This window comes from Lissotriton vulgaris, chromosome 5 (genome assembly GCF_964263255.1).
Source record: "Lissotriton vulgaris chromosome 5, aLisVul1.2, whole genome shotgun sequence".
Classification (NCBI taxonomy): Eukaryota; Metazoa; Chordata; class Amphibia; order Caudata; family Salamandridae; genus Lissotriton; species Lissotriton vulgaris.
The window spans coordinates 1,448,064,320-1,449,039,494 of NC_141693.1; the positions used below are offsets into that span (position 1 = coordinate 1,448,064,320).

The 975,175-nt window shown below is 46.7% G+C and overlaps 1 protein-coding gene and 1 long non-coding RNA gene across 2 annotated transcripts; both read left to right on the plus strand.

The window, feature by feature from the left end:
* The first annotated feature begins 275,456 nt into the window (after positions 1-275,456).
* Positions 275,457-965,120, plus strand: LOC147712723 (uncharacterized). The gene is made up of 4 exons (XR_015296017.1): positions 275,457-275,678; positions 493,157-493,225; positions 682,305-682,414; positions 964,662-965,120. It is a non-coding gene; the product is annotated as an uncharacterized LOC147712723 (long non-coding RNA).
* A 5,171-nt stretch (positions 965,121-970,291) lies between these two features.
* LOC147712724 (uncharacterized) lies at positions 970,292-974,752 on the plus strand. Its single transcript, XM_086919697.1, has 3 exons — positions 970,292-970,303; positions 971,715-971,802; positions 974,058-974,752. Exons 1-3 carry the CDS (start codon positions 970,292-970,294, stop codon positions 974,750-974,752), a joined length of 795 nt encoding a protein of 264 aa, XP_086775823.1.
* Positions 974,753-975,175: the final 423 nt, after the last annotated feature.

Consider the following 975,175-nt stretch of genomic DNA (forward strand, 5'->3'; position numbering starts at 1 on the left):
TCATTACTATAGATTTTTTAACAGCATCCGCTTTCCAGGTGTGCATTCAAATATGGGGCTGAGTCCAAACAGAGGCATCTGAAACTGCTGCAGGGGCACACAAATTGAAAGACAAATCATCAGAAAACAGACTTGTAACTCCATCCTGGACAAAATAGCTCATGCAACTGCCCTTTCACTCATAAACTGTGCCAATGACTGAAATTCCTTAAGGAGAGGCTGGACCACTTAAGTCAGAATAATTGGCACATGCATAAGCCCTTTTTGATTGACCCTTCAACTTCCTTATCCACCATGTCCAAAGGAAGGGCAACCTCAGAAACCACTGTACCTTGAAAGGACAGCTCAGCCATAAGGTTATCCATCTTAACAAAAAATGGGAACTCTTAAAAAAAATTCCAGAGGTTAACACTCGGACTGGCATCTGTCTTAATGGAAGAATGACCAGATCCAGGTGGTATCTTATATGTAGTTTATTAGGTAGAAGTAAGGTAGATACACGAACCCCAACAGGAGCTGCCTCCTTGCTGCTCAGCCCTGCACTCAACTGACATTCATCCACACATACAACACTCTATGACATCATCCAATATACTAACATTCCACACACACATCCACAGGCTGAGCAGCAAGCTGGAGCAGATACCAAACTTCTTCCCCCTTTAATAAAAACACAAAAATTGAAAATGCAAAGAATAAGCATAATCACGACAATGCAAGGAAGAAGTATTAGTCAGAAAATAAATAAGTAACTAAATGAGAAAATATTGCAATTATTATGATAGAGAATTGTGCAATAAAAACAATGGAATTGATATGCAAACTAACAATAAGAACATACACACTAAATAAATAAGAGGACAATGAGTAACTCGACCAGGAATAACAGGAATAACCAAATAACCCGCACCCACCTTTCCCCTTTAATAGAACGACAAAGAATCATGTGTAGGAAGAGCAAAGGAAGAAGAAAAGTAGGAAATGCTAACAAGAGATGCAAACAGGGTACAGAAGGACAACAATAGAGTAACAAAAGTGACGAAACTCACAAAGCAAAAAGAAATGACGCTCTAATTCACCACCAAAAATACCAGTTGGCCAGACTAGACTGAAGATGGCAAGAAGAAACAGCAAAGAAAAACGGACAGTGCAAGGCAAAGACAAGAAACACTCTCAAAATATAAGAGAGATGTATAGGAAAACTATTAGGGGCAGATTTATGAGTTCTGGCGCATATCTGCAAATCAGCAGGGATGCGCCAGAACTGATGCGTCACGCAATTGCCTCCTTGCGGCAACACAGATGTGCCGCATTTACAATGCGGCGCACCATGGTGCAAGGAAGGGCAGATGCGTGACGCATCTTGTGGTGTACGGGCGGCGCATTGCTGGAGTAGCGTCGCAAGTGCGACGCAACTCCTGCAATGTACAGAGGCCACCCATACATAACGTGGTGCGTCACTCCTTACGCCTGCTTCAAGCAGGCGTAAGGATTTGACCCAGCAGCATCGTAAAACTGACTCAGTGAAATCTTGTAGATTTCACTGCGACAGTTTTACGGGGCTTTCCTACGAGGGAACGCTCACCCTGCGACAGAACGCCCACATGAAACCTGACGCAGGTTTCATGTGGCGCAGGGCTTTACAACGTGACGCATCTGCCTAGATGCGTCACGTTGTAAGTAGGTCACAGGGATGCACCACGTTTCCGCGCCGTTGCGTGACGCAACAGCGGCGTAAACATGGCGAAAGTCCGACATAAATCTGCCCTTAGTATTTTGAAAATATGCAAGAGGATAAAATGTGACACAATGAAAAACAAAATACAGGTACCATATAAATGAAATACAAAGTGTCATAGATCCCAAGAACATGAATAAGTAATAAGATGCAAAGATTAAGAAAACATAGGCTACTACAATCAATGACATATATAACATATATATATATATATATATATATATATATATATATATATATATATATATATATATATATATATATATTTATAAATAAAACAAAGGTAGGCACAATAAGGTACAATCTAATGTATGAAAGAAACGTTGGAAAAGACAAATCCACATCCAGAAGGATAAGACACATGTATAGTAAGGTAATATAGATAACAGTGAAAGTGACCTGACAAATCACGGAACAAGGCAAAGTTACATACAAAATGGATAACATTTTAGGTGACCTGGCAAGTCACGTAACAGGAATGTAAGAAACCGTGAAGCATATGTGTGACCTGACAAGTCAAGTAACCATTAAAAGAACATATCGTAATGCAACATGGTGAGGTGACCCAGCAAGTCAATAAAAATGGCACAAAATGCACTAAGAATATGTACCAAATAAATGTCAGTGTAAATTCTGGAACACAAGGAAGTGCAAGATGGCAAAGTGGTTCATATGAGAAATGATAACATTTCAACTTTAAGAAAAGTTCCCAAGAATAATAAAGAAAAACAAATAAAGGATGAGGCGCTAGGGGGCGCACAGCGACATGGCTGCCTGAGAAGCAGCTCCGTCGGGCGATCGCCAACTATGGTGGTTTTCGCCGCTCCCGCCCGAACCACCGACCCCTCGATAGCCTAGCAGGATGTGCGAAACAGTGGAGCACATGTCGAGATAGGTAACAGCCCCCGGCGGACAGAAACAACCCTGAAATTCGCGGATGACCGTGGCGAGCGATCCGGGCGCCTGACAAGATGGCCGCCGTGTTGGGACATGCACACAACAGACGAGCGGAGAAAAATCGCCACTCTACTATCCAGGAGCAGGGACGCATGGCGGAGGTAGGACTCTGAGGACTGTCCTCCCCACTACCCCTGCATAAAAAATTGTGGCACTGCGAAGCCCCTGGGTCCCGCTTTCAGGCGCTGGAGGCGCTGCCTGACAAGATGGCGGCGGCAAAACGAAAAGCGCGGGCATAATCAAGTACTCCCCGACTCCTATGGCAGTGGCGAGACACTAGCGGTGGCCTGATGCAGCGGAGGGGAGACCAGATAGCAGAAGAGTACCCAGCGTTAAGAACGGTGCGGAGCGCTAGCGCAGAGGGAGATGTGTCCGCGCTCCTGCAGGGTGAGTGGTGCTGGCTACTGGCGGTGAGCGCTATGAGAAGCGAGCAGTCTGCGGTGAACGGTGCTGCCTAAAGATCTGCGTGGGCTCGCCCATAACTAGGAGACCTGTGGACGCCGCTGCCCGACCCCATCAGCCCATGAGAGCAGGTAGCTGCATGTTCTTGCGCCAGGGTTGGTGTCTGCTGTGAATAACGTGTCCTTCCTCGCGACCACGTGTGGGGCGGCCCCTCTTGGTGGGACGCTCGCAGACCCCGAACTTACAAGCCGGCGCGGGCTGCACGGAGAGACAACGACCTGGCATGCGTTGGACCTGCGGAAGCGTCACACCGGCGGGGATTGCTGCCTACCTTAGACACTGAGTGTGGGGGGAGTGTGCTGGCCATAGAGAAACGACACACCACCTGTGGGATCAGGAAGGCCTGAGATATCCTCTGCCCTGCGGGCTACCACACTGGGACAATCTCTCTGCACGGTTGAGAGGCCAGAAGTCCACCACGTGGAGGGGGTCTGCTAGGCGGCGATCGCCCCAGGGGTGGGGTTCAACACGGCGTCGGCGACCAGACAGACGAGGGCTTCGGGGTCCACGTACAGAAAGGCAACCTCCCCACCCGCAAGCATGGGCAAACCAGACAAACACCAACAGAAGCTGCCTTTTGAGACGAAGAAAACGCAGAAATCCACTGACGGGGTGCCGGAGGAGGAGGCAGGTCAGGCGCCCAATAACAACATCGAAAAGATCCTGCTAGCGATACAATCAAACCTACAGGATATTAATGGCAAGTTAGATAACTTAACTTGCAGAATGGACACCATGGCAGCGCGACAGGAAAAGCATGGGGAGAGACTGGATGAGGCCGAAACACGAATATCCGCGGTCGAAGATGAGGCGCGGGCCTCCACCTCAAAGTGCGCAGATATGGAAAGGCTACTGGAGGTTATCAAGGCGAAGGAGGAGGATTTAGAAGCGCGCTCGAGGCGTAACAACGTACGGATCACGGGCCTGCCGGAGTCCACCAACACAGGCCGCATGGAAACCTACGTGGAAACACTGTGCAAGGATCTGTTCGGAGCTGAGGCCCTGTCGCCCCTCTTTATCGTGGAGCGTGCTCATAGGTCACTGGCCCCGAAACCACCACCCGGTACCACGCCGAGACCGATTGTTGCGCGTATCCTCAATTATCGCGACAGGGACACGATCCTTCGGCTAGCAAGAGAGAAAGGGAAGATCCAGCATCAAGGGAACTCTTTAGAATTCTATCCGGACCACACAGTTGCGGTCCAGCAGGCCCGGAAAGAATATACGGCAGTGAAGACCAAATTGCGTGAGTTGAACATTGTTTACTCCATGATGTATCCAGCACGCCTAAGGGTGGTGTGGAAGGAGAAAGCGACAATACTACCGACTCCGAAAGCAGCACAAGAATTTGTCAAAAGGGTTCAACGAGAGATCAGAGACAATTCGCAAAATGAACAACGACGAGACTCGGACTAACAATGAGGGGTTGTTTCATGGTATGCCACTGGTGAGTGTACAATTCAGTTACTAATCATGCGTTTTAGCATGGCCTTTAATTTCCGCATTTGCTAGACTGCTTGAACCTGTTTGCCAGTTTGCCCGGTAGTGGGATTGACTCAACATACACAGAGTGCCTGGGTGGAGAGATCCTGTTGGGGCTAAGAGGCCTCTGTTCGGAGATGCGGCTCACTACTAACTTTGCACTGGGACTGCACTAAGACTCATGCACATCACATAGGGCAATGTTGGCGTACGCAATGGAGTGACACCATCATCCTGAGGCGGTTACTCAATGCAGGCCAATGCGCGAATGTCGAGAAACTGCCCCTTTGTCTGATGTGCTCTGCTCGATATGTTTGGACTGTGGGACACCTTCATCACTGACGGTGAGAGAGCCCCAATGCACTGTGTGCGGCGAGCAGTAAGGGTGAGAGTAGAGGAATACTGTGCCTTGATACTTAACTGTTGATAATGCAATGGGGACACACTGTGCCAGACATGTTGCTCAGCCGGTGGCTTGGTTGGTGGTTGTTCGGGGGGTGGGGGGGGGGGGGGCGGCGGGTATTCACCTGAACTGCGCTTCATACAGCTTCTTTAGCATCGCCCACACCTGTACACCAGGTGGTGAGTTGTGCCCCTGGCGGACCTCTACAAGGGTATTACCCAATAAGAGTTTGGTTCTGGCACTATGTTACTGTTTATGGGAGTTCTGGATTGGTGCACTGGACGGGAATGGCTTCGGCAGGTTGGGGTTGCTGGAGTGGGTGGGTTCTGGGGGGGCGGGATGTATGATTGTACTGTTAGGCCGACAGAATGTGTAATGTCTTATTGTACTGGTTCTGAGTTGGTCCCCGCTGCTACTGGATCGACTGGAGCACCTAAAAGGGAGATGCTAATAATCCATATGCAATTGATTTGTATGGAACGCTCATGCCTTATGTCATTGGAATTTGATGGGGACCAGGGAGGCGGGTAGACGCAGTTTAAACATGCTAACCTGGAACATTAGAGGGTTCTCACAGCCGCGTAAAATACGACAGATTTTTGCAAGCCTGACGAGGTGGAATGTGGATATAGCATTCCTACAGGAATCTCACCTGGCCCCACACTCGCAAGCACACCTGGGGGCAAGATGGGCGGAGGAGATTTTCAGGGCCTCGTACTCTTCTTACTCTAGAGGGGTGATCATTCTGGTGAAACGTGGGGTGGGCTTTGTGAGTCACACAGTCACACAGGACCCTGCGGGCAGGTTTCTAATGGTATCAGGTACATTGAGGGGACAGAAGGTGACATTGCTGAATGTATACGGTCCTAACACAGATGCCCCGGATTTCTTCAGGGAGGTATGGGGACACCTGCAGAAACACAATAGCGCACATATATTGTGTGGTGGGGATTGGAACGTGACACTCCGTGACGGTTTAGACCGTTCAGCTAATTCGGTGGAACAGCACAAGCACTCACGTACAATGGTGGGACACATGATGAAGGATCTGGGTATGGAGGATCTTTGGAGGTTGAGATACACTGACGCGCCTGGGGCCACGCACGTTAATGCTTCCCACAACAGCTGGTCCAGGCTGGATTACTGGCTAGGCTCCTCTGATCTGGCACTATGGGTGAGACACCTACAGGTGCTCCCTCGCACGCTGTCTGATCACAATCCTGTCCTACTGCAGCTGGACGTTCCACGATACACGCCCCCCCCCTTCCAATGGCGCTTTAACGCACGTGCTCTAACTGATGCAATTTATGCAGACACGATTCAGAGGGCGATTAGAGATTACTTTGACTTTAATGCCCCATCGACTGATGACCCTGGCATCCTCTGGGAAGCATTCAAGGCCACGATTAGAGGGGTCTGTATAAGCACCACAGTGGGGGTTCTGAAGGATATTAGAACTCAGATACGCAGATGCGAACAGCAAATGAGAGACCTGGAATCCCTATATGAGTCCACTCAGGATATCGCACACCTGGCCAAGCTTCGCGAAATACACACAGAACACGAGACCTTTCTAGACTCTGAAATGAAATATTTAAACCGCACGCATGTGGCTAGAGCTTTTGGGGAAGGAGGTCGGCCGGGGGCTGTATTAGCTAGGAAGATCTGCACAGGTCGAGGCCAGACTACGATACTTAGGGTAAAGAACGGGGAGGGCGACACACAAACCCATGCTAATGACATACTGAAATGCTTTGTTAGTTCATTTGGATCCCTGTACAAATCCCAACCCACTGCTCCGGCGGATGACACCTATGCATACCTGCACGATGTAGCGATAGGGTGGCTGTCAGATGCACACAGGGAGTACTTAGCAAGGCCTATCACAGCAGATGAGGTCAAAGAGATAATAGGCTCACTTCCGAATGGCAAGGCACCTGGCCCGGATGGATTCACCCCGGAATTTTACAAACAATATGCAGACATACTAGCGCCACACTTAGTAGATATGTATGGCACCTCCTTTGAGAAAGGCATACTTCCCCCCACGTTACGCGAAGCCATGATTATCGCTCTCCTGAAACCATCTAAAGATCCGGAGGAGTGTGACTCGTACCGACCGTTATCTTTAATAAACGGAGACTCGAAAATTCTTGCTAAGCTTATAGCCAAGCGGCTGTCACCACTGATGACTAGTCTGGTACTACCGGATCAGTCCGGCTTTGTGCCCACCAGATCGACAGCACATAACACCCGGACTCTATTTGCGCTATCGCACTATCTACAACCTTCAGTCAAAGCTGTAGCGGTCATGTTAGACGCGGCGAAGGCATTTGACTCTATTGAATGGAGGTATATGATCACTGTCCTCAATAGAATGGGGTTCCCTAAACGTTTTGTGCAATGGGTCACCCTGCTTTACACGCAACCAAATGCTAGGGTCAGAATTAATGGGTATATTTCGGACCAATTTGCGATTGAGCGAGGGACGCGGCAAGGCTGCCCACTCTCGCCGCTATTATTTGCGTTAGCACTAGAACCTTTGGCATGTCTAATACGACAGAACTACAAGGAATCGGCACTGCACTTCATAGCAAGGCCGCTTCACATCTCCTTATATGCAGATGACATGTTGCTATACGTCCGGGACCCGGAGACTCATTTGAACGCCATACTCAGGGAATACATAAGGTTCGGGGGGCATTCGGGTCTAGCCATAAATTGGTCCAAATCATCTATAATACCCCTCACGGACACCACTGCTACGTTTGTGGTGGACTTTCCGCTGGGTTGGCAACAGGACCCTATACGATACCTAGGGGTCATGTACCACAGGGATCCGGATGAGGTGCTCAGGGCAAACTACGGAGTGGTGCTGGCGAAACTGGAGGACAGTGTACAACGTTGGATACATCTGCCCCTTTCATTGGCGGACAGGATAGCGATTGTCAAAATGAACATACTGCCCAAGCTGCTATACCTGTTTAACAACATACCAATCACTCCACCACAGGCTATCTTCCGACATATAAACTCCTTGGTGCGGACCTTGATTTGGGCGGGTAAACAGGCACGTGTAGATCTACGGACTCTGCAACTTCCACTTGCAAGGGGCGGCTTCGGGGTACCTGACTTTCTCCTGTATTACTTGTGCGCACAAGCACAATATGCGGCGTATTGGTATCACGCAGTTCCTTACCTCACCCACACCGCTATAGAGGAAAGCGACGCACACCCTATTCCACTCACAGCAATAATCTCACACACCCGCCCCCCGCTCCATGCTAGAGATATCAACACGGTAGATGCTACGGTCAAAGCCTGGCATAAATTAGGGCAACTAGCACACAAGACCCCACTATATGCACCAGCCATGATGCTGCACCACCACCAGGAGCTCTCGGTAACTGGGGAGAGCGTCAGAATGTCTCTACTGGCCAAAGCCGGTATCGATAGGATGGGGGACGTGTTCCGAGATGGTGAGTTCGTGGGCTTAGACAACCTGGGTTATGTTAATAACCAAACATCCATGTTTCGCTTCACATATTTCAGACTCACTAGAGCCCTGAGGGAGCACTACCCCACGTTCCCTTCAGAGCCACAATGCCTTGCACCACTGCAACTGTTAATCACAACTAATGATTTATCACACCTGGTGTCTAGGCTGTATTCAGCCGCACAATTGGAACTGGACGGACAAGTGTTGAAAGCGAAAGGGCGGTGGGATGCACTACTAGACGCGCCGTTATCTGATGAAGAATGGGCTAACACATGCGCTCTGACACAAATACTCACACCAAATGGTAATCTGAGATTGATTCACTTTAAATTCCTCCATCAAGTATATTACACACCAGAGAAATTGTTTAAATTTGGGCTTCAAGAGGAGGACAGATGTAAAAGGTGTAACAAGGAGGGTGCGGGCTTTGCACATTTAGCGTGGGACTGCGCCAAGGTGGAAGGATACTGGGGGGAGGTGACTACTACTTTATCGGTCATGCTGGAGGAGGAGGTACACTGCACACCCAAAGTCTGCTTACTAGGGATAGTACCGCAGTTAAGGGCCTTGAAGAAGAAGTTCTGTGCGATAGCACTCTTATTGGCTAAGAGACAAGTGGCACAATGCTGGCATAGTCGCAAAGTGCCGAAGTTAAAAACGTGGTTGCATGACATGTCCACCTGTCGTGACAAGTTACAAACTTACGAAGAACTGCTGCCAGCTAAGTCGCGACCAAAAAATATGTGGGTTTTTCTAGAGGATTATCTGACCTCACTGCAGGATGATGAGGAACTTCCACACATGGACTGAATGGGTTGCATGACTGCATGAGTGCTGATGGGACAGGTATGAGATGACGGCGGGAGGAGAGGGACCCTAGGTGTGTCAACACGACTGCTGGGTAGTACATTAGGATTACACGATACGGCCGAATTGGGGTATGTTGTTTTATTGTTCTTGTTATTAAAAAAGAAAAAAGTGAGACTCAGTTCTTATGCCAGCTATTAACCATACATGCGATACCCTGCAATATTCTGAGACATGTGTAACATTCGATCACAATGATGGTTAATGGAATAAACGTAGCGAGCCGGCCTCCGGGTTGTAGGCTCATGCTGTGTCAAATGCTTGATTTTCAATAAAGGTCTTGCGCAAAAAAAAAAAAAAAAAAAAACAAATAAAGTGGTCACTGTTGTCATGGAAGAATGCAGTTGATGAATCAAAGGGAAACAGTACCTTGTGAAGTAACGGAAGACATTTGAAGAACAGTTGATGCAAGAAAGCACTGGAGGAATTGTATTTTACGTGTTGAAACTTATCTTCCTTGAAGAGGTGCAGAGGTGGCGAATGACGCCTAGGCCTTGAGAATAGATGTAGGTTCTTCAAATCGTTGCCAGTGTCGTAACGGAAAGTGACCGGATCCAGGTGGTATCTTATATGGAGTTTATTAGGTAGAAGTAAGGTAGATACACGAACCCCAACGGGAGCTGCCTCCTTGCTGCTCAGCCCTGCACTCAACTGACATTCATCCACGCATACAACACTCAATGGCATCATCCAATATACTAACATTCCACACACACATCCACAAGCTGAGCAGCAAGCTGGAGCAGATACCACAGCAGCTTTGAAAAAATGTATTGCTGAAGTCCTTCCACTCATAGGACAGTACCTTGGCACTGCACTATGTAGCAGGAGAGACACCGGGTCATGGCATTGATATGGGTGAACAAAATCCTCGCCATCCCCCTCAGCCACTGTACTAGGAAATCCCACATTATCCCTAACATGGCAAAAGAGTTCTGAGAGCTCTACTCCCAGGGCAAAACTACCCCTCCTGTCCCCCTCATCAGAGTCCTCATTCTGTACATCCACTGTTGCTGAGGCCAGGGGACCTTGAGTGGAGGAGGAATTACTTTCACTTTAACCTTATTAATCATCTGCTGGAGCAGTGGCGGCTCCTCGTCTAAGACGGAGGAGCATCGCCTCACTGCTTTTCAGCAATGTAAATACATGAAAAATAAAATGATAATAACTCAATTTTATTATCATTTTATTTTTTCCTGCTGTGGCAGCTTTACTTGGTTGGGCGAAGCTGCTCTGCTGACAGAGGAGCAGGGGGAGGAGTGGTGGGCACTCTCTAAGTGCCCATGAATGTTTGGCCAGCTGTCTTGGGCCGGGCAAACAGGCATGACCCTTTGCATGTTCTCCACCCAGGCTGCATTACAGCCTGGGTGGAGAACATGCCCAGGCTCCCGGTTCCTGCCTGAGCGCCGAGCCACGGCACTCAGACCAATCACAATGCTGCATTGCATCGTTGTGATTGGCTTAGGGGAGCCTGGGTGCTTTCTGTGCCGGGCGGGTGAGAGACGTAGAGAGACTACGGAAGAGAGACGCAGCAAGGTGATAGATTTCTTTTTTCTTTAACCCCCTCCTCCCCATCCCGCCACCCTCCACCCTCCCCCCTACCCCACACCACCCCTGATCCATCCCAGCAGCCACTGTGCTTGAGAACAGCAAGTCAAGTATACTCAGCCAAAGGACCTGGTACCTCAGCCATAGTAAAATAATCCTGAATCAGTATACCGCACTCCCTGGTTGCAACCTGTTTCTAAGGAAACAAAATAATGCAACTCCTGAGAGCTTACAGGAGCCGCCATATTGGAATCAGGCAGTGTCGCGAAACCAATGCACCTAAAGGCTCCGGTTTCTGTAAACCAAGAAAGAACAATGTTGTAGTCACATCAAAAGGGCATAGACATCACTTGGTTCAATTATAAGTTTATTGTGATAACAGACACAACAGCAACGCGCCCCCCGTCTTCAGCCCGCGAAAGGTTGTCAACGAGCGGCGCTCACCCTGGAACGTTCGGAATGTTGGAGCATACCACTGCGGCGCGGGGGGCGCGACCGCAGCTGAGACCAAGTCACAACATACCCTCCTTTCCTCTACACGCAGGTAGGGAATGAGTGGTGAACAATACAGGAAAGTAACCAACAGATCATCCAACAAAGAAGTCATGCAAGTTTTGAGGAAGCCTCCTGGCCCGTAAGGGTCTCTGATATGTCTGAGCGCCAGGAGGGTTCTGAGGCACATCATTTGGATCGGTTGCTCTTTGGCCTGTGCCCAAGTTATCCCCTCCGGGGCCTGGTGCCCTCGTCTCAGTACCTGCGCGGGCACTGTCAAGCAAATGGCGATCATGGGCTAGCATGTATCCTGAGCATGTACCTTTGTTGACTGCATTTCCATTAAAGGTTTCAGAAGAATGGTCTCTAGAACAATACTTTGCTACCCTACACAAGTTCCATTTGTCACCATTCTCTAATACAACATAGAAGGGGTATACTTCTTTAACCTGGAATGGTCCCAGGAACTTACGCAAACCTCTGACCACACGTCCAGAACGAACTTTGACCCAATCACCAACCAGTATGTTAGACATATTCTTTTCCCTACCTTGTGCCTTCTTTGAATCACGCCCGTGAATGCTTTCATCACGATCTCCTCTTTTCCACTCCTCAATCACGTTCCGGATCCAAGCAGGCACTAGTGTTGAGGCAGGTTTCCTGCCTCGCATGGCTACAAAGGGGTTCACACCAGTCGTAGAGTTCTCAGTTGTGCGATACGCCCATACCAAATCATTCAGAGTCCTTTCAACATCAAGATTGTTGCTAAGTGCCAGACCTATTGCACCCTTGATCATGCGATTGGCCCTCTCGGCAATCCCATTGGATTGTGGATTGTACAAAGACGTGAACTAATGTTTTATACCACACTCACTCAGGAATTCCCTCATCTCATTTGAAGACAATTGGGTCCCATTGTCCGTGATGAGAACCGAGGGACAGCCCTCCTCCTTGAAAATGTTGCGCAAAACTTTGATAGTAATGCGGGTGGTAATTTCAGGAAGGAGGTAAGCAATAAGCCACCGAGTATGGACATCCATAACTACTAGGCCAAACCTTTTGCTGGGGTGGACGCCGGGCATAGGTCCAATAAAATCAAGGCATACACTGTGCCACACCACGCCAGGGTCCCGGATGGAACTAGGGACGGATTGGGGTCCCACTCTGAGTCGCTTCTCTGACTCACAGCATTCACTGCACCTCTTCCCCACCTAACAACGTCACCATCCATTCCTGGCCACCAGAACTCATTCCTCAACCTTTTTTTTGTTATGGTTTGGCCCAGATTCCCTTCATGGGCTAAGTCGAAGAGTCTTTTGCGGACGTCAACAGGGGGAATCAACTTATCCTCGCGCCAGATGATCTGATCATTGACGGTGGATAACTCGTCGATGACTGCATTATAGGGTCGGACACTAATGGGTAAGGTACTCTCTCTACGTCTACCTTTAGAGATGAGGCCCCTGACATTTCTCAAAACCTCATCATGGGACATGGCTTCAGCCCACTCTTCCTTGCTGACTGCACCACAACTCCACTGAACTACTTCATCAACACACGAAATGGCTCCTTCACACTCTTTTTTAGACACACCTGTCTTGTCCACCACCTCCCACTTCAAAGACAAACGTGACATGCAATCAGCCTGATCGTTGCGCCAGCCCGAAATGAACTCAAGATCAAAGTTGTACTCTTGTAATCTTGAGGCTAACCTGGCTAGTCTGGCTGACCCCTTTCCTGTTCCTCCTGGTGAGAGTATTTTCAGCAAGGGCTTGTGGTCGGTGCGAAGCTTAAATCTACTCCCCGACACATACATTCTGAAATATTCCACGCCCCAAGCAGCTGCTAAGGTCTCTTTTTCTATAACTGAGTAACATCTCTCAGTTGTTGTCAAGGTACGGGATGAGAACGCTACTGTTCTTTCGCTGTTTCCGTCACTCTGTGATAACACAAGGGAGCGCGACCGCAGCGTAGACCAAGTCACAACAAACAACAGTTAGGGAATTGCAAGTGCTAAGCACCCCGCCGAGAGACTACTATAGCTAATCTCTGCAGGGAAAGAAAATGAGTTGAAATAAAGGCAAAACAATTTAAAACAAGCATTTGCAATGCAATAGGTCTCGCATTAGGAAAGTTTGAGCTATTGGTATTGTAAATGACACATTTTTTATTTATGTGTTGGTTTTGAAAATAGCAAAATTAATAGCTTTGTCATTTACAATGCCAATAGTTATATCTTTTGCAAATGTGACACCTATAGCATTTGTAATGCAACATGTTTTGTATTTACGTGACTTAGATGTATTGATATTACAAATAACAATGGCTTTTATTTATTTTTTATAATCAATACTTAAATAAAAGTTATTGTAATTTTTAATGGCAATACCTTAAACTTTTGTAAATAACTTTTGTGAAGATTATGTTCAGTGTATGGGTTTGCGGTTGTTGATCTCTGTAGCTGGACTGAGACAGGAACACCCACAAACCCTCTCCTAGTTCTGAATGCATCATTACAGAGAGTCCTCCACACTGGCAGAATGTCCACACGTGCACTTTGAGTGTAAGGATGTCCGTCAAGCCTGATGCAGGTCAGGGTTGGGATTTTCATGCACAAAGTTCTTATTTAGCTGCACCCACACCGTGCTTCTCTGCAGAATCTGCCCCTGACCCTCTACCTTCCCTTCAGGTCCCAATCTGCTCCTGGCTGCCTCACATCCTCCAACACCCCAGAATACAAGCTACGGACCAGTCTCATGTTCTCCAACATGTACCAGCCCTTCTTGCGACCATACACGTGTAATTCAGACATAGATGTGGTCTTGCAAGGACATGGAGTGGTTGGTTGTGGGACCAAAAGACCTGTGAACTCATCTGTGCTTTGATGCTTTGACACTTTGCCATGTGTGTGTTTCCATGCAAACGTGTGTTATCTTTCGTCCGAACTTTCTATATTTACCACAATTTGTAGCGCTTAGAACCAGATTAAATGTGGGGTGTAAATGCTATGTGTGCTGTTATTTTATAATCATTTGTACAGTTAATGGCTGAGGTATGCATGACTTCACTGCAGACGTCCGCACGCGTTTGGCATTTCTTTGCGGCTGGAGTCGTGGGGGGGCAGGTGGCATTGTGTCGGGTCAGTGTAAGGAGGGGCCTGGGGCATGTAGTGCTTAGCGTCAATCCCTGTTGCTTCAATGAGACCACCCTGCCCCCCACTGAGGTAGCTCACACTGTGCTCGCGTGTGCAGGTCTTTGTGTCTGGGTGAGCCAGACGTAAGGCTTAGCAGATGACCGCGTCAGAGAGGGATTGCTTAACTGTGTGCAGGCTCTTTGTGGCTACTTTTCTGCATCAAAAAAAAATGTGATGTGTTGTTGATCTTAGGAAATCGTCATCGGTTGGGTGGAGAGCAGAGATCAGTGCAAACATGGTTACTGTACTTTTGAGCTCAGCTGAACTCGATTGGGAGCACACCTGAGGACTGACGTGGGGGCTAAGCTGAGGACTGACGTGGGGCTGGGCTGGTCCTTACCCTGCAGCGGGGAGGTCAAGCACAGGAGCAGGCTCGTCTTTCGATAACTCCGAGCACCTTTGTGGAGCCGGGTTATAAAGTCAGGAGGAGATGAGAGCCAGTGGCAAAATTCGGGTCCCGGCTTCCGAGCTCGACTAAACATTGTGATCCTGCACAGTTCATTTCGGCTCCTTGTGTTGTAAAATCTCGGCTTTTGCCAAATGAACAGTGTGCTCCTGGCAACTCTAGAGCAAGTCCCGCGGCGACCCGGAAGCTATTGGCCGGCCGGCCAATCCGGTCGCGGCCGACCGGAAGTCCAGCCTCCCGAGCTGCCGGCGCATGGAGCGCCCTGCCTGTCCGAATCAGCCCGGGTCCCCAGGAGGGGGCCGGGGAGAAGGAGGAGTGTGGCGCCTGTTGCGGGGCTCCTCGGACCTGAGGGAGCCCCGATTGTGAAGAGGAGACGAGACGCGCCGTGAGGCAGGCCGGCGCGACAACAGGAAACAGGAAGTAGGAGGGCGGGAGCCTACCCAGCCTCCCACGGAAGAGCCGCGATTGGATTGAGCGTGTTTGGAGCACCGGAGCAGGCAGGATCCTACCCTGCGCCCGGTGCCGGAGGAGGGAAGAAGAGTCCTGCTGCCGGGCCCTGCAGCTGAGGAGAGCCGCCGCACGAAGGAAGCCGGTGAGTGGGTTGCTGAGCGGGGGGAAGCATGTGCGCGCGCGAGTGCGGGGGGGGGGAGCATGTGCGCGAGTGCGGGGGGGGGGCGGGCTTTGTATGTGTGTGTGCGTGCGTGTGTGTGACTGTGGGGGAGGGGGGGGGGTGTGAGAGCGAGTGTCTGTGTGCCTGTATGTGTGTGCCTGCGCTCGCCTGTGTGTGCGTGCGTGCATGCAGAGGGGTGGGGGCTGCCTGCCTGCGTCTGTGTGAGAAAGGGCTGTGAGTTACTCTGCGCATGCGCGGGTACTCTGCGCATGCGCAGGTCAGACGCGCGCTCCCGCGGTGAAAACTGCGAGGAAAAACGCTCGTAACAGATTGGTGTCCTCATTCCCAATAACGGGCGACAAAAGGTCTGAAGCAGACACTCTCAATGCTCACGCATTGAGAGTAAGGTCTGCTCGACCTAAAAACATATCTTCAGACATGCATGGTAACAGCTTTGTGTCGCAGAAAGAAAAGAAAAGAAAAGGAAGTGGTCAAAACTAGTTCAAATACAGTGGCCATCTTGGTGGAACTTTTAGACTTTGCTAGGTAATAACTTTCTGTGGAGCAGGGGAACTGCTTACTGTGTTAGAACTAGGACAGGAAGATGAATTAGGAGGCGATACTAAAATAACATAAATGTTTGTATCCAACATTTATTTTTCAGTTTTTTCATTTGTAAACTATTTAATTCATTTACCTACCTTTGTACAAATTATGGTGCATTTTTATATGCGCTTACTTTTAAATACTTCACTCATGCTGCATCTCCATTGCAAGATAACCACCACCCTACCATTGCCTGGCGTTCCTTTTTATTTCATGGTTGTCTAAATAAAGACCTCCTTAACACTTTTTACGTGACTGCCAGTCAAATTAGTCACTAGAACACATATTGCAATCATGAAAAATATTGAAAGAAAACTTTAACGTCATTTGTCATGCAATGAAAGAGAAGATGTTTATGTCCCATTTCCTAAAGTCAATTTAACTGGGAAATATTAGCCCGTGGTTCTCAACCTGTGGTCTGGTGGTCCACGACGCCTACTGCTTAGAAAATTAAGTAATATTAACAAAATAATAAAGTGCATATAAATAAAGAAACACAATTTAAAATTGGAAGTTTTAAAACGTTCTGTGAATGTGAAAGAATTTGAAATGTTGGGCTAAAAGGTAAATTGGCATCTTCAGATTGATTCGTGGGAGCAGTGCAAGCGCATAAAACCAAATATAACATGGGCCACGAGTGGCCTCAATTGAATTTAGCAAAGCTCCCACCTTCCCAATAAATGTTACATTTTGATTGCTAATAATTCTGTGGGGTCGTCGGGTACCAGTGATGATTAAGTGGGGGTCCACGGGCGTCAACATTTTACGAACCACTGCACTTGTGTAGTTAAAATTGCATACCGTTATTTTGAAATACTGCACCCCATCATAAACACAGCCCAGCAATACATCACATGGCAATCCTGCCATCTACTGGCCATGATGTTCCGCTGCATTTAGAAATCATTCTTTAAAAACGAGCTTTGGAAAAGCTAATCATGTTGGGTGTTCTATACTGAAATGTTTTTCTCAACCTTTACTACTACACACACAAAAGGTGAAGCAAGAGAAGAAACAGTGCATGCATCCACATCATACGAGAAAAAGTAAAGTTTAGGAAGCAGCAATGCAGGCTTTTATTTTTCAAGCAGCAATGCAGGCTTCTCTCACAAACAGATCGTATACAGGAAGACCACAGCAAAAACAATAGCGCCCTCCTCCACACACCCAGCAAGGCATGTCTAACTTGAGTGAAAGCGTAATTAACTCCCACGAGTTAACACGAATAGGTGCGCTTCACACAAACAGTACCGACGCTGCGCTGACCTCTCTGATAATAACAACAGGGTCTCCGAGGACACAATTAGGTGCTAGCCAAGCTGAGAGCACAGCAGTGTGTAGCTGGATACCCGAAGCCTGCCAATATCTAGAACTGGTTAGAGGAAGATCTAGGAAAATATCGCAGGAATATAATATTCCAATTAAATTTAAAGTAATTTTTGACTTAGAATTTTTGGAGTTTGGGCTTATCTTTTAGCAACACGCTTTGACCCTGAGCAAGAAAGAAAGAAATAGGTCAAAAAAGAGGAAGAGAAAGAGAGAACAGTGACAAAATGAAATAGCAGGGATGAAATGCATCCGCAAGAGTAAGATAATGAGATAGAAGGAAAATGACAAAAGGGAGGAAGAGAATTATTAAAAAGGTAACAAGGGGGATAGGAAGGGGTGAAATGAAACATCATGAGTATGATAAAGAGTACAGAGTGTGTGGCGCTGTCAGGAAGAGGCATGAGCTAGAATCCTTGATAATCGGCAGTACTTCAGGTGGTTTCCTAAGAAAAACTAGGATCGCTTATTTTTTATTAAATTGGGCCCTGTGCCTACCTACACTGAGAGTGCAATAAGCTGTACAGATAGTAAACAGCATTTTGTGACAAAGTATTCACTATAAAGATTGTTCTTTAATTAACCAAGATCTGTATATAGAATATGGGACTCACTTTTGAATCAACACAATATCCGCTTCGTTTTTCTTTGTGAAATGTGTTGCTTCTTCCATGGGTCACCGATACCTCTGGCATTAATTGAGATAATTCTAAACGGTACAATCTTTTTCAAAGAACCACAACATTCATGAAGAACAGTCCCTTCGCCTTCGAAACATTTGGTACACTTATTTCAACCACATTTACACTAGCCACAACTTTCCCACTGAAAATGATGTGATGGCGATAGTGGCTTGTAAATATCCTCCTCAGATCATGTGGCTGGTTCTTTTCTCTTGCTTCGGTTTATCCTCGTTTCCTACTTTAGCCTCGTTGTGTGGAGATCCACACACCTTTGGCCAACCCACTATTTGTATAGCAGCCTAATACCTAAATTATCCCCTCAGCAAATTTCATAGCATGAATGAGCTAATCAAAGATATATGGCTTACCATCCTTAATGGCCATAAGGAGGCCAGGAGATAATATGGAATGCTGAATATCTTTCTTTCTACGCATCTATGTGTTTACATTCCTAAAACAAAGCTGTGTTTTGTGTTCGTTGCTGGTAGCAACTGAGAATATTTATAGGCCAGACTCATGTAGTATGAACACTTTTATGTTCTTGCTCGCTGCAGGAGTGTTGCTCCAGGAGGTCTGGATTTCAATGAACACTGTGTGTAACATCTACTTCTGGTGTGCCTCAATCCACATCTGAGTCATCTAGCGCAGAAACTACCTTTTCAACAACTTTTTTTGGTGACTGTCTTCCCTATTGGAATCTCCATTAATATTAATTTATGACAATGTAATTGCTCATTCCTTACACACTCCTTGGTACATTTGCCAAACTGTTCTTCTAAATTAGAATATTGATTCTTCAAATTGTTTACATAAGCATCCAAAGCAATAACCTGAACCCATGGTTGTTTTTGTATAAATCAATCACTCAATTCGCATTTGTAAAGCACAACTCTTTCACCCCTAGGAGTAGCTTAGCGCTGTGTCTCAGTCAAAGAGCCAGGTCTTGAGTCTTTTTCTGAAGTCTGCCAGTGAGGGAGCCGTACAGAGCTGGAGGGGGAGGTTGATCCACATCTTCGCTGTGATGTAGGAGAAGAAGCCGCTGCTACTGCGGGTGCAGCGGATGCGGGGGAGTGTGCGAGGGCGAGTGAAGGGGAGCGTAGGTGTCTAGCGGGTTGGTGGAAGTTCAGCCGATGGTTGAGTAAAGCAGGTCTTAATTCGTGGAGGACACTGTAGATGTGCGTGAGGATGTTGAACTGGCATCTTTTCTGGATGGGGAGCCAGTTAAGGCCTCTCAGGTGGGGCAGTGTGGGTTCATTTGGGGAGGTCCAGGATGAGTTTAGCTGCGGTATTCTGTTTAGTCTGAAGTCTTCTGAGGTGCTGGATGGAGATGCTGGCATAGAGGGCATTGCTGTAGATGAGGGCCTGTGTGATGGACTTTCTGGTGTTGGTTGGGATCCATCTGAAGATTTGGCAGAGCATGTGACGTGTGTGGAAGCAGGAGGAGGCGACTGAGTTAAACTTGTCATTTCATGGTCAGTTGTCTGCCAAGGATGATGCCAAGGTTGCATCTGTGGTTTGTTAATGTGGGTGTGGGTCTGAGTCTTGAGTTCTGCAGGCCACCAGCTGTGGTCCTATGCAGAAGTGTTCTGCCCAAAGATAAGTACTACAGTTTTGCCGGAGTTGAGTTGGAGGCAGTTGTCTCTCATCCATTTGGGTATGTTGGTCATGGCGTTGCAGAAGTTGGTTTTGGCACTGGCTGGGACCTTGGTGAGCGAGAGGATCCGTTGAGTGTCATCTGAATAGGAGATTATGTTGAGTCCATGGTATCTTATGACGTCTTCAAGGGGGTCATGTAGATGTTGAACATGGTGGTGCGGAGAGATGATCCTTGCGGAACACCGCATATGACATCTTTGAGAGCAGAGATGAAAGGAGGCAGTCGGATGCTCTGTGTGTGTCCTGTGCGGAAGGAGGCAGTCCACTTGAGGGCGTCTTGGTGTATGCATATGTTGTGGAGCCTGATGATGAGGGTGTTGTGGGAGACTGTGTCGAACGTCGTGAGAGGGTGAGGAGGATAAGGGCCACAATTTCTCCATGATCGAGGAGTGTTCTGATGTCATCTGTGGTGGAAATTAGGGTGGTCTCAGTGCTGTGGTTGCCATGAAATCCTGATTGGGAGGCATCCAGTAGGTGGTTTTGTTCCAGGAATTTGGTCAGATGCTGGTTGATGGCTTTCTCGAGAACTTTGTCTGGGTTGGGAAGCAGGACGATTGGACGATCATTTTTTAGATCGTTGGGGTCAGTAGAGGCAGTCTTTAGGAGAGTCCTGACATCTGCTGGTTTCTATCTGTCTGGGAAGGTTGCTGTGGAGATGGAAGTGTTGAGGATACTAGTGAGGTGCGTGCTGATTGGGTTCATTGCGAGGTTGTAGAGTTGGTGGGGGTAGGGGTCGGTGGGGGCCCCTGAATGGATGGAAGACTGTTATATCCTCATGGTCCCTTCTTCTCATGTTATATTCACTGTTATGTGGCTTTGGTGCATGTTGCATCATCAGCCATTACTAGTTGCCTAGGATACTAGAATGTAGATTCCTGGAAACTCCAGTGGAAGTCAGTTGCAGCTGTGAGTTCATGATGGGAGCTGTGTTGTGAAGGTCCTTGGTGCTGTCTTCCTTTAATTAAGAATAAACGTATTCTTCTTCATCCATTCCTGCATGGACTACTTTCCTTAAGGACACAACATGAATTGCCGATGAGTGGGATGAAGTCAGTACCTGAGAATGAATCCATTTCTATGTGTGCATGATCTTCTATTATCTACTTGCTACCATATTGTCTTCCAGACCCTCAGAATCACCTGCAGTGTCCCTCATTGGACCTCATTCTAGGATTTACTCTATTGTTGGACCCGGCCCGTTGGGCAGGTTCACCCCTAGACTTTTTGCTTTTTCTTAGCCTGTTTATGGAACCTGGTGTTGGTGATTTTAGGCCTCTGCGCACTTTTTCACTGTGGTACAGTGTAAAGTGCTTGAGCTCTCTGTATGTGTGGTGAGTGACCTGCCCTCCCATAGGAATGAATGGGGAATATGTATGCCCATGGTAGTTCCTGATGTGTGGGGAGTGCAGGGGCGAGTTTGGTATGTATGAACTCGTGAGAGTGAATGCTGCAAAATGATGTACGCGGCACGACTGTGTCTAGTCTAGAAGTACTACTTTTGGAAGTTGGCATATTTGTGTAAGTTGTTGCTAGCGTGTGATTGGCTGGTGAGCCTGTCCCAGAGTGCCTGGGCCTGCTTGTGGATTGACTGTCTGGTTTGAGGATGACAGGGGCTGGAGAGCCCAGGAGGTTGTCTGAGTCAGCCCATGGATGAAAGGCAGCATCTGCTGCCAGGGAAGTGGGAGGAGATGCCACCTGATAGTGAAGGGCTGTGCCTACCTGACTACAAAGCTGGCTCCACCTCCCGCTGGGCGACTGGCACCTCTGTCCCTGATACTGAAGGGACTTCCCTGTAACCAGTTCTGGCTGGTTCTCACACTGCCTGCTTCAAAGGACTTCCAAGGACTTCAAAGGCTTTTCTGTGTATAAGAAGGGGCTGTGTCCCCTTCCAAAATGTTCTTGTTTTCAACTTGAATCTGCCAGGGGCATGCTGCTGCTGGGGCTCAGGGGAATCCCTGGGCCCTGCCCAGCTCCTGGACATTTGATGGACTGCTGGGGGACTCTTCCTGGCTGTCCCCCAGCCTGCTGCATTTCCTAGAGGTATGATGGATTGCGCTTTCTGTGGACCCTTCTTGCTGTAGGGGTCTGCTCTGGGGACCTTTGGCGCCTGGGAGCGCTGTGCTGTGATCCTAGCGCTTGAGAGCGCTCCTGGCTGCATTTCGAGCGTTTTCGTTGCACGCATTTTGCGTGAGGATTGGCGGGTGCCACCCCGCTTATTTGATTGTTTCCTGGCGAGTGCCCACCTCGCTTATTTTTTAATTTTATTTACCATCGGCTGCCCACGCCGATATTTTTAATGCCTGCCCGCCTGCCTGCCTGAATCGGGCCGCCGCGCTGCCCGCGGCGACCCGGAAGTGCTCGGCCAATTGCAGCGCGGCCGGCCGGAAGGTCCGCCCCCGCAGCCCGGGTGCAGAGGAATGGCAACCGCGAGCCCGGGGAAGAAATAAGGAGAGAAGCTGCCGGGTGAGGAGGACGCCGCAGGAAGAAGGCGCCCAGGAGATGGCGGCTGGTAGAGTCGGTGCAGGGCTCCCATTGCGGAGGGAGCCCTGGAGAAGCATGGCGGAGACTTGCGGCGGTGGCGCGAGGCACATTGTCGGTGCCTGCCCCCACCGCCAGCGGAGAAGAGCCGCCGCCCGGAGGAGCCGCCCCTGAGGCCCGGTGAGTCTGGGCTGGGGCCGGGCGGAGTGGGACAGAGCAGGGGAGGGGCGCCGGGACACATTGTCGGTGTCCGCCCCTCCCCCCCCCAGTAGCGCGAGCTCGCGCTCGATGTGGGAAGCCACGAGGGCTTCAAGGGCGGCCCCGGTTGGCAGTGGGCCACCCCAACGTGATTGAGAGCCTGTGGAGGCTCCCACAACCCGGGGGCAATATTTATGCAGAGTCCCCCGTGAGGGACTCCAACGGAGCGAGGACGCTTTGGGCGGCCCCGCTTGGCAGTGGGTCGCCCCAACGTGTATGAGTCCAGAGAGGCTCTAGGGGGCCATTTCTTTTGATTTACGAGCCCTGCGAGGCTCGAGGGCCCTTTTGTTGAAAAGGCACAGAGTCAGGGCAGCCCCGGTTGGCAGTGGGTCGCCCCAACGTTGTCCAAGGCCATGAGAAGGCTTGAGGGGGCATTGTCTGCAGAGCCTGGGGGCTCCAACGTTTGGCCACAGTGTTGGTGACAGAGCCTGTGTGGCTCAGCTGGCGCAGTTTTGTTGATTCTCCAGTTGCCCAGCACTTTGTGGGCAGCTGCCACGTTTAGGCTTTTTGTACTCTGTGACTGGCGCTGCATGGCAGCGCGCCCTGACATTGGACTCAGGGCATCTTTGCCCCACAAGGCCAGTTGGCCTAGGGACTGCCACAGGTGGTGGCTTATGTAAGTCATGCGCAATGTGATTTCTATGCTTTTAATAGTAATTGCCTACTGTGTGTTTTGTTTGCGCTATTGACTTCTGTTCTGGCACCTCTGAATGTATAGGTTTATGCATCATGTGCTCTATTCTTAACACCTCTGAATGTTTATGGCATCATGTGTTTCTCTTTATTACTCCTCTGAATGTGTTCATGCATCATGGGTAAGGTGTTCTGGTGTATACCCCTAAATGTGTTTATTCTTAGGTGGTTGTCTTTATTACTCCTCTGAATGTAGGTTATGGCATCATGGGTAAGGTGTTCTTTTCCTAGACCCCTAAATGCTGAGTGATACTTAGGTGGTTGTCTTTTCTACTCCTCTGAATGTAGGTTTATTACATCATGAGTAATGTATTCTTTCTTAGACCCCTAAATGCTGTGTGATAGTTAGGTGGTTGTCTTTTCTACTCCTCTGAATGTAGGTTTATTACATCATGAGTAATGTATTCTTTCTTAGACCCCTAAATGCTGTGTGATACTTAGGTGGTCCTTCTTTTTCTAGTACAGGTGGTCCTAGTAAGGTCCTGGTTCCTGTTACCAGTGGTTACTGGTTGTTATCTTTGATTATTATTTTATGTTACATTTATTCTTTATTCTAGAAGTGATTTTATATTCTACATTTTATCTAGAAGTACTATATCTGATTCTGACAGGCGCCCATGTGGCCCTGTCTGGTGTACATAATCCCTGTGAATATTGCCTGTGCCAGTTGGCACAATGTATATGTGTGATTTTATCTGATATGTTTTTACAATACAAAAGTTATTTTTATAATAACCTTGTGTGGAGTCTCTTTTGTGGTGTGCCTAGTATGTTGTTGCTGTTGTGCGCTGGCGCGAATGCTTTACACATTGCCTCCGAGTTTAGCCTTACTGCTTGAGCCAAGCTACCAAGGGGGTGAGCAGGGGTTATCTTGGCGTGTGACTTCCTTGCCCTGACTAGAATGGTGGTTTCTGCCTGGCTTTGGCGTCAGCCTTAGCCTACCAGAAATAGCCAGTTCTAACATTGTTGGTCAGCGGTGCGGATTTTGGACTTGTGTTTGCGCAGTGCCATAGCGAGAACTGGCTACATTACAAAACTCTGCAATTGTTTTTTTTCAGATAGTCACATGTTTGGGATTATTGTTTTTGATTTTTTTTCCTCAAGAGTGTCATTTTCAAATGTGTTTCTGCGCTTTATGTTTAGTGGCAGATGAGAGAAAGTGACAGGGCGGGACGCCAGTAGAGGGGGAGGTTCCCTTAGATTATTAATCCCTTGCTGGGTCCAGCGTCCAATCCCAAAATCCTGTCCCTGTGTGGGTAGATGGAAGAGAGGGAGTGTGAGGAGAAATGACTAGCTCAGGAGGGTGGTTGTTCCCTGAGTGTAGTGTGTGTGTCTGGATTCCCCAGTGTGGTAGGATCCAGTGGTGGCAGCTTTAATGTGTCCAGTGTGTTAATTCCCATTCCCCGCTCCCAGAGTTTGGTACCTGTGTCACATGTGGTCAGGTTGAGTGATCAGGGGTGGTAGAAACTGCCTTACCAGTCCGAGGGGGGGGAGTGTGCGAATGAGTGATGTGCTGAACTGGAGGAGTTGGTGTGAGTTTTCTTTTTGTTAAAAAGCTTGCATGAGAGGTGTACCTCTGGTGGTGTGCAGGAGGTCCTGCAGAGGCACTGGATAAGAAGGTGGATGTCTGGCGGTGTGCTAGATGTCTTGCAGAGGCATTAGGAGGTGATTCTAAAAGGAGTGGCTTGTGTATCTGATGATCCTGTGAAGGGGAAGAGGTTCATGTGTAACCCAGCTAGGTCCCAGTAGTATGGTAGGGGTGTAGGGGCTCACGCCCTGTCTCAGTGGAGGCGGAGCGAGTGTGGGACGGTGTGTCCCACGTTGGCCTGAAACCCTATCTCAGGGCCTGGAGGGTTCCCTAAGGGAGCGCCAGGTCAGGGGCCTAAGCTGTACATAGGTCATTTGAGGATGATCTTCCTGTGTCTAGAGGACGGGGAGTGTCTGTAACCAGAACTCCGGCGGTCCTAGTGTTGGGCAGCACCACTCCTAGTGGAGGGTGCAGAAGTCCTGGCTCGCTGAGCATTTGACCGTCTAGAGTGCTTGACCATTTGTGGGGCCTCTGGAGGTCGTTCCCCGAGGAGGGGGGAAAGCTGGGTTGGGGTTGTGGCCTGACCTGGGAGGAGAACTGGAGGAAAGTGTGTCACTGATACGCCGCTGGCATGTGCTCTGTCTAGCCTGGGACATACTGAGACTCACCCTGTGATAGGGAGTACTGGAGGAGAGTGTGTCGCTGATACGCCGCTGGCGTGTGCTCTGTCTAGCCTGAGACATACTGATACTGGAAGGGGGTGCAGAGGGACGGTGTCCTTACTTCTGACCCCGGTGTAACCTGAGGGTTTAGATCTTAGGTTGGGAGATTAGGAAACTTCTAGGTCAAGAGGAATCTCTGCCAAAGTCAATCAGCTGAAGAGACTGAGGGGGCTGCCCTTGCTGTGTGTTCTGGGGCTCACCTGCAGTTTGTTGTTTCCACCAAGGTAGAGGAAAGGGGGCTTTGCTGTGTGCTGTGTCCCCCCACCTGCTTGAAGAGGGACTGTGCTGTGTGCTTTGTACCTCAGAAGTGGAATAGTTTTCAGGTGGTAGACCAGTGATGGAGTGAGGTCCTGATCTGGTAGGAGAATTGTGTTCTGGTGAAGTGCTTTTCTGTGAGGGTGCGGAAACCCAGAAGTAGAGGTAGGGTGGGGCATTCTTGCCCGTGACCTCTGGTCAGCCTGAGGGTATGGTCCCTAGGTTGTTGGATCAGTGGTAGTTGTAGCTACACTGAGAGAGAGAGTGGAGACTGGCTATTGTGTGCCAGGGGTTACTACCCCCCACTCTGTGGATTAGTTAGGACCTGTGATTTGGATGGCCTATGGCCTGGTCTTGGCTGTGGATGACTAGTGAGTACCAGTGGGGTATCCTAGTTGTGTCAGAGAGTTATTGTTTGGAGGTAACCATGTAGGTTCCGAGTGGTGTAAAACCGGAAGGTGTCCCTGCTGTGCGGGTCCGTGTCCGTGTTTTTGTCGCCCAAAGCAAGGAAGCCCATCAGTGGAGTGATTGGTCTACCCTGCGTTTTGGCTGGAAGGGGGTTGTGTTGGACCCGGCCCGTTGGGCAGGTTCACCCCTAGACTTTTTGCTTTTTCCTAGCCTGTTTATGGAACCTGGTGTTGGTGATTTTAGGCCTCTGCGCACTTTTTCACTGTGGTACAGTGTAAAGTGCTTGAGCTCTCTGTATGTGTGGTGAGTGACCTGCCCTCCCATAGGAATGAATGGGGAATATGTATGCCCATGGTAGTTCCTGATGTGTGGGAAGTGCAGGGGCGAGTTTGGTATGTATGAACTCGTGAGAGTGAATGCTGCAAAATGATGTATGCGGCATGACTGTGTCTAGTCTAGAAGTACTACTTTTGGAAGTTGGCATATTTGTGTAAGTTGTTGCTAGCGTGTGATTGGCTGGTGAGCCTGGCCCAGAGTGCCTGGGCCTGCTTGTGGATTGACTGTCTGGTTTGAGGATGACAGGGGCTGGAGAGCCCAGGAGGTTGTCTGAGTCAGCCCATGGATGAAAGGCAGCATCTGCTGCCAGGGAAGTGGGAGGAGATGGCACCTGATAGTGAAGGGCTGTGCCTGCCTGACTACAAAGCTGGCTCCACCTCCCGCTGGGCGACTGGCACCTCTGTCCCTGATACTGAAGGGACTTCCCTGTAACCAGTTCTGGCTGGTTCTCACACTGCCTGCTTCAAAGGACTTCCAAGGACTTCAAAGGCTTTTCTGTGTATAAGAAGGGGCTGTGTCCCCTTCCAAAATGTTCTTGTTTTCAACTTGAATCTGCCAGGGGCATGCTGCTGCTGGGGCTCAGGGGAATCCCTGGGCCCTGCCCAGCTCCTGGACATTTGATGGACTGCTGGGGGACTCTTACTGGCTGTCCCCCAGCCTGCTGCATTTCCTAGAGGTATGATGGATTGCGCTTTCTGTGGTCCCTTCTTGCTGTAGGGGTCTGCTCTGGGGACCTTTGGCGCCTGGGAGCGCTGTGCTGTGATCCTAGCGCTTGAGAGCGCTCCTGGCTGCATTTCGAGCATTTTCGTTGCACGCATTTTGCGTGAGGATTGGCGGGTGCCACCCCGCTTATAATGATTGTTTCCTGGCGAGTGCCCACCTCGCTTATTTTCTAATTTTATTTACCATCGGCTGCCCACGCCGATATTTTTAATGCCTGCCCGCCTGCCTGCCTGAATCGGGCCGCCGCGCTGCCCGCGGCGACCCGGAAGTGCTCGGCCGGCCGGCCAATTGCAGCGCGGCCGGCCGGAAGTCCCGCCCCCGCAGCCCGGGTGCCGAGGAATGGCAACCGCGAGCCCGGGGAAGAAAGAAGGAGAGAAGCTGCCGGGTGAGGAGGACGCCGCAGGAAGAAGGCGCCCAGGAGATGGCGGCTGGTAGCATCGGTGCAGGGCTCCCATTGCGGAGGGAGCCCTGGAGAAGCATGGCGGAGACTTGCGGCGGGGACGCGAGGCACATTGTCAGTGCCTGCCCCCACCGCCAGCGGAGAAGAGCCGCCGCCCGGAGGAGCCGCCCCTGAGGCCCAGTGAGTCTGGGCTGGGGCCGGGCGGAGTGGGGCAGAGCAGGGGAGGGGCGCCGGGACACATTGTCGGTGTCCGCCCCCCCCCCCCGCAGTAGCGCGAGCTCGCGCTCGATGTGGGAAGCCACGAGGGCTTCAAGGGCGGCCCCGGTTGGCAGTGGGCCGCCCCAACGTGATTGAGAGCCTGTGGTGGCTCCCACAACCAGGGGGCAATATTTGTGCAGAGTCCCCCGTGAGGGACTCCAACGGAGCGAGGACGCTTTGGGCGGCCCCGCTTGGCAGTGGGTAGCCCCAATGTGTATGAGTCCAGAGAGGCTCTAGGGGGCCATTTCTTTTGATTTACGAGCCCCGCAAGGCTCGAGGGCCCTTTTGTCGAAAAGGCACAGAGTCAGGGCGGCCCCGGTTGGCAGTGGGTCGCCCCAACGTTGTCCAAGGCCATGAGAAGGCTCGAGGGGGCATTGTCTGCAGAGCCTGGGGGCTCCAACGTTTGGCCACAGTGTTGGTGACAGAGCCTGTGTGGCTCAGCTGGCGCAGTTTTGTTGATTCTCCAGTTGCCCAGCACTTTGTGGGCAGCTGCCACGTTTAGGCTTTTTGTACTCTGTGACTGGCGCTGCATGGCAGCGCGCCCTGACATTGGACTCAGGGCATCTTTGCCCCACAAGGCCAGTTGGCCTAGGGACTGCCACAGGGGGTGGCTTATGTAAGTCATGCGCAATGTGATTTCTATGCTTTTAATAGTAATTGCCTACTGTGTGTTTTGTTTGCGCTATTGACTTCTGTTCTGGCACCTCTGAATGTGTAGGTTTATGCATCATGTGCTCTATTCTTAACACCTCTGAATGTTTATGGCATCATGTGTTTCTCTTTATTACTCCTCTGAATGTGTTCATGCATCATGGGTAAGGTGTTCTGGTGTATACCCCTAAATGTGTTTATTCTTAGGTGGTTGTCTTTATTACTCCTCTGAATGTAGGTTATTGCATCATGGGTAAGGTGTTCTTTTCCTAGACCCCTAAATGCTGAGTGATACTTAGGTGGTTGTCTTTTCTACTCCTCTGAATGTAGGTTTATTACATCATGAGTAATGTATTCTTTCTTAGACCCCTAAATGCTGTGTGATACTTAGGTGGTTGTCTTTTTTACTCCTCTAAATGTAGGTTTATTACATCATGAGTAATGTATTCTTTCTTAGACCCCTAAATGCTGTGTGATACTTAGGTGGTTCTTCTTTTTCTAGTACAGGTGGTCCTAGTAAGGTCCTGGTTCCTGTTACCAGTGGTTACTGGTTGTTATCTTTGATTATTATTTTATGTTACATTTATTCTTTATTCTAGAAGTGATTTTATATTCTACATTTTATCTAGAAGTACTATATCTGATTCTGACAGGCGCCCATGTGGCCCTGTCTGGTGTACATAATCCCTGTGAATATTGCCTGTGCCAGTTGGCACAATGTATATTTGTGATTTTATCTGATATGTTTTTACAATACAAAAGTTATTTTTATAATAACCTTGTGTGGAGTCTCTTTTGTGGTGTGCCTAGTATGTTGTTGCTGTTGTGCGCTGGCGCAAATGCTTTACACATTGCCTCCGAGTTTAGCCTCACTGCTTGAGCCAAGCTACCAAGGGGATGAGCAGGGGTTATCTTGGTGTGTGACTTCCTTGCCCTGACTAGAATGGTGGTTTCTGCCTGGCTTTGGCGTCAGCCTTAGCCTACCAGAAATAGCCAGTTCTAACATCTATTTACTACTTTCTCCAGAAGTCCTACATTCCCTGCTTGGAACATTCATCCTACTTGAATCTTGTCATTTACCCCTTACAGCCTTATGCTTTACGCTGTTTGGTAAATTATATACTATCATTGGAATTTTTTATTTTATTTGTTGAATGTCATTTTCTATATTTAAGTGCTCGCAGTGAATTTGGTTTACCTTTGAAACCTCTGATGGAGCAAGGATACACACGTAACGCGACTTGCTTGTACTCAGTCCTCTCGACATAACGTTAATACATTAATCAACATGTTAGTCATATTAATATTGCCTTTCACAAAACATTGGGTATCTAGAAGAAGCTTGCATATGTGTTTCTACTAATAATAAACCGCTTGCAATTAAATGCCTGCTGCTATGCGAGATTTCCTACTGTGCATGCGTCTGTCATACTCACGTGACATGACGTATCTTTCGCTAGGGGGGAAAACTTTCGCGCACTAGAATTTAAAGTGGCTGCTCTGTGTAACCGCATGCATGAAGCTTGCTCAGCTGCTTTGCTAAGCTGTTCGTTCTGCTTAATATTAACTCAATAGTTAAAAATAAAGTAATGGGAATAGAGTTGAGATAAGTGGTATATAGTGCATTAATTTATTCTGTGTTCTCAAACTGTTTCTTGTCTATTCTTACATGTAAATCGTTTTGGGCCTGACGCCTATCGCTGAACTCCATATTGAAAGAAACTGCGACTGGGCAGAAGAAACACAAACCCTGAAGCATTCGCATTGAAACCCGGCCAAGTCATGACTTACCAGAAGATGTTCCTGGGAAAGTCAACTTCTGACCCCTGTGAAGGAAGCTAAACTAAAATATGGCCTACATTGTAATCATTATTGATACATTCACTGCTGGGTTGAATAAAGATGTCATGATAAAAATAAATTGATGGGCTGGAACGTTAATTTTTTTTTGTAAACAGATTTTATTGTTGTTCACATGCAAAAAAAAAAATCACAGGGCACAACTCGCCACCTTGCCCACGCAGGGGCCCATTAGTCAAGAAGCATCCTATTCCCAGCATACCTAAGGGGGGGGGTTGTTACATCTCCACGACGCTAGCCGCCTCTGGCCCATGCCCTGTAAGTCTATAGCAATCCATGCATAGGCCGCCAGAGTCGAGTCTCAGCAGAGTCCAGGAGGATGAAAGTCCGGGTGCCCAGGTGCAGAACCGTACCTCTGTGCATGGTAGGTATTCACGGCCTCCAAGCCCCCCCACCCTTCGATGGACTCCGCTAGGGTCGCGTTCCCAGTGTTCCAGGACAGCTAATGGTGAACATTTTATACATATGCGAACAGCAACACAAAAACACCAACACCCCCCCACTCCCCCTCCCCCCCCCGCCGAACACCTTGTCCCCGCCCCCGTGGTGAAAGTGCCATTAGAAGTATATCAGTCCTCGAGGCCTACCTGGAACTGGAATAAGTGCAGGGCTCTCACAGTAGAGGGGCATACCGCAGATGGCAGGCCCTTGGAGAGGAACGAGACCAGCGGTCCCCAGCGGACCTCAAAGTTCTTAAAGTCTTCACGGGAGATGTCGGACATGCGCTCGAGGCTAAGCAGCTGCCACAGGCGGGCGTGCCACAGTGACATCGCCGGTGGCGCCTTCTGTTTCCAAGCGTTAGCTATTGCCAGTTTAGCAGCCCCCAAGCATAACCACATGATCCTTTTATCGGCTCTGGTTTGGTGCTCCAACTGGGGGTCCCGGAGGCCTTAAAGGGCTTCCGCCATCGTAATCGGGACCGGGTATCCTAAGATGGATTTTATCTGAGCAAGAATCTCCTCCCAAAAGGGCCTAATGGAGGGGCAGTCCCACCAGATGTGTTGGAAGTCGCCCAGTAGACCACACCCTCTCCAGCACCTATCCGAGGCCCCTGGGAAGATCTTAGCCAGTCTAGCTGGGTACAGGTACCAGTCTGCCATTACCTTCAGGTGCGCCTCCCTCAATTTCGTGGAACGGTTGAAGCGAACGATGTCAGCCCACAAGTGTTTCCACTCCTCCTCCCCAATGTCCCGTTGGACCAACCCCTCCCACCAAGACATAAAGCGTGGCCGTGGTGCAGTGTCTGTGGAGAGCAGCAGTTTATACAGTGTCGAGATGGCCCCCTTCATGGATTTAGCCTTGAGCAGGAACAACTCAAAAGCGGTAAGGGCTCTAGTGGCCCCCACCCTGATCCGCGGGTTCAGCGCCCAGTGGAGGAGTTGTGCGTGATGGTAGCGCTCCCGGTCTCCCACCCCATATTCCCTCTTGCAATTGTCAAAAGTAAGTGGATCGTAATTGTGGAATAGGTGTGTGAGCGCGAGACATCCGCCCGCCCTCCAGGCGTCGAACGGGCCCTCTCGGAGCGCTGGAGGTAAGGAAGAGGTGAAGTGGATTGGGGTGAGAAGCGACGGGAAAGTCGTCCAGCCCTCTCTCTCAGCCACAGTGTCCCACACTTTAAGGGTGGTGCGTGTCGGAGTGCTGATGTATGCATTGAGGGGCCTGTCGTTCTTAGCGCGCCATATGAGGTCCCAAATAGTTCTACCTGCCACACTGCGGTCCATGTGGAGCCAGTGCTTTTCCGACTCCATCTGTGCCCACTCGACTAGGATGCGCAATTGGGCCGCTTTATAATAGAGGCGAAGGTCCGGGAGTCCCGCCCCCCCTCGCGCTGTGGACGCCTTAGCATGTGGAAGGAGAAACGAGCCCTTCCCTCCTGCCACACGAACTTCAGGATCATGGTCTTGAGACGCACAAAGAAGGCGTCTTCCAGTTCGATAGGGAGCGCTTGAAATAGATAGAGGAGTTTGGGTAGGAGGGTCATTTTGATGGCATGTACGCGTCCCAACCAGGAGAGGAAAAGCGGCTTCCAGCGGGAAAGGTCTCGTTGGAGGCGGGTGAGGAGATGGGGGAAATTGGCTGCATATAACTGATCGATCCTGGGAGTCAGGTGGATCCCCAGGTACAGCAAAGAGGAGGGAGCCCAGTCCAGCAGGGAGAGCGCCCGGAGCTGCAAGGCCTCAGCACTGGAGAGGGTTAGGTTAAGTATGGAGGATTTGGTCAGGTTAACTTTGAAGCCCGCTACATCCTCGAAGGCGGCGAGCACTTCTTGCAAATGTGGGAGGGAGCCTATCGGATTGGACAAGAAGAGGAGGACATCGTCCGCAAAAAGCGAGATTTTGTGGGACTCACCAGTGAAGGGGAGTCCCTCTATCCCTTGGTGTTCCCTGATCGCTATTGCTAGGGGTTCTAGGCTAAGGGCGAAGAGTAAGGGGGATAGGGGGCAGCCCTGTCTCGTCCCTCTGGTGTGCCCGAAGGGGGCCGATTGCACCCCATTGACCGAGACCCTAGAGCACGGGCGCCTATAGTTGGCCTGGAGCATTGTGATGAACTGGGTAGAAAACCCAAACCTCACCAGGCTAGGCCACAGGAAGCTCCAATCCTCCCGGTCGAACGCTTTTTCGGTGTCAAGACCGATTAGTACTGCAGGTATTTTAAATTTGTTGGCCTTTTCTATTAAATGGACGATGCGCCTAGTGTTATCGTGAGTCTGCCTCCCTTTGATAAAGCCCGGCTGGTCGGGATGTATGAGAAGTGGCATAAGGTCGCCCAGTCTCTTGGCCAGAATAGAGGAGTACAGTTTGGCGTCAATGTTAAGGAGGGCAATGGGTCTATATGAGGGGCAGAAGGAGGGATCCTTGCCCGGTTTGGGGATTACCGAGATCACCGCTTCGGTCATGGAGGCCGCTGCATCGCCCTCCGTGGCCATATGATTGAAGAGGCTGACCAGGCGGGGCGCAATCTCGGAGGCAAAGGTCTTATAGAAGACAGCGGTGTACCCGTCCATCCCCGGTGCCTTATGGGCCTTGAGTGACGAGATAGCCGCCAAGACTTCCTCAATGGTGATAGGGGCCACAAGAGTTTCGTTCCACTCCGCGGGCACCTGCCGGACGGGCAGGTCCCGCAGAAAGGTGCCCTGGCGTCCAGCGTCATAGGAATCAGCTGTATATAGGGATGCATAGAACCTCCCAAAGATGGCCGCTTTGTCCTCGTCCCTGTGCTGAAGAGTCCCCACCTCATCACGTATGCCCCCGATATATTCCTTCTCCCGTTTGTCCTTCAACTGCCTGGCCAAGTGCTTCCCCACCTTGTCTCCCTGCGTGTATGTAGATGGCGCGCAATTTACCTCGAAGGGCCGTGAGTGCACGCATCGTTTGTCTGGTGGGCTTCAACTTGTGGGCCTGTTCAATCGTCAAGAGTTCCTGTTCTAGGTCTTGTCGTTCCAACGCACGCTGCTTGTTGAGGGCCGAGTTAAGCGCTATGCATTTACCCCTAAGAACCGCCTTGAACGAATCCCAGGTGTTATACTCGGAGGTCTCCTCCGGGCTATATAGGGAGAAAAACTCCTCAATCGCCTCTCTCAGCTGTGTGCAGGATTCCTTGTCCCTTACTAATGCTTCCGGGAAGTACCATCGCGCCGGTTTCGGGGCACCCCCCAGCCAGGTTAATCAAATAGTGTACATCCCATGGTCAGATACAGAGATGGGGAGGATCTTTGCGTCTTGCAGGGCGCCCTGTAGGGACTGACTAAAAAAAATGTAATCGAGGCGGGAGTATGTGTGGTGCACATGGGAATAGAATGAGAAGTCCTGAGTGTCCGGGTGTGCCACTCGCCAGCTATCTAGAAGCCCCATGTTCCCGATCTGTGTCTGGATGGAGTCCGGGAAGAGGCCCATGTCAGATCTTCTAGTGTGAGTACTGTCTAGAGTCGAATGCCAAACTAGGTTAAAGTCCCCCAGAAGGAAAACAGGGCCCTCAGCAAAGTCCGTCACCTTGCCCAGGAGTGTAAGGAGAAAATTCTTTTGACCCGTATTGGGGGCATAAACGGACACCAGGGTGCACATTTTACCCTTTAAGCGGCCCTTGACCATTAACCACCTCCCGTCTCTGTCACTCTGTGTGCACATCGGTTCAAATTGCGCTGCCGGGCTGAACATTAACGCAACCCCTTTTTGCTTAGTGGACGCAGAGGCTTTATATATAAGGGGGTACTTCTTGCGCTTGAGCCGGTGATCTTCCGACTTCAAGAGGTGTGTTTCCTGTAAAGCAACTACATCCAAGTGTCGATCTATTATATACTTCCACACCTTATGTCGCTTCTGCGGGGAGTTTAGGCCCTTAACGTTCCAGGTCCCGATAGTTACAGGCATCTAGGAACAGAATTGGACCCTCGCTTCTTGCATGCCATTTCCCGTCCCACCCTCCCAAGCCGGGGCCTCACCATACCTCTCCCGCCCTCCCTGCACACCCCACCCGGTCTGGCAAAGGCTCTAAGAAAGTTCCCTCGGATCAACATAACTCCATCGCCTCGGCGAGGCCTCCCTCCCGCCCCCATGTCCTCACCCAGTGGAAGGCCCCGAGAGTCACATCGCAACAGCACCTCACCACCCACTCCCTCCCACCCCCCCTTCCCCCCAACAAAATAACAGAACAACATTCCCCAACTGGAGATCATGCGTTCGGACCATGACTGCTGTCCCCCTCCTGTCAGTCTACAACAGCAGTCAGAGAGTACTTGTAGTGGGTAATTGGCAGTGGCGGCTCGACGGTTCGAGGCTCCCCGCCCCATTTCCCACCCCTCGCTCTACTGGTCGCTGTGAAAAACCCCCTTACCGGACCTCAAGTAGCGGCACCTGTATCTTTGGAGACTTCCTGGATCGCCGCCGCTTTCTCTTGTTCCATCGTTCGCAGGTCGGGTTTGAGCGTCTTTCTCGACGACCTGCCGCGCCGAACCTTCTGCCAGCCATCACTTGTCGCTTGAGAGGATGAAGGCGGAGACCCCCCGTGCCTCCACTGCTTCCAAAGCTAGGTTGGGGCTCCTCATATGGAATCCCGAGCACTGAGCAGGTGTCTCTCAGGGAGTGCAGCTGGTGAAGAGTCCCATTCCAGCGGAAGATCAATCGTAAGGGGTGACCCCAGGAATAGTGGACCCCCTCGTTGCGCAGGAAAGAAGTTGTGGGTTTGAAGGATCTCCTCTTCTGCAGCGTGATCACTGATAGGTCCTGAAAGAGTTCCACCGCATGGCCTTGGTATTGCATGGGCTGTTTGGGTCGCGCCGCCTTCAGGATGCGTTCCTTTAGAGTGTAGTCGGGCAGAAAGGCAAGTATGTCTGGGGGAGGCCCTTGGGACCTGCGAGCCGGGCCCACTCGGTGCGCTCGATCGATGCGGATCTCAAAGTCATCTCCCACTTCGAGGACCGCCCGGAACAGGCCTTGTAAATAGCTAGTAACATCTCCCCCCTCAGCCGAGGAGGGCACGTTCCGGACCCTGATGTTGTTCCGTCTGGAACAATTTTCTAAGTCCTCTTTGTGGGATTGGAGGTCAGTTTGCTGGTCATTGAGGCGGACAATTTCCTGTCGGAGAAATTCCCCCTCTTCGCTCCTAGCTTGATCGGAAAGCTCGTTGGCCGCCACTCGCTCCCCTAGGTCATGAACATTGCGGCGGAGTTCTTTGTATTCCCCTGCCATATCTTGGCGAAGGGATTGTATGTCCTTCTTGAGAGAGTTGAAGAGTGACTCCATGAAGGCTTTGGTTGCCGGGCCCTCGCCCCCATCCTGGTCAGTCCCCTTCGCCGGGAGTCCCTGGGTTTGCTTGTCCGGGCTTTTTTCGGGCTTGGGGTTCCCTTTCGCCAGGAAGTCAGTGATGGTGCGGTTCCCCTTGCGATTGGTGGTCGTCATTTCTCTTCTCTCCAGCTACTCCACCGCTCTTGAGCTCCGTGTTAGACTCCAACCAGCCCAAGCACTGCAGGAACGTAGCATGTACCAATCCCCTTTACTTGCCCGTTGGACCCCCACAGGTCAAACTCTATGAGGGCACCAATGGACCCGAAAAGAGGGTGGTAATGTTGAGGAGACACCAAGTCTTCCACCCTTAGTGATGAATAGGACACAGCTACCTCCTTCTTTACGCTTCTGCACCTATGTACAAGGGGGAACAAAACAATCCCTTCATGTATCACTGCTGGTAATATCAACACCAACCCTCAATGACCATGCCTTGCAAAACATACAAAACCCCTCTTACCGATGTGATGTGCAGGTTCTGCTTCGTAAAGGTAAGGAGTTAAACCTAGAGAAAGTAACCCTCCGGCAACTGCACTTAATCTCTGTAGTATGGAAGTGGAGGGAGCCTTTGTAGCAATGTCCAAAAAAAGTAAAATATCTTATGAGGGGAAAAAGGTCTTACTATGGTTCTTGCCACCGCCTAAAAAAAACCCTTCGCTTTTAACCCGAGGGACAGGGACAGAGGGAAACCTTTAGGAAGTCCCAAAACAATCCAGCACAGCCTTCGCGGAGTGACCCAAAACATCACTTCCGCACAAAACGAGGCAAAGAGCAGTCCCAGCAAAGACGCGCTGAAACCGCCGAAGCTCCGCCTAACCTCCGCGTTGCTTCTTTCATCAACACGAGAGAAAAATATCTCTGTGCAACGCGAGTGTGAACGGGAGCCCCCGAACACACCAAAACAAGTAAAAAAGTGCTGGGGCAAAAAAGGACGGGGATAAGGGAAGGGAAACCTGGGAACCCAACACAGCCTAACTGACTAACAAGGAGAAAAGCGGGGAAAGGGAAAAAGGTCCATCCGATAAGGGAAAAGCAAACCCTTCTCACGAGCCCGTGAGTAAAAATAAGGCACAAAAGGGGCTTAAAAATAGCAGGAAAATTCTCTGTACAGCAACAAACAGCAGCCAACAACCAGGGTAGGAATCCAAACACTGGCAATATCAAGCATCGAACTAAAGGTAGAACCACCTTTTATCCTACTTCCTTTGTCATGTGATGTCAAGGCATGATCATAAAAAAGGGACTAACCCGATTCCTAACAGTTCCCCCCCCCACCCCCCCCAATGATCGTCCCCACAGGTCGGGGCTTGGAGGGGTGTTGTCTGTGGAATAATCTAACCAACCGCGGGGTGTGCACCCCCCTGCTGGTTCCCATGTCCTGTCCTCCTTTGTGTACCCTTTCCAATCTACCAAGTACAAAAGGCGACCTCTGACACGCTTCGAATCTAGGATAGCCTGAACTTCAAATTCCTCATGCCCATCAACCAGTACAGGAGGAGGAGGCCGTAACACCTGAACTGATGGTAAGTAGGGTTTAAGCAAAGATGTATGAAAAACGGGGTGCACCCTATATTCTTGTGGTAACCTGAGCTTCATTGCTACGGGGTTCACAACCTGTATTATGGTAAAGGGACCCACAAATCGGGGCTGCAATTTACGAGATCCTTGCAGTCTCAAGTTGCGTGAAGCCAGCCATACTAGATCCCCTATCTTGTATGCCGGAGCATCGACTCGATGTTTATCCGCCTGTGCTTTCATAGCCCCCTTTGCTTCTATAAGGCTGTCCCTGGCCAAATCCCATATGTCTCTCAATCGCTCACACACGTCATCGATGGCTGGCACGCGACCCGTGGGCTGTATAGCTACCGCTCTAGGATGGTACCCAAGTGAACAGTAGAAGGGTGTCATGCCCAATGCGGAATGCACACTGTTGTTATAAGCGAATTCCGCAATGGGCAGAGCGGTTACCCAATCACAGGACAAAGACGCTATCAGACACCTTAAGTATTGTTCCATCGTCTGATTAGTGCGCTCGGTCTGACCGTCAGATTGAGGATGGTAAGCCGAGGATAACCGTATCTCGGTTTTAAGCACCTGACACAGCTCAGTCCAAAAGTGTGAGACGAACTGCGACCCCCTGTCCGATATGATCACCACCGGCAACCCATGCAACCGCACAACCGAAGACATAAACACTACCGCCATCTCCTTTGCAGAAGGGATTTTAGGAAGCGGTATGAAGTGGCCCATTTTGGTGAATAAATCCACCACCACCAATATGGTGGTACAACCAGCAACTGAGGGTAGATCCGTTACAAAATCCATACTTAAAGTATGCCATGGACCAGGCGGTACCTCCAAAGGCTGTAAGAGTCCGAAGGGTTTACAATGCGAGGGCTTGCTGATCGCACACACAGGGCAAGCACTCACATATCCTAGAACATCCTTAGTCATGGACTCCCACCAAAACCACCTCATACACATTTCCTTGGTCTTCCTTATTCCCGGATGGGCTGCTAGGGCAGAGGAATGACACCACTCCAGTACCTCATCTCTCAGCACAGGGGGAACAAACATCCTGTTCTCATTATACAACAGTCCATCTTTCATTGATATCTGGGGTATGGACAACCAAGGCGCCAGATCTAATTGGCTCAACCGTTCTTTCACGAGAGCAGGAAAGTCTTCCACAACCAAAGCCCCTTTAATCCTTTCTTCTGCTATCATCGCCCTGCTCTCCTTCAAGGAGCCTTCTTCCTTTACATCAACGTGTATTCAGGAAAGAGCATCGAATTTCACCTGTTGGGCTGCAGGTCTGTATGTTATGATGAAGTCATATTCATTAAAGAATAGAACCCATCTCATCTGGCGAGGGGTAAAGGCCCTGGCAGAACGAAAGAATTCTAGATTCTTATGATCGGTGTAGATGGTAATGACATGTCTGGCACCCCATAAATAATGTCGCCATTCCTCAAACGCCAGTTTGACCGCCAGCAGCTCTCGTTCTGCCACGGTATAATTACGTTCAGCTGGCAACAAGGTTTTAGAAAAGAACGCAATTGGATGCATATTACCAGTGGCTTCATCCCGCTGTGACAATACCCCACCTACAGCACACAAAGAAGCATCGGTTTCTACAAAATATGGCAGGGCAGGGTCAGGATGCACCAATACTGGTGCAGACACAAACTGCCTTAGCAAACTTACGAAAAGCATCCTGAGTCTCACTTGTCCAATCAAAAGGGACGCCCTTCCTCAAAAGGCGAGTCATTGGAGCCACGATGTCAGAAAAATGCAGTATGAATCGCTGGTAAAAATTTGCGAAGCCTAGAAGAACCTGTATTTGTTTCACATTTGTTGGTACTGGCCAGGTCTCTATAGCCTGAATCTTTTTCGGGTCCATCCGGATGCCTGCTGCAGATATCACAAACCCCAAAAATTCTACTTCGGGAGTACTAAACTGGCACTTCTCCTGCTTAGCATATAAATGATGTTCCTGTAAAGTCTACAAGACCTGTGACACATGCTTGGTATGGTCGAGCCCTTTCTATGAATAAATAAGTATATCATCCAAGTATACTATGACTGTCTGATCCAGGTACTGGCCAAGGACTTCATTGATAAAAAACTGAAACGCCGCTGGCGCATTGCACAAGCCAAACGGCATTACCGTATACTCAAACAGTCCGTACTTTGTTTTAAATGCCGTCTTCCACTCATCTCCTGGCCGAACCCGTATAAGATGGTAGGCGCCCCGCAAGTCTAACTTGGTGAACGCCGTCGCCTTGCAGAGCTGGTCCAGCAACACGGAGATGAGTGGAAGAGGGTACCGGTTTTTAACGGTGGCCGAGTTCAATGTTCTGTAGTCAACACATGCCCTCAAGGACCCCTCCTTCTTTGGAATGAAAAATATAGCCGATGACACTGGCGAGGAAGAAGGACGAATATAACCCAAGAGCAACATCTCTTCAATATACGTTTTCAAATGGGCCTCCTCAGGCTCAGACAGTGCATAAACCCGACTGCACGGCAACGGAGCCCCTGGTATTAAATCGATCTTGCAGTCATACGACCTATGTGGCGGAAGGCCTTGGGCACATACCTTATCAAACACATCCTCATAAGCTGAATACTGAGGAGGAATAACACTCGTTTCAACCATGGCACAGGACAAGGGATTGATCTGCTCAGCTGCCACTATATAGCAATTCCTCAAACAATGTACTGAGTCCAACGTTACCAATCTCTGTACCCAGTCAATCCTTGGGTTATGTTTTTGCAACCATGGGACCCCCAACACCAACCCGAAAGAAGGTGCATCGATTAAATCAAAGATCACACTTTCCACGTGTCCATTCTCACACAACAAACCAAGGGGAGCAGTCTGTCTAGTGATACACCCCGATGTCAACTCTGTCCCATCAATAGCCCTTACTGGCTCAGGCTGTTCTTTCAGGTGACACGGAACCATCAATTTCTCAGCCATCGAGATATCTATAAAGTTTCCAGTGGCCCCAGAATCTAGTAACACTGACACAGGAACGCGCTTCTGCGCTGAAAGCAGCAATTGAGCGCTAATCACAAAATGTCTTGGAGCTTGGTCCAAGGCCCCTACAACCTCATACTGCTCTTTTCTTTCTTTACCTGAACCTTGATCCACTTGTATACATGCCACCTTCTTGCCAAACCCTACACCTGATGGTTTCACAGGGCAATCTCGCGCAAAATGGCCCCCTTGTCCACAATTAAGACGCAAATTCTTCTCTCTTCTTCTTTTCTTTTCCTCTGAAGTCAGGGGTCCCCTTACTCCACCTATTTCCATAGGCTCTGGAACTGATCTACTCTCCCCTGTCGACTTCACCTCTGGTTTCACATAACTACCTCGGGAAGACTGGAACCGGCTACGTTCTCCACGCCGTTCCGTCACCCGATGATTCCGTTTCACCACGAGATCGATAAAAGCTGCACAATCCTCAGGCGGATCCACCACCTGTGACACTATGTCCTTCAATTCCTCACAAAGTCCCTGATAAAACAGGGACGTCCTTTTCTCGGTTGGCCAATGCGTCTTGGCTACTAATCGGTTAAAGTTGGCTATATAAGACAATAAGTCCTGCCTGCCCTGCCGTAGTTTCAACAATTCAGCATCACTAGCCTGCATAAACGTGTGCTTTGCAAACAGGCCCCGCATCAATTCCTTAAATGCCTGATAGTTATACAGCACACGGTCGTTGCTTTCTACCAAAGGAATCGCCCATTGGGCCGCGTTGCCAGCCAGGTACGACAGTATAAAAGCAATCTTAGCAGAGTCGTCGGGAAAGTCATTCGTTCTACACATAAAGTGCAGCTGACACTGGTTCATAAATGTGCCGAACTTATCGCTCTCTCCTGTAAATCTCTCAGGGGGGGCCAAGGGTACTGCCACGGGGGTCGTCACTGTTACCGCTATGGGATTACTGCCACTCGTAGTACTTGCTCCCGCCCCTCCTGTATACTGAAATGTAGCAGGCTGTATAGCAGGGCCTGTTCCCCTGCTTGATTCTTGTTCTCTGGCTCTTACAGCCACCAACTCCTGTTTCAATCCTACATTCTCCTGTTGCAGCTCCTGCACCTGTGCCTGGAGGGTATGTACGGCTCCCATAATATCCTGCATTGTGGGACCACCCGTTCCCCCACCTAACGGATTCCCATCCTCATCCATGCTAGTCCGGGCAGTGCTGTTATAACGTGGGCTTGATATTCTGTTAGACTCCAACCAGCCCAAGCACTGCAGGAACGTAGCATGCACCAGTCCCCTTTACTTGCCCGTTGGACCCCCACAGGTCAAACTCTATGAGGGCACCAATGGACCCGAAAAGAGGGTGGTAATGTTGAGGAGACACCAAGTCTTCCACCCTTAGTGATGAATAGGACACAGCTCCCTCCTTCTTTACGCTTCTGCACCTATGTACAAGGGGGAACAAAACAATCCCTTCATGTATCACTGCTGGTAATATCAACACCAACCCTCAATGACCATGCCTTGCAAAACATACAAAACCCCTCTTACCGATGTGATGTGCAGGCTCTGCTTCGTAAAGGTAAGGAGTTAAACCTAGAGAAAGTAACCCTCCGGCAACTGCACTTAATCTCTGTAGTATGGAAGTGGAGGGAGCCTTTGTAGCAATGTCCAAAAAAAGTAAAATATCTTATGAGGGGAAAAAGGTCTTACTATGGTTCTTGCCACCGCCTAAAAAAACCCCTTCGCTTTTAACCCGAGGGACAGGGACAGAGAGAAACCTTTAGGAAGTCCCAAAACAATCCAGCACAGCCTTCGTGGAGTGACCCAAAACGTCATTTCCGCACAAAACGAGGCAAAGAGCAGTCCCAGCAAAGACGCGCTGAAACCGCCGAAGCTCCGTCTAACCTCCGCGTTGCTTCTTTCATCAACACGAGAGAAAAATATCTCCGTGCAACGCGAGTGTGAACGGGAGCCCCCGAACACACCAAAACAAGTAAAAAAGTGCTGGGGCAAAAAAGGACGGGGATAAGGGAAGGGAAACCCGGGAACCCAACACAGCCTAACTGACTAACAAGGAGAAAAGCGGGGAAAGGGAAAAAGGTCCAACCGATAAGGGAAAAGCAAACCCTTCTCACGAGCCCGTGAGTAAAAGTAAGGCACAAAAGGGGCTTAAAAATAGCAGGAAAATTCTCTGTACAGCAACAAACAGCAGCCAACAACCAGGGTAGGAATCCAAACACTGGCAATATCAAGCATCGAACTAAAGGTAGGACCACCTTTTATCCTACTTCCTTTGTCATGTGATGTCAAGGCATGATCATAAAAAAGGGACTAACCCGATTCCTAACACTCCGCGCCCGTCCGTCAAGGCAGCAACCAGGTCATCGTGGCCAGCACCCGGAGTCCAGTGTGGTCGGACAATACAGCGCCTCGTCAGCCGTCCAGCTCCCCCCGGCTTCTCACTGGTCTCCAGCGGCGTCCAACTGCTCTGGGCTCTTCAGGCCCTTTGGCCGCTAACTTTCCCCTGTGGTCGAGGGCCCCTCGCTCTCAGTCCGCCGCAGAGGGGCCGGCTGCCCCGAGCCGCGCGGCCACCGCAGGCCCACTCCTCAACTGGTAGGCCTCCACTCCTGTCCTGGGCGGCAGGCTCGCCTATCGGAGGACGGACCCACCCAGCGCTCTCTCGTTAACTTGCGGGGCCACCTCACCCCCACCTCAGTCTCCTGGTCGCAGATCGACCCAAGTGCTGTGCTCTCAGTGTAGGGCGATCAATGCCTCCGGTATGGACCCCACTAGAGCTCGGCGCTGACAGAGCCCCTCTCAGGATGGCGTTTCTTCTCTGGGGCGAGGGGCTCCCCGCGGCCGACAGTGGGCTCCTGCCCAGAACCCCTGGCTGGGCTGCCCCCTCGTGGCTCACCTCACGCCTTCAGTGGCGCCGTCCCGTTCAGCTCCCCAGTCTATGCCTCTATTGTAGTCTGGGAGGTGTCGACCCATTCACCCTCCCGGCCGGTGTGGCCTCGCTAGCAGTCCTCAGGCTCCACGTTGCTGCAATGCGGCTTCTGGGCCTGTGCACTTCCCGCCTCCAGGCCGCACCAGTCAGGTCTCCTAACTGGGCCCCCGGACCCCCGTGTAACAGCAGAGCCGTGTGGGGGGGGTCGGCCGGGCAGCACCAGCCCGTTCCAGTCGCGCACTCTCTGGGGCCGCAGACGTCCTAGGCCGGCCGGCGGGCCGGGTTCTTCACTCCCGTCCACTAGGCCGCAGCCGGTGCCTCGCGTAGTCCCTCGCGCCCGGGCGCCCCGGCGGCCTCTTCTCCGCGTCGCCCCTGCGGACCCCGGCCACCATGCAGGTCCAAACTGGCAGGGGGCCTCCACAAGAGCCCAAGGCCGCCTCGCCAGCCTCCTCAGGCGGCGTTACTCCTCCGCAGCACCCCCAGCCTCGTGTGCAGTGCGGGGGGTCGGGTCGCTCTCTGCCACGGACTGCCCGCCTCTGCTCATCGGCAGCGAGGAGTGCTTTGCTGCGCTCGTCGGAGGCCAAGGTGTCGCCCCAGCCCTTCCTCCTGCTCTCGGCGGCGAAGCCCTGGGTCCGGCTGTAGAGTGGTCAGCGGGATAAGTAGGGCTTGTCCGGGACGGGGAGCCTCTGAAAGACCCGTCCACTCAAGCCGCCATCTTGGCCACGCCCCCTTGAACGTTAGTTTTAATATCATCAAGAAAAGTTTCATTTTGGTATGGTGTGATGACCTCTACTCATAAAGTCCAATCAAAATTAGGGATCCGTACACTTGCAACATTGGGGGGTGGTACACTGACCTGGAAAATAGTATAACTTGGGTAGGCTTAGCTAGTTAGTTTGTCTGACTTGTCCGAATAGCTAACCTGTCACTGACCCAACACACTCAATGGGTGACCAAGAACAGAGGGCTGCGGAGCACTCTGTCAGAAGATTTGTTGACCCAATCGGGGTTCCGGGAAGCTGAAGTGCTGGCGAAGCACTTTATTGGTGAAATCGATACCCTAATCGGGGTTCTGACTGTTAGCTACAGAGAGGGAGTAGCGCAGGTGTTGCAACTGAACTGCGGGTGCCAGTCTTCACCTTTGGTGGAACTTTCCAGATCCAAATTGGCTTTATCTGTCCTGATTCATATCTGCACCTGCAAGCCTACTGGCAACTGCAACTTTTGGGGTTTTCTGTCCTTTGTCCATCCTGTGGCCAGGGTTGGTCTTCACACCATTCTAGGTAAATATAAATTTGTTTGGGTATGTCATCGTATTTGTTTTCCTTTCTATTTACCCTTCCTACTTTGAAAGTTTTGAATTACATATGTTTCTTTTTTTTACCCTAACAACAAAAGAACCGGGGGTCTATAACGGAACTTCAAGTACTCCGAGCTGCTGCAAAACTCCTACATAAGTGAGTTAGGCGCTAATAGAGCTATATAAGTCTCAATATATGAATGTGTGCCAGGACAAACCTGTCGAAGGACCTACTGAGATTGTTGGTAAGACCCGTACAGAGATGTGTTGGATTCCCATCAAATAGGTATGTAGATCAAGTGTTCTCATTTGGTCATCCAAAAATGGGGTGGTATGTCTCTTGATCAATGAGACCCATCCATCGCCCTTACTCAATTGGGTCGCACCATCAATCGCTAAGGTACCCATGAACAAATGATAAAGATGGGATCGAGTGCAGTGCAAAAATCAAAAGATGTGTGAGGTAAAAACAAGGGGTAAAAGGATCAATAGGCGAAAAACTCTAATGTAATTTGTCCTTTCCCTCAAACAAACAAGAACAATGCAGAGGAAGCAGTCTAAACATATAACTGCATTTACAAGGCCAACATGTTTCAGCCGGTAGGGACAAGATCCCATGGCTTTCTTCAGGGCCAGAGTTCTAAGCATTAGCTACTGCATACATAAAGTGAACGTAACAACAATCTGTAAAGGATATACATAAATAGTCCAAAATCGTGTTCCTCTGTAACAAACGGTGTCTCTTACATCTGAATAGTACAGGCAGTGTACCTCACTTCTCCTGGAACCCAGCTCAGGAAAAAGGAGGCCCCGCTCTGTCCGGCGTTGTCTCATTGCAGGACCCGAGCTTCGTGGGAATCCAACACATCTCTGTACGGGTCTTACCAACAATCTCAGTAGGTCCTTCGACAGGTTTGTCCTGGCACACATTCTGATATTGAGACTTATATAGCTCTATTAGCGCCTAACTCACTTATGTAGGAGTTTTGCAGCAGCTCGGAGTACTTGAAGCTCCGTTATAGACCCCCGGTTCTTTTGTTGTTAGGATCACAGTTAGGGGGATACGAACTGGGCAGGTCTTTAAATTTCCCTTAGACCCTTCTTCAATTGTTTGTGTTTTATTCTTTTTTTTACCCTTCCTTTGTTAAATGCTCAAAATCATTTTGATTGCATATTATGTTCTTTTTCTTATCCTCCCTATTGCTAAATGTTTGAAAACTGTTTAATACCTCTTTTACATAACTATATTCTGATTCTGATTTTCATTATTGAGAGTCTTTTGGTGTTTAATCTTTGGACCATGACCATTTAAGAAACTTAGATAAAGATTTTAAAACTTCCCTTGTCTGTGGTTATTATATGAGTGCACATGTTATTTTTTCTCTATCTATCTTCAATCTAATACCCTGATCCAAAAGGTTTACAGGTACCAGCGACAAGTATTGGTAAGTCAATAGTATAGAACCTAGTAAGTAAAATAACTGGTAGTAGAGCGAAGGTTACCTGATTAAGTTATGAGTTATTGATTATGGGCCCCGGTGAGTATGGTAAATTTATAATCTGGTGACCTGCGCGCTCTATCACCTCCGCGAGCACCAACGTCCTCTCATGGAATTCAGTTTCGCAGCCTGAACCTTCTTTGCCTCAGCTTTCATCTCTGGATCTCTTCGCTGTCTCCTGAACGTCATTGCCTGCTGCTCTTCTTTGTTTCAAGTTTTGGAGTTACAAGCTGACGTCACACGTTCATGCAGAGCAAGCTGACAACTTCCTCCTGAAACTCTTAAAGGTGAGGTGCATCACCTTTAAAATTCTGCTGCCTTCAGACTTTCAGGTTTTGCTGCATTCGTGTCTATTGCGCGATGATGGGCACATCTCTTTTAGTTACGAACAGAGGAGACATGATTTACATGTTAAAGAGTACTTCAAGCTCGTTGGCACGCACACCTTTAATTTCAATAAGTATATCCACAGTTGGTGATCCTATCTATAACCATGTGCTCACCTCTTTCTACACGTAATGACAATTTATTTTCATCAATATCTACACTGTGGTGAGTACTTCAAGCGTGGGGATGAGCACACCTTTACTATTATCTACTAGTATTTTTTCAAGCGCGGTGACGCGCACACCTTACCATTAACAATTTACGTTTTTTTTCTCCAACATTTTACTCTTTGACATTTTATTTCAGAGTGGTGACGCGCACACCTTCTTCTATTACAGAAATACTTTGCTGTTAACATTTTTTTTTTAACCTTACCCAAGCGCAGTGATGCACACACCATTTTAAAGTCATTTTTATTTCATTAACAAGTATTTTGTCATTTGCCTCATCACAAAATGGCTCTTCAAACAGTCATTCTGCCAGTTCCATTTCTTCCACAACCAGGCACACCTAAGATTAAATGGAGCCAATGGTACAAATCTTTCAATAGTTATATAATAGCGATAAATAGTGTAAAATGTTCTGCAGTCAGGAAGAATGCCATGCTTTACAATTGTTTAGGTTCTGAAGGTCAGAGTATATTTGAACACCAACCTCCCATAATTCGCCCTCCTTCTGATGATTGGCATAAGTTTGTAGAGTCTATAACCAGATTAGAAAAACATTTTAAGGATAATCCCAGTGTCATTGTAGAGAGACACAAATGTTATACTCGTAAACAGCAAGAACATGAAAACATTGATTCTTTTTTAGCTGAGTTAAGGGTTCTAGCTTCGTCTTGTGAGTTTGTAGGGCCATACTTAAGCAATACTTAAGAGACCAAATTTGTTTAAATTGTCATAATTCAAAAGTTCAAGAAAGAATTTTATGTTGCAGGAACCCTCCTTTGTAAGAAACACTGGAAATTGCTAGAGGAATTGAGCGTTTAGTTTCAGCTTCTAAAGAATTAGGAAAGGTTAAAGGTTTTAACACTGAAGCTTTGAACAAAATCATTCAAAAGTCTAACTCTAATTCTGCATCGCAAAATAATAAGTCTTTCAACACAAAACCTGAGTTTAATAAAACAGATAGAAATATTCTGTGTTTTAGACGCGGCTTAACTCCCATTTAGCCAATGCGCCCACATATCCAGCTGTAGGTAAAACATGCTCTAATTGTAAGAAAAAAGGGCACTTTGCTAAGACATGTCAATCAATCAATCAATCATGGCATTTATAAAGCGCACTACATACCCTTGAAGGTCTCGAGGCGCTGGGGGGGCTGCTACTGTTCGAAGAGACAGATCTTGAGAAGTCTCCTGAAGGTTAGGAGATCTTCGGTCTGCCGCAGGAGGATGGGAGGGTGTTCCATGTCTTGGCGGCGAGGTGGGAGAATGATCTGCTGCCGGCGGTCACTCTTCGGATACGGGGGATGGTGGCGAGGGCGTGGTCTGCGGAGAGGATGTTGGCGGGTGGGGGTGTTTAGGCTGAGTCGGCTGTTGAGGTACGCTGGTCCGGTGTTGTGGAGTGCCTTGTGTGCGTGGGTGAGGAGCTTGAAGGTTATCCTCTTGTTGATGGGGAGCCAGTGCAGATCTCTCAAGTGGGGTCTGATGTGGCTTCGGTGAGGGATGTTGAGGATCAGGCATGCTGAGGTGTTCCGGATGCGTTGGAACCATTTCAAGAGTTTGGCCGGGGCTCCTGCATAGAGTGCATTTCCGTAGTCCAGTCCACTGTTGACGAGGGCCTGGGTGACCGTCCTTCTAGTTTCGGTGGGGATCCACTTGAAGATCCTGCGAAGCAAGCGGAGGGTGTTGAAGCAGGAGGAGGAGACAGCGTTGACCTGCTTTGTCATGGAAAGGCTGGAGTCGAGGATGACCCCTAGGTTGCGTGCATGGTCGGTGGTTGTAGGGGGTGCTCCTAGTGCAGTCGGCCACGAGGAGTCATCCCAGGCCGAGGGGGTGGATCCAAGGATGAGGACCTCTGTCTTGTCCGAGTTCAGCTTCAGTCAACTGTTTCTCATCCAGTCGGCGACGGCATTTATTCCTTTGTGGAGGTTGGTTTTGGCGGTCTTTAGTGAGGGACAGGATCAACTGGGTATCGTCGGCGTAGGATATGATGTTGAGATCGTGCCATCATGCGACGTGGGGGAGCTGTGCCATGTGGACGTTGGGCTGAGGGATGAGCCTTGGGGTACGCCGCAGATGATCTCGGAGGCTTAGGAGCGGAAGGGGGGGAGGTGGACACTCTGTGTTCTGCCAGAGAGGAAGGAGGTGGTCCAGTCCAGTGCCTTCTCTTGGATTCCGGCGTCATGGAGGCGTGTTCTTATTGTGCGGTAGCAGACCTTGTTGAAGGCGGCTGACAGGTCCAGGAGGATGAGGGCAGCGGTTTCTCCGTTGTCAAGCAGGGTCCTGATGTCGTCGGTGGCGGTGATCAGGCAGTTTCGGTGCTGTGGTTGCTGCGGAACCTGGACTGGGACGGGTCCAGGATGCTGTTCTCCTCGATGAAGTTGGTCAGTTGCTTGTTGAAGGCCTTTTCGATGACCTTCACCGGGAACGGGAGCAGGGAACTGGGTCAGAAGTTCTTGAGGTCCTTGGGGTCCGCCTTGGGTATCTTGAGTAGCGCGTGTTTCCAGCTCTCTGGGAAGGTCGCTGTCTCAAAGGAGATGTTGATGGTTTTCCGGAGATGGGGTGCGATGGTGCGGCTGACTTTGTTGAAGATGTGGTGCAGGCAGGGATCTTCCGGGGATCCGGAGTGGATGGTGTTCATGATCTTGACGGTGTCGTTGTTGTTGGTCCAGGCGAGCAGGCTGTTGGTGCCGGGGGTGGTCCTGGGGGCAGGAATCTCAGCGGTTGCCGGGTTGATGTTGTGACGGTGGGATGTCGTTGGTATTGAAGCTGGGGTTGGAGAGTTCCTTCACGATGTTGAAGAGCTCTTAGCTGTTGTGTGCATTGTTATCTAGGCGGTCTTTACAGGAGGTCCTTTTGGCAGATCTGATGAGGTGGTGGCGTTTGGGGTTGGCTTTTTTGTGGGCTGTGTAGCTTTCCGGTGTTCGTTCACGGATCCAGTTTTTTTTTAGTTTTCGGCAGGATCCCTTGGAGGCCTGGAGGTCTTCGGTGAACCAGCTGGCTTTCTTGCTGGTGTGGGTGTTGGAGGGCTTCGTGAGCGGGGCAAGTGTGTTGGCGCAGTCGTTAATGCACTGTCTGAGGCTAGGTGCTACGGAGTCGGGTTGGTTGGGTCTGCAGGTGGGCTCTGGGCAAGAGTGGTGGTTAGCTGGTCCTTGGTGACTTTGCTCCAGCTGCGGCGAGGCATCTGCTGGGTGCGGTGGTGTGTGGTGGGTTTCTGGAAGGTGAAGTGGATACAGCGGTGGTCGGTCCAGCGGAGTTCGGTGGTGCGGTTGAAGAAGACGTGGGAGCTTGCTGAGAAGATGGGGTCAAGCGTGTGGCTGGCGGAGTGGGTAGGTGTTGTGACGAGTTGTTTGAGTCCAAGGTTGGCGAGGTTGTCAATCAGGGTGGAAGAGTTGGAATTGTTGTTGTTCTCAAGGTGGAAGTTCAGGTCCCCGAGGAGGATGTAGTCCATGGAGGCAAGGGCGTGTGTGCTGATGAAGTCGGCGATGGAGTCGCAGAACTGCAGTCGGGGTCCGGGGGGTCTGTAGATGAGGGTACCTTTGAGGGTGGTGTTGGGGTCGGTGTGGATCTGGAAGTGCAGGTGTTCGACGGTGCTGAGGGTGTTGTGGGTGTCTGTCGAGATTTTGAGAGTGTTTCTGGGGACGATGGCAATTCCTCTTCAAACTCTGTTGGTGCGGTCCTTGGGGGTGATCTTGTAGCAATCCAGGATGGCTATGGCAATGGAGGGTGCCGAGGAGGGGTTCAGCCAGGTCTTCGTCAGGAAGGCGACAACTGGGGAGTTGGTGTCGAGTAGGTTCCAGAGTTTGATGGCGTGTTTGCGGGCGGAGCAGGTGTTGAGCAGGATGCAACTGAGGAAGTTGGGTTCTTCTGTGGGTGGGTTGGCGGGCCAGATGCCAGTGAAGCTGCAGTTCCGGCAGGAGAAGGGTCCTTGGGTGCGCTTCGAGACGACAAGGCAGCAGGTGTGTGATAGTCCGCGTTGAGCGCGTGGAGGGTGCTGGAGCTGTAGCAGAGGCAGGCGTCGTGACGTTCATGGGGGCCAGGGGTCCTGGCACTGGGCGCGGTGCTGGCACGGAGGGGCACAGACAGGCTTGCCTTAGGTGCGCCTTCGACACCAGCGGCACGCCCGCTGAGCGGCTGCTGCACGGCCTCCATATAAGGGGTTTAGGGAGGGAGGAGCAGCTGGGAGGTGGGAGCAGGGCGGCGAATGGGCGCTAAGGGGGCAGCGCTGCAGGGGAAGACAGCGGCGGGAAAAAAAAGAAAACGGCGGGAGCGGGCACAGCAGGATAACAAAGAGAATGGAGGAAGAAAGCACGTTAACACAGAATAAAGTTCCAACAGTGTCAGCAGGAAGGAGGCAATTACAGCAGTGGCAAAACAACAGTGGTGGCACACATGAGCAGCAGAGAGTGGTGTGCAGAGCGTCCTACCCTGAACCACGCTCTCCCTACTGCTTTGTGGCCTCCATATAAGGGGTTTAGGGAAGGAGGAGCAGCTGGGAGGTGGGAACGGGGCGGCGAATGGGCGCTTAGGGTGCGGGGCTTCAGGGGAAGACAGCAGCAGGAAAAAAAAATAAAACTGCGGGAGCGGGCACAGCGGGATAACAAAGAGAATGGAGGAAGAAAGTGTAGGAGAGTGGAGTCTGCAATCCTATGGTCACCCCCGATTTTTGCTTTTTGCATCAACTGGTTTACGACTTTCCCTGGCTGTGGGCCTGCTAATCAGACCCACAGCCTAGCTGTCTCTCTCTAAATTGACATCCATGTACCTTTGGTGCATACCTAATTGGATACTGAGTCACCTTATCAGTCTCTGTACAGTGTACCTTAGGCACCCAGGGCATAGGTGCACTCAGGGCCTACCAGGGGCTGCAGCATGTATTATGCCACCCCTGGCTGGCCATCAAAATCTGACACAACTGGCTGATCAATCAGCTGGGGCAAGGTGGTGTAATAACCCTTTGCTTTAGATACAGTATCCATATATCTAACCCTAAAATGGACACATATCCTCCTATCAGTCACTCCTATGGCAGGCCTTATCAATCCTGAAGGCAGAGTGCTTGGAATTATGTGAGATGGTGCTCTAGCATGAGCTGAGCCTGTCTGCAGCTTTCGGAACCAAGTCCTTTAGCTGTTTCCATGATAACGCTATACCATATACTCTTAAGTGCATTATAATCCTCGCGGTTATTGCTAACTTTGGTATAGCATTATCAAAACATGTCGAGTAAGGTGTCATACGAATTGGAATACTATCCCCTCACCAATTCTGGCGACGGGGGTAGCATTCCACCCTTCTAGAGGGACACGACATGTATGTAACTGTGAACCCCGGTTAAAGTTAACTCGAGCCTCAGCATCACAAAAGGGATGCTGCCACCACAGACACAAGTCTGACCTCCTGCTGCTGGGAGTCCTTCCAGCGAGGGAGGCTTGGACAAAGGGTTTCCTGCCTTGGGAGGTGCTAGCACCACCCCAGACAGGATTTTGTGCATTGGGTAGGACAGGGCTGAAAGGAATGAGACATGCCTGGGGCACACAAGGTGTCCCTGTGCATACACCGGTCTAAACCAGTTCCTGGGACTCTCCAGCCCCAGCTCTGGCGCAAGACCGGACAAAGGATAGGGGGTGTAACCACCCCCCTTCCTGGTCCCACCCAGAGGTGGGACCTAGTCGTAGTACAGCCCCCTTTAGCCGGATAAAGGTAGGAGCTGGTCCCATTCCAAATTAGATTATCCTGAACAACTTTACAAGAAGAAACTTTGGACTTTGACGTTCTGCTCCACAGAAGACTGAAGAAATCTCCCTTGTGGGCAAGGAGTGTCCACCCTGCACAAGCAGGCACCATCAGCGTCCAGCGGCTTCCCTTTGTCGTCTTCCCTCGAGGATCCAGACTTCAGAGCCCAACAAGACCCGTATTCCCAGACCTCTCTGACCTCTACCTACATCTGCAGCACAGCTGAGATCCGTGGGTGCGACGAGACACGTGGGACCGGCCATCTTGAAAGAAGCAGCCATTCGCTCCAGCACGACTTCTGAGGTAACCTCGTCCAAGTGCTTGGGGGATTAAGAAGCCCAGACCCTGAGCAGCTCCTGCACCGAAGACTAGCCCTCCAGCATCCACGAGATCTGCGTGGGGCCCTTCTGCCTGTTTGCTGCTTGATGCGTTGTCTGGTCACTTGCCGGCTGGGTAGTGACCTCCTTAACGACGAACCTTGAAATCTTCACTGCTGGTCTGGTTGCTCCAGACTGGCCCTTGTTCCCTTCCGAAAGAGGAGCACCCCGGACCCTCCTGGTCCGCACCAGGCGCCGTTTCCATTCACCGCATGGGTTGCCTTTGCCAAGGTCTGTTGACTCTAAATCCGGGTCCGACACCGCCGACAGCGAGAGCCTATGTGGGACAGCACGTGCCTCCATCCTGGTTGTCGAAGACACCACCTGGTCTACGTGGCTGCAGAGACCAGCGTCCACTCTCACCTGATCGCGACGACGACATCTGGTTCCACTCCAGTCACTGGCTAGTGACTTTGAACATTGTCCCCTCTGCTTTCAGGTTCTCCTGTTCACTGATCCACCCTTGGATCACACCGGACATCTTCCTCCTGACCGCCTGCAGCATCTTTTCTTCCAGGCTCCATAGACTTCAACGCCGGAACCCGACACTACTTCGCACCAAAGCACCCGCAGCCTGTGGGTGAGGTAACACAAGCATTTTGGTGCTCAAGGGTAGATTGACTCTCCTAGTGTCCAGTTCCACAGTTGTTTTAGTCCTACATAGTCAGAATTGTCCGTACTCACCTTTTACTTGAACTGTACTGTCCATAGACACTGTTACGCATCTTGCGTGTGAGTTCACACCCTGCACATCCGTTCCGTGGGCCTCCTATTACTTACCTAAAGTTAGTGTAACGTGGTCCCAGCAATCCTACAGCCTCTGGACAGCTCCATTCCTTTTATCGACTTTCACATTCCACTTACTTAGTATATGGTTTGTCGTGCCCCTAGGGCACCATTGTAATTTGTGCAACTTAAACGTATTTTTCCTAAGAGATTGTCATGTGCTTAGCCCTCTGATCTCATAAAGAGTTCAGAGGTGTATGTTAGTTAATACATATATTGTTTATTTTCATAACAACCTGTGTGGTGTCCTTTCACTTGGTATTCAAGGGGTTATATGTGGTAAAACAGCTGGCTTCACATGCCAAAAGAGTTTAGCCTAAGACTGCTTTGTCCATGCTACCATTAGGATAGCTGGTCTATAAGGTTGACTTTACAACCAATCACCATAAGGGTTGTTTGGACTGATACAAGGTGATCACTAGAACTAGGGAGCATCATATATCAGGCCAACTTCTCACATTGGTGTGCAGCGGTTGGGATTGTACCTTGCTGTTGTTTTTACTAAATATAATCTTGAGATATCATTTGAAAGATCACTTAAGGTACCATAGGTACATATAACAAGCTTAGAAATACTCTGAGTTCTACTGAACCAGCTGTTGTAGTAGAAAGGGAGTAGCACACCCTGACTACAACTCTTAGCAAGGGATCAGTAGGAAAACCCATAGTGTAGGTAAGTGCACCACGTCCACCTCACTAGAAAAGCATGTCTATCACAGGAGAGAACACAGTGGCTCCCCTTAGTGATATTGACCCTCCACAGGTCATGTCAAGATATGCAGCCCTTAGCTTCCAGGCGATGAGACAATTGTGTACCTCCAGGAAGCTAAAACAGGGTTCAAACCCTACCCTTCCTTTTCTGATAGGTCTCTTAGAGACATTTGATGCCGGAAGGGCTTCTAATCCAGGCCCATCTGACCCTACAGAGGGAAACATACCCCCAGTAGAGGAGGACTCTAATCTCCCTGTGTGAGAAGTTGGCCTGATATGTGGTGTTTCCAATTCTGGAACCGCCTTGTATCAGTCCAAACAATCCCTTATGGTGTCTGGTTGTAAGTCAACCTTGTTAGACAAGCTATCCTAGGGGTAGCATGGACTAAGCAGCCTTAAAGGCTTAACTTAAGAGGTCGTGTTAAGCGAGCTGTTTTACCACATACAATCCTGTAATACCAAATGAAAGGACACCACACTAGTATATATTATAAAAATATATGTGTTTATTTCTAAATTAATCCCCAGTGCTCTCTATGAGCAAAGGGGCACAAGCGTTAAATCAAAAGCACAGTATAACATACAAAGTTGCACAATTTTGGATGAGGGCGGGTGGCCACTCAAACCATATACTAAAAAAATGGTATAAGAGATACCAATCGAACAGTGGTTAGGCCTAGGGCCTAGAGAATCGCTGGGAGCAGTCAGGACTAGCAATGCTGAAGTCGGGAGGAGCCCGCAGGACTCGGGTGCAGCACGTAAAGTGCGGCTTGCACCAATGCAAAGTCAATGGTGCGTAAAAGTTACACAAAGTTAGTTTAAGGATACTTCCGCTGAACCTAGAGGAACAAAACTTAAGACACAGACCCTAGAGGTGTGTACCAGTGTAGAAACACCGGCGTTGCAATGTTACCTCACCCACAGGAAGTGGGTGCACAGGGTCGAAGTGGCGTCGGGTTTTGACACGCAGGCTCTTGGTGCTTGGAGCTGAAGATGCTGCAGGCGATGGGAAGCAGAAGTGTCTGGTGTGATCCAAGGGTGGATCTGAAGTGGTGAAGACCTGAAAGCAGAGGGGACAATGTTCAAAGTCACTGACCAGTGACCACCGTGGAACCAGATTGGAACCAGGCAAAGTCGGGTGCAAACAGGTGATGAGGTGTTGCTTCTCTCTGCAGCCACGTGGACACAAAGAAGTCAAGGACATCCAGGAGTCGATCACGAGCTGTCCCTTGAAGGCTCTAGCTGATGGCGGTGTCAGCAACTCGATTGAAGCAAACAAGCCTTGGCTAATGCAAGCCACGGGGAAAGTGGAAAAGGCTTATTACTCGGACTAGCAAGGTTAGAGCGGGTACTCCTTTCTACAGGAGCGAAGGCAGGTCTTGAGCAACCAGACCCATAGTGTAAATTGTAGGTTTCGTCGCCAAGATGGCCGCTAACCACGTGGCAAATGGCCGGGATGGCGAGTCAAGTGGCACAAAACAAAAGGGCCCCATGCAGATCATCGAGATGCTGGAGGGCTGATCTTTGGTGCAAATGCTGCTCGATTGTGAGGCTTCTCAAACTCCAAAGCACAGAGTCGAGGGTGCCTCGGGTACTGCGCAATCAGCGTCTCAAGGGTCTTCCAAGATGTCCGCTCCCATGTCTCTCGGTGCCTCCACGGGTCCCTTCTTTGCAGGGACTGTGGATCAGGCTGTGAGAAGTCTGGGAAGCTGGGTCTTGTCAGGCTCTGCACTCGGGCTCCGGCGGGAGGCGGCAGCAAACAGACGTCGAGGTGCTGGGTGGTGCCTGTGTTCACAGGTGGCCCCTCCTAGGCCACAAGGGAGATGCTCTTCAGTCTTCTGTTCATCAGAATGTCGAAGTCCAGTTGTCTTCTTAGTTTGAGGTGATTTCAGGATGATCTGAGTTGCATTGGCACTGCTCCCACTCTTATTTGAATCTGGTGGATGGATCTCCTGCTAGGTCCCTCCCTATGGGTGGGACCAGGAAGGGGGGCGGTTACACCCCCTTTCCTTTGTCCAGGTCACACTGGAGCTGGGGCTGGTGTGCCCCAGAACCGGTTTGACCGGATTATGCAAGGGGAAGCCTTGTGCTCCCCAGGCACTGTCTGGTTTCTTTCAAACCTCCCTGCTACAATCCACTATCTCCTGTCTGGGGTGGTGTGACACCTCCCTGTGACAGGAAAGCCTTTGTCCAGGCCTCCTCTGCTGAGTTTCGGTCAGAAGCAGGAGGTCAGACATGTGTCTGTGGCAGAAGCATCCATTTTGTGGATCTGAGGCTCTTTTAAAAATCAACCGCGTTTTAGTAAAAGTAACATGTCGTCCCCTCTAGAGGGGTGGAATGCTACCCCCGTCGCCAGGACTGGTGAGGGGGTAGTATTCCAATTCGTATGACACCTTACACGACATGTTTTGATAAAGCCAAACCAGAGTTGACATATAACCGAGAGGATTATAATGCACTTAATAGTATATGGTTTGGCATTATCCCGGAACAGCTAAGGGGATTGGTCCTGACAGCTGCAGACAGGCTCAGCTCATGCTAGAGCACCATCTCACATTAAACCATGCACTCTGCCTTCAGGATTGTTAAGGCCTGCCATAGGAGTGGCTCACAGGTTTATATGTGTCCAGATAGGTTTAGATATAGGCATACTATATCTAAGCAAGGGGTGATTACACCACCTTGCCCCAGATGAGTGATCAGCCAGTTGTGTCTATTTTAGATAGCCAGCCAGGGGTGGCAAAAGATATGCTGCAGCCCCTGGTAGGCCTTGGATGCACCTATGCCCTGGGCACCTATAGTGCTCTGTACAGGGGCTGATAAGGTGACCCAAGCCAATCTAGTTATGCACCTAGGGTGCATGGAATCCATTTTACAGAGAGAGCAGATAGCCTAGGGCCCTGATTAGCAGGGAACCAGGCCAACTAAGTCGAAAACCAGCTAAACACAAGGCAAAAAATCTGGGGTAACCATAGTCAGGTAGCCACCTTCCTACACCCTGAAACTGAAGAAGTGGAGGAGAATAGAGACTCATCTGATGGAGAGGTAGACAATGGTCAAGAGGGAGTCAGCAGACTTACCAGGGCCAACTTAAGCAGGCATGAGAATGGTCCTGGGGGAGCCCCAGGACCACCTTCAGGCGGGCTTAACCTTGGGAATAGACGAGTTAGGTCTCACTCCAGAGGCTCTAACAGATCTATTCACACCCATGTCTCTCAGGCATCTTCTCAGAGAGGGATGACATCCCCTCAGAGAAGAGAGCATGAAGCTAAGATGAGGGAAGTCAATCTGAGGATTGAGAGGGAAGAACTTGCCCTTGCCAAAGAAAGACTTGCCTTTGCCAGAGAGCAGAAATTGAGTGGGGCAGACCCCACTGGTGGCAGCATTATCCCTAGAGATAAAGACAGGAGTTTTGATACTAGACATATGAGTAAAATAGTGCCCCCCTTTAAGGTAGGGGAGGACATCCACAAATGGATGACTGCTCTGGAGAGGGCCTGCACTGTCCAGTGCATCCCCCAGAGTCAGTGGGAAGCTATATTGTAGCTCTCCTTTGAAGGTAAAGGTAGAGATAAGCTCCTCACTACTAGAGCTGAGGATGCTAACAATTACCAAGTCCTGAAGAATACACTGATTGATGGGTTTGGCTTAACAACTGAGCAGTACAGGTTGCTGTTCAGAGACACCCAGAAAATTCAGTCTCAGGATTGGGCTGACTTTGTTGATTGTGCCACTAAGGCTTTTGAAGGCTGGTTACTGGGAAGAAAAGTTACTGATTACACAGGATTGTATAATCTAATTATGAGAGAGCAAATCTTAAATAATTGTCAGAATCAGTTGTTGCATCAGCACCTTATTGACTCAGACCTGACCTCGCCCCAAGAATTGGGAAAGAGGGCAGACAGATGGGTCAGGACAAGGGTCAAGCAGCAGAACCAGAACCAGGGTGGTGGCCAGAAGAAAGCAGACCAGAAGGGTAATGAGAATAAGCAAAATGACCAGAAGTCTTCAACAGGGCCCCAACAATCTAAGGAGGGTGGGTCCCAGAATTCCCAAAAGAAGAAGAATGATGGTCAGAGGAAACCATGGTGCCAATACTGTAAAAGTAAAACTCACTGGTTTAGTGAGTGCACCAGGAAAGGCCCAGCTCCTACCACTACTGCCCCTAAGGCACTTGCACCCCCTAGTACAGTTTGTAGTGGTAGTGCTCCTCCCGAGACTATAGTGGGGTTAACCCTGGGAACTGAGGTGGGTTCTGACTTAGTCAGGATACCTACTCAGGCTGTTCTTGTTTGTACCTGGGACATGGATATAACCCCTACAATAAGTCCCAGTACTCTGGGCAAGTACAGGCAAACGCCTTTGATCAATGGAAAAATGTCTCAGGCCTACAGGGACACCTGTGCCAGTGTCACTATGAACAGGTAATACTAGGTTCAGACTACCTAGTGACAATGCTAGCAATGTCACTACCAACCATAGTATGGCACTTGTTAATTTCTCCTGGGGAGGGGTAACTGGCCTCAAAAGGGTTGTAGTTGGAGGAGGAGCCTAGCTGGCAACCGCGATGGCCGCCTGAACCCTCGGCTCCGCCGACCCATCCGCTTCCCTACCGAGCCGCCTTTCCTCCTGCGAGCTATCCTGTCTTTGTGAGGCGGTATCGGACTTGGAAAGCGACGCCGATTCCAGCGATGTGCTCCCCGTCGGTCTTCCTGCGGTAGAAGTATCTGAACGTCCTTGCTATCTTGCTGGTGTTTGCCGACGGGGCCGGTCCTTTGTTCTCGGAGGCGGCCGGCTTGCTTCAGACACCATCGGCCATTGCGAGCAGGACGGAGACGGCCGGCGGGACGCGGCAGCTGTTCGGGATCCTCCGCAGCAGCGAGACACTTCTTCATCGGATACCCATGCTTCCAGGGCTCCATCGCCCCATTGCAACAATTGTATCCCTTTCCCCGGATAACTCTGTTAGTCTTTTATCCTCCAGCGAACTGAAGGGGGCCATTTTGGACGGAGTGCTCAGAGCTGGTAATTGATGTACCGGCCTTTGTTGCGGGCGCTTGCTGCCTTCGCCGCTGTCCTGCCACTGTGCACGGCGTTGGAATGAAGGGTGCTACCCTGGTCCCCTCGCCCTGGCTGTCCTCGTCGGAGTGCCGATCTGGTGACCGGCTGCTGGGAATGGATGCTGGCGGCTGGGCTCGGGGATTGCACCTCGCCTGTGAGCCCCATGTTCAGGGAGCTGCAACATCATTCTCTCCCGAGACGCCCTTACATATCGGAGATGTCTTGAGTGCCCTGGACGACTTGCGAGCTGCCTTGTGTTGCGGTGCCCGGGACCTGCGGGGCCGACTAGACGCCATTCTGCCCCCGCACTTCTCGACTGGCCGAGTTGGCGTTTGCGTGCAGAGCACTTCGCCACACCCTGGGTTCGACTGTTGCGAGCTGCCTCTCCAGAGATGCATGGAGGCGCCGAAGGTGAGAGAGCCGTACACCATCGCGACATTGCCTGCCACAACAGTTGAGAAAAGTATGCTTCCTGAACTTGTACCGACGCTAGGGAGTCGCCCCTGGACGCCATGTCTGGTGCCTCCTTTGAGAACTGGTGGCGTATCTGGCACTCTTATTCTGGGCATGTTGCTTACGCTTTGGTTGTTCACCTCTGGAGGATTACTGCTGTGCGCTGCTTCGTTTTGTACACTTGTGGATCATATGGCTCTGCAAGGGGTGGACATTGATGGACTGTGCCTTGTTTCGCTGTGGTCATCCCGGCTGCTTCTCCTATTCCACAAGGCTATTCCACTATTATACCTCACTGGAACACTGGACCGCAAGGGACAAGGTTGACGTTGCTTTTTCCATTCTTACTCACTGCGGTTTGCATTGCTAAGACTGTGAGGGATAGACGGGGGAGCTGGACGTTGGCTGTGTTTCGATTAGGGGTCGGGGGTGAGGCGGCCGATAATGTTCATGATGGTTGTTACGGATACATACGATCGGCACTCCTCCGGTAATACGTGTTTCCTTTTTCTTTCTTTCCTTTCTTCTTCATTTCGGGTACTCTTTTTGGGCGACAGGCACACTGCTAGGGGGGGTAGGCCGTAGCCTCTGCATGCGTGTAGGGTGGGGGGTAGGGGGGGGAGTTATTTCATCCGTTTGATTTCTATGGGCCTTGTTTTTTCTCTTTATTTCTACATTCTTTTCCTTTCTCCTTTCTTCTGTGGGTCAATGGCGTTAGTTGTAAGGGGGTGGGTCGCAACCGGCACACAACGTATTCTGCGATGGTCAATCCTTGTGTAATGTCTATGTGCCGCCATTTTGATTGGGTCTCAATGCTTGCTGGACTTATTTGATGCACATCGCCCACTTCAGTTTTGGATGGTATGTTTGGTCCTTGATCCTTTCTAGTCTTACAGTTTAATATCCTTCATAAAAAACTTTTAAAAATAAACCTTCACTTCTCCTGCTTCCCAGTAGTACGATTCTCTCCAGTATGCCCCAGGTCGATTGTAGTTTGTTTACAGTACTACTGAGTTGCCGTATTGTTTGATGCTGTGCTCCGTAAGTTGTCGAGGCCGGCCGGATGGTTGTAGGCCCGTATTTGTTTCTTGATACTGTGCAATAAAGGTTTTCAAAAATTTAAAAAAAAAAAAAAAGGGTTGTAGTTAGTTCAGACCGCCCAGTGGACTGTCTTTTGGGCAATGATTTGGAATCCTCCTTATGGTCAGATGTGGAGTATAGGACTCATGTGGAAATGTTAGGTTTGTCAGCACATGTACTTGCCGTGACTAGGTCACAGGCCAAAAAATGCCCAGCTGAACAAGTGCTGGATCCTGGAACAATGGACCAGACACTTCCCAAGAGAAAGAGCAGTAGGTTTAAGGCAGTGCCTCCCCCCCTGCCTCAAGTTGAGGATCATCCCTCTCAGGAGGCTGACCCAAAGACCACAGAAGGAATTGTCCTAGAAGAGCTTGAGCCTGAACAGGTTGAGTTTCTTGGGACAGGGGGACCTTCCAGGGCAGACTTGAGGCAGGCACGGTTAGACTGTTCCTCTCTTGATCCCTCAGACAGCAGGCTGCTGCTGAGGCTCAGGGAATGCTACAGGTACCTACAAGGTGTACTGGGATGATGGACTCCTATACTCTGAAGCAAGAGACCCCACGCCTGGTGCTACCAGGAGGCTGGTTATCCCCTTGTCTCTGAGAGGTTTCCTTCTTACCTTAGCCCATGAGATTCCCCTTGCAGGTCACTTAGGCCAGAACAAGACTTGGGACAGGCTTGTCCCTCACTTTCACTGGCCTCATATGTCTGAAGACACAAAAGAGTTTTGTCGCTCATGTGTCACCTGCCAAGCCAGTGGCAAATCAGGTGGCACCACAAAGGCCCCCCTTATACCACTACCTGTGGTGAAAGAGTGGGGATTGACATTGTTGGACCAATGGACCCCCCCAACAGCATCTGGGCACAGATTTATACTGGTGGTAGTGGATCATGCCACCAGGTACCCAGAAGCTATTCCCCTTAGGACCACTACAGCTCCTGTTGTGGCTAGGGCCCTAGTTGGAGTTTCCTCCAGAGTAGGGTTTCCTAAGGAGGTTGTCTCTGACAGAGGTGCAAACTTTATGTCAGGATACTTGACTGCAATGTGGAAGGAGTGTGGTGTCAATTACAAATTCACCACCCCCTATCACCCACAGTGCAGTGGGCTTGTGGAGAGATTCAACAAGACCCTAAAAGGGATGATAAAAGGGTTACCAGAAAAGCTTAGGCGAAGATGGGACATCCTTTTACCATGCCTTCTGTTTGCTTACAGAGAGGTCCAACAGAAGGGGGTTGGCTACAGCCCTTTTGAACTTCTATTTGGGCATCCTGTAAAAGGACCCCTGTGTCTTGTGAAGGAAGGATGGGAGTTACCTCTCAAAAAGCCTAAGCAAGACATAGTGGACTATGTACTTGGTCTCCGCTCCAGGATGGCAGAGTACATGGAGAAGGCATCTAAAAACCTTGAGGCCAGCCAAGAACTGCAAAAAGCTTGGCATGACCAAAAGGTTGTCCTTACTGTTTACCAGCCTTGACAGAAGGTGTGGGTGTTGGAGCCAGTGTCCCCAGCAGCTCTCCAAGACAAATGGTCTGGACCCCATACTGTCATTGAACAAAAGGGAGAGGTCACCTATCTGGTAGACCTTGGAACTCCCAGGAGCCCTCACAGAGCCAGGCTCAAGGCATTTGTCGACATAATAAATAAAGCATCCAAGGACAGGTTTCTGGCTATCAGCCATCTTCAGCCTGGATAGCTTGGCTCCAATACCAAGAGCAGATGAACTCATAGATAAATTGACTTCTGCCAAATTCTTGAGTACATTTGACCTGACAGCTGGTTATTGGCAAATCAGGTTAGCTGAGGATGCCAAGGTCAAAGCAGCATTTTCTACCCCAGGAGGTCATTACCAATCTGTGGTGATGCCCTTTGGGTTGAAAAATGCACCTGCCACTTTTCAAAGGTTGGTGAACCAAGTTCTCACTGGGCTGGATGAATTCTGTGCAGCATATCTAGATGATATTGCTGTCTTTAGCTCCGCCTGGGAGGATCACCTGATCCACCTGAGGAAAGTTTTGGAGGCCCTGCAAAAGGCAGGCCTCACTATCAAGGCTACTAAGTGCCAGATAGGGCAGAGTCAGGTTGTGTACCTGGGCCACCTTGTAGATTGAGGCCAGGTTCAACCATTGGAGAGCAAGATGCAGGCCATAAAGGACTGGGCTCCTCCAACCTCCCAGACACAGGTCAGAGCTTTCTTGGTCCTGTCTGGTTACTACAGGAAATTCGTCAGAAATTATGGGACAATTGTGACCCCTCTTAATGACCTGACAAGTAAGAAAATGCCAAAGAAAGTTCAGTGGACAGTTAGCTGTCAAAAGGCATTTGATGACCTAAAGCAGGCCATGTGCCCTGCACCTATTCTCAAGAGTCCAGACTACTCCAAACCTTTCATTGTCCAAACAGATGCTTCTGAGTTGGTTGTGGGAGCTGTTCTATCTCAACTGAATATTGATGGTCATGACCAGCCCATTGCTTTTATAAGTAGAAGGCTGACCCCTAGAGAGAAACGTTGGTCAGCTATTGAGAGGGAGGCCCTTGCTGTGGTTTGGGCCCTGAAGAAGTTGAGGCCATACTTGTTTGGAACTCATTTCAAGATTCAGACCGACCATAAGCCCCTCCTATGGCTAAATCAAATGAAGGGTGAAAACCCCAAACTTCATAGGTGGTCCATTTCCCTACAGGGATGGACTTTACAGTGGAGCACAGACCAGAGACTGACCATGACAATGCAGATGGTCTCTCCAGGTATTTCCACTTAGAACAGGAAGACTCACCTGGTTAAGGTTAGTTTAATGTCCCTAAGTTTGGGGGGGGGGGTTATGTAGGAGAGTGGGGTCTGCACTGCTATGGTCACCCCCGATTTTTGCTTTTTGCTTCAATTGGTTTACGACTTTCCCTGGCTGTGGGCCTGCTAATCAAACCCACAGCCTAGCTGTCTCTCTCTAAATTGACATCCATGTACCCTAGGTGCATATCTAATTGGATACTGAGTCACCTTATCAGTCTCTGTACAGTGTACCTTAGGTACCCAGGGCATAGGTCAGTGTACCTTAGGTACCCAGGGCATTTTCGCGCCAGGATACTCCGGCAGTAATTGAGCACGTAACAAAACAGCATAATAATAATAATAATAATAGGTGCACTCAGGGCCTACCAGGGGCTGCAGCATGTATTATGCCACCCCTGGCTGGCCATGCAAATCTGACACAACTGGCTGATCAATCAGCTGGGGCAAGGTGGTGTAATAACCCTTTGCTTTAGATATAGTATCCCTATATCTAACCCTAAAATGGACACATATCCTCCTATCAGTCACTCCTATGGCAGGCCTTATCAATCCTGAAGGCAGAGTGCTTGGAATTATGTGAGATGGTGCTCTAGCATGAGCTGAGCCTGTCTGCAGCTTTCGGAACCAAGTCCTTTAGCTGTTTCCATGATAACACTATACCATATACTCTTAAGCGCATTATAATCCTCGCGGTTATTGCTAACTTTGGTATAGCATTATCAAAACATGTTGAGTAAGGTGTCATACGAATTGGAATACTACCCCCTCGCCAATTATGGCGACGGGGGTAGCATTCCACCCTTCTAGAGGGACACGACATGTATGTAACTGTGAACCCCGGTTAAAGTTAACTCGAGCCTCAGCATCACAAAATGGATGTTGCCACCACAGACACAAGTCTGACCTCCTGCTGCTGGGAGTCCTTCCAGGGAGGGAGGCTTGGACAAAGGGTTTCCTACCTTGGGAGGTGCTAGCACCACCCAAGACAGGATTTTGTGCATTGGGTAGGTCAGGGCTGAAAGGAATGAGACATGCCTGGGGCACACAAGGTGTCCCTGTGCATACACCGGACTAAACCTGTTCCTGGGGCTCTCCAGCCCCAGCTCTGGCGCAAGACCGGGCAAAGAATAGGGGGTGTAACCACCCCCTTCCTGGTCCCACCCAGAGGAGGGACCTAGTCGTAGTACAGCCCCCTTTAGCCGGATAAAGGTAGGAGCTGATCCCATTCCAAATTAGATTATCCTGCACAACTTTACAAGAAGAAACTCTGGACTTCAACGTTCTGCTCCACAGAAGACTTAAGAAATCTCCCTTGTGGGCAAGGAGTGTCCGCCCTGCACAAGCAGGCACCATCAGCGTCCAGCGGCTTCCCTTTGTCGTCTTCCCTCGAGGATCCAGACTTCAGAGCCCGACGAGACCCGGATTCCCAGACCTCTCCGACCTCTACCTACATCTGCAGCACAGCTGGGATCCGTGGGTGCGACGAGACACGTGGGACCAGCCATCTTGAAAGAAGCAGCACTACGCTCCAGCACAACTTCTGAGGTAACCTTGTCTAAGTGCTTTGGGAATTGAGAAGCCCCGACCCCAAGCAGCTCCTGCACCGAAGACCAGCCCTCCAGCATCCAAGAGATCTGCGTGGGGCCCTTCTGCCTGTTTGCCGCTCGACGCGTTGTCTGGTCACTTGCCGGCAGGCTAGTGACCTCCTAGACGACGAACCTTGAAATCTTCACTGCTGGTCTGGTTGCTCCAGACTGGCCCTTGCTCCCTTCCAAAAGAGGAGCACCCCGGACCCTCCTGGTGCCGCACCAGACGCCGTTTCCACTCACCGCGTGGGTTGCCTTTGCCAAGGCCTGTTGACTCCAAATCCGGATCCGACACCGCCGACAGCGAGAGCCTACGTGGGACAGCTCGTGCCTCCATCCTGGTCGTCGAAGACATCACCTGGTCCACGTGGCTGCAGAGACAAGCGTCCACTCTCACCTGATCGCGACAACGACATCTGGTTCCACTCCTGGTTCCACTCCAGTCACTGGCTAATGACTTTGAACATTGTCCCCTCTGCTTTCTCCTCTTCACTGATCCACCCTTGGATCACACCGGACATCTTCCTCCTGACCGCCTGCAGCATCTTTTCTTCCAGGCCGGAACCTGACACAACTTCGCACCTATGCACCCGCAGCCTGTGGGTGAGGTAACACAAGCATTTCGGTGCTCAAGGGTAGATTGACTCTCCTAGTGTCCAGTTCCACAGTCGTTTTAGTCCTACATAGTCAGAATTGTCCGTACTCACCTTTTACTTGAACTGTACTCTCCATAGATCCTGTTATGCATCTCGCGTGTGAGTTCACACTCTGCACATCCGTTCCGTGGGCCTCCTATTACTTACCTAAAGTTAGTGTAGCGTGGTCCCAGCGATCCTACAGCCTCTGGACAGCTCCATTCCTTTTATCGACTTTCACATTCCACTTACTTAGTATATGGTTTGTCGTGCCCCTAGGGCACCATTGTAATTTGTGCAACTTAAACGTATTTTTCCTAAGAGATTGTCATGTGCTTAGCCCTCTGATCTCATAAAGAGTTCAGAGGTGTATGTTAGTTAATAAATATATTGTTTATTTCCATAACAACCTGTGTGGTGTCCTTTCACTTGATATTCAAGTGGTTATATGTGGTAAAACAGCTGTCTTCACATGCCAAAAGAGTTTAGCCTAAGACTGCTTTGTCCATGCTACCATTAGGATAGCTGGTCTATAAGGTTGACTTTACAACCAACCACCATAAGGGTTGTTTGGATTGATACAAGGTGATCACTAGAACTAGTGAGCATCATATATCAGGCCAACTTCTCACAGAAAGCACGTTAACACAAAATAAAGTTACAACAGTATCAGCAGGGGGAAGGCAATTACAGCAGTGTCAAATTTCAAATTTCAAAGCTTTATTCGACATTTGTCATAAAAGCAATTCCTCCCTAACACTATACAAATAAATACTATGTCTAAAAATACTCACAATAAAATACATATTAAACAATTGACAGTCGAATACAATGCACAATTAAAAACATTTACTTGATTCATAAATTGATAAAAAGAGTTTTATCCTAAAAAACATATTTTTAATCAGATACAATATCTAATAAAGTGCGAGTGCGGATCACCCAAGCCCAACCAAGAAATTTAGCTACGGCAATTGCAAAGAGCGGCGAACAATCTGTTTCTAATATTCTCAATGCAGTCGCCTGGCTACGAGTGCCCAGATTTAAACAAACTGGTCTTAGCCATTTGTGCCTTGGGCTAGCATATAGTGGGCAGCAAAACAACAAGTGGGAGATATGCTCTATTTGGTCTTTGCAATAATAACAGTTCTCATCCTGTGATGGAGACCAATGTTTTTTAAAAGCATTCACTGGGAGTGTTCCAACTCTGAATTGGAAGTATAACTTCCTATCACGCGGCCTTTCAATTATGTCCCAATAAGCTTCTCAGGATGGCGGCCAGTTAGATTAGCTCTTGACCCAGCACAATAGATTGAGGAATACACCATCTCCCAATATATTTCCTTCAGTTTTGCTTTAGTTGGAAACTTTGTCACATCCATATTACCCCAAAGATGGTCCAGCTTTAACTTGGTCAGTAGACCCCTCAGATCTTTCAACCAAACAATACAGTGAAATTGATCAAACTTGACAACATCTAACAATGCCGATACATAGTGGGCTAGTTCCGGCGTCACCATCAGGCGCCTCCAATACAACAATGGGCGCAATCGTGCTATGTCCTCAATGCTTCTCAGTCCAAGGTCCAGTTTCAATGGGATTGTTGGTGTACTTTGCGGGACCGTTACCAGCCGACGCAAGAACCTGTTTTCCGCTGAACATAGGTCTGCTAAATTTGAGAGACCCCAAAGTTCGGAGCCATACATACAAGCACTCAGAACTTTCATTTTGTAAATTTCGAGGGCACAGTTTATTGGCTTTGTCAGCGAGGCTCTATGTTTGAGTGCAACTGCTCCTGCAAGCTGGCTAAACTTTAATACTGCCATGTTGATGTGAGACTTCCATTTCATATTATCCTGTAATGTAATTCCTAAATAGGAAAAAGCCTCAACTTTCTCTAAAGGAGTGCCCTTATAGGTGATTACACCTTTAAATGTGGACTGACTGTTCAAACACATAAACTTTGTCTTAGTAGTGTTCAGCTCAAGGCCCCGGCTATCACAAAATTCGCCAAATGCATTTACAGCCTTTTGGAGACCGCTTGGGGTGCGTGACAGTATAAGCGTATCATCCGCAAACATGAGGACAGGGACATATGAGCCTGCAATTTTGGGGGCATCACTTGGAGATTTGTTCAGGTAATCCACAATACCGTTAATATAAATGGAGAATAATGTTGGGGCCAGGACGCACCCTTGCCGCACTCCCCGCTCTACTGGGAATGGCTCCGTCACTTCTCCCTGCGCCCCCACCTGATTTTAGCATAATTATTTTCATGCAGACGCACAAGGAGAGTGAGAAGTACTGGGCTTATTCCTGCTTCGGCCAAAGTTCTCCACAGCTTTTGTCTAGGCACTAGATCAAATGCGGTTCTTAGGTCCACAAAAACGGCATATAGGGTACCCTTATTTAATGTTACATTTCTCCAGTAAATGGCCATGAAATAGAAGACCTGATCTATAGAACTAGTCAAGGGACGAAAACCCGCTTGGTAGGGCGACAAGATGTTATTATCCTCTATCCAGGTTTGCAGCTTATTCTGCACTAGTCGGCCCATCAGTTTCTGAGCTGTATCTATGAGACTGATGGGTCGATAGTTGTTGGGGAGGGATTTGTCACCTTTTTTGTATACGGGGATAATTTCCGCACCCTTCCAGGATGGAGGCACTTCCCCTCCCATGGCCACTGCATTGGCTAACCATGAGAAATACGTACACCATGACCTCCGATCACTTAGGAAGACGTCTGCTGGTATACCGTCCATCCCCGGGGCTCTTCCCCCCTTTACACACTCCAAAGCGATACTAACATCCTTTTCATTGAACACTTCATGATTATAGTACACAGTTGGGAGTGTAATGTCAATGACTTGCGTTTGGTTAAGGGCATATTGAGGTTTAAAGAACTCGGTCCACTTGTTCTTGGGGACATGGTTTTGTGGTTGGGCGGCTACACCTTCCCTATCCCATTTTACAGTTGACCAGAATAACTTGGAATCTTTGGATGCGCAGGCATTCTTAAGTTCACACCAGCACTCCTCGTCATATCTTTTCTTGGCTTGTTTTTGTGTTAATCTATATGTATCCCTAGCCTTCCTAACTGCAACAGTGTTTCCCCTTCTTAGTTCAATACTCAAGCTTTGGCGCGCCAATCTGCAATTTTTGTCGTACCAACCCAATCTGGGGAGATGTTTTTTACCTTTGCTTAGGTTGCCCGTTTTTATAAAAAAGGCCTGTAATCTGTGGAAGAGTTTAGTGTGGGCCGTCATCATATGATCTTGGAAGTTTACCTTCCCAACATGGGGATGTATTTCATTTATTTCCTCTATCACTGCTCTCTTCATGTCATCTATTTTCTCCACATCTTCTACAAGCCTATTCCATTTCAGGTGGCGCTGATTGTTTGTGCAGACTATGTCCTGGGTGACCCTTTCCACATTGGTACTATGCCCCACAGCCCCTTGGTATGGATGGAAGGTCATGCACAAAGGATTGTGGTCACTTTCTAATCTTGTTACCACAACCATGTCTAACAGTTTGCTCTATTCCCTTACATCTACCAAGAAATAGTCAATTCTGCTGGTTGCCCGGCCGTTGTTAAACGTACTGGACCCGTTGCGGTCAGAGGGTGTGCGCCCATTAGCCGCTCTTAGGCCTCTTGCCAGGCAAAGACTTTTCATTTGGATGGCCACTGCACTCCATCTTTTAATGGCAGGCACCTCAAGCTGGGGTATTCCCCATTTATTATCCTCCTCCTCTGTCATAATCCTATCCTCCTCGCCCAGAGGTTCAAAGGTAGAATTTATGTCCCCCCCTACTATGATGTGTTGTTCCAGGGGTAGGAGCTCCAATTCCTGTTCTAGGACAGATACTACTTCTGAGGTATTTCAAGTCCCCACCCCCCTAGCATATATGTTAAAAAGTGACATTTCTTGGCCATTGCCCCATCGCACTCTAAGTGCTAAGATATCATTAGTTGGCAGTGATCTTTGTGTTATTGTGCAGTCCAATGACTGACGTATCCATATCAACAGCCCTCCCGAGGGACGGCCTTTTCGGTTTTTAGTTGCTGGAATATGAAAGTTCACATACCCCTGGCGAAAAACCGGGCTTAAAGTCCAGGTTTCTTGCAGTAAAATGATATCATAATTATCAATAAAATCACACCATTCAGGAGTGACCATTTTAGACGCAATACCTGCAATATTCCATGACATGAGGCTCAGGATAGGATTGCCCGTTTTACTCACTTCTTCACCCAACCTTGTACCACTGCATGCCGGCTCAGCGGTCAAAGTGGTTACAACCTCTGAGACCGCTGCGGGGGCATTCAGTTGGTCATATGAATCCTGCTCCGTCAACCTGCCGGTGCTCCTTACAATTTCAGGATTGATGCTTCTATTTTGCAGAGTGTTTTCCCTTCCCCTTGCATTATAATCTTTTGATTCGCTACAATTACCTGACTGCTGAATAGCTTGTGTGCACACCATACTGGCAGTTATTAGGTTTATGCTCCTCCCATGAGTATTCCCTTGTGCATGTTTAAACCCTTCCAGTCAATCACACTCATTTAAATTGGAGAGGGCAGAAAATCTGTTTTCCATACTCAAGCCTTGATCAAGATTTGGGACACCCCATCCTCTTCTACTTCCCACAACTGACCACTTGGTCCTAAGAATATTCGGATTTGCTACAAGACCTCTTCTGCTATAAAAGAAGTCCAGTGTGAGTGGGATTATTTCTGCTGCTCTACGTTGGGGAGGAAATAGGTTAAGTAAGACTTCAGGCAGTACTTCAGGTCCCTTAAAATTTAGTACCACACAGTCCCCCTTAAATCTTTTAATGTTACTCCCTATCCACTTCACTGTTCTTGCTGTTAACAAATCCTCTGCCAGTTTTTGTTTGCCCCATGAAGAAATATGTATGTTGTTGCTCAATCAGAGCAACACTTTATTTTGTAATGATTGGGGAGATTCTACCCGGCCTGCTTTCAAGAGTGGGACGTTAGCTAGGACCAGAATCATAGGAGAGGCTTCTACGATTAGTTCCACCGGTCCAGCAACTAAGCCGGGTTCCTCAATCGTCACCGGTCTTGTTATTTGACCATCATCTAATAAGGTGTGTGTACCTAGTCCTGGGTTTGGTAGGGAGGACTGAGTTGGGGCTACTTGTTCTTTCCCCTTTCCTAGTTGAGTCTCCGTATTTTCTTTTTTCTCTAACATGCTTACAACTTGATTTGGTATTGCCTCCACATTATCGTTGGTATTTTTCAAAAGACCCTCAAGTTTATTAACTTTATCAGTGAGGTGGTCAATTTTAGATAACAGGGGTTTGATGATCCTACTTAACTTCGAGTCCAACATACCCATAAGTTTCTTGATATTAGCATCATCCCACAACATGCTACCATCGTCTTCTCTCCCTGCCTCTTCTATGGTGTTTTTACTAGGGGGGTGGCAGGTCTTTTCCTACTAGAGCGGAGCCCGCCTCGCTTAGATTGGTATTTGGTGGCCCCTTTGGCTACTCTCGGTGCTGGAACAGGCGCTGGAGGAGGAGATTTATCCTTAACTAGCTCTATATCTTTTTGTAGGTCAACCAATTCGTCTTCCACTATTATGTCTAAGTTTGAGTTAGTGGAAGCATTCAACATATGGCTATCAGTACTAGGTTGGGAAAATGCTGCAGTTTCATTAATGTCATCCAACTCCAGAAGATCTCCATCTTGTTGTGTGTTCCCTGGCCCGCCCCTCCTCCCTGCCACCGCCTCCCAGCTGCTGCCCCTCCCACCCACGAACAGAGTGCTTCCTACCTCCTCTGACGCGCTGTGATCACCTGGACCTCAGCCAGCACGGTCGCTCCCCCCACGCTCCCTGATCCCGGCTCCTGTTGTTGATCTGGCCTGCTGGGGCACCGCATCGAGGCAGCAGAGTTGTAACTGCTTTTATTTATTTATTTCATTCCCCTCGCGCTGTGTTTTATTTATTTCATTCCCCTCGCGCTGTGATTTATTTATTTCATTCCCCTCGCGCTGTGATTTATTTATTTAATTTTCCTAGCGCTGTGAATCATTATTTAATTTACCTAGCGCTGTGTATTATGTATTAGATTTGCATCACGCTGGGAACTGGTCTGTGCCCCCGGTGCCGTGGTGCATCTGCTGCCCCTGCCTTACTCTCCCTCTGACCCTCCATCTTGTTGTGTGTTCCCTGGCCCGCCCCTCCTCCCTGCCACCGCCTCCCAGCTGCTGCCCCTCCCACCCACGAACAGAGTGCTTCCTACCTCCTCTGACGCGCTGTGATCACCTGGACCTCAGCCAGCACGGTCGCTCCCCCCACGCTCCCTGATCCCGGCTCCTGTTGTTGATCTGGCCTGCTGGGGCACCGCATCGAGGCAGCAGAGTTGTAACTGCTTTTATTTATTTATTTCATTCCCCTCGCGCTGTGATTTATTTATTTAATTTTCCTAGCGCTGTGAATCATTATTTAATTTACCTAGCGCTGTGTTTTATGTATTAGATTTGCATCACGCTGGGAACTGGTCTGTGCCCCCGGTGCCGTGGTGCATCTGCTGCCCCTGCCTTACTCTCCCTCTGACCCTCCATCTTGTTGTGTGTTCCCTGGCCCGCCCCTCCTCCCTGCCACCGCCTCCCAGCTGCTGCCCCTCCCACGCTCCGCCCCCTCCTCTGTCCATTTATGGCCAATGCCCCCACGCGCAGCGTCCACGCGCTACGGCCACGCCGAAGGTGCGCCAAAGGTAAGCCCGTCTACGCCCGTCCGCGCCTGGACCGCGCCCAGCGCCAAACCCCCTGGCCCTCGCATTTCCCAGCCCTCCCGCATTGCCTACGATGCCACCACCCTCCTAGCCCTTAACCCCGGCCGTTCCCCCAACTGCGTCCAAGCCGCTCCTGGACACACCCATGGACCTTTCTCATGCTACTCCTGCAAATACCTCTGCAACGTCAACCTCTCCGCTACGATCACACCACAGATTCCCGACACCAACCACCTACAATGCATCTTGCTCAACACCCGATCGGTCCATAGGCATTGACCTATGGAATCTTCTAGACACCATCTCTCCGGACGTCGCCTTCCTTACTGAAACATGGATGAACGCCTCCTCCGCCCCAGACATCACCATTGCCATCCCAGAAGATTATAAGATCATACGCAAGGACCGTACCGGCCACACAGGAGGAGGAATCGCTATTGTCCATAAGAAATCCATCCATATCTCAACCAGCTCTGACGTCAACCTCGCCAACTCTGAACACCTTCACTTCCAGATCCACATCGACCCCAAGACCACACTCAGAGGCACCCTCCTTTACAGGCCTCCAGGACCCCGCGCTCAATTTAGTGAGGACATCACGGACTTCATCACTCCACACGTGCTCCCCTCCAAAGATTACATCCTTCTAGGAGACCTCAACTTTCACCTTGAAAAGAACAACGACCGCAACTCCACCACCCTGCTGGACAACCTCGCCAACCTCGGACTTAAACAACTGGTCACTTCCCCCACCCACATCGCAGGTCACACCCTCGACCCTATCTTCACCTCCAGCAATCATGTCTCCTTCAGCCACACCACGAAGCCCCTTTGGACTGACCACAGCTGCGTTCACTTCACCTACAACAAGCCCAAACCCAACAACCACCCCCAACCAACTCTGCAAAGAAACTGGAACAAAATCACCATCGACCAGATCTCCTCATCGCTTCTTCTTAACCCCCCAGCCCATTCATCAAACCCCGACCAAGCCGCCACCAACCTCACCCTCTGGCTATCCAACAGCGCCGACATCCTAGCACCACTGAAAAAACGACAAAGCAAACTCGGCAGCAAGAAGGCCTCATGGTTCAACGATGATCTTAAGAAATCCAAGAAACTCTGCCGCTCCCTTGAGAAGGCCTGGAAAAAAGACCCAACCACCAGCACCAAGGACGCCTTCAAAAACGCCACCCGCATACACCATCAACTGATCCGAAAGGCCAAGAAAACCGCCTTCAAGGAACGACTAGATAACAACGCCCACAACAGCAAGGAACTTTTCAACATCGTCAAGGAATTTACCAATCCCTCGGCCAACTCTAACGACATCACCCCCTCTCAAGCCCTCTGCGACTCCCTAGCCTCATTCTTCCACAACAAAATTGCAGACATCCACAACAGCTTCAACAACCAACCCGGAGACCAACTCACCCAACCATCTGCTGGACCTTCACCCCCCTCAAACATCCTTAATGACTGGAACACAATCTCCACTGAGGATACCATCCGCCTGATGAACTCCATCCACTCAGGTTCCCCCACAGACCCATGCCCTCACCACATCTTCAACAAAGCAGACTCCATCATAGCACCGCACCTCCGAGACGTCATCAACTGCTCCCTCAAATCCGCCACCTTCCCGGAAAGCTGGAAACACCCTGAACTCTGCGCCCTCCTGAAGAAACCCACAGCTGACCCCACCGAACTCAAAAACTACCGCCCTATCTCGCTCCTCCCATTCTCGGCCAAAGTCATCGAGAAAGCTGTCAACAACCAGCTCGCCGCCTTCCTCGAAGCCAACAAATCCCTCGACTCCTCACAGTCCGGCTTCCGAGCAAAACACAGCACTGAGACCGCCCTCATCGCAGCAACAGACGACATTCGAACCCTACTGGACAATGGAGACACAGTCGCCCTCATCCTCCTCGACCTCTCCGCAGCCTTTGACACAGTCTGCCATAGCACTCTTCTACACCGACTCAGAAACATCGGAATCCAAGGAAAAGCACTGGAATGGATCACCTCGTTCCTCACCGGAAGAACCCAGAAAGTCCGCCTCCCACCATTCAAGTCAGAGGCCACTGAAGTCATCTGCGGCGTACCACAAGGATCTTCACTCAGCCCCACCCTTTTCAACGTATACATGAGCCCACTCACGGCCATCGCCCGCCAACACAACCTTAACATCATCTCCTACGCGGATGACACTCAACTGATCCTATCACTCACCAATGACCCTAGAACCGCCAAAACCAACCTACATGAAGGAATGAAAGAAGTAGCCGAATGGATGAAACACAGCCGTCTGAAACTGAACTCTGATAAAACAGAAGTCCTCATCTTAGGCTCATCCCCCTCCGCATGGGACGACTCTTGGTGGCCAGAAGCCCTTGGAAAAGCACCCATCCCGACAGACCACGCACGGAACCTGGGCGTCATCCTGGATTCCTCACTTTCAATGAACAGACAAGTCAACGCCGTCTCCTCATCCTGCTTCAACATTCTTCGCATGCTCAAAAAAACGTTTCGTTGGATCCCCACCGAAACTAGGAAAACGGTCACCCATGCACTGGTCACGAGCCGCCTGGACTATGGAAACACCCTATACGCCGGGACTACCGCTAAACTCCAGAAAAAACTCCAACGAATCCAAAACGCCTCTGCCAGGCTCATATTAGACATCCCGCGTAAAGAACATATCTCTGGTCACCTGAAAAACCTCCACTGGCTTCCCGTCAATAAGAGGATCACTTTCCGGCTCCTAACCCACGCACACAAAGCACTCTACGAAATCGGACCAGAATGCCTCAACACACGACTGTCCTTCTACACCCCCTCCCGCCAGCTTCGATCTTCCAACCAAGCCCTTGCCACTGTACCTCGCATCAACAAGACCACCATGGGAGGTAGATCCTTCTCCTACCTGGCAGCTAAAACCTGGAACTCTCTTCCCACTCACCTTCACCTTACCCAGAACCACCTAACATTCAGAAAGCAACTCAAAACTTGGATATTTGACAAGTAACTCCCCACCCCTTCTCAAGCGCCTTGAAACCCTCCGGGTATGTAGTGCGCTATATAAATCCTTTGACTTGACTTGACTTGACTTGGGCTAAGACCCAATGAAGACCTACGTTCGTTATTTATTTTGGCCACCACCTGAACTAGATAATTATCCATCATGTTGCAGGGAGTAACAGATTGTTTTTGTTTAGACATTGCTAGATGATGGATACAATAGGGGGATAATGGTGGTGATAATGTCTTGCTTCTGCAATTACACTTTTCTAATAGCAAGCAATAACAAGGACTAAATAAAGTCAGCAAAGTGTGTGTACCTCACGGTGCAAATTTGGCAGGGGTCCTGGTCCAGTCCGGTCTCCTCGGGCCCGCCCTTTGCCCGGCGCGTCCCGCACGCGTCCCGCGATGCGGAGGGCACAGTTCTTTTAACGCCCCTCCTGTCGCTGCAAGCGCGTCAGGGTAGGCGCCGCAGCAAGGGACGACGGGATCTGTAGTCCCGAGGCGGCTGGTGTAGGCGGCGTGCACGGTCGTTGGCGCTCCTGCGCTTCTCTGGTCCCGGCAAGTCAAGGCAAGGTAAGGTCTCTCCCAGGTCTCTCACAGGTCGGTGTCAAGTCTTTAGGGGGAACCGCTGCTGCGTTGAAAAGGGGGTTAGCCCCTCCAACTGGGCTTTAAGCGCCTCCTGGCGAGAAAACGTGGCGTCAGCAGCCGCAAAGGAGCCCTGGTGATGTAGTCTCCCCCAGCAATGAATGCGGCAATGGTGGCCCTCAGCGCTCAGCCCGTAATCCTTCTCCTGCGTGGTGGCAATAGCAGTGAAGTGAGCAGGTATGTGGCAAGTGGCTGGCGAATACAGACTCTATTCAATTTGAAAGGTGCAGTATATTGAGCCTATCAGTTTCTCGCCCCACTCTCCTTAAAAGAAGAAACCATCAACAATAGCTGGCAGCCACCCGTGGTGTACTCACATTAATATCCCCCGCCTCATGTTGCAGTTCCTTGTGAGAATCTCTGAAATACTCCTTATATTTCCTCATGCGTCCGACCAAAAGATTAAGAGGCAGATTTCAATCTTTAACTGCCTCCAGCTGCCCAGCAAACGAATGGTCGGCAGAGTTAGGGTGAAAAAGGCGGACTTCTAGCCTTACTGCCCTTAATCCATGAAGCTGTTACGATTCCCCCCAGCTCTCCGCTCCATTTGAATCCATTCGGCAAGAAAACAGCTCCTTATCGAGGCGAAAGGAAAAGCCGCCTGCAGCCTGCAGCGTCTTGGCTCAGCGTCTATGCACACCTGCTCTGCTCGGCATCTGAAAGTGAGGGGGAGGGGCTCAGCATTAGGTTACTCTGCTTGTGTCAGAAGCGATGCTGTAGAGCTCTCTTCCTGCCGCCCACCAGCAGTGGCAAAACAACAGCGGTGGCACACATAAGCAGCAGAGAGCGGTGTGGGGACGTCCTTCCCTGAACCAGGGTCAAGGGTCGCTTGTACCCTAACAAAGTTATGACTTTAACCACACCTCTACTAGAACCCCAGATTATATCAGGTCTACAAAATGATAAGTCAAAGTAAGAAAATTATTTTGTCTATTAAAATGATAAATTCTGTAACACAACCTGTCCCAGGTGGAGGTGAGCCTATTTGTAATGTAAAAATGGGAAATGTTGAAACTAGAGTCACTGTTGACTCTGGTTCTCCTATTACCATTATTTCAGATACACTTTTTATAGAAGAATAGGATGGTACAGATTCACTTCCACTTGACATTCGTACTGTTGCTTTTGGAGGACAAGAAATTGACATGATGGGCTATTTTCCTGTAAATTTACAGTTTAAAGATAGAATTATTCATACCAAAGTCTATGTAGAAAAAAAAGGTTATAACATTTTAGGTTGGAGAGACCAGGGCAAATTTGGAATGATTTTGAGGCCTGGAACAGAACATCCTATCTCACATGTAGATATTGTTCAGGACAACATTACTTCTTTAGATGATGTTCTTAAAAAACACCAACAGGTATTTCAAGACAATTTTGGAATGGTAAAGGTTTATGAACATAAAACTATTCTTAAACCTGATGCTATCCCTGTCGTTCACAAAGTAAGACATGTTACTTTGAGCAATAGAGATAGATTAAAGGAACATCTTCAAAATGTATACTCTGATGGCATCATTGAGCCTGTAGATTCTTCATTATGGGTTTCTCCTATGGTAGTTGCTTTAGAAAAAACAATTTTGATTAACTCAGATTATGCATTGATTTGAGGTCATTAAATAGAAATATACAAGTAGACTGTTTCGCTTTACCGAGGATTTATGACATGTTGGCTCAACTTTCAGGTACAAAAATATTTTCCACCGTTGATCTGATAGCTGCCCATCATCAGATAGAATTAAACAAAGAGTCTCGTGATTTAACGACTTTTAACACTCATTTTAGTGCTTTTAGATTTCTCAGGATGCCGTTTGGCCTTGCATCCGCGGCGTCTGTATTCCACAAACTTATGTACAGGTACTAGGAGATGAAAAAGGCGTTCTCACATATCAAGATGACATTTTAATTTCTTCAAACTCAGTCATAGAACACTTAAGTAAACTTTCACTGGTTCTTGGTATCTTGGAAGACCACGGTATGACAGTAAAGAAACAGAAATGTACATTTTTGATGAAAGAAATTGAATATTTGGGGCATATTGTTCTTCAACTGGCATCAGACCTAAGCAAGATCTGTTAAAAGCCATCAATGATTATACTCAACCTACAGACAAGGATCAGTTAAGATCTTTCCTTGGCTTAAGCGAATATTATTCTAGTTTTGTGCATAACTTCACTGTAGTTAGTGAACCGCTAAGGAAACTTGTTAGAAACAATGTCTAATCTAACTGGCAGGATGAACAAATAGACCCCTTTAAAAATGTAAAGAATTTGATCATGAATGCACCTGCACTTCAGCCGTACGAAGATAATGTCATGTCTTATGTCACTGTTGATGCCAGCAATTTGGGTCTTGGGGCCATTCTTAGTCAGATGGTGGATTGAATTAAAAATACTGTAGTGTTTGCTTCTCGTAAACTTTCAGCAGCTGAGAAAAACTACAGCACAATTGAAAAGGAAGCATTAGCTTGTGTGTCGAGTGTTCATCACTTTGCATCTTATTTGTGCGGGAGAGAGTTTGTGGTGATTACTGACCACAAACCTTTAGTTTTCAAATGGAATGACAAGGATTTAAGGAATGCTAGTCCTAAGTTGATTTGCTTGTTTTCTAAATTGTAGGAGTACAATTTTACTATGAAACATATTCCTGGTGGGAAAAATTTTAGAGCTGATTTCCTTCACAGGTGTCCTTCTAATTTGAGTACTGATGAGTAATTTATTGAAGATAAGGAGATTAAGAGAGAAGACCTGACCTGAACCTCCTAAAGGGGTTGTCTACCCGCTGAAGATTTGGGAGAACGTGGAGTTGAGACGGGAACCCGATTGGAAGTGGCATAGGAGTTGGAGGGCGCCCGCCCTGCGACATAGTCCCGGACACTGTGTGGGCCTACAGACGAGAAACATGGTCTGAAAGGGAGCGAAAGTTGGGGACGGCAAGGAGGGACCACCTGCGGGACATACTCTGGATACAGGCCCGGGTGGATCCACACCACTGACACTGAACTCTACCCTCTCTGATGACCAACAAATGGACAAATTGGATCTGTGTGGAAATTAGCAATATTAATGTACATAAGCGGCGTTCATTTGCCTTCTCCCATCCCCCTCCCTGTAGGCACCATGAATACCGTGAAACGTTGACCGCACCATCCCCGCTAGTAAAAGCCCGTGCCCATATATACATGACAGCCATTTTAGGCACCATGGCCTTTTTGCCCGCTCATTGGAATCCCCGGCTTCCCTCCTGCGCGTATTTGAACACCCCCCCCCCCACTCTCACATGCACAGACCATAAAACCCTCTCCCTCTGCGCGACCCTGCTCTGAAAAGTAACCCTTCTGCTTGACCCACGCACCCCCCCCATTTTCCTCTTGAAGAAGCATCCTTCGCCTCAGCTGACATAACCCCCCCTAGCTGTACCTGACTGCCCCCGCTCTCTCATATACGGGTCATAAGATCTCTCTCTCTGTGCGACTCTGTCCCTGGGAATCACACCCCGTGCCTGACCATCACCTCCCTTCTTCCTATGAATACCCCTCCCTTGATGACCCCTCCACTGAGCCCGATTGTCCGCACGGACCACTGGTCATCCCCTTCGCCTGAGGATACAGTTCATTGCCCACCACTGTATGCACTCGCCCCTCTTCAAAAGAGCTACTATTGATCATGACCTCCCCACCCCTCCGAGAATCGATCAGGCGCACACATTCCAAAGGAATCAGCGGAACACTCAGCTGGGTTATAGCCCCCTCCCGTTGTATGGGGTGAAGACCTCTACTGTAGCCACGTGTTGGATTGCGCCAGAGCGGGGAGGGGTCGGGGATGTCTTTTCCTTGCTCCACAATGTCATTATTGTAATAAGGAATGTTTGTGATGTATAAAAGGCGATGTGTCAGAGAACTTGTTAGAGCACCTCCCGATGACACCTTGTTTCGTGTCGGAAATGACAGGCTCTCCTCATGAGTAATAAACTCTGTTCTTGTGTCCCTGCCTCCAGCGCCCGTCTCTTTATTTGGTAACTATTCAGGATGGGAACTAAGAGGTGTCTTGCGCCAGCAGCCTGGGCATCGGTTGTCATATGGGCTGACTTTTCCACAATTGGCGTCCCAACGCGGGGCCCATCAGCGACATAAGGTCCGGTAAGAGAGGTCCAGACGATGGGGTGAACATCTAAACGATCGGAGTATACCTGCCTTGAGAGGACCCTCGTCCGGCTGCTGATTGAATGAACTTCACCGATTCCGAACGGACCTCTCTCGAGTGACCCACTGTCCTGACTGGGATCCCACAGGACTGCTGCGGTAAAATCATGGAGTAAGAGAACGATCGGGCGCTGGAAGGAGGAAGGCGAAGAACTGCCCACACGGTCCGGTCCGGGTAAGGTTGCGTAAATGTGACAAATTGTGAAATGATTGTTTGATTTGGATAATACTAGTATTACTCTTTTGTTGATTCCTCTGGAGATTCACCGTCTGCAAACGGAGAAACAACAGGCTCTCCCTTTGCAAGCAGTGAAGGATAGGTAACGCAGACTTTTGTCCCCGTTGTAATCCGTCGTGCCTATCTTCCTCCCCCACTGTTTCCCGAACTGTTGTTCGTGGATTATTGTCTGGAGATTCTCTGCCTACAAACAGGGAAGAACAAGGTCTCTCTTTGCAGGTAGCGAAAAGGTAGGTAACGCAAACCTTTAACACGTCGTACCTACTTATTCTCCCCACTGATTGTTTGATTGACCGAACATTGATTGTTCGATATTGGTTCTTTTGAGGTATTCACCGCCTGCAAACAACGGAGAATAGAAATATTCTGTCTAGTCTTTGCCCACCGTGATAAGATAGGTAGTGCAGACTTTTGTCCCCTTTGTAATCCGTCATGCCTATCTTCTCCCCACTGATTGGTAGCCTGTTTAGCCCGGACCACTTATTAGAGATGAACCATCCAGCTCCACTGGAGGGCATACCTAATAAGGACATGTTCATTAAGTGTGGACTAGTCGCTATAGCTTATAATAGGTTATGGCATAAAAATACAAGAAAAAGAGTCGAGCGAAATCAGTAGGCCACTGATGAGTTATCAACTTCGCTAAAAATAAAATAAGAAACGTTAGAAATAACCTGCAATAAGAAACATAAAAATGGCGAGGGAAGACAAGCTTGACACCAAGGCAGACACGAGGTAGATTAGGCTTCACCGCCCCTCACTGCTCCAAACATGTCTATCCCACCACCCGCCACGCCCAATAACGGTAACATGGAATAGATACAAATCAGCCTATACCTACCCCCATTCCGGAAGCTCCCGAAGTGCAACAGGTCCGCGGTTACGCCCATCCGGAAGGCGAGGCCTCAACACGTGCAGAGCAGGGCCTGGCTGACCGCCATCGGAAGGGGAGGCTGTAGGGCGGACGGCCCGAAAGTCGTAATGGTCTCCCCTTTCCCTTCTTCTGCTGCCCTGCAGGCCACGGGGGGGATGTCTTGCCTCAGCCTCCGACCCCCCCCCCTCTCTTGCCTGATCCGGCCATCATCAAATACCGGAGCCAAGGCGAAGGGGTCCCTTGTCGGCAGCACTTCTTTCGGCAATAATGGCTGCGACAACACTTCTTTCTTCAATTATGGCTTGGACAACACTGGAGGGTTGCAGGACATCGCCCTTCTGCGACAACACTGGAGGGTTGCAGGACAGCGCCCTTCTGCGACAACACTGGAGGGTTGTTGGTTACGGCAGCACCTCCGATGATGGCCGCGACGATGGGGGGGGGGGATGTCTTGCACATGCCACCGACCCCCCCCTCCCCCTCGCATCGCCTGGTCTGGCCGCTACGAAAAGTCCAGAGAAAACGGTGCCCTGCAGGCCGCACGGGGGGATGTCTTGCTGCCTCCGACCACCCCCCCTCTCTTCATTGCCTGGTACGGCCATCCCAAAGTGCTGGAGCCGAAAAGGCGTGGGGTCGCTGGAAGGGGGAGGCGGCGCGAACGAGCCCCCCCCACCTCCCCAGGTGGAGGCTTCCAGCGACACCCCAACGCTTCGATCAACAGGGTCCCAATCGAAAAGCGAAGCTTGGCCCAGGACCGGTGCACGTCCTGTGCTTTTTCTCTCCTCAACCTTGAAGATTCTATGAGAGCCGGGGGGCCCCCGACCCTTCCACACGGGCGCCCCCGCTGGGAACCGCGACATCGGCGCACTCCTACCGTCGCCGACCTCAGTTCTGAAATGACTAAGACCCTGCAAGACCGCCAACTTGAACAGTTCCGGTGGGATACCAGTATGACCCGGTAGGAAAATTGTTGCCTCCCTCCCCACTTTTTGACTGATGGTTCACATTGCCAGTCTCTTCTGTTGCCCTTTTCGAAAACAAACTTGAACTGCCGAAAGAGGTTCTGGTCCAACCACGAGATGGTGGAGACATTTTTACTATACTTGGGCCTGCCTGACCTCGCCCAAAATGGCGCCGGTACAAATGAAACTTTCAGCTCCTTGTTGTACCCTGATTGCTCAAGCCTTGACGTTCTGAGATGTGTATATAGTTTTTGGACAATGAAAGCAGATGAGATGGATATTGATAATGTGTTCAGAAAATAAAGTGATATAAGATGGATATTGATTATGTGTTGGGACAATGAACTGGTATAGGGTGGGTACCAATTATGTGTTAAAGCAATGAATTGATATGAGATAGGTACTAATTGAGCATTCGGACAATGAATTGATATTAAGTTTTAACGCGCCATGGTTATTGAAAGTTTGACTTTTCGACATTTATGATGCTTACTCCCAATGAATTCCGATACGATGTTATTGCACTTGCCGCACTTTATATTATGAAATGAATGGCCACTGACTCCGTTCCCCTCACGTCCGGCTCCAGTCTGCTCTATGGCCGGCCCACTGGGTTGTAGGCTCGTATTTGTGCGCCAAAATTTTTATTAAAGGTTTTTGAAAAAGCGAGTACAACTGTAGCGATTGCATTAATGAGTTTCGAATGGGTTTCTACTGTCTCCGATATAAGCGAAATGAAAGCAGCTTTATTAAGGTTGAAGGTTAAAAAGCCCAATACTAAAGCCGTTACATTATATGCCACAGGCAACAGGAAAAACGTTTTAGATGCCCTTAAGCGATACCGAAGAAATGCCACCTGACCACCACCCTTGCGCATGATTTAAAAGACCACGCTCGAGGGATTCATGCGGATACGCAGAACGCCAATTATTATGTTTCTAACACTACTGGTCCCTCTGGGCTTAAACGCCGAGATGGTAGAGAATGCACCCCGTGGGGATAGGTCGAGTATGTGGTAAGTAAAAACATTTTTGGATTTATGCGCGCTGATGTGGTTTGAATGTTGCCCCCACCCCCCCACCCCCCTTCTTTCTCCTCCCATCTGCAGGTCACGTCGGAACATCGGCTGAAGTTTGGAGGAGAAGTTTGGAGGAGTGATGACCGAACGACCGACGGACGGGGGAGTAGGGAATTTGAGCATAGTGCTTATACATGACGAGCTTTGTAAGATGTAGCCCCTTACTTAGACATGACTGTTCCTCCCTTAGAACCTAGTGATTGGGAGGATGGACTGACGTAGATACTCGACGGGTTAGTACGATATGACAGACTATGACTCGAACCAGCACGCCAGATAGTGCAACTATGACGTTTAACTAGATAGGGAAAGGACAAGGAAAAGTTCCGGGGTAAGGTTTGCCTAAGCACCGCCCGTCTGGGAAAAATTAGGAATGTTGTTAATGTTTTACCATCTCCTTCTCGCACCCGTATAGATATAGCTAAGCTGTCCGACTGTTCGCCCAATTAATGCCCTCCGTTGCCTCAGCCTGGAGAACCTTTTCGCCAAAGGGAGAAAAGGAAAAATGATTCAAAGATCCCACCGTGAGTAGTAGCCCGACCAGGTTAATTCCTGACCAACTGACCGAGGTGTAAGTATTAGTGACCGAGAACACTCGCAAAGATGGCAAACGAAAGGAAAAGGAGGAAAAAGGTAAAAAGAGCTCAGAACGTAGATAAATAGGATACTAAAGATGCGCAGCATGCAGAAAGAGATCTTTTTGGCCAATAACTGTTCTATGTTTTGTCGTGAATTTTTTGTAACACACGTACTGTCTTCCCTTGTCTGAGTTTGTGTGTATGTAATGTATGAGTTTATGTCTTCCCTCTGTTTGCGTTTCCGTGTTACCTGACCCCTGCCGTTCTATGTTGTGAGCGCACTAGATGACCTATTCTTGTACACGTCTCTCTCTCTCTCTCTCTTTGTCGTGCGTGTACCGAATGGTTCGTTTAGAATGCGGACGACTCTCACTCTCTATGAGAGTCCCCCTGCTCCCTCTTCCTTTTGTGTGGTAACATTGTGCCCCGCCGGCACCAGTCTAATTGGGTCCTTTTTGAACGCGAAGGTGTTCAGCAAAATTGACAGGAACTAAAACGATTTTAACTCGCCATATTACTACCTCTCCTTTCTGCAAAATGAAAGAACTTGAATTGGCTAAGAAGGAAAGGACAGGTAAGACAACTGATGTCCCCTAATCTGGCCCTTTTATAGGGGGACTATATGTCAATGGCATCCTATTTTTCAGTTCGTTAGAAATGCAATCCCCAATGCCCAGATTGATCCCCAATGCCCAGATTGATCCCCAATGACCAGATTGCCCCACCCCTCTGCACTCAAGCGCGAATGTCCAAAGCGTCCCCGCCTCTACCTGACCCCTGCTCCATATCAGCTGTCCTTGAAGAATAACTGATGACCTTGATTAACTGTCGCTCCTCGATGAAAGCCTGTTTTCCCTCCCCCTCTCTCGATGATAGCACCCCTGCCCTGTTTTTGAAAAGGTTAGCCGGAATGAACGATAAATAGACTTGGCGCAGACACAGTAGGAATGCCGACATGTATACTTCATGGTGGTAGGGTTCTGACTGTGACCAATGAACGTAAACCCCCAAGTGCGTAGGATTGAGGGCGGAATTCAAATGCATAAATGTCTTCTCCTGCCAGTTCTCTAAAACTTGTTTTGTACCCATTCAAAGATATACGATCACCGGAGGAGAAGGGTCGGACGTGACGTACAGCCTGGCTGCAGATCTTGAGACACATGTGACTTCGACCAAAGGTGGAGCTGCAGAGCAACAAGATGCGGGACGAGACAGCAATCTCGAACGTGGAAAATGAAAGGTTGAAGGGCTGCCCTGAAGCCCTCTGTCTGCTAACCCACGTGTGCCTGAAGTCTTCGCCCCCTTTTTGGGCCTGATTGATGGGCCTGCCTGCTCGTTTTCCTTTGCTCCCTTGGTCCCTTGATGTGTCCAAGAAAAGACCTGACCCCACTCCGCCCTCTCTTCCCTCAACTATCCAACACCCCCTCTTTCCCACATGACTTTTTGACTCAGACAAGAAGAACAGCACTTAGATGGAAATGGGGTTTGCCACAGAAGGAAAAAGGAAATACAGGTGCCGAGCATAAGGCACCCTTAAAGAATTGGTTAGGGAACAGGACTGTGGTCTAACAGCAGAGGACTGACCGCACCCTGCAACGCGTAAGGATAGATCCGAGCTGGACCTATAGCTCCATCGCCGGTGCTCAACAGCGCCAACGAAAGAAAACGGACTAGAGCCTACCAGTGATGGCTCACTGCTAAAAAGACACTGTGACGAAGACACCCATCAATTTGACTAAATTACTTGTGTCGAACTGAATTCCACCCTCAACCACTTTGTATTGCTTTCAAAATGTTTTTCGGTCACTTTTAAAAGCTGTACATTGATGCTACCGAAAAGAAAGTCAGAACATTTATACTATGTAGTATGTTGATCTCTAGGCTTGTATAAGTAACCCAGCAACTGTGAATTCATATGTGCTGCATTCCACCAACCGCATCGATTGTGCCATGGTCCATATTTTAGAGAAAACAAGACACAATTTATGAGACAGTCTTCGAAATTTTGCCACCCCAATAGGACCCCTCAATAGTAGCCCTCGGATTGTACTAAAAACTCTATAAAGAATCATCAAATTTAAGATAATTCAACGATAGGCGGGGTTTTTACTCCCAGGATCCACATCTGCCTCGAACTTTTAGCTAGTGTATGACATAATTACGCCTCTAGCAACAACCATACATATTACTTCGAATTTGAAATGATCCCAACCCAAGATGGCGACCGCCACAAACTATGTTTCTGCAATACAGCAGTATAGAACACTTATTCAGAAATAAATGGCCTAATTCACAATAATGTGAATACCAAATATATAATGTTTTATAAACAACCAAGGGCATTGACGTTCGCATGTACATATTCTCGAGCATCCCGGTTTTAACTTCCGGGTTATGCGCTCCTTTTTTTCATTGTTCTATACTTAATTTTTATTCCCTAATTGAAACGACAAGTCGTAGCTAAAATATTCCGCAAACATTAAGCCCCTAGATACTTTAGCGCTGTGTTTTAACATTAAAACAGATATAACTCGCTCCACAACTTCCGGGTCACCGGGAACAGCGTCAGCATTTAAACGCGAGCACCTTCAACAGCTTGCAGATCGCGTATCATCACTACGGCAGCGCTATACACGGAAGCACGGAGGAGCAGGGAGGCCGGATTCCCTAAAACAGGTATGCTAACACCTCGCAAATCGGCCCCCGGCAACCTCGTTTTTCTAAGTTTAACTTTGGCTTGACCATTTTAAAACGAACGAGCCTGATAAGCCCAATCTAGACTGGTGCAGCACAAACTGTAATCTAAGTGTACTGCATGACTTTAATTGACGTCCATACAACAGGCAATCCCTGCCTACCGGCCGTAACGAGCAACACGTTGGGAGATTATTTCCACGTGCTAGTAAGTCCTTGGCATCCAACTTTTGCCCTGTTATAACAATCAATACAGTTACAAGAGTGTATATTGCAGAGACAATATATATGACTCTATAATGGGACGAAAAATGTTTTTTAAGGCACAAAGCATGGTAGAAATGCCAAGGTAGCCAATATATGATTACAAAAATATTGTCCTTCATATATTTCGATTTTTAGAACCCCATCCTGCCTCTTCAATCAAAAAGAAGAGTATCCAGATTCGGTAATCTACAAGAACCGAGAAAAAATAGTGTGAATTACCTGAAATTATCACAGGTCAGTATAAGTATCCATCTATAAATCAGGAACAGTGAAAACTTGGACATAGGATATTAGCATAACTGTGGACCCATATTTTTGTAGGATTCTTCTATTCTTGAATCATCGGTGGCCCCTCCGTGCACATGGAACAGTGGTGTATTAACACTTAAGGTAACTCACGACACCATTTGCTTTTTTAGGCAATTATAAAATTATAAAGAAATAGACTTCTGAATTTTGCCTTTCTCATACACAGCTCCTGTGAGAGCAGAACCGTGTATTAATCTTCAGAAATCCGCTGAAAGAACTTGATATGTTCATCTGATAAACACTGAAGGTATAAAAAGTCGATTTCAGCATAAGCATAAATATTTTAGGACTATAACCTTGACACAGTTCAAGGACATCACGTATGTTTTTCAGAGTAGACTTATGAGATTCATCACTGCGCTCTTTGTCCAATCAATCGTATAATTTTAACATATGGTCCCAAGGTAATAGCAACGTTACAGTATGTAAAGACCCTGATTCAAATGCTCGAACTGTCAAGGCGTGATGTGTGTTCTGATTGTAAGTAAAAGAGGTCAGAAATGCAAAGTTCGGATTGGTTACATTCGTATAGGTAACTAACATAGTCCTTTTATATGTGTAGTACAATAGAATCAGAGAGTGTGAGTGATAATACTACCACACAGTGAACTAAGCAGGAGCAATAGTTATTATAAAGTGTAGACCAGTAGGGTAATCATTCTTTGTTTTGATTTCTTAGATATCAAGTCTAGTGAATGTCCTGAAGAAGGTGTGAAGAATAGCAAAGCACCGAAACGCCGCGTCGACTCTTTTCACTTCTGATTACATATGACTGTTTTATTTTAACTGTATTTTGATGTATGAATTGACCACCCAAGGTGGCTCGTATTAATTTGTTTTTAATAGTTTCTAGATTGTAACCCGAGCGGGAGGTAATAAATTTTAATTTTGTTTTTTAAAAAAACTTTTGTGTTTATCTAGTGTCATTAACCCTTAGTAATTGTATAGTCCTCTGTCTACTTTGCCCTGCCTTGTTTTCCGCATCTCTACATCATCCTGGTCCTCAGGTTAGACAAAACCCATACTGCATCTCCGTCAGGGATAGGTTTAAGGACATCCTACCTATCATCACAGAGACAGGGTGTTAACTCCTTTCCGTTGCCATGGTTATATGCAATTCACTGGTATATGACAAACGCTATCTCATCGTCCACACATGTATTATATGTACGCCCATTAGTTAGGAAATGAACTTACTTATGTTAAAAGCGGCGACTGTGGAAATTAGCAATATTAATGTACATAAGCGGCGTTCATTTGCCTTCTCCCATCCCCCTACCTGTAGGCACCATGAATACCGTGAAACGTTGACCGCACCATCCCCGCTATTAAAAGCCCATGCCCATATATACATGACAGCCATTTTAGGCACCATGGCCTTTTTGCCCGCTCATTGGAATCCCCGGCTTCCCTCCTGCGCGTATTTGAACACCCCCCCCCCACTCTCACATGCACAGACCATAAAACCCTCTCCCTCTGCGCGACCCTGCTCTGAAAAGTAACCCTTCTGCTTGACCCACGCACCCCCCCCATTTTCCTCTTGAAGAAGCATCCTTCGCCTCAGCTGACATAACCCCCCCCCTAGCTGTACCTGACTGCCCCCGCTCTCTCATATACGGGTCATAAGATCTCTCTCTCTGTGCGACTCTGTCCCTGGGAATCACACCCCGTGCCTGACCATCACCTCCCTTCTTCCTATGAGTACCCCTCCCTTGATGACCCCTCCACTGAGCCCGATTGTCCGCACGGACCACTGGTCATCCCCTTCGCCTGAGGATACAGTTCATTGCCCACCACTGTATGCACTCGCCCCTCTTCAAAAGAGCTACTATTGATCATGACCTCCCCACCCCTCCGAGAATCGATCAGGCGCACACATTCCAAAGGAATCAGCGGAACACTCAGCTGGGTTATAGCCCCCTCCCGTTGTATGGGGTGAAGACCTCTACTGTAGCCACATGTTGGATTGCGCCAGAGCGGGGAGGGGTCGGGGATGTCTTTTCCTTGCTCCACAATGTCATTATTGTAATAAGGAATGTTTGTGATGTATAAAAGGCGATGTCTCAGAGAACTTGTTAGAGCACCTTCCGATGACACCTTGTTTCGTGTCGGAAATGACAGGCTCTCCTCATGAGTAATAAACTCTGTTCTTGTGTCCCTGCCTCCAGCGCCCGTCTCTTTATTTGGTAACTATTCAGGATGGGAACTAAGAGGTGTCTTGCGCCAGCAGCCTGGGCATCGGTTGTCATATGGGCTGACTTTTCCACATCTGATACTCAAGGAAATCAGGGACTCCAGGACTGCGATGGAGACACAAGTGGGCACCCTTACCACTAATCTTTCACTGTTAAAAGCCGACCACGACAAACTGGTGGACAAAGTTAAAGATCAAGGGACAACGCTTACGGACTCCATCCAACAAATTCAACACCAAATAAAATCTCTCAATGAACGGGTGGAGGATGCCGAAGGCCGCAATCAACGCAATAACATCCGCGTCATTGGGCTTCCAGAACGCAGTGAGGGGGCCCACGCGACGGAATTCATGGAGCAGTGGTTCCGAGACAACATGGCCACGGAGGGCCTGTCACCGTTCTTCTGTGTGGAGAGAGCTCACAGGATTCCTACTGGCCGACCTAGACCGGGACAGGCACCACGGCCGCTGATTGTTAAAATTCTCAATTATCGAGACAGAGACGTGCTACTTCGACAGGCCCGAATAAAGTCCCTCATCGAGTATGAAAACAAACGTATCTCATTGTACCCAGACTATACCAACCTGGTGCAGAAACAAAGGTCCTCCTATTACGAGGTAAACAAGAGACTACAGAGAGCCAAACTCCGCTATGCCCTGTTATTTCCTGCCCGCCTCAAGGTGATTCATGACAATAAAACTCACTTCTTTGAGAGCCCCACGGACGTGGAGGAATGGTTGGAGGTGATGGACATCGAGGAGAACCCGGGACCGACCCAAGGATCATCGGTCAACGGATCCAAGGATGAATCAGCTCACACAGGGGATATGCCCAGTACACGGAGTACGGAATCACAACAGCGTAAACCTACTGCCTACCAACAGAAGAAAGGCCAGGAAGATGCTGTCGCAATGGTGGACTCCTTCAGAGAGGAACGAGAGACAATCAATACAGACACTGAGGACAGCACAGTGCACTCGGACTCGGAGCACAGTATGGTATTGTTCCCGACTGTAACACCTAGAGCTGCAGATGAAATTCTAGACAATGCCCAGGAGTAACTCCTGAAATGAATGAGACCTGAGACTTCAGAACATATTGATATCCTTTCTATTGTATACTAATTGCAAAGCCGAGGCACAGCGGGGAAGAGGAGACCTACCACAGGGGTAACTGTATCTGTTTAAATATTGGTATGTTGAAGCTCGATGCAACCAAGTTATGTTTGTTGTATGCTGACTGCGATTGAGGGACCTCACACCCCACATTCCTGCGACGCAAAGAGGTACAACAATATGCAGACGAGGAAATACCCCCCCAAAAGGCTACCAGTAACTGATGATTATATAATAGCTCTCCCGGCGGTGCCGTTGAGCCGGCAGCGCAGACAAGTATGGCGCTCTGGACACGGCCCATGCTTAGCCGACCCCTCAAAAGCGTATGCACCGTAGATTGTTTGGTTACGTTTTACATTTTTTGGTTCGGCACAGCAAAGTTCCGAGGCTGCGCCTCTAGAGTTCGTGTTTGGGAAGGGGTGAGAACCGTCTCCTGGCTAGCACTGATAATATACACATTGCAACATGAGAAGATACCCATTGTGACACCTGTATTTGGATATGGCTGACAAAAAAGGGAAATATAGGCTGGTTACCTGGAATGTACGTGGGCTAGGGGCAGTACAAAAACGACACAGAATACACGCCTTTTTGATTCGCCAGCAAGCGCACATAGTATTCCTACAGGAATCTCGCCTAGCACAGTCTGAGGCACACACACTGCGGAAAAAATGGAGAGGAACTGTATTCTCCACAACGTACTCCGCCTTCTCCAGAGGGGCCACCATATGGGTGCGATATGGTATCCCTTTCGTGGAACTAGAGAGGAAGGTGGATGACCAGGGACAATATATCCTGGTGAGGGGCACACTAGACGGTACAATGATAGTCTTGGGAAGCATCTACGCCCCGAACTTTGATCAGGACAGGTTCCTTGCAACTGTAGGGCGGGCTCTAACAGACTGGATAGACGTCCCCTGGATACTGGGGGGAGATTGGAACATGATACTGGATGTGGACCTAGATAGATCGCACCCTCCCCTCCAGGCGACAGGGGTACACAGAATGTCCGACTCGTTTGGGACGTGGCTTCAGAGATGGGGAATGACAGATGTATGGCGTGCAATATATCCAACACACAAAGAGTATTCATACTACTCCCCAATGCATAACCTACACACCCGTCTAGACAGATTCATTTGTACTAATTCCTTAACGGCCAAGTGTACGTCCTCAGACTATCTCGATAAAACATTTTCGGATCATAGACCACTAACACTTGACCTACATTGGGGAAGGATACCCTCAGCAGTGCCCACTTGGAGGCTCAACCCTTCACTGCTGGAAGATGCCCCATTCCGCACACACCTTTCTGACACACTAAATAATTATTTCAGGGAAAACTGGGACTCCACGTCTTCGAACCTGGTGGTGTGGGATGCTATGAAGGCTGTGATAAGGGGAGATGCAATTGGCCGATTGGTGGAGGCCCGACAAGAAATTCATGGAAAACTCTGCGAGGTGGAGATCCGCCTGAGGGAATTGGAGACGGCAGCGGGAATAGACCCCGGGCGCAAAGGAGACTTACAATTATGCAACATCGAACATGCAGAACTCCTGGAAACCTTGAGGGTTATGGATTATGGGGACTATCTGAGGTGCCAGCAGGCGGAAGCGGATAGATCCGGAGCCCTACTGGCTCGCCTGATCCGGGATACTCCAGACATCCCCGTAATTACGAACATCCGGGATGAAACAGGCAGGGAAGTAAACACACAATTGGAAATTAACACTGTGTTTAAGGTTCATCTGGAGCGGCTATATGCCCCCCGAGGGTGCTGGAGATGATATGATGGAATTCCTACGGGGACTGCCAATCCCAACCCTGATCCGGGAGGTACAGACTGCCCTAGCCAGACCCATAACGCAGCAGGAAATAAAAGTAGCTATCCACTCACTTAACCGGGGCAAGACTCCTGGCATGGACGGACTGCTTGTGGAATTTTATCAAACTTACTCTGAAACGCTAGCACCCGTCTTAGAGAAAATATACAAAACTGCTTATGAAGTCGGTCATCTACCAGCCACGACCATGCAGGCTTTGGTAATATCCATTCCGAAACCCGGCAGGGACACCCTTGATGTAAGTAACCATAGACCCCTCTCCATGCTCCCCACGGAGTATAAAATCCTTAGCAAAGCTATCGCCCTGCGTATACAAGCCCATCTTCCTGGCTTGATCCATACAGACCAATGTGGCTTCCTCCCAGAGAGGAGCACTTCCCAGAATACGAGACGACTCCACGCCCTCATGTCGGCCACGCCACAGGATCTGCCACACGCCGGCAGCATTGCCTTGGACCTCCGGCAGGCATTTGACTCCCTGACATGGGGCTTTATGTTTGAAGCCCTAAGACGCTTCGGTTTCCCTGATGCCCTGGTAAAGTGGATTCGTTTGCTGTATACGAACCCAACGGCTAGAGCACGCATGGGCAGATATACCTCGGATAGCTATGACGTCTATAGGGGCGCCCGGCAGGGTTGCCCGCTGTCGCCGCTACTGTTCGTGCTCACACTTGAGCCTCTGGCAATCGCACTCCGAACTAGAGCGGCTGAGGTGGGCATATCAGTTGGAGGAACCCATAATTTGATCTCCATATATGCTGACGATATATTAGTGTTCCTCCGAGATCTACATGGAAACCATTCACATTTAGCAACCATCTTTGAACGACTTGAGAATATCTCTGGCCTGGCCATAAACCCGTTGAAATCCCTAGGCTTCTACTTCCGGGAAGGACAACGACCTTCCCTATACGGTTTGGTACCTATGAGATCCAAATAGCACCGACCACATTTAAATACCTGGGCATTAATGTATATCGAAGTCAGGAAGACCAGATTGAGGGTAACGTACGGAGGGCGATCAATGGTCTTCGAGGTAGTGTGAACTTTTGGACATCCCTGCCCCTATCTGTCATGGGAAGGGTGGCGATTTTAAAGATGGTCCTACTTCCCCGGATACTGTACTACTTTGTAAACTTACCGGTTCTACTCCCACAACAAATTTTTGCCACCCTGAATATGTTATTAGTCACCCTCATATGGGGTTCGGGAAGACGTCGAATAAGCCTCAAGAAACTACAGTTGAATACCAGACAGGAAGCCTAGGCGTGCCGGACTTATGAGGTTATTATTACGCAAGCCAACTCCAATGGCTGACACGCTGGGTGGCGGGTAGGGACCTACATGAGATCGCTTTTACACAAGACAGGCTAGCGCGCTGAGAACTACACTCCCTTCTGCTGCCCGCTGCCAAGATTCCCAGAGAATGCCACCCCCTGTTACTCACTGCTTTACGGTGCTGGCGAAAGGCATTGGCGTACACAGCAGGGACCACTCCCTATGCAGACAACATTCCCCTCTTAGGGCTCCCAAAACCGCAGGGAAGTCTGACACAACACAGGTTGCAGCCCTGGACGGAAGCGGGGGTGGATAGAGTGGGTGACCTGTTTGGGGATGACACTCTGCAGGATCATGTCTCCTTTGCACAGTCCATGGGAGCCCGACTACGAATGTACCTTCTACACGCCTCGGTGACCCACTATGTACGACGTACATGGGTTCTGCAACGCACCAAGCCAGAACAACATGAACTGGTACATCTCCTCCACTATATGGGGACGGTGGGACACCTAGTAAGATGGCTCTATGTGGGCATTAGGGAACACGCTGCCTTGCCCCTCACCACACTCAGGGGTAAATGGGCTAGGGACACAGGGGAGGCCATAACAGACGGGGAATGGAAGATTATCCTAGAACACCACAGGAGAGTGTCCAGAAACGTCAAATTCAAATTCATACAGGCCATGATCTTACACAGGGCGTATCTCACCCCCCAAAAGGCTCCACAGAATGTTCCCTGCCTCCCCCCACAACTGCCCCAGATATCAGGCGGATGAAGCTGGCATCCTCCATATGATGTGGACATGCCCAAGAATACGCAACTACTGGGTGACGGTCAGAAACACATTACACACTGCCACAGCCATGCAAATCCCCGAGGGGGCGCTACCCTGCCTTATAGGACACAGGAAGAGACCCAAGACCCGCAAAGCACAGCTGAAACTCTTGGACTTGGCCCTCTTGTTGGCACTCAGGGTTATAACTATGAGGTGGAAATCGGCCAGACCCCCGAATGCAGAGCTATGGCGTTCTGACTTGTTAAAATGGGGCAGAGCGGAAACGGAGAAAGGACTCCGTAAATATCCTATAGCGCAAGAATGGGAACCAATGTTGATAGAGATGGAGGAGATAGACCTAGAGCTTTCACAAAGAAACAACACATGATTGAGCACACAGAATGCAGAATGATGGCGAATGCAGACGCAAATGCAGGGTACCCAGGTTAACCAAGCCAACTACTGAAACATTTTCTGAACAGGATAAAGTCAATATACTGAGAATACAGAGTGTACACAGGGGCACGGCTAGGAGATGGGGTGGGGGGAGCCAAGGGGATGGGAGAAAGTTCAATACACAGGCAATACTGTAATTTGAATGCAAACGTTAAATGCTATAATAGAATGATAATCTGAAAGATACAAGACAAGACAAAAAGGAAATGTATTGAAGGTAATTCGCCGACAGTTAATGTTTAGAAAAAGTGAAAAGACTGATAGAATGTAAATTGATTGAACGTACCATGTAATAACTGATATAGTCACGAATAAAGAGTTTAAAAAAAAAAGGAGATTGAGGTTGGATTGGTTGATGGTTTTTCTTTGACCAAAGAAGTCATCTCTAATCAAGATCGGGAACGTGTATCTGCATCTGATCAATGTCAAGTAACCCTTAAGAAGTTTATCAGTGTTGGTTGGCCTAGAGAAGCTCAATTTGGGGAAGAGTTTAAATCATTTTTCAAGATCAAGGATGAATTGAGTACAAAAGGAATTTTTGTCATGAAGGCTTCTTTGTTAGTTCTTCATGCTGGTAAATTGATTGCATTGTCTCATAAAGGGCACGTGGAGATTACTGGATCCAAGAAGAGATTACACTTATATTACTTGTGGTCAGGCATGGATAGTTTGATTGAGACCATGTTAAGTAATTGTAAGGAATGCAACCATACAGAGAAATCCCTTCACACCTTTAATTCTCAGTTGTGTTCAGTGGAATTTTCTCAGAGACCCTGGGAAAAGTTAGGTTTAGATTTTGTTGGTCCTATTGGTGGTTTGAATGGTGGTTTCAGGTACATATAGTTGACTACTTTTCTAAGTGGGCTTCACTCAAATTTATGAGGGAACCGAACACAGAAAATGTCATTCATTATTTGAAGCAGTTATTTCATTCAGAAGGTATTCCTGCATTTGTGATCTCCAACAATGAAGTTCAATTTGTTTTAAATAACATTAAATCTTTCTTGTTCAAGTTTGGGTTTAAACACCTTACCACTGCCCTCTATAGTCCTCAAGGCAACGGTTTAGTTGAGAGGGTTAGCCGTGTTTTGAAGGACACTATACAATTAGCTATCTCTTCAGGCCTACAGATGCAGGATGCTATTGGTGAGAGAGTTTGGTCTTACAACAATACCCCTCATTCTACCACTGGTGTTTTTCCATTTGTTTTATTGAGGGGTAGACATTTTTTTAATGAACTTTCTCTTGAGTGGGTGATTTCTAATTCGGGTGTTGATGGTAATATTCCAAACAGTGATCAAATTAGATCTTGTGTTGAGATATGATGATATCCCCAACGCCGGAAACAACGACATCACCCCTTCGCAGGACCTCTGCAACTCCCTCGCCTCCTACTTCCACAACAAGATCGCGGACATACACAACAGCTTCAGCACCCATCCGACGCACGCCACAACCACAGCAACGCCGCCCACCACCACCATCCGAGCCTGGACTCCGATCAGCACCGATGACACCGTCCGCATGATGAACTCCGTCCACTCTGGATCTCCGACTGACCCCTGCCCTCACCACATCTTCAACAAGGCTGACGCTGTCATCGCACCCCACCTGCGGGACATTATCAACACCTCCTTCGACACCGCCACCTTCCCCGAGAGCTGAAAGCACGCCGAACTCAGCGCTCTACTCAAGAAACCTACAGCAGACCCCACCGAACTCAAGAACTACCGCCCCATCTCGCTACTCCCGTTTCCAGCCAAAGTCATCGAGAAGACCATCAACAAACAGCTGGCCGCCTTCCTCGAGACGAACGGATCCCTCGACCCCTCGCAGTCCGGCTTCCGAGCCAAGCACAGCACCGAGACCGCCCTCATCGCCGCCACCGACGACATCCGAGCCCTGATGGACAACGGAGAAACAGCGGCCCTCATCCTCCTAGACCTCTCCGCGGCCTTCGACACCGTCTGCCACCGCACCCTAGTGCAGCGCCTCAGCAACGTCGGAGTCCAGGAGAAGGCACTGGAATGGATCGTCTCCTTCCTCGACGGAAGAACACAGAGAGTCCGCCTGCAACCGTACAAGTCAGAGGCCACCGAAGTCATCTGCGGCGTCCCTCAAGGATCCTCGCTGAGCCCTACCCTCTTCAACGTCTACATGAGCCCCCTCGCGGCCATCGCACGCCAACACAACCTCAACATAATCTCCTACGCCGACGACACCCAGCTGATCCTCTCCCTGACCAACGACCCCGCCGCCGCCAGAGCCAACCTGCACGAAGGGATGAAGGAGGTAGCCGAGTGGATGACGACCAGCCGCCTGAAACTGAACTCAGACAAGACGGAGGTCCTCATCCTGGGCTCCACACCCACCGCCTCGGACGACTCCTGGTGGCCCCCCGCCCTGGGCACCGCACCCAAACCGACAAACCACGCACGCAACCTGGGCTTCATCCTGGACTCCTCCCTCTCCATGACCAGGCAAGTCAACGCCGTCTCCTCAGCGTGCTTCAACATCCTGCGCATGCTACGGAAGATCTTCTGATGGATCCCCATGGACACCAGGAAGACCGTCACCCAGGCCCTCGTCACCAGCCGACTGGACTACGGCAACGCCCTCTACGCCGGAACCACCGCCAAACTCCAGAAGAGACTCCAGCGGATTCAGAACGCCTCAGCCAGACTCATCCTCGACATCCCACGAAACAGCCACATCTCCGGACACCTGAGAGACCTGCATTGGCTCCCCGTCAACAAAAGAATCACCTTCTGTCTCCTCACCCACGCACACAAAGCCCTACACGATCAAGGCCCGAGCTACCTCAACAAACGAATCAACTTCTACGCTCCCAAACGTCACCTCCGCTCAGCCAGCCGCGCTCTCGCCACCGTCCCACGCATCCGTAGAGCGACAATAGGAGGAAGGTCCTTCTCCTACCTGGCCGCCAAGACCTGGAACTCCCTCCCAGCCGACCTGCGCCTGACCCAAGACCACCTCTCCTTCAGGAAGAAGCTCAAGACCTGGCTGTTCGAGCAGTAACGGCACCCCCCCCCCCCCCTAAAGCGCCTTGAGACCCAACGGGTAAGTAGTGCGCTCTATAAATGTCTGATTGATTGATTGATTGATTGATATCAAGAAAGTTAAGGAAAAGGACTTTGTGGTGGGTGGATTTATCCACATCAGGAGACCATCTAAGAAGGGGGGTTCTAAATTTTACCCAGAGACTAAATAATTCAAGTTGATAAGCATGCTGTAAAAAATTATTGGTGGGAAATGGTGGAACAAAAGGAAGATTGCCAAACTTACACGATCTGATATAAAAATTCCTGATACCAAACTTAAAGGATCTGTCTTTAGAATTCCCGATGCCTGTCAGAATGATTGTTTTTCTGATAGTGTGTTAGTCAGTGCACGTCATTTCTTTCATTTTGATGTATCTGATGAGAAATGTATTTATTTATTTTAGTTTTTTTGTTTTTATAAACGTTTTTTATTCAGGTGCTTCACAACATAAGCAACTACATGCCTTGGTACAATAACACACTGAATCGGCCTCACGGCCTGCAGATCATCATTCGGAGAAAGTACACAGCCATCATGCCAGCAACCTGATTCGGGCAGGCGGTGGTCTTGTATAGGAGCCCCTGTTCAATCAACCATACACTTAGCTTGGCACCTCTGGTGGCCCTATATCAGTATGTAACTCACACTCTAGTTAGGCGCACTCTCTCCAAATGTCTCCTATGTCGTTCAGTTTCCCACTCCCACCCCGTTCTCCCATCTCCCGGATGCCACATAATGTCACAAATAGGAATAACACTCAGCAGAGTTTATACAGTCAGTATCCAGGGGATCCCCTTAATGACATCAGTAGTAACCCTAGACCCCCTCTGTCCCCCCTGCTTCCCCTGCTTCCTCCACCTCCCCCCTCCAGCAGTGTTGAGCTTATATGTAGTGTATAGTCCTCAAAAATTCTTTGGTCGGCTCCTAGGTGGGAGCACCTCGCTGTAATTTTCGGACTTCGTGCAGCAGTACATCATGTTGTGCGCCCATTGCGGGTTGGGGCCCTCATCCAGCACATCTCAACCCTACGCTTGGCTATCAGGTGCCCCATGTCTACCATTTTGCGGATTGCTTTGGGTAATTTCTTGGTATACCCCAGTAGTGCCATCATTGGGTCTGGCGCCAGGTCAGCCTACACCACCCTCCCCAGTTCCCCAGATATCTCCATCCAATAGGAATGAGTTCCCGGGCACTACCAGGCTAGATGCAGAAAATCGGCATTTAGTGCCCGACATCTCTCGCAAGTCGCCTCTTCCCGGAGGCCATATCTGCAAAGTCGCTCCAGGGTGTAATAGGCTCTTTTGATTAACTTAAAGTGAATGAGTCTATGTTTGCCATGTAGCGAGATCTTCCTAGTGTTCATAAAGCAATAGGTCCACGTAGGGTCATCTATTTCCATCTGTAAGTCCCTCTACCACGCTAGTCAGGCCACCGTATATTTGTTTTCCCTGTGCGCAATGGCTAGTTTGTACAAAACAGTGATCATCATGCGGGGGGACTTTGACTTAATCACATGGGACAGCTCAGGTACCTCTGGGGATTCCTCCAGGCCATCACCCAGTAGATCACGCAAGGCCCCGCGTACCCTGTGGAACTGAAATCTGCTCAGCAGCGTGGTTCCGCCTGCAGCTCTATCTACCTGTTCCCAAGTTTTCCCCACTCCATCGAGAAAGAGATCTCTGCCCACCTCCACCGATAGTCTGCGCAACGCCTGCACTACTCCCCTATCTTCATACGTCTCTAACCATTGCGCCCATTCGAGCGGCATTGCAGGAGAATACATACAGTAATGCTCCAGCCTGCTGCTGCAATATGCAATGCCCAGCATGCCGAGTGTTGTTGATGGAATCCAGGAAGCCCGTTCTGCGATCGGCAGTGTCGAATACAGTGGCGGGCAGTGGGGTTGGTTCCGCAAACAGGCTCTCTATACGCAAATACGGTATAGTGGCCTCCCCGTGTATCCAAGCTTGAAGGTGGGCACCCTGCGCCACCCTGTAGTATAATTCAAAGTCAGGGGCACCCAGACCACCCGTATGATACAGGAGTGTAAGAATGTTCCACTGCACCCTCGCTTGCTTACACGCCAAAGCTAACTTGATTATGGACTGCCGAAGTCTATGGCAGAAGGAGCGAGGGAAGACAATAAGAATGTTTGTAAATAGAAATAATAGCCTAGGTAGGACCATCATCTTCATTATTGATATGCGACAGGGGAAGTCAGGACCAGATCTCAACATCATCTTCAAGTTTATCTATTGCTGTGCCATAGTTTTCCCTAAAGACAAACTCTGAGTCAGTGTGCAACATAATATCGAAGTATCTAATAGCATCAGTGGACCATTGCAGCGGATATTCCGACTCAAATTCCACCGTGGTGGGTGTGAGGGGAAACACCAGAGACTTTGACCAGTTAACTTTTAATCCAGATAGTGCGCCAACGTGAACTACCTCTCTGATAACCAATGGTAAATTGGTCTCAGGATCCCTAACGTACAGTAGCGTATTGTCCGCATAGGTCGACACCACTATTCTGTAGGGTGGGAAGCTAATCCCCTCTCTACCATGGTACTCCCGCAATGCGCATGCCAATGGCTCTTCCACCAGGGCGTACAATAGTGCGACAGGGGGAAGCCCTGCCTAGTCCCCCTAGATATGGGAAAGGCGTCCGTGACCAGGTCACCCAAGCGAACACGCGCCGTGGGCCAATAATATAAGGTTCCTATCAGCTGCAGGAAGACCCGCCCCAGACCAATTCTCGTCAGCACTTGTCTCATGAATGCCCATTCTAGCGAATCTAAGGCTTTTTCTATATAGAGGAAAACTGCAATTGCCTTGTTTTCCTGTCTCACGTGTTGCATAGTCCCAAACACTGTGCGAATATTGTACGTGAGATTTCTGCTCGGAACGAATCCCGCCTGTTCCGGACCGACTAGAATGTGGGACAAAAGGGCCAGCCTGTTAGCTAGAATCTTGGCGTATAGTTTAGTATCCACATTGAGTAATGAGAGGGGCCGATAAGAACTACACTCTTCCGGCGGTTTCCCCGGTTTGGGGATGGCAACCAGAAGGGACTCCCTTATAGTTTGCGGCATAGTGCCCGTGACAACACATATCTTCAAACAGAGTATCTAGATACAGGAGTAGAAGGTCTATGAATGCTTTATAGAAGGCGAAGGCTTCCGTAATCTCGTACTTCTCAATCAGATGCATGAGGAGTTCCCTGTGAGTGTTAGAGAGGAACGGCAACTTAATGTACTCTAAGTAGTCCAGTATTTGCTCAACCATGCTCTCAGCGCGGGATTTATACAAGTCTGAGTAGTATTGTCTAAAATGCTCTGCGATCCCCTCCTCCTCTGTCAATAGTTCCCCTCTGCAGACCTTATCTCTGAGACCTGTGTCTTATTACGCCTCGCTTTCATCATCCGAGCCAGCACCGAGCCCGGTCTGTCTCCCTCACCATATGTCTTGACCGTCGCGTATTTGCCCATGTGCTTCACTTCCCTGTCAGCAGTTTCGTGATACTCCGCAAGGAGTCTCTTGATCTCATTCTCTAGTGCTACATCACCCCCAGCCACCTGCTGCTGTTCCAGGTCTTTCAACTTTTGTTCTAGGGCCGATAATCTCTTCCGTATGTCTTTTAGGATGCCCGAGTGCTTAGCCATCGCAATGCCTCTAATATATACCTTGAATGTCTCCCAAATCATCTGGAAGTCATCAACAGTGCCAATATTTGTAGCAAAGAAAGTCTCGGTGGCATCAGCTATTTCCTCCCTGAATAATGGGTCTAATAATGAATAAGGTGGGGACCGCCACGTGAACGGAGGCAAGGTCTTTTTTGGTGTGGCGAGCACCAACAATAACGGGAAATGATCTGAGAGCGGGCGTAACAGAACCATACATTGCCTGACCTGCTCAAACAGAGAGGTCGAGGCCAGCCAATAATCAATGCGCTTATGGACGTTATGGTATGCTGAGCAGTGTGTATAGCCATCCGTGTCGCAATTACGTGCCCTCCATACATCACATAAATCCATACTGATCATTACACTGTCCAGTTTCCTCGCGGCAGCTGCCGGTTTACTAGATGGGCCGCAGATCGATCCAAATCTGGGTTGCAGACCAAATTGAGGTCACCCTCCCACAAGACTAGAGCGTTCCAATAGGGCTTTGTAATTTTGGCCAGGGACCGAAGAACTCAGGGCTATCAAAGTTGGGGCCATATACATTAATAATAACCAAATCCATGCCTCGATCTTTACAGTGAGATATTATACAGCGGCCTCCTCCGTCTGCGTGCAACTGCGTGAGCGTAAGAGGCGTCCTAGGGTGGACTCTTGTCAGCACCCCCCTAGCATGCATAGTGAACCCTACAGAGTTAATATTACCTACTAGCCCCCAACTGCGTAACATTGTGCTTGACTGAGGTAGGTGCGTTTCCTGTAAGAGCGCAATATTAATATTCTGCTGGTGTAAGTAGCTAAGTACTTTCCTAAGTTTCCGATGGTCATTAAGCCCCCTGACATTCTAGAACAAAGCGCGCAAACAACCTGCTGTACCCCGTGTGCCGCTTGTATCAGGAGACATCATTGTGGCAATCAACACCCAACTTATATTCAAGTGCGCTGTGTGGTCATGTGAGGTGCACCATTGGCAAAAACAAAACACATTCCCCCAAATATCTCACGTTCAAAAACATTCCCTTTCCTCCCCCTTCCCACCACCCACAGCAGACCTCCCCCAACTTGCTTGCTTGAAAGTCCGAAAAATACCGCTTAGTCCCCTCACCCCCCCCCACACCCTCACCCCCCTTCAAATCACAACTGCGGTGCCAGGCACTCGCGGGCGGAGGTAGCTCCTCGTGCCTTGCCCCCTCTCTCAGCTCCATCAGTACAATCTGGCCCGGCCTCATGTGTGCTGACATCAATGAGTTGCAGCAATTGCTGGTTAACCCAGTTGTCCTATAAGTAATACAAAGTAAGCTTCTGCTCACATGTTCTTCTGCTCCTCGCCCTATTCCAATATTAGAATATTCAACCCCCACATGGACCTGTCACTCGTAGAGTTCCAGTTCAGTCCTGTATTTAACGTAGTCCCACAGCACTACCCCTCAGTCCCAGCAATTGCAGTGTCACAGCATCGCCCAACCACATGAGCTAACTTTTCTTATTGTGAGCCTGCAGGCCCTACCCCAGCTCCCATCCCTCATCCCTCTCACCCCCCACCCACCCCCAATGCCCCTTACGTTCCTGGTGACCGCCACCATGCTGCTTCAGTCCTGCTCCTTTAGCGGGCCTCCTCCTGCATCATCCACAAGCCACGTCTCAGGGCTCTGCCTCTTATCCTTCGATCAGCTCTTGAGGGCCTGCTGCAACGCCTGAGGACGACCTTGTCTATTAACGCAGAGCTTCGCTGGGTACAGTATGGCATAGTCGATTCCCTGTTCACGGAGCTGCTTCTTTAGTGGGACAAAGTGCCTGCGGGCCTCTTGCACACGTGCGGTGAAGTCTGGGAATAGCAACAGTTCGGAGACCTCGTACCTTAGTACTTTCTTCTTCCTGGCTACTCTCAATGCTGCGTCCCGGTCACGGTAATTGAGCAGTTTCGCAATAATCGGCCGCGGGGGGAGCCAACCAGTGGTCTAGGCTCCAGGGACCGGTGCGCCCTCTCCACCACGAACATCATGGAGAAGACGCCTTCCCTCAGCAGCGACAACAACAGCCGCTCCACAAACTGTTCCATGTTCCCCATGGGAGTAGTCTCCGGGAGGCCACTGCTTCGCAGGTTGCACCATCTGGAACGCGCTTCCAGGTCCTCCGTTTTGTCCTGCAAGACGCGGATCACTCTACCCAGTTGTTTGTGGTTTGCATCCAATGTAGTATGGGTCTCTTCCACCTCAGTAAATCGCCGCTCTGACATGACCAGGCGTTCTGCGTGTTTATCAAGCCTGTCAGCCATTCTATCCATCCAGTAAGTGAGGGCGTCCATCTTTGTGCCCAGGGAGTCCGAGTCATCGCTCGTCGGAGGCGGAGTCCTCGGACTTTCGCTTGTGGTGGCATCTTGGGATTTCGACCTCTTCTGGTCAAAGGAGAGTTTCAATTGAGTTTTATCCCCCCTACCCATGGTACTTGCTATAAAGCGTGTTCCACAACTGGAAGGGTTGGGTCTCGCCGTCTCGCTCACCTCAGGCCACTCGACCGATGTGCGTAAACCAGGGGGTAGCTTGCGTCACTCACTGCCCGACGTTATGCCGGAGTCGATCACCACAATGCGCCCGTCTGATGCCTTAGCGCTTTCAGGTCTTCAAGGGGGGCTTACCCGTCACTTTTCCCACACCTCGAGTGGGGGCCCCAGAGCTGACTTTCACGCGTCCGCTGAAAGAGTATGGAGGTAATGCTGCAGGAAACACCCAAAAGCCCTCTCAGATAGTGCCTCGCCTTTTCAGAACATGTAGACCTCTCGCCACGCGCCTCCAGGCACTCCAGAACTACCCATGTAGCTAAAAGGAGGGGGGGGGGAGGACTGCGCCACCAGGCATCCCCCAACTACCCTGGGTCAGCACTCAGGCAGGATCGTTTGTTGCTGTGTCTGACCCCAATTAGGCTGCTCAGCACTCTGCATCCCCTGCTCCCAAGTCAGCAGGATCAGTTGTCCGGTACAAGGCATCCTCCCTGGGCACCAGAGTTGTCACTCCCCTAGAGCTGGCCGCCACAGCACCACTCACTCACTTCCGGGCGCCGCCTCTACATCAGGTCCAGCTGGGGCGATCATTGGATACATCCAGCGCTTGTCACCGGCTCCCTGCAGGGCTAACCCGAACCACAGCACCACCTCGACGAGGTCCAGGGGAGTCTGAGGCGAAACTCTGTATGGGCGTCCGCGCGCACCTCCCCGCCACCAAAACACACAGCTCCACCAGGACCCGCCGCCTGCGAGAGTGCCCCCAGGCCCCAGCACCAGGGTCCAGGTGTTTCCTGTGTCACCAGGAAAGTTGTGGCTCTCTGAGGGTCGGTCGCGCTCCAGGCTCCTGCGGTCCCCGCCCCTTGATGGCGGCATCCGCCGCACGTGGAGCGACGTCGCTCAGCCACAGTCCACACTCGAGCGGGGGCATGTGCGGCCTACCAGCCGCCATGCGGTCGCACCCAATATCTCCTGGCGAGTCGCTCGGATTACAGCGCTGAGCACAGCAGCAGTGTCCACTCCTCTTCCACTGTCTTGATCGTCGTGTAGGTGAGCCTGAAGTTTGCAAATGCTGTTAGATTATTTCAGGATTGATTGCCAGCACTACGGAGCTCCGGTCTCACACGTCCATTTCGGTTGCGAGCTATCTCCACCCCCCCTGATGAGAAATTTATACCTGATATAGTCGAATTTCAGGAGTCATGTTTGGATTCTAGTTTACGTGAAGAAGCTCTGTCTGGATCAAGTGGAAGTCATGCAGATTCCAGTTTAATTAAGGGGTCTCTTTGTCTGCCTGAGATGCCCTCTGGTTCTCAGGAATTTTTGGGGGAATCCACTTTGAGTGAAGAAGCTCCTTGTTTGGCTGAGGATGTTCCTGGCACTGAAGGTTTCTCTCTGTGAGAAGATGGCCTGGTATATGCTGTCCAGTAATTAAAGTGGGCACCTTGTACCAGTCCACACGACCTTTATGATATATGAGGTCAAAGATAACCTTTAGAAAGATATCCTAGTGGTAGCTGCGGAGAGCAGCATTCGGGCTTAATCTTGAAGAAATGTAAATCAGCTTGTTTTACCAGAATATCACCTCCTAATTGACTAAATGAAAAGAGAACCACACAGTAGTTATGTAAAAATATGTATTTATTAATATAACACTCTCTACTAGTCTCTATACGAGACTAGGGCACAAAGTACACAATACTGAATCAATCGAACATTTGTAAATAGCAAATTATACAGTGGCTACCAGGGGGAGACCGAACCATATACTAAAAAAATGGTGTAACAATCACAAATTGACTAGAAAAAGTGCCTAGAGCACGTAGAATCGCTGGGACTCCAATGAACCACCCAGAGGAGTGATACAGGGAGCCCACGGAGGACGGGTGCAGTGAGGAAACACGACTGCGAGATCCGTACAGCTCTATGGGAAAGTCACGGTTGGAAAGTTACAGTTTAAGGACACTTCTATGAGGGCTTTGACCAAACCCTTTGGAACATAGGAGGTTCTAAGGCCAACCCACCAGTGAGTACCAAGGTACCCATATTACCTATCCCAGAGGAGCCGAGTGCATAGGTGGTCAAGTGGTGTCAGAAACCTTCGTTGTTTTCAATGGAGAGTTGCAAAGAAGTACTGCTGCCAGGAGGGCGAACAGTGTTCAGTGAAATCCAAACCTGGATTTGAGGTGAGAGGAACCTGAAAGCGGAGGGGACAGAGTCTGGGTCACTTTAGATGACCAGGGGCTCGGTAGTCGAATGCCCACCGATGTCGGGAGCTTCAGGTGGGAAGAAGGGCTGCTTGACTCTACAGTCATGGGATTAGGATGTCAAGTGTTGAGGGGTCGATAACCGGCTGGAGCACCAACAAACCTTGGCAAATGCAACCCACGTGGTCAGAGGAAAAAGGTTACCGAGTGGACCAGCAAGGTCCAGGGGACTCTCCAAGCAATGGAGAGTCAGGGCATGTCTGGAGCAACCAGGTAAGTCCAAGAACAAATAAGGTGATCCTAACCAGGTCCCACAGGCCAACTGACCAGGGATCGCGAGGATCCCTCAAACATGTTTGTAAAGTACTAGCCCACACAACACTCGGTGAGTAAAGGACAGAAATCTTCAGTGCAAATACTGCTTGGGGTCAGGACTACACGGAGTCTAATGCACAAGCTCGTTAATCATCAACAAGCATATGCAACTGCAAATGTATGCGGTGCACAGGGGTTTGGGTTGCATGGTCCCCACGAGGGATAATGGTCTCAGAATCACTGAGAGGACAGATCGACCTCATGGGATCTTCAGAAACCCACCTCCTGTTTTGCTGAAATCTTCAGAGTCCTCAGGAGCTCGGGAGAAGCAAACCAGTCAGATGCATTTAGGTGCCTGTTTTTGCAGGGGAGTAACTCCTTTACTCCAAGAGAGATTCTTTAGTCACCCAGCATCATGCAGACTTGGTTTCTTCTTAGCAGAATCTTGTCCAGGTAAAATCTAAAGTCATATAGTCAGGTAACCCACTTTATACCCATGGGAAGGGGTTGGACAGATTCTGTGGACCCACCTAGCGGAGGGGCAGGACAGAGGGGTGGCTACACACATGTCCTTTGTCCAGTTTCACGCCAGAGCAGGAGCCAACGGCTCCTAGAACAAGTTTGAGCTGGAATATGCACAGGGACACCAAATGTGCCCCTGTGCAGACTTCCTGGCACTCTCAGAGTGCACCCACCCAGCCCCAATACACTAAACCCTGTCTGGGAGGCGGTCACACCTCCCTGTGACTGGATGCCTATTGTCATGCATTCCTCTGCTCGAGCTTGGCTCAGCAGCAGGAGAGCAGAATCGTGTCTGTGGCTGGCAGCATCCATTTTGTGCTGCTCAGGTCTTGAAAGCTGGTACTGAGTAGACCGGTGATCCACAGTAGTTGTTCTAGAAGGGTGAAATCATACCTCCCACACCAGTTACTGGTGTGGAGGTATGATTCCAAGGTGTTTGACCGATAAGGGTACCCCAGTATCCAATCTGGAGTGTACCTAAAGTACATACATGCCATTTAAGGGAGAAAGCAGATAAACTGGGGTCCTGGATAGCAGGATCCCAGCCAGACTAGGCCAAAAAGAGTAATACATCAGCAAAAAGTGGGGGTAACCATAAAAAGCAGATCCTACTTTGCTAAACTCTCATGGTCCACATGTTGATGTTTTGGACTCTACACGAGGAAGATCAAGATGTATGCCTAAATATCTTGAAGATTATGTTATATATAAACCTTTTGTTCTCATTTTCTTCCATCTTTAGTTTTTTTGTCTAATTATTGTTTGAAGGGGAAGGTGTGTTATATTTGCATGGTCCCTTCTTCTCATGTTACATTTACTGTTAGGTGGCTTTGTTACATGTTGCATCATCAGCCATTACTTATTGCCTAGGATACTAGTATGTAGATTCCCGGAAACTCCATTGGAAGACAGTTGCTGCTGTGAGTTCATGATGGGAGCTGTGTTGTGAGGTTCCTTGGTGCTGTCTTCCTTTCATTAAGAATAAACGTATTCTTCTTCATCCATTCCTGCGTGGACTACTTTCCTTAAGGACACAACAAAGACATAATGGCTGAGGTGGTCAGGGCAGTGAGCGATGAACAGGTGGTGATGGTTTTGCTGGATGGTTGAGCTCATCAACGTTGATGGTGTTGTGCAGGGTATTGAAATTGTTGTAGTTGTGGGTCATCTTGCTGTGGAAGTAGTCTGAGAGGGTGTTGCAGAGTTCTTGGGAAGGGTGTATGGTGTCCTCTATGGATGCTGGGTTGGAGAATTGTTTGACTATTTTGAAGAGTTTGTTTGTGTGGTTGGCTGCGGTGTGAATGCAGGAGGTGATGGCAGCTTTCTTGGCTTCTTTGATGTGCCGGTGGGATTTGCTGAGGGTGGTTTTGTGAGCGGCTCTGTCAGCGGGGTTCTTTGTGGTGCCCCATAGTTTCTTCAGTTGGTGGCAGTTGCGCTTGGTGGTCCTGAGTTCTGGGGTGTACCAGCTTGCATGTTTGGGGCTCTTGTTAGTTTTTGTAGGTTTCAGCGGGGTGACTCTGTCGGCGCAGTCGGTGATCCAGGCAGCAAAGTTTGAGGTCTGATGAAGCCTCTGGTTGGGAGGTGGTGAGGATCTGTGACCACTAACTTTTGGTGACCTTGGTCCAGATGTGTTGGGTGGAGATCTGCTGCCTGGCGATGGGGTGCTGGGCGTCGGTTATGGTGATGTGTTCGATCGGTGGTCAGTGCAGATGAGTTCTGTGTTGTGGCTGAATTTGATTCTGTCGCTGGAGATGAAGATGGTGTTGAGTGTGTGTCCGGCTTTGAGCATGGGTTCGGTGACCAGTTGGGTGACGCCAATATTGTTTAGGTTCTCCAGGAGGGTGATGGCATTGGCGTTATAGGGGTCGTCGGTGTGGAAGTTGGGGTAGCAGAATAGGAGGTAGTGGTGTGGGTCGATTGCTAGGAGGCAATGACTTGGGGATGGCGTTGCAGAATGTGCTCACTTTAATGTACTTTGTATCTTATTACCTTCCTAGTTACTATGCAGAAAGGTTATTAGGAATCCAGAATCGGTCTCCTTTTCCCATTTGATTCTCTTTTCATGTTATTCTTTTTAGCTTAAGCGTAGAAGGAGCAGGATTAGGTAGCCTCCTGCTTGGCCAAAATCTGATTCTGAGAATTTGACGTTACCTCTAAGCAGTGACCTTCCTAGTAGACAACAATCAGTTCTTCACCTCAATTGGAATTTGCCTATAAATAGAAACTATTAGCAGTAGACAGTCCCAGGCAAACCACACTTGGGAGAACCACCACCTCATTCCACTTGATCAACAGACTTTAGTCAATATTCTCAATCATACTGATGACAGAACAGAAACACAACCCATAGTAGTAATAATGCTTCTAAATAATCTTAGAGAATCAGAACGAGGATTCATAAGCAAATATAAAAGAGGCATATGTGGTAAATGTCCTCTCCACTGTTCCTCATTAGATAGACTGTACTTTGTCATCTGTGACATCATAGATTGCCTGGGTGACTCTCTGGCTCACAGTGTCTCTATCTACCTGACTGTGGCAGTTGGTCATCTCAGGCTGAGCTGCTAACAGCTAGCTCCTGGTGGGGTTTTACTTGTCTTACTTCTGTACTTAATAACTTGGAAGGAACTTACAATAAAGGAACCTATCTCTACAGTGGCCTTTGTTACTTCCTTTACTACAATTTTGCGACGTTTTGAACTGGATTAACCTATGTGTGCACTTATCAAAAAGGAATTAAGCAACTACAAAGATAAGCCCTATTTGCTAGTAGTGTTGTGACCATACTTCACGCTTTGCCTGCATCCTCAATGAATTGCTGTTCTGCTTGTTTTGTAATTATATTCTGGCAGCGTGTGACAGTGTTTTTCAACAGCCTCTGATCGTCCACTTCAACAGCGGTGTCTGTGTCAGGATTGGCGTTTTCACGTGAAGTGTCAGTGAGGTTCTGGACGTTTTCCCCAGTTGTTCGACGAGTGTCTTAATGTGACCTTAATGTGACTGCGAGTGAAGTCAATACCATGGCAGACCGTTGCACTATGTTATGTTTTAAAATTCATCCACGCGCACCTTACCGGTCTCTTGGTGCCGCGCGGAGGCAGGAGGAATCCACAATGACGTTCTTCTTCTCCAGTTCACGGCTGTCTTGTGACGCATTCGTGCAACAGCGCACCGTGAGCCACACGGCGCTGCGTCCGAAAGCGTTCCTCCATTTTGTGCCTGGATCCTGTTCATGTTATCTCTCTTTTGACATCTGATTGGCAATTACGGCGATGAACTTTTCACTAGTGCGACGCAGTCTGTCACCTGGCCCGCGTCCATGGTTTGTGTCTCGGCCAGAGGAGTAATGGAATTCTGGACTCTCCTTATGGTCTGTGTCACGGAGAAAGGACCAATGAAATTCTGGACTCTCCTTCTGCTCGGTGTCATGGAGAGAGCTGCAATGGAATTCTGGACTCTCCTTATAGACTGGATGACATTTTAATTTTGTGGCGGAATTCAACAGCGACTGCATGGTGCTGTGTACAGTGACTCCGGGTGAGAGACCGCTCACCAGAGCTAATATCTTTTGTTTGTTTATTTATTCTACGAAATACTCAGCTTCAAGTGCATGTTGTGGGTGAGCTTGCACACAGAAAGGACTCCAGTGTTTTTATTGTGTGCTGGCAGCTGCGTGAAGTTTTGTCTGGATATTGAGAGTAAAGACTGATCATCAGTCATTGTAATGCCTATTTTGATTTTGTTTTTGTGTAAGGGATACAGCAACTGTTGTGTGGCTTAACACATGGTGTACACTTTGGTGAAGTTGTGGGTGTGTACTCTCTTTTAATCCATGTGGGTTGTGTGACAGTAAGTGTTCTGCACAGCTCGTGACTGCAGTGTACTGTCATTTGGTTTGTGTCCTTATTTAGTCTTCACATAGAGTGTGTACCCGTTAATTTGGGGAGGTTGTGGGGGGTAGTCAATGCCCATTTCTTTTAGTTTTCTGAGGTAGTGGTGTGTGCGGGTAGTCCATGTCCCATTTTGGTTCCCAGGTATTGTCCTGCGGTGTACCCTTTTCAGGGGAGGTTGTGTGTGTGGGTAGTCCATGCCCCATGTAGTGGTAGTTTGCGGGTAGTCCATGCCCCATGTAGTGGTAGTTTGCGGGTAGTCCTTGCCCCATCTAGTTGTGTCTGTGGGTAGTCCATGCCCCGGTAGTCCATGCCCCATTTTTGTTCCCAGGTTCATTTTCCTATGGTGTACCCTACTCAGGGGAGGTTGTGTATTTGTGGGTAGTCCATGCCCCATCTTGTGGTTTTTGCGGGTAGTCCTTGCCCCATTTTTGTTCCCAGGGTTATTGCCCTGCGGTGTACCCTTTACAGGGGAGGATGTCTGTTTGCGGGTAGTCCATGCCCCATTTTTCTTCCCAGGGTTCCTATCCTGCGGTGTACCCTTTTCAGGGGAGGTTGAGTGTTTGCGTGTGGTCCATTCCTCATACTCTGCGTTGTCCCCTGCTTTTGGTGGAGACTGTTTGTGCACTATATTCTGGTCTAAGTCTACCTTCTTGTAACTCGTGGCCAGGGTTTCATGTTGGTAAGACTTTGTGCTGTGAGTTTATCATATCTTTAGTGTCAGCACGTCTTTATCGGGGGGGCTCTAGTCCTTTGCAAAGTTCGTTTTTCTTTGCTGAATTAAGGGGTTTGCTCTCTTTTGTCTTGAGTGAATTTTTACCCCTATGTGTCCCTCTCTAGCATCTCCGTCTACACTCACTTTTGTTCCAGGGTGTTTACCCTGTGGTGTACCCATGTGTGGGGTGGTTATGAGTGTGACCACTTAGCTTAGCTGCTCTGGTTCGTTAAGGGAGTGGGAAGAGGCATATAGTATTACAATTTAGTTTTCTTTGTCCACATTTCTGCTAATGATACCTCATGCTAATGTTATCTCTGAACATCTCATTTGGCTCATTCTTGTACTTTCTTGCTGATGATGCATTTGAGGTATTTTGCCTATTGTGTTCTCTATTCTGTTCTTATTCCATAAGGGAAGAGGATGTGTGGTAAATGTCCTCTCCACTGTTCCTCATTAGATAGACTGTACTTTGTCATCTGTGACATCATAGAATGCCTGGGTGACTCTCTGGCTCACAGTGTCTCCCTCTACCTGACTGTGGCAGACTGAGCTGCTAACAGCTAGCTCCTGGTGGGGTTTTACTTGTCTTACTTCTGTACTTAATAACTTGGAAGGAACTTACAATAAAGGAACCTATCTCTACAGTGGACTTTGTTACTTCCTTTACTACAGCATACAAAGGGCATGGATCTAAGGGAAGAGGAAGTCTGCCATCTTAGGAAGGGATGGGTTCTGTGGAGGAGCTATTGCTCATAAGTAATTACTGTGGCGAGGAAGACTTTGCTTGGAGTAATGATGATTACCAGTAAGTAACCGGAACATTAACAGGCTACCCAAAATAAACTGCAAATGAGAGAGTCCTATCCTGTATTCCCTAGGTTCACAGCCAGTATAGCATAAACACTGTGTTGCCTGTCTCAATTAGTCAGGGCAGATCAAATTCATCATAGTTAAAGGTTACATAGTAGTCATTCCATGATGCAAATTAGTATATTAAAAGTTTTTTGTCAACAGTCTAGGTACCGATCACACCCACTATGCCCCCAACAGTGCATAGAGCTTTTTTAACATGGATTGCAACTCAAGTAGTAGAATCTCCCTAAAAATAAAAGAAATATGTAAGTCAGCAGGTCTCGCTGAGAAAGAAGGCTTATCCATTGCCTCATAAGAGTCAAATAGGCCATAATCTTTCAGTGAAGCACAAATGGATAGAGAGCTGGTTAATCAGAGCTTTACAGATGGCATGGGGGGTGGCAGAGTGTCTAAACAATTTAAGTGTAGCATAACTGACTACAGAACTAGTACATTAGGGTGACAGTCTACAGCCTTCAGTCTTAGTCATATGAGTCCATGAGGCGAACTTTTGTGATCTTTCTCTTCTATCATTGGCAATTTTCACAGGAACCACTAAGGTCTTCATTTTTTTTTTTACCAGTGGTTGTATAATATACTTGCATAGCACTGTGTATATTTACTATTAGTCTTGTTTAGGTAAACATATTTAAAGTTCATTTTTCTTTAAAATGTTTGGAAATCAAACCTGCTGATATTACTTTTTTTCAAAACTCCTATGATAACTGGAATATTATTGCTTAATAAAGTTGGTGTAAAAGAAAAATTAAAGCTGGCTCCTCCATAACGTATACTTACAAATGTTCTAGGCTCACCCAAACTACTGTGTACTAAAGCCAACAATGGAAAGATACACAAAATACCTGTTTCTTAAAGTGCAACATCTAATAAAGGTAAAGTTGGAAATGGGTTCATACAGAGTTGAAGAAAATCAATAAAATAAAACATTTAGAGGTAGCGCTGCTTCTCCAGCAAACAAATGGAACCAGATGCATTTAGCTGAAAAAAACAACCCACTTCATTTATGGTAGGTGGGTATGGTAGGTACTAACTCAGTAACCAGAAACTCAGAGTAAGCTGCAGAAGGAAGCTTCTGAATTCATTTTTTTAAAAAAAATCTTCCAGTCCCCATTTTTAGCCTCCTTCCCACAAAAAATCATGTATAATTTCCTAGGTCATATGGTCACTCATCCTTCTTCCCCTAATGCCAACCTTTGGAAACCTAGGAGCCCGATTCACAAAGGGCCTCCGCACTCGTGGCGGTACTTCCGAACTGCAATTTGACATTGCTGAGAACCTGCAACAAGTGAGGGCCCCATGCCGTAACTGTGGGGCCTCCTCTCAAGAGTGCGGAGGCACTTTGTGAATCAGGCCACTAATGAGGAGAGAGAAAGGGTCATAAGTACACAAGTTAAGAGGCGTGGCAAGCTGCCTAAATGGGCAACAGACAATACTAGAGCTCCAGAGGAGAGCCCAGGAGTTTCCCTCATCCACCACCACCCTGACTGAGAATAACACCCACATGTCACAGGGGTGCTTCCCAATGTTCAAGCTGCCAGAAATAAGGGTCCGGCGATGAGCGTAGATGCTGCCCAGAGGGGAGCCGCTATTGCTGTTGTGGTGAAACTGAATAAGCGGCACAGGCCACACTCTCTGCCATGTTGTTGTCTGCTCCCTTTCACTCTCTCAGCAGGGCTCCCAGCTGGTGAGCTGCCCCTGTGGGTCCTCCTTCCCTCTCTGCATCTCCTGACTGAGCCTCTGACTGGGCCCAGATATCATTATGCCAGTGAAGTGGAGAGGTGCTGTCTGACGTGGAGCTGCGAGAAGGCTGTGTATGGGCCGGGTGGGTTGATGCACAACAGCTCTGCGGGAGCAGCCCCCGACGTGTAGGTGAGTGGAGTGCCTCGCCTGCCTATGTGGTGACACATGCCTGGATCCTGCCCTACCCCCACACTCCTGCTCACACGGGCAAAGAGAAGATCCCTACCACGAGGTGATACACCAAATTAATGCGGGCTGTGTGATGGGATCTGCTGCACTGTTTGTGATAAACCCCGGCAGCAGTGTATAGCTACAACCTGGAATTCTATGGCTGGACCGGAGGCTCCGATTATGCTTCTCAATCTTTACTTCTCGTAAAAAACAGCATCCAATGAAAAACAGTAAACACAACATGGTACATTTCCAGTGAACAAACCCCCCAATCAACAGTGGTCGTCATATACAAAATAGAGTGGCGCCATCTTCCTGACTCTTTCTTTGCTGCTCCACAGTCAAGATAAGTGCCTCGCTATTTTGTCGATGTTAATTTAACATTAATGCTTGTATACAACAGTTTTTTGTGATTGTGTGTGGCTTTGCCGCTCATAATCCGCTTTCATGAACCCCTTCTTTTCAGGTCCCGCCTGCGCTTCGTGCCTGTTTGCCTCACATGACCATTTCTTTGGTGCGTGTTGTGCCTCGTAGGTAGCGATCCCTTCTTTCATGCTCATTTTATTTGATTTGAGTTTTCCCTTTCATTTTTAACCAGTGCGCTTCTTGCGCATCTGCACTACTTGCAGCAGCCCCGACTGGGAGCAAGGTTGCGGATGCAGCCCTATTGTGCTGCGCACGCGCACCTCTATGCGAGCCTGAGCTCTACACACGCTCTGCAGTTTCTGAACGCATCCCTGGAGCCAATTCTCCACAGGCTGTAATAACGATGCTTATCCAGCAGTGCTTTGGTTACTGGGGCAACCCTTTTCAAAACGATAGAGAATTCAGGCAACTAGGGGCCAGATGTAGGTAAAATCAAATTTGCGAGTCCTTAATAGCAAATTTGACTGATTCGCTATTAAGGACTATTTAGGAATCACTAAAATATTAGCAATTCCTTAATATTCCTTAATAACGAATCGCAAATTTGGTGAAAAGGAATACCTACCCATTCATTCCTACGGGCTAGGAGGCCCATAGGAATGAATGGGAAGATATTCACTATTTACGATTCGCTATGAAAGAATCGCAAATAGCGGGAGCTATTTCAAGGGTGCCAGGGTGTCAAAAGGACACCCTGATGCACCCCTGAAATGTGCATGTGTGCACATGTGGCACACACACATGCCCTAAGGGCATGAATGTGTGCCACATGGCACTTTAAAAAAAAGTGCTTTTTAAAGGAAATCACAAATTCCCACCAACTTGAAGTTGGTGGTAAATAGCGATTCCTTAAGGCTAAAGTGCACTTTCTTTTGTGATACTTACATTGCATTTAAGGAATCACAATGTGCAATTCCTTAAATCCAAGAGCAAAATAAGTAAACGCAATTTTGCGATTCCTTATTTTGCTAGTAGTTTTAAACTCACCTACATTGCTCTCAGCCTAATAGCGATCGCAAACGCTGAAATTCGCGCTTGCTATTTGGCCACCTACATCTGGCCCTAGAACGATTCTGGCTCCCCTCATAAGTCCTGCCGAAGTTTGGGTGGTAACTTTAGGAGTCTGCAGCCAACTGATTGCTCTCAGTAAGCCCTGACTCTGAGCTGAGCAGGACTCTAACAATTACGACCTTCGGTCTTCCTCTCTTATTGACCACATTTATAGATATATAGTTATTTCTTGTTGACCTTTGCTTGACTTTGGGGATTGTCAGTGGGGGTGTTGCTTTCCCTTTGCACAGATTTCAGAATATGAGACCTATGACCAAACCGGCCAAGATGGTGGACGCACTCCCATAGAGCTTCGCATGGCCGCCTCACTAACTGCCCATAAAAGTGACATAATGCCCGGGGTCTGCTGAGACCAGGGCGCCGGAACCGCAGGACATCATCAGCAGACCCGTGCGAGGCCGAAATACGGCTGCAGACGCCCTTGCTGGACGTTGCTGCAGTCCGGCGCCTCCGAGCCCTACATTCAAAATGGCGGCGCCCACTGCAAATTACAGACCCAGCGGGTATGAAGAGGCCTGGGCCCTGCGAACGCCCCACCCCCCTTCCCCCCCCGAGACCAGAGGCACACACAGTAAGGGGCTGCTGACCTCAGCGGCCCCAGGTGGGGCGACCCAAAGCGGGGAGGCGCCAGGTGGGTGCCCGACCCATGATCGGCGGACGTCCTCCCAGAGAGCAGCCTGCACCGGGCCTTCCGCGAGTGTGAGCCCCCGACCCCCTCCGCTGCCATCGGGAGAGGACGGCCCGCTCCGAGGACCCCTACGCGAGATGTGAGCGTGGCCTGGCGCCTCTGAGACCTCCAGCGCACATGATGACACCCGCCGCGCGCTGACGACCGAACCCAGCGAGAGAGAAGAGGCCTGCAGAACCACTGACCTGTGAGGCCCCAGCCGGGCGTCCTGTGCGGTGGGTGCCATCCCACTGCCGGCGGACTTCCCCCAATAGGTGGCGGCCTCCAGTGCGGCTCCTGCACCGGTGAACTCCCGGCCCCTCCGCTGCCATTGGGAGGGAGAGCCCAACACACCCTGGAGGGAGGTGAGCGCGACCAGACGCCTCTGCACAGCATCGAGGAAAATGGTGGCACCCGCTGAATACTAACGGCCAGGCCCGATGGGGGTGAGAAGACCTGCGATCTACTCACAGCACCCATGTACTGAGACACCGCCGTGGGGGGACCGCTAGTCTGTGTGGCCCCGGCGGTGCGACCTACACGCCGGGTGTCGGGGGATGCCCCTTCTTTTGACGAACGACGACCCAACGTGGCCCCCCGCACCTGCAGGTTCTCGGCCCCCTCCACTATCATCGGGAGAGGGGAGCTCGCCGATTGGAGGCAGCGCTTGCGGTGTGCAGGTGAGGTGACGGGGGCCCAGCCTCGCCATTACCATGGGCTCCTGGTCCCCACGGCGGCCCTGCCTTGAGGAGACTACTGTCGAGCCCCAGTGAGAAGAGGGGACAGCATCACCCCCCTGGTCGGCATCCATCATCGAGACGCGGGGGAGCCACCAAAAAGCGAGGGGATAGCCTGCCCAGAAGATCCCATCTACCCAGAGACTGAGGAGAGACTCCCCCCTGTGGGGGCCCGGATCGAGGAGGGGCCCGCTGCTACCCACCGCGCCATTAGCAGTTCATCAGACCCCCACCCCCGGGAGGACACACACTATCACCTCAGGAGGAGAGGAGGAGACCCCCCCTCCTCGGCCTTACCACGAAGCCCTGGGGGATTGAAGACCAAGGTGGGTGCTGCGTGGAGCGACAGGGCACATGCACTTGGCACGAAACGGGTGACTTACCACTAGAGGTCTCCCGGACTGCGGTCCTGCCAACAAGAGCGGCCTGAAACAAAATAGAGGGGCCCAAACGTCACCATACGGCAACGACAACTGGGGCGCCTGGTCGACGGAGGAGCAGATCCCCTAAAGGCGCTGACCTGACCTGAAGGTGCAGATATCCCGCACAGCTCTCACACCTGAACGAAACCGAGAGGGAAAGACGCCAATCTATCCCGAGCGCTGCACCAGATCAAAAGCCGCGCAAGGGGACGGCGAGCCGGCACCCCCTCAAAGATACAGGAACAGCCGAAGCACATATGTGCTCCTCGGGAGCTGTGGAAAGACATGGGACGACAGCGAGCGACTGTTGCGACGACTACCCCGATGGCGACCCGCAAACTATCTTCAAACCTGATGCCTGCATACTCAACAAAAGAACCTTCGGGCACAGAGGGCACATCAGCCAAATCAGATCAAGTCCTTGCAGCAATCGAACATTCACGCATAACCATGGAAAATAAGTTTGGTGAACTAGCAACGGACCTCAATTTACTGCGTGATGACCACAGAAAACTAACGGATAAAGTTAACCAAGGCGAGAAAACACTCCAAGCGATGGAACCCCAACTGAAGGCGCACCACGAATCCCTAAAAGAGCTACAACTGAGATTGAAAGCCTTGGAGAGCAAGACAGATGACTTAGAAGGGAGGTCACGCGGGAGCAATATTCGCGTCCTCAACCTGCCGGAAGGAGCCGAAGGAGAGCACCCTATTCGCTACACAGAAGCATGGATCAAAACCTTCACGAGGGAGCAAGACCTAACCCCATATTTCTCGGTGGAGAGAGTTCACAGGGTCCGAGCCAGAAAACTGCCACCGGGATCGCCGCTGCGGCCGTTCCTATTGAAGCTGCTCCATTTTCAGGACAGAGGCGCGGTGCTTCGAGCGGCTCGGCAGGCGGCTTCACTCCGAGTAGAGGACAAGCAAGTCATGCTGTTCCTGGATTACTCACAGGCCGTGCAGCGCCAGCGGGCCTCTTTCTTGGCGGTGAAACATGTCTTGCGCCAGCACAACATACAATATGCACTCCTATTTCCCACCCGTCTCAAGATCATCCATGATAACACCACGACGTTCTTTACGGACCCCGGGGCGGCGAACGACTGGGTGGAACAACATCTGAGGGACCTAGGTGAACACGGTAGTCCACAGGGTCGACAGCTATCAAACAGCGGACGGCGGCAACGAAAGCGAATCACCCTAACGCAACTGCCCAAACGAGCAGAAACTCACGATAAAAAAGCCCCGGACCTAGAACAAATAATTGCGGAAAGCAGGAGAGCTCTGCAAGAAGCGGCACTGGTGACGGGACTGACGGGCAACAGTTTCGACGGAGAAAGAGCCCCCTCCTGAGGCACTCCTAGGCTTCCCCAGACCGGGGGAAGCGGCAGGGAGAATCGCCGGTCCCGCCCTCGTCCGGGCATCTTGTTCAAGCAGCGCGGGGCTCTCCTTCTCACACCGGAGCCCGCCTGCTTCTTCAGCCTCTTCTGCCCCTCTCTTCTTCTGGGTGAGTGCACCGGGGCGCAGAGTAGGCTCCTGCCTGCCCCAGTGCCCAGTGCAGCCGCGACTCTTTCGTGGAAGGCGGGGTAGGCTCCCGCCCTCCTGCTTCCGTCTTCCGGTTGTCCCGTAGGCCCGTCCCTGGCCTGCCTGACTTCCGGTTCGGGCGCCGGGCATCGGCAGGGGCAATCTCGGCAGCAGAACTCGGGGTAGAAAGATGCCAGGTGGGCACCGCCCAAATCGCTCCCCAGCGCTATCCAAATAAAGCGCTTCTGAGCGCTATGGGCAGAGATCAAGCGCTCCTAAGCGCTAGGGACAGCACACAAGCGCTTCCAGGAGCTAATGGGAAATAAAGTGCTCCAAAGCGCTAAAAGGGCAATAAATCAGTGCTCCCAAGCGCTAATGGCAAGATACGGTGCTCCACAGCGCTAGTGCAAAGAACAAGCACTTCCAGGCGCCTAGAGAAGGAATCCAGGGCCCCTAGGCGCTAGAGGAGCCAACAGTCCAGCAAAGTCCTTCAGGGGTCCAGGGGCTGGGCAGGGCCCATGGAGGCAAGTATTTCCCCGGGCCCCAGCAGCTGCATGCCCCTGGCAAGATTCAAGTTGGGAACAAGAACATTTTTCAAGAGGTCACAGCCTCTTTTTATACAGACAAATCCTTTGTCTAAAGGTGCAGGGTGGGGGCAAAACCAGGCGCAGCTGGTTTGTGAGCACTGTGATGGGCTCAGCCCCTCACTCTATTCACTGGCAGAGCTAGGGTCGTTAGACGCACCACAGGGGGCGGAGCCAGCATTGTGTGGGGAAGCCCAGCCCTATTCAGGAACCAGGTGCACTCCTCCCCAGCCATCAGCATGCTAATCTCACACTCACCACCGGGCAGACCCATCCAGCCTTCCTGGAGCCAGGCACACCAGCCAGCTCCAGCCAATCACACGCCAGGCATATTTTACACTAATATGCCAACTCCTAGAAGTGGCACTTCTACACAAGACATAATCATGCCACATACATCATTTCGCAGCATTCAATCACACAAGTCCGCACATACCAAACTCGAGCCTGTACACCCCACGCATCAGGAACTACCAGGGACACATACATTCCCCATGCATTTCTATGGGAGGGCAGGCCTATCTCACCACACGCACTCGGAGTGCGCACGCACTTTCCACTGGGACACAGTGAAAGTGCGCAGAAACAAAGACATCACTATAATTATTAAATAACACCAGGCAAAATGTTCAGGGGTGAACCTGCCAGAAGGGCCAGGTCCAACACAGCCCCCTTCCAGCCAAAACGTAGGGTAGGCCAATCACCACTGTGATGGACTTCCCTGCTTTGGGCGATAGAACACGGACACGGGCCCGCACTGCAGGGACAACCTCCGGTTCTCCGCCGCGTTGATCCATAAGACAGCCACATACTTAAAAAAGGACACGCCCGCTAGGCTACCCCACTGGTACTCCTTAGTTGTCCACGGCTAAGACCAGGCCCTAGGCCACCCAGATACCACTGGTCCCTGCCAATCCACAGAGTGGGGGGTGGTAACCCCTGGCCTACATAGCCATTCTCCACTCCCTTTCTCAGTGTAGTTCCAAACTACCACTGATCCTTCAATCTAGGGTCCGCACCCTCAGGCTGACCAGAGGTCACAGGCAAGAGTGCCCCACCCTACCTCTACTTCTGAAGCACCCTCCAGAACACAACTCTCCCACCGGGAGTCCACATTCACCGGATGTACAGGGGTCAGACTCCCTCTGACCCCCTTCCAGACTGCTACACACTCCCAACTGGAGCGGTACTGCCAGACAACAGAACTACTGGAACCCTGTTCACTGATGTTCCACATTCTTCAAACACTCTGGGAGATCTTCCTCAAATGACCTATTGGTACAGCCTAGGCCCCCGACCTGACGTTCCCTTCCGAAACATTCCAGGCCCTGACACTGGGTTTTGGGCTCCTGGAGACACACAGTCTGACCCACTCCTTCTCCTCTTGAGACAGGACGTGAGCCCCTACACCGAGATCTAGCTGGGCTACACTGAACCTCTTCTACCACACTGGGCTGGAAGATACCTCAGCCACTCCTTTTGGAATCACTCCATCCCCTATGCCTCTCTACTCCCAGAACAATACCTACTCCAAACATCAGTCTCTAAACAGACCACAGAAATCAAAAGCAGGCTCCACTGTCTGCAGACGTTCTTGGGAAAAGTTTAACACACAGAACTTAGGTATCTGAGCAAAACAAGAGTACACAAGTATTCAGCAAGCTCCCCATTCAGAGGACTCACACCCGTCATTCACACACGCCCCCCCCCAGACTGGTAACCCCTGATTTCTCAACCTGACCACACGTGGCACAGGTACCATTACTCCAGGACAGGGACGGGGGACACGTGCACTGAACACATTTATGCTGCCACCACTGGATCCCACCCTCCTGGTGAATCCAGAAAACACACTGCACTTAGGGGGATGATCTACCCTCCCGAGCTAGAGACACCTAACTCACAGTGCACAAGAGACACATTTCCACAGAAATGACATTTTTATCAAACTTAAAAACAATAATCCCCAAAATGTGGTCATCTAAAATGCAGAGTTTTGTAGTGCGGCCAGTTGCCACTGCGGTACAACGCAAACACAAATCCGGATCCCAACGCTGCCATCCAATGTTAGAAATGGAATCCCTGGCTGGCCAGGGCTTGCGCCAAAGTCAGTCAGAGACCACCACTCCTAAGTCAGGGCAAGGGAGTTACACACCAAGATAACCCCTTCTCACCCTCTAGGTAACGTGGCGCGAACAGCAAGGCTAAACTTGGAGGCTATGTGAGTTAAGCATTTGCGCACGCACCCCAGCAACAACACCCAAGGCCCACCACATAGGAAACTCCACACAAGGTTATATATAACAATAGCCTTTGTATTATACCAAAACACATTAGATAAAAACACACATGTTACAATGTGCCAAAAGGCACGGGCAGAATTTACAAGGGATATGTACAAGACAGGGCCACATGGACTACTGTCAGGAATCAGCACTTTTAGAACTTAGCACTGGGTAGAATTAGCACTTAGAACATAGCATATAAATCACTGCAGCACAAAATAGCACACAACCAGTAACTTCTGGTAACCAGATAAGTACCACCTACGCAACCCTAACCACCTTAAGAACAGGTCAAGCAGGGAACCAGGACCTCACTAGCACCACCTGTACTAGCAAGAACAATCACCTAAGTATCACAATACCTGTAGGGGTATAAACACATTACACATGATGCATCACAACATTCAGAGGGTAGGGAAGGAAAACACATGATGCATAACCATACATTCAGCGGTGTTAAGGAAGGAAAACACATGATGCCTAAAAACATTCAGAGGTGTAAGGAACAAGGCACATGACGCGTAAAGACACATTCAGAGGTGCAGCACAGGAGAACACATGATGTATAACCAACACATTCAGAGGTGTAACAAAAGAATAATTGCGCCAAACTCACATAAGTCACCACCTGTTACTGTCCCTAGGCCCTCTGGCCTTGTTGGGCTAGGACGCACTGTGTCCCAATGGCAGGGGCCTAAACGTAGCAGCTGCCCACGAAGTGCTGGGCAGCTGTGTTGCAATGATGGTGGGGACAGCGTTGGAGCCTCCCAGGCTCTGAACAAACAGAATGGCCCCCTGAGCCCTCGTGGCTCAAAATTAAGAATGTGGGCTGTGAGCCTCTCTGGGCTCTTAACAAATGGCCTTCATCAGGGAACAGACACTGCTAAGAGTGTATGAATAAACCGATTAAGGTACTGTTTAAATATGTACATTATATACATGTAACACAAAATACATGGAGTTATGCATGCGCTTTACAAAGTCGTGTGAATGAAAATGTGATAACACCTGGTTGGCCCCTAGCTCCGTGAAGTTCCTATAAGCATTAATACTAACGTGTGAGAATAAATGTGGGGGGGAACGGCGTGTCACTTACAGGCCTTTTCTCGAAGATGCAAAACCAATCTGTGAAAAAACGATCGGCAAAAATTAGGGTTGGTTTTGCTGGTGGGTGAATAATCACCAGTCAGCACGCTGGGGTAGGAAACAGTTAGATGGTAAAACTAACCTTGAAGAATGTTTGTGGCGTTCTCCGGTCTGTTGACTTTCTTACAAACGTCAGCACAGAGTAAGTCTGGCCGCGTTTAAAATATTCAAACGAGTTTTCCGGTCATGTGACCATGAAACTAGACAACAGACTGATGGTGTGGTATGGTGTCAGAAAAGACTTTGGGGTTGCGTTAATAGTTCAGAGTGAACTCGAGCATGATTGCGTCGTGCTCATATGGGGTGGAGTTCTAAGAGGGAATTAAGAATAAAAAAAGGGGGGTAAATAAAAGTGTTATACGGAAAATAAAAAATTGTATTGAAAATGCGGTGAGGGCTAGGCTTGCCCTATAGCAGGCACGAACACAACCCTCAATTTTCTGTACCGTTTCTAGAATGATGAATTCCCCAAATTAAATTCATCATTCTAGAAATGGTACAGAAAATTGAGGGAAGAGACAATACAAAACACCTACTGAGAAAAGAAAACGTTTGGATACAAAAACTTTCCACACAAAAGCCAGCAGGCTTAAATGATAGGATTGAATTGTCATGTTATCTTTAAAAATTGCTCCATAGACTACATCTTGTAACCACTGTGACCGCTCGCACAGATACATTATAACAGCTAGAGGGTTGTTTTTTATAACCAACACATGTTGACACGCACTCCACTCACAGATACATCATAGCACCCTCAAGATTCCCGAGCAATCATATAGCTCAACAGCTTAGTGCTACAACAACTGGAACACGAACCATGTGTTCGTGCCTGCTATAGGGCAAGCCTAGCCGTCACCGCATTTTCAATACAATTTTTTATTTTCCGTATAACACTTTTATTTACCCCCCTTTTTTTACTCTTAATTCCCTCTTAGAACTCCACCCCATATGAGCACAACGCAATCATGCTCGAGTTCACCCTGAACTATTAACGCGACCCCAAAGTCTTTTCTGACACCATACCACACCATCAGTCTGTTGTCTAGTTTCATGGTCACATGACCGGAAAACTCGGTTTGAATATTTTAAACGCGGCCAGACTTACTCTGTGCTGACGTTCGTAAGAAAGTCAACAGACAGGAGAACGCCACAAACATTCTTCCAGGTTAGTTTTACCATCTAACTGTTTCCTACCCCAGCGTGCTGACTGGTGATTATTCACCCACCAGCAAAACCAACCCTAATTTTTGCCGATAGTTTTTTCACAGATTGGTTTTGCATCTTCGAGAAAAGGCCTGTAAGTGACACGCCGTTTCCCCCACATTTATTCTCACACGTTAGTATTAATGCTTATAGGAACTTCACGGGGCTAGGGGCCAACCAGGTGTTATCACATTTTCATTCACACGACTTTGTAAAGCGCATGTATAACTCCATGTATTTTGTGTTACATGTATATAATGTACATATTTAAACAGTACCTTAATCGGTTTATTCATGGAATGGAATGGAATGGAATTGGATTTATAGAGCGCATGGCTGCCCTTGAGCGTCCCAGCGCTAAAACAATTAATAACAGAGCGAAATGAGGAAGAAAAGTTTAGGGAGCTTTGGGGAAAAGGAAGGTTTTAAGTGACTTTCTGAACTTAAGGTATGAAGGTTCCTTCCGTAGGTCCCTGGGCAGGGCATTCCACTTTTTTGCTGCATTCAGCGAGAAGCGACGACCTCCCGTGCGGGCCTTCCTTACTCTAGGAGTAACGGCCGGGTTTTCTTCATCAGATCGGAGGGCACGAGTGGCTTTGTAAGGACGGATCAATCCCCTGAGGGCTGGGGGGCCGTTACCTTGGAGGGATTTATATGCAATACAAAGTGATTTGAAGGAAATTCGCTCCTGGATTGGAAGCCAATGCAAGGCTCTAAGCAGGGGCTTGGCTGAAACCCATCTCGGGACTCCCATAAGGAGCCTGGCTGCGGCATTCTGGACCCGCTGTAAGATGTTAATCGTGGCCAGGGGTGCCGCCAGGAGGAGGGCATTGCCATAATCCAGTCTGGCCAGGATTAGGCCCTGAATCAGAAGTTTTCTTGATTCGAAGGGGAGCAGGGGGAGGACCTTCCTTACGGCCCGCAATGATCCAAAGCATCCTCCAGCCACCTTCTGCGCATGGGTCATAAAGGTGAGTTGGGGTTCAAACCAGACTCCAAGACTCTTGACTTTCTCCTTTGGGGGTGGTGGGTCCCCCATACAGGGAGGCCAATGGTCGGAGGACAGAGATGGAAGTGGGTGACCCATGACCATGATCTCGGTCTTCGCTCCATTGAGTCTAAGTTTGGAGGCAGTCATCCAGGAGAAGATAGCTGACAAACAACCTGACAAATCAGATGGGTGTCCCCTTTGTTGTGACAGCGAGACGATGAGTTGCGTATCGTCCGCATAGCTAACAGATTTGATCCCGAAGGGGGCTACTGCCTCCTCTAACGGGGCCATATAGACATTGAACAGTGTGGGGCTCAGGGAGGAGCCCTGCGGCACCCCACACTGCAAGGGGACAGGTTTGGACATTGAGCCATTCTCCCAAATCCTGAACGATCTTTTATCAAGGAAGGACTCGAGCCATCTAAGAGCCGACCCTGTAATGCCAACTTTGGCAAGACGCTGAACCAAGGTTGGGTGGTCGACGGTATCAAATGCAGCGCTTAGATCCAGGAGGATCAGGGCTGCAGATCCCCCCGAATCTAAGATGCATCTTGCTTCTTCAGTAGCCACCAGAAGGGCAGTGTCTGTACTCTGACCCGGGCGAAAACCAGTTTGGGAGTCGCTCAGAAGACCATTCTTTTCCAAATAGTCTGAGAGCTGCCTATTCACCAGCTTCTCAGCCACTTTACCCATTCCTGGAAGCAAGGAAATTGGGCGGTAATTGGCCAAGTCCAAGGGATCTAATCCAGGTTTCTTAAGAAGTGTTTTAATTTTAGCTTGTTTCCAGCTAGGGGGGACAATGCCTGTGGCGAATGAGGTGTTTAGGAGCTCTGTGGCCTTAGGTGAGATCGTCCCCACAATTTGTTTGAGGATGTGCATAGGGGCTGGGTCAGAAGGAGAGCCACTTTTTATAATTGTTAACGTGTTACTGAAGTCATCCCTGGTGATAGTACTGAAGGCCTCGAGCTGAGGACTGGGAGAAACGGGGGTAGAGGCCTCTCTCGAGAGTAGGGTGGGCATTTGGGGCAGGCTATCTAGGATTTTTTGAATTTTGCTGTCGAAAAACTCCGCTAACTGGTCGCATCTTAGTTCGGGGTCCCTGTGTATGGTTATAGGGGCAGGGATTTTGAGCAATTGATTAACAATTTTAAAAGTTTCCCTAGAGGAGTTAGCTGATGTTTCAATTTTCTCCTTGAAGAATTCTACTTTAGATTTTTGCCGTGCAGCAAAAGTCATACACACTTTACAGTGTCTGTTCCCTGACGAAGGGCATTCATCAGTGCCCGAAATGCATTGGATGTCTCCACATGACATTGCCTGAAGTATAAGATGTTTAAAACTCATATGGTACCGATTCGAAAACAAAAAGGAATGTTATACTTTAAATGAATTAAACAAGAACTATGAACTAATTGAAAAACCAGTGTTGAAGTCTTTTTCTACCAGAAAGACAACAAAATTGTGTGCCTAAAAGGGATGAAACTAGTGGTTCGCTAGCTTCACAAATAACCAATGATCTTTTGACGCCGTCGGACCCTCGACGTCACCTTTGGAGCACCAAAAAATTCAGTCAAACGCATCTTCATGATAAACAAAAATAATTGCTGTGCATCTGCCCTAAACAATTACCAGTGTCTCTTAACAAATGGGCCACGTGGAGCCTCTCAGGGCTCAAACATCAAGCAATGCCCCAAGAGCCTCGGGCTCTACAACAATTATGCCCCTCGTTGGAGTCCCTCCCGGACTCTGCATAAACAAAAATGAGCCAAGAGCCTCCCGTGGCTCTAACGAACGAAATGTCCCCCACGAGCCTCTCAGGGCTCTGAACAAATGCGGCACTTAAGAGCCTCTCATGGCTCTAACACTAAAATGCCCCCTGAGCCTCGTGGGGCCCTAGATCAATTATGCCCCTTGGGGGAGTGAGCACAGAGGGGGGGGCGGGCATCGGCAATGTGCCCCGACGCCACCCTCTTCAACAAGCCACCCCGGGTCCCACTCACCGGCTCTGTGAGGCATAATTGTTGTGTCACTATAAGGTGTAGCCAGCCCTCGACTTCGTAGTGTCTAAATCACAAACGAATAAATCACAAGCTTGTGATTTAGACACTACGAAGTCGAGGGCTGGGTACACCTTAGAGTGTGTACACCACCCAGATTTCTGCACTCTGGTCCTGACGAAAACCTCATAATGACACATAGGTTGAAACATGTAGACCAATTTAAAACAATTTTCATCTTAGTACACAACTTTACTGACACCAATAGCCTACCTAACCAGGCAAGGGTGTACCATAATATATTTTAACCGTTACCCAATCACTCCAGAATAAAAACCTTGAGTGAGTAGCATTGGTCAGCTTTCAATCACACTTATTTTAAATCTAATTGCACATATAAAAATTACAAAACCAGCTTCACTGTAGTCAGGTGTCGCAGCACACCCAGATGGCACTCGGCTGTCTGGGTGGGACCCCGATAATGAAGCATGTCACCAACTAGGTTGGTGAGTGAGGGGTTTTCTAAGGACAAAGGTTGTCCCAAATTTGGGGTACAATATATGCACCTTATAGAACAGAGGTTGTAACGAACCTCAAGGGAACACTCCTCTATTTGTTGTGTTATACTAAGTTCAGGGGACCATGAGTTCTTTCCCCACCTACATGGTGAAATACCCTTCCTCTCTCCTTTGTTGATCTATATCACAGCACTGCACCAGTCCTCAGAGATGCTTTCTGATTCCAGAGCTGAAGTTACATTCCTGTAACATCTGTTACTGGGCAATAACCACATATGGAATCGTACATAGAGCTCACTGTCGAAGCTGAATTGCACCAATTTTAGCAGGCTATCAGGAAACCTCAATTGCAGGACACTGTCAAAGAAAGCACAAACCTACGGTTAAGGAAGAAAACATTATGCCATTGTGAACTATCTCGGAGGCATCCTTAAAACAGCGCACAAGTGAAACAAGGCGAGGAGGGAGAAGAGGGGGGCCACGCCCCCAACCACAACCGGAGCGGCAGGGTCTCACACGTCAGTCAGGGAGGGGTAAACAACAGATGGCACACTGCAAGCAATTAAGTGCCAGAAAGCGGAGGAAAACTGTAGTTAGGCGCCGCTGCCTCTGGACTACAAGGAAGTTACCATAGGAGCAACAGCCAACAGAAAGCAAGAAAACAACAGCAATGCCAGATTCAAACCAATCGCAAGGGGCAGGAGAAATTACAGGAACTTGAAGCCAACATACAGATTACTTTAAGTCTCGCTGAGACAGCGCATGCGCTGCCAAATAAAAGACCTAAAAAGGCCCCTGTTTCCATATCCCCACGTAAGTGACCTTAATGGGCCTGCTTCCACAAACTCCTTGCACGGTCTCCACCCTAAAACACAATCTACTAGCATGCAACTCGCACTCATATCCAATTCCAGGAACCTCATACACATCACTCTCATCATCAGCACAAATACTGAGATACCCACCTCATGCTGATTGATGCACATTACATAGTTAATCATGCTGCAAACACCAATTAGATACAATTCATGCAAAAGACATATGAGTCCTACCCACTTCTACCTGAATGCTAGACATGCCTATTTCCAAATGTGCATGGACTGCGCACTAAAGAAACGCACCTCAGTGTCACCTGACCCATGAAACACTCCAGGAGAGTTGCTCTCAGGAACCTGTACCTTTTTTAAATGACTTGAGCACTTGACCTCTTGAATGTGCAATACCATATCATACAAGATTCAGATCTTCCTCTTGCTGTGCTCCTAGGACTGGAATTCCCTCACCACCTAGATACAGCAAGCTTCTTCACTCCTGCCCAACAGAACAGAGCTGACGAGTATTGTCTTGAGGCGGCACCACATTTGCACATAACCATCTGAATCATACATCCCACCTAGTGAAAACCTCGTCTTTCCATCAATCTCCTCTTCTTTCCCCTTTACCATACCCACATCATTTTACGGTGCCGGATTGCTTTTTAGCTAGGTTTGTACAATATATATCCACATACATAAATAAGAACCCTTCTCCAAACTAGTCCATGCCAGTGACAAAATTTCCAACTTCATCTTTACTTCATTCATCCCAAAAACGCAATATCCCATGCTATTTTATAGCATGAACCACACCATCTTCCCAAGTCGCATCCACCATGACCTAGCAAGATCAACTAAAAGCTACAAAAAAACAGTGCCACACAGTTGAGGACTTCAGAATAAATTTGTGACCACAACTAGCATCAACTTTCTCCTTGACCCATTCAACCCCATCTTTGAAACCCGAATTGACACATTCCAATAAAAATGCTCTTCATGAAACCCATAGTACTCCTTATAACTTATCCGCAAGCGAGGTATCCACAAACATGTGATAAAATTACGCAAATTCTAGTCCAGGATGGCTTTAGAAAATGTAAGGCCCTCTTTTCTCTGTGCATAAACTTTATCAGCACAGCTTAATCTCTTAGAACAATTTGACCTTTACATAGCTGTCATCAAACTGTGAGGTATTGGACCGAACCTACAAGTACAACAATATTAATGCTTTGCTGAAAAAGCAGAAAAAGTAGGGCCAAGTAACAGGTCCAAGTAGGTAATGGCCTTCCCTCCTTTTCTCCTATGTATCATTGCAAGGAAGATATACTTCAGAATGCTCACTCTCCCGTACCTTACTAGCAGTGACCATGCCCTAAATCCACCACAACCAAAGACAGTGTCCTCCTACCATCTGTCATGAAATTCCCCCATGGAGAAGCACTCATGCCAGTGTTATATATTGGCAACCACTTTCTTCCAAAGGTGTTTCCCTTACATACAGATTGGAAAATGATTGAGACGTCAGTTGTATTCCGGCTATGAATGATCAAATCATGACTCTACAGCCTAATGAATGACCACTCTTCAGCATTCAGACTTAAAGCACTGGAACGAATAGTATCCATGCCATGGACGAGGCCCTTCTTATGGTAGGCAAAGGAGAATATTGTCCCTGTGTTTTGTTTTTTATTTGCCCTCATCACCAGTACGTCCAGATGGGCCTCTTTAGAACCTAGCAGCTGCATGTGTCCCACTGAGGACCCTCCCCTTGTCATTTCTTGAATCATCCTTGCCAATCACAGAAAGAGAGCCAGAAGCAGGTTATCTCTATCTTGAATTCTCCTCTCCCAAACACTGCCTTTATGTCATGCAAGTCTAAGAAGGCTATATTAATTTTCATCGCCAACAGCAAATGTGTATTTGTATGGGATTTAAAAAGCGCCGGAATCACCCCCGAAGGAGTATCTCTGCGCTGCAGAAAAGACAACAAAAGACAGGTCAGAATGTTCCATAACGGAATAGTTCAGTCTTCGGGAGTTTTCTGAAAAGAAGGAGATTGGAGCATTTACGCAATTCCACGGGAAAGAAATTCCAATATTTCGGAGCTAGATAGGCAAACGTGTTGCCTCCTGTTCATAGTTTCTTATAACGGGGGACCACAAGCAGCCCTTTGCCCTCTGAACGAAGCAACCCAGTCCTAGATCAAAATGTGCTTGTCTGTAGGCTCCCTGCTACAAATTCTCTTCAACAGCAATCCTCATTCAGAAAATACATCATAAGAAAAACATACTACCTTCGACTCTTTATCCCAGAGGCCCTTCCTTTGGTAACCCAGATTTATAATGCTGTCCTAACGTCGATCCAGTCCCAGGTCGAGGGGGCAGCACCTTATTCACTGGCATCCCAGACTCTCAACAGGCTCCTGTGGTCTGCATGCTTCCGCAGACTTAAAAGCAAAACTGCATTACTCCCACCCTAAAAGACTGATACTTGATTCCTCGAAAGCATTCTTAATGGGCCATTGCCTTCGGCCTCACACATAAGTCAGTCACAATGAATACAGCGCCCTACTTAGCAGCAAACCTCATCCTCTCAGTGTGAAAGCCATGATGATGGCAGTCTGCAGTTAATAACCTGAAAAAAGTAAAAGAACACAACAAGATTTGTCAGGCTTGCATACATAGGATCTTAAACACATTCTGCTACATATTCAGTTCGTTATGTCCCTCCTGTGCTTCAGAAAGACACTGAAAACTTAGCTCTAGAAGGAGCATATCATCTACCACTAATAAGGAAGCCCTTTCAACTTACATGACCAATGTGGAGTGATTTCCCTTCCAGTTTTTAAACATGATCCTGACTGTCTCATACCCAGTACTTGTACAGCAGTCTGTTTCTTCATAACTAAGCTTGCCCTCTATGAATTTGATGATCTACACACATACCTACAAGACACGACAAGCTATCACTCTGAGGTCTGTATTCACTGAACAATGGTTCAGTTTGCCAAAACTGTCGCTTGTTCTGGCAATAAGACGTGAAAAGGCTTTCTGTACAGTTTTTCTTCACACATGCCTGCTCCCATCCTGCATTGATTCTAAAATCTTTACTGTTGCTACTTGTACTAAAGACAGTTTCCAGTATTATAAAACACAACTCTAGCCCCATTTCCGTCCATGAAAATTATAAGAGGAGGAAGAAAAAAAAGAAAATTACAACATTGGAATGTTGGGAGCTCCATTAAAACAAGCATTGGCATAGCCAATAGGTCTCGCCTTTGGGACCTTATAAGTGTTTAGCCATGCAACAGTTGATATTGTTGCACCAAGGATATTGTGCTGGATAACTAAACACTTATACGGTCCCAAAGGCGACACCTATTGGCTATGCCTATGCATTATATACAGAAATGGTGGTATAATTGATAGGAAATAGGTGCCTGAAAGGGTAATTTCACTCGATACTTATAAGGTCTCAAAAGCGAGACCTATTGGCTTTGCCAATGCTTGTTTCTTTTCCCTTCTCCCTTTTATTGTCATTAGATTTTTTAAAGGACCTACATATCATAGGAACAGCTTCACCCAGCTTACAGCTAAAGTATGCCCTTTAAATACATCTTTATGTATCCTTGCGTTATATTAATTCATGCACTGACCAATGAGGAAGTGATGGAAAATGCAATGGCATCTCTTTCTGTGCAGATTGATAATAGGAAATCCAGGTCTATGACTTCCTGTGCAGAAGGACGATGGAAGTGCAGCAGAGACACGTCCAGTGCAGCTTGGTGATGAGAAAGGAAGTAGTCTTGCTTTGCTTCTACTTTTATAGATGTTTTTTGTGGGGAAGCAGTTATGTCACGTCTTGTGCAGATGAATGATCAGAAATGAAGTCCTCATGCTTGGCATTTTCTTTTAAACAAAGCTTTGGCAGTAAACCAGTGACATCACTTCCTTTGCAGATGGATGATGGGAAATGCACTAGTCTACTTCCTGTGCAGAGGGATGAGGCGAAATGAAGTCTTCATGCTTGGCTTCTTCTTTTAAAGGTGTTTTTAGGGGAAACCAGTGATATCACTGCCTGTGCAAATGAATGATGGCAGATCCAGGGATGTAACTGCCTGTGCAGATGGATATTTGGACATGCAGTGGGTCACTTCCTATACAGATGGATGACAGGAATATTTGCATGATTTTTTAAGGCTCAAGCCACCAGAGGTTTACACAGAGACAATGATTATTTTTAACTAACATCTGAGAGTTTGACTAAATATATTAAAAGGGCTGGTTATGTATAAATTTGCAAATGTAATAATAGTCTGCATCTCAAAACCCGTATGAAAAGGTGATGTTTAACCAGTGCAAACTATAAATTAGTTTTTTATCAAGATTAATAGGTTGTAAAGTTATGCAGTGGAGAAGTGGAGAAGTGTGGCTCACTGGTTAGAGCAGGCAGACCCTGAAGCAGAGGTCAGACCCGGGACCAGGGTTCAATTCCCGACGCGGCAGGGTCTTGAGCTCAAATGTCCATGGACTCGATAATTCTTGATTCGGTGCCTGACCTAATCATGGGTTCACACTCTGCAACTCTGGGCATTAAGCTTGCTTAATCTCCACAACGGCCCCCGCGGCGGGATGCCTGGCTTTCACCTTGGGGATGCCCTGTAGGGGCTATCTCACAGGGAAAAGCCAGGACGGGTTCCCAAGGCAAGCGCGGAGATACCCCTTCGGGGGTTGATTCAGGCGCTATATAAGAAACATAATAATAATAATAATAATGCAGTGTAGCGTTTAATGTTATATTTGTGTTTTCTAAAGGGAAATGCAATTTCAATCCTTGTAAATATTTATCATACTGATGGAAAATCCTAAATTATGCATATCGAAACAGGATATCAGACTTTTCAATGAAAACATTTACATAGAGGTAACATTACAACGCATCGATTGCAATGATTACAACGATAACATTTACATCACATTGCAATGTCCGTTTATGGAACATATATAGCGCTGACAATGCTCTCAACATTCTATGTGCACAGTCTGGTGGTGTGTTCATATTCAGTAAACAATGCATTTCATGGACGTTTTAAAAAACAACACTACCATCTACTTTTTAGGTACAGCCTAGTGCAGCGCGGAAATGACCTTTAAAAACTTGTCAGCTCTTTTAAAGCACTTGTGCTTCTGCTGGCATCCACCTTGCAGGAGCGAGCGGCGGCGCACAATGGACCTTCTGTTTCTAATTAGCGTGGCCACGCTTGGTTCTTTTATTTAAGGCTCACACTCTGCTTTCTTCCTCTGAAGGCCCTTCAAGTAGGCTGGATTCGGTAGATTTATAGCTTCCTTTGCCCCTGGAAGCATGCACTTGCCCACAGTGATGTGTGATTATTCATGTGTTATTCATACCACTTTGAATGCTTGCACATTCCATAGATTTATTGTGCGCTTTACACTTGCAAAGGGCTTCCAGGTCCATGTTATTGCAGCATTTATTAAGCTTTTTGAACATACACTGTGAACTGTACGGCTGACCTTTGTGGCATTATAGAATGAATGAAGCAATGTGCAGAGCTTCAGGAAGGCGCGGACGTTGTGGGAGCGAGGATTTTGCATTGCTTATAGGATGTCAAAGGTGCTCACTTTAAAGTACATTCGTGTCAGACAAAGGCCGGTGGTCGTGTTGAAATTGTATACCAGAACTGTTAAAATGCTGTAGCGGCTCGTTTGTGTGATGTAAAGTCCCCCTCCGAAGAGTTCCAAACCTGGTTTCATGCCCTGATGAATGAGACGCGTAAGAGTCGCGATACTGGACGATTCTGAGCCCTACATTGTTTAATTTGTATATGGCCCCCCTTGCCCTTCTCGCCGAGAAGCACAGCGCTAAAATAGTGTTGTACGCGGACGACACTCAACTGCTGTTCACGTGCAAGAAGGGTACTGAATTCAATGGGACTAGGATAAACAACTGCCTCTCTGAGGTTTTCTCTTGGCTCAGTTAAAAGCAATTGAAATATAACTCTGAAAAGTCAGCAATTTTTTTTTCGGCTCTCATCTGTATGAAGCATGGCATATTCGGTGGCCGCAGGACATGTCCCCCCCCTTGTCTGCTGTTACTATTGTGAAAAACCTGGGGGTAAAACTGGATGCCACCCTTTCCATGAATTAAATATAACAGGTTGCCTCTAGTACAATGGATTCATGATCTTTGTTGGACTTGGCAGGTTCACCCCTAAACTTTTTGCTTGTTAAGGTGACTTGGTGGTAGTGATTTTTGGTTATTGCGCACTTTACCCTGTGTCCCAGGGTAAAGTGCGTGCGTGTAGTGAGGTTGCCCTTCCCTCCCATAGGAATGCATGGGGAATGTATGTGTCCTTGTTAGTTCCTGATGCGTGAGGAGTGCAAGCTCTAGTTTGGTATGTGCAGACTCGGGTGATTAAATGCTGCACCATGATGTGTGCGACGTGAATGTGTCTAGTGTGGAAGTGCCAATTCTAGAATTTGATGTACCTGTGCAGTGAATGTGCTGGCTTGTGATTGGCTGGAGCTGGCTGGTGTGCCAGGCTCCAGGAGTCAGGATGGGTCTTCCCCATTGGTGAATGGGAGATCTGCATGTTGATGGCCGGGGAGGAGTGCACCTGGGACCGGAATAGGGCTGGGCTTTCCCCACACAATTCTGGCTCCACCCCCTGTGGTGCGACTGATGACCCTAGCCTGACTAGTGAATAGGAAGGGTGGCTGAGCACAACAAAGTGCTCCAAAACCAGTTGCATCTGGTTTTACCTTCACCCTGCACCTAAGGACAAAGAAATCCTGTGTATAAGAAGGGGCTGCGACCCCATGTAAAAGGTTCTTCTTCTGATTCCTGATCCTAACTCTAGGAGGGGGGGCTCTGCTGCTGTTGCTGGGCACCAGGAGGAACCGCCACTGGGTGCTGCCTCCCTGCCCGGAGGGTCCCGTGAGCTGGCCCCTGGGCCCAGTCCTTGCCCCCCTGCCTACAACTAGGGACCCTAGGACCTGGGACCTTACTTCTAAAGCGCCTGGGAGCGCTTTCGCTTTTATTTGTTTTACGTGCTTTTTGCCCTAGGGGAGCGCTGTGTTAAGGGCCTCTTGCCCATTCAAGAAGCAGGTACCCACCCTGCATCAGTGGTCCATGTGGCCCTGTCCTGTACATATATCCCTTGTAAATTCTGCCTTTGTCTGTTGGCACATTGTAAAGTGTGTGTTTATTATCTAATGTGTTTGGTATAATACAAAGGCTATTTTTATATATAACCTTGTGTGGAGTTTCCTTTGTGGTGGACCTTGGGTGTTGTTGCTGGGTGCGTGCGCAAACACTTAACCTACATTGCCTCCGAGATTAGCCTAGCTGCTCGCGTCACGTTACCTAGAGGGTGAGCAGGGGTTATCTTTGGCGTGTAACTCCCTTGCCCTGACTAGAGTGGTGGTTTCTGCCTGGCTTTGGCGCACGCCTTAGCCAACCGAAAATCGCCATTTCTAATAATCTTCTTTCAAAAGAAGGGAGAAACTCTTCCCTACTCTGTGGTTTAACTAATGAACTGAATCACTTATGACCTTTCTATTTAGTGGGTCAAGAAGCAAATAGAAAATTCCTCTATTTTCAAAAATAATCAATAGATACTCCAAGCATTCATTAGAAAATGATTTTTACTTCATGATTATTTCATTTTTCTTTTGTTTTTGGTATATGTTCTTCAAACACAATACACGCATTTGCCTTTTGCATACTATTACATCAATACAGAAAAGTGCAACAATTATATACAGTGCATAAATCAGAAGACATTAGTACAATGACTAAACATTTGAAAAATCTAAAAGTCCTACTACATTCTACTTGTGTACCGGGATGTTGCCTACTTATCCTCAATACTTTCTCTTCAATGTGGTCCAGGAAAAGGGGGGTAAAGGTAAAAGAATGCTATTAATTAACTTATTGGTATTTGCACCACTGTTAGTTGGGTGACCTGACCGTTTTCTTTGCTTAGAATAAAGCGATACTCTTGCTCTTGTGCTGTGGGTAGGTGAGTGAAGGCTGTGCCGAGGCGTTTCAACCTTTGTGCTTGGACCTGGGTGATTAAAAGAAGGTCTTCCTCAGGGCTGATGTGATTTCCTGTTGTAGGACAATGCAGGGGAGGAAGGTACAGTGAAGAGCCAATTAGATGTATGTATTTAATTTTTAGGTATTAAACTTCGACAACAGCCATAGGGTTTACTCATTACCTACTGCCGATTTCGGTTTATGAGGCTCTGAAGCGGCTCTCAATCTTGGTGGTGATTTCGCTCCTGGGGGCATATATAATAAACAAAATCATGTGTCTGGACTGTCTGTTATGTGGGGCAATAAATGTATGGGCTTGCCAATTGAACTTTATAGTCATACCTGTTCTCTTTATAAGTCCATTTTCAATGTAATTCTGTACAGGCTTCTATTCGGAGGTCTGGTACTCCTGCTAGGAGTATGTCTTTTACTATCTGTATGGGGGGAAGGATGGATCATATATCTGTGTTCTGCCCGCTTGCTGGATAGTATATTGTTCATGCCCTCTAAAATGTAGGTTTATACTGTACGTGCCCTCAGACATGCATATGCTAGAGTCCGAAAGGGTGATTTAACCCATTCGATACTCATGACGAGCTCATCTAGTCATGAGGCACGGTTGAGCTGTGCTCATGACGAGCTGAGCTCGTCATGAACAATGGTAAATCAGGGAATGCAGCACCAGGGAAGAATACCTTTAGCATTGAAGGTGTTAGGAGCCCTGAGCTTTTTTGACGTGTGTTGAAATACAAGCATGCCATTTAGATTTTTGCTGTTGAACACCGGTGATCTAAGTTCTCACATGCAGTTACTCAAGACCGATATTGTTTAGGAATTGCAGGTTGGGGAATAATATCAACCCTGAGGAAGACCTTCTTTTAATCGCCCAGGTCCAAACACGAATGTCGAAACGCGTCGGCACACCCTTCACTCACCTACCCACAGCACAAGGCCAAGAGTATTGCTTTATTCTAAACAAAGAAAACATTAAGAAATGATCAGGTCAATCAACTAACAGTGGTGAAAAATACCGATAAGATAATTAAAAGCGTTCTCTGACCTTTACCCCCCTTTTCCTGGACCACATAGAAGAGACAGTGTTGAGGATAAGTAGGCAACATCCCGGTACACGAGTAGAATGTTGTAGAACTTTTTGATTTTTCAAATGTTTATTCATTGTACTAGTGTCTTCTGATTTATGCACTGTATATAATTGTTTCACTTTTCTGTATTGATGTAATAGTATGCAAAAGGCAAATGTCAGTATTGTGTCTGAAGAACATATACCAAAAACATAAGAAAAATGAAATACTCTTGAAGTAAAAATCATTTTCTAATGAGTATATATTGATTATTTTTTAAAAACTGAGGAATTTTCTATTTGCTTGTTGACCCACTAAATAGAAAGGTCATAAGTAATTCAGTTCATTAGTTGAACCGCAGAGTAGGGAAGAGTTTCCCCCTTCTTTTGAAAGAAGATCATGAATCCATGGTACTAGAGGCAACCTTGTTACATTTAATGTGTATTAGATTCCAGCCTCCGGGTCCCTCAATTGAATCAATCCCCGTAATCTTGAAAGCCCTTTCCATGAAGGCGCAAGTCCTATCAGTGGCTGGGGCCTGTTTCGGGGTGCTGAAAATGCTGAGGAATTTGTTACCCCTACTTCCAGTCTGCTACAGGAAAACAGTTGTCCAGGCCCTCGTGGTGTAGAGACTGGACTACGCCAACTCCATGTATTTGGGACTACCGGAGTACTTACTCGGATGACTACAGATGATTAAGAACATGGCGGCCAGGCCCATCTTTTTGACTAGACCTAGGACTTGTACGTCTCATCTTTTATCCTCACTTCATTGGCTTCCGGTGTGGAAAAGAATTCATTCTAAATCTCTAGTCCTGGTTTTCAAAGCTTTTCATAAGATCGGAGCCCCCTACCTAAGGGAAAGATTTCAACCCTATACACCGCAGCGTCCCTTGAGGTCCTCTACTCAGCACTGGATCTTGACACCGAAGGTCCTTCTATGCCGGTTAGGGGGAATATCTTTTCAAGCAGGTGCATCTTGACTATGGAATAGCCTCCCTCTCACTCCGAGACAGATCCAGGACCTCCTTACTTTTAGGCGTAATCTGAAAATATGGCTTTCACAGCTCTAGGCCTATCCGATTCTATGGCGAGGGTGGGTTTTCTGTTTGCTGTTATGTGGTCTTTTTCTCTCAGCGCCGGACACTCTTGGGAGTAGGCGCACACTCTATATATACCAGATAACATAACATAACATAACAACTATGCTCCCTTATACCAGAGCCTTTGTTGGAGCACCATAGAAGGCTGAAGTACTGGCAGAGGAATGGAAGAGCACAGACCAGCAAGTACCAATCAGGCCACAACAAACCTGCCTCCGTAAAAAATCAGGTAGCTCCCCACACAAGGTTTTGGTATATGGCGAGTCTCATTTGGGCCCCCAGAGGGGGTCACAGCTCAGGTTCAGCACACGCCATAAAGCAAGTCAGCTTGCATAATTTGAATGGAGCCACTCTGGACACACAATGAAAGGCATAGTTGCACTGGGCACATAAGGGGTTAAGTCATGCTGGACATGTGATGAAGGGTACACAATGAGTAGTTCAGCAGCACTGGACATATGATGAACAGAACAGTCACCCTGAGCACACCTTTTGCTCCAATCCTAGTAGCTCCCACGGGCAGTCTTCTTCGGTGGGGCCACCTCCAGCACCCTTCCCCACAGCATCCAGGCAGGCAGCTGCTTCAGGCAGGCAGCTGAACCCCCTCTGTTCAGAGTCTTTTGCAGGGTTCCTTCCAGTACCCCTCTTTCAGCATCAGCAGTGTCCTTTCAAAAGCAGATCCTTAACAGCACGTTGCATATTTCTGGTGTAATATTTACTCACTTCCCAGGAAGGTGGCAGAGAAAGACTTTAGTCATGTATTACAAGAGATTTTCCCACAACTTGCAAGATAATTTCTCTACTGGTCAATAAGAAATACTGGACAAGACAATGACTTTACTTCTGACTATTTCCCCTTTTGCCTCTCTTTTCTCTGTCTGCTCCATTTGTCTTCCTTCCACCCTGTCTTTCACTCTCATTTTTTCAATCAGGCCTCCTAATTTTCTTCTTCAATACTTGACTCACTTTGTGCATTCCTTTCTTTATACTGTCCTACATTATCTTTTTCAATTTCTTCCCAATACGGACTCTTTCATCCCTCTGTCCTCCCTTTCTTCTCTCACTACTTCCTTCCTTTGCTTCCCACCTTTCTTCTGTCCATTCGTTCCTTTCTCCCTTTTTACATTTCTACCTTCCATTAACTATCACTATTCTATTTATATTGATCTAGATGACCATCCAGTTACACATTGTTGTTGAATGTTTTTCAAACATTTTAAAGATCACAATTGAAATAGTCTTGCTGTAGGAAATGAACATCTTTTGAGTTGTGTACCCCCTGATTTGTGCCATATCTGTTTTATCTGGCTGAAGAGATCTGTGCACTTCACCCCTTCTAACCATTAGTAAAGTGACTCAGCTCTGCCTTTAAACATGGTCAAATTGGCATAACTCTAATTGGCGTATTTAACTTACCTATAGGTCCCTAGTATATGGTACATAGCATACACAGCGCCACCTAGTGCTCCTTCCAATACTGTGTCAGTGCAAATAAGGCTTCAGGTCTACCATTGTTGCCTTACTGTGGTAATGCAAAAACTGCAATTCGATCTATCAAAATAAACCCTTTTGACAAGTCAAACCCTACTTTTAAATATTAATAAGGTACCCCTTTGTGGCCTTTCCAGCCATAAGGCAGGGTGTATGGTATTTAGGAGGATATTAAGAAATGCAATGTTAGCATGGCCTTACATTAACAAGAGGTCAAAAACTATTTTTACAGAAGGAAGGCTGACTGACCCATAGGTAAACACTGGGAAGCAATATTAAATACTAATTCTGCTATCTTACAGTAAGGACCAGCTAGAATTATGATTCAGCAACTCTTTTTAATATTTATCTAAAGTCCAATTTAATGGTGATTTCGGGTTTTTGAAAAATATTACAGGAAAAAATATTTAGAAAGTTAGCTTTCTGGGCCTAAACAGAAGCGGAAAACTAATGACTTTGCAGCCTAAACAAATTAGTCTTTTGTGCCCAAAGCCTTGATCTGGACCAGGGAGTATCATCAACGATACTCCCCTTGTAGATAGTTTAGTCACTTTGTACATAATACGCACCAGCTTTATCACTGAGCACAATATGTCACTTGATCACGTATCACATTACATTTCACCTTGTATTTGGCAGCTTTAATAATTGTTTGGGCATTTATAAATGATGCAATTTATATAACACAATACCAACCAATGTGTGTTGCTTTCGTGCTTTGTATGTGTTCCTTGAGCTAAACTCAAATTCGAGTATTTGATTAATAACTCTATGAATTGATCTGTTGCATAAGAAATAGTTTTTACACCCGACAGAACACTGTTTTTCTTTACACACCCCTCTGGGTGGGCACACAGACACTGCACAAGGGGAGAAGGAATTCACCTCCTTGGATTTAGACAGAGAGGGGTACTCAATGTTGGATTCTTTGAAGTGGGATAGACTGGAACTGCTGCAAAAGTGGGTAGGGTTGATCCTGGGAACTTTTACCCCACTGGTTGACTGGTTAGGGAGGGTCCAGGTTTCACCCCACCCACTAGCTAATGCCGAGCATAAATAGAGATTTCCCTTGCACACTCTTTGGAATGCTTTCTGCGCCTGCTGCCTCTGATCTGAGTGAAGCCCTGAAGGACTGGACCTGCCTTCTCTTGTACCCAGGAAAATGAAATAGACTCCAAGTAAGACTGAGTTTTCATCCAAGCATCAGGGTTACAGCAAGCTTTCCTGCAACTACATAGCTTACTATTTCCAACTGGACTCTGCTGTTGGCTTCTGCTGGAGTCAGCCTTGGCTCATATGTGCTTTAAGAGGTCCTGGAAGCCTTCGTTGTGTCTGGTTGGACTTCTCCTACCACCCGATAAAACCTGGGACTTAGACACTTCTTCAACTTCAAGCCCTCTGTAGGACAAGGACAAATCTTCCAAGCCAATCTGACCAAAGTGTATTGCAGCAGCAGATCCGATTCAGCGGGACATCATGAAGAAGGTATATGGCCCTGTGGACCACTCTTTGGTTACAGCCCGCAGCCTTGCCCCGCTTAAGGTTTTTGAGCTCCAAAAAAGTGTCTACTTGTGAACATGGAAACCATGACTGGGCGAAGGTGCCACAAGTATCTGCCTGGCAAGGGACCTTTCCATCCAACTACTATCCGACCTTCCCATCCAACTACTATCCGATCTCATGGAGCCCTTTTTGCTACAGACTGCTGGACTTTTTGACTTCCATTTTTTGACTAAGTCCCAAGGTAAAACTTTCGACCATTTAGAATCTAGTTTCTGTATCTGACCCATGCTCCATCACAGTCAGCCTAAATTTGCGCCTTGGTCTCAATCTTACATGACTAGTTGGCGGCAACTGGCGCTTAATGCTATTTTCATTTAAAACTTTAAAAATTAATTTCTCTAGGTTCCATTATTGGATTTTTTTCATTTTGGTGTGATTTCATTTATTAAAATGTACTAGTTTTTTCTAATTCAGTTGTGAATTTTATTGTGTTGTATTTTGACTTTTATTACTGTTTTGGCACTCCAGAAATGCTTTACACTTTGACCTAAGTTTAGTCTGTCTGCTCTGTGCTATAGGTATCAGGGGGTTGATTTCATGTTAATTTAATGACTTTGAGGGTGCACCCTGACGAGGATTGTGATTGTTACTTGAGGTGGTTTTTCACCTTCCTCCTCAAGTAGCAACCCAATTTCTTACACTTGCCATCCTAAAAATAATATTCACAATTTATGACGCTCTATCTAAAATTCCTTAGATAAAAATGTAATGAGTTAGAAGAGAAGTACTCAAAGTTTAATCCTCTAGCTAGGAAAAGTAGACAACATGAGTAAGCTACTCTTTAAAAAGTGAGATCTGGATCTCAGAGAAGTGTCCTTTTGTAAACATTTTAAGAGTGAGGTTCTTGGGGCTGGGAGAACTGAAAGCTACAGGAACAAGTCACACTGCAAAAAAAGCAACAGGAAACACTTCAGAGCTAAAACTGCTGATCGGCTTCATAGGACACCAGTAAGCAACCAATCAATCAATCAAACAGCACTTGTATAGTGCAGCACTGTCACCTCTATGAGTATCTGGGTGCTGTATTTCCAGCAAAGAGCCAGTTCTTGAGTCTCTTTCTGAAGTCTGCCAAAGAGGGGGCTGTACAAAGCAGGAGGGGAAGTTAGTTCCAGGTCTTTGCTGCGACGTAGGAGAAGGAGCAGCCATCACTGCAGCTCTGATGGTGTGGGGTATGTGTGAGGACAAATGAAGAGGAGCGCAGGTATATAGAAGGCTGGTAGAAGTTCAGTCGATGGCTGATGTAGGCTGGAACTAGGTCGTGGAGGTCTTTGTAGGTGTGAATTGGCATCTCTTCTGAATGGGGAGACTGTAGAGGTCTCTGAGGTGGGGTGATGTGGGTTTGTTTGGATGAGTCTGCCTTCAGTGTTTCTGTATGGTCCAGAGTCTCCTGAGGAGCTGGGTGAGATGCCGGCATAGAGGGTGCTGCCATAGTCGAGGCGGATGGTGATGAGGGCCTAAGTGACAGGCCTGAGTGACGAAGCAGCACAAGCAAATTTCTGTATTTATTTATATTTCTTATTCTAGTGAAACTCTATGAATTGGATCACGCCTAGGTTTGGAATGATGCACATTAGTGTTATAAAATAGATATGTTCCCAAGATACAACAGGTAAGAAGCAGGTACACATTCAATTAATACAATAATTCCACCAAAAAACAGCATCAATTGAATTGTAGCAAATATCTAGGGTGTGCTCCAGAGTGGATGCTTTTTATGGGCTTCATGGTGTTTGAGTGGGATCCATTGAACAGGGTCTGTTGGGTGGCATCCCATGAGGGGGTAGCTGGTTGTCGAAGTTGTCGTAGATTATCTTGATCTTGTGGTGGAAGAAGGTGCTGAGTCTTGTGCAGAGGTCTTTGGAGAGTGGGATGTCTGTTGTTTCACTGCAGGGTTTGGCAAATTCCTTGATGATGGAGAAGAGCTCTTTGTTGTTGTGTGTGCATTGGTGAGAATTCTGTCTTGGAGGGATTTCTTCCTTGTGGATTTGATGAGTTGATGGTGTACGGTGGTGGCTGCTTTGTAGGCGGTGTGTGTTTCCAGGTTTTTGTTGTTCCTCCATGTCTTTTCGAGCTGTCTGCAGGAGCGTATGGATTTTTGGAGTGCAGGGGTGAACCAGCTTGCTTTCTTGCTGTGTCTTGTGGTGGCTTTCTTGAGGGGGGCGATTGTGTCGGCGCAGTTTGTGATCGAGCGGTGGAGGTTGTGTGCTACGGTGGTTGCGTTTGACGAAGGTAGTGCAATGCACCTTAGCCAGTCCACTCACCAATTGGTTAGCTTTTTAGAGGTTTACAAAACCTTGTAACCTGGATCTGATCCCAGCTTCTTTACTTTGCAGCACTGTGTGATCTTGAGCAAATTGCATAATCCCACTGAAACAGTCTTTACTATATTTGCCAACAATAAGAGTTTTCTGAAGCGGTCAGAATTGAGAACCACACAATTAAGGGAGAAGTGATGTTTATTGGGGTTCAAGTACACTTGGGTGAAAGAACTTGAAAGGGTTATTTATTTGAAGGAAAGCAGGTGAGCACTTGTTTGCCTTTTGAAATGAAAAACAAATGGCACTACAAAAGCACATTTCACCCAGCAATGCTGACTCTATAAAGCTTTTTCACATGCACAAAACGCTCTTCTTTGTTTCACACACGCACACACTCACTATCATACTTACATAAGCAAAGACACACACAAACAAAACAAAGTTAATAACATTTTCTATTTACCTACCATGTCTTCTCGTCTGCTTGAGGTCGCAGAGACGCCTTCTCTACAGCGGGCTAAAGCCACGAATCCGACAGGCAAAGACTCCTTAGCGTTGACGTTAGAACTTTGACTGCATGTGGTACTCTTTTGTGTAAACTACTAAGGGCAGCAATTTTTGTTTTTAGGTCAAAGCGCATCAGGGTTCGACTTATCGTTTCTACAAAGTTTAATCGAGTTCACCATACACATTTTTAAGGTGAGTCTTGTTTCTGACTACAAGAATGAATGATGAGTTCAGGAATAGGAATACATATGTTCTTGTCTTGTTTGCAGGTGGACTCTGATAAATTTGCGTGACAGTGAATACACGCGCCACGCCCACCTTTGTTACAATTAGGTGGTGAGGCTATTAGGAAGTAAGTGTACTCAATAAATGATACAATTTGAGGTGGAGATTATTCACAATGTTTTATATTTTTTCTCAGGTATTTACTAGGGATGTACTACAACTTATCTATGTGAACTGTCTCTTCGTTTAGTTACAATCAGAATGTTTTTACTCGGTTGAAGCCGGAAATAGAACTATGCACGTTTTGGTCTCTCGTTTCTATAGAGAAGTCTCAATAGAACTATAGTTTGGAAGAATATCATTTTTGCACCTCCTGTTGTACAAAATAAAACTAGGTGGCGCTTCCTAATAACCAATAGGTGTACTTTGCAACTGAAGTTCTGTACTCAAGGTAATTTTAAGATGGCGCCATATTGCAGCAGTTGAAAAGTTTTTGGGATATATTACTTCCCTCTTATTTATTTATATTGTTATTATATATTAGAGTTGTGCTTGTGGTTTGAGATATACATATAGGCCCAGGTCGAAAAATATGACCGTAACAAGTTATATGGGTATTTTATACGTGATATACTCATGGCTATTATAATGATGACATTGCAAATGGCTTACATCATATTTGGTAGTGCCGTAGTAGTGTTGGTCTGATAAGTAAACAATATGTTAAACATCACTAGTCTGAAGGCACCTTCAATATTTCTTTTAATCATGTAGAAATACGGCCATTATTATGTCACTGCTGTGAGAACATTTTCAACTACCCAAGGGATACACTATTTGGTCAAGAATCATTTCGCCGGTGGGTGGACTATCTTTCTATCGCTAAAATCAATTGGGATTTAGTGGTATCAATATTTGTTGTTAGAAGTCTCAGGAAAACTGAGGCGTCTTTCACAAAGTTTCTTCTCAACATTTTCGGGTGCTCTCACAAGAAACCTTTTCAGTATTTTTTCTCTGGTGATCTTTTCCGGCTTTTGCTTATTGCACGTTGTTACAAAGAAGCTCACACTGGTTAAAATGTAGAAAGAAGGTTTAATGAGATAACACCACCAACCGATGCCTGCTGCCTCTTCAGTCTCCAACTTCAGTCTGAAGAGACATCACCCAGGAAACAGAATACAGTATACACAAGGTTCTAAAGCAGATAATTTCTGACAGTATTGACCATTGCAACAAGAAATGAGTACTATAACATTACAACACAAAAACACAAAACCGAACATAATAATAGTATACAATTAAACAAAATCTTTAAAACTTGCATGAACACGATGTGTTCTCAAAGGGAACCTTCTATGAACTAAACGTGTATTTGGTGTCAAGGTGGTGGATGAAGAAGGAGATAGTGGATTTGGTGTCAAGGTAGTGGATGAAGAAGAAGATAGTGATCTGGCATCACTGAATTTCACAAGCCTTGACATGTTCCACTTACAACCAGTTTGCAATATAACTACATTCTTGAAAATAGAAGTGATCATAAAAGGACACATAAATTCAGTAACACCTTTTTTTATGGAACCTGGGTTTTTTGACCAAAACCCACTCACCAATGCTCCACAACCTGTTCCTTAAACAATTCCTTGAATCATAACGCTCCTTATATCTATTTTCATAAAAATGAATCCTAGAATCCACCTCCCTTCTTTGCAAAGGAACAACATTTTGTGAGGTAACCAAGCTGGATTTAACTTAGAGTTGGCTTATCTCCCTTGCAATAAAAAGAAAGGAGAATTTTTCATAACATGATTAATTGGGGTGCGGTGAGCCCACCATGTGTCACGTAAGACGTCCTTAAGTGGAATTTTATTATCTATTGATCTCTGAACACAACCTTTAACAACACGGTTCATGCGTTCAGCAAGACCATTTGTTTGCGGGAAATAAAGTGCTGTCTTGAGATGTGAAATACCATGGAAATCCAGAAACTCTTTCGTTTCCACAGAAACAAATTGCACGCCATTATCAGTGAGAAGGCATTTAGGAATTCCCTCAGGAGCAAATTCATCCCTCAGAAATTCCAAAACGACTTTGGTGTTAACTGCATTCACACATTTTGTAGAAACCCATTTAGAGGTGTAGTCCACTAAAAGAATTACAAATCTTTCAGAAGGTGACAAGAGATCAAAAGGACCCATTATATTTAACCCTAACTTGGTCCAAGGCTGAGCAGGAACCTCAACAGGTGACAAAGGGGCTTTGCTAACAACTTTTGACTTATCATTGGCTGAACATTCATAACAATATTTCACAACATTCTCAACTTGGTGATCCATATTAGGCCACCAGTATCTTTCACGTAATCGTGACTTGGTGAGACTCCTACCAAGGTGTCCTTCGTGGGCAAGATTTATCAGTTTGGGTCCTCATTGCCAGTGTTACAAAGAAGCTCACACTGGTTAAAATGTAGGAAGAAGGTTTAATGAGATAATACCACCAGCCGATGCCTGCTGCCTCTTCAGTCTCCAACTTCAGTCTGAAGAGACATCATCCAGGAAACAGAATACAGTATACACAAGGTTCTAAAGCAGATAAATTCTAACAGTATTGACCATTGCAACAAGAAATGAGTACTATAACATTACAACACACGTACCATCATTAAAACAAATCTCTTGATTCCTTTTTTTCATCTGTACAATTATTTTTCTCAACACCTTTTTCCGTAGATTCAACATATTCTAAATGTATATGAAGTGCAAAAAATGTTTTTTTGTACTATCAATCCAAAACAAATAAATCTTTTTATCTTGTAATTTAAAAAATAGCAGAGTAAGATTGTATCACGTGCACTACAGCTATCAATGTTCAGGTATCTTATGACAGACTGTAGATTAGACATTTATCTTTTCTGAAGGTACTTCTCTTACTCAGTAACTACAATAACAGTATATATCTTGTATTACAGTCTTGACAAAGTCTAAGGGAAGACGAAACACGTGTTGGCAGTTTTTGTTTTTAGATGTATCATCGAAGGAAAATAAAAGAATCATGTCTTTGAAGAAATCCAGTGATGTGGACTCTGCTTTCTTTCTTTTTTAACTTTTTTTTTGATTTTGCAACATATGTAAATGTAATGTAATGTAATGTAATTTGACTTATATAGCACACAAATCACCCGAAGGTCTCAGGGCGCTTGCTTAGGGAACCCGTCCTGGTATTCCCTTGTGAGATACCCCGGCAGGGTATCCACAAGGTGAAAGCCAGGCATCCCGCCGCGAGGGGCCGTAGTGGAGATTAAGCAAGCTATTGCCCAGAGTCGCAGAGTGTGACCCCGTGAGTTGAGTAGGCACCGGCGCGAGAATTATCGAGTCCGTGGAATTTTTGAGCCCGAGACCCTGCCGCGTCGGGAATCGAACCCTGGTCCACGGCCGCTCTCAGCCTCCGGGTCTGCCGCCTCTAACCACTGAGCCACACTTCTCCACATAGAAAAACAATCCCCCTCATACATTGGCATCAATCATCAAGAATGTGTATACCGTACGATAACCTCATTATGGCACTATGTGGTACAGTGAGTACAGTTCAGGCTGTGTTCATGAGCGACGTAAGGATCACATCAATAACAGGAAATACTGTTGAGGAATAGGCAGTGCACCTATATTAGAGTGGCTCCAACCTCCCCACCCCCCTCACCCTCCCTCTCAGACCCCGATTCCCCTGAAGAGAAAAGTTCAGCACTCGTGCCATCTGAATCGCTGTGAAACAACTCTGTGGCACACATGACTCGCCAGGCAAGGAGATCATCCTGCAACCTCTCATCCCTGCAGGTACTCTGCATATGCGTCTCCTCAGCCAGTGACCACTTCCTTACATACGCCAAGATGACAACTCAGGAGCCCTCCCCCCCATCCAGGTGATCGCTACCCTACGCCTCGCCAGCACCAACATTAATTGCAAAAGTTTGTTGGGAAGGTTCCTCTTCCTAGGCTTAGGGACCAGGGCTAATAGGCAGTGAAGCGGGGTCAGGTCAATTCGGAGGCGGTTACGGCATGTATACGATCCACCACCCCCCTCCAGAAGCTACCGACCAAGGGGCAGTCCCAGGCCAGGTGTAGGAACCCCGCTTTCTCCATCCCACATCTGGGGCAGTTGTCCTCTCTGTCTCCCGAAATACGCTTCAAGGAAAGCGGGGTTAAGTAGGTACGATGCATAAAGTTGAAATATGTCAATTTGAATCTCGCATTGCAGGACGCTCTATGGGTAAGGATCCCTATGCGCTTACGCTGTCCCGGGTTCAGAGTGAGCCCCAGGTCTGTCTCCCAGACCCCCCAGGAAGGTGAAATTGGCGGGGTCGAGTCCTGCCTCATGGCCGAATACAGCAGAGATATCAGTCTACCCCCTCTACCACAAGAGAGGAGGATGTTCAGGGTGTGGGACAACGGGGGCGCCTCAGGGATCTGGGGCCACCTCGCCCTTGCTAGTGCAAATATTGCCCCTCCCCCAGGCCAAAGGCTCTAATGGCTTGCTCAAAGGACACAAATGACTCATTTGGATAAAGGTCCGCCAAAGTCTCACAGCCTCCCATTTTCCAATCCCTAAAGGACATGTGTTCCACCATGTCAACTACAGGGGCCAGGATCCACACCGGCAACTCCCTTTGAAAGGGGGCTCGCCGCAGTATTTTCTCCACAGACCACTGCCAGACCGCAGCAGTGTGGCGCACCACATAGGGCAAGGCCTCATCTGCTCCCCGTCCTCTCATCAACGCCACCTGCAGTACTCGCTCGTCAGCTCTGGCGGCCAGTAGACTCATCTCCCAGCTGTCTTCATCCGCGAACCACCGTGCAGCCAGTAACAGTTGTGCCGCATAGTAGTACAAGTCAAATCTAGGCACCTCCAACCCCCCCTCCTCCCATGTTCGGACAACGGTATGGAGGGCAACTCGGCTACGCCGGCCCGCCCCGAGTAACGACGTAAGCAACGTGTTAAGTGTGCGGAAAACACTAGAGGGGATTGGGCAGAGGGAATTCTGAAGGACATAGAGCGTTCTAGGGAGTATCACCATCTTTGCGACAGCCAGTCGCCCCATAAGGGATAGTGGCAAGGAGTTCCAGAAAATGACCGATTGTTGTAAGGTCTTGAGGACCCGGTCAATATTACGGGCCAACCCCTGCGCATCCGTTGGTGCTACCTGGATCCCGAGATACCGGAACGCCTCCTGCTCCCATCATAGCCCTAGATTCGGCAGGGCCGTCAGCGGTCCCACGCCGTAACCTGCCAGGGGGAAAATAGGGACTTCCCACAGTTAATTCTCAGACCCGAAGCCGCACCAAAACGGTCCAAGTGCTGTAGCAGTACGCGCACCGACTCCCGCGGGGCCAATAAATAGAAGAGGGCGTCATCCGCATATAAGGAGATCACATTGCACGGGTCGCCCACTGTGATGCCCCATTGCATCATGTCTGTTTGGACCTGCACCGCCAAAGGCTCGATCGCCAGGGCAAAAAGGAGCGGCGAGAGGGGACACCCCTGCCGTATGCCTCGACCCAAGAGCCATTCCTCCGATCGTGCTGCACCGAGCCGCACTCTGGCCCGGTGGGCTTTGTACAATATGCGGATCCAACGACAGAAGTCGGGGCCCATCCCCACCATCCGGAGGACCTCTAAGAGGTACCCACAGTCGACGGTGTCGAACGCTTTAGCGAGATCAATCGACACCAGGACCATCTGGTCCTCCCTGTCTCGCACTTCATCAATGATGTGGTTCAGTCATCTCAAATTCATGGCGGTGTTGCGGCCAGGGATAAACCCACATTTTTCGGGTTGTACCAGGTGTGCCATGTGTGGCGCCAGCCGGGTAGCCAAAAGTTTAGTTAAAACTTTCACATCTGTATTTATCATGGTGATGGGTCGGTACGCTGCGGGATCACCACTATCCCCACCCGCTTCAGGATCATACAGATTTCGCCCTGGTTCATACTGGGCGGAAAAGCCTCCAGTTCAAACGCTTCTTGGTACACTTGTAAGAGGGGGTGGGCAAGGGTGTCTGCAAATGCCTGATAGAATTCGGAGGGGTAGCCGTCTCCTCCTGGGGATTTAGCCTTCGGCAGGTCAGCTATCGCCACCTTCACTTCACGAAGCGTCAAAACTGTATCCAGTTCCTCCGCGGCTTCCTTCGGAAGGGCCTGTAGGGTAAGTCCCCGGAGATAAGGGAGGAAGGAGGACTCAGTAACCGTGGGATCCACGGCATACACCGTCTGCAGATGGGACCGGAGGACCCAAAGGATGCCCGCCTCCGAGTGTACCATTCCTCCTGCGGGGCCTCTCAGGGCCACAATCCTCTCTGGGGCAAACTCACGCCGGAGGATCCAAGCCGATAGCTGGCCCGACCTGTCCCCTTCCCGATAGAGGCGTTGCCGATACTGGCCCAGAGTGTATTTGTCTAGACGATTCAGTATGTCATGTACACAGGAGCAGGCTGTCCGTTCCGACTCCTGACCTAGGTCGTCGGGATCTGGCAAAGTTTGCAGGTGCAGAAGTTCATCCTCGGCGTCACGCAATTCCCGAAGTAGCTGTTTCCGGACTCCATAGGTTAGGGCCATACATTCACCTCGTATGACCGCCTTCAGGGCATCCCATTTGGTAGAATGAGTAAGGTACCCTCCCTCCCAGTTCAAGTCAAGATAATTCTTGAGGGCAGTCTCCACATGGTCCTTCCCCACCTGGTCCTGTAAGAGGTCTATCGGCATCCTCCAGGTGCGAGGGCGGGAGCGCTGGTTCTCAAACTGGGCAACGCATGTTACTGGAGAGTGATCGGATAAAAAACTGGCCTGATGTGTGACCGTTAGGGAGAGAGAAGCGTCCACATTTGCCGCCAGTACCCTGTCCAGTCTGCTGTGTGTGTTATGAGTGGGGGAAAAACACGTAAATAGTTTTTGAGTCAAGTTACCCAGGCGCCACACATCACTGAATCCTAAGTTCTGCATCACCTCTCGAAGTCGCGCTGTCATGCGTGGCTTCGTCCCTGTGCGGGGAGGGGACCTATCCAATACGGGGTCCAACACGCAATTAAAGTACCCGAACCATAGCAGTGGGCCCTCTAGATCCGATACAAGGACCTCCTGTAGGTGCAAAAAGAAGTCAGGGTCGTCTACATTGGGTGCGTATGAGTTTAAAACGGAGAGTTCCCTCCCGTCTAGCTTCCCCCGCAGGAGCAGGTACCTGTTATGTTATGTTAAAAAGTATTTGTTGAGCGCACTGCCACCAATTGGTTTCCTGGCACTAAGATAGACAAAGAACGGAACCTGAAAACGTGAATAGGATGGAGTTAGTGATACGCTTGTCTGAAAAGCCATGTTTTTAAAGCTTTCCTGAATGACATGAGGTCCGAGCAGGACCTGATCTCGAAGGGGAAGGTGTTCCATAAACGAGATGGAAGAACAGCAAATCTACAACCACCGGACCGTTTGCGTTTGAAAGCGGGTGTCTGGAGGAGGGCTAGGTGGGCAGAGCGCAGGTTACGGGAAGGGGTGTGCCTGATGATGAGGTTATTTATGAATTTGGGACTTTTGCAGTGGAGAGATTTGAAAATCATACAGCCAGTTTTGAAGGAACAGCGTTGGGCCAGAGGGAGACAGTGAAGGTCCCTGAGCAGAGGAGATGCTGAATGCCATCTGGGTTGGGCAGTGATAAGTCTGGCCGCATAATTCTGGACCATCTGGAGGCCCTTCAGTAGATATAAGGGTAGGCCAAGGTATATGAAGTTTGCATAGTCCAGGTGGGACAATACCGTAGTAATCACCACCTGGGTGATGGCCTCTGGAGTAAAGAATCGTCGCACCTTTCGGATTTTTCTAAGCTGGAAAAAACACTTGGAGACCACTTGGCCCACTTGAGTTTTTAGAGAGAGGTCGCTGTTCAGGGTCACTCCAAGTGTCTTTGCAGAGGAAGTAGGGGTAGGGGCTTGACCCATATCTGATGGCCAGTAGTGAGTGCCCCAATATTTAGCACTATCACCTGTGAGCACCAGCTCGGTTTTTCCAGGGTTTAGTTTTAGGTGGTTTTGGTTCATCCAGGTTTGGATGAACCTCATGGTAGACTGAAAATGAGAAATGGAAAGGGTGGAGTTGTCAACAGTGAAGAGCAATTGCAGGTCGTCCGCGTAATTAAACACTGACACCTGCTTGTCTCTTAAGGCCTGGATTAGAGGGAGAATATAGATGTTGAACAGATGAGGTGACAACGATGAGCCCTGAGGGACTCCACAGGTGATGGACCGTTTAGGGCCGACCAGGGTGCCAAGGCGGACCGACTGAGAACGATTCTCCAAAAAAGACCTCAGCCAACAGGCTGCTAGGCCCCTGATGCCGGCCTGGTTGATACGGTCGATCAATATGCCATGGTCGACCGTGTCAAAAGCGGCCGACAGATCCAACAGCACCAGGGCCTGAGGAGAATGTCCATCAGCACAGTCACGGAGTGAGTCTAAGACTGCAACTACCACTGCCTCTGTAGAATGGGTAGGGCGAAAGCCCGCCTGGTGGGGATCAAGACAGTTTGAGCCCTCCAGAAAGTTGGACAGATGTTTTGCGACATGGGCTTCCATAACTTTGGCCAAGAAAGGGAGCAGAGAGATTGGCCGGTAGTTTGCCATGCAAGTGGGGTCCACCCCAGGTTTCTTCAGGAGTGGGATGACTGTTGCTTCCTTAAATGCCAGGGGTACTAAGCCAGATGTAAGAGAGTCATTCAACAGAGTAGAGGCCGGAGTAGGGACGGAGGATGGACACTCTTTAAGGATGTAAGGGGGGCATTTGTCAGAGGGTGCTCCTGACTTGACTCTTGCCAGTAGTTCTAAGAATCGCTCTGAGGTAATAGTAGGAAACCTATTTAATGTGACCTTGTTGGTGGTGGTATGGATAGCAGAGGGGGCATTGCCAAAGGAAGTAGGAATGCTCTCCTTGATGTCCACGATTTTGTCAATGAAGTAAGTGTTGATGGCATCACAAAAGGTCTGGGTTGGAACCACCCTGGGGCAGACACTATCTAAGTCAGTCAGCTCATTTAGAATTGAGAAAATATCCTTGGGTCTGTCTACTGAATTAAGAATACGGGAGGAAAAATAAGCAGTCTTAGTGACAAGAATGGCCTTCATGTACTCCTTCCTGGCCGTGATAAACTCAGATTTTAAGTCGGGGGAATAGCAGCGGCGCCACTGTCGCTCGAGTTGGCGCAAGGACAGTTTCTTAGCTTTTAGGTCTTGGGAGAACCAGCGTTGAGCGTTAGCTCGCCGGGCCAATTTAATATCTTTATAAGGTGCGTGGATATCGCTTGCGTTTTGAAGCCAGCCGGCAAGGTTGGATTCAGCGGCATTAATATCAGAGTGAGGGAGTGGAGCCGTATCATTAAGTGTTTTAATAAATTCTGGTTTGTCAAGTGTTTTCCATTTCCTTACTCTACTGCTAGTCAGAGCAGTAGGTAACTTAGTAGAAAAACAGGTAAGTTTAAACTTAAGGAGAAGATGGTCTGACCAAAGGCAAGGTATAGTAACTGGGATTGTGGTTAGCGGGAAGTTGGACCAAATATGGTCCAGGATGTGACCTTTACAATGGGTAGGCGAGAGGACTTATTGGGAGAGATTCAGGTTTGTCAGGAGCTCAGTGAGCTCACAAGATTGGGGGTCTTCCGCAGGGTCATTAAACCAGTAATTGAAGTCACCTGCCAGGAGGATCTTAGTATGTTCCATGGCTAAATTGGTCTATACAGAAGAACACACAGCATGGTAGTGTTAAGGGTTTCAAGCTTTAGGACTAAATTGTCGGTATCTGGCAAGTTCATATAGGTGAGAGTGGTTGACATATTGCAAAGATTTTCACACTACAATTGTTATTTTGAAATGATCATTGAATGTGCGGTTCCATTCCTTTGAAAGGGAACACTACTACCTATCCTTTGTTAATACAACCTATGTGGGGACCAGCCCTCAGTTCTTGTGATAGTGTGATCTGAAACTTAATTGTCTCAGAGATTAATTTTGATCATCGCCAATTATAGAGTGGCGAATTTTGACAATGACAGAGATCAAAATTCAATGACATATTTTCAGGAGCAAGCATACACAACAAAAATCCCAGCTCAGTTGAGATAAAGCCTTAGGGCTTGAAACAACGTTTAACCAAAGTTGAAAGATTAAGAAAACAAGACCCCTCACGATGGTGGTATTTAACTACTCAAAAGAAGTACATAGAAATGAAGCAGGTACCACGAGGGCTGAGAGTCATAATTTTTCCATCTTTTGAAGATCTGGACCCAGATCTTCTAGGTGACTGGGAGAACCTAATATCCTCATCCTCTTTGGGGATAATGGATATATTAATAAGACATGCAGAAAGGAAGAGGTCTCAACTTTTGGAAGAGATTGATTTGATTGAAGGCGAAATTCGAGCTTTGAATCTTAAAGAGGTGACGGAAAAACACAATAAGATCTTGAAAGAGGTGCTCAGTACACATCAAAATTATATTAAAGATAAAAAAATATGAAAACTCAAGCGAGATGAAAATTATTATAAAAGTGGCAGCGTGATTTATACTTTTGCTAAAAGATTTGATGAGTAAAACCGAGAGCGAAATTGGAAAAGTCTAGTGAGGTAAAACAAGTGGCCTCTACCTCAGTAATTGAGTCTGATTTGTCAAGTATAGCCAGTGGAATAGGTGACAATAGAAGTGAAATTCTCTCAAACGATGCTGAGAGCTGTATTCCAGGAGTAGGCTCGACTTCTTTTTTAGACAAACTGAAACAATAGAGGAAAGGGAACAGAGTTGCTTTCCAAAAGAAGGATTCAGGTGGAAGAGAACCAAGAAGAGGGGGGAAAATAGAAAACAATCAAAACAAAAGAGTGCTCAGATCAGCATCACGTCCTCAGAAGAACTGAATCATAGAGTGAATGATATTTCTGTGATAATGGAAAATTGTGCAATGCGCCCTACAAATATGACTGAGAATGTCTCAATTGTTAATTTGTCTAAACATAAGTTATCAGATGCCCACATTTCTGTATTACAAAAAGGATTACGTGTTTGCCCAGTGTCCAAATCTCACTTTGCCCAAATAAATGTCGATCTCTTTAAGTATGCTCGAAAACTGAAATAAAAAATAAATCTTTGATGCCAATTACAAGCTGTGTCAGATGCCACTGTATACTGTAACTGCAAGTGATAAGACGATTAAGGACATACAAGACCTACACATGTTACTGTCAATTGATGAGAGCATGGGAGCTGCCCCAAGTATAGTAGAAATTCTGCAAGACTTAGAAATTGACATAGGTCTTAATTTGGACAGTGGACTAAAGACCAAATCAAAGTTTGTACCTATATTACCTATGGATAATATGATAGACTGCTTTTATAAAGCTGTCACACAAGATCTGTATAGACTTGAGGATAAAGGTCAGAAAAAACAGAGAGGTTGTTAGGACAATTTAAATAAAACAGAAAGAGCTGCACTTGGGAAACTCACAGTTTATTCTGATGTAGGAATAAAAGAAGCAGACAAAGGTTGCAACATTGTCATAATGGATCTGGAAATGTATACTAAAGAAATCGATACACAATTGACTGAGAATGGCACATACATAAGGGTATTGAATAATCCAATGAAAGAGATAACAACACTCATTTAAAAGACGTCAGGCTTTTATCTTCACTCTTTCCTATTATCAGATATGGAATATAAATACATGCTAAATTTGACACCGCGAGCAGCATGTATCTATATTTTGCCAAATATACATGAGAATCTGACCACACCGCCTGGGAGACCAATCATTTCAGAAATAGGGTCTCCGACTGAGAAAATCTCTGGATATGTAGACATCTATTTGAAACCAGTGGAACGAGGTTTGCCATCATTTATAGAGGATACCAAAGATCTGCTAAACAAACTTGAAGACTTATCATGGTGTGACGACTTTACTTTGGTCACACTAAATGTCTGTGCCTTGCACACTTGCATTCCACAGTCAAGGGGTATGGAGGCCCTCACATATTTTTTGTCTTAACGCAATGCAACACTTTATGAGCACACACAAATGATTCTAGAACTTACTCGTTTAGCCCTGGCTAATAACTATTTCCAACATAATAGGAGCTGGTTCAGACAAGCATCCGGTGTGGCAATGGGAGCGAAAATTTCACCATCTTTCACAAATATATACGTGGGTTTCTTTGAGGAACAACATCTGTGGAAGAAATGCCCTCATATTTTGACGGGCTCGATCATATAATGGGGGTGTTTCATAGATTATATTTTGATGATATGAGGGGGGTAATAAGGACTCCCTGTCTGATTTTATCAAATATTTGAACATAAATTACTACAACCTGACCTTCACACATAACAGTGATAGACATCAAATAGACTTCCTAGACATAACATTAGATGTCGAGGAAGACAGACTGGAAATTAAATTGTATCTGAAACCTACTGCATGCAATGCACTATTGCATGCCAAAAGTGCACATCCAGCCATACAACTGAGAGGTATTCCATACGATGAAATGACAAGACTGAGGAGAAACTGTAGTGATGACAGAATATTCCAAGAGGAACTGATAAAGATGAGAAATCGATTTCTCATTCGGGGATATGATAGTCCAACCCTAGACAAAGCACAGAATAAGATCAGAAACACCAAACGCTCTGATCTTTTGAAGACAAATAGCAAGAAAAGAGTGAAAAAAGAGAGAAGATTGCTATGTTAACATCATACAATGCACAAAGTCATGATATTTACAAAATATTACACAAGCATTGGCACCTGCTTAGATTGGATTCCAGTCTAGATAAATATATCACTCCGAAACCACAAGAGACTTACAGTGGAGGCAAGACACTTAAGAATATACTTAGTCCGTCTATACGAAAAAGTAGTACAATAGGGCAAGTACAGAATTGGTTACCTAAGAAGCCAGCTGGCTTCTTTAAATGTACTAGGTGCAGCATATGTCAATTTGCTATGGACAAAAGAAAAAACTTTAGGTACACTACAGGACAGATTCACCATATTTGTCAATTCATGAACTGCAACACTAAATGTACTGTTTATTGTATTGTCTGCCAATGTAGCCTGATCTACATTGGAAGTACAATTCGTCCTCTCAAAGAGCGTGTTCAGGAACACATTAGGGCAATTCGGAATAATAACAGCAATTATCCTCTAGCTGCCCATTACAATAATACTCATCAAACTTCAGAAATATTGAACATCAGGTTTCATGGAATAGCAGTAGCGGAGGCGAACCCGAGGGGAGGGGAGGGAACCGTACATTGGCCCTCAGAAAACTGGAATCAAGGTGGGTGATCAAACTCAGGGCTGTTGACCTGGGAGTAAATATAGACAGGGAATTACATGTATTCCTACAGGACTGAGGGGCATATTACCAAGCAATAGCGATAATTATCGCTATTGCTTGGTTAGAGACAAAATTTTACCGCTGAGCTGCGGCAATTTTTATCACAGATAAACCTTGGTATTACCAAGGTTTATCGCAAATGCGATAAAAATCGGCCGCAATGCATGAATATCGCTGGAAAGTCAGCGATATTCACGCATTAGTGAGCTAATGCTCTTAGCCATGTTATCAACCTCCCATTGGATAACATGGCTAAGAACTGCTCAGGGCAGGTGTTAGCTTTTGGAGATATTCGCGCTTAGCGATGTTAGCGAGTGTTCCCAGTCGCTAACATCTTGGCACGCCCACTTTGCATGTCATTAGTGATAAATATCACTGACATGCAAAGTGGGGCCCAAGATGGTCGCTATCTCCTACTAGCTGTCGCTAACTGGTGTTAACGACAGCTAGGTAATAGGGAGATAATTTTATCTCCGCTTTCTTGGCTTTTAAAGCCAAAAAAGCAGAGATAAACCCCCTTGATAATATGCCCCTGAGCTTCTATTGCTTTTAGTATATTGTCCTTTTGTATTCAAAACTGGTCCATAATAGAGGACGTAGCATTCTTAATGGACAATTTGTTTATTAGCCATCTGCTTATGCTTACACATTTATGCTGTAGATTGAGTTGATTTTCAACAAATATGATACGTGGTTTTATATGTAAAGTATGAGGAACTACCGGGGAATCATAACCTATAAAGTCCTCTAATAGGTATTTATTATGTGTGTAATAAGCGAATGTTACACCCTGATTATTACATTATGGTTTACAAAATGTAACTGTATCCTGTTATTCAAAAATCATCTGGATATTTTTTTCCTTTAAGATGTACTTTCTCTTATGTGCATACTCTTTATTTTCCCTTTGTTCTAAATGTTCAACCATTTAATACTATTTTCTTCTCAATCTGTCCCTCTCATCTTCGAATCTACTATGTAGGAGGTCACATGAATGAGAAAAAATGCATGTGCCGAATTATTTACGCTTTTCTGGTTAATGGAATGTGACGAGACCAGATATTTTGTATACATTTTGCTTTACGCATACATCGTTTTCAACACCTGGTGGGGAGTGGATGTAGAATTTTGAGAGTATAGGGCTCGTTAGTAGAATGGGGCCAGAGAAGATTTTCACTTTTCTTTTCAAAACAAATTGTTAAAAGCATGGACAATGACATTAGGAACGCGATAAATTTGGGAGTACTTCCAAAATAGTGCTGATATTCCCATTCTCTTGTCACACATGCCACTTCACTACGTGGTCACATGACATATCATGTGACCATGCATGTATACCATGCATGGCTTTTCTTTTAATACGGAAGGTTTTAAGTTTGTGTTGCGCACAGGACGGTCTAGGACGCAACAGTACATAGGAGTTAACGGTTTCTCTTTAGGTAAGTTGCTCAACGATTAAACACAAGCGTTAGCGTTGACGTTCGAACTTTGGCTGCATGTGGTAGGCTTTTGTGGAAACTACTAAGGGCAGCAATTTTTGTTTGTAGGTCGAAATTTATCAGGGTTCTGCTTATCGTTTCAACGAAGTTTAATCGAGTTCACCATACATATTTTTATGGTGAGTCTTGCTTGCTGAAAACAAGACAGAATGATGATGAGTTGAGGAATAGGAATACATATGTTCTTGTCTTGTTTGCAGGTGGACTCTGATAAATTTGAGTGCCAGTGAATAAACTGGCCACTCCCACCTTTGTTACAATTAGGTGGTGAGGCTATTAGGAGTAAGGGGTCCATTAGGATGTCGGGCGGTGGCACCACCGCGGTGCTGGCGGGGAGGAAAAACGCCTTTTTTCCGCCCGCGAGCAGTGGTACTCACGTCCGTCATAGTAGTATAGCAAACATAGGTAATTTCCCATCCGCCGCGGAGCGACCCGCACTGCCATCAAAGTGCACCCGCCACCGCAGCGGTGGCTGCTAATCGAGACTCACCGCAGTGCAGAATGACGTCCATCCCGCTCCACAAATTAGGATGGCCCAAAGAGGCAGATGCACCGCAGCGGAGACACCGCACAACCAGAGACGGTGGAAACTCGGCAGCGGAGCACGATAGCAGAGACACGGTCCTCTCCACCCGGCCATGAACGCATGGACCCAGCCCTACATATGCATCAGGTGATGTACCTGCTACAGCACTATCATCAAATGGGCCGCCGCTGACAATGCTGCAGGTACGCAAATACACACATACAACACACGGGCTGACTCAGGGTCAAAAACCATAACAGACACCCTGCTGGGGGTTACAACACATCCACAAGGGCACCCACACATGACCCACCTGCCACAAAGTCACCCCTCTGCATCCGGGACACACATTGACCGCAAACTAGCACCAACGTCCCGTTCCCTGTCACGTCACCGTCACGGTCAACTCATGCGCACAATGCAGAAGGCAGGGCAACTCTAAGGCATGGGCAGGGCACAAAGACCACAGGGACACACCACCCCCAACCACACATCCACACACCCCATCAATTCACAGGCCAGGTGCCCATCCTGTGCACCCCCATGCACAGCAACCAGCAACAAGCACAGCAACAAGCAAGCACAATACACACCCTGCACCACACAACGAACAACCAGGGAGACAGCCACTGCAGGAGTGGCTTACAAGGAACACACAACACCAGTGCCTCACACACTGTAGGCTGCCAATACTTCCCAGCACATATACACACAAACAAACACACACCCTCGGTGTAGCCACAAACAGAACACACACACAGGGAAGCCTGAACAGATGCCTGACCAAAAACAACACACAAACACCATAGGAACACACACAGAAACCCAACAGAAACAGACATACCCTGTCAGATAAACTGTGGAAAGGCAATGTGAGCACAAACACAACATGAGTGCACAACATCATCACTCGAGAACAAAACACACACCATACCACAAATCACACAAAAAACAGCACCAGCACAGAACCACACTGCCACATCAAACCACACATGCACATGAAAGTCAAAATAAACAAACACCACAGGACATCAGTGGATGCACATCAGTCAATGCCAAGCCCACATACACACAGCACCGTATGCACAACAAGCAATCTGTGCACACCAAGCACAACAGCTACACAAAGACATGACTGATGTAACCTCAACACACACACCACAAATCAGCACTGCAGAAAGACAACAGCACACACAGGAAGTGAAGCAATACCACATCCAACACACATACATCCAACACAACAACAACAACAGGATGCACCATTCTGGGATACAAGAGCGGAACCATCTTCACCAGATCACTGGGAAGCACACACAGCTGTAGTGCACATGAGCAATCCTCACTGATAAATAGCACACCAACATCACACATAAACCATTGGGGCAATGTCCAGAGTGGAACATCACTCTTGGCCCAAGAACTGCACCACAAGGCACAGTCTCACAAATGAAGTGATGGGGAGGCACATACATATGTAAATCAAGTGGACAGCTGACATCCAAGTCAACTGACTAGCATGTCAGTAGTAGACATGCAAGGGGTGTACCATACACAAATAGAGGGAGTGCAGAACTACAATGCGTAGGCACAAGTGGCACACATAGGTGATGGCATAACACCACACACACACCATGCCATACAGGAGGAGAAAAGGCACCATGTGCCTGCAATGCATGACAAACACAAACACAATGCCAGTGAGGAGCAGCAGGGCCACACAGTCTACACAAACACACACGTTACATTGATGATGAAACAAACACAAAACAGATGTGTAAGTCACACACATTGCACACTCATAAGTGATAAAATCAACAAGGAACAGTCACACAGAAGTGCATGGACACACCAACACACTGTACAGTGCACAACAGACAACTCACACAAGTGCATACCATCATTTACACAGGGCAGGACAATCCAAACAACAGGCACACGACTCCTGGCTGACATATGTGTGTCTATCACAATCCATGGGCCCACACACATCCATAACCACTACAAAGTCACACCCTTCACACTGCACACCTCTTCACCACCCAAGAGCACACATCTCATGTTGGCCATGGGACCAGGACTAAGGGCCAACACAAAATGACCATACAAATACACAGCTGGGCACATATCCAGGAATAACACACATACATCATGCCATTGCCCAGCCTGCATGCAAATCTGTGCACAGCATCACACCATGTGCTGGCAGTGTCCCCTAACCTGACATGGCAACAATGTAGCCAACAATAGCAAACCACTAAAAAGAGAACTGCATCACAGGTAAAATAGCCATCACCGATAACACTAGTATCAGTGTCTGAATGGACTGAAGACTCTGTCACCCCGTTTACAAATGTGATGTGGCCAAAGAGCTTGGCAATGTTGAAGTAACACATAGAGCATGGGGCACAAGCAAACAAATACACACAACAAAAGAACTTTAATCAGCAAGGACAATTGCAATACAGACAACATGAGTAGCTGTCTTTATTTACATATTGCACAGATGTGACAGTAGAACAACAGTACAGAAGAGCAAGGCACAACATGCAAGATAATCTGCACAGGCAAAGTACAAACAGGAAGGCCAGTGCCCATGGCAGGTGGCACAGCAACTACATGAGAGGCTGCACAGGTGAGAGTACAACACAGCAGAGCAACAGGGTCAGTGCCCATGGCACAGGGGAGAGTACAACACAGCAGAGCAACAGGGCCAGTGTCCATGGCACAGGGGAGAGTACAATACAGCAGAGCAACAGGGCCAGTGTCCATGGCACAGGGGAGAGTACCTAAGTCAAAGAACAAATTGATTCCCTTGGGTTGTGTACAAGAAAAGCTGGAAATTAGCTATAACAAAGTAAAATTATACTACGCAAGTTAAAAATGTATACAAAATTAAGAGTACATAACAGTTTATTGAAACATTAAAATAGCATACAGTACACTTATAAATAATGTGAAAGCACAATTAAAAACAAATTTATATTTTTGTGACCTGCACAAAAGTGTGAGACAGACAAAACTAAATTGTAAAACATGGGACTTGAAAATTACAAAGCGTACATTCACAGAAAAAGTTTCAAGCAGCCCTGGTGTTATAACCTCACAATCTTATATACATCGGGGAGGAAAAACATGAATTGTACTTGAACTTGCGTCGACGCGTTTCGGTGGTTGTGCGTGTAATTCGGTGCCACCTTTGTCAAGACTGTTATTTTCGTTGTCTGTCATACAGTTGGATCCTCATAAATCTCCTGTAGGTTTCCTGTACGTGAAACTTCCTATATATTGTAGTGGCTGTGGTTGTCGGGTTGTCAGATTTCGTACCATCTGCGGGTAATTAGTGTCATTCCTATCCAGTAGCAATTTGAGGAATTGGTTCAAGTCCGTCAATCTGTGGACACTTTTATATGGCTAGCCGACCGCTGTGGCTGACATGCGTTGGGCTACACTTCTGAATGAAAAACAGACACCCGTAGTGAAGCCACGCTACAGCCTGAACAGGGGATACGACTATCTTGAGGATCACAAATATCCCAGGAAGTAACCAAGACAAGGCAGCACACCGCGCCTCCATAAACAATCTTCTAATCGAGTTGTCCCCAAACATTGAATGGTTTACTTAGGCTAATGCTAGAAACCGGTTCAGAAGTGTAGCCCAACGCATGTCAGCCACAGCGGTCGGCTAGCCATATAAAAGTGTCCACAGATTGACGGACTTGAACCAATTCCTCAAATTGCTACTGGATAGGAATGACACTAATTACCCGCAGATGGTACGAAATCTGACAACCCGACAACCACAGCCACTACAATATATAGGAAGTTTCACGTACAGGAAACCTACAGGAGATTTATGAGGATCCAACTGTATGACAGACAACGAAAATAACAGTCTTGACAAAGGTGGCACCGAATTACACGCACAACCACCGAAACGCGTCGACGCAAGTTCAAGTACAATTCATGTTTTTCCTCCCCGATGTATATAAGATTGTGAGGTTATAACACCAGGGCTGCTTGAAACTTTTTCTGTGAATGTACGCTTTGTAATTTTCAAGTCCCATGTTTTACAATTTAGTTTTGTCTGTCTCACACTTTTGTGCAGGTCACAAAAATATAAATTTGTTTTTAATTGTGCTTTCACATTATTTATAAGTGTACTGTATGCTATTTTAATGTTTCAATAAACTGTTATGTACTCTTAATTTTGTATACATTTTTAACTTGCGTAGTATAATTTTACTTTGTTATAGCTAATTTCCAGCTTTTCTTGTACACAACCCAAGGGAATCAATTTGTTCTTTGACTTAGGTTTAATACCCCAATTCCCTTGTTCTCTTCAAGGGGTTCCTCTCTCTCTTTACATTACAGGGGAGAGTACAACACAGCAGAGCAACAGGGCCAGTGTCCATGGCAGGTGGTACAGCAACTACATGGGAGGCTGCACAGGTGAGAGTACAACACAGCAGAGCAACCGGGCCAGTGTCCATGGCACAGGTGAGAGTACAACACAGCAGAGCAACAGGGCCAGTGTCCATGGCAGGTGGCACAGCCATTTGCAGCTCCTCTGTCGACCCTTCCTCGAGCTCAGTTGAGTCCTGCAACCGCATTGCAACCTATTTCTCTGATAAAGTGGCTAATATCTACTCCGCTTTTACAGGGGGTAAGGAAAAGGCAACAGAGTTCAGGGAAAATCTTAAATTAGATGAAGGTACAAATAGGTTAGGCAATTTTATTACTCCATCTTCGAATGAGTTGCAGCGGATTTGCCGCTCTATTAAATCTGGGTCTCCCTGCGACCCGGCATCACCGAAACTTCTTGGAGGAAGTATTGAAACCTTAGAACCGTACATTAGAGATGTTCTTGATATCTCTTTTAGGACCTGCAATGTACCTAAAAAGTGGAAGCAAGCTATTGTGCTCCCGCTGCAAAAGAAAACGAACCTCAGCTGGGATAGGATGGACAACCTGAGACCTATATCCCTTCTCCTTTACATGGCCAAGGTAGCAGAAAAGGTGGTCAATCTTCAACTTATGACCTTTGTGGATGAATCCAATCTTCTCCACCCCACTCAGTTTGGATTCCGCCCACGCCACTCTACGGAGTCTGCGCTGCTCCTGGCCACCGAGACCATCAGGCAAGGGGTAGATGAGGGACAAACTATAGCACTCATCCTGCTCGACCTAAGTGCTGCCATCTTGCTACAGTGTCTTAATAAGGGCGGAATCAATGGGAGGGCACTCAGGTGGATACAGTCCTTTCTGACAGAGAGAGGCTTTCAGGTTAGACAGGGTGAACACTACTCCAGGAGGTGCAATCTCGATCAAGGGGTTCCCCAGGGCTCTGCCCTAAGCCCCACCCTGTTTAACCTTTACGCCTCCCCTGTAGCCACTATTGTGGAAAGATATGATATCCAACTTGTATCTTACGCGGACGACACGCAGCTGGCCATTTCCCTATCACGGGCGCCCGGAATTGCGGCTGCCGACTTCAGTGCTTGCATGCAGGAGTTGGCCTCCTGGATGTCTAACAACTGCCTGAAGTTGAACGGCTCCAAGACCGAGGTGCTCGTGGTGGGGGGGGGGGGGGTCCATCTGTGTGGTCCTCAGCATGGTGGCCGGACTGTCTGGGCCCTACCCCTGTGCCATGTCAACAGGCCAAAAATCTCGGGGTACTATTTGACTCAGAACTGTCATTTGCGCCCCAGATTAATCGGGTAATGGGACTGTGCTTTGGGATACTCAAGACCTTACGTAAGGTCCTTGACCTGCACCCTGTTGGTGACAGACAGACCCTTGTGCACGCCCTGGTAACATCGAGACTTGATTATGCCAATCTCCTCTACATGGGCAGTACGGCCAGCAGTCTCAACCGCCTCCAAGTATTACAGAATGCGACAGCCCGGCTGGTGCTAAGGCTTCCCAGGCGAACTTCATCTAAAGCTGCTCTAAAGTCCCTTCATTGGCTGCCGATCCGTGATAGGATCAATTTCAAAGCCCTTTGCATATGCCATCGCATTCTGGGAGGTAGAGCACCTGCCCCCCTTAACTCTCTTATCATCCCCTACAGATCAGAGCGAATGCTCAGATCTTCTGGCACTGGCCTGGTCACAGTCCCTAAAATCCGCAGAGCCCGCATGGGGGGCAGATCGTTCAGACTTCTTGCAGCCAAGAATTGGAATCTATTACCGACTGCATTACGCCTTGAACCTTCTGAGGCCAAATTTCGCAGAGCCCTCAAAACACACCTGTTTCGCCTAGCACTGCCTTAAATTTCCACCCCTCCCCCCCACATACTCAATCTCAGCGCAGGGACACGCCGGAGAGCGTAACTAAGCGCTTTATAAAATTCCAAAATAAATAAATTAATAAACAGCAACTACATGAGAGGCTGCACAGGGGAGAGTACAAATTAGCAGAGCAACAGGGCCAGTGCCCATGGCACAGGGGAGAGTACAACCAGCAGAGCAACAGGGCCAGTGTCCATGGCACAGGTGAGAGTACAACACAGCAGAGCAACAGGGCCAGTGACCATGGCACAGGGTAGAGTACAACAAAGCAGTGAAGGGCAAATTAGGTTGCCAGGGACAAATACAGAGTCAGGACATGAGAAGTTGCACAGTGAGTGTGTTTGACCATACCCTTCCATGAACAGCAACACACCCAGGTGGCAAACAATGGGCAGGACTAGCACACCTGTATGAGAGACAGGGGTATGAGGGGGACTGCCACTCACATTTGATTGTCAGGTGGACTTGGAGCTGGCTGTGTGTCGGGGACAGCAGGAAAACGTGACTGGGGAGACCGAGGCTCAGGGGATGTAGGGCTAGCAGTGGATTGGTATTCAGGAGGGCTGTTTGGACCAGGTGGTATAGTGGCACGTGGAGGTGGAATCATGCAGACCTGTGGGTGGGAGGGAGAGGTTGGAGGGGTGCCCTTCCACTTCTTGGGAATACGAAATGGCTTCCCTGTCCTGGGGTTAATGGGAACTGGGGATGAGACAACAGGCACACACACCAACTGTCCCGCATCAGGTGCAGACACTGGCACTCCCTCTGGTTACGTGCTGGATCCTGCGGAACGCTTTGACTGGCTACTCCTCTGGACCACCTTCCCCTGCTTGCCAGGTGTACCACTTACAGTGCCCTCCTTTGTCTCTTTGCCAGGTGTCCCACTTACAGTGCCCTCCTTTGCCACTTTGCCAGGGCTAGCCCCTACAGTGCCCTCCTCCACCTGCTTCACTGGGCTTGGAATTAGAGTTGATGTGGTGGAAGGATGTGGCCATATGCCCTTACTAGGTGTACCCTTGCCATACACCACCTCCTCAGTGGGCACAGACACTGCACGCCAAGCTCTGTGTGAAGTGTTTGGGACAGTAGAGTCCTTTGCTGGTGATGCCTCTGAGGCATGTGAGCCTGATGTCAGCCTCATTGCTTTTTCGTCCTTGCTCTTCCATGACGGGCTCTTGTCTTTGCATTCTGTGGTGGCTCTGCTCTTCTGTGGGGATGGTGTCTCTGGCCGGGACCGCTTGAGTTGTGTCTGCTGTGTGCTACTTGTGCTGTATCGTGTCTGTGACGCATGCGAACTGTGGTCAATGTCATCTGATGTGGCCACTGACTGGGGGGTGGACAAAGGCCCCTAAGCAGGAATGGGAGCATGTGCCTGTTGAAGGGCAGACGTCACTGAGGATGACAAAGCCTGGACTGTACGGTGTAGCCCACCCACATCAGAGTGTATGCCCTCCATGTAGGCAATCACCTGGCCTAATTTCTTGTCATGGTCACTGAAGGCATTGAGCAAGGCTGTCTGACCCACACAAAACTGGCGCAGGAGCCCTACACACTCTGCACTGAGGGCAGCAGGGGGGACAGGTGCAGGCTCAGCGGTGCCAAGTGTGAAGGTAACTCATCCCCTCTTACTGACACGGACAAGGGCAGCACCAGATGAAGTGGATGGGAGACTGGGCACTGGTCACTGTGTGGTAGATGATGTTGCAGACTCCCCATCCCCTATGCCTGCCAACATGGAAGCATCACCACTGGCATCAGATGATGTAGTACTCTGTGTCTCAGCCACGGATTCCTCCTGCATACTACGGTACCCCTCAGATGCACTGGTGAGCTCTGTGTCACTGGCCTCCGGTGCAGCTGTGGTGCTACTTTCGCCACCACTGGTTTCCAGCTTCCGGTCCCTTCGTGTCCATTGGCGATTCTGCATGAGAGACAGATGCAGGGTTGTGTTAGTGTCATCATCAGGACAAATCAATCCGAACAATGCAGTACAGGAGATGCCCAAATCAACATGGGGACCACCACACCTTGCAATCACATTGCAGCAACACACTAAATAGACCACAACAGTGCCTGTAACCCGGAATATCTGCCATAAGTGAGCCATGTTGAGGTCACACAGCACAACACCCTGCCGTGGATGAAGCGTAAAAGACACACAACTTGCCCTGCACACACCTAGGGACAAGATGTGGGGACAACACTCATTGCCACTGACAGACCTTCAGGGAACAGGACGGGACAACACACACACCTATCAGGACATGACAGTCCACAATGTCAAGTTGGCCATAACAAGCACTGCGTCTACTCTGGGGCACCTTGTTGTCAGATGTGTGGGCCTCACCGATCATGGTGCATGCAAAGTAGGCATACATGATGTCACACTCAGATAGTTGACCCTGCTTTTCACCCCTAATAGATTCCCCACACTATCACAATGCTGAATGACCATGTAGATCCCAACACATCTGGCTATGATAAAGCACAGCAGGGAGGATCAGCTTTGTAAGAGCAGTTTGGCCCAATGCCTGACACTGGCACACATTCCAGCAGCCACACACATGACACAGCACAGCACCACCACACGAACATCACATGGGCCACCACTGCCACAGGCTCTGTACACCTGCATCCGCTCCCAGCCAAAGTCACCCTCCCCAAATACTCACCCCTGCCTTGCTGGCGATGCTCCTTCAGACGTGTATCCAGGTAAAATGGCTGGTTTCATAAGAATCTTTCCCAATATGCACAATCACATTTATCCACAGACAGAGAATGGAAGAAACCCTTTCAAACATCAGCTCCTTTCTCTAGGGAGTCAGTATTGATAATAGGTGAATTGCGAAACACCCCAGGCTTTAAACATTCAATGCAAGGTGTAGTGACAGGTATATGTGAAAAGAGTGCTGTTACCAAGCATATTGGATAACGGTGAAAATATGTCACCAGCCCTTTGGAAAACATAGAATACAGTGTCACTTGGATTGGTGTTGCAAAACGTTCTTACCAAGTTCAACAAAGATTGGAGTGATATTGTTTGTATTTGCAGGGATTCAGCTACGCATATGAAAAAAGTGTGTGATGGCCTGTCTAAATCTATTCCCGAGCTGAACTTGTCAGGGACTGGTGGTTGGTCATTCTGTCAGGGACTGAGACTGGGACTGTCTGAGACTTGGGCAAGGCTGGCGACTAGGTAGACAACGTAAGCAGAATGAGGAGTACAGCACTGCCCAGGATTACACAAGAAGTCAGAGGAGAAAAGGGATCCAAAGGGGAACAAGATGGCTTAGATGGCTTAGACTCAGAAAGGACAAGCACTCACTCATGAGCATTCACAATAACTAAACTCAGAATGGACGTGCAAGACATACATAGATACATACATACATACATATATATATATATATATATATATATATATATATATATATACATATTACCTACTGGCGGTCGCCAGTAGGTATATATAGTTAGGATTTTTTTGAATAGGGATTTCTGAAAATTCTATGTTGAATAACTTTGGCGTTGAAGGACGGAATTGGCTGAAATTTTCAGGAAAATGGCACATTTTGTTTCTGAGCGTCCCGTGAAAGTTTGGGGGGTTTCTTGAAGTGGGGGGCGAGAAAAAAGGGGGTCCCAAAATGTGTTTTTAACATTGAGTTTTCCATAGGGCGGTTGGACTCACTTTTAGCTCGAACAGCAGAATGGATTTCTATGAAACTTGGCAAAATTGTCGGGACTGTTAGTCCGATGTGCCTTTGCTAGGTCTCAAGATATGTGCTTTAGTGGATTTTGAGTAATTTAGGTTCAAAAAAATATATATATCTCTAAGCGCGCCCCGGTACGCGCACCGGGGAGCGCACCGGGCGCGCCACGCGACTTGCGCACGGAAAGCTGATTGGCTCTCGGGTGTCTGTAAACATTCGAAACAGTCCGGAGCGGCCGCCATCTTGTGTCTCGGTAGGATCGAGATACAAGAGGTGGCCAAAACAAAGGGGGAAATGACCATAAGGGGGCAGAGTAGATCCTCCTTGACCCCCTAGGTTTGATGTGGGGGCTTTAAAAGGGCCCCGCGGGGCAACATTTTTTTTTTGATGTTTTTTTTGCTGGGGGAGCGCCCGGTACGCGCACCGGGAAGCGGTCCGGGGAGCGTACTATGGGGAAAAAAGAAAGATAGACTTTACAAATATTGTATGTTTATTGATTGTTCTTTTTGTTGTTTTTTTTTGTTTTTTTTAATTTAAGTAGCAACATGTAGGTACCAATGTAGAGTCTAAAAATTAATATACACCGTCTCCTTTGTAGATATCTTGCATGTTGTTTCAGAAGTTATTTTGGTATATGGAATTCATACCATAGTCTGTCAGGAAAGCAGAAACAATATGGAGGCAGGAGATGATAAAGAGATGTTAAATACACATTGGAGATAATATAGTTGGAGAAAGGAAGTAACTATGAGCAAACTTACTATGTAACACAAAAAAGTTGCACAGTATATTTTAAGTCACACTTTATATTATATCTTTTTGGGTACTATTTCATAATTTTCATATAAAAAAGAATAATGTCTCAAACAATTTTAACTTTTCATAATTTAAATTTATTGTTCTGATTTTTCAAAATCTAAAAGAATTTGCAACATTAATTCATCTGGTATGTCCTCCTTATCATTCCATGATTCACATTCTTCAACACATTGAATTAATTCTTGGTCTACAGAGTCATCCAAAAAGTCTATTTCGTCATTTTCTTCCTTAGGAATGTTTTCAATCTTAATTTCAAATGAAATATTATTTTCTTTTTGTTGAGCTTCCATTTTCTTGCTGTAAATTTCATTAAAAAAAATATATCAGTATAGATAGGGCACTGTTGGGTTTAAGTTCAGACAGGTACTTGTGAGTTTTTAACAGTGAAGTTATCTTTGGGCAGTGTATGGTTTCAGGCAGGAAGTAGAACTATTAAAAAGTGCCTGTGATGAAGCCTAAGTAAATTCATAATTATACCACAGAAGCCTAACTCAATCAATAATTTAAATATTTAAGCCTTTCTCAATGACTAACTCTTATAGAGGGACAGTATATAACTATCACAAAACGTTTTCCTACATTAATTTAAAGTGCATAACATAGTTCTCCTTTCAAATTTTTAAAATAACATCTTACCTTTCAAAAAGAAGTTTAAGTTGTCAGTGAAAATGCTCTTGAAATGTACTTCAGGAAGTAGTAGTCAAAATGGCTGTGTTTCTCTCTCTTTCTTTATATATATTCAGGTACATAACCAATCAAATGTCATGAAATAATAGTAGAAAATGAAAGTAACATTTTAATTGGTTGTCAATTCTAACACTTCATATGTGTTTTTGTCATGTAATTTACCTCAGGATATTTAGTCAGGCATACAGCATAAATGTCTCAATGGAATTCTATCAAATTTGGGTAAATGGTAGGGACTGCTATGTAGTAGGGCTTATTCTATATTTGGTGTAAGTGTCTCCAGTGGTTTTTCTGTAAATTACTTTCCCACCTTTTTTTATTGAGCGCTTACCGGTGCGCGCCCCGGTACGCGTACCGGCAGCATTACGGGAGTCCTCCATTTTGAGTTACGGTAGAATTGAGACACAAGATGGAGGGCAAACAATGTTCGGAATGGGTAGAAGGGGGCACGGTAGACACTTCCTGACCCTCTAGGTTTTCTGATGGGGGCTTAGGACGCTCATATAGGCAAAAAATAAAAAAAAGAAGAAAAAACAATTCACGGGGGAGCGCCCGGTACGCGGACCGGTAAGCGTACCGGGGAGCGTACTGTGGTGAAAAATAGTGAAAAAAGTTAGAAAAAGATAATCGTTTTGAATGATCAGAGGTAGGGCAGCTCTGAAAAGAGCTATTTGGTTCTGTGGCTCATTTAGGTACCTACAAGTAGGTTCAAATGCACAGTCTTAAATTCAGGAGGAATATTCTATTCCCCTCATCTGAGAAGTGCACACCTTCTCCTCTGTAGATGTCTTGCATGTTGTAACGTAAGTTATTGTTGTATATTGAACCCATTCTAAAGTCTCTCATGTAAGCAGAAACAGATTTATACACATGTTTCCGTGCTTTCTCAAATTGTGGACAAATTGGTTGGACTTTCACTTTACTTTTAACAATGGCTGTGGTGAACATAAATGAACGCCGCTTATGTATACCTAATTTTAGTCATTTTCCACAAAAAAGCTTTTGATATTTGCTATTAAAAAACCAAAGAAAATCACTGAAAAAACCATAGGTTATAGACCATATATAGTTAAATATCTGAAGTCCATCTCTGCACTCGATGGAGATACAGGTCGTCGATCAGAAGATGTGCTGGCCACCTCTAATGGTAATAGCGTGGCCAGGGCTCTTGTCGTTGCCTCTGCAAATTGCAGAGGGTGCACTTGTTTGACATGCCGCACCATGGTATGTATGGAAAAGGAATATTTTTTTGCTGGATTTCTTCTTGAGAGAACCAAGTCACATATCGTGCAGGTTACTTTTGGTGCATTCACTTTCTTTTGATCTTCAGGATAAGTGAAAAATTGCCAGATGAAAGATTTATTTTTTCTTATTAAAGGTAGTCGATCATTTTGGTCAGATTCGGAAGATGAATGAGATACGGTAGCCATTTCACCAAAGACTTCCGAAAGATGTAGGACGTTGTTCTCTCTTGAGAGTAGAAAAGATAGTGAGGGAAGTGGGTGGAGTGCTGCGTGTAAATTACAGAATTGAAACTATTAAGAACCAATTGAAAGTGTTGTTTTCATGTTGCAGTAGGCTGCCATGTAAATAGTTATTTAATAAAACGTTTTACCCTGTTACTTTGCTGGTGTGTTGTGTATCTTTATAATATTTGTCGTTATTTTGGGTGGGGTGGGCGGCGGAGCCGAGCTGTCTTGCAGCCATCATGGCGTCGAGCTCGGTTCCTCTCACTAGTTTCATATTTCTCATGAGGGGTTATTCCTAATTTTTCTATTTTAGCGAGGTCAAAAAAAGATCTCATCAGTGGCCTACTGATTTTGCTCGATTCCTTTTGTTTTTTCTAACGATTTATATGTTATAGTTTGCTAGCACGATACAGCGGCTAGTCCGCATTTTATATATATGTCCTTTTTATTAGGGGTGTCCTCCGGTGGAGTCGGACGATCTACCTCTAATAAACGGTCCGGGTTGAACCAACTACCATCCTGATTTTGTATATCTTCTGAGCTGGATTTAAGCACACAATTGTTAAAGTATGAAACGTTTTATATTTCTAAAAAAAATACCAAGGTGTGTACATCCTGTAACGCACGAAAGTTTAAAAAGACATTCGGCTCCATTTACTGAAAAGTTTCATAAGAATAAAAAAGAAGTCTAGGTACAGTCTCTTTGACGTACTATAAGTTCTTTGAGGGGTGTATGAAGAAATTCAATAAGTTCAAATCGCAAGGTTTTTACGAAATATATAGGCCGGTGCGCGCACTCGGTCGCGCACGAAAGCCTGGAAATGCGATATCCATTTTATTGACAACTGTTGCCGAGAGTGCGCACACCGGGTCGCGCACAAAAGTTTAGTAAGGCTATTTTTATTTACAGACAAATTTTAATGTGTTTAAAAAAAGGCAAGGTACAGACTTTCAAATTCTGTATTGCTTTACAAGGAGTCTCTATGCAACTTGAACAGTGAAGAAAACGGCTTGTTTTCGAAAAAAATATTGCCAGAACTTTATTGCCAAAAGTATAGGTTGCATACACGACATTTTTCTGAATTAGCATTTTAAAAACCAATGAAATTCACAGAAAAAACCATAGGTTTTACACACGTTATAGTTAGGAAGTAGCATTTAAAAAACCTATGAAATTCACTGACAAAACCATAGGTTTGACACATGTTATAGTTAGCTGGAAATTTTACTGACATAAAACCAATGAAATTCCACGTTATAGTTAGTTGGACTCACTATAACTTGCGCGTGCAATGCACTGCTGATGACGTCACATATTACATCACTCATGACATGGTCAGTGACATCATTCATGACATCACTGATGACACCATCCTTGTGACATAGTGACAGACCTCCTTTCACTGTAATGTATCCCTTGAAACACATATTCAAAAATAGAAACTGAAATTTAAAAAAAATGCAGATACCCATATCAGTTACAACAAGTAATTCAGTAATTCCACCATCTATATACACATCCACTCATACATATACTCACTCATCATATGAAGTGATACACCTATACATCCTGTTACACACCGACAATCATCGAAAAGTTACTCACACACATACTCACACGTGCAAATAAACTATTGAACATCCATTTATTTGAATATAGAGTTATACACACACTTCCACCTTACTTCTATTGAAAATTACACATATTTATTCTCTTAAACAATCACTTATAGAAACACATACTTATTTAAACAGGAACTCTTTCAATCTCTTACTCTCACATATACTCACTTATATACATCAATATTCACATATACTAGATTAAAACATATGTCGTTACTGATAAAGACACTAGTGAGACAGTCATTCACTCACTAACAACCACATATACACACTCATCCACCCATACACTCCTGCACATATGCTGTCTTCAAAACACATACAAACAGAGAGTCAGTCACTCATGCATCTATGTGCTAAGTAATACCTCCACCAAACTATATAGACACTCATACTGATACTAAGAGAAACATCCAATAACCATATACATACGCATGTAGCTACTTACCAACACATGTAGCCACTTATACACAAAGTGAAACACTAATATATATATTTAAATATTTAAACATTACTCACTAATATTTATTTTTCAGAAAGACACATATTCACTGGATGGTGTCATCAGTGATGTCATGAGTGATGTCACTGACCATGTCATGAGTGATGTAATATGTGACGTCATCAGCAGTGCATTGCACGCGCAAGTTATAGTGAGTCCAACTAACTATAACGTGGAATTTCATTGGTTTTATGTCAGTAAAATTTCCAGCTAACTATAACATGTGTCAAACCTATGGTTTTTTCAGTGAATATATATATATATATATATATATATATATATATATATATATAGCAATCTGCCTTGAAGTCTGAATTGATTTATAAGTGACTGAATGGAGAATTTAGTAGCAGAGTGAATGACTATCTAAATGATTAATATAAAGTGTCTCACTAAATATATAAAATACTGATTAAAATGTGTAAATATCTGTATCACTCTATCTCTTGATGTGTAAAGTACTACATAAGTTGGTTAATAGCTATGTGAAAGTGTATATTAGTTATTAATTAGTTAAGTGAGTATTTGTATGTAATAGTGAATGAATGTGTGTGTGGTTGGGTGGGAGGTGTGTGACTGTCCAACGATGTGTGAATAATTGATTTAGTAGGTATATGAGGTTAAGACTGTATGTGGAAACAGTTGTTTAGGTGAGTGAATCTCTTTATAGGTGTAATGATGAGTAAATATATTTCTCAATACTACATGTCCAACAAACTAGAAATAGAAAAGGCAGTGCATGTGACAGTTATTGTATATAAATAAGTATACATAAGACTCAGTGATTGTATGAGTGCCGTATGGATAACTGTATACTTGAAATAGTGATTTTATAACACACTAAGTATGAGTTACTATCTACATGAATAAATAAAGTGGTCTTTGTGTAAGTGTGTACCTTAGTAAATATAAGTATGATCAACTGTTTGCATAAGTGAGTAGCATAACTGAATAACTGGATATGATGTAAGCTGGTGCGTAATGTTGATGTAGGTGTATAAGTATATTTAATAGTGTTGTATTGATCTTTGTTACCAATTATGAGTGAATCTATAGGAAGTGTTTAAATGTATGTGTAGATCTAGGAATCACTAAGTGGCTTTCTATAAACTTTTATTAGTGTGTCAGTGCTTTAAAGTATGGTACTTCATATTTTATAATGAGTGTTAAAAAGTTATACTAGTGAATGATAAAATGTATCAGATTGTTATGTGGATGATCTCATCAGTGATGTCATTTGAGATGTCATCAGTGATGTCATCAGTGATGTCACTGACCATGTCATGAATGATGTAATATGTGACATCCTCAGCAGTGTATTGCGGGCGCGTGAGTTATAGTTAGTACAACTAACTATAACGGGGGAATTTCAATGGTTTTGTACGAGTAAAATGTCCAACTAACTATAACACCCCTGAAACCTGTGTTATTTTCAGTGAATTTATGAGGTTTTTTAAATGCTAATTCCTAACTATAACATGTCTGAAACCTATGTTTTTTTCGGTGAATTTCAAAGGTTTTTTAAATGATAATTCCTAACTATAACATGTCTGAAACCTATGTTTTTTCAGTGAATTTGAAAGGTTTTGTAAATGCCAATTTTTAAATATATTTATTCTTATATTTATTTTTTTTATACTGATTTACAATTTTTTTAAACTATTTATTTTTAGATATTTTATTTTTTAAATGATATTACATTATGTGGCCCCCCTTCCTTTTACTTTTTTTGGGCCCTGGACACCATCCCCTAGAAACTGATCTGCAAACCTAAATATATAATTTTTTTTATAGGAAGGGGATTCCTATGGAAGAAAATACAAGTTACTTGTAAGTATACTTAGAACTACTTTTCAGGGTTAGTGCTGGGCTAAAAGATGCAGCACTGGTTTCTCTCCTAATAACAGGTGAGTAAATGGGAATTCGTTGTTCGGATGATTTTAGGTGAATATTTTAAAGTTCCAAAACTGCACACTTAGAAGAATTTGCAAGTGAAACCAGTCAGTGTTAGCCTATGAAAGGAAATTCACTTAGCAGGTAAATAGTGTTATTGTTACCTTTTCTTACTCAATGGTGCATCCTGCATCCAGCACTGCTGCATCTCCTCTAAACAGTTGAAAGAATGCAAATTACCAAAGACGCGCGGAAGCCCACGTCTCTCTCCTTTTTTTTTTTATATCAATAGAATGCGCGGATCATACGCGCACCACGCGATTTTACCCAAAAAAATAAATAAATTAGGGGCCAAGGGGACCCCTTGAGCAGACCTAGAGGATCAGGGTGTGTCTACCCTCCCCATTTTCACGTTTGAAACACACATTTCACACGCTTCTTCATCCTCCCTTGTACTGAGGCATAAAATGGCTGCCAACAGTTCTACTTTTGAAGGTTGACAACCACTTTACAGCCAACTAGCCTTTAGCGCGTGATCAGAAGGGTGCGCTTATGATACGTTGACAATAAGCAGAGTATCCGTATTCAATTTTTTTATGGGAAGAGGGCCGCGTGGCCCCCCTGCTGTGGCCAGTTCCGGGCACCGGGGTCCCCAGGCCCCAGGATATGGCTAATTATATATTATTATTTTATGGAGGAGGGCTGCATAGCCCCCCTCCTGAAGCCTCTTCAAAGCCCCGGGGACCCCATTCCCCGGGGACGGCCTTTTTCTTTTATTTATTTTGTCAGTCACCGTTGGGGACCTTAGGAGGGTCTTCAATTCCCCCACAGTCCTGCTGGCTTTCCGTCTCCTGTGGGAGCCGGTGTTCTATCGACATCCGAACTCAGCTTCGGATTGGTAACGCGGGCACTTGTACAATGCCCGAGGGGCCGATGTCCAGTTCCAGCTGTGTGCTGCTTTTTTGAGCAGCCTTGGGACGATTTGGCAGTTTCTGCGTTATTCGGATGCCGCCAGCGGCCCAGTGGGTACCTGAGTGGCCTTTCTGGAGGCAGATGCGCCTCAATTACTACTTCTCTTTTATCAATGGGCAGAGGTGTCATTCCCTTTCTCTTGCTGGGGCCGGCCCATTAACATATGCTTATTGAGCGGGGGCAGGGAGCCTGACCAATAGCGGACTCACTTTTATACAGTGTTTTGCAAAGGCAATATCAAATATGGGCCACTTTTTTTACCGTGCTCGGGCCGATTTTTAATCCCAATCCAACCCTGTCCGAACTCCATCTGTGTATGTACCCCCTAGGAGTTGCCTTCACTTTGCGAGTGCATGTTTGTGGTAGCGCATGCGGGTTAATGTTACGCATGCTCACAAAACGTCCAATCATCTGGCTATGTATCCCTAACATATTTCATTTTATTTGCGCATGCTCAATTACAACATGCCCAATCACAGCTCTCACATCCAGTGACATCATGCTCAACCAATCATCTTTCTGCAAAGCATTTATAACCTGCCAATCTTCTTGAGCTTTTTCTATTCTGCAGTCACAGCCATTGATAGTTTTCATATCCACTTCTTCGTAGGTGAGCGTTTTTTTTAAGAGTAATTAAATTAATTCATTTGAATGATCTTTAAATACAGAGTAAATGCACATTTTTGTTCGATTTGACAATGTTGTTTTTAAGCACGCTTTGCTGCTTTTTTATATCGTTAAAGTTGACTTCGTAACTTTTGATTCTGGGCAAATCACGTAATCCTGCGGCATTTCTTTAATTTGGCAAGCGCCATGTGGTCGTTCCCGCACCAGTGTGCTACGTGCTGTTCAAGTTAATGCAATGTAGTTTTTCTCGTGTAAGTAGTGCATCACGTGCCCCAAGCATTGCAAAAGTAATTTTTCCGGCAATAGTGTGTTTTAGCACGATTTCCAGCTCTTATTCCTCCAATATGTTGCTTTACTAGGCGAAGTTTCTGGGAAAATCACTTAATCCTGCTGCCTTTAATTTTTGAAAGTAGTGCGCCACGTGCTGCTTCCTCCCCATGCACGGCACTTGTAATCAATTGGCCAATGTTGTATTTTAGCAAGCTCTCCATGTTTTTTAATAATGTTAAACTTGATTTGCTATCCGTTGTTTTGTGCAAATCACTTAATTCTGCCACGTTTCTTTAATTTGCCAAGCGCCACGTGACAGTTCCTGCAGCAGTGTGCTACGTGCTGCTAAACTGAATGCGATGTAGTTTTTCTCGTGTAAGTAGTACGTCACGTGCCCCATGCATTGCAAAAGTGATGTTTTCGGCAATGCTGTATTTTAGCACAGTTTCCAGCTCTTATACCTCTAATATCTTGCCTTGCTACCCGATGTTGCTGGACAAATATCTTAATCCTGCCGCTTTTAATTTTTTTAAGTAGTGCGCCACGTGCTACTTCCTCCCCATGCACTGCACATGTAATCGATTGGCCAATGTTGTATTTTAGCACGCTCTCCAAGTTTTTTAATAACCTTAAACTTGATTTGTCCCCTGTTCTATCTCATTATACAGATATCTCAACCATGGGACGTACTGTTTATTACTGCCCAAGCACTATAACAGATGGTGGTCAACCACTCGACATACCAGATCCACTAACTGTTCTCCATATGCTATCAGCCGAAAATTGCAATGTACCTAAAGGAGTTATCAGGTTTTACCTCAACATTTCATGTAAGAAAAGCATTCTGAGATAAGTATTTGTGAATTGCATGTGTTTGCAGACAGATAACTGTGCTGTTGTCATGTTTTGATGGAATTAGTTGTCATTCTGATATCGACAAAATGAAAAAATAAGCAAGTCCTGCCGATTTTAGTGGTCAAATATGTCATTTCAAATTTACAATGTATGAGTTATAATTTTTCTTGCTTCTTCAAATATTTTTATAAACATATAAATGTCCATTGTGATAGTCTTATAGACGAAAATGTTGTTTTGAATTTTTCTATTTGAAGACGTGTCTTTCAATTTTTCCTGATGTTTATTTCTCAATTTCTAGATCAAGTCCAAAAAGGGTTCTACCAGATCAAGGCCAGGAGTTTGTAAATGAAGTGAGTGACCAATCTCGCCCTAACATTTGTATAATGCAATGCTATTTCCTATTTTGCTTGCCAAATATAACCTCTGGTGATTGCTTTTCAACCCCAAAACTATTCAGAACAAATATTTTTATGTACATTAAAATTAATCACGGACATATGCACAACATATACATTTTGAACTCTTTTTTCAGTTTGCAGAATGTTAAATAAGTCAGCAGCAAATTTCTGAGGTTGAAGAAAGTATATCCTCCTGTTCCCGCTGATTACACCGATGTCTCAAATATGGCATGAACTAGTTGTCGGAAGCCATAGAGATTCACAAATTTTTAACGGATAACGTTAAGGTAAATACTCTCAATACGACTAGTCGACGAAGTAAAAAAGTAACAGATATAAGTACTTGAGAGGTTTTCGGTGGCAGATAATGTTCAAGTCACACTTGTAAGGATGGGTCTGATACAGGGTGGATCTCTGTATAACTAATGGATGATTAGGTATTAGAATGGCATACAAAGCTCCCAACTTTCTTACTTTTTCTCTTAAAGTGTTCCAAATTGGGGACGAATATTAGGCTGTGCAGTAGAGGTTGACGGTGTTGCTCCACTGGTACTTGGGCCTTCTCATGAAGCAGAAGGAGCCACTCTCAATATCCTTAACTCTTCCCTGCCAAAGTTGACCAGATTCTTAGTCTGCAAGTCCTTCCTCATACTTGCAGTTCCACACCAGTACTCTTTATTGCGGTCTACTCTTGAAAGCAGTCTTGTATATCCGGCAAGTAAGCAACCAAAGCGGAGTTGAAGTTGTGAACTCTGTTGGCCACAGTGTTTACACAAGGTAAGCAGAGCGGCCTAGATATACAATACCTCCAATGAAATGCATTAGAAATAAAATAGCTTATTTACAAACCACTTGCGCCACTTTTGCGTCACTTTCAACATGAGAAAAGTAACAAAAAAGTGACACAAGAGTTTTGTAAATAAGCCCTAAAAAATATTGTCCTGCATAATGACTTCATCTCTCACCTAATTCTGTCTCATCTCTGAATCATTTTAAAGACCTGTTCATCTGTAATATAAATATGACGCAGTAGGCACTTCTATACAAACACCGTTTGAATGCTAGCCTATAAGATAAGTGAAATCTATCAGGTACACTGCACACATTAAAAAAAATTAGTAAATATCGTCAAGTGTTACTTTGACTTGTAATGTTTGACCTCATTTAGTCACATCGATCTAATTTTAAACACTAATTTTCTTTTTTGTTATGCAGATTAACTACAGTACTTCTATTAGAGTCCATATTATATGTTGGTTGTTATATTGTTTTGCTAAAGTTATGGTTCTAGTTATTTATTGTATTGTTATCATTTAGTTATATTTCCAGTTATTTATTGGTTTAATAAAAGTTAATAAAAAAGTACATACGTCTTTTTTTGTGGGGGTAGGAGTCCACAATAGAAATGATATTTATAATTTGAAGTATAATTCTGAGGCTAACTCTTCACAAGACCTTTACCAAAGTGTATAGCTACAACTTACAGTTCCAATTCAAAAGTTTTAAAAGTACAACGTCATTAGCAACATAGTGTGGTGAACTTCTAACCTCTGTGCTCACGTAAGTGTTCCATGAACTGTTACTATGGTAACAGGCAGAAAGCCGTTTGGGGGTAGGGTTAAAAGTTACTGGCTGTACAGAAACTGTTATATTTACCCTGTATCCTCTACATGACAGAAAGGAAAGCAAAGTAAAACAAAACACTGTGTACCAGATTTACAACCCCCTTGCACCACTTTCGCATCCAATCCCCCCTACAAAATTACAAGTATGTGGGCCTCAACGACCCCCCTCAAGCTCCAGGAATCACCACCCCTGGGAATTTGTGTATTATGGGAAGCAGGCTGCGTGGCCCTCTGCCTGGTGCCCTCGAGGGCCCTGGAAACTACTATGACCGGCTCCTGCAGTGTCCTGGGGTGACTACCCCCGGTATACTGCTGTTTGCTTTGACAGAGCGGGACTCTCACGACTTCCGTCCTCCCATAGCAAACATAGTTTGCATTTTGAAAGACAGAGCAGTGAAATCTGTTCTCCTTTTCAAAATCCAAAGCAGATTGCATTTCCATATACAAATTAGCACTTACCCATGCAAAAAAGCAATACTGGCTCCCGAAGAACGCAAAAGTTCATCACACAATGTTGCTAAAAAAAACAGCAAGTGTGCTCGACTTCTCAATATACTACCTTTTCCTACGTAATGTTATTTTCAATCACGTTCTGTTAACCAATAAGAATCATGCTTTTAAAAAACAGAAACATACACCTTAGTTTTCTGTGTAGAATGTTGTCAAACAACCGATCATTTCTTTTCTGTTTTCATTTTACTTTTCCTCCAAACTCCCTTTGTCTATTCTAACATATGCCAAAGGCAGAAATGGAAATACTCCTATCTATTTTGTCCACAGATTGAGAAAGCTAGGAAAAATGTGTATAAATCTGTTGCTACTTTTCTTCGAGACTATAGAATGGTGTCCATATACCACAACAATCTGCGTTTCACGAATATTCGAAATTTCAAAACCCGGGCGCCCATTCCTTTTCCATGGACAGACCACTTATTGATCCCCATGGACTGGCATCTCAAAATGACTCCGAGTCAACCACCCAAAGTTAGGACCCTGATTAGACGCTGGCATAAGCTTGTACCGGAAGACTGGGAAGCTAAGCTAAGGGAATCCATCCCCCCCTCCCTGGACTCCAAAACTGCGGATATAGAATTCAATGATTGGCTTACCCAAACCCTAGACAGCCTCATTCCCCGTACCAGCACCCTCAAACATGCTAAGAGGATTAACCCTGCCCCATGGTACACCCCTGAACTGAACGCCTTACGGAAGGAATGTAAAAAGTCGGAACGCATTTGGAGGAAGGACAAGTCTGCAAATAAAAAAGACATATTCCGGACATCCATAAGAGCATACAAACTAGCACGCCGTAACGCCAAAAGTGCATTTTATGAGGAAAAAATAAAAAGTTCCTCCTGCTCTGCTAGGGAAACCTTCCTTATCCTGAAGGAACTTCTCCATGTCCCCGACCCCCCAGTAAAACACTTGGACTCCAATGCAGCGGAGGACAAATGTAACAAACTAGCAACCTTCTTTGATGAAAAAATAAAAAAAATTCTCGCCTCTCTACCCCCTTCCGAATCTGACTTCATTGAAGGAGATAAGGGTAACTCTCCTCTGCGGACAAATTCCCCCCCCGAAACCACCTGCTCCGCACCTGGATTCCTTCGGCCCAGATACCATGGAGGAAGTAGCCGCCACATTTGCCTCAATCAAGAGTGGCTCCCCCAATGACCCTGTTCCCATACAGTTTCTTAAAAAAGTCACCCACACCATAGTGCCCCCGCTTACCGATCTCATCAAAACCTCCTTGTCCCAAGGTGAAGTCCCTCCCAGCTGGAAAGCGGCAGTCGTGAAAGGACTTCTCAAAAAACCTTCCTTAGACCCCGAGGACTTAGCAAACTACAGACCCATCTCTCTCCTCCCATGGATTGGCAAGGTCACTGAGAAACTAGTGAACAAAAAGCTGTCACTGTTCCTAGAAACTAACCATCTGCTCAAGAACTCCCAAACAGGCTTCCGTCCGGGGCAGGGCACAGACACCGCCCCCCTGGCAGCAGTGGAGAAGGCCAGAGACATTCTTGACACAGGAGGATCAGTGGCAGTGATCCTCCTGGATCTCAGCGCGGCCTTCGACACTGTCATCAATGGATGAACGACTCAGCACTCAAGCTTAATGGGTCAAAAACCGAGACTCTGCTCCTGGGACAAAGAGGGCTCTCTCTACCTCCCAACATCTGGCCCGCCTGTCTGGGTGACCCCCCTATCCCCAAGACGGAGGTCAAGAGCCTGGGAATAGGGTTAGAAAAAGATCTTACCTTTAGAACGCAGGCAAAGAAAACGGCTCGCATATGTTTCGGCCTTCTCAGGTCATGCAGGAAAGTGCTCCCCCTGCTTCCTTTTAGCTCCCGGAAACTGCTGATCCAAGGCTTGATTATGTCCAGGTTGGACTACAGTAGCGCTATATACCTGGGAGCCCCTGAAGCCACCCTGCACACCCTACAGAAAATCCAGAATGCCGCTGCCCGGTTGCTCACGGACACCCCGGCCAGAACATCTGCAAAACCTGCCTTGAAGAAACTGCACTGGCTTCCGGTCAGAGAAAGGGTGGTATTCAAGGCCCTCTGCCTGGCACATAAACTCCTCCGTAACGAAGGCCCTCCAATCCTTAAAAATTGCATTACCCCCTATAGACCTACCAGAGCACTCCGATCAGACCACGAGAACCTCATCGTAGTACCCAGAGTGAAAAAAGCCCGCGCAGGAGGTCGTCGCTTTTCTGTGCACACAGCAAAGCACTGGAACGCGCTTCCTCTGAAACTGAGAACAGAACCTAACCTCCTTCACTTCAGAAAATCGCTAAAAACTCTTCTTTTCCCCAGATTTTTCTGTATTTCCCCGTTTTCTGTCTCCTCTTGACTTTTTTTTTTTTTTTAAACCTTTATTAGTTGCGGTCAACAAAGATACATGACAGGTACAGCAACATCGTTGCAATAAAGCATGACAGTTATGGTACATTCAGCAGAACAGCAGTAATTGTACACGGGCTAGTACATCACATTTAAGCTTGTCATTGATACTTTCCCCAGTGATCTGCATTGTGAGGAGATCCAGAGTAGAGCACACTCCTTACACAATCACGAACATAAGGAATAGGGAGCCGTCAGTATCCTAACATACATGTGTAGTGCCAATCAAGGATGGAGGGTGCCACTGATCCTCCCTGTCCCACAGCTATCTCATCCCATATCAGTCAGCCAGTGACGTCACCGTGTGGAGCATTGAGCCATGTGTATGTTCAGTAAAGGTAGCCTCACCTGTCCCCCCAGCTAGCGTCCAGTGTGTAGGCAACAGGAGTGCAATGTGTCATAACGGGGGTGCTAATGTCATCCCCACCGTCGCACAGCATCGGGATCCACTGCTGTCTCCTCTTGACTTACTAGGCACAGCGCTGGGATACTCACGGGTGACTACGCGCTCTACAAAAACATTAAATAAATATGCATGGCATCTATAGGAGAGATACTGTACATTTTACAGATGAAGTGGACAGAGTCTTCCTCATGAACTTTAGACTCTGCTTCGGTACTTACTTGTAAGTACTAAAATCTCTCAATAAACACAAGGGCTCTTTTTAGAGCCACCCAACATCTATACACATAAGCTTAATATATATCTCAAAAATACATGCTTCGTTTTTTTCAAAAGTGAAATACGCGGATCCTATGCGCATCCGCAACTTTTTTGTAAAAAAAAATTTCCTTACTTTTTTTACCCTAAGGGTCCTTATGAGACCCCCTGAGCAGGCCTAGTGGTTCAGGGTGTTTCTACCCTGCCCCTGTTCAAGTTTTGCACACATATTTCACTGACTTCCGCAGCCTCGCTTCTAACGAGGCACAAAATAGCTGCCAACAGTTCCTGGTTTCGAATGTTTACAACCGATTGACAGCCAATTAGAATTGAGCGCGTGATCGGGATGGTGCGCTTATGCTACAAGGTCAATCTTTGCACAATCTGCGGACCCAATGGGCCCATAGATATATAAATGACTTTAACCGTAATTTTCAAAGAAACTACTGAACAGATTGACACCAGATAAGTGAAAGGCACAAGTCGGAACTGAGGACTAACTCTCTGCCAAATTTGGTGTAATTCTGTTCAGCCGTTCGGGCTGTAACCGTGGCTAAAGGTCCTATGGGAAATTGCATGGGGAAAACACGATTTGGGACCCCCGCTTTTTTCTCGGCCCCCGCTTGACCAATCACCCCCAAACTTCCAGGGAAGGAGCAGAACTGAGCTGGCCAAAAGTTTGGAAAATTTCAAGAAGAGTCATCAATCGAAGCCAAAGTTATTCCAAATAGAATGTTGCAGTTTTCCTATGGATAATAGGTCCTAACTATACATACCTACTGGCGACTGGTATATATATATATATATATATATATATATATATATATATATATATGGTGACGTTTGACGAATCTTTCTGAAATTCTCCAAAACAAAAGTCTATCCAGGTCAGCTCCTATCCTGAAAGTTTAGGGGTGATTCGTCATGTGGGGGCTGAGAAAAAAGGGGGGTCCCAAAACACATTTTCTCCATGTTCATTTTCATAGGACATTTTGCAACAAGCTCCAGCCCGAACTGCTGTACGGAATTAACCCAAATTTAGCAGAAAGGTAGAGCTTGGTTCAGAAAGTGACCTTTTTTTAAATGGTGTAAATCTGTTCAGTAGTTTTTGAGAAATTCAAAAAATAAGAGTGAAAAAATAATTTTCCATAGGAAACTTTGTGCAAAGCTACAGCCGAAACTACTGAACAGAATTAGGCAGAAAGGTAGAGCTCGGGTCAGAAAGCAACTTTTTTAAAAATGGTGTAAATCCGTTCAGTAGTTGCTGAGAAATTAGAAAAATAAAAGTTTTGATATCTGGGCGGAACCCAAGTTGCGTGCCCGAGCTTCACTGTGATTGGCTGCTAGCACTCCAAACCAGGAAGTGTTGGCAGCCATCTTGTGGCTCGGTAGAAGCGAGACACCTGAATACGGAGAAACAAAGGTATAAAACAAGAGAAGGGGGCAGGGTAGAAAAACCCTGACCCGCTAGGTCTGCTCAGAGGGTCCGAGAAGGACCCACGGGGCCCAAAAAATCATTTTAAAGAAAAATAAAAAATCAGCAAAAATGTTGTGTTTGGGGTCGCAGGTTCTCATGCTTTATTTTAATTAGGTCCTTGGGTGAGCTAGGTTCCGGGGGTATTTCTTAAAAATTAACAGCAGGGGCTCCCAAGGGTTGCGGGAGTCTGCTAGGGTTCGCGTAGCCACAGGGTTTCACTCATGTTGGGAGGGGGGTTGCGCGGCTCCCCTCCTAGAGTATTTTATACGCTTGTAACTTTGGCGGCGTTTGACTAATCTGTATGAAATTATTCAAAAAGTTTCTCTTTTTTCGATTAGCTCCTATTTTAAAAGTTTGGGGGTGAATGGTGTTGGAGGGGCTGAGAAAAAAAGGGTACTAAAACGTGTTTTCTCCATGCAATTTCCATACGAAACTTTACAGACGACTACAGGTGAAACTGCTGAACAAAAGTACGCCACATTTGGCAGGGAGAAAGGTGATGGTCCAGAAAGCAAGCTTTTATTTAAATGTTGTATATCCGTTCAGTAGTTTTTGAGAAAGATCAAATTTTACAGATATCGATATTTGAGAATTCTGACATGTGATTGGCTTAGGGGTTACAAGTCCCAGCTTGCAGCTCATTGGCTGTGAACGGTTGAAACCAGGAAGTGTTGGCAGCCATTTTGTGATTTACTCCATCAGCTCGCATCTCTCCTTGTAGAAGCCATCGGGTCCGCAGTTTTACCTGTGCAAGGCCACAATGACTCTGCTCATATCACCAGGTCGAGGGTATGCCTTTAGAAGCCCGTCCATTGGCTCGGAGCTCTGTGAGTCAGTCTGTCGGTACGATCCCTAACACTACCCAAAGACTACCGAAACACCACTGCATTTTCTTAAACTCTAAAACACTACCCTCAGCAGGATCCCCTACACTACACAACAACTACAGCACTGCCCTAAACCCTAAAATACTACAGCCAGCACAACCCCCTACACTACCCAAACACCACTGCATTGTCGTAAACCCTAAAACACTACCCCTAGCAGGACCCCCTACACTACGCAAACACCACTGCAGTACCCTAAATCCTAAAACACTATCCCTAGCATGACCTGTACATTTCAGAAACACCACTGCACTACCCTAAACTTTAAAACACTTTCCCCAGCACCACCCCGTACACTACAAAAACACTACTCCACTAACCTAAACCCTGAAACCCTACTTTCAGGGTGACCCCCTACACTACCCAAACACCACTGTTCTACCCTAAACCCTAAAAGACTACCTCAGCACGACCCCCTACAGTACACAAACACCACTGCAGTACCGTAAACACTAAAACACTACTCTAAGGATGACCCTGTACACTACACAAACACCACTGCACTACCCTAAACCCTAAAACACTACTCCCAGCATGAACCCTTACACTACATAAACACCACTGCACTGCCTTAAACCCTAAAACACTACTCCCAGCATGACCCCCTACACTACCCAAACACCACTGTACTGCCGTAAATCCTTAAACACTACTCCAAGCATGACCCCCTACACTACAAAAGCACCACTGTACTACCCTAAACCCCAAAACAGTACTCCCAGCATGACTCCTTACACTACCCAAACATTAGTGCATTGTTGTAAATTCTAAAATACTACCTCCAGCATGATTCTTACACTACCCAAACACCACTGCACTACATTAAACCCTAAAACGCAACGTCCAGCATGAACCCCTACAGTACACAAACACTACTATACTACCCTAAAGCATAAAACAGTACCATTCCGTCGACTTGCAGCTGTGCGTCTGCTAGCCATTGAGTCCCTAGCTGCACATGTGCGAGTCAGTCCGTTAGGTGATAGGTGTGTCTCTGCTAGCAGGGCTGTTGGCTTGTTCGTGTCCCTTTGCAAGTTAGAACCAAGCTCTCCCTCTGCAAGCCAGGAGACTGGTGTACGTTTGCGAGCCAAAGTCCCGTAGCTCACACTGTGCGAGCCGAGCCGACGGCCCGCAGCTCTCCCTCTGCAAGCCTGCTCGACAGCACGCATGTCTACCTGTGCTAGCCGAATCGCAGCTGTCACTCTGCGAACCGTTATTGGGAATATAAGGCGGCTCTAAAAAGAGCCCTTGTGTTTATTAGTTGGAGCTACATATAAGTGCGGATGCACAGCTTCAGGTTATTCAGAAAAACGTGATTTGCCTGATCTGTGAATTGTACTCCATCACATCTGTCGATATCAGCCATATCAAAACGTATGTTGTTGTTGTAGATCGACTCCACCCTATGGTCTCTGAAGTATGCAGACACAGCTTTGTTGACATCCTTCCTCGATTTTTCAATCTGAGGACAAAATTGGTTTGACCATTTCCACTTCTGTCTTTGGCATATATTGGAATAGACAGTTTGAGGCAAAAGCAACATCAATTGTTTAAAGGTGTTCTTCATTAGCATTTCCAAACCTACCCCAGTCAATGTGCCAAGGTCGTTTCCACCACAGTGCACAATCATAAGGTCAGGGTGTTGGAGATGGAAACAGGTTTTAACCAAAGGCAACAATTGGTGCCACTTCAATCCTCTCTGTCCAAACCACTTTTACATTTTGTAAACTTAGGTCTACGCCAATACGACTCCGTTCAGCATACCCTTTGCATCAGAAAACAAAGCTATGTCCTACGATCCACACTAGCATTTTGAAGGTATGGCTGGGAGGTACGGAAAGATTTCTGTAGCTCATGCAGTCCGTTTGTAGAATAAGAGATATGTTTAAAGATGGGGAACTACTTTTGTTTCCAATACTAAACGATAACTGATTGGGAGATGAGAAGCATTGTTTTTTAAAAGTAGGGTGCACATTCGTTTTGTGGACCAGCATCTTTGTGAGTGGTTAAGAAAAAGCAGTTTAAAAGTGGAGTACATATCATAGGATAAAATTTGCTCAACTCAACCACACCTGCTACTTGCATTTAGAAGGCACTGTTCGAACTTAAAACAATTGTGAACTTTTAACCTGCAGATGCTGTTAAATGTTAGAGAAAATGTTGCAAACAAATATCGTTAGGTTTAAAAAAAGGATGAACTTTTAACCTAGATGGGTTGTAGAATGTTCTAGAAAGTGAGTTGATAGAATATGTTGCACTTCTGACTTCTATGTGTCCTTAAATATTTTTTAAAACTGTTCATATGGAAAAAATTTTTAAAAAAATACAGAGAAGTTTTGCAATCTAAAAGAATCAAGGAGCTATTCTAAATTGTTATTTACATGTAATTATGTGTGTAGCAACAGAATTACAGACACAACAGCACCAGGAAGAGGAACAAAGGAAGTGGGGGGATGGGGGAGATGGGCACAATGGCACACATGCACAATTAAGTACAGCATAACCACAGATAAACCATTGCCAAAATGAAACACACCAACAAGGAGAACAAGTGACCTCACCGGCCAACATCACACCACTGAACAAGCATATAAGTGAAAACCACACTGCCTGAAAGGGAGAAGGATGAACAACAGCTCACATGAAGGGACATCTCACACACACATAGGAAGCAGAGTACACCAACATCCAACACAATGTTGCCCAAACACAAACACTCGCACAATCGAACATAGGACACAAATGCGCCTGTAGTGGATAAACGTCCAAAAGCGTCAGTACGAAACAGGAACATGAGAACGCATAAATACAAACCCACAGTCCGGATGGGGTAGCAATTCACGTATGGCAGGCAGCCAGAGAGTCCGTGACACACACATTGGCATAGAAATGAAGACACAACACATTTAGAGACAAGTGAAAATGTGGAAACTTTATTTTAAAAAGTGCGTGTCAGTATGGCCAAGAGTAGTGCCACGATATGCAGACAAATGCAGCAGCATGCCTGAATAAGGAACGTAAGAAAACGTCCATGTTCACCTCGGGTAGTCCATCACCAACACACAAGTCAGTGTCAAGCAGCACTGGTTGTCTGCACCTCGGACATGAGTCGACGCCAATGCAGCCATGTCCACTTTCATCTTGGGACATGTGACCAGATGTAGAACGTGCAATGATGTGGCGGGACACGTGCAATGTGGCACATCGAGTCGTGGTTGCAGGTACCTTGTCACTCGTCCATAAACGGGAGTGCAGCTGCGTAAGCCACTATCTCTAATGAGTGATGGTTGGCCACAATATTTAACATGTCGTCGACGTAATCCATCAGCTGACTGGGACAGATGTGCTGACTCCAACCACTGTACCCAATGTGCACCAAAGCAGAATCGGGAAGTGGCTGAATTTGCTCACAGCATATTACGACACATGCAATCTCCCAGGCCCAGTTCCCAACATGCATGTCAAGAATCCATGCATGCCATAAACGGGCATCACCATGACACTCCTGGTCGTGGGCCAACAGGGGCGCACACACCTGTCGTAATCCATGTGAGCTACCCACACGTCCATGCACCACTCGGATAGGCACGCGCGACATTGCAATACAGGTTGAACGCAGGTAACGTCCGCAATGCCGAAGCTCAGCCGGTAAGTGATCCGCAGTACTGCCAAAGGCAGTGCACCCAGGACATGCAGCAGACGTGCAAGGAATAGGTGGACATGAATGAAGTCGACCATGTGTTCGGGATGCCCTTCCATTGTGTGAGTGGCTCTGCTTGTAGCTGCACTGGCTTGCCATGTGCTAGTCTAGTGGATGAAATGGCACAGCTTGGTGCAATGAGCCAGGTCTTTGTGCAATGGGTGCAGGGCAGGGGTGTGGTGGGAGTACGTGTAAAGGCCATTTCACGAACGCTAACTACGACCAAGGACTTTTGAGTGTGGGATGCGTACTTGTTGTTCTCAAATCGGGCAGTGCGTAGTGTGGGAGACGGATGCAAATGGGTGGACTCAAAGCTTAATTATGACTACCACACCAGACGGGTAGCTGGTACGTGCTTTTCGATTCTACGGAAACTCCGTAAGACTCTGGACCTGCTCCCAGAATCCTCAAGGAAGACCCTGGTCCACGCTCTTGTCACTTCGAGACTGGACTACGGCAATGCCTTGTATCTAGGCGCCAACGCCACTAGTCGGCGTCGACTGCAGACAATCCAGAATGCTGCCGCCCGCCTGGTCCTCCGGCTGCCCAGAAGAGCCGCCTCTAATAAATCTCTACAAACACTACATTGGCTTCCGATCAATGAAAGGATCGACTTCAAGGTCCTATGTATTGGTCACAGGATCGTACATGGCAAGGGCCCGGCCTTCCTTCGGAACCTTCTCTGCCCCTATACGCCTACCCGACAACTCCGCTCATTAGGAGCAGGCCTCCTCGCTGTCCCCAGACACAAGAGAGCCAGAATGGGGGGAAGATCCTTTCGTTCTTTGGCGGCACATAAATGGAACTCTCTCCCCCTGAGCTTAAGAGTGGAAACATCGGAGCTCATCTTCCGCAGGAAACTTAAAACATTCCTCTTTCCTAAAGAATAGCCCGTCTTGTCTGACTGACGGAGCAACTAGCTCTTCTGACAGCGCGGGGACACACTGATAGTGTAACCAGGCGCTATACAAACTCAGAAATAAATAAATAAATAAATAAATATTATTGTATCTGTCAGGGGGGTCTGGCCCCTTGCAAGTTCCTTCTCCGAGCAGCAGATGTGCTAGCTCAAGATAGCTCAGACAAGGAACCTTTTATCCCTACAGTAATTTCTCTAGCTGTATTCATACAGCATGTCCTGGCTGAAGACGGCTGATAGCCAGAAACCGGTCCTAGGATGCTTGATTCCAGTCCAGGGAAGACATGGCTTGGCAATTCGGGTTGGGCTGTTCCCATGAAGCACAGGGTCAAGACTGATTTGCATATGGCCATGTCTGAACTGGGATGGCTTGGTGAGCAAAATAACGATGGATTAAACCCAGATCTGTGACTGGGGGTGAATGTTTTGCCATTGTGCCACATTCTGTCCATCATCTTGTGTATTTTGCTGTTCACCCTATGTGGGAAGGGTATGCCCAGACGTGGGTCCCGTACTCACTAAGCCACTGGAGTCAAGCTATCCTGGCTGAAGACAGCTGATAGCCAGAAACCGGTCCTAGGATGCTTGATTCCGGTCCAGGGAAGACAAGGCTTGGCAATTCGGGTTGCACTGTTCCCATGAGGCACAGGGTCAAGACTGATATATGGCCATGTCTGAACTGGGGTACCTTGGTGAGCAAAATAACGATGGATTAAACCCAGATCCGTGACTCGGGGTGAATGTTTGCCATTGTGCCACATTACGTCCATCATCTTGTGTATTTTGCTATTTATTCATGCATGTCCTGCGGCATTCCAACCACACTGTGACACTGTTGTTTGGAGGTGGTGCATGCCACTTAACAACATCAACTGCTGCGGCCCTTGTGGTGGCCACACCAGAACACAGAGACACACTTACCGCACTTCCTGCACACCGACATGTCCGAGACACCCCATTTCGCTTCCCGGATAGGCACACCCCTGCGTTAACCTGTGTACACCGGACCAGCTCACGCTGCTTGTGCATGCTAGAGGATGCATGCATAGCTACATGTCGAGGCTAACTGCCAACGCTGAGGTGACATGGTAACGTCCGCTGAAGACAGCACACTGTGATGTTGCAGGGCCCGTGCCCATAATGCTAACACAATGACCACACGGACACACTTGCTCAGATGCGGGTTCGAGGGGCGTTGAACAAATCGCAAAGTTGCACCTCATGTCTTTTTGCACAGGAACGCCTACTCTGCATCTCATTATCAGCACTTTAATGCAACTAAAGTTGAGATAAATCTAACACACTATTCAGATGCTGGTGCAAACTGCAGACATCACCAGTATTCCCGCGATAACTGCCCCAAAATCTAACACCATGGTGGACACCACAAAATAACAGTAATGAGAATGAGAAAAAGTCACACAGCACTTAAGTAACTACCAGAAACTTTATTGAAATTATTTTTTTTTTTCAAAATTTATTTTTCCGTTAACGTCTATATAGAGGGTAAACTAAATTTAATTAGCTCAACACAAAACAACATGGCAGAAGACTCCTGAGAGAAAAAGAGAGGGAAGGAAAGGAAAGTAGTGGGAAAGGGAGAAAAGTGAAGAGAAGGAAGTGAGAGAGACAGAGAGAGAGAGAGAGAGAGAGAGAGAGAGAGAGAGGGAGAGAGAGAGAGAGAGAGAGAGAGAGAGAGAGACACTGCCACCCCTGCACATCCATTACCAAATAATTACCTTCTGCCACCGAAATGTCTACCAGTGGGCACTCCACATGCCCGTGAAAGCTCAAGGGCCCGGTCCCGCCACCATGGCTTGATGCACATTATGTGGACCCATTCCATGGCCCAGTAGATCTCAGCCATGTCACTGAGTCCTGAGTCATCAATGGCGGAGGCCACATCAGCTTCTGGTGCCGGCAACCCTGTGCAACGCAAGTCAACGCCACTTGGTGGTAGGCCGCTGACGGCCATACAACTTAGGGTGCCACTAACCCTGTGCCACTCTAGTCCGCACCACGTGGTGGTAGGCCCCCGATGGCCACATCAGCTTTGGGTGGCACTAACCCTGTGCAACTCAACTCCGCCCACGTGGTAGTAGGCCCCTGACAGCCACATCAGCTTCGGGTGGTCCTCATCCTGTGCAACTTAAGTCCGCGCCACGTGGTAGTAGGCCCCTGACGGCCACATCAGATTCGGGTGACACTAACCCTTTTGTTAAAAGTAAGAGAATCCAGTTGCACGTTAAAAGTGTTTATTGAAACAACGAGCGTGGGAGAAGAAACAACCCACAACCGCTCATTCTGATGCTTTGGTCGTAACTGCCCAAGTAAACAGTTTGAGCAGGGGAGATGAGAACGTCAGATTGTGGAGTGGCCATTAAATGAAAACAGCGCCCGAGGACAGGTGCACGGGGAAGACAAGTTGTTCTTAAAGAGACAAGAACAACTTGTTATTACAACATCACCCCCTTTGTTTTGAAAAAAAGAAAAACATGTTGTAACTATACAATATATAGTTAACATAATGTAAATCACTAAATATACAATATAAATAAATACATAAATCGGAACATCGTGTAGATCCAAAATATCACATCAAATAATAATCTTTATATCTCTGAAGAAGTAAAACATTGCAAGGCAATCTATGAGAAGTGACAGGAACCAAACAATCCTCAGGTAATGAGTGCAACTTGGAAGAGCTACTTTCTCTGGATTCAATAGTTGGAGAAGCAACATGAGGAACATCATTGTTGGAAACACCTTCATTGAAATGAACATCAGAAGCCGATGAAGAAGAAACAGGATTTTCAAAGCAGAAATCTATACCAGAGTTTTCACACAAAAACACAGACATACAAAGACCTCTTTTCTTCGCAAATGTAATTTTTAAAGCTAGATCAGCTGTGATTCTCACAAGGTTCCTCCTGTTCCACCACCCTCTACCCTTTAACAAAACTGCCCCTTTTAAAAAACTGACAACTCTGACAGGTAGGGTGAACTTGGATTCTCCTTTTTTGATCCTATTGCGTTTTTTAATTAAAACCCAATCGCCAACAGTAAATAAGACATTGTTGGTGTTCTTTAAATTTTTATGATACATTGAAATGGCTGCCTGTTTTTGCTTGACACTATCTTTTATTCTTTCTAATCTACCTGGGGAACTGGAAGAAGGAACAGTTAAATCTTTCACCCAAGCACGACATAAATGTGAACTGGCAAGTCTGTTACGCAATAATCTAAAAGGAGAAACACCGGTGGTGCTGTGAGGAGTTGTATGGTAAGCCCACAATTTGTGTTTTAAAAATTCTTCCACTTGAAAACCACCACACAGAGCAGTTTGAATCCCTCCTTCAAAAATCTGTTGATTCGCTCTACCAGGCCATTGGAAGAAGGGGAATATAACGCAACAGTAAGATGTTTAATTCCCAAATCTTGAACAAACTTCAAAATCTGGTGAGATTTAAATTGTATGCCATTGTCAGTCACCAGTTCTCTGGGTGGACCTTTAATTTCGAAAACAACTTTCAAAAATATAATAACAGCATTAGTATCAGGTGATGAAACAAAATCAAAGTACACCCACTAAGTCATGTAATCAATCAAAACTAAAAGCTGCCTTTTGTTGCTGGGAAGTAGATCAAAAGGCCCGCCAAGTCAAGGACCACTTTGTCCCAGGGAGAATCCGGTATGGGAGCCATGTGTAGATTGGGTTCAGATAATTTCCAAGGCTTATCGGAAATTAAACATGTGCTGCAATCAGAAATCCATGTCTTAACTTGAGAATCAAGACCAGGCCACCAGTAAAACTGTTTTAGATTACGAATGGTAGCGGAAACCCCCATGTGACCCATGACTCTTTTTGAAGAACAATTCCCTAAAATTAGTGGGAGGAATTAATGAGTCATTACGAAATAAAAAGTCATTGACAACTGATAAATCATTTGAAACTTGTGCAAAAGGTTTAACACCAGGAGAAAGATTCATCTTATGAGGCCAACCTTGCTTGATGTGGGTAATAACTTACTGAAGGAGAACATCCTTACCAAGTGCAGATAACCATGACTCTCTGGAAAAGGAAGAGTTCCCATCAAGAGAATCCTCAATGAGAGCCACAACACACTCTACTTCATCTGTTTCAGGCAGAGAAGAATCTTTGATGGGCAGTCTGGAAAGGCAATCAGCACGACTATTTCTGCTGGCAGGTAAGTATTGAATAGAAAAATTATATTCCTGCAATCTAGAAAGAATGTGCACAAGTCTGGGCGAGGCTTTCCCAGTGCCGTTTACACTAAGCATGTAAATAAGAGGCTTTTTTTTCAATGGTACTGTAATTTGCTTCTGAGGGCAATAGGGAAAGTGAGGCATAAGCAATGGTATGTTCATTACTCCCAATACATTGCGACAGGACAGCACAAGGCCCAATCAACTGTTAAGCAACTCAATTGACCAGCAGTGAATTGGACAAAATGGGAGCAGATGTGATTAAAGCTTTGATCTCTGAAAATTATATCTGTACCGCATCAGACCAAACAAAAGTTTGCCCTTACGTAATAGGTCCCTTAAAGGCTGAACAATTAAAGCGTACCCATGAATGAAGCGAGAATAATACTCGCACAAACCAAGAAAAGAACGAAGAGTGTCTTTGTTTGTGGGAGGAGTATTATCTTTGATTGCAGAGATAAGGGACATCTTAGGACTGATACCTTGATTTGAAATGCAATGACCAAGATAGTCTAATTGATCCACCATAAATTTACAGTTTTCTTTTCTGAGTGTAATTCCCACTTTCTCAAAAACAGATAACACTCTTTCCAGAATAGGATTGTGTTCTCTAGCACACTCTGCAAAGATAAGGACATCATTTGGAAAGCTTGCACCCCCGATATGTCTTTAAGAATGGTGTTCATAAATTTCTGGGACACACTTGCTGCAGAGGCAAGACCAAATGGCATTCTCAAAAACTTGAACACACCAAATGGTGTTATGAAAGTAGTGAGGTTTTAACTCTCTGCAGCAAGTGGTATCTGATGGCACGCAGATCTAAGATCCAACAAAGAAAGATCATGTACGAGGCTCCTGGGTGTCCTAGGAAATTCCATAGGGTTTGGGCGAATGGTTGGGGGAGTTGGAGTAGCCATGAAAGGAATGCCCAACTTTATACTCCTATGTGTTTTTTGCTATTGCCTGTAAATCTTGTGGTTCTGCTTTCCTTTTCTAAGTCCTGGAATTTTACGGTGTTGGCCTGTTAGACTGGTGTATGTTCTTCATTTTGTCAATCAATAAACACAAAAATGTGTTTATCAAAATCCAACAAAGAAAAGACGTTCCCCAAATTGGCTAAAGGGTCTAAAAGGTCTTGAACTTTGGGCAAAGGGTGACAGTCAATAATTATATTCTTATTAAGGGTGCATAAGTCTACACAGAGGTGAATCTCACCTGTCTATTTTTTTAACTATAACGACCGGACTGATCCATTCAGAGGAGTCTGTTGATTTAATGACACCTTCTTTGCAAAGTTTTTCCAGTAAAAGTTTGAGATCATGTCTGACATTAAGTGGAACCGACCTCACTTTGTGGACAACTGGACAGGCATTTTCTTTAAGCTTAATCAAATGTTCAAATTGACCAATGTTATCAATTTTTTCTGAAAAACTATTTTGAAATTTGTTAACCACATTAAGTACATTCATTGCCACATCACTTTCAATGAAATTAATCGAATGTTCGGCTAGAACAATAGGATTCTCTGCACCTGGAATTAGAATAATGCTCCTTCTTGCTAAATCTTTCCAGCCTATTATATTCAGATGTATGACGTTACTTTTACAACGCATACCATTACACGCATTTTTTACAACGCAACATCCATTACAACGCATTCCATTACAACGCATGCCAATACAACACATTTTTTAAAACTACCTTTACAACGCATTCCATTACAATGCATACTACCATTACAACACATACCATTACATTGCATGTATGGTAAGTATTGGATAGTGTAGGGGTAAAAATTACTATTCTAACTCCAGGGGAGTGCAACAGTAGGGTAAGTGTTGGATAGTGTAGGGGTAAAAATTACTATTCTAACTTCAGGGGGTGCAACAGTAGGGTAAGCGTTGTAATGACTGCGTTGTAATGACATGCGTTGTAGTGGTATGCGTTGTAGTGTCATGCGTTGTAATGGATGTTGCGTTGTAAAAGTTTTGTTGTAATGGTAGTGCGTTGTAAAAGTTGCGTTGTAAAGGTTGTTTCCCATTATATTCTTTCCCTTAATGTCCACATAGATCCTGGTTGTGATCTGTCTGCCCAAACAGGACAGAACATCAATGAAATACCCTAACATAATAATGTTCTGATAGCCAAAAGCTTTTGGGTGAATATCTGTTATAGACAATTGTCTCTCTTTCCACTTCCCTGCAAATAGCCAATCAGCGATAATGGTAATAGGTATACCTGAGTCCGCCATCATTTCTATGGGGACATGAGCCACCATAGCTTGACAGAATGGGCATTTGATACTGATCTGATCAGGGTTATCATCAGAAACTGTAATTACTACTTTAGCTAAATCACGTGCACACGTATCAGGAGTGGCGTCAATTGAGCTAATTCTGACAGTGTTTCTAGTGCTTTTACAAACTGCCAAGAAATGCCCCATCTTACCACATTTGGTGCATCGCTTGAAAGAAGCAGGACAATTAGGACTATTGCCCAAATGATTCCGAGAACCACACCTGTAACAGAATGTGTTACGTTTTTTAAATGGCACTCTACTTTGTTTACGCCTCGCATCAATTGTGGATATATGATGCACTTCGTCTGAGATGAGTGAAACTTAAGTGCTGCTAAAAATGAAATCATTAGACATAGCTTTAGAGGAAATCAACAATCTCTCTATGCTTTTGGCAATTTCTATTGTTTCACTTAATGTGGGATCCCTACATCCCAATAATCTTTCCTGTATTTTTTTTGATGAACAGCTGTAAACAAACTGATCTCTTAAACAAGTATCTAACACAGCACCAAAATTGCAAGTTGAAGCTAAATGTCTTAAAGCAGAAATGAAGTCCTCCACAAACTCATCTACACTTTGCTTTCTTTTCATAAAGTTAAAACATTCTAAAAGAACACTAGATTCTTCCGCAAATTTTCTGGTAAGTCTAGCTAATCCTTCTGAATAAACGTTCCATCCTTCTTGTGCACCTGGTGAAGGCGCAATCTGCAGTAAATTATTAAAGACTTTCTCTCCTTCAAACCCTAAATGGCCCTACAGTAACGCAAACTTTCTTTTGGCATCATTTTCAATTGCGTCATTAGCAACAAGATAATTCTGATTGAGACAATGTTTCCAAAGTATGGCTGGTTTCCCTGGAGCAGCAAGAAAATGAGGTACAATAAGTACATTATTGTTAAAAGCCATTGGGATGGAAATTAATAAGTGTAAAAACTGCCAAATAGAATTGTTCAAGAAAGTTCAATTGAAAGTATGTCTGGCACTGTCACTGGATGTGCAGACAGGTTTAAAAGAATTGAGGATATGCAGGCAGATTTAAAAGTATTTTGAACACAGGATTCGATGCAGAATAGTGAGCCTGTCACAGAATGAGCAGGCAATTCCAGAAAAGAAATATTAAAATAAAAGGTGTGCCTGTCACCGAAGTGCAGGCAATGCTTATTAGCCTGTAATAAACCTTCCGAATAGAAGAAAGTTGAAGAAACAGTGCATTTTATTGAAAAAACGGCAATGTAGACTCAGGTTGCTAGGCAACCAACTTTGCCAGTAAATGTAGAAGAGCGGGGCATGCAAATTGCCCAAAATCTTCAAGGAACCCCTCCTGAGCATGTATGATGCGTCTTGACGTCAAATGAGGCACAGCCTGAAACCAGGGGTCCGTTAAACGTCGACTGAGGCACAGCTTACAGTGGGAGATCCAGAGAAGAGCAGGAGACAGCTGTGTCAACTTAGAAAAATGGCTCCAAAAACGTCTGAGACAGTCAGTGGGTTGTTTGAAGACCAGAGACCATCGCCAAATGTTAAAAGTAAGAGAATCCAGAAAGCGTTGCACTTTAAAAGTGTTTATTGAAACAATGAGCGTGGGAGAAGAAACAACCCACACCCGCTCATTCTGAAGCTCTCATCGTAACTGCCCGAGTAAACAGCTTGAGCAGGGCAGACGAGAACGTCAGAATATGGAGTGGCCATTAAATGAAAACAGTGCCCGAGGACAGGCGCACGGGGAAGACAAGTTGTTCTTAAAGAGACAAGAACAACTTGTCATTACAACACATGTGAAACTCAGATGCATCGTCCAGGCAGGCCGCACTGGTAACAATGTTTGTTGCCTACTGGACTGGGTCATTTGTAATCGCGACTCGATCTGTATTGTGAGCCCTACTCACGACAGTGTAGGCTGGAGGCAGCGGTGAGGAAGGGCCCACAGCCACGTGCTGTTGACTTGAAAAATGTCTGTTGCCTACTGGACTGTGTCATGTGCAATTGGAACTCAATTGTGAGCCTTGCTGTCTGCAGTGTATATCCAAGGCAGTAGTTTGTACTGACATAAGTCTGCGGTGCTGTGCTGCTGGGGGCCTGTGTGGCGGAAGCTAGCAATCGGCTGAGGAGGCTGGTGGTCACAACGGCAAACTTGTGGCAGGGTGAGGGGCGCAGCCATGGGCTGACGCTTTGGCCTTCCCACAAGTAAACCACGCCCAGAGCTCCAGCCTATTTATTCACACTCCTACGCTGAAGTGGCGTACGTCGGACCAGCCCACTCCGGTTACGCTTATGCTTACATGGGGGGAACGACACAGCTACATGAGATCTTCCCTATTGTTTGACGTAACATAGTTGGTTCCACTTTCCACAACACTACAAGCACCAGTAGTATTTGTGCACATGGAGAGGTGTGTGTTGTGGATAGTGAGATGTGTCCAGCACATCACCGCTACACTGTGCATTGTGTGCATTGTTATTCATGAGTGAATTGCTTCCTTCACATATAGTTTGTTCACACCTGTCCCAATATTCACCTATTGTGTGGCTGAGGGGCCATGCTGTTTTCGGAAAGTTCACAGTTTTGTTCTGCGCTGACTCGGTGGTAGAGGGGGGGTCCTGGGGGTGGTGGTGGGTGTTGTGGTGTTCTTGGGTGTTGGAGCTGCTTGATCAGTAGGTCTATGACATGTGTTGGGCTTCAGATGTAGCTCTGGGATGGGCTCCCTTTCATACTGTATGTAGTTGTTCAATATTTTAAAAACAATAAGACATTAGATAGCTTAAATAATAAATACAAAAATTACAAAAACTGTTTTTAGGATATTAAAGTCAAAAAATATAACTTCTTGTTTTTCAAAATTACTGAGAAAAACATAGGTTTTTTTTACTTTATAATTAGAAATTTGTATTTAAATAACCTTTGAAATTCACAAAAAAATAGGTCTTCAAGTTAGAACTTTTAAAACAAAAATGCAAATTTACCGAAGAAGCTATTGCCACATTTCCCAACATTGAGCTATTATTATGGCTGAGGGACCATGCCGTTTTGGAGGGTTCGCTGTCCTGGTCTGCACTGTCTTCCTTCATAGTAGTAGGGAGAGGGGTGGAACGGGGGGGGCAGGTCCTGAGGGTTGTGGCAGTGGGTATTGTGTCCTTCTTGGGTGTCGGAAAAAACTATAGGTTAAATGAACAGTATAATTAGAAATTAGCATTTAAAAAACCTTTGAAATTCACTGAAAAAATCATAGGTTTCAGGCACGTTATACTTCGAAATTAGCATTTACAAAACCTTAGAAGTTCATTGAAAAACCCCACAGGTTTGAGGCATGGTATAGTTAGTTGGTGTCAGGTTGTCACCAGCACAAGAAACAAACAACGCCACTAACCTTTTCACCATGACCAGTGGAGACGACGGTAGTTGAAAATTCCCCCAATTCTCCGGAACGCAACCCCCACCAGAGGAAGATAACACTGCTGCGGGAGGTTGTGCCCTGGGGAAAAGGGAAAGGGATAAAATAACAAACAGTGCTGCAGTTGCCCTCGTACCTCACTGGTCTGGTCTAGGAGTCTGAATGGCACCCTTCTAAGTTTTAATACAAAAAAGGAGATACCCCTGACACCATAAATCACACAATTGATTTTCAAACAGAAGCCTTTTTAATTGACTCTGTGTTTATCAAAAACTATTTTTCGTCTTATTTTATGTATATTTTCATTAGTAATGCACACTTGTTATTCAATTTCTGTATAATACATCTACAATATTTACACCTTATTCATCATACTGTACATATATTTACATTAGTTCATCAGAGCAAAGAATCAACAAATATGTTAACTCAAACAAAAAATTACTTCACATGCAATTTGTAAGGTTATACATCTTCTTGGTTAATATTTGCTTACACTGTTTCAACCAGAAAAGTCCTACTTTTTTAATCTTGTCAAGATTGACTCCTTACTTGATCAAGGTAGCATATAAGTCAAATGGTCCTATTAACATTCTAATCACCGCTTTGGAGTTTATATTAATAGTAAATGTAACTGGGAATCAGTCTTTTGTTCACCAGAAAGGTTGTTCACATTCACTTGTGATTGTATACACATTTAAAGTCTCGCCGACGCGTTTCGACCTTATTGGTGTTGGACCTTCATTGTCACGTTTTATTAAGGTCTTCCTCAGGGCTGTGTTTTTATATGATGTAGGACAACTTTGTATCCGCCTTCTTGTTGTTGGGGGGCGGGTTTCTCAATTGTCACCCCTCTTTGGTGATGTGCATGGTGGAGTTGTGTGTCCGGTATTTCAATTTAATTTCAATGGCTTTTGGCGTGACGGTATGCTGCTCGGTTTCTGTCTTTTGAGCTTATTTCTGCATCGTGGCTCTTATTCTCCACTTCACTGCTCTCCCATCTCCATGGCTGTCTCCTTTCCGATCCAGGATCGGAAAGGAGACAGCCAGTGCCGGTAACACGAGCGGAAGGACAGAAGACGGAGAGCCATGGGAGAGCAGTGAAGTGGAGAATAAGAGCCACGATGCAGAAATAAGCTCAAAAGACAGAAACCGAGCAGCATACCGTCACGCCAAAAGCCATTGAAATTAAATTGAAATACCGGACACACAACTCCACCATGCACATCACCAAAGAGGGGTGACAATTGAGAAACCCGCCCCCCAACAACAAGAAGGCGGATACAAAGTTGTCCTACATCATATAAAAACACAGCCCTGAGGAAGACCTTAATAAAACGTGACAATGAAGGTCCAACACCAATAAGGTCGAAACGCGTCGGCGAGACTTTAAATGTGTATACAATCACAAGTGAATGTGAACAACCTTTCTGGTGAACAAAAGACTGATTCCCAGTTACATTTACTATTAATATAAACTCCAAAGCGGTGATTAGAATGTTAATAGGACCATTTGACTTATATGCTACCTTGATCAAGTAAGGAGTCAATCTTGACAAGATTAAAAAAGTAGGACTTTTCTGGTTGAAACAGTGTAAGCAAATATTAACCAAGAAGATGTATAACCTTACAAATTGCATGTGAAGTAATTTTTTGTTTGAGTTAACATATTTGTTGATTCTTTGCTCTGATGAACTAATGTAAATATATGTACAGTATGATGAATAAGGTGTAAATATTGTAGATGTATTATACAGAAATTGAATAACAAGTGTGCATTACTAATGAAAATATACATAAAATAAGACGAAAAATAGTTTTTGATAAACACAGAGTCAATTAAAAAGGCTTCTGTTTGAAAATCAATTGTGTGATTTATGGTGTCAGGGGTATCTCCTTTTTTGTATTACAAGTTTTGATTCAAACCCCTGTCTCCTTAAAGAATCATCCCCTTCTTATAGACACCCTTCTAAGTTTTGGCACTGCAGTGTAAAAGAAAACAAACAGGTAGGAGAAGGACCACACTTCAATACACACATGTGTTCTAGAATGTTAATCCATGCATACACTCACCAGGAGCCCTGCAGCTACTCTTTGGTAAACCTGTGTAACAGCATTGCACCACTGGATGGTTTACCAAAGTAATTGATTCCACCTGGGAAGAAGTAGCTAGCCTCAAAGTTAGGTATGCTGTGAAGCCTTTCCTACTGTTCGAGATTCACAGTAAGAACACTCCAAGTCGCACTGCACAAGTGCTGTGAAAATAAACACAGCCAGAGAGAACTAAAATGTGTCTATCCCCGCAATCCGACACCACGGAATTGGTAGTGAGCAAGGAGCAAAATGAGATCCAGCACACAGTCACTGTACTTTTGCCACAAGACTGTGCTGGACAAATCCCAATGTAATTAGTGAAAGTAAAGAAGCAAAAATGCAAAGGAGAAACAAAAACCACTCCGGTACTCATATGGCCAGCCTCTGCCCGGATGGGATCTCCCTCCCTCCTTCAAGTCAAGTATTGAGACCACACCAATTTTGGAATTTTAGGATTAGGGGGGAGTAATCCTCCCCAGGCCGTATTTATTAAAAAAAATTAAAACATTATTTATTAACATTATTACAATTACGCAGAAAGGCCAGATACATTGTTAGGCCGATGATGTCACATGGCTAACCTTAAATCTAATACACATGACACTCCTACTGTAAATCTAACAATGCATATATACACTACACTTTCTGTGTGTCCCCTCTAGAGCCTACGACAAGGTCAATGACTGGCAGCCTCCTGATCCCAGCAAACTAAGAGAAATTACTACGCCGGAGTCGGCTTGCGCAGGGGGTACAGCTTATCCAACAGATACTTTCCACCGTGCCCCCCCTACCCCCTGCGCCTTAAACTCCATAACGGGGGCAGCAGAAACTCTTTATACTTGCGCTCTGATGCGCATTCGCATGCGGGGGTGACAATGGGCCCACTGGGAAGAAAGACTCCCCCGGCCCCTGCACCCCGACAGCCTACCTACCGGCTGTCACTGCCCCTGGAGTTACATGTTTGACCGCTAAGGACAGAAAACTATGCTTACCAATCATGACCTTACCGCCTGACCAGAGACACATCACTAAATACAACATTTTTACCTGATATTAAATAACATCTACTGACATTTATTCAACATTACATACTTCAATTAGATAACTCTGTACTAACCGATCCTGTTCTATACAAGTTTACACATATTGACACTTTTATTATAAACTCACCAAAACATCGCATTCACATTGACTATCTCCTGGGATACCTGTAATGAAGTAAAAAGAACAAAGCCAACATATCAAATTTACATTACTTCGATCTCCTGAGACACCTGCAATAAAATGTAAATGAAAATAGTAAACAGATTACTGACAGACATCATTAACCAGTACCTATTCATCAAGCTTACACTAATGCTATCACCCGAGATACCTGTAATAAAACTTTTTTAGGGAAACATCAAAATATATTCCTGACCAACGCATTCAAATTACCTGCCTTAGAGGATGGTGGGTGGGCAAAAGAAATTACGGGCCGCTGGTGGCCCAGGTGCTGTACCTGTGGGGAGCGTAAGAACAAGAGAATGTTCTGCTCCCCACACCCCCTTTTAACAGGGCGGGCACTGGATCGTCTAAACTGGTCTGGCCCCGCTGATCTGTGTCCGTGTCCGTGCGAACCGGAAGTACTAAAGTGCTTCCGGTTCACGCCCCGCCGTAACTGGCCTACTGAATGAAAAATGGGGGCGGTGGGAGTGCTCCCCCCTCCTCTTTTCCCCCGGGGACAGGCTCGACCACCATAAGGGCGGTCCGCACTATTCTAGCACTCAGCCTGTTCCAATTGCGGTGCCATTACCGCTGTACCGAACTAAGGGCCCGATGTAGGTAAACGCGATTTTCCGATTTCAAAATACCGAGGCGGGCCGAATCGGTATTCTGAAATCGGAAAACGAGATGTAGGAAAAAAATCCCGAATGAATACCGAATCGGCCGGCATCGGTAATGAGATTCGGTACGTTCCGATTCTGCTCGGGCCGAATCGGAAATTACCGAATCGGCCAACAACGAATCGGAAAACACCGATTCGGCTACCACCGAATCGGATATTCCCGATTCGGCGAATACCGATTCGGCAAAAGCCGAATCGGTAAAATCCGAATCGGCAATCATAGACCCATGGCGAAAAAGCCCATAGGAATGCATTGAATGAACCGATTCGGCTTTTACCGAATCGGATAATACCGATTCGGATTTTACCGAATCGGATTTTACCGATTCGGTAAAAGGCGATTCGGCAATAGGCGATTCAGCCAATGAGGTGGCTCCCCCTCCCCCACCCAAACAGGGAGTGGCAACCCTGGCAGGTGCAGCTAATTAAGAAGTTTCTAGAAGTTTCTGGAAAGCCTGCCTGAGCCCAACACACAGTTAGCAGCAGTGGGAGAAGGAGGTTGCAGACTGAACAGCAGAAAATGGAAGATCAGGCAGGAAGCCAGAAGTCCTCCCAAAAGAGGAAGCCCAAGTTCACCACCACCGAACTTCAGGTGCTGGTTGAGGAGGTGGTGAGGGTGCACCGCCAGCTCTTTGGCAAGCTGCCCCTCAACGTGCCAGACAGCACCAAGAGGAGAATGTGGGCCGACATCGCCCAGAAGGTCAATGCTGCTGGTGTCACCCCCAGGTCCATTGAGGAACTTAAGAAAAGGTTTTACGACCTCCGCAGCCTCACGAAGAGGAAGCTGGCTGACCTTCAAAAGCAGGCTGGTCTCACCGGAGGAGGCAAGAACCCGGCGCCACCCCTCACCGAGCTGGAGGAAATTGTCTCCAGCACCATCGAGAGGGAGAGCATTGTAGGAATCGGGACCCTGGACAGCTCTGCGAGAGCCACAGCTACAGGTAAGAAGCATGCGCATCATGACACACCCTACCAGACACCTCCCCATGAGACACAATGCATAGGCAAACACCAGCACTGTACTGTCACCAACATACAAGAGACAAGCATCATGGTACATGTAGTCAGCAGAAGTTAGCCAAATATGTCAGTGCAGAATCACAAGACAGGAAACAGTGTGACACGGTGTAAGGAGATGCAAGGACATGTGGAATGCCATAATTGTACTGACTGTAATACATCGGCACTCAGTTTACAAATGCTTCTTTGTACCTAGGGGCACCATCAGGCGGCACCACTGTGGCAGCAGAGGGAGCATCAACATCAAACACTGCAGTCGCAGGGCCGAGCACCTGCCCGGCTGGCCAGGAGGAGGAGGATGAGGATGAGGAAGGAGACACCCCAGGGCTTGGAATGGAGGGAGTCCTGGTGATTGATTTCCAGGCAGTGCACTCCCCAGTACTGTCCAGCACACCCCCCTTGCAATTTTCACCAGACAACTCCCCTACAAGGCAGACCATTCCGCCGACAACAGCTCCTGCCACAACCGTGGCCTTGCCACCCGTCCAACCTGTCGTGGGAGCAGGGGCTCCGGGACCGGCCAGCACCACACCACCACCAGTGGCACCCCAGCCCACTCAGCAGGCCGGAGGCAGCAGTGCCAGACGCCGTGCCACCACCACCACCACTGCTGCACCAGCACGGGAGGGCAGTGTGTTCCTGGGCCTGGAGGGCCAGATGGTAAAAATCCAGCGCCAACAGGCCAGATCCACCATGGCCTGCCAACGCCAGCTCCTGCAGCACAACATGCAGATGGGGGAGTTGGTGAAGGGTTTCCAGGCTGTTGTGGACAGCAACAAGGAGGTGGCAGCAGGGTTGGGCAGGCTGACCACTGCCATCACCTACTCAACTGCCAGGCAGGAGGAGCATGAGGTTGCGCGCAGGAGGGATGCCCGGGTGCTCAACCGGGCCATGGCCCGCCTTGCAGCGGCGACCGCACAGCTGTGCCATCGCAGCTCAAATCAAGAGTCAGTGCTCAGTCAGCATACGGCTGAGCTCACCAGGGGGATGGCCAGGATAACCACGGCCATGGAGGCCATGTTAATATCAAACGCCGCCTCCAATCCTGCCCTGGACCTGGGTGATGCTGGAGACAGCAGCAGCCGCAGCAGCCCGGCCAGCGCTGCATCAGAGCCAAGGAGGAGCACCAGGCGATCCGCTGATGCTGCTGGGCATTCGGAGGGGGCCGAGGGACACCCCAGTGGGTCTGGAAAGCGGGCCAAAAAATAGACTGGCAAGGGGGGATGTGCAAACCAGAACCCTGGACTTTATTTGAGTTTACATTCTCCATTTTTTGATGCACATCAGTGCTGTAACTGTGGTGCATCACTATTAATAAAAAAAAATTTCCAGCAACATTTAGCTGTCTTTGCATCTGTACTCAGTCAGAAATAGTTCTCAGTGATCTCCTCACGTCTGTATCTGCCATCACTTGGCGTACACACCCCAGCTGGCTGTGTCAGTGGCACAGCTTCGTCGTCGTCATAGTCCTCGTAGTCAGACAACTCCACCTCAGTGCCCTTCTTGACCGCAAGGTTGTGTAACATTGCACATACAGCTATGATCTTGCAGCAGGTGATAGGGGTATACTGCCTTGCACCTCCACTCTTGTGCAGGCATCTGAATCTACTTTTCCAGATGCCAAAGGTCCGTTCAACAACATTCCTGGTGCGTATGTGGGCCCGGTTATACCTCCTTTGGCTGGGTGTGGAGGGGTTGAGGTAGGGGGTGAGTATGAATGAGCGGAGGGCATATGCACTGTCGCCTGGAAGAGAAAGGGGTCACATTAGACACATGCATACATGTATTACACCTACCTACTATGTGTTATGGGGGTCTGATGATGTGTCTCACCTAGGAGGTATCCTTCTCCAAATTCGCCAGCCATCAGCCGTGCATATATGCCGCTCTGTTGGAATATATAGGAGTCATGGGTACTTCCAGGAAATTTTGCTACCAGGTCTGTGATGGTGCACTTGGCATTGCAGATCACCTGCACGTTGATGGTGTGTGTAGATTTCCGATTGCGGTATATGTATTCGGTGTCCGCTGGTGGGCAAATCGGAATATGCGTGCCATCTATGCAACCGATGATTTGGGGAAATTGCGCCATCTGGTAGAAGTCAGCTTTGGTTTGTAGCAGTTCTGCGTGGGTTGCAGGGAATGAGATGTATTGGTCCATCCTGTCTATCATGGCGTCAAGGAATATGTGGAAGAACCTTGACAGGCTGCTCTGGCTCACCCCTCCTGCTGCTGCTACTCCACTTTGATAGCTGCCAGACGCTACCAGGTGTAGGCTGCATAGCACCTGGACGTGCGCAGGGATGGCGTGTGCCCTTGGGGTGTGGTGGTCCAAGTATGGCTTAAGGTCCCTGATGAGCTCAAGTATGGTGTCAGAGTCCAGCCTGTATCTCTGTAGGATCTCAGCCTCAGTGAGCATGAACAGGGTTATCCTCTGTCTGTAGACCTGTTCATTTCGTAGCCATTCCCTCTGTCCTTCCTGCTGTAGCCGTAGCCGCCTCGCAATGACATAGAAAGCTGCCATCCTGCAAGTTGCAATGCATTTTGGGACTGTTTATATGGGTTGGAGTTGGTTACCACCTGATTGCAATCCATGGTAAATACCGAGTGAATTCTACCGATTTTGAGCCGATTTCGGTGTTTCTGTGCCTCCCTACATCTCCCCAACTGTCGGAATCGGGGAATTTCCCGATCGGAGAATCATACGAATCGGCATGATTTCCGAATCGGCTCATGTCCGATTCGGTATTTTTTCCGATTCGGTACATGGATCGATTCGGTGATTTTCCGATTCGGTGTCACTAACGAATCGGTACATGGACCGATTCGGTCTTTGTAACCGAATCGGTGTTTTTCCGATTCGTTACATATCCGATTTTCGGTATGTACGTATCGGATTCTTTCCCATTCGGTACTCATTCCGAATCGGTTTTCATTCCGATTCGTTCTGTTTTTGGTTCCCTACATCTCGATGGCTGTTTACCGATCGGTAAGGGCCAAAAATCGGTATTTTCGGCCGATACCGATCGGTAAAGCCCTACCTACATCGGGCCCTTAGAGACAGGGGGGCAGATACTATCTCAGCTTACGAGAGAAAACAAGTCGGGGTAATGAAGGAAGCGCTCCGCCGCTCCTTCCTAGTGTACCTGCTAAGCTTTAGAGAAAACAAAGTTGAGGTAATGAAGGAATCGCTCTGCACATTATGATACCATGTATTTAATTACGTTTTTAACTATCGGCACTTGCTACTTAGAATTTTCAAGCAAGTGATGCAATACAGTTTATATGACGTCTTTGGGCGTTTTTCCCTCATGAACTCTTGTGATATGGGAGCTATGAGATCCCAATTGGGTTACATTTCAGTGTTTTAAACCAGTTTTTGCCAAATGTACACTTTATCTCGCAATGTTACTCTCGCACTTGAGAAAAAACATCTTAATTTGGGACGTTATTCGCTATACCCAGGATAATTCCGAAGCTTGTGCTGCCCTAAAGTCCCCAGTCCATCAAGGGAATTCTGGATCGGTCTTGTATTTTAACAAGTACAGATTCAACAGTCACAGTTTGAGGTACATATTTATCAACTCTTAACTTAAACTTAATCTGCATGCTCTCTTTTTTCAACTTTCTAGTGGTTGGTGCTTATAACCTCTTTAGCTCAGTCCTCTCTACGGGGTAATTCCAATTGAATACTTGGTCTCTTGTCTCTACCCTCTCTTCCTCTACTTATCTGGGTATTTCATTCATTAACTTCAGCAATCTAGTTGTATGTGGCAACATTTGCATGAAGTGGTTGACACTGCGAGAAGTGTTTGCATTTCCCTAAACTCTGTGATCTTTAGTGGTGTATTGTGTATTTTAACCAACAGCCTTGAGAAAGCCGTCTACACGGCTAAAAACGTGTTGGCTCTATGCATCTACGTTCCAACTACGTATCAAAGAACCAAGAATGTATCTATTTTTATACTCTTATTTGGACTTTACCAACTTTATATGATTTTTTTGATGTATTATTCAAATTAAATTTAACTGGCAACAGAGTCTGTTTGAATGGTACTTTGGTGCTGTGCTCTGTATTTTAATTCTAATTGTGCTGAGATCTTTGAAGGCTGACAAACTGGAAGCATCGGGTCTAGAAGCGCTGGCCCTTTAGGAAGGCAGGCAGACTTGTGGCTCCGGCCCTGAAGGCAGGTAGGCTGGAGGCTCTGGGCCCCGAAGGCAGGCAGGCTGGAGGCTCTGGCCCCGAACACAGGCAGGCTGGAGGCTCTGGCCCCGAAGGCAAACAATCTGCAGGCTGAGACTCTGCTGGTGGTAATGCTATGGGCTCTAGTTCACGAGGCAGGCCGGCTGAGGACTTTGGCCCGGAAGGCAGCAGGCCGGCTGAGGACTCTGGCCCTCAAGGCAGCTGGCCGGCTTAGAACTCTGGGCCTAAAGGCAGCAGGCTGGCTGAGGACTCTGGCTCTGCAAGAAGACAAACTGAAAGCAGAGTGCCACTTTCTTCTGCATTACAAGGTGGTATAGATGCCTCAGAGTATAACGTATTATTATTTCCTGACTTTTCAATATGTGGTGTGCTTGAAGGTGAGAGAGCAAACAAGGGATCAGGATGTTGTTTCTTCTCAGCGAGGACATTGGCTTCAGTCGCAGCAGTTAAATCAAGAGTGTGGTCTGAGTCACAGGATATTGTCACATCAGGGATTATGTGGGTCACTGGTTCAGGTTTTTTCTGTATGTCAATGGCCTGTCTATGGGTTATCTCTGAGATGGAACTAGCCTCACTACCAGAAAAAGGAAGCAAAGAGATATTTTTTTGTTTTTGCCACGCATTTGAGGTTCTTGAAAAGTGGAGAGACACATCTCGGATGTAGCACCTAGATTTACTTTAAAACTAGAAGATAAAACATTATAGAAGTTAGAAAATTCCTAATTGATAAAAATACATTAATTAACTGCACTTTGAGACAAGGTACTATGGCTATTCTGAGTGGAATCCGATTGTTCAGCTACAGTATTATTCACACAATCACTGAACCAGCTCTGAGGGGACTGCAAAAGGGAGTGCAAGGTTTCATTCTCCATTTGTAAGGAGGCTAACATAGATTCAGAAAACTAGTCTTGTACAGGGGTTTTAGATTCCCACTTGAACTCTGGGTTATAGTGTTTTAACAGGGTCTGAAACATTGTATTTTCTTGTTGTAGTTACAGAACCTTAGATTTAATTTTACCTTGTGAAGACTGTAGATCATTCTCTACTAGGACAGAGGTAGACCTGGCAACTTCATATCAAGGAACAGACCTAAACCTTGGATTTTGTAGAAACTTGCTTCTAGCTGCCTGTGTTTTAATAAGTCTTCGCTCTCTTTTGGCAAACTGATCACAGTGTACTTTTAAAGTAGTATTTAACAAGGTCCCTTTAGTATCTGGTACTGTGATCTTTACTGGACTACAATAATGAGTAAAATTATTTGAATGGAACACAGAGGTAATAAAAATGCATCTGTTCTTTCTTTGGTTGTGTGGTTGAATATTGTATTTTACAACCACTCATAGTAGACACGCGAGAATCAGTATTCTTGTTCAGCAAACAGAGTAAGGTAGCATTCTCCTTTTGCAATTCTGACACAGACATTAAATCTGGATCAGAACAGATGATTAAGTCAGGATCTGGCAAAGAGAACCAATGAGTAAGATATTCAGAACGAAATATCCATTTCTTATAAGAAGATTAATTGTTTCAGGACTAGGGTTAGCATTATCAAATTTTAAAGTAGACACTCAGGGCCAGATGTAGGACCAGCAATTTTGTGACTCACAATTTGCGAGTCGCAAAACGTGATGTACAACAGTGTGTTTAACACTGTTACTGATTCCCAATGGGGTCGCAAATTGCGAGGCTCATTAATATTAATGAGCCTCTCTTAATTTGCGAGCCCATTGGGAATGGCAGGCCCTCCCAGGTATGGTGGCCTGCTGGGCTCAGCAGGCCACCCTGTCTGGGACTGCTTTTAAATAAAGCAGTTTTTTTTAAATGCAGCCAGTTTTCTTTAAAGGAAAACAGGATGCTTTTTTTAATGAAACGTTTTTGTTTCATTTTTTAAGTGCAGGCAGTGGTCCCTGGGACCACTGCCTGCCATTAAGAAATATTTTCAGAGCCCGTCAAAAAGGGGAATGGGTCCCCTGGGGACCCCTTCCCATTTGCGACTCCATTACCACACTCTTCAAGAGGGTGGTAATTTGCGAGGGTTGCAAAACATTCATACATGAGTTAGAGAGCCACTATTTGGAAGGGAATGCCCCTTCCAAATAGCGAGTCTCTAAACACTTTCTTGCAAGTTGAATTGTGTTAGTACATGGCCTTTCTAATTTTAGCATGCCCAAACGGGTCGCTAACCCGTTGTGCATGCTAAAATTGGTCGTACATCTGGCCCTAAAAGCCTCCCATTGTTGGGCACTGGTAAACTGCCCTGCACGAACCTAAATGACGCACTGGTGTGTTTCTGTCTTAAACCTCTCATTATGACACACCTATATTTTCACACACAAATGTAACAGAAAAATAGTAGTTAATTGAATGCAAAGAAACCTTACACGTTACCCTGGAAATGTGGGTTGGTCATTCTGTCAGGGACTCAGTCCGGGACTGTCTGAGACACAGTCAGGGACTTGTGCAAGGCTGGCGACTGGGTAGAAAACGTAAGCAGAAAGAAGAGTACAGGGCTACCAAGGATCACACAGGAGGTAGAGGAGAAAAGGGATTCAAAGGGGAAGCCCGCAAAAAGCAACAAGATGGCTAAGACTCATAAAGGACGGCACTCATGAGGCGATTTTGAATGCAGAATAACTAAACCCAGAACGGATGTGCAAGACATATCTTACTTACTGGCGGTCGCCAGTAGGTAGTTATAGTTAGGACCTATTTTCTATTTGGAATAACTTTGGCGCCGGCTGACGAATCTTCGCAAAATGTTTTAAACTTATGCCCAGCTCTGGTCCGCTTCTATCCTGAAAGTCTCGGGGTGATTCGTCAAGCGGGGGCTGAGAAAAAAGGGGGGTCCCAAAACGTGTTTTCCCATGCAATTTTCCATGGGAACCGTTCATCGCGGCAATAGCCCGAACTGCTGAACGAAATTACACCAAATTTGGCAAAGAGGTAGTCCTTGGTTCAGACTCATGGCTTTTGCTTAAATGGTGTAAATCCGTTCAGTAGTTCCTGAGAAAATGACATTTAAAAGTACATATATATCTATGGCCGCGCAGGATCCGCGCACCCTAAGCGCACCCTGCCGTGCACAAGCTGTATTCTAATTGGCTGTCAACACTCCAAATCAGGAAGTGTTGGCAGCCATCTTGTGCCTCGATAGAACCGAAAAGGGGGCATGGTAGAAACATCCTGACCCCCCTAGGCCTGTTCAGGGGGTTCCACAAGGACCCCCAAGGTCCAAAATAGTTTTTGTTTTTTTTTTAAATCGGCAAAATCCACGCAGGATGCGCCGGTCCTGCCGATAAAAAAAAAAATGAAGCGCGGGCTCCAGCGCTTCTATGATAAATAGCGGGATGCGCCGGTCCTGCCGATAAAAAAAAAATGAAGCGCGGGCTCCAGCGCTTCTATGATAAATAGCCCCCGGGGGCCAAACCCCGGGGCATGTTTATAAAAATAAAGTGTGGGGGGGGCCAATTCCCCCCACACTACCCTAGGGACCGCCACCCCCGGGGCAAAAGCATGTGTAATTGTGTGGGGGCACATGCCCCCCCGCAGCACCGGGGACCGCAACCCCCGGGGCTTAAAAGTATAATTTGGGGGGCCTCTAAGGCTTCGTAATCATCAGGTAGAGAGGAGGATTTCTGGTCCATTCAGTTCCCCAATTCAATATGTCAGATAATCAAAAAAAGAGAGAATGGACACTTGTGACTACGTGACCGTAGGTTCAGTTGAATCACCCTCATAAACGCTATGTAATTTGTGCGGTGTATATCGTTTTTCCGCCCCACATAAGCATTACGGTATTATCATTGGGTGTCCCATTATGTGCTATATGCCAGCCTCAACCTGAGGCAACCTCTGGTATTTGTGGTAGTGTCCAGAGATACAAGGGCACCCCCAATGGGAGAGAAAAATGAAAAGTTATCTCTAAAAACAAAAACTCCACCGTAAAAGAGCTTTAATATGGAGATGGTGAGGTTTTGTTGTTAAAAAAGTTTGGATATTACGCGAGATCGTGTGACTGGATCTCTTTATAACACTAGATTAACAAGGGCGACATGACAAAGCGTACTTTTCAGGCACAGATCCAATACAAAAAGATGGTGACACATCTCTAAGAAAAAAATCTACTTTCAATCCTCCAAACAGCTTAATCCCGATTGAGATTCAAACTTTTGAGCAGGCCTTACTAAAAGGAGTAGACACATTGAACTACAAGAATAAACAAACCTTCCAGAACTTGTGCAAAAAGGAACGTTTAGCAATGGAGGAATTACAACAAAATAAAGAAATAATAATCAAACCCGCAGACAAGGGGGGAGGCATAGTGTTCCTACAGAAGGAAGGATACGATCAACAGTGCCTTGCCCTCTTGTCTGACACACAATTCTACAGGAAAATCTTGATCGACCCAACACCTAGACTGCAAAATACTATTGCCATGATGCTACATGAAGCAGAAGTGAATGCTTGGATCTCCAAGAAAGAAGCGGATTACCTAACAACTAGAGAACAGAGAATACCGTTCTTTTATTCACTCCCGAAGACTCATAAGAACAGATCCCCACCACCAGGACGTCCGATAGTCTCGGGAATTGGTTCAATATTAGACCCATTGTCCAAATTCGCTGATGAATATTTAAAACCTCTGGTGCAAAAAAACCCTACATATTTAAAGGACACTCGCGATCTCCTCATCCAACTGTCTGGAAAAAGTTTTGACCCTGACACCATGTTACTTGTAGGTTTCGACGTAGAGTCTCTCTACACTAGCCTCCCACAAAAAGAAACTTTACAAATGTTGGAAGACGTATTATTTATGGAGGACTGGCCCCATCAAACCCCGAGACATTTTGTGCTGGAATGCTGCCATTTAGCCCTAATGGAAAATTACTTTGAATACAATGGGGATTTGTTCTTGCAATGCCACAGAACTTCCATGGGCAGTGCATTTCCTCCTTTGGTAGCAGGCCTTTATGTAAGTCATTTTGAAAGTCGTTTTGTACTCAACGACACCAATCCTTTCATTTCCAGTATTTTATACTGGAAAAGATACATAGACGACATCTTAATGATCTGGCAAGTTGACAAGGATCTGAACTTATTTATTGACTGGCAGCAGAGATAAATGGTTGAAGTTTACATTTACATCCAACAATAAAAACTTGGATTTCCTCGACCTAACCATCTTCATTGAAGGAGGCAAGCTGGAGACAAAAACATATACCAAGCCAACAGCAAAAAAAAAACTCTTGTCCTACAAAAGTTATCATCCGAAATCATTACGGGACAACTTGCCTTACAGTCAATTTTTAAGGCTGAAAAGAAATTGCAGTAAAGAGAGTGACTACAGGCTGCAAGCACAGGAATTGAGTCAGAAACTTAAAGACAGGGACTACACACCATTGACAATATCTAAGTGTCGCAAGAGGGCAAAACATCAGCCACAAGAGTGCTTACTTCAAACAAATATAAAAGAGCCTATCCCTGACCTAATGACGAGTGTCACCACGTATTGCCCAGCTACATATGACATACAGAAATTGGTAAACAAGAACTGGCGAATTCTCGCCACAGGCAAATTCAACTGGCCTAAACCCAGATTTGCAAACAAGCAGGCGTAAAATCTCAAGGACCTACTTGTGCACACAAGACCAGTGAAGAATAAGAAATCTGTACTCACGAGGAATGTGAGTATGATACCTGTCACTGGCCACTACCCGTGTGGCACCTGCATAGTATGCAAACTTACAACAATGTCCAAATCCATACAACTAACAGAAACTCTGAACTGGACACAACGGCAGCACACAAATTGTAACTCTACACATGTAGTCTATATGATTTGGTGCCCGTGTGACAGAAAGTACATAGGCATGACGTGCAGGAAAAAAAAACCATAATTGGAGAACATAAAAGTAATATCAAATTGAAGAAGAACACCACTATATTATGTTCCCGTTTCATCGAAGTGGGTCACATGGTTGAAGACTTGAGATGGACAATTTTAGAAATGCTCACTGACAAGACCTTGAATGTTGAGAGAATACTGTTCGAGAAAGAGCAAAGATGGGTGAACCGCCTGAAGACACATCTGACAGGTTTAAATGATAATATACCGTGGCACCAATTTGCCTAAAGAATATGAGAGTTCTGAAGATTTGCCAAAAGAATATGAGAGTTCTGAAGACATGGCACCTGTTCAGTAAATCCACATAAATCGGCACAATTGACATCCACTAGTCACTGACATAGGAATTAATCCGTCATACATCAAAGATACACCGCCATGTGCGGAAATATGACCCTTGAGGTCACTCACCTCATAAATGGGAATAGGTCACACAGCGCAGTCACAATGTATTTCCTTCCATCATATAGTTCAATTATATGCACATCATCACATAAAAAAGAGGCGATCTTACCGATCCTAAATATGTGAGACGACATCTATACCGTGGTATTATACTGTCACCAACTAGAACAAATAGCTTTCTGAACAATGTCACCATCGGTTTAATCAACCAAAATTAAGAGGTGAATTCAACTGCATAAATATATGATACCAGTTTCTATTAATTTCGGAGGAAATTATAGCCGCTGAAACTGAGTACACAATAAAGTTTTGCCAGTTTTGAAATACACGAAGTCCTCTCTCTATCTTCACAATTGATATAGGGGGAGGAAACCAGTCTCCGGCGTCCGGTGGCAGAGCCAGTACTAGACGCAGAGACTTTTCCTCATGCGGGTAAATGGCGTCAACCGCTAATAGCAATGAAGAATCCTGTAGAGTGGTAAGACCTAAACCTGTCTTACTTTCTTGTCCCTATCAGCTCAGGACCAGAGACTCCTTACGCCTACTGTTGACATACAGTGACTCCTTAACTAAGGTAAAGCCTTACGCGTCTTACATTTCTAATATGTCGCTGAAGCGCAGCGAGCTATATCCCACGCATTAGTAAGCGCATTATATGATACCTTTTGTGCAACAATAGGTTTTTCGTATGCCTGCGGCCACCTCTTTGAGAATACACGAGAAAAGCATGATGGCAGTAACTACCAGCGCAAAACGGCTCAAACCGGCACACTACATCAGTGCTTAGTTCACGATACAGTATACACATAGAACCATCTAATACTAGGCTGCCTCATAACTTCTCTTACAACACCTAGCCTAACCTTTAGGTACAAGAGACAAAAACACATGATAGGACTCTGTAAGACCACGAGTTCCATGTACCTTTTTACAAAGCACAGATTTCGCTTCTGAGAGTAGCACTGACCACGGTGGTCTTTCCTGGGACTACCACTCTGAAGTTAGTGCACAATATTTGCACGTTTTTTCTAAAATACCTCAAAAGGAGAGTTTAATATAGTGCGTAATTTGCACCCCCTGTACATATGTATGTTTTTGTTTCTTTTGCTTTCATTGCAGGAATCTTGAGCAAGTTAGAAACAGAGTGTTAAGACTAACACCATTGAATACTTCACAAGTTGTGTAAGTAATCGATTTGTTGTTTGTTGTGTTTGTCCTGATGAATGCTCCGTAGACCCCGCTGGGCGGAATGGAGCAGAAACATGTCGACCTTGTTAATCTAGTGTTATAAAGAGATCCAGTCACACGATCTCGCGTTATATCCAACCTTTTTTAACAACAGAACCTCACCATCTCCATATTAAAGCTCTTTTACGGTGGAGTTTTTGTTTTTTTAGAGATAACTTTTCATTTTTTTCTCCCATTGGGGGTGCCCATGTATCTCTGGACACTACTACAAATACCAGAGGTTGCCTCAGCTTGAGGCTGGCATATAGCACATAATTGGACACCCAATGATAATGCCATAACGCTTATGTGGGGTGGAAAAACGATATACACCGCACAAATTACATAGCGTTTATGAGGGTGATTCAACTAAACCTACGGTCACGTAGTCACAAGTGTCCATTCTCTCTTTATCGGGCCTCTAAGGCCCCTGAGCCCCGGGGACTGCCACCCCTGGGGCTCCACTTGATTGACATTGCGGGGGCACATGGACCCCACAGCCCCGGGGACCACCACCCCCCGGGGCTTAAAAGTTTAATGATGGGGACCGCTAAGGCCCCCCGAGCCCTGGGGACCATCACCCCTGGGGGCTCGACTACGTTGACATTGCAGGGAGGCACACTGCCCCCCACAGCCTCGGGGACCGCCACCCCCCTGGGCTTATTTTTTAATACATTTTTTTAAAACCTTAGTTGGGGGGCTTGAACCCCCCCCCCCCCACACAACCCGGGGACCGCCACCTCCCCGGGGCTCTAAATATGAAAATTGGGGAGTCCGTAATGGACCCCTCAGCCCCGGGGACCACCACCCCCCGGGGCTTTGAAAGAGGTGGGAGGGGGCGCTCCTGGAGCCCTTGAGGGCCCTGGGGACCGCCACCCCCAGGGCCGGCTCCTGCAGTGTCCCAGGGTGCACACCCCCGGGACTCTGTAGTTTGCTATGGCAGGGCGGGAGCCTCGCAGCTCCCACCCTGCCATAGCAAACTGTTTTGCTATTTGGAAGAGAGAGCAGGAAACCTGCTCTCTCTTCCAAATAGCAAAGCAGATTGCTTTTCCACATGAGGAGCAGCATGTTAGCTGCTCCCCATGTGGAAAAGCAATACCGGCTCCCGCAGGAGGCGGGGAGCTGGTGGGACCGTGAGGGGATAGGGGGCCCCCCACGGTCCCCAAAGTAGAGGGCCAGCCCCGGCGATGGGGTCCCCGGGGCTACAAGTGGCCCGGGAGGGGGGCCACGCGGCCCCCCTCCCCAAAAGTAAAAAAATAAATAAATAAGAAAAGCTGGCCCCGGGGGATGGGGTCCCCGGGGCCACAAGACCCCCTCCCCAATAGCTTAAAAAACAAAAAGGCAATGCCCTGGGGGCCAACTATCCCACCAGGTACCTCCAGTAAGCACCACGGAGCTGCATTGCAGAGTGTTGTAAAAAGGGGGGTAGCCTCTCAACACTTCTCTGCAACGCAGCCCCCTGGGGTATACTGGAGGTACCTGGTGGGCTAGTTGGCCCCCAGAGACCCACTGGATTGAGGAAGAATTAATTCTCTAACTTAAAACGCGCCACAGGACGTGTTTGCAGACAGGTCACCTCAGGCCACGCCCCTTTCCTTCACCACTGTGCAAACGCGCCCGTGGCACATTTTAAGTTGGAGAATTAATTCTGTTTCAATACTGAGGGTTCCTGAGGGCCAATAGCCCAACAGGTGACTCCAGTATGCGCCAGGGAGCTGTGTTGCAGACAGGTGTTGAGAGGCCACACCCCTTTTTACACCTCTCTACAACTCAGCACTGTGGCGCTTATTGGATGTACCAAGAGGGCTAGTTTGATCCTAGGGACCCTTGGATTGAAGGGGACTTAATCTCTCAACTTAGAACGGCCACAGGGCGAGTTTACACAGTGGTGAAGGGAGGGGGCGAGGCCTTAGGTGATGTGTGCAAACATGCCTTGTGGCGTGTTTTAAGTTGGGGAAAAAATTCCCCTTCAATCCTGAGGGACCCTGGGGGCCAAGTAGCCCACCAGGTGTTTCCAGGAATCGCCACTGCGCTGTGTTGCAAAGAGGTGGTGCAGGCCGTGCCCCTTTTTACATCTCTCTGCTACGCAGCTCTGTGGCACTTACTGGATATACCTAGTGGTCTAGTTGGAATCTCAGGATTGAAGCGGAATTATTTCCCCAACTTAAAATGCGCCACAGGGCGTGTTTGCACAGTGGTGAAGGGAGGGGATGGTGTAGGAAAGTGGCTCTATATATACTGGACCGAAATAAAATCAGCCGAACTACGAATTCTGATTTACTCACCTATTATCAGGAGAGACCTCAGTGCTGCATCTTTGAGCCCAGTACCGATCCTGAAAAGTAATTCTAACTGTACTTATCAGTAACTTGAATTTCCTTCCATAGGCTAACATTGACTGGTTTCACTTGGAAATTCTTCTAAGTGTGGCGTTTTGGAAGTTTAAAATATTCATCTAAAATCAGCCGAACTACGAATTCCGATTTACTCACCTGTTATCAGGAGAGACCTCAGTGCTGCATCTTTGAGGCCAGTACTGATCCTGAAAAGTAATTCTAACCATACTTAACAGGTACTTGAATTTCCTTCCATAGGCTAAGATTGACTTGTTTCACTTGGAAATTCTTCTAAGTGTGGAGTTTTGGAACTTTAAAATATTCCTATAAAATCAGCCGAACTACGAATTCCGATTTACTCACCTGTTATCAGGAAAGACCTCAGTGTTGCATCTTTGAGCCCAGTACTGATCCTGAAAAGTAATTCTAACTGTACGTACCAGTAACTTGAATTTCCTTCCATAGGCTAACATTGACTGGTTTCACTTGGAAATTCTTCTGTGTGTGGAGTTTTGGAACTTTAAAATATTCATCTAAAATCAGCCAAACTACAAATTCCGATTTACTCACCTGTTATCAAGAGAGACATCAGTGCTGCATCTTTGAGCCCAGCACTGACCGTGAAAAGTAATTCTAATCGTACTTACCAGTAACTTGTATTTCCTTCCATATGAATCCATTGTCTGGTTGATTTTCACAAACTACAAATATTCCTTAAAAATCGCATGTATAACTTAAACGCATTCTTTCAACTGTTTACAGGAGATGCACCAGTGCTGGATCCAGGATCCACAACTGAGTAAGAAAAAGTAACGATAACACTACTTACCTGCGAAGTGAATTTACTCCCATAGTATAACATTGGTGATTCTATGTATCGTATCGTAGGGGGAACTTATAAAGCGCGCTGACACCATGGGTTTCCTGGCGCTGGTAGAGAGTACAGGAGACAGAGAGACTAGACAGATTGGGGGAAGAGCCAGGTTTTTAAAGACTTGCGAAAGAGGGTTAGGGAGTTGGAGATTTTGAGGGGGAGAGGAAAAGAGTTCCAAAGCTTGGGGGCCAGGTAAGCAAATCTCCGGCCTCCAGATCTACAGAGCTTGAAGGAAGGAACAGTCAGAAGATGAAGGTGAGAAGATCTCAGGGTACGGGATGGGCAGTAGGGACTGATAAGGGATTTGACAAAAGCAGGGCAGGGGCCGAGTAGTGACTTAAAGACAAGGCAGCCGGTCTTGAAGGCTGCCCTGGAGACGACAGGGAGCCAGTGGAGTTTGACAAGGAGGGGCCTGGCAGATTGCCTCTTCGGAATCCCTAAAGCTAGTCTCGCCGCCTGATTTTGGACCACTTGTAGTCTAGCCATCGATGTTTTGGACAGGCCGTGGTAGATCGAATTGGAAAAATCTAGGCGGGAGAGGACGAGGGCCATGATGACGTGCAGGAGGGCATCAGGTGTGAAGAGATATGCCACTTTCCTGATCCTGCGCAGTTGGTAGATGCAGGACGAAACCACGGTCCCTACCTGCGGCCCCAGGGATAAGGCGGAGTCGATGGTGACCCCCAGGCTCTTCACCGAAGCTGCAGGGGTGGGAGGGGGGCCCATGTCCACCGGCCAGAATTGAGGCCCCCAGAAGGAGGCACTCTTGCCGGGGAGAAGAAGCTCCGTCTTTCCGGGGTTCAGTTTTAACTGATTGTGGCCCATCCACTGGAGAATGTGGGACATAACTGCTTGAAAGTTGGGGATAGCAGAAGGGGAGTTAAGAGAAAAGATGAGTTGCAGGTCGTCCGCGTAGTTAAACACGGTAACGTCCCACTGCCTCAGAGAAAAAAGAAGGGGGCGAAGATAGAGATTGAAAAGAAGAGGGGACAGAGAAGAGCCCTGGGGAACCCCGCAGAGCGAATGCTCTCTGGGAGCTCTAAAGGAGCCCAGGCTGAGGGTCTGGGACCTGCCTGTCAGAAAGGATCTGACCCAGGCCAGCGCCAGGCCCTGGATGCCAGCCTGTTCGACACGGTGGAGAAGGATGTTGTGGTCCACCGTGTCGAAGGCGGCTGACAGGTCTAATAATACCAGGGCCTGGGGAACAGCCTTGTCCACGCCCTCTCTCAGGGCATCCAGCACGGCCAAGATCACTGTCTCCGTAGAGTGGCCGGGTCTGAAGCCTGCCTGGTTGGTCTCGAGGAAGTTGGATTTCTCGATGAACAGGGAGAGACAGGAGGTGACGTGGGCTTCCAGGATCTTTGAGAAGAAAGGTAAGAGGGAGATAGGGCGGTAGTTTGCCGGGACAGCGGGGTCAGCCCCCGGTTTCTTCAGGAGGGGCACCAGCACGGCCTCCTTGAAGGAACCCGGCACCATACCAGAAGAAAGAGAAGAGTTTAGCAGAGGAAGGATGCAGTCGGGTAAAAAATGGCAGATGTCCCGGAGTATGGAGGGAGGGCAGCAGTCGTCTGGAGATCCCGACTTGACGCGGGTGGCGAGAGTCGCCAGAGATGTAGAATCTAAGAGGGGAAATTGAGTGAAAGAAGAAGAATTGTGAGGAGGGGAGACAGATCCAGCGCCAGGAATCATAATGGGTATGGTGTCCTTGATTGATACGATTTTATCGATAAAGAAGGTGCTAAGAGTGTTACATGCTTCCTGTGTGGGGGCCTGAGTGGGGAGCGTTCTGGGGTCGGAAGTGAATTCGGTAAGCACCTTAAAGATTTCCTTAGACTGACAGGGGGCAGACAGAATTTTTCCAGAAGCATAGGTTTTTTTGGCTTCCAGGATGGCAAGTTTATACCTATTGCGTGCAGCTACATAGGCGTCTCTGCTTGTGGCGCAGTAGTCCCTCCTCCACTTGCGTTCAGACTGGCGGAGTTCTAAGTGAAGGGTTTTTAAAAGGGGAGTAAACCATTTGTGAGAATGGCAGTGGCGGGATTGGGGAAACTTAGTAAGGGGAGCAAAAATGTCACTGGCTGTGGTGAGCCAGTCTGTCACGAGCCTGCATAGCTCGTCAGTGCCCGTGTCATCGGGTAGCAGGGGGGGCGTTTGGGAGAGGTGATCCAATAGTTTGGGGGGGTCGACAGCCTTCCACTTGCGAGCCATGCCACCCTCCCGTAGAGGTGCTCTAATCTGGCCAACCACCGAGAATGTGGTGTCGATCAAAAGGTGGTCTGACCACACACAAGGAGTTATAAGTGGGCAGGAGGATGTGACTCCATGGGTCCAGATATGGTCGAGGATATGGCCACCCTTATGGGTGGCTGACCTGATTAGTTGGGTAAAATTCAGGCTCGAGAGACCCTCGAATAGTTCGATAGCATGTGAGCCAGCGTCCTCATGCTGGAACCAATAATTAAAGTCACCGATGATGACAATACGGGGGGAGCAGGTAGCAATATTGGTCAGCTGGTCGATAAAAGAAGAAGGGAAGGAGGGCATGGGGTGGGGGGGACGGTATAGTAGCACCAGAGTGACTGCGCCTACTTCAGTCCCCAGGCTGAGGACCAAGGTGTCCACTTCCGGCAGGGTCATGGCCGCAGAGGCAATGATCTTAAGATCCTTGCGAATGATTGCCGCCACCCCTCCCCCGGTGCGACCCCCTGCTCGGTTGGTGTTCAGCAGAAAGTAGTCGGGGGGTAGTGTGGCCAAGATGTCTGGAAGGGAGTCGTCAGTGAGCCAAGTGTCTGATAACAGCAGGCCATCGGGGTTTTCAGACATCAGTAGCTGTAGGATATCGACTTGGTGCTTGACCATTGATCGGGTATTTAGATATAATACCTGAATGGACGACTCCGTGATAGCCGGGGTGACAAGAGAGGGGGTCGGCGCTATGTTAGGGGTTAGAGTGCCTGCGATGCCGAGAGATGTAATACGAGCCCAGGTGTCAGAGGGGAGAGGGCCGGCGGAAGCATGTAAATACCTGAGGGTGGAAGGCGTATAGAAAAGAGGAGTAGTAGCATCCCGGGCCCCTGGCCTCGTCCGGCCGCGGACGGGCGCAGACGGGCTTAACTCAGGCGCGACTCCGGCGCGCCTACGTCACGCCCGCTGCGCTCGTCCGCTGCGCTGATGCATAGCGGCCGTTTATATAGGGGCGGGACGAGGGTGGAGTGTCTGGGCTGCACTCCGAAGGAACAAGCCCAATCCAAGATGGCGCCCGCGAGCGCTGGGAACCGGCGGTTCCAGGCAGCCCCCAGCCAGCAGCTTACCTTGGGAGAGTAAGGTTTTCAGGTTAGTTTACCTGCATAACGAAATAGTAGGTTAAAATACAATTTAAAATCCAGGAAAGCGAGAAAGCGCGACCCGCTCGCAATCAGCGGGGCACAAGTAGATAATACACAGATAATACACAGGTTGCTCTCTGAGCGCTGGCGAGTCAGCCCACTGCCACTGGGCCACTCGCAAACACGAAGGCAGGAGACAACACGCGCTCCTATATAGGGGCGGGACGAGGGTGGAGTGTCTGGGCTGCACTCCGAAGGAACAAGCCCAATCCAAGATGGCGCCCGCGAGCGCTGGGAACCGGCGGTTCCAGGCAGCCCCCAGCCAGCAGCTTACCTTGGGAGAGTAAGGTTTTCAGGTTAGTTTACCTGCATAACGAAATAGTAGGTTAAAATACAATTTAAAATCCAGGAAAGCGAGAAAGCGCGACCCGCTCGCAATCAGCGGGGCACAAGTAGATAATACACAGATAATACACAGGTTGCTCTCTGAGCGCTGGCGAGTCAGCCCACTGCCACTGGGCCACTCGCAAACACGAAGGCAGGAGACAACACGCGCTCCTATATAGGGGCGGGACAAGGGTGGAGTGTCTGGGCTGCACTCCGAAGGAACAAGCCCAATCCAAGATGGCGCCCGCGAGCGCTGGGAACCGGCGGTTCCAGGCAGCCCCCAGCCAGCAGCTTACCTTGGGAGAGTAAGGTTTTCAGGTTAGTTTACCTGCATAACGAAATAGTAGGTTAAAATACAATTTAAAATCCAGGAAAGCGAGAAAGCGCGACCCGCTCGCAATCAGCGGGGCACAAGTAGATAATACACAGATAATACACAGGTTGCTCTCTGAGCGCTGGCGAGTCAGCCCACTGCCACTGGGCCACTCGCAAATATGTGAAAAAGTTTCTGTGTCAACTTTTAAAATATAATAATATTGCATAAAAATCACTACTGTATCCAAAACGCTTTTACTCAACTGTTTACAGGAGATGTCCCAGGACTGAATCTAGGATCCAGTCCTGTGGTTAGAAAAGTAATCCATAAAGTAACTAATTGCATTTAACTAGAAATTCCCATTGAGCTCAATGTTGCATTGTGTTTGAAATTGTGTTGCCCATTTCAACAACTGTATCTACTGTACTTAAAAGTCTATTGTCTATTTGCAAAGCATTTAAACTAAAGTAATTCATTCTGAGAAAGTATCTTTTGTAATGTAATGTATAATGTAATTATAATGTAATTTAAAAAATAAAATATCTAAAAAGAAATATTTTAAAAAAATTTAGAAAATTAGTATCATAAAAATAAATATAACAATACATTTAAAAATTGTCATTTACAAAACCTTTGAAATTCACTGAAAAAAACATAGATTTCAGACATGTTATAGTTAGGAATTAGCATTTAAGAAACCTTCGAAATTCACTGTAAAAACCATAGGTTTCAGACATGTTATAGTTAGGCATTAGCATTTAAAAACCGTAGAAATTCACTGTAAAAACCATAGGTTTCAGAAATGTTATAGTTAGGAATTAGCATTTAAAAAACCTTTGAAATTCACTTAAAAAACCATAGGTCTCAGACATGTTATCGTTAGGAATTAGTATTTAAAAAACCTTAGAAATTCACTGAAAAAACCATAGGTTTTAGGGGTGTTATAGTTAGCTGGACATTTCACTCGTACAAAACCATTGAAATTCCTCCGTTATAGTTAGTTGTACTAACTGCGCCCGCAATCCACTGCTGATGATGAATCCACTGCTGATGATGTCACATATTACATCATTCATGACATGGTCAGTGACATCACTTATGACATCACTAATGACATCTCAAAAGACATCACGGATGACATCACTGATGACATCATCCATGTTACAATCTGATACATCTCATTATACAATAGTATAACCTTTCAACACTCATTATAAAATATGGAGTACCATATTTGAAACAAGATACAAAACAAAAAAGGGGGTGAGAGAGAGTCAGTGGATTCAGTCTCCCTTGCTAATGCGAATAAACAAAGTGGAATCCACTCAGGGTGGTGGTGGTCCCTAAAGTGATGGGGAACACACAGTGTTGTTTAAATGCCCCTCACACACCAACAGGCCCCTTGGTGTCATGCTTCATCATCAGGGCCTTCGCACCCCTCTACGGGATGCGGCGTGCTGCGACTCACGACTACGTAGGAGCACTAAGTAGTGAACTATGTGAGGGGGTGTGTTTCTAAAGGAAAGTGTGAGTGAGGTGAGGTGAAGGTGAATTACTTAAAAAATACCTGGCACGTAGGGAGAAAAAATATATTTTATTAAGTCCTCGGCTGGTATTGTTAAAAAGGTGCAAAGTAGGGTTGTAAGTATACGTGTTAGGGTATTACAACCACTTCATAGTGTCAAGATGTTTCGGAGCGCAGGGGCTCCTTCTTCAGGACAAGGATAAACACATATCCTCACCTTACTCACATGCAGATGTAAAAGTGTTGAAAAAGAAATTACAACAATGTGTAATGTACCTAACAATGTTTATGTGTAGGTGAGTTCAGTTGCGCCCAATTGGCGTTGAAGAAAACCTGTAAGAAGAAAATACAATAAACACAATGGTCTAAAGTTCAAGAACTAAGGAAAAAACTGTTTCTCTTAGTATATAAGGGTAATAGGTAGAACCCAAAATGAGGTTCAACAAACCCTGTGAAAAAATCATTCAGAAAAAGATATTATAAGGACACACACAGCGAACACAGAGACATACAATCACAGTGTAGAAAATCTCCCTACTTCAGTGGAAATAGAGAGAGAGGATGACAAGTCTTTAGGCTTACTTATTGTTCTCAATCTCATAACGTCATGAGCCTATGCGTAGTATTGGGGGGATCCTTCCATACTGCTCAGTAAAGCAACCTAAAAAGTATTAATAAGTGGGATTTAGTTTGTTACAGGCATAAACTATCTAAAGCACCAAAGTAGTACTAGTTCGTTATAGCCCTACTCACGGTTACTGCAAAGCTAGTCGCCTGCCTTCCCCTCAACGCTGCTCCGGTAAAGTGAGCCTTAGGTTGTGCCGATGCCCTATTTATACTATCCTAATTGGTAATCAGTGAATGCAATTGAATAATGAGACTCGGAACGATGACCAAATATAGAGTTTCATGGCCTTAGGATCCGGAATTGCGCGCCCGACTGAGTTAGGAGTCGGTAAGAGTAGCGCATGCGTGCATCGAACGGTATCTTCAATGTTACTGCGCATGCGCGAAGACGGATTTGAACGCGCATGCGCGAAGATGGATTAGAATGCGCATGCATGAGGTTCTTAAACTAATCGGATATGGAGCAAGCGCGAAGCGCAATCTGAATGCGCATGTGCAAAAGCTTTTATGCTGATCGATAGCTCTGTTTATAACAAATGTTTGCTCAGAATAAATGCAAGATGGGCACATTGATAAGTAAGCAATATTGTGGGCAGGGATGCTTGGTAAATAAGCAATATTGCGGGCAGAAATGCTTGGAGAGTGTGGTTCTCGTAGGTCATATGTCGACACTCGATACCAGGAATTAAATAGACAGATGTGCCTATTAATTAATAGGATAATTCTTGAAAAGGGCGATGTCACTACGGACAAAAGTTGGGGGTTCAGGGTCCCAATGGTAACAGTAATAGCAGGTTTTTTTTGTGATTACTTCAAAGGCATATAGCTAGGACCTTCTCATATATTATAGAAATTCAGTGTTAGTAAGAGATGGAACTTGTTAAGATGAATATCACCAGGCCATCTCTTACTAACACTGAATTTCTGTAATATATGAGAAGGTCCTAGCTATATGCCTTTGAAGTGGTATCGAGTGTCGACATATGACCTACGAGAACCACACTCTCCAAGCATTTCTGCCCGCAATATTGCTTATTTACCAAGCATCCCTGCCCACAATATTGCTTACTTATCAATGTGCCCATCTTGCATTTATTCTGAGCAAACATTTGTTATAAACAGCGCTATCGATCAGCATAAAAGCTTTTGCACATGGCATTCAGATTGCGCTTCGCGCTTGCTCCATTTCCGATTAGTTTAAGAACCTCACGCATGCGCGTTCTAATCCATCTTCGCGCATGCGCGTTCAAATCCGTCTTCGCGCATGCGCAGTAACATCGAAGATACCGTTCGATGCACGCATGCGCTACTCTTACCGACTCCTAACTCAGTCGGGCGCGCAATTCCGGATCCTAAGGCCATGAAACTCTATATTTGGGCATCGTTCCGAGTCTCATTATTCAATTGCATTCACTGATTACCAATTAGGATAGTATAAATAGGGCATCGGCACAACCTAACGCTCACTTCACCAGAGCAGCGTTAAGGGGAAGGCAGGCAACTAGCTTTGCAGTAACCGTGAGTAGGGCTATAACGAACTAGTACTACTTTGGTGCTTTAGATAGTTTATGCCTGTAACAAACTAAATCCCACTTATTAATACTTTTTAGGTTGCTTTACTGAGCAGTATGGAAGGATCCCCCCAATACTACGCATAGGCTCATGAGGTTATGAGATTGAGAACAATAAGTAAGCCTAAAGACTTGTCATCCTCTCCCTCTATTTCCACTGAAGTAGGGAGATTTTCTACACTGTGATTGTATGTCTCTGTGTTCGCTGTGTGTGTCCTTATAATATCTTTTTCTGAATGATTTTTTCACAGGGTTTGTTGAACCTCATTTTGGGTTCTACCTATTACCCTTATATACTAAGAGAAACAGTTTTTTCCTTAGTTCTTGAACTTTAGACCATTGTGTTTATTGTATTTTCTTCTTACAGGTTTTCTTCAACGCCAATTGGGCGCAACTGAACTCACCTACACATAAACATTGTTAGGTACATTACACATTGTTGTAATTTCTTTTTCAACACTTTTACATCTGCATGTGAGTAAGGTGAGGATATGTGTTTATCCTTGTCCTGAAGAAGGAGCCCCTGCGCTCCGAAACATGTTGGCACTATGAAGTGGTTGTAATACCCTAACACGTATACTTACAACCCTACTTTGCACCTTTTTAACAATACCAGCCGAGGACTTAATAAAATATATTTTTTCCCTACGTGCCAGGTATTTTTTAAGTAATTCACCTTCACCTCACTCACACTTTCCTTTAGAAACACACCCCCTCACATAGTTCACTACTTAGTGCTCCTACGTAGTCGTGAGTCGCAGCACGCCGCATCCCGTAGAGGGGTGCGAAGGCCCCGATGATGAAGCATGACACCAAGGGGCCTGTTGGTGTGTGAGGGGCATTTAAACAACACTGTGTGTTCCCCATCACTTTAGGGACCACCACCACCCTGAGTGGATTCCACTATGTTTATTCGTACCATATTTGAAACCATTGACACACCAATACAAGTTTCTGAAAACCCACTCAGTGATTCCTTTGGCTACAAACACATATAAACACTTGCCTATAGATTCACTCATACATGCTAACAAAGATCAATAGAACACTATTAAATATACTTATAAACCTACATCGACATTACACACCACCACACATCCTATTCACTCATGCAGTCATCCTACTCACTTATGCAAACAATTGATCATACTTACATTTACTAAGCAACGCACTTTTACAAACACCACTTTATTTATTCATATAGATAGTAACTCAATAGTCACTCAATACAATCACTGAGTCTTATGTATACTTATTTATGTACAACAACTGTCACATACACTGCCTTTTATATTTCTAGTTTGTTGGACATGTATCATTGAGAAATATATTTACTCATCGCCACACCCATAAAGAGATTCACTCAACCAAACAACTGTTTCCACATGCAGTCTTAACCTCATATACCTACTAAATCAACTATTTACACATCTTTGGAAAGTCACACTCCTCCCACCCAACCACACACACATTCACTATCCCATACAAATACTCCCTTAACTAATTAATAACTAATATACACTTTCACATAGCTAGTAACCAACTTATGTAGTAGTTTACACAACAAGAGATAGAGTGATACAGGTATTCACACAGTTTAATCACTATCCCATATATTTAGTGAGGCACTTTAAATTAGTCATTTAGACAGTCAATCACAGTGCTACTGAATCCTCCATCCAGACACTTATACATCCACTAAGTCTTCAATGCAGAATGCTGTATATATAATACTTATTTAAATATCGAAGCAAACCACATTCACTGGATGATATCATCAGTGATGTCATTTGAGATGTCATCAGTGATGTCATCAGTGATGTCACTGACCATATCATGAATGATGTAATATGTGAAATCATCAGCAGTGGATTGCGGGCGCGCGAGTTATACTTAGTACAACTAACTATACCGGAGGAATTTCAATGGTTTTGTACGAGTGAAATGTCCAGCTAACTATAACACCCCTAAAACCTATGGTTTTTTCAGTGGAAAAAAAAAATATATATATATGTGTGTGTGTGTGTATATACATATATACATATATACACACAACATTAACAATAAAGGGAATTGTGGTAAAGGATTCGGGAGCTTTCCTCACCCACAATTGCTGTTACAGATATTGACTGCAAATACCCACATGTAGGATATGCGTGCAAAGGCAGGGTCTGTGAAACTGATACCTATGGTGATGCTATAAATGTAACTCAAAGACAATACTCACAGTGAACAAGAAACACCAACTAGGCTGTCAGCTGTGCCCACAGATCCTGGCGATCAAACAGGAACACGCAAGGCAGTAACAGCAAGGGAGTAGAAATAAATACACAAGCACAATAGACAAGGAGCTAGCCAGGAGGAGTGCTTAACAGGAAAGGAAGGAAATCACAGGGCCTACTTGGCAGAAAGCAAGTAACAAACATACAAAGTAATATAAGCAAGACAGCAGAAAGAGAAATACAGTAAACTAGGAACCGGTACCAAGGAAATGGGAAGAAAGGCGGGGAATGGAAAAGGATATACAGAAGGGGAGGCTACAAGGGTATAGTAGTATAGTGCTGGTTGAGGAATCAAGAAAACAAAAAAGCCCTGAAGGCAGTGCTAGAGCAGAAACAAGAATTGAGCAAAAGCTCAAGAGGCAAGGTAGCACTGCAGGCAGTGCTAGTCCAGGAACAAGGAATACTATAGCTCAGGAACAGGAATCAAGAAAACACTGAAGGCAGTTCTAAGTCAGGAACAAGGATAGATGTAGCTCAGGATTCAAGAAATAACTGAAGCACTGGAAACAATGATATCAAAAGCTCAGAAAACACTGGAAACAAGGGATGGTCTCAACGGTACATAGCTACAATGACCAACGCTGGACTGAAAGGAGCTGGGGCTTAAAAGAGCTCACAGTAATTACATGCATCAGGTGTGGGAAGACTAGTAGCAGCTAGCCACAAGTGAGCTGAATTCTTCGACCCATCCTTGGCTGCAGGGTTGGAGACGAAGCGGTGAGCCGAGGAAAGGTAATGGAGCTTCCAGCATGAGCAAACCGCCTTCTACAAAACCTGGCAAAGATTGGGAATGGATGGCAACTCCCAAATAGTGTCCAGATGGCTGGAAGGCAGGATATGCATGCAGGGGAGCGTCTGGAAGCTTATCAGAACACTGCAAAGTCCCACAATTCGCCCCTTTAGTGGACGGCACAAGAGGGCGAGAGTGCTTCCCCATAGCAGATATGTGCCACTTGCCAGATGGTATGCTGAAAGCATCTTTAACAACCTTCAGAGTTAATGAAGAATGCTACTGACTTTATAGTCCATTCTCGTGCACTGTTTCGTTATGTGCTGGAACTAAAATGCTAATATTTCTCATTTTGTGCTTTGTGTGGCATCAAAGAAAGAGTCATCCCAACTGTCCCATTTAGCCAGTGGTTCTCAGTCATAGAGGCAGTGAATGCTATATTATCCTTGTTGTGACCGTTTACAGACTTTTTGCTTAGTGATGATGCCAAAGGCAAGAAATGTGAAGATCTTTGGTCGCATATTGTTAGTGATGTGAAAAAAAGTACACTCTACTGCACTAGAGGCTGAAAACACCCTTGTCTATCAAATGTAACAACGTAACCAATGTACATGTGAAACATCTTGAGAGGAGGCTGGGTAACACTTTTAGTGACTTTGGCACTGAAACATGTTCCATGTTAAAATGCTTGCCACTTGGTAAGCAAAGAAATTTTGAAAAGCAATTCAGGAAATGTTATTTTACAATGCATGAGTAATGGCTTGTAATGATGTATAGAAATGTCCCTTCACCAAACATGGCATATGAAGTCAATAAAGCCTCACTGAGATGCTCTGCACAAGTTCTAGATCCCCTCCGTAGAGGAGGATTTTCCCAGGACTTTGAAATGTACTGCATCAGTTTTGACCACATCAAGAACTTTGAGGGCATATGTGTCCAGTTCAAATCATATGTTGCAAAACCTGTCACAGAGAATCGCAATCGTCATGGAATGCTATGTCAGTGGCCAGAGTTAAAAAATTATTAACTGCCCATCTCAAATGCCAATGTTGTTGTACAAGATTACATGGGAAGGAAAGAGCAAGCACGCTTGGCCAAAGGCTCACTGAAGAAGTATTATATAGTGCACTACAATAAGTTTGATTTGCAAAAATGAATTTGGACCTCATATACACTGTACGAACAGTGTCTATATACCATGCAGGATCAGTGCAGACAGCAAGCAATATTAAAAGCAAAATGTTCCATAAAAAACAGAAAACAGTGTTTCTGTTGTTTTTAGTGGCCTGAAAATGTGTAACCACTGATAACCACCATTTTAAGGTATTGAAATCACTGAAAAACACTGAAAAAACGCACCAGAATTTACCAAAAATAGAAACGGAAAACAGGAAAGCCTTTCTAAGACGTATGAGTTCAGTTAGCGATTGCATATCTAAGAAAAAAAACGTGCTACAGAGCTCTGTGTGTGGTGTGATCATTTGCGTGCTCCAGAGCTTGGCTAAACGCGACAGCTGGCAATGAGCAGGGGATTCGGGCCCTGAAGAAACAAGATTGCCCTCCCTGAGAGGCCCAGCAAACTGCTTGTGCGTGCCACTTGTGCCCCAAGAAGCAGTCTACCGTTGGCATATGTGGAGTCAAGCGCCGCTCTAGCTCTTACAGGGCCCTCGAAGAAGGTCAAGGCCTTTTAGAGGCGCACAATTAGAAATCCGGCCAGAAGACTACTTGTAAGGCCCAAAGAAGAGATATTACTCCACATCGAGCCATAGTCCATACAAAGCAGAAACGCTACAAGCATCGACAGCCATGTAGAAAGGAGCGCTAAAGGTAGAGACAAACAGGTGGAAAAAGCTCTAAAGTCAGAGATGACCAGGTGCAAAGAAACACTAAAGGCAGAGACAACCAGGTGCAGATAGCCCAAACTTACTTACCAGTACAAATAAGCGAAGTGCCAAATGACCTCCAATTGGGTGTGATGACCAAGCCTGGTTAAGCCGCCGATCGGTGAAAAGAGGCAAGGGGCATCCAGTACACTGAAAGGCAGTCGGAATAGTGAAATCTTTCAATGGCTGCCAAAAGAAGTGTGAAGTATGATATAGCTGCGCTCCTGAAATCACCACTGACACTTTGCACCACCAAAAAGCAAAATATTGGCGCCAGATGGACGGCATGGATCAGAATGTTCCATAACTTCGGAGATGCTCTAGAAAAAGTAGATGACAAAAAGATCATCAAATACTTAAAGACCCTTGCAGGTGATGGAGTGGAAGACGTGATAAATAAAATACCCTGAGGAAGTATTGTACCATCAAATAAAATAAACATTAGAAGCCAAGTTCAATTCAATGCTGAATGTCGACTATAAAAGATACATTTTCAACCAGATTAGACAGCAAGCTGGTGAAACAATTGATGCGTGTGTCGAAAGACTTGTTGCCCTCATCAAGCACTGCAAGTTCTGTGAATTCAATGATGAAGAAGCCATGCATCTCAGAGTCATAGATGGGTGCCTCTTTGATTCGTTGAGATGACGCATGGTAAGACAAAGACTCAGTCTAGAAAAGGCACTCATGGCTGTAAGAGGTGAAGAATGTCCAGATCGACAGGCTGCTTATATGTAAGCTGGAACAGCCCAGAATGAGCCTGAGTTGACAATGAAGAGTAAGCAGAACCACAGAGTACCATTAGATGATGTCTGTAAAGAAAAAGAAATTGTTTGTGATGTGGATTCTCGTTTCCATAGGAAGGTAAATGTCCTGCCATTGGACAGATATGCAAAGGCTGTGGGAAAGAAAACCATTTAATAATGGTTTGCAAAGCAATAGAGAAACCAAGCGGATAACGTCAAGATGAAAAAATGGGTGCCAGAAAGCCCCAGAAGCATTCTACCCACACTCACAAGGCCAAACAGTAACATCAATTGAGGCAAGTAGAAACTAAACGAAGTCGAGCGTCATCAACTTCATCTTCCAAAGGCTCTTCAATGTCATCATTGAGCTTCAGTGAAGAAGATGGATGTGCAATGGTGATATCAACTGCAGAATGACATACACATGTAGGATTGTCTGTTTGCAAAGAAAACCACAAGTTAAAGAAAGATTGCCACGTGAAGAAACCAGACTTATTTGGACAGTGCCCCACTATCATGCTAAAGGTGAATGGCTATCCTATAATTTTTATTATAAACAGTAGTGCATCGATCAATATCATGCCAGCAGAAAAATATAACAAACTGTCTCTGGTATCACATCTAATACCATCAAAAACAAAGGTGTACACACGGGCTGCTTCTACACTATTACAAAGTCATGGGTCCTTCGTAGCCACCACAAGACACAAGAAAACGACAGCACAAGCACCAATTCATATCCTGCAAGGTACTTTGTCATGTGCACGTTTACTCTGTTACAGCAATGCTGCTGAAACTGATATCAATCAATCACAACTTCAATGCACATTCTGAAATAGTAGGTCGATTCTTGTTATTGTTTTATGGAGTAGAGAAACTTAAAACAATGAAAGTGCAACTTCACATTAATGAGGATATTCTTCCTGTTGCTCAGTGACACCGTTTGATTGCTTTTAATTTACGGGAGGTCGTTGGGAAAGAACTAGAGACATTGTGGAAGCATGCCATCATCGAGTGATTTACCGGTCCGACGCCATGGATTTTACCCATAGTGGTAGTGCCAAAAACGGACAGTGGAGGTGCAGTACACATTTTTGTTGATATGCACCAGGCCAACAAAGCAATCGAGAGAGTAAGACATCCACAATCACACATAGCAGACATGATTATACAGCTGAACTGCACCAAAGTATCCTTCTGTATTGATTTTAACAAAGTATGCCATCAACTCAAGCTGAAAGTGAACTGCAGGTACATTACTACTTTTTCAACTCATGTTGATTTGGTTAGAGAATTAGCTTTGGTGAATCATCGCTGCAGAACTCCTTCAGGATGTCATTCGCTAAGTATTTCAACCTTCACATATGCTTTTAAAATTTTATTCAAAAGGTAAACTGCCTAAAATAAAAGAATGAGAGGGGCAAAAAGGACTAAGCGTAATGTGTCTAGTGGTGTATGCCCTGCCCTCAGGTGATCGACATGTTTCGTGCCTATTGTGTCATAAAGATCTGGGCACTTCCTCAGGATCAAAGGGACGCTATCTACACTAAAAATAGGTAAGTGGATTCTACATACCCCATTCTCAGGTTTGTTGACCTGTGGGTTGAATAAAAGCAGATGGAGAGAAAATGTAAAATTTACATGTGGACAATACATGATATAATAACAATCCAGTGTCTCTACAGCCCAAACACTCTGTCTGGCATGGCAGACTTGCTCGTGAATAGAACCAAAGAAAAGGACATTGTGTAACGCTAATATCACAGTGAACTAGGTGATAGTTGCCAGTGTGCTATACTCCATATACATAGTGCTCATAGTTCTTACAAATTGTAACAGTGGACTAATCAGGTAAGTGAGAAGTCTAAATAAAAATATATATGCAGTCAGGACATAATTCAAACCACCTACACTGTCAGCAAGTCAGTGCTTCCTACAGTAGCTGGCGGTAATAAAAGGACACCGATTGGGTCCTTTCAGGAAAAAATTGAAGTATTATGCGTAATGTAACATCAGGCGCTGTCAAAGGGAAAGTAACAGTCAAATGGTCTTAACGGTTTCATAAACACTGAAGGAGTGGTCAAGCAGTAGTACGGAGAGACTGCCATTAACCTAACCTCGGAGGGGGAACCCACCTAGTAGGCAACACGGGACCCAGGAATTCTGTAATCAGCCCAAGAAATATTCTTCTAGTATAGTTCCGAAAGGGCCCTAGTGTAAAAGAACAATTTGCCAACCAATCAAAAATAAATAGAGAAAGATATGTTGGGATAGATGTCAAATTTGTCAACAAGGGGACTTGAAAAAGAGTACAGGATAATGCAGTTAATGTTCACTCAGGAAAAGCCATTTGGCCTGTTTCTTGAAAGAGGCAGTGGAAGGATTGTCTCTGATCTCCGTAGGAAGAGCGTTCCAAATTCTAGGCGTAAGGCCGGAGAAAGCACATTTGTAAATACTTTTCTTTTTTAATTTAGGAGGTTTCAAGAGTAGTGTGGACGTACTTCTTTAGTTCCGACCAGAGCCAGAAAGAACAAGCTTGTTTGCCAGATAGGCCGGAGTGTTGTAATGCAGGAGGCAAGCTATTTGAGAACGAATCCTGGCTTCAATAGACAGTCAGTTAAGCTGCACAAGATCAGGTGTGATGCAATCGTGTTTTTTGGAGCCTGTGATGAGCTTGGCCGATGCATTGAGCGTGGCTCTGAGAGGGGCCAAGCTTGCTTTAGGAAGCCCTGCAAGGGTCACCAAACCATATTCAAGTCATTAGATCACCAGGGATTGTACTGCAGGCTGTATGTATCCTGCCAGAAGGAAAGGCTTGATTTTCTTAAGGGTGTTAAGATGAAAGTTGTCACCCCTAATAGTGGCACTGATGTGAGCTTGCATATTAAGGTATTTGTCCACGGTAATGCCTAGCGATTTAACTGAATCAACCATGTGAGGGGTGCAGTTAAGGGCTGTGAGCTGTTTTAGCCATTCCAGGGTAGGTGCAGAGTGGTTGTGTAGGGCAATCAGCAGGAATTCAGTTTTGAAGGTGTTCAACAAAAGATGGTTCTGGGCTAACCACTGTTGAGTTTGTGATCCTTGCTCAGCACAATGGGGATCCAAATGCTCAGAGACACATTGTGGCATATGCTAGCAGAGGTTTATCTCAGAATGAATGTGCCCATTCTCAGCCAAAGAAACACAGTCTGGCTGAAGTGTGGGTTTGTTAACTCTTTTTGTGTGTTTCTGTATGGAAAGCATTTCACCCTTGTCGCTGTTCACCTATCGTTGCTCACCATTGTCATAAATCCAAAAGCTCAGATGCCCCCTTGCTTTGTGTTAGGGTTTGTACTAAGAACATAGCCTAGACCCATACTGTGTAATGAGAATTGGCCCTGTGTGTCTTTTGTTTTTACTTTGTCAGGAATAATGTTCCTTGTTTTATATTTTACTATGAGGGGTTTTCAAGTTGGCTCCTTTTGCACAAGCATAGGCCAAAGTGAAATTTGTTGAACAACCTGATGCAGGAATAAACTGGATATTCAGTTTGAGCTCAGGGGCTCATTTGCATCCTCATTGTACAACCTGATGCAGGAATTAACTGAATATTCAGTTTGAGCTCAGGGGCTCATTTGCATACTCAGCACATTACCTTAATGGCAGTTGAAGCATGCATCCCATGTTTTTCTAACCACACCCTAACTGGAGAACCCCACCCAAAGAAACAGTATAAAAGGCCCCACATTCCAACAGAACTCGCTTGTGCTCGTTGAATGCTCTTCCTCACCTGATTTCCAGAGAAGCGCCAGTCCTGTGTGTTCCTCTGCAGTCTTCAATGCACCTTCCCAGCGCGAGAAGTGTTTCGGCGGTGATCCAGCTTCAGCATGGTTTCCATGGTGACACCAACGCAGCGAATCTTCCTTTCCGGTCCCGAGGGGAAACCTGTCTGATCTGCAACAAAAGAAATAGAAATCATAAATCAAGTAAGATGTTTGAAAAAGCTCGCATAGAGAGAAGAGCACATAAAGGGAAAAAGGTAATTACCAACTCCATTTGTTTTGACGAGTGTGTATTTTTTGATTTTACGAACATTGCTTACAGAATCAAGACTTCGGTGATAACGAAGGAGCTACAAAACTGAAATAACAGATATTTGTGCTTAATGAAACTTCCGATGACTTACCTTTGAATACCTGAGCATAATCAGGGACTCTTCCGTCGCCACGATCACAAATTTGTGCATAAAAAGAAAACACAAGAGGAGAAAAAGAACTTTATTGAGAGCATATTAAGACTCAGTGAACTATTCGTATGTTTTTGGAAGTTATTATTTAGTAAGTTAGTGCAAAGGTCATACTATATAATGTACTAGAATAACAGTGCAGGTCAGTGATTGTTGTCATTTTATTTCCACAGATTTAAAGATAAGGATAATAGCATTTTGTCATACAAAACTCTTTATGGTGAATCCGAATCACCTTTTATACGTATCTTCTTGACTAATGTTATAAACATATAGATAAAAAGACAAGACATGGTTTTTATAAGAGAAGTGTGATAACATATTCGCTTATGTTTTAAATGTACTTCTCAACTCCCAGAAGTAAGACTTGCTGAAGGCTCTTAAGCTAGAAAGGAGTGACGTCTAATCAACGTGAGCCGTAACCAGAGGAGTGTTTCTTTTTTGTTTATTAATTTGTCCCAATTTTCCCCCTTCCCCTGGGAATCTATTCTTGCCAAACTGAGTTGTACATCCAGTTGGGCTAGTATAGGTTTTTAGGAGCGGAAGAAAATTAGCGTCTCATCTCTCAAGTTGAACAACCTGGATTTCAGGTGGGTGAAGGGTAACACTTTGAGAGGTGGATCTTGAGAATGCAAGAGTATGATTACACTATTGTGTGTAAGCCAGGGAAGGATCAAAACCCTGCAGATTACTTCTCATGAGTACTGTTACAGTGTCACAGTGCAATGTCTAAAGCAGCTGAAACATATATTAACTACATGATAAAGTCTAGCGCCCCAGTAGCTCTATCTGTTGAGAAAATCATTGCTGCTACTAACAGAGATAGACATGCTCACACTAAAGGATATCATTGCAACGCAATCAATGAGAAAGTATACTCGACCTCTCACAGATTTCTTTAAACAAATGTTATTGAGTTTTATGTATCTAAACAGGTACAGTCTACGAAATGATCAATGCCAAGGTACCTGGACCTCTCACAGATGACGCTGACTATCAAAAAATTAAAAAATGTGCAGGGAGAATATTCTGTCACACAAGAAGGTATTATTCTAAGAAGTTTGAGAATTGATATACCCAAAAACTTGAGGCAAGTCACTGAACTAGCATACGAAGTACATTGTGGCATTGTTGCCACTAAAAGGGCCCTCAGAGACCAAGTGTGGTTTCCTTGACTTGATGAATGAGTCGGGAAGAAACTGAAAGCATGTCACCTATGTAACTCCTCGTCTCCCAAGATAACACATCATCTGTTAAATATGTCTAAGCTTCCTTAACAAGCATGGGAGAAAATTGCAGTTGATTTCTTTGGACCTTTAAATAATGGCAATCATTTCATGCTAGTTATTGATGAGTACTCATGTTTCCCTTAGTGGAAGATTTATTATCTACCACCCATGATAAACTCATCGAGAAGCTGGATGATATTTTCGCAGTGTGGGGTATTCCCTCCATTCTTAAATCTGACAAACGTTTACTCTTCAACAGCAGAGAGTTTAAGGACTTTCTTAGTCGCTTGAACGCCAAACATCAGAAAAGCATACCGCTCTGGCCACAGGCAAATGGCGTTGTTGAACGATTTATGGACACCCTGAAAAAAGTGGTTCAGCGCGCTGTGCTCTTAGGAGTCGATCTCAAGTCATCCTTATATCAAGCCCTTTGTGTCTATCGGTCAACTCCCCATTCTACAACAGGTGAAAGCCCTGCGACCTTGCTGTTTGGGAGACCCCTTTGGACAAACATACCAGAACGGACCACAAGCTGAGTAATAGACACTGGCACGATTCATGTCACGAATACTACTTACAAAAGCAAGAATAAGGCCTATGTAGATAAGCGCAGATGCGCTCAGGACACGGTTTTTGGAGAAGGAGATCGGATCCTAGTCAAACAAAAACAGAAACGAAGACCGACGCTCTGTTTTGATGCTGATCCATTGAGATGTGGCAAATAAAGGACATATGGTGGCTGCTCAAGGTCCTGGAAAGTCCATTACAAGAGACTCATCACATTTCAAGCATCTGCCTCGATGTTTGTTGGCTCCTGACGTTCCGAATGAGACAAGTCCATCTGACTGCCCAAGTGAAGTATCTGAGTCCACTATGACAGTGCAACTCCTTCAGCTAGTACGACTCAATCTGTAAGATTGGTGCGAGCACCTCAACGACTCATTGAGGAACTCTAATATATATATGTTATCCATACTTTTTATTCAACAAAGGGGGAGATGTAATGTCATGTGATCAGGTGCAACAGAACCCTTGTGGTCCTTGACGGGCTCCTTACAAAGTTATGTAATCAGTTGTGAGCTATTTGGATGTGTCTGGGTGTGATCAATAAAGTGTATGATGCATTGCATTCAGTTAATGGGTGTGATGAAGCGGAAACGTACTGGTGAAATTTATTATTTTGTGTTTCGCTTCTAAACGTACTGGGACCTTTACGATAAGACAAGCAATTACATTTCATTCACCACAGAGTTAATGATCCTCTGATGAATCTTGCTCCACCGATAGGAGGGGTGAAAATTTGGATGACTAAACTCACTGTTAGCTGTCCAATGAGGACCGTTAATACACAGCCAACTCACAGGTTAGAAATCAAATTTAGATACACTACTCCCAAGACCATAATGTAAATATAAAGAATAGCAGTTGGAAGTTCCAACCTCCTAAAGAAGTTAAGACAAGAAATAATTATACAAAGTAATAACTCTGCAGCTGCTACACAAAATAAGAGAAGCTACACCTGAAGTTTTTTCTATAATGCATTTAAGTCATTAATCATAAATAAATAATTAATCAACAAGACTCAATAATAATCTCAAACAAAATTTGAATAAATTGATTATTCCATCAGAGATGCAAAACTCATCATAATCAGCACTTGCTAAAGAAGATCGATTAGAATTATACCAACTTTATTAAAAGTACCAAGCTTTTAAAAAGGCGTACAAATCAATAATAGGCACAGAATTACAGAGTCGAACCACCAAATAGGAAGAAAGATAGTGTAGCATCCTGCTACTAATGATGACAGACACTTACTTGTAGTTACAACTGGAGCTTTATTTACATGCCTCCATACTCGTCCCTGTCCCTACTCTAACTGTCCCCTTCCTGTGTCCACTCCTCCCCTTCCTCTAGCCCCCTAGCTCCGCCCACACCCAGCTACTAGACTGCACTCCAACAATACATCTCCCCCCTTGTTAACGAAATGAACTTAGCGTCTAACATATTTAGAGTTCCTGGGTCAGCCATACGAGTCCGCAGGCTGTTCGCTTGAGATATGTGGACGCATCTCAGCTTGCGTTGTGTGGCCTTCTGCCTCCTCGACGAGAGCATCTTTTATTACGAGAGTACATCTTGGCACTTGCACGACTTCTCGTGTGATGTGCATATGTTCAGATTTATGGTGGTTTTTACTAAACTTCTGAGTGATCCACTCACCTTCAGTGTATGAGGTGCCTATGGAGAGCTCAGTTTGATATCGGCAGTCTGCCCTCCTTTGTGACTCTTGCTCAAGTGACGCTCGGCCTCTTTTCTGAGGGGATGTTGTTCTGGTTCCCTTCCGAGTGCCTGCATGTATTTTTACTTCCTTTTGCCTTGTCCGGTCGAGAGCAACACTGTCTTCCTGTTTCGAGTCCTGGATACCAGCCGGTGGGGTAAGAACTGCGGCGATCATCTTGGTATGGCCTGGAGACTGATTTGCTGTCTCTGGTTGTCTCACCCACTCCTGCTCGCGCCTAGAACAGGTGAACCCTGGGACCGGCTGGGTATTTGTGTGCTTCGTTCTCATCCGATGATGACCTGTCTCTCTTGACATGTTCGGCTTCCCTTGCAGATCAACTGGTTGGTCCATTTTTATCTGGGTGCTAATGGCCACGATATCGGTTTTCCTTTTATAGGACCTTCAAGTCAACCTCGCTGCCCCTTACCTGGGGTGACGGTGTAGTATTTGTGTCTTGATGCACCTGTGATTGATATGACAGGTTGTCTGGTGGAGTGATCGAGTGTGCATTGACGTTGGTGTGAGACGTGTCGCTCTTGACGGGAAGAATGTCCCTTGGTTTTCTGATGTGTTCGGGTGCTTGGCGCTGTGGCCGTTGTCGGGCCCCACGACTCCGTCGACTCAAAGGATCGGACCGATATACTTTATGAATCATAGGAGTTCTCTGTCAATTCCCTCTGAGAACGTTCCTTTGAGAATGTCGCACGTGGCCGTTGTCGGGACCATGACTCTGTCGACTCAAAGGATCGGACCGACGTGCTTTCTGAATCAGAGGAGTTCTCTGTCAGTTCCCTCTGAGAATGTTCCTTTGAGAATGTCTTAACGGGTGGTCTTCGAACCGGGTAGTCCGTGACGAGCTGCTTTGTACGCCAGAGTTGTCTTTGAGGTGTTTCTCCAGGTATCTTTCTCGAGGTGTCTTTGTTGTCAATTCACTGGAGAGGTTGTTCGATAACCACGTGCTCATGTCTTGAGTTTGATCCCAGGGTGTTTCAGTTCTGTCTCTCTCGCATGATGATAATGACCTCCTCTCAGTTTCTTCATTGGTTTGAGTGTCATGCACGCATTTGTCTTCCTCCTTTCGCTGTCTGGATGAATCAGTCCATCTTGTGCAGTTCACTTCCTCTTCACCCTTGTTTGGTGTACTGACATCTGTATTACCGGTGTGGTGTATTTTCCTGTTTGACGTCTCCTCGGACTCGTCTCTCGACCAGTGAGATGCTTGTGTGTGGTCGTGAACCGATTTCCAGTGTTGACTTGATTGGTTCAATCTTCTATGTTTTGCCTTTCTTGCGCGTTTGTTGGACAGACTGTGATTTGGTCCATTGGTGCGATCTGAACTACTTGACCCTTCCTCTGCTTCAGAACCGTTTGCACCATCTGTTGACTGACTTCTGTAGATTGAATAACTCCTTGAGGTTATATCAGTGTCGCTATCGCAATCCGAACTCATCCTGGTCTTTCGGGTTGGTGACTCGGAGTGGTTCATGACGCTTTGTCTCTTCTTTTGTCTTGGCTCTGATCTGCCTTCACCTTCCCTGGTTTTGGTTCTGTTTGATATGTCTCTTACTTCGACCCGCACTCCGACCTCGGCCCCTCTGATAATTCTCCTTAGCGACCACTGCCCCTGAAGGATCTTGCGCTTCGTGTCTGCATGTGAACAGCCTTCAATTATCCGAAGTCGAACGGCTTCTTCATATGTAAAGGTATTGAAGTGGCAGCTGGGTACTAGGCTCTGCAATCGGGCGATGAATTTTGGCAATGGTTCTCCTAGTTCCTGCCGTGCTGTGGTGACGGCGATGCGAGCATGATCCACGTCTACCGGTTCATGGAAATGAGTACGTAGCTTCTTTTGGAGTCTCTCATAGGTCTCTGTGTCCTTTTCAGGGAATGTTCTGACTAAACGTCGACCCTCATGGCCTACCAGCTGGAGGAGTAGTGTCAGACATTTTCTATCTCTTCATTCACCGATTGCATCAAGGAAATCGTCCAATGATTCCAGCCACCGGTTCCACTTGGGGCCCAAATTCTGACTGTCAGTCTATGTCACCGGGGGCGGTACTTCGATGCAGGGATTGGACTGGTGGGTTGCTGCATCCATTGCCACGAGGGAGGAGAGTTTCCGTCTGCTGTCGGTGTAGGATTGTTCACTTTGCCTCCTGTCTTATTTGCTGATCACCTTCGGCCGAGATCCTTGGTCTGGGTGTTGATAAGCTTCACAAGTGTCTCAATCGGCGCTCGTTAATGAAGCTTGAATTTCTTGAGTTCCGAATGGCCACCACTCAGCTACACTATGCTTGACTCGTGGCTCGCTTTCTTTAGAGTTGTATGGTAGCTACAGGTGGTTGGTGGCTCTTTCTCGATGGTGCCTGGCACATTTGACATCCAGTTCACTCATGTGTCTTTTCTGGACTAGTGTAGGTTATCCAATCACTTCGTTGATGGGAGAGGGCTTCCTTTACATTTTTCCACTCGTGCTTCTGGATCATTCATCTTCTTAGCTCCCGTTACTTTTAATTGTTTGTCTTCACGTGATGCTGAATGTTTGCTTTGGCACTTGTCTTTTGCTCGTGCTTGTTACATTCGGGATCTGCACTTGCTTGTGCTTGCTGACTTCAGAGCTTGTGGTCACCCGTGCTTGTTTATATGCAGTGCAGTCTTCGCTTGTTTCCGGCATCGGCTTGTGCTTGACACGCTGCGAATCGGGTATGTGCCAGTGCTTGTTGTTAACAGTTACTTTTGTTCATTCCTTTTCTGGTCACCTGTATTAATGCGTGTTTGTGTTCATTGTTTACTTTGCTTGTCTCTGGCATTTGCTGGTGCTCATTTCATCAGGGCTGATGCGTATTCTTTCACTGCGCCTGCCACAGCTTGTTCGCTTGTGTGTATCAATGTTGGCTCCTTCTCTTTTGCCAATATCTGTTCAGTTAGGTTTGCCAAGACTGGTTCCTTATTGTTCATTTGTAGGTATCAATGCTTGTTTCATTTCTATTACTAGTGCTTGTTTCCTTCAAGACTTGCGGTTGCTCGTGTTTGTTCGCACGTGAAATTTGCATTTGCTTACGTGTGTTTCTTACTGCACCTCTGGCATGTGCTCGTGCTTGTTTGATGTCTTTCTCTTGTGTTCACTCGTGCTTGTTTTCTTGTTGCACCTCTTACACTCACTCGTGTTTGTTTTGTGTCTGTCTCGTGCATTCGCTTATGCTTGTTTTCTCACTCCACCTCTTGCCTGATCTTGTGCATGTTTTCTTTTATCTTCTTGCATTTGCTAATGCTTGATTCAATACAGGTGCCAATGCTTGTTTTCGTCAAACTGGAGATTGCCTGACTCTAAAATGGCCGCCCCATGACAACCAATGGGCATGTCCTCACGGCTGCCTGACTCCAAGATGGCCGCCGTGACTATCACCATGCAATATCTTCTCTCTGCTCATTCAGCCCCCAGGGCACTCAGGACTCACCAGCAGTCGACTCCCGTGGATAGCAGACCTCCGGATTCAGTCTTCTTAGACCACCGCCACAGTCAGGTGAGGTTGGGGTGGGCTCCCGCCTTGCTGCTCTCACTGCCGCGATCGCGCGGCGACACGATGCCAAAACTCACGCATCGGCGTGAGATTTCCGGTGCCGGCTGCTTTGGACTCTCCGGTTCCACCGTGCTCGGCTACACTCACCGGCGGACTTCTTTGAGGTCACGTTCCTCACTCTAGGCAATGCTCCTGCACTTCTTGGGGCACTGGACAGAGTCGGAGTGGGCTCCCGACCTCTGTTCTCTTCTCACACGCCGGATCACACGCATCCGGCGGGGTCACGTTTCGGCGCGAACTGCTCTTTCCCTTCGAGCGTTCCAGCGCTTGCTGCTGCGCCCCCTTCAAGCGTTTCAGCGCTTGTTACTACGGCTCCCTCTTCACTCCCTGACCACTACTGGATGGACAGGGTCACCGGCTGCTGGCCTCTCTCTTAGGTGGCAGGTCCACTCAGCGGCATTTTCTTTTCTTCTCTTCAGCGCCACAACGGGACAGGGCACTCTTGTGGGGTTCGGTGAGCTGTATTTATGCCCATCCCACCTTCGTCGCCAGTTGTAGCATCCTGCTACTAATGATGAAAGACACTTACTTGTAGTTACAACTGGAGCTTTATTTACATGCCTCCATACTCGTCCCTGTCCCTACTCTAACTGTCCCCTTCCTGTGTCCACTCCTCCCCTTCCTCTAGCCCCCTAGCTCCGCCCCACACCCAGCTACTAGACTGCACTCCAACATTACAGATAGTTCATAGACTAAAAGCTAAATTCCTAAGGGGGTGGAAAGGATTCAATTAGAGTCCACTAAGGCGAGTTCATTCGTATAATCAGAATGAAGAATAAGAGAAGTTCAGCAAAGAGGTCCAGTCTGTATGTCATCGACTGTAGCATAGACCAGGCAGGCCAAAGTTAGTGAAAGTTCAAAAATCGAATAGCATCCGAGTTCGTAATGCAAGTAATTCTTCAAAACGTATCTTAAAGAGTGTGAGATACATGTGCACTTCTGCTGATCTGCGCTGAGGTGCCAGTCTGTGCAGGTTGAGGTGTACTGTTTGCGGCCACATGTCGGTGAGCTTCTTTCCTGGCAGCAGAGCAGTGTCCCTTGCTGCCTTCCTTCAGTTTTTCTGCCTATAGATTTTACCACGAAAGTTACACACCCCCATCCTCCTTTTTTGTCACGTGTGTGGTGCGGCGCTCCAAAACCTGGCTTGTGGTGTGCGCAATAACACCTTCCAGCTTCGTTAAAGTGCCTCAGAAACACGCATTTGCTTAGAGCTGTTGGGCTATCACCTGCTCTAATACAGTGTGAGCTGCACATATTGTGATCGTTGCCGATTGGAACAATGGACATCTCTCAGTTCCCCTATTCTGCATTAAGGAATTGAGATCACGTAAGACTTCTTTGGTGTCCTTATAATAAAGAGGTGAAAGCTATAAAAAAAAAAGAAAAAAACTAAACTGAAAATGTGAAAGTGCAGTACTGTTATTGAGTGGTGCCATTTTCTTGCATGATGTTTTTTACACTTGTAAATTTGCTCCACCAGTCTGGGTTCTGGTCTAGGAACTGTGGGTTTCTCTTTTATTTTCTAAAGGGGTCCCTCTCAGCATAGAAAGCTATTTTTGCGTGGATTGGTTATAGTGTTTCATGCTTCAATAGTGGGGCACTCTTTCAAGTGCACACCACGGAAAGTTTGGAGTATTAACACACACATAAGGTGTGTTGTTAAGTGCTTTCCTGTTGCTGTTGTTGGGCTGTAGGTTGCTGTACGTTATCAGCCGGAAATAAAATCTGTTAATCCGCCACCTTCATTTTTGGAAAGTCCTGGGGATCCAGCAGTACCTTGGAGACAATGGTATGATGCATTCGAGATGTATTTAGGTGCCATTGGTGCATCAAGGTTCAGAGCAAAAATATTGGAGCTGACTACTTTTCATGTCACCCCATCATCATTACATAGCCCGTTGGCTGAATGTCAATTTGAAAACTTTGCTAATCAGTTTATTAGCGATCAATTCATCAATCACTGCACTGACAAGAATATACACAAAAAATTATTAACTTTAGGCAACCCAAATTTAGTAGACATTAAAAGCATTGAAACAGCTTTTAAGTCAGCAAAGGAATTGGAGAATAGAGAGTGAGCAGGTGACGCCTGTATGTGATAGAGATGAAGGGGTCAATAAGAAGAGGTTTCTACAATCTGTCTGCTCTAATCAGTCTGGTTCATTTTTTTAAACAAACTAACATTTTTGTCAGGTGTGGGAATTCATCTCACAGCAGACATGGAAACGCTTGTCCGGCCAGGAATGTAACTTGTTGCTTATGTAAGAAAATAGGCCATTTTGCAAAAGTTTGACTAGCACCTAAACGTAAACAAGTTAAAACCACAGTTGTTTCAGAAGAAAAGGGTAGTGACTGATGAATTAGTGAATGAAATGCATGATATGGTGTTAGTTGTGGCTGCTGATTGTGATGTCAAAAGTGGTGATCCTTTTGTTGACATTTAAGTTGCCAATAGAATGTTGAAATTGTTGGTAGATTTATGAGCAAGGATCACCATGATAACTCAAGAGCTCTTTCAGAATTCACGGTCTGACAAAAAAAGTGCTACCCCCCTGACCGTTCTCCTGTATCATACAAGGGAAGGAAGATAGATCTCCTTGTGTACTTTGAAGAAATGTTGTCGTATACATGGTAATATAAGTTGCAGTAAAAGGGTTGAACATCCTTGGGTGGTTCCACCAAGGGTTGTTCGGCATGGTGCTCAGGCGTGGTGCGAAGGAGCAGGTTTCAGTTATCAGGAAAACTACAGAGGTAGAAAAAATGATCAGCAGTTATCCCAAAGGATGTTCCGGTCACCTGGGTAAAATTGTGGGTTTCAAGCACAAGATTAAAATAAAGGAATGTGCCATCCATATAAAACACAACCTGAGAGGGGTGCCATTTAGCTAAGGGGTGATCTACAGTAAGAAATAGAGAGCTTGGCTGTATGTGGCAGTATTGAACCTGTTGAAGCATCACTGTGGCTTTCTACCTGAGTCGTTGCCAGGAAGATTACTGGCTATTTTAGGGTGTATGTGGATCTTCGAGCATTCAACAAGGAGATTTGGATAGATTCTCATCCCTTGCTGAAAGTTATTGAATTACTTGCGTCCATAGCCAGTGTAATTTTTTTTCGAAACTTGACTTGGCAGCAGCCTACCATCAGATTGAACTAGAACCTGATTCTCTGCAATTTACTGCTTTTGTGTCGCCGTGGGCACATTTCAATACTGTCAGATGCCATTAGTTTAACTTTGGCTGCATCAGTGTTCCAGAGGGTTATGTGCACATTGTTGAAGGACATAAAAATATTGCCGTCTTTCAAGACAATGTCTTTATTTTACAGCAAAGATCGAGAAACCCATGATGCTACTCTGAACCAAGTACTGGATATTTTCCAAAGAAAGGGTGTTGTTTTAAAAAGTGAAAAGTGTGCGTTTTTAAAAGATACTGTGGAATACCTTGGTCATGTTATATTGGCTTTTGGCATCAAACCAAAGCCACGGTTGGTTAGTGCTATTCTGGAGACTCCCCCCTCCTACTGATAAGCAGCATGTGAAGTCTTTTTTTTCGGTTTGATTGAGTTTTATTCTAGGTTTATTTGTGATATTGCGGCAAATGTGAAACCTATCTCCAATTTATTGAGAAAAGACGTTGATTTTGAATAGAAGGATGAATGTGTGACAGCTTTTGATTGGGTAAAAAAAGAATTCGCTGGAGTTCCAGCTCTCAAGCCAAATGATCCAAATCTAGGGTGTGTGCTGACAGTAGATGCAGGCAAATATGGTGTAGGCGCAATTTTGACACAGCAGGGTGGTAAAGACGAGCAAACAATTGGTTTTGCATCCAAGGTACTACAAGATGCAGAGCTTCATTATTCTGTAATCGAAAAAGAATTGTTGGCATGCTGGTGGTCTTCTGAAAAGTTTTGCAGCTATCTGTGGAGGGGGCGTTTTCTACTTCAGACAGATCACAAGCCATTGTTGTCCATTCTAAGCAGTACCAACTTTAAAAAAAACAGTACTCCCAGAATTGCAAGATTCACTGCAAGGCTACTTCAGTTGCAATTTGATGTGGTGCATATACCTGGAGGCAAAAATATTGGAGCTGTCTACTTTTCATGTCACCCCATTAGTTTGAATGATCAGTGGCATGGTATATCCTTAGATGAGAATGACTTTGATGAAAGTTATTTTGTTGCTTCACTTGAATTAGAACAGATGTGTTCTGTGTCTGAATCTAACTGAAGGAAAGCTTGTTTCGAGGATGAGGTGTTGCAAGAGGTGGCAGTTTTCATAAGAGAGGGCTGGCCTTATGAGAAAATTCTTGTAGGGGTATACAACCATTTCACAAGGTTGCTAGATAAACTGTCCTTGGAGGACGGGTTTATCTTACGCCTTGATAAACTTGTTCCCCCTGCTAGTTTTAGAGCACAGATTCTGGAGAAAGCACATGAAGGCCATTTAGGTGCGACCTTCACTAAACGTGGGGAGCGTTCAGCATTTTGGTGGCCACAGATGGAAACGAAGGTGGGCCTCTTGGTAAAAAATTGTGTCATTTGTTCAACTAGCGATGTCGCCCATTGAATGTCCCATTGGGCCTTGGATGAAGTTGGGGGTTGACATTGTGGGGCCATTTAATTCATTACCTGGTCAGTCACGTTATGTGATTGTCCTGATGGATTATTAAAAATGGTCTGAAGTGCTGTTTGTGTGTGGTTGGCTGATTCTAAGACTGTTTAGATTTTCCTCAAAGACATATTTCTGAGAGTGTTTCCCGGAAACTCTAGTATCGGACAATGGAGTTCAATTGGTCTCATCTGATTTTGAAATGTTTTTAAATAACAGTGGCATCATACTCCTTAAAAGTTCATTATACCATCACAGACTAATAGTTTGGTGGAGTGGTTTAGCTGTGTGCTGGCTGAGTGTGTGCACTGGGCTTTGCCTAATAGATGTGTGGTAACTACAGCTGTCCAAACTATGTTGTGTTTCTACAGGACCACACCTCAATCCTCCACAAACTTTTCGCCATTCGAATTACTGAGGGGAAAGAAGCTTGCTACTCAGTTTCATCCTGCATGGATGTCCAAATGGTTAAAACCCAAGGTGGTTCTTGAGACTGTTGGCCTTGTAGTGAATGAAATATGTCAGTCAGGCTCAAGGTAAACAAAAAAAAAATACTATGATTTAAGGAATTGTTTGAGTTACCAAGATATAAAAGTGGGGGTTCACGTGCACATAAAAAAAATATATTTTGTGAAAGAAGGAGAGTCTAAATTTTCTGTACCAGTCACAGTTGATAGAATATGTGGTAATGCTATGAGGATTGATGGTGGTCGGTGGTGAAATTTTTAAAAAAATGTTTTAATTCATGGTGAACATATTGTGAAATTGACATCTACAAGTAGAACTCCTAGTCTTGTTATAGAGGAGGAGGTAGATTTGCAGACTGTACGCAGAAGTTATGGTGATAGGAGGCTACCTGCCAGACTTAGATGATTTTGTTGTTTATGATCAGTTTTTAAAAGTTTTTTTCTGAATTCTAAGCTTCCTTCTTATGGAGGGGTTTGTTTTTAGGTCTCGCATATAAGCAGCACATGCGCTGCCTCTACGAGGCATTACGTAATCTGTATACTTGGGTGAAACTCTACCTCGTGCCGGTAGTTTCTCCTGCCGCTTGCCATTCGTTAACTGTGGCATTTATTTTGTTAGTGGGATTATGGTTGACTTGCGGTCCAATGCGGCATTTCTGTTTTGCTTCCCTTCGGCCGGAAGCAGCACCGACCAACTACAGTTTTGTTCCGCTGCTCGGCGTTATCTATTCCTGTAGGGACTACTTCCTTGTTTGTTCCTTTTGTTCCTTGTTTTTCCCTGCTGGTAATCCTGTGGCACCCAGATCCCGGATTGCCATCTGGGTAGCAGCGCTTGTGCTGACGCTGCTCCCACTACACCCAAGAAGACCTTCTGCTGCTGCCCTGTGGCAGTTCCGCAGCACCTGGGCGGCGCAAGACCATCAGCTTTCCCTGCTCTGCCTGTGCAGCGAGATAATCCTCCATAATGCCTCCGGGATCGGACTTGTTAAATCTACAGTCGCCAGCACCTACCTCCTACCTGCCTAGCAGTCCTCGCCTCCGCCCCATCTTCCCATGCTGTAGCGCATACCCTCCTCTCCAGATTGCAGTAGGCAGCCCTCCCACTCCCTCTCTATATACTCCCTCCGGCAGCGTACATCATACCTTTCCTAGGCTGCACTTATCGCTCCCGTCGTTTCAGCCTATTCTTCTTCTTCCCCAGCGGCCTTAAATAAAAACCAACAACCATAACTGCTCTTCCTTAAAGATAAGAAAGTGCTTCGCTGGACAAAACGGCGAAAGGAGCCTTCGGAGCTCGTCACCTCCTACGCATGGTTGCTCGCCAAAGTTTATTGGGGCAGTAAAGAACAAATTCCTAACCTTGTGAAAGCACATTTGTAGAACAGTAACACATTCGGTGTTGTGAGCTGCTTACTAGTCACATGTTCACGAGTAATCCTATTATTTGTAATGGGGTCCTGTTTTAACATGTGCCAAGGGATGCTACTTTGTGTCAGCTCTTTGTGTCTGCCTGTGCAGCGTGTTTGTGCAGCGTGTTTGTGAGCTGTCACTGTGCCGCTGAGGGTCTACGTGCTTCTAATATCCATTGCTACCCACCACCACCACTGTCCTGGCCTCACTCGATCTAGTGTCTGTCCACACCCCTTCCCCCGGTATCTCAGGGTACTGGGGGTATTTGTGGAAGAGTTGGGTGTGGGCTCAGTTTTGCACTTCAGTGTGGCAGGAAGAGGGAGACGGTCCTCGTTCTTCTTCTTCCTGCAGCTGAAAATGTCTTACAACAACTATGTACCTGGCTGTGCGTTGTAGCTTCTGTATGGGAGATATGTGGAGCTGGTGTCCGGCCTGAGATTTGCATGCAAGGGCACGGCTCGAGCTCAGCTTCGTGCAGACAACAGCCCAGGAGTATTTCACATATTACACTCACGTTTCACGAACGTGGTGCATATCTCAAGTGGGGAAAACACAATTTTGCCCACATTTAATCTCAGTGTGTTGGTATTGTATGCCGTGCTCTTTTTTTTAAAATATATATTTTATTATTTGTAAACTGTTTTTGCCACACAATCCCCCGCATGCCGTGCATTTTTAAGGTAAGAGGCGTGTGCTTGTGAGCGCAGAGCTCTGTCCCAAAGTGGGCGCCTGTCCTTGTGGTTAAATATTAGTGAACTCCTGAGAGAAGACGTCCTCCCCCTCTCAGGCATACAGATACCCATTCACTGCTCCCAGCATTCACATCTGTTCTCAGCTGGGTGCCACCGCTTTGGGCACAGGCGCTTTACAAACGGTGCTGCAGAGCCATGCTTGCATAAAAGACAGGTATGCAAAAAAAGTGTCTCAGTGCAAGGAAATATTTACATAAACAGGGGAAAAAATGTAAATCATAAAACATTTGCAGCAATTTTAAAGAAGCGAAAGCGCGATAGATTAACACTCAATGTTAATTAATCACATTGGTGGAAGTCCAAGAGTACAAATATCACTTTGCAAGGAAACAATATAATAAATAACTCACATGGGTGGTGCTCAGAAGGGGAGGGGAAGTGCGAGGTAGTTAGTGATGGGTAGGGTAGTTGAAAGGTAGTGACAGCAAATCACAAACAGTTTAGGTATACAGATGTTTATATACCAAATAGCCAAGGTCTAAACATTAAAGACATAATGCCATACAACACATGTAGAGTCACAGTTATTAAATCACTGTTGAACGGTTGTTGGCGGACGTTTCGACCCCTTGACCATAGGTGTCTTTGACCTTACTGCTGGGGTCTTCATCAGGACTAGTGTAGTGGGAGAGGGACGGGGGTCACATGTTAAAAAGAAATCCCAGTGAACTGGGCAGAGCTACTTGTTTTTACCATGAGTGTAGCGGCGGGACGGGGATAACTCTCACAGTCCATCTGTTGAGAGAAACGGGGCTCCAAGGCTCTCCAGTGTTTAGTAGCAAGTAGAAAGGAGACGTCACCTAAAAAATAAAGGTGACCGTTAGCTAGAAGATCAGCACAAAGTAGAATGAGAGAATGTATTAATGGGCCATGATGCACTTACTGAATGTGCGCCAAACACGGGGTGCACAATGGCATTCGTGGTTCACTTAATAGGTCGCGTGGATCTCAAAGAGACAAATGGGTATTTCAGAGGACCTGGAATTAATCCATGAAAGAAACAGATTCAATCTAAAGGGGGGCAAACAACCAGCTAAAGATTAACTCGTGGGCCAACAAAACTACAGCGATACAGTGATTGTAAAAAGCAAAGGAATCGGTCTGAATACCTAGGTTAAGCAGTGGGACCTGAGTGGTTTCTAGGCTCAATGTATTAAAAGACCAAAAGGTTGTAGATTAATTCAGCATGGTTAGCAAGTGGATATTAGAATGCTAAAGGCTGCGTACAGGTGCAAAACCCTTGTTGTTGGAGAGTGGTGTAGGCGGCTGTCGCTGTGCTGCCAACGGGCTGCCAAGCGGCTTAGTAATGATTAAGCAAAAGGGTGTGTCTCCAGAACGGATCCCTTTGGGCTCATAGGAGACTATTTTATATAATCCGTGCAGGTCGGAGCCCATGGTGGAGGTGAGGCTGCCACATATAAACTGGAGACACCGTTTGGGCAGAGAACACTATTTCGTAAACTAAGGGGCCCCAGGTATAACAAACGCCTCAATTAGAGACTAACCCTAGTTAAAGATGGATCGAATGAATCAACCGTAAGGGTACGGTAGGTGAAAAAATCGCAGAAAGCAATGTTGGGCACGCATGACGAGCATGGCAGACACTGGGGGAATGCAAGATTAATTAAAACCTAATACTCGGGCGCCATCGTGTGCAAATTGTGGGTAGGGTATTAGTCAAGGGAGGACCAGCCCAGATGCTGGCTTAACTGTTGATCCGCGTGGCGGTATCCTTCACAGCAACCCATGTTGTGAGGAACGCTCATTTTAGTAGGGAAAAGGTAACGCTTCTAGCGTGCATGCTTGGAATTGAGCGTGAAGCGGGGGCGTCGTAAAAAGTGAAGAAAAACTTCACCGGGCGCCATTGGTGCAATAGAGGTTTTAGTGAGGATGAATATCCAGAGAAGGGAATGTACATTAATTGTAAGTGTGAATGTAAAAAGTAGGGCACCCGTTTTATTGACCTCTACAGGATGAAAGGCAGAGTAGATCTCAGTGGCATGTGGACCTGAAACAGCGCAGATGTTTACAGCCCCAGCTGTATCTCTAGAAGTGATTTCTAAGGGCTTGGGGACAGGGGAAGGAGTTGCAACTGGCTGTAGTGTCCTCCGATCTCCGACGCGAGGTAGCGTTGCAGTCTACCTGCGTCAGAGAAGTTGAGCTGGCACGTGTCGTCATGCGTCAGCTATAAAGGGGGCGTTTCCCACAATCGGCAGTGGGGACTACGCATTAAACTAGCACGAGTGTCCTGTGCAGTTATTGTGGCCGGAGTGCTCACACCACGTGCTTCAGCGGCCCCCTCCCCCATCACACTGGGGACGAGGGGTAGAAACGACCCCATGCTGTGCTGCACATTTAGCACCTTCTGTGCCTGATGAGGGTCAATCAGTGGGCCTTTGATAACAGCCCTGGGCCCATGGTGAACAGTCCGAGTGTTCCTGGCCTGCTGTGTGCCCTCATGGGAGCCTGTGTCAGTCAGCCCTGCAGCTCCTGAACATGCTTTGCTGAGACAGAGGCCCCTGCGCACACGGTGGAATCCTCGTTTGAAGGAGCCCCTGCATCTGGTGAGAGGAGGTTACATCGTTGAGGCCTGAAACATACTAGCCACAGGAGAGGACCTGGAAGGCATTATATTCACCCTCGGCCGGGCGGCTGCTAGTGTTTCCAGGAGGTAAGCAGTGCACGTGCCGCGAGGTGTAACTGAGTCAGCGCCAAGAGCCCTTTATGGTGGATGGAGCACCCTCATCCATCACCCCGCGATGGAGAGACTGGACAGACCGCCTCCAGATCTACTTTGAAGGGGCTAGCATAGCCCAGAAAAGGCGCAGGGCCCTACTCCTCCACCTTGGATATCTACCGCATCTACAAAACCCTGGTAGAAGCCACACCCAAAACGTATGTCACGCTTTTCAACGCCCTAAATGCTCATTTCGAGCCGATGGCAAACAGGGACTACGAAAAGTTCATTTTTCGTCAAGCCAAGCAAGAAGTGGAGGACTCGCTAGACGCGTTCCACGGACGATTGAAAGAGCTGGCCAGCACGTGCGGATTCCGCGACGAACTGGAAGAGATCCGAGGTCAGATAATACAAGGATGTTATTCATCCAAACTGAGAGTGAACATTCTTCAGGAGGATGGTAAGCCCCTGGTGGACATCCTCACCCTAGGACGGTCAAAGGAGCTGTCGCAAGCCAGAGCGTCCCATATGGAAGCGGCACTCCACCGACCCATCAAGATAGAGCAAGTCAAGATAGTGGAAAAGGCGAATGTGGTGAGGCCCAAAGTATGCCAAAACGCCGGGAGACACCAGCAAGACCGGGAGAGGGAGTGTGGCTACTGCGGAGGCGCACCCCATCGCATGCAAGACTGCCCAGCTAGAGGAAAAAAGTGCAGCGCGTGTGGGTGGATGAACCACATTGCGGCGGTATGCCGGTCGGCGAAGCCAAGGAAAGAGGCGGCGCAGGTGGTAGTGGAAGAGCGAGACAGCTAGGACATGGATGATGACACGGGAGACTACTCGATTCACTATGTTTTTGCAGTTGATCAGCCACGAAAGAAGAGACGACGACTCACAAGGTGCACAATTAAGATCCACCCTCAGGAGGTGAGAGCCACTATTGACACGGAAGCATCGATTGAACTGATGGCTGCCAATGTATATAATCAACTAAGTCCACGCCCACCACTACGTGAGGCCAGGATCAGAATATTTGCATACGGCCAGAAGACACCCGTCCCGCTTCTGGGATGTTTCAAGACTGAACTGCAACACAAGGACCTTAAGACCCCCACCACAGTATTCGTGACCAAAGAAGGAAGTGGCATGCTGATAAGTGGTCAATCAGCAGAAGAACTGAAGCTAATATCATTTGCTATGGCAGTGCAAGAGGAAGAACTAGAGGCCATCATGGAGGAGTTTGCAGACGTCTTCAAAGGTATTGGATGCCTGAAAGGAAAAGAGGTCTTCCTCCATATTGACCCGTCAGTCCAACTGGTGGCGCTGAGGCACAGGCGCATTGCGTTCCAACTGAGACAGAAAGTGGAGGAAGAGTTAGAGGCGCTGGAGAGGCAAGGTATTATCGAAAAGGTCAGTGGGCCCACACCGTGGGTGTCAGTGATCGTAGTGGCACGGAAGCTGAAGCAACCGGGGCAGGTCCGCATCTGTGTGGACATGCACCTCCCAAACGCCGCGGTGAAGAGGGAATGCCACCTAACCCCCACCATTGACGACATATTGGGAGAACTGAACGGCGCAAGGTTGTTCTCGAAGATGGACCTCCGGTCCGGCTATCACCAACTACCACTACACCCGGACTTCTGATACATCACCACCTTCTCCACGCACGTCGGTCTCAGGAGATACCGACGCCTCAACTTCGAGATCTCGAGCGATGCGGAGGTGTTTCAAAACACAATCCGCAAAGTCCTCAGAGGGCTCCCAGGAGTCTTAAACGTAAGTGACGACCTGCTCATCTATGCGTCATCTATCGAAGACCACCATCGGAGACTTCCTGGGGTTCTCCAGAGGATCAAAGAATCCGGACTGACTCTACATCGAGACAAGTGCCAATTCCTAAAGAACAGGATTAGTTTCTTTGGCTCCACATTCTCGGACCAAGGAGTGGCCCCTCAGGGAACTGACATAGGCCACCACCACATGGGAGTGGGGCATCGAGGAGGAGCAAGCCTTCAAAGACACTAAGGCAGCTCTGTCAGCAGATACAACGCTGTCCTACTTCAACCTGGCCCGATCCACCAATGTCGCTGTGGACGCCAGCCCCCATGGGCTTGGAGCAGTACTCACTCAACTACAAGGGAACGGAGAATGGGCCCCAATAGCATATGCGAGTCGGTCCCTGACGGACACAGAACAGAGATACTCGCAAATTGAACGAGAAGCGATCGCCATCCACTGGGCCTGTTGACATTTCCAAGTCTACATGTATGGCCGTCCATTCACAGTGTCCACAGACCACAAGCCCCTTATCCCCTTGTTTCAAGGATCAGCGTCCAAACCTCCGCCGAGGATTGAAAAGTGGATACTTCAACTACAGGGATACGACTACCGGGTGGAGTACAAACCGGGCTCGTCCAACCCAGCGGACTACCTCTCGAGGCACCCCAGGGTGGCAACCAAAGCAGAAGAGGAGGATGCCGAAGACAAGGAAGAATATGTCCGTCTTATATCGGCAAGATCCCGACCACTGTCCATGAGTCTCGAGACCATTGCAGAAGCTACCTGGAATGATGAGTGCCTGCAACTGGCCGTAAGCGCAGTCCAATCGAATGACTGGTGGCCCATTCAATCCACAATGACCCGAAGGACGCCACAAGCAAAGACTGTTCTGGAATCAATTGTGCGAGTCAAAGATGAACTTTCGGTCGATAGAAGCGGGTGTCTGCTCCAAGGCTCGCGGCTAGTGATACCATCAAGTCTGGCTCAACAGGCAGTGGACCTCACACACAGGGGACACAAGGCATGGTGAAAACCAAGAGCCGACTGAGAGCCAAGGTATGGGTCCCAGGAATGGACCCACTGGTCGAACAAACAGTCAGGGCGTGCGTATGGTGCCAGGCAGCGGGCCAACCAGACCGCCCTCACCCCGTCATCACGGAGGAGAAACCTCAACGACCATGGGAGTGGGTGAGTGTAGACTTTGGAAACCTCTCAGATGGACGTAATGCTCTGGTAATCATCGATGATTACACGAAATACCCTGAGGTTGAGATCGTGGGAAATCAGACAGTCATGGTGGTCATCACCAAGTTTGAGAAGACCATCGCTACCCACGGAATATTGGAAGTGGTGAATACAGACAACGGTCCACCCTTCCAGGGACAGGAGTTTGCGGACTAACTTAAAGCCTGGGGGATCCAACACCGGAAAGTCGCCCCAGCGCTGGCCTCAGGCAAATGGGTAAGTAGAGAGATTCATGCGTACTCTCAACAAAGTGATACGCATTGCACATGCTGATGGATCACCACTCGAGAGGACCATATACAGTTTTCTCAGGGAATACCGTTTGACGCCCCATCTCGCGACTGAGGCAGCTCCGGGACCAGCAAGCATGGGCTGAGTAGTTCGAGACACCATCCCACATCACCCAAGCTGGACCCTGTCCCAGATCGATGCGGAAAAGACCCTAGCCAACAGGACCAACTCCAATGACCAGGCCAGTGCCAACCGACGGGCCCGGATGCTGTCATTCAAGTGAGAGACAGAGTCTATATCAAGGACAGGTACCCAGGAAGCAAATTCCGGCTTCCCTTCGCACATAGGCCCTTGATAGTTGTCCGCAGGACGGCACCATGATAACCGCCAGAAGAGGAACGGAGAAGGTCACCCGCAACCATCTCATTCTTCAAGAAAGTGGATGCCAGGACTCCGGACCTGCCGGCATCAGAAAACATGGACACCAGTCCACGTCAACCGGCAGAGGAGGAAGTCCCAGGCAGTGACCATGAGCCAACCACCACTGGAAACGAGACCCGGTCAAATCAAGGCGCACCTTCCCTGCCGGGAACAACAGTTGCGAGTCCGCCGAGTGCTCCCACAAGATCCCAGGTGAGCCAAGCCTCGCGAGGGGTGGCCTTGCGCTGCCACCATCACGGGGAGAGCACTCCAGGTATGGCCTGTGGAAAAACCCAGCTCCATCCTCCCGGCTGGCCGACTTCATGGTGTGACAAATTGGGACTAGAATTCTAGTGACTGGTAATAGATCTACGTGATCATTGTTTGCTGTCTAATAAAGGTTAGGAGGAATGTAGTGTCCTCCGATCTCCGACGCGAGGTAGTGTTGCAGTCTACCCACGTCGGAGAAGGTACGCTGGCGCGTGTCATCAGGCGCCAGCTATAAATAAAGGGGGCGTGTCCCACGATCAGCAGTGGGGACCACGCATTAAACCAGCACGAGTGTCCTATGCAGTTATTGCTGCCGCAGCACTCACACCACGCGCTTCAGTGGCCCCCTCCCCCATCACACTAACCACAAATATAATTGGTGAAGCCCCCTATAATGGGCAATCGTGAAGGGTGTTTGTGCACATGTGTGTGTGTACACACATCTGTACTCATGCACATACAAAGGTATAGTAATCACACTCACAAAACACTGTCAGTTACAGACTCATGCATTTCCTCAGTCACTGATTTACAGTGAGAGGTACTTGGACAACATGGGAAAGAACAGATTTAAATTGTTTTTCACCATCACTGATGCTAACACACCGAGTGCCAGCTGAAGTGCACAGCCTTTCAAAGCAACATTTGCATTCCATAGTTTGTTAGGTTTATTTTGAAGATACTATATGAAAACTGGCGTAAGAAGAGTCCCGGTTGCTCCTAAAGTTTGTGCTGTCACAGAGATTGCGCCCTGTGAAGCAAGGCTGCTTATTATTTCTGTCCACCTCTTGTAAGATTGCTGAGCTCTCATGCTTATAAGCAGCTACCATATTTGGGTTAACTATACCCACTGTTGGTGTGTTTCTGTCTTCATTTCAGCTGAAGGAAGCCAGGAAAGGGAAGTTTATAAACGAAAGGGCACAAGACTACTGGTAAGATCGGAGCTGTGGGGGACTTAAACTCCCTGGTTGAGGCACTTTGACACTAGGAACCATCTGGAATGTTCCCTGCTGGAGCCAGCGGACTATCTCTGGTCTCTGTTTCGGCACTTAGCCATCTGGCTCTGGGGAGATGGACTGCCCTTGCGTGCTGACTCATTTTGCTTTGCTTGCCCCAAGCATGCATCTAACATGGGAACAATACAAATAGTCCACCCACATCTGCATACAGTGAGTACGACACCCCACATCTGTGCGTCATGAGCGAGCATCCTAACACCCACAGACTGCATCAAACCCACACACAACCCCTGTGTGTTGTGATTGTGCACCTCTAACTTATCGTACTCATTGAGACTACTTCAGCGTCACATCTGCACGTCTCGGCTGCAGTCTGCTCCCTTAGTATCAGGCAAGAGTCAGTGAGTATGAACGGCACATGCTATTGTTAGCTAATTTACACCATTGTCTGCTCTTTTAACTTGAAAGTTACAATTGTCTTTCTGTACATTGAAGGCCGCCGACATTCTAGACACACGTCTGATCTTAGAGAGTGTGGCTTAATGGCTAAAGCGGCCAACCTCAGAGCTGGGGAACCAGTTTCAAGTCTGGCGGCAGGCTAAAACATCCTGTGATTCTTGGCAAATCTATATATTTTTTTTACACGTGATCTAGACTGCAAGGTATCAGAGCGCTTTACATGGGCACCATTTGCATGACAGATGAACACATTAATTTTTAGGCACGGGGAAATGAAGGGATTTGCCCAGAATCAGAGGATGCTTGAGCCTCCGGTCAGGCTCCAATCTGGTTCCTCAGCTCCAATGTCGGCTGCCCTAGTACTTTAAGCTAGACTCTGTCCCTGCGTCTAAAGAAAAGAATATATCAGTCTGTAACGCAACTTGTGCTGGTGTAAATCGCTGTGATACCTTAAAGTTGAGTTTGCGCTATATAAAACTAAAAAGAAATGCGGCCCATAGAACGACACCTAAAAATGAAAGGCACCACAAAACCCAGCTAAGTTAAGGGATTTTAAAAATACATTTAATGCAACCATGTATGCCTTTCTGTCCACGCCACCCCCTTTCAGGAAACACTCTCCCCACAGAAAAATGCCGGCTAAGCAGCATGAAGCCCAAAACCTTTTACTACTAGCTGTCATGCCTTCCCCTCAATCATTACAGGAGCCGGAGAGTATGGTTCCATACTTCTTTATTCATTCATGTTCTATTCTTAACTGCCCCTCGATCTCCTGTCCCTCCCATTCCTGTTCCTGGTTCCCGGCTCCGCCCCCCAACTACTAGACTGCATCACGACGTGACATCTCCCCCCTTTTTAACAAACAAAATTGATTCCCGACACTTCTATGATATCTTGATCAGCTGCACGGGGCGGCGGCCCGCCTGTTTGAGTCATGAGACACATCTCCATCACAGGCTCAAACTCGGTCCGTTTCTCAGGTGTCAGCAGGGTGCAGTCTGTTGGAGACACTTCATTGTGTCTTTCCGGCTGCATTGACAGGAGTATCGCTTCTTGAGATGCGGTTGTCGATGGCTCCACTAGATGTCGGCTGTTCGTATTCTTTTGTAGTTCTTGTTTGAGCGGCAATTGATCGCTTGCACGTGTGTCCGTTGTTTTAGTTTTCTTCCGCGCGCCTGCATGCACTTCTATTTCTCGTTGTCTTATTCGGTCAAAGACAACACTGTCCTCCTGTCCTTGAACAGGCATCTCAGACAACACAGATGCACGTTTTCCTTCTGACTGATGATGGGGCCCTCTCTTCCCCAACGTGTTGGCCCCTCTGGGTATGGTGACTGGGTGGTCCTTTTCCGCCCAGCGGGTACAGTCACCTGCATCTGTGCTTCTTCTGTGTCCTTTTTGCGTAAGCCTTGCTGACCCCTTCAATGGTGACGGTGTGTTCTTCACGTTATGGTGTTCCTGGGGCTGACATGGCATGTTGTCTTGTGGGGAGTTCAGACATTGCTGGTTGTTGGCCTGAGGTGTGTTGCTTTGGACAGGGAAGGCGGCCTTTGCTTCCACTGTATTTTCAAATGGTGGACACTGGGACCGTTGTCGGTACCAGGGCTCTGTTGATTTCAGTGATTGTCCGGACATGCTTTCTGAGTCGGTCAACGACGCACTCCTGGAGTCGACGTTATCGAGGAGATGCTCCTCTGGGTGCATCTTTTGAGTTATTGCTATGACGGGGCTGTTTGCTAGCCACGTATGTGCTTCCTTGGTTTGGTCTTGAGATGTTTGACTCTTCTCTGTTTTCTCCTGATCACGGATGGCTTGAGCGTATGCGTCTTGAGTTGTTCGAGGGTTGTTTACTGGCCACGTGTTTACTTCCTTGGTTTGGTCTTGGAGTATTTGACTCTTCTCTGTTTTCTCCAGATCACAAATGGCTTGAGCATATGTATCTTGAGTTGTTCTAGTGTACGTGCGTATCGGTTTCTGGGGATGACGTGGCTTGTCCCCTCGCCGGTGTTTGGTCCTTTCTTCATAATTGTTGAGTCGACTGTCGTCGGTCTCCTCTGTGCAATCTGTGTCTCTGCCTGATGGTTCTCCGGAGTAGACTGTGTGGTCTGTGTCTCTGCTCGATGGTTCTCCGGAGTAGTATGTTGGTTTCCGAATAGGACGTGACTTGTCCCCTCGCCGGTGTTTGTAGTGTTTGTTAAGACCATTGAGTAGACTGTCTTCGGCCTCCTCTGTGTGGTCCGTGTCACTGCTTGACATGTCTCCAGAGTAGTGTGTTGGGTGGCTTCTCGGCGGTATGTCAAACCGGTTGTCACGGTTCCTGGTCGTCCCAGTCTTTCGCACACCCTTATCCGTTGTCCTTTGTGTTGGTGACTCAGGGAGTTCCCTGTCACTTCGTCTTTCATGATGTCTTACTTCTAGTCCGCTTTCGCCCTCCCTCTCTCGGGTTTTGTTTGACTCCTGGGCTTTCCCTGTGGACATGGGGAATGTCTCCTTTCTTCTCTTTTTTTTGATTCCTGCTTCCCTGTCACTTTGTCTCTCATGGTGTCTTGCTTCTAGTCCGAATCCTGCTTCCCTGTCACTTTGTCTCTCATGGTGTCTTGCTTCTAGTCCGATTCCTGCTTCCCTGTCACTTTGTCTCTCATGGTGTCTTGCTTCTAGTCCGCTTACGCCCTCCCTCTCTCGGGTTTTGTTTGACTCCTGAGCTTTTCTCACGGACATGGGGAGTGTCTCCTTTCTTCTCTTTTTGTTTCCTGCTTCTTGATGGAATTCTTTGGACGCTTCCCTCGCTGTGACCCGCTCTCCAATTTCGGCTCTCCTGATGATCTCTTTTAGCGAGAACCGCCCTTGAATGATCTTGCGCTTGGTGTCGGGTTTCGAACAGCCTTCAATCACCCGCAGTCGGATTGCATCTTCATTTGTGAAGGTGTCGAAGTGGCAACATGTCACTAGACGTTGCAGTCGGGTAATAAAGCTTGGTAAGGGTTCTAATGGTTCCTGCCGTGCTGCGTTGAAAGCAATGCGTGCATGATCCACGTCTTCCTTCGCATAAAAATGAGCGAGCAGCGTCTCTCTGAGTCCCCTATATGTCTCTGTGTCTTTTGCTAGAAATGTTTTGATTAGACGTCGGCCTTCGTGACCCACCAGCTGAAGCAGTAGTAGTCGACGTCTGCTATCCCTCCACTCGCCGATCGTTGTGAGGAATTCGTCCACCGACTCCAGCCACTTGGACCATTCAGGACCTAAACAGTGAGCTCTGGTTGGTGCCACTGGAGGAGGTACTCCAATGCAGGGATTGGGTTTATGCGTGTCTTTCCTCATAGGCATGATGGTGTGGTACACAGGCTTCAGGTGGACGGACTTGATTTCTTGAGATCAGCTTAGTCGTCACTTGGTCGTTCGTGTTCGCTCACGATGGTGTAGTATGCAAGCTTCAGGTAAACGGACTTAATTTCTTGAGATCAGCTTGGTCGCCACTCAGCCGTTGGCGGTATGATTCTTTGTTTGTGGTTGTTGTGTTTGGTCGTTCGTGTTTGCTTGCACTGGTCGTGTGTGCTCATTAGGGCTTGTTCTCTTGTATTTGCCAAGGCATGTTGTGGTTTCCTCTAGTCTTCACCACTGGTTGTTTCCTGCGGTCACTTGTGCTTGTTCACTCTACCGTTGTTTTTACTTGTGCTTGTTTCCTCATTCTATCTCTTGTGTCTACGCAGTCTTGTTTTATTACTTGTTTGTCGTGCATTCATCAATGCTTGTCGTGTGTGTGTCAGTCTTGTTTCGTCATTTGCATCTTGCTTATTTCCTTCTTGCACTTGCCTGTGCTTGTTTCTTTGTTAGGCCTCTTGCCTTTGCTTATGTTTTCTGTTGACTTCAAGTATTGTATTTTCGCTTATTTTTCTTCTTGCACTTGCCTGTGCTTGTTTCTTTGGTAGGCCTCTTGCCTTTGCTCGTGCTTTTCTGTTGACTTCAAGAATTGTATATTCTCACACTTGTTGGCATATTCTACAACTGCCTGACTCTACCATGGCCGAAACGTACAGTCTAATGGGGGCCTATGGCTGGCGCCTGACTCTAAGATGGCCGCCGCTCGAGACAGACTCTGCTTGTATCTGCTCGAGATTTCTTCGTGTAAATGCTGAGTTCAAAGTCTCTGATTTATTTATTTTTGCTGGCTCATTATGTGGGAGCGCAAATGCTCAGGACTCACCCCAAACCTCTCTGGTGCTGTCGGCAGGCAGTCTCGAGTCCGGTCTTCACTTTCTCTTTTCGCGCTCTTTCTGAGCATCGCGCCGGAACCCCTGCAGGCTCTCAGGTGTCAGGTCACCCTCTGGAGGCACACAGGCAAACGGGCAATCACCCTCTGGAGGCACACAGGTAAGCGGGCAATGCCTCCGCTGTGCTGATCAGCAGGTTTGGGGCACGGGCAGCACTTTCTTTAGAGCAGCGCTAATCTTCGCGTTTTGTGCAGCATACGCGCGCACTGCTGGATGTGATCTTGGTTCCGAGCCCCCGCAGGCTATGCCGACACAGGCTGCAGGCTCACCGTGCTCGGCGGGCAGCTCCCTTCTTTTCTTCAGTTACTGGTCATTCAAGAAAGGCAGCATTCAGGCGCGGCGTGTGGGGCATTTCATCTTCACGCTCCTCACGCGTTGCGCTGACACAGGCTGCAGGCTCTCTGTTTTCTTGGCCGTCTACGGGCGGCAGGGGTCTTAGGCAGTGTGGGGCTTCAGTTACTATCCCACCCTCGTCGCCAGTGTCATGCCTTCCCCTCAATCATTACAGGAGCCGGAGAGTATGGTTCCATACTTCTTTATTCATTCATGTTCTATTCTTAACTGCCCCTCGATCTCCTGTCCCTCCCATTCCTGTTCCTGGTTCCCGGCTCCGCCCCCCCAACTACTAGACTGCATCACGACGTGACACTAGCTACCTTAGCATCCTGCAAACCCTGATTCCGCAGCCACACCCCCACAGCCCTCCCTCCTACTCACACGGCCACCTCCAAGCAGGAAATAATGAACCAGAGAAAGGAGAGACCCTGTCCTACCTTTCCAAATGTCATTGGACCCCTGGTGCTCTACTCCCTAAGGCAATCCGTAGATCCGGCTCCACAGGGACCACTGTCACCATGGTGCAGCAGGGGCAGAAGCACCAGGGCCCCCCGTGACCCGACAATTGCTCCCCTTTTGCACCTCAAAAGGAGGAGGCACCTCCTGCTTTCACCTATAAATCTCGCAGCAGTGCTAATTCTAAAGATTTACAAATATATTCTTGCCTCTTGTCTAGCAGATCTTATATGGCAAAGAGGGTACAAGTTCTTCTTTCAATTGTGCTCCTGTTACTCCATTAAAGTCCAGGACCTCTCGAATGTTGCTGCCTGATGCTCCATCGTCTTACCACAGATTACTCTCTAAACTCCACAGTCTTGTGCTTAGTAGTGCGGGTGAGGAGCAATGAGAAGAGGGGAGGACTAATCCTCCAAGCACGGTAGGCCCCGTGGCACTGAGCCCACAAGAGATGACCGGCAGGCCCTCACCTCCCTACTTAGATTGCACGCCCTGAATACCTATCAGCAGTGCTGGGGTATGCTGGAGCCTATCCCGCACCAGGGCAATCATAGTACAAGGTCTGTACTGCCTCCTGGTGCATGACACCCGCACCCATGCATGTTGCCCCCTTATCTCTGTGTCTTATGCAACCTAGCGTTCAGACCCCCCCACATACACACCATGTTCTTTCTGGGGAGCTCCATGCTTAGTGCTTCAGCAATAAAAGCACTACAACTACCACACATCTACAACATCACTATCCTAGGGCGGTCACTCCTGGATATTCGTTTCTACCACCTAATGGCCTCTGCAACTCTACCCCCGTCCCCACGCCTCATTGTACCATTTCACCATAGCACCTTATAATATGCCATGGTAACCACTTCCTGCATTGTATTCTATGGTCTCCACTCACAATCGCAGTCAGTAGCCCACCCCTCTCCCCAGGACTGATTTCAGCTCTTTCCCTGAACCAGGCAAAAGTTCAGAAATAATCCGTCCTCGTCAAGATGCAGTCATTGGTTCTGGCTGATCTCAAGAGCTGTTGGTGACCTAGGCATGCCAAGGTCACCTGTAAAATTGCCAACGTTATGAGTTAATACTAACACAAAATGTTCTGCATTATGCTGCAGAATTTGCCTTTTCTTTCTGCCTAATTTAGTTAGACCTAATGCATAATTTGGTCCTGGAAAGGCGGGGCCGACATCGGCCCCTCCGCACATATGGCCGGGTGCACCGGCCCCCACTCGCCCCCGGGTCACAAAGGGAACAAAGGCCAGGCAGGTTAGATCCAGCTTGGCCTGCGAGGGGTTAAAAGTGCAGCGCGGGAGTCGGCCTCTTTGACTCCTGCTCGCCACGGCCTGCCCCTTCCGGCCTCTAGGAGGCTGTAATTAATTTTCCCACCCACCATCCCCTAGAGCAGATGATTGCTATTGTGTGTTATGAAGGTTTTCATAATTTGGTTACAAGTGTTTATGTAGGACAAAGTGTCTAATTAATACGTTTTGTTCCTTAGCACTTTCTCCCGTTTTCAGGTCATCAAACGTCGTATTTATTATTATGCCTTGGTCAGGCGGTAAGGTCATGATTGGTGAGCAGTTAATTTAAGGTCCTTAGGGGGGCGGCGCCATTCTCGAATGGGGTCGCCCAAAGGGAGAGACAAGTGGTCTCTCATAGAACTCCAGGGGCAGGTACAGCCTGTTGGGTACATGGGTGTGGGGGAGACAGTCACGCTTTCTCTAGGCTCTTTGGCCACCCCGCACGTGCACAATGACGCCAGTAAACGGAGCAGAGATGCAAGGGCCCCCTTTAATGGAGTTAATGGAGCGTACGGGGTAACCGGGGGACCAAAGTACCCTCACGGTATGCGGGCCCTCTGCGCATGCGCACTTCGACAGAAGGACGTGGTTTAATAGGGCGTACGACGGTAAGCGGGTAGGGGATGTGCCCCACGGTAAATGGACCCTCCAGCGCACGTGCACACTCCGACAGGAGGGCGTGGTTAAATAGGGCGTTCCGAGGTAACCGGGGAGGGGATGTTGCCCTCCTGCGCACGCGCACACTCCGACAGGAGGGCGTGGTTAAATAGGGCGTTCTGGGTTAACCGAAGAGGGGATGTGCCCCCACGGTAAACGGGCCCTCCTGCGCATGCACACTCCTTCAGGAGGGGCGTGGTTTAGTGATAAGGATCTGACACCAGTTATTGACCTTGCCATAGGCCCAAATAAGTACGCAGAAAATGAACTATTGTATAATATGAATTGATATGTTAGTTTTTGATAGGAAATACCTTGTACTAGAAATATGTTAAGGTTAGCCATCTGAATACTTGTATATATCAATTGTAACATTTTCTGCGTAATTGTGTAAATACTGTTTATTTCAATTTTTTATTTATTTTGTATATTTTAAGAAATACCGCCGGGGGGTCGAAAGATCCCCCGCCTTCCAAAGAAACCCCTCTCATGTCCTGTTAATAATGTTATGTTGGTTAACGGAAGGGTGGGGGTCCTCCGGTAGTCCCTGGCCATATCCCCTAATGCATATTTTCAGTGGCCCTACTCATAGGTAATGTAAATGCTAACTCTGGGGCACTCACCATTTTAAATGCGGCAGTCCTGCCACTGCACCACCTGTTATGCACTCCTGAACTGCACCTATGTGTCATTGAAGTGAGCAGTGCTTGTAGACATTAACCCTAAATGAATGTCACAAAATACCTACAATCCAACACAGCTGTTAATTAGCTAAAAAAATGAATTTTCCTCGAGGCACTGCGAATTTAACATGACGGCTGGCCACAGCATTGCTGCTCACTTCCTAAGTTTTCACCTATCACTTCTAAGTTTAGAAAACATAGGACATAAATGAAATGCTAAATTAAATTGTGGATGAGAACCTAATTTCTAGGGATTTTTATTTGTCAATATTTTTGTCTCTTATGCAGTTTCTATAGTTCCACTATGTCTGCTGGTTTATATGTTGTGGCTCTGATCTCAAAAACAAATTCAGAAACAGGGCTTAGACATGGCATATAATTACAATTGGGCTTAAGTTCTGTGAAAGTAAGATTTGAAACAGGAGAACCGATATGTCAGCCTAAAATAAAATCATAGTATGAAGCACAATACTCGTACAGCATTACTGGCCTCCTTCTGCCTCCACTCCACTCCTTTTCTGCCTTTCTATGATACAATATTCTAATCCTCTTTTCTCTCTCATTCTTCTCCATTACATCCACGATCTAACACATTATGTCCTTACTTTTCATCAGATAGTACTTGCTTACAGTCGCTTCATTCCTCGCTCCTTCTCTTCCTTCACTCCTTTCACTTTTCCTTACCTCCTTCACTTCTCTTCATTACTTACATCACCTCAACCCCACTCTTCTTCTCCTCATACTCCCTGTCCTTCTCTTTCACCAATTCCTTCTTTTGTCTCCTTTCATTTTCTTTCTTCGCTAAACCTTTTCATACACAAACTACCTATCCCTCTCATTCTTACTTTCTATGTATTTTATACAGCTCTCATCCCATCTATTCACCATACCACATATTTACAACACACAAATACGCTACATACCACAGAATTCCACCTCACATAATTCAACAATTGCACAAAGACTGGGCCAGAGACCACCATTGGAACTACTAAAAATATATAATGCCAAATGTGTTAGTACTGCCACGTATGGGGCTGGGATATGGGGTCTTGCGAATGTGGATGAATTACAAAAAGTAGAAAACTCTTTTTTAAGATACTTACTTGGTGTACCGAAGAGTTCTTCCACATATGCCTGTCATTTAGAGTTGGGCATAGACTATATATCAGACACCATAAAAACCCAACCAGTAATGCTGTGGCGTCGAATTTGGGTAACTGAACAATGTCATCTAACAAGATCAATCATACAAGATATTCTGACACTTGATCATTGTGGCAAGATAAAATGGTTAACATATGTTAAAGCTTTATTAACAGACTTAGGATTTGAAAAAATTTTTGTAGATCCGCCAACGTTAACAGAGATCTCTAAGGCGGATTTAAAAAAAGCATGCCTGGCACATTTGGGACAGGTACGCCTGTTAAGAGAGATAGAGAAACCGTCTGTTCAACAGTGCTTATTAGCTCAGACTGTGTTTTCCATTGAACCTCATTTGATGTACAGATTAACTCAATTTGAAAAATTGTTGCTGACGCGCTTTAGATTTAATATGTTTCATTTAATGGTCTCTTTTCTCACCCAAAACGATTGATCATCAAAATCAACCCCATGCCCTTGTGATTCTGTCTCGATACAATCAACCATACATACAACTCTATTCGGTAAATTTTACACAATACCACGAAGGCGCTGGTTAATACCCATACTGAAAAACTGGGGCTTGCTCCAATGCCGTCCAGCATATCTGGCGCTCCAGTATCTTGAAGATGAAAAAATAGCAAAAGCAACGGTGCGCTTTTTTCTTGTTTGCCTAATCAAAGACTGATGAAGATACTGTAAAAACTGCATGTTAAGGTCATAATTTTATGAATTGAGATTTTTATACAAATTGTTTTTTATTGTATAGCATTAACCATATTTTAAACTTTAATCAATTTTTAAACTGTTAAAAATGTATAAAATGTATTACATGAACTTTTATGGTATTTCTACAACTTTGAAAAACCGAATAAAGTTGGTTTTGATTTGATTTGATTTGAATTCAACAACTAATAATTCCAATTCAAACCACATAATTCCCCTTCAAACAACATACATCCTTCACTTCAAACAAACATAAATAAAAAAAACAAAATCATTTACAATACCAAAAAAATCAAACTTCCACAACTGCGAGACCGATTAAATTGCAAATGCTTGTTTTTTTTGTTTTCTCATGTTATTTTCTTATATGCATGAAAAGGGGGGGCTCTTGGCCCCCCCGCCCGCATGGCGGCGCGGCGACCGCCTCCTCCTCCGTGCTTCTCGGTGGTGGGGCGTGCCCTCCTGGGCGCGCTCCCACCACCGATTGGTTGGCGCCCTCCCTGATCCGGATGGCATTGGAGGACATCCGGGTCAGGGGGGCGGGCCGCAGGAGGGGCTGGGTGGGGGGCGTAGCACCCCCCATCGGGCCCCTCATGGATAAAGAAGCGGGGAGCGCCCGGGAGACCCTCTTGTTCCCTGGACGCCCCCCCCACATCGTGTCGTGCCCCGCGCTCGGGGCTTCTTGTTTGTTATATTTCTCTTTATCCCCCTGCAGGTCAAGTTTGGCGGGACGACGGAGGACCATCGGAGCTGTATCGGGATTGAGCCGGAGCGACGATGGAGCCGCGAGAACCCCAGCTCCGACGGCCATGCACGGGGATATCTGGACATGCGACGGCCCAGTGAGGGCGTCGGAACACGGTGAGGAAGCGCTACATAGGGGCAGAGCAGTTGTGTGCAATGGGTGGGCGCCTGTGGTTTATGCCCGTCTTTGACATTGGCTGCATTCTAATACCTTCCCCGCGTGCTAGCGGCGCCAATTCAGTGGCCCAAGCAAGATCTTGACGCTCACCATGCCGTCATATCAACACATCCAGTCTGCTTCATACTCTGTACTGGTGCACCCTACGTTTTTAAGTTGAAGTTGGAGGGGGATTCTGTCTGATAAACCTTTCGGGTTCTTGGGTTTGTTATGCAAGTGTGATTTTAAAGTACCTAGTCAGCTGTGTATGAATTGCAGTTTAAAGGGGAGATTGCCTAATCAAAGACTGATGAAGATACTGTAAAAACTGCATGTTAAGGTCATAATTTTATGAATTGAGATTTTTATACAAATTGTTTTTTATTGTATAGCATTAACCATATTTTAAACTTTAATCAATTTTTAAACTGTTAAAAATGTATAAAATGTATTACATGAACTTTTATGGTATTTCTACAACTTTGAAAAACCGAATAAAGTTGGTTTTGATTTGATTTGATTTGAATTCAACAACTAATAATTCCAATTCAAACCACATAATTACCCTTCAAACAACATACATCTTTCACTTCAAACAAACATAAATAAAAAAACAAAATCATTTACAATGCCAAAAAAATCAAACTTCCACAACTGCGAGACCGATTAAATTGCAAATGCTTGTTTTTTTTGTTTTCTCATGTTATTTTCTTATATGCATTGGTTATGCTGTTAAGGAAAAGGCATAGACAGTTCTTTCGTAAGAGTATGTTTTATGCTGGCTCCCTCTATGGTAGGTGTGTTATGTTATTATTTTATGTTATTTCGTTTTGCTCTAACTGTTCTTTGTATATTTCTTAAATGCAACATTTACATTGTGAAGGAAAAGAAATATGCAGTATTTATTGTCTCTCTACCAGGTCCGTCTCGAGGCATTTCTGTGACGTGCCAGCGAGCGAGTTGGGCAGACGGTTGGAGGAGACTCGAGTCGAAGATTACTGTGTCGGCATCTCTGGGTGATTTCTTATTTCAATTAAACTTTGTTTAATCCTCTCCTTCGTACTCTGCTTATTCTCGCCCCCTACATACTGCTTTCTTGCTATGGACCCCAAAGAGGGCTTTTTGTTACTAAGGGCAGTTTTAAATGTATGGATAAATGACCTCCGTAATACACTCCATAAGGTACAACGAACAGCCTCCCAAAATAACAGACTGTCCGTGTACGTAAAGGACAGGTGGTCTCCCCACGACCCAATCCACGTACCATCCAAGGGTAGAATTCGGCCCCTCAATGTTTGTAAACATGCGTCGCTAGCACGTGAACGGAGACGGCGGGTTAGGATCTCAGCACTACCAATAGCCTCGCGCCGTGCACCCGGAAAAGGCGCAACCAGATGTAAAATGGGCGTGCGCGGTAGCCAACTGTGTGGCTATTGGTTAGCAGGCGTGTCTACGAGTAGAATGGTCGAATATGTTGTGCGCAGTACAATTTATTTTATGGAGCTGTTATTGTGTACAAAGTGCCTATTAGAACAGCTTCTGAGCACCTTCCACCGCAGACGAGAATGGTAGGCAGAGGAAGAAACTGAAAATGAGTGCCTAAGCAGGAGGGAAGTGCGACGGCTCTGTCAGGGAGATGGAGCGGCTTGAGCATAATATGAGCTGCGTCACCTGGTGAGTTTTGTTTATGGGGTACACCTGCGCGAAATCACGGCGCTGTCGCGATCAGGAAAGCGTCGTCCACCACATATTAGCTCTCTTCCCTCTCATAGTTGATGTAATTCATGAGTGCTGCTAGAGAGCCCCACATAACACTTAGGCTTGCTTACGCAGATCGACTTCTTACTTGCACGCACCACACACGTTCGTGACATCAGGTGAATCCAGTTGTGCACGAGTCGGACTGGCATGTAGGGCAGTTAGGCGGTGACGAAAGGGCTGGTCTGATAGCGGGGTTTTCGGCAGTTTGTGGGCCTGCTTTAAAGTCTGGTGGACTGGTTTTTACTGTGGATTACCTTGATATTAAATTAAATATTGCTTGCAGCCCAACTGGACGTAGTTTCTCATACCTTGCCAAGCACATATATAATGAGTTTTCAGCAGTACTAAACTGCCCTGTAACGCTATAACGAATGGGAGACTGGGTGGGGGTTGTAATAACTAAACTGGATTAGTGAGTAAATATTAAGTTTATTATAACAGCCGCACACCTAGTGCGGTGCGTAGGTAAGGCAAGAACAGGGCACAAGTCCTAAACAAGCATTTACAATGCAATGGTTTTGCCTTTGTTAAAGTTAGAGCTATTGGCATTGCTCTTGACATTATTTTTATTTATTTATTTTTAACCTAAATAAATGGCATTGTCATTTACAATGCCACTAGCTTTATCTCTCGCAAATGACACACACAAACACACAGAGCCCCCCCACACACACACAGAGCCCCCCACACACACAGCCACACAGAGCCCCCCACACACACAGCCACACAAAGCCCCCCCCACACACAGCCACACAAAGCTTCCTACACACACAGCCACACGAAGCTTCCCACACACACAGCCACACAGAGCCCTCCACACACACCCACACAGCACAAGCAGGCAACGGGCACACGGAGGCACAAGCAGGCAACAGGGGCACACGGAGGCACAAGCAGGCAATAGGGGCACACGGAGGCACAAGCAGGCAACGGGGGCACACGGAGGCACAAGCAGGCAACGGGGCACACGGAGGCACAAGCAGGCAACAGGGGCACACGGAGGCACAAGCAGGCAACAGGGACACACAGAGGCACAAGCAGGCAACAGGGACACACAGAGGCACAAGCAGGCAACAGGGACACACAGAGGCACAAGCAGGCAACAGGGGCACACGGAGGCACAAGCAGGCAGGCACAAGCAGGCAACAGGGGCACACGGAGGCACACGCAGGCAACAGGGGCACACGATTACTGGTGGCTGACATTATTTCATGAAGTCGACCCATCACTTGTTTTGCTTTCCTTAAACAGAACAGGGTAGGAATCGAGTTCCTGCACATTAAAATGCACATGGAGTATTCCAAGCTAGCAGAGAAATGGGGTGGACAGTGATATTATTCTGTGTCTTCTACCGTCAACAGAGGGGTGGCTATCTATTTGTTCTAGAAGTGATAAACATGGACCAGGAAGATTACTTCTGATAGATGTTTCATAAGCAAGAGCCCTATGAAACGGACAAGCAATGGCAACTGTGTAATGACGGGTAAAATGGATATCCTCAATGAACAGGGACAGAGCACATATTTTCGAATGTAGTTGGCTGACTTGATGGATAGCGTAGATATGATGGATGACTGGAGAGAACTGCATTGCACTGAAAGGGCTTATTCCTTTACCCTCTCCACCTACCCCCTACCCCTCCCCATGGCTCAATATAAGAAAAGACACAAGAAAAAAAGCTAAACCTAGCATCTTCTTTCAGCCAGTGGGGCTCTCCTGCAACTCCGGCAGCCGAGGCAGCGGTAGGGGGGCGGGAACGGGAGCCGAGGCAGCGGTAGGGGGGCGGGAACGGGTCCGGGGAGACACAGAGAGCGAGGCAGCGGTAGGGGGGCGGGAACAAGAGCCAAAACCTAAAAACAGCCTGTGCCAGGAGAGTAAACACAAGATGCTCCAATGCCATTAGGAAAAAGCTGAGAAGACTACAGCCTGCTCAACGTGGACTTCCTAGGGTCACAACCTGATAAATGCAAAATCATCAGAGAGGGAGAACATAAGAGAGACGGCACATGCAAAGGGGGAAGATCCACAACAGTGGGTGGTTTCATTCAGACCCTGCATTATCTGACGGAAGATACAGCTCCAGCGGATTCCTCACTACGATCCTCTCCAAGTGCCAGGTTGGATCCAAAGTCTTTCTATGCACTGCTCACCACTAGTTTGTGCCACACTGACATTATCAACAGTGCCGGACAAACAACTTATATGACGCAACACGGCTTTATATATGACCCCACCAGTGCTGTGACATCAGATCCACTCATTAATATTCTGCACCGTCGTAGAGGCAAAGACACAGGACAAGCAAATCAGCACTGCCATAGCCAACGTGTGTGACATTTGTACAGTGTGCTATTGGTTATGAGCCCCGCCCCCATGCGCATCGAAGACTGAAGAGCCTGAGGAGAGGACAGGGCGCTATACGCCCCCCTTCATCCGCCCCATCCCCCCCGCATCAACAGGAGCACAAACCCACCGTGCCTGTCCGAAGAGGCTGCGGAGGGCGAGGTGCGCCTTGAAGCCACCAGGCTCCATCCTGCTCCAGAGCCCCGACCCCATGCGCCTTGAAGCCTGAAGAGCCTGCGGAGAGGACGGGGCGCCATAAGGCTGTCAGCCCCAGAAGGAGATGTCATGTCAGGCCCGGAAATTACACAATAACGAGGCTCGCTGGAGATTAGGCTAATGAGAAAATCAAAACACAATTTAATTCCTGTCAGGAGCCGATCGTCTTTAAATGACTCCATGCTGCCTGCTGATTGCAAAGAAACCTGCCTCGGCGGCTGCTCTGCCCTATTAATAGCCGGGGGCCGGGGAGACACAGAGAGCGAGGCAGCGGTAGGGGGGCGGGAACGGGAGCCGAGGCAGCGGTAGGGGGGCGGGAACGGGGCCGGGGAGACACGGAGAGCGAGTTGTGTTATTGCTATCACTGGCACCATGTCAGGGGCAATGACTGGTGCAAGCTGCAGTGGCCTCCTAACGAGAGCCCTGGCACTTATTGTTTCACAAATTAAGCCCTGTCAAAACCAGGTTATGCTCAACCTGTAACTGAGAAGAAATACAGGTGAAAAGATGCAAAGTCTGAGGCCAAGTAAATGAGTACTCACTCCAGTGACTGAGATCAGAGGAGACAGTGGGGCAGAGTTTTAAAAGTGCTTTAAAAGTTCTGAGAGCTGAGCGCTTAACTAGAACCCAAAATAATTCCCAATTCTCTCAAGAGATGGCAAAACATATGCAGCTTCGGAAAACTGGAGGACAAAAATGTGTGATCGACTTTGGCTGATCACCCGGACCCTGCCAGCGCCCGGATACCCTCACGGATGACAAGCTGCGCTCTACAAATCGATTGACTGATTAATGATTAAAAAGTTCACCGGAATGTCAAAAGGCAAAAAATGGACGGTCACAAAACCATAATGGTCATGAATATTTCATCAGGTGCAAGAGGTATTCCATGTAAGAATGGATCAAACGGGGGACAACCTATGCAGAAACAGAAGCTGTGCATCAGTACATGTGTACAAACATTTAGACAACAAAGAGTCATCAAATCAAGTATGACTATGGGAGAACAGCTTCGACAGCCTTTCCTCGACTAGAGTTTCACAATGCAAAGGTGGAAATAATTGCGGACGATGCAAAAACTTTCAAACCTATAGAGCGAGCCATTGAGAGTGACAAATAACATGTATATTTATGAATGAATAAATAAATAACAGGACAATTGAAATTCAACTTGAAAAATACAGTAAAGCGCCTGGTTAAACCACCGGTGTGTCTCTGTGCTAGAAACGCTCTCAGTAAGGCAGTGGACACAGTCTAAGCGAGAAACGAGGCATTTCCCAGTAGGTTTCTACTAATGCTGGATAGCTGTGTATTGAGGGCACGTTTCTCCTACAAATTAGAAAAGGCCTGGTTGAGAATGGAGAAGCGTTTTTTTTTTCTTTACAGAGATTTATATAACGCAAACTTGACCGGGTATCAGGTATCAGAGCGCTTTACATAGCACCAGATGCGTTACATGAAGACACACGTTCATTATTTTTTTAGGCACGGGATGATTCAGTGATTTGCCCAGAATCACAGGTTGTTCATCGGCATTGCCGAGACTCGAACCGGGTTCTCCAGATTCGAGGTCGACCACCCTAGCCAACTCCTCCCCCAGTAATTGAAATATTATGCCCTTAGCTGAATGGCTGAGCTCTGTCCACGAGGTAAATAAGACATGTAAAATCAGCTCACTTTAGAAATAGAAGGGCTGAGAAGCCAATGGGGGCTGCCCCAAAGCCTCCTTCTGTATGTGTTGTGTGCGGACATGAGGTACACCGTTGAAACTATCAGCAGCCAGTCCTAAAAAGAGGAGACCTCAGCCTGGCGGTTCGGCGTAGGCTGCAGCGTATCCTTCATTCATTAAGTAATCCATGTTTGTTTTCAAGGCGAGAAAGGGTTCCTACCGACCCGGTGCGCACCGCAGGCTGGCTCCCGGCTCCTAAAGGGATGTGAGTCAGTAAGTGTCCTCCTAGGCCGGGTGAAAGGGGGAGGGGGAGTTTTAGCTCCCAGACCGAGTGAATCACTCTGCTCCGCAGGATGAAGATACAGTGATGTGGGAACAAGCATCAGATCAAGAGACACGCATAGGTCAAGATAGAAGCAGCAGTGCTTAATTTCAGCCGGTGGGGGGCACCAACGCTTATATATTCTCATCGAGGAGAATCACATAAAGGAGGAAGAGAAACCACGTCACAAAGGATCCTGCAATTGTGAGCTAAAGGGGCAGAGTGTCCGGAAGAGAATTAAAGGGAACTCCTTGTGTGCATTGAAGCCTGCATGACTCGCGTCGGCCGCGCGCTTCCGAGCAGAGTTCTGGGCTCCAGTATTCATTCATTTACAAATGAAGCACCGAGAAGCGGCTCGCACTGACTGACAGCCGGCAGGTACTTTACTGATGTTGTGCATTGAGGCCAACCACAAACAGAGGGGCCCAAAATCTGCAAAAATGAGCTCTGAAGGACATTTCAAAAGTGTCTCCTAAGTGTCACACAAATCTTTAAAGTGCGGCGTTCAAAGCCACTTCCACGCGCGATGCGACCGTCCCCAGGCTTCCAGCAGCCCTGGTACCTCGATGACTGCCCACAGGGCACGCATGCCATTCAATGGGCCTTATATTGTAATGTCACGTGTCTGAACACGTGACTCCTTCCGCTGTACGGTCAATGAAGAGGACGTGGCTTTGATTTGGGGCGTGCGTGCACTGGAGAATGCAGGGGCTCTAGCAGGGAAATGCGGGACCCCTGGGGGCGCTGCACTGCATGCCTGGACAGGGCACCCCACCAAGTGAAACACCTGGCTGGGTCCCTTCAAACACACACCAGCACACAGTGTGCTCCTGGTCACCTCCATAGAGCTGTTATCACTTTGACCCCCACAGCTTCTGAGTTCCGAACTGTTTGAGATTGGAGATATCAGACTTACACCTGCTGATTTTTCTTTGCCACAGCACTTGGAAAAGCGGAGCACAGGAGCTTGGAAACAAACCAGGTGTTTCCCCAGAGATAAACGTTGAATGCCCGTGCCATCCCGCACTTTTACACAGGTGAGTGGTGAAACACGTCAACAACCTATAGAGACGAAAGCATGGTTTGCTGCATAACGATTCCACCACACTCGGTTGCCGGGCTCTGTTTGCAAGCTCCTCGACTTTCAGTATTTCCTGAATAGGCGCTAGAATCCCCAGAGCATGGGTACAACGCACTTGGAAAAGCCTGTTAGGAAAAAAAGCTAAACCTAGCATCTTCTTTCAGCCAGTGGGGCTCTCCTGCAACTCCGGCAGCCGAAGCAGCGGTAGGGGGGGCGGGAACGGGAGCCGAGGCAGCGGTAGGGGGGTGGGAACGAGGCCGGGGAGACACAGAGAGCGAGGCAGCGGTAGAGGGGGCGGGAACGGGAGCCGAGGCAGCGGTAGGGGGGCGGGAACGGGGCCGGGGAGACACAGAGAGCGAGGCAGCGGTAGGGGGGCGGGAACGGGAGCCGGTAAAAAGCAAAAAATAAAAGCAAGCACTCACCTGGACTTCTTCAAGGTGCCTTCAATGGCGGACCAGATTCGGGGGCGTTCTCTGCTTTTGGCTGACGTAGCATGACGTCGCCAAAAGCCAAAAATTCTCGGGAACGCCCCCGAATCTGGTCCTGCATTGACAGACAGACGTGTCTTCCAATGGCTAGCCTCCATTTATGGAGCTAGCCAATAGAAGACGGGGCGGATTCCAAGCCCCATATACTATTCTCATTAGGTTTTTCTAGCGCATGCGTACTTCGTACGCATCGCTAGTCAAAACCTAAAAAAGAAGTGGGGGGACGCTGACGTCACAACAGGAAGTGACGTCACAAAATGTGTCTTGCTCCATCAGACTCATTGCCTCCTCTCGCTCACCCCTTAGATGCGATTTCATCAGTGAAGCCAGCGCGTGAGCCATGTTCTGAATGAGCTCCGATCTCGCCCCAGAGGCCAAAGAGTGAATGTGTGGCTCCATTTGCTCCGGTAATCGAGCTCCCGGTAAAATAAGTGGGGGGACGCCGTCTACCCGCGTGGTACCCCGACTCGAGCCCTGGGCAAGAATCATAATCACGACAGCTGGGTGTTGGACAGGGATGGATAGAAGGGTGGAATGTTGGGGGACCAATGGGAAGGGAGAGAACACAATGGGCACTCTCGCGCAGGAGAGCAGGGTTGTCACCGTTTTGCGCAGGAAGCACGAGAGGGTGCAGTAATGCAATACAACACATCTTCCTCTCTTGAATGTTTAACAAATAATTAACAAAATGTTATGTACATTAAGCAATAATGTATGTTTAACTATACACTTTCAGTCACAAACAAAATCCTCATAACGTTTGGGTTTATGTATGGTTCTCCCAAACCTTCCCATGACTCTGTGGGGAACAGAAACACTTTCAGTGTCAGAGTGAGAATCATTACAGGTTCTACCAAACCTACCACTGAAACCGTGACCGTCAGACATGACTTCAGAGTCAGAGTGTGAGTCACCGTTGCAACTCCGATAGGAAGTCGGGGCGCGAGAACTGACATCAACAGACTGGTCTGAAGAGTGACAACCAGCGGAGTCAGTGATGGGTGGAAAATCGTGTGCAATCTCATTTCTAGACATGGAACTATGCTCTAAACTTGTCCCATCAAAATCAACCCACAAATCTCTGCAGTAAGAGTTATGTTGAAGTTGATCACGTACATTGGCTTCATGATGACATCTGGCCAGTCTACTCATGTGCCACACTTTCCCATCACTAAGTCTGGCAGCATTGTTATAAAGTTTGTTGATGCGAAGAGGAGCGGTGAATCTACTTTCTCCTTTTCTCACTTTTTTTCTCCAAGCGAACTTTGACAAGGTCACTCACCTCGAATGAGTGTTCTTTGGCACCATGTTTGGAATTGTACCATGCTTCGTAGTTTTTTTGCGCCTTGATAATGTTGTTTCTGATGACGTCTGGTGACCATTCCAGTTGTTTGGAAGCTGGCATCCAACCTAGGTCAATACTCAGGGTCTGTCTCCTTCTCATGAGGACGAAAGGCGCAGTGCGGGTGCTGGCACAAGGGGAGATCCTGAAGGACCAGATGAGTCCGAACACTTCTTCTTCCCAGTTGAGGTTGGCATTTCTCGACAATTGTATGTGTCCTTTCAAGACACGATTCAAGCGCTCAGTGAGACCATTGCCTTCCGGATGGTATAATGAGGTGATGTGGTGGGTGATGCAATTTCTCTCAAGGAAAGATTTAAATGCTTCAGAAGAAAATTGGGAACCATTGTCGGTGAGAACATACTTGGGCAGCCCTTCGCTCAAGAACAGCTTGTCTAAGAAAGAAATGACTGTTGAGCTGTCTATTTCTGAGACAATTTCAATCTCAGGCCAATTGGAGAAGTGGTCTATGACTACCAAGATATACTTGATCTCTCCGTCGTGTCCTTCGATGGGTCCAGCGATGTCTAGGCCTAATTTCTCCCAAGCCATCATGGGAGGTTTGAGAGGGGAGAGGGGAACCTTGAATGTTTTAAGAGTGTTATCTGAATCGCAACATTTCACACAATTTCTTATTTTGATTTCAATTTGCTTGTCAATACCAGGACACCAATAACTGGTCCTGACCCTTTGCTTAGTCTTTGAAATTCCAAGATGACCAGTGTGGCACAGATTAAGAATTTTGTCTCCGAGTGTGATGGGGGCTATGGCTTTGCCAATCCTGTACAACACACCATTTTCACAACTGAGTTCATTTCTTATTTACCAATAAACCTTAGCATTTTCATGAAGGTGGCGTTTCTTAGGCCAAGAGGTGTTGACAAATCTGCAAATGTCTTGGAGTGTAGAATCACGAGACATGTGTTGCTCCCATTCATCCGCAGAGATTCCATCAAGGTCCGTGTTGAATAGCAGTGCTACCTTTTCATCATCTACTTGGGTATCCGTATTCTCGTTGTGTGGAAGAGGTAGTCTGCTCAGGAAATCCGCTACTTTGTTCTTGATTCCAGGCCAATATTCAGCTGTGTAGTTGTAATCTAACAATTTGATAGACATTTTGCTTAGCCTTGGTGAAGCATTTTGCAAGCCAGATGCAGAAAGGATTTTGATTAAATGTTTGTGATCTGTGCGTAGATGTACATTATATCCCCAAATGTAAGCTCTGAAGTAATTGAGCGCCCATGAACATGCCAACATCTCGCGTTCAATTACTGAGTATTTCTCCTCAGCAGGGGGAGTGACCTAGAAGCAAAAGCTACAACCCATTCATTGTTCGAAGTGTCTTTCTGTGCTAGCACAGCACCCAGTCCTTTGTTGCTAGCATCAGTGGTTACGAAGATTTCAGCTTTAGGGTCAAACCCTTTGAGAAAGGGTGCATTACTGATATCATTCTTGATTGTATCAAAGGTTTTCTGACAATCTGTGAACCACTCAAATTTTGTTCTATTCTTTAGTAATTGTCTTAGATTGTAAATTTTTTCTGAAAAATTTCTAATGAACTTGGAGTAATATTCAGTTAATCCGAGAAAGGCTCTAACATCTTCTTTACTGGATGGACGAGGAGCATTTAGAATGGCATCGACAAAGCCTTGTTTGGGTATGATACCTTCATGGCTGATCGTGTGTCCTAGATATACCACCTTGTTTTGGGACAGTTTACATTTATTTAACTCAACAATTAGTCCATGCATTTTCAATTTGTTAAAAACTTGCCTAAGGCATGTGTCATGTTCCAATTGGTGGCTACCCATGACCAGGATGTCGTCTTGGAAAAACCTGATACCATCTACGCCTTCAAAGATAGAAGTCATGACTCTTTGGAAGAGCGCCGAGGCTAAACCAAACGGTACTCTGGTGAAACGGTAACCAATTGGGGTGATAAAAGTGGTGTATTTCTTGCTGTCCGCGTGTAGGGGTATTTGGTGATACGCAGATTTTAAGTCAATAATAGAGAATACAAGCATATCATTGGTGGCATTAAACATTTCACAAATGCGTGGTAGCGGGTACTGATCAACAATTATATTTTTGTTAAGATCTCTAAGATCGGTGCAAAGTCTAATTTTACTATTCAGACTTTTGACCACCACTAAGGGAGAAACCCACTCAGCAGACTCCACTTCTTCAATTATTCCATCTTTGACCAATCTGTTCAGCTCAAGTTGAACATCATTTCTTACCGAAACTGGCAACTGTCTTACCTTGTGAATGCAAGGGATGGCAGAGTCTTTTAATTCAATTTTATGTTGAAAACTGTTAAGAAGACCAACTCTACCAGAGAACACTTCTGGAAAATCTTTGTGGATGGTGTGCTTACACGACTCGTCAACGGATAAAACAGGATCAGCACTATTGGGGTGAGAATTATGCCAAGATCAGCTTGATCACTCCAACCAAGTACAGAGGGTCCTTTCTTAGCCACAAAGAGTCTACAAAATGCCTTCCTGTTTTTGAATTCAAACTCTAATTCACGTGTCCCTAAAAACTCAATGTTGTTGCCTGTGTAACTTCTTGCAATGATATTTGATTTTTTAAGCGATGTTCCAATTTTATCTGTGAACAGTTGTTTCCAAACATTTTCATTAATTATTGTGAAAGGAGGGCCTGAATCAGCCATTACGTTCACTGTCACCCCTCCCAATTTTACATCACACATGGTTTTTTTTTTCTTTGTGGGTGTGAGTTCCAGAACATCATATTCAATGGAGAATACGTAATTTACGCTATCAGAATCTGAGTACTCAGAATTTTCCTCCGTAGAGTCACTCTCCTCTCGAATGTGTTTGACATGTTTGCTTTGACTGAAAGATTTTCTATTGCATGCTTTAGCAATGTGACCCGTCAAACCACATGATGTGCATTTTTTATATCTAGCAGGACATTTCATGGAATCAGCTAAATGGGTGGGGGACCCACAGCGAAAACACTTGAGTTCAGAGATATTTTTGTTCTTCATGATGACTCTTCTCAATTCTATGTTTGGACTTGTAATATTCACCTTTATTGTGATGATCATGGGAGATTTCACGAGTATTAACTTTTTGCCTCAGTTTATTAGCATTGGATGAATTGATAGCTTTAACTAACACAGGCTCATCCAAAACTGCTTTGGCACATCTGCCAGTAAGTTCTGCCTTTTTAACCAAAGCAACAACATCCTTTAAAGAGGATTCCCCATTCACCCAGAGTTTGTCTTGAATATTAGGGTTGCTAGCATGCATGACTATCTGATCACGAACAAATTTCTCTTGTAGTTGTCCAAATCTGCAGGTTAAGGCTAAATTGTTCAAAGCAGCAACATAGTCATCAATGCTCTCATCTTTACCCTGTTTTCTCCTTGAAAATTTGTAAAGGTCAACAGCAACACAAATAATAGGCGAGAAATGGGCATCAAGATCATCTAAAGCATGTTGATAAACATTGTCACCTGCCCTCACTTTTTTTTCAATGTTGTGCGTTTTGACATCCCGGGACCTAGACAGTTCCACAGCACTTTCTTTTTCTTTTCAGGTGTGAAGTCCTCATTTTCAACAGTCTCAATGTAATTTGTAAAATACTCTTTCCACTCTTTCCACAGCATGCATGGTGCACCTTTGAGAGGCAGAAAAGCCTGAGACTGAGCTAGATTCAAAGAACTCAGTGCACACATGACAAATTAATCTTACAGAAGGAATCACACCAACTTCCTAAATAAACAATGAAGGTCAGCGTTGCAGTTGTTATTACACTGGTCTTTGTAGTCCTTCTTCAAATATTCAATAAAGTTCAACACTGTAGCTAACACAAGTGAACATGGGGGTAAACGGAGGAAACTCTGAACAAAAGTGATCCTTCTGTTTAGTTCAAGTAAACCATCTTCCTTATGAGATTTTCGTTTTATTTCTGTGCCCTGGAAGAAATTAACAACACCTCAACAGTATCTAAAATACTCTTTAAATATTAAGTTTCCGTTTAATTATCATTTGAAGTTGACAAACTTCGTTTGAAATGTTTTTTCAGCAATTATTTGAACTGATGTGTGTCACCGTAAGCCTGCCAGAGCTGGGATCGAACACACAAGCTGCCGATAGAATTAAACCACAAGATGGCGCCTGACGGTGCATTCCAGTGACGTAGGATGCACTTGGGCATGCGCAGGAGATGAACACTGAGGAGCGTCTGAAGGCGTGAAAACAGCTGACAGGAAATAACACCAGTTGCGCACTTCGAAGAAGGAAAGACACACACGCCACTCTTAAAAGTTAAAAGGCTGAGCAGACGCGCATGATGACTCGAAGCAGAGTCTCAACTCAGTGTGCCCCAGCGGCGAGCAAACATCCGAACACTTGTGTGCCCAAAACAACCGGAGAAGAGCAGAGCGTCGATACACAAAAGTACCTTGAGCCAAGATGAGTCATGGGCCGAGGAACACTCTGTGGAAAGGTTGCCACCTTCAATCAATTACGATGCACAGTCCAGGGATACATCAGATGTGCACACTCCAACGCACATACTTTGTTGGTTGTAGACACCCTCGTGCAGCGGGACAGGCACAAAATGAACAGTGCCTCAACAGGATCCAGGTAGGAAAGCAGCTCTTCACAATTTTAAACGCAGCACAAGGAAAACAAAAATGTTTCCTGTGGGTGTGGCAGTAACACAATTAAATCCGCGGTGAGGGGCTGAAACTTCTGCTCGTCGTTACTTGTAATATCTAAACTCGACTAGTGAGTAAATATTAAGTTTTTTATAACAGCCCCACACCTAGTGCGGTGCGTAGGTAAGGCAAGAATCATAATCACGACAGTTGGGAGTTGGAGAGGGATGGATAGAAGGGTGGAATGTTGGGGGACCAATGGGAAGGGAGAGAAGACTATGGGCACTCTCGCGCAGGAGAGCAGGGTTGTCACCGTCTCGCATAGAAAGCACAAGAGGGTGCAGTAATGCAATACAACAGGGGTGAGGAGGGAAAAGGTATCGCACGGAGAAAGCAACATGGGTGGGGGAGTAGGCAGAGTGGATGTGAAGGGGCTCTAGGATCGGTGGTAAATGGCCTTTTAAGACCTGTGAAATACTCGGGTGCGGCTGCGATAAGACGCCAGACGGAAGCCCACAGCTTCTCAAGAACTGTCTGTGTGTTTATGTGTGTGTAAACTACGCACGGAGAAAGCAACATGGGTGGGGGAGTAGGCAGAGTGGATGTGAAGGGGCTCTAGGATCGGTGGTAAATGGCCTTTTAAGACCTGTGAAATACTCGGGTGCGGCTGCGATAAGACGCCAGACGGAAGCCCACAGCTTCTCAAGAACTGTCTGTGTGTTTATGTGTGTGTAAACTGTCTCAGCCCGGAGTGACACATGATGGTTGGAGTGGGGAGGGCTGAAGCCCTTTAAGCAACGTACCTCGGTGTAAATATACATGAGGGAGTGAGGAACACTTCCAGAGTGAAATTTTGGGGAGCTTGCAGGAGAGTCAAGGAGAGAGCTGGAAAACATGTGCATTCTCATGAAGTACCTATGCACAAAGAAAAAAGTAGTTCCCTAACAGTGGTTCCCAAGTGTGCGCCGCGGCACCCCGGTGAGCTGTGATGAGAAGCCAGGGGCACCGTGCAGGATGTGAAGTGTGGTGCATCTCTTTGTGGTTTGAATACCCCATTAAAATAAACAACAGTAGACAAAAACAAAGCCGCACACTGACGTAATGATCAGCGGGCAGTAGAGTACCCTGAACCGCGGTGCCTGTGAGCCTGGCGGGCCACCGTGTTCGTGCCGCCTCCCTCCTTTGCCGCACGGCCCCCCTCCGCACATCCTCGAGGGATCCATCGGAGCCTGGACATTTCTCCCCTCCTCGGGCTCCTCTTCCCCCAGCGCCCTGCCGGCTTTGTCAATGGTTGCTATTAAAATTGGCAACGTTGATGTATTAATTTTCAAGCAATCTAAGGAAGTAACTATTTTAGATGTTAAGGTTTAGCACAAGCACATTAAATCAAAACTGTTACCTAGGTATAACTCTTCGAACCTCACATTTAAACAGTGTTCATGTTAATAATTAACTGCTGTACAGAAATAGTCATTGCGGGACATCCCACCTAAAATGTCATCGAGTAAATAAATAAATAAATACCAGCATTTCTAAAGCACCCACAATTATTCCTAAGGCCGGGTTGCTGTGTACCCGTAGCCCCTCGCGGGACCTCCCCCCACGCGGCATGGATGGCCGGGACTTCGCGACCCCGCCCCACCTTCTTTCGGTACGGGGCAGCCTGGCGCACCGGAGCGTGGCCCGCGGGCAGTGCAGCAACCCGGACCATTCCAGGCAGACAAGTACTTCCCTTCGCCAATCGCTATGGGGGCACATTCAAATTCACCATCGTCGTGCAGAGCCCTGGCGAGGAAGGCACGGAGAACCCCTGGCACTGCCAGCGGCAAGGGGCACGGGAACAAAATAATACAGAGCGTGGACATCCCCGGTGGGGGCACCGAGGGATACCATGTCCTGCGGGTACTTGACCATTGTACCGGGAATGTCAGCAACTCCTACATCCTGGGCTCCTTTTCTCGCGCCATTTTGGGTTGGGGATTGCTTGCTCGGTGACGGCCGCCATCTTGGATTGGTCGCGCGCGCCAAGGGCTCACTGGAGAGCCTATTTAAAGTCGCTCCCTTACGCGCAGCGTGACGCGCAGGTAGACGCCTTCGCTTAGCCTGAGTCGTGCCGGAGTCCTGCCCGTCTGCGCCCGTCAGCGTCCCGGAGGCGCCGGGGCGGCGGGGGACTCCGGTCTGACGAAGATGATCCACTATTCTTCGGCGACGCTCCGCGCCTTACGCACTTCTTCTTGCCTGTGTCACTCTGTCTTCCCTGGTCGGTACAAGGGTAAACGACACTGTCCGGCCTGCGGCTGGTCGCCTGTTAGGACGCTGGGCACCGCCCCTATGGGGGCCAAGGTGCACGCTAAGCATCTGTGTTTGCTACTGAACACTAGGTCGCTTGGAAGACATGCCCTGCATATCTATGATCTCTTGGTCAGGGAGAATCCTCTTTGTCTACTCCTAACCGAAACTTGGCTGGGAGAGGCGTCCAACCCGGACATCTTCACTGCGATCCCTCCAACCTATAACATCTTCCGCCAAGACAGAGCTAAGGGCAGGGGAGGCGGAGTCGCGGTGGTGGTTAGGAAGAACGTGCCTTGCTCTGTTCTTCCCGGGAACCCCATTGGGAGCTCTGAATCCCTCGCTTTTATGCTGAAACTGTCTCCGAGCCAGGCGCTCAAGGGTCTGTTAGTTTACAGGCCTCCTGGTCCGGCGGGCACCTTTTGGGGGGACTTACAGACAGCCATCTCGGAGCTGGCGCTGTCGGCACAGCACTGTTTGCTGGCAGGCGATTTCAACTTTCATCTAGATGTCTTGGACGATTCGGATAGGGCTAAACTGCTGGACATTACATCACCACTTGGTCTGGCACCGTTTGTGTCGGGGCCTACACATGAGAAAGGGCATACCCTCGACCAAGTGTTTTCCTCTGTCCCTATTGTCGACATTGAAACGCGGCCTGTGCTCTGGTCGGACCATAAGCTGATTGGGTTCTCTGTGTTAGAGGTAGGACGCTCTGACATTTGCGCGCCTTTGGTGCCCAGACCGGCATCGAGAGCATTACACAGAGTGACGCCAGCCATGTTAGAGCAGGCGCTCACGGAACATCCTTGCTCTCTCTCGGGAGATCTGGAAAGTGACACGGAGGCCTTGCAGCAATGGCTGACTGAGAGGTTGGATGACCTTGCTCCTAGGGTAACCCCCCGCTCCTCGGCGAAAAGGCAATCTGCGCCCTGGTTCACAGAGGCGCTTCGCATGGCTCGCAGCCTATGCAAGGTTGCTGAGCGGGCCTGGCGCCACAGATATGATGGGGAGGCCAAACTCGCTTACCGATCTGCGGTGAAGGCCTATCATCACGACATTCTTGTTGCCAAGCGGGAATATCTCGCCAGGAGGATTGAGGCATCAGTGAACTCCTGCAAGGAGATCTTCACGATTGTGAAGGAGTTCACCTCTCCCTCCTCTTATTCACCCCCGCCTGTGTCACCCGACACGTGGGCACGTGATCTTGCCATCTTTTTCACCGACAAGATTAAGGCTATTCAGGCCTCCTTTTCGGAGAGCACAGTGGAGGCTTGCTGTGATCCTGGAACAGGACTAGGAACATCGGCCACGCCTGTGGCGATCCTGGAGGACTTTCCACCTGTCTCCAGTGATATGTCCTGTACACTGTTAGCCAGCCTTAAATCTGGATCCCCACTGGACCCCTGCCCCGCCAAATTTTTGGCTGGGATGGCGGCAGTGGTAAATCCCCTGGTTAACCCGATCCTCAATGCCTCCCTGAGTGAGGGGAGTGTCCCACGCTCCTGGAAGAGGGCGATGGTGATCCCCCTCCTGAAAAAGCCAGGTCTTGATGCCGAGGTCTTGGCTAATTATAGGCCAATCTCACTTCTTCCGGCTTTGGCCAAGATCACCGAGAAACATGTTCATGGCGTCTTGTCTAACTTCTTGGAGACTAACAATCTGCTCCACCCATCCCAATCCGGTTTCCGTCCGAATTTCAGCACGGAAACGGCGCTGGTGGAGGTCTCTGAAATCATCAGGGAGACCTTGGATGGGGGTGGCAAGGCCATGCTAGTCATGTTGGACCTGTCGGCGGCTTTCGACACCGTCCCCCATAAGGCGCTGCTCGCCAGGCTCTATGACATCGGCCTACGGGGGACGGTGCTCAGATGGTTTACATCTTTCCTGGAGGGCCGCCGCCAGACGGTCTGGGTATCCCAGAGCTCAGCCGAGATGCCGCCTTTGGGTGTTGGGGTTCCACAGGGCTCTGTGTTGAGCCCGACATTATTCAACATCTTTATGTCCCCTCTGGCGGCTATGGTGGAGGCCTACGGAGCCCAGATCGTGTCCTACGCCGATGACACACAACTCCTCTTCACTTGTGAAAAAGATCAGACATTTGATGGGGAGAGAATCCGGGACTGCTTGGACAGGGTCTTCAGCTGGTTCCAGCTCAATTGTCTGAAGGCCAACTCCAGCAAGTCGGAGGTTCTTTTCTTTGGCTGCGCCTCCGATCCCGAGTGGCGGCAGTGGTGGCCGGCTGCCATGTGTCCTCCGGCACAATCATCCTTGGTCGCCAAGAACTTGGGTGTCAAGCTCGACAATCAACTTTCTCTGAGAGCGCACATCCTTGGCCTGTCCGGCACCTGCTTCGGTGTCCTCAGAATGCTCCGCAAGTTTCTTCCCCTATTGTCTGCGGAGCACAGACGGATTACGGTGCAGGCGCTTATTGGATCTAGGCTTGATTATGCCAATGCCCTTTTTCTAGGCCTTCCGGATTACTTAGTCCAGCGTCTGCAGGTGGCACAGAACTCGGCAGCCCGGGCAATCTTCGGCCTGCATAGACGGGCACGGGCTTCTGTGCTATTGCAGTCACTCCACTGGCTGCCAATTCGGAAACGGATTGTTTTCAAAGCTATGACCCTGATGCACAAGGCTCTTTTTGGCTCAGGCGCTGGCTATTTGAAAAAAAGACTAGCTTTCTACCGCCCGGCCCGCTCACTGCGTTCTGAATCCCTCTTCACTGCTGTGGTTCCACGCGTGAGGAAGGCTCGCACTGGGGGGCGCTCCTTCAGCTTCAAGGCTTCCCAGATGTGGAATTCGCTCCCTTTGGCACTGCGTAGTACCCCAAACCTGCTTCATTTTAGGAAGAACTTGAAGACGTGGCTTTTTAACTCTTCTGTTTAGGTGGTTTTTCTTTCTTTCTTTTCTATCGGGGTCTGTTTTTATCTGTTATGTTGATCAAACACTGCAAGTTGCCTGTGGAAAGCGCCGGGACACTCTTTTCGAGTAGCCGAGCGCTATAAAAATGCAATCTAACATAACATAACAACATAACATCCATGCAAATGCAGGGCCCCAAGTGTGGTGAAAAAAACCGGGGGGGGGGGGGGGTGGTTCTCTAAGGGGCGTGGCCGATGCAACAAAGGGCATGGCCTAAAACACTCAAGTCAAAAATCCGTGCCTAGCAGAGTGCTCTGTCTGACCCACCGGCAAAAAAATGGTGGGGAGCCACGGCCAACCGCCAACCCGGTCAAGGGAGCCACGGGTCAAAAAAGTTTGGGAACCACTGCCCTAAAAGGAAACAGTGGAAGGCTAGGAGTCAGGTAGTCAGAGAAGCATTTGGGCTCCAGGGGCTTTACAGCACCAGGTGAACAAGTTGGGATAAAGAAAGTCAATTGAATAAGATCAAGCAGATGAGAGTGGTAATAAAGCCACCCAATGGTAAGCAGTGTGTCGGCTGTAAGTTCTTGGTAAGCCCTCAATAGGTCATTTGCAACCTAAAAGTTATTGTTTTTAAACATGAACTCAGAAACATTCCTTCTCCAACTCTAGCGACAGTGTTATTACTGAACTAATGGGCCAGTCAGCTGTAATGTATACACTACAAGCGGCCTAGATATTTAAAACACATGGTTTAACATAGTCTGTTAAACGAAACATGAGGTTTTTGTGCAGCGTGTCCTGAACGCACATATTTGAAGTTTCTCATATGTAATAATGAAGAAAAAATAGACTATTTGAGATTTTGCATTGGAACATGTTACTTGGTTAAATTGGGAAGATGGGATTAATCCCAGGTGACTAACATACAATATGGCTTAAAAGCATTGGGAGCACAGCATTCTGTTGGAGATGAAGACTACCATGGGCAACTTTGACTTTTCCTGTTCATTGATGCGTGCCTCTATGGTCTTCTGGTGCTGACACTACCAGCCCCCGTTGAAGATCTACATAGAGGTAAAGGACTGACCAAAAAGGGTTGATACTGTAGTCACAGTAGTAGCACTCCTTACTTGTTATTGGATTGTGGTGGTTCTGCGGATCTGCTCCTTTTTTTTTTTTTTTTTTTTTGCTGCTTTCAATACTGTGTGTTGTATGGTGCTTATTAGGTTGAGCCTGGTCAGTGCATGTGATGCTCTGCGAGGCATGCTGTATTCAGGTAGGGACGTGAAGCTCTGCAGTTTCTCCGCCCATATTTTTAATTGGCTTGTATCATTGTTCACTGTAAACTGTGGCTGTTCATTGGTTGAAAGGCTTATTTGGCCCTCCTTAGCTCTGCCTTGTCTCATTTTGTAACCTTCCATGGAGACACCCCCTGTTACATGTGTTGTTACTCATCAGGCTTTAATTATAGCCTCCGAGCACAGTTTTCTTAAATAGCTTTGGCCTGCCTGCTGTGCAGGACATGCCTCTCCTAAGGCTTTTTAATTTTTTTTAAAGCAGAAGCACATTTTCAATGCAATAGGTCTCACAAGTGTGAGAGTTTGATCTATTCTCTTTTGTAAATGACAATGCCTTTTATTTATTTGTTTTTAAAAAACACATAAATAAAAGGCATTGTCATTTACAATGCCAGTAGCTCAAACTCTCCTAAATGCGAGACCTATTGCATTGCAAATGCTTATTAACAGATTGCCACAGGTTGAGATTGGAGGCAATGCTTATTTGTGGCTTTCTTCTTTCTTATTAAATTGCATACAGACTGTCAACCTGTCTTAGTTGACTTTACTACTTTTAGACGAGTTACATGCATGGTTCCATAGGGTTCCGCTTTCAGTCCAACCCTTTTCTAACACACATGTTAAGAAGACGCAGAATTTACTCTTTTTCAAATGCTATGCGGATGACATGCAAATTGCATTACAATGGAACTGAAGTCAAGAAATATATAAATCTAACTTTTAGGGGAAACAGCCTTTTCATTTCAGTCAGAACCATACATGCCTTAACGACATAAGCTTTAAAAGGCATGCGTCTTTACCACGCATGCCTTTACCACTCAAACCTTTACAACAAATATGCCTTTACTACGCATATGTAAGGCAAGTATGCAGGCAAGTATACATTTTTAGGATTTAGGGTGGGTAAATTTATTTGGGTGGCAAGGGAATTTTTAGAGTTTGGGTGGGTAAGAGAATTTGGGTGGCAAGGGTGTCTTTAGGCTTTATAGTGTGTGGGGGTATTTGGATGGCAAGGGGATTTTTAGGGTTTAGGGCGAGTAGGGATATTTGGGTGGCAAGGGAATTTTTATTGTTAAGGGTGGGTATGCAAGGTATGTGGGTGGCAAGGGTGTTTTTAGGGTTTAGGGTGGGTAGGGTTATTTGGGTGGCATGGGGATTTTTAGGATTTATGGTGTGTAGGGGAGTTTGAGTGGCAAAGGGTGTTAGGGTCAGGGTGGGTAGGGGTATTTGAGTGGCAGGGGTGTTGGGCTTTAGGTTTGGTAGGGGTATTTGGGTGGCAAGGGTTTTGTTTAGGGTTGGTAAGGGTATTTAAGTGGCAAGGGTTTTTTTGGGGTTTAGGGCGGGCTTTAGTGGTTGGGTTTGATAAGTAAAAAAATGTGTATTTTTATAAATATATGTAAATATGAATACATACATGTATGAGTATATAAAAAGGCTTTATACTTTTTAATTTTAAAGGCATGCATGGTAAGGGCATATTCGTTGTGAACAATTGCATGGTAAATGCATGTGTGGTAATGGTGCATGGGTTATGAAGCCCACATTATTAAGGCACGCATGATTCCATCATACAACCAACCTTTAGATCTATATGCTTGCTGTCACTAAATGGATGAACAGTAATCATTGAAAGGTCCACTCAGACATGATCGAAAATTTGTTATTTGGCTCCTAATATCTCCATCTGTTCCAATAATTGATGGCCCAACCCATTGGAATACTGCCCTCCACCTCTTAGTTTGAGCTGTAATCTGGTTATAATTTTTGATGATTCACTATCAATAACTCTTAAGATTACCTCTTAGAGCTTCCTGATCCTAAGAATTTTGAGATTGTTCTTGCTTGTTGTTAATCCAAAACCAAAAATGTAGCTCTCACTCTATGGTCCATTCCAGACTTGACTGTTGCAGTTGTCGTTCTCAGTTTACCAAAATATTTTACTAGTCCTACGCTTGTTCAAATTTGGGAAGCCCGGCTTTTACTTAAGCTGCCATATCGTTCTCCCATTTCTCAACATCTAAAGTACTGGACAAAGAGCTATTTTTAATGGTCTTTTTCATTAAACTGTACATAGTTTGCGTCCCATATGTCGATCAAACTTTTTCAGTTTTGTCGTCCATCACATCTTCTCTGATCTAATAGTTTCTTATTGACAATTTCTACAATTAGGAAGACTGGGCAAGGAGGCTGATGTTTTTTTTCTTTTCAAACCTATACAATTTGGAATTTCGTCCTGATCCATTTGTACAATAACCGCACAGTCTTCAATTTCGAAAGGCCACTAGACAAAGGTATTTTATTATATGTGAGCATCTAATTTCAACTCAGTTCGTGCCAACCTGTCAATTGGGAAATTTATAAAACCAAAATCAATCATTCAAGACATGATACTGCTCATAAATTAAAGTTTTTGTCTTATACCCTAGCTCAAAACATCGGATACCCTGGTGTGATTATTTCCAAAGCTCGAACAAATATTTTCAGGTGCATCAATGTACTGATTATCCTATAATGAATAGTTATACACTGATTAGCATATAATGAATAGAGAATTATGACATCCCCATATGCCTTTTGTGTATATACACACGTTTTTAATGTAAAATTCTGACCAAATATTAAAACAGGAAATCACTTTTAACTCCCTGAAGTTTATAAATAGGTCTCAAACACCTTGCATCTTCCTTTATAGTTGAACATTGATGTCCACATGTACAGTTTAATAGAAGTACAATGAACACTTGTTTTTTGAGAACTGTGCACTTCTCCAAGCCTATAAAGGAAATCACACATACATTGCAACATATGATCAAACTCAAAATAACACATATAGTATTAAAGGTGCAATAACACGTTTATCTGACGAGTAAAATACAAACAAAATTGAACCACTATACAAAAGAGGAGAGAAAGATATAAAATGGTGTGAATATTCCACTGACTTTTTCTTGTAAACCTCAACTTTGCATCTGGAGCCCTCTATTGGTTCTTAATCAGGTCAGACACCCACTCCACTACCATTCTATCTCCAACAACTTTGTGCTGACAGTTTATATACTTTTGTCTTTCACCTGTGTTTTTTGCTTCTCAAGATATTTTTTTAAAACATATTTTATTAGCATTTCCGTTCAACATCTGTTCAGTATATCAGTTCTCAACATTACATTTTGCACAGTTTAAATTCCTACCTGTTCACATATTAGCTGTGTGTAATACATATAGATTACATCTTACATTCATATAATATTTGGTGTGAGGAAGGGGGCGCTTAGGGGAAACAATCCAGATTATATAATTCAATATGTAGCTGTCTATTAACGATTGCTCTGTGCAGGGTGGCGTAAAAATAATAGGAGTTTGTCTGGAGAAAGTAGCAGAGGTCTGGGGTGGCAGGTATTACGGGGGGAAGAGAGAGAGAAAGAAAGGAGAGGTTAAATGGGAAGAAAGCAAAGAGGGAGAGGAAGGGGGGCACAGTTTCATCCGCCTACTTCTGAGTTCTTCAGGACCCCGGTTTAATATGCAGTCATTTATTAATATTTTGGTAAGCCATAGGCCAAGGTAGGGTTGTGGGGCACTGGTCGGAGTATTCCCTGAGGTCCCATACCTTCAATTCTAACATTGTGTCACTGTTCAAAGCCCTATGCATTTTCTTCTTGGTGATTGTTCAAGCTAATGGTACCTGCTCTCCGTCTGAAAGGGAAATCTCATCTTCCTCTTCCGTCTCACCACTAGAGCCAGCACTAGGTCCCTTGAAGTTTCCCCAGTTTGTAAGGATTTCTCTCCAGGTTTCTGCCGTGGTGTGGTGTCTCAGTCCTCTTGCATCTTCCCTGGCCAGGGCCCTGACCTCCGCACCTGCCCAGTGAGTCGCATCTTTTTTCCAGTCACTGACTGTAGGGCCACAGCTGGATTTTCAGTACCGGGCTATTCTCCTTTTGGCTAAAATTAATGCTAAGTCTATGAACAGTCCCAACAGGCAAGAGCCGATCATAGGTTCTATTGTGTGCCCAGTTGTTGCACCTATCAATTGCAGAGCATCGAACAAAAACCTGCCTATTATTGCACAACCCCAGGTCATATGGATAAAGTAATAAATTATAGGCCTATTTCGCTTCTGCCCGCTTTTGCCAAGATCATCGAGAAGCACGTGCATAAAGTGCTCTCCGACTATCTGGATTCGCATGATCTTCTGCACTCCACTCAATCCGGCTTCCGCACTAACCTAAGCACCGAAACAGCGCTCTTGGAAGTTTCGGAGGCTATCAAGGAGGTGCTGGATTCAGGAGGCAAAGCGATGCTTGTGATGCTCGATCTGTCGGCGGCCTTTGACACCGTCCCCCACGAGGGTCTCCTTGCCAGACTTCATGAGATCGGTCTGAGGGGGACGGTGCTCAGCTGGTTTCAATCTTTCTTGGCTGGCCGCCGACAAACGGTCTGGGCCTCCACGTGTTCCGCCGAGATGCCGCCACTGGGTGTCGGAGTCCCTCAGGGCTCTGTGTTGAGCCCAACTCTTTTTAACATCTTTATGACCCCTTTGGCGGCACTGGCGGAATCTTTCGGGGCTCAGATCGTTTCCTATGCCGATGATACCCAGCTCCTCTTTACTTGCGGGAAAGGATCGGACTTCGATGGAGAGTGTATCCGGGGTTGCCTTGGGGCTGTTTTCAACTGGTTCCAACTTAACAGCCTCAAGTGCAACTCAGATAAATCGGAGGTACTCTTCTTCGGTGGCAGCCTGGATCCAGACTGGCAGGAATGGTGGCCTGCGAATATGTTTCCTCCTGCAGGCTCCTCCCAGCTGGCCAAGAACTTGGGGGTGAAGATCGATTATGGCCTGACACTGCGATCCCAGATTCTGGGTCTTACTGGCACCTGTTTTGGTCTGCTCCGGATGCTTCGCAAGTTTCTTCCTATACTATCGGAGGAGCACAGGAAGATCACGGTTCAGGCCATAATCGGTTTGAGATTGGATTACGCTAAAATTCTCTATCTCGGCCTACCGGAGTATCTGCTGCAACGATTGCAGGTGGTCCAGAATTCGGCAGCACGGGCCATTTTTGGACTTCCTGGTCGTGTTAGAACCTCAGGCCTCCTGCAGTCACTCCATTGGCTCCCTATCCGGAAGCAGACTATTTTTAAGGCCCTGACCTTGGCTCATAAAGCCTTACATGCTTCAGGAGCAAAATATCTGCAAAAAAGGTTAGCTTTTTACCATCCTGCCAGGTCCCTGAGATCGGGGTCTTTGTTTCTAGCTGTGGTCCTTCGTATAAAAAGGGCATGTATAGGAGGTCGATCATTCAGACTGCTGGCCCCGCAGCTCTGGAACACTCTGCCAGTGACACTGCGTAGCACCTCAAATCTACTGGCGTTTAGGAAGGACCTCAAAACCTGGCTTTTTACTCTGTAGTTATAAGGTTCCATTATTAGCTAGGGATCTCCCTTCTTGTCTGCCTTTTCTTTTCTCTGTTGTGTTGTGATACAGGGCTGCAATAAAGCGCCGGGACACTCATCTGAGTAGCCATGCGCTATACAAGACAAAAAATAACATAACAAAGTCCGCATCATTACAGCCGCATCGCTGACAATTGCGAACATCTCTGTAGGAAGCACAGAGCCTGCGGGGAGACATATATGTCATGTAGGTATAATTGAACTGGATATACTTCATCCTGAAGTTGCGAGAGACCAGTTTATGCTAGTCTGATATCTCCTTATCCAACACCATTTCCCATTTATTACGCATATTTTGTGACTGGGTACTGAAACATTCGGACAATGAGATATAAAACCATTTCACCTGGTCACCTGGTGCCTAGGTCCTCCCAAGGTGCGCATGGCCTGCAATACCACATGGGTCTCAGCTTCCTCCCGTCTGTTGTTCCATAGCTCCCCAAAGATTTGGGTCCGAGCTTCATAATGCAGGAATGGTCCTGCCTGAAGTCCAAAGTCTGCGACCAAGTCCTCTAATGGAGCAATTATAGATTGTTTTTTTTTTTTAAATCTTTATTTTCAGTTTTGCACATAATTAGCAATACGTAATGGTCACAGTGGTACATAGCAATTGTGTCAACATATCTCAATGGTATGCAACATATATCATGTGTTATAACTATGGCAACAGTAGGCATTTGAACAAGAATGAAAATCAAATTCTGCCCTCACCCCTTCTGTGGGGCACTGTCAGTAACTATCACAGTCCAGCAAGCCCCAACCAACCCTCGCACTTCAATATGGCGGCAGCAACACCCAGCTCAAAGGAGAAAAAACAAGAATAATGTACAAGAACAGGTTGATACATCCAGCCCTAACCTACTCCTTCGGGAAAAATTAGATTCGAGGCCTGCGTGTCAGTCTCTCTACATTTCTTGGCAATATATGCTCTTTACTGACCCCATATATCCACAGGTCGTGAGGAACTGGGCACTAGAGTAGCATATTCCTCGCAGTTTGTGTTACAAAACGCTAGGCTGCGAAGCCATGCCCGAAGTGTAGGAACCCTTCTACTACCCCACAGTAGCCCCACCTCTCGCTTGGCCAACAGGAACCGCAGAGCCGCAAATTTCCATGAATTTTTTGAGAAAGTTTACCATGTATCCCAATAATGCAATTTCTGATGTAGGAACAAATGTCATTGCAAGCATGGCGCCCAAAGTTTAATGTATCAGTAACCAGTATTGCTGCAACTTAGAACAAGTCCATGAAAGATGGGCAAAGTCGGATTGTGTGACTGAACATTTCTGGCATTGGTGAGACCTAGTTGGATCAATCTTGTGGGACCAAGCCGGGGTTTGATACATCCTGCGGAGAAACTTAAAATGCAGCAATTTATGTCTACTATTCAGGGACACCTCTCTCGTCACCCTGCAGCAGTGCTCCCATTGGTCGTCCGTTATAGGGCGCCCCAAGTCTTGCTCCCATGCGGAGCGAACCTTAACATCAGAGGAGGGGCGCGCCATCATACATTGTTTGTACAGTTTGGAAATTGAATGAGCACCAGTTTGCCTCTCTATAACGAACTTCAGAGGAGCAGCATGGTCGGGCGCCACCGGAGAAGAAGGAAAGGTAGCCCGTAACATGAAAAGCATGCGGCGCAGCACAAAAACATCTATAAAGGAGCAATCTTGGAACCGCGCCTCCTCTGAGAGCCAGAAAATATGGTTGTCGGGGAATAGATCACCCACAGTGCGAATTTGAAACTTAGCCAGTGTGCGCTGCACTAGAATTTCACCAGTTTTTGGGAGCATCGTGGGATTTGAAAGAGGCAATGCCGGGGAATACAATAGATCCAAACCCAGCAGTCTACGTAGCTTCTCCCATGCCCAACATGTGGTGTATACTGTCTGAATATCCTGTGGGTCCCTCGGGATCCCTTTAGACAACACTGAGGATAAATTCTGCCGAATGCACCAGATCCGCCTCCGGTTTCAAATAGGGGACACGTGCGTCCGGGTGATCCCAATAATAGGAATACCAGCAGTGCGCCGTCAGATAGTATGGATACATATCCGGAACCCCAAACCCGCCCCGCTCATACGGTAGTGTCAAGGTCTGCCAGCTTACCCGTGGTCTCTTACCACCCCATACAAGCTGTAACAAAAGTTGCCGCAGCTGCAAAAAAAAAGCCTGGGTGAGAGGGATGGGGATGGTGTTAAACAAATATATGAATCTCGGCAGTACCACCATTTTAATAATGGCCACTCTACCCGCCATTTTCAAAGGCAGTCGAACCCATCTCTCGACCTGCGGTTCGAGTGAGCTAATTGCACGACCATAGTTTAATCTAATGATGTTGGCTGTATCTAAGTGTACATATACCCCGAGATACCTAAAAGCATTGCATGCAACCGTATTGGCCGTTAACGGAAAAATCACAGACTTGTGCCAGTTAACACTCCGACCCAAAAACCTGCCAAACCAAATAATTTCCCTTATAAGGGGATACAAGTTAGTTTGTGGCTGCCGAACATATAAAATAGGGTCGTCAGCATACAGAGATACCAACAGAGGGCCGGTACGAAACTGCAGCCCACGATGTAAATGTTTCTCCTGGAAATGTCGAACCAGCGGGTACATCGCTAATATAAAAAGCAATGGGGACATTGACGGGTGCCATGTGACAAACGAAATGGCTGGGAGATAGTACCATTCAGGCGCAATCTAGTTATGGGTTCAGTATATAGCAGCGAAACTGTAGTGAAGAAACACTCTGGCATACCCATGCCACGCATCACAGAAATAAACAAGCATTTGCAATGCAATAGGTCTCGTTTTAGGAAAGTTTGAGCTATTGGTATTGTAAATGACACATTTTTTATTTATGTTTTGTTTTTGAAAATAGCGAAATTAATAGCTTTGTCATTTACAACGCCAATAGCTATAACTTTCACAAATGTGACACCTATAGCATTTGTAATGCAATATGTGTTGTATTTACGTGACTTACAAGTATTGATATTACAAATAACAATGGCTTTTAGTTTTTTAAAAATATTTAATACTTAAAAGTTATTGTAATTTATAATGGCAATAGCTTAAACTTTTGTAAATAACTTTTGTGAAGATTATGTTCAGTGTATTTTATTGTGACGAAAATCCAAGAACAGAAGTGAAATATTAACATCTTTTTGTTACATTTGTAATAAAGCTTGAAACATTGAGAGAACATATTTGAACCAGTTGTTGTTGAATGGATGCACAGATTGATGCTGTGGTGGCGCTGAGTGATGTTGTGATGGCGAACGAGTGCTGTGGTGTTCAGTGAAGCTGTGGTAGCGCATCGTGATGTTTTGGTGCCCCTGAGTGATGCTGTGGTGGTGCTGAGTGATGCTGTATGCTATGCTATGCTATGTTTTGCTATCCTATGTTTTGATTTGTTATGCTATGCTATGGTTTGTTATGATATGCTATGTTTTGTTGTGTTTTATTATGCTATGCTTTGTTTTGCTATGCTATGTTATATTTTGTTTTCTATGCTATGTTTTGCTGTATTTTGTTATGCTATGTGTTGTTGCGTTTTGTTATGCTATGTTTTTGTTATGTTATGCTATGTTTTGTTTTGTTTTGCTATCCTATGCTTTGTTTTGTTATACTATGCTATGTTTTTTTATGCTATACTATGTTGTGTTCTGTTTTGCTCTGTTCTGCTATGTTTTGTTGTGTTTTGTTATGCTATACTATGTTTTGGTCTGTTTTGCTATGTTATGTTTTGTTATGCTATGTTTTGTTATGCTATGTTTTGTTATGCTATGCTATGTTTTGTTGTGTTGTTATGCTATACTATGTTTTGTTCTGTTTTGCTATGTTTTGCTTTATGTTATGCTTTGTTATAATATGCTTTGTTATGTTATGCTATGCTATGCTTTGTTGTACTATGTTTTGTTATGCTATGCTATGCTAGGCTTTGTTTTGTTATGCTATGTTTTGTTAAGCTATGCTATGTTTTGTTGTGTTATGCTATGTTGTGTTTTGCTGTTTTGTTATGCTATGCTTTGTTTTGTTATGTTATGTTATGCTTTGTTTTGTTATGTTATGCTTTGTTTTGTTCTGCTATGTTTTGTTTTGTTATACTATGCTATGTTTTGTTTTGCTATGCTTTGTTATGTTATGCTATCCTTTTTGTATTATGCTGTTTTTTATGCTATGTTTTGTTGTGTTTTGTTATACTATGCTATGCGTTGTTGTGTTTTGCTATGCTATGTTTTGTTATGCTATGTTTTGCTATCCTATGATTTTTTTCGTTATGCTATGCTGTGTTTTGCTATGCTATGCTATGTTTTGTTATGCTATGCTGGTGAGGGTGAGTGAGGGTGTGAGCGTGTGAGGGTGAGGGGATGTGAGGGTGAGGGGGTGTGAGGGTGAGGGTGTGTGTGGGTGAGAGGGTTGTGAGGGGTGTGGTTGTGTGAGGATGAGGGTGTGTGAGGGTGAGTGAGAGTGAGGGTGAGTGAGGGTGAGGGTGTGTGAGGTTGAGGGTGGGTGAGGGTATGTGAGGGTGAGGGTGTGTGAGGGTGAGTGAGGGTGAGGGTGTGTGAGGGTGAGGGTGTGTGAGGGTGAGTGGGTGTGAGGGTGAGTGGGTGAGGGATGGTGAAGGGATGTGAGGGTGAGGGTGAGGGGGTGTGAGGGTGAGTGGGTGTGAGGGTGTGAGGGGATGTGAGGGTGTGTGAGGGTGAAGGTGAGGGTGTGTGAGAGTGTGAGGGTGTGGGTGTGTGAGGGTGAGGGTGTGGGGGATGGTGAGGGGATGTGAGTGTGAGAGGGTTGTGAGGGTGAGGGGATGTGAGAGTGAGGGGGTGTGAGGGTGTGGGTGTGAGGGCGAGTGAGGGTGAGGGTGTGGAGGCTGGGTGAGGGGGTGTAAGGGGGTGAGGGGGTGGGGGTGTGAGGGATGGTGAGGGGATGTGAGGGTGAGGGGGTGAGGGGGGAGGGGGTGTGGAAGTGTGTGAGGGTGTTGGTGTGAGGGTGTGTGAGAGGGTGTGAGGGTGAGGGTGTGTGAGGGTCAGAGTGTGTGAGGGTGAGGGTGTGTGAGGGTGTGAGGGGATGTGAGGGATGGTGAGGGGATGTGAGAGTGAGGGGATGTGAGGGTGAGGGGATGTGAGGGTGAGAGGGTTGTGAGGGTGTGTGAGGGTGTGTGTGAGGGTGTGTGAGGCTGAGGGTGTGAGGATGTGTGAGGGTGAGGGGATGTGAGGGTGAGGGGATGTGAGGGTGAGGGGATGTGAGGGTGAGGGGATGTGAGGGTGAGAGGGTTGTGAGGGTGTGAGGGTGTGTGAGGGTGAGGGTGTGTGAGGGTGGATGAGGTTTTGAGGGTGTGTGAGGGTGAGGGGGTGAGGGTGAGGGGGTGTGATAGTGAGGGTGAGAGGGGTGTTAGGGTGAGGGTGTGAGGGAGGGCGAGGGGATGAGAGGGTGAGGGGGTGAGAGGGTTGTGAGGGTGAGGGTTTTAAGGGTGAGCGAGGGTGTGTGAGGGTGACTAGGTGTGAGGGTGAGGGTCCGCAGTAAATGGTGGCAGTGCAGACATTATAAGACAGAGAGAAACACAAATGTTAAGATAGCAGTGCTCGAAGGGGTTGTAAGAAGGTGGAAATGGGATTAAAGGAGAAAACTTTTCATCCTAAGTAGGAAAGAGGCCAGAAAGGAGACACAAAGGAGTGGAGTGTGTGGCGGAAACAGGGAAAAGCAGAAAAGAATGAAGATGGATCCGAGAGGGTGCAAGTGTGGTCACATGCGGGAGAAGGAAGTCTCGTTAGGAGAGTGTGATGAAGCTCTCGGCATTGCTGTTGCGGGGCGGGCGAGCGCATTCCATTGAAGTCTGATGCTGGGGAGGGGGAGCGGATCCCTTTGAAGTCTGATGCCGAGGCTTGTGGTGTGCTTTGTGGACACGCCTGGCTCACATCCACTGTACCCAATCCGCAGCAGTTTGGGTAGACTTTTGAAAGCCTCACTATAATCTCGACACAACCAAGCATTGCTAAAGCAATGCTGTAGGTCGAGACCTAAAAAGGGCTTTTCTTGAGAATCAAACACCTTTTCAGCGTCGAGAAGCACCTCTGCAACGGGCATAATCCTATGTAATACTGTGAATAAGGTACGGAAATTGAGCGAAGTGGACCTATGGGGGACGAAGCCCGATTGTGCATGAGAAATGATATATTCCATCAATAAAGATAAACGGATGGCGATAACTTTGGCCAGTATTTTGTAATCGAGATTAAGCAGAGACAGTGGCCGATAGGAGCCGCAAAGTGTAGGGTCTTTACCAGGCTTGGGGAGAAGGATAATAACAGCCTCCCTGAAAGTTGGAGGTAGGAGACCAGATTCGAGAGCCTCCGCATACACCTCTACGCCACCAGTAAATCCTTATAAGCTTTGTAAAAATCAGCCGAAAACCCATCTAGGTCGGGTGCCGATGAACATTTAAGCGCATCTATCGCCTCCAATACGCTATCCGAAGATATGGGAAGAGCAAGGAAGTCCTGCATATGCCTCTCAAGATAAACCAAAGCGATTTCAGCGAGGTACGCTCCTTGTTCACAGAGGTCCCAATCAATTCTAGAGGTGTATAGATTTTTAGGTCGAGGTAATATCCGGTCTGCCGAAGGCAGAACCGGAAGTACCGAGATCTTATGTTGCTTAGATGGCTATTTCTCCCGCCTCCTCTTTTTGCCTCTCCTGTATTGGCTGGCTCCCTAAACGGAGGCCAGCGATTGGAGGAGAGAGCCGTCCCTCCAAATAGGCTTCATCTTTTTCAGATTCGGGGGCGTGTTCCTTGCTGTTCTTTCCACTTTTTTTCCACGCCTCTTTTGAACAGCAGAACACGCCCACAAATCTGAAAATGGCGGCGCTTTTCTTTATGCCATTTCGCTGCGACCGCCGCACCAAGAAGTCGCCGAGTCCTCGCCCCTGCTGCTGCATTCCTGCAACAGAGCTCGCAATGGCCGGGGAGTTAGGCGGAGGCAGCCCGGCCCAGACAGAAGACCTGCACAGGATCGCAGGTACGGAGCGGGAGCCAGAGCGCACAAGCAGCAGCCCCACTACACCCCGTCCTGCAGCTCGCACAGCCTGCACTCCCCATGGCCACCAGCGCCGTGCTGAGCCGGGGAGCACCCTGCCTACGGCCCGAACCCGTCACCCACGCCCCCCCTTTTCATTTCAATGCACTCCTTAGTCCGCTCAACAAAACTCCCCCCCTCCTCTATATAAATTTCATCAATCCCCCTGCAGCTTTGTAGCTGTAGATACCAGCCCTAGATCCAGTGTACGTGTTCGGGCAAATGTCTGCCCCCACCCCGAGAAGACCTCTGTAAGGGGTGGGGGTTGCTTAATTTGTGAAAACAGCGACTGCGCCTTGCCCTTGTATACCCCCTCCACCCCCACAAGAAATAAAACGAGACAGAAAAATGCATCTTTACTCAGCGGAATATACTCTGAAGCCGCTCGTTCAGCCCCCGCTAGTGGCCACCTCTCTCATCCACTGCGGAGAGAAGCCCTACTTGTGTGCGCTCCCCCCTCCCTAACACGGGTGCCAGGCGCAGCTCCTTGGCCGAGCACAGCGCCTTCAGGCCTGGGGCTGTGTTATGTGTTTTCTGCGTGGTGTGAATGTGCCCTCAAGCAAACGTCTTTGGTTGAACACCCCCACCTCCCAATTAATTGGACAGAAAACACACCACCCCCACCCCACATGTAGCAGCCTCCTCCGTTCATTTCATGAGTGGAGGTGGTAGCTGGTGCCCGTTCAGTGGTGTGGTGGGGCACAAGCTGCCTGGTCTGGAGTTGGGGGCAGCTCGTATTTCCCAGCTATCCTCATTACTCAGTTTGTCCTGTGACCTATGACCTCTATCCCGAGGGCGGGCGGTGTGGTGCTGCTTCGGCCCCCTCTCAGCCTTCCCATATACAGACGGCGGTGCAAAGGGTCAAAGGCCCCAAGTCCGCCCGCCCCGGAACTTTAAAAATAACCCCCGTTCTGTGCTGACATCAAACGTAATAGTTCACTGAAAGCGTCCTTCGTCTTGGGAGGGGTTGGGGCTGTTCGAAGGTGAAGGTGTTTGTCCTCTGGGGGCTGTTACGAGGCTGCCCGCTCTTGCCCACAAAGCAGCATGCCCCCGGAGGGGAGTGGGGGGGGGGGGGGCACTGGTCCCGGTTCATCTAAGCGTTTAAAAGCGACGACCATCCCCACAGCTTTAAAATAAGAGATTACGGCCCTTTTCGAAGACCCCATCCCTGTCCTTTTAAAGTAACACTAACTACAGTGCTTGGAAGCGACGCCGGGTTTTATTTTGCTGGGCGCTCACCCTTCTTGAGAAAAGTATCCCCTGCCCACTGCAGGAAGGGAACATTAAATATGCTGAATTTTTTTTCTAGTGCGGATCACACGATGCTCTCAGTCATCCGGCGTGACATAACCGCCGGTTGTTTATCTGAAAGTGAGGTTTACTCCCCCCCCCCCCTCCCCCCCCCCCCCCCAATTATTATTTTTTGGGGGGGGGGGGGGGTCTTCCATGAGACCGTGAGTTTGTATTGAGCGATTAGCGGAGTCGCCCCCTCTGTAGTGTAGACCTCAACCACGTGAAATGCCATGGTGCACCCTGTATTTCCCCAACTCCGCCTTTCATCATTCTGAAGAAGAGGTCACTTCTCTCGTTCGCATGGAAATACAATGTATGCATTTCCAGCCTCCCTGAAACTCTATGCTGCCTGGAACTGGAGGGGGGTGACGGGGGGGTCGTCAGAGATGTTCCTCCCTCCCTGGCCTGCTTTCAATTAAAAGCTGGAATAGGGCCTCTTCCCTGCCTCGGCGGAGCCAGGAAAGAGCCGGCAGGGCAGCCGGCCTCTGCTTTCAATCATGTGTCTCGCCCCTGCTCTCCCTCCCTTTTGTGACCCCGGCGTGGCAAATATGCGTGAACTGATGTTGTGGTGGGGGTGCTGGGGAGACTTCAGAAGGTTTCTCATGTTACTGATAAACACAAGCTGTGGGACGAGTTTTAAATGCTAATGTAGAATTTAGGATTTTTTTATTTGTGTGATAAGCAGGTTTATTAATTGAATGCAGGAGGATTATAGCAGTGAGGTCCAATGTGTGATTGTTTGGAAGTGGTTTTCGCTCGTGGTGTAGAAGATTTGGGGTGAGTGTAGAGTGGTTAAAGGGGTTTACAGTGCATGGAGGAGTTGGGACAGTAGGCAGGATATGTGTTAGCATAGTCTGTGTGTGGCGCTTGGTCTGTGTGTGTGTGTAGTCTGTGTGGCGCTCTGTCTCTGTGTGTGGCGCTCTGTGTGTGTGTTTGTGTGTGGCGCTCTGTCTGTGTGTGTGTGTGTGTGTGTAGCGCTCTGTGTGTGTAGCGCTCTGTGTGTGTGTGTGTAGCTCTGTGTGGATAGCTTTTTTTGTAGGTGGCTCTATTTGTGGGTGACTGTCTGTGTGAGAGTGGCTCTGTGTAGGTGGCTATATGTGAATGACTGTGGGTGGCTCTGTGTGTGTGGCTCTGTGTGGGCGTAAATGCAATAGGTCATGCATTTGCGAGCGATTAAGCTATTGGCATTGTAAATGACAATGCCATTTATTTAACGATTAAGCTATTGGCAATGTAAATGACAATGCCATTTATTTATGATTTAAAAAAAAAAAGTCATGAGCAATGGCAATAGCTCTACTTTTAATAATGCAGAGACCATTGCATTGTAAATGCTTGTTTAAATGTGTAAGGAAGGTGCACAGATATCCGTGGTGGAATGGAACACCCGGTCTCTCGGGTCCTTGATTTCAGTAATATAGGCCCTGTCTCGCGGAGGGCGAAGTGTGTGCGCCAAAATCTTACCGAGCCGTTTCCCCTCTCCATACCTTCTGGCAATGTGTTGCTTACTGAGGAACAATAGTTCCCGTTCAGCAGTCTCCCGAAACTCCAACATCAAGGCCAATCGCCGAGTCTCGCCGGTCTCTGACCCCCTCTCTGTCAATTCCAAGTCTAAGGCTGCAATGTCTTGCTCAATGCGGTTCAAAGTGGATCGCAAGGCCCTTAGGACCCGCACTCTTCGCTATGCACACCCCCTAATATAGGCCTTAAAACCTTCCCACAGCACCGCCCAGGTATCCACCGACCCTCTATTTATTTCAAAGTATATCTCAATGGCTTCCCTGGCATCCTCAAGAAACACCTGATCCTGAAGTGACCTCCCAGGGAATCGCCATTGCCTTTCATAACCCCCCGGGTCTCGAATGTTAAGTCGTAGCAGGACCGGTGAGTGGTCTGAAAGCGTTCGTGGCAGTGTCTCCAACCCACCGAGCCAACCAGCCACTCCTGGCGAGACCAACCAGTAGTCTATTCTGGTCCAGGTGTGTGGAACCCAGAATAATGTGTATAGGATGCATGGTGTGGGGGATGCACACGTTCAATGTCCACCAGTGAAAAGTGTCGACAGATGTCCTGTAACGCCCTACGTGAACAGCGCTTAGTGTCTGGTACGAAGGAGATACTATCTCTGACGGGTTCCATCAACAAATTAAAATCACCCCCCAATATCAATTAACAAGGATCTAGCGCTAAAAGGCGCACCTGTAGCGTATGATAGAATTCAGGCGAGTCAACATTCGGGCCGTATATGCCCACCAGAGCCACATTATGTCCCATCAAAGAGCCAACTACTATCAGCAAGCGGCCTTCTCTATCGGTCACTACCTTGTGCAGAGAGAAAGGAACCCTCTTATGGATGAATATTGCCACCCCTTTCGCATAACTACTGTAGTTGGAGAAGTATTTGTGGGATCCCCAGCTGGCAGCCATGGGTGGAGCATCAGAGTTGGACAAGTGAGTCTCCTGTATGCAGAGTATATCTGTTATGTCTAGCAACATAATTAAGTGCCTGTCTTCTCTTGCGTGTGTTAATCAACCCCCTGATATTCCAAGACATCAGTGAGAGCCCGGAAGGACCGGGCTGCCAGCCTACATGTGCAATATGGTTGGTATTACAACAAACACGACCTCAGCAAAGCCAACCCAATGCCATGTACCAGTACCTTGTGTAAAACGTTCTAATAACCTGTGAAAAAACTGCAAATGTCTCCCCCACCTTCCACCACCCAGCCGCACCCTGTTCCTGGTGAGGCGGATCCCTTCCCCATATACCAACTGACGGTGCAAGTCCAACAAGCATATTAATAGTTATCTCAAACATACACAGTAAACTTGACATTTTGAACAAACAAACCTCTGTGTTCACCATGAGGCACAGCAACGCCACGCCGTCCGGGCAAAACTGAATACTGTAATAACGAATAAGAGAAGTTTTCTCTATGGTAATTACATAACAGCGCCCTCAAATAAACTAAATGAATCAATGAGTCCCAGGATTGGAGAAGAGTTCCATACTGGCCTCAGATCCGCTGTGTGAGGGGGACGTAACACGTGTAGCCGCCGCCGCTCCATTTTTAGGTCTCGCGTCAGCGAAAGACCTATTGCTGCCCGCATCCGGGAATGTAGACACGAGAGGGACACGAGCGCAGAGCGCAGATTTCACCTCAGGGGCGCGCACTGCGCCGTGCCCCTCTCGTGCCTCATATTCCCATGCGCAAACACAGCCACACTCACGCATGCGCACATACACAGCCATACACAGGCACACACACACTGCATACACACACGCACCCCCCCCTTAAACAGACACACGCACACACAGACAGACGCACGCACGCACAGACACACTCAAACAGACACACGCGCGTACACCCCCACCCCCACTCACCGGGCTCCTCTCCCCTTAGGCATGTTCGCCCCTTTCCGATGTTCTTCACGACGGGAGCTTCCGGACCTGGTAGAGCAGGGGCTGCCCGCCGATGTTCTTCACGACGGGAGCTGCCGGACCTGGTAGAGCGGGGGCTGCCTGCGCATGCGTGGCATTTCTAACAGGGCCGGGGCTCTCAGAATGAAAGTTAGAAATGCAGCGCATGCGCTGGCAGCCCCCGCCCTCCCAGGTCTCGTCACAGAACACGTAATAGACCCAGTGGATAACGCGTGAGGCCGTTTTACTACCCTCATTTCTACGCTATGTCTAATGCTTTTTTGTTTTCTTTTCATTTCGCGGGCAAATGCTTGTTTCACTTTCCCGCCTGTCTGTGCATAACACATTTTTTCCCACATTTTTTCCCGTCTGTGCAGTGCTTAACATCTCATTATTTCTTGTGTAGTCTATTTTCTTTGAAAATTTACTTCTAAGCGTATTTGCACCGGATCTACCTATTAGGCTTACAATAACATTTATTAGCAGTGGTAGCACTCGACAGACTCACTTCCACGGCTTGAGACAGAAGGACTAGGTTTCAGATCCGATTATTTTTTCTGGCCTTCCTATGGAGTGCCCTAACTTGTCCAAATAATTATGCCTTTGACGCAACCTGTACAGCTCACTACTGGTGCAGAGCAGTGTTTTACTGGGTTACATCAGCTCTTAGTAAAAATAATCTATTTGTCTGGTACTATGAGACATAGGAAGTCACCCCTTCTGAAGCCTAGAGTCAAAATGGAGGTTACCATCCTCGAGTCCATCTGAAACGATCATCTTTGGTGACCATTGCTTCATGTCCCCTCTCATGACTGGGTCTCTTGGGCTTGACTGGTTTAAAGCTGAAATGGCTTTATTTTGGCTGTCTCGCGAGTGTACAGTGCTGCCCTGTACACTTTGAGAAGACAGTAGTTCATAGCAGAATTATGTGCCAGGCGAGTGGGTCAAGCCGACCTGGGGCTCATTTACACAGTTGCTGCAGAGACTCCCGGGCCGGCCACAGTATCATTCATGTGGCATCACGTGACTGCGCAACAATAATGAAAGACTCTTGTGTCCCATTGCTGACATTCTGTTGGCAGAAAGTCAGTGTATCTGAATGAGGTGGGCAGTTATGTTTCTTTAGTTTCCCGCCGTGCCCGCTTGACTGCCTGTGTTCGCCCGCCAGTTTAGTTGGTGCAAGAACCGTACTAGCGTCGCCGGTGGCCATTCAGGTTACCCGATGTCGCACAGTCATCCATTTGCTGCACAGAGCCTTCAGCATGGGATCATGATTCAAATCACTTACTCACTGGACCGTTCCACCCACACACCCCACACACACACACACCCCACACACACACAACCCCAAACACACACACAACCCACACACAACCCCACACACACAACCCCCCCCACACATACAACCCCACACACACACAACCCCACACACACACAGCCTCACACTCACACAACCTCACACACACAACGCCATACACACAACCCCATACACACAACCCCACACACACACAACCCCCCACACACATACACAACTACACACACACACACACACAACCACAAGCACACACAACCACACTCAACCACGCAACCACACACACAGCCCCACAACCACACACATAACCACACACACAACCCCAAACACAACAACACACAACCCCACACACAAACCCCACACACACAACCACACACACAACCACACACAACCACAACCACACACACAACTATCTATCTATTTATCCATCCATCCATCCATCCATCTATATATTTATCTATCACACTCACTCTATCTATCACCCTCACTCTGTCTATATGTCTATCTATCGCCCTCACTCTATTTATCTATCACCCTCCCTCTACCTATCGCCCTCACTCTATCTATCGCACTCACTCTATCTATCGCATCACCACAGCATCACTCAGCATCACCACAGCATCACTCAGCGCCACCACAGCATCACTCAGCGCCACCACAGCATCAATCTCAGCAACTATTCAACAACAACTGGTTCAAATATGTTGTCTCAATGTTTCAAGCTGTATTACAAATGTCACAAAAAGATGTTAATATTTCACTTCTGTTCTTGGATTTTTGTCACAATAAAATACACTGAACATAATCTTCACAACAGTTATTTACAAAAGTTTAAGCTATTGCCATTATAAATTACAATAACTTTTATTTAAGTATTAATTATTTAAAAAAATTAAAAGCCATTGTTATTTGTAATATCAATACATCCAAGTCAAGTAAATACAACACATATTGCATTACAAATGCTATAGGTGTCACATTTGCGAAAGTTATAACTATTGGAATTGTAATTGACAAAGCTATTAATTTCGCTGTTTTCAAAACCAACACATAAATACAAAAATTGTCATTTACAATACCAATAGCTCAAACTTTCCTAATGCGAGACCTATTGCATTGCAAATGCTTGTTATTATTCTTGTATTCTTGGCAGAACTCCTGTGCCTCGGTCGGAGTATCAAAGATGCGTGATCTGCCGTCCACATCTACCTTTAGTCTGGCCGGATAGAGCATACCGTATCTCAGGCCCAAGTTCCTCAACGTAGCTTTCACTCCGTTAAATTTTCGACGTGCCTCTTGAACCATAACAGTGAAGTCTGGGAAAAAAGAGAGTTTGCTCCCCTGCCTTTGAACTTCACCCCTCCCCTGAAGTTCATAAGCCTGGCGATGATGGGCCTCGGAGGCTGCCCAGACCTGGGACGAGGACCCAATGACCTATGTGCCCGCTCCACCACAAACCCTTGCGTGAAGATCTCTCTGCCAAATAGATCTGATAGTAGTTGCTCCACAAATATATCCATTCGAACCGTTGCCATAGTTTCAGGCACGCCAATAATGCGTACGTTGTTCTGTCGGCTGCGAGATTCTAAATCTTCGTTCTTTATCACAACTTCTTTCAGAATTCGTTCCACTCTTTCTAGTCGTTTCTGAGATTGCGTTGCTCCATCTTCTATGTCTGAGACTCTAGCCTCCACCACGTCTAGCCGACGGTCGTGAACTTGAACCTTCGTACCCATGTCCGCCAGACGCTGATCCAATGCATCAAATCTAATCTACCATCAAGGGCCTTGAAGCCAGCCCGCATCTCCTGGAGCATCGCCGCAGTGATTGAGGCGGAATCTTCAACATCATCCTCACCCTGCGCTCTCTCAGCCTACTCCCCCTGGTCGCTAGAAGTGGCATCAGGGACCTTGTCAAACTGAAGAGTCTGCTGTTTAGGATCCTTCCGTCCCATGGGTACACTAGGCTGGCAGCGTCAACAAACCCAGGCGGAGCAGTGGATGGTCGTGCCCCAGACAGCAAGCGGGCAAACCGAACCTTACACGGGCTTATGACTGTGTGGCCTTTAGCAGCAGGGTCTATATCCGCAGGGCTGCCCGGAGTGCCGGGGTGCTTTATGCCTAAACAGTCAATTGTTCTCAACAGGCAGTTGACTAGGGGGTCAGCTAAACAGAAGTGGCACCAGAAAGCCCCACGTCGGACAGAGGACAGAGAAGATGCCAGGCAAGGGGAGTGCGCAGCGCCTCGCAGGAGAGCAGCTTGCTTTGTGGAAGTACTGTACAGCATGACACCGGGTCCAATATGCAAGCGCCAGTACAGCCGCTCCATGCACCCCTCAGTCCATCCAGCCCAGACTCTGCAGGAGAGAGCGCAACCAGCACCAAGAGGACCCCAGCAGCGTGGCATCACAGCAGCGACCCAGGAGCAAAGCGTACGTTATTACTGTCACAAGAGGAAATCCATATGGATGGCCTGAGCTTGTGGGCGCCAGTGTAGATAAAGTCCATAGGCAGGGGTTGTGCTGAAAACTGCCACAGACTAGGGGCTTCTGCTTGTGTGCACTCTAGGGCCAGATGTGGAAGGAGGAGGGAGCAGGCACACCCGAGTCAGCCCAGCGCCTAGCGGCCCTCAAGACAGTAGCTGGCGGCTTCCCCACACTAATCCGCCACACCCCCAGCCGCCTAACCGTGCCCGCTGCCCAGCGCAACCGCGAGGCAGACACAGCCCCACAGCCGCCGCACTCACAGGACCAATGCCGCACCCCAACAGCAGGGGGGGCGGGGGGAGGGTCACCGTAGTATCGGGAGGAACGGGAGGGCCGAATCCGGCGCCGGGCAAACCACAGGGGCCACCGCTCACCTCACAATACGGCCGCAGTGCTCCGCTCCCGGCAGGCCTCCAGTTCCGAGCATGTATCCTATCTGCGCAGTGTCTCGTATTGGGCTGCTCCGCTCATCGGCCACGCACTCTCCTGGTGCCGATCAACTCCACATAATCTCCCGAGTGTAGGGGGACGGCGTCCGCGATGCAACGGACCGTCTGTATTGGAGAAAACAGGGAAGTGCCTGAGCATACAGAGGGGCTCCTGTTTTTTTGACCACGCACAGTTTCCTGCACTGCAGTGCGGTGGATTGTAACAGGGATTGGTGGGGGATAGTCCCCCCTGGATCTAACATTTTAGCCAATAATAGTGTCGATTGGTCCCCAGAGTCTGTCAGGTAAGTCCCTCCTGGTCCTGTGCCCTCCAGCCATTGTAGTTGGGGTGCTAGGAAGTAAAGCTCAACATTTGGTACCCCCACCTATGAAGGGCATTGTAATGTAGCTGTAGATACCCTCCGATGTCCCCCTTCCCAGATAAGGTCAAGCAGCAGGGCATCTATTTGTTTGAACCACCCATCGGGCACCACAGTCGAGAGATTAGCAAAATAATACAACAGGCGCGGCAGCATGACCATCTTCTTCAGGGATACTCGCACCATTATTGGTATGTGCAAAGAGCACCAGAAGGCACACACGTTTGAAGAGCTCTAAGCGCCCTCCCCAGGTTCCCCTCCCTTAGGTCTTCCAAGGAGTGGAAGAAGTGAATCCTAGGATTCTGATGGAAGATGGAGCTCAGTTGAGGGTCCAGTGGGAAATCCAGCGGCTGCAAAAGACTTGGGAAATGGGGAACAGATACGTCTTACTTTCATTAACCTTCAGGCTGTACACTCTCAAATTTGGACAGGAGGTCAAGCGCCACTTCAGAGCCTCGAACAGCATCATGAAGATAGATCAGAACATCATCCGCATAAAGGGAAATTATATGAACGCTACCACTAACTGTCAAGCCCATTCCATTGCCTCACTCTCGGAACAGTGCCGCCAAGGGTTCTATCGCCAGGGCGAATAAAAGGGGTGACATTGGGCATCCCTTTCGGGTGCCACGGAAGATCCGATATTGCATAGATACTATCTTGCCAGTCTTGACTCTAGCCGTGGGATTTTCATACAGTAGTTTAACCCACTTCAACCAGGCATCGCCCAGTCCCATATTTCACATAGTCTCTAAAAAGGAAGTCCTACCGTATGGTGTAAAAAGCTTTCTTCAGGTCTTTTGACAAGAGTGCTGCCCCGGAAGAAATTTTACCCCGGAATGGTAGAGTATTAAATACTTTCTACGAAGATTGAACGAGGTACTCCAGGAAGGGGTGAAGCCATTCTGATCTGGATGGATTAATGTCGGCATGTGTAGTAATAGGTGGAGCGCTAACATTATGCTAAGGATTTTGAAATCCATATTAAGCAAGGAGAGGGATCGGAATTCTGTGATGTGTGCTTCCTGAGCAGTCATCTTAGGGAACTGGATCACTAAGGCATCCCTTGTGGGCGTGGGTCTTAGTAATTCTGAATACAGGGGGCCCGATTCACAGAACTAACTTAATACAAAATCCTAAACTTACTATGATTTTGGTATTCACAGAAGGCACTTACTCATTTCGGTATTCACAGAAGTTAGGAGTCCTAACTTTAGGTCTCCTAAATGCCTTCTGTGAATACTGAAAGTCTTAAAGTTCGGATTTTTCTCAGTTTAGGAGCCTAAAGTTAGGAGTCCTAACTCACACTAGTGCAAACCTGAGTAATTGGTGAGCTAAATGACTCTGGCCTGATCAACCAAGCCAGTAAACAACCAGGTCTACCCTCCTCCTCCTGCACTCTATGGAGGTATCCCCTATAGTTGTGACATCCCAGTCTTTCAAGGGCCTGATGGTAAAGTGTTTGTGTATCCTTCAACAGATCTTGTGTGGTGGCGTCTAAACCATGTCTATTGTCTAAGTAGTGCAGCTTGTCATCCAAGGTTCTCAGCTCTAAGTACTGCACTCGCTGGTCCTCAATCGACTGACCAAGACAGAACCCCCTCACCACTACCTTAAATGCCTCCCACTCGACCAGTGTTGTGGATGCCATATAGACATTGGTGGAAAAAAATGTGTTGATTGCCATGTTCAGAGATTACCGAAAAAAGGTATCTTCTAACAACTGCGGATTAAGTCGCCACAGTAGGATCCGGGGGCGCGTCCCAAGGGGCTGGTAGGATAATAATACCGGACTATGATCAGAGAAGGTGCGGCCCAGCAAGGTTGTGCTGTGGCCACTCTAAAGGGCTATTTGTCTGCCTTAACGGCATTTCTTGGTTTGCCGGATCAGCCGTCTTTGTTTAAATCTCCCATTTTTTTAAGATTTATTAAGGGCCTTACCAAAAGGTTTCCGCCTACTCCCTTTATTATGCCTCAATGGGATTTAAATCTTATTGAAGGATTCGCCGTTTGAACCATTACATAGTTGTCCTTTGAGACTCCTGTCTTTCTTAACGGTCTTTCTTGTGGCTATTACCTCAGTCAGGAGGGTAAGTGAGCTTTAGGCTCTAAGTTCAAAACCCCTGTTTTTGACCATTCCTGCTGAGAGTATAGTCCTCGGGACCAGGGCTGCTTTTCTGCCTAAGTTGGTTACTCCTTTCCATCTATGGGAGCCCATTACCCTTCCTGCATTCTATCCTCCCACTCAGCCTTCCAAGGAGGAGGAGAGACTTCTCTGCCTGGATCCTAAAGGAGCAGTTAGCTTTTATTTGGATAGGACTAAAGGCTTGCGATTGTACGCTTAGCTTTTTGTGGGCTACGTTGTCAAAAGAAGGGCAAAGCTGTGCAGAAGCGCACTCCATCCAGATGGATCAATTTTGTGCATCAAGATCTGCTACCCCCTTGGCTGGTAAAGAGCTGCATGAAGGTATTCGAGCTCATTCCACCAGAGCAAAGTCATCCACTTCTGCTTTGGCCAGAGGTGTTCCTGTAGTGGACATTTGTAAGGCTTCAACTTGGTCCTCCCTCCACACTTTCGCAAAGCTTAGATTCCGAAGTGAGGAGAGACGGGCACGTCCTGCAGGATTTTTTGGTATAGAAGGGTGGACACCCTCCTCCGGGGGTGGGACTGCCGTGGGATTCTATTCAAAAGGTGAGGAATCCACAGGCAGATGTATCCATCAGAAGAACAAGTTACTTACCTTCGGTAACACTTTTTCTAGTGGATACAGTATCTGCCTGTGGATTTCTTACTGACCCACCCTCCTCCCCGATGTCCTCCCTTGTATACCTTAAAAGTGGCATTATTTAACATGTTTGTTTTGCAATGTTTCTTCTATCTACTTTTGTGTGGGTTTATAGGAAATGCATTTATTCTTTGGCTTTACTTCTTAATTTTACACTGTGTGTATTTGTATTGTATACTTTGAATCTGATGTTGGTCCAACCGTTCGCCTCGGAGGCACGGAAAAAATGGATGGAACTGACGTCAGCACAACGAGGCATTCTCGAAAGACTGATTTCTTCTTTTAACACAAGTAACAAACGCCCAAACAAGCATTGACTAAGCCAATAGGTCACAAAATTGCTAGAGCTGCTGGATATGTCAATGTTTTTTAGCGATTTTCTCCAGTAATGCAGGAGCTGAAATTTAAAGAAAAAAAGTGCTATGACTTGGCCAGAGCTAGCCACTAGGGGCAGTGATTAGTGTTCTTTGTAGGAGGTTGTTCTCTGCCTTTACAAAAAAAAGTTTTCAGGTACAAAACGATAACATCTTGTCAGCAACAAGAAATTAAAATATACATTTGGCTTTAAACTTTTTATAATGGGTGCAGGATGAGAGTGCTCAAATTAAGCAATAATAACGAACCTAATGAAAAATTTCCTAGCTAAAGTAACGGAACAATTACAATCTAATAAGGACACAGAGGCGAGGATTACACTATTCTTTCCTCACTTTATTAACAGCTGCATTTAGAAGACAGCAAAAGACTTCTTTTCCCATAACAGTTAGGGAAAAACAGTTCAACAATAGGCAACGTCTAATCAGTTGAGACCAGGACCACCTAATAGTCCCTCATTGATGTTGCCACATCTTTCTTCCTGAAACAGCAGACAGATAGTAGCATCCTTATTCCTAGTTTGACCTATCAGATACAAGGGGAAATGAACGGAAGTGTATGAAACTGTAAAATAAAAGTTTTTTTACATGACAGATCCAGTAGAAATCAGTGTTGTCACAATAAGCACCATACTCTTGTAAATATCAAAGAAAGTAAGGTACACCCACCTTAACGTTAACCTTTCTCATTCTAGTTAGGGAGAATAAAAAATGTCCTAGCTACCGTAATGGACAGTTACAATTCTCTTAAGGACACAGAGGCAGGGATAAGGCTTTTCTCTCTTCATTTTTTTCCCAGCAACCATAAACATCAGAGATTTAAACCATAAACTACATTTCTCGTAAACGTTTGGGAAAGAAATAAACAAAGTCCATCCGAATAGGAAACAGCTGTGTCATCACAGCAGCTAAAGGGAGACTCTATCCCCCTCTTTCTTACTGCGAACACGCCCGCCTTGTACGACGAACCTCATTTATGTTTAGCATTGTCCGTTCCTATCAAAGAAGGAATAAGTATGTGACACCCGCTTTCCAACAAGTTGAAAAAACTCAGTTTATCATCAACCATCTGAGACAATAGGTGAAAACTCGCATCAAACCAAACATTCGGAAATTATTATATACTTAAAACATATATTATAATGGAACATGTGCAATATTTAACATAATCAATTGTAGTACTACTCCGTCTCACTGTAATGCGTAGGTTAATGACCATGCTCTAGAATTGGGTGGGCTAACCCTCTCCTCCGTGTCCTTAATTAAATTGAAACTTTCCGTTACGATAACTAGTTAATGTTTTATTCTATGTCAGGACCCGGAGGCGAGGATTAGGCTAGTTTCTTTCATATCACCATGGAAGCCAGATTGGATATTGGTTTAAAATAACATTTCTTAAAAGTAAATTTGGCCGACCAGTCCCCTGCATTGAGAAAATCTTCCAATCTAGCTCCCAAGAAGAAAGCCTTAGACGCCATAGAGCCTCTCAAAAAGTGAGCACCAAATTTGGAAGTATCGGTACCAGCCTCTTGCATTGCCCATCAAACCCATCTGGTAATCGTGGGAGAAGAAACCGCTTTATGAGGTTTATTAGTGCAATGAGCAATTGACTCACGTCCTGCCCCCCCCCCCCATAAGGACGGATATCCTCCGTGATAGTTTCATATGGTTTTATGGTTCTAGCCAGGCACAATTTTAGAACATTCAGATATAATCTGTATGGTACGATTCTTGAATTACTCTTTGTCCTTCAAGCTATATGGAAAGTTTCTTCTTCTGGAATAAATACTATACCTGTTAAATCCAGAGATCGAACACCTGAGACCCTACGACAGGAAATTAAGCACAGTAGAGTGGCCAATTATGCCAACAATTGTTTTCTCGACAAGTATTTATTTGATGGCCATGATTTGAAAAGATTTAGTACTTTGTTTTTATCCCATAAACTGGAATATCTTGATTCAAGGGAAATTGATAAACGATTACCCCTCATGAGTTTGCATACCAGGGGGTATTCTCCAACTGGATGCACATCAGTGGGTATGGCATGCTGAAATTGCTTACCTAAAAGTATTACTGGATCTGTAAGCTAAATCTGCCAAAAAATTCAGGAAATGGACAATATCCACCCCCAGGGGAGACACGGTCCCAGCCACCTTATCCAGGGGGGACGTGTACAGTTTATTTGTACTATCTGCAAAGGGTTTAATGAGCAAAGAGGAAGCTGGTCTTGAAATGTTCTGTATTTTCCAGCATTCCCTGTAATCCTCCAGACCATGAGACCTAGGCAACCTGCCATAACCAGATGGTTAGTTTTGCTCTAGGGATCCCGGAGGATATCCGGAAACCGGGGTAGATGGATTGGAATAACCCAAGAAAGTACCATCTGAACTGGAAACCATACTTAAGATCTCCAAATTAGGGTAATAACCTTCAGATTCGCCTGCTACCTCTTCACCTGCATTCACAGACGCATTATCATCGCGAATGGAGGAAAGGCTTACCCCACCTTCGAGGTCCAGTCTTGAAGAAATTAATCAGTTTCCATTGTATTTGGGTCCAGCCTCCAACTGCAATATCAGTCCAACTGAAAGTCCAGCCAAGAGGCAAACAGATCGATGGAGAATGGTCCCCACTTGTCCTGAATCTTGCTAAAACACCCGAGGGTGCAACTTCCATAGGCCGACATTCTTCCAATGTCTGGAGTGATCATCTGTCAGTTGATTAGCCTTCCCCGACAGACGTTCCGCTGACACCACGATCTGATGAGTCAGACAGTAAGTCTATAGAGTGTGAGCTAGATCCGAAAGAGCCTTCGACTTTGTCCTGCCGAGATGTTTGATGTAGCGAGCTGCCGCTATATTGTCCATTTTGAACCGGCATTGAGCCTTGTCTTTGGTACAGCATTTGATTGTGAACGACCCCACAATTAATTGCAGGCAGTTTATGTGTAGTTCTTGTTCCTCGGAGGGCCAGTTTACTCTTGTGACAAATTGGCTGCATCGAGCTCCCCAGCCCGAACCGCTGGCCTCTCATTCTGTCACCATTTCCGGTTGGGAGCCGAAGATCGCTCAACCGTTCCAAGCCTCCATGTGGGAAACCCACCATTGTATCTCTTCTATTGCCTCCCTTGAAAGCGGAACTGACTAAAAGTAAATAAGGCCTGGTTGTAGATGAGATATCTTTAGATATTGCAGTGCACGGTAGAGGAGTGGCCCCGAAAATATAACCTGAATGGAGGACAAGAGCAATCTGTGCTAAGTGATGCAGCGAAATTTGTGATTTCCTGAGTTTGGGTTATATTTTGGTCAACCTGCGAGACGGAAGACTGAGGTTAGCCTTCAATGAGTCAACGAGAACCACAGAAATTGCCAGCTATGTGTCCGGATGAGGGAGGATTTCCCTTAGTTGACGACAAAGCCCAGACCTTCTAACCGGTTAATGGCCATCTTTAATTTCTCCCTCAACTGGATGGGACATTGATTTATGAGCAGGATATCGTCCAAGTAGGAAATTAACCTCACTCCTCTTGCACTGAGGAGCTCCACCACCAGTGTCATTACCTCGGTGAAACACCAAGGAGCAGAAGACAGATCAAAAGAAAGGGAGGTGAATTTGAATATTTGTGACCTCCATAGGAATTGTAAAAAATACCTGTGGGCAGGGAAGTTGGGATGGTTAGGTAGGCCTCCTCGAGCTCCAAGCTGACCATCCAATCGGAAACTTGCAAATGATCCCTGAGAAAATAGATACCTTCCATCTTGAAATGGCGGAAGGCCAAGCCCTTGTTGCAATCTTTGATGTTTATCACGGGGCTTTGACCCCGTCTTGCTTCTCCTCCAGAAAGACTGCTTAGAAAGTTCCTAGGATGCAGGAAAGTCACCCGGATCGCCCACTTTTCCAAAAGATGGATACTCTCTGTATCTACCAACCTGGCCTGCTCCAGAGAAAAGGTCAGAAGAGCTGGATGGCATGGTTACGAGGGAACTCCATAGAATTCTTTCAGGAACCGCCGAACCGTTTAAAGGACCTAAGCGTTCGACGAAAGGGCATCCCAGATTTTTGTAAATATTGCCAAGCGGCCCCCAGTTTCCAAGCCCTCTGAATTCTGTACTCTCACCATGTGAGTTTTTGAAAGTGCCATTGCCTCTGGAGCTGGAGCCACCTATGCGGCCCAACGACAGGGGTAAGGCCTCGTAGGGTAGAAGTTGCCAAATCTCGAGGCCTCCTGCCATTGTCCCCGACTGTACTCTGTTGTCCTGGTGGAGACTTGATGGAAGGAGCAGCTGCCATGACCGGCTCCACCCAAAAACATGAGATATAAATATACGCTTGATGGAGGTTTGGGTCTTGTCTAATGAACTGAAAGTGTTCACAAACTTACTTAGTTCTTTAATAAATGGGTTCCCAAATAGGTTCTCCTGGGCCACAGGACCTGCCTCTGACGTTGCTAGTTCCCCTTACTTCGGGTCCACTTTGATCAGGAGCGATCTACGTCTTTTTATTTTTTTTATAACTTTATTTAGTGTTTTAACAAAGTATCATGATACATATGTATACAAGCAATCATTTTCAAAGGACATTGAAGAAGATCATACATGCTTTATTTGGCTTGGTTAGGAAAAACACATCAATAAGTACAGTCGGATATAATGTAACTTATAATATGCTGTGGTCAAACCCCCAGAGGTATACAATGGCCTAGACCATAAAGAAACAACCCATTCCAATATCTTCATTGAAAGCAATAGATAATATGAAGGTGATGTAGATCATAAGGAAGCTGAACGGATAGCGCCTGCTCCACTGTGCAGGATCCATCTACCCCACCCCAGTGGGAACAATGCCCCGCTCCAGCTTAGAGGGATGGTCATGCTGCAATGATGCAAGGTAGACTCGGAATGGGCCCCATATTGGGTCTAGAGGTAGAAGGAATTATCGCTGCATACACTTCACTTCTTGTGGTCCAAGATGCCAAGCTGCCTATCCAACCCTTAATCGTGGGTGCGGACCTGCCACCCCAATGAATGACAACCTCTCTTTAGGCTAATAGTAGACAGACGGCTGCAAATTTACAGACTTTTATGGGGAAATTAACCACGTAACCTAGGATGGCATTCTCGCGCCGGGGATCTATTGGTAAGCTAATCATGTGGCCTAGTGTCTTGTGTACTTCCTCCCAGTAGGAGTGTATACATGGGCAGGTCCATGCAAGGTGAGCGAAGTACGCGTGGGGCATCACATTTACGGCAGTTGTGTGGTTTGGAGGGATCTATTCTGTGAACTCTAGCTGGAGTAACGTATGTTCTACGGAGAAACTTGAAATGAATCAATTCATGGCGACTTTTGAGGGAGAAATTTCTCGTAACTACACAGCACGCTGCCCACTGTTCATCTGTTATCGGGTTACCCAGATCTCCCTCCCAGTCTCTACGGAACTTGTCATCATTGAGTGGGATGAGGGCTGCACAAGCCTCGTAGAGCTTGTAGATAAGGTGGACACCCGGGCGCTCTCAATGACTAGTGAGAGCGGGGAATATAATGGGAGTTCAAGGGGGAAGCCGGGAAAGGTGGCGCAGAGTGAATTCGCATTAGCACAAACTTGTCCATAAACGTGCCATCAGGGAATCGAGACATGTCATCTGTGTTGAAAGCATGGCCATCAGGAAACCGGTCGCCAATTTTAGTAATGTTAAATTTAGTGCAAGTGCGTTGTATGAGTCTCTCACCTGTGATCGGTAGCCATCGGACATTTGGGAGTGGGAGAGCTGTACAATAAAGGATAGGCGTGTTTGTGATCTGCTTGAGTTTCTCCCAGCTGGCCCAGGCCCAGCTGGTAGTGGAGACCGTTTGAATGTCATTCGGGTCTCGAGGAAGGCCCTTGGGAAGGATAGCAGCCAGTGTCTCAGGGAGGACCAGATCAGATTCCAGACGCAGATAAGGGATTCTGGCATCAGGGTGATACCACGCCTGTGCGTAGCTGCACTGAGCAACTAAATAATATAGCTGTAGATCGGTGACTCCATATCCCCCTCGGTCGTAGGGAAGAGGCATAACCTACCAGCGGACCAAGGCCCGCTTGTAACCCCATACCAATCATATCAAATGGGAACGGAGTGTAAAAAAAAAACTATTTGGAGGGGGATAAGAATGTTATGAAGAAGATATAAAAATTTAGGGAGCACAATCATCTTGGTAAGAGCCACCCGGCTGGCTATGGAAAGCGGCAGTCTGAGCCACTTCTCAATCTGCGCCTCCAGGGCGTATACTGCCTGGCTGTAGTTAAGGCGGATGATCTGCTCAGTGTCAGGGTGTATGTGTATGCCCAGGTATTTTACGGATTCTGTGCACCACTCAAGTTCCCACATTTTCGTGATGGCAGTGAGAGGGAAGATCACGGACTTGTGCCAATTGATGCCAAGGCCAGAGTACACTCCAAAGTGGAGTATTTCATGGATGAGGGGATCCACATTAGTTTGTGGGTTTCTAACATAAAGAATTGTATTGTCGGCATATAATGATTCTAATAGTGGGCCTGGGTTAAATTGTAGGCCTCTGTGAAGGTGTTTTTCTTGAAAATGACGAATCGTTGGGTCCATAGCCAAAATAAACAATGAAGGTGAGAGCGGGCAGCCCTGTTGATGGCCTCGCGATAGTGCAAAAGGGTGTACCGTTCAGTCTAAGCCGAGCAGTGGGGTGGTTATACAGCAGTGCCGTGGTAGCAACAAAGCCAATAGGCATCCCCATGCGATGCTTGATTGACAGGAAAAAGGGCCATTCCAGTGAATCGAAGGCCTTTACAGTATCAAGTAATATAGCGGCCGCTGGGACCTCAGGACTTATCCTGTGAAGGGTAGAGAATAATGATTGTAAATTGAATGCTATAGAGAGGTGGGGGGCAAAACCAGATTGAGTGGGGGAAATGATGAATTCCATTAACAGGGAGAGACGACATGCGATGACCTTGGCTAGAATTTTGTAGTCTAGGTTCAATAGCGAAAGGGGCCTGTATGAGCCACAAAGCACCAGCAGGCATATGCTTATGCATCAAGCAAATAAATAGAGATTCCTTATTAGCGAATTTTAGGTACTCGCAAATAAGGATTCGCTATTACCTATGAATGATGCAGATAGCAAAACAATAAAGAATCTGTAAAAATCACTAAATAAATTAGCAATTTCAAAATAAAGAATCGCTAATTTAGAAAGCCTACAAATAGCAATCTCGCAATTTGCAAAATCGCCTCACAACCAGGAAGTCAATCAGCCCATGCTGCATTCTGTTCCCAGAGGAAGTGAGCGCAAGAAGCAGAGTGCTGGGGGAGAGCTCCAAAAATATATGCTTTGTAAAGCTGACACCTGCAGAGAGCAAAAATGGACCAAACACCATCAGAAGAGGGTGCAGTGGCCGGCAAGAGAAAGTTAAAATTCAGCGAGAGGGAACTAGAGTACCTCATTGAGGAGGTGTCAAAGAGCCATGATAAGCTCTTTGGGAAGCTCTGATTGAAAGTACCTGAGGCTGAAAAAAGAAGAATATAGAACAGGATTAAGAACAAAGTAAATGCTGTGGGGGTGGCACACACTGCAGTATAGAAGATTTAAAGAAGAGATGGTACGACCTGTGTAGCCGTGCCAAGGAGCGAATTGCACAAAGACTGAGGGAGGCTAAGGGTACTGGAGGAGGAACTTCAACAATGCCAGACAACACAGCCCTGGACGACCTGGTTGAGGGCACTATCCAGCCAGAAGCAGTGGTGGGAGTAAATGAGCTGGATACATCTGTGGCGGCCAGTAGTACACAAGGTAAGATGCATTCAAATATACATGTCAATGTACATAGTAATTGTGCACATTCTGTAAGTTAAAGCCAAAATTACAGTAATTGACTCCAGTCCACATTTTGCATAGAGACCCAAATGTATTTTGGGAGTTGTAGGCTGCTTAGCCAAATTGGGAGTCAAAATCTACATTGTAAGGCAGTATTTCACAAAACTGCATTGCAGTCAGTGATTACAGACCGTGAGGTCTTAAGAGTCAAGTACATTTTAATGTGGCACAACACTAGCACTAGCACAAAATAATATTGCACTGTTTCACACCACAGATGCTGAAGAAGTAGACACTGATGACAGTGAATGTGGAGACAGCACACAGGCGACTGCAAAGGCTGCCGTGTTGACACCTTTGACACCACTATGCATATCCCAGGCACCCCCAAGTCGCAGGGCCACAGTCACAACTGCAGCCAATGGAGGCAGATCAGGATCCTGAAACATCTCCTGAGACAAGCCAGCCAAGTGTGAGCCCCACAACTACACCTCAGGCACAGGTCTGGATGAGACGAAGACGCATGTCAAGGGCCCTCATTGAAGCGCAGGAGGCACAAACTCCAAATGTGTGGGGTGGCGTGGAGTCCCAGATGATGAGGGTGCAGAGCCTGCAAGCAAGACATATGGGAGCTTTAAGTATGCAAATTACAAAAATGAATAAGAACATATCAGTCATGGCTGATTGCGTGAGGGAACTGACTACAGCAGTTGTGGAAGGCAACAGACAGACAAACGCAACACTGCAGGACCTGGGTCATGTGATGCATGAGGGACAGCAAACACAGAGGAGGAGGCATCGCCAGTTCATGATGCCTTTGGCTGGCTATACCAGGTCAACAACAAGTTGTGCAACATCACTGCACTGCTGCAAAGTAAGTCTGTGGCATTGCAAATGGATATGGGCCATTGTTGTGGGGATGTGGCCAGGGCTCTTGGCCAAATTAACCACTGCTGTTTAACAGATTCAGGCTGGTACTTGTGGGCTCAGCAATGTTACAGGGAATGAGGGTAGTGACCTTAGCAGCATGTCTGCGCCAGTCAGCCCTGGCAGGAGGTGCAGTTCCCATAGGTCAACACCTACCATTGCAGCAAGGAGTGATGATGCAGATGCAGGCGAAAGACGTTTGAGTGTGCGTGGGGGGAAGCGCTAAACGGAATTATCCTTCTGGATTTGTTCCATGGTGACGTAACCATGTCCAAGACATTCATAGTGACTGAGTATGAAGTTAAATATGCATTTCATTTGTGCTTTGCTGCATGCAGTAATTGTGCTATTAGGCACCATCTATGTTTGGCTAGACACCACTACCTGTACACGTGCAAGTAAAAACATTTCAGTTCAATTCGCCGAGAGAGAGGGCAAAGATGTTTTAGCAGGGAGAGTATATCATGGCTTTGTAATCATCGGACATGGGGGGAAAAAAAAAACCCCAGCTCAAACTAATGGAGTATCTGCCAAAAAGCTTTTTTGTCTGGTTTCCCAGCCCTGGCGAGATCCATTTTTTATATTTGTAGCATGGAGGAACACCAGTCATGTAACGACGGAGGAGAAGCCTCTTTCCACCGCTTGCAGATTTCTCTTCGGGCCACCAAGATAGAGTAGAACAAAAGGTTATTAGCAGAACTTCACTTCTGGTCTACTATACCAAAGATTGCTAGCCGGAGATCTATAACCACTGTGGAACCTATCGAAGATGTTAGTTTGTTGCCAATTGAATCCAAATAAGACGTCAAGTGTAGACAGTCATAGAACATGTGTGCGTCCGAGGCCGCCACTAGACCACACCGGGCACACGCCACCGGTTCCCCTGTTGAAAATTTAGACAGTCTCTGGGGGAGTAGTAGGCCCTGTGAAGGATAAACAGGTGGTTCCTGCGGAGCCAGGCTGGTTTGACTATGTCCCAGAGAACATTGCAGGAGGTTAGCCATAAATCATTCAAATTCAAAGAAGGCAACAAGGAGCCCCATAATAGGTCTGGAAGATGGAATTCCCCATCGATCTCTTCCAAGATTAGGTTGTACTAAAAGGAAACCTCCTTGGGAGCCGGTGTTTTATCAAGTAAAGAGGATTCCAGTTGGCTACCTCCTCCTAGGGGCATGTTGAGACGACGGGGAGCTCCAGCTGACTGCGCTTGTGCCCAGCTTGAAATTTGCAAAAACTTCAATCTAGAGAGGTTGGGGCCCACCTTGCTCTCTAGATGTTCCCAGGAAAGCATGACCCCTTCCACAAACAAGTCACCCCATGTTGAAATTCCGGCATCTATTAGTGGAATTACCAGGACATCGTTTACCCAACCAGGGGGAGCAGGGAGATCCCATATAGGAGATCTGTTCGAATGGTATCCTAGTTTAGTAACAACTCTGAGATTGAACCAAGTTCTTGCTAGGCCCTGCAACATCTTCAGTTTGACTTTCTTGAAAAATTTAGGGTCTCCAAACTTAAAAAGAAAACCCGACTGCCCCAGTCCTTCACACTGTAGTAATGCTGTAAACAACATCCCTATGCCTTGGTCTGATGGGGTTTTTAGCAACATTCGAGCGTGTGTCAACTGAAAAGCCCACGCATAAATCTGCACACTGCTTGAACATTGATAGAGTGATACGATTTCCTGTTCCGGAAGATATACTCATTTTCTGCTGGGGAACATACGGCTACGTGGGTGCAATCTATGCATCCGATTACATATGGAAACTGTGCTACTTAGTAGAAGTCGATTTTTCTTTGGTTCAATTCCTATTAGATTCAGTGGCGTAACGAAACTTGAGGGGGCCACCCTGCAAAGCACATGGAGAGGGCCCCTCGGCGGCTCGACTCACCACCTACTACTTTGCCCCACCACCCAGAAATCTAGTATATTTGATTTTAAACCTCCAACATTTAAATAAAATGCCTCTATATGGTCTTTCTCTAAGTACATTGGAACTACACTTACATCGCATTCAAGCCTGCTTCCTCTTCAAGACCAGCTACTTCACACACGACAACCAGAAACTATACCACTGCACACCTGGCAGAAAAAAAAAACACCTCAGGCACACAGTGTTGTCTAGAAGGCAGGACATTGTCATATTAGAACCAAATTGTAAACACAATAAAAACAAAAAGAAGGTTTTTCCTATGCAAGCAACCAGGAATTGTAATATCAACATCAGAAAGGCCCTATCCTGAAAGGACCTGAAGATTTGCCTTTTCAAGAATGTTACAATGCTTAGCAATAGAAATCACCATTGTAATATTCTGCTTTTTGTAGATGATAATGAATCATATCCCTGGACTCTTAACAATGTAATTATTATTAATTAGCTTATAAAGCACACTGAAACCTAAACTGTATCCTGGTGCTGAGATAAACGACAGATTCCAATTACAATTAGATAAGAGTACCGGGTCAGGCATGTTGTTTATAAAGCCAGGTTTCTAGGCTTTACTAACACAACCGCTGTGGATCTTCTGCAAAGTTGAGCGGCGTGTACCAATGTTGAACAGCTTTTTCTGAGGAGTTGCCTTCCAACTAAATTGCCGAACATAGCGTTCTGGCTGGAATAAAAAACGTCTACTTATTATGTATGTAACATGACCCTTACCATGTAGAGCCCAATGGGCCAAGCAATTAAGAGAATCACATCCTAGGGAATCCAAAGGCATCCTCTGCCATTTTAAGGCTAGTTTTGCAGCCACATTGTGAATAAGCTATAAGCCCTTAAATATGCGTACTGCATATCCTAAGAATAAGAAATTGCCACTATCCATATGGTTCACAATTAATACCTAGACAACCACAGGCCAAGCTTGAGAAGGAACGAGTGGTTTAACATTCAAACCCTTTCTAGATAAGTCTGTGCTATGTGAATATACATATACACAAACCTGGCCATACCTAAGCAGTCAAAAGTACCTCACTTGGTTGTTTGGGACCTGTCCAGAGATTTACCAAAGTCTGACCTGATCATTATGTCCAGAACAGAGACCGGTCAGTTTCCCAGTTCATTGCCACTAACTGGGTCACAGATTTGGGCGCCCGTAACAAAAAAAAGTGACCTGCTGCATCCCTCTGCCAATCTCAATCTATTACAAATGCCTGTGAATCTCCAACCTGTACATCCCTAAATAGTTAAGTGTCCTGTAAGCATATAATGTCATCCTCCATTACATAGGGGCCTGTGAGCTCCATACAATGATAATAAATAACACTAGTAAAGTCTTCAAATTGTTCAACTGCCCTTTTCTGACCAGGTTCAGAGATATGCAGAATTTCATCTGGCAGTCCAGAGATGTGTGAGCTTTTAGCTCAGCTATTCTGGAGAAAACTGAACCTCCATTTAGCAACTCTTTACCAGTATCGAGATTTTCAGGTCTCCCAACAGGCCACCCCTTACCACCTGGCAAACAAAGAGTTTCCAACTAGCTATGTGAGAGATGATGTGAAATATGCAACTCTTTCACATGGACATCCCTAACCTTTTCAGAGACAAGCAGGTCACCTCCTTTGCTGTCCCTAATCAGGGTTAGAGATGCACACACATGCCATGCACTACTCAGGTTCACTGTTCCCACAAAGTGCTGGGTATTGATTAGGGAGCTGTAACTCACCTGCCCGTCCGCCTAGCTCATATGTGGGCAGCCATTTAAGTAGGGCCTAAAGACGTGCTAGATTCCTAGAAATAGATCTTTGGCCGACACAGGCTCAACACCACCTTGGCTTATCCACCTGTAAGATGAATGCAGTCTCTTCTCTTAAATGTATATAAGAGGTTAAGTGTAACACCAACAATCAAGGCTATGCTTTTTAGCTAAAAGCTTTTGTATTCTGGAATTCTACTTTCCTTTTAAAGTTTACATACGGATTGAAAACTCTCAGCACTCAAAGTGCTGCTGTTTGCTAAAAACCCAGCAACAGAAGTCAAACATGACATAAGGTAACTTGGCAGTTCCTTCACCACATCGTGCTACGATAAAGAGGATACCATTATGAAATTAGAGGACATTCAGAAGTATTATTAAAAACATGAATTTTCAATTAACAGTTATGAACAAATGAAAAGATCAGTAGAGGGGTGTTGAGAGGACCTTGATATAAGAATTAAAAGGATTGGGACAGTCCTGGGTGAACACCAATCCTCAGGAAGCAAAGATAGCGCTCAATACCTTGTAAGTACAAAAACAAGCTTGTGACTTCTGTTAGTATAGTGATAACAGCTGGACAGCGATTATCTAGTCTGCGAACTGGTATGTGTTCATTGGCAGTTCTAATAAAGTCTCCAGGAGGTGTTCTCCAAAAATGACTGATGTCAGACCATCTCTTTGACATTAGAAATATGTTTGTTGCGATTTGGATTTAAAACATCAATGTTCTTTTTCACTATTGCAGTGCTGTAAAGTGCCCTTGTATCCTTTATATATTTTATAACATATGGTTGCCTAATAACCCGGTCAAGAAATACTAGGAACACCCATGTAAATGATACACTGGTGACTCTCCAATCTTTTCTAATGGCTGTACAGGCAAGAGATGCAAACCAGTGTCATATTCATTACTGCAGTGCTTATTTGTACTGTCAATGAACTAAAATATATTTAGTTCAAAGGAGAATTGTGCAAATGCTGCAGCACAACCATTGCAATTTTCATATGCCAATCGACTGCCTGCATGGAAACTGAAGGATTGGAGGCCGACTTTATGATGCCCTGGCCTCCTCCAAGGAGCCCTGCTCAAAATGCTGTGACAACAAACAAACAATCAGGAGTTCCTAGCGTAACTTGAGCCCTCAGCCCTGGCTTAGACCAGGTATCATATTTAACTAAAAAGCACCCCGCTGGAGACAGCAATACCTTTGCCTCCAGTCAGCAAAAATGTGCTGTGCCCTGTAACTTCACAAGTAAGCCGACACACAAACCTATAAATTAATGTTATCAAGTCAAGAAAAAGTGAAGAAAATGAGTGTGGTATCAAAGAGCAATTGTGGACGTCAAGGTATGGGACATCCTGTGCGCAAGATAAGGGAGTAAAACAATGTCTATCAAACGCCATTTTGTGTATATGGTATTGTAGGCTAAGTGTTGTTACATGAATAATTAACATTTATAACGAACAATACCCTCTTAATTGTTTTTGGCGGCTGCTGCGGGTGCATAATACACTCACCTATTTTACTGCAATTGGTACTTGTGACGGGCAAGATGCAAGAGGATATTCCACAACAAACACAGTAACCCAATGTAAAACATTACCAGAACACAAACCAGATACCTGCAGGTTGGTTACACACAGGGAATCTAAACAGGGGCCTTCGTTTTTTCCAATTTTTATGTTTCAAACCTCTGACTAGTAGTTTGGAAACACCGGGTCTATGGGGTAGCTGCACAAATTTCCGAAGCCATCTTATTTAGTATTAAACCTTGAGGTGCTTGATACCTAGAAACCTATGTAACAAGCTCCTCAAGCTCATAGACAGTAGGTATATCTGTAACTAATAAAGTAAAAGAGAACATCAGTTGGTACGTGTTCATTTTTGTGGCCATATGTTGAGTAATTCTGTTTTTCAGTTATGTTTTTTTGAAACTCCTATGACGCATTGCTGTATGGCAAAGACTCATTATTACATGAAACAGGCCACAGTGCTGCTACTTATGTAAATGCTGAGAGCAATAAACGACAACCTCTGAGACCCTTTTGCCCTGAGGAAATTTCACTCACTGTTCCCTTCTTTGCACCTTAGTACCATCTTCGGTTCCATTCAGTGGTGCTTCAATGCTTGTTTGGCCTTGTATGAGCGATGGCGGTTTACAGTTTGTACAACTAAATTGCTGAGGGGGTGGTGTTTTGCTGCCTGCGCAAAAGTTGTAAGTTATGCTTCAATTCCACTTGGGTTAAGTGGGGAGCGTTACTGCTCAGGTGAGTTGTGGGAAAAGACTTCGTAGCCGGGCAGGCATGAGAGAAGACACTGGTGGGGCAAGGAGGCTACACCATTTAATATAAAAAGCCAATAGTGGCTGGTGAAATGTGTAATTGGTAGGGCGTAAACACCTCTCTGAAATTGCAAGGAGCAGGCAAGCGAGCCCAAGTGATGGTGAGTAGATAAATGTATATAATATTTATGGTTCTTCTGAAAGGCACCATTACTGCAATCGGAAAATGCCTCAATCTCCCCATCCTCCTGAATTTTTTAGGCCACTTCGAAAGGGTAGGCTCTCTTCATAGTGGCTTATTCACTTGTTAAGTTTACTTTGTATTATACATGTATGCCCTTTTTTTTCTATATACCTTTTTTCCATCAGCATACCTCACATCTTGTCCCTTTACCCTTCACACCTTCTTTTATTCTCTGCATTTTCGTTTAATTTTGTTTTGTTAATTTTTTGGCAACTGTATTTTCTTCACACATATTTGCACAATTTCAATTGGAATACGTGACCATTGTTATGTGCGCTCTGCACAGAGCTCTCAGTCATGGCCAGTTACAAACACCTGGAAAGGACTCACTTCAAAGTACGCACTAAACAAGTGTAATAGGACTCATGAAAAAAATATAGAAACACAGCATCCTGCAAATAGCGAACACTTTTAGGGAATGCAATATTAAGTAAAACATGTGAACTATAAATAGAAATTAAATAGCTGATATAGATTACCTATAACGTTTTGCATTCATTATTTATAAACCGATCAGTGTTTTTGCCATTACAACTAGGAGCATTAATAAAGGACCCTAGGGTACCCGTTTCAGTGTCCGTTTTAAAGTATTACTGGCACTCTTAAAGCTCTGACCTCACCTGAAAGTATTGTCATAACCTAGGACACATGATATGCTGTGATTAAAGAGTGGCTAGCAGATGCACAGTCATATGGCAAACGTTTTTTTCACATTCTAAGGCACTGTAGCTCTGTCCTGCCGAAGAATACAAGTTACAAGGTGAGCCCTAGATTTTTAAACAAATCTGAATTAATGCATGATATTCGATAAAGAATATCACTGACTGCAAACCTTGGAATTTTGAACAAGAATGTGTCCTGTATAGGCCGGCACTGTATAGACAAACTTTTGTGAAGGTGGAGGGATCCGCATTTGAAACTTGCTAAACTAGTGTTTTTCGTGGCCCAAATGCATTTTGCTATTTGGGGTCTTGGCAAGATTTCAACATTATTTCAAATAATGCACGATTCTATCATTATTAACTTCCGTCCAATACACAGTTCCCTCTGTTAAACAGCAGCACTTTAACATTGTGAGGCCTACAAATCACCATGTTTCAAACCTTACCTCACTGAAGAATTAATGAAGTTTCTGCAACAGATTGAAGCGCCAATATCCAGTAATTCTGAACGGAGGGAGGCAGTGAGTTCCTGGAGAGTGGCGCGCACTGATGCTTAGGCTAACTGCTGATGACAATATCCGGAGCCTCTTTTGAACCCGGCCCCTTTCACATTTCGTCACAGGGAGAGGTGGGATCTGTAAGTCTCGCTGATCACACCCTGCCCTGTGACGAGATGGTAACAGGGCCTCTTCGCTGGTTGACAGACACAGCCTCTGGAAGTACAGGGCTTAAGCCTAACATTCCCGTGCTGTGTTTAATTAGCGAGGCTGCACCATTAGGTTAAAGCCTGGCAAGCTTTAGAGGGCCGGGGCTGAACTGAAGAAATGTAAGCCCTGCAAATAATGGAACCACCACTATAAAGAGCAGAGGCCCGGCCAGGCCTGCGCACCTTTTACTGAAAGAGGCTCAAAATCCCGGCCGGCCCGGGGCCCCCGCGTGCGCAGATGCACACCATTCATTTAATGAAGAGCGAGCCTCTGAGACCCTCGGCCCCGACCGAGCTACAGGGCATGCACACCATGTAATTAATGAAGAGACTCTGAGGCCCGGCCGGGGCCCAGGCGTGCGTGTCATGTGCACCATTAAATGTATTAAGAAGTCGGATGGGCGTGCCGTGCGCACCATTTTTAATCATGATGAAGTGAGGGGGCCCCTCGAGCGTGGGGGGCCCCCCCCGCAACGCGGGGCTGCGTGGGCCTGTGTTACGCCCCTGGTTAGATTGTGGGGGAGGTGATGTGGTTGTGGATCATAGTCATCATGCACGAACCGTGAAAGGAAGCTTTGCGATACCCCTCCAGCTACTGCCACTACCCCCTGGAAACTGTCTGACGCAAGTTGGTGCAGACAACATAGCACCTGGGCATAAGTTGGGATGGCATGGGTCCTAAGTGTCTGGCGCTGCATTAGTGGTTCCAATTCGGCTATTAAGTAAAGTATCATTGCAGCGCTCGGCCTGTACTTATCATACAGTTCCTCTGCTGTTTGTCCCAACAAAGTGTTGCGCAGTCAGAAGATTCTCTCCTGTATTCTCCTTCTGGCCTAGCCTGCTGCATGGATCCTCATCCTCCTGGCACACATGTAGAGTGCTGCCTTTGTGAAAAGCCTCTCTGTCCTCATGGGTCAATTTAAATAGCCTTCTGATGTTTCTATTCTTTTATTTTTACCATCTGATTGTGATTCCCTTTAATCTGCACTTGCTAAATAGCGATTTTCAAAAAAATCGCTATTTGCGATTTTACATGCATAGTATTGCGATTTATTTTAACGATACTTTACAAGCATAGTATTGCGATTTATTTTAACAATTCTTTATTTGCTATCATATTTTTGTTTATGGCTAATAAGGAATCGTAATATATTTTTTTCCCTATTTTAGCGATTCTTTAAATTTGCGATTTTGTTATTTTTGGTTGATGCACATTGGAAAATGCTAAAAAGCTCTCACAAATAGCAATTCGCTATTTTTGCTAGCACATTTTAGCTTGATGCATGTGCCTAGGGTCTTTACAGGGTTTGGGGAGAAGAATGATAACCGCTTCGTGGAGGGTGGGTGGTAAGACTTGTCTCTCCAAGGCCTTCGCGTATACCTCTAGGAGCTGCGGCACAAATAAGTCTTTGAAGGCCTTGTAAAAATCGCCTGTGAAGCCGTCCAGACCGGGGGCGGAGGAAGATCGCAGAGCGTCAATGGCTTCAATGACGTCTGTTTCCGAGATGGGTTCTGCCAGGAAGTCCTGCATATACTTCTCAAGGTAGACAAGCGCAACCTCTGATAGGTAAGATTCCTGTTCAGAGTGGTCGCTCCCAATTCTGGTGGTGTACAATGTTTTAAAATGGGACAAATTCCTTTTGGATTTCAATTGTCTGTGAGCTGTTGGCCTGTTGAAGTCTGTAATTTGGGAACATATTCCTTGCTGTATGGAGGTCTGATCATCTGCGCTAGTACACGTCCCGGACGCTCGCCCTCCCCATATTGCTTTGCATCATGGTATTTCCCCATGAATAGGATCTCCCGTTCGGCAGTGTCTCTGTATTCAGATAGCAGGGTTACCCGTTGGTGTTCGACTTCAGGGCATTGCATGTGCAACAACCTGGCGTCTAATTCGGTTAATTCGCATTCCAAGCGGGCTAAAGTTTTGCGTAAATTGCGGAGTACTCCGGTGTGCTTGGAAATGCATACACCACGTATGTATGCTTTAAAACCCTCCCATAGCGTTGCAGCCGAGTCGACTGAGCCAGTGTTAATGGCAAAATATTCCTCAATTGCCTCCCGAAGTTCGTGTTGAAATAGATCATCGTCTAAAGCGCGGCTAGGGAACCACCATTGCCTTTCAAAGCCTCAGGACAGGGAACACCCAGTCCCAATAATACAGGTGAGTGATCGAAATATGCCCGAGGGAGTGTCAGGGTCGAGCGACACCACCCGAAGAGACCAGGGAAGGTCAACCAAAATTCAATCCTGGTCCAGGTATTGTGGAAATGCGTATAATGTGAGAAGTCTGTGTGTGTTGGGCTACATGCCCGACCCACATCTACTAAGGATAACTGCTCGCGCATGGACTGGAGAGCTCTACGCGCGCGGGTTGGGATCGGGAGCCAGCAAAGTGCTATCTAGGGCCTGATCTGGGGCAATGTTAAAGTCACCCCCCAACAAGAAGGTTACAGGGCCGAGCTTTAGAAGCTGGGAGAGCAGGTAGTAATAAAATCGGAGTAGTCGTTGTTGGGGCCATACACACATACCATCTCAAATCTATGTCCCATTAAAGTTCCGACTACAATTATATATCTACCTTCATTGTCACAGATAGTTATGTGAAGGCTAAATGGCACCCTTTTGTGTATAAGAATGGCGGTGCCGCTAACATAATTGCTAACATTTGCTAAATATCTATGGGCTCTCCAGCTTGAAGCAAAGCGGGAAAGATCAGTCGTGGGCAAATGGATATCTTGTAGGAAGGCATTGTCCACCCTATGGCGAATCAAATAGTGCAATACTTGGCGTCTCATAAGTGTGTCATTTAGGCCACGAATATTCCATGTCGTCAGTGACAAATCTGAGGGGCCATCGATGTGTCCTAACTGGGCCATGTGTGGAATAGAAAGTGAGGATTGAGTAGAAGCAAACGCATATTCATACTATTCATGACTGTTTTCAAACGCAAAACTGACCAACTGAATCTAAATATAAACAAAATACCCCCCACCACCTCCCCTCTCAGCCTCCCCGCCCAACCAGAGAGGCAATACCAATAGCAAAGAAAGCCATAGTACCAGTTGAATTATCAAGGAAATGCACAAAGCCCAAAAAAGGTACATTCATAATTGACAAAACCAATTCACAGTGGACACCAAATGGGGGTGGCAACGCCTCTACAGCCGATCGGAAACTAGGAAAGATGCATGCAATAAACAAAATCCTAATGTTACCAAATAGCAATATGAAGAAAAGGCCAATTAAGTGAGTTCAACCAGGGCCCGATCCAGAGAATAGTACTCGCATCAGAGCCGCTATGGGGTGGAGAGAGTCTACGATCTTCACCAGGCCGCTGATTGTTCTGTTTGTAAGTATGGCAGAGCTCTTGTACCTCCGTAGGACTGACAAAGATGCGAGCCCACCCATTGATCTCGACCCACAAGCGAGCGGGGTATAGCATGCCATATTTCAGGCCGAGATTCCTGAGAGTGGCTTTAACACTGTTATACTTGCGGCGGGCCTCCTTGACCATGATGGTGAAGTCCGGGTATATCGACAGTTTGGAGCCCTGCCGTATGATTTCGCCACACTCACGAGCCAGGCGGAGAGCAGTGTCACGGTCTCTAAAGTTCATGAGGCGGGCAATGATGGGCCTGGGTGGGCAACCAGGCTTGGGCCTGGCCCCCAGCGAACGATGAGTACGCTCCACAACGAATCCAGGGGTGAAGGAGTCTCTTCCGAAAAGATCAATTAGAATCATCTTGACAAAGGTGTCCATACGGCGAGTAGCTGTGGACTCAGGCACTCCTATGATTCGAATGTTATTTCGGCGACTGCTCGCCTCCAAATCTTCATTCTTGATGGCTACATCTTTAAGGATACGTTCCATGCGTTCAAGCCGCTGAAGTGATTGCCCAGTTCTGTCTTCCAGGTCACAAATACATGTTTCCGCCACGTTGAGGCGCCTATCATGTGCTTGGATCTTGGAACCCATATCAGCAATATGCTTGTCCAGGGCATCAAATCTCACATTGAGGGCCTTGAATCCCGCTCTCATTTCTTGCAGGACTGAGCCGATTTGCATTGTATGTGTCCTCTGATTGAGCCGCACTCTGTCCGCCCTCCGCCATGGCGGTGGATTCCTCTGGGGCAGTCTCAGTAACCTTTTCGAAGGGGAGGAGCTTTTGTTTTGGATCTTTGCAGCCCATGCCGCTGCTCCGGTGAGAAATACAGGTAATGGCAGGAGTGCCAAGAACAGGAAGGCAGTAGTGGGTGATGACGAGCGCTGGTGGCTAGCAAGTAGAGCTCTGGGGCTCTGTTTCGTAATGGTGCTCTGGAGCCCAACCGCCGCCAGGAGCACGCAGCTGTGGTAGGCGGCGGGGAGTCGGCCCTCTCCACTCACTCAGTGGTGTAATCACAGGAGTCGCAGGGCCTGGCGATAGGTGGATTGATGGTCGTCAGGGCACCAGACCTAGAGGTAGAGGCGGGGGACCACATATGACTAACATCTGATGTTAGTAGGAGGAGGGAGCAGGGCCTCCGGGTGTCCGGAGGAAGCAGCCGGTAAGAGCAGCATGGGGGGGGAGGGGGAGACAGAGAGGCGGCCAGGACCCAGACAGGAGCAACCCCAGTGAGCCAACAACTAGTGAAAACACGCAGGCCCTGTCCCTAGGTGCTCCAGCATAACACTGGGAGAAGCTCACTAAGGAGCTTGCGGGCGGCCAAATGGGCCCTTGCCCGTACTGTGCTGCGCTCAATGTGAAAACCGCTGTCAGCTGCCCCGACACGTGCCCCACGCACTCACCACACCCAGCCCCGACAGCCAGTCCGCATATCCCGCTTCCTCCGCAGTGGTGTTTCGCTGCGTCCCTGAATGTTTACACCGCCGCCATCATGAATCTGGAGCTCAAACTGCCACCTTCGCATAACTATGGGCTCTGCGCCCCCATTTCGACACTGCAGGGGTCATCAAGCTAAGGAGCCGCTTATGGAATCATCAGTGCCCGTTTCCCCGTTGGCGGCCATACGGGAGTGTGGGATATTTATTGAATGCCGGATCGGCCGATGTAGCTTTAGAGCAGTGCAGCCATCTTGGTCACTGGTTTGCCACGCCCCGCGATCTACATCTTTCTGTTGAGATTGCTCAATTAGCATTCCCGAGGAAAATGGTGTACCGCTGCTCCCAGCTTGACAGTGCCTCTGGGGAAATCAAGGAACCTAATGCCTTCGCGTCCTCTGCCATATCCAGTATTTTGGCAAGAGGGCCTGCTATGTCAAGGACCTGTCTATGCCTTTCCTGGGATCACACATACATTTTGCTTGAAAGGTGACCTTCTGGAAGTCTATCTCCAGCGTGAGAGCTAACTTATCTTGTAGAGTCTGTCTAGAACATTCAGCTCTGAAACAGCTCCTCACCTCCTTGTCTAGGGATTTATGCAGCCTGGCTGCCATGTAAGCTTCAGGGCTGACACCATTCCGCAGAACGCAGGTGAGAGTCTTCATATCTGTAGGCACGGATAACGCATGGGTATCCCTAGAAATACTAGACATGGGATCTGAGGGAGGGGACTGTGCATTCATAAATGCTGTTTGAGATGAACGAAAGCATCGAGATCTACCCCGACATGTTTGTGCGTTTGCATTTTTAGGGGCGGGTGGCTGCCCTGGAGGCACACGGGCCTGGGGCACAGATGGATCTTCCCTCTGACCGAGGGGTTGTTGGCATTGACTTTTATCCAAGGGCGGCAGCACACAGGATACCACTCTAAATATTAAGTCATCCATGATCTGACAAAATTGGTCTTCAATAGGGAGGTAGGACACGTCTTCCTCCTCAAAATATTCCTCGGTATCTTCAAAGGCTTCCATATGGACTGTTAGTCCTGTCATTATATTGTACAAAACTAAGTATATATGTATAGGATTGAAAGCTGGTGTAAACTTGGACCTTAAGACCCTGGGACAAACCTCTTATTCACCTGAGGTTGATTTCCCCGCCTGGGACTTGTCCCACTGAATTACCGCTACACATGGGCGATCTTACCCTGTAATGGGTATGTAAAAGGGACCACGTGACACACCAGGTAAGTTTGCAAGTAGATTTATTACTTTGATATTCTCCTTCTCCAGGGTAAAATAAATGCAATGACCAACACAACAAGTCTTGAAATCGAGGGTGTAATTCCCAGTGCAGAGTGGTCCACGGTCCCTCTTGGTCTTCACTCCAGGCCCTTGGGTATCGTGGCATCTGAATGCTCCTGGTAACTCCCTCGGTGTGTGGTAGAATCGGGAATGAAAAGAAAAGAAAAAAAAACGACCAGGGATTACGGCAGGGTTTTCTGCCACTTCTCTATGTGCTACCGTCACCAGAACAAAATAACCACACGGGTAGTGAGGGAGGGGGAAGCGTGAGGAAAACCCGACGCGGTGCAAAGAATCAAAGAACACATGCGTGCCCTAGTTCTCTGTGCCTCCCTACCACCCCCACCAAAACGTCCCCCGCAAAGGTACTCGCCTTGATCCACGACCCGTGACCAGGGCCGTGGCGTAAGGATCCGGGGAGTCCTCTCTTTCCTGTGGGCCGCCGGGCTTGGTCGCAGTGTACAATTCTCTTTCCTCGGTTTCCGTCCTCACTGTTTCGCCATCCTCGTCTTCCTTTACTGACTCCTCCTCGCTCCGCACCTCTGGTTTTGCAACACCCAGTTCTGTCCTCTATCCTTTTTCTCCTCCCCTGTTGATGACCTCAGGAGTTCCACCTCGTTTCTCCCTGCCGATGCTAGACTGCTAACCTCTTCCGTCTGTCTAGCATCGGCAGGTCTCCAGGCGGTGGCTCTGAATGTAAAATACAAGTGCCCAAAACAAGCCTAAAGGCCTCCCCCATACTATTGCGGGTAGTTGCGCTCCGCTCTGAAATTGACAATGAGCGACGCAGACGTGCCGGCCGCAGGGAGATTATGAAGTGCGGAGTGCGTTCTGATGTTTTGCACAGGACTCCTAGTGGTCGGCCGACCGCACCAAAGCCGGGCACAATAAAGCAGCCGCGGAGGGGCAAACAACGTAATGCGGCTGCGTTGAAAGGCAAAGCAATTAATCACAATTATTCCGCAGCACGGATGTTTAATGTTGGGGTTCTATCCCCGCTTAAAATTTTTCGCGCTGAAATAACAAGATGCTGACAAAATTACTATAGTGACCAAATTCACTTATCTGTCAGCTGCAGGATCAGCAAAGAAAAAGGGGGATAGCGAGTTCCCAGGGCTGCCGTGATGACGGGACTGTATCCTGAATGCATGGACTGTTTATTTTTCCCAAGTGTTTATGGGAATTGTAGTTTATGATGTTAAAGGCTGCTGGGAATAAAAGTGAAAAGAGAAATGCCTAATTCTTGCCTCCGGGTTCTGACAAAATTCAATCATGGGTGGGTTAATCCTCGCCTCCGTGTCCTTAATAGAATTTAAACTATCCATTACGATAATTAGGACATTTTTCATTCTATTTCAGGAACAGAGGTGAGGATTACACTGGTTTAAAGCATATCCACAACCAGCAAAGCAATACTAGGGAATGATTTTGAATAAAACTCTTAAAGTTCAAATCTAAAGACGAGTCCTCTGCATTGAGGATATCCTCTAGGCGGACCCCAATGGAGAAAACCTTCGATGCCGTAGCTCCTCTGGCCGAGTGAGCCCCAAACATCTTGGTATCAATGCAAGCTTCCTGCATGGCCCACTGGACCCATCTGGCGATGGTAGGTGAAGATACTGCCTCGAATGGTTTCCTTAGGGCTCTCAGCAATTGCCTCTCCGTGGGGGTGAATGTCCGCCGTCTTAGTCTCATAACACTTTGTACACCTCACAACACACAGCTCTGGGGAATTTGGAAAAGAAGGATAATTAACTACTCAAGAATTACATTTTGTACTTCGTGAAATATAGAAAGTGACCCCCTCCGGGGTAAATACTCTACCCGTTGTGTCCAGTGCTCTGACATCCGAGACACGCTGGTTTAAAACCAGGCAAGGAAGAGTAACTAGCTTTGCTGACCGCTCCAGGAGGGTTATTTATTGGACTGCCAAGATGAGAACAGGTTAAGAACCTTGTTGACATTCCACAAAACAGAGTTCTGGAGGAAGACCTCTTAAGAGAATTTGCACCAAAGGATACTTCATCACCAGATGATCACTGACTGGTGAGTGATCAGCTAGAATCACCGACCTGAAGGTATTCATGAATCTATTTGCCAGTCCCTCCGATGCCAAAGAAGCAAGGAAATTCAGGATGTGGACAATTACCACCCCATGGGATCTAAACGTTGACACTAGCCCAACCATTGAGCCCATTCAGATGTAGAACGCTTGACGGGGATATATGCCCATGCCTTGGAGAGGAGGGAAGCAGCCTGTCTCGAAAGACCTGGGACTTTCCGAGGTTTCCTTTAATCCTCCATGCCATAAGAGACCGAGACCCTCCAGCACTAGATGATGGGGATTTCCCTCCGTGTCCTTGAGGAGATCTGGAAAGAGGGGAAGAAGGATTTGAAATTCCCAATGAAAGTTCTAGAAGTACCTGAGTTGAAAGGCGCATGATCAGCAAAAATTGAGGGAAGGCATACCCTCATTCCAGTTACCAGTTCTGGAGGAAAACTTCCATGGCTGCCACATCTGGGTCTGGGTGCCAACTGAAATACTTTGGGAGTTGGTGGTCCAGGCGGGAGGCAAAGAGGTCCACCGTAAAAAGGAGCACTGATGAATGTAAACATCAGAGGCTCATGTCGTGAGGTGGTGTGAGTGCCAATCAGCTACTTCATTGGTGCCCCCAACCCCCAGTAGTCCCAGAAGTTGTGGGCCAGTTCTGACTGATTCTTGGATCGAGTACCTCAGAGGTGTTTTATGTAGCGAACTGCTGCTACATTGTCCATCTTGAGGAGGACACTGCAGTGCGCTCAGTCTTTGGTCCAGCACCGGACCACGAATGATCTTGCCAAGACTTCGAGGCAGTTGATGTGCATGGATCTTTCTTGAGAAGACCATCATCCTCCTGTGGAGAAATTCCCATATCTTGCCCCCCCAGCCCGTGCCACTGGCATCAGACTCTGACCAGATCTGGAATGGAGTTAAATATCGCCTGACCATTCCATGCTTCTATATGAGCCAGCCACCATTGAATCTCCTAAGCTTTTGCAGACCAGGGAACCATCTGGGAGTACGTAAGACCCTTCCTGAGGTGAAAGGCTTTCAACCATTGGAGGGCCAGATAATGAAGGGGACCCAGGAAAACCCCCACCACGTCCACCACCACCGTGTCCACCACATCCACAACCACATCCACCACCACCGCGTCCACCACCACTGCGTCCACCACTACCACCACCATGTCCACCACCAACACCACCACATCCACCACCACCTCCACCACCACTCCAAATACCACTCAGTTCCTCATAATCACACGCCACATAATTACACTCTACTGAATGCAACACACACTCCACACAATACCATTCAGTGCCACATAATTATATGCAGCTAACAATAGAAGGTACAGCCTCAACAGCAAGGCTAGGCCCATTAAAAAAAACACCACTAGAATTGCCAATACTGTTCACAATTTCCTTCCTTATTTTCAAATTGAGACACATCCCTGACTCAATGTGACACAAAGAATTACTTCGTTATTCTTTTTTATTTTTTCCAATTATTTAATATCTTTTTTCAATACTTAAGATCATGTACTTTACACATCTCTTATATACAACCCACACCCACCTTTATACATTTATACAAAACACAGACAAAAATGCTTTTTAACATTACCTAATTACAACGTAGACAAAAACATTCTTTATACAGAAACACAATTGTGACAAATATTTACATAGAAAGATTTCTTATTTTTGATTCACTAAATAAACCTCTTGAAATCAACAGTGCCTAATGTTTCAACACCCCTCTGCTCGTAAAAACTAAATCTCAATGATAGAATAGTTTATTCAAACAATTATAATGAGATAAGGGATATTTTTTCTTTGTGCTGCGCTTGTTGTGGAACAATGCGTGGTTGACGCGTTTCAAACACACATAGATAAGGGGATCTCATCAGGACCAATACCTGAAAAACCAAAATATAACATTAGAAATATCAATTCTCCATAGAAGAAAACTTTATCTTGACACCTCCAAAGTTCACCTAGTTACCTTTTTCTGGTGACATCAGCCGATCTCCCTTTCCAAATAATTAATGTCTCCAAAAATCTTTTCTGCACCACAACCATACGGGTGAACACAAAGAAAAAGAGATAGAAATAGACCGTCGGGGTTTGTTTGAAACCTAAGGTTCTGCCCCTTGAGATGCACTATTGTGCACTTACTTGGGTCTCTCTATTGGAAGGCATGGGTAGCCATACTTGCTGAGTATTACTGCCTCTGAAATGTGAAATGGAATCAAAAATAAAAATGAAAACGGCAATGTGTTCACCCTGTTTTCTTAATGATGACATGACACTGCAGTCATACGAAAGCATACCTCTCTTTTTTTTCCTTTATTCACTTCGTCGTGCCCAGTTGAACGATTTCGGCTGACCTAAGAAATAAACCAAAAAATACCCGGTAAGACAATGCTCAGTCGTATGTCCATGTTTCACATGTTAATTCAAAGAACGTCATTTATGAAAGACGAGGGCGCGAGCTTCATAAAAGTGTCCGGTGTTTGACAGCCATTTCAAATAATTCCTGTACCCGAGCTTCACTTATGACGCCTTGGGCGCGGACTGCTCTGCTTGTTATGCCGCGACAAATCAACCCAGATAATAGATGACGGGAAACGTTTGCGCGCATTAGTTGAGTCGCGGACGCATTTCGCTTTTTCAACACTGCGGCCGAGCTTACACATTAAACCTTTCGCTATAGTATGCTTTCTAAATCCAATAATATGGGCACTTTCTTGTTCTGTCTGTTAGTGACGCAGCGGATGGCTTCTTCTTTGCTCCTACAGACAGGTCGGAATCCAATCTGTTCGGAACCATTTACCTAACCCGGAACTTCCGGTTTGTCCCATACATGCATAGACTCCTGGGATATGTAGTTTGCTATTGCAGCAATGTGAAAATCAATTCAACGATGAGCATAGAATTCGAAGGGGCAGCAATCAATCTAAAAAATTTAAATGACAATGATTACAAAGGTCCGAGCCACCGAGATGAAGCCCAAAAACGAGTGTTTTACCACAAGGCCATGCTTTTACTCTAAGGCCGATATTCACATCTTAGAGATTATAAATTTCAGTTAATTCATTGAGGCCATCAAAGGCTGTAGTGTAGTTCTTATATTCCCAATAGGCTCTGCGCATTGGAATAACATAAACGACAGTTTAGACGTAGGACTGAGGTCGAGTAGGTCTCTACTGAATATGTTAGACTTAATTAGGTATGCCAGCTAGCTCAGAGGTCACTAGAAACTTTCTCGAATGAACAGGGAGGAGTTAACTTCCCTGATTAGACAAGAAGGGATTAGTTTCTGACAACCGCATAAACATGACAACTTTGCTCCCTCCAGAATAAGGAGTATATCTCCAGAGTCGTGTGAAAACAATAGATAGCTATTTCACTCAGTCAATCGTACATACTTAGTTTCACCAGAGTGCAGAGAAATAGAGAGACGGGGCGTTCAATAAAAGGTGTTCTTTATTGAGCAGTCTTCTTTCTCATGCAAGAGAAGTCAATTGCCACAATTGCAATACTTATCATAAAGTAAAGTGTGTACAGTAAAAGGAGTATTATGAAATAATACTGTAAAAGCATTGATATGGTTTCTGAGCCATATGATACTTAAAACGGATAAAATATATACAAAACATGCAAAGATAAATGTTTGACTAAACTTACTCAACTGGTGCTTCTAAAATACGCCTACCCCGGTGTACCTAACCTAAGCCTAGTACGTGGGAAGGAGTAAAGGAGTTGCAGTTTAAGTTAAGTTAGTTTTGCCAAGAATCTAATTCTCTGAATCAAGAATTCAGCTCCATACCTTGGTTTTAGAATGAAGCTCTTGTATTTCGTTCTCAGGACTCGATCTCCCAGTAATCCGCAAGGGTGACTGGAAACACTGGAGCTGCATTTTCTCGTCAGGAGAAAAGACAGCGTCTTTCTCAGTGCGTCAAATGGGAGGGACGGCTTCCTTCGGCACTCGCATCAGCTGGGCTTTGGGTAAGTAGATAGCCGGTCTGCTCCAAACCACTGTGTGTTGCTTAAGGCAAATGCTGGTATATTTATACCTGGAAGGTGCCGTGTTTGACGTAAGGTTGGACATAAGACGTCAATAAGAACTGTCACTAAGAATTGTCAGTTCTTTCAGGACTCGCAGGAGTTCTAGGACAAATCAAAACAAAAGCAGGGGGAATTCCCGGGTTGCTGGAGGTTTGGTTTGTTTAAAGAACGCGTTGTACTTTCTAGGAGTCTAAGGAAATAGCCTTGCCGTATTTGGACTGCATTGGCTATGACTAAATATGGATATGATTCTTATGCCTTTATAAGGGTATGATTTGTTATAACCACATAAGGGCATAAATCGGGAATATTTAATTAGGGTCCTAGATACGTTTACAACACCCACTGCACGTATAATGTCCATCATTACTAAATACTAAGCAATATATAAACATATAGGTATGCATGTGTTTTCCAGCCCACCCCAAAATACATCAAATGCATTTGAAATGGTATAGATACACGAAAATGAGTATTATACTGTACGCTTTCAAGCAGTGGTATCATTCAGATAACATTTTGTTCATTTAGAATGTTGACTGAATGAATCACGAAATTTACATTCATGAAATGGCTCTTATACAGAAAAAAGAGGTTGAGACCATTTCATCACATATTCATACAAGATTGTACATGTGCTAGAGGCTGATACAAAATATTGTCTCTAGAGTCTCTAAAAATAGAAGTTCTGTTCTCTAAGAATAGTTCTACTTTAAGCAGAGTATCATGTGCCAAGAAAAGGTACATATTTTGGAAATTGGGAAAAAACATTTTTTCGCTTTCATGGGAAAAAATAGTTCCAAATGTTTTCAGTAGTGTTGTTTATAAAAACTGAAGGCTGAATTCAGAGTTCAGGGAATGCTGTGTGCTCGCTTTTTCAAATATTATTCTCGTTGTTTGGAGAGAACATTACCTCAGATAGGCCAGCAAAAAATTCGTCTACAACAGTAGGTGAAAGTTGGGCCAACGCTGAAAAATCAGAAATAGTGCATATATGCGATGCATTGCCATCATCGGTGTTCAGATCAGCAATGTTCATAGAAGGTTGTACTTGTGTGGTGCCGCTTTCATCTCGTACTTCACCGCCACCTAATCGTAATGGTGAAGTCTCAACGAATGCCGTCATCAGAATAGGTAGCCGCTGGGGACAACACGTTGCATGAGTCGTTACCGGACAAAGCAAAGCATCGATATCCATTGGTACTGCAGATGGTAGTGTAAGACAGACGTCCAACACACATTCTTCTCCGCATAGCAGACATCGAAGCACAGGTAAGATGCAATTTTTCCAGATTGGTCTGAATGAAAGAAACCAGGTAGTATTCAGATCTCTTAGCAGGGCCAATCCGAGGACCTTAGTGATACGGTCTTGGTATCGTATTGCTAGGATCATTTCTTCCATCGTAGCCTGAGTTTTGTCTGTGACTTGGCTTGCCATATCGGAGCAGAAGGAACAAAAATAAAATTCCTGCTACGAGTCCCAAAATAAGAGGCAGCCCACCGAAAAGAGAATGCACAAAATTCGGGAAGATGCCCAGAACTGTTTCAAAGGGTGCTAACAGTCCCGAAAAAATGGTCTTAAATACATGTGCGATGCCACTGGTATCTGACATGTTTAATATTTGGCTTAACATTTCTACGAAATGCACGGGGCAATTTGTCGATAATAGAGTATGTATCTCTGCCGCTGTCCTTGCAAATTGCAGTTCATACGTCTTTTTGGACAAGGTTAAAGGCACAGTTGCTTGTAAAAGAATAGACTTCATTCTGCTTAAAGTATCAATTCAAATAGAAGAGATATTCACAGAAGGCCATATTGCTGCCTCCATGACTGGATTGCTGTTTGGATACAATACTTGCATATAACAAATGACCCTGGAAGTTACGCTCACGAGATAGGCTTTTCCTGGCATCATGCCACAACAGCTGTGGTCACTTAATATAATGTAGCTACCGTTGGAAAGTTGTCTGAAAAAGGGCTCTATCTGTGTAGCAGGGGTGCCGTGCAGATGACATAAAAGGCTGTTTGATGAACCTTCGCAGGCTCCATGCAAGGTAATACCTTGACACAGTGTAGTAAGTCCAGCCGAGTTGAGGTTCTCCAAGTAGTATTTATTAAGATGTTAAGTAATCTGGAATAAGTCAAGAACAAGAACCCACCAGGAGCCACCAGCAGGCAGCTCAGCCCCATTATAACTATGTGTTTCTTTTAACCTCCACCCAACATTCTATGATGAAACACGGTGCAGAGGCATTCCAAAGGCATTGCACTAGAAAGCATGAAGTGGATAAAGGCATGCATAGAAATGAGCCATAGTAGAATATAACACACACATAGTAGAATATAACACACAGAAGTGTACTGCTTAGTGATTTTTTACAATTGTTACCACTAAGAAATGGGAAACATCCTTTACACCGCGGATGTTTCAACGCAGTGCTGTTACGACGCGTCCTTTACAACGCAAGTCGTAACCACGACTTGCGCTGGAGGGCGCTACAGGATTAAGAATAGTATATTTACTATTCCAACACCTTCCCTAGTGTCCATGGGGACTGGTGTTAGAATAGTAAATGATGCTAATTCTCGATCCGCGCCCCCAACGCAAGTCGTTGTCACGACTTGCGTTGTGACGGTACGCGTCATAACGTCATACATCCCTAAGAAATACCTCTTTTTACCCTTCAGTATAACATCTATGTGTATAAGGTAAATTCCAGGTTGATTTGATGTATCCTTTACCCAACTTTTCATACAGGCCTGCTGGTATATACTTTTGGCAGTATTGAAACTGAAATGTTGTTATCGGGATTGTAATGGTGTCCTGTATTATCCATTCAATGACAGGTCTTTCTGACATTGTCAATGGTAATCTTTCTAGTTTTTCAATGCTCAGCACCGTATAGTCTGCTCCTGCCAACGAGATTTGTCTATCAGTAAGGTTAAAGATAGAAAATAATGACGTTGTGTTGATTAGACGCCATGGCACGTAGCCTGAACGGGAGGTTTTTTAACGTCCAGCCTAGCTGTATAATAGAACACAATTGGGATTGACCATGTTATAACATTAGCATATCCTGTTCTATTATATCAATAGCAGATGATACAATGCTGTCCAGTGATTAAATTCTGGAGGACAGAGTCGTTAACCCATTGTCCACTACAGAAAGTGATTTTTCCAAATTAATACGATCAATTTCTCGTATTTTTTCTGCAGTTTCAATCTGTGTTACTTTCCAAGCTTCATTGTAAGCTGCGTATATACCTGCATATATGAAACGTTTTTGCCGCTGTTTGCGAGGTCCCATTATGAAATCTCGCAAGTCAGCACCTTCTTTAAGTAAAGTTAAGTGTTGCTTAATTTCGGGAAGTGTGTATCTCTGTAGCCAATCGAGGCATAGTTTTCCTACACTGTATTTTATAAATATCCCTGGATGTTGTCTCTGGGAATAGCTTGGGTCTGGCCTGTTCTGTTTGAACCCCTGTATTTTGTTCAGGAATCTATCTCGACAGTTATTTGTGTCTGTGGGCCAGGTCAACCATTTGTTCCAATCAGCAATTGTTCTGTTTTGTTTTAAAATATAGGACACGTCTAACCCCTCATCTGCAGTGGTGTTTCTATCAGGCATAGGCTTTGGTATAGACGGGTTGTTTAAATCTTTTATCTTGGCTAAACCAAGACATGTTGTTTGTTGAATGGTGTCATTCAAGAGCATTATTTGTTCTGGGATCATGCAGGCGCTAAACAATGATTCTAGACCTTGTACCTGCCACTCTTTTGTACCCCAGATGGTTTTTGTCTCAATGTTATTTTTCCAAAATTCAAAACCAAATGTAGACATTTTTTCATAAAATTTTTCAGAATAAATCAGTTTAGTATTTGTCAACATGTTTTTCACTTCGGTCTTATTTAACATTTTGAAATAAAATGTTTCTGGATTAGTGTAATTAAACCCTGAGAAGTATGGAAATTTCTCATAAAATGTTTTTGAACTGCCTTTTGGCGGAGTTGGACAATTTTCCCACTGATTATAACTGAAAACATTTCTAGGATTAGCAGATTTATGCAGATAATGATGCCCAAAGTGATTGAAACAATATGTTTCCTCATAATTCGATGAACCCTGTAAATAATCATGTTCTGTAAATTTTGCTGACATTTCTAAATCTGACATCATATTAATAATATTTTCAAAGTCCCAATCATCAGAGAAAGTACTAGGTGATACAAAGTCATTTAAGGAGATCTTAAAGTGGTGTGGATATTTCAAGAGCTCAACCGGGCCATAGATTTCATAGTCAGTTTTGTCCTATGCTATACCACCAGGTATAGAGATGGCTGTGATGTTCACTGATGATAGTTCTCTTTCTTCGATGTGAGAAGATCTGTGTGGTTTCAGGACCAAGTTGATGTTCTTACTTCCTGTGTCCATTGTACTATATTTTCCATCAATAATTCTACCCAAACTTAAAACCAAGATGAGCCATAGAAGGAGGAAAAGTACACCTAACACAATCCATAATGTAATCCATGGTGAAGTTAGATATGTTTCTCTCAGTTGATGAAAGCGCTCTGTAATTTTTTCTTTGAAAGTTTTTGTTGCTGGCTTGTCTCCATGTTCACTTGGATCATCGGAAAAGTCATCAAAGTTGATAAAGTAGCCAGATGCAGTTCTGTCAATTGGTGGAATTGCTTCCAGATTTCCATTGATCTTTGGATTTTCGTTTGTTACATTTGTATAGTCCGAGCCTACATCGTTGTAGACAGGTGTTTCTTGACGAACTGTTGCGATTTGGTAATCAAGAGGCACGAGTTCCATGGCTTTGTTGCATAGTCCTTTATTATTCACTGAAGGTTTATCAAATGTGATTAGTCTCTCAGTTTGAACCTCTTGGATTGTAGCAAGATTTGGTCTTCTGCTATTTCTTGGGAATCCACTGGGCCTACTACTTATTATTGGCCACATGGTTGTGGTTTCACCAGGTCGATTGATACAACTCGGTTCTCCTTTTTACCAGCAAGGGGCAGTAGTACTACTGATCTTGTTCCGCTGACAGCTAAGACAGGTACTGCTTTTCTGTAAGAAGGCCCAAATTCCTTCTTAACTGCAATTTTTTCTCTGACCAGATCCCCAATCTTTGGAATCCAGACAGGTCTTGCTGGGACAGGTGGTTTTTCTTCAGTGGTCGTTGGCTTTAGCTTTTCGTTACTTAGACTTTTTCTTGTTTCATTTAAGTCCTGTAAAACAGCCAAACGATCTTTGATATCAAAGGTTTTTTGTTTCACCACTGAAGTCTGACAATCCAAATCCTGGATGATCATTCTAGTACCAAATAAAAGTTTGTACGGACTGATACCTCCTAGAGAATTTCTTGGCATGTTATTAAGACTACGTTGGACACTTGTTAGATGTTTGACCCACCCTTCACCCGAACCCAATACCCTCGCTGTTATAGATTGCTTTATGTCACGTTTTTTTCTCTCCACTACCGCATTTCCCTCGGGATGGAATTGTATTGTATTGTATTGTATATTGGATTTATATAGCGCTTATCACCCAGGGGTCTCTAAGCGCTTGCCTTGGGAACCCGTCCTGGCTTTTCCCTGTGAGATAGCCCCTACAGGGCATCCCCAAGGTGAAAGCCAGGCATCCCGCCGCGGGGGGCCGTTGTGGAGATTAAGCAAGCTTAATGCCCAGAGTTGCAGAGTGTGAACCCATGATTAGGTCATGCACCGAAGCGAGAATTATCGAGTCCGTGGACATTTGAGCTCAAGACCCTGCCGCGTCGGGAATTGAACCCTGGTCCCGGGTCTGACCTCTGCTTCAGGGTCTGCCTGCTCTAACCAGTGAGCCACACTTCTCCACGGAATGGACTAGAATACCGCAATGCAATGCCCATGCTGGCCATGGCCTCCTTGTAAGCCCGAGAGCTAAACGCAGGACCCTGGTCAGAATGTAGCACGCCAATTGCGTATGTGCCGATAAAGACTCGCAAATCTTTTATAACAGTTCTGGAGTCAGCCGAGCGCTGGGGCCAAATCCAAATGAATCTCGTGCAGGAATCCACTGCGACCATGATATATTTATAGTTGCCATCCCTTTGTAAGGGACCACAGTGGTCCAGGTAAACACATGCTAATGGTTTGTCTGAGATTAGAAGGGGCGTCTGCGCTGGTCGTTTCACTGTTGATACTTTCATTTTTTTACATATTTCACATTCTAGAACATAGTTCCTAGTCTGTTTTCTCATGCGTGGCCACCAATATCTCTGTTTTAATAAGGATACTGTGGCGGAAACACCAGCATGTGCAGAAGCGAGCCCTTCGTGTGCCGCTAAAATTAGTCCTAACCTGTGTTCCGTGTTTGGAATTGCTCTATCCCCCACTCCAGGGATTTGAGCAAATGGAACGTTGTTTGCATCAGTTTTGTATGAGTACTTTACTGGAAAGCCTTTCGGGAGTGTCTTACCACTGTCTTTTACTGAAGTACTGACAGCTTGCATTATCTCGCTGTCTATTTTTGTTTTTGACCGAGTAATGGCAGGTACGGAAGCCGTTTGTACAGCTGCTTTTGCGGCCTCATCAGCCAATGAATTCCCCGCAACGTGAACGCCATCATGTTGATGACTCAGTGTATGAATCACATGAATCTTTTGTTGTTCTTTCTGTAAAAGAACTACTTGTTCCCAAAGCATTTTATGCTTGATTGTGCCACCTTTTGCATCTTTGAAGTTGTTTTGAACCCAGTTCTGTAAGTATTCATTGTAAGACTTGACACAGTAATATGAATCACACACTATTAGTGTGGGGAATTCGCGATCGGTATTTTCAAGTGACATCTTAAAAGCCTTTAGTTCAGCACGCTGAGCTGTACAGTCTCCGAGTGATTGAGTTTTAGTGACCAAAGGTTTAAATTTTCCTTCGTGCCAACGACCTTTAACAATCGCGCACGCAGAACTATAGGCTTGTTTACCCCCAACTGCGGGTTGTGCTGAGCCGTCTGTATATATTATACAGCCGTATTGTTCTAGAGGCAGGATCTCGGTCGGCAGAGGACATTCATATTCATATTGTAGAAATTCTTGTGTTTTTAAGTTAGGATCAAATTCGTATACTACGTCTGGTGCAGCAAGAGAATTAACCCATTGTATCCATCTCGGATGTAAAGCTTTAGCATTGGGGATGCTTGGTCTTGTTACTGCCTCCAGGGCTGATACTGCTGTTAAAACAGATATCCTTTTCCCTTGGGTTAGAGCTCTTTCTTTTGCTACAGCAGTTTGAACCGCAGTTTTAATTTTCTCAGTAGAACTGAATTTCATTTCAGCTTGTGTGTACAAGTGTGATTTGTAAGCTATTGGTACCGTTTCTCCCTCATTAGAGGTCAGGTATGTGAATCCGCATCTTCCTGGGATGACTCGGATTACAAGGTTGCGTTCGTTTGCGCGTGTTTGCAGTTTTGTTTTAGTTAACATGTCTGTTTGTAATGATCGTAACATTTCTGTTTGTTTTTGAGTCCAATTAATTGGTTTAAAATCAGCGTTTTTGGAGCTTAGAGTACTGCACACTTCTCTAAGAAGTTGTCTGCTAGGCTTTTGCCTTCACTTGATTATTCATATCCTAAAAATAGGACAGTTAAATGGGCAATTCGTGATTTTTTAAAGTTGAATTTGTACCCTTCAGATGCGAACCCAAGTATTATGGTGTTCACTCTTTTCAAGTGAGTCTCCAAGTCATCGTCTGTAAGATAGATGTCATCGACATAGGATAATGCCTCATCATCATATATTTGTAGTAACTCTGTTACCCTGGCTGAAAATAATCCTGGGCTGTTCTTGAATACCTGTGGGAGACGACAAAATTGTTTTTGGGTCCCCATGCTGGAGAAAGCGGTCAAATATCTGCTTTCAGGTGCTATGTTTTGACAGAAGAAACCATTTGAAATATCTAATGTTGTTTAATATTTCTTGCGCACGATGTTATTCATTGGTGCTGCACTGTGTGAGTTTTGTACTGCAAATGTTTTACAGCAGGAGTTTAGGTGTCTGTAGTCCAAATATATGAATCGTCTGGCTTGGAAACAGGAAACAAAGGATTGTTCATTTAGAGGTGCATGTTTCAATCACCCCCTGATATTCAAATAGATCTAAAATTTCTCTTACTTGTTTTTTAGCTTCTTGCTTAACAGGATATTGCCTCTGTGCAGTAGGTTGATTTTTTTAACTGGATTGTATGGTGAGGAGAATCCTCATCCTGCCCTACATGATTTTTATATAATGGAGGGGCTTGGGCCACTGCCCATTTTCTAGCAAGTGTGTATTTTTTATGAATCGGAATGTGATTTGAGAAGGCAGGCATAATCATTTCTTTGCCATGTGGGCACTCCCTGACAAACTCTGGTGGCCAGTCTTTCTCTGCTAGAAGGATATCATAACCTTTAGATAGATTCTCCCAAAAGAGACCTTTTATTTTCCTAGTTTTATCTCCCTCTATGCGTAATGTTATTTCATATAGTTTATGGGGCACGCTAACTCGGGTGTCTGCAGTTTCCACTTGAATGTATTCATTCGTGTCCACTATCTCCATAAGATTCATCAGGATCTTGCGAGCTATGGTCACTTCTGCTGCGCTGTCTAGCATTGTCTGGGCCCACTCTTCGTTTTTCAATTGTGTCCTCAGGATTCTCAGCATGTTTTATTTTAATACTGGCTACCATCTTTCTGGGAAATTGTAATTTTTTACTTTGATGATCAGGTTCCTTGTCTTTGGACTTGACGTGCTCTTCTTTATGTTCTGACCGTCCTCTTCTTTCTGATTTCTGTGAGGAAGTCTGAAAAGATCGAGAGGGACATGTATCAATATTTTTATATCTGTCTGTTTTTTTCAAATTTTCCCTATTTCTAAGGTTGTATCTTTTTTCAGAGGGCTCCTGTTGTCGAGACTTGCCTCCCCTTCTCGAGATCTATTTCTTCGTTGGGGAGACCTTCCTCTGGAGTGAAACTGTTTTTCTCTGGGAGTGGTTTGTTTATTACCCTTCCACTTCTTCTTTTGAGAGTTGAGATTATTTTTAATGAAGGTCTTTTCTGGATTTTCAATTAGTGTTTTTAGTCGGTAGATTGTACCGTCAACTGTAAATTTAACTAAATCTCTATATGCTTTTGTTAATTCTTTTATTTTAACTAAGAGTTCTTCACTTGACATTTTTTCAATGTCGGGTGTGGTGTGTAGCTGGCTAGAACCGGCCATGTGGCTCCTGGTCTACTTAGTGGACCGAGCCTGGTAATGTGATTTTGATTTTGATGGGGCCATTAAACCAGAGCAGGTGCTCTTGGTATATTAGTGGAATTTCAACTTCCTCGAAAGGAAAGTATTCCTCTGGAGATTCCGCTATTTTGTAGTAGTAGAACTCATGTGTTACAGCATGTGCTGCTGGAAAATTCATCCAGGAATAGAATACCTCTGTCTGCCGAAATTCATGTGCCTCTACCACAAATAAGACTCTACCACCTCTTGATGATACTCCATTCTCTATAAGTTTTATAGTTATGGTTTTTCTTATATTGACCGGGATGATTATTGAATCCGGGTCGTTATCTTGGACAGTTGTGTCGTCCGCTACGAGTTGAGCTGCTAGTCTAGCTCTCTCCCTTTCGTCCTCACTTGACATTTTTACTGACAGAAAGTTTGCAGAGCAAGTTTTGGGGAAACAAAGATTAGGTGCACAATATTTTGGAACACTGTATCCTTCAACGTTGACTAAACCAAAAACTAATATATAGGAATCTCTTCCTACTAAGTTCTGGCGGATATTAACCTTTCACCCACCCCAGACGTCTATTGGAGTGTTTACGGGAAAAGGGGTCTGTGTGAAAAAGCATGACTGACTTACTCTAGTATCTTGCGTTAGATTATCGCCTTACCAAATGTTGGGCGCCATGTAGTGTAGTTCCTATATTCCCAATAGGCTCTGCGCATTGGAATAACATAAATGGCAGTTTAGACGTAGGACTGAGGTCGACTAGGTCTCTACTGAATATGTTAGACTTAATTAGATATGCCAGCTAGCTCAGAGGTCACTAGAAACTTTCTCAAATGAACAGGGAGGAGTTAACTTCCCTGATTAGACAAGAAAGGATTAGTTTCTGACAACCGCATAAACATGACAACTTTGCTCCCTCCAGAATAAGGAGTATATCTCCAGAGTCGTGTGAAAACAATAGATAGCTATTTCACTCAGTCAATCGTGCATACTTAGTTTCACCAGAGTGCAGAGAAATAGAGAGACGGGCGTTTTCAATAAAAGGTGTTATTTATTGAGCAGTCTTCTTTCTCATGCAAGAGAAGTGAATTGCCACAATTGCAATACTTATCATAAAGTAAAGTGCGTACAGTAAAAGGAGTATTATGAAATAATACTGTAAAAGCATTGATATGGTTTCTGAGCCATATGATACTTAAAATGGATAAAATATATACAAAACATACAAAGATAAAGGTTTGACTAAACGTACTCAACTGGTGCTTCTAAAATACGCCTACCCCGGTGTACCTAACCTAAGCCTAGTACGTGGGAAGGAGTAAGGGAGTTGCAGTTTAAGTTAAGTTAGTTTTGCCAAGAATCTGAATCAAGAATTCTCTAAGGGTCTAATCAGCTCCGTATCTTGGTTTTAGAATGAAGGAGGTCTTGTATCTCGTTCTCAAGACTCGATCTCCCAGTAACCCGCAAGGGTGACTGGAAACACTGGAGCTGGATTTTCTCGGCAGGAGAAAAGACAGCGTCTTTCTCAGTGCGTCAAATGGGAGGGACGGCTTCCTTCGGCACTCGCATCAGCTGGGCTTTGAGTAAGTAGATAGCTGCTCTGCTCCAAACCACCGTGTGTTGCTTAAGGCAAATGCTGGTATATTTATACCTGGAAGGTGCCGTGTTTGACGTAAGGTTGGACATAAGACGTCAGTAAGGACTGTCACTGAGAACTGGCAGTTCTTTCAGGACTCGCAGGAGTTCTAGGACAAATCACAACAAAAGCAGGGGGAATTCCCGGGTTGCTGGAGGTTTGGTTTGTTTAAAGAACGCGTTGTACTTTCTAGGAGTCAAAGGAAGTAGCCTTGCCGTATTTGGACTGCATTGGCTATGACTAAATATGGATATGATTCTTATGCCTTTATAAGGATATGATTTGTATAACCACATAAGGGCATAAATCGGGAATATTTCATTAGGGTCCTAGATACGTTTACAACAAGGCAGTATCAAATTTGACGATTAATAATGCCTCTCTCCGTAGCAATCTCCTTTCCAAGTCCCCTCCTCGCGGATCTGGTTCCAATTTTGAGATCACAGTCCAGCGTAAGTCTTGTTCTGCATGATTATGATCAATGAAGAACTAACAGTGCGGACAGTACTTTTCTTCAAATTCTTGATTTGTGCTGAGTTATCCTTTGTCGTACTTCTTGATTTGTCTTGCCTACATAAAGTTTTTGACATGGACACAGGATTCCATACACAGCATTCCTGTATTTACAATTTGTAAAGGTGTCATGTTTCCAACTCACATTCTTGTGAGGAGAAAATACACAGCCTTCTATTGTCTGAATGTTGCAAAGACATGTACCACATTTGTGATGACCCTTAATCGGGGGCAAACACAGTTGTTCTCACAGAGTTTGTCTTGATCCCACTTGTAGAGGAGCAGCACACACCACCTGATTACCAATGCTGTTTTCTTTTTTGAGTGCGAATAATGGATGTTGGTTCAGTGTATTATCCAATTTCTGTACTAGATGCCAATTCTGGATTTTTTTTTTTTAAGGAAATGTGTACTCTGGCAGAATGTGGTAACGCATACCATGCGATCCATCTTTGTTTTTCTTTCCTTTGTAACAGCACTTCCCTAGGGGTCCACCAGGCCTTTTTCATTGCATGTTTCAATAGTTTTTGGGATAATTTCGATCTTTTAATTTATCCACTAGTTGTTTTGCATGGAAGAAATATTCATCTTTAAAAGTACAATTTCTTTTTATCCTTAAAAACAGTCCGTAAGGGAGATTATCCCTTAATGTCCTGGGGTGGTGGCTGTTGTAATGTAAGGATTTATTTCTGTCAGTTTCTTTTCTGTATAGTGTTGTCACCAAACATCCTTCAGAGGCATAGACTTCCACATCCAAAAATGTCATCCTTTTTGGTGCATGATTAATGCTAAACTTGATGTCTGCCGATCTATTGTTTAGCCATCCAAAAAAGAAAATCAAAGTCTTCTCATTTCCAGTCCATATCAAAAAAATGTTGTCAATATAACGAACCCAATTTGAAATATATTGAAAAAATGGGTTATTGTTATACACAAACTTTTCTTCAAATTTTGTATTTAAATGATTGCCAGCTCTGAGGCAAAAGGACATCCCATGGCAATCAATCAATCAATCATGGGCATTTGTATAGCGCGCTACTCACCCTGAAGGGTCTCAAGGCGCTGGGGGGAGGGGGTCCGCTACTGCTCGAAGAGCCAGGTCTTGAGGAGCTTCCTGAAGGAGAGATGATCCTGGGTCAGCCGGAGGTGGATCGGGAGGGAGTTCCATTTTTGGCTGCCAGGTAGGAGAAGGATCTTCCCCCGGCGGTGGCTTTGCGGATGCGTGGTACGGTGGCGAGGGCGAGGCTGGTCGATCGTAACTGGCGGGTAGGTGCGTAGAAGGTCAGGCGGTTGTTGAGGTACTTGGGGCCCAGGTCGTGGAAACCCGCTGAACGCCCGTGAGGACTCGATAGGAGGAGAGCTTCTTTCTCTGGCTGAGACTTTAGAAAATTAAGTCCAGATGGCCGCCTACGCCTAAACTCTTTGAACTCTCCCGATCGTGGGCCTGAATTTATGATTTTTGCTGCATGACCTTCGATACATGCTTGTGAAAACCCTTGGAGTTCCAAACTATTTTTCTGTGGATCTAAACCGCTTCGCAAACGGCTCTATTTACTGCGGGTGGATTAATTAACCTCTGTAGTTGGTTATGAACGGACTGAAGTGAGCCCCTTATGATTATTTTCTTGGACCTCCCTCGGATCGGCAGCGTTCCTTTACGGACCAGTACCCCCTGTGGCCCAGATTTGTCACGGGTGTATCATTTATCAGCTGTGTCTTCCCCCCTTACTCGACGAGCAAGCCCTGATGAAGGTGCGCCCGTAGATCTGGGCTTGGCACCGAAACGCGCTTTGGCGTTACCTGGTTGTGGGATCCTGTTTAATCGACCTGGACTCTTTAGCAGTGCGCTATCTAGGCCCCGCTGGATCCCCCTCCTGTTTTATATTGGGAACTACGTCGAGGAATTTTCTGTGCATATGGAACGTGTGTGAATGTATGTGTGTGTCTGAAGTACCAGATGATGAATGATTGTGGAGAGGCTGATGTGGGGAAACTATGCTATATTATGTATATTTATTTCGGCAATAATTTTCTATTTATATGTTGAGTTGTTATGATGTCCTATGCTTTGAATAACGAATATATGAATTGAGTATGATAAAAGAAAAATAAAGATTTTTGTACTCTTATATCTTGAACTCTTCTATCCCTGTGATTCTTCTGTTGTCCCCCATTGTGAGCTCCTGCGCTATATATGTAAACTTGTGGATTCCTTGTGAGCCATTGTTCGATTTATGTGGGTGGACTTTACCCTTTACAGTTGTGCCCAGGTCGTGGAGTGCCTTGTTTGCGTGGGTGAGGAGCCTGAACGTGATCCTCTTGCTGACGGGGAGCCAGTGCAGGTCTCTCAGATGGCTGGAGATGTGGCTGCGTCGGAGGATGTCCAGGACGAGTCATGCGGAGGCGTTCTGGATGTGCTGGAGTCTTTTCTGAAGTTTGGCTGTGGTTCCGGCGTAGAGGATGTTTCCGTAGTCCAGTCGGCTGATGACGAGTGCCTGGGTGACCGTCTTCCTGGTTTCGGTGGGGATCCATCGGAAGATCTTACGGAGCATGCGCAGGGTGTTGAAGCATGATGACGAGACAGCGTTGACTTGTCTGGTCATCGAGAGGGAGGAGTCCAGGATGAAGCCCAGGTTGCGTGCATGGTCCGTTGGTTTGGGGGTATAGCCCAGGGCAAGGGGCCACCAGGAGTCGTCCCAGGCGGAGGGCGAAGATCCCAGGATGAGGACTTCCGACTTGTCTGAGTTCAGTTTCAGGCGGCTGTTCTTCATCCATTCGGCGACGTCTTTCATCCCTTCGAGTAGGCTGGTCCTGGCGGTGGCGGGGTCGTTGGTAAGGGAGAGGATCAGCTGGGTGTCGTCGGCGTAGGAGATGATGTTGAGGTTGTGTTTGCGTGCGATGGCTGCGAGAGGGCTCATGTAGACGTTGAAGAGGGTTGGGCTGAGTGATGACCCTTGTGGTACGCCGCAGATGTCTTTGGATCTGAAAGGGGGGAGGGGGACTCTCTGGGTTCTACCGGCGAGGAACGAGATGATCCACTCCAGTGCCTTCTCTCGGATTCCGATGTTGCTGAGGCGCTGTACTAGGGTGCGGTGGCAGACCGTGTCGAACGCTGCTGAGAGGTCCAGGAGGATGAGGGCCACTGTTTCCCCGTTGTTGAGCAGGGATCTGACGTTGTCAGTGGCTGCGATGAGGGCGGTCTCTGTGCTGTGGTTGGCTCGGAAGCCGGACTGCGAAGGGTCGAGGGATCCGTTTGTCTCAAGGAAGGTGGCAAGCTGTCTGTTGACGGTCTTTTCGATGACTTTGGCAGGAAAAGGGAGGAGCGAGATGGGGCGGTAGTTCTTGAGGTCGGTGGGGTCCGCTATTGGTTTCTTCAGGAGGGCGCTGAGCTCGGCATGCTTCCAGGTCTTCAGGAAGGTGGCGGTGTTGAAGGAGGTGTTTATGATGTCCCGGAGTTGAGGTGCGATGATGGAGTCGGCCTTGTTGAAGACGTGGTGGGGGCAGGAGTCGGTTGGTGATCCGGAGTGGATGGTGTTCATCGTGCGGGTGGTGTCTTCGGTGCTGATCGTGGTCCAGGCACAAAGGGTGGTGTTGGGGGGCGTTGGTTCGGCGGTTGGGTGCGTGGTTGGTGCGCCGAAGCTGTTGTGTATATCGGCGATCTTGCGGTGGAAGAAAGAGGCGAGTGAGTCGCAGAGGTCTTGGGAGGCAGTGATGTCTTTGTTTCCTGCGCTGGGGTTGGAGAGCTCTTTGACGATGCTGAAGAGTTCCTTGCTGTTGTGGGCGCTGTTGTCCAGTCAATCTTTCAATGCTGTCTTCTTAGTGGTTCGGATCAGCTGGTGGTGTTTGTGTGTGGCGTGTTTGAGGGCCGTCATGTTGTCCGTGGTCTGGTCGTTGGGCCAGGCTTTCTCAAGGGTGCGGCAGTTGTTCTTGGAGGTCTTGAGTTAGTCGGTGAACCAGGGGGCTTCTTTTGCTGCCGGGTCTGCTGGGAGGGTCCTTCAGTGGTGCAAGGTCATCTGTGCAGTTGGTGAGCCACTGTGTGAGGTTGCTGGCTGCTTCGTTGGGGTCCGTTGTTCTGGCGGGAGGGTTCTGGCGGAGGGAGGTGGTGAGCTGCTCGGCGGTGATCTTGGTGGTGGTGGGTCGTGGATTTTCTGAAGCTGAAGTGGATGCCGCTGTGGTTAGTCCAATGGAGTCTGGTAGAGTGGCTGAAGGAGATGTGCTTGCTGGAGGAGAAGACTGGGTCAAGTGTGTGGCCGGCGTAGTGGGTGGGGGTGTTCACCAGTTGCTTGAGTCTGAGGTTAGCGAGGTTGTCCAGCAGGGTGGCGTTGTTGCGGTCCTTGTTGTTCTCCAGGTGGAAGTTGAGGTCCCCTAGGAGGATGTAGTCGGCGGAGGGGAGGGCGTGCGGGCTGATGAAGTCGGCGATGTCTTCGCTGAATTTGGTGCGTGGTCCCGGGGGTCTGTAGATGAGGGTGCCTCTGAGGGTGGTCTTGGGGTCGGTGTGTATCTGGAAGTGGAGGTGTTCGGCGGCGGTGAAGGTGTCGTCGGGGTTGGTCGTGATGCGGATGGTGTTCTTGTGTACGATGGCGATGCCTCCTCCAGTCTGGTTGACGCGGTCCTTCCGGGTGATCTTGTATCCGTATTCTATGAATTCAGATTTCATTTTGACAAAATCTGTATGTTTAGATGGTACATAAGACAATCCTCTTTTTAATAAACTTTCTTCAGCCAAATAATTATATGCTACATAATTAGACTGCGCTCAACGAAACATACACTCCAAATACCACTCAGTGCCACATAATTACACACCACATAATTACACTCTACTGAATACAACACACACTCCACACAATACCACTCAGTGCCACATAATGTAAATGTAAATGTACAGGAATTTATATAGCGCAAATCACCGAGCGGTTTCTAAGCGCTTGCTCAGGGAACCCGTCCTGGTATTCCCCTGTGAGATAACCCCGGCAGGGTATCCGCAAGGTGAAAGCCAGGCATCCCGCCACGAGGGGCCGTTGTGGAGATTAAGCAAGCTATTCCCCAGAGTCGCAGAGTGTGAACCCGTGAATCGAGTAGGCATCGGAGCGAGAATTGTCGAGTCCATGGACATTTTTTTTTTAGGACTCAAGACCCCGCGGAGCCGGGAATTGAACCCTGGTCCCGGGCTGACCTCTGCTTCCAGGTCTGCCTCCTCTAACCAGTGAGCCACACTTCTCCACATAATGATATGCGTTGTGTCGAGCAGGTTCCAGAGTTCGACAGCGTGTCTGTGGACGGAGCAGGTGTTGAGCAGGATGCACTTGAGGTGGCTGTTGTTGGTGCTCGGCTTGCCGGTGCGGTGCAGGTTCGGAGGCAGGTGAATTTGAAGGCTTGGTAGGTGAAGGGTCCATGGGAGCCTTTCGAGGTGGCTCCGTAGCAGGCGGGGTTTCGGCCGGCGTTGAGTGCGTGGAGGGTGGCGGTGTCGTAGGTCCGTTGTGTGGGGTGGCATCGTCGAGGGCCAGGGGTCCTGGCGCGGGGCGCGGTCCAGGCGCGGACGGGCTTGCCTTTGGCGTGCCTTCGGCGCACAATCGGCGCGCCCGCTGCGCGTGAATGCTGCGCGTTCGCCGTGCGGCCTCCATATGAGGGGCTGAGGTAGGGAGGAGCAGCTGGGAGGCGGGAGCGGGGTGGCGAATGAGAATGGCGGGGGGGCGGGCCGCAGGGATCAGCGGCGGGAAGCAGAGGGCGAGGCGGGAAGCGGGGGCACAGCAGGCCATGGGGGAGCGAGGGGAAACAAACATGGGTTAGAGTAGGCAAAGGGGAATGAGGGGGAGATAAAAACAGTCACAATCACGGGTTACGGAAGGCAGAGGGGGAGCAAGGGGGAGATAAAAACAGTCAAAATCACGGGTTACAGAAGGCAAAGGGGAGCGAGGGGGAAAACGGCTAACACAGGCACAAGTTACCAGCAAAACGAAAGACTAACAGCGGGCAGAGCGCGGCCAACAGGACACAGCACGGGGAGGACCACGCGGTGGCTAGGGGGGCGACCTACCTGGTGACAGGGTCAAGGGTTGCTCCCTTTACCACCGTGCGGCCTCCATATGAGGGGCTGATGGAGGGAGGAGCAGCTGGGAGGAAGGAGCGGGGTGGCGAATGGGAACGGCGGGAGGCGGGGCCGCAGGGAGCAGAGGCGGGAAGCAGAGGGTGAGGCAGGAAGCGGGGGGCACAGCAGGCCAAGGGGGAGCGAGGGGAAACAAACACGGGTTACAGAAGGCAAAAGGGGAACGAGGGGGAGATAAAGACAATCACGGTCACGGGTTACAGAAGGCAAAGAGGACCGAGGGGGAGATAAAAACAGTCACAATCACGGGTTATGGAAGGCAGAGGGGAGCGAGGGGGAGATAAAAATAGTCACAATCATGGGTTACAGAGGGCAAAGGGGAGCGAGGGGGAGATAAAAACAGTCACAATCACGGGTTACAGAAGGTAAAGGGGAGCGAGGGCAGAGTGTTGCCAACAGCACACAGCACGGGGAGGACCAGGCGGTGGCTAGGGAGGCGACCTACCTGGTGACAGGGTCAAGGATCGCACAACCTTTTGTGTGGAAATCGAAGTCTGATTCGAATCTGAAATATTTTTTTTCGTAAAGAAAAACTCGCAAGTTCCATTATGAACTCAGTTGGTACTCTGTTGGCTTTTGGTCTTGTTTCAAGAAATGATTGTATAGCTACTAATCCATCTTCCTGTGGGATCTGGGTATAAAGCAATACTATGTCAAGTGTCACCAAGATTTGATGATCCGGTTCAAATTTGACATCTTCAATTTTCTTGATTAAGTCTGTGGTATCCTGAATGTAAGATGGTATTTGATCCATAGACGGTATGAGGAAAAAATCCACGTATTTTGAAATGGGTTCTAAAATTGATTCACACCCTGAGACAATAGGTCTCCCGGGTGGATGGGTTGCGTTTTTATGGACTTTAGATAGAATGTATAATAGTGGAATTCTGGAGTGCTTCTTATTCAGAAAATCAAATTCCTTCTGACCTACAAATCCCTTCTTGTGACCATTTTTTAATATTTGTCAACTCCCTCTGAATATCTGGTGTTGTATCTTTTATTACATTTTTCAATAACATTCTTTCACATCTAATGTCTTTTCACTTCAGCGATGTAATCCTGAGTACTCCAAACCACAATAGATCCACCTTTATCGGCTTGTTGTAGGACAATTGATGTGTCATTCTTAAGAGTTGAAATGGCCTCTTTCTCCGCAATTGAAATGTTATGTTTGACAAAGTTTTTCTTTTTTTCTTGATTCGAAATTGCAGATAAAACAGTTTTTTCAAATATATACACCTCCTTTGGTATTTTATTTGTTGGCGGACAGAATGTTGATTTGTTCCTCAGCCTAGTCACTTCTAAAGTTGGAGGTTGGATTTTTCAAGAAGAAGGTCCTTAATCGAAGTTTTCTACAAAATTCTATGAATTCAGATTTCATTTTGACAAAATCTGTATGATTAGATGGTACATAAGACAATCCTCTTTTTAGTAAACTTTCTTCAGCCGAATAATTATATGCTACATAATTAGACTGCGCTCAACGAAACATACACTCCAAATACCACTCAGTGCCACATAATTACACACCACATAATTACACTCTACTGAATACAACACACACTCCACACAATACCACTCAGTGCCACATAATGATATGCTACATAATTACAATGCAACATACACTCCAAACAATACCACTCAGTGCCACATAATTACACGCCACACAATTACACTCTACTGAATACAACATACACTCCTCATTATACCACTCAGTGCCACATAATTATATGCTACATAATTACACTGCGCTCAACGCAACATGCACTCCAAATACCACTCAGTGCCACATAATTACACGCCACATGATTACACTGCACTCAATGCAACATACACTCCAAATACCCCTCAGTGCCACATAATTACACGCCACATGATTACACTGCACTCAATGCAACATACACTCCAAATACCCCTCGGTGCCACATAATCATATGCTACATTTTTACACTGCGCTCAACCAACATACACTCCAAATACCACTCAGTGCCACATAATTACATGCCACTTAATTAAACTATCTATCTATCTATCTATCTATCTATCTATCTATCTATCTATCTATCTATCTATCTATCTATCGCCCTCACTCTATCTATCTCACTCTATCGCCCTCACTCTATCAATCAATCTATCTGTCTATCTATCTATTGGCCTCACTCTATCTATCTATTGGCCTCACTCTATCGCCCTCACTCTATCGCCCTCACTATCTATCTATGTATCGCCCTCACTCTATCTATCGCCCTCACTATCTATCTATCCCCCTCACTCTATTGCCCTCACTCTCTATCGCCCTCACTCTATGTATCGCCCTCTATCTATCGCCCTTACTCTATCTATCGCCCTTACTCTATCTATCGCCCTCACTATCTATCGCCCTCATTCTATCTATTGCCCTCTCTATCGCCCTCATTCTATCTATTGCCCTCTCTATCTATCGCCCTCACTCTATCGATCGCCCTCTATCTATCACTCTCATTCTATCTATCTATCGCCCTCACTCTATCTATCGCCGGCACTCTATTTGTCAACCTAGCGCCCTCACTCTATCTATCGCCCTCTATCTGTCTATCGCCCTCACTCTATCCATCTATCCATCACCCTCACTCTATCTATCCCCCTCACTCTATTTGTCTATCTATCGATCGCCCTCACTCTGTCTATCGATCGCCCTCACTCTATCGGTCTATCTATATCTCACTCTATCTATCGCCCTCACTCTATCTATCGCCCGCACTCTATCTATCGCCCGCACTCTGTCTATCTATCGCCCTCACTCTATCTATCGCCCTCACTCTATCTATTACCCTCACTCTTATCTATTGCCCTCACTCTATCTATCGCCCTCACTCTCGGTCAATCTATCGCCCTCTATCTGTCTATCCCCCTCACTCTATCTACCTATCTGTCTATCTATCGATCGCCCTCACGCTATCTGTCTATCGATCGCCCTCACTCTATCTATTGCCCTCACTCTATCTATTACCCTCACTATATCTATCGCCCTTACTCTATCTATCTATCACCCTCACTCTATCTATCGCCCTCACTCTGTCTATCGCCCTCACTATCTTTCTATTGCACTCACTCTATCTATCACCCTCACTCTACCTATCACCCGCCCTCTATCTATCGCCCTCTATCTATCGCCCTCTATCTATCGCCCTCTATCTGTCGATCGCCCTCACTCTATTTATTGCCCTCTATCTGTCGATCGCCCTCACTCTATCTATCGCCCTCACTCTATCGCCCTCACTCTGTCTATCTATCGCCCTCACTATCTATCTATTGCCCTCATTCTATCTATTGCCCTCACTCTATGTATCACCCTCACTCTATCTATCGCCCTCAATCTGTCTATCGCTCTCACTCTATCTATCGCCCTCTATCTGCCTATCGCCCTCACTCCATCTATCGATCACCCTCACTCTATCTATCCCCCTCACTCTGTCTATCCATCGATCGCCCTCTCTTATCTATCGATCGCCCGCACTTTATCTGTCTATCGCACTCACTCTATCCATCACCACTCACTCTATCAATCTATCGTCCTCACTATCTATCTATCCCCCTCTCTCTATCTATCTGTCTATCTATCTTTCCCTCTCACTCTATCTATCTATCGCCCTCACTCTATCTATCGCCCTCACTCTATCTATCGCCCTCACTCTATCTATCGCCCTCACTCTATCTATCACCCTCACTCATCTATCGCCCTCACTCTATCGCCCTCTATCTATCACCCTCTATCTATCGCCCTCTATCTATCGCCCTCACTCTATCGCCCTCACTCTATCGCCCTCACTCTCTGTCTATCGTCCTCACTATCTATCTATTGCCCTCATTCTATCTATTGCCCTCACTCTATCTATCCCCCTCTCTCTATCTATCTGTCTATCTATCTTTCCCTCTCACTCTATCTATCTATCTATCTATCTATCGCCCTCACTCTATCTATCGCCCTCACTCTATCTATCGCCCTCACTCTATCTATCGCCCTCACTCTATCACCCTCACTCTATCTATCGCCCTCACTCTATCTATCGCCCTCACTCTATCTATCGCCCTCACTCTATCTATTGCCCTCTATCTATCGCCCTCTATCTATTGCCCTCACTCTATCGCCCTCACTCTATCGCCCTCACTCTCTGTCTATCGTCCTCACTATCTATCTATTGCCCTCATTCTATCTATTGCCCTCACTCTATCTATCACCCTCACTCTATCTATCGCCCGCACTCTGTCAATCTATCGCTCTCACTCTATCTATCGCCCTCTATCTGTCTATCGCCCTCACTTCATCTATCGATCACCCTCACTCTATCTATCCCCCTCACTCTGTCTATCTATCGATCGCCCTCTCTTATCTATCGATCGCCAGCACTTTATCTGTCTATCTCACTCACTCTATCCATCGCCATCACTCTATCTGTCGATCGTCCCTCACTCTATCAATCTATCGTCCTCACCCTATCTATCTATCCCCCTCTCTCTATCTATCTGTCTATCTATCTTCCCTCTCACTCAATCTATCTATCTATCGCCCTCACTCTATCTATCGCCCTCACCCTATCTATCACCCTCACTCTATCTATCGCCCTCACTCTATCGCCCTCTATCTGTCGATCGCCCTCACTCTATCGCCCTCACTCTCTGTCTATCTATCACCCTCACTATCTATCTATTGCCCTCACTCTATCTATTGCCCTCACTCTATCTATTGCCCTCACTCTATCTATCGCCCTTACTCTATCTATCGCCCTCACTATCTATTGCCCTCATTCTATCTATTGTCCTCTCTATCTATCGCCCTCATTCTATCTATAGCCCTCTCTATCTATCGCCCTCACTCTATCGATCGCCCTCTATCTATCACTCTCATTCTATCTATCTATCGCCCTCACTCTATCTATCGCCGGCACTCTATTTGTCAATCTAGCGCCCTCACTCTATCTATCGCCCTCTATCTGTCTATCGCCCTCCCTCTATCCATCACCCTCACTCTATCTATCCCCCTCACTCTATTTGTCTATCTATCGATCGCCCTCACTCTGTCTATCGCCCGCACTCTGTCTATCTATCGCCCTCACTCTATCTATCGCCCTCACTCTATCTATTACCCTCACTCTTATCTATTGCCCTCACTCTATCTATCGCCCTCACTCTCGGTCAATCTATCGCCCTCTATCTGTCTATCCCCCCACTCTATCTATCTGTCTATCTATCGATCGCCCTCACGCTATCTGTCTATCGATCGCCCTCACTCTATCTATTGCCCTCACTCTATCTATTGCCCTCACTCTATCTATTGCCTCACTCTATCTATTACCCTCACTCTATCTATCGCCCTTACTCTATCTATCTATCACCCTCACTCTATCTATCGCCCTCACTCTGTCTATCGCCCTCACTATCTTTCTATTGCACTCACTCTATCTATCACCCTCACTCTATCTATCGCCCGCACTCTATCTATCGCCCTCTATCTATCGCCCTCTATCTATCGCCCTCTATCTGTCGATCGCCCTCACTCTATTTATTGCCCTCTATCTGTCGATCGCCCTCACTCTATCTATCGCCCTCACTCTATCGCCCTCACTCTGTCTATCTATCGCCCTCACTCTGTCTATCTATCGCCCTCACTATCTATCTATTGCCCTGATTCTATCTATTGCCCTCACTCTATGTATCACCCTCACTCTATCGCCCTCAATCTGTCTATCGCTCTCACTCTATCTATCGCCCTCTATCTGCCTATCGCCCTCACTCCATCTATCGATCACCCTCACTCTATCTATCCCCCTCACTCTGTCTATCTATCGATCGCCCTCTCTTATCTATCGATCGCCCGCACTTTATCTGTCTATCGCACTCACTCTATCCATCACCACTCACTCTATCAATCTATCGTCCTCACTATCTATCTATCCCCCTCTCTCTATCTATCTGTCTATCTATCTGTCTATCTATCTTTCCCTCTCACTCTATCTATCTATCGCCCTCACTCTATCTATCGCCCTCACTCTATCTATCGCCCTCACTCTATCTATCGCCCTCACTCTATCTATCGCCCTCACTCTATCTATCCCCCTCACTCTATCTATCGCCCCACTCATCTATCGCCCTCTATCTATCGCCCTCTATCTATCGCCCTCTATCTATCGCCCTCTATCTATCGCCCTCACTCTATCGCCCTCACTCTATCGCCCTCACTCTGTCTATCGTCCTCACTATCTATCTATTGCCCTCATTCTATCTATTGCCCTCACTCTATCTATCCCCCTCTCTCTATCTATCTGTCTATCTATCTTTCCCTCTCACTCTATCTATCTATCTATCTATCTATCGCCCTCACTCTATCTATCGCCCTCACTCTATCTATCGCCCTCACTCTATCTATCGCCCTCACTCTATCTATCGCCCTCACTCATCTATCGCCCTCACTCTATCTATTGCCCTCTATCTATCGCCCTCTATCTATCGCCCTCACTCTATCGCCCTCACTCTATCGCCCTCACTCTCTGTCTATCGTCCTCACTATCTATCTATTGCCCTCATTCTATCTATTGCCCTCACTCTATCTATCACCCTCACTCTATCTATCGCCCGCACTCTGTCAATCTATCGCTCTCACTCTATCTATCGCCCTCTATCTGTCTATCGCCCTCACTTCATCTATCGATCACCCTCACTCTATCTATCCCCCTCACTCTGTCTATCTATCGATCGCCCTCTCTTATCTATCGATCGCCCGCACTTTATCTGTCTATCGCACTCACTCTATCCATCACCACTCACTCTATCAATCTATCGTCCTCACTATCTATCTATCCCCCTCTCTCTATCTATCTGTCTATCTATCTTTCCCTCTCACTCTATCTATCTATCGCCCTCACTCTATCTATCGCCCTCACTCTATCTATCGCTCTCACTCTATCTATCGCCCTCACTCTATCTATCGCCCTCACTCTATCTATCACCCTCACTCTATCTATCGCCCTCACTCTATCTATCGCCCTCACTCATCTATCGCCCTCACTCTATCGCCCTCACTCTATCGCCCTCACTCTATCGCCCTCACTCTATCGCCCTCACTCTATCGCCCTCTCTCTATCGCCCTCACTCTATCGCCCTCACTCTATCGCCCTCACTCTCTGTCTATCGTCCTCACTATCTATCTATTGCCCTCATTCTATCTATTGCCCTCACTCTATCTATCTCCCTCTCTCTATCTATCTGTCTATCTATCTTTCCCTCTCTATCTATCTATCTATCTATCGCCCTCACTCTATCTATCGCCCTCACTCTATCTATCGCCCTCACTCTATCTATCGCCCTCACTCTATCGCCCTCACTCTATCACCCTCACTCTATCTATCGCCCTCACTCTATCTATCGCCCTCACTCTATCTATCGCCCTCACTCATCTATCGCCCTCACTCTATCTATCGCCCTCTATCTATCGCCCTCTATCTATCGCCCTCACTCTCTGTCTATCGTCCTCACTATCTATCTATTGCCCTCATTCTATCTATTGCCCTCACTCTATCTATCACCCTCACTCTATCTATCGCCCGCACTCTGTCAATCTATCGCTCTCACTCTATCTATCGCCCTCTATCTGTCTATCGCCCTCACTTCATCTATCGATCACCCTCACTCTATCTATCCACCTCACTCTGTCTATCTATCGATCGCCCTCTCTTATCTATCGATCGCCAGCACTTTATCTGTCTATCTCACTCACTCTATCCATCGCCATCACTCTATCTGTCGATCGTCCCTCACTCTATCAATCTATCGTCCTCACCCTATCTATCTATCCCCCTCTCTCTATCTATCTGTCTATCTATCTTCCCTCTCACTCAATCTATCTATCTATCTATCGCCCTCACTCTATCTATCGCCCTCACTCTATCTATCACCCTCACTCTATCTATCGCCCTCACTCTATCGCCCTCTATCTGTCGATCGCCCTCACTCTATCGCCCTCACTCTCTGTCTATCTATCGCCCTCACTATCTATCTATTGCCCTCACTCTATCTATTGCCCTCACTCTATCTATTGCCCTCACTCTATCTATCACCCTCACTCTATCTATCACCCTCACTCTATCTATCGCCCGCACTCTGTCAATCTATCGCCTTCACTCTATCTATCGCCCTCTATCTGTCCATCGCCCTCACTCTATCTATCGATCACCCTCACTCTATCTATCCCCCTCACTCTATCTGTCTATCTATCGATCGCCCTCTCTTATCTATCGATCGCCCACACTTTATCTGTCTATCTCACTCACTCTATCTATCGCCGTCACTCTATCTGTCGATCGTCCCTCACTCTATCAATCTATCGTCCTCACTCTATCTATCCCCCTCTCTCTATCTATCTGTCTATCTATCTATCCCCCTCACTCTATCTATCTGTCTATCTATCGATCGCCCTCACTCTATCTGTCTATCTATCACCCTCACTCCATCTATCTATCACCCTCCCTCTATCGCCCTCACTCTATCTGTCTATCTATCGCATTCACTCTATCTATCGCATCACAGAATCACTCAACATATAAATAAAAAAAATGTCATTTACAATACCAATAGCTCAACCTTTCCTAATGCGAGACCTATTGCATTGCAAATGCTTGTTAACAAGTCAAGCATTGCAGCCCAAGGCCCATTAACAAGATCCTGCAGGACACCACACACCCACAAAACTTCACTGGGTAATTTGACTTTCATGGGCTTATGTCCGATTACTTGAATGCTCAGAAATGCGCTAAGCGCCGAGAATACAGAACTCATCGAGGGTGCAATTGCTCCTGGCGTATGGGACACAAAGGGACAGACGTTTTGCGGCCGGCCGTGCTGGTTCAGGAGAATTGAAGTTGCACGCTGGTGTGGGGCAGCGAGACTCTGAGCTCATTAATATAAAGCGGCTCCCTTTATTGGTCGTAGTTCCACATCGCAATGGCCCAGGTGCGGTAGCGTCTTTTCAGTAGTGACAGCAGTTGTGCAGGAGCAACTAACGCAGCTTCGCAGTATAGCAAATTAATAAAACACTACACAAGGCACAAAATTAACACAGATTAGCACAGGAATAAATTAATTATAAGGCCAAGAGGCCAGAGGCACTTAACTCTGCTGCTGGAGCAGCGAAGAAAGAGGAAGCAGCTACATTAACTAGGGACTATTAAGGCGTCCTGGCCTCAACTGATTGGGCATTGCCTATTGTTGAGCTTTTGAATTTTTCCTTAAGGTTTATGGAAAATGTAAGTATTTTGTTGTTCTCTAAATGGCTGCAGTTAATTAAGTGAAGAAAGAACAGCTTACACCTCCCCTCCTGTACTGACATAGAATTGATAACTGCCATCCATACACTGCTGCAAGGATTGCATTCTACTTAAAGAGGACTGAAGTTGTCAAAAGCAAGAAGGATCACTGGATGGTTGCGGTGCCTGAAACTCACAAATATATTAAAGGCATTGAAGAAAAAACAGAGCTCCCCAAAAAGGCCATGGAGAGTAGAGTGCACAGTGCCATTTGCATTTTTGTAGCATCTTGAAATCGGTTGATATGACTTGATTGTTTTTAGGGCTCGCCTGCTAATGCGCTTGTGCATTGCTGGCGAGAGATATAGGGGCTTAACCAGAGCTTAACCAAACGGGCGATTTCATGCAGTGCCCGTGAAAAGGGCGTGCACGCATCAAAGCCACCAGCCTCACTCCCACAGGCATCCCCCAGTGTGCGCTCTGCCTCAGGCATTTCTCCTCCCCAAATTATTCACTTCACTTTTCACGGCCGCCAGGCCGTGACTCGCATTTCTCCTCCCCCCAGCAATGCCAAGAGCTTGTTTTCTACAGCATTCTACGGTGTGCTGGTTCTTATTTCTTTCACTTCCCATCCATCTCCGACCTTTCCTTTTATTTAGTTAGTGCGCTCTTTTAGCTGTAAACATTGGGGCAGTTTGGCAGTTTAATTGTCGTTTTATTTGCGGAGTTTGGCTTCCCTCCGACCTTTCCTTTTATTTAGTTAGTGCGCTCTTTTAGCTGTAAACATTGGGGCAGTTTGGCAGTTTAATTGTCGTTTTATTTGCGGAGTTTGGCTTCCTCTGAAGGGCTGTTTGCTTGCTCTGTGGACAGGCATCACCTTTCTCTTTTTCACCATGCTGCCTCATTCGTTCCCTCCCTCTCGATCCGTTTCCCTCTCCCCTCTCACTCATCTCGCAAACTAGACTAATCTCTCACCTCTTCCTCTTCTCAAGATTACTCTCCCTACTCCTCTCCTGCTCTCCCTCTCCTACCCTCTCTCCCCTTCTCATTATTCTCTGACCCCTCTACTCCATCTCATCTGCGTTCCTCTTTATCTCTCCCCCACACTCTCTCTTGCTCTCTCGATCCTCCTCTCTCAGTATTCTCCTCTCCCCTCCGTCCCTCTCCTCTCCCTAATCTACCTCGCTGTCTCTTTCTCTCGATGCTCCTTTCTCCATCTCTTAATCCTCTCAAGTAATCCCCATCTCTCTCTATTCTAGCACCCTCGCCTTCCCTCCCCTCTCCCCGACTCTTGCTAACCTTGTCTTCCTCTTCCTCCTCCCTCTCCCCGACTCTTGCTAACCTTCTCTTCCTCTTCCTCCTCACTCTCACAACTGCTCCCCCCGCGTGTCTCTACTTTGATCATAACCTCTTTCTTCTCACGTTCCCATCTTTCTCCCTTCCTTGTTTCTTTCTTTGTCCCAATCACCTTGTTTTCTTCTTTCTTCTTCCCTCCCTCCCCTTTGTGCCTTTTGTCTGCACCCGGATTTCTCTCTAACCATCTTGTTCCCTCTTTTGGGACTGCCCATCCGTCTACGGTATATACTCCCTCTTTTCTCCAATCGGCATCCATCGACTTCCCGGCGTCGTCTCCCTCCCTCCGTCTTTACTCCCTCCTCTCTATCCCCATCACTTGAATAGGACTCTCTTCGCCGTCCTCAATCCTTTCCCTCACTCAGATTTTGTGACCCAGCTCTACTACACTCTCTCCTATCTTCGCCTCGTCCCTCTCTCCTCTCTCAGTTTCTTCATCTCCTCTCTCCCTCGCGTGCTCGCCCTTCTCCTCCTCACCTTCCGGCCTCCGGCACGTCTCCCATTCCAGGAGTGGCCCTGGCTTCCTTCCCCTTTCATCTCCTCCGTCCCTCCCTTCTGTTTTCTCCTCCGCCCCCCCAAACCCCCATCGCCTCTCGTCTCTACCGCCTCCTCTCTCCTCTCTACCCTCGCTTTCCCTCCCTTACAACAGGAAAAAGAGCGGTTTTACAGTGCCCAGAGGCAGGCGGTTTGCTGGAACCGCTTGAATGCCGTGGGATCCGATGGGGCACGTCACGGGGTACCTGGGGAGGTCTCAGGGCACACATGCTGCCCCGGGGCTCAAAGTCTGGTTGGTGTTCGCTTCTCGATCATTATTCCTTTGGCCTTTTTCTTCTTTCTTTAACTTCCCATCCATCTCCGACCTTTCCTTTTATTTAGTTAGTGCGCTCTTTTCGCTTTAAACATTGGGGCAGTTTGGCAGTTTAATTGTGGTTTTATTTGCGGAGTTTGCCTTCCTCTGAAGGGCTGTTTGCTTGCTCTGTGGACAGGCACTTTTGTGACAGCCCCATGTAAAGGAAGCCCTAACTTACATACTGATGTCAACATTTTTGATTCTTCTGATGGGTGACGATGCCTTTCACTTCCTTCCCCCCCCCCCGTTCCTTTCAGACTTTTTTCTTAAACACTCCGGTCTGGCTTCTCCTTCCTGTTCATGCTACTGAAGTTCAGACGCGGGATTGGAAGTTTTCTTTGCGTATTTGCATAAATGTGTTTTCAATTGGCTGCTGACTCCTGAGAACATGTTGTGGAACTTCAAATGCCCGTGTGTCTTTTTTCTTTCTGTTACAGCTTACTGTGTGGGTGTTTCAGTTGGCTCAGCGCCCCGGAATCATCGCGCTGACTACTCCACTCGATCCACTTTAGCGGCCATCTTGAGGGAGGTAAGGGTTGCGGGCTAGTGGTTCGAACCCTCCCACCCTCCTCTACCATTAGTATGTATAAAATCACTAGACCACCCCGTCCGCGCAGCGGGCGGGCGCAGCGGGCGCGCCGGCGGCGCGCCGAAGGCGCGCCAAAGGCAAGCCCGTCTGCGCCCGTCCGCGCCGGACCCGGGCCTAGGGCCACCACCCCTGGCTTGTCTGCGACACATAAAATGCAGACTTATACGCAAAACAGCCTATTGGCACTACGGCCGCTGCCTAATACATGCTGCACGAGAATAGACCTTTCTTGTAAACCAATGGACTTTAGCACACAATGTGTACACTGCAATTACAAAATACCTATGCAACTGCCTCCGACCAATACTTCCCAAGTAAGCGATTTAAAAGAGAAGGTCACCACAGTTGCTCTGATCAACGCCCGCTCACTTGGCAAGCACAGGCAAGAGATTGCCGATTTAATAACGGACACCACACTCGACATCCTGTTCGTTACCGAAACATGGATGGACGATTCATCTGAACCAGACCTGGCCATTGCAGTACCGGACGGATACAAAGTATACCGTCAGGACAGAGGCAGTCAAAAAAAAAGGAGGAGGATTGGCAATTATAGCTAGAGAACAGTTCCCGGCCAGAACAAACTCAATACCATCCACTTCTTGTGAAGCGATGCACTTTGATATTAAGCTATCAGCCTTTTTTAATTTCAAAGGAATTTTGATATATCGCCCCCCTGGACCGAAGGCTGGATTCCTCGCTAGCATTAACACTATAATGGAATCAGTCGCAACTGAAAGCTCATTTACGGTCCTAGGCGACCTAAATTTTCATTTAGACAAAGACAACCAAGCGGACACAGCTATGCTAACTTCCGATATGGAAACATTAGGCTTAAAACAACTAGTCACTTTCCCGACCCACTCGGCAGGCCACACTTTGGATGCCATTTTCTCTAGTGTTGATGGTTTCCAAATAACCAACATCCTCCCTATGCCATGGACAGATCACCACGCTATACTTGCCAGGTACATCACCAACACCTCCTCCCATAAAATTTCAGTCCCAGCATCTCAAAAATCGTTTAAAGACTGGAAAAATATAAATCAGGATGATTTTAGCACCAGACTGGACCAAACTTGCCCAGTCTTATCTGATGAACCCAACTCGGCATTACAACAATTCCAGTCCTGGTTGGGTCAGGCAGCTAATCAGCTAGCTCCGATCAAAGTAATTTCGAGAAATAGAGCCAAACCCACTGCCCCGTGGTATACCAAAGAGCTTAGGGCACAAAAACATACCAACAGGATCAAAGAAAGACTATGGAGGAATACCTACGATACAGCTAGTAAGATATGTTACAAAGAATCACTAGCACTTTATAAAGGTATGATCACAAAGGCAAAAAAAGCCTTCTATTCCGACCAAATTCATGAAGCAAAAAACTCAAGTAGACGATTGTACCAAATTACTAAACTGCTGTCAGGTAATACCCCAGATCTTACCCCTCCCCCGTCACAAGCATTATGTGACTCATTGGCAACCTATTTCTATACCAAGGTAGATGATATCTACCAAACCTTTGCTACTAGACCACCTAAAGGGATAGGTAGCTCCCTCACGTCCCGTACAGATAACATGTTCCCAAGTTTCCAGGTGGTAACAAAAGAATACATAAGAACAATTGTGTCCACAATAAAAACAGGCTCAGCCCTGGACCCCTGTCCTTTTTCAATTCTCCCACCTGTAATGGACTCCATTATTCCAGCACTGACCCAAGTTTGTAATTTAATTATGCTTTCTGGCATATATCCAGACTCGCTAAAAAACACTTTATTAAAACCCCTGCTAAAAAAACCCTCCCTTGATAAACAAGATCTGAAAAACTATAGGCCCATTGCGAGTCTCCCTTTCGTGGCCAAAGTAGTAGAAAAGGCCATGAACGCCCAGTTATCCGAATACATTGAAAAACAACATAGATTGGACGACACACAATTCGGTTTTCGGAAAAATCATGGGACGGAAACAGCTTTGATAAAGGCTGCTGATGACATCAGGACAATAAGGGACCAGGGAGGAACAGCGATTCTGGTAATGCTGGACCTGTCTGCAGCCTTCGACACGGTCGACCATACCATCTTAGTCGACCGTGTCGAAAAGATCGGCCTTTGTCACTCCGCCAAAGACCTGCTTGCATCTTTTCTAGTGAATAGAACTCAAGCGGTCACCTTAGGACCCTTTCAATCGACACCACAATCGTCACCATGTGGAGTTCCTCAAGGCTCATCCCTCAGTTCGACACTTTTTAATATCTATGTGTCGGACCTTGCTAATGTCATCAAAGCTCATGGGATGAGCCTAACCTCCTATGCTGACGACACTCAGTTGGTGTTAGCTATTAAAGGTGACGGGTTTCAAATGGCAAAGAAATTTAATAAAGGACTGCTAGATATAGGTGAGTGGATGGCTAGCAACTGTTTAAGGCTGAACTCGGATAAAACTGAGGTGGTCATTTTTGGACCCCTTTCTCCGAGTTGGCCATTAAACTGGTGGCCTGAAACTTTTGGCATTCCTCCAAAACCCACAGCCAAGGTTAGGAACCTGGGGATCATCTTTGACGATGGATTAACTTTTATGGACCATGCTAAAAAAACAGCATCTACAGCTCATTTTAAATTAAAGATGATTAGGAAGATTCGTCCGTTTCTTCCGGAAACAGCTATCAAAACTTTGATTAGCTCATTAGTATTGTCCACCCTGGACTATTGCAACGGATTATTCCTTAACGCACAATCCAGAGTCATAAGGAAACTTCAATCCATTCAAAATGCCGCAGCTCGCTTGCTTGCGAGGAAAACAAAGTTTGAGCCTACTTCAAAAGTCATAAAGGAATACCACTGGCTTACAATTAGGAACAGAATACACTTTAAATCCTTATGCATAGTTTACAAGGCTCTGAATGAGCAAGGTCCACATTTTCTGAAAGAGCAACTCCAACACTATAAACCAAGTAGACTGCTCCGATCAGCCACTCTCCGCCAGTTAACTGTTCCTCGGGCCAGAACAGTTTCCTGGGGCGATCGCCGCTTTTTGGTGGCTGCACCGAAACTGTGGAACACCCTCCCCCAACATATCAGGCAAAGCTCATCCCTCTTCCAGTTTCGTAAACAACTAAAAACTTGGCTCTTCGAGCAATAATTTCCCACCATGTTCTCCAGTTACCCCAATGAAAATAAGGGCAGTTTTAGCGCCGAGACGCCTACGGGTATTTGTTGCGCTTTAGAAATGTCAAAAAATAAATAAATAAATAAATAAATTTCAGCCTGATCCAGTGAGTGAAATCTGGAATTGTGGGCACGTGAACTTCTGAGTCCAAAATCAGTTGGTTACATTTACGATTTTTTCCAGGTTATTAGTGTTTTGTTTGTTTACGTTGTTTTCCACAGCATCACCACATCACTTTGGGACACCACTGTATCACTCAGGGACACCACTGTATCCCTCAGGGACACCACTGTATCACTCAGGGACACCACCACATCACTCAGGGACACTGCCACATCACTCAGGGACACCACCACATCACTCAGGGACACCACCACATCACATCACTCAGGGGTACCACCACATCACTCAGGGGTACCACCACAGCACTCAGGGGTACCACCACATCACTCAGGGGTACCACCACATCACTCAGGGACACCACCACATCACTCAGGGACACCACCACATCACTCAGGGACACCACCACATCACTCAGGGACACCACCACATCACTCCGGGACACCACCACATCACTCAGGAACACCGCCACATCACTCAGGAACACCGCCACATCACTCAGGGACACCACCACATCACTCAGGATACACAAATGGTTCAAACGTGAGTAGTGGTTCTGTGAACAAGGTTTGCTACAGAACATCAATTCCAGCAAGTTAGTGTTTAGTGTAGCCAGTGTATGCAGGTTAGGAAGTAATTTTTCACCCGTAATTCAATATTTCAGGAATCAGCATTGACTCCAGTTGAGTACTTGGGCTTTGTTTGTGATTCAACTGTTGCATAAGTGTTACAGCAATAAGACAAGGCTACGCAACTGGTTTCTCAGCAGGGGGCAGCCTTTTCACCATGCATATGTGTTTTTTAGATACCAGGAAATCTTTACATATGTATGGAAACTGTGTTGTTTATAATCGGTTCGGTCACAGAATGGGCTAAAGATAATTCTAGAAATTGGAATGTACATAGCAATCAGGAGTCCTATAATTTTTTTTTTTTTTACTTCTTTCTGTTTGAATTGTAAGAACATCTTAAACAACAAAAGCATGACCCAGTTAAACGAAAATGCTATGGCAACAAATGTAAGTCAAGTAATCCCATGGGCACAATTGAGAAGGAAAAAAATATTTGTATCTGCAGTATATTTTCAGTCAAATGTATTTCCACTGTACATGTCAGTCCTTTGGTTTCCAGGGAAACAAACATGAGGCTATGTAATAAGTTCCTATCGGCACATTCCACACACTGTTCTGTATTTCTTAAGTTTAATATTGGTAGGACCTCTCGGAGCAGTTTTTTAGGTCTGGCCTTTCATATCATTTTACCTGTCTCTCCAGACCAGGGGTCCCCAACTTTTATTTTCCTCTAGTGAGAACTACTCCTGATCATTGGAAACCGTTGTGAACTACTGCATAATATAGTGATATGAAAAATATGCACAAAGGACAAATAACAAACACAGCCCCTAGAGTACCCAATTCCAGGTTACAAGTAGCAGACTATATTTATGGCATAGAAGTTGTATAACAAAAGGTTTTCATTTGGGGTCCCTGAGGATCAATGTTGTCCCTTTACTCTTGAGATAGGGAAAGGAGAGCAAGAAATACAGAAAAAGAGACAAGTAATGTTTGAAAATAAGTTAGAGGAAAAAAGACAAAACAGATATGATAATGAAAGAAAAAGCAACATGGAGAAAAGGGCAAAAGTGGAGGAGGAAAGGAGAGAAAGGGAAAGGTAAAATAGGTTAATACAATAAGAAAAAAAGAAAAGCAGAGAGAATAATAGAGGAGAGAAGATGAATGCAGAAATAAGTTAAGACTGAAAGAAAGCATGGACAGAAGAAGAGAAGGAGAAAAATCAAGAAAGAGGGAAAGAAAAATATTTGGAGAAAAGGGAAAGACTGGAAAAAGGACGGAAAGACAAATGAAGTTATAAAAGAAAATTGAGAGAAAAGAGGTGAAGCAAGAATTCGAAAAAGGGTGCCTAGAAACAATAGGGAAAACAAAGAGAATGAAAGAGGAGAAAAAAAAGGGAACAAAGAAGGGGGAAATGGAGTAAGCAGTTAAAAATTTGCAAAAAAAGAGATAAAACAGCTAGAGTAAAAGAAAGACAAAGAAACAGAACGGAACTGTGAAAAAGAAAAGTGAAAGAAGAAATGAGTCAAAGAAGGAAAAGAAAAAGAAGTAAAGTAATAATTTTATAAAATAGGTATGTTGTATCATCCTGCACTTTCAGTTTTAAATAGTTGCCTTGTCAGGTTGGCAGCTGTATATTCTCAAGCCTGCAATTATCATGTGCGAGCTACTTCGTGGCTGCCTCCAGCTAGTGGCAGCTCAAGATCAACTTGTTGGAGACCCCTGCTCCAGACTATTTCTGTTTTTCCAAAAACCATCTTAGTCATATGGTCAGTGGGCCATATCCATTTGTACAAATACCTGAAAATAGCTTCTATCTCTTCAGTTGCGAAGCTGGTCCAGTGTGCTTTTATTTTATTTTTTTCATGGTACCTTTACTAGACATTTTTTGCATGTCACTCGTTTTAATTGGTAGCTCCTATTTTTCCCATTTGTATTTGTGGGTGCCCTGCTACCTAGTGTGGATAGAAGCTGCTTCCAACATTGATTCCGATCTTTGAATTTAATATTGCACATGAAAGCAGATAGCATTCCGCATTCCTTTCGTGTCTTTCAATCCAACTTATTTACCTAGGCCCCAGCCCAGAAATGTTGAACTTTAGGATCTATACGTGCCATTTGAATAAACTCCCACTCCCTGTAAGTCCCCCCCCTCACTCCTCCCTCCATGCCTGCTTTATCACTGACTGCTTACAGTAGCTGATCTGCAAAACCTTAGAATCTGTTGATTGGGAAAATCTATGCCCCAAACCCCTGAAACATTTTGGCTCACATACCAAGTAAAGGTACACTGATCCCTTTATAACTGTTAAATTTCTTCATTAGATAGAAGCCATGATGCATGAACAAAGTCTTGATTTCCAGTCTATAGCAATCTTTCTGACCACCAGATCTCCCCAAATTGGAGGTTCCCTTCATTGGTTCCAATGCAATAGCTCAAGAAACCTGGATGAACCTGAAAGTGTGGGAGAGATGCCACATTGATCTGTCACTCTGTCTCTTATTCTTGTCACAGTGCTGCAGGCCAGTTGCACCGATAAGTTGAGCAGAACTCCTTACCTAAATGTATGCTAGAAGAACCCAAGTCTCACTTTGTTCCAGGTACTTGCACTTTGTGTCAAGCTGACATCCTCATGTGGATGGTCTTTTGGAGTTCTAGCCCGACTAGGTAAAATGAAACTGAAGGCTCTAAAGTCTTTCTCTGTTAGGCCTTTTTCGGGGAAAAGGTCATATTGGGAAAGCGGGCATTAGGCGATGGGCCATCTCTGTGGGCCGTGTTTTTTGCGGGTCTGTAAACCCGGCCACAAAAACTTACTATCTTCCCCAGTCCCCGCCAGGACACTGTGAAGTGTCGCCATTATCATGGGCGCTCTGCTGTCAAACTGAGGCTGGGGGCCAGGTGTTGTTCTGGCCTTAGTGCACTCTCACCTCGGTCCCCTGCCTCGGGTGACTGGCCCGGCCCAGAAGCAGTGTCATTCCCCCGCTGGGCCATCACTTTCCGGCCATGGTGGGTGAGGGGAGGGTGTGAGTATGCAGGGGCTTCGCAAGGGCGGGGCATTCCCACCGAAGAACCCTCGGAGTATCAGCATCAGCTGTGTGCTTTTCTTCACCCCCTCCCCTGCCAGGTTGTACTCTAAGGCTATAATGGGATGTGGAGGGGGTTAGTAAGAGAAGTGGCCTCGTTAGGAGCCAGGTGTTGTCACATCAGTCCCAGGGTTTTCTAGGCCTTGATGGAGGAGTGTGGAAGTATTTCCATAGGCCTCACCGTGAGGTCACCGTTCCCAGAGGGGGGAAAAACGTAGGATGTAGCGTATGGCCCCAGATCTGCTGACATTGGAACTGTTTACAAAAGGGGGGTGGTGATGAACAGAGTGTCTGAATTGAGCAGACCACTCTTACCCAGTCCAAAGATCAGGGCTTGATCCATCACCGTTATTTATCTCACTGCCCCATCCCAGCTCAGAACCTGGCTATATGCAAATCAGTCTGTCCCTGGCCCAGTGCATCATGGGAACAGGGCAGACTAAACTACCAAGCCAATTCTTTACCAGAAAGGAGACAAGCTACCGGGGACCGGTTTCTGGCATTTCAGCCGTCTTCGGCCCGGCTTGCTTGAATCCTGATGGAGCAGTGAGAAAGGGACTCATGTCTGAGTATACCCTGCCACACCTATAGTGGCCAAAATCGATTTACAAAAGGGGGTGGTGATGAACAGAGTGTCTGAATTGAGCAGACCACTCTTACCCAGTCCAAAGATCAGGGCTTGATCCATCACCGTTATTTATCTCACTGCCCCATCCCAGCTCAGAACCTGGCTATATGCAAATCAGTCTGTCCCTGGCCCAGTGCATCATGGGAACAGGGCAGACTAAACTACCAAGCCAATTCTTTACCAGAAAGGAGACAAGCTACCGGGGACCGGTTTCTGGCATTTCAGCCGTCTTCGGCCCGGCTTGCTTGAATCCTGATGGAGCAGTGAGAAAGGGACTCATGTCTGAGTATACCCTGCCACACCTATAGTGGCCAAAATCGATTTACAAAAGGGGGGTGGTGATGAACAGAGTGTCTGAATTGAGCAGACCACTCTTACCCAGTCCAAAGATCAGGGCTTGATCCATCACCGTTATTTATCTCACTGCCCCATCCCAGCTCAGAACCTGGCTATATGCAAATCAGTCTGTCCCTGGCCCAGTGCATCATGGGAACAGGGCAGACTAAACTACCAAGCCAATTCTTTACCAGAAAGGAGACAAGCTACCGGGGACCGGTTTCTGGCATTTCAGCCGTCTTAGGCCCGGCTTGCTTGAATCCTGATGGAGCAGTGAGAAAGGGACTCATGTCTGAGTATACCCTGCCACACCTATAGTGGCCAAAATCGATTTACAAAAGGGGGTGGTGATGAACAGAGTGTCTGAATTGAGCAGACCACTCTTACCCAGTCCAAAGATCAGGGCTTGATCCATCACCGTTATTTATCTCACTGCCCCATCCCAGCTCAGAACCTGGCTATATGCAAATCAGTCTGTCCCTGGCCCAGTGCATCATGGGAACAGGGCAGACTAAACTACCAAGCCAATTCTTTACCAGAAAGGAGACAAGCTACCGGGGACCGGTTTCTGGCATTTCAGCCGTCTTCGGCCCGGCTTGCTTGAATCCTGATGGAGCAGTGAGAAAGGGACTCATGTCTGAGTATACCCTGCCACACCTATAGTGGCCAAAATCGATTTACAAAAGGGGGTGGTGATGAACAGAGTGTCTGAATTGAGCAGACCACTCTTACCCAGTCCAAAGATCAGGGCTTGATCCATCACCGTTATTTATCTCACTGCCCCATCCCAGCTCAGAACCTGGCTATATGCAAATCAGTCTGTCCCTGGCCCAGTGCATCATGGGAACAGGGCAGACTAAACTACCAAGCCAATTCTTTACCAGAAAGGAGACAAGCTACCGGGGACCGGTTTCTGGCATTTCAGCCGTCTTCGGCCCGGCTTGCTTGAGTCCTGATGGAGCAGTGAGAAAGGGACTCATGTCTGAGTATACCCTGCCACACCTATAGTGGCCAAAATCTTGTTTCCTTCCCAGTGTAAGAATTGGCTTTTGTAGTTTGGTTTGCCCTGTTCCCATCATGCACTGGGACAGGAACAGACTAATTTGCATACAGCCAGGTTCTGAAACTGGGATGGTGCAGTGAGCTAAAAAACGGTGTTGGATCTAGCCCTGATCTCTTGACTGGGTGAGAGCTTTCTGCTTAATTCAGAGACTCTGTCCCTCACCACCCCTTGTTGTAAATATTTTTGTCCACCCTAAGCGTGGAAGGGTATTCTCAGATGTGAGACCCTTGCTCATTGCACCATCAGGATTCAAGCAAACCGGGCCGAAGACGGCTGTAATGCCAGAAACCGGTCCCCGGGAGCTTGTTTCCTTCCCAGTGTAAGAATTGGCTTTTGTAGTTTGGTTTGCCCTGTTCCCATCATGCACTGGGACAGGAACAGACTAATTTGCATACAGCCAGGTTCTGAAACTGGGATGGTGCAGTGAGCTAAAAAACGGTGTTGGATCTAGCCCTGATCTCTTGACTGGGTGAGAGCTTTCTGCTTAATTCAGAGACTCTGTCCCTCACCACCCCTTGTTGTAAATATGACATTGGAACTGTGGAAGTACGTTTAAGTTCTAGCATCAGCTCATTATCCAGTGACTCTGGGCAAATCACTTAATCTATCTAAAATAAAATTGAATTTGATTTTGTGCAATGTAGTTGGTGTTCATGGTAAGTGCTCTAATGCCTTCGGACTGAGTTCACGGTATATAAAGTTTTAAAAAAACACTAACCATTTGGGAATATGAGCCACTTTTTTGGGAGTGCCTAGGCCTAACTGTGATCCCAATCTGACCCTATTTGGGGAGGCTGGGGGTCACCAGGCAAGCAGGGGCTGGGACTGTCCGGGGTGAGATCTTTGCCTCATATGTCCTGGTGTCTGGTCACCTATTGCTCTGAAAACTGAGATGCGTACAACTCTTTTCACACATAGCTCTCAGTGGAGGGTAGCAATGACAATTAGACTCAAACTTCTTAATATGGTATGGCTGTGGTCCTCAAGGACATTCAAGGTATATTGCTCTGCATACTCCTGCCATGTAGTGTTGGCTCGGATGTGTGCAACTAGTTTTTGGGCATCAGCTTCATATTTAGACTGTTTTGTTCTGCCATCTGGTTCGGACATATATCTAGTGAGCTCCGGGGTGACGCCTCGTGATGTTCATTATCGTATACGTTTTTGGTTCTGCCGTTCCCCTTGGTGAAAATAATCATAGATTTTTGGTTTGTTTACCTGACGTTGTGACCTTTGTTGGGCTCTGCGACTGGGTTCTACTGTAACCCCCTCATGGGCCTTCAACCCCATCTTCGAGAATGCAGGCTCCGTAATAGAAAGGACAGCCTTCCAGTGCTGTCTACAGTGTTGTGTGAAGTTTCCCTGGACAGACCTCCAAGTCTGCAATGTCTGTCTCCTGAGCACAAGGCCTCCTATTCTGCGTGCCTTCCGTTCTGCTCCAAAAATACTATGTGGTACCGACGATATTGACACCTCACTAGACACACTGTGAGCCGTGGCACAAAGACACCCCTGGCCTCTTCAGGGACCGCTACAAAGAGGTAGAACTGGGGCCCTCGGATGAACAGCCCCTCAAATTCAGCCCCATGCTGAGCTTTTACTTGGAGTCTGAGAAGGAGGAGCTGCAGGTCTAGGAGGTGCAACCATGATGCAAGATATCGACCTTGAGAACAACATGCCTCTCTCTCAAAGAAATGTGGCTGTGTTTCCAGACAATTGATTTGGAGGTTTGTCTCTCGCACTGACCTCCTTACTCCTGTAACAATATCTTCACAACTGGTCCCCAAGCCAGGAGGTACTAAACTGTCTCCTCCATGCCAGGCCTTAAAATACTTGAGCCACCAGTGCTATTCTGTCCGAGTGGCCTCTAGAATGTGAACTATCTCTGAATATGTCATGCCTTTTTGGAGTTGAGAAGCTTTCAGACATTTTGACAGCACCTGTATTGAGTGGTCCCTCGTCATGTCACCAGAACAGAAGATGCAAGAAGACTACTAACCTGGCTAAACGGAAGAGTGAGAATTTGTCCTTCACCAGAACATTTCATAGTCTCATCCAGTCTTCTTCACCTTCTGGATCATCTGTAATATTGCTAACAGCAAACCCTCGATATTTTCGGACTCTGATTCCCTGCACTAGAATTGTGCTGGGGGAACAGATGGATCAGGATGGGGTTAACCAATAAATTCCCCCTGTGGAGGGATTTAATGTTAACAGGCGCAGGGTTTCATACAAACTGTGTTATTCATACCACAATGTAACACATTTCTCAGGCAGGACGAGGTTGAGAATGTTTCAGTGGAGAAAGTGAGAGTTATAGCCTCCTGCGTTATTGATTTTTTTTAAGCCATGATGGAAAAAGGGGCTCACACTACATCACCTACAATGAGAAAGGTGCTGCTTCATTATAATAATCTTAATAATAATCAAAGAGCAGGGTGATAGACAAGGTAGAAGTCTGCCACACTGGGGTGAGAAATACAGCATTTGAAGGAGGTGAGCAAAACTGACCTCATACAGAGATTCCTATAGAAATTCAGAAATTACCTTATTGGTGCAAGGTTCTTTTCTAAGAGATTCCCGCATCATGTTCATTTGGTGAATTCAACTTAAGAAGAACCCATTCAAATATAGACTGGACCTCTGCGTTGACTCCACTGGGTATCGCCCTCCCGCGATCTTTGGATAAGAGACCCCCACCTACTTTCCTTAAGGATTCATAGCGTCAGTAGACCAATTTCACCGGATGTTTGCTCTGCACCCTCAGACGCAACCTTCACTCTCTTCCAGGACCCACCTATGTCCTGCTTCCTGACACAAACAAAATTCCCATCTCCAGGACCCACTTATGTACTGCTTCCTGACACAAACAAAAGACACCAGTGGATTTCTCTTTTTAGCTACCTTGAAGCCATGTTATGAGATAAGCAGTAGCTCTGCCTTATGTGAGCATATGTTGTGTAATCAGATGTGGCGTGTAGCTTTCAAAACATCTGCAATCTCTCCACTGTGAGACATGCACGATCTTGTACGAATAAGCAAACACTGGTGTACAAATGGGTGCCTCTGTGTGTTTTACACCAAGTTTCCAGTATATGTCTGTCATATATAAAACAGAGGCTCAGTTGGGTGTTTTCAAATATATCAGAGGTGTTTGTCATCTGTTACACATGTCCCAACGGACTTTACTGGTGATGAGGTCCATGGAGACAGTTGAGGAGTCTGATTCGTATGAAATATTTTTTCTAATAACTTTTGCTCCGTTTGGTAAATCTGCACTACGTTGTGAATCGACTTGTCCAATACTGAGGTTTAATATAGAGTGGAGATCAGGGTTGAGGTTTAAATTCTAGGGCATGTGCATAGGAAATCACTGTCTTTTTTTCTCACCGATATAGAGAAAATTACTGTACAGGATTAAACCAAACCTGGCATGAAGCAGCAGTTTGGATCAAAATAGATGCATTTGGGGTGAGGGGTGAGTATTTTCATTAGTTTTGGCAGCAGAATGAAGTTTAGCTATACCACAAATCTGCAAACCTATTCAGACTACATTTATTTTGACTCTGGAAAATAGATTGGAGAACCTATGTTACTTATTTCATATTTCAGCGATTGAACAGGCTGCAAAGATTATTTGTCTTAATGGGATTGTGCATGGACAAAAAGTCTCTCCGTGAACGGTGCTCTGGAAATATTTGCTGGGAAAATGTGGGGCTGGGCTCTAGATAGGTGATCCTGAGAGGAGATGGGGATACAGGAGGAGATGATGATACAAAGGGAGGGGGGAAATGGTTTCAGTCTTCGAAAAATGCGCCCAGGAACTGTGTTTTGTCCATGGACTTACTTACCCAGTTTTGTGAACTGTTACAGAAAAAAACATTGTACATATTCAAAAGGTTCCCGCAAACCAACGCTTTACGGCTGGTGGACTGGCATACTTATTTTTCTGATGATGATCATCGGTTGACCACAAACCACTTTTTAAAGGCTTCTTTAGATTTAGGCCGGACAGTTCTGTGTTCAGCGACATTACAAGCGCAGCACTATAAAACAGTATATTCACTATACCACACCCCTGCCAGAATTGCACTGTGGGGGGGACCACCGGAATAACCTGCCCACGTTGTGACTCGCGTAATGCTGATATTGCACACATTGAAATAGGCAATTGAGGAATTCTTGGAGGAGTCCCTGGAGATTAAGATTAAAATGACAGACAAACTCATAATGTTAGGGGTGATCGTAGAAGCAGAAGGCCTCCCCATAGAATTTTTATTTATGGTAATGGCAGTATATAGGATTGGCATTGCAAAAACATGGCTTGATATGACAGGAAGGGTAGAAGGGCAAGAGCACTGGGTGAAAGGATATGGCTGCCCATTGAGCAATGGAAGAATAGGGCAGGTTAGGGGAGGGCTCTCCAGCACTGAAATGGGAGGAGGGAAGTATATATTTGCTACAGGAAAGTAGAGTGGGCGGCTGAAATAGGTTTATATGTTTATATTGCTATTTCTTTTGTCTTTTTTGGTTTACTAATGTGTATTTTGAAATATGTGTACTATAACATGTATTGGAATTCTTGGAAAAAGATAAAAAATGTAAAAAAAAAAATATATACAATACCAATAGCTCACACTTTCCTAATGCGAGACCTATTGCATTGCAAGTGCTTGTTATAAATGTATCTGGTTCTCCTTTTTATCCTTAAACAATGGGATTCTGGTGGTTATTATTCAGGGACAGTTCTGCTTAACTTATTACCTAAGGTTCAATGGGGTTTTGTATTATATCTCTATACTTGTGAATGCTTTGCTAAATTATTTGTAACCTTGTCCAGTCATGCAGTTTATAGCATTCTCTGCAAGGCCTGTACATGTAGTTGCTGGATTTGGTCGAGGTGGATTGGCTCAGTCTTGATGCTTAATGCTTCCAAGATTAATGGAAAAAGAAATGGTTACTGGATAACATCCAGCATCTATTTTCTGCAACAATGAACTGCTGCTTCAGCGAGTAGTTTTTTAATTTTGTTTACTGCGATTCATAAAAGCCAATTTGGCTTCCCTGCCTACGTTTAAAAATATTCTTTTATTTTTTTTATTCTTTGCTCACTATGCATTCTTAGGCGTTTTTATTTTATTTGTGTCTGTTTTATACATCTGTTCTTGGGACGAATGCCATTCCAGCACAGCAAATTAAGGATTTCTTTTCTTTTCCTGTTTCGCAAGTGGGGTTTTATCAGTGACTTGACTTATGAGCTCCTTCAGTTGGGTAGTTGTAAAGTGGCTGCTTCTAGGCTCTTAATTGGTTTCCCATTGGTAGAAGGTAATGTCTTTTAAAGGATATGTTACAGTCAAAAAATAGTAGGCAAGTTCCTAGACAGTTCAAGCATACCTGTAGAACATGTCAGATAAGATATACGTATATATTTGTACTGTTTAATCATAGTTTTTTCTATTTTCTCGGCTTTCTCTATTCTTGATGGATTAACTTGCTGTTCTGGTCAGTCACTATGAATAATAATGAAGGTCTTATGATGGAGAAGGAAGTGTTACCTAGCTGTAACTCTAGTTTTTATTAAACGTATCAGTATTATTTTAATCTTTTTTTATTTGTAAACAAACTGCTAGCCTCCCTGGTTAATATAGGCAAATATAGAATTCTCCTACCTGGCTCAGTTCCTATCCTGAGTTGTAAAATAAAAATCTCTAATAATTTATCAGGGACCTGAAACAGATATAGAAAGCTAAAGATAAAGATATTTGTGAAAACGTACACTTTTTAAATACATAAAATTCTCTGGGTCAGCACTCACTTAAAAACGCCATACTTGCTGTGTTAGCGCTACCTGTGCCACCTTTCTCCCAGTCCTGACTCAATAGGGGGAGGAATAATATTTCTGGTCAGCAAAGGAAGCCTGTGCTCGTCTTTCACTCCTGCCCGCCCTGGTCCGACGCGGTAGCCAATACCGTTGCGCGGAGGGCTGGTCAGGGAGAGCCAGGCACTTCCTGTTGGGGCATTTCCTGAGCGGTTAGCGCTCTAGTGCCCGCTTTTCTCTGGGCTATTTAGCCCTCGCCCCCTCCCGAGCGCGCAGCGGTCGCGCGCAGAGGAGCCCAAGCTACGCCGAAGAGTAGCCAAAGAGTAGCCCATCTGCGCCCGTCCGCGACTGGACGGGGCTAGGGGCTATACACTCTGATTATTTTATGATGCAACCCATGGAGGACACCAGAATTAGATATACGTCTCAAGCACTACTCAGCTTACAACCTAAAGGATCAGGGGGCTGTATACGTGACCAATGGCCATGTCCGGAAGGCCCTTTATCATGTCTTCAGTGCAGATTCCAGGCTTCTCATACCACCATTTGCATTGGACATGTGGTTAATAGAAAACCAGAGCCCAAGGGACTGAAAAGCCTTCTTCTCAATGTTCGCTCATTTCCAAAACACCACCTTGAGCTATGGGACCTTATTAATACTTCCAACCCTGACGTATGTTTTTTAACAGAAACATGGCTAAAACCACACACCACTCCGACAATAACACTTGGAATCCCAGCAGGATATAAAATCTTACATCTCGACCGCCCGATAAAAATCGGAGGCGGATTAGCCATAATTTACAAAGAATGTTTAAAGGTCTCCTTAATTGAACAGAGTAGCTGCCCATTGATGGAAGTGATGATATTTAAGATAACATCAGGCTCTAAGGAAAACTGGAAAGGCGCTCTGATATATCGTCCTCCTGGGCCCAATACCGGTTTCTCCCTCTCTCTAACCGAGCTAATAGCACAGCATCTTAAAGCTAAAGAAAACTTTCTCCTACTAGGGGACTTTAATATTCATGCTGATATCTCTGACCACCCAGACACCTTGTCCCTGCTATCGACCTTGCCCAGCTAGGATTTCAGTTGCAGAATAATGGGTCCACCCACACAGGAGGACACACTCTAGACCTTATTTTTTCAAACGGCCCCACTACATATAGTCACCCACCGACCCGAGTCAACTGGTGAGACCATTATCTAATTGCATTTACCCTCCCGGCTTAGCCAAACCTGCTAAACAACCCCCTGCTCCCCCCATATGGCGCAGACAATGGCATAGGGTGACCTTAGATGAGATCCAGAAAGTTTGGAAAGAACCTCACATAATAGCTACAGATGATGTAGAATCTGCTCTCTCTAAATATAATCTTGCACTAAGAGAAGCAGTAGACCTCCTAGCACCGCTGAAACTTATGAAACAGCACCCTACATCAAAGCAGGAGAAATGGTATACGAAATAGCTCAGAATAGAAAAGCAGAACTGTAGGAGGCTAGAAAAAGTATGGAGAAAATCCCATACTGAAGACAGCAGGAAAAATCATTCTGAAGCTCTATCTTCTTATTATAAAAACATCAGACTAGCCAGGAAAAATAACCTGACATCACAGCTAGCAGAAGCCGGGAACTCCTCAAGAGAGTTGTACAGGATCCTAGACTTTTGTGAAACTCTCAGCCTGCGAAAGTCCTGATGAATTCTCCCAAACCCTATGTAACAACATCTCTCTTTTCTTTGAAAATAAAATAGATGCTATCTATGACAAAATTACTATGGTCAATAACTCTAGGGACAGTGCCGAATGCATCTTGACACCCTCCAGCAATAGTCAAGTTAAGCTGACCGCCTTTCCTGAAGCCAGTCATACGGAAATCCTGTCATTGATAAGTAGCATCAAAACAGGCTCTCCGTCAGACCTCATCCCTGCCAAAATAATGACGTCACTAAGCAGTTTACTTTGCGCAATGATACAAACAATTATTAATCTCTCTTTTAAAGAAGGGCAAATACCACAAGACTGGAAAAAAGCAATAGCTAACCCAATCCGTAAAAACACGGCCTTGCCATGGACAGACCTTTCCAATCTTCGCCCCATTTCCCTATTACCGCTCTTAAGCAAACTGGCCGAGAAGCATGTGAACACACATGTGTCAAAATTCATCGAGGCCACAGGGGGTCTGGACCATTCTCAATCAAGGTTCAGACCCAAATACAGCACCGAATCCGCGCTCCTCTCCGTGGCAGATAACATCAAGATGACACAGGATAGAGGAGGCTCCATGATTCTGGTGCTGTTAGACCTGTCTGCAGCCTTCGACACTGTGTCACATGAGATCCTTCTTGGCCGTTTGCAGAGAGTTGGAATTGGAGGCGTAGCTCTGTCCTGGCTGGAGAGTTTTCTCGCTGGCCGCTCACAAAGTGTCAGCCTGGGCTCCTACTGTTCCACCTTTAGGGAGCTCACCAAGGGGGTTCCACAGGGCTCATGTCTAAGCCCCACATTATTTAATGTGTACGTGGCCCCCCCCTTGCTGACATTGTGAGAGCATACGGGTTTACTCCTGTGTCGTATGCCGACGACACCCAGCTCTTGTTTCCCTTCCAGACTCTCACCCCGGAAATTAAGAACTCCTTTGCCGAGGGCATGAGAGTGGTATCCACCTGGATGGCTTCCAACTGCCTCCAGTGTAATGTCAGCAAGACTGAAGTCATGCTCTTCGGGAAAGCCAATCTCCTATGGTCACCGGATTGGTGGCCCTTAGAGATAGGACCCGTCCCCTGCCCAAAGCAATCAGTGAAAAATTTGGGAGTAAGACTGGATCAAGACCTGGTTCTAAAAGAACATGTGAACCTAGTGACAGGTTCCTGCTTCCGGACAATCGGTCTCCTAAGAAGGGTTTTTCCCTTCTTATCAGACGATTATAGAAAGACCCTTGTCCAGGCCCTTGTAATAAGTTGATTGGACTATTGCAATGGTCTTTTCATCTCAGCAAATGAATACGTGCTCAACCGTCTTCAAGTGGCCCAAAACACTGCGGCCAGGCTGGTCCTCAATGTTCCCTCGAGAACACCTCCTAGGCCCCTACTGGAACAGCTCCATTGGGTGCCCATACGTCAGCGAAACAACTTCAAGATTTGCTGCATCATACATAAGAGTCTCTATGGATCAGGCCCCCAATACCTGAGTCAGAAATTCCAAATCCATAAACCGGAACGTCTCTTGCGATCAAGCAACCAATCCTTACTAAAAATTCCCTCCATTAAGAAGGCCAGACAGGGCGGCCGAGCACTTTCATACATAGGACCCTCCATCTGGAATAAACTCCCTATCGGTATGAGACAAAATGCCAATCTTCTATCATTCCGGAAAGCACTCAAGACATATCTCTTCTGTGAGACATAGCTCCCCATTTCACACCTTCTAAAGGCACCAAATCTGGCACCATCAGCGTATCTGGCAACATCAGTGAATCAAGTGCGGAGATACCCCTTCGGGGGTCAAGTCCAGTGCTATATAAGCAAATAAATAAATAAATATATAAATAAAGATCCCAACATCTTATCATTGAGCATTTACGCTGAGCGTTTTCTGAATTCCTTCTATGCCTATTGCTGAAGGGGAACCTTAATACTCAAGTTCGAGCTAAAAGTATCCACGAGTCTTGCTGTAGCTTCACTTTAACAGGCGGGGTAATCAAGTTTTTAGGGATACCTAAAAGGGCTTTTCTACACAGACATTCCAAGGGATCCCATTTGAATTAGGGGTCATTGGTAGATAATTTGGCTGCATACCGTATTGGCGATATTAGTTTTCCAAAATTGCTTTTATCAAAGGGTTAACCGAAAAAAACCTTAAAAACGAGAGTCCAATCAGGAGATTTAGAGTTGCAAAAGGGAAGTTCTCAAATGCACTGTAGGTTTGTCCCATTTTTAAATTACTTGCTAATGTAAAACACAAGCATATGTAGTCATTAACCTGTTCTAGTGGAATATTATTTAAATGCCATGTAAATTTGCTTGTCTGCTTGGAAAAAAACAGACTTGGGCTTTTCCACATCAATCACTCTAGTTTATCCACAATAGGAATAGAGGGTGTGAAGTTTCTGTTATAAACCTATTTGAGTGAAGTCCTTTAGGCATCTCTCACAGGACGCTTTATCTGTCATTTGTAAAATGAACAAGCATTGGAATAGCCAATAGGTCTCGCCTCTGGGACCTTATAAGTGTTTAGCCATGCAATAGTTGATGTTGTTGCACCAAGGATAATGTGCTGGATAACCAAACACTTATGAGGTCCCTAAGGCGAGACCTATTGGCTATGCCAATGCTTGTTAACTAGGTCATCTGCATACATGAGACAGTGGACATATGCACCCGCTATTTTTAGACAAAAGAAATTTGTGTTGGTTGAGGGGAGATCAGAAATAAAGGGCCTTATGTAGGTGGCTAAATAAAGGGAAACCAGTTATCGATTCCTTATTTCCCGATTGGCAGATACCGAAACACAAAAATACCGAATCGGTAAATAAGAAATCGGTAATTAATTGAAAATGCAATGTACAAAAAATCGGTAATACCGAATTTGCCAAAAATTGTTATTTAAGAATCAGTAATTACCACTGACTCAAAGCAGGTGGTAATCAGGTGCACTGATAAACTGCCCCAAAATGCAACAGTGTGAACACAGTGGTGGCCCTCTACGTCATAGCAAGGTGGCTACGTTTGCGAGCAGCAGGACTGAGGGTCTGGAGATGGGAGGATCGTGTGTACAGACGGAGGGTGACACTGTTTCAAATGACTGAGGCAGAAATACATGAGAGATACAGGCTACACCCACAAAAAAATCCTAGACCTGATACGGGACCTGCACCCATTCCTGGAGCATCAGACACCAAGGGCGCACGCCATACCAACACATGTGTAGGTGCTCTGTAGCATGCACCTACTTGCATCAGGAAGTTACCAGGGTGTGATAGCTGTGGTAGGTGGTGTGTCCCTTTTCTTCAACTCCTTCTTGGATGCCATGATGCAGAGAATGCATCACTACATACACTTCCCCAGCACACAGGCGGAACTGCAGAAGACAGAGCTGGATTTTTACCAAAAGGCACAGTTCCCACATGTAATAGGGTGCATAGATGGGACCCACATACCAATCTGCCCACCTGCTGCTACAAAATACATATACCGCAACCGCAAATCAACGCATTCCATCAACGTGCAGGTGATATGTGATGCAGACAACATCATCACTGACATTGTGGCCAAATTTCCAGGGAGTACCCATGACTCCTACATATTCAGGAACAGTGGCATCTACACAATGTCTGGCTGGTGGTGAATTTGGAGAAGGATACCTGCTAGGTGAATCAATGTGACACACCCTGATCTATACCTTGGATGAATGTATTGGTGACTCCAATTAATGGCACTTCCTTTCCCTTTTAGGTGACCGCGCTTATGCCGTGCGGTCATTCATACAAACGCCATACCTCAACCCTTAAACCCCAAGTGAGAGAAGATACAATGTGGCACATAAAAGCACGCGCAACGTTGTGGAGCGCACCTTTGGACTACTAAAAAGCAGTTTCTGTTGCCTTTTTTTGAGGAAAACCATGTTATGGCTGGCTCTACTTCCTGCGCCAATGCGCTGCACTGCTGCGGTCCTTGGCCCCACTGTCCTCACTGCCTCACTGTCTGTCCTGTCTCAGTGCTGTGGCGTTCGCTGTGCTTCCGGGACTCTGTGGGAGGGGGGCGTGATGCTACTAAGGCTAGTAGCCTCTTCACTTTCACCCACATCACCTGTAGTCGCTAACTTGTCAGTTTGTAGCACTTCTAGTGCACTGGTCACTGCGACCAGCCCCCTTGCCACATCACAGCTGCAGTGGGCCATCTCCTCCTGCATGGTCACCGAGCGCCTGCAGAGCAGAGAGGTGGCTTTGGAGAGGCGTTTCACCGCCTTGGTGTTTTTGTCAAGTTTCTGCCTCTCCCTGTGCCTAGACAAATGGTCCTCATCTAATTTGCTGCACAGCAGCCTCACTGCCTCAGACACGTACTTCATGCACTCAGCCACAGTAGTGTTCAGGGAACAGATGCCCCTCTCAGTACGCTGCATGTGACCATTCATCTGTCCCAACTGCCGCTGCACTGACCTAATGGCCTTTCCTTGCAGGCACTGGACCTTCAACATGTTCCCCTCAAGGCCAGCGAACACACTCTCATCTTCACCCTGAGAAGGAGGACTGGCTGCCCTTGCCCTGCGGCGTCTGGAAAGTGTGTGGGCGTGCTCTGTGGGGGACTGTTAGTCTGCCCCATTGGCATCCTCAGCCACCGTGGCTGTTGTCCTCATGTGCTGTCCTCCTTGGACACCTCCATCTGCTGGAGGGTGGCCACTGGCTGCCTCCTGCCTCTCGGTGCTGGTGGTGTTGATAGTGGCGGTGGTGGTGGTGGTGGTGGTGATGGTGGTGGTGGTGGTGTTGGTGGTGTTGGTGGTGGGGTGGTGTGCCCTGCAGGGGAATGGACCTCCTCCTCTTGTGTCCTCTCTGTCCTGGGTGCCTTTCCTTTGCTCCCCTCTGCTGCCCTGCGAGATGGCTCGCCTGTGAAGACATAATGTATATTTGCTCACTTATCTGGCAGCATTTGCATTGTAATAAATTTCATGCCATCAGCAGATCCGGACCACCAAGAGGACTTCGTTCAAAGAGCGACTGGACAACCACACCCACAACAGCAAGGAACTCTTCAGCATCGTCAAAGAGCTCTCCAACCCCAACGCCAGCAACAACGACATCACACCGTCACAAGAACTTTGCAACTCCCTCGCCACGTTCTTCCACCGCAAAATTGGAGATATACACAACAGCTTCGGACCCCAAACTCTACTGCCGGACACCAACCCAGTGACCCCCACCATCACCATCAACTCCTGGACCTCCATCAGCAGTGAAGACACCATCCACGTCATGAGCACAATCCACTCCGGCTCACCCTCCGACCCGTGCCCCATCACATCTTCATCAAAGCCGGCACCACCATCGCACCCCACCTACGGAACGTCATCAACAGCTCCATCACGTCAGCAACCTTCCCTGAGAGCTGGAAACATGCAGAGATCAACGCCCTCCTTAAGAAACCCACAGCAGACCCTAAGGACCTCAAGAACTTCCGACCCATCTCTCTTCTCCCCTTCCCGGCTAAAGTCATCGAGAAGACCGTCAACAAACAGCTGACCGTTTTACTCGAGGACAACAACTCGCTCGACCCTTCCCAGTCCGGATTCCGAACAAACCACTGCACCGAGACCGCCCTCATCGCAGCCGCAGACCACATCAGAACCCTGATAGACAACAGAAAAACCGCCGCCCTCATCATCCTGGACCTCTCAGCAGCCACCGCACACTAATACAGCGCCTCAGCAACACTGGAATCCAAGGAAAGGCCCTGGAATGGATCACCTCGTTCCTCTCCGGAAGAACCCAGAGAGTCCGCCTCCACCCCCTTCCGGTCCGCGGCCACCGAGACCTTCTGCCGGGTACCTCGGGGATCTTCACTCAGTCCAACACGCTTCAACATCTACATGAGCCCCCTCGCCACCATCGCACGAGAACACAACATCAACATCATCTCCTACGCCGACGACACCCAGCTGATACTCTCCCTCACCAAGGACCCAGCCACAGCCAAAGCCAACTTCCAGGATGGAATGAAAGAGGTAGCAGACTGGATGAAGCACAGCCGTCTCAAGCTCAACTCAGACAAGACGGAGGTCCTCATCCTCGGACAATCTCCCTCCGCCTGGGCCGACTCATGGTGGCCCTTGGCGCTGGGCACTGCACCGACGCCCACGGACCACGCACGCAACCTGGGTTTCATCCTGAACTCATCCCTCACGATGACCAAAAAAGTCAACACCGTCTCGTCCTCTTGCTTCAACACCCTGCCAATGCTTCGAACGATCTTCCGATGGGTCCCCACAGAAACCAGAAAAACAGTCACCCATGCCCTGGTCACCAGCCGACTGGACTACGGGAACGCCCTATACGCAGGAACCACCGCCAAACTGCAGACTCGGCTCCAACACATACAAAACGCCTCCGCACGACTCATACTCGACATCCCTCGCCACAGCCATATATCCACCCACTTGAGAAACCTCCACTGGCTCCCCGTCAACAAAAGGATCACGTGCAGACTGCTCACCCACGCACACAAAGCGCTCCACAACATGGGCCCGACTACCTCAACAGCCGACTCTCGTTCTACATCCCCGCCCGCCAGCTTCGTTCCACCAACCTCGCCCTCGTCCCACGTATTCGCAGAACCACCTCCCGAGGAAGATCTTTCTCCCAACTGGCTGCGAAAATCTGGAACTCCCTCCCCATCCACCTACGACTGACCCAAGACCATCTCAGCTTCAGGAAGCACCTCAAGACCTGGCTCTTCGAGCAGTAGCAGTGCCCCTCCCCCCCCCCCGAAACCCTCCCACCCCCTGCCTAGCGCCTTGAGACCCTCACGGGTGAGTAGAGCGCTCTATAAATGTTATTGATTGATTAATTGATTGATGCCCTCTGCTTGCTAATTGGTGTCACATATCTTTGGGTTCAGTGGACTTGCTGTTCTGACATGTTACTTCTGACTACAACTCCCATAATGCATTGCAGGTTTTAAGTAAAACATGTGCTGGAGTGGGAGTCCCTATGCCTCTTTGGGGATTGGGGGTAGGGAGTGGGGGGCACAGCATGCTGTGAATGCATCTTACCTTGTTTGTTGGCAGCTCTGGCTGAGCTGTCTGCATCCCCAATCTCACTCTCCGGCTGGAGGGTAGACTCGACCAGGAGATCCAGGGCAGTTGGTGCAGGTGCTGTGTTCCTCCCTCCATCTTTGTGATTGGCTTGCTTCTGCCTCTCAGCCAGCCTCGCCTTAGCAGACTTCCTTAGATCATACCATCTTTTTTTAAGGTGCTCAATGAAGCGCTGGGTGACTCCAATTGCATTTATTTTTTCCTGAATTGCAAGCCAAATGTGTCTTTTCTGTGATTCAAAAAACACAGTTGATGGACAGAATGTAGAACAATGTCATACATTCACCCCAGTACAAGGATCTGGGCCTAAATCCATCATTTTTTTGAACTCCACACCACCCTGGGTTAGACACTGGCTATATGCAAATCAGCTCTGACCCTGTGCCTCATGGGAACAGTCCAGTCCGAACTACCAAGCCATGTCTTTCCCAGACCGGAATCAAGCATCCAAGGACCGGTTTCTGGCTATCAGCGTTCATCAGCCTGGATAGCTTGACTCCAGTGGTGTGGAGAGCCTGGGACTCACGTTTGAGCATACCCAGCCCACTCAGGGTGAAAATTGCAAAAAACACAGTTGATGGACAGAATGCAGAACAATGTCCCATGAGGCACAGGGTCAGACTGATTTGCATATGGCCATGTCTGAACTGGGGTGGTGTGGAGTGCAAAAAAACGATGGATTTAGGCCCAGATCTCTGTACTGGGGTGAATGTATGACATTGTTCTGCATTCTGTCCATCACCTGTGGTTTTTGCATTTGTCACCCCGAGTGGGATGGGTATGCTCAGAAGTGAATCCCATGCACTGCACACCACTGGATTCAAGCAAGCCGGGCTGAAGACGGCTGGAATGCCAGAAACCGGTCCTCGGTAGCTTGTTTCCGGTCCAGGGAAGGCATGGCTTAGCAGTTCGGGCTGGACTGTTCCCATGAGGCACAGGGTCAGACTGATTTGCATATGGCCATGTCTGAACTGGGGTGGTGTGGAGTGCAAAAAAACGATGGATTTAGGCCCACGTGGGGGCGGCACAGACGTGGATTAAACACGTCTGTGCCGCCCCCTTCAACCCAACGATTCAGAAAAGGGAGTGGTGATGAACAGAGTGTCTGAATTAAGCAGACCACTCTTACCCAGTCCAAAGATCAGGGCTTGATCCATCACCGTTATTTATCTCACTGCACCATCCCAGCTCAGAACCTGGCTATATGCAAATCAGTCTGTCCCTGGCCCAGTGCATCATGGGAACAGGGCAGACTAAACTACCAAGCCAATTCTTCACCAGAAAGGAGACAAGCTACCGGGGACCGGTTTCTGGCATTTCAGCCGTCTTCGGCCCGGCTTGCTTGAATCCTGATGGTGCAGTGAGAAAGGGACTCATGTCTGAGTATACCCTGCCACACCTATAGTGGCCAAAAACGATTCAGAAAAGGGGGTGGTGATGAACAGAGTGTCTGAATTAAGCAGACCACTCTTACCCAGTCCAAAGATCAGGGCTTGATCCATCACCATTATTTATCTCACTGCACCATCCCAGCTCAGAACCTGGCTATATGCAAATCAGTCTGTCCCTGGCCCAGTGCATCATGGGAACAGGGCAGACTAAACTACCAAGCCAATTCTTCACCAGAAAGGAGACAAGCTACCGGGGACCGGTTTCTGGCATTTCAGCCGTCTTCGGCCCGGCTTGCTTGAATCCTGATGGTGCAGTGAGAAAGGGACTCATGTCTGAGTATACCCTGCCACACCTATAGTGGCCAAAAACGATTCAGAAAAGGGGGTGGTGATGAACAGAGTGTCTGAATTAAGCAGACCACTCTTACCCAGTCCAAAGATCAGGGCTTGATCCATCACCGTTATTTATCTCACTGCACCATCCCAGCTCAGAACCTGGCTATATGCAAATCAGTCTGTCCCTGGCCCAGTGCATCATGGGAACAGGGCAGACTAAACTACCAAGCCAATTCTTCACCAGAAAGGAGACAAGCTACCGGGGACCGGTTTCTGGCATTTCAGCCGTCTTCGGCCCAATTGCTTGAATCCTGATGGTGCAGTGAGAAAGGGACTCATGTCTGAGTATACCGGGCCGAAGACGGCTGAAATGCCAGAAACCGGTCCCCGGAAGCTTGTTTCCTTCCCAGTATAAGAATTGGCTTGGTAGTTTGGTCTGCCCTCTTCCCATGATGCACTGGGCCAGGGTCAGACTAATTTGCATATAGCCAAGTTCTGAGCTGGGATGGTGCAGTGAGCTAAAAAACGGTGATGGATCAAGCCCTGATCTTTGGGCTGGGTAAGAGTGGTCTGCTTAATTCAGACACTCTGTTCATCACCACCCACTTTTCTGAATCATTTTTGTCCACCATAAGCGTGGAAGGGTATACTCAGATGTGAGTCCCTTGCTCATTGCACCATCAGGATTCAAGCAAGCCGGGCCGAAGACGGCTGAAATGCCAGAAACCGGTCCCCGGAAGCTTTTTTCCTTCCCAGTATAAGAATTGGCTTGGTAGTTTGGTCTGCCCTGTTCCCATGATGCACTGGGCCAGGGTCAGACTAATTTGCATATAGCCAAGTTCTGAGCTGGGATGGTGCAGTGAGCTAAAAAACGGTGATGGATCAAGCCCTGATCTTTGGACTGGGTAAGAGTGGTCTGCTTAATTCAGACACTCTGTTCATCACCACCCACTTTTCTGAATCATTTTTGTCCACCATAAGCGTGGAAGGGTATACTCAGATGTGAGTCCCTTGCTCATTGCACCATCAGGATTCAAGCAAGCCGGGCCGAAGACGGCTGAAATGCCAGAAACCGGTCCCCGGAAGCTTGTTTCCTTCCCAGTATAAGAATTGGCTTGGTTGTTTGGTCTGCCCTGTTCCCATGATGCACTGGGCCAGGGTCAGACTAATTTGCATATAGCCAAGTTCTGAGCTGGGATGGTGCAGTGAGCTAAAAAACGGTGATGGATCAAGCCCTGATCTTTGGACTGGGTAAGAGTGGTCTGCTTAATTCAGACACTCTGTTCATCACCACCCACTTTTCTGAATCATTTTTGTCCACCATAAGCGTGGAAGGGTATACTCAGATGTGAGTCCCTTGCTCATTGCACCATCAGGATTCAAGCAAGCCGGGCCGAAGACGGCTGAAATGCCAGAAACCGGTCCCCGGAAGCTTGTTTCCTTCCCAGTATAAGAATTGGCTTGGTAGTTTGGTCTGCCCTGTTCCCATGATGCACTGGGCCAGGGTCAGACTAATTTGCATATAGCCAAGTTCTGAGCTGGGATGGTGCAGTGAGCTAAAAAACGGTGATGGATCAAGCCCTGATCTTTGGACTGGGTAAGAGTGGTCTGCTTAATTCAGACACTCTGTTCATCACCACCCACTTTTCTGAACCCTTCAACCCAACGAGCTCAACACATGTGAGGGTGAGCAGAACGCATGCGCGGCTTCATAGACATACACGTCTGTGCCGCAGGCAGAACGCATGCGCGATAACGCGACACTAAGGCATGGGGACGCGAGCAGAACCGGCATCAAGCCCTTACAAGGGCAGGCAGGAAACGCCAATTATCCAATCTATCGATGATCGGAACCTGAAAAAAGTACAAATACCGGTACCTGGCACTCCCTTTGACACAACCACCGGAGCCACGGAGTGGTCGGTCGGGAGGAATTTCCTCGCTGAAATCGTGAGTAGAAAAGATAGAGAGCAGCATTATCTCCACGACGCCAATGTAAGTAAAAATGAGACTCTGAAACTCCATTTGTTTGACAGGTGCTAAATAGCAGAAAGGGACCCTGACGTTGGGCTCATGAGGCATTTCTACCCCTACAAAACAGTATGTTCGAGGCATGTGGGCTGCTGAATTCATATCTGTGCATAGATTGCCGCCTAGTGTTGGGTCCGGATGATTGCACATTGTTGTCCTGGAAGAGTCTTCGAAGTATCACGAGATAGGTGGCTCCTTCCCTGGACTACAGTGCGCATGGGCATCCTCTCCATCCTCAGATTGGTTTTTTCCGCCATTGGGTTCGGATGTACTTTCTCAACTCCAGTTCGGAAACTTTGTATTAACTCTTTTCTAAGGCCAAAAGGCCTTCGAAGCGTCGGTATTGTCTCGTTCGGTGCGGGTTTCTTCTCCAGTTTTTCGAACCGGACGTCGGAAGCGGTTTTTCGCTTTTGACACCAAAGGCCCAAACTACGACGACGATGGATCGGAGCCCGTTCAAACGATGCCCCGTCTGTAATTCAAAATACCCCCACATCGATGTGCACCCAGTGTGCAATAAATGTTTATCCCCCGAGCACGACGAGGCCAGCTGTATGGCCTGCTCCAAGTTCCGCTCCAAGAAGACGCTTCGAGTTCGACGCGCAGCAAGACAGTCAGCGCAAAAGTCGGCGCCCGACCCGGTCAACATCTTCGAGGCCGGTGACGAAGAAGGCGCCGAAGACGAAGATATAGAAGAAGATCCTGACGTGCAGTCGGAACCAGCGTCGGAGCATGACTCCTACTTCGAGGTGGACGAACAAGATGAGGAATACGTCCACGAACAAGACGTCGTCGAGGTAGGGGACGACGAAGGGGCCATCGGAGCCGTTGATGACGACTCCAGTGATGAGCCAGACCCACCCGCAGTAGCGGGGCCTACTAATGACAATACACTCCCTACGGCTCAGGTCGAGGTATCGCCGAAGGGCCTTAGCCAAGATCTTCCTTTACTTTCTATAGCCCCGCGTCCAAGCCAGGCTAAGAATACTTCGAAAGAGTCATCGGTCGATTCTTCAAAATCGAAACCGAAACCAACAGAGCAGAAATCGAAACCGAAACTACTTAAGATGGTCATCGGATCGACGTCAACGGCAGTCAAGTCAAAGACTATCGACGACCCTTCGGCGTCGAAAGGGGCCGTCGCCTCGAAGACTGGAGCGTCACAGCAGGGCTCTGCCGTCAAGCACGTCACCTCGACGCAGTCGACGTTGACGCACAAACATGGCGACAAGGCCAAAGGCCTCCAGGCCAAGAAGGCCGTCGAGCTGAAGATTTCAGCGCTCAAACCGCTACTAAGCAAACAACTCGAGTCGAAAACCAAAGCCGACCCGAAACAGCAAGTGGCATCGACGCCCAAGGCCGTGCATACTACGCACCAGGAGCTCGAGTCGACGCAATCGAGCAAGCGCACTACTGAGTCGCCGAAGCAGCTCGGATCGACCACTACGGCGAGCTCCAACGGTCGGACACCCTCCGATTAAATTCGGTCTTCCGCCAACGGCTCGAGCCAAGCATCTCGAACACCACAAAGGCACCGACCCTTCCAAAGTGTTGTCTGCGCCTTCGAAGCCCACCCCTGAAAGGGTTGTGTTCCAAGAACCCTCGTACGACAACCAGTCGAAACTCTTCATCGACTCTGAATCGGGCAGGCTTACCATCCATAAACGGAAGATTGCGCCTGAACATCCTTTGGAGGCTTATAAAATCCCTCTTAAACGGAAGAAAGGCTCTGCCACCTCACCAGTTCTTTTTGAGCACGTTGAGCACTATTCACAACAGATGGCATATTCCCCCGCACAAAGCGAGGAGGACATGGGTGATGAATATGGTCAGGCGACCTTCACTTATCACGCTGACACTGATCAGGAGTAACCTCAGCAATGGTCTGTTGCTATAGATCAAACTGTAGATCCTGATGATCCACAAGCTGCACCGGACACTCAGTCCTACAATGTCAAAACCTCGCCTACTGAAGACACAGCGGCGTTTAACGCTTTGATAGAGAGGGCAGCCCTCAACCATGACGTGGAAATGCACGCAGAACCAGTGGAAGATTTCTTATTTGACACTTTCTCCACCTCTGAAAGATCCACAAAGACTTTGCCTATGCTAAAGGGGGTCCTCAAGCATGTTGCGGACATTTTCAAAGAGCCCACAAAAGCAAGGGTTATCAACCCAAGGATTGAGAAAAAATATAGGCCTGCTCCAGTGGACCCCACCTACATCAAAGGCCAACTCCCATTGGACTCCCTCGTAGTGGCCAATGCTCGCAAGAGGGCAAACTCGCAAACTAGTGGTGACGCTCCTCCTCCGGACAAAGAATCAAAGATCTTGGAGGCGTCAGGAAAGCGAGTGGCAGCACAGGCTGCTAATATTTGGAGGATTTCAAATACACAAGCCCTATTGGCTAGATACGATAGGGCTCACTACGACACACTAGAACAGTTGTTGCAACACCTGCCTGATATTTACAAAGAGGGAGCAGAAATGATCATACAGGAGGGGAAGTTAATTTCTAATGCATCCATCAAATGTGCACTGGATGCGGCAGACACGGCAGCTAGGGCCATTAACACTAGTGTAATGTTAAGACGTCACGCATGGCTCCGCATCTCTGGGTTCAAATCCGAGATTCAAACAACTCTGCTCAACCAGCCGGTTAACCCAGACTTCCTTTTTGGTCCCGAGGTAGACACAACCCTCGAAAAAATAAAGAAGGACACTGAGACAGCAAAATCCATGGGGGCTCTGCAGTCACAGCAGTTTCGGGGCAGTTCCTTTTGTCGCTCCGGTAATAGGGGAGCCTCTAGAGGACAGGCTTTACAGCAAGCCCAGTACACCAAAGGGAGCACGCAGTCCACCTATACAAACAATACCAGGGGTGGATACCGTGGGAACAGCGCCAAGGGCAGAGGACGTGGCAATAACGGTGCCAGATCCTCCGCTCCCAACAAACAGTGACACCTTGTCACTGCCCCCCCGACCATCTAACACCTGTTGTGGGAAGACTCCAGCAGTTCCTGCCAGTCTGGGAAGGCATTATCACGGACAGGTGGGTGAGACAACTTATCCAATACGGCTATTGTCTAGAGCTAACCTCCACCCCCCCCAACATACCCCCAAGGCACGTCCTATGTCCGCAGAGCACATGCACTTATTGCAGCAAGAAGTCCTCTCCATGCTGCAAAAAGGGGCAATAGAGCTCGTGTCTGCAGAAGAACGAGGTACAGGAGTCTACTCTCTGTACTTCTTAATCCCAAAAAAGGACGTTTCCCTGCGGCCCATTCTAGACCTCAGACCCCTCAACCAATACATCCTGTCAGAACACTTTCATATGTTAACCTTACAGCAGGTCCTGCCGTTGCTCAGTCAGGGCGACTTCCTGGCGACCCTGGACCTCAAGGATGCATATTTCCACATTCCCATTCACCCAAGTCACAAGAAATATCTCAGGTTCACCATCAACAATCAGCATTTCCAATTCAAGGTCCTGCCTTTCGGGGTCACAACTGCCCCCAGAGTGTTCACCAAGTGCTTGGCTACGGTGGCTGCGCACCTTCGAAGACCACACATTCATGTCTATCCCTACCTGGACGACTGGCTTGTTCAAGCAAAGTCGGCCCAGCAGTGTGCCAGCCACATGTCACGCACAATTCACCTCCTTCACAGTCTAGGTTTCTCACTCAACTACGCAAAGTCGCACCTGCAGCCCGCCCATGTGAAACAGTACCTAGGGGCAACATTGAACACTCTGACGGCGACAACGCAGCCAAATTCTGCCAGAGTCAACAGCATGCAGATGCTCATTCGGAGGGTCAGGCCTCAACAATCGCTCCCAGCGCAGGTGTTCATGCAGCTAATCGGTATGATGGCCTCCTGCATATTCATAGTCCCGCACGCGAGGCTGCACATGCGTCTCCTTCAATAATGCTTAGCACAACAGTTGAACCAGGCTCATGGGCATCTAAAAGACCTAGTGTTGGTGACCGGTCGTGCATACAACTCTCTGCAATGGTGGAATCCACAAAACCTTTGCAGGGGACGACCGTTCCAAGAGCCTGTCCCACAGATAGTGCTGACAACGGACGCATCTCTCCAGGGTTGGGGAGCGCATGTCCTCCATTACACTATGCAGGGACTATGGACGGCACAACAGCAGAAGATGCATATCAATCTTTTGGAGCTGCTGGCAATCTTCATGGCACTGAAAGCGTTCAAGTTGCACCTGTGCAACAAGGTCGTGTTGATCCGGACGGACAACATGACTGCCATGTATTACATCCAGAAACGGGGAGGCACACACTCCCCACAGCTATCTCACCTAGCCCAGAGCATGTGGAAGTGGGCCATTCAGAGGAACATCTTCCTCATGGCGGAACATCTCCCGGGCATAGACAACCAAATGGCGGACCTGCTCAGCAGGCACAGTCATCAGATGCACGAGTGGGAGATTCACCCCTCGGTGCTCCAACCATACTTCCAGCAGTGGGGTCATCCAGAGATCGACCTCTTCGCCACAAAAGAGAACGCAAAATGCCAAAGCTTCGCCGCCAGATTCCCACACCCGCAGTCTTAGGGCAATGCGATATGGATGAACTGGTCAGGCAGATTTGCGTACGCTTTTCCCCCAGCCCCACTCATACCGCTGGTGGCCCGCAAACTGAGGCAGCACTCCATGACGCTCATCCTGGTTGCTCCAACGTGGGCACGGCAAGCTTGGTACACCACATTCCTGGAACTTTCAGTGGTGCCGCACCAACGGCTGCGCCTCACTCCCAGCCTCCTCACCCAGAGCCGTGGAGACATTCAGCACCCAGATCCGCAACAGTTGAGCCTAGCGATTTCGCTCCTGAGGTCATAGAGTTTGGCTACCTCAACTTGCCCCCTGAGTGTATGAACATCATCAAAGAGGCAAGGCGACCTACAACTAGGGCGTGCTATGCAGCCAAATGGAAAACTTTTGTCATATACTGTTCCAACAATGACATTAATCCGCTAGATGCGTCCACGCAAAACATTATATGTTACTTGCTGCATCTGTATCAATGCAATCTAGCGTATAGTTCCATTAGGATACATTTGGCTGCTATGGCCGCTTATCTTCAAAACAGGCAGCATCTTTCCCTCATCAGAGTGCCTGCCATTAAAGCCTTCTTGGAGGGCCTTAAAAGAGTCATCCCTCCCAGACACCCTCCTTCACCCGTCTGGAATCTAAACATCGTTCTCACCAGGCTCATGGGGACCCCTTTGAGCCTCTTCATTCTTGTGAGATACAGTTTCTTACATGGAAAGTGGCTTTTCTGATAGCCATCACATCGCTACGAAGAGTCAGTGAGCTTCAAGCCCTGACCATTCAAGAGCCCTACCTACAAATTCATGCTAATATGGTAGTGCTGCGCACCAACTCCATGTTCATGCCAAAGGTCGTCTCGCAGTTCCACATTAATCAAAACATAGAACTGCCGGTTTTCTTTCCAAACCCAGATTCAGTGGCAGACAGAGCACTGCACACCTTAGATGTTAAAAGGGCTCTCCTGTATTACATCGACCGGACAAAAGACTTTAGAAAGACTAAACAACTGTTTGTTGCCTTCTCTCCACAACACAAAGGCAACCCTATTTCCAAATCAGGTATAGCCAGATGGATTGTTAAATGCATACAAATCTGTTATCAAAAGGCTAAACGCACTTTAACAGTTCCCCCAAGAGCGCATTCCACACGCAAGCTAGGGACATCCATGGCTTTCCTGGGTAACATTCCTCTAGAGGATATATGTAGAGCAGCCACATGGACCACCATACATACATTTACCAAACACTACTGCGTAGATGTACACTCCAAACAGCAAGCTGCTGTAGGACAGGCTGTTCTCAGAACTCTCTTTCAGACTGCTGCAGCTGGCACGGGCAACCGCCGCTAAGGAGGTAACTGCTATTTATTCTATGCACAGATATAAATTCAGCAGCCCACATGCCTCGAACGGAATATGCTACTTACCAGTATGCATCTGTTCTTGGCATGTAGAGCTGCTGACATTCATATCGCCCACCCTCCTCCCTGGTGCCTGTCGCAGCTGTAGCACTCATTTTCAGGCATGGTCATCACTTTCAGTACTACACTCAATCTCTGCCACAATGGCGAAAAACAATCTGAGGATGGAGAGGATGCCCATGCGCACTATAGTCCAGGGGAGAAGCCACCTATCTCGTGATACTTCAAAGACTCTTCCAGGACAACAATGTGCAATCATCTGGACCCAACACTAGGCGGCGATCTATGCACAGATATGAATGTCAGCAGCCCTACATGCCAAGAACAGATGCATACTGGTAAGTAGCATATTCCGTTACCAGTGTATAGGGGCATGTAGTGTCTTTTTTTCTTCACAGGAGCACCCAACATTATATTTCACAACCCCTTACCACTAAGGGTGCAATGTTCTAAATATCGCTAAAATGCCGAATTTACAGAGAAAAAGTGTGTGTTTTATGTTATATGTTAGTGAGTCTAGTTTGTCTTTTTTTCCACTATAGGCACAATGGACACCTATAGTCTGATACTTTTACCGCTATCATGTCACCTGTAACCACCGGTCACCGTAACCTATGGTTTGGAAAAGTAGACCATCACAAAAAAAAATTTGTCTATTTCTCTTAACAGGTCGACCAATAAGCGACGTTTTTGTTAGGTACATTATTACCTGCTCTTTAAAATCTCACTTTTATTAGAAATACTGATATAAGATAGAGAAACGTGAGTACGGTGGGGATTTGTGTACCCCGTCCTGAAGAAGGTGTTTTCACCGAAACATGTTGACGCACACAGAGAGGAGGTAATGCACATTGTTTGCGTTATTAACCTCCCACACTCTATTTTAATAGCACCATTAAAAGTTTTTTGTTACCCCACGGGCCAGGTACTTTTTAAACTTCACTCACTTAGATCTAAACCCCACTATACACTCACATTCAAAATACCCCATCCACACCACACATAGTCATCTTAAGTGCTCCCGCGTATCTGTAGGTCGCAGCACGCCATACCCCGTAGAGGGATACGATGACCCCGATGATGAAGCATGACACCAAGGGGCCTGTTGGTGTGTGAGGGGACCAAAAACAACAAGGGTGTTCCCCACATTTGGAGGATACGCTATACCTGATGGTCCCACCAAAACATACCATAGGGGCCCCTGCCTCAGGACCCAGATCTGGCATGACTTTCCCGAACTGGGCAAGAAGGAAGAATGGTTGAAATCCCGGCCGGGGTTCAAACGTTGCTCTACTTGTAGAGCTTGTAAATTCGGAATAAATACTACTCAATATTCCACACCTTTTAGTCCTACCATGACCAACATAGTGGGGTTGTTCAATTGTAAGACGGAATTCGCAGTTTATGTCCTGACATGCACCTGTGGCTTGAGATACGTTGGCAGTACTCGACTGCAGGTGCATGTCAGGATTCTCCAGCATTTACGTGCCATCGTTAATAACGATGGCACAATATCCAGTGGCCAGGCATTTTAAAGCTATACACAACAACAACTTGCAGTGCCTGACCTATTATGTCATTGCCTCAGTCCCCAAGCCACGTAGAGGAGGGGACAGGGATCAGATCTTGAGGAGGCTGGAGTCACACTTTATCTTAGAATTGGACAGTAAATTCCCTAATGGACTTAATACCACTGATGATCTTTATGTCTTCTCTAAATTGACAATATTCGCTTTCTAGTTGGGTAGGTTGAATGGAGTGCTTTGCCTTCCGTTTCTGAATATATGAATAATTCTTTTTCTGAATCTCTATAAACAAATTTGTTGTTATTTCAATTTTTGTTTCATGGTGACTGGTTTTTCTCTTTACAAATCCCATTATTTTCTACTTTGGGAATCACTTTTTTCTTATATATTTTTTGATGAGGACATAGACACAAACAGTGTGTACATTTGGTTTTCTGCCATTAATTTTCCTGTTTTGTGTTATGCTAATATATGTGTTTGTGAGCAATTAGCATTTTAATTGACCATTATTGCATTTATGCAGATATTCAAAACCAAACTGCTTTTTTAACTACTTTTATTAATTGGAATATATCTATTTATATATTTATATATTTATTTCTTGGTCCATATACCTTGCTTATTTTGCACAATTAGGTCTATGCAAACGTAAATATAGACCTTGATTTCATCTAATTGTTTACATATTGCGATGTTTGCACTTTTTTGATAAGCATTTTTTGCACAAAATTGTCCTCTAATGGCACTTTATGAGCTCCTCTTTGCACACTATAATACGGTGTGTTATTTGCACATCTGGTTAATATGCTTATTTTGCACATGTAACAATTAATATGGACTATAGGCCTAAGGGGAACGGTGTTCGAATGGTTTCAATCTTTCTTGGCCGACCGCAGACAAACGATCTGGGCCCCCCCCTTTCTCCGCCCCTATGCCGCAGCTCGAGGTGGGGGTTCCGCAGGGCTCCATACTCAGCCCCTCCCTTTTTAACATCTTCATGACACCATTGGCGGCACGTGTGGAGGAGCTAGGGGCCCAGATCGTATCCTATGCGGATGACACACAGCTCCTGTTCACGTGTGACAGGGGCTGTGACTTCGACGGGGCGGCCATCCGGAAGTGCCTGGAGTTTGTGTTTGATTGGTTCGGGAAAAGCGGCCTCAAATGCAACTCGGACAAATCCGAGATATTGTTTTTCGGCTGTCCTGCCGACCCGAGATGGAAGCTTTGGTGGCCTTTGGCCATGTTCCCCCCGGCCAGCGATTCTGTTACAGCAAAGAATCTGGGCATGCTGGTCGATAACACCCTCTCCTTCAAAGCCCAGGTAGCTGGCCTGACAGGGAAGTGCTTCGCCATCTTAAGGATGTTGAGAAAGTTTCTGCCGTACCTATCTTTGGAACACAAGAAGATAACGGTGCAGGCCCTGATAGGCTCTCGCCTAGACTATGCCAACATCCTTTACTTGGGTCTTCCTGAATATCTGCTGACCCGTCTGCAGATAGTCCAAAATTCAGCAGCCAGGGCAATCTTTGGCCTTACCAGAAGAGCCAGGGCGAGCAATCTCCTTGCCACTCTGCACTGGCTGCCGATTCGCAAGCGCATCTCATTTAAGACCTTAACTACAGCTTTTAAGGCGCTTCACAATCTCGGCGCTGGCTATTTGCAGAGAAGGGTCAATTTCTATCTTCCATCTAGACCCTTGAGGTCTGCTGCCCAGGCCTATGCCATGGTACCGGTAGTGAGACGTGTTCGCTGTGGAGGTCGCTCTTTTAGCTACCTTGCCCCCCATCTTTGGAACACTCTGCCCCTGATGCTGCGAACGTGCCCTAATTTGTCCGCCTTTAGAAAAGGACTTAAAACGTATCTCTTTGTTCTGTAAGTTGTTCCTTGGATTTCTAGTACCGTTTGGCTGTCTTGTTGGTTGCTGGTAGTTTGTGAAGAGGATCTATAGCGCCGGGACGCTCTTTGAGCAGCTGAGCGCTCTACAAAACACCCAGTAACATAACATAACATAACATAACAAATATTCTAAGTATAAGTTTGTTTGGTCAAATGCATTTATGCTGCTATATGAAAACCGTCTCCTTTTTATACATTGTTTTAATATTTTCAATGTATATCTATTTGCTCTTTTACATATCCGAATTTAAATAATATTGATTTTTATTCTGCCTTTGCATCATGCACTTTGAAATGTTTGGAAGAGGTACTCAATATGGTTGTTACTGAGTAGTGTGTCCTCACTTTCCATTTACACGTGGTTGAAATGAAAGAAAAAAATGCCTCTGGGAGAAAAAAAACTGTGGAACAAGTACTATTTAAGTGATGTATATTTCATTTACTGACTGTCTGTGAGCAAGGGCGGAGGCCCGAAACGCGTCAGATTTTGGATACTCATACCTAAATAAACTTTGAGCCAAAAGGAACGCTGGACTTGCGTAGTTTTCACTGTCGTTGTGATCGGCGTGTTGAGAGACTGCAGCTGTTGGATATATATATATATATATATATATATATATATATACCCATATATATAGATAATATGCATATACATATACATATGCAGCCTGAAAAACACCATATTAGGCCCCAGAACTGCATTATTGCATGTAAAACTTTTATATTTGACCAAATAAAGACATATAAGTCACCATATAGGATATATGTAAAGAAGAAAACGACCCTGAGTTTCTTTGAAGTACACACCCTTTATTTTCAAAGGTAAAAACAGGCAGGATCATCGAGGCTTGTTTAGCCTAGACAGGCTGCATAGAAAAACCATTGGAAAATTGGCGCCGTGCCTTTAGGACCTCCAGGAACCCCCAGGCTCCCATCATGCACCATAGGTGACAGTTAGGTCAGTTCTTTTTTCCGGCTCCTTCTGTGAGAATCCTGGAGCATTGAGCTCGCCATTTGGTTATATTTTATCACTTTTTTTCTGGTAGAAAGATCATTTTTTTGTCTTCACTCGAAGTCTTAAGTCTCTATCTGACTAATTCAACAATTTTTTCTGACTTTTGCCTATTTTTTCCAGTCAAAATGCCAGCCATATCCAATAAGTGCCCAGCCTGTGGTAAAAAAGATGGCCAAGTCAGACCCACATTCCGTCTGTATTGCTCGTTTGCCTTCATCCCACAAGCCAGACCAATATTACCACTGCAGCAAGTTTTCTGAGAGAACCCTTAGAGAGAGGGAGAAGATCAAGCTGCATTCCCTACATGAGAGAGGAGAAACAGTGAGTGGGCGAGAAGAGCATCATTCCAGAAAGCCCTCTTCTCATCCTAAAGAGCACAAGGAAAGAGGTGTAAAAAGAAGGCATCGGTCTGCTTCTCCGTTGAGGGACAGATCGTCGTCCAAGGTACCTCTGTGCTCAGTGTCGGCGTCGAAATCGCCTTTGTGACACCCGTCAACGTCGAAACATCCTTTGCTGTCGAAGCATCCTTCGTCGTCGAGACAGTCCTCCCCGTCGAGACAAGGTGAGAAGAGACAGAGGATGAGGTCGTCATCCACAGGTAGGAGGTCCAAGTCTGGCTCTCCTCTGACGTTAAGAGGTCGGAACTCGATGTCGTCCGATCGACGTCGAAGTTCACCGCCGAGAGGCTCTGGACCGACGTTGAGATCGCAGTCGACGGCGAGAGGTCCAATGGCATCGACGTCGAGCCGAACACCAAGGGCTTTGACGCCGAAGAGACCCAGCCATTCGACGTCGAGACACATGTCAACGACGTTGCCGAAAAGATCGACGTCAAAGAGATCGCCATCGAGGAGATCGAAGTTGAGATAAAAAAAAAGGCCTTTTGGGTCTAGGAGATCGAGATCCAGGTCGACGTTGAGGAGGTCGAAGTCGAGAAGATCTAAATCGGCTTCTCCTCCAGCGAAGAGACATAGGGAGACGTCTAAGAACTACGTTCGACTCGCGACGCCCCGGTGGTGACTTCAGGGAGTGCTTCTTCCTTCCCAGGGCTTGAGATCGTGCAAGTATCTGCAGAGCCCTCACCAGTACCGTCTCCAGCCCGGCCAACCATTATCTCGCCAAGATGGCTAGGAGATATTAGAGAATGGAAGATCTGTAGAATTAACCTACCACGGTCTTCTTCAAGATCAAGGTCACCTTTGATCCAGTCAGTGTATTCTTCAGGGAGACGGGAGCGTACCACACCAAGAAAGGTCCCCAACAGTGAGGAGGCGATCACCACGCTCTCCTAGGAGTAGAAGATCACGCCACCGATCTTCTACAAGACAAAGCTATAGGTCTTCCACAGGGTTGTTGAATTCCAAGGCAGACTTTTCTCTAACTCTTTCCTCATCTCCTCCATGCAGAATATCACCCATAGATGAAGTTCTAACCTTTAATGAGGTTCTCTGCCGTGGGGCTGTTAAACTCGACATTGAAATGCCGGTCTGTACCACCAAGGCATCGGTGATATTTGAAACATTGCACAAAAAGTCTTCCTCCAGACCTTTACTTTGTTTAGTGCCTGGATTGCTGGAGCCTGCTCTGCACAAGTTTCTCACTCCAGCAGCGGTGGGGGCTGAGCCATTTAGAATAACAAAGAAATACAAGGCTGCTGATAATAATCCCTTCTTTCTGAGGGCTGACCCTCCAACGGACAGTGTTACTGTGTCGGCGGCACAAAAGAATCAGACCGGGGCAGCATCATCGTCTTTGCCCCCATATAAAGACAGTAAAGCTATGGACTCTGTGGAAAAGAGAATATTCACTACCTCGGCATCCTACATGAAAGTAGCCAGCGCCTCGGCCCAGCTGGGTCGCTATGATAGCTCATTATGGGACTCCCTGTCACGTTTCACAGAGAAGCTTCCAAAAGAGGACAAACAGAACTTCCTTGAAATCCTGCATGAAGGTGGCCTATTAGCCAATCAAGTGATCAGTGCAGCGGCTGATGCTTCAGACCTAGCTGCACATGGCTATTTGCATGGGATTTGCGCTCGACGCACAGCTTGACTGAGACTGACAGGTCTGAAACCTGAAGCACAGCATCGGATTCTTAATCTTCCTTCCAATGGATCATCACTCGTCGGATCTCATGCCGATGATGAAATGTCTCGAATTAAAACCGAGCTTGATGCAGTTAAAGCTGTGGGTCTCGAGAAGAGGAAGGACTTCAGGCGACGGTACTGTCCTTACGACCGACGACAAAACCAACAGAGGGTTCAAACCCCTAAATGGTCCTCGCAACAAAATCAAGGAAGGTCACAATTCTCCAAGCGTCGTCCTGTTAGAGGAAGAGGTCCACACCTGCTGCCAAGCAACAGCAACAAAAGCAGTAAGTGCTTGCTTCCCCTATCTCTGTTACCCACTCCGGTGGGGGAAGTGTACGTTTTTACCTGGAAGAGTGGACAAAAATCACACTAGACAGGTGGGTGCTGAATATTGTAAAGAATGGGTATACCATCAAATTCAAGTCTCCTCCACCTTCCATTCCTCCTCAAAAGACTATCACCCATCGTATACATTTCTTGAGGGAAGAGGTGTCTGCTCTACTCCTAAAGAACGCCATTGAGGAGGCCCCATGGCAACAACGTCGGCAAGGAATCTACTTCAGATATTTTGTGGCCCCAAAGAAAGGTCCAAACAAGGAGTTTAGGCCTATACTAGATCTCAGACGTCTCAACAAATTCATTCTACGAGAAAAGTTCAGAATGCTGACATTACATCAAATAATACAGATTCTGCATCAACGGGACTGGATGTGTTCCATAGATCTTCAAGATGCGTATTTCCACATACCAATCTCTCCAAAGCATCGGAAGTTCCTACGGTTTCGCATCCAATCAAACAGCTTCCAATTTGCGGTCCTGCCTTTCGGGATGAAGTCGGCTCCTCACACTTTTCTCAGAGTGCATGGCAGTAGTAGCGGCTTTCATGAGGAAACAGCACATATTCGTCTATCCTTACCTAGACGACTGGCTTCTCAAGAGTTCGTCTCCCACTCTTCTGCAACAACATCTCACACAATGTATTCATCAGTTGCATCGGCTCGGTCTGCATGTCAACTTCAAGAAGTCCATCCTCAATCCAACACAGAGGATACACTATCTAGGCCGTATCCTTTGGAGGAGAGACTATCATCCATTCTCTTCAAGTGTCAAACTCTCTTGCAGACACCACAGCCCACGGCCAGGCAGATTTCCTCCCTACTGGGGTCTATGGCCTTGCGCATTTTTCTCGTTCCAAACGCCAGGCTTAACATGAGACCTCTACAGCAGGCTCTGGAGGATCAGTGGTCCCAAATCTCCAATCGCTGGGAGACAGGTTGTCAATACCTCTGTCAGTCCGACTCTCCATCAGATGGTGGATGCGGCGGGTTCATCTCATCGTGGGAGTCCCTTTTCAAGAGGACATGCCTCAACAGACTCTGGTGACGGATGCGTCTCCTCAAGGATAGGGCGCTCATATGGGATCATTACAGATCCAAGGAATGTGGTCAGAGAAAGTGCAACTATACCACATAAACATGCTGGAACTCAAAGCGTTCTCTCCGTCAATAACATCGACCTCTCTGCTTGTTCAGACGGACAACACAACAATAATGTACTACCTGAACAAACAGGGCGGAACAAGATCCAGACCCCTGTCTCTGGAAGCACAGGCAATCTGGAAATGGCTTCTGGCACGAGTTATGAGAATATCTGCAGTTCACTTTCTGGGCGTCCTCAATGTTCAAGCGGACGACCTCAGCAGGCACTTCGCAGAAGCACACAACTGGGTTCTATAACAAGAAGTGGCACAAGACATCTTCCACGACTGGGGAACACCAGACATCGATCTTTTTGCGGACGCCGAAAACGCAAAATGACGCGTCTTCGCCTCCAGGTACCCGCAACCATGGTCCAAGGGGAATGCTCTGTGGATAGACTGGTCAGAGACATTACTCTACACCTTTCCACTGATGCCACTCATTCCCTTGGTGATCAGGAAGCTGTACAAGGCCAAGACAGACATGATCCTTGTTGCTCCAGATTGGCCTCGCCAGTGGTGGTATCCGTACCTTTTTCATCTATCCAGAGTACCACACAGGAGGCTGCCATGTCATCCGGATCTGCTGGTCAGGGCGAGCGGCAAGGTGTTCCACCCCAACCTGCCGTCCCTGAGGTTAGCAGCATGGCTCCTGAGTTCATCCAATACGGACATTTAGGCCTCTGACAGGACTGCATGCAGATTTTAAAAGAGGCTAGGAGAGCTTCTACAAGAAAGTGTCATGCCTTTAAGTGGAAGCGTTTTTTCATGTGGTGTACTGCTAAAGGCCATGACACTATTTGAGGTCAAGAACAGGCGCTGTTGTCATACTTACTGTCTTTGTCCAAAGCAGGTTTACAGTATTCCTCCATAAAAGTTCACCTGGCAGCGATAACAGCATATAGAAAGTCTCCCACTCAGACTTCTTTCTTTCTTTCAAATGCCAGCTGTTAAAGATTTCCTGGAGGGCCTTCAAGAAAGTCTATCCTCCTGTTAGGCCTCCTTCTCCTCCCTGGGAGCTAAACGTGGTCCTATCTAAACTAATGGGCCCCCCAATTGAGCCCATTCATAAGGCTTCCCTGCAACACCTGCATTGGAAGACTTATTTTCTCGTGGCAATCACTTCTGCGCGCAGGGTAAGCGAGATATAGGCATTGTGCTCTACAGAGCCTTATCTCGTTTTTCATGCAAATAGACTGGTGTTACGTACTCACCCGAGGTTCCTCCCTAAGGTGGTCTCGGATTTTCACATTAGCCAGTCAGTCACTCTTCCTATTTTTTTTGCCAATCCGGACACTCCGGCTGAGAGAGCTCTGCACTCTTTAGATTTAAAACGAGTGTTGAAATTCTACCTTGATAAAAACAAAGAGTGTACGAAAGTCTGACTAGCTGTTTGTTAATTATGGTCCGTTGAATACAGGTTTTCCTGCCTCTAAAAGGTCCATTTCCAGATGGATAGTGTCATGCGTTTTGTTATCTTATCAGTTGGAACAAAAGCAGCTCCCGGGCACGCTGAGAGCACATTCGACAAGATGCAAAGCTGCTACAATAGCAATGCTTAGGAATATACCAATTCATGAAATTTGTAAGGCAGCCACATGGCGTTCGGTTCTTACCTTCGCACGTCATTACTGCCTTGATTCTGACACTCGGGCGGATGCTCAGTTTGGTCAAGCATCCCTGAGAAATTTGTTTGGGTAATATCTGTTGGTAAACTGTTTTGGTAGGCTGGTATTCGCCCGCAGGGAATGGGATGGGCTTGCTAATCTATTCAGTGCTTATTTCTATTTCTATTTCTAGGTTTGGTGAAGCGCAGCAGCTACCCCAGCAATGGGGCGTCCCGGCGCTATGAGACAAGCACGCACCAGTAAGACAGAAAAAGAAAGGGGGAGAGGGGGAAGGGGGGCCTAGAGAGCAGGGAAGAGGTAGGTCTTGATAGCTTTACGGAAGTCTGAGAGGCAATCTAAGGAACGAATGCTGAGGGGGAGATCGTTCCATAGTTTGGGACCAAGGACGCTAAAGGAGCGGCCTCCAGTTCGGCAAAGCCTAATCCTGGGGACGGTCAGAAGAAGTTGATTGGAAGAACGGAGTGCACGACCTGGGACATAAGGTCGGGCCAGATTCCGCAACAGGGGGGGATTACCTTGTTTGACAATCTTAAAGATCGTGGTAAGAGCCTTAAATTTGACTCGGTGTTCCACGGGCAGCCAGTGGAGCTTACGGATGGTAGCTCTGGCAGAGCATCTACGTGGTAGGCCAACCAACGTTCTGGCCGCCGCATTCTGGATACGTTGGAACCTAGCTGTTTCCGCTTTGTTTGCTCCCAGAAGGAGGACGTTAGCGTAATCCAGGCGTGATAGGATGGTAGCCTGGATGATTAGCTGGCGAGCTTTAGAGTCGAAGAGCCCAAGTATAGGCCTGAGATTCCTTAGGAGACCTATGCAGGTGGCTGCCACCTTTTTAGTGTGGGACTGGAAGCTGAGGTTGGCATCCATCCAGACTCCCAGATTTTTAACACAATTTTTAGGGAGTGGAGTGGCGCCCAGGGATGACGGCCACCAGTGCTCGTTCCATAGGCTGGTGTTTCGGCCAAGGAGGAGTACCTCGGTTTTTCCGGCGTTAAGTTGGAGGTAGTTGTCCGTCATCCATTGTGCCACTGCTGCCATACCCTCTTTAAACTTGGATGTCGCGATGGACGGGCTTTCCGAGAGGGTGACGACCAGCTGGGTGTCGTCAGCGTATGAGACCAGCGTGAGCCCCCACTCTTTTGCCACGTCAGTAAGTGGCTGGACGTAGAGATTAAAGAGGGATGGGCTCAATGCTGAACCCTGGGGGACACCTTGAGCTATGGGATGGGATTTGGAGAGAAATGGAGGGGCCGACACCTTGAAGGATCTATCCTTGAGAAAGGATTGAAACCATGCGAGAGCGAGGCCAGTCACACCGGCCATCTCCAGACGTTTCAGAAGGATGTCATGGGATACCGTGTCAAAGGCTGCGCTGAGATCTAGGAGAATCAGCGCAGCACTTTGACCGGAGTCTAAAATCGTCCGGAGATGTTCTGTGGTGGCCAGTAGGGCAGACTCAGTGCTATGGCCTGTGCGAAAGCCATTTTGGGAAGGGTCTAGTATTCCGTGATGATCCACATGTTTCGAGAGAATACCATTGACATGGGCCTCAGCTATCTTGGAAATCCAGGGGAGGAGGGATATTGGCCGGAAGTTTTCCGGTTTAGAAGGGTCGAGGGTGGGTTTTTTAATTATCGGTGATACCCACGCTTGCTTCCAAGCTATGGGAACAGATCCAGAGGTGAGAGAGAGGTTAAGGATGTTCAGCATGGGGGATAGAAAAAAATCAATCGAGTCCAGGAAATGAGAGGGGCTCATGGGGTCAGCTGGGGAGCCGGACTTCACTTTCTTACACAGGTTGGTCAAGTCAGCAGCAGTGATGGCAGGAATTTTGGAAAGTGGAGTGAGTTTAGAAGCTGGGGTCTTAGGTATTCCAAAGGGGGGAGGGATCTGCGGAAATGACGCGTAGATTTTTTGGACCTTTTCAACGAAATATGTTGCAAGCTGCTCACAATGTTCGTTGGAAGAAATTTTAGGTGGGGGCGCCCTAGGGTTTTGGAGTTCTTTAACTAATTTGAAGATGGTTTTAGTTGGATTCGGGTTGGAGCTGATTTTGTTGGCATAAAAAGAGGCACGGGAAGATCTAATGGCTTTATGATAGATTTTAAGCCTGGATAGATAGTTTGCCTTATCCTGGTTGTTATAGTTTTTTCTCCATTGGCGCTCGGCTTTTTTACACTCCTTACGCATTGATTTAAGGGTATGGTCAAACCATGGATTGGAAGGTGTATTACGTCCTTTGGTCAGTTTAGCCGGAATGAGAGTGTCAAGGCCATTGCTGATCCATGTAGTAAACGAGGTGTAGGTTGCGTCAATCTCCTGGTTAGCTTCGAATTGGAACTCTCCAAGGGTTTCATGAAGAGCAGGGGGGGAGAGTTTATACCACGGTCTTTTTAAGCGCTGGTTGGATTCAGTTTTATACTGACGTTGAGGAGTCGGAACCATCAGTTTAATAAGGTGGTGGTCTGTCCATCCCATCGGAGTGGGGGTATCTGTAACTGCCTCCTGGATGTTAGTAAAGATTGGATCTAGGGTATGGCCTGCTATGTGAGTAGAAGCATAGACTAGAGAGTTAAGTTGTAATGCCGCAAGGTCTGCAAGAAGGTTGGTGATTGTATGGTCACCAGTCGCATCAAAGTGTAGGTTGAGATCACCTAAAATGGTGAAGTTAGCGTATTTGGTGGTAAGCACTGTGGCCGTTTCGAGGAGGGCGTCAATAAACCTAGTGGCCTGGCCTGGTGGGCGATAGATGTATAGGCCGGATAGCGTAAATTGAGGGGTCACGCTGATTTTAAATTGGGCGCATTCACAGTCTAGGAGCGGTTCTTTGGTAAAAGAGCAGGTCAGGTGCTTTTTATAGATAATTGCTATGCCACCGCCACGAGAATCACTGTTAATGGCGACCAGTTGGAACTCGTCTGGGAGCGTTAGGTTAGGGATGGTAGTTATGCCGTCTCGGAGCCATGTTTCGCACAGAAATAGGACGTCGGGATTTTCCTCCTGAAGAAGCGAATTCACCTCAAGGTGGTGTTTAGTGAGGGATCTGCAGTTAAGTTGTAGTATCTTCAGCGGCGGGGTTGTTGTATTGAGACGGTCACCCCACACGCGGGTGGGCGTGTTAGTGGAGAAATGGCAACGGTTGCAGTTGAGTTGCGTGAGACCTAAGATGCCAGTAACATCAGAACATCTTTGGGTAGGGTTCAAGTGTAGGAGTTCCTTACCGTCATAGCGTATAAGTGGGTATGGCCTGGAAGGACCAGGGGGACTGGCGAGAGGCGATGGTCTGGCGATGACGGGCGCAGACGGGCTTGCCTTAGGCGCGCCTTCGGCGCGCAAACGGCGCTCCCGCTGCGCTCGTCCGCTGCGCTTCCGGTGACAGCACATGATGTAGGCGGGAAAGGGGGTGTGGCCTGCGAGGTGGGCGTGGCCCAAGGAGTCGCCGATTGGCGTCTGTCAGGTCGAGCGTTGCAGCCGGCGCTGAAGAGCGTTCCTCGGCTGTTTAGGTGAGCAAGTTTACAAGAATAACACAGATTAGGTCACAAAGATTTCAATACATTTTTTAAATGGTGCTAAAATGCTCCCGGCGAGATTGCCTGCGGAGTGTGGTACAGGTCTGTGTGGCGCTTGTATTTTGGCGCTTTTATGAGGTCACGAGTAAAGGGGGCGTGGCCTGCGAGGTGGGCGTGGCCCAAGGAGTCGCTGATTGGCGTCTGTCAGGTCGAGCGTTGCAGCCGGCGCTGAAGAGCGTTCCTCGGCTGTTTAGGTGAGCAAGTTTACAAGAATAACACAGATTAGGTCACAAAGATTTCAATAAATTTTTAAAATGGTGCTAAAATGCTCCCGGCGAGATTGCCTGCGGAGTGTGGTACAGGTCTGTGTGGCGCTTGTATTTTGGCGCTTTTATGAGGTCACGAGTAAAGGGGGCGTGGCCTGCGAGGTGGGCGTGGCCCAAGGAGTCGCCGATTGGCGTCTGTCAGGTCGAGCGTTGCAGCCGGCGCTGAAGAGCGTTCCTCGGCTGTTTAGGTGAGCAAGTTTACAAGAATAACACAGATTAGGTCACAAAGATTTCAATAATTTTTTTAAATGGTGCTAAAATGCTCCCGGCGAGATTGCCTGCGGAGTGTGGTACAGGTCTGTGTGGCGCTTGTATTTTGGCGCTTTTATGAGGCCACGAGTAAAGGGGGCGTGGCCTGCGGGGTGGGCGTGGCCCAAGGAGTCGCCGATTGGAGTCTGTCAGGTCGAGCGTTGCAGCCGGCGCTGAAGAGCGTTCCTCGGCTGTTTAGGTGAGCAAGTTTACAAGAATAACACAGATTAGGTCACAAAGATTTCAATAAATTTTTAAAATGGTGCTAAAATGCTCCCGGCGAGATTGCCTGCGGAGTGTGGTACAGGTACAGGTACAGTTATGACTATTGATAAGTATCCCCTGAGAGAGAAGGATAAGTTACTTACCTGTAATCCTAGTTCTCTTCCAGGGGTATACTCCTCAAAGTCATAAGCAACCCTCCCTCCTCCACGGACGAATACTAGACCTATATATGTACCTGTTATTCATGCTGTGATTACACTGTTATACGCCGTCCAAAAGAACTGACCTAACTGTCACCTGTGGTGCATGATGGGGTCCTGGGGGGTTCCTGGAGGACTTAAAGGCACAGCGCCAATTTTCCAATGGTTTTTCTATGCAGCCTGTCTAGGCTAAACCTGCCTCTATGATCCTGCCTGTTTTTACCTTTGAAAATAAAGGTTGGAGTGTTTCAAAGAAACTCAGGGCAGTTTTCTTCTTTACATATATCATATATGCTGACTTATATGTCTTTATTTGCTCAAATGTAAAAGTTTTACATGCAATAATGGCAGTTTTAGAGCCTAATATGGTGTTTTTCAGGTTGCATATGTATATGTATATGCATATTATATATATATATATATATATATATATATATATATATATATATATATATATATATATATATATATATATATATATATATATATATATATATATATATCTTCAAACCTCCACCCATGAGCGGCGAAAGAAGAGGCAGACCCCACGTTATCAGGGCAAGTTTTTATTCAGTGCCTTTCAAAAATGCAATGTTTCGAGTACAGACGTACTCTTGTTCACACACCACATTCTTGTTACGGGAATGCTTTTATAATTGCAGTTCTGACCCCTCCTATGGGCCACACCTACCACACGTGCAACACAACGTTAAACCTCCAGCCTGATTTAAATAATTTAAAGGCACAGTACACATTGGTACAATGAAAATGTGTGTTGGCAACAAACAAATATTAAACCCATATTTAACGAAATAATGTATGACGTGGACTTTGACACAAATAATGAAGAGCTGTATTGTTAGTTGTACAAATACGTTAAATTATAAACATATCATAACTGCTTGAATGCATTTTGCGTAAAGTTACTTGTAAAGTTGTTGAAATGCAATGCATGAATGCAAAATTCAATTCTCAGTCAAATAACACTCAACAAATTTAGAACATGCCCAAATTATTTACGTAAAACATTATGTATCGGTTTTAGTTGTTGAATATGAACACAGTACCATTAATAAATTGATACAGAACTTTGGCAAAACTGTGTGAAAAAAGAAAAATATCTCATTGGAAAGCACCTAAGTGTTAGACTATGAGATTGAGCTACAGTCCTATATACTTATTTAAAATGTATACATTATAAACTTTATATTACATAAATATTAAGGACTATTTACAAAAAAGTTGTTTTTTTATATGTGCTAAACATAAATACAAGTGTTCAAATTTATTCACAGTGCAATGGAACCACCTAAAGAAATTTTAAACCAGTGATTTTTAAAAGACTGCCCTGCTCAGAGCCCTGACCGGCCAGTTCAGAAACGAAAATCGGACTGCAGATCACCTAAAATAGGTGCATTATTAGGAATTATATACAATTTGGGATATGTGTGGATAAACATACTTCGCTGTGGTGGTGTAACAGCTGGAAAGCCAAATCTGCAATGCAATTGTTGGATACAGACTGAGTGTGTTGGATCATTGTTCCTACAGAAAGTTGTACATGTCCTCTGTCGCATTCAACCCATTGGGCTGTTTGCTCTCGAGCCTGATGATATATCGCGTTTCCAGTCGGCGTAATAATTTATCGCGATCGCCACCGCGTTTGAGCGGAGCAACAGCGTCGATGACATAATATGATAGGCACGACAGATCCCTGTTGTGCCTGCCGTTGAAGTGGCGCGCCACCGGATAAGCACTATCGTGATTCACAATAGCACGAAGGTGCTGCAGTATTCTAACATGCACCTGGGCACCGGTGCTGCCTACATAGCGCAGACCGCAGGTGCATGTTAGGACGTAAATAGCAAATTCCGTTCGACAGTTGTAATTGCCAAGAATTGGAACTTCGATGTCAGAGAACGGAGTGCGATAATGGGTCGTATTCTGCCCAAATTTGCAAGCTCGGCAAGAGGAACATTTGTGAAAGCCTTTACCTCCCAACCATTGGTTAACTGCGGGTAATTCAGGACTGGATTTGACCAGTTTGCTGTGCATGCTATATGCACGCCTGAATGTAATCACGGGTCTGTCTGGAGTGATGTCACGTAGACTGCCCAGTGTTTGGTCATTATGGATTTAATTTTGCGGTGTTGTCTGCTGTATGTAGTTATTAATCTGGTTGTATCAGCAATGGTATCATTCTCAGGGAGTTTGGGTGTCAGCAAGGAGACTCTAGATCTTTCTCGACTCTTATGCAACGCATTAGCTAGACAACCTTTGCTATATCCTCTTGCTTGAAGTCTAGCTAACATTGCAGCAGCACCCTCCTCAAACTTCTCTTGTGTGTTACAGATTCTTTTTAAGCGCAACAATTCACCAAGAGGGATACTATTGACGACATGCTTTGGGTGACCACTGCTGGCATGTAATATGCTGTTGCCAGCAGTGGGGTTCCTGTGTAGGGAAGTGCCAATGACAGTACCATTGATATATGTAGATATATGCATATAATTGGCTATTGCTCCGGGATCCCGCACGTGGGCGGGACTATTCAGTGCTTATGACTTTGATGAGTATACCCCTGAAAGAGAACTAGGATTACAGGTAAGTAACTTATCCTTCTTGGCACCCCGTTTGCGCGGAAGGGAGTAGCTTATCCAGTATTATGGGTATCTTTCATAGATTCACATGCCTGAATCATTCCCCGTCGTCGGGGTGGGAGTCCCCGGTAAATAATAATAGTAATGTCACATAGACATATACTTAGTACTAGGCCAGAGGCCTCACATTAGTAGCCTATCTAGGTCCTTATGTAAAATGGATCAAACTTTGGCCAGGAGCCAATCAGCTACTATCACCCTCCTCACCTTCCTAGAAGGAGCCCTAGTCCCTCAGATTTTCTACCGCACGTCGTGCTAAGGGAGTCTCCACTGAGCTCTGCTCAGGTTTTTTCCTATATCTTTGGATTTTTTCCTATTTAACTCTTCAAGTTTCAGATTGGAAAGGAGTATTGATATTTAATATGTCTACTACTCCTAAAAAAGGGCTTTTTAGACTCTGTCCCTCATGTAGTAAAATGAGGTTACATATAGAGGACAAGCATGAAGACTGCTTGTATTGCCTCTATCCTCAGCATTCTGCCAAGGAATGTAAAATTTGTCGCACTCTCCGGGTCAAGACATTGAAGGACAGGGAAGGGCGACTGCTTCTGTGGCTCCAGAGACTGAAGGACAAAGAGCAGCTAGTCTCCTCAGGTGAGAGCGAGTGTTCCTTCAGGAGCTTCCACTCCTCTCCTAAAAGGCCTCGACAAACTTCCCCAGGTCAGTCTGCTGCGCCTCCTCACAAGAAGCCAAAGTCCATAGAGGGTCATCCTAAGGTCAAACCTTCTCTTCAGATGACAGACTTCAAGAAGCCTGCTTTGGTATCTTCTGGCCTGCCTGTGACGATGTCGACAGTCTCCATTTCGACATCCACGGCGTCTACTTTCTCCATAGCATCGACTGCTACAACATCGTCGACGATGGGTAGGTCAATACCTTCTGTCATTCCTGTCACAAAACCGTCGACGACGCTTTTGTCGACGCTCCCGTCGACGTCTGCTTCATCGTCGACGAAGGCGAAGCTTCCAGCGTCGATGAAAATCCCATCGTCGACGAAGAGTTCATCGTCAACGAAGACTACATCGTCGACGAGGACACCGTCGACGTCGACACCATCGTCGACGAGCCCGTCGACGTCGAGACCGTCGACGAAGACTACCTCGTCGACGAAGACTACATCGTCGACGAGGACACCGTCGACGAGGACACCGTCGACGTCGACACCATCGTCGACGAGCCCGTCGACGAGGAGACCGTCGACGAAGCCATCGTCATCGACTACTACAGTGTCGACGCCGCCGTCGACAAAGAAATTGTCGTCGACGTCGTCGACGAGGACATCAGCTACGTCGATGCAGTCGACGATGAAAATGCCTGATAAAATATCAAAAATCGTAGACGCTCCACAGTCGACGGACACCATGTCAACGGATCTACAATCTAAGGGCTCTCCTTCAGTGAAGTATACCTATACCCATTTTAAAATGTCATCATGTCTGGTGACACCAGAGATGACCTCACCTAGCAAGGTCCAACAGCTGCTGCCAATGCAGTTTCTAGAAACAGAAGATCCTGACGTAGAGAATATGTTTCCCATAGCATCCAGTTCCTCTCATCTTAACATCAAAGTTCATGAGAGTTCAGACTGTGAAGATTTTGAAGAGGTTACAATTCAAGAGGAAGTTCAGCAACATACCACTGTTCAGTCTATGGTGTGCCTTCCAGCGTCAATTGTCTCTGACCTCCAGTTTCTAATTTCGGACTATAAACAAAGATTGCCATCATCTGCTCCTGCATCAGGAGTACAGGCACAGCAGGAAGCGCCAACTCCTCAACATCGACAGCGACCACCTCCGCTGGTTGTGCGTCAGGAGCAAGAGAAGTTACCTCCTCAAATTTCTTCGGATGAGGATGAATATGAGGAAGAAATGAGAGATGATGAGGTCCAAGACGAGGAAGGTGAAATACATGATGAGGATTCTGATGATAACGCCAACCCGGATCCAGCATCCCCAGACCAAGTACAGGACGATTCACCCCCTGAAGATTTAGGGGGATTCCATAATATAGTAGGGAGAGCGGCTGCAAGGTTCAACATCCAAATAGCATCGGAAACGCAGGACTGTTTCCTTCATAATTTTAAGGAACCCTTCAAGAGATCTGCTCGCTCCATTCCAGTAATCGATTATATATGGGAGCAAGGACTTAAAATAATGAAAAATCCTTCCTCTCTCATTCCAGTGCCGGCTAGACTTGAAAGGAAGTACAAAGCCCCAGACACTGCACCCGCATGTTTAACTGGCCAAACTAAACCTGACTCGGTTATATCACAGGCCGCTCAACAGAAGTCCAGCAACCCGTCAGCGGCAATAACAGCGCCTCCTGATAAAGAGGGGAGAAAACTTGATGCTATTGGCAAAAGATTTTCCTCCATGTCCGCCCTATCAGTCAGGGCTGCAAATTCTCTGGCATTACTAGGTCGCTACAATCGACAGATATGGGCAGATATAGCCCCATATCTAGGAGCGATCCCAGAAGACCAGAAAGAAGAGGTTAAGAAGATTTTGCTGGAGGTCGAACGCTCTGCCTCAGAGATGGATCGATGTGGCCTTGGATATCGCTTCCACAGGCTTTCGTCAATTGGCAGGAGCAGCGGTTTTGAGACGCCAGGGCTGGCTTAAAGCCACAGGATTCCGGCCTGATGTGCAAGCCAAAGTTCTAGACATGCCATTTGATGGAGAACTGCTCTTCGGTGAACATATCGATGACATGCTGCAAGGTATTAAGAAGGATACCGACACGGCGAAAGCCCTAGGCACCCTGCAATACAAAACTAATTCCTTTCGAGGATCCAGAGGTAGAGGGCAACAGACTCGTGGCAGCTATCAAGGTTACAAGTCCGCTTATAACTCTTCTCAGCAGTACAAGCCTCAATATCAGCAGAGGCAGCAACAAGGACGATCCTCATACAACAAGTCGTCCTTTCGAGGGAAAGGAGGAAAGAAAGATAATTACAGACGCCAATGACAGCTTTCTCCAGCAGGCCTCCACCTCTTCTCCACAATTCGTAGTTGTAGGAAAAATTACCAACTTCCTTCACAATTGGAAGCAAATTACAACAGATCGTTGGGTGTTGCAGTTAGTTCGCTTCGGACACACTTTGGAGTTTGTGGAGCATCCTCCTCCGAACCCACCATGTCCTATGCAGCACAAGAATCTAAACCTACTTCAACAGGAGTTCTCTCTAATGCTCCAGAAAAGAGCAGTGGAAAGAGTTCCTCGAGGTCAGAAGGGGAGAGGATTCTATTCCCGATTCTTCCTGATCAGAAAAAAGGAGAAGAAGCAGTGGAGACCAATACTGGATCTGAGAAACCTAAACAAATACCTCAAGAAGCAGTCCTTCCGTATGGTTACCCTCCAGGAGGTATTGCACCTACTCAATCCAAAAGACTATATGGTATCCTTAGACCTCCAGGATGCCTATTTTCATATCCTCATTCACAAGCGTCATCGACAATCCCTGAGGTTTGCAGTGGCAGGCAGACACTACCAGTTCAGAGTTTTACCATTCGGCCTGAAGTCAGCTCCACGCATCTTCACAAAGTGTCTGTCTCCGGTAGCGGCATATCTTCGCCAGCATCATCACCAAGTCTTTCCCTACCTAGACGACTGGCTCATCAAAGCTCCGACCCGGACAGGCGTAGCCAGGTCCTCTTCGGCCTGCCTTCATCTCTTCGAGAATCTGGGCCTAACCCTCAACCAGGAAAAGTCAACTCTCCAACCGTCACAACGTCTCAATTTCCTGGGAGCAAAGTTGGATACACAACAGGAGAAAGCCTTCCCTTCCAGAGAACGTCAGGTCAAGCTGAAGACCCTGGCCGTCCACATTCAGACCAAAAAGAGAGTCAAGCTTCGACTATTCAAGTCGTTGTTAGGAATGATGTCTTCCAACATTTTTCTCATTCCTCACTGTCGCCTCCACATGCGGCCTCTACAGGAAGCCTTAACAAATCAGTGGATCCAAAGTACAGGGTCTTTCCACGACTGGATCAAGATCACTCAGGTCATGAAGAAAGCTCTGAGATGGTGGCTTCTGGGCGACAACTTAAACAAGGGTCTCCCTTTTCTACTCCCAGTCTCTCCTCATGTGATAACCACAGACGCTTCACTGGAAGGATGGGGGGCGTTCCTTCAAGAACTGCAAGTGCACGGTCAATGGTCAGTGGCAGAAAAACAACTCCAAATCAATCTGCTAGAGTTACGAGCAGTGCGCTTGGCACTTCGAGCATTTCTATCCCGAATCAGGAACTCTCCAGTGCTTGTGAGGACGGACAACACCACCACAATGCACTACCTGAACAAACAGGGGGGTACTCGATCCAGGACGTTGTCTCGAGAATCTCAGCAAATTTGGATCTGGCTGCTACAACACAACATTTCTCTGCGGGCAGAGTATGTCCCAGGAGTAGACAACACCCTGGCAGACTCGCTAAGCAGGCAGCGCTCCATTTGCCACGAGTGGGAGCTCGACCAGAAGACGCTCGACTCAGTATTCTCCCGTTGGGGCAAACCTCACCTGGATCTCTTTGCGACGGAAGTGAACGCGAAATGCCAACATTACGCAAGCTGGCTTCCCCAGAAAAGGTCCCTAGGGAATGCCTTTTCGATGACATGGTGCAACGTCTTTGCTTACGCTTTTCCACCGTTTCCCCTGATCCCCAGGGTTCTCCGGAAACTGAAAGCAGAGAGTTGTACCATGATCCTGATAGCCCCAGCGTGGCCGCGCCAGCACTGGTATACAGAACTACACCTTCTATCGCTGGAACCTCCAATTCTATTCAGAACATGCCCACTTCTCCTCACAATGAACCAGGGACAAGTCCAGCATCCGGATCCAACATCTCTAAAATTATCGGCTTGGCTCCTGAGTTCAGAGAGTTCCAGTATTTAGATATTCCACAGGAATGCAGGGTCGTCTTAGCCCGGTCCCGGGCTGAAAGTACTAATAAGACGTATTCCCTCAAGTGGAAGAGATTCTGTTTGTGGTGTAGAGCTCAGAAATTATATCCGTTCAATTCTACTCCAGCACAAATTCTGCCCTACTTGCTCCACCTAGCCAATTCAGGGCTGGCACACGCTTCAATAAAAGTCCACCTAGTGGCCATATCCAGGTTCAGACGATCTTCGTGTGGAGCTTCACTATGGACCAACAGACTAATCAAACAGTTTCTGAAGGGATTATTCAGAACTTTCCCTTCAGTTAGAGCGTCTCCACCTACATGGCAACTAAATGTGGTACTAGCTCAACTAATGAAACACCCGTTTATGCCAATCCACAGAACAGATCTAAAATATTTGTCATGGAAAACAGCTCTATTACTGGCGCTCACGTCAGCAAGGAGAGTGAGTGAACTGCAGGCTTTTTCTGTGCAAGACCCCTTCATCCAGTTCAAGAATGACAGGGTCATTCTACGGACTAACCCTAAGTTTATACCGAAGGTTCCGTCCTCTTTCCATCTCAACGAACCTATTGTCCTAAGATCTTTCTTCCCGAATCCATCATCGGCGGCTGAAAGATCTCTACACTCATTGGACCTCAAACGATGTCTCAAATTCTACCTTCACAGGACGGAGCAATTTCGGAAGTCCAACCAATTGTTTGTTGCATTTAGCAGGCCCAGAAAAGGCCTAGCATTGACAAAACAGAGCATTTCCAGATGGATTTCAGCGGCCATCGCCTTCTGTCACCAACAAGCGGGCCATCCTCTGCCTTCAAAGGTTCGAGCACACTCCACTAGAGCGGTATCCACCTCCATGGCGCTCTTTGCTGGGGTACCCATTGTCGACATCTGCAGAGCGGCGACATGGAAGACACCACATACGTTCACCAAGCACTACTGCTTGGACTCTGAACGTATGAAGGATGCAGCAGTGGGACAGGCGGTCCTACGTCATCTATTTCATTAGTGGTGAGCCTTCTTCCTAACATCCCACCTTCCAGGTAATTTATCGCACATTTCTTATCAGGTTGTGAGTGTCATGTAAACTGTGTAACAACTTATGATAAGATTATTATGTCTTTACGGATGTATTATGCGAAATGTGCTCATTATTGCTTGCTATTCTGATTCAGGCATGTGAATCTATGAAAGATACCCATAATACTGGATAAGAAATGCGTTACTTACCTGTAACAGCAGTTATCCAGTATTGGTATCTTTCATAGACTCACATGCAACCCACCCGCCTCCCCTGGAAGGGCTCACCTTTACCCTCTCAGTAGGTACTACTTAGCACTGTGCTTACGAAAATCTGAGGGACTAGGGCTCCTTCCAGGAAGGTGAGGAGGGTGATAGTAGCTGATTGGCTCCTGGCCAAAGTTTGGTCCTTTTTACATAAGGACCTAGATAGGCTACTAATGTGAGGCCTCTGGCCTAGTACTAAGTATATGTCTATGTGACATTACTATTCTTATTTACCGGGGACTCCCACCCCGACGACGGGGAACGATTCAGGCATGTGAATCTATGAAAGATACCAATACTGGATAACTGCTGTTACAGGTAAGTAACGCATTTCTTCTGTCCCGGAGTTAGGCCACCTCGCTACCTTGTCAGACTTTGTTGTGCCCTGCCATCCGGCTGGGGCTGGGCTGTGAGCGCCGTCTCCTTTTGCTACCCCCTCCTTTGGTAGGCCAGGCTACCCAGCCGTGAGGCATCCCAGATTGGGTGGTCCTACACACCTGTCCTTAGGCCAACTCACCCAGCCGTGAGGCATCTGAAGGTGAGTGGACCTATTCTGGCACACGCCCTCCGGTGTGCCTCTGTACCAACCGGTATCAGCGTAGTTCTTCGGCTGTCGCTCCTTCTCTGGCAGACAATACACACTTTTTCTGAAATGCTTAGGTACTTAAATTACACGTTTCCTGTAGACAAAGGGCACGTAACGCAGGTCCTTTAAAAGAAGGCTGGGTTTAGACTAACTGGATTGAACTGCATTTTTCTAGAGAAACAAGAGCACTGCAAGCATCCAGTCTTTGAGTGTCGTAGTTTTCGCTGGTGCCGGACTTCTGTTTTGTTCTGGGCAGAATGGAAATCCCTGTAGACAAGGTATTGGGGGCACCTATACAGGGATTTCCTGGGCTTCTGGTCACCCTCTTCTCCCTCATCCAATCTGTATAGGACCGCTTCGGGGACAAGTTGTCAAGATGTTTTCTAGGAGAGTGTGTGCAGCGCCTCTAAATTGCAGATGTGATGCGGTTTGAGATATACCCATGGAATGACCGCATGTAACTTCCCTTCCGGAATGAATGCAGAGCTGCCAAGGTTTCAGATTGCTATTTGTGACACTGTCATAATTTTGGTGTAATTATGAGCAAGGGTACCGAGGGAGCAAAATGGAAGAACTCAGCCTCAGGATAGCTAGAGTAGATGCTCAATCAAGGTCTTTGGGATGCCACACGGCAGCGACCCCGTGAGCAGGGGGGCCCCACAAAAGAGTTTAGGGCAAGCGGGACCGCACTTGCAGCCCGGGCAGGTCCTAACGGACAACCTTCAAATCGGCAGCATGTTGAAGCCTTGACCCGTGATTCAGAGGCCCAGACAGGCCCCTCCCTTCCCTGGAAACTGAGGAGGCTGGGTCCACACAGCAACAAAAATTATTGCAATCACAATGAAATATGTTAGCATGGAGATTGGATAAACATTATTTTGCAAAAGTATAAATTGTTAGTGGTGTGATTTGAGGGTCAGTATGGGCACAGTTTTGAAGCAAGGTGGGGGGGGGGCAACTTGCCTCCTGGAAGGGGTTTTATGATTAGGCTTCACAATTGTAGTCCGACTTAATTCGGGTATGTTCTCTGAGGATGACATTGAATTGAATTCATCCCAGGATTCTCTCTGAATAGATGAACATGTTAGCAGAAGATTGAAAGCAAGACTGGGGATTTCTTTGCTTTAAAAATAAAATGTTCACAAAAAATGCAAATAGGAAAAAAAAACATTTCACTAAGCTACTGCAAACATTTTTGTACCATTTCTTCGCAGCATAATTTAGTAAAACATGTTGATGTATGCTAGCGTTTCCCAAACATATTCATAATGGAAAATCAGTGTAACAAGTTTCAAAAAGGTTATGGGAAACAAAAATAAACAAGCAACAGCAAAGCCAGTGGGTCTGAAATTGGTAGTCAGCCTTTTGGGTTTGCCATTTTATGTCTTGTTTTGGTATGCTTTTTGTAAAAATGTATTGGTGTGGGAAGTGCCAGGCCCTCTCCATTATAAAACACTGGCAAAAGCAAAACTTATTTTTGTTCTCAAAAAGCACACACTGCCACCTTAGTTCCAGGCACTGAAAAAAACACTTTGTGTGCCGATATGCTCCTTGTTAAAGAGCAGAATGCTGTCACACACAGTGAAGCCAGACAATAGACAGAATTTTAATAAACACTAAAGTCATGGTTAACCCCAGACCTAATTAGGGGCCCCATTATTAATGAAAGTCATTAAGTGCAGATTTAAGGCTTGCGTGAATCCACAATAATTTACATAAGTAGGCCAAGAAATAGTACTCCTAGAAAGTATTTGTCAACTGCATTCAAGCATGAGCAAATATCCATGTGTAGATTTGCTCATGCATAAATCTGGTGAGTTTTGGCAAGTTCAGTTTTACGTCGGCCATTGTTGGGAGTAGATTTTCAACTTTTCTCAGTATGGGAAAAGATTAGAGAAGAGTTGGTGAAAACCCTTAATACATACAAAGTTAGTATGTTTGCATAGACTGAAAGGGGCATTCCAACTCTGAAACTATTGCATACCACTACCTTTAGCCACAGTATGTAGATCTACTGAAATGTGGAAAAGTAAGGGAATTGTTAGTATTCAAACCCTACTATGGTATGATCCTTAGCATAATCAGAAAGCTATATCAGAGCTCTTATATAATAAGATTGCTGCCATAATTTGACGTCTTATTACATGGCACAAAAGGGACAAGTGGATTTTTTTTCAGGACAAGTAGATTTATGAAGCAACTTATCCCATGGACATGCAGATATTTGTCAAATTCCATACTCCTGAAAGACCCTTTTTACTAATCAATTTTTGCTCCCGAAAACACCATTACCACTGGAATGTATCCAAGTCTTGTCTATTGTGAGCTTAAAAAGCTCTTGAAAGTTTTCGTCAGCTATTGATGCCCTAATACTATATTTATCAGTTAGGTTTAAGTCAAACATGGACACCTTTATATTTGTATATTTTTCTTCAACATGTACCTCAATGGTTAAATGATCACTTACTTGCAGATCGACCACCTAAAAGTTATCAATTGCTCCAAAATGCTTTATTAGAAAGAATGTACAATTTATTGGGGTTTGGTTGTTCTCCTATTTAAAGGACGCCACGCAAGACTGTCACTTGTGAGTTGACCATTAATATTAGACTATGTCGCAGCAACATTGATAGCACCTGGTTGGCTCTACCAGAGCTGTATCCAACCAGGGACGCCACATTCCAACACATTTGGAAACTCAAAGCATTGTATTTTGTCAGTCTACAAATCAGCAGATATAGAAAACATATATTTTTTTTTTTAAACCCCCTGCCAAAATAAACAGGATGGAAAACAATATTGCACAATAGTGATCACAGTTCTGAATTTCCAATTCATCATTAGACATTGTACATTTAGGTTGTATATAACTGTTCAAGCAAATTAACAATTGCAAAAACAACAAATGATGGACATAATGGAGAACAATGTCATACATTCACCCCATTTGCATATGGCTGGGGTCAAACTGGAGTGGCATGGGGAGCAAAAACAATGGATTTAGGCCCAGATCTCTGTACTGGGGTGAAAGTATGACATTGTTCTGCATTCTGTCGATCAATTGTTTTTGCATTTGTCAGCCTGAGTGGGAGGGGTATGCCCAGACGTGGGTCCTGTGCTCTCCATGCCACTGAAGTCAAGCTATCCTGGTTGATAAGGGCTGATACCCCTAAACCAGTCCTAGGATGCTTGCTTCGTGTCCAGGGAGGGCCTAGACTGTTCCCATTGGAACTTCAATCGAAAACATTGTGGGCAGCCTTCGGGCCTGGCCGTGTCGGTCCAGCCTTGTGCCGATGGAACACTCTGTTTCAGTTCTGTCCTCGGTGCCACTCGAAGTACCCTCGCACAAACCTACACCAAGTCTGCAACTTGTGCCTCTCACCAGAGCACAAGGAAGAAGATTGGGAGGCTTGTCGGTCGTTCCAATAAAAGAAGACCCTTCTGGATCGTCAGTATCGACGACGAGAAATGCAGTGCCAAAGCACTCCACATACTCCAGGTATCTTTGGAGAAGAATCCGAACAGGAAGAAGCGACAGCTGCGGGAGAAGAGTGGGCCTTCTCAGTCCCAGTATCCGGTTCCGATTTAGACATCATATTGAAATCCAAAAACTTTCCAGTGGGACAGCATGCCTTGAGTAGTAAAGCCCTCTTGCCCCATAAACTCTCTTCAACTTAACATAAGGCTTCGGCTCCACCTCTGCCTTCCGGACTTGGTGACACTGAGATTATGTTTCCGACGCCCCACACTCTGGCCCGGCACCAAAACAAATAGGCAAGCCTTCTGGCTCGGGATCGAGAAGAGACCGATAGACTTTGGATCCAAAAAATTCCACTGTGAAAGACAAATCTGGTTCATCGCCAAAATATTCCGCTTCGAAACACAAGTCCGGTTTGGAGACGAAACCTTCCGCTTCAAAGGATAAAAGGGACAAGTCAGGTTTGGCGCTGAAATCAAAAGAAGATCTCCTAGATCCCCGGAACCGATTTTAGATGTCATGAAGGACGGATTGGACCCAACTAGAAAAAGCTATACATCAACCCAGAGACTGGACACATTTTAGCTAAAACTCCTGCAAAAAAGAAAGTTAGTTCAGAGGACACTGGGCACAAGGTTCCTCTTAAATAAAAAAATCAGATTGCTACAAGTTCTTTCCACCCTAGTTTGCCTTCCCCGCCACCATCTTCACCATTACCACAACTGCCAGCCTCAGATCCACTACATATAACACCACAGGGGTCTCCTCATACACAGCCTGATTTAGGAGATGATGATGATGATTGCAGGAGAGGAGAAAGCTGCTTTCTCGCGGCTCTGATTTCATCTAGTTAGAACTCAGCAGAGAGGAATTCTCTCTGCGAGTCTCCCAGCCATCCCAGGGCAACTGGCTCTAGGGATTGTTGTAGGGATATCGGCTGTTGCTGTGCCGACATGTATAGTGAAGCATAAAAGGTTTGGAATGTTTGTAGAATATCGGATGTTTTTTTTGCACTTTTCCAGTTCGGTGTCTGTATCTCCAGCACGTAGCTCGAGGATCTGGGCTTTCGGATTTGATCGGCTAACGCTTTCCCTGGCCTTTGACCCTCCCCAAAGCAGCGTGCTTTGAAGTATTTTCCATGGTATTGACACTCCCTATCTGCTTCGGCTTTATACTCCGTTATCTTGTCCCTAAGCTCAATGTATTTCTGTGGGGATGGTGAGCTAGTTATGTCCGCTTAGTTCTTTCTCTAGCCGGGAGAGCATTTATCGTAGGCCCCTAAGCAACCCACCTTCCTTGGAAATGCTTATTCCTCCTTAAACGCCTCCCACACAGTCGTCACATGGTCAACCGATCCTAGATTTCGCGGAAAGAATTTCTGTATTTCTTGATCCATTTCGACCCGGAACGCCGTGTGTAATAGCATGGTGGGGTTTAGGGGCCAGTTTATGTAGGGGGTATGTGTTGTTGGTGGCAATATAATTATGGGTACAGGGGAATGGTCGGAGTAGGTGTGTGCTAAGTGTTCCACCCCAGCTTACCAAGTGCTAAATCTCTAGTGATCACCCAATAATCCAAGCGCGACCAAGTCTCGGTTGCTGCCGGGTGACATGAGCCTTTCCTCCTCTCCAAGCATCTAGCAGATTCCAGTCCTGAACGATTTCACCAATTTGGCGTTGGGAGAGGGTATAATGGTAGGGCTGCGGTTTGGATCTATCTAGCGTTGAGTTTAAAGTGATATTAAAATCTCCCTCTCCTCCCCCATAATACACGCGCTGATCTGATATATACAATTTTGCCCCATAGTGTAGCAAAGAACATGGGGTTGTACTTGTTAGGGTCATAACAGCTAACTGGGGTCACTGAATGCGAGGCAAGCACTCCCCATGTCAGACTAAACCGGCCTTGCGGATCCGAAATCATGCCTGCAGGCACGTACGGGGTGGTTTTATGGACTAATATGGCAGTACCTCGCGAGTAGGTAGAATAGGATGCGAGGCAACTGTATCCGGCCCATCTAGCAGCGAATCCTTGCGGTCTCTTAGGATTGAGGTGAGTTTCCTGGAGCACGCAAGCTGAATTGAGTATCTATCTAGATATGCTATTATTTGCCTACTCTTTCTGGGATCTCCTAATCCTCTAATATTCCAGGTTAATAAATGTATCAGGTTTATTAATTTGTCAGAATACCTTGTCGCGTGGTCTCTAGGAGGTATGCACCTGTCTCTATCTTTCGCAGGGCGGGCGTGTTGCTGCTACGTGGTGTGTCTGTATGCCCATGTTGTGCACTGCATGAGAACTCTATGGCAAATATTGTGTCATGCTGTGAAGAGTTTGAACAAAAGTATATCCCGTCTCCTCGCCCCACCCACTTCAATCAAACAATCAATCAATCAGGGTTTTATAAAGCTCGCTACTCACCCGTGAGAGTCTCAAGGCGCGGGGGCAGCTTCGGGTCAGTCGAAAAGCCAGGTCTTGAGTTCCTTTCTGAAAGTTTGCAGGGTAGATGAGTGCTAGATGTTCACCGGGAGCTCGTTCCAGGTCTTGGCCGCGATGTAGGAGAAGACCTCCCGCCTGCTCTGTTTCTGCGGAATTGACATCGCAAACTTGTTGTGAAGATCATTCCCTCCCAACGCACCAAAATGGCCAGCTCTTAAAACCATGTTCATTAACAGCTAAACTTCAGCAATAATATTCCAACTTGTGTGAACCAAAGAAAATAGGGGGTGAGGGGGAGATAGGGGATAATTGAACGCAAGAGGAAGGGGAAAAAGAGCCAGGGAGGGATGGAGCTTGAGATATATTAGAAGGGGGGAAGGGAGAGGCAGTCAGGGGAGTTGGAGGGTGAACTACAGGAATCGAGGAGAAAAGGTGGGGGAAGAAGGGAGTTCCGTTCGTCAGGGGGAAGGAAGAAGGGAAGGAAAGGTGGTAATCAGTAAAGGTCAAAAGGTGGATCAATGCTGGAGGGTCTGCAATGGAAGGTATAAAAAGGGAAGGAGGGGGGTTTAAGAAAACCCGTTGATAAGACTAGGGACTCAGCCTGTGGGAGCATCAGAAGGCGCACCTATCCACTGTCCTCTCTCTGCAGTCTCGGGATCAGAGGTAGCGGGGTGCCCGGGTATCAGGGAATTATGCTCAATCATTTGCAATAGCAATCAATTATATATATATATTATTTAAGTTCGGTCTATGTCTATGCAGAGCACACAATTTAGTAAACCTCCCGTTCTTATTCTCCACCATCGGTGCTGGTACTCACGGCCGTTTCTTGTTCGATACAGTCAGTCATTATCAGAGAGCTGAGAGGGTGTTCGGGTCTCCGGATCGTCAGTTTTGGGGTTCGATTTCTGTTTCTTCAGTTTTTGTAGGTAGTCCTCCACCTGCTGCGGATTGGTGTAGAAGTGTTTCCCATGGTGAGAAACCCACAGGCTTGCAGGTTACAACATAGTGTTGTCTATATGTGCCTGCATCAGTTTCCGCTTCATCAGAACAAATATCTTTCTGGCCTCTTTGACAGCGATGGTAAAGTCTAGGTATAAAGCAACAGTGTGGCCGTCATACATCAAAGTCGATTTTGATCTTGCCAGCCTCAGAGGCGTATCCCGATCTCTGTAATTAAGAAGCTTTGCAATAATAGGTCCGGCTGGCGTCCCCAGAGGGGGTCGGGGCCAGAGATCGGTGCCCTCTCTCAACCACCAACTGGGTCGAGAAAACCTCCAGGTCAAAGAGGCTGCACAGCATCTTCTCAGCATATTCCTCCATTTTGCTGGTATTGGCGCTCTCCGGCACTCCCAGAACGCAGATGTTGTTACGTCGAGAGCACACCTTGAGGTCCTCGTTCTTAGCTGCTATAACCTTTAGTAGTTTATCCATATGCCCTAGCTGCTTTTCCTTAGAGGTCACTGCATCTTCCAAATCTGAGATTCTGTGCTCTATCTCCTCAATGCGTGCATCATGTTTTTCTAGTTTTTGGGGCATAAAATCGAGTTTGTTGCAGATAATGTTCATTTTGGATTCTCTAGACTGTGCTTCATGGTGCCAACCGGATTTTTTAAGTCTTTTTCAGCAGCATGCATGCTGTCAGCATGTTGCCCTGCAGACAGTTGTTCTGATTCTTGGCATTCTTCAGGCTTCAAAGGTCAGTTTCGACTATTTCGGGTCTGTTTTACCCATCACACCTGTCTGCTGCGTATCAGCGCTCCCCCGGGGAAATCTCCGTAGACACAGAGGCCTACAATCTTGTTGCAGGTACACTCCGGCAGTTTAGCATCCAGGGAGGCCCGCCTGGCACTCTTATATCGCAGCAGCAGTGTCACTCGTACTCGTACATTCCAGAATCGCCCGGAGTAGCTGGTGGGTTTTGTTTGCGATGGACTTCAGTGCTAGCGAGAGACGGCGCTTAAGACTTCTCAGTTCGCAGTGCTGGCGTAACAAGGGTTGTCCTCAGCCATCGCTGCATCTATCTCCCTGTGTCGCTGAGGGGGCTCTATCTATGGATGCGAGGATGTGAGGGCAGAGGCCTTGTATCAATGTTAACATACTTGGTTCAAATGAAGGGTCCGCTAGGGACTGCACTCAGTGGCACTGCCAGACGCTATTTCTCTACTACGGTGAAGTGGTGCAATTATATGGGCTTTGCCTGTGAGTTTCAGGCTGGCCGTAGGTTGCAAGCGGATCTCAGCTAGGCCTCGCTGCGCATCATTCCTTCTGTGCCGCCTCCTGCTGCAGGGGTGGCCATACACTCAGTTGTAGATCCAAGGCGGAATTGATTCACCCGGTGCAGATAGGGCCTTCTCGATTCAGTGGGGCCTTCCGCAAATCTATGTATAGGCCTCAACTAGGCCCTCCCATCCTCCATCTTGTCTCCTGCCTTTTTTTGGTTGCAAAGGCATGGCCCTCACCTCTGCTTGTAGCACTCCGGGTGGCTCGTGTCTTGCCCTGCATCTGCTCAGCACGTCCAATCCTTCAGCACCTCCGCTGCGTGTACCTGCGTTTAGTTGGGTAGGGTCTCGGAGCTCCGCAGGGCAGTCGTGACCGTCAGCACTCGGGGGAGTGGGGGAACCGATTTACGGGTGCGGCCATCTTGGTTGCGTGCCCTCTAGCGACCTCGAAGCTAAAAGAAATTTATCTATACCTCGTGGAGCACATTCCATTCGTAACATAGGAGGGTCTACAGTTTTTTTAGGTAAAATCTTTATAGCTGATCTTTATAAATCAGCAACATGGTCCACACCACACACATTTACCAAACACTACTGTGTGGATGTGTTAGCACGCCAACAAGCCAATGTAGGGCAAGCAGTGCTAAAAACACTTTTTCAAACAGCTGCAACATTTACCAGTTAGCCACCTCTTTGGGAGAATACTGCTATATATTCTATGCAAAGCATGTGCATCTACACCACACATGCTTCAAATGGCTTTACGTTACATACACATGGACTCCTCTGTACTACACTCACTCCATTGACACCCACTTGCGGGAAAATAATCTAACAATGGAGTTGATGCACAAGTGCACTATCACCGAAAGGAGGAATCACTTTACCTCGTGACTGGGAAAGATTTCTTCGCAGAACAAGCATTTGCAATGCAATTGGAACCTTATGTGTATTTAGCTATGCAGCACAACCCTGTGTGACAAGCCATTTATGGGAACACATTGAGAGAAATATTGCCTTTCAGCAGGAAATGGTATAGTCTAAAGCTCTGTTTTAATATAAATCAGGGCCTTTGTTTGTCATATCACTGAAAATACAAGATTTGAAAAAATATATTATTGTCTATGGATTCCCATAGAAGGCCATTTCTGTTAACTGGAATCTAGAGAATGCTAAAGTGATTTTGGTATTTTACTGACCTCTGCTAGAGGCAGTTGAACAGAAAAAAAGTCCCTAAGCGGAAGCAGACAAGTCCTAGGGCTAATCTCCAGAGCCCACAAACTACATACACATATAAGTATATAATAATTGTATACTAAAGTATATACAATATCAAGACAGTTAAATAGAGGCAGTTGAACAGAAAAAAAGTCTGTAAGCGGAAGCAGACAAGTCCTAGGGCTAATCTTCAGAGCCCACAAAGTACATACACATATAAGTGTATAATAATTATATACTGAAGTATATACAAGAGGTCTTGCATGCTCGACCCAAAAACAACTTGCAAACACTAGATGGCAGAAGTGTGCTAAGCATGTGAATCTACAGCTCTACATGGCAAAAACAGATGCTTACTCAGTAAGTAGCATAATCCTTTTGAGTTCTGCTTTCAGTCTAGCTGGTATAGTCTTATGTCTCAGTCCCCCAAATGGGAAGTCTTCCTTGAAGTAGAGCACGTGCAGCAGCACTATCCCATGAAGGGGTCTCTAGCCAAGCTTTTTAGCACAAAATCCAAAAGTCACAGGCTCTGTCTCCATAGCCCTTGGCTCCTCCATTCTAGTTTTCATTCCTTTCATTGCTTGCAGAATGAACGTATGTCAGAGATCATGTAAATGGTATTACCCTTTTAGTTAGGAAATCTACAAATTTTTTCTAACCCACTCTACTTTGTTTGATTTCGCTACGCCTTTAAAGCCAGGTTTTCATAACTAAGATTTTTAAGAGGTATTGCATTTCCTGATTTTCTCATTCTAAACAGCTGGAGTGTTTAACATTAAGTTTGCATTTTTAGGTGTCTCCTACCAAGCGGCTTTTAGTTGTCTGGTAGGCTAAAGCTAATTCCAGACTATACCAAACAGCTATACTGGGTATTGGTCCAATCCCTTGCTTATCATTGGTTGACTTTGTTGTCACTCTTGTTTGTTTTTTATTTGATTGCTTTCGTTTCAGTCTTGAGTGATAGTCACCCCCCTCCCCACCCACTTTATGTTTGTCCCTCCCTAGATAGACAATAGCCTGTTTTTCATTCCGCAGTTCACATTTAGGGATTTTTTTTATTGTTTTCTTTCAGTATTCTATAAAAAAGCATGTCTTTTCTAGCTCTCTTCCTCTTGTGCTCCTTCCTTCTCCCAAACTCCCATCCCGCACGCTCCCTGTAGCTCTCTTGTGTGCTTCTTTTTCTAAATGTGCCTCCTCCTTTCTTGTGTGCTTCTCCCTCCGCCCCAGTGATCCATGGTGCTCTCTCCTTTGTGTGCTGCTTTCCCCCTCCCCCTACCGTTCTTTATTTTGATTTTAAACTCCCCCCTCAGTACCACCTTGTTCCCACACCCGTTCCTGTGTTGCTCCCCGAACCTCTGTGGACCTTCCATATATTTTTGTTGTTGTGGAGTGCCCAGCAGATGCATTTACTACACCATTTTTGCACTAAATTTTTTCTTTTTTTAAATTGTAATTCTCCAGTATTAGGGTGTCTTTCATAGGTTCACATGCTTGAATATTCCCCGTCGTCGAAGTGGGACCCCCACGGTAAATAAAATGGCAATAAAATCCCAATAAAATATGTATATAAAAACATATCACATAAATTCCAAAACCAGAAATACTTATAAGTACCAGGTTAGCATTAACACATAGGAATACATAGGAGAAAAAGAAACACCTTTATAACATATCCATGTCATTATGTTAGTCCAAACTACAGCCAATCAGGCGCAAGCACCCCTCTAGAACCTTCTCCTCAGAGGCTCAGGCCCTCAGATTTTCTACCGCACGTCTTGTGAAGGGAGTCTCCCTGAGCTCTGCTCAGTTTTCAAATTCTTTCTGGATTTTCTTCAGTTTTCTGAGATGTCTTCAAGTAAGAAGTCTTTGTTTCGTCCATGTTCTTCTTGTGGGAAGTTGCGGCTCTACTCAGAGGACCCTCACAAGAAGTGTATTTACTGCCTCTATCCAGAGCATGAGGTAGGAAAATAATAAATCTGCAGGACATTTTCAACCAAGACCCTTAATGACAGGGAGGGGCGTCTTCTCCTGTGGTTGCAGAGGTTGAAGGATAAGGATTCACCTATCTCTGATGCAGAAAGCCTTGCGTCAGGTGTGTCCAGAGCTACTTCAAAGCGTAGCAGTGTTCAGGAGTTGCCATCTCCTTTTCTGAAGAAGAGGAAGCTTCCTCTCCAGAAGGCTCCTGTTGTGTCTCCACCTCCTCCTGCTACGCCTGCACCCTCAAGATCTGACTCTCCGGCGTCCTCAGCTCCTACTGCGCATGTTTCCTCTAAAAAACATACTAAATCGTCGACGGGCATTCCGTCGAAGAAATCTGCCGTCTCCAGTGCACTGACGACGACAGTGACGACGACATGTGCCAGCGGATCGTCGACGGCGGCTGCGTCGACGATGGTCTGCTTCAGCTTTAAATCAGTCTCGTTGACGATTCCAATCTCCTCGTCGACGTCAAAGAAGAAGATCTCGTCGATGTCAAAATCCTCGTTGACGCTTGCAGTTAAGAGAGCTTCTTCATCGGCGAGTGCTCCGTCGACAGCTTTATCGACGTCGGCTCCGTCGACGGTCGTCCCGTCGACAGCAGCTCCGTCGACCACAGCTCCATCGACGACAGCTTCGTAGACGGCGGCTTCGTCGACGGCTGTGGTCTTGCGGTAGATGGCTTCCTCGACAGTTCCGTCAACTGTGATATTCCTGTCGACGCTGTTGTCGTCGACGTCTACCTTTGCATCTTTGCCTCTGGTGCCATTTTCTTCATCGGCTTCTGGGCCTCCAATGGGTGACCCTCTGCACCAGCGACAAGTGTCTCTGGAACAGCTTTCACTTCCGAGTCACCCTCAGCCTCCATCACCTCTTTTTACACTGGTTCGGAGCATGACTCCGGTTCAGATGAGGAGGACGATGACCGATTCCGACAAGCTCGAAGTCCTTCGGAGCTAGTCATTAAATGTCAGGATTACGATGATGAACAGGAAGATTCTTACTTCCAGGAAGGGGAGCCCTCTGTTCAAGTTCCAGCAGCTCAAATACCCCTTTTGCTCATTTCAAATCTCCAATATATGCTACGTTTTCCACCGTCTCATCAGGGGTCTCCTGTAACTACAGTGGCCCCTCCTACTCCTTCACTGCCGGAGCCTGCGGTATCTTCTGCCCCATCAGCCTCCATTCAAGTACATGCAACTGTTTGTGAGGATGATGACGTTCGCCCAGACAGAGAGGACGGCGAAGTTGATGATGATGTTGGGAACATGGCGGATTGGGACGACTATTCGGTACCGTCTCTGCCTCCTTCGGTACCAGGTGGTTCCCTTCCTGTGGACATAGCTAGTTTTCACCAGCTTATGGAACTAGCGGCGCAGTGCTTTAAGCTTCCTATGGTCACAAAGGATGAGGACTGCTTTCTTTATGACTTCAAGAGTCAGCCCTTGAAACAGGTCCGGGCTGTGCCCATTATTGACTTTATTTGGTACGAAGGTGTCAAATTGATGCAGACGCCAAATATGATTCCGGCACTTCTTGCTCGTTTGGAGAAGAAATATAGAGCGCCCCAGGGTTCACCTGCTTGCTTGGTGGCGCAGCCTAGCCCTGATTCCGTGATCACCCAGGCCGCGCAGCGTCAGTCCAGGAATCAGTCTTCCCCTATTACCGCTCCTCCGGACTGTGAAGGACGTCGGCTTGACACCATTGGCCGTAAGTTTTCCACTATGGCTTTTACCACCGTGAGGGCTGCAAATTCTCTGGCCATTCTAGGGCGCTACGACCGCCTGATGTGGTCTGATATGTCTTCTTTTATCGACTTCATTCCTGAGCCCTCCAGAGCAGAGGCTCTCAAAATTCTTCAGGAGGGAGAGAGAGCGTCCTCAGAAATTATCGACTGCTCTGTGGACATTGCGTGCACTGGTTTTGGTCAGCTTGCGGGAGCAGCCGTCTTACGTCATCAGGGCTGGTCTCGTTCCATCTCGTTTCGCCAGGAAGTTCAGTCGAAAATTCTCGACATGCCCTTTGACGGCGAATCGCTTTTTGGCCAGCATGTGGATGATGCACTGCAAACTATAAACAAGCATTTGCAATACAATAGGTCTCGAATTAGGAAAGTGTGAGCTATTGTTAATGTAAATGACACATTTTTTAATGTGTTGGCGTTGAAAATATATAAATTAATAGCATTGTTAATCACAAAGCCAATAGCTTAAATTTTCCTAACGCAAGTCCTATTGGCTATGGCAATGCTTATTGGTAGCAAGCAAGGACAGTGCTGTTGTGGTGCTGAGTGATGATGTGGTTGGGCTAAGTGATGTGGTGGTGTATTAGAGTGATGTGGTGGTGTATTAGAGTGATGTGGTGGTGTCCCAGAGTGATGTGGTGGTGCCCCAGAGTGATGTGGTAGTGTCTCCCTGAGTGATGTGGTAGTGTCTCCCTGAGTGATGTGGTGGTGCCCCGGAGTGATGTGGTGGTGCCCCTGAGTGATGTGGCGGTGCCCCTGAGTGATGTGGCGGTGCCCCTGAGTGATGTGGTATTGTCCCTGAGTGAAGTGGTGGTGCCCCTGAGTGATGTGGTGGTGCCCCTGAGTGATGTGGTGGTGCCCCTGAGTGATGTGGTGGTGTTCCTGAGTGATGTGGTGGTCTTCCTGAGTGATGTGGTGGTGTCCCTGAGTGATGTGGTGGTGTCCCTGAGTGATGTGGTGGTGTCCCTGAGTGATGTGGTGGTGTTCCTGAGTGATGTGGTGGTGTTCCTGAGTGATGTGGTGGTGTCCCTGAATGTAAATGTAAATGTAGTTGAGCTTATATAGCGCACAGCTACCCGCAGTGGGTGTCCCGGCGCTTGCTTAGGGAACCCGTCCTGATATTCCCCTGTGTGATAGCCCCAGCGGGTATCCACAAGGTGAAAGTCAGGCATCCCGCCGCGAGGGGCCGTTGTGGAGATTAAGCAAGCTATTGCCCAGAGTCGCAGAGTGTGAACCCGTGAGTCGAGAAGGCACTGGAGCGAGAATTATCGAGTCCGTGGAATTTTTAGCCCAAGACCCGCCGAGGCGGGGAATTGAACCCTGGTTCAGGACCGATCTCAGCTTCCGGGTCTGCCGCCTCTAACCCCTGAGCCACACTTCTCCTGAGTGATGTGGTGGTGTCCCTGAGTGATGTGGTGGTGTCCCTGAGTCATGTGGTGGTGCCCGTGAGTGGTGCCCCTGAGGGATGTTTTGGTGCCCCTGAGTGATGTTGTGGTGTCCGTGAGTGATGTGGTGGTGTCACTGAGTGATGTGGTGGTGTCCCTGAGTCATCTGGTGGTGTCACTGAGTGATGTGGTGGTGTCCCTGAGTCATGTGGTGGTGTCCCTGAGTTATGTGGTGGTTCCCATGAGTGGTGCCCCTGAGTGATGTGGTAGTGCCCCTGAATGATGTGGTAGTGCCCCTGAGTGATGTGGTGGTGTCCCTGAGTGATGTGGTGGTGTCCCTGAGTGATATGGTGCAGCAGCACAGAGACTGAAGCTAAGAACCCGCAGGGTTGAGTGCTACAAAGCGCGTTCAGTCTCAAAGCACAGAATGATGGAGTCGGGAAAAAGCATGGGGAAACAGGAAAACACAGGGAAAGTGTATAATGATAGAGGCAGTGAGGGCTGCGGCTTGGACAGCAATCAAGTACGGGGTCAAGAAGGCACTGAATGGGAGAACACGGAAAACACCCAGGGCCAAGGAAGGAATATGCAAGCACACAAGCAAAACAAGCTCTCAGCATTGCTGTGGGGGGGAGGGGGGGGGAGCGCATTCCTTTGAAGTCGGATGCGGGGAGCGGCAACCTTTGAAGTCTGATGGGGGGGAGCGGCAGCCTTTGAAGTCTGATGCGAGGCACGGACAAATGGTGGTGTGTGACGTGGCTGTTTTGTGCACGCGCATAGATCACATGAACTGTGTCTAATCCGCCGTTTTGGTAGACTGTTCTTTTCCCCTTACTATAATCTCGCAGGAGCAATGCGCAAGCGCATTGGCTTCGCGAGACCTAAAAAGGACACGAGACGGCTCGTGCCCTCGGCACTTTACAATGTCGCAACCCGCCTTTCCATGGTGTGCGCGGATGCGGCACCACCTCTCCTTTTCGTGGCGGATCCACCCAGTTCCGTTCCTATGGCCAAGGAAATCAAAGATATTCCGCTCAGTCCCAGCAGTCCTATCGGCACCAGTCTTCAAAATCTTACAGAGGAAAATCTTCCTACAGATGTTTCCGCTTCTAAGAAGCAATGACTTGCCTTCCCCGCTCAAAGTTGGAGGTCGAATCTCCCTTTTCTACTCTAAATGGTCTTCAATCACCTCGGTCTGTTGGGTGCTGGACATTGTATCAAAAGGCCATACTTTGGAGTTTGTCAAGTTCCCTCCAAACACTCCTCCAACTGGTCCACCCCCGGCTCACCTCAAGGAGCTCTTTCAGCAGATTCGACTCATGATTCAGAAGGGTGCCCTCGAAGTGGTTCTCAAGTCTCAGAAGGGGTTGGGATTCTATTCCCGGTTTTTCGTCATCCTCAAAAAGTCCGGCGACTGGCGTCCAATCCTCGGTCTGCGAGCCCTGAACAAGTATCTGAAGTGTCAATCCTTCCGCATACTCACGCTCGCGGAAGTTTCCACTCTTTCTATTGAAGGACGACTTCATGACCACCATCGATCGTCAGGACGAGTATTTTTTTCTTGTGCCAATACTTGCAAGACAACGGAAGTACTTGCGTTTTTGGGTAATGCGCAGAGACTTTCAGTTCAAGGTTCTGCCTTTCGGCCTTCGCTCCGCCCCTCGCGTCTTCACGAAGGTCTTGGCTCCGGTGGTGGCATACCTATGTTTGAAGGGAGTTCAAATCTTTCCCTACCTGGACGACTGTCTCATCAAGTCGCAATCCCGCCATCAGGCGTCCTTGGACACTCAATTCTGTCAGTCTCAGGTCGATCCGGCTCCTTGCAGGACTTTTCTGGGTGCCACTCTGAATACTTTGCTGGGAAAAGCATTCGTGTCTCACGAGCGTCAGCTACGGATTCTATGCATGGTGGCTCTCCTCCGCTCAAAAGGGTCTGTTTCAGTTCATGTATTGAAATCCTTTCTTGGGAAGGCGTCCTCCTGCATCTCCCTGATCCCAGATTTCAGGCTCAAGAGTCGTCCCATTCAGGAGGAATTGGACAAGCAGTGGCGCCATGTCACCAGCTCTTTCAACGATCTGGTCTGGGTGACCAGTCTGATGCGGTCCTCTCTCCAATGGTGGGCTCAACCGTCAAACATATCTGCCAGTACTTCCTTCCTCACCATTGCTCCAGAACTCGTCTTTGTCTCCCTGGAAGGCTGGGGCGCACATCTTCAGGGGCTATCCATAAAGGGCAAGTGAACCCTGTCTCAACGTTCCTGGCACATCAACAGGCTGGAGCTAATGGCCATCTTCCTGGCGCTCAAATCTTTGCATCTCCTGCTCCAGGGAGAAATAGTGCTCATTCAGACTGACAATACCACCAGAATGCACTATGTAAACAAGCAGGGCCGCACCAAGTCACCGCTCCTCTCCCAACTGGCATAGAATATCTGGGACTGGGCTTTTCGTCACCAGTTCACCCTGACAGCGGTTCACCTACCAGGCATCTGCAACATCCTGGCGGATTCCCTCAGTAGGTCCTCGTCCTCGACCCACGAGTGGGAGTTACATCAGCCGACTCTGGAATTCATCTTTCGGCTGTGGGGTCGTCCGAACATGGATCTCTTTGCGAGCCCTGTGAACCGGAATTGCCCGTCCTATGCAAGCTGGCTTCCCCATCAAGGGTCGTCCGGGAATGCCCTTTTGATGGACCGGTGCAATCTATTTTCCTACACTTTTCCGCTGATTCCGCTGGTTCCTCGAGTGTTGTGGAAAATGCGGAGACAGCCGTGCCACATTCTCCTGATCGCTCCCAGATGGCCTCGAAAAGCGTGGTTCTCGGAACTGCTGCTTCTCTCACAGTGCAAACTCATCCTCCTTCGTCCTCGAGCTGATCTCCTCACGATAGACGAGGGTCAGATCTGTCATCCGGACCCCTCCTCTCTCAAATTATCGGCCTGGAACCTGAGCACCTTGAATTTGCCCATTTGAATATTTCGCCAGCATGTAGAGACTTCTTGCCAATGCGAGAGCTCCGTCTACAGTAAAGACTTACAAGCTAAAGTGGAAAAGGTTATGTCACTGGTGTGTAGCTGCCAACATCCATCCCGTCCATTCCACTCCTGCTCAACTTCTGCCGTTCTTTCTACAGCTGCAAAAACAACAATTGATGGACAGAATGCAGAACAATGTCATACATTCACCCCAGTACAGAGATCTGGGCCTAAATCCATTGTTTCTTTGCACTCCACACCACCACAGATCAGACATGGCCATATGCAAATCAACCTTGACCCTGTGCCTCATGGGAACAGTCCAGCCCGAACTGCCAAGCCATGTCTTTCCTGGACCAGAATCAAGCATCCTAGGACCGGTTTCTGGCTATATGCCGTCTTCAGCCAGTATAGCTTGACTCCAGTGGTGTGGAGAGCATGGGACTCCCATCTGAGCATACCCATCCCACTCGGGGTGACAAATGCAAAAACAACAATTGATGGACAGAATCCAGAACAATGTCATACATTCACCCCAGTACAGAGATCTGGGCCTAAATCCGTCGTTTTTTTTGCACTCCACACCACCCCAGTTCAGACATGGCCATATGCAAATCAGCCTTGACCCTGTGGCTCATGGGAACAGTCCAGCCCGAACTGCCAAGCCATGTCTTTCCTGGACCAGAATCAAGCATCCTAGGACTGGTTTCTGGCTATCAGCCGTCTTCAGCCGGGATAGCTTGACTCCAGTGGTGTGGAGAGCATGGGACTCACGTCTGAGCATACCCATCCCACTCGGGGTGACAAATGCAAAAACAACAAATAATGGACAGAATGCAGAACCATGTCATACATTCTTTCTACAGCTGATGTTCACCTCCCACACCACAAAGAAAACACCTCAAACGATCACAGCCACTGGCTCAAATCACAATGGCAATAATCACAAAACTCAATACATCACCTGATGCATACACTGCCCACTTCTGGCCGGGGGAAGACTTCACACAGCCGGGGATCAGAGCTCAGCAATCAGGATTCAATCCGAGATAGACACGTTTGCCCTCACTCGGAATCCAAACTCCCAAAACTTCCACTTCCAACTTCCACCAGACCAGTGGAGGCTCCCCCTTTTAATATAAGTGAAAACGTTGGTGGAAGCTTCTAGCAAGCCCCGCCTCCTTTTCCCATCAGATTCCGTACCACTCCGTGCCGGGGACACAGCATTGGTTGATCAGGCCTTTGCTATGACTTCGAGAAGAGCCTGTACATTCCTCTGATAAGACCCGGTTTCTACTAGCACACAGAGTGTAGAAAACAAGTGAAAGCAAAACATCACTTCTCACCTAGAAAGGCTCAGAAGATGGAGTCTCTTAAGCATAGGCCACTAATGCAAGATGGCATAAGATTATGCCAAAGCCAACAGGCAAGCCCTGCCATTAAGCAAGATAAAGTCAGAAAACAGAATGGTCAAAGCCAATAGTAAGAACTCATAATTCTCACCACTGACTCATTCCTACACAACTGCACACCTTCAAATGCACATCCCACACGCTCTGCTCTTGGCAAGACTGTTCCACTCAGTAACAGCTCCCACTGAAAAACAGTAAGATTACACAACAGAAGAGAAACAGGCAAATGCAGGACCATCCTACACTAAGGCTAGGGTAAAATAAAAATCAATTAAAATGGTGATAGTTGGAGGTTATCATAGTGTGCCAGACTACAAAAGTGGCTCTTTCACTACAGTAGTGTAGAAGGTTAGAATACAGTCATGCAAACAAGTGGTGCAGGGAGGCCTGACGGACTACTAATATGATAGTTTTAAAGTAGTAATCATGCAAGAATGTTTTACTGTGGTGTGGCCTGCCTTTATATGACCCCTCAGTGAATGTTGGAGATTTGACATTTCCTAGGTGTGCAGCCATATTTCTACTGGAATAGACTTGGCTTCCCTGCAGGGTTTTGTTTGCCTTTGTCTAGCACCACAACAATGCATGGTACTGTCCAGAGCACCAAGATTCTGGTATCTTCAATTTTATTCATTTAGAGTTTCTTCAGGAATGCATGGCCATCTGATCAACTCTTGAGCACCTTTCACCACAGCACAAGTTTTTTTGTGCTGCATATATTGTTAATTCATTTACTAGTGCAACATGTATTACTCTAACTAAGATGCTCCATTTGTCGTCTGACTTCCAACACTTTCCAGTTGGGGCTCATTTGGCTACAATTTCCAGATATACGAAGCACCTCAACAAGACACCCTGGGTCCCCTTGTGAATATCGGCCATCTCCAGACTGGTTTTAAGAGACTCTCTAAACCCATTCAGGATTTGGTTATTCTAATACATCACATGAAAGGCTGCTTCTATGGAAACCGTCAATTCGGCAAGTGAAATACAAGCCTTATCCTTCCTTACATGAGCCTTTAATGAAATTACACAGGGATAGTGGTAGGTTGACCTTGAACACTTGAGGCTTCACCAAAACTGCATCCAAGTATTCTACAGGTGCACTATGTTTGCTGCGAAGTTCTCCAGCATGACTACGATCCCGGCTTTCTTGTACAGGTTCTTTTTCTCTGATAGAGCCTCTCTGACTTAGGGGAGCGTGTAAAATCCGAGAAATTGTATACAATTCAAAATATTAAACTGCAGTGAAATAGCCATTGCTCTAAACGTCGAGGCCCCCATTTTTATATGATTATTCTGGAGCGCTCTTCCTAATGTGTCATTTTGATAAAATGGCAAGAGGAAGTTATCTTCATAGTGAATGTTGTACTTATAGTTATTAACTTTACTACAAGCACCCATCCTCCGAGCCGTCGTTGGTCTTGTTTCTTTGTCCTACTTACTAGCTCATGTAGAAACCTGAGATAAACATACTTTTGAGTAGTGTGTTCCAGCATTATTGCATAATGGTACGCACATCTTTATTTTTAAATAGCTTAATAAGTAGTTTCAGGGCGCCCAGTAGTTGGTCGCCATCTGTGATGACCTGGTAATAGCCGAGAGGCTAGTACTCGGAAATGCAGAAGTCACCATAAATCTAGCTGTATATTTGTTTTACTTCATATCGGCAATAGCTTTGTGGGAATATGGAGAATACGGTAGCGCCTAGGCAGGCGCACACTTCATACCAGCAGTGTTTCCAGTTGGAGTTGCTTATATGGGTTGTCTCCTTTAATTTTACTCGCTGTTATGGATTTTCCTTGCAGAATGGAGATATCGACGTGTGCAGGGCGAAGAAAATTGTAATCGAGATAATTAAAAAAAAGCTTGCTTCTGAAACATAGATGTTAGAGGGAGTTCAAAGTGGAACGCCTCGTGCTGGTGCAGAGTTGTGAAAAGTGTTCGTTCCTACATTGACTGGCCAACACTGGCATTGCTGCTGCTGGCATTGATTCTTTCGAGAAGCTGCAGTTCTCCTGTAATGACACTGAGAGCAGGCTGGAGGATTTTAAGCTGCGTCACACTGCTCTGAAAGCAAGCGAGAGAGAGCAGGCTTTATGGATGGGTCAGCTGGAAGCAGTCGTGTTGCTGCAGCAAGAAGAGAAACAACAGGGAGGAGAGCAGCATTAGTAATGGCTTGTTCTACGTTGTTAATTCACCTTCTACAACTATATATCGTCGTTGAAAATAAATATCTGGAAGGTATCTGTTGGAGCTGATATTCATAGTGCAGGATGCAAAAGATACTACGCACTCAATTGCGCAAATACAGGAGGAGATGCTGAAATGGTTAAAATGTGGACATTTTAGGACGTTTTTATAAGAAAAGTGGATTCATGGGAACGTCGCTTTTGGAATGATCAAGCAGGTATGCGTGGGACTTAATCTGGCAGATTTGGTAGGTGATGCCCTTTTTACCCCCACCACTCAGACCCAGGTCTATGTCATCATGCCAGTTGTGCTGGGACTGGCACTGGGTGTCTCCTGTCGGTCATCCTCTGTTTGGTATTATATATTTTAAATGTGATAGGTTGTACGGGCTTCAGGCTTTATATCGAATGGTTAACCCAGGGACATTTCTTGAAGACGAGTCTTTTCTTTTCCTCCTGCCTATTTTCAGGCCCGCATGTGTATCTTGAGGTATTTTGCTTTACTGTAGCAATATGAATTGTGTATTTCTGTGTATTCTTTTGTATAGAGTTTAACATTGGTGCACTACGTGTTTATAGCTTGCAAGTTCGTGACTGCGCAGTTACGGTAGGTGGCAAAGGTAAGGCAGTGGTTAAATACCAGCCGTGGCGTCATGTTAATTGTCTATGAAATCGGAAGGCAACATACTTTTGACGAAGGAAGAAGTGCTGATCGTTGTAGTATGGTTTAAAGACACACAGAAAGGAAACGATCATGTTCAGAAAGTAAATGCCCTCGCTTTGACTCTGCGAAGTTGTTTACCTTACTCTGTCTAGCGGCTCCATGTTGGCAGGAGCCTCCCAGTTCACGTGATATTATTCCCTGCAGTGCTGCTTTATTAACTTAAGAGGGTGAACAGGTGTATAATTGGCCATGGAAGGGCCACACTCTAAACGCTTATTTCTGTTGTTGGAATTTGTAATGGCAGGTGAAAGGCTTGTTGGGATTGGATAAGAGTACATGTTTATAATACATACATTTTGCAGTAATGTCAGATTCGCTGTTGATATTTGCAATTGTGGCAGCCAATGAATTCCCATTGCTTTAAAGATGTTGCATATAGTCTGCTGCACTGATTAGTGCATGTGACCATCACATGATAGTTTTTTTATTTTTTTTAAATATGCAGACAATTGAGCTAATACTTTTCTATGTGCTGGCCTCAAGGAGAACTGACCAGTTGTGTAGGAAATGCGTGCTGTGAAGTGTAGGTTTAGTGAAGACTATGCTAATCTCCCAATATTATTCTCCTGTCTCACTGAACTCACCCTCCTCTACAATTCTTTATTTTAAAAAGGGTTATCGTAGATGCACAGCAAATAAAAAATATCGCAGTTACAAACAACGAGTTGCTGTAAACGCCGTCAAACAGTTTTTTAGGTACACGTTTATCTCGTCCTGTGGCTCGCAGGCCTGCTGCTTTTTCAAGGCTGTACAGCAACAACAAATACATGTATGTATGAAAGCAAACGGAGAGAAACAAGTCCCCCAGACAGTTTTCCTCTCTCTCCTACCTGACACAAGTTTGTAGTGCCCACTTGGAACTGAGAGGCCTTAATATATTTATGAAGAATAGAATGATTTACTATCATTACATTATTTTGTTTCTTTTCCAGGGGTTCCTCATCAATAGTCATAAGCACATGAATATTCCCGCCCATGCGCGTGACCCCGGAAACATATAAAACATATATGTGGAAACCATATATGAAGCTCTAGATATATATATATATATGTATATTTATTTTTTGGGGGAGAAGCACATAGCCTGGGGGGAGCAAAATGAGCTGTGGATAGACAAGATTATATTGTGGTCTCGATACATAGATGACCTTTTTGTTGTTTGGCGTGGCACCCGCTCCTTGGCTGAGGAGTACGTTGCCTCGCTAAACAGCGACTTGAATTTGAAATTCACGAGTCACATTAGTGATTCTTCAGTCAGTTACCTTGATCTGGAAGTGTATATAGAAAACCTTACTTTATTGACACGTCTGTTTATAAAGCCTACAGCGGGCAATGCTGTCCTTCAGGCGGGCAGTCATCACCCAAAAAACGTAACAAAAAGTATACCTTATGGGGAGCTTTTGCACCTCAAACATAACTGCACCACTGAGACCAGCTTTGAAATGGCTAAAGAGGAGTCTATACAGCGATTCAGGGAAAGAGGGTATACACATGGAGATTTACGTCAGGCAGAAGATAACGTCCAAAAAATCAATAGAAGGGATCTACTAGTGGCCAAAAAACTGAAACAATTACCAACACAGGCCCCAGCCAGGATGCTCACCAAATATAATAAAAAATCTGCTAACATCTTAGAAATCTTTAAGAGAAATTGGCATATTGTACAGACAGACAGTATTTAGGAAACACCATCTTCCAGAGCGTCCACTTATCACTTACAGGAGATGCCCTTCTTTAGGGGATCACCTGATACACAGCCATTTTTGTCACACGCCAGCAGTTAGAAGCAGACTGGGTATTAATGGTTTCTTCCCCTGTAACTGTAAAGCATGCAAACATAGCAGCAAAATGACCACTTTCGAATGCAGACCAGAGGACCCTAGGCCTGTCCTAGAAATTAAACGGTTTATAAACTGTAATTCGGACTTCACAGAATACTATCTGACATGTCCCTGCCAGAAAAGATATATTGGTAGAACCATTAACCAAACAAAGAAGCGCATTTTAGAACACATGCGCGTCATTGTAAATAAAGATGCTACATACTCTGTTGCACGCCATTTTGAACAGAGCAAGAGGGAACTTCTGAAATTCTACTGTGTAGATCGGGTAGAGAGACATGAAAGAGGTGGGGACAGGGTGAGAAAACTCTGAGCCTTAGATACATTATTGACCTTCAAAGCAAAGCCCCAACAGGATTAAATAACGACGAGGAGCTGTGGACCCATTTAGAATAATAACCCCTAGCAGAGACAAAGGGTTAAAATTGTATCAAGAGAAGCTGTCATAATGCCCCCCTTTCTCATTGAATAACTGAAAATAGAAAATATGGAGTAAAAAATACTCTCTCAAAACAAGCTTGACAGTATGATGTCCCATTCAGGGCACAATTATGAAGGGCATCAGGGTGATGGTAAATATACCATTATATTTTTAATGCAGTTGCATGAATTTTAATATGAATTTTCAGAATGATTAATTTATTAATGCACTATAATTGCAATTCACTCAAAGTCCGATTACTATGAAGTTGTATTTTCTTTAAAAATATTGCACAAGCACTTTGCACTTTTGTTTGTTCGCACTTTCATTCACTTTTGTAGATATAATACACTACAAGATGAATTGTATACTCAATGATGCATAAATCCGTTTTTAATGTTTACACTAACATGTGACGTATTGTGATTTTAAATACTTCCGTGTATGCACAAATAAACTGACATTGACGAAGCTGTGAGGCGGAACGCATCTGTCAGGGGGGGTCTGCACAATAAATGGCATCCAGCTCGAACATTTTAGTTTGTGCTATCCATCTTTGCTACTCATGAGGTTGCAGCCTTCCATATAGTAAAAAACGCTGAGCAATGTTGTAAGAATTTCCCTTGCATATAAATACAATTTCAATAAAGCAGGAAGAAAGAAACCCATTTGAAAACTGCTTTAATGCACAGCAGAAATCATAATCCTGCAAAGAGGAATGACAAAAACATTGCCAGCCCATAGGCTGCATTGTAGAAACATAGTGTAGGAAGCTGAAATGCTAACCCACAAAAAAACACAGAATAAACTGGCACCGTGCCTTTAAGGCAGCCATGACCCCTAGCTTCCCATCATGCTTCAGGGGTGACAGTTAGGTCAGTTGTTCTTTCCGGCTCCTGTCAGGACCCTGGTAACTTCAGCTTTCAGTTTTTTCTGATTTCTGTCTGAAATTACCACTTATTTTTTGTCACAAACCTTTTACTTCGACGTCTTTTTACTGTAGAAGTACTTTTCTTCTATTTTTGAGAGAGTTGAGCATAATTTTCCAGTCAAATATGCCCTTACTTCTGACTCTTGCCCTTCCTGTGGCAAGAAGAAGGCTAAAACAGACTCCCATCCTGTCTGTATTCTTTGCCTTCCTTCTGATCATGCTCCCAATACTTTCCAGCATTGCCAGTCGCTGTCCAAAAGAACTCTGAAGGACAGAGAGAGGATTTGCCTCTATGGGCTGGCTGAGAATGGAAAATCACCTTGAACAGGTAGGTCTTGGTTGAAGAAGAGGAGAGAGAGAGCCAGACCTCCATCTAAAAGTAAGATTCCAGTCTGCTCTCCATGGGCGTCCGGCTTGGTGCGGCAAATATCTTCATCAGCAGCGAAAACTTCAACGAAAAGACCATCGGCAGGGGCTCGCCGTCGAGAGAACACCGATCGTCGACGAAGACTGCAGGTACGTCGGATCCTCCTCCATCGATCGGCATTGAAGAGTCGTTCTCCTTTGGTGCACGCTCACCCAACGTCGAGGGAGAGATCTCCGTCATTGCCGTCAGGGCGACATTCGACGTTGAGACATGCTTCGCCATCGCCGTCGAAGTAGGCGTCTCCGTTGCCGTCAACTAGGCAAGGCACTCATTGCCTCCGTTGTTATCCAGGCAACGTTCAACGTCGAGGGCTCGATCTTCGTCGATGGCGAAGAAGGACTCACCGTCGAGACCTAGGGTCAAATACACTAGGCGTTGTTCGACGTCGAGACGGCGGTCCCCATCGACGGCAAGAAGTGCCTCGATCTTGACTCCGTTGGCTTTCCGTAGACGATCAGCGTCGAGAGAGGGTTCTGAAAGACATAAAGACACGACGTCGAGAAAGATTTCTCCATCGATTCGTACTTCGTTGGGTTCTCCTGCGCGTTCAACGTCGAAGGCGAAGTCTGTTGGCTCCAGGTGTTCGATGTCATATCATACAACGTCGAAGCACATGGATAGGTCGACGTAGAGGAGAAGATCACGCGCTAATGATTCACCAGTGATGGTTACGCAGTCGATCGACGTCAAGACATTCTCCATCGACGTTGCATCGTTCATCAAGACGGCAATCACGCTCCAAAAGTCGCAGAGTCCTCTCATTCTATTAGGATCTCTCCCCAGACGCTCTCGATGTTACACAGCCTGCGGCTCTGCAGCATCTTCCCTTAAGGTGTCTAGCGCTGCTGCCCTTCTGGGCCCTTGTGACAGGTCCTTATGGGATTCGCTGGAGTGTTTTAAAGAGAAACTTCCAAAGGAGGATCAACAAGACTTCTAAGAGATTCTCCAAGCGGGGTGCTGGTGGCCAACCAAGTAATCGGCACAGCAGCAGATGGGGCTTCTTTGGCTGTACACTCGTATGCACATGGAATATGTGCAGTGAGGTCTTCCTGGTTGCGCCTGACCGCTTTGAAACCAGAAGCTCAGCAACGTATTTTGAATCTTCAGTTTTTTGGGAACTCCCTTTTTGGACCGCACACTGATGAGGAAATGGCCAGGATGAAAGCCAAGTTGGGCACACTAAAAGCTGTGGGCCTTGAGAAGAAAATGGAGTTCAAACAACGCTACAGGCCCTACAATCGCAAAAATTACCAACAGATGGTTCAAACCCCTCAATGGTCTCAAAACTAGCAAAACAAATCCTAATATCAAGGCCGTTGTTCCTCGAGAGGAAGAGGAAGACATCAACAACAGTCCTCTTCCACAGCAAAAACTCAAGGAAAGCAATGATTTTCTGCTTCCTCTAGCACCATTGCACACTCCAGTGGGAGGAAGTATTTCAAATTTCATACAAGAGTGGCGCAACATCACCAAAGACCAGTGGGTGCTAAATATACTGAGAATTGGGCACACACTACGTTTGTGAATCCCCAAGAGACATTCCTCTGGTAAGGTCACGTCCTCAACACCTGTAACTGCTGCGTCAGGAAGTGTCGACCCTTCTGAAGAAACTAGCCATAGAAGAGGTACCTCCTGCCCAGAGAGGTAAGGGAGTCTACCCCAGATGTTTCCTTGTTCCGAAAAAAGACCAAGCAAACCAGTTCAGACCTATTCTAGATCTCCGATCTCTGAACAAGTTCATTTGAAAGGAGAATTTTCGTATGTTGGCGCTTCATCAAATATTTCCACATCCGAGGAAAGGAGATTGGATGTGTTTGGTGGATCTCCAAGATGCGTACTTTCACATTCCAATTATCCCACGGCATCGCAAGTTCCTGCGATTCATGGTAGGCGCAAAGCATTACCAGTTCAGAGGCTTACCGTTCGGCCTCAAATTTGCCCCAAGGGTATTCACGAAATGCATGGCAGTGGTGGCGGCAGCAATACATCGCCAAGGCCTGTTTGTGTATCCATACCTGGATGACTGGCTGTTAAATGGATCATCTCCTCACATGGTGCATAATCACCTTCACATCTGCCTGGATCTCCTTCAACGCTTGGTCCTTCATGTGAACATGGAAAAATCAGTTCATCAGCCCGCTCAATCGCTCCACTACCTGGGCGCCACTCTGGACTCCAGCCTAGGAAAAGTGTTTCGTTCAGAGGAGAGACTGTTCTCAATGAGAAACAAATGCAACATCATACTTCAGGCGCATCAATCATCAGTAAGACAAGTGGCGTCTCTACTGGGGTTGATGGCCTCTTGCATTTTTCTCATACTCAACTCCACATTGAGTTTGAGACTGTTGCAGCAGGATCTGGAGGACAATGGGACCAGTCCTAGGGTCATTGGGAAGAATGAATTCTCCTCTCTCAAGCAGCGAAGAAATCCATTCTCTGGTGGACTCAGCCAAAGAATCTTCTAGTGGGAGTCCCATTCCATCAATCTCTGCCAAAATAATCCCTGATCACAGACGCGTCTCTTCAAGGATGGGGAGCGCATCTGGGTCAACTGCAAACTCAGGGCAGATGGGCCAGCAAGGAGCAGACCTATCATATCAACATGTTGGAACTGCGAGCGGTTAATTTGACCCTCAAGGCATTCCATCCGTCGATTCAGTCCGAGTCGATTCTGATACAAACGGACAATACAACCACCATGTATTACTTAAACAAGGTGGAACATGCTCTTGCCCTCTGTCTCTCGAGTCTCAAGCGATCTGGCACTGGCTGCTGGCCAGGAACCTCTCGATCACTGCAGTGCACTTCGAAGAACAAGAAGACTGGGTGCTCAGCGACAAAGAGGTGGCGGACATATTTCATCAGTGGGGTCGTCCTTCCATCGACGTCTTTGCAGATGATCTAAACAGAAAATTCCTGCATTTACGTCCAGATTTTACCGACCAGGAACAAGAGGGAATGCTCTTTTGATAGACTGGTCCGTGACGTTGGCATACGCTTTTCCACCCCTTCCTCTCATCCCGAATGTGGTGACCAAGCTCATCCGATCTAGGATAAAGGTGATCCTCGTAGCATCGGACTGGCCTCGCCAATGGTGGTATTTGGACCTATACAGCTCTCGATCTGTCCATACCGGAGGCCTCTGTGCAGGCCGGACCTTCTGACCAAAATGGGAGGGAAGATCCTGCACCCCAGCCTTCCCTCGCTGAGCTTGGCAGCATGGCTCCTGAAGTCCTGCAGTACGGACATTTTAACCTCCCTCAGGACTGCATGGACATTTTGAGGGAGTCGAAAAGCCCATCCACAAGAGCATCTTACTCTTTTAAATGGAAAAGATTTTACTTGTGGTGTGTGCTTAATGGTTGGAATCCGATTAGCGGGCAGGAAGAGGTAATCTTGCCATATCTGCTTTACTTTGCCAAATCTGGTTTGAAATACACGTCCATAAAAGTTAATTTGGCGGCCATTACAGCATATCGAAAATCACCTAACCAACCTTCTTTCTTTCAACTTCAGGTGGTCAAGGACTTCCTTCAGGGTTGAAGATGATTTATCCCCCTGTCCGACCTCCTTCTCCTCCTTCGGAGTTGAATCTAGTTTTGACAAAATCGATGGGTCTGCCTTTCAAACCCATTCATAAGGCCATATTACAACACCTTATATGGAAAGTAGCGTTTCTAGTGGCTATTACATCAGCACGCAGAGTGAGTGAAATCCAAGCACTCTGTTCTAAGGAACCTTGTACGGTTTTCCATCACAATAGGATGGTTTTGAGAACTCACCCGTCCTTCCTACCCAAAGTAGTGTCTGACTTCCATATCAATCAGACATTTTCTCTCCCCTTTTTATTTCCAAATTGTGCTACACCAGCAGTAAGGTCTCTTCACTCATTAGACCTCAAGAGGGTTTTCAAATTCTATTTGGAGGGAACAAAATCCAGTAGAAAGGCTGATCAAATATTTATAAACTATGGCTCTGTTAGAACAGGCTTTCCAGCCTCCAAATAATCCATTTCAAGGTGGATAGTGTCCTGTATTAAATAGGCTTTCCAAATAGCGAACAAGCCCCTGTTAGCCTCCCCTAAATCTCACTCTACTAGGGGAAAGGCTGCTACAATATCTTTCTTACACAATGTGCCGATGGCGGAGTTTTGCAAGGCTGCAACTTGGAAATCTGTTCATACGTTTACCAGGCATTACTGTCTGGATTCGGACTCCAGAGCGGATCCCCATGTAGGCCAAGCCTCCCTGAGGATCTGTTCCAATGCTAGTCTAATTGGAGTCTTTGTAATGGTTTTTTTAACATTGTATCTTTATTGTACACTGGTCACTTGCCTGCAGGATGAGGGGATGTGCTTGCTATTCTATTCCTGTGCTTATGACTATTTATGAGGATCCCCTGGAAGAGAAGGATAAGTTACTTACCTGTAATCCTAGTTCTCTTCCAGGAGTATCCTCATCAAAGTCATAAGCAACCCACCCACCTTCTGGGGCAAGTAATCAAAATACATGTCATCTCTTTGTGCCATGGCCTTCAGGTCTCCGTAAAGAACAACTGACCTAACTGTCACCCCTGAGGCTTGATGGGAAACTAGGGGTCATGGCTGTCTTAAAGGCATGGTGCCAGTTTATTCTGTGTTTCTGTGGGTTAGCATTTCAGCTTCCTACACTATGTTTCTACTAAGCTGCCTATGGGCTGGCAAGGTTTTTCTTCATTCCTCTTTGCAAGATTATGATTTCTGCTGTGCATTAAAGCAGTTTTCAAATGTGTTTCTTTCTCCCTGCTTTATTGAAATTGTATTTATATGCAAGGGAAATTTTTACAACATTGCTCAGCGTTTTTTACTCTATGGAAGGCTGCATTGTGTGTTTGTTATATGAATATATGTGTGTGTATATATATATAGCAGCCTGTCCCGACCTTGTCCGGGAGCAATCAGGCTTCCCCGACCCAGCCTGCCCCGACATTGGCCAGCAGCCCGGGCCTCCGTCCGCCCCGTCCCCCGTCTGCCCTGACCCCCGCCTGCCCTGACATTGTCCTCCGGAGGCTTACCCCTCAAAATTATGCCATCGGCCCAGTGTTGCAGTGGTGGCCAGCAGCAGCGCCTGAGGCTCTGGGGAGCTTTCTGGGTAAGTGGGGCTCTGGCGCTCTGTTTGCAGGGAGGCGAGGATGAGCAGAGGTTGCAGGGATAAGAGTAGGAGTTCACAGAGTATGGAGCGGCCGGCGGGAGTCGGGAGCTTGAGCACAATTATGCCAGAGGGTCCCCCCCGCCTGTTCCGACCCCCGCCTGCCCCGACATTGTCCCCCGGAGCTTTTTTGTTGTAACTCCCCGTCCTCCGCGTGCCCCGACCCCCGCCTGCCCTGACATTGTCCCCCTGAGCCTTACCTCAGCCGCCGCTCCTCAGCTCAGTGCTCCTCACCGCTCCGCCGCTCCGCTGCTGCTCACCGCCTGTGTGCCGCTCATCAGTGCTCCTCCCCCGCGCCATTCCGCCGCTGCTCAGTTCAGTGCTCCTCGCAGCTCCGCCGGTCTGCTGCTGCTCACCGCCTGTGTGCCACTCGTCAGCGCTCCTCCGCCGTGCCATGTCCACCGCTCCTCCTCGCGCTCCTGGACGACGTCAGCACGCAGGTCGCGGCCGGCGCTACTTCGAGGGGACTACATTTTTTTAATGTAAATTTTTTAAATATAACGTATTTTTTAAAATTTATATAGCCTATGTCCATCTGCACACCCTGAGAATTCCAACGATGCATCGGGTGTGTGGATTGGCGCTGTGGTTCCCGAGTTTACCCGCCTCAAAGCCTCAAAGTTCTTCCTTTATAATAGTAGTATAGATATCTCTACATATCTGGTTTCCACATATATGTTTTTTATGTTTCCAGGGTCTTGCACATGGGCGTGACCATTCGTGTGCTTATAAGTTTTAAAACAAAAATTTAAATATATTTTTTTTATTGAAGCCGAAGTTTAAAAACATGAACATATACATATTGCACCATTATATCAAAAAGGAAGAAATCTCATCTAAGACAGTGTAAGCAGAGCAAATTCCAAATATGTTATACCAAGGACCATGACGCGTATTTACACAATAAAAAGCCATTGATCTAATCTAACACCGCAACCTAACCCATAACAGCATAAAAACAGAATCTCCTACCTCCCCTAGCTTTAATCGAAATAGGTATCCCATATTTTATTACATTTCTTAATGCTTCCCATCCGTAGTGCAAATTCAGTTTTTATGCACTATGTGCTTATGACTTTGATGAGGATACCCCAGGAAGAGAACTAGGATTACAGGTAAGGAACTTATCCTTCTTGGGCTTTTGTCCCCACTCTAGCATCTTGGTTTCCTTTTTCTTTTTCATATATACATGGAATTGTTGTTTACTCTATTGAATCCCCTATTGTTTGTAATTGTGATATTTCACTAATATTTGCATTAGCATACAAAAGTGCTTTCCTCTAATTAAACTCTGGTTCCTGTGGGGTTCAGGGTGGTATCCACATAAAGAGATAGTCAAACATGCAACAATTCCAAGCCCTGCCCAAGGAATCTAGGCACTAAGGGGTTGCCCCCGTATTTACACATAGTTTGAATATTGTGATAGTGACCATGAACATTTTACACATTCAGCTTTCACAGAGCAGACATCTTCCTGTAGCCCAGTGTGATTGGAGATAATATAACAGAGGAAAAAGCTGTTACAGCACACCCTATATCAGGTACAATAATCCACATACAGTATTGGATAGAGTCTGAGATCCAAAGGAATTCTTAATACAAATTCATGTGGACAAGCAAATGAGACATCAGGTATACAGAAAAATTCAAATAGTCACCCGAGGTCATCTGTGGCTTTTCATTCTCTTTTTATTAGTACTTTTCAAAAATTCCCAACACAATCTTGCCGACACACGTTTTGTCTAATCCTAGACTTTTTCAAGGCGATCTGATGAAGTAGTCGCGATGTGGTCAGATGAGTAAATTTCATAAGCCAACATCCGTTACACGAGCATGAAGGCCAAATTTGTACAGTAACTCAGACAGTCTAGCCAAAATAACACTGACAGTAATACAAATATCATAAAAAGGGCCCCTTGACGAAACTCTTGCCTGGTTAGTTAATAACCCTTAAACCGTCCCGTTTCACATAGCTCAAGCGCGTCCTATTCCAATTTGGCGGACCGAACATGACACTGTGCTTGGCAACATCACATAAGTCAATACTCTAAGTGAGGAAGCACAAACCCTGATAAGTATGCAACCAACATCACCAACAATCTCCGGGTGCAGGGATGCGTAATGCCACTAACCGTCTAAAAAAGTGTAGATAATGATCACCTCATGATATTGTCTTCTAGCCGTTTCTTTGTTAACCTCCTGTGGGCCTGTGATTAGTCAAAAGCACCAAGCTTGGGAATTTGGTTATTCTGATTTTGGACTGAAAGGGAAGAGTGTGTGTTGATGGAGGTGTAAGAACGAGTGATTGACAGTCCTTGTGTCGTAAGGTTGAGTGTGACATAAGAAAATGGAGTAAAGATGCGACATTGGATTGAAACACGTTCCAGAATGAAGGAAAATATATACCCGAACATCACCATCTTTGATATATGTACGTTTGTTTGTGTGTGTGTGTGTGTGTGTATACTCACACACACATAATATATATATATATATATATATATATATATATATATATATATATATATATATTTATATATATATATATATTTATATATATATATTTATATATTTATTTAGTTCTGGTTCCCCAAGGGGAAAAATCAAAACGCACTCACTCGTCTTGATTTATAGTTACAGCGGCTTTATTCCTACCTTAACCCAACGCGTTTCGCCTGTCACGAAGCTTGCTAACGGGATGTTGAGCTAATTACTAAGTCCTTCTTTTAACACTGTAGCACAAGTAACTTCCTGTGTTACCACCAAGTGCATGCTGGTTAATGTAGTGTCCACTACATTTTCGTCACCAGGATGATCGGGATGTGTGTCCTTTAAAAACAAAAGAAAGGAGAGTGCATTCTTATTGGATTGCAGAATATTTTACACTGTCTCCTCTTTGGTGAGTTAAATTAGTGATGGATCTCTCTAGTGAGAGAAGTCTTGTAGTCTTCTTGCGCCATACGGTGTTGTCCACAAATTCTCTGGAGTGTGTTCATTCCCCTCTGGTGGGCGAATGATTGCAGAGTTTCGGGGTCCAAGTTCATTGTTGTTGTGACTTCATTTCTGTCCTTAAAGATGTACATAAAGTTCTTCCGTGAGATTCAGGCCACTAGGTTCGAGGGTCCTGAAATTGATAATATGTTTCGACTCTTTTCTCCTTAGGCTTTTGAGACGGTCTCCTCCCCTTTCTGTGAGAGGTATCTGTTCTATGGCGCAGTATTTGAGTGATTCCCAGTTGCTGTCATGGAATTGTTCCATGTGTTTCGCCAAGCATTGGAGCGGTCTTTGTTGGTCGTTGCTCTCGTATGTTCTAGTATTCTTTTTTTGGCTTCAACGGTTGTACTACCTATATATTTCTTGTGGCACGGGCATTCTATTATATACACAGTGAATCAACTGCTCACACATCTATGCACAGAGTCACACACCTCCCAACCACCCACACACACACACTCAGTCTCCCATTCAAATACTTGGACAACCAATCAATAACCCATATAGCCACTCGTATAGCTACTGATCAACACATGCAGCAGCTTACGCAACAACAGACATACTGATGCACACATTCTAACAGTATAGTCACTAACCCATGCATTCAGTAAGACACATTTAATCTCCCACTCATACAGTCAGTCACGCACCTACTAAATCCATTATCCAAACACTCATACATACACTCATTCTACAATATGTTAAACACATTTTTGACTTACAGGAACACACATTTAGTGGATGATGTCATCAGTGATGTCATTTGAGATGTCATCAGTGATGTCATCAGTGATGTCACTGACCATGTCATGAATGATGTAATATGTGACATCATCAGCAGTGGATTGCGGGCGCGCAAGTTATAGTGAGTCCAACTAACTAGAACGTGGGAATTTCAATGGTTTTGTATGAGTAAAATGTTCTGCTAACTATAACTTTTTTGAAACCTATAGTTTTTTCATTGAATATATATATATATATATATGACGTACGCTCTCAGGACAAAAGGTAGGACACCAGTCTGTAGTCCAAGTTTATTACACAACGTGTTTTGATTGAAACAGCCTTGATCACGTGTGATATATATATATATATATATATATATATATATATATATATATATATATATATATATAACATATATAGTCCCATTCTTCTATTATCCTTTTCAGCATTCCTTTATTACTATGATCTTAGTCTTAGCTCAGGCCTGTAGATCTTAACATAACCTTGCAGCATCAAATATTGAGGTCTTTTGGATGCTAAAATGTTTGAATTACAATTCCGAAAAATAAAAGTTCTAACTTATCTAAATGACTGAGGTAAGTGAAGCTACTGTCTTCTCTCTCCTTACATCCCATTGATTTTTTTGTGTGTTTCCTGTTTTCTTTTTCTTGGGGGGTGCTGGTCTGCACACTGGTATAGTTATCTAGCCCTGCGGAGTTTGGCTTTTCGCCAGCATCTCTGAGAATGTGGTGACTTTCAGTATATCCAGAGTAGAGTAGACTTAAAGCATTGTAATTGGCAATAAGGAAGCATGATGACGTGCTATGGTAGGTGATGGATCATTACGCTTAGCGGGCACGTATCTGAAAATGTGATTGTTAAAGAAGATCCATAGTCCATGTGAAAAACGAAGTTTAATAGCACATAAAGAAGCACCACCAGATTACATCTGCTCCAGCCCGTCTCCAACCACCAAATGCCCCAGCCCGTCTCCAACCACCAAATGCCCCAAGGTAGGACAGCACGGACCCGAGAACTCTCGAACAGAATCAAGGGTCCGTACTTAGATAATAGTTACATACCTCAACACAACACATCTTCCTCCTTTAAACAAAACAACAAAGAAATGTGAATAATACATTACTGAAATTTGCATGTACAACTTGTATCTAACTAAAATGTACATGTACAACTTCATTTCTAATACGAGTAACGAAATCTGAGAACCACACAGGTTTTTTGCATAGACGCTTGGTTTCTAACGCATGAGGCATAGACACATTGCCCATATCGTGGATGCTATGTCCGTTACCATTACAAGGAATAGTGTTTCCTCTATTGCTCATAGGTTTATGAACCACAGGATCTTGAACACCATCTGGTACACAAATCTCTTCAGTACTTTGTCACCTCCATTATATCCACTCTCAATTGCATCCTCTCTGACAACTCTTCCTACATCAAAATCCTGCTTGGGTGTAACATGTTCTTCTTTATATAATTTGTTCTCACCCTTAAGAACAGCTATTCTACCTTACTTACATACTTTATCATTAGCTAGTCTCACAGAATGTTTCAAAACATCCTTCACAACAAAGGGTCCCATATACTTGCTTCCTCCTTAGCACACTTTCTATGGTTTTTACCTTTAACCAACATTCCTTTCTGAATCATGGGATCCTTCTTTGATCCTTTTTTTTTTGGTTGAACCTATTCTTGTTAACAATATGGGTTCTCTCAATTCTTTTCTTAATTTTGTCTAAATCAACACAACTTTTAGTAGAAGTTATTAACCAAGACGGATTACATTTGGTCCTTGGTAACCTGCCTCATGTCCTCAAAGGGAGAGCATTCAGTCATATCATTAGGGGTAGTTCTATATTTCCACGTAGATTTTAGTACTTGTTCTTCCCATTTGTCATCGTCTATACCAGCAAGTTGTATGGCTCCCTTGAGCACTTTGTTAAATCTTTCAATAATGCCATTCCCACTGGGATTATACAAAGAGGTGGTACAATGTATGACTCCAATGCTCTGAAAATAATCTTTCGCCTTATTGGATGAGAACTGCACCCTATTGTCGGTGATAATTCGTATAGAAAAAAGAGACGTGATTCCCGTGCTCTCCACACCACTGGAGTCAAGCTATCCTGGCTGATGACGGCTGATTAGCAGAAACCGGTCCTAGGATGCTTGATTCCGGTCTAGGGAAGACATGGCTTGGCAGTTCGGGCTGGACTGTTCCCATGAGGCACAGGGTCAAGGCTGATTTGCATATGGCCATGTCTGAACTGGGGTGGTGTGGAGTGCAGAAAAACAATGGATTTAGGCCCAGATCTCTGTACTGGGGTGAATGTATGACATTGTTCTGCATTCTGTCCATCAACTGTTGTTTTTGTATCCCCGATCGTCACCAAATTGTTAAAGAAGAACCGTATTCCATAAATGTGAAAAACAAAGTTTGATAGCACATAAAGAAGCACCACCAGAATACATCTGCTCCAGCCAGTCTCCAACCACCAACTGACCCAAGGTAGCACGGCACAGACCAGAGAACTCTACAACAGAATCAAGGGTCGGGGCCTAGATAATAGTTACATTCCTCAACACAACAGTGACGTGTGGTTAGTTATTCCTAAGGAAGCCGTCCGTCATGCTTGCCTGATTCTAGGTAGAAGTGTAGCAATATTAAAATAAGTTGTGGAGATTGGACATCTATACTAGAATTTCTCAAGAAAGTCTCCCGAAACGTTAAATTTAAATACATACAATACATGATTTTTCACAGGGCCTATCTGGCCCGCATCGACTGAACTGTATCTACCCGGATACTCAGCTTTCATGCCCTAGGTGTCAGGATGCAGACGCAGAACTCCTCCACATGCTATGGTCTTGCCCCCGCTTGCAAACTTATTGGCAGTCAATTGGTTATAGAATCTGAGAGGTCACTGGCAGGGCCGATTGGATGGCTGCGGGATAGCTGTCTATTCGATCTGCATATACGCCCCAAGAAACAGAAAGTTCAGTATAAATTTGCAGATTTGGCTGTGCTTGTGGCGAAACGGGCCATCACCATGAGGTGGAAATCCGCCTACCCCCCTACAGTGTTGGTCTGGCAGATGGAAATGATCAGGTGGAGCATTGCAGAGAGTGCAATCCTTAGACAGGAAGAGTTCCGAGGCCACCGCAAGCCTCCCATTTCAATGGAATGGGACCAAATGTTGGAAACACTTAAAGCCCTTGACTCACTCACCCTGCACCCCCCCCCCCCCCCCCGGTGTCCCCAGCTAAGCCTGTGTCTCCCGCAGTACCCCTTTCTCCTACAGACAACCCGCTTGAAATTGAGTGGGGTTTAGTATCTTTGTACAGTCAAATCAGTGAATGCAATTTTCTTCTGAGTTCTAACGCACAGAATGGACCAACGGAACAGGGATGAAAGGGGGGTAACTTTGTTTGTTTTTTATTTTTTGCTTTTCTTATGTTTTGGGTGATGTAATGGTTAGTTTGATAGAAAAAACTTGAGTTTCATTTACTGTTCAGATGGCCATGTGTGCGCAACGCTTGGGGCATCCATATGTCCTGATGACTTTAGATGGCAACATACCACGGATTGTATCGTTTGTTGCATGTGTATATATTCTTGCAAAAGGAAACTCAATAAAAGCTATGTGTTAAAAAAAATAGTATTAAAATAACTTTTTTTTTTATTATGAAGGCGCACAGCACTGGAAATAAAACTCGTATGTCTGATAACTGAAGGGTTATAACTGGCTTTCAAGTTAAGTTACCAGCTCAGCAACTAACACTTGGCTGTTCCTAAGACTTCGTATTGCAGCACGCTAGACATTCTTTAATACTTTTTAAACTATCCTCTTTATCTTTTTGGCCCCTCTCTCAACTTCTGACATTTTGTTCTTGGTGATCTATAAATGAAAGGTATTTTTGTTGGTCGTTGTTTCTCGTTCGATTGTTTGCGTCCCACAGAAATAGTATAATAGTCCTAAATTTTATAGGCTCATGCTACGTAGTGAAGAATAAAGATGCCGGCCATATTTTATTTTTTTCGGTGGGGGAAAATGTATAACAATAACAGTATGGGCACATTCTACCCGCTTTCCTCTAAATTTATATATAGGAGCTTAATAAAGGGAAACCATTCTATGCTTTTTAACTGAAGTAATGAGAACTGGTGTATCAAATTACATATTTACGTCACTTTCGTTATGGTGACCTAGTCTGACTGTTGGTTTTGTTCCAGAAACTATCCTATACACGCAGGTAGTGAAGTTTGTTTTGCAGCAGTGTAGTGCAAAAAACAAATACAATTTATTCTGCTTAGCCAAATAAAAAAGTAGTGGCATAGCCAATAGGTCTCGCTTTTGGGACCGTCTAGGTATTTAGTTATGCTGCACAATATTCTAGGTGCAACAATAACTGTTGCATGGCTAAATACTTAAAAGGTCCCAAAGGCGAGACCTATTGGCTATGCCAATGCTTGTTTGATGTAGGTGTAATGTTACTTGTCTTATAATATATCTGAATGCAATGACAGAAGCAGCAAATACCAGTCAGGCAGCACACTGTGCTAAGCACGGATTTTTAGTTTAGGAGTTTAAAGCCACGCCCTAATTACATCAGCTATGCCCCTTTGAGACACCCACCCTACTTTAGTTTTTTCATTCCTGTTAAATCCTCCCTGTAGATCTCTCTGTTACATAAATCTGCAGTTCATTCACATGGGGCTCCGGTACACGAGAAGCCAACAAGCTCCCTGAAGCATTACTTCTCTGAAAAACCTGCAAAGAAAGCTGTTGGCACTAAAGAGCGCACAATTTTGAAACCGGCAGATAAAGAGACACAACGTTTAGCAGGCACATTTCGGAGCTGAAAGTGCCTCCTTCCTCTCGACTTTGTCGTATGAACCTCTTTAAATGCTAAACAGGCCTCCATTGCTACAGTTTTAATGGGAGGTGTTTCCATCTCGACACGCAACCCTATAGGGGACCTGCGCTCAGAACTTATCAAATGCTGCTAAGCCGACATTAAAACCTATTGTCAACTCTGCAGGAGACAACACCCCAATGTTACCCCAGTGCCACCTGACTGACAGAGCCCCTGCTTTCAGGAGGTGGTGCGCACATCTGGTTCCTCATCATACAAGGAGTATGCAAGGAAACAGGCTTCCCAGTAAAGGTGCGCAGAGAGAGACGTCACAGCATCAAGAATGCAGCCGGAGTTCAAATGCCTCAACCAATCTGTATCACCGGGGAGGCACGGGTAAAAATAGGCCTGCTCTCTCTGCTCCCCTACCGCTGCAGCTCCTCCACACAACCCCGCCATTAAAGATGAAATGAAAGGCTGCCTCTGACCCCCTGCCGCAGCAGGCTTAATGGTTCTGCCGACAAGGAGGAGATAGACGCCCAGGTGCAAGGCTTCTTAAACAATGCTCCCAGGCCAGATGAGGCAACAAACCTACCCCTTGAATGCCACTCGCACGGATGAATAATTTGTGCATCACTTAGCTGGCTTTTAAACGAGAACCTATGCCAGAGGAACTTGCGCAAATTCTTCTTATTGAACTCCTGAGCAGCAACTATGGCGGGGGACCTCGGAAGAAGGAGCCGGTGGTTGCAGGAAGGGCCTACAGGCACTTTTTTTTGGAGTAACTACACTTACTCTTCCGCATCAGACTTACTTTACTCAGAATGATACAGAGCAAGCGAGAGGAAAAAAAAAAAGGTCGGAAACAAAGTGACAAGGAGAACGCAGGGATGAAATAGAACCGACAACAGTGAGATAAGGGGCAGAGAGCGTCTAGTGTTAAAACAAAGAGGCATGAGGTGGAAGAAAGACTAATCAGCCTCTGAGCAAAACTTTGGGCCCCGCCCCACTATGTAACAAGCATTGGTCGCGCAGCCGTGAAAGTGACACATCCGTGAAAGTGATCGTGATCCCATGGCGGCTGCGCGCATGCACGCTCGCGAGCACGCAAGCCGGAGGCCACTAAAAGCTTGTGGTGGCACTTTCAAAAGCCGCTTACAAAATGTCTAGCAGCGCATGCGCTGGCTAGGCGAGACCTAAAAATGAGACGGGCGGCCGAGTTCCACATCATCATTTTTCCTTATCAGTTATATTGTGGGTAAAAACGATTTTACATCATGGATCTGTGACTCAGCAGTTTGTCAAGTTTCACTGTTGTTGCTCTTGCATTTTCGTCACAACACTAGGAAGGTTGGTTTTTATTAAAATGAGTTTTCTCATTTGAAAAACGCTATTCTCTTTTTGCTGTTTTCCAAAATTATGCCTTTATCTTTTGGTAATCCCACTGAATAATCGTGTTTATTATATAGTTCTTCATGCGGGGTTACAGTTATGTGAATCATTATCCAATCAGAGATAGTAATTCGGGGACTTGGCCACTCTACTGATTCAGCATAAAAATCTTCTCTGTGTGCTTTGTGGGTTTGCATCTGTAAAAACAGTGGTCCTGTAAAGTAAAGAGTAATACATAAATTACACCATGAATACAAATATTGAAACCACAGCCAGGTTTGATGATTGGTTTTTCATAAGCATTTCTTTCAAGTTGGCCTACTAAACATTAACCAGTGACAGTCCCAACCCCCCAAATTCTGTTTCTCCTGAAGCGGCCTCTGGGTTTTGCTGGCACAAGGCAAAAATATTAATTAAAAAATATTTTTTCTGTAAAAATATAATATAATTACGCCTACCATAATGTGATCAAACTTTAGTAAGGAGCTAGGAAAAAGACAAGTGCCCTTTCCATTCTGTTCAGGAAAACCAATGTGAATGCATATAAAATAGAAACATGAAAACAGCATACACACCAACACCATAATTAAGTGCAAAGCATAAAACTAGAGTTTGACGGGGAGGCGGCTTTCAATCAAAAACGTCCATCAGTGAAGAAAAGTGCATACGATTTGGGAAAAATGGTTTTACTAAATGCTTCAGAAAATGTAACTTTATACAAATGCAACAAATATAAGTTTAAAATTTTTTTTTTAAATGCAAGTATTGTATTTGTAGGTTCACATGATTTGGAATTATTCCGTTAGTTTTATAATGCTCTGTGTATTTAACAAAGCTGTGTTAACAGGCCTACATTTAATTCATTGGCCTATTCACCCCATTGTTTGGAGTATCCACGATAGTCTACAAGAGGTGTCATCAAATCAACCACTCACCAATGGGCTTGTCTACAGGGCTTTCTTTGTCGACTCTTAGATCTAAATTCTTTTCCGCTCCCCTCAACACAGTTCTGAAGTACAGCTTACAGTATTTTTGTCTGTGTTTACCCACTGCCAAAAAATCTGTTAGGACAGTGTGCAGTAGGAGGAAAGTCACATGAGGACTTAGGTTTTAAACTGTACCATACCTGCTGAAATGCTGATTCCGATCCACATGACATCTGCCTTTGATTCTTAAGTTGGAACCTTGATTTATAGTCCTGCGGGGTACTTAATGATTAAGGCTCCCTGTTTTCCGTTTCTACTGATTATTACCGATACATACAGACAGAAAGCATTAATTTTCTTGTCTGTATTTATTTTTAAATGCGGATAAAAACGGAAATTGGGTTGCTGTTTGAGTAATTCTATATGCTGTCTGTCATGACTGCCAGGCCAATAGATATGTGTATTGATAGATAAGGGGGTTATAAAAAGAAAGGAGGATTTAACAGCAGTAGATTGCCACAAGGTTGATACTGAAATTTGCATATTTTGATATAAATGCACTGATTTATCTTCTGCGGGTGTTCACAGCACTGAAACCTGGCAGACATTCAAGCATGAGCACATATATACCAGTTAAATAAATATGGAAATAACCGACTTTCAGCTGCATTTTTCCACTAAACCCCAAATAAATATGGATAAATACAGATCAAATGAACAAAAAATAAATTTGGATAAATAGAGCTGGAAATGGCAAAAAATAAATACCATAAAACCGGGAGCCCGATTTATGAAGCACCTGTAGTAAAGGAAGTAACAGGTAACTTATGATCTACCCCAAAATGAAAGCTTAATTGGAGCAACAGCATAGAGTAAACCAATCCTTTCCTGGACAAAATCAACTGACCACAATGGAACGTTTGCACTTAAACACATGGAATGTCAGATGAGATCCCATTATACTTGCATGAGACGTACCTCATTATATTTGAAAAGATAATATCTGTCACTTAACAAAGACTGCAAGTAAAAGTAACCACACTTACCAGCCACCCAGACACCGATGTTTGTACAATAACTTGTCTCTGGAACAAAAATAAATAATCTCATCTCTCCAGCTCTAAAATCCCTGAACTGGCTCCCTTATGAGACAAGAATACAACTGAAGATTGTGTGCATGACTCATGAAGCACTACATTTCAGTACCCCCAGATGTTTGGCTCAAAAGCTATACATATCTGGGTTTGCAGATCTTCGCGAAGTGCTAGATCCCTACTGCTGAAACCAATGTGTTTCCATAAAATGAAAAAGTGCTACAGAGCCTTCACCGTTGTTGCCCTGAAGATATGGAACTCTCTGCCTCCGGATGTTGGCATAATCTCATCTACTGCCTCCTTTTAAAAAAAAGTAAAATATTTCTAATGAACACATTTTTGCCCAAAGATAACACCTTTTGTTTGAGTGTATTCATGCCTGCTATTCATGTATGATGTCTGACCACTACATTGCTGACTACCTTCGAGGCCAAGCTTATTATTATGTTTATCCTCAGTGTTTTGTTCTTTGCTCATATGTTACTTGTTTTTGTTTTCACAATTATAACCTTCCTCACCTTCATGTAAAGCGCTCTGATACCCTCGAGGGTCATGTTTGTGCAATACAAAACTTTAAAAAATAAAATACATGAGGCAAACAAGAAGTCTAACAAATGAGCATTAATAGACAAAATCCTTTAAAAACCCTAGTGGTCTACTCTCTCCTCTCTGATGGCAGATTGATCATCAACAGGACTAGTATTGGCACCTGATTTTTCTTTACTTGTTGACCGAGAACTTGTTATACTTCATTCCCCTTCAAACTGTACATCCTTCATCATCATGAAGCTGCTACATCCTTCATCCCTCCTTCCTGAGACAATCCCCATTGCTCTGATACACAGCAACTCTACAACAATTCCACCGCTCACCATTCTCCGCAGAACATAAAATTGATACACACACTTGACTATGAATGGACCATGACATTTTGACAAACCTCTCATTATTCTAACAGCCTTAACCTTCACCCAATCACCAGGCTTCACTGCTTCATTGGTCCATTTGGTGTCTCCACTCACTTCACCTCTTTTCTGGCCACCTTGCGTCACCCACTCCTTCATCCAGGACGCCACCAATTTTGTACTCTGCACTCTCCCTCTCATAAGTTCAAACTAAAACTTTTTGGTTGTTTCCTGCACAGTAGTCCGATATGCCCACTACATTTCCTCCACTGATCTCTCCACATCTTGTCAACTTGCACTTGCCATCTGACTAATGCCCTTCACCAAACAATTAGCCCTGTCCACTAAACCATTTTGCTAAAGATTATGAGGATAGGTGTGATGATGTGTGATCCCACCGACGGACAAAAACGTCTTCTCATTTGAGACAAGTTGGGTGCAGTTGTCCGTTCTAAAAGCTCATGGAACTCCTTCTTCAAAAAACCTCTTACTAATGGTTTTCAATGATGTGTTACATATGTAGCTTCACCCCAACTGTAAGTCTTTTCTCTCTCTCTTTACAAACAATATACCTTTCAATCCACAAAGTAAGCCAGTCGTCTAAACCCGGATACCAAATTTGAGCCTGGAGTCTGCATTGGGGAAAGCTTTGACCTTAATGCCCTTCACACCTACTGTATTGTGATCACTCTTTACTAAGGATCTAGGAAAAAAGACTATCACACTTTTTATTCTGTTCAGCGAAAAACATTAAGATGCGCCACAAGGTTTGAAGTTGAATCTCAAACCTAAGTGCTTCACCAACCTGTCTCCTCTCATTAGCAACTTATGAATATTTCATCCATTGCCAAGTTGTAGTAAAGTAAGTCATAAGTAATGTATAATCTGTCCCAAAATGCAAGTTTTATTGCAGCAACAGCGTGGAACGAACAACTTCCTTGCTGGCCAGAATCAACTGACCACACTGGAACGTTCACATTTAAACAAACACATGGAACCTCACTGAGATGAAATTCCTTTACACTAGTTGCACAAGACATATCTCATTATAACATCACCCTAAGGACATTAGAAGTATGAAGCAAAGCCATACGTCACCAAACACAAAACGCGTGGTAGGGAATGTCAACTTCAAACTGCACTTTTAGCCTGTACCATTGGTTTGCAGTAGTAAAAATAAGACATAGAGTGTTGAACATGCTTTATTTATTAGGTTGAGTGTTTATTTCGCAATGCACATTAAACAAAGGGGTGAGAAGTAAACAAGAAATAGCAACTAACAATAAGCAATACTTAAACTTTATAACTTTTCTCGTTCGATCTCAAATAAAGAGAACAAAAAAAACTTCTATGATTATTCTAAGTCGTTGAGAGTTTTTTTACTAACCTGTTGTCCAAAACTTTTCAAATCTTGCAGTTACTTCACACTTTTGTTGTGAAACTAAACGTTTCTTTTATTTGATTATTAACACAAATGTGTTTTTACTTTTTGTTTAAGTTTTGAATTTTTTTAGTAGATTATTCCAATTAAACATTTTTTCAACCCAGGTTTGTCATACAAATATTTGTATTTATACTAGGTTAATACATAAAATGTAATTTTGATCAAATACCATGTTTTAAATACAGCAATTGTTTTAAAAAGCAATGTTAGTGGCATATGAGCTTCAGATCATATGCGTTAGCATAGATCGCCATCTGGTCTTGGGCCCGGGTGTTTGCACTTTGTTTTTCTTCTAAGAAGTCTTTGTAGTCACAAGGTAGGTGACTCTTCCTTTTGGTTATGGTGCACATGGGCATCGACTCCATCCGTAGATTGTTTTTTTCCGCCATCTGGTTTGGATGTGTATTGTTGCACTCCCGTATCATTTTCGAACCCCTTCGACGCGCAATCCTCTACCCTCAATGGTATTGTCTTTTGATCGCGGTTTCGCACTCCACGTTCATCGGAGAATTTGTAAAACCTTTCGATCAGGGACTTCGAAGCGGGCCATCGGGCCGACCCGGGTCACTCACGCCAGCAGTCAATGGAACGATCTTTATTTAAAATATGTCCTGGGTGTCGTGCTAAGTTCCCACGATCTGTGCTAAGTTCTCACGCTCCGACCTGCACTAGGTCTGCAACCTGTGCCTATCACTGGAACATGACGAGAAGCACTGCGAAACGTGTCGATCGTTCGACCGAAAAAGACTCTTCGTGCTCGTCGGGCTCGACGTCACGAAATGCAAAGAGACAGGGGCTCCATACCGGACATCTTTGGAGAAGATTCAGAGGTTCCCTGTACAGACGTAGAGGCCAAAGAAGAAGAACCGCTCTCCGAAGCCGACTCTGACAAGGAGGAAGACCTGAACATCACCCCGGGTCAACGTACCGTGAGTACAAATCCCCATGTGACCACACAACCTAAAAAGACTAAGGCTCCGGCATCACCCCCGCTCTCGAGCTCGGGTCGACACCGACAAAAAGTTTCTAATACCCCGCCCTCCTTCCCGGCTACGAAACCTAAGGACAAGCCTTCCGGCTTGGGCTTGAGCCGGCCCTATTCCGGTACCGAAGCATAAGCCGCCTTATGTGCCACTCCCTACATCGCTGGCACAGAAGACACCTTCAGCACAGAAGGCCTCGGAGCTGAAAAAAGCTTTGTAGCCAAAATCGTCCAGGCCTAAATCCTCAGCACCTAAAAGCTTGGAGCCGTCAATCTCTGCACCAAAACACTAGGAGCCGAAACATCCTGCAGCGAAAGATTCAGGTTCTAAACACACAAAAACTAAGCATTTGGACTCGGAACCTTCTGCGCACATAGAACCTCATAAATCTTCCACGCTGAAACCCATTCCTATGGAGAAAGACACTCCTTTCAAGGAACTTCCACCCGAAGATACAGTTTTGGACCCAAAACAGAAATGACTCCATATTGATCCCAAAACTAGACACCTTACAACCATCCTTAAAAAAAACAAATATCTCAGAGGACTGTCCTATCCCTCTGAAAATTAAAGGACATGGGTACTAACCCTTCTCCCCCTTACATACCTCCTTCTCCTCCACATCTACTAATCACACCATCAAATTCACAACCACCCCCATTTTCACCTAAACCACAGGGTGATGATTATGGGGACGGGGATGGGAATGGGGATGGGGATGAGGATCAGGACATCCCACATGACACTGATCCGTGGAAAGATTACAATAAAGACCCGGATCACAAAAATGACCCTGACCTGTATCCCTCTAGACACTCCCCACCTTATGATTACATAGACTTTGTTCAGCTTATTAACAGGGCTGCTCAATACCACGGGGTGGAGCTACACTCAGACCCTCTAGGGGATTTTCTTGTGGAGACACTCATGCATTCACAGAAATCCACCAATACTTTGCCCATACTCAAGGGCATGATAAAACACGTAGATGAGGTTTTTAAGGACCCAGTCAGCGACAGAATACTGAACCCTAGAGTCGATAAAAAGTACAAGCCCGCTCCTACAGACCCTGTATATATTTGGGGACAGTTGCCCTTAGACTCTCTTGTTGTATCTAACACCAGCAAAAGAGCTACTTCCCAAACTACAGGTGTCGCGCCTCCTCCTGATAAGGAGTCTAAATTAATAGATGCATCAGGCAAACAATTGACCTCACAGGCTGCCAACCATTGGCGAATCGCCAATGCTCAGGCCCGCTATGACAGAGCTCACTATGATGAGTTAGAAAAACTCACCCAACACTTGCTTGATGAATACAAGACAAAGGCTAACAACCTCATTCAAGAAGGGAAGCTCATCACCAATATTTCCATAAAATGTGCACAGGATACAGCAGACACAGCGTCTTGTGCCATCAACACCAGCATACTACTACGCAGGCAAGCTTGACTTTGAAATTTATGGATTCAAGCAGGAGGTCCAATCCTACATACTCAATCAGCCCTTTGATAAAGAGCATCTTTTTGGGCCAACTGTCAACACTTCACTTGAAAAGATGAAAAAGAACACTGAAACTGCTAAGTCCATGGGGGCCTTACAATTACCTTCTAGTAGGGGTTCCTTTCGGCGCTTTTTTTTTTATAGAGGTGGCTCAAAAACTGTGTTGTCAGAGACTCCCTCCTCCTCCTTTAAAAACAACCAATCCATCTCCTCCAGAGGTTATTTTCGAGGAGGCTACAGGGGAAATAATAATTGGACTAGGCAGAGGTAATTCCACCCGCACTTCTCCTGCAAATAAACAATTACTTCCCTCCACTACACCCGATCATTTAACACCCTTCGGGGGACGACTATCAAAGTTCCTACTAGTCTGGAATTCAATCACCACAGACAAGTGGGTATTCCAAATTATCCAGTATGGTTATTGCCTGGAACTTCCATGTACCCCCCAACTCTCCTTCCAAAAGAGCATGTAATGTCACCAGAACAACTCACACTCTTAAAACAAGAGGTTCTCTCCCTGTTACAAAAACATGCAATAGAACCAGTCCCATTACACCATCGGGGGACGGGGTATACTCCCTATACTTTTTAATTCCAAAAAAGGACGATTCTCGCAGGCCTATATTAGACCTCAGACAGCTAAACCTATATATTCAGTCAGATCATTTCCACATGGTCACATTTCAACAGGTGCTCCCACTGCTTCAGCAAGATGACTTCCTTTCCACTCTAGATTTAAAGGACGCCTACTTACACATTCCCATTCACCCATCTCACAGGAAATATCTCAGGTTTGTGGTGGACGAACAACACTTCCAATTCAAAATTCTCCTGTTTGGTGTAACTACAACACCCAGAGTGTTCACATAGTGTTTGGCAGTAGTCGCAGCACACTCATGACTTTCCCTATTAGACGACTGGCTAATAAAAGCCAACTCACAACTCAGCTGCATACAACACACTCACAAAACAATTCTACTGCTTCACGACTTGGGAACCTCACCAAGTCTCATCTCCAACCCTCCAACACACAAGCATACCTAGGAGCCACAATAGACACTTGCAAGGCTCTAGCATACCCCAACCCTATCAGAGTACGCAAAATCCAAACTCTAATATCACAATTTCAGCCCCAACACTCATGACTAGCTCAAGTGTTCTAAAAACTCATCAGAATGATGGCTTCTTGCATTCAAATCATTAGTTCCTCACGCAAGACTCTAAATGCGTCCTCTACAGGAATGCTTAGCCCGTCAGTGGAACCAGGCTCAAGGTCAGTTAACCGATCTGGTGTTGGTAGACGGCTGGACTCATCGCTCGCTGCAGTGGTGGAATACACTAAAGCTTTCCAAAGGGCGCCCATTCATCGACTGTGATCCACAGATAGTGCTCACAGCAGACACATTCACTGGTTGGGGAGCTAATCTTCAAAAACATACCATTCAGGGCATTGTGGACTCTGCAATAAAAACAACTCAACAGAAACCATCTGGAACTGCTAGCAATTTTTCTAGCACTGAAAACGTTACAGATACATCTAGTAGCCAACATGACAGCGAAGTACTACAAACAAAAACAGGGAGGGACACACTGTCTACAGCTCTCACACCTAGCTCAAAGCATATGGAGATGGGCCATACCTCAAAAATATATATCTCCTTGCAGAACTTCTCACAGGAGTAAATAATCAAATCGCAGATCTGCTCAGTCGTCAAAGACAACAGATCCACGAATGGGAACTACACCCTCAAGTTCCTCTCCCATTTTTTCAAATGTGGGGCTACCCAGACATAGATCTGTTCGCCACACACCTCAACACAGAATGCCCAAACTTCGCGTCCAGGTATCCACATCCATTGTCCAAAGGCAATGCACTATGGATCAATTGGTCAGGGATATTTGCTTACGCTTTTCCACCTCTCCCGCTAATTCCATTACTGGTCCAGAAGCTCAAACCACATTCTCTCATAATAATCCTAGTTGCTCCCTCATGGGCTCGACAACCATGGTTCACAACACTGTTAAAACTATCAGTAACGGGGGCGTGGCCAAGATGGCGGGCTGAGAGGACGCTCTTGCCGTGAGCTCCCGAGCCCCTGGAAACCCTGCACCGTTTTCCACCGCTGATCTCCCCCGGATCGATCGGAAAACACGCCCAGTGCACCCCACGGTGGTGTGGAGCAGTCCGCAGCCCCCAATTTCCTTGCTGCGGCGGCGGTGCCGCAAAGGGGCCGGCCCGCGGCGAGAGCCGTCTGAAGAACCGCCGAGAGGCCGGAGGCCCATCGACCACAGACCTCCGGAGATACGGAGAGGAGGTCTTGGAGCACGGAGAGGACTAGCGGCTTGCGGGTGCTCCGACGGCGAGACCCCGACGTGGCCTAGACACGGCCATCCCCTGCGGAGCGGAGCCGAATTAGCGGAGAGTAGAGGGGCGGAGCCGACTGGAAGCAGCTACGCAAACCCGGGGATCAGGTAGGCCGCAAGGCCTGAGCCATAGGGCCCGGCCCCGGGCCCCGCCCTGCGCCCCTACCGGTTGATTCCGGCCTATCGAACGCTCAGGGACACCCCCGCTGCCTGCAGGGCCTGACCCTTCCCCGGTCCCTGCCACAGAACGATCTACTTGGCCAACCTTCGAACAAGTTATAATCGAGCGGGCCCGGACTCCGGATACTGAGCTGAAGGAGGCCCCCCGCCCCCTCGCCTTCTCCAAGTGGAACCCTGGCTGGCTCGTGTAGCGACGGATAATTACAGCGAGCCCCGGAAGAAGTGAGCTATCCACGGACGCGGCCCAGACGGAGTCGCTGGCTGTGGTGTAGAGCGACGACCGGAGGGGGAACTGTCCTGTGGCGCCTCTCTCTGTAACGGAAGATCTCGACCTCAGCCCTGGCCGGAGAGGGGCGACACATATACAGCCCAGAAGACGAGACTGCGCCACAACTACGCTGGTCCTCCAGGACGAAGCAGATTGCCATCTTGGACGTGGGCGGGCCGATCACACCAGCCCTGTGGAGCAACCATCGCTCCAGGCACTCGGAGGCGCCTAACCGAGCTTTAGTTTGCATCGGCGCTCCAGAGTCCGAAGATTCCACGAGTAGTGAGGATTGTCGCCCTATGACAGATTGGGCCCGGACCCCTCCTCGCCATAGCGCGTGGGCCTCTGTGACTCCCCACCACCACGATGTCGAATGCCAGAGGGACGAAGAAGGGAGACCGGACCTTGCCAGACATGCTGGGCAGAGGCGCCCCAAGACAAGACAGGAACCAGCCAGCCCGAGCCCTCCGACCAGCTCTCGAGGTGCGGAAGGCGTGGAACCTCCGGTAACTAGATCTTTTCTGGAGTCACTGTTCAGCTCTTTGAGGGAGGACTTTCAAGCCCTAAAACAGGAGGTGGCGGGGGAAGTTCGAGAAGTTCGGAGAGAGGTTGACTCCCTGGGAGAGAGAGTGAACACGGTGGAGGCGGCTGGCCACTCCAGAGATGAGGAAATCACGCACCTACAGCAGGAGGTCCTGAGACTGAGAGATCAACAGATTGACCTACAAGCCCATGCCGAGGACCTTGAAAACAGGTCTAGACGTAACAACATCCGGGTCCGAGTCGTTCCATCCAGTGAGGAGGGTGAGGATGTGGCCGCCTACCTGGGGGCCCTGTTCCGTGAAATCCTGGGAGAATCTGAAGACTTCCCGATCCGAATCGACAGGGCACATAGAGTGGGTCGACCCCGAAGAGCCTCGGCGCCTCCTCCAGACATTTTAGCCTTCCTACCGGACTTCCCTCTGAAGGAGCGGATTCTCCGTGAGGCCAGACGACAGCAGCCTTTACGTTTCCGGGACCATCAAGTGGCTCTGTATCAGGATTTGTCCGCAATAACGCTGCAGAAACGGAAGGCCTTTAAAATTGCTACGGATTTTTTGAGGGAACATGACACACAGTACTCATGGGGTCATCCCTTTCGACTCATCTTCCGCTGGAATGGGGCTCTGCACCAGCTCCGATCCCTCCAGGACGTTTGCGGGGTGCTGGGAATCACCGCGACGGACACAGATACTCCAGCGCCTCGTCGTAGGCGAAGCACACAAGGCGGCTGGCTGCTGGCCGGGGGACGGCGATCCCCGCCGCCGCCGACGAGACCCGACTCGCCTACAATCCGAGCGGAAATGACCAGCGCCATACAGGAGGCTTCCAGAACCACGGCGACTGGTGATGTGGCCTTGACGGCTTGAACATACTCCGGGGGGAGACTGCAGTAGCCTTATCTTCATTGCAGGTGCGGGGGTTCCGGGGGGTGGGGGGTGGCGGGGGCACTGAAGGTTGTGGCTGGACGTCCACTTGAATAACTTTCCACGGCCTTGTCCGTTGAGGACCAGACTGGGACAATGAAGTACTATGCATGGTTGGGGATGAGGGGGGTGGGCGAGGGAGTTGAATGGGGGAGTTTGAGGTTTGGGGAGTTCACTCGGCGGCGGGAGTGGGGGGGTGGCATTGGGCTCCAGGGAGGGGGTTCTCACAGTTGGGGGGGAGGGGATACAGGGACTGTACTGTGCTATGATGTCATTCACTTTCACTGCGTGCTGTGGCTGCGTTCTGTTGCCTTTGAGTTTAGCCCTGCGGGCCGTGCACGACTTGCTAAGCGCTACTGGTACTCTCCTCCCTGATGGCCCTTAAGATTGTCACCCTGAATGTGAAGGGGCTGAAAAATCCGGTCAAACGAAAGGCTGTACTGTCCCTACTTGAAGACAAGCAGGCAGACATATGTCTTCTGCAGGAAACCCACCTTTTAGCTAAAGACTGCCACAGACTGCGAACCCCAAAATTCCCCACACAGCTCTTCTCTTCCTGCACTTCCAAAACAGCAGGAGTAGCGATCATGGTGTCCAGGAAATTCAAAGGGGAGATACTACAAAAGGTAGCGGAACAAAAGGGGAGGCTTCTAGCTTAAAGAGTCAAGGTGGGAGGTCTGGTATTCACTGTAGGCTCGATATATAGCCCCAACGACCATCAGGAACAGTTTTTGAACAGGGCACTGGAAGACGTGACAACCACCCCTGACAGACACATTGTTATTGGAGGGGACCTGAATGTGGTCTTTGACGCGTCCCTAGACAGGTCAGCGCAAAGACGCCTGCAATCAGGGGAGCTCTCGCGCTCGATTAGGTCCCGCCTGGAAGATCTAGACCTGCATGATATGTGGCGCCGCCTCCACCCTACGACCCGTGCCTATTCATACTATTCCCACGCCCACAAATCCTATGCGAGGCTGGACCATCTCCTGGTGACGGGTCCGATGTACGAGCTGGCCTCGGCTGCTGACATAGGAGTCCTGTCTCTCTCCGATCATGCCCCGGTGGAGGGCACTTTCCAACTACCTCCTGTGTCTCCCTCACGTGGGTTCTGGCGTCTCAGGGACACTCTGCTACACAAACAATCAGTAGTGAAGCATATCCGCGAGTCCATAGAGGAATACAAGCGTCACAATGATAACGATGAAACCACCCACGCGACGCAATGGGCCGCCTTAAAGGCGGTGCTCTGTGGCAAGTTTATTGCAGTCTCCTCTTTGGAGAATAAAGACCGACCGCTAAAAAAAGACGAACTTACACTCAAGGTGAGGGAGCTGGAACAGGTGCATCAACGGACAGGAGCCCCTCGAGTCTGGAGGCAACTTAAGGCCGCTAGAAAGCTCCTGTCCGCGCTCGACATGGACAGAGCGGAGTACGCAGTACTACGCCTGAAACACAAATACTACACTGGCGGAGACAGATGTGGCCGGCTCCTTGCGCATAAACTCCGCGTACAACATCAGCAGCATCGGGTGAAAGAACTGTCGGTTCCCAACGGAGGAACAGTCACAGAGGATGGCCAGATTGCGGATGGCTTTCGTAGATACTACGCCGATCTATACACCGGTGTTCCCCCCTCACCACAAGCCGAGACTGACTATCTGGAGTCGGTAACTCTCCCCTCCCTCACGCCGGACCAGGCCCAACATCTTGAGCGAGAGATCCGGATTGAGGAGGTGGTCACGGCCATTTCCCGACTCAAACACGGGAAAGCTCCGGGGCCCGATGGCTTCATACCTCTCTTCTACAAAACATTCTGCCAAGACTTGGCACCACTGCTGACGCGCCTGTTTAACTCGTTCTCTGAACCGGGTGCTATCCCTCCGGAGTTCCTCCAGGCGACAGTGTCGGTGATCCCTAAACCGGGTAAGGACCGGACCGAGTGCGGCTCCTACCGCCCGATCTCGCTCCTAAACGTAGATCTGAAGATATACACCAGTATCCTTGCGGCGCGTCTGGCACTCCACCTACCGGGTATGGTTGACCCGGACCAGGCCAGGTTTGTCCCAGGCAGGCAGACAGTTGATAATACTAAAAGGGTGACCCACATACTGGAGAAGGCCTCCCGGATTCCCGGGGAACGCATGCTCCTCTCTATCGACGCGGAGAAAGTGTTCGATAGGGTGCACTGGCCTTACTTAGAGAAAGTATTGTGTAAACTGGGCATAGGGGAGAAGTTTAGGCACCTGATATTCAACTGCTATAGATTCCCGTCCGCAGTGGTGAGAGTGAACGGTTGCAGCTCCCAGAAGTTCGCGATAGAGAGGGGCACCAGGCAGGGGTGCCCGTTATCGCCACTACTCTTTGCCCTCTGTATGGAACCGTTCGCTCAGAGGGTTCGCCAGAACCCTGATGTTACAGGCGTCCGCATGGGGGAGTTTGTCCACACCCTTAGTCTCTACGCGGACGACGTGATCTTGACGCTCGATGACCCTAGGAGGTCGCTGCCTGCTTGTATTGATGAGCTGGAAACCTTCACGGCTGTGGCAGGTTTCAAGGTGAACTTTGGGAAATCGGCAGCCCTCGACATCTCGCTGTTTGACTCCACTAGAGCTGACCTACAGAGGCTTTTCCCTCTGAGCTGGTCTAAAGACCAAGTGCCCTACCTGGGAATTCTTTTAGCGCCCTCTCTTCCTGCCATGGTCACAGCCAACTACACGGCCTTAAGCAAGAAAATTAAGGAAGAATTGGCCCGCTGGGACAAAGGCACGTTGTCTTTGCTGCGCAGAATAGCCGCGGTGAAAATGACCCTTCTACCGCAAGTCCTGTATCTCTTTCGGGCCCTCCCGTTACAACCCCCTAAGGGGTGGCTCAGACAGACCCAGTCTGATATCGCACGCTTTGTATGGCAAGGCCGTAAACCCAGGCTCAAAAGAACCTTATCCACGCTGGCGCCTGAGTCCGGGGGGCTTGGCATACAGGACTTGCACAAATATTTCCAGGCTGCACAACTACGTTACCTAGTGGAATGGAGTCAATGGGAATCTGATAAACACTGGTTGTTTCAGGATCAAGCGGTGGCGGGCAGGACACTGCAAGAAGTGCCCTTCCTACGCAGAGCCCACCGTCCTCCAAACCTTTATGCATCTTTCGTCACACGGGTTCCGCTCCAAGTATGGGATTCCGTGTCTACCAAACATGAACTTACCACCTTTCCTTCCCCGTTTACGCCGATACTCGGAAACCCGGACTTTAGCCCTGGTATGGAACCTGGAGCCTTCGAGCTTTGGCGAGCAGCCCGGTGCTCTGCCCTATTCCATGCCGTCTCCTTCCAGGACCTTCGGCGGGTCTTCGGCCTACCCGAGACAGAGCGCATGAGATACATGCAGGCGCGTCACTGGGCGCTCCAGCCGCAGATACGCGCCTTGGCGGATCGGAAGCTCAAGCCTTATGAAAGATGGCTAGTGACGCGCTCCTCAGACGCCAAGCTTATCTCAGATCTCTATAAACTTTTGCAGCCCCCCCCCTTTTCATATCTACAATCCCGGACAAGAACGCGGGGAGCGGGAGCTGGGACGATCGCTAAGCCACACTGACTGGGACCACATTTCCTACCGGGCACGACACTCTGCTTATCACACTGGGCTCACTGAAACATTCACCAAAATATCCACTTACTGGTATCGCACCCCCGAGAAACTTCACGAAATGAACCATACCATACCACGGACCTGTTGGCGAGACTGTGGACAGACTGGCACACTCACTCATATACTATGGGAATGCCCCCTACTGAATCCCTACTGGGAAGAGGTGTTGAATGAGATAGACCGGTGCTTTGATATTGAATTGCCCCGCTTCCCTGCCTATGTTCTGCTAGGTTTGCCAAACGGCTTGATGTACCCCCTAAGATCTAAGAAGGGTAGGCAGATAGCGATTGCCTTGGGATCGGCAATTCAGAATATACTCATTCACTGGCGCACTACCACGCTTCCTACTGTTGTTGGTTGGCTACATAGGTTGTGGCATGTCCTAGGCATGGAAAAGATGTCCCTGGTGGTGGCGGGGGAGGTGGACACATTCGAAGAGCTGTAGTTGCCATTCCATACATTGTTACAATCAGAATTTAGGGAAATTACCTGTCCTAGATACCTCAGACTGCTACGGCTGACGTCCCAGTCAGCCCCGTCCACCTGAAATGCCTGAGATGATAGCTAGGGGGGAGGGATGGATGACTATGCTGCTATGGTGAGGAGAGGAAAGATCGTTAGCACAGTACAGTGGGTGGGGGGAGGGAATCGGGGGGGATGGGAGGAGGGCAGTTGGTTGGGGGGTATTGTTTTTCCTTTCTTTTTTGGTTTGTCCCACCCGCAGGTGTACTCGCCATAAGAATCCGGAGTATGATGTGCCCAACACACTGCACGAGCGGATTGCACATCTGTAACGAACTGTTCGCACTATTTCACGTGGGGCACCTGTGGTTATTTGTTTGTATTGTTGCCTTTTTCTTTCACTGCTGCAATAAAATACTTTAAACCTAAAACTATCAGTAACTCTTCATCAAAAGCTACTCCTCTCCCCCAAGCTTCTCACTCAGAACCATGGAGAGATAAGGCATCCAGATCCCAGTCAACTCAACCTGGTGATCTGGCACCTGAAATCATAGAGTTTGGCTACCTTAATCTCCAGCCAGACTGCATGAACGTTATTAAAGAAGCTAGACGTCCTACCACAAGAGCATGCTACGCAGCATAATGGAAGCGATTTGTAATTTATTGTAATAACAACCAAATCAATCCACTTGATGCTTCAATTCAAAACATCATTTGCTATCTGTTACACCTACAACGCGCTAACTTAGCTTATACATCAATAAGACTGCATCTTGCTGCTATAGCAGTTTACCTACAAAACAGACAACACTTGTCCTTGTTTTATGTATCCGCTATCAAAGCCTTTATGGAAGGACTCAAAAGAATCATTCCACCTAGACTCCCACCATCTCCCGTGTGGAATCTTAATATAGTCTTTACAAGACTCATGGGCCTGCCATTTGAGCCTTTGCACAAATGTGAACTACAGTTTCTAACTTGGAAGGTAGCCTTCCTAAGAGCCACCGCATCTCTTAGAAGAGTTGGTGAGCTCCAGGCACTAACCATACAAGAGCCATTTTTACAAAGTCACCACAATAAAGTGGTTCTTAGGACTAACCCAAAATGTCATCCCAAAGTCGCTTCTGCTTTTCATCTCAACCAGTCTGTTGAGTTACCTGTGTTTTTTCCTCAACCAGACTCAGTAGCAGAATGTGCTCTTCACACATTAGATGTAAAAAGAGCACTACTTGATTACATTGAAAGAACCAAGGGCCATATGTATCATAGTTCCGTTTTGCGAATTCCAAATAGCGAATTTTAAGGAATCGCTATTTGGAATTCGCAAAACGGTATGTATGTACAAAATCGCTTTTTTATAGCGATTCCTTACCATTCCTAATTTGCGATTAGCAAATTGCTAATCGCAAATTACCCATTCATTTCTATGGTCCAGGAGGGCCATAGGAATGAAGGGGCAATTTGCGATTAGCAATTAGCTAATCGCAAATTAGGAATTTTTTCAAGGGTGCAGGGGTGTCTCAAGAACACCCTGCTGCAACCCTGAAAAAGAAATTTGGGGGCATATGGCGCACATACATGCCCTAAGGGCATGTATGGGCGTCATATGGCACCTTTGTTTTTTTGGAAAAAGCATTATTAAAAGAATTCGCAACTTACCACCAACTAGAAGTTGGTGGTAATTTGCGATTCCTTAACGGCATTTTTTGCATTTTTTTTCTTTGATACATTGCATTTAAGGAATCGCAAAATTTGCGATTCCTTAAGTGCAATCGCAAAATAAGGAATAGCAAATTTTGCGATTCCTTATTTTGATGCAAAAATGTTTGATACATACCATTTAGGTATTTAGCATTCGCAAAGGCCGAAATTCGCAGAATTTCGGCCTTTGCGAATGGTAAATAGCTTGATACATATGGCCCCAAATCTTATAGGAAAACTAAACAACTCATGGTTGCTTTTTCCCCACCACATAATGGCAATCCCAATTCAAAAGCAGGTATTGCATGGTGGATTGTTAAGTGCATCCAAATATGCTACCTCAAAGCTAAACATACCTTAAGAACTCACCCTAGATCGCACTCTACAAGCAAATTAGGGGCTTCAATGACATTTTTACGGAACTTGCCCTTAGATGACATCTGCAAGGCTGCAACATGGTCTATACCAAGAACACATTCACAAAGCACTATTGTGTGGATGTGTTTTCAAAACAACAAGCTAGTGTGGGCCAGGCAGTTTTAAGTACACTTTCAAACCACTGCAACAGATACAGGTTAGCCACCGCTAGGAAGATAACTGCTGTATAGTCTATGCTAACGCATATGATCTATAGCTCATATGCCTCGAACGGAAAATGCTACTTACCCAGTCTGTATCTGTTCTTGGAATATAAAACTGTAGCTTCACATGCACCATCCCTCCTCCCCGGGTACCTCTATCTGTTGCAGTAATATCTTGCTTAGATACATTTTACATGGACATCTCTTTACTACTCTTCCTAACTCCATCATCACCCGTAATGGCAAAACAATCGAAGGATGGAGTCGATGCCCATGCGCACTATCACCAAAAGGAGAAGTCCCCTACCTCATGACTACAAAGACTTCTTCTAAGAAAAACGAAGTTCAAACATCCGGGCCCAACACCAGATGGCGATCTATGCTAGCCAATATGAATCTACAGATTTATATGCCAAGAATAGATGCATATTGGGTAAGTAGCATTTTCCATAATGTTAATGAAGTGAAACAATTGGTGTTCGCACTTAGGCTCTACAGTATCTGCTTTGTTTTGATGGAGTGTTAGTATGTTGGTGCCTTGCGTATGTCCATATATGGCATCTACTACTGCTGTCGATTTACTAGAGTGATGCAACATAAAAGCTGGTTATTATGCCTCTCTGTCATCTAAGCAGTATTGCTTTTTTTAACACAGAATAAAGAAATGATGCTAATCAAATCCATGTTCAAAGCAGCAAGGTGACTACTAAAGCAGGAACTGGAGGTGGGTGAGCAAATGAAGGAGTTTCTGGATTGATTTGTTTGTGCAAAGCACCCAAGAAATTAGTTACATTTGATTTTATTATGAATCCTGTATAACCAGTTAGCAAATAGTGATTACACAGAGCATTTGCCAATGTAATGTCATTGTCTATACTGTGTGGTATTCTCTTGGGGTCAGTTCAGATATATTTGCTTTATGCAAAACAGTGTTGCACACATGTTTCTTTGGTTGTGAACTTGCTTTACTTGAAGAAGAGTTTATTTTCATGTTAGACTGCCCAGTCCTTGGTTGAATGTTCACAATACCTCTGACATGGCATTTGTAATTTGTTATAGTGTCTCTTGTAAATGTCATATATTGCATGTATCTTGCTTAAGTTAGATCAAAACAGTGCACAAAACGTTCTTTTATATGTTCAATTCAATATGCATCATACTTTTTATTTGTCTAAGCTGCACTGTTAGAAATGGGATTTCTGGTTGGCTAGGGCTTGCGCTTAAGCCAGGCAGACCACCACACTAGTCTACACGCTGAAGATAACCCCTGCTCACCCCCTTGGTAGCTTAGCACAAGCAGTCAGGTTTATCCTAGAGGCAATGTGTAAAACGTTTGCGCAACACACAAGGCACACCACAAAAGGAACTCCACACAAGGCTATATATAAAAATAGCCTTTGTATTATCATATACACATTAGAATAGTAATCACGCAATATACACTGTGCCAACTGGCACTAGACAATATTTACAGGGTTTATATACATGACGGGCCAATTGGGACACTGTTAGAACCTTCACAAGCACAAATAGTATAAGTAGAACACAACTAGTAATGACTGGCAAAATACTGTACTCAGCATTATATCCTGCAACGTAAATTATAGTATGCAATCCGCATCACATTAGGCGTAAAACACATTATGCGCCAACCTCATAAGCCTAAACATATTGGACAATAACGTCACAAGAATATATCACATTAGAGGCATAATTCACAGTAGGGAATTACCTCACAAGCATAAACCACATTACGCAATAACCTCATAAGCGTGAACCTCAGATTAGGGAATAACTTCCTAAATAGAAACATCAGAGGCATAAATCATGGTGCATAAGTCACATTTCCTAGGCACCACATAAATCACATTATGGCCTGGCGCCCTATCAACCCAACACTGTCCCCCTGGCAAACTGGCCTTCTCAGAGGGCTCAAATGCTCTATGTTCATAATGTCAGGGTGTGCTGCCAATGCAGCAGAATCCAAAAGTGCGCAATTCCGCTGGCCCCACTGTGCCTCCTGGGTCTCCACTGGGACTCTTAGCAATGGACTGGCCTAAATGTTGCAGCTGCCACTAATTGCGATGCAGCTGTGCAGATCACTGTGGGCACTGGAACTCACTGTGCCCTCTGGCATCGAAAAAGAAATGCCCCCAAGTCCCACTCCCGGACTTCTAGACAAATATGGCCAAAAGTGGCAGTTGCCCGCTACGGCGGTGCAACTGAGGAAACAAAGAATCAGGCACTGGCGCTTCGGTGCCCTCTGGAGTCCACACAGGGACTCTACAACAAAATGCCCCCAAAAACAAATGTATTTATTTTAAACAACAAGGGGACCCCAATTAGTATCAGCGAGGGACCTCGGGGAACTTAATCATATGAAAACAACAGTGGTCCCGGGCAAGGAGACGAATGGTTGAAAAATAAATATAGACTCAGTCAGTTCTATATTAATGAAGACATACCCAGCCGGGCAGAGGTCCTCAAGGTTTATATTTTAAATCAAAGCTTGTGAAACACAATAACACCTTCAACAATTCACGTTCGTGGGGCACAAACCTGTACCCAACCACGACAATACACAAACAAAGACATACACAAAGGGCTTATAAGGCAAAATCAACAGTCTCTGCAAAATTCCAATTTTAGGCAGAGAATTTCTTACAGGTACCATTACACAATTTTGTATAGTGAGTTATTCCACAAGTATATGGTACACAGTAGGTCGACGACGTTTCGGACCCCCTTACTAAATGCTGGGGTCCATCATCAGGACAAAACAATGGTTGCCTTTTTAAATTTTAAGCCTCTTTAGCCAGGGGGGCAATTGGAAAGAGAGCTCATATGAGAGCATGCGGGCAGGTGGGTAGATCAAGGACAATTTTGGAGTAATTGTCCACTTAAATCGATTTATCCGTAGTATTTAAGGAATGGAGTAATTGTTTCGAGGGTCCAGGGCAATTAGTATGCAAGCTCAAAATACAAGCGCGCAGGCAAGGAAGTAAAGCGGATGCAATTTTAAACGAATAGTCCAGGTCGCCAGGAAATCGAGCCTTGCCGACTGACCCGGCCCTCCTGGTTCCAGGACCCCAGCGCGATACGGCGCGACCGGTACTACCCGGCACACAAGGTACAGCGGATACGAGATACTAATCTCCCCCGCCCCTGGACCCTCGAAATATTTTCAATTGAACTACGGATTAAACGATAAAGTTGACTATTCCGGCCTCGAGGCTCCGGCATATGTCCCTGGCACCTCCCACAGTCAGGCAGACGTGCCTGGCTTCCTGGTCGCCACATCATCACAGCGGCCGTTTCTCCTCTTCTCTGTGCAATGCGGGGTGGGCACCCACTAGACTCAAAATAGACACTGGGTGGGCACCCGCATTTAAAATAGCATAGGAGCGGGGTGGCCTATCGCTGGAGAGCACATAAGCCGGGTGTGGGCACCCGCTAGGACAGCACCAAATGCAGGTTGGGTACCCGCAATTTAAACATCCATAAAGCTGGGTAGACTCCCGCACGGCAGGCATATTTCTGCTCTCCTGGCATCAATGGGGGGGGGGGGGCGGGGGGGAGGGGTTGGGGGAGGGGAGGGTATTGATCACCACGGCTTTGGGGGACCCAGGTGCAACTGGTTCAGGGGGGGAATTATATCACTTTGTTTACAAGGCTCCTCTTCCTCTTTGTAAGGTGGGAGCTCAGTGATAAGACACACCACAGGGGGCGGGACCAGTATTTGACAGGCTAGGCACAGACCTATTCAGGGTCAGAGGATTACTCCTCCCATTACTCCTAATGCAGATATCCCATTCGGCCTAGTGCTAACTCATCCTACCTCTCCTGGAGCCCTGTCACTCAAAAGCCAGACATGCAATTCACATCATCCAGGCAGACACATAGCACACAGAAATAGCAACTTCTAATAGTGGCATTTCTAAAATAGGTATAATAAATCTGCACACACCATTGCACAGCATTTATTATTACAATTCCAAATATACTAAACTTGACCACGCTGCTCCTCTCATATCCTCTCATATCAGGAATTACCACTGAAACACTTATCAGGGAATCCCCAGTGCATTTCTATGGGAGGGCAGCCCCACAGTATTGAGAAACCAAAATGGGTGTTTGTCACTACCAGGACATGTCATACACTTAAGGTACATGTCCTATCTTTTATCTACAACCCACCCTGCCCATAGGGCTAGCTAGGGCCTACCTTAGGGGTGACTGACATGTAGTAAAAGGGGGTCACAGACATTGCACACACTTTAGGTGCCACGTCACAGTGGCAGTAACACTGCACGCACTGGCCTCAGATAGGTTTAAAAGGCTACTTTGGTGGGTGGCTCAATCCCCGCTGCAAGCCACCCAGTAGCATTTAATTTACAAGCCCTGGGTATATGAGATATCACTTTACACGGAACTGACAGGCCAATTAAATAGGCCAAACAGGTGTAGACCAATCTTACAATATGTAACAGAGAGAGCACACACACTTTACACTGGACAGCAGTGCTAAAGTGCCCAGAGGCCTAAAACCACCAACACCATGCCAGAGAAAAGGCTAGGAGAAAGGCAACCAGTTTAGAGATGACCCTGCAAAAAGGGCCAAGTCCAACATGCACATTTTAATAATGTTTTTCTCTACCCATTTTAAAAACGTTTTTCTGAACCGCCCCGGGTTGACTGTTTCTCATCTGTGTGATTTTGTCCCCTACCTGTGCTCATGTTTCACTCTGTTGCTGTCATTTGTATGGGTGCTTCTGTGCACCACTGCTCTCCTCTCCTACTGTTGCTTTCTGCTCTCGTTCATTTGTGTGATTCTCCACCCCTGCAACGTTGCTGTCTCTCAACTGTATGCTTCTACCTCTGTCATACCTTGTCCCGTATAAAAACCTAACAATAAAATGCAATGATGTGGTTGCTAGGCTTATCTCATGCATGTGTCTACAAAATGAAACCGAAATCTCCTCCAGCAAGAGTCTCTCCAGTGGACGACATTGTCACCTTTAATGACGTCCCAATTAGAAGGGCCAACAAGTTGAACATTCATATGCCTGCCCCATTCACATCGGCCTCTGTGATTTTCAAAGCACTGCATCACAAATCCTCAGCCAGACCGATGATACCACTAGTTCCAGTTCTTTTAGCACCAGTACCGGCTCTACAGACATTCTTAACGCCTGCATCAGTGAATGCTGTGTATTCTCGCATCACTAAAAAATACGAAGGGGGATCCTTTCTTCCTCAACTGAACCCCACCTGAATCAGTCGTCATAGCAGCGGATAGAAAGGCTCATACAGGTGCATCTTCTGTACCCTCTTATAAGGACAGTAAGAACATGGATTCTCTTGGGAAGAGAATATGTAAAACATCTGCCTCTTACATGAAGGTCACTATTGCCTCTGCAGTGTTGGGGAGGTATGACAGGGCATTATGGGCCCCTCTATCTAGATTGACCAACTTGCTGCCAAAGGAGGACATGGAGGATTTTCAGGAAATCCTCCAAGATGGTGGTCTGGTGGCAAACCAAGCCATCAGTGGAGCCACTGATGTCTCAGATCTGGCAGCCCATGGATATTCCCATTGAATCTGTGCATGACTATCTTCCTGGTTAAGGCTCATGGGGCTTACCTGAGGCCCAGCACAGAATTCTAAATCTTCCATTCAATGGGACTTCATTGTTCGGCACTCATGCAGATGATGAAATGAAGAGGACGAAGGCAGAGCTGGATACCCTAACAGCTGTGGATCTTGAAAGGCACAAAGACTTCTGGTGCAAATTCAGGCCTTTTCAGCGTCATCCTTACCAGCTGAGGGTCATACCCCTCACTGGTCATCACAGCAACAACATCCGTTCAGATCTCAATATCATCAGCTTCATCCAGCCGAGGACGAGGGGCCTCTTGAGCATCGACCTCAGCTACCAAAACTCCAGCGAAACAATGAAGAGCTGCTTCCCCCTTCACTGTTTCCCACTCCGGTGGGAGGGGCAAGTATAGTTTCACACCTGGACAAGTGGTGCAAAATAACAAACGACCGATGGGCTCTCAATTTTGTTAAGAATGGATACTCCATCAACATCAAGTCTCCTCCTCCTGCCATTCCACCACGGAGGCCTTCTTGTCATCTACAAGACTTGCTGCAAGTAGAGATAAACACTACTACAAATCGACACCATCGAACATGTTCGAGCCTCTCAACAGGCCTAGGAATATACTTCCACTAATTCCTAGTCAGGAAAAAGGGTCCCAATCAGGAGTACAAACCAATTCTAGACTTAAGAATCCTAAACAAGTTCATCCCTAAGGAGAGGTTCCGGATGCTTGCTCTTCACCAGACCTACCCCCAACTCCGTCAGGAAGACTGGTTGTGCGCCATCGACCTCTAGGATGCCTCCTTCCACATCACAGTTGTCAAAATGCACAGGATGTTCCTACGGTTCAAAGTAGCATCCAACCACTTCCAATTCAAGGTTCTGCACTTCTGGCTCAAGTCAGCCCCCGCATGTTTTCCGAATGCATGCCTTTGGTAGTGGCTTGTCTGATGAAAATAGCACTTTTGGTATACCCATACTTAGAAGACTGGCTCATCAAAACTCCCTCGCTCAGCAGCATCGCTAAACTTGCATACAGATGTTAAAATGATTGCAACCTCAAATCAAACACCCCTCGTTTCACTACTTAGGAGCGATACTAGACACCGGTAACGCAAGAGTGTTTCTTTCAGAGGAGAGTCTATCCTCAATCAACAAGTGCAGATTTCTTCTCCATGCTCCTTCTCTGACGGCCAGGCTAGCCAGGCTAGTGGCCTCTCTACTGGCATCCATGGGGTCATGCATCCAAATTGTCTCAAACGCCAGGCTAAGATGTAGTCAAGACCGTCTGAAGAAGAGGATGACAAAGAGGCATTAGATATCCGAGATCATCTTAGCGAAATAATTGGCTATCTCTTCACACCGTCAGGCAAAAGGGGCCTCTAATGGTTTGCTTGATGGTTGATCAAAAAGACATTTGACCATTGTGAACATTTCTTGAGTAGAATAGAAGCTCCCTCGATTTTTGTGGTATAAAATACTGACTTGGCTGTTTTTATCTTATAATACATTGTAATCTGTGTCCCTGTGTAAACAGCAGTCTCTAATTTCTTTATAATCAGCGACTTATAATGCATCCAGTAGCCGATTTATTTAAATTTAAAAAAGTAAGAACTCTACTAATAAAAGTTAATACAGTCAAGTTCTGATGTCACATTGCCTGCTGCCAGCGGACGAGGTCAGGTCACCAAGCTTAATTGAAGCAGCTGTTTAAAGCAACGAAATAGAACTTTGCTTTTCTTTCTTCTGCTCTATTTTATTTAATATCTTACCATGACAAGCTAGGCCTCGAGCAATCTACTCACCCACCCGCTATGGTGAGTCATATTTTCATCGGGGAAGCTATTTTTAGAGCCTACTACCCGTTCTGGAAAGCTGATAAAGAACAGGTGTTCTGTTCTCTCAGAAAGTGATTAAGCAGTAAAGATGCCTTTAAACCTTTTTATCTTGCCACATTTGGTCTGCATTTAGAGTTAGAGGTCAAATGTGAGATTGTCATATATTTTGCAGTCTGAGAAAGAAACGTAAACACAACCTCTAGGATAAAATAAGCAGCAAAGTTAGAGGATTTTGTAAAATGAACTCTGAAAATTGTGCTGTACAAAGAGTTTGAAATAAAAGGCTGTAGGATGTCAGGTTTTTTCCAACCACGTTTAAAGAGCTTGTAAATGAACTGTTCAAATACTTCATAATATATATTTGGTACAATCTTCTACCGCAGATTCCTTACCTTAGAATGATCCACAGGCATCGGACTGTATCCGGAATTTTTTCGTGATCAGTACTCCTGCATACCAATAGGTGGCGTCATCCACACTGGAAGTGACATGCGCGGTGCCTATATAGGGCCACCCCAGCATGCTGACATCAATTATTTTCTTTCCATGTCAGTCAGCGCAGATCCAGAGATGAACTACCCTCTCAGTCATTTTAGTTTTTGTTTTGGTGAAGTCTTTTTGAGGTGTACCTCCTGGTGTGGCAGGGATGTCATCCAAGAATGCCAGCTTCAAGCTCTGTAGTGCCCATCACCGCTCAATGTCAATGAGGGACCTGTATCTTGTCTGCCCATGGTGCCTCAAGCACGGGCTGCTCCGATTGTGGCGCCATGAACTCGAAGGCCTTGAGGGAGTGATACCTGAAGTTCTTGGCATCTCGACATGTAATGCCATGGCAATTCATATCACGGTCGAGAGTAAGGTCCCAGAAGCAGTGTGGAGTCGAGATCCTTGTCACACTCGAAGTCGTCTGGCCATTCGGGTTACTCCCACCACAAGTAGAAGAATTTCTCAATGCTTTCTTTGACTTCACTTCATCTCTCAGCCATCGAGACGAGAGAGTTTCTACATTTGAGGCCTAGCTCCGCAGTTGAGCCAGCGCCTGGACTGCCTCCGCACCTCCCTGATTTTCAAGGAGCCGGAGCATCCCTCACCGAATTACAAGAATTTAAAAAAGTTGTGCGCGTCCTATTTCTGTGGCCCGTTCCCTCTGACGCACCTTGGGCCCCTACTAGATCCACACCGGCGAACCAGGCGCCAGTCTGGTCCCAGGGATCCCCAGATCGGTTTCTATGCACGCCAGTCGTGCCTCCTCGTCCTTCCCCTACACCAATGCCAACGTTTCCACCATCCACCAGTAGCGCCATCCCTATTCGGATTCCAGACTCCGACACGGAGCCTGAGGGGCATCATCCGCCTCTGACTGGAGCCATGCCTTCTAGGCCAGAGCCTGCACCCTATTCTTATGGGCTGGGACTCTGGGAGGAGTGGGAAGGGCTCACTGGACTCTGAAGAATACCATCATTATCATGCAAACATCTACTGGTGTTAGGATTTGACAGACACCACCAGACTGGACACCTCTCTAGAACTGACATGCTTTCTCCCCCTACCGTTGCTACAGAGGAGGGCGCTTCATTTGCAGTGGTGGTGAGGAGGGCGGCAGAGGCCCTGGACCTTAGCTTGGCCTGGCTGGCAGTCAAGATGAAAGTCTTGACAGCTGTGCTTCAACTGGGAGTGTCTCTCTCAGAAACACTTCTCCTTTCTAATGAAGCTCTTACTGATGTGCATGGGACTTGATCCAAGCCCAACAATGGAGCTCCTGTCGGATGGAGGATTGCCCACCACCACCACCCCGCCCCAGAGGACCCTAACCTCCTCACACATACCCTTCCTGGAGAGCTTTGTGGTCCAAGTCTTCCCTTCCCAAGTAAATCCTGGTGCATTCCTAACTTCACCTCCAGATCGGGAATCCAATAGGCTTTACAATTTAGGCTAGAAGATGTTTACTTCCACCAGCCTGGCACTGCGCTCTGTGAACACTGCGTTCCTTTTGGGCGGCTATTATTTTCACTCTGTGGGATGCGGTTGCGCAGATGCTGCCAATGGTCTTGGAGGAGGCCCGGCCCATACTCTCCCAGGCAGTTGCCGACTGGAGAGACTTAGTTAGATTCACTTTCGATGTGTACTGGATATCATCAACTAACTGCGCTGAGCGGTTTTGTCGACAGTAGCCTTACAGCGCCATGCCTGGTTGGGGATGACTGGCTTTTCTGGAGATGTCCAAACATTGCTTTTGGACATGCCCTTTGATGGCTCCCGTCTCTTTGGAGGCAAGGCGGATTCAGTGCTGGGGCCCTTTAGGACAGCAGAGCTACAGCCAGGTACCTGGGCCTTTCCATGGCCCCTCATCACCCTCAATCCGTCTTCAGCTCCTTTCGTGGCCACAAAAGGGGCTTCCAGCCGTGTCCTTACCTGCCCAGCTACCACAGCGATCAAGCTCCACAACCTCTGAGTGGCCGAGGACATGATACCCACAGACCCTGTGGGTTCGACAGCCAGAGCTCAGGCCAGCCCACCACTCCCCCGGCAGCTGCAGCCTCCGAGCCCTTATAATCTGCCCTCTTACCCCCATGGGCACCCAGTACGGGCAGGATCTGCCATCACCTGTCCCACTGGTGGTCTATAACAGACTGGTGAGTTTTGCTGCTTGTCTTAAGGCATTACTCCCTCCCCTTCGAGATTTCCCCTTGCTCCATGCCTCCTCATCATGACAAGGTGACAGCGGACCACCTACCACTTCTCAGGAAGTGACAGCTCTCTTGGCCAAGGGAGCTTTAGAGAGGGCCCGACGCAAGAAGTAGGTCGTGGTTGCTATTCCTGCTACTTTTTAGTGCCCAAGAAGAATGAAGGCCTTATTCCTATCCTCTAACCGCTCCCTCTCAAATGTTTCCTCAAGAAGAAGTAGTTCATAATGTCCTTTCTGCCCTAGATCCCGGAGACTGGATGGTTTGTTGGACTTGAAGGATGCTTATTTTCACATCCCCGTCTTGCCTGCCCATAGACGTTCCTGTGGTTCATGGTAGGTCAAGAGCACTTTCAATTCCCCTTGCTTCCCTTTGGCTTTGTCAGCGTCCAGCGAATGTTCACCAAGGCAGTGATTGCAGCTCATCTGCGGAGATCTGGGGTGCCAATATTCTCTATCTCGACGACTGGCTTTTGAAGACAGGCTGTCTTCTCCCACCTCCAGACTTTGGCGGACCTCCTGCACTTGCTGGAGTTCACTGTCAATGTGCCCAAGTCTCACCAGACTCTTATCTCAGATGTGGACTTATCCTCCCAAAACACTAGTCCAGGATATTCAGGCTAGGATACAATGTTTCAGCCTGTAACATGGATTTCGGCGAGACTGACCGTGAGGCTGCTGGGCCTCATGGTCTCCTGCATCCTGCTGGTGACTCATGCCTGCTGGCATATGCAAGCCCTGCATTGGGACCTGAAGTTCCAGTTGGTGCAGCATCAGGGGCATCTCTCTGACCTGGTCCATATTTCGGAGACAACTGCTAATTACCTGTAGTGGTGGCTAATAAAACACGATTGGGTCAGTGGTTGACCCTTCTTCCTTTCCCAACCAGATCTCTCAGTAGTGACATATGCGCTACTCCTGGAATGGTGCAGCAATCCTGGCGAGTGGAGATCAGAGGGTCTCTGGTCTCCGGCAGAATCTGGACTCCATTTCAACCTACTGGAGCTCCCTGTGAGTCGACTGCCATTGAAAGACTTTCTATCCTTCATCAAGGGAAAGCTAGTGCATGTGTTCACAGACAACACCACCGCTATGTGGTACAGCAACAAGCAGTGTGGGGTCATGGACACTTTGTCTCTGGACATGAATAGAATGTCCGGGCATATCGCTGGCGGTTCAACATCTGGTGGGCTCTCTGAACGTCAGTGTATGGCCTCAGCTGAAGCTGCCTAGCAGATCACGAATGGTGGCATCTCCAACCAGAGGGGGTGCTGTTACTTTCAGCAGTGGGGAGGCCCTCGGTTAGATCTGCCTGCCACCGACGAGACCGCACAATGTCAGCAGTTCTGTGCACTGAAGTTTTCCACATTCCTCACGCTAGGAGATGGTTTTGGTCTCGGGTGCAGCTCCGGCCTCCTGTATGCCTTTCTGCCCCTACCACTCCTGCCCAGAGTTCCCAAGAAGATCAGGAACGGCCAGACCCAAGTAATCCTTGTGGCTCCGGACTGGACATGGAGAGTCTGGTATCCTGAACTTTTGAGCATGGCCATCGGTCCTCCTATCAGGCTGCCCCTGTGGGAGGATCTTCATTTGCAGCGCCAGAACCTGTCAACTCTTCTCCTTGCGTGGAGATTGAGTGACAACAGTTGACAGCTTTCGACCTTCTGCCCGAAGTCTATAACCTTATCTTGGCAGTCAGGTGTCCCTCCACCGTGACAGTATACTCCTGTAAGTGGGGAAAAAGTATGGCATGGTGTACAAAAAGATAGATGAATCCCTTTTCTCCCCACTGTTTCCAGTTTCTTCTCTTCATACTTCTGTTGTGTGGCGTTTCGAGCTCCGAGTGAATATTCCCGACCCATTGCCCTTATATAGGCATAGACCTCAATCCCTTATTTAGACATAGCCCATGCAGACCAAATACAGGCATGGCTACGTCACCCATACCAAATGTCCCAACGATTTCTTGGAAAATCGGCTTAAGCAGTTAGGGAACTTCCCCTTGCTTGAATATTGATTTGTCCAAGAACTCATGTACTTTGCAAAGAACAACTATTCCCTAGGGGTTCTTTCCTGCCGTTATTTTGCGCGACGTTACGTCAATCTATGGCATTCCTAAACACCTTCAAAGCATCAATATACCTTCACTTGCTATGGCAGACTACTGTAGTTCGACTATCTACTTGCCCGACGCAGCTCGCTACAGCAAGAAGGAAGCAGACCCTCCAGCTGACGCACTGATCAAGAGGATGCCTTTCTCTCGCCGAGAATCCAGCTCCGGTGTTTCCAAGCTCCCCTTGTGGGGTGTTGGGAAATCGAGTCCTGAGACAGAGATACCAGACCTCCTTCATTCTAAACCAAGGTATGGAGCTGATTAGAACCTAGAGAAACCTTTGGTAGATTCTTGACAAAAACAACTAAACCTATGCTACACAATACTTACTTCTTCCTGCGTACTAGACTTAGGTTAGGTACATTGGGGTAGGCATATTTAGAAGCACCAGTTGAGAATTTTTAGTCAATGTTATTTATGTATTTTTATATGGCTTAGAAACCATACAATGCTTTTACAGTATTATTTTATAATACTATTCTCGCTGTACGCATCATACTTTGCAGTCTGCTTAACGATTGTAGCAGTTCACTTCTCTTGTATGAGAAAGAAGACTGTTCAATAAACCTTTTTATTGAAAACGCCCGTCTCTCTATTTCTCTACAAACTCTGTTGAAACGAAGCATGCACGATTGATTGAGTGAAATACTTATCTATTGTTTCCGCGACTGTAGAGATATATTTCTTATTCTTGGGAAACAGAGTTGTCATTTTTATGCGGTTGTCAGAAACTAATCCCTTCTTGTGAATTCGAGAACGTTTCTAGTGACCTCTGAGCTAGCTGGCACTCGCTATTAAGTTTAGTATATTCGATAGAGACCTAGTCGACCTCAGTCCTATGTCTAATCTATAGGATATATTATTCCAGTGCGCAGAGCCTATTGGGAATATGGGAACTACACTACATGGCTCCCAACGTTTGGTAAGGCACTAATTTAACGCTAGATACTATAGTAACTCAGTCGTGCTTTTCTCAGAGACCCCCTTTTCCCGTAAAATACTCCAATAGACGTCTGGAGTGTGTAAAGGGATAATATCCGCCATAACAGAGTAGGACGAAAATCCTATGTATTTGTTTTTGGTTTTTCAACATTGAAGGATACAGTGTTCCAAAATATTGTGCACCTTATCTTTGTTTCCTTGAAACTTGCTCTGCAACTTTCATTAAACAATGTCGGTTAACGGCGACAACACCGCAACCGGTGGACCTGCAGTAAATACAGCAGCTTTTGACATAACAGGTTTCCAAGAGACTGTCGCATATGCTATAATCATCCCAGAAACTTTAAGAAAAGCCATCACTATGAAACATATAAGAAATGGCCTATCAGCAAGAGGTGGTGGGTAGTTTTTGTGATAGAGGCTCGTGAATATCATCATACAGAGGTATTCTATTCATGGATAATCTTCCACAAAGCATATCCAGTTTCAAAAGTGTTTCACTTCTACAAAGAAGATGAAGCTCCAGAGGAATACATTCCTTTAGAGGATGTTGAAATTCCACTAACATACCAAGAGCATGCGCTCTGGTTTAAAGGCACCCTAAAACAAACACATCACGTTACCCGGCTCGGTCCAATAGGTAGACCAGGACCAACATGGTCAGCTATACACCACATCCTGCCATTGAACATATGACAGATGAGGAACTATTGGTTCAAATAAAAGAGCTAATTAAAATCCACAGATAATTGGTTCAATATGTCATGCGGACTTTTACTGTCCAAACAGCAATAAAGATTCCGCAACACACCCTTTACCAGGGGAACACAAATAGAATTACACCACAGACTATATAATCAGTCATTGGTAAATTACCCGCAAAACGGTAACAAATTCCATTCTGGATAGCTCAAAAAATTACTCAAATCGAGGCAGCATTTCCTGATACTACCCCTCATGAGAAACACAGGATTCTAACAATCTGTTTACCGATGGGGATCGCACCACACCTGGAGGACTGCAACACTTGGGGTACAGTCTTGGCTGCAATCTACACCAAAACACATGGTGTTCCGTCTATGGCGGTAATACCAGACGTCCTGCAACAGATTCAAAATTAATACGGGCGGAGCCTGCTTTAAATCTAGGTATGAAATTACTGAAAGATTTCAAACAGGTCTCAACCATAATATTAGCTAATATTAAAGGTGGAGCAGCATCCGTGGCGATCTGCCAAAAGTTAAGAGAATTTGATGTAACTGAGCAACCTCAGGAATGAGCCAGAATAATTAAAAAATCCTATGAAGAATTAGAAAGAGACAGTTTGGGTGGTAAACCAGTAAAACCCCTACTGACTGAAAGTCCTGAAAAGGTTTTTTATTAAAAACACTCTTACTCCTCCCAAAAAGAAGTGGGAGAACACTAAACAAACTTCTAAAGAAAAGTGTTCTCAATCCCGAGGTAGGTCTTCTCAAAAGGAGCCTTCTGAAAGGAGGTATAACCTCAGGAATAGGTATAATTTGAGAAAACCTGGTAGATATCAAGATACTGATGTACGTTCCTCTCGTACCTTTCAGACTTCCTCACAGAAATCGGAAAGAAGAGGACGGTCAGGATAAAAAGAAGAACGTGTGACGTCCAAAGACGATCAACACGTACCAAAAAATAAGAAAACTCAATTCACCAAAAAGAAGGTAGCAGGTCTAAAAATCAGACATGCTGAGGATCTTGAGGACACAACTCAAGAACGGGAAATGGGCTCAGACGATGTCGGACAGCGCAGCAGAAGTCACCATAGCTCGCAAGAACTTGAAGGATCATCTGGAGACAGTGGACTTGAATGAGTACATCCAAGTTGAAACCCCAGATACCAGGGTTAGTGTCCCACATAAGTTATATGAAGTAACACTCCCGATGTAGGGGACATACCTAGAAAAATAAGAGAACTCTTTTGGGAGAAGCTCTCTCAGGGTTATGACATTCTTTTAGCTGAACAAGACTGGCCACCTGAATTTGTCAGAGTGCCCACATGGCGAAGACATCATTATGGCAGCTTTCTCCAATCATATTCCAATTCATAAAATATATACCTATGCCAGGAAATGGGCAGTAGCCCAGGCTCCTGCATTATATAAAAATCATGTAGAATGGGATAAGGATTCTCCTCTACATAAAATCCAGTGAAAAACTCAACCGACTGCGCAAAGGCAGTACCCAGTTAAGCAAGAAGCTAAAAAACAGGTCAGGGAGATATTAGATCAACTTGAATACCAAGGGGTGATTGAAACATGCACCTCGTCCATAAACAATCCTTTGTTTCCTGTCTGCAAACCAGACAATACATATCGTCTAGTTTTAGATTACAGACATTTAAACTCTTGTTGCAAAATTTTTGCAGTACAAAATGCCCACAGTGCCGCACTAATGAATAACATTGTGTGTAAAAAATATAAAACCACATTTGATATATCAACAGTTTCTTCTGTCAAAACATTGCACATGAAAGTAGGTATTTGACCGCTTTCTCAATCATGTGGACACAGCGTCAATTCTGTCGTCTCCCCCAGGGATTCAAGAATAGTCCAGGGTTATTTTCAGCCAGAGTAACAGAGTTACTACAAACCTGTGATGATGAGGCATTATCATATGTTGATGACTTCTATCTAACAGACGATGATTTGGATAGGCACTTGAACAGAGTGAACACCATTATTTTGGGATTCGCCTCTGAAGGGTATAAATTAAATTTTAAAAAATCAAGAATTGCCCACCTCAATGTCCTTTTCCTAGGTGTTGAGCTCAAAGGTCCACGACTCGATAATTCTCGCTTCGGTGCCTGACCTAATCATGGGTTCACACTCTGCAACTCTGGGCATTAAGCTTGCTTAACCTCCACAACGGCCCCCCGCGGCGGGATCCCTGGCTTTCACCTTGGGGATGCCCTGTAGGGGCTATCTCACAGGGAAAAACCAGGACGGGTTCCCAAGGCAAGCGCGGAGATACCCCTTCGGGGGTCGATTCTGGCGCTATATAAGAAACATAATAATAATAATAATACGAGTTATCAAGTGTAGGCAAAAGCCTGGCAGCAAACTTTCTAGAGAAATGTGCGCTGCTCCAACCTCCAAAAACGCTGAAAAACTTAGTTGATTCTAGGTTTCCTAAATTTCGGAAGAACTTACATTCTAAATTGCGCAGAAAGGGTTAAACCTCTCTACGAATTAATCAAACCAGATTTCAAACAAATTAATTGGACTAAAAAACACACAGAAATTTAGCATTCAGTCCAAACGGACATATTGGCACAAAACATTTGCAAACACGCGTAAATGTACGCAACCTAGTGATCTGAATCATCCCAGGAAGATGCGGATTCACATACTTAACCTTTAAAGAAGGAGAAAGAGTACCAATAGCTTACAAATCACACTTGTACTCACAAGCAGAAATGAAATTCACTTCTACCGAAATACTCTGACAGCGGTTCAAACTGCAGTAGCAAAAGAGAGATCCCTCGCACAGGGTAAGCGCATAATGGTTGTTACTCCTGTACCTGCCTTAGAGGCAGTGACAAAAGCAAACATTCCAAATGCTAAAGCCTTACATCCGAGCTGGATACAATGGGTTAATACTCTTGCTGCAACATACGTTGAAAACGTTTTTGACTCTTATTTTTAAAACACAAGAATTTCTACAATATGAACATGAATATCCTCTGCCTACTGAAATTCTGCCTCTAGAGCAGTATGAATGTATCATTTATACTGACAGATCAGCACAGCCCGCAATTGGGGGTAAACAAGCTTTTAGTGCTGCCTGCGCAATCGTTAGAGGTCGCTGGTGTGATGGCAAATTCTGACCAATGTTCACTAAAACTCAATCTCTAGGAGATTGTACAGCTCAGCGAGCCGAACTACAAGCATTCAAGATGGCGCTTGAAAATACTGATTGCGAATTCCCCACACTTTTAGTGTGCGATTCGGATTATTGCGTTCAATCTTACAATGAATACTTGCAGAACTGGATTGAAAACGGTTACAGAGATGCAAAAGGTGGCACAATCAAGCATAAGTTGCTTTGGGAACAAGTAGTTCAGTTACAACAAGAACTACAAAAAGCTCACGTGATCCATACACTGAGTCATCAACATGATGGCGTTCACGTTGCAGGGAATTCACTGGCTGATGAAGCCGCAAAGGCAGCTGTGCAATCACTTGTTCAAAAATGAAAATAGACGGCGAAATAATGCTAGCTGTCAATGCGACAAGCAAAGGCAGTGGTGCAACGTTACCTCAAAACTATCCACTCAAATATTCATGCATAATTGACGCAAACTTCGTTCCTTTTGCTCGAATTCCTGGAGTGGGGGATAGAGTGATTCCAAACAGGAAACGTGGAGTAGCTTTGATACACGAAGCACATTTTGGAGAGGGTCTAATACATCAGGGGATCTCTAAATCTTAACTAGAATTAAAGGAAACGTACTGGTGGCCAGGGATGAATGGTCACATTTACAATTAATTGCCATGACTGCAACAGAGATTGCAGCAGAGAACGCTGCCAGATACCGGACTACAGTATAGCCAGCCCTGTACAGACACCATTGTAAGACAGCATTAGACTTTCTACACCCAGACGTCCCTATGGACAAATGCGGTCCCACAAATATTAAGACAAGATTCATTTGGATGTTGCCTCAGAGCTCGGCTGACGCTCAAACTGTTATAAAAGATTTGCAGTCTTTATCGGCATATACGCAGTCAGCATGCTACATTCTGACCAGGGTCCTGCATTTAGCTCTCGAGCTTACAAAGAGGCCATGGCCAACATGGGCGTTGCATTGCGGTATTCTAGTCCATTCCATCCTGAGGGAAATTCGGTAGTGGAGAGAAAATACCGGGACATAAAACAATCTATAACAGCTAGGGTACTAGGCTCGGGTGATGGGTGGGTCAAACATCTAATAAGTGTCCAACGTAGTCTTAACAATCTGCCAAGAAGTTCTCTAGGGGGTATAACTCCATATGAAATCCTTTTTGGAACTAGAATGATTGTGCAGGACCTTGATTGCCACACTTCAGTGGTGGAACAAAAGCGCTTTGATATCAAAGATCGTTTGCAGGACTTAAATGAAATAAGATCCAGACAAAGTAACGTACTCCTGAAGCCAACGACCACTGAAGAGAAACCATCCGTCCCAGTCTGGATTCCAAAGATTGGGGATCTAGTCAGAGAAAAGATTGCGGACAAGAAGGAATTTGGGCCTTCATACAGACAACCAGTACCTGTCCTAGCCATCCACGGATCAAGAAAAGTATTACTACTTCCCCTTGCTGGTAAAAAAAGAGAACAGGTTTGTGTCCATCGACCTGGTCAAACCACATCATGTGGCCGATCATAAGTAGTAGGCCAAGTGGACTCCAAAGATGTAGCAGACGCCCAAATCTGGCTACTATTCAAGAGGCTCAAACTAAGAGACTCATCACCTTTGAACAATCTGCAGTGCGAAAAGAAAGACTATGCAACAAAGCCATGGAATTTGTACCTCTTGAGACCTAAATAACAGTTCGTCAAGACACGCCTGTCTACAATGAAATAGCAACTGACTAATCAAAAGTAACAAGTGATCAAGTGGTTCCAGTGATTTCAACGAATCCTGAAGCAATCCCAACAATTGACAGAACTGCCTCTGGGTATTTCAATAACAGTAATGTAATGATGTCTTGCAAAGCGCCTGAATCACCCCACATGGGGTATCTCCGCGCTGTAGACCGCTGGGGAACCCGTCCTGGCTTTCCCTTTTGATGGTCCCTACTGGGTATCTCCAAGGTGAAACCAGGCATGAAAATGAATGTACGTATGTGGGGGGCCGTTGTGGAGATGAGGCAAGCTGATGCCCAGAGTTGCCGAGTGTGATCCCTGGTTAGAGTAGGCACCGAGGTGAGAATTATCGAGTCCGCTGACCCTGGTCCACGACCCTGCCGCGTCGGGAATTGAACCCTGGTCCCGGGCCGTCCTCTGCTTCCGGCTGTCATAGTAGCACTATTCATAAAGAACTAGAATTCTTTGAAAATCTTCCAAGAGACCATATTTGACTTTTTCCATATGCAAACAGTTTATACAATCTGCCATGAAATGGTCTCGACTTATTCTTCTGTATTTAAGAGCCATTTCATAAATGTATTTTCGTGATTCATTCATTTTCAAAAGTTATCTATATGCTTTGAATGAACCAATGCTTTAAATGCGTACAGCACAAATGCTTTTTCGTGTACAACCAGTACCAATGCATCTTTATGTATTTTAGGTGGGTTTTGACACAGCATGTTTAGATATGTTTTTTTAATGTGTTTAGAACTTAGTAATGTCGTACATAATAAAGTGGAGTGGGTGTTGTGTGGCGTTTAGAGCTCGGAGTGAATTTTCCCGATCCATGCCCTTATATAGGTACAATTCACATTGCCCTTATATAGGCATAGACATCAATCCCTTATTTAGACATAGCCCATGCAGACCAAATACAGGCATGTCTACTTCCACCCGTACCAAACGTCACAACGATTTCTTGGAAAATCAGCTTAAGCAGTTAATGAACTTCCTCTTGCTTGAATATTGATTTGTCCAAGAACTCATGTACTTTGCAAAGAACAACTATTCCCTAGGGATTCTTTCCTGACATTATTATGCCCGACTTTACGTCAATCTATGGCATTCCTAAACCCCTTCAAGGTTTAAATATACCTTCACTTGCTAGGGCAAACTAAGGTGGTTGGGAGCAGTTCGACTATCTACTTGCCCGACGCAGCTCGCTACAGCAAGTGCCGAAGGAATCCGACCCTCCAGCTGAAGCACTGATCAAGAGGCTGCCTTTCTCTCACCGAGAATCCAGCTCAGGTGTTTCCAAGCTCCCCTTGCGGGGTGTTGGGAATTCGAGTTCTGCGACAGAGTTACCAGACCTCCTTCATTCTAAACCAAGGTATGGAGCTGATTAGAACCTAGAGAAACCTTTGGTAATACTAACTTCTTCCCGCGTACTAGACTTAGGTTAGGTACATTGGGATAGGCGTATTTAGAAGCACCAGTTGAGTATTTTTAGTCAGTTATTTATGTATGTGTTTTTATATGTCTTAGAAACAATAGAATGCTTTTACAGTATTATTTTATAATACTATTCTCGCTGTACGCATTATACTTTGCAGTCTGCTTAACAATTGTAGCAGTTCACTTCTCTTGTATGAGAAAGAAGACTGTTCAATAAATCTTTTTATTGAAAACGCCCATCTCTTTATTTCTCTACAAACTCTGTTGATGAAACGAAGCATGTACGATTGACTAAGTGAAATACTTGTCTATTGTTTCCGTGACTCTAAAGATGCATTTCTTATTCTTGGGAAACAAAGTTGTCATGTTTATGTGGTTGTCGGAAACTAATCTCTTTGTGTCAATTCGAGAAAGTTTCTAGTGATCTCTGTGGCACTCAAGATTAAGTTTAGTATATTCGAACGAGACCTAGTCGACCTCAGTCCTACGTCTGATCTTTAGGATATATTATTCCAATGCGCAGAGCTTATTGGGAATATAGGAACTACACTACACTTCCTCTTATCCAGTAGGGCTCTGCTCTGGGAACTCTCAAAGGATATCTTTCTGCTATTTCAGCTTTTCTGAAGTTGCCTGACCAGCAGTCCCCCTTTAAATCCCCTATTGTAAATAGATTTCTGAAAGGTTTACAACATTTGCTCCCACTTTCTCCCTCTATTATGTCCAAGATGGATCTCAGTCTTGTCCTCACTTTCCTTATTTGTATTCCCTTTGAGCCTTTGCACAATTGTTCACTCCGGCTCCTTACCATTAAAATGGCCTTTCTCGCGGCTACAACATCTGCCCGGATGGTTATTGAGCTTCAGGCTTTGTCACCGGTCATGCAATCACCTGATCCCAGAAGTGGAGACAACACTGCAGCCAATGCTGGACCGCCTATCCCTCTCAGAGCTGTACAAGATTAAGGGACCAAACTCTTTAGATCACGGTCCCAGATGGGGGGTGAGGTGTGGGGGGCAGAGGTAAAAGAAAAGAGACTTGCGATATTGGATTTGCGAAGAGACTGTGCGACACTGCGTAGCAGGATATGTCACTTCTGAGAGTTTCTGCGTTTGCGAGGTGCACTGGACCAGAACCTCTGGGTACATGATGACGCACTGCTCTGGAAATAACGAGAGGAGGCAGTATTCATCAGCACACTAACAGGTCTCCACATATAATGACTGTGGCGGATGGGTGCATAGTGTTGCAGAATCGTGGAGTCGCCAGAATCCAGATTCTGGTCTTGGAGTCTGAGTTTAGCAAATCAGGTGCTCACGGGAGACGGAGTCTGTAAGGTGAGTGCAGGGCAGGTCCTCTGGGCTCTAGGTGGGCTGCTGGACACGCCGTTTTCTTTGCTGTAGGCAGGTCGGAGTCAGGACAGGCTGGTAGGGCTGGGGCCAAACAGTAAGTGTCCTATTCTTCCAGGTTCAGCACAACTCTTCAGTCTTTCTTCTTACTTCCTCGAATCTGAGGGGGCAAGGTTCAAGGTTGCCCCTAAATACTAGATTTAGGGGCGTTGAAGGGGTGTGCAGGTCGGGACCAAATGGTTTGTTTCTAGGGGTGGGTACACCCCCTGTTATGCCACCCTCCATTGGGAGGGAGCATGAGTCTTTCAATAGTTGGCTGAGTTTCCCCCCCCCCCTCCTCCATCTTCAAGATGGAGGTGACGGAGATGTGCTTCAACTTGCCTCCCCCACCTGAGGGGTGGGGTTGGCAAAGGTGGACACACCTCTCTTCCTAGCTAGGTTTTTCCGCCGATTTTCCCGCCCAACTGGGGGCCAGAACCGATGGAAGCCAGTTGCTGGGGGTAGCAAAAGGCAGGGACATCTTCCAAAGGCTGCAGACCTTTGAAGCTTCCCCTTCTCTGACCCAGCCCATCCTAGGGGAGGAGTGACACCTCTGCCCAGGATTGGCTTTGTTTCTGGACCCAGAGAGCGGAGTCTCTCTACCGAGGGGTCCAGAAACCTTTCTGGTGATGGCAAATGGCGGGCAGCCATTCTGGAACCACACCAGGGCTAGTCGATATTCATGGGATATCTCTATGATGCTCGCGGAGTGCATTTTAAATTAAATCCAACATTGCATCAGTGTGGGTTTAATGTGCTGGGAAGTTTGCTACCAAACTTACCAGTTTTTAGTAAAGCCATTATGGAGCTGTGGAGTTCGTAATGACCAACTCCAAGACCATATACTCTTTATGGCTTTAATACACTTACAGTGTCTAAGAATGGACTAAGACACTGTAGTGGCACAGGGCTCATGCCACTATGCCCTCACCTGAGGGTTAGTGCACCCTGCCAGAGGGGGGACTAACCTAGTTGTTGGCATGGCATGAGTGCCATGTCGACTCTTCACTTTTCTCTGCACTAAAACATGCAGCCTGCAGTGGCAGTGTGTGGGTGTTAAGGTGCAGGGCCTCTAAGGGTTGCACAATAAGTGCTACAAACCTTAGAGGCCTTCCTTGGTCATAATGCCCTTGGTACTCATGGTACCGAATACAAGTGGCTTACCTGTGGCCAGGAATGTGTCAACTGTGTCAACAAAGGTACAGTCTTGGGAAAGAACTCAGACCCTGGGAACTTGATTGGCAGGGACCCAGGAAACATCAAGTCAGGGTGCATCAGATGTCAGTCAAAAAGTGGGAGTAGCCATGCAAAAAAAGGGCACTTTTCTACAATGCCTGTGCATTAACTTTAGTGACATATGCGACATACACTTACTGCATCAAGACATTTAAACAGAATAACCAAAATCACAGATTGGAGTGTGTCCCTCCCAGGGATCACCTCTGAACACAGATTGGAGTTTCTTGCACTCCCAATGATACACTCGGAACACAGGTTGAACTTGCACTTCCTAGGATCAACTGCGAACACAGGTTGGAGTTACCTGGATACAAGGATAAACTCGGAACACAGGTTAGAGTTACCCAAGTATTGGAACTTTCATAGATTCCCATGCTTTGTATCATTCCCCGTCGTCGGAATGGGAGTCTCGGTAACAAAAATACCATAGCTGTAGGTACAAAGGGCAATGGAAAAAGGCCTAGGCCTCATTCCCTTTTGTAGCATATGACCCTCTGTATAAAAGAGACCAAACTTTGGAATCAGCCAATCAGAAGTGCCTCACCACTTAGAACCTTCCTGAAGGAACCTCAGAGCCTCAGATTTTCTACCGCACGTTGTGCTTAGGGAGTCTCCTTTGAGCTCTGCTAAACGTCTACTCTTCAAAAGGATTTACTTCAGGATTTTTCTTCAGAATCTTTCAGATTCACTTCAGGATTGTTGCTGCCTTCCAGGATGTCGGAAATTGAGAAGAAAAAAGCCCTTTTCAAGCCTTGTTCCACCTGTGGCAAGAAAAGGCTTTTTGTGGAGGATAAGCATAAAGACTGCATATATTGCCTCTATCCTGACATCACAAATCTCCTCACAAAAGTGTAAAGGAGAGGGAAGGACCAACTACGCCTTCTACAGGTGAGAAGACTGCCACAGCCTTCAAAACACCTTCATCCCAGTCTTCTGAGAGGAGTTCAAAGTCCTCGACGACGAAGACGTCGACGGCGGAAGTTCCGTCGACGAAAACATCGAAATCAGGTTTGATGTCGACGATCCCGTCGACAGGGGCTTCGTCGACGAAGCTACAGTCGACGGCGAGGGCCTCACCGCCGATGGAGAATCCGAAGACGCCGACGACGAAGGTGCCGGCGACTAAGGTGTCGTTGACGAAGGAGCCGTCATTGACGAAGGAGCCGTCTACGACGAAGGAGCCGTCGACGAAGAAGGTGCCGTCGACGAAGAAGGTGCCGTCGACGAAGGTGCCGTCGACGACGAAGGTGCCGTCCATGACGAAGGGTGCAATGGCGTCGACGACGATGGTGCCGATGACGACGACGACGGTCTCGTCGACGAGGGCGTCGACGACGACTACTTTGCCAATGACAACGGCTGGCGTGTTGACAGTTTCATCGTCGACGACGTTGACTACACCAATCTCGTCGACGCGGATACAACCTTCGACGACAGAACCGTCGACGATATTATCCTCCGAAAAGAGGATTACCATTTCTGTGACGCGGATCACGCCAGAAATGACTTCTCCGAGGAGTGTGTCTCCTCTGCTGCCGACCATGCTCCTTCAAGAAGGGGAGTCAGAGGAGGATGAACAGGATGCTTACAGCTATGCCAATAGTCCCTCCCGCCTTTTTGTCAAATGCCAGGACACTGACTCGGAGGGCGAATACGGCCACGAGGAGGTTGGTCATTTTCAGTCGCAACAGCATTCTGAACAGGAAATGGTTGCAGTGCCATCATCTTTCCTTCAAGATCTGCATAAGATGCTGCAGGACTATAAATCTAAGGCAAGTAGGCCTCTTCCAGTTCCGTCAACGCCTGCTACGCCTACTGGGGCTTCAGCTTCATTTGTGACGCCTAATTTTCCGGCTCAAGCTTCCCCTCAGCCTCAAGCATCCTTCCATCAGAATTCCTCCAGATTACAAGAGGCTCATGATGATTCCTCGGATGAGGATCAGCAGTCGGATCATAACTCTATTCCCAATACGGAATATGATGAATATGTCATTCCAGATCCCTCGTCACCAGTTCCGGACTCGGCGGATTCCCCGCCAGCGGACATTGGGGGCTTCCATCAGCTGATGGAAAGAGCTGCTGCAAGATTCAAATTAGCCATGCCTAAGGTTTCTACAGATTGTTTCTTATATGATTTTAAGGAACCTTTTCGGAAAACAACTAGGTCCATTCCTATTGTGGATCACATATGGAAAGAGGGCATAAAGGCTATGAAGCACCCGGCGACGGTGGTCCCTGTGCTACCGCGTCTAGATAAAAAATACAAGGCAACCGATGATGTTCCTGCGGCCTTAACAGGTCACCCAAGGCCAGACTCTGTGATCTCGCAGGCGTCACAGTGAAAATCACGTAACCCTTCTGCTCCACTAACAACTCCTCCGGACAAGGAAGGGCGGAGGTTGGATAACATGGGGAAGAGATTCTCGTCGATGGCAAGTTTGCTGGTGCGAGCGGCTAATGCCCTAGAGATCCTGGGTAGGTACGACCGCCAGCTCTGGTGCGATGTCGCCCCATACCTTGACCAGCTGCCTCCGGAGTCTACGTCTGAGGCAAAGAAAAACTTACAGGAGGGAGAGGCGACGTCGATGGAAATCATCGACTGTGCAATGGATATTGCAACAACGGCATTCCGTTCATTGGCTGGAGCGGCAGTACTCCGTCGACAAGGATGGTTCAAGGCTACTTGGTTTCGGCCTGAGATCCAGAACAAGGTCATGGATCTTCCCTTTGATGGAGAGGCATGGTTCGGCAAACTCATTGACGACACCCTGCAAGAAATAAAGAAGGACACAGAGACTGCCAGGTCCTTGGGGACCCTTCAATACAGAAAGTCTCTGTTTAAGGGATCCAGAGGAAGGGGTGGTAATTACAGAGGATCCTTCCAACAGCAACGATATTCCACCACGGGCTCATGTTCCCAGCAATACCGTCAGCCTTATCAACAGCGGCGGGGCCAGTCTACCAACTACTCCAGACCTTACAATATAGGAAAGCAGGCTGGACGAGGACCGGATTCGTCCAAGCGCCAATAGCGGCCTCCTGGCTCTTCCTACTGGACCCTCCTTCAGGAAATCATCAGTTGGAGGCAGGGTCAACAAATACCTTAAAAACTGGTCCAGGATAACATCGGATCGTTTGGTGCTCAACATCATTAGGAAAGGGCATACCTTGGAATTTACGCAAGTCCCTCCACCCAAGCCCCTGGCAGCCACTCCATCGAAGCACCAGCGTCTCTTTCGGCTCGAAGTCCAACAAATGCTCCGAAAGGGAGCGATAGAGCGGTTCCCTCAAACTAAAGCGGTCAAGGATTTTATTCCAGGTTCTTCCTGGTGAGGAAGACGCTAGAGAAGTGGCGCCCCATTTTAGACCTCAGGGAGCTAAACACCTATCTCATCTCTTTGTCCTTCCGGATGGTGTCTCTCCAGGACATCTTGAAGCTTATCAGCCCGGGGGATTTCATGGACACGCTCGATCTCGAGGATGCCTACTTCCGCGTTCCGATTCACTCAGCACACAGAAGGTTTCTGCGATTCACAGTAGCCAAGAGCCATTACCAGTTCAGAGTTTTACCCTTTGGACTCCGCTCAGCCCCAAGAATTTTCACAAAGGTGCTGGCGCCAGTAGCAGCTTTTCTGCGAAAAAACCATTTTCAGGTCTTCCCCTATCTGGACGACTGGTAACTGAAAGCTCCGTCCAGGGAGGCAGCGCTGAAGGCTGTCCAAGCTTGTACCAATTTGTTTCAGAACTTGGGACTCACTCTGAACAACGAGAAGTCTTTCCTGCTCCCATCCAGAAGAGCTCGTTTCCTGGGAGCCATCTTGGATTCAAAGCTCTCAAGAGCCTTCCCTACTCCGGAAAGGAGGCAGAAATTACAGACCATGGCCCAAGACTTACAAACAAGAAAGTGTCTTTCAGTACACCGCTACAAGTCTCTACTGGGAGTAATCTCGTCGTGTATCCCACTAATTCCCCATTGCAGACTAAAAATGCGTCCTTTGCAGGAGCAACTAGACAATCAGTGGAAACAGGTCCACGGTTCATTCGAGGACAGGGTGACAGTCACTCCAAAGATGAAAGAAGCGGCCTTATGGTGGACAGATCAAGACAACTTGTCCCAAGGTCTATCCTTCGCAAACGACCCGTCTCCACAAGTGGTAACAACGGACGCGTCATTGGAGGGTTGGGGAGCAGTGATGCAAGACCTACATGTCAGCGGTCATTGGTCACCCCAGGAGAAACGCCTCCACATCAACCTGTTGGAGCTCAGGGCGATACGACTGGCTCTGCAAGCTTTTCTTCCTTGCCTGGAAGGTTCACAAGTGCTTATCAGGACGGACAACACCACGGCCATGCACTATGTGAACAAGGAAGGAGGAACCAGATCGCGCCCATTGTCGCAAGAAGCTCAGCTGGTCTGGGAATGGGCGATCCTTCACAGGATATCGCTGAAGGCAGAACACTTGCCGGGCGTCCTATACGAAAACGCCGACAGACTGAGCAGGTCATCCGCAGTCAGCCACGAATGGGAATTGAATCAGAGAGTCTTGGAGCAGGTCTTTAGCCTGTGGGGCAGACCAGAGTCTTTTTGCCACTCCGACCAACAAGAAATGCCGGTCTTACGCAAGCAGGCTTCCCCATCGAGATTCACTGGGAAGTGCGCTTTCGATAGCATGGTCGAGGACATTAGTCTACGCTTTTCCTCCCATTCCTCTGATACCACGACTGATCAGGAAAATCAAGGTGGAACTGTGCAGTATGATCCTGATAGCCCCGGCTTGGCCGAGGCAGTTCTGGTACACGGAGCTTCATCTGTTGTCGATAGCTCCTCCCTTACCTTTGAGGATTCTGCCGGATCTTCTCACGATGTCCGGCGGACAAATTTGACACCCAGATCCACAGTCGTTACACCTGACTGCATGGCTCCTGAGCAGCGAGAGTTTATGAACCTGCCCTTGCCAAGAGAAATTAAGTAGGTTCTGTCCCAAGCAAGGGCTCCTTCAACGAACAGGACTTACCGCCTTAAGTGGAAAAGGTTTTGTTGTTGGTGTAAGAAAGAAAGCATTGATCCTTTCAATTCCAAGCCTCATCAGATCCTACCTTATCTGCTGTCCTTGGCTAAGTCGGGACTAGCTCATTATTATTATTATTATTAAAACTTTTATAGCGCGCTCTATTACCATGGGGTATCCTGGCGCGGTTCATCAATTCATCAATTAAGGTCCATTTGGCTGCTTTGTCACGGTTCAGAAGGACAGAATCCGGTCCTTCCTTGTGGTCTTCCAGGATTATCAAGCAATTTCTCAAGGGCTTGTTCAGGGTCTATCCACCGGTGAGACCGCCCCCTCCTACATGGCATTTGAATCTGGTCCTTTCTCAACTCATGAAGGGTCCATTTGAACCAGTCCATCGTTCTGACATGAAATATCTTTCGTGGAAATTTGCTCTCCTTCTTGCTCTCACGTCGTCTAGGCGTGCTGGAGAATTACAGGCTTTGACCATCCAAGAGCCTTTCCTTCAATTCAAGAGAAACACTGTGATCATGAGGACTAATCCTAGGTTCATGCCAAAGGTTCCCTCGGATTTCCACTTGAATGAACCGGTCATTCTGAAGGCGTTCTTCCCTCAACCTTCTACGCCAGCAGAAAGAGCATTGCATTCGCTGGATGTGCAGCAATGCTTGAAATTCTATTTAGAACGTACTTAAGGTTTTCGAAAATCTTCTCAACTATTTGTAGCCTTCGGGGGTCCTGGTAAGGGCCTTCCGCTATCCAAACAGGGTGTTTCGAGATGGATCACAAGTGCCATTTTACATTGTCACAAGGCTGCTGGAAAACCTCTGACTGGAAAGATCCAAGCACATTCCACAAGATCTGTGGCTTCTTCAACAGCCCTCTTCGCGGGGGTGCAGATCAAGGATATTTGCAGAGCTGCTACCTGGAGCAGCGTTCACACCTTTACCAAGCATTACTGCTTGGAATCTCTGCAACAAGATGATGCGGCAGTAGGACAGGCTGTCCTGAGGAACCTCTTCCACTAAGGGTGAGCTTTCCTTTCTTTCCCACCTTCCGTCTTTCACATTTTGTATCTAATGTCATGTTGTCTATTGCTATAATTTACGATGCAAAATGTGATTATCTTGCCAACTGCTTGCTACTCTGATACAAAGCATGGGAATCTATGAAAGTTCCAATACTGGGGTAAGAAAACAAGTTACTTACCTGTAACTTTAGTTCCCCAGTATTGGTAACTTTCATGGATTCCCATGCGCCCTCCCGCCTCCCCGAGGAAAGCTCAGCCTACAACAGATATGGTGTCCAAGTACACAACGGCTACGAAAATCTGAGGCTATGAGGTTCCTTCAGGAAGGTTCTAAGTGGTGAGGCACTTCTGATTGGCTGATGCCAAAGTTTGGTCTCTTTTATACAAAAAGGGTGATATGCTACAAAAGGGAATGAGGCCTAGGCCTTTTTCCATTGTCTTTTGTACCTACAGCTATGGTATTTTAGTTACCGAGACTCCCATTCCGACGACGGGGAATGATACAAAGCATGGGAATATATGAAAGTTACCAATACTGGGGAACTAAAGTTACAGGTAAGTAACTTGTTTTCTTCCTTGCACCCCCAAGGATAAACTCTGAACACAGGTCAGAGGTACTTGCACTCCCAAGGATAAACTCAGAACAGAAAGTTCATACATATGTTGAGGACTCCGAAGTGCTTTCTCTTGACACTACTGTTCATCAGAAAATCACAGCGCTAAAATCTTTAATCCTTGCCTGTCTCAGTTCTAGCGTCAAGGTTGCAGTAAGGGTCCGGAGTGTAAACACACAACAAACGCTGGAGTAAATCACAGAGAGGGCATGGAGGAAAGGTCTATTGTCTTTCAAGATGCTGATACTCAGTCCTGCTTACTGCAATAGGTACACCGGAACCACCGCCAAACTCCAGAAGAGACTCCAGCGGATCCAGAAGGCCTCAGCACGACTCATCCTGGACATCCCCCGTCGCAGCCACATCTCCGGACACCTGAGAGACCTGCACTGGCTCCCGGTCAACAAGAGAATCACCTTCCGACTCCTCACCCACGCACACAAAGCCCTACACAACCAAGGCCCAGGATACCTCAACAGCCGCCTCAACTTCTACGCTCCCAAACGCCAGCTTCGATCGACCGGCCACGCCCTCGCCGCCGTCCCCCGCATCCGAAGAGCCACCACAGGGGGACGGTCCTTCTCCTACCTCGCCGCCAAGACATGGACCTCCCTCCCGACCCACCTCCGCCTGACCCAGGACCACCTCGCCTTCAGAAAGCAACTCAAGACCTGGCTGTTCGAGCAGTAGCGGACCCCCCTCCCCTAGCGCCTTGAGACACTCTGGGTGAGTAGTGCGCTATATAAATGCTCTGATTGATTGATTGATTGATTGATTGATTGATTGATAGGAGGATTTGTGCACCCTAACCTGATATCAAGTACTTTGACTAGCTCTTCCACTTGACTGAATTTCAAATAAGATCTCGAGGCTTTGCAAAGACGATCTTGAGGCTTTGATTCTGGGTATTGTTGGGGTCTGGTGGAGCTGTTCAGGAGGAAGAGGAGGAAGACTTCAAGGGAGCTTGAGCCACGGGAACCACTGGTTCACTTGGACTTGAAAGAGACGGGAGCGCTTTTTGGTTCTGGCTGGACTCTTTGGGTGACTGGGAAGTGTGAAGTTTTTTCCACAAGGACCAAGGCCAAGGCACGATTTGTGGTTGGGCGGGGTTTATATACTCTCTCGAAGGCTTAACTGATGTAGCTAGATCAGTTGTGGCAAATGAGGCACATTGCTGTCTGGAAGGTTCTTGAACCTTGAAGAAAATAAGTGTTAGTACACTCACTTTGACCTTACAGAATGGGCAGGTGCAACTTGAGGTTCCTAACCAAATAACAGGAAACAAATGTTATAGTTTTCGTTCGAACATGCATAATGTAAAACAAACACCAAGTCCCCAGTAACAGCGGGTGCAAGGCTTCCCATTTGGCTCATGGGAGTCTGGGCGGAAGCTTGCAGGGATTTAATGAAAAACCAAACACCAAGGCCCTTGTAACAGCAGGAGCAAGGCTTGCCATTGGCTCACAGGATTCTAGTGGAAACTTGCTGGGATTCAAGCGCAATATAATTCTAGGTCTTGGGGAACATCATTCATGGTACCAAAGCATGCCATAAAGCACCACTGGGGTAAATCAACATGAGCCCTTCACACTAGACCACTACTGGGGGAGGATGGGGTGCTAGAAGGGATCCTTGTAAAGAGGGCACAGGAGGGGCCTCGTCCAAGCCGCTCTACTTGAACATCTACCCAGGGAAACTGGTGGCTTGACGAGAACATCCATTCTACCGAAACTGGTCACAACCTTTCACGTAGGCCAATCCATCACTCTGCGCCTTATCCCTCCAAGGAAGAGAAGCAACTTCACTTTCTGGACCCAAAAAGAGCGTTGTCGTTCTACCTTGATGGCATGCGAGATTTACGGGTGGACGACAAGCTCTTCATAAGATATGTCGTAACGAAGAAAGGACGGGCGTGCTCCGAAGTGGACCATCTCACAATAGATGGTGCTCTGTATCAATATGTGCTACGCATTGCCAAGATGCAGCCTCTTGAGGGTTTACATTTTCATTCCACCAGAGCTAAAGCTGCAACCCCTGCATTAGCGTTAGGAGTTCTGGTCCTGGACATCTGCCTGGCAGCAACTTGGGCTTCTCTGCACATGTTGACCAAGATCTACTACCTGGACAATCCGAATGAGCACTTTGCTTGTTTCTTCCTGCAGGACTTCCTTGTGTGAAATTGGTCTGCAGATCCATCTCCACGGAGGTATTGCCTGGGTATCTATTATGCGGTAAGGTATCTGTGGCTAGAAGTCTCTATCAGATGACCAGGTTACTTACCTTCGATACCGCCCTCCCCCACTCTGAAAACTTATTTCTAGGGACAGGGATTTCTCCTTCAGGGTACTAGTTTTCCACACCTGTGGTTAGTGTTCTTTGTGGCTCCGAGATCCTGCCACGGAAAGTTGCAAAAATAAACTGACATCAGCACTGCTGGGTTGGCGCCTTAACAAGCACCACAAATGTTGCTTCCTTCATGGACGATGCCACCGACAGCACACAGTGCTGAATGACACCACCTACTGCCATGCAGGGGTACTGCTCAGGAAAAAAAATCTGGATTTAGTGTGACGCCTGGCGTTGCTCTAATATGAATGTACTTTGAAAGATCAAAGTTAAGCGGCTTTTGGCAAAACAGGAAAGGTTAGTTTATTCAAACGTCAGCGTCTTTCACAAGGATAAACACTGCCATATCACCCCCTTCCTTAAATATCTCCACTGGCTCCCAGTGGAGCAACGAGCCTTGTTTAAAACAGGATGTATACCTTTTAAAGGGATTGGTGTCAGTACAACGCGATGTATTACAACGCGTTCCGTTACAACGCGATTTTTACATCGCAAAAACCATTACAATGCATGCCATTACAACGCATGGCATTACATAGCAGATACTTTTACAACGCATGGCATTACATCGTAAGTATAGGTAAGTATATCTTTTTTTTAAAAAATGTAATAAAGTTAATTAAATTAATTTAAAATAATAAAAATAATATAACATTTTTAAAACAGTAATTAATTTAATTATAGTAATTTAAAATAATATAATTAATGATATATAAAAAATTTATAAATAGAAAATAATATAATGTAATTAATTACAATAAATATAATTATAATTTAATTAATTATAAATAATACATAATATAATTATATTTAATAAAATTAAAAGAATTTAATTAATTAAACATTTTAAATAATATAATTTAATTATAATCGTTTATTAATATAATTAAATTAATAATATATTAATTTAATATATTTTAAATAATACAATGAATGATATATAAAAAAATTATAAATAGAAAATAATATAATGCAATTAATTACAATAAATATAATTATAATTTAATTAAGTTATAAATAATACATAATATAATTATATTTAATAAAATTAAAAGAACTTAATTAATTAAACATTTAATTTAATAAATTTAATTTATATAAAGTCGTAATACCCCTGTACCCCAAAACCCAAACCCTGCCCTAAAACCTAAAAACACCCCTGTACCCCAAAACCCAAACCCTGCCCTAAAACCTAAAAACACCCCTGTACCCCAAAACCCAAACCCTGCCCTAAAACCTAAAAACACCCCTGTACCCCAAAACCCAAACCCTGCCCTAAAACCTAAAAACACCCCTGTACCCCAAAACCCAAACCCTGCCCTAAAACCTAAAAACACCCCTGTACCCCAAAACCCAAACACTGCCCTAAAACCTAAAAACACCCCTGTACCCCAAAACCCAAACCCTGCCCTAAAACCTAAAAACACCCCTGTACCCCAAAACCCAAACCCTGCCCTAAAACCTAAAAACACCCCTGTACCCCAAAACCCAAACCCTACCCTAAAACCTAAAAACACCCCTGTACCCCAAAACCCAAACCCTACCCTAAAACCTAAAAACACCCCTGTACCCCAAAACCCAAACCCTGCCCTAAAACCTAAAAACACCCCTGTACCCCAAAACCCAAACACTGCCTTAAAACCTAAAAACACCCCTGTACCCCAAAACCCAAACCCTGCCCTAAAACCTAAAAACACCCCTGTACCCCAAAACCCAAACCCTACCCTAAAACCTAAAAACACCCCTGTACCCCAAAACCCAAACCCTACCCTAAAACCTAAAAACACCCCTGTACCCCAAAACCCAAACCCTGCCCTAAAACCTAAAAACACCCCTGTACCCCAAAACCCAAACACTGCCCTAAAACCTAAAAATACCCAAACACCCCAAAACATATACATCAGTACCCCAAAACATATACTCCTATACTCATACTTATTTTAAAAAATACTTAAATTAATATATTTAATTTATAATATTTAAAAACGAAATAAATATTTTTTTATAATTAATAATAATTAAATCAATAATAACATATTAAATAAAATAAAAAAAATAAATAAATACTTACCAATACTTACGATGTAATGGTATGCGTTGTAATACCATCTGCTATGTAATGCCATGCGTTGTAATGGCATGCATTGTAATGGTATTTGCGATGTAATAGCTGCGTTGTAACAGCATTACGTTGTAAAAGATGCGTTGTAGCGGTAACACACCCTTTTAAAGCTATACAAGATACCGGCCCTGGATTTATTGTCTTGCTCATCATTAACACTCACCCAAGTGAACTCTGAGATCTATGCATCAGAACCTTCTGACGGTGCTTAGAATTAGACGTGAACACATTGGTGGGGCCCAGTTCTCTTTTTTAGGTCCAAAGATCTGGAATGCATTTCCTGCCTTTGTCAGGCTTGAGGTTGACTATCTACGGTTCAGGAAACAACTAAAGACATGGCTGTTCACCTTGGCCTCTAACTAGCTGATTTTCTGCTTAACTGCCCCTACCTGAGACTCACCAGCGCCAAGAAACCTGTTGGTGTAAGTTCTCTATACAAATACACACGTAACATAACCTAACAAACACTACGACCGGGAGTACAGCATACAGGAACGGGTCTTAACACTGACTCAAAGTATAGTTGTTTTTTGTCTTTTCATACATTTCTTGAAGCATGGTAAAACAATTTGTAGTTCCTGTTTTGGGAGTGGAATGTAGGTCTTGTCATGAACCCATAAAATACTCACACCTGATGACAAATGCAGGTGGCTCTCGACGTTGTGTGGACGCAATGAGGGCTAGTGGGTAACGTGTTCAGATGTCCGGCACGGGGAGCGATTGATCACTGCATGTGTAGTGTGTGCTGTGTCCTGATTAGCTGAGCGTTCCTAACTTCATGCAGCATTTAACTTTATGATATTTTGGGAACGCGTGCCCCTTCGGCCATTTGCGTTTTATTGTTGTCAACCTCCTAGGACTATTGTGATGTAGCTGCCTATCTGTGGGACTAGTCTGGGGTTTTCATGTCCCTGTGTTTGTCCTGCTAGTTACGTGCCACCCCACCTGTGATCTGTCAATCAGTAGCCTCAGGCCTAGGGTGCAGGGTCTGCCTGGCCACGTATTTCTGATTCTGCTTTGATGGAGAGGTCATATTTGGGGTTTTGGAAAACAGAGATTCAATTTTGTTTTGGTACATATACATATCATTGCATACTTCGGCATCAATATTAAAACTGGGGATACTCTCTAAGGTAAGGAATCTCCGCCTATATAGTCCCTACCATATAAGACGTTATTTAAGCTAAATAACTTGTTTTTTAGTAATTATAAAAGCACTTTTTCTGCAATTCTGTATGGCAAAAACTACGTTTTTAGTAAGAAGAAATCATATTAGAACATTTTACTTGGTGATGTGCTAATGATGAGCGTTTTTGCTGAAACTCAATTTCCACGGATTGTTTTGTAAGCCATTTTAGTTGGAAATTTTGTGTGGCCATTTCTATCAAAAATATGTTGTTTTTAAATGACAGAGTTACCAAAACATGCTTTAGTTATACATTTACTTCAAGTGAATCAGGTCATGAGTTTTGTGTACGCTATATGTGGGCTAGATTCTTATTATACAAAAAGTGAAGTTTGTTCTATTAAATCAAAGAATATAGTTTTTTATTCAGGAGTATTGCTGAACTTGCATATTTGAAGGTGCTATGATCACACAATTTGAGACCAGATCACAGGGTAAAGTACATTATAGTTGGGTCAAAAAGATTTTTCAAGTTACCAGTCATGCAGATCTAGTAACATTTTAAGGGTTTTTCTAGGCCTGCAAGCAGAGACGATATGTTTATTTTTTAAACTCATTAGACAGCCAAAAGCTAGTATCTTTCTGCATTTTTCCACACATTACAAGCTGCTGCAGCTTTGTTTTTTGTTTGTTTTAATCAGACTTGCTGTTTTTATATGTGGAAGGGTGGAAAGAGAGTACACATTGGTTTCTTTTATATTGAGCACACTAGACCAGACATATGTGAACTTGAAAAATGTAGATCGTAGACCAAATTTGATTTGTAAAGAGCATGGCTGCCCCTAAGGTGTTGCCAGCAATAGAATATCGTATAATGACATCTATCATTGATCAGGTGGCAGTTTGAAATAGCCACAAGCGATTTCTTGAAGAGATTATTAGTTGGGAAGAGTCTGATATGAAGTGGAAAGATGTTGCAGAGTTTGGCGGCAAGGTAAGCAAACAAATGGCCACCTTGCAGTTTTGGCATTATTATAAAAAATGTATGACAAAAATTAATTTAAAAAATACAGAGAACAACTTGACTATGGTTGGGGGAGGGTTAAAATTCCCCTTGAAACATTTTCTTTAGAGTTCATTTTAACTCTAAACTCTAAACATAAGTCGCCAGGTAGAAGAGTCAGCGGCACGTGGTCATCTGTTTTCACTGTATTGCAAGGTGTGAAACCCGTGGCTTTGCTTTGGGAAATATACAACGGATATCATTAAAGTAACTCAGTTTTGAACTACCCCTGGACGTTTGACTCCCAGATTTATATGCGCTTATCAAATTAACTAAGGCCTAAAGTCACTGATATGGTGTAGACACAGTTGGATCTATACAGACCATGTGCAATTTTTTAATTGTTTACTAAAGGACTGGTGATGTAATCAGCATCCCGCCTTCCTACACAATAGGTGGTGTATCAAATTTTAAATTTGTTGCAAGAGAAACAAGTATTCTTTATGTCCTGATGAAGGTGGTACTGCAATAATAATAATTGTCTACCACTGAAACGTGTCGACTCCTAACTTTGCATTGGGTTATATCCAGGAACAGCCTCATGTCTAATGCGAACATGAATAAATAGACTGATGGTGTTTATGTATTTGATTCCTGTTGGTAATAACCTTTCTTTGATGAATTTAAGTGTTTCACATATATGTTTCTGTCTCTCATGATTTTTTAAACAGTTTCCTTGTGTACATGTATGTATTTTTATTGTTATTTTAAATTTTGTATAACTATTTCTAATATTGTTTTTAAATAAATTCTGATTGTGTCATATATTTGAGTTTTGTATCTTTGTGTACAATGTGGTTGCCTTTCTGGGTTCAGATTTGTGTCCTCAGATGGATGTTTTTACTCACATGATATAGTGATGTATATTTGGCTGGGATTTGAATGACTGAATATTCAACAATAGGTATATATGTCCAAGAGAATTTCTTCTTTTACATTTACCAGTGGTACCCTGTCTCTTGGTTAGTGTGGCCACTCCCTGTTTTATTTATAGTTCTACTTTTTGTAGATAAGCAAGAACTGTTAACATATTCTGCAATCAGTGAGCATAGCAATTTCCTCTTAGTTAATAACAAACAAGTGATAGAAACAGCTGTATCTAATATAAGATTCTAACAAATTGCATACCATAATGTTTTTAAAAGTAACACCTAAGGCATTCTTCCATTTTTTGTTATTTGTTGAAAAACAATAGACAACAAAAGGGCAACCTACTTATTGTCGGTCAATCTGTTAGACCCATCAACAGAGAAGCTGCTGAGAAATACATTTAAAAGGAACATTGACATTAAAAATATAATTAATTTGTTTCCAAACTTGTTGCCAAAAATTACAATATTTGTACAGAAAAATGACATCTGATTCAGGTTATTGTGGAAATGCTTGCAATACCAGCCTTGTAATTCATATGTTTTATGCAGATTTATCTCAACATCACTGGGAGCATATTATAAAGAAAATGTAATATTTTTATTTGCTGCTCATGATGACCTCTATATTTTTAACCATGGCCTATTCTGAAATTGAACAGATCAACTGGTATTAAATCATTTTCCTACTCTTTCATTAAATTGGGTCTGGGTTAATCAGATTTTTTCAAATATAAGTGTAGTTGAAGCTTTAGGGAACAAAACAATAGTAAAACCTGTATAAAAGGTTCTTATCTGCCTCATGTTTACAGGTTATAAAGTTGTTTCGAAGGTTTCCTACAGGGCTGTTACATACAAGTGGAAAGCTAGAAAAACTTAGATACTGAACTTCCAAAACATTGTTACATTCATTTTATACATCGGTCTCTCCAAAAAATTCCAAATAATAGATTTCTTATTTAGTTTATCGCATTTTATGTGGCCAAAAGACAAAGGTCCTTTTTTTGAATTTCTAGCAAACAAAAAAGCTTGCAACTATTTTTAGAGATTGGAATTGCTAATTTAAGAGATCTAGCTGAGAAGCAGATACATTATTTAAAAGAGAAAGGGTTATAAAGGCTTTTTAAATATCAACCCTCAATGGTGGGAAAAGGGGGACATTTTCAGAGAGCCTCCAATAAGGAAGCTTGTCTTAAACCAAAAGCTTTATGATATAAACAAAAATCTGGAAAAAGTACCCGCCCATTTGCTTTCCCAATTTTTAAACTTTAGATCAGGATAATCTTGTTTTTATTATTATTCCCTAAAGCTTGTAAGAACAGAGAGTCAGCGCTTTTAAATATGAATGATGTGTAGTTTATTAGTATTGTAGAAAAGTAAAGTGTATGGGGTTCAAGGGGAGACCTTATCAAGTTGTAAAACTATTTTATAACCACCTTTATTGAACGTTTTGCAGCAAAACATCATAACACAGTGCACAATTTAGTTGATGTACAAGCATGGCATAACAGCAAGCTCTAGCATCAGTAATATATAACAGTGGATTGTCATATTTATAGACCAAAATGGTTACACCATTTTCCCCATATATGTGGGCTTCAATAATTGGCTTCTCCTGTTGTGCACCCCTGCACACCAACTTCTAACAGTCTGTGGCTTTTGTTGTTTCCAGACATGGGCCATATCCCAATTAGCAACCAAGCAAGCTGTCCCCAGAAAAGCATGCTCAGCTCTAGGACCCCCTATCTATTCCAGGAAGCAGCCTAAGACAGCGGCTACATGGAAAAAATCTGCCGCAGGAAGTGTGAAGCACTCGCACAACGCTTGTGCATCAGAGCATAACTGTTGTAAGCGCCTCGGCGTGAGGTACATTGCATGCAGGTAGTTGAACTATACCATATGCAATAGCACCGAATTTGCCAGCTTCCTAGGCGCCATGCAAGTCTCTATCCAATCATCTTCACCTAGGTCTCCCACCCAGGATGCCCACCTCTGCCGGACTTTCTAGAGACTGTCCAGGGCGTGGATCACTAAGGAGCGATAAATCACAGAAGTGGGCCCTTTACCTAGCCGCCATGAGAACATCTTTGCCTCCAAGTGATTGTATTCATGCAGGGATTTGGCGAGGAGTTTTTGAACTAGCAAGCCGTGGTACAATTGGAAGTACCGAAAGAACTGCGAATTTGACAGAGAGTACCTCGCTTTAAATTCCTGAAATTGCATGATGTCCCCCCCACACACTTCTCCACCCTTCTGGACATCTCCCAGGTACAAGATCCCAATGCGATCCCATTGCCGAAATACCCTCCCGAGTTGAGAGCTGAAAAATGTTCCCTGCCATAGAAAGGTCGTCCCAACAAGTGAGGCGAAGGGCTGCTGTCATACAGATGAGGGATACCTGGTGCAAGAAGACAGTTTACCCTGTAAATGCGCCCCGAGATCGAGCAAGCCCAGTGAATGTATTACCAACCAATGTGCCGGATCATCCCACCCCCCTGTGAACCAGTCATTAATTGACATTGTGTGTGCTGCCAGATAGTATAAGTATATATCTGATAAACCCAGACCGCCATCAAAAGGAGATTTGCTCAGTGAGTGAAACGCCACCTTGTGCCGACCACAAGTCCACACAAAGTTAGTAATTTTAGTAGTCACAGAGCAGAACCATTTGCTGGGGATGTGATAAGGATAATTACTCGGTTTCGGTTTCAAAGCTTTTATTCGATTTGTAAACAAATCATACAAGCAAAACATGAAATCAATCCATTACATTGAAAATTTAAAAAGAATATACAAAATTTATACAGGAATCCGAGAAAATTCATGTAAAGATAGGACACATACTAGCACACGTTAATATTGGATCATAATTAAGGAAGACACATAAAAGTGGCAAAAGGAATAGAAGTTAACAGTTAAAATCGTACAGACAGGAGTAGATAAATTAGCACAAAAGATTAATCCTGGCAGCTGTACGTTGAGCAACAAACCCCCGCATAATCATAGGACATAAAAATTTCATTTTAAAATTTGTTAATACAAGAAAAGAAAAACATGTACAGACAGGGTTAAGGATATATTGAACACTCGCCCTGGCAGCTGTACGTTTTGAAAAGTTCAGACAGGAATATAAAAATCATGGCAACACAATACTTTTCCTGGCAGCTGTACATTTCAAAATATAGGTTGCAACAAAAAAACATATGTCCACGTTTTCTAAAACTGATACTAACACAAGGGCATTCTTAAAAGACCGTATATTGTATTTAATAAATATAGGTTTCAAATACCTTAGTCTTATAAAATGATAAAATTTACAAAAAAGTAGGAAATGGCAGCAACTCTGGCGTGAAACATTGTCACAAGGGCAGGGGGTGTCAGATTTCTGTTTCTGTATTGGGAAAGCAACAAGATGGTGTGCAATGCCCAACCTGACGCGAGTTAAAACATATTGATGAGATGGGCGGCTGACATGTAGGAGATATGCTTGAAACCCTGATGGCAAGTTTAGTTCTCTATAGAACTTTACGGTAGTTAACTTGCCATATGCCTCATCTCGCCCTTTCTTTTTATACATCAAGAAAGTTTGTTTAATCTCTTTTTTGGGTATTTCTACCGCGAGTTCGGGGTCAGTAAGAACATCAATATCAAACAGAGTTTTAAACCAAAAATTAATGTATTTCAGCCAAAGAATACGTGAAGAAAAGTCCAGGCCTATACAATCAAGAATAATTTCTTGAGTGAATCGAGTTTCGGGCTTAGCCCAAATAGAACGCCACAATAAGAGTGGACGTACGGCTGCTAAGTCCGAGATAAACTCGACCCCAACCTCGTCATGAATTAATTGAATGGAGGCGGAGTGGGGAACACATAGCACTTTTCTTAAGAACTTGTTCTCCTCTTTTTGGAGGAGGGTGCCATCTGTGTGGCCCCACACTCCAGCCCCATACAATGCCGAGGGAACACAACGAATATTGTAGATGTTAATCATGTCACGAATACTTCGCGAACCGAGCTTAGAAGAGAAGCGAAAAACACTACTGGTACATCGAGTCATTTTCAACCTAGCATTTTCAAGCTCTGATTTCCAGGATCCATCACTGGCATAGGTGATTCCTAGGTAACAGAATGTTTTAACTTGTAACATTTTATCGCTGTCTAGATAGAAATTGGACTTTAGTTTATTGACTGACTCGCCGCACAACATAACATAGGTTTTAGATTTGTTTACACATAGTCTCCTTTTTTGTATAAACAACATAAAACCATCAATAAGGCGTTGTAAGCCTATCTGAGTACGTGATAAAAGTACCGCGTCATCCGCATAAAGTAAGATTGAGACAGAATTGCCTCCAATCTGCGGGGCATCTGCTGATATGGTGGCCAAAGTGCGATCTACACAGTTAATGAAAAGAGAAAATAAAAGAGGAGCTAGTACGCATCCTTGGCGGATGCCCCTAGATACCTTAAAAAATGGAGTGCATTCGCCATGGCTACCATATCGGACTTTACAAGAAAGTTTCTGGTAAAGCCTAGCCAGGAAATGTACTATTTCTTTCGGCGCCCCTAAATCCAGTAAAACCTGCCATAAAATGCCATGATCAACTAAATCAAATGCGCTGCTCAGATCAGCAAAACATAAAAATAAATTACCCTTTTTAGCCACAGTGTACTTATTAATTAAAAGATCCAAGTTCACGCATTGCTCCAAGGTACCCATCCCCTTCCTGAAGCCGTATTGCACTTTAGTTAAAATGCTCATATCTTCTGCCCAAGTTTCTAATCGGTTGAGCAGAATTCTGCTCATAACCTTCACTGAGGCATCCAATAGAGAAATTGGCCGATAGTTTGAGGCCTCAGATTTGCTGCCTTTTTTATGTAAGGGGACGATAACCGATTGACCCCAAGAGGGAGGGAAATTACCTTCTGCTGCGCAATTAAAAGTTCTAACCAGAATGGGAGCCCACAGATTAGGTTCTGTTTTTAATAGATCCATGGGCACCCCATCAGGTCCTGGAGCCTTCCCCCCCTTGCTATTAGCAAGGCCTTCTAGTCCCTCTTGCAGCGTAATTTCCAGAGGTATAGGTGCCCACATTGGCAAATCAACAAGAGGTAGGGTCAGTGATAACTTTTCAGGGTTAAAAATATTGGTAAAGTGAGAGACCCAGTCCTCGCAGGCAACATAAGAAGTAATTTCTGGGACGCCTTCCGAATTTAAGAATGGGCTGTTGACTATTTCCCAGTAGAGTTTACTGTTTTTTGTCTCAACAGCTTCATTCAATTTATCCCAAGCTTCTCTCTGTAATACCTTTTTCCTGTTTGAGATAGCCAGTTTGTAATTAACCCTTGCTTCTTTGATGCTAATGCCATCACGGGGTTTGAGCCCTAAAACTCGTTTTAGTTCCCGTAAGGTTACAATACAAGGCTTGTCAAACCATCCCAGTTTTGTCGTTTTATTAGCTGACGGTTTTTTAGTAAAAATACCCTCAATGATGATATTGATGTTAATAAAGTGGGATATCAGAAGGTCGTGGTTAACAACATCATTAAGGCAATAGCTGAGCTCAATTTCACAGCTGACTACTACCTCCCTTTGTTTAGCCACAGAGTTGACCCCGGTCCACTTGATTCTTGGACCATTGGGCCGTTCGGACACTATATCGGTGGTACAGGTTTCCCCAGTTCTTTGTGTAACACCCCTTAGAGGAAGGGTAACGCAGATACTGTTATGATCGCTAAGACCTTCCTCTCTCACATACAAACTTAAATAGTCCCCATGACTTGAGAACAAGATGTGATCGATAAAAGTCCCAGCTTCCCTCCCTGTAAAAGTGGGGCAACTGGCGTTCTGCTTATTTTTGTTGCACATTAATAAGGATAAATCTAGTTTTAGTAGCAGGTTATTTAGGGTGGAGCCGTAATGGCAGTGCGGGAAGTGGGGGGAATCCTCACTCCTTCCTATACCCCCATTGAAATTATCCGGCTCCACACCAAAACCACAGGGGTTACCCTTGGATAGCTGGCATGGCTGCAAATTAAAGTCACCAGCCCATAAGATGTCTAGCTGCTTATTAGAAATGCCTATAGCCTTAGCAATTTCTTTTTCCAAGGGGTACAAGATGTTCCCTCTGGAGGCATCAAAGATGTTATTATAAAAGTTAACAAGAACCAGGTCCTTACCCTTAGCACATGCAATCCTTAACACCTGGCTGTGGGCTCCCACATTTGAACTACTTCTAACTTTGTATGATTCCAATCTGTTAGAAAGGAGAATCAAAAGACCCCCCTTTGCCCTGCCAGAATTGGATTTAGTGGCATTAAGGCAATAGGAGGAATAACCTTCTACGTTGATATCTTCCTGACTCCAGGTCTCCTGGAGGAGGACTATATCAAACTCTTCTCCTATGAATCTGGACCAAAAAGGGGTATTTAGTTTCCCTGCGATACCAGCAATATTCCATGATAACAAAGTAAGGTCACCAGGCTTAGTTACATGAGCTGGTATCTTCAAGAGTCCTGTTACTACCTGACAAGCGGGGGATTGGGTGTTGAAAGGGTGGGGACAAAAGGGGGGTGAATGGATGGGAGAACCTTCGGATGCTGTAGGCTTATGTAAAGCCATGTGACCACTAGAAAACACAGGGGCGACTATGGGGGCAGATTTAGGGCTGACGGGGTCCGATTGCACGACCACATCGGATACCGACCGCCTGTAGACAGTTGGAGTCAGTAAAGATGGAGCATAAAGTCAATCAACCATCTCCAGGCAGTCAAATCTATTTGTGGTTTGGATGCCCTGCCACCCGCCATCCGCAAAACGGTTGTTATTGGGATACCAAGGACGAGGTACCCAATCCCTACCTCTAAACTGTTGGGTGTGCCATGGGTCGCCATAGTCCCATTGATGTTCTTGGTTCAAAGGCCAATTTGGCGGTGGAATTGGGTAGTGGTAATTAGAAGTAGGGGGATAAAAAAAGGAGAGTCGATGGGTGTCGATTCCTCCCTTCTTCTCTAGGTCAGGCCATGAACATATGTGATTCACGGTAGCGGCATCCTCACATGTGATGATGACACAATCCCCTTGAATGCTCTTGGGGATCTTACCCACCCAAGAAACCCTTCGTACCGAGGATATTCTGCAGGTGAATGGGGGCTTCAGAGGTCTATGGATGCAAAGCCATTGCAAAATTTTATTCCGGAGCGACCAGTGGGGTTCGTCAGTTCCCTCTGGAAGTTCCGGTACTCCTGTTAAAATTGCTGTAAATGGAGATACCTCTGGGGCCAATTGAAAAGGGCGTTTAGGTCTAGGCCTCTTTTTGTCTGCATGTGAATTAGCTTTGGGGGCCTTTTTGTTGCTGGTAGGTTCTTGTAAAGGCTCATTAGTAAGGGCACGATTAGCTTCATTGGAAGTACCCTGTGGGGTCTGGGCAGCAAGAGTTTGCTGACTAGATGACGGTGTCTGGGGCGTTGGTTTATCTTTCGGCTTACATTTGATGCAGTTAGTACAGGTGTTAGAATTAGACAGTGCTAAAATGGTAGGATCCTTTATTATAGATTTAGTACTAAACATAACTGTATTAGCAGATGGTTTATCTATATTAGTCTTAGCTGAGGGGACCCCCGTACAGGACACCCCAGCCGAAACCACAGGTGTAACCGCCCCCGATTTAACTGCTCCTGCCCTTGGGTGGTTGGAAGATTTATCAATAAGTATAGCAAGCTGTTTCTCAATGGCCATGATACTCCGTTCCAGGGGCATGAGTTGTTGTTTAAACAAGTCCCGGAGTCTTTCAAACAACTGGATATTATCAAAATCAGACGGTCCAGGTGCACCCCCCTGGACAATACCATTAGAAGTGCTATATGAATTAAGCATGACAGATGGTGCAGAGTTTGTGCCAGTAGACATATTCATGGCTGGTGCTGTAGTAGTCCCTTTCTTTTTCTTATTTTTCGGATGTTGATTGGCCTTATTCCTTTTATTTGTAGGTATTGACTGCTTGGGAATGGCGCCTTCTCTCACCCCCATAGAATGAGTTCCTTGAGTCTGATCGTCAACTACAATCCGCTCTAGATCCGGGGTGATCTCAAGGTTCTCAATAGAATCCAGACCTAATGACAAGTTGGTGGCCGATAAATCTACGGCATTCGGAATGGAGTGTAATTGTGCTGTAACATTTGCAGGTTGAGTAAGGTTGGGAATGGATGTTACTACTGGGACTGGGGTTACGGCTGTAGCTATGAGACCCAGGGAGGATCTCCTAGCAAACGCAAGGTCCTGAGAAACCCTGCGCTCCAAAAGGGAGATGTTTAAATTAATAGCTTCAGTGGTGGTGGAAATAAATTTGTCAATAGGACCTATGAACTGAGCGGTTCTGAGTGCAGTCTTACTTCTGGATCCCCTTGTTACTGACATAGTGCGGATAGGCAGGCACAGAGGCAGCAGACCAAGGAATCACAATCACTCACTGAGCCAAAGAGTACCTGTAACTGATGAGATGATCGTCAAGCGGGAACGTACCGGATCGAAAGGGGGGGGCCCTGCCCTGCCTGGATCTGTCTGGAACGGGCTGAAACGGGCCCGCCCTTGGCCCGGGCTTCGCCCGGGCGCTCCCGCGCGCGACTCGCGGGAGCTCTGGACGCTCCGCTCTTTCAAGCGCCTCCGGGCGCTGGTGCGGCGTCACTTCCGCCGCCGGGGCACCTGGGAGTTGTAGTGCTGGAGCGCTATGGAGCAGAGCGCTGGTAGCGCTGGCCGTTTCCCTCACGGCGTCGGTAGAGCGCTGGAGCGCTATAGTGGTAGGCTGTCTGCTTTCTGCTGACCTCGGTGGCCGTTCACCTCACGGCTTTTGGAAAAGGAAAGTGTCCCGCCGGAGCTCTGGACGCTCCGCTCTTTCAAGCGCCTCCGGGCGCTGGTGCGGCGTCACTTCCGCCGCCGGGGCACCTGGGAGTTGTAGTGCTGGAGCGCTATGGAGCAGAGCGCTGGTAGCGCTGGCCGTTTCCCTCACGGCGTCGGTAGAGCGCTGGAGCGCTATAGTGGTAGGCTGTCTGCTTTCTGCTGACCTCGGTGGCCGTTCACCTCACGGCTTTTGGAAAAGGAAAGTGTCCCGCCGGAGCTCTGGACGCTCCGCTCTTTCAAGCGCCTCCGGGCGCTGGTGCGGCGTCACTTCCGCCGCCGGGGCACCTGGGAGTTGTAGTGCTGGAGCGCTATGGAGCAGAGCGCTGGTAGCGCTGGCAGTTTCCCTCACGGCGTCGGTAGAGCGCTGGAGCGCTATAGTGGTAGGCTGTCTGCTTTCTGCTGACCTCGGTGGCCGTTCACCTCACGGCTTTTGGAAAAGGAAAGTGTCTCAATACGTACAAATAGCACGCCTGGCACCCCATTTTAAAAGGGATGTGCGCCCCATAGGGTTCAAAGGCAGCGTGGTCCAGTGATTGATATTCTGACCAAGCCACCGGTCCAGTCCCCGGAAATTGAGGGCCTAGGCCAGATCTGGAAAGAGGGACATGTACATCCCTAAATACTTAAGAGTTATGCCGAGTAGGAATGTTGGGGGGCACTAGAGCGTCACCCTTTACTTCCACTAAACATGACTTGCCTTCATAAACCCAGAGCCTGGATTCCTCGCGTCACAGCTAGAGGAATGTCAGGCAGCGGAGCCCGAGCGCTTTGGATTGCGCAAGAACAGGAGCATATCATCGGCATATAGCACTAGGCAGTCTTCAAGGCCAGTCCTCCACCGCCGGCCCAAAACTTGAGCATCACAGCATATCAGCCGCACCAGAGGCTCTATCACCAAGCAAAGAGCAGTGGGGACAGCGGTACCTCCGGTGCATGCCCTGGTCGATGGGAAATGCAGGAGGCAAGATCCCAATCACCTGAACCTGAGCAGTTGGGGAGTGGTAAAGAAGCCAAACTATACATCGGAGCCCCAGGCCAGCCCAATGAAGAACTCCATGCATAAAGGCCCGTGACACTATACTGAAGCTTTAGTGAAAGCAGCTGGCAAGAGGGCCAGAGTGCCATCAAGATCCGGTGCCTGGGACAGCATCACCTGGACCCTCCTAATATAGTGGAACGTGCTGCAGCCCGACATGAACCCACATTGATCAGGGTGGACGAGGCGAGATCAGGCTAACCCAGCCGCTCAGCTAACACTTAGACATAGATTTTGATGTCAGTGTTGATCAATGAAATTTGGACGATAGGTGTAACACTGGTCCCGAAAGAGACCTTCATTGAGTAGGCCAACTATGGTTGCGTATCTCTGGTGGAAAGGACCCCTGCTGCAAGGTGGTTGTAGAGAAATTCAGAAGGTGGGGACATATGCTCTCACGTAAGCGTTTGTAATGAGACATCATCAGTTTAATTACAACTCCAGAAGCTGTATAAAGGATTCCTTAAAATAATGATTGACTCTCCACTTGACTTAGTGAACCATATACTTAAGTATATTATTTTTGGGGGTGTGGCCAATGCTTCAAGATGGCGGTCGCACTTTGATAGTGCTCTGGTCCCTTCCGCCATCCGCGCTGGAATCCGCTGCCATCGGTGCTGCTGCTGACTCCCACAGCTTCCTGGGCGTCCCTGCGGGGGAACCTAATTTCTCGGTGGAGTGGCCTGCTGTGGGGTGAATCCGCTGAGGCGCCGGCATTTAACATCCTAAGATGGTGGCGCCCGGTTTCCTGTCTGGCCTCCCTGTCGCAGGATTAGCGGTCCCCCGGAACGCAGTGCTGCCGGCTTACATCCTGCCTACCCGAACTGTACCCTCAGCTGCGCTCTACGCCATGAGGTCTCAGGAGGCGCCCGTCCATCCCCCTGCCTGGCTGTGCGCCGCCATTCATGGTCCGGCCTGCGGGGTGAGGTGTGCGGTGCTGGTTCTTCTCTCCAGCAGTTTCTGTATCGGCCGCTGAGTTGAGCGACAGAGAGGGACTGCAAGACCTGCTGCCTGCTGTTCTGCTCAGGCTTGGGCCTGACCCTGGTCTGGTTCTCTGGCTGCTGCTGGGGGACTGCCCGTTGTTCCCTGCGGACCTGGGCCTTGCAGAGTGGAGTCGACCCTCCCCGCATGGTTGCTTGATGCTCCTGAGACCTTAGGACTGCGAGACCCTCCTGGGGGCTGCTGTACCACCGGTGTCCTGCGCTCTGGACTCTGGCGCACCTGGGACTCCCTGACGCGTGGAGACTCTGCAAAGGGGGCCTGCACGGTCTCCTGATTACCTGCTCCAGGCCTGGTGATCGCTGTCTACTGTGAGGCGGTGGGTGAGTGCTGGACGTTTGGGACAAGGCTTGGTCGGGGTTTTCTGGCCCGGCCCGACATCCCCCCTCAAATGGTTGCAACCTGTCACCCCCTGGCCTTGCTGCGACGCAGGCTCCCATGTGACTTGGAGCCTTGTGAGACACTGCCTCCTGCCCAACAGGTTCGCCCCTGGGTATCAAGGGCCCTCCGCTCTGCGCCCAACAGGGGTAAGTGCCCAGGGATGACACTTCCCGCTTGAATTCGGCGAGCACATCGGGCGGCGCAGGTGCCTTAGGGGTTGTTGTCACCGTCCTACATCGGGTGCACTCATCGGGCGGCAGGACGCCTCCTCTATTTGGCCCCCACTCACTTCCCTGCTGCTTGGTGCCTTGGCTGCGGGGGCCACCTTGGTTTGCCCCTTGACTTTTCGACCTCCATCCTTGCTTCTAGACTGTTGTCCCCGAGGCTGCCTTTGTCCCTCATACAACCCACGGAGGTGGGGTGGGATCGGCTGCACTCATCAAGCGGCGGGGGGTCCGCGGACTGGGCCCTCCTCCTAGTCTCTCCCCGGCCCGGCGGTGCTCGCTCCCGGCGGCAGATCCGAGAGGTCCCTCCCACTGGTTCGGCTGTCATTTCGGGCGGCGAGGGACGGGGTCCACATCCCTGGGGTGTCTGCGTCCTCTGAGGCCATGGGGTTCCTGCCAGGATGAGTTTGGCGCCCGCATTGGGCGCTCGTGCCCCCCCCCCCGTGATTGAGGCTGCTTGCTCGTGAGCCTTTCATCTACCTTTGGAGGGACATCCGGGTCCTGATGGGCAGGGATCGTGCACCAAGAACACTGGCGCCGCAAATTCAAACTAAAATGGACCAGTACACTACTGCTGACCGGAGTCTGGCGAGGGGGGCGTCTGGTGGGCCCTCCCTGGCTGGGGGAGACCTTTTGACTACGTTACAGGCGGTTGGCGCCTCTCAGGCCTCCGTCAAGACCTCCGCAACGCTACGGCGAGATTGTCAGAAGCAGTGTCACGTCAAGTCATTTGAAAACTCAGGTGCCCAACTGCAGACTCAAACCTCGGAATTGCACCGCAGAGCAAAGGATGCTGAGAATCGCTCGCGGTGGAACAACCTGCTCCTCCTAGGTTTTCCCGAGAATGTCGAACAGGGGCACATGGACACCTTCGTTGAAACATGGGTCAAGTCATAGATACCCAAAGATGTCCTCTCACTATGGTTCGCAATCAAGCGCGCACACCGCTCTCTGGCGGCCAGGCCTCCCACCAGGACCCCTCCTAGTCCTATTATCATCCGAATCCTCAACTTCCGAGACAGAGACGCTATCCTGAGGGAAGCCCGAGCCCATGGTCCTTTAAAATATCAAAACAACACCATAATGATTTTCCCAGAATACACGAGGGAAGTTCAGGCCCAACGGCGTATGTACACAGATTTTAAACAAAAACGCCGTAATCTGGGCTTGCGCTAAGGGGTCCTCTTCCCAGCCCGCCTCAGAGTTATCTTCCAGGACAAGGAAATCTTCTTTGACACACCGCAGGCGGCATGGACATGGCTCATGGAGGAGCAGCCTCTGCGGCTCTAACCTGCTTCCCCCCTTCCCTACCGGGCCCTTCTCGGTCACATCCTTCTCCTCCCAAACAGCAACGGAGGCACACCCGCTCCGTAGGAGGGGGTAGTGGCGGGGGGACCGATCACGATCGCCTGGGGCTGACTCCCAAATGCTGATCTCTTCTGAGGCCCCTCCGAATCTGGACGACCACAGACAGAGCTAGTTCAATGATAAACCTGAACTGTGAACATGTCTCTGCTTCAACGTTGCGCCCGGCTCTCTCTGACTGAGATCTGTCTCGTAGTATTGTGCTCCGGGAGTCCGGGGACGATGCCGGTCTCTGACTGTGGGCTCCTATGGAAGTGGAGTTGAATCGGAATTCATGGGGCCTGTGGCAGTAATATTCAACTGTTGACACTGAGTCATCCGTCTATATGGAGGGTCCATCGCCATCTCCACGACTTGCCCTGCTAACCATTTTAGGATAGCTTCTTGTTCTTGTTCTGGGCAAAAGATTCATCGAGTTTGCAAGTATAGGGTGGGGGGTGTTGGATGAGGTTCCGGGAGGGGGGGGTTGTTGACCTGCGTTTTTTGTTCATTTTGACATTGTTTGAGTCACTGTATATAGTTTTGTTTGTATTGTGGCTTTTTGTTTTTCATGACAGCCCATTGCACACACGTACCATCTTCACCAACACTGGGTACAACACCAGGTTCCAGTCCCGTCCTTCTATCTTGGCCGAGATGCATCCTCTTGCCCGAGGCCTAGGCCTCCCTCAGCTCTTCTCTCCCCGCGCCAACTGCTTCCCAGATGCCCATACACGGTAGGTCCCTCCACACCTAGTCGTGGAACGTCAATGGGCTGTTGGACCGTATCAAACGCACTCCCATCCTTAGGAGCGCCCAGCGCCAGTCTCCTGACGTGCTCCTCCTTCAAGAGACACCTCTCTTGGGAACCCAAGGCTCTTTCCTTGCCCGGTATGGGATTGACAGGATCTGGCACTCAGGTTTCACACTGGGCTTCTGGGGGGTGGCTATACTGACTCTGCGTGGGCTCCCCTTTACCCCACTACACATGTCGACCGACACACAGAGCCGCTACATGGCCCTCTCCGGCAGACTTAAGGGAAAAGTATTCAACTTCCTTTCAGTGTAGATTCCCCCAGCCACGCTCCCCTCTACCCTCCATCACCTTACAGCGGTGATCTCCGCCTCGCCCCAAGGCCACACCATAATCGGGGGGGGGGGGGGGGAGGGGACTTCAACGCGGTTATGTAACAGACCCTCAACGCCACGGGAGATCCCTATTCATCACGCATCACCAGTTTGAAACGACTATCAGACTGGTCATCTGCCTCTGTGAGGCTTGGAGGATTTGGCACCCCTTGAGAAACAATATACTCACACTTCAGTGTCTCACCATACCCATTTCCGTATTGATCTGCTTCTCCTCCCCCCCCCCCCCCACCGACTGCCAATTGGTCTCCAGTGTTTCTATTCTCCCGTGGGGAATCTTAGGCCACTCCACTATTTCTCTCCGCTTGGGTACTACTACCTGGGGAGGGGCGGGGGGGTACGCTCGGTCTGGCGATTCAACACTTGGTTTTTGCAAGACGCAGGGATCAAAGACGCGCTTGAGGTTGTTGACAAACGAAAAATAGCTCTCTGATACACAATGTGCGCTTTGAGAAATAAATGCTCAAAAGACAATGTCATAAGTTCAACGTGTTATATTATAAAAATTATAACAAATACTTTTCAAAAAATATCCGGATTACTACATTCAAGGATAGGTTTTCAATACATGACAAGACCGTCATACAGACATGCAGAAACAGTTTTTTGTTGTGACTTTTTGTGAAGTGGTTCTCAATAGGTGTGGTGACATATATGCAGTGCGAAGGAATTAATACATATACATATATACAAGATTGTTTTCAATGGCCAGATGCTGATTATCAACCAATGATTCCTAAGATTGTTGTGAGGATCCTGGTGAGTCTGGACCTATAGATGTGTCGACGTTTCGACCCTCATGCTCCTCTGTGGGTGGTCGCGGCGGGTCTTTCTCAAGACAAGGAAGGATGACAGTCTGAAAAGTGAATGGAGACTGTGTATCAGAGAGACTGAAAGTGCTGCATGGTGGTGCAATGGGAGGAGTGAATATAATTGTACTCACTCAGGTAAACAGACAGAGGACCTTCAGTCTGAAATTTTGTGGCACAATGACCCGTGGTATCTGTAAGTAATGATGTGCTTGCGTTAAAACCAGATCTTAGGAAGTGTAGCGCATGACTGACAACATGGTATGCGAACACGGTTTGACAGAGTGGGGAACGTGTACCCGTGGTGATTGATAGCGAACAAGGCATTACTCATGCACGTGTGTCTGTTCTGTGAAGTGTGGTGGCCAGCGTAGTGCCCAGAAGGAAGAAGGTAACTGAGCGTGTCAGAGTATGTCAAACAGCCCGCTAACATAGAGACCAAAATTGATCCCCAGTAGTGTGTCGCTTAGCCGGCTCAAAGAAGCGTGTAACCTGCTCAACATGAAGGACTATATTGTACAGAGCAAGTGTATGGCATGTGGCCGTGTAGTTTCTAGGCGGGTGGCCGTGAACTGCAAGATGTGATGGCGCACGTTCGTGATTAAAACTAAATGTTTGCCAAATACAGTGCCCGAGGTAACACAGTCGCTGACAAGATAGAGCCAGAATGGTGTTAGCGTGTGCGGAGAAGATGAAAGGCTGTGATCGCCGGATCGCTTAAATAAATAATCATTGCACAGGGCATGTGTAGCAAAGGTATAGGCTGGGCGCAAGCGGGTGATCGGTACAGTACGTGCCTAACAAGTGTCACACATTTCCCCACGTGGCAGCGCTGGTTGTGGAGGGGCCCATGTCAAAGGGCACCACGTCTAACCTAAAGTGTAGACGGGGCACGGTCGGCTGCTCTCCGTGTTTGCATCAGTCCGCATCCTACTGTGTGAACGGGACCCCTGACGGCTTTCCGGAGGAATACTATGCAACATATCGGGACTTGTTGGTTCCTCACCTAGTGGATCTCTTTCAAAACGTAGTAAAGACGGGCTCTTTCCCTAAGGAGACTGACGTTGCCACCATCATGGTCATTCCGAAAAGTCAGCCACTCTCTCTCTCTTGCAAGTACTACCGCCTGATCTCTCTTATTAACACCGAAATTAAAATCTTTGCTACAGCCCTGGCTCAACGTCTTCGCCCCTTGCTACATGAACTGATCCACCCGGATCAATGTGGCTTTATGCCCGCACGCGGCCCTCAGCACTGTATATGACGACTCCATCTTGCCCTGGCCCATCGCCACCTGCTCACCCCCTATTTGGCCCTGCTGCTAATTGATTTCGAGAAGGCCTTCGACACAGTAGGCTGGTCCTACTTAGAGGATTCTCTCGCTACGATGGGCTTCGGCCCCCACTTTGGGCGTTTCATCCGTGTCCTGTACTCGAGTTCTCAGGCAAGGGTCCTGACCAGCGGCGCCTTCTCAGAAACGTTCTCTATCCAAAGAGGCACCCGTCATGGGTGCCCTCTTTCGCCACTTTTTAATTGCGCTGGTGATGGAGCCGTTGGCATGCCTCATACGCAGTGATTTCCGGATCCAAGGGTGGTCCTGAGACCTCCATCAGATTGACAAAATTGCCCTATATGCGGATGATGTTCTTCTTTTCTTGGCTGGCCTGGAGAGCTCCGGCCCACGCTGTCTGGAAGTGTTCTGAACTTTTGAGGTTGTCTCGGGTCCACAACTCAACCTGACAAAGTCCACTCTGGTCCTTCTCCACCCCTCACATGCCTGCTTTGATTGGCAGTATGCTATCCCCCTGCGGAGACAATCATTTAAATATTTAGGGATCTGGATAACCTTGCTCCCTGAACTGGAGTGGGCTCTTAACCTCACACCCCTGGTTACAAAAGCCAAATCCGATCTCAATCGTTGACAGTCCCTCCCACTTAACCCCCTTGGAAGAGGGGCACTTTTTAAAATGATGATCCTTTCCCGTTTTTTATGCATTCTTCAAAACGTCACTTTTCATCTTCCGGGTAGCTGGTTTGACGGGGTAATTACAGAGTTTTTGTGGGGGAGTGGAAGACCACATATGGCTGGTCCACAGTGGGATACCTCCCTTAGATGGGTGTGTGCAGATGACCAACCTCCACCTCTACTACCCGGCTTATTGTCAGCCATGACTGGTTCGCTGGGGGCTGGTCTGACCCGGCCTACCGGACTGAGCTCAGAACTATGGACTTCCCTCGGCTTCAGGCTTACCTGTATGGGACCCCTATTCCGCAGAATACCCCGCCCATCACCAGAGCGGTCCTAATGGCCTGGCGCTCTGCCCTGCGCTAAACACAATGAGACAAGAAACTCACTCAACATTCGCCTCTGTGGCACGGCACATGGCTTCACGTTGAATCTGCTCTCCGAGGGTTTCAACAATGGGACCAGATCGGGATTACACTCCTTGGGTATGTCTGGGTTGGTGATCACATTCGGGCCTTCTCCGATCTACAGCAGTGCCACTCCCTTCTCCCTACACAATTTTATAAATATCTGCAACTCAGTCACACCCTTAATACACATGTTCCACCAGATACCTCTCTCCCCGAATTTAACCCGCTGGAAGCCCAGGTCATGATGGGCAACCTAGATAGAGGGGGAGTGTCACAGATCTATTGTTCCCTTGTTAACAACTGCCCTGCCACCTTAGATGTGATGCGAGCCCACTGGGAGGGATGGTTGGGTCCCTTGGAAGAGGCAGACTGGTGAGACGCCCTAATGGCCCAAAAAACTCTAATGCCCTCCTCTAAACTACGCCTTATTCAACTTTTCTACCTCCACACGACTTATCTCACCCAGTGCGCCTACACAGGGCGGGTCTGCGCCCCTCACCGGACTGTACCCATTGTGGCCAAGCTCCGGCCGATTTTTACCACATGGTCTGGCAATGTCCTGGTCTCGCCTCCTTTTGGGCAGGTATAGAGTCTGAACTCACACAAACTTAGGGGTGGCAGATCCCCCATGATCCCATACGCCTCGTAGGAGTATTTGACGGCCTGGACGGCTCTCGAGCTGCCATGTGTTTTCTGGGCCCGGCAGTGGCCAAATGAGATATTTCTGCGGCCTGGTCACAAGCCAAGCCTCCCACTGTACGTAAATGGCGACGAGCGGTGGATTGGTGCGCGGCCCAAGAGGAGCCCCTCTTTGAGGCCCGAGGTTGTCCTGAGAAGTTTGAGAAGGTGTTGGGCAAATGGTTAAACTTGCTGTTTTGAATTTTATGTTGGCTCTCCTCTTATATTGTTGCTCTCATTCCTCATATGAGACAATTTGTTTAAGGGCCTTATATGGGGTTCAGGCCACCTTCTGTATGCTATTATGATGTATCATGCATTTAATTGCTGTCTTTATATGTTTTGTTTCTACAAATGCTAATAAAATGTATTATCAAAAAGTATATTATTTTTGAAGTAGCCCAGGAAAACCAGCCTGCAGAAATTAGTGTTTGCCTGTTACAGTGAAGAATGTACGTTTTATCAGAATTCATTTTATATCCTGTGACTTGAAGAAAAATAATTAATTTCCTCCAGAATGGCTGGAAGAGATGTTTATGGGTTAGATACTAAAAGAAGAATAGCAACATATGCTGCTAATTTTAATTTTTTTTGTCCATAATTAAAACCAGATATATTCTGATTCTTCCTCTAGATAAAAAGAGTGTGGATAAAGGACAACCATGACGTACTCCTCAGAGCGAAATAATTTGAGATTTATTTTAGTTATTTATTTAAGCAACTTGTAAAGCGCGCAAATACCCTTGGGTGTCTCAGCACCACGGACTGGAAGGAAAGGAAAGGCCATGAAGTGGGTGACTTATTAGTTGAAGAGCCAGGTTTTCACTTGTTTTCTGAAGGTTAGCAGGGTAGAACTAGTCTTAATATGAAGGGGGAGCGTGTTCCATAATCTGGAAGTAGAGACTATGAATCTTCTATCGCCCCATGAAGCTTTCTTAGTACGAAGGACAGTCAGCAGGTTGGCTGCTGATGAGCGCAAGGGTCTGCTGGGCGTGTATGAGCTGAAAGCTTTCTTCAGAAACTCAGGTCCTGTGTTGTGGGTTGCCTTGTAGGCGATGCACAACACCTTAAATTTGGTTCTGCTTCTTATGGGCAGCCAGTGGAGCGGTCGCACCACCTTGGATATCGGCTCAAACTTCGGGGTACCTGACAGAATCCTGGCGGCTGCGTTCTGCACCATTTGTAGCTTACTATGGACTTTTTTCTGGGCGTTGACTAAGACCGTTGCAGTAGTCAGCTTTAGACATTACCAGTGTGCTGATGAGAGTTCTACCAGCACTAGTTCGGAGAAACCGTAGGAGTTTTTTTTATCATCCTAAGGACGTAGAAGGATGAAGAGACAACTGCATTGGTGTGGTGTATGGAAGACAGCTTGTCGTCAAACATAACACCCAGGTTTCTAACCTTTGTGACCGGGGATGGAGGTGAACCCAGCTTGGCTGGCCACCAAATGGGGGACCAGACAGGGTAGAGATTACCAAAGATCATCACCTTCGTCTTGTCTGAATTTAATTTGAGGCAATTGTTAGCCATCCATGCACTGATGGCTAACATTCCTTCTTGGAAGCTTGCCGCAACTGTTCCTCCATCATTGTGTATTGCTAGCACCAGATGCGTATCATCGGTGTACGATGTTAAACCCATCCTGTAGGATTTGATAACCCTTGCCAGATCCAACACATATATGTTAAATAAGGGCAGACTCAGTGATGATCCTTGTGGCACGCCACAAGGGAGCACAAATGGTGAGGAGTTGAAACCACCAAAACTTACTAGCTGAGTTCGATCGGATAGGAAGGAGGACAAGAGGGCTTTGACCTTGTGTCTGATGCTGATGGCTGAGACACGGTAGATCAGGGTGGCATGATCGACCATGTCAAAGGCTGCAGATAAATCCAACAGCACAAGGATCTCGGCACCACCGTAATCTAGTACCTTCCTCATTTTATCTGAGGCTGTGATAAGGGCTGTCTCCGTGCCATGGCCCTTTCTGAAGCCAAATTGTGTGTTTTCCAGGAGATTGTTATCATCAATGAACTGGGACAGCTGTGTGTTCATGATTTTTTTTAAATCTTTAGCTGGTAGAGGGAGACCAGCAACGGGCCTATAGTTTTGGATTTCTTAGGGGTCCAGATTCTTCTTCTTTAGCAGAGGCTTGATGATGGCCTTTTTCCAAATGGAAGGATAAGTGCCTGTGCGGAACATCGAGTTGCAGATATTTGGTAAATTAGGGCCTATCAGGTCGGGGATCGATTTCAGAACAGATGGGGGACAAGGGTCGTTAGGTGATCCGGATTTGACATTGGGAATTAGGTTTGAGATTTGTTCTAGTGAGACCTGGGTAAATTCTGAGTAATTAGGAGTAATTTCATCGTCACTGGGGTCATGAGTCAGATTGCCAGCCTTCGTTAGGGCTGAGAAGTTGGCGTAGATATGGCTAACTTTTTCTTGCAAGTAACTGGCCAATGAATTGCAGAGATCTTGGGTGGCGTCTTTGGAGGAGTTTGTCGGCGGCCCTGATAGCTTGGCCAGAACCTGGAACACCTGCTTAGCAGAATCTTGGGCAGTTTCAATTTGTGTAAGGTAGTAGTTACTTTTCTCGGAGATTATGAGAAGTTTGTATTTAGTCAATGATTCCATGTAGCAGATTTTTTCCGAGTAGGCATAATCTCGACGCCAGCGTCTTTCTGGACTCCTGCATCGTTGTTTCTCGAGTCTCAGCGCCTCAGAGAACCAAGGGGCAGAAGGGGCATTCCTGTTTTTGGTGGCAGTTTTAAGAGGTACTAATGCACTGAATGCATTATGAAGCCATTCTGAGTAATTAGTGGAAGCTAATTCCGGATCTTGTGTGGTATCATGCTGGGCTGATATCAGCTGTGAATTGAGGCGATTATGATCAATGCTGCTCCAGTCCTTGAACTGCTTAGGGGGGGGGGCAGGGGGGGGAGTGACTACTGTGCAGAAGGTTGATGCTCCTTGTCTGAATGTCAAACAGAACTGTGGAGTGATCTATCCAGGTAAGTGGAAGGATGTTCCTTATAGAAATTTGCTGGTTGTTAGAGAACAGACCGTCCAGTGTGTGGCTGGCTGTGTGTGTGGGACTCGTCCCTAATTGTGAGAGGCCTACCGCCTCTAGTTCGGATGTAAGAGATGAGGTGTCCTTGTCCTCGTGAGCCTCTAAGTGAAAATTGAAGTCACCCAGGATGGTGAAATTGGGTTCGCCCGCCAAGGTTTCTAATAGACTGTCCATGGCCGAGAGGAATTCAGTTTGAGAGCCCTGTGGGTGGTAAAGGAGGGTTCCCTTAAAGGAGAGGGATTGAGTAACCATTATCGAAAAGGTGAGAGCTTCACAAACCATAGAGGGAATTGTTTCTGTCCTGACTGAGTACTTGTCTCGATAGATGAGCGCTAGGCCTCCACCTTTTTTAAAGGCTCTGTGTTGCCTGCATGCACAGAAGCCTTCAGGGGTTGTGGTACAGAAGTCTGGACCAGAAAAGGGGTCACCCCAGGTTTCTGTGATAAATAGAAGATCCAGATTATGGTCCTCTAGGAGAATGGATATTTCGTATTTGTGTTTAGGAAGGGAACTTGCATTTATAAGGGCTGAATGGATATATTCCTGGTTTGTGGAAGAAGAGTGGATGTGAGTGGGTCTGTTGTGGGCTTCCAGTTTAAACGGGCAGGTTGAGCATCTGATAGTGGACTGAGTGAGTAGAGTCTCCATATCGAGGAGAGCGCAGATCTGTTTACCATAAGAATGGAGAATATCGTTTAGTTGTTTGCTGGTGTAGACTAACGTCGGGCCGAGAGGTGCTGGATCGGTAGAACTAGGGGGTCTGGCCCTGGGCCCGGTCCAGGCATGGACGGGTGCAGACTGGCTTGCCTTGGCCGCGCTCGCTGCGCGCATTCGCTGCGCTTCGGCGCCATCAAGCCCTAGAATCCCCAGGTATGGGTGAAAGGTTAAATGTCACCCTGCCAAGATGGCTGCCCGCAAATAGCCCATCGGAAGTGCAGGGGGTCGGTGGATTCTCCCTCAAGCCCTGGATGCTCCCTCCACTCAATCAGCACAGGTAATGGTGCAGTCGACCGGGGAGTAAGCGAGCGAGGAGGATACCAGCTCAAGTGCAAGTAGAATTTTAAGTGCAGTTAAAAACGAATGACCGCAATTTTTTTTAAACCGAAATCGAGCAAGAGAAAGTGCTAGCGCAGCAATGCCAGCAGAGCGTTACCTCTGCCTTTCAAACCATTAACAAGGAAAAATGTTTTAGGGCACGTATAACGTAAAGCGATTATAGATGTCAATTTGGGGCCATACCCATGCCATTTAATGATTTAAAGATACAATCATATCCTTATCCACCAAAGGCTTTTTCTTCATCACTGATAACCAGTGTAATAAAAGTTTTGAAATTATTAGGTTTACTCAATACAAAAAAGATAGTCTAGTATTATCCTTAGACAGCCTCCCATTTTATGAATCCAGAATGCTCTTGGCCAATGAGTATAGAGAAAAGAAGTGCTAGATGCAATGCTACCATTTTTGTTGTAATCAAAGTTTAGTAATGGAATAGGCCTATAATTTTTACATAAAGTAGGGCCTTTGCCTTCTTTCGCAATAAGTCAAAGTACAGCATCCCAAAAAAAGCCATTTTCAGAACCAATCAATAATGGAATAATTCAAATGATTAAGACAACAGAATAGAGGACAAATGAGTGACATTCTGTTGAAAAGCTGTTTGGCCTAGGTCCTTCCCCTTCTTCTAAACAATTGTTCCCTTAATTATTTTCCTGTGATATGTTTTGCTCTAGAGATGAAAAATCTAAATCAACAGTGATATGTCTCTGAATAGAATTCAAATAGCATATAATATAATTGTTGGGGTTAATCTCAGGAGTCAAGAGTTGTTTATGGTAGTTGGCAAATTCATGCGCAATATCATTATCCTTATAAGCATGTGAACCATAAGTTCCTTGCAAAGCCTCCACTCGCAATCATCCTCTGCTACTTTTAAGTACATTTGCCTATAAATTACACATTCCGTTGCGACTCCCTATATAACCTTGCACTGCTTTGGAAAAGAAAATGGAGTTATGATCAGTAGAAATGTTATTAAAATATAGTTTGATAAGCAAATTATCGAGGACTTCCTTAGAGTTTGATATGTACAATTGATGTTCTAAATCCTTAATTTTATTTAAAACTGACTTAGATTCATATAATATTTTTAGTATCTTGGAAAGAAAATATATTCTAAAGCAATGAGCAGTTGCCTTGATAGCATCCTAAAGCAATTGAATGTGTGTTTCTGAATATCAAAGATTTCAATATTGAAGACTTCAAATGAGAATGTAAAGTTAGCATCCTATAGCAAAGAATTCTTAAATCTCCAAATATTAAAATGCTTTCGGAAAGGGATTAATTAAATATCTGTGATCATAGGAGCATGATCGGATATCCAAATAGATCCTATTTCGAAGTTTCAAAGTGTTGGACCAGAGCATTCCTGAAAAAAATACAATCTATTTTGAATTGTGAACAATGTTCAGGTGAGAAATAAAAGAAGTGCTATCCTAATGTTGAGTTATTACTCCTCAGTGAGTAATGAAAAGACTTCTGATTAATTGTTGACGAAAACTGTTTAGGCATTTTGTTGAGAACACATTTATCTTAAGAATGTTTGTCTATTAAAGGAACTACAGTTTGATTTTAATTACCTCCTAAGGCAAAGTAATGATCTTTAAATTCTAAAGCGTTCTTAGTTATATCAGGCCAAAAACTGTCATCAGTTTGTGCGGGACCACATAAATTCCAAACAGCAATCTGAATTGTGTTTATAACTAATTCCACTATAATCCATCTACTTGCTTGCTAGCAGTATTTATTTGTTGCCATTTTACCATAACATCAAAATATTTGTTTCATAAAATAACAGTACATTTTTGTAAATTGAAGCAGGATAAAAAGAACCTTAACTACCCAACATCTATAAAGTTTTGCATTTCGGTTTCTGATATATATGTCTCTTATACACGATCAGGTTTAAATTTGTTAAAGTAGGATGTATTGGGTTATTTAACTCTTCAACATTCCAAAATATTAGCCGGAATTATGTAGAAAAAACACATATTCATAAAATAAAAGCGTCTACAAAGTGTCAACATAAGAGATTAACAAAATGGGTATGTAGAAGTAGTCTGAAAAGAAAACTGAAACCAAAGAATGTAAGTATTTAAAACAAAAGAAGAAAGAGTGAATGACGATAATAGAGAGCAGGAGTCAAATGATAAAAAGAGAAAACTGAAAATACAAATTTAATAAATGATGACTGAAAAACATACCTTCAAACGATTTTCAGGATGAGGAATGAAGACAGCACATTACAAAGATGATACATCCAAAGTGTTGCAGTTGCAACGGTGAACAACCTGATACATTAGAACAACCGACAGAAGCTGACGAGATCGGACATGAGAAAAATATCATTGTTAATATACACACGTTCGAGGCATGTGAGCTGTAGATCACATGATTTGCGTAAGTCTGCTATCTAGTGTTGGATCCGGATGTTTGCACTTTGTTTTTGTTCAAAGAAGTCTTTTCCAGTCACGCGGTAGGTGCCTCCTCCTTTCGTTGATATTGCGCACGGGCATCGACTCCATAGTTCGTTTTTTTTTTCCACCATCTGGTTCGGACGTGAATTGCTGCCTTCCGGTTCGGCACCGTTTTTCGGGTTCCCCTCGGTGCGCAATCCACTACCCTCGACAGTATTGTTTCCTGATCGCGTTTCCCATTCTCCGCGTAACGGTTGTAAGTCTTGGATTGGAAAATTAGTGGAGGGCCGTTGGGCCTACCTGTGTCGGGTCAGCTTGCTGTCGATAAACAGACTCCATTTAAATTCTGTCCCGGGTGTCGCGCTAAGTATCCACATACTGACTTGCACGAAGTGTGCAACTTGTGTCTGTCACCGGAACACAAAGAACAGGACTGTGACGTATGGCGATCTTTTCGATCCAAGAAGATGCTTTGTGATCGTCTGGGTGGACATCACGAAATGCACCAACAAGGAGGCTCCATGCCGGATATCTTCGGGAAGATTCCGACCGTGAAGTCTTCAACTCGCCAGGAGCTAAGGAAGAGGAGGAACACGTTTCCGTGTCGGAAAATTACTCCGACATGGAAGAAGACATTCCGTTGGGTCAGCTTACATTGAGTATTGATACACCTCTGCCCCAAACTCTGCTGAAGAAAAAGGCTCAGGTCCCTCCTCTGCCTTCAGGCAAAGGTTGGCCCCGAGATCAGGCTTCAAACGCCCCGCCTTAGGGCTCGACTCTGAAGCATACATCAAAGCCTTCAGGTTCTGGATCGAGTCAGCCTCAATCTGGCACCGAACCAAAACATTCGGCACCGAAATCCAAGCATGTCATCAAGACCATCCCTTCGACTCCAAAATCTCTGGTACCGAAACACAAGACCACTCCCCTTCCATCCAAAGTGCCTGGTTTCGATGTTCCGCCTTCCAACACGGACCCAAAACAGAAGGAACTGGTCATTAACCCAAAAACTGGTCATATTCATGTAAAATTGCCAGTTAAAAGGAAGCCGGAGAAATAGGAAGATTACCACATTCCACTCAAAAGGAAAGATGTGGGTACTAATCCTTCTCCTCCTCCTTCTCCACTTAACCCAAATTTTGTAATTGCACCTACAAACTCGCCACAAACACGGTCACCTGATCATCAAGATGATGGGATGGGGACATACCCGAGGACATCACTCCTGATACGAATGACAATGACAATGATCCAAAACCTCCCCACCAGACAACAATATAGGGTACATGGAGTTACTCAATAGGGCTGCTGATTATCAATGGATACAACTTCACAAAAAGGCCCTTAAAGAGGATGTCCTCTTTGAGACTTTAATTTTCTCTCAAAGAGCATCACACACACTCCCAATACTCCAGGGAATGCTCAAACATGCAGACGAGATGTTTAAAGACCCTGTGCGTGTGAAGATTGTCACACCCAGAGTGGATAAAAAGTATAAGCCAGCACCTACTGAACCAATCGACATCAAGGGTCAAGTTCCCATAGACTCGCTAGTAGTCTCTAACACTCACAAAAGAGCAAACTTGCTTACCACAGAAGATGCCCCACCTCCTGATAAGGAATCCATACTTATAGATGCCTTTGGCAAGAGAGTAGCTGTGCAGGCAGCCAATCACTGGCGCATTGCAAACACTCAAGCTCTTTTAGCACCCTATGACAGGGCTTATTATGTTGAGTTGGAGAAATGAATCCAATTTTTACCAGACGAACATAAGAATAAAGCCAACAACTTAATTCAAGAAGGAACGGTCATTTCCAATACATCCATTAGATGCGCTCTGGACAGAGCTGTTTCCGCAGCTTACGCAGTCAATACTAGCGTTCTTTTGCGAAGACACACTTGGCTCAGAATCTCTGGGTTTAAACCTGAAGTCCAAGCTTCCATTCTAAATCTACTCTTCGTTAAAAAACACCTCTTCGGCCCTACAGTAGATACTTCTCTAGAAAAGATGAAGGACACAGAGGTCGCAAAATCCATGGGGGCTATGCAGCTCACTTCTAATCGGGGCTCCTTTTGCCGCTCCTTTTACAGAGGGGGCTCAGAAAACGTATCCTCAGAAAATCCCTCCTCCTCTTATAAAGGCAATAATCAGTCACCCTTTTCAGGAGGTTACTTTAGAGGAGGATTTAGAGGTAATAATGACATTGGAAGAGGTACAGGTAACGCGACACGTACTTCCCCTGCAACCTGGAAACAATGACTTCCTTCCTCTACCACTCGATTGTTCCACTCCTGTTGGGGATGTCTTTCCAAATTTCTACCCGTCTGGAATACAATAGCTTGAGACGGATGGGTTCGACAAATAAATGATCCAATCTGGTTGTTACCTGGAGCTTACTGACACTCCCCAAACATTCCTCCAAGATATCACATGTCACAAGAGCATTTGAACTTTCTCAAACAAAAAGTTCTCTCTCTATTGGAGAAAGGGACTATAGAGCCAGTCCCATTACAATATCAAGGGGCCGACACATTCTCCTTACATTTTCTGATATCCAAAAAGGACGACTCTCTCAGGCCTATACTAGACCTCAGAGTCCTAAATCTGTATATCCAATCAGATCGTTTTTAAATGGTAACACTCCAACAAGTGCTCCTACTCCTTCAGCAAGGCAACTTTCTGTCTACTTTAGACTTAAATAATGCATACTTTCATATTGCAAAAACACCCAGCTCATCGCAAATACCTCAGGTTTGTGGTAGCAGGACAACATTACCAATTCAAAGGGCTCCCATTCGGAGTCACCACTGCTCCCAGGGTATTTACAAAATGCCTGGCAGTAGTCGCAGCTCAACTACGAAGACAACACATTCATGTCTTCCCATACTTAGACGACAGGCTCACCAAAGCCAGTTCACGGCCAAACCTTCTACAGATTCACAGTCAATCTGTACAAATCCCATCTCCAACACGCAAACATACTTGTGAGCTACTTTCTATATGCAAAAAGCTCTAGCCTGTCCCAGTTGAGCCAGAATTCGCAACATTCGGGCTCTAATTTCCCTGTTGCAGACCCACCACCCACCACTCATTACCAGCTCTGGTGTTCACGCAATTACTAAGGATAATGGCGTCTTGCATCTTAATAGGTCGCTGTTCAAGACTTCAGGTGCGCCCCCTTCAGGAATTTTTAGCACGTCAGTGGAATCCGCCTCAGGGTCAATTATCAGATCTAGTGTTAGTGGAGGCCGGACTCATCGCTCTCTGCAGTGATGGAATCCACAAAACCTTTCCAAAGGGCGGCCCTTCATCGACCCAGTTCCACAGACAGTGCTAACAGCAGACGCATCGCTCACTGGTTAGGAAGCTCATCTTCAAACTCACACAATTCAGGGTATGGTGAGTCAGCAGCAAAAGCAACTGCACATAAATCATCTAGCGCTCCTAGGAGTATTTTTAGTGCTCAAAGCCTTTCAAACTCACCTAGTAGGCAAAGCTGTCCTGATACGCACAGACAACGTGATAGTCCTGTATTACATACAAAAACAGGGAGGGACACAATCTCTCCAAACACCTTGAACAGACCATGTGAAAGTGGGCCATACATCACAAAATCTATCTCTAGCAGAACACCTTCCAGGAGTAGACAATCAAACTGCAGATCTGCTCAGCAGGCAGAGACAACAGATTCATGAGTGGGAACTCCACCCTTAAGTTCTCCTCCTGTTCTTTCAGATGTGTAGATCTGTTCGCCACACACCAAAATACCCAAGCATCGCCTCCAGATATCCACACTAATTATCCAAAGACAATGCAATATGGATGAACTTTTCAAGGATATTTGCCTACGCTTTTCCGCCTCAACCACTCATTCCACTAGTGGTTCAGACGCTCAGGCACAGGCAGACGTCCCTCACACTAATCCTAGTAGCTCTCACATGGGCCTGTAATCCTTAGTTCACCACCCTGTTGGATCTCTCAATAGTTCCTCATCAAAGACTACATCTCCCATCCAATCTCCTCACGCAGAGCCGTGGAGAGATAAAACACCAAGATCACAGACATCTCAACCTAGTGATCTGGCACCTGAAGTCATAGAGTTTGGCTATCTCAATCTTCCGCCAGACTGTATGAATATTATTTAAAAAGCCAGACGACCCACTACAAGAGCTTGCTATGCAGCAAAGTGGAAGCGGTTTGTTATTTACATGCAACAATACCCATGTTAACCTGCTTGATGATTCAGTTCAAAATATCATTTGCTGGGGGGGCGTGGCTAGCAGCCGTTCATGGCGGCAGCTTAACAGCGAGGCTCCAGGGGCGAGGCGGCATCCCCCGGCAATCCGGCATGTAAATCCGATGAAATAAATACTCCGAAGGGGCGAACCGGGTCGAGGACCGAGTGGTGCCCAGCAGGGAAAGTTTAAACGCCGGCAGACACCAGAAAACGCGGCAGCGGAACCCTACGCGGCGAGGCTTAAAAGCGGCTGCAAGCAGCGGAATGTCCCACAGCAACCGGCCGGGCGGAAGTAGAGGTGCAGCGGGACCCCGGCGCCGGAAGTTAGCGCAGAAAACAAAACCACGAGTGGAGCTGGCGACGGAGGGGACCAAGCACCATCTGCCGCCGACCGAAACACCAGCGGAGGGAGTGGACATAAACGGGGGCCTGTCGGGCAGCAGGGAAGCGGCGATACTGCTCGGAGGCCCCAGAAAAGCGGTGAGAGTGCAGCGCGACCCACACTGGCATCCAGAGAGGACCCTGCGGGAGGCCGATAATCGGTAGGAGAGAGCGGCACCGCTGTTATCCCCCCCCCACGCGGCAACTTGGGGAAGGCATCTGGGTGGAGGTGCGCGGCGCGACCTGTGGCACCTTAGCAGTGAATGATGGCGAGGGACCGCTACGTTAATAGGCCCAGCAGATACGGAGCAGGACGCCTGAATATCGGTTAGCCAGCAATTGAGACCCATTTTACCACTAGACCCCAGGTGCAAGGACATAGGGCAGGAACGTGCCGACGGCGGGACAATGGGGGCGCGCTGCCACACCCGGACAGTAGCCTGAAGAGCGGGAAGGAGGTAGCGGAACCTGCAGTGAGGCTATTAGAACCGTGAAGAGGCCGGGGAATCTTAGCCGTACGCTCCGCCTGAAGGACGGTGAAATACCACGTCGCGGTGGGGTCTGGAAGAGAGGCACGGGCAGAGGCAGCCATTGTGGACGGGGTTTTGGGCAGGTGGGCGCACTATGGCGCGAGGGCGTTAATGGTGGCCCCACTTCACAAGGACGCAGCAATACTGGAGACTTTCCCCTCCCCCCACACGAGACCGTGGAGGAAACATTGGTGAGAGTGTTACCACCGCATCAACGCAGCACGAGAGGAGATGCGCTCCCTGTGAACCCGGCACATGTCCCATAGTGCCAGTTCGCCCTACGTCTAGCACTGGCAAGCAAAGGCTCTCGAACGACCCGGAGGCTGCGGTTGGAGAAGAGGGAAAGTGGACCACAGGAAGGTCCTCGAGACACGGCAAACGCACAGCGAAGGGGCGAGGCGGACTCAGGAAAGAACATGACGGGCAGGGGCTCTAAACATAACTCAACACAGTCCAAACTCGACAAGTTCGCTTACGATAGAAACAACCCTCCCCAGGCGGAACCTCGCAATTCCACGGGGAAGACACCAGAAGAAGAAGGGGCGAAAAAAGCAACGCTAGAAGATGTGATGCGTGCCCTGACACAGGTGCAAACCACGGTGGGATCCACGGCCACAGAGGTCACCCTGATTAGAGCAGACCTCCAAAAAATGAATGAGAGTGAAACAAGTGAAGGTGGTGACGAAATCCTTGGTGGAAGACGTGTCGGAACTGCTAGTGGCAATGGAGAAGGTGTTAGCTGAAAACAAATCCCTCTGGGACAAGATGGATGACCAGGAAGGGCGCTCGAGGAGGAACAACATCCGAATACTGGGGGTTCCGGAATCGGAAGGTAAAGGCGCAATGGATCTGTATGTGGAGGAACTGATTAAGACGCAATTAAACCCCAAGGGCCTCTCGCACTTTTTTTCGGTGGAGAGGGCCCATAGAGTACCTGGTGGAAAACCGGAACCCGGTACCCCCCCTCTCCCCCCCCCCCCTCTCGCCACCCTTCCCCCCCCCCCCACCCCCCACACCGAGACCGATCTTGGCGAGACTCTTTAATTTTCGCGACCGTGATGCAATTCTACAGGCAGCGAGGGTGTCTCCAAACATTCAAATCCAAAATTCCACGGTTGCCTGTTTCCCGGACTATACTGCTGAAGTGGCACGCCGGAGGAGAACTTTCCTGGATGTCAAGAGGGCGCTGCGGGCGAAAGAATTGCCCTACTCCATGCTATTCCCGGCACGGCTTAGAGTAGTAGCGGAGGATAAGGTCTGGTTCTTTGATATGCCGGAGACGGCTCAAGACTGGTTGGAAGGCTGGAGGACCGCAGAGCAACCCCACCGCTCACACAAAAATACCCGAAACCACTGAGAAAACAGCCAAACAGGTTCACAGTTGTCCGGAAGAGGTGGTGTGAACAGGTCACCAACGCTTTGAATCCCTGGGAGCGGAAGGAGGAGTAGAATCCTGAATTCTCTGTGTTAGCTACAGTGCTGTAACTTGAAGAACTCTGCAGAATGGACACGCTTGGACACTGGCCTGGGGAGCTCGGAGGAGGGCAGGGATGTCGCCTGCTCCGGAGGACACTCCACCCCAGCGCGCAAGTAAACTGTTAAAGGGATGGGTCAAGCACTCTGCTATGTTGGGGAGGCGGGCGGGTGAAAGCCCGTTAAGCAGGGAGGGGGGAGGAGGGGAGGGTTTGTTTAGAAGTTATTGAAGTTCCACAAGTAAGGTCGAATATCGTAACTGCATAAATGTACTGTTTAGGCCATGCAAACGGCGGGTGCAACCCGGGAGTGAGACCCGGTTTCCACTATCTTAGGCATAGGACCGACCATGCACGACTCTCAAATACAGGCAACTGAGGAGGGGTTGCTGAGATCACGGGTAGTGCCTCTCCAACTTATGTCATGGAATGTAAGAGGGTTGGGAGATAAGATAAAGAGGGGGTTGGTGATAAACGCGGTGAAAAGGCAGGGGCCGGCTTTGGTACTCCTCCAGGAGACACACCTCAACGGGGGGCGACCAAGGCTCTCGATAGAAAAGGCTACAGGATGGCGGTACATTCGGAGTTTATCACGGGTTCAAGGGGCACGGGAATATTAGTTAAGAAATCTGCACAATTCATCACATTGAGCACTAAGATAGACTCACAGGGTTGCTTTGCAGCACTCCAGGGGCAGTGGGAGGGGAAGCTCCTGAATGTGGTATCTTTAAACGTCCCCCCAGCACTACACTCGGTCACGCTACCAGCGCTGGGTGATTTTCTATTAGACCTATCCGAAGGGGACATAATAATCGGAGGGGACTTCAATACAACGGTGGATACCCTAGTGGATAGGTTCCCGGCGGTACCTCGGACTAGGGGTCCCTCCCGTCTTCAGAGATTCTTGACTGCAATGGGACTAGTTGACATATGGCGCCACACACACCCTGCCGCAAGGCAGTACACATACCACTCCACAGTCCACAATAGCCTGTCACGGATCGACTATTTCTTAGCCCTGGTTGGTGGGGTGCAACACGTAGATACTATTGACATACACCCTAGGGGGATATCCGATCACTCCCCGGTCACACTCACAATGTCCATGCAGGAGAAATCCCGTAGAAGAATTTACCCAATACACGCCTCATACCTCAAGGTCCCCAAGGTGAGAAAGGCACTCAAAACGACGACATCGCACTATTTTGCGGAGAATACCGAGTCAGTACAGTCATCCGCTACCCTGTGGGAGGCGTACAAGGCGGTGCTAAGAGGACAGGCTATAACGTCCATAACGGGACATAAAAGAGAGCGACAGCGGGAATTGTCAGAGCTAGAGCTGGCCCTACATGACGCAACTGTGGCACATGAAGCGAGCCCTACACCAGATACGTCCCACGCCATGCTCCTAAAGCAGCAGCAATATAGGGAACACGTGAAGCAACAGTCAGTGACCCAGATAACAGAGACGACCCACAGAATCTACGACATAGGGGATAAGGCAGGGAAAATGTTGGCCTGGCTAGATAAGAAAGGAGGTAGTGCCAGGGGTATACAGCGGATTTATGACAAGCAGGGGATGGTGCACACAAGCCCCGAAGAGATAGTGGAGACCTTAGCTGACTATTTTGAGGGAGTGTACACACCGGCCATTGAAGTATCAGCAGAGATGGCCCTTGCAGCGCGAGGACACATCCCCACTCCGACACTGACGCCGGAAGCAGTAGCGGAACTGGAGGCAGACATCACAGAGGAGGAAATACAAAGGGCTATCCATGCTGTCAAGACGGGTAAGGCATCTGGACCAAATGGTATCCCGATAGAATGGTATCAGGTCGCGTCGGAGGGACTCAGTGGGCACTTGCGGGCTATGTACGCAGACAGTCTGGAGAGAGCCAAACTTCTGTTAGATCAATGGACGGCGACCATCGTCGCGATCCCCAAGCCCGGAAAACCGCCGGAAGAGTGCACGTCGTATCGCCCTATCTCCCTTCTCAATTCCTAGGTTAAAATCGTGGCTAAGCTCCTCGCCGCCCGGCTGATAGCGCATCTCCCGCAACTCATACACCCCGACCAGTCAGGCTTCATGCCACATAGAAACACCGCCCTCAACCTACGCAGGGTGCACATTGTGCTTGCCAGAGCGGACACATTATCGGAGAAGGCGGTTATAATGGCGCTTGACGCAAAGATGGCATTCGACATGGTAGAATGGCAGTATTTATTCGAGGTCCTGGTACATATGGGATTTGGCCCTAAATTTGTGGCCTGGGTCCGGCTACTATACACTAAACCTGTAGCACAGGTGGTGGCGAATGGCCATATTCTCGAACATTCCTGCTAGAGCGAGGGACCCGTCAAGGCTGTCCCCTGTCGCCGTTGCCCTTTGCGATCGCATTGGAACCATTGGCAACTCAGATACGCTCAACCCCATTGCTGAAAGGGATCACCTGGACAGAGGGGTGGGAAGACCGCCTATCTCTATACGCAGATGACACGCTGATGTACCCAGCGGAGCCGGAGCGCAGTATACCGGCGCTGCTGGCACTCTGCGACGAACAGGGGAGAGTATCGGGATACACTCTGAATTGGAATAAGTCGGAAATATATGTCCTACAAGGTCCGGCCCCCGCACTGCGCGACGATTGCCCCCTAAAAATGGCAGGGTCCTCCTTTCGGTATCTGGGTGTCCATATTACTAAAGATCCAACTGAGTTCTTTCAGAAGAACCTAACACCGCCGTTGGATCGACTGAAACAAGACGTTAAATTTTGGGCGGCGCTGCCACTGACATTGCTGGGCAGAGCGGCACTATATAAGATGATGTCACTGCCCCGGTTTTTGTATATCCTAGAAAACACACTGTATCCGGTGGACACGGGATATTTTAGGCGGGTGTCCGCGTTGATGGCCGGTCTCATGTGGAACAATCGCCCGGCACGCATAGCTCAGGCAAAATTGCACAGGGGATGGTACGATGGCGGGATTGCGTTGCCGAACTTGCAACTCTACAACTGGGCCGCCGAACTAAAGCCCATTAACCAGTGTCTGCATACACCTCAGGAAGACCCGGCATACAAGGCTGACAGGGAGCAATTGGGTACCAACAGCATATTGGCACCTCTTTATGACCAGCGAAGAGTACGCTCACTCACGGGACCCACGAAGCTTACCGTATCACTGTGGCATACAGCACAGGCAAAACTGGGATGGAAGGGGAGACTCACAAAACTAACCCCATTGTGGGACACGCGGGCCCTGGGTAACCTGAGACCAGTAAGGGTTTCACACTGTGGGACAACATCGGTCTGTCCATAGTGGGAGATCTGTGGGGAAAAAGGCACAGTAACCCCCTTTGACCAGCTGCGACAGCGGTATGAGCTGGGGCCCACGGAATTGTTTCGATACATACAGGTGCGACACGCTCTTCTGACAGCCATTCACCGTGGCACAGAAGTCCCAGAGGCATCTCCCCTCGAAGATCGCCTACTCACGGACTACATGCAGGAGCGGGCAACGTCACTCACCTATCGTAAATTGATTAATAACCTAGCGGATCCAACGATAAAACTGAGAGCCAAATGGGTGGAGGACATAGGGGAAATAGACGAGTCCGAATGAAACGAAGCGCTGGCGACGCCTAAGGAGGTGGGCATATCGGCAAAATTTCGGCTTGTACAGCCTAAAATCCTACATAGGGTGTACTATACGAGGAAGATGCTACACACAATACAGAGGGCACAACATCCATATTGTATTCGCGGTTGTGGAGAGGAGGGGACACTGTTTCACACTATCTGGGAATGCCCTCGCATTCAGGAGTTCTGGAGACAAACAATGCATACAATATCACAAACACTGGGGGTATCCTTGGTTCCTGAACCACGGAAATGCTTGTTAAACATATGGGAGCCCAATGACCTTTCCAGACACGGACAACAGTGGTCCATGATAGGTATGATAATAGCAAAATGCGACATAGCACAAAAATGGGGAGCGGTAGATACCCCAACATTAACACAATGGTGCACAAATATGGACAGGGTCATGATAATAGAGAGGACAGTATACACCAATAGAGCGTGCCCACGCAAATGGAATACAAATGGACCCCGTGGAACGTATTCAGGGGGGAAATATGTGAACCTCAGGAGGAAGAGGACACATTGACATCAGAAGAGGAGGGTGAAGACGACTAGGGGGCGAGATAGTGGGGGAAGGGGTAGGTACCCAAGGACATACCCAGATGCATAAGTAGAAGGGGGAGGCGAGGGTGGGTGGATTAACCTGTAACAATTGACCGCCATATAGAATCGCCCTACTGTGAAGGAAAACGGTAACGGCAAACTAAGTGGTCTCGGATCTACTCACACAAAACAGACGCTCGTCGACTACAAGCCGGAATAGGGGTTGTGCACTCGTTACTTGTAGAATTAATGACCGAATGTGGTAACTTCTTGTTAATATTGTTTAATGTTATAAAATATAAAATCAGACCTACACAAATCCGCATTCTGAACGCCAACCAAATACACACATGAATGTATAACGCCGCCGCACCCCCGGGTTGTCGGCAAGTGGGCTGTGTAATCCAGAAAATACTACATACATGAGAAAATCTGGCGGCCGGCCCCAGGGGTTGTAGGCCAGAAGCTGTGTACTGTATGCAAATGGTAAATAAAGGTCTTTTAAAAAAAAAAAAAAGAAAAAAAAATATCATTTGCTGCATTTACAATGGTCAAATTTAGCGCACACATCTATACGCTTACATCTCGCTACAATAGCAGCATGCCTTCAGAATTGACATTGGGCTCTTTTCAGAGTGCCTGTTATTAAAGCCTTTATGGAAGGACTCAAGAAAGGTATTCCACCAAGACTTCCCCCTGCCCCAGTGTGGAACTTCAATATCATTCTTACCAGACTAACTGGTCCACCCTTTGAGCCATTGCATAAATGTGAAGTGCAGTTTCTCACATGGAAGTTGCTTTCCTCATTGCTATCATATCGCTGAGGATAGTGGATGAGCTTCAGGCACTAACCATTGAAATGTTTTACAGGTATACCAAAACAAAGTGGTTCTTCGTACTAACCCAAAATTTCCACCCAAAGTAATTTCTGCCTTCACATCAACCAATCTGTTGAGTTGTCTGTGTTCTTTCCTCAAGCAGGTTCTGTGGCAGAACGTTCTCTACACACCATAGATGTTACACAAGGATTACTCTATTACTTTGAAAGGACAAAGCCTTTTCGAAAATCTAAACAGCTCTTTGTTGCTTTTGCTCCACCTCACTAAGACAATCCCATTTCTAAATCAGGTATTGCACTGTGGATAGTCAAATGTGTTCAGACATGTTATGCAAAAGCAAAAAGGACTTTAACAGTTCCCCCTAGAGTGCATTCCACTCGGAAACTGGAGCCTTATACGGCTTTCTTAAGAAACATTCCCATAGCTGACATCTGCAAAGCTGCAGCATGGTCTACACCTCACACATTCACAAAATACTATTGTGTAGATGTGTTAGCAAGACAACAAGCTAATGTAGGCCAGGTAGTTCTTCGTACACTCTTTCAAACCACTGCAACAGCTACAGGTTAGTCACCACTTTGGGAGATTACTGCTGTATAGTCTATGCAAAGCATTTGATCTCCTTGTGTTTGCGATCTACAGCTCACATGCCTCGTACGAAAAATGCTGCTTACTTGGTATGCATCTATTGTTGGCATATAGAGCTGTAGATTCACAAGCAACCGCCTCCCTGGGTACCTATACCTGTTGCAGTAGTATCTTACTTAGATAAATTCACATGGACATCTCTATTCTACTCTTACTAACTCCATTCTAATCCTCTGTGGGAAAACAATCTAACAATGGAGTCGATGCCCATGCGCACTATCGCTGAAAGGGGGAGTCACCTACCTCGTGACGGGAAAAGATTTCGAACAAAAACAAAATGCAAACATCCGGACCCAACACTAGTTGGCAGACTTATGCAAAGACTGTGAATCTACAACTCTACATGCCAAGAACAGATGCATACTGGGTAAGTAGCATTTTCCTTTTCTCACATTACTGTGGGGGGGAAATGTGGGATCACTAGGCGGACATAAATTTCCTAGCACCCAACGTTCCCCCAGGTCTCCTGATAAAAATGGTACCTCACTCGAATGGGTGGGCCAAGTACCACCTTAGGTATTACGTTGTTCGCCCTGAATTGGCAGGGTATGCCCAGACGTGGGTCCCTTGCTCACTCTACCACTGGATTCAAGATAGCCTGGCTGATGAGGATTATGAATCCTAAACTGGTCCCAGGATGCTTGTTTCCGGTCCAGGGAAGACATGGCTTGGCAGTTGGGGCTGGACTGTTCCCATGAGGCACAGGGTCAGACTGATTTGCATATGGCCATGTCTGAACTGGGATGGTGGAGTGAGCTAAAGAATGATGATGGATTCAACCCAGATCATTTAACTGGGGGTGAGTGTTTGATGTGCTCAAGAACTCCGTCCATTATCCCCTTTGGTATCGCTAAGTACCCGCGACAGGCAGGGGTCTTAAATGTTTTGTGGAGACATCAAAATTACTTATCAACAAAACGGCCTGGTTTTGCAAGGGGGGCACTTGGAATTTTGGCTCCGGCGGCCATCTAGGGAGGTATTGGTTGCATGGATTCCCCCAACTTTTTCCTACCCAGAATTCTCGGCAAACCTCAAATTTAGCTAAAAAAACACATTTTCCATATACTTCTATGTGCTAAAGACTCCCAGGACTACCAGAAAGCTTTGAAATAGGAAATAGGAGGGAAATAAAGGTCAGATCAAAATATCAGTTCACCTGAACAAAATTAGAAGGGAGTCATGACAGCGCAAAGGCAGCCAGTGTGGCCGAGGCACAAGAGAATGGAGAGCTCTCCACTCTGCTTTTAACTATCCCTGGAAACCAAACTAACAGTGAGTACATAGCTCACAGCCTCTACATCACAGGATAAGCAGCTTGCTCTTAATTTAAGCATTGATATTATACTACATAATAATTTTGATCGGCTGGTGTGGCTAGAGAGTGAGGAAGACCGGGATTCTCCCCTTTCCACGTTAAGGTCGAGCACAAACCTGCATCAAACTAACAGGAGAACCTCCAGGAGTGAGAGTTAAGTGAAGGGGCTTATATCAGAGATGCTCTTAATACAAAGGTTAAGAAGAGCAGAAGATGTAGTAAAGAAGGGCTGTCAAACAAACTGGGAAATATCTTGGAGGAGAACAAAACTAGATTTGCTATATCGGAACCCAGTTCATAATTCGGAATAAGGTTGATGTTAGTAGCCTTTTTAAGGGAAAGATAGAGGAACTTCAGGAGGACCGGGTGCAGGAGATCCAAAGGTTTCATAGAGGACTCCTTCAGGCTTAATCCACATAGCAAGCAATTGAGGAAAATACTGGTACATTTTGCAATTTATTTGTGAAGGATTATACATTGTCTACTGCCCTAAAGAGAAAATCAATATCAGTCTGGCATTTTTCTTGTACAATTGTATCTAGCCTTTCTTATGCTATAAAGGAAAGACAATAGCAACTTAGGAGGAAAATTACAGTTGCGGGAACTAGGGGCTAAAGGTAACGTGGAATAATAAGGTGCTCTTTATAAAGAGTCGGGAAGAAGTGGAAGAACTAATTCAGGCAATTAAATCTGACAAACCGATACGAGGTCTTATCTATCAGTAAGCACCTTTATTTTCTGCTTTTTTCTCGAACTTAGTTTATATTGTACAAAGAAGGAGAGGTGAGCAAGAGAAAAGGGGTTAAGGGGGAAGAGAAAAGAAAAAGTAATTATATCAGCTGAAATGTATTTGCCCCTTTTCCATATTTTTCATTTCTCTTTTTCCACTTCTTTTAAGGTTTTTTTTTCTTTCTCTTTTGTCGCTTGCCTGAGAAAAAGAGACATGGTTGGAATAAAAAAATAAAGTGCTCAATAAACATAGGATATTACTATACGATTTTGGGTGACGGGAGGACACGTAAATGGCCCAGCCAGACCCAATAGAATTATAGAGGGTTTCCCAGGTGGGAATGCACGGGGTGGAAATCAAAAATGTGGTCCTCATTTCTTCCCTCAATATGGAATTAGTTTAGGTGAACAATGTTTGGCAAGGTTCAGTAAAACCTGGTTATAAACATTATTAGACTAGTTCCCTGAAATATACATTGGTTAAGTGTTATAAAGAGGCACAGACTTATAATTGAATTCTTGAGAGGATGTGGTGCCCAATGTATCTTGCTCCAGGAGACTTATTTAACGGAATTAGAATTTAGAACATCATGTAATAAACAGCTATAGGTCCAGTCAGTGATTTGCACCTTTCAGGTTGCCACAAGTTGAGGCAATATTGATCAGAATAATTGAATATTCAAGCCATGTCATCTTAAGTGGATGTTAACGGGAGTCTCCTCATTGAGACAGAATTTCCTTAGGCTATTGGAATATGAAGTGCCAATCCTATGGAGCCGTGATTATAATTCACTAATAAATAACCTTCTTGACCGTCCCTCTACCTGGCCATATTGTAACTCTCCTAAAGCTGCTGACAGTCTAAAGAATTGAATTTAAGATTTAGCTCTTTCCAATCTATGGATGGAAAGGTACGACCAGGAGAGGGCATACTATTCTCATAGCAAGAAGTATGGTCACAAATCCCCAACAGATTATTAGTTTATAGAATGCAGGTGTTGTGACCAATTGAGACAGATTACATATATTCTATAATTTCTTTTGAATTAGGCCTTAGTCAGATTATATGTAGCTCTTAAAGGAAAGACTGTCTTCAGAGGATAGCCAAGGTGAAGTAGATTGCTTTCCCAACTATAATTGTTGGGGATGGGGAAAATTGTGCAAACATCCTGACATGGAAAGCTAAGACACAAAAGGCCAGGAATAATATCACACCTACCGAGGGTATTATGGATAGTCAGATGGTATGCAAGAGCAAATAAATCAGTTCAGTTTTTCAAAACTTCTACCAGGCCTTATTAATGAGAGGACAGTCTCAGGGCCCCAAGATATATATGTTTGGCTTGACGGTCTCCACACTAGACCCTCGAGAAAACCTAATTCAAGAAATTACAAAGATAGAAATAAAAATTGGAATTTTTTAAATAAAGAAGAACACTGCCAACCGAGACAGCATTCCAGGGGAATTCGATTAAGCTTTAGAACAATAATGTTCGAGGCATATGAGCTGCAGAATTCACACTTTGTGCATTGATCGCCATCTGGTGTTGGGCTTGGATGCTTGCACCTTGTTGTTGTCTTGGAAGAAGTCTTTTGTAGTCACGAGACAGGTGACCTCCTCTGGACGGTAGTGCGCATAGGCATCGACTCCATCCTCAGATAGTTTTTTTTCTGCCATCGGGTTCGGATGTGACTTGCTTTGATCAGGTCGGTGTCGTTATCAGAACCACTTTCGCCGCGCAATCACAGCTACCCGACGGTATTGTCTCGATTGCGTTGTCTTTCGACACACACCTTTGATGACAGCTTCGAAAAACGTTGACGTCTGCGAACTTCGACACGGGCCGTTGGGCTTACCCCCGCCAGTAGAGACGGACGCCGATGGAATTGACTCCCTTTAAAAAATTGTCCTCAGTGTGATGCTAAATTCCCACACTCGGACATCCATCCTGTTTGTAACCTGTGCCTCTCTCCAGAACACTGAGAGGACGTCTGTGAAGCTTGCTTATCCTTCAAGTCCAAGAAAACCATCTGGGATAGTCGAGCTCAACGCCACGAGATGCAGTGAGGCACAGGCACATTTCAGACATCTTCCGCGCAGACCCCGAAAGCCTTCCGTATCCAGAACAGGAGGAACAGGTCACAGACTCCGAAGTAGATGTTGCCGCTGCCGAAGATAACATCACCCTTCAAAAGGGACGTGAGTACTGAGACCCCCACCCTACCCAAGCCCATAGCAACTGCTCCGGTGACACTTTCGTCTTCGGGCTCAGGTCAACACCACACAAAAACCTCAAGCGCCCCGCCTTCTGGCCTGGCGCCCGAGGACAAACAAAAGCCTTCCGGCTCGAGCCTACCACCCGGTCCCGAAAATCTTTCAGCACCGAAACAGTCGGAAAAAACCTCAGCACTGAAGCAGCCACAAAAGCTCTCGGCACCAAAGCACACAGAAAAACCCTTGGCGCCGAAGCAGCCAGAGAAGATCTTGGCACCGAAGCAGCCGGATAAACCCTCCGCGCCAAAGCAGCCGGATAAGACCTCGGCACCGAAGACATCGAAGCCGAAATTGCTAAAAGACCATCTTCTCATGACTAAGCCTCCTAAACGAACACCTTCGGAGATGAAACATTCCCCACTGAAGGTCTCGGAGCCAGGGAAAGCTTCCATACCGGACAAGCCAGAGCTAGTTTCCAAGGAGAAATCTTCCACGCCAAAGAAAACTGTTGATGCCGAAGAACTTTTTCTCCCCGATCCAAAGCGAACCACCATTTTAATCCATCCAAAGACTGGCCACATAATTACCAAACCACCTACAAAGAGGAAACCAGAACCTTTACCACACGCACCAGTTCCTCCAAAGAAAATGCATATGGCTACTATTACTTCACCACCACCTTCACCCCCTCCACCAATTAACCCTAATATCCACATTTCACCACCACATTCTCCACATCCACAGGATAGTGACGATGAAAATTGGGATTAGCAACAAGATGAAGAGATACTTTCATTAGGAACTAATCCTGATGATCCACCACAGGAATCAGACTCATGGCGTGACTATAATACGGATTCTGATCTAAATAATGATCCAGACTTCTATCCCTCAAAACCATCTCCACCAGATGACAATGTGTGTTTTGCCCAATTAATCAATAGGGCTGCAACATACCATAAAGTCAAGCCACACTCAGACCCTGTAGAAGACGACTTTCTTCTCAAAACTTTTGACCAGCCACAAAAATCTACTCCTGTTTTGCCAGTACTTAAAGGGCTTCTTAGACACGCCCCTGAAGTGTTCAAGGACCCAGTTAGAGCAAGAGTTCTTAACACCAGACTAGATAAAAAATACAAAGCAGCTCCCACTGACCCCATATACATCAAGGGTCAGCTTCCTTTATATTCCTTAGTTATAGACAATGCACGTAAAAGAGCAAACTATCAGGGGTCAGGTGACACACCACCTCCTGATAAAGAATCTAAATTACTGGACGCGTCAGGCAAACGTATGGCATCTCAAGCTGCAAACTCATGGAAAATAGCTAACACACAAGCCCTTCTGGCAATATACGACAGGACTCACTATGATGAACCCTAGTACAACATCTACCTCAAGAATATAAGGACAAAAGCCAATGACCTCCTACAAGAAGGCAAACTCATTACCAATACATCCATTAAGTGCGCGTTTGGCGCAGCAGACACCGCGTCCCGTGCACTGAATACCAGTGTCTTGTTACGCAGACATGCCTGGCTCAGGGTATCTGGTTTTAAACAAGAGGTAAAAAATACCATCCTTAATCAACCTTTTGACCAGGAGCACCTCTTTGGCCCTGTAGTGGACACATCTTTAGAAAAAATAAAGGAGGACACAGAAATGTTCAATTCTACAGGAGCTTTACAGTTACCTTCTAACAGAGGCCCCTTTCGGCGTTCCTTCTATAGGGCAGGATCCAAAACAACTACAACAGAACACCCTTGCTCATCCTACAAAAGCCCCAACCAGGTCTCCTTTTTCAGCGGATACAATAGAGGAGGTTCTAGGGGGAACAACAACAAGGGCAGAGGCAAGGGTAATAACACCCGCAACTCCCCGCAATACCAAACAGTGACTTCCCCCTGATCATCCCACTACTGTCGGAGGGTGCCTCTCACAGTTCCTACCTGTCTGGGATTCCATCATAACAGACAAGTGGGTAAGACAAGTGGGTAAGACAACTTATCCAGTACGGTTGCTGTCTGTAACTTACTGCTACTTCACCCAACATACCACCCAAACAGCGTCCGATGTCCACAGAACATCTCACGCTCCTCTAACAGGAGGTTCTCTCGCTGCGTCAAAAGTACATAATAGAACCAGTCCCCATACAGCCTCAAGGAACAGGAGTTTACTCCCTGTATTTCCTAATTCCCAAAAAGGATGGTACTCTCAGGCCAATACTAGACCTCAGACCTCTCAATTTAAAAATACAGTCAGATCATTTTCACATGATCACTCTTCAACAAGTCCTCCCATTGCTTCAACAAAACCACTTCCTTGCCACGTTAGATCTCAAGGACGCCTACTTCCATATTCCCATACACCCTGCACACAGGAAATATCTAAGGTTCACAGTGGACAACCAACACTTATCAGTTCAAAGTCCTCCCATTCGGAGTGACTAAAGCACCCAGGGTATTCACAAAGTGTCTAGCGTAAGTAAGTAATGTTTTTATTTGTATATGATTAATTAAAATCTTTACAAAGTTGTAAACCTCCAATAAAATCATTTTTTTAAAATAAGAAAAACGCCATTTGTGCTTGAACTTGACAAATTAATATACACAAGATTGCAGATATGTTGGAAACAGTTCATGATTATCCTCAAGGGAATTTAAAGTTCATCCGGCGTTGTTGAGTCTCTTTTTTGTTAAGTCAAAGAACTTCACGACTTGGCAGTTCAATTTGGTGTGGCTGGTGGAAAAGCACAGTTTGACTGCCTGCCTACAAGTCCGAACAGCATGTAGATTGAAAAATGGACATAGGAGGTTGTACCTCAAGTCCTTTAGGCTAGGACAGATGCAAATAACATGGACAATGTCCTCCTTGCCAGTTTTGCACATGCGACACTGTTGTGAAGAGTTGTTTCTCTCCCAAGTGGAGAGTATGGGGAGTATGGGAATGACGCTGAGGCGTAATTTAAAAAAAAATTCTTTAACTTTTATTTTCATGCCGATGTTGAGGTATGCTTGTGGCTGCATTTTTCCATAATCGCCCAGCGTTAGCCATCCATGCGCTCTATTTGCTAGGTCCTTCTTGTCTACAATCGCTGAAATAATACGTGCTGAATTTTTAGCTACTTTTTTAAAAGACAAGATGTCTATTGATGTTTCCCAAGTATCGGTCAAGCCTAGAACTTTGAGTGATTCATATAAGTAGGCTCTTGGCGGGGAGTTGAGATGCCGAAGTAGCTCTTCCCATACATTTGCACATAAAGATCCAGCCTCTGCATTGCGAATCTTATGCCAGCTTATTGCATACACACTCCGCCTTTCTACAGTTTGTTTCAGGATGCCGAATTCTAATCGAATCTGAGCAGGGGAAACATATTTGGGAAGATTAAAAATAGCCCTATATGAATTTGCTATGAGTGTATGCAGCAATGCCGCATCCTTACCGTGGTGTGATTCGCTCCCATAGGTAAGAGTCGGTTGTAGTCTGGCACGCAAAATTTCAAGGAGAGGTGTAAGTGTAAGGTCAGGTAGTTTGGCCTTTAGTGATTTTAGTCCCAAATAGGTAATTGTTGCCTTTCCTTGCAGGGAGTTGAGCTGCGCCCTAGAGGTATTATTTGAGTCAAGGATTACTCCCAGGTACTTATGTCATGAACCTGTCGAGCTTTACGCCGTTCAAGTGCCAGCGGGGTTTCTTTTTTTCCCTATAGTTCATAGCCATAACCTTTGACTTATTGAAGTTTATTTGTAGTGCATTCTTTACTGAAAAAACATGGGTTGTGTTCAAGAGGTGTTGGAGGCCCGTTGGGGTCCGGCTTATCAGCAACAGGTCATCCGCATATAACAGGTTGGAGAGGGTAATTTTCCCTAATTTCGGAGCATGATTGGAACATTTATCTAGTTGCCCAGGTAGATCAGCTAGGAAGAGGTTGAATAAAATGGGCGCGAGTAGGCACCCATGTTTTAATCCTTTTGTGGTGCTAATGGGCTTTGAAAGGTGTGTTCCAGCCCCAAGTTTGATTTTAATCCAGGTGTTTGAGTGGAGCAGTATTAGGATGCTTAATAGGTTTTTAGGTATTCCCCAATTATTCAGTTTCACCCAAAGTTTGTTGCGGTCCACGTGGTCAAATGCAGCAGTGTAGTCGATAAACGAGAAGAATAAGGATGACTTAATTTCTTTTGCTGCTTCCATCAGCAATGATAGTGCCATGAGGTTAGTTGTGGTCCCTTGGCCTTTACAAAAACCCATTTGGTTGATTGGGATGATGGAGTTTTCTGTTGCCCATGATGTTAACTCCTCCAGGATTAGACCAGCAAAGTATTTTGCCTCCACGTCTAATAGGGCAATAAGCCGATAACTATTTGGATGCCTCTTGTTACCTTGTTTATAAATCGGGCTGATGACTGACCCCTGCCAGGACTCGGGAAGGGTCTGGGTAAGCCTTATACTATTAAACACTGGTACTAGAGATGCGCTCCAAAATTCAACATCTGATTTGTAGAGTATAGGTGGTATGCCGTTCGGCCCCGGGGCTCCGGTTGGTCTCCCCCTTGTTATTTGCCGTTGGATGTCAGATGGGAAAATTGTCTTTAGCCCTAACTCAAGAACCTTCACAGGGCTTTTTTCCATTTTTGATCTATCAGGTTTTAATGTATTTGTAGCCTCGTGCTCCCCCGTTTCAAGGGGTTTGTGCCGATGTAATGGTTGGAGTTTCCTTCTGTTTTGTGCCTTGTGGCTTTTAAGCGGAGTTTATTTGTAACAGCCTCGTCTATGGTCCCATCGTTGTTAAAATGCATAGATAAGTATTTTGACCATACCTCCTCTGTTATATGAGAATTTTGGCCTGGGAGATCAGGATTCTGAATTCTTTTAACCATTTGCCAGAACTTGGAGCTGTTTTTCTGCTTCCCTTCGTAAACTAGATTCACCCATAGGTCGTCATTACTTCGCTTCGGATTTCCCCATTTTGTCAGTTTCAGCTGTTTTTTAGCTTCCCGTAGGGCAGCTTGCAAGCTATGATTTGTTGGGTCCTTTCTCAACCATCTCAAAGTTTGATTTAATAATCGTTTTTGTGTTTTCAGTTCTGGGCATGAGTGTTTCCCATGGAAGGACGTCTGCCATTGACCTGAGCTGCTGGGTGCATTTTTTTCCATTTTCTCCCTGATGGCTTTGATAAAGTTATCCCAGACATCCAGCTTTTTGGTTGTGTAGCTGGCAACTTGGGAGAAAAGAATTTTCGCCACGGAACTAATGGAGTCAATATTTCCGGTGTTGCCACGAAGCCGCTTTAAATTTGAGCTGGTATCTGTATCAAAGCCTATAAAGGGCTCAATTTCCAGATGGGGGATAGTTCTTATTTCGGCCTCTTGAGGCAGGTGGTCGCTGAGGTCGCTCGTCCCTATTCTGAAGGAATTTACCCAACAAAACATGTTTAAAGATGTGAACATGTAGTCAAGATAGGAAGATTGTTTTTTGGAGTGGAAGGTGGCAACTGGGGGGTCATCGTCAGCGTAGCGACCGTTCAGGGCCCTTAAGTTAAGTTGTTCCAAATGTCGGAGTAAGTTTTTTGAATGCTTCGTTGGATTCTTGTTTTTTGTTTGGCCTTGTGACGGCACACCCCATGCTGCATTCAACTCTTGGGTAAGGTCGTTGAGTTTCTCTTTATTGATGAGGAGTATATTAAAGTCGCCAGCCAAGATGAATGAATCAGACGCCCTTTCTTCCATAATTTTTTTCACCAGTTTGGCCAAGTCTTCTGCACCTTTTTGTTTGTGTTTGGGATGAATGTATATGTTAATTATAATTACTTCCTGGAGCCGCTTCTTTAACCCGAGTGAGATCTTTGCCACCTGAATGACACTTGGGGAACGAATGTGGAGATCTGTTGCCTCAATTTCGCCTATTGTCGATATCGATGCAAAGAGCATCAGACCTCCTGATCTTCGTCCAAATGTTGAGTTTTTATTTGCCGGGATACAGCAAGACGTGAACCCTTGGAGCTCAAATGCTTTTTCTTCCCAAGTTTCTTGGAACAGGATGAGGTCAAATGTGGTCAGGTATTGTAAAAATTCAGGATCATTACTTTTACTGGCAAGACCATTGATGTTCCAGGAGCAAATTCTAATGTCCCTGTACCCCTCTGGGGGGTTGGTGAGTTCTTTCCCTTTTTGTCAATTGTTGACAGTTCCACTAACAATTGTGCGTTTAATTGACTTCCAATTGTGAACAGGTTTTGGTGAAAGATAGCTACTGTGCTTTTGATATTGTCCAGGTTTGGGATTTTTTTATGTCACAAGTGCTCGGCCCGGGGGAGCAACTTCTCGCTCCTTTTAATATTGAGGTGGTACTTTTTTGTGCCAAGGGTCTGGCAGGAGGAAGGAAAGAAGCCGGATAACGGGGTCGCTCTTCAAGTCTCAGCTCTATCCCCCATTGCTGAAACATCGCTACTTTTTTCATGATTTTGTGTGCTGTCTCAGGTGAGTGCCAAGTTGCTTTTTTTAATGTCTGGGCGATGGGGTTCAGTGTTTGACTGGAACTCTATTTCCAAGAGGTCAGAGGAACTGATGTTTGAAAAATTAGTTAGTGAATGCATGAGCCTTAGTCTGTTTCCCCTATTCAGTATATCATCCCTACCACGGGATATGTATTCTGGAATAAAAAGGATTGATGTTGGACTATTCGAGCACTGCGGTGTAATTGGGTCGGGTGGTGGTCTCTTGTCACCCTGTTGAGTACGTTGAGGAAGGTTACTTGGGCCTGCTGTGTCTGGGGCATTTGTCTGTTCGCATTGATTGTTGGCTGTCCACGGATTCCGGATGATGTTAGTCGGTATACGTGTCAAGTGTTGGGGGGACTCCGTATTGATGGCCATGACGGTGACCTCTCTTCCTATTGCTGAGGCAAGTTCAGGTGGTGTTGGTTTAATGTTAGAAGAATCGTGTACTGATTGAGTTTTTGTAAATTGTAAAAGTTTCTGCTTAAGTTTTTTTGAGGCAGGTTTCTTGGTGGCGATACTTGTTGGTTTTGGACATCGCGATGGGGATACTGGTGGTGTGCTTTCAGAGGCCTTATGGAGGGGAGATAATTCTTCGTTGGCAGGCGGAAACCCAGTGAGAGTCACTGCTAGGGGAGGAAAGTTAGAATGTATTTCTATATTCTTTCTTGAGCCTATTAGTGCCTGATTCCTTCCTTTCCTTTTGTTCTTTCTCCGGGTCTTAGTAAATGCCTGAGTATTTGTTAAGGGAGGTTCGACTGTAGTCCCAGTCATGATAGTTAATTCAGTTGCCAGTATTCTGGGCGATAATGTTTGGATTGAGGATGCAATGATGTCTGACCTCTGCTCGACCGACTGTTCGATCAGTAGGCCCGTCGGTGTCACTGGACCGTCTGAAGGTGGGTCAGAGGTTTGCAGAGTTAGGGTTTGTAGAACTGTTGATTTTAAGTTGCTTATCCGGACCCCCAACATGGCTAGTAAAGATGATAATTTATCTAAAATTGGGTCACAAGATGGTGGTTGTGGTGGAGTTGGTTGGGCCGCAAAAACGGCGTCTTGACCCCTCCTTATGAGACCATTTAATTCCGAGATTTTCCAGTCGATTCCTAGGACAGAATCAGCCATTGTCTGCAAAACGGAAAGCTGCAGGTCCATTTTTTGAGATTGGAATTCCAGGGCAGTAGCCGAATGTTGCAGTGTATTTAAGATTGTTACCCATATGGATTCGGGATCTGTTTTTCCTGGGTTATAACTCCTCTCAAGTCTTGTTGAAGCATCAATGAGGGGATTCCGTTCCGATGGATGGCGGTTATAAGTAGCAACTAGTTCTTCCCATTCCTGTGCTGCTATAGAGGACATATCATTGTCGTTGTCTAAAGAATTGTTTGTGGGCCGGGGATCGTTATATGGTAAAAAAGTGTGGCCCTGGGGGGCCCCTTGCACTGCTGGCTTGTTATTCGCTGTTTTGTGTTCGGTGATGCTACTCAAGTTTAGCTGGTCAGTCTTGGTTATGGTCGGTGGGGTGTTTGGCAGTAGCGGTGGATTGATGCCTCTTCCTTGCTCTTCCATTGCCGGTGATGATTTTGCTCGAACGTCTCTGATTGCCATTGTTGAGTTTGGGGAACTGCTGACTTATTGGGGAGGAGGTAGATCTTCTCTTTCCTCCTCTTTGTGAAACAGGACCTTAATTTCCATTGTAGCGCCTTGTTTACCAAGATGTGGGGGGCTATGCCTACTAGGGTGAGTCTCATCTTGCCTGGTCGACTGCTATCTCTGGTGACTTAACCTTCTTTGGTAAGCTCCAGTCTTTTTTGGAAGTTTTGCTGGTAGACGCCACTTCCGGAGTATTGAAATTGGTGAATTTATGTTCTACCGGGGACATGGATGTTGCCGCTCTTCTTGGTTCAGGCGATGTTGGTATAGAGATGACGGCCGCTGCTTCAGTGGTTGATGGATGAAGAACTTCCACTGGTCTGGGTGAGCCTACTTGGCTACTATTCGTGCGGATGCAATCAGGCTCGTTTTTTAAAAGCGGAGATTGAAGGCCTCTAATATTCCCTGGCTTTGAGAAGATAACTGTTCCAGGGTCTTTAAGGAAGGAAAACTTTGTATAAATCTTAGGTTGGTGTGAGCACGACCTTTTCTTTGCTGGCATTCCATCGATGGTTACAAGGTTATCTGGGTCCATTGGTGGAGACTTTATTGCTAGTGATAGTAAGGGCTGTGTGAATCCTTGTGACTGCTGTGGTGGCCGGTAGGCAGTAATTAGGAAAGATGATGCAGCAGGGACCTTAACTTGGTCATTTTTTGTCGATTGAGTTGAGGGTAAATTTTGATTTGCTACTGAAGCTGATGTTTCCCTTGCTGCAAATGTTGAACCATCCGTGTTGTTTATGTTTTTATTGCATGCGTTTGAGACGATTTCCTGAGGGTTATTTGAGTTTGTTGGAGGTATTAGCTCCAGTTTCCTTTTCCGCGATCTCGAGGTAGAGTTGGATTTTGGTTGTTGCCTAATCGTACCAGATCTCATTGTTCTCTTTTTTTTTTGGTAGCCTTGAAGTGTTGTTATATTTTATGGGCTAGTAGTTTAGCGAGGTAGACAAATGGGGGGTTGTTCCTCTCCCCCTATATCCAATCTCTAATGGTGCCTGGTGGGATCTGTTGCTGTAGCTCTAAGTTTTCCACAAGGTGTTGGTCTTGGTAATTTTCCGTTTTTGTTTAAAGTTCCAATTGGTGGCAATGATCTGATGGTTGTGGCCCAATTAGAACATAACTGAGAGATGACTGGGTGGTTGAATGGCTGGGTGGCTAGCAGGCTATCTGGCTGGCTGGTTGCTGGCAGCAAGATTCCAATATTTGCTGGCTGAAGTCAGTCTGTGGGGGTTAGGGCTTTGGGGTACACAGGAAGGGCACAGGAGGGGCGCAGGAAGGACGCAAGAAGGGTGCAATGGTAAGGGAGGCGGCAAGCGGAGCTCACGGGGAGAACCTCGTTCCTCGCCGCTCGTTGCGCGTTTTTGCGTTGTGGCGGGACGGCACTGCTTGTGAACGCCAGTCACAACAGCCTTCGCCAGTGCCCCGCCCTATGCTGCACCGTACTGCACTTCTCCCTGCTGTTGGCGGCTCTTTTCACGGCTGCCTTCCGCGGCGTTGGCTTTCCCCCTGCTTGCAGGCGGCGGCGGTGATGGCAGACACAATTGCAGCTGGGTAGGGGCGGATAGCGGAGGCAGAGGCGAGAGAGACGTTCGCTCGCTTGCTGCTGCTCTGCTCTGCTCTCTCTCCTCGATTCGCTCCTCAAATTGCTCCTCCTCCTGCTCAAAGTGTCTAGCGGTAGTAGCGACACACTTGCGAAGGCAGCACATCCATGTGTTTCCATACCTGGATGACTGGCTCATAAAGGCAAAATCATACAACCAGTGTGTTCACCAAACTTATCAAACAATCTAGCTGCTACACAACGTTGGGTTTACAGTAAACTACACCAAGTCACACCTGCAGCCCTCCTACCCTCATCAGTATCTAGGAGCCACAATAGCCACTTCCAAGGCTCTAGCATACCCCGCTCCAGCCAGGATAGCCAGCATGCAAACCCTCATCACCAAATTTCAACCACAACACTCTCTTCCAGCCCGAGTGTTTATGCAACTCATTGGAATAATGGCCTCTTGCATTTTCATTGTACCTCACTCAAGACTTCAGATGCACCCTTTACAAGAATGCTTAGCACGTCAGTGGAACCAGGCTCATGGTCAACTTACAGATCTGGTGTTGGTGGACAAATGTACACATCGCTCTCTGCACTGGTGGAACACACAAACCTTCCCAAAGGGCAGTCGTTCCTAGAGCCAATTCCACAAATAATGCAAACAGCGGACGCATCACTCACCGGCTGGGGAGCCCATCTCCTAAACCACACAATTCAGGGCAACTGAACCACACAACAAAAACTACTTCATACCAATCACCTCGAATTACTAGCAATATTTCTAGCGTTAAAGTCATTTCAAGCACATCTCCTTGACAAAACTGTCCTAGTCCGCACCGACAGTATGACAGCAATGTATTACATACAGAAAGAAGGAGGAACATATTCTTTACAGTTGTCTCACCTAGCGCAAAGTATAAATAGATGGGCCATTCCACAAAACATATATCTGCTACAGAACCTCTTCCAGTGGTGAGCAATCAGATAGCAGATCTGTTAAGTCGTCAGACTCAACAGATACACAAATGGTAAATTCATCCGCAAATTCTTCAACCTTTCTTCTAGATATGGGGCCAACCAGACATAGATCTGTTTGCCGCACATGCAAACGCAAAATACCCAACCTTCGCCGCCAGGTTTCCACACCCGTTGTCCAAGGGCAATGCGATATGGATGAACTGGTCAGGCAGATTTGCGTAGGCTTTTCCGCCACTCCCGCTCATTCTACTAGTAGTTCGCAAGCTCAAACAGTCTCTCAAAATGATCCTGGTTGCTCCCACGTGGGCACAGCAACCATGGTTCCTGGTAGTCCCACACCAGAAATTACATCTCTCCCCAAAGCTGCAAATTCAGGACCATGGGGAGATAAGTAACCCAGATCCAGCACAACTAAATCTAGTGATCTGGCTCCTGAAATCCTAGAGTTCGGTTACCTCAACCTCCCACCAGACTGTATGAACACTATTATAGAAGCCAGACGCCCCACTACTAGAGTTTGCTATGCAGCTAATGGCAAAATATTCGTGATTTACTGCAATAACAACAAAATTGACCCATTAGATGCCAGAACATTATTTGCTACATCTACAAAGATGCAATCTGGCATACTCATCAATAAGATTACATCAACTGCCCTTGCCGCCTACATACAAAACAAACAACATTTGTCATTGTTTAGGATACCTGCTATCAAAGCCTTTATGGAAGGCCTTAAAAGGATAATTCCACCCACACTGCCACCCTCCACAGTGTGGAACCTAAACATGGTTCTTACTAGCCTCATGGGCCCCCATTTGAGCCTTTACACAAATGTGAGCTGCAGTTCCTTACATAGAAAGTAGCTTTCCTTATTGCAATCACTTCTCTCAGGGGAGTAAGTGAGATCAAGGCTTTAACCATACAAGAACCATGTTTACAAATACATTGTAACAAAGTGGTTCTTAGGACAAATCCAAAATTCCTTCCCAAAGTAATCTCTGCTTACCACCCTAATCAATCAGTATTACCAGTATTTTTCCAAAACCCTGATTCTGTAGCAGAAAGAGCTCTTCAGGCGCTTGACGTCAAGAGCTTCACTTTATTACATAGACCGGTACATAGACAGGACTAAAGCTTATTACATAGACCGGTACATAGACAGGACTAAAGCCTTTAGGAAAACAAAACAACTGTTTGTAGCTTTCTCTCCACCTCATAAGGGCAATCCTATTTCAAAAGCTGGAATTGTCAGATGGGTAGTAAAATGTATTCAAATATGCTATCAGAAAGCTAAATGTATGTTCACAATCCCCCCTAGAGTGCATTCAACACGTAAACTTGGGGCTTTCATGGCATTCTTTGGGAACATTCCCCATGAACATATTTTATAAGGCAGCAACATGGTCTACTACACACACCTTCACCAAACACTATTGTGTAGATTTGCAGGCAAACCAACAAGCTTCTGTAGGCCAGGCTGTTCTTAAGACACTTTTTCAAACCACTGCAACCAATACAGGCGACCACCTCTAGGGAAGACACTGCTATACAGTTTATGCACAACGTGTGAATTCTGCAGCTCATATGCCTCGAATGGAAAATGTTACTTACCAGTATGAATCTGTTCTTGGCATGTAGAGCTGCAGAGATTCACCCGCCCACCCACATCCCCGAAACCTGAATATGTTCCAGTGTTATCTTACTTAGATACATTCTCATGGACGTCTTTCTGTTTCTTACAAACTCCATAATTTCCCTTCATGGCAAAAAACAATCTGAGGATGGAGTCAATGCCCATGTGCACTATCGTCCAAAGGAGAAGTCACCTATCTCATGACTACAAAAGACTTCTTCAGAGACCACAACAAGGTGCAAGCAACAAGCCCAATACGAGATGGGGATCTATGCACAAAGTTAGAATCTCTGCAGCTCTACATGCCAAGAACAGATGCATACTGGTAAGTAGCATTTTCCTTATTCCAGTCTGAAAAGAACTCTTTGACATTATTTTGATCAAATGAGACAAGCCTCCACCTTCGTGGCATAAAGCCAGAACAGTGGTTCTCCTTAAACCTAACAAAATCATTACTGAACACGATGATAAAATAGTTGCATGGATATTGGCAAAAAGATTAGCAGGCCTTGTTGGGAAATCGGTCAGTGAAGATCTAAAAGGATTCATCCCCAAAAGAGGCAATGGCGCTATAGACTTTGCTTTGCTTACCACTCCCATTTAGCCTTTGTGACTTTTGATGCTGATATAGCCTTTGATCAAGAGAGAAAGATTTGGGATTTTTCCTAATTTTACAGTCAGTCTAAGTTTGGTATGGTAACTCCATAGCCAGGAACTTAATAACGACATAGACAGCATTGTTTGTGCTGCTACGAGATGAAAGGATTTCCTGAAAAAAGCCAAGAAGGAGGTTAAAAAGGGTCACCTGCAACTCCAAGGTGTGCAGTTGTATAACTGGGCACTGCAGTTGAAAATCTTTCTTAAGCTTTTGGATTCACTAGATAACTCGGATAGAGGACACATTCTTTTGGTAAAGCCACAATGTTACAGTGAATCTGCTGTTTATTTTTATTTTTTCTATTTTACTGAGTTTGATATAGCACGAACTTGACCCGAATCAGGTATCAGAGCGCTTTACATAGCACCAGTTGAATTACATGAGGACACATTCATTTTTTGTGTTAGGCACGGGGAGATTAAGTGAATTGCCCAGAATCACAGGATGTTCAGCGTCATATGTCCAGTTCCCCAGATTCAAAGTCGACCACCCTAGCCGTTCGGCCAACTCCTCTCCTCTTTGTTTGCATAAATTTGGCTCCTCAAATAAAAACATGAGGTCTTAATGGAGGGGGATATTACATGGAGTAATGCATGATCTGTTATTGTAATTGGGTACCAATATGGTACTCTCTAGGTACTCCATAATGCCTGAAAGATACCTTAAATGTTCACTTTAAAGTAGCTAACATAATAGGATAAGGAATCTAATTAGATGAAAAAGGTTAAAATCCTCAGACTACTTAAGGTCTGAAACTGAGACCAAATTATTAAAATTCACTTACTCGCAGCTTTCGCCATGGCATGCTGCTCTGGGAGAAGAGAGCATCAAAGCTGTGGACCTTCATAGAACATTGAACTTGACTGGTGAAAGGGACAAGGGGTATGGATGCTTATGTTAGCCGAAGACAAAAAAAAGTCCTCTAATAGTGGAAAGGATGCTTGCCAGATAATGATCTGGGAGAACTATGTCAACTATCTATTAATACACTTTATTCCACTGTGAAGTCCGCTAACCCTTCATTCATGCCATTTGCAGGAGAAATAAAACAGATGCTTTCTTCTGCATCACTTTTTCCTCATTTTCCCCCCAAAACACAAAATTTTCCTGTATTTTGGCTACTTTTTCGATCCCCTCCAAGGGAATCCCCAGGATGTTGGAAATACAGGACTCAAATTTGGTGTGGATAACTTATGTGGAGAAATAATTATGGAGGCCTAAGGGCAAACTACCCCAAGTATTTTTTAAAAGGCTTAACGGAGGGGGGGCTTGGAGGAGGCCTAGCAGCGAAGGTGTTAAAACTAAATACAAATGCCTCTGAAATAGTTCTAATACCTTTAGCCTTAAAAATGGCTTTGAGGTATTTTTTCTGAGTCTCTAGCAACAATGGGCATTAGCATATAACATGTTCAGTGGACTCCAAGAGGCAAAACGGGGTTGGGTCCAACACGCACCCCTGTCGTACACCGCTATCAACTGGGAAGCGAGAGGTCAATTCCCCATTCTTCCCATGCCTAACTTGGGCAAAGTTACCTGTGTGGAGGCGAATGATCAAAGACAGTAGGTAAGGGGGGGATTCCTAGTTGTTCAAGGACTTCCCAAAGTTTGGCACGGGGACAAGATCAAATGCCGATTTCAGATCAACTAATATTTAGTAGAGGCTGCCACCCTCCATCGACACAGTCTTTCAATATAACAACTGAAGTCTAAGGATTTGATCAATGTTCGACCTATTTTTCCAAAAACCAGTCTAGTACGTGCTCAGTATTCCACCGTCCTCCATCCAAACATGGAGGCATTCAAGGAGTATTCTGGCAAATAATTTCTGGGTAACGTCTATCAGGCTGATTGGTCTATAATTAACCGGCAGGATGGGAGAACCCTTCTTGTAGACAGGGAAAATTTCAGCCCCAGGCCAAGAATCCGGCACCTTCATACCCCTCAGAATGGCATTAAAAATTACACACAAATAAGGTCCCCAAATGTTTGGCTCGTCCCGAAAAATGTCCCCTGGAATCTTATCTAATCCTGGGGCTTTCCCAAGGGGAAGCTTCCCAATTGAATTTAAAACTTATTGTAAGGTGATCTCACAGCCCACTTCATAATATATCTCTATAGCTGCATTTGATGGATCAACATTCAACTCCAGGGCTGCCCTAATAGAGTATAAGTCCTGAAAATGAGATTTCCAAACAACTGCAGCAATATTAATGTTAATGTTAATGTTATGGGTGTCTTATATAGCGCTCGGCTACTCCAAAGAGTGTCCCGGCGCTTTCAAACCCATAGCAGACTACAGATGGGAGGCAGAAGAAAAAAAGACAAGAAACAAGCAGATCACTGTCCATAGAGCCACGTTTAAGGCCCTTTCTGAAAGCAAGCAAGTTCGAAGTGCAGCGGAGCGACAGAGGGAGGGTATTCCATTGATGTGGAGCCATACGTTTGAAAGAGCGTCCCCCTACCCTTGCTTTCCTGACAGCAGGGACAATGGCAAGACCAAGAGATTCAGATCTAAGGGATCTAGTTAGTTTATAGAAGGCAAGACGTTTCTGAATATATTCAGCTCCCACAGCATGGAGTGCCTTATGCGCCAGCGTAAGTGTTTTAAAAACAATCCGCTTCCGAATAGGGAGCCAGTGTAGGGAGTGTAGGAGATCGGCGGCTCTCGCTCGGCGAGGTAGGCCAAAAATCGCCCGTGCCGCTGAGTTTTGGACCACCTGAAGTTTTTGTAATAAATAGTCTGGAAGACCCAAATAAAGAACATTTGAGTAGTCCAGCCTAGAACAGATGAGAGCCTGGACCGTAGTCTTCCTATGCGCCAGCGGGAGCAGGGGAAGGAACTTGCGTAACATTTTAAGGAGACCATAGCAAGTGCCAGTCAGTCCAAGGATTTGGGATTTGAGCGATAGGCTGTTGTCAATTTTGACCCCCACGTTCTTAGCAGCCAGAGAGGAGGACGCGGGAGGGGACATGTTCACAGGCCACCAATCCTGCCAGCTCGGGTCAGCCTGACACCCGAAGAAAAGCACCTCAGATTTATCTGGGTTGCACTTGAGGCTATTTCGCTGAAACCATTCGAAAACCGCTCCAAGACGCCCACGGATGCTCTCTCCGTCGAACGCAGCCCCCTTACCACAATTGAAAACGAGCTGGGTGTCATTGGCGTATGACACGATCTGAGCCCCAAAGGACTCAGCCAGCACCGCCAGAGGGGTCATAAAGATATTAAAAAGAGTCGGGCTCAGCACCGAACCCTGAGGGACTCCGACCTCCAAAGGCGGCACTTCGGCAGAGTATGGGGGGGCCCCTACCATCTGTCGACGACCAGCTAAATATGATCTAAACCAGCTCAACACCGTCCCTCTCAGACCGATCTCATGGAGTCTGCTGAGGAGACCCTCATGAGGGACGGTGTCGAAGGCCGCCGACAGGTCTGACATTACCAACATGGCCCTTCCACCTGCGTCCAGCACTTCCTTAATGGCCTCATTGACCTCCAAGAATGCCGTCTCGGTACTTAGGTTGGATCCAAAGCCAGACTGGGCGGAGTGCAGCAAGCTATGGGTTTCAATAAAAGTGGAGAGCACAGTATGGACATGCTTTTCCACTATCTTAGCGAGAGCAGGCTAGAGGGAAATCGGCCTATAATTGGAATGTATCTCGGGGTCAAGGCCAGACTTTTTAAGAAGTGGGACAACCTTCGCCTGTTTCCAAACCGTAGGGACCACACCGCTAGTCAATGACAGATTCAAGATGGGATTAATCAACGGGTTCAGAACCTCCGCTGTCCTAGCCAGAAATCTAGCAGGGCTGGGGTCAGAGGGTGAACCTGATTTGAGTTTAACCAGGAGGTCCAGGGAAATAGATTCGGAGAGAGAAGGAAACTCAGAGAGTAAGGGTCCCGGTCCAGCTGTCGAATTCGACTGGTCCCTCGGGATGATAACAGCACTAGGGCCCAAAAGGGAGAAAGTCTTGAATCCGCTGAATTTTCGTGGTAAAAAAGCTAGCTAAAGAAATCACCCATGGCTCAGAGAACTCATGATGTGATGCATTAGCCTTAGGGTTTATAAACTCCTTCACAATGGTGAAGATTTCCCTGCAGGAACTAGAAGCCGTCTCGATTCTTGCAGAGAAATAATTATTTTTTTCGGCCGAAATGTCCGCATGATAGATCTTGATAGTAGCCCTATAGGCAGCCTTGGCCCCAGGATCGTACTGCTGACGCCAGAGCCTCTCAGCTACCTTGCAATCGCACCGGGACAGTGCGAGAGCCTCCGTAAACCAAGCGCAGAGGTCCGCCCAGCGGTTTTTCGGGGCGCAATCGGCGGAGCAAGTTCATCTAACCGCTCCACTAGCCACTTCTGAAGTAAATCAAGATCCCTCTCAAGGTCACCAGATAAAGGGCAGGGATGTTCCAAACAGGCCTGAGCCAGGCTCTCAGGAGTCACCCGATGGTATGCCCGACTAGTATGCCTAAGATAATTGGAAGTTGCACAGGGGAAGTTACTGGTACTCAGAATCTGAAAACAAATCAGAAAATAGTCTGACCAAAGAACAGGGACGGGACTGGCCATAACAAGGGGAATAGTGGAAAACACTTGATCGAGAGTGTGGCCCTTGTTATGAGTCGGTACAGACAGATAGGGAATAAGGCCCAGGGGGGCGGCGACATCACTGATTTTAATCGTATCACCGTCCATCTCGGTCTCCATATGTATGTTAAAATCCCCAAGCATAATACAGTGTTCTGTTTTGAGACAAAGTGCCGAAATTAGCACCTGCAGCTCCTCATAAAAGGGCCCACGCTTACCTGGTGGTCTGTATACAAGGAGCCCGGAAAAGGATTGATGGGAAGATAGGGCAATAGAGAAAGCCAAGGACTCACAACCAGAAATGGGCTCCATAGGGATAATCACACAAGGGGCAGATCTCCGGACCACAATCGCCACCCCTCCACCCCTCCCGATAGGTCTATCGTGTCTAAAAATCACATAATCAGGAGGGATCGCAGTCGCAATATCAGGGTTGGAGGACTCTCCTAGCCACGTTTCCGTAAGCACTAGACAAACAGGCTTTTCAACAGTTAACAGCTCGAAAATATCCAGAGCATGTCTGCTCAAAGAGCGAGTATTAAGTAAAAGGCATTTATAGTTAGCAGTGGTCTTGGGGCTGGAGGCCCCAAGCGCCGAGGAATTGCCTGGAAGCCATCCACACCCAGGACACCGGCGTTTGCCTCTGCAACGCCCAGGGAAGACCACATGACACGCGGCCCTACCTTTCCTAAGAGTGAGAAGATCAGACGCCGAATAAGATACCCTAGAAACAGCAGCTCCTGCCGCGCCGTCCGCCTCCGAGACGCGGACGGGCGCAGACGGGCAGGACTCTGGCACGACTCCAGCGCAGGTCCGGCGCGTCCGCTGCGCGGAGTCATAGCCGTCTTTTTTAAGTGCTGCTAGAGAGCGTCACCCGCCTGGCCCATACCCAATATGGCCGCCAAAAAACCGGAAACCAGCCCTCGGCGTCGATTCTCGGCCGCGAGCGGTCCGGAGGCAAAGGGAGGGGGGAAAGGTACACAGAGCGCAAGGAAGCGCTAAAGGAAGTCTCCAAAGCTTATTAATTCAAGCAATTAAAATACACGAGTTAAAAATGCAGTATAAGGCAAATAGCACAAAGTAAAGGAGAGGGACCTCCCGGCTTCCGCCTCAGGAGGAGAAAGTTGCTGCTATTTGTTGTCACTCGCACGGGCTAAACTGTTCCCTTTTTAAGCGCTGCTAGAGCGCTTCACCCGCCTGGCCCACACCCAATATGGCCGCCAAAAAAACCAGGAACCAGCCCTCTGGGTCGATACTCGGCCGAGAGCGGTCCGGAGGCAAAGGGAGGGGGGAAAGGGACACAGAGCGCAAGGAAGCGCTAAAGGAAGTCTCCAAAGCTTAATAATTCAAGCGATTAAAATACACGAGTTAAAAATGCAGTATAAGGCAAATAGCACAAAGTAAAGGAGAGAGACCTCCCGGCTTCCGCCTCAGGAGGGGAAAGTTACTGCTATTAGGCTCTAGGGCTGGGTTCCCCTCGCAGCTACTTGTGCTCACTAAGGACCAGAACAGCTTCATGTCCCTACTGGATAATGCTGTTCTAATGGCGACCCATCTATCCTGTTCCAAGTTATTTTTTGCTGTCTTAACACTAGCTCAGTAGTGGGCCCTCAGTTGTTTGATTAAGGGTCGGTCCTGAATTTTAATGGCTTTTATACGACCTCCCTTTGCCTTACAGCAGGTATCATCAAACCAAGTTAGTTTGACCCCCTTGTTAGACTTGGAATGGACCAGAGGGTTAAAAGTATTAGTCAGGCTGTTGGTGAGTTAAGCATGCAATGTCTCAATTCTACCAGTGGATTCAGGATAAACTGGAGCTCTAACAGTTTCCTCTAAAGCTGAAAGTGGCGAAATAATTGGCAAATATAATGATGCTACCTTGTCAGGAGACTGCTTCTTTGTGCCCCATCTAATTCTTCTTCTATTGTTAGTATGTTTTAAGTTATTAGCTAAAGAAGAGTCGGAGCCCACGGGGTTATAAAGGCCTGGGAGCTCCAACTCCAACATCAAGGCATGATGGTCACTATAATGTCTCGGTATGACAGCAAAGTCAACAACCCACTGCCATAGCCTTGTCTCCACTAGAATATAGTCCAAGAGGGAATTTTGTCCTGTTCTATTAAAAGTTAACTTCCCTGGCTGATCCAACTTGGTACAACCATTGCATGCTCTCAAAGAGTTTGCTAGGAGAACCGCATTAATTTGGAGTACCAGCGGAGTCCAAGCCTTAACAGGAGGGATCTGGGGGTCCGGAATTAACAACAAACTATCCTCATCACTAAAAGAAATATCGGTGGGAGCAGCAAGAGGCTAAAATCTTCCCCTATAACCAATTTTAAGTTCTGGGGGGCTGTATCTATAAATGAGTTTAATGCGTCTATAATGGGGGATCCCTGGGAGATGCTTACCGGCAAGAGTAGATGTTGACAAAAGCAACTCTATTATTCGGGGAAAACGTGAGTATCGTGCACTGAATCTCATCGGACAAAGTGTCCAGCTGTTCAACAGTGCCATTCAAATGGGTAGCGACCCAGGTAGACAATCCCCCAGAGGGCCTACCTCTTCCCCCTGGGGAGGCCATTACATTATAAGTTGCAAAACCCTTCCTCACAACATCTTCACTTGCACAGGTTTCCTGGAAAATACACACCTCAAATTCCCCCAATAATTGCTCCCAGTCAGGGGAATGAAGCTTGTTTTTAATTCCAGGATAGGACCTTCAACCTTTGGACAGAGTTTGGGTTGCTGCGCTTGGGATTACTGTTATTAAGATTATGGTTTGCTGATGCCGACAGGGCCAAAATGTCAGTTCCAGGTTTACTCCCTGGGGCTTCAAACCTGCCAAAAATGAAAGTTGAGGAGTCAGAAGGATAAGGGGCGGGTGGATTAAATACAAGCCCACGGCTCCCAAACTGGACTATATCTCCCCGCTGAATTTCTAATTGGGAGACTTTTTTTCCTCCTCACTTCCACCATTATTGGTCTGGCTCTTCTGCCCACTAGAACAGTCCCCATGTTCCCCAACCATCCGCCTGGAACCATGTCCAAGAACGTGGGGAACAGTCGACCCAAGTTAATCAACCTCCTCTAGTACCCCAAATCTATTACCAACTGGGATGTTGTAAAAGAGAGGTCTAGGGGGAGGGTGTACAATTGAATGCACTTGGGGCCAGTTTACTGGGGTCCTGTTATTTGGCGTCTGAGATTGGCAGTGGGAGTAAAAATAGTCCAAAGGAAGGGCTTTGATTTCGGTATTTAAGGCAAAAGGCCCAGCCCACTGGGCTACTAAAGTATGTACAATCAAAGTGTTAAAGTTGATGACTATACAGTCCCCTTGCATGGATTTAGGGTTCTTGCCCACCCAACCCACCCTACGCACCATTATTATTTCTCCTGCCCTATTCTAGGGAAACTGCTTGTGCCTAACCAACCAAAAAAGACACTTATTCCTAAGATCAAACTGGGTTTCCTTCTGTCCTTTTTTTAGCTCGGGTACACCAGTCAGTATGACAACATAAGGAAGTGAAGCAGGGATCAAATTAATGGTTTGTTGTATTGGTGGTCCCTGTCCACTGCCTTCTACCTCTATGGTGTCCACCCTATCCCGTCCCACCCCACACTCTAGATGGGCAAGTCTGCTTCTAGTTAGTCTCCTTCCTCAAAATAAGATTAAGATGTTTGTTACTGATAGAGGAGCTCTCTGGTCCAGTTCCAGCCCTCCTCTCTTGGGCCGATGGGATACCTAGATCTTTTGGGTGCCTCATTGGGGACTCAACTGGGTCTAGGTTGGAGTACCCCATCGCACTAGCAGCTCCATCAACAACTCTTTGCCTGTTAGTGTGTGCTGCCTCTAAAGGACATAAATTGCCCGGAGCGGGTGCCTTGCGTTGTCCGTCTGGGAACTACAATCAACACTTTTCCCTATATCGAAGGCGGTACCAGCAATGCAGGTTGCCTGGCTACTGGGGTTGCTTAAGTGGCCAGTACCCAGAAGGTTTAATAGGTGGGCCAGCTCCTCCTTAACAATTACTCTCACTTGTACCTCTAAATCCACTATCATCTTCCTTAACCAGATAGGGCAGTCTAGGGCCATTTCGTGATTGATGGGATTTTCAATTGCTCTCCTAGAGGCAGGAGGTTCCTCTCTGCTAGGAGTAGGCTCAGATGTTCTCTTTCTCTTGGCACCTGCCCCTAAACATGTTTTGCGACCCCCATTTTTAGGTGCTCCAGTAGTTGTACCGCCCTTATCATTTCCAGCATTTGCTGACTTCACCATCCCATCACCTGCGCTACCACCTCTATTTCTGGATGACTTAATAGAGATTCCACCATCACCAGATGCTAAGTTCAATGGAGGTGCTTGAGGTGAGTGTGGAAGGGACTCTATTGGTCCTATCAAAGTTTCCATTACAGTAGGTGCAGATCCAGATTTTATAGCTGGGGGTGGGTCAGGGAGTGACCCAGGCACAGCCCAATAAATATCTGGAGTTAAGGACAGGCGACGCTCCGTCCACTCAATTTCAGTTGTTACCACACCTATAGCCCTCTGGAGCATCCTGTCTATTGTGGTTTGGGGTAAAGGTGGGGGAGTGCGGACTTTAGGAAGTTTCTTATTAACGCAAGCATGTTTTTCCTTGATCAAATCACTGGAGGCTAGAGCGGTTGCTCCCCCTCTAAACAAAGCTTGATAAAAAGATAAAAACAGGAGAAAGCTGCAGAAAAGTCAGCTAAATTGCGTTCCAATGCCACGCCGTGGAAATTACAGGCGAGAGTCAATAAAGCAGTAATCACCCAAGAAAGAAAAAAGGAACTGCACCACTACTCCCCCATACATAACATAACATAAAGACTTTTCTGTTGGTTATAGTGATGCCACCAATTGCCGCAAACAAATAAGGATCAAATGGTCACCACCAAAGCTGCAATCCAAGCGGTGGAATAAGTCAATAGAATCTGAAAGTTTGTGTAGAAAGTCTTACCAGGTGGAGTCAGCTAGATTTTAAATGCCAAGGGGGATGGCCCTGCCCTGCCTCTTCCTGGCAATGACTGGCAAGGACGGGACCGCCCTTGGCCCCGCGCCCTAGTGAGTGAGGCTGCTCTTTATAGAGCAGCGATGGCTCCTCCCCCTCACCTGTTGCAGCTGTAGCAATGGGGCAGAGATGATGTTAGCTCCTGTTGCACCCTGGGACTTGTGGTCCCACCAGGGGGGATGGTGACCCCAAGGGCTGCTATTGGGTGTGCTTTTAGCTGGGAATCATCCGTGGCCCTGGGCTTATTCTCCCGCCAGTTTGTTTGCGGCAGAAAAACAAAAAGCAGTGAGCAGCAAGTCCCCTTTTCCTTTTAGTGCGTCCCGTGCCTCAGTGAGTGAGGCTGCTCTTTGTAGAGCAGTGATGGCTCCTCCCCCTCACCTGTTGCAGCTGTAGCAATGGGGGAGGAGATGATGTTCGCTCCTGTTGCACCCTGGGACTTGTGGTCCCACCAGGGTGGATGGTGACCCCAAGGGCTACTGTGGGGTGTGCTTTTAGCTGGAAATCGTCCGTGGCCCTGGACTTATGCTCTCGCCAGGGTGTTTGTGGCGCTTTCCTTTTAGCGTGTCCCCACCTGCCGCCATTAGGGCTATGAGGCGGTAACTACTGGGACAATCTTTTGAGTCTTTTTTTCATAGATGGGGTGCAGAATCAACCCATTTCCATGAGGATAATATCTGCCCTGAGATTATAACTATGTTAAACATGGCTGTCAAAATAACCCCCCCGTTATCTGGATTAAGGTTTGTTTGGGCCGCAGGGATGGTATTTGGGCCAGATGCCTGTATATTATTGCAGGAATCGATTAAACTCTTTACCTATGTCTGGTTGATACTAAGATAAGACCTGTCCTGCATACCTGTTGCAGGTGGCCCAACCATATCCTAAGCTTCTTACAAGGGAGGTTAAATATCAGTGATTCCATTGTTATTATGGAGTTGGTTATTAACATTCACCTTTATTTTATTAGTACCCTTCCCAACAATAGAACCAAAAATCCCAGCTGTTTCTTGTGAGTATTGCATGATGCATCTTTGCCCTTTTACAGCCTTGGTCTGTCTAAATCAGCCTTCAGGTTTTTTATAGCTAATACTTACCCCTCATTCCCTTCTACCTTCATAAGGTGCTTTAGTTTCTTCCTAAGCTTTTTTTTGTAGTTTTATTTTGAGCTCTATTGGGGAATTACTTTTTTCTTTCTGTAAGCTTCAAACATTTGGGCAACAAGAGCAATAGAGAAAAGTGTCTAACCTGGATATGTCAGTTTGTAAATGTAGCAATGCAAAGAAATTAAGAAAAAAGGTTTGAACCCAGATAATTTGTGCTGACTAAAATCACTATTCCAGATTATTCATGTCCCTCTCCTTACCATAAGGTCTTTCCTGCCCAAATGTTTGTTTAAAGGTGTATGGCACCCTGGCACTACATTCACTCTAGGTGTAAATTACTAACATAGCGAATGGCATTTCATATATATCTGATGGTTCTCCATCGTCTCAAAAGCGTGAACTAATTAATTTGTAAAAACAATTGATTATATTTTTTAAAATCTTATGTCCTCTTAACAAAGTAGGGTCTGTAGCTGTTTTCGCTATTTTTCCATGGTTGGGTAGTTCTATTTCTCTGTTGCTTCCTTTTTCAGTTTATACTTTCTTTCCTTTGCTGTATATTTGGGACCGTTGATAAATACCTTTCACATGTTGTCTAATGTGCCACCTCCTAGGCATTTTGTTTACCCATTGCTAGTAAATTGCAAACATGAAGCTTTTCTACCCTTTCTGCGCCTTTTGACTAATCTTGTCAGGAATGCACAGTAACCAGAGCTCCCATTCTTTGCTTTAGTCTGACTTCAGTCACAAGCACTGCAGGCGTCTAATTGAAAGGATGTGCACCCTGGGTTGCCTAGGTGATTTAAAATAATAACAAAGAAGCTCCAGGTGACACAGAGACACACCTCTCCGATAGAGATTTAGGGCCATATGTATCAAGCTAATTAGCATTCGCAAAGGCCGAAATTCTCAGAATTTCGGCCTTTGCGAATGCTAATTAGCTAAATGGTATGTATGTAACATGTTTGATCCAAAATAAGGAATCGCAAAATTTGCTATTCCTTATTTTGCGATTGCACTTAAGGAATCGCATATTTTGCGATTCCTTAAATGCAATGTATCAAAAAAAAATATTCCAAAAATGCCATTAAGGATTCGCAAATTACCACCAACTTCTAGTTGGTGGTAAATTGCGAATTCTTTTAAAAAAACTTTTTTCAAAAAAACCAAAGGTGCCATATGATGTTCATACATGCCCTTAGGGCATGTATGTGCGTCATATGCCCCCAAATGTAATTTTCAGGGGTGCAGCAGGGTGTTCTTGAGACAACCCTGCACCCTTGAAAATATTCCTAATTTGCGATTAGCAAATTGCTAATCGCAAATTCCCCCTTCATTCCTAAGGGCCTCCTGGCCCATAGAAATGAATGGGTAATTTGCGATTAGCTATTTGCTAATCGCAAATTAGGAATGGTAAGGAATTGCTATGAAACAGCGATTTTGTACATACATACCGTTTTTCGAATTCCAAATAGCGATTCCTTAAAATTTGCTATTTGGAATTCGCAAAACGGAGCTATGATACATATGGCCCTAAGACCTTCTGACATTTAATTTTACTGTAAACATTTCCTGATTATAAAAATGTACAAAAAGGCTCACAGTTGATGAAGCATGTACAATTAGTGTAAACATTTGATTAGTCTGTTAAAATATGAACACAAGGAATGCCGAAAGAAATGGAATAAAATGGAAAACGTGCCTTTTATAAAACATGCAAATTAACGTGTAGGATGCTTTGTTGTTGTAGTAAGCATCCATTTCTATCATATTCACATTGTGAAGCTAAACTAGGACTAATTTATTTCTCTATTTTTGGCATTGCCATTATTTCAACTTTTCCTAAATAAATACGCATTTTAGCAAGATACTGAACAATGCAGTATAAAATAAATAATTCACGTTAACTTCATTAGACATGTCATCTTTGAAGAATGTGCTGACTTAATTAAATATTTTATTTCCTTCCTGAGCTGCATGTTGTCATTGTATTTGGTTAGATTTTAGCTGTCACTTATTCACAATAATAATTACCAACAGTATATTAAAACAATAGTGTAGGCAGAGAAATGTGAAGCTCATGATATAATTCTGTAGAAATTACAACTAGAATGTTTCTGCTTTAGACTAGTTCATTGTCTCGCAGTTGAGTTCTGAATAGTTAATAGAGTAATCTGCAGGGTACCAGTCCTGTCAAGTATCACGCATCAGGTGTGACAGTCACGCATTTCAGTGCGGTGTTCCACATTAACGCACTGAAATGCGTTGTCACGCATTTTGCCGACTTGCCAGCTCGAGCCACCAGCGGCGCCTCTGTGCACGGCTCCTGCTGCTCTCCAAGTCCGAGAGTGTGCTGCAGCCTGTGCCCGCAGTGAGCAGCTGCTCTAGTTTCAATTCATGTATTCTAATCGCTGCTCTCAGCTCGTGGGGTGAGTGAGAGTGCGGCTACAATGTCATGTAATTAAACAATCGGTGCTGGCTCCAGGCTGGCGCTGTAATTTCCTGCCCGCCGCGCCGCTGCTTAAATTTTACACAGAGAGTTTGACACAGTCATTATTGCAATTCATCATAAATCTTTATTTCGGCAGTTTTAGCCATGAAGAAGGTCAAAACATGTTTAAAATACAATGTACACGGATGAGACGTAAATTCATTTGACATACATAAAAGTTAATACCAGTGCTAAAAAGTAGATTTTTAAAATGGACCATAGATATTATAACATAAGAACATAAAACTTGCAGTATGTCCCTTAGTTCATTTGAAGCCTACAGTTAGCTACTATACACAATTTTATGCAGTGGTAATCAAAAGCCTACACTTATACCACATAGCTGCGAGAAATTATGAGAGGGCAAATAAAATGGGTCTAGATAACTCTGTTTTAAGTATTCTAAGAGCTTGCATGCAATGTAAAAAACCCAAGTTCTTGCACAGGGGTATGAGCCAATACCTCCTGGTCTTACAGTATGCTGGACAAAAGAAAAGAACATGTAGATCATTTTCTAAGTCACAGTTACAGCAAGGGCAGGTTTTTTGGGAGGATGGGGACTATCTACCAGTAAAGGCTCTTATCGGTAGAGTACCATATCTCCATTGTAGATACAGTTTCCTAGCTAAAATAGGGTAGATGTCATTCATGACACACTCACAATGATAGAAATCTTTGACTCTTAAAAAGGAGTCGATTAGGGTGCCAACTTGGGGATTATGAAGAGCAGCAGTAAGTTTGCTGTCGCGGATCAATCTTGATAAGTGCTTGCGAGAGACCACATTGCAGCCAGACTCTGGATCAGACCACAGTGCAGGTAGTCCCAACCTCCCGCATTCATTCTTTTTTTTTGTTTTGTTTTGTTTCTTTTTATTGAAAAGTTATAAACAAACAAGGCAATAAAATACAATAAACAAAATACCAGTTCAAACAAGGGAGGAAAAGGCAGTACAGAATCATGTTCAGTCGACAATGGGAAAGGGAAGGGGGGAGAAAAGAATCAATGCAATGTTAAGGTAATACAGCAGTAGGAACGTGAGGTTAGGGGGAAAGCGGAGCATCAGCGTTGGTCGCCTTGGGAGGAGTGCAAATGTCACCACGATAACTGTTCCAGGAACCCCATATCTTGCTCCACTTAGGGGGTCGCCCCCGAGCAATGTATACTGTTTTCTCCCTAAACATCACCCAGTCCATATTCTCCCTCCATGCTTCAACTGTCGGTGACCTCTGGGACCCCCACAACTGTGTTATATCCCTTTTGGCGATCATATTCCCACGGGTTGCCCACTGAGTCTGTGCCGTATTGTAATCTGTTGGCTCCCAAACGTTTAACAAACAGCGCCTGGCCTCGGGCAAAAGAGCGACACCTGTAACTTCCTCTATCGTTTTATGCACCTCATTCCAGAAGACTGTCACCTCACGACACTCCCAGATAATGTGGAGAAACGTCCCAACCAATCCGCATCCCCGCTTGCACAATCCCTCCTCAGAAAATCCCATTCTAACCAGACGGGGGCCAGTAACATAGACCCTGTGGAGTATCTTAAGCAGCACTAACCGGAGACGAGCCGGAATCGCGACCTCCTTGGGAGAGGAGATCGCCGACTGCCAGTCCTCGTCGTCTAACTCTAGGCCATCTCGGGTCCATAAGTCCCGGAGCTGCATCAGTAGGTCAGCCCGATCATTAATTAGTTTCTTGTAGATCAAGGAGACAGTACTGTCAGGCACATGACCATCCAGCACCCTGTCCTCAAGCGGAGACGACTCCGCGATCTTCTCACCCTCAGAGAGAATAGACTTCAAGGCATGACGGACCTGAACATATCGAAAGTATTCCCTATCACTTAAATGAAATTCTGTCTTCAGCTCATCAAATGATTTGATGTTTCCCTTGACCCAGAGGTCTCCTACCTTGCTAATACCAATCAGGTCCCACTTTTCAAACCCCTTGGTCTTACACAGGTTACCCAGCCTCTCAGATGCGAAAGGCGGGGTCCCCAGTGTCATGCGATCTTTCCATCCCATCGCGTTATTCGCGTTGTACCACATACGCATAGCAGTCCTCGTAGGTCCCTACAGATCCCTACCAGCCGACCTCGAGTATAGTGCTCTATAATAATCGCCCCCTGGCAACAACCACCTGTCCATAGCAAACGCGGTGTTCAATTTGGGTCCATACATGCCATGATTAATGGCGCTCAATCGGGACGCCCAATAATATCACTTGATGTCAGGGAGAGCGATACCCCCATCGTACCACGGGAGTGTTAAACTTAGCGAGCGCGATACAGGATCTACCATCCCAGATTAACTTCCTCTTGAGACCCTCCACTTTACGGAAATAGCTAGCCGGAACTATGTCAAGGGTGTTTTGGAGAGCATAGAGGAAACGTGGCAGAGACATCATCTTGAAAAGAGCTGCCCGGCCGAGCGGCGAAAGCGGGAGCTTACGCCAACCCGCCACGTCCAGTTTCAAACCTATTCAACGGTGGGATCAAATTCTGCTCATAGCAAGCCATTGGGTCCAGTGAGATATAAATACCAAGGTACCTAAACCCCGACTGTGTCACCTGGATAGGATAGTCACGCGGAAGAAGGGGGACCTCACCACAGAGTACATATAGATAAAACTTGGTCCAATTTATGACTAGGCCCGAGTTCCTACCAAAGGAGGTTAATACATCAAACAACACTATCAGTGATTTCCGGGGCGACGTTAAGTACAGCAGGATGTCAGCTGCATAGAGCGAGATACGATCTTCAAAATCAGGGACCACCGAATACCCCTTGTCGAGGGCTCGTACCTAATCCATGCAGCAAGGGGCTCGAGGGACAGAGCAAACAGAAGCGGCGACAAGGAACAACCCTGTCACGTACCTCTCCCCAGACCGAACGGCTTGGAAACCCGCCCATTAACAACAATCTGCCCCAGGGGGTCCTCATAGAGGAGCCGCACCCAGCCGATAAAACCTGGACCAAATCCCAACTTAGACAAGGCGGCCCACAAATACGGCCATTCCATGGTATCAAACGCCATTGTGGCATCCAAAGAAGCCAAGATGCCCAGCTCACGCAGCATCGCAGCCCTCGTGAGAACACCATGCAACCGCCTAAGATTCAGAGCTGTCTTTCTGTGTGGGATAAAACCAGAGTGATCTGGATGAATCAACTCGCTAATCACAGTTATTAATCGATTAGCCAGCAATTTCGCGAGAATCTTAGGTTCAGCGTTTAATAGATATATCGGCCTATAAGAAGCACACCGCTCCCTCGGTTTCCCTTCCTTGTGAATCACCACAATGGTAGCTAAACGCTGATCACCGGGAAGGGTGCCTCTCTCACGCGATTCCACAAACATATCCTGTAAGTAAGGAGCCAACTTGTCAGGACGCAGTTTATAAAGTTCAATGGGGAGACCGTTAGGTCCCATAGCCTTCCCCGATCGCAAGGAGCGAATAGCAAGAGCCACCTCATCAGCAGTTATTTCCGAATCCATTTGTTCCCTATCTACATCAGACAGGCACAGCAATGCAATATCACGTAATAACAAATGCGAGTCCTCCTCCGGCCGCTCCGAAACAGGGGAATAGACTGCCTGAAAGTGCTCCGCGAAACATTGAGCTATCTCCTCAGGGTCGGTAACCCGCTCGCCATTCATTTTCTCGATCACCGGCACCACACGACTCGCCCTATCTTTCTTATCCAACCATGCTATCAATTCACCGGCCTTATCTCCAACATCATACAAACGACCCTGCTGCTCCCTACTCATAACCTTAGCCGCATCCGTGACCAAGGCCTTATAGTCCAGATGCTTGAGACGCAAAACATGCAGCTTCGCACGGGTAACCCCCTGCTCCAGGTCCCGCTCCAGATCAACAATCTCAGTTTCAATCTTTACGACTTATTCATTTCTTCGTTTTTTCGCACCCACAATCAAAGACAATGCCTGGCCCCTAATGACAGTTTTGGAAGCCTCCCAAAGCGACACAGCGGTCAATACAGAGCCCTCATTTTCCATGAAATACTGGTCAAGAGACTTAACCAGAGCAGCACGAATTTTAGGGCTCCGAAAATACCAGGGGTTGATCGGGGCCACCCGCCCCTTAGCCCCAGCATGTAAATCCATTTGAAGCCACACTGGAGAGTGGTCGGATATACCACGCGCCAGATGCCTGACCTCGGTGACAGAGAGGGCCTGTGCGGCAGGCGCCAGAACATAATCAATCCTAGAAAGGCTACCATGGGCGCCCGAATGGAAAGTCTATTGGTGCTGGGCGGGATGTAGCAGCCGCCAGCAGTCCACCAAGCCCAGCGTATCTATGAAGCCGCAGAGCCAGGTCTGGGCACTCGTGAGGTCCCGAGGAGGATGACGATCCTCTCTACCGGTCACCACTGAATTAAAGTCGCCACCCATTAACAATGTCCCTTCAGGAAGAGAGAGGATGACTTTCACAAGGTCCGCAAAGGTAGTTGACTGCAAACCCAGGGGAACATACACCGAAACCAGGGAAAGGGTACGACCCTCCAACCTACCAGTAAGAGCGGCATAGCGTCCTCTATCATCCAGAACCGTTGCGTCAATCTCTAGCGGGAGGGAATTCTTTATAAGGATACCTACCCCCCTAGATCCAGAGGTAAACCCAGCATGGGCGACCAAACGATATCCCTTCCTATTCATGGCATGACAAGTGTTGCCTATCAAGTGTGTTTCTTGGAGGAGTATCACATCGGGAAAAAAATGTTTCAACAATTGCAACACCACCCCACGTTTTATCCTATCCCCAAGTCCATTCACATTCCAACTAATTAGTTTCAATCCCCTACCCCCCATTACGAAAATGTAAACCGATCCACCCCTCTCCAGAACTCAGCACTTCGATCAGATAATAAAACAATACGTTGACTTGCAAAGAACCCAAACACCCAAACAAGGACCCCCCCACCCCTCAACCATAACCCGTTACAGACCCCCCCACCCTGCACCCCTGCGTGAAACTAAAAAGTCACCCCAACTTGCTGTGTGTGCCTGTCGCCCTAGCATCAAACTAAACTACGAAAAGTAAAACTGAGGAGGAGAAGACCCACCAATATCCCCGCCACACCCCAAATTGTCACTTTGGATCACACAGCTAGATTAGCGAACCACTGTCCGAGGCTGACGTGAAGATCCAGGAATCGAGACCAAGCCCCTACTCCTGCTCCTCCGATCCGCCTTCCGCTCCGCCAGATTGTCCCTCTTGGCCATGTTGGTTGGGCAAAGTGTCTAGCCAGTCCGCCACCACCTCGGGTCGGTCAAAAAAGTATGTCCGCTCCTCAAATTCAATTCTCAATTTGGCCGGAAAGAGCATCGCATACTTTAGGCCCATGTCTCTCAGTCTCCTTTTGACACCCGTGAAACCTAGTCTCTATTTCTGAACCGCTTGCGTAAAGTCCGGATAGAAACTCACAGTAGTATTTTCAAACTTCGTGGGCCCACCCATCCGCAAAGCCTGCAGAATAGCGTCCCGGTCTCTGAAGTTGAATATCCTGGCAATAATAGGCCGCGGTGGGGCCCCCGACTTTGGTTTACCACCCGGAACTCTGTGGGCCCGCTCAACTGTAAAAAACGTACTCATTCCTTTAGGTACGAGGTGGGTGACTATAAGGTTTTCCACAAAGAGATCAGCTGCAGGATCCTCCGCCTTTTCCGGGACCCCTATAATGCGGACGTTATTGCGTCTAGCCCTTTTCTCGAATTCCTCCAGACGACGAGCAAAGAGATCGTTGGAGGTCCGCAAATTGCGGACCTCTGTCTGCAGGTCGGTAACATCCTCCGTCAAGCTAGCGGTCTTGATGTCCAAAGACTTAACTGTCTCGTTTGTTTTGGACAAATCAGTTCGAATTAGGTTGACGTCTATAGCCACCGTGTACAACTTGAGAGCGAAGGTCTCCATCTGTTGTCCGAGGGAGGATTTAATTCCATCAATGGCGGCCATAACGTCCTGCAAGGTTAGCTCCGTTGACGAGGAGGGAGTACCTCTCGTGTCTTCCAGCGACCTACCTGGTCCGCTGGGGGATCCCTTAGTCTGAGCGTACTGATCCATATTGTTGGACTGGGTATAGCCACCTCGCAGCGTGGTTTTAGTTTTCGACTTTTCTCCATCAGTTTTGCTTGCCATTACGAATGGCAGGCTTCTTACCGATACTGCAGTCAGAAAAGCACTCTAGTGTGCCACGCAAGTAACAGCTACCCGACAAGACCACAGAAACGAAAGTGAAAGTCAATCGGACCGCCAGTCCTTCTCCCCTCAGGCCGATGTTGATCGATTACAGCTCGGGCACCATGCCAACTCGAGCCCCGGGCATCATCCCAGACTAGGCCTCGCCTTTCAGAGCACCATAGCTTCGGTTCCCAGTGTCCCATTCAAAATCCGATCACAGGTTTCGCCTCACCCGTGGTTCATCTATACGAAGTCGTCAATTATGGGCAGGATATATTACAGGATAAACGCGGGAGGTGGCTAGGGTCTCGGGAGCCCTGTGCTCACGCGACCATCATGGTTGCGCGCGAAGCTCCTGCCTCCCGCATTCATTCTTAATGTACATGAGCCACAGAATCTTCTCTGCATTAGGTAGACTTAGAATTTCTTTGAGTTCCAGCCTATAATTGAGCAGCTCGGGTATTGTCCAGAGCCTACGCCAGAACCTTAGGGGTTTAAGACCTAATTCCTCATCTGTCGGTCTAAGACCCAAGTCAAACCTCAGGGGTAGGAGGGGAGTGCTAGGTGGTAAGGCCAGCAATTGCCTTAAAAATGTATTTTCAGTTTTACTGATCTCAGTCCTACATGAGTAGCCTCAAAGTTCTCCACCGTACATGACCGCCCCCCTTGATTTCATTTTGTAAATTTGCAAGGGTGGACCAATAGGTTTAATGGTCGACGCTTTGGAGAGCTTGAGGATACCCCCTGCAAGTTGGGCCAGTTTAAGTTGGGACTTAATTTGCTGGGGGGCCCACGTCATGCTCTCATTTATGGTTACCCCCAGATATTCGAAAATCTGAACCCTTTCCAATCTAGTTGTGCCTATTTTGGGGTTCGGACGAGTGGTGGCGGGGGGTTGAAGATCATGAATTTGGTTTTGAGAGCATTTATCTCCAAACCCTGCCTGCCACAAAAGGCCTCAAAACCGTCCAACACGCGCTGTATCCCCATTGGAGATTTAGACAGCAAGAGTGTGTCATCTGCGAACATAATCGCAGGCACCCTACTACCTGCCAGCTTTGGGGCATCGGTGTTCAGCACGCCGTTCAAATGGGCGATTACCCCATTGACATAGAGGCAGAACAGGGTAGGTGCCAAGTCACACCCCTGCCTTACCCCCCTGTCAACAGGGAATCTAGATGATAGTGCTCCATTCTTCCCGCACCTAACCCGTGCGAAATTCGCCTCATAAAGCCTCATTAGCATGTTCAAAAGTTGAGGTGGTATACCCAGCTCAAGTAGCACAGACCAGTTTCCCCCGTGGGATCAAATCAAAGGCAGCGCGTAGGTCCACAAACACCATGTAGAGGCTGCCACCCTCTATCCTGACAGTTTTCCAAAATAATACGGTCAGACGAAAAATTTGGTCCATGGTAGATGTGTTTTTCCTAAACCCTGCCTGATATGGGCTAAGAATGGAATGGTCCTCTATCCAGTCCTGAAGGCGATCTAGAATTAGCCTTGCAAAGATCTTCTGCGGCACATCAATAAAGCTAATAGGCCTGTAGTTGGCTAGAAGCAGAGGGGAACCCTTCTTAAATATAGGGACAATCTCTGCGCCCAGCCAAGTACAGGGTACCGCCATTCCTCTCAGGACTGCATTAAACATGATCTGTAAAAAAGGACCCCATATCTTTGGTTCATGTTTGAAGAGGTCTCCCGGGAGTTTATCCAAACCCGGGGCTTTACCAACCATAAGTTTAGCTATAGCATTGCAGACCTCCTCTGTTGTAAAGTCGAACGCCTCAAGCTGCGGGGTAGGTGGTAACAGCGTCAGTTCTATATCCCCGACTACCGTACCATCGTCCGCTGAGTACAAGGCACGGAAATGCTCTTCCCACACTTCGGCTGCTATGTTTAGTTCAATGGCCGATACCGGCTCACCAGAACCTATATTGACAATAGACCAAAATTTACGAGAGTCTCTAGCATCATGGGCGGCAGTTAGGTTAATCCACTTGTCATGGTCCCACTCTGCCTTTGCACACTTAATCAGCCGCTTGTATTCTGTTCTCCTGACTTGGATTTGTAGTTTGTTATTATTCTGCTTCAAAGCCAGTATTAGCTCTGTTTTAGCCTTTCTACAGGCTGCGTTGTACCATGAGCTTGTGTGACCCTGTTGTTCCGTTTGGTCACTCTGGGGTTAAGTACCTCAGCTAAGGTGCTTGCTACATCAATATAAAGTGCCTGAAGTTTAATGTGAAAGTCTGGGGGAGAAGGTTGTGTGGTTAAGGCACACACCTCTTCAAATACGGGCACTGTCATGAGTATAGTTTGGAAAAATCTTCTGGGTGAGCTACTAGTTTATCCCATCTGACTCTGCGTCTATCATTAGATAGAATGATCCTAGTGTCATGGTCAGCAGAGCCATTCATATTGTCTTTGGTAGTTCCGGGGGGGTTGAGTTCCAGAATTAGCGCATTGTGGTCACTATCCGCTATTGCAGTAACCCTAAAATCAATAACCCTGGGCCATATCCTAGTTTCCACTAGACTGTAATCCAGCCGTGACTCTTGTCCGGGCTTATTAACGTGCGACCATTGCAAGCCATAATTGAGTGATTGAGAGTTAATGCCGTAATCTGAATGGCTAGGGGAGACCATGACCGTGGTGAGGGCGCCTGGGTCAATGGTATAGACCAATAGTCATCCTCGTCCAAGGATGTGCCATCCATCATTCCTGCTAGTGGCTCAAAGTGGCAGTTCAGATCACCCCCTACCAAAAGATAAGTGTCGCTAGTAATAGTGTTTAGAAACAGGGACAGCTCCTCGATGGTTCTCGAATCACTAGTTATGCTAACTGGTCGAGAATATACATTGACCAGAGCAAGCTTAAAAGCATTAGGCCACTCTAGAACTACGCATTGAACATCGTCAGAGTGAGTATTCAATGTCTTAGCCTTACATTCCAGGTTGGAATCCACCCAGATTGTAAGACCCCCTGATGGACGTCCCTCCTCCCCCACCCCCCAACGTCCCGGCACATTAAATGAGGCAAAACCTGCACGTATTTGGTCCTCTCTGGCCCAAGACTCCTGAAAGAGACATACATAATTTTTGTCTGTGAAGGATCCCCACTCCTGGCAAGCCATTTTATTGGGCAGACCTGGTGGATTCCATGACAATATCGATAGAATGCCTAGGTTGCCGCTACTGGGATAGCAGCCTTCCGCAGCCCTAAGACCTGTTTCGTATAGTATTGCAGCAGTTGAAGAACCTAGTAAGTTGGCTAGCGTGTTAGAGCCTAGAACCGGATTGGACAGGTCTGCGGTAGGGGGGGGGGATAGGCGGACCTGCGGGACTAGGGACTTAATGATTTCCAAGCTACTGCCAACGATCCTATCTCCTTGGTTACTTATGGGACTCCCACGGGATACAATCACTAAGTTGCTGGCTCCAGCTACTTGCCGGGGTCCCGAAGAGTCCCCTTGCTTGTGCTGCAGTCAATCAACCATATCCAAGCCACTATGGCGATTATAAGTCGGAAAATAGGTAGCTAAATGGGGCTGATCTAACCTGTCCCTGTTTGTCCTACCCGCACCTCTAGCTTCCACTCTCACCCGATCTGTCTCCGTCACTGGGTTGTAACGCAAAGGACCAGGTGGATAAAAGTAAGATAGTGGAAGTGGCTGTATGGCTGTCCCAGGGTCACAATGTGACCAGTCACATATATGGGCTACAGTCCTTGGGTCCCTAAAGTTAACCAAAATGCAGTCGCCATTGATGTTTTTTGGCCTGTGACCCACCCAGGACACCCTACGAACCATCAAAATCTCGCTACAAATGTGGCATGGGAGTGGTCTATTTTTATTCAGCCAGTCAGCAACTTTATTTTTTAATGACACAAAGGATTCCCTAGCCGGATCATTTAACTCGGGAACCCCAGATAGGACCACTACGTAGGGGCTTGAGTCTGGGGGTAGATCAATTCTAAGTTTCTTAGTTGGGACACTCCCCACTTGGGATTCGTACGGCTCATTGGGCTTAACCTTTTTGGCCTTTATTGGGGCATTATCAAAAAGAGCAGGAGGCGGGTTCTGATTAGGGGTAGTCTCTAATGTGTAAGGTGGAAGAATAAGATTTTGTGACAATGCTCCCCCCTGGGCCTTATTAGTCTGCCCGCCACCCCGCATAGTCTTATTGGTTTTTTGGCAATCAGCAATAGCTGCGGTTGCTTTTTCAATTTGTATTAGCCTAAGCTCTATCTGGGAGAGTCTAGCTTCCAGTGGGTTAAGTAGAGACCTCAGGAGGGCAACCATTTTCTGAGTGGGTAGGTCCTCCCCTGTAGGTGTTATAATACTGATGTTTTCCTCACGTAGAATTGGAATTGGTGACCTTGATGCTGGTGTGGTGTCTGATGCAATGGTTACTGTAGGAACCTCTGTGACCTTACCCACACCCACAGGGTCAGAGTTGTTAGAATGTTTGGCATGCTTTGACTTCCTCCCATCAAATGTTTGGGCACCACGCTTCCTCTTAGATACCGCCCCCTCACGATTCCCCCGTAACTGTCGGGTGTTGGGCCTTTCTGGACTATCGACTGCCGGGGTGTTGGCCGGGTTTACTACTGGGTTTGTCTCTGCTATAGGTGGTAGCGGTGTTTCGCCAGATAATACTAAAGTACCCACAACCCGTGTAGTCTCTGTGATTTGTGAGTTCGCACAGGCTTCGGGTGCGTCGATTGCCAGCAAATTCGATCTTTGCTCCAGTGTGCGTGCGTTCGCTATGTGACCCAGTGAGGATCTCTTTGCTGTAGCAATGTCTCGGGAAAGCCGGCGCTCCATCAAGGTTATTTCATGATCCAGCAAATAGTTTGCTCTAATGATAAAATTGTCCAATGTCCCCGCTACATAGCCACCCGAAGTCAGTGCCTTGCTCCTACTTTCCCGCTCAGACATTTCCCCAGCAATAAATACAATAGTAGGTGAGGACTTACAGAGAGCCTACTCCACCTCAAGATGGGCCTGGCGAGATGAAAGGGGAATGGCCCGGTCCGGTCTCCTCCGCGCTTAAACGGGCCCGCCCTTAGCCCGGGCTTCGCCCGGCGCGCACCCCTGTGCGTTCCGCGAAGCGGGGTGTGTGCACAGAGATATACCAGCAAGTGGGATGGGCGGGAAGAGGCACACAGCTGCAGAGAAACACGGGCTACTGGTCCTCGCAGTCCCGTCCGTTTACAAACTGCCCCAAAGTCCAATGTCAGCAAGAAGCCACTACAAGCGGCTCCCGCGGAGCGGGGGCTGCGAGAGGCTTATGAGGTCCCGGCGTGGGAGGGCGGGAAGAGGCACACAGCTGCAGAGAAACACGGGCTACTGGTCCTCGCAGTCCCGTCCGTTTACAAACTGCCCCAAAGTTCAATGTCCGCAGGAAGCAACTACGAGTGGCTCCCGCGGAGCGGGGGCTTCGAGAGGCTTATGAGGTCCCGGCGTGGGAGGGCGGGAAGAGGCACACAGCTGCAGAGAAACACGGGCTGCTAGTCCTCGCAGTCCCGTCCGTTTACAAACTGCCCCAAAGCCCAATGTCAGCAAGAAGCCACTACGAGCGGCAATTAATTATGGGGGCGGCCTCAGTCTCAGCACCGATTCTGTAACTGGCTGACACAGCCAGGTTTACTGAGGGCGCCAAGGTAATTTTATAATACCGATGTGACGCAGCACGCTAACTTGCCATCAAGCCCGAGGAAGTCGTGTTAGCACACTACTGTGAGGCAGAACGGCGGGCCACTCAAATTGAGTGTGAGTCCTCGCGTCGGTCGTTGCTGGCATGCTGCACTGTCTCTTGCGCAGCTGAGCACCGGCCGCAAATAAAACCGCCATGGCCGGCGGCCTGCCTAGAGGAGACCGAGGCAGGGACTGTCAGTGACCCCCCCCATGTCTTGTTCACTCGCCGCCACACCTCAAGAAGAGGCATTAATGATCGTGGGCCCCGGCGTCACAAACTAAACTGCGGCCAAGTCGGGGGACGACAGCAGCCACTGGGTCGGAGAAGACCGATTGCAGTTCCGTCCAGTAGAGTGCATGAGACTGGCTGCAGAGCAGTCAGTACTGCAGCTGAGCTGTGCGGCCGCGGTGGGTGGTCCCTGTGTGTCCCGCGACCTCCGGACAGACCGGGAAATGTCTCTAAACTCGACCACTTCAAGTAAGTTACCATTATTATAATAACTACATCAATGCCGCATCTGAAAAATAAATGTATTCACTAAATGGCGTCATCTGCAGGGCTGCTCACTCTCATCATCCTTCCCAGTGAGCCTCCTACCAGTTTAAATCTGCAGTCAGTCAGTGACGGACCATTGTGATTATAACAGTAAATGCAGGCGGGACACGAACGCAGGGCTTAATCTCTGTATGACCGTCTCCGATCTGATAGGGGGCACCAGTAAAACATGTTTAAGAAAAAACAAGGAAACCTATGAAAATAAACACGTTACTATAGGGCACTTTTGTTTACTTGTAATGTTGACCAGGAAGCGGTATATTGTGAACATGAAAACAACATTTGGTTTAGGTTAATTATAACAGAACAAAACTGAAAACATTTCCGTTCCAACATGGTGTCTATGTTTGTGTCCATTTCCACCTGAACTCGACTGCCCTACCCGGAATTACTTTGACAGTTGACTTATGTTTATTTTTTTTCATGTCATGGTAATGTGAACTGTCTCCCATATCTGTAGTTGGCCGCACTCCGAACAGGGGACATCCATCCAGTCGATACCCCTATCTTTTTTTTACCCACCATTGTATAATTCATATGAGGAGGAGGAGGGTTGGCATACAATTCCCAGGAGGGGGAGAGGCTGGGTTGATAGAGCTAGGGGCGACTTTCACTACCGCAGACCACACCAGCCAGACTTCTTTCCAACATTTAATAGATATAGTTGTCTGGACATGGTGGACTGACATAATCGGGGTAGGAGGTGGGAGACGGGCGACTCTCATAGGGTACGCAAAGAAGGAAACATTAGTCCCCACATCGCAAGCTTTGTTAGCATCTTGAAGAACGATCATTGTGGTGAGGATAATAATAATAACAAAGTGACTCATTTAGATACCATGGGTCCCTTAACCAATCTCGAGGAACCCAGAGTTGAAATACGGGAACGACCCTCTAGTGTTCTATCACAGTCTAGTATAATGGACATAGTGACATCTACTGCTCCTGCCTCGAATTCCAGATCACCCTCACTCAAGATATTGTCCTGGAACGTGGCCGGCCTGGGGAATAAATTGAACTGTCCTGACTGGAGTTTGTTTATCAAGGGTAAAGACATATGCCTGTTCCAGGAAACCTGGGCCAGAGAGGCTGTCCTTCGTACAGGCTTCGCGGCATTTTCGATCCCGGCGAAGTGGGGAGGTAAGGGGCGTCCCTTGGGAGGCCTTGCAACTTGGGTGGCTGTTGACTTGGGCTGCAAGGCTACACCTCTCCCTTCAGCTTCCAATGACATCCTTGGGGTTTTGTTGGAGAGGCCGAACTCGAGTCGGCTGATTGTGGTAAATGTTTACTCCAGACCAGTAAACATCACACAAGAGTCAGATACCATTGATCAACTCTCGGTTTTCCTCAGTGATATTCCCCAGGGTACACCGTTCTTGGTGGGAGGTGATTTCAACTGCCACTTTGAGCCCCTTCCAGGTTTATTGGATGGACTATCCCAGGAGGAGGATGCAGTGTGGCTGGTACCTCCTTTGGTAGCTCCTCTCCCAAAGCCTGGACTCCTCTAGCTCTTCAAATCACCGCCCTAACTCTGAAGTGGGGTATGCAGGCTTGTAATGGACGTATAGGCTCAGATATTCCACCCAAATGTGCATACCATAGAGAGGGCAGGGAGTCCAGACTGGACTACATCCTGGTTCAACTCTCCCTGTGATCGCATATTACTGACTTTCAGGTAATATTCAGGGAAGACAGCGACCACAATGCGCTAGACTTGGAATATGCCATTCCCGACCTAGAAGACAGAGGGGCTGCGCTAGATGACCTTGCCCCAGGGCTAGCGCTGACAAATAACAGACGGCGAGTGAGGTGGGAGAAGCTAGCCTCCAACTCTGATAAGGTCTGTGAACTTTAGTCCCGGCTTATACCGACTCTTGAAAAGGTCTGTATAATAATGGAGCTTCCTACCTCCCAGGACATACACAAGGAACTATGGATGGCACATGAGAATCTCATTGAGTCCGTGGCTGAAGTCCTTTTCACCACAGGAAAGAGGCGGTGTCACGAGCGCCCCAGCTGGTATATTCAGTCAAGGATGGTGTAACCCAGGAAAGAAGAAGGGTTTATAAGCGCCTGATCACCAATGCCAAAAGTGAATAGGAACACGAAAAATGGGAAAATCTTACTACATCATTAGCCATCAGGGACTCCCGTAAATGTTGGCGCATTGTTAACACGGGGTCCGAGGAGTTAGCCTCTGCAATTGAACCTAATATTTCAGCTAAGACCTGGCAGCACCACTTCCAGTCCCTTTACAAGGTTCCCGATGATGTTACCAATGACACTCCTCCTAATATTAACGTAACAGTGGAGGGGGATCTCTTCACAGACACGGAAGTGCGAGCAGCCATCAGAGGGCTGGCACCAGGCAAAGCGCCAGGATTGGATGGCCTGCCGGGTGACCTATTCAAGCAAGAGCCTGACGTATGGGCTCCCTACTTGTTCCTGATATTCAATGCTGTTTTAAGGGGTATGGAGGTTCCCTGTACTTGGCTGTGCGCAGAGATTGTTCCCATATTCAGGAAGGGATCACCTCTGCTCCCAGCCAACTACAGGCCTATTAGCCTCATAGATGTACCCCAGAAGCTATTTGGCAGGCTGATATTAGACCGCCTCCAAAACTGGATAGAGGAATTCACCATTCTTAGTCCTTATCAGGTGGGATTCAGAAGAGGGGACTCCACTACGGACCAGATCTTCCGCCTGAACCTCCTGTTTTGGAAGACTGCGGTAATCGAGGGCGGTAGCTTGTACACGGTATTCGTGGACTTGCGAGCCGCCTTTGATTTAGTAGCCCGAGATAGACTTTGGACACTACTGTCGGAGCTGGGCATTCCGGCTGACATCCTGACCATTTTGATAAGACTACACCAGGGAAATTTCGCACGTGTCAGGTGCGGAAGAAATGGGGCACTCTCTGGCAGGTTCCCCGTTGACAGGGGGGTGAGACAGGGTTGTGTGCTCGCACCGACCCTGTTCTGCCTCTTTGTCAACGGGGTAATTGCCCACCTCACCAGGATGGGTGACATTGATGCTCCCAAGTTGAACGGCAGCAGGGTGCCCGCTATTATGTTTGCGGATGACACCCTGCTGCTGTCCAAGTCCCCCATGGGAATAGAAAGGGTCCTGAACGGGTTGTCAGCTTTTTGTGTGGAGCGGGGGCTTGAAATCAATGCTTCAAAAACCAAATTTATGATTCTCAACCCCCCTCCCTCAACACACCCCAACCCTACTATAGGTCTATCAAGACTAGAGAGGGCTTTTACTTTTGAATACCTGGGCGTAACTATCAATCAGGATATGACTTGGGACACACACCGGACCAAGGCTAACATGAAATTGGTCCAGTTAACGGGTGGTATTTCTAGGATGGCAACTAGGTCGACCTATAAACCTTTTGGTGCCGCCCTCGAAAGTTATAAAATGCAGGCTAGAGGGGCAGTTCTACATGGAGGGGAATTGTGGGGTCATACTCCCGCTCAAAATCTGCAGACTACTGAAAACAAATTTATCAGGCAGTTGGCGGCATTACCTGTAAGCACCCCGCTGAGACTTGATTTAGGTCTCAGACCTATTTCGGAGGAACTGGGACTAAGACCAATTACCTTCTGGCGCCGTATCTGGATAACGCCTGAACTTATGAACTACAGGAACGAGCTCCAAGACATTCTTAGTCTACCCAAATCAAGACAAATCCCATGGTTAAGGTACATCAAACAAACATGTGAGATATTAGGTAAACCAGAACTATGGCTAGATCCATGTAATGCATGTAGCTGGATTCCACGTAAACTCCTTGTGAGGGATTTTCATGAGCTGAAGCTAACAGCTACAAAGGGGAATACACGGGAGGGGTCTCTGACAGATCTGTTTATTAAATCTAAAGACTCGTACCAACTTGAATCTGTGCTAGATGGCATTACTCCCGTCCTTACTAGAAAATTTTTTATGCAATGGCGCTATGGCACACTTCTCATAAGGGCATTTACCAATCGCTGGGCCCAGTCCCCATCGAGAGATCAGTGCCCGTCATGCTCACACCACCTGGAAGATGAACTGCATATTATATTTTTCTGTAAGGCTTACCAAAGATCCAGGAAATACTGGCTTGCTCCCCTTCTTAAGAACTTGGGCTTCAGCCGATACCTCCCTGCTTACAGAATTTTAAAGACGGATCTCTCACCTCCGACTGTGTTTGCGGTAGCAACATTTTTAACTGCAATGTGGCACTTTCGCACCGGTCTTTTGAAATATGAGCTAGACTCAGTATAAAAGAACTGTATAAATGATTTGTAACTGTAATACATAGCAAATGATTTTAATACACTTTTTGTAATGCCTTTTAATGATGTTTGGTGGATATCATCTGTATTTTGACTGAATATTTGTTTGTACATCTTTTATGATCTAAAATTGATCGAAATAAAGATTGAAAAATGAAATGAAATGAAGTGTGTGTTTTAAAACTCTGCCCCTCAGTCCCCACCCATGGTTATTCTCCTTTCGTTCCATACGTAGGTGCTAGATACATTTTGCAAGTACTTTTTGCTTTTGGTATTTTAGGACCGTAGATTACTAATTGGACGAATAAAACGGTCTTGCATAATCTTTCTCGTGAACATTCCTTAGTCTTGCCCTAGCTGGCTGTAACCTATGTGTGCTTCAGCCTCACTCTCCTGATGCTTGCCCGATGTTGAGTGTCAGTGACTAACTATCCAATCGGGTTACAAGGCCACTTTTTTATTTCTGGTGCTTTACAGCAATTTTAGGATCCCCTTAGAGTTTATCGTTACTCAAATAGGTGTAATTTCTGATAATTATAAGTTTCTCTGGTCTTCATGGCTTGATTTTGCTTGTGATAAAGTGTCACTCATAGTCGTTGAAATGTCACTCATAATTACACTTAAATTATGAAAATGTCACACATGGCAATCTGAAACCTTGGCAGCTATGGGGTACTCGTGGAAACTTGATGTGAAACTAACATACTTGAACATTTGCAACTTAGGAGACTGCTTGTAGATAATGCTTTGCCGTCTTTATATGTTACCGCGGGAATGAAGAAGATGTAGCAGACTATCGAACGATCCTTTTACCATTGGACCAAGATGACCTAACCCCGATAAAGATAGTCACATGTTTTTGTGTTTATTATGCCTGTTCCTAGATAGGAGACTTCAGAGCTCTTCCATTACCCTTAGAGCACGCGCTGAGAGCTTTATGCTGTCCAGACTTGTCCAGGCTAATTGTTCTATAACCATCCTTTTCCTGGATGTTGCAATATTACACTGTGAGCTACTGCTGATGTTGTTTTCAAAAAATCCTTTAAGAATACAGCTACTACTGTGACTAACTTCAAATTGAGAAAGGAGACTCGGATAGGTTTCGAGAACTGCTCTTTATTAGTAGTTCAACTAAAATCTATATTCTATTGTTAATGCTCCTTAAAATGTACACTCTTTTCTGAAAAAGATTCTTTATGGGTTCTGATAGGTTAGGATCTACTGCGCTTTGTTTCTCTGCAATTTGCACAGTTTTTAATGTTATCACATTTTGAAGCCCTAGTTGTGTAAGTTGATTTCAACTGTGTAATTAGCTTTGCTTTATTTACAGTATTTAAGTTCAACTGAAATTTGCTAGTGTTTGTACTTTTCTGAAATCAGCTTTTCAGGCAAGATTTCTTTGTTACATAATTCTTATTGCAATTTTATGATGAACCATGTTTTTAGGTCTAATGAAGATTGTTTTGCATTAGACCAAAGTGTGTTTTTTTTAGATCTTGTATTCTAAAGAGTATCATTTGCATTTTTATTGTTGCTTTTTTATCTATTTGTACTCTGTGGTTTTCTTTTATGACCTTGTTGTAAACAAGTATAAGTAGTCCAGATAAGTTTCCAGGTAGATTTATTGTAGGTAAGATGTTTACAGACATGCATAGGTCGAATAAAGATTTTGAATTGAATTGATTGAGCAGAATATGGACTTGGGTAACGTTCCTTTGTGGAACACGCTGTAATATTTTCTGATTGTTGCTGACCATTATTTTTCTTGATATTTCTGTAAACTGAGATATCTAATTTTCTAATCTGAGTAAAGAGGTTACAAATTAACCTACTAAACTTAAAACAATAAAGGTTTCAAAATTCATCTAGACTCTCATTATTGACTGAACATAAAGTGGTGTTAGAATTTGATACTGACTTATGCTCCATTCTAAAATGGTAGTGAAGGTCGTGTCAACCTAAAGAAGAACAAGGCGCAGACTGGGAGACCACCTTTATAAGTCAAGGGTTGAATTAATTTAAAGAAAATCTATTTCTCTTCCAGGGGATACTCATTAATAGTCATAAGCACTGAATTATCTCCGCCCATGAGCGGGAACCTGGAACACATAAACAATATACATATATATGTGTAAATATAACCAAAAGTACATAGTACTAACTAATTATAAACATATACATGTATAATAACCATAATATGCAGCCTAACATATATACATAGGCTAATAAAGCCAAACCTTACACACGTTCTGAAGCATGAAAATATGCTGTATATAAATGCAATAAACAGGCATGAGCCTAAAATGCATTTCGTAACCATGAAAAACCTTTTATTTTCATCAAAGAACCTGCTGTAAACAGTTATTAGCCTACAAGGCTGCATATGAAAAAATGTCTGTGTACAGAAAATCAGACTGGCACCCTGCCTTTAAGGCCCCAGAGAATCTGCACACTTTGCCTTTAAGGCATCCAGGAGAACTCTGTTCCCATCATGCACCATAGGTGACAGTTAGGTCAGTTCTTTTTTCCGGCTTGTTCTGTGAGGAACCTGGAACTTGAGCTCGGCTCATTTGTAATTTTTCCTGTCAGAAGTTGGTTTTTCTTGTCTTTTTTTGACAATATATTACTTTGGTGGTGGCTTTATATCTTTTTCTGACTAAACTGTTGGTGTTTTTTAGTCAGAATGCCACCTTTATTTTACAAATGCCCCTCCTGTGGGAAGAAGATGTCAAAATCTGATCCACACTCAGATTGTGTGGTTTGTCTTCCAGCTTCTCATAAGGTGGAAGAGTGTTATCACTGCCTCAACCTTTCTAGCAGGACTTTAAGAGAAAGGGAGAAAATGAGGTTGCTGGGCCTTTTGGAGAGAGAAAACCGTGGTGAGAAGAATTCCTTGAGCTTCTCTGCTAAGCCATAGAACTAAAAAACATCGACTCCAGGGAGCGTCGCCGTCAAAAAAGGTGCGCTCGACGTCGAGATCCAGATCGCCGTCAGCATTGTCGGCGTCGAAGAGAGCTCCATCGACGTCGAGGACTTCGCCGGTGAGGCAATGTTCAGCGTCTCGACAGTCGCCGTCGAAGTCTTGTTCGACGTCGAGACATCTGGTGTCGATTGCAGTAAGGACGACGTCGGGGGCTCAACGTTCGCCGTTGAAGGATCGTATGAGATCGACGTCGAGGGAAGAGAGGCGTTCGACGTCGAAGGATCGAGTGTCGGCGTCAAAGGGTGCGAAGTCGAGAGGGAGTCATCGATCGACGTCGAAGGAAAGACCGAGGTCGAGAGAGAGACGTACGTCGTCGTCGAGGAAAAGGTCGACGTCGAGAGGAAGAACGACCTCGAAGGATTCAACGTCGAGACCTAAAAGAAGAAGATCAAGGTCTCCATCGCGACGTAGGTCGACGTCGAAGCTTGCTTCGGGCTCGAAGCATGGAGTGTCTAGGTCTCCCCCACCTGAATTCAGGTCGGCTTCAAGACTATCAAGACCAGCCTCTCAGACCTCACTTAGGTCTTTGTCGAGGTCAGAAATAAGTCCACAAACTTTAGTGGCGTCTTCACCGCAGGATCAGCATGTCGACAGGTCTGCGGTGGGTCAAGAGACAGTGCACCAGGACTCTTCTGTGGTGGCTCATTCTGGCTCAACCTCAGGGCAGTTGTCAGATGACAGACAATTGGTGCCCAGGCAACGGACTCCATCTGGCTCATTGGTCTCTGAGCACAGTGTAGTCTCCGGAGCCTCCAAGTCTTCAGCAGGACTGCATATTGTGCAGGTTTCACCTGAGGCTTCACCTGAGCGTACAGAGCAACCTATTAACATGTCACCGAGGTGGCTGGAAAGTCTTAGACATTGGAAGATGCGTCCAGATGTGGGACTAATGGGGAAGAGGGCTCCGGTCCCTCAGACGGAGCTGCATAGAAGATCACGCTCGAAATCCCTTGTGAGAGAGAGATCACGTTGAAGGGAGCGTAGGAGGCAGCGATCGGCAACTCCTCAGAGGCGGCGTAGAACCCCTTCACCTTCTTCTACGGCGTCTTCGTCTTCTTTAAGATCTTCATATAGAGACTATTCTCCCACTATATCATCTACTCCTCCTTCCAGAGTGTCTCCTGTGGATGATTTGAGCACATTTAATGATGTGTTATGTCGTGGGGCGAATAAGTTCAACATCAAGATGGCAGTTCCCCAAATGGCAACGTTAGTTATCTTTGAAACCCTGCATCACAAGACGACTGGCAGGCCTCTTCAGCCGTTAGTGCCCGGTTTGATAGAACCAGCAATGAGAACATTCTTAACTCCGGCCACAGTGGGTTCAGGTCCTTCTAGGATTGCAAAGAAGTACAAGGCTCCAGAAGAAGATCCAATATTTTTGCGTTCTGACCCACCTCCAGACTCACTTATTGTGGCGGCTGTCAGAAAAGCGCATTCTGCAGCATCTACCTCTTCTGCTCCACCTGAAAAGGATAGTAAGAGTATGGATTCCTTGTGGCGAAGAATGTGCAACACCTCGGGGTCGGTTATGAGAGTGGCCAGCGCGGCAGCCTTATTGGGCCTCTATGATCGTCTGCTCTGGGATGCGGTGGCTCGTTTTGCGGATAAACTCCCTAAGGAGGATCAGAAAGACTTCATGGAAATTGTGGAAGAAGGAGGATTGGTGGCTAACCAGAGCATTAGCGCGGCTGCTGATGCGGCGGATCTGTCAGCTCATGGTTATGCACACGGTGTTTGTGCTAGGCGTTCAGCTTGGCTTCGCCTTACTGGGTTAAAGCCTGAGGCTCAGAGAAAAATGGTAAATTTACCGTTTAATGGTTCGACTCTGTTTGGATCTCACGCTGACGACGAGATGGCTAAAATGAAAGTGGAGTTGGACACTCTTAAGGCCGTAGGTCTTGAAAAGAAGAGAGAATTTAAACGTCGGGGCAATTTTCGTCCCTTTGATAAGAGATCTTTCCAGCAGAGGAACCAACAGACGAATTGGTCTTTGCAAAACCAAGGCCAGAATCAACAGAGGTCGCAATTCCAACAGCGACGACCTGGACGAGGCAGAGGCAACGGAAATAGGCAGCAGGCATCTGCTACCAAGCAGCCTCAAAAACAATGAACGAAGGTTTCCTCCGCAACCGTGTGCCACTCCGGTTGGAGGAAGTATTGTGTGTTGTCTGGACGAGTGGAAACAGATCACAAAGGAAAGATGGGTACTGGTTATCATTCAAAGCGGGTACCTTTTGAGATTCAAGAAGCCACCCCCTGTCATGCGTCCTCTAACGAGGTTACAGTGGAATATAAAGCGTTTACAACAGGAAGCTAACATCCTTCTGAAGAAGAAGGCCATAGAATCGGTACCATCTCAGCAGAGATGTCAAGGCCTGTACTCTCGATTTTTTCTCGTAAAGAAAAAAGGTCCAGCTACGGAGTTCAGACCCATTCTGGATCTGAGACGGTTGAACAAATTCATTCGAAAGGAGATGTTTCGAATGCTGGCTCTTCATCAGATCTTCCCTCAGTTGCACCAGGGGGATTGGATGTTGTGAGAAGTTCACCTGATATGTAGTGTTTCCAATTCTGGAACCACTTGGTATCAGTCCAAACAAACCCCAAAGATGTCTGGTTGTAAGTCAACCTTGTTAGACAAGCTATCCTAGTGGTAGCATGGACTAAGCAGCCTTAAAGGCTAAACTTAAGAGGTCGTGTTAAGCGAGCTGTTTTACCACATACAATCCTGTAATCAAATGAAAGGACACCACACAAGTATGTATTATAAAAATATATGTATTTATTTCTAAATTACTCCCCAGTACTCTTTATGAGGAAAGGGGCACAAGCGTTAAATCAAAAGCACAGTATAACATACAAAGTTGCACAATTTTGGATGAGGGCCGGTGGCCACTCAAACCATATACTAAAAAAATGGTATAAGAGATACCAATCGAACAGTGGTTAGGACTAGGGCCTAGTGAATCGCTGGGAGCAGTCAGGACTAGCAATGCTGAAGTCGGGAGTAGCCCATGGGACTCGGGTGCAGCACGGAAAGTGCGGCTTGCACCAATGCAATGTCAATGGTGCGTAAAAGTTACACAAAGTGAGTTTAAAGATACTTCCGCTGAACCTAGAGGAACAAAACTTAAGACACAGACCCTAGAGGTGTGGGCCAGTGTGGGAACACCGGCGTTGCAATGTTACCTCACCCACAGGAAGCGGGTGCACAGGGTCGAAGTGGCGTCGGGTTTTGACACGCAGGCTCTTGGTGCTTGGAGCTGAAGAAGCTGCAGGCGATGTGAAGCAGAAGTGTCCGGTGTGATCCAAAGGTGGATCGGAGTCGAAAAGTACCTGAAAGCAGAGGGAACAGAGTCTGGGTCACTCAGCAGTGACCAGGGTGGAACCAGGACGGAACCAGGCAATGTCGGACGCAATCAGGTGGTTGTCGAGAGGCTTCTCTCCGCTGTCACGTGGGCTCTGGGGCATCTGCGACGTCCAGGAGCAGGTCACGATCTGTCCCACGTAGGCTCTTGCCGTCAGCACCGTCGGCTTCAAGATTGCAGCAAACAGCACTTGGCAAAAGCAATCCACGCGGAACCGGGAGATTGCTTCTCACTCGAACCAGGAGGGTCAGAGTGGGGGCTCCTTTTCACAGGAGCTGGTGCAGATCTGGAGCAACCAGAAAAGCAAGTCGTATTTAAGGTTTCGTCGGCACAGGGGCCACAAGCCAGCTGGCAAGTGACCGGGCCAACGCGTCGAGCCAACACAAGCAGAAGGGCCCCACGCAGCACTCGTCGAGTGTGGAGGGGTGAGCTTTGGTGCAAGGGAAGCTCGGGGTGGGGGCTTCTCAAACCCCGGTGTACAGCTTCGAGGGTCACTCGTGGGCTGCACGGTCAGCGTCTTGTGGCCTTTTCAAGATGGCGTGCCCCACGCTTCCGGTCGCCTCCACGGGTCTCAGCTCTGCAGGGACTGTGGATCTGGCTGGGAGAAGGCAGGCAAGCTTGATCTCGTCGATCTCTGTCGCTCGAGTTCCGGCGGGAACTGCAACAAAGCAAGGGTCGAGGGCTGGATGGTGCCTGTTTGCACAGGGTGGTCACTCCTTGACCACAAGGGAGATTCTTCCGTCTTCTACGTTGAATAGAATGTCGAAGGGTCCAGAATTTGTTTCTTATGTTTCTTCAGGATGATCTGAGTTGCATTGGCACTGCTCCCACTCTTATTCGAATCTGGTGGGCTGGACATCATGCTAGGTCCCCTCCTATGGGTGGGACCAAGGAAGGGGGTGGTTACACCCCTTTCCTTTGATCCAGGCCGCGCTGGGACCGGGGCTGGGATGCCCCAGAACCGGTTTGGCCGGATTATGCAAGGGGCAGCCTTGTGCTCCCCAGGCAGTGTCTGGTTTCTTTGAAACCTCCCTGCTACAATCCACTATCTCCTGTCTGGGGTGGTTTGACACCGCCCTACGACAGGAAACCCTTTGTCCACGCCACCATATGCTGAGTTTCGGTCAGCAGCAGGAGGCCAGACCCGTGTCTGTGGCAGAGGCATCCATTTTGTGGATCTGAGGCTCATTTTAAATCAACTGCGTTTCAGTAAAGTAACATGTCTTGTCCCTCTAGAAGGGTGGAATGCTACCCCCGTCGCCAGAACTGGCGAGGGGGTAGTATTCCAATTCGTATGACACCTTACACGACATGTTTTGATAAAGCCAAACCAAAGTTGCTATATAACTGCGAGGATTATAAGGCGCTTAAGAGTATATGGTATGGCATTATCCCGGATCAGTTTAGGGAGTTGTTCCCGACAGCTGCAGACAGGCTCAGCTCATGCCAGAGCTCCATCTCACATAAAACAACGCACTCTGCCTCCAGGATTGATGAGGCCTTCCATAGGAGTGGCTTACAGGCTATATATGTGTCCAGATATAGGTTTAGATATAGGTATACTATATCTAAGCAAGGGGTGATTACACCCACTTGCCCCAGCTGAGTGATCAGCCAGTTGTGTCAATTTAAGAACCAGCCAGGGGTGGCAAAAGCTATGCTTCAGCCCCTGGTAGGCCTTGGTGGCACCTATGCCCTGAGCACCTATGGTACAGGGGCTGACAAGGAGTCCATTTCCAATTGTGGTATGTACCTATAGCACATGTATTATAAATTTAGAGAGAGAACAGCAGGCTGGGGGTCTGATTAGCAGGCCCACAGCCTCAGTAAGTCGAAAACCAGTGAAGCAAAAAGCAAAAATTGGGGTGACCATAGGATAGCAGACCCTACTCTCCTACACAACCCCCCCCCCCCAACGCAGGGACATTAAACTTAACCTTGACCAGATAAGTCTTCATGTTCTAAGTGGAAGTACCTGGAGAGACCATCTGCATTACCATGGTCAGTCCCTGGGCGGTGCTCCACTGTAAAGTCCATCCCCTGTAGGGAAATGGACCACCTGAGCAGTTTGGGATTTTCACCCTTCATCTGATTTAGCCACAAGAGGGGCTTATGGTCTGTCTGAATTAGGAAGTGAGTACCAAACAAGTATGGCCTCAACTTCTTCAGGTAATATAAAATTTTATGGTCAAGTTATGTTCCCTAGCGAGTACCCCACCGACTCCATGTACGAGTTAAAGTGCATGTAACTTCCCTCCTGTACCAGCTATGAAGACGCAAATACATTTGCGTCCAACGTTAATATGTCCTCTTTCAGACCCACCATGAATGGGTTGAATGGTCCGTTCCTAAGTATGCTATGCCAACGTCTTTTTGTAATATACTCCTACGTTTTTCAGCCCTGGCTGAAGTAGGCCCTGAATCTCTGCCACCGAGCCTCTTTTCTGGCTTCTGACTCCGAGAAATCTCTGCCCAGGAAGCCCCCGTACCCGTGAACTCTGACTTACTTCTAGCGCGGCCCTCCGTGCTCAGCTCAGCCTGCTGCCTGCCAAGATTGACTATAACCTTCGAGTTATCTGTTTCCCTCCCCGAAAATACATTCCTTCCTGCTAGCTTCAGTAAACATCTTTCCTCAGCTACAGGGCTAAAGGGCCGACCTGTCTCTATGCAAGTAATTCATAGCTTCGTTGCCATGCTTCCATAGAAGGCCCCATGCCCCCACGCTTTTCATACAGACACTCAGGCGCTTATACTCGCACTCACAGCAAGTATAGAATAGCTTCTGCTCTAGAAACCTTTCTGCCCAGATAGCTTAGTTTCTAAACATCAGATATCAGATATGATAGAAGCACAAGTTGATCCGACATGTCAGACTTCTGTCTCTTTCCGTTAGTGTAAATGTCAAATCCCCTGCACCCCTCCAATCACACGTCATCCAGCTGCGCGCGCATCCAAGCTTCCGATTTCTGCTGACATTGCCACATTTTCCGTTAGTGCCACCCCTTTGTGACACCTATCAGTGACGTTTCCAGACCACACCTCTAGTTCACGCCTCTTGATTACGCACATGCACCACGTGTATATTGTTATCTTGTCTTCTCTCAGCTGTTACGCCTCTTGCACTGTAACCTATGGTATGAAATAAGTATATAAGCTATGTACTGTTAATAAAATGTGGCGCGCTCATCTATCCCTTCTGACATCCTGTGTGGTGGTCAGAACATGATATCTTGGTCATGACCATTCCTTTTTAAGGAATAAAACCCCTTAGAACCCTAACACCACGGACTCTGTCTTCTTTCACCCGATCTGAGTTATTATTGATTAAGTACTTACCTGCATAGAAATTAAGAGAGTAAATTAATTATTTACGTCATTTTGGCGCCCGAACAGGGACCCCTCCCCCACCTCACGCGCCGGTTGGTGCGTTGCAACCTGTGTCCCCTGCCGTCAGTTAGCCGGAAACATACGCGTATCGGCAGGATTTCCTGCATCTCCCTCTGACCCACGGAGGTGACGAAGACTGCGATCAGTACCCAGACGAGGCGGTGAGGAGTGCGGAGGATCCCGACCAGAGCCTAGCCGAAAGAAGCAAGGTCCGAGGTGTCAAGAGGCCCACCAGTTTTCCGAAGTTTCCCGAAAATTCCCGAAGTTTCCCGAAGTTTTCCGAAGTTTTCCGAAATATCGAGTCGAGTCCAGTCGAGTTTTCCGAGGCCTTCTGTTTCCGTGCTTCCCGGTGAGTACCATTGCTGGGTCGTATCTAGACGGGTTTGGGTACGCAAGTCCGGTCTGCACTGTTTTTAGGCAGTGTATCTGTACTGTTTAGCAGTATATCTAGTATTCCGAATTTCCGAATTCTGCACTGTTACAACAGTGTATCTGTACTGTTGAGCAGTACATCTAGTATAGAGGGGTAGTCATCTATGTTTTAAATGTTTTTGTGATTAATGTCGTGGTATGAATGTGATTGTTTTTTGTGCATTTTTGTGTTTTCTTGTATAAATAGTTACATTCAGAATTAAGTATCAAGGATCGAGCATTTCAGTATCAAGTAGGCACAATGCCGTTTTTCAACAAGTTAAAGCAGATAGGAACTAGGAAAGGGATGTTAGAGGAAGAAATCCCTATCCCCCCTAGGGACACTCCAGGCAATTTTATGTATAACAAACATGGCATAGACGCCATATTGTATCTAGAGTTATGGACCGAGTATACAAAGCACCTAGAGGAAAGATACCGATGGCCAGTTAACGGAACATGGGATGCCGAGTGCATCATTAAGGTAGAAGAGGCATTACTGAAGAAGAAAGCCAGACAATCTCAGAAAGACGCCATAGAATTTTGGCGTAAGGAATCACATAAACGTGCTGAAAGAGCACTCCGTAGAGAAGACAGACTTAGAGAATCAGAAAAGGCCCAAGAAAACGAATTAGTTATTGAAGGAATTCGAGTAAAATCAGAACAAATAGATCGCATCCGAAATAGCCAAGTGAACAACATGTATCTTTTGGCCGAGGGTACACCTGACGCCATTTCAGAAATACCGAAAAATCTGCCGTCACCATTAGTTCCAACTAAAGTAATACACAAGACTACTAAAGACATATTCCTAAATTCCTACCTAGAAGATGTAGCACCAGCTTACACCAATCTGCCTGTTCGTGCCCTGCCTACTGACAGGGACGGGGGTGGCACTCCACCCCCAGGTCATGTTCCGCCGGTACCACAACAGACTTCTCCTGTTCCGCCAGCCCCGCCGCTTCCCGTACTCAAAACAGACCTGCCGAAATCACGTTTACCTGATCCGCCTAAACGACAAATTCCAGTCCAGATACAGAATCCACAGGGAGGTAATGCACAAGCTTCCGCTTCAGGAGGTGCGACCGCGGGTCCTCAGACCCCGCCACCAACTCACAGATTCAATCTCAGAGACATGCAGAGTCCTCTCACGTACAGGTCTCCCCACTCCTCTAATTCATCCCGCCTTGACGCATTAAAAGAAAACATGTCAGTTTGCAGATACGATCCAGTACCCGGAAAGGACGATTTAATGATATTGGCATCATTACGGTTAAGGTCTGCTACGGATAGCTTGTTATGCTATGCAGGAATGAAGGATCGTCTAGATAGAATATATGAGTTTGTTCAGACAGGGAAAGACCCTGACAGTATTAAGGATGCCCTGGAGAAACAGAAAGTTGCCATACAAACACTGATACTACGATTTTTCATAAATTGCCTAATAAGAGAACGAGACAGGCCCGGAACAGATCAGAGTGAATTAGACGCATTGAACAAGTGGGGTCAAAATATAGCTGATGGAAAACATGACAGACAGAATTGCATAGACTCTATGTACAAGAAAATTAGGAAAGCAGTGATAGCAGTACACCAGAAAGAGAAAGAAAAGGCTTCCTCCGAGGAGGAAGAAGAATCTGAAGCACACGAAAGAAATGTAGGAACAATAGCATATGTAGGTAAGGGAACTTACCTTAGGAAGGGTATCCGTCCGGAGAGCAAGAGAGTTTTCTTCTCTGCCTTAACAAATCCGAATTCTGCTGAGCATCAGTTCCAAGAAACTGATAAAAGGCTTCGAGATCGAGTTGGGTACCACGTACTCAATTCTATGGATGAACAAGAACTCGCCCGGTCAGCTGTATCATGGGCCGAGAATGCAGACATATATAATGATGATACCGTAGCACAGACATTTCTGAACCTCTCCCCCGACGAACAGAAATTAGCAGGTGTATACATGATTCAGCACCTTCTTATCAAATACAGAAAACACTACTCCGATCCAGGTCCCTTACACGAAACACTAGAAGCACTACTGATGGATAGATGGAGAGGCCTAAGCACTAAATTAATTCAAATAATTCTAGAACAACGACACAGATATGATACCTTTGTAAGCTCTGAATATGTTCCCGCCCCACCTCCAGAAAGGAAAATGTACCATATGCAATGCGGGGGTGGTATTGAAAGTCAGAACCCCTTACGAGAAGTGCACCCTGTTATGGGTGAGGATAAAGTCTTGAAACGCGTGTATGTACACACGCCTCTGACTAAATTAGAACTGTTAGAAATGAAGAAATTAGTCCCGTGCCATGATAAAGACCCTGCAGGTTTTCATAGAGAGCTCAAAGACATGTTACTGATGGGAGACTACACGTATGATGATATCATGAAAATGTTGAAAGTATTATTGCCTACGGGTATATTCGAGAAACTGAAGGAAAAGGAATGGGAGGTGGGAGACACAAAGATTGCCTGGGCAGAAATAGAAGATGAAGAGAAAAAACGGGTTCCAGGGTTAGGCCTTGGGGACAAAACTAAAGCATTACCAGGTTTGATAGTACAGGTCCTGCCCAGATTATTGACAACTAGAAAGGAGGATTGGGATGCAATCTCGTCCTGTAAACAGAAACATGATGAAGATACTAGTGACTTCTATTCAAGATTCGAGAAATGTTTTATTATCAATAGTGGCCTCCAGCCAAGCAGCGAGTCGTACCCACATCTTTTTGTATCAAAGTTAGTCGAGAATTCCCTACCGTTAGTTAAAAATAGAGTGTATAAAGTCGAGAGTACATGGCAAGCAAATACGCCATCACAGATGTTACAAATGTTACAATATCACCAGAACAGAATCAGAGAAGAACAAGATCAGGAACAAAAACGCATGAAAGACACGAAAATGAAAATGTTAGTAGCTCAGACGGTTCCATCCGACAGTCACAGAAAAGGTACGACCCAGACAAGTCACACTGCAGCTCCCGTTAAAGGGACATGCAATTACTGCAAGCAGCCAGGTCACTACGTACACGAATGCCCAGTTCTGAAACATAACATAGCGACAGGTAAAACTAAAGAAAGACCGCATCTGCCTAGACAAGACCATAACCAGCCTCAGAATACACAGAATACACAGCCTATGCATGCTTCCTCGACTCCAGCACAGACCGTAGCAGTACCACAGCAACAGCCCATTGCTGCAACTCAGCAGGTTTCACAGCAGATGTACCAGTATGCCCAGTCCGCTTACCCCGAATATTCCCGATATACATGAAACAGCCTAGAGAGGGAAGGTGGCTTGCCTCTTATTGAGATTCCCGTAGATCAAGAAGGTCCTTATGTACACAGTCAAGTATTGGGAAAAGACAGAAAGTTTTTAATTGACACAGGGGCAAGTCGCACTACAATAAGCCATGATGAAGTTCCAGGGGCACCCCTCTCAGGCTCACAGAATGTTTCCCTGGGTTTTTCAGGACAGCCTATTGTAAATGAAGTATCAGAACCAGTTCCCCTGGCTGTGGGTCCATTATCACGCGTTACAGACCTGTTACTCACAAAATCATGTCCGGAAAATCTGTTAGGAATTAAAACATTGAAGGCTCTAGGAGCCATAATCTGCTGTTCCCCGGAGGGAGTTAGACTCTTTCTGCGGGATTTCAAGGGTCATTATGTTCTACGTGAGTTTGACGTCAGATTGAAAAATGTACCTGATTACTTGTGGGCAAAAGGCCCAACTGATGTAGGATGTATGCACATTACACCATACCGCGTTACACTCAAGGCAGGTGTTGTATTACCCAGAATCAGACAATATAAGTTACCACCCGATGCTGTAGTGGCTTTACTGAAAATCATTGAAGAGCTCATTGCCCAAGGAGTGGTCGTCGAGACCGACTCCAATATCTGCAATTCACCCATCATTCCGATTCTTAAACGTACTGATCCCAATGCACCGCCAGTATATCGGCTGGTGATTGATCTTCGAGAATTGAACAAATGCATTATTCCACAGTATCCTGTGGTCCCCGATATCTCCTCTCTATTGACTGCTATTGATTCAGAAGCAACGTTCTTTACTGTAATTGATCTCAAGAACGCCTTCTTCAGCGTGCCTATTGATCCAGAGAGCCAATATCTCTTCGGATTCTGTTTAAATGGACGCAGTTTCAAATTTTCGCGCGCACCTCAAGGATTCACAGAAAGCCCCAGCATCTATAGTCAAGCACTGAAAAGACAACTAGATTGTATTCAAATGCCAGTTAACACCGCTTTACTGCAATACGTCGATGATCTGCTGATCACCGCACGAAGTGAGCCCGAATGTGAAAAAGCATCACTGACAGTTCTACACTTTCTGGCCGACAAGGGACACAAGGTGTCTCCTTCGAAGCTACAATTCTGTGTTCAGCAAGTTGTGTACTTGGGTCACTTGCTGTCCAAAGTGGGGAGACAGCTCACTCCCGATCGCATTCAGCTAATTGTAAATATGCCGCAACCCCAGACGCAAAAGGAAGTGCGGGCCTTCATAGGCCTCACCTCGTACTGCAGACAATGGATTCCCCAGTATGCATTCTTAGCTAAACCACTCATCCAGTTAACAACACAGGAGGCAGCGACTTCGACTGCCCTCCCTTGGACTCAGGAACATACACAAGCTTTTGAAGACTTAAAGAAAGCCTTATGCCAAGCACCAGTTTTAGCGACACCATGTTACAACAAACCGTTTACACTTTTTGTTACAGAACGTGATGGTACAGCGTTGTCTGTCCTCACTCGAGATCAAGCAGGTTCACATAAGCCTTGCGCTTATTTCTCTAGTACATTGGATTCAGTAGCCCAAGCACTCCCTGCGTGCTTAAAGTCAGTAGCAGCAACAGCGTTAGCAATAAGACAAAGTGATTCAATTGTTTTAGGTCATCAGTTAACAGTTCAAGTACCGCACTCTGTAGAGGTTTTGTTAAACAGAACCCAGACTCAACACTTAACTATAGCACGACTGACAGGTTATGAATTAACACTATTCCAGCCACACATAGAAATCAGACGCTGCAGCATCCTGAACCCAGCAACACTGTTACCCACAAGTATGACAGATCCAGCTTCACATGATTGTATAGAAATCATTGATGCAGTAACAAAACCTAGACGAGACTTAACAGATGTTCCATTGACAAATCCAGACCTGACACTTTATGTGGACGGTTCATGCATGAGAACAAGTACAGGAGAGTTAGTGGCCGCGTATGCCGTGACCACTGAAACTGAAGTTAAAGAAACACATCGTATTGACACACTGTCTGCTCAAGCAGCAGAGCTCATCGCTCTGACCCGAGCTTGTATTCTAGCCAAGAACAGAAATGTTAACATATACACAGATTCCCGCTATGCCTTCGGAGTTGTACATGACTTCGGAGTCCTCTGGCAAGAGCGAGGTTTCTTGACCTCTCATGGGGCCAAGATACAACATGGCCCCCTCATTCAAGCACTGTTAGAAGCAATACATTTGCCCTCGGGCATATCAGTCATGAAGTGTAAGGCACATACTAAAGTTACCGATTCTGTTTCCCAGGGTAACGACCTGGCAGACCAGACAGCAAAGCATACAGCACTGACTCACACCCAGATTACTGATGTGACAAAGACAATAGTACCAACAAAGTGTATGGCAGTTAGAGATCCCGCCCTAGACGTAATTGATATTCAGACACATGCTACTCCAGATGAAATAAAGAAATGGGCTGAACTAGGAGGGATTCAGACAGATCAAGGTTGGGTGACGAAGGGAAAATCTATATGGTTTCTCCCCGACTCAATGGTTCAAGTCATGATAAATACAGCACATAGCCCGGCACATCTAGGAGAGAAGGCGATGTTAGACAGTTTACAGAATCTCTGGTACAATAAACACTTACGAGCAGCAGCAAAACAGAAAGTGCGTACTTGCATGATCTGTTGTCAGTTCAATCCAGGTAAAAGCGTCCCTGTAGAGCAAGGAGGATTTCATCCTCCCGATCACCCTTTTGAAGTCCTCCAGATGGATTATATCCAGATGAATAGCTGCCGAGGATTTAAGTATGTCCTTGTAATTGTTTGTGCTCTGTCCCGCTGGACCGAAGCATACCCAGTCCCAGACTACACTGCTCCGACCACTGCCAGACAGTTGGTTCGTGAATTCTTCCCACGGTACGGTTTGCCCCGTGTCGTGTATTCAGATAACGGACAGCCGTTCTCGTCCGAGTTGATGAGACAAGTTTCCCTTTTGCTAGGATATCAGTGGAGGTTCCACTGTGTCCGACATCCCGAAGCAGCTGGCCTTGTAGAAAGGCATAATCAGACACTAAAAATCCGCCTTGCCAAGATCTGTCAGGAAAAAGGGGTCGACTGGATAGTCGCCCTGCCCGTGGCACTATTCTACATGAGAATGGTCGCCCACTCAAGATCAGGGCTATCCCCGTACGAAGTGGTCTTTGGCAGACCACCGAATATGTGGGGGACGCCCATTCCGAAAAAGATCACTGATGTTGATTGTAACATGTTGACAGATTACCTTGCCTCCTTGATGTCTGCACTCCAATCATGTCGTTCACAGGTTGCCGCAGCCTTCCCTGACAACACCGATGTGAAGGCGCATGAGGTCCGTCCTGGGGACCTGGTTCTCGTCCGGAATTTCGACCGGAAAAGTCCGCTGGAGCCCCGTTGGAAGTCTCCGAAGACCGTCCTCCTTACAACCAGGACCGCCGTGAAGATCGAGGGGAGAAAGGGGTGGGTCCACACGAGTCACATCAAACTTTGCAATGAACTAAAAAACGGACTGAAACAGGACTCTGACTCGTCCACCCCCACCAAAGACTGTGTTGAAACGAAAGACTTTACCGTTGCCAAACGAGAAAAGACTCCCCAAGAACTATATCGAATGAAACTCAGATCTAGCAAGTCAGACAGTTTAATTGTTTAAGTCCTCCCCTAGGTGAATCGGTTAAATAGTTTCTGACATGTATCCCCTAGATCGAGATAGAGAGAGAGAAGCAAAGAAACGTACATACTGTAAATCACTGCGTAGTCACTGTATAGTGACGTTGTTAATAATGTTTTTTCTAAGTATTCTAATTATTATTGCCAGCATTCTGCTACCTATATATTGGCCTATTTTCAGGCGTGAACAATCTGCTTACAATGTCTCTGCTGAACACACTTTTAGTGAACTTCCTGCACATGAACTCTCTTACAGACTTGCGCTGCGCAACAATACATTCATTAGTATGTTACACCACTCCCATCAGACAAATAATGCTACCGACTGCTGGATATGTGGCCGACTCCCTCCCTACCAGAATTACAAGGGAGCTCTGCCCCTCTTTCCGTACCCATTCACTCACAATGGCTCCTGTGGAGCATGGTTTAAAATAATTAATTCCTTGGATCCTGATATTGCTGTTTTCGATGGGGGCTGGGTTTGGGGAAACTTGAACTTAGTCCTGCTCAACGTCTGTTATCCTGATAAAGAGGGACTTCCCACTCGAATAGGAACTGATCTAGAAAATGAAGTATATGGATTAGGTAATTACACAATTAGCCTTATGATCCTTACTGTTGAATCTGAAGCCGCTCCAGTTTTGCCCCATATGTTAGTATTACCAGTCACAGGTGAATTATGTGTTAGCAAGAAAGGTTCAGTACACGTAGGACATAGTAAATGCACTACTGTGGTCGAATTCAGTGACCATGGTAAATCATCCTTTAAAGCTACCAGTCACTCTTATTTTGTTTGTGGTCATACCGCATACATACGTTTGCCTCCAGATTGGGATGGTACCTGTTATATTGCATTCCTTCTGCCACCTGTTTTCCTAGCTCCCCCTGATTACCATAGAAATACGAATCTAGTACCAAATAGACCCAAAAGAGATATTCCACTTGTCGACTACACAGAAACGGCATGGGAACAGTACACTGATTTCAATAAAGGATTCTTTTTCTTCCTAGGACCTGTCCAAAACAGTAAATTAATACGCAGATTAACCAGAACACTTGAAGCAGTAGTACATGAAACTGCCTCCGCCTTAGGTAACTTAACAGAAGAACAATCTGCTATGCGGGTTGTTGTCCTTCAAAATCGTCTTGTGATTGACGTCATCTTGGCAGATAGAGGTGGAGCCTGTAAGGTCATCGGGTCAAGTTGCTGTGTTTTCATTCCACAAAACGCACCATCTGTCTATCAAGCTATTACCCGTTTGCATAAGATTGCAAATCAGATACATCAGAATCCAGGCACCTGGACTTGGTCCGGTTGGTTCTGGACTACGTTAACAGCTTGGGGATGGAAGATCTTATCATTCCTAGGCATTGGCCTTGTTATAGTATTCAGCTGCTGCCTGTGCCTACAGTGTGGGCCAGCGATATGTGGACTGTGTGCCACATCCTGCATTGAGCATTCCAGTTGTCTCTCAAACAGTCAAAGAAAGAAAGATGAACATATAATGTTACAAGAACAGACTGATAGATTCATGAGGATCGATATATCATGAAGGGTCCGTAGGGAACAAGGAGGGAATGAGGTAATATAAAATTTTATGGTCAAGTTATGTTCCCTAGCGAGTACCCCACCGACTCCATGTACGAGTTAAAGTGCATGTAACTTCCCTCCTGTACCAGCTATGAAGACGCAAATACATTTGCGTCCAACGTTAATATGTCCTCTTTCAGACCCACCATGAATGGGTTGAATGGTCCGTTCCTAAGTATGCTATGCCAACGTCTTTTTGTAATATACTCCTACGTTTTTCAGCCCTGGCTGAAGTAGGCCCTGAATCTCTGCCACCGAGCCTCTTTTCTGGCTTCTGACTCCGAGAAATCTCTGCCCAGGAAGCCCCCGTACCCGTGAACTCTGACTTACTTCTAGCGCGGCCCTCCGTGCTCAGCTCAGCCTGCTGCCTGCCAAGATTGACTATAACCTTCGAGTTATCTGTTTCCCTCCCCGAAAATACATTCCTTCCTGCTAGCTTCAGTAAACATCTTTCCTCAGCTACAGGGCTAAAGGGCCGACCTGTCTCTATGCAAGTAATTCATAGCTTCGTTGCCATGCTTCCATAGAAGGCCCCATGCCCCCACGCTTTTCATACAGACACTCAGGCGCTTATACTCGCACTCACAGCAAGTATAGAATAGCTTCTGCTCTAGAAACCTTTCTGCCCAGATAGCTTAGTTTCTAAACATCAGATATCAGATATGATAGAAGCACAAGTTGATCCGACATGTCAGACTTCTGTCTCTTTCCGTTAGTGTAAATGTCAAATCCCCTGCACCCCTCCAATCACACGTCATCCAGCTGCGCGCGCATCCAAGCTTCCGATTTCTGCTGACATTGCCACATTTTCCGTTAGTGCCACCCCTTTGTGACACCTATCAGTGACGTTTCCAGACCACACCTCTAGTTCACGCCTCTTGATTACGCACATGCACCACGTGTATATTGTTATCTTGTCTTCTCTCAGCTGTTACGCCTCTTGCACTGTAACCTATGGTATGAAATAAGTATATAAGCTATGTACTGTTAATAAAATGTGGCGCGCTCATCTATCCCTTCTGACATCCTGTGTGGTGGTCAGAACATGATATCTTGGTCATGACCATTCCTTTTTAAGGAATAAAACCCCTTAGAACTCTAACACCACGGACTCTGTCTTCTTTCACCCGATCTGAGTTATTATTGATTAAGTACTTACCTGCATAGAAATTAAGAGAGTAAATTAATTATTTACGTCAGTACCTATAGCACATGTATTATAAATTTAGAGAGAGAACAGCAGGCTGGGGGTCTGATTAGCAGGCCCACAGCCTCAGTAAGTCGAAAACCAGTGAAGCAAAAAGCAAAAATTGGGGTGACCATAGGATAGCAGACCCTACTCTCCTACACAACCCCCCCCCCCAACGCAGGGACATTAAACTTAACCTTGACCAGATAAGTCTTCATGTTCTAAGTGGAAGTACCTGGAGAGACCATCTGCATTACCATGGTCAGTCCCTGGGCGGTGCTCCACTGTAAAGTCCATCCCCTGTAGGGAAATGGACCACCTGAGCAGTTTGGGATTTTCACCCTTCATCTGATTTAGCCACAAGAGGGGCTTATGGTCTGTCTGAATTAGGAAGTGAGTACCAAACAAGTATGGCCTCAACTTCTTCAGGGCCCAAACCACAGCAAAGGCCTCCCTCTCAATAGCTGACCAACGTTTCTCCCTGGGGGTCAGCCTTCTGCTAATAAAAGCAATGGGCTGGTCTTGACCATCCTGATTAAGTTGTGAAAGCACAGCTCCCACCCCCAACTCAGAAGCATCTGTCTGTACAATGAACTGTTTGGAGTAGTCAGGACTCTTCAGGATAGGTGCAGAGCACATGGCCTTCTTCAGGTCATCAAATGCCTTTTGACAGCTAACTGTCCACTGAACCTTTTTGGGCATCTTCTTGGATGTCAAGTCATTCAATGGTGTCACAATGGACCCATAGTTCTTTACAAATTTTCTGTAATACCCAGTCAGGCCCAAGAAGGCTCTGACTTGTGTCTGGGTAGTTGGAGGAGCCCAGTCCTGTATGGTCTGGATCTTGCTCTCCAGTGGTTGAACTTGACCCCCACCTACTAGGTGGCCCAAGTACACAACCTTGCTCTGCCCTATCTGGCACTTGGTAGCCTTGATAGTCAGGCCTGCCTTCTGCAGGGCCTCCAGAACCTTCTTCAGGTGGATCAGGTGATCCTCCCAGGTGGAGCTAAAGACAGCAATATCATCTAGATATGCTGCACAGAAGTCATCCAACCCAGCAAGGACTTGATTCACCAACCTTTGGAAGGTGGCAGGTGCATTCTTCAAACCAAAGGGCATTACCACAAATTGATAATGTCCACTAGGGGTAGAGAATGCTGTTTTGGCTTTTGACTCTTCAGCTAGTCTGATTTGCCAGTAGCCAGCTGTCAAATCAAATGTGCTCAGAAATTTGGCAGAAGCCAATTTATCAATGAGCTCATCTGCTCTTGGAATGGGATGGGCATCTGTCCTAGTGACAGCATTGAGACCTCTGTAGTCCACACAAAACCTCATTTCTCTCTTCCCATCTTTGGTATGAGGTTTTGGCACAAGGACCACTGGGCTAGCCCATGGGCTCTCTGATGGCTCAATCACTCCAAGCTCCAACATCTTTTGCACCTCAGCCTTTATACAATCCCTGACATGGTCAGGTTGCCTGTAGATCTTATTCTTCACAGGCAGACTGTCACCAGTGTCCACCTCATGGGTGCACCAATTAGTCTGGCTGGGTGTGAGTGAAAACATATGTCTGTGGGCCTGCAACACCTGTCTGCAGTCCACCTGTTGGTGCTCAGTGAGGCTGCCTGCCAAGGCTACTCCATCAACTGAACCATCATCAGGGTTCTGGGAAAGCAGGTCTGGGAGAGGGTCACTCTCTTCCTCCTGATCCCCATCTGTGGCCATGAGGAGACTCATGTCCTCCCTGTCAACAAATGCTTTCAAACGGTTTACATGGAGCACCCTGTGGGGGCTCCTAGGGGTGCCAAAGTCAACCACATAGGTGACTTCTCCCTTTTTCTCAATGATAGGGTAGGGTCCAGTCCATTTGTCCTGGAGAGCTGCTGGCCCCACTGGGTCCAACACCCACACCTTCTGCCCTGGCTGGAACTCAACCAGAACAGCCTTTTGGTCATGCCAAGCTTTCTATAATTCTTGACTGGCCTCAAGGTTTTTGGATGCTCTCTCTATGTATTCAGCCATCCTGGAGCGGAGACCAAGTACATAGTCCACAATGTCTAGTTTAGGCTTTTTGAGAGGTAACTCCCATCCTTCCTTCACCAAACTCAATGGACCCCTCACAGGGTGGCCAAACAAAAGTTCAAAAGGGCTGTAGCCAACCCCCTTCTGTGGGACCTCTCTGTAAGCAAAGAGCAAGCAGGGTAAAAGGATGTCCCATTTCCGCCTAAGCTTCTCTGGTAAACCTTTTATCATTCCCTTTAGGGTCTTGTTGAACCTTTCAACAAGCCCATTGCATTGTGGATGGTAGGGTGTGGTAAACTTATAGTTTACTCCACACTCTTTCCACATTGCTTTTAAGTATCCAGACATAAAGTTGGTACCTCTGTCTGAAAGAACCTCCTTTGGAAAGCCCACTCTTGGGAAAACTGCAATGAGGGCTTTTGCCACCACAGGTGCTGTGGTGGTCCTCAGGGGAATTGCCTCTGGGTACCTGGTGGCATGATCCACTACCACCAGTATAAATCTGTGCCCAGATGCTGTTTGAGGATCCATGGGACCCACAATGTCTATTCCAACTCTTTCAAAGGGTACCCCCACCACAGGTAGTGGTATCAGGGGGGCCTTTGTTGTGCCACCTGACTTACCACTGGCTTGGCAAGTGACACAGGAGCGACAAAACTCCTTGACATTTTCTGACATGTGAGGCCAGTGAAAGTGTGGAACAAGCCTGTCCCAAGTCTTATTCTGGCCTAAGTGTCCTGCAAGGGGAATATCATGGGCCAAGGTAAGAAGGAAACCCCTAAACTTCAAAGGTATAACCAACCTCCTGGTTGTGCCAGGCTTGGGGTCTCTAGCCTCTGAATAAAGGAGTCCTTCATCCCAATAAACTCTATGGGTACCTTGAGCATTCCCTGCAGCCTCAGCAGCAGCTTGCTGTCTGAGGGATTCAAGTGAAGGGCAATCTAATTGGGCCTGCCCCAGGTCTGCCCTTGAGGGTCCCCCTGTCCCCAGAAACTCAACCTGATCAGGCTCAAGTTCCTCTGAGACAGTCTCCTCTTGGACTGCAGAATCAGTTTCCTGTGAAACTTGATCCTCAACCTGGGGCAAGTGGGAAGGCACAGCCTTAACCCTCTTGCTCCTTCTCTTGGGTTGTGGTTGGTCTATTGTTTCAAGATCCACCACTGGTTCAGGAAGGCACTTCTTAGCCTGAGACCTTGTCACTGCAAGGACATGAGCTGAAATCCCTAGCATTTCTGCATGAGTCCTGTACTCCACTTCTGACCAAACTGAGCTTTCAAGATCATTGCCTAACAGACAGTCTACTGGGAGGTCTGCACTCACAACAACTTTCTTTAGGCCATCTACCCCTCCCAAGGAGAAGTTCACAACAGCCACACTATGTGAAGTAGTGGAGTTGCTTGCATTGGTCACTAGGTAACTTTCACCTAGTACAATCTGACCAGGGTCCACAAAGTCAGGTGTCACCATAGTGACACTGGCACAAGTGTCCCAGTAGGCCTGAGCCAGTTTCTCATTGATTAAGGGAGTCTGCCTATATTTGCCCAGGTTACTGGGGCTTACTGCAGTGGTCAAAGATAAGTCCACATCATATAGGAGAACTGCCTGTGTGGGGATTCTGACTAGGCCAGATTCCACCTCAGTACCCAAGGTTAACCCTACTAACCCCTTAGGTTGTGCACTACCACTGCTGACTGTACTAGGGGGTGCAGTTGCTTTAGGAGCTGCAGTGGCAGTAACTGGATTTTTCTTAGTGCATTCACTGCCCCAGTGTGAAACTGATTTGCAGGTATTACACCAAGGTTTCTTTGGGCCATCATTCTTCTTTTTCTTGTTTCCATTTTGGGAACCCCCTCCTTATTACTAGTTTGGGGGCCTGAAGACTTCTGGTCCTTTTCTTTATCTTTCTGATTCCCACCCTTCTGGTCTGTTTTCTTCTGGTCACCTTGGTTCTGGTTTTTCTGCTTAATCCTTGTTCTGACCCATTTGTCTGCCTTCTTTCCCAATTCTTGGGGAGAGGTCAAATCAGAGTCAACAAGGTATTGATGCAACAGCTGGTTCTGACAGTTATTAAGGATCTGCTCTCTCATGATAAGATTGTACAATCCTGTATAGTCTGAAACTTTACTTCCCTGCAGCCAACCCTCCAGAGCCTTAGTGGCACAATCAACAAAATCAGTCCAGTCCTGAGTCTGTGCTTTTTGGGTGTCTCTGAACAACAACCTGTATTGCTCAGTGGTTAGGCCAAACCCTTCAATAAGAGCACTCTTCAGGACAGAGTAGTTTTTGGCATCCTCAGGTCTAACAGTGAGGAGCCTATCCCTCCCTTTCTCAGAAAAGGAGTACCATAAAATTGCTGCCCACTGATCCTCAGGGACCTGCTGTACCATGCAGGCCCTCTCAAGAGCAGTCATCCATTTGTGGATGTCATCCCCTTCCTTGTAGGGGGGCACAATTTTTGTCAGGTTTCTATTATCATAGGCCCTGTCTTTTTCTTTAGGAACTTTGCTGCCACCAGTGGCATCTAAGCCACACAATTTTCTTTCTCTTGCTAAAGCAAGTTTAGCTTGAGCCAAGGCTACCTCTTCCCTTTCTATTTGGAGTTGGACAGCCCTCATTCTGGCCCTATGCTCTTTCCTCTGGGAGGGAGTCATCCCTCTTTGAGATTCTCTTGAGGCACTAGAAACATGAGAGTCCCCTGATTGAGATCTCACCCTCCTGTTGCCTGGGAGAATTTGGTTATGGGATCTGGAGTGGTGCTGGCCCTCTCCATTCCCATGTAGGTCTAGGTTGGCCTGGTTAAGCCTGGCAACCTGTACCTGGGTTACCCTCTGATCCTGATCTTCAGGCTCTTCTACATCTGAGCCTTCCTCTTCCTCCTCCTCCTCTTCTTCTTCATCTGGAAGATCCTCATTCTCAGGGGAGTTTACCCCCTCACCTGAATCTAAGGGAGCCTGACTCACCTTATCTAAGTCATCCTTTTCCAGGATAGCTATCAGGGAAGGAATAGTAGGGCCTCTGCCCTTTTTTAGCCCCCTGGCTGTGCACAAGGCACTCAGGTCTTTGTGGCTAAGGTTGTCATACCTGGAAGTTGCCTTGGTAGGGTCAACTGCTACAGGAGCAGAGCCTGAGGCTCCACCTGTATCAGACATGACTGCTAGTGAGGTGTAAGTGATGCACTTACCTACACTAAGTGTTTTCCTACTGTACCTTGCTAGTGAGTTGTAGTCAGGGTGTGCTAATCCCTTTAATCTACAACTACTAAGTTCAGTAGAACTTAATATGCTAAGCTTTTGATTTATATGTACCTAAGGTACTTGATGTGATCTTTCAATTTGATATAAAGATTGCAATGGTAAAACAAACAGCAAGCTCAAATCCGCACCGCTGCACACCAATGTGAGAAGTTGGCCTGATATGTAGTGTTTCCAATTCTGGAACCACTTGGTATCAGTCCAAACAAACCCCAAAGATGTCTGGTTGTAAGTCAACCTTGTTAGACAAGCTATCCTAGTGGTAGCATGGACTAAGCAGCCTTAAAGGCTAAACTTAAGAGGTCGTGTTAAGCGAGCTGTTTTACCACATACAATCCTGTAATCAAATGAAAGGACACCACACAAGTATATATTATAAAAATATATGTATTTATTTCTAAATTACTCCCAAGTACTCTTTATGAGGAAAGGGGCACAAGCGTTAAATCAAAAGCACAGTATAACATACAAAGTTGCACAATTTTGGATGAGGGCCGGTGGCCACTCAAACCATATACTAAAAAAATGGTATAAGAGATACCAATCGAACAGTGGTTAGGACTAGGGCCTAGTGAATCGCTGGGAGCAGTCAGGACTAGCAATGCTGAAGTCAGGAGTAGCCCACGGGACTCGGGTGCAGCACAGAAAGTGCGGCTTGCACCAATGCAATGTCAATGGTGCGTAAAAGTTACACAAAGTGAGTTTAAAGATACTTCCGCTGAACCTAGAGGAACAAAACTTAAGACACAGACCCTAGAGGTGTGGGCCAGTGTGGGAACACCCGCGTTGCAATGTTACCTCACCCACAGGAAGCGGGTGCACAGGGTCGAAGTGGCGTCGGGTTTTGACACGCAGGCTCTTGGTGCTTGGAGCTGAAGAAGCTGCAGGCGATGTGAAGCAGAAGTGTCCGGTGTGATCCAAGGGTGGATCGGAGTCGAAAAGTACCTGAAAGCAGAGGGGACAGAGTCTGGGTCACTCAGCAGTGACCAGGACGGAACCAGGCAATGTCGGGCGCAATCAGGTGGTTGTCGAGAGGCTTCTCTCCGCTGTCACGTGGGCTCTGGGGCATCTGCGACGTCCAGGAGCAGGTCACGATCTGTCCCACGTAGGCTCTCGCCGTCAGCACCGTCGGCTTCAAGATTGCAGCAAACAGCACTTGGCAAAAGCAATCCACGCGGAACCGGGAGATTGCTTCTCACTCGAACCAGGAGGGTCAGAGTGGGGGCTCCTTTTCACAGGAGCTGGTGCAGATCTGGAGCAACCAGAAAAGCAAGTCGTATTTAAGGTTTCGTCGGCACAGGGGCCACAAGCCAGCTGGCAAGTGACCGGGCCAACGCGTCGAGCCAACACAAGCAGAAGGGCCCCACGCAGCACTCGTCGAGTATGGAGGGGTGAGCTTTGGTGCAAGGGTAGCTCGGGGTGGGGGCTTCTCAAACCCCGGTGTACAGCTTCGAGGGTCACTCGTGGGCTGCACGGTCAGCGTCTCGTGGCCTTTTCAAGATGGCGTACCCCACGCTTCCGGTCGCCTCCACGGGTCTCAGCTCTGCAGGGACTGTGGATCGGGCTGGGAAAAGGCAGGCAAGCTTGATCTCGTCGATCTCTGTCGCTCGAGTTCCGGCGGGAACTGCAACAAAGCAAGGGTCGAGGGCTGGATGGTGCCTGTTTGCACAGGGTGGTCACTCCTTGACCACAAGGGAGATTCATCCGTCTTCTATGTTGAATAGAATGTCGAAGGGTCCAGAATTCGTTTCTTATGTTTCTTCAGGATGATCTGAGTTGCATTGGCACTGCTCCCACTCTTATTCGAATCTGGTGGGCTGGACATCCTGCTAGGTCCCCTCCTATGGGTGGGACCCCGGAAGGGGGTGGTTACACCCCTTTCCTTTGATCCAGGCCGCGCTGAGACTGGGGCTGGGATGCCCCAGAACCGGTTTGGCCGGATTATGCAAGGGGCAGCCTTGTGCTCCCCAGGCAGTGTCTGGTTTCTTTGAAACCTCCCTGCTACAATCCACTATCTCCTGTCTGGGGTGGTTTGACACCGCCCTACGACAGGAAACCCTTTGTCCAGGCCACCATATGCTGAGTTTCGGTCAGCAGCAGGAGGCCAGACCCGTGTCTGTGGCAGAGGCATCCATTTTGTGGATCTGAGGCTCATTTTAAATCAACCGCGTTTCAGTAAAGTAACATGTCTTGTCCCTCTAGAAGGGTGGAATGCTACCCCCGTCGCCAGAACTGGCGAGGGGGTAGTATTCCAATTCGTATGACACCTTACACGACATGTTTTGATAAAGCCAAACCAAAGTTGCTATATAACCGCGAGGATTATAAGGCGCTTAAGAGTATATGTTATGGCATTATCCCGGATCAGCTTAGGGAGTTGTTCCTGACAGCTGCAGACAGGCTCAGCTCATGCCAGAGCTCCATCTCACATAAAACAACGCACTCTGCCTCCAGGATTGATGAGGCCTTCCATAGGAGTGGCTTACAGGCTATATATGTGTCCAGATATAGGTTTAGATATAGGTATACTATATCTAAGCAAGGGGTGATTACACCCACTTGCCCCAGCTGAGTGATCAGCCAGTTGTGTCAATTTAAGAACCAGCCAGGGGTGGCAAAAGCTATGCTTCAGCCGCTGGTAGGCCTTGGTGGCACCTATGCCCTGAGCACCTATAGTGCATGGTACAGGGGCTGACAAGGAGTCCATTTCCAATTGTGGTATGTACCTATAGCACATGTATTATAAATTTAGAGAGAGAACAGCAGGCTGGGGGTCTGATTAGCAGGCCCACAGCCTCAGTAAGTCGAAAACCAGTGAAGCAAAAAGCAAAAATTGGGGTGACCATAGGATAGCAGACCCTACTCTCCTACAGATGTGCTCCAACGATCTGAAAGATGCTTATTTTCATATTCCGGTATCCAGAAAACATAGCAAGTTACTCAAGTTTCAAGTAGCTGCTCACCATCAGTACGCAGTGCTCCCTTTCGGCCTGAGATCAGCTCCCAGAACATTTTCAAAATGTATGGCGGTAGTTGCGGCTTGTCTTCGAAAGAGACGGATTTTCATATATCCGTACTTAGATGACTGGCTTCTGAAGAGTTCATCCCCATCGCTACTTGAAGAACATCTATCGATATGTCTCCAACTCATGTGCAAGTTGGGCCTTCAAGTCAATTACAAAAAGTCCATAATGAACCCCACCTAGAAGATCCACTCAACTGGACACGGAAGAAGAAAGCGTGTGTCCTCCGGAGGAGAGGTGGTCATCCATCAATGCGAAGTGTTTTCTTCTCCTTCAGTCTGCACGTCCGACAGTTCGGCAAGTATCCTCTCTCCTGGGGTCCATGGCATTGTGCATCTTCATCGTGCCAAACGCACGTCTGCATATGCGTCCTCTACAGCAGTGTCTGGAAGATCAGTGGAAACAGAGGACGGGATGCTGGGAGGATCGAATCCAGCTCCAACAGTCTGCAAGAGATTCCATCAGGTGGTGGATGAAGAAGGCACACTTGATGAATGGAGTTCCTTTTCATCAGGACCCACCAACGCAGACTCTGATCACAGATGCCTCTCTCCAAGGTTGGGGGGCACATATGGGCCCTCTGCAGGTACAAGGGCTATGGTCAGGCTTCGAGAAAGGATATCACATCAATCTACTCGAACTCAGAGCGGTCCATCTTGCTCTCAAGTCCCTGGCTCCATCTCTGCAGACTCGGTCCCTCCTGGTGCAAAAGACAATACAACTACAATGTATTACTTAAACAAGCAGGGTGGTACCAGATCCAGGACTCTGTCCATAGAAGCCCAGACCATCTGGCATTGGTTACTTGCACGAGAACTGTCCATAACAGCGATTCACCTACCAGGGAGTCTCAACTCGCAGGCGGACGGCCTCAGCAGGGACTTTGTCGAAGTGCACGACTGGGTTCTCAACGAAGACGTCGCGCACAGCATTTTCCAGGCTTGGGGAACACCAGACATCGATCTGTTCGCAGACGCGGTGTGAGAAGTTGGCCCGATATGCAGCGTTCGCTATTCTAGCGACCGCTATGTATCGTTCCCACGACCCTTATGGTGATTGGTTGTAAGTCAACCTTAGACCAGCTATCCTAGTAGCGTGGATACGAGCAGTCTTCGGGCTAAACTCTAGAGGGCGTGTTAAGCCAGCTGTTATACCATCACATACCCCTTGAACCCCAAGTGAAAGGACACCACACAAGTGTTATGAAAATAAACAGAATATTTATTAAGAATCACAACAGCCCTGGACTCTTTATGAGGACAGGGTACTAAGCACAACCCAAAACTCTTAGGAGAATACTTCAAGTGCACAATTAAAACAAGTGTCCGAGGACACGGAAGTTTAGTGGTCTCGGGCGGACCCGATAAGGCAAGTCGGAAGCGAGGGACTCGGGACCCTAGAGTAAGGAGGCTATGCAGGCACCGAAATGCCGAAGTTACCTAGCCACGAGGGCTGCGGCTGCACAAGTCTTACAGGCGTCGGGGTCTTCGCTGACGAGCCAGGAGCCGGAAGAAAAGGAGTTGCTGGCCGGCGACCAGTGCTGAATAGTTCGTAGAGATCCAAGCCTGGATCAGAGATCGTTGATACCTGAAAGCAGAGGGGACCAAGTTCGTACTACTAGCCAGTAGTCAGAGGGTACCAGGAAGGCACCGGTTGGCCGTCACCTCGACTAGGTGAGTGGGCGACGCTAGGCTCTGCAGTCTCACGGACCAGGAGGCGTTGTCGGCGACCAGGATGGAGGTGCGAGCTGTCCCACGGAGGTTGATGCTGTCGGCGTCGCTGGGCCCAGAATTGGGGCAACAAGCCTTGGCAGATTTCAGGGCCACGGGGTGGGCCTAAAAATGGCGTCTTGAGTGGACCAGGAGGGTCCGGGGTGCTTCTCTCAAAGATGGAAGCAAAGGCCAGTCTGGAGCAACCAGACCAGCAGCGTTGGTTGTCGGATGTCGTCAAAGAAGGGCACAAGCCAGCGGCTAGTGACCAGACAACGTACTGAGCGGCGAGCAGAAGGGCCCCACGCAGATCGTGGAGATGCTGGGAGACTGCACTTCGGTGCTGGAGCAGCTCAGGGTCGGGGCTTCTCGGACCCCAGAGCACTCACCAGAGAATTGCTTCGATGGTCGTGCTGATTAAGAAAGCGTGCCGGTTTTGATGATGGCCGGTCCCTCGAGGTCTCGTCGCACCCACAGATCACAGCTGAGCTGATGACGTGGGTAGAGGTCAGAGGTGCCAGGGAAGCCGGTTCTCGTCGAGCTGGGCTGTCGGATTCCTTGAGGAAGGACTTGCAGCAAACCGCAGAGTTCTTAGATGGTGCCCGCTGGTGCAGGGTGACTACTCCTTAGCCACAAGGGAGAAATCTTGAGAAGAGTCTCGAAGTCCTTTCGTAGAAAGTATTCTTGATTCAAAGATGATCTAATTTGGAAGGGTCCCCGCTCCGGCCTTTATCCTAAAGAAAGGGGTGGGTACATGACTAGGTCCTGCCCTAAGGGTGGGACCAGGAAGGGGGGTAGTTACACCCCTCTCCCCTGCCGGACTGTCCCCAGGTCAGGGGCTGGCGCCCCTGGAACTGGTTCTGACCGGCAGATGCGTAGTGAGCACCGGGGTGCCACTCCGCAGTCACCTTCTCGCAAAGCCCTACCTACCCAGAATACACAAACCCTGTCTGGGACGGTGCGAACACCGCCCTTGACAGGAACCCTTTGTCCAAGCTCTCCTCGCTGGAAGGACTCCCAGCAGCAGGAGGTCAGACTCGTGTCTGTGGTGGCAGCATCCATTTTGTGGAGCTGAGGCTTTAGTTAACTTTAACCGGGGTTCACAGTTACATACATGTCGTGTCCCTCTAGAAGGGCGGAATGCTAACCTCGTCGCCAGAATTGGTGAGGGGGTAGCTTCCCGATTCGGAAGGGGGGTAGTTACACCCCTCTCCCCTGCCGGACTGTCCCCAGGTCAGGGGCTGGCGCCCCTGGAACTGGTTCTGACCGGCAGATGCGTAGTGAGCACCGGGGTGCCACTCCGCAGTCACCTTCTCGCAAAGCCCTACCTACCCAGAATACACAAACCCTGTCTGGGACGGTGCGAACACCGCCCTTGACAGGAACCCTTTGTCCAAGCTCTCCTCGCTGGAAGGACTCCCAGCAGCAGGAGGTCAGACTCGTGTCTGTGGTGGCAGCATCCATTTTGTGGAGCTGAGGCTTTAGTTAACTTTAACCGGGGTTCACAGTTACATACATGTCGTGTCCCTCTAGAAGGGCGGAATGCTAACCTCGTCGCCAGAATTGGTGAGGGGGTAGCATCCCGATTCGTATGACACCTTACTCGACATGTCTGGATAATGCAATACCGAAGTTACCGTGATGGCACGCGTTATCATGGAACAGCCATTGGGTCTTGGTTCCGCCAGCTGCAACCGGGCTCGGCTCGGGCCAGAACCCAATTCACACGATTCCAAGCACTCTGCCTTCAGGATTGTCAAGGCCTGCCATAGGAGTGTCTGATAGGAACTCGGGTGTCCATTGTGTGGTTAGATATAGGGCTACTATACCTAAAGCGACGAGCGGGTACGCTACGTTGCCCCAGCTGTCGTGCAGCCAGTTGTGTCAGATTTAGATGGCCATCCAGGGGTGGCATAATACATGCTTCAGCCCCTGGTAGGCCCTGGGTACACCAATGCCCTGAGTTACAGGGTCTGACAGGGTGGCCCAGTTCCAATTGGGTAATGCACCTAAGGTACATGCATCAATTTAGAGAGAGAACAGCTAGGCTGTGGGTCTGATTAGCAGGCCCACAGCCCGAGAAAGTCGTAAACCAGTGAAACAAAAGCAAAAAGTCCGGGTGATCATAGGATTGCAGACCCTACTCTCCTACATGACCCCCCCCCCAAACGTTGGGACAATAAGCTAACCTTGACCAGGTGAGTCTTCTTGTTCCAAGTGGAAATACCTGGAGAGCCCATCTGCATTGCCATGATCAGTGCCAGGTCTATGCTCCACTGTGAAGTCCATCCCCTGTAGGGAAATGGACCACCTAAGCAGTTTGGGGTTTTCACCCTTCATCTGATTCAGCCATAAGAGGGGCTTATGGTCGGTCTGAATTTTGAAATGAGTGCCAAACAAGTATGGCCTCAGTTTCTTCAGGGCCCACACCACAGCGAAGGCCTCCCTCTCTATAGCTGACCAATTTTTCTCTCTGGGGGTCAGCCGTCTGCTTATAAAAGCAATGGGCTGGTCATTACCATCAAAATTCAGTTGAGATAGAACAGCTCCCACACCCAACTCAGAAGCATCTGTTTGGACAATGAATGGTTTGGAGTAGTCTGGACTCTTGAGGATAGGTGCCGTGCACATGGCCTGTTTTAGGTCATCGAATGCTTTTTGACAGCTCGCTGTCCACTGAACCTTTTTTGGCATTTTCTTACTCGTCAGTTCATTGAGCGGAGTCACAATCGATCCGTAATTTCTGACGAACTTCCGGTAGTAACCAGTCAGGCCCAAGAAAGCTCGAACCTGAGTCTGGGTGGTTGGAGGAGCCCAGTCCCTGATTGACTGTATCTTGCTCTCCAGTGGCTGAACTTGACCTCCCCCGACGAGGTGGCCCAAGTATACAACCTGTGTCTGCCCTATCTGGCACTTGGTAGCCTTGATAGTGAGACCTGCCGCTTGCAGAGCCTCTAACACTTTCCGCAGGTGGACCAGGTGATCCTCCCAGGTGGAGCTAAAGACAGCAATATCGTCAAGATACGCCGCACAGAAGTCGTCCAGCCCAGTGAGAACGTGATTCACCAACCGTTGGAAGGTGGCAGGTGCATTTTTCAAACCAAAGGGCACATCACCACAAACTGGTAGTGCCCACCAGGGGTAGAAAATGCGGTCTTGGGCTTGGCGTCCTCAGCTAACCTGATTTGCCAATACCCAGCTGTCAGGTCAAACGTACTTAAGTAGTTGGCCGAAGCCAATCTATCGATAAGCTCGTCTGCCCTTGGTATTGGGTGGGCATCAGTCTTAGTGACTGCATTGAGACCCCGGTAGTCTACGCAGAACCTCATCTCTTTCTTACCGCCCGGGGTGTGAGGTTTCGGCACTAGAACTACGGGACTAGCCCAGGGGCTGTCCGAGGGTTCAATGACTCCCAGCTCCAACATTTTCTGCACTTCGTTCTTGATGCAGTCTCTAACGTGATCTGGCTGCCGGTAGATTTTACTCTTCACGGGCAAGCTGTCACCAGTGTCGACCTCATGGGTGCACCAATTGGTCTGACTGGGTGTTAGAGAGAACATATGCCGGAAGGATTGAAGAACCTGTTTACAATCCTCCTGTTGATGTTCGGAGAGGCTGCCACAAAAGACAACACCATCTACCGATCCATCGTCAGGATTCTGAGTGAGCAGGTCGGGGAGAGGGTCACTCTCCTCCTCCATGGCCATGAGCAAACTCATGTCCTTCCTGTCGACATATGCCTTGAGCCTGTTGACATGGAGCACCCTGTGGGGGCTCCGGGGAGTTCCCAGGTCTACCAGGTAGGTGACCTCTCCCTTTTTCTCCAGGATGGTGTAGGGCCCGGACCATTTGTCCTTGAGTGCTGCCGGGGCCACTGGCTCCAGCACCCACACCTTCTGTCCGGGCTGATAAACAGTCAAGACAGCCTTTTGGTCATGCCAAGTTTTTTGGAGTTCCTGGCTGGCCTTAAGGTTTTCGGATGCCTTCTCCATGTACTCAGCCATCCGCGAGCGGAGGCCCAGCACATAGTCCACTATGCTGGTTGCAGGCTTTTTGAGAGGTCTCTCCCATCCTTCCTTCACCAAACACAGGGGTCCTTTCACAGGATGCCCGTACAAAAGTTCAAAAGGGCTGTAGCCAACCCCCTTCTGTGGGACTTCTCTGTAAGCGAATAAAAGGCAGGGGATCAGGACGTCCCATCTACGCCGAAGCTTTTCAGGTAGTCCGTGAATCATCCCTTTCAGGGTCCTGTTGAATCTCTCAACAAGCCCATTGCATTGTGGATGATAGGGTGTAGTGAATTTGTAGTTGACACCACACTCCTTCCACATAGCAGTTAAGTAGCTCAACATAAAGTTTGCACCTCTGTCGGAGACGACCTCCTTAGGGAAGCCCACTCTGGAGAATACTCCAACTAGGGCTCTTGCCACACCAGGCGCTGTAGTGGTCCTAAGGGGAATAGCTTCAGGATACCTGGTGGCATGATCCACTACCACCAGTATAAACTTGTGCCCTGATGCTGTTGGTGGTTCCATGGGACCGACGATGTCAATCCCCACCCGTTCAAAGGGCACCCCCACCACAGGCATTGGTATAAGGGGGGCCTTTGTCGTGCCACCTGACTTACCACTGGCTTGGCAAGTGACACAGGAGCGGCAAAACTCCTTGGTATCTTCGTTCATGTGAGGCCAGTGAAAGTGTGAGACAAGCCTGTCCCACGTCTTCGTCTGGCCTAAGTGTCCTGCTAAGGGAATCTCGTGGGCCAAGGTAAGGAGGAAACCACGCTGAGACAAGGGGACGACCAGCCTCCTGGTCATGCCAGGCTTGGGGTCTCTTGCCTCAGTGTACAGGAGTCCATCTTCCCAGTATACCTTGTGGGTACCTGTGGCGTTCCCAGCAGCCTCAGCAGCAGCCTGCTGTCTGAGGGGTTCAAGAGAAGGGCAGCCTAACTGGTCCTTCCCCAGGTCCTCTCGTGTGGGTCCCCCTGAGCCCAGAAACTCAACTTGATCAAGTTCGAGTTCTTTAGGTTCAGTTTCCTGCAATTCTTGGAGGTCAGCCTCCTCTGAGTCCTGATCCTCGACCTGGGGCAAGGGGGAAGGCGAAGCCTTAACCCGACTGCTCCTCTTCTTGGGAGGTGTCTGGTCCGTTGTTCCAGGATCCAGCACCTGCTCAGTGGGGCATCGTCTGACCTGTGACCTGGTCACAGCAAACACGTGTGCTGGCAAACCTAACATCTCCATGTGAGTCCGTTGCTCCACTTCTGACCATCGTGATGACTCCAAATCATTGCCCAACAAACAATCCACTGGGAGGTCTGAACTAACAACAACCTTTTTCTGGCCATTTACCCCTCCCCAGGAGAAAGCAACAATCGCCATACTATGACGGGTAGTGGCGTTGCTGGCATTGGTCACCAGGAATTCTGTACCTGGTATGATCTGTCCAGGGTCCACAAAGTTAGGCGTCACCATAGTGACGCTGGCACAAGTGTCCCTATAGGCCTGAGCCATTCTTCCATTTATTAAAGGCGTCTGTTGGTATTTGCCCAAAGTATTGGGACTGATATCAGGGGATATATCCACATCCCCTGTACAGACAAGGACAGCCTGAGTGAGTGTACCAGCTAAGCCGTCACACCCCTCAGAACCCAAGGTTAACCCAACTAGTCCCTTGGGAGGCGCACTACTACTGCTGGCTGTACTAGGGGGCACAGGTGCCTTAGGGGCTGCAGTAGCAGGAGTCTTCTCTCCTTTCTTGGTGCACTCACTAAACCAGTGAGTTTTACTTTTACAGTATTGGCACCACCTTTTCGATTGACCTTCTTGATTCTTCTTTTTCTGGGAAGCCTGACCCCCCCCCCTCTTTGGGTTGTTGGGGACCTGTCGAAGACTTCTGGTCAGTTTGTTCCCCTTTCGAATCTTTACCCTTCTGGTCTGCTTTCTTCTGACCACCCTGGTTCTGGCCCTGGTTTTGCTTAACCCTTGTTCTGACCCATCTGTCTGCCTTCTTTCCCAATTCTTGGGGAGAGGTCAGATCCGAGTCGACAAGGTGCTGATGCAACAACTGGTTCTGACAATTGTTTAAAATCTGTTCTCGCATGATCAAATTATACAATCCTTGGTAATCAGTAACCTTACTGCCCAGCAACCAGCCCTCAAAAGCCTTAGTGGCACAATCAACGAAATCAGACCAGTCCTGAGACTGAGTTTTCTGGGTATCCCTGAACAGCAACCTGTACTGCTCAGTGGTTAGGCCGAACCCATCAATCAGTGTGTTCTTCAGGATCTGGTAATTGTTAGCGTCCTCGACCCTTGTGGTGAGGAGCTTATCTCTACCTTTACCTTCAAAGGAGAGCCACAAGATAGCTGCCCACTGACTCTGGGGGACGCACTGTACAGTGCAGGCCCGCTCCAAAGCAGTAATCCACTTGTGGATGTCGTCCCCTTGCTTAAAGGGGGACACTATCTTATTCAGGTGCTTAGTGTCTAAACTCCTGGGTTCCCGTGGGGGAATGCTGCCACCAGTGGGAATCGTCCCACTCAACTCTTGCTCTCGAGCAAAGGTGAGTCTTTCTTTGGCTAGGGCAAGTTCTTCCCTTTCGATCCGCAGATTGACTTCCCGCTCCTTTGCTTCGTACATTCTCCTCTGAGGTGATGTCATCCCTCTTCGAGCAGAACCTCGAGAGCCATTGGGTCGAACAGATCTGTTAGAGCCTCTCGACAGAGACCTAACTCAGCCGTTCCTAATGTTAAGCTGGCCCGAGAGAGGCCCCAGGGGTCTCCTAGTACCAAACTCGTGCCGGCTTAAGTTGTCCTGAGTTAGCTGACTAACTATGACTGGACCTTTGTCTGCCTCGTCCCCAGATGTCTCTGGTTCCTCGTCCTCCTCTTCGCCCTCGGCAGAGAGATGGATAAGGTCAGGGTCACCTCGGGTTCCCTCGAGGGGAGGCATTTCCATTTCGGGATGAGAAGGGTCGGTGTTACCCGCCTTCTTGGCATCATAAGTCTCCAAGAGACCAATCAGAAACGGAATGGTAGGGTTTGCACCCTGCTTAATCTTTCGAGACGTACAGATCTGTCGCATCTCATGAAAGCTAAGCGCAGCATATCTGGAGGTGACCTGTGGAAGGTCGACTGACACGAGGGGAGACTCAGAGTTTCCGCCTTTGTCCGACATGCTGTTTCTAGTGTGGTGTAAGTGATGTACCTACCTACACTATGGGTTTACCTACTGAGCCCTTGCTAAGAGTTGTAGCCAAGGTGTGCTACGCCTTGAAGAGCTACAACAGCTGGTTCAGTAGAACTCAGAGTATTCTAAGCTAGGTTATATGTACCTGGAGTACTTATGCGATCTTTCACAGATGTTCTTAGGATACGCGTGGTAAAACAACAGCAAGCTCAAATCCCAACCGCTGCTCACCAATGTGAGAAGTTGGCCCGATATGCAGCGTTCGCTATTCTAGCGACCGCTATGTATCGTTCCCACGACCCTTATGGTGATTGGTTGTAAGTCAACCTTAGACCAGCTATCCTAGTAGCGTGGATACGAGCAGTCTTCGGGCTAAACTCTAGAGGGCGTGTTAAGCCAGCTGTTATACCATCACATACCCCTTGAACCCCAAGTGAAATGACACCACACAAGTGTTATGAAAATAAACAGAATATTTATTAAGAATCACAACATCCCTGGACTCTTTATGAGGACAGGGTACTAAGCACAACCCAAAACTCTTAGGAGAATACTTCAAGTGCACAATTAAAACAAGTGTCCGAGGACACGGAAGTTTAGTGGTCTCGGGCGGACCCGATAAGGCAAGCGAGGGACTCGGGACCCTAGAGTAAGGAGGCTATGCAGGCACCGAAATGCCGAAGTTACCTAGCCACGAGGGCTGCGGCTGCACAAGTCTTACAGGCGTCGGGGTCTTCGCTGACGAGCCAGGAGCCGGAAGAAAAGGAGTTGCTGGCCGGCGACCAGTGCTGAATAGTTCGTAGAGATCCAAGCCTGGATCAGAGATCGTTGATACCTGAAAGCAGAGGGGACCAAGTTCGTACTACTAGCCAGTAGTCAGAGGGTACCAGGAAGGCACCGGTTGGCCGTCACCTCGACTAGGTGAGTGGGCGACGCTAGGCTCTGCAGTCTCACGGACCAGGAGGCGTTGTCGGCGACCAGGATGGAGGTGCGAGCTGTCCCACGGAGGTTGATGCTGTCGGCGTCGCTGGGCCCAGAATTGGGGCAACAAGCCTTGGCAGATTTCAGGGCCACGGGGTGGGCCTAAAAATGGCGTCTTGAGTGGACCAGGAGGGTCCGGGGTGCTTCTCTCAAAGATGGAAGCAAAGGCCAGTCTGGAGCAACCAGACCAGCAGCGTTGGTTGTCGGATGTCGTCAAAGAAGGGCACAAGCCAGCGGCTAGTGACCAGACAACGTACTGAGCGGCGAGCAGAAGGGCCCCACGCAGATCGTGGAGATGCTGGGAGACTGCACTTCGGTGCTGGAGCAGCTCAGGGTCGGGGCTTCTCGGACCCCAGAGCACTCACCAGAGAATTGCTTCGATGGTCGTGCTGATTAAGAAAGCGTGCCGGTTTTGATGATGGCCGGTCCCTCGAGGTCTCGTCGCACCCACAGATCACAGCTGAGCTGATGACGTGGGTAGAGGTCAGAGGTGCCAGGGAAGCCGGTTCTCGTCGAGCTGGGCTGTCGGATTCCTTGAGGAAGGACTTGCAGCAAACCGCAGAGTTCTTAGATGGTGCCCGCTGGTGCAGGGTGACTACTCCTTAGCCACAAGGGAGAAATCTTGAGAAGAGTCTCGAAGTCCTTTCGTAGAAAGTATTCTTGATTCAAAGATGATCTAATTTGGAAGGGTCCACGCTCCGGCCTTTATCCTAAAGAAAGGGGTGGGTACATGACTAGGTCCTGCCCTAAGGGTGGGACCAGGAAGGGGGGTAGTTACACCCCTCTCCCCTGCCGGACTGTCCCCAGGTCAGGGGCTGGCGCCCCTGGAACTGGTTCTGACCGGCAGATGCGTAGCGAGCACCGGGGTGCCACTCCGCAGTCACCTTCTCGCAAAGCCCTACCTACCCAGAATACACAAACCCTGTCTGGGACGGTGCGAACACCGCCCTTGACAGGAACCCTTTGTCCAAGCTCTCCTCGCTGGAAGGACTCCCAGCAGCAGGAGGTCAGACTCGTGTCTGTGGTGGCAGCATCCATTTTGTGGAGCTGAGGCTTTAGTTAACTTTAACCGGGGTTCACAGTTACATACATGTCGTGTCCCTCTAGAAGGGCGGAATGCTAACCTCGTCGCCAGAATTGGTGAGGGGGTAGTATCCCGATTCGTATGACACCTTACTCGACATGTCTGGATAACGCAATACCGAAGTTACTGTGATGGCACGCGTTATCATGGAACAGCCATTGGGTCTTGGTTCCGCCAGCTGCAACCGGGCTCGGCTCGGGCCAGAACCCAATTCACACGATTCCAAGCACTCTGCCTTCAGGATTGTCAAGGCCTGCCATAGGAGTGTCTGATAGGAACTCGGGTGTCCATTGTGTGGTTAGATATAGGGCTACTATACCTAAAGTGACGAGCGGGTACGCTACGTTGCCCCAGCTGTCGTGCAGCCAGTTGTGTCAGATTTAGATGGCCATCCAGGGGTGGCATAATACATGCTTCAGCCCCTGGTAGGCCCTGGGTACACCGATGCCCTGAGTTACAGGGTCTGACAGGGTGGCCCAGTTCCAATTGGGTAATGCACCTAAGGTACATGCATCAATTTAGAGAGAGAACAGCTAGGCTGTGGGTCTGATTAGCAGGCCCACAGCCCGAGAAAGTCGTAAACCAGTGAAACAAAAGCAAAAAGTCCGGGTGATCATAGGATTGCAGACCCTACTCTCCTACACGCGGCAAACGCAAAATGCCCCGTCTTCGCGTCAAGGTTCTACCAGAAAGGGTCTCAAGGGAATGCCCTTTTGATAGACTGGTGTCAAAACTTGCTGTACACCTTTCCACCGACACCGTTGATACCAGCAGTGATGAATCGGTTGTACAAGACCGACTCCAGAATGATTCTGATTTGCCCAGAATGGCCCCGCCAGTGGTGGTTCCCAGATCTCCTCCAGTTGTCAATAATGCCACACAGGAGATTGCCGTGTCGCCCGAATCTTCTGTCCAAACAGGAGGGGCGAGTGTTTCATCCCAATCTGCCCTCCCTGCGCTTGGCAGCATGGCTTCAGCTGAATCCGGAGTGTATGAACATCCTTAAGGAGGCAAAGCGACCTTCTACAAGACAATCCTACGGATTTAAGTGGAAAGCCTCTAATTTAATTTCTCCCTATTTTAGCACCCAAGATCGTGGACCAAATTGGTTATTCAACTTAAGGAGCAACCCACTCCTTCACCCAAGCTCCCACATTAAGGAAGACTCGTGGCCTCTCGGCCCGTTTCCCGGACCCGTCAAGGTAACTGGCTATGCTCCGGTAATTGTCGTCCTTGCACATCCGGATTTAGCCTAAAGTCAATTTAATACGTAACTCCCGTTCTTTCAGGCACCTTCCACCCTGGGCACGGCAACACTGCTTTCGCCCTACTACGTCTGACCGAGCCTCCCTCGGAATTGACAGGTTAGTGATCCCGTGACCGACCATCCACCACCGTATAACACGGTCTTCGCCGCCTCACCCACTTCGGCCGAACTATTCCTCAATCACCCGGCATGTTTCTTCACCGACACCCCGCCGCAACCAAAACCGCGCGCAACTGTTATAATGCCTTAAGAACTTTCACAGATGTCACGAGCACCACAGTATAATCAAGCTCGGTTTCACCTAGTCACGTTATGGACCCCTCGCCAATTTCCCATGTCACTTTCAAGTGTACCGGCGAACTGCCCAGAAACCTGGCAATTGAGTCACCATACCATCACCAATTCACTGCGCCATTTTTTGATTCTGTTCAATCACTTGAATTGCAATTGCACGCATGTACTTTATCCAACTAGTTCTACCTCATGAAGAGGCAACTTTCACCATGGCCCGAGCCGGCCCACACGTGCATGACAGTTACAGTTAAATTACACTTAAGGATTAATCACTAGTTGAATACTAGACATGTTTAGGAGTGGCCAGAAATCACATATTGACCTTGCTATTGCTGTTGTTAAATTACCATTTCAGGCGGATGCCTTATGTTGTTCTTTTATTTTTTTCCCCCTTTACTTCTACAGGCGTTCGTATTTCAAACAGGCAGTGATTAAAACAGTCCTGATGATGATCCCGGTTCATTAGGAGCCTTAGGATCGAAACGTTGACGCTTAAAAAACAGTGTTGCATGAAAACTTATTTTGTATATTAATCTGTACACACTGTTTGTTGAGACTTGGTGAGATTGAATATTAATTCGCAAGCGACAATTGGCTCCAAAAACTCTTCTTGCCTGTTAAACTTTTTTCTTTGATTTACTTTCTTTCCTTATTCTATGGTTTTTCCATTTTTCGGGTTAGGTACAGGATTGTGCCCTATCTAAATGTTTTTATGTGACCCTTCTTTGGTCAATCAAATTTTTGTTATTTCTAAATTAAAACATTCCTCGCCCGGCTGGGCATGGAAGCTGAACTATAGTACTTATCTTGGTCTATAGATTTATTCATTTGTCTATTGCAACTCCTGAGGACCCTTGTTCTCTCTAATAAGCATATTACCCATGGTCCAAAGGTTTCCTCTGGGTTTCCTTGTTTTTGCTAAAAAGGATTTTCATATTAATCAAACCGTAACATTGCCTACTTTCTTCCCAAACCCTTTGAGTCCGGCTGAACGGGCTCTACATTCATTAGATCTGAAAAGGGTTTTGAAGTTTTACTTAGATAAAACAAAGTCTTTGAGGCACACAGACTGTCTTTTTGTGAACTATGGTCCTACAAATACTGGTTTGGCAGCATCCAAGAGATCCATTTCTAGATGGATAGTGTCATGTATCCTACTGGCTTATCAGCTAGCCCACAAGTCTTTATCAGGTAGACCTAGGGCGCATTCTACGAGGGGGAAAGCTTCTACCACAGCTCTCCTTAGGAATGTGGATATGTCAGAGATATGTAAAGCAGCTACTTGGCGTTCAGTGCATACGTTTACACGCCATTACTGTCTAGATTCTGATGCGCAGTTTGATGCACAAGTGGGACAAGCATCCCTCAGAAATTTGTTTGCTAAGTCTAGCTAAATACTATGGTTTGAAAGTGTAGCTATGCATTTATCTGTTCGCCCGCTTCTGGTGGGTATGAGCTTGCTACTCTATTCAGTGCTTATGACTATTAATGAGTATCCCCTGGAAGAGAAGGATTAATTTCTTACCTGTAATCCTAGTTCTCTTTCAGGGGTATACTCATTAAAGTCATAAGCACCCTCCCACCTCCGTGGGCGAGCATTAGCATTGAGGTTTTTTCTTTTTCAAGTTGTATTATGAGGTTTTTAAGTGCAGATTCATGCAAAAGTTTACTGTACCGTACAAAAGAACTGACCTAACTGTCACCTGTGGTGCATGATGGGAAAAGAGTTCTCCTGGAGGCCTTAAAGGCAAAGTGTGCAGATTCTCTGGGGCCTTAAAGGCAGGGTGCCAGTCTGATTTTCTGTACACAGACATTTTTTCATATGCAGCCTTGTAGGCTAATAACTGTTTACAGCAGGTTCTTTGATGAAAATAAAAGGTTTTTCATGGTTACGAAATGCTTTTAGGCTCATGCCTGTTTATTGCATTTATATATAGCATATTTTCATGCTTCAGAACGTGTGTAAGGTTTGGCTTTATTTATTTATTTAATGATATTTATAGAGCGCGTGCAAATACCCGTAGGCGTCTCGGCGCTGGTATGCAATGCTGTGTATCCCTGATCAGCAGATTGGTATCTGGGTTTACTGGTTGAATAACCACGTCTTCAGTTTCTTTCTGAACTGGAGGAGCGTGGAACTTATTTTAATGTGGTTCGGTAAGGAGTTCCAGATTTTAGGGGCTGCGATAGAAAAGCGGCGATCACCCCATGAGACTGTTCTACTTCGTTGAACCACAAGTTGGTTCAGTGAGGAGGACCGAAGTGTTCTAGACGGGTTATAAGGAATTAGTAGTTTTTTGAGGAAGCGCGGTCCTTGATCTTGCAGGGTCTTATAAACTATGCATAATGCTTTGAATTTAGCCCTATTTTGAATGGTTAGCCAGTGGTAATCTTTCAGGGTGTCCGAGATGGGAGTAAACTTGGGTTTTTTGGATAGCACGCGTGCCGCTGCGTTCTGCACAGTCTGAAGCTTTTTCGTGACTCTGCTTTGTGCATTAAGCAGAAGACCGTTGCAGTAGTCCAACGATGTCAGGACCAAGGAGGTGACTAACGTCTTGGCTGCTGAATCTGGTAAGTAAGGAATGATCTTTTTTATTACTTTGAGCTTAAAATGGGCGTTAGCTGCCACCTTGTTTGCATGGGCCATGAAACATAGTTTGTCATCAAATGTCACTCCTAGGTTTCTAACCTTAGCGGTGGGGGTAGGAGGGACACCAAGAACCGATGGCCACCAAGCTGCCGACCAGGCTGGCTGAAGGTTACCAAAGATGACCACTTCCGTTTTATCGGAATTGAGCTTCAGGCAATTTCTTGCCATCCACTCACCGATAGCAATCATCCCCCTTTGGAATCTTTCTGCTACCTCCTGTCCATCGCCCTTTATGGCCAAGACCAGCTGGGTGTCGTCAGCGTATGAGGTGAGGCTCATCCCGTGTGCTTTGATGACACTAGCAAGGTCCGACACATAGATATTAAATAGTGTCGGACTGAGGGATGAGCCTTGAGGGACCCCACACGGCAACGACAGTTCCGCTGATTGGAAAAGGCCCATGGTGACTGCCTGGGTTCTGTTGGCCAGAAAAGAGGCAAGAAGATCCTTGGCAGTTAGCTGAATACCCATCCTTTCGACACGGTCGACCAAGATCTTATGGTCGACCGTGTCGAAGGCAGCTGAAAGATCCAGAAGGACAAGCAATGCTGTACCTCCCTGATCACGGATGGTTCTTATGTCGTCAGCTGCCTTGATGAGAGCGGTTTCCGTTCCGTGGTGTTTGCGGAAACCGAACTGTGTATCATCCAGCAGATTGTGACTCTCAATGAATTCCGAGAGTTGCTGGTTCATGGCCTTTTCGGTGACTTTTGCTAGAAAAGGGAGGCTTGCGATAGGGCGATAGTTTTTTAATTCACCTTTATCTAGACCAGGCTTTTTTAGCAGGGGTTTTATCAGTGTGTTTTTTAATGAAGCAGGATAGATTCCAGATGTCAGTATAGTATTACAGACATGTGTGATAATGGGAATGACTGTGTCTGGTACGGTTGCAATTACCGAGGTTGGGCAGGGATCCAGAGCTGACCCAGCTTTGATCGATTTTACTATACCCTTAATTTGGTCGGTGGTGAGGGGTTTAAAATTGGTCATGGTGTTTTTCGGTGTGATCATTGAGGACGTGGCAGGACTGCTGGCGGGGTCTGAATTAAAAGCTTGGTAAATGTCATTGACCTTCGTGAAAAAGAACTTAGATAAGGCATCACATAGTACTTGTGATGGGGGGGGGTTGAGATCTGGGGTATTTCCAGAAAGGGTTTTAGCAATATTATATAGCTGTCTGCTGGAATTTTTCGCAGTCTCTATATTGGTGGTGAAATAGTGTTTTTTTGCAGCTACTATCATAGCTTTATAGGAAGCAAGAGCTTGTTTATATTTTTCCTTATTTTCGCTATCATAAGTTCTTCGCCAATGCCGTTCTCTATTCCTAGTTAATTGTTTTTGAATTTTCAGTTCTTTAGTATACCACTGAGCTTTAGGCAAATTTCTGTTTTTTGACAGAGATTTGGTAGGTGCCAGCTGAGTGGTGGCTTCAGCCAACCATGTCTGAAATTGGTTGGTGGCAGTATTGGGATCAGTGGATAGATCCGGGATGGTGTTGTTTAACAGCATCGTAAGGTCATTGGAGTTGATGTCCTTCCATGCTTTAAAAGTGCCACTATTCATGTGAGCAGCCTTTTTTCTCGACGAGGCTTTAATAGTAAGGTGGCTAAGAATGACTGAGTGATCAGTCCATGTCATGGGGAGAACTGAGGCTATGCACAAACCTTCCACGTTAGAAAAAATTCCATCTAGCGTATGGCCTGCTTGATGGGTGGGGGTCGTGACCAATTGGCTGAGGCCCATTATTTCTAGGTCGGATATAAGGGAGATAGTGTCCTTATCGCTGCTTTGCTCCAGATAGAAGTTGAAGTCCCCTAAGATTGTGGTAGACTCTTCTGTCACTATAGACTCAGTGAAATTACTAAGATTATCAAGGAACGCAGTTCTGTTCCCAGGGGGCCTATAGAGGAGCACTCCCTTGAAGTTGTAAGTCGGGGACAGGTTTATATTAAAATGCATGGCTTCGCATGAGGTAGTGGGTATAGGCGCGAAGCGAACTTCCAAATGGTCTCGCGCAATGATGGCTAGCCCACCACCTTTCCCTTTGGGCCTGTCCTGGCGATAGGCACTAAAGCCTGAGGGAACCGCCGTAACATAGTCTGGGGCAGATGCCTCATCTGACCAGGTCTCTGTGATGTAAAGAACATCTAAATTGAGATCATTGATGAGATCGGCTATTTCCTGGCAGTGCTTGCTCAGGGAACGCGCATTAATAAGCGCCATGGTCACTTGAGTGTCTTTATCAGATCCTAGGTTTTGAACTGGGCTGGTTGGATTCGTAAACGCGAGTGTAGTATTACAATGTTGGCATTGTATTTGCATCTCTGGTGACATTATGGAGAGATCGTATTTAGTACAGAGAGGAGCGTAGGAGGGACCAATCTCCAGCAGAGTGCTCCGGTTGTATGAAAGAGGAGGGCCAGGGGTTGTGGCCCTAGGCCCGGCGCGGACGGGCGCAGACGGGCTTGCCTCTGGCACGCCGCCGGCGCGCCCGCTGCGCCCGCCCGCTGCGCGGACGGGCAGTACTGTTGTTTTTATACATACTTTGGGCGGGGCGGGAGGAGGGTGGGAGGGGCGCCGAGCTCTCCGGCGAGCCTGCCCAATCAAAGATGGCTGCCAAAGTGGTGTTCGAAGCTTTCCTGCACCTCACTAGAGTGATGCTGTGGAAAGGGGGTGCCTCAGCGAAGTGGGCTCGCTGTAGGGGGTATCAGGGGTATTAAAAACGCTCCCAATAAAATATAGAACAATTTTTAAAAAATTTGTGAACAATTAGCAAGTCGATCGTTTTTTTAAAACGGGGGTGCAAGAGAGCACAATAGACCTCCGGCTTCCGCCTCAGAGGGAATCAACAGTCATTAAACACAGAAAACCGATTTAGATCCAGTTAAATACCCAGGGAGGGTGGGAGGGGCGCCGAGCTCTCCGGCGAGCCTGCCCAATCAAAGATGGATGCCAAAGTGGTGTTCGAAGCTTTCCTGCACCTCACTAGTGTGATGCTGTGGAAAGGGGGTGCCTCAGCGAAGTGGGCTCGCTGTAGGGGGTATCAGGGGTATTAAAAACGCTCCCAATAAAATATAGAACAATTTAAAAAAAAATTTGTGAACAATTAGCAAGTCGATCGTTTTTTTAAAACGGGGGTGCAAGAGAGCACAATAGACCTCCGGCTTCCGCCTCAGAGGGAATCAACAGTCATTAAACACAGAAAACCGATTTAGATCCAGTTAAATACCCAGGGAGGGTGGGAGGGGCGCCGAGCTCTCCGGCGAGCCTGCCCAATCAAAGATGGCTGCCAAAGTGGTGTTCGAAGCTTTCCTGCACCTCACTAGAGTGATGCTGTGGAAAGGGGGTGCCTCAGCGAAGTGGGCTCGCTGTAGGGGGTATCAGGGGTATTAAAAACGCTCCCAATAAAATATAGAACAATTTTTAAAAAATTTGTGAACAATTAGCAAGTCGATCGTTTTTTTAAAACGGGGGTGCAAGAGAGCACAATAGACCTCCGGCTTCCGCCTCAGAGGGAATCAACAGTCATTAAACACAGAAAACCGATTTAGATCCAGTTAAATACCCAGGGAGGGTGGGAGGGGCGCCGAGCTCTCCGGCGAGCCTGCCCAATCAAAGATGGCTGCCAAAGTGGTGTTCGAAGCTTTCCTGCACCTCACTAGTGTGATGCTGTGGAAAGGGGGTGCCTCAGCGAAGTGGGCTCGCTGTAGGGGGTATCAGGGGTATTAAAAACGCTCCCAATAAAATATAGAACAATTTAAAAAAAAAATTTGTGAACAATTAGCAAGTCGATCGTTTTTTTAAAACGGGGGTGCAAGAGAGCACAATAGACCTCCGGCTTCCGCCTCAGAGGGAATCAACAGTCATTAAACACAGAAAACCGATTAAGATCCAGTTAAATACCCAGGGAGGGTGGGAGGGGCGCCGAGCTCTCCGGCGAGCCTGCCCAATCAAAGATGGCTGCCAAAGTGGTGTTCGAAGCTTTCCTGCACCTCACTAGAGTGATGCTGTGGAAAGGGGGTGCCTCAGCGAAGTGGGCTCGCTGTAGGGGGTATCAGGGGTATTAAAAACGCTCCCAATAAAATATAGAACAATTTTTAAAAAAATTTGTGAACAATTAGCAAGTCGATCGTTTTTTTAAAACGGGGGTGCAAGAGAGCACAATAGACCTCCGGCTTCCGCCTCAGAGGGAATCAACAGTCATTACGTTTATTAGCCTATGTATATATGTTAGGCTGCATATTATGGTTATTATACATGTATATGTGTATAATTAGTTAGTACTATGTACTTTTGGTTATATTTACACATATATATGTATATTGTTTATGTGTTTTCCGGGTTCCCGCTCATGGGCGGAGATAATTCTGTGGTTATGACTTTAATGAGTATACCCCTGGAAGAGAACTAGGATTACAGGTAAGTAATTAATTCTTACGTGCCAGCACAGTTTCCATCGAAAATACTTAATGTTTAGAAAACTGTTTATTTCTGCACTTCGTTTTTTTAAAAATATATAAAACTATCACCTTCACAGGTTGTTCGCCAACAAATTGTAAAGATATAGTCTCACATAGGGTATTTCCAAGTACATGTTTCTGCATATTACAAATGAATCACTCGCGGGCAAGGGCCCCAAATGACTGATGCAACCTGATAAGTAGGATAATCACAATGTTTGTCTGCTAAGGGGCTGATTGCACAGGGCTCGGTATTTTACATGAAACTCGCCAGCAGAAGTTTGAACACAGATGAGAATTCAGAGTTTCGCACCCCAGAAACTTTTCTCATACAGATCTCACCACATCAAGCTTGTGAAATTTGTTAGGAAAAACGCGAGGGTTGCACCACACTCCTAATTGGGCCCGGAGTGTGTTTCACATTACTTACTGTGTTCTGCACAGCCCGTTTATTATTCTGTACATGCTGTCTTTCCCAGCTGGTTGTCATGCTTTTTCAGCGTTTACATCATACAGCCTGTGAAACCACACTTTTGAAACACTGAGCAACCCTGTAGAATAGCGCTATGCATATTTATTATGCAAGCCTCTTGCTTGAGGGCACTTTATGGCTTAAGACATCGGGTCCTAAAACAAAACAATGTTCGAATTGGCATGAATCGTAAACATTATCACCTCAGCAAAGCAAGTATGTGTTGACCCTTTTAAAACTCCTTTTATTTCCTACATAGTTAAATTTGTTTTCTATTGTCCGGCCTTTGGGGATATTGAAATAATTACCTCTTTCGTCCCATTTAGCAGGAAAGTAAATGTATTATTTTTAATTAATTAAAACCATTACAAAAATACACGTTAATAAAATTCATATATATTAAGACTAGAAAAATGCAATTCTAAAAACCTTAAAGTCTCTAATGTAAAAAGCGCCTTTGTTGGGCTTCTTCTGAAGAGGTTCAAATGTCTATGCTCAAACATTCTCGTTGTGTAAGCTAAAACTTCCTTATGTGTTTTGTAGGTCTCGCCTAAGCCATCGCATTAGCGATGCATTGGTGAGATATTAAGTAGGGGCTTTCAAAAGTGCTCCCAAAGTGCGGATCGGGTACAGTGCATGTGCGCCAGGCGCGTGCACCATTTGTCTGCCTGCTAATCACTTTTGCGGCCGCTTTGATGTTCTCAGTGAGCCGCGCGGCCACTGAGAACATCAAAGCGGCCGCAAAACTGCTCACCATTTGCCATCCGAACCCCTCGCTTTACTGCTTTGCTTATACTTCCCTTTATTTGCTCTGTGCTTACTCTTTCCTCAGGGCCATCGCAAGGCTCATGAATAACTTTGGTGAGGGGGCTAAAAACAACATGCAATTACATAATTTTTACGTTCATTTTGGCAGCATGTTTTCTGTTTGTTTGTATGAGATGCAAGCCAACCCGTACTCTTAATAAATTCACATGGTGACACTTTTTTCGCTGATATGCAAAATACGTTGTGCGTTTATCGTTTGTTTTGTTCTCATTTTGGACCCACTGCATGTATCTCCATTTGAGCACTATAGCAAGCCTATCAGTGTTGTTGGGCCTTTGTATGTGCCTCTGACGACAGGCACCTGAAGTCTATTTTTTTTAGGTGCGTCCCAACAGCTGACGTCACACAACAACCACCGAGCTAGAAATCTAAAGCAAAGCAGCGAGCCTGGGTGAGGGTGAGCTGCACTCTTTCCATCTCAGGCACAGCCAGTGCCCTGTTTTCCCTGGTTGTCAAATTTCATGATTGTTTTTTAAGGAATTCCTCCTCTTTTCTTCTGCTAGCTTCTGTTGTACTTTGCCTTGCGCTTGATAGGTGATTGGGGTTGATGTTAAAGGCTTTATCAGCAGCAGCAGTCTGTAGTCTTGAAGGGGAGGGGTGGGGAATCAAGTGTGTGCTTCTAATAAAAGATTACGACAAAGGAACGTGCTCCACTTCCACCATCACCTTCACATCCACCTCCACCATGTCCACCACCACCATGTCCACCACCATCACCATCACCACCACCATCACCACGTCCTCTACCACCACCACGTCCACCACCACCACTACGTCCACCACCACTACGTCCATCGCCACCACACCCATCACCGTGTCCACCACCACATCCACCACCACTATGTCCACACCCACCTCCACCACCGCCACGTCCACCACCACCACCATGTCCACCACGTCCACCACCACCATGTCCACCACCATCACCACGTCCACCACCACCACGTCCACCACCACCACGTCCACCACCACCAGGTCCACCACCACCACCATGTCCACAACCACCACGTCCACCACCACCATGTCCACCACCACGACATCCACCACTACCAAATCCACCACCACCCCACCCACCACCACGTCTGTAGCGACCGGATTTTCAGACCAAGTTATCAGCTACCAATCATAGCACATCCAGCCGCCACGTACCACCACCCTTACTCAGGCACAATAGAACACAATACCTAAAATACCTATCTGAGAATGGGGGAAATGACAATAGACAAGCTTATATAGTTAGAAATACTACTAGAATCTGGGGAAATCCACACTATATCTTATAGTTACCTCACTGCACTGATCACATTTATAGTCTTACGACTTATTTATAGTCTTCTGACTGTTACATACTATTCTTATTTATTGTCTTCCGACTGTTACATACTACACTTATTTATAGTCTTCCGACTGTCACTACAATTTGGGTGTCCCTGATGAGCCGATTTCCCTTACACACTGGAGAGGGGCCCGACCTTCCCAAGCAAGAACTGTTAAACCAAATCACTCCCATCTGCAATTATCTTTAATCATGAGTCATGCACCCTTCCGTCATCAGTTACCTGTAAGAAGGGAATCGCCCTTCCTTCTATACATCAGCACCTGGCTAAAAAGACACTGGGGCTCCTTCTTAGAAACAACATACACATGGAACTAATGCACACTGGGGTCTCTTTATTACATAATGATAGCATGACAAGAAAGAATCTTTATTACACAATAATAGAATAGCAATCACCAACACATACATACTGATGGGAAGCTGAAAGAAAAGTGAGTAATTATGAACAGATATAATTAGAACATTCTTAGAACACCTCACCCTATTAAGAAGGGGTTCAACTCTCTGTTCCTCTTTGATTGAATCAGGACTCTCTGTCATCACCAAACCACCATCACCAACGGGCTAACTTCTGATGTTTCTCATGGCTTTTGCACTCCACTGGCTCCAACTGCACTCCAACTGACTGTTCCAACTCTTCCAGCTGACTTCCAACTGACTTCACCCACTCCGCAGACCAACGGACCAACTGACACCTCTGCTTCACTGCTCTTCGATAATATAGAAGGCTCTCTCCTCATGGAAATTTCCAGCCAGCAACCCGCCTCCCAGCAGATTCCTGCACCAAGCTCTGTGCTCCCTACGCACCCCCAGTGGCCAGATGCTGTTGCGTCTGGAGCACAGAAAATAAGTACATTCCTCAGATAAGGGCCGGTTCCTTCCAGTTTGCAAAGAGCGAACAACAAGTTATAACCAAAACTTCACCCTTAACCTACAAGCGCCTCAGAGAGTCAGGGCTGAGACAAAATGGAGTCTCTCTAGTTCAGGTCTCTAGGCCCGAAAAGAGGCAAAAAAAGACATAGAATCATGCCAATAGGCAAACCCTGCAAATAGGTAGAATAAAGTCAGAAATAAAGGACCTATCATCATATATTGATATGGCGGTGGACATTGGTCACCATCAGTCCAAATAGTAATCCTGTCGCTACAATATCCACCACCACTACGTCCACCACCATCACGTCCACCACCCACCACGTCCACCATCAAGTCCACCACCCACCACGTCCACTACCACCACATCCACCACCATGTCCACCACCATCACCATGTCCTCCACATCCACTACCACCACCACCACGTCCATCACCACCATGTCTTCAATCACCACCTCCACCACGTCCACCACCACCATGTCCACCACCATCACCATGTCCACCACCACCACAACGTCCTCCACCACATCGTCCTCCACCACCACGTCCACACCTCGTCCACCACCACCACATCTTCAATCACCACCTCCACCACCACTACATCCACGACCACTACATCCACACCCACCTCCACCACCACCCACCACCACCACCATGTCCACCACCACTACCACCACATCCACCAAAACCACGTCTACCACCACATCCACCACTACGTCCACCACCACCACCACCACGTCCACCACCACACCCACCACCACGTCCACCACCACATCTACCACGTCCACCACCACCATGTCCACCACATCCACGTCCATCACCAACACGTCCACAACCACCACATCCACCACGCCGACCACACCCACCACCAGCATGTCCACCACGTCCACCATCACGTCCACCACCACGTCCTCCACCACCACGTCCACCACCACACCCACCTCCACTACCACCATGTCCACTACCACCACCACATCCACCACCACCATGTCCACCACATCCTCCACCACCACCACATCCCATCACCACCATGTCCACCTTCACAACCACCACCACATCCACCACCACCATGTCCACCACCATGTCCACCACTTCCACAACCACGTCCACCACCACCACCACCATGCCCACCACCACCATATCCTCCACCACCACCACATCCACCACCATATCCACAACCACCACCACATTCACCACCACTACATCCACCACCATGTCCACCACATCCACCACATCCACCACCACCATGTCCACCACAGATGCCACCACGTCCACCACGAGGCCACTACTACGTCCACCACCACCACGTCCACCACCACCACGTCCACCACATCCACCACCACCATGTCCACAGCCAACACCACCACATCCACCACCACCACTTCCACCACATTCACCACCACTACGTCCACCACCACCATGTCCACCACGCCCACCACCACCACACCCACCTCCACCACCACCATGTCCATCACATCCACCACCACGTCCACTACCACCATGTCCACCACGGCCACCACCACATCCACCACCAATACCACCACCATGTCCACCACCACGCCCACCACCACCATGTCCACCTTCACGTCCACCATGTCCACCTTCACGTCCACCACGTCCACCACCACCACATCCACCACCACAACGTCCACCACTACCACGTCCACCACCACCACGTCAATCAATCAATCAAGACATTTATTGAGCGCACTACTTACCCGTAGGGTCTCAAGGCGCTAAGGGGGGTGGGGCTGGGGGTGCCGTTACTGCTCGAACAGCCAGGTCTTGAGCTTCTTCCTGAAGGAGAGGTGGTCTTGGGTCAGGCGCAGGTCGGTCGGGAGGGAGTTCCAGGTCTTGGCGGCCAGGTAGGAGAAGGACTTTCCTCCTGTTGTCGCTCTTCGGATGCGGGGGACGGCGGCAAGGGCGTGGTTGGTCGATCGGAGGTGGCGTTTGGGAGCGTAGAAGTTGACTCGGTTGTTGTCCACCACCACCGCGTCCACCACCATGTCCACAACCACCACCAGGTCCACCACCACCACATCCATCACCACTACGTCCACCACCACGTCCACCGCCATCACACCCACCACCTCCATGTCCACCACCATGTCCAACACCACCATGTCCACCACCACGGCTTCCACCACAATGCCACTACCATGTCCACCACCACGTCTACCTTCAACACCACCATATCCACTACCACCACCACGTCCGCCACCAAGTCCACCACCAAGTCTACATCCACCACCACGTCCACCACCACCACCACAACATCCACCCCCACCACGTCCACCCCACCACGTCCACCACCACCACCTCCACCGTGTCCACCACCACCGCCCCCCCCACGTCCACCACCATGTCCACCACCACCACCAAAACCACCACGTCCACAACCACCACCTCCACCACCATGTCCACCACAACCACATCCACCACCTCTATGTCCACCACAACCACATCCACCACCTCTATGTCCACCACCACCATATCTACCACCACGTCCACCACCACACGCACCTCCACCACGTCCACCACCACCGCGTCCACCACCACCACATCCACCACCACATCCACCACCACCACATTCACCACCACCACATTCACCACCACCACATTCACCACCACCACATTCACCACCACCACCATGTCGCCCTCACTCTATCTGTCGCCCTCACTCTATCTGTCGCCCTCACTCTATCTGTCGCCCTCACTCTATCGCCCTCACTCTATCGACCTCACTCTATCGACCTCACTCTATCGCCCTCACTCTATCGCCCTCACTCTATCGCCCTCTCTATCGCCCTCTCTATCGCCCTCTCTATCGCCCTCCCTATCGCCCTCCCTATCGCCCTCCCTATCGCCCTCCCTATCGCCCTCCCTATCGCCCTGCCTATCGCCCTCCCTATCGCCCTCCCTATCGCCCTCCCCATCGCCCTCCCCATCGCCCTCCCTATCGCCCTCCCTATCGCCCTCCCTATCGCCCTCCCTATCGCTCTCCCTATCGCCCTCCCTATCGCCCTCCCTATCGCCCTCCCTATCGCCCTCCCTATCGCCCTCCCTATCGCCCTCCCTATCGCCCTCTCTATCGCCCTCACTCTATCGCCCTCACTCTATCGCCCTCACTCTATCGCCCTCACTCTATCTATCGCACTCACTCTATCTGTCGCATCACCACATCACTCAGCACCACCACAGCATCACTCAGCACCACCACAGCATCACTCAGCACCACCACAGCATCACTTGTCGCCACCACAACATCACTCAATCACTCGTCGCCACCTTAACATCACTCAGCACCACCATAGCATCACTCGTCGCCACCACAACATCACTCGTCGCCACCACAACATCACTCAATCACTCGTCGCTCTATCTATCGCCCTCACTCTATCTATCGCACTCTATCTATCGCACTCACTCTGTCTACCTATCGCATCACCACAGCATTACTCAGCACCACCACAGCATCACTCAGGGGCGCCACAGCATCACTGAATGCCACAGCGTCACTCGTCGCCACCACAACATCAGTCACCACCACCACAGCATCAATCTGTGCAACCATTCAATAACCGGTGCAAATATGTTCTCTCAATGTTTCAAGCTTTATTACAAATGTCACAAAAATATGTTAATATTTCACTTCTGTTCTTGGATTTTCGTCACAATAAAATACACTGAAAATAATCTTAACAAAAGTTATTTTTCAAAAGTTTAAGCTATTGCCATTGTAAATTACAATAGCTTTTATTTAAGTACTAATTGGTAAAAAACTTAAAAGCCATTGTTATTGGTAATATCAATACTTCTACGTCACGTAAATACAACACACATTGCATTACAAATGCTATAGGTGTCACTTCTGTGAAAGTTAAAACTATTGGCATTGTAAATGACAGTTATCAATTTCGCTATTTTCAAAACCAACACATAAATAAAAAATGTGTCATTTACAATACCACCACGTCCAACACCACCACCATACCCACCTCCACCACACCCGCCACCAACACATCCACCACCACTACCACCACATCCACCACGTCCACCACCACCATGTCCACCACATCCACCACTACGTCCACCACCATCACGTCCATCACCACCTCGTCCATCACCACCATGTCCACCACCATCACGTCCACCACACCACACCCACCACACCCACCACCACCACATCCACCACTACGTCCACACCACCATGTCCACCACCACCACCATGTCCACCACCACCACCACGTCTATCACCACCATGTCCACAACTACCACGTCCACCACCACCACGCCCACCACACCCACCAGCACCACCACGTCGACCACCACATCCACCACCACCACTACGTCCATCACCAGCATTTTCTACCACCACCAACACCTCCACCACTACCAAATCCACCACATCCACCACCACCACTTCTACCACCACCGCAACGTCCACCACCACCACGTCCACCACCACCACGTCCACCACCACCATGTCCACCACATCCACCACCCCGTCCACCACCACCACATCCACCACATCCACCACCACCACGTCCACCACCACCACATCCTCCACCACGTCCACCACCACGTCCACAAGACGGCTACAAAATCATCCGAAAGGACCGCATCAACCAAACAGGAGGAGGCAACGCCATCGTCCATAAGAACACCATCCGCATCACGACCAGTTCCGACGATAACCTCGCAGCCGCCGAACACCTTCACTTCCAGATCCACACCGACCCTAAGACCACACTCAGAGGTACCCTCATTTACAGACCCCCAGGACCCCGCACACAATTCATAGAAGACATCACTGACTTCATCAGCCCACACGCCCTCCCCTCCGAGGACTACATTCTACTGGGAGACCTCAACTTCCACCTGGAAAAGAACAACGACAGCAACACCACCACCCTTCTGGACAACCTCGCCAATCTCGGACTCAAACAACTTGTAGACACCCCCACCCACTACGCCGGGCACACGCTCGACCCAATCTTCTCCTCCAGCAAGCACATCTCCTTCAATCACGCCACAGGACTCCATTGGACGGACCACAGCTGCGTTCACTTCAACTACAAAAAGACCACGACCCACAGCCACCCACAACTAATCCCCCGCAGAAACTGGAACAAAATTACCACCGACCAGCTCTTCACATCGCTTTACCAAAACCCTCCTGCCAAATCATTGGACCCAAATCAAGCAGCCATCAACCTCACACAATGGATCACTCACAGCGCTAACGATTTAGCACCCTTGAAAAACCATCAAATCAAGCAAGGTAGCAAAAAAGCCCCCTGGTTCAATGACGACCTTAAGAAATCCAAGAAGATCTGTCGCACCCTCGAGAGAGCCTGGCAAAAAAACCCAACCACTGACAACTTGGCCACCTTCAAGAACGCCACCCGCAAACACCACCAGCTGATCCGATCCACCAAGAAATCAGCATTCAAGGATCGACTCGACAACAACACCCACAACAGCAAGGAACTATTCAACATCGTCAAAGAGTTTACCAACCCCACCGCCGGCACCAACGACATCACTCCCTCTCAAGACCTCTGCGACTCTCGAGCCTCGTTCTTCCACAACAAAATCGCTGACATACATAACAGCTTTGGCGACCAGTCCACCCCACCCACCTCCGAACCAAAACCCCCCTCCAACAACCTTTGCGCCTGGAACCCAATCACCACTGAAGACACCATCCGCTTGATGAACTCCATCCACTCCGGATCGCCAACCGACCCATGTCCCCACCACATTTTCAACAAAGCAGACTCCATTATCGCACCCCATCTCCGAAATGTCATCAACTGCTCCCTCAACTCCGCTACCTTCCCGGAAAGCTGGAAACATGCCAAACTCAGCGCCCTCCTGAAGAAACCCACAGCAGACCCCACCGAACTTAAGAACTACCGCCCCATTTCGCTCCTCCCGTTCCCTGCCAAAGTCATTGAAAAAACCGTCAACAGTCAGCTCGCCGCCTTCCTCGAATCCAACAGCTCCCTCGACCCATCACAGTCGGCTTCCGAGCCAAACACAGTACCGAGACCGCCCTCATCGCAGCAACAGACGACATTCAAACTCTACTGGACAACGGAGAAACAGCCGCCCTCATCCTACTGGACCTCTCCGCAGCCTTCGACACAGTCTGTCATAGCACCCTTATACAACGCCTCAGCAACGTCGGAATACAAGGAAAACTGGATCATCTCGTTCCTCGCCGGAAGAACCCAGAGAGTCCGCCTCCCCCTTTCAAATCGGAGGCCACTGAAGTCATCTGCGGCGTACCACAAGGATCATCACTCAGTCCCACCCTCTTCAACGTATACATAAGTCCCCTTGCATCCATCGCGCGCCAGCACAACCTCAACATCATCTCCTACGCAGACGACACCCAGCTGATCCTCTCCCTCACCAAAGACCCAAACACCGCCAAAACCAACCTACACAAAGGGATGAAAGAAGTAGCCGAGTGGATGAAGAACAGCCGTTTAAAACTGAACTCGGACAAAACGGAAGTCCTTATCTTAGGATCATCCCCCTCCGCTTGGGACGACTCTTGGTGGCCACCGGCCCTGGGCAACGCACCCAAACCTTCGGACCACGCACGTAACCTGGGCTTCATCCTGGATTCCTCCCTCTCGATGACCAGACAAGTCAACGCCATCTCATCATCATGCTTCAACATCCTACTTGTGCTCAAAAAAATCTTCCATTGGATCCCCACCGAAACAAGAAAGACGGTCACCCATGCACTGGTCACAAGCCGACTGGACTACGGAAACACCCTTTACGCCGGAACCACAGCCAAATTACAGAAAAAACTCCCAACGCATCCAGAACGCCTCAGCCAGACTCCTCCTAGACATCCCCCGCCAAACTCACATTTCCGATCACCTGAGAGACCTCCACTGGCTCCCCGTCAACAAGAGAATAACGTTCCGTCTCCTCACCCACGCACACAAAGCCCTCTATGACCTAGGACCCAAATACCTCAACACGCGCCTGACCTTTTACACCCCCACCCGCCAACTATGATCGTCCAATCAAGCCCTCGCCGCGATTCCACGCATCCAAAGATCCACCATGGGGGGAAGATCCTTCTCCTACTTAGCGGCCAAAACCTGGAATTCTCTCCCCACCCACCTCCGCCTTACACAGAACCACCTCTCCTTCAGAAAACAACTAAAAACTTGGATATTCGATAAGTAACGTACCCCCCCTCCCTCAAGCGCCTTGAGACCCTCTGGGTGAGTAGTGCGTTATACAAATTTTAATTTAACTTGAACTTGAGCCACCTCCACCACCACCACCACCACGTCCACCACCACCATGTCCACCACATCCACCACCACCATGTCCACCACCACATCCACCACCACGTCCACCACATCCACCACCACCACATCATCCATCACCACCACATCCATCACCACCACGTCCACCACCACTCCAACATCCACCACCACAATTTCCACCACATCCACCACCATGTCCACCACAGCCACCACCGCATCCACCACCACCACGTCTACCTCCACCACCACCACGTCCACCACCATCATGTCCACCACACGTCCACCAAAACTACATCCACCACGTCCACCACTACATCCACCACCACTGCGTCCACCGTACCCACCACCACCACCACGTCCACCACCACCATGTCCACCACCACCACATCCACCACCACTATGTCCACCACCACCACATCCAACACACCCACATCCACCACCTCCACCACATCCACCACCACCATGTCCACCACATCCACCCCGTCCGTCACCACCACGTCCATCACAACCGCGTCCACCATCACCACGTCCACCACCACCACGTCCACCACCACCACGTCCACAACCACCACGTCTACCACACCACATCCACCACCACTATGTCCACCACCAATGCATCCACCACCACCATGTCCACCACCAACACCACCACATCCAGCAACCACCATTTCCACCACCACCATGTCCACCACGCCCACCACCACCACCATGTCCACCACCACCATGTCCACCACATCCACCCCCACCTCCACCTTCACCACATCCACCACCACGTCCACCACCACAACTTCCACCAACACCCCGTCCACCACCACCACGTCCATCACCACCATGTCCACCACCACCACGTCCACCACCACCATGTCCATAACCACCACCAGGTCCACAACCATCCCCACATCCACCACCACCACGTCCACCACCACCATGTCCACCACCACCATGTCCACCACCACCATGTCCACCACATCCACCACCATGTCCACCACATCCACCACCACCATATCAACCACCACCATGTCCACCACCACCACTGTGGCCACCACCACGAGGCCACTACCATGTCCACCACCACGTCTACCTCCACTACCACCACATTCACTGCCACCACCACGTCCACCACCAACTCCACTGCCACCACCACGTCCACCCCCAACTCCACTGCCACCACCACGTCCACCACCAACTCCACCACCACATCCACCACTAGATCCACAACGTCCACCGCCACGTCCTCCACCACTACCACGTCCACCACCAAGTCCACCTGGACCACTACATCCACCACCACTACATCCACCACCACCGCTTCCACCACCACCCCCATGTCCACCACCAACACCTCCACATCCACCATGTCCACCTTACCTACCACCAACATCACGTCCACAACCTCCACCACCACCACATCCACCACCACTTCGTCCACCACCACGTCCACCACCATGTCCACCACCACCATGTCCACCACTTGTCCACCACCACCACATCCACCATTTCCACCACCACCTCCACCACACACACCACCACCACGTCCACCACCACTATGTCCACCACATCTACCACCACGTCCACCACCACCATGTCCACCACCAACACCACGAGGCCACCTCACTCTATATATCGCCCTCACTTTATCTATCGCCCTCACTCAATCAATCAATCAGTCATTTGTTAAGCGCACTATATACCTGCGAGGGTCTCAAGGCGCTGGGGGGGGGGCAGGTGGGGGCTGCTACTGATCAAACCGCCAGGTCTTTAGTATCCTCCTAAAGGTCAGCAGGTCAGCAGGTCTGTCGTAGGCTCAGTGGGAGGGTGTTCCATGTCTTGGCGGTGAGGTGGGAGAAGGATCTCCCGCCGGTGGTTGTTCTTCGGATGCGCGGGACGGTGGCGAGTGAGAGGTCGGCGGAGCTGAGCTGGCAGTTGGGAGGTGTAGAAGGAGAGCTGTCTGTTGAGGTAGGCTGGGTCGTTCTTGTGGAGTGCCTTGTGTGCGTGGATGAGGAGCTTGAAGGATATCCTCTTGTTGACGGGGAGCCAGTGCAGGTTTCTCAGGAGGGGGTGATGTGGCCGTGTCGTGGTACATCGAGGATCAGTCGTGCCGAGGCGTTTTGGATGCATTGTAGTCGATTGATGAGCTTGGTCTGGGCTCCCGCGTAGAGGGCGTATCCGTAGTCTAGTCTGCTGCTGACGAGGGCCTGGGTGACTGTCTTTCTATCTATCGCGCTCACTCTTATCGATCGCTCTCTATCGATCTATCGCCCCTCACTCTATCTATCGCCCCTCACTATCTATGGCCCTCACTCTATCTATTGCCCTCAATCTATATATCCCCCTTACTCTATCTATTGCCCTCACTCTATTTATCTATCGCACTCACTCTATCGCCCTCACTCTATCGCACTCTATCTATCTATCGCACTCACTCTGTCTACCTATCGCACCACCACAGCATCACTCAGGGGCACCACAACATCACTATGCGCTACCACAGTATCACTGAACGCCACAGCATCACTCGTCGCCACCACAGCATTAATCTGTGCAACCATTCAGCAACTGGTTCAAATATGTTCTCTCAATGTTTTCAAGCTTTATTACAAATGTCACAATAGCTCAAACTTTCCTATTGCGAGACCTATTGCATTGGAAATGCTTGTTTGCATTTGCACAGGGAGCAGCTTTACCTTGCTCAGACCCTACTAGTGACAGTTATTTTACTAGCTTCCTATTTAGCTGCAGGTCCTTGGGGTCGAAGCATGCAATCACAGCCTGTCTCCCGAGTTCGAATCCCTAATTTGTTAAAATGCACTTTCAGTAGTCCTAACCTTTCCTCCTTTAATTTGGTGCAGGAGCAGATTAGGTGTTGCATTTCTCCAGTATTAGGGTGTCTTTCATAGATTCACATGCTTGAATATTGCGTCGGAGTGGGAGTCCCACGGTAAATAAAATAGCAATTATATACTATAAATATATATATATGTAACAACATAAAACCGGAAATATGTATTAGAAAAAAGGCATAAACAGCCTAACCATATTTCTACATAGGAATGCATTGGGAAAGAAAAAGACCATTTGCAGTCTATCCTTGTCATTATGTTGGTCCAAACTGCAGCCAATCAGGCGTCAGCAACCCTCTAGAACCTTCTCCTCAGAGCTCAGCAGCTCAGATTTTCTACCACACGTCGTGTGTAAGGGAGTCTCCCTGAGCTCTGCTCAGTTTTTCTCTTCTTTTCTGCTTTTTGCCTGGTTTTCAACATGTCTTCAAGTAAGAAGTCCCTCTTCAGAGCTTGTTCTTCATGTGGAAAGCTAAGACTTTTTTCAGAGGATCCATACAGTAAGTGTATTTACTGTCTTTACCTGGACCATGAAGTGGGAAATTGTAAGTTCTGTAGAACTTTCTCCAATAAGACTTTAAAAGATAGGGAAGGCAGTTTACTCCTCTGGCTTCAGAGACTAAAAGACAAGGAGCATGTACTTTCTGATGCTGAAAGCCTCATATCTGGCCATTCCCACGCAGTCTCTAAAAGAAGTAGTGTGCAGGAGTTGCCTTCTCCATTTATAAAAAAAGAAGAAAATGTCTATTTTTTGGCCCCTGCGGTGTCTTCACCTTTCCCTGCTACTTCTGGGCCCAGGAGACCTGGCTCTCATGCTACTGCTGCGACTTCCACAGGTTTTTGTGTGAGGAAACCTGTTGCTCCGTCGACGACAGTGTTGACTACAGTTCCGTCGACGAGATTGGCTGTCTCTGGTACATTGACGACGACGGTCACGACGACGCTGGCTTCTGGATCGTCTACAGCTTTTCCGTCTACGTCGTCGTCGACGATGAAGGTGATCCTCTGTTCTAAGACTGTGTCGTCAGTCATTCCAATTTCGTTGTCGTCGACGAAGAAACTTCCGTCGACAGTTAGACCATCGTCGATGAAAGTTGGAAAGTTGCTAGCTTCGCCTTCGACGACGAGTATTTCGTCGACGAGTGTGCCGTCGATGAAGGTCCCCTTGACGACTACGTCGACGAAGATTCCGTCGACGACACTATTGCCGTCGACGACATCACCGTCGACGGTTGCCTCGTCGACTATGTCACCGCTGACGACGTTTTCGACGACAAAGATCAAGAAACTTTCATCTTCGTCGATGCTGACGACGGCACCATTGGCAGGATCATTGCCGTCGGCGATGGAGTCTTCAACTGTGGAAAAGTCAACTATGATGCCATCTACATTTGTTTCTTTGCCTTTGCTGCCACTGTCTTCCACTGGTTCTGCGAAGGATGATGCTCCTCAGAAGGTTCATAAGGTTCCAAGTGGCCACCTGGCACTTTCTGGTGATACACTGCCTCCCTCACCTTTGTTTGCTACGAACTCAGACCGGGAGTATGAAGTGGATGTGCATGAGTCCTTCACTAACGCTCAAAGTCCATCGGATTTAATTATAAAATGTCAAGAGTTCAGCAATGATGAGGAGGAGCAATATGGTCAAGATGAAGAAGTGCCTGTTCAAATTCCAACTGCGACGTTACCTTTGTCGCTCATCTATAACCTACAGAATGTTAGATGATTATAACAGACGTTTCCCTTCATCGCCACAGGTGTCTACTGTCCCTTCCGTCTTAACACCTATGGCGGAGCCGTCAGCTGCTCCTTTCGTGCCTCCACCACCTGCAGTGACTCAGAGACATACATCCATTCAAGTGCACGCTACTGTGTATCCGGATGATGAGGAGGAGAACCCACCTGATCGAGAAGATGGGGAGGTTACAGATGTGGATGCTGATGATAATATGGCGGAGTGGGATGACTATAGGGCTCAAACACCGTCCCCATCTCAAGTGCCGGAAGGGGATTCTCCTCCAGTAGATATTGCAAGTTTTCATCAACTAATGGACAGAGCGGCTCAACGTTTTAAGTTACCGCGTGTCCAAAGAGAGGAGGATTGTTTCCTCTACGATTTTAAAAGTCAGCCATTTAAACAGGTTCATACTGTTCCAATTATTGACTTCACCTGGGCTGAAGGAGAAAAATTGATGAAAACACCAAATTCCTTTCCTGCTCAATTGCCAAGATTGGAAAAGAAGGATAAGGCGCCTGTAGGAACCCCAGCATGCCTCATTGGCCAGCCAAAGCCGGATTCGGTTGTTACACAGGCAGCCCAGCGGGGATCCCGGAATCCTGCATCCACTATCACAGCTCCACCAGACCGTGAGGGACGTCGCCTTGACGCTATAGGCCGCGATTTCTCCACGAAGTCTTCCACCACAGTGAGGGCGGCTAATGCAATGGCCATTTTGGGTCGATACGACCGCCAGATATGGGCAGACATGTCCACTTATGTGGCTATGCTTCCGGAGGATTCCAAGAAGGAGGCATTACAACTTCTCCAGGAAGGCGAAAGAACATCAGAAGAACTGATTGATTGTGCAGTGGATGTAGCCTGCACTGGTTTCCGACAGCTTGCGGGAGCAGCTGTCTTACAAAGACAAGGCTGGTTGCGCTCCACCTCCTTCTGTCAGGAAGTTCAAGCAAAGATTCTGGACATGCCATATGATGGCGAATCACTCTTTGGGGCTCACATTGATGAGGTACTACAGTCCATTAAAAAGGATACGGACACAGCACGTGCCTTAGGAACACTACAATTTAAAAAGCAGCCCTTTCGGGGTGCTCGAAGACGTGGCACCAACTTTAATTTTCGAGGAGGAAGCAATCAATATCGCTCCTATAATCAAACCAACCAGCGTTACTCCGATAACCGACAACAGTTGTCTCGCCAACAACCAGCCAAAACCTATAGAGGAAAGTCCTCTTACAGGGGATCCTCTAATAAACGACAATGACTTGCCTTTAACCCTGTTTTTTCCCTGTTTGGTTCTCAATGGTCCTCCATCACCTCGGACCGTTGGGTTCTAGACATCGTAGAAAAGGGCCATGCGTTGGAATTCGTCACCATCCCTCCTCCAACTCCACCTTCCGGACCGCCACCCCCTCACATCAAGGAACTTTTCCATCAAGTTCATCTTCTGATTCAGAAAGGTGCAGTAGAGGTGGTGCCCAGAACTCAAAGAGGAAAGGGGTTTTATTCCCGTTTTTTCCTTATCGTAAAGAAGAACGGGGATTGGCGCCCAATATTGGACTTGAGAGCGCTCAACAAGTATCTCAAGAGTCAATCATTTCGCATGCTAACGCTTACAGAGATCTTGCGTTTGCTCTTAGTCGGAGATTTCATGGCAACTATCGACCTCCGAGATGCTTATTTCCATGTCCCAATACTCCAGCGTCATCTGAAGTTTCTGTGTTTTCGGGTGGGGCAGAAACATTTCCAGTTCAAGGTCTTGCCATTCGGCCTTCATTCCGCCCCACGAGTCTTTACAAAGATATTGGCGCCTGTAATGGCTTATTTACGTCTCCAAGGTGTCCAGATATTTCCGTATCTCGACGATTGCCTCCTGAAGTAGCAGCCTCGCAGACATCTGATTCAGCATACATCCCTTTGCCAGAGAGTGTTTCGTTCCTTCGGTCTGTCTCTCAATCTGGAGAAATCCCAATTGTGCCCAGCTCTTTCCAAGGATTTTCTAGGAGCCACATTGGATACAACTTTGGCGAAAGCATTTGTGTTCCTGGAACGTCAACAACGGATTCTGCGCCTAGTATCACTTCTGCTGTCAAGGCAGTGCGTTTCAGTCCGACTACTGAAGTTATTTCTGGGAATGGCATCATCGTGCATCGCACTCATTCCTCATTGCAGGTTAAGGACACGTCCCATTCAAGAAGTATTAGACGGACAGTTGCGTCAAATCACCGGTTCCTTCAACGGCCTAGTTTGTGTCACATCTCGCATGAAAAGGGGGCTCCGATGGTGGGCACAGCCAGTGCACCTTGCAGCAGGGACCTCATTCCTATCCGTCAATCCAGATCTCACACTCACGACGGATGCCTCTCCGGAGGGACGGGGAGCGCACCTCCAAGACCTCTCCGTAAAAGGAAGATGGACTTTGCCACAGAAAGCCTGGCACATCAACAGGTTGGAGCTCACGGCTATATTTCTAGCGCTCAAGTCATTTCGGCCCGTGCTTCGAGGAGAGTCAGTTCTGATACAGACGGACAACACAACTTGCATGCATTACATAAACAAGCAGGGCGGAACAAGATCTCCAGTGCTGTCTCGACTAGCACAGTCAATTTTGGACTGGGCGCTCACGCACCAAATCACAATCACCGCAGTTCATCTCCCAGGAATATCCAACCTCCTGGCGGATTCCCTCAGCAGGTCCCGGTCATCGACCCACGAGTGGGAGCTGCACCAACCAACACTCGAAATGATTTTTGGGCGATGGGGGCGCCCGGCGCTGGATCCCTTCGCAACACCAGAGAACCGAAAATGCCCATCTTACGCAAGTTGGCATCCCCAAAGAGGGTCTCAGGGCAATGCCCTTTTGATGAACTGGTCCAATCTGTTTGCTTACCCTTTCCTCCGATCCCTCTAGTGCCTCGGGTGCTCTGGAAGATCCGGAGAGAACCCTGCCACATCCTTCTAATAGCTCCAAGGTGGCCTCGTCAAGCATGGTTCTCGGAGTTGCTTCTGCTGTCCCAATGCAAGCCCATCCTTCTACATCCTCGGATGGATCTGCTCACCATGGACAGGGGTCTCGTTTACCATCCGGACCCCTCTTCTCTGAGTTTATCAGCCTGGAACCTGAACACTGTGAATTTGCCCATCTAGCCATTCCGCAAGATTGCCGGGAAGTCCTTGCTCAAGCCAGAGCTCCTTCAACTATGAAGACCTACAAGTTGAAATGGAAAAGGTTCTGCCATTGGTGTGCTGCTGCTGGTGTTCATCCCATTCGTGCAACTCCTGCTCAGCTCCTCCCTTTCTTCTTGCAATTGGCTCAGTCCGGACTGTCTCATGCCACTTTAAGAGTTTTTCTGGCGGCAATTTCACGCTTCCGCCAAGATGGCTCCACCTCCCTCTGCTCTTCTAGAATCATACGTCAGTTTTTCAAGGGACTATTCCGTAAATTTCCACCTATTCGGCGCTCTCCCCCTGCTTGGCGCCTTAATATTGTTTTGGCACAACTAATGAAATCACCATTCAAACCAATCCATAGAGCTGACTTGAAGTATCTCACCTGGAAAGTGGCTCTACTCCTTGCATTAACGTCTGCACGTCGCGTGAGTGAAATTCATGCATTCACAATCAATCCTTCGTTTCTGCAGTTTCAACCGGATTGTGCGACGCTTCGCACCAATCCTACTTTTTTACCTAAGGTACCTTCAGATTTCCACATCAATGAACCTGTTCTTCTGAAGACTTTCTTTGCAGACCCACAGTCTCCTGCGGAACAGCGCTTACACTCCTTAGACATTCAGCGGTGCTTGAAGTTTTATATCAACAGAACTGCTCCGTTAGGCAAATCTGATCAGCTCTTCGTGGCTTATGGACGTTGTCAAAAGGGGCGTCCAGTTACTAAACCTACTATAGCACGTTGGGTGTCTTCGGCCATTGTTTTCTGCCATCAGAACGCAGGCAAGCCTCTGCAGTCTTCGGTGAGAGCCCACTCTACCAAATCGATGGCGTCCTCAACGGCCTTATTTGCTGGTGTCCCGTTGCATCAAATTTGCAGAGCAGCCACGTGGTCCAGCAGGCACACGTTTACGAAACACTACTGTCTGGGTGCCATGAATGAAGCGGATACCGCTGTTGGACAAGCTGTGCTTCGTAATCTTTTTCAATAAGGTGACCCTCTGTTCTACCCTCCTCCTATTGGTTTCCAAGTATTTATTGACTGTATATATATATATATATATATATATATATATATATCCCATACATATGCTTTTCAGTCTTCTATTATGCTTTGTAACTATGGAAACTTTTGCTTGGTACTGACTGCTATCTATTCTATATTCAAGCATGTGAATCTATGAAAGACACCCTAATACTGGAGAACAACAACTGTTACTTACCTGTAAACAGGTGGTTCTCCAGTATTGGTGTCTTTCATAGATTCACATGCGGCCCTTCCTCCTCCCCTCAGAGGCTCTCTTCTCCTCATAGACTCTTTGGTCACTCTTGTGCTACGAAAATCTGAGGTGCTGAGCTCTGAGGAGAAGGTTCTAGAGGGTTGCTGACGCCTGGTTGGCTGCAGTTTGGACCAACATAATGACAACGATAGACTGCAAATGGTCTTTTTCTTTTCCCATGCATTCCTATGTAGAAATGTGGTTAGGCTGTTTATGCCTTTTTTCTAATACATATTTCAGGTTTTATGTTACATATATATATTTATAGTATGTAATTGCTATTTTATTTACCGTGGGACTCCCACTCCGACGACGGGGAATATTCAAGCATGTGAATCTATGAAAGACACCAAGTAGTGTGGCTCACTGGTTAGAGGCGGCAGACCCGAGAGCAGAGGACGGCCCGGGACCAGGGTTCGATTCCCGGCGCGGCAGGTTTCTGGACCAGGGTCAGCGGACTCGATAATTCTCTCGCCTTGGTGCCCACTCTGATCAGTGATCACACTCGGCAACTCTGGGCATTAGCTTGCCTCATCTTCACTAACGGCCCCACCAGACCGCCGGGGATGCCTGGTCTCACCCTGGAGATACCCATTAAGGGACCATCTCTCAGGGAAGCCAGGAAGGGTTTCGCAGCGGTCGAAGCGCCTTGGGACCCACAGGGTAAGTAGTGCGCTATATAAATGCCTATACATTTACATTTACATACTGGAGAACCACCTGTTTACAGGTAAGTAACAATTGTTCATCCTCAGTACCTTTTCCACATAGTCTGCATGTCTTTCCACGTTTCTCTCTCTCTGCCAGGGAGGAAGATGTGGAGTAGCTGGCAGGATTCCTATTCTGTATTTTAAGAAATGTTCTTTGGTCTACCTTGAGTACCCCAATTTAAAGTATGCCTGTGGCCCAAGTAATTTATAGCTGCTCAGTATCATCCAGGCGTGGCTTCTTTTTAGCAGGTGCAAAATGAGGAGTTAACATTTGCTTCTCGACAAGAGATGTATTGTGTTTCAAATGCAACGTGTTCTTCTATTGATCGATTTTAGCTAGAACTGCGTGTTTTGTTGAAATCTTAAAAGTAGTGAGACAGTTAATGTTCATACATTGTATTTTCCTTGTTGCAATTAGGGTTTTTTATTTGTAGCGACCCTTATCTTAGTTGCTTTTCTGTTTTTGTCTTGCAGGTGAATGATTAGCAGCCTGACAGAAGGGATGGGTATCAGTGACAATCTTGTATTTTCGTGAGCAATTTATCCATGATTCGTATTACACAATCAATACCTACTGCTCTAAAGTGAGTGCACAATCGCTGCCATATTTTCTAAAATTAAAGGTATATTTCTGCACAGAAGATAAACTGCAACAAAAACCGAATATATAAATTTCTGTGAGGTATATGTGATTTGAAGAGTTCTGGAGCTCATAATCATGAAAATAGTGACAAATGTAGATTATGACCTTTTTCTTACATCTACGGTATCGACTAACTTGGAAAGAGTGCTAGGATGATGCATCTATTGGTGAAGATTCTACAACAGCGTGTCTTCCTCTAGAAACTGGTTTCACATGGTGGCTTAGATTTTACCTTCATTGTATCTAGCACCATTTGAAATCAGTGTTCTAGGAGTAAGAATTGCAGCATCGTTCTGGTTCTGAAGATCCTGGCAGCCATACAAAGAAATAATATACAGGAAAAGAAATGTATGAACTTGTCAATTAAACTGGTTGATGATGTGGTGAATCTTTCGTGGTGATTCATTGGACATACAGCAGTAGACTCAATCTTTAGAATGGACCAATTGAGTTGACCTTTACCATCATAAATGCTCAAGGTTATGAAGTAGTGTCTGGTGTTCTTGTTTCTAATGTTGGCATTGATTTTATTAACTTAATTAGCTCATGGTCTTTCAAGTTAATTTTAATAAAATCAAGTTACTAAGACCTCTATGGTGATTGTTGCTAATACTACTAGATGCTTAGGGCCACATGCATCATTGTAAGGTTTTGCGATTCCTTATTTGCGATTTTTAGGGAATCGCAAATAAGGAATCGCAAAATGGGATGCATGATTTTAAGCGCATAATATTTGCGATTCGGTAAAAATCGCAATTTTTACCGAATCGCAAATATTATGCGAATTCTAATTTGCGCTTTCGCAATTCCCATTGATTCCTATGGGCCAAAAGGCCCATAGGAATCAATGAAAAGGCATTGACATTTTGCGAATTTCAATTCGCGATTCGCAAAATGTTAATGCATTCCATGGGTGCAGGGGGGTCCAAAGGACCCCCCCCTGCACCCCTGAAATTTATTTTAAAGTGCATGTTTCACACACACATGTCCTAAGGTCATGTGTGTCTGTAACATGACAGTGTTTAAAATGCAATTTTGAGCATTTTAATACTTTTTCGCAAATTACCACGAGGTTCACCCTCGTGGTAATTTGCACCCCCTAATTGCGAATTCCTTAAAAGCAATCGCATTTTTGGAAATCGCTAAAAATAGCGAATTTCACAAAAATGCATGATGCATCCCAAAAACTTTTTTAGGAATCGCAAACGGCCGAATTTACCGATTTGCACCGTTTGCACTTCCTAAATAGGTTGATGCATGTGGCCCTTTGTGGTTTAAGCATTACAATGTTTTGTTTGTTTTAAAATACCAGAATTTTTTATTATCTTTGTGCACTCTGAAGCCCTTTAGTTATCACGTCAATCTAAAAGCAGGCTCTTACTAGCAAGGTGCAAAATTGAAGCCATCCACAATAAAAGGTGCTATCCCATGAATGGTAGATTGTTTTTCAAAATCTACTTGCCTAAACGACCGAATTATAAAGGAGTCAACATGTCCTATAAAGGGATCTACTTGATCCATATATTTATCCCCAAATAAATAGATGTGCTGTTGGTGGTAAACCTGTTTTATTTCCTCTCAACTTAGTCTTCTTTGCTCTCTGATCCTCCACATTCTCACCACAGCTTCCATTCCACCCACCTTCCGTTTGCTCGCAAAATAGACTTTCACTTCACCTCCAGTCTCACAATAAAGGCTCCATTCCTTTGAACAGTCATTTTATTATCACCACAGGGTCCATCCTTGCCCCTTGCTCTCTGTCTCCCACATTAGGCTGCATGCCTACTTCACATCACTCAGGGGCGTAGCTTGGTTAGTAAGGGGGGAGGGGGTGCTTCAGATTTCCCAACAATCGAGCTGGCACATGTTGGTAAAATACATTATACAACACGCAGGGTGTATTAGAGGGACTTACGGTGCTGTGGAAAGGCAGAGGAATGCACATTGGTAGTACTAGGGGAGAGAAACACATTTTGTAAAATAACCAACATTTTGAGGACTTTCAAAACAAAGATGAGAGGGCGTGTGTGTTTTTGTCGGTGTGTGCATGCAAAAATCCCAGGTGAATTCCGACCATGCCCTATCATATTCGACTGAAAGCAGCTGTACCCAACTATTCATAGAAAATATAATTATTTGGGGGTTGTAAAACCCCAACCCCCTACCCCCTCGAACCTGCGCCCCTGCATCCACTAGTATACTGCACAATGCCTCCATGCATCCTGTTCATCCACTGTTCCTAAAACAGGGTGCATGCTCCCTTTTTTTGTCTATTTTCTCACATGAGGCCAAGCTCCATTTCACTTCCCATCCTCACTCTCTTAAATGCCACTCTCACCAGAGGCAGGCCCGATACCTCATTCCCCCTGTCTCTCCAGAACACTGGCTCCAAAACCACCTTCTGTTTTAATCCAACTGCTCTAACTCTTTTGCCCTCCACTCACCCCACTGCCTCATAATCCCTAGTTGTGCTGGGCTGACAGCAGTAAACAGTATCCCTTCCCAGTTGGCATTCAGAGGGAGTCTCAGTGGTATGCCTTTGGACTTTGTACACCAGTTATAAAAACCTAATATCCCACCATACATATTGCCCCGAAAGACCTCAGCCACCCATTATTAGTACTAGCAGCCCGCCCCAGCGTTGCCTGGGGTAGAAGGAGGCTGGGGGCTGCATTTCAGGTTTGCGTGCTCTCCCGCCCAGGCCCCCGCCCGCCACGACATTGTCTGTGTCCCGGACAATGTTGTGGCGGGCGGGGGCCGGGGCGGGAGAGCACGCAAACCTGAAATGCTGGCTTCCCCTACCCCCGCCTGCCCTGACATTCCCCAGCAGCCCGTGTCCCGCGCGCCCGCCCCGACCCTGGCTGCCCCGGATTCTTACCTTGCCTCTGCTGCTCACACCGCCGGTCCATATTTCTCCGCTCCGCCGCTCTGCCACTCACCACCTGTCCGCCGCTGCTCCTCCCCGCGCCATATCCGCCTCTCCGCTCCGCCGCTGGCCTCACTTCACCGCTCCTCCCCTGCGCGCCATGTCCGCCGATCCTGGGACGCTGCTCCTCCCCTGCTCCTGACGTGACGACGCACAGTCGCGGCCGGCGCTACTTTGGGGTAACTACTTTTTGTAAAAATTTAACTTTTTATATAACGTTTATTTTTTAAAAATTTTAAGCCTATGACCATCTACACACCCTGCCGATTTCAACGGTGTATCGGGTGTGTAAATTGGCGCTGTGGTTCCCGAGTTTACCTTGCCTAAAGGTGCAAGTTCTCTCTTTATAATAGTAGTATAGACTAACACTTATTTGAAGTGACAATGGGGCAACACAACAATGCTGCTCTGTTTCTTGGCACTAGACAACTTGGAACAAAGGGTAAAATGCATGAGTGTCATGCCTCGATGAATGGGTCAGGTGAGTGTTATTATATTTCTTGATTACCAGGTACCTTGCTTCACTTTAAAGAGAAAATGTGTTTGTGAAAAACGACACAAGCAAGCATCTGATGCAGTTTAAACAAGAAAGTATATGTGGGGGGGGGATTTTTTTTTCTCATGAAATTAATCACACTTTACCCTGATTGCGCTTAGAGTGTGAAGGGCCTTCAGATGCGGTCAGAAGGCCAACTTTTCTGTGAAGTAAAACAATCTCCCTCCTAATCAGTAACTTCTTTACATTACCGACCCATTTGCAAGGCACTGATTTTTGCTCTGTTTACATGCATTCATGGTGTAAAATAAGAGAGGTGATTAGAAGGTCCATGTAGTGTGCGATCTAACCTATGCAATTATACATCTGTGTTTTGTTTGCAGCCCTAGTGTGCTACCCATGGCTTTAAAGGATAATCTGGAATCGAAAACAGAAAATTTGTTCAACCTTTAGAATAATCATGTTTTGCTTTACATTAAATAAAGCAGGTCTTTCCTCCTACCTCATTTACAATTGTTTCTTGCCGTTATATTGTTAATTTATGTTTTTTTAAATCTTGCCTGTCTGACGGAGCTTGCACTTGGCTTAAAACCTGCCTTTTGGTTGCTCTTATTGCCCCTCTCATTTCTCTGCTTCATAGTCTATAGCTTACCTTGACCATCTTGACCATCTTGTTCCACTTTCCGTTTGTCTCTCCATTAGAGCACAGCCTCTTTTCCATCCTATTAATTGGCTGCTTTCAACGGTTTTCCTTGCGTTGGATGCCAACCTTTTGCTCTGGCAGTGATTGGTTTGTTTTGCTATGGTTTGTATAAAACATTGTAGGAGCTGCTGGGCCCTCGCTAATATGAAAATGTGCAAAAAAGTGTGATTGTGACGTGTAACTGTAGATCCTCATGCTGTGCATACGTCCGTCAACTAGTGTTGGGCTCAGACGTGTACAACTTGTTTTTCTTTGAAAGAAGTCTTTTGGAGTCATGGGACCTAGTGACTCCACCTATCAGTGGTATTGCTCTTGGGCATTGGCTCCATTATTAGATTGTATTTTCTTCGCCGTTGGGTCAGACATGTCAATTTGAGATCCGGTTCAACGTTGTGTGATGTTCTTGCCGGGACCTCTGATCTGTTTGCGTGATGGTTGTTCAAAACAATTCTGCTTACTCGTTTGTCTACACCATGGTGGACCTTACTGCTCCGTGCCGATCACCAACCTCTCGACTCCCAACCTCCGGGTCGAGAATGTCCCCCATTCTATTTCTGTCCTGCTTGCCCTCCAAGTACCTGAGATCTGACCTCCTCAAAATCTGCAATCTTTGTCTCCTGACTACCGGGAAGACTCCTGTTCGGTGTGCTTTGCGTTTCTTAAAAGAAAGTTTCTTTAGAACCAACATTCTTGTCACCTCCCCAAGGCTGCCATGGCGCATAGATGGTAGAATGAAGAGACCCCGGTCATCTTTGGTGAGCGAAAGGGTCTGATGGCGAAGAGGTGAATGCTCCAGGTGATGAAATTGAGGCCTCCTTCTTGCCGGAAACCGTCGACTCAATGGTTGATGTTGAATACGTAGGGCCGTCACCGGCCCAGAATTGAAAAGAAAACTGCAGTGAGTACATATACTACCCGTACTTCAAAGTAGAGGTGCCAGCCTTAAGCTCCTGTTCAGCCTATTTATGTATTTATTTATTTAAAGGATTTATAAAGTGCGCAGCTACCCAATAGGGTTTCCCTACGAGGCCTCTGGTGCGCCACTGCCTTCTGGCCATAGTTGACACTGAGAATCCGAGCCATACGCAACTCCTGTCCCTCTCTCGGCACCATAGTCCTCTTTGAAGTCTCTAATCTCATCCACTGCTTCAGTGATGGAACTGAAGGTGCAACCTTGACTACCCTCCGACTCAAAATGCGTGAAGCCGAGACAAACTGCACCAAAGCATTCAGAGGCGAGGCTGAGTTTGGCTCCGAGATCCTCAGACCCACAGCTTTCAAAGCAGAGATCGAAGCCTTCTGAACAGCGAACCTCTTCAATTCCATCACAGCCGCCTTACCCTACTGCCTCCTCTGCCGCTACCGACTGCTCCAAACAGCCAATCCTTGAGCAGCTGTAGGAACACCTTGATGCTCTGCACCAACGCATCCATATTCAGCCATGCACTGGTTGAACTCTAGTGAAACATCCACAGGTGCCAAAGGACTCTTTCCCATAAAGGGAAGTTGACTTTTGAGGAGGCCATCCAACCCCACAGTGCTTTCTATACCTAAAAGGCCCAAAAAGCATGACAGGGCTACCTCTACTGCACCTTTTGCTCATCCTCCTCTGCCTTCATCTCCCCCTGTGTCTTCTATGTTGCCTTTGGAGTCTCCACAACACTCACTTCAGGGTTCCTCACACTCTGGGAACAGAGATTGTTCTAGGCTGCCTTGTGACCCTCATAACCCACAGGCCCCTGACCCCTGGGACGACTATGATATAGAACCCCTGATACAGACCCAGATCTGTACCCTGCTAAACCCTCTCCTCCAGATGATAATACTTGGTACCATGAGCTTCTACATAGGGCTGACACTTTCCACAAAGTACAGCTCCAGATGCAACAAGAGGATGATGTTTTCCTTGTGAAAACCATTTCCTCTACCAAACGTTCCCTTCAAATCTTCTCCATGCTCCAGGTGTTCTCAAACCTGACGAGGAGATTTTTAAGGAACCAGTGAAGGCAATAGTTATCACCCCCTTAAGTAAAGAGGAAGTTCAAGTCCTCCCCTAGCCACCTTCCTTCCATGCCGCCAGTAACCGCTAACTCTCTGGTGGTTCATTCAGCCAGGAAACGTGATAATGCTCAAGACACTAGCTATGCACCCCCTCCTGACCTGGCAAAACATAGATTCTGCAGGCAAAAGAGTTGCGGCTCACTCAGCGACGCTTTGGGGAATTGCCAACTTCATCACCTTGCTCTCTCAGTATGATCGGGCTCACTGGGATCAGATGGCGTACTTGGTAGAACATTTATCAGAAAAGGATTGCAAGCCCTGATGTCCGGCGAGCCTATAAACTACGCCTTGATTGCCATGTCACGACCAAGCACTAACGCTATTCGTACACACGTGCACGGGGTTAGGGTGGGTCACGGGGAGGGGTATGGGGGGGTTGGGTAGTTGGGAATGGAAGGGATAGGGGCGGGTGTAGCTGTTTCCTCTTATTACTGCTTTCTCTCGGTTCCTTGATTGGACGCTTGGTCCTGTGCTGTAACTGTACCAAGATGCCTGGTGGTGTTCTCCTGACTGTAGGGAGCCACACTTATTACTTTGCCTGATCCTATCAATAAAACTTTGTTGTGAAAAAAAAGAAAAGGATTGCAAGGAAAGGTAGCAAGCAGTTGGAAGCATAAGGAAAAGTTACTTACTATACCAATTTCTGCTGTGCTTTGCGTGCTGTGAATACAGATGCTTATGGCATTAACACAAGCACCCTTTAGTGCCGCCATGTGTGGCTGCAATTTTCGGGGTTCAAGCAGGAGGTCCAGCAGCACCTCCTAAATGTTCCATTTGATGGTCAGCATCTCTTAGGCCCTCAGGTTAACAAGATGCTCCAAAGGATTAAAAAAAGAGACTGATAAGACAAATGCATGAGTGCCCTGAAAAGGTTCTCTTCGGGGAGGTGGTGGCGCATCCAAGACATCCGCTCCAGAAACCTCTTCCACCTTCCCTAGATCAACGCAGCAAACCCCCTTGCAGGGTTACTACAGGGGTGAATACAAGGGGAACAATGGCAACGGACTGCGCCCAAAAAAGAGATGTTCTTCAATTCCCTCCAAGCCACCTTCACCCCCAAAGTACATAACAGGTGTCTGTGGAGGATTGCAGGCTTTTATACCCTACTAGTCAGAAATCACTTAAGACCATTGGGTTCTAGATATCATACAGGAGGGGTATTGACTGGAACTCACACAAACACCACCAAACATCCCCCCCTCGACAACACAAACTGGAGAACATTTGGGACTTCTTCATTAGGAGGTGCAGGCTCCCATGAATAAGGAGGCCATAGTGCCGTTTCCGCCTTGACACTGTGGAAAGGGTGTATATGTGTATATTCCCTGTTCTTTATTCTCCCCAAGAAGGATGACCCACTCATGCTCATCCTCGATCTCGGTCCTCTAACAAATATGTTCTGTCGGAGCTCTTACACATGGTGATTCTGCAGGGCGTCATACTATTAATTGCAGGAAGGCAACTTCATGACCATCCTAGATATGAAGGACACATGCTTCCACACACCCATCGATCCAGCACATTGAAGATACCTTAGGTTTTTGGTAAGGGGTCATCATTATCAATTCAATGTACTCCCCTACGAGGTTTACCACAGCTCTAAGGGTTGTTACCAAATGTCTAGCTATAGTGGCAACTCATCTCAGGTGGAGCAGCTCTAAGTGTTCTCTCAGCTAAACATCTGGCCGATCAAGAGTGCCTTGCAGCAACTTTGCCTACCGCTCAGCCAGACCACAATTGACACTTTGCACAATCTGGGCTTCACCATCAATCTCACCAAATCCCATCTCCAGCCCCTTTCAGTACAGCCCTTCCATGGGGGCATTATAGATGCGCGAGTGGGAAAGACTTACCACAGCCCAGCAAGAGTACAAGCTGTCCAAAAGCTGCTGCCTCTTTTTCAGTCAGATTGTGAGGTGACAGTCAGAACTGTGATGCGTTTATTAGGCATGATGGCCTCTTGTATAGCTATAGTCCCCTATGCCATGCTCCACAACCCCCTGTTACTTGAGTGCATAGTGGTCTCAAGCGGAAGGTCATGTAGAGGACCTAGTGTTGGGTTAGTGCCACACACATCACTCTCTATAGTGGTGTAATACAAACAACCATGTTACAGAGGGGGCTCTTCCTGGACCCGTACCGCAAAAGACAATAACCACAGATTGTAGGAAAGTGGCTCTATATACACTGGGCCAAAGTAAGGTACAGTGTGTATAGAGCCTTCAGTCCCCAGAGGTTTGGCAGAGGCTAAAGTTAGATATAACCTTACTCTCTAAAGTGGTAGCTTGGTCGAGCAGTAAGGCAGTGTCGGAGGACAGTTGAAACCATTTGTTGTATACACTCAGTCAGCAAATGGTCTCACACACTCAAGAACTGAACTCTAGGCCAATGGTTTTGTATCAAAAGTTCTCTTCCAGGGGATCCTCATCAATAGTCATAAGCATTAGAATATTCCTGCCTATGTGCGGGACCCCGGAAACATTATATTATATGTGCCCCACATATATATATCCATATATATATAAACATATATATATATAAAAATAAGCAATTGCAGCCTAATAAACAACAGAGCTGAATTATGCTGTAAAGTACTTCCATAAACCATGAACAAACATGCATTATAAACATGAGAGACAACAACAGTTTTGTTTTAGAACTGTTTTAATGCTCAGAAAGCAGTGGAAATTCCCATGAAACACTGAAAGTATAGGAAGCTCCCAGGCTGCATTGCAAAACTACAGTCTAAAAAGACTGAAAAGCTAACCTGCATCAACATGCAGTAAATTGACACTGTGCCTTTAAGGCACCCATGACCCCCAGCTTCCCATCATGCCTCAGGGGTGACAGTTAGGTCAGTTGTTCTTTCCGGCTCCTTCAGGAAGGACCCTGGTAACTCAGCTCCACTCTTTTCTGTCTTTCTGTCAGAAAATTCCTTCATTATTCTGATGTTTGTGGCTTACTTTGACATTTGCACTGTGAGAGTGGCACGGTGCACACCTTTTTCATGTATGGTGGAGGGGCAGATGGAACACAGGTGTGGAAGAGGGGAGGAGATAGTTTTTTTGAACTAGAAAGAGGAGGTCAGAAGGCAGGGTCGAGTAACCGGAAGCTGTTGTCAATCTCCGTGTGAGATGATGGGATCGGGTCAAGCATGAGTGAGTTGAAAGGTATGGAGTTGAAAGTTTGGGGAGGGTACTTAGAAAGGGATTATAGGGGAGAGGAGATATGTCATGCAGGAGGGTAACGCAGAAGAATAGCTATGAAAGCACTAAAAGACAATGAGTGGGGTAAAAATGGATGTTTTTATTGCGGGAAGACGTTGTTTGTGATATGTGGCATAAGGGCGGGGGTGCGCTTTTAAACTGAAAGAGGGGGATTGAAAAAGAGTCTGAACCATGTTTTTGTATATTGTAGATACATTAACCCCTGACGAAGGACCGAAAGGAGGGTCCGAAATGCATTGGGTAAACTAAAGTTATGCTTAAGGATTTACGATCACCTTCGGGGTGCAGGATAAAGTTTGGATAAACACTTCTGTATCGTTTAGAATATGGTGAAAACGTAAAGAGTCTTTCCTGTGACTTGCGCAAAAGGAATGAAACTATGTTACAGTTTGGATTGCAAATGATGGAAAACTGAAATAATGGACAGTAAAAAATTGGAAGAAAAATAAGTAATGGTGTTGGCATTTGTGGAATGCTATGAACATAGTTGTGCACCCGGCGCGGGGCAGAATGTCGCTCCGATTCAGTGTTACTTTGACATTTTACATCAAGTCAAGTAAGTATCTGTCTTTTATTGACAGTTTTTTGAGGCATTTTCACTCAAAATGCCCTCACTCTTTGATAACTGCTCTTCTTGTGGCAACTAGAAGGCTAAAACAGTCATGATGTCTGTATACTTTGTTTGCCTGATCATCATGACCCAAAGACCTGTCCTCACTGCGAGCACCTGTCAGAAAGAACTCTTAAGGACAGGGAGAGGAATCGCATAAATGGCCTAGCCCAAAGGTCATCCAGAGGAAGATCTCTGGTAAAGAAGGGCTCCAAGAGGGCTAGATCACCTTCAAGGGACAAGTCTTCACGTCCTTCTGCTTCAGCGTCGGGCGCTGAAGAAACAGCTACTGGTGGGTCATTTATCAAAAAAAACGACCGCCAACGGTGGGCTCGCCGTCGAAAAGAAGATCAGGCTTGTCCCAGATGTCGAGGATTCCAGCTCCGTCGTCGAAATCCCCTCCGCCGTCGTCAACCAGGCGACGATCGGCGTTGAGGGAGGTCACACCTCCGCCATCGTCAACAGGGCGACGATCGGCGTCGAGAAAGGTGACTCCTCTGCCGTCGTCAACCAGGCGACGATCGGCGTCGAGGACCATCACCCCTCCGCCATAGTCAACTCGGCGACGATCGGCGTCGAGAACGAAGACCCCTCCGCCGTCGTCAACCCGGCGACGATCGGCGTCGAGGGGCGTTACACCTCCGCCGTCATCATCCAGACGACGATCGGCGTCGAGAAGTGTGACCACTCCGCCGTCGCCAACAAGGCAACGATCGGCATCGAGGCCCAAGATCCCTCCGCCGTCGCCAACCAGACGTCGATCGGCGTCGAGGAGGTGATCGTCGGCGTCTCGTCGGCGCTCGGCGTCGAGGGTGGCCAATACCCCGCCGCCGTCGTCGCATAGACATGCGACGTTGAGAGAGGAAGCTCCGTCATCGGCTTATCATCGCCTGTCAGAAAGAACTCTTAAGGACAGGGAGAGGAATCGCATTTATGGCCTAGCCCAAAGGTCATCCAGAGGAAGATCTCTGGTAAAGAAGGGCTCCAAGAGGGCTAGATCACCTTCAAGGGACAAGTCTTCACGTCCTTCTGCTTCTGCGTCGGGCTCGGCGCTGAAGAAACAGCTACTGGTGGGTCATTTATCAAAAAAACGACCGTCGACGGCGGGCTCGCAGTCGAAAAGAAAATCAGGCTTGTCCCAGATGTCGAGGATTCCAGCTCCGTCGTCGAAATCCCCTCCGCCGTCGTCAACCAGGCGACGATCGGCGTCGAGGGAGGTCACACCTCCGCCATCGCCAACAGGGCGACGATCGGCGTCGAGAAAGGTGACTCCTCTGCCGTCGTCAACCAGGCGACGATCAGCGTCGAGGACCATCACCCCTCCGCCATAGTCAACTCGGCGACGATCGGCGTGGAGAACGAATACCCCTCCGCCGTCGTCAACCCGGCGACGATCGGCGTCGAGGGGCGTTACACCTCCGCCGTCATCATCCAGATGACGATCGGCGTCGAGAAGTGTGACCCCTCCGCCGTCGCCAACAAGGCGACGATCGGCATCGAGGCCCAAGATCCCTCCGCCGTCGACAACCAGACGTCGATCGGCGTCGAGGAGGTGATCGTCGGCGTCTCGTCGGCGCTCGGCGTCGAGGGTGGCCAATACCCCGCCGCCGTCGTCGCATAGACATGCGACGTTGAGAGAGGAAGCTCTGTCATCGGCTTGTCATCGCCGTTCGGCGTCGAGAGACCATCATTCCTCGCATCGCTCGCCGTCGAGACATTCGACGCAGAGATTACTTGCTCCGTCGACGCCCCAGGGGTTTTCGAAGTCGAGAGAGAGGGTTCCATCGTCGGCAGTGCAGCGCTGTTCGACTCCGAGAGACCAACGTTCGTGACCGTCGAGGCATTCGACGTCAGAACACCCGACGTCGAGGCCTCATGAAACGGCTGATTCGACGGCAAGGGACTCTGTGATTATGGTGACTGAATCGGCTTCGCGCCACTCCTCTTCATCTTCTGGCTCCTCAAAAACAGCCTCAAGGTCCAGAAGTCCGGTCAATAGATCACCTTTACGACGGACGGATCCTTCTTCGGAAGTGGTGAGGTTGTCCCCTAGATGGTACCAACCGTTGGATCGTTGACGAGACTCAGGGGCTGCCAAGCGGATGCGAGAGTACGCCAGTCCTGAGCACAGGTCTCCACTCCAAAGATTGGTGGCGGAAGTGGACAGACGCAGCCCTCCCAGGCTCCAAGCAGAAAGATCGCCTGTGAGGAGGCCATTCAGATCTCGTTCTCCCAGAAGGGAAGAGCCGGCCAGGTCTCGTTCTCCCAGAAGGGAAGATCCAGCCAGATCTCACTCTCCCAGAAGGGAGGAGCATCCAAGAAGATCACGTGGAAGGAGGCACGGTGCTCATCGCAGGAGTCGAAGAACTCCATCTTCTTCTTCTTCCTCAACCCGATCTTCCAGGAGAAATTATTCTCCCACGCTTACAGATAGCCCCATCTCCAGAGTTTCTCCAGTGGACAACATCAACACTTATCTAGATGTCCTGCAGAGAGGGGCTAAGAAACTGAACATTGAAATGTCTGTCCCCCAAGTGGCTATGACAGTGATTTTTGAAACGCTGGATCAAAAATCTGTTTCACGTCCATTACTACCCTTGGTCCCGGGAATTATGGATCCTGTCAAAGGCATTTTTCTAACTCCAGCGACTATTAAGGCGGTGCCGGCTCGCATCCAGAAAAAATACAAGCCAGCTGACTCCGACCCAGTCTTTGTAAAAGCTGACCCTCCAGCAGGCTCTGTGATTGTAGCAGCGGCTCGGAAGACCCATGCAGTGGCTGCCTCCTCCTCGGTTCCACCAGACAAAGACAGCAAATCACACGACTTGTGGGGTCGAAAAGTATGCAATTCTGCCTCTTCTTCTCTGAAGATATCCAGTGCGGCCGCTCTGTTAGGTAGATATGATAGAGCCCTATGGGATTCCATGGATCGGTTCAAGTCCACACTGCCAAAAGAGGACCAGAAGGACTTTGAGGAAACACTGACAGAAGGCTGCCTAGTGTCTAACCAAATAATTAGCACAGCGGCGGACGGCGCAGTGCTAGCGGCTCGTTCTTATTCCCATGGAGTTTGTGCCAGGAGGTCTTCTTGGCTGCGTCTCACAGGCCTCAAGCCCGATGCACAACAACGCATCTTAAACCTTCCTTTTTTCTGGTACCTCTCTCTTCGGTGAACACGCTGACGAGAAGATGAGTCGAATGAAGACCAAGCTGGACGCTGTGAAAGCGGTCGGTCTAGAGAAAAAAAAGGAGTTCAAGCGCCGCTTTAAGACCAACAAGGGCAAAGGGGCTCAACAGAGGGTTCAAACCCCTCAGTGGTCCCAAAACAAGAGTCAAGGCAAGACCCAATTTCGAGGAGGCAAACCGGGCAGAAGTAGAGGAGGTCACCAGCAGTCTTCTAACACGGCGAGGGGAGGAAAGGCTTGAGCAGTGGCTTCCTCTGACGCCGTTGCCCACTCCAATGGGAGGAAGTACTTCACAACATCTGGCAGAGTGGGTCAGCATTACAAAAGATCGTTGGGTGCTGAATATACTGTGCAATGGATACATGCTACGTTTTCGTGCGCTCCCAAAGAACATTCCTCTGAAGAAATCTCTTCCCCCACCAGCTGGACCTGCTCCGGAGAGAGGTGAAAATTCTTCTGTAAAAAAAGAGCTGTAGAAGAAGTACCTCCCTCTCAAAGGGGAAAAGGAGTCTACTCCAGATATTTTCTTGTTCCCAAAAGAGATCAGGAGGACAAGTTCAGACCCATCCTAGACCTTCGTCTTCTAAACAAGGTCATAGTCAAGGAAAAGTTCCGCATGCTAGCTCTTCACCAATTATGTCCACATCCTCAAGTCGGGGATTGAATGTGTTTGGTACAAAGTGCTGCCCTTCGGGCTCAAGTCCGCACCACGAGTCTTCACCAAATGCATGACAGTGGTGGCGGCTTTCCTGCACCAGTTGCACAAACTCGGGCTCCACGTCAACATGGAGAAGTCAGTCCAGCGGCCAACACAGTCCATCCACTACCTAGGCTCTGTTCTGGACACAAAATTGGGAAAAGCGTTTCCTTCGGAGGAGAGACTTTTTTCTATGCGGCAGAAGTGGAAAGTTCTGCTCGAGTCTCGAAACCCAATAGTCCGACAGGTTGCCTCCCTGCTGAGTTCCATGGCGTCCTGCATCTTTCTCATACCCAACGCCAGGTTGAGAATGTGGCCTTTACAGCAGGTCCTGGAGGACCAATGGGACCAAACGACAGGACGTTGGGAGGACCGGATCAGTCTACCCCAAGAAGCGAAGACTTCCATCAAATGGTGTACTCGACCGCAGAATGTTCTGGTGGGAGTACCTTTTCACCAACCTCTCCCAACGCAGTCAATAGTGACAGACGCTTCACTACAAGGCTGGGGGGCACACATGGGGTGCCTTCAGATTCAAGGTCGGTGGTCGGCGTAGGAGCAGACCTACCATATCAACATGCTGGAGCTCCGAGCGGTGCATCTTGCACTCAAAGCTTTTCTTCCAGCGATCAAGACCAAGTCAGTCCTGGTTCAGACAGACAATACAACCGCCATGTTCTTTCTGAACAAACAACGAGGCACACGGTCACGCCCTCTCTCCCTGGAGTCACAGGCGATCTGGCACTGGCTTCTCGCTCTGAATCTCTCAGTGGTAGCAGTGCACCTTCCAGGCGAGTTAAACGTCAAGGCAAACGCACTCAGCAGGCACTTCGAAGTTCAGCCAGACTGGGTGCTAAACGACGAGGGAGTAGACGAGCTTTTTCGTTGTTGGGGTCGTCCAACTATAGACTTGTTTGCAGACGACGAAAACAAAAAATGCCACGCCTTCGCGTCCAGATTCCACCGGCCAGGGACGCAGGGGAATGCTCTCTTGATGGATTGGTCAGAGACATTTGCTTACGCATTTCCTCCCCTATCGCTGATCCCAAAGGTGGTTTCCAAGCTCCTCAGGTCGAACATGGAGATGATTCTGATAGCTCCGGACTGGCCACGGCAGTGGTGGTACCCGGACCTTCTTCATCTGTCTGCGTGTCCACACAAACGGCTGCCTTGCAGACCAGACCTGTTGAGCAAGATGAACGGGAGGATTCTGCATCCCAACCTCCCGTCACTGAACCTGACAGCATGGCTCCTGAAGTCCTGCAGTACGGACATCTGAACCTGCCTCCTGAATGTATGCACATTTTAAAAGAAGCTAAGAGGCCTTCCACAAGAGCGTCTTATGTGTTCAAGTGGAAGAGGTTTTATATGTGGTGCAGGGAGCGTCATCTTGACCCTACTACGGGGCAGGAGGAGGTTGTTGTACCATACCTCCTTTCCTTAGCAACATCTGGGTTGAAGTATGCTTCCATTAGAGTACATCTGTCAGCCATTGTAGCGTATAGGAAGTCACCAAGCCAAACTTCTTTCTTTCAAGTTCCAGTGGTCAAGGATTTCCTTCAGGGGTTGAAGAAAGTCTATCCCCCTGTGCGAAATCCTTCTCCTCCTTGGGAGTTGAACCTGGTTCTATCCAAGTTGATGGGGCCTCCTTTTGAGCCCATCCATAAGGCCTCGTTGCAACACCTCTTTTGGAAGGTTGCGTTCTTGGTGGCAATTACATCAGCGCGAAGAGTAAGTGTGATACAAGCGCTGTGTACAAAAGAACCCTACACTGTTTTCCACCACAACAGAGTAGTCTTAAGAGCACATCCATCCTTTTTACCTAAAGTGGTCTCTGATTTTCATATTAATCAGTCCATCTCTCTTCCATCCTTTTTTTCCAAACCCTATGACCCCTGCTGAGCGGACTCTGCACTCTTTAGATCTCAAGAGAGTGCTTAAGTTTTATTTGGAAAATACCAAAAGTATTAGGAAGACGGATCAGCTCTTTGTCAACTATGGTTCAATGAGAACAGGCTTTCCAGCTGCCAAAAGACCCATCTCCAGATGGATTGTTTCCTGTATTAAATTGGCTTATCAGCTGGCGGGCAAGCCATTACTGTTGTCACCTAAAGCACACTCTACTAGAGGGAAAGCGGCCACAGTAGCTTTCTTACATAATGTCCCTATGTCTGAGATTTGCAAGGCTGCAACCTGGAGATCAGTTCATACCTTTACAAGGCATTACTGTCTTGAATCTGATTCCAGGACTGATACTCAAGTAGGACAAGCCTCTTTGAGGAATCTATTTGGGTAGCATGCGGCCTGTACAAGCTTAGTTTTTCTAGGCTTAGTATTGATATTACTGTTTTCATTACTCCTTTGCCCGCAGGGAGATGAGTTGAGGCTCGCTATTCTATTCTAATGCTTATGACTATTGATGAGGATCCCCTGGAAGAGAAGGATTAGTTACTTACCTGTAATCCTAGTTCTATTCCAGGGGTATCCTCATCAAAGTCACAAGCAACCCTCCCGCCTCCCCGGGAAAAGGATTATTTTAAGTTGGGTATAAGGTTAACCTAAATGTTTCATGGTTTTTTTTGTCTCCGCAAAGAACAACTGACCTAACTATCACCCCTGAGGCATGATGGGAAGCTGGGGGTCATTGGTGCCTTAAAGGCACAGTGTCAGTTTACTGCATGTTGATGCATGTTAGCTTTTCAGTCTTTTTAGATTGTAGTTTTTCAATGCAGCCTGGGAGCTTCCTATGCTTTCAGTGTTTCATGAGAATTTCCACTGCTTTCTGAGCATTAAAACAGTTCTAAAACAAAACTGTTGTTGTCTCTCATGTTTATAATGCATGTTTGTTCATGGTTTATGGAAACTCTTTACAGCATAATTCAGCTCTGGTGTTTATTAGGCTGCAATTGCTTATATATATATATATATGTGTGTGTGTGTGTGTGTGTGTGTTTAAATATATATATGTGTGTGTTTATATATATATATGTTTATATATATATATATATATATATATATATATATATATATATATATATATATATATATATATATATATATATATATATATATATATATATATATATATATATATATATATATATGGATATGGATATATATATGTGGGGCACATATAATATAATGTTTCCGGGGTCCCGCACATGGGCGGGAATATTCTAATGCTTATGACTTTGATGAGGATACCCCTGGAAGAGAACTAGGATTACAGGTAAGTAACTAATCCATATAGTTGTTTTATTTTAGAACCAATGAGGTTTCAAAATATACTTTCTCAGGATGAGTTACTTTAGTTAAATACTTTTCAAGTAGGCAAACGACTTTTTGACTGCAATAGTTAAGTAAAAGCGTTTTGGTTACAGTAGTGATTTTTAAGGAATATTATTGTATTTTAAAAGTTGACACTTAACTTTTTCAGTTGAAATTACCAATGTTATCCTATGGAAGGAAAATCAATTTGCAGGTAAAGTATGTTCATGTTACTTTTGTAATCCAGTGCTGGACTCCTAGGTTCAGCACTGGGACCTCTATCTAACACAGGCAAGTAAATAAGTTTTTATTGTTGGCACGACTTTTAGAGAATATTTGTAATTTTCAAAAATCAACACTTAGAAATTTTTTCAGTAAAAAGCAGGCAATGATATCCTCTGGAAGGAAATTCAAGTTACTGGTAAGTACGGTTAGAATTACTTTTCAGGATCAGTACTGGGCTCAAAGATGCAGCACTGAGGTCTCTACTGAGTAAATCGGAATTCGTAGTACGGCTGATTTTAGATGAATATTTTAAAGTTCCAAAACTCCACACTTGGAAACCTGTCAATGTTAGCCTATGGAAGAAACGTGGGTTATCAGCTTTTAGGTAAATACTCAACTGGCAGAGTTAAGGTTATGGGCATAAACTCTGGGGTCTCCCAGGGTCAGGTAGGTACAGTTGGTACACCCTCATAGGCACAGGGGCAGTCGGTGCAAAGGTATTTAGGCCCAATGTTATCCAGTGAGAGGCATGGGGCCTTCGGTTGGTGGCGGCTGGCTAGCAGGCCACGCGGCTGTGGGAGCTGGGCTCCTAGTCACTTGCTCAGGGCAAACAAGGAAGTAGGATAGGACAAAGGTTGCACTGCCAGGGGCACTCGGGCGGCTGGGTGCAGGGTGCTTTTGAGCCATTGGGCGTTCAATGTTATTCAATGGAGATCTTGAAGAGGGGAAAAAGCCAGCAGGCTCGGGGACGGTGGAGCTTCAGGAGCGACCAACACTTCGAGGGGAAAGTTGGGATCTATGAGGGTAGGTAGGCACCCCGGAGTTGGGCACAGGAGGCCGGGGGGCACGGGGTGCAGGGGTGCCTTTGGACATCGGGAAATCTCACCTTCTGCTGGTCGCGGTTGGAGGGGTCCCTGGTTCTGAGTCTGCAGGCGTCGTCTGGGTCGTCGAGGAGGGTCCTTGGGCACTGGATTCCAGGACAGAATCGCCTGGGGGACGTCCTCAGGGTCTTTGTCCACTCGGGCACCCGCCGGGCCCGGCGGGTGCAGAGTGGGCTGGATTTGCGGTTCCTGGCTGGCACCAGGGGTTTTGCTGTTTATCGCAAAACCTCTGCTCGTGGGAATCCCAGTCTCTAAGAGGGTGAAGGCAGGCAGGTCCTCCGAGGTTCTTGAGGTTGCTGTCCGCAGGAGGCGCCGGGATTTAGCAGGAGCAGGTTCAAGGATCAACAGGCCACTAGGGCTGGGGCCAAGTCAGTTGGTGTCGTCCTCTTGCTAGCAGCTGCACAGCAGGTCTTCTTCTTCTTGGTCTTCTTTCTTGTTTCGAAATCGGGATGTGAGGAAGGAAGGTTCAGGGTACCCCTAAATACTAAATTTAGGGGCGTTACAGGTAGGGTAAGGACAGGGACCAATAGGTCCCTGTCCTGGGGTGAGAACACCCACTATCCTGCTCCTCTCCTGTGGGAGGGGGCAGAAGCCTTTCTCTGATTGGGCAGGGCTTCCCATCCTCAAGATGACCGGAGCCCGGAGTTATGCTTCACCTCGCCTCTCCCACCTAAGGGGTGGAGTTGGCACAGGCTGGCACACCCCCTTTCCTCACATAGGGTTTCCCGCCAGTCTTCCCGCCAGAGTGGGGGTCAGAACCGGTGGGGGCCAGTTGCTGAGTACAGCAAGTGGTCTGGAGAAGCTCACAAAGGCGGTTTGCCTTTGAAGCTTCCCCTTTCCCCTCCTGGGGGAGGATGTGGTGTTGAGCCTCAGCAAGGCCTACCAATGCTAGGGGTTTTCCCTTTTCTGCACAGAGTCCTCAGACCAATTGGAAGAAGTTGGCACAGAAAGTGGAATAGAAAAGACAGAGTTTATTAAACCTCATGAGGTGGAACTACATTCACACAGCACCCTTCGGTAATGCATGAAGTGGCACACGGACTGGAAGGAGATTGGTCCTTTTATACCCTCACAGGGGCTCAAATAAAGGCGGTACAAGTACAGAATGCTGGTTTTTAATACATATGCTGGCAACAAGTGGGAGGGGCTGACAGCTAATTCTGATGGACACATCCTGACAGTTACAAGTTATGGACAGCTGTAAGCTCAACTGAGCATGTGCGAAGCAGAAGAGGCTAAATATAACTCGTCTCTAGGCAGATTTCAAGAGCAGTTAACAGGAAGGTAGGACAGAGCACATGGTGAGCACATGGCAAACAAAATGGCTGACAGAAATACAAAATGGATTCCACACAACAGACAAGATAGTCTCTAAATACAAGATGTCTTCTGCTAATGCTTAACCTAATCGCTGCTAAATTACAACAGACGACCCTTTCAGCATTAGCTGAAGACATTTGTTTATCTGGGGTAATCTAGATATGCATCCTGTACATTGATGTTCATCTCAGCTATTTCTTTCTTTAATATTTGCTGTGCTTTTATATATGCAATATTTCTTTGGCAGGTGTACAAGCAGTGATGCACATGGAACAAAGCATAGGACCACATTGTATACAAGTACAGCATGTAAATAGTATCACCAGTAGTATACATAGAATAGTCAGTAGCTTCCAGCCCCAAGTAGCAAAGAGTGTCCATATCCAGTTTGAAAATGTCCCTGTACCAGTCTCTCTGTGAATTTCTGCAGCACTTTTATGCAGTTTTGAGATTGCCTCATATACTGAAGGTGAGTGATCCGGTATAAATACGCACTGATGGAACATGCACCACCTCGATCAGCCAAAATCACGTCTAGCACCATCCTATTTTGGAGTGCTACAATCCTCGCAATTTGTAGTTCCTCTGTAATGTTCCCAAGTGCCATAGCTGTTTGATTGGCGACAGCTTACACAACACAAGTTAATTGCCTTATCTTTCTGCTATTCAATGCAGCACCCACAAAGAAGAACAAACCCAAATTGAAATCGACATATTGTTGCAAAGTGGTATCTGTCTGGTCAACCTCATCTGTACTTATTGTTCGTTTGTATCTATTCTTGGAAATATCATTATACAACTTTAAAATCAGGTGATATGATGGAGGGGCCAAGAACACAGGTGGTAACAAAAATGATATGCAACATACCCCAGACCACCCAACAGGTAATTGATAGTATCCTTTATTACCACATACAAAATAAGTATTATGCGAAGACGTAAAACTGCTGTTATTAGCACCTTCAATAGTCAATGTCAAAATACATTCACTCCGTCCTACAGGAATTCTGCCAGCACTACTTATACACAGTTCTGCTTTAGCTCTGGTCACAGAAATTACAAAAGGTCCATTGTCTTTAATGTTCCTCATGTTCGTGAAGACATATGGTGTCGAAATATTGTCCGGTTGGTACTCTTCCCATTCCCATTTAGTTCCTTTAGCTTGAGGATAACCATCTTCATCTTGGTAGCATACTTTATTCAACCGAAAGATAATTCCACCTACGGAGGGCTTTCCGAAAGCAAACAAAAGGGCATACCAAGCTTGACATGAACCATTATGGGAAAACGGTAGAGGAATAAAAGGTGTTCCTCCTTTCTTTTGGTGTGCAGGTATCATTCCACACACCCAACAGTTGGTAGCATTCGTAGCATTGTGTGTATGATGCAACATCTGGATGAATGTGTTATTTAAGTAGGATTGTTGATGTTTCTGCTCATGGTAGGGAAGTGTAAAATATTGGTGTTCCACTGAAGCTGGAGTAGTGGCAACAAGAAGCTGTTGAGCAGGAGACACTTTCTCAACAAACCAGGTGATTATCGCCATAACCACCAGAGCAACAACAAACCCTACAGCACAAATGATTCTTTTGTTATTCATTTCAGCAACAGTGATAATTGATCTTTCTAAAACTCGTTGCTCTTATCCCTTGGGCAGCCGCTGATTTCTTCACCACGGGCCAAGACGGGTGTCGCTACACTAATGCAGGGCTGATCCTCCCCCCTGCCGCATCAGCTCTCCGCTTCACTAACCCAGGGAGGTAGCTCAACCAGTCTGTTTCAACACTGTAGATTCTTTCCTCGATCTCAAGTGGAATCGTGTGGTCCGGGAAGACTTCCGCCGATTCGTCAGGTGAGATAGCTTGACCTTTCTCCGTCTCCAGAATCTCTCGATGGTCGGTCATCACAGCAAGTTCCACCAAGGCAGGCGGCACACGCTTAGAGTGTGTGCTGTGGACCCAGTTCTTCTTGTTCGTCACTCGAACTGCTGTCCTTGTCGCAAGGAGCACTTGCTCCGGACCTCGCAACCTCGGTTCAAGGCTGTTCGATCTGTCGAAGACCTTGACCATCACATAGTCGCTAGGACGGAGTTCATGGGCCTCACCTGTAGATCTGTCAGGAAGCGCTTCTCGAACCTGTTGATGAATGGAGATCAAACTGTCGGTTAACTGTGCCAAATAATCATTCAACACAAGGAACATCATGTATGGGGCGTGGCTTAGGAACTCCCCAAATATTCATCGGTCTCCCAAAGACCACTTCGTACGGGGTGAGACCAGATCTTGAATGTGGCACCGATCTTAAGGACAACAATGCCAAGGGTAATGCATCTGGCCACTTTAAAGACGTGGAAGCTAGTATTTTCGCCAACTTCAATTTTAAAGTAGCATTGTACCTCTCCACTAATCCTGCTGATTGTGGGTGGAAGACTGCATGGCATTTCTGCTTGAACCCTAATCCTTTCAGGACATGCTCAACAGTTTTCCCAATAAAATGAGGTCCGTTGTCACTCCACAAAAGTTTACAAACACCGTATCTAGGGAAAAACTCCCTCAGAAGCACCTTTGCTGTGGTGAGAGCAGTATTATCCTTTGTAGGGTATGCCTCTATCCATTTACTGAAGGCACATATCACCACTAAGACATACTTCAGATTATTGCAGCGTTCAAGTTGGACGTAATCCATCTGCAAGACTTCAAAAGGAGCGGTTGGTGTAGCAAACCCTCCTGTAGGAGTCTGTGTTCCTTTTCCAGGATTATACTGCCAACAGATCAAACAGGAATGTACTACTCTTTTAGCTGTGCTGGCAATTTCAGGATGCTCCCAAACTTGTGTAAGCAATTTAGTTATTGCTAGAGCTCCAACATGTGCCAGCCCATGTGCCATTTGTGCCATTTGAACCATAGGTTGTAAATAGGCTGCAGGCAATTTCCACATATTCATTTCTTTGTTACTCCAACAACCCTCATCATCATGTAACATTCCTTTTTTAGACCATTGCTCAAGCTCTTCCACAGAGGCAGATCTCTGTATATCCAATACTTCCTCTCTAGAGTCATGCCAACGCTCAGCTTGAGACTTCACTACGTACATGGAAGTAGTGCTTCGCTGCATCGCAGTCTCACGAGCTACGCGATCTGCAAAAGCATTGCCTTGTCCTATTTTGTCAATGATTTTCTTGTGTGCGCTACACTTCATAATAGCAACTTTCTTTGGGTATGTAAGTGCAGTCAAGAGATAATGCACAGAGAATTAGTACTTAATCTGCATCCCGTGGGATGTAAGAAAGCCTCTTTCCTTCCAGAGTAGGCCAAAATCATGGACCACTCCAAAAGCATAGCGGCTATCCGTGTAAATGTTCACACACAAGTCAGTGCTAAGTTCACACGCTCGTGTCAAAGCTATTAGTTCAGCTGCTTGAGCCGACTTCTGAGGTATGCAAGCTGTTTCCACTACTGTCTCAAGCGTGGTAATTGCATAAGCAGCTGAAGTCGTGCCATCTGGTAACTTCAGACAGGACCCATCAACCCACAATTCCCCATCTACATCTGGAAGGGGCGTATCTTGCAAATCGATGCAACCCTTTGTCTGTTCCTCAGTAAGGAATATACAATAGTGAGGTTCCTTTGACTGAGACTAAGTCGCAGGTTATGGCAACCAAGTTGCTGGGTTCAGTGTTGTGCACCTCTTTAAGGTAATATGAAATGCTAACAGTGTCAATTCGTATCCTGTCAGGCGAGCACTAGTTAAGTGTTGTGTCTTAGTCTGATTCAAAAGGGCATCTACTGCATGGGGTACTAGCACCAACAGTTTGTGTGACAAAACTATCCCTTCACTCTGACGTATGGACATAGCTGTTGCTGCAACTAAACAGAAGCATCCAGGCAACGCACGAGCAACAGGATCAAGAACTGCAGAAAAGTATGTGCAAGGACGCTGTTTGTCCCCGTGTGTCTGTACTAAAACTGACAATGCCCATCCATCTTTTTCATGTTTGTAGAGTGTAAAAACCTTCGTGTAATCTGGTGTGCCTAACAATGGTGCAGAGCAAAGAGCTTCTCTTAACTGACGAAAAGCATTTTGGCATTCATCTGTCCTTGGAAGGGGGATCGGAGTGTTTTTAGTCAGAAGCGCTAGCAGGGGTTTAACAATGTGTGAAATGCCCAATATCCATTGCCTACAAAACGAAGTCAAACCAATGAATGCACGGACATCCTTCTGTGTGGAAGGTACTGGGGTGTCTAAAATTGCTTGAATACGATCTGGTGTCAGTGCACAGCCCTCTTTAGACAGAAGGTGACCTATGTAGCGCGATCATTCGTGCTTCCTCTAGGCCCTGAGTATCCTGAGTGGTTTCTCATTGGTCCCCGACCACGTGGACACTGCTGAGCACCAGTACTGGACAATCAGAAAGCCAATGTCCAAATTTCTTGCAGTACGCATACTTGTCAACAAACAAATTCAAACAAGTATAAGAAGGAAAAGACAAGCCATAAGATCCACGTCCGCCTCTATCATTACCTCTAGAAGGTGGTCCATAAGCTTGAGCTAACATAACCTTTTTTTTTTAACTCTTTAGACTTTTTATCCTCATTACTTTTAGCTTCTAATTCTTGTCGCTCATAATACTGAGCCATAGTTAAGAGAGAAACCGGAGAAGAGGTAGTCCATGAACTTTTACTGGCCTTTAGGCGACTAGCTATTCCTGGCAAAAGGTTTGCGACATATTTATCGACAAACCGATGCCTACCCGTGTCATCCGTCAATGACTGGCCACTAAAATCGTGGAATGCCTCTTTAAAGCGTGTAAAGAAATCTGAAACCGATTCATCTGCCTTTTGCTTACACGACGATAATACAGTCCAATCTATCTTTTTAGGGGGAATAATCGTCTTTAGCTTAACTAATATAGCTGCCGGAAGATTTAAAATTAACTGACATGGTTTCTGTGCAGGTTCTCTATCTTCATCTAACTGCTCTAAATCTTTCCATAATGCTCCAAATGTCGAACTGTCATCAATTTTAAGAACAGTTCTCCACATATCAGGCGGTAATATTAATCCAAAAAACAAATCAATATCAGGCAAAGTCATAGTACAAGAACTGATTGCACCCTCAACTTCCTCATAAAAAGCTGCTGGATTCTTTCGCGGATCAGGCAATGCATTTTTAAGGGCCATAACATCTGCTCTATTCCAAGGAGTGTAAACTCAATTATAAATAAAATACCCTTTAGCATCTACAGAAGTCTTATCATCACTTGTACCCATTCCTTTAGGAGGAACATATAAAGGTGCGGCTTCCCGCATGGGTTTCACATTAATTACGACATTCTTATCTGTTTCAGGAGTAGAAGTTCGTGCCATGTTGATTTGGGATGTTTGTGCAGCTGCGTCTGCTGCCTTTTTCTCCTCTCGCAAACGTGCTGCTTCAACACGCAGTTTAACCAAGCGTCTGATCGTGTCAGCCACCTGGGAGAAGACAAAAAGACCTTCACGTAGTTTTTTACAATCAGCTGCTACATCATCTGGCTCCATTTCTACAGAATGTTTCCTAAATCGTTCAAAAACCTCTGCGGCAACTGTATCGGTAAAATATATTTGCTCCCTTTCCTGCCAATCTTTTATACTTTCTAAAAGTTCAGAAGCAGTGGCAGTACTACGAACGGCTCTACGCGCAGCAGATCTAATCTCAGACGCACGCTCAGCAGATAACATTGAGCTAGTTTCTCGAGCTTTGTCCTGGTCTGAAGAAGAGTCCTCATCTGACTCATGAGGAGCAGAAGGGAAAATATACGGATGTGGAGAACGATCTAATAACAAGAAATCATCTTGCGGTTTATTAAGGATAGGATAAAGGGGCTGCCTAACAGCGTATTGGCCAGTTACCTGTAAGTGGCGCTCCCTATCCTCTCTCTCTTTTAGTTCTTTTGTTTCTTTATTTTTTAATTCTAATGCTTTCGCATAGATATTCTTTCGCTGTTCCTTTTGAATCTAGGCTTGCTCATGCTTCATTCGTTCACGCACTTTTTTCTCCCACATTCGCACACAGTCAAACATATCTTGCCTAGCCTTTCGCTTAAACATTCGTTGCTCCACATACTGCATACAGGTCAACGCAACTCAGAATCTTTACAAGTATATTTATTCCATAACGTGCTGTACATTATGGAAGAAATACCATACTAAACATACATGTCCCTATTAGGCGTCCCCTCTGGGGGGGGCGGTTGTGCTTCGTCAAGTCTCATATTGGTACCAATACAAAAGCAACACATCCTACGAAGTGTGCTGGAAACAGGCATGCCAAAAATAGTGCAAAATATGCAGTATTATAATCAAAGTAGCGCTTAAAGTACTCTTTGTGCGTTGCGCCGATCAAACAAAGTTAAAAATAGAGAAAAATCTCCTCATTACCTGTCTATATGAATTGCAATGCATATATAATTCAAACAAATACTAATATTCGCCTATCGTACAAACAAAGCCGCAGTAAGTGTTACTAAAATACCTTACCAATCAAAGGCGTCAAACCAACAGCAAGTGCCGCAGAACGGCTCTTTACCAATCAAATGGTGTCCAGGTTCCAACTGCCAAGTTCTCAAATCGACCAAATGGTCACTGCACGGCAAATCAACAGAAGAGATCTCAGTCGAAGACCGGCACCACCAGGATGGTCAGATCAATAAGAAAGGAAAAACGCCGTGGGTGCCAAGACTCGGGTCTCCTCAGGTAGCGATCGCGTCCAAAGCGAGATTCCATTACTTCGTCGCGACAAGTCCTTCGGGCATCCGAGTCGCCGATGAGCCCCGTGTTGGAAGCGCCAATTTGTGGTGGCGAGCCTCAGCAATGCCTACCAGTGCTAGGGGTTCTCCCTTCTCTGCACAGAGTCCTCAGACCAATAGGAAGAAGTTGACACAGAAACTGGAATAGAAATGACAGAGTTTATTAAACCTCATGAGATGGAACTACATTCACACAACACCCTTCGGTAATGCATGAAGTAGCACACTTACTGGAAGGAGCTTGGTCCTTTTATACCCACACAGGGGCTCAAATGAAGGCGGTACAAGTACAGAATGCTGGTTTTAAATACATACTGGGTCATACAGAGAGTGTGCTGGCAACAAGTGGGAGGGGCTGACAGTTAGCTAATTCTGGTGGACACATCTCGACAGTTACAAGTTGGGGACAGCTGTAAGCTCAACTGAGCATGTGCGAAGCAGAAGAGGCTAAATATATCTCGTCTCTAGACAGATTTCAAGAGCAGTTAACAGGAAGGTAGGACAGAGCACATGGTGAGCACATGGCAAACAAAAGGGCTGCCAGAAATACAAAATGGATTCCACACAACGGACAAGAAAGTCTCTAAATACAAGATGTCTTCTGCTAATGCTTAACCCAATCGCTGCTAAATTACAACAAGGAGACCTAGCACCTCGCCCAGGATGTGCATTGTTGCAGGCCCAGGAGATCGGGGGCTCTCCACCCAGGTGTCCAGCAACATGTCTGCTGTGCGGCAGCCTAGGCAGCCTCTCAGACAAGACATGGATTGTAGGTTAGTTTTCAGGGGGGCATCTCCAAGATGCCCTCTGTGGTGCATTTTACATTAAATCCCACACTGGCATCAGTGTGAGTTTAATGTGCTGAGAAGTTTGATATCAAACTTGTCAGTCTTCAGTGTATCCATTATGATGCTGTGGAGTTCGTAATGACAACCTCCCAGCACCATATACTCTTAATGGCATCGCTGTACTTACAGTGCCCAAGAATGGCGTGGGTATTGTAGGGGCACAGGGCTCATGCACCTGTGCCCACACCACTGGCAGAGAGGTGACTGATGTATGCCAAGGCAGAGGATTTGTGGGCATGGCACACAGGGATGTGTGCCATGTCGACTCTCTGTTTAATTCTGCACCCGGACACTCAGTCTGCAAAGGCAGTGTGTGGGTGTCAGGGTGGCACAATTAGTGCTGCAGCCCTTAGGGGTCTTCTCTGGTCACAATGCCCTGGGTACCTAGGGTACCATTTACCAGGGGCTGACATGTGGCCAGAGATGCCAATTGGGTTTCAGCATCAATACAGTTTTTAGGGAAGTAACGAGGGCCCTGGGCACCTGATTGGCAGGAACCCAGGGCACACTCAGTCAAAGCACATCAGCAATTCAGCAATAGTGGGGGCATACCATGCAAGAAAGATGGCACTTTCTCACACGGATGCCTCACTCACAGGTTGAGGGACGCATCTCAATCATCTCACTGTTCAGGGTCTGTGGATCCCTGCCCAACAAATGTTTCACATCAATCACCTGGAGCTGCTGGCCATTCAGCTCTATGGGGCACTCACTCATCCAAGTAAAGACACCACTGTATGCACGGACAACACAACTGCCCTGTTCTACTTACAGAAACAAGGAGCACATAGTTATCACAGCTGTCCAGTGTAGCCCAGAACATCTGGCGGTGGGCAATACATCAGAGAGTACATCTGCTCATTCAACATACTCCTGGGGAGGACCTTGATCTGGCTAACCTGCTAAGCTGGTCCCACCAACAAGTCCATGAATGGGAACTTCCCCCTCAGGTCCTACCCCTGTACTTTCAATAGACCACACCCACAGTCCATGGGCAGTGCACTATGGATATTTGCCTATGGTTGTCCGTCTCTCCCACTTCTTCTGGTCAGGAGGATGAGACCGAAACCCCTCATGCTCATCTTACTGGCACCAACCTGAGCCTACCAGCCCTTTGCACTATTGTCATACTAAAAATATAATACAGCATCTGTAGAAGATATTGCCTGTTAACCTCCTTTACTTACTGGTCCGGTCTCGCCTACACTTCTATCCATTTACACCTAGCTGCTGTAGCTGCCTACTTACAAAATATCAAAACACACACACAAATTACCCCCTTCTCACACTACTTACAATATGATTTTAACAACGACCAAATAAACAAATTCATTAAATCTGGTCTGGTACATTTATTTATACCTATTATTCATTTATTTTTATAGAAACTAGTATACTCCAGAAACTTTTGAAGGCAAAAAAGGGAGTACACATACCAAAAAAGCACTTACAATCTTATTCAATCAATAAAATACATTTCAAATTCACATGAAACATTACGACAACACCTAAGGAAAAAACATCAAAAAATCAAAAATACATTACAACAACACCTAAGGAAAAAACATAAAAAAATCAAAAATACATCCAACAAACATATACAAAATCCAATTCATAAATTCGAAACACACTAAATCATTTGATTAATTACAATCCTATGAAGACAAAGTTTATAACAAGAGCAATAAAGCTTGTATCTCTTAGTCAAATTCACTAGATGTAATAATTGGCTCTTGATGAATTTGCCGACGCGTTTCAGGTTCGGGTAATTACTCCCCAAACCCTCATCAGGGCTCTGTTAATCATCTGTGTAGGATGCAAAAAAACATGAAGTTTTAATGACAACCTTTTGTCCTCTTCTCTAGCTATCAAGCAGTTTGGACCAAAAAGTGTTTGTACCTGTATCTTCCTGAGCAGGTGACCATGACTAAAAGCCTCATATGTTTGTTTGTTACTTAGGATAAAAGCAAACGGATACAGACATTCCTCCGCCCCTCCCCACAGCGCCAGTCCGCGCAGACGGAGGTATGGAATTTACTATTAACTCTACTTAGCTTATGACTGATCGAAAAATACATAACCTATACATAGAAGTAATATGTGGTTAATTTCTAGAATATAAAGTGCGCCATCCACTACTTGAAGAAAAGAGTAAACATATCGACAGAAGTGACTAATGGTCACCTGCTCAGGAAGATACAGGTACAAACACTTTTTGGTCCAAACTGCTTGATAGCTAGAGAAGAGGACAAAAGGTTGTCATTAAAACTTCATGTTTTTTTGCATCCTACACAGATGATTAACAGAGCCCTGATGAGGGTTTGGGGAGTAATTACCCGAACCTGAAACGCGTCGGCAAATTCATCAAGAGCCAATTATTACATCTAGTGATTTTGACTAAGAGATACAAGCTTTGTTGCTCTTGTTATAAACTTTGTCTTCATAGGATTGTAATTAATGAAATGATTTAGTGTGTTTCGAATTTATGAATTGGATTTTGTATGTTTGTTGGATGTATTTTTGATTTTTTTGATGTTTTTTCCTTAGGTGTTGTCATAATGTATTTTTGATTTTTTTGATGTTTTTTCCTTAGGTGTTGTCGTAATGTTTCATGTAAATTTGAAATGTATTTTATTGATTGAATAAGATTGTAAGTGCTTTTTTGGTATGTGTACTCCCTTTTTTGCCTTCAAAAGTTTCTGGAGTATACTAGTTTCTATAGAAATATATGAATAATAGGTATAAATAAATGTACCAGACCAGATTTAATGAATTTGTTTATTTGGTCGTTGTTAAAATCATATTGTAAGTAGTGTGAGAAGGGGGCAATTTTTGTGTGTGTTTTGAAATTATAAAACGGTCCAGCCCTCCCTCAGCCCCCCTAAGGACCTAACTCCCTTTGTGCGCTACTTACAAAATAGGCAACATGTTTCACTATTGAGAATACCTGTCATTAAGTTCATGGAAGGCCTCAAAAGGATCATTACACTGTGGACAGCCCATGCTCCTGTCTGGAACCTTAACATAGTCTGCACTAGACTCATAAGCCCTTCTTTTGAACTACTTCACTCTTGCCCACTGCAATTCTTCTCTTGGAAGGTGGCTTTTCTGGTAGCCATCACTTCCCTAAGATGAGTTAGTAAAATGCATGCTCTTATCTTAGAAGAGCCGTTCTTCCAGGTACATCAGGATAGAGTAGTTCTCAGTACCAATCCAAATTTCCTCCCTAAGTTAGTTTTTACCTTTCACCATAACCAGACAATCGAGCTACCGTCTTCTTCCTACACCCACAGACTGTAGCAGAAAGTGCTCCGCACACTTTAAATATCAAAAGAGCACTAGTGTATTCTATCAACAAGACAAAACCTGTCTGCAAGACACAACAGCTGTTTGTGTCCTATTCCCAGCCACACAAAGTATGGCAGGTGTGGCACGTTTATTGGTCAAGTTTATTATGCCAAAGCTAACGGAACCCTGCCCATCTCTCCCAGACCTCATTCCACTCGATAGAAAGGAGTATTTGGCTTTCTTAGTGGTAATTACCACTAGCTGACATATGCAAAGAAGCTACCTGGTCCACCCCTCATACCTTTACCAGACACTACTGTGTGGATGTCCTGGCATGAGAGCAAGCCTGAGTTGGCCAGGCTGTCCTACATACACTTTTCCAGTCTTCTGTAATGTCCTCAGACTAAGCCGCTGCTTTTGGGCAGACTACTTTACTGTCTAAGCTCAGCATGGGTAGCCACAGCTACACATGCCATAAATGAAAAATGTTCCTTACCCTGTAAGCATCTGTTCTTCGCAGATAGTGCTGTAGATTTATATGCTCCTCTCTCCTCCTTGGTCGCTTGAGGTTGTTGCACATATTCTTTCCCTGTTATCTTTCATTTCTTGCTATGCTTAGTTTTGCAGCGTGAATCCTTTTCTGGATTCACATGCTGTGCATTATTCTGTCCTCTAGTGGTTGGGTCTCAAATAGTCTTTGTTTTTGTGCTTTTGTTTAGTTTTTTGTTCCTTCTTCCGCATGTCATCTACCACCATTTGGTGCCAGGTACGTCCCCTGCTGGATGTCAGGCGGTGCCCTGGAAGTTGTTGTGCGTGGTAGCCATCTTCAGATTCTGTATTCCACCTTTTGGGTCTGGAAGCAAGAGGAGACACTCCACAGATTTGGAGAACATCCCTGAAAAGAACTTGAGTTTTTGAATAAAATAGAAGAATCAGACACCAATCTCACAGCCGGAGAATACAATTTCCATCCGGGACAACATCACCAAGACTGAAAGCCTCAAGGTTCGACAAATGGCGAGGTAGTGGTCATGGAAAATACCCCTTTCAAATTTTGCCCCGAGGGCCACCATAAATTGCACAACGCGATCCACACGACATTTGCAAACTCTGCCTAACCAACGACCACAAGGACTGCAAGGCCTGCGTGGTGTTACTGCCAAAAACACTTAGGACACACAGAGAGAGGCCCACTACGCAACAATGTCTCAGGCACAGAAGAAGACTTCCCTGAAGGACTTGGGCCTCTCCAGCGACGATGAGGACCAAGGAGCTCCAGCAGAATCTACGCATGAAGGATGGGATATCGAAATTCTGGAGGGGGAGTCAGAAAAGACACATGTCCTCAAAAAGATGGTGAAGGACACAGAGAAGAAGATGGATGAGGTAAGACACCATAAACATCCGTCGGAACCGAAGGGCCACGATAATAAGGCACAGCCAAAGGCAGCCCCAACAAAAAAAAAAAGGCGATCGAAGGCCAGCCGCGATCCAAAGAACCCCACGGAACCCTATCTAGGGACGCCGACGAGGTAAGATCACTCAAGGCGCCGAAAGCTAGGGTTGAACACGAGCCCCCAAAGGGGGGACACCACCTGCAAAGACAGATGCGACCAAAAAGAGAAAGTCTACGGTCTCTGACACCGAGAAAACACACGAGGTCGAAAAGACATAGAGATGGCTCTAAGCACAAATGGCAGCACTTCAGAAGAAGGAGTTAGTCTTCACTCAAGGAATTCTCTATTCCAACGATTCCCAATGCCAACAGAGACAAAGTCGATGCTGAGGGGATGTAAGATGCCGAAGGAAAAGAAGAGGAGATACTCCAGTCACCTCCAACTCCCGAACCACGCGGTGACGACCAAGAGGAGAACATCGGCGCACCAGAGGAAGAGGAAGCCTCTGAAACTTTCGAGAACCAATGGAACGACCTCGACATAGAAAGCCCAGAAGAGGACATATGCTGTTACCCCTCAAAGGCTTCTCCCCCAGATGACATAGCCTTCTACAACGGCTTAGTGAAGAGAGTAGCTGACGCTTTTGGGTTCATCCTCGAGGAAGAAAAGGGAGACACATGCTTCCTCCTAGAAACATTAGCTCCAGTCAACAAGGTGCACACAATACCTGCCAATGCTGCCAAGCATCCTGGATCAGGGCAAAGAAGACTTCAAGGAGCCTGCCTCAAGTAAGGGGGTAACACCAAGGGTTGAAAAAAAATACCAACCCTCTTCCAAGGACCCCAAGCATATACAAGGGAATACAGTCTCTGAAGTCATCAAGGAGACCCTAGATCAGGGAGGGAAGGCCGCATTGATTTTGTTAGATTTCTCTGCGGCCTTTAATACCGTACCCCATGAACAACTCCTAAGAAGACTGTCGGAGTGCGGTTATCGGAATAAGGTACTTCAGTGGTTTACTTCGTTCCTAGAAAATCTGCAGCAAACAGTCTGGTCCCCCCCTTTTTCAGCATCTATTCCATCACTTAAGGTGGGGGTCCCGCAGGGATCTATTCTTAGTCCCACACTGTTTAACCTTTATATGTCCCCCCTTGCAGATCTGGCAGAAGCTTATGGAGCTAAAAACATTTCGTACGCGAACAATACTCAATTGCTCTTCACATGTGACCGAAAGTCCGATCCAAATGGTGAAACAATAAAGGCCTTCCTCTCCGAAGTGTTTTCATGGTTTCAACTTCACCAACTAAAGTGTAACCCTGACAAGTCTGAAATCGTCCTTTTTGGTCTCCCCCCAAAAACGGCATGGCGGAATTGGTAGCCACAGGACATGTCTCCTCCCCTAGCCTCGGTGAAGTCAGTTAAGAACCTGGGAATAAGAATCAATGACAATCTATCTATGAACTCCCAACTACAAGCAGTCGCAGGCTCCTGCTTTGGATTGTTGAAAATGCTCATGCAATTTTTGCCCCTCCTTACTGCAATGTACAGAAAAACTGTAGTCCAGGCATTGGTCCTGTCTCGGCTGGTCTACGTTAATAGTCTTTACTTGGGAATCCCAGAGTGTCTACTGACACACCTGCAGATAGTGCATAACTCTGCGGCTAGGGCTATTTTTATGCTCGGGCCTAGAACACATATGTTTAGTCATTTGAAATCCCTGCATTGGCTCCCAATCCGGAAGAGGATCATATTTAAGTCTATGGACTTGACTTTTAAGTCTCTTCACGGGCTTGGGGCCTCGGACCTTAGGAAGAGAGTTCAATTCTATTACCCACGTCTTACTTTGAGATCTGCAACACTGCACTTAGCCTGCGTCCCCAATTATTCCCTTGCCCGAATTGGTGGTCGGTCATTTCACTATCAAGCAGCAAAGATATGGAACAGTCTCCCTTTGGAGCTGAGACAGACACAGGACCTTCCTTTCAGGAACTTATTGAAAACCTTTATTTTTCTTCAATAGTTGACATCTGCTAGCTCACTGCCACGTTCTCGTTAGCCCTACCTTCCATTCGCAGCGCCGGGATACTCCTCTGAGTCGCCGCGCGATTTAGAAATCCCAAATAACATTACATACAGTGCCTGACTCCATTATTATCACCACAGCAAGACGAAGGGCAAATGTCATCTGTAACAGTAGACTACCTCCAGAGAAGGAAAGCAAACTGATGGATATGGTAGGCAGGAAGATGGAGTAAGAAGCGGCAACACAATGGCACATTGCAAATTCAAATGCCCTACTAAACAGATACAGACACTAGCAATGGTATGACATAGAGGAGCTCATCAACAAGCTCCTTGAATATGACAAGAAAAGGGCTAAGGCTATTGTCCAGGAAGGCAAGAACATAGCAAACATGCCTAAAATCAGCACTTGACGTAGCAGACTCTGCCAGTAGACAAATGTGCACAGGCACCACACTAAGAAGCCACGCCTGGCTTAGAATATCTGGTTTTAAACAAGAAGCCAAAACCTCCATCATTAACAGCCCATTTATAGAAGACGCACTATTTGGAAAGGAGGTAGATGAGACCCTCCAACAAATTTAAAGAAAGCTACGGAACTGCAAGAGCCATGGGAACCCTGCAGCAAAGAGGTCTCTTCAAAAAAGGAGGTTTTAACGGAAGAAAACCCACAGGAATGTGAACATTTGTTCAAGGACAGCAAATGTCTCACCAACAGCAGGGCCAAGGAAATGGCAAACAGACAATCCAGCAGGCAGGATACCAAAACTGGCAACAGTAGCCAAAACAGTCCTTTCGAGGGAGAGGCAGAGGCCAGCCCTCTAGAGGAAGAGGAAATAGTTCTAACTGACTCCTATACATGGTGGGAAGCAGGATATCACAATACCTGCATCAGTGGCAAACGATCACAACAGACAATTGGATAATAAACTTGATAAAGTACGGGTATTGCATAGAACTGACAAAACCACCACCAGCAAACCCACCAAAGATGAAAAAGTTCTTCAAATCAGAAATGGCACACTGTATATCCTAGTGCCCAAACAAAACCTTTCACTAAGGCCCATCCTGGACCTAAGGTTCATAACCAAATTCATTTTGACACAACACTTTAAAATGGATACACTCCAATGCCAAAAATTCAAAGGGGAGATTACATGGCAACAATAGACTTCAAGGTTGCCTATCTACACATTCCCATTAACAAAAGCCACAGAAAATATCTCCGGTTCCTGCACAAAGGAACACACTGTCCATTCAAGGTGCTCCCTTTCGGAAGAAAATCTGCCCCACGTGTCTTCACCAAGTTCCTAGCTGCAGTAGCTACCTAAGAAGGTTAAACCATAGCCATGTTTTCAGACAGTAACACAGTATTGAGTATCTCTTAATTACACGGGCTAAATGGTAAAAAAAGTTGACGTTTAGACACCAATGAAATAGTAGGTTGTTGTATCCCTTACCCCGGGGTCTCCATCAGGACTGGATTGGTGGGGAAAGGGAGGGATGATCTAGGGAAGAGCATGGAAAAATTTAGAACCATGGTTGTGTAAACCGAAGTTTACAGATCCATAAATCCATAGGGCAATAATTACCAAAAGTGTCCTCGGAGGAGAGACTGTGAACAATGATGGGCGCCTGGGCTCCAAAAATGTGAGAGCGATAAACAGCACCTAAAATAATATATATATATTTACATTTTAAAGGTGGGGGCGTGGCTTCGGCGCGTAGCGGAATGGCTGCCTGTTAAGGGAGCTCCACGCGCCGGAACCTTTTACTGGGCTAATACCATCATGAACCCACTGCATACAGGAAGACCCCCTCGGGACATAAATCGGGGGCTGTGGAACATATTTGCCGGGTGGTGAGTCCTCTACCGCGAGCGCTACTCCTGAATCGGACGAGGCGGCGGCCCCGGATCGGGCGGAAAATGGCGGCGATCTAGAGGGCGGGCTGAGAAGCCTACGATCAACGGTGACTAAAGGGCTCCTGATGCACGGCGTCACATTACTGATGGTGGGAAGAGCTATGCACATTTAACCGACACTGGTAGCGAGCGCAACCCGGAGGTGGTGAGGCCTGGAGAACGTGAGGGGCCCTTGCACGACAGACGGCCTTAGGCGGGATTGAGCAACGATCTCCCCCTGCGCTGGCGAATCAGCTGGGACTTACAGCACTGGTCTGCTTGGGGAGTGGTCTTTCTTTATGTCCAAAGCGGCGCCGCCCTGCAAGAAGAATTGGTGCCCGAAGACCCGCAGCAACGAGGCGGAGACGAGCGGAGCTGACCTGGTGAGGTGAGTGTAGCGCTGCAGCGAGCGGGCCTGGTTGGCTGGGCGGCGCGGCTCTCATAGGGTGTAGGGATCCAGTGTGTGGTGGCTCCTTGTGGGGGCTGCGCTGCGGGGTCGCGAGAGGTGTGTGGCTCACTGGCGGGGTCGCGTGAAGTAGTGTGGCTCACTGGTTAGAGGCGGCAGACCCGAGAGCAGAGGACGGCCCGGGACCAGAGTTCGATTCCCGGCGCGGCAGGTTTCTGGACCAGGGTCAGCGGACTCGATAATTCTCTCGCCTCGGTGCCCACTCTGATCAGCGTTCACACTCGGCAACTCTGGGCATTAGCTTGCCTCATCTTCAACTAACGGCCCCACCAGACCGCTGGGGATGCCTGGTCTCACCCTGGAGATACCCATTAAGGGACCATCTCTCAGGGAAGCCAGGAAGGGTTTCGCAGCGGTCGAAGCGCCTTGGGACCCTCCGGGTAAGTAGTGCGCTATATAAATGCCTATACATACAGGTCGCAGCTTGTGCAGTGCTCCTCGACAGTTTAGCCGGCTACTGGGTTATCCCCTGGCGCCTGGGGGGTGCTGCCCGGTGGTCTTTTCAGTCCATTGTTTGTCCAGGTAATGGGCAGGTGGGATTGGGAGATTGCGGGAGGCCTCTCGGTTGCGGGGGGTAGCGGGAGTGCCGATCCTGGTGTGAGGTGGCTGACATAGGGCGCTCTACCGCTGGGCTGTGACAGGCTGTTCCTATGTGCCAACATTTGGAATATTCTACGAGGCAGTTTGCTGAAGGAGCCCTGCTGGGTGGAGGGGTGCCGCGACAAAACAGAAAGTGCGGCCTGTGCTTTGGAGGTGGATTGTTACCCTGATCAACTGCGGGGAGGAGACACCTAAGAGCTGGAGGCAGAGGTGGTACACAGGCGCTGAAGACTGTCGCAGCGGAGGAGATCTCTTGTGTGGGCAAGACAGGGCTGATTTACATATTATTGTGTCGGTTTATCCAAAGAGGGCGGTGCACAAAAGGGTAAATAAAGTTCAATCGGTCTCCAGAAATCTTCGGAAATACTTTATTGTTCAGAATCTTTTTTTCATAAAACCTCAGCATCAGCCAACGCGTTTCGTTCTGGTGGAACTTCGTCAGGGCTTTTATATAGTGTAGTGAGATTTAAATATACGGAGTCATTGGTCAAGGAATGGCCACAATAATCCAAGATGTGAAATATCTTCACCCAATCTTTGTATAGAGAAAGGGTGATTGAGCGCCAAAGAATTCTTAAAAAACAGCAGCAAATCCTCTGTCGAGTTCGTAAATGTTAGATTGTTACAAGTAATGCATAGGAAGTCAGTAAAGTTTGAAATGTCACTCAATATCCCATATATTCCCTAAATCTCGTGCCACTACCTTCTATAGTCACTTGTATAAGACAGTGTCCCGGTCTGCGCTGTTCGATATGTAGTTCAAGTATCCTTAAAGGGTAATGATAGACCCTATATGACGGCTAACTCCGATGCAGATTATTAACACGTTTATCCGATCTTGTATAACAGTAATTCATAGGTCCGGCATAGAAAGAATATCAATATTACGGCCATTGTGCCTCGAGAAGACTGCACGTGACCCCCAGAATCCAGAGTTCGTTGTATTATTGTGTCGGTGACTGGACGGATATCCTGGCCCACCTGGAAACGGTGTATTTAAATATGGGCAAATCAGAGCCTAAACAATTTGAAAATAAAAGGTTGACTCGTGCCACTGACGGTATGGGTGAACAGAATGACTCGCGCAGTGCCTCAGGGCTTGCAGAGGGAGCGGAAGATGACAACAGGTCCATATTGCTAGAGTTACGTGCAGGGATGAAGACAACAGATAGCAAGATAGATGCCTTGGCCACCGGACTTGATATGGTTAAGAAGAAAGTAGACACGCACGAGCGCAGGTTAGATGTTCTGGAAAATCGTGTGTCTGACGAGCATGACGCACAAGCTGAAGCACGCACGCAGCTCCTTCAGATGGAAAAGGTACTGGAGGTAATAAGTGCAAAGAACGAAGATTTAGAAGCGCGCTTGAGGCGTAATAATATTTGCATTATTGATCTATCTGAAACCATGCCCATGTCCAAGATGGAGACTTTTATAGATGGAATGCTGCGCAAACTTTTTGGACCCACCCTTTCTAATGTGATGATAGTGGAACGAGCACACCGTTCATTGGGACCGAGGCCTAAGCCGGGCGCGCCGCCGCGTCCGATCATTGCATGACTCCTCAATTATGCTGACAGACGCCATATTGAGAGAGGCTAGAGCTAAGGATCTAGTGGTTTATAAAGGGGACAAATTCTCATTCTTTCCGGATTACACACCTGCAGTACAGTCGGCGAGGAGAGAGTTCGTGCCAGTGAAGAAGTTGTTGAGAGAAGCGTTGGTGCCGTACGCCATGCTATACCCGGCAAAGTTGAAGATAACACACGAGGAACAATCACACTTTTTTACAGACGCAAAATTGGCGCTGAAGTTTACCAAACACATTTGCAAGACGAAACCTTGACAGAAGCTGGTGGAAGATCCGATGATGGAATCAGGACTAGGAGATGCAGATTAGTGATAGGATGGCTGATTCATGATTGTAGCGCATTACTATGAGAACCCGCTCTAATTCTGGATCTAGAATATTGAGAGGCATGGCAAGCTCAATGTTCCGGGAGGGCGTGGGGTGGAGGACTAAACTTCTTCGAAATTGTGCATTGATGTTCCTGAGTGGGGCGTATGATTAATGCTAGTTGATACGTATTGCAGAAAACATGCAGGGGGGCGGATAAAAAGTTCCGGCAACCGCACCTTGGTGCGAGTACACGTTGCAGATCCTCTCCCCCAAGAAAGTGTTCCCCACATGGTACAATGGGCAGTTGGGAGTGTTGTATTGAGGGAGGGTGGGGGGGACTGGTCTCGACATGATTGGGAGGTTGGAGTGGGAGGGGGGTGGGGACTGGGAGAGGGATGTTTTTGTTTGCTTTGGTTTGTATTATGTCTATTAAACTGTGCATCGGATCTGGTTGAACTGTACTATGGCGACATAATTAATGCCCCTCTGAGGCTAGATAGGGAACCATTGATTATAAAAATTTCAGTAATTGATGGTAGATAAATGTAAGATGTTAACCTGGAATGTTCGCGGCCTAAATTCTCCTAAAAAAATAAGGCAGGTGTTGGCATATTTAAATCGACACATGACACAAAGTGCCTTGATACAGGAAACACATTTGACTAAGTATATTGAGCGGAGTGTAGCGAGTAGGTGGGCAGGTTTTCAGCTGGCCGCTTCATATTCTTCCTATGCGAGAGGGGTGCTAATTCTAGTTAAGAAAGGGGTGGAGTTCTGGAGGCAGGCAACAAAACTGTTGGGTTGGGAGGGGAAGCTCCCAGAACACACACCCTTATGGGCTGGCAATTTCCTATGGGAAGATGTGAAATTGCGGGAATTACGCCAATGGAGTATGATTGGTATTGATGTGCTGGGGGATGTGTGGAAGAGGGGGACAATGGTGGACTTTGCGACCTTACAGACTGAGTTTCACATGGGCAATGGAGAGTTCCTGCACTATCAACAGCTCACACACACCCTACATGCCCACGTAAACCAGGGGGATCAGCTGCCTGAATATGCCCCACTCAAGGATAGGCTACTGTTAGACCCCATGATTGATAAAGCTATCGCCCTTACCTATAAAAAGCTTGTTAATAATCTCCCGGACCCGCTGGGACCTCTGAGAGAAAAATGGGAGTCAGATCTAGGGCTGCTAAACGATGATGATTGGAACGAGGCACTACAGTGTCCCAGAGAGGTGGCGATTCGTGCTATATTCAGACTGATCCAGCTGCGCAGCCTCCATAGGTCCTTAACCCCTCATACAGTGCAGTATGGGATGGGATATGCGACTTTGCGGTTCTGTTTGCGGGGATGTGGGGAGGAGGGTACTTTCTTCCACATTTTATGGGAATGTGCCAAAATTCGAACATACTGGGTCAGACTGGTAGGTATCATGGAAGAGGTAATAGGGGCAGAGGTACCGCTGGAGGCCCGATGGCACATCCTAGGGCTGACGAGTGATATTACCTGGCCGAAATGGGACAAGACATGGTTGGCCCTAGAGAGTATGGTGGCCAAGAGAAATATAGCTAGACTGTGGGGGAGTGACCTTTTACCGACGGTGGAGGAATGGGAGCGGGACTTGGACTGGTGCCAGAGGGCGGAAAAGATTATTTACAGCAGCCGAGGTTGCCCCAAGAAGTGGGAGAGAATATGGCTGGCATGGAAGCGATATAGAGGGGCATGGATGGACACCCAATCTGGCTCTGCCCTGGGGTGATGAGATGTGCACTCACAACTTTTTCCCTCTTGTCTGACTTGTTTGGGCTAAGAAATGTGGTTTGTTATATTACCTTAGGGCTCAACCAACTGTAACCAGAGGTGAAGATGGATATATTGATGAGTGCGGGGGAGGGCGGGTGGCCAGGAGGGGTTGACGGTGTCAGGGGGGACTTTGTGCGGGGTATTGAAGATGCCTATGCACTGCATAATAGTTCCAATAGGGGTTTGATCTAGAGGTGTAGGCCGATGTGGGTCATGTGGAGGGGTTTTTACTTGATTACATTGTTCTATTCGCCAATGAACTTCCGATGCTGATAGATGTGCACTGTAATGGAGCTGTTTTGTTGTAATAAAAAGATTTTTTTTTTAAAAGAAAGGGGTGGAGTTCAATCATTGCACACATACACGGATGAGGATGGGAGATGTGCGATGATGTGTGGGAAGCTACATGGCACACTAATCACCATTGTTAATATGTATGGGCCGATTATTGATGATCCGGCCTGTGTAGACCGCATATGTGGAAAGTTGAGAGATTGGCCTGATGCTCCTATAATTTGGGTGGGAGATCTCAATACATATTTGAATGTGATATTGGATAAATCTAACCCCATTTCTCACCGTACCCCTAAGATTGCTAAAATTGTTTTGCGGGCCATGGAGGAATTTGGGTTGTATGATGGGAGAGTGCGGCACCCACAGGTGCGGGAAGGTACGCATGCGACGCCAATACACTGAAGTTGGTCATGTCTGGATTATTGGCTGGTAGGAGGTTAGATGATGAAATGGGTTGAAGATGTGACACCTCTTGCTAGAACATTGTCGGATCATAACCCGGTGAGACTGGACATGGTGTTCCCGAGGGCTGTGAGACGTCCCTTTATGTGGAGATTGCGTTCTGAGGCGCTGCTTGACCCCATATATGAGTCGGCGGTGCGTGAAGCCATAGTACAATACTTCACATTAAACAAGGGCACTGTAGATGAAGCTTCAACACTATGGAAGGCTTTTAAGGTCACCATTAGAGGAGTGTGTATTGGAACGGCAGCGGGTATACTAAAAGACATAAGGACTCGACTCGAAAACACGCTCCGTGACTTGGAAAGAGATTATGCGACTAAACCGGAGGCGGGAACGCTGGCTCGTATACAAGAATTGTTTAAGGAGTATGATGAACTTGCTGATACGGTGGTAAAATATTTGTCCGATAGACATACAGTGAGAAGATATGGGGAGGCAAGTAGCCCGGAACGCATGTGGGCATTTAAAATTAAAGAGCGGCTTGAGCAACCTCGTGTGGATAGAATAGTTGATGAACAAGGAGGTGAACATCATGCTCCGGAGGACATCGCGGAGCAATTCCGTGGTTTTTACACGGATTTATATAAAGCACGCTGTGCGGCATCGGAACTAGAATTTGAGGCATACCTAGAGAATATAGCTTGTGCTTGGCTTTCCGATGTGCAGAGACAGTACTTCTGCTTTCCTATAGATGAGCAGGATATCAAGTTGGCGATTGCGGCAATGTCTAATGGCAAGGCACCTGGCCCTGATAGGCTTACAGTAAAATTTTATAAGAAATGCGTTGATCTTCTCGCACCACATTTATTGGAAATGTATGCGGAGGTGTATGATACAGGGATACTGCCGCCATCATTAAGAGAAAGCAGTGATTATTATTCTGCCTAAGAAGACAGGCCACCAGACAGATGCGACTCTTACCGCCCGCTATCGCTAATCAATATAGACGCCAAGATTTTGACAAAAATATTGGCAACCAGATTACAGTCTCTGCTGCAGGGTCTGGTACTTCCGGATCAATCGGGATTCATTCCTGAAAGGTCTACCTCACACAACCTCCGTACAATTTTCTCCATGTTTCATGTACTAGAGCCGAGTCTGGAGGCGGCGGCAGTGCTATTGGACGCTGCCAAAGCATTCGATTCGGTGGAATGGCACTATATGTATCGGGTTCTGCGACGCAACGGTTTTCCACCCCTCTTTATACAATGGATAAATGTACTCTATACGCCACCAACAGCGAGAATACGTATAGGGGGTCTAACATCTGAGTTGCTGCGCATTGAGAGGGGCACCCGGCAGGGATGCCCTTTATCACTGCTGCTGTTTGCAATTGTCTTGGAGCCCTTGGCTTGTGTCATCCGTCAACGGCATAGGGAGACTGCCCTTAATTTCAATTACAGGCCGGTAGGGCTACCGCTATATGCGGATGATATGGTACTCTTCGTTCGTGAGCCGTCTAGGTACTTGGCGCAGTTAATTCGGGAGTTTGTTTGTTTTGGCCATTTGTCTGGCCTCCACATAAACTGGGATAAGTTGTATATAATTCCATTAACTACGGCTAATGCTCAACCCAGTTTGGAGTTTCCGCAGATGTGGTCAACAGACCCAGTTAAATACCTGGGTGTTTGGGTACATCGTGACCCAATCGTGGTAGTCAGGGAGAATTACGGGAGGGCATACTCGAAACTAGAAAGCTTGGTCGACATATGGATTTCGTTGCCGCTCTCATTGGCGGATCGCATTGCTCTTGTCAAGATGGTAGTGTTACCTAGATTCCTTTATCTTTTCATGAATATACCGATAGCGCTCACGATGGAGTTTTTTAAGCGCCTTCGTAGTCAGTTAATTCGGTTGGTGTGGGGAGGCAAAACTGCACAGATACAGTGGTCGTTCCTTACTAAAGAGTATGAGAGAGGAGGATTCACAGCTCAAGATTTTTATGTGTACTATTTGAGTGCGCAGGCTCAGTATTTGTATACTGGAACAGACCACATGCATTCACTCCACAGGTTGCAGTGGAGTCAGGAGATGCGGCTCCAATCCCACTTCACAGTGTAATTACTCATCATTCTCGCAGTACTCCAAAGTCGGAAATTAATGCAGTTGATACCACGGTATCCGCCTGGCGGAAAATTAGCCAATTAGCGCAGAAACTGCCGATATACGCGCCGCGGATGTATCTGGATCACCACGTCGCTATGTCAGTTACGCACGAAGCCCCCTCCATGAGAATATTGCAAGAAGCTGGTCTTTCACATGTGCAGGATATTTATCCAAATGGCTCGTTTATCACACAAGAGACCCTACAATATGTTAGCAACCAATCGCTTCTCTTCCGATTTGCATTACATAGATTACGACACGCGGCCACGTTACATTACACTACATACCCACAAGAACCTCCCGCGCTATTGTCCTTGCAATTCATACTCACCACCCCTACTAATAAAAGGTTAATATCAAAGCTCTATAAGGTGATTAGAGATGAAACTGTGGATGTATCGGACAGGAGCTGGGACAGATGGAATGAATACTTGCCAGGCCCTATCTCAGAGGAGAACTGGAAATATATTTGTGGCTTGACAGGGAAGCTTAGTATGAATGATAATCTTCGAATTATACATTTTAAATATATACACCAAATGTACTATACTCCAGCGCGACTGCACAGATACGGATTACGTGTGACTGCATGCTGTGAACGGTGTGGACACGATGATGCAGATTTCATGCATCTGGCGTGGAGCTGTAAGAAAGTGGCTGAATTTTGGGACGCAGTGGTACGTTGTCTGCAAGAGATGGTAACTGCGGACATTCCATGTACTCCACTTATATGTCTACTCTGCTGTGTGCCGCATGTCAGGGGGGTGAATGGTATTTTTGTACGACTGGCGTTATTATTGGCGGCGCGGAGAGTGGCGATAACGTGGGGTAGTAGACACCGACCTGCATTTAAGGCATGGATAACAGATATGGTATATTGTCGAGACAATCTTAATACGTATGCAGAGGAACTGCCGATCAATTCGAGGCCGAGAGACATCTGGGAACCATTACGACTAATTTACTTCATAACTCTGAATAATGTTCTAGTTTACATGAGAAGCTCAGAGGGGCAGGTCGCATAATGGGAGTGGCTGAAAGGATCATTTGGACATGTTTGTTCAACCCAACGGTGCACAGTGACTATGATATGTGACTTTTGATGGTATATGATTTGTTTTCTTCTTTTCTGCCTTGGTCGTTCTATTATTTTTCATAGGTAAAATGTGACACGCTTTTTTGTTCGCACATGGTGAACGGTACTTTGGAGTTTGGTAGCTTATGCATACATTTTGGTATATGCGATCTATGGTTGTACTATGGATGTAATATGTATCATTTTTATTTTTTATTTATTTTGTATTCTGTTTATTCTTATGGTGTATTGTCTTGTCTGTTGTGTTTTGCTTCAATAAAATAAAAAAATTTAAATATATATATATATATATGTTTACATTTTAAAGGTGCACAAACAACTTATGTAACGAGGTTCGCAAGGAGTAACTAGTCTTGCTTGTTATAAGCATGCTGATTTAAACAAGATATGGAAACTGTGGGTTTAAGAGTAGAAAGGTACAAGACTAAAGTCACAAAATCAAAGATGGCATTGACGATTTTCCTGCTGATGTTGCCCATAATCGCTGTACTAAAACATGTTTTCTATTAATTTTTTCCATGGTAGGTATATTTTATTTCCAAGCCTTGAGATGTTTGAAAACCAATGAGGTTTCTTGCGAGCCGTACTGGTTGGATGCAGCTCCAAACCCACGACTTAGGAACATATTTGTATTTTAGAGACACAGAGACCCAAAGTGTCTACAGTTGTTTTGAAAATGCAGAGCAGTATGACTGAACTGCTGACAGGAATAAGACTAATGAGTGTACACTTGATCCCTTGCAGTGTAGATTACCAGAGACAATTTGAGTGACATTCAAGAAAGTGTTCAATGTTTCAAAACAGAAATAAGAGGCGGACATGTTTCACTCTCCTTTCCCGTGCACCGTATTTTGAATTGTGTCCCTTAGTCCCCCCCCCCCCCCCACCCCCCCAATATCTTTAGAAGACTAGACTTTGTAAATAGATTAGGCGTTTTTACCATTGGTCTGTTTGAATACATGAATGACAGTACATGAGGTTGCAAAGTGTAGCCAAGGGATTATTTTAAGTTAGAAGAGGAGTATACAAACACAAGGATTTTACGCAATCTTTGTGTGCAGTTAGGTTATGCACATAAGCTTAGTCCATCCTGCTACCATCCGTTGTAGCCTCCATCTCACCTGTCTTTACACATACCTCTTCCATGCGAGGCGCAGGCTTTGCTCCAAGAAGGTATAAAACTGCCACGGCACGGATCTGCATCATACGGATCAGCATCATTGGCAATCGCCTTGTATTCCAAAGGGGAATCAAAACTTGTTGATTTAACCTGCAAAGCGTTACTCCTCAGTATACCTACGCAATTCAAATGTACATGAGCGGTGGCGCCTCCTACCAGCGTTCTCACCCACTAGCAAATCACCAGCAATGGAAGTACATGATAATGGTACAATCCTTGCACTGTCCTGTCGACTGGATGGAGCAACACATGGACTGCGACACAATCCCGGTACACCCCTGACCCTCAAGTACCATATCTACTCCCACATTCAGGCACTGCCGCCACTCACCTTCCTTTTGCCCACACAAATGTGCTCTCAGTGATCACTCAAAAGCACCGTGCAAATTACATGTGCATTAACTGTAAAACATCTTTCATAGACACTGGATTTCATTGACGAAGTATCAAGTTCGCCACAACACCCTAAGAGTACTTCTTTGTCCTGAATGCACAACACTTTCCGTTCTGGTCGAACACTACATCTCGCTGCTGCGCATGCACGTCCATGCATGCGATCTTCACACAAGACCGCATCATTACCGAGATACAGCAGGGGCAGCGGAGGGTAGCAAACACATTTAGCTCTGTTTCCACTGAGGGATGAACTTGGATTTCTACTATCACATGCCGCTGTGATTTCTTTCTCCTCCCCCACCTCCGCTCTGAAATGTTATTTGTTAAATCTGTGGCCTTTTCCTAACCCTAACTGTGCACTTGCTTGACAAGGCTCAAATACTGCTCGAGCAGCGCAGCGCTTCAGTTTCTGCAATTTAACATTTCAAAGTGGTGTCATTACACTTGTTCACCAATCCACTGCCAGGCTTCTCAAGCTAGCAGCTCATTGGACTCTTCGGCTCAGATTTCCTGCGACTGTGGCTGGCGGACGCTGCAAAACTGCTATTTCTACAACATTTCAGGAACTGGCTTGATTTTAAACCCAACCCCCACTCGAGAACAGGGGTTTTTAATACTGAAAGCTGATAGGTTTACAACTATCTAACATAAAACAAACGGATTATTAGAAGAAAACATTTCTTAAATTTAGAACCGCTTATTGTAATTTCAATCACATTAGTAAAACAAGTGTACACTTACCCTTGCGGATAGACAGAATGTAAAGGGCATGTGCCACGAGTGTGAAAGAAAGGGTCTGGGACGCAAAACATAGATTTAGCACAGGAATCCTGCTATTGCTAGGTGAGCTCTGTGCTTTTAACGCCGAGTTCTTACTTTCTGCAAGAGTAGGCGGCCTTACAAAAAATGATTCCCCTCGGCAACACTTGCCGGGGAGCTAGCAAAAAAAAAAAACAACATCACCGGGCGCGAAACTGAAAGCGCGGTGGGAGCACACAAGACGCCGTCGCCGTGAGCCTGCACAGAAGCTGAGGAGGATCGCCGGAGAAGACATGGAGCCTGATGCCGAGACTGACCTGCTGCGGAGGGAGAGGGACACGCGGAAAGAGCCCGGTGAGTGGGGGGCGTGGGGGTGGTGGGAATGTGTGTGTGCATGTGTCTGTGTGTGCGGAGTGGGGCTTAGTTGTAGGGGGGAAGGGGGTTGTCTCTGTGCGCTCCTGTGTGTGTCTCTGTGCGCTCCTGTGTGTGTGTGTGCGCGCGCGGCGGCGGGGGGGGGCGTGTATGTCTCTATGTGTGCATGCGTGTATGTGCGCTCGTGTGAGTGTCTGCTTACAAGGAGCTAAAAGGGAGACAGGAGATGGTGTACGCGCGCGCGACCTAATCCGATTCGGCCAGGCTGCACGTGCCAGTCTCTTGTCTCCTCTTTTAGTCCTTGTAAGCAGAATCGCCGACAATAGGTCTCTTCTGCGACAGCAGGGCATCGCCCTGCATCACAGGTGCGAGACCTAAAAAGGGGACCATGAACTGGTCACTTACTCTGTCTAAAGTTGATCAGAGGCTGAGTCAGGCTGGAATAGTCGGCTTTGAAGGACTTGGTAAATGATATCTGAAGATTAAGGAAGGAAAAAATGCTACTCAGAGATACGGAGTGAAACCACCTCATAGATCACTAAACATGTATAAGTGCTGCGCTAGAGAAAAGACAAAAAATATACAGATCGCAATACCTGGACTGTTGTAGAAATCAGCCAGAGAGACACTGTATCCAGGTCAATCCATAGATATAATGAAGATAAGGCTAGTTTAAGAAGCATGACAATAATTAGATTGTGTAGACAGGAGTGTCAAAGTACAATGGCAAATAACTGGGCTTTACAGTGCAGGCCAGAGTAACTCTGGGATTGTGATCGCCTAAGATAAATTAAAGGCAAAAAACAGGGACCAGGTATTATTTAAAAGTAAGCCTCTAATGCAGGCAAAAGCATATAGACGGGCCAAGCGGTGCAGGAATGACTCACTGATGCCTTGCTGAGGAAAGCTCCGTGCGAGGTGGACGAAGCCAGAGGAATGAAAGCTGCTATTTAAATAAAGCGGTCACTGGCGCGTGTCAGCAGGAAGCGTGCAGACGCTCAATGCTCAGCCGTTGTGACTCGGCAAGAAATGTTGGTGAAAAAAGACTAACCTTAGGGTTGTATCAAAATGTGTAAAAATGCTAACGTAACCGCACCTTCTGAGATATTATAAACCGTATTTTAACAGATATTCAATACTGTGTTACTGTCTGAAACCATGGCTATTGATTTTTCTGCTAAATTGTGAATCATAGGCACAATGTTAGAGCCACGCGTCCTTTCAAATGATATAATGTGTTGATGCATACCTAATTCTGGAGTCACTCCCCTCCCCTCACTAAACCACAATAACATTCCCCCCCATTTCCTTTTTCTTTGCATATGTTAAAATGTATAAACATTATCAATAATAGATCAATTCTCAGTGTGAATAAAACACTGCATACAACAAATATGATCTGAAAGAAACCGGTTAGTATTAGATTCCTTACCTTAGAATATCCCCAGGCATCAGACTGGATCCGTAAATGTTTGCGTAGCAGTACCCTTCCGCATCGGTAGGCGTCGTCTGCGGCTCCGCGTCCGTCGTGGGCGCCGTGATGACGTCGTCGGAGTACTTAGACGCCGCCTCCGCGCGCTGACGTCAGTTCTTCTTTTTTTCGCGCCAGCAGCGCAGATCCGGAAAAAATGGTACCTTAGTCACTTTTTGACTAAACTTTTTTGTGATCCCTTTTGATCCTTTTCGAGTCTTAGACTTCGAACAGTGCCGATAGGGATGCCAGATTTCAAGCCCTGTGAGGACTGCGACGCGACTGATGTCGGTCACCGACCCTCACCGCCGGTGTCTTCACTGTCTCGGCGTCGACCCCGACGATAAGGCCTGTCACGACTGCCGAGCCCTGACTTCGAAAGCTAGGCAGGAGCGGTCCTGCAAGCGGCTCGAGCTCCGGCAGTCGGCCCCGCGCCGCGAGAGGTCTCGGTCCGGACGGAGGTCGAGGGACCGGTCGCGGGGTCGGAGCCATCATAGCTCCGGGAGTCGACATCACTCTTCAGTCTCGAAGTCGTCCGGTAAGCACAAGAAGTCGAAGAGACGTCATCGCTCTTCCGACTCCCCCCGACGCTCGCGCGACGCGGCCGGGGGTTCGGGTGACACTGCCCACGCGGCTCCGACAGAGTCGCGGGCATCGCGACCTGCCCCATACCCTCCAGTCCCGGGGCAGCAAGCGACGCCGGAGGAGGTTGAGCATTTCCTCGTAGCCATGAGGTCCCTCTCTCCTCCAACGGGCTCCGCGGTGCTTTCGGGCCCAGCGGACCCGTCTGGTGGCCCTAGCGGGTCGGGTTCTTCGCGCCCCGACGCCGACGACGCCTTCGGGCCCGGCGCCGCAGGGTTCCGCTGGATCCGGGTCGGCGCCGGTTGACCTAACGACCTCACCGGCGCCGGTCCCTAGGGTATCACCTCCGGTGCCGTCTTCGGGCAGCGCCGTCCCCGATTCCTCCCTCGATCCGGTTTCCGGCATCGGAACGGCACCGCTGGGCACCGCTTTCGAAGCCGCTTGGAGAGTTTTACTTCAATGAACCGGCCCCATCTTTTGACAACCCTGAATTTCAGGACATGGGTGATGAGGTGTATTGGGAGGGGCCTGAGAACCCTCTGACACGTGAATGTCAGTCCCAAGAGGACTGGACAGGTCAACTTAGGGGTGCCAGTGTTCTGGACACTTCGCCAGACACTGGTTTTGTCTCACCCCCTACCGTGGCTACGGAGGAGGGGGCAACCTTCAGTGTGGTGGTGACGCGGGCGGCCAAGGCCTTGGGCCTTGAGCTCCCCGTCGCTGCCGTGAGGACTAATTTCCTCACTGAAGTCCTTAAACCGCGGTCAAGCTCGGCCGAGCCTCTGCTGCAGTTTAATGAGGCCTTGACTGACGTTCTATTGGGCACTTGGTGCAGGCCCGCTACAGGTGTGCCTGTAGATAGGAACGTGGCCAGACCACACCGCCCGGCCTCGGGCGACCCTTGTTTCCTGTCCACCCATCCCACCCCGAGAGCCTGGTCATCCAGGCCTCCACCTCCCAGAACGCATTCCCGTCGGCTCCACCCGATCGGGAATCCAAGAAGTATGCGCAATACGGCAAGAAGGTATTCTCCTCCCTGAGTTTGGGACTGCGGTCTTCCAACACTGCATGCCTCTTGGGCCGTTACACCCACTCTCTGTGGGACACGGTCGCGGACGTGCTGCCACAATGCCCGGCGGAGGTCAAGGCTAAACTCGCCCAAGCCCTTGAGGAGGGTTGAGATGCAGCACGCTATTCCATCCGGTGTGGGCTGGATACCACCGACTCACTGGGCAGAGCGATGGCAACAACAGTGGTGATTCGTCCCCACGCCTGGTTGAGGTCCGCCAACTTTTCGGACGATGTCCAGAATACCCTCTTGGACATGCCATTTGATGGCCGTCGCCTGTTTGGCGACAAGGCAGACCATGTACTTGAGCGCTTTAAGGACTCTAGGGCTACGGCCAAGTCCTTGGGCCTCTCGGCCTCGCGCCAGCAATCGGGTGCCTTTCACTCCTTTCGTGGCCAAGGAAGGGGCGCCCCCACACGTGCTGCCAGCCACGCACCGCAGACTACTTACCAACGCGGTAGCGGCCGTGGAAACCGCTGTGGAGAGGGTCGGGGACAACGGCGAGGCCAGTCCACACCTACCCCTGCAGCATACGCCTCAAAACCCTCCTAGTCCGTGCTTTCAGGCCCATGTGACGCCAGTGGGGGGCAGGGTTTGCCATCACCCCTTCCACTGGCGCACTGTCACATCGGACAGGTGGGTGCTGCAAATTGTCCGAAGGGGCTAATCCCTCCCCTTCGAGACGATCCCTCCAGCCATGCCACCGCAATTCCACCGCGTGTCGGGGGATTATTTGCGACTTCTTACAGCCCTCTTGACCAAGGGGGCCATCAAGCGCGTTCCTGGGCCAGAAGGAGGGTGTGGTTGCTACTCTCACTACTTTCTGGGACCCAAGAAGGGCAAAGACGGCCTACGCCCTATCTTGGATCTACAGGACGTCAACGGCTTCCTCCGGAAGGAGAAGTTCAAAATGCTGACACTAACTCAGGTCTTAGCTGCCCTGGACCCAGGAGACTGGATGGTAGCGTTGGACTTGCAGGACGCTTATTTCCACATCCCCGTCCTGCCGGGCCACCGGCGCTATCTGCGGTTCACGGTAGGCCACGAGCACTTTCAGTTTACCGTGCTCCCCTTCGGCCTTACCAGAGCCCCACGGGTGTTCACGAAAGTGATGGCGGTGGTCTCAGCTCATCTGCGCAGGTTAGGGGTTTCAGTCTTCCCCTACCTCGACCACTGGTTGTTGAAGGCGGGCTCGCCCCAGACAGTCGTCAGCCACCTCCAGACGACGGCGGACCTCCTGCACCTGCTGGGGTTCTCCATCAATGTGCCCAAGTCACACCTGTGTCCCTCTCAAAAGCTCCTCTTCATCGGAACGGTTCTCGACTCGGCGCAGTTTCAGGTTTATCCTCCCAAGCAGCGGGTTCGGCATATTCAGGCTCTGATTCCGGTCTTTCAGCCTTTATCCCGAGTTTCGGTCAGGTTGACGCTGCGGCTTCTGGGGCTAATGGCCTCCTGCATCCTTCTGGTGCATCACGCCCGATGGAGGATGCAGGCTCTGCAGTGGGACCTGAAGTTTCAGTGGGCCCAGCATCAGGGCAACCTGTCGGACCATGTCCTGATCTCGGAGGGCACTCCGAGACCGCTGCAGTGGTGGCTCACGGACTGCAGTTGGGTCAGCGGCAGATCCCTCTCCCTTCTCCAACCGGAGCACGTAGTTGTGACGGACGCGTCCCTCCAGGGCTTGGGAGGCCACATGGGAGAGGCGGAGATCAGAGGCCTCTGGTCTCCGGCGGAGTCCCGGCTCCATATCAACCTTTTGGAGCTGCGGGCGATTCGTCTTGCACTGAAGGCATTCCTCCCCTCGGTCCGGGGGAGTGTAGTACAGGTGTTCACGGACAACACCACCGCCATGTGGTACTGCAACAAACAGGGCGGGCTGGGGTCGTGGACCCTCTGCCAGGAGGCTCTGCGCCTCTGGCAGTGGCTGGAACATCAGGGCGTTACCCTGGTGGTTCAACACCTGGCAGGTTCTCTGAACGCCATTGCGGATGAACTCAGCCGCCGGTGCATGATGGATCACGAATGCCGTCTGAACTCGGACGTGGCGCAAGGTCTCTTTCTGCAGTGGGGAGAGCCTTGGTTAGATCTATTCGCCACCGAAGAGAACGCGCAATGTCATCATTTCTGCGCATTGGAATTTCCAAGGCGGCACTCGCTCGGAGACACTTTTCGTCGCGAGTGTGGAGTTGCGGTCTATTGTACGCCATTCCGCCTATACCACTTCTGCCCAGAGTGCTGAAGAAGATCAAACGTGTCCGGGCCCAAGTCATACTTGTGGCTCCGGACTGGGCACGAAGGTACTGGTATCCCGAGCTACTCAGTATGTCAGTCGATCCCCCGGTTCGTCTGCCTCTTCAGGAGGACCTTCTGTCGCAGCAGCAGGGGATGGTCCTCCCCCCGAACCTGTCCAGTCTCCACCTCCATGCTTGGAGATTGAGCGGCGACAGTTGCGGCCATTTGACTTGCCTCCTGAAGTCTGTAATATCATTCTGGCAGCCAGGCGTCCCTCCACAAAGTCGGTATACGCCTGCAGGTGGAACAGATTTGTGGCATGGTGCACAGCAAAGGCTGTGGATCCTCTCTCTTCCCCTCTTTCTGAGGTTCTTCTCTTCCTTCTTTCTCTTGCCCAGCAGGGCTCTGCTCTGGACACTATCAAGGGCTACCTTTCTGCCCTTTCGGCCTTTCTAAGGCTGCCTGATCAACCATCTCTGTTCAAGTCCCCTATTGTAACTCGTTTTCTGAAAGGCATCACACACACGTTTCCACCTGTTCCATTCTTGATGCCTCAGTGGGACTTGAACCAGGTTCTTACTTATCTGATGTGCGCTCCCTTTAAGCCACTTCACAATTGTCCTCTCCGCCTTCTTACTCTGAAGACTGCTTTCCAGGTTGCCATCACCTCTGCCAGGAGAGTGAGTGAGCTCCAGGCTCTTTCATCCAAACCTCCTTTCCTTTCTGTCCATCCGGACAAGGTTGTGTTGCGGACTAGACCCTCTTTCCTGCCCAAGGTTGTCACGGCTTTCCACATCGGGCAGTCCCATCACCTTACCCACCTTCTTTCTGCCTCCGCATCCCTCAAAGGAGGAAGAGCTGCTCCACAGTCTGGCCCCAAAACGTGCGCTCTCATTTTATCTGGATCGCCCTCGCCAGTTCCGGGTGGATGACCAACTCTTTGTTGGTTACGTGGGCGCTAAGAAGGGACGGGCGGTGCACAAGCAGACCATCTCTCGGTGGGTCGTCTTGTGCATCAAGGCTTGTTACTCCTTGGCGAAGAAGGAACCTCCTGTTGGGCTGAGGGCCCATTCCACTCGGGCCACGGCAGCTACCACTGCCCTGGGCCGGGGTGTCCCCTTGCAGGACATCTGTCAGGCAGCCACGTTGGGCATCACTGCACACGTTTGCAAGACACTACTGCCTGGACAGCCAAGTCCGGAGGGATGGCTTCTTTGGCCTTTCCGTCCTCCAGGACTTTCTGGTGTGATTATTGGTTCGCAGATCCACCACCGGGGTTGGTATTGCTGGGTTATCTATTCTAAGGTAAGGAATCTAATACTAACCTGTTTCTTTCAGATGAACAAGTTACTTACATTCTGTAACGATATATCTGTAAGAAACAGTAGTTAGTATTAGATTCCTTACCACCCCACCCATCCTCCCCATTCTGCGAACCGATATCTAGGGTTAAGGTCATCACCTTTCAGGGCCCGAGTTTCAATGGCACCAGTGTTGGTTTTTAACATGGCTCTGCGTTTCTGGCGCGGAAAAGCTGTGTCTAAGAACTGACGTCAGCGCGCGGAGACGGCGTCTAAGTACTCCGACGACGTCATCACGGTGCCCATGACGCTGACGAAGGACGCAGAGCCGCAGACGACGCCTACCGACGCGCAAGGGTACTGCTACGCAAAAGTTTCCGGATCCAGTCTGAAGCCTGGGGATATTTTAAGGTAAGGAATCTAATACTAACTACTGTTTCTTACTGATATATCGTTACCAAAGGTAAGTAACTTGTTCTTCTGTCCTAATTTATGTTTGGATTCGTTGGAATTTTGTATTTTATAAGTTTGCTTTCTGGGCCCACTGTTTCCACATACTATCTTCTACCCAGGTCCCAGAGACTATTTTGTGTTTTACGGGTAAACAAAAGACACAAATGTCTCAGCTATGTCCAAAAGGCAATTCACACGCTCCAAGGATTAGGTTTCTCAATAAATCACAAGAAATCCTCTACAAGCCCAGAAAAGGAAAAAAACATTTGAGGGGGAAAGACTCTACTCGAAACTCGCACTGGCTTATCCTACACAAATGAGGATACAAGCCATCAAAGAACGAGGGGTCAATCTCTGACAGTGAGGGGAGTCATAAAACTCATGGTCATGATGGCGTCCTGCATCTCATTCATTCCTCATGCCCGTCTAAATATGCGCCCCTTCCAGGAATGGCTTGCTAACAACTGCTCACAGGCCACATGGAGTTGGGAGGATCCAGTGGTTGTTACGCACAAACTACAAGCAGAAATACAATGGTGGTCATCAGGAACATAACACAGGGCAGACCCTTCAAAAACCCAACTCCTACTGCGACAATCACAACAGATGCATCCCTCACCGGCTGGGGAGCACAATGTAAACAACTAAAGATATGAGGCCAATGGAACGACCTCAACTCAATAAAACACATCAATTACCTGGAAATGAAAACAGTATTCCTAGCGCTGAAGGCGTTCCAGAAACACATTTGCAAGAAGACTGTCTTGATTCAGACAGACAATACAACCACAATGTTTTACCTCCACAAACAAGGAGGTACAAAATCATTTCCTCTAAGAAAGCATGCACAACAGATCTGGCAATGGGCAATTTCTCAGAGGATCAATCTACAATCAGTACACCTACCGGTAATATACAACACAACAGCAGATCAGCTGAGCAGGCAGAACAACTGCTCCGACGAGTGGGCACTGAAGCAGGAGATAATAGAGTACATCTTTAATAAATGGGGGACTCCAAAGATAGACTTGTTTGCTACAATACAGAACAAGAAATGCCAGTTCTTTGCTTCCCTCACCACCTGTCAAAGGGGAATGCCCTTTCATTCGATTGGTCAAAAACATTTGCATACGCCTTTCCACCAATACCTCTAATCCAGAGAGTTCTAGAAAAACCAAGTCAACCAAGAACAAACCTAATTCTCATGGCCACAATGGACCAGACAAACATGGTACTCGAGTCTACTAGAACTGTCCAAGGGACCGATAAAATCAGAGCCAACCACCTACTAACAATGCAACAGGGACAAATCTTCTACCCGAAGCAGACGATACTACGTCTAGCAGTCTGGCGCCTGAATACAAGTTTGGCCACCTAAATTTGCCTCAGCAAACATTGGAAATTCCAAAGGAGACAAGGAAACACACAAGGCAATGCTATGCTGCAAAATTGAAAAAGATACACCACTTGGTGCACAGAAAACAACCGGAGGAGCACATTCAACACACAAGAAACTGTAATCGTATATCTAACTCACCTCCTAGACAGTCACATCAACTACTCAAGCCTAAAAGTTAATTTCGTGGCCATCATAGCTTGCAACAGAGGAAAGTCATGCAAAAGATTCTTTACAAGATCTATCATAAGAAGATCCCTAGACGGACCTAAAAGAATTGTTCCACCGAGAACAGCCCCAGCCTCCATGTGGAGTCTAAATACAGTTCTCACACAACTTGTGACAGAACCCTTTGAGCCCATAACATAAGGAAGACCTCAAACACATCACTTAAAGACAGCTTTGCTAATTGCCATTACTTCTTTAAGGAGAGTAAGTGAACTACAAGTGATAAATATACAAGAACCATATATGCAAATCCATAAGGACAAAGTTATCCTAAGAACTAATCCACAATTCTTTCCAAAGGTTGTATCCAAGTATCACTTGAATAAAAGCATTCTCCTACCAGACTTCCTCAGGACCCACAAACAAAAGGAGAAAGGAGCCTCCATACCCTGGAGCTCTGCTGTACTATCTACAGAAAACAGAACAAGTTCGCAGGAGCAAACAGCTGTTAGTTGACTACTCACACACAAACACAGGGGCTCCTGTCACACAGGCAACAATTTCACGATGGATCGTCCAAACCATTCAACCATGCTATGCCACCGTAGGGAAAAGCCTAGGTGTACGACCAAGCGCTCACTCAACTTGTAAGAAGCGAGCAACTATTGCATTCATGCCAAATGTGCCTCTAGACACTATATGTGAGGCAGCAACATGGGCCTCCCCACACACTTTCACCAAACATTACTTTGTGGACATAAAAAGAAAGATGAACAAATAGGACAAAAGGCACTTCAACACCCGTTCGCAAGATCTTCCTTTAACCACAGCCTCCAGAAAAATGGAATAACAGCTACGTAATCAAATGCACAGCATGTGAATCCAGAAAAGGATTCACGCTGCAAAACAAAATGGTTGCTTACCAGTAGGAGTAGTTTTGCAGCTTGAAGGGTTTACTGGATTCACATGCAACCCATCCATCCTCCCCTACAAGTAATATAAACCTGTGGGAATTAGTTCAGGGTGTGAATTAGTCTAATAATCATGAATAGTCAAATAGTCAGGAATGAATTCAGGGTGCAAATTTGTCAAATAATTTGGGATTGATTAGTATTGATTACTATCGATTGATTAACCAGGCAACCCCCATATGATGAATTTCCCTCACTTTGAGTCACTTTGAGTTTTTTCCCAAATCAGTCTAGGACCAATTGTTTTTCATATAATACTGTACCCAGGTCCTTTGACTATGATTGTGCTGCCCCATTAATTTGTAATGGTTAATCAGCAAGATCAGGCACGGTACCAAGGAAGGCAATGCCCTCCACAGTAGGCTGCAAGTTTGCCTCTTCCAGCATCTTCTCCACCTGTGCTGGGGGACACTCAGGGGCTTTTCCTGGCAGCTGTCTAGGCCATTCTACCAGGCTACAGACGTTCTTGACTCCCCTCCTGGGCAGCCATGGACCTGGTGGTCGCACAGATCCTCTCAGGAAACTCTAACGTTTTCAGGTGTGACCTGAGCTCCAATTCCTTCCAGGCAGTGTACTCTAAGTCCCCAACAGAGAGTTATGTTATGTTAAAATACTTGAACAGTATCTGCATTCTGACAGCCACATCTGAAACAGCAAGCTTTGCCACAGCCCTTTCTGCTGGATATCTTAAGAGGTGACCAGTAAATCCTGTAAAGTGTGAAAAAATGGTTTCTTCTCTGTGCAGCAGATTTAACCAGTGGGTAAAGAATGTCTAGAGATACTTGCCATAAATCCTTCAGCTCATCCCTCGTCAAGTAGTTCTCCCAGACCCGGCATGGCTGTTCCATTTTTCTGTCTGCTGCTTCCAGAAGGTGATTATACCTTTGAGCCACTTCTTTCTTCCTTGAGGCCAAATCTTGTAGCTCATTTTCCATGTAATAATCTTCCATTAGGAGCCAATGTTGGCTCTTGCACCAAGACGAAAGTTGAAACAACTTAAATCTAGACAGAGCTCCGCTGGTAATTCGAGCCCCAAAATCCCAAGAATGACCTTCATTACCCGCTACAAGATCCTTCCAGTGTGAGATTCCAGCCTCTTTTAATGGATGAGCTAGATCGTCCGAAAGACACTCCGGTGTACTAGGAGAATCCGGCACTGGGGCTAATTCACTGTAATAAGAAAGTCCCAGGCAGTCTCGACAGTCCGACCATATCTTGGCCGTCTTACGCAGTGTCTTCAGACGGAAATAAAATAAAAAATGTAGGAGAGCCGAATTTATACATGAATCCTTGCTCCACTGTGCCCACCAGCATAGCTTTAAACATGCCACCTATCAATGAATTGTCTGGAGTGAGCAGCAGCATCCTACAATTTTTTCATTGGTAGGCCCAACAATACAATTGAAGATCTGGTAGGCTCATGCCTCCTCGTAATATTCTGCGCCTAAGTTTTTTTCCAGGACAGTCTGATCCCTTTGCCTGCCCAGATAAAAGAGGATATCTTATCCTGAACTTTGAGAATATCAGCTCTTAAGAAACTCTAGGGGAATAATATTAAAAAGATAGGTATATTAGAGGAGGACACACATCTTGATCAAGTTAACCCGACCGTAATGGGAAAGTGGGATGTTCTGCCATCTTTTTAATAAAAGATCAACCTCTTTTGAAACTCTAACAAGGTTAACTTTAGGGATTTGAGTAAGGTCCTGTATTATTATGATTCCCAAGTATCTGAGCTCCCTAGCAAAGATCTCCTCCTGATCTATGATATTCCATGCCATAATCTCAGTTTTGTCATTATTTATTTCATAGCCCAACAATTTCCCCAAAAAATGAGCTTCCACAAGAAGCTCCAGGAGGGTAAAGTTAACGTTAGAGGATAATCAGATCAACTCATCCGCATATAGAGATAATTTCCTCACAAACCCATTTATTTGAAAAGAAGCAATCTTCTGGTATAGTCTTAAACTCTGGGCTAATGGTTCCATGTCGAAATCAAACAAAATGGGGGACAACGGACAACCCTGCCTAGGCCTGCCCCCTATTTGGACAACAGGAGAAAGGCAACCGTTAACCAAAATCCGCGCCCGGGGGGATTTGTATATCTTCTTAAGAACCTCCCTAAAACTGACTAAGCCAAATATCTTGAAGGTCCTATCCAGGAAGTGCCAGTTCACACGATCAAAAGTTTTGGCTGCGTCGATGGTAATGATTGAAAGACGAAGTCCCTGTGATGAAGCCAAATTGACTGCCCCAATTAAAGTATGTGCCAGATCCAACATCTGCTGTCCCGGAGAAGAAACCTTTTTGATCCTCATGGTCTTACAAAGCCGATTATTCAAGATTCCAGCAAAGACCTAATAGTCAGCATTTAGTAACTAAATCGCCGATATGACTTGCACTGAGTTGGATCCTTGCCGGGCTTTAGAATCAACGCAATAACTGCATCATTCCAAGAGTCAGGCAGGGGAGATGTACCATCCAAGATTCATTGTACATTTTCAACCAGACAGGGATCACCTCTTCCCTCACAATAGAGTAAACCTCAATCGGGATTGCGTCAGGACCTGCCGCTTTCCCTTTCTTGGCTGAATCTAATACTGTTAATATCTTGCTCCCTGTTATTTCTAGGTTTCCTATTTCCTATTTCCGGATCGCAGCCACCGATGACATCCGATCCCTGCTTGACAACGGAGAAACAGCAGCCCTCATCCTCCTAGACCTCTCCGCGGCCTTCGACACTGCCTGCCACCGCACACTAGTGTAGCGACTCAGCAACGTCAGGATCCAGGAGAAGGCACTGGAGTGGATCATCTCCTTCCTCGCCGGAAGGACACAGAGAGTTCGCCTCCCCCCGTTCAGATCTGAAGCCACCGAAGTCATCTGCGGCATTCCTCAAGGCTCCTCACTCAGTCCAACCCTCTTCAACGTCTACATGAGCCCCCTCGCAGACATCGCACGCCAGCACAACCTCAACATCATCTCCTACGCCGCCGACACCCAGCTGATCCTCTCCCTCACCAACGACCCCGCCACCGCCAGAGCCAACCTCCACGAAAGGATGAAAGAGGTAGCCGAATGGATGCAGTACAGTCGCCTGAAACTGAACTCGGACAAGACGGAAGTCCTCATCCTGGGATCCTCACCCTCCGCCTGGGACGACTCCTGGTGGCCCCCCGCCCTAGGCAGCGCACCCAAACCCACAGACCACGCACGCAACCTAGGCTTCATCCTGGACTCCTCCCTCTCCATGACCAGACAAGTCAACGCCGTCTCCTCGTCGTGCTTCAACATCCTGCGCATGCTACGTAAGATCTTCCGGTGGATCCCCACCGAGACCAGGAAGACGGTCACCCAGGCCCTCGTCACCAGCCGTCTGAACTACGGCAACTCCCTCTACGCAGGAACCACCGCCAAACTCCAGAAGAGACTTCAGCGGATCCAGAACGCCTCTGCACGACTCATCCTGGACATCCCCCGTCGCAGCCACATCTCCGAACACCTGAGAGACCTGCACTGGCTCCCGGTCAACAAGAGAATCACCTTCCGTCTCCTCACCCACGCTCACAAAGCCCTACACAACCAAGGACCAAGATACCTCAACAGCCGCCTCAACTTCTACGCTCCCAAACGCCAGCTTCGATCGACCGGCCACGCCCTCGCCGCCGTCCCCCGAATCCGAAGAACCACCACAGGGGGGCGGTCCTTCTCCTACCTCGCCGCCAAGACATGGAACTCCCTCCCGACCTACCTACTCATGACCCAGGACCACCTCGCCTTCAGAAAGCAGCTCAAAACCTGGCTGTTCGAGCAGTAGCGGATCCCCCTCCCCTAGCGCCTTGAGACCCTCCGGGTGAGTAGTGCGCTATATAAATGCTCTGATTGATTGATTGATAGGTTGAGTCTTCCCTGACTGTCCTCGGTTAGTTTTGGGAGCGGTTTCCCTTTGAGCCACCCATCTATATGTTCCTCCTCCACCTGGAGATCTTATTTATTTATTTATTTATTTATTAATAACATTTTTAGAGCGCGAACAATGGCCCATGGGCGTCTCGGCGCTAGGATATCTGCAGAATTTAAGGGAAGAGTGGGTCTGCTGATTAAAAAGCCAGGTCTTGAGTTGTTTGCGAAAAGACCAGAGTGAAAGGCTTGATTTAATCGAGGGAGGCAGTGTATTCCAAAGTTTAGGGGCTGAAACAAGAAATCTTCTGTCTCCCCATGAAACAGATTTGCTGCGTGGAACCACAAGATCATTTAGGCTGGAGGAACGTAAGGTTCTGGACGGACAGTAGGGAATCAAATTTTGGGTAAAATAAGCAGGTCCCATGTTGTGCATGGTCTTGAACACTATACTGAGAACTTTAAATTTTATCCTATTCCTTATAGGTAGCCAGTGTAGTTCTCTGATAGTTGCAGACGCGGAGTGGTATTTGGGGATTCTGCCCAGGAGCCTAGCTGCTGAGTTTTGGATTAGTTGCATTTTATTCAAAACTCCTTCTTGTGCATTCAAGAACAGAGCATTGCAGTAATCCAAGGTCGACAATACCAGTGAGGTGACCAATGTTTTGCCAGCTGAATCGGGAAGGGAAGGAAGGATTTTCTTGATTAATCTCAATTAATGAAAAGCGGCGGATGTGATCTGGTTAGCATGAGGGAGAAAGGTGAGACGGTCGTCAAAAATGACTCCGAGATTCCTCACCTTGCTAACAGGCTCAGGGGGAGGGCCCAATGACGCGGGCCACCAACAAGAGGACCATTCCGGGGTCAGATGACCAAAAATGACTACTTCCGTCTTGTCGGAATTTAATTTTAGGCAATTGGAAGCCATCCAATTCCCAATTGCCAACATGCCCTGATTGAGATCATCGGCTTTTTTGTGGCCATCATTCTTGATGGCAAGGACCAACTGTGTGTCATCCGCATAGGAGGTGAGGCTCATCCCGTGTGCACGAATGGTATTGGCAAGGTCCGACACATAGATATTAAAAAGTGTCGAACTAAGGGATGAGCCTTGAGGAACTCCACATGGCAGAGACAAAGTGGAAGAATGGAACGAGCCCATTGTAACCACCTGAGTCCTATTGGCCAAATCTTCTTACTATAACTCCTGGAAAAAATGTGTAAAAGCTTGTTCTATATTCTCTTTATCCTCCATAGTTTGTGCGCCTACTTTAATCTTGATGATATAGTATAGAGGGACCCACTCCTCTTTAAATCTGCTTCTGCCCCTGCTATCTGTAGTTCTAAATCAGCCAAATCTTTCCTCTCGGCCCTAGCCCACCCCACAACCGCCCCTTTTAGTATCCCTCTCAGCCAGGCCTTGAAAGTATCTCAAACCACGTGCAAGGGGGCTGACCCCAGTTTATCCCGAAAGAAGTTGGATGTTTCCGATTAAAAAAAAAAAAAACTGGAATTGAGGATTGCAGAAGAAATCTCCTATTTAAAGTCCACCTCCTCTGGATGAGTGCTAGGGGGAGTTCTAGATTAAAAGCAATGGCACCATGGTCGGATAAGTGTATGGGCAGATATTCAATTGAGCTGACTTTTTACAGATCTGGGAGTTCCATGAATATATCATCAATTCTAGAATAATGGAAATTCTTCCTGCTGTAGAAAGAGTATTCCCTACTCTCTCCCATTTTTTTCCGCCATACTTAACAGAGATTAAAGCTTTTTAATATGGTCAAGAGATGAGCTTTAACACGTGGAACTTCTATCTGTGTTCTAGGGGAGGACCTATCAAGTTGGTTATTTAAAAGCACATTAACATCTCCTCCCAAAATCAAAGGAGATTCGTAGTCAGCCAGGGCAAGATAGAGATTATTCAGAGGAGTTATATCATCCTCACTAGGCCCATAATAACTAACAAGTGTATATTTAGAGTCCTGACACTTGATTTCCACAATAACCCAGCGCCCTTTATCATCAACCTGGGACTTAATGAGCTTGACTCCCGAATTCCCTTTAAGTATGACTGCAACCCCTTTTGAGCAGCATTGCTGGTCTGTGGCTATGACCTTGTCGACTCACCTTATTTTTTCCAAATAATGCCTTAGACTCCGAATGTAAAAGATGGGTCTCCTGGATCAAAAGGATCCTAGCTGATCTGCTTTTAAAGTACTGCAGAATGAGACGCGGTCTTCCTTTAACCTTTAAACCAGCTTAGGAATTCGAGATGCCGCTTCTGTCCCTGAGCAGGTCTGTCCCCCATCATTATCCTGACTCCACCCTCTGCTACAACTACTGGAGGTTGTTATGTCATATGAGATTGTTGTTACGCTCTTCTTTTGTTTTTTTCCCAATGCTCCCCACCAACAACTGGGAAATCCCTCACCATCCCCCACTCCCCCCTCACCCAACTACGGGAACCATCCCTGACTATCCATTGGCAATAAACTATTGCCTTTCGGGTCGGAGCCCTCAACCTCCAAAGAAATAAATAAATACCCATAATAAGTGTTAAATCCCCTTAGACTAAAGAACATATGCTGGAATTAGTCTACTTCCTCCGGAAACCTGAAATTGAACATCTTGTTATCCCACACAACTTTTAGGAAGACAGGGAATCGCAGCTGCACTTGTGCTCCCTGGTCCTTTACTGCATCCATTCTCTTACCCAATTCCCATCTTCTATCCTCTGTAACTCGGAAGATATCTGACCGTATTTTGAAGGAGGCATCCTGGACCTGAATAGACTTAATTTTAAGAGCTGCTCCCAGTGGTTGCTCCTTAAGAAGATAGGACTGAATGTAAACTAGGATTTTCCTGCGTTTTTTCCAAGCAGGATTCAACTTAAAAGGGTCCCTGTGGATTCTCTGTTTCCCAAACATGGGCTGCAGCGATCTGGAAGAAGGCTATAACTGAAATGTCAATAACATAGGCTTTTAAATTATCACCTTCCAATCCTTCTTTCAGATCTAAGATCCTAATGTTGTTTCTTCTTGAAATATTTTCAAACCTCTCCAGCCTTTCTGTTAAATCTCGCTCTTTATCTTTCAATCTGAGCACTTCTTGGGTGTTACCATTAACCTCTATGCCCAGGTGAACCCACTTTATTCTCAAGGGCTTCCATCCGGTGTGTCAGTGCCAACAGATTTTCCTCTAGGCTGGTACAGGTATCTTGAATTTTCTTCTGATTGGTTTCAGAAGTGGAGAAACGAACCCCAATCTCTACCGATAACTTTGTGCTACTGGGATAGGGGACGTATTGCATGGCTCATCTGATTCAGCTTGGCTGCCACTCCCTGTCATAGAGGTAATTGTGGTCTTGCTTAATGGAGAGAATCGATTAGAGAGACGAATGTCAATATTTAACTCCTGAGATTCACTTGACGCAACCTGTTTGACGGTTCTCCCAACACCCTGAGGATTAGCCATGAGTGAGAGAGTCACTTTAGTCACTTTAATAGGGACTTAATTTTTCTTCCGACTCTTCACAGGAGTGGATTTCCCAGATTTATTAAGCGATTTCCTATGTTTATGATTTGTTACTGACGTATATACGACTTGGAGCAATTGTTCAGGTTGTTGTGCAAAAGTCTCTCCTCCTACAAGGGCTCGTAATCTTAATTTATACCTATTGCCTAGAGGAACCTCTGATTTATTTGGTTTTAACAGGCCCCCCGGAATAGGCTGATCCTCTCTGTCGTCGCTACTCCGTGAAAACAGGGGGAGCAGATCATGCAGAATCCCGCCTCAGTTTTGCCTGTAATCCCTAGATTGGATAAAAAATACAAAGCTCCAAATTCGGCACCGGCCTGCCTGACAGATCATCCTAAACCGGATTCTGTGGTGACGCAGGCGGCCCAGAAAAATTCTAGAAATCCTTCTTCTCCTGTATTGGCTCCTCCGGATAAGGATGGAAGAAAGCTTGACAACCTAGGAAAGCGTTTTTCATCAATGTCGGCAATGACTGTCAAGGCTGCAAATGCCTTAGCGCTGCTTGGACGCAATAATAGACAGCGGTGGGCAGACATAGCCCCGTACCTGTCCGAATTACCTGACGCATCCAAGGAAGAGGTGAAGAAAATACTCACAGAAGGGGAAACATCAGCATCAGAAATTATTGACTGTGCTATGGCTGGCTGGTGCAGCGGTTTTAAGACGTCAAGGATGGTTGAAAGCGACCTCATTCCGTCCTGAGGTGCAGACAAAAATTTTGGACATGCCATATGACGGCCAGCTACTATTTGTCCCCAAAGTTGATGAGGCGTTACAAAGCATAAAAAAGGATATGGACACCGCAAGGGCTTTAGGCGCGCTTCAGTATAAAAATCAGTCCTTTCGAGGAAATAGGGGAAGAGGACAATATTCCTACAAAGGCGGTTTCCCGTACAGATCCTCTTATTTGTCCATCCAGAGTAGGCCGCAGTATCAACAACGCCAGCAACAACAAGGCCAACAGTCCTCGTACGGTAAGTCATCCTTTCGAGGCAGAGGACAGAGAAGAGGCAACGGGCGAAAACAATGACCATAATTTGGCCAGTCCATACTTCGTATCCCTTATTAAAAATTGGAGTAAAAATTACCTATTTTCTAAAGAATTGGAAAAAGATAACTACGGACCGGTGGGTCCTTCAATTAATACAATTCGGCCACTCTATGGAATTCATAAGCATCCATCCACGAACACCGCCTCGCCCAATGCATCACAAAATCCTACGACTGCTTCTGAAAGAAATCTCTGTTATGTTGTGGAAAGGAGCGATAGAGAGAGTTCCACCATCCCAAAGAGGGAAAGGATTTTATTCCTGTTTCTTTTTAATCCAAAAGAAGGAAAAGAAATGGAGACCAATCCTAGATCTCAGGGCTCTCAACAAGTTTCTGAAGAAACAGTTGTTTCGCATGGTGACGATCCAGGAAGTTCTGCATCTTCTGGAGGAGGGGGATTTTATGGCGTCATTGGACTTACAAGACGCTTACTTCCATATACCAATTCACAAAAATCACAAGAAGTACTTGGATTCGCAGTAGCGGGCAGGCATTTCCAATTCTGTGTCCTGCCCTTTGGACTCAAGTCTGCGCCCCGCATCTTCACCAACTGTCTCTCTCCAGTGGCGGCATATCTCAGGCAATGCCGTTATCAAGTCTTTCCCTATCTGGACGACTGGCTAATCAAGGCACCATCCTTCGAAGACGTGTCCAGGTTTTCCAACACCTGTCTGAATCTCTTCAATTGCCTGGGTCTCACGATCAATCAGGAAAAATCAATCCTGCGGCCATCTCAAACTATCAACTTTTTGGGAGTAACCTTAAACACGACCTCCACAAGAGCATTCCCCTCTCAGGAGAGGAAAAACAGGCTTCTCGTGCTAGCGTCTACGGTAGCCTCAAAAAGAGTGTTGAAGGTCCGACTCTTCCAATCCCTTTTAGGGATGATGTCATCGTGCATCTTTTTGATCCCTCACTGTCGCCTACGGATGCATCCTCTGCAGGAGACACTATCAAGGCAGTGGGTCCAGTGCATGGGTTCATTCGACGACCACATAAGAGTGACTTCGCAGATGGTCAAGGCCCTGAGATGATGGATGTCTTCACAGAACCTGTCCCGAGGTTTGACATTCTTACTTCCAGAGGCTCCTCATGTAATAACAACGGACGCTTCCAAAGAAGGTTGGGGAGCTTTCCTGCAGGAACTGCAAATAAGCGGAAAGTGGTCAATTACAGAGAGAGAGCTCCACATCAATCTGCTCGAGTTGAGAGAGGTATTCTTGGCTCTACAGTTGTTCCTACCAAGAATCAAAAACTCCCTAGTGCTTGTCAGGACAGACAACACCACGACAATGCACTATCTCAACAAGCAGGGAGGGACGCGCTCGCTGACACTCTCGCGCGAGTCGCAAAAAATCTGGAACTGGTTGATAATGGCGGAATATGTTCCAGGGATGGACAATGTACTCGCCGACTCGTTGAGCAGACAAAAATCATCACCTCACGAGTGGGAGTTAGACCAGAAGGTTCTCAACCAAATCTTCTTGAGATGGGGCAAACCACAGATAGATCTCTTCGCTACGAGGATCAACGCCAAATGCCCACATTTCGCAAGTTGGCATCCCCAATCAGGGTCTCTAGGGAATGCATTTTCCATCGCATGGCGCAACGTCTTTGCGTACGCCTTTCCGCCATTCCCGATGCCTCCCAGAGTCCTCAGGAAGATGAATGTGAAGCAGTGTACTCTCATTTTAATAGCCCCAACTTGGCCAAGACAGCATTGGTTCACAGAGCTACTCCGTCTATCCCTGGAACCGCCAGTCCGTCTGAAGCAGAGGCCATCTCTGCTCACTATGCACAGCCGGCAAATTCAACACCCGGATCTGAAGTCTCTAAAGTTAGCCGCCTGGCTCCTTAGTTCCGAGAGGTTTGGGAAGTAAACATTCCGCAGGATTGTAGAGACATCCTAGCCAAGGCACGAGCAGATAGCACCACCAAAACGTATTTCCTGAAATGGAAGAAGTTTTGTGTTTGGTGTGCAGATCATGTAATTCATCCCTTCTCTTCTTCGCCGGAACAAATCCTACCTTACCTGTTACATCTGGCGAAGGCAGGCCTAGCCCTCTCTTCAATTAAAGTACACTTGGCTGCGATATCACGTTATAAAAGAACTGTAGCGGGACCTTCCTTTGGTCAAGCAGATTAATCAAACAATTCTTGAAGGGACTATACAGATCTTTCCCTCCAGTGAGGATGTTCCCACCTACATGGCATCTGAATGTAGTCCTTAACCAACTCATGAAGCATCCATTCGAGCCGGTGCACAGAGCTGACTTAAAATACATCTCTTGGAAAACAGCGCTACTTCTTGCGCTCACCTCCGCAAGGAGAGTGAGTGAGTGAGCTGCAGGCACTTTCAATTCAGGATCCCTTTGTGCAATTTAAAAATGACAGAGTGATCCTTAGAACCAATCCGAAGTTCATCCCAAAGGTTCTGTCGGATTTCCACCTTAATGAGCCTGTGGATTTGCGTTCCTTCTTCCCAAATCCCAGTACAGCAGCGGAGAGGGCATTACATTCTCTGGACCTCAAGCGATGTTTGAAATTTTACATTGGCAAGACAAGGGAGTTTAGGAAAACTAATCAGCTTTTTGTGGCCTACAGCAGACCTAGGAAGGGTCTCCCACTTACAAAACAGAGCATCTCACACTGGATTTTGGCAGCCATCGCCTTCTGTCATGAACAGGCAGGACTGCCGCTACGCTCTAAGGTGCGAGCCCACTCCACGAGGGCTATATCCACGTCCATGGCACTCTTTGCAGGGGTGCCAGTGATTGACATCTGCAGGGCGGCAACATGGAGGTCGCCTCATACCTTCAATAGGCATTATTGCCTGGACACAGAGCTGATGAAGGATGCAGCAGTGGGACAAGCAGTACTACTCCATCTGTTTCATTGAGGTGAGCCTTCTTTCATCCCACCATCCTTCCGTTATATGCACATTTCTTTGCTGATGGTATTGTTTGCATCTATGGGCTGTTGCTAGTTGCAGGATATGTTATTATCTAATAACTTGAATATACTGTACTATACGAAATGTGCTTTCTGTATTGCTTGCTACTCTGATTCAGGCATGTGAATCTATGAAAGACACCTATAATACTGGATAAGAAATGCGTTACTTACCTGTAACTGCAGTTATCCAGTATTGGTGTCGTTCATAGATTCACATGCAACCCTCCCGCCTCCACTGGAAGGACTCACCTAATTCTCTCAGTAACACGCCTACTTAGCTTAGTGCGTATGAAAATCTGAGGGTCTGAAGGTTCTAGAGGGAGGTGACAGCTGATTGGCTCTTTTCTAGAGTTTGGTCCTTTTTATAAAAGGACCTAGATATCTTACAAAAGTGAGGCTTTATGGCCTACTATTCTCTATATGTCTATGGGACAATACTTATTTATGTCCCGGGTACTCCCATCTCGACGACGGGGAATGATTCAGGCATGTGAATCTATGACAGACACCAATACTGGATAACTGCAGTTACAGGTAAGTAACGCATTTCTTCCCTCCCGTTCCCGCTCACAGTAACTTCTATCAGAAGACCTTACACCCCCCAATGCCCCCCCCTCCCCCATCCGAACACCCCTTAACAGAAGCAAGAGGGGCAGGATAGTGGCTCTCCTGGTTGTCTGCTACCACAACCTGGTGAAATGTATTGGGTACCACTATGCTTGTACTTATAGCACTTGGGGACAAACTTTCCAGTTAAATGATCTTTAAAGCCGTTCTTCTGGTGGCCAAATTGGGATTGGAATTAGGATCCTTTACCATGTGAACTGTTTTGTGACCCTTGAGAGAATTCCTTGGTTTTCTTTTTATCTCCCGCTCTTTCTGCTGTTGGGAATTATGACCACCCATTTGGGAGTCCACACACACCAAATGCCTTCATAGATACTCTGGTGCTGATGCGTGGGTCTGTCTCCTAAGGAAGCTTCATGAAGTCAGTAAACATGCTATCCACAAGGTGTTGGTGCAGCTCTATAGAACAAATGCTGAGCATGTGCTTCCTCAAAATTAGGTTGTACTACCCAGTAAAATCCCACACCTTGCTGCCCCTCACCCAGCCCTTCAGAAATCCACCCAGGACTGATTTAGGAGCTTGTGGCTGTCCCTGAACCTCTCTGACAGTACATCTCAGGGGTCAGCCCAAACTTAGCAATGAGGATTGCCTTCATGGAGGCATCCCTGGTCTGATACTCTGCCTCTAGTTCCACACGTGCGTCCCTCCCAACCGTGGGCATGGTTCCACAGCACAGGCTACAACTCCCGTACTCCTCTGGAAACTTATGTACACTGAGTGCAACTTCATAAGCCGCAAGCCACTGGTCTACATCATCTTCCACCACATAGTTGGGCACCAGCTCCTGGGGTATACAAACATTCACCTGTCCAGCAGACACTGTAGGTATGCTCCCTTAAGTTTTTCTCACGCTCCAAAAGTAACTTTTCTTCTCAGCCAAGGCTCTCTCAGCCTTCTTCTTTGCCAATGCTCTTTCAGCATCAGCCTTCTCCCTTGTCAGGGCCCTCTTAGCCTCAGCCCTCTACTCCTCCTTTCCTAGGTTTAATTTGGTCAGCTCGATCTTGGGCTTCCTTTCCTCCCTTCTGTCCTCCAACTCCCCTGGGGTCAGGCCCCTGGAAGATACATGTTTCCCTGCACGGGAAGGAATTTCCAATCCTGGAAGTAGGTTACCCCTTCCTCTACAGGCTGTATTCCAAAACCTTCCTACAGGCTCTGCTCTAATCCTTCCTCATTATCCTCTCCCTCCTCTTCATCTAGTGTCAGGTGGGTCTCTGCCCATGCCCTCAATGCCTTCTGGAAATCTGCCTTTGGTGCTCTTTTTAACGAGCAGCCCCTCTCCTTGCAAATCTCCTTGAGCTTTGCCACAGTTTAGTTCTCCAGCTTTTCTCAGCTCAAACTCCATCTTTAGAGGCGGGTCACATGCACAACTGTCTGGTAGAGTAGGAATGAATTTATAAACAAAAAGGCCAATCAAGGAGAATTTAAATATCAAATTGGTCATGGCTATGAGATGGCAGTGGTGTACACCAAATAACTGTATGGCACTGCACAAACACAAGTCCTATCCTCACCGCTGATCACCAATATTAGAAATTGGGTTACTGGTTGACTAGGGTTTATTTAGGAAGAAGTCTGGCGGAAAAAGTGTATGAATTTACAATATGGACCTACTTATGTTTTAGAAATTGGGTTACTGGTTGACTGGGGTCCTTGTTGTTAGGGTAAGACACAAGCAAACCCCAAATTAACCTGTGCTCAACACCCTGGTAGCTTGGTATACAGCAGTCAGGCGTAACCTAGAGGCAATGTGTAAAGTATTTATGCAACACTTCAAACAGTGAAACGGTGAAAACACCGCACAAATAGATACCCCACCAGGTTATAAAAAATAGATCTGAATTTATTAAATAAACAAAGACCAAAACAACAAAAAACAGATTTATGATTTTTTTAAACAATAAACTATAAAATGGTGCCTAAAAGCAGAAAGCACCAACCAAGGCTCCATGGTTGCGCTGGACCGGGTCTAATTCAAAAGTTCAGGCCGATCACAATGGAGGGCAGATTGCATAAAGTGCCAGATTAGTCCAGCTGAAGGTTTACCTTCTCAAGTTTTGTTCCAAGAGTACAGTTTGCATTGAAGCTGATAGGGGTCAGCAACGAGGGTATGGGAGGTGGCGGTCGGTGTGGTTCGGAGGGCATGCTGGCGGTCGTAGAACCAGTGGGCTGGAGCTTTGCGTTTGCAGTCCTCCACGGCCAATCAATGCTTGCCCTAGGACAAGATAGGCTGGCAGCGGCTCATGCTTATTTTCGGTGCCAGCAGTGCGGTTCCGGTGCGAACTGGCCCGTTGGTGGTCTCAAAGAGCCCCAAATCTTGATTTTAAGAGTCCGTGAGCTATACCAAGCAAGGATCCAGGGCATGAGAGACACCTTTTGAGGATCAGGAATTTGCTGAAGCTGATTCCAGTAGCTGGTTGGGGAGCCTTTGTGTCCGGAGGCTTAGGTCGGGAGGCCAGCAGACCAGCCCTTTGAGTCACTTCGGGGTCCTGGGTTCAAGGTGAAGCTGTATGTCCAGCTCTCCTTCCTCAGGCAAGATGGCAACAGGACAACACTTCTTTTAGAGCAGCACTCCAGCAAAGTAGCAATACTTGTAGCAACACAGCAGTCCTTCTTTCTTGCAGAGTATTCACAGGACCAGAAGTGTACTGAAGAGTTGTTGACCAAGGCCCTTATTTTATACCCTGATGCCTTGGTTCTGGAAGGTAGGAGAAGCATCTAGAAAGTGGCTTTGAATTGCATGGTACTTCCAGCCACGACTCCAAGCTGACTGAAGTGACACTACAGGTTAGTTAGGCCCTTTGTGTGAAGGTAGTGCACAGAATATTTAGTGTAAGTGGGGCTGAGCTCAGCTCTACCCCCTGGCCCATTCAAGCACACACTTAATCCCTCTATTGTATGACTGTCAGGGAGGAAATCCCAAAGTCTAACTTCCAACTACCCCCCACCATGTGACCCAAGTCAGGCTAAAGACACAAAAGGGATAAGAACAAAAAATGGCAACTTACTAAAAGTGGTATTTTCAAAATAGTTATGCAAAATTCGACCTCACCATTGGAGAGGGTCAAATCGATCAAGGATCACCCGTGAGGGACTTGAGGCGCTGGCGTTGCTAGCTGCTTTGTGATCTATTCATTCAAACAGCCAGGTCTTGAGTCCTTTCCTGAATTGCAGGAGTGCTGGGGTGATCCTGAGGTGCAGGGGAAGTTTGTTTCAAGCTTTGGCTGCCAGGTATGAGAAATTGGTTATCCAATCTCTAGTTTTTTCAAAGTTTGACTACAAAAAAACGCCTTACTCTCCAGAACACCCAAAGTTCACCTTGCTCCCCTCAAATCTGTCCTCCACTTAGCGGCCAGGCTAGCAACTGACTGTAAGCGTTCTGAACACATCTTACCTGCCCTCAAGGACCTCAAATGGCTCCCCATTGAAGTCAGATCCTCGTATAAAATTGCCTGTATTACTAACAAAGCCCTTTATCAAAAGACACCAATTTACGTCTCCAACAAACTCACTAAAGTAGGTTGCGCCTGGACGTTGAGAAGCGCAAACTCTCTTCTTCTCGTCCCAACACTGTTAAAAAAAAAAACTCTCAGTCACACTCCTTCTCTGGAAAGGCCCCCAGCATTTGGAATGCCCTCCCCAAAGATCTATGATGTACCCATTCCTATATCAGTTTAAAAAAGTCCTTAAAATACACCTGCACAACAAATATTGGGGTACCTAATCCCTCTCCTACCATACTTGTTCTACCCACCCCTCCTCCCTTAAACACTTCTGCTTCCCCCCTCGCTCCTCACACTTCCTCAACCTGACCCCCTCCACCCTACTTCCCTCTTTTCCCATCCTAACTTTTCCCCTCCCTCTCCTTCTCACATACTTAATCCCGTCTGTGTTATTCTGACCACTGTACCTACCCGAATGGACTGTTATAAAATGAAGCATTTATACATGGTGGACTGAAAGTCAATTGAGCAATATAGACAATAAAAGTATATCAAATGTTCTGTATTTTTCCCTAAATAATTTTTATGCAAATGTAAAGCGCTCTGATACCCCCCGGTGGAGCTAGCGCTAAGTAAAACTTCTTAAATAAATAAAAACTATGCTCTTGTAATTGATGTAACTTGTAACGAAACGATCCTAAATGTAAAGCGCTCTGATATCCTCTTGGGTCTAGTTGCGCTATTTAAAACTTTATAAATAAAAAATAAAGTATTGTAGGTGTCTGGTCGGTAGGTGGGAGGTCATGCATTTTTTGATGTACGCAGGCCCCTCATTGTGCAGGGCTTTGTATGTATGGACCAACATCTTGAACTGGCATCTCTTCTGGATCGGGTGCCAGTGTAGCTTGTTGAGGTGAGGTGTGATATGGGTTTGTTTGGTGAGATCTAGAATGAGTCTAGCCGCTGAGTTTTGTACAGTCTGTACTCCCTTCAGGAGGAATGTGGTGATTCCTACATAGAGCATGTTCCCATAGTTCAGCCTGCTGGTGACGAGGGCCTGCGTGAAGGCCCTTCTGGAGTTCACTGGGAAGCACCTGAAGTTCTTCTGCTGCGGGCATAGGGTGTGGAAGCAGACAGACGAGACTGGCTTTACCTATTTCTTCATGTATAGCTTGCTGTCTAAGATGATGCTGATATTTCGGACATGGTCTGTTGGGGTGGGGGATGGGCAGAGTTCAGCCGGCCACCACGCGTCGTTCCGTGGAGACATGTTGATCCCAAAGATGAGTGCTTCCATGTTGAGCTTAAGACAGTTGTCCTTCATCCATTCTTTGACATTCATCATGCATCTGTGGAAGATGGCTCTGGTGATGAAAGGGTCTTCTGACAGCAATAGGATGAGCTGGGTGTTGTTGAAGATTATGTTAAGTCTGTACGAACTAAGACTAAACACCCTGAACTAACGTTGAATGTGATGGAGGCTATTTCGGGGGTCCGCACGTCCCTTGAACTGAGAATGGACACGATCTCGACTGACGTAACCCTCATTAGGGCAGACATGACAAAAATCTGCAAGAAAGTAAAGCAAATGGAGATTGTCAACTCCAGTGTTCTGGGAGATACCTCGCAATTGCAGCAAGACGTTAAGGAGCTCCAAGACTTTTGGAAATATGCTGAAGATAAACTCGACGACTATGCAGGTCGAACCAGGAGCGATAACATTCGCATTATTGGGGTGCCCGAGAAGATGGAGGGGCCAGCAGTGGACCCCGTACTTAACCACTTGGCAACCAAAGAGACTTTCCAAATTCTTTGTGGTGAAAAGGGTGCACCGAGTACTTGGTGGTCGACTGCGACCTGGTGTGCCTCAGCGCCCAATACTGGCCAGATTGCTGAATTTCAGAGATAGGGATTTGATACTCCAGAATGGCCCCACCTCTTCGCTATCAGAACGCAGTGGTCTCCTTCTTTTCGGACTTCATCCTGCGAGTACAAAAACAACGGAGGTCGTTCATCAAGGTGAAAAAGCAGCTACGCGACATAGAGGTGTAGTAAGCCATGCTGTTCTCAGCCAGGTTAAGAGTGGAGGCAGAGGAGGAGCTAAGCTCGACATCGTGATGGCCGCACGGTAGCTCGGCTCCGCCGGCCTCCCTGCCCAAACTCATCTATCCTGCCGCCCATCCTGCCCAAAAACGATAACATTTTATAGATGAAGGTCTGCTGATACTTACCACCCGTCCTGGTGGCTCCGGCGTTCAGTGGGTCCGCAGCGGCGTCCTCCCAGGAAGTGCGACCTCCGTGGTGTGGAGACCGGGGACTTGCCTTCAGCGAGTAGCCGGCGAGACGGTGTCGGTGGCGGCCTCGGGTAGAGGATGGAGACCGGCCGGAGGAGGCCGTTGTGCGAAAAAGCCGGAGGCAACTGAACGCGCCTGGGACTACCGTCCGGTGGTCCAGAGGTGAGGTGCGGCAAGTTGTGTGTGGGGGACGCCGTGTTGGTGGCTCCCCCCCTCGTTGCCCTGCCCGGCCATTCCGAATTTCATTGCTCGGTGGCGGAGAGTGGCTGCAGCGGAGCGGTGGTGCCGGCGGGTCCCCCTCTTTTGGTGGCCCTCATTTTTGCATCGAGGTTGCTGTTTGGATGCTTGAGGGGGATCCCGCGGGGGCCCCGCTTGTGAGCCCGCCCCAGGAGTTGGTTCCAAAAAGACGGCGCGGTAATCGCAAAATGGCGACTGATGCCGTGTGCTGTGGAACGCCCCGGGATGTCGATGCTGTACCTCAGTACTGTGATGGGGCCTGCACTGGGGAGCGTGAACCCACGATTGGCGACGTCCTACGAGCGCTGAAGATTTGGCAAGTGACCTTGGCCCGGGATTCTTGTGTGCAAGACAATGTGGTAACCGCCATTGCTCCCGGGCCGTCCCTCAGAGATGCGGATGGGCCCGAGGTGGTTGCTGTTTGTTTCCCGCATTTTGGTGGGGGCAGCGATGTCTTGGTTCGCCTTCGGGAAGATTTGCTGGGGATCATTGACACTGATGTACATGACTGCCGTAAACAGCTTTTGCATTACCGTCGGCGGAGATCTTATGGGTTGCTTCCATTGGCCGTTCAGCGGCTGCTCCACAGCCTTTTCTCTCCGCTTTGTTTTATGCCCGCTACTTCGACATACATCGTGGCGATAGCTAAGAAAGGACTGGGGTGAGCCCGGTTTTTAATCTGAAGGACTGCTGTTCGGTACAAGGAGTTATGGACTGCCCCAAATTGATATAATTTGTCGAATCCTTACTATGTATGGCTACCTGAAAAACATGCCAGTTTCGTTTTGGGCTGCACTAATTGTTTGTATGGGCGGGGGGTGGGGGCCGTGCGCCTTGTTACATGGTATCCCCCCCCCCCCCTGGCTTTCCTTTTTCCCTTTTTATCTGTTTTCTTCCCTTTCCCTATATTATCTCATTCTATATTTCAGGCTCATGTTTAGGGCGACAGGCACGCTGCTGGGAGGGGTAGGCCACAGCCTTCTGCAGGGGTGCAGGGTGGGGTGGGTGGATTGGGGTCTATTAGATAGTTACTTGTTTCTATGGCTCTTTTGTGTCCTTTTCTTGGGTCTCCATGACTGTGCGTGATTCCCGCAGGGTGAGTGCCTGGGAGGGAAGGTTTGGGTATTCCTATATAATATGGTACTTTCAGGTTCTGCTTATCCTGACTTAGCCTCCCCGCCCCTAAGAATGTTTGCTGTCTGGATTGTTGATCGCCATTATCGCTGTGGGGCGGGTACAGTAACGTCGAGTCCCCTTTTCCTTTTTTCTAGTATTTTCGTTTTCTTTTACTCTCCGGGTTGGGCTGTATAATGATTGCAACTTTATCCGTCTCACTGCTAATTTGATTTTCATGAGAGTGATGTTCTGCTTGTCTTTGGGCACATGAGGTTGCGGGTGGACACTGACTGAAGAAGAATTGCAAGGGCATCTATGGCTTGAACACTTTGGACTATTCTGATGACAGATCTATGGATTCCCTATTATAATGTTGTTGGTTCTGTTCCCCGCAATGTGCACCAGGACGCTTATTATACAACCGATCCTTTATTCTTTAACATAAAATTAACCTTCTGTGATCCTGTGCCGGTGGGTTGCACTCAGTTAGCATTATGGACTCGCAGCATTGTGTAGTATTGCGTACCCACTCCGTACTTTTTATTGACATTGGTGCTTTCCAGTTTGTTCTGTGGCCGGCCTCTGGGTTGTAGGCCCGTATTTGTATGCAACCATCTACACAAATAAAGGTTTTCAAAAATTTTAAAAAAAAAGTGGAGGCAGAGGGTAAGGGTAAGGCGTGGTTTTTTTAACACCCTGAGGAGGCTGCGGACTGGTTGGAGGGCTGGAGAGGTGCAAAAGGACATAATGTCTGATGAGTGGCATTCAGGACTAAGCTTATCGCCTGCTCTGTCGTGGGGTGTGCAGTACTATTGATTGGCCTGCCTTGACTATTTATGCACACTCCGCCGATTGGGGGTGTGTTGGGAGGATATTCTTCTAATATCTATCTTGTGCTGAGGCACATGCTTTCCGCTGGTGTCTTATTTCTGAGAGAGTACAGAGCATTGAACAAGAGGGGGGTCGGGGTGGCGGAGCTTTCACACCCAAAGTTTGCTTCCTTTTGTTAATTGTTCAGGCGACAGGCAAACTGCATTGTTTACTTGATGAGCAGTTCGAGTCTCAATGTGCAGGGGAGCAGGAAGGGGGGGGAGTTGGGTAAGGGGGATTGTTATTGTTTTTTCAAAGTTCAGATATGAAGGCATTGTTTCGCCGTAGGCAGGGGAAGGAATTAATAATCCACAGGTATGCAGATGACCACACCTTAGACTGCTGAGCTGGATGTCAATGGTCTAGTGAAACTTTGTATAATCTTACAGCACATTAAAAGGTATTCGCCAGACATAGTGTTCCTCCAGGAGTCCCATCTGGTAGGTAACTCCTGTCAGGCCATGAATAGATGGGGGTCTAGATTGATGGTGCACTCCGGTTTCACTTCAGGTTTCAGGGGAGTGGGCATTATGCTTCAGAAGTATTTTCCACTCATAGTACATCATATTTGGACGGACGAGCTGGGCAGGTATGCAGCCATCTCCGGGCAGTGGGAGGGTAGAACATTAACATAAAAGACAATTTACGTCCCACCTGGCTTACAGGGCCGCGCTTACAAAGACGTAGGGACCATAATGTTGTTGTTCCCGGAGGGTCACCTTGTTGCGGATGGAGATTTCAACTCAGTAGTACCGGCCGCTGTTGACCACCCTGATCAACGTGACATTGGCCCCTCGCAGAGATGGCTCCCCGATTTCATTGACGCAATGGGCCTGGTGGATGTATGGAGGTCGTATCACCCTACCAGTCACCAATATGCTTTCCATTCAGGAGCGCACAACAGTCTCTCTCACATCAACTACCTTCTTGTACCGGCATCCCAGATTAGTTGCGTCCAGGTAGTTAGACATTTAGCAAGGGAAATATCTGATCACTCCACCCTATGGGCTGAATTAGTCTTAAATGAGAAAAGGGCACTCCACCCTATGGGCTGAATTAGTCTTAAACGAGAAAAGGGTCTGTAGAATTGCACTGATTAACTCCTGGTACCTGCGTAATCCGGTGGTTAAGAAGGCCCGCCTTCAGGCCATGAATTGCTACTTCTCGGAGAATATAGGAACAGATACATCACAACAAACTCTCTGGGAGGCTTTCAAAATGGTACTTAGGGGACAAACACTCTCACTTATAGCAGGAGTCCGGAAGGAAAAGGTAAAAAACCTGGTTCAAGTAGAAACAGATATCCTCCGACTGGAGGAAGGGAGCGACAGGGAGGCTGCAGGCGATAAACTGCATGAGCTCAGGCTCAAGAGGGAGGAATACAAGTCCATTGCCACTGACGTGGCCAAAACATTGGTCAGGGAAAAAGAGGGCAGGATATACGACTTGGGTGACAAGGCCGGGAAGCTCCTCGCTTGGATTGATAGGAGGGAACTGGCGAGTTGCCTTGTTCCAGAAATCACAGATGCACCGGGGGTAGTAACAGATCCGCAGGCAATTGTTAATGAGTTTGCCGAACATTACTACCAAGTATACCACACAAGCTCTATCTTGTCGAAGGAGGACTCGGGGGCACTGCTTGTGGACATACGATTTCCTGCTCTGTCATCTGATGAACGGAAGTCCTTAGATAGTGCTCTCACAAATGACTAGGTTGTGAAGGCGATAAGAAACCTCCAGTCCGGTAAGGCGCTAGGACCAAATGACCTGCCAATTGAACTGTACAAGTTAAAGCCTGATTCCATCGCCTCACATCTATGGGTAATGTTTGAGGAGAACAAGAAGGGAATGCTTCTCCATGACCAGCGGGTAGCTACCTAAGTCATAGTCTATAAGGAAGGTAAGCCCAGGGATAAGTGCTCATCGTACAGACCTATTTTCCTGCTGAATGCAGAGCCCAAAATCTTGGCCAAACTGTTGGCGAGTCGCTTGACCCAAGTTCTTAGTAAACTGGTGCACCCTGATCAATCGGGCTTTATGTCTCATCAAAATGCAGCACTGAATTTGCGGAGGCTGCATGGCGTGTTGGGCAGAACCGAAATGATTTAGAAGCCGGCAGTGGTAGTATCATTTGATGCCACAATGGCATTTAACACCATCAAATGATCATATCCTTTAACAGTCCTGACATAACGGGGTTTCGGACCCAAATGTATTGGCTGCATAAGGCTGCTGTATGCCGAGCCCATGGCACAGGTAGTGGTCAACAGCAAGAAGTCGGAGGTGTTTGCGTTGGGTTGTGGGACACGTCAGGGCTGTCCGCTGTCACCACTGTTATTTGCAATCTCCATTGAACCATTAGCAGCATGAATTCGTAAAGATCCCATAATCTGTGGCCTCAAGTGGGCGGACACATGGGAGGACCCCATCTACCTATATGCGGATGACATTCTCTTATATCTTGCCTTTCTCAAGACCTCGCTTCATAGTCATCAACATATTTATAAATTTGTGGAAGAATTCCGGCTATAGGATTAAATGGATCAAGTCCGTAATATGTCTTCAGTGGTGAGCCCCCACCCCATCCAAGAACTGCCCAATCCAGGTGGTCAGGGACGGCTTCCAGTATCTGGGTATCTTCATATCAGCAGACCCAAAGACGCAATACGACCGTAATTTGCTTCCACCCCCTCGAGAGATTGAGGCGAGATGTGGCGCATTGGAGGGCACTCCCTTTCTCTGTTTGGAAGAGCAACACTTTTCAAAATGATGGCTTTGCCCCGTTTCCTATATGCCCTGCAGAACCACCCTGATCTAATCCCAGCACAATATTTTAAAGAAATTGAAGGCCTTCAAAGAGAGCTACTCTGGTACTCTGGGAGGGCAGGCCACGTATAGCCTTACAAAAGCTAGTACTGTCATGGTATGATGGTGGGATAACTCTCCCAGACATCAAAAAATATTACTGGGCTTCTCATCTGGCTGCAATCAATGACAGTACATATTGGTGCTGGGATGATCCAGGGTATAGGATGGACAAATGGCTGCTCCCAGGAGGCAATTTCAACAGGGCCATATATTCCAAAACTAAAAAGTTTCTACTCACCGGGCCAACCAGGCACTCAGTGCAAGTCTGGAAGGCAGCGAACAGAAGTCGGGGGTGGGGCCAGAAGCTCACTTGGGCCGCTCCTTTGTGGGACCCTGAGCAGTTAGGAACCCTGCGGGCATCGAAAGGGTTTGACATATGGGATCTGATAGGGATCTCAAAGATGGGAGATCTGTGGCAGAAGGGGGCAATGGTGTCATTTGCCACCCTGAAAAACAGAATACGGATTAGCTGACAAAGAATATTTCCGGTATTTACAGGTGCGACATGCCCTAATGTCTAATTGCCCAAGGGGGAATCTCCCCCAGAATCATCGCCGCTGGAAGACCGCTTGCTAGATGGGTACATGCCCACAAAAGCGATCTCCCTCACCTACAAGAAATTAATAAATAACACTTCCTATCCTCTCGTTTTGATAAGCGGGCAGTGGGAGAGAGATGGATTAGAACTCAACGACAAAGAGTGGCAGGAGGCAGTAGCATCCCGAAGAGAAGTCATGATTTCCTCCAGTCTCCGCCTGGTTCAGCTGAAGATCTTAAATAGAGTCTATGTGTCAGGGTCCAGACTCGTTCGCATGGGGTGAGTAACTGATGGATTGTGCAGGAGGCAATGTGGGCAGGAAGGTACATTCATGCATATAATATGGGATTGTGCAGGTATTCAGACTTACTGGAAGGGGATACATGAGTGTATGAATGAAGTGCTCAAAGTAAGACTCAGACCTGAAGCCAAACGATGTCTATTGAATGTCTGGGAACCTACTGGTTTAAACAGCAAAGGGAAGATTTGGGTCACATTGGGGCTGTTGGTGGCTAAGAGAAACATCGCCCAGCTGTGGGGCTCTGGAGTGTTATCCACATTGGCTTCCTGGATGGCAGACACGGATTGGTGCATGCTTAAAAAAAAGACATATTATGTTTCACGGGGGTGTCCCAAAAAGTGGTCCGCAATTTGGGACAAATGGCAGTCCTTACCTCTGAAGAACCTCGAACACCTTGAGTCCCTACTTTACCTGTAATACCGCTGTAGTTCATCGAAAAATGATGTCCATGTAACAGAATCCTGAGCTATTCCTCCTTTTGTATTCAGAAATGTCATTTTTCTCTGTTTAATAAAAAGATTTATTGAAAAAATAAATCTGTACGAACTGACGCTGTTGGCCGGGGGGGAGGGGCAGGGGTTTTGAGGGGGTCATGCACGTGTTGAAGAGGGTGGGGCTGAGGAATGCTCCTTGGGTGACGCCGCAGATCTTCTTGGGTTTCAGGGTGAAAGGTGAGAGAGAGATTCTCTGGGTTCTTCTGGTGAAATAGGAGGCGATCCATTTGTGGGCATCTCCCAGGATTCTGATGGGTGGAGTCCGTTGATCAAGATATGATGGGAGACGGTGTCGAAGGCTGCTGACAGGTCCAGGAAAATGAGGGCTGCTGTTTCGCCATGCTCCAGGAGGGCCCTGAAGTCATCAGTGGCTGTGATCAGGGATGTCTTGGTGCTGTGGTTGGCTCGGAATCCATATTGAGAGGTGCCCAGGAGGTTGTTGTGTTCCAGGTTTTCGGGGAGTTGCTGGTTGATTGCCTTCTTTGTGAGCCTTTGATGGAAATTGGAGTAGGGAGATGGGCCAGTAGTTCTTCGGGGTCGGTGGAATGTTTCTTTAGGAGGGGCATCACTTCAGAACGTTTCCAGTCCTCAGGGAAGGAGGCCAAGGTGAGGGAGGCGTTCAGGACTTTCTTGAGATCATCACCAATTGTCTTGCTCCTGAAGTTTAAGATGTGGGGGGACAGGGATCTGTGGGTGCTCCTGAGTGCACAGAGTTTGTGATGGAGATTGTGGCTTGAGTCGTGAGAGGGTCCCAGTGGGTGAGCGGGTGTTCAGTGTTTGTGTCCGTGGGTATGAGCACTCTGATGATGTCGATGGGGGAGGGTTGGGGTTAAAAATGTTCGTAGATGATTTATATCTTGTTGTCGAAAAAGTTTGGTAGGTTGTCCCACAGTTCTTGGGAGGGAGAGATTTAATTCCCGGCAGCTGCGATGTTGGAGAACTCCTTCACGATGGCAAAGAGCACCTTGCTGTGGCTTGTGCTGGTTTCAATGATGTCTGCTAGTGCATTCTTCTTTGTTTCTTTCAGGAGGAGGCGGTGGTGCTGGTTTAGTGCTGTCTTGAAGGTGATGGGGACTCCTGTCTTTTTGCTGGTGCGCCACTTCCTTTCTAGTTTCCTGCAGTTGCATTTGAACCATCAGGCTCGTCCTTTGGCTTTGGTTGGTATGGGGCAGGGGATTATGTCAGCACAATTGTTAATGAGTTTGCCGAACATTACTACCAAGTATACCACACAAGCTCTATCTTGTCGAAGGAGGACTCTGGGGCACTGCTTGTGGACATATGATTTCCTGCTCTGTCATCTGATGAACGGAAGTCCTTAGATAGTGCTCTCACAAATGACCAGGTTGCGAAGGCGATAAGTAACATCCAGTCCGGTAAGGCGCTAGGCCCAAATGACCTGCCAATTGAACCGTACAAGTTAAAGCCTGATTCCATCGCCTCACATCTATGGGTAATGTTTGAGGAGAGCAAGGAGAAGGGAATGCTTCTCCATGACCAGGGGGTAGCTACCTAAGTCACACTAAGAGCACTTATCCCTGTGCTTACAAGGAAGGTAAGCCCAGGGATAAGTGCTCATCGTACAGACCTATTTTCCTGTTGAATGCAGAGCCCAAAATCTTGGCCAAACTGTTGGCAAGTCGCTTGACCCAAGTTCTTAGTAAACTGGCCGATGTTGCACATGCTTTCCAAGAGGTCGTTGTCTTGGTGTCACTGGGGTCGTTGAGGTGGAAGTTAAGAACCTCTAGGAAGATGTAGTGCTCTGAGTCGATGGCAAAAGGGGCGATGAGGTCAGCGATGGGGTTGCAGAAGAAGGGCGTGGTGCTGGTGGTCTGAAGGCGAGGGTGCCTCTGATGGTGCTCTTTCCATCTGTGTGGAGTTGGACGTTAGGGTGCTCCATTGTCTGAGTCAAGTCAGATGAGGTCATGCAGCGGATGGTGTATTTGTGGATGATGGCAGTTCCACCTCTGTGTTTGTTGGTTTAGTCCCGGTGTCTTCTCTTTTAGAATCGGAGGTGGCGATGGTGATGACCAGCGAGGTTCAGTCCGGTCTCTGTGAAGAAGATGGGTAGAGGAATGAGATTGTGTCCCTGAGCTCCTTGGTGTGTTTGCCAAGCGATCGTGGGTAGAGTATGATGCACTGGAGTTGTACTGCGGCAGTCTCTGTTGGCATGGTGGACGCAGTCATGTTTGCGGTGTCTCTGACGTTGCTGGTCGATTCGGTGGGTGTTGCAGGTGAAGCAGTATGGCTGGCAGGAGAACGGTGCTCTGGTGGTGCATGGAGATCTGCGGCAGCAGTTGTTGTTGAAGCGTCCATGATCCAGCACTGGGGTGGAAGAGCCAAGGTTCCTGGAGCTAGGCACGGTCAAGGCACGGATGGGCTCAGACGAGGTTTATCAATATAGTTCATATACACTAAAAATGACATAGCCACCAGGTCCCAATTGGAAATCACAGCATATTAAATGTAATAAGGAATCCCCAATGTGATACAAAGGGAGGCCTTATAGTAGTGAAAAACAAACATTGGAGTTTTTCACTACAACGACATGCAAATCTCAAGAGTACATGTCCAGTCTTTTAATTACAAAGCACCCTGCCCTCTGGGCTACCTAGGGCCTACCCTAGGGGTGGGCATATATGTCATTAAGGGGGAGTTCAAGGCTTGGCAAGGACGTTTGAATGCCAATTTGATATGGTGGTTTAAAACTGCATTGAGGCTGAATTGGCAGGACTGGGAATGTTTTACAGTGTTACAAATTTGAGTGTCACAAACAGTGCTGCGGGCCTACTAGTAGTATTTAATTTGCAGTCCCTGGGCACAAGTAGAGCCGCTAGGGCCTTAAAAGTAAATTAAATAAGTCAATGGGGTATAAGCCAATTTCACCATGTTTTAAGGAGAGAGGACAAGCACTTTAGCATTTTTTAGCAGTGGTAAAGTGCACAGTCCTAAGGCCAACATAAATAAGTTTAGCAAAATGGAGAAGAGGCAAAGCGTTTGGGAGGGGACCACCCTAAGACTGACAGGTCTAACAATCCGGAAAAACAAATTTGATCAAAAAACAAAGATTAAAAAGATTTCCAATGCCCTTTTGATATTGAAAGTAAAAAAGAAATATGTGGTAGTGAGAAAGCAATAGGAAATATTCCAGGACTTCATAGTTAAAGTTTAGATACAAATAAATGCACACATTCAAATATCCTAAAGGAACGTGCAATGAGAAATATACAATTTGTGAGGTATGATGCATTCAAATTCTACAATGTAATTCAGTTAACCCCTACTATGCTCATGACGGAATGGCTCCGTCATGAGCATAAGTGCCATTGTGCACATATGGCTCCATCATGAGCACATAATAAAAAAATCCCTCTGCTGGAAACAGCTAAGGGATTTCCCTTATTTTCTTTTGCATTCGGAGGTGGGGAAAGAGCTGCCCCAACCTCCCAAAGCATACTAGATGTTTTCATTGTAATGACTATCGCACGCATGGCGCCCTGTCATCATTACAATGAAAACTTAACTGAAACTTAGCTTCAGTTTGACAGTTTTGGTGCTTGTGGGGCTATCTCAGCACCCAAGCACCGAAAACATGGGAGAGGTATATTTGGAAAGGGAATAATCTCCCCTTTCCAATGGTACTCTCCCCTAGTGGATCCCTGCTTGGGGATCACCCCAGGAGGGCGATCCCCAAGCAGGGATCCACCCACTAACCACCAGGGAGGGGGAGCGGCCACTTGGTCAAGGGCCTTTGTTCCCCCCTATGCAATTGCAACCATGCCTCAAAAAATGCCAGTCTTTCACACCACATTGTACAGTGAAAAATTACCCTTTCTTTGCAAAGTGCCTAGCTGTAGATTTTGAACCCTAGCTCTACCGGCACCTAGGGAAACATAGCAAACCTATACATTTTTGAAAACTAGACACCCAGGGGAATCCAGGATGGGGTGTCTTATCTGGCTCTCACCAGGTTCTGTTACCCAGAATCCCTTGCAAACATCAAAATTTGTCCAAAAAAACACATTTTCCTCACATGTCTGCGGTGGAAAGTTCTGGAATCTACGTAGAGCCACAACATTCCACCCAACCCGCATTCCCCAAAGTCTCCTGAGAAAAATTGTACCTCACTTGTGTGGGTAGGCCTAGTGCCTGCGACAGGAAACGGCCCAAAACGCAATGTGGACACAACACATTTTCACAGTGAAAACTGACCCTTTTTCTTTTTTGCAAAGTGCCGAGCTGTAGATTTTGAACCCTAGCTCTGCTGGCACCTAAAGAATCGTAGCAAACCTATACATTTTTTTAAACTAGACACTCAGGAGAATCTAGGATAGGGTGACTTGTCTGGCTCTCACAAGGTTCTGTTACCCAGAATCTCTTGCAAAACTCAAATTTGTAAAAAAAAAAAAAAAAAACACACACATTTTCCTCACGTTTCTGTGGTGGAAAGTTCTGGAATCTGTGGATCCAAAAAATTCTACCAAGCCCGCATTCCCCAAAGTCTTCAGAGAGAAATGGTACCTCACGTGTGTCGATGGGTCAGGTACCCGCGACAGGCAAGGACCCAAAACGTATTGAGGCAACATAAAAATTACCTTTCACAAAACAACGTAATTTTGCAAGGGGAGGTCTCATGAGTTTTTGGCCCTGGGCTCGACGGCCATCTAGGGAAACCTACCAAACCCACCCATTTTTGAAAACTAGACACCTGGGGGAGTCCAGCAAGTTATGACTTGTGTGGGTCCCCTAACATTTCCCTACAGAGACTCCCCTGCAAACATCAAATTTAGATGAATAAATCACTTTTTTCTCCAATTTCGGTGTGGGAAAGTTTTGGAATCTGCGTGTATCCACACATTTCCTTCTACACAGCATTCCCCCAGGTCTCCTATTGAAAATAGTACCTCACTCGCATGGGTGGGGTCAAGTACCCGCGACAGGCAAGGACCCAAAACCGATTGAGGTGACATTAAAATGACCTATCACAAAACAACCTGGGTTTGCAAGAAGGGTCCCATGAGTTTTTAGCCCCAGGCTAGGCGGCCACCTAGACAAACCTACCAAACCCACACATTTCTGAAAACTAGAGACCCAGGGGAGTCCAGGGAGGTAGTGCTTGCATGGGTCCCCCAACCTTTTCCTACCCAGAATCCCTTGCAAACGTCAAATTTCGCTGAAATATTCACTTTTTTCTCAACTTTATGGGTGGGAAAGTTCCGTAATCTATGTGGATCCACAAATTTCCCACCATCCAGCGTTCACCCAGGTCTCCCAATACAAATGATACCTCACTCGCGTGGGTGGGTCAAGTACCGTGACAGGCAAAGGCCCAAAACGTATTGAAGAGACATCAAAATTACCTATCACAAAACAACCTTGTTTTTTTGCTCGAAGGGTCACCTGGGGTTTTGGCCTTGGGCTCGGTGGCCATCTTGGAAAACTGCCCAACCCACAGATTTCTGAAAACTAGACACTCGGGGGAATCCAGAGAGGTATGGCTTGCTTGGATCCCCAAACGTTTTCCTACCCAGAATGACCTGCAAACCTCAAATTTAACTGGAACAAAATCACTTTTTTTCTCAAATTTCTGGGTAGGAAAGTTCTAGAATCTATGTGGATCCACAAATTTTCTACCACCCAGTGTTCCCCCAGGTCTCCCGATAAAAATTATACCTCACTCGTGTGGGTGGCTCAAGTACCCGTGACAGGCAAGGGCCCATAACGTATTGAGGAGATATCAAAATGACATATCACAAAACAACTTGGTTTTGCAAGAGGGGTCACCTGGGTTTTTGGCCCCTGGCTCGCTGGCCATCTTGGAAAACTACCAAACCCACACATTCCTGAAAACTAGACACCCGGGGAAGTCCAGCGAGGTATGACTTGCGTGGGTCCCCAAACGTTTTCCTACGCAGAATGCCCAGCAAACCTCAAATTTAGCTGGAAAAAAAACATTTTCCACATATTTTAGGATGAAATCAATGTGCCAGCCCACACAAATGACGTACCATTTTTCTCTGACGACTTTCGGGAACGCGTGGTGGGTTGAATTTTGTGGATCTACGCAGATTCCAGACCTTTCCACCACAGAAATGGGAGGAAAATGTGTTGTTTTTTAAACAATTTTTTAGGTTTGCAAGGGATTCTGGGTAACAGAAACTGGGGAGAGCCAGTCCAGTCACCCCATCCTGGATTCCCCTGGGTGTCTAGTTTTCAAACATGTATAGGTTTGCTAGGTTTCCCTAGGTGCTGGCAGAGCCAGGGTTAAACAAGCATTTGCAATGCAATAGGTCTCGCATTGGCAAGAGTTTGAGCTATTGGCATTGTAAATGACAATGCCTTTAATTTATGTGTTGGTTTTTAAAAACAGATAAATAAAAGGCATTGCGATTTTCAATGCCAACAGCTCAAACTCTCGCAAATGCGAGACCTATTGCATTGCATAGGCTTAATTCTAAAAGCGCCCAATGCCGTGCTTTCACGTTAGTGGCGGCCACGCCTCTTTCTTTTGACGAGCCACACCTGAAAGGTGCACAGCCACCAATAAAGTGAAAGCGCGGCATGGGGCGCATAGCGCTTGCAGAAGATCTGCACTGTGCAAAAGTAAAGAAAGGTGTGTGGCAGCAGCATCTTCCAAAGATAAGTCGCAGCGTCCATGATCGGCGACATGCTGCTGGAAAACAGGCTGGGTTAGGGAGAGACTGTCATGCCTGCAACAGCAGCTAGAATAAAGACATTAAAGAAAACAGTGATCACAGACTGTAGATAAAACAAACCATGTAATAACACAAGTAAAAAGTACGGTCCTCATGGGAGGTTACAAATGCATAGAAGGAGGTACTAAAGATGACTACTAAGTCTATTTGTGAATCAAAAGCAACCATTTAGAAAGGATAGTAATAGGAGCCAATTGAAAAGATGGGCAGAGCTTCAAGTCTATACCTGAACACACAATGCCTCGCAGAGCAGCACATGCGCTGCCCAGGCTCAACCTAAAAAAACTAAAAGATGGTATAAGTGAACATAGAAACAAGGCATATTTCAAATTAAAGCATGGCAATGCCTGAAACAGGTAACAAATGGCACTTTACCAACACTGCACAAAAGATCACAGGATGTCGTGTACCTGGGATGCTGAACATCTACATTACAAAAGCACTTCTAAATCCAGCATCCCAAAGCATAACAGGGCTACAATGATGGAGTGAACCTGCAATACGCCCGGAAACTTCATAAAAATGGAGCCATACTTGGTGCATTGAGCCAAATGAAACCTGAAGAGGAGAACGGGTAGAAAAGAAAAGCATGTTCCAATAAAACTTCTACCCTCCAAGGCTACACAGGCAGGTAATGCATGGAGGGAGGGTCAGATTCAATGAACTCCACTATAGACATCCTCACCACACACCAATCAAAACAAGGATGATGCATATCTCTTATGCAGCAGTAGGAACACAGTAATGTGTATTAATGGTCCTACCAAAATATATGCTTTTTAAATTTACATCCTTGAAAAAGTCGTCAACACAACAAAACACGTGTCGGCTGTTCTATTCTTGGATTTCACTGAAACTGAATACCAAAAGAAACAATAAAAGTTTTTGGGACATTTCAAACTTATCTGGAGTTTCTCATACTTTGAACCCTTAGCCATTTGAATTTCATTGTTGTGCATTGGACAATACTTTTGGACCTGTTGAATTGACGGACCTTATACTTAAATATTGTGGCGCTCTGGAAATGTTTATGATATTATGAATATCTGAAAGTTTCTTTCTGATATTTATGTAACACTATTTTGGTGACATGGTGTATTTTTGTCCATTTGAGCACACACTACTTGTTTTTGTTTACATTTATCCTGGATTTGTGAGGTCCTAGCACTTGGGTTTGACCACTGACACCTTTGTTTGTTTAGAAAAAACATGCATCTCTAGTACCCCTATGCTCCGGAGACCCGGAGGAATAAAGTTTGTAATCATATCTTGGCAGGGTTAAGTTTATGTGTTTTAGAAATAAATTTAAAAAATCTGACAAAGTTCACTGCTATCTCCAAGGCTAGTATTCAGGGTGCGAGAGGTCAGGCACCCAGTAATAGACACCTTAGGATGTATAGATGCTTAAAATGTATGTTTGTGGTATGTTCACATGCAGTCCAGGGGTGATATATGTGATCAAAACACATGTACCCTAAAAGAGCATTTCAGGATTGGAGCTGCTTTCCATATACCCAAAATGCACTGCACCCAGCTTACTGCCTGCCACTGCCCTCAACCCTAAGAAAATCCATACATGCCCATACCCCCATGCTCACGAGACCCAGAGGAACAAAGTTTGGGTCAAGCCTTGACACCATGTTCTGAGTGCTCCACTGGCCAGCCAGCCAGTCAGGGCAAGCGCGGACTGGCTTGCCCCAATAGATTCCATGGGCTCTACAGAAATAGAAGTCTATCGTTTTAAAACTTTCCATATAGGTCCAAGTTTTCTATCTCATTATATAAAAAGTGCACCATAAATAATAAATCTGGTACAGTGTTGCGATTCATGCCAATATTATATAATTGATTGTGCAGGATACATTTTCGAGGAAAACCGACACATATTGGGTGTTCCCAGACTTAAGACCGTCAGGGCAACATTTCCTCGGTTAACATTCCAGAATGTGTTTTCCCTTTTAAAAATGCAATGAAATAATGGGCAAATAGGTTTAACAATGAAAATAGTTACACATTTCGTCATTATATCTTAAGGCTGCAAGGAGATATTGTGCTGGTTGAGTTTGCACCAATACATATATCTGAATGTGCAGGGGGGAAAAAGATGGTGTGTATGGGTGCACAAAGACACCAAATATGTAGATGTGTTTGAACAATGAAGAGCCATTCAAAAACATCTCAGGCATAGGGGAGACTAAACACCACGGGAGCGAAAGGCTAAGAATCTAGGATTTAAATATCAATAATGGGAACTCCCAGAAAAGAATCCAGCTGGTAGGGGAAGGTATTAATCCTGACCTTTATCACTCTATTAACTGCAATGCTGGCCGATTATGGTATCGACCCTTGAGCTTAGCACTGTCTCCAATGCAATAGTGGCAATCACTAGCCATAATTCTGGGCCTTGGCAAAACCTAATGTTTAGCTGGTAGGTCCTTGTGCTGTTTTTGATACGCCCCTTACAGGGTATGGCTTGAATCATGGGCCCTGCTACTGCCTCCCAGTAAAATACTGACAACTCCAGTTACTTCTAATTTCACTGCAATTTTAGCCAATGCAGCCGTGCTCCTTGGCACAATATTGATCCTGGCTATATTTAATTCTCTATTTCAATACTGGCAGTTGCATCACTTCTCCTAGAGCCGAGCACTGTTCGTGGGCCATAACTCCGGCAAGACTTCAATGTGGACAGGAACCTGATCCTTGGCTCTATTACAATACTGGCAGGTCCAAGCACAGCTCCTGGTGCGTTGCACTGTTCTTGGGTTGCACCTCTGCTTCACTGCGATTATGGCAGGTCCCAGCACTGCCATGGTGGACTGCCCCAATCAGTGTCCAGAGCTCAGTTTCCATTGTAATCTTGGTAGGTTCTAGCAAAGTGTTGAATCTAAAGTAATGAAGATTCTGACGCAGTGGTCTTCAATGCAATATTGGAAAGTACTGGCATTGGCTGTGAGGCTTACAGCTGCTCACACTTAATGACGTGTTTTTCTTTGAGTTAAACGTCATGAAGACACAGTGTTAAGTACGGGAGTGGGCCCATGGAACAATGTTCAGCTCAAGTGCACACAAAAGGCCACACAATACACTTTGCTTGATCAAATATTCAATGTTTCCAAAAGGACGACTGCGAGTAGAAGTATTTCCAGCTCAACTGCCAAAGCCACTTTATCATGCTGCTCTAATCACGGTGCAAATGTTAAACTGGGCCAAATACCTAAAGGGGGGCTATAAATTGTTCCAATGCATTGTCAATCTAAAATGAAGGTTTTCCCTGAGTAATGTAGAGGTTTTAGTATCAGGCAAGTATTGCATAGCCCTAAGAAAATAAATCTAAAAAAAATATATGGTGTTATGTTAAACCTGGGTAAGTCTACTTCCAATGGCAAGAAGACAAATGGTTCATTTTACACATTTAGTCTGTTATGATTGGCTCAACATTAGGGTGGCATTTTTTTAACTGGAAGAGTTGGTACTTCAGTTTCTTTCTGCCACTGTTCTATAAACAGCTACACGGGTTGCCCGAGCATTTACACGTTTCTGATAACAGAACCAGACATCCTATTAATTGCTAATGCAGGACTCCAGGTAAACCCAAATAGTGTGGTGTAGCACGGCACGAAATTTGGGGCCAAGTGCCGCAGAAATTCTGTGGTCTGATGCTTGCAGCATTTTCCCTTTATACTGCGTGACCCGCTTCCAGTCTCATTTCGGACCAGTGTAATTTTTGAATTCACGTTGTGATCTGAAACAGTATGAATTCATAGCTGGAATGCCATCTGCCTACCTGTCTTTGTTGATGCTACACATCCGAATCCTGTCGGCAGTGGTCCAGCCGTGCAATCCGTTGTACAGCGGTGTCGCTGATATCATGACAAGTTTGCCTTTCAGGCAATCCCACAGTTCTCTATTGCCCCAGAGAACTGTCTTACGACATTGGACACTCCACCTAATGGGTGGGGAGAGAAGGAAAAGCACTTTTAAGTACCTATAATTGGACACGGTCTACGGTATGATCACCAAAGACTTGAGCAATCATCTGGGTTACTACTAACTTCCTGTAAATGGAGGGGCACGGTTAACACAGTAGTCCCAATCTTAAATCAACATGATCTGAACCCTGCTGGAAAGACAAGCACAAATGCGCGCTTCGCGGGGTGGGGTGGAGGGGGTGGGCCGTCGTGATTCACTCGCGCAGCGATAATTGCTGCCAGATGGTGGTGCGCGCTCCCGCGAGTGAATCTCCTGACACGCACGCATTGCCATTGAAGGCAATGGAACACGTGCACGTGCTTGGCTGAAAAGCCAAAGCGACGGGAAAAGCTATTTTTGCCTTGCAGCGCGTGCGCGCTGCGAAGTCAAGACCTAAAAACTACAGCTAGGCACTTTGTAAAAAAGGATTATTTTTCACTGTGAAAATGTGGTGTGTCCATGTTGCGTTTTGGGCCGTTTCCTGTCCCGGCACTAGGCCTACCCACAAAAGTCAGGTACCATTTTTCTCTGAAGACTTTGGGGAACGCGGGCTGTGGATTCACGCAGATTCCAGAACTTTAAACCACAGAAATGTGAGGAAAATGTGTTTTTTTGGACAATTGTTTAGGTTTGCAAGGAATTCTGGGTAACAGAAGATGGTGAGAGCCAGTCCAGTCACCCCATCCTGGATTCCTCTGGGTGTCTAGTTTTCAAACATGTATAGGTTTGCTAGGTTTCCCTAGGTGCCAGTAGAGCTATCCTTCAAAAACTACAGCTAGGCACTTTGCAAAAAAAGGGTCATTTTTCACTGTGAATATTTGGTGTGCCCACGTTACAATTTGCGCCTTTTCCTGCCGTGGGCACTAAGCCTACCCACACAAGTGAGGTACCATTTTTCTCTGAAGACTTTGGGGAACGCCGGGTGGGTGGAATTTTGTGGATCCACGCAAATTCCAGAATTTTCCACCACAGAAATGTGAGGAATATGTGTTTTTTGGGACAATTTTTTAGGTTTGCAAGAGATTCTGGGTAACTGAACCTGGTGAGAGCCAGTGAAGTCACCCCATCCTGGATTCCCCTGGGTGTCTAGTTTTCAAACATGTATAGGTTTGCTAGGTTTCCCTAGGTCCCGTTAGAGCTATGGTTCAAAAATCATGCAGAATTTTGACTACTTTCGAAAATGTATAGCTTTCCTGGGTCCATTATTGCTTTCATACCCATTTCTACCATTACCTGGAAAGAGGTTGAAAGCACAAAAAATAGCAAAAATGGGCTATGTCCTAGAACAATGCCAAAACTGTGTAAAATATTTTGGTTTTCTGACAAAAGTCTGCTTGTACCTGAAAGCTGGGAAGATGGTGATTTCAGCACCACAACCCCTTTTTTGATACAATTTGCAGGGAAAAAAACAGATGCTTTCATCTGTAGCGTTTTTCCCCCCAAAAACAACATTTTGCTGTATTTTGGCTATTTTCTGGGTTCCCTCCATAAACCCTGTGTACCTTTAGAATCCCCAAGATATTAGAAAAAAAAGGACACAAATTTGGCATGGATACCTTATGTGGTCAAAAAGTTACAGGGGCTTAAGTGCGAAATATCCCAAATAGCCAAAACAAGGCTTAGCACAGGGGGGGAAAAGACCTAGCAGCGAAGGGGTTAAGTAACCAATCTCTTCAGCTTGTAGGAATATATAGTGTGATTTTCCATGAGTCTTTTTTCATATTATTTCCTTCAATTAAAATCATTTATGGATGGTAACAAAATGTAAGGCTGAAGGCCATATACGATTTTTTTTTTTAAATGTCAGTTATATTAAAACATTTTTTTATTAATAATGTGTTCTTTTTTTCAACAGACATAAAATGGTTATAACAAAGAAAGGTAAGTATTAGCGTGAAAATATGTGGCCCTTACACATACACATTTATTCATATTAAGGAACTGTTTCTAAAAAGCAAAAGAAATTCCCAGATTGAAAGAAAGTTAATGTCGGTAAGTATGTTGATAGTAGCTTAGCTATTAAAAAGTTAGTCTATTAAGGGCTTTTTATTTATAAAAGTTGGCTGTTGTGTACAAGGTCTTACTGTTCTCGTCTTTTGACGAGTCAGTACCTCACAGACGGTAGCTAATTTCTCTTGGAAGAATTTTCATCCACTTTGAACAATTGCATCTACTTCCCTTCTCTATTTGTCTTTCAAGCAAGGAAAAGGCCCCTATCAAAGACCATAATTCCCCATAGATATTGTCTACAAAAGTCTGAGTCTCTGCTATGAAAAGCTGAAAACTGTTTTCTTGAGTCACAGTTTAGTGCAGACGTGTTTATCAGTAGGCCAGTTCTTCAGTGGACACTGGTGGTTGAAACGGCAACCACTGTGGTTTTGAAGTAACCATTGAGGTAAATGGAGCTTTTTTTCTATTGAGTGTATGAATCAGTCTGGTCCTGGCTTAGCCTGATGTCAGTATATGATCATTAATTTTTCCCTGCTAAAATTAAAAAATGTGTAAGTGGATATTTTTAAATCGGTATCTCCGTCATGAAGTCTGAAAGGAGAACACCAGTTATAAAATGTGTGCAGTTCAGTTGATGTAGATAAGGATTTGGCACTCGTCATTAACTTGCTACTGAACAATTAGTCATCGAATGGCTTGAAGAACTGTTAATTGAGCATGGCATGCTCAGTACCATGTGTTTTATATATAGACATGCTCCCTACCCATATGCAAATAAATATCTTCACCAATTCCTCTCGTAACCATATTCTGTTCTGGATGTGTTTTCTAGCCCGTGTCTCAGAGGCCACATTTGTGCATGTTCTGTGTATATTCTTCAACATTTTAAATAAAAAAAGTAGGTTAAGAGAAGGCAACGTTGTGCACCTAAGGTCTAGAAAAACAAATTTTGAAGAACTCCATGGCCAAACTCCTTTGCTGTGGGAACAAGCCTTCACAGTGTAGTGCCTGCAAAACTCTTGGGGGCTGCCCTCTGCTTTTTTTTCTCTGACAGAATCACACTTAGCAGTATTTGCTGTTGTGTAGTGAGCTCGGCCACTGGAAGAAGTATCATCTACATGCAGAGTGTAACAATAGAAGGTACAAGAATTGGTCTACCTCGTAACAGTTGCCTGAGCAGCTGCTTGTCATTCCATTCAAATGTTATGAAAATGGCATCCGTAAGACTGCATTACCTTTTCTATATCTAGGTAAAATGTTTTAACTATGTATTGTCTCTTCAGCTGACCAAACAGTGCAGAAAGAAAATAGAGAGAAAAGTCTCCTTGTTGAAATTAAATTCTGTCAGCATCAAAGCAAAGGTGGGATGAATCCTCAGAACCACGTTCTTTCAGATGGACATCATTTATCGATCCTGGGTCATAGATATCAATCCAAAATGCGTGGTCACCAGTATGAAACTTTCAAGAGAAGAGCTGTATAGGTTTGGCCATCATTCTTGCTGGAACTAGGTTGATGTCCCAGGGACCAAAAGTTTCCTGACTAGCAGGAAAAGGTGCGTCATGTCCATCATTTGAAGACCTCTTGGCCATTGTAAGGGGTTGTCTGTTTTATCTGAAAGAAACACTTAGTGATAAATTCCTTACCTTAGAATTACCCCCAGGTGTCAGACTGGATCCGGAAAGTATTTATCAGTAGTACCCTGCGCGTCGGTAGGCATTGTTGTGCGGTTCCACGTGCGTCTTTGTCGCCGAGATGATGGCGCTAGAGCTACTTAGACACGTGCATGCGCTCACGTCAGTTCTTACTTTTTCCGTGCCAGCAAACTTTTTGACGGAGTTTTTTCCACAGTATTCAAACCGAACAGGAGCTTAGAGGGTAAAGCTAGTCATAGGTCGCCCTCCACTCAAAATGCAACTAGTACAAAAAAAGAACCTAGACTTTATAGGCACTTGTAAATTTATCTTTGTTTGGGGTATACCATTTGCTGCATTATCTTTGCAAACCTTACTCCCCTTCCACTAATTAATGGGGTAGTTGGTATATCCTAGGATTGTGCCTCCTTTGAACAATCGCCAGTTTCCCAATAAATAAAAATCAGTTGTGGAACAACACATAACACACACACTTTAGTGTCAAATTGTGATGTGCAAAAACGAAAAAAGTGTGTGAGAGCAAGATGGCACCTCACAGGCGCACCGCCAACGGGAACCTGGCAGGTACTCACCAGGATAGCCCTGTTCTCATCATTGGCACCATCGAGCTCGAAAAAGAAAAGTGTCCAGAAACTCAGAGAAGAGTTTTGTGAAAAGATGCAGTGAAAACAGACAAAGAGGTGACCAATAAAGTGTCAAACAACATGTAAAAACACACACACCAACACAGATATGCAATTTTATTCTGTCTCTTGTGTTGGGTATGGGGTTAAAAAAGAGAGAAAGTAGTCGTGGTTATCAACTATCCAACCAATACTACTTTACTTGCCGACATGTTTCATTGCCAATCCAATTTTTGGCAATTTCCTCAGGGCGTCATGTATATTAAAGCCACTGCATATGGACAGATAAGTCTTCACAACTGAAAAAACATAAAACACACTCTTGTAATGAACCTGCTATCATGGCGCGTGCCCAACTCAAATCATTCGCATATAGCTTAATGATAATTACCCTCATGCGGCCAAAGGTGGTCGTACCAGCCGAGGAGGTGTAGATCTCAGAGTGAAACCGCAAAAAAGTCGGTTATTCTTTGTTCCCCTTCTATTTTCTGTGAAGGATGCAACACACACTCTGTACCAGATACGTTGTTTTGTTATCATTTTACAAAATCACACATTTGCATCGTCCTCACTCGTTTTCTAACCAAGTGTAGAGCATTTAATGTGGATATAACTTTGCATGTCTTCATAACCCTTTTAGTTAAATAGTGAGAGCACAAACTGTTATGTCTACATGTCCCACGTATACATCGTCCTCACTCGTTTTACATCCAAGTGTAGAGGGTTTTTAGTGTGGATTTAAGTTATTTCACCGTTACCCCAGTGCTCACAAGGCGAAACTGCCCTTGCATTTCTTTTCATATCGTCCCGCTAGCAACTCGGCAAACCTCTTTGTGAAACCAACATAACTCCGGACTGACCCGTTTCTGACTAAATGCACTCATTCCGACTTCCAGGGACTGGCTAATTCTCATAATTAGTACGGCCCAGAGATTGAGTGAAGAACTCTTAAAGGAGATCCTTGAGCTCGAAGAGAGCATCAAGCGTGATAACTCTTACAAACGCCAAAGACCATCTAATGAAAATGTAAGAAGATCTCACTGAATACAAAACTGATATGATAAATCACAAAATCAAAGGTTTCCAAAGAAATTTACAGAGATATTCTCATGAATGGGCTTTCCCATATGTAACTGATTCACACTTTCAGACAGAACCTGAACAACCTAATCAGGCAGGACAACGAAGAGGCTGAGGAGGTAGACAACACCAGCAACAGAAACGTACTCCGGCCAACTGGTCCTTCGACAATACATCCAGTGAGGACGAGCAAGACAGGCCTCAAGGGAATCGAGTTAGGTTCAATCAGCAACCACAAAGTAACGCTAAATTGGGAACCTTACTGCGTTCTTTTTTAGAACAGGGACAAGCGGCCAACAGGGGAACGGGTCAACCAGGAAGAGGAAAAGGACGAGGCAATCGACCACCCCAATGGCAGACCTACTCCCCAAGACAAACCCGGAGCAGAGGCAGGCAACCCCAGTAAATAACATCGTGGTAAATCTGTCAGATCACAATCTGTCAGACAGCGAAGAACGAGTCCTAAATAAAGGGCTAGGGTTCGTTCCCACACCTACACATGATCCATTTAGATGTAGGGTAGAGTTTTTCGAGACAGTTCGGAAAATTAAGCGTAAAAAATTCTTTGCCAATCAGCCCCAGGAGACGCAAGGAGGTTTTAATACAAACTTAAGAAAACCATCCACGTTTACCCCCTCAAGTGCATCTGTGGGCCCCGAGATTGTGGTCTTCGAGTCCAAAGTCTTGCAGGATATTGAGGATCTTGAATCTAAAGAGAGAAACACTGAATATAAGAACATGTCCAGATCTGACTGGGAAGCAGTTAAGACCTTGCAAAATAACATGGACATAACGATAAAAAGTGCAGATAAAGGGAGAGCGGTAGTTGTGCTTAACACCCGTGACTATGAATTAGAAGTGTTACGACTACTCAATGTACGAGCCAATTACCAGCCTTTAACAAAGGACCCTACTCCTGATTTGCTTAAACTCATTAAAAAGATGGTGGCAGAAGCAAAGGAGAGAAATTGGATCTCTAGTAAAGAAGCAGAATTCCTGGTTAATACAAATCCCAGGATGCCTGCATTCTACATCATACCGAAAATACATAAGCCTGCCCGGCCTCTGCGGGGCAGGCCCATTGTATCAGGGATACAATCTATCCTCGAACCCCTTTCCCAATTCGCAGACTACTTCCTGCGGGAATCGGTGATTACCCAAAAATCATTTGTAAAGGACACTATGGACATTCTGAATGTGATCAGTGAGATGACTTTTGACCCAACCCATGAAATATTCGTAACAATCGACATCGAGTCCCTGTACTCTTGTATCCCTCAGGACACTACGCTGGTGGCAGCAGCTAGGGCCCTGGGGGAACAAGAATGGTTCTATGATGCTCCACAAACGTTCATTTTGCAATGCATCGAAATAGCTCTAACACGCAATTTCTTTTGCTATAAGGACAAGTTGTTATTACAAACCATGGGAACTTCTATGGGGGCAACGATGGCCCCAAGTCTGGCCTGCATTTATGTAGGCCAGTTTGAAGAGCACATTGTCTACCCTGCCAGCAATCCCTTCAGAGACCATGTGCGTCTCCGGAGGAGATATATAGACGATGTGCTCTGTATCTGGACTGGAGATGAGACCAAACTGTTGAACTTTCTTAACTGGCTTAATTGTCAGGACCAAAGCCTGCGGTTTACATGGTCCTACAGCAGGGACTCTGCTGTATATTTGGATCTAGACATTACAGCCAGTGATAACATTCTGAATACCAGAGTACATCAAAAACCCATGGATAGGAACTCATTGTTGTCCTATCAGTCATACCACCCACGGGCCCTCAGGGATAATCTCCCTGTAGGCCAGTTTATCCGATATCGCAGAAACTGTTCTACCACAGAGACCTTTAATGAGCAATCACAGGTGCTGGGGGAAAAACTCTTACAAAGACAGTATCCAGCAAAAACGATCAAACATGCAAGGAAAAGAGCGCTAAACACCCCTAGAAGTGCTCTTTTGGAAGTCAACAAAAAAGAAAGAAAGGAATGCCTTCCGGTGGTTTTGACCTTTGATCCTTTGGCCTCGAAAATTAGGCAGTCGATACGGAAACATTGGGCGATCCTGTCTAATAAAGATTTCAAAATGCCACCCCCAAGGTTCGCTTTTAAACGCTCCAGCAATCTGAAAGATAAATTGGTGCATACCCGCACGCAAACACCTAAAGATAACAACAAAACACGTCTCACAGGCCACCATCCCTGCGGTACTTGTTCTGTGTGCCACCTCACTTCTAAAGTGACCAGCGTCATTTTGAAGTCAGGCAAAGAATGGGAGTTGACAGTTCAGTAACTGCAACACCACAAATGTAGTATACAGACTGGACTGTGAATGTGGACTACACTATATAGGGCTCACAACGCGAAAAATAAAAACACGCATTCAGGAGCACCTAAGTACAATAAAATCTGGAAAACTGACAACGAAACTAGTGCAACACTACCACAGTAACAAGCATTCTTTCAAGTGGTTGGTGTTGGAGAAAGTAACCGGAGACACACATACAGTGGAGCGATTGCTAACCAGGAGGGAAGCTAAATGGATTTTTCAAGAAAAGTCTGACAAATTCGGGTTGAATGATTTACTGGAGTGGAACAAAATACATTGAATCAGTTATGATGATGGTTCTTTGGCATTTGTCTTCACCTAAATTTCAGATAGAATTGTAGACGTTACATGAGATCAAAGTAGATTGTGCGGCTGGTATATGCATGAGTCCCCTCTTAGAATTCCATATCAACTATGTGATCACAAGATACTGCCTTTAAATCCTTTTTCAAATATGAATGGAGGTCCAGGGTTAGAACACCTCACACGTATCTCATTTTGGAAACATGATAGTAGGAGGGACTCTTTATACTCAAAAATGGCTTGTGCCCTCTGAGTATTTTTATAAATAAACAATTTGTACTACATCATGCGTCACACGAATCCCTTAGACATACTGGGAACCCAATATAGGATAGCAGATAGATTCCTGTACACTCAGAATCGGTTTGTGCCTACTGAGTAATTTGATTGAGAAATAACTTGAATAACTTGATGCCCTCTAAATAAAATACTCGCGGACCTAGTTTCTAAACGATCTTCACCCAATTTCGAGAAAAAATGGGCTTCAATTAATAACAACATTGGATAGTACGATAAATTTAATAAATGTATCTTTAGGATGCTTTAAGTTTGGTTAGTTTTGGAATAAAAGATTGCGAGCCGAGATCTCGCGAGAGTCTCGATGGGGCATTCACATTGAGGGAAAGGGATGATTGCCCATTCCAAAATGGCGGCCGCGTCTTAACGCGATAACTTGCTCAGTAAACATATATACATCAGTTTATGCTGAACCAGGCAGGGGCTGAGACACCGCCTGGTACCTTCCACCATTCTGGTAAGGAGTCGGGGCTCTGGGTTTTTCACCGTGTTTTGGAAGTCGGAATGAGTGCATTTAGTCAGAAACGGGTCCGTCCGGAGTTATGTTGGTTGCACGAAGAGGTTTGCCGAGTTGCTAGCGGGACGATATGAAAAGAAATGCAAGGGCAGTTTCGCCTTGTGAGCACTGGGGTAACGTTGAAATAACTTAAATCCACACTAAAAACCCTCTACACTTGGATGTAAAACGAGTGAGGACGAAGTATACGTGGGACATGTAGACATAACAGTTCGTGCTCTCACTTTTTAACTAAAAGGGTTATGAAGACATGCAAAGTTATATCCACATTAAATGCTCTACACTTGGTTAGAAAACGAGTGAGGACGATGCAAATGTGTGATTTTGTAAAATGATAATAAAACAACATATGTGGTACAGAGTGTGTGTTGCATCCTTTACAGAAAATAGAAGGGGAACTAAGAATAACCGACTTTTTTGCGGTTTCACTCTGAGATCTACACCTCCTCGGCTGGTACGACCACCTTTGGCCGCATGAGGGTAATTATCATTAAGCTATATGCAAATGATTTGAGTTGGGCACGCCCCATGATAGCAGGTTCATTACAAGAGTGTGGTTTATGTTTTTTCAGTTGTGAAGACTTATCTGTCCATATGCAGTGGCTTTAATATACATGACGCCCTGAAGAAATTGCCAAAAATTGGATTGGCAATGAAACATGTCGGCAAGTAAAGTAGTATTGGTTGGATAGTTGATAACCACGACTACTTTCTCTCTTTTTTAACCCCATACCCAACACAAGAGACAGAATAAAATTGCATATCTGTGTTGGTGTGTGTGTTTTTACATGTTGTTTGACACTTTATTGGTCACCTCTTTGTCTGTTTTCACTGCATCTTTTCACAAAACTCTTCTCTTTGAGTTTCTGGACACTTTTCTTTTTCGAGCTCGATGGTGCCAATGATGAGAACAAGGCTATCCTGGTGAGTACCTGCCAGGTTCCCGTTAGTGGTGCGCCCGTGAGGTGCCATCTTGCTCTCACAAACTTTTTTTCGTTTTTGCACATCACAATTTGACACTAAAGTGTGTGTGTTATGTGTTGTCCCACAACTGATTTTTATTTATTGGGAACCAGGCGATTGTTCACAGGAGGCACAATCCTAGGATATACCAACTACCCCATTAATTAGTGGAAGGGGAGTAAGGTTTGCAAAGATAATGCAACAAATGGTATACCCCAAACAAAGATAAATTTACAAGTGCCTATAAAGTCTAGGTTCTTTTTTTGTAATAGGAGTTTTTTCCACGCCTTTTTCTCAATTTTTTTGAGTTGATCGACTCCTGGTGTCGTAGGGATGCCTGGCTTTAACAACTGTGGGGACTGTCACCGCATGATTTCGGAGACGGACCCACACGCATGCGTCTCTACTGCCTGGGGCGCGACCAAGACTACAAGTCATGCCCGAGTGCCGGGCCATAGTGCCCAAGACATTGCGGGAGCGGTCCAGAAAGTTGCTGGAAGTCCGGCAGTTGGCTCCGCGCCGCTCCAGGTCCTGTGGGAGGTTGAGGGACCGGTTGCTTAGCCGTCACCAGCGTTTCGCTGGATCAAAGTCTTCGCTCTTGGGGTCAGGTAAGTCGAAGCATTCCAAGAAGAAGCGTCGTCACTCTTCAACTTCCTCTTGCCCGTTGCGGGTGGTGCGACCTTCGTGGCTCCGGCAGAGCCTGTGACGATGACGCCGGCCTACCCAACCTATCTGGATCCGTCTGCTCGTCTGTTCAGGTGCAAAAGTTTCTTGCTGCCACGGCCCGACTATTTTGGCCTTCTGGCCCCGCTGGTGCACCTACGGGCCCGACTGGGGGTCCTGCCCTTCCATCGATGGCTTCGGCCATGGCACCGCAGGACCCGTCTGGATCCGGGCTCGGATCCCGGGTGACACCGGTTCACCTCACAACACCTCCACCAGTGTCGACCCCTCCTCCAGCACCATCTCAGACGTCGTCCGGTGCCACCGCCGATGTCAGCCCCAGTTTCAGCCCCGAACCGAACATGGAGCCGGATCGGCGTAGCTCGATGCAGATTTCGACGCCAATGGGGCCTTTTTACACCTAAGCCTGTCCTCCTAATTTTCAGCTTGTTTCACAGACTTCAGAGGAAGGGTAGGACTGAGAGGTGTCTGAGGACCCTCTCACACAACAGTGTGAGTATGATCCTGCCTGGGCAGAGGATTTGGCGAATGCCAGTGGTCATGACACCTCACCTGACCTTGCATGCTGTCTTCTCCTACCGTGGCTACGGAGGAGGGAGCCAGTTACGCAGTGGTGTTTTGCGTATGGCGGCCAAGGCCCTCCACCTCGAACTCCCTGCAGTGGCCGTCCGATTAACCTCCTGACAGAAGTGCTTCAGCCGGCAGCAACCTCTTTGGACCCTTTGCTGCCACTTAATGACGCACTTTCGGATGTTCTTTTGGGCACTTGGTCCAGGCCCAACACAAGGGGGTCCTGTGGACAGGAATGTGGCACAACGCCATTGCCCGGCTCCGGGCGACCCTCTCTTTCTCTCCCAACACCCCACTCCCGAGAGCTTGGTTGTCCAAGCCTCTGCTTCCCAGAGCGTTTCTATTCCGCACCTCCGGATAGGGAATCCAAGAAGCTGGAGCAGCTTGGCAAGAAGCTGTTTTCATCTACCAGCTTAGGGCTGCGGTCGGTGAACAGTGCATGCCTATTGGGCTGTTATTCCCACTCTGTGTGGGATATGGTTGCTCAGGTGATGCCCAACTGTCCGGAGGAGGCACGGACAGTACTCTCACAAGCGATAGCAGCTGGGGGAGACGCAGCTAAGTTCACCATTCGTTGTGGGCTTGATACCACCGACTTGCTGGGCAGGGCGATTTCCACAACAGTGACGCTGAGGGCAACTGGCTTCTCAGGGGATGTCCAGAACACTCTGATGGACATGCCCTTTGATGGCATTCACCTCTTTGGCAATAAAACAGTGCGTTGGAGCGCCTTAAGGACTCCCGGGCTACGGCCTATTCTTTGGGCCTGTCGGCCACTCGCCCTCCTCCGCCTTCTACTTTTCGCTCCTTCCGTGGCTATGGAAGGGGTGCGCACGTTCGTTCCAGAGCCACAGGCCAGCGCAGCAACATTCTCCGCGCGCCTGTGGACGTGGGAACCGCCGAGGAGGTTATGGGGGCCAGCGTGCAGGTCAGTCAACCTCCACCCCCACAGCATCCACTGCCAAGTCTTCCTAGTCCGACCTTTCAGGCCCATCAAAATCCTGTGGGCGGTAATATTCGCCATCATCTCCCCCACTGGTGCAGCATCACATCGGACAAGTGGGTGCTGCAAATTGTTCGAAGGAGCTACTCCCTCCCCATCGAGACTATCCCTCCAGCCGTGCCACCGCATGTCGGGGGGACCATCTTGCACTTCTTCAGCAGGAAGTAACAGCCCTCTAGGCCAAGGCAGCCATTGACCACGTTCCTGGGTCAGAAGTAGGTTGTGGTTGTTATTCCCACTACTTTCTGATACCCAAGAAGGACAAGGGCCTAAGTCCTATCTTGGACCCCAGGAACGTCAACCGCTTCCTCCGGAAGGAGAAGTTCAAGATGTTGACGCTAGCTCAGGTCTTGTCTGCCCTTGACCCTGGATGGTAGCGTTGGACTTGCGGGACACATATTTCCACATCCCCGTTCTGCCGGCCCACCGGCGTTACCTGTGGTTCATGGTAGCCCACGAGCACTTTTAGTTTACCGTGCTCCCCTTCGACTTTTCCAGCGCCCCTCGGGTGTTCACAAAAGTGATGGCGGTGATCGCAGCTCATCTGCGCAGATCAGAGGTTCCAGTCTTCCCCTATCTCGACGACTGGTTGTTGAAGGCAGGTTCCAGTCTTCCCCTATCTCGACGACTGGTTGTTGAAGGCGGGTTCGCCCCAGGCAGTCGTCTCCCACCTCCAGACTACGGCCGACCTCCTGCATTTGCTGGGGTTTTCCATCAATGTGCCGAAGCCGCACCTGATTCCCTCTCAGAAGCTCCTTTATCGGAGCGGTTCTGGACTCGGCGCAGTTTCAGGTTTATCCTCCCGAGCAGCGACTCTGGGATATTCAGGCTATGATTCCGATCTTTCAGCCTCTTTCCCGGGTTTCGGTCAGGATGACCCTCTGGCTACTCGGCCTGATGGCCTCCTGCATCCTGCTGGTGGATCATGCCCGATGGCATATGCAGGCTCTGCAGTAGGACCTGAAGTTCCAGTAGGCACAGCATCAGGGCAACCAGTCCGATCACGTCCAGATCTCGGAGGGCACTGTACGACAATTGCAGAGGTGGCTCACAAATCGCAATTGGGTCAATGGCAGATCCCTCTCCTTTCCCCAACCGGAACACACATGTGTTGCGGACGTGTCCTTTCTGGGATGGGGCGGCCACTTGGGAGAGGCAGAGATCAGAGGACTCTGGTCTCCAGTGGAGTCCCGGCTCAATATCAACCTTCTGGAACTTCGGCCGATCAGACTTGCACTGAAGGGTTTCCTTCCCTCTTTCATGGGAAGAGTAGTGCAGGTGTTCACAGACACCACCACCGCCATGTGGTACTGCAACAAACAGGGCGGGTGGGGTCGTGGACCCTCTGTTAGGGGCTTTGCGCCTCTGAACATGTCTGGAACATCAGGGCATTTCCCTGGTGGTTCAACACCTGGCAGGTTCTCTGAACGCCAGGGCGGACGAACTCAGCCGCAGGTGCATGATGGATCACGAACGGCGTCTGAAGTCGGACGTGGCGCAAGTTCTTTTTCAGAAGTGGGGAGAGCCTTGGTTAGATCTATTCGCCACCGAAGAGAACGTACAATGTCATCAGTTCTGCACTTTGGAATTTCCAAGGCGGCACTCGCTAGACTACGCTTTTCGTCGCAAGTGGAGTTGCGGTCTACTATACTCCTTTCCACCTAAACCACTTCTACCCAGAGTGCTGAAGAAGATCAAGCGCGACAGTGCCCATGTCATTCTAGTGGCTCCGGACTCTGTTCGAAGAGAATGGTATCCCGAGCTACTCAGCATGGCTATTGATACTCCGATCCAACTGCCTCTTCGGGAGGATCTACTGTCGCAGCAGCAGGGGATGGTCCTCCACCCGAACCTGCACAGCCTCCACCTCCTTGCGTGGAGATTGAGCGGCGGCAGTTGACGTCTTTTGACCTGCCTCCCAAAGTTTGTGATGTAATCTTGGCAGCCATGCGTCTCTCCACTAAAACGGTATACGCCTGCAGGTGGAATACATTTGTGGCATGGTACAGAGCAAAGGCTGTGGATCCCCTTTCTGCCCCTCTTTCAGAGGTCCTTCTATTTCTCCTTTCTTTGGCCCATCATGGCTCTGCTCTGGGCACTATCATGGGATATCTCTTGGCCATTTCAGCCTTTTTTACGGCTTCCAGATCAGCCTTCCCTTTTCAAGTCCCCTGTTGTAAATAGATCCTTAAAAGGCATTACTTATTTTTTCCCTCCTGTTCCTTTCATAATGCCTCAGTGGGACTTGAACCTGGTTCTGACATATCTGATGTGTGCTCGCTTTGAGCTCTGTACAACTGGCCTCTTCATCTCTTAGTTTAAAGACAACTTTCCTGGTGGCTATAACCTCTGCTGGAAGAGTGAGTGAGCTCCATGCCCTTTCTTCTAAACCTCCTTTTCTCTCTGTCCACCCGGACAAAGTTGTTCTAAGGACTCGTCCTTCTTTTCTGCCAAAGGTTGTCACGTCCTTTCACCTCGGGCAGATCATCACTTTTCCTACCTTCTTTCCGCCACCGCATCCCTCAAAAGAGGAAGAGAGGCTCCACCGTTTGGACCCAAAACGTGCGCCCTCATTCTACCCCAACCGCACACAACAGTTCCGTCCGGATGAGCTGCTCTTTGTTGGCTACGTGGGAGCCAAGAAAGGTCGGGCCGTGCACTAGCGGACCATCTCTCGGTGGGTCGTTCTGTGCATTATGGCCTGTTATTCTTTGGCTAAAAAGGAGCCTCCAGTGGGACTAAGCGCCCATTCCACCAGGGCGACGGCAGCCACTACTGCTTTGAGATGGGGACTTCCCTTACATGACATCTGTCAGGCAGCTACGTGGGCCTCGCTGCACACGTTTACCAAACATTACTGCCTGGACAACCAAGTCCGGAGAGACGGCTTCTTTGGCCGTTCTGTTCCCCAGGACTTCCTAGTGTGATCTTCGTTCGCAGACCCACCACCGGAGTTGGTATTGCTGGGGTATCTATTCTCAGGTAAGGAATCTATCACTGCGTGTTTCTTCCAGATGCACAAGTTACTTACCCTTGGTAACAATATATCTGTAAGAAACATTAGTAGTGATAGATTCCTTACCCCCCCACCCATCCTCCCCATTCTGCGAAAAGATTTCTATGGTTAAGGTCATCCCTTTCAGGGCCCTAGTTTCATGGCACCAGTGGTCATTTTCTTGCACAGCTTTGCATTGCTAGTGTGGAAAGTCATGAACAGAACTGATGTCAGAACGCATTGGCGCTTCTAAGTAGCTCTAGCGACGTCATCTCTGTGACAACGATGCCAGCGACACCCGAGGATCCGCACGACGACGCCTACCGACGCACAGGGGTACTGCTGACGAAAACTTTCTGGATCCAGTCTGACGCATGGGGGTAATTCTAAGGTAAGGAATCTATCACTACTAATGTTTCTTACAGGTATATTGTTACCGAAGGTAAATAACTTGTGCATTTAGTTAGGCCTCATCAACCACTTGGTAGATCCTTTAAATTTCCTACCCTACCCTACCCTCCCCTACCCTTTGGACTACTCTATTTACGAATCACTGTGAATTGGAGTATACAAACTGCCCTCACTTTTTACGTATCCTGCCTTCTGACTCCCGATTACATTGGCGTGGAGGTGCTCACAGCTGCCAGTCTGCCCGGGTGAGAGGCTGGCCTACTTGCTTCCCCTTGCCCCCTGTGCTCTGACTGTCTGTGACCCTCTCTACCTAGGGCGCATAGCGAGGATGTTGCAGATATGGGGAAGGCTGACAAGCAGACTAGGCTGTCCTTTGAGCCTCGTAGAACAACACGTACTCTGGAGCACCCCCAGGTGGATCCCATGCAGGTATTCCAGGGCGGTAGAGACTCGACCCCGGAGCTGGACATCTGCTCTATGTTTAAGGTCTTACGGCCAGATGTAGGGTCCTTTTTAGTGGTCACAAATGGAAAATTGGGCTGTTGCAACCACTACAAAAGGGTTGTTGCATGTACAAACCCTATTTTACGAGTTGGTAATCGATTATAGACTCGCAAAATAGAGATTGTGAACCGCTATTAGGAAGGGGTGTGCCAATAGCCGGCCCTTCCTAATAGCGAGTCGCAGGGGGATGTACGATTGTTTTGCAATCACAAATGCGGATGCAAAACAATCGCAGTTACCACCAATTTCAAATTGGTGGCAAGCCAGTCGCAAATAGTAAGGGGCCTCCAGAGGAACCCTTCCCCTTATTGTTTGGCAGCAAAAATATTTTCTGAGAGCAGGGAGCCTGCCCTTTAAAAAAAAAAAAAAGAAAGAAAACTTGTCTTTTTTTTCCTTTTAAAAGCATTACGTTTTCCTTTAAGGTAAACGGGCTACATTTTAAAAAACTTAGCTTTATTGAAAAAGCAAACCCAGACATGGTGGTCTGCTGTCCCCAGCAGGCCACCATCCCTGTGATGCAATCCCATTGGGAATCGCTAAATGTGTTTGAGACAGAGTGTCTGAGTGCATTCCATTTTGCAAGTCGCAAGTAGCAAAAAATCACAATTTGCGACCTGCAATATGGAATGGTCATACATCTGGCCTCTAAAGCAAAGCCTGCCCACCATAGACTCCAAAATTGATATGCTAGCAGCTCTGTTTGAGCCCCTCAAGGAAAAGGTGGACCGACATGAGGGGAGACTAGACCAAATCGAGCACTGCACCTCTGAGGTTCAGTATTCTCACTCTTCAGCAGGGGAAAACCCATTCCAGATGTTGAAAGTTCTTGATGTCATTCTGAACAAGAACATAGACATAGAATGGAGACCGCGACATAACTATCTTCGTTTCCTGGGTTTCCTGGAATCGACCGTCATGGGCCGTATGGGGGACTATGTTGAAAACATGCTGCAGTCGCTCTTTAGTGAAGCCTTATCCCTCATGCTGGTCATTGAGCGGGCGCACAGATTGCTTGTGCGTGTCTTCCCCCGGGAACCGCTGCCCGGCCGATTATGGCAAGGCTTTTGAACTACCAGGATAAAGACACTGTACATTGTCTTGCTGGGTTGCGCCATCCCCTCCAGTTTCGGGTCAGCAAGATCTCCTCCCCAGACTTCACTGTGGCCTTTCATACCGCCAGAAAGGCCTTCCTCCCAGTGAAGCAAACCCTCCAAAAAACGAATGCGAAGTACTTCTTGATCTAACCTGCCAAACTCCATATGCAAAAATTGGACAAAACTCACATTTTCACCGACCCAAAGGCTGCTGCCAGGTTCGCTGGGGGGCTTTGGATGGCGAGGACCCCCCTCTGTCCTCGCCTGTGGATTCCAGACATGGCCCGCTCAATGAAAATAATTGATAGTTTTGAACTCCTTGACCATGAGAGGTGAAGATTTTGGCATGGACCAGGCCTGGGCAACTGTTGCAGATGATCTGCCTGCAATATGACAGCTGAACTCCACAGCCCTCTATAAATAAAATGTTCTTATTGCAGAGATTGCACGCAGCGCTGACTAGGAAGATTCTGCCTATATTTAATAGTGAATGTGATATGTGATATAACACGCCGCCTGCCCCTTGCTGGGTTGTTAGCATCAAGGCTGTGTACTTCCTGGACAGGAGGCATATTGCCCACAGTTTCCGGATGTCTCACTGTGTACGACACTGTGTCTCACTGTGTTTCTTGACGCCTTTAAGGCTTTCAACTCACTTGAATTACCTTATTTATTCTCTATTCTCGAACGTATCTGAGGTGGTCACCAATTTATATACTTAATCTGTCTGCTCCATAACCTACCTGTTTAACGCCTGCGGGTCAATGGCTCTTTCCTGTGGCTAGGGGCATGCGTCCCCTTCCCTTTTCACTATCGCGATGGAACCACTTGCAGCTTGGCTGCAACAGCTTTGTAAGCACCTGAACCTTGCCTTTCGACATCGGCAAATCCTCATTTCCATGTGGATGATGTCACTTTATACATCTGTAATCCATCGGAACACTCCTCCGGGAGTTTATCCGATTTGGTGGCATAGCGGTTATCTCCATTCACTGGTCGAAATCCATCCTGTTTCCACTCACTAACATTATCGAAACCTTCAGACCTAATTTCCCCCGACATGGGTCTCGAGCCCCTCGCTATCTGCGTGTAGGGCTCAGTCGCAATACAGAGTAGCTATGGCATGACAATTATAACCGATTGATTTCATAGCTTGAGGACATGGTGCCTGTATGGTCGAGACTTTCGCTGCCCCTGACCAACAGATTGGCAATTGCACATATAGTGGACCTCCTTAAATTCCTTCATCTCTTTATTAATGTGCCACTTCCTCTCCCAACTGGTATAATTGGCCTGGCGAGCAGCCTCGCATGTCCTAGAAAACTCTTGTGCTTCCTTTCGAGAAGGGTGGCCACGCAGCGTCTGACATGGATTTTTATTAGTACACAGGCACACTTTGTGCTTTATTGGCTACACCCTATTCAGTTTCTACCTCATATGGCTCTCAAGGTGTACCCTGCAGATTTGTGCCCGCTACACACTGTGCTTTGCAGCCCTCCCTATAGAGTACGACGACAGGTGGCATGCGTGAAATGAGCTGCGGAAAAGAGCGCACCTACCCCATTCTGGGGCACCCGCTACTCCTGGTGACGTCTGAGGCTGGAGTGCTGGTTCTTCTCTGTCGCCTACAACTTACCTACCTTTTGTATGGCATACCCTGATAGCTCTTGTGTTACTTGCCACCATATTGTTCAGGACACCTGGGCGGCCCCTCTAGACTCCATGAACTATTATCAACTGTGAGCATCCATGCCCAATTTCCATACACCTTCCCTCTGGCCTCCCTGTTTTCGCGGTGCTTGAGAAAATGTACATATAAGCAGCAGACAGCACCGATTGGGATCACCCCTGCTGTGCTGCATTGCACTCAGACTTCCTACATCTGGCGTGGGAGTGCCCCGAGATCTGTGACTTCTGGGAGGTGGTGCTTCGTGATATCGCTAGCATTACTGGCCGTTCCCCAGACAGTACTCTTCTTGTTGCCCCGCTAGACTACGTTGAAGAGATTCCCCGGAGGCCTGTCGATTAACAGCAATGCTACTGCTGTTGGCAAAGCGCAGAGTGCAATGAGTTGGGCAGAGGACGAGCTCTCACAAGAAGAGGATGGCTGCGAGATGCGCCCTCTGTGAGGATCTTCTGGACACATAGTGGGAGCTGATGCCGGTTTGCTCCCGCCCAAGGACATTTAGGCCCCGTGACAACTTAATTTGGCTGCTTGACACCTGTCCGGGGAACCTGATAGTTCCTGAGAGCCTATCCCCCACCCTCCGACTGGGGCCTACACTCACTTTTGCCCACATGCCCTGTTACATATGATATATTCCCTAATCAATCAATCAAGCTATTAGGTGCACTACATCCATATTTCATACACTAGCAGGGAATGAATCTCATTGAGTGGCAATGTTACTGTTTTTTCTTTGATTACCCCTCCTCCCTTATAAACCTCCCCCTCTCTTTCCCCAACTACCCCACCCTGTCCTCAATTGCATTCTATTTGATGGTGCTAACAGATGTGTATGTTAAGCACTGATTACAATGCAAAATTCGTATCCGAATAAAGATTATTGAAAACGATGCAAAATATACTGAGTTTGTTTTGACAAATCAATAAAATCTATCCAAAAATAAATGTACATTTCTGTTGCTGATTTGGCCAGATGCCTATAAAGGTGTGACTTTATCTGCTAGACAGGAGAGTGAGCTAATTTTCTTTAGCAGACCCATGACAGAATTTTAAGGGTTCAAGATTCTTAGTGGAAAGGTCTTAGTGGGAAGAGGCTAGCCCCTCGGAAGCAAGGTGCTCAGTTCTAAAGTTGGTACCGAGGTTTGTAACCCTCTCATTGCCTTCATGGAAAGCATGTTATTCCTCTATAAAAGCAGTTGGCGCTCGCCCCCACGCCTATCCACCTCTGGTCCTGGGCATTATTATCTGCCCTACTGCTCCTAGCTCAAGGCATTTCCACTCAGACTGTCATCCGTTTTGGTGTGATGGGAGGCATGCTGCTCAGGATTGTGTTTGTCATGTGTTCTGGCCAGTGTTGACCCCCTCCCAATTACCAGCAGAGCCAATCGTGTCCCTATGCATGTATCCCATAAAGCTGTGACGGTATGCTCTATCTGAGTAACAGGCTGCTGCAGGATTTGAGGGTCCTGGGATTAGATGATTGTGATCTATTAAAGCCTCACTCAGGGTGTGGTCATGTACTTTGCTTTCCTCCTTGTTGGCGAAAGTAAGCTTCTGCTCTTCACCTTTGTTCCTGGTTCTCCAGCTGTGACAATCTTCAAGATGGATGTCGAGTTTATCTTCTCAGAAGTTTTCTGTTTGTTGTGCACTTCTCAAGTTCTTCTGCAGCAACACTCCAAAGAAGAGCTTGGGATAATTTAAGGAATATGAAGGTTAAGTGTAATAAAATACAAGTGTAATAAAACACAAGTGAAAGATCCATATTTTTCTATCAAAGAACTTTGCGATGGATCCATCTATACTATATAGAAGAAAAATTGTCCACAACAGGAGTCGGTTTTAAATTAGAGTGATTCCAGAATTTAAATATGCTTATCACATTTTGAATTGATTGACTACTGGGCATAATAAAACAAACACAAAAAATTGGCACATTGGGGGGGGAAAAAGGCTGAAAGCTTGTATAATACATTCGGATGAAGCAGCTAATCCTAGCATGGAAACTGCGGGTACAGTAGACTAAGCATCCAATGTTGAGACAAATTCAGTTATAAAGTTGAATCCATAGGCCCCAATTATTAATTACGCTATGTAAGAAAAAATATGCTGAATTACCAACACTCAAAGAATCAGCCCATAATTGGAGATAATGAGGCAGTATTGAAATGACTCGCTGTGTTTGCAATTCATTGGTCTGTTCCCGGAATCCAACCAATATTTAAAACATTTTCTCTGCTGTTAAATACATTTCATGTAATATCCCAGTTTAGAGTAATCCAGAGCTTTATTCAGTGCAAGCCTATTGGATTCAGTAAATGTTTGCTTATCGACAGCGAATAGGGCAAATAAAGCTGCAGTAGATTTGATAATGGCAAAGTTGGCTGATTTCATGTGATGGGAATAGACATTCAAAGAAACCAAGTAATTTCAGAATCAAAGATTGAAAATACTGTAAAAGACTTTATGCACTAATTTATGGGTAACAGAAATAGTGTCTTTAAGCCAGCTAACCAATACAGGTAGCACCTCAAACTTCACTAATCTAACTTTGGTGGAAGAGTCCTCCTTCCTTCTTTGACATCTGTCTCAAATAGTCACAAGGAGGATTATGCCATGGGTTTGACTCCATGGTATTTATTGGTTCAACCTTTATGGAACAGTTCGTTAATTGGAGTCCGCAATTTAGATGACACAATCATCTGCCTACAACCAACAGCCGGCAGGGTAAACAAGTTATGACAAGATGTACACAGCTGAATACCTACAACCCGGGGTCCGGCAGCGATGAATGGACCATTTTAAGCATGAAGAAGAGGTCAACCGTTAGAAGAAAAACACTAAACAACAATACCCACCTCCCACTCCTCTGCACCCGATTCTCCCAACATTATCATGCATGGCAGAGATATGCTCCTAGGGGCACATTGTCCGTGTCCAGCACTAGGGGGAGATCTATGCAGCTTTCATGTCATCTAGGGGAAGCAAGCACAATATCTGCAAGTGTTTTGGCAGGTCACTTCCCTGAATTCTGCTGAAAGGATTCGGATGAAGGGGGCCCACAAATCAGGGTAGGCGGCCGCTTTGTTCTCGGCAGTGATTGACATACCTTCATCCCTAGAGTAAATTCATAATTTGTGTCCTCATAAGACATGGTCCTGGATTTTCTCGGTCCCCCAGTGCGAGAGGATTACTTTGTGTGCTGCGTTTAATCCTAGGGCCATTATCTTACCCCGGGATGATCACAACAAAAAAGTCAGGGGGTTGAGTAGCCCCAAGAGAGTATAGGAAGGGAAAAAAAGGATTTCTGTGTCGAATGCTGAATCAGTGTCATCCAAAACCTGCTCCCAGAATCTACTCACCAAAATTACAGAATCACACGTAAATACTATTTTAACTCAATACATGGAAGTCAATTCTATACTGGGGTCATCTCAAAATGGCTTGCGGCCTCGGCACAGTACGTACTCTGCTCTGGTTGCGGCTACGGAGCAGCTACTGAACTATCTTGATGAGGGCAGAACCTCAGCGCTGATTTTGCTTGACCTAAGTGCAGCTTTCGACACAGTCTCCCACAAGATTTTTCTACATTGGCTGAGGGAGATCGGCATCGATGGCAATGCCCCCTCTTCGTTCTCGTCTTTCCTGGCAGACTGGACCTTTCAAGTCATCTCCTCTTCTCTAGCAATCCCAGTCAGGATTCAGTGAAATTTCAGAAAGACCGGACTGCTATCTCTGATTGGATGGCTGACAATTACCTCTGATTAAATTCCACCAAATCTTAAGTCCTCCTTGTGGGTACAGACTTCCATCTTTGGGGCAGCCAGTGGTGCATCCCCCTACCTAAATCTGTTGTCAAGAACCTGAGTTTGGGTGGATAGCACCCTCTCCTTTGATGCCTATGCTAAATCAGTAGCAGACACCTGCTTCGGATTGCTACTGGGCCTAAAGCCTATTCTAGGACTTTTTGATCCCCACACCGGCAGCTGTTTGTCCAATCCACTGTCCTGGCTAGATTGGACTACTGCAAAACATTGTTCCTTGGCTCTAATAAGTCAGTAATCAAAAGGCTCCAACATGCACAAAATGCCGCAGCCCATGCTCTGTTCGCGCTCCCTAAACACTGTCGCGTCTCTGACCTTCTTCGCCGGTTACACTGGCTGCCAATAGAACAAACAATCCACTTTAAAGCTCTTTTCATCATCCATATGATTTTCTCAGGCCTCTGCCCTAGGATTCGGAGTGATATGTGTCTCCTTTAAGCACCTGCCCGTGCTTTGCACTCAGCATCTCTATCTGGCACGAGTGCCTCGGGTACACGGGGCCAGAGCGGGTGTTCGCTCGTTCAAGGCGTTGGCACCTGCCTTTTCGAACTCCCTACTTTTTCCTACCTGTAGCATCTCTGACCACTGGGTTTTTAGAAAGGCTGTAGAAACTTGGCTATTCTCCAATCACTAAGCTGCCTCTTCTTCCCACTCTCTCACACAGTCAGCGCTGGGACGTCCCGTTGCTGGGGCAGCCATGTGCTCTATAAATACTTTAACATAACCTACTCAATTTGGGGCAGTGTCACAGGAGGTGGAGAAGAGATCCCGCCTGACCACAACCGTGCCAGCATTTCTCTGAGCGCCCCTTATTCTATCTGTGTATTCGTGCAGGTGTGAGATACCAGTAGGAAGCTACTTTATAGGCCGACTCCATACCGGCCATGTTGTGTGCAGTGTCATGTACTCTATAGTAAACGTCGCTCCAGTCTTTAGTGGAGAGGGACTGCCCCAATTTCTCTTTCCAGCGCAGCCGGCCCTTAAATTTAAAAGCAGAGCCGCTGTCAGACAGTAGAGCATAGAGTTCAGTAACAAGGTGCTTATCACCATCCTTCCAGACCAGCCATTTCTCAGAGTTGGTGAGGGGCGAGAGGCGCCATGTTTGTATCTCGTGGAGGTCTACCAGTGTCACAGATGTGCATAGTGGAACTCGTTGGACGAAAGAAGAGAAAAGCCCTGCTTGAGTTGATCAAAGTGGATCAACCCCGAGGTGTCAAAGTGAGCCCACCCATTTGCAGCCCTGGTCAAGCCATCAGCTAAACTCTTCTGAGTTATACCCTTGAGGGAAGTCTGGATTGTCAATAATTGGGCTCATTGGCGAGGGAAAAGTCATCAGACCAAGTTTAAGGTCTAAGGAGTCCTATACCTTCATTGTCGTGGCTGTCACTGGTGTTGAATTCAGCCCCCTGGCCCTGTACTTTCGAGGCTGCCAGACTTCACACCAGATAATAACACCAGTGACCGTCTGGTCTGTGAAAGACCAGTTTTTTTCCAAGAGTTGTTGATTCCACTTTACAATGTAGCAGAGTTATGTGACCTCGAAGTAACTGGCAATTATATAAAGCCCTAAGCTTCCGTCTACCTTTACACAAGACAGTTGTTTATGATGGAGTAGTAGTGTCTTGCCACTCCCAATTAACCGATTGATGGCGGTTTGCAGGGGGCACAACACAGGGGTTTATGGCGTCAATGAAAAGGGTGTGGAAGATGTAAAGTATCCGCTGGAGAACTGTCATTTTAACTGCAGCTGTGCGGCTATTCCAGGCTAGTCGCAGGTGACTCCACGAGGATAGTGGCTTTTTTGTTTGGCCGAGGAGTGTCCAGTAGTTCACCACCATTGTCTCTGTGGAGGAGTTGCCAACAGGTTCAGACTCTGAAATTTTTTAGATTGACTTTAAATCCAGAGACCTCGCCAAACAACCATAACTCATCTTGAAGGGATGGCAGCGAGGTCATCGGGTCCGTTAGTGATAAGATAACGTCATAGGCGTACTGGCTGATGATGTAGTGTTCAGCATTGAATCAAATGTCAGATATCTGCTGAATATCTGCAGATTGTCCCTGCCTCTCTGCGCCATGGGCTCCATGTACAACGCAAAGAGAAGTGAAGTAAGGGGGGGCGGCCCTATCAAGTCCTGCATGCTATAGGGAATATGGAGGATGATGTCCCATTGACCCGAACAGAGACTCTTGGAGATATATATATATATATATATATATATATCATAACTATGTGATAAATGTATCTCCAAACCCAAATTGGCGGAGGGTTTTTAGCAAGCAAGGCCAATGAAAGCAGTCAAACACCTTCTCCGTGTCAATGGATAGGAAGAGAGCCTCCTTTTGCGACCGCTGGATATCACTTGGGTGCAAGAGTCCTTTAGTGTGAGGGGCGCTAAGTGGCACACAAGCAAGATGGCCGCACTAATGTGTGGCTCCTGCAGCTCGGCTTATCAATTTGCTAATTTATTCTGCCTGACATATCTTACAGCATCTAAACCTCATGCCATAAGGAGACATCGACATCCGGCACCCTCGCTGAGAACCTGGACTCTGTGGGGTAAAAGGAATCGATGTTGCGATCACGGCAAATTCCGCCCGCAGCAACAATGATCCTGCCTGGAGCCGTGGTGCGGGGCAAGGCACTACCCGAGACCGAGGCGCCCACGTGGTGAGTGGGCTTCTATCTACAGGGGGCACCTGGTGACTGATTCCCGGAACCTGAAGTGGGATTGTCGCGGCGCTGCCCCTAACAACTCTAGCGCCCAGGAACATCGCCTGCACATCGGTGCCACCTTGCCTATGTCAGTGCCCCTGGTGCGCTGCTCTCTGGAACCCGCCAGACGCCGGCAGCAGACGGAGGCACACACGCATGGCCACATGGTAAAGCTTGCGCCACCATTTCAGGACAGTGATGGGAAGCGCAGCCACAATTACAGGGGGAAGGACTGTTAGTGCATTTCCCGGCTTGGCGCCCCACTGTGACAGCCTTCAAGCCGGGCGGGACACTAAGCAGATTACAGCCGGCCAACACTGGCGCTGTGGGGGGCGCGCTGGGCTGCTAACACCGCACGCTTTCTCTCGCGCGCTGAGCCTCTGGGCCCAAATGCAACGTCGGGAGAACGCTTCCAGGAGACATTACTGGCAACATATGACTACCTTCAGCAACGTGGGAACCGCGCACATGCAGATACTGGACCCAGGGAATGAGGCTGCACCGCAGGTTAATGAAAAGGAACAGTTGAATTTTCCTCACCCTTGTGCTACCAACGTGGGCTACAGGCAGTGGGGAGCGCAGACAATTACCCTGACATATTACCGACCCCCATCTGGTAATCCTCCATGATGCGTGAGGACCTTTCACTGTCTTACTGACCGGGGTGAAAGCTAAGAGTGAGAGCAGATAATACCCCCTGCTCCCACTGCCACATAAACTCCGTAACACGTTAGTCTGCCTTCTGCCAGTGAGTCGCATCGCTGTCTGAATGGGGGACACATCCTAGAGTGAATCAGGCAGGCAACACACATGTTGTACTCCCTCCAAACAGTCAAGTGATTTTGATTTAGAGGTGAGTGTCCCGCCTCTGCTACCTTGCTGAGTTACACATAGACACTACGAGTGTGGCGCAACGGTGATGCTACGGCCTAGATCATTCATGGGGAAACCATAAGTGCCAGATCCGCGGCTGACCTTTGAGAACAAAAAAAGCTCCAAACTTCAACAAGAGGTTCACTGCGCGACAGGAGTAGAGACAATGCGCAGTTCCATCTCGGATGCTCCCAGTTCCCCGGAAGAGGGTATGAGAACCATCCTTAAAGAGGTCAGACAAGGTTTAGCTGCCATAGCAGACAAGAGGGACGCCATGATGACCCGTATGGGCGCTATAGTCCATAAGATGGACAGACACGAAGAACGCCTCACAGAAGCCGAACGTTATATCTCAGACACAGAGGATACAACCGTGCAGACACAGGTGGCCGTGGCACAAATGGATAAGCTCTTAAAAATCATAGCTGCCAAAAACGAGGACTTGGAAGCGCGCAGTAGGCGCAATAACATACGCGTAATAGGAGTCTCGGAGAGCACCAACACTGGGAAGATGGAAGAGTACATTGAAAACATGCTAATAGCAACTATTGGAGCCGAAGCGTTTTTCAAGCAATTCATAGTTGAAAGAGCACATCGCTCCCTGGGCCCACGCGTGCCACCGGGCAGCACCCCGCGCCCCATCATTGTGCGCCTCCTGAATTATAGAGAGGAGATATTGCACTGAAGATAGCGCGGGAGAAGCGGCAGTTGAATTATGAAGAAGTCACATTCTCAGTGTATCCTGACTTCACGGCAAAGGTGCAAGAGGAGAGACGGAAATGTATGCCCGCCAAGCAGAAGTTGAAGCAAGCACAAATAGACTATGCACTCCTGTACCCAGCACGTCTAAGGTTCACGCATCAAGGGAAGCAATTTTGTTTTACCAAGCCTCCACAAGAGGACGAATTCCTGAAGGGTCTCAAACGGAACAACGCACCCGTAGACGGACAAGAACAGAGTCGCGGTCAACATCCCCACCACAGAGGTCGGAACCGTGCTGAACAGACAGCACACAGAAGATGCAGGACTGTGAGACTGGAGATAACGAGAGAAATCCAGCACATGACCCGGCCTGTACCTCAGTTTTCTAGAGTACAATAACCACTATAGAACAGATAAGTGCTTTATTGAATTTTTCTTAGTTGTTATTGTCTCCTTTATGATTTTGAACTCCTGTACCCTAGCATGTGGGAGGTCCATCATTGCCAAGCACCCTCAGCCCCCACCAAGAAAGACTGTATCAACATCTCGGCACGCAATAGGCGAGGGATCACATGCGTACACCTAGCGGTTTCCGCCTCACGGGTATTCCCCTTATTGGACTCTGCTGCGGTTTGAAGCAGCATGCCCTTAGGTTTCTTGGGAGTTTGGGTGGGTGTGGTGGTAACGACGATGCTGGCATGTTTGGTATGCTCCAGTGGGTGGGGGAGGTGGGTAAGGGGTTACTTTTGTTGGCACTTACTGCAGACCTGGCGCACTGTATGGAAATGAATTATGATCACATTCTTGTTCTAGAATCCATCCTAAGGGTACAGTGCCCCTCTATCGAAAAACTGATTGTGTCATGACTGACAGCGCCTCTGAGAAACTACACATTATCACATAGAATATCAGAGGGCTAGGTGACTCGCGGAAAAAACAGCAAATATTGGTGTATCTAGACAGGCACCAAGTTCATATAGCTATGTTACAGGAAACGCATTTTAATCCCCAGCATGTCAATAACTTCGCACACTGGTGGGCTGAGCACAGAATTGTTTCCTCTTACTCATCCTATGCTAGGGGTACGGCCATACTCATTAAAAAAAAAACACACCCCTTTTAGTTTAGCAGGTGCATCCTGGGACACTCAGGGAAGGTATTGTCTAGCTTAGGGGAGACTAGGGTCTGATTAGGTCACTTTAGGAAACTTTAGGAACGTCGATATACCCACAACTTTTACACAACACTCTAGAACAAGATTTCAGAAATAGGCTCCAATCACATAATTTGGGGAGGTGATATTAATGTTGCATGCAATCCCGCTATAGATAGGTCCCACCCAGCCCCTCTTCATTACACTAAAGCACTCAGTTATTCAGGACACTCTAATAACTCACCAATTGATTGACGCTTGGAGGCATATACATCCCCATAAGATGGAAGGCACACGTTACACCGCATACGCAGCATCTTGTGCACAGTTAGATTACAGGTTCCTATCACAGGGTCTAGGTCCGGCTATATTCAGGGTGCAGCACTTGGCCAGAACGTATTGTGACCATTCCACAGTCAAACTCACGTTATCGTCTTCGAATTATGGTCCCCCCACAACAGCTGGAGAATGCACGCCCCTATGCTACTAGATAGTCTTACAGGCGGAGTTGGGGGAGGATATCCAAGACTTTTTTCAGCGAAACAAGGATTTTGTGGACAGAGGAGATCATTTGGGAGTCTTTCAAGGTTACACTCAGGGGGATCTGCATATCAAAAGGCTTGGGGGTACTCAGAGACATAACTAATACATTGCGTAAATTAGAAGCAGACCTCAAGACATTAGAAGCGCAACTGGCCTCAGACCCTGATAACAGCACTCAGCATAAATTCCGAGAGACACTTACAGACTATATGGATACAGCGAAACCAGAGACGTGATTCAGGGGTAAATACTGGGTCACCCGCCGCTATGGGAAGGGAGAACAGCCGGGTAAGGCATTAGCAGACACAATTCGGAAACCTCGGTTTTCCAACTATGTACTGGAACTAGCTGGGCCAGATCAAATTACTTACCGAGACACCGCAAATATACTTAATGCCTTCACGAATCACTATGCCCAACTTTACACCACAAACAGGAAAGACGCATTAGATCTTGAGCTATTTGGGAGATGTGGCATTGGGGTGGCTGGGAGACTTGCAGAGGGAGTTCTTATGTGCCCCTTTCGAGTTAGATGAAGTAAGAAAAGTCATCATGCACATGCAGTCAGGGAAAGCTGCTGGTATGGATGGCATACCTATAGAATTCTACAAAATGTACATAGACCAAATGGCCCCTATACTGTGTGAGGTGTATGAGGACTTTCTGGAAACTGGTAAACTCCCACCCTCCATGAGGGAGGCAATCATCACCTCCCTTCTCAAGCCGAGAAAATCGCCCCTTCAGTGCGACTTATACAGACCGTTGTCCCTTCTTAATTGCGACGCTAAAATACTGGCCAAGCTTAATAGCAAACCGTCTTAGTCTTCTAATGCAGAAACTGATCCTCCCCGACCAATCGGGTTTTGTACCCGGAAGGGCCACCTCACATAATCTAAGAACTTTATTCACTATTCTCAACAATGTTTCCCCTGAGTTGCCCTTGTCGGCGATTTTTTTTTTTAGATGCCACTAAGGCATTTGATTCAGTCGAGTGGGACTACATTTTTGGAGTGATGCAGCGCATGGGCTTCCCACCCCTTTTTCTGTCCTGGATCCAGCTATTATACCACCTACCAACTGCTAAGGTCCTTATAAATGGACGCATTTCTCAGGCCTTTTTGATCACCAGAGGCACCCGACAGGGGTGTCTCTTATCCCCTTACTCTTTGCGATAGCGGTCGAACCCTTAGCGGACAAATTGAGGCAACATCACAATGATAAGGCCCTCCGTTGTAACATGCGCCAGATCTTTATATCTCTATTTGCCGATGATATTACTTTATATATTCGTGACCCACAGCAAAATCTGAATCCGATTCTCAGAGTTTGTCTTTGGTAAGCTCTCAGGAATTCAGATTAACTAGGGTGAAATCTTGTGTTTTTCCCTCAACAATAGCTACAACTCATTTCCCTCTGGATTACCCGTTAGAGTGGTGTGATGAGGATCTGCGTTACTTAGGCATCTGCATTACCAGCGATAGAGAGGAGCTGATGCGCCTTAATTATGGCACTGCCCTGAATCGCATAACAGGCTAGGTCACCCGATGGATTACTCTGCCCCTTTCAATGGCGGGAAGGGCATTCCTAATTAAAATGGTGATACTTCCCCAATTATTCTTACCTTTCTTTAAAAACATTCCGTTCCACCCAGAGGGTTATTTTTTTTTTAAAACTCATGTCCGAGTTGATACGCTTGGTATGGGGAGGCAAGCAACCGAGACTGCAGTGGAGTATACTCACCAGGCCACATTCACAGGGGGGGGGGGGGGGGGGTTGATATCCCTGACTTTGAATTGTATTAGATAAGTGTGCAAGCCCATTACGCCTACTACTGGGTACACCAACCGCGGTATATGCCACAAGTGGCGGCAGAACACTGGCTAGCAGACCCCATACCTATCAACGGTGTACTGTACGATACTCCTGGCCCCAGGGAAACAACCCAACCACTGTCACATGCACAACTACAGCATGGCGTCGCATTGTTCGTATGTTGAAAGGTTCTCTGCTCTATTCCCACTTACGTATCACCCCAACATGCCTCCCCTCCAAGAGAAAGCATTTCACAAATTCAAGGAATGGACTAACATTAAAACCTGGGGGACCTCTACCACAATGGACAATTCCACACATCTGAGCACATCTTTCAGGGGCTCCGCCGGTCTCCACTAGACGTCTTTCTATACATACGACTTAGACAGGTTGTTCGCTCTATTACTTCGGAGTTTCCGAATGAACCGCCAGCCCTTGCTCCACTACAGCTGATGCTAAAAACTACGACAGCAGCACACCTTGTCTCCATGATATATCACACAGTACACATGCAAAGGGTGAAACCGTCTACCTTATTCACGCACAAGATGGGACTTGGAGCTGGGCTATGAATTATCGGATGAACAATGGGAATACTCTTGCTCGCAGACTGAACAAATCTCGGCCAGCAGCAGATTACGCATAACACATTACAAATTCCTCCATCGACCAAGAAATGTGTAACTTGTAGGTGGAGCAGGGGGAGGGCACCTAAGTTTGAGGATTGGCTTAATGACTTGGTATTTTGTCAGGAGCAAATAACTACTTATGCAGAGCTGTTGCCTGGGGCCTCCCGATCCAGGGACATTTGGGGACCCCTGATAGGCTGCCTTCTAACGCACCCACGCGATAGCCAAGGCACCACTATCCCTGAGGCAACTGCACCCTAAAGCTGCCCCGATGCGATATGCCCATGAACCGTTTGTAATTATACATTCGGTATTGTTTAAACTCTACCCGATCTGTAAAATGTCCTTACCAGAGCAATGTTCTACCATGATGCTCTTGCACTTGCGACCCACTGAAAAAGTGAGGCCACATCATAGCCCTAGCTAAGAAATGTGAACTGGATGCCTAGTATTGAATCTAATTACTCTGTCATATGTAATGCCCTACTGCAATATAAGCTGCTCAAAAGATTGTAAATAGACAACATATTGTGTCCTGATGTTCCATACTGTCATATATCAACAGAAAACTAGCACTGTAAGTTCAGTATCCAAGTAATGTGCCTGCTGCTTATTTGTGAGCATTTATGATGTACTGTTTTATTGAAAATCAATAAAGAAAATTTGAAGGGGAAAAAAAAGAGTCCTTTAATGTTGTCCCCACATTGCCTCATTGGAATGAAGATGGATTGGTCGGGATCGACCAAGTCCTGCATTATTGGGTTCAATCAAGAGGCCAGAATCCATGCGAAAAGTTTGGTGTATATGTTGAGGAGAGAAATAGGTCTATACAACCCACAGTCTCCAAGATCTTGAAACTGCTTGCGTATCACCGATATAGACACCGCCAACATCGAGTCCATCAGGGCGTCAAAAAACAAGTTAAAAAGTCGAGTTAGGAGAGGTGCTAACTCCTGACAGAAGATTTGATAAAATTGGGCGGTGAACCCATCCGGCCATGGTGCTTTTGAGAGTTTGAGGCGAGCAATAGCTGCAATCTCCTCCTCAATACGTATTGGTTGGTCTAGCTGGGATGTGAGCTCTGGCGATAGATGTGTTAGGGGAACCCCCTTCAGATAAGTGGATTGTCACCTTTAGGACCGTCGGAGGCAAAATACAGAGAACTATAAACATTTGTGAAGGTCACCGCTATTTCCTCATCCATGTGGACTTCCACCCTCTGAGCTGTTGTAATTGAGCTCACTGAGCTGTAGAGGATCTTGTTGCAGAGCCTATGAGCTTGCATTCACCCACAGTGGTCTCTGCTCAAGTACAGTTTTTGCCTAAGAAGCCAAAGGGCGTACTTCACCCTATCATGGTCAGGCCGCTTCACAAAGAGCCTCTTTTTCTTCTGTTCTCACGAAACCCTGGGGGCGCCCCTCCATTTATGGATCTGATCTAACTCTGAGGCCACCTGTTCTAGGTCCTGGCGCTTTTCCCGACAGACCCGGTTCTTGACAGCCGAGCTGGCTATAAATTCACCTCTCACTACGAGCTTCAATGCCTCTCAAATCGACGACAAGGGGGTCTCCTCAATGTTGTTTGTGTGGATATAGTCAATTAGTACGATGCACATAGCGTTGACCATGGAAGAAGATTTCAGCAGCGCGTTGCGGAGTTTGCCAACGTGAAGTGCATGGGTAAGAGATCGCAGAGTCAAATAAATGAGGGCATGGCCCCAAAAGGTTCGGGGCTCTATGCTCGCCTCTCCTTATGTGAGCTGTCGGGCCAGGGACGTAAGGAAATGATCAATGCTGGTGAAGAGGGGTGGGGGTGGCACCATATATCACATAACCTTCCATCTGCCAGCCAGAGGAGGCCATCAGACATGAGGGCTCCTGTTTGAGAGGAGAGTCTGTTGGAGTGGTATAAAGTGGGGTCCAACACCAGATTTAAGTACCACCCACCCCCACCAGTCAGAATGGCCACGTCCAGGGTGGTGAGAGCTGTCACTAGCTCATTGAGAATAGAGGGTTCCTGTTGCTTATTTGGGGTGTGTATGTTAGCCAGGGTGAAATGGACGGTGTTCTATTGTATTCTAACCATGTACAGGTACCCTTTCATTTCCGTGATCGTGGATATTAGCATGCCCTTAAATTTCTGGGGGGAGAGGATAGCTATCCCATTCTTCTTAAAAGGGGACCGAGGACCAGACCTGATAAGGGAATGAGCGGGAGTGCATGCAGGATGAGTCTTTGAGTAGCAGGTGGGTCTCCTGGAGCAAGCATATGTACCCTGCAGATTTCTCCAGGAGAGACAGCACTGCTGCGCGCTTCACTGGTTATATAATCCCTGGACATTAAGGCTAACTATCGGTAGCTCCCGAGGTATGGGTTAAGTACAAAGAAAGTTGTGTGGTGCACCTAGCTCTGAGATCTTATATATATAGCACCAGAAGCATAAGTAATAAGGAGTTGTTGTTGTGTCACTACGGGGCCATGCTGAAGTCGGTTGGTGCGGAAGAGCAAAAAGGAAAGGAAACCCCCAACTAATCACAATATAATAACGTTAAGTGAAACGTGGTGATAACACTCCAGCACAGTGAGACGACATTTGTGGAGCTTCGGCCATTTAGGGGCCTGCTAATTGGTTCAGTCGCCATCCCAGCTCCCATAAAAATAATGCAAGGTAAGAGATAAGTTTGCGGCTGGTGGGCCTCCCTGAGTCCACCTACCAAAAGCCCTCCTGTCTGGCAATCTGTTGTGATTTCAGAGAGCCCTTGATTTCACTGTGAGCCTTCTAGGGTGGTGAGTACCGTTTGTCTTTTTTTAGTGATGGTGGCCGTGTCTGGTTTATGTCTCCTGGGAACTCCTTTTTTCTTGTGCCACCTTTGCTGGTTACAGCTCTTGTCGACTGGAGGGCTGGCCCTCCCCTCGGGAGTTGCCACATCCATGGGGCCTACGATGCCCAGCACCACCCTGAGGGAACGTAGCTTCCGCAAGTTGCCAGCGTAGCAGAAAATGAGGCAGAAGGGGTGCCCCAAGAATACAATATCCCCACCTCCCGTAGGTGCATTGTGACAGGACAAAATTCTCTGCACTTCTGAAGTGTTATGGCGGACAGGTCCTGAAACAACACTGGCGAGGGATGAGGAATTGGTTCAACCTTTCATAGTAACTAGACAGAAATTATGTTTTAGTTGTAACTTACGGCTAGGCAATTGGAATTACACATGACTTCAACATTTTGAGAATAGGAAATGTGTTTGAGGCATATGTGGCTGTAGATGCACATGCTTTGCATAGTCGTGCCTTCTAGTGTTGCCTCTGGGGGTGTGCAAGTTGTTTTTCTTCGAAGAAGTCTTTTGAGTGATGAGGTAGAGTGACTTTTCTTGGTGATAATGCGCCTGGGCATTGACTCCATTGTTAGATTGTTTTTCTTTCCAACTTCTGGTACTGACATGTGTGCCTGGGCTCCGGGTCGAGACTGCTAATGTGCTTTGTTCGGTTTGTGCTCACCCTCGGTATTGTTTTCGATTCCGTATTCCATCTTGCGTATTGCGATACAGAAAACTTGATCGGTCGTCAAATCGATGTGCTTCAACCATGTCCATGCTGGTGATGGAATGGCTGCCTTTCTGTTTCTGCCTGAACTATCCGCCAAAATTCCCCCAGACCGATCTCCTTTCAGTCTGTAAGAGTTGTTTGTTTATTAAGTACATCATGTTATTATGGTTTACCGCGTACTCAACAGGATGTATATTGTTTTCAGATAAAAGAAATCCCCTGAGGAAGGGCTTTACGCTTGAAATGCATTGGGTCTAAATAATCATGTGAAATGAAATGCATAAAAAATAAAAAATGACAAATGAAGAATGAAAAACTCGCTAATAAGCAACGTTTGGAAATGAAAATTAAATTTGCAAACAGCAATTGAAAAAGTGGAGTAATTTTTGAGTGAAAATAAAAAGGAGTGCAAGGAAGGAGTGGGCCCTGTGGCACAGGAAACACATGTCAGAGTATTGCTAGAACTAACCCTGAAAGCTCAGCGGGGTAGCCTACCTATGCACCACCGACAATTGTGAAAAGTACATTACCTATAAACAAAAACATTAAACAAAGAGTGCGTTACCACACCCAAGGATTTGAGACTTTCGGTACACCACAATCCCCAACCGACTCCTGGACAGCATATGATGTAGACTCTCCAGGGTACACTGATCCAGACCTATATCCCGTTTGTCCATCTCGTCCTGGTGAATCTACATGAAATCAGGAGCTCATTGGTAGAGCTGCTGCTTTTCAAGAGGTCGAGCTACACAATGAACCTCCGGAAGAGGACTTCCTTTTTGAAAATCTCTTCCACACATAGGGCCCCCAAAACCTCTCTATGCCTAAGGATATGTTACATCATACAGAAGACATCTTTAAAGAACCTGCTGGAGCCAAAATCATTTCTCCCTCGGTCAATAGAAAATATAAAGCCTCTCCATCCGTCCCCATATACATCAGGGGATAGATTCCTCGGGACTCACTTCTTACCAACACTCACAAGTGAGCTAATTCCTAAGCTGTCAGTGATGCACCCCCTCCTGACAAGGAAAGCAAACTTATTGACGCCTCTGGTAAAAGGGTGCCAGCTCATCCTCCAAACATTGGTGAATTGCCAACTCAGTGGGTTTGCTTGCATGGTATGACTGTGCCCACTGGGGTGAAATGGAGGAACTCCTCCAGTATCTCCCAGAGGAGCACAAGAAAAAGGGTCAGCAGCTTGTCTCCGAAGGCAAGCTCAACTCCAACACCTCTATCCGTTGGGCCTTCGATTCAGCAGATACGGCTGCTAGGGGGATTAATGCGAGTATCTTGCTGAGGGGTTATACCTTCCTCCGCATATCTGAAGTTAAGCCAGAAGTTCAACAAATTCTATTAAATGTCCCTTTTCACAAAGAACATCTTTTCGGTCCCCAGGTTGACATGGATATGGAGACTACCAAGTCCAAAGGTGCACTAAAAAACACTGACTGGGTTAAAAAACCACCTACTCAGATGCCTCTACCTAGTACTAACATTGCCAGGGTCACCACTCATCTCCCTGAGGTTACTATAGAGGCAACAATGCCAAAGGCAGAGCAAAGGTATTTCACCACATGGTGCCGCACCCACCACAAAACCATGACTTCCTTCTCCTTCCCCCGAGCACTAAAGACCTGTTGATGGGCGATTACAGGATTTTCTGCCCACATGGCAATCAATAACGTCAGACCATTGGGTGTTGGAGATTATCCAACATGAATATTGTCTGGAGTTGATTAGCACAACCCCAAACATTCCATCTTGCACTCCCAGGCTTTCTCTGGAACACCAAATACTACTGGAACAGGAGCTATAGAACCATCCCTCTACAACATCAGGGGATATATATATATATATATATATTCACTGAAAAAACCATAGGTTTCACACCAGTTATAGTTAGGAATTAGCATTTAAAAAACCTATTAAATTCACTGAAAAAACCATAGGTTTCACACCAGTTATAGTTAGCTGGAAATTTTACTGATATAAAACCATTGAAATTCCCACGTTATAGTTAGTCGGACTCACTATAACTTGCGCGTGCAATGCACTGCTGATGACATCACATATTACATCACTCATGACATGGTCAGTGACATCACTCATGACATCACTGATGACACCATCCAGTGAATATGTGTCTTTCTGAAAAATAAATATTAGTGAGTTATGTTTAAATATTTAAATACATATATTAGTGTTTCACTTTGTGTATAAGTGACTACATGTGTTGATAAGTAGCTACATGCGTATGTATATGGGTTATTTGATATTTTTATTAGTATCACTATGAGTGTCTATATGGTTTGGTGGGGGTATTACTTAGCACATATGCATGAGTGACTGACTCTTTGTTTGTATGTGTTTTGAAGACAGCATATGTACAGGACTGTATGGGTGGATGAGTGTCTATATGTGTTTGTTAGTGAGTGAATGACTGTCTCACTAGTGTCTTTATCAGTAACTACATATGTTTTAATCTAGTATATATGAATATTGATGTATATAAGTGAGTATATGTGAGAGTAAGAGATTGTAAGATTTCCTGTTTAAATAAGTATGTGTTTCTATAAGTGATTGTTTAAGAGAATAAATATGTGTAATTTTCAATAAAAGTAAGGTGGAAGTGTGTGTATAACTCTATATTCAAATAAATGGTTGTTCAATAGTTTATTTGCACGTGTGAATATGTGTGTGAGTAACTTTTGGATGAATGTCGGTGTGTAACAGGATGTATAGGTGTATCTCTTCATATGATGAGTGAGTATATGTATGAGTGACTATATAGAACTGTTGGTGAATGAGTGGATGTGTATATAGATAGTGGAAGTACAGAATTGCTTGTTGTAACTGATATAGGTATGTCCATTTTTAAAAAATTTCAGTTTCTATTTTTGAATATGTGTCTCAAGGGTTACTTTACACTGAGAGGAGGTCTGTGACTGTGTCACAAGGATGGTGTCATCAGTGATGTCATGAGTGATGTCACTGACCATGTCATGAGTGATGTAATATGTGATGTCATCAGCAGTGCATTGCACGCGCAAGTTATAGTGAGTCCGACTAACTATAACGTGGGAATTTCAATGGTTTTATATCAGTAAAATTTCCAGCTAACTATAACTGGTGTGAAACCTATGGTTTTTTCAGTGAATTTAATAGGTTTTTTAAATGCTAATTCCTAACTATAACTGGTGTGAAACCTATGGTTTTTTCAGTGAATTTCAAAGGTTTTTTTAATGCTAATTCCTAACTATAAGTTTCACTTTATAAATAAGACTGTTAGCACTCTAGTTGTTCTTTTTAACAATCTGGTACATTTTCTCATTGGGCTACAGTTGGGCTACATCTAGTTGAATTTTGGGCTACATTTTCAATTTTTGATCTCTGGTGGCCATCTTTGGGCTACATTGGGCTACTTTGGGCTACATTTGGGCTACATTTTGGCTCTAACATATATTAAGCCCAATGTAGCACAATACATATTTTTCTAAAGTTAATGTTTTTTACAAACCACTTCAGAATAGAGCTACCTGTCCCTACAATTTTCCCAATTTTTTTTTAAAAAATTATTTTGGGGAGCGCTCCCGGAGCGCGCCCCGGGGAGCGCCCCGAAAAGCGTATTTTTACAAAGCGCCCCGGGGCGCGCTCCGGGGAGCGTCCCGTAAGCGCCAATATCGCAAACGAAAACATAATCGTGACGTATCGCGTAGCCGCGACCGCGTGATACGCACGGCGTAAGCGCACCCGGAAGTACTCGAGCGAATACGATCGCACAACGTAAACTTCCGACGCGCTTACGCTGCGCGACCCGGGGCGCGCCCCCGGGCGCGCCCCGGGCGCGTAGCGTAAGCGCGTCGGGTCATGTGAGCAGAAAATAACACTTTTCATTGGTTCATAACAGTTTTGGTTTCATAATGATGAAGCCCCTGGTCTTGTGACCTGAAAATAACACTTCTCATTGGTTCAGGACAGTTTTTTTTTCTAAATGATGAAAGACCCCACCTTTTTTCCTTATTCTGACTTTGTCCTTTGACTGAGGAAGACCTGTTTGTTGCTCTGTCTACTTTTTTGCTCTTTGAGTAATATTTTGTACTATAAAATGGCTTCATTAGTAGCATCAGCTGGTGCATCTGCCCCACCACCACCACCACAACCACCAAGAGGACCAGCTCCAAATTATGTTGGTGGTCAAGAACAGGAGGAGGAAGAGGAAGAGGAACAGGAGGAGGGGAGAAGAAGATGGCTGCCTGAAGAAAACACACCTTATAAACCCAAACCACACTTCATTTGGGAGTTTTTTTCAATTCCAGAGGGGAAAAAAAAGGTGAATGCGCCAAAAGTCACTTGCCTCATCTGCAATGATGAACTTTCACGGGGCAACCCAAATAAGAAATATTCTTTTGGTAACTATACCATGATTCGGCACATGACAAGAAAGCATCCAAACAACTACTCTCGTGCAGAGTTCCGGGAACTGGCCAGTAACCTCCCCCATTCATCAAGGACCCCCTCCCAAAGAAACCAACCCACTTCCTCGCAACCAGAAACATCTGAAGTGATGCCTTGCATTCAGCCGAGGTTTGCTGATTTTAAAATTACTTGCAAAGCTTGTGGCAAACTTATCTCCTATGGGGAACAAAGTGTGAAACTCATCGTCCTTGCAGGTGATAATCACAAGTGCCCCAAAAAGAAGTAATTTTTGGGGTTTTTTGTTTTTTTGCTCCAGTTGAGCCAGTTTCAATTCCCTTTTTTTGTTTCTCCCCCCAAAAAATACAAAAAAATATATAAAACTGTTTTGAAAAGCCAAAAAAAGTACAAAAAGTTCAAAAAACACAAAAAAAATATAAAACAACAAAAAGAAGAAAAAAAAAAGTTCTTTTTAGAACTACCTCCAATTTCTAAATCAAAACTTCATTTTTTAAACACTCTGTCACCTTTTTTCATCATAGTGCGCTCCCAGGGCCGCTCCCCGGTGCGCGCACCGTGCGCTTCCCCCGCGCAAAACGAAAAAAAAAAAATATTTTAAATGCCCCGCGGGGCCCTTTTATAGCCCCCACATCAAACCTAGGGGGTCAAAGGGGTCTATCCCTGACGCCTTATGGCCAGTTCCCACTTTCTTTTAGCCACCTCTTATGTCTCGATTTTACCGAGACACAAGATGGCGACCGCTCTGGACTGTTTCGAATGTTTACAGACACCCGAGAGCCAATCAGCTTTCCATGCGCACCTCGCGTGGCGCGCCTGGAGCGCTCCCCGGTGCGCGCACCGGTGCGCTGCTATAGATATATATATTTTTTTGAACCTAAATTACTCAAAATCCACTGGAGCACATATCTTGAGACATAGCAAAGGCACATCGGGCTACCAGTCCCTACAATTTTGCCAAGTTTGGTGGAAATCCATTCAGCCGTTCGGGCTAAAAGTGAAATCGACCGCCCTATGGAAATTAACATGGGGAAAACGCGTTTTGGGACCCCCCTTTTATCTCGGCCCCCGCTTGACGAATCCCCCCCAAACTTTCAGGGAAGGACCGGACCGCCATGAGACCATTTTCCTGAAAATTTCAGGCAGATTCGTCAACCGGCGCCAAAGTTATTCAAAATAGAATGTTGAGATTTAACATTGAAAATTATCCTAACTATAACTACCTACTGGCGACCGCCAGTAGGTAATATATATATATATATATATATATATATATATATATATATATATGTTAATACAACAATGCCTGTGACATAGGAGGCACACTGCAGGGCTCTTCCCTCCGGGCTGCAATGTCTCAGCACGCTTCACCACGTTGCAAGGAATAGTATGCCCGACGCGTTTCTGGGGGACTCCCCCCGTCTTCAGGGGCTGCTTCCAGTCGACACTCAGTGTTTGTCACCAGTTTTATGGACACTTTCTATCAGGCAAATCCGTGGACAGGCATGTGTCCTGTTTGGCTGGAATTATGGGATTTGTAGTCCATGGTGTTACAAGCACATCGATCGTCTTGGGTAAATTATGCTTGTTTTGGTACCTTAAGTAGGCTGCTTATTGTGCTTTAGCGCGCTGCAATTCAATGACGAGTCCTGCGCTCTTTGCACAACCAATGGTTTGGATGCGATGAGCTTCATCCTGCCGCTCAGCGTTTTAGAACAGCAGGCGATGGTGCTCTCCCCGCGGCCAGGCAGCCGCGTAGAAATGTTAAGGTACCAAAACAAGCATAATTTACCCAAGACGATCGATGTGCTTGTAACACCATGGACTACAAATCCCATAATTCCAGCCAAACAGGACACATGCCTGTCCACGGATTTGCCTGATAGAAAGTGTCCATAAAACTGGTGACAAACACTGAGTGTCGACTGGAAGCAGCCCCTGAAGACGGGGGGAGTCCCCCAGAAACGCGTCGGGCATACTATTCCTTGCAACGTGGTGAAGCGTGCTGAGACATTGCAGCCCGGAGGGAAGAGCCCTGCAGTGTGCCTCCTATGTCACAGGCATTGTTGTATTAACATTTCTACGCGGCTGCCTGGCCGCGGGGAGAGCACCATCGCCTGCTGTTCTAAAACGCTGAGCGGCAGGATGAAGCTCATCGCATCCAAACCATTGGTTGTGCAAAGAGCGCAGGACTCGTCATTGAATTGCAGCGCGCTAAAGCACAATAAGCAGCCTACTTAAGGTACCAAAACAAGCATAATTTACCCAAGACGATCGATGTGCTTGTAACACCATGGACTACAAATCCCATAATTCCAGCCAAACAGGACACATGCCTGTCCACGGATTTGCCTGATAGAAAGTGTCCATAAAACTGGTGACAAACACTGAGTGTCGACTGGAAGCAGCCCCTGAAGACGGGGGGAGTCCCCCAGAAACGCGTCGGGCATACTATTCCTTGCAACGTGGTGAAGCGTGCTGAGACATTGCAGCCCGGAGGGAAGAGCCCTGCAGTGTGCCTCCTATGTCACAGGCATTGTTGTATTAACATTTCTACGCGGCTGCCTGGCCGCGGGGAGAGCACCATCGCCTGCTGTTCTAAAACGCTGAGCGGCAGGATGAAGCTCATCGCATCCAAACCATTGGTTGTGCAAAGAGCGCAGGACTCGTCATTGAATTGCAGCGCGCTAAAGCACAATAAGCAGCCTACTTAAGGTACCAAAACAAGCATAATTTACCCAAGACGATCGATGTGCTTGTAACACCATGGACTACAAATCCCATAATTCCAGCCAAACAGGACACATGCCTGTCCACGGATTTGCCTGATAGAAAGTGTCCATAAAACTGGTGACAAACACTGAGTGTCGACTGGAAGCAGCCCCTGAAGACGGGGGGAGTCCCCCAGAAACGCGTCGGGCATACTATTCCTTGCAACGTGGTGAAGCGTGCTGAGACATTGCAGCCCGGAGGGAAGAGCCCTGCAGTGTGCCTCCTATGTCACAGGCATTGTTGTATTAACATATATATATATATATATATATATATATATATATATATATATATATATATATATATATATATATATATATATACACACACACTCCCTGTACTTCTAATCCCCAAAAAGGATCTTTACGGGCAGTCTTAGATCTACGCCCCTTAAATCATTATACTCTATCAGATATATATATATATATATATATATATATATATATATATATATATATATATATATATACACTCCCTGTACTTCTAATCCCCAAAAAGGATCTTTACGGGCAGTCTTAGATCTACGCCCCTTAAATCATTATACTCTATCAGAGCATTTCCATAATTCACTCTCCTAAACGTGATCCCACTTCTACAGCAAGGCGACTTTCTATCAGTCCTAGACTTGAAAGGATTCCTACTTTACCATTCCCATACATCCAGCAGATTGTGAATACCTCAGATTTGTGATAGCATGCAAATATTACCAGTTCAAAGTCCTTCCATTCGTGCTGACTTCTGCTCTTTGAGTATTTGCCAAATGCCTATCATTGCTAGCAGCACATATATGCAGTTAAAACATCCATGTCTTCCCGTATCTCGATGACTGTCTTATTAAAGCCAGCACTCTACCTCTCTGCCAACAACACACTCAAAATACCATAGACCTGCTCCATTAACCAAGCTTCACCATTATTGTCCAAAAATCTAAACTTCAACCTTTACAGGTTCAACCGTATCTGAGGGTTATCCTAAACACATGGGTGCGATTAGCCTATCCCAATACAGCAAAATCCAGAATTTCCAAACACTAGTACCATGTTTCCAAGCCAAACAACATTTGACAGAACTATCATGCATGTGCCTACTAGTCTGATGGCCTCATACATTGCCATAGTGCCACATGCATGGCTACACGTCTGCCACAGGAATGTCTACCACAACAGTGGTCTCAGTCACTGGGTCAATTAGAGGATCTAATGTTGATAGACAGCCACACTCATGGCTCTCTGCAGTGGTGGAACACAACAACCTGTTAAAAGGGCAGCCTTTCCTCGACCCTGTTCCCCACATCATTCAGACAAAAGGCGCATCTCTAACAGGCTGGGGCGCTCACTTACAGAATCTCACAGTGCAGAGTGTCCATATCAACTACCTGGAGCTTCAAGCTGTTCACCTAGCATTGAAAGCCTTCACATCTCACCTGAGTGGCTAGGTTGCCTTAGTCCGGACGGACAATAGGACAACCATGTACTATTTTCATAAACGGGGGAGTGGGATGGGGTATACATTCTCTACAGTTATTGCGTATGTAGGAAGCTTGCTCTATACAATCTATACCAATATGAGGTATAGTGTGCACAGAGTAAAGGGAGCCCCCATAGGTAGCAGAGGCTAAGTTAGGTACGTACTAACAGCTCTCTTTGTGGTAGTGTGGGCAAGCAAGTAGGCTTATCCAGAGGATGTGTTAAGCTTTTATTGTATTCTCTCAATCACGGGCTGATACACACACTAGAGACCAACCCCAGACCAATTAAGTAAATATAAAAAAATATACTTATGTATTAGTTTAGAACCAAGCAGGACTTGACACAGGTAAGTGCTACATACTTTCAAAATGCCAGACTGTTCAAAGTCATAGAGTTGTGCTTGAAATTACAATTCTTACAGGTTGGTAAATGCTTTGGAAACAGTTTAACTTACACAGTAATTACTTTTTTGTTACTTTTGGATTACTTTGTGTACTGCGGGTGGTATGCCTTGATGCAACACCTTAGGCACTCTACATACAAGGTAAGTGCGACTTTTTATACTTTGCAATTGAGTTCTCTTTTTTCTCATACTACATCAGTTCAACACTTAGACATGTTTAGGCCCCAAATCTCTTAGCATGAGTTCCTGTGGGTAAAAATGGTTATCGGTTTCACCGGTAAGTAAACATCTTACAAGTGGGAGTTTTTGGGGTTAGGACTCAGATTGCACCACCAGCGCCACTAGGGCAGAGAGTGCAGTGTAGACTGCAGGATGCCAATGCTAGCCAATGGGGATAGGGCGCACCGTGGTTGGGGGGCTGCTTACAGGCAGACCCCTCACTCTGGGGGACCAAAGTCCCAGGATTAAGGTCAGGGCAAAGGTGGTCCCCAGTTAGCACCAACTCCACACCACCAAGCAGCATTAGGGCGACAGGGTGCTTAGTAGGGGTCGGGAGCCCAATGCAATCCTATGGGGGGGGGTTGAATTTTGGCTGCTATCTCGGTCTAGGAAGTCTACCTGGAGGAACCAAGAACAGGGTAGACAAATTGGAGGGTTCGGGACACAGGTGCACCTCAGGTCCTCGTCTCCGGGGAACAGAGCAGCCAGGTGCAGGTGTACATTTTGAGGTCAGATTTCACATTACCGGGCCACTCGCTGTCTCTGTGCAGAGGCTGCAGGTGGCATCAGGGAGTCCTGGAGGGGTCAACCCACAGTGGACTCGGACTCTCGAGCACTGGGGGACCTCGCTGAGACCAGTGGGCCACTGGAACTCGGGCAGTAGGCTACGGGTGCAGTGGTGGTTTTAGGTATCATGTTTCTGCGTCCTCATCAGGCTCAGAGTCTGTCTTTGGAGTTTCTTTTGAACATAGCTGCTGTTCGCAGGAGGTCTTTGTTGAAGGCCCTCCGTCCTCCCTAGGGTTATGGAGGTCGCTGGCCGATGGACAAGTCGACTTTTGACGCAGGATCTCTGGAAACTGCAGACTGGTCCGTAGGGCTGGGGCTAAGTCAGTTCTTCTCTGTAGTCTCTTTTGCTCTGTGACTTCTTCTGTCCTTCTTCATAGGTTGCAGGAATCTCCCTTCTGGGTTCAGGTATTCCCCCTAAATACTGTATTTAGGGGGCGTTTCAGGGTTCTTGGGTTAGTAGCCAATAGGCTACTGACCTTAGGGGGACTACATCATTGGTGTGCTCGCCCCACTTGGGGAAGTGGACACAATCACTAATCCGGATTGGAGAGGGCCTGCCATATGCAAGATGGCGGGCACTGAAGAGTGGGCTTCACTTCGCATCCCCCAGCTGAGGGGTGAGGTTGGCAGAGGTGGGCACACCTTCTGAGCTGTTCTAATTGTTCGCATCTGTCTTCCCACCCTAAAGGGGGTGAGACAGGAAGCGTGCCTGCTCCTGATAGCTGGAGAAGCAGTGGTTACTTTGCAAAGGCAACACAGCCTTTGAAGCTCCCCTTCTGAAGATGGCTCTTCCTGACCTGGGGAAGTAGGATCACCTCTGCCCATGAAAGGCTTTGTTTCTGGGCTCAGGGAACGAAGGCTCGCACCCCCAGGGGTCGAGAAACTTGTCTCGTGGTGGCAGGCTGGTAAACACTAGTCAAGGAACCCAGCAGGGGCATGTTGTTTTTCAGGGGGCTAATATGCCCTCTTAGTGCATTGCATAATAAATCCCACACCAGTATATGTGTGGGTTTACTAAGCTGAGAAGTTTGCTACCAAACTTCACAGAATTCAGTAAAGCCATTGTGGTGGTGTTGAGTTCATATTTACAAACTCCCAGACCATATACTCTTTATGGCTTTACTGCACTTACAATGCCTAAGAATGGACCCAGGCAAACACAAGGAGAGGATGGACGGAGTGCTGAAACTTTTTAGACACTTCCCCCCCCCCCCCCCCCCCCCCCCCCACAGTCACACTGTTGAATCTTTCATCATTCTTTAGCTCAACTTCGCCACCCAAGTTCAGACCCAGCCATATGCGAACTGCCAAGCCAGGTCTTCCCTGGGTCGGAAACAATCATCTTGGGACTGATTTCGGGGTAACCACCCCTCATCAGCTAGGCTAGCTTGAATCCAGTGGCAAAGTGTGCAAGGGGCCCATGCCTGGGCATATCCTGCCAACTTGAGGGCAACAAAGCAAACACAAGGAGATGATGGACGGAACGCTGAAACTTTTCAGACACTTACCCCCAATCACAGATCTGGATTGAATCCATCATGTCTCTTTAGCTCACTTCTCCACCCCAGTTCAGACCCCGCCATATGCAACTTGGACTGAGACACTGTAGGAGTACAGTGCTCATGCAACTGTACCCTCACCAGTGGTATAGTTGACGCAGCTAGAGGGGTGATTTATCTGTACCATAGGCAATGGGTTGCATGCATGGCACCCATGAATGTGTGTCATGTCGACTCTTCACTTTTCTCTCTAGCAAAATACGCAGCCTGCAATGGCAGTATGTGTGTGTGTTAAGGTACAGGTCCTCTATGGGTGTCACAATATGAGCTGCAGCCCTTTAAGGCCTTCCCTGGTCACAGTGCATGCCTGCCAAGTATCACGCAATAGGCGTGACTCTAACACATTTCAGTGTGGTGGTCCGCATCACCGCACTGAAATGCATTGTCACGCATTTTTATGCCACTCACTGGGCCTGTACCAGCGCTGAAGTAAGTCTAAGTCAGGCTAATAGCGTGCGTGCCTGTGACCTGCGCTGGCTCTGCTGCTCACGCAGACTTTCGCCCCAGGGCGCTGCCACCAGCACAGGCTTAGTAATAGTTAATATTGTGCACTGTCTGCTGCGACAATGTATCTTAAATAGCCTGCAGGCATTTGTATTCCCGCCCGCGCCGCAGGGGAGGGCTGAGTCACTCAGTGACTACAAACATGCCTGACGTCACCCAGCCCACGTAATGCTATTATGCCCAATACCGAGACATCCGGGTGGGCCTGCCCTCATTGGTTGCGTGGTGATTATTACTGGCTTTGGCCCATTGGCGGTGGGGGGAGGTGTGACCTCACGTCCTGGAAGTTAGTGTGAGGTCGGGATTCAGGAAGCGGGGAAAGGAGGAGTGCCTCGCTCCGGCGGGCAGTCACTATGTCGGGGTGCAGTGCACAGCTGATGATCCGAAGTAGTTGATGTCAGTCAGAGGTGCCGAGGGGGATGTGACATCACTCACATCCTGATCCTGAAGCCGGAAAGTGGGAAGTTTTTGAGGAAGCCAGGACCGGCGCGGCTCCGTGCTAGCTGGTTTGTGAGCTACATTATATGATAGAAAAAACTGTTAGCAAGAGTTTCCCTCGCGTGGAGGGAAAAGTCATAACTCTGCTGGAAAAGTTGATATCTGTTAGGAGTGCACTTACGGGGGGTGGCTTGGATGGCGAGGAGGACACGGCGAAAAGAGACAGCTAAACCGCCCGTAACGACCCACAAGCGGAGCAGAGGACGTGTGAAGGTTCGAGGAACAAAGTATCAAGAAGCGCAGCCTCCCTGAGTAAGGTGTAAGGAATAAAGACCAAAATAGGAAAGAGAGGGGTCGCGCTGGACGAACCCAAGATGGCGGCACACTGCTAAACGTCGGAACAAGATCGCCCACCACACGCGAGAGAAGCTCAAGTTTAAGGAGCACAACAAGAGCGGAGCAGAGCGCGCTCGAGCGCAACCAGCAGACACCGGCAAAACTGCAAAAAGATCGGCGAGAGCGGGAAGGAAGCCGCAGCAAATGAAACAAAACCGAATGTAAGGAAACACCCTCAGCGGCCATTTTGAGGGGTACTAACGAGCGACTAGGAAGGACTAAAGCTGAACGGTGGGTGCAAACGTCGAGCTGAGACGCACGGTGAACTATTAGCGCTGAGGTTACATCATACTGCACGCGCGACCAGCAGAGTGTGTACAGCCAGGCCATCAAGCGCAGCCTTTAGGCAAGAGCGAAACGGTGGAAGGCAAACAAGCGAAACCAAAACTGAAGAAGACCCTGGGGGCGGCCATTTTAAGACGAAGCGGGAGGGGCCAAACGAGGGAAACGAAAGAGGAGCTGAACAGAGCACGCAAACTATAACAAGCACCCGCAGGAGAAACGAAGGAAAGCAGATGAGTGAGCAACCCAAGCGGTAGGGCGGAGGCCACCAGGCAGTCACCAAGAAGGTCGAGTGCTGGGCAGGAAACACAAACAAGCGAGCGCCGCCCGCAGGAGAAACGAAGGAAGGCAGATGGGCGAGTAACCCAAGCGGTAGGGCGGAGGCCACCGGGCAGTCAACAAGAAGGCCGAGTGCCGGGCAGAAAACACAAACAAGCGAGCGCCGCCAATCACAGACCGTCCCAACACTCCTCCGGCAGCCGAGTGCTAACAAAAGACCAGCAAGGCGTAACCGGAACGAGTTCAAGGTACAACGGAACAACAGCCAATGCAGGACCAAGCTGCTGGGTAAGCCAATGAGGCCAACCTAGGGGAGGAACAAGATGGCGCCAACGGGATCCAGGTGGCGTGCTAATCAAACCTAAACTGAGTGCTGGACTAAGCAGTGAAACGCTAAAGGAGGCATGGCAGTGGTGAAGGCAAGGCCGTGAGCGTCCACCAAAGCGAACTCAAGCCCCCCAAAGGGAAGCCAGGGAACAACACGAGGGTGAACATTGCACCCTACAACACAAAGCCTGCAAATAGAAGAGCTGGCGTTCGCCAAAACCAGAACGAGAACCATAAGGTGGCCAAGCAGATTCAGACTTGACAGCACACCAAAAGACCAAAACACCAGAAGCACAAGTAGCAACAGAGCCCACCCCGCCCTTCAACAGAAGGACGACAGACTGTGCACCTATCTAGCAAGGAGGGGCTTCGACAAGATGGCGGGGAAAGACGAAAAAACCACCAACAACAGCAAGAAAGTTAGAAAAGAGATAAGCGAGTCTCCAACAAAGCTGAAAAACAACCAATCCAACGAAACAACACTTGACACACTTCTCAAGAAAATAAATGAAGGGAACGACCTGGCAAAAGCCACTAAGAAAACTATAGATAACAAGCAACTGGAACTGGCAGCCATAAGGGCAGACCAGAGCAAGATGAACTGCAGAGTGGACACAGCCGAGAAAAGGATAAGCGACCTAGAAGACAACGCGGCTAGGACCAACAAAGACATGGGGTACGTGGCAAAAACAATGAGCGACCTACAAAAGATGATGGCAGCGCAAAATGACTGAAGCAGTTTTCTGTGGAGGAGGAGTCGCGTCAGCAGTCCGTCAGCCTTTCCCGATCTGCAGGAGCCGTAGTAGCGGGAGCGGGAGCCGTAGCGGACTGGAGCAGAGAGCTGAGCCGTGCCGGGATTCAGCACGGGGGTGGAACCCAGGATTCCAGGATCCAGGGTCGAGCCGTGGGGGCCGTGTGGCCGTGTGGTCGAGCAGAGGCGGAGGCGGAGGGGCAGGACGTGGTCAAGCAGGTCGGTGTGGTTTTCCTGCTCTACCCTGCCCTCCCAGTTCTCCTTAGCTCCCCGGCTCCCCCCCCCCCCCCCCCCACCGGCGCCCGCACCGCTGCCTGTAGTCCTCTCACTTCCTCCCTCCCGCATCTGAGGGGTCCCGCATCTGAGGGGTCAAAGGCTCCAACCCTCTGCAAACCTCTCTAGCACCACGCCCTGCGGAGACTGCTGTGCTGTTTTGCTACCCACGACGACTCCCTGATTGCGGACTTAATTCAAGGAAAGAAATCCAAATTTCTCTGACTCTACACGTTTACGGGCTTAGGGTGCAATTCAGAGCTGTAGACACGACCAGAGGAGCGGGAGCGGGGAGAGGCCGATGCGTTTCCCCGGCATTTTCTGCTCTCTTCCGCCTCCCCTGTGGCTCTGAGCCTACAATATACAATATATCTACAATATTCCGAGGGAACCAGGTACCGTGTGCACCACCCCTACTACAAGGTACGAGGTAAGAGGCAGAGGCGGTGGTAGCAGGGAGGGTGCGAGCGCGGCCACCGTTAGAGGTGGCTGCAAAGTAAGAGCCGGGGGGGTGCTGACCGAGGGGGCTGTTTGACTAGGTCTCTCAGCCTGCGGTCCCCTGTGTGCTCCGCTTGTGCTGTCCTCCCCTCCACCACAGAAGACACCCCACTCAAAGCTGTTAACGAGCGCAGCTCCCGCCCTACCTTTCCGGGGAAAAAATAAATAAATAAAAAAATAAAAAAGCGGACAGAGACACCTCAAACCTGCAGACAACCCGGTAGTGGATCATAGCAGGCACTTCACAACCAACGGCGCAGCAGCTGCTTGCTAATTTCATTATCCAAACCCAAAAGCCCAAAGGAAAAAAGAAAAGAACTTTCACATTATTTCAAAAACTTAAAGGAACAACCGTATCGTACAACAAGAGCAAATCCCAACCATCACAAAATCAATACAAAATGAGATCAGGAAAGCCACGAGGAGAAGACAACCCTCCAGAAAAACCTCAGGGGAAGACAAAAAAGGGAAATGGAGTCCCTCTGAGCACTACCAACGAGGCAGTGGAAGGAACAGCTGCGGGTAGAGGAAAGAGCCCTGAAAAACCAAGTTCGAAAGACTCATTCACCAGTTCTATAGAGCCTTCAGAACCCTTTCATGTAACGGCTAAACGACACGGTTCTCAGAGCTCAACCGCGACAGCAAAGAGGCCTCTCAAAGGCAGCACAGCCCGCGGCCAATCCAATCACGACGCAATGCCCTCTCCTGCCCAAAATGTCCAAGTCCCGTGTCCCAAAGAAAGTAAACGCGCTTTAATCACTGACTTTCTAAAAGTTTGCCAAAGACTCTCCACCGGGAGTGGAGCGGAATTCCCACAAGACAACACCACCTTTAGATCTTACAACAATCAAAATAATGCCCTCACGGAGACAATGAATAAGGGCACTAAATCACCATCACCATCGACTCTACCTAACTCAAGGTGTCACAGCGAGCCTCGTAACGCCCCCAACATTAAAATAAGAAGGATTTCTGGGGGCGGGGGATCAGGCCCTCCCGGGTCAGAAGACCCGACCAGCAACCAACAGGTCAAAGGCCGCCTCTCGTCGCACCCACCCTTCAAGGCTCAACAAGCTCTCCACACTTCATCGGTTTGCGCTTTAGTCCATCGGGCTTCAGTCGCAAGCAATGAAGCGAGCTATGACTCGGTCTTCCTGGGGCAAAGCCCACGTTCGACCCAGATAACCATCCCTGAAACAACAGAGGAAGGCCCTCCCCAAAACCAAATCTGCACCCAAAAGCTGTCCACACCACCAACGGTGAGTCCCCCTAGTTTACCGAGTGGTCACCCCATGCTGAAACCAGACAAACCTGACAAAAAGGAGGGAAATCACAGCTTCCTTTCTGCAGGACCAACAACTGAGGCGATCGAAGATCTCAAAATCAGTAGAATTTTGAAGCCACAAGAAGAATTTGTTCGAGCAAATGACTTCGCAGAGCTCAAACGAAGTACCCCTCTGTTCCCCGCGCTTTATGATATAAGTCCAGGTAACGAAGACAGCGTCTTAAAAAGGACATCGCAAAGGAGTGCCCACTCGTGCGAGCAACAAATTCAAACTGATCCTTTCAAACACCTTGATTCCTCATTTACATCCAACCAGTCCCAGGGGGAAACCATCGATAGCACTCAAACGGCCACAATATGGCCACAATTACTAAAGTCAATGGAAACCATAGGTGTAGCCATGTCCTACCACGCAGACAAATTAGACACGCAAGTCGATCTTCTCAACCTTTTGGCTTTTCATGTCCAGGGGATTGAATCAAACTTACAGGACTTAAACCATATGATTACAAAGGTGCAACTTAATAAGGACTCCTCTTTTTACACCTGTCATTGCTCTCAAATAACAGATAAATTAGCCACCGTACCCAGCCTGATGACTCAAATACTGGGGGCTGTCCGGGATTCATCAAAGGAAACAAAGACAATCACAAACCAAGCAAACATCCAACAAGACGCTAAAAAGGAAACTGGCCGGCCAACAGACGATGATAGCAGTGGTGAGGAAAGTACGGAAACTCAAGAAAGATCCTCCTCTCTCTCCACCAATGATACCCCCATGCCAGTAACCTCAGATGACCTAAATTTAGTTGCCACCCGAGAGGAAGCTTTGCTAATTCAGGTACTTCCACCAACCAAGGTAACCCTAGATGATCAAAACCCAGCCGCCATTCGAGAGGAAGCTTTACAAACTCAGGCACCATCACCAATCAAGGTAACAGGCTCCAACTATCCTGAACAGGCACCCACTCTCACAAAGAGAGAAAGGAAGCGCCTGAGAAAAGCAAGAAAACTTAAACCACAGACTCGAGGGGCGCCACAATCACAGTCCCAAACAATATACAAAAACTTCAATGGCAAAGAAGTCACACAGCAGCCAGAGGCCACTCCACCTCAAATCAAAACAACATCAGAGCCAGGGCTACTTCTAACAACAAAGCCCTCACCAAAGGCAACTACCAACTCAAAAGGTCAAATAGAAAGTACAAGCTCAACCCAGGACGTAAGGAAAATGTATAGCATTTTCAACCGTCAAGGGGAGAAAGCCGATCGCAATCCATCAAGCTCAGACTTAGTTCATAGCGCAGAAACTGAGCATGGATCTCAACCAAAAGCTAGCTCCCAACTCACGCAAGTACCAGCCAACGACGGGCAAATAGATGCAGATACACCCGCCAAGAGCAAGGCAAAAAAGATAAGAGCCATGCCGAGTGTAGAAACTCACGCATCATCTGTCCCGGCCCCAAATGACAAGGAGGCAACAAGCAGCGAGAATACACCTAATTCGCCCACTTTAGAGCCAGATGCAGAATGGGCAAGAACAGTCTCGTCAAATCTCGAAGATAGAAGACGCCCAAACGACCAAAAACGGCACACCCCAAGCAATAAAATCGAGCTTATTCCGCAATATAGCTCAAGAGGCCCTCATGACATACTGAACAGAGGGTCCATTTTAAAACTTTTAGATGTACTACCTGACCTCCGACACCTACAATCAAGCGATTTGGTATCAATCGAGTTCAAACCTAACCCATTCAAACCAGGCCATGAATCCACGATAACAACATGGGCTAAACATACTATCACCGACCTAATCCTGACTCACAGGGAGGACTTTGCCTTATGGGGCATCGAGATAAAAAAGGTGGAGCCTGCACGATACCCCAGTCCGTTGCAGAAAGACAGCCCTAAACGAAGTCTTCTAAAAAATGCCAAAGGTCCAGATCAAAGAAGCTGCATCGAAGATGTAGACCATCCTCCCAGGCAGATTACAATTACCTTTGCCCATCAGGTCGCAGCCAAATCCGAAAGGCACCAACAAGCAACCCAGGCACTAACCAATAAGAGCTTAGAATGAACCAACGGTGGACGTACTATAGGAAAAGAGCAGGGCTGCAAGATCTGTTCGTGGAACGTTAACGGACTAAACACAAAACTGGAGGAAGATGACTTCATTGAATTCATCACCCAGTATCAATTACTCTTGTTTCAGGAAACATGGCTGACAAAAAACACTCCGATGGTGGGATACAAAGAATTCTTCACACCAGCACTTAAGGAGGCACGTCCTGGCAGAGCCAAGGGCGGCCTATCTATTTTCATATCCACTGACTTCCTTTGGCCATCCAGCTGCATCGAACTACATTCCACATGGATGCAATGTATCAAAATTGACATCTTGCCCACCATGGGCTTACTGATCATAAATTTATACATGCACCCTGGTGGAAAACACAAAGGGAAAAGGATAAAACAACTAATTACAGCAATTAAGTCATTAAAATCCACCTACCCGAGCGACAACATCCTAATTACAGGAGATTTCAATATGAATCTAATGCAGGACAATGAGGGAATCCTCCCTACCCACATCGATCCGCAACAGGGCAACCAAAGCAGGAAAAGCACAATGGGGAGGAAATGCGCATTAGAACTGGAATCCCTTCACTTGTACACCCTAAACGGAAGGGGCCTCTTGGACAAACCGGCGGCCCTAACGAGGGTCAGCAAGACTTCAGGCTCAACAATAGACTACACTCTGGCTGACCCCGACCTATTCACCTACATCAAAGATTTTAATATTCAGGCACGGGCAGAAAGTGATCACTACCCACAGACCTTCGTACTAACTACTTTGCCAGCTAAGTCCGAGCAAGCGCAGCCTTTATCTTTCAACTCCCAACTTTTCAATCTGCAAAGGCTAAATTGGAACGAAGAGAACATTTCGAACTTAATGGAGACTTGCCACTCACTGTTGTCACCCCCAGCCACGTCAAAAGACATAGTTAGGACATGGGAATCCTTCGTGGTGGATATAAATAAGATTTACCAAAGCAAACGCAGAGGACAAAAAACAATAAGAAACAGAGGAGGGAAATGGTACACTCCAAAACTACGCTTATTAAAAAGACAAATGAACACTTATCTCAGGGCTCAACGTAAAAAGGATTCGCAACTACCAGAAGAAACCTTGAAAAAAATCCAATCCTTAAAAAAAGAGCTAAAACGAGAGACCAAAATGGCCAAACGAATGCACATGGAAAAACTAGAGTGCACTATACTCCATGCAAGCAAACAGCGGAACTGCAAAGATTTTTGGGCAAAAATAAATTTCATGCTAAACGGCAAACATCGGCAGTTTAATTCAGATATGACCGACCAACTCTGGTGCAGCCACATTGACTCACTATACAACCTCACCCACGATACATCCACTGATAACACACTGGCACCACCATCTGAGACTACTACAACTCAAAGCCTGAGTACAATGGCAGAATCAAAGTTCCCCGACCTTAAAGTCACCTGCAAACCACTGACAGTGGAGCATACAGGAGAATCCGATCAAATCACGACGACGCAGGTACTGATCATCATAAAAAACTTGAGAGCAGATGGAGCCCCTGGTCCAAACGGCCTCCCCAACGCCTTATTCAGGCAAGATCCAAAGTTCTGGGCCAGCCAACTATCCCCTTTGTTTTGCCACAGCTTAAGCACCGGGAGTATTCCGGATTCTTGGAGGGGCAGTATTTTACATCCGATACATAAATCAGGAGCCCGCTCAGATCCAAATAACTATAGGCTAATAGCCTTAATAGACGTAGAGGCCAAGATCTACGCATCCAATCTTTTGGTAGACCTGGAACTCTGGGTCAACGGAAAAGGGCTAATCCCACCGACACAAACAGGCTTTAGGGCAGGAATGGGCACTCTCACTAACTTATCCGCGCTAACCTTACTGGCTAAAAAGGCAATCGATAGCTCTTCCACACTTTACACCTGCTTTTTAGACTTGACAGCGGCTTTCGATAAAGTCCCCAGATCTAAACTTTGGGCCAAAATGAAAGCCTGGGGCGCGCCGTCAAAGCTATTGGGAGCAATAATAGAGTTATACTCGCATACCTGGGTTCAAATAAAAAAAGGAGATGGCCGAAGTTTAACAAAGAAATTCACAACCTTGAATGGCCTAAAACAAGGCTGCGTGTTGGCCCCCAGCCTTTTTAACATCTACACCGCAGACCTAGAAAGTGATCTACGTACAATCCAGGGAGATCCACCAAAACTGGGACAAACATCCATTGTTAGTCTACAATATGCAGACGACATTGTGCTTCTCTCTAAAACCCCGATCGGCCTACAACGTTTGATTTCCCAACTCGCGTCATATATCACCAAAGCACAATTAACCATAAACCTCAAAAAATCAAATATCTTATGCTTCCCCAGCCTCAGAAATAAAAAAACAAAATTCGTATGGAGGATAAATTCGTCCAAATTGACACAGGTGGATAAATATAAATATTTGGGCATTTTACTTGACCATCAATTAAAGTACAATCACCACTTAGAACTGGGGAAATCAAAAGCCAAACAGCTTCAATTCGCCTTTAAAACTATACAAACACACCTAAGTGGCAGTTCTACCGGCCATTTGCTAAAGATCGTAGCTGCCAAATTCCTGCCATCGCTTACATATGGCTCGGAAATGATGGCAACCAGGGACTCCACAGTGCTAAATCTAGCCCAATCCAGACTGTTTAAAAACCTCTTCTCAATTCCAAGACACATCTCACAAGCCCAAATACGCTTAGAATATGGACTAACTAATCAGACTCCGGCAAGACAAGGTGCTCTGGCCAAATACTACTGGCGCATGAGGGATGCTGAAGATGATACCCTAGCACATCTCTGCTGGCTAGAGGTAGAAAAACAGGCCGGATCTACAAATTCAATATACAAATCTCTCAGGCAAGCGCTGGTTTCGTTAAAGCTGGAAGAAACCTGGCTTTCACCCATATCATACAACGCCTTTAAACAATTCACCAACAAAGCCATCAAACAAGCATCACTGCTAATGGACAAAGCCGCAGTGGCCGGAAAAAGCCATGCCTGGATCGTGTTGTCAACTTACAAACATCTGAAACCTCAGCCATATTTGCAAGACTGCTTTAGGGACTACTATAAGAGGAAATTAAGCCTTCTGAGGCTGGGATGCTTCTTGAGTAAAGACCTCACCCCCAATTGGCAACGGTCCTGGTCAACTTCTGCCTGTCGTCTCTGTGGCAACCCCACGGAGTCTTTATTGCATCTAATATGCATATGCCCTGCATTGCAGAAAACAAGGAAGACGCTTTTGCTACCACTTCTAAGAGAAGCCCAGGTGAGAACTTGTAGGGCGGCTGTGATAGAATGCCTCAGCGGGTCCCGGATACAATTAGCCTGCAAAACCATAAAATTCCTGGCTCATGCTGCAAAAGAGCTAGAAAACAAGGAAATAATTAACGATGACTTCGGCCAACCGGCCTAATCACGGCTGCCCCAGGTCTCCCACTCCCCCTCCTAATGGTTACTCCCTCGCTTTCACCTCTCTAGGTTGTGTTCTCCTTTCTAAGTTAAAATGTGCATTTTTCACCAAACTCATTCGTTCCCCAAAGTTCTCGCTTTTTTCCTAGACCAATTATTAGTTGTTTAGCAGCTCCAACGAGACAGCCTTGTCTTCCCTCAGCCACATTTTTATAATAGTATACTGTGATTGTGTATTTGTCTAAACCTGTCAAGATTAGGTTTTAACTTTATGATTTTTTTTGGTGATTTTAATTTTGTTTTCATGCTGAGCTTTTGACGTATATGCTGTTTGTATGGTGGTAAGACCCACCCTTTTATGATTTTTATAAATCAAATAAAAGTATTTTTGACATACTGACTGAAGCAGACAGGGGAACATCCGACTCCTAGGAGTACCTGAAGGTGAGGAGGACACAGCTGGCTCATGCCCAGCTCTACTGGAAAGCCGACTCCCCAAACTGACAGGCATAAAGTTCGACAGAACATTCGAGGTAGACAAGGCGTACAGAATATCAGCAACAAAGCAACCGCTGGGGAAAGGCCCTAGACCAATCATATGCAAACCACTGCGAGCAAGCCACACTGAAGCCATCTTCTCCTTCGCCAGGAAGGGCCAAAACGTGAAATGGAATGGTCAAAGGGTCATAATAACACAGGACTTCTCGAAGCTAACGGTAGAAACCAGGAAAGGGTTCCTAGCGTTGAGAGACAGGCTCCGGAAAGCAAATATAACATTCAGCTTCGCAGGACCGGCCAGAATGCGTGTCACTGACAGAATGGGCACAAGGGTCTTTGACGAACCCAGCAAACTGCGGAGATATCTGCAGGGACCAGCCCCCGAAGAAATGGAGGCACAGAGTCCGGGAGCACTGAAAAGAAGAGCCTCATCACACAATCCCAAAGGAGGCGCTGCAAGGGGGCTGTAGCAGGGGAATGCCTTCGGACGCAAGAGAGAAACCAGCACCTACACAACAAACCTACCTCATAGCACGAACTGAATGCAACTATACAACTCGGGGACAACAGTGTATAGCTGCTCATAGAACCTATCTCAACACAACAAACCTACCTCAGAGTTTTCGTTTGCATGCGAACAATGCAGATACCTCACAGAACCTTCCACGCCAAGATGCGACCTGCTGCCTCAAGAAGAAGCTGCACAACCGAATATCCTTTAAGCCATGTGGAACCTATTCAACAGAAGGGCGGGGGTGAGAATTGGAATCAGGGGCGACGGAAGGTGGGAGGACCCTTGCTGTCGCACGCCTACAGAACTTTGACAGAGGGGGGGGGGGCGTGGGGGGGGAGGGGAAGGAGGGCGGGCCAGGAACACGGTACAGTGGGATGCGCACGATTGTCTCTATATTCTATCTATCTTTACCTTTCTCTACTGCTTATCTATCTCCCAGGGGGGGAAATCTTTCTACAGACCAGGCCAATCACAACACTACAGGGAGTGTAATGTAGCCATACATGCCAAAAGAGTCAGTGAGGGGAACAAACCACCATGACTACACATTCGAACGCCCTACTACTCTCAGACATCAAAGTGGTGTCCCTTAACGTGAAGGGCCTCAACCACCCGATCAAGCGCAGGAAAACACTCGACTACCTAGCGAAACTCAAAGGGGACATATACGTCCTTCAGGAGACCAGAGTCTCCGTAGAAGATGCGCAACTCCTCAAGGCGAAATGGATAGGAGAGATAGCTTGCTCACCGGCTGTGATGAAAAAGGGAGGGGTCATCACAATCATAAGCAAAAAGGCCCAACTAGCGTTACAAAGCTGCCAAACAGACACTGAAGGGAGAGTCCTGATCACAAGTTTTAAAAAGGGGGAAGAAACGATTCACGTAACCAATATCTACGCGCCTAACTCGGCTGACAAAAGCTTCTGGGAAAAGGTGGAGAACAGACTAGGCAACTTCCACCAGGGTGAACTACTGATCCTAGCAGGGGACATGAACCAGACCATAGACAACGCCATAGACAGACACCCACACAGGTCTAGTCACAATTCAAAAGAACAGAACCCCCTCAAAAACCTCTGCGCCAAACTAGAGGTGAGTGACCCGTGGAGACTCCAACACCCGGTAGCGCGGGAATACACCTTCTACTCACACCCCCACAACTCATACAGCAGAATCGACTACATCTTCATGTCCACCACCCATACACACCTCATTGACTCAACGGAGATAGGCCCAATGACAATCTCTGACCACGCACACATCACCCTCAAGATCAGTGGCAAACACAACGAAAAACCCAGCCGCAGCTGGCGGCTAAATAGCGATATCCTAGAACAACCAGCCAACATAACAGAAATCAGGGAGGCGATAGAAGAATACCTTACCTTCAATGACACAGCAGAGACAGATAGGAAGATCCTGTGGGAGGCACTGAAAGCGACAATAAGGGGGAAACTCCTAAACATCAAGTCAGAATGAACAAAAGCAGGACTAGGAAGATAACAGCTAGAAAACCAGATCAAGGACTTAGAAAGGGGGCACTGTGCAAACTTATCCGACAGAAACATCCTCACGGAACTAACCAAAAGGAAGTATGAGCTCAACAGGATACTGAGTGAAAGAGCGGGCACGTGCATTAATAAATATAAAGCCATCAACCTGTGCTCAGCCAACAAGGCAGGGAAGGCGCTAGCAGCCTACCTAAAAGCGAAGCAGAGACAACACTCTATAGCGGCAATCACAGACAAAGCAAATAAGACACACACATCAAATAAACAGATCCTCGAGGTGTTCAAAGACTTCTTCAAAGAGCTCTACACATCTAACAAAGGCCTAGCAACTGACGGAGGAGCGGGACTACTAGAGAAACTCGACCTCCCCAGACTCACGGACCAACAGAGGGATTCCTTGGAGGGGGACATAACTGAGACAGCGGTAGAAATGGCGGTCATCTCCCTAAAACCAAACAAAGTGCCCGGCCCAGACTGATACACAGCCGCCTTCTATAAGCAATTCCTACACCAGCTGAAACACACCATGGTTGAGCTTCTCTCACACTGCATACAGAAAGGCAGCATGGCGAGCTCAATGAGCGAGGCAAACATAGTCATCCCCAAAGAAGGCAAAGACCCACAATTCCCACAAAACTACCGCCCGATATCACTCATTAACGTGGACTGTAAAATGTACGCGAAAATAATGGCAGCACGACTAAACTCCTACCTCCCCCATCTCATCCATAACTCACAGGTGGGATACCTTAAGAACAGACTATCCCAGGACACCACCAGACTTCTATGCCACCTCATACACCACACAGCAAACAGCCAAGAGAAAGCGGTCATGATTGCGCTAGACGCGGAGAAAGCCTTTGTCAGGGTCTCATGGCCCTTCCTAGACCTGTGCATGGGGAAATTTGGCCAGGGAACAAAATATAGGAACATGGTAATGGCGTTGTATAACAAACCCCGGGCCCGGGTAGCGGTCAATGGGGGGGCATCCGAACCCTTCACCCTAGAGACAGGCATGAGGCAGCGATGCCCACTCTCCCCCGCCCTATTCCTACTGGCAGTGGAACCACTCCTAGCTATGATCAGACACAACCCGAACATAACAGGGGTCAAAGTTGGAAACAAAACGGTTAAGTTAGCAGCTTATGCGGACGACATCCTAATTACAACCAACAACCCGAGCACCTCCATAGCAGCACTGATGCACACCATTGAGGAATACGCCTCAGCTTCAGGCTACAAATTAAATAGAGATAAGTCTGAATGCAAGCCCATGAACTGCCACACAACAAGCGCAGTCCTGGGCACATCACGACTAACCTGGCAAAAGAAACCCCTAAAATACCTTGGCCTCCTATTTGGTACAGATCTAAGATCTACCCTTGACCACAACGAAGAAGCAATGCTTAAAAAGATCAAAACGAAACTAGAGTCCTGGAGCCCCAAATTCCTCAGCTGGTGGGGGAGAGTAGAAACCATCAAGATGATGATAGACCCCAAGCTCAACTATCTGTAAGTATGTTGCCGCTAACCCTAACTGAGGACTTCCATAAGAAACTCGACAAAGCAATTAACAAGTTCCTGTGGAATGGGAAGAAAGCCAGGATAAGCCTGCAAAACTAAGACTACGGAAGGAGCTGTGTGGTCTAAATATCCCGAATTTCAAGACCTTCCAAACAGCTTGCCTAGCGAGGCAAGGAATACAGTGGTTGACCTCCTCCCCGGACTATGAGCCAGTATGGCTTGAATTAGAGAAACATATCCTAGAAGGCGCTAACCCCGTAGCCATCCTCACGGCCAATAAGCACCCAGAGGCGAATAACGCCGTGCTCAAAAACACTAAAATAGCACTGTTGCAGGTAGACAAACAGATGGAACACAGCATTAAAGGTTCAAGGTGGAAGTCGATAAGGTTCAACTCGAGAATAACATACAGAGGCAGAACGCTGGCCAACAAAGAGTGGTACAGCAGAGGAATCACCACCCCGGCCCAGCTAGAGAAAGACACAACACCGCTCACATTCGAGACGCTGGAAGCGACACACAAACTACCCCAAGTTGAACTATACGAATTCCTCAAAATCAAAGTAGCGATATCCAAAGCAAACCTCTCCAAAGACACACCGTCAATCATAGATTACATGCGAAACCTGAATAAATTAGGCCACCAAACAGCCAATATATATTTAAACTACTAAGCCCACACACAACATCACTGAACAACAAAACCATGTCATTCTGGGAGACGAATCCCAACAGACCCCTAAACGAGAAGTCCAAACTCTGGGTCTCAGCATTCAAAAACAAAGTCTCTGCACAACTAGCACAGACAAAGTTCTGGCTATTACACAGACTGTTCTGGACGCCGCCAAACTAGCGGCAGCAGGAGCCACAGAGTCTGACAAGTGCTGGAACTGCCACAAAGAGAGAAGAGATCTGACACACCTCCTTTACGACTGCCCCAAGGTCAGGAACTTCTGGAACAAAGTACAAGACTTCATTAACACGGTGGTGGGAGGGGACACACAACAAAGCCTCAGGGGAATAACCACCGCATTCATGGACCCCGAGTTAAAGTGCAAGGGAGATAGAGAGCTAATTGACCTCCTTCTCACAGCCGCAGTCAAGACAATCCTATCAAACTGGAAAAACACAGGCAAGGCTACGTTCAGGAGGTGGTTCAACTGGGTAATCTTCCTGAGAGGCGCAGACAACATCACCGCAAAACACTCACCCACGCACACAGCCAGAGGGGAAATGTGGACTGCCCTAGACTCACACCTTGAGTCACACAAACCCCCGTAAAGCCACAAAAGGCCGGTGACCACGCGGCAGATCCAACCAGAAACCCCCCCCCCTCTTCTTTCTTCCTCCTCTTCCTTTTTTTTTTTTATTTTTTATTTTTTTTAAATAAATGAAATAAAAGATTTTTTATTGTTTCAGTTAATTAAAACCACAACAATACATTTTAAAGGAATCGACTAATGTGTTTAAAATTCTTAACATATATGTACAATCTCTGTTAATATATTCTATAACACTCTCCGTCTAAAACCGAGTTTGTTATTTAAAATCGAATGAAGTGTAATAGAAATGCAGTCTGTCTAGCTTAGTTCTGAAGTTCTTGATTTTTTCCTCTTTTATGTTCCGGAGAGCTCTCTGCCCGAGCTACCATAGTTGTGTTATCCTTTTGTTGACAGGGTGCCGTGGTGTATTTTAGCGCTTGGGAGTGGGCTGCAAGGAACTTTAGTAATAGGCAGTTCAATCGCGTGTCTACTGGGTTCAAGGTTGCCATAATTGCAGATCTGCACGTTCTTATACCCCGCTCGTTCATAGACTTTTTTAACAGAGAGCTTCGAGCTTGAGCTAGATTCGGGCAGATGCAGACAAGATGAATAAAGTCCTCGTTGCTCCTCCCGCATAGTCTGCAGGTTTTTGGTCCATTATGCACCCAGGTTGGTTGGTCCATAATAGATGGGAATTTCCCCAAACGGAGTCCCATTAATTTCTGTTTTCTGTGAGCTGGAAATGTAATTGTTAAGTATGGGGCTGCCACAAGTGTTTTGTAATTTGATATTACCATCCATGCGTGTTTTCTGTTGGCAAACGTGGCTTTATCAAGTAAGAGAGAGTGGAATTTTGTTGACTTGTTTATAGCCTGTTTGAACGCGGGTAAGGCAGGTTTAGTTACCAGAGTTTTCTTGTTCCAGTCTCAGTTATGGAGTTTTCAAGATACTGGTTGTATGGGGATTTAGTGTCAGATCTAATTTCTTCCCATAGTGCTTGGTGCAATTCCGAGGCTGGCGTGTTCTGTTTCAGTGTATACCAGTACTTAATACTTGCATACTTTCTTCCCACTGTTTCATTTACTGTTCCAAATTCTAACCTTGTCTGAGCTGGTGAGGCTCCCTGTTGTATTTGGAAGGTAGATTTGAAGATGGCCGTCTGCGTTTTGTTAAGCAGATCCGCATCTTTCCCATGCAATCCTACACTGCCGTATGAGAGGGTTGGTAGAACTTTTGCTTTTATTGTTGCCAGTAGAGGTTTATATGATGGCCCCGTGAGCTTTTTGGCCAAAGATCTAAAAGCAAATGAGAGTGAATTTGATCTCTGAGTGATGTACGACATTTGCTGCTGGTGGCTTTGTCGATTATCGAAGTAGAAGCCCAAGTACTTGAAGTTGGACACGGCCTCTAGCTTTGTTCCCTCCAGGTAGATGTTTGTGCTGGCTGTCCGCCGCCCGGTGATAAGCATTGTTTTTGTTTTTGTTGTGTTTATCTCCAGGTTGTTATTTGTTATAAATTCTGCCAGCCCTACTAGTAACCTTTGAATGCCAATCTTCGTTAGATTCAACAATACCACGTCGTCTGCATAGGATAGATGAGTTAGAGGAAGGGAGCCAAGTTTAGGTGGATGAGATGGGATCTTATTTAGACTTGATGTTAGGTCTGCCATAAAAAGGTTAAAAAGATGGGGGGCTAGGACACAGCCCTGCTTGAGGCCTTTACTGGTGTTGATTTTTCTTGAGAGCCGTGTTCCACTCCCCAATTTAACTTCCATCCAAGTATCGGAGTAAAGGAGTAAGATCCCTCTCAGGATTTTATCCGGAATGTTCCAGCTGCGCAATTTCCTCCATAAGATGTTCCGGTCCACACTATCGAATGCTGCCTTTAGGTCAATAAAACATAGATGAAGAGGCTGTTTTCTCCGAAGATATTTGTCGGCTAGCACTGAGAGAGACATAATATTAGTTAGTGTCCCAGTTCCTTTCCTGAAGCCTGTTTGGTTCAGTGGTATTCTCTTTGTGACGTCGGACCAATTTATTAGATCTTCCAGGACGAGGGATGCAAAGTACTTTGCCTCCACATCTAGGAGGGCAATCAGTCTGTAATTAGCTGGGGATGTTCTGTCTCCTCCTTTAAAGATGGGTGAAATTATGGAGCCCTTCCAACTGGATGGTATTTGGTTTTCACCTATTATTTCTTCAAATAATATTTTTAATTTTCTGCACCAAAAGTCCGGATCAGTTTTGTAAACTATTGGAGGGATCCCATTCGGCCCTGGTGCTCCGTTGCCACGTGACTTCCTTATGATTCTTCTTATGTCCTCTTCACTATACCATGTTTGTTTGACCTTATTTGTTGCGTCCTTCTTCTCCCATAGGCTCACCACGTCGCGGGGAAGCCTGGGAGTGACGCTTCCTTCTTTTCTTTTTAGGGACACTTCATTGGTAATTTGTTGGATTGCTCCTGGGTTATGCTGGTCAAGTGTTATCTCTGCGAACCTCTCTGTTAATAACGCAACCCAGTCCGCTTCTTGGACATTGGATGATGTTGGATTTGAAGGGTGATTTAAGCTGTTAATAATCCTCCAAAATGCGTTTGAGTTGGTGTTCTTGGCGGAGCAGAGTAGTTTTGCCCAGAGGTCATCCTTCAGAGATCTTTTGTATTCCCACATTTTCTTTTTGTATTCTTTCTTGAGGTTTTGTCTTTGGATCCAGTCTTTGGACGACGTAGTTGTCTTTTTTAGTGCTCTGGCGTTTCTCCTTACCTCTTCCTTCTTTCTTTCACACTTGCCGCTAGACCGCTGGGGCCAACAGACTCCCGTCGGCGACGTAGTTCAAGCAAGACCAAATGTCATTGTATGCACCGTTTGACCGTCTGTAAGTGCCCCGCATCGTTACTGTACTGTATTTTATTGTATATTTTTTCAATAAAAATACTTTGAACTAAAAAAAAAAAGGAGTGCACTTACGGAGGTGGAGTCCGTACAGAGTGGGCGGGAAGATGTACTCGTCAGCAGGAAGAGAGGCTCCGCTGAAGGGTGAACTGGCAAAGCTGCATATGTACAGTAACTGTATGTTTTTAAAATTACATAAATTATTTCTGTTTCTACAGAGTACTCGCTGTTCGTTTAGTTTATTAACTACTGCAAGTAATACTTGTTATCTATCTGAACTCGCAGTAGTAGCAGGCGGCGCACCGGACACCGGGCCCCTCACTTAATTATACTGGTGTGACATTTATGAAATAATTCTTGAAATAATAGTCCGCCTGACTGTGTCTGCTATGTGTTTTTCACGGGCTCTCCTAAGGCTTCACCAGAAATCATGGAATCACATGTGGAGACTACGGCGGCCGAAGGTAACTGACTAATTAATGTATAGTCCGGGCTCAGGCCCCAAGTTGGAGTTTAGTGATTCTCCTCGCCTGGTTAGTAATTTGAGCTCTCTCTAAACCGCTGCAGTGCCATCACTTCATAGACAAGTAGTAGTCTCATCATCGTGCGTCGTGACCTTCACTCGAGTCAGACTACTTTTGCACTTAGCTTGATGTGTCTGGATCTGAAGGGTGCAGGTGGGGTGACATCATTTTTTAATAAACTAGGGCAACGTATGAAAAAGGACGAACACAAAACGGATGAAATCTTAACATCTAGATTGGTCCTGGGGAAGAATGCGTCATGCTCAAATGCATTGGCGAATATATACATAATAGACCTACTCATCCTTTCCTTTTTAGCCAAGGGTTCTGTTTTTAAATGTTGGAATTTGCTCACGTCCATATGGCTCCCAGACCTTGTTTTCACTGAGCAGAGGCCCCCGATTTGATAACATTACCCATTCGCTTTTCCAGGGCGGTTAAATAATTAGCAGCCTGGTTGCATTTATTAGTATGTTAAAGTTACTGTGTCTGGCACCGCGCAGGTGACATACGTTGGGGCATCTCGGACATCGGTTCCCTGTCTGACAGGTCACTCACTTGACATCAGTGAGAGGGCCCAGACCCTACGCTCTCCTGCATTTGCCGGGAAGGAGGGACCCACCACAAAGGCTGGTAATCTGTGTTTGGAAAAGGCTGGAAGCACAAGCCTTAAAACAACATACAACCGAAAAAACACAGCTCCTTGTGTGCAGGGCCTTGAATTATGATATCCATTATGATAAATGGAAGTCATTTAACAATTATTTCTTACGCTGTGCACCAGTTAATGTAGAGTTTCTCGTTCCTTAAATGAGTAATGTCTCATATTTATGTTTCCCTCATCTTCATAGCTTGATTTTGCTCGATAGAAAGTGTTACTCATAGACGTTGTAATGTCATTCATAATTACGCTTAAATGATGACCATGTCTCACATGGCAATCTGAAACCTTGGCAGCTATGACAGTGCCAGTGGTTCCCATGGTACCTTTTACAAGGGACTTACATGTGGCCAGGGGGGGGCCAATTGTGAGTACAATTGTACAGTTTTGGTAAAGAACACAGACCCTGGGAACCTGATTGGCAGGGACCCAGGGCACAACAAGTCAAAGTGCATCAGTAATCTGGAAAAACGTGAAGGGGTTACTGCAACAGAAACCCACTTTTCTACAGTGCCTTTGGTGTTGAGCTCTACATCACGACATTCATATGAAGACGCATCGAAGGCACGCCAAAGGCAAGCCCGTCTGCGCCCCCGGGCCTAGACCCCTGCCCCTTTGAACAGCGACATAATAAAGTTTACCCCCACTTAGTTGCGGAATCTTCGTATGAATCCCCAGCTTAACTGTACTCGCCTTAATGCTGAGGGAACCATTGCCGCCTGCCCTGGCTGCAATTTTACAGATAATACGGATCTAGTAGGATCAGGTAATGCCATAGGATCCTCCACTACTGCCCCCGCACATACAAGGCCATATGAAACCCAAGCTAGCCCCTTCAAATCACTTTTCTTTCTACAACATTAACTGTCGCTCCCTCCCAAAACATCAGGCGGACATCTTTGATCTCTTGGTGGACCAACATCCAGATGCTATCTTCCTTACCGAGACATGGCTAAACATCTGCTCTGGTCCTGACATAGCCAGAGCCTTGCCATCCATCTAACTACGCTATTGTCAGGAATGCAAGAGAAGATAGGCTGGGTGGAGGGATCGCCATTATTTTTAAAAAGACCTTTAGTTGTAAGTTCGATGAGTTACTGATCCCGGCTGTGAAGCAGCAGTGTTTAAACTGATCCTGACTCCTCGCTTCACCTTTTCTGGGATGCTGGTGTATCGCCCTCCCGGGCCTGCTGGCCCATGAGCTACTAACTTCCCAGATCTCGTTACTCCCTTTCCGTTTAGTTCAGCCAATTTTACAATTGTAGGAGATCTCTATCTAGAGGACTCCGCCTGTACGACCAGCAATACTTTTATTTCCGATTTGGCTGCCATGAACATTTTCTCCATACCAGCGGGCCTTCTCACTAAGCAGGTCACTTTCTTGACCCCATTTTCTTTAATTTATCTTCCTTACATTATCCAGCAGCAATCCCCCTGTGCTGGACTGACCACTGTTTAGTGGGCTTTGGCTTTGAGGCTCCTTAGCACCATGTGATGAGCGATTGTGTTGCTAAACCCTCCAGGAACTGGAAAAATCTTGACATGGTTAATTTTAATAATTTTCTCTCCATTAATGCCCCTATTTTTATAAATAATTTTGTCTTGGACCTTGTGGTTTTCATGACTGGATTCAGTCAGCGGTGGACACCTGCCCACCTATTTCAGTCAGGAAGTTAGTCATCGCCCTCCTGCCCCTTGGTTCTCCGAAGAGTTAAAAAAGGAGAAAACCAAATGTAAAAACTTGGAGCGTCTGTGGCGAAAGATCTATGCGCCCGAAGCTAAAACCGCCTATCTTATCACCAAAAGGGCTTATCATTCCCACTGCAGGTGCGCACAAGCAAACTATGTCTCTTTAACCATCACTCAGGCTAAAAACTGCCCTAAAACTCTATTCAAGATGGTTAAAGAACTATCTGGTTCAGCAACCACGCAGGCATCCCCCAGTCTGAATGTAACACAATGTGAGGATCTTGGCCAATTCTTCTTAAATAAAGTGGAAACATTATACGCTGCACTGGCTAGAACTATCCCTCCTTCTACTCTCTCGCCCATTGCGACCTCTGACCGATTTGGCTCTATGTCCGAATGTTGTACCGTTTCTTCTCCTGACCACACACATTAGGATATACTTGATGCCTGGCCACTCTTGGACATGGTGACACTTATACAACATCTTAGTAAAGTTAAATCGGGTTCCCCCTGTGATTTACTACCCATCACAGGATTACAGCAGATTGAACAATAATTGCTTCGTTATATCCTTGAACTTCTTAATGCATCCCTTATGGAGTCCCTTGTCCCTTCAGACTGGAAATATGCAATGGTCGTCCACTATTAAAAAAAAAACAACTGACCCCATGCTTCCATCAAATTATCGTCCAATTTCGCTGCTTCCTGCTCTCTGAAAAATTTTGGAGAGACACAACAATGGCCATCTTTCCAGGTTCATCGAAACTAATGGGCGCCTACATCCTTCCCAATCCGGTTTTAGGACCAGTCACTCTAGAGTCCACACTCTTAGGTGTTACTGAAATGCTTCAACAGAACCTGGATGAAGGTGAATTAATGGCCCTGGTATTGCTTGATCTATGCGCGTCCTTTGATACGGTCTCTCACACCTTACTTATAAAGGCCCTTCAATCATCAAGATGATCCATGAGCTAGAGGGAAGTTTTGAGCCAGCACTCACACACCACAAATTCTGAAAATTATGTAGTTCTTTATGTTGGCCGTTTGATCTTCTATTAAGTTGATAGTGTCTGTATCAACAACAGTATGTTAAACCTATATCCCTGTTTGTTGATACTTGTCTGTTTTCTTTTTGTTCATTTTTTGCAATACTTTGAAATCGGATTAGTGGATGTAGGCAACCATAATAGGACATTCATTAGTTTGCAAAAAAAAAGTCGGGGGACACATTGATTCTGTGGGGGTAGGCAAGTAAGACTTCAGGCTGACTGGGTTTCAGTTTTGTTAGATGGGGTGTAGCCTTGTGCTGGTGATCGTGGCTACTGTCCTCCTTCACCACCCTTAACACTACTGAAGATTTTTCTCAAACTGAAAGCAGTCTCCGGTTTGCCAGAACCCTTGAGAGCAGATTGTACAGACACTCAAACGAGGGTGTGCTGTGAGGCCCTACAAGTGGCAATACAGCACTGTCTGTATGTTTGAACACATAATCTCGTAACTGAAGCGTATTTAACCAGCAAGTCACAGCTTGGTGCATGATTTGACATTTGCCTGGGCATGGCAAGGGGAGAGGAGTTGGCCTAACGGCTAGGGCGCTCGACCTCGGACCTGGGGAACTGGTTTGAGTCTCTGTAATGACGCTAAAACATCCTGTGATTCTGGGCAAAAACACGTAATCTCCCAGTGCCTAACAAAAATGAATGTGTATCCTCGTGTAACGTAACACGTGCTATGTAAAGCGCTCTGATACCCGATTCAGGTCAAGTACGTGCTATATAAAACTCTGCAAAAAAAATTGTAATTATTACCTTAATTTACCTCCAGACGCCACGCCATACACTATTATACTCTCTAATGTCCCTCCCTTACAACCTGGTACTGAGGAACACTGGGTCTCTCTTAGGAATAAGGCCCTTCACCTTTTAAATACCAAAACAGGGTTGGGTAGTCCCCTATTCCAGGAATTTAAAATAATTCATAGGATCCCTTGGATATGGAAATCAACAAAAATTAGTAGAGGTGATTGTGTAGTGTTGAACTTTGGGTCCCCCGTAATAGTGAAAACGATTCTTGACATGGCTGGAACAAGGCACCTGAGTGGGGAAAGTATTAATATTCTACCTTTGGTTTATTTTTATCAAAATGTACGCACACCAACAATTGGAAGGGCTGCCCACAGGGCTACAACCCATGTATGAGTATACTGTGCCGATTTACAACAGATTTGAGTCATTTATAAATCTGGAGGATATAGAGTGACTGAGTCCTTCACCTTTTTATGAACAGTCCCTTCCTCTAGTGGATGACTTGGATGAGAATGATCAAGCACTGGTCACCATTAAAAGTTACGGGTTACCCTCCCACGAAACCCTTGGGTTAACGCAGAATATAAATCTGGACTCGTCTGGAAGTAGTAGGATATCCGATTACAGTATGGTTTCCATAGGCAACTCTCTTATAAAAGTTGTTGATTCTCATGGGACAGGGTGTGGTCTCCCATCCAAGAACTAGAGTTTCCTTTGACAACGGTGCTGGCCTAAAACTAGCTTCATGGAATATTGCAGGGCTTGTAAACAAAACAGCCTCCATTCAATGGTCCTCATTTATTGAGGAGAAAGATATTATATTCTTCCAAGAGAAGTGGGCAGTGCACCAGGTTTTTCGCCCAGGTTACATAAACTTTTCCAAAACCACAGAACAGGGTGACCGGGGCAGACCCAAAGGGGGACTGATAATATGAGTCAGGCAGCATCACCAATATAAGTTAGAGGAGATTTACATTGATACTAGGGACATTCTCATTGTTAGGTTGTCACTGGGAAATATAACAAATCTTTTACTTGTTAATGTTTATTCTAGGGGCTTGCAAGGTGGGAAGGCCTCAAACATTGTAGCCCTTCTTGACGCTTTCCTAATAACACAAAGAGGCCAGAACAATATATTAATAGCTGGAGATTTTAATTGTACTTATGAACCCCTGGATTTCCAGGATATGAATTTTAATGTAGAGCAGGACGAACAGTGGTTGATCCCTCCCTTGGATCTTCCTCCAATAAAAAATTGGACTAGCGCAGCATTACAATTAAAAGTATTTTGCTTGGAATATGGGTTGAGAGCTGCCAACGGGCGCACAAGATCAGATAAAAATGGGATGCCCACATATATTAGTGGGCAACGCACCAGTCGTGTAGACTATTTTATTATCAATAAGGATTTTTGGCCTAACTTGCGAGATATGCTGGTCTGTGACCGACCAGAAAGTGACCATAACCCCTTGCAACTCTCTCAGCGGCATTTGAATTCAAGCCTTGCAGGAGGGCCAACAATATGTGTAGACTATGTAGAAGGTCAATTGTCTAATGACACACGACGCCTTAAATGGGCCAAAGTGGCCTTCAATGCAGAGAAGGTGAATCAAATGAGTGCAATTCCTCATGTTGTGTGGCCTATAGAACCCTTGCGGCAGCAATCAGGATTAAAAGATTGGGATGTAGTGTAGTTTCTATATTCCCAATAGGCTCTGCGCATTGGAATAATATATCCTATAGATGTGACGTAGGGCTTATGTCGACTAGGTCACTATTGAATATACTAAGCTTAATTGTGAGTGCCCGCTAGCTCAGAGGTGACTAAAAACTTTCTTGAGTTCACAAGAAGGGGTTAGTTTCTGACAACCGCATAAACATGACAACTTTGTTTCCCCAAGAATAAACTGATCTTCATAGTCATGGAAACAATAGATAGATATTTCACTCAGTCAATCGTGCATGCTTCGTTTCACCTGAGGTGCAGAGAAATAGAGACAGGTGTTTTCAATAAAAGTATTTATTGAACAGTCTCAAGCATATGAAATGAACTGCTACAATCGTAAGACTGGTTGCAAAATATAATGCATACAGTAAAAAGAGTAGAATAAAATAATACTGTAAGAGCATTGTATGGTTCCTAAACCATAGATAAATACATACATAAATAACAGAGGCTAAAAGTTCTCAACTGGTGCTTCTAAAATACACCTACCCCGATGTACCTAACCTAAGCTTAGTACGAGGGAAGAAGTAAGTGAGGTGTAGCATAAATGTAGTATTCTTTTGCCAAGAATCTGTCCAAGATTTCTCTTAGGGTCTAATCAGCTCCGTACCTTGATTTGGAATGAAGAACGTCAGGCTCAGGACTCAATTTCCGAACAACCCGCAAGGGTAGTTTGTAAACACTGGAGCTGGATTTCTTGGAAGGAGAAAAGGCAGCGTCTCTCTCAGTGCGTCTGCTGGAGGGTCAACTTCCTTCGGCACTAGCAGTAGCAGGACGAGTCGGGCAAGTAGATGGTCAAACTGCTCCAAACCACCGTGTGTTTGCTATGGCAAGTGTGGCCATATTTATACCTTGAAGGTGCTGAGATATACGTAAAGTTGGACATAATACCGCCATCAAAGAGTCTCAGTTCTTTGAAAACTCCATGAGTTTTTGGACAAGACAGTATTCAAGCAAGGGGAAGTCCGTAGCTGCTGAAGCCGAGTTTTCCAAGAAATCGTTGTAGATGCTGAAGCTGCTGAAGCCGAGTTTTCCAAGAAATCGTTGTAGATTTTCGGAACTAGTGGAAGTAGCCCTGCCGTATTTCGACTGCATGAGCTATGTCTAAATATGGTAATGATTCTTATGCCTATATAAGGATATGGTGATTTATACCTATATAGGGCTTGAATTGGGAAAATTACAATAGGGTCCTAAAATGTTACACAACAGGGACACTTTAAGAGAGAAGAGGTCGGCATACAAGGCAGTGCAATCCCAGGCCAGAAGTGACTGGGATGAAGGCCACTGGGCTGATTTACTCAATGCATGCTCTGGGAGAGATATGACGGCTTTTTGGCACCTGGTGAAGTGGGGGAGCGGGGACCCTAGGAAAATTCCCATGAATCATGTGGAGCCAGACCAGTGGGTCCATCACTACAAAGGTCAGTTCTTCTGTGATTCAGATGTCCAAGATATTCCTGTAATGCCGTCTTCTTTACCAGTACTATGCATAACTAAACAAGTCCCTAAAGGTAGGGCTCCAGGGCTAGACTGCATCCCCGCTGATCTGTTCCTCCAAGATCTTGATTCCTGGGCATTGTATATTCAACTCCTAGTGAAGGCAATTGCTAGGGGAGCAGCGATGCCCAGCACTTGGGCAGGAGCAGTAATTCTTCCTATTTTTAAAAAAGGGGATCGATCAATACCTGGAAATTATAGGCCGATAAGCCTGTTTGACTGCATTCAAAAGGTAACAGCAAGGGTGGTGCTTGGTAGAATGCAAGCTTGGATGGAGGAATGCCATATCCTTTCTGACCTTCAGGCAGGGTTCCGGCAATGTACCAGTACGGTGGACCATGTCTTAAGGTTCATTCTTATTTATTGGCGCACTGTAACCCTGAGGAGAGGTACTATCTACGCAGCCTTCTTTGACCTTAAGTCAGCTTCTGACTTGGTCCTGTGACACAAGATGTGGCACACTCTTTTCAAGTTGGGTATGCTGTTGGACGTCCTAGCTTTTGTTGTCAAACTACACACGGACAACTATGCCCAGGTTAAATGGGATACGGCGGATAGCATTACTGAAAAGTTCCCGGTTGAGAAGGGGGTGAGGCAGGGGTGCGTTTTAGCACCCACCCTCTTCTCAATATACATTAATGGGGTAGTGAAATACTTCGAGGATTTCCCTACGAATGCCCCGAATCTAGCTGGTACAAAGATCCCATTACTAATGTTCGCCGATGACACTCTTATTATTTCAAAAACGAGACAGGGCCTTCAACGTGCTCTCTCAAGATTTGAGGAGCTCTGTGTGGACCATGATCTTGTTGTCAATGTTGACAAAACGAAGTACATGGTCCTACAGAACACCAACAAAGTCATCGGTGAATTTAAAATGAAGGAAGGGGTCTTGGAACAAACTGACGTTTGGAAGAAAGGGGCCCCTGCCTTATGAGATGAACCCTAGCAAGGAGACAATTTTTAGAAAAAAGGATCCCCTAGTGGTGGGCCAGAATAATGTTTTAAGATCCCTAACTGGCCTTCCCCAATCTACCCCATTGACACCTTTTGTTTTGGACTTGGGATGCCATTCTATTAGGGACGTGGCACACTATAGGCCAGTAGCATATTGGAGGAGTCTCTGGGCCCTGGCTCTGTTAGAAGTCAGGGACTTAGATGTAAACAGGAAAATTGTGTGGTTTAGTCATGTCAAAAATATACTCTGTGAGTTGGGGATTAGCCGTTTGTGGACCTCCCCAGCCGGAAGTACATTTCCAAGTAAAACAGCTTAAGGCAGGCTATTGGAAAATGATTAATATGAGACGGTTCACAGTTTCTTCAAGCCTTACCCTGTCTAAAGTTTTTTTTATATCAAACATGAATCAAAATATGAGATCTATTGGGATTTAATCACATCAACACGAGAGAGGAAGTTATTCCACCAGTTTAGGGTGGGAACATTACCCACTAATGCTTTCACCTCTAAGTGGTGTAATTCAAATTCAAACACCAGTAATTGCCCCTTTTCCCCGGACAGGATTGAAACAGTTGGACACATCTTTTTTGTTTGTCCAGCATACAGTAAACCCAGGTGGTGCTAGTTGAAACCTATATGTTCTGTCCTGAGCACTAGGTTCAGTAGTGAGGCCTTCAGAATCCTCAAAACAACAGCAACATTCTTGGGCTGGGTGTCGATGATCCATTGGACTGAAAGGAGGCATAGGTAAATGTCTGTTTTGTTCGATACCCCTGCCTCTTCAAAACTGCACCATGCACTTTACTGTATGGTTTTGATGCTCCTCTGAAACTTAAGATCAAATACTGAATGTTAGCCTAGCCCGCTTATCATGTGTGTCTTATAGAGTCTTTTTAACTTATTTATTGTCTTAACAAGAATACTTTTTTAAATTATGTTAATTGATAGGATTCTTGTCAGAGAAACAGATGTATTGTTCTATTTGGCCTCCAATTTTAACACAGTTTCAACTTTTGTGATTCTTTATAAATTAAAATAAAGTTTATGAAATGAAAATGGTAACTCTACCCTTCCACCTGTGGTGATTTCCACAAAAAGATCGGTTTGCAACCGCGGACAACACAGAATGTCCAAACTTTGCCTCCAGGTTCTCACAACCACAATCCAAGGGCAATGCTCTTTGGATGAACTGGTCAGGGATATTTGACTATGCTTTTCCACCTCTCCCTATTGGTTTGGAAGCTCAGGCAAATATCTCACACACTCGTGCTGCTGGCTCCCACATGGGCCCGACAACCCTGGTTCACAGTACTACTAGAATTATCAGTAGTTCCCCAGTAGAAGCTTTCCCTCAACCCGGACCTTCTCACTTAGAACCATGGAGGATCAGGCACCCAAATCCCAAGGAATTCAACCTAGCAATTTGGCTCCTGAGGTCCTAGAATTAGGTAATCTCAATCTCCCACCTGAATGTATGACTATTGCTATGCAGCTAAATGGAAAAGATTTGTCTGTTACTGTTATAATAAGATTATAAATCCATTTAATGCTACAGTACAACGCATTATTTGTTACTTGCTACATCTACAGCTCTTTGGTCTTGTATTCACATCCATGCGCTTACATCTGGCTGCAGTACCTGCCTATCTGCAGAATGGACATCAAAGTCAGTCATCGAAGCCTTAATAGAAGGTCGTTAGAGACTCATTATACCCGGTTCCACCTGAACCTACCAGGAATCTTTACATTTATCTCACAAGACCTATGGGTCCACCATTTGAACCACTACATAACTGCTCCCTTCAAGTTCTATCTTGAAAGGTCGCTTTTTTAATTGCCATTACTTCACTCAGATGTGTTAGTGAGCTCCAGCCACTAACCTTAGCCTTTCTTCCCTTAGCCCTTCTTCCAGCTCCACAGAGATAGGGTGGTCCCTGGCAACAACCCAACATTCTTTCTAAAGGTGGTCTCTCACTTCTACCTTAATCAGTTTAGTCACCTGTCTTCTTTGCTTAGCCAGACTCAGTTGCGTAAAGGGCTCTTGTAGGACTTGGCCTTTTTGTTAAAGTTCCCTAAACTTTTTGCTTTCTCCCTAGACCATTTTCCTGACCTAGAGATGCCAATTTAGATGCTTTGGGTACTTTGCCACTGCTGATCTGTGTCAAAGTACAGGAGTTCCCTATGTAAAGTGTAATGGTGATGAGATGGCCCTGATTGGGTTGTTTGCCTTATTAGTAAAAGTCCCTAGTGATGTCCACTGTGTGTGCAAGGGCTAGTAATGCAAGGGTGCGCAGAGAAGGGAACTCACACCTTCAGTGTAGGGCCTGCGCATAGAATGCTAAGTTAGCATGTAGACCTGACAAGTGCAACCACTTGTCAGGCCTGACTTTCCCTTTAGATACATATGGGGCACCCCTGTGGTAGGTACCAGGTAACCCCTGGGCAGGATGCAGTGTGGGTAAAAGGCAGAATATAAACTGAGGTGTGTGTTATGTTTTGACAGTGAAAAACTCTCCATTTCGTTTTTCACTGCTGAAAGGCAATTCTGCTGATAGGACAGAATAGGGAAGGCTGGGTGTTGTGTTTGTTAGCCAAATCCAGTTTATAATGGAGAGGTGGTGTTTAATATGTATGGACTCAGTGTCATATTGCATCTTTCTGTGAAGGTGGTTTTGTCACTGTGTGTTTATAAACCTCTCTTTTAGAAAGTAGTTGAGTTCTGTGCTCTGAGCATTTCTGTGTGTCTATGAAATGGGGATTGTCTGTCTGGAACTGAAAGGTGAGCGGAGCTGGGAGAGGTCTTGACCCAGGGAGGATTTGAGATGGCACCAGGCTGCCCTGCATCTGGAGAGTAGGGGGAGGAGAAGCCCGGGAGGTGAAAAGGCCTGGGCTGGTGACCCATCTCCTGCTGAGTGATTAAGGATCCAGACCCCCAGTATCAAAGGGAGAGAGGTGCCACTGGGAGGGAGACACCCAGAACTGAATTAGGGAGGGGTCAGGGACCCCTGAGCACATTCAAACTTCAAAGACATTAAGGGGTTTAACTATGAGAGCTGAAACCTCTCAACCCCTGGAATGAAACAGATATGGATTGAGACTGAAAAGGCTTGGACCCATTCTGTGGTCAAGAGGAACCTCTGCTAAAGAAGGAACAACTGAAGAGACTGCTGTGGATAGACCAATCCTTGCTTCGTGATCTGGGGCTGGTCTGCAGTTTGCTGTTCTAACTAAGGGAGAGGCTGTTGGGACTGTGCTTGGAGGCGCTGGGTTCCCCTGCTTGAAGAAGACTATGCTTTGTGCTGTGTCTTATAACCCCTACGGCCCGATGTGAGCTGGCTCACTGTTTGGAAATACAGGATCATAAAAGCTTCCAGAGAAGTCCCAAGCGGTGTGTGCGTGCATTTTTGTCACTTGAGACCCTCAGAAATTGTGCCTTGTGATCGTGGGCATGCAGGAGCAAGCTAAGTTTCAGACACGCAGAGTGTGTGTCGTGGTGCAGGCCAAGGCGTTGGCGAGGAGCGTCGTTGTGGTGTGCACGGGGCGGCGAGGTGGGGCTCGGACGCGCATGGATGGGTGTCGTGGTGCAGCCCGGATGTTGGTGAAGAGCGCCGGGGCTTCATAGGCACCAAAGGAAGAAGTGAGATTCCCACATGCAAGAATGTGTGGCGTGGTGCAGCCAGTGCGTTAGGGAAGAGCACCTGAACATTGTGTGCACCGGGTTAACAGGAGAGGCTCGAACGTGCAGGGTGCATGTTGAGATGCAAGCGGAGTGTTGGAGAAGAGCGCAGGAACGTCGTGAGTACCAGAGAAGAGGCGAGTCTCGGACACACGGTGTGCGTGTTGAAGTGCAACCTGAGGTGCTGGTGAGGAGTGCCTGATTACGGTGTGCACCGAATTGAAGTAAAGTGTCCACAGTGCTGAGGGCGGGACTTGGTGTGGACTAAGATGGCCGGAGTGAGTGCCAAGTCATTGGGGCTTTCGGAGTCACTCAGCAGCGGCCCAGACCGGCAGCCACGGAAGAACTGAGCGGTCGGCCCGAGTCCGCCGCAGCCCGAGACGGAGTTATGGATCAAGGCCCAAGTCACTGACGTCAGGGAGGAGAGTTTGTTGTTTTTTCACCCCCTCATAAAGGAAAGCCCATATCCAAATCGGGCATTGGCAGGTGGAACTTTTACCGAACTACCTACCCCTTACCCCTCCCCGCTCTACTCCTCTACTCTTTCATGCTACTAACCTTTGCCCTCCCCTGTCCTTGCCTTAGTCCCGACCCTGTTTACCTGTGAATTTCCCGCGTCATTTGAGAGCTAGCTATTTTGTCTAATGCCCAATCGAGCTACCTGGTTTAGCTATAGGGGAGACAGGTCGGGGATTCCCTCCTTGGACGTCACCTACCCAGTCGGTCTTTAGCCAGACTTCCTTTCGTCTCTCTTGTCGTCTCTTCCCACTTCCTCCCTCTATTTATATCTCTCCTTCTCTCCTCTCTCAATGTACTGAGACTGAACTATTTTGTCTGATGCCCGATGGAGCTACCTGGTTTAGCTATAGGGGAGATGGGCCGTGGATTCCCTCCTTGGTCGTCACCTACCCAGTCGGCCTTTAGACAGATTTAATTTCTTCTCTTCTTGTTCTATCTTCCCCTATCCTCCCTTTCTCACCTTCCCTGTTCCCTGTTCCCTCCCCTCTACACTCCATTTATTTTGCCCTCCATGTTATTTAAATGTTTCCCATTGAGACCTAGCTTTTTGGCCGAAGCCCTGTGGAGCTACCTGATAGCTGTAGAGGAGATGGGTTTTGGGACTTCACCCTCGACTGTCACCTACCCAGCCGGTCTTTGGGCAGACTTTCCTTCGTCTTTCTGCCTTATCTCCCTCCCATCCTGTTTTTCTGCGAACCTCTTCCCTCGACACTTGAGACCGAACTACTTTGTCTGATGCCCGATGTAGCTACCTGGTTTAGCTATAGGGGAGATGGACCGTGGATTCCCTCCTTGGTCGTCACCTACCCAGTCGGTCTTTAGACAGACTTCCTCTCGTCTCTACGGTTGTCTCTTCCCTTATCCTCACTTTCTCACCTCCCCTACCCCTACTTCTTTTCTCTCTCCTTTCTCTCCTCACCTAATGTATTGCTGATTGTTTGATGTAATGTGTAATTTTTGATCGTTTTCTGTTATACTGTTAAACCACATTGTTGCACTTCTTTTCGTCCCTCCTGTCGTCTCCTCCGACATCCTCCCTCTATTTATGTCTCTCCTTCTCCCCTCTCTCAATGTATTGAGACTGAACCTTTTTTGTCTGATGCCCGATGGAGCTACCTGGTTTAGCTATAGGGGAGATGGGTCGTGGATTCCCTTCTTGGTCATCACCTTCTCCTTTTTGGGGGGGATTTATTGTGTAATTGTTCAACTTTTTCTGTTACATTGTTGATTTTCTGTTACATTGTTGTAAAGCGCTCTGACACCTCCGGGTCTAGCCAGTGCTATATAAAACTCTTGTCTGGGGACACATTGCGGATTACTTTCCTGGCCATAGCGTCATTTTGGCAGCAGATCCGACCCTCTTTCCCTTCACCTTTGAAAGCAACTCGCGGTACCCGCTGCGCGGGTCCCGCGTCGCCTAGGAGGCATCCTTGAAGATACTTCGCTACAGAAGGGGTTTGTAGTACAGCATACTTGCAGGGCTGCGAGCAGGCGGAGGCGCAGGACTACCTGTCCCAGGAGCGACCGCCCGCCCTGATTGAATCCACCTGGGCAGCTCTCCCTGCAGGCTCCTCCCCTACTGGACCAAAGAAAAGGCTTCTGAGTCGGATTACCGGCGGGACACATTGCGGATTACTTTCCTGGCCATAGCGTCATTTTGGCAGCAGATCCGACCCTCTTTCCCTTCACCTTTGAAAGCAACTCGCGGTACCCGCTGCGCGGGTCCAGCGTCGCCTAGGAGGCATCCTTGAAGATACTTCGCTACAGAAGGGGTTTGTAGTATAGCATAGCAGGGCTGCGGCGGGACACATTGCGGATTACTTTCCTGGCCATAGCGTCATTTTGGCAGCAGATCCGACCCTCTTTCCCTTCACCTTTGAAAGCAACTCGCGGTACCCGCTGCGCGGGTCCCGCGTCGCCTAGGAGGCATCCTTGAAGATACTTCGCTACAGAAGGGGTTTGTAGTACAGCATACTTGCAGGGCTGCGAGCAGGCGGAGGCGCAGGACTACCTGTCCCAGGAGCGACCGCCCGCCCTGATTGAATCCACCTGGGCAGCTCTCCCTGCAGGCTCCTCCCCTACTGGACCAAAGAAAAGGCTTCTGAGTCGGATTACCGGCGGGACACATTGCGGATTACTTTCCTGGCCATAGCGTCATTTTGGCAGCAGATCCGACCCTCTTTCCCTTCACCTTTGAAAGCAACTCGCGGTACCCGCTGCGCGGGTCCAGCGTCGCCTAGGAGGCATCCTTGAAGATACTTCGCTACAGAAGGGGTTTGTAGTATAGCATAGCAGGGCTGCGGCGGGACACATTGCGGATTACTTTCCTGGCCATAGCGTCATTTTGGCAGCAGATCCGACCCTCTTTCCCTTCACCTTTGAAAGCAACTCGCGGTACCCGCTGCGCGGGTCCCGCGTCGCCTAGGAGGCATCCTTGAAGATACTTCGCTACAGAAGGGGTTTGTAGTACAGCATACTTACAGGGCTGCGAGCAGGCAGAGGCGCAGGACTACCTGTCCCAGGAGCGCCCGCCCGCCCTGATTGAATCCACCTGGGCAGCTCTCCCTGCAGGCTCCTCCCCTACTGGACCAAAGAAAAGGCTTCTGAGTCCGATTACCGGCGGGACACATTGCGGAGTACTTTCCTGGCCATAGCGTCATTTTGACAGCAGATCCGACCCTCTTTCCCTTCACCTTTGAAAGCAACTCGCGGTACCCGCTGCGCGGGTCCCGCGTCGCCTAGGAGGCATCCTTGAAGATACTTCGCTACAGAAGGGGTTTGTAGTATAGCATACTTGCAGGGCTGCGGCGGGACACATTGCGGATTACTTTCCTGGCCATAGCGTCATTTTGGCAGCAGATCCGACCCTCTTTCCCTTCACCTTTGAAAGCAACTCGCGGGACCCGCTGCGCGGGTCCCGCGTCGCCTAGGAGGCATCCTTGAAGATACTTTGCTACAGAAGGGGTTTGTAGTATAGCATACTTGCAGGGCTGCGAGCAGGCGGAGGCGCAGGACTACCTGTCCCAGGAGCGCCCGCCCGCCCTGATTGAATCCACCTAGGCAGCTCTCCCTGCAGGCTCCTCCCCTCCACACTCTGACGCTATAAACATTCTAGACTAGTCCCGCTGCGCGGGAGCGACCGGGAGAAGCCCCGGACAAGGGCGGGCCCTCTGTGGCCTGAGGAGGCTGGGCTGGGCCAGAACCCCTGCCCGAACATTGTACTGCCCTGGACTATTGGAGTAAGTGTTTGGGGGCTATTTTATTGTTGAACATTATGTCCGCTGAAACCCTAACCCCGGAGCTTGTTGGCCCCGAGAAACCTGTGAGTTTGATTAATGGGAAATTAGATAATTATTTCAAGAAATCTGTTATGGATACCCCCACTACTCCTACCCTTGCAGAACGCCGGGCTGAGCGCCGACGCTCGGTAGAGAGCCTAAAAAATAGAGTATTATCCGATTCACCTGTTCTGATTAGTTCTACTTTGGAGGGTGGTTTAATTGAGAATGTTTGCACTCTCACCCAGGACAGCGTTCCTTTAATATTCAGAGAGGGTACGCCTACAATTGATATAGAACCCCAGGACATTACCAATACCACATCTAATCCAACTAACTCCAGTATAATTAAAAACATAGTTATAACCAAGGCACTAATAACCCCCACCCCTAGGCAAATTAAATCAGCAAGAAATAGGGTAAAGAAAGTTACAGCTACTAAAATGTATGGCCCCCCACCTAACAAAAAGAGGCGGAAAAGGTCCGACTTACCAAAAAGAAAAATTAATCATGCTGATTTTGGTGTTAGAAACGATGCTAGTATAGGGGGAGAGCGGGTACCAACTATGGATAAAGGAAGGATAGTTACATCACCTATACATTCTTGCCCTACCCCCAAAGTAGTACAGTTCAGCTCTATACCTGATAACTCTCCTGCCGTTGTGACACCACAGGAATCTTCAAATGCTGTCCTAATTGATAGTATAGAGTCCATAATAAGGACCTATACTCTGGCCATTGTAGAAAGACTTAACAAAATGGACGACAGGCTGGGGAAGATAGAGCGTGAACTGGGTAGCAAGTTAGCAATCACCAAGGTACCGTCTAATCCTGTCCTACAAACTTCCACTATACCAACCCCTTCAAGTACACCAGTCTTAATCCCCACACCTGCCCCTGTCCAGATTGCAGGTATGCCACAATCATCACAAACTGTGAAAGAAACTATACCTAAAGCTAATCCTGCATTACCAATTAGTTTACCCGCACTGCTTCCCGCTGTGACGGTTACCGGTTCGGCGAAGAGCATAGGTCAATCTCTTGGGAATCAGAAGAGGGACAGAGGGAATGGGCGACCCACACGGGGCAATTATAACAAGGGCCCCCTCCCAGAACTTCCACCGGAAGCAGTGCCTTTCGTGGTGGTACTTACTGGGGTGCCAGAGCTAGAGGCAAACAAACGCGAAGGTTTTGCCTAGTTGAAGAACAAAATAATGCATTGGTTGAGTATGTACAGACCCATTGCAAAAAACATCAATGGCGAAATTGTCCATGTTCGTCGTCTTCCCTTGCTGGGGGGAAGACCCAAAGACATCGAGGGTGATATAGTGGTCATCAATTTTAGAGACCAGAATGCTGTCCATTTCATACTTACCTGGCCTTCCGATCATGACAGTAATCATATCATCCCTCGCCCTCTTACTTATTTTTATCCCCGCTCAGTGGTGTTTCCACCCCATCACCAATTCCTGTCAGCCCCTCTCCCCCCTTTACTGTGGCAAGTGTACCCAAATCCATACTGTCCACCCGTATATAATAATGGTTTTACAACCAATGGTCATCATAACATAACTGTAGCTGACCCGCATGGGTGGAATATTGTGGCTCCAAGGCATAATTCTGCCACACACAGGAGAATGGATCATCTCAAACCCTTCACGCCCCTAGAGACCACCAATAGGTTTGACCTGTTTAGCGGCCTGGAGGACTGTGATTGAAGCCAACTAGTCACGGGGGAGGTGGGTGAAGGAACATGTGGAGATGAAGGGGGGGATGTGGGTCCGTGTATGGTGGCGAGAGGCTCTACTATGGACAACCTGCCTAAGGGGTTTAATGCTGCCCGTCATCCTAGTTGTAATAAACTCACTATTGGGCAGATTCAATGTAACCCGGATTCCTTTACTCCGGGAGATGGTATCATAACACCCATAGACTTACCAATGTGGGGTAGTATTCCCCGGGTATCTGATGAACACACGATCAGGAATGTAACCCCTCTCCATATGAGCCCTCTGCCCAATGAGGCTGTAAGTTCAATAGAGAGAGGCTATAAGTTAGGGAGTTGGAATATTGCTGGGTGGAACAACAAGACGGATCGTTTAGGGTGGTTAGAATTTCTAACCCAATTCGACATCCTATGTCTCCAGGAGACCTGGGCAGTCGAAGACGTCTACCTTGATGGGTATGCTGCCTATAATTGTCAAGCACAGCCATCCAACATGGGAAGAGCTAGCGGCGGGTTGGTGATATTGCTCTGTGTGAGGCTGCCGGTACAAGTGAAAATCCATCTGACTGTTGGTTTGCACTCGCAGCTGTTATGGTTTTAACACAGGGATGGGCGGAATGTCCTAATAATAAATCATTACAATAATGTTTTTATCCACTCAAACACTGTTATGGTTGAAGAACTTGATGCGGAGGTGGAGAGACTGTGTGGCCGTAGCAGAGTGCCTTTTGAAATTCTGTGGGGAGGCGATTTCAATATTCACGTGTCCCTTTGCTGGCACGAGGGTGTGTGGGTATGGCGGGGAGGCTGGAGATGATCAGGCCCACTTTCTACATTCGGCCTATGGTGAATCTTTAAACACTCTCATGCTCAAATTGGATTTATGTATCATGTTACCTGGCGTAGACAGTGAGGGTAAATCGGTACCAACCTTTACTGGTAGGAACTGTGCGACGGTTATAGATTACCTCATCGTCTCCTCCAGTATTATGACTTTTTGTACCCCCCCTGTAATAGTTGACCTAGCCCTTAGTGACCACAATTGTCTAACAATGTATCTCTCTTTGTGGGGGGATAAGTCAAAGGTGTCGCATGGTACCGTGACAGACGTTGTCCCACACAGATTAAATGGCCCTAGAATTAAATGGGGTAGGCATAATGAGGAACGCCTACTAAGCACCATAGTGTCAGCCTGTTTAGATGAGGTAGAATGCTGTCTTGAACCCGATAAAGGTAGTGCCGATATATTAGTTAGTTTTGACACCATTAATAAAAATATCGCAAAAATTCTAACTGGTAAAAAACCTAAAGGCAATAGGACCACTAGTGGATGGTTCAACAAGGAATGCACTAAATCCCTACAAAAACTAAAAGCCGCCCTTAATTGCAAACCTAGGGATAAGGAAGCAGTTAGGGCTCTGAGGAGGGAATACACCACTCACCTGAAGGCCAGGAAACAGGAATTAAGGGAAGAGGCCTGGGAAAAGCTGACCATGGCCGTGGATCTTAAGGATGCTAAGCTCTTCTGGTCCACGGTCAACAGTCCTTTTCTTCAAAAGGATGAAGCCCCGGTCTTGTCTGCCCAAGTGAGCGAAGAACAATGGGTTGCCCATTTTTCCAGCATTTTTAACCCCAACAGATTAGAGGCAGGGGGTGACAGGGATGCTGTGGTTGCCACCCCCCTACCTCTTAACATCACAGTCACCGAGGTGGATATTGCCATCCGGTGTAGTAAGGGGGGGAAGGCACCGGGCCCGACGGGGTACCCGTTGATCTCTATAAAGCTGAGGTATCCCTTTGGAGTCCACTGCTGACCAAGGTGTTTAATGCAGCAGCAATGACCCAAGCCCCTCAGGCCTGGGGGGAATCAATCATCATTCCTATTTATAAAAAAGGTGCGAGAGGAGAGGCAAAAAATTATCGCCCTATCTCGCTCCTTACTGCCTCCCTAAAAATTATGAGTAGGGTATTATTGAGCCGCTTGGAGGATTGGGTTGAAGAAAAGGGTGTCCTGGCGGACTCCCAGTTTGGTTTCCGAAAGGGGCTAGGCACAATAGAACAGTGCATAAACCTGGACCTCATCATAGGCAAATATACACGTGCTAAGCAAGGCTCGTTGTTTCTTTGCTTTGCTGACCTCTCCAGTGCTTTCGACCTGGTTGACCATGGTCTTCTGTGGTCAACCCTACTGGATATGGGTGCCCCACGGGAAATCATCTACTTTTTAGCCCAATTGTATAGGAACCTGTCGGCCAAGATACGTTACGGGCAATCAGGAGAGTGTTCCCCTAATATTCTGATTGGCTCTGGTATTAGGCAGGGATGTGTCCTTGCCCCTCTTCTTTTCTCCCTTTTTGTTAACGCAATTGAGTCTGAACTACGTGCTGTCAATGCTGACGCACCGACCGCCGACGGCATACCCATTCCGGTATTGCTTTACGCTGATGACGCGGTCCTACTCTCGAGAACCCCTCTTGGGCTGCAGAAACTCATGGACAAATTTGTGGATTTTATCAACGGGAGAAAATTAAAAATTAACAATTCAAAAACCTTTATTATGGCCTGTGGCAAGAAAGTCAAAAATCTAAGACCTTTTACAGTTATGGATCAAACAATACAAGTGGTTGAAAAATTTTGCTATTTAGGCATCACTTTTAATAGTGGGGGGATGTGGGCGTCAGAAATGACCAATGTAAGAGCTAAAATGGCCAAGTGTTCCTTTGGCATATTTAAGTTTGCAACTAAGTTAGGCTCTAGGCGGATACCCGACATGCTGTACTTATATCGTCATAAATGTGTTGCCCTGGCCCTCTATGGTTCAGGTGTATGGGGCCATTGTAACCATTATATGCTCCAGGTGGAGGAAAACAAATTTGTTAAAAAGCTTTTATGCTTACCATCCTCTGCTTCAACCAAACTGATCCACCAGGAGGTTGGTCTGGAACATCTTTCTGATTTGATCAGCCTAAGACCACTTCTAGTATGGAGATCTATTTGGATTAAGGAGCAGACGGGGTTTACAAAAAAGATCATTCTTGACTGTCTCCACCTGGATAAATGTTCCCGTATCCCCTGGCTCAACTATATTATCCAGGTATTTAAGGATGTCTTCAATCTTTCTGTGTGTGATAACCCACCCTGTGTTATAGACATCCCTAAGAAAGAGCTTAAACATGTATTCCTGAGGGCTGGTAGTGTAAAGCGTAATGCTGCTACTTCTCAGTATTCTACACATGTTTTCTACGATAGGTACAATATGGAAGAACCGGGATTCGCAGGATACCTTAGAATGGTCACCATTCGTTCCCACCAATATGTATTGACAAGATTGCGGATGGGGACTGTTCACTTGCTTGTTGCGTATCCACACATCAAGTCCCACACCGTTGCCCCCTGTCCATGTGACGGGATTACAAAGCAAAGCCCGGAGCACTTTTTATTGTTATGCCCTTTTTATCTTCATCTCCGTAAACTATATTTGAAACCACTTTTTAAAAAGTACAATGTTTCCACAATTAAATCTGCTATGAGGCTCTTATTTGGACTTGATTCACAGGACATTTGCTTTTTTACTGCTGTATTCATTTTAAAGTCTGTTCACGTGAGGAATAATATGTCCCTTGATACATGATTATTTTAAATCAGCTGTATTTATATGTATTTTATCGATTTATGTATGTATGTACTTTTATGATTATTATCAACAAATGATCGAATAAAGTTTTTGAATTGAATTGAACTCTTTAAATAAATAAAAAATAAAATAAATAAAATGCATTCAGACATCTTACGTTATAGCCAAATGGCCTTTACCTACACCCACTAGAGCACACTCCTCTTAAACTAGGTTCTTCTTTGGCTTTCCTGAGCACAATCCCTCTAGCTGATGTATGCAGAGCAGCTACATGGTTTACCTTCTGCAAGAAGGAACTCTTGAGCTCCAAAGCAGATGGAGGCTCTTTTCAAGAGTTTTGCACTTCTTCTTGTCTAGAGCTGTTTGAGGCACATGCAGTGCAACCTCCCCCACAACTGCAGAGGCCCTCGGACACTAGCGATATCATCAAGTTCAGTATCTATCACATACCTGGGGAGGTGAGTCAGTTAATGGCTTCTTTCATCAGCCAGTGACGGCTGAGACATTGTACAGTCGTACGTGTATAATAATTATGTTTTCAATGTAAAGATATTCGTTAGTTCTGCTTAACAAATGTATATATTACTTCTAGTTATATTATGTTATGTTATATGGTATTTGTAAAATGCAACTTTCACTCCGAGGAGCATCATGGCGCTGAGCAAGTTTCTAGCAGACAGGATGGCTGAGACTAGGAAAAGAGATTTTACATAGCATATCAGGTGCCGTAAAAATCCAGGTTTTCAGAGCTTTCCTGAAGATGGTTTCTGACTGGATGAAATGTAGGTGGTTAGGCAGTTGGTTCCTGGCTTTTTGCCCAAAACTGCAATTGATTCCCGCCCATTTGAGATGCATTTGAAAACGGGGTTTTAGTAGATTAGCCTTCGAAGATCTGAGGGTTCGGCATGGTAGTTAGCGTGTTAACCTAGGCCGTAGATAGTGTGGGCTTGAGGAATGAAAGATTCGCAAGGTAATTATGAGGATCTTGAACAAGATTCTTTTATGGATAGGTAGCCATTGCAAAGCCTTTAGAGCAGCGGATGCTGATGAGTGTCTGGGCCATTTTAAGACTAGTCGGGCTGCAGCGTTCTGTACCATCTATAGCTTGTATAGGACCGACTTATTGGCTCCTGCATGGAGGCTGTTGCAATAGTCCAATCTGGAAGTAATTAGGGCAACTGCCACTGCCTGTCTTGCCTACAAAGAAGTAAGTCCAAGAACTTTTTAAGTGATGTTATTAGATGGACAGGTTTCAGCTACTGCTAGGGATGGATGGTGAAGGCAAATTTGACCCCCAGGTTCCTGGGTACTGTTACTGTATTGGGGCGGGGGGGGGCGGTTGGAACGTCAGAGGGCCACCATAAGCTAGGGGAAAAGATGTTTTCTTTTCCTAGTGGCATGATTTCTGTTATTTCAGAGTTGCATTTTAAATGGTTAGTTTTCATCCAGTGCAAGACAGCAGTAAGACATTGTTGGAGATTTTCTTCCGTCAGAGTTGTAGTTTTATCTAAAATTAAGATTATCTGCGTATTGTCCGCGTAGGAGATTGACACTATGGTAAAGGACGAAATCAAACTAATCAGAGGGGATATATACACATTAAAGAGTGCAGGAATGAGGATAGACCCTTGTGGTACCCCGGAAAGCAGAAGTTTTTCTGCTGACTGATAGTTCCCAAGAGGGATGACTTGTCTTCTGTTTTGTAGAAATTATTTAAGCCAGGCCAGGGCAAGATGAGAAATACCTCATGACACGAGACGGTCCAGGAGGATGATATGAGAAACCTTGTCAAAAGCAGCTGATAGGTCTAATAAGACCAGCACAGCATTTTTCCCCTGGTGTAAGGTGCCTTTCAGAGATTCAGTGGTGTACAAGAGGGCAGATTCTGTGGAGTGTTGAGGCCTGAAACCTGCTTGATTGGGGTGTAGGATGTTGGCTCCTTCCAGATAAGTCATTAGTTGAGAGTTTACTAGTTTTTCGGTAATCTTACTAAGACATGGAAGTAGAGAGATGGGTCTGAGATTAATAAGGGTGGAGGGATCCGCAAAAAGTTTATTTTGGAGGGGCGTGACAGCGGTAAGTTTCTATTTGTTGGGGACTTCAGCTCGTAGTAGAGAGGCATGTATTATATTATTAATAACTTGGTTGACAGTATCTATAACGGCGTGTAAAATTAAAGGGGGACATGGGTCAAAAGGAGAGCCCGATTTCACTGCGAGAATAGCCTGACCGGATTGTTCTAGGCTAATAAATTGAAAAGCTCTAAGGGATGGTCTTATAATATCTATATCTGGATTGGTGGGTGGAGTAACGTGCGGAACTGAGGGAGTACAAGCGTTTTGTTCAAAGCAGTCAGCTTTGCGATCGCAAAGGGATTGTGATGGGGGAATTTCTTGTTTCAGGAATGTGGGTTTGGTAAAAGAATTAACTATCTTAAAGATAGTTTTTTGATTTGCCTTGGCCAATTTAAGCATTTCAATGAAATAAGATTTCTTGGCAACCTTAATTTGTTGATGGTAGTGTTTAAGGGCAGTTTTAAATCTGATTAGGTCTTCCTGTTTATATTCTAGTCGCCATCTGCGTTCCAAGGTCCTGCAGTGGCAGTGTAATTCTTTCAGGTTATGGGTGTACCACGGGGCGGTAGGTTTTTTAGACAAAATGTTGTTTGTTGGGGGAGGAGGGGCAACATGGTCCCTCAAGGTGGTCATCCATTGAGTGAAGCGTTGGTTGTCTACAGCTAGGTCTCCCAACAGTACAGGCTTACAAATTGTGGCTTCAAGGTTAAGGTTGGGGAGGGCTGCCATATCCTTTCATCTAGGCCTGACATTTTGGGAGATGGAGATGTAGCTCTTCAGTTTGTTCGCCTACTGGTATCTAATTTCTAGAGGAATAAACTTGTGGTCGGACCAAGTAAAACTGACTGGGATCTTAATTGTAAGGGTCATGAGATACCGTCCAAGGTGTGGCCAGCGTTATTCCCCAACCTCCTGGGGCATTTTTTTTTTGTTTCAATGCAATGACGATTGTGTGCTGACGTCATTCTGTTGAAACTGAAATGAGCCGATCGTCTTGTTTCAGTGCTTCGGTGCTCCTTGGGCTATCTCAGCGAGGTATCATTAGAAAGGGAAGAATCTCCCTTTTCCAATCATAACCCTCACTCGTGGATCCCTGCTTGGGTAACGCCCCATCAGGGCGATCCCCAAACAGGGATCCACCCTCTAGGCTCCAGACAGGGGAAGAGCTGCCCCTTGGGCATGGGCTTTTGCTCCTCCCATATTTAAATGGACATTGTCAGTCTCACTGTCCCCCCATGGGGGCAGTAGCCCCAGATCTGCCCCCAACAGAAAGCCCACTAGTAAGCCATGGATTTTCGTTTTTCATAGTTCAGGGGTAGGGCCTGCCCAGAAAAGGCATGCCAAATGCCCTCACCGCCAAATGCCACAGTTTTTGTCTCCCCCAGGAGGCATATGGGGGAAATAGCCCTTGATCTACACTCCGGGGGTTGGGGTGTGGGGACAGAAAGCCCACTAGGCACCATGGATTGTGTTTTTTATTATACGTAGAGGTGGGGGCTACCCAGAATGGGCAAGTCAATTCCCCCACCCCCCAAAAAAGTTAGCCACAGTCTTTCTGTCTCCCCCAGGAGGCAGATGGGGCCAACAGCCTCTGATCTGCCTCCTGGTACCTAAACCGCAGGTGCCCCCACTAGGTCGTTTTGTGATAGATGGGGGCACATGGGTTTTTGGTCCCGGGCTCGGCGGCCATCTAGGGAAACCTACCAAACTCAGACATTTCTGAAAACTAAACACCTGGGGGAGTCCAGGGAGGTGTGACTTGCATGGATCCCCAAAGTTTTCTTTCCCAGAATCCCTTGCAAACCGCAAATTTTGCTGAAATTATAATTTTCCTTACATGTCTGTCTTGGATCAATGCGCCAGCACAAATGTCCTACCACCCAGTGTTTCCATTAGTCTCCCAATAAAAATGTTACCTCACCTGTGTCGGTGTCTAATACAGAGTCAGCCTAAAAACGCATATAAAAAAATATAGCACTTAATGCTCGCTGTGCTGCCCGCTCAATTCATATGTTTTGGCCCCTCTCAGTCACAGACCCTTGGCCCACCCACACAAGTGAGATATCATTTTACTCAGGAGACCGAGGGGGACCGCTGGGTGGTAGATAATTTGTGCCAGCACAGTAATGGCAGACACAAATGTGAGGAAAATATGTTTTATTTAGCCAAATCTGAGGTTTGCAGGGAATTCTGGGTAGTAAAACGTTGGGGGATCCATACAACCTACACCTCCCTAGACTCCCCTGGGCGTCTATTTTTCAGAAATGTGTAGGTCTGATAGGATTACCTAGATCGCTGCTGAGCCCGGGACCAAAAACGGAGGGGCCCCCCCTTACAAAACCAGCTCGTTCTGTGATAGATAATTTTGATGTCTCCACAATATGTTTTGGGCCCTTGCTTATCGCGGGTACTTGGCCCACCCACACAAGTGAGGCACCAATTTTATCAGGAGACCTAGGGGAACGCTGTGTGAAAGGTAATTTGTGTCAGCCCGGTGATCCCACAACTTTCCCACACAGAAATTGAGAAAAATTTGATTTTTTTAAAGCTAAATTTGAGGTTTGCAGGGGATTCTGGGCAGGAAACCTTTGGAAGATCCACGCAAATCACACCTCCCTGGACTCCCCTGGGTATCTAGTTTTCAGAAATGTCTGGAATTGGTGGGTTTCCGTAGATGGCCATCGAGCCCGGGACCAAAAACGCAGGTGACTCCCTCGCAAAATAATTTTTTTTGTAATCCATAATTTTAAAGTCTTCATGGTGATTTTTGGGCCTTGTGGGAATGCTGGGTGGGTGGAAGTTTGTGGATCCACACAGATTACAGAACTTTCCATCATAGAAATGTTAGGAAAATTTGTTTTTGTTTCTCTTTACAAAATTTGAGGTTTGCAAAGTATTATGGGTAACAGAACCTGGTGAGAGCCACGCAAGTACCCCATCCTGGATTCCCCTGGATGATGTCTAGTTTAAAAAAAGTAAAGGTTCGCTAGGTTTCCTTAGGTGTTGGTAGTGCTAGTGTCCAAAATCTACAGCAAGGCACATTGTGAAAAAGGGTCAGTTTTCACTGGAAAAATTTGATGTGTCCATGTTGCATTTTGGGTAGTTTCCTGTTGAGGGTTCTAGGCCTACCCACACAAGTGAGGTACCATTTTTATCAGGAGACTTGGGGAAATGCTGGGTGGGTGGCTGGAAGTTTTTGGCTCCACACAGATTCCAGAACTTTCCATTACAGAAATGTGAGGAAAATGTGTTTTTCTTTTTACAAAGTTTGGGCTTTGAAAGGGATGCAGAGTAACAGAACCTGTTGAGAGCCACACAAGTCACCCCATCATGGATTCCCCTGGGAGTCTAGTTTAAATTTTTTTACAGGTTACCTAGGTTTCCCGTGGTGCTGGCTGTGCTCCGGTCCCTAATAAACAGGTAGGCACATAGCCAAAAAAAGGGTCCGCTTTCTGTGAAAAATGTGATGTCTACGTAGCATTTTGGGCCGTTTCCTGTCACGGGTACTAGGCCTACCCACACACGTGAGGTATCATATTTATCTGAAGACTTTGGGGAATGCTGGGTGGGTGGAAGTTTGTGGCTCCCCGCTGCTTGCAGAACTTTCCATCACAGAAATGTGAGGATTTTTTTTTTCACAAAGTTTTAGGTGTGCAGGGGATTCTGGGTAACAGAACCTGGTGAAAGCCACACAAGTCATCCCAATCTGGATGTCTAGTTTTAAAAAATGTATAGGTTTGCCAATTAGGTACCGGCAGAGCGAGGGTCCAAATTCCACAGTAGGCACATTGCGAAATAAATGGACAATTTTTACTAGAAAAATTTTGATGTGTCCACGTTGCGTTTTGGGCCGTTTCCTGTCGCAAGTACTAGTCCTACCCACACAAGTGAGGTACCATTTTTATCGGGAGACTAAGCAGATCACAGAATAGTAGTGTTATTATCAATTGACTTTTTTTGCATTTCTACCTTCCAAATGTGGAAAAATGAAGTCCTTTTGAAAAATGTCCTCCAATTCACATGCTTGTATGCTTACCTACAATTTCAGAGATGTGCAAATAACCACTGCTTCTAAACTCTTTATTTTGTTCCCATTTCGGAAATATATAGGTTTCCTTGGTACCTATTTTTCACTCTTTATATTATACCATATGAATTGCTATATGCTCAGTACACAATGAAAAACCATTACAAGACGCATCTCAGTTATTGGTTCTGGGTACCTCGGGTTCCCAAAACTAGAAGGGTCCAGCGGAAGTAACGGTATTGCTTTAAAAATCTGCCATACTTAGAAGACGTTACAGGTGAAAACGTTGGAACAAATGGCTGTTTATTTCTACTCAATTTCAATTTTTTTTATTACAGTTGTTAGTTTCTACTGCAAAACCTTGAAGGATCTACACAAATGAATCCAGAATTTTGTCTACTTTTCAGAAATTTATAGTTTTCCGGAATCCATTATTGCATTCACACCCATTTCTACCACTAACTGGAAGTAGGGCTTTCAACCTACTTCCAGTTAGTGGTAGAAATGGGTGACGTTACAACGCATGCTTTTACCACGCATGCCTTTACAACGCGGTTTTTACAACGCATGCCTTTACAACGCATAGTGCTTTGGGACGCTGGATAGTGAATAGTTTAATTTACTATTCCAACTCCAGTCCCCGTGGATAGTAGGGAAGGTGTTGGATAGTAAATTAAACCTATTCCCTATCCTAGAACGCCCCCCAGCGCAATGCGTTGTAATGGTTTGCGTTGTAAAAGTTGCATCGTAATGGTAGTGCGTTGTAAAAGTTTCGTTGTAAAGGTTGTTTACCGGTTGAAAGGACAAAAAATATGAAAAATAGGCTTTGTCCACGTAAAATGCCAAAACTGTATAGAACATTTTGATTTTCTTCATATGTATTACTTTACTTCTAATTCAGATTCTCCAATGCACTACCCTATATCTCACACTATAACTTTCGCAGTTTATCCTTTAACTCCACTCTGACTCGTATCAAACCTTATTCTACTACTCTCTCCAATTCACTACACTATTTCTCACCCTATACTTCTCTCAATATATCTTCTACCTCCGATGTGGCTGCTAAGTTTGGTGGCAATGAAATTTGGAATTAAAGTGGATAATTATCTTGCTTTTGAAGCAGACTTTTGATGAGCAGCTGCTGTAATTATCAAGGCACAGGGGGTAATAAATTCACACCTAGAAAAGCTGGTTAGTAATGGCATTTTGCATGCACCAACCAAAGACCGCTCAGCAGTGTCTTTTCCATTGCAAACAGTGTGCAAACCTTAGTCTTGAAGAAGGGGAAAATCTACTTTAGCATTCTAAAGTGAAAATACTGTGCCAGCAGATGAAACACAGAGTGGTTCGTATTAGGTCAGTTTGGATAGGATTGTGCTAAAGGGGTATGGATGGCATCTACTACCAGATGAAATTTAAGAAATTGGCCAAAACAGTCCGCAGTCCTGTCTGAAGTTAAGTGGAAGAGACGAAGGCTGAGTGTCATATGGGCATATTTAGAATTGGTCCCTGTCTGATATAGTATGACTTCCTTGTATGCAAAAAGATCGCCCCAACCCTGCTCCAATTAGGTAAGAGCTGAAAACACTTCTTAAAAGAACCCTACATCATAGTGTTATTACAGTCTACGTCTTAAACCCTACCCCTCCAGATATTGTTTTTTCCCCCCCTTTAATCCTGTACAATGCTTTGCTGCCTTTTGCCATGTCTGTGCCACATAAATATCTTATGTATGCATTATTTAGCAAGGGGGCAAACGTGTTAAAAAGGAAGCGAAATACTGAAAAACCAAATCTAAGCATCTTAGCCTCTGATGAATACAGTTAAAGAGTCAGACCTTGTTCATCAGCCAGCAAGGACTTAGTCATTTAAAGGCTGTGCATACAAACGTGTCTCAGCTATAATGGTTGTAAGGATTGTGTGGTTGATGGTGTCAGAGGCTACTGAAGCATTTAAAATTATCAGTGCATTATGCACCCTCCATCAACTCGCTTTGATTGATCGTCCAACACTGAAAGCACCACCAGTTTTGTGCTGGAGCCAGAGCAAAAGTTTGAAAGGAACCCAGCATATTTACTTCTGCAATGCATTTTTTGCATCTGCTTAAATGCTAGCTTCTTAGGCACATACCTAAATAAGAAAACCATAAAAGGGGTCAATAATTATTTGGGTCACGATGTCTCAGAGGGCGTCTTAGCAGAGACTTTACCATGGCTGTTTTTGAGATGGGGGAACTGTTCCTAAGGTCAGCAAGTGATTAAATAACAATAGTTGACCCTCACTACCTAATGGCTAAGCGGTTGCATGTCTCTCAGTTTATAAGATCATTGGATGAGCCAGGGCTGATAACTTTCACCGATAGTTTCAAAAGGTTGAGTCAGTAATATTCACAAACTGCATGATAAAGGAGGGACATTTTCAATAGTGGTGATGTTGGCATGAATATCAGTGCTTTTATGAGAACAGAGAAAGTACATTACAAAGCTGCAGCTTGACGTCTATACTTGGCAAAGAGAAGAGTTTAGCATTTTAAAAAAAATATCTTTATTTCAACAGAGCAGAAACGACAGCTTGACCTTTTTGCAAATACAGTCATAAAGTAAACATCATTACAGCACAGTAAAGGGTATGTATCATCCCCTCGAAACCCTACAGCAATCAAACCTCTCCTTGTTGCAGAATTCCATCCAACTCCGCCTAAATCCTGGAAAATAAGGTCTCTCCCACCAGTGGATTACATGAATTTCCCCTGTAATCATTCCTCCATTTGAACCAAATTTTCCCCCATTTTTTGGGGCATCCTCTCGTGACATAAATTGCTTTTTCCGCCACCATACAGCAATCCATTTCTTTTTTTCAATCCTGGAGCCTGGGAAGCACGGCTACCCCCCATTGTTGTGCTATGTTGTGTTTTGCCACCATTAAACCCAACGTAGCCCATGTTTGCTCTGCCCGCCCAATTCCTCCCCGGCCACCTCCCACATGCAGGATATTATCACTTGCCAGTAGACTTGGATTTCTGGACATGCCCAGAGTATGTGGTAGAAAGACCCAACCTCGCCACATCTCCTGTTACAAAGATCGTCAGCCCTAAGTCCCATCTTTACTAGGGTGGTGCATGATATGTATGTTCTATGTAGGATTTTTAACTGGACCAATCGAAAACGGGTCCTAATAGCAACACTTCTCTCGGGGAGGCCAGTCCTCGTCTTGCAAGTCTGTTATGTTGTGAGACCATTGTTCCTTTAATGATCCAAGCATATCTGGAAAATTATTGATCAACTTTCGATATATGAGTGAAATTGTCTTACGTGTCGGGTGTTCTTCAAGCAGTCTACACTCGAGGGCGGGTGATTCTGAAAGCTCCGAACCCCGGGGCACTGCTGCTTGTATGACATGCCTAATTTGGAGATATTCAGTTTAGGCAAAATCATAAGTCTTTTGCAGTTCCTCAAAAGATAGAATTTTACTCCCTGTGTGCAGGTCTCCCAACTTCGAGATTCATATTAGGTCCCATTTACTAAAACTTTGTCTAAGTTTCCGTTCCCCCAAATGTTTGGACTCCCAAAGCGGGGTGGCTCTGGTGAGTTTATTATTCCATCACAGCTTGGCCAATGCCAGATGCCATTGTCGGACTGTGACTGCCGTGGGACCTTGTCTAGAGAGATGACGCGGATCTGTATTTAATGCGTGCAGGTAGCCTCTAGGTTGCATCACTAATCTGCCCATTGTATAAGCTGGCTTCGTCAATGGCTGGTGCACCCATTGATTGACCGTTGTCAGTTGAGCTGCCTTGTAGTATGTTTGAATGTGCGGCAGTGCTATTCCGCCGTCGTACCAGCTACGCGTCAGTTTACCTAGGGCGATTTTTGGGCGACTCCCCTACCATAGCAATGTGCAAACCAAGCTACCAATGGCATTGAAATATGTGTCAGGAACTGGGAAGGGAGTATTTTGGAGAACATTCGAAAAACGTGGCAGCGTTGTAATTTTAAACCATGCCGCTCTACCCAGCAGCGACAGTGGGAGGGCCCGCCAGTGACAGATGTCACTTTTGAGGCGGTCCAGAGGGGGCTGCAAATTTCGAGCCGTAGAGACCACAGGGTCTCCAGTGATAAAGATCCCCACGTATCAGAATCCCTCTGAAGTCACCAGGGCCTCGCAGTCTGCTGGTAATGTTGGCCTCTCTCCGCTAAGAACATAGACCACCGTTTTTGCCCAGTTGATCGTGTATCCGGAAAACATTTTGAATGTAGTGAAGATATTTAATATTCTCATTATCGAGGCTCTGGAGGATGCCACATACAGGATGACAACGTCTGCATAAAGCGGGATCCAGTCTTCTGACCATCGTAAGCCCCTAATTATTGGATATTTGTGGATCCATGCCGCCACCAGCTCTAAAATGAGTGCAAAAATAAGTGGGTATAGGGGACAACCATATCTCGTCCCTCGATATAAAGGAAATATGCAGGATCTTTCCCCATTTACCACCACTTGTGCACAGGGGTCTGTATATAGAAGTCCCAGCCATGAAAGGAATCGGGGCCCAAATCCCATGTGTTTGAGCACTGCCACCATGTATGGCCACTCAATCATATCAAACGTCATGCGTGCATCTAGGGACAGCACCTCTGCCTCCTCCCTAATTCTTTACGCACGTCCCATGACTCCATAAAGGCGTCGGAGGTTTAGGGCCGTGCTATGCCCTGGCATAAATCCAGACTGATCTGGATGGACCAAGGCCGGAAGTAAGGGTACAAGCCACTGGGCCAGCAGCTTCGACCGGATTTTCTTATCCGCGTTTAGTAAGGAAATTGGCTTGTATGTGGCACATTGGTCTCTGGGTTTTCCTTCTTTCTGTATGACAACTATCGTCCCCAACCTCTGATCTGATGGCAGTGGTCCTATGTCTCTACTTTCCTGAAACATGGCTAGCAGATGGGGTGTGGTTGCCTGTGCCGTAAGTTTGTAAAGTTCAATCTGGATGCCGTTTGGTCCCATAGCCTTTCTCGGCTTCAATGCTCCTATGGCCTGAGTTACCTCAGTTACTGTTAAGTCTTCTTCTAGCTGTTGACTTTCTTCTTCGGTTAAGATTGGGAGGCTGATATATTTTAGGAAATCTAAGGATTCCTGATCAGTATATTACATTTGGGCGGCATATACCGCCGCGTCAGTTTTGCATTTTTATATATTGTTTTTTTACTTGAGGTGTTTCTCCTGTAACATGCTGATACTCATCGATAAATGTCCTTGTAGGGTCTGAAGTTTTGGAAGTATGAATACAGCATTTGTCACCTGTCTTCCAGATTCATACTCTCTAGCTTTGTGTGGGATTTGTCAAGCACAGCTACATATTAGACTGAGGGATGTAGGGAGAGTGGTCGTCAGAGTGAAATAGATGGAAATCGAGTAAGGGCATGTCCATCAGCTCTAGCAGGGCAGTGGATTATGAATCCCCATCTGCTTTGCGTTTGAGCAGATGTGGACCTCCACCCTTTGCATCCTTTAGTTTCAAGACCTTCAACTTTAAGGTATTTTTCAAGGTTATTGCAGACTATCGACTTGATGTCAGGCTATTCTATGCTGTTACGAGCTTCAGCATTGCATGAGAGTTCACCTTTGTAGTCTATGAGTCAGTAGTTTAAACCCCAATGTAGTATATTTGATTTTGGAAGAGAATTGGCCTATTTTGTCTTTTCCAGAGACCTGGGAGCTCTATGTTGAGAATGGCCCATCTCTTTTGCAGAAAATGGTGTGAGGTTTCCAAAACAAGCAATAGACGCCCTGATGCTCTGTTCTTTCTTTGCCTGTCCCTCCTCAGCCTCTGTTCTTCTTAGCTAAGAAAAGTTGGAAATTGTGCATAAAAGATGTTGAAATATGGATATAGAAAGTCCTCTCAAGAAGAAGCAGCGGTAAGAAAACCCCAGTCAACCTCACGCAGAACGTATATCTCATGGGTGGCAAGAATAGGGCTTCCTTCCTAAAAGAGCTCTGGAGGCACATGGGGCTTCAGAAATACCAAGATAAGAACTTATGTAGATGACAACTGTGTGCCTCCTCTTAGAGAAACTATACCTCCAACAACACACACTTTATGAGTACTTAATTTCCACTCAAATTCATGGATCTTTTTGATGTCTGTGATGTTCTTAGCTTCCATGAACTATTAAAGAATGTCAGATGCTAAAACTAAATATACTGTGTATAAGCTCTCTCTGATTTTTTTTTTAAATCCGGCATTCCTACGCCCCAATCTATACCAGTGCTGTCATAGGTTTGTCGGAATCTGCAGTATACATGCTTCTCCGGAAAAACTGCAGAGAGAAGGTTAAAGAAGAAATGCAAGCCTCCATATTTAAACCTTTCCAAGGTAGCCTATGCTGCAAGTAAATGCTCGTGTGAATTAGCGTCATCTTCAGCTCCTCAAGAGAAGCAGATCATAATTCCAATTGCAAGAGAATGTGCCAAATATCAGCTACCCCGAGGAGATCAGCTAATGTTTCTGCTCTCTGGGTTAGATATAATAAAGCACTTGTGGACTCCATAGAAAAGCTTATTGAACACCTTCCGAGCGAAAAGAGAGATAACTTAAAAAAATGTGTATAGTAGGAATGCTTACTTTCAGAGCAGTCTGAAAGTGTGGCAAAAGATTCTCCAGGTGTGACAGCTTTTGTATACCTCAGTCGTTCACAGAGAAGATCCTCCTTTCTTCTACTTATATCCTTCACTCAACAGGCAAAGCAGAAGATCATAGATATACCCATCAGTTTCTCTTTTCATGACGCATACAGTCGAAGTCCAGCACATGAACAATGAGGGGCTTCACTGAAATCTGCGAGTCTTTGTGTGTGCAAGGAGTTTCAAAAAAAGGCACCTTAAAGGTGATTGTTGTCATTTCATACCTAAAGAACAACATCTGCAACACCTCGAGGAGCAAGAATGACAGCAGATGCATTTTTGGATTTCTTCCACTTGTGCATGAAAGGCTCAACCTGAGAATCAACTCTTCCGCGTCTCTCCAGCACCCCTGTGGAGAAATGTAACATTGCCAACAATGTGCAGCTTTGGCAGGGAAAGAGAGACAAGTGGTTGCTCATTAATGTGCAGAATAGCTTTCAAATCAAATTTCATTGTGTTCCACCCACCATTCACTTTAGACAAATTCATATTGACTGTCTAGGCGAGGAAGTGCAAACGCTCTAACAAACTTTTATTTCAGTGGAGTTGGTTCCAAAACTTCAAACACATAATGTCTGCTATTGTGATTTCTTAGCCAAGAAGAGACCGGTTTTGAAAAGTGCCCCATTTTAGATCTAAAAATTGCAAAGAAGTGGATGAAAAAGAGAGTTTCAGGATGAAAGCCTTTAATCTGATTTTCGCACATCTACACCATGTGTCCAGTAAATGTACAAGGCAAGTACTAGCACATCCTAGATCGTGAAATCACACTGCCAATACATAGTTTTCTCTTTCAAACTGATATATGCTTCCCATACAATTTTCTAGTGTAAAGCAGTGATAGTACTTCTCTTTGATGAAGAATCAACTAGATGATTAGTTGCTCAAGAGCATATATTTGCAAACCTTTATATCACCTTCAGATAGCTAACAGCCTAAAATGTATGACTTGGGTCTGGATCTCCAAGTCAACCTTTCAACTGTTGAAATCATCTAATACTGTGGGGCACTACAAAATGCAAAATTTGCAAGTGTTTCTTTAGGACGACAGTCTATTTGTACAGAACAAATCTTAAAGATGACTTCCTTTCCAATGGTCAAAGAAGACCCTCTCCTAGTCTGCATGGCCATCTGAATTTTTGTTGCACTGAATGTTAGGCTTCGCTGTGATCCAGTTTGGAAGATCAGTGGTCATACACAGCTGGAGACTACAACAAAACTATTTACCTGAATAATTTCGGGATTGGCTTCCTGTAATTGCTCTCATGGGCTACTTCTAGGGTCCGAATGCGGTTTGCTTTAGAACAAATCTATAACAACAGTATCTTGGAACCGAGAGGAGATGGTAGACTTTATGAGAGATCTACCCTTCCCAGTTCTGTCCCGAGCTGAGCAGGAGGAGATGGACGGACCCGTCACGCAGCAGGAAATCAAAGTGGCCATCCGATCTCTCAATCGAGGTAAGAATCCTGGCCAGGACGGACTACCGGTAGAGTTTTATCAGACTTATTCTACGACCCTGGTACCCGTCTTGGAAAACATCTTTAAGGCATCCTATGAATCTGGCCACCTGCCTATTTTGACGATGCAAGCCTCAGTTATGTCAATCCCAAAAAACCCGGTATGGACACCCTTGACCTCACCAATTGCAGACCCCTCTCAATGCTCTCTACGGAGTATAAAATACTCAGTAAAGCCATAGCTCTGCGAATACAGGCCCATCTCCTGGCACTAATACATCCGGGACAGTGCGGATTCCTACCGGGGAGGAGCACGTCCCAAAACACGAGGAGGCTCCACGCCCTTATGGCTGCTACGACTCTCCCCCAGGCCGGCTGTGTCGCACTAGATCTCCGACAAGCCTTTGACTCATTGTCCTGGACATTTATGTTTGAGGTTTTGAAACGTTTTGGCCTCCCCGACTCCTTGATACGATGGATCCGGCTATTGTACACGCGCCCAACGGCTCGAGAACGCACAGGCCGACACATCTCCTCTAGCTATGACATTTACCGAGGCACCCGACAGGGTTGCCCGCTGTCGCCCCTGTTTGTCCTGACCCTGGAGCCCCTGGCGATCGCCCTTCGGACCAGGATGGCTGAGATGGGCATCTCCATCAGAGGAACGCACAATCTGACATCAATTTACGCCAATGACATCCTAATGTATTTTCGAGACCTAGAGGAGAACCACTCGGCCCTAGCGACCATTTTTGACCGGTTCGCAACTGTGTCGGGACTGGCGATCAACCCGGTGAAATCAGTTGGGTTTTAGTTCCAAAAAGGACAACGGCCTGCCCACATACAATTTGGCACCTCCCAAATTCCGATAGCGCAGACTACGTTCAAGTACTTGGGCATAAATGTCTATTGACGACTGGAAGACCAGATTGAAGGCAATATTCGGCGGGCCATTAACGGCCTTCGTAGTAGTGTGCAATTCTGGACGTCTCTGCCACTGTCCGTCATGGGTTGGATAGCCGTCTCTAAAATGGTCATGCTCCCCGCATGCATTATTATTTTGTAAATCTACCGGTTCTCCTCCCGCAACATATATTCAATACATTGAATACACTCTTGATCACCCTCATCTGGGGCTCTGGACGGCGGAGAGTGAGCCTCAAGAAATTTCAATTGGGTACCAGACGGGGAGGCCTTGGTGTGCCGGACTTTCGCGGTTATTATTATGCGAGTCAACTACAATGGCTGTCACGATGGGTGGCGGGTAGAAATTTGCATGAAATTGATTTCACCAGCGACCGGATTGAGCGCGGAGAGCTGCACTCCCTCCTGTTACCCAAGACCAAATTATCCCGGGATTGCCACCCTCTTTTGCATACCGCCCTGACATGCTGGCGGAAAGCTCTGGCGTACACGTCAACGACCCCGCCTTATGCCGATAATATTCCCCTTTGGGAATCCCAACGCCGCAGGGGCGACTGAAGCACCGTAGATTACAGCCCTGGATGGATGCGGGAATGGATAGAGTAGGTGACCTGTTCGGAGATGACGCACTGTTGGATCACGCTTCTTTTGTACATGCCACAGGGGCCCCACCACGACTATACATTCTACACGTCAATGTGACACGCTACATATGCAATACATGGGCCCCACAGCGTAGTAAACCCGAGCAACACGAACTAGTGCACCTCCTTCACTACATGGGGACAGGGGGACACCTAGTACGGTGGTTAAACACTGGCATTAGGGAACACGCTGCTACGCCTCTTACCACACTTAGGAACACCTGGACGTTGGACACGGGGACGGATGTGACGGATGGGGCCTGGAAGGCTGTTCTGGAACACCCTAGAAGAGTGTCCAGAAATGTAAAGTTTAAATTCATACAAGCCATGGTGCTACATAGGGCATACCTTACCCCCCAAAGACTGCACAGGATGTTTCCTGCCTCTCCCCATTGCTGTCCCCGGTGTCAGGCAGATGAGGCCGGACTTCTCCACATGATGTGGTCTAGCCCACGCCTAAGCGGTTACTGGGGACAGGTCCGACACATACTCCACACTGCCACGGGCATGCAGATACCAGAGGGAGCGTTGCCTTGCCTGCTTGGACACAGGAAAAGACACAAAGGGCATAAGGCCCCACTGAAGCTCCTGGACTTAGCATTGTTGTTGGCAGTCAGGGCACTGACTATGAGGTGGAAATCTGCAAGACCCCCAACTGTAGAGACCTGGCGATCCGAATTATTGAAGTGAGGTAGGGCTGAGGGCGTAGTTCTCCGTAGGGAAGAGGAGAGCGGGCTACAGAAACACCCGATTGCACAAGATTGGGAATGGATGCTGCTAGAGAGTATGGATTTGGCGCCCTCCCAGGCGGAGACCTCATAACAGAGACTGTCGGATGAGTGAGGATGTGACCATGAGCAGGGCTTAGTCCATGGCGCGTACAGGTCTGCCAGAGGAAGATTAAAACAATTATTTGGATGTGTCTGCTCTTCGAGATTTCTAGGCCTAGGGGTGCGGAACAGGATATGCTAGGACGCCAGGAGACGTACGAAACGGGGAGGGAGTTAGGGAGGGATGGGGACTGGCTATGACTTAATCTTTGGGTCCAAAGTCGCATGAACGCTGATGAGAGGATTGATGTTATCAATAGGAACCCATTTGTAAAGAACTATTACTATTACATAAAGATGTCCATACTGTATTAGGCGACCTACATGAACACAACTATGAGAGTCAATAAGTCAGATGTCTAAAGTTTAAAGGGAGAAAAAGAGAAAAGACTGTGTGAAGATGATATTTGTATATGCAATGTAATATCGGATTGCAGTCATGAATAAAGAGGTTTTTTTTTTGGGGGGTGTGGCTTGGATGCCGAGGAGGTAGGCAGCGTGAGCTCGGAGCTCCGCGCCCGATCCCGGAAAATATCCTGATTATCTGATCGAACCCCGACGAAATCGATATAATCCGGCACTGGACGGTGCCACGGAGGGTCCGGCGCCGACGGTGGACGACTCGGGGCCACCCCAAGCCCGATATTTGACTCGGAAAATTGGGCTCAGGCGTGAAGTCATCGACCTAAAATGGCGGCGGTGGCATGAGACACAGGGACGACGGAGTCGCTGGCCCGGAGACACGTTAAGGACTGCCACTTCCACAGATAGGAGGTGTTAGCGGCTGCATCGCGCCCCACTCGGAGTGTAAGAGTGGACCTCTAGAGCGCCGCCGGCGGTGGTTGGGATTCGAACCTTTGGTGGCGGCGGCGACAACATGGCAACGACCCAGTGGCGATGACCCCGGGCCTCTGAGCACGACTGGCGCCAGTTGGACTAGCGAGCGATCGAAACCCTGCCCCCTAGAAGCAGCCCTGGATCCGGAGACTAGAGTGGTGCCCCAGGCGCGAGACGCGGTGGGCCTTCTCCGCTGCTGCTGCGAGAGGACCTTCCTGAGGGCAAAGCCCGGCGACGCCTCTGGAAGCCACCGCTCGTACCGGCCCAGATGGGGAAGCCGAAAGGGAAGGGAGATGGTGCGACCGATACAGAAGCTGCGGAGGGAGCGGATCGTGACCAGTCGGCGCTACAACGGATGCAGGACCGGATCCTGGAGGCCATCGCCACCACAAAAGACGCCTTGCAGCAGGACATAGCCCAGGTGGCGACGGGCTTGGGCCTCCTCAAAGCTGACCACGATAAGCTCAAGGACAGAGTGAAGTCCGTGGAGATCACGGTTCAGGAACTGGCCCCGAGCCATGCAGCGGTGAAGGCGCAGATGACGGAGGTGATGGATCGTTTGAAGGTGCTGGAGCGGAGGGCCGAGGACGCGGAAAACCGGAATAGGCGCAACAACGTGCGCCTCGTAGGCCTGCCGGAAAAAATTGAAGGTGACGATATGGTGGGCTATCTGGATAATTGGTTGCGAACGGAGGTAGCGCCGGAGGGACTGTCCCCCTTCTTCTCCCTTGAGCGAGCGCATAGGGTTCCGGCGCGCCCGCCGGCCCCGGGCCTCCCGCCTCGCCCAGTGGTGTTCAAGTTGCTCCATTACCGGGACAGAGACTGGCTTTTGCAAAGGGCGAGAGAAGCAGGACCCTTTCAGGTGGACAACAACAGGGTCACAATGTTCCCGGACTATACGTTTGAGACGCAGAGGCTCAGGGCGAACTTCCTGTCCCTTAAGCGGGAGCTCCGGGATGAAGGCATCAAGTACTCCCTGTTATTCCCAGCGAAGCTGAGAGTGGTGGTAGATGACCAGACACTCTTCTTCATGTCCTCGGCGGACGCTTGGGCCTGGTGGGACACTTATAAAGCGGGAACGGATGGTGCCAAGGCCAGGGAGGAGGAGGCTAAGGTGACACAACCGATCAGGAAATCTCAACGGATCAGGAAGAACCGCAGGAGGACCGGCAAACCTTCGGTATCACAGACGGAGACGGAGAGGCAAGCGGCCCTACAAGCAGTGGCGGACTTATCCAAGTCAACCAGGAGTCAGTCCGGGAAGGGCACGGACTCGGAGGACCCGGGCACGGGCTCGGAGACGGGACTCTCAGAATTTGGTGGAGCCCGGGGCCCTATCGTGACGCCACAGACTTCGGAGGAGATACTTGAGGCGTGTTAATATGGACTAGTGGAATGGACTCGCTGGTTGGACACCGGGGCGCTGGGCCCGTGGCAGTGGAGCGCTGCTACTTGAGGTTTCGGGGGGCTATGATGTGGGGATTGTGGGGCGGAGAGTGCGGGGTTGATTTGCTTTCACGAACCTTTCGCATCGTACCACGCCCTACTGGCCCTTAAGGTCATCGCAGTGGAGACTGCGACCATTGCTGCCTTTCTTTGAGGGGTGGTTGGGAGTGTTGGTTTGGATGGGGGTACTTCCAGTTGCGGGGGGGCCTGTCCTGGGGGGGTGGGAGTCGAGAGCAGTTGGGGTTGCTCGGGGGGTAGTTGCTGTTGGGGGGGTTTGGCTTCCTGTTTGGAGAGGGAGGGTGGGTTGGTCCGTGGTCGCGGAGAGAGCGAGGTCAATGATCTTTATTGTTCGGTCTGGTTGTGTGAAGGGGAATGGCTAGCACCGGGGCGTTGAAATGTGTGTCCTGGAATGTGCAGGGTATGCAGTCTATGACACGCAGGCATAAAGTTCAGGCATACCTCAAGCGCAGGGGGGTTCACATAGCGTTCCTGCAAGAAACACATCTCAATAAGCAAGAAGGGATTGCACTGCAGAGGCGTTGGAGGGGGCAGCTGTTTAATACGACGTTCTCAGCTTTTGCGAGGGGGGCACTGATTTGGATACGGGCGGGGGTTCCCTTCCAGGTTACAAAAACATTGGTGGACCCTGAGGATAGATATGTGGCAGTGGAGGGGAGGCTGAAAGGCAGGGTGGTATCTCTCTGCAGTGTGTACGCTCCCAATGTGGATCTGCCCGCATTTTTGTCTACACTCTCGGGAAAATTGGCGGGTTATTTGGCGGGGCCGGTACTCCTGGGGGGGGATTTCAACTCGGTTGAGGATGTGGTATTGGATAGGTCCCATCCCCCACTGCATGCGTCCCCAGTGCATAGAGTAGCCAAGCGCAGGCTGGAGTGGCAGGAGAGCTGGGCCCTCACAGATGCATGGAGGGCGCTACACCCCACTACTAGGGACTACTCCTTTCACTCGCACCTGCATGATCTACACGTTAGGCTGGACGCGTTTCTGTGTTCATCATGCGTGCTTTCTGCGGTGGGAGGGGCAGAATACTTGGCTCGGACGATATCAGACCACAACCCTTTGTTGCTATCTCTGAACTGGATGGTGACTGCTAACTGCGTGCCAACATGGCGCCTGCAACCCGACACCCTGGATGACTTGTTGTTCAGGGAGGCCCTGGGAGACCGTATTGAGTGTTACTTTGATACGAACAAGTAGTGGGACGCGTTTAAGGTGGTGGTGCGAGGGCACTGTATAGGACACACGGCTGGGGCTCGCAAGACTTTGTTAGATGATTTAGATAAGGCCGAAACGCGGTTAAGAGAACTGGAGAAGGGTCGCCCGAATCACCCTGAGTTGCAGGAGGGGCTTAGTGGGGCCAGGGAGGGGCTGGCTGTAGAACTGGAACGGCTGCGCAGCTTTGATCATAAGGCGTACATGACGAGGGCGCACGCGGAAGGCGATAAGGCGGGGTCTATGTTGGCATGGCTCGCTAACCCAGTCAGGAGGGGTATGCCGATCATGATGATCCAAGAGACAGGGGAGGAGCCCTGCCATACCCAACCCGGGTATCCTGAATAAGTTTCGGACTTATTATGAGGGTCTTTATGAAAGTGGTGAAACAGGGAGGACAGATGAGCTAGGAGAGTTCTTGGACGGCTTACAACTTCCGAGGTTGGAAGGTTCGGAGGCAGAGGAGTTGGGCCGGCCCATAACGCTCGGGGAGATAGGATGTGCAGTGAAACAAATGGCTAGAAACAAGACCCCGGGACTCGACGGACTCCCGATAGAATTTTATAGTAAATATCTGGAGTACCTTGCTCCCCGGCTGCGAGAGGTCTACAATGAAGCGCAAGGGAGGGGTCGGCTCCCGGGCTCCATGTGTGAAGCCCTCATGATCCCGCTTTTAAAACCGGGCAGAGAGGGAGCGGCTTTATCCTCGTATCGTCCGTTGTCCATGTTGACGACGGACTACAAGATCCTGAGTAAGATTCTTGCCAACAGACTGCTGGTGCATATGACTGGCCTTGTTCATAAGGACCAATGCGGCTTTATCCCGACGCGCAACACTACCCACAATATTCGCAGACTTACGAGACTGATGGGGGCGGACTGGCCGGGCGCCGTCTCTCCATTTGTCCTTTCTATTGACATAGAGAAGGCCTTCGACAGCCTTGAATGGGGGTACTTGTATGAGGTGATGCGACGCTTCGGGCTGGGGGACGGATACATAAACTGGACCAAGGTCCTGTACACTGATGCGGTAGCGAGAGTCCGAGTGGGTGCTCTGATCTCGAGGCAATACCCGGTTAGGCGTGGCACCAGACAGGGGTGTTCCCTATCTCCGCTTCTTTTTGCCCTGGCGATGGAACCCTTCGCTGTAGAGGCCAGGCTGGGTCGCCACTACGCCGGTTTATCATTTAGGGGCAGGCCACATTTCATTTCCTTGTACGCAGATGACCTGCTGATGTTTCTGGCTAACGCGGGCCCCGAGTTAGAGGGGGCACGGCGGTTACTAGGGCGGTTTGGCCGGCTATCGGGCCTGAGGGTCAACTGGCCTAAGTCCTGCTTATTCCCCCTGAGGTCAGGAGAACCGTGTCCACTCACCGCGCAGGAACTCCGATGGGAACCGCGCTGTCTGCATTATTTGGGAGTCTATGTCTATCATACCCCGGCTGATCTGCTGGAAGGCAACATCACCCGTTGCATTAATGCCTTACGGGGGAACATGGACTTCTGGTCTACCCTGCCGCTATCCCTGGCTGGGAGGATCTCCCTGCTCAAAATGGTGGCCCTGCCCAGGCTCTTGTATTATTTTAGGACGCTCCCGGTGTGGGTCCCGAGTTCTGTTTTTAAGCGCCTGAGATCTCTGGTCATAGCTTTCTTATGGGGCACGGGAAGGAGGCGCATAGCGCTCGATACTCTGCAACGCCCCAAGGATGAAGGAGGATTGGCTGTGCCAGATTTTGAGGGATATTATCTGGCCGCACAGCTGCAGATCTTCACTCAGGAGGTCGCGAGAGTGTATAGAGGCCCTGAGGACGCGAGGATAGAAGGCACCCCGCGACATGTGCTAGCGTATATCACATTGCATCAGAAACTTCGGGTAGGAGATCTGACGGTCGAGGAGCAGACGTTCCGACTCTGCTGGGACCGGGCCCGTAAGCGGGCGGGAGTCCGCCTTATGTATGCCCCTGAAATCTCGTTGGGGATGGTTACGGCCCTCCCACATGGAGGGGACTGGTCGCGATTGCTGGGTTGGGAGGAAGCGGGGATACAAATGCTGGGCGATCTGTATGAGGGTGGGGTACTGCTGCCGTTTCAGGAATTACAGGAGCGGTTCGACCTGCCGAGGGGCGACTACTTGTTGCACGCAGCGGTCACGGGCGCTATGCAGGCTCATTGGGGGGAAGGGTTGCAGGAGCCGGGCACCTCCATGGCATGTCAATACGCGATGATGGCTGCGGGGACTTTTAAGGCTGTCACCTGCCTGTACTCCAGGATACAGAGGGAGGCCTTACAGCCACTGGTAGCTCTGAAGGCCAAGTGGGAGCTGGATCTTTAATTAGAGATCCCTGACACCACCTGGGGCCAACTACTGAGGCGGGCACGGAAGAGCTCGAGGAATGCCAGGTTTCAGTTAATCCACTTCTACATCGTTCACAGGGCATACCTCACACCGGGGAAAATACAACAATATTTTGGGATAGACAACGCTGCTTGCCCCAGATGCAATACGGTTGGGGCGGACTTGGGTCACATGTTATGGGATTGCCCATCTCTGGGAGACTACTGGCAGGAAGTTGGGCGGGCCCTCAACAGTGCAACAGACAGGGACATCCAGTACACGAAAGCGGTGGGCATCCTCCATTGGTTCCCGCACACGCCTAGAAACAAGACTACTAGCAAATTTATAGACTTGGGGCTCATTCTAGCTAAGCGGGAGATAACGAGGAATTGGAAATCGAGGGTGGGGCCCGCATATAAAAAGTGGTATGGGGAATGCCTAAGGTGGGCGGCATGTGAGAGCACCTTGAGGTACCAGATGGCCTGGAGGACAAATGACGAAAAGGCTTTGGAGAGGGCAACTGCGTGGGAAATGATGGTGCAGGCGCTCCGTGACATAGATGATGTGGAGCAAGAGGGCGAGGGGGAGCTTGATATAGCAGACCCTGTCACACTACCGGGGGGCACACCTTAGCGAATGTATGTACTTCCTACATCACGACAGAAGGTTTTTGCAACGATGACTCAGCACAGCGCGACCACGGGGGGGAGGGAAGGAAGCGGGAATTGGCGGGCTGTTGGGGAACCAAAATTATGGGGCGGGGAGGGGTGAAAACCACAAAAGCAAACCAGCGATACTTTAGTTCAACTACTGTCAGACAGTGTAAAGTGGTACGAGGAATACTCATGGACTGAGGCTACCCGCACCTAAGAAAGGGGCGGACCTCCCGAACAGGAAAGCAATGGACAGTGACAACCCGTATACACAGAGAAACTGTAATTTTGATTATATTGTCTGTACAATTATATTGGTGATGCAATAAAAATGATGTTAAAAAAAAAAAATGAATAAAGAGGTTTTTTTTAAAAACAGTATCTTGGAACTAAGGGCAGTCAATACAGCCCTGTAATACCTTCCATTGAGCTGGCAGAATCCAACATGCTTTTGAGGGAATAACAGATGATTTTGTACTGCTCTCGGACAATGAACATTAACCTTAAACTGGAAGAACGCAAATGGGTGCTAGATGACTAGTTGCTTTCCAATATTTTCATGGCCTAGGAGATGCATAATATTGATTGTCTTGCTACTGCTGAAAATGCAAAATGTCTAGATTTTGCATTTGGGTTCTGAGAGACACCCTCCATGGAGAATGCTGTTTTGATACACTAGTTGAAGACATTTACTTAAGCTTTTCCTTTAACCCCCTTCCGGACAGTTGTAATTGCCAAGCTCCGATATTGTGAGACAACAACCAGCAAGGGCAACCTCCCCAATAGTGATCACGCAACACGTGCAGGCCCTTTGGTCTTTCGAAAGAGGGAAAAAAGGCAAAGGAGGCATCCCTTTAAAGGACGGTTTCCCTCACCCACCAGAGACCATGTTTATCCTGGTGTCTTTATTATGCCACTGAGCCTATTACCTGCTACCGTGTATTGACGATAACAGCTAAGCACTCATTTTTTTGTCCCTTGCCTCTCTGTTCAGATGGTCCACTAGTGTTCTGTTGTATTTCATTTGATTTTTAGTTACTTCTAGGCATATCCCTCCATTTATGATTAAAAGTACACTGTTGGTAACGATGTTCTTCACATGGGAGTCAATATAGTCTCCCCTCATCATGATTGTTGCTTTGCATATAAAAACCTTTTATACCTAGATATGATTAATGCCCCAACCTTCATTATTCAGGTTGGAAACGCGTAAGCACCTTAAGCAATCTTGCTAAGGACAGCTGGCGTACTGTGCCTGACATTTGGATGGGAGTGCCCTCTACTTTGAACATAGTTCCACAACATAGTCTCACGGTATCTAAGGTATCATTTGGAACTACGTCTGGCCATTTGTGTGGGTGTTATTTGGGACTCACAAGCACTTATAACCCATCTGTAATTCATTGACGGACTATGTGCTGCCTGTTAAAAATAAGCTGGCTGACTTATCCCAAGTTCCACACCGATTCATTATTGTTAGGTATGTTGGTTTTTTGTTCCCTCACAGGTACCACTGGTGAATCCAACCATCTGGTTATCCCTGGATCACTGGTCTAGTGTCCTACTCAATCTACTGACACATTTGTCATTATTGTCAACACCCTTTGTTCACAGTTCTTAGACATCACTTGTACAGCAGTAGCTTGCACAAGCCCTGAAGAAAGCCACAACACTTTCTAGGTCACAGGCTGAAATATGTCAAAGATCCGATTCAGTACGATTCTATCTAATGGTTTTTGTCATACGTCTTGTTCGCTTTGCCGTTTTTAATCCTAACACAAGGCAGCCAGAATAAAATATTGTAGTTAGTTTTAACTCACTGTACTACTAGCCCTGCACCCCTCACTACAACATGCTATCTCTGATTGGGTCTTAGTGATAACCCCTCTGACAACCAAAACATCCCTGAGCTCCCCCCTTGCAGCGAGGGTGTTGTAGCCCGCACCATGACTAGGCTTCATGGTGCGAGGAGGATTCCCAATGATGAAGCATGCCGCCTCTGGTGGGTGAGGGAAACCATCCTTTAAAGGGACGCCTCCTTCGTAGTCAGACTCCTTTGCCTTTTTTCTCTCTCTCTTTCGAAAGACCTGAGGGCCTTCATGTGTTGCATATCCATATCTATCCCATCTATCTGGTTGCCTCTTTTTAATTCCAAAATATCAAAAGGAAAAACTTGATTCTGATTAAATCAAGTTAACAAAGCGAAATGTTGCGAAGTTGTCATTAATTCTAGAAATTTTTGTGATAAAGAATACAGACTTGGAATCCAGGATCCTGTGCATTTTCGTATACACTTCTTATGTATCAATGTTTCACAAGTGTGATCAGGGAGAATAATTATTTTCCTGATCATTCTTATGAGTAACAAAATGGTTGATCTAAGGGGAAAGAGATTGTTGTGAGTCAAAATAGACTCCAAAGACTTTAGCAAAGTGTGGGTATCTAGGCAGTGGGCAAACTGATGGCTGCTGTTCAAGCTACACATCTCAGAAAAGCTATAACATTAATATACAAAGTAAGAGAGGCACACTAGTGAATGCAACAATTCCTCTTTTTATTTCATGCTGCTAAACATTTAACTGTCCAGGTTTCAAAAGCAGGTACAAATGTATAAGCTGATACACCTATATCATCAAAAGGCTCAAAGACAGTTTAAGTAGAAGTTAACCTTTATTTCATCCTTTACTGAAGTGTAACACAACCTCCCAGGGCATCAACAGTTATATCTTGTGTATAGGCTACAAAGTTTTGAATTCCTTTTTACTAGTTTTGATGCATAAACAGATTCCTTAAGTAGTAAGATAATTTCCTGCACTAGCATTTGTGCCAGGACATTGTCATGGCATTATGGCGTGGTGATAAAGAAGAGAAGCCAAAAATTAGGATATCAGATTCGGTCCGTATTAAACATTAGGTGATACTAATTCATTCATGTTAGACCTGGCACCATTGGCGAGGGTCTCCCTTCCTTTTTTGTTGTTGCCTCATGTATTTTTGCTGGTATTAGATGCTTTGGGCACTGTGCCACTGCTATCCAGTGCCACAGTGCAAGTGCTCCCTATTGTAAATTGTATTAATCAGTGGTTCCATGTTTGGCTACTTGGTTTACTTGTCAGACCCTAGTCTAGTGCACTGAGTGTGCCCAGGGCGTGTAAATCCAAATGCTGCTGGTGGGCCTGCAGCACTAGTTGTTTCACCCACAGAAGCATCCTTGTAAAGTGTGTCTAAGGTCTGCCATTGCAGAGCCTGTGTGCAGTCTGGTACTGTCATGCTGACTGGGCAAGTGCACCCACTTCCCAGTCCCTAAACCTTCCCTTTTCTTCATATCAGTCACCCCTATGGTAGGCCCAAGGGCAGGGTGCATTGTAGGTATAAGGTATGACAAGCCCTGGTGTGTGAGTCATGTCCTAATAGTGAATTACAGCCATTTTCGTGTTTCACAATTGCAAGGCTATCTGTTCTCCGTAGGCCAGAATGGGCTGTTAGAGTTATTACATTTTATAATCCTAACTGTTGCAAAGAACATGGTAGAAATTAGAGTTTAGTATGCCTGAATTCAGAATAATAAAATACATACTTTAGTAAAGTTTATTTTTATATTCTGTGTTTGCAAATACCACTTTTAGAAGTGGTATTTGCTTGTCTAACCATTCAAACCTGCCTCTGCTAGTTTGTGTATTCCTATGTCTGGTTTTGAGAGTGACCGGGCTGGGGAATTCCAGGAGACAGGCTGAGTCACCCAGTGGTGAATAGAGGGATCTGCATCTAGATGGGAGGGAGGAGTTGCACCTGAACCTTGAATAGGGCTGTGCCTGCCTTCCACAAAGCTGGCTCCACCTCCTGGGGAGCGGCTGATGTCTCTGCCCTGCACACTGAAAGAAGAGAAGGAGTCTTGTAAACAAAGTGCTCCAGGACTGTACTTGCCTTCCACAATGCTGGCTCCACCTCCTGTGGGGCGTATGGTGTGCATGCAAAGGAAAGGAGAAGTCTGGAAAACAGAGTGCTTCAGAACTGGTTTGGACTGGGCAAAGGCCCCTCTCCCCTCAAAGAACAAAGGATTTTGGGGTATAAATATTGGGACCCTGATCCCATGAAATTAGATCACTTTGGACCACAAGAAGAAACCTTTACTGAGGAGAGGAACCTGAAGAAACCAAGGAGAGACTATTCCCAAGCTGAAGTGCTGCTTGGGGGATTGGCCTGCAGTGGTTGCCTTACTGCCAAAGGAAGGAGAAAGGAACTTTGTGTACTTGGCTTTCAACTTGTGAAGGATCTCCAAGGGCTTGGAAAAGAGCTTGCCTCCTGCTGAAGTCCCAGGGACAACAGACTTCACTCCCCAGAGTTCTTTTGGAAGTGCCTGCTGTTGTTCTGGGCCTTCTGAGGAACTGTGTGTCGCAAGGAGCTGGAAGCGCAACTCAACGAGAAGAAGCGTGTCGCCGTCACTGTGCCTGACGTTGCAACTCCGAAGGAGGGTGTCGCCGCTGGAACTGTCGCACTGCACCTCATTGGAGAGAAGCGTGCCGCAACGAAGAGGAAGCATGTACCCGTCACTGCTGCTGCCGTCGCAACTCCGAAGAAGGAGGGTGTCGCCGCTGTAGTTGTCGCACTGCACTGCATCAGGAGAAGAATCTCGCAACGAGGTCGGAGCGTGTCGCCGTCGCTGTGCCTGCCGTCGCAACTCCAAAGGAGGGTGTTGCCGCTGGAACTGTCTCATTGCACCGCATCGATCAAGAGAATCTCCCATCCCTATGAAGCGCACCGCCATCGGAGCTGCTGCCGTCCCATCTTGGATGTCGCCGCTATAGTTGTCGCATTGAGCGGAAGCTTCACCCATCGTGGAGAAGAGCGTCGCCGCTGGAGCTGTTGCCGTCGCATCGTAAGGGTGTCGCCGCTGCAGTCCACTCATCGAACCGAAGACTTCTCGCATCCCAGAGAAGCGTGCCACATCTGGAAGATCTTCACGTCTTTATTTCTTTGCACCTGACTTTGCCGCATTTCCCATCGCTGCGACATTGCTTGTCGTGGAAACACAACGCAAATTAAGGTACATTGACGCAGCGTGTCGCATCTAAGAACTGAACTGAACTAAGCTTAAATCTATCATCTTAGCATAGTGTGTATTTTTTGTCGTTTATGGTCTTGTGGTAACTCTATATAAAGTCTACTTATTTTTTATATAAAACCTGTGTGGTGTCCATTTGTAGTGTTTTCACTGGATTACTGTATGTGGTCACAACTGCTTAACTTACAACGCCTCTGAAGTGAGCCTTGACTGCTAGCGCCACGCAACATAGAGGGTGAGCAGGGGTTATTTTAGGAGTGTAATCCCCTTGTCCTGACTAGAGGAGAGGGTCCCTATTTGTCACAAGTACCTACCTGGGCCAACTAGAGACCCCAAATCTAACAATTCATTTGGCCACTTGTAGGAGACAAGAATGAAAAGTAGCCTGATCCAAGTATAAGATGATTTGAGTATCATCAGCATATGCTGTGACAGACTGTCCATATGAGGTAGTAAGTGTAATAAGAGTAGCCACATTGACAATAAAACCTGTAATACGTAAAGAGCACCCTGGATAACACTACAGGTAAGTTGATGGATATTGGACTGATAAGGAGACAGGTGCACAACCTTGTGAAGACCGTTTGGAAACAGTTTCAACCATCTTATAGCACTGTCCAGGATACCACTGACATGTACACTTCTAGAAGAATAGAGTGATTGACAGTATTGGATGGTGCCAACAGTTCAAGGAGGACCAAGGCGGAATAATCGCCCTGGTCCACCATCATACTAAGATCATTGGTAATTATAGTAGTGCAGATTCAATGTTCTAAGAAGGTCTAACACTTATCTGAATAGGACCAATCAGGAAATTTGCTTCCAAGAGGAGGATAATTGAAGATTGACCTGCATTTCTAGAAACCTAGCAGGAAGTAAAAGAAAGATGAGCCAGACGTTGGCCAAACCTTTTACATCAGCAGATGGCTCACCCTTCTTAAAGGAATCTGTTTATTAGCAAAAAGCTTTTTAAGTAGAAGAGCTATTGTAGCCTGTTTGCAAAAACTGGGCACTGTGGTTGTGGATAGAGAAGAAATGCTAAGATCAGTGAAAGCGCACCCAGTTTGTTTAACAGCATTGTGCAAAATGTGTGGCTAGCAGAAATCCAGAATGATACAAATTGAGCAATTTGATAGTAATATTAGGGGGTAACAAGGGTGAAGGAAATGACATCAGAAGAAGTAGTTCTTTGGTTAATACTTACTGAACGAGTATCGTAGGAAAAAAACAGAAGTTCATCATTGACATCCATAGTAAAGGGTGAGGTGTGGAATATAAATAGGACATTGTTCATTTTTTAAAAGAAAAACATTCTGAGTGTTTCGAACATCCTTTCTTGAACAGCTGTTGGTGACAGAGATTGTTATTTTTTCAACTGTGTCTATCCAGTCATGTGGGTAATGCTACAGTTGTGAGCTCTGGCATATTGGTATTCGACACAATCAATTTGATTTCGTTCCCATTGGGATGTGCACCATAATACTCTGTGGTCTTTGGTGAAACTGCCAGGCAGAGACAAATGACTGTGCACAGTCAGCGTAGATGTGGGAATCACCAAGCTCAGATAAGAGTGAACATAGCTGTTGTACATAAATACTACATAAAAACAGGTATAGGGAAGACCCCTAAAGCATCTTGTTTTGTTCTACTAGATACACCAACCTGTAACTGGTCCTTAAATTAGCCAGCTGTATTGTTTTCAACACCTCTCACATATACTGCCTGATCCAGCTGGATGCCATGGTCAGTGTTGTTAAAGGCTACATACAGAAAGATCCATTCAGGCCATAACTGTGGATTCTTTGCCTATTGATCAAAGTAACTATTTCCTTAGATCAATAAAGTCTGTATTGGTTCATTCCCAGGACAAATGCTAAACTGTTGTCCCTGAGCAGGCGGTGTACCTTTAGGTGTTCAGAGACTTGATAGGTTACAACATTTTGTATGATTTTTGGGAGTCAAGGTGCACTTGCGAATTGGGGATAGTTGGCTACATCTACGGTGTTTCTTTAATACGGGAAATGCACACACTTCCTAGAAAATTGTAACTGGCATTATTCAATTAGATTTTAAACAAAACAAGGGAAACCCTCAGCTGCCTAAGGAAGGTAAGAACAGTGGTCCCTAAGTGCTACACAATAAAATCATACTCTGGGTATACAATTAATGCCCAGGAAGAGTAATACTCAATCAGAAATTTATTCAAACAGAAGATAAAAACAAATTTGAGGGGTAACAACCTCCCTTTTTTTGCTGGTGTTGCAACAACGAAGCTTTTGAACTCTGGCAACAAATTTGTGACCAAAAAAGATTGCATAAAATAGCAGTGTCACACTTATTCCAACATCACTACTGCACCCAAGGAACCAATTAAAGATAGACATGCGGGTCAGACTGATTCAATCAACGATGATTCGATCCACTGTCAATGTAGGATCATCATCAGGACAATTGATAGTTTGCCTGAACCCATATTACATATACATCAAAGTTAAAAACCCGAAAAGGAAAAGAAAATTGAAAGAAATATGAAAATGAATTCCAATATTGTACCTAAAAGCAATACAGGCCAAGAGTGGCTGTGAAACACGCATATGCAAACCATGCACAAAAGGTGTATCATAATGAACTAGAAGGAAATCAAAACAAGTTCCCAAGTTGATGACACAAAACAACAGAAGGGATTGTGCCCAATCTGAAAAGACCTATTGGATAATGATCAGACAACAAGGCATGCATTGCTCCAGGGTAGCATTGCATGCTACCACAGAAGGAATCGTGTGTTTAATTAAAGTGAGAGGCACTATGTAAGATTATAAATAATCAGGGCTGCCCAATGAATAGTACCAGTAAATCAAAAATACCCGTTTTTTTATATAAGTGGGGGCTCTGTAATTGTGGCAATGAGGTCCCAAATAGTTCTTGAAATAAGCCAGATATACAAAAGGCAATTAAGATAACTAAAGGAGTACGCTGAAAGACATACCTCAATGTAACCTAGCAATTCTGGGCAAGAATTGGTTCAATAAAGGGACATAGTATGCGTCCACCTAACAGGGAAGTGAGCTGATAATGAACATTTTTTTCAGCAAAAAGAATATCAAAGGCACATAGTTACCCCATAGTATACAGATAAAGGATTGAAAGTGTCTGTATCAGAAGTGCATACCGCTGGGAAAATGATGATGCCCAGCACCTATGTATTTAAAAAAGAACCAATAATCACAGAAATCTTTAAAAATGCAAAGGTTGGCCAACACTATATTTATTTGAACCGGAGGAATGTAAAAAAAATTAAAACCTCTTACTGTTTCCATTTTCAATGAGCAGTTGTTCGAGAAACTTTGCACAACATCAGTTGAAGATAGTGTTGGCCACTCGCAGAGGGCCTTTGCTTTCGGGTTATCCATACCTCCCACCCTTCTCGTGAGGTGCCTACTATTGTTTAACCACCTGCATTATTAAACATTTCTCGCCTACTAATGTGTTGCCTGTTTTAAAAAAAAAACGTTATTGTCATACCGACAAAAAGGGGTGCTGTTACCCCATAAACATATTTTTATCTTCTGTTTGAATAAATTACTGATTGGGTATTACTCTTCCTCAGCATTAATTGTACACCCAGAATATGATTTTTTATTGCATAGCACTATCCTTTATAACCCATCATTCAGTAAGGAACACTTGGTGATGATGCCAGATTACAGGACATAAGAGAGGGGTATATTTTTTGACAGATGGAGAAGGGCATGACATCTCAAATGTTATAAATAATTATAAAGATGATAAATATTTTTTCCATTTAGAAGCGGAGGACGTAGAAAGAAATCAGGGATATGTATTTAACTGATCTACTCGTCAATGGAAATCCTTATGCTGTTTCCTATGGAGGCTACCTTGATCATTTAATAAAATGTAGTTCCTACTTCCAGAAACAGTTTCTAACTGAGACTAAGGAATGATGAGCTTACAGAGTAAGCTATGATTTTATCATGTTTGTACCTGTCTTCTACCTTTTTCAAGTAGTTGAGCCTAATTTTACTTTGATACCCCTACATTTCTGTTGTTTACTGAAGATAACTTCCGATGCACTACTGCATAGATGCAACTATGCAATGTGCTATTACAATGAGTGGTGAGTTCATCAGTTGAAGACGCCTGATAATCACATATCAAAGGATCCAGAGTTGGGTCAATCGTTGTGGGGGAGATATTCTTAAAAGTGCATTTGACAAATTTTCTGGTTAACGTGATGGGTTAGGTAATTGGTCATCAGGAAATGTCCCATCCAAAAGAGACAAAATAGTGCTCCCTCATATTCATTCAATTACAGTGATCATTTGGGGAGCCATATAAGTGCAGAGAACATCCATGCATACAAAAAAAGAACAGCACATATAGATTTGAATAGGCCTGTACATTGGGCAAAAGGTTATACCTAAACCAGCAAATAATGTTTTCAATAGGTTTTCCAAGTGATGATGCAGTGCAAGTGGGGGTGAGATAACAAGTCCCTAGAAAAATATATATATATATTTGCCTGACATGTTTCAGTGCCTATAGCACTTTCCTCAGAGGCTCTCCTGGCTGCGATAGATAGCTTTGCATCACACAGAGCTGCTGTGTGGGTCATCGGGCATAGATTACTGAACAGAACGGCATGGTGAGGCCCATTTGAGGGCTTTAAAAGTTCTCACCAGCAAGTAATCAAGGCGCCCATTTGGGATTTTATCTGCGGACTTCATGACCCATAAGGCCACGTTGCTCAATGGAGCAGCCCATCAGAGGGCAGTAACTGTGTACTTAATGGCGGTGGTTCAGCTGTGCCTGCAAGCCTGTCGAGCCTCTGAGGAAAGTGCTATAGGCACTGAAACGCGTCCGGCAATTCGACAACAAGAAGCTGGAATTACGAATTGGCATGCTGGTGCTGTTCTTTACAAATAAATGGCTTACAGATACCTGGTGTGGAGTGCGTCAGTGCTTAGTGGGGCAAACTTGGAGCTTTAATATTTACACGGCAGACTGGCCGCGATAGATGCACCACCCTGTTAAATTGGGGGCCATGAGCTTCGCATCACACAGAGCCGCTGTGTAGGACATCGGGCATGGATTACTGAACAGAACAGCATGCTGAGGCCCATTTGAGGGCTTTAAACTTTCTCACCAGAAAGTAATCAAGGTGCCCATTTGAGATTTTATCTGTGGACTACATGACCCATAAGGCCACGTTGCTCAAAGGAGCAGCCCATTAGAGGGCAGGAACTGTGTACTTAATAGCACACACACACACACACTCTCGCTCTCTCTCTCTCTCTCTCATTATACAAAAGAAATTATGCCGTCTGCATTTTGGCCCACACCATACATTGATGGGTCAACTTCAGGACAAGAAATAGGTATAGCCCTAAACACTTCCGTGCTGCCGTTGGCGGACATTCTTGAGCAACTGGTCCTTTGTGGAATCAAATGACTGGCCCAATCCCTGGGCCACTCCTATATGGAGTGGCCCAGGGATTGGCTACGAGCACAAAGCACTCCGTTCTAATAATCTATGTCTGATGCCTGTTCCTAAATTCTTTAAAGCTTGACACAGAAGTAGCTCCTTTACGGTACAAATGGCAAAATATGGGCATGCTCAATCTCAGCACGGCACCTTCAAGGTGGCCTCCGTCTGATATCAGTCCTGTAGACCTCAGTCCAGTGACACAGGATAAAAAGGTCTTGCTCACTATTGCTGATCACGAGGTGCTATGCTGCCACCACATCATTTGTGCTGCTTAACTCCTTGTGACGACTGTAGCCTTCCACCACCATGTGGGTAGCGGTTTGGGCGGCCCTCTCAGTCTAACAAGATCGGAATTCATGAGGCATGCCTATGTTATGGCTCACACGCATGATCCGTGTTCACCAGTGACAGAAAATCAACATTAGGGCTCCAGACAACTGTACAGTTGGGATCTCAGGGCAGGGGTACTCATCTTTATCATGCAGAGGGCTTTTCTGTCCCAACATGTGGCATTCAAAAATATATTACATGACTAGTAAAACAAATCACAGGGAAATATATGGTGTTAAACATTGCATAATGCTATTTTTTCATACTACTCAACCTTATTGAGTCCAAATTCAATTGATCTAACTTACACAGTCCATTTGCACTCTTGTAGTGCTATGGCACTATAAAGTTGCATCCCGGAGGGTGCAGGACTAGTAGTTTGATGATCTGCTATCCTGGTTCTTCAGTGGTACCATCATCCTTACTGTGTTCAACAATTGGTCCTTCGGTGGTTCCACGTTCCAATTCTGCTTTGATGTGCGAGGATCCTTGTTATAATGTGGTTAGTCAGCTTCAGTCAGGCTGAGGATGTTGTCACATGCTTGCATTCTATAATGACATGTATGGGTTCCATGATTTGAATAAGGCAGTCCAGTTGCTAGCTGTGTCTGGCTTGACTGCTTTTTGGTGTTATCTCTAGAATAATCAACTACTTTCAAGACCATCCTGCGTGAGAACTTGTTCCTCATTACCACAATTTAGGCGATAATCCTGCCAAGCACGAGAAAGGACTCTGAGATCAGGGAAACCACCAAACAGAACCCACAGCGAGACCACCAGCAGAGAAACAGAACCCACAGCAAGACCACCAGCAGAGAAATCGACAGTCAACCGTGAATTTTTGAATGTTACCACTGCTGCTAATATCCGCTGACCTGCGATTACCAGCTTCCTCTGATGTATCTGATAACTGATAAATGCTGTATTTGATTACCACAAAGCTGACCGCAACACAACCGTTTCAATCAGCGCTTTGAAACATAACTGGCAAGTTGTGAGTAATTCTGTCAGCTGAGAAAAGTCTGTTCTGGTCTAAATTAATTAATTTTGGGCTAAATTACTGTGCCGCACGACAGAGAGCAAAGCGATACCAAAGGGGATGATGGATGGAGCGTTGGAGCAAATAAAACACTCACCCCCAGTCAACGGATCTCTGTTTAATTCATCATCATTCTTTAGCTCACTCCACCACCCCAGTTGAGACATGGCCATATGCAAATCAGTCTGACCCTGTGCCTCATGGAAACAGTCCAGCCCAAACTGCCAAGCCAGGTCTTTCCTGGACCAGAAACAAGCATCCTGGGACCGATTTCTGGCTAATCATCCGTCATCAGCCAGGCTAGCTTGAATCCAGTGGCAAAGTGAGCAAGGGACCCACGTCTGGGCATACCCTGACAACTTAGGGCAAACAAAGCGATACCAAAGAGAATAATGGGCGGAGTGTTGGAGCAAATCAAACACTCACCCCCAGTCAACTGATCTGAGTTTAATCCATCATCATTATTTAGCTCACTCCACCACCCCAGTTCAGACATGGCCGTATGCAAATCAGTCTGACAGCTGGTTGTCCGATTCTTGGTGTAGACCCTCCTGTTACACTTCCACGTTTCTTGCTGAGTGCGGTGTCATGCACATGGCACTGATGACACGGCTGCCATGGTGCCTGGACGACAGGTGGTGATGATTAACTAGGAGAGGACGTTTCGGAATGGACGTCGTAGCCACATGACCGCCTCTTCTGAATCTACTCTTGCAGCTCTGGCATCTACGGTCAGAGGCAGATGCCACTCGACTCCAACTGCCGACACTCGGGCTGGACGGTCTCACTGTGAAGCAATGGGAACAACGCGCTTTGTGCGTGCTGCAGCTTTCGTGTGGTTCTCCCTTGGTGCTGTTGCCAGAGCCGTCGATCCATCTTGGTGGCTGTCTGGTATGTTTGGAGGTGTTCTTGGTTAGTGGTGCTATGAGTCCTCGTGCCTTTCCTCTCGTCATCTTTGACACCCCTGTGTTTGTCCAGCTCTTCTGTGTGACACGATCTCCACTCTTCTTCTGCTTCTCCGGATGCAGGGACATGCACCATGTTCTAACAAGGCCAACGGGCCTATTAACTTCAATGGTCTCTTGAACATCCAGGCGAAACTTCAGTCGCTCTTCTCAGCTCCATGGCGAGCAGCTGCTCATCTTGGGTGCTCCTTCTTCAGGCTGCTTCTTGACTACTCCGGGTGTTCCCTCTCCAGGGAAGGGCTTCCACCGGCAATGGTGAGCTCTGTAGAGTGAGCAGTCTCTCTCTGTCAGTCTGACAGGCAGCCCATGGGGGCATGTGGCTCTACCTTGATCAGTCTATTGCTGTGACGTCTTGAGCAGCGCTCAGTGGCTCCCACTCTTTCCTCTTCTTGTGGTTGGGCTACGCAGTGCTCTGTGCAGTGGGTGTGGGCACCTGCTCTTTTTGTTTTCTTGTCCAATTCTGTGTGCAGTGTTGTGTTACTTCATGCATTCCCTTTGCTGCTCGGGCACTTGCAGCAGTTCTGTGTTATACTGGTGGCCTGCTTGGTCGTCCTTCTTGCCCTGCGTTTCAGAGGGAGTGTGTCCGTGGAATTAGTGATGCACTGAAGGTGTCACTTTAGGCGCTGGATGGCTGCTTGCTGCACAATATGCGGTACCGCTAACCGTTGCTAAGGGTGCAGCAGTTAGGTTCAGTGTACGGCTCTGTTGCTGAGACTGTGATCCACACTGTGGTGGATATGCAACTGCCAGACCAATCCTATGTGATGTCTTGCCTTTGTCCAGGTGTAGTACCACCCTTGGTCGTTAGGTGGCAGTGCAGCATGTCTCTCGCGGCAGCCTTCCTCATGTAGGCCGTGCTGTCCTATGGACGTTATGGAGGCAGGTGCCAGGGCGTTTCAAGTGGGGTGATCTGTAAGAGGGACGGCAAGTGCTCTGTGTGCTCGCGGGCCACGCCCACGTTCTCCCAGCGGGCGGGGGGCTGGCGTCTACCACTGCTCCAGGTGCCTTCACACCGCCGGGGTGGCCTTCACGCTAGACAGCACCTCCTCCTCCCATCTCCCAGTAGGACGTCTGTATCCTGTTGTGGCTGGTAGGTAGCAAGGGTGCAGTGCGCAGGCTGCGACTCCGGTCATTATCCACCCCCCCTTATTTTTAGCAGCCTCGCTCAGTCCATGCCCTGCGCTGGGTGGGCAGGGGTCTTTGCGGTGAAGCTGTGGAGCCCCGCTACTGGACAGTGTTCACTTTGCCCCTTATGTGTGGGGTGGGCTGCCGCTTTGGATGGGGCCTCATCAGGTCGGTGGCGGAGGCATGCCACGGCTCCCTTACCGGCTCCCTTATACCATCCGCAGTGGCTCACCTGCAGCTTCCTGCTGGTCGGGCATCACCCGGTCTCACGGCAGTCTGCAGCAGCGGCCGGCGTCACAGCAGTCCGCCCTCGGACGCCTCTTTGTCTGCCGTCGCGTGCTTACTTCGTGCTGGATGGCACCATAGCCGATTCGTCGATGCGGGGTGGGCTCCCGCTCGGCTCCTTCACCCCAGGCCTCCTCACACACCCCGCGGTCTATCGGGTGCAACCAGCGCCTCTTCACAGGGACTGCCCTGGACACGGGTGACACTTTTTCTAGTCTGTGGGGCTCCAGCACGCATGGGCACGGTCCCCTCGTCACCAAATGTTATGTTGTGGGCCCTAGGTCCACATGCTGGTAAAAGGACTGACACAGACACGGTGGCTAGGGTCATTCAACTGGCCACGAGTACGTGCACACAAGCCCTTTTATTAGCAGGCTCTCACGTCACTCGTGACGCCTGTGATGGATGGGTGTGGGGTGCAAGTGTGCCCACACCCATAAGGGGAGTGGCTACTACCTCAGTGTCTGTCGAGACACTAGAACGTGTCTCGCAGGACACCACATATACGAAGGACAGCCGTGCCGCTTATTCATAAAATATTACAAGTAAGGCAGTGCATATAGAATACCATGTCATGTTCTTATCTAGGACCCTAATTCGATATTCCCAATTTATGCCCTTATGAGGTTATAATCAATAGTGTCCTGACAAAGGCATAAGAATCAGATTCATATTCAGTAATAGCCCATGCAATTCAAAGCACAGCATGGCTACTCCCATCGACTCCTAGAAAGCACTGTTCTTTAAACAAACCAAGCCTCCAGCAGCCCGGGAAAACCCCCCCCGCTTTTGTTTTGATTTGAACAAGAACTCCTGAAGTCCTGCAAGAACTGTTAGTTCTTGGTGACGTCTTATGTCCAACCTTACGTCAAACCCGGCACCTTTCAGGTATAAAATACCAACAGTTGCCTTAAGCAAACACACGGTGGTTTGGAGCAGAGCGGCCATCTACTTGCCCGAGAGCCCAGCTGATGCGAGTGCCCGCGGAAGCCGCTCCTCCTGTTTGACACACTGAGAGAGACGCTGTCTTTTTCTCCAGCCGAGAAAATCCAGCTCCGGTGTTTCCAGCCTACCCTTGCAGGTTGCTGGGATATCGAGTCCTGAGGAAAGAGATACCAGACCTCCCACATTCTGATACCAAGGTACGGAGCAGATTCTTGGCAAAATTATCTTAACCAACTTAACTTAACTTAACACTGCTACTTCCTTGTCCTTTCCCACGTATTAGGCCTAGGTCAGGTACACCGGGGTAGGCTTAGTTAGAAGCACCAGTTGAGCCTTTTAGCCAATGTATATATGTATGTATATATTTTATCCATTTTAAAGTATCATATGGTTAAAAAACCGTATCAATGCTTTTAAAGTATTATTATATAATACTATTTTTACTGTACGCACTTTACTTTACTTTAAGTATTGCAATTGTGGCAATTCATTTCTCTTGCATGAGAAGGAAGACTGCTCAATAAATAACACCTTTTTATTGAAAACGCCTGTCTCACCATTTCTCTGCATTCTGGTGAAACTAAGTATGCACTGATGACTGAGTGTTTTCACACGACTCTAGAGATATACTCTTATTCTGAGGGAGCAAAGTTGTCATGTTTATGCGGTTGTCGGAAACTGAATCCCTTCTTGTCTGAGCCAGGGAAGGTTATCCATCCCTCTTCATTCGAGAAAGTTTCCAGTGACCTCTGAGCTAGCTGGCGCAAACCTAAATTAAGTTTAACATAGTCAGTAGAGACCTAGATGACCTCAGTCCTACGTCTACACTGCTGTTTATGTTATTCCAATGCGCAGAGCCTATTGGGAAAATAGTAACCACACTACATGGCGCCCAACGTTTGGTAAGGCCATAATCTAACGCAAGACAATAGAGTAACTCAGTCGTGCTTTTTCACACAGAACCCTTTCCCCATAATAACTCCAATAGACGTCTGGAGTGGGTGAAAGGTTAATATCCGCCGGAACTTAGTAGGATGAGAATCCTATGTATTAGTTTCTGGTTTTGATCAACGTTGAAGGATACAGTGTTCCAAAATATTGTGCACCTAATCTTTGTTTCCTTGAAACTCGATCTGCAACAGAAAGCTTTCAGTCAGTAAAATGACAGAAAGTGATGAAGAAAGGGAGAGAGTAAGACTAGCAGCTCGACTCTTAGAGGAAGACACAAGTCTTCATGAAACCGAACCGGATGCAATACTCATTCTGGTCAATCTAAGAAGAACTATAACTCTAAAACTTACAGAAAATGGCCTGACACCGCGAGGTGGTACAGTCATATTCGTGATAGAGGCACACGAATATCGGCAGACAGAGGTATTCTATTCATGGATACACTTTCCAGCAGCACACGCTACGACAAAAGATTTCCACTATTACAAAATAGAGGAACCTCCGGATGAATACACTCCTTTCGAGGAGATTGAAATTCCACTAAAATACCAAGAGCACCTGCTCTGGTTTAAAGGCGCCCTAAAACATACCTGACCTCTAATGAGGGAGAAACGGTACCTATAGCTTACAAATCACATTTATACACTGAAGCTGAAATGAAATTCAGATCCACAGAAAAAATTCTAACTGCGGTTAGAACTGCTGTAGCTAAAGAAAGAGCCCTAGCCCAAGGCAAGAGAATAACTGTTTTTGTCAGGAGAATCAGCCCTTGAGGCATTAACAAGTCCACGCAACCTGGTGAAAGGAGTATTAGATCCAGAATGGATAGAATGGGAAACTTCTTTTGCTACAGAAGATGTTAAATACTATTTTGACCCAAAACTGAAAAAACTAGATGATCTAGTATATGAACGGGAATATACTCTGCCAGCTGAAATTCTGCCTCTAGAAAAATATACCTGCGTAATCTACATGGACAGATTTTCAGAACACTACGATGTAGAAAATAAATCCTATGATGCAGCGTGCGCGATCGTTAAAGGTCGCTGGCGCTCTGGTAAATTCAAACCTATGATTACCAAAACAGAATCACTCAGGAAATGTTCAGCTCAGCGAGCTGAAATAAGAACGTTAAAGATGGCGCTTGAAAATGCTGATCGCGAATTCCCCACACTAATAGTGTGCGATTCGTATTTCTGCGTCAAATCCTATAACAGTGACATGCAGACATGGATCAAAAACGGTTAGAAAGATGACACAGGTGCCACAATAAAGCATAAAAGGCTTTGGGAACAGGTAGTTCTTTTACAAAAAGAACTACGAAAGACTCCCGTGATACACGCATTGAGTCATCGACGTGATGGCGTTCACTTTGCAGGGAATTCATTGGCTAACACAGCCATAGCGGAAGCGGCTCGACCGGCTTCCGTAGCCACTGAAAAGCGTTCAGAAAAACACATAGATGGGGAAACCATGCTAGCGGTAAAAGCCTCATTGAAAGGAGATTATTCAGCATTACCTCTCAACTTTCTACTCAGTAATACATACATAATTGACGCAAACTCCGTTCCGTTTGCTCGAATCCCTGGAGTGGGGGATAGGGTAATTCCAAACACGAACAGGAGAATCTTCTTACTACAAGAAGCGCATATGGGGTTGGGTCTGAGGCACCAAGAAATCCTGAAATCTTTGATGGACCTACATTCAGAATATTGGTGGCTGGGAATGAGCGTAGATATCCACTATTTTGCAAAAAAATGGTGAGAACTGCAACAGAGATCGCAGTTGTGAACCGGTCCAGCCTGTAGCCCAGATACCATTAGTAGAAAGATCCAGGCTATCTTTAACGCAGAAATCCAGTAGGAGAAATGCGTCCCCATAATAATTAAGACAGAATTCACTTAAAATGTAGACCACCACACTAGGCTGACGCCAGAACTGTTATAAAAGATTTGCAAGTCTTTATCGGCACATGCGCAATTGGCATGCTACATTCTGACCAGGGTCCCGCGTTTAGCTCTCGGGCTTACAAAGAGGCCATGAACAGTATGGGCATCGCATTGCGGTATTCTAGTCCCTTCCATCCTGAGGGAAATGCGGTTGTGAAAAGAAAAAAACGGGACATAAAGCAATCTATAACGGCGAGGGTATTAGGTTCAGGTGATGGGTGGGTCAAACATTTAACAAGTGTCCAACGTAGTCTTAATAATCTGCCAAGAAACTCTCTAAAAGGTCTCACTCCATACGAACTATTGTACGGAACTAGAATGCTTATTCAGGACTTAGATAGTCATACTTCAGTGGTAGAAGAAAAAAGCTTTGATATCAAAGATCGCTTGGTTGTTTTACAGGATCTAAATAAAAAAAAAAAAACCTGAGTAACATAAAGTTGAAACAACAGTCGACATCCACTGAAGAAAAACCACCTGTCCCAGCAAGACCTGTCTGGATTCCAAAGATTGGGGATCTGGTCAGAGAAAAGATCGCGGTAAAGAAGGAATTTGGGCCTTCATACAGAAAAGCAGTACCTGTCTTAGCTATCAACGGAACAAAATCAGTAGTACTACCGCCCCTTGCTGGTAAAAAGGAGAACCAAGTTGTATCCATCGACCTGGTAAAACCACAATCATGCGGACAATAATAAGTAGTAGGCCCAGTGGACTCCCAAGAAATAGCAGAATACCGAAGTTTGCTACAATCCAAGAGGCTCATGCTGAGAGACTAATCAAAATTGAAAAATCTGCAATGAATAAGAAAGGACTATGCAATAATGCCATGGAACTTGTGCCTCTTGAAACCCAAATAATAACAGTTCGTCAAGAAACACCAATCTACATTGATGTAGCTTCAGACTATTCTAATGAAACAAAGAAAAATGCAAAATTAAATGAAAATCCAGAAGCAATTCCAACAATAGACAGAACTGCATCAGGCTACTTCATCAACTTCGACAATTTCTCTGAAGACCCAAGCGAACATGAAGAAAAGCCTCCAACACAGAATTTTAAAAACAAAGTAATTGAACTTTTCCACCAACTGAAAAAGACTTACCTAATTTCACCATGGATTGAATTTTGGATTGTGTTAGGTGTACTTTTCCTCCTGCTTTGGCTCATCATGGTCAAATGTTTGGGAAGATTCATTGAAGGAAAATATAGTACAATGGACACAGCAAGTCAGAACATCAACTTGGTCTTAAAGCCACACACATCTTCTCACATCGAGAAAAGAGAACTGTCATCAGTGAACATCACAGCCATTCCAATACCCGGTGGGGTAGCATGGGACAGAACTGATTATGACATTTTGGGCCCGGTCGAGCTTTTAACTCCATGGCTGCTAGAGCAATTCCCGCTGGGTGTGTGTGTAGGCATTTATATAGCGCACTGCTACCCGTGGGCGTCCTGGCGCTTAGACCGCTGTGAAACCCTTCCTGGCTTCCCTGAGAGATGGTCCCTTACTGGGAATCTCCAGGGTGAGACCAGGCATCCCCGGCGGTCTGGTGGGGCCGTTAGTGAAGATGAGGCAAGCTAATGCCCAGAGTTGCCGAGTGTGATCGCTGATCAGAGTGGGCACCGAGGCGAGAGAATTATCGAGTCCGCTGACCCTGGTCCAGAAACCTGCCGCGCCGGGAATCGAACCCTGGTCCCGAGCCGTCCTCTGCTCTCGGGTCTGCCGCCTCTAACCAGTGAGCCACACTACTTCACTACTTGGGTGCTGAAATATTCAGAAACCCATGCTGCATGACGAGCTCAGCTCGGCATGAGTGTATGAGAGATGTACATCATGACGAGCTGAGCTCGTCATGAGCGTCGAAGGTGTTAAAGTATCCCCACCAGCTCAAGATTTCATTAAGTGACTTTGTAACACCTAGTACCTTCTCTGATGACTGGGACTTTGAAAACATTAATAATATGATGTCAGATTTAGTAATGTCAGCAAAATTTACAGAACAAGATTACTTGCAGGGTTCGTCCAATTATGAGGAGCTTTACTGCTACAACCATTATGGTGATCACTATTTGCATAAAAGTGCTCAACCTAGAAATGTTTTTTCTTTTAACGAGTGGGAACACTGTCCGACACCACCAAAAGGCAGTTCAAAAAAGTTTTCTGATCAATTCCAATACTTCTCAGGACTTAATAACAGTTACCCAAGAACGTTTTATTTTAAAATGTCAAAAAGAACAGGAACTAAAACAATGTTGACAAATACTAAATTGATTTATTCAGAAAAATTTTATGACAAAATGTCTACATTAGGTTTCGATATTTGGAAAAACACCATTGAAACAAAAACGATCTGGGGTTCCAAAGATTGGCAAGTACAAGGCCTAGAAGCACTTTTTAGGGCCAGTATGATCCCAGAACAAATTATTTTCTTGAATGACACAATTCAACAAACTACTTGTCTTGGCCTTGCTAAGATAAAAGACATGAACACACCGTCTATTCCAAAACCCATGCCTGATCGTGATAGTACTACTGATGTGGAGATAGATGTTTCAAATATTTTATACCAAAACAGAACACATACTGATTGGAAAAAGTGGTTGATCTGGCCAACAGACACGAATAACTGTCAAGATAGATTCCTGAATAAAACACAGGGGTTCAAAATGACCAGACCAGACCCTAGATATTCCCAGAGACAACATCCAGGGATAGTTACAACATACAGTGTAGGGAAACTATGCCTTGAGTGGCCACAGAAATCCACACTGGCTGAAATTAAGCAACACTTGACTTTACTTAAAGACTGTGCTGACTTGCGTGATTTCATAATGGGACCAGGCAAACAGCGCCAAAAACATTTCATAGCGGCCGGTATATATGCTGCATACAACGAAGCATGGAAAGTAATGCAAATTGAAACTGCTGTGAAAATACGAGAAATTGATCGTATTAATTTGGAAAAATCACTTTCTGTTGTGGACAATGGGTTAACGACTCTGTCTTCCAGAATATATTCACTGGACAGTATTGTATCATCTGCCTTTGACATAATAGATCAGGACTTACTAATGCTACAGCATGGTCAGTCTCAATTACGTTCTATTGTACAGCTTGGATGGACGTTGCAAAATCTGCGTTCAGGCTACGTACCAAGGCGTTTATTTAACACAACGTCATTATTTGGTAACTTTAACCTTACTGATAAACAAATCAGTTTGGCACAAAAAGAAGCAGATTATACAATCCTGAGCATTGAAAAACTCGAGAGATTACCATTGACAATGTCAGAAAGACCTGTCATTGAATGGATAATACATGGACCGATTACGATTCCAATAACAACTTTCCAGTTTAATTACTGTCAAGAGTATATACCAGCAGGCCAGTATGAAAGGTTGGGTAAGGAATACATCAAATCAACCTGGGATTTACCTTATACACACAGATGTTACAGTGAAGGAAACTGAGAGGTATTTCTTAGTGGTAAAAATTGTAAAAAATCACTTCTGTGTCAAGGAATTAATTTGCATGGAGCCTGCGAAGGGTCTTCAAATAACCTTTCATGTCACCTGCATGGCACGCCTGCAAAACAGATAGAGCCATTTTTTAGACCGCTTTCAAATGGTAGTTACATTTTAATAAGTGACCACAGCTGTTGTGGCATGCTGCCAGGAAAAGCCTATCTGGCAACTGTAACTTCCAGGGCCATTTGCTGTATGCAAGTATTGTATCCACAAGGCAATCCAGATATGGGGGCCAGATATGGGGGCTGTATTATGGCCTCGGTTGAATATCTCTTCTATTGGAATTGATACTTTAAGCAGAATGAAGTCTATTCTTTTACAAACAACTGTGCCTCTAACGTCATCAAAAGAAACTTATGAACTGCAAGTTGCAAGGACAACAGCAGAGATACATACCCTTTTATCAACAATTTGCCCCGTACATTTCGTAGAAGTGTTAAGCCAAATCTTAAACATGTCTGATACCAGTGGCATCGCACATGTATTTAAGACAATTTGTTCGGGACTGTTAACACCATTTGAAACAGTTCTGGGCATCTTTCCGAATTTTGTCCATTCTGTCTTTGGCGGCCTACCCTTGATCTTGGGACTCGTGGCAGGAATTTTATTTTTGCTTCTTCTGCACCAATATGGCAAGCCAATCCACAGGCAAAACTCTAACAACGATGGCAGAAACGATCCTAGCAATACGATACCGAGACCGTATTACTAAGGTCCTCGGATTGGCCCGGCTAAGAGATCTAAGTACAACTTGGTTTCTTTCATTCAGACCGATCTGGAAAGATTGCATCATACCTGTTCTTCGATGTCTGTTATGCGGAGAAGAATGCGTGTTGGACATCTGTCTTACACTACAATCAGCAGTACTAATGGATATCGATACTTTGCTAGGTCCGGTAACGACTCGTGCATCGTGTTGTCCCCAGCGGCTACCGATTCTGATGACGGCATTCGTTGAGACTTCACCACTACGAGTGTGTGGCGGTGAGGTAAGAGAGGAAAGCAGCACCGAACAGGTACAGCCTTCTGTGAGCATTGCTGATCCAACCATCGATGATAGCACTCACACAGAAAATTGCACTGTTGCAGTATTTTCAAACTTGGTCGAACTTTCACCTGATATGGTAGACCTATTTTTTGCGAGTATGTCTGAAACAATGTTCTCTCCAACCAACGAGAATAACTCTTAAGAAAAACAATGAGCACATAGCGTTCCCTGAACTCTGAATTCGGCCTTCAGTTTTTGATAAACAAAGCTACAGAAAACATTTGGAACTTTTCCCCTGAAAGCGAAATTATTTTTGACCATATTTCCAAAATATTTACCTTTTTGGCACATGGTACTCTGCTTAAAGTAGAACTATTCTTAGAGAACAGAGCTTCTATTTTAGGATACTAGAGACAATATTTTACCTCAGCCTCTAGCACATATAACAGAAATTTGTATAAATATGTGATGAAATGGTCTTGACCTTCTTTTCTGTATTTAGAGCCATTTCATGTGTAAATTTACAATTCGTTCAGTTGATATATATATGCATTTCTCTGAATGAAAACACTGCTTGAAAAGCGTACAGTACAAATACTCATTTCCGTGTATTTACCGTATACCATTTCAAATGCGATGTGTATTTTGGGGTGGGTCGGAAAAAAAACACATGCACCTTTGAATGTTTAATATTGCTTAGTTTAGTAATGATGGACATCAATTCGTGGAGTGGGTGTCGTGTTCTTATCTAGGACCCTAATTCGATATTCCGGATTTATGCCCTTGTGAGGTTATAATTAATAGTGTCCTGACAAAGGCATAAGAATCAGATTAATATTCAGTAATAGCCCATGCAATTCAAAGCACAGCATGGCTACTCCCATCGACTCCTAGAAAGCACAACGCGTTCTTTAAACAAACCAAGCCTCCAGCAGCCCGGGAAAACCCCCCTGCTTTTGTTTTGATTTGAACAAGAACTCCTGAAGTCCTGCAAGAACTGTTAGTTCTTGGTGACGTCTTATGTCCAACGTTACGTCAAACCCGGCACCTTTCAGGTATAAAATACCAACAGTTGCCTTAAGCAAACACACAGTGGTTTGGAGCAGAGCGGCCATCTACTTGCCCGAGAGCCCAGCTGATGTGAGTGCCCGCGGAAGCCGCCCCTCCTGTTTGACACACTGAGAGAGACGCTGTCTTTTTCTCCAGCCGAGAAAATCCAGCTCCGGTGTTTCCAGCCTACCTTTGCAGGTTGCTGGGATATCGAGTCCTGAGGAAAGAGATACCAGACCTCCCACATTCTGTTACCAAGGTACGGAGCTGACTAAACCCTTAAGAGAATTCTTGATGCAGATTCTTGGCAAAATTATCTTAACCAACTTAACTTAACACTGCTACTTCCTTGTCTTTTCCCACGTATTAGGCTTAGATCAGGTACACAGGGGTAAGCTTAGTTAGAAGCACCAGTTGAGCCTTTTTGCCAATGTATATATGTATGTATATATTTTATCCATTTTAAAGGATCATATGGCTAAAAAAAACGTATCAATGCTTTTGCAGTATTATTTCATAATACTACTTTTACTGTACGCACTTTACTTTACTTTAAGTATTGCAATTGTGGCAATTCATTTCTCTTGCATGAGAAGGAAGACTGCTCAATAAATAACACCTTTTTATTGAAAACGCCCGTCTCTCCATTTCTCTGCATTCTGGTGAAACTAAGTATGCACTGATGACTGAGTGAAATATCTGTCTATTGTTTTCACACGACTCTAGAGATATACTCTTATTCTGAGGGAGCAAAGTTGTCAGTCGGAAACTGAATCCCTTCTTGTCTGAGCCAGGGAAGGTTATCCATCCCTCTTCATTCGAGAAAGTTTCCAGTGACCTCTGAGCTTGCTGGCGCAAACCTAAATTAAGTTTAACATAGTCAGTAGAGACCTAGATGGCCTCAGTCCTACGTCTACACTGCTGTTTATGTTATTCCAATGCGCAGAGCCTATTGGGAAAATAGGAACTACACTACACCCATAACTGTCAAACTCTGCCACAAGCATTGCTCCTTCACCCACCTCTCCCACTTCAGAAAACAGAGCTGCACACTGATTAGTTGACATTCATTGCTCAGAACAACTAGATTGTATCATTCCAGCAAATCAAGTTTATCACTGATTGGCTGACATTCACACATCATTGCTTATAATGAATAGACTGTACTAAATACGTCATAAAGCTTACGCTGCCACCTAGTGGAACAGAACAGAATATCAGGAAAGAAATACAAGCAATCAGCAATGGATTTAGCTGCTGTGCTGTAGTAACACCTCCTCCTTTATGTATGTTACCAGGAGATCCTCCTATAGAGTGGGAGCTCTGGATTTATTGTTTTGACAATTATTTATTGGCCCTTGCTGACATCAGATTGTCAGAAGTAAGACCATTAGGGATATGAGGCCAACATGTGTTTTAATACATTCCGCCCATAAGGGGACCAAAAGGAGAATAGGTGGAAAATGTGTGTGAAGAGGCTGTACTGCGACTGCAAGCCAGGTTTTGTAAAGCAAGTATATGTGGTGATGTGTCAGCACAAACTAACAAAGAGTTTGTGGCCAGAATGAGAGAATTATCCGCTAAGTGTCAATTCAGACAGATGACTGATGAAATGATAAGGGATCAATTAATTGTCCAATGTAACAGCAAGAAAATGTTGTGGGCTTTAAAAGATGCTATAACCATGCAAAGGTTGTTGAAGAATAAGAGAAGTGCAGGCGTGAGATGACTAAAGCAAGTCTAGAGAACAGAATCTCTGATGGAGCAGCAATGGGGGATGATAGTGACCAGGTGGCAAAGGACACATTTCACTCTTCAAATAGCAGCTTTAACAAAAGAAATATGAGAGGTTCCTCATCACCAAATACACCAGGGAAGGCTATGTCTCGAGTCTGCAACAGGTGTGGCAGGAACTATCACTTGGCAGGTTGTAAGAATTGTTTTAGGCTGTGGAAGGATTGTCACAAGTGTGGTAAAAAGGGCACTTTGCACGCATGTGTAAAGCTGCAGAGAAAAAGTTATCATTTGTAGATGAGGAATCAGATCACAGAGTACTCATGGTACAAGGTGAAGATAGTGGAGGAAGTTTGGATCTTGGAAAGAGGAGAACACGCTCATGGGCTGACTTCGAAGTCAATGGGATAATATTATCGCTAATGGTGGATACGAGTTCTCTGTACACTATAATACCGAACAAACTGTATAATGCTACTTGGCTAGGAGGACAGTTGGTGTCCACGGATACCATTTTGAAAGGATACCTAGGAGCTAAAATAGGAGTCATGGTTTATATAGCTGTACTGTATAAAATTGCAGTAGAGTAGACAACAGGAAAGGTGTTTGTTACTCCTGATAGCCCCCTGATGTTGGGATGATCACATCAGTTGATCTAGATATTGTGGTAAATCCGAAAACAGAAAACCAAGTAATGGTGGTTGATGTAATTGGCTCGAAGGACATTTTATCCCAAAATGAGCGAGTCTTTGAGAAAAGGTTGGGAGAAGCAAAATGTCAAATTAAAGAAAATTTCAGTTGCTGTTAAACATGTCGCAAGAAAGATTCTGATGGCAGTAAGAACAAAAGTAAAGGAATTAATACATCTGCTGATCGATGACAAAGTTATAGAAGCAGTGAGGCAGCTGAATGGCTATCTCCAGTGGTCATCACTAAGAAATCTGATGGGTCCATCAGATGTTGCATTGATTTGCGCAGCATCAATGAGAATGTGGTAATGGATAGTTTTCTCTTGCCCAGCATAAATGAGTTAATTCTTATGTTGTCCAGGGGGGAAATATTTCTCAAAACTTAACTTGAGTGTATACCACCAAGTGAAGTTCCATCCACATTCCAAACAACTCACATCCTTTATAAACTTTGAGCGACCTGTAGGTCTCAAAAAGGTAATCTTTTTCTAGGAGTATATTGTTGTTTTTGGAGAGGATGTGGAGGAACACAACAAAGTGTTCAGTGAAGCACTAACTCGAGTTGAAGGGGCAGGCTTAACATTGTGTAAAGAGAAGTGTGTGTCCCTTATGTAAGAGGTAGAGTATTTGGGCTGCCTGATTACAAGGGTGGGGGTAAAGCCCAAACATCATCTGGTAAGTGACAGTCAGTCAGTCAATAAGTCTTTATTTCGACACAAGTCATAAAAGACATCACAGTAAAAAAACACTTAATCATAAAAAAAATCCAACATTTCATACTTGTTACATCCTAATATCCCTAATGGCAAGGGAAAATTCATAAATTAATCTATTCAATCAATGCTTTATACAGGGTGTTCCAAACACAATCATTAAGATAATAAATATGCTATATCTTAAAAAAAATTTAAACCATTTTAAAATTTGTTGCATAGTTAACAACTTATACTTTCTACTATAAAGTCAGGTTGAAACACTGTAGTCTACATTAGTTTCAATTTATCTCTGCGTATAGTCCACATCCATTTTAGAAACTTTGAAAGTGCAATAACCATACTGTCAGTGCAATCTGTTTTTAAGATCCTAAGTGCCACAGTGCCACTATGGATGCCTTTCTGTATGCAAATTGATCTAATTCATTTATGACGCGGGGCTTTGTATACTGGGCATATAAACAAAACATGAGCTAAAGTTTCAGATTGGGCTATACAAAAAGGGCACTGATGGTGATCTTTATTAGTTGACCACTTACTTGTGAAAGTATTGATAGGAAGAGTTCCTACCCTGTATTGATGGAAAAGTTTCCTATCACTGGGGATGGTGATAAGGTCCCAATATCGCTCATATACAGGGATATGTTTTTGTTCCAAAAAAGCCCAGGTAAGTGATGCGTCAGTATGTTTCTGAAATTCCCTTTGGGTTATATTAGCCCAATACAGCTCTTTTAGGGCCTTGCGAGATGGAAAGATATTTTCTAATGGGTTTTCCCAAAGTTCCTCCATTCCTAGGGCTTTATATTGCGACTTGACTTGTTTAAACCATAATATTTTACCCCCTGTGTCCATATTTCTGGTTTCTAGGAGCGCTGAAGCATAATGAGATCAAAGTTAGCTATGTCCTCAATTTTCTGACAACCCAAATCCATATACAGCGGTGTCAATGGTGTTGATTTTGGAAATCTAGTTATGCACCGCAAGAATTTATTTTGTGCATTTGTCAGGCCTGAAACATCAGAAACCCCCCACAGTTCGGCCCCGTATAATATCGAAGCCCTAACTTTCGTGTCATATATTTTTATGGCTGGGGCTATTGGTTGACTAGCTGATGATCTTAGTTCTCTCAAAAGGACACCTGCTAGCTGTGCATGTTTTGTAATTAAGTAAGTTATGTGTGGCTTCCATTCCATCCTAGATCCCAGTGTGATGCCCAGATAACTAAAACGGTCAGTCTGTTCTAAAAGCTCACCATTCATAGAAACTATGCCCCTCACTTTGTGTCTGTGCATTACCATGAATTTAGTTTTTGACACATTTATGATTAGACTATAATCTTTGCAAAAAGCCTCAAAACAGCTAATTGCTTTTTGAAGCCCTATTTGCGTTTTAGAGATTAGAAGGGTGTCGTCTGTGAACATTAACAGGGGTATTGGGATGCCATTTTGTTTCGGTGCATCTGTGTGAACCTCCCTATAATATTCGATAACCCTGTTTATGTATAACGTAAACAGAGTTGGTGCCAGGACGCACCCTTGTCTAACTCCCCTTTCTATATCGAATTTATCGGTAACCTGGCCCTGGTTGCCCCACCTAACCTGTGCATAATTACTTTCGTGAAATTTAATCATGAAGGTGAGGAGTTCGTGTGGCATACCTTGCTCATGAAGCACTCGCCACAGCCTGGTACGTGGAACGAGATCAAATGTCGATTTCAAATCGACAAAGGCTGCGTAAAGAGTGCCTCCCCCAAGGATTACCCATTTCCAATATATAGTAGAAAATCTAAAAACTTGATCCACAGTGCTAGTGAAAGGGTGAAAGCCTGCCTGTAGTGTGGACATAACCCCAGAATCGTCAATCCAATTTTGGATCCTATGTAGTACAAGCCTAGCCACCACCTTCTGAATGCATGCAATTAGGCTAATTGGCCTGTAATTCGCAGGGTCAGCACGATCCCCTTTTTTAAAAATTGGGATGATTTCGGCTCCCCTCCAGACATCTGGTATCGGGGAGCCCCTGGAAATAGCGTTCGCCAACAGCTCTATATATGGCACCCATGCCTCTCTGCAATGAAGAAAAAGGTCTGCCGGAATCATATCCGGACCCGGGGCTCTTCCTCTCGGAATGGTATTTAAGGCATGTTCGATATCACTCCGACTAAACACTAGCGGAGTGGTAGCTGCATAGTTTATAATAGGATCCAGACTTTCCGCACTTACCCGGACTGGGTTTGCAAACTGTGGTTTAAAATGTGATACCCATCGTTCGGGTGGGACGGAGTTTTCTGGCTGTGACCTATAAGATCCCTTGCCCCATTCGACTAAATTCCAGAATCCTGTCATATTTCTAGACTTACTTGCCTCATATAGCTCTTCCCATTATTTGTTATCCCAGCTTTTTTTTGCTTCCTGCTGGGTCACTTTGTAGTGGCGCCTAGCATCACGTATTGAGAGCCTATCCTTTGATCTCACGGCCATTGCTAGAGATTTATATGCGGTTCTGCAGCTTTTGCCATACCATGATTCCTGTTTCCTTCTACTTTTGCGGGGGGGATCACTTCTTCGCTTTATAAAAAATGTACTAAGATTTAAAAAAAGAGTTGTGTGAATTGGAACCACCCTGGTCATAATGTCATTATTAGACGTGCAACACTGTAACTCGCTGGTTGCACTTGACACCATTTCTACCATTTCTGAAATGCATTGGCAATTGTCCATGCATTCCGCCCATTTTAACCTTCTTGTGTCATTTGCAAGAGCGATTATCATTGGATGTATCTATATCAGCGACTCCCAATTTTGAGAAAAGCTGAAGCTCTAAACTGAGAGGGTTGTGGTCACTCTCAATTCTTTCAAGGATAGTCATATCCCGGATAGCTGTCCAAAATTCCAGATTAACTAGAATATAGTCAATCCTGCTTGATCGGATGCCATTATTAAAAGTTGGATTTCCGTCTTTATCCCCTTTAGTTCTACCATTCACTGCTCTTAGTCCATACTCAAGACTAAAAGTCTTGAGCTGGAGAGCTGCTTGGGTCCACTTCTTTATGGGTGGTATATTTAGAGGAGGAATTTGCCAGCTGTCATCCTCTGCCTCTGTAAGGTCAATGTCAAATTGATCCAGAGGCTCAAAAGAGCAATTGAAGTCACCTCCTATCAGTACATTTGCCTTTCCCCTGTGTAATTTTACACACTGTCCCAGTTGTTTAACTGTGTGGGAAGATTTTCCTCCCGGATTACCCCTCGCATATACGTTGAATACTATTAGATCTCCGAACTCAGGGGAATGGAGCTTGACAATTAGAATGTCCTTGAAATTAGAATCTAAGTGCGCTGTGGTGTACCTGGCGTCCTGCTTACCCAGGTGGTCAGGCCCCCCATTGGCCTGCCCCTCTGCGTATGGGTCGCGGGTATTGAAAAGTTTAAATAACCTGGCCGATACTGGGATTCTGTCGCCCAGGTTTCCTGCATGATGATTATAATATAGTTATCAATAAAATTTAACCAATCATGGGAAACTATCTTATTCCTAAGACCAGCTATGTTCCAGGACACTAGATACTGGGCAGCCTGGTCATTTCCCGATTCTCTGAGGGCTTGGTCAGACTGTACTTGTGCATCCCACTGAGAGGCTGAAGTTCGAAGTATGTTACTAGATTCAGTGGACCTGTTGCTCTGTGAACTGTCATTTGATCTTATAACTGCTTCTGCTGTGCCATCTGATGCTCTCCTATTATAATTGTAGGGCATTGGCCCAGGTATTGTACTGTCTTTCACTGATGCCCCACAACTTACTACAAGAGGGCATGTTCTAGTCTTGTCTTGCAACTCCGCAGAGGTTCCCCCCAAAACCGTCAGTTTTTGGACAGCATGCACACTGGTGGATTTAACATGTACTGATTCCCTGTGAATATGCCCTTTACCTTGGAGGGGGGTGAACAGATTGGTATTTCCAGAGTATAACTATCTGTATTTTTCTCCCCCGAAAGCTGGTGTAACATGGGGTACGAAATATTTCTTCTGAAACCCCATGGGCTGCACCTTCTGGACTAGTGGTATGGCATTGACCGCCCATACCCCACCTAGACTGTAAACTTCAGTCGCAATCATCCATACCACTAAACACATCAAACCTGTTAAATGTCTCCATGGGTGTGAAGGGCCTCAGATGGTTCATGCTTCTGTTAAAATTTGTGTTGACTCTGGGGAGTACAGTATTCCACCCGTAGGGATCAGCAGCAGGCATTTGGTATTGTGCATGTAACAAATGCCCGGTGTTAAATAGGGTTGGAAAATATGTATGGGTATGTGATTGTCCACTTATGTATTTTGGGGCGAACACTAGGGATCTGGGATAGAAGTAGGTCAGAGGGCGGGGGATAATGCTGTTATTACCATTCCCTGCAGGCCAATTTAATATATAATTGACCGCACGCGAATCTCTAAAGTTGACTACAACTACATCTCCCTCGATGTCCTTACTTCTACTACCCAGCCATGGAAGTCGGCGAACACAGTGCTTAATTTGTAAAATATGAAGTGCAGGTGCTCAAATCTTTGTCGGAGTCCACACCTACTTTTTCTGGCTCCACCCACTTCCTCCGCTGGCTCCGCCCACTTCCTCTATTAGCTCCACCCACATCCTCAAATGGAACTTCAAAAAGTCAAATGAATTTCAGCAATGGAGCCTTCCTTCCTCATAGGAAGGTTTTGATAGGAGATTCCCCTGCCCTGTGAACATTTTGAAAAAGATGAAATCAAAATTGCATTTAAAGCACAATTTTGGAATAAATTTGCTAAAATCACTAATGCATTGAAAAGGGACAATTCCAGTGCTCTATGTGCAATGTCTGATACTTCTATGTTTCTCTCGTCTTCATTACTTGATTTTGCTCGCCAGAAAGTTTCATTCATAGTTGTTGAAATGCCACTCATAATTACACTAAATTGACTGAAATTATGAAAATGGCACTCATAGGAATCTGAAACCTTGGCTGCTATAATAAAGCTGTTAGAGCAGTATTTCCGCCCAATGATAATATGATGTTCTAAAATAAACAAGGGGAGGAAGGAACAATAGGCAAACACTGGAATAGTGTAAACATTGGAATGTTGTAGATCTATACAAGTCGTTACTAGTCATCAGCATTCAATTGTCCTAAAAGGAGCTCCGCCCAATGATAATATGATGTTCTAAAATAAACAAGGGGCGGAAGGAACAATAGGCAAACACTGGAATAGTGTAAACATTGGAATGTTGTAGATCTATACAAGTTGTTACTAGTCATCAGCATTCAATTGTCCTAAAAGGAGCTCCCGGTATTCCAGTACATGGAATTTCATTGTATTAAGAGCAAGCTGGGTCAGGATTGGAAGAAAAACATTGCACCACATAAACAGAACATTTTAAATGCCACAGTGTAAAAAAAAGGGCTCTATGGAAATTCGAGGCAGGCAGCAGAACTGCTGGGCTTGTGGGAATTCGATATAGGTTTTAGTAGATTTACCTTATGCCCTCTTTAAACTTTCAGCTTCAAAGTACCCGAGCCAGACACAAAGCAACACACACAGGCAACACGCACAGACATTCACACCGCCACCTGTACACACCGCTGTGTGTGCGGGAGAGAAACCTACCCATATTTGTACACGTGCTCCACCTCTTTGCATCCCCGCCCCGGCGCACCCCTGGGACCTTTCCCTCATGGAGACTGAGTCAATCATTTTGGCTTCGGCAGCATATAACACAGGTATAGCTTTGACAACAAGAGCGCAAGCTTCCCTAATGCAAAGAACAGTTACACAACAAGACTCAGAGTACGCAATGACAGCAGTGCAAGATTCCCAAAAGTGAATTACAAGCTGTGGCCTGCCCCCACTGCCATATGCTGCCATCACCTTATGTGCATTACTTGCGCTTGTAAACTTTTAAAAATTATAAATCAATGATGAACATTTCCTACAAGTTTGTACATAAATACTGCTGCTTGCTGCACAGCACTAAACAACACTGCAGTCTTCTCTTGACAGACTACAAACGCACACATGTATGGCTGAAGCCACCAGGTTATGTATTTCATCAACTCAGTGGAGGGCATTTGCTTTCGAAGAGAGGATGAGGATCACAACGTTGTATACGCACTTGGGGTGGTTTGTCACCTACTGATTCTTCAAGGAAAAGTGGGCAATTGATCTGGTTCTCACCTCTCAAGGCCCTCTCAGGTATTATTTCTCTCTCTATCTTGCTTCCATTTTTCTCTCAAAATATCACACCCCCACCCCCTGTCTGCCTTTAACTCCAATTGTATTTCTCTACCTTTCCGTCCCTCAACACCCTGTCTTTCTATTTATCTTCTTTTCTCTCCTTGCCCATCTCTTGCTACGTCATCTCTCTCTTGGTATCTGACCTCCCTTCTCTTTACCTCGTCTCTCTCTGCTTCCTACCTTTCCTCCTTACTCTCTTCTAACTTAAGTTATTCTTCACCTCACCTCCGACCTCCCTCTTGCTACCATGCTTTGTGCTGGTACTCTTTCTTCACTTTATCTCATTTCTACCGGGCTGGTAGTAATAATAAAGTGAAGAAAGTAGAGGAATAAATAAACTTAATTAAGCGCCAGGCTTTTCTGCAGTAGACAATTCAGCTATGCCAGCCTCCGCCAAAAATAAAGAAACAAAGAAAGCCAGTGGCAGGAAGAGTCCACTATCCACATGGCCTCCTGTTTAATCAAATGCTGTTATGCTCAGGTGGCGCGCAGTATTCATTAGCCCCCCTAGCATGCCCCACCCCACCTACCACTAGGGCTAGGGCTGGAAGCCACTTCGTCGCACAATATAACTAATTAAGTTAATGCAGGACATTGCATGCTGACTGACGGACCTACTCCGGTCAGTTGTTATTGCACATTGTCTTCTTTAATACATATGAAGGCACAAATACAATACTTTACAAGCACAAATAGCATTTATTATGTGTGCCAGCCGGGGGTTGGCGCTACTACTTACTGGTAGAAAAGAAGGCAATCAACCAGTTTATTTAACATCTTTTCATGGCACATTTGATTTACTGGGCACTTTAAGTTAAGAGGAAATGTTAGGGAAGGAATGGAGCTGGAGGAGGATACTTCGAGCCTAGAGCAGGGCCTTTAACTTCTTAACTCCACAGAATCCCGGCTGCAACACTACCAGTCATGGTTAATTGCCCATTGTGAATAATTTTGCACAAATTAAGGGGGTCATTATGATAGCGGATTTTCCGCATCCTCGGGGCCGGCGGAAGCCACCGCCGGCCCCGAGGATGCGGAAAATCCGCAGCGGACTGACCAAAGACAGATTAGGATGGCTGGTGGGTCCTGGTTTCCGTCCGCAGCTTTTCCGCCGCGGTCGGATTACAACCGTGGCGGAAAAGCTCTAATATGGTGACGGTGTCTGCCAGACACCGTCCACCATATTAGGATGGCCTGTAAAGTATGCTTTTCCGCGGCGGGTTTTCCACCGCGGAAAAGCTTACGGAACTTCACTGCGGGGGCCCGTTGCAGGCCCCCTAGGTGAAGGGGGGGTGGGGGGTGCACATGGGGGGTACCTATGGTACCCCCCCGCATTTGCATGCAGAAAGCGGCAGGCACCGCGCGGTGCCTGCCTCTTTCTGCATGCAAATGCAATGCGTGCCTTTTTAACATTGCCACGGGTGCAGCTTGAAGCTGCACCCGCGGCAATGTTAAAAACAGAGGATGTGACCACCAGGGTGGCGGTCACATCCTAATTGCACAGGAGGGAACTCCGCATGGCATGCGGAGGTTCCCTCCTGCTCTGGGGTCGCGGACGGACGCAAGTCCGTCCGCGATCGTAATCGACCTATAAGTTTTGAGCAAAGGTAAATTATGTCAGTGTGCAGCTGCCATTTTACGGTATAAACTTGCATCTTCTTTTCGGTGCTAAATATTTTTGCAAGCAAACGTTGTTCGGCACCGCAGCAAGTGTATCTGCAGTTCTGCACTGACGAAAAAGAGCGGTGTAAATCTGACCCTAAAGAATATTCCAGAGCTTTGATGATTATAGTGTGTGGATCAAGCAGGGTATTGAAACGGAGATCACACCCAGTGGCAGAGAACATGAGGACACAAGCAGGATAGGCAAATCACATAGCATGCATAAGGGCAATAAAACAGAGGTACAAACAGTGGAAGTAAAAAAAAAAGATAAGCAGGACAGCAAACACTAGCAGAAGGAGCAAATCAGAGATCACAGGCATGGATCGAGAAACAGAATACAAGTATTGGCAGTGAAACTGAAGTTCACAAGTTGGAGAACAGAAAGAGAGTATAAAGAGCATATTCAGTGGAAGTGAAAAAGAGCACAGACAAGGGGAGAGGAACATTACACAGATATAAGAGAAATAGCACAATCCGGAGAAGAGAAGTAGAAAGCACGGTTAGGGGCAGCAAAAAGAAGAGCACATGTATTGGCAGTGAAATAAAGAGGCTAAACGTGCCAGTGAAACAGGACACAAGTGGGAGAATTGTGACAGATTAACAGGCAAGATCAGTGAAACACAAAACAATCTAGGGCAGTGAAACAGAATAGTCAAATGTATCGAGAGAGAAAACAGACACAGGCAGTGAACCAGAGAGCAAAAAGTGGGACTAGAAAGCACTGGCAAAGGTGAATAACACATGGCACGGGCAAGAGGCAGTGGGTCAGTAAGCTCATGTAAGAGGGGGCAGTGGAACCAAGAACACAGTACGAGGAAGGGAAATAGACTGCACGGGTAGGGGCAGTGGGACACAGAACACAGGACGAGGAAGTGAAATAGATTGCACGGGTAGGGGCAGTGAAACAATTGGCGTAGAGAAGGTCAGGGGAGAAGAGGGGCATGGCAGTGCCACCCCTATCACATGCATCACACCCATCAGATGACAACATTACAGAGGGGCAGACCACCTGCAGCACTCCATTTCATGCAGACAAATGTGCCGGCCAAGCTCTTCCTGTGTGAAGGGCACTCACAAAAGACATATAGTTTCGATCTGCCACGTTTATCTAATATTCAAGACAATATCATACAAGGGCTTTTCATGCCTGACTTATACACACGCATAGTACCCACACATGAGTGTTGATAGTGTAAAATCAAGGGCCTTCTCTCGTCACGGATAGACAATATGCATCATTTAATGAACAATAAGATGTCTTTCAACACGTATCTTTTATTAATGAATAGGCCATTAGCAAACAAAAAGCAGCGTTGGTTTGGAATGGGCATGAAATGACCTGCTTAGTTAGTAAAGTAGAATATTACTTCTCATGGTATGGTGGCCGGGCGTCCGGGGCGCTGCCTTATTTATTACACTGACTGAGTGGATTATATAGCAAGGTAGGCCTGCCTGGTGGTGCTGCTGCCTGCCTGGCCTGCCCCACGTCGTGGGGATGATGATGGCTCATGGGGTGCGGCGGGGGTGACAGCAGGGCGAGGCAATCAGAAAAAATCTGTGCGCACAGCGCAGCCTGCCCTACACAACATCCTGCTTTTCAGGACATTATTTAGTAAAAGTGGAGCCACTGTTAAGCACCGAGGGAGGATATCATAATCATACTAAGTTCAAACAAGGCAGGGCCTCGCCGCTTTTAACTTTAAACCTGCCAACTCGACCGACCGACCGCCGGCCCTATATCGTTATGATGCTACGTAAAGGCTTCTTGAACACCTTAACGTCAGCCAGCCGGCCCTGGCCTATTCTGCTAATATATATACAAGTATTAGGTGTACCGTTACCGTACTATCGTGGGGCAGCTGCAGGCCAAGCACACAGTGGTGCGTCATCGAATCTTGCCCGGCTGAGTCCGACACGCCACCACGCTAAAATAAAAAAATATGGAGGCATGGCATGATGATGACTGATGCTTATGGAGTGTGTACTACTTACGGTTACGCTCCTGGGGACTGCCTTTATTAATTACTGGGCCCGCCGCCTGGTGCTACTGCTGCGCTGCAGCCTATCTCCAACGTGGTTCCTGCTGATGACTCGTGTGGGTGAGGGGGTGACGCCGGGACGTTGGAAAAAAATGTACGTGCAGCACGCATAACCAAATCCAGCCTAGGCCCAGCCCAAATTGTCCAATCAGTGTCTGACTCCCGCCCACCACCCGGCAACACTGAAGTAACAGCCGCCATCACCATGACGCGCCGACATCACACATTTATGATTGATGCACTGACTATCGGAAATTATGCAGTATTATTTGCTCAATCAGTCTCCGGGACTCGGGAGAGATCGAGAAGTTACAACAGCACTCTGCGCCGAGTCAGTAAGCTCTAACACCATACAAAATGTGACATCCTCTAGTGCAGACTCGTGACCTCGTGTAGACCCGGCCCTGAAAAGTAAGTGCCGGTGCTAAGCACCGGCAAGCCCCGGCACAAATTAAGCACTGGCGAACATGTACTATTTCGCCATTGATGTTACTTGTGATTGGTCTGTATACTCTGAACCAATGCATAATTTTATTCTTCAGCTGGGCAAACCCTTCCCTCTTGTTATCTGCCAATGCAGGAACCCCTGTTAAGACAACCACATAGGGCACAGCTTCCGGGGGAAGTTCTGCTAATGGACCCCTAGTCGTTGGAACCCCTGTGTGTCTAATGCCTCTCCTCTCCTCACGTAATTTCCCCGCAGGTACCTTTTCCTGATCCCTCATGTTGTTACTCGCAGGAATTACAACTGATTTTTTTGCCTGCTTAGGGGGAGATAGCTTTTGTTGGGTGGAACCTGCCAATTTGGGGGGTTTTGATGAAACTGTAGTGGGTTGGGATATGGCTTTAGGGGCAGTGGACAAAGCTGGTATGACCGGGATCGAAGGCGGCACTCACCAGGACCTCAGATAAGTTATCCTTCCTCCCAATACCCAACTCCATGACCTCAAGACGTTTCTCCACATTTTTTAACCTTTCAATGATAGGTAAAATAAAGGATCTAATTAAGTGTCCATACTGTCTAATGAGACACTAGTATATGCTGGTTTCAGTGTGGATTCTGCGGGGCCATCAGCGGGTGCACTAATGCCGATGTCCATTCCAATATGGGGAGATGTTGAATCGACTGTCAAGTTTAACAATTTATCTTCTGCAAGTGCTAAAGTCTGTTCGGCTGTGGTACCAGGCTTAAGAGACTTGCCAAAATCTGAGTGACTAATCTTAGGTTTTTGCATTGCCCCCCCTTGCGTCTTCTTTTGCTGGGTGGTGGGCCTTGAACCTTAGGCAGAATTGGCCTTTTATTCTTACTACGTTTAAATTTGTCAGAAGTGCGATTCGTAATAACCGAATCCTTTGTTAAACTAATAGGACTAGAAAGGGGAGTAGGACTCAAGGTCTGTCCAATAGAGACACACGGTGTAGGGGTGCAGTCTCGTAGCAAAAGCGGAACACTCTCTGGCAAAGTTAGATCTTCGGTCCACTGAGATTTCCCCCATCAGGAAACGGGGCATTCAGCGTAGGAATTATTATAGTTTTGTTTTTCAAACTTTCTACCGAGCGACGGCGCTCCGCCCTTCGCTCTGCTAGCGTGGTCTCCTTTTCCAAGTCAATGAGGACCTTGGTGAAGTAATTTTCAAGAGTACCTTTTAACGGCAGCCCCCCCGGCTTATCCACAATAGTTATTTCGGGGCTCGTACCTGAAGCAGACATTACGGCGGTAGAAAGGTTGGAGGATGGATGCAAGAGAATAGGCCCGGCCCGGCCTCACTCGGCCTCTGACGGCCACAGACGGCCCGCCCGGCATCCCGCTCGTGTCCCGTGTTGCGAGGGAGCCCGAGCTTTAAGCGCCTCCAATGATGTCTTCTGGTGGCGCCACCGCAGGGGTCACTGGGTAACCGAGTCCTCCGCTCGGCGGCCGCTGGAGATGGTGCACGCGGCAGCAGGAGGACTCGGCAGGCAAGAAGGCGAGTCCGGTGTCGGGGTGAGTAGCAGGGCTCAGGATATGCCCCCAATGTCTTTCCAATAATTTACAGCTCACTGTCGAGGGAGCCCGAGCTTTAAGCGCCTCCAGGCGCCTACAATGACGTCTTCTGGTGGTGCCGCCGCAGGGGTCGCTGGGTAACCGAGTCCTCCACTCGGCGGCCGCTGGAGATGGTGCACGCGGCAGCGGGAGGACTCGGGCAGGCAAGAAGACAAGTCCGGTGTTGGGGTGAGTAGCAGGGCTGAGGATATGCCCCCAATGTCTTTCCAATAATTTACAGCTCACTGTCGAGGGAGCCCGAGCTTTAAGCGCCTCCAGGCGCCTACAATGACGTCTTCTGGTGGTGCCGCCGCAGGGGTCGCTGGGTAACCGAGTCCTCCACTCGGCGGCCGCTGGAGATGGTGCACGCGGCAGCGGGAGGACTCGGGCAGGCAAGAAGGCGAGTCCGGTGTTGGGGTGAGTAGCAGGGCTCAGGATATGCCCCCAATGTCTTTCCAATAATTTACAGCTCACTGTCGAGGGAGCCCGAGCTTTAAGCGCCTCCAGGCGCCTACAATGACGTCTTCTGGTGGCGCCGCCGCAGGGGTCGCTTGGTAACCGAGTCCTCTGCTCGGCGGCTGCTGGAGATGGTGCATGTGGCAGCGGGAGGACTCGGGCAGGCAAGAAGGCGAGTCCGGTGTCGGGGTGAGTAGCAGGGCTCAGAATATGCCCCCAATGTCTTTCCAATAATTTACAGCTCACTGTCGAGGGAGCCTGAACTTTAAGCGCCTCCAGGCGCCTAGAATGACGTCTTCTGGTGGCGCCGCCGCAGGGGTCGCTGGGTAACCGAGTCCTCCGCTCTGCGGCCGCTGGAGATGGTGCACGCGGCAGCGGGAGGAATCGGGCAGGCACGAAGGCGAGTCCGGTGTCGGGCTGAGTAGCAGGGCTCAGGATATGCCCCCAATGTCTTTCCAATAATTTACCTGGTAAGTGCTATAGTAAATGCTGGAGGCCCAAATGACAGGGATAAACTTAGGTCCTTTATTGGCCTACAGGAGTATTGAACAAGACTTAACTCGTAAACCAGAGCCCTTGAGAGCATTATTGCAGAAGAGCAAGTAGTTAATTTGGGGTGAACAAGAACAGGCAGCTTTTTCGTTGGTCAAAGATAGTATTGCCCAAGCAGGGGTGTTAGTACAGTTTCAGTGCAGCTTAAAAACCATAGTCACAGTGGATGCCAGTGTGATAGGGAAAGGGGCATTTTTAGCACAAATGCATGTCAAGGTGGAAAAAACAATAGCTTTTGCTTCGTGCTCATTGACGGATGCAGATAGAAATAATTCTGTCATTGAATGGGAAGCTTTGGCAGCTGCTTGGACAACTGGCTATTTCAGGGTGTTTTATGGGGAAGTGTGTTTTTATTAAGGACGGATCACAAACCTCTCCTCAAAGTTTTGGGACCTGGATGCATAAAGAATTGTTCAGGCAGGTTAGCAAGATAGGGAGTCAAGTTGCAAGAATATGAATGTAGAGTGGAATATGTGCCAAGATGGAAATATGAAGTGGCTGACAAAGCTGCAGAACAGTCTGAATTGGAACGGAAGGAGTGGTGGCCAGTCTAGATAATGCTACAGAAGGGTTAGGTAACTCAGTCTCAAAGGAGGACTGGATCAAAGTGAGATTAGGTTAATTAGATTGGCACATGAGGGACATCTTGGTCAGACATTAACCATCAAGAGAGTTTAGGTAAAATTTTGATGGACAGTCGTGGACAAACAAGTGAAAGACTGAATAGAGGAATGAAAAATTCTGAAGGAGGTTGAGAGTAAGTTAATAGTGAACCACTACATATGAGAAGCCAATGAGGTGTGGGAGAAGTTATGTTTAGAAAACGTACAGAAAAGGTTTTTTCAGGTGTGAGATTGTCAAAGTTAAGCTGAGTGGAGCTGGAAAAGGTTTGACCAAGTTTCAGGGTCCTTATAGAGTCAACTCTGTTAGTGTAAATTGGGTCATATTAGATAATGGACAAACCTGGGATCTCAGAAGGGTGGCTCTGTACCGAAGGCGGGGTGCAGCGGAAAAGAAGTCAGGCGATGTTGACGGTCCTTGCTCTCCTCAGTTATTGAAAATGGCAAATTTACAAACAGTCAAGGAGGGGTCAGGTATCAGACAACAACAGGTTTTCATATTCGTGGGAGAGGAGATAAATCAATATTTAAACGCCAAGCTGGGAGCGAAGTGAGGACAAGGAGCCCACCAGGGTATTTGGGTGACTATGTTTGCAGTTAGGATATATAGAAGGGTACTGGAAAAAGGGGTGTTTGGTTGTATTTATTGTAAAGCTTTCTATTCATTTGTGTCTTGTGTTCAATTATGTATTTTAGTTTGTATGTTTTGTCTACTAGTTTAATCGACGAGGGACTCTGTGTTGTTTATTTGTTCAGTATGACCTTAGTATTTAATCTGTATACTTGAATTACGTTTTTATGGAACTTCTATTTGGTTCACAAAGGAAGGAGATGTTTTAGAATGCAGTTAGCCACTTAGGCTGTAGTGACATGCTTGCATTGTATGATGACATGTAGGGGTTCCATGATTTAAATAAGGTCAGTTCAGTTGCTAGCAATGCCTGGCACGACTACGGTTTGGGTTTTTATCTCTGGAGTAATTAACAACTGACAAGACCATCCTGCGTAAGAACTTGCTCTTCATTCCCACAATCCTGTTTTTCACTTTTGGTGTAGCCTAGGCCAGGGGTCCCCAACCAGTAGCTAGTGAGCTACTGTAGCTCTCCAGCTACCTCTGTATAGCTAACCTGTTGGTAGACTGGCTTATTAGACTCACAACTATCTTACGGCAGGACACCAAGTGGTATATATTATTTAACTATAATGGAATTGTAATTCGAGAAATTCTTTAAAGTATGTTTTGCATCATTATGTTAAAAAAATTCAGTCTCAAAGCAGTATTGGGAATCTATGTTTTTTAGCAGTTCCAAAACTCGCGAGTTTCAAGAATTATGCAGCAGTAGTGCTATTTTGGGTCATTTTTGCACGTAATTACTTAATTACTTCAATCGTCTTCTACTGCCTCACTGCCCACATATGTATGAACTGTTCTATATGAGTAGATAATAATGAAGATACCTTGAAGCTAAAGGAAACATTACGTATCTCCAATCTTAACTTTCCCTCATTGATATCTTTGTTAAGTCCAATATCATTTCACAATATATGATGAAATAGCTACGGATATTTGGCCTCGCTTTTCCTTCAATTAAACTGACTTTGATTCCACCTTCTACCAAGATTCTATGATGCATGGTGCTTTAAAGTGACCACGTAGTTCCTTTCACAAAGACTACTTCCAACCTGACGCTCTACCCCGCATTTGTTTTCTCGGTGGGTTAGCAATAATGTAAGCCTTCTGAGTTCTTATTTTTTCCTTTTACTATACAGATTAAAATGCGAAGATGTACTAAACAGATTTCCTATGTTCATGAATGTAATTCCTCTTCACAGATGTTAAATGTTTATTTATGCCGAGATGAGTCTCTGTAAGGCATGTTTTCCATGTCACTGGCTGAACAACTTTCCCTTACACAGACAGACCGATCTCTCTTGGTGTTCAGAGTATGAGATGTTGTCTAGCACCATATGAAATCGGTTATGACGTAGGGTTAAAGCAACTGAAATGGACATCACAAGATCTTACACCTCAGTTATCAACTCTGACCAATATTGGCTAGTATGGAAACTCAGAAGCTTTGCAGGACTTTGAACAAATAATGTTTCATTGAGATGTTAATTAACCTCCTAAGGCTACGTTATGATCAATGCTTAACGTACTGTTTTTTATTATGAGTAATCATAAAGGTTTAAAAAAAATGACCACCTGATATTTCAGTTATATGTGACAGAATTGTCTTATACAGTTGGTAAGCTCAGACACTTCATTGTGATATTAATTTAAAATAATTCTAAACGTGCCAAATAAATCTTAACCCTTAAACCGATGTCACTGCATACCCAATCAGGGAAAGTTTGAATACATTGTTGGGAAAACAATAAATAAACATTATACGGTTTTACTAGGCACAAACTGATCCAATGTTGGGAAACATAAGCGTTAAGTGAAACACGTTGTGGTTAAAAATGTAATGTTTGTGACTGGTGGTTCTTTTTTTGAGTTTTTACACTTGTTCTTTTCTGTAAGAAATATATTCTTCTTCTTTTAGAATTAACCGTTTCATCATGCCATGTTTTGATGTAATCCTCTTTGCTTTATCTCAGTGTTTTTTTCAGTTTGATGCAAGTTAGCATACATTTTATCTAGTGTTCTATACTCAAACATTTAGATCATGTTAGCAAATTACCCAAAGTAGTGCAGTCATTGAGAGAATTTAATTATACAGAAATGTGAGTGTGTTTTTCTAATGCATATTTCTTGCCAACCTCTGAAAAATTGAAAGATCTCAAATACCTTACTTCATGAAAATGGAATACATACAGAGGGAATATTTGTGCCTGCCTCTTCTAACCCCCACCCCCTCTTTCCCCTGATAATCGAGAACCTGCAAAATAAGGATGAGTAAACAGATTATTGAATCTGACAATTGTGGGATCAGTATAACCCTCAAAAGATACTAATGTGTACTCATTCTTCTGAGACTGTGCAGTGTATTGTTTTATTGTAATATGTTCAATAAAAAGATTTTTTAAAACAATAAAAAAAAACTTTATTCCAGCAGTGGGTGTAGGACGCACCTGAATAACTCCAGCTATTGAGCTAATGGGCATTGCTGAATATGACAAAATGGCTCCATGTAGATTTTCCTGTCACCCAAAATAGCAATTCTTTTTTTCAAAGCACCATATGATTTGGAGATTGCCTTCTTATTGCAGTTTTATTCCTCAAAATTGTGTTGGGTTTCATTTGCTTACAGGACTCTGGCATGGCTAAAGTCAGATTTTATACAATGGATTAATTGCACAAATTGGATGGACCTGATTGACCTCCATTACAGATGGCTATGGTGATTAGGGTTGTGTCGCAGTACTGTTGGCTGCTCTTAATTTCTCCATGAGAGTAGGAGGACAATCCTTTAGCAACTGAGTAAAAAGAAGTGGCAGCACAGAGATCGCTGTCAAGTACCATAGTGTCTATGTTTCGGAGAATTGCAATATCTTGGGTCACCCTTTGCCCGGGCACCTGTGAAAGCCATACTGTCTCACAGGCCTTCTACCTGATACATCTCATCACTGGTTCCTGCCATATTGAATCATTGTCAGCAAAATGCTAAGGAGTGCAAAGCTTCAGAGTAAGTGGACTCAGCCCAAAAGATACATGCTATTGAAAGGCCCCAATCTGCCAAAACGTAAGTCAAACAGCCTGGTTTCTCCGAACAAGTAATCTTTAAAAGGAAAAAAACCGCATGCTTGGGGCATGAAGGTTTTCATGTCAAGAAGATTTTCTCTGCATGCAAGTAACTTGTTTCTCTAACAGATATTAACAGGCCTCTTAAGCAATTGCTAAAGAAGCCACATATGTTAAGTACGTCGAAACAGTTCTGTTCGTGGCATATGAGCTGCAGAATACATACTTGTGCATAGATCGCCATCTGGTGTTGGGCTTGGATGTTTGCACTTTGTTGTCTTTATTTAATGCGATTTTATATAGCGCGAACTTTACCTGAAGGTGTCAGAGCGCTTTACATAAGAACCAGTTGCAAAACATAAGGATTTAGGATTACATGTGTTACATAAAAGATACAAACAGAAACAGTTTGCAAATGTACAAGATGTAAAGTCACACAAGGAAGAGATGCAAACAAAAAGTAAAATTGCAAATGTACAGATAGTAAAGTCACTCAAGGAAGAGTTACAAATGGGAATACTCTAAGAGCCACTTAGGAATGGTAGAGAGTACAAAGGTTCAGTGCATATTCTAGTGATTAGACTTATCTCTATATACATACATATATATACAAATAGAATTGGGTGGGAGTAGGGGGGGTGGGAGGGATACTGGGGTATGGAAAAAAGGCAAATCAGAAACATTTGAGGATCTTCAAGGGGGAAACGAGGGAGAAGGGTAAAGGCCGAGGGAACAGACAGGATGGTGGGCCAGGGTCAGGAGAAGGAAGCGGCTGAGAGCAGCAGCAAAATGGCGGCCATAGAGGAGCAGAGCAGAGGGGGGCAGCCACAGGAGCAAGGAGGGAAAGGGATTGGAGGACTACCGAAGCCAAAACGAGTCAATTAGATGGGCAAACGCTCAGGGGCCACTGGGAAGCAGAGTCGCAGAGGATGTTCAAAGGCACAGCCTCTGGGTCGCAAGGGCAGCCATGCCCCTCAGGCTGCACGCAGCATGCCAAATGTCTGTGGAAGTCCGCGAGGGTGCCAGAGACGCAGTCTAGGAAGGCGCACACCCCCAAGGTTAAGACAGCAAAGAAAAACCCAGGGGCGTCACGCTGTAGTGTTGAGATTCTCCCCGAAATTGCACCCCTGTACATGGCAATACGGAAAGGCAACAGTGGCTGTAAGATGAAGCCTCTTCCTCATATCGCCTCTTGGTTATTGGGCATCCCTATGCTGAGGGCGAGACGGCTGGAAGTGAAAGTAGTAGAAGGGTGAGCGCTGCAATGCAGGGCACACCAGTTGATGCAAAGGTTCAGCAGTGCGCAGATCAATCTGGCAGAGTCAGTGGTACCGGTGGTCTGTAGTTGCCGCCATCTTGGAACCAGGCAGGCCACGAGTTAGCGCCATGTGGTGAGTTCCGCAGAGGAGAACAGGGGTACGTGTTGTTACTCGCGCTGGTGCCCCCAGACCCGACCATACACCGCCAGATTCCAGGAGTTCGCCAGGCGAACAGTGGGAGTCAGCGGCACAATGTCGCCGCCATCTTTGTGTCAGGCGACGGACCGCATGGTGTTCCTGCCAGGTAAGCCTCTCGCCGAAGCGCAGGGAGCTCTTCTCTACACCTGCGCTGGAAACGGGCTCACCTTGGGTGCGAGAGTCGGCGATGAGAAACCCAGGTCCCGGGAGTGTGTCCTCACCAGATCCAATGCTCGGGGTCAATCAGCAGCCACCATTTTAGCCCGCGGCCACGAGATATGTGACTCCTCCTTTGGACGATAGTGCGCATGGGCCTCGACTCAATCCTTAGATTGTTTTTTTCCGCCATCGGGTTCGGATGTGACTTGCTGCACTCCGGTTTTGTACCGTGTTTCCAACCCTTTTCAGCGCGCACCCATCAACATTCGAAGTATTGTTTCATCCGCATACCCTTCGACGCGCTAACTTTAAAATACTCCGTTCCGGTCGTCGACGTAGGCAGCTGGGCCTATCTGCGCCATTCATCCCTACAGATAATGGAAAGGACTCCATTTAAAAACTTCCCCCATTGTGGAGCTAAATTTCCACACAGTGACCACCAAAAGCTCGGCAATCTTTGCCTCTCACCTATACACGAGAAAAGGGATTGCCAGGCCTGCGCCTCTTTTTCCTCCTAAAAGACTATTCGTTATCGTCGGGCTCGACGATATGTTATGGCTCAACAAGCTGCACCGGTGCCAGATTACATTTTCGAAGAAGGCCCCGATGTTCCAGAGGATTCGGAAGAGCTCGAGTTAGTCTCTAAAGCTGATGATTCCGACTCCGATGACCACATTACTCCAGGTCAACGAGTGAGTACAAACGTCCATGCCCCTGCCCCATCCAATAAACAGAAGGCTCCGGTCAAAACTTCGCCTGAAGGCCTAGGTCGAGGAAAAGTGTCAGAAGCCCCGCCTCCGAGCCCGGCTCCCAATTCAAGGGAAAAGCCTTCTGGCTGCTCGGGACCGATCAAGGCGCATGCTAATACCCATAAAACACCTTTGGTACAGAAATCAGGGACACACCCCATTCCTGTTACACCCAAAAAGGCCTTAGTATTGAAATCTTCAGGACCCAAAGACCATAAGGCCTCGAAACCGAACAAACACCAAAAACCATTGGATCCGAAGAAGTTTTCGGACTCAACAACGACATTGAAGCTAAAGGAGCACAAGACCCCTTCTTCTGCTCCAGAGCTCAAATCAAAACCAGGCTGTTGGACCTAGGGAACACCCAAGTCACATAGGGTAGCTTGGCACTAAGTGGGAAGGCCTACTCCAAGGAACATGTGCAAAGTTTGCGTCACCCTTCAGCAACCCAATGTCCCTCCACTAGAAAAGAAAGACACCACACCTTCTTTAGTAAAATACGGGCTGTTTTATAAAAATTCTTTTGTCAGATTTTCTCTTTCTTCTGTAGTTCAACAATTAATTACACTGTACATCTTGACGTTTTCCCCAAACATATCCTGTAAAATTACTAGCCCTCAATTCAGCAACCTCTTAGCATTTTAACTTCCCACAATGATTTTACATTAGGATACACTGTTTTAGTACTCCGAATTAGTACCCCCCTCTCACAATGGACGGCACTTACAAGTGAAGGTTTTCTTGTACCAGGTTTCCAAGCACCAAAGATTTAGCATCTATTTTGAAATTCCCCCATTAGGCGAACTCTGGGTATTAAATGAGACACAGATTAGACGACATTTCATTGGCAACTTGAACCAGGGCAACAGTACATCAGTGAGATTGAAGAACTCCCCTCCCCTCGCCTCAACTACTGGAGCGCTAGATGAACTGTCTTATCTCTGGCAATGAAGTACAAGTGCATTACACAAGGGCTTTCCACAATCTGGACCACCAAGGCGTTCAATTCAATAGTACTCTGTTCAAATTATAAACGCCCTCCACTGATTGTCTCCCCAGCTCAGCCCCGCAGCTCTAACTCAGTTCTGTCGAGCTCCGAACCATCCAGCCTGTTAAGCGGGGAATGCAGGCGTCTACCTTCGAACTCCCCCGCCTTCCCTCAGAACCTGCTTACTTGTTCGCGGCAGCGCTCTTCTTTCCACTTTCCACCGGCCTACCCAGGACTCAACTAGCGAATCTCACCGCCAGCTTCGGGAGGTCCGGGTGGAGCTGCGGGAATTGCGTCACGCCGTCTCCTCACTCGAGTGACCTCCGTCACCAGGCGCACACCGGGCCTGCGCAGGGGAGCAGCGTCTGAGGCGCAGGGCTAGCCTCCTCCTCTCGCCGGCTGCGATGTTCTCGGCAGGTTCCGCCCACAAGCAGTCAAGGGTCCGAGGCCACTCCGCCCCCTGACACTTTCAGACTCCACACAGTGAGCGTGCGCAGGGGAACAGCGTTTTCCTCGATCCAGCTCTTTGACCTAACGTTCGCCCCGTAGTGCAAACAAGGAACGGGTGTACTACCAAAACCAGGAGCGTGACAAGGAGAGGATGGGGCCCACGTCTTCTACCACGCGAATATAACCGGTGGGGGCCAACTGCGGGCAGTGTCCAGTACAGACCCAGGTAAAGTTTGGGCAGCTTATGTCTCCCAGTCCAGGCCTTGTTTCTCACAAAGCTCAGGGGACCGGTAATTACTCCCACGCCAGATATAGTGGTCAGGAAGTCCCAATTCAGCAGGGCCAGATCTATGGGAAAGGGGCAGTGGCAGCAGTAAGGTAGCAACCCTCTGACAGGAAGTCAACCCTCTGAGCTTCCTAACCCTCTAAACCCACAGCCTGCACTCCGACTGGTTCAGTGGCTACACAAAATGGCCGACCAGGTTCTGCTCTTATATACCCCAAGCCTCAAGTGTCCAGAACAGGCCAGAAGGTTCTAGAGTCTCCCTGTGTTATCCTATGGGCCCTTGCTCCTGAGGTGCCAGTTATGGCAGTTGCTGACCACCATTTTAGGTACCTCCTAGTTTTCAGTCAGAAAAGACACCCAGGCCCCAGGAAAAAGGACCATGATGAGGACAAAGAACACCTAACCCCTGGGACAACACTGCAAAAATTCAGTGGACATAAAAGTCAAGGGTTTTGAGGGGCAAAAAGGGGACAAAAATAAATAATAAATAGGAGGGACAACCCAAAGGGCAGACCGGTCTAACACGCATCCCCCCAGCTGAAAGTGGGGAGAGCTACTCAACCCCTTGGGAGTCCTCATCACTAAGGCAGAAATACCTAGAGAGACCGTCTGCATTGGTGTGGTCCACTCCAGGCCGATGTTCCACCCGGAAGTCCATTCCCTGTAGGGAGATGGACCATCTCAACAACTTGGGATTTTCCCCCTTCATTTGCATCATCCAACGAAGGGGTCGGTGGTCGGTCTGAACCAGGAAGTGCGAGCCAAACCGGTACGCCACAGCTTCTTCAGAGCCCATACCACCGCAAAAGCTTCCCGCTCAATTATACTCCACTTCTGTTCCCGGGGAAGCAGTCTCCTGGACAGGAAGACTACTGGCTGATCTAGACCCTCTTCATTGAGTTGCGATAACACTGCCCCAATGCCATGCTCTGATGCGTCTGTCTGGACAATGAACTCCTTAGAGAAGTCTGGGACCCTCAGGACCGGTGCTGCACACATTGCCTGTTTCAATTTTACAAAGGCTTCCTGACAAGCCTCTGTCCAGACTACCCGTCGAGGTTGTTTCTTGGATGTGAGCTCTGTGAGGGGCGCTACAATAGTGCCATACCCCTTCACAAAGCAACAGTAGTAACCTGTGAAGGCTCGGACCTCAGTCTGGGTCTTAGGGGGTGCCCAGGCCATGATGGCCTCTATCTTCGCCTTGAGGGGCTGCACTGTGCCCCTACCCACCAAGTGGCCTAGGTACACAACCGACCCCTGCCCAATTTGACATTTGCTGGCCTTGATTGTCAGGCCAGCTTGTTTCAGGGCTTGGAGAACAGCTTGCAAGTGTTGGAAATGGTCCTCCCAACTGCTGCTGAAGACGGCAATGTCATACAGGTAAGCAGCGGAGAAAGCCTCCATTCCGGAGAGGACCTGGTTCACCAGCCGCTGAAAAGTTCTTGAGCCCAAAGGGCATCACGCAGAACTGGAAGTGTCCCTCAGGCGTGGAGAAAGCTGACCTTTCCTTTGCTCCATCTGTAAGGGAGATCTGCCAGTACCCTGAAGTAAGGTCAAAGGTACTCAGATATTGGGCAGCTCCCAGCCGGTCAATCAATTCATCCGCCCTAGGGATCGGATGAGCATCAGTCTTGGTCACTGAGTTCAGTCCCCGGTAATCCACACAGAACCTCAGTTCGGGAGTGGTGCCCGGTGGGGCAGCTTTTGGTACTAAAAGCACCGGACTGGACCAGGGGCTACTGGGAGGTTCAATAACTCCTAGCTCCAGCATCTTGGTCACCTCACCGTGGATGCTGGCCTTCACCTTGTCTGACAGCCGGTAGGTCTTTGACTGTCTCCTGTGTCCACATCATGGGTACACAGGTGGGTCCTTCCCGGGACAAGTGAGAACAACGTACAGTACTGCTCCAATATCTGGCGGCAGTCCTCCCGCTGCTCAGGAGTTAGGGATGGGGAGATAATCACTCCCTCCACCGACCCATCCTTTTCCTGAGACGAAAACAGGTCCGGGAGAGGCTCGCTTTCTGCTTCCTCTCCTCCATCAGTCACCATCATCAAGATGACCTCGGGCCTCTCATGGTGGGGTTTGAAGCGATTAGCATGCAGCACCCATAGGGGCTGTCGAGGGGTCTTAAGATCCACCAGGTATGTGACCTTACCCTTCTTCTCTAACACCTCAAAGGGGCCTGTCCAGCGATCCTGGAGGGCACTTAGCTCTCCAGGCTCCATCACCCACACTTTCTGGCCAGGCTCCAACTCCACCGGGTGAGCGTTGTGGTCATACCACTCTTTCATTACTGCTTGGCTGGCTTCCAAGTTGTCAGAAGCTTACTTCCACAACTTTGCCATTTGGCTCCGGAAGGCAAGCATGTAGCTCACCACATCCTGGGGAGGCTTTCTGGGAGACTTTTCCCATCCATCCTTCACCAGGCTGAGAGGTCCACGTACAGGGTGCCCATACAGAAGCTCAAAGGGGCTGAAACCCACTCCCTTCTGCGGCACTTCCCTGTAGGAGAATAACAGACAGGGTAGGAGGACGTCCCATTTCCTCCGCAGGCTCTCAGGCAGACTTCTGATCATGCCTTTCAAGGTCTTGTTGAACCTCTCTACCAGTCCATTGGACTGGGGGTGGTATGGAGTGGTGAACCGGTAGGTCACTCCACACTCCTTCCACATTGCTCGCATATATGCTGACATGAAGTTGGTCCCCCTGTCAGACACAACTTCTTTGGGGAAACCCACTCGGGTAAAGATCCCCATCAGGGCCCTAGCCACAACAGGTGCAGTGACAGTCCTCAGAGGAGTTGCCTCTGGGTACCGCGTGGTGTGATCCACCAGAACCAGGATAAACCTGTGACCAGCTGTAGTTGGTGGATCCAATGGCCCCACAATGTCGATGCCCACCCTTTCAAAGGGGGTGCTAATGACAGGTAGTGGTTCCAGGGAAGCGTTCAGCTTCACCCCTGTCTTCCCACTGGCTTCACAGGATACACATGTCCGACAGTAAGTGTCAGATGCCACTTTCATCTGAGGCCAGTAAAAGTGGGGGACAAGCCGGGCAAAGGTCTTGTCCTGACCTAAGTGTCCTGCCAAGGGTATTTCATGAGCCAATTCTAACAGAAAGGCTCGGTATCGTTGAGGGACTACCAAGGCCCTAGATGAACCGGGTAAAGGTACCTTGGGTTCACTGTAGAGGAGTCCGTCCTCCCAGTAAATGTGGTAGTGCCCTGCAACGTTCCCTGCTGCCTGGGCTTCGGCCTGTCGCCTCAGTCCCTCAAGGGTAGGGCACTCTTCTGGCCCTTACAGAACTCCTCCCTGGTAGGCCCTCCCTCCACATGCCACTCAGCAGGGATGGGTAGGTCCTCCAGGGAGACTACTTCCCCCTCCACGGACTCCTGGCTCACCACCGCAGGTGGCCGATCTGTCACATGGGGCGGTAGGCCCTCCCTCCACATGCCACTCAGCAGGGATGGGTAGGTCCTCCAGGGAGACTACTTCCCCCTCCACGGACTCCTGGCTCACCACCGCAGGTGGCCGATCTGTCACATGGGGCGTGGAAGCCGAAGCAGGCTTCTCCTGTCTTCGGGTCTGTCCCTTTTTGGCAGCGGGCTGGGCCATTGTTCCAGGCTCCAACCCAGGCGAACTCCCTCTCTGGGCAGTCGCAGACCTTGTGCTTACACAGGCCCAGTCAGGTGTACCCAGCATCTCCGAATGAGTCCGGTATTCCACCTCTCTCCAAGCATTGTGCTCCATGTCATTCCCCAGCAGACAATCGACTGGCACGGCAGGGCTTATGGCAACTCGAAGTGAACCTGCAACCCCTTCCCACTCAAAGGGAACCTCGGCCACAGGGTAGTGGCCCATTCTGCCGTCAGCCATCGCGGCAGGGTGGAGTACATTGGGAATCACCTGCTCTGGAGACACTAGTTGACTCCTTACCATAGTCATACTGGCTCCTGTATCTCTCAGAGCCTCCCCTCTCTGGCCGTTGATGCTGATCCATTGCCCATACTTGGTAGTATTTGGGGACACCTGGATCTTAGGAACCATCTCCCGGTCTCCCAGGGACACTAAGGTGACACCCCCCCACTCACCCCCCTTATCTAAGGGCAACTCCTCCCCGAGCACTACACTAGCTACTCCCGGGGCTTTTCCTCCAGTGGGAGGGGGTGGTCTCTTTGGGCACTTGACATCTCCCTTATAATGTCCAACACCACCACACTCAAAGCAATGGACAACCCTTGGCTGCTGGCTTTGGCCAGGATGAGGGTTTCTGGGCGGGTTAGCCTTAGGGGTGAATCCTGTCCCCTTTCCCAGAAAACTGTTTTGGGGACCTTTTGAGAACTTCCTCTTTTTATCTCCCCCCTCCTTCTTCTGGGGGGCGCCCTGTCCGGCCCTTTGGGAATCCCCTCCAGTCCCCTTTGAGGACACCCGGGTACTTGCCCAGATGTCCGCCTCCTCTGCAAGCTTCCGGGGGTTAGTCAGCTTGCTGTCCACCAGGTGTTGACGCAGCTCGGGAAAACATTTCTCTAGTAGGTGCTCTTTGAGAAAAAGGTCATATAACCCCTCATAGTCCTTCACCTCGCTGCCCTGTATCCAGCCCTCCTGTGCCTTCCTTGCATAGTCCAGGAAATCCACCCAGTTTTGGGTGCCTAATTTGTGACTTCCACTGAACGTTTGACGATACTTCTCGGGGGTCAGCCCAAACTTCTCAACTAGCGCCACTTTCATGGTGGGGTAGTGGGTCTGCTCTTCCTGTTCCAGGGCCAATAATGTATCCCGACCTGTAGGAGGCATATACTTGTATAAACCACCCCCAGTGTTTTTCCTGGATCCCATGGGCTCTTAAGGAGACCTCATAGGCGGCCAGCCACTTGGCGATATCATCCCCTGGGCTATAGCTGGCAACTATGTCTTTGGGTAAGTAGGGTCTGGATTCCCTGGTGAGTTCTTTGGTTTCGCTGCCACCATTTTGAGAATTGGAGGGTCCTAACTGTAGGGCCTTGAGCTCTAGCTCCCTAAGTTTTAACTCATGAGCCATCCTCTGTTCATCCCTCTCCTGTTCCAACCTGGCTAACTCCCACTTCAACTGCCTTTTTTCCCTCCTGTCCATTAGTTCAGCTTCGGTCAAGCTTCTTCCGGAGACACTGCTGCCCCCCCTTGAGAAGGTCATAGGTCCTGGAAGTAGGTTTCCCATCTCAGGATGGAACAATCCCTCTACCCCTATGACTGTGTCCCGGTCCGTCCCCTCTTCCTCCTCCTTCCCTTCTCCATGTGCTGCCACCCAAGCCCTCAAACTGGTCTGGAGTTCCCCCTTCTTGGCACCACTCTTAAAAAACACTCCCATCTTTTGGCAAAAGTCTCTAAGCTGGGCTGCAGAATAAGTTTCCAGTTCCTCCAGAGCAAATTCCATTTTGCTGATGAGAAATGTAGGGACAACCACACGGAAAGAATGGATTCAAAAGGGGCAATTTGAAGCTACCTCCACCCACCACCAGGAGTAAATTTAGAAAAAGCAAAAGTAGTAATTGGGAAGTCCGCCAGGAGAAAACTCCAGGTGTAAGCCTGTGGAGTACACTTAGTTACTGCAGAGTAGACGCAAACACAGTCTGGATCCCACCACTAGACATCAATTATGTTGGACCTAGGGAACACCCAAGTCGCATAGGGTAGCTTGGCACTAAGTGGGAAGACCTACTCCAAGGAACATGTGCAAAGTTTGCGTCACCCTTCAGTAACCCAATGTCCCTCCACTAGAAAAGAAAGACACCACACCTTCTTTAGTAAAATACAGGCTGTTTTATAAAAATTCTTTTGTCAGATTTTCTCTTTCTTCTGTAGTTCAACAATTAATTACACTGTACATCTTGACGTTTTCCCCAAACATATCCTGTAAAATTACGAGCCCTCAATTCAGGAACCTCTTAGCATTTTAACTTCCCACAATGATTTTACATTAGGATACACTGTTTTAGTACTCCGAATTAGTACCCCCTCTCACAATGGACGGCACTTACAAGTGAAGGTTTTCTTGTACCAGGTTTCCAAGCACCAAAGATTTAGCATCTATTTTGAAATTCCCCCATTAGGCGAACTCTGGGTATTAAATGAGACACAGATTAGACGACATTTCATTGGCAACTTGAACCAGGGCAACAGTACATCAGTGAGATTGAAGAACTCCCCTCCCCTCGCCTCAACTACTGGAGCGCTAGATGAACTGTCTTATCTCTGGCAATGAGGTACAAGTCCATTACACAAGGGCTTTCCACAATCTGGACCACCAAGGCGTTCAATTCAATAGTACTCTGTTCAAGTTATAAACGCCCTCCACTGATTGTCTCTCCAGCTCAGCCCCGCAGCTCTAACTCAGTTCTGTCGGGCTCCGAACCATCCAGCCTGTTAAGCGGGGAATGCAGGCGTCTACCTTCGAACTCCCCCGCCTTCCCTCAGAAACTGCTTACTTATTCGTGGCAGCGCTCTTCTTTCCACTTTCCCCCGGCCTCCCCAGGACTCAACTAGCGAATCTCACCGCCAGCTTCGGGAGGTCCGGGTGGAGCTGCGGGAATCGCGTCACGCCGTCTCCTCACTCTAGTGACCTCCGTCACCAGGCGCACACCGGGCCTGCGCAGGGGAGCAGCGCCTGAGGCACAGGGCCAGCCTCCTCCTCTCGCCGGCTGCGATGTTCTCGGCAGGTACCGCCCACAAGCAGTCAAGGCTCCGAGGCCACTCCGCCCCCTGACACTTTCAGACTCCACACAGTGAGCCTGCGCAGGGGAACAGCGTTTTCCTCGATCCGGCTCTTTGACCTAACGTTCACCCCGTAGTGCGAAAAAGGAACGGGTGTACTGCCAAAACCAGGTCCACGATCAGGTCACCTCTTCCTCACCCAGCAGCAGTGCCCTCCTTCCCAGGAGCGTGACAAGGAGAGGATGGGGCCCACGTCTTCTACCATGCGAATATAACCGGTGGGGGCCAACTGCGGGCAGTGTCCAGTACAGACCCAGGTAAAGTTTGGGCAGCTTATGTCTCCCAGTCCAGGCCTTGTTTCTCACAAAGCTCAGGGGACCGGTAATTACTCCCACGCCAGATATAGTGGTCAGGAAGTCCCAATTCAGCAGGGCCAGATCTATGGGAAAGGGGCAGTGGCAGCAGTAAGGTAGCAACCCTCTGACAGGAAGTCAACCCTCTGAGCTTCCTAACCCTCTAAACCCACAGCCTGCACTCCGACTGGTTCAGTGGCTACACAAAATGGCCGACCAGGTTCTGCTCTTATATACCCCTAGCCTCAAGTGTCCAGAACAGGCCAGAAGGTTCTAGAGTCTCCCTGTGTTATCCTATGGGCCCTTGCTCCTGAGGTGCCAGTTATGGCAGTTGCTGACCACCATTTTAGGTACCTCCTAGTTTTCAGTCAGGAAAGACACCCAGGCCCCAGGAAAAAGGACCATGATGAGGACAAAGAACACCTAACCCCTGGGACAACACTGCAAAAATTCAGTTGACATAAAAGTCAAGGGTTTTGAGGGGCAAAAAGGGGACAAAAATAAATAATAAATAGGAGGGACAACCCAAAGGGCAGACAGGTCTAACCCACGCTCAGAACCGAAACAATCTGCGCCAAAAGGAGACCACAAGCAGGAAGAACTGTTTTGGCCAGATCCTATCGATCCGAAACAAAAGACATTACAAGTTGACCCTAAAACAGGTCATATTGTCAATATCCCAGCAAAAAAGAGGAAATCGGAGAAAAGAGACTTTGCAACTTCACCCATAAGACACTTTTCTCCTATTCTTCCTACCAAACCTTTGACTCCTCCAAACTCTCCTATACACTCTCTTAGACTCTCTCCAATACTTCCATACTCACAGGATGAGGATGATCTAGGGGACCGGGTGGACACAATAAGGATCCTTTAGATGACTGTTGATAACACTACTCCACCACAGTATACATGGAAATATTACAACAATCCCACAGATCCTCCAGGCCTTCCTCATCCAGATGTATACCATTCTAGGCCATCCCCTCCAGACACAATATAGGTTTTAGTTAGCTTATTTATAGGGTTGCGAAATATCATAGGGTTGAACTACATTTAGACCCCAAGGACGAAGAGTTCCTACTGGATATATTTGCTCAGTCACAAAAATCAATGCATACATTACACATGCTTAAAGGTGTCATTAAACATGCACCAGACATATTTAAAGACCCTGTCAGGATCTGGATTCTCAATCCTCGGATTGACAAAAAGTATAAACCTGCCCCTAACAATCCCATTTACATTAAAGGACAACTCCCTTTAGATTCTTTGATAGTATCAAATGCAAGAAAATGTGCTAATTCACAAACCTGTGGTGATGCTCCACCTCAAGACCGAGTCTAAACTGCTAGATGCATCAGGCAAACAAGTTGCCTCCCAAGCAGCCACACTGGAGAATAGCTAATGCACAAGCACTGCTTGCCAGATATGACAGGGCTCACTACGATGAGCTTGAAGATCGTATTCAACGTTTACCTGACCAATACAAAGCCAAGGCCAACGATCTGGTCCAAGAGGGCAAGTTAATTACAAATGTATCATCAAATGTGCCCTCGATGCAGCAGACACTGCATCTAGATCTGTCAACACCAGTGTCTCACTTCGCAGACATGCTAGTTGCGCATTTTGGTTTTAAACAAGAAGTGCAAACAACTATCTTAAATCAACCGTTTGATCAAGAACACCTCTTTGGCCCAACTGTGGATACTGCTTTGGAGAAAATGAAAAAAGATACAGACACTGCAAAATCCATGGGAGCATTACAATCACAAACACCACGAGGTTCCTTTCGTCACTCCTTTTATAGGGGTGGATCCAAAAAAATTTGCACAGACAATACTTCCTCCTACAAGAGTCCCACACAAACAAGGCATATTTCAGAGGTGGGTATAGAGGAAATAATAACAAGTGTAGAGGCCAAGGTAACAACAACCGAACTCCCCTACTACCAAACAATGACTTCCCTCCTCTCCCTCCAGACCATTCAAATCTGGTCGGAGGAAGACTCTCACAGTTCCTACCTGTCTGGAACTCCATCACTGTAGACAGGTGGGTAAGACAAACTATACAGTATGGTTACTGCCTGGTACTTACATCAACTCCCCCAACCATACAGCCCAAACAACATCCAATGTCCACAGAACATCTAACACTCCTGAAACAGGAAGTGCTCTCACTTTTCAAAAACATGCAATAGAACCAGTTCCTCCTCAGCATTAAGGCACAGGGGTTTACTCCCTCTATTTTCTCATCCCCCAAAAAGAAGGTACTCAGACCAATACTGGACCTCAGACCTTTGAATATCGACATACAATCAGACCACTTTCATATGGAATGTATGACAAAATATCGACAGACAGAAAATCGACCTACAAAAATACCAACACAGAAATATCGAAGTCAAAAATATCGAAGTTCAATCTACATAAAAGTAAGTTAAAAATTATTGAGAAAAAAAAATATTGTCAAAAATATCGGTTAAAAATATTGTTTTTTTATGTTTTAATAATAATGTAAAATTAAGTAAATAATACATATAATTAAAGAAATATAGTTAAAATATTAAAACATATTTGAAAATAATAACTAATAAATATAATGTTACAAATAATTAAACATATACATATAAATTAATGTATATATTCTTACTCCACATATTGCAACATTAGGAAAAGCGTTGTATAGCATCAGGGTAAAAATGACTATTCCCACTCCAGGGAGTGAAACAGTAGGGAAAGCACAGGATAGCGTAGGAGTGAAAATTACTATTCCCACTCCAGTGAGTGCAACAGTAGGAAAAGCGTTGGATAGCATAGGGGTAAAAAATACTATTCCCACTCCAGAGAGTGCAACAGTAGGGAAAGCGCTGGATAGCGTAGGGGTAAAAATTACTATTCCCACTCCAGAGAGTGCAAAAGTAGGGAAAGCGCTGGATAGCGTAAGGGAAAAAAATTACTATTCCGACTCCAGTGAGTGCAACAGTAGGGAAACTGTTGAATAACGTAAAGGTTAAATTAACATACTTATCAATTTTTTTATTTAAATAATTAACATATTAATAATTTAAAAAATATTTAATAAATACCAATAAAAATAAATACATATTTCCTTAAATAACATTAAATTACTTCCCACACTATTCCCCTTTAACACACAACACACTACACATTAAAAAGCACAATTAATTTAAGCATCACTTAATTAACATTAATTAATTAACAATACATTAATAATCAATAACAAATAAAAACATATTGATTAATTGAATTGAATGACTTACCACCCTATTCCCCTATAAACCCACTACACGTAAAACAAATCACATAATTAATTTAATTATCAATTAATCACTTAATAAAATTTAATTAGCAATAATTAACAATACATTATTTAACAATTAATACAAATTAATAATTAATTATAATGAATATAGTTCTAAATTAACCAATTAATAAAAAATAATTACCAATTAATAACTAACAATTAATCAATAACAATAAATAAAAACATATTCATTAATTATAATTAAATTACTTCTCACCCTATTTCCCTATGAACCCACAACCCACTCTGATACTAACGCAAAATTTACTTTAACAAAATTACTAATTTCTAAACATTTATTTAAAAATGTATGAAAATACATTAACAAAATGTTAAACATACATACTAAAATACATAACACTAAAGGTTTTTTTGTTATTATTAACAACAATATTTTTACTAACTATATTACCTTCGATATTAATTACTTCGATATTTAAAAAAACAATATTACTTACCTTAAGGTCGATATTATGGTCAACGATGTTCTTGACTTCGATAGTCTGTGCCTACGATATTAAAAACTCGATATTACGGTAGGTCGATGTTTAAAAATTGATATTTTGACTGTGCACCTTTCATATGGTCACACTTCAACAGGTCCTCCCACTTCTCCAACAAGGCGATTTCCTTGCCTTTCTAGATCTCAAGGACGCCTACTTCCATATTCCTATACACCCTGCTCACAGGAAATATCTAAGGTTTGTAGTGGATGGTCAGCACTATCAATTAATGGTCCTCCTATTCGTTGTGACCACAGCAACCAGAGTCTTTACAAAGTGTCTAGCAGTAGTAGCCGCCCACTTGCGAAGACAACAAATTCATGTGTTTCCATACCTGGTCGACTGGCTCATAAAAGCCAAGTCATACAGCCATTGTGTTCACCACACTCACCAAACAATTCAATTGCTTCACAACTTGGGGTTCACAATAAACCTCACCAAATCAAATCTTCAACCGTCTCACATACATCAGTATCTAAGGGCCACAATAAACACTTCCAAAGCCCTTGCATACCCCAATATAGTCAGGATAGCCAGTATGCAAACCCTTATAACAAAAGTTCAACCCCCACACAACTACCAGCTCGAGTGTTTATGCAACTAATAGGAATGATGGCCTATTGCATTCTCATAGTACCTCACACAAGACTCCAGATGCGCCCTTTACAAGAATGTTTAGCACGTCAGTGGAACCAGGCTCAAGATCAACTTTCAGATCTGGTGTTGGTGGACAGCCGCACACATCGCTCTCTGCAGTGGCGAAACACACAAAACCTTTCCAAAGGGCGGCTGTTCCTAGACCCAGTTCCACAGATAGTGCTTACAGCGGACGCATCGCTCACCGGCTGGGGAGCCCATCTCTTAAACCATACAATTCATATCAGGTGGACCCCTCAACAAAAAGTGCTCCGCATCAAACACCTGGAGTTACTGGTAATCTTTCTAGCATTAAAATCATTCCAGACACATCTCATCAACAAAACTGTCCTTGTCTGCACCGACAATATGACAGCAATGTAATATATACAAAAACAAGGAGGAACACATTCTTTGCAGCTTTCTCAGCTAGCGCAAAGCACATGGAAATGGGCCATCCCACAAAAGATATACCTTCTAGCAGAACATCTTCCATGGGTACACAATCAGATTGCGGATCTGCTTGGTCGTCAGACACAGCACATCCACGAATGGGAACTTCATCCACAAGTTCTTCATCCAAATTTTTCAGATGTGGGAACACCCATACATTGATCTGTTTGTCGCACACGCAAATGCAAAGTGCCCAACCTTCGCTGCAGGTATCCACACCCATTGTCCAAGGGCAATGCGATATGTCAGGTAGATTTGCGTATGCTTTTCCGCCACTCCCGCTCATTCTATTAGTAGTACGCAAGCTCAAACAACAGTCTCTCAAGATAATCCTGGTTTCTCCAACCAAGGTTCACAACACTCCTGGAACTCTCAGTAGTTCCACACCAAAAACTACAACTCTCCCCAAAGCTTCTTACACAGAACCATGGATAGATAAGGCATCCAGATCCAGCTCAACTAAACCTAGCAATCTGGCTCCTGATATCCTCGAGTTCGGTTACCACAACCTCCCACCGAAATGTATAAACATTATTAAAGAAGCTCGACGCCCTACTACTAGAGCTTGCTATGCAGCAAAATGGAAAAGATTAATCAATTACTGCAATAGCAACAAAATTGACCCATTAGATGTTATGTTATGTTATATTGATTTATTATGCGCACAGATACTCCAGCCAAGGAGCGTCCCGGCGCAGAGACAAGGTAGAACATAACACAACAGGAAAATGAAAACATAAAAGCAGCTAAAACAGGAATGTTTTTATAGCCCTCCGGAAAGTCAAGAGGTCCTCCATCAGACGGATTTCAACAGGAAGGGAGTTCCATGCTGACGCGGCCTTTACACTGAACGAGCGGCCTCCCATGCGACTGAGCCTGAATCTGGGGACCACCGCAAGGGCCAGGCCCTGGGAATGGAGGGTACGGGTGGGAACGTAAAAGGAGAGACAGCTAGATAAGATTTCCGGGCCAATACCTCTCAGAATCTTAAAGGCAAGGCACAAAACCTTAAAGAGGATGCGCTTCCTTACAGGGAGCCAATGTAGGGAACGAAGGACACCTGCCACCGAGCTGAATCTGGGCAGTCCGACAATCGCCCTAGCGGCAGCATTCTGAACCCGCTGCAGACGGGTTAACTCGGCCTGGTTGGCCCCAGCCAGATGAGAGCTGGCATAATCCAGGCGGGAGATGATAGTTGCCTGGATCACCAGCTGCCTGGTCGGGGCGTCAAAGAACTTGAGAACAGGTCTCAAGCCCCTTAGCAATCCGAAACAACAGGCCGCAGTTTTTTTGGTGTGCCCTACAAAGGGCATCCAGCCAAACCCCCAGGTTTTTTACCTCCGATACCGGGGTCGGAGTAGGTCCCAGCTCTGAGGGCCACCATTGGTCACCCCACAACTCCACTCCCTTACCGACAACCATCACCTCCGTTTTTGTGGCATTTAGCTGGAGACAGTTGCCTGTCAACCAGCTAGCCACCGCCTTCAGTCCAGACTGGAACCTGGGGGCCTCAATCTCCGCATCCCCGCTGAGAGTAACCGCCAGCTGTGTGTCGTCGGCATATGAGACCAAAGTTAGGCCCCACTGCCTAGCGACATCAGCCAGCGGTCTCACGTAAAGGTTGAACAACGTGGGACTCAGCGAGGACCCTTGCGGAACCCCCATGGCCAGCGGTTGGAAATTGGACTTGAAGGGAGGGATGGCAACACAGAAGGAGCGGTCATCTAGAAAGGAGCGGAACCATTGCAACACCTGGCCGCTAATGCCAATCTCCTCGAGCCGATGCAGGAGGATGCTGTGGTCTACCGTGTCAAAGGCGGCGCTGAGGTCTAATAGTATGAGCGCCGCCGTTTGACCAGCATCCAACCTTGCTTCAATTCAAAACATTATTTGCTATTTACTGCATCTACAAAGATGTAATCTGGCATACGGAGAAGTGTGGCTCAATGGTTAGAGTGGCAGACCCTGATGCAGAGGTCTAGCCCGGGACCAGGGTTCAATTCCCCGCCTTGGCGGGTCTTGGGCTCAAAAATTCCACGGATCTGATCATTCTCGCCTCTGTGCCTATTCCAATCATGGAGTCCCACTCTGCAACTCTGGGCAATAGCTTGCTTAATCTCCACAACGGCCCCCACAATGCTAAGGATGCCTGGCCACCACCTTGGGGGTGCCCAGGAGTGGACGCCTCACAGGGAAAGCCAGGATGGGTTCCACAGCGGTATTCGTACAAGCGCCTTGAGACCCTTGCGGGTGAGTAGTGCGCTATACAAGTATCAATTTACAATTTACAATACACATCCATAAGACTACGCCTTGCTGCCCTTGACGCTTACCTGCAAAACGGACAACATTTGTCATTGTTTAGGGTACCTGCCATCAAAGCATTTATGGAAGGCCTTAAAAGAATAACTACTCCCAGAATCCCACCCTCTCCAGTATGGAATTTAAACATTGTCCTCACTAAGCTCATGGGTCCTCCATTTGAACCACTGCACAAATGCGAATAGCAGTTCCTTACATGGAAAGTAGCTTTTCTTGTCGCAATCATCTCTCTCAGAAGAGTAAGTGAGACCCAGGCTTTAACCATACAAAAACCATTCTTAAAAATACATCATAACAAAGTGGTTCTTAGAACAAATCCGTAATTCCTTCCCAAAGTAATATCTGCTTTTCATCTTAATCAATTTATGGAATTACCTGTTTTTTCCCAAAACCAGATTCTGAAGCAGAGAGGACTAAACCTTTTAGATACACAAACCAACTGTTTGTAGCTTTCTCTCCACCTCATAAAGGAAACCCCATCTCCAAAGCTGGAATTGCCAGGTGGATAATCGAATGTATTCAAATAAGCTAACACAAAGCAAAACTCACATAAAAAATTCTCACTAGAGTGCCCTCAACATGCAAATTTGTGGCTTCCATGGCATTCTTAGGGAACATTCCCTTAGATGACATTTGTAAAGCAGCAACATGGTATACAACACACACCTTCACCAAACACTATTGTGTAGATGTGCAAGCAAAACAACAAGCTTCTGTGGGCCAGGCTGTTCTTAAAACACGTATCTGAAAGAAACCGGTTAGTGTTAGATTCCTTACCTTAGAATATCCCCAGGCGTCAGACTGGATCCGGAAAGTTTTCGTCAGCAGTACCCCTGCGCGTCCCTAGGCGTCGTCTGCGGCTCCACGTCTGGCGTCGTGATCGCCGGGATGACGTCGTCGGAGTGCTTAGATGCCGCCCTGGCACGCTGACATCAGTTCTTCTTTTTTCCACGCCAGCAAGCGCAGATCCAGGAAGAGCAGTACTCTAGTCATTTTTTTGACTAACTTTTTTGATCTCTTGATTGCTTTTCGAGTTGACCTTCGACTCGCCGTGCCGTAGGGATGCCTCGTTTTAAACCTTGCGAGGCCTGTCATTGCCTGATGTCGGTGACCGCCCCCCACCGTCGGTGCCTTTCTGCCTCAGGCCGACCATGATGACAGGTCGTGCCCCGACTGCTGGGCCTTGACCTCGAAGGCTAGACAGGATCAGTCCTGTAAGCCTCTCGAGATCCGGCAGTCTGCTCCACGCCGCTCGAGGTCCCGGTCGAGGGGGAAGTTGAGGGACCGGTCGCGGAGCCGCAGTCATCGCTGCTCATCAAATCACTACCACTCGTCGGGCTCCAAGTCCTCCGGTAAATCATGGCATTCGAAAAAGAAGTCGAAGAGGCGTCATCGCTCTTCTGACTCCCCTGGCGCTCGCGTGATGCGGCCGGGGGTTCATGTGACACTGCCTGCGTGGCTCTGCGTCCAGCTCCATACCCACCGGTCCCTGGGCTGCACTCGACACCGAAGGAGATAAGTGCTTTCCTCACAGCCATGGGGTCGCACTTCCTTCCGTCGGAAACTGTCGAGGTGCCTTCGGGCGCTGCGGGTCTGACTGGGAGTCCTAGCGGGTCGGCGGCTCTGGCCCTGGCGCCGTCGGGTGCTTCGGTCCCGGCTCCGTTGTCCACTCCGGTCCCGACGCTGCAGGATCCAGGCCTGGATCCAGGTCGTCGCCAGTCGACCTCATGACTCCTCCGCTGGCACCGACCCCGAGGGTGTCGCTCCCGGTGCCGTCTTCGGACGACACCGGCCCCAGTTTCAGCCCCGGTCCGGGTGTGGCGGCGCCGTCTCCGACACCGATGGGTGAGCAATTCACCTACGACCCGGCTCCATCATTTTTGCCTGCTTACCAGTTAATGGATGATGAGGAGGACTGGGAGGGGTTTGAGGACCCTCTGGCATAGCAGTGCCAGTTGAGCCAGGACTGGGCAGAAGAGCTGAGGAAGACCAGTGGTCTGGACACTTCGCCCAACACTGGATTTGTCTCTCCTCCCTCCGTGGCTTCAGAGGAGGGTGCTACCTATAGTGTGGTGTTGAACAGGGCGGCCAAGGCCTTGGCTCTTGAGCTCCCTGTCCCGGCCGTGAGGACTAACCTCCTCACTGAGGTGCTGAAACCGCAGGCAAGCTCCTCGGAGCCTCTACTGCCGTTTAACAAGGCCCTCACCGACGTTCTGATGGGCACCTGGTCCAAGCCCTCTACAGGCCTCCCTGTGGATTGGAAGGTGGCCCAACGCCACTGTCTGGCTTGGAACAACCCCTGCTTTCTGTCCGTTCACCCCACCCCGAGAGCCTGGTGATCCAGGCCTCTACGTCCCAGACCGCATTCCCGACCGCTCCTCCGGATCGGGAATCCAAAAGGTATGATCAGTTTGGGAAGAAACTGTTCTCCTCTTTAAGTTTGGGGCTGTGGTCTGTCTGCACCGGCTGCATTTTGGGCCGTTACACCCACTCTCTGTGGGATACAGTTGCGGACGTGCTGCCACAGTGTCCGGAGGAGGCCCGGACATGGCTCGCCGATGCCCTGGCGGAGGGGCGGGATGCAGCACGGTACTCAATTAGATGTGGACTTGACACCACAGACTCGCTGAGCAGAGCGATTTCCACGACAAAGGCGATTCGTTGCCACGCCTGGCTGAAGTCCGCCAACTTCTCGGGGGATGTCCCGGCCACGCTCATGGACATGCCCTTCAATGGCCGTCGCCTTTTTGGCGACAAAGCGCACAGTGCGCTAGAGCGTTTTATGGACTCCAGGTCTACGGCCAAGTCCTTAGGCCGCAGAACCAGTCTCAACGTGGTCGCGGACGGGGTTACCGCCGTGGCGGTAGCGGGGGACAACGACAGGGTCAGTCCACATCCGCCCCGCAGCATCTGCCTCTAAGCCTTCCTAGTCCGGCATTTCAGGCCCACTCAGCGCCAGTGGGTGGCAGGGTTCGCCATCACCTCCTTCACTGGCATACCATCACGTCGGACAGGTGGGTGCTGTAAATCATCCGAAGGGGCTACTCCATCCCCTTTGAGGCGACCCCTACAGCCATGCCACCGCAGTACCACTGCATGTCGGGGATCACTTGCAACTTCTGCAATATAGGTATATGATATAGGTGTCTGAACCCTTTTGCAGGATCTTGTCAATAGGAGACCAAGAGTGCAGTTGTGTGAGTTACCAGTGACAAGGAGAAATGTAGATAGACCAGGAGCACCACGGAGTGTCATGTGGAGTTTGTTATTGCCCAGCTGTGTAGGACTTGTTAAATGAGGAGAAATGAGAGAGACCTGGGCACTATGGATCAGTTTCTGTATGTGGAGTGATGATTTAGATCCCATAAAGGTCCTTTGGTGACGGCCATCTTAGGGTCAGGCAGTACAGAGGCATCACAGTTCATTGCGTAGGTGAACTAATAACTTCCTGAATTAAGGGTCTGTGAAGAAGGGAATGTATTGCTTCTAGCAAATCAGCAGCGACCAGGGAGACCAAAGAGTGATGTGAGCCTCGTGGAGGCTGCCATTACAGGGTCCTCGAATACCTGACCTCAGCGCACCTACTCCTGTCAGCTCACAGGAAACTGCAAATACTGGTAAAATTGAGATTCGGGCATTTGGAATTCGGATTGTAGCTGTTGGAAAGACTTCAGGGTCTGACCATGGAGGACTGTGCCAATAGTCAAGATCCCTATACTGTCCCAGCCCACAAACCCCCTTAGCACAGACAACTGTGGCAGGAGACCAAGTCTGCGCCACCACTCCATCCTACACAGTGTTTGTCGTCATAGCACAAAAATCCCTCGACGGTAAAGATTGAAGCGCCGTACTAGCATATATACGATTGTGTGTATAGATCTAGAGTCCATAAGCCCACGCTTAACTGCATAGGCAGGGTCTCGCCTATCTCCATACCACCAATTATTTCAAATGAGGAGATGGGACACAGGATGGTATACTTCAAATTAGGAAGGAGAAACCCTTATTGAAAAGGGAAGGGGTTCTAAGCAGACAAAAGTAAAAATTCCCTTTTCATGTAGTCTAAGAGAGAAGACTTGCGTCTCTGGGGGGTTACAGAAAGGAGCTTGGGGTGAGCCAACACACGTATTAAAGTTGTGAAGGGATTAACAAATTCACAGTCAATTTCAATGTGCCTTAGTAAACATCATTTTGCCTATCTGAGCATAGCATAAGATAATAAGGATGTAAACACTAAAGTGTAAATTGTAAAAAAAAGGATTTTTTATTTTTAGATATTATTGTCTGTTCATACCATCTTGTGAAACAAGTACATACATTTATTCATTAAAAATATATTAAAACATTTGATATAACATTTTATCTCACAAAATCAAAATACAGTTAAAAAGGTTCTTTCAATGCAACAGATTTATCACACAACAAAAAATGTCGACGCGGCGTTTCGGTGATATTATGTCGTCACCTTCTTCAGGACAGTGTGTAAGTTAAAATCACTATAAATTTAAAACACAAAAGGATAATATGTTAACATTTCTCCAACATTAGATGTATTGAATCTTTGGCAGAACAGAATTTAACTGTAGTCATCTACATAGTATAACAAGCATTTGGGTATTAACTCTCAGATACATCTGTAACCCCCCAGAGACGCAAGTCATCTCTCTTAGACTACATGAAAAGGGAATTTTTACTTTTGTCTACACAGGATGGTATGCCTGGACGTCTGGAGGCGCAAGACCCCCACAGTGGGTGGACTGAAAGCACGTTCGCAGTGCAAAACGCTCAGAGCCCCCACCCCAGAGAAAGTGATTAAGGACCAAGTTTAGATGCCGAAACCATGTATTCAATGTCAGATACAGATGATTTTGAAGTTGGTAGAGGAGGCGAGGTAATGAGACCATTTTAAAAATGGCCGATCTGCCGAACAATGTCAGAGCAGATGTGACCAGGAGAGCAGCTGTTCCTTAATGTGAGTCAATAGAGGGGCCAGGTTCTTACTCCAGGAGGTTGGTTGAGACAACGACAGAAACATCACCAAATACCTAAAGCCATCCGGCACAACCGTCACTTCATGTGTCCAAATCCCGAGATGGTCATCGCTGCACAGAGGCCACAAAAAGAACTTGTGGGCATTCATATAAAGACCGGAGTTTTCACCGAACATTTGCATTATGTGCAGCAGACATGGGCAAGATCTATTTGGACGTGTGATGTGCAGCAGACATGGGCCAGATCTATTTGGACGTGTGAGAAAGAAAAATATGTTGTCGGCGTACAACGCTATATGATCGGAGAACTCCTGCGACCACTCGAAGCCATGTACCTGGGCGTCGATCCTCACCCACTCCTCAAGTGGTTCCATGGCAAACGCAAAGAGGTATGGAGATAAAGGACATCCCTTTCTGGTACCTCTTCTGATACAAAATGGCTGTGAGATTGAGTCAGTGATCTGTACCGAGGTGGTAATGTCAGTGTACAGAAGTTGAATATATTGGAGCAGTCGAGGGCCGATGTTAAGGCAGCCCAAGAGCGCAAAGAGATGCGTCCAGCTGAGAGAATCAAAGGCCTTATCAATGTCAGCGGTAAGAATTGCAGCCGGCTCATTCAATCGATCTAAAGAGACAATATCGTTATGTGCACGTCTGATATTGTGTTGAGTGGCACGACCGGGCATAAAGCCTGTTTGGTCCAGGTGTACTAAAGTTGTTATGTGTGGAGCGATGTGATTCACAATGATTTTGGCTAAAAGTTTTGCCTCTACATTTAGTAGGGAGATCGGTCTATATGCGGAATGCAATTCTTGGGACGGATAGATTTTAAGACGATTACAATTTCAGCATGACGCCTGTCCGCCGGGAGCCAGCCGTCCTCCACCACTGCCTAAAGAGCCGTCAAATAAGGTACAGATATTTGAGAGGAGTATTTCTTGTAGAACTCGCTCAGAAACCCGTTTGGGCCCGGTGCTTTTACCTTAGCGCAAATATCTTTGTATATAGTACAACTTTATCCTGATGCCTGCGTTCACACAGCGGGGGACAGCTTCTCAGGGATTAGTGCATCAGTGGTCTCGTCTTATATCAGTAAGGCGCCGGGACCGCCTAGAGCGCCTAGAGCCTCTTTGTAACTGCCACCATTTTGTGCTCTAGGGGCAGCAACCTGCACTCGTGGCTCCTTTGCAAGAAATATCGATAATTAAGATTTCACTCTGGGAGATTGTCGCTCAGGAGATGCCTGCCGTCATCTGCTTCCTGGAACTGTGAAGCAGGGTTGTCCTCCACAACGACGGATGGTTAGAAAGGTTGCCTGTCGGCCAGCAACGGCGGGAGTAGTGCAGTTAAGCCGCCATACAATGCACTGTCCAAGCCACGCCCACATTACTTCCATGTTTGTATAAAGTGCGACCAAACCAAAAAGGGCATCAGCGTGCTGAATAGCAATGGACAGAGATTATAGAAGATCAGAATAGTACGTTTATTATTTCCCTGAACATAATTGAGTGATTTCCTTCCAGCTCCCAACTACTGAATTCCAAAGCGACTGCATGCTGCACATTTGAGCAACCCAGTAGTACATCACCTCCCATGGTAACCTCAGATTACCTCCGTTTTCCTTTCGGATGTTCCAGCTCATGGAACGTTTGGGAATTACATATATCTTGCAAGATTTTTTTTGAGAGGTACTCTGTAACTTAATTAAGATTAATTACTTCTTAGACAAATGTGTTCATTCCAAAAAGTAGGAGAAATGAGAAGAGACAAAAATGTGGTATTAAGAATGTTAGGACATACATATTACTCATTTAGGTCGATGGACAAAAGGTGTACTTTTAGAAAAGAAGGATGTTTTAATGTGTGCGATAGCAAGGGATGGAAGGAGAGAGAGCAGCTCCTTCAGTAAGGCAAACATAGGATAGACGATGGAGTCTCTTTCAAGATTGTTTTTAGTATTTTAGGGAGACTCTAAATAGGCATTAGAGTGAAGGGAACAATGTTGTTCTCTGAATGGGTTCGTTCGTCTGACCATTAAAGTTATGCTGCCAATCATTTTTTTTAACTGTACGGCCTTTATTTATTTTAATTTCTCTGTTGAACCAGAGGGTGTGGTCCATACATTTATCTAATATTGCATTCCCTTTCTTAACTTTTTTAGGTCTTGGCTAGACAGCTCATGCGCTGTCTCAAAGAGATGTGTTGTGTTCTGTTGGCTTACAGGCTGCCTATCTCCTATAATTGGTCATCTTCAGCATCGCTCTCATTTTTTTCATGCCTTTCATAATGGCATGTGGGCACCATGCCCTCTTCTTGTGTTCAGTCCTTCCATAGCCCTTGGGCCACGCACATACCTCCTTAACACTGCTCCCAGTTTGCAGAGCTATTTTTTCATTGTTTTCAAGCACTCCATAAGAGTACTTGTGTTTTCAGGCCATCTCTCTTGTTCACATACACACATACCACTAAAAAGCATACAAGTGTTTGTAAAATGCATTTCTTAGAAAGTTAATGAAACACGAACAGCACTTGTTTATTTTATTTTATTTATTTGCACAATCCAATGGGATTTGGGTGCTCCCTCTGACCTCCGTCTTGCCTTAGCGTGAATATGAGACGATGGTATTGGAGTGCTTTAAGTGCTCACCAGTTACATTCCAAAATGATACATTCATTTATGTCGCTGATCCTGCTTCAATTGAGGTTTTTTTAAATCCCTTCTTTGCTGCTTCCTCACGTCCTCTCCTGTCCTTGCTTGCCCATTTCCCCATTTCCTCCTGCTTCCCTGTTTGGCTCGTACCCCCACAACCCCCCTCAACACTGCTGCTTTTTCTTTCTGCAATCCAATGGGTATGGAGCTCTCGTTCTATCCTCTGTCATGCCTTACTCTAAATTTGTACACATACCACTAAAATGCACGCACATGTACATAAATGTATTTCTTAAAAAGTTGTTAACACATGAACAGAACTTGTTTAATTTTTTTACACAATCCAGTGGTACTGGAGCGCTCGCTAAGTCATCCATCTTGCTATAGCACAAATACGAACCAATGGTATTGGAGTGCTTTAAGTGCTCACCAGTTCCAGTCCACAATTACACATTAATTTTTGTTGCTGATCCTGCTTCAATTAGGGTATTTCCCCCCCTCCATTGTTGCTTCCTCCTGCCCTCTCCTGTCATGGCTTGCCAAACTCCCATCCCCTCGTAGACCCTGCTTGACCCCTCCTCCCCACCATTACCGCCTTCGTTGCTGCTGCTTTTATTTTCATATTTTTTTGTACGATCCGATGATATTGCAGCGCTTGTTCCAGCCTCCATCTTGCTGTAATGCTAACACCAGCCGATGGTATTAGAGTGCTTTAAGTGCTCACCAGTCACATTACACAATGACACATTTATTGTTGTATACAGGGGGAAGTGTAAAGGATTTGCCCAGAATCACAAACTGTTCAGGCGACCCTAAGATTCGAACCAGGTTCCCAGTTCCCATTGTCAGAAGCTCTGACCGTTATGCCATATCCTTGTTTTACTTCAAAGCTCCTCAACTGTTACTCGCTATCACTTCCACATTTCAGCAAGACCCCGTCAACACTGAACAAGCATTGGCAAAGCCAATAGATCTCAGCATTGCCGTAGCAATTGGCCTTGTCAGTGTGAATGTCTTTAAGCCATGGTGTCTTGCAGCACATCTGCTGTTCAGCATGGTTGAAAGTGACTGAAAAAATTGCTATGATGCGGTCAGCGCAGGCCATGTCTAACTAAGTTTGTTTGTGTGTTAAGAGGGGCAGGGCAATAAACTCAACATGGAGGGCAAAGAGACTTGGTATTTGCTCACCGTCCTGTGATTCTGGGCTTTCAGTGACATTGAGCCATACTGAACAGCAGATGTGCTTGTTGGCAACATGGCTAAAAGACATTCACATCAACAATTGCTCTGGCATTGCCGAGACCTACTGCCTTTGCCAATGCTTTTTTAAACATGTTTTGGTACAGGTGATTACTTAGGGGCATATTAACAAGGGCTTTATCTCTGCTTTTTTGGCTTTAAAAGCCAAAGAAGCGGAGATAAAAATACCGCCCTATCAGCAACAGGGTGCTAACATGGAAAATCGCATGTTAGCACCCTTTTTCACTACGCTTCCCTTTGAATCTCTAATGAGATGCAAAGTGGGTCTTCCAGTGCAAATCAACATTTCTCCTATTATCAAGCTTCACGCTAACCCTGTTAGAGACAAAAAAAGCAGCGCTAACCATGGTTAACGCTGCTTTTTTTACGTCTGCTAATTTTCAGATTTAGCCGTGTAATCCAATGGGAGGTGGATTACATGGCTAAGTCCACCATGGGCTATCAACAAGGATAGTTACAACAAAAGGGTAGCACAGAGTCAAAAAGAACTAAGTAAAACCCTAAAAAGTGCCTCAGAGGAACAGCCAACATGAACTGCTAGTGTATGGAAAGAAAACAACAATGGGACCACTCAACTCTTTAGGAGAAAATTCCCATCAGTCACCATCCGATTCCGCCCTTCATCATCTGGGAACTGTCACCCTCAGAGACCAAAGTGAGGTACTCACAGTGGACTGGTCAGATGTTAAGACCTAATCACACCTGCATAGTACTATAATGAGGGGGGAAAAAAACTCAAAGAGAAATTATATGGTGACTAGAAGCAGTGCTAGAACTAGTGAAGTGCAATGTGCAAAAGTGAAATGTGAAATGTAAAATTAGGTAGGGAAGTGAAAAAGGATTGTTTATTAGAGAATCACTTCGCTCCTAAAATAAAAAACATGAGTGCGTAGGTGGTCTAAACAAATAACCACTGATGGATAAGAGAAGTCGACATGTTTCTGCAGACTAACAAGATCAATATAGTATCCAGCTGCTTCTTCAGGACCAAGAACGCTACTGCTTTGAAGACATACAAAAACATATATCAAAGGAAGAAAACAGATATCACCTGCAATCCAGTGATTCTATCCTTCTCCTGGCTTTGGTGTTAAATGCCAAGACAGGTTGACCGTGAGGCACACAGCAAGGGAGAAACAAAGTACAGAACAAGAAAAAGAAATTATTGTAGACAAAGTGCTGTGTTGAAAAACGTTTATAACTAACACAATTCACTGTCATAAGTCAGGAAAGGACCCAAAAGTGTACCAACCCGTCCTGACAAAACATGGTTATATACTCATAGTTACTCACTCACCAATTAGGCAGGAGAGAAAATCCCACCTCACCTGGCATACAGCGCAGGTAAAACAGGGCACCGCTCTGAAAAGTAGCGAGAAAACATACATGAGAAAAGGGACTGAGCAAAACCAGAGTGTCACGATATTCCAGCAACAACTCTAGACCACAAAACATTATGCGGAGTATAGAGGGCAGCATAACCGGCATTGAGTGTTATCGTCATGCCGAGAGCAGAGTACTGACCTACTCTCCAAAGAACTAACCATCTCACTAGTATAATGGCACTAACCACACAGGCGGAGCATGCCTAGAAACCGGCCAAGCAGCAGGGCGTGAGGAACCAAGGATCGCTCCTGCCGTACGAGGGATTGACAGTGGCGGTAACAAGCGGCAAAAGAAATGACACACAGAGAGGATCGGGACGCCTACCTGTCCGTCGGTACCCTCTGGGCTGTCGTGGGAGGTACCGACGAGGCGCCCGATCGCTCCTTATGTCTCTGCTTCCTCCTTCCGTCGCGGGGCGCGATCGTGTGACGTCACGAAACGCGCCCAACCGCACGGCTCCATGGGAGTAGAAGTTTTTTTGGACGCAAAAGGCAGAATATGTGCGATGTCCACTATATTGTTCGTAGACCGCCAGTGAGACAAACACACATATAATTTCTAAGGTACATGGACGCTCAGATGAGAGGGAATGGCAAAAGGACGCAAAAGGCAGAATGTGCGCGATGTCCACTATAGAGACAAACACACATTTAATTTTTAAGGTACATGGACGCTCAGCTGAGAGGGAATGACTCTCAAGGGGTTGCAGGCAGAGAGAGTTACCAAAACTAAGCAGCCCCTTCTGAAATATTGTAGCCATACGTAAACAACACTAATATCTAGCAGGGTTCATCATTTAAGTGACATCCAAGGAATGTCCTCATTAAGGCCCTCTTTGTCAGATTTGAGTTTAAAAACCCATCTTTGTTCCTTTTTGAATAAGAACCCACTGATGTCTGTGATGTGAGGTGGAATTGCAGGTTGTTCTATTACTGTCCATTTAAGTTCTGTAGATGAGTGGCCAGCTTCTATATAGTGAGCAGTCAGCCTTGTAGTCTGTTTGTTGCGTCTAATAGAACTCCTATGTTCGAATATTCTTGTCTTAATCTTGCGTGTAGTCATGCCCACATAACGCTTATTACACGGGCACATGATCAAATAAATTACATTCTGGCTATTACAATTTGTAAAACGTCGCTGTTCCCAGGGGCGACCTGTGCCGATGTCAATGTGTGTAGATTTGTTTGTCAGGGGGCACGCTACACAATTCCCACAGGGGTGGTGTCCTGTGACTGCTGGCATATCCCAAAGGGTGCCAATTGCTCGTGGACAGGTCTGTTTCGGTCTGGTATGGACCAACTGATCTTTTATATTGCGTCCACGTTTGAATGCAAACAGAGGGGGAGGTAAGGGGGTTGTATCTCTACCAGTGTTTAATATTGCCCAGTGCTTCTTCACAATCTTTTGAATTTGGTTTGACTTTGTGCTGAAAGTATTCACACAAGTTATCCTATTAGATGCAGGCTTGGGGGGTAGTAGTTCAAGTAAACCCTCTCTGTTATTGTTTGCAGCGCGTTTTTTAGAGGCTCTCACCAATTTGGTTGGATATCCCTTCTCAAGTAGCTGTTTCTCTAAAGTCTTGGAGTGCTCTTCGAAAGCAGTTTTTGTTGAACAGTTACGTTGAACACGGAGAAATTGTCCGTAAGGCAGATTGTTGACAAGTGCCCTCGGGTGAAAACTCTCGTAATTCAACAGTGAATTTTTGGCTATAGGTTTGCGATATATTTCTGTGTGCAAACCCATAGGGGTAGCCGTGATTAGCAAGTCAAGAAAAGATAACTGTTCTCTGTTGTATTCCATGGTAAATTTGAGAAAAGGATTCCTCGCATTGAGCCACTCATGAAATTTGTTGAGGTCATCCATTGAGCCATGCCACACTACCAAGATGTTGTCAATGTATCGTTTCCAAAGACGCACGTTTTCAAGGAAAGGATTGATCACATTGAGCACATGGTGTTGCTCAAAACTGTGTACGTACAGATTAGCGAGACTAGGAGCAAAAACGCTGCCCATACTAGTCCCGCTAATCTGTAGGTACACAGTATCCTCATACATGAAGAAATTTTCCGTCATGGCTATAGTGGCTAGAGTCATAATCAATCTCACAGGTGTTATTGAATTGAGATCCTGAGTGTCAAGTAGGGCCTCTATAACCTCCAAAGTTTCGGTTTGTGGAATTGAGGTGTAGAGGCTCTCTACATCGAATGAGACCAACAAGTCCTGCGCTGTGTCAAAAGTCACTTCTGGAAGCATTCTAAGTACTGCCTTAGTATCTTTTAGATAAGTTGGCATTTTATGTACCAATGGTTGTAAAAAACAATCCACGAAGGTGGAGAGAGGTTCCAACAAGGAACCTATGCCCGATATTATGGGGCGCCCCGGTGGTGGTCTCTGGGGTTTATGTACCTTGGGCAGCACATAGAAGTAAGGCATCACTGGGTTCTCTGCACATAGGAATTGCGCCTCTTTTGTCGTAATCCAGCCCTCAGCCAGAGCTTCTTCGACAATAGTCCCAATGATGGTCGTTAATCTGGGAGTGGGGTCTGTGGCCAATTTGCGATAGAATTTACTGTCGCTCAATTGCCGGAGGCATTCTTGGCGATAGGTCTCAGTGTCTAAGATGACCGTGGCACCCCCTTTGTCTGCCGGCTTAATAGTAATAGCTGGATTATTCGCTAAGCCGTTGAGGGCTGCTTGTTCTTTTTTACTTAGGTTAATAAAGGGTTTGTGATGCTGTTGTAAAAGCCCCTGTAGATCATGATTGACAGCTTCTTCAAATGCCGTGACCTTTGCTGGTAGGCCTGTAGTGGTGGGATTGAATTTCGATAGGTTTCTCTAGCCTGTATTATCATCAAGAGTTTCTCCAGTGTTCTCGAGTGTCTCTTTGTTTGCATAGAGAAAGTGCAGTCTGATTTTTCTAAAGAACCTGTTCATTTCGATATTAGTCAAGAAAGGATCAGTAGTATTTGTGGAAACTAATCCGAGACCCTTGTTAAGAACTTGTTCTTCGGTTTCATCAAGGATGTGGGAACTCAGATTCATTACGAGGGAGGGCCCGCTGACGTCCCCGGTGTTTCCTTTTTTTTTTTTCAACAAGGATATCCTTATCCTTGTAGTTTTATCGCTGCATTAACAGCGATAACCTCCCAAAATGCTGCTAGCGCTGGATTTTTTCTCGCCTAGGCGGTTAGCGTTGTTAATAACGCGATAACCAGGCGATATTATCCAGCGATAGGTGGCGATAAAAAAATTAACTTTAAGCGCCCTTAGCATTAATTTTCCCTGTACCTTGTTAATATGCCCCATGGTTTCTTTTTTTGGGTTGAACTACATGGTTGCTTATTAGGGCCCGAAAGCTTGATATAGTAGTAACTTCACTCTGTTTCATGTGTTATTTTAGATGATTGCTGTTTCAATAAAATAGTGTGTAGCCTTTTGCCTGACTACAAGAATTTGGAGCAGTTTATTTAGTCGGCTGGTTCAGTTGAAGCACAATTAGTTACTAGTTCAAGTTAAAGTTCAAATATCTTTATTCAGCATTTCAGAAGATACCATAAAAGTACATAAAAACATTTAAAAGCCACGTTAAAAAGATAAAAAAACATTACATTCATATCAAAGGTTTCCTATTATCCAGTCTCTATTTACAGGGCATTACAATCACTTGTCTCTCTCGTGTTCCTTAGTCTCATTGCCACCTTAATAAAACTCGTTATACAGGACAGTGTGTAAGCATCTGTGACCTTTTGCAAAAACAATAGGGCTACCTTGGCGTGTTTGAATTTAGCTCGTTTCAAGATTCCCTCAAGGAACTTACGCCGGGGAGATGAATAAAATGAGCATAACAATACGAAGTGAAGGGTATCCTGCGGAGACCTATTGTCGCAGCCGCGGGTACCCTTCTGCTCCATCATTAAAGTAAAACCAGAGGGAACAGACAGTAGATGGTGCAACATGTTGAACCTAAAACGAGTCATATAAAATCTGTCTTGTACATTGTGAGTCACTGATAAATAGGGTTCCCTTCCACTTTCCGTTTTCAATAGTCTATAAGACACAACCGTGGATTCTCTTCTATGGCCGCCCTGCTCATGGTTGTCCATTCACCAAACAGTTTCTTGACCGTTGTCTTGTTCTGGGCGATAAGGGCTTCGGGCACGGTATAGAAGTTCTTGGAACCAATAGCCTCTAAAGTATCTTTTACATATTTTATCCAGGGGATGGAACTCCCTTTGTCACGATTCAAGCAGTCTTTGATAATTTGTCTGCTCAAACCAGCCTCGGGGTTAGACCAGACTTTGACCCAGGCCAAGAGTGGCCTGATCTTGATTTGATCTTCAATATAAGGTTCTCCTAATTCCTCGTGTATGATGTAGGATGGGGTGCTTTGCGGTACTTTCAAGATCCTTCTAAAAAATGTATTTTCTTCTGCCTGGACCTGGTATGTGTTTACAAAACCCCAAACTTCCGACCCATAGGCTGCTTTAGCGCAGCATATTGATCTGTACAAATTCGTCACTTGCTCCGGGGACCATCTTCCCAATCTTCTCCCATAGCCCATTATAGCCCCTGTAGAGGCCACCAGTTATGCGGCGTGTTTGTCCACCAGGGATTTAAACTTTAGAAGCCTGTCGAATAGTACACCTAGGTAAGAAAAGGACTGGACCAGACATATTTTGTGGGAGCCTATCTTGTAAGCAAATTTCTTGTTTGGTCTTGCCCCCGCTAACATGACATATGACTTGTCCAGATTTGCTGACAGATCAAGTGTGGCCATAAAACTTACAAATCCGTCAATCAGCCTCTGCAGCCCCCGGGTGTTCGGGCTAACAGCACCGCGTCATCCGCGTAAAGCAAGACGGGGATTGGGTGGGAACCTATTTGGGGGGAACATAGTTCCCTGTCCAAGTTGTTGATGTACAGTGAGAACAAAAATGGAGCTAAAATACAGCCCTGCCGCACTCCACTCGTGCATGGGAATGGTAAGGTCTTACTTCCATCTTGATTATAGCGGACAGACGCAGATGTATTCCAGTGTAGGGCCTTAAGGATGTCAACTAGATCTTGTTCCACCCCTAGGCCTATCATTAAGGCCCATAATTTCTCCCTATTCACGTGATCAAAAGCTGCGGAGAGGTCCATAAACCCTAGATAGACCGCCCCCTTGCTGGCTATGGTGTACTTGGCGATCAAGAGGTAGAGGTTCAGGCACTGATCCGTGGTTGACCATCCCTCCCTAAACCCATATTGGATGTCTGTTATTAGCTGGTTACTATCGACCCATTCTGACAGACGTTTTAGAATGACACGACCTAACACCTTCGCCGTGACATCGATCAGGGATATTGCGCGCTAGCATTGGGGTCATCCCGGTTCCCTTTTTTAAATATTGGAACGATCGTTGCCGAGGACCAAGAGCGCGGCAGGCCTGCCTCTACTGCCGCATTCAAGACCCTCGTGAGGATGGGAGCCCACAGTTCCACTTTGCTAAGGTAAAGGTGGGGGGGTATGCCATCTGGGCCAGACGCTTTATTTTTGGTTAGCCCCAAAATTGCCCCTTCCACTTCTGCCAAGGAAATCTCTAGCCGTGTGGTCAATTTTAGCCTCTGCCCTTCATCATGGTTTGTTTCGCCTGTATGATTATACAAGTTCTGAAAATGGGCCTGCCACTGCTCTGCTAGAATGGTATTCAGGATTTGTGGGGCGTTTGAGTCCTGGAAACACGGTTTATTTATGATTTTCCAAAACTCAGACAGATCTCTTCTTTCTGCCGCCTCCCTTAAATCCTCCCAGGCTTGTCTTTGAAGGCTAACTTTGCGAGTTTTTAGGGTTTTTTTGTATTTCAATCTGCATTGGGCTATTCGAGTATTATCCCTGGGACCCTGTTTTAGGCTGTGTTTAAGATCTTTATGTGCCTTTGAGCATTCTTTGTCAAACCATCGGGGTGTGGTGGCTAGTGCCCTAGTTTTAGTGGTCTTTAGAAGTCCGTCGATGAGATGTGTCATCTCTTCGAATGCAGTCACTACCGCCACTCCCTCCTTATTTAGGTCGAGGCATACACTTATTGCATCTGACCCTGTGGTTATTAAGCTTTTATACAACTTATCCCCGTCTATTTTGGACCATCTGAGCCTCCTCCCTTGGTCAGATATCCTTTCTATCGTATCTACTCTAGGTGGTGCATTCTTAACTTTTAATAATTTTAGCTCCACCACTAGTGGATTATGGTCGCTAAATATACTGGCCCTTATTTATGAAGAGCTTGCGCCGTCAATGCGTCAAAAATAATGACGCATCATCGGCGCAACTCCTGCGCCATATTAATGACGTAACGCATCTCCGACGATGCGTCACTTACACCCCTCTGCGTCAGAAAAACCACTGCGTCAAAATGCCCTGCGACATGTAAGTATTAATTAATGCAAGGTGGGTGTTACCCCGGAAAAACCAGCGCAAATGTGATGCATCCACATTTATGACTTTTCCCACTTTTGACGCATCCGTAGCTGAAATGGCGCAGCGACGCGGTTGCGTCAGAATTGGTGCGCCTGCAAAACAGACGCGCAAGAAATGACGCATCGGCACATATAAAGAGGAGAGGCCAGAGTGGAAATTGCTGCAACTATCCCCACACCATGGAGGTGGTAATGCTGCGACTAGCTGCCAGACGGAAATGACTAGCACCAGGAATCCCACCACACCCCCCCGCCCCACAAAATCACCCCCCCCCCCCCAAGGCAACGCCGGAGAAAGGAGCGATTATTCCATCAAAGGAGCGTCCTGAGAGGCCTCAGGGATGAGGAGGTCATAAGTCTATTTCGCCTCAAGAAGCAGACCATAGAACATCTACTATGACTCATTGGACCAAGGCTAGAGGTAACAACCAACAGGCCTACCAACATACCGCCACAGGCAAAGCTCCTGGCTGTGTTGCATATGCTAGCATTGGGCTCCTTCCAAACAACAGTTGCCAAAGTGGCAGGAATATCCCAGCCAGCTTTCTCATCATTCCTACCCACTGTCCTGGATGCCATCATCCATCTGACACCCCGCTACCTCCGTTTCCCCAACAACCCACAACAGCAGATGGAGATCAAGCAAGGATTCTATGATATAGCAGGCTTACCCCATGTGCTGGGTGCCATCGACTGTACACATGTGCAATTAGTACCTCCGGCAGCAACTGCACATTTGTACATAAATCGAAAACATACTTATTCCATCAATGTACAGGCCATTGTGGATCACCGTGGACTATTTACAAATGTGCTGGCCAAATACCTTGGCAGTGTACATGATGCCTTCATATTCCGGAACTGCATCATAAATGACCGCTTCAAGAATGGCTAGTATGGCAATGGCCTACTTGTAGGTAAGGTATACACCCGTTACAACGCATCTTTTACAACTACCTACTATTACAACGCATCTTTTACAACGCATACCATTACAACGCATTGCGCTGGGGGGCGCTCTAGGATAGGGAATAAGTATAATTTACTATCCAACACCTTCCCTAGTGTCCACGGGGACTGGAGTTAGAATAGTAAATTATACTTACCACTATCCAGCACCTCAAAGCGCTATGCGTTGTAATGGTATGCGTTGTAATGGTCGCGTTGTAATAGTAGGTAGTTGTAACGGTATGCGTTGTAACATGGTACATCCGTAGGTAAGCAAAAGAGTATGATACTATGCACCATCCATGCTGCCATACTGGTAATATTGCTTCAATGACCCTTTAATGAGGTCATGGATGGAATAATGTTGTACTAGTATATACATATACATAAATAGAAGGTCATGTAGAGCCATATAGGGAGTCAATGCATGTCCTTCCAAATATGTATTTACAAGCATAAATATGTGCTAAAGGTGTCTTGCATGTGAGTCACTGGGTGTGTTCTCTGCAACATCCATGCCCAATGGACACTGCCATATGAAATATTGCCCACAGCATATGGCCTGTAGTTTACCAGAACCATTTCATACATTTCATTGTACCTTCTCATTTTTTTCATTACAGCTGACCAGGGATATGGCATCCAGCCGTGGGTCATGACACCTTACGGAAACCCACAGTCGCCACAGGAAATAGCCTACAACCAAACACATTGCAGGACAAGGAACATTGTTGAACGAACCTTTTGGTCTGCTGAAGGCCAGGTTTAGGCGCTTGGACAAGTCTGGTGGACTTATGTTGTATTCACCGCAGACAGTGTGCAAAATAATATTGGCATGTGCAATACTGCACAACATATGTGTGCTGACAAAAGTCCCCTGGGATGAGGAACCGGAATTAAATCCGCAAATGCCGGAGGATGACCAGGAGGATGGCCATGCTCCAGCAAACCAAAGCACAGCAGCAGGCATCCGCAGACATGCCAACATAGTGCGTAATTTTTTTTAATAATGTGAAAAATAACATTATCATTATGCATCTTGATTTTTGTTCACACAAATAAAAATGCATCATCCAACCTTTTCTAGCTTGTGCATGATTATTTCTTAAAAAATTCACACTGCAAGTTGCATGACAATCTCATATGTGGAATATATACATGGCATTGACTCTCATGTCTGGAGGCTGACATCAGACATACTCATACATCAGGCCACACATCCATTTACACTGTACTGCCTTGCAATTTCACCTGCAATGGCCACACTCACCAGTGTCTGGCCAACACAGGTACCCTGGCACCATAGTGCATATGTGTCTGTGTGCAGGGTATGAATGCACATGTGTATGAAGGTGACCCTTCCTGTACAAAAATATACCTCCATGCAACCCAGCAACCATAGTGCAGGTAGGCAGGCTGGCCATTGTGCGTCAGCGCACATGAAAAGCACAGGAATCTCCCGTATCTCATAGATACAGCACCTTCCCGCCCTATTTGCTTGCTGTAGGGAAGTGCAGCAGGAATGCATGCTGTAATTTTCCACGCCAAAACATCATAAATGAGGTTCAAAATTCACAATTGTCAATAAGCAACATTTACCATCCAGATTTTGGGGTTCACAATATGAAAAAAGCACAGGTGAAGATGATCCCACATAATGAAATCACACAGCAGGAAAAACCATAAAAATATACTTGTATGTTGCAAAGTCATGTTGAAACAAAATAAATAATAGGACAAACATTACATTCATTAATATGTTACACAGTGGATGTGACCCAAAATATCACCATCCATGAAAAAGTAGCCCTCAGTGCTCACCCAAGTTTGCATATTAGAAAAAATGGGGCAGGCACACAAATGAAGTTGGTGTATCATACTTCATAATCTTACCTATGCATTCCTGACTCTACGCACAAAAGTGACGTTAGGTCTGCATACGTCAGAATCTGACCCATGCATTCCTGACTCTATGCACAAAAGTGACGTTAGGTCTGCATACGTCACAATCTGACCCATGCATTCCTGACTCTACGCACAAAAGTGACGTTAGGTCTGCATACGTCACAATCTGACCCATGTATTCCTGACTCTAGGCACAAAAGTGATGTTAGGTCTGCATACGTCACAATCTTACCCATGGATTCCTGACTCTACACACAAAAGGACGTATTGATCCCATGCATTCCTGACTCTAGGCACAAATGTGACGTTAGGTCTGCCTACGTCAGAATCTGACCCATGCATTCCTGACTCTAGCCACAAAAGTGACGTTAGGTCTGCATACGTCAGAATCTGACCCATGCATTCCTGACTCTAGGCACAAAAGTGACGTTAGGTCTGCATACGTCACAATCTGACCCATGCATTCCTGACTCTACGCACAAAAGTGACGTTAGGTCTGCATACGTCAGAATCTGACCCATGCATTCCTGACTCTAGCCACAAAAGTGACGTTAGGTCTGCATACGTCAGAATCTGACCCATGCATTCCTGACTCTAGGCACAAAAGTGACGTTAGGTCTGCATACGTCACAATCTGACCCATGCATTCCTGACTCTATGCACAAAAGTGATGTTAGGTCTGCATACGTCAGAATCTGACCCATGCATTCCTGACTCTACGCACAAAAGTGACGTTAGGTCTGCATACGTCACAATCTGACCCATGCATTCCTGACTCTACGCACAAAAGGACGTATTGATCCCATGCATTCCTGACCCTAGGCACAAAAGTGACGTTAGGTCTGCATACGTCAGAATCTGACCCATGCATTCCTGACTCTACGCACAAAAGTGACGTTAGGTCTGCATACGTCAGAATCTGACCCATGCATTCCTGACTCTACGCACAAAAGTGACATTATGTCTGCATACGTCACAATCTGACCCACGCATTCCTGACTCTACGCACAAAAGTGACGTTAGGTCTGCATACGTCAGAATCTGACCCATGCATTCCTGACTCTACGCACAAAAGTGATGTTAGGTCTGCATACGTCACAATCTGACCCATGCATTCCTGACTCTACGCACAAAAGGACGTATTGATCCCATGCATTCCTGACTCTAGGCACAAATGTGGGGTTAGGGCTGCCTACGTCAGAATCTGACCCATGCATTCCTGACTCTAGCCACAAAAGTGACCTTAGGTCTGCATACGTCAGAATCTGACCCATGCATTCCTGACTCTAGGCACAAAAGTGACGTTAGGTCTGCATACGTCACAATCTGACCCATGCATTCCTGACTCTACGCACAAAAGTGACGTTAGGTCTGCATACGTCACAATCTGACCCATGTATTCCTGACTCTAGGCACAAAAGTGACGTTAGATCTGCATACGTCAGAATCTGACCCATGCATTCCTGACTCTACGCACAAAAGTGACGTTAGGTCTGCATACGTCAGAATCTGAGCCATGCATTCCTGACTCTACGCACAAAAGGACGTATTGATCCCATGCATTCCTGACTCTAGGCACAAAAGTGACGTTAGGTCTGCCTACGTCAGAATCTGACCCATGCATTCCTGACTCTAGGCACAAAAGTGACGTTAGGTCTGCATACGTCAGAATCTGACCCATGCATTCCTGACTCTAGGCACAAAAGTGACGTTAGGTCTGCATACGTCAGAATCTGACCCATGCATTCCTGACTCTACGCGCAAAAGTGACGCTAGGTCTGCATACGTCACAATCTGACCCATGTATTCCTGACTCTACGCACAAAAGTGACGTTAGGTCTGCATACGTCAGAATCTGACCCATGCATTCCTGACTCTACGCACAAAAGTGACGTTAGGTCTGCATACGTCACAATCTGACCTATGCATTCCTGACTCTATGCACAAAAGGACGTATTGATCCCATGCATTCCTGACCCTAGGCACAAAAGTGACGTTAGGTCTGCATACGTCAGAATCTGACCCATGCATTCCTGACTCTACGCACAAAAGTGACGTTAGGTCTGCATACGTCAGAATCTGACCCATGCATTCTTGACTCTACACACAAAAGTGATGTTAGGTGTGCATACGTCACAATCTGACCCACGCATTCCTGACTCAACGCACAAAAGTGACGTTAGGTCTGCATACGTCACAATCTGACCCATGCATTCCTGACTCTACGCACAAAAGTGACGTTAGGTCTGCATACGTCAGAATCTGACCCATGTATTCCTGACTCTACGCACAAAAGTGACGTTAGGTCTGCATACGTCACAATCTGACCCATGTATTCCTGACTCTACGCACAAAAGTGACGTTAGGTCTGCATACGTCACAATCTGACCCATGTATTCCTGACTCTACGCACAAAAGTGACGTTAGGTCTGCATACGTCACAATCTGACCCATGCATTCCTGACTCTACGGACAAATGTGACGTTACACAAGGCCCAAAAGTGACTTTGGTCATCATATGTCATAGTCTGACTCAGCTGAATATACTAACACCACAAATTTACACACAAACATTTTGTGTGCCTGTTGAGACACTTTCATGCTAAGCGTAAACACGCATCTTTTGCCCAGCGCCAAAAATACAGCAGTAAATATATGCAACAACATTGACAGATAAAAACAGCAATGCCCCATTAATGAAGATTGTGACGCATGCCAATAATGTCGCATCTTCTAAAACTGGTCGCACCTTAAGGGGAAAATATGTCATCAGTCAGCCATGCTTCAAATTAACGATGCAACATAATAATGATTTGTTCGCATGACAATAATGACGCATCTGCAATAACTGGTCGCACCGTAAGGGTAAATATTTAATCGGTGTACCATGCTTCAAATCAACGATGCAACATAATTAGGTTTTATTCGCATGCCAATAATGACGCATTGTCGGAAACGAGTCGCATTGCAACAGGAAATGATGTAACCAGCCTGCCATGCTCACAAACAGGAAGGTAATTCCAACTTTCGCTTTCTATTTCACTCCTTTGTAGTCTCTGGCAGGTGTAGGAGTGTGTTTGTCAATTGCTGAGAGTTGTTTCCTGTCCTGAAGTTGTTTTTCAGTGTGTGTCTTGCTTACTGTCTCAAAATTGTCTCTGTACTGTTGTGTATTGTCTAGCTGTCTGTTGTGTGTAAATGGGTGTCTTCCTGTTTAGGGGTTTTAATAGTTAGTAATAGGGGGATTAGTGTTCTGTTTAGGGGTTTTAATAGTTAGTAATAGGGGGATTAGTGTTCTGTTTAGGGGTTTCAATAGTTACTAATAGGGGAATTAGTGTTCTGTTTTGGGGTTTTAATAGTAATAGGGGGATTCCTGTTAAGTCAACATTTTTTTGTAGCTTTCACACAGCGTGGCTTGTGCTTTGTCACAATGCCACCCAGGTCCAGGAACCTCACTGAGCAGGAGTTTGGGGGGCTACTGTGGCTGATAGTCCACTACCTCCCAAATGTGATTGGGAGTGGAGGCAGGGTACTGCTGTGTTACCTAACCCAAGAAAGAAAGCTGAGGTGGGAGAGGGTGCGGTACCAGATGTTAAGAATCTTTGGAGTGGACAGGATCCTGAGACAGTACAAACATCGGTGGGCTGATATCATCAACCGTGAGCAGGATCTCCTGGACCACGTTGGAATTGAGGTTGACGGAACAATTGGTAAGTGAACTTACATTCATTTCATGTATTAACAGGTGTTTTGTAAGGTTACGCTATTCCATTTTGAAACTACAGGGGCCTCACTGACAAGCCCCTTGCACCGCTGTAACATCAGATTTAGTGACGTTCTGGTAACGCACAAGCCTGAGTGATATTTATCATGCTGGACTATGCCACTCATTGAGGCATAATGCTGCATGATAAATATCCGCCCTTTCAATGCATTGTTCTGTGTCAAAGGGGCGTGCAATGGGTGTTGTTTGGGCTTTCTACATCAACATCCATGGCCTTTTGTCACTGCTCCAGGGGCCTTATTTATGAAGGCCTTGCGCCGCCGGAGCGTCACTTATTAACATGTGCAAAAGTGACGCACCGGCGGCGCAAGGCCTTTAAAAATAAGGCCACAGATGTATGAGTCTGAGGCAGCGCAAAAAGCACATGCCTGCCCTGGGGAGGTGTAAGTGAGGCGCAACGGGGTGTAAAGTCTTCATGTATCCATGTATTTCATATTTCCCTGTGTGCAGCTGCATTGTGCAGCACACAGCAAAAAATGTCAATGCAGTTTCTGACCATTGATGTTGAGGAAGGTATCCCATACGGTACAAAAAACTTCTTCCAAGCAACACAGCCTCCCTTGCATCATGGTGCAAAAGGTATTGTCCTACTGCATGACAGCAGTTTGGTGGCAAGGTCAGGGAAAGGCACAAAGGGAACAACATGTTCCACCATGGTATATCATATGTATGCATGATGGATTGTTGCTACAATATTTCACACACTGACAATATTCTATTAACAATGGGCCAAAACATCCAAAGTAGTGCATAACATCGCCAGCAACTTGGATGCAAACTTCATGCTCCCCCCCTCCATCACACATTGTAGGCCCTGTACATACAGTAATAATCTACAGGGACATCACCTCAGAGGAGTATGTCTGCCAGCATCACAAGTAACCTTGTAGTGGTTCTAAATCTCTCCACAAACGTGTTTGTATGTGTATTTCACTATACACAATGTGCTACATTACCATCTGTATGCAGCGAAGCTGCACAAGTGTCAACTGATTGCAAACCATACAATGTCTTCATTCATTCATCATGACTGTGTGCAGGAAGGATCACATTTAATTGCTTGGATTCTACACAATGACTGGATGTACACTAACTAGTTGTGTCGTTAAATGCAGCGCAGAATGGAAAACAAAATGAAAAAAAAATACATTTATGCAACAATGTGCATACATGATGGCATACCATGGTCTGAGTAAGGTTTGTTAGCATACCCAAACATAGGATTCATCATACAGCTGGGATTACGTCCGGGCACATGTTTGATGTGCTTAAACAACAACATCAATACAAATTATAGGCCACTATTGTGCTTAGTCACGTGGGAAAGAGGCACACATCTACAAGGCCTGGAAAAGTGTATGTAATGTTAATCCCATGTACACGTGTACATGGTGTACTTGCAGACAGATCAATGTGTATGTGTGTAATTGCATGTTGCTTGCAGTTGTTGTCACAATGCACAAATCAATGAAGCTGAGACACAGACACATCTAAGGGTGCCAGTACATCTGGGAATGATCAATAAACCAATGCTAAGCCATGTGTGTATTAGGGAGGTCAAACTTCTCTAAAAGGCCACTTAAATTCCACAATTGTTTGAATAGAAATGGCGGATATTTGCAGTTTGTTGGTGTGTGACGCATTATTCTCCTGGCACATCTGTGAATTCTCAGATGTTCACATTCACCATTGTACCAAAGTCCCCCCATAAAAGCACAATCACATACATCAACACAATGCAAACATATTTGCAATATGGGACAAGTGTGCATGTATTTGGCAAATGCCATCTCAATGTGACACTACAAACAAGGGAGCACATGTGTGTTATACATACAGTGGAAGAGTGTGCTTCACATGTGAAGCACTTAGCCAGAGACTGTTGTAAGAATCAGGTAGTCTCATGGGACGCAACGTAAGCTGATGTTGAAGATACCAGTGACTCTCGTGTAATATCTGTACTGTTTTGAAATATGCAACATACGCATAGAATCTGGTCTATTGTCTTTCCCTTGTTGGTGGTCCACCACCATATGCAAGGGATGAGGTGGAGTTGTTCAAGAATCCTAAGGCCACTGGTGAGTGTGAAATCATTTCTATCTTTGTCTGTATGCTTACAATGTCTCCTCATGCATGCCTTGTATGCAGACAGTCCAAAAGCATCAATCTTGCATGCAGCATGTTTACACATCACATGTGCATGGAAGTGTCAAGGACTCAATGGCACTATGTACAAATGCATAATGTCAAAGATAAGGGTCACATGTATGAGCTGTTACTGTGTGCGAGGGACACAGTAACACTTCTTGTGCTGCTGTATGTATCTACCACATAAAATAAGACCACAATCAAACAATACATCTATACCTTCATAGAGCACCATACTCAGGTGTGAGGGTCTCAAGGCGCTGAAGGGAAGGGGTGTGCTGCTACTGATGAAATAGGCAGGTCTTGAGTTGTTTAATGAAGGTAAGATGGTCCTGGGTCAGTCGTAGGTGTGCGGCAAGGGAGTTTCATGTCTTGGTGGCCAGGTAGGAGGATGATCTACCTCCAGTGGTGGATCAGTGAATCCTTGGGATGGTGGCGAGTGCGAGGCTGGTGGAGCGGAGGTGGCCGGTAGGATCTGAGAACGAGAGGCGGATGAGGAGTATTTCTGGGCCCATGTCATGTAGCTATGTGTGTGTGTGAGTGAGGAGCCTGAACGTGATCCTTCTGTTGACGGTGACCCAGTGTTGGTTAATATGGCCGGTAGATATGCTGCTGTGGTGAGGGCTGTCGAGCATGAGTTGTGCGGATGCGTTTACTATGGGTTGTAGTTCTAACTGAAGTCTGGCGGTGGTTCCTGTGTATAGGGCATTCCCGTAGTACAGTTGGCTGGTGATGAGGGCCTGGGTGACCGTCTCACACATTCCGGTGGTGATCCACCAGAATATCTATCGGAGCATGCGCAGGGTGTAGAAGCGTGTGGATGAGATGACGTTCACTTGTTTGTTCGTTGTGAGTGAGTAGACCTGGATGAATCCCAAGTGGCGTGTATGCTCCGTGGGTGTTGTTGCAGTGGCCAGCGTTGTGGACCACCAGGAGTCGTCCCCGGCGGAAGTTGATTTTCAAAGGATGATGACCTCCGTATTGTGTGACTTCAGTTTCTGCTGACTGAGCTTCTTCCATTCTGCAGCGTCTTTCTTTCCTTCATGGAGGTTGATTTTGGTTGGGGCTGGGTCTTGGGTGAGGGAGAGTACCAGATGGGTGTCATTGGCATAGGAGATTATGTTGTGGTTGTGTGTGCATGCAATGGCGGCAAGGGTGCTCATGGAGATGTTGAAGAGTTTTAGGCTGAGCGAGGAGCCTTGGGCTACAGGAGAGTCAGTGTATTTAAACAATGCCTACATGACACATGCTAATTGTAGTACAACATAGATATACCTCCTACATGTAGGAATTCCTTGTGCCCCACGTGTGTCAGTACTTTCCATTGTAAGAGGGATGCAACAGTGCTGCAAGTCCATCATTAATTAGCACAACATTCATGCAGTTACCTATGCAACTAAAATGGTCACCTGCAGAATTCCCTATTGACATCACTACTTCATATGCAATGATGTACATGTGTCTAAATGGTACTTGCATCATTTACCAGGCATAGTCAATCCACATACCAGGCCTTAATGCTGGGCATGATATGACGTCCCCTGTCAAGATGCGTCTACCATGAAAGTGTTGTGCAGTGTGTGTTGCGTTGTGTGAAAACGCTGCACGTATTTACTCCCAAGCAGCACCCCATGTACAAGTGTAAAAATTATAGGAGGCGGTGCCCAAATCAATAGCAGTGCACACCTGTGTTTTTCCTAGCAACACAATCCTAATTTGCCCATTTTTCGTTTCTATAGTGCATTTTACATGTGTGTTGCCTTGTGGAGCATACAGGGATGATGGTCTGTATACCTTGCTTTGTATCTGCGTATGAAGTGTCAACTGACAATGCCTAAACAAACCTTGCCTGCACACAGATGCACTGGCATCATGTTGAAAAGGGGCCTGCATATGAGAATGCAGAGCATTGGGTTCATGCCCAGGACAAATGCATTGGAATGCACCGTCTCATATGTATTGAGGCCTTACATGTCATCTAGATTTTTGATCATGTTAGGAATTACGCAACATCACTTAGCATCCCTGTGTATGACCATCAATGATGATGCCAACATGCGTTGAAATTGATGCCCTGTTAACAATAGGCCCTTGACAAAATGTGCCTAACATTGCATTAATGCGAATGTGTACAGGTGTCAATGTGTAAGTGCAGACTGATGTGGATGTTATTGCTCCATTGCAGAAAACATGTCACAAGATGAGGAGAGGCAGTTTCGGATTCGTCTCGAAAGATACCGCCACATCCGCAATGTTGGACGTTCCTTCAGGCAGATGGGACACAGACATGAGCAGTCACTTGCAGCTGGAACCTGGAGATCACCAACTCCCACTCCCCCATCCAACATGCGGAGCCGCAAGCAAAAGCAAAAGACATCTCCCATGGACACCGGACCAGCAACTGGATCATGGCAAGAACAAGATCCCCAAATGGACACCGCATCCCCAAAACAGAGTGGACCCTCAGGCCTACACACCTCTGCACCATCAACATCTGGTTTGGTCGCACACCCAGCTAATCTTGGTTCCGGATCATCAACAGATCCCACTTCCGGACATCCCTCTGCTCTGACCCCTGTGACAACCACTGCTCCACCGTCTGGGCCCACCACTGCTCAGCCCCTTGCAACTAAGACAGATGAAGCAGCAGTACCGCCACCTGATCTGGCTTGTGCGGAAGTCAGACATCCAGCAACTGGACATGCAGCAGCTCCCCCAGAGCTCGACGTTGTGCTGCTGATGGGCAAAATTGACACAATTGAAAAGGCCCAAAAGGACCTGGCTTTGAAGGTGGCAGGCATACAACTGCAGCTGGCCACCCTGTTGAGCATGGTTGCTGACATGAATGCCACCATTCACCAAATGGACGATGAGCAATAACCACTGACTCAACAACGCCATCACAACTGTGGTCGTTGTCCCTGACATGTAATTTCACATGTCAAGTTACTGACATTGTTATTTTTTACCTCTTTAATTGTTAGATAGCCGTTAGGATAGTTGAAGTACTTAGGAATAGTGTTAGGATAAGTGTTAAGTTATTAAGAGTGGGTGGGGGGTTGATGTATAGTGTATGTAAAATGTATTTTAAGATTTAAAAAAATATATATATATATCATTGTTTAGTTAGGTAGGTTAATTAGTATGTGTTTAGATTAAGTGTATGTATGCCTGATGTGTGATTGTTGAATAGGGGGTGGGGGGACATCTGTGTGTTGTGTTGTATGTGTGAGGTAGGTTTAGGAACAGTAAGACAGTATAAGTGTAGATGTTAGTGCCTTAGATTAGCTTAGTGTAGGATTT

What these genes read in the sequence shown, in the direction of transcription:
- LOC147712724 (XM_086919697.1), top strand. An exon ending in CAAGAATCCTAAGGCCACTG is followed by an intron (nt 971,803 to 974,057) that starts GTGAGTGTGAAA and finishes GCTCCATTGCAG; the next exon opens with AAAACATGTCACAAGATGAG.